Genomic DNA, 1,153,433 nt, shown 5'->3' on the forward strand with positions numbered 1-1,153,433 from the left:
CCGAGAGGTACGTGCAGCACATCCCAAACGAGGAGTTACTAGTCAGGGTTCTTGGAGTCCTTAATCAATAGAAATGGCTAAGAGGCAAGACGAGAAGTTCAGACAAGCCTTTATCAAGACACACCCTGCAGCACCAGCGAGGGGAAAACAAGCAACAGGTGCTCCTGCTTGCTCCCTGAGTCAGGTGAGAGAGGGGGCGGATTGGCCAGTTGGCCTGGAGTGGCTTAAGTGGTCTGGGTGGTGCTGTGTGCAGAGATCACAGTGCAGTCCTCTGCTTTTGCTCCCAACAGCTCAGATGCAGCAGTTGAGTTTTGAGGCTTTGTATTTTATTGTTCACTATTTGCCCCATCTGCGCATGTACCGGGCTTCCCTGGAGGCTCAGTGGTAAAGAATCTGCCTGCAGTGCAGGAGACGTGGGTTCAATCCTTGGGTCGGGAAGATCCCCTGAAGAAGGAAATGGCAACCCACTCTGGTATTCTTGCCTGGAAAATCCCATGGACAGAGGAGCCTCCAGGTAACTGGGAGTGGCAGTCTATCCAGGTCCCAGGGAGCTGGACACAACTTAGCGACTGACCACCATGTGCATCACGTGGTCATTTGTAGTCCATTATAGCTTCTTTGTGGGGCTTCCCAGGTGGCTCAGTTGATAAAGAACTTGCCTGCAGTGCAGGAGACACAGGAGATATGGGTTAGATTCCTAGGTGGGGAAGATCCCCTGGAGGAGGGCACAGCAACCCGCTCCAGTATTCTTGCCTGAAGAATCACACGGACAGAGGAGCCTGGCGGGCTACAGCTCATGCGGGTGCAAGGAGTTGGAGACAACTGAAGTGACTGTGCACACAGGCATAGCTTCTTCATAATCCATTGTTCAAGGAGACATTCCTTCCAGTGCAAGCATTGCTGCAAAGGGTCCCAGGTTTCAGCCTGTCTCAGGGGGAGGGTACCTCAGGAACTGTGGAGGCAGGGCCCAGCCTGGCTACCCTGGATGCCCTGAAGAGACTGAAGATGAAGCAAGCTCCTGTCCTCTGATTCAGCAAGTATACAGCCTGGCGGAAGAGGCTGACTCTGCACAGGCAAGAGGTAAGAACATTTGAAGAATTAGCAGTTAGTTACAAGGCGTGAAATCTAAATACATTGACATGGAAGTCTTCCAATATATTGCTCAACACAAAAAAGCAAGTGGCAAAACTATACTCCCAGGATATCACCATGTATGTAAACAACTGTCACCCCACAGGACAGTCTATATATTTCCTCTTGTTATACTGACATGTATCTAAATGCATAAGGGTACCACGCATGTGAACAATCCTCACCTCACAGGATGATGTTCTATGTTTTCTACAGTTACATAATCAGGGACTCTGGAAAATGTGATAATATTTTCTGTGGAGGGGATCAGCATCATAGGTGATGATCAAAGCAGACTTGAACCTGATCTATAATGTTTAAGGGCTTCCCAGGTGGTGCTAGTGGTAAGAAGAACCCACTTGCCAATGCAGGAGACATAAGAGACCTGGGTTCGATACCTCGGTTGGGAAGATTCCCCTGGAGAAGGCAAAAGCAACCCACCCCAGTATTATTGCCTAGAGAATCCCATGGACAGAGGAGCCTGGGGGCAACGGTCCATAGGAACACAAGGATGTGACTGAAGTGACTTAGCACATGTGTAATGCTTACATTTTTATAAGGAATATCTATTAATAGATCACCTGGTATAAGCATTAATTTTTTAATAGAAGATCTACCAAGCACGTGTCTAGCTAATGATGACACAGTGGGTCCAGCCACATCTGGCTGCAAGGGTCTTCGTGTCACCGATGTGCATGCCTGGGGGCAGGGGAGGGGTAGCCCACACCACTGAGACCTGGAAAGGCCACCAGCTCATCTGGTTTAGACTCTGTTTGCTTCCTCCCTCCTGTGCTTCTCTGTGTCCCCGAAACAGTCTTCTCTTTGGCTGGCAATCAGTACAGGGGCTTTGAGAGTGTCCATGCTTCAGTCCCTTCTCCAAACCCTGCTTGCATCCCCACAAATAAAGCTTAGGCCTGCTGACTTAACTCAGCACTGGGAGATGGAGGATGTCCAAGGACTAGCCACCCAGGATGTGATACGGGGGACACGAGCAAAGGAGGAGAGGCTGCCATAGGCTGGATTCAGCTGAACGAGCACAATGGCAAATCCTTTCTCTCCACCGCCCCACCCTTCACCCCCGTACACAGACACCCTGTCTCGAGTGCCCCAGCAGAGGGTAGTTCCACATACCATTTGTTTCTGTGTTCATGAATTTCAGGTTGAAAAGCGGGTCAATAGTGAAAGCTAAAGTCTGGGATCTGAAGGTCCGGGTGAATCTGAAGTGTATGTGACTTTCTGATGAAGGCGGACCCCTGCTTTTCTCTAGCGACTTTGCCCCGTGTGTTCACCCACCCCTTAAAGCCTGGCGTGCTGCAGTCCATGGGGTCGCAAAGAGTCAGACGTGATTTAGCGACTGAATAACAACAACACAGAGCCACGCAGTCAGCCCAGGCTCCTGAGGCAGAAAAGTGTTCTAAGTGGCCAAGCGACGGAAAGAGGCAGGGAGAGGGCCAGAGGTGGCCACTTCCCCCACATTCCCCTAGGCTCTGTTGCCTCATGGAAGGGATCTGGAAATGTCAAGAGCTCCTAGTAATAACAGCAGATAATATTCACTGTCCTGGGTGCTAGTGTTATAATGAGAAACAAGAGACAAACCCCTGCTCCATATCCCAGGGGCGTGTAAGGCTACATGCAAGTAACCAAATAAACAAACAAGGTAAATTCAGACAGTGATAAGTAAGCTTTATACTAGAATATTAGTCAATGGTGTTAATTGAAGTATCTTTTATAACAGAAGGCTTCCCTCATAGCTCCGTCGGTAAAGAATCCACCTGCAATGCAGGAGACCCCAGTTCAATTCCTGGATTGGGAAGATCCACTGGAGAAGAGAAAGGTTTCTCACTCCAGTATTCCTGGGCTTCCCTTGTGGCTCAGCTGGTAAAGAATCCACCTGCAATGCGGGAGACCTGGGTTCGATCCTTGGGTAGGGAAGATCCCCTGGAGCAGGGAAAGGCTACCCACCCCAGTATTCTGGCCTGGAGAATTCCATGGACTGTATAGTCCACGGGGTCACAAAGAGTTGGACACGACTCAGCAACTTTCACTTTCACTTCACTTATAACAGAAACAGGTGTCTACAAATATGCAACTGGTTATATAATTCATTCCACTCAATGGACTATGTGAAAATATTATAGAGAACAAAGTGGAACTCTAAGTATTCATAGGAAAAGAAGTCCAGGAAATATCACAGGTGAAGAAAACAGATGATAGGAAATATGTGTGTGTATTTTCAACAGCACTAAGCAACTAATTTAATTCTGACACCCTCTATTAGGAGATGGAAACAGGTTAGGGGTTCAATCCCAGACTACTGCCTCCCACCTTCAGCTGCTAGTCAGAAGTCCAGGTGGTCACTTCCAACACACCAGCTATAGGTTGGAGGTTCCCCTGATCCCTCCTCGGGCTCAACTGATTTGCTGAAGTACCTCAAGAACTCCAATAAACATTTACTTACATTTAAAATGTCCTCTGGGAAAAAAATAAAAACAAAATAAAAAATAAAATGTCCTCTGGGGAAGGAAACGGCAACCTACTCCAATATTCTTGCCTGGGAAATCCCATGGACAGAGGAGCCTGGCGAGCTATAGTCCATGGGGTTGCAAAAGAGTTGGACATGAGTTAGCAACTAAACAATGATAATATTAATATAATAATTTATATTATAAAGGATTCAGAAAAGTGACCACAGGGAGCGATACAATATATAGAGTGAGGTATGTGGGAAAGGGTAGTGAGGCTTCCAGACTCTCTGAGCAACCATTCTTCCAGCATCTGCCTGTTCACCAACCTGTAAGTTCTCCAAATCCCATCCTTTTGTGATTTTATAAAGGCTTTATTATGTAGTCAGGACTGATTAAATCACTGGTCACCAGTGACCTCCAGCGGAGGTCGGGGATGGGACTAAAACATCCAGCCCGCTAATCTTGTGGTTGGTTCCCTTGGCAATCGGCCCCTACACTTAGGTACTTTCTAAAAGTCCCCTCTTTAGCGTAAACTCAGATGTGGTTGAAAGGAGTTTGTTATAAACATTAAGACACCTTTATTGCTCTTATCACTTTGGGAAATCCCAGGGCTTTAGGGGTCCTGGGTCCAAAATGGGGACAAATACCAAATATACACTTCTTAGTAAAAGTCACAATATCATATGTGTATACAATTATCCTATTTAGTTTATTTTTTATTATTTTTTAAAATATAAATTTATTTATTTTAATTGGAGGTTAATTACTTTACAATATTGTATTGGTTTTGCCATACATCAATATATTCACATCTGTCGTGTGTGTTTAACGACTAATGGAACTAGGGCAACAGGTGGACACCCCTGAGGGAAGACGGTGTCTCTGATGACTCAGCCAGGTCAAAAAGTTTCCACACTTACTGGCTCCCAGCGGCATCAGGGCTGAAGGTTCAAGTCTCCAGGGCAGTGCTGGCCATGCGAGGCTGCTGGCTGGTAGGGTGGCCCCAGTGAAACGCCCCACCTTTGGCTCCCTGACCCCTCCCTCCACTGGGGAGCAACCCTGTTCTCCGTTCCACACCTAGACTGAGCATCTCGAGGTCACCACTGTACCTCTGTCCATCTCACACATGTGGCCCCCACCCTGTACCTACCCAAGCTACCCACCACAGGGCAAGGACCAGGCCAGAGCCAGGATGAGATCTCCAAGGCAATTGGGATGGCAGACCATCCCTCACCACCCAGACACCAGCAGTTGTTGCCTTGTGGTTACAGGAAAAAAAAAAAAGTTATTTTAAAGGAGTGAGATTTTGGTGAGGGTTAAAATAAACTTTGACTTTCTGCTTCAGACACTGTATTGTCTGATTTCAAAATGAGCATATGCTATCTCCCACGCACCTGCAAGATTGGTGAGGGGGCACTCCAGTTGGTAAGAAACAATAGATAGTTTTGCTAACTTATATTACCTGCTCAACTATTTTGGCATTTCAGGTAAATAAAGGTATGTTGTATTTTAAGATGTACATGAATACGAAAATAAGCAGCTTTATGAATTTCATTATCTTCAATATTATTCTAGCACTTTCCAAATTACTACTCACCATATATATATTTTGGAGAAGGAAATGGCAACCCACTCCAGTATTCTTGCCTGGAGAATCCCAGGGACAGAGGAGCCTAGTGGGCTGCCATCTATGGGGTCGCACAGAGTCGGACACGACTGAAGCGACTTAGCAGCAGCAGCATATATATTTATTTTTTTCCAATTTTGTAAAAGACACAATATGCTTGTTTCTACATGCATAAAAATTCCCAATAGTGTGTAAATTTTAATGCATTCCATGTGTAATATTACTATATAAAATATACAGTTGGTTGGTTTTACTTCCTACTGTAACTTGTTTTAGAACTTGACTTGAGTGATCCATGTCTCTGGATAGAGATTATTAGAAATAATTGGCATGTTTTAGTCCTATCCTGAATTCAAAGTTAAGTATTTCAAGATGGCTTTGGTCAGCCAAGCCTGATGGCTGGTATGCAGACATGAGCAAATCACTAAGAAAAACAATTAAAACCCTGACTTTGGATATTCAGTTTGGAGACCAGAGTATCTGTTGAATGTATTAACCATGACTCATAACCACATGAGTTAAATATATTGAGGAATTAAATGTTTAGCTCATAGTTCAGCTTGTGCTGAGGTCTAGAATTACTGTAACTCCAACAGAAAATTGGAATTGAAATAGATACACTGGACTTGACTCCTAACTTCAAGGCCAAGAGTTTGCTAATAATGCACCCTGTTGGGCTGACCCTGGAGGGGAGCCTCCCTGTCTCCCTCTGCCTTCTGTTTCCCAGGATTCTGTCAGGCAGAAGGGGAAAAAGTTCTTTGCAGCAGCCCATGGTATAACTTGGATTCTTGCTCCTCATGCAAAGTCCAAAAACCTCAGAACAAAAGGAGCCCTGGTGACAAATTATAAGGAGAGGGAAATCTTTTACTTTTTCACCATGTTGGGGAATCCCCTGGAGTCCCCCAGGGTGTGTGTCTGGGCCCCCTTCACTGGTAGAGGCAGCTCACTGGCACACTCGTCTGCTGGCACACTGTCATCTGCTCTCAGCACATTCCTGGCCTTGGGGGTCATCCCTCTGCAGTGGGAACACCCCAGAGTTCCAGCCTCCAGGGCCAAATCCTGCTCTTTGGAAAAGCGCTGATACACTCACTCGTTGTTATTGTTTAGTCACTAAGTCGTCTCTGACTCTGCGACCCCGTGGACTGTAGCCCACCTGGCTCCTCTGTCCATGGGATTCTCCAGGCAAGAATACTGGAGTGGGTTGCCATTTCCTTCTCCAGGGGATCTTCCTGACCCGGGGATCAAACCCAGGTCTCCTGCATTGCTGGCAGATTCTTTACAGCTGAGCCACCAGGGAAGCCCCATACTCGTTCAGCCTAAATTATAAACGTTAATGGGGAGTAATCTCTGATAAATGGATAAACAAACCATGCAATTTTGCTCAGTGATAAGAAGAAGCAAACTACTGATTTTATAATAATAGGTGGATCTCAAAAATATGCTCAGCAAAGGCAGCCAGAGCCATGAGTTTACAAAAAGCACACTGTCTGAAGGGGGTGCCTATGAGGCTAGGCCTGCTAAGGAGTCAAGTGCTGTGCTACAGGCATTTCTAGCCTCTCCCTGTAGACGTGTGGGGGTGTGCCCTCTACTCAGGCTTTATCCGAAGTTCTGAGGAAAAGGGAAGGAAGAGTCATCTTTACCATCCTGTTTTACATAGCTGTAGACTTCCCTGGTGGCTTAGATGGTAGAGAATCTGCCTGCAATGCAGGAGACCTGGGTGCCATCCCTGGGTTGGGAAGATCCCCTGGAGAAGAGAACGGCAATCCACTCCAGTATTCTTGCCTGGGAAATCCCATGGACAGAGGAGCCAGGTGGGCTACAGTCCATCAGGTCGAAAAGAGTTGGACACGACTTAACAACTAAATCACAACCACATACATACTTGCATCTTCAACCACATGCTGTTGGCCACCAACCCAGCATTCATTCCTCCACCCATTTTCATTACCAACTGCCCCTCCTTACTCACATAGCAATTCTATTCTACTTGGAGATTCTTCTTGAAGTGCTGACGTCTGTGGTTATCAACTTCCCCTTGTTAAAGATTATTTTAAGGTTGAGTATGTAACCATCCCAGTCTTCTGGTCAATGAGATGTAAAAGGGCTGGAAGCTCCTGGAAAATATTCTCTTCCTCCTAAAAAGGGGATATCACAAGAGTATGTCCTTTTCTTCCTCTTGACATCATTGCATCCAGCAGGGACGCTTGGACCAGCTGTCTCCCCTCAGTGAGTAATGACATGAGAACAAAGCCAAAACCCTGAGTAGAAGACCAGAAAGATGGAAAAAAACCTGAACCCTTGATGATGTAGTTGAGTCACATGAAACAGCCCTTGCAAAAGAAATTTCCTTATTAAGCCACACAATTTTCTGTTACTTGCTGCTAAAAGCATCTTGACTGATGTAAGAGTCAATTCCTTGGGGGGTGATACATAGCCCCCAACATAGAGTGCTTGTCACACTAAAGACATTCAATAAATGTTTATTCAAACAGTATAAGAATATATATGTCAGACCTCTGATGATCTCCACTGGAGTAATGTCATTCCACCCAATATGACTCAGTTTGAGCTTGTTTATACTGCAGAATGAGTTGCAAAGTAAGAGGACATAGCAGGGTTTATGTGGAGTGAGCTCATCGGGGCATCAGTGACGATCAGGAGTCAGCGGGGAAGGCAGCAGTAACCAGCTGTCTGGGGGGATGTGGTTTACGTCTACAGGGACTTCAGCCTTCAGTATGAAATCCTGGGAAAGTCTGCTATAAACATGGTGAAATGATGGCAGAGCAGAATAGTTAGTGATAAGCTGAAAGCTTATCCTAGTCTGAGGTCTGGTGAGAACACACAGAATGGATACAGAGCCTTAGATGAGAGATTTAAAGCTGTTGGCTCTGCCCTACATTCCTGTGCTCTTTTCTACATTCTTAGAGCAGTGCCACTACATACAGATCTGCTTTGCCTATTGCTGTAGCCAAAGTGATTTTTGCAGTGGAGGAAATGGCAAGTCTAGGAAGCCTTTGTTCAAACAGTGACCTAGAACCATAATTTCATGGGGACCTTAATCAACACTGTACTAGTCTACCCAATCATACCCAATTAAGAAAAAAAAAGCAGACTTTTAAAAGAGCAGTTTTAAGTTCACAGCAAAGTTGAACAGAAGGTACAGAGGTTTCCTGCATACCACCTGCCCCACACGTGTATAGGTTTTCCCATTGTCACCGCCACTCGCCAGAATGGTACATTTGTTACAACTAGTGAACCTACATGGTTGCAGCATTGTCACTCAAAACCCATACTTCAATTTAGGGTTCATTCTTGGTGTTGTACATTTTATGGGTTTTAACAAATAATGTCGTGTATCCACCATTTTAGTATTATACAGAACAGTTTCACTGCCCTGCTCAATCCTCTGTGCTTGGCCTGTTCACCCTTCCCTCCTCCTCTAACCCTACCATTCCTGGAAACCACGGATCTTTTTACTGTTTCCATAGTTTTGCCTTTTCTGGAATGTTATTTACTTGGAATAACCCACTGAAGAGCATCACTGGTGCTTCCAAGTTTTGGAAATTATGAATAAAGCTGCTATAAGTATCTATGTGCAGGATTTTGTATGGACATCAAGCTTTAACTCATTTAAATTTGTATAAATACCAAGGAGCATGATTGCTTGATCATATGCTAAGACTCTGTTTAGTTTTCTAAGAAAAAACATTATCTTCCAAAATGACTGAGCTATTTCGCATTTCCATCAGTAATGCATGAGAGTCCTAAGGCTCCACATCCTCATAAACACTTGGTGTTGTCAGCGTTCTGGATCTTGACCATTTTAATAAGTATGTAGTGGTCTCTTTCTGTTGTTTTAGTCTGCAGTTCTCTGATGACGTAAGATGTGAGCATCTTTTCATATACTTATTTGTTATCTATACAGCTTTGGTGAGAATCTTTTGCCCATTTAAAATCTTTTCCCCAATTTAAAATTGGGATATTTGTTTTCTCATTGTTGGGCCAAATTTTAAGCGTTACATTGGTGACAGATTTCAAAACAAACTGATCCTCATCCATCTATTTTGCTTACTCTGCAACTCATAGGAAGGCAAAGTTAGAATTTCAGTTTGATATAATACACATTATTTAACATCTACTATGTGCCCACATACATTGTTTTAAGCACTGTGGAAGATACAAATACATGTCAGATACAGTCCTTGCCATCTTGGCAATCTTCAGGGAAACCAAAAATATGGAAACTAAAATAACTAGACAACACTGAAGGGTATAAAAGATTAATTGCCAAATGTATGTTATCCCAAGTACTTACTGTGGACTTTTTTATCTGATTAAAAATTAAATTTTCTACCTATATACATTTAAAATACATTTTATGAAAGGTGATGATCAATTGAGATGGTACTTTACTGAGAACTATTACTCTATAAACTTATAAACTGCATATACATATCATTTTTACTGGTGTACTGAACTACAAGAAAACAGAATAGAAGAAGGAATGAAGCAATCATCTGATACCTCTTTCAGAAAGACAAATTGGTGGAGAAATTCTATAAAGTGGAAAAAACATCACAAGGATTCATAGTTTCTTATTGGGTTTGGAAATAAAAACCACGTCATCAGTGGGGGGAAAAAAAGACTAGTGTGGAAACAATCAACCAGAGAACCACAGTACAATGATAATTATTATAGCAGAAGCATGATAACCATCTTTGATAGCAATTTGGAAACCAATGCCTCATAACTGAGTTTCTACCAATGGACCAGCCCTTCCGGAACATAGAGACTGTAATGAGCCAAAGAAAGAATACAAGCATCAGGAAAGGGCCTAAGTTTCATCTGAGGCTTTATCAAGAGACAGCAAAATCCCTGTGGAAGAAGAATTGACCAAAAAATTCTCACTCGTTGGTGACATTTACCAGATTTATACAGGCTCTTTGGAAAGTGCCCCCCCCTGCCCCCCGCCCTGCCAATGCTCACCCTAGGAAGAAAAGGCACATTCCATTGAGATTAGAATTGCTGCGGAGGCAGAAAGCAAATATTACAGACAAGATGTTGAATAAGCAGAGCAAGCTTCTTGGACTTTGCATAAAACACTCATAAAAATGGATCTTCTCACGAAATTTCCACTGCAACCACATTGAGTTGGTGCTATTTCCCTAAAAATTGAGCTGGTTTTCTGATTAGCCTTTGTGTACTAGAAACATTACCAGTTCAAGAAAAGAGTAGGTACCATGAGTTAATATCTATGAATGGAACTTAGTGATACATCCTTTGAACTTAAGGGTTTACTTACTCTGGTGTTTTGTCCTAAGACTACGCACTTGCACTGCAAGGGGCACAGATTTGATCCCTGGCCAGGGAACTAAGATCCCACATGCTATGCCGTGACAAAAAAGACAAGATAAAAACAAACAAGCAAAAAAACCTGTAATCCAGGAATCTCCCGTTTCCAAAAGACATCCAGAAATGAAATGACTGATTGTAGGTTGGATAAGTAAACCAAGGACTTTCCAAAGGTTGACAGGAAGTGGGAAATGGTAACTGTGAGGATTTCATTTTATCTTATTTTGTGGCAGATACTCTCAGGTCTATCCAACAGTCAACCAACTATGCCTGCCACTCACCCTTCTTCCTTACTAATAGAACACAAATATTGTTCCCTGTCCTCCAAGAAGCCATATTATTTAGGGGGGGCACAATCTCTTTCTAGCCCCAAGGAGTTAATGTCTCTTGCCAAAGAGACTTGTTTTAGATAACATGCATGTGAGACAATCCTGGCCAATGAGACTGGAAGGAAGTCTACAGGGAGGAGTCCAGAAAGCATGTTGTTACCCTTGAAAGGGAATGCATAATGGTCATTCCACATTTTTGCCTCTGGAAGAATGCTAATCTATATTTGGTTATTCAACTGATACATCTTCATTGCCCAGCATGTGTCCTGAAATCTAAAGTCTATCTGTCCTTGAACTGGAAGGGACCAGCTTTTAAAATGTAGGTGAGTTTCAAAAACACAATCTAATAAAGTCATGTACTTTAGAAATAGAGTGGGAATGTAAAAGAAATAGCAGACCAGAGTAAGGGCTGGATCTCCAGTTAGACAGTTCTGAAAGCCTAGTTCAGTGGAGAGATTGGAGGCAGGGGAATTTCTATTTCTGGAATGTAGTCTTGGTCTTCCATATCAACTGCAATTGCCCTATGCGAACCAACCCCAGAAAGAAGGTCTCACAGAGGTACCACTGCACCTTCTATCAGCACCTCTGCTCCTGCCTACTTACAGCCAGGAGACCCTGATGTCTCTTGCAATGCAAGCATCATCCTCAGTGATCACTTCCACTCTTAGCATTTCCTGGAACTTACTCTCAAGGAAGTTTACACCAGCCTCTTAGTACAACAGACTAAGGTTCTTCTCTCCCTTTTGTGACAGCCCTTTGTATTTTTGCATCTTGTCTGCTCTTAGCCACAAAGCTCTGATTTTCAAGTGTTCCTTCTTTGAGGTGGTTCCTAAATCCCCTTACAATCATGCTCACACTATATAGAAACATTCCTGTGCTGTATTTGCCAATATTCCTCTAAAAATACTGGGTTGGTCTAAAAGTTCGTTTGCGTTTTTGTGTAACATCTTAGGAAATACTGAACGAACCTTTTGGCCAACCCAATATGTTGCCTAGAAGAGAATACAGTGCTCCAGCAAGTCTTTCACCATGCAGGACATGTATATCTGTCAATGAATTTGTTTCTTATAGTGGTTATAATGACACTAAATTTAGCTCACCTGGTAAAGAATCTGCCTGCAAGGTAGGAGACCCCAGTTCGATTCCTGGGTTGTGAAGATCCCCTGGAGAAGGGATAGACTACTGATTACAGTATTCTTGGGCTTCTCTGGTGGCTCAGCTGGTAAAGAATCTGCCTATAATGCAGGAGACTTGGGTTCAATCCCTGGGTTGGGAAGATCCCCTGGAGAAAGGAACAACTACCCACTCTAGTATTTTGGCCTGGAGAATTACATGGACAGAGGAGTCTGGCAGGCTACTGCCATGGAGTTGCAAAGAGTCGGACACAACTGAGTGACTTTTACTTTCACTTTCAAGGTTACCTTGGTAGTTCAGTTGGTAAAGAACCTGCCTGCCCTGCAGGAGATCCATGTTCAACCCCTGGATTGGGAAGATCCCCTGGAGAAGGGAATGGCAACCCACTCCAGTATTCTTGCCTGGAAAAATCCCATGAATGGAGGAGCCTGGCAGGCTATAGTCTATGGTGTCACAAGTGTTGGACATGACTTAGCAACTAAACCACCACCATAGTAGCCATATCATTCTGGCCTTGGATAATTGTGAGATATGAAGCCATATAATTGTAATCAGAACAGAAATTCAGGACATCCCCTTTGCCTGCATGCATGAATACGAGCTGGGGAAGCAAGGTAACTAGGAGATCACCAGGAGTCTGATATTCCAAACACAACTTTGACATGTCATCAGACCCTTAATAAAGGATTACCAAGAAGTAGATGCAGAGATGTGGCCTGGCTCTCAGAAGAAGTCTACCTAAACAAAAGGAGTAGAAAGGACTAGTGTACTAGTACAAATTTCCTGAGATACTCAAGGGAGCAATCACTTAAAAATTAAGGTCCATGCCAAAGACCCCAGTTACCTAATGAAGAGATTTCACAAAGAAACCCTGAGAGGGGTCAAGCTTCCAGGCATTTCTTATCACTCCTGGTATGGGGGTCACACACAGCTAGCGGCAGCATCTAATTGGTGGATTTAATCCAAAAGAAGGGATCAATAGATGTTTCTGTTTAGTGAGTAAGTGAGACTTTTCTCTTTGGCCATGCCACATGGCATGCAGGCTCTTACTTCCCCAACCAGGGATCGAACCCTCATCCCCTGCAGTAGAAGCACAGAGTCTTAACCACTGGACCATTAGAAAAGTCCCTAAGTGAGACTTTTTATTTTCTCTTATTATTCAGTATCAGATGTACAGTTCTGTACAGTTTTTTGGTTTTCCCTTAGTGTTGCTCAGTCATGTCTGACTCTTTGTAACACATGGACTGTAGCCTGCCAGGCTCCTCTGCCCATGGAAGTCTCTGAGCAAGAATCCTGGAGTGGGTAGCCATTCCCTTTTCCAGGGGATCTTCCCGACCCTGGGATCAAATCTGGGACAGACTCCTCTGTCCATGTAACTCTTCTTTACTGTGTGACCCACACGGCAGGTACAACATCTACCCTGCTCCCCCTCACCCCTAGACCTAACTTCTCTGTCCTTTTTCTCAGAAACTGCTACAAGTCAGATCTTTCCCATCTGGCTTTAGTGCAAGCAGCTTCAGCTATCTTTTCTAGCTTTGGGTCATCTACACATTTCAAACAGAATCCATGAATAAATGGGGAGGGCAGTGTCCATAAAAATAGGAATCATTAATCTACCTAAGAGTTAAAAGGAAACGTGGTTAAGAGGATATTATTGACAATAGTAAGAATTCTGTAGTTGTGGTGATTCTGCTAATACTGCCAAAGATAATCAATGTTGCCAAAGGGTTATTTTCAAATCATGATAGGAAGCCTGGGAAGAAAGTTTGCCTAGATTTAATTTTAAAATTCTACACAGTGGGTAGCAAGTCTTATAACAACTAACTTCTATTAAATATGTTATAACTGACAATAAATTATTCCAACTTTTGTTTTTTCTTTGGACATTTGTGTTTTGTATCCAAACTTCTTGATCTCTTTTTCTCTCCTGTCACCAGTCAATTTCCATTTTATCACTGTTTAGCATCCTCTATTGGCAACTCTGGGGACAGGTCAAACTGTATTCAGCTTGCTTTGTCATTTGGTAAAAGCTCTGATAGTTAAGGAAAGAGATAAATATTAATGGCTTATTTCAATTTAACTACCGGCTATGGTCTGACTTTATATCAACAAAGCAATTATATCTGTAGTTGTCAGGAGACCTGGAGGAAAAAAAAAAACAACAAGCAGAAACCACATTTTAGCTGATGGAGTTTGAGATCTATGGAGGGAGACAGGAGACCTGGATGTATTTTGTAAACCTAAATGTTTAAGATGTAATTCCAAATATCCTGCTTACTTTGGCTTTCTTTTATCATAAAACAGGCAGTTCTTTGTGCCTTGAAAGAGACACAGGCTGCAAAGAGTCATCTGAACTGCCCAGAAATGTCTTTAATCTTGACCATTTTCAAACACAGATTTCCATGGTGGAGAATTTTCTGAGGAATTCGTACAATGCAGAGTCTGTTCGGAGGATGCTGATTTCAAAACCTCTGTACACAGGGCATAACGAAGAGGAAAAGAAAACACATAACTTCCGGTAACTTAAGAAAAAGGAAGAAAATTGGACGGGAATGAAAGACTACCCAAGTAGAAAGCATGTGGCAGGCTCTGACTCAGAATAAATGAAATGTTAACTCGAAACGTAATTTAACCTCGTCTGGTCTAACACAGAGCAGTGCTTGCCCTCAAGCAGTGCAAAGGATGCCAGCTTCTAGTTATATCAGTTCAGTTCATTTCAGTTCAGTCACTCAGTCGTGTCCGACTCTTTGCGACCCCATGAATCGCAGCATGCCAGGCCTCCCTGTCCATCACCAACTCCCAGAGTTCACTCAGACTCATGTCCATTGAGTCAGTGATGCCATCCAGCCATCTCATCCTCTGTCATCCCCTTCTCCTCCTGCCCACAATCCCTCCCAGCATCAGAGTCTTTTCCAATGAGTCAACTCGTTACACACATTTGCACAAATAAAACAGGATGCATGTAAAATGTACTTGCCATGATCGCAGGCAAGGGACTCTTACTCCTCTTTCATCAGTGACTTTTAGGTTCTATAATTTTCCATCAACTTTTATTCTTTTAAAACTATAAAAATTCCAGTCACTCATGAGCTGGTAAAGGAAGTGTGTATTTAATGTCTATCAGTGCAAGATGTGGGTAGATTAACCATTTAATACTGATCTGAACAGTTTGGTAATCGAGGGATTTAGGAATGCAGATGAAGCCACTGCACTGCTGGATTTTTTGCTGTGTTTGCACATTCGAACTTGAGCCAGTGGAGGGAGGAATTTAGCCCCTGTTTCAAGACATCACTGCTGTTTGCCCTCTGTACCACCTTCCCCTGCCCTGATCTGTATCCCAGGAGGGTGGCCTCTGCAGGATGTTTCCAGGCTCCTCTCTGCTTCCCAGATAGCATTGATATCACTGCTTATCGATAAATTTCTCTTTCTTCCTTCCTTATCCCTTCCTTCCTTCCCTACCTTTCTCTCTTTTTCTTCCTTCCTTCCTTTCTTTTCCCCTCTAGCTGCATTTAGTCCATCAGAGACTGGAGGATGGCAAGAGGGGAGAAGCCAGGTACTGATCATCTTTCCTCTCTGGTACTGGCTTTGTCTCTTTCTTGGCTCGAGCTTCCAATGGACAAGCCCAGTATAATTCCAGCTTTGACCAGGCACCTACGTCTCTCCAGCTTAGGGGTGGTAGCAGCTTACAGCTATGGACAGTTTGGGCTTGCTTCACTGTCCCTTGTTGAGCTTCTAGACTTTGTGGTCAGTTTCCTACATTAAATTCCTTTTCTTTCAAATACCGAGAGTGGTTTCTGTTTCCTAATTGGATCCTGAGTGGTAGAACTGTTTTGTGGGTTGTGTAATCTATTAAATCATGGTTTCCTTTAATTTTATACAGAATCTCCTTTTTTTAAAAAGATTTAGGTATTCTATTTATTTTTTGGTTGCGCTGGGTCTTCCTTGCTGCATTCAGGCTTTCTCTGGTGTGAGTGCGTGGGCTTCTTACGGCGGTGGCTTCTCTTGTTGGGCAGCATGGGCTCTAGGCACGCTAGCTTCAGCTGTTGAGCCCGCAGGCTTCAGTAGGTGCGGCTCACGAGCCCTAAAGCACTGGCTCAGTGGTTGTGGCACGCTGGCTTAGTTGCTCTGCAGCACATGGGATCCTCCCGGACCAGAGACTGAACCCGTGTCTCTTGAACTGCAAGGCAGATTCTTAACCACTCAACTACCAGGGAAGCCCCCAAATCTCCTACTTTTATAATAAGATAATAACAGCTAATGCGGGAGAAGGAAATGGCAACCCGCTCCAGTATTCTTGCCTGGGAAATCCTATGGACACAGAAGACTGGCAGGGGTTGGACATGACTTAACGGCTAAACAACAACAATGGCAGTTCTAGTCAATATGTAGGAACAAAAAGTTGTAAGGAATTGGGGATTGGGGCTGAAACAAAAATCCTACTGTTTACAGATGTGATTGTCTATTTAGAAAAACCAAAATAAACTGCAGGCGAATGTTTAAAGAAAGATAATAGCTAAAGTGTATTGAGCACCTTGTAAGTACCAGGTAAAAGTACCTAGTAAGGAACTCAGCAGAGGATAGTTACAGTTCTGCCTCCAGCTTCCCTTGACCATGCTACACTCCCTCAGAGGTACAAGCACCAGTTAGTTACCCATGACCTCCTTGGTGGTCCAAATACTATCCAACCAGAAGTCTAAGAACCAGTGACGTACCCCTGAGATAGGGTTGCCACTTCCCCCAAGCTCTAGCTTCTAGGACCTCCCCCAGAGACTCCTGTTTTGCATTCCAGCCCTAGGGGTGGTAGCTGCTTCCTTCAGTCTGGTTTACCTCCAAGGCCTGGCTTTCCAACATGTAGGTGACCAATCTCCTGTATTAAACCTCCTCTGGTTGAAATATCTCGTATGGTTTATGCTATCTTGTCTAGACCTTGACTGATAACTAAGTTCTTCTACCTCAATTCCAGTAAATGTCCCATTGATTCTAAAAAATTGGCACGTTTAGACCATTTATTTCTGTATTTATTTCGACTATACTGTTTATGAGCACTTTATTAATATCACTACTTTTCTTTTTTTCTGCTCTTTAGAAGAAAATACAAAAACAAAAAAGTAAAATAATTGCACAAATAATGTTACAAAGATAGAAATGCTGCTGAAATGAAAAATTTGACTGGCAGGGAGTGATCATGTGATACTTTGAAATGCTTATCATCAACTGATGCGTCACAGATACACCTGGCATGCAAAGGGTGATGGAGAGATATGTGAATGCTTAACCAGTTTACAAGCTGAGAATTGCCTGTATTTGTTTTCCTACAAAAGAAATACAGAACTCTGTTGGCTGACTCCAACCTCTAATGTAATTAGACTACTTTTTTTTTTAAAGATTTTTTTGATGTGGACCATTTTTAAAGTCTTTTTTGACATTGTTGTGACATTGCTTCTGTTTTTTGTTTTGGGGCCATGAGGCATGTGGGATACCAGTCCCCTGACCAGGGACTGAACACTCACCCCTGCATTGGAAGGAAAGTCCCAGCCACTGGTGGACCAGCGAAGTCCCTGGAATACTTTCACTGGCCTTTCTGACCTTGCCATCCACCAGGCTGGTTGCTTTCTATAAGTGCAACTGAACAGGACCCTATTGGGCTTTCCCTAGGTGGGCCCTTCCCCCATATCCTCTGCTGTAGCTCCTCTCTGAAGTACCCAGATAATAATATCTGATGCATATTTCCAGAGTTTTTCAGATGCTAAAAACCACCACCAAATAGAAGAAATTAACTACTTGATGATTACAAGTACATAGCCCCAGACCTACTGGCACCTAAGAACTGATAATGTTTGTAAACCACTCTGTTACCTAAACATCAACCAATCAGAGAATTGTGCATGAGCTGACCACATATCCTGGAAAGCCCCTCCTCACCTGGCCTTTATAAAGGCTTTGCTGAAACCCTTCAGGGAGTTCAGGGAGGTTGGGGGTATGAGCTACCTTTCTCCTTGCTTGCTGCTGCTGCTGCTGCTGCTGCTAAGCCGCATCAGTCGTGTCCGACTCTGTGTGATCCCATAGACGGCAGCCCACCAGGGTCCCCCGTCCCTGGGATTCTCCAGGCAAGAACACTGGAGTGGGTTGCCATTTCCTTCTCTAATTCATGAAAGTGAAAATTGAAAGTGAAGTCACTCAGTCGTGTCCGACTCTTAGCGACCCCATGGACTGCAGCCTACCAGGCTCCTCCGTCCATGGGATTTTCCAGACAAGAGTACTGGAGTGGGTTGCCATTGCCTTCTCCTTGCTTAGCCCTACAATAAACCTTTCTTCTCTCCAAACTCCACATTTCAGTATTGTCTGGCCTCACTGTCCATCAGGCACAAGAACTTGCTTTTGGTAGCATAAGGAGGCAAGTGATAAAAATCAAAAGCTGCCAGCTATAGCCAGTTGATACACGTGGTAGAGAGAAATCTGAAATGACCACTAAGATTTCTGTCCTATGGTATATAATCCCCTCTCCTTGAGTATGAGCTAAACTGGGAATATGATGGATTTCACTCCCTTGTTACATTATATGGCAGAAGGAATTTTGCAGGTGGAATTAAATTCTCTAATCATTTTACTTTGACTTACTCAAAAGGGAGAGTATCCTAGGCAAGTATGACTTATTTGTGTGAGCCCTTAAAAAAGACTGTACCCTTCCTGAAGTCAGAGATTCAAAGTGTGAGAGAGGATCTGTGAAAGGGGCCATATGGCATAGACCTGACAGTGGTCTCTAGAAGCTGCGAATGGTCCCCAGATGGCAGACAACAAGGAAGCAGGGACCTCGGTCCTATAACCACAAGGAAATAAATTCTGCCAACAACTTAAGGAAGCTTGGATGTGTATCTCTCCCCAGCCAAGCTTCCAGATAAGGACTCACTCAGCTGACACCTTGACTTCAGCTTTGTATGATGACTTCAGCTTTGCACGATGCTAACTTGTGCTGGACTCCTGACCCACAAAACTGGGAGGTAATAAAATTCATGTTAAGTCACTAAGATTGTGGCAATTTGTTACACGGTAATGTAACAATAATATAATCAGTGAGGAGGTGTAGATTCCCTTTGCAACAGCAGCAAAATACATAACAGCCAGAATGAGGAATATATAAGACCTATATAAAGAAAAATTTTACCTATGCATAAATGAGGATTTGGAAAAACAGGGAGCTATATTATGTCTCTAAATGGGAAGATTAAACATTTTAAAGATGTCACTCTTAAAGGAGTTTTTATGACAGATAAGAAATGCATTAATAGTTCAAAAGAAAAATATCTGAACAGAAAATATGTAGACATTTGGAAATCTTTGGGAAGGATCACTCTGGAAATAGCACCTAGGACTCTGAACTAATCCAGAATCCCCAACTGTAGCTAAAACCTATTTAGTTAGAATGGGCCTAAGTTTTAAACCAAGAAAACTCAAATTTCAGAGGTAGCAAGATAAAAGACTTTGCAAACCCATGGCGTTATAGGGTCTGGGAGATCAGATATGTGAGAGCTGTAAAGCACTTACACATTATTATAGATTATCTTTGAAAAATAGACAATGATATCTGGTTTACTTGTCTTACGGTGTAACTTAATTAGCTATGTGTAGATTAAAAAAGCATAGATGTTGGGACTTCCCTGGTGGTCCAGCGGTTACAACTTCGCCTTCCAATGCAAGGGGTGTGGGTTTGGTCCCTAGTCAAGAAGCTAAGATCCACATGCCTCATGGCCAAAAAAACCAAAACATAAAATAGAAGCAATATTGTAAGAAGTTCAATAAAGACTTTAAAAATGATTCACATCCCAAAAAAATCTTTAGAAAAAAAATGCATGGATGTTAATACAGTATTAGCTAATTGCTGAAACCCCAATCTTGACCTCAAATTTACACAGAGAGGGGCCATCTGAAGTCACTGGGTGGTAGTAACAGCAGCAAGAACTGTGCTTGAATAGAAGACAGATTCTCTGGTGTTGCCCACCTCTCCTCTGCAGCCTGTGGACTGCTGCCACCACCCTGGTTTGGCTACATAAGGGCATCACCTTTACACAGGGCTGGTTTCATGGGTAAACAACCCATGTGGCTGCACTGAGAAGGATCCCATGCCCAGTGGATTGCTCTGTTACCACTATCTTGAAATTCTTAATAATTTTTTAACAAAGGACCCTGCATTTTCAGTTTGTACTGGGCCCCACACAGGCAGCCAGTCCTGGCTTTAGAACCCATTTGGATGTTTGCTTCTTCTGACAAACAGGAATGGAACTTACCTGAGATTAGTCACTGGCCCGATGAGCAATCCTAGAACTGCCCTGAACTGCTCCTCTGCTAGACTGTTCCTTCTCATTAATATCCATCTGTTGAGCCCACCGTAAGTTCCCAGAATCTGGCTGGGTATGTAAAGAGAACCCTGCTGCTGAATCTGACCTCAGTAGCATCACCATTCTGTTGGAAACTTCCACATTGCGATTATTGGTATAGCAACACTTCTGTCCTGCCTAACTCCAGCCAGAGGTGAGGAAAGTTGCTCATACTCCAGCCTGACCCTAGCTGGTGGGTGACCAGGGTATCTGAGGATGCTTTCTTCCAGAATGCACAGAGGACAGAAGAGGTTAGAAAAAGATAATTATCAATGCGAAGTCAAGAGTGACTTCTACCACTGAATGTTGCTTAGCCTCCTGAACCTCAGTTTTCTCATCTGTGAATGGGGCAAGCAGTTGTTGTTCTGTTGCCAAGTTGTGTCCAACTCTTCGTGACCTCAAGGACTGCAGCACGCCAGGCTTCTCTGTCCCTCACCATTTCCCTGAGCTTGCCCAAGTTCATGTCCGTTGAATCAGTGATGCCATCTGACCATCTCATCTCCTGTCGCCCTCTTCTCCTGCCTTCAATCTTTCCCAGCATCAGAGTCTTTCCATTTCCACAGGCTTGCCAAGACGACAGAGTGTGTGTGTGAAAGACTATTTGGTTCCTGGAGTTTTGCAAGTTTTATCACTCATTATGAAGCAGGGGTTCTTAAGTTTTGAGTCATGGGTCCCTGGGATGATGTATTCAGAGGTAGTAGGATCAATGCTTTGAATCCGATGATACCTATGATTCCTTCTCATCTCCCTTATCCCCTCCACCCCGCCCCCAAATGTCATCTCCTAAAAAAGAACTTGTCCATGGTGCCGGGGTTTGATCCAGGTGTTCCTGGACCCAATGTCTCTACAGTGTTCAGTTAAGCCGTGCCATCTCCACGCTGTCCTCAAAGCCTCCACCTGTGTGGTTCGCTGACCTCGGCAACACCGCCCTCCCCACCCCCCCTCCCCACCTCCCCCGGCTCCGCCGGCCACCGATCCACGCTGTCTGCACAGCCCCGCGAGGGTCCCGGCGGGCTGGGCGGCCGCAGGACTGGGCGGGCTCGGCTGTCGGCCCGCCCCACTTCGGGATCGGGGTGGGGGCTCCGACCTATTACTGGATGGAAACTCTGGTGTCCGGAGGGGCGGGAGGGAGAGGGGGAAAAGAGGGAAGCGTGCGAGTGAAAGGCGCATTCATGCAACCGGCGGTGGTGGCCTCGGAGCGCGGCGGGGCCAGACTGTGATCACGTCGTCCCGGCTCCCGGGTCTCTCCTCTCCAGCTCCGAGCGTCCCGGGGCCGCCGTGCGCCATGCGCCCCCAGGGCCCCGCCGCCTCCCGGCGGCGGCTCCTCGGCCTCCTGCTGCTCCTGCTGCTGCAGCTGCGGGCGCCGTCGAGCGCCTCCGACACCCCCAAAGGGAAGCAAAAGGCTCTGCTCCGGCAGAGGGAGGTGGTGGACCTGGTGAGTCGGGTGTAGGGGACAAAGCCGCGGAGCAGGGCCAGGGAAGGGGGTGGGGGTCTTGCGTGCCCCTGGGGGGGTCCCGCTTTGTCTGAGTCTGCGGGTAAGAAAGGACCTGGGCTCTGCGGATGGTGGAGTCCTGGAACTCGCAAGGGAGACTGATCTGAGAGGGCCATCGTGGACCTCAGATGCGCCGTGGGTTGGGTGGGACGCCGGGAGTACAAGGAGTCGCCCAATAATTTCTGACCTCTGCGCCGCCCCCCCCTCGGCCCCCGCCCCTAGGGAGAGAGGGTTTGGGCTACAATGAGAGTAGAATAAGGAGCTGGGAGGTTAGAACGTAGGCCAAGGAGCTGTCAGCGAGACCTTGGATTCGCTAATCCCCTGGGTGGGCCTGGGCCAGGGACTTGCAACGTGTCCTTTGTTGGGGCTGGTGGCCACGTCTGCCAGCGGGATAGAATAACAACCCTCACCCAGTATCGGTCCAACTCTTTGTAACTTGATGATAGTGAGTCATGTTGGGTCAACTTCCTAGGGAGTATGTGCTGCAGTTTACTTTGTCACAGCTGGGCCAGAAATAGCTCAGAGGGTTTATGATCAGAAGAGAAAATGAAGGGGCCCAGCACTAGCCCTCCAAGGACCCATTTCGTTGTTGTATTTAGGCAGATGGTCAGTCAGTCTTTCCAGACAAGCTGGGTCTTCAGGTGCCCACAGGTAGGAGCATGACAACTGAACGGAGGGATCAGACAGTTTCCAGGAGAGCAATAAATAGCCCAAGTTCTTTCTTTCTTTGGTGGCCCCCATGGCATGCAGTATCCTAGTTCCCTGACCAAAGATGAACTCATGTGCCCTGCACTGGAAGTGGGGAATCTTAACCACTGGACTGCCAGGGAAGTCACCCAAGTGATTTCTGAGGGGCTAATCTATGGGCAGGTCTGTTTGCTTAAAGCTCTTTCCTTCTAAAAGTCAGCAAACCCATTGGAGGGCAGAGTGGTTTTCTGCCCTTGTAGCAAGAAGGATCCTTTCAAAACGATCACATTCCTTGGCATATAATAAACTTCAGTCATTGAGCCAATATGGGTTATACAATCATTGCAGGACATAAAAGGGGCATTTTTTTTTTAATTTTAAAATAAAAACAAACTGTTTTGAATTTTTTAAGTTGCCATTGTAAACTGAGCTAATAAACCAAGCTCCCTGGCAGCTAGTTCTATGCCAGATTCACAAGCTCAGGAAAAAAATTCCTGCCCTTCCACACTGCACTTTTTGGTGATGTACTATGTAATTTTCCTCCACAAAGCAGACTATGTGTTCAGGGCTATAGTTCTATTTTGAGTGTCTAAATTGTTTTAAACTGTACCAAATGAATGTGGTTCATGTGCAGTCTGCATTTTACGAGTCTGTAGTTATGATACACAAAATACCCTTTTTCCCCATAAAGCTAGCAATTTTTTTTCCTTTCCCTCCAAGGATTTACAGAACCTGAGGTTTCCCGCAACTCTAGCCCGACTTGGAAAAGTTTATTGTGCAGCCAGGCTCAGGTGCATCCTGTAGATTGGATTTGGTTTTGCTGGGGGAAAAGAATCCTCGCAGTCATTAAGGTTTCAACAGATTCTATAAAGCAGCTTCTTTGTACAGGGTCTTTCAAAGCCTTCCTTTCAAGCGTCCAGCAAGCTCTGCCCCCTGGTGGCCAGTGAAAGAAACAGGGGTTCATTCCGCAGACCTTAGTGGAAGCCCTGCCTGGTACCGATCATGTGCTGGGTTAGCATTTCAAAATGAAAGAAGACAGATTAATACCTGTGGAATCGAATTCAGTAAATTATGCGGTCTCTCAATGCAGTTTTTTAGATAAAAAAGGTGAATAAAAATTCTCAACCATAGCACAGTTGACTTTTGGAGCCAGGTGATTCTTTGTTGTGGGGACAGTGCTGTGCATCTGGCATGCTTAGCAACATCCCTACCATCTTGGGCTTCCCTGAAAGCTCAGTTAGTAAGGAATCCGCCTGCAATGCAGGAGAACCCGGTTCGATTCCTGGGTCAGGAAGATCCCCCGGAGAAGGGATAGGCTACCCACACCACTATTCTTGGGCTTCCCTGGTGGCTCAGCTGGTAAAGAATCCTCCTGCATTGCAGGAGACCTAGGTTCGATCCCTGGGTTGGGAAGATCCCTTGGCGAAGGGAAAGGCCACCCACTCCAGTATTCTGGCCTGGAGAATTCCATGGACTGTATAGTTCATGGGGTCGAAAAGAGTCTGACACAACTGAGCGACTTTCACTACCATCTACCAAGTGCCAACGGCAATCCCTCCTTCCCAAGTCCTGACAACCAAAAACGTCTTCAGACATTGCCAGGTAGCCTCTGTAATCCAGGTATCCAATTTTGTTCCCCGTTGAGAATTTATATATAGAAAAATAAGATGTGTAACATCTTCCTCTCAGGGAAATAATAGTGAAAAAAAAATTTTTTTTAAATACCAGAAATGTTATTATTTCCCCCTTCCCACTTGAAATCTGTGTCTGAATATTGCATATATCTGCTACTGAAAGTAACATATCTACTAAATGAAAATTAAAGTATATCTACAAAATAAGATTAATGTATATCTATGAAAAAAATGAAAATTAAGCATAAAATAAACCAAACTATAATGTTTTGTACTTTGGCATGTCTTCAGATACTTTTGCAATTTTGTTAAATACATTTCTTATTTCTCTGGCAGCAAATACATAGGAGTGTCTCTCTCTCTTTTTTTTTTTTGCCTAAAGTCAGGAAAATATCAGTGGTTGAAGTCACAAAAATCATTTAGCAAAGTAAAATTCAAATTGGTGACCTGAGGAGATTGACCAGCAAACATTAGATAAGAAGGACCTTTTCCAGGTAGTATTATTACTGACTTTTTAAAAACATGTTTATTTATTTGGCTGTACTGGGTCTTAGTTGCCATGTACGGGATCTTCCATGTTTGTTTCGGCATACGAGGTCTTTCGTTTCGGCATATGGGATCTAGTTCTCGGACCAGGAATCAAACCCAGGCCCTCTGCATTGGAAGCTCGGAGTCTTAGCCGCTGGACCACCAGGGAAGCGCCTGAATTTTATAATATGACCATATCTAATGCTGGATGCTAAAATTCAAAAATAAGATTTGAAGTTATTTTAATATGTAAGGAATATTGATTTTTTTGTTGTTGTTCTCGCTGGACAATAGATTTATACAGAATGATAGTATCAGATCATTTATACAAATAGGGATTGTTAAAGTAAAATTTTAAATAAATTGGGTTTGGGGCTTGAAGGGTCTAATAAATGGACCAATTCAGGGATAGGCATGTGAATTAGGCAGATGGAGATGCAGTTTTACCACTGATGCAACTGGTTTGCTGTGTGTGGCTTATGGCTTATGTGTGTTAGCTGGCAAGTTTGCTAATGCTCTCTTCCCCAGGTCTGGTGCCCTGGGCAACTGCCTCACACAGTCTTGGGGGAATAATAAGAAAAATCATGGCTGCAAAATACAATATTTAGTGTGTGCCAGGCACTGCTCTAGCACATTTTATGTATCATCTCACTTAAATCTCCTACAAGGTAAGAATCTTTATTATTTTCCCCTGCATTTTAGATAAGGAAACGGGCATTGAAGTGTTAAATGACTTGTCCTATCTCACATAGCTTGTAAGTGGTGGAGCCAAGATTAAAATCCAGAGAACATGACTCTAGAATCCATCACTTAACCTCTATATCGTATTATTGCACCACTCCCCAAGAGAGAGAGAGAGAATCATAGCCCTGAAGAGTTTGATAGGGGCTTCCCTGGTGGCTCAGTGGTAAAGAATCCGCCTGCCAATGCAGGAGACACAGGTTGGATCCCTGATTAGAGAAGATCCCACATGCCGCAGAGCAACTAAGCCTGTGCACAACTGTTGAGTCTGTGCTCCAGAGCCTGGAAACCACAACTACTGAGCCTATGAGCCACACATACTGAAGCCTGTGCACCTAGAGCCGGTGCTCCGCAACAAGAGAAGCCACTGCAACGAGAAACCTGGGCGCCTTAACTAGAGAGTAGTCCCCACTCGCTGCAACTAGAGAAGAGCTTGCACAGCAATGAAGACCCAACACAACCTACATAAATCAATCAAGTTACCAAAAAAATTTTTGATAGATTACTGTTCCCCTCTAAAGACTAATGGACACTTGCAATGAAGTCATTTACTCCTACTCCTTGGCAGGGTAGGCTAGGTGGATTTGGAAGCCAGAAGTGTTCCCCTAGTGACACTTCCTCCACATGAAAATAAGAGGAGAAAAAGGTTTGCTTATCCAGCTTAGAGACATTGCCAGTATGAAATAAATATTGAGTTAAGATATTATTTTATAATTATATCTCTAAGAATTTATCTTAGGGAAATAACTCCAAAAAAGAATAAAGCTATGTAGATAAAGATTTTCATTATGATAGAACAAATAGAAATAGCAATCCCAAACTAGTGCAATGTTTGCATAAAACTGTAGTTCTGAAATCTAAGTCCCTTTACAATATATAGGGTTAGAAGAATAAGCGTTATATCAAATTATGCTCACTTTGGAATACAGCCATTTAAAAATTATGTATACTTTTTATGAGCAGTTGGAGAAGGAAATGGTAACCCAATCCAGTATTCTTGCCTGGGAAATCCCATGGCCTGGTGGGGTACAGTCCATGGGGTCACAAAACAGTTGGCCACGACTTAGCGACTAAAACAACAATGACAATGAGCAGTAGGGCAAAGCAGACAAATGAAAACATTTTCTCTTCTTTTTTGTTTGATTGTGTGTGTGTGTGTGTGTAAAGTCTGTGCAAAAAAAAAAAAAAAAGAATAGGAAAGAAATTCCATTATTTTAGGAATACCTTTAAAAATCAGTTCTTTATGTATATGGGACTTCCCTGGTGGTCCTATGGTTAAGACTCTGAGCTTCCAATGCTACAGGTGCAGGTTTGATCCCTGGTCAGGGAACTAAAACCACATACACACACACACACACACACACACACACATTGACTTATCTGGAACACCGGCAACTGGTTCCCGTTGAAGGGATTCTTGACTCCTAGGGCTCAAAATAAATGCAGTTCTAATCAGACTGAGTCTTTGAATCTTAGGTGGTGAGAGATTTTCCCCCTTTCTTTTTTCTGCTGCAGTACAATGGCATGTGCTTACAAGGGCCTGCAGGGGTGCCTGGGCGAGACGGGAGCCCCGGGGCCAATGGCATCCCTGGTACCCCTGGGATCCCAGGTCGAGATGGATTCAAAGGAGAGAAGGGGGAATGCCTGAGGGAAGTCTTCGAGGAGTCCTGGACGCCTAACTACAAGCAGTGTTCATGGAGTTCCCTGAATTATGGCATAGATCTTGGAAAAATTGCTGTAAGTCTAGTCTGAATTATTTTAAAGTTGAAATAAAACTTAAAGGTTTTCATAGTTGAGTGATCATTTTAGGTGAGATTTTATTTTATTTTTCCTAAAAGACAAAAAATATTAAGGAATGGGTACCATGTCACTTTCAACTTAGAATTAATGAAAAAATTGATAACTTCAGAATTAATTGTATAAAAGTATTTCTAAGACAAATATGTCACTAAATTATTTCAACCCTAAGAACACTTAAAATAACTTACTCTTTTTTTTTTTTTTTAATGGAAACTGTCTGTGTTGGACAGTAAGTAACTTTCCAATCTTGTCCTAAAGTGAATTTAAATTAATTCAAGAAATTCTGCTATGGTTCCAGACATAAAGGTGGAAAGAAATCTCCAAGAAATTCCTGCATGATTGGAATTATCTAGAGGTGGGAAATCCAGTGGTATTTGTCCTTAATCGGGATAGCAGATTCGGCTTAAAATTCTTTGGCCTAATGGGAGTAGAATGGACCAGAGATGTACTACAATGATCATTTAAAATTATTCAGCAATATTTAGGGAGAATAATTACTTTGTTCAGTGTTTGCTTCCAAAGTAACTGGCAAGTCCCTTGGATGGCATAGAGTTGAAGCTGGTGCCATTTCAAGCCTCTTTCTTCTTTTGCTGATCAACTCTATACATGGTTCCATATCCACAATATATTATTCCTTGATATTAACCACTACTGCTGCTGCTGCTGCTAAGTCGCTTCAGTCGTGTCCGACTCTGTGCGACCCCATAGATGGCAGCCCACCAGGCTCCCCCGTCCCTGGGATTCTCCAGGCAAGAACACTGGAGTGGGTTGCCATTTCTTTCTCCAAGGCATGAAAGTGAAAAGTGAAAGTGAAGTCGCTCTGTCGTGCCCTACTCTTAGCAACCCCATGGATTGCAGCCTACCAGGCTCCTCCGTCCATGGGATTTTCCAGGCAAGAGTACTGGAGTGGGGTGCCATTGCCTTCTCCGATTAACCACTACTACCACCAGGCAAATAGAAGAAGTTTTATTTCCCAAAAACGCTCAGGTTCTAAGTAGCAACCTGTATATTATCCTTGCTCCTCATCTCAGCTCTTTAATATCTGCTCTGTTACTTATAAAAATGTTTGAAATGATCTCGATTGGATTTCTGTGTGATAGAATATCCATTTAGCTTTCATAGTTTGGGGACTATGACCAGTTATACTTTCATATATGATTTCTTAGAAAGCATTTTGTTAGTGTTGCCTACTTCTTTAAACACTTGACATTATAGATTGGTTGCTTTTTTATAGTTCATCAAAATTAAAAACTTTCCCTATCGACTCTGAATTATTAATATGTTTCCAGTTTCCTTTTGGTGGTCAGAATGGGTTTGGGAGCCTTTTGCAAGTAAAAGTGAGTAGCACCAAGAGTCAGTAGGCAAATTTTGCAAAGACCAATTAGAGGAAAAAACCCTGGGTCTTATCTTTGTGTCACAGAGTTAAAGACTAAAAACCCCGCCTGCACTTTACTCCTGATACTGTTTTCTGGTGCTTGAAAAGAAACAGGTCAGAGTAATATATTTGGGCAGTGCTAGCCTAGAATGTAAGGGAGAAGGCAATGGCACCCCACTCCAGTACTCTTGCCTGGAAAATCCCATGGAAGGAGGCTCCTGGTAGGGTGCAGTCCATGGGGTCGCAAAGAATCAGACACAACTGAGCGACTTCACTTTCACTTTTCACTTTCATTCCTTGGAGAAGGAAATGGCAACCCACTCCAGTGTTCTTGCCTGGAGAATCCCAGGGACGGGGGACCCTGGTGGGCTGCTGTCTATGGGGTCACACAGAGTCGGACACGACTGAAGCAACTTAGCAGCAGCAGCAGTCTAGAATGTAAGTTCCATGATGGCACGGATTCCATTTTGTTTACTGCTGTAATCTGAAAGCATCCAAAATATAGGAAATAATTTTGGAAGAAAAAGAAAAGTAAATATATAGATTGGTTTAGTCTAAAATTCTGAAAACTGGCTGTTTTTGTAAAACTGAGAGATACCCTCAATGGAGTGAATAATTCTAAGAAAGCCATAATTCAATTTTCTTAGAGTTTCTAATATCAGTGTCTCTTACCATCTTGCAGAGAACTGGTTTCCCTCTGTAAAAGCTGAGCTTTTTAAATGTACTTTGGGGAAAAGAATAGTTGAATAAAATTCACGATACAGTTTGAAAGCATCTTTTAAATTAAAAATGAAAATGCTAATTAAACCCTATTTCTGTGTTTGTGATAGGAATGTACATTCACAAAGATGCGTTCGAACAGTGCCCTAAGAGTTTTGTTCAGCGGCTCACTTCGGTTAAAATGCAGAAGTGCATGCTGTCAGCGCTGGTATTTCACGTTCAATGGAGCTGAGTGTTCAGGACCTCTTCCTATTGAAGCCATAATTTATTTGGACCAAGGAAGCCCTGAATTGAATTCAACAATTAATATTCATCGCACTTCTTCTGGTACGTAGAATAGTGGCGTTGCACAATGTGCCTGAGATCTTTAGAGAGCAAAGATTAGTTTTGAGTCCACTGTAATGGTAGGTCATCACAGGTTTTCTGTGTATAGTTCTCCACCCTGGTTGCACTTCAGAATTTCCTGTAGCTCTTTTTAAAAAATATGTGGATGCCTGAATCCCATCTCTGATCAACTGCATCAGAATCTCATGGTTAGAACCCAGCCGCTGTATTTTTTCTAAAAAGATCACAAGGTTGAAAATCACTGAATTAGATGAAATGGTAAAATAGCCAGTATTGCCATAGAGCAGTGGTTTTCAACCTTGTCTCTACCTTGTGTTCAGTTGGGGAACTTTGAAAAATCGCCGTGCCTGGGTACCACTCTTCTATGGAGTCTGACTTAATAGGTCTGGTTGCATCCTAGGTGGCGGGACTTCCCAAGTCTCTCCTGGTTATCCTAATGTCCTCCAAGGTTGAGAACCACTGGCATAGATTGATAAAGAGGCTGATTTCTCTGCCTTGTTCTTTAAAATAGTAGGTACAGTCTGCTGCATTTGTAAGAGAGAACTTTTCTATATTGTTTCTGTATTCTCTGCTTGCTTCTACTGGTATGAGAGAAGGGACATTCAATTAAACCAGTGGTTACTTAGGCTTTACTTAGTTACTTCCAACCTTTTTCACCCTTCCAATTTGCTTCAAATGCCGAACGACCGTAGAGCGGGTGACATTGAGTTGAGCTCGGCAACTTCTTGGGAAGCTGTAAGAGGATCATCAAAGCTGGTCATGGTCAATTTCCGATGGCTGGCCACTGCACTCCTCATCTTCAAGGCTCTCATCTCCTTTGCAAAACTTCTTAAACCACCACTGCACTGTATGATCATTAGCAGTTCCTGGGCAAATGCACTGTTGATATTGCAAGCTGTCACTGCTGCTTTATGACCCATTTTGAACTTGAATAAGAAATTCACTTGAACTGCTGTTTTGTTAAAAACAAAAAAAAAAAACCTTGCACTTCGCTGGTGGTCCAGTGGTTAAAATGCCATGCTTCCTATGCAGAGGGCACAGGTTCCATCCTTGGTCGGGAAGATCCCATATGCCTCTCGGCACAACCAAAAAAACCAAACAGACAAACAAAAAAAATGTAAAACTGTTGGGGTTTTTATGTTTTTTTTGGGGGGAGGGTTGATTTGTTTCATTGTATTTTAAGGTTCATTGATAGAGTTTAGAAGCCAGGAAAAAGTAGAAGGGGAAAAAAACTACCTGTTAGGTTGGTGCACACGTAATTGCAGTTTTGGATCGTGAATTTTACATCATTATAACTAGGCTCAAACACATCTTTATTAATCAAAATAGGGACCATTATAATCAATACATTTTTGCCAATGAGAAACAAGTTTGTTTATTCCTTTAGTGTAAAAATCTGTGCTTTGAGATTTGATGAACTCTTGGAAAGCATTTTTTTTTTTTTGCCTCTTGCTGGTTGTGGAAGTGTTTACTCTGCAAAAATTCTAGATGCTTGAAGAAGTGGTAGTAGATTGGCAAGAGGTCAGGTAAATATGGCAGATGATGCAAAACTTTGCAGCCCAATTCATTCAACTTTTGCAGTGGCGGTTGTGCAATGTGCAATCAGGCATTGTCGTGGAGAAGAACCGTGCCCATTCTGTTGACCAGTGCCAGCTGCAGGCATTGTAGTTTTAAGTGCATCTCATCAATTCTTGGGCTTCCCAGGTGGCTCAAATGGTAAAGAATCTGCCTGCAATGCAGGAGACCTAGGTTTGATCCCTGGGTTGGGAAGATCCCCTGGAGAAAGGCATGGCAACCCACTCCAGTATTCTTGCCGGGAGAACTCCATGGACAGAGGGGCCAGATGGGCTACAGTCCACGGGGTCACAAAGAGTCAGACATGACTGAGCGACTAACACTTTCACTTTCATCAAGCATACTTCTCAGAGGTAATGGTTTCCCCAGGATTCAGAAAGCTGTAGTGGGTCAGACCAGCAGCAAACTACCAAATAGTGACCATGACCTTTTCTGTAGTGCAAGTTTGGCTTTGTGAAGTGTTTTGGAGCTTTTTCTCGGTCCAACCACTGAGCTGGCCATTGCCAGTTGTCATATACAATTCACTTTTCCTCCCACATCACAATCTGATTGAGAAATGGTTCGTCGTTGTTGCATAGAATAAGAGAAGATGACACTTCAAAAGTGACAATGTTTTAAATTTTTGGTTAGCTCATGAGGCACCCACTTATCAACCTTTTTCACCCTTCCAATTTGCTTCAAATGCCGAACGACCGTAGAGCGGGTGACATTGAGTTGAGCTCGGCAACTTCTTGGGAAGCTGTAAGAGGATCATCAAAGCTGGTCATGGTCAACTTCCGATGGCTGGCCACTGCGCTCCTCATCTTCAAGGCTCTCATCTCCTTTGCAAAACTTCTTAAACCACCACTGCACTGTATGATCATTAGCAGTTCCTGGGCAAATGCATTGTTGATATTGCAAGCTGTCACTGCTACTTTATGACCCATTTTGAACTTGAATAAGAAATTCACTCAAACTTGATTTTTGTCTAACATCATTTCCATAATCTAAAATACGTAAAATACACTACAAGTAATAAGTGATTGGAGAAGGCAATGGCACCCCATTCCAGTACTGTTGCCCGGAAAATCCCATGGATGGAGGAGCCTGGTGGGCTGAAGTCCATGGGGTTGTTAAGAGTCAGACACGACTGAGTGACTTCACTTTCACTTTCCACTTTCATGCATTGGAGAAGGAAATGGCAATCCACTCCAGTGTTCTTGCCTGGAGAATCCCGTGGACAGAGAAGCCTGGTAGGCTGCAGTCCATGGGGTCGCACAGAGTCGGACACGACTGAAGTGACTTGGCAGCAGGCAGCAATAAGTGATTACTCTACATTCAGAAAATTAAGATCATGGCATCCAGTCCCATCACCTCATAGCAAATAGATGAGGAAACAAGGGAAACAGTGAGAGGCTTTATTTTTGGAGGCTCCAAAATCACTGCAGATGGTGACTGCAACCATGAAATTAAAAGACGCTTGCTCCTTGGAAGAAAAACTATGACCAACTAAGACAGCATATTAAAAAGCAGAGACATTACTTTGCCAACAAAATTCCGTCTAGTCAAGCGATGGTTTTTTCAGTAGTCATCTATGGATATGAGAGTTGGACTATAAAGAAAGCTGAGTGCTAAATAATTTATGCTTTTGAACTGTGGTGTTGGAGAAAGCTCTTGAGAATCCCTTGGACAGCAAGGAGATCCAACTAGTCCATCCTAAAGGAAATCAGTCCTGAATATTCACTACAAGGACTGATGCTGAAGCTGAAACTCCAGTACTTTGGCCATCTGATGCAAAGTGACTCACTGGAAAAGACCGTGATGCTGGGAAAGTTTGAAGGAAGGAGGAGAAGGGGATGACAAAGGTTGAGATGGTTGGATGGCATCACCAGCTCAATGGACATGAATTTTGAGTAAGCTCCAGGAGCTGGTGATGAACAGGAAAGCCTGGCATGCTGCAGTCCATGGGGTCGCAAAGAGTTGGATATGATTAAGCGACTGAATTGAAGAATGTCATTAGCAAAAGCGCATAAAGTGAGAAATGCACATTAAAATGATGTCTAACATAGCCACATTTATTTAAGAATGTATTCCAATATCTAATGGCAAAGTTCAACAATGCAAAACCACAACTACTTTTGCATCAACCTAATATTAATGTCATCACTCAGATACACCACTATCAGTATTTGGCTGCCAGCTCTTTTGCTTTCTTGAGTTGTTGTGTGTATGTGGTGTGTGTGTGTGTGTGTGTGTGTGGCAGGTGAGGTGTGGGAGTGACCTACCTTAACAGCACGTACTAGGGGAATCACAAGGTGTATATATCACTAGCTTCATTTCCCAGATTTCTTGAAAAAATTTCTCTCTGATCTTATACTTTAGAATGGAGAGGGAAGAGAAGAGATACCCTCACTGCTAATCAGAAGAAATATTTCAGCATTCTTAGGGACCCAAGCCAGATGGTCCCCAAAATTAATATAGCACATTTATTGCTAAGGAATCAAGGGCATTCCTTCCATTTTCTTCTTCAAATCCACACAATATCCTCAAGACATAAAGAAGATATTTTAACCTCTTCTCTTTGTACATAGAGAAGGCCCAGGAAAAGAAAGTACCCTGAGTAGGAGAATCAGTGTCCTGGTGAATGGAAACCAAGCCGTGCTCTCATCTCCCAAGACAAGGTTTGATCAGAATGAAAAGCCTCTTCACTAAGTTCTGTGCTGTAAAGGAAGACGTGCTTTCCATCTGAGAAGCAGTCACTAAAATTTTAAAAATTGTGGTATAAAATCTAAAATTTGATTAGAAAGTTGGTATGTGTTTAAATAGTAGTTGAATGCATCTAGAGATTATCAGACTCAGTGAAGACAAATACCATCAGATATCTCTAATATGTGGACTCTAAAACATGGCACAAATGACTGTATCTACAAAACAGAAAGCGACTCGCCAACATAGAGGACTGACTTTTGGTTGCCAAGGGGGAGGAAAGGACTGGGAGTGTGGGATTAGCAGATGTAAACTATTATATATAGGATGGATAAACAACAAGCTCCTAGTGGATAGCACAGGAAACTATATTCAGTATCTTATGATAAACCATAATGGAAAAGAATGTGAAAAAAAGAATGCGTGTAACTGAGTCACTTTGCTGTACTGCAGAGACTGGCCCAGCACTGTAATTTAACTATACTTAAATTTTAAAGATTAAATTATAAACTTCAAAAGATATGTTGTAAAGCAACTATGCTCCAAAAAAGTTAATAAAAAATGAAATCCATAAAAATAAATAAAAAACAGTTTATATAAGTAACTTACTTTCTATTATATTATCTTTAAAGTTTTTATGTTAATATCTTTCTATAATGTAAGCCCTCAGGCCCAGGAACTGTCGCCAATACATACACACACTTCATAAATTATTTAACATAGCATTTACTAACCACGTTGTAGAAACTCATTTGGTATGATCACTGGGTAAAATGTCAGAAGTAATTTGTTATTCGTAACAGATTTTGTCTTAAGATGAATTAAATGTTGCCTCAGTAGTGATTCACTTTTCTTGCACACCGATACTCTCTTGAGAGAAAGAAAAAGGATACACTTATATTTGCACATCAGAGGATGACATTAAGCCTTAAATATGCCCATCAGAGTTTAGGATATCATCTTACCTGGATCTAGGTGGAAAACAGGTTAAGAACCTTTAATTCAACATCTTTTAGGTGCTTAATAAGCTATTACTACCTTATTACAGCAAAAAATGTTCGTTTGTTCAAAAAACATTATTTTACTTGTTAAAGACCATAAAGTGACCATTTGACTCTCCCTGTGTGAGGATGATGCCAGACCCAGCCTTCTCTGACCTGTGGAGGGAAGAGAACACATTTCTAGGCCATGGGTATTGCGGGCACGCACAGCTTAGTTCTTCCAACTTGGAAAGGGTCTTGAACCAGAGACAGGTACCTGGATTCAGTGGGACTTGCCTTCAATTCACTGATGTCACAGCTGGTAGAAGCAGATTGTTTCAGGCCTACATCCCTGGGCTTTGCTTGAACATACTAACCTCAACCAGATAGGAAGACGATCCAGTCACATGCGATCATCCCCACCCACTTATGTGGCAGTACCTGTTTTCTTAAAGAATCTGCCAACCTGTGGTTCCTTTTTCCCCTGACACAGACATCAGAGGGGTACAACTTTTGCCTATTAAAATGAACAGTAGGGGGAATATTTTTTTAATGTTGGAGAAGAGGCTTGATAAGATGGAATGCAGGTTATATATATATTAGTATGTGAAAGTCTCGAGGACCTATGAAAAGGCACATGTTTATAAAGCAAAAAACAAAACACAGAGGAAAAACGAGATTTAGTTAGCTTGTTTTTTCACTGTGGAGGAATTTCTATGTAAAACGGGATTCCAGGTTGAAGGACTAGTATAATGATTATGCTAGGATTTCTTCTGACGTTATGGAAGTCCTTTATTCTACTTAGTACCATCAAGTATATATAGGAAAGGGCTCGCTTTATTTTTTTAATTCTTAAAATGAGACATTATTTTAATTACTTAAAATTTGATCTTTTATAAGGTGTTTTCAGTTTGGTCTGCTGATAGAAAATTACAATATGGAGGCTTCAGGTGTAACAGCTTGTCCCAAATGGTTACATAAATTACTGATTCAGCTTATAATCAGAATTGTATTTTCATCTTCCAGTGCTCTTTTCTTCAGATGGAAAGGTCTTTCTTTAAAAAAAAAAAGCTTACATATTGCATCAACATCTTTTTTTTTTTAAAGAAAATACAACTTTATTTAATTTTTTATATATATATTTTTTGGGGGGGTGCTGAATTGAGTCTTGGTTGTGGCACCCAGGATCTTCCTTTGTGTCATGTGAGATCTTTTGTTGAGGTGCACAGACTCCCTAGTCACGGCATGGGCTCCAGAGCACGCGGGCTTCAGTAGCTGCGGTGCAGCAGTTTACTTACCCTGGGGCGGGTGGGATCTTAGTTCCTTAGTGAAGGATCGAATCCTCATCCCCTGCGTTGCAAGATGGACTCTTAACCACTGGACCACCAGGGAAGTTCCCTTTCACTCCTAGTGGCTCGGGCTAAGATCCCGCAAGCCACGTGGTGTGGCCAAAAGAAAAAAAATAAATGTAGGCTTCCTTTGTTTAGTCATAAATAAATTACTCTTTTTGTTTTAGGTCATCTCCATAAGTAAACAAATTCTACCTTTATGGCTGAAACCTCAAAGAAAATTTCCTGTGAGCTTATACCATAGAATGGATATGTATATGTCTTTTTTTTTTTTTAATTTTTAAAAGATTACTTATTATTTTGGCTATGCTGGGTCTTCGTTGCTGTGTGGGCTTTTCTCTAGTAATGGTGCATGGGCTTCTCATTGTGGAGGCTTCTCTTGTTACAGAACACAGGCTCTCGGGACATGGGCCTCAGTTGCAGCACACGGGCTCACTGGTTGCGGCTTGTGAGCTTAGGTGCTCCGTGACACATGGGATCTTCCCAGACGAGGGATCGAACCCGTGTCTCCTGCATTGGCAGGCAGATTCTTCACCACTGAGCTCTCAGGAAAGCCCTGGATATATATTTAAATACTTATGAGCTAGGAAAATGAGAACTTATCTTTATAAGACCCTTATTAAATATTAGCATTTTAAATTTACTGTACATTAACTTGCTTTAATCGCTAGTATGCTAAAATGATAAAATTGAGCTGAGTTTTTGCCTTTTTATTCCAAAGAGGTTTGTAACTCTCATCTCTGTTTTGCAGTGGAAGGACTCTGTGAAGGCATTGGTGCTGGTCTGGTGGACATTGCTATCTGGGTTGGTACTTGCTCAGATTACCCGAAAGGAGATGCCTCCACAGGGTGGAATTCGGTGTCTCGTATCATTATTGAAGAGCTCCCAAAATAAATCCTTTCATTTTTGTTCCCTACCTCTTTTTTATTATACCTTTGAATGGTTCGTTTTAGTGACACCTTATATAATTTTTATGTGTACATTGTTGTTGTTCAGTGGCTAAGTCATGTCCAACTCTTTGCCACCCCCTGGACTGCAGCACTCCAGACTTCCCTGTCCTTTATTATCTCCCGGAGTTTGCTCAGCGTCATGTCCATTGAGTCGGTGATGCTGCCTAACCATCTCATCCTCTGCCTGTACTTTTCCTTTTGCCTGCACTTCTGAGTGAAGGAACATGACTAAGTGTGTTTACAGACCAAAGTGTGATTTCACACTGTTTTTAGATCCAGTATTATTCGTTTTCCTTCAATCAAAATTATAGTTTTGAGATTTTGTAGTTGATTAAAATACTTTCTTCATTTTCCCATTCCCTGAACCTGTAATTTGAAATGTTATTATGGTCTTCATTTCTTTCCTGTTCTCTTACTATAGCACTTTTTAAAATATAAAAGCTACCAGTCTTTGTACAAGTTGTAAATGTTCAGAATTGTTTTATATCTGTGAAATAAAACTTATTTCAAACAACCTTGCTATCTTTAATGTAATTGCTACTAAAAGGAGGGTTTCTGGTACTTTATATCTGGAAAGTTGAGGATAAGCCTGACTTTGTATTTATCCAATTAACAATCTTATTTTCAATTTAGTACATGTATAGTACTGTTCCATATTTTAAGAGATTCAAAGAGAAAGGAGGATTTATGTGCCAGGAAATATGTTAATACTAGCACCTTAGAAATCTTTATTTAACAAAGAGTAAAGGGCTCTGGCGATGACCATCAATGACCGGTAACATTCCAAAATAAGAGAAAGGCTATGTGTCCCCTAAGGAATGCACGTAGCACCACCCAGGAAGTTGTTTTGCAAAGAAAAAATCAAGCCTGGACCTGATTTAACCTCCAGATATAACCACTAAATTTTAGGAAATACAGGGGATAGAAGAATATGTTAATTGACATGTCAGCCAATCAGGCCTATGGAAAACTTGAAAGACAGCTGGGTTTCTTCAATATATTGCAACAAAAGAGAAAAAGGAAAACATGGATTGAAAGAGATTTGAGAGATACTAACTCATTTCAATGTTTGGACTTTATTTGGCTACTTGGGATAGTCATTTCATGGTGTAAAATAGTATTGTGTTTATTTTAAAATAGCGTTTATCATTTAGAGATACTGAAATATTCAAGATAAAGGGATATGATGTCTGGAATTTGCTTCAGAATGACCTTGAAAGGAAGAGTGGGTGACAGGAGGTCTGGATGAAATAACGTTGAAGATAGGTAGAAGTTGACCAAGGTGGGTAAAAATTGTGACACATGGAGACTGGGATTAAGGACATTTTGAGTGGAGACCAGAACATTAGTTAAGATCTCTTCGAATTGGCACAGATTGTGAAGACATTTGTATCCCATGTGAATGCCCACCAAAGGTCACCCACTGCAGAGGAGGCTCTTAATGACAAGGTGGACAAAATAACTCGCTGTGGATGTGAGTCAGCTTCTTTCCCCAGCGCTCCAGTGCTAGTTCAATAGACCACAAACAGAGAGGCTGTGGTGGTAAGGATGGAGGTGATGAATGGATTCGACAACATGGAATTTCCCATATTGAGGCTGGCCTGGTTAGTGTCAGTGCTGGGTGCCTAATGGGGCAACAGCAGAGTCCAAAATAAGCCCCTAATATGGCATCATTCCCAGTTACCTAAGTGCAGGCAGATTACACTGGACTTCCATCATGGAGGGGCAGAGATTCATTCTCATGGAAATATATATTCTGGATACAGACTGACCTTCCCCACTAGCACTACCATCCGTGGACTCACAAGAATGCCTTATCTACCATCTTACTTTCTGCACAGCATTGTTTCTGATCAAGAAACTTCATATCACAGCAAAGAAGAGCAGCGATGGGGCTTGCCCCATGGAATTAACTGGTCTTACCACATCCCCCCACCACCTGGAAGTGACTGGCCTAAACAAAAGGAGGAATGGCTTACTGAGGTCTCATTATGGTACCAGTTGGTAGACAGCATCCTGCAAGAATAGGGTTCTGTCTTATAGGTACAGTGTATTCTTGGATCAGAAAGGTGTTCTCGCTCCTACAGCCAGAATACAAGCAGCAGTAGTTGGAGTGGCTTCTCTCACTGTTACATCTAATAACCCATTTGCAGGCTTTTTGCTTCCTGTCCTGATAACTTTGAGCTCTGCTGGTCTGGAGATCTTAGTATCCAATAAGGGTAAGCTTCCACAGGGGACACAATAAGAGTTCCGCTGAATTAGAAGATGAGAAAGTGTTAGTCACTCAGTCTTGTCCGACTCTCTTAAGACCCCATGAACTGTATAGCCTGCCGGGCTCCTCTGTCCATGGAACTCTCCAGGAAAGAATACTGGAATGGGTTGCCATTCCCTTTTCCAGGGGATCTTCTGGACCCAGGGATCAAATCCAGGTCTCCTGCATTGCAGACAGATTCTTTACCCTCCGAGCCATCAGGGAAGATGAGACTGTGTATTTAAAATAACAGAAAATGTGTTTATCCCATGGCTTCTATTGATCAAGGACCTAGGTACAGGTTAGCTGAGTCCTCTGCTCAGGGTGTCACCACTCTGAAATCAAATTGTTGACTTAGGCTGCAGTCTCATCTGGGGCTCAGCGTCCTCTTCACAGCTCACGTGGTTGTTAGCAGAATTCAGGGCCTTGCAGCTGAGTGATTAATGTCCCTGTGTTCTTGCTGCTGCCTGAGGACAACTCTCAGCACCTGAAGTCACTCTCAGGGCCTTGCCATGTTCTACATTTTTTGGATTGTTGTGTTTGCATTTGTCTCCAGGTATTATTTCCTCTTTGATGTCTTCAATGACCTATTGGTTAGCATACTGCTTAGCTTCCAGGTGTTTGTGTTTGGGGTTGTTTTTTTTCCTTGTAGTTGATTTCCAGGCTCATAGCCTTGGGGTCAGAAAAGATGCTTGCTATAGAGTATGGTCAGGCCACTCAAGATGGTTGTTCTCTGGCTCTCTGTACATTCTCTGCTCAACCGGTCCCTGCTTTACTTGCATGACTCTTCAATCCTCTTAATTATAGGGCTTAATTAGTAACTGCCCAGGTGCTTGCTCTCTGCCCTATCTGCTGGTTTCCTTGGTAATTGATGAGCCAATCTGACGTCATTTCCCCCTATAACTAGTAGCCTCTTTCTCCCTGGAGTAGTGAGGATGGCTGCCAGCTAGCAGTCCTGTCTGCCATCTGCCATACACAGTGGTGGTCTAGGACCTTCCTTCAGACTGTAAGTTGCTCTGTCCAGTAAGTCACTGATGTCTCTGCTGCCCTCTCAGGATGAGGAAACCCTCGGGAGCTGAGATTAGGACACAAGGATGGGGGAAAAGAAGGCTGTGGGGGCGATTCCGAGGAGGCCACCCAGTAGCATTCGGGGCCCTGTGGCAGCTGTGTACCACGAGAGGTATCTTTTTCTTCTATCATGTTGATTATATCCTGTTAACCTCAGTCTTTTTCCAATTTGAAAGTAGCAGCCCCGTGCTCTTGGTTCATCTGACTGCACAGGGGTGGCTGGTGAACACAGACAAAATGCAAGGGCCCGGATTATCTACGAAATTCAAGGACACTCCCGACCTACCACCCCTAAACAATTACAGACACAGGCTTTAGGGTTTTTAATTCAGAGACAGATCTGTGAGTTGAACATGGCCAGTTACCCAGAAAGGTTTGGTTGGAGCCTATAGCAACTGCAAAATAGCAAGAGTGCCCTTGGGCTTCTGGTTCCAGGTAGAGCGTGATGGAACAACAGCTATATGCAGTCTATGATGTATTACAACAGATGGGAGACATTACCAAAAAAATACCTGATTCTTTGAGCTACACAAAAAACCACTATTCATTTATGTGTGACATATAGGGTCCCCATGGACATCAATAGTGACCAAGGAATCTACTTAATTCTTGTGAAGTTCAGGAGTGAAAGTGAAAGTGAAGGTGCTCAGTCCTGTCCGACTCTTTTCGACCCTGTGGACTGTAGCCCACCAGGCTCCTCCATCCATGGGATTCTCCAGGCAAGAATACTGAGATTCTCTAGGCAAGAAGTTCAGGAATGGGCCATTATAAATGACATACATGGGCATTTGCACCTGCCTTTCAACTCCACTGCTGCTGGGCTATGAATAGACTACTTAAACAAGAGTTGAGATGGGAAACTCACTCTCAGCACGTGGGCACATCCCAGGAGCAATCATCTCAGTGCCAAGGCCATGTTAACCCAGGGACAAACAGTCAATACCACTCAGGTTCAACTGTTGACCACTGAAGAACTGTTGACAACTATAGGTCAGGGCAATAACTCAGTTTTGCCTTTGCCACAGGATCTACCCCCAGAGGAACAGATTATAAATAGCCCTTGGGACTGGCAGATAAGTTCCCGGTGATTTGGGTTTACAACCTTGTTGGAGTCAGAAAGGGACTTATACCTGTCCTCTACCTGGTCCCACCTGGAAAAAGGCACTGTTATACTAACTCTGTGGTCTGGTCTGTTACACTGCCTCTTCAGTATTTGACACTGGTTAGTGGAAACAGTGTCAGACTTTATTTTTGGGGACTCCAAAATCACTGCAGATGGCGATTGCAGCCATGAAATTAAAAGACGCTTACTCCTTGGAAGGAGATTTATGACCAACCTAGATAGCATATTCAAAAGCAGAGACATTACTTTGCCAACAAAGGTTCGTCTAGTCAAGGCTATGGTTTTTCCAGTGGTCATGTATGGATGTGAGAGTTGGACTGTGAAGAAGGCTGAACGCCGAAGAATTGATGCTTTTGAACTGTGGTGCTGGAGAAGACTCTTGAGAGTCCCTTGGACTGCAAGGAGATCCAACAAGTCCATTCTAAAGGAGGTTAGTCCTGGGTGTCCTTTGGAAGGACTGATGCTAAAGCTGAAACTCCAGTACTTTGGCCACCTCATGCAAAGAGTTGACTCATTGGAAAAGACTCTGATGCTGGGAGGGATTGGGGGCAGGAGGAGAAGGGGATGACAGAGGATGAGATGGCTGGATGGCATCACCGACTCAATGGACATGAGTTTGGGTGAACTCTAGGAGTTGGTGATGGACAGGGAGGCCTGGCGTGCTGCAATTCATGGGGTCGCAAAGAGTCGGACATGACTGAGCGACTGAACTGAACTGATGGGCACTAAATATAGGCAGGTGGTACAGTATTACAGGCCAAGACAAAACCGTTAGGCAGAGGTGCCGTTATCTCAGAACGATGTTACTGTTTGTATTTGCTTAGTAGTTAGTAGTTGTGATCTTCCTGTATTGGGCCTGTTAAACATCTTGCAACTCATCCTGCTCTGAGTGAAGGGAATCTGTTTGTGAACTGGGTGACAATGATGGCCTTACCACAAAATGAGGTGATCGGTGAGTCTACAGCAAAAGGAGCTATTGTCGACCTCTGAAGTTCCCCGAAAAATTGACTTGCTAAGCACCTGACTCTAAAGCTTGCCTGCCTCTTGGATGGTCTGTATGGCATTTGTGGTATTTGGTTGCAGTGCACCTCTATCTACCTATCCTCAGGGATATTGCACAAGAGGGATGGGCTGAGATTATAAGGGTCACACATGTATGGGTGGAATGTATGACTAGGCAATTCAGGATGGCTGTTTGCTGTCTGTACATCTCCTCAAACAGGCCCTGCTTCACTCACATGACTATCCAACCCTCTTAATTATAGGGCTTAATAGTAATTGCCTACTTGCTTGCTCCCTGTCCCAGCTGCTGGTTTCCCTGGTAATTGATGAGCCAGTCTGACATTAATTCCCCCTATAAATGGTAGTCTCCTTCTTCCCCGAGTAGCAAAGACTGCTGCCACATCCTGTCTGCTGTCTGCCACACACAGTGAGGTGCTGCTCCAGGACCTTGCTTCAGATGTGTAAGATCTTCTATCAAATAAGACATTGATGACTCTGTTGCTATCTTGAGGCTCTTTCTTCAGTCCTGAGGCTGGGCAACTGCAAGACTTGCAGGCCTGCAGGGTACAACCCAATGTATGATTTAAATCTTCAATTTAGTGGGACTTGTTTTGTGGTCTAGCATGTGATATATCCTGGAGGATAGAACTTTTGTTTTTGGAAAACTTGCCTGGTTAGATAGGTTGGATCCACCCATGATAATATCCCTTTGGATTATAGTTGACTGATTAGGGACCCTAATTCCACCTGCAAAATTCTCTTTGCTATATTGTTATGTAATCATGGAGATGATATCCAACCGTATTTACAGGTCCCTACAACGTTCAAAAGGAAATTATACTGGTGTTTACCCTGGGGTCAGGAATTGTGGGGTCCCTCTTAGAATTTTGCATACCACATATGGCCACCTGACCCTCTTACACACCTTATACCACGAACCAAAAGGTGAAAAAGACTAATTTAACTGTAATGATCCCAATTATCAAAGGAAATTGGTTGCTACTATAATGGAAGCAAGGAGGACTTTGTCTGGAACCCAGGAGATTTTCTGAGGTTCCTCTCAGTACTTCCACGCTCACAGTAAAGGTCAATGAAAAGCTACAGGAACTGAAAAAAAGAAAGGCAGGGTAATTGAGGAGTCAGACCCTTCAGAAGGGAAGGATAGAGTCATTCTCCCTGGTAAAGAATCTAGGGCTGTGGGTTCTGGCTGGGGGCAAGAAAAACAGGGAATAAGCAGGTGAAGTGGAAGCTATAGACATCAACTCTGATGCCATGAACAATTACAGAAACCAGGAAGGGTAACTGCATATTTTCTGTTATTTGTATGTGCTTGTACATTCTAACCCTCTTCTACTTCCCATTTTAATTTTATATAAAACTAGGTGGAGGTCAACTTTAAAATATAGCCTTTAGTGGAACCAAGACTGAGATTGAAGCATAATTAATATAGGCAGCAGTGAATTCACTGACCATTGGGGTTTTGGGTCTTAATTGGGTGAAGGGCAGGGAGGGCAAGAATTTCACTTACTACAGGGTTAACTGTTTCTTGCTAAAAATGTAGTTAATTGTTGTGCAGGTATTGAAACAGGTGTAGAATGGTGCATATGAAAGTTGAGGAGTCAAAGGGGTCGACTGAACTGGTCATAAGCTTATGCTTCCTAGCTCTAAATTCTTTCTCCAGTTGCACACCCAGAATGTGCAGTCCTTCAGCTATCTTGCAGCCCCAGCCCAGGAGGCCTGGTGATCATCTTGCTAAGAGTCTTGTAAGAGGCACACCACATGCTTCTGGCCTCAGGCTGTAGCAACCTTCTGTCTCCCATCACACACACTCCCAAGCATGACTCCTGACTTTCTTGCCCACTGCAGGGTTGTTCCTGAGACCTTTCCAAGGCGGACAATGCCTGCTCTGGCTTACCACCTGCAGAAACATCTTGGCTTCCTCAGCAACCAGTTCACATTCCTTGGCTTGCCTGTGCCCTCGGTGATCACTGTTTATCAGATAATTCTAAACAAGTTCTGACACAGGCAACCTGGCAAACTCTCACCACCCAGTGTCATCTGCAAATACACATTTTCCAATGAAAAAAAGTCAACTAATGATCAAGTTTAAAAAGGAATTCTGTTTGAGCCAAACTGAGGAGTCTAACCCAGAAAGCAAATTCTTAGAAACCTCTGAGAACTGTCCCACCGGTTAGAAGTTGAAGGCATAGATACACATTTTTGAGACAAAGAATTGTACATCAAAATGACATGCTGATATTTTACATAAAATTCATGAAGGACATATAGTCTGGGTAAGCACAAACTAAGCGAGCAGCAAGTCACCACAACCCCCAGCAGAGCTGGAAAAGAACATTATTCTTTGGAGAAGTTACCTTGCTCGGGACTTCCCTGGCAGTCCAGTGGTTTCGACTTTGTGCTTCCGGTGCAAGGGGCACTGTTTCAATCATTGGATAAGGAACTAAGATTCTACATGCTGTGTGACACAGCCAAAGGTTTGTTTTTTTTTTTTTTTTAAGTTACATTGTTAGTGTCAGAAGAAAGAAGAAGAAAAAATTGATCTTTAGGGTCGAGCAGACACTCCTGTCTTTGAGCAGGTCTGGTTAATGTGTAATGAAGGCCTGAACAGGATTTTGGGTTTAATGTTTTTTGTCCTGCCTTTAAATTTGATTCCATCAGAGGTATGAATGCCAGAGAGCTTCCAAGCTTGGAACTTGTCAAGGACAAATGGATATGTTAAGTGTCTTTTCCATAAATATTAGTAAAAACTGTGGTGACCCAAGGACAAAAGAGCAGATAAAACCAAGGAGGGTCTTGGAATGCAGGAACAGGAAAACCAGACCCTTATTGTCCTTCCCTCCCCCATGTTGTAAGGTCCTCCTGAGCAGTATAACTTTCTCCCCTCCTACGCCATAGGGAGAAGGTATTTGCCTTACTCTTCCCCCCCACCCAGTATTCGTGCCTCATCCAATCAGCAAATGACCCGCAAGACCCCTATCCCACTCCTTGTACCCTGGGTATAAAAGTGGACTAAGGACCCCTGTTCAACGTCAGTTCTCCCCTGAGCGGGCCTGCTATTCTAATAGCGTCTCCTGTTCTAAAAAAACTTTACTTCCCTCTCATCCTGTCTCTTGTCTGGAAATTCTTTTCCAACCCGTGCATGGACCATGACAGAAAGGAGTTAGCCATACACCCAGGTGACATTGATTCGTTCCATTTGTCAGAAACCCAATTGGAGTCTAACCTCTTTTGTTATACTGTTGTACCTGATTCTGAAATTTTGGAATGGGAATGTGGGGTCTTTTTACTGAGTCCAAGCTCACTCTGCTTGCTACACAACAGGCCAATGCACCCAAGACTTGAGGTGTTGAGGCAAGGAAGAGACTTTAATTGGGGAGCTGGCAGACCTAGAAAATGGCAGGCTAGCACCTCAAAATAACCATCTAACTGGGGTGTGGATGCCAGGTTCTTTTATAGATCAGAGAGAAAGAAGCAATGAGGAACTAAAGTCAAAAGGCAGAATAGGAGGGAGAGGCAGTGGGGAAGTAAAGTGAAAGGGTCTTCAGTCTTGCAAAACATCCCCAAGAGAATGGTCAGCCTTTGGAAGGGGTGTGTTAATCTCTTCTATTCACAGGTTCAGTTCAGTTCAGTCGCTCAGTCATGTCTAACTCTTTGCGACCCCATGAATCGCAGCACGCCAGGCCTCCCTGTCCATCACCAACTCCCAGAGTTCACTCAGACTCATGTCCATCGAGTCAGTGATGCCATCCAGCCATCTCATCCTCTGTGGTCCCTTTCTCCTCCTGCCCCCAATCCCTCCCAGCATCAGAGTCTTTTCCAATGAGTCAGTTCTTCGCATGAGGTGGCCAAAGTACTGGAGTTTCAGCTTTAGCATCATTCCTTCCAAAGAAATCCCAGGGCTGATCTCCTTTAGAATGGACTGGTTGTATCTCCTTGCTGTCCAAGGGACTCTCAAGAGTCTTCTCCAACACCACAGTTCAAAAGCATCAATTCTTCGGCGCTCAGCCTTCTTCAGTCCAACTCTCACATCCATACATGACCACTGGAAAAACCATAGCCTTGATTAGATGGACCTTTGTTGGCAAAGTAATGTCTCTGCTTTTCGATGGTGTGATCACTCATCTAGAGCCAGACATCCTGGAATGTGAAGTCAAGTGGGCCTTAGAAAGCATCACTATGAACAAAGCTAGTGGAGGTGATGGAATTCTAGTTGAGCTATTTCAAATCCTGAAAGATGATGCTGTGAAAGTGCTGCACTCAATATGCAAGCAAATTTGGAAAACTCAGCAGTGGCCACAGGACTGGAAAAAGTCAGTTTTCATTCCAATCCCAAAGAAAGGCAATGCCAAAGAATGCTCAAACTACTGCACAATTGCACTCATCTCACATGCTAGTAAAGTAATGCTCAAAATTCTCCAAGCCAGGCGTCAGCAATACATGAACTGTGAACTTCCTGATGTTCAAGCTGGCTTTAGAAAAGGCAGAGGAACCAGAGATCAAATTACCAACATCTGCTGGATCATGGAAAAAGCAAGAGAGTTTCAGAAAAACATCTATTTCTGCTTTATTGACTATGCCAAAGCCTTTGACTGTGTGGATCACAACAAACTGTGGAAAATTCTGAAAGAGATGGGAATACCAGACCACCTGACCTGCCTATTGAGAAATCTGTATGCAGGTCAGGAAGCAAGTTAGAACTGGACATGGAACAACAGATGGGTTCCAAATAGGAAAAGGAGTACGTCAAGGCTGTATATTGTCACCCTGCTTATTTAACTTCTATGCAGAGTATATAATGAGAAACGCTGGACTGGAAGAAACACAAGCTGGAATCAAGATTGCCAGGAGAAATATCAATCACCACAGATATGCAGATGACACCACCCTTATGGCAGAAAGTGAAGAGGATGAAAAGTGAAAGTGAAAGTGGAGAATGAAAAAGTTGGCTTAAAGCTCAACATTCAGAAAACGAAGATCATGGCATCCAGTCCCACCACTTCATGGGAAATAGATGGGGAAACAGTAGAAACAGTGTCAGACTTTATTTTTGGGGGCTCCAAAACCACTGCAGATGGTGACTGCAGCCATGAAATTAAAGATGCTTACTCCTTAGAAGGAAAGTTATGACCAACCTAGATAGCATATTCAAAAGCAGAGACATTACATTACTATTCACAGGTGGGCAGGGACAAATTATCTTTCCAGGAGCTGAACAAAGGCACTTTAGTTTACAGTCAAGCAGAAGGGCAGGGTCCTCCAGACAAGCCATTGAGTATAATTACAATGACAAAAGCAATGAAAAGCAAGTCAAAGTAACAGTTTGCAACAGGGAGTCAGAATTGGCTTTCTCCCTGTAACAGTCTCTGTAAGTATCTCTCTGTGTTGTAGATACATGCTATTGTCAAAATTAATTTTTAAAAGAGCTCTATTTAATTGACTTAAAGGAAATTAAATGCTTATATAAATACTTGGAAAAATAAATGAAACTGGTCAGAATGAACTTCAGGTTCATATGATCTGGAAAATATTCAGTACTGAATTAATATTTGATTAAGTTAGCTTAAGCTTGTTGGTTTGATTAATAAAGACATGTCTTTAGAGTCATCAATATTAAATATACTTTTACTGTACCTTGGTTTACTAGAAATCAAATAAAACCTTATTAGTTACAAAATTTGTCAGCAAGAAAAATAACAATAACTTTTAAGTAAATAGAGGTAAGTGAGACAAGAACTTTACGTAAACTCTTAAGGAATATCTGATTTAGGAATGTCTACTCTAAAGATAGTATCTCCAGATTTTGGTAACCTGAAACAAAACTAAGTTAAACCGTGAAAATTCCTTCACTGTCTGGGTCATTATAAGTAGGATAAAGTACTGTGACATTAATTGCTGGGCAGGTCTAAGTTCACCTACTTTTGTCTTATGAGAAACTAAAGTTGTTTGGGCTTATTAGATACATGTTTTGTACCACATTGTGGAAAGAAATTCTAAGGAAGATGTATGTTTCTAGAGGTTATAAAATAGTCATAAATGCCAATCAGGAAGTGCTGGTATGACAGTTTATAATTACTTGCTTCTTGGTTTTTGCTAGAGATTAAGGTTTAAGGTTAAGAATTATAAGGGAAACATTTCAGTATGCAAGGAAAGTAGGACCTGTGTTTTCAGCAAAGAAGGTAAGAGGAACAGAAATACATTTTGTTTAAAAAAAAAAAGTGGTTTTGTTACAGAGCTGGTTGTTTCTAAATGGATACATCAAGTTGTCAAAGATTTGTGGAAACGAACACTAAGAGGTTTGTACATGGTCAGGACTGGCTTAGGTAATATTGAACTTCATTAAAAAAAATCTTTAAAGTGGTACAAAACCTGAATTTGATTATCTAAGAGGATAAAGTTTTCTTAAGATTTTGGATTGTTTTTGGTAATAGATTGTGAGTTTCTTCGTATTTAAATGATCTGTATTTGCCAGTGAAATCTTTTATTGTCACCTTGGTTGTGAATACGTATTCATTTTATTTAGTGACCTGTGTTTCTATTTGACCAAGTGTTTTAAAACTTCTTGATATTTTTGACAGAATTCCCAAAGATAAAATCCTAAATGAGGCTCATGTGACCTCCAACTAACTTTGAAGTTTTACAAAGGGTTCCTGGAACACCTCAAAATTTGTTTTCTCTCCATCTCAGAGAGGAATATTAAACTAATTAGGCTTATTTGGTATGTCAAATTACATGGAAAGCATTGTCAAATAAGTAGTGATAAAACTTCTTAGACTGTATTCTATGGGTAAACGTTATTAATGTCAAGAGAGTGTATAATTTCCTTGGTTCTCTCTTGCCACAGCAAAAATTTGAAGCGATGAACAGACCAGTGTTACAGCTTTGTTTTACTTGGCAAACAAAAGAAAATATATCCTCGAGGTGTGAGGGTGGGCCAAACCAAAATATGCAAAGAGTAGAGAAGCGCCACCCCCCCCACCCCCCCACCCCCCCCCCCCGCCCCCGCCCCGCTCAATTTCGGCTCCTCTTCCTAATCTGTTTTTTCTCCTCCCCCTGAGCCTGCCCTATGCAAACTGGGCTAGCCAGGAGGGCTGTTTGTTTTACCTGAGGCTCTCACTCTGCTCCTCGGATTTTCTTTTTGTTCCATTTTCATGGGCTTTTCCTTTGTCTTTTAGCCACCACCATTCTGGACTCCTTTTTCCTATTCTAACTACCTAACATTCCTCCCTCAAGAGATGGGAGGCCCAATTCTTTCGGAATAGGGCCGTTGAGATCTCTCTGGCTACTTCCTGCTGAACTGGGACGGCGAGGGGTATTGGGCCTCCCTCTCTTGCTAGTCTCAAGCCTCAGAGTCCTTACAGCGGTGTCCATCTAAGGGTGAGTGATATTTTCCATGGTTGGGTGTAGTTTTATATATCCTTTTTGGACTGACACGGCATGTTGTAGCTTGTTGACCTGGGCAGAGACAAAACAGGTTAGACAATTGATAATACACAGAGCAATCATAAGCGGCATCAATATGGTGATGACAGGGATTAGTAGGGGCATTAGCCAACTCCAAATTCCCTCTCACCAGAAGAAGGATTTCCCCAAAGAGAGATTGTAGCCACCCCGAGAACTCTCCAGCTCGTTCTTTGAAATCCTGTAGGATCTGAATGTTTTTCTTGAGGACTGTGAGACTTTCTTTAACTTGGTTGGAGGTATTTACCCTGAAACAACACGTCTCATTCAGGATGGCTCAAGTCCCTCCTTGTTCAGGGATTAGGAGGTCTATCTCCTGGCTATTTTGGAGTATAACCCCTGCCAAGCTGTGTTGCCTCTTTAGAGCTGTCCTGAGAAATCTTATGCCCAGAAACTTAATTTTGAGGGTGTTCATTAGAATGCCAGTCATTTGTAGTCCTGAATAGGTACCCGAGATCTCCCAGGGGCTCCCAGGTGTATTGAGTGTCCTCTTCTGTTTTCTTCCATGGCTTGACTCATTGAGTAGAGAATCCAGGAGTTGTGTCCTGGAACCTTCACTGCTGTGGGGGTAGAGAGTATTACAGGGTAGGGGCCCTTCCATGTGGGCTGGAGTTGAGCCTTTCGACCCATCTTTCCAGACTCTAATTAGGACTTGAGTCCCTGGAGCATACAGTGGTGGCTCTTTAGAATATTTGGGGTCCAGTTGACACCCCACAAGCGTATACCTTGTTGGAATTGCCCAATGAGCAGGGTATAAGACCAGAGGATCTGAAGCTCTGGATCTAGGAAGAGGTCATTGACATAAACAAAGGTCTCCCATACAGCATCTCATAAGGACTAAGACCAACCTGTTCCTTAGAGGCAATATGGGTGTGGAGGAGAGCTATTGGTAAAACCTCCTTTCATCCCAGGGAGGTCTCTGGGGTTATCTTTTTTATCACTGATTTTAAGAATTGGTTGGCTCTTTCCACTTTTCCTGAAGACTGAGGCCTCCAGGCACAATGGAGATAATAAGTAATGCCCAATGCTTTAGAGACCCCTTGGGTGACCTTAGAAGTAAATGATGTCCCATTGTCATTTTGTAATGACCTGGGCAGACCAAATCTCAGAATGATTTCATGGAGCAGTTTTTTTTAGCACCTCCTCAGCTTTCTCAGTCTGGGTGGGAAAGCCTTTAATCCATCCTGTGAATGTATCTATCATGACTAATAGGTATTTATACCCTTGAGAAACTGGCATCAGGGTGAAGTCCATCTGCCAGATCTCTTCTGGGTAGGCCCCATATCATTGGATGGCCTGGGCCAGATGGGGTCTTCGAGCTCCTTGGGGGTTAATTGGCAAGTGCGACAAGAGGAGACCACTTGCCTTATAGTCATTTGGAGGCCTGTTCTCTGAAGGACCTTTCTGGTAATCTTTGGAGGGCCTTCTCCCCTAAATAAGTGGTGGCATGTAAGGAGTTAACCAAATTCCATTGGAGGTTCCAGGCAGAAAAAGGAGTCCCTCCTCTTGGAACCACCCCATATGATCTTGAAAGCCCTCACTCTTAGCTTTAAGAGTCTCACCTTCAGTATATGAAGGAGTTTTGGGCAAATTAGTCTGTGGAACTAAGGTGGCAACCCCTTTTAGGGCATTGTTCTGTAATTCTGCTCTCTTAGCTGCCTGATCAGCTGCTTGGTTCCCTTGCACCACTTCCATGCTTCCTTTTTGGTGTCCTTTATAGTGGGAGACTGAAACCTCAGCGAGCAGATGGACTGCCTCCAAGAGCCTAAGGGTTTGATTACCATATTTGATTGGGGACCCTCAGGTGGTCAAGTGGCCTCTTTCTTTCCAAATAGCAGCATGTGAATGTAGCACCAGAAAGGCACATTTGGAGTCAGTGTAAATGGCTACTTTTTTTCCTTTTCCCAGCTCTAAAGCTCGAGCCAGGGCTAAAAGCTCAGCTAATTGGGCTGAAGTAACTGGTGGCAAAGGTTTAGCCTCTATGGTCTCAAAATTGGAGACTATTGCATATCCAGCTCTTCTTTTTCCACCCAAGACAAACCTGCTTCCATCAATGTACCAAATTTCCTCAGGATTGGTCAGAGGATCTTCTGACAATCCCTTTCAGGGTTTTGTCCATGGTCCAAGGTTTCTAGGCAAGAGTGAAAGGAGAGAGAGCCCTCAGGGGTAGGCAGGAGGGTAGCTGGGTTAAGAACCTCACAAGGGGAGATATAGTCAGGCCTGGATTTTCCATCAGCACTACTTGATATCTGAGGATTCTTTGATCAGACATCCATAAATGGCCTCTCTCATTCAGGAGTTGTTTTATTTGATGGCTGGTAAAAATAGTTTGCCCCCAAGAGAGAGTTTTAAAGCATCTTTTATCAGGACTGTAATAGCTGCAAGATTTCAAAGGCAGAGAGAGAGATCCCTTCCCAATAAGCACGTAGGACACTCAGGAACCACTAGAAACTGATGGGAAAATATTTGTCCATTGCAGCAACAAAGAAGTGATCAGGTGAATCTTTTCGTAATTGTTTTTCCTGTAGCACTCAGAATGGTACAGGTTTGTGGGGAGAAGGCTCTGGAGCAGGAGGTCAGGACAGAGTAGGTGTCAACCAAGAAATTCTCGGACTTACCTGCCACATCCAGTTGCATCCTTGGCTCCAGCCCTGTAATGGTTATCTGTGACAGGCGGGCTGGTGGAGTGGGCTGCTTCAGTCCTGTTGAATCATCATGAGGGAAGGCTTGGCGCTTGACCTTGAGGCTCTTGGGTCCCTAGGGCAGAGTGCCGCCCAATGTCCCAACCATTGGCATTTGTAGGAAGCTGTTTTAAGAGACTTGCCATGGTTTGGACACTCTTTGGCCCAATGTCCCACCTGTCTACAGATTAGGCATTTGCCTCGTGCCTTGTCCTTCAAGGACTCAGGGTTTGCCATAGGGCTTCTCTGGAGGGCGGCCAGCATCTGGGCATGGCTTGTCTCTTTCCTTTTCTCCTTTTCCTGGGCGTTGGCTTTCCTCTCCTGTTCTCTGTTATAAAAGGTATTGGTGGCTATCTGGACCATTTCATCTAAAGAGGCAGCAGGGTCCTGCTGCCGTAGCTGTTGTAACTTTATCGTGATGGATAATGCACACTGGGACACGAATTTGTCCTTTAAAATCACTTGTCCCTTATAAGAGTCTAAGTCCAGATTGGTTAACTTTTGGAGGGCCTCTTTTAGACTTTCCAGAAAGGCAATAGGGTTCTCCTTGCACTCCTAAGTTATTGCTGAGACCAGGCACAGTCCCACAACTAATAAGCTTCTTTCTATTTCCATGGGTGCACTTCCTTAGGGGTGAGTCTTTCCGAAGCTTATCCTATCCAGTATTGTTGCAACCTGAGAGCCAGGCATCCCTGGCTCAGGATGCAGATCCCCATGCGGGTCGAGGCATGACAACCTCCTGGAGATTGAATCCCTAGGCAGGTGGAGGCATGTCGGCCTCCTGAGAATTAGGTCCCTGGGCACGTTGAGGCATGTCGACCTCCTGGCACCCTTGGACTGTCGGATCCCTGAGCAGGCTGAGGTGTGACAACCTCCCAAGGACTAGACCCCTAAGCAGGTCGAGGCAGGTCAACCTCCTGGGACCCCCGGATTGGAGTTGGGCATCCCCAAAGTCTTCAGTGTGACCAGTGCTGAGTAGGATTAAGGGGTTGTAATCTTAACTCATTGCTGGCTTGTCCACCAGGGATAGGAATAGATATCATCATGTAAAGCAATGCAAATCTGTGCCTTGAGACTGGGAACCTGGTGAAACAGCCATAAGACTTATCCCCTTATTGCTCTAAGGGAATGTAAGTCACTGATTTCCTCCCCTAGTCTTTCATAAGGGCAGTTTAGGGTGTCTCCAGTGGTAAACATTTCATTGTCACAGACCCAGTCTAGGTACTAACAGAAGGAATGACAAAGGAGCGGGTTATCTGGTCCTGTTTGGGGCATTAGGGGTATTTTAATAAGCAGGGTGGAACGATGTTGCCGACAAGGGGGCAGGGCCCTGGTTGGAGGAGTTAGTAAGTGGCTTAAGAACAAATTGATAAGAGGCAACAAACCAGATGTTCACAAATGTGGGGTGGAGATTTGATCTGGGGGTATGTTTGTAACTTTAGGAGAAGGGTGGTAACCGTTTGGGCCCAAACGGCCTGCAGGGCTACTCCCAAAGTGGCAAACATTATCCCCAGAAGCCCAACTGCCCTTGGAAGGGATGCCACCAACAGATGACTTCTAGCAGGCATTGTGTGCCTGTCACCCACACTATTGGGTCCACTGAGAGGTGCTGTTGTCCCACATGTTGTAGGAAACATGGAAGATGAAGGCCTGAATATCTGGAGAGATTGGATATTACATAGCATTTCTCACCCAAGGGCCAGCTATTTTCTGGTTGTCCCTCCAGAAGATTGTAGAGCAACATTGTGGGCCTGGAGGGGACTCAGGAAAAGATCATGAAACAGGAGGGAAGGGGGCAGGGCACAACTTTTGAAAGAATGACATAGCCCAAGGGCATAACATAAACTGATTAAAATCAAATGGGTCCAAGATGACAAGTCAAATTCAACTAAACCTTGATCCTCAATCTGCAAGCTAAATGATACACCCAGAGATGCCAGGACAGTTCCAAGTCACTGTCAAAAGATGGAGGAGTGGGTGGTTCCCCAATGGAATGATCTTCCCACTAATTAGCATATGAAATCACCCAGCCCTCAAAAACTAACATCATATTCCATGGCCTCTCCTCTGTGATGGCCCACACTCTTGGCATGTGCTTCTCTCTGAATTTGAACAAATCCACCTCTTACCTATTGCTGTCTCTCTAACTGAATTTTTTGCAATGAGACATCAAGAGTTTGAGCTTCATTAGGTCCTAAAACCAGGCACTTTGGGTTTTGGCCAGGCTCAAGTCCCAGTAGAGAGGAGCTGAAGGACAGGAGAAAAAAGCAGTGGGAAAACGTACTGAGGAATCCCCTTCATAACCTGCTGGCTGCTGCTGCTAAGTCGCTTCAGTCGTGTCTGACTCTGTGTGACCCCATAGACAGCAGCCCACCAGGCTCCCCCATCCCTGTGATTCCCAAGGCAAGAACACTGGAGTGGCTTGCCATTTCCTTCTCCAATGCATGAAAATGAAAAGTGAAAGTGAAGTCGCTCAGTCACGTCTGACTCTTCTCGACCCCATGGACTGCAGCCCACCAGGCTCCTTCGTCCATGGGATTTTCCAGGCAAGAGTACTGGAGTGGGTTGCCATTGTCTTCTCCATCATAACCTGCTGGAAAATCTGCTAAATACCTGACCTGTGCTCACAGTTTTCAATGGCCTGATCCTTGGCACAAAGATGATTAAGGAGAGAAGAACCCCTACCCTCATGGGCAACAGTTACTAAGGCACAGCAGATAGTAGAGGCTTTGGGACACCTTGGGGCACCCGCTGCCACTCATCTGTTCACAGGGGGTTCGAGGAAACAAGGAATGAGATATTGTAAAGGAATTAAGATTTTGTTAGCCACGTGTCTTTCCAGCCACAGGGGCAAGAACTTCCTACCCCAACCGGAGGTCTCCTGGAACCTGAGACAGCCGTGTGAGCGTTCTGCTGAGTTTGTTTTTGCTGTCCTGGTTTCTTGCACGCTGGGCTTCTTGTCACTTCCCCCGTGCTGGGTTTTCTTCACATCCAGCTTCCACCACAGGAGCTTTTGGGTTGGGCTTCTGCTGTGCTTGGTCTCCGTCTTGTGGGGACAGAGCTGAGGTTGTTTCAGCCAGGTTAAATCCCAGTCACAGCACTATATCGGTGGAGTGTGTAATTTCCTTGGTTCTGTCTCACCGCAGCAAAGATTTGAAGTGATGGACGGACCAGTGTTACAGCTCAATTTTACTTGGCAAACAAAGGAAAATGTATCTTTGAGGCGTGAGGGCGGGCCAACCCAAAAGATGCGAAGAGAAGAGAAGCAACCCCCACCCCCCAATTTTGGCTCTTTTTATATGTTTTTTCTCCTCTCCCTGAGCCTGCCCTATGTAAATTGGGCTAGCCAGGAGGGCTGTTTGTTTCACCTGAGGTCCACGCTCTGGCCCTCGGACCTTCATTTGTTTTATTTTCACAGGCTTTTCCCTTTGTCTTTTAGCCACCGCCATTCTGGATTCCTTTTTCCTATTCTACCTACCTAACATTAATACACTGGAGAAGGCAATGGCACCCCACTCCAGTACTCTTGCCTGGAAAATCCCATGGATGGAGGAGCCTGGTGGGCTACAGTCCATGGGGTCGCTAAGAGTCGGACACGACTGAGCGACTTCACTTTCACTCTTCGCTTTCATGCATTGGAGAAGGAAATGGCAACCCACTCCAGTGTTCTTGGCTGGAGAATCCCAGGGACGGGGGAGCCTGGTGGGCTGCCGTCTATGGGGTCGCACAGAGTTGGACACGACTGAAGCGACTTAGTAGCAGCAGCAGCAACATTAATACACATACTCTAGAAATCATATGGAATTCCTAAAATTCTGATAGGTCCTAGTAAATGACTGTCAGTCATTTTAGTAATTATCTTAAGTTGTTGTATGTCACAGCAGTAACCAAGTTTTTCAGTTGCATTATAATCATATGTTTAACCTTGACTTTTAAAGTCTTTTGTCATTTATAGACAGTTATCATTGTACTTTGCTTTTTGCAAAAAGTTTCATCCTTAAAGAAAATTCACAAAGTACTTCTTGACAAGTACAAATTTCTGATTAATATTCATATCATACTGCTGAACTGGGTAAGAAAGAATTCTAATGAAAACTGGATGGCTTTATATAACTGTTAACAGAAAATAAAGGTCAAGGATTAGTCATATAGGACTGGGTGAACTGAGTATGGTTATAATTTTTGTCTGAAATATTACTGCTGATACACCTTTGGAATGGCTTTCCTAACCTTGAGGTTTTTAAAGCTCAATCTGAGTCTTCACGACAGGTTCCAGCATAGCCAATTTAGAAGTCTCCATAGTCAATTAGCCAGACTTATTTTATGAACAAGTAAGTTTCAATTTGGCTATATTTGGTAGAAGTGAGGGTACCTTTAGAAAAAAATATTGTTTCAGTGAACACTGAATTCTAGTTTTGTTAATTGAGGTCTGTATTTACTAAGGAGACTAACACTCACCTTCCAGATAATGCCTTATAAAGTTTAGTCATTAAAAAGACCCTCTGTTTCCAAAGTTTATCACAGTAATCTAACTTTGGAAGAAATCAATAATGCACCATGACCTGCAACCAGATTATGCATACTGGAAAAGACAGACAAAGGACTTGGCCACTTTTGAAGGGACCTTATCAGGTCTCTGCTGAATGAACTGCAACTCCTGTTTCCAACACTTGACTTATGATAAGACCAGCACTACCAGGCCAGTTTGAGAAGATAATATCTGAAGTAGACAGCTAACCCAAAATGTCAGAGAAGGCCTGTATACTGACTACTCTGACAACTGCTCACAATTTTGCTAATGAGCCAACTGTATTTCTTGGGCTCAACCACATGCAAGTTTCAAATATCAATTCAAGTGCTGGATCTGTGGACAATTAACTACATCCAGTATTCCCAGGTTGCCTTGAAGGATTTCTCTTCTCCAAAATGGTCCCTAAACATTTTAAAATTAATTCTAGCACTGTGCAATATAAAGTTACCACCAATACCACTAAGTGATACCGTCTTATTTGTTAACTCATCTTATGACCCATGAAGTGTCAAATTTTTGTTCTGAACCATCTTCTTACTTCAAGTTTAGGGAAAATACAAGGAAAATGATTTGATTCAGGAGGATTTTGGCTTAAATCTTTGCTGATGATATTGCCACCACTATCAATTTAGCTTCTGGAACTTGTAAGTTGATATTTTCCTGCCTTTCAAGCTGTGTCACCTACTTATACTAAGATAATGTCTAAATGACTTGAAATTCTAGACCACATCTGCAGTTCTCTATAAAATCATCACGTCTGCAGTTCTCTATAAAATCACGGATATATACAACACACATGTGAGGAAAGTGGGCTTAAAAGGTTTATGGGACAACTTAGAATTGAATGTCAGTCCTTGCCAAACATCCTGCTAGTACAGTTCCCGGGAAAGGAGAGAATCGGACAATTAGAACTTGACATGGAGGGACGTGATAGACCCTAGGACAGGCAAGCAGTGACCCTGGTTTTGAGTGACCAAATGGTTGATCACCTAATACTTTCTAGTGAAAGATTACTTCGCACTTTCCCCCCATTGATCATTAAATTTCCTGTTTTATGGCAAGACAAGAAAAATTTAAACAATTTTTTCTCTGCCCTTTGGTAGCCTCTGTCCCCTCTACTGTGCATTGTGTATCTGCATTATGCATCCACCAAACTTTCTCATCAGCAGAAATACCTGCTCAACCATAAAGAGAAACATTCTCTTAGCATCACCAAGACAGCTCCTTAAAAGATAACATTCCTTCTTGATCTTATAAGGGGCCATGATGATGCTTAGATCTGGATTGTATAAACTGTCAATAATACATCACTTAAGGAACAGCTCTGTCTCAACAAGCTTCCAAAACTGTGCCTTTACTTCACTGTGAGAGCTTTCTGATATGCTCCTCCTGGGTTTAATCCTCAAATTTGACTCAAATAAAAGTTTCAGTTTCTTAGATTGACTCGTTTTCACACACTGACATATCATAGTGACTTGCTTCCTCACTTATGTCAATGTTTCAAATACTACCTCCTCAAAGAGACCTTTCCCGACCTCAACCGGCCTACGTGACATAGCAATGCTATTCCCACTATTCCTTAGTTATTTCTAGCATTTAATATCTGAAGTTGTATTATGCATATTTTGATCACTCACAAAAATGAGCGTTCCCTAAAGGCAGGAATGTTGTGCAGCTCACTCAATGCTCCATCCTCATGTGCGGCAGCATACATGGATGGCACAGAGCAGCAAGGGGTGCTGTAACCATTGTTCAAAGGGAATGAATGCTCGGAACTCTTGCAGGGTTTGTAGAAATCTTCCATGTTCTTAATCTAGAACTGTAGTTGTTTAATGCTGATTCATCCTGCAAGTCTGTATGCCCTTAGAGAACAGGAATTATGCCTTATTAATTTAGGGGTACACAGGAGGCATTCAAATGACACTACCTCTAAAATCCCAAATGCCAACCCAACTTGTCTTTCCATACAGGGACTACTATCAGGATTTTATATGAATTATAGTTTAATTCAAAAGTAGGAAAATACATCACATTTATAATGCATTTCTCTGCATATAACAAAGTAAATACAACTAAGTACTGATCATTTCATCTTTATTTTTAAAACAAAGCCATTTTTAAAATATAAAAAATAGACCTCTTTTCCAAGAACCATTTAAATATGGCTTTGAAAACCACAATATTTACAACAAATAGATGGTAGTGCAAAAAAGCATTCATATGTAAATAAAAATTACTTACTGGAGTAGCTAATAGGTCCCCTTATATAGATACTAGATGATTGAGGGTATATTTGTTGACATTTGGATCATTCTGGCATCCTTTTGGGGCAGAGGCCTTTATATTTATAGACAATTACAATAACTCAAAATCAAGAATGGCCTTTAGAGTAATCTGTATTAAACCTGACTTTGAGCAACCAATGTAGATTGATCAATTATTTGGGATCTGAAACCACACATCTGAAATCTGAAGTGAAAGTTAAAACTTTTCATTTTCAGTTTGTCAACAAATATACCCCCAATCATCTAGTATCTATATAAGTTTATCTATTAGCTACTGATTTATGGTCAGGAAGGCTAAATAACGGCTGATATTGCCCGATTTTGTTCTGATTTTATAAATAAAAAGACAGTAAGTATCTATGCCAAAAAATAATAGTGGGATCCAGAATTACATTTTAAATTATGAAACCAGCCTCTGGGAAAAAAGTAGTGATGGAATGACAACACAAGTCAGATATTTCTCAAAGTAAAAGAAGTATATAACTTCTTGAATTTTTCAAACTTCAAATGCATTCCAGCTGAATTAAAACTAAAGCACATTTATGGAGGATTTATTTTCCCCCCACCAAACTTTCCCAATTCAAAAATGGTCAGGATTTGGGGAATATCTTTCACAGTAAATCTTTAACGTTTAATTTACTCTTCAAATGTCAATGACATCTTTTAAGAGGCCATTTTCTTGCTATTGCACAGAGGTTGATTTTTAAAGCCAATCCAGGCAAATGAGTTCAGAAAAAGCAGTGCATTCTTCAAATCCATCCAGCAAATGCTGCAAATCAGCTTCTACTTGGACAATGAAACGGAGAAAATTTGCGAAATTCTCCACTTGGTGTCAATTTTACTGTTATGTTGCTGGCAGCCATTTCAGGGAGAGGTAGCCAAGTCCCATACCCATGGGGAAGGCAAAAGCAGAAAAACATAGTGAAGACTGAGCTGTTCTGTGACTTCTAATGATTATACACCAAGTTTGATTATGAGCCATGTTGCTGTGCAGTAATCTTCTGAGTTTTATGTCTCAAATACAAAGGAGCATGTTGCTGCCTTGGGCAGATGTAATTATCTTCTCTTAGTTTATGTCGTCTTTTCTAAGGCCAAGTAAAAAATGTGAGACATTTTCATATACCACAAAGGTAATACAGCAGGCTGGAGTCACTCGAATCAAATTGGGGGCAATCCCTTTGTAAAATCCACTGATGCCTTCTTTCCTTTAGAGAGAGAGGGAAAAAGAAAAAAAAAAAAAAAAAAAAATATATATATATATATATACACACACACATACACACTTAATTTCCTACAGAACTAGTCTGAAGACACAGAAGTTTAGCAGACAGGGCGCAGAGCCAGCATTCAAACCTCTGGGATTTGAGTTCATGTTTTCAATGTCCTGAAGTAACAGTTTATGAACCATTCGTAGGGCTTACATGCCTTTTGTGGGAATGAGGAAGAGAGGGTAGGGACACCTCAAGATGAACTAAAAAGCGCTTCAATCATAACCATCTTCCAGATGCCTTTAAGTATATGAACATATAGGAGTATTAACTGATCTAACACAAGCATTAAACATTTCATAAATAAATGCTCAGTTCAGTTCAGTTGCTCAGTCGTGTCCGACTCCTTGCGACCCTATGAATCGTAGCATGCCAGGCCTCCCTGTCCATCACCAACTCCCAGAGTTCACTCAAACTCACGTCCATCGAGTTGGTGATGCCATCCAGCCACCTCATCCTCTGTTGCCCCCTTTTCCTCCTGCCCCCAATTCCTCCCAGCTTTGGCTCCATCCCTTCATTCTTTCTGGAGTTATTTCTCCACCAATCTCCAGTAGCATATTGGGCACCTACCAACCTGGGGAGCTCCTCTTTCAGTATCCTATCATTTTGCCTTTTCATACTGTTCATGGGGTTCTCAAGGCAAGAATACTGAAGTGGTTTGCCATTCCCTTCTCCAGTGGACCACATTCTGTCAGACCTCTCCACCATGCCCGCCTGTCTTGGGTGGCCCCACAGGGCATGGCTTAATTTCATTGAGTTAGACAAGGCTGTGGTCCTAGTGTGATTAGATTGACTAATTTTCTGTGATTATGGTTTCAGTATGTCTGCCCTCTGATGCCCTCTTGCAACACCTACCATCTTACTTGGGTTTCTCTTACCTTGGATGTGGGGTATCTAGACAATACTAAAAACAGCACACACAAAAATAAAACTTTATTTCCTTCATGCCTATGGTTGGAATACGGCCTTGAAACTTTTCACTTAGGTTCTCAATACAGATTTACTGAAGTGAACTGAATTGAAATGCTGAATATTCTGTTCTGACCTTTTAGAATTAAAAAGAAACATGGGGATGTCTACCTATAACAGTTTAAGGATTCCCATACTGAAGACCAAGCATCTCTTCCACATACAGAAACAAGTTACTTGCAAAAGTCCTGATACCAGTAGAGATGTGGAGCCTTCTTAATTATATTAAATTAGGTTTTTTTATGACTCCCTATGCTCAATGCCATCCAAATAGTTTACAACACCTAAAATTTAATTTGTCAAACACTTTCACATATCTCATTTGATTTTTATAAACAACTCTGTTAACACAGAAATTCAAATTTTACAAATGAAGTCAAGTCTCACGTAGTAAATGGGATATGTTCAGGAAGGAGCCATCAGCCATGTCTTCACCACAGACATGGTCTTTGCTATAAAACTAACGTCAGTTGGATAGTTTAAGATTTATAAGGTACCTCCTAAGAGCCATTCTAACATACACGTGCTCTTACCTCCATGTCTTTGTCATAACATCCAATACACCATTGTAAAACATGTGCTGATCTTGCAGACGAGCTCTTATAACCTGGTAAGGGTATGTTGCTGCCACAGCAAATATTTTGGATAGTGCTGCAACCGATATATATTCTACTGTGCTCTAAAATGACAATATAAGACATTTTTTTTTTTAGATGGAATTTCTTTAAAAATAAAATGGGAAAACACTGAAGTGGATCCATAAGTGAAAACTGGTTTCCTCTCTTAACACAAACTCTGTTTTTAACATTTATCTGCTCTATTTTTAACATTTATGTGTCATTAGCCTATAAAGTATTTAGCTATAAATTAAATTAGTGGCCGAGTTGGTACTCATTATCATAGCAATACTACTAAGCATGATAAAATTTCCATCTATTAAATGCCCATAAAAGTAAATACCAATTTTTTTTTTTTTCAAATTCATCTTACCAATTGTGCTTCTGGTAATCTATTGATATGTTGGTTGTATTTCAACTTCAATAATTCATATGCCATAAACTGAAGGGCACCATGTGATGTTCCAAACAACCCAGGAATAAACCCCTAAAAAAGATAAAGAAAAAAAGGCTAAACTAACCAAGTTTCCAAAGGACCACAGCTTACGGGGAGGGGAGTAAGGAACGGGTGACCTCAACGTGTGACTTAGAGAAATGGTTATTCAAAGTTTTAGACAGTGCTTCTCACCCACCAGTGTCATGATACTACTTTTGGTAATGAGGACAATGGTTTAAAGTACAATTTCAATGCAGACTTCAGTTTTCATAAATTGTTCTTTGCCCAAATTTGGCTTCTTCTCAGGACTGATTACAGGTCATTATGACCAACCTAGATAGCATATTCAAAAGCAGAGACATTACTTTGCCAACAAAGGTCCGTCTAGTCAAGGCTTTGGTTTTTCCATTGGTCATGTATGGATGTGAGAGTTGGATTGTGAAGAAAGCTGAGCGCCGAAGAATTGATGCTTTTGAACTGTGGTGTTGGAGAAGACTCTTGAGAGTCCCTTGGACTGCAAGGAGATCCAACCAGTCCATCCTAAAGGAGATCAGTCCTGAGTGTTCATTGAAAGGACTGATGCTAAAGCTGAAACTCCAATACTTTGGCCACCTGATGTGAAGAGCTGACTCACTGGAAAAGACCCTGATGCTGGGAGGGATTGGGGGAGGAGGAGAAGGGGATAACAGAGGATGAGACGGCTGGATGCATCACCGACTTGATGGACATGAGTTTGGGTAAACTCCGGAAGTTGGTGATGGACAGGGAGGCCTGGCGTGCTCCGATTCATGGGGTCGCAAAGAGTCGGACGCGACTGAGTGACTGAACTGACTGACAGGTCATTCAGAACTCAGACAACAAAGCCAAGGGAAATTACAATTGTCAGCTATTTAGAAATATGTTGATGATAATTTATTACCTTATACAATCCACGCACACCTTCATACTTATATATTTTCACAAGCGTATCAAACATTCCTTTATATTGCCGCTGTGAAGCATTAACAACACTATCGTACTGTAACATAAGGCGAGTTTTTGTTACCCATAGTGGGTTGGTGATGCAGAGGGTCATGGCTCCTGAAATCAGATTTAAATACTATTATTACTCAGCATACAGATACTTTCTCACTTCTGACAATCCGAATTAAGAACAGTCTGTTTATATAAAGAATGGGGGGTGCTTGGGGGTGGTGCCTACAAGTGTAAGATGTGGTTTCTGAGGCACAGACCTAGGGTTAACAAATGGATAGACATAGTTTTTGGTGGTCTTAAAAAGTCCTCCATGTAGTTAGAAGTAAATTTAAAAGGAGATAAAATGTAAAACACTCCCTTTGAGAGGTGTGAGGACAACAAAGATGTCCTGGCTCCTAAACCAGGTGTGGAGAATGGACGGAGGTCCTGGGAAGCAGACGCTGATGAAGAGATACAGACGCTTAAGAGGAGGACACAGTACAAGCCAGAGGGACTGAAGCCTGGGGAAAAGGACCAGGAAACCAGCATCTCAGCCATCTGTGCATGTGTACACATATACCCACCTCAACTGCACCACAATCTTCCTCAAACCCAACTACATAAAGACAAAAGTAATATTTACATTCTTTACAGAAAGTGACAAGTTTATAAATAAATAAATAATCTGGTTTAGTTTCTCATTTGCTGCATTTCCTAAGTAGTTCTTTATTCAACAAATATTGAGTCCTATGTGACTTAGGTCTCTGACAGCAGTTAGGTATTCAAAAATGAGCAAGATAATTCTTGCCATAAAAAATCAATCAGTAAACAAGGAAGGGAGGTTCAAGAGGGAGGGGACCTATGTATACCTATGGCTGATTCAAGTTGAGGTTTGGCAGAAACCAACAAAATTCTCTAGAGCAATTACCCTTCAATTAAAAAATAAATCTAAAATTTAAAAATTTTAGTAAACATTCAGTAAACATTAAGAAACCAGGGTGGGGAAATTTCCTGGCGGTCCAGTGATTAGGACTCAGCGCTTTTACACCTGGTGGGGGAACTAAGTGCTCACAGACTGCGTGGCGTGACATGATATTCCTACTCCCCCCGCCAACCCCCAAACCACCAAGATATCAAGGTGTCAAAGCAGGACTCATAAGTCCCATTCATTAACCCTGTGCCTAAGGGACCACATCTTACAGGTGTAGGTACAACCCCTGAGCACCCCCATAAGTCTGAATATTATACATACATGAGGCAATTAAACAAGGCTACTAAATTGTTTAATTTGAAGATTGAAATCATACTTTAATTGAAGAACACTCTATCAAATCATCTTAAATCAGAGTCATAAGCACTCTAAATGTTATATCCTTTGTGCTAAGTAAAATTCTTGAAATCTACTCAGGGTAATCCATGAGTATACCTGCCTTCTAAGAAATTTCATGTGATAACTGATTAGCATAGTTAGAGGAGCATATTTAAACTCAGATGTTCACAGGGAAAAAGGCAAATAAAGAACAAAAGTGAACACCAAGTTGGAAGCTGATGTTTTATATTTCACACACCACCTTACCAGCTTCAGCAGCTGAGATGAGATATTCTGTTGCCTCTAACCGTTCAGCTCTGCCTTCTGTCTTATATGACTTGATGGCATTGTAACTGGAAGAATAAAACAAAAACACCTGGATAAATATTTGAATGGGAGTCACAAAGCAGGAAATACCATTTTCAACTGTGGGTAATTTAACAATATCCAAAAAGTAGAAGTCAATGCATAATCCAACTACAAAATTAGACCTTTCTCAAATAATGGGTTTACTGGAAGACAACACCATCTCTCCCCCCAAATATGGAAGGCTGGCGATACATATGTAAAATATTTTCACCACACACTCAACTGTTAATCATAACAAAAGAAAACACAGATGATATCATGAGAGATTCAGAAATTACTACTGATCAGAGAAGGCTCTGTGGAGGAGGCAGCACTGAGCCAGGTATGGAGAAACAGGTGCAGCCAAGTATGGAGAAACCGGTATGGGGAAACAGGAGCATGAGTAAAGTGATGGGAAGTGGATGGGAAGACCTGGTTAGTTTAGCCACACTTGAATGAAACACTGACATTTCTGCTTTACTTGGCAGAAAACAGCCACAAAATACTTCTGAGTTAAGGGAGTTATCAGTCTCCTTTTTTCTCTAACTCCAATTTCTATCTTCTTCCAGGAAGATGACTTCAACTAAATAAATCTTTCCAAACTTGACCAATCCATTTCATCATAAAACAAGTATATTGTTTTATTATATGATGATTTCAACACATTAAACCTTACATGGCTTGCCCTTACAAACTGTTTAAAAAATCCACACAACTCTAAAGTTATTAACACAATAAATTTTATACATACAGTTTCACCCATCTAAGCATTCCTTACAACTGAAAATAAGAAAAATATTTAAACAATATTAAGGCTGGTTTTTATTTTGCGTTCACTTACAAAACATTTTAAGGTTGGTTTGGATACTGCCATAAGATTATAAGAGATAAGGTAAACTACAGGACACAAAAGAGGAAAAGGCAAATATACCAGGAGAAACAGTGGAAACAGTGGCTAACTTTATTTTCTGGGGCTCCAAAATCACCGCAGATGGTGACTGCAGCCATGCGACAAAAAAACACTTGCTCTTTGGAAGAAAAGTTATGACCAACCTAGACAGCATGTTAAAAACCAGAGACATTACTTTGCCAACAAAGGTCCGTCTAGTCAAGGCTATGGTTTTTCCAGTGGTCATGTATGGCTGTGAGAAAGCTGAGCACCAAAGAATTGATGCTTTTGAACTGTGGTGCTGGAGAAGTCTCCTGAGAGTCCCTTGGACTGCAAGGAGATCCAACCAGTCCATCCTAAAGGAAATCAGTCCTGAATGCTCATTGGAAGGACTGATGTTGAAGCTGAAACTCTAATGCTTTGGCCACCTGATACGAAGAGTTGACTCATTTGAAAAGACCCTGATGCTGGGAAAGATTGAAGGCGAGAGGAGAAGGGGATGACAGAGGATGAGATGGTTGGATGGCATCACTGACTAAATGGACATGAGTTTGAGTGAACTCCGGGAGTTGGTGATGGACAGGGAGGCCTGGCATGCTGCAGTTCACGGGGTCACAAAGAGTTGGACACAACTGAGTGACTGAACTGAACTGAACTGATGTTTCCCTAAAATGCCATGTATTAAACAAAAGCCTCCCCATTCATGGATTCAGTTTCAAGCATCAGAGGCAAGCTCAGGGCAGCACACGCTCCTCCACCTCAGGGTTATAACGCTTTGTTTCCTCACCCTTGAACACTCAGTAACTTGAATGTGGCTGCATCCACTGGCGGGTATAACAAATCGTGATGCCAGTAAAGGAGTGAGGAAATGCACGAGCTTTGAAGATGAAGGAGCAGGTCAAACAGGAGATAAGAAGAAACATGCCTCAAGACTCTTTCAGTCATGCACTGGTTTTGACTTTCTTTTCCCAAAGTGCTGTCCTGTGATACATGTTCTGATGAGGGCTGCAAGATCTGTCCACTTCTGCTCTTTCAACTTCAGTATGAATCACATGTATTTTGGGAAGCCACCTTCCTGATTCATCTCACAGAAATGGTTTCTGCAAGAGTGTCCATCTCATCCTTTTACCTTCTTCCTATTAAGAACTTTTTCCCAAACCAAATGCCTTTGATAAATGATTGAAGCTTACAGAAAATGAGACTAATAAGGCATTCTATGCTTCTTAACACTTGAAGTCAGAGAAACTGCTTAAATGATCATTTTGCTTCACCAACTGATTTTTTTAAAAATAATTAAAAACAAAAATTCCTTTTTATTTACAACTGTAAAATCTCCCAGAGCTACTCACAAAAAAAAGTAGAGTCCCCAGGATAAACCTGCACCCCACACATTTGGGGTTACTCCTTGGTAAAGTCCCCGTAGTCCATCAAGTTTCCAAATGGTGGTCAAGCAATGCAAAATTCCTTTATATTTTGGTCTCAATTCCAATCCGTCACTCACTGCAGTAAAGGATACACAGAGTTAGGTGGAAGCAAAGTTCTAGCTCTGAATTATAAACATATGTCACACAACCAGTCATATAAAGGAGGTAAACAACACACACATCAACAGAAGAGAAAGTAGAAAATCTCACCCATTCTTTTCTCTCAAAAGTTCTAAATTAATAAAACATGATAGGGTAAAACAAAAACTAAGTGATACAATACACATTCTATGTTTTTTAAATAAGAATTCCATAAGAATGTTTTGCAAGTTTAAAAGATAACACTTATTTTAAGTAACTTCTGTTTTATGAAAGATTCCACAAACCAAGAAGAGATTGAAAAGAGTAATACAGATGTAATATATCTAATTTACAAAAAAGGATTCACAAATAAGAAAATGACAAACAGTCCCTAAACTTTTATGGGCAAATTACATAAACTGCTGATTCACAGAAAATTACACACGGTCAAATGGAATAGAATGGACAGGCCAGAAATAAACCCACCCACTTACAGCCAGTTAATTTGTGACAAAAGAGGCAAGAATGTACAATGGAGAAGACAGTCCCCTCATAAGTGTGCTGGGAAAACTGGATAGCTATGTGCAAAAGAATGGAATTAGAACATTCGCTAACACCATGCACGAAAGAAACTGAAAATGGATTAAAGACCTAAATTTAAGAATGGATACCATAAAACTCTTTAAGAGGGAAACACAGGCAGAACACTCTTTGACATAAATTGCAGCAAAATCTTTTTGGATCCACCTCCTACAGTAATAAAAATAAAAACAAAAATAAACAAAGAGGACCTAATTATACTTGAAAGCTTTTGGATCCGGTAACCCCATTCCTTGGCAAGTATCTGGAGAAAACTCTCATTCAAAAAGATAAATGCACCTCAATGTTCATTGCAGCATGGTTTACAAGAGCCAAGACACAGAAGCAACTTAAATGTCCAACGACAGATGAATGGATAAAGATGATGATATATATATACACGCAAAGAGTCAGACATGACTGTGCAACCGAGCACACACACACACAGATATACACACACACAATGGAATAATACAAAAGAACGAAATGATGCCACTTGCAGCAATATGGAGGGACCTATCATACTAACTGAAGTCAAAGACAAACATCATATGATATTGCTCACATGTGGAATCTAGAAAAATGATACAAACCAACTTATTTACAAAACAGAAATAGACTCAGACTTAGAAAACAAACTTGTGGTTACCAAAGGGGAAAGGTGAGGGTAAGGGGTAAATTAGAAGGCTAGGATTAACATACACATACTACTGTATATAAAATAATCAACAAGGACCTAAGGGTGGGGCACAGGGAACTCTACTCAATACTCTTTAATAACCTATATAGAAAAAGAATAGATACATGCATACGTATGTAACTGAATCACTTTACTGTACACCTGAAACTAACACAATGTTGTAAGTGAACTATATTCAATATACAATAAAAAAAATTAAAAAAGGATATCACACATACATGAGAAATTAAGCAAATATTTTATAAATGGAGTATAACCTCTAAAAACTGTGAATTACTATATTGTACACCTGTAATATATAATATTGTATTCGATAAAAAAGCACTGAGTTTTCAACCTCACCAATAAAATACAAATTAGACAAGGTAGATTTTTCTCTTTTCTTACCTTCAGAATTAAAAGAGCTTTATGATTTGTTATAGGGAAATTTCCATGGCCTTTTGGAGAGAAGTTTTACACTATCTAATAAGATGCTTACTCCTTGGAAGGAAAGTTATGACCAACCTAGACAGCATATTAAAAAGCAAAGACATTACTTTAAGGCTATGGTTTTTCCAGTAGTCATGTATGGATGTGAGAGTTGGACTATAAAGAAGCTGAGCGCAGAAGAATTGATGCTTTTGAACTGCAATGAGATCCAACCAGTCCATCCTAAAGGAGATCAGTCCTGGGTGTTCATTGGAAGGACTGATGCTGAAGCTGAAACTCCAATACTTTGGCCACCTGATGTGAAGAGCTGACTAATTTGAAAAGACCATGATGCTGGGAAAGATTGAGGGCAGAAGGAGAAGGGGACGACAGGATGAGATGGTTGGATGGCATCACTGACTCAATGGACATGGGTTTGGGTAAACTGCGGGAGTTGGTGATGGACAGGAAGGCCTGGCATTTTGTGATTCATGAGGTCGCAAAGAGTCAGACACTACTGAGCAACTAAACTGAACTGACTGAATAAAAATTCAAATGCAATTATTCTTTGACTTAGAAGTTCCATTACAAATATATCCTATTTAAATATGGCCCCAAATTTACAATGATACACATACAACGAGGTTCACTGAAGCATCTTCTGTGATGGCAAAAGTGAAAGTAATTTCAATATCCAAAAACAGGGAAATGTTTAGATAAATTATGATATATTTATACTGTGGACTACTCTAAGTATTCAGAAAGATTGACAGCTATAAAAGGAATAGACTGAAACACTGCATGTGGTTAATAGTAGCTATCTGCAGAGAATGAGACTGGTTATGAGTAGTTACAGGGGAAGAATGATAACGACAATTCAACAATACAAATTCGACGATGTAAAGTAAACAACGATGACGTACCTTTTGTAATAAAATAAAACGAAGCAGGTCTAGGGAAAACTTTTTAACTTTTATTTCTGTTACCCTTCACCCAAGAACATTTTCAGATGCTTCACATCTCCAATAGAAGTACTTTTTAAAACCTTCTTCATGTAATAAATATTAAACTAGCATACAATTGGGCTTCCCTGATAGCTCAGTTGGTAAAGAATCCGCCTGCAATGCAGGAGACCCTGGTTTGATTCCTGGGTTGGGAAGAACCACTGGAGAAGGGATAGGCTACCCACTCCAGTATTCTTGGGCCTCCCTTGTGGCTCAGCTGGTAAGGAATCTGCCTGCAATGTGGGAGACCTGGGTTTGATCCCTGGGTTGGGAAGATTCCCCTGGAGAAGGAAAAGCTTCCCTGGTGGCTCAGATGGTAAAGCATCTGCCTGCAATGTGGGCGATCTAGGTTCGATAACTGGGTTGGGAAGATCCCCTGGAGAAGGAAATGGCAATCCACTCCAGTATCCTTGCCTGGAGAATTCTATGAACAGAGGGGCCCGATGGGCTACAGTCCATGGGGTTGCAAAGAGTCAGACACGACTGAGTAACTTCACTTTCACTTTCAGCATACAATCATTAAAAATGGTGTTTAAAAAAGCAAAACATGTATGCTGCAGAACATTTAAAAAATATAGGAAGGCACGTGCTCAGTCACTAGGTCGTGGTCAACTCTTCGCGACCCCATAGACTGTAGCCTGCCAGGCTTCTCTGTCCATGGAATTTTCCAGGCAAGAATACTGGAGCGGGTTGCCATTTTCTTCTCCAACAGGAAGGCATAAAGAAAATAAAAACCACGCACAATGCCACCACTCCAAGATGACTGCCCTTATTGTACTATATTTCCTCCCTTTCTTTTGTCTGTGGATATAAATGCCAGTCCTCTCCTCTAGACCAGACCCTTTTGTTGATCTTCAAATCTACATAAATGATGCAACTAACAAACATTGCAGCTTGAACAAATCCAAAACTGAACTAGTTTTCTCCACCCCTTTTGAAGATGCTCTTATTCACTACTCTGTGTTGGTCAATAAACAGGGATTCTCTGGTAGCTCAAACAGTAAAGAATCTGCCTGCAATGCAGGAGACCCTGGTTTGATCCCTGAGTTGGGAAGATCCCTTGGAGAAGAGAATGGTATTCTCCACTCCAGTATTCTTGCCTGGAGAATCCATGGACAGAGGAGCTTGGCAGGCTACAGTCCATGGGGTCTCAAGAGTTGGACCCGGCTTAGCAACTAACACATCATCTATACAGATGCTCAAGACAGAAGCCTTGAGACTCCTCCTTTCACAACCTCTTACCAATTAAGACACCCTGTTGATTCTACATCCCAAGTCTTTCCTGGACCCGTCCATGTCTCTCAGTCCACACTGCTGTTGCCCATTTAGAACACCATCACTAGCAACAGAAATTAAATTAGCTTTCTTATCTCAGTTTTGCTGCCTCGTCCCACTAGTTGCACTGCAGGTTGAGAAAGCTTTCTAGAAATGTGCATTTCAATAAGTCACTTATTATATTTAAAACTATTCTACACTCCAAACAATAAAGAACATTATTCATTAACACATTACATAAGACCCTCCATTACTCTTCTGCCACAAGCCCCAGTCTCCTCTTCATTCTCTCTCTCTGTTCAACAAAGCTGCCTTAGGGAACGTACTGCATAGTACTTGGCTCACTGAAACCTACACTTCAAAAATATTGGATGAAAATTGCTAGAATGTTCAACAGTTTTCAGTACGTACACAGCCTCTGACCTTAAAACTTTGGCACAGGCTATTGATGGTCTGCTACAAAAACTCTCTTCCTACCTATTCCTTCACACAGGTAACTTTGATTCCTCTTTCAGGTCTCAGTTTAACAATCGCTTCCTTTGGGGATCCCTTCATTCCCTCTAGATGTGGTTTCCCATGGCATACCATACATTCCCTACCATAATAAAACACTCTTTGTTGCAATAATTTGTGGGATTGTTTGTTTTGTTCAATTATCCTGGCTTCTCATTGCTCTCTGAGAGCAGAGACTACTTTTTCATAGCAATATGGACACTCCAATCATAGTGCTTTGTGCATTGTAGGCTCTCAAAATATATGTGCTCAATTGATATAGCCTAAATGTCTTCCATTTCCTTTCCAGAACCAGAGTCCACTCTTCTCTACCATGTTCTGCCCTAGAAGTCTGATGTTGCCTCTAGCTTCTAGTTGAGTTGGGTTGGTGGTGAGCCCAGGCAGATGAAAGGGACAGAAGAGAGCAGATGCAGATATTAATATTTATTCTTGCAGAGGTTGCCTTTGGTAGGCTGCATTCTTCTACTGAAGGTCACAGTTCCTCTCAAGGTGGCCCTCTCTCAGTGACTCTCCCTGTCCTGGGGCCCTTCAGGTGACAACAGCCCAAACTGTTTCTAGTCCCAAAATACTGCATTATTCCTTGCGGTTTTCCTATAAAATGCATTGTTTTTGTTCAGTGCCTTAAGTCATTCTCTTTGCGACCCCATGGTTGCAAGGTTTCCCTGTCCTCCACTATCTCCTGGAGTTTGCTCAAATTTATGTTCATTGAGTTGGTGATACAATCCAACCATCTCATCCTCTGCCACCTTCTTCTCCTTTTGCCTTCAATCTTTTTCAGCATCAGGGTCTTTTCCAGTGAGTCAGCTCTTCCCATCAGGTGGCCAAAGTATTGGAACTTCAGCATCAGTCCTCCCAATGAATATTCAGGGTTGATTCCTTTAGGATTGACTTGTTTGATCTCCTTGCAGTCCAAGGGACTCTCAAGAGTCTTCTCCAGCACCACAATTTGAAGGCATCAATTCTTTGATGCTCTCTTCTTTATGGTTCAAATTTCACATTTGTACATGTCTACTGGAAAGACCATAGGTTTGACTATACAGACCTTTGTCAGCCAAGTGATGTCTCTGCTTTGTAATACACTGTCTAGGTTTGTCATTGTTTTTCTTCCAAGCAGAATCTTTTAATTTCATGGTTGCAGACACTATCCACAGTGATTTTGCCATGAAATGATGGGACCAGATGCCATGATTTTAGTTTTTTGAACACTGAGTGTTAAGCCAGCCTCTTCACTTTCCTCTTTCATCTTCGTCAAGAGCCTCTGTCATTCCTTTTTGTTTTCTGCCGTTAGGGTGGTGGTGTCTGCATATCTGAGGTTATTGATATTTCTCCCTGCAGTCTTGATTCCAGCTTGTGATTCATCCAGTCTGGCATTTTGCATGATGTTCTTTCCATATAAGTTAAATAAACAGGGTGAGAACATACAGCCTTGTGCCACTAACCTGCTTACATCTTTGCTGCACTTACATCTTTTTGCTGCACTCAGTATGCCAGCAAATGTGGAAACTCAGCAGTAGCCACAGGACTGGAAAAGCTCAGTTTTCATTCCAATCCTAAAGAAGGGCAATGCTGAAGAATTTTCAAACTACTGGGCAATTGCACTCATTTCCCATGTTAGTAAGGTTATGCTCAAAATTCTTCAAGCTAGGCTTTAGCAGTATGTGTATCAAGAACTTCCAGATATACAGCTGGATTTAGAAAAGGCAGAGGAATCAAAGATCAAACTGCCAACATTCACTGGATCATAAAGAAAGCAAAGGAATTTCAGAAAAATATCAACTTCTGCTTCACTGACTATGCTAAAGCCTTTGACTGTGTGGATCACAACAAACTGGAAAATTTATCGAGAGATAGGAATACCAGACCACCTTACCTGTCTCCTGAGAAACCTGTATTTGGGTCAAGAAGCAACAATTAGAACCTTACATAGAACAACTGACTGGTTCAAAACTGGGAAATGAGTACAACAAGGCTGTATATTGTCACAGTCAATATATATACAGTCAACAAGGCTGTATATTTATTTAACTTATATGCAGAGTACATCATGTGTAATGATGGGCTGGATGAAGCACAAGCTGGAATCAAGATTGCTGGGAGAAATATCAACAACCTTAGACATACAGATGATACCACTCTAATGGCAGAAAACGAAGAGGAACTAAAGAACCTCTTGATGAGAGTGAAAGAGGAGAGTGAAAGGCTGGCTTAAAACTCAACATTCAAAAAAGTAAGATTATGGCATCTGGTCCCATCACTTCAAGGCAAATAGAAGAGGAAAAGGTAGAAGCAGTGACAGATTTTCTTTTCTAGGGCTCCAAAGTCACTGTGGATGGTGACTATAGCCATGAAATTGGAAGATGCTTGCTTCTTGGAAGGAAAGCTGTGACAAACCTAGACAGCATATTAAAAAGTAGAGACAGCACTTGTCCAACAAAGGTCCATATAATCAAACCTATGGTTTTCCCAGCAGTCATGTATGGATGTCAGAGCTGGACCATAAAGAAAGCTGAACACTGAAGAATTGATGCATTTGAATTGTAATGTTGGAGAAGACTCTTGAGAGTCCCTTGGACTGCAAGGAGATCAACCAGTCAATCCTAAAGGAAATCAACTTTGAATATTCATCCGAAGGACTCCGACACTTTGGCCACCTGATGTGAATAGCAGGTTCACTGGAAAAGACCCTGATGTTGGGAAAGATTGAAAGAAAAAGGAGAAGAGGGTTGCAAAAGATGGGATAGTTATAGGATCACTGACTCAATGGACATGAACTTGAGCAAACTTCCGGAAACAGTGAAGGACAGGGAAGCCTGCAGTGCTGCAGTCCATGGGGTCGCAAAGAGTCAGATATAACTTAGCCACTGAACAACAATGCTCCAACAGCTATCCTATTTTGAATGTGTCTTCTGTTTCCTACAGGGAAATGGAATGAAAGAGAATTCCAGATTTATAATACTGATTATGTTTTTATAAAATAAATATATGGTAAAATAGGATTTCCAAAAGATCCCCCCGTTCCCCCCCAAAAAAGATTTCTAAAGCCTTTCAAAACTAAGATCTGAACAACGATATGATGGTGCTGCCTCTCACAGATATCCCATCATTCGTACAAACAGCCCTCTGGCTGACATGTGAATTGTTTTTTTCTCTTTGCTATTATCGAAAGGTCTCTAAAGAATATTCTTGTCAACAATTTGCACAAATCCTTATATACTTAGAAGGGGAATTAGAAGGGGTTAAAGGGTATAAATTTAAGGTTACAAATTTCACACTGAAAACTGTCCCCCCAGAAAATTTATACAAATTACAGTCCACCAGTCATATCCAGGCATGCCTAATTCAGTGTGCCCTTGCCACTACTTTTGTGCATACTGCACCCTGGCAAAGAGACACTATATACCAATGCCAGGCAAAGGGGGAAAGCCAGTTTCTTTCATCATTAACCTAACAATGTTACACCATGAAGTGAGATAAAGTACACTAGGCTTTGTTAGTGAGAGGGTAACAGGCAGGAAGGCCAGGGGTCTCCAAATAGAGGAAATAGCCTGCAAGTGTCAGACATTTTTATCTCTCTTAAGCGGCAGGAGGAAACAAACTAGCAATATTTTTTCCTTCTCTATACAAATTTAAAGGGAGGTTTCTCTTAAAACTATTGTGTTGCCATAATGACACCCGGCTTCGCCTGAAGTTAGCTATTCTTGAGCCTAGAGATAACCAATGCCTTTTTCTTATGGAAATGTTTGTCTTAAGCTATGCTAATGTACTATGCCTTTACCCCAAACTGTCTCCAAGTCGGTTCCGCCTCTTGGCCCAGAACCTACTTGACAAACCAGTATGGATATTGTTCCCCTAATCTATGTAAATGAAACTATTTGTATGGTGGTCTGCCCTTCTTCAAGATTCAAGTTAATCATTTTATGGCCCAGGATAAACCATTTGGTGCCAAGATTATCCCAAAATGCATCTTACAATGGGTGAGGGGCCTGGTGCCATTCTGAATTTGAAGACATTCCTTTCTTTCATTAAAAGACTGCTAGTGACTATATAACATCCAGCTAAAGACTAGCAGGGGGGTACTCTTTCTGCCCCCTTCTGATGCCTATGTCAGAAGCTTTCTCTATCTCCTTTATACTTCAATAAAACTTTATTACACAAAAGCTCTGAGCGATCAAGCCTCGTCTCTGGCCGCGGATTGAATTCGATTGAATTCTTCTCCTCCGGGGGGCCAAGAATCCTGGTGTATTCGCGTGATTCAACAACAACCTTTCATTAGAAGACCCAGGTTTTGATATTTAACTTCCCTCATTAGCTACCTGGTGTTTTCTTCCTGAGCTTTAGAATCCTCAGCTAAAGCTTTAGCATTCTTAGGCCACAGGACTGGAAAAGGTCCGTTTTCATTCCAATCCCAAAGAAAGGCAATGCCAAAGAATGCTCAAACTACCGCACAATTGCACTCATCTCACACGCTAGTAAAGTAATGCTCAAAATTCTCCAAGCCAAGCTTCAGCAATATGTGAACAGTGAACTTCCTGATGTTCAAGCTGGCTTTAGAAAAGGCAGAGGAACCAGAGATCAAATTGCCAACATCCGCTGGATCATGGACAAAGCAAGAGAGTTCCAGAAAAACATCTATTTCTGCTTTATTGACTATGCCAAAGCCTTTGACTGTGTGGATCACAATAAACTGTGGAAAATTCTGAAAGAGATGGGAATACCAGACCACCTGATCTGCCTTTTGAGAAATCTGTATGCAGGTCAGGAAGCAACAGTTAGAACTGGACATAGAACAATAGACTGGTTCCAAATAGGAAAAGGAGTATGTCAAGGCTGTATATTGTCACCCTGCTTATTTAACTTATATGCAGAGTATTTCACGAGAAACGCTGGACTAGAAGAAACACAAGCTGGAATCAAGATTGCCGGGAGAAATATCAATAACCTCAGATATGCAGATGACACCACCCTTATGGCAGAAAGTGAAGAGGAACTCAAAAGCCTCTTGATAAAAGTGAAAGTGGAGAGTGAAAAAGTTGGCTTAAAGCTCAACATTCAGAAAACGAAGATCATGGCATCCGGTCCCATCACTTCATGGGAAATAGATGGGGAAACAGTGGAAACAGTGTCAGACTTCATTTTTGGGGGCTCCAAAATCACTGTAGATGGTGACTGCAGCCATGAAAGTAAAAGATGCTTACTCCTTGGAAGGAAAGTTATGACCAACCTAGATAGCATATTCAAAAGCAGAGACATTACTTTGCCAACAAAGGTTCGTCTAGTCAAGGCTATGGTTTTTCCTGTGGTCATGTATGGATGTGAGAGTTGGACTGTGAAGAAAGCTGAGTGCTGAAGAACTGATGCTTTTGAACTGTGGTGTTGGAGAAGACTCTTGAGAGTCCCTTGGACCGCAAGGAGATCCAACCAGTCCATTCTGAAGGAGACCAGCCCTGGGATTTCTTTGGAAGAAATGATGCTGAAGCTGAAACTCCAGTACTTTGGCCACCTCATGTGAAGAGTTGATTCATTGGAAAAGACTCTGATGCTGGGAGGGATTGGGGGCAGGAGGAGAAGGGGACGACAGAGGATGAGATGGCCGGATGGCATCACTGACTCGATGGACGTGAGTCTGGGTGAACTCTGGGAGTTGGTGATGGACAGGGAGGCCTGGCGTGCTGTGATTCATGGGGTCTCAGAGTCGGACATGACTGAGCGACTGAACTTTAGCATCCTCTTTTATAAAAAAGTGGGAATAAATATTCCCTACCTCACAGGTTGTTGTGAGTTTTATAAAAGATAAGTTTAAAGGGATGTAGCTGAGTGGTTCTCAAGAAATGTTTTGCTGTGTACTTTATAATCTTTCTGGTGGTTCCCTTGGATTTCATGGCTCTCATTTTCCTGTATTAAATGCCTTCTAAGTAGGTTTTCCTTTCAATAAGCTCACAACACAATTTTTCTTTTGAGAGTAAAAAAAAACAAAACAAAAAGAAATCACACAAAATCATTGATTCATATATGAACCAATGATTCCTTTGTTTTGAGAAGTCATTTAATCCTAGAAATAGAGTATGAAGTATCTCAATAATAGGCAACATCATTCTGTACCCTATACTTCATTAATACTGTAACCTTATCTACTTTATCATATATTTAGGATCAAATCTTTAATTTTGAAAAATATTCATTTATACACAGATAATTTTTTGTAAAAAAAAAAAACATTTAAGAAAACAATATTGATTCCTTATCATTGCCAGGCAAAGAAGGAATATAAGCCTAAGTATGACACAACTCTGACTCTGAGGAAGATAAAATTCTCAAGGCAAAATGGACAAACAGTCTCATGACAAAGTCATAAGCACTGTGGTACACCTATGAAGAGCTATGGGAATAAGGAAGAAACATGCTCACCACTGTATATAGGAGCACCTGGAGAGAGGCAGGAGGGTGACAGGGAAAGCGAGGGAGCAGATAAAGGGGAGAGTCCTGAAGATGATTAGAAACTTCTCTTTGGGAAATGGAAAGAAAATTTCTCTCTAGACAAGTAGACAGCTCATACAAATATATGAAGCATCACAGCACCTGGCGCTGTGGGGGAGAATCCTGGGGACATAGTACAGCTGAAGCACACAGCTCTTAGAGGGAAAGGATGGTAGGAAATGAGCTTATGAAGAAGGACAAGGGACTCTTTAAGGACAGAACTGCATCCTTCCTCTAGTTCATATATTGAAGCCCTAACCCCTAATGTGAGTGTACTTGGGATAGGGTCTCAGTTCAGTTCAGTCGCTCAGTCGTGTCCGACTCTCTGTGACCCCATGAATCGCAGCACGCCAGGCCTCCCTGTCCATCACCAACTCCCAGAGTTCACCCAGACTCACGTCCATTGAGTCAGTGATACCATCCGGACATCTCATCCTCTGTCGTCCCCTTCTCCTCCTGCCCCCAATCCCTCCCAGCATCAGAGTCTTTTCCAATGAGTCAACTCTTCGAATGAGGTGGCCAAAGTACTGGAGTTTCAGCTTCGGCATCATTCCTTCCAAAGAAATCCCAGGGCTGGTCTCCTTCAGAATGGACTGGTTGGATCTCCTTGCGGTCCAAGGGACTCTCAAGAGTCTTCTCCAACACCACAGTTCAAAAGCATCAATTCTTCGGCACTCAGCTTTCTTCACAGTCCAACTCTCACATCCATACATGACCACAGGAAAAACCATAGCCTTGACTAGACGAACCTTTGTTGGCAAAGTAATGTCTCTGCTTTTGAATATGCTATCTAGGTTGGTCATAATTTTCCTTCCAAGGAGTAAGCGTCTTTTACTTTCATGGCTGCAGTCACCATCTACAGTGATTTTGGAGCCCCAAAAAATGAAGTCTGACACTGTTTCCACTGTTTCCCCATCTATTTCCCATGAAGTGATGGGACCGGATGCCATGATCTTTGTTTTCTGAATGTTGAGCTTTAAGCCAACTTTTTCCACTCTCCACTTTCACTTTCATCAAGAGGCTTTTGAGTTCCTCTTCACTTTCTGCCATAAGGGTGGTATCATCTGCATATCTGAGGTTATTGATATTTCTCCTGGCAATCTTGATTCCAGCTTGTGTTTCTTCCAGTCCAGCGTTTCTCATGATGTACTCTGCATATAAGTTAAGTAAGCAGGGTGACAATATACAGCCTTGACGTACTCCTTTTCCAATTTGGAACCAGTCTGTTGTTCTATGTCCAGTTCTAACTGTTGCTTCCTGACCTGCATATAGATTTCTCAAAAGGCAGATCAGGTGGTCTGGTATTCCCATCTCTTTCAGAATTTTCCACAGTTTATTGTGATCCACACAGTCAAAGGCTTTGGCATAGTCAATAAAGCAGAAATAGATGTTTTTCTGGAACTCTCTTGCTTTGTCCATGATCCAGCGGATGTTGGCAATTTGATCTCTGGTTCCTCTGCCTTTTCTAAAACCAGCTTGAACATCAGGAAGTTCACGGTTCACATATTGCTGAAGCCTGGCTTAGAGAATTTTGAGCATTACTTTACTAGCGTGTGAGATGAGTGCAATTGTGCAGTAGTTTGAGCATTCTTTGGCATTGCCTTTCTTTGGGATTGGAATGAAAACGGACCTTTTCCAGTCCTGTGGCCACTGCTGAGTTTTCCAAATTTGCTGGCATATTGAGTGCAGCACTTTCACAGCATCATCTTTCAGGATTTGAAAGAGCTCAACTGGAATTCCATCACCTCTTCTAGCTTTGTTCGTAGTGATGCTTTCTAAGGCCCACTTGACATCACATTCCAGGATGTCTGGCTCTAGGTCAGTGATTACACCATCGTGATTATCTGGGTTGTGAAGATCGTTTTTGTACAGTTCTTCTGTGTATTCTTGCCACCTCTTCTTAACATCTTCTGCTTCTGTTAGGTCCATACCATTTCTGTCCTTTATCAAGCCCATCTTTGCATGAAATGTTCCTTTGGTATCTCTAATTTTCTTGAAGAGATCTCTAGTCTTTCCCATTCTGTTGTTTTCCTCTATTTCTTTGCATTGATCGCTGAAGAAGGCTTTCTTATCTCTTCTTGCTATTCTTTGGAACTCTGCATTCAGATGCTTATATCTTTCCTTTGCTCCTTTGCTTTTCACTTCTCTTCTTTTCACAGCTATTTGTAAGGCCTCCCCAGCCATTTTGCTTTTTTGCATTTCTTTTCCATGGGGATGGTCTTGATCCCTGTCTCCTGTACAATGTCATGAACCTCATTCCATAGTTCATCAGGCACTCTATCTATCAGATCTAGGCCCTTAAATCTATTTCTCACTTCCACTGTATAATCATAAGGGATTTGATTTAGGTCATACTTGTATGGTCTAGTGGTTTTCCCTACTTTCTTCAATTTCAGTCTGAATTTGGCAATAAGGAGTTCATGATCTGAGCCACAGTCAGCTCCTGGTCTTGTTTTTGCTGACTGTATAGAGCTTCTCCATCTTTGGCTGCAAAGAATATAATCAGTCTGATTTCGGTGTTGACCATCTGGTGATGTCCATGTGTAGAGTCTTCTCTTGTGTTGCTGGAAGACAGTGTTTGTTATGATCAGTGCATTTTCTTGGCAAAACTCTATTAGTCTTTGCCCTGCTTCATTCCGTATTCCAGGGCCAAATTTGCCTGTTACTCCAGGTGTTTCTTGACTCCCTACTTTTGCATTCCAGTCCCCTATAATGAAAAGGACATCTTTTTTGGGTGTTAGTTCTAAAAGGTCTTGTAAGTCTTCATAGAATCATTCAACTTCAGCTTCTTTAGCATTACTGGTTGGGGCAAAGACTTGGATTACTGTGATACTGAATGGTTTGCCTTGGAAACAAACAGAGATCATTCCGTCGTTTTTGAGATTGCATCCAAGTACTGCATTTAGGACTTTTTTGTTGACCATGATGGCCACTCCATTTCTTCTGAGGGATTCCTGCCTGTAGTAGTAGATATAACGGTCATCTGAGTTAAATTCACCCATTCCAGTCCATTTTAGTTCACTGATTCCTAGAATGTCGACATTCACTCTTGCCATCTCTTGTTTGACCACTTCCAATTTGCCTTGATTCATGGGCCTGACATTCCAGGTTCTTATGCAATATTGCTCTTTACAGCATCGGACCTTGCTTCAATCACCAGTCACATCCACAGCTGGGTATTCTTTTTGCTTTGGCTCCATCCCTTCTTTCTTTCTGGAGTTATTTCTCCACTGATCTCCAGTAGCATATTGGGCACCTACTGACCTGGGGAGTTCCTCCTTCAGTATCCTATCATTTTGCCTTTTCGTACTGTTCATGGGGTTCTCAAGCCAAGAATACTGAAGTGGTTTGCCATTCCCTTCTCCAGTGGACCACATTCTGTCAGATCTCTCCACCATGACCCGCCCATCTTGGGTTGCCCCACAGGCATGGCTTAGTTTCATTGAGTTAGACAAGGCTGTGGCCCTATAAGGATAGGGCCTATAGGGAGGTAATTAAGATTAAACGGGATCTTAAGGGCGGGATCCTAATTCAGTAGCACTGGTGTCCTTATAAAGAGGAGGACACAGAAGGAATGCATATGCACAAGAAAAGGTCCTGTGAGGACACAGTTAAAAGGCAGTCATTTGCAAGCCCAGGAGAAAGGCTCCACCTGGAAACCACCCCTGCTGGTCCCTTGATCTTGGACTTCAAGCCCCAAGAACTAGGAGAAAATCAGTTTCTGTGGTTTAAGCCACCCTGCCTGTGGTATTTTGTTATGGTAGCCCTAGCAGACTAAGACAGGATAATTGCAAACATTCCTGGAAATCACAAAAGAACATTTGCCTATGATCAAACCTACGATCAAAGTCCCATATTTCTCAAACTTGGGTTCAGATGTACCTAAGATAATCAAATATGTGTTTAGAAAGGAGACCCTGGTACCCTGGGGGGAATGCATTTGAAGGTGGAAAACCTGGAAGCAAGAAAACAAGAGACGACTGCACAGTTACTGAGATGAAGAGGGTCTGAATTTGGGCCTCTCTAAAGTCGAATTATAATTGCTATATAAATAAAATACAGTGAATATTTTGGCCTAAATGGCCTCGTAATTGTCTTAAAAACACTTGCCACTGAGAATTTTGTAGTTATATCTAAATACTTCCTGCATAACTGTTACAGTGGCCTATGAAAGTACTAAAAGATGCCAACAGACACAATCGTGTGCATGTGCACTCAGTCGTGTGTGATTTTTTGCGACCCCATGGACTGTAGTCCACCAGGCTCCTCTGTCCACGGAATTTTCCAGGCAAGAAATACTGGAGTGGGTTGCCATGTCCTACTCTAGGGGATCTTTCTGACCCAAGAGTCAAACCCAGGTCTCCTGCATTGCAGGGGGATTCTTTACCAACTGTGTCACAAGGGAAGCCCAGCAGACGTAACTGGAAGACAGAAAAGTTTGCTGAGCAAGAGGGAGCCCAGACAGGGGACACTAATTTTAACTACCCTATTACAACCTGTTTCAGTTGTTGCATGCTAGTTTTATCCCTCCTTTCCTCTGTCACACTGAAGAGCTGGTCCCTCTTAATAAATAAAACCAATCCCCTCTACTTGTACTCTATCTCAGCATTTTGAAAGCTGCAGATGGGTCCAGAAACTGATTGAGCAGATTATTAAAAAAAAAAAAAAAAGAACAAAACAAAAATCACCACCACCAAGAGACTGGAGTAGAAGACAATATAAATGATATCACAAGCAGTAAGAGTAAGTATTGCTTTATGAAACTTGTTTCAGTAATATGTGTGTGCTCGCATCAGATAGCAAAGATAAAAATTTATTTCCCAGAGACTCACAGATTTAGAAAATGAACTTATGATTGCCGGGGGGAAGGGATAGTTAGGGACTTTGGGAAGGTCACGTACACACTGCTATATTTCAAATGGATAACCAACAAGGACCTACTGTATAGCACATGGAACTCTGCTCAATGTTATGTGCCAGCCTGGATGGGAGAGGCATTTAGAGGAGAATGGATAAGTATGGCTGAGTCCCTTGACTGTTCACCTGAACTGCCACAACATTGTTCATCAGCTATACCCCAAAAGAAAAGAAAAAGTTTTGGGGAAAAAAAAGAAAAAAAAAGTTCCTACTGAGGGTTGTGGCCAGAAAAGTTTGAGAGAGACTGCTCTAGATTCTCTTTGCTTAGAACCCCTTTGAAATCTCACTAATTATCTTCTTGCCTCCATCTTGAATCTCTTCTTCATTTTTAGTTTTTTCCCAACAAAATAAAAACTCAAACATCTCATCTCCTGAGTGTCTCCTTTCAGATCCCAGTGTCTCCCTGTCAGTCAAGCTTCTGGAAGAGAAAACTACAATCTCAGCTTGGACTTTCTCACCTCCGTTGCTTCTCAATCCACTGGAGGCTGGTTTGGCCTCCACCTGCTACTGCAGTTTAAAGACCTCCATGTGCACTTTGGAATTTCTCTCTTTTTATCCCTTGACCAGCATCTGACATAGTTTCCTAAAACATACGTCTTTGGGCTAGTTCCACTCTCTTCTGATTTTTCTCTTACTTCTTTGGCCGTTAAATTTTCTTGCAGTTTCCTTCTCTCCTATCCATCCTTTAAAAGCTGGTTTTTAGTCACTCTTTCCACTCAACAGGGGTAGTCTCTCAATCACTAAGTAGTTTCAATTTCTACCCTCATGCTTTGGTTTCTACAACTCCAGTTATGATCTCAAACTGTTTTTGAACTGTGGTGCTGAATACTCTTGAGAGTCCCTTGGAGAGCAAGGAGATTAAACCAGTTAATCCTAAAGGAAATCAGTCCTGAATATTCATTGGAAGGACTAATGCTGAAGCTGAAGCTCCAATACTTTGGCCACCTAATAAGAAGAACTGACTCATTGGAAAAGAAAGACCCTGATGCTGGGAAAGATTGAAAGCAGGAGGAGAAGGGGTTGACAGAGGATGAGATGGTTGGATGGCATCACGAACTTGATGGACATGAGTTTGAGCAAACTCTGGGAGATGGTGAAGGACAGGGAAACCTGGTGTGCTGCAATTCATGGGGTCAAAGAGTCAGACATGACCTAGCAACTGAACAACAGTCCTGATCTCATTCCTAACATCCATTTTTACATGGCATAAAAGATGTGTCAATCTGGAAGCTTAACTTTCTGGAATCATTTCATTTCAACCTCTAGCATTTTACCCTTTAGATATACCAAACTACCCATTTAGGGTTTCAGTCTAACAGCAAAAGCTATGGAATCAGACTTCCTGAGTTTGAATCCCTATTTCAACACTTTGTAACCCCAAGTAAGTTACTAGATTACTCTGTGCCTGAGTTTTCTCATGCACAAAATGGAGAAAAATAACAGAAACAAACTCTCATAAAAGAGAGAATTAAGTGAGTTAATACATATAAAGCAAGTCTTAAAAGCATGCCTGGCACATAGCAAGCAGTCAGTAAGTTATTATTTATGCTATCAGGTCCTGCAATACCATATACATACAAAACTTGACTGTATGCTATTCTCGTTAAGGGCGCTCTACATTTAGGTTCCTTAGATTAATCTACACATTATTAGGATTTCAGGTTAATTTAGAAAATTACTATTTTTACTTCACATTCTTTGTTGAGGCACCCACTCAACATTCTTGATGGCTTAAAATGGTATCTTGAAGTAATAAGGGGCCTCAATAATCACCTCAAGTGACCTTTCCACCCAACACAAGAATGTTTTCTAGCCGTTGTCATCCAACTGCTGAACCACTAGTATTCACTGCCAGTTTCACTTCTGAGCACCACCCACTTTGCCAAGCCAAAACCTGCTTCCCTGTAATTTCCACCCAACCTCTGCCTTTCAGATTACCTGCAATAAGGCACCCTTTCTCACATGGCAGTTCTCTAAATACCTTAAGTCCCTTCCATGTCCTAAGTTAAACTAGTTCCTTTAGTTATTTCTCAAAGAAAATGATTTCTACTCCTTCGACTATTGCGGACACCTCTGAATTCCAATTTGCACCTGAACTCATTGAAATATTGCAGGTTTGGTTTAATGGTCAAGACTAACATCCCTATCACTAGGTACTATAATTTTATTAAAAGGGCTTACTTTAATGAAAGCATTAAAAATCCTAGCATTAATGCAGGTGGTCGGTCAACTATATAATATTTTTATTTCAGTTATCCATCTTCCTAAGTTTTCTTTTCTATCACCATTTCACAGCCACACTTGTGCCGGGCACAGCCACACTGGGGGTTTCTTGTTACACAGTCCTGCTTCAACTCCTAGATCTTTAATTTTGTCCTCCTATCTTGATTATCTTAACTATCACTTCAGTCCTACTGGTCTCCTAATATGCTCTCCATTTAATTAATATTACCAATATTCTCAGGTACAAGAATCCCCTTTTCTCAGGCATAGTCTGCACCACAGCAGACTGTCTTAAACTCACCAGGCCAAGCACTCTAAAATGATCATCTCAACCATCACCTCTTTTGCTCTTACATAAAATTGAGAAATACCAAGTCATATAGGTCTGCACCTGCAGCCAAATCCAGAATTCCTGCCTTCATGTTCAAGTTACAGTCTACCAGGAATTCCTGGGGTAAGGCTTAAGGGCCAGAGGGTTTTGAGTTAGACCTAATTCAGATGTAGATGCAAATCTCAGATTGCAAATCTCAGATAACTTACGACTTGGGCACGTTAGTCAACTCCAATTATCCTCATCTGTGTATCGGGAATAATAAATTCACAGTGTTGTTCAGAGTAGTAAATGATCTAATGCAAGAAAAGTTCTTAGTTCATTGCTCTTATTGCAAGTAAACACTCAATGAATGTTCCTTGTTGTCGTAATTCTTATTTGTGCATGTATGGAACTCCATGGAAATTACATATCTTTGTGGGTTCTCTTCTAGGGAGAACCCTCCATAATTTTCACTAATTTTCAATGGCTTCTTATCTCCTCTCCAGCTGTCAAAATTTTAGTCCTTCTCTGGTGAACCTCAAGACTAATCAGACTTTTACAGATACAGAAGAATATGGCCATCATCAATCTATAACTTTCTTAACAGTCTACGACTACTCCTGTTTTGGTAATTGGATTTATTCCATTTTGACCTTAATTTTATGTTGTCTACAGTTATTTTTTATTTGAATGAGTCTCAAGACTAAAATTCAGAGAAGGCAAGGGAAACCCACTTCAGTACTTTTGCCTGGAAAATCCCATGAATGGAGGAGCCTGGTAGGCTGCAGTCCATGGGGTCACCAAGAGTCGGACACGACTGAGTGACTTCACGTTCACTTTTCACTTTCACGCACTGGAGAAGGAAATGGCAACCCACTCCAGTGTTCTTGCCTGGAGAATCCCAGGGACGGCGGAGCCTGGTGGGCTGCCATCTATGGGATCGCACAGAGTCAAACAAGACTGAAGCGATTTAGCAGCAGCAAGCCTAAAATTACAATGTAAGTTTCCTGAGGGCAAGAACTTTATGTAGGTGCTTCTATAACCTATACAAATGTTAAAAGGCTAAGATATAAGTGAACAGAAGACAATCTCCTAACTCTATGAGATAAACCACTTCTGCAGATCTAATTCTCAAGGTAGACCTTAACTTGTAGTAATTAAATACAGCAGGACAGTCTAGTCCTTCCCTTCCTCCAACTCCATCCTCCACCAGCCTTCTATCTGTAGAAAAACTTTAGTCAAATAAGTTTAATCGAAAAAGTGAGAAAATAAAGAAGCAAAGGACAACAGGACCAAATACTAATAGTGTATCACTAAGCAAAGTCAAGGACCTTTCATTTCTCTTCAAGGGCTATAGATAATATTCTGAGCTATATCCTTTAAGCAGTATTATCTAACCTAAATCAAATCCCTTATGATTATACAGTGGAAGTGAGAAATAGATTTAAGGGACTAGATCTGATACATAGAGTGCCTGATGAACTATGGAATGAGGTTCATGACATTGTACAGGAGACAGGGATCAAGACCATCCCCATGGAAAAGAAATGCAAAAAAGCAAAATGGCTGTCTGGGGAGGCCTTACAAATAGCTGTGAAAAGAAGAGAAGCGAAAAGCAAAGGAGCAAAGGAAAGATATAAGCACCTGAATGCAGAGTTCCAAAGAATAGCAAGAAGAGATAAGAAAGCCTTCTTCAGTGATCAATGCAAAGAAATAGAGGAAAACAACAGAATGGGAAAGACTAGAGATGTCTTCAAGAAAAATAGAGATACCAAGGGAATATTTCATGCAAAGATGGGCTCGATAAAGGACAGAAAAGGTATGGACCTAACAGAAGCAGAAGATATCAAGAAGAGATGGCAAGAATACACAGAAGAACTGTACAAAAAAGATCTTCATGTCCCAGATAATCACGATGGTGTGATCACCGACCTAGAGCCAGACATCCTGGAATGTGAAGTCAAGTGGGCCTTAGAAAGCATCACTACGAACAAAGCTAGTGGAGGTGATGGAATTCCAGTTGAGCTCTTTCAAATCCTGAAAGATGATGCTGTGAAAGTGCTGCACTCAATATGCCAGCAAATCTGGAAAACTCAGCAGTGGCCACAGGACTGGAAAAGGTCCATTTTCATTCCAATCCCAAGGAAAGGCAATTCCAAAGAATGCTCAAACTACCGCACAATTGCACTCATCTCACACGCTAGTAAAGTAATGCTCAAAATTCTCCAAGCCAGGCTTCAGCAATATGTGAACAGTGAACTTCCTGATGTTCAAGCTGGTTTTAGAAAAGGCAGAGGAACCAGAGATCAAATTGCCAACATCCGCTGGATCATGGACAAAGCAAGAGAGTTCCAGAAAAACATCTATTTCTGCTTTATTGACTATGCCAAAGCCTTTGACTGTGTGGATCACAATAAACTGTGGAAAATTCTGAAAGAGATGGGAATACCAGACCACCTGATCTGCCTTTTGAGAAATCTGTATGCAGGTCAGGAAGCAACAGTTAGAACTGGACATAGAACAATAGACTGGTTCCAAATAGGAAAAGGAGTACGTCAAGGCTGTATATTGTCACCCTGCTTATTTAACTTATATGCAGAGTATTTCACGAGAAACGCTGGACTGGAAGAAACACAAGCTGGAATCAAGATTGCCAGGAGAAATATCAATAACCTCAGATATGCAGATGACACCACCCTTATGGCAGAAAGTAAAGAGGAACTCAAAAGCCTCTTGATGAAAGTGAAAGTGGAGAGTGAAAAAGTTGGCTTAAAGCTCAACATTCAGAAAACGAAGATCATGGCATCTGGTCCCATCACTTCATGGGAAATACATGGGGAAATAGTGGAAACAGCGTCAGACTTTATTTTTTTGGGCTCCGAAATCACTGTAGATGGTGACTACAGCCATGAAATTAAAAGACGCTTACTCCTTGGAAGGAAAGTTATGACCAACTTAGATAGCATATTCAAAAGCAGAGACATTACTTTGCCAACAAAGGTTCATCTAGTCAAGGCTATGGTTTTTCCAGTGGTCGTGTATGGATGTGAGAGTTGGACTGTGAGGAAGGCTGAGCGCCAAAGAATTGATGCTTTTGAAGTGTGGTGTTGGAGAAGACTCTTGAGAGTCCCTTGGACTGCAAGGAGATCCAATCAGTCCATTCTGAAGGAGCTCAGCCCTGGGATTTCTTTGGAAGGAATGATGCTAAAGCTGAAACTCCAATACTTTGGCCACCTCATGTGAAGAGTTGATTCATTGGAAAAGACTCTGATGCTGGGAGGGATTGGGGGCAGGAGGAGAAGGGGATGACAAAGGATGAGATGGCTGGATGGCATCACTGACTGGATGGATGTGAGTCTGGGTGAACTCTGGGAGTTGGTGATGGACAGGGAGGCCTGGCGTGCTGCGATTCAGGGGTCGCAAAGAGTTGGACACAACTGAGCGACTGGACCGAACCGAACTGAACTGATAGATACTGAAATACCCAGCTGGTGGCAGAAGATAATTACATGATGACCGAAATTGTAGCCATGACATTAGCTGCCACAACTGGTCTCAAAGAAATGAGAACAAATGGACCCTTGAACTGAAGACTTGCTGTACTTAAAACAATCAAGATTATGCTGCATGACCAATTTCAACAAGACTGTCTGGCTGCCTGTGCTGTTTTTACATGTAACCCACTTCCTCCACCTATAAACGTCCTTTCCCACTGATTGTCAATTGCAGGGAGGGAATTCAGCCTTGGGACATGAGTCTGCCCCTGCCTCCAGTTCAAACCTCCAAAATAAAGCAAAGTTTCCTTTCTATCAACTTTGCCTCTTTATTTGCTTTTGAGACGAGAGTAGCTGGACCCCACTTTCAGTAAGAGAACTGAAATACCAGAAAATAGTTTGCAAATAAAGTTATGAAAAACATTTTTTGAAGTTATCTTTTTCAGAATTTTATGTTGAGTTTAACTTTTAAATTATTTTCTTAATTTCCATACAGTTAATTCACTTAGTGCACTTAATTCAATAAAGCTAAACAAAAGCCTGTACTATTTGGATTCTAGCTACTTATTCCTTCACAAGGACCCGTACCATACTACACACGACAACAACAAAGTTTCAAGAGAATTCTGTACCAACCCCATTCCTAGCAATGTGATTCCTCCCTACTCCAGGATTTCCCTCACAGCCCACAGGGCAAACACGTGTCTATTCTAAGATTTCCAAGTACAGGTTTCCCGGCTATGCTAAAGTAAAGCATGAAAGAGTTAATATAGGCCAAAAGTGCATAATGTGAAGGAGCAATTACCTTAACACGCACTTTGCTAAAGGATGCACAAAATAAATCCAGATAAAGCACAGATGCTCACAGAAACAGTTCAAAGCTATGATTGATTGACGCTGAGATGCTGAGTGTGGTTTTCGGGAAAGGAGCTGGCGGTGCCATTCGTGCTGCTGGCGGTGCACGCTGCCTCTCTAGGGCTTGCTGCAAAACAAACGCTGAACTTGCTATTCTCCATTTTCGCCTTCTTTTTGTAATGGCGAAAATCCTTTTCCATTCTTTGCGATTTGAGGGTGAGCGGGAAAAGGCTTACTAATGAAAGCCTTTCCTAAAAGCTAGGTGGTGTGAAGCGAACTTTCGAAAGGCTGGGGGTGGGGGTGGGGGGTGGCGGGTTCTTGTATCTCCAAGGGTGAACGATTTGCACGTGTGAGGTTTTAAGCCCTGAAATGTGATCAATCCTTTCTTATTTTATAAAGCATGCCTTTGAGTTCCACGTTCTATACCAATGAGGGCCTTTCTCAGACTTTTATATCCATTCTCTTCATCCCTCAGTACCGGGGGAAAGGGGACGCCGGCAGCCAGACCACTTAAACCAGACTCCCTTTCCTCAAATCTGGCCCCACAGGAGCCCGGGCAAACAGTATTCTTTAGCTCTCGCCTCGCCTGCAGTACGCAAGAGGCAGGTGAGGACGAAGCCCTCCCTCTGCATCTTTATCACTCGGTTCCGGGTGATCGCAAGGAGAAGCCCAGGGTCTGACTGGTCTCTTACCGGCGAAGCGGATCTTCACGAGGTCAAGCGGGTGCAGCGCGAGGTTGGAAAGGACCCCGCCGCTCACGCCCGCCACCAGATTCTCGTAGCGGACGTGGCGGAATATTGTGCTGCTCCACGCCGACAAGCCGGACGCCGACTGGCCCTGGCCTGTCATGGGCTCAGGGTCCGCTGATGCCGCGGGCGTGGGACGAGATGCAGTGGCCGCCACCGTGGCGACGGTCGCCGCGCTGGAGCAGAAACCGCAGGGCACGAGCCCACTTCCGGCACCCGCGCGTGGAGTCACACTCGTGGAGGCGAGGGTGAAGCCGAGAGACCTAGGCGCACGAGTGACTGACTAGAGAGGCGCCGCCGCACGTCAAGCGGACAAGGGAAAGTGGGCAGCGGGGCGGGGAGCCTCGGTCAAGGCCCCGCCCCGCCTCGCCCACCTCCGCGGCTGGGCTTAGGCTGAACTGCGCGGATCGGAGAACACAGATGAAGCACCGCCCCCGGCCAACCTTTGTCCGCACGACTACGGAGCGCCGCAGAGCCCACCTGAAGCCGGTTTCCGCTCCGCGGAAGTCACATGACAGGAAGTAGTCGGGAAGAAGCGGAAGTGGCATGTGAGAAGGCGGCTGTGGTGGCGGTAACTGGGCCCGGGAGAGAAAGGGTTGTGAGATCCCTGGAGAACTGGCAGCAAGATGAAGGTGAAGATGCTGAGTCGGAACCCCGACCACTATGTACGCGAAACCAAATTGGACTTACAGCGAGGTGAGACAAGTTAGACAGCCTTGGATCCGGCCTGGGCTCCACCGAGTAAAGCTGGTCGGGGAGGGGAGGCTGGTGTTCCACTCGCGTTGTTTACCTGTTTTCTTTCCCTAAGGCTCTTGGTTTATAAAACGCTTCTGGCTCTTCAAATCCCTTTCCTCATAACTTTTGTCTAGTGGTCAGTGGCAAGTTAGTTACATGGGGAAATGATTCCGTCTACACCGCTTTCAGCTGCTGCTCTCTGAATGTTCTCAGGGTCCTGTTGGGGGGAACGTGGACTTGAATGAGCCAAACTCGTGGATTGTGAAGGAATTAACAATTAAGCAAACATCTTTAAACCTCTCCTTGTTACTCTAACTTTCGATAACTTTGCTACTTAAAGTTACGTACTTCGGGATGTGGGAACAGACAAAGGTGACACTTAAAGCCGTCAGTTTTCTCTTAAAAACTCTTGTGGAGAACTTTAGTGGGGGAATGACTAAAATGAAATTAATGGATTTTATCTGTACTGGTCTGTTCCCCCATTAACCTGCTGGTCTGTTCCCCCATTAACCTGCTGACTACTTAATGAATTATAGGTAAGTGACCAAGCATGTGTGAATAGACTATTCTAAGTGAAGCAAATAACAAGTGCAAAGGCCTTAAGGCAGGAATAAACTTAAGGCATAAGAGAAGGGCCATATCTTTGGAGTTTGAGGTAGGGGTGAGCCATAGAAGGGGAGGCTGGAACAATATTTCCGTATGATTGAGTCATATAGCTTATCAGTATATATTGTGAGCAATGCTAACTAAATGGTCTCCTCTCACAAGATGTTTATGGGTTAAGTATCAAAACAACAGTGTTCTTAAAATGCAAAGTAGATTATGTCACTCGGACTTGACATCATCCCTACTCCTTGAACTTGGTCCCATCTTCCTCTCTCCTTTCATGGATGACTACTTTTCCCACAGCTAGTGTACATGTGCTCTTGTTAGTCTGTGTGCATTTCAGGCATGCGATGGCACACACCTCTACCCAGTCACTGTCCCTTGCAGATTTCCCCCCATCCTGTACACATGTAGGCACCCTCCTATGCTTCTGTTTCATATTTTTATACTAATATCAGAGTGTTTATTACATTGTCTCATTATTATTGTGACTATCAGTCTTTTTTTTTTGATCAGATTGAGCTTGCAGAGAGTGGCCCAGTCGTGTTTGTTTCTATGGCCCCTGTGTTTAGACAGCACCTGGCACCTAGTAGTTGCGTTATTAATGTCTGAATGAAGGAATGGGTAACTGGTTGGTTATAGATTTTTTTGTTTCAGTGGTCTTTGTAAATTTTGTGCAGTATTCAAATACTTATTTGAGTATTCTGACTCATAGATCTGGGGTGTGGGCATCAGGGAATCTGTAAAACTCTGTTGGTAATATAGCTGATAACATACAAATGTATAAGAACAACGTACATAAATATGTACCATGAGTTTGCTCTGATGTCCTGAGTGCTTGTGGTATATGGGAGGTGTTCCATGTATCTTTGTTGAATGTTTATTGTTGACCACATTGAATTTAGAGGTGGGCATAATTATGGGTATTTGGAAAAATTTATAGAAGATACAAGATTTAAGCTGAATTTTTTTTAAAGGATGTGTAGGGTTCACATGGGTTTCCCAGGTGGTTTGGAGGGTAAAGAATCTGCGGAGACCCATGTTCAATTCCTGGGCCAGGAAGGTCCCCTGGAGAAGGGAAAGGCAACCCAATGCAGCATTCTTGCCTGGAGAATTCCATGAGCAGAGGAGCCTGACAGGCTAGAGTCCATGGGGTCGCAAAGAGTCGGACCCAACTGAGCGACTAACACGCACACACAAAATCAGACACTAAAAGTGCTCAATAAATAGTATAATCATCATCACTACATTGTATACTTATCAGTACAGTGATCAGCACTGGAGATTATTAGTGTTCCCTGCCCAGTAAGGGGGCTTCCTAGATGGCGTTAGTGATAAAGAACCCATCTGCCAGTGCAGGAAATGCAAGATACACGGGTTTGATCCCTGGATCAAGAGGATCCCCTGCCTAGAGATTCCCATGGACAGAGGAGCCTGGTGGGCTATGTTCAATGGATTGTACAGAGTCAGACATGACTCAAGCAACTTAGCATGCATACACACACCCAGTAAGGAGCTTAAGAGGTCAGTTGAGCAAATGTTCATGATGCACTTGTTTTGTGCTCAGTATAAGAAATGTAATGAAGAATGTAGTGGAAGCCCTGCAGGTGAAGGCTTATAACCCAGTTGAAGAGCGTAGTAGGACATAGAAAAGGAAAAGTTGTGTGTGTATGTGTATAGAGTCTAGTTATTTTGCAAGATGTATGTGTTGTATCACTTTCTGGTCATTTTGGAAAGGTTCTGGACAAAAGGTCTTCAATGTTTTTAGTTTTAGTCCTCTGCATAGTCAGTGTCCCTAATAAAGGCTTATTGAATAATATATTGAATGATTAGCCAAGGAATACCACAGGAGGTATTAAATGTGAATTATTTTATTAAGAGAAATCATTCTTATTTCAGTTCCAAGAAACTATGATCCTACCTTACATCCTTTTGAGGTCCCACGAGAATATATAAGAGCTTTAAATGCTACCAAACTGGAACGGGTATTTGCAAAACCATTCCTTGCCTCCCTGGATGGTCACCGAGATGGAGTCAATTGCTTGGCAAAGAATCCAAAGAGCCTGGCTACTGTCCTTTCTGGGGCATGTGATGGAGAGGCAAGTATCACTAAACACTGACATTTTAAACTGAAAATAGTTATGTTGCAAATATTCTTCCTTTAATTGTGAGTTACTGTGGGTTTTAATTGGTTTGATTTCATTTTGCTATGTCCTGTTTTCTTTTAATTCTCAAGACTAAATTTTCTTTGAATCAGTAACTTCAGTAGTTTCTTATCTAAACCTAAGAAATTAAAAATGTAGTCGCTTTCGGCTGTTTGACAGTAAGTAATAAGGCATGTTTACAATACAGATATTTAGCTGTGAGTTTTTTCACAGAGTATGTTATTAACAATTCAACACAATTATTTCCCACTCTGCCAAGGAAAGAAAAGCTTTAAAGCACTTTTACACTAGAATCAACAGAGTATTTAAGAGATTCAGTTTTCTGCTTGTTGATGTTCGTATCCATAGACATTGCTTTTTTTTTTCCAATGTGCCCAACAGACATTCTTCTGTGAAATTAAAAAAAAAAATTATTTTATTTATTTATTTATTCTATCTTTGGCTATACTGGGTCTTTGTTGCTGTGTGTGGGCTTTCTCTAGTTGCCACGGGTGGGGAAGGGGGCTACTGTTTGTTGTGGTGCTGGGGCTTCTTACTGCAGTGGCTCCTGTTGCAGAGGCTGTAGGGTGCACGGGCTTCTGTAGTTGCTCTGTGCCATGTGGGATCCTCCCTGACTAGGATTGAATCCGTGTCCTTTGCATTGGTAGGTAGAACCCCAACCATTGGACTACCAGGAAGGTTCAGCATTGCATTATTTTGATCTAGAGGATTTTGTTTTTAGCCATCTGGTAGAGTGATTTACAGCCTTTTCAGTGTTGAACTTATTTTTCTTGGAATGTAATACTTCTGTGCCTGAACATTTTTTATTTATACTTCACTGAAATTTCCTAGTATGTTTTATTATAGGTTAAAATTTGGAACTTGACCAAACGAAAATGTATTCGTACGATACAAGCACATGAAGGTTTTGTACGAGGAATATGTACCCGCTTTTGTGGGACATCTTTTTTTACTGTAAGTATAATACAGTTAGGTCATTAACTCTTTTCAACATGTGTAGAACTAATCTAGTTGAATATTTTCTGAGTTCATTTATGTGATCCAAGGCCCTTTCTGATTTTCACAATGCAAAATAACATTAAAACTCAGATAAGTTTTGGTTTTCTTTATGTAATCCAGCCTTTCCCATACTTTAAAATTTTTTATACCTAATTACATATTACATGTGTGTGTGCTAAGTCGTTTCAGTCATTTCTGACTGTTTGTGACCCAGTGGACTGTAGCCAGCCAGGTTCCTCTGTCCATGGAATTCTCCAGGCAGCAGTAGTAGAGTGGGTCGCCATTCCCTCCTCCAGGGGACCTTCCCGACCCAGGGATTGGACTCACGTCTCTTAGGTCTCCTGCATCGGCAGGCGGGCTCTTCACCACTAGTGTCACCTGGGAAGCCCAAATACATATTACTGAACTAATATCCTATAGAACAGTTAGAAGTAGGATTAAAGCAAGATGAGTCCTTTGTACTTCCTTTGTCGGTTAGCAATAAGTCATTGAAGGATTTTTGTGTATGATAAAATATACCTAAAATTTACCATTCTAGCCATTTTTAAGTGTACATTTCAGTGGCATTAAGTACATTCACATCATTGTAAATCCATCACCACTATCCATCTCCAGGACTGTTTCACCTTCCAAACTGATAGGTGTAACTGTTAAACACTGTAACTCCACATCTCTCACCCTTACCTCCTACCCTTGAGTAATTTACCTGGTAATTACTGTTGTGCTTTATGTCCCTGTATGTCCCTATGTGTCTGATAATTTCACTTAATATAATGTCCTTAAGGCTTACCCTTTTTGTACCATGTGTCAGAATTTCTTTCCTTTTTAAGACTAATGCTCCATTGTATGTATATACCACATTTTGTCTGTTCACTCATCCATTAATGATGTTTTGGTTATTTCTACCTTTGGCCTTTGCAAACAATCTACTGTGGTGTGCAGATATTGAAAGTTCATTGAAAGCTTTTAATAGGAAAATGACGGAGTCTGAGTTGAGCTTTGAGAGGATTAATTTGACAGCTGTGAGTGATCAGTTTGGAGGCAGTTTTAATAGTCTGCATAAGCAATAATAGAGTCAACTCTGGAGAGTGAAAATAATTGAAAGTAGTTGTTAGGTTTAACAACATTTTTATTTTTAGAATTAGAAACTGTTTTATTGCAGTGTAGCTGGCACCACGTAAGTTGAAAGTGTACAGCACAGTGGTTATATGCATCCTGAAGTGATCACCACAGTGAGCTTCCTGAACATTCATCATCTCATATAGATACAAAACTAAAGAAATAGAGAAAAAGTTTTTTTCTTGTGATAGGAACTCTTAGGATTTAGTCTCAACGGTTTTCCTATGTTACATACAATCATGTTAATTATATTTGTCACATTGTACATTACATCCCTAGCACTTTTTTGTCTCATAACTAGACGTCTGCACCTTTGACTGCCTTCTTCCAATACCCACTGCCCCAACCCCACACCTGTGGTAATCGCAAATACCATCTTTTCTTCTGTAAGTTTGTTTTGTTGTTTTAGAAGTATAATTGACCTAAAATACTAGGTTGGTTCTTTGTGTACAACATAGTGATAATATTTCTGTGCATTTCACAGTGATCACCACAATAAGTCTAGTTGCAATATGTCACCATACATAGATATCCGTAGTTTTTGACTATATACTCCACTCTGTACACATACTTTGCAGCTAGAAGTTCATACCTTCTAATCTCCCTCACTTACTTCTCTCATCTCCCCACTACTCTCTCTGCTGGAAACCACCTATTTGTTCTCTATATTGACAATTCTGTTTGTATTTTGTAATGTTTATTCATTTATTTTTTAGAGTCCACATGTAAGTGAAATCATACAGTGTTTATCTTTTTCTGACTTATTTCACTTAGCGTTATACCCTCTAGGTCCATCAGTGTTCTTTCAAATGGTAAGATTTCATTCTTTTTTTTTAAGGCTGAGTAATATTCCATTATGTTTATAGAACACATTTTTTTTATCCATTCATTTGTTGTTAAGCACTTAGGTTGCTTCCCTATCTTGGCTATTGTTACTAATGCTGCAGTGAGTATAGGGGTGCACATATCTTTATATCTTTTCTAATTAGTGCTTTTGTTTTCTTCCAATTAATACATAGGAGTTGAATTGCTGGATCATATGGTAGTTCTATTTTTAATGTTTTGAGGAACCTCCATACTGTTTTCCATGGTGTCTCTACCAGTTTACATCCACCAGCAGTGCACAAAGGTTCCCTATCTCCACATCCTCACCAACACTTGTTACTTGTTGGCTTTGATAATGATAGCTTACCATGAATAATGTCAGATTCGTGATCTCCGAAGAAGATTTAGCTTCAGGACCAGGGACCAGGCTTGATCACTCAAGCCTTGATCACTCAAGCCTTGATCACTTTGTATAGCAGAGTTTTACTAAAGTGAAAAAGGGACAGAGAAAGCTTCTGACACGGACACAGAAGGGGGCCAGAGAGCACCCTCGCTCACTAGTCTATGCAAGGCCTTATATGCTTTTACCAGACCCCCTCCCACAACATACATCTTAAATTAACAAGATTAGAACTAACGATAGAAAGATGTTACCAGACCCACTCCCATAGATTTCAAGATGACAGGATTAGTCAGAAGATTCTTAAGAAGGAGAAACATATCCTGGAGCAAGATATATTGTTATATTGACTAAGACAAAGCAATGTAGGAAAAAAACATTTGTCCTTTTCTCCTTCTTGAGATCCCCAGACCCCTTTCTCCTCCTAAAGGACTCTGGACTCCTTCCTTCTCCTTGGGGACCCTGTACTTCTTATCAACCTACCTAGGAATTGACTCTCTCAATAATAACCATTCTCTATTCTGACAGGTATAAGGTGATACCTCATTGTGGTTTTGATTTGCATTTCCCTGATGAGCAGTAATGTTGGGCATCTTTTCATGTACCTATTTGGCATCTATGTATCATTGAAAAAAATGTTTATTCAGAGCCTCTGCCTATTTTTTGAGTTTTTTTGATGTCAAGTTGTATGAGTTCTTTGTATACTTGCATATTAATCCGTTATTGTATATATTGTTTGCAGATATCTTGTTTTTTTACTTTGTTGATAGTTTTTTTATGCTGTGCAAAGGCTTTTTAGTTTGATGGAATCCCGTTTGTTTTCCTTGCTTGAGGAAACATATTCAAAAAAATTTAGTAAAATCAATGTTTACGTGACATCTTGAACATATCTGCCATGTCCCAAAGTCTGAATTACCGAAGTTTGTTTCCTTAGCTTTCATTTGGGCTAAGGTGCCAGCAGTTCTGCCCACCATTTCTTTCACCATCTCTGTAATCGTCAGGGCCAGTGAAAAGGCAAGCAATGCCTATACTAACATTATGAAAATAATATTATCCTAATGGACTCCTGAAAAATTCTCAGGATCCTTCAGAAGTCTACATTTTACAGTTTGAAAACCTCTGCCTTAATATTGATAGTTTCTAGAGTTTTGAGTCATACAAAGAAAGACATTTCTCGTGCCAAGATTATAAAAATGCCTTGTCTCTAGTATCTTTATGGATTTTGTTGCATGTTTTACATTTAAAGTTATCTGGAATTATATTTTTTTATCAGGTGTCACGTTGGTTCATACTTTTTAAATGACTAACCTGATCTCACAATACCATTTTATTGTAATTCATTTTTCTTCCTAATTTGAAATGTCATCCTTATTACAACATGCAGCTTTTACCATCTTTATGATGTAAGATTATTTCTACCCTTAACTCTTGTTTTGCTCTATTCATCGTATTTTATTTTCAATTTTATGCGTTTTATATGTTTATCACAAATCTTTAACAAGGTGGGACATAAATGAATCAATAAATACTTTACTGGAAGAATGTGGTATATGTTATTTTTTAAACTAAAGATGTTTATAATTTGATGTATGTGTTGGCAAGCTTACCGTTTATAACTGTTCTTCATTATCATTGTAAATATTTCTAGGTTGGTGATGACAAAACTGTGAAGCAATGGAAAATGGACGGACCAAGCTGTGGAGAGGAGGAGGAGCCATTGCATACAATATTAGGAAAGGTACAAAAATAAATTGACCCATACTTGGGCTACTAACATTCTTCTCTTTTACCTACAATTATTTCATAGTTTCAATTTCATAAAAAGGTGTAAGAAATCAGACAGTTTAGGCTGCAATACTTTACCTGTTTTAAGCAATAGTTAATGCAATCAAAGGGTCTTTGCAGTTAAAGAATTTGAACAGTTCTTTGGTGTTCGTTGCAATAGGGTTCTGTTTCTATTTTTAGTTAGAGGAGGCAGTGGAGCATTTCCTATAGCGAGAACATGGGGGGAAATCTATAAAATAAAAGGTCAGAAAAAAACAGTGCTTCAGCTTCTCATTTATATCATGGATCTTTCCCAGAGCTCAGCATTTACTTGAAAGTATTCTTTAGGAAATTAATAAATTTAATAGTGTGCTTTCTATATAAATCTTATTTACATTTCTTAACAGCATTCTGCAAATCACTTGATATAGTTTAGTTATAACTTTAAGTTATAGCTTAATAATTTGGATCATTTGCTCTACCTATGTTTTTTAATCCTTATGTTTTGATACTAAGGGAAATTCTAAAATTAGAATTAATCTTTAAATATTTCATCTTTAAAATTTTTTTGTCATTTTAGTATTTAGTGTGTATTTAGATTCTGCTCTTTAGGCTTCAAGAAGTTCTAAATTTTTTTTTTTTTTTAATGAGAGGTTTGGCCCATGATCAGGACTTTGCTGAATTCTAATGGTCGATCTAAATGTTCTTGAGGGATGTGGAGGTGGTATATTAGTGTGAAATGGAAATAGTTTGCAGATGGTAAAAAATTAGTAATTCCTGAAAGAAAATTTGTTTCATTGTTGTAAAATGTCCGTTCGCTAGGAGTTCCAAAGATTTTTGAAATATTTAGTGTTACCCCTTCGCTGTGGTACTGGGGGTTAATTCTTACTGTGCAGAAGTTTGTAGAGACTTGAATAGAAATAATTCTAAATCTGCAGATGCTGATAAGAGTTCTTAAGAGCTTAAAGTATTGGCTAAATAGTGGCCTTTAATTTGCTTTCCAAACATTTTTTACTGTCTAGTACAAAGGTAGACTTTAATCTGACCCTGAATAGATGAGTCACATATTTTAAGTAAATAATACCAAATTTATGAGATTTTATTGCTTTTAACAACCTTAGCATCCACACTTGCTAATTTTGTTTCTCTCTCCAAATTTTGATATGGTTGTTTGTATCTGTGTTTCTTTCCTGGGACTCAGTATTTTATATGTTAAATGTGGAATTAAGTTTTTTAGAAATTACCTTTTGTGTTTCATTAGTTGATTCCAAGATCCTTCAATACCCAGTAAGATTTAAAAATTACTTCAGTGCTATGTGTTCAAACTTTATTAAATACATCCCATGTTAACATTTTTCTTTATTCCCAGAATGTATGATAAGGAACATCACTTCTTATGGTAGAATTTTCTCCTTTAAGTAAAGGCTTTAAAGAAATTTCTTAGTGAACAGGGATTTTCTTAAGCACATGAGAGTGTAGAGAAATATATTTTAAGATATTATTCTGTAGAGTTGAAGTACCAATGAAAAGACTCATCTGTAACAACCTCTCTGCTTCTAAAGACAGTGTATACAGGAATTGATCATCACTGGAGAGAAGCTGTTTTTGCCACATGTGGACAGCAAGTAGACATTTGGGATGAACAAAGAACCAGTCCTATATGTTCAATGACTTGGGGATTTGACAGTATAAGCAGTGTTAAATTTAACCCAATTGAGGTAATGCTCCTTTTTGAAATATGTTCTGCTTATTGTTTCTTTATTATCATATAATTTCAACTCTATTCAGGAAGAACTTGAATATGTGATCCAAGAATTTTCTGAATTTTAGTGGTGTTCTCCCATTTGGTCTGAGTTCCACTTTCTTTGGTCAGGTCTCGACATGCTTGACCACAGTTTAGCCCCGGACACTGGTGTTCAGCATTGTGAGAGGCGTGTGGTCGTGGGGGTAGAACTCAAGCACACACGGTCCTAAGAAACTTTCAGTTTTATTTGTACCCTCAGCACTCATGTTCCACAAAGTGAAAGTCGCTCAGTCATGTCCGACTCTTTGCCACCCCATGACTATACATGACTATATACAGTCAACAGAATTCTCCAGGCCAGAATACTGGAGTAGGTAGCCTTGCCCTTCTCCAGGGGATCTTCCCAACCCAGGAATCGAACCCAGGTCTCCCGCATTGAAGGCGGATTTTTTACCAGCTGAACCACAAGGGAAGCCCCATGTTCCACAGATTACCTTTAAAAAAAAAAAGTTAATTCTTCTTAACTCTGTTGGAGGTCAGAAGAAGAAGTGTTGAGCATTGTTTTCTTTAATTATTTGTACATTACAAGGACATCAGTGCTTCCAAATAATATGCGTGGTTATTTTTCTACTACATGATAATTCGTTATAATTCTATTTTTCTTCGCTCAGAAGACTAAATTGTGATTCCTAATTCTTTCCAGATCTAAGGGAAGAGTTAGAGGTTAGCCTCCTTATTGTTTACTTAGGTCCAAACTTGGTAACGGAGGCTGCCCTGAAGGCTAAGCCAGCTCCTGGACTCCAGGCCTTTCCCTGAGCTTTTTCTGAATGCATAGTAACTGATAAACTCAGTGTCTAGAAGACTCAGTTGACATGCCTTTTCCTGAAGGAAGAAAAGGAAATCACTGTGTATGAGCTGGTTTTAGAAGTTACCAGGAGATTATCTTGTTAGGTGGTCGCAGAGGAAATTCTCATCTGCAAGTTTTGCATTTAAGAGACTCTAATTGACAAAAGGAGGAATAAAAGGTTGAGTCAAAGTAGCAGGGTATAAGACTTCCTTGGTGGCTCAGTGGTAAAGAGTCCACCTGCCAGTGCAGGAGACATGGGTTCAATCCCTGATCCAGGAAGATCCCACATGCCAGAAAGTAACTATTGAGTCTGTGCTCTAGAGGCTGGGAGCCTCAACTACTGAAGCCCATGTGCCCTAGAGCCTGTGCTCACAACAAGAGAAGCCGCCGCAATGAAGAGCCCCTGCTCACCACAACTAGAGAAAACCCTGCAGAACAAAGAAGACCCAGCGCAGCCAAAAATAAACAAATGAAATTATAAAAATAAAAGTATTTTTATAAAAGAGTGAGATGCTGTAGTATGATGTGAACTTGGCTTTGAAGTCCTGCTGAGAAATCAGTCAAAGGATACCCCTTCCTTCAGCCCACACTGGTAAACACACTTCTGGGAGAAGCTGCAGGGTTAGAGCAGGGGTTAGCAAGATATAGTCTGTGAGGCCACTGCCTGTTCCTTGTTTTTATTTTTAAGTTTTTTCTGGAACACAGCTGTGCCCTTTAGCTCATGTATTGTTTGTAACTGAGTTTGCACTACAAAGTAGAGTTTAATAAACTGCAGAAACCATATGGCCCCACAAAGCCTAAACTATGTCCTCTATCACCCTTTACAGAAAAAGTTTGCCAATCGCTGGGACAGAATATCTGTCTGTTTTGTCTGTATCTTCCTCACGCCACCCTCCATCTCCCTTCCCTCAGTTGCCCTTGATTGGCGAAGTGAGCCTTGTAGACCAGGCCACAGTGCCACTGGGCAGAAGCAGGCTACAAACACAGGTGACCTGTGAGAAAATTTAATGTCTTACCTTGCTGCAGACGTAGGCTCGAACTATATTTCCTGCCAGTACGCCTTTGTGTTGACCTTTCACAAGTCATAATTTTTCTCTGTATTTGTCTATTTTTAAAATGAGATTAATTATGTCTTCCAGTGTACTTCTTAGGTTTGTTGCAAGTGTCAAATGTGATAATATATGTGAATATTTTTAAAAGGTGCTACCCAAGTTTAAGATGGTGGTGTTATGCTGTTAAAAAAAAAAACGAAAACGGAACAGATACTGATTTCTTCCCTAATGGGTAAAGGAGATCTTTTGTTTCTCTGTTTTGGTGAACACCTGTGTCAGTAGAGCTGATGGCCAATCCTAAAATCATAATTAATGATTAGTGATGACCTAGCAACCATGTTTCTCAAATTAGCATGTATAAAAACTCTTATTTGTTCAGCTAGGTGTGTATGTGTGTTTTATTAACCATATGACCTTGACTTGGTGGTAAAAGCAAATGGTGTGGATGTCTCTTACCCTGACCCTTTATTAAACTTAATGGGGAGGGCATGTTGCTGTGAACAAATGGAGTGTATTTGTCTCCTCTAATCATCACTAATTATTTTTCTGTAAAAATATTGAAGCTGAGGGTTCTGATAAAGCCAAAAGTTTATTCTGAGAATTGCTACATTTTACAGCATTAAAATCAGCTTTCCTTCTTGGTAGAATTTTTTGCTTTGCTCAAATTCAGGTCTTTACTTTTTGAAAACAGTACCTGGTCAGACCTTAGAGTGAAATAATGAGAAACTAAGAAAGGTTGAGAGGAGTCATTCAGTAGGGGAAAAGCTCAGAGGAAGCAGTTTAAAAAGAGTATACACAAATGTGGCTATATAGCAGTGTAGTAAGTAACTCTTCTGGTTCCTCTTATGCTTGCAGTGGGAATAATATAAGCAGAAGACAGGAGTTAGATCAGGAACAATGGGTGAGGAGGAACGGTGCTACAAGGGGTGGGATTTGGGATTCCATTGGAAGGTGGAGAGCTTATTTTCACTTAATACCAAGAATCATGTAACCACTTGACACATTTATAATTGACTTACAAATAAATATATGAAACATCTTGAAACCACAGTTGGACAAAGGACAGGCCTAGTTTATACAGAGTTAATAACCATGAGGAAATGTCTAATTGTTAATAAAGCAATAATTTATACAGTTGACCCTCCAAATCCATGGGTTCTGCATCTGTGGTTACAGAAGGCATTTTTATATGATACTTAATATTGCCGCCCAGTGTAGTAAAATTAATATATTTCCACATTGCAACGCTTACTGCTATAACTCTGGAAAAACCATTACCTCTAAATAGCATAAGCTATAAAATTATTCATACTTTTTGATTAGGGTGATGCCACTACTAAAATCTTACCCTTAGGAAAAGAAGATCTAAATGTATTCAAATGTTTACTGAAGTGTTATTTATAATATGGAAGAACAGGAAACAGGTCTAAGTGAAGAAGGGGTAAGTAAAATATATTGTTATAAAATAGAATGCAGAATACCTACATCTCAGACATCTAAAATACAGGCATGGGGATTTAATCATGAAGATCTTTGGCTTTGGTTGCCAAGATTATGAGTGATTTGTTGTACCCTCTTACAATGGACTTTAGTGTTAGAACTTTGTATCTTAAAGGTAATTAAATCATTTGTTCAGGAATGGACATGGTTTGCTGCCAAACCTGGCTTTTAACTGATAATTGTTACACTTATTTTTAGACATTTCTCTTGGGAAGTTGTGCTTCTGACAGGAATATAGTACTATATGATATGAGACAAGCTACTCCTCTGAAAAAGGTGAGTTTCAATTTGTCTTTTACTTTATATAGTTGTTAATGCATCCTTTTGTGAATCGAGTGACTGAAAATACAGAGCAAATGTTTTTTCAGAATTAAAAAAAAATTCTTTTTAATAGAGATGTTCTTAGAACCCAAGTGGTCATAATGGCATTCCCTCAGTTCCCTGTTGCTTTTTAGAGACCCGTCAATTTCCATGAGTTACTCTCTTCCAGTCTTCCGTTTGCCATACTGCCAGAATATTGTAGACATCTAGTTTGTACTCAATGAATTGAAAGTTCTTCAGTATTGCATCCTATTAGTCAGGCCCTGTGATTATCATAGTGACACACATGGTATTTTATTCCAGAAAGTTTTATAACTAATTCACATAATCACCTTTATTTGTTTAGTTACACACCAGTGGGTACCAGTTTGACGTTTTATTTAGACAGGCACTATCCTGTTCAAGGTGTCAGATTTCCCAGCAGTTCTGAAGCAGTCATTCCAGGACTTAGATATCAGAGTTAATGAAACCTTAAGCTGATTATAAAGAGGGAGGGAATACTATTAGTAAAGAGACGAGTGCCATTATAAGTAAACGAGTATACAGTTGATTGCAAGTGCTGGAATTGAGAGAGTACCAGAAGAGCTATGCCTTGTTAATGGACTTCAGGTCTGTTATCATAGACATCTCTGTGCCATACCTAACAGAGATGCTTTTAATATTTTTGTTGTTATCAAATCATTTTTATAACATGTACTAAATTCAGAAATATTAGAAGTAGAATATATTGATTGACATTTGAGCTAAATAAGTAGAATAATCTTTCCAAATTTCACTCACCCATGTCATATGGTGGGAATAACATGCATGAACTTTGGTGTTAAGACTTTAAGCAGGTAACTTAATCTGTGTTTCTTCTGTGAAATGGTGATATTAATAACTGCCTCACAGCCCAGTGGTAAGAATAAAACATTAAGCATTTAGCAGAATGTTACCATGGAAGTGCTAGTTTTTCGTTTATTTGGTTTTTGTCTTTTTTATTGGGGTATAGTTGCTTTACAATGTTGTGATGGTTTCTGCTATACAAGTGAATCAGCTGAGTGTATACATACATCCTCTCCGTCTTGGACCTCCGTCCGAATTCCTTTCATCCCACCCACCCAGGTCATCACAGAGCACCAAGCTGAGCTCCCTGCTCTGTGCAGCAGGCGTTCCCACTAGCTGTCTGTCTTACACATGGTAGTGCGTGTACGTCAGTCTCCATCTCCTACTTGATTCCACCCCTGCACCAAAGGACCAGTTTAATAAATAGCAGTTTCTGCCACTTTCAACCCTACCTTCTCAGTTGTTAATAATATATTGTACTTTACAACTTTGGGGTTGAACTTTTCTTACATATGTCTCATTTTCCCAACTACACTATAAGCTTTTTGAGGTCAAGGGACCATTTATTAAGCATTTTTATATTTTTCAATATTTAGCACTGCCTGTGTGTTCAGGAAACTAATTATTGATTTTCTTTTCCTATTGCACTGAGCCAAATTCTGTGCAAATGATAGGTGTTTACTGAAGTATTTGCTTAAATCAGTGAAAAATGAAGAAAAGGAAATGAAGTAGGAATTTATTCATTTTAGAGGGACTTAATTTCATAGTAATGGGTTAGTGTATGTTTCTCAGGTCATCTTAGATATGAGAACAAATACAATTTGCTGGAACCCTATGGAAGCATTCATTTTTACTGCAGCAAACGAGGATTACAAGTAAGTTTCCCTTTTCTTATAACTTAATTTCTATCAGAAGTGACTCAACTGTATATGTCTTATTAATGAAATATATTTTCCTAGGTAGTATTCTTTCATACACATTAGAAAATTACCATTTGTTTTGCTTAAAATTAAAAAAAAAAAGATTTCCCAAAATAGAGAAGTGCTTCTTAAAAAGTATTCTTAGTTTTCAAAATGATATGGATCAGGGACAATAAAACTTTGATCTATGGACTCAGTGCTGTCTGCTACCTGTCTCTGTAAAGTTTTATTGCAATATAGTCACATTTATTTATTTTTCACTTTTTAAACTTTTTATTTTGTATTGGCGCATAGCTGATTGACAGTGTTGTGATAGTTTCAGGTGAGCAGCAAAGGGACTCAGCCATACATCTTGATGCATCCATTCTCCCCCAAGCTCCCCTCCCATCCAGGCTGCCACATAACAGTGAGCAGACTTCCATATGCTATACATTAGTACATTTCTCTTTTTCTGACTCACGTCACTCAGTATGACAATCTCTAGGTCATCCGTAGACACATTTATTTATGTATGGAATATAGCTGCTTTTGTGCTATAATGCCTGAGTTGAGTAGTTGGAACAGAGCCCGTATGACCCACAAAGCCAAAAATGTTGATTATTCGGCCCTTTACAGAAAAAGTTGGCTAATCCCTGACATTAACCATATATCAGTAAATAATGACTGAATCATACATGTTTTAAGAACCTAAAAATGTCTGCCTGCAAAATGTGGAGGCAGGTGGTTGTTACTCATGTTGTCATGCTACCTGCCACCACTGTTACTTCAGTAAGACGAAAGGAAAACCTGAAGTTTCAGTCTTTACCTTAATATTTACAGATATGTTTATTTGTGACTCTTTGTAAAGGAGTAACTTAGCAGCCTTATGTTCTTGACCTGGATGGAATTTTGTGATTTCTTATATACTGCTTTAAAACTTGCTGAAGCATTTGACATTAGCTCACTTTATCTTTCCAATATCCCTATAAGGTGAATGGAGAAGGCAATGGCACCCCACTCCAGTACTCTTGCCTGGAAAATCCCATGGGCCAAGGAGCCTGGTTGGCTGCAGTCCATGGGGTCGCAAAGAGTCAGACACGACTGAGCAACTTCACTTTCACTTTTCACTTTCGTGCATTGGAGAAGGAAATGGCAACCCACTCCAGTGTTCTTGCCTGGAGAATCCCAGGGACGGCAGAGCCTGGTGGGCTGCCGTCTATGGGGTCGCACAGAGTCAGACACAACTGAAGCGACTTAGCAGCAGCAGCAGCAGCATAAGGTCAATAAGACATGTATGTTATCCCCTTCTTATAGATGAGGGTATTGATGCAGGGAGTTTAATCTCCTAATGAGGAAAGAATATCTTATTCATATTTTTTTATCCAAGCATTTATTGTAGTGCTGTGTACATGATGGATTCTTAATACGTGTTTTTTTGCAGAAGGTGGAAATTTGTCATTGGATTGAACTTTAGATCTTCTGTATTTAAATTCTTTGTTCTTTCCACTACTGTTAGTTAAGAAAGCATAAATTAGCTCAGAAATAGGATTTATTACATGATGCTTTAGTGGTATTAAACTAAAAGCATCAATTATGACTTTTCTGTACTAAAACGAAGCTCTCATCAACTCAAACCACTTAATTGAAGTTCTTTTAGCCTTTATTAGTATTTGAAATTAAATGCCCTTGTTCCAGTTAAAAGCAATAAAAAAAAGTCCTGCTGACCAATCTTACTAACATTTCTAAAGTTTGCTGTAATTAGTTATTTGGGGAAAATAATCTTTTTTTCAGAGTATCTTTAGAATTTCTCAATTTTTGCCTTGGAAATAATTATATATGGAAGCTGAAACAAAGAGTACATCACTTGTAAGAAGTGACTGTTAGAGTACCGTAATTGCTCTTACTTGAATGTGATTTTGCTGTGTAAAATATCTTTTAACATTTTATTTCTTTTATTGCCCTTTAAATAATCCTGTTGTGATTTAGAAATCCAAGTTCAAGTGTAGACCCAACCAGTAACTATTGTAAGAATTTAGACAAGTCATGTAAACTAGTCTATACCATAATTTCATCAGGTAATAGGGTTGAACTGTGTTATTCCTGAAGAATACTGTGACTTGAAACTTTATTTACAAAAACATTTTGCATCTAGATGGGTTGATTTGCTTGGAATTCTAATAAGTTCTTAAAATTAAAACAATTTACTAAAAAAGAAAAGAAAAGAAAAAAAACACAAAAATTTGCTAAAAACAAGCCTGGTTGAAAACCACTGTTCTAGATAGGGAATATACAGCAGTTGTCAGCTCAGAAATTTAACTTCAGTGATCAGTATGACCTTGATTGACAATCCTGTGTTATGTTTGAAGATCATAAAAGAAAGCAATGACTCATCTCTTGATGAGAATTTCATGGTTATTTGAAAATTGTTACCTTTAGCATCCATGACTTTTTCTAATAATGGTATTAGAAAATAATCTTTATGAAGTTTTTTTTTGAATTTTTGTTTTTAAGTAATCTTCAGTTCAGTTCAGTTCAGTCCAGTTGCTCAGTCGTGTCCGACTGTTTGTGACCCCATGAATTGTAGCATGCCAGGCCTCCCTGTCCATCACCATCTCCCGGAGTTCACTCAAACTCACGTCCATCAAGTCGGTGATGCCATCCAGCCATCTCATCCTCTGTCGTCCCCTTCTCCTCCTGCCCCCAATCCCTCCCAGCATCAGAGTCTTTTCCGATGAGTCAACTCTTCGAAAGAGGTGGCCAAAGTACTGCAGTTTCAGCCTTAGCATCATTCCTTCCAAAGAACACCCAGGGCTGATCTCCTTCAGAGTGGACTGGTTGGATCTCCTTACAGTCCAAGGGACTCTCAAGAGTCTTCTCCAACACCACAGTTCAAAAGCATCAATTCTTCGGCACTCAGCTTTCTTCACAGTCCAACTCTCACATCCATACATGACCACTGGAAAGGCTTACTGAAAAGTTACAAAAAAGGTACCTGTAAGACAATTTCCCCAAATGTTAATATCTTAGGTCACCATAGTCCAGTTAGCAAAACCAAGAAATTAACATTGGTACAATATTGTAAACTGTAGACTTTATTCCATCACCTGTCTTTCCACTAGTGTTCTTTTACTGTTGCAGGATCCTACATTGTATTTGCATTTGATTACCATGTCTGCTCACTGACTTTCTCAGTCTTCCCTTTTCTGTTATGACCTTAGTACTTTTGAGAAGGACTTCCTTGTCAGTTATATTGTAGACTGCCTTTAACTTGGGTTAACTGGTGTTTTCTCATTATTTCATTGAGATTATGCATCTTTGGCAAGAATACCACAAAATTGATATCCCCTCCTTGGTGCATCAAACCAGGAATACATAACGTTGGTACATCTTATTACTAGTAATGTTGACCTTCATCACTTAGTTAAGGTGGTGTCTACCAGCTTTCCCTACTAAAGTTACTATTTTCTTCTGTAATTAACACATATCTGTGGGGAGATAGTTTAAAATTTTGTGGATATCTTGTTTCTCCTTAAACTTTTCCCCTTGCTAATATTTGCATCTGTAAGTATTTTGATGTTAGGAACTTGGTTACAGTAATTCTGTATTACTACTCTCCATCATTTATGTTGGTTCATTTTAAGCACTGTTCTTCTAGCTGTCAATTAAAAAATTTTAAACCTCGAAAATCACGAAGTCATTGTTCTTGCCAATTGTGCATGAAGTATAGTTTTCTAATCTTAGTACACCCTTTGAAAAGCTGTGCTTGCTCTCATGTATCACTGATAGAGTATAAATTAGTGTGATTTCATTGGAAGTGATTTATCAACTCAAAAACCTTAAAAATGCTTATGCCTTTGAACTTAATAATTCTAATTGTAGGAATCTGTCCCATTAAATATCAAAAGTTAAAATAAAACATGGGAAACTTTACTAACAAATAGATTTAAATATAAATTTAAACAGATTATTAATTATTTTAACTCATTTACATATGAAAACATTAAAATATGTTCAGATATTAATAAATGCTCATAATATGCTACATGAAATATCAATATAGAGCTTTATACAGTAATATCTTAATTGTATTAAGAGGCATATAATTAAATAGCGTGGTTAAAAGAAACATTTACACTGTGCTGACTTTCTCTGGGTAGTGAAATTAAATGCAAGTTTTGTACTCTTCATGGTCTTGGTGTTTGCACATTTTCTACAATGAGATTTCTGTTTGTAAGGATTAAAGTGTGTAAGTATATAATCTTAAGGAATAATAAAACTGTTGATATTTTTCCCTATCCCTTATCTGCCATGTGAAGAATTGAGCTATGTATTTAGATGTGCTTTATTTATTAGCTAGCCCTCTTAAGTTCAGTAATGTCTCTTAATACTGCATGTGCATTTTTTAATAGAAACTTGTATCAAATAATTAAAAACTCTTTTACAGCTTGTATACTTTCGATATGCGAGCCCTGGACACTCCTGTAATGGTGCATATGGATCATGTATCTGCGGTGCTTGATGTGGATTACTCTCCCACTGGGAGAGAGTTTGTGTCAGCTAGTTTTGATAAATCTATTCGAATCTTTCCTGTGGACAAAAGTAGAAGCAGGTATGTTACTACCAGTGAACATTTGTTTCTGTTTGACTTTTTTTCCCTGCCTAGATCATCATGTATCTTTTTCTAAAGGTTATTTGGTGGACAGAGAAGCCAGTGGACTCCAGTACATGGGGTAGCAAAGAGTCTGACATGACTGAGTGACTTAACACACTCTGGTTTTGTGTATATGATGGGACTCACACTCAGGTGTTGTGATGTGGGCTGCCACCTTCTGCATCTGTGAGCAAAAACATCGGCCTACAGGGCAGATTCTTCATTGAACAGGATAGTCAGTTCAGTTCAGTCGCTCAGTCGTGTCCAACTCTTAGCGACCCCATGAATTGCAGCATGCCAGGCCTCCCTGTCCATCACCAACTCCCGGAGTTTACTCAAACTCATGTCCATTGAGTCAGTGATGCCATCCAGCCATCTCATCCTCTCGTCCCCTTCTCCTCCTGCCTTCAGTCCCTCCCAGCATCAGAGTCTTTTTAGCTTTATATAATTTATTGATGTGAAATCTTTGCCTTAGGGCAAAACCTTTTTGAGTGTTTTATACTAATTTTTTAAAATAAAGGCTTTTTTTTTTTAGGGGAATTTTAGGTTTACAACAAAATTGAGAGGAAAGTAGAGTTCCCATATATTCCCAGCTCCTACGCATGCAGAGCCTGTTCATTATCAGCATTCCATATAGGGTGGTACTTTTGTTACCTCACCAAAATGTAGGATGAACCTACACTGACCCATCGTAATCACCCCAAATCCATAGTTTACCTTAGAATTCACTCTTCGGATCACACATTCTATGGGTTTGGATAAATGTATAATGACATATATCCATCATGATAATATGCAGAGTATTTTCACTGCCATGAGATAGAGTAAACTTGAAAAAAGATTTTAATTTGATAAGGAAGAACTTAAAGTTTCCCCTAATACAGTTTAAGAGCAGTTAATAATACCTTATATTTGTTGTTTTGTGCTTATTTAAATTCAACTCTCATACACTAAGGCAAAAATGAAAAAGAGAAAAATTACGGTTTAAATGGTCAGGACAGGTATCCCTCCATCCTCATCTAGTAGACACATGCTCTGGAATGACCAGGAGACGGGAGATCGAAATACTCAGCTGTCCTGTGCTGTGTGTGTGTGTCATTGTTTGTGTACAGTGAATGTAACTAGTGTTTAAGGTGTTTTGTGTCATACAGCTTGGCCCTCTGCTACACACATCACTGAGTGTAGTGTATATACTTGTACCACCGTGTTATATTATTTCACGTGTTATTGTATTGAGGTAGTTTATAGTAAACTGGCATTTAAAGGTTTTCAGGAATACTTTTTGACTGCATTTGAGTTTTTGCCAACTTTAAAAATTAACTCTTGTAAGATACAGCCCCTTATATTAGTATGCTGTGATTTACAGAGCATTTTATGCATATTCAAGGCAAATCCAAGTAAACTAGAAGATATCTTCCCATAAAAATGATGAAGGATTATGGTGGTGTCACTCACTCTTGAAGATACAACCACCTCCATTTTGATTCAGTAAAAGTAGGAACATTAGAATTTAAAAAGAACATATATTCTCTCTAAAATACTATACATATATACACATATGTCATGTCACGATATGTGACATATACATGTCGTATATACACATACGTCATGTCCATCTATTTTGCGACCCCATGGACTGTAGCCCGCCAGGCTTTTCTGTCCGTGGAATTTCCCAGGCAAGAATACTGGAGTGGGTTGCCATTTCCTTCTCCAGGGGATCTTCCCAACCCAGGAATCAAACCCACATCTCCTGCGTCTCTTGCATTACAGGTGAACTCTTTACTGCTGAGCCACTAGGGAAGCAAGTTTGGGAGAGCAACCACCCAACATACGCAAGACATGTGATATACATTTATATGTATACTTGCTTGGATGACCTTGTCTTGATTCAGTGTTGGAGAAAATGCACATGGTGAAAGATAACAGAATGATTGGAAGCCATAGAAAAGGAAAGGAGAAAACTAAGCAGAATCAGGGAAAAGAAAGACCAGAGAATCTGTATGCTGAGGCTGGAAGGTGATGATCTGTGCTAGAGAACGGTAGCGTGGAGCTGGTGAAACAGTTTCCCCAGCTTGATAAAGTCTTTATGGGACCCTTCCTTCACTTAAAGCTAGAGAAAGAGCATTCAGTTTGGTGTTGTAACTATAACAGGGTGGATAAATTTCACCATTTAAGTGCAGTGATGAGAATTTTGATCATTACTCTTAATGATAACTAACCTAGTGTGTACAGTGTTGAAGGGGTCTGATCTTCCTGAGCAAGTGATGCTTGTTTTCACAGGCACATCCTCCTGACTCAGGACTCTTGCAGGTGCCTAGCCTGTATCTGCATCACCCTGAAAGTGACAGCCTCCTTAGAGTTTACACTGTAGGCACCTCATTTGCCTCACCCTTGTCCCAGCCTTGTGTTCACAACCAAAAGATCTTGCCCACAGAGCCTCTTCAGGGTCACACAGCTCCATACGTTTTTTGGTAATAGCCAATCTGCTTGTCTAACTCTTTGGTGTTTTTTCGTGTGATAGTTGTATCTTTCTCTTCTCTGACTTGAGGAAGCCATATTAATTCCTAAACTTTTTCATATCATCATGAATTGCTAGCAGATAGATAACTGTCGTCATCATCATCATGTGTATGATTAAAAAGGTATTTGAATCAAAAGTATACTGAGTGGGTGTTCTGGTGACTTTGATCCTGGACTCTGGGGTTGGTTCCTATGTGACTGTTGAAACTAACTTGATACTCTTGTCATGAATGGTAATTCATGATACTCTTGTTGGTAATGGTAATTGTTCAGTTAGGCCCAAGGCAAGGCTGATAGTTTCTATTCTTTTCACTTCTCTGGAAAAAAATCAAGAGATTGTGGCCCTCCATCATTTTTGACACCAGGACCTCCAGAGGTATTAAGTAGGACAGTTCTAACATGATGCATAAGCAGACATAAGGATCAAAGGAGGAGTGCAGGAAATGGGAAGTTTAGGCACCCGTGATGCCAAGAGCCCCATCGCTGAGTTCAAACTGATTATTCTAAAACCAGCATGGGCAATTAAATGCAAGTCTAGTTAAAAGCTCAGATTATTCCAAAATTGTATGAAGTGAGTTCTTATATCCCATTTCTAGGAATTGTCTCCTGATGTTTTTTGAAGATTTTGTAATCACAATTTAATACGTGTTACTTCCTGTTGGGTTTAGTTATAAACCATATAAACAATACTCTCTCTGACCATTACTGTCATCTGCTGGAAAGCTGCTTCTGGTTTGTTTCCATGGTCTGCTCTAGTTTCCTATCATTACAAAAACATCAAATAATACAGGCAGTGCTTTGAATGATCTGTATTTTTAAAAATATTTTCCTTTCAAAGAACTTAAAGTCACTGAAATATATTTTTAAAGTAAATTTTCACCACAGCCAAAAAATAAAAATAAATCTTTTTTAAAAAAATAAATTTTGAGTAGGTTTTCAAAAACTACAGTTAAATCAATATTCGAAGGTAACTTCTATGGATTTTATTCAGTATTTACTTAGCAAACAAGTAAATTCAGTTGCATTCACATGGAACAGTTCTTTTAGCTTGACTATGTATGTAAAGAATTTAAGTTTTTAAATTATTTATCTCCACAAATAGCATAATTTATAATGAACTTTATGTATCTGTTCTATGTACAAGCATAAACATATCTAGATATTAAACTCTGTAGTTTACCATTAAGGAGGATTCTCAGTTGGCCAAGTAACTGTCCACTGGATTTGTCTGGTCTAATATCAGTACATGAACTGATGTAATATATGCAGGTTATTTTTAGTGGTTACCAAAGCCTAATTGAATTTCCTGATATTTAAATTCAGTATATTGCTATGGGGAAATGGGGATCTTAAATAGGTAGAGGTTGTAAGAATTGAGTCTTGTAGAAGCAGAGCATTGAGAGAAGAAAAAGCAGTCTGTCTGATCCACTTTTTCTTTCAATAGTATGTTCGTTCTAACCATCCTCTCTTTTAGAATTGTGTCATATGGTTTATCTACATATTCATTCAAGAGCTCAAAATGTATCCGTTAGAAATAGCATAATAGACCACTTTTCTGAGTGTACTTCAGAAATGTCTTTACACAAAATCTATTGATTTCATCATCCTACGTGAGTTTTCTTTTACTGTGCAGAACTGGCTGAGTGTGTTTCCTTTGTAGTCTGCATTCTGAATCACTTAATCCAGATAAGGAAGTTTTACTTTTCCAGGAGTCTCATGTTTTAATTTTTTCTGACCTTGTCTTTTACTTGCTTTTTAATGCTTTGCTTAACACTTCCTAATATAGTATCTTCTGTGAATTCACTTAGCATGTTTCACACCTTTCCAGATAGGTATGATATTTGACATCTCCATTTACTAAATGATCCTTACCTCAGCTCATCACTTCTGTAGCCCTCTGTTTCTTGTCACATATGTAAGTCATCCACTCTCACTTTAATTAATTACACTTTTTCAACAATTTGACCAAAACAGAAATCAGACATTAGGATCAGCATATCAGGATATGTTCTTTGAATGCCGTTGAATATTTTTTTCCCAGTGAAATGAAACCCAAAGAAGTGTGGTGGTTGATCTTATAGTTATTCCAGCTTCAGTGTATTTTATTTGTGTTATATGCCCACAGTTATTTTGTGATCTTTTCTGGATATCTAGTTTTGCTTGGTTTGTTTATACTTACTTTTCTTACTGGATTATAACTTCTCTGGGGGCAGGACTTTTTAATATGTTCCACAGCTCTTAGCATAGAATCTTAGCAGTATGGTTTAATAAAAATACATTTGCTGCTAAGTCACTTCAGTTGTGTCTGACTCTGTGCGACCCCATAGACGGCAGCCCACCAGGCTCCCCCGTCCCTGGGATTCTCCAGGCAAGAACACTGGAGTGGGTTGCCATTTCCTTCTCCAAAAAAATACATTTAAGTGTATTTTAATTTCTCTTTTATACTCTTTCAGGACTCAAAAAATGTTACCCTGATACTTGATAGGTAGTTGGTTAAAGAAAATCTGTACCAGATTCCTAAATGTTTTAACTTAGTTCCTCTTCTGTAGGGAAGTCTATCACACAAAGAGAATGCAGCATGTTATCTGTGTAAAATGGACTGCTGACAGCAAGTACATTATGTGTGGATCTGATGAAATGAACATTCGTCTATGGAAAGCTAATGCTTCTGAAAAGTTGGGTGTGGTAAGAGATCCTATTTTCTTTCATTATCACGCAACTTGTTTATAAGTGTTATTGAATATCATTATATTATAAAGAGAATTTATTTCAAGTGCTTTAGTTGTGATGAAAGGAAACAGACAAGGGTGTATCGAGGTTTACGTTTTTCATGTCAAAGGCACCTTCAGAGTTCTTTGTTTTTGTTTTTGCTGTTGGCCACACTGCATGACTTGTGGGCTCTTAGTTCCCCGACCAGGGGTTGAACCTGGACCCCCTAGCAGTGCAAATGCTACATCCTAACACTGGACCACCAGAGAACTCCCCCAGAGGGCTTTGTTAATTCAAATGTTTGATCGCATTTGAGCCTTCTTGTTTCTTTGTATTTTCCTTGAGGTAGGGAGAGAAGATGTAGGGACTAGAGGCTTAGAACTTTTAATACGTATTCTGTCAAAGGAATAGTAATCAGGCAAATCAAAGGCTCCAAGCCTCTGGGGGGTATTAATATTTTAATATCAAAGACACAGTGAAACACTTAAAAAAATTAACAGCTTCAGACTTAAGAAAGATTTGATGAAAATATAACAAATATTACTGTTGACTAGCAACCTCTGGGTTGTGAGTTAAGGTTGATTTCTGTTCTTAATGTTTTTCTAAATGTCTCATGTTTTCTGTAAGAAATATACAGGGTGTTTATATCTGAAGCAAATAGTAAGTTTAATAAGGAAAGGTTGAGTGTGGTTTATTTTCTACTTAGCCCTGGAAGGAAAAGCAAGATACGAAAATAAGTAATTAAAGATAAATTTATTTTAGGTTTAATGATTATTAAAGTACTACACTATGCCTAGGTTTATCTTCATCATTAAATATTCCTCTAAATCATACCATCCTTAACAACTGTTAGACAAAGGCTGGTTATTATGTCATCACTTTTGTTTCTGTTTCAATAATTTTTACAGAAAAAATTTTTGAGTGATTCATCAAGTGCTTTTTCTGTGTTACGTGGACCAACTCAGAGGGCCACAGAACCTGACTCCCTAGGCGCTGCTCGTTTGCACTTGGTGGCACCCAGCCGTCAATACGTTGTAGGCGCCCTGACTAAAAGGACATAGCAGAGCTGGTATCAGTAACATAGCCTTATAATGGGTACAGTTTAATGTAACTGTACAGTTACATTAGTAATTTTGGTTGCATGTCATAAATGTTGATAGTTTTTTGGGGAAACGTTTCTTCCTAACTCTGTTGTACTGAAGCAAAAAGAACACATCATTTGCGAAAACATCAAAATGTATTTTTTTTTTCAGCTTACATCACGAGAAAGAGCAGCCACAGATTATAACCAGAAGTTAAAGGAGAAATTTCAACATCATCCTTATATAAAACGTATCTCTCGTCACCGACATCTACCAAAATCTATCTACAGCCAGATTCAGGAACAGCGCATCATGAAAGAAGCTCGTCGACGAAAGTATGTTTTGGAGCATTTGTGTCTCTCTCAGTACTGTTTTCTAGCTGTCCCCTCACATCCCACCAAAACCAAACAAAAAATGTGCCCGTCAAAGGAATAGTTTATGTGCTGTTATACATCAGAGGTGGTTTTGAATACTCCTCTGGGCTTTTTCCTGATAAAAGGGGAAGCTATGATTATCTAACATGGTGAGAATTTTCATTACCTATCTTTGGGAATATGTTTAAAGGGCAAACAATGTCAAAAACATACATATCAAAATTAGAAAAGGCTCTACTCACACTAAAGAAACTATTGTAAATAGTGTAAAAAAATGATTTCCAACGTAGCTGGGATTGAGGTAATGTGTATTTTCTAGCTTAAAGACTGGCAAAAATATTTGTTAGATAAGAATTTATCAAAAAAAAAAAAGAATTTCTCTAATATGCTTGCTTCATCATAGCATTTGGAATCTAGCATTTTGCCTCTGAAGAAAAAGTTTCCACCATCACCATCATTTCCCCTGTAGAATATTCTTCTCTGTGCAATCCTTGAATTCATGTAATGTATTATAGAAATTCTAAGAAAGAGTTGTTTTTTTTAGTTAGGCAATGCAAATTGTTATTTTGTTATGTTGGATAGATGTTGGAGTTGAGTCAGTTTTAAACATTTTAATAACTTGCAGCAGGTACTGTTGCCCGGAAAATCCCATGGACGGAGGAGCCTGGTAGGCTGCAGTCCATGGGGTCGCTAAGAGTCAGACACGACTGAGCGACTTCACTTTCACTTTCCATTTTCATGCATTGGAGAAGGAAATGGCAACCCACTCCAGTGTTTTTGCCTGGAGAATCCCAGGGACGGGGGAGCCTGGTGGGCTGCAGTCCATGGGGTCGCACAGAGTCAGACACAACTGAAGCGACTTAGCAGCAGCAGCAGGTTTTTAAACTTAGTAAAGGACACTGATGTAGGAAGAGAAGAAGCCAGTAAGTTAACAAAAGTTGATTTCTAAGTGAAATTGCTCAGTCATGTCTGACTGTTTGCAACCCCATGGACCATACAGTCCATGGAATTCTCCAGGCCAGAATTTTGGAGTGGGTAGCCATTCTGTTCTTCAGAGCTACTTCTTACCTACTCTGGTGAAAACTTTTTTTCAGTGGGTAGTTTTGTGGTGAAAGAAAATGCCATGTAATTTTTCTGAGAAAGTTTTCTTTGGTTAAAGTGACTTGTCATAAACTTAAAATTTGTGTATTTTGTTTAATTTCTAGGGAACTGAATCGTATCAAACATAGCAAGCCTGGATCTGTGCAGATGGTGTCAGAGAAGAAAAAGCACGTAGTGGCGGTTGTGAAATAACGTTTGCTGTTCTTCCCGAGGCTAACGTGTGATTGTTTGTTACATGTCGATTTGTGAATTGTATAGATAAAAGTGCTGCCCCTCTTATAACAGCCAACGTTTGGTGTTCTTACCAAGGCTAACGTGTGATTGATTGTTACATGTTGATTTGTGAACTCTATAAAGAAAAGTGCTGCCCCTCTTATAACAGCCAATGTTTTAGTTATATGTGTAAAGCTTAATTGTTGCACATTTTTGCTGTCTTGAAAACTTATCTTTAAAGGTGACCTGGTTGATAAGACTATCCAACATGTTATCCTTGATCTTCTTTCTTCATTGAAGAATATAGAATTTACAAACTTATTTTTTGCTGTTAGAAATTACAGATGTACTTTCACTTTGACCTGTTATTTTAGACACTCTACATTTGAATTTACATCTAAGACCAAACATCTCTTGTGTTACCTTTAATGTTACTTTGGATAATTATTGCAGTGATTCTTCCTAGGATTCCATATGACACATAGAAGAATTTTGTCTGAACTTGTCTCAGTTGAACTTATTTTCTGTGTTTTATTTACATTGGGCTTTTTGAGACTGTATAGATGATTAGCCTACATTTATATAACTTTTATAAATAATTAACTTACAAACAAGATTATAAAATATCCTTTTTCTCAGCATTATAACTTTGTTCCATTTCTGCTAAATCATCTATTTTTAATCTCAGTAATCATAAATAGCTCTGTGTGACATAGATTGGGTTTTTTTTTAAAACCCATCATCAGCTTAGTATTATAAATACATACAAAACTAATTTTTAGTAAATTATGTTTAAAAGAAATTAAAAATCCAAAGGAAAAAATATGTTAAGAATACTTGTAGTAAAAATATTTAAAATACAGAAGTGATGATAAATATCAAAATCTGGAAAGTGAGAGCAGGATTCAATCAGGGTGGGATACACGGGAGATTTTAACTCTTGATAAGGTTTCTTTCTTCAGCTGTGTGTACTTTCTATTATTTTTTATGCTTTCTTCGTGTTTATATTTCATCATGTTTTTCTCAAAGCTGATAAAGACATCAACCATCTATCTTTTAATCCTTTGGAAGTATTGTAGGACTCAAAGTGCTTGATTTATAAGGTGAACCAAGTTCTCTTGTACATCTTCCACTGCTGTTTGGGTGTGGTTTCAAAGAAAATATACTGATCCATAAACATGAGCTTCTGTGTCAGTTTGAATCCATCAAGAAGCAGGTGCCTATGGAAGACATGTGAGAGATTTCCTGGAGGGGACTGTCTTTGAAGGATAAAGAGGAGAAGCGGGAAGAGGCAGGTAGAGACTTCCATCTGTACTGTAGGCTTGACCTCTGGGGCAGGAGAGCAGGAAGGCAGGAGGACCCTTCCCTGACGTGGAGCCTCAGACTACAAAGGTTGGACCAGGTTGTTGGGGTGTTCTTGAGCGCAAATTGCTTGTCAGACGAGTCCCACATTGTGTGAGACTGGTTCAGTGCTGCTGCCCTCTCTGGGCCCAGCCAGTGGCAGGGAGCAGCCCCAGGGGAGCCTGGCCATGCAGCAAATGCAGTGGTGAGTCCAGAGGGGTGGCAGCGAGGACTCCTCAGCTGGGACTCAGTTAGCTGTGCTTCCTGCAACCAGTTCTCTCAAAGGAATTGCAAACAACATTTCTGTAGCTGTACCTCTTGCACCACACAGACCCACTTCTTGCAGGATTGGGGAGCAACTCCATGACTTCCATGTACGTAATGAGGAATTGAAGAGGATCATCAATGTTCCCTGTCACTGAAGGGCAATGACTGGTATTCACCTTGTCTTCCATCATCCATTTTAAATACTTCTCATCCACAGGTATTACTTTAGCAGATTTTGGTGACTTACCTAATCTTGTGACCCAAACCTTCATTCCCGAGGGGTCTAACCTTTGTTGATCGTACCCTTATCAGGCTGGGGTTGTTACACATATCTGTTTACAGTTGCAGTGGAGCAAGGGAATACCAGTAGGCACAAAATGGGTCACCTGTGTTCTGCACAAGTTCTCCCATTCCCCACCCCCACCACCTCCTGCTGATAAAGCCAGTGACCTCTGCCAGGAGGATGACTGCTTTTCTAGCTTGTTGGTCCCTGGACATAAGTACAAAGTACTTTGGTGACAATGGCATGTAATTCAGTAGGACTTTTGCTGTGTACCCTACTAAGAGTGTGCCCCCTTTTGGTGACCAGTACTTCTGACCCTGAAGAGCCCAGTTTCAGGAATGGTAACCAGATCCTCCAGTGAGTCACTGGAAGTGATGGTAATTGGAGCCATCACATGTATCCTCTCATCTTGTGAGTTAATGCATATACTGCATTCTGAAGGATGGCACCCTGTCCTTTGCGCATGTTGCCTCTGAGCTGGTGCTGTGTCTTTAGCAGGCCACTCCAGTGATCTGTGAGATGGCATATTTCTGGATTGCCTTTATGTGATACGATCAATGGGTACTGTGGTTGGGCCCACTCTCACTTCTTTACTGAAATAGATCCCCTGATAAAAACTATTGGGGGGTGGCGGACTTCTCTGGTGGTCCAGTGGTTAAGAATCCATCTGTCAATGCAGAGGATATGGGTGCAATCCCTGGTCCAGGAAGGTCCCACATGCCACGAGGCAACTAAGCCTGTGTGCCACAACTACTGAGCCTGTGTTCTGGATCCCACAAGCTGCAATTCCTGAAGCCTGCACACCTAGAGAGCCTGTGCACCACAAGAGAAGCCCCCGCAGTAAGAATCCCACACACCGCAGCTAGAGAGTAGCCCTCACTCAGCAACTAGAGAAAAGCCCTTGTGCAGCAATAAAGACCCAGCACAGCCAAAAATAAATATATAAAAAATTAAGAAAAATTGTATTGGGGTGGGATTGATGCCTGAGAATTAGGCATTTCATTAATATCCAAATAGAGGTGCTGGCTGAGACATGTAGCCCTGGTATCTGGGGATATCAAAACAGATGTCCCTGTGAAGTTGAGTTGCTAGCCCTTCTAGAATCAAAAGGATCCAGTGTAGTAAAGTTGACGCCAAGTGGCCTGTTGTTCTAAAGGAATAGTGCCATACTGGGGGCGTCGCATCTCTGTTGCTGACAGATTGGATAGAAACACAGTAGCTAGATCAGCTTTGGTAAGGGGGAGTTTATCTGTTGGGCTCATTCAGAGCCTCTGTCTTTGCCACAGGCCATTCCATCCACATGCCCATCGTGCCTCTTCTAGGCTGGCCATTGTCAAGTGATGGAATCATTTTATCTACTTGGTGGTTTTTGTGCCGCCTCTATGGTGGATGCTTTCTTGTGGACATTAACAGGTTATACAAACATATTTATTCTTTATGCCCACATCCTCATCCATCCACATACTTGTACCTCAAACCATGTCTCTGATATTCAAGCTGTTACTCTTCTACACCCTCACCAAATGGCCAGCCATAGACCACTGCCCAGGAATCTCCCCTAAGTCCACTTCTACATAAAACTACAACCAAGTGCTTGTTCCTAGATCTGCCCATTGGGAAGATTTTTCCCTCACTACTCTCTTTCAAGGCCCACCCCTTTATATGTCTCTAACACAGCTACCTTCACCAACAAAGATCCATACAGTCAAAGCTCTGGTTTTTTTCAGTAGTTGTGTACACATGTGAAAGATAGACCATAATGAAGGCCAAGCACTGAAGAATTGATGCTTTCAAGCTGTGGTGCTGGAGAAGATTCTTGAGAATCCCTTGGACTGCAAGGAGATCAAACCAGTCAATCCTAAAGGAAATCAACCCTGAATATTCATTGGAAGGACTGACGCTGAAGCTCTAATACTTGGGCCACCTGATGTGAAGGGGTGACCCATTAGAAAAGACCGTGATGCTGGGAAAGATTGAGGGCAGGAGGAGAAGGGGTGACAGAGGACAAAATGGTTGGATGTCATCACCAACTCAACAGAATGGGTTTGAGTGGACTCTGGGAGAGGGTGAAGGACAGGGAAGCCTGGCATGGTGCAGTCCATGGGGTTGCAAAGAGTCAGAAGTTTTTACTTGTTTTTCCTTACTGTCTTAGCTCTTACCTATAGGACAAGATTCAATATGGTGCTTACTCCAGCTATATCATTCCCATTTATGAATTTGAGAACTGAGGAAATGACAACTGGGTAAGTCCATGGACTTAAAACTTACCCAGTCTTATAACGTATACCCAGACTTATAACTTACCCAGATTTTAGATAGATCTCTATTTATTAAGTGGCCCTCACGAGCTGCCATGCTAACAGGACAATGATGACTCTAGGTCTTCAGGAATCAAACTCTGGATCCCATAGTCCTTTCAATATCTCGGTATTCCCCCTTTCTCACAGTTCCCTGAATAAATGGTCAGAGGTCCTTTGGAGGAACCATTGCTGCATACACTTGCAGTGGTTTTGCAAGGGTCTTTCCTCTGAGGGACTCAGCCACCTCTCCAGTCTCTGATTCCAGATACGAAAATTAGCTCAGGTCTGGCAACAGCAAGAGATTGCATTTCTTATTGTGACTCCTCCTGGGCCCCTACTCCACCCTACTCCTCCAGTCTTGCCCTTTTCTGGTTGTGGATGTCAAGGAGTACCCTCATTGGATGCTCATCTGTTTTGCCTAAAGGACATCATGCTTTGTTTTCACAATTCCCTGCAGATTAAGACTCTTTGCCTGTCCCTCAGCCTTGCTGATCAGTGTAGTCACCTGGCTTCTAATGGTGAAGCACCACCCCCTGACCTCTATTATTGGTAAATATTTGAGGGCAAGGGTTTGGATACCACAGATTTTTAAAATTGTATTTCTTCACTTATGTTTGGCTGCACTGGGTCCTCATTGCTCCTCGTGGACTTCCTCTAGTTGCGGCTGGTAGGGACTACTTTCTAGTTGCAGTGTTTGGGCTTCTCACTGCGGTGGCTGCTCTTGTTGCGGAGCACAGGCTCAGTAGCTGCGGCTCACGGGCTCTAGAGCGCAAGGTCAGTAGCTGTGGCTCACAGGCTCAGTTTCCCCCACGGCAAGTGAAATCTTCCTGGACTAGGGGCTGAACCTGTGTCCCCTGCATTGGCAGGCAGGTTCTTAACCACTGGACCACCAAGGAAGTTTCAACACCAAAGATTTTAATGAGCCCAGTTCTGGCCTGAAGAGGAGCATTTTGGTGATTTAGTACTCCTCTCACCAGCACATTCCTGTTGACCTTGGTGAATGGTGTGTCTTCTAGGCTTTCCCATGGTACATCAGGTCATCTTTTAGCCTAACATATCCATCCAGCATGCCAAGTTCCTTCAGCTCTTTGTTTCTTCCTTTATAGGCTACCAAAACAACACAAGTGTTTCCACTTTGCTCAACATCGGTGATCACTTTCTCTAGGCTTCTAAGAGTCAAACCTGTTGGCTCCATCTCTTGCATCCTTGCCAGGCTGCTAAATCCCATGACAAAAGAAAGTGCCCTCAGTTAAATGCATTATTATTTATTTTTATAAATGCATATTTATTATTATAAATGCATTATTCCTTTTTCAGTGTTACGTTCCTGTCCCCTTAATCAAGTATCCTCAGAATCCAATCCCAGCAGCACTTGCCTTGCTCCTGCCAGTGTACACTAGCTAATTCTCACAGCTCCTTTGTCATGGAATCCCCAGAAAAGAAATGCTGGAATGTAACTCTAGTTATTGGGCTGGCAGCATGCAGTGTAGATGGATAGATCTCCATACCTGCTGCGTGGCAGGGGAGAAGCTTGTGCAGTATCTTCCCATATGGGGAAGTGCTAGCTCCTGCTAGAGTGGACCACCACTCCAGCCTCTAGGGATTCAAGGAGGTTCAGTTCAGTTGCTCAGTCATGTCCGACTCTTTGCAACCCCATTCACTGCAGCATGCCGGGCTTCCCTATCCTTCACCAACTCCCGGAGCTTGCTCAAACTCATGTCCATTGAGTCAGTGATGCCATCCAACCATCTCATCCTCTGTTGTCCCCTTCTCCTGCCTTCAATCTTTCCCAGTATCAGGGTCTTTTACAATAAGTGAGTTCTTTGCATCAGGTGGCCAAAGTATTGGAGTTTCAGCTTCAGCATCAGTTCTTCCAATGAATATTCAGAGTTGGTTTCCTTTAGGAAATTAGGATTGACTGGTTTGATCTCCTTGCAGTCCAAAGGACTCTCAAGAGTCTTCTCCAACACCACAGTTCAAAAGGATCAGGGAGGTTTGCAGTGCCCAAATCCTTGGGACATCATTAGAGCACCCCATATTTCAAGGTCCTGTTGTTTTTTTTTCCCTACCTGAGTCTTGTCCTCAGCATAACAGACCTACATTGGTGGAGCATTTAAATGTCCCAGGGGCTCTACAACTCTCATTATCAAATCCTTTGTCTGCTTATTTGCTTTGTCTACACTTTCACTGCAGAAGCTGAGGGCCTCTTTGGAAGCTAGCAAAGACTCGGGTCTCTGGCTCTCATATTTACATATAATCGTCAATGGTCCTCATTATTGCCCTGCAGGGCACCAATACAATTTAATAGCTGGTGAGTCTGCTATTCTTACAGACTTTATGCCCCTCATATCTTTCAGATGGCTTGACTCATCACACTTGCAATGGTAGTTTCTTCTATCAGGATATTTTTCTAGGTCATCACCACTGAAATCTTCAACAATTGGGCCACTCAGGATAGTTTTTATCAGCCAGGCAGTGAGCCTACTTCCAAACTCCATCTTATTGCCTATGTATTTTCTTGAATGGCTCCCAGTATCACCTGGTTCTGTTCAAGTTCTCTGAGAAACAGGTGCCAGTCAAGGTTAAACAAGCAAGAGATCTATGGGAGGGAACTGTGTGTGAAGGCGAAGGAGCAGTAGGCAGTGAGAGCCTTCTACCTGCATGGAAGACTTGACACATGGGACAGGAAACAGAAAGAAGGTCTGGGTAGGAAGCGCCTCGGACTGCAAGGCAGCTTTAGGAAGGCTTTAGCCAAGCCAAAGGAGAGTCCTTTAGCCAAAGTTGTCTTCAGAGAAGCCCTGAGTCGGAGAGGACAGGCTAAGACCCCTGCTATACTCAGTCACTGAAACAGCTCAGGAAAGTATAGCTTGACAGAAGCCTGGTGGTGGATCCAGGGGGTTGCAGTTGGGGTTCTTAGAAAACGATGCTCCCCACTGCCAATCCTCTTGAAGGAAATCCGAGTGGTACATTTCCATGGCTGCCACAGCCACCCACTTTCATTTTCGTTGTCATGATTTACTATCGACTTGTATTGCTATATAGGAGATATCAGATCATTGCTAAGTGCATATTTAATATTTTTACTTATCCTGAAATTAAGTAAAAGTGCAATTCATTTGCAAAATGCTATTTAAATATTGTTCTTAAGTGGTATTCACTTAAGTGATATTAATTTAATATTGACCTTAAGTGATATTAACTGTTATGGGATTGGAAATGAGTGTAGAGAAAGGAGCCAAGCTCAACACTTAGCACTTGGCACATAGTGGGTGCTCAGTAAGTGCTGTGGACATGACAGAAACCCAGACTTGTGTTCCTGGTAGAATATTTGCTGATTATTTTAGTTATATATTTTCATGACTTAACTCTTTTTCCTTAATGCCTTTGTCCTCCATAAGCCTGGGAATGCAGAATGTCCCTATTTAAGAAGAATGCTGCCCTAAAATATATTTTGTCCTAAAATGTTAAAAAGTATTGTTCACAAGCATGAATAAAAAATATATGGCTCAATTTTTTGATGGTTTTAATATCAAAAAATATATTTGATAAAACAAAAAGTTAATTAAATTCAAGCCACCGAACTATGCGTTGTGGCAGTGTTAGTAACTCAGTTGTGTCTGATTCTTCTTGACCCCTTAAACTGTAGCCGCTTGGCTCCTCTGTCCATGGAATTCTCCAGGCAAGAATCCTGGAGTGGGAAGCCATTCTCCACAACTATGCATTATAACTGGTTAAATTCATTTTAACGAAAATATTCAAGCTATCTTTTCACCCATATCACACCTCAATTTGAATGAAATAATTGATTCAAATAATTGAAAATATATCCATGTACAAAAATGGAGTCAAATATTTAAAGTTAGCCCAAATAGATGTTTAAAAAGTACCTTTCTGATGTCATGTTCTGTGGAAGAGTAATCACTATAACTGAAACAGAACCCAGCCATGATTCCTACTGGAGAAGGAAATGGCAACCCACTCCAGTATTCTTACCTGGAAAATCCCATGGACAGAGGAGCCTGGCAAGTTACAGTCCATGACTTAGTGACTAAACCACCAACATCATGATTCTTAAGGGAAAGGGGATGAGAGTGTTTATATCAGGCCACATAGTTAAGAAACAAAGTCCTAGTTTTCCCTTCTGTTTGATTTCTTTTTAACCACAATATATTTTTTCTTAAATTTTGCAAAAAAAAAAAAAAAAAGGACCACAGATTTTTTTTTTCTTTTTGGATGTGCAAGGGTCTTCAATAGTGGAAAACTACTGGTGCAAGTTTCTGTCCTATCAACAAGCCATTTGACCACTTTGGAGTTTCCATATTTGCCATCATTCTCTCTCATTTTTACTTTGGGGGAGTGTAAAGAGGAAAAATGGAGCGTGAATGATCACAGAGCTTATTGTCAAGTATGATGATAGAGTTCTCAACTTAAAGTGAAAGAGAGATGTTGATAAAATGAACAGGAGAAGCATTTTTTTTTAAAGTAGTATACAGTTATTATAAATATTATACATATATTATACTTGGTACATATATTGCAAGTACCTAGGAAGGGAGAAAATTTATGAGTCTTCTTCCTCTGGCACTGAAACAAATTCAGTTCAGTTCAGTTCATTTCAGTCGCTCAGTCGTGTCCAACTCTTTGCAACCCCATGAATTGCAGCACACCAGGCCTCTCTGTCCATCACCAACTCCCGGAGTTCACCCAGACTCACGTCCATCGAGTCAGTGATGCCATCCAGCCATCTCATCCTCTGTCGTCCCCTTCTCCTCCTGCCCCCAATCCCTCCCAGCATCAGGGTCTTTTCCAATGAGTCAACTCTTCGCATGAGGTGGCCAAAGTATTGGAGTTTCAGCTTCAGCATCAGTCCTTCCAAAGAACACCCAGGACTGATCTCCTTTAGGATGGACTGGTTGGACCTCCTCCCAGTCCAAGGGACTCTCAAGAGTCTTTTCCAACAACACAGTTCAAAAGCATCAATTCTTTGGCACTCAGCTTTCTTCACAGTCCAACTCTCATGTCCATACATGACCACTGGAAAAACCATAGCCTTGACTAGATGGACCTTTGTTGGCAAACTAATATCTCTGCTTTTTAATATGCTGTCTAGGTTGGTCATAACTTTCCTTCTAAGGAGTAAGCGTCTTTTAATTTCATGGCTGCAGTCACCATCTGCAGTGATTTTGGAACCCAGAAAAATAAGGTCTGACAGTTTCCACCGTTTCCCCATCTATTTCCCATGAAGTGATGGGACCAGATACCATGATCTTCGTTTTCTGAATGTTGAGCTTTAAGCCAACTTTTTCAGTCTCCTCTTTCATTTTCATCAAGAGGCTCTGTAGTTCCTCTTCACTTTCTGCCATAAGGGTGGTGTCATCTGCATATCTAAGGTTATTGATATTTCTCCCGGCAATCTTGATTCCAGCTTGTGCTTCATCCAGCCCAGTGTTTCTCATGATGTACTCTGCATATAAGTTAAATAAGCAGGGTGACAATATAGCTTTTCCTATTTGGAACCAGTCTGTTGTTCCATGTCCAGTTTTAACTGTTGCTTCCTGACCTGCAAATAGGTTTCTCAAGAGGCAGGTCAGGTGGTCTGGTATTCCCATCTCTTTTAGAATTTTCCACAGTTTATTGTGATCCACACAGTCAAAGGCTTTGGCATAGTCAATAACAGAAACAGATGTTTTTCTGGAACTCTCTTGCTTTTTTGATGTTCCAGCGGATGTTGGCAATTTGATCTCTGGTTCCTCTGCCTTTTCTAAAACCAGCTTGAACATCTGGAAGTTCACGGTCCACGTATTGCTGAAGCCTGGCTTGGAGAATTTTGAGCATTACTTTACTAGCATGTGAGATGAGTGCAATTGTGCAGTAGTTTGAGCATTCTTTGGCATTGCCTTTCTTTGGGATTGGAATGAAAACGGACCTATTCCAGTCCTGTGGCCACTGCTGAGTTTTCCAGATTTGCTGGCATATTGAGTGCAGCACTTTCACAGCATCATCTTTCAGGATTTGAAGTAGCTCCACTGGAATTTAATCACCTCCACTAGCTTTGTTCGTAGTGATGCTTTCTAAGGCCCACTTGACTTCACATTCCAGGATGTCCGGCTCTAGGTCAGTGATCACACCATTGTGATTATCTGGGTCATGAAGCTCTTTTTTGTACAGTTCTGTGTATTCTTGCCCACTCTACTTAATATCTTCTGCTTCTCTTAGGTCCATACCATTTCTGTCCTTTATTGAGCCCATCTTTGCATGAAATGTTCCCATGGTATCTCTGATTTTCTTGAAGAGATCTCTAGTCTTCCCCATTCTGTTGTTTTCCTCTATTTCTTTGCACTGATTGCTGAGGAAGGCTTTCTTATCTCTCCTTGCTATTCTTTGGAACTCTGCATTCAGATGCTTATATCTTTCCTTTTCATTTCTCTTCTTTTCACAGCTATTTGTGAGGCCTCCCCAGACAGCCATTTTGTTTTTTTGCATTTCTTTTCCATGGGGATAGTCTTGATCCCTGTCTCCTGTACAATGTCACGAACCTCCGTCCATAGTTCATCAGGCACTCTATCAGATCTACAAAAATTACTTTTTTTCCTCAAAAATGTTATAGGAGAATCTGGATTCACAGCTCCCAATCAGCTGGGAGCAAGACTTTTTACATCTTGTCCTGTGCTTCTCAACTGGGAGCAGTTGTGTTCCCCTGGGGACATTTGAGAATGTCTAGAAACAATTTTGGGAGAAGGCAATGGCACCCCACTCCAGTACTCTTGCCTGAAAAATCCCATGGACAGAGGAGCCTGGTGGGCTGCAGTCCATGGGGTCGCTAAGAGTCGGACACAACTGAGCGACTTCACTTTCAATTTTCACTTTCATGCATTGGAGAAGGAGATGGCAACCCACTCCAGTGTTCTTGCCTGGAGAATCCCAGGGACGAGGGAGCCTGCTGGGCTGCCGTCTATGGGGTCACACAGAGTTGGAGACTACTGAAGCAACTTAGCAGCAGCAGCAGCAGCAGAAACACTTTTTACTGTTACAACCAACTGGGTAGGGGTAGAAGGTTGTAATAGTAGCAGGTGCCTGGGGCAGAGGGAAGCAGTCTCCCTCAACCATTGGTCTGTGTCACAGTGGGCCTCTCCCCCAAGTAAGTGACCGTTAGGAGCAACTGTCAACCAGCAACGGTTAGTGGTCCTGTTCAGCCATTGGTTGGAACGGCAGTGGGCCCCTCCTCCTCCCCTTCATCTGTATAAAAGTAACTGAGAAATTCAGACTTGAGCAAAGACAGTTTTTTGAAATACTAGAGTGTCATCTTCTCCATCTGCTAATTTTCCGATTAAAGTTGTTATTCCTTACTCCAACAACTCATCTCCCACTTTACTGGCCTGTCATGTGGCGAGCAGAGGGAGCTTGGGCTTGGTAACATTGTCACTGGCGTCTGGTGAGTAGAAGCCTGAGAGAGAATTGCTAATATCCTACAATGCGTAAAGCAGCATCACCATGAGGAAGAATTATCTTGTCCAAAATGTCAATGGTGCCACTGTCAAGAGACTGCTTCATATTTAACCAAGCTGCTACAGAAATTCCAATGGAGATCCTTACTTTATATAATTTTATTTATTTACCTATGGCTGTACTGGGTCTTCATTGCTGCGTAGGCTTTTCTCTAGTTGTGGTGAACTGGGGCTGCTCTCCAGCCCCTGGTGGTGGTGCTTGGGCTTCTCATTGCCGTGGCTTCTCTTGTTGCGGGGCACAGCCTCTAGGTGTGCAGCACAGCCTCTAGGTGTGAAGGCTTCAGTAGTTGTGGTTCCCTGGCTCTAGAGAATGAGCTCAGTAGTTGTGGCACAGGCTTAGTTGCTCTGAGACATGTGGGATCTTCTAGAATCAGGAACTGAACCTGTGTCTCCTGCATTGGCAGGCAGATTCTTCACCAGGAAAGCCCAGATTCTTCTTTTTTTTAATCAGAATTCAAAACTGCAAATGTTTAACAGTTTATAATTCATTAAGAAAAAAAAAAGACTCCAGGCAGGAAAGAGCCTAACATGAAAGCACATCCTCCCCTTACTGCCTCCCCGGAGTAACCAGTTTCCATCACTGAGGCCAACTTTCAAGTGATTTACAAAACTGAGTAGAACGGTAGCTTGCTTAACTCTTTTTCCTTCTTGATTGGGTCTTTCTCTTTGTCGGTTTTTGTCCTGCTTGAGTTTGGGCTGGTCTAAAATCTGGTTGCATCTGAGCCCAGTGAACATCAGAGTATATACCACCTAAAGAATGCAACACCCATAGTGTGTGCTGTTTGTCTGGCACCTTGTCAGGGCACGAGGTACTGTTGACTTGAAGGCAAGCACCACCTGCTGAGTCACTGGCACGACCTCCTGATACAACCCGTGGTTTCCATAGTGACATCTCAGGGAATAGCTCTTAAGAGAACCTGACTGGTTAGAGACATGAGCGATTTCCTTTAATTTGAGCTTTTTACTAATCTAGAAACGGGAGCATGATTTTGACCATAATAACTTTTCCAGTCAAAATCTTTTGGAGTAAAATGCACAGAGATGTTTGAAAAGTGAGGTTATCAGGATAGAACACTGAGAGAGAAAATAAGAATGGTGGTGATACGAAAGTGTTGCTTAAGAAGATAGAGAAATGTTAGTAAATGCAAAGGATTTACAGTAGCCCATCAGGAAAGAAAGGTTGCATCAAATGCCTTGTTATTAATTCTTACCACTTAGTCACTGGCAGGACAATTTTCTCTGATAGAGCCAGAGGACTCAGATTGTTCTTGAATGTATTTTTTTTTTAAATAATCTCCACTCATTATCTTATTTTCAGAAAAAAGAAAGGGAAAAGAACAATTTCCCTTCCTTGCCACCCACTTAAAAATGTGAACATAGAACAGTCTTTCTGTCTTTTCCTTTCTTTCCTCCTCCCTCCTTTCTTTCTCTCTTCCATCTCCCCCATTTCCTCCTTCTCCTTCATTTGCTTCTACAGTTTTACAATTATGGAACAGATTAGGGAGATTTTTTTATAACTAGTGTGACATCAACGTACTAAGGAGACTTGAGGACTGGTTATGGTCAAGGGATAATCAAGAAATCAGGCATCTTAAGCCTTTAGAGAACATTCATGGTCAGTTTGGATGTTTGAGTAATGAATCTAAAACTGATTGCTACCCAGTGAACACTGATGATTTATACAGGACCTTAAAGCCCCATGTTCAGTTCAGTTCAGATCAGTCGCTCAGTCGTGTCCGACTTTTTGCAACCCCATGAATTGCAGCAGGCCAGGCCTCCCTGTCCATCACCAACTCCCGGAGTTCACTCAGACTCACGTCCATCGAGTCGGTGATGCCATCCAGCCATCTCATCCTCTGTCGTCCCCTTCTCCTCCTGCCCCCAATCCCTCCCAGCATCACAGTCTTTTCCAATGAGTCAACTCTTCGCATGAAGTGGCCAAAGTACTGGAGTTTCAGCTTTAGCATCATTCCTTCCAAAGAAATCCCAGGGCTGATCTCCTTCAGAATGGACTGGTTGGATCTCCTTGCAGTCCAAGGGACTCTCAAGAGTCTTCTCCAACACCACAGTTCAAAAGCATCAATTCTTCGGTGCTCAGCCTTCTTCACAGTCCAACTCTCACATCCATACATGACCACAGGAAAAACCATAGCCTTGACTAGACCAACCTTTGTTGGGAAAGTAATGTCTCTGCTTTTGAATATGCTATCTAGGTTGGTCATAACTTTCCTTCCAAGGAGTAAGCATATTTTAATTTCATGGCTGCAGCCTACTTGTTAGAAGGTACTAAATAAAAATTTAATTATTTGGAGAAAAGAATTTGAAAATGTTTAATTGACCAGTGTTGTTCAGTTTTTTGGTATTATAATATTCATAGTAGTGCTAATGGTATATACATTTAAAAATAAATGTTACATTTTCTTTGATCCTATCCCATAAAGTTACTGAACAGCTAGAGTTAAATCAGGGCCAAGAACTCATTCATTGAACAAATGAATGAATGAATGACCATTCTCTCAGAGTCAGCATTTATTCCAGCAAAGGAAGTGTGTGTTTTTAAGTTGCTTCACACTTGGGTCTCTTCACAAGCACTGAAGCTAATGTCCCCAAATGAACTCATTATTTTACTCCAACTCCCAAATTTCACCTCCTTTTTAATTCCCTATTTTTGAATAGCACATCACCCACAGAGATACCCAGACAGAAACCTAGGTGGAAGGAAGCAAACTTTGTAATTAATAATAATTGGAATAGTAACAATAGCTGCTAATGTTTATGGAACACTCACAACATTGCAAATGCCTTGCATGCTTTTAAACTAATTTACTTTCAATTCTCCTAAGAACCCCCCAGAAGAAGGCCATAAGGAGGAGCGCAATCTTAAAGGACATGTACATGAAAACAAATCACTGCAGTACATTTTGATGCCTGTAGGATACTATGGCAGCTCCCAAGAGGAAGGGCCTAATTTCCTGCTGGAGATGAAGAAGCCTCCAGAGGTGAACAAGGACCATCCAACGCTGCTAGTTCTGGCATGTTGCCTAGCGAGTAGGAACACAGCAGGGCTGTTTTCAAAATAAATCTGTCGTTCCTCATTCAGATATGTCACTATGAAGGAAAGCAACTGTTACAGCAATGCTATGTTACCAACAACTTATTACCTAGGGCTAATAATATATAAGGTTTGGGCTAATATTCTCCAGGAAGATAAGAGAGTTAGGGATAGGCATTTGACTAGGCACTAAAGATTAAGGATCAGAAAGCACAAAAGCATATTGGTTGCGGGGGGAGGGTCTTAGGACACAGGACAGAAAAGGCAAGTGGTAGGGAAAGATAAAGGTGGGTGTGAGCAGTGGAGGTGCTGAGCCAGAACAGGGTGCTCTGCAGGTCTGGGTGGATGGCCCAGGCAAGCTCAGCCAATGGCAAATGCCTGTACACGCAGCTGCGTGCTCAAAGGATGAGGAAGCAGGCTGGCTGCAGGGAAAAGGGAAGACGTCTTCTGATCTTTATACCCATAATTCATCCAAACAAGGAGGGGGGCAGTTTTACTTTTAGGGTCAGCTTTAAAAATAGGCCTAAATGATTTTGTGGTTCCCCTCCTCTGCCCCACTAAAAAACAAAAACAAAAAAACCAAATACAGGGATTGGCTAATACATCGATTTAAACACTGTAGTTTTGTGGTAGATTGAGGGTAATGTTGTTACAAGAAACAGTATTTTCCCCAAGGCAGTTCAAGAAATTCGTGGGAAGGAATCTTGCAGAAACCGAAGGATAAGACCCCAGTACAGCTGAGTCAGAGGCCAGGGCTCTGGAGCTGGGCGCTGGAGAGCCACGAGGAAGTGGGACTCCTTCAGCGTCTGCCCCATCTGTTCTCTGCCAGCTGCCTTCTCATTGCTTGTAATTTCTGCTCTTTTGTAACTTCAACTCTTTAAGTCCACAAATGGCTTCCCTGGCCTGATCCAACATGGCTTTTCAGTGACCCATCAATTGGCTCCTTACCCAAGTCTCTCAACTTCAGTTCTCAAGAGAGGAAAAAGCCTTAGTTGGAATCACTTACTTGGGGGCGGAGTCCTTTGTGGCAGAGTCACATCAGAGACCCTGGTCAGCAGACCTTGCCCTTGACCACTCTCGCAGCATGGATTAGAGGTGGGACAGCTTCAGAATGAGCTCTGGGGAGGTAAGTCCCTCAGATGCTTAAGACCATTCACTTACTTACTTACTGAAACAAATAGCAATCAGTATTTTGCAATCATATCAGCAATCATATCAAAATAAGCCATATCAGTATTTCGATATGGGTGAGGAGGTGAAGAAAATAGGAGGTGAAGCAAAGAAGAAGGACTTGGGAGTGTACAGTGTGGGCAGGTCATTCCTGAGTTGATATAAGGGCACAGAAAGAGGAGATTGATGTCTGCCTCAATTGACTTTGACTGCCTCTGCTTTCTTAGCCCCTTGACTCCAGGTCTCCTGGTGCTCCCCCTAACACATCCCAGTCTTGCATTTGCCGCTTCTAACTGAGGTAGGAAATACAAGGAAGGCTTCAAAGTCAGTTAGACTCTCTAAGACCCTAATGTCTCCCTGGGTTTGGGTGTAGACCCCAGTCCTCCTTTCTCCTGTGGCTTCACCCTGAGTCCCAGTAGTGAGTACTGCCATGGAACTCTAACTAGTTCCTATTAAATTGGCCTCCCACACGGCTGAATCCTGCAAGCTGGGCCCCACTCACCGGCAAAATAGACATTGATAGGTGTCCTCTCTGGCTCCTACATTGAACACCATTTGGAAACCCTCCCTCTGTGCTCTGACCAACTACGAAAGAGCCCCTGAATTCTTCTCAAGCTTGCTAAACCACAGCATCTCTGAGAGCACTACAGCACTGCCAGCACCTAGAGCCCCTGTGTTGTCAGGTCAGACCTTCTCACTGCTCAGGTCCCAGCAGGTCTTGCACCAGAGAACAAACTTTCCCAACTTCAGAATTACCTCAAAGGAGATTTTATCTTCACCTTAACTGGGATAAAATAGAAACTCTGTACAGAGGTGGTGTTGTCCTGCTAACACATTCGGGAAACCTTGCTTTGCATGATTTCTGAAGCTTTTTGTTGGCTTTAACACCTTGAATTTCCTTATGAAGAAACAGTTCCCTAAGGATTCTTAATCAAAAATCACATTAGTTTTGTGAAAAAGTTCCCTTCAACAATTAGAAGTGGTAGAGAATTTAAGCTGAAATATTGAGTTTGGCAGGATGGTAATATACATTCCTCAGCTATTTTTCTCATCATCTGTAATTTTAATTAAAAAATTCATCTGGACTTAGATGTGTTATCACTGTACATAGAATCCCAAATATGAAAGTTTCAAGCTCAAATATAACAACTAACTAGAGCAAACACATTTGAGTCATTTCAATTCTACAAGGAACTAGGTCAGAAATTAATTTATAAAAAGCACTCTTGTTAATTAGATTCCTTCCAGGTGAAATGTGAAGCTTTGAATAGCATTATCCATTCTGATTTATAATTAATGGGCTCAATTTCTATTGTAGAGAAGAAATTTCCTATTCATCCATCAAGGATTTTGAAATCACTACTATTCATTTTATGAAGAAAAATGTGAAATGTTCCCTATAGATGAAATATATATTTGAAAGTAATTTTATTAATCATGTTTTACTTAGAGTATATAGGGTAGAAGAATTAATTACACAAATCTGTTTATATTGCATAATACCAATTAGGCCTATAGTTTGTGATTATAGGCAAAACGCTTTATCCTCCCTGAGATTCCGTCATATCATATGCAAAATGGGTATATAAAATGATATACCTATGGAGGCAATGGCGATCTTGACAAAGAATTGTGTTTCAAGATCTAAGAATCAAAGGTAAACATGGGTGGTGTTTGTTATTTGAGTCAGCCAGTGGCTGACCCTTAGGCAAAACTTCTTTGCTGCTCTTACACTTTTGAAATCCTTGGCTGAAATTCGACATTTTCATTAAAATAACACTTTAGTAAATTACCAGAAGCAGAGTACAGTGTGTCCTGTTTGTGGCTGCCTGGTATCTACTCTGACGAAATCCACACTGTGTGATTATTGAAAGTGATGGAGCCAGGCATTTCCTCTCCCCATTCCCTTATGGGAAAAGCCAATTGGATGCTCCTGATCAGTGCTTTCAATTTGAGGCTAGTGAAGCTATTATACAGGGGCAGTTTTGAATTCACACGTGGAGGTGCATCTAGCAGCAGCCTAGGGCAAAAATGGCAGTCATGTCCACTGAGATATCACAAATAGACCTTTCTTGCAGTGGGATTTTGGCCTGGTTCCTGCTCCCTGACTTTTTCCGGCTCCTCTCAAATTTCCAAGCTTGGAGTCTAGCCCTCCCATCCAATCTGTAACCTATCCTCTATCTTTCCAACAAATTCCTTTTCTGCTGAAGTTAGCAATAGTCAGTTTCTGTTTATTTTCAAGAACAAGCATATAGCTTTTGGCTAATTAATTTAATAGGAGATTGCCTTTTGGTTGTTACATTAGGAATGATTCTAATTTATTAGTTTTCCTTAAGTAAATCTTGCCTTTTGGAGAATTAATTTTCTTAAAAAAACAACAATGACAACAACGAAACAGTTGAGTGAGAACCCTACAAAGAACGGGAAGCCCTGTATTGATTTCGGGGTATGTTGCATATGAACAGCCTCCTCTTCTGACGTTTTTTTAAATTGTACTGGATCTTCATTGCTGATCAGGCTTTTCTCTAGTTGCAGAAAGCAGGGTCTACTCTAGTTGTGGTGTGCAAGCTTCTCATTGTGGTAGCTGCTCTTGTTCAAGAGCACGGGCTCTAGAGTTCGCGGGCTCAGTAGTTGCTTTTCCCAGGCTCAACAATTGTGGTGCAAGGGCTTAGTTGCTCTGAGACATGTGGGATCCTTCCCAGACCAAGGAATGAACCCATGTCTCCTGCATCGGCAGGCGGATTCTTCACCACTGAGCCACCAGAGAAGCCCTCCTCTTCTGATTTCAATGGGGATTTTTTTCCCCCTATTGGGGATGTATTTTTCCCTTTCTCTTTTCATTTGTAACTCTGCTTCCCTAGTGGCTCAGATGGTAAAGAATTCACCTGCAATGCAGGATACCTGAGTTTGATCCCTGGGTTGGGAAGAACCCCTAGAGGAGGACTTTGCAACCCACCCCAGTATTCTTGCCTGGAGAATCCCCATGGACAGAGGAGAATGCTGGGCTACAGTCCATGGGGTTGCAAAAGAGTTGGACATGAGTTAGTGACTAAACAATAATATTAATATAATAATTTATATTATCATAAAGGATTCAGATGAGCGGCCTCATGAATCAATACAATATATAGAGTGAGGTATATGGGAAGGGTAGTGAGCTTTCCAAACACGACTGAGCGACTAAGCACAGCACCTCTTGCTTTTGATGCCTTTGAACTGTGGTGCTGGAGAAGACTCTTGAGAGTCCCTTGGCAGCAAGGAGATCAAACCAGCTGATCCTAAAGGAAATCAATCCTGAATATTCATTGGAAGGACTGATGCTGAAGCTGAAGTTCCAATACTCTGGCCACCTGATGGGAAGAGCCAACTGACTGGAAAAGACTGAAAGATTGAAGGCAGGAGCAGAAGAGGATGACAGAGAATGAGATGGTTGGATGGCATCAACGACTCAATGGACATGAGTTTAAGCAAACTCCAGGAGATGGTGAAGGACAGAGAAGCCTGGCATGCTGCAGTCCATGGGGTCACAAAGAGTCAGACATTACTGAGCAATTGAACAACAACTTGCTTTTCTCAAGACTATTTTTTCTCATTGATCAATCACTGCCCTACTCCGCATTCCTGCCAGTGATCCACAGATTTACCCCAGATAGTCCAGGAAGAGAGATTCCATAGAGAGAATGAGCATAAAGGAATTTCTGGCAGCATCTGGGAAGGGGAGGAGGGGCAGGAAGGAAAGTCTATCACATTTACCTTTACTAAATTTCACTCTCTTGCATTCCCTGGGCAGTTCCTGCTTTTCACTCTTGGGGTAGGGAAATGAGAAAGGGGTAAATGTAGAAGAGTAAAGAAAACCTTCTTGTTGTCATCACTCCTATTCTCAGCCCTTTATTTCCAACTAGACTGCGAAGACCCTTGTATTGTTCATTATTGATTTCTCAGCGCATAAATAGAATCTAACAGATGCTTGATGGAACTTATTGAATAAATGTGATGGATCTCTTGGACATGATTTATATAGATTCTTATTCTAGCTGTAGCAAGCAAGTAGCAAGTGAAAGTCGCTCAGTTGTATCCAACTCTTTGTGACCCCATGGATTATACAAAGAGTCAGACACGACTGCGTGACTGAACTGATCTGGACTATACAATCCATGGAATTCTCCAGGCCAGAATACTGGAGTGGGTAGCCTTTCCCTTCTCCAGGGGATCTTCCCAACTTTGGGATTGAACCCAGGTCTCCCTCTTTGCAGGTGGATTCTTTACCCACTGAGCCACAAGTGAAGCCCAAGAATACTGGAGTGGGTAGCTATCCCTTCTCCAGTGGATCTTCCCAACCCAGGAATCAAATCATGGTCTCCTGCAATGCAGACAGATTCTTTACCAACTGAGCTATCAGGGAAGCCCTGATATTCTATTCTAGCTGTATTAAGGCTTAAAATAACTTTTTACAAGTTGGTTTGGGAACTCATTCATGATTTATAACTTGTTCTATTAGAAATTGTTTTCCAAGGTTCAAATAGTAGTCTTATAAATAAACTTTTGTACGGGAATTTCAGGTAAAATAGACACTGCTCTTTCAGTGCCGATGTTGGCAGTGATGGTCTAGTAAGTAAAAGAGATTTCAGCTCAAAGTTTATCCCTGGGTTGGGAAGATCTCCTGGAGAAAGGAATGGCAACCCACTCCAGTATTCTTGCCCCACCCACCAGAAAAAGGGGCTCAAATAAAATATTAAGAGGATCTTGTGAACCGTAAACTTCCAGATGTTCAAGCTGGCTTTAGAAAAGGCAGAGGAACCAGAGACCAAATTGCCAACATCTGCTGGATCATCGAAAAAGCAAGGGAGTTCCAGAAAAACATCTATTTCTGCTTTATTGACTATGCCAAAGCCTTTGACTGTGTGGATCACAATAAACTGTGGAAAATTTTGAAAGAGATGGGAATACCAGACTACCTGACCTGCCTCTTGAGAAATCTGTATGCAGGTCAGGAAGCAACAGTTAGAACTGGACATGGAACAACAGACTGGTTCCAAATAGGAAAAGCAGTATGTCAAGGCTGTATATTGTCACCCTGCTTATTTAACTTATATGCAGAGTACATCATGAGAAACTCTGGGCTGGAAGAAGCACAAGCTGGAATCAAGATTGCCGGGAGAAATATCAATAACCTCAGATATGCAGATGACACCACCCTTACGGCAGAAAGTGAAGAGGAACTAAAAAGCCTCTTGATGAAGGTAAAAGAGGAGAGTGAAAAAGTTGGCTTAAAACCCAGCATTCAGAAAATGAAGATCATGGCATCTGGTCCCATCACTTCATGGGAAATAGATGGGGAAACAGTGTCAGACTTTATTTTTTTGGGACTCCAAAATCACTGCAGATGGTGACTGCAGCCATGAAATTAGAAGATGCTTACTCCTTGGAAGAAAAGTTATGACCAATCTAGAGAGCATATTCAAAAGCAGAGACATTACTTTGCCAACAAAGGTCCATCTAGTCAAGGCTATGGTTTTTCCAGTGGTCATGTATGGATGTGAGAGTTGGACTGTGAAGAAAGCTGAGTGCCGAAGAATTGATGCTTTTGAAGTGTGGTGTTGGAGAAGACTCTTGAGAGTCCCTTGGACTGCAAGGAGATCCAACCAGTCCATTCTGAAGGAGCTCAGCCCTGGGATTTCTTTGGAAGGAACGATGCTAAAGCTGAAACTCCAGTACTTTGGCCACCTCATTCAAAGAGTTGACTCATTGGAAAAGACTCTGATGCTGGGAGGGGTTGGGGGCAGGAGGAGAAGGGGACGACAGAGGATGAGATGGCTGGATGGCATCACTGACTCTGAGTCTGACTGAACTCCGGGAGTTGGTGATGGACAGGGAGGCCTGGCATGCTGCGATTCATGGAGTCGCAAAGAGTTGGACACAAATGAGCGACTGAACTGAACTGAACTGAATATATGAATTGGCTAATGACTTCTCTCCACTTAAAAATATCTGCTCAAATTCTACCTTTATCAGTATATCTGCACCAGGGAGCTCAAGTGAATTTTAGTAAAATATTTAGAAGTATTTTTGAAAATGGCCAAGAAGCTTTAGGAACCTCCCCACCCACACTTCTCTTCCTATTGTCATCCTAGGCATCAGTCCTTGCCTTCTCCCCCACCTGTCATACCATCATCTACATGCAACCTCCGGCTTCTTCCGTCTGCTCTGCAACTTGCTAGCATTGCTCACTATTATCCAAATGTTAGATTTCTACCTTTGGATGTCTCTGGCTCTTCCATCTTTTTTCATTAGTGATTAAGGCCTAAATATCTTCTAATTATATTTGAGTCTTTCCTCTCCTCTGCATCTCCACTGTCAACATCCCAATCTAGCCTACCACCAAACTTCACTCAAAGTACAATTAGGAAGCAGTAGCTCCCTAATAGGCCTTTTTACATAAATTTCTCCTTCTTTTAACTTGTTCTCCACTGTTTGGCCAAAGTAATCTTTTCAAAAAGCAAATTTCACCATGATTCTCCTACATTTAAAAACATTTCTGTAGCTGACTATTGCCTTTAGAAGAAAGTCCAACGTTCTCAGCATGGTCTGCTCTCTCAACCAATATCACATCGCCATCTCATGCCAAACTCCTCCATCTCTGTGTTCAGACAACTGATCTTCTCTCAGTTCTTTGATCACATTGAGCTTTATCCTGCCTCAAAATGTCCACAAACTTTTTCTTCTATCCTAAGGGCTTGTCCCAAATTCTTCAGATTTTCTCGAGCACCATTTCCTCAGAGAAAACTTTCTGGATGCCACAAGTCAGGAAGGCCTCTCATTATGAAATCTCTGAGAGCTTCTCTAACTGAGTGCTCAAGAGTGGTGTAGACCATGTTTGTTTTATCCTCAGCTGTATTCTCAGCTCCCTGACTTCTCTACTTTGTTGCATCCTTCAAAACCCCCATCTTCCCTATATCCCAAGTAGATGTTATCTCTTCCATTCTTTTCTCATTAGGACTTTCTCTAAGCAAAATGTATCCAAAAGTTATCCAACCATTCTGAGAGTCAATGAGAGAGGTCTCTAATCAACCTATTTCAACAAGCAATTTCTCAATAAGAGAAATAATAGTGCAGTATTAAGATCATGGTCCCTTAAGTTAGAATGCTGCTGCTACTGCTAAGTCACTTCAGTCATGTCCGACTCTGTGTGACCCCATAGACGGCAGCCCACCAGGCTCCCCCGTCCCTGGGATTCTCCAGGCGAGAACACTGGAGTGGGTTGCCATTTCCTTCTCCAATGCATGAGTGTGAAAAGTGAAAGTGAATACTTGGGTTCAAATTCCTGACTTTGCCAATCACAAGGATTATAACCTTGGGTAAATTACTCAACCTCTAGCTCTGACTGAGTTTCTTCATCTGTAAAGTGGTAGGGATGTTGGGAGAATTAAATGAAATAACATCTGTCAAAAAAGTGCCTAGTATGTAACACATACTGTGCATGTATTACTTATTATCACTTCTTAAACATGGACTCTATACTACATTAGATTAACAAAGTTAACCCTTTGAAGGTAGGGTTTATATTGGTCTTTTTTTTTTTTTTTAAGATTTATTTATTTATTTATTTTTGGCTAAATTGTTTTGGCGCACCAGCTTGGCTGCCTTGAGGTATGTGGGATCTTCCCTGACCAGGGACTGAACCTGTGTCCCCTGCATTGGCAGGCAGATTCTTAACCACTGGACCACAAGGGGAACCCGTGGTCTTGTTTACTTTTGTTTTCCCAATCACTAGCACAATACCTAGCACTAAGCAGTCGTCCATTAAATACTTACAGCATGAAATCAAGAATGACTGAATGAATGATCGTAATTTGTTAGACAATCATGGGCTTCCGAGGTGGCACAGTAGTAAAGAATACGCCTGCCAGTTTAGGAAATGCAGGGCATGCGGTTTGATCCCTGAGTCAGGAAGATCTCCTGGAGAAGGAAATGGCAAATCACTCCAGTATTCTTGCCTGGGAAACTCCATGGACAGAGGAGCCTGGCAGGATACAGTCCATGGGGTCACAAAAGAGGGGCATGACTGAATGACTAAACGACAACAACAAAGCATGAAAAATATTTATCCCAGTGCCCAGCACTCTTAGCTCACCATTTACGGGCTAGCTATTATTAGTCTCCAAGTCTGGAAGCTAGTGGGTCTGACTCTTTTTTCCTCTTGTTTCCAGTATTTGAGTCTCCCTTCTGCATCTTTGGCTGTCCTTCTTTATTATGGAATTTGCCACAAGATGATTTTCTGTCCTCTTCCAATTGTTGTAAAAAAAGGTCAGCAGACTCTTGTGCCTTCAATAGTAGCCAATGCTTCCCCTGTCTGGAGCTTACTCCATTCTTACGGATATTGGAAAGATAAATGGGGATGATTAGGATGTTCTTTCCAAATATAAAGCATTGGACTATAAGAGTTTGTCAAAGGGAATTAATATAACCAGATATCTGGAGAAGAACTTTATGAAGACCCTGTGTATCTCTAACCTTAATATCTGAGATTGTAGATATGATAGAAATCTCTAAATAGCATGTAAAAGTGAATTTATTGAAGTCTGAGACAACTGCATTACCCAGCTGTATGCAGTGTGTTCTTTCTTCAGACACTGAGATAAATGAAGAAAATAAAGGTTGCCACAGAGATAGTTAGAGTATGCCCTTTGGCTAGCAGATTAGAAGTGCATTTGAGCCTAGGAGAAGAGAATGTATTTTGCCTTTGAGTGACATTCACAGATTATTTCTATCATAGTTGCCACCCAAGTTATTAAAGCTCAAATGCAAAACATATAAACATTGCACTTTATGAAGACTTTTGTTCTTTTGCTAAAACTTATTTTAACACTTACATTCAAACCTTAAAGCTACTATCTTTTTGCCTCAGAAAATGTATTTTTTAAAGTTCCTCACCCTAAGATGGTATTAAACTCTTCCTTGAAATCTATTCTACCACACAGTTGGCTTCATTTTCTTTGAGGCTCATATTTTATTTTTGAATCATTTGTCAGAGGCAATGTGTAGTATCACAAAGGATGCACCCGCACAGGAAATGCTTATGAAATATGGAAAGCCCACTTAGTGATAACTCATAGTAATCAGTTAGCAGAAAAATTTGTGGATGGTAATATTCATATCCTTATGCAGCCATTTAATCTGTTCTTCAAAATTAAGAAAGTAATTACAATCCATAGCTGGGAAAATCTGCCAGTTGATGCAAGCATTTGCTTCAGGGAGACAATTCGTCAAGGTTAAGCTTATTTTGCCTGGTTGGGTAAGATAGGTTCTGTGGATAACAAAGAGGAAGCTGAATTTTTTTGTAAATTCAATGAATTTTATGTCATCGTAAATCTGACCACTGTTCCCTGAAATATTGCTGCATAAATCCATTTTTCAAGTGTGATAACTTAAAAGAGATTTGTATTCCCTAGGGCAATAATAATTTCCCTCTTTTCCTGGCATTGGGTATTCAGTCACAACCTTCTTTTGCCCAGGCCAAGGTTTAGGTAATTGCTTCTTCTTTCCCCTATGCTGGTGGTGATTATTTATAATCTCTGTGTGTGTGTGTGTGTGTGTGTGTGTAAGTGTATATGTTTAATTGGGCATTTACAGGGAGGAAAAATAGTAGAGACAAAATACTTTGCTAAAATACCCTGAATTCCAGATCAGGACCTGTTAAATTTCTGAATTTGGTGAGTAAATTGTTTCTCATCTCCCCATCATCCCCAGTCTCCACTGTCTTTCTCTTAAGTATAGGAAAACCAAATGAGTCAATACGCATGAAGATCTTTTATGACCTGAAAAGGAAGGCCACAAACTACTTAAGTTAGAATACGTTTTCTTTTTTTCTGAAATGAAGTGGAAATTTAAGCAACCTCACACCTTCCTAGATTAAGACAGTTGGAAGAGGAGTTGTACAGTGTCTACATTCTTGTTTATTACCCATAAAATCAGTTATTTTATTTCCTCACCTAAGAATCTTTTTAATGTTTGTACAAGAAAAAGTTTGGCAAACAGTAAAATACAACCAGCCTAAATCCCACTCCCCTCCTCTTCTTCATTCCCAACTCTCTACTGGAGAGGTTAGAAATGCAAAATATTTTCTTTCTACCGGCCTTACACTTGCAGCTGGCCATGTGACCCATTCTGGCCAACATGGCCTAAACAAGGATCTACTATGAGGCTTCCAGGAAAGCTTTTCTTTCCTAAAAACAGAGAAATTTCGTTGATGCCACCTTGTTCCTTCCCACCCTCACCCGTCTTTCTTTTATGTTTTAAATGTGACTGTGGTATCTGTTACTGTGGTAGACATATTATGACCATGATATGTGAGTCCAAAGTGTGAGGTTCAAAGTGTGAGGCTAAGTATGAGGGAACAGAAAGATAGAAAAGGCCAAGGTATCTGATGACATCATTCAGCAGGAGATCTGACCTCCTGTCTTCTAATTCTAGAGACAAATACATCCCTACTGGTTTAAGCCACTGTTAATTTGATTTTCTGAATACTTACAGCCAAAAAAACATACTAACTGATGCAAGACTTGGTTTGAGTTTCAATCTAAGCATCCCCTACCCCACACGAAAGGATAAACTAATATATTTATTTCCTGGCTATTTTGGGTGATATTGTTCCATCTGTAGTAATCATCATTATAAGCTTTTTTTTTTTTTTTAATTTGGTAAGTAAACTAGACTCTTACAAATGGTGGAAGAGAGGCAATAGTTTAGTGCTATTGCCTAAACATAAGGAAACACTATGTTATGTTATGGAAACATTATTTTATGTTATGGCAAAAAGATAGGACACTGAAAGATGAACTCCCCAGGTTGATAGGTGCCCAATATGCTACTGGAGAACAGTGGAGAAATAACTCCAGAAACAATGAAGAGACAGAGTCAAAGCAAAAACAATACTCAGTTGTGGATGTGATTCGTGATGGAAGTAAAGTCCAATGCTGTAAAGAGCAATACTACATACAAACCTGAAATGTCAGGTCCATGAATCAAGGTAAATTGAAAGTGGTCAAGTAGGAGATGGCAAGGGTGAACATTGACATTTTAGGAATCAGTGAACTAAAATGGACTGGAATGGGTGAATTTAACTCAGATGACCATTACATCTACTGCTGTAGGCAAGAATCCCTTAGAAGAAATGGGGTAGCCCTCATTTCTTCTAAAAGTCTGAAATGCAGTACTTGGATGCAATCTCAAAAATGACAGAATGATCTCTGTTCATTTCCAAGGCAAACCATTCAATATCACAGTAATCCAAGTCTATGCCCCGACCAGTAATGCTGAAGAAGCTGAAGTTGAATGGTTCTATGAAGACCTACAAGACCTTCTAGAACTAACACCAAAAAAAGATGTCCTTTTCATTATAGGGGACTGGAATGCAAAAGTAGGAAGTCAAGAGATAGCTGGAGTAATGGCCAAATTTGGCCTTGGAGTACAAAATGAAGCAGGGCAAAGGCTAACAGAGTTTTGCCAAGAAAATGCATTGGTCATAGAAAACACACTCTTCCAACAATACAAGAGAAGACTCTACACATGGACATCGCCAGATGGTCAATACTGAAATCAGATTGATTATATTCTTTGTAGCTGAAGGTGGAGAAGCTCTATACAGTCAATAAAAACAAGACCAGGAGCTGACTGTAGCTCAGATCATGAACCCCTTATTGCCAAATTCAGACTTACATTGAATATAGTAGGGAAAACCACTAGACCTTTCAGGTATGACCTAAATCAAATACCTTAAAATTATAGTGGAAGTGACAAATAGATTCAAGGGATTAGATCTGATAGACAGAGTGCCTGAAGTAATAAAACTATGGACAGAGGTTCGTGACATTGTACAGGAGACAGGGATCAGGACCATCCCCATGGAAAAGAAATGCAAAAAAGCAAAATGGCTGTCTGAGGAGGCCTTACAAATAGCTGTGAAAAGAAGAGAAGCAAAAAGTAAAGGAGAAAAGGAAAGATATACCCATTTGAATGCAGAGTTCCAAAGAATAGCAAGGAGAGATAAGAAAGCCTTCCTCAGTGATCAATGGAAGGGAATTGAGGAAAACAGCAGAATGGGAAAGACTAGAGATCTCTTCAAGAAAATTAGAGATACCAAGGGAACATTTCATGCAAAGATGGGCACAATAAAGGACAGAAATGGTATGGACCTAACAGAAGCAGAAGGTATTAAGAAGAGGTGGCAAGAATACACAGAACTATACAAAAAAGATCTTCATGACCAAGATAATCACAATGGTGTGATCACTCACCTAGAGCCAGACATCCTGGAATGTGAAGTCAAGTGGGCCCTAGAAAGCATCACTATGAACAAAGCTAGATGGAATTCCAGTTGAGCTATTTAAAATCCTAAAAGATGATGCTGTGAAAGTGCTGCACTCAATATGCCAGCAAATTTGGACAGCTCAGCAGTGGCCACAGGACTGGAAAAGGTCAGTTTTCATTCCAATCCCAAAGAAAGACAATGCCAAAGAATGCTCAAACTACTGCACAATTGCACTCATCTCACATGCTAGCAAAGTAATGCTCAAAAATCTCAAAGCCAGGCTTCAACAGTACATGAACCATGAACTTCCAGATATTCAAGCTGGATTTAGAAAAGGCAGAGGAACCAGAGATCAAATTGCCAACATTTCTTGGATCATTGAAAAAACGAGAGAGTTCCAGAAAAACATCTACTTCTGTTATGCCAAAGCCTTTGACTGTGTGGATCACAACAAACTGGAAAATTCTTCAAGAGATGGAAATACCAGGCCACCTTACTTGCCTCCTGAGAAATCTGTATGCAGGTCAAGAAGTAACAGTTAGAGCCGGACATGGAACAACAGACTGGTTCCAAATTGGGAAAGGAGTGCCGTCAAGGCTGTATATTGACACCCTGCTTATTTAACTTATATGCAGAGTACATCATGTGAAATGCCAGGCTGGATGAAGCACAAGCTGGAATCAAGTTTTCCAGGAGAAATGTCAATAACCTTAGATATACAGATGACACCACCCTTATGGCAGAAAGTGAAGAGGAGCTAAAAAGCCTCTTGATGAAAGTGAAAGAGGAGAATGAAAAAGTTGGCTTGAAACTCAACATTCAAAAAATTAAGTCATGGCATCTGATCCCATCACTTCATGGCAAATAGATGCAGAAACAATGCAAACTGTGAGCGACTTTATTTTTGGGCTCCAAAATCACTGCAGTCATGAAATTAAAAGACGCTTGTTCCTTGGAAGAAAGGTATGACCAACTAAGACAGCATATTAAAAAGCAGAGACATTACTTTAACAACAAAGGTCGGTCTCGTCAAGGCTATGGTTTTTCCAGTAGTCATGCATGGATGTGAGAGTTGGACTATAAAGAAAGCTGAGCACTGAAGAAGTGATGCTTTTGAACTGTGGTGTGGAAGAAGACTCTTGAGAGTCCCTTGGACTGCAAGGAGATCCAACCAGTCCATCCTAAAGGAAATCAGTCCTGAATATTCATTGGAAGGACTGATGCTGAAGCTGAAACTCCAATACTTTGGCCACCTGATGCAAAGAACTGACTCATTTGAAAAGACCCTGATGCTGGCAAAGATTGAAGGTGGGAAGAGAAGGGGATGACAGAGGATGAGACGGTTGGATATCACTGACTTGATGAACATGAGTTTGAGTAAGCTCCGGGAGCTGGTGATGGACAGGGAAGCCTGGCGTGCTGCAGTCCATGGGATCACAAAGAGTCAGATATGACTGAGCGACTGAACTGACTGATGGAAACATTAGCACGTTATCAAGATGTGCATGTAACACAGTTCAAAAATCATTCTTAGGGTGATAATAACTTTTAACTAGTTTGGGAAATGAGGCCAGGTACAGAAAAGAGCAAATTTAAAGTTAATCCCTTTAAATCAGAGGTTCAGTTGGCTCATTTAAGGCATTCCTTTGTGTGTAAGTTAATGAAACTGACTTCATAGACTAGAAAGCACATCTTCCCTGTTAGGATTATTAGCTTTTCTACCCCAATTCTGTATCCCTGGGAATAGAACCTGCTCTCTTGGCAGAGTCACCTGTTTTCGGTAGAGTGATGTATATAACTCTTCTAAAGCACTCCTCTTGATTCTCCTTGGCTCTAATTAACTCCTCAGAATAGTAGATACACTTCTATAGTTTCTAAGCTGTCAGCTGCATGGCCACGGATCTATCAGCTTCATCACCTAACACTATCAATTTCCCCAGGATCTCCTAGTCACTTCGGTCAGCCAGTCATGTTCAAATTGATGTCACTTGTTCTGAATCAATTCTTTATCAGTTATGGGGAAACAACACTAAATAATTTAAACTGCTATTTAACAGATATCAGCTAAACTTTGAGTATACACACTCATAAAAAGGATTCCCCTGAAAAGATAGATTTTTATGATACTTTGAAAAATTATTTCAACTCAATGAACTGTATATGTCATCAGAAATTATGGAAATAAGAATGCTGCATTCTGTTGATTCTGGCTTCAAATTTGCATGTGAGATCGTTAAGTAATAATCATCAATGGCTTTTGTTTTAAACTGAGGTTAAATCCACATAACATCAAAACAACCAATTTGAAGTGTACAGTTCTGGCAGTTAGTATATTCGCAATGTTGCGCAGTCACTACCTCTATCAACTTCCAAAAGGTTTTCATCACCCCAAAAGAAAAAGGGACTTTCCTGGTGGTCCAGTGGTTAAGAATCTGCCTGCCAGTGCAGGGGACGTGGGTTTGGTGCTTCATCTGGGGAGATTCCACATGCTGTGGGGCAACTAAGCCCATGTACCACAACTACTGAAGCCTGTGAGCCCTAGAGCCTGTGCTGTGCGACTAGGGAGTAGCCCCTGCTCACGCCAACTCGTGAAAGCCCGAGCACAGCAATGAAGACCCAGTGCAGACATAAACTTAAACAAAAATAAATTAATTTAAATTTAAAAAATCCTATTAAAAAAAAGAGAGAAAACCCATGCCCATTAATAGTCATTTACCATTACCTCTCTTCAGCCTGAGGTAAGCACCAATAGGCTTTTTGTCTTTATGAATTTTCCTATTCTGGGTATTTAATATAAATGGAATCATACAATATATGACCTTCTGGGTCTGGCTTCTTTCACCTAGCAACATGTTTCTGAGGTTTATCTACATCATAGCATGCACCAGTGCTTTGTTTCTCTTATGGCTGAATAGTATTTCACTGTATTCATGTACTACATTTTGTTTATCCATTTATTCATCAATAACTTCCCTTGTGGCTCAGCTGGTAAAGAATCTGCCTGCAAGGTGGGAGACCTGGGTTCGATCCCTTGTTTGGGAAGATCCCTTGGAGAAGGGAAAGGCTACCCACTCCAGTATTCTGGCCTGGAGAATTCCATGGACTGTACAGTCCATGGGATCGCAAAGAATCGGCCACGACTTTCACTTTCAATGCCACTCTCGGGCTATTGTGAATAGTACTGCCGTAGACATTTAAGTAAGAGCATCTATTTGGGTACCTGCATTAAATCCTTTTGACTACATACCTTGGAGTTGACCTACTGGCATATGGTACCCTACCTGGGCATATGGTAATTTTATGTTTAGCTTTTTGAGGAGCTACCACATGATTTTCCACAGCAGCTGCCAATTTCAGAATTTATAGAATTTATATCTACCCAGATGTCAGCATTGGCTATTTGCTCCAACTTCTTTCTCTTAGTGGTAAGTCCAATTGGGAGACAAAATGTTGGTGTGACATCTTGGCAGAAATAAAGTAATGATGTGTGTTGTGGGTCCAGGTAGGAAGGATCTTTACCTGTTCCTCATAGTACGAGGGTGCATGCATGCCTGCTAAGTCACTTCAGTCATGTCCAACTCCTTGAGACCCTGTGGACTGTAGCCCTCCAGGCTCCTCTGTCCATGGGGATTCTCCAGGCAAGAATACTGGGGTGGGTTGCCATGCCTCCTCCAGAGGATCTTCCCCACCCAGGGATGGAACCCGCATCTCTTGCATCTCCTGCTTTGACAGGAGGGTTCCCCCCACTAGTGCCACCTGGAAGCCCACCAGGATACTTGAATATAAATATTTTCTCCAAAGAGAGTCTGTCTCTCTCAACAGGTACACTGTTCATTCCCATCCATAGCTTTTCTTTTTCGTGGGTTGTAGCTTGAATAAAAGCATACTTAGTGTATCGAAGAGCAACAGCTCTATCTGCCTCTCAGCTGAGGTACAGTCCCTTCCACACCAGGGGAGAGATTTCTCTTCTATCAACTTAAAGCCCTCTTACAAATGGCTACCCCATGCTTACACTTTGAGCAATCTGGTGGTTTCAATAATTTAAAAATAAACCCCTGAGCCACTCGTTAACTGGAGGAAATTAATGATATTATATTTTTCCTCCATTTTTTCCCCTCTGAAAAGGCAACGAACTTGAAGAAAAAGTGACTCATAAACTGCATTTAGTACTTCCTTTCTTACACACTAAACCACAACATCACTGTAGACAGGCAAAATACATATGTCTTAGGATTTCTCAGAATAGGACCTGTGATCACCAGTTGTACACCAGTTGATTTCAGCTGTTGCATGGATGAAGAACTTTTATTTTTAAGGTTATACATTTATGCTAATGTATGTTAGAAAACGATACAACTAGCTTATCAAACTCATGGGGCTACAGATACTATTGCTTAGGATGAAGCTAAAGTGAGAAAAAACTGTTTTAAGAATTACATGAAACAACATACAAATGGTATGAGGATATGGCAAAGATGATAAAGGTAGGGCCCAAAGGCTAAAATTTTGAGACCCTGAACATATTGATTGTATTAAGTAACAAAGTTTTTGCAGCATTTATGCAATGTCTTGATATCTTATTTAATACTTCCAACTAATCACATGCTATTCCCTATCTTATATGTTGGTTCTAAATACTCACCCCTCAATTGCTTGACATCACAAAGTATCAACTTCATGGGGAAAAAATGCTTACTATGGCAAGTTCTACATGGGATGTCTTCTTCCAATTTTCCTCTTCATTCAGGCATTTAGATTCAGCTGTTATCTACAAATGCACTCCCTTGTGATTATGCCTCATCCTTACTTTCTCTTATCAGTAGGTCAACCTTGCCTTTTTCCTAGTCTTTCTTTCTTTTCATCCACTCCTGAGCTGCCTGTCCCTTAAAACTTCCATTTAGCAATTTATTTTCCTATCTGGCACTAAATGTACATTAGTCTCCCCATTCATGACATTCTTATCCACTCCTCTTCCTAGTTCTCTCTGCCTCCTGCAACACATGGTGAAAATAATAACAACAAAAATAGTTAGGTGTAATTACTGCTATTTTTATAAAATTAAGTGTAGCTTGCCCCTGCTCTATTCTAGGTGTATTCTAACTAAATATTTGACATTGGTCCCCTGAAGTCAAGTGTCCTGCCATCAGGGGATCCTGGGTAAAACTAATATCAGTTTGCTCTCTGGCCTTTCTTTCCTAAGGTCTAAGGCAGACTTCCAATCCTCCTGTTATGACAGCACAACAGAAATCTGAGGCATTTGACAATATCACTGGGTGGACTACAGTTTTTTTTTTTTTTTTTTTTTTGAGAAATCCAAAGAATTTCTTAATTGAACTAAGAAACAATGGCTCCATCTGGGACATCGTATTAAATCAGTGAAAGTGTGTCATTTCTGTAGATGCAGTCCTATCCAACTTTTTTTCTGTTTATCAGAAGCTAACCTTCCCTTGATCACATCCCCAAATTCTGGAGCTGTATTTTATATGGGACTTAATGAATTACTATACTCTCCCTTGTGGTTCCTAAGCATCTCTGCATCATGATCCTAGTCCATGCCCGATGATAGAGTCTTCCCTTCTTAATCAGATGCCCAAATGTAAAGCAATCTTGACTTAACAGGTTTTTTATAATTAAAGTTGTGACTAAAAAAACATAACCCTTCCCCAGTGAATGTGTAGATTTAAGGATATGGTTCAGTTCAGTTCAGTTGCTCAATCATGTCTGACTCTTTGCAACCCCATTCACTGCAGCATGCCAGGCTTCCCTGTCCATCACCAACTCCCAGAGCTTGCTCAAACGCGTGTCCATTGAGTTGGTGATGCCATCTAACCATTTCATCCTCTGTTTTCCCCTTCTCCTCCTGCCTTCAATCTTTCCCAGCATCAGGATCCTTTCCAATAAGTCAGTTCTTTGCATTAAGTGGCCAAAGTATTGGAGTTTCAGCTTCAACATCAGTCCTTCCAATGAATATTCAGGACTGATTTCCTTTAGGATGGACTGGTTGGATCTCCTTGCAGTCCGAGGGACTCTCAAGAGTCTTCTCCAACACCACACTTCAAAAGCATCAATTCTTCGGCTCTCAGCTTTCTTTATAGTCCAACTCTCACATCCATAGATGATTACTGGAAAAACCATAGCCTTGACTGGATGGACCTTTGTTGGCAAAGTAATGTTTCTGTTTTTTTAATATGCTGTCTTGTTGGTCATAACTTTCCTTCCAAGGAGTAAGCGTCTTTTAATTTCATGGCCACAGTCACCATCTGCAGTGATTTTGGAGCCCAAGAAAAGAGACTCTGTCACTGTTTCCATGTTTCCGCATCTATTTGCCAAGAAGTGATGGGACTGGATGCCATGATCTTAGTTTTTTGAATGTTGAGTTTCAAGCCAACTTTTACATTCTCCTCTTTCACTTTCATCAAGGGGCTTTTCTATTCCTCTTCATTTTCTACCATAAGGGTGGTGTCATCTGCATATCTGAGATTATTGATATTTTTCCTGTGAATCTTGATTCCAGCTTGTGCTTCATCCAGCCTGGCATTTCGCATGATAAGTTAAATAAGCAAGGTGACAATATACAGCCTTGATGCACTCCTTTCCCAATTTGGAAACAGTCTGTTGTCCCATGTCCAGTTCTAACTGTTGCTTCCTGACCTGCGTATAGATTTCTCAGGAGGTAGGTAAGGTGGTCTGGTATTCCCATCTCTTGAAGATTTTTCCAGTTTGTTGTGATCCACACAGTCAAAAGGCTTTGGCGTACTCAATAAAGCAGATGGAGATGTTTTTATGGAACTAGAGAAGGGAATGGAAGACCACTTCAGTATTCTTGCCTTGAGAACTCCATGAACAGTATGAAAAGAATATGGCACTCTTATCCATATGGGAGAAAGAATAATTGAAATGTAAATGGGTTTTATGTTTTATCAAGAAGGATAGGATGAAGATTCTGTTATAACTATAAGAGGAAAAGATGGAAAAATGAAAGGTAGAAGTTACTTAGACACACTTGGGGAAAGTTCTCACTTGGGGAAAGAAGCATGGGAAACCAAAGTGGAAATAGTAGGTTATAAGGCTGCCAGGAGAGTCCACGGGGAGAAATATATTAGCTTTATACAGATACGTTATCTAGATAAGGCTTGGAAAGATGAAGAAGCAGCTTCAGTCATGTCACCTGAATAGGCCTAGGGCTCTTGAGATGAGAAATTTGATAAAGAGATTTAGGATAGACTCTAAAGAGAACTGTTCAAGTCATATCCTGAAGTTGCAGAGGGAAAGCTGTTTTCAGTTGTGACCAAGGGCAGTGCCTAGTGGCCAGAACAGAGCTGAATCACCAACTGACCTGGCAATGAATTTTGAATAACAGTTAAAACTGGATTTAATGAGTTAAGAAGTATCAAACTGGTTTAAGTAGCCAGACTGTACTCCGATCACTCTGGATAATTTATATACTGAAATTTCACTGCAGAACCAAGCCATGCTGAAATCTAAGTGACTGACTGCCCTGAGCTAACAAGACCCAGAAAAGAGGGGAAATTAGAGACTTAATTAATCAATTAAAGGAACAGCCACAGTCCATATGACAGGTGGCGATGCTGAAACTTACCTGTCAGGGAATTCTAGGAAAATACTTTCTAGGGGTTATTCTGATATATTTTTGTCCCAAGAATAAAAAGGATTATTTGGAAATATGAGATCTTTCTAGTTACCTTCAAATCATGCTGTGTCTAGTCTTGAGAATGAACTGAATGGATCAAAATGCATCTTTTTCCCCCAACGCACACCAAAATCCAATGTGTAACTGCAGCATAAGTGAAAAGTTTTAAATATATTTTCCTTCAAATCAAATTTTCCCCACATCTGAGGTTAAACCAAAGAAACATAGGTCCCCATTCTTTATTCTCTTTCTTTCTACCATAATTTTTCTGTTCTTCCCTACAGGTAGAGGTTCATGTAGCCGTTTAGGTTTGGTGAGCAATGGTATGTTTTTGATTGCTTATACTTCAAGTGACTTTTTTTTTAAAAAATTATCTTTAATTGGAGGAAAATTGCTTTACAATGTTGTGTTGGTTTCTGCCATACAACAATATGAGTCAGTCATAGGTATACGTACATGCCTTCCCGCTTGAGTCGCAACCACCTCTCTAGGCTGTCCCAGGGCACTGGGTTGAGCTCCATGTGTTACACAGTAACTTCCCACTAGCTCTCTGTCTTACACACGGCAATGCGTATGTTTCAGTGCTATTCTCTCAATTCATCCCACTCTCTCTTTCCCCGTCTGTGTCCACAAGTGTGTTCTCTACAGACTTCATGTGACTTTTAAACTGTTTTGTCAGTTGTATGGTTAAACTCCAAATACATTTTTCTTTGAGTTCATCTTCCCCCAAGACCAATTCTATTTTAAAATGCAGGTTTTGTTTGTTTTTAAAACAAAGCTGTTAATTGAAGCCAGTGGTTAACATAGGCACAAAGTTTTGATTTTAGAATGTAGAAAAGATTTGGAACTTTATTATGACCCAATGACTTGGGTGGTAGAAACCGCTCTCTAAGCGAACAAAAGAAAACAGGGCATATGACACTGTGCTATCTCAGAAATGGGAGACTGGTATCTGTGTCAAGTGTCAGTAAAAGATGGCGTCTGGTCCAGAGACAGCCATCAACCAGATAAAGAAAACCTGAGAACATTCCCACACTTTTATTTGGTGCCCTGCCCCCATGCACTGTGGTGGGATGAAAACCCAGGGGGCAGTCAGACAAGGGAGGAAGAGATGGTTCACATTGCAGGTAATAAGACAAGAATTTCATAAACATACACTTGGCACAAGAAGTGTAGGTAGAAATTGACATGTAAGTCTAAGGGAGCAAGTGGAGTGGGTAGGGGTGATGGATAAGGCTTTTGCTGAGAAGGGAACAGCTACATAGAAAAGCTGCCACACTTTGGTCTCAACTGCTTCTCAGTCTTGATTTCACACTGCTTCTTCCCATCATGGTTTTAACAACCACCAACTTTCATTATAGAGCATTATTGAAGAAAAAAAAGAGTCACAGTATAGCTGATACCTAAAACTTTCATCTCCAAGGCAAACTGAAAATTCATGTCCCTCTCCTGCCTCCTCCAATTTCCTTCCCAAACACGAACACACGTGTGTACATGATGTTCAAGCTATTTAGTCCTCTGTGACTTCTTTTTTCCCCCACCATGGGGTCACTGATGCTCATCTGTAAATGTTTCCTGTCCCTACAGAATGGCCCCATTCAGACACCATGTATATTGATACAATCAGTGGGTATTCATGGAGAAGAACCTGCAGGTGGCTGTGATCTCCCTTGGTGTCTGCAGCTTCCAGGGGTTCTAAATTCTTTCACTAGCCCACACTAGACTTTAGCAATTCCCTAAAAAAAAAAAATTATCTGTAGCCTTCTTACCTGCTTGTGCTGCACCTGGAGTTACTTCCTTTTGTGCTCTGCCACAAGTGAGACAATGTTCTCAGCTTCTCTATCCTTGGAGGTTTCTGTCTTTCTTTTGATTTCAGTGTACTTTTTTTTTGCCCTGTGATATCAGTCGTTTGATGGGCTGAAGAAAAGGAATGATTATGTTTATTACCTTGTTTTCTCTTTTCTTTTTATTAAGGTGGAAATAATATTCTTTTCAGCTCTCTGTCCTAGATAGAAGTGGAATTATGCTTACTTTTAAATATAGTTTATTTGGGCTGATGGCAGGATAATATGCAGATATTCCTAAAAAGTAGTTACAAATGTTAGACACACAACATGAAAATTCAGATGTCACCTGTAGATGTGGTCATCAAAACGGATAGAATAGATGATATTTTAGGGGAAGAATAAACTGGTTAAAAAAAAAAAAAAAGCTAATGGAGACAAAATGAAATAATTGAACTTACTGTAAAAAGAATGTTTGTGTATCTGTGTGTATTTGACAGGAAGTGGATGGTTGAACAAAATAATAATTATGCTTTCTTTATAGACTACTACCATTCCAGTTTTGTATTTGTTTCCTGCTATCTGAGCCTTTTAGTTAAGTAGAACTATTCCTAGAAAATCATCTCCAAGTTTTTCCTCTCTTCCTTCTTAGCTAGTTTATATTGATGCATCCTGGCTTTATCAGCAAAAAAAAGAACTCACTAATTCTTTTATTTTTTTCATTCAAATTTCATTAATTATTTAAAGTGGTGCCGCTCCAAATAGCTAAAGACTAACAAGAAAACCTAATGGTGATTCATTAATTTCCTCCACCAGAGTCACATCTCAGCCCAAGGGCTCACGATGGCAGCAGCATGAGGTTAATTCTGGAAACACAGGCTGCTTGCCCAAGAATGGTTAGTTTCACTGCTCTGCTCTTCTGAGTGGGGAACTCCCACTGTTCGCATATGCAGAATGATAGGTAAGAATTAAGCTTTCTAATTGGGAATTAGGTATTTTGGGCAAAATTAAGGATGATGTAGGTAGGGTGGATTAGGTTGAAATGACACCCCCTACCCCAACAAAGCCGTTAAAATATACACACATATACACACACACTAGATAACAAAGCCAGTATCCACCCTTGAAAACAAGGTAAATCACCAAATATCTGCAGTGTCCTACTAGTTTTCCAGCAATAGTAACATAGTATGAAAATTAAAATAGTTAACTTTAATCCAGACTCAGGTCTGGACTCTGAGTCTAAATACTGGCTGCATCACTCGCCAGCTATATAACCTTGAAAAGTTATTTGATCTCCTCAAGTTTCAGTTTCCTCTCATATTATATAGCAGTTAATAAGTACAACAAACGCGTGTCAAATACTTGCTATGTACAGAGTATTTACTCATTTATTCAGTTATTTTTTATTTTGAGAGTGCACAGAGTTATGTATTTAGACAACAAAGTACCTGTAAATATTTATTTTTTGTTTTAACGAATTGGAAGAAAGATCAGAAGAAAGTACTCTGACTTAAGCGCCAAAAGGGATGAAAAAGAGAGAAAAAGATAAATGGAACACAGAGAATAGGTTTAACTTGCGTAGCTGGAGTCCTAAGAGATAAGAGAGAGAGTTTATTATTGCCAGTCCCTGCTCAAAGTACTTTACAGACGTAACTAATTAAATCCTCATAAAAGCTGTTTAAGTTAGGTACTGTTCTGGCCACATTCATTTTACAGAGGAGGAAACCTTGTCCAGGGCCACTTAGCTCCTAAGTAATGGAGCTGAGATGTAAACTCAAGTAGCCTAGCGTCAGAGTCCACATTCGAAACCAGTCCAAATCGGAGGACATTATATGTATTAATTCATGAAATGCTCACCCAAAAACCCTGTGAGATAAGTCCTATCATTATCCTAATTCTGTGGGTGAGAAAGTTTAGGTAATTTGCCCATGATGACATAGCCAGCTGGGCTTCCCCAGTGGCTCAGCAGTAAAGAATCTCCCTGAAGTGCAGCAGATGTGGGAGACACAGATTCTGTCCCTGGGTTGGGAGGATCTCCTGGAGGAGGGCATGGCAACCCACTCCAGTATTCTTGCTGGGAAAATCCCATGGACAGAGGAGCTGGGTGGGCTACAGTCCATGGGGTTGTAATGTGTTGGACATGACTAAGCAACTGAGCATGCACACAAGACACAGCCAGTCAATGACAGGGCCAGGGTACAATCCTAGGCAAGCCTGCCTCTAAAGCCCTCAGTCAAATCATCATGCAACATCCCCTCTCGCAACAGCACCTACATTAGAGCATTTTTGTGAGAATTAAATGGTATACAATATTTAAAGCACCTAGCCCATTGCCTGGTACACAGTAAGATGATGTTCTTACTACCAGTCCTATTTACTGGTTGTCCTCTGATGGCTTGTACTCTTGCCTGGAAAATCCCATGGATGGAGGAGCCTGGTAGGCTGCAGTCCATGGGGTCGCTGGGAGTCGGACACGACTGAGCGACTTCACTTTCACTTTTCACTTTCATGCATTGGAGAAGGAAATGGCAACCCACTCCAGTGTTCTTGCCTGGAGAATCCCAGGGATGGGGGAGCCTGGTGGGCTGCCGTCTATGGGGTCGCACAGAGTCAGACACGACTGAAGCAACTTAGCAGCAGCAGCAGCAGCAGCACAAGGAAAAATTGCAGTGAGGTAGGAATAGCAGGAATGTATAGAATCGTATCTGATATGATACCCTTGCACTCTTGGTCTCACTGCATAAGAAGAGGGCCTTTGCTGGACAATCTTTGTATCCCTTTTCCTTTACCTCCAAGGCCTAACCATAACAGAACAGGTGACCTGATGCCAGAAAAACTGCAGGAAAAGGGGAAGGCCCATAAATATTCTGCTGGGCGTTCAAAAATTTGATAGAATTCCAATCAATCTTAATATTCGGCAAGGTAACAGAATACCATGTCCCCCTTCCCAAATGATGCCAAAGTATTTATAACACTAAGAGGTTTTGTATAATCTTTACTCTGTGCCAACTACTTTTCTAAGTGAATATGTGTTAATTTACATATTCCTTAGAAGAGCCTTATGAGGTGAGTGCTATTATTCTGTCCATTTTGTAGATGAGGAAACTGAGGCCCACTTCCCAAGACCACACAGTCAGTAAGTGATAGAGCTGAAATTTGAATCCAGTTTGGGTCTAGAATCCAAGCTCTTTTGTTCCTTTCACATCAGTACTAGATTTAACATTCTTTCCACATTGCTAACAAAGTGGAAATGAAAGGTTAAATATATAATTTAAAATACAAAAAGGGCATTTTTTATGAAGTTTTGGAGTCCTCCCAAATTAAGGATGCTTTCCATCTTTTTCCATTAATTACATTCTAATTCTTTTACCTCGAAGGCTTTCAACCCTTCACCAAAGGTGAAACTCTTGATAAAATGTTCTGGATCCCTTCGGGAGGGTTTGCTTGGTTATGAAGTGCTTGGGTATTGTCCTGTTGTTTTTTTTTTCCAAGCTGCACGGCTTTTGGCATCTTAGTTCCTTGACCAGGAACTGAACCTGGGCCATGGCAGTAAAAGCAGTGAGTGCTAACCAGTGGGCTGCCAGGCAATTCCCCTACCTCCGCCTTTTATTACTTTTCCTAGGGTAGAAATTGTTGGCACATACTAGCAACCAATGACAACCTCATTTTCCCTTATTTGGAATCCTGAGAGATCAATTTCTCCTATTTATGAAGAAATATATATAATATAATATATACTGTATATTATATATTGTAGGGCTCACATGTTTCTCTTCCTTGGTGCAAATATACAGCTTATTCTTTTTTTGGAAGCAACACAGAAAAATTTACTCTATGTTGCTAAATAGCAGTAGACAATCGTCATGGTCTGCTGATCCCATCTGCTTCTCGTGAGAAGAACAAAGGTCTGTGAGGAATTTGCCCACTCCTGTAGGAGGTTTTCCTGAGGGTTTTATGTAACCACATGTTGTGCTTGTTGACTGCTCAGTGGTACTGGATTGAACAATCTAGGCTGAAATGTAACACAGAGATTAATCCATTTTTCAAATTCATTGCCAGTTCAGAATATTTCTATAGATTAGATTTTATAATACAAACTATAAATATAAGTGTATACTATTTTGTAGAATTTTAAGAGATATTCATGAAGGACTTGAAAAATTAAGGACAGTATAATGCCAAAACTTTCTCTTTGGATAGTTGTGGTTATTTACTAATGTCAATTTGTTAATACTACGTCTATGCTAATGGTAAATTCTCTGAAGGTAAGGTTTTCATTTTATAGCCCATAGTGAGCCTAATATAATAATTTGGATGTACTAGGTACTTCATTTATATTTGTTGGACACGTGGTGATTAAATAAATATAAATACAAATAGATAGATAGATCCTCTTGCTTCTGCTTCTCTGGAGAGCTCTAACTGATACACACCCTCATACTCAGGTCCAAAGTGGCATCTATATTTCAGCAGCACCATGCAGAAGGGCCTGTAGGAAGAGCCAAGAGCAAGCTCCAGGTTTCTCTTGAGAGGTTCCCGGAAACTGCCAACAAGGACATTCCCACTTACATTCCATTAGCCAGAGCTTAGCCACACAAGCCACATGAACTATAAACAGGGATGGAAACTGTCATCTTTATGTATGCCTAGCTAAATGTTCTAATACCAAGTAAGCAAGGAAAATGGATATGGGGTTCAATTAACAATTTCTCCTGTTACCAAACCAAACTTGGGTCCACTTGCCTGAGCACGGTGAAGTCAATCTACTGACCTGGGGTTGTGAGGAAGGAAAGTACAGTGCTTCCCGCAGGGAGCCAAGCAAGGAGTTCAGGACAACCTGTGCTCAGAAAGCCCAAACTCCCCAATAAGGTTCAGGAAAGCATTTTTAAAGCCCAAGTGAGGAAGGAGGTTTGCAGAGTGTGTGATCGGGTTGTGCACAATGCTCTGATCAGTTATTGGTGAGGTAATAGAGTAACGTCACAGGGGTTAACATTATCAGTCCTTAGGCTCTAGGAGGCCATCAGGTAGTTAATATCTTCCATTTGGTGTGAGTTTTCAGCCTGTAAAACAACTCAAGAAATGTGCATTAGATACTGTCATCCAGGTACTTCAGAGACTAACTAAATTTGTTTTTAAAAATGAAATTTTACTTCTCTCAACGTAATTTTAAAGAGTTAAATAATAATGAATTCTTGGGTGAGAGGTTAAATTATTGTAACAAAGATAATGCTGAATACAAAGGCTCAAGTAAAATAGAAATTTATTTTTCTGTCATTTAACAATCCAAGAGGGTGGGTAGCTCTGTTTCAGAGTCATCCGGGGACCCTTCTACCATGTTACTCCCAAATCCTCCTGAAGTATTTTTCTTTTCTGCATGGTTGAAACTAGCTCACCACCAAGTCTGAAGGAAGAGGAAGCGAGGAACACCGAGCAGCTTCCTTTTAAGGACATAAATTCGAAGGAGCCTCCTCTCTCTTTTCATATCCACTGGCCACGTTATCTGAAAGGGAGCTGGGAAACAGTGTTTAACTAAATATTCATGTGTCCAGCAAAAATTCACGAGGTTTTATTACACAAGAAAAAGGAGAAGAATGAATATTAGCAACGATCGTCGGCCCTGTCCCAGGTGCCTGAGGCCTTCCTGCAATGCCTGCTGGCTCTCAGCTATCCATTTCTAAGAATGAGGCACTGGGGCCTCTGGAAGACTGAGCTGTGGTAGTGAGCAGTACGTGGGCAGACTTAAGCTTCACTGTTGGTTCACTTGACAGCTTTTTCCTTGTATGTGTTAAACTTCTAAATGTCAATATTTGTAAGGCTTTTCTCTGGGGCTGATCAGTTTTTCCAGAAAATAGTCTTCCAGTTCTGCCTAAGGACTGATGTATTGGTTTCCTTAGGGCTATAGTAACAAATTACCACAAAGTGGGTGGCTTAAAACTGTGGAAATCCGTTCTCTCACAGTTCTGGAAATTGAAAGTCAGAATTCCAGTGTCAGACTTCCTGGTGATCCAGTGGTTAAGACTCCATGCTTCTACTGCAGGGGGCACAAGTTCAAACCCTGGTTGGGAAAGTTCTGCGTGCCCTGCTGTGCAGTCAAAAAAAAAAAAAAAAAAATTTCAAGGTGCTGTCAGGGCCATGCTCTGAAGGCTCTAGGGAAGACTCCTTCCTTACCTCTTCTTGCTTTCCAAATAAACTTTTTTCCTCTATCAAAGTAATTTAAAGTACTAAATAGTACTGAATTAGTAGGTGAGAGGCTAAGTTATTTTAACAGATATCCCCCAATACAAGGCTTAAGGATTAGCCATTGTGTTTGATGGCCCCCACTGGAAGGACTTTATTTTTTGGGGCTCCAAAATCACTGCAGATGGTGACTGTGGCCATGAAATTAAAAGATGCTTACTCCTTGGAAGAAAAGTTATGACCAAAAAGACAGCATATTAAAAAACAGAAACATTACTTTGCCAACAAAGGTCCATCCAGTCAAGGTTATGGTTTTTCCAGTAATCATGCATGGATGTGAGAGTTGGACTACAAAGAAAGCTGAGAGCCGAAGAATTGATGCTTTTGAACTGTGGTGTTGGAGAAGACTCTTGAGAGTCCCTTGGACTGCAAGGAGATCCAACCAGTCCATCCGAAAGGAAATCAGTCCTGAATATTCATTGGAAGGACTGATGTTGAAGCTGAAACTCCAATACTTTGGCCACCTAATGCAAAGAACTGACTTACTGGAAAGGACCCTCATGCCGGGAAAGATTGAAGGCAGGAGGAGAAGGGGACGACAGAGGTTGAGATGGCTGGATGGTATCACCAACTCAATGGACATGAGTTTGAGCAAGCTCCGGGAGTTGGTGATGGACAGGGAAGCCTGGCATGCTGCAGTGAATGGGATCGCAAAGAGTCTGACACGACTGAGCGACTGAACTGAACTGACTGATTGGAAGGACTGATGTTGAAGCTGAAACTCCAATGCTTTGGCCACCTGATGTGAAGAACTGACTCCTTGGAAAATACCCTGAAGCTGGGAAAGATTGAAGGCAGGAGGAGAAGGGCGCAACAGAGGATGAGATGGTTGGATGGCATCGCTGACTCTATGGACATGAGTTTGAGTAAACTCCAGGAGTTGGTGATGGACAGGGAAGCCTGGTGTGCTGCAGTCCATGGGGCTGCAAAGAGTTGGACACAACTGAGTGACTGAACTGAACTGACTTGATGGCTCCCAGCAATCTTTGATTGATGGCTCCTGGCAATCTTTGGAATTCCTTGATTTGTAACTGTATCACTTCAGTCTCTGCCTCCATCTTCACTTGGTCTTCTTTTTAAAAAATATTTACTTATTTCTTCAACCATGTCAGGTCTTAGTCGTGGCATGTGGGATCTTTTGTTGTGGCCCATGGACTCTCTAGTGGTGCGTGGGCTTAGTTGCTCTACGGTATGTGGGACCTTACTTCCCTGACTAGGGATCAAACTCAAGTTCACTGCATTGCAAGGCAGATTCTTAACCACTGGACCACCAGGGAAGCCCCTTCACTTGGTCTTCTGTGCATGTGTCCCTGCGTGTCCTCTCCTCTTATAAGGACACCAATCACTGAATTTAGAGCCCACCCTAATATAGTATGACATCATCTTAATTACATCTGCAAAGACCCTATTTCTAAATAAGGTCATATTTTAAGGTTCTGGGTGTACATACATTTTTTTGAGGACACATTTCAATCAACTATAATAGGTATTGGTGCCTATTTTCCTGGAACTAGGGGAGGGCAAGGGGGTCCATTAGATTTGCTTAGTCTCTTCTGTTAGCCCTTTGTTTTCCTACTTCACCCCTAAGCCTGGACAAAAGTCAGGGCCTCTTTGGTTCGGGGTCCCCATATAGTGGTGGTATCCTGATGGAAGTGTTTGGGAATATGGTATGGGTGGAGGATGGGGGGTAGTGGATGTGGAGTCATAAATTACATGGGCTTGAAAAGGGAACCTAGGAAGTCTAATCATTTTCTGTCCAGATTTTTCAACCAATCCTCCTTACAGCCCCAAGGTTTACTCTGCCATTTGTTATATCTTGGACAATCAAGGAGAAGCCTTTCCATGGTTCTAGGGTTGAGTTTCCTGCATTCTCTTTAATACCTTCCCTTCCTGAAGCTCTTCCTCCACCAACTTCACCCCCAGCAAGCACTTAGGTTTTGGCCTAATCCACACTGCAAAGTCTATTGACACTTCTTCTTTCTTCCCCATGGTTAGGCAGATGTTCAAATTATATTAAAAGATAAAAGAAAGGTTGAGTTTGTGTGGGCTCATGAGAATCACATGAGATATTTTGTCTGAAAACACTAGGCATATGATTGTCATACAGAAAGAATTTGAAAGATATTACTTGAATCTGAATTTCTTACAAAAGGGATGTTTGCAGAGCAAATTATCATGTCTTAATTATCTTTTCTGTAAATCTAGATGTTCATATGTTGAATTTGTATCAAGCAGGCTAATATTTTAAAGTTTTCCTCTTTCATTTAGAAATATTCTCATAAAAATGTATAAATATGTTTTAAGGAATCTTTAATTTAGAATAATAGGGCCAGATAAATTTTATAGTATTAATTTGTTTTTAAATGAATGATACTTTTAATATGACATTTGATAACTATAACATTGGAAAAATACATTGCCTGAAAATTTTCATATGCAAGGGAGTGTTGGTCTAGTCATTAAGTCATGTCTGACTCTTGTGACCCCAGGGACTGTAGCCTGCCAGGCTCCTCTGTCCATGGGATTTTCTAAGCAAGAATACTGGAGTGGGTTGCTATTTCATTCTCTGGGGGATCATCCCAACCCAGTGATCAAACCCAGGTCCCGTGAATTGCAGGCAGATTCTTTATCGAGTGAGCCACCAGGGAAGCCTTAGCACTAAAAAGTTGTTCCGTATATTTAAGATTCTTAAGGAATCAACAGATTTATAATTCTAGTTAATGTGGTTATACAAATGTACTAATATTTAGAAGACGATACTACTTTAAAACTTTTAAAATAAATTAATTAAAATCTCAGAATATGCTAGTTAGGAAAGAAAGACATTAATAGTAATTAGTGTAGTCATTTGAAACTTTTCCATCAAATTCTCAGTTTTACTTATGATAATACATTGATATGTTATTAAAGAAAAAAAGTTACTCATATAAATTACAAGTCAATTTAGCCTTTAATTAGGAAAATACTTAGTACTTAGATACTTTGTTTTCCTCTTTTGTACACAATTCAACATTTCTATTCACATCTTTTCTTTAAAGAAAAGTCTAATAGCAAATCATTTAACTTGGGGAGTATATTCATCTCATTCCCACTGCTTCCCCCTAATTAGGCCAGAGAATACTGTCATTCAACCATATGATATAAATCTCAAAAAAGTCTGAGTGATTATGGGTTTGTTAATCACTAGACCATTCAGGTATGACCTAAATCAAATCCCTTATGACTATACAGTGGAAGTGAGAAATAGATTTAAGGGATTAGATCTGATAAACAGGGTGCCTGATGAACTATGGATGGAGGTTCATGACATTGTACAGGAGACAGGGATCAAGACCATCCTCATGGAAAAGAAATGCAAAAAAGCAAAATGGCTGTCTGAGAAGGCCTTACAAATAGCTGTGAAAAGAAGAGAAGCAAAAAGTAAAGGAGAAAAGGAAAGATATACCTATTTGAATGCAGAGTTCCAAAGAATAGCAAGGAGAGATTTAAAAAAGCCTTCCTCAGTGATCAATGAAAAGGAATAGAGGAAAACAACAGAATGGGAAAGACTAGAGATGTCTTCAAGAAAATTAGAGATACCAAGGGAACTTTTCATGCAAAGATGGGCATGATAAAGGATAGAAATGGTATGGACCTAACAGAAGCAGAAGATATTAAGAAGAGGTGGCAAGAATACACAGAAGAACTGTACAAAAAAGATGTTCACGACCCAGATAATCATGATAGTGTGATCACTCCCACTCACCTAGAGCCAGACATCCTGGAATGTGAAGTCAAGTGGGCCTTAGAAAGCATCACTATGAACAAAGCTAGTGGAGGTGATGGAATTCCAGTGGAGCTATTTCAAATCCTGAAAGATGATGCTGTGAAAGTGCTGCACTCAATATGCCAGCAAATTTGGAAAACTCAGCCATGGCCACAGGACTGGAAAAGGTCAGTTTTCATTCCAATCCCAAAGAAAGGCAATGCCAAAGAATGCTCAAACTACTGCACAATTGCACTCATCTTACACACTAGTAAAGTAATGCTCAAAATTCTCCAAGCCAGGCTTCAGCAATACATGAATGGTGAACTTCCAGATGTTCAAGCTGGTTTTTAAAAAAGCAGAGGAACATGAGATCAAATTGCCAACATCCGCTGGATCATCAAAAAAGCAAGGGAGTTCCAGAAAAACATCTATTTCTGTTATTGACTATGCCAAAGCCTTTGACTGTGTGGATCATAATAAACTGTGGAAAATTCTAAAAGAGATGGGAATACCAGACCACCTGATCTGCCCTTTGAGAAATTTGTATGCATGTCAGGAAGAAACAGTTAGAACTGGACATGGAACAACAGACTGGTTCCAAATAGGAAAAGGAGTACATCAGGGCTGTATATTGTCACCCTGCTTACTTAACTTCTATGCAGAGTATATCATGAGAAATGCTGGGCTGGATGAAGCACAAGCTGGAATCAAGATTGCTGGGAGAAATATCAATAACCTCAGATATGCAGATGACACCACCCTTATGGCAGAAAGTAAAGAGGAACTAAAGAGCCTCTTGATGAAAGTGAAAGAGGAGAGTGAAAAAGTTGGCTAAAGCTCAACATTCAGAAAATGAAGATCAAGGCATCTGGTCCCATCACTTCATGGGAAATAGATGGGGAAACAGTGGACACAGTGGCTGACTATATTTTTTTGGGCTCCAAAATCACTGCAGATGGTGATTGCAGCCATGAAATTAAAAGATGAATATTCCTTGGAAGGAAAGTTACGACCAACCTAGACAGCATATTAAAACACAGAGACATTACTTTGTCCACAAAGGTCTGTCTAGTCAAGGCTATGGTTTTTCTAGTAGTCATGTATGGATGTGAGAGTTGGACTATAAAGAAAGCTGAGCACCAAAGAATTGATGCTTTTGAACTGTGGTGTTGGAGAAGACTCTTGAGAGTCCCTTGAACTGCAAGGAGATCCAACCAGTCCATCCTAAAGGAGATCAGTCCTGGGTGTTCATTGGAAGGACTGATGTTGAAGCTGAAACTCCAATACTTTGGCCACCTGATGCGAAGAGCTGACTCATTTGAAAAGAGCCTGATGTTGGGAAAGATTGAGGGCAGGAGGAGAAGGGGAAAACAGAGGATGAGATGGTTGGATGGCATCACCGACGCGATGGATGTGAGTTTGGGTAGTCTCCAGCAGTTGGTGATGGACAGGGAGGCCTGGCGTGCTGCGATTCATGGGGTTGCAAAGAGTCGGACACGACTGAGTGACTGAACTGAACTGAACTGAACCCTATATATTGGGGCTCCAGATTCCATAAGACAACAGCAGGGAGAGACTAGCTGCTGAGGGGATTTAGTTCCGTGCTGGAGCCTGGCAACCTTGCCTATACCCACATCGGCCACACAAGACTGAAGAAGACTGAACGTCAGCAATCCTGGCAGAGGTCTTGTGATTCTCCCAGAACATAGGAGCACGGGAGGTTTGTGAATTGTTTCTATATGGCCATTTCCTATTCATCCCCTATCTCCAGGGAGAGTGTCATGAAACCATTTCCTGGTTCTGATGAGGTATGAGGCTTTCTGCCTTATCCCAACCCCCACCCCTTACTTAGGGCACAGCCACAGCCTGTAAAACTGCTTAGTTGCAAGGTAGCATTGGCTTCTCAGCAACACGGTGTCCCATCATTTGTGTGGCAGTCATCTGGCCTTTTATGTTTTGGTGTTGCCATGAACAAGGTCCATGGGGAGCTGGCACCTTTATATACTCCTTCTTTTGCAGTCTATGTAAGTCATATATGGTCTGAATCTAATAAAAAGGCTTATTGTTTCTTTCCTGGCTGGTTAGTCAGATCTTGTTTTGTACTCGACAGTAATAAAATAGCTAATAACACAGTTTGCTAACCTGTATATATATGTATGTGTGTGTGTATATATATACACACACACACATCATAAATATGTCAGGAAAGATGGATTATCTAATAAATCATTTTTGAACAATTGGCTCTTTAGAAAAAAATGTATATTTCATTTCATACAGTGCCCCCTTGCCCAATTCATATAGATAAAATAGTTAACCAAAAAAAAGAGAAAGAAATGAAACCATGATAAGTCCAATGAGAAAATGGATAAATTCTTGAAAATACTTTTAAAAATGAGAAGGCATTTACTATGGTACAAAGTACAGACTACATAGCTCAAGAATGCTGATGTAGTTGACAACATAAAAAATTGAAATGGTAATATGAGAAAAATACCATATATATATTTAAAAGAAAAAAGGCAAACTGGAAAACACATTTGCAACACATAAGACAGAAAAAGACCAGTTTCCATCATATGCAAGAATGTTGAAAAATCAGTAAGAAAAAGACAAAAAGGGAGTGGCAAAGACATTTTGCAGTAACTCTCCACAAATGACCTATAAACACTTGTTAGTCATAATTAAAGAAAAGCAGGTGGACATTACTTTTCAAATACTGGACTGGCAACGATTACAGTGCCCAGTACTGCCAAGAGTGTAGGAAATAAACACTCCTGCACAGTTGGTGGGAGCATAAGTTTGTGTGATCTTTTTTAGAAGACAGCGTTGGCAATTATTAAAAAAAGGTAGCAAGGAATTCTCTGGTGGTCCAGTGGTTAGAAATCTGTCCTTTAACTGCCTGGGCCTGAGTTTGATTCCTGGTTAGGGAACTAAGATCCTGTGAGCTGTGTGGTGCAGCCAAAAAAGAGAAAGTAACATATGTTTACCATTTCACCTAGAGACTTGCTTTCTAAGGTATTCCTGCATGAGTACACAAAAATGTGCAAAAAGAATGTTTATAACATTCTTTAAACTATAACATTATTATAACAAGGTTTAAATAGTAGCACTATTTATGATAGCAAGAAAACTGGAAATAACTTTAATACCCATCAGTAGGGCGTTGGTTCAATAAATTATGGAGCTTTGATATAAATGGAAAACTGAAAAATATTAAGAATGATGGAAATGTACAGTACTAATATGGAAAGAGTTCCAAGATATACTTTTAAATAAAAATGTAAATTGGCAGAACAGTATGTAAATTATGATCTCATTTGCCTTAAGTACATATTGTACATGCATAGATATATTCTGAATGATTTTGGAAGAAACTGTTAATAATGGCTACCTATGTAAAATGAAACTGGGGACAGGATGCCTGGTGATAAAAAGGAAAACTTGAATTTTCTTTTTGCTATGACTATAGCAAAATAGCTTTTAATAAACTTTTAAGAAACCTTGCTCCTTGGAAGAAAAGCTATGACCAACCCAGACAGCATATGAAAAAGCAGAGACATTACTTTACTGACAAAAGTCCATCTAGTCAAAGTTATGGTTTTTCCAGTAGTCATGTATGGATGTGAGAATTGGACTATAAAGAGAGTTGAGTGCCAAAGAACTGATGCTTTTGAACTGTGGTGTTGGAGAAGGCTCTTGAGAATCCCTTGGGTTGCAAAGAGATCAAACCAATCCATCCTAAAGGAAATCAGTCCTGAATAGTCATTGGAAGAACTGATGCTGAAGCTGAAACTCCAATACTTTGGCCACTGATGTGAAGAACTGACTCTTTGGAAAAGACCCTGATGCTGGGAAAGATTGAAGGCAGGAGGAGAAGGGAATGAGAGAGGATGAGATAGTTGGATGGACATGAATTTGAGCAAGCTCCGGGAGTTGGTGATGGACAGGGAAGCCTGGCGTGCTGCAGTCCATGGGATCACAAAGAGTCGGACATGACTGAGTGACTGAACTGAACTGAAAAAGTTATTTAATGTAAATAGTAAAAACTTATACCACACAAATACTGAATACATTTCTGCTGCTGCTGCTGCTAAGTCGCTTCAGTCGTGTCCGACTCTGTATGACCCCATAGACGGCAGCCCACCAGGCTCCCCTGTCCCTGGGATTCTCCAGACAAGAACACTGGAGTGGGTTGCCATTTCCTTCTTCAATGCATGAGAGTGAAAAGTGAAAGTGAAGTCGCTCAGTCATGTCTGACTCCTAGCGAACCCATGGACTGCAGCCTACCAGGCTCCTCCGCCCATGGGATTTTCCAGGCAAGAGTACTGGAGTGGGTTGCCATTGCCTTCTCCGAAATACGTTTCTAAACTGGTACAAATTCCTAAAAAAATTTTTCCTAAATTATAATCTTCAAACTTCAATTTTAACTTTTCTGTGAGTCAAAGCATTAGGAAGAAACAAAGGCCCAACTCATTTTATACACTACTGGAGAAAAAAGGAATTAAAAACATGGCTTTAATTAGCTTACAATCTTCCTGCTGCTGCTGCTGCTGCTAAGTCGCTTCAGTCGTGTCCGACTCTGTGCAACCCCATAGACGGCAGCCCACCAGGCTCTGCCATCCCTGGGATTCTCCAGGTAAGAACACTGGAGTGGGTTGCCATCGCCTTCTCCATTGTGTGAAAGTGAAAAGTGAAAGTGAAAAGTGAAAGTGAAAGTGAAGTCGCTCAGTCTCGTCCGACTTGTAGGGACCCCATGGACTGCAGCCTACCAGGCTCCTCCATCCACGGGATTTTCTAGGCAAGAGTACTGGAGTGGCTTGCCATTCCTAGTAAAGCATTAAAAAAAAAAAAAAGAAATATTTATTTTCACTAACTCTAAGGATAGAATGGTTTCAGGAAAAGGATGAATCTGTATTGTAAGACCAGAGTACCTGAAAAAGGCCTCATTCTGGCAGTGGGATTTGAACTGAACTTCAAAAATGAGACAATTTAGTGAAGAGGGTAGTAACAAGGTCATTTCAGCAATACACTGGCACTTGCACAGGCATTAAAGCAAGAATGGGCTTGGCATTGTGTGGGAAGTGCTTAGATAAATGTCCCTGTCTGAAATGAGTATATGTTTTAGGCAGTACTGGGAAGTAAAATTTATGCAAGCAGGGTAAATTTGGATTTTGGAGGGCTCTTATTTCTCAGAAAGAGGAACATGGCCCTGATATCCTAGGCAACGTAGATTCTTGAGACGATGAGTAGCAACATGATGAAAATAATTAGGAATATTAATCTGCTGGCCTTTTCTAAGACAGATTGAAGTAGGGTGAAGTGGCAGTGGAGAAAGAAAGAAAAAAGTAAAAGTAGAGAAAATGGTTAAAGAAGAAGGATTTAGTGATAGTACAGACATAAAGGACCCAGTGGAGGAATCAAAGGTAGTTTTCATTTCTAGTCTGTAAAAGTCTAGGCTTGCAAGCCTAGAAAAATTTATTAAAATGCTCTAGATGACACTGTAAACTGATGTATTGAAACTAATGAGGATCATATTTCTCCATCCTTTTTGTACCTCTTGAGTATAATTTGTTCCCTTCAAATTCAGGAATATATAAACATTTTTTTCCCCAGACATTTCTTATGTCATTTCCCCCTCAGTTATATTTGTAAAGACCCGACCCACAATTCCTCTTGCTCTCAGCATTACTTCTTTTTACTCCTCTTAACTTTCCTCTAACTGAATGTTATATCTTCTTTTTCTATCTCTCAATATTATTTCAACTCTGTAAAATCTCATACTCCCAATCATTACTACATATTTGAAGCCACTGGGGACTTATTTTTGTACCAGCCTAGCATAGCATCATGTGGAGTAGAAAGCAATCATCAGGCACGATGGGGATCTATAATTAAATGATGGTGATGGTACTAGTCTTGTTGTGCTGAGATTTTCTTCACAATTTTTGCTACTTCCTCCTCTTAGAGAAATGTCATGAGTTAAGAGTACTTAACTCATGCTTAAGAATTATCTTATAAAATATTATAAAAATATTGTATGTCATGTCACAACCATTTTCTTATAAAAGCTAAAACACAAAACCTGAAGTTCTTTCAGTGAAAATTCTGGAAGGAAAATCTCTAGGAGAAGCCAAGTAAATGACTCTAATTATTTCACCTCCATTTTCATCTTCCCTTGGGAAGATTTGTGCTGTCCCACTTTGAATTATGCTGGGTACCTAACTCGAGTCCAAATGTGAACAATATTTCCTTCCTTGGTTCTCCACAGGACAGAAGAAATAAGTGGTCATGTTGAAAACTTCACTAAATATTAAGATAGAACAAAAAATTGGGGAAAAAAGCAAAAAAAACCCACCTCAAGTGTAAAAGATGTTTTTTATTACGAGGTAATTATAACCACGGGCTTCCCTCATAGCTCAGTCGGTAAAGAACCCACCTGCAATGCAGGAGAGCCCGGTTCGAGTCCTGGGTGGGAAAGATCCCCTGGAGAAGGGATAGGCTACCCACTCCAGTATTCTTGGGCTTCCCTTGTGGCTCATCTGGTAAAGAATCTGCCTGCAATGCAGGAGACCTGGGTTCAATCCCTAGGTTGGGAAGATCCCCTGGAGAAGGGAAAGGCTACCCACTCCAGTTTTCTGGCCTAGAGAATTCCATGGACTGTATAGGTAATTATAACCATACAGCAAGCTTAAAGGATTAGATCAATTTTGCAAGCACAGTTCCCTTCTCTTTCATCTCCCTGCCTCCATATGACAAGGCAACTCATTTACCCTCACAAGAGAGCTCTTCTCATGACATACTGACTCATTCTTGGAGTAAGGTTTAGGAGACTGGTTTAAATGTCTCAGACTAATTAAGGTCTTCTCACACAGTTCAAGTTTTTAGCCTGAGGTGTATACCTTATCTGTAGGGGATTCTTGGAATTCATACAATATCTAAACCTTTCTGGCTGAGGTTAACAGATCTGCCAACTTCTAGAACATTCTGTGAGGAGTGATCTAAAGGGTTATCATCATCACAATATGACTTTAATCATATCACTATAACATATACACACTAACAAAAGAATAGTCCTTTCATAGAAACACACAGGGATGAAGAATGAAAATAAATATCAGCAATCCTGTAGCAGAAAATTAAGACCTTCTATATTCAGTGTTAGAAAAGAATTTAATCATTTTTTTCTTTTTCTAAAAAAATAAAATTAAATGAAAAAGTACATTAAAACTAAATGAAGGTGAGTTAGAATTTGATACTGTGGTTATCACTAACCAGATATATTGACACACTTTGTTCCCCCAATATTTATGTTGACAATAAAGATTAAAAGGAAAAGGAAAAAAAATTCAGCTTTTTTTTTTTCAACTTTTGGCCACACTGAGGATCTTTTGTTGGCCAGCAGGGATCTTAGTTTTCTGCTCAGGAGTGGAACCCTCACCTGCTGCAGTGGAAGCTCGGAGTCTTAACCACTGGACCTTCAGGGAAGTCTAAAAATCTCAACATTTTAATTGAGGAAAATCACATTCTTATGCTTAGATATTTTTCTTTCAAGTGTCAATATTTTAAGTCAAAACACTGCCTATCTACTGTTGGTTTATTAGCAGAGCTTATTGATTTTTAATTAGATTCAATAAGCAGTCAATGGTGTAGAAGGCACTATGCTAGAGAATTTGGTGAATAATAAGAATAAGGCATTTCACATACCTGCAGGCATTCAAAATTCAGTGGGGAAGACAGAACAACTTTGGAACTATTACCTAAAAATCAGTACTTATTTGCATAATTATCGCTTATTGAAACTGTTTTTAGAAATGAGTTTTTTCCTTTAACATGTTATTAATAATTCTTACCTCCATACTTTGCTATGTTGCTCTGGTGAATTTAACATTATAAAGAGCCTTTATTTTATTTAGCATTATTAGGAATATACTTAGTAGAAAGAAAGCATTAGGTGAGTGCTAATGATCTCAATTTATAAATAAAAGATTGCATCATCATTAAACAACTGGATTTGCTTTCTTCTTTTGAAATGCAATGATCCAAGGAGAATTTTTCTTAATATTTCAGATCAGTCATATTTAAATTAAAAATTAAAATACCAGCCAGCTGCAGATCTATAAGCAACAGTTGTACTGTGAAGCCTTTATTATTAGAGACATTAGATACTCAAATTTCAAGTCATAATATTTCAATATAACATAATGTGTGGTTTCCATTAATAAAATATTTTGTATAGAAATAGCAAAATATTTTTATACAAAGCAGTGGGTCTGTCATCACTTCCATCTGCAAAAGATGAAGATTGTCAATAATAAGTCCTGTTTGCAAGCACATCTTAGGTTCTAATGGTTAGGGAAGCAACAAAGAGTTCAAGGGAGCCGTTATGAAGTAAATGAATAGAATATGTTTTCTCAGATGCTATGTGAGGAGAAACACTTCACAAGATCCAAAGGGAATAAGAAACTTAAATTGAGATTGTCAAGACTAAGAAAGCATTTGTGGAGGCATAAATCCATAAAACACTTGTAGAGGCACAAATTTATTTGATGATTTAATATGATCATCAAACACAGCTATTAGAAAATCTGCAAGTAGAAATGGGATTCTGTGGGCTCCTGTCTTGGGGAGTGAAACCGCCTGAGTTATTTTACCCCAGGATCCGTTACCTAAGTTGTGCCTCTCCCCTAGAACAGTTCTAAGAGCTGTGATATTCTTTTTTACCCACTCCACTTCTTTCAATGACCTAGTTCCACTTTCCAAATATATAGCACTGATTCCCCACCATTCAACTATTTTATCCTTTAGTCAGTGCTCTTTGTATGTGCTTAGTGCTTGAGTAGGGATATAATGTCCCTGATTTCAAGGAACTAATAATCCACTGAGGGAGGCAAGACATATACATAGTATAAAGCAAGTCAAAGCAGCGTTTATAAAAACTAACATTTTCAAAGAGATAGTATTTTTTTTTTTCAGTTTACAAGATAAATTTTACTGAAATCATGGCATCGCAGCCTGTCAAAAATTTTGTGAAGGAAGAACTATTACTTCTAGTTTAGAAACCAGGACACTGAATCACAGAGAAGCCAATGCCTGTGTCTAGGGCAACACTGTGAATTAATACAAGAGACAGTCTTTAATTGGGCCTTAGGGATGGTGGAGTGGACATTCTTGGCTTCATACCAATCTTCATTACTTGCTTTCTCACTATTAAGAGAATTCAGACTTGAGCTTGGATAATAGCTTTTACCATAAACTCTAGTATTTGGGGGGAACCTGATCCCATCTCAAGCTTTAGGAAGATCTATGGTGGTTTAAGCTAATGGTTGGCACATTCCATTTTTCCTGGTCATATTATTGTTCTGTTGGGGCTGAGTGTGGTGGGGTAAGAAGAGACTATGAACCAGTCTGGTTGAATTTTAGGACTCTTATTTGTAATGCTGGGAAGAATTTCTCTCTTCCACAAACAACAGGAATAAAATCAGAATATATCCCAATAATCCTTATGCCATCAATTCTTTCTGATTCTATTTCCCCCACTTTTTGTGGCTGCAGTAAAAATTAAATTGACCTTCATGCCATTATTTTCTTCCTTATGCTTTCTCTAATGTGATTTTTTTCCCCCTGTGAATCTGAAACCTCATTTGCCCACTTTCAAAGTTTTTTCTTATCAAGAAAAAAATGACTTGGAATGTAAGGATTTAAAAAATAAGTTGATATAAATGAGAACCAAAAACTAATCTTCTTTTTCTGGTGACATGGTAAACATTGTTTCTTTCCCCAACATTTATTTCTGTCTTCCTCTTTTATATGGCAGCCATGTGGTTTGAGTGGACCAAGCTTCTTGCTACAATGATGAATTCAGATTAGTCAGACTTAAGTCATCAGAGCAGTCATGGACTGCCCTGGCCACAGGGATGAATGAGAATTGCTCTAATCAGTGCACAATTTAGAACTCTATTGAAAGAATATGGGAGCAGACTAGCTTAGATATGAAAGTGAAAAAGTGAGAGTGTTAGTCGCTCAGCCGTGTCCGACTTTTTGCAACCCCATAGACTGTAGCCCTCCAGACTCTTCTGTTCATGGAATTCTTCAGGCAAGAATACTGGAGTGGGTTGCTATTCCCTTCTTCAGGGGATCTTCCCACCAAAGGATCGAACCGGGGCTCCCTCATTACAGGCAGGTTCTTTACTGTCTGAGTCACCAGGGAAGCCCCAGCTTAGATATAAAAAGGCCCTGATTATTTTTGTCAGCTATGTCAGTGAAAGTAATCATTGTTAAAATTAAGTCAACACCACGGATAGATTCAGAATGAAATTGAGTCCTTGATAAAAAAAATAGCTAGACTGTTAGACCCATCAATTCTGAAATCACATACACTTCTGGCTTTTCTGGTTAAATGAGCCAATAAGTTTCTTTATTTATCAGTTTGTGTTGAATTTGTTTGTATACATAACAGAAAGCATCTCTTGAGGTAAAGCATTCTTTCTCCATTGATAAGCTTATAGTTGTTATGGGGAAAAGTCCTGGAACTTTCCCAGTGGCTCATCGGGTAAAAAATCCACCTGCAATGAAAGAGACACAGGAAACTTGGGTTTGATCCCTGGGTTGGACAGATCCTTTGGAAGAGGAAAACGACAACTCACTCCAATGTTTTTGACTGGGAAATCCCATGGACAGAGGAGTCTGGTGGGCTACAGTTCAAAGGGTCACAAAGAGTTGGATATGACTATATGTTAAGCACAGACTCTATCTTTAAACATCAATACTCAGTTTTTTATTCTTGACTAAATTAATCATGGCAATTGTATAAGGTTTTGAAACTTAGTCTTAAACTTATTTACTGTTTACATATGGGGAATAATGTATTTATTATCATTCTCACAGACTTACTTACAAATTAGCTCATTTTCTCAAGGGTGCTATGATCTTGAGACATCTTCTGGGAGTTCCAAATCTTGGTGTTGTTTCTCAAAGGAAAACGATGTTGTTGAGTCTGCCAAGATGTCCTCACCTTCAATATGGTTTTTAAATGTTCCCCTTTCTTAATTCATTGTCACATTTAAAAAGTACTGAATAATCTTTCAAGAAGGAAAGGATACATTCTAAAAGAAATAAACAAAGAATAGAGATAATGAGATGTTTTTCATAATGTTGACTCCTTAGACTACAGATGCCTAGCTGAGCCTCTGTTAGTGCTGTGCAATAGAAATTTCTTCTGAGTTGAAAATGTTCTATATTGATGCTGTGCAAAATGGTAGTCATTAGCTATGTACAGCACTTGAAATGTGTTTAGTGTAATTAAAGAAATGAATTTTTAAAAAAGTTTTATTGAAATTTAGATGATTTACAACATGTTTCTTTCAAGTGTACAGCAAAGTTATTTAGTTATATATATATATATGTGTGTGTGTGTGTATGTATATATATATATATATATCTTTTAAAGATTCTTTTCCATTATAGGTTATTACAAGATAAAGAGTATAGTTCCCTGTGCTATACAGTAGGTCCTTGTTATTTATCTATTTTATATATAGTAGTTATATATTTTAATTCCAAATTTCTAATTTATCCCTTCTTGCCTTTCCCCTTTGGTAACCATAAATTTGTTTTGTCTGTGAATCTGTTTCTGTTTTATAAATCAGTTCATTTGTATCATTTTTTAGGTTCCATCTATAAGCAGATACATTTGCCTTTCTCTGGCTGACTTACTTCACTTAGTATGATAATCTCTAGGTCCATCCATGTTGTTGGAAATGGCTGAGTAACATTCCATTGTGTATATATACCACATCTTCTTTATTCCTTCATCTGTTGATGGACATGTAGGTTGCTTCCATGTCTTAACTATTATAAATAGTGGTGCTGTGAACACTGGGGTGCATGTATCTTTCTGAATTATACTTTTCTCCAGATATGCCTAGGAGTGGGATCACTGGATCATATGAGGAATTTAATTTTTTTTTTTTTGGCTGTGTCATGCTGCATGTGGGATCTTAGTTCGACCAGGGATCCAGCCTTCACCCCCTGCATTGGGAGCTTGGGGTCTTAACCACTGGATTGTCAGGGAAGTCCCCAAGAACTGAATTTTTCATGTTACTTAATTTTAAGTAATATAACAATAAATTAATAAAAATTTAAATAGCCATCTGTGTGTAGTTACGGCTGGTAACTACCACATTGGACAACATAGCTCTAGATCAACCTTAGACTATTAAAGAGTTAAACAGGAAAATGGCAAAAGATTGTTGTAGCCAAACAAGTATACTTTTTTTGGAGGGGGTGATTCCACATGGCTTGCGGGACCTTAGTTCCCTGACCAGGAATCAAACCCATGCCCCCTACAATGGAATCCGAGTCCTAACCACTGGAGCACTAGGGGATTCTCAAATCGAGTGTACTTTTACAGTGTTTTCTTATCTTTGAGATGCAGTTCAACATTGATCTAATGAGATTTTATTCATTTAAATAAATTAATTGAGGAGAGTTAATAGCTTCCCAATTTTTCTGTTGACTACCATACTTGTTTTTCTTCATTTCCTACATTTTTACAGGGTGCGTCCTGCTCAGTTCCCCCTGGGGATCTTCCCGACCCAGGGATAGATCCCGCATCTCCTGCATTGTAGGCAGATTTTTTATTGCTGAGCCACCAGGGAAGACCTTTATAGAGTAACAGTTTTTAAAAACAACCTCACCACATCACATCTCTGCTTTAGAATACCCTTCATGCTCAAAATAGATCAGCAGTATAGGAGGCATTGCTCGGAGCTCATTGGAAATGCAGAATCTATCTCCACCCAAACTAACTGAATTAGAATCTGCATTTTAATGAAATATATAGAGATGATTTATATGCACATTCAAGTTTGAGAAGCACTGTTGCAGGATGAAGCCCAAACTCTTTAACATATCTTAGAGGTTCTGGTCTAGCTCAGTTTCCAGTATCATCTCCAGCAACTGCCCCTTCCCAATCTCTTAAAACCCATATTCAATCTTGTACAAAATGATTTGCAATTCTGGGTATTCATCTTTTCTCTGCTGCATAACAAACTTTCTTTCTGGTCTTCAATACCCATTAAAAGTTTTCTTTCCATGGTTTCTCATAAGAGTTAGGTATATCTGTACTTTGCATAATTTTATAGATACCTTTCTTATAGCATGTATCAAATGGATTATAAATATTTGCATGTCTCTCATACTACACTGTGAACTTCTTGAGGTAGACATTTTATTTTTCATATAGTTATGCTATTCTCAATAGTTCCTGGTCCATGCTTGCTGTTTGAATGATGTTCCAGAAGTGAGCATTAGATAATTGCAATATTTCATAGAATGACTACATTTAAAAGGTAGAAAAGATTCCTTGTAGAGAAATTTTATTTTACAAGAGAGAAACTGAGGCCCCAAAGTTGAATGACTTTCTCCAAGCTATTAGCACGGTGACATTTTTCTCTGTAAATATTAATAGCACGTGTGTGTACATGCTAAGTCACTTCAGTCCTGTCTGACTCTTTGTGACCCTATGGACTATAGCCTGCTAGGCTCCTCTGTCCATGGGATTCTCCAGGCAAGAATACTGGAGTGGGTTGCCATGCCCTCCGCTAGGGAATCTTCCTGACCCAGGGATAGAACCCGTGTCTCTTATGTCTCTTGCATCGGCAGGCAGGTTCTTTACCACTGGTGCCACTTGGGAAACCCATATATTAATAGTAGGCACCTCATAAAATATCCAGCCAATAAACATGATAAACTGATTTTTCTCTCTCTGGGTTTTGGATGAACTAAATTTCCCTTGACTAAAGGTAAAGACTTTAACAAACTTGGATTATTCTGTATCTCTTCTGCTAATCTTTTCCTCACCTTTCCCTTGTGGGAAATGACAGGACTCTTTTCTATCTCTCTTTCAGTTTAGTGTTATATGACGCTAATCAGGAAGATAGTGAAGTAATTAGGGATGCAGTATCATTAGTACACAGCTGATAGTAAGCTTTGCATCTCCTTTCATCAGATCTAAGGTGAGGTTTCTTGAATTTCAGTGTCTGGTGGAGTAAAGGACTTGGACGAAAGCAGTTGGACCAGGTACCATCTAGATAAGACCAAAGCAATTCTCATAGGCAGAGGGAGACATTTGAAGTATACAGTAGTCAGTTCATGTTGCAAAAGATAAACCCACCCTTTGTCTTTGAGAGCCACAATATTGTAGGAAATCTTGGATTACAGGCTATTTCTACCTCATTAGATTTTGGCCAGACTTCTAGAGTCCCTTCTTAACCTGCTCTCAAATAAAAACGGTTATCTTTTTTTCTAGTTGGGAAGATTCTTAAAACTTATCTTCTTGTACAGTATTTCAGCCTATATTGATGAGTTCTGTATCAATTTATTATGCTTGTCTTACAAATCCTAGGCAGCTTCATTCGTTTAGTCATGATTCTTTGTTAAAAGAAGGGCTCCATTTTCTTGGTATTCTTTTTAGCTATTTCTGGATTCCAGCTAGGGTTAAAAACAAAAAACAACTTGTCAGAGGGGAGAACATTAATATTAGTATTAACCAAAGTGATTTACTTTAAAAAAAAATTTACTCCTTTGTAATGGAGAACACAGGAACTCCAACCAAATTTATTAAATGTCTAGCATATACTATGGTATCACAGGATGGTTATGACATAGACCTGGGGAATACTGTTTGAATTTTATTTATATATTGTCCAACTGAGATATTACACTAATATAGCCTGATCATAAAATTTGGGGTGAAAACTGGGATACTTTGAAATGAGTAGCAACAACTAAACAACATGGAAAAGAAATGCAAAAAAGCAAAATGGCTGTCTGTGGAGGCCTTACAAATAGCTGTGAAAAGAAGAGAAGCAAAAAGCAAAGGAGAAAAGGAAAGATATAAGCATCTGAATGCAGAGTTCCAAAGAATAGCAGGGAGACATAAGAAAGCCTTCCTCAGCGATCAATGCAAAGAAATAGAGGAAAACAACAGAATGAGAAAGACTAGAGATCTCTTCAAGAAAATTAGAGATACCAAGGGAACATCTCATGCAAAGATGGGCTCAATAAAGGACAGAAATGGTATGGACCTAACAGAAGCAGAAGGTATTAAGAAGAGGTGGCAAGAATACACAGAACTGTACAAAAACGATCTTCAGGATCAAGATAATCATGATGGTGTGATCACTCACCTAGAGCCAGACATCCTGGAATGTGAAGTCAAGTGGGCCCTAGAAAGCATCACTACAAACAAAGCTAGTGGAGGTGATGGAATTCCAGTGGAGCTATTTCAAATCCTGAAAGATGATGCTGTGAAAGTGCTGCACTCAATATGCCAGCAAATTTGGACAGCTCAGCAGTGGCCACAGGACTGGAAAAGGTCAGTTTTCATTCCAATCCCAAAGAAAGGCAATGCCAAAGAATGCTCAAACTACTGCACAATTGCACTCATCTCACATGCTAGTAAAGTAATGCTCAAAATTCTCCAAGCCAGGCTTCAGCAATACATGAACGGTGAACTTCCAGATGTTCAAGCTGGATTTAGAAAAGGCAGAGGAACCCAAGATCAAATTGCCAACATCTGCTGGATCATCGAAAAAGCAAGGGCGTTCCAGAAAAACATCTATTTCTGCTTTATTGACTATGCCAAAGCCTTTGACTGTGTGGATCACAATAAACTGTGGAAAATTCTGAAAGAGATGGTAATACCAGACTATCTGACCTGCCTCTTGAGAAATCTATATGCAGGTCAGGAAGCAACAGCTAGAACTGGACATGGAACAAGACTGGTTCCAAATAGGAAAAGTACTACGTCAAGGCTGTATATTGTCACCCTGCTTATTTAACTTATATGCAGAATACATAATGAGAAATGCTGGGCTGGAAGAAGCACAAGCTGGAATCAAGATTGCTGGGAGAAATATCAATAACCTCAGATATTTAGATGACACCACCCTTATGGCAGAAAGTGAAGAGGAACTAAAGAGCCTCTTGATGAAAGTGAAAGAGGAGAGTGAAAAAGTTGGCTTAAAGCTCAACATTCAGAAAACGAAGATCATGGCATCTGGTCCCATCACTTCATGGCAAATAGATGAGGAAACAGTGTCAGACTTTATTTTTTTGGGCTCCAAAATCACTGCAGATGGTGATTGCAGCCATGAAATTAAAAGAAGCTTACTCCTTGGAAGGTAAGTTATGACCAACCTAGATAACATATTCAAAAGCAGAGACATTACTTTGCCAACAAAGGTCCATCTAGTCAAGGCTATGTTTTTCCAGTGGTCATGTATGGATGTGAGAGTTGTGCTGTGAAGAAAGCTGAGCGCCAAAGAACTGATGCTTTTGAAGTGTGGTGTTGGAGAAGACTCTTGAGAGTCCATTGGACTGCAAGGAGATCCAACCAGTCCATCCTAAAGGAGATCAGTCCTGGGTGTTCATTGGAAGGACTGATGCTGAAGCTGAAACTCCAATACTTTGGCCACCTCATGCGAAGAGCTGACTTATTGGAAAAGACCCTGATGCTGCCAGGGATTGTGGGCAGGAGGAAAAGGGGATGACAGAGGATGAGATGGCTGGATGGCATCACCGACTTGACGGACATGAGTTGGGTAAACTCCGGGAGTTGGTGATAGACAGGGAGGCCTGGCGTGCTGCGATTCATGGGGTCGCAAAGAGTCAAACATGACTGCGAGACTGAACTGAACTGAACTGAGCAACAACTAATACCTACATCTGATCAACAGATTAAACAAGGACCACAATGGCACCCCACTACAGTACTCTTGCCTGGAGAATCTCATGGATGGAGGAGCCTGGAGGGCTGCAGTCCATGGGGTCGCTTAGGGTCGGACACGACTGAGCGACTTCACTTTCACTTTTCACTTTCATGCTTTGGAGAAGGAAATGGCAACCCACTCCAGTGTTCTTGCCTGGAGAGTCCCAGGGATGGGGGAGCCTGGTGGGCTGCCATCTATGGGGTCGCACAGAGTCGGACAGGACTGAAGCGACTTAGCAGCAACAGCAGCATTCTGGGCAAACTGGAACATTAAGAAAACAGTTTCTCTTGTAAATTTTTTTGGCATTTTAAATATTACAGTTACTAGGGACTGCTGCTGCTGCTAAGTTACTTCAGTCGTGTCTGATTCTGTGCGACCCCATAGACGGCAGCCCACCAGGCTCCCCCGTCCCTGGGATTCTCCAGGCAAGAACACTGGAGTGGGTTGCCATTTCCTTCTCCCATGCATGAAAGTGAAAAGTGAAAGTGAAGTTGCTCTGTCATATCTGACTCTTAGCGACCCCATGGACTGCAGCCTACCAGGCTCCTCCATCCATGGGATTTTCCAGGCAAGAGTACTAGAGTGGGGTGCCATTGCTTTCTCCTACTGGGGACTAGCTTGGGTTAAATATAACTATGCCTATTGTATGTTAGACACTATAGTAAAGTGTATTGAGATTTTGGGCTTTCCCTGGTGGTACAGCAGTAAAAAAAAAACCCATCTGTCAATGCAGGAGACATAAGACGCTCGTTCGATCCTTGGGCCAGGAAGATCCCCTGGAAATCTTCCTGGAAATGGCAACTCACTCCAGTATTCATGCTTGGAGAATTCCATGGACAGAGGAGCCTGGCGGGCTACAGTCCATTGAGTCACAGAGTCAGACACAACTTAGCGTTCACTTGCACATGCACGTATGCACGCGCACACATATACACACACAAATTTTAGTCAGGGAAACGGAATATATACATACCACTATAATAAACAATTGTGTATAGAGGCATAAATACCGGATTGAAAGTCAGACTGAAAATTTGCCTTAAAATTCAATCTCTTCCTTTGATTGAATCCCTAAACCTCTCAGGCTGTTTCCTTACCTATAAAATGTAATGATACTTATTCTTCGTATGTTGGTAGAAGAAGGTGGTAAAAAAATGTGAAAGCACTAACATAGTATCTATTCATCAAATAACAAATGCTTGATAAAGGATTATCTGATTCTGTTGATTTTCTAGTTTAATGAAGGCAGCTAGAGTGGAAGATAGAGACTTCTTTGGAAAGAAAATATTTCTAAAAACATTTATTTTAAAGATTTTATTTTTTACTATATTTTATGGCCAGTTTTGCCCCATTCGCACCTCCATCCATATTATTTTGAAGCAAATCTCAGATATCAAATAGTTTCATCTATAGGTATTTTAGTATGTGTCACTAAGGATTCTTTACTTTTCTAACATCATCACATTATCATTATTAACCAAATAAAGCAACCATGATTCTCTATTATTATCAGGTGCCTCGTTACTGTCCAAATTGCCTGGTCTCTTATAAAAGTTTTCCACTCATTTTTTAAAAGATGAGGTCCATGAATCCTTGCACTTGGTTGATGTTTTTTAAGTTTCATTTAAAGTATAGATCCCCTCTTCACCTCTTTTTAATTTTTTTCCTTGAAATTTATTTGCTGTAAAAAAAACTTGGTTTTGGGGAATTCCTTGGTGGTCCAATGGTTTGGACTCCACGTTTCCACCACTGGGGACTGGGTTTGATTCCTGGTCTAGGAACTAGGATTCTGCAAGTCTCTCAGTTCAGTTCAGTCGCTCAGTCGTGTCCGACTCTGTGCGACCCCATGAATCACAGCACGCCAGGCCTGCCTGTCCATCACCAACTCCCGGAGTTCACTCAGACTCACGTCCATCGAGTCAGTGATGCCATCCAGCCATCTCATCCTCTGTTGTCCCCTTCTCCTCCTGCCCCCAATCCCTCCCAGCATCAGAGTCTTTTCCAATGAGTCAACTCTTCGAATGAGGTGGCCAAAGTACTGGAGTTTCAGCTTCAGCATCATTCCCTCCAAAGAAATCCCAGGGCTGATCTCCTTCAGAATGGACTGGTTGGATCTCCTTGCAGTCCAAGGGACTCTCAAGAGTCTTCTCCAACACCACACTTCAAAAGCATCAATTCTTCGGCACTCAGCCTTCTTCACAGTCCAACTCTCACATCCATACATGACCACTGGAAAAACCATAGACTTGACTAGATGTGGCCAAAAAAACCAAACCAAAACAAAACAAAACCCAAATCTGGGTTTTGCCCTGTAAAATATTCTGTAGAGTATTCTACAGAGTGAAATCCCATGGTGCAGTTTACTCGCAGAATAAATTTTATTTGACTCTAATACAAGTCTTATTTAAGTAAGTTTTGTTATTAACATGCACATTTGTATGTCTTATATGGTAACTCGTACATTGGGTCTACTTGCAATTTTCAAAGACTCCCATGGCATTCCTACAATGTGCCTGAGTGGGATAGAAGTACCATGCTTACGAGAGCAGAGATTAGAATTGAGATACTTCATTGTCAATTCTGGTTCCATCACTCAGTAGTTATCTGAAATACACCTCCCTTTGTAGGTTTCTAAAATGGGGTTAATATCTGAATCACTGTTAGGATTAGGTAAGTGAGGAGCTTAGCATGCTATCTGACACACAGGATGGCTCTTAAGTACTATTAATATTGTTTACAATGAGGAAAGTAAAATTTGGCCTTGAATTTAAAATGAAGTTGGGGAGATGAGACAGATACAAAGACCTAAATAGGTATAAATAAATATAGTCAAGGGATACAAAAACCTAAACAGGTATAAATAAATATAGTCAAAGGGATCATGGAAACTGAGATATGGAACTTGATGGAGAAATAGCTTTGAGAAGGGATTCATTCACTTTTATTCTATGTCTGCTATTCTGCATAATGCTCTCAGCACACTTGTTCAGTCCTCATAACTACACTGTGGGGAGGCACTTCTTACAAGGTCATGTGTGAGAAGACCGAGGCTCCAGGAGATCAGTCTTGCTCCAGGTCACCAGTTAGTAGGGGACCTTGGTATAGTTTAATATGTTCCTCTGTTCTATTTCCTATAAATTGGTTGATGTATTAAGAAGGTGTTGTAAATTTAGGTTTGATTTTTTTTTTTGGTGGGGGGGGAAAACAACTTCTACATATAGTTGTATAATTTTTCTATCAGGAAGCACATAATGCCTAGTTGATTATCTTTTATGACGTTAGCAGCTGTTGCTATTTAATTGATATTTAATGCTTAGCTATATTTGTTCATTAAGGGTTTTGTGTTTATTTCTGATCTCATAAAATTCACTTGTTTTTTCACTTCTGAAAGTGGTCAGAGTTGTAATTAAGATGAAGATGTAATTAAGAAAATATTTACATTAATTATGTCTATATGGCCCAACCTTGAATACTGTCCTATATCACTTTAAAGATGTGCTTATTGATTGCTAGGAGGGAATAAAAATAGAAATAACTTTATAATGCTATAAATGAAAGATGATTAGAATATGATTTCCCCTTTTTAATATAAATGGCTCTATGGGTTTTATGACATAATAATTAAGAAATAACTTCCTATATTGCTAGATGCACAAAAAAGTAATTAATAAGCTTATCTACACCAACATCCTCTAAGTTTTTCATTACTTCTTGGCTTCAAATCCTAATAATTAAACTGTTCTAATCTCTAGCTTATTTTCTAGCAACAAACAATATATTCTTTCCCTGATGCCATGCTCTTTTGTTATCACTAATATAATACTGTTATTTTGATTTAAAATGACAGTATGGTCCTACAGTCATAGCTAAGCACTTTGAGTTATTTTTCCAATAATGCTGATTAACTTTTGATGAACCAGTCATATCCTTCCACCCAGTTCCTGGTCAAGAAATAACATGTTGTCATCTGACAACTGGCAAAGATTAACAGTCAGCTGTGGCCACTGCACTGACTGACTCACCCAGGGATTTAAACCACGACCTTGGCCTCATTATCATGCTGTTATAATCTACTGAGTAACATAGCCAGAAAAATAAATTCTGAAGACAGGAAGTAAAAAATTCTGCTATTTGTGTCTCCATGCCTAAATCACCGCACATCTGTGTCCTTTCAGTAATTCTATTAGCAGGTGTTTTGGATATGCATGAAGAAGTGAAGGCAGGATATTCTGAAAATCAAAGCTGATCATGTCAGTTCTCTGAATAAAGAAACCTCCACTGCCTATCTGATGACTATAGGATAAGTTCAAATTCTTCAGCAGAGCACATAAGGTTATAGCATAATGTTGCCACTGCCTATTTTCCCAGCTTTATCTCTTGCTACAACTCCCTGCCTCATTCTCCAGCAACAGTGATTTTTCTCATTATTTTGTGACCGCTCATGTAATTGTGCATATATCTATCAAGAGTTTGTAATACATGAGACAGTCTGATAGGCCCTGGGGAAACTGGAGTGAAAGGCATATTCCTTGCCCTTAAGCATTCATGGCCTGGTTGAGGAGCCAGACGGAGATAAATGGGTCCAGCCCTGTGTGACATGTGCTATCTGTGAGTAAGGCAGTACAGTGCTAAGAGAGCCTGGGGCAAACAGGAGGAAGCACAAAAAAGGAAGGGATGAGCACACGGTAGAGAAGACAAGTTACTGACAGAGAGGAAGGTTATGGCAGATGGAGCAGAAAGGGTGGTTCAAGTTGGGGGAATATAAAAGAAAGTCCTAAAGATGAGAAACTTTATATGTTCAATAAAGTACAAGTCATTTGTCATGGCTGAAGAGGGGTGTGTGTTGGTAGGCTGAGTTGCAGATAAGGCTACGGAGATAGGCAGTAGTGGAATCCTAAAGGAACCTCAGACAAAGACTTTAGATCTTATTTCTTTCCACCTATGTTTCTTCCTTTCGAAGCTGCTTTTTCCTTTTCTTGGACTTCCCAGGTGACCCAGGGGTGAAGAGTCCACCAGCCAATGCAGGAGACACAGGAGACATGGGTTCAATTCCTGGGTCGGGAAGATTCCCTTGAGTAGGAAATGGATAACCCAAAATCAGTATGCTTGCCTGGAGAATTCCGTGGGCAGAGAAGGCTGGTGTGCTACAGTTCATGTAATCACAGAAAAGTCAGACATGGCTGAGCATGCACTCATTTCCTTTTCTCCCACCCAACTTAAACCAATCATGACAAGATTCTCTTCCCAGAAATTAACTCAACGAGTATTTATTTGTTGGAATACCTACTACATGTGATGTACTGTTCTAGGTCCATATGCTACATTAGTAAAAATCTTACTTTGTTCATGTGCTTAAATATTCTTGTGTGGGAAGTTAAAGGTTAATGATAAACATAAAAAGCGGGGGTATTATTCAACTTGGAGTAAAAGTTGGAGAGTGGCAAGTGTCATGGAAAAATCAGGGTAAGGTAAAGGAGACTAGAGTGACCAGGGAGCAGGTGAAGCAGGCTGGAATATTAAACAGGATGGAAAACTAAGCAGAAATGTGCAGAAGGGGAGTAGGCCATGTGAATATCGGGGTGAACAGTATTTTGGGCAGAAGGAACAGCTAGAGGAAAGCCTAACAAGAGACTAGTAGATGAGGTCAGAGAGGTTATATGGGACTTGCAGGACATTTAAGGGGTTAAATTCTGACTGAGTCAACTAGGGTGCCACCACAGGATTTTGACCAGTAGAGTGACATGATCTGACTAATATTTTAGGAGGATTTGTCTTTATGCTGTGTTGAGAAAAGACTGAAAGCCGCAAGGACAGAAGCAGGGAGATCTGTTAGGAGAAACTGAGGGCTGCAATGATTCTAAGCATTGTGAGGCATCCAGATCTGTTAGGAGAGTACTGCTGCAGCTGCTAAGTCGCTTCAGTCATGTCCGACTCTGTGGGACCCCATAGACGGCAGCCCACCAGGCTCCCCTATCCCTGGGATTCTCCAGGCAAGAATACTGGAGTGGGTTGCCATTTCCTTTTCCAATGCATGAAAGTGAAAAGTGAAAGTGAAGTCGCTCAGTCATGTCTGACTCTTAGCAACCCCTGGACTGCAGCCTACCAGGCTCCTCTGTCCATGGGATTTTTCAGGCAAGAGTACTGGAGTTGGGTGCCATTGCCTTCTCCAGCAGAGTACTGAGTCCTCAGTAAATTTTACTGATTATTACAGTTTTGATTTTAGTTTAGATATGCCTCCTATAACTTATTTAGTAGATTACAAGTAATTAGCCCTCGTTGTTGTTGTTTAGTCACTAAGTTGTGTCTGCCTTAGTGAACCATAGTTCGCCAGGCTCCTCCGTCCATGGGATTTTTCAGGCAAGAATAGTGGACTGGGTTGCTATTTCCTTCTCCAGGGAATCTTTCTTACCCAGCGATCAAACTCATGTCTCCTGCATTGGCAGGCAGATTCTTAACCACTGAGCCACCATGGAAGCCCTAATTAGCCCTTCAGTTCAGTTCAGTCTCTCAGTCGTGTCCGACTCTTTGCGACCCCATGAACCACAGCACGCCAGGCCTCCCTGTCCATCACCAACTCCCGGAGTTCACTCAGACTCACGTCCATCGAGTCAGAGATGCCATCCAGTCATCTCATCCTCTGTTGTCCCCTTCTCCTCCTGCCCACAATCCCTCCCAGCATCAGAGTCTTTTCCAATGAGTCAACTCTTTGCATGAGGTGGCCAAAGTACTGCAGTTTCAGCTTCAGCATCATTCCTTCCAAAGAAATCCCAGGGCTGATCTCCTTCAGAATGGACTGGTTGGAGCTCCTTGCAGTCCAAGGGACTCTCAAGAGTCTTCTCCAACACCACACTTCAAAAGCATCAATTCTTCGGCACTCAGCCTTCTTCACAGTCCAACTCTCACATCCATACATGACCACAGGAAAAACCATAGCCTTGACTAGACAGACCTTTGTTGGCAAAGTAATGTCTCTGCTTTTGAATGTTATCTAGGTTGGACATAACTTTCCTTCCAAGGAGTAAGCGTCTTTTAATTTCATGGCTGCAGTCACCATCTGCAGTGATTTTGGAGTCCAGAAAAATAAAGTCTGACATTGTTTCCACCGTTTCCCCATCTATTTCCCATGAAGTGATGGGATTGGATGCCATGATCTTCATTTTCTGAATCCGTACCCTTATGCAAAACTCAAAGTCCACAGGCTTACAGGCTTCACAAACTTATGCTCCTATAGGAACTAAAGAAAGGATTTGCATTTCTGAGTTAGTTTGTGGCCTGTCAAGAAGACCTTGAGAACTCAATGAAGAACGAAGATGAACATGGATAGTTACTCCTAAAGGTAAGTAAGAACAATTCACTTTCAACTCAACTTCAAATGTGTTCATATATTTGAGGGACATGCTTAAGTAAAACATAATGCCTTACAAGACATAATGAGATGAGATAAACATTTTAGGTTAAATACTAAACCAGAACAAACAAAACAAAACAGAGATCAAAAGACAAGAGATCTTTGGAAGGCGTTTTAGTTCTCAGCATACCAATCTTACTTTAACTTGGGTCTACTGCTTTGAAAAGTAGCCCATTTCAAATTCTATGGGATTCTGTATGTTATATAAATACTGTGACAAATTTTTATTTTCAAAAGGTGTATGAATCAGAGTGGAAGATGATTTTAAGATACCTCCACTGCTAAGCATTCCCTTTAATAGGAAAAACACATGTAGTTGTTTGTAGTAAAGAAATGTAAAAAGGAAATACACTTCTGCTTTATCCAATCCTATAAGAAATCAGGTGTCCCTGTGATACCAGCTTATGCACATTGAGTTTTATATGCTGGCATTATCTCTAGGCAGGTGAGAGGTAGGAGGGGTTCTGGGAGACACAACTGCAGGCACTCAGCATACTTTGTGACTGGTAGAAAACAGTGCGTGGCCCAGGGTGTGACTCTGCTATAAAATAAGCCAAAATTGTTCAGTTTGGACAACCTCTTCTAAGTTCACATTTTATGTACTCCGGGTAGTCTGTTTCTTGGAGAAGGCAATGGCACCCCACCCCAGTACTCTTGCCTGGAAAACCCCATGGATGGAGGAGCCTGGTAGGCTGCAGTCCATGGGGTCGCTAAGAGTCGGACACGACTGAGCGACTTCACTTTCACTTTTCACTTTTCACTTTCATGCAGTGGAGAAGGAGGTGGCAACCCACTCCCAGTGTTCTTGTCTGGAGAATCCCAGGGACGGGGGAGCCTGGTGGGCTGCCGTCTATGGGGTCGCACAGAGTCGGACACGACTGAAGCAACTTAGGAACTTAGCCGTCTGTTTCTACTTGGGTTGATAGCTGGCTGGGGAATGGAGGTGGTGGTGCTTAAAATCTGGCTCAGAAATAGGTGAATAAGGTAGAGTGTTCCACCCATCCTTTTTGTTTTTAGCTCTATTCTCCTTTCTTTTAAAGGAGCTTTTAGTGTATTTTAGTGGCAGTGAGGTAAAGGTCATAGATATGTGTATTTACTGTTACCTGTCATTGCATATTAGTGAAAAGGAAAGTGTGGATGTTATTTAAAAACTCAATATTCCAATTTTAGGTAAAAAAATCAGTCTCACTAGAAGTGTTCTTTTTGTTTTCCACTTCCCAGTTTCTCCTCCTTACCTTTTATTGTAATGCACTTAGTATAGTTTCCAACCTTTGCTATGTACTTAGGAATTTTCAAAATATACTCTTGACCAGAGTCCTTACGCCAGAGACTGATTCATTTGATCTAGGGTTAGACTCAGGTGATATTTTAAAAAGGTGCAGCTAGGGTTTAAAATTGCAATGGTTTCAAGCAGGAGTAAAAGTATCTAGGTTCTAGTTGCAATGCTGCCATTTACTAGCTGGCTGACCTTAGTCCTCTAGTTCCCATAAAATGATGAGGCTGGATTAGAGATATATAATAATCCCCTAATTCTACAACAAAATCACATAAATTTGGATTCATATGATCTCATCAAACTAACTCCAAAGAGATGAAAACTGAATTACTTGGGGCTGTGAGAGCTTGATTTGAAGTAGGTGAGTAATGTAAATAAATGAGTAAATAAATAAAAGCACTTAAGTAAACTTTTCCCTTACAAGGGGTGGGAGAAAAGAAACAGAAGACATTGATGCTTAGAAACCACAAGAGACTTCCAAGGCAGCTTTGTGTATTCCCAGGTCTCTTAAATTGGGAGCTAGTCAGATGCTACCCGGGGAACGGGGAGCGGGAGGAGGAGAGAGTTTGCTACACACCAAGAAGATAAATACAATACAAGTCCCCAAGGCCTTACACTACTCATCAGACGGTAATCTGGCCTGGTACTAAACAAAGCTAGCGTGGAAGGCGGGGGAGGGGTGTGAACGTATACGTAGATACACACACACGTACACGTACCCCACCTCAGTCATCCACTGCGCTTACCAAGAGCAGGCAGAAGGGGTGATCCCTGGCAACCAGTCCCGCTGGCCTCAACTCTACCCCTCTCCACTAGCTCCCAGTCCCGCCCCACTCCACCATACCCAGAGGGTTGTCAGGGCGGGGCTCAGCCCTACCCAAAACACAGGGCAGCGGCGGCCACTGCCATTCTCCAGGAGCTGGTTTTCTGTTCACTCTCAACCTCTTTCATCTTACCCGTCCCTGTGCTTGGAAAACCAGACTCTCCCACTAACCCTATCCCCTGGCTTCCCTGCCACTACTCTCTAGATAAGGCCCGCCAAAGAGGGCCGAATAGAACGAAGCCCTTGGCCCAAGCACCGGCTGATCCCCATTCTCCGACCGATCCTTAGTCCTTCGCCTTCACATTTACAGCCTCCGGTCTCCTCCTCATCCGCACACCTTTCCCAGACAAACCCTAACTCTCCCAGTGTCACCTCCCACTTCTCCAGCCTCTCCTGCGGTTTCTTCGCCATGAGGATCCCCCGAGGAACCAATCCGTCCCAACACTTACAGTCTCCTTCCTTCCAGGACTCCGCCCTTGGCAGCTCAAGAGCCCCTCCAAGCGCTCATACTTTTTCCCCCTCCAGCCTGACACCTTGCGCGCCGCCCGCCTCCCGCCCCCTCCCCCCGCCCCCCGCTCCCGCCCCATTCCGGGTTCAAAACCCCTGCGAGCCCTCACTCCCGGATCTCACTCAGTCTCCGGACCCGACACGCCCGTCGCCGGTCCCTGCGCTCCTGGTTCTCTACCTCTCCAGCTGACCCACAGCGCTCTCCATCCACCTCGATTCTTAACTCTTCCCTCTCTCCCGACGCCGGCTCTCAAGCTCCCCTCTCCACACCCCCGCCCTTGAAACTCCCGCTCTCCTCCTCCGCCCAGCTCACTCTCTTCCCTTACTTCCCTCCCTCCCACCCTCCCCAACCTCTCCCCGCCCGGCCCCAGTCCACTGATCGCCTTCGGGAGGGTGGGCGCCGCCCGCCGGGCATCCGCGGTGCTCGGGCCTCCACGGCCGAGAGGTGACGCGGGCCCCGCGGGAGGAGCTGGGGAGGCGGAGGAGGCGCGGACGGCGGCACCGAGCGGCGGCGGCAGCAGCAGCGGCGGCGTAGGGAGCGGGCCCTCTGCACCCACTCCACGGACCACAGGGGCGGTGGCAGTTTGAGGGACTCCAGACGGGCGCGTTGATGGGGAAGGACCCGCGCCCGACCCTGCTGCGCGTCGGAGGTCGCTGGGATCCGGGCGCTGGCAGCCGCGAAGCCCCGGCCTCCGGACTGTCCGCCACTAGCCCTTGTCATCCCTACTCCGCTTTCGCTTCCCCGCTCTAGCCCAGAGGGGTGGTCTTCAAGGCTACCCGCCCCGCCCCCTGGCCCTCTCCTCGTTGTTTCTGGAGGGGGGTCCTCCCTCCGCGGAGCCGGGAGCCCAGTGACGCGTCGGCCGGTGGGACGGCTCGGCAGCTTCTCTGGGAAATTCGCCCCTGCTTCCTCACTCTCCTCTGCGCTCCCGCCTCGGCGCCCCTCTTGGCTCGCGGGACGCTGCCTCCCCGGCACTCGGAGCGAGTTCCCGGGACTCCCCCCCAGGGGGCTGGGTCGCAGGCCCCCCTGTCTCCGCTCCCGAGCGGCGCGCGCGGGGCCCCCCGCCTCCGCCGCGGCCGGACACCCTTGCGCCCCGGGCCGGCGCGCCGCCCTCCCGCCCGCTCCTTCCAGTCACCCCACCCTTATCGCCGTCCCCGCCACCTTACTCCACCACCCTCCCCGCGCCGCTCCGCGCCCTCCGCGGCCCGGCCCGGCCTCCGGCTCCTCTTCTGGCCCCAACAGCTCACTTGCCAGCCCTTCGCCCCCCGGGGAAAAAGAAACATTTCTCAGAGCGCACTCGTCAGCCCTGCCTTCCCCCTATCCCGCCGCGCTCGCCCTCCCCTCCCCTTCCCCCCTCCCTTTTCCATCTTGGGGGAGGGGGGCCGTCGCCTGGGATTGAAGGCCATTGATTTGTATGTATTTGTCCCGGCGCCGGAGGCTGCCCCAGCCGCCCGCGCGGGTGCCGCCGCCGCCGCCGGTGGAGTTGCCTCCCGGCTTCCCTAGGGTGGTTGGACTCCACCAAACATGTCGGCTCCTGTCGGGCCGCGGGGCCGCCCGGCTCCCACCCCGGCGGGCTCTCAGCCGCCTCTGCAGCCCGAGATGCCCGACCTCAGCCACCTCACGGAGGAGGAGAGGAAAATCATCCTGGCCGTCATGGATCGGCAGAAGAAAGAAGAGGAGAAAGAGCAGTCGGTGCTGAAGTAAGGATCTGACTCCATCTTCCCGCCTCCCTCCCTCCCTGCCCTCCGCCGTCCCCCCCACCTCGGTCGCTGCCCTGTGGCCGCCGGCGCGCCCGGGGATCGCCGCCCTCCCTTCCCGCCGGCGGCGCCTGGGCCACGAGGGTTGCGACCACCGCCGGCCGCCAGGGCTAGCTTGTTGGGGCTGTCAGAGCGCAGGGGTGTGTGTATCGGGGAGGGAGAGCGCCGAGGCCGGCCGCGGCGAGCCTGTGGGCGCTGTAATTCCCCCCCGGCGTCCTTCCGGCTTGCCCGCCGGGCCAGTTCGGCTGCGGGCCCCGGCGGGGCTCTGGGCTGAACGCTGTCTCCGCGCGTCCCTGGTCGCTTCCCGCCGCCCCCGCGCGGAGGCAGTGACTGGGGCGAGGAATCCAATATGGCCGTGCACAGGTGCTCCCCGGGCCGGGACCCGGGCGGAGGCGCGCCGGCCGGGGAGGAGGGCGCCGCCGGGGGGCCCCTGGGCCCCGCCTCCGCGGGGCGCTTCTGCCCCCCTCAACCTCCTCCACTGCGGGAAGAGCAGCGCTGCCCACTGTCGCCCCGGGCAGGAGGGCGGCGGTGCGGGCGAGGGGGGCCTGTAATAAGCGCTGTCGTGTCTCGGGTGGGTGTGCGGTCGCCGCCATCTTCCAGCCCCTCCCCCTCGGCGGGTGTGTAACACCCTGCTCTCTTGCCACTCTTCCTATTTGCAACTAGTAAATCTGCTTAATCTCGAAGAGGCTCCGAAAGGACTCCAGTTTCTCCCGTCACTGCAGCTTGGGATGCTCCCTACCTTGTGAAGTTCTGCTCCTCGTGCTCGTAGTCTAGGCAGCGGGATCTTGCGGAGGGTGGGACAGTGAAAGCAGCACCCAGGCACCCAACACAGTTTAGTGACGGTGTAACTTCAGCACCAGGGAACTGTCCAGAGAGAGAGAGAGAGATCTGTAGGCGTTTGAGATTCCTTTTCTTGTCAGTCTAGCAAAGAGATGTTTTTCAGCAGGTTTGCTTTTAAATGTTTTACGGTTCTTTGACTTCTCGGTTACTACGTGAAGGAGATTGTGCAGAGCATGTGCAACCTTTTTTAAAAAATATTTTTCCAGCTCAATTCTTTCATTTTTTGCTAGAAATGCATTATTCATTAAGATTAATTTGTACAGTTGATATACCAAATATGCGACAATTCTTTCGTGTCGCCTATTTCTAAATTATGCTTTTCCCATATTCTCCACAGAACACATAGTTGAAAGTGTAGAGTTCCTCTGGGACGGAACTAACACACTGACCTCTAATCATGTAAATTCCAAAAAACAGGTTGTTGAATTCAGTATTCTTTAGCACTTAACAAAGAAACAATTCTCTCTACACATATATTTACATATTTTAATGAAAAATACTACTTTAAATTATATAACAAACTTATCAAATATCTTTACATGTCCAAGAAAAATACTAGTTCTCAAAAAATACTGAAGGACTAAGAGCAAATGTGCTTCTAACATACAAACTGAAATAAAGAATTGCTTCTTCAAAACTAATTTCTGGGTTTGAATAGTTGTTTGGCAGTGTGACTTACTAGTACGCTTGGGTAATGAAAAAATAGTAAGAGATTTAAGTAGCTTGTTTAAACTAGTAAAAAATAAAACAATTATTTTAAAGAGCTTTTTGAGCATACTTCTAACTTTTGCTTAACTTTACTAACAATGTCAAGCTTTTGATGACTTAGAGTTTGATATTTGGATATATTAATCTGTATTTTCTTATAATTGTTATAAGTATTGCCAAAATGATGCTCAAATTAAATGTGGTTTTATTTGTTTGACTCATATTTAACTGTAGGAAGTGTTTTTATTTATTTATGGTGTGTGGAATTATGGTATTTATTGGCTAGTTCACTGTAGTTCCAAATCTATTTATTGTTCCAATACATAGAAACTTAAATGAACTTTTGAGTACTAAATAAAGAATTTCTTAAGGTGAACTATATGTTATATTAGGAGAATGTGAAAGGGTTTTTTCAGATAGGTACGTGTGAGTATTTTACTTTCCTGTGTAAACCTACATACTGTGCAAATGCATATAAAGTTTGTGCATTCATATTTGCATAGTTTAGGTAGAAACAAGCATTCTCTAAGAACATAGTCATATAGTCTATGAAATTATATTGATGAAAAATCTGTTTGTGTTTATGTAAAATATCTATTTGCATCTTTACCTAACTTAGACTTGGAAGGAGTCATACCTCAAAATGATATACATGGTTTCAGAATTATTTTTGTATTCATTTTAACAAGAAACTTTTTGGAGGTTAAATTATAATATATTTGAAACTTTAATTTTTAATGTTCTTTAAAAATACTTTTGTAGAAACCAACATAATATTGTAAAGCAATTACCCTTCTATTAAAAGTAAATAAAAACTACTTTTGGCTTTCATAATAAAATAAGATTAGACAAGGAAGATTAGGAAAAGAATAGACTTTATAATAGAATGATAAAAATGAGACAGTTTTGAAGATTTTGACAATTTACTAATATTTTCAATATTGACTATTAAGTTACAAATGCTATTTAAAAGAAAAAAATAGTACTAATATTCTTCAATGATTGCTATTTGCCATTAAATTTTAGGGGCCATTTGCTTGGTCATGACTATACTTTGTTTCTCTTTAGTGATGTCTGTTTAATTGCATGTTAACATTTATTCTGAGAGAAGGTCATGGGCAGAGAGAAATAAACTGAAATTGAAATTAATGTCTGCTGCCTTTTAACAGCTATGCTAAAAAATGAGTTTGCTGTGTGAAAAATTGAAACCATTAGATGAAAATATTTTTGCATGATCTGTGAGTTTAAATATTCATATTAAGTATTCATACAGAGCAGAATGTGGATACCCAAGGGCATCATAAGATGATGTACTAGATTACAAGAAGAAAATAATTAAAACTTATATTTAAATTTTTGTCTGTGTTTGAAAAAGACAGAAATTAAGTTTCATTGATACTTAATATATAGATTGACAATGTGAAGATGCATATAAGTAAATATACATATTTTAAGAAGTTAATGCTTGACATATTTTTAGTGAAAAAGGTGAGCGATCAAAACTGATTGAGACCATTGCAGTAAATTCTCTTCTAAGGAGCGTGGATAATTAAAATATTTATATTTAATCATTAGCAGTTTCTTCATGGCCTAGGTGAATATTCACATATTCTGGAAGTCTTTGGTCATCATCAAATGTTACAGTTTTACATATGAGTGAGATATTAGGACTTTGGAAGCGTTTTTATATCCAATAGATCCTTCAGTGGATCAACAATTACTTTTTTTTAATCCTTACGTGAATGCCTTTAACAGTTTTAGTTTGGATAACTCAGTGTATCAGTAAAATCTATAATATTCTTTTGTTGATTAAAGTTTTAAAGCCTTGTCTTTCAAGACTGTAAACTTCTTGAGGGCAGGAATAAAAATGTACTCCTCTTCGGAGTCTCTGTTTTGTAGTATCCTTAACACCTGCACATGGTAGGTATCTAGTAAGCAATGTTGATTTAACTTCGAGTAATGTTCATTAACAAGTAGCTTACCAAACTTGTTGGAAAAATGAAAGTTTTTGGACAAAGTGAGTAATTTATTTAAAATTTATATTTTCCAGTGAGTTTTTGTTCTTGTTACTATTTTTTGTTTGTTTTGGGTGTGATGTGAAAAAAATCGATGAGTAAAGTAAACCCACTGAAATCAATAGAAAAGTATTTTCAGTAAATATTTATTGAGCTTTCTGCTATCCTTGTATTATAGTCTTTTAGATGAGATGTTTTTGAAACAAATTAGAAATTATGTGTTTCTTGCCATGTAAATTATCTTTTCATCCACAGTTTAGATTTTCTGTTAATGTCAAAGGGATAATTTGCTCCCCTAATAAAAGAAAATGATAAATAAAAATTTGCATGATAGATCAAGGTAATGATTTAGATTATATTTAAAACATAGGTAAGAAGTTTTATATTTTTTAATATTTCAATTTTAAAGTACTATCTAAAGTCAGTTTATAAACTTCTTTACTTAATAGGTAATATATACATATGGTACAAAATTTTTAGCTATCTATTTTCCTTTTCCAGAGGCAACTCCTATTGCCAGCTTGTTTTATACTCTTTCAGAAATATTCTATGCTTAAGAGTAGATATGTGTGTATATCAAATATTGTGTGTCTATATATGTATATATATAGGTGTATACACATGTATGGACTTATGTGTGTAAGCATAAAAGGTACAAATATGTCTTGCAGTTTAATTTTTAGGAGATCAATTCCACACCCATGAATATATAACTCCCTAATTCATTTTAGGGATATGTTAGGGATATTAAGCTCAGATACGTAGATGACACCACCCTTACGGCAGAAAGTGAAGAGGAACTAAAAAGCCTCTTGATGAAAGTGAAAGAGGAGAGTGAAAAAGTTGGCTTAAAGCTCAACATTCAGAAAACGAAGATCGTGGCATCTGGTCCTGTCACTTCATGGGAAATAGATGGGGAAACAGTGGAAACAGTGTCAGACTTTCTTTTTTTGGGCTCCAAAATCACTGCAGATGGTGATTGCAGCCATGAAATTAAAAGACGTTTACTCCTTGGAAGGAAAGTTATGACCAACCTAGATAGTATATTGAAAAGCAGAGATATTACTTTGCCAACAAAGGTCCATCTAGTCAAGGCTATGGTATTTCCACTGGTCATGTATGGATGTGAGAGTTCGACTGTGAAGAAAGCTGATGTTTTTGAGCTGTGGTGTTGGAGAAGACTCTTGAGAGTCCATTGGACTGCAAGGAGATCCAACTAGTCCATCCTAAAGGAGATCAGTCCTGGGTGTTCATTGGAAGGACTGATGCTGAAGTTGAAACTCCAATACTTTGGCCACTTCATGTGAAAAGTTGACTCATTGGAAAAGAGATTGAGGGCAGGAGAAGAAGGGGACAACAGAGGATGAGATGGCTGGATGGCATCACCAACTCGATGGACATGAGTTTGAGTGAACTCTGGGAGTTGGTGATGGACAGGGAGGCCTGGCGTGCTGTGATTCATGGGGTTGCTAAGAGTCGGACGCGACTGAGCGACTGAACTGAATTCATTTTAATGGCTGTATGTGTGCATGTGCATACATGCTAAGTCGATTCAGTCATGTCCCACTCTTTGCAACCCTATAGATGTAGCCCGCCACACTCCTCTGTCCATGGGATTCTTCAGGCAAGAGTAGTGGAGTGGGTTGCCATGCCCTCCCTTCTCCAGGGGATCTTCCCAACCAAGGGATCAAACCTGAGTCTCTTACATCTCTTGCATTTGTACATATATCATTTTCCATATGCATGAATTTGTCTCTGGAATAAATTCCTAGAAATGAGATTGTTCAAAAGGTCATAAAGTGTAACCTTTATATTTTTATAATGTATACAATAAAAAATTTAAATTTTATTATTGTCACATTTACTTTCATAAAAGAAGTATGCATAAGTGACAAATGCTAGGGAGATTTTCATATATCCTTGCTAACTCAGTATGTGGTAGTCTTGCCAATAGTTTTGGTGGAAAATATGCCATTCTAAAATTTAATTGCAGTTTTCTTATTATCAGTGAGGTTGAGAGCCGTTTACGTTTAGAGCCTTTTGTATTTCTTTTTCTGTTGGTCATTTTCAGTGATTTGTGGAAGCTCTTTATTTATCATTTGTTTTATGACCTTGTTTATGCCTTTTTTTTTTACCAGTCAAGATTTTTTAAAATGTATTTAAATTTATTATTATTATGATTGCCTTTGGGTTTTGTGATATGCTTAGAATGATCTTCCTCTTTCTGATATTTAAAATACCATATTTTTTCTTACAGCTAAATGAAATTTTAAGTGTGGCATGTCATCTAAATTATGTAATTTAATCATGAAGACTTAAATAAAAATCATTATTGTACATGCAGTAATCATGGTCATTGCCAAAAATTGAAACTCTGTAGTTTCTAAGGATTCAAAATGCATTTTAAAACATTGCCATTTTATGAGAAAATACCTGATAAATTTTTCATATATATTCTATAATTTAAAGTAATTAGGACAATTAAATAGTATCTTCTTGTTGACAATATATATTGATAAAAATTGATTGTACAATATGATGAAGAGGGAGGTAGTGGAGGCAAGTGTGATAGGCCAGATGAATTTTGACTTGAAACCTTACTTTACTAATTAATAACTGTAAGGTCTTGCTTACGTTAATAAGCTCTCTGAGGCCATGTTTCCTCATCTGTATTATCTGAGTAATAACACCTGTCCTGAAGGATTGTTGTAATCAATATATACCAGGTGTCCTGGCACAAGTAGGTATGCAATAAATCATTGCTACTAACTGACTATAGATAGGGGTCTCTAAACCTTAATTCTATAGCACTCTTGGACGAAATCTGTCCCCCTGCCCTTTCTTTTGAGAGTTGCTTTTTTCTGCCTACTAGGAAGTCAAAATATGCCTGGAGGACTTTTAGCTGACTTCATTCTTTGTCAAGGGCTTCCCTGGTAGCTCAGTTGGTAAAGAATCCGCCTGCAGTGCTGGAGACCTTGGTTTGATTTCTGGGTTGGGAAGATCCCTTGGAGAAGGGATAGGCAACCCATTGCGGTATTCATGGGCTTCCCTGGTGGCTCAGATGGTAAAGAATCTGCCTGCAGGATTCAATCCCTGGTTGGGAAGATCCCCTGGAGGAAGGCATGGCAACCCACTCCGGTATTCTTGCCTGGAGAATCCCCATGGACAGAGAAGCCTGGTGGGCTACAGTCCATCGGGTCCAAAGAGTTGGACATAACTGAGAGACTAAGTACACACATTCTTTGTCTAGAAAGCTAGGGACAAGGAGAGGGAAGGTGAATTGGAAGCAGTTTCTCTAACAGAAACCGTTATTAAAGAGCCTGATAACTAAGGTGGTGGTGGTGTTCAGTCACTCAGTTGTGTCTGATTATTTGAGACCCAGTGGACTGCAGCACACCAGGCTTCCCTGTCCTTCACCATCTCCCGGAGTTTGCTCAAACTCATGTCCGTCGAGTCGATGATGCCATCCACCATCTCATCCTCTGTCGTCCCCTTCTCCTCCTGCCTTCAATCTTTTCCAGTATCAAGGTATTTTCTAATGAGTTGACTCTTCTTCACATCAGGTGGCCACAATATTGGAGCTTCAGCTTCAGTATCAGTCTTTCCGATGAATATTCAGGATTGATTTCCTTTAGTATGGACTGGTTTGATCTCCTTGTAGTCCAAGGGACTCTCAAGAGTCTTTTCCAACACCACAGTTCAAAAGCATCAATTCTTCAGTGCTCAGTGTTCTTTATGGTCCAATTCTCACATCCATACATGACTACTGGAAAAACCATAGCTTTGACTAGACGGACCTTTGTTGGCAAAGTAATGTCTCTGCTTTTTAATATGCTATCTAGGTTGGTCATAACTTTTTTTCTTTTTCACTATTACACAATCTTTATTATATATGTTGGATTTAACTAGAACATATTTTCTTTTTTATATATCTTCTTACATCACTTCCAATGAACTTTTGGATATGTGAATGTATTTTAGGAAAATATAGAAAGGAGATTAGCCTTGGAAATGATATGTTACAGTTGAAGATTCTCTTTCTCTTTATATGAGCTTACTGAATTACTGCAGAATTTCAAAAAGTGTTTTATTATGAAAGGGAGATAATTTTTGTTGGATTTTGTGATAGGAAATTCTAGAAATATGATTGGAGGTAGGGTTATTAGAAAGGGAAAAGTTGAGAATGGGTTTTGACCCAGGAGTGATATAATATTGTTTCACCTACTTTCTGTCTAAAATTGTTACCAAAAAACTGGTGGGCAACTAGATAGTATAAATTAGTCTAAGAATGAGTGACTTTTATATACGTGCATCTCAAAAGCTCTAATTTATATTTTCCAAACAACATAATGCTCGCTAAATGCTTTTTTAAGGCATTTAGAATTGAGAATTTTATAGGGTTTATATATTATAAACATTTAATATTTTTATGTAACACACATATAGGTTCTGCTAAACAGAGATGCTGGATAAATGCTCCTTTACGCACAGAAAGAGGATGGAATTCTCTATGCCTTTTAGTGTTTTTTCTTCCAAGAAAACTTATGTTCATCTGGAGGGAGAAATAACAGTTTCACATATCCTGCAACTAGGCTTCTGGGATGCTAACACTAGGAAAAAAGGATACACTAAATAATGTAGCTAGGTAGCAATATAATCACAATGGTGTTTATTGATACTTAGTACTTTGGTATTGTTCAGTTGACAGATGGAGATGATGCTAACAATACTCTTGTTTTGTTGGCATATGAGGTGTCTATCATAGTAATTGCTGTAGTGGTTTGCTTCTCGGGCACATACATGAAAAATCTGTTTCATCACATATCACTCACACATAATTCCTTTTGACCAAAAGCTGAAATAGTTAATGCTTTTATTAACACAATTTTTTTTTTTCTGTCAAAGTGAATTTTGTTGTGGAGGTAGCTAGGTGTTCCTCCAAGATTTATATTCCTTTTTCATAGAGCTTCTGTGCAGTAGCTGTCTAGTCCTACCTTTTCCATCTCCCCTTGTATCTAGATGAGTTCATGTAATTAAGTTCTGGCTGATGACTGTTTGTGACACTATGGGCTGTAGCCTGCCAGGCTCCTCTGTCCATGGGGATTCTCCTGGCAAGAATACTGGAGTGGGTTGCCATGCCCTTCTCCAGGGGATCTTCCCAACTCAGGGATTGAACTTGCATCTCTTGCATCTCCTGCATTGGTAGCCAGATTCTTTACCAGTAGTGCCACCTGGGTACTGAATTTTATTATCACAAATTGACCTCTCTTCAATGATTGTCTGGTCTAAGCTAACCAAAGTCTTAACGCAGCCACTGATTCTTGAATGCAGAATTTATCAGGACATGTCTTTTCCATCCTCTTGGTGACAAGTTGCTGGCTGTACCCCAACTGAGGATTTGTTGTTGAAGGTTTGAGAAAATGCTTACACTGTACCTTAACAGAGATAGTTGCTCAGGGAGTTAAAATAGCATATAGACTTATGATGAGACAGAAGAATTCACAATGCTAAGGATCCATTTTAGAACAAATTGAAGCTTCATGTTAAAAGTTTTGCAGGTTGAAGGCTAATAAACTCTGTCTCCAAACTGAAGTGTAGGAAGAGTTATAGAACTGGGAGGTGAATTTTTATACAGTTGAATGTTGTTGAATTTTATCATTGCATGTTACATATTTCCCCATTCACCATTCCAGATCTACTCACTTTCCCCCACTTTGCTGAATACTGTAGGAGCTGACCTCTATGGATTGCACCCGCAGGTCTCCTTGTTCTTAGACCTCCAGTTGGTTTCTGTTGATGTGAGACACTGGCAGATTGTATGGAAGGAGAATGACGTCAGGTTGTTTGTTCCCAAGTTTCCTCCATGCTAGTCTGGTGGCCCTCTTAGTACAGCTATTTTCTTCCATTTCTGGAAATTGCTTTCCTGTGTTGCTAGCCGTCATACTGCACCATCTCTTGTTGGTTTCCTTAAATCCTGCTCACATCTTTGTAAAACGGTACCTTTATTAAGCTCTCCTTAGTTACTCAGTTTATGCCATCTGTTTCCTGCCAGGACCCAGACTGATACACTGTAGATCAGTAAAAATTTATTTGGATTATGAATGTGAATGAATCGTAACGTTAGGCATTCACAACCCACCTCCTTCTATATAATCATAGTAATCTTTTTACAAATCCTTCTCTGTATCATGTTCTTTGATTATGCACATCCTCTTGCTCTTTTCCCGATGTGCTGTTTTGTGTCCAGCTCCATTGCTGTGAAGACATACATCTCTTTGATGTATTTCCACTAGTTGGGTGTCTCTCCTTTCAATTTTTGTATCATTCTGTAAACAATTTTTATAATGTTTCTGATATTCAATATTAGTTACTAATCTCTATGTTTTTCTTAGTATAACTGGTTTCTTTGATGTCAGGGACCAAGTTTTAATCATCTTTTTATGCCTAGTGTAGTACCAGGGGCATAGTTGTCAGTCAATAAACATTTGTTAATAAAACATGGTGGTCATGGTAGTCATTCTAACTTCCTCACTCTTCCTCAGCCCTCAAATATAATCAGTTACCAAATCCTATCTTTATTTTCTCTGAAATATCTTTGAAATCTGTTTCTCTTCATCTTCATTGTCACTGCATTGTTTCATGCCTTTATTGTCTTTTCCTTAATCATTTCTAAACAAGGATCTTTAGTTGAGGCTCGCTTCCTCTAGTCCAGCCTCTCTGTGATAGTACTACACTCTGACACAGTTTAACTTTAATATCCTTAGTATTCTTTAGTCTTTCCCATTGCACTTATGATATTGTCCAAACTTCTAGGTATATCATGGAAGTCCCTTTGTAGTGCTTTATCAGTGTTAAATCCTGGTGATTTTTCATGAGCCCTATCTGTTTTAATTGTATTGAAGTGAGTTCCCTGTTCTTTTTTTTCACCTTCTGTTGTAGTTTGGCATATACTGTTCTCTTTGACTAGAAAGCCCTAACCGCTTTTCTCTGGCTAAGTCCTGTTGATTAACTGAGATTCATCTCAGGTTTCCAACTTTTGGAAACTGGGTTAGATGATTCTTTGTGCTCATATAACTCTTATTATATACTTTTATTATACTCTTACTACCTTAATACTCAACAGCCAACATTTGTTGAATGCTTACTGTGCTATTTTATGTATTCGTTATCTGATTCAACCACTACAACCATCTTATGAGATAGTTATTACTTTCCCAGTTTTACAGATGAAAAAAAATGAAGACTTAAGTTGGATGCTCAGAGTTTTCAGTAGGGAGCTAAGATGTAAGCCCAAGCAGACATATTCCACCAGAATTTGTACTTAGAATCCACCTGCAATACAGGAGACTCGGGTTCGATCCCTGGGTTGGGAAGACCTCCTGGATAAGGGAATGGCTCCCCACTCCAGTATTCTTGCCTACGAAACCCAATGACTGAGAAGCCTGGCAGGCTACAGTCCATGGGGTTGGTCACAAAGAGTCGGACACAACCGAGTGACTAAGCATAGCACAGCATGATAGATTAAGCTACCTTTTGCTGATGTTCCAGTAGATACTTTTTTTGCTATAGTGTCAAGTATGTCTTTATTTGAAATAGTAGTTAGCATTTTAGAAAATTCTACCTCCCTCAAAAAAGATTTCTCTGGGCAATAATAGTGGTGGTATTGCAGGGGTAGACAGCCTTGGGGACAAAGTGTCTTTGTTAAGACCAGGTTCACTGTCTAGAATATGAGATGGTAAAGTTGATTTCTAGGTGATAACGAATATAAAGAATATTAGCATAAAGAGTATTAATATATGGCCAGTGACCACTCTTCAAACATGTTAACAAGAACAAGGTAAAGTGAAAGTGAAGTCACTCAGTTGTGTCTGACTCTTTGCAACCCCATTTGAGACAAAAAGTGAACCAGAAGGTGCGTGTGATAGCTGTTTAATTTCATTCTATAGCTAAGATTACCTTCAATCGAAAAAACTTTACCTTTACCTCATGTTTAAATCTTAAAAAAAATTCCCCCCTTTTTTTGTAATTTTGTTTTTATGGTAAAATTCCAATATATTTTTGTTGGTATGATAGTGAGAGCCTAGAGTACCCCTAGAAATGTGTTGTTACACCATTGGTTGTCTTAGCTGAGATCTGAAAAGTAATGTGTAAACCTGAGGAAAGAGAAGTGCAAATTTGGGAGTTAAGATTAGTGTTCAGTTTTTTCCTTAAGCCTATTCCATATAGGGTTTTCTTTGAATTTGAGTGTATCTCTACACTGGAAGCAGGAGTTGAAGGAGGGAATGAACATTTCTTTAGTGTCCATTATGTGCTAGGATCCAGGTTACAAAGCTTATGAGTAGCAGAATACGGATCTATGCCTAGATCTTTTTAACTACAAAACCCAATCTCTTTCTATCACATTGCTGTTGCGTCTCGTATGGAAAATAGTTAGCCAGTGCAGAAGCACTTGAATTCTGGAGTCAGTCAAGCTTAAGTTTGAATCCCAGCTCAAACTGGGATTGATAGTGGTGTACCTTACTGTCTTTATCTGTAAAATGGGGATAATACCTACTTCATAAGCTGTTATGAGGATTGAGTTTACATTTGTAAAGCCCTTGGAAGAGCTCTTAGCACATAGTAAACATCAAGTGTTTGTTAAATAAATAATTTAGCTGAAAGAAGGAAGCATTGGTAACTATAGAGACTATCAATCTACTTTATCTTCAATGAATACTTTTATGAAAGGGGCTTCCCTGGTGGCCCAGAAAGTAAAGAATCTCCTGTAATACAGGAGACCTGGGTTCCATCCCTGGATCGGGAAGATCCCTTGGAGAAGGGAATGGCTACCCACTCCAGTATTCTTGCCTGGGAATCAACCTACCTTATTTTCAGTAAATACTTTTATGAACGCCCAATATTTTAATACCTGTTGAAAAGACATTGCTACTTTCTTTAATAAAGTGTGACCTAGATCTTCCAAAGTTATAAATAGTGTCCCTTGTATTAGTTTTCTGCTACTAACAAACTTACTGGCTTAAAACAACACAAATTTATTATCATACAGTTCTGTAAGTCAGAAGTCTGACATAGGTCTTACTGCATAGAAACAAAAGAACTGGCTGTATTTCTTTCTGGAAGCTACCTAGGGTGGGGGTGAGGGTTGGGGGGGGTGGTGGCGGTTGGGGGCTGGGGTGGGAGGGAATGTTTTCTTGCTCCTCTGGGCTGTTGAAAGAATTCAGTTCCTTGAAGTTAAACGACTGAGAGTCCCATTTCCTTCAGCTATGAGCCGAATGCTGTTTTGACCTCCTAGAGACCCTTCTCTAGTCTTGCTCATAGCTTCCTACATCTCAGAACCAGCAATGGAGCATTGAATTCTTGTCATGATGCCATCTTTCTGACCCTTCTTCTGTCACTGCCTCTCTCTCTGTCCACAGCTGGGAGAGATTTTTCTCTTTTAAGAATTCCTATGATTAGATTGGGCTCACCCAGATAGTCCAGAATAATCTTCCTATCTTAGTCACATCTCGAAAATCTCTTACCATGCAAGGAAACATATATTCACCTTCCTGGGATTAGAAAATGAACTTCTTTGGTGGTCATTATTCTCTTTATACTTCTTTAGTAAGTGCCACTAGATATAAGTTTGGATATATGTCTTTTATAAAGGAGACATTGAGCTACTCATTTAAAAAAATGTATTTTGTATTAGAGACATACATTCTAGAATATCTCTGAAATAATATTTTATAGTTTTACTTTTCCATAGGTTTATAATACTTTATTGCCCTCAAATTACTGCCAGTGTGCTCTTCACTTTTCATTTGTTTCCTCCTGAATTAAATTACTGGTCTAATGGGAAGTGGGGTCAGGGGCAAGCAGTGAGAATTGTTTTTGGCTCTGTACATAAGAAACACTTAAGTACTCTTCCTGAGTAGTCTTTTTAGTTAATAATTGGATTTATTTTTATAGATTGAGGAATATTTAATTTTGCCATATGACTAACATAGTGAAGAGTATTGAAACCTTTCCAAATGCAATATTTTCATTATCTGATTTTAAAAGACTCAGTATAAACTGATTTAAAAAGACTCAGTATAAACTTTTTATTGTAGTATGAATAAATAAAGATTTGAATTTAATCTTTTGACAAGAATACAATTTTCCTTGACATGTTTGGTTGAAGAACTATTTCTTACCCCACAATAAATGTGCTTTCATATATTATTTTTATTTCTTATAATTTTTAGCCATAAGTCTGATTTAATGAAAGCATGTAGTATTTGAAAGTGAAAGTGAAAGTAGCTTAGTCCTGTCCAACTCTTTGCAACCCCATGGACTATACAGAGTCCATGGAATTCTCCAGGTCAGAATACTGGAGTGGGTAGCCTTTCCCTCCTCCAGGGGATCTTCCCAACCCAGGGATCGAACCCAGGTCTCCTGAATTGCAGGTGGATTCTTTATTAGCTGAGTCACAAGGGAAATATTTAGTATTTAGTATGATTTAAATTCTATGTCAGTGGTCAAAATATCATTAATTGCTTTAACTTTGATACATAAAATATTAAAAAGAGCTATGAAATAGCTAGAAAAAGAAAATAACCAAAGTTATCCTTCAAAACTACTAATACAAATTCATGTTACAGCAAGAGTTTTATATGTTGGAGTAGACTAGATATCACAGTCCAATCGGAAGACAGAAACTGCAGTAATAATTTGAATAGGGAAATTTTAATATAAAGGATTATTAACTTGTAGCAGAGAGCAGCCACCTTCTTTAGGGCTGAGGCTGAATACTCAAGGAAAGAAGAAACTTGGAAGAGGCCCTTTCCCCCATGGCTAAGGCTGAAATTCAGCCCTTGTTGGAAGGTGTGACAATGTCCTATTGAGCTGCCACCAGCTGGGACAGGCAGGAAATCATCTGTGGGGGTGTTGGTGGGGCTGCTGAGAGGTTGGCTAATGTGCTTAGCCAAAGTCACTGGGAAACCACCTATAGGGTGTCTGTGAGACTTATTGGGATATTGCCTGCTGAGATGCTATTGAAATTTCTGGATCAGTTCCTGCTGGGTGCTGGTGAAACGTGTTGCATGCTGGTGAGAGTGAGTGCCCAGAGTGAGTGCCGCTGGGTATCCTGTAAGCTCCTGACAGCCAAGCATCATAGGGAAAACAACAGAATTCCCAAATCCAGAAAGAGAAGCCCCTTCTTCCTTTTGCTCCAGCTCCCTCTACTGACGAAGCTTAAAATTGCGCCGACTGGTAAAGGAGAAACGGTTGTAGAGTCCAGATTCAGTATTACTAAGTAGGAAGAAGAAAGATGGATTAGGAGCTAAGAGGCAATACATTGATAAATTAGCAGTAGGCATTGCTGTCCTCAAATTTCAGTAGCTTAAAACAATACAAGTTTCTTTTTCATGTTGTATATTTTTATCTGGGTTGCTTGGGGTCTTTACCCCGTGTCATTCTCGTTCTGGAACACAGGCTGATGATGGAGAAGATGTATGGAACATTGAGAGCAGATGAAGAGAGAAACTAGTGAATTGCAGATTGTCTCTTAAAGTTTCCTCTCAGAAATATATATATACCTGCTGTTCACATTTCACTGGCCATAGTAAGTTACATGATCATGCCTAACTCGGTAGAAAAGTGTAGTCCTACCATGGTTAGAAGGAGAATCTGAGTATTTGTTGAAAATATAACTACCACAGAATTGACAGGATTGGTATTAGAAAGTTTGTCAATTCCTAGGATAATTATAATTCTCTTTTAAAATTGTTTAATTTGTTATGTAGTGTTTAGGAATTTTAGTGAAAAATAGTATCAACATTAAAATTGATGGTGCTCTTAACTTCTGGAAGAGTGACTCCAAATCTGACAATGACTTTACTCCTTTGTGTAAAATAAGGTGAAACATTAATATTTAAGCAGCAGGAAATATATTTTTTGAAGATTAGATACAGACTTTGTTTTTTAATTTTTGCATTACAATTTTTATATTAACTTATGCTTACATGATATTATGTGAAATGTGAGATGTGTCTTTTTATGCAGAGAAAGGTTTCTTTTTTCATTTATGGTCTGTCTTGCATAGGGGATAAAACAAGACTTAGGTGTCTGGATTAGAGTCCTGGCTCCACCATTTACAAGCTGTGTTATCTTGACGAAGTCACTTCAGTTCCTTAAACTCTGGAAATGGAGATTGAAAACACACATCCCACATTCCTTAACTGAATTCCGTGGTGCCAGATGTGGTTTAGAATTCAGGTATTTTGAATTCTATTTTGGGGCTTCCACTATGGCTCAGCAGTAAAGAATCTGTGTGCAATGCAGGAAATGCAGGTTTGATTCGTGGGTCCAAAAGAGTCCCTAGAGAAGGAAATGGCAACCTACTTCAGTATTCTTGCCTGGGAAACTCCATGGACAGAGGAACCTGGTGGGCTATAGTCCCTGGGGTTGCACAGAAGTCGGGCACAACTGAGCAACTAAATAATAACAACAACAACCCTTTTTTTGGTTTTAGAAACATAAAGGTGCAACCACAGAAGTATGTAACTCTCAGTGGATCAGGACAGCAGCCCCTAAGCAAGTGCATTTATGTTTCTCTAGTGAAACATGTGAATATTTATAAGTAGGTTAAATAGAGATTACATAAAGCCTCATGCTATTAATAATTCATTTAGATCAAGAATTTTGGCCCAAACTTGCAAAAAAAGTTCTGTTTTCAGAGCTTTTGGGTTTTGGAATCATGGGTAAGGAATTAGGGTTTGTGGTATCTTTCTGACAGGGTTACGATGACACTGTAAATGAAAGTGCCCACGAGCCATAAATTGCTATAACATGTTCATTGCCATAACTACAGTGGCCAACTGATGCGCTCATTGTCGCCAGCCATTTAGAATATTCCTATATTGATAGGTGCATGGAAGCTAGTTGGCAGGGGTCAGTTGTAAAGGACCTTGTATGAAGGACTGGTATTCAGCTGTTAAGTACTGGTAACAGAGACCCGAGTTATTAAAATATTGAATCACTTTCGTGCATATTGGTGACTTGCATGGTGTGGATTAACACGGTCCTTGGAAGGCCCATAGTGACTGGAGCTGGAACTTTGGAGCCTGCCTAGTGTGTTCCCTGTTGCTGGAGGTCATGGGGCAGGCTGCAGTGCAGGTCGTTTCTGTGGCACCATTTTTTGGGGGAGGGGTCCTGTGACACGGATTTCATGCACTATGGGAAGCACTAGCCTCTGTAGGCTGTGTGACAGTGACATACAGGCAGCAGGCCCAGCTTCCTTACAGCTTCAGCAAAGCGCAGTAGCAGCGACTAGTGACAATCGTTTTAATGAGAAAGATGTTGGGAAAAGCTTGGTATGGTTCCCAATATCAAATCATGGCCCCTTTAGACAGGTTAAATCAACTTCTAAAATTTAACAAATGATTTGGAAACTGTTAAAATGACTAGTGTATAATGTTGCTATAGCTCTTATTACACTAGTCCCCTTTAATCCGCTGTGGATATGTTCCCCAGCCCCCAGTGAAAGTCTGAAACTGTGGATAGTGCTAAACCCTATATATACTATGTTTTTTTCCTGTTTTATATAGTTTCTATATTATAAAGTTGAATTTATAAATTAGGCACAATAAGAGATTAACAATAACTAATAATAAAATAGAACATACATTATACTGTAATAAAGGTTATGTGAATGTGCTCTGTCAAAGTTCTGTATAAATTTAACACTTTTTCCATCTTATCATGCATATGGCCGAAACTTTTGAAGTTTGAGGTACGACAGCAAAACTAGCGCAAATTTCTTTCTCCTTCTTCACAATTTTACAGAGAATTTGATCTCACAGTAGATCTTAGCAACTTCAACCTACTGTTTTTTCTTTTATTATTAAGTTAAGAACTTTCACCATTTCACATAAAGAAACCCTTTATGGCTTCTCTTTGGCATTTACAAATTACCAGTATCAATACTCTTGTGCTCTGGGGACATTATTAAGTAAAATTAGGGTTATTTTGAACAGAAGCACTGTGAGAGTTGATCTGATAACCATGCAGGCTACTAAGTGACAAATTGGCAGAGTGAGCTTGGCAAAGGGATGATTCACATCCTGGATGGGACAGAGCAGGACAGTTTGAGATTTCATCATGCAGTTCAGAACAGTGCACAGTTTAAAATTGTGAATTGTTTGTTTTGAAATAAACATTTTCCATTTAATATTTTTGGACTGCTGTTGACTGTGTATCACTGAAACTGCAGTAAGCGAAACTGCAGGTAAGGAGGGACTACTATAACACAGCAGAATTCTATACAGTTTATTTGGAAAAAAGAAATTTATTTTTAATGTTAATTTATATATTGACACATATTTTATATGGTTGTGTCAGTTGTTAAATATTTAGAACCATCTATACGTTATGCTCGGAGAAGGCAACGGCACCCCACTCCAGTACTCTTGCCTGGAAAATCCCACGGATGGAGGAGCCTGGTAGGCTGCAATCCATGGGGTCGCTAAAAGTCGGACACGATTGAGCGACTTCACTTTCACTTTTCACTTTGCTGCATTGGAGAAGGAAATGGCAACCCACTCCAGTGTTCTTGCCCAGTGTTCTTGCCTGGAGAATCCTAGGGACGGGGGAGCCTGGTTGGCTGCCGTCTATGGGGTCGCACAGAGTTGTACACGACTGACATGACTTAGCAGCAGCAGCAGCATACGTTATGGTTTGTTAAGAAATTTGAATTTGTCTCACTGGTGCATTTGATTGTGGAGAAGGCAATGGCACCCCACTCCAGTACTCTTGGCTGGAAAATCCCATGGACAGAGGAGCCTGGTAGGCTGCAGTCCATGGGGTCGCTAAGAGTCAGACACGACTGAGTGACTTCACTTTCACTTTTCACTTTCATGCACTGGAGAAGGAAACGGCAACCCACTCCAGTGTTCTTGCCTGGAGAATCCCAGGGATGGGGGAGCCTGGTGGGCTGCCGTCTCTGGGGTTGCACAGAGTTGGACACAACTGAAGTGACTTAGCAGCAGCATTTGATTGCAGTTTAAGATTTGGAAATAAGAGCACGGTAGTGCTTGTATGTCTGTACATTGTATTGGTTTACTGTCAGAAGATCTAGCTAGTGTGAGAATTTTCACTAGTGTATTTACACTGGTATTGCTGTTGTCTTGTATTCTGGGATCTTATGGTTCTTTTTTTTTTGGTCTTATGGTTCTATCCTGGATTTCTCCTCTATATAGTTCCAGAGTACCGTCTTAAAAATAAAATTTAAATCATTCATCTCCTAGTCTAAACTAGGATGAATTCTTTAGGCTTCCTCCTGCTTTGGATAAAATCTAGACTCCTTCCTTTTGTATACAAGTTCCTTCACAGTCTCTGCCTAAGCCTTCTTTCCAGCTCACTGTCCGCCTTTCCCTTTCATAGATCTTTCTTTTAGCTACAAAATTTTCACTCTTCCTGGAACACTGAAGTAGGGAAAGGGGGACTCTATTATAAGGGACTCTATTATATATGTATGAAATATATAATTTAGTGAGTTAATATACATACTGTGTATATTAAATATTTGAAATTGGGGATGATTCAGTGGTGCCTTCATTTAAAAAGTTTTGCTAAAACCATCTTTTGAAGGGACCACTCAGATACCGCTAAGGATGTAAAACTCTCATTACTCATTTTCTTCAACTTCAATAGAAGTCTTATGGAATTATTTTGGAACACATGCTTCCAATCTGCCACCAGATTTTGCAGGAGGAATTTATATAACCATGCCATAGCTCAAACTGTCTCACAATTTACCATATGTTTCAATATTTCCAATGTTTTCAAACACTCTCCTCTTTCCCACCCTTTCTAGTTCACATTTCTCAGCTCTGTCCCAGCTTTACCCTGTAATTCTCATTCATTTCTGTGATTCATGAAAAATCTTTGTTTTATAGCCTTCCAGTTTAGAATCAATTCTCTATTGTTCCTCGTTTCCTGGACCCTTTTCTAGGCTATTAACATAAGCGATGCTTTATCCTCAGAACTCTTGATTCCTGATCTATGTTCAGCAGTCTAATCTCAGTTCTTCAGAGCTTGCCACTTGTCTTTTACTTCTGTTGAAAATAATCAGAGTCAGAAACATTATGATTTAGAGCTGAGCTGGTTCCTTTAATAATATAGGATGGAATTCTAGTAAAAATTTCTCTTACGGATCCTGTTTTTATCTGGCTAGAATTTAGGGGAATTTGTGTAGCCTAAGTCAATTCAGATAGCTTATATAAGTAGCTGGATTTTTATGACTGAAAATATTGATTTTTCTGCTTATTTTAATTCTATGTTCCCTTAGCTGGTTTCAAGGAGTTAAGACAGCACTGTATGTCAGCAGTGTAAAGAGGAGGCTTTGGCATTAGTCAGCTCTGGGTCATATCCTAGTTTGCCAATTACTAGTTGTGGTTCAGTTGCACAGTTGTGTCCGACTCTTCACAACTCCATGGACTGAAGCATGCCAGGTCTCCCGTCCCTCACCATCTCCCAAAATTTTGGGAATTTGAGTGTGCCCAAATTCATGTCCATTGCGTCAGTGATGCCATCTAGTCATCTCATCGTCTGACACCCTCTTCTCCTTCTGCCCTCAGTCCTTCCCAGCATCAGGGTCTTTTCCAGTGAGTTGGCTGTTCGCATCAGGTGACCAAAATACTGGACCTTCAGCTTCAGTATCAGTCCTTCCAATGAGAGTATTCAGGGTTGACTTCCCTGAAGGTTGACTGGTTTGATCTTGTTGCTGTCCAGGGGACTCTCAAGAGTCTTCTCCAACACCACAGTTTGAAGGTATCAATTCTTCCGCAGTCTGCCTTTTTCATGGTTCAGCTCTCACAACCATACGTGACTGCTGGACAGACCATAGCTTTGACTGTATGGGCCTTTGTCGGCAAAGTGACGTCTTTCACTTTTCAACACAGTCTAGGTTAGTCATGGCTTTCCTGCCAAGAAGCAATCGTCTCCTAATTTCATGGCTGCAGTCACCATCTGCAGTGATTTTAGAGCCCAAGAAGAAGAAATCTGTCACTGCTTCCACCTTTTCCCCTTCTATTTGCCATGAAGTGATGATGTGGCTGGATGCCATGATCTTAGTTTTTTTAAATATTTAGTTTTAAGCTGGTTTTTCATTCTCCTCCCTCACCCTCATCAAGAGGCTCTTTAGTTCCTCTTCACTTTCTGTCATTAGAGTGGTATTATCCGCATATCTGAGGTTGTTGATGTTTCTCCTGCCAGTCTTGATTCCAGCTTGTAACTCATCCAGCCTGGCGTTTCTCATGATGTGCTCAGTGTGTAAGTTAAATAAACAGGGTGACAACAGATAACCTTGTTATACTCCTTTCTCAATCCTGAACCAGTCAGTTGTTCCTTACAGGATTCAAACTATTGCTTCTTGACCTGCATACAGTGTGACCTTAGGCAATTCACTTAATCTCCTCGCCTCTCTGTTGCTTTAACTGTAAATTGAGGACAATAATGCCTGTTTCATAGGGTTGTAGTGAGATGCAAGTTTAATGTACCTGGTACACTGAAAATTTATGATAAACATTAATAGGGAAAAATAGGCACCATGCTCTTTAGATTACTTTTTCCGCTACCAATCTTGTGCTTGCCATTCCTGTATGAAATTATATTTGTTTACATGAAGGTCAGTTTTGAGGTTAGAAGATGAGACTAGGGTGAGAGGAAGTGAGAAGGACATAGGTGAAATTCATCTGGGTATTTGTCCGTGACCATTTTCTTCACTAAAGGAATTTTTAGATTGTTTGAGTATAACAAATTACCTTTATGAGTCTGAAAGGTGGTTTAAATTTTTTTTTTAATATAAATTTATTTATTTTAATTGGAGGCTAATTACTTTACAATAATGTATTGGTTTTGCCATACATTGACATGAATCCACCATGGGTGTTCATGTGTTCCCCATCCTGAACCCCCTCCCACCTCCCTCCCCATACCATCCCTCTGGGTCGTCCCAGTGCACCAGCCCCGAGCATCCTGTATCATGCCATCGAACCTGGACTGGCAATTCATTTCACATATGATATTATACATGTTTCAATGCCATTCTCCCAAATCATCCCACCCTCACCCTCTCCCACAGAGTCCAAAAGACTGTTCTATACATCAGTGTCTCTTTTGCTGTCTCGCATACGGGGTTATTGTTACCATCTTTCTAAATTCCATATATATGCGTTAGTATACTGTATTGGTGTTTTTCCTTCTGGCTTACTTCACTCTGTATAGTAGGCTCCAGTTTCATCCACCTCATTAGAACTGATTCAAATGTATTCTTTTTAATGGCTGAGTAATACTCCATTGTGTATATGTACCACAGCTTTCTTATCCATTCATCTGCTGATGGACATCTAGGTTGCTTCCATGTCCTGGCTATTGTAAACAGTGCTGCGATGAACATTGGGGTACACGTGTCTCTTTCAATTCTGGTTTCCTTGGTGTGTATGCCCAGCAGTGGGATTGCTGGGTCTTATGGCAGTTCTATTTCCAGTTTTTTAAGTAATCTCCACACTGTTCTCCATAGTGGCTGTACTAGTTTGCATTCCCACCAACAGTTTAAGAGGGTTCCCTTTTCTGCACACCCTCTCCAGAATTTATTGCTTGTAGACTTTTTGATAGCAGCCATTCTGACTGGCGTGAAATGGTACCTCATTGTGGTTTTAATTTGCATTTCTCTGATAATGAGTGATGTTGAGCATCTTTTACAAATGAGTAACATGCTGAAAATAGTTAATCAGAATCCTTAGCTTTTCTCTACTCGCCATTAGTAACCCAGTATTTGTATCTTAAAATCTTTTTATAACTAAAAAGTAATAGAATGTAAACAATTGCTTTTTAAATTCTGCAGTTCATCCAAATCTAAGCCCTCTATGGAATTAATTTGTGGTTTGACAAGTATGTATTTCGAAGCTGTTAATAACTTTTTCAAATTGATCAAAATAGTAGTATTCCTAAATTTATATTAATTCTTTTTGACCATCCTAGGTGCTGAAATCACCATCTTTTAAATATATTCACCTAGATCACTGATTATGTTCTATACAAATAAAAATTTAGGGACTTCCCTGGTGGTCCAGTGACTAAAACTCTGCACTCCCAATGCAAGGGGCCTAGGTTCAATTTCTGCTCAGAGAAACTAGATCCCACAGGCTGCAACTAAGATCTTACATGATGTAACCAAGACCCGGTGAAGCCAAATAAGTAAATAAATATTTTAAAACTTTAGAGACTGTTTTATCTCAGTTTTGATTATAAAGCATAATAATAATAAACATTTTTGAAAAAAGGCAAAGTTCTGTATATTCTCACTGCCCTCCACAATTGTTCATTTTTTAGATATTCTTTTATCATCGTTTTCATTTATATGCATAATATGTTTTACATATATGCAGTTATGGTGAATGTGCAATTCCTTTAAATTTTTATTTTTGGTTTCACTGGGTCTTCGCTGCTGTGCACGGGCCTTCTCTAGTTGCAGAGAGCCGGGGTTATTCTTTGTTGTGGTGCGTGGACTTCTCGTTGCAGTAGCTTCTCTTATTGCAGAGCACAGGCTCTAGGTGCGTGGGTTTTAGTAACTGTGGCATGTGGGCCCAGTAGTTGTGGTGTGTTGCTCTAGGGTGTGGCGTGGGCTTCAGTAGCTGTGGTGCAGGGGCTTAGTTGCTCTGAGGCATGTGAAATCTTCCCAGACGAGGGATGGAACTCATGTCCCTTGTATTGGCAGGCAGATTCCTACCCACTGTGCCACCAGGGATGTCCTGCATGTGTAATTTTATATTCTAATTAGTACTTGCTTATAAATGTTTTTTACTTAATAGGGTATCATAAATGTTTCTCCACTTGGGAATGACTTCTTTGAGCATTTACTGCTGTCCTATTCTTTAACCTTCTCCATCTCTATTATGTAGAAAAAGAGTAATCAATTATATTTTCTCATATGGCAAATAATAAAAAAGAACCTTAAAAATTCCAAATGGCTAATAATAAAGTTATAATCTTAAGCAGATACGTATTTATAGGTTAAGCCAGTTATAGTTATAAGTATGAGAAGACTGAGGGCAAGAATTTGTATGATAGATAACTCTATTCCTTTTTGAGGTTAGTTAGCATAGTACCTAGCACATAGTAGGTGTTCAGTAATAAGGTAATGAAGGAGCTAAAGATGCTTTGTTTAGTTTGGGTTTTCAAGGTACTGATAGAATGTATGAAGGGGTACAGTGACAGGGAATTTTATAGTAGTATTAGAATACTCTAAAAGCTGACCCTGAAGGTAAACCAGAATTAATCATTTTGGTGTAGCCAGAAATGAAGGTGTGTGTGTGTGTGTGTGTGTGTATGGGAGAGACAGAGAGACAAACATACATACATGGATACATATGGGGGAAGCTCATGAGAAATGGTTTACTCTTCACCATAGAGGAGTAAGTATGAATCTCATGAATCTTCAGTATCCATTCTATGTTAATGGATTTCCTGCTGAACTATACAGGTTCCACCATCAATTTTGGATTGAGCATTAACTTACTTCTCACCTATTGTTTGTCTAGAAAAGATGTGATTGACCTTGATTTCTATCCACTTTTCTGGATGAGGGGAACTTAGAGTGCATAGGAGGGTCTTGCCCGAGGACTGGAAGGGATTTTGTGCGTGCATGTGTATGTGGGTGTGATGAGTTAGGATTGAGTCATTCTGTGAGTGTTGGTTATTTTCCTTATCTCTGTGCTGAATAAGTTAAGTGGATAAGTTGAGGATGGACCAGTATGCAGGAGCCAGGCAGAGATAAGACATGACAAAGAGTTCAGTTGTATTCTAAATAGAATGACAATTTAAGTGGATAGAGTTGAGTGGTATGATGTGGGGGAAGTGGTGGTGGAGAGTGTTTTAGAGCTGCGTAAGAGAAGTAGCCGAAAAGACCCTGATGCTGGGAAAGGTTAAAGGCAGGAGAAGGGGACGACAGAGGATGGGATGGTTGGAATGGCATCACTGACTTAATGGACATGAGTTTGAGCAAACTCCAGGAGATGGTGAAGGATAGGGAAGCCTGGCGTGCTACAGTCCATGGGGTCGCAAAGAGTCAGACATGACTGAGTGATTGAACAACAACAACAAGAGAAGTAGCATACTTCTCTCCCAAGCAGGAGTTCTGTTTGGAACAAATGTAAAGTTTGATTGTGATCTCAACTGATTTTTTTTTCAACTTTTCAGATGAGTTAAAATATTAACATTGCCTTATCACTATCTTCTAAAACATATACTGAGTTTTTCTGGTTTATTATGTGATAATGATGATGCATTTGAAATGAAACATGAACCTAAAGCTATGAATCATAATTTCTATTTGAATTACAGTTGTTACTTGGCTTAAGTTTTTTGGGCTAAGATGATGTTACTTATTCAAGTGGTGAGTTGTTGTAGTGTTTATAGAAAATATTTTTTAGGTATTGACAATTGTAATTATAATAAAAATTGGATTCTAATAAAGAGTTATGGTTTCTAGAAAGTTATTGTGTTTGTACTTGTACTGTTATTTAAATTGAAAATGTTCCACCTTTTTTTTGCCCTGAGTGTCATTATATTAATGACATAAATATTATTGATATACTTAAGGAATAGGTCCAGAAGAAAGAAAAAAAAAATGAATAGAGAGAGGATAGAGAAATGGAATGAATGAATGAGAAAGAGAAAGCATGGACAAAAAAGACTAAAAAATGGAGAAATAGAAAAAGAGGCCCATGCCACTGGAAATTGTGCAACTAGGAAAACAAACCTGCTGTAAATATTTCAAATGAAAGGAATTTAATATAGAGAATTAATTACCAAAGTATTGGCAAGGTTGAAGAAACAAAAAATGAATAATGATTTTACCAAAAAATCAGCAACTGCAAGAAGTCAATACCATTCCTAGGGCTAGGAGAGAAAAAAAGAAAATGATGTTATGTAGAGCTCACATGTACTGTAGTGCTAAGATTGTTGAAGTACTATTGCTACCCTTGGGAGCTGCTGCTGCTTTGCAGGAAGCCCAGGAACTTGTGCTTCTAATGGTGTTTGAAAACCTGTAAAGTCTGTTGATGATGCAGGACTCACCAAAGAGGATGCTGGAGCCTGCAATCACCCACTACTGCCCTTACCAGGACTGCATTTCTGTTGTAGTAGCCAGCATTTGCATGATAGTTATCTGGTGCTGCTACTGCTGCTGGAGCCGGAGCCCATGATCAAACTTTTGCTGAGGATCCGAGACTACTGCTGATGCCTCCGCAGGAACTAGAAACAGAAGGAAGAAAGTAAAATGGTTTATTTTCTCCTGCCATCTGCTTTTTACCAGTGTTTCCCAGTGGTAGAACTTGATTGGAAACCAGCTATTAAGGAAATGTAGTCTGCAGTCTTCTAGCCCCTAGAAGTACAGAAGGGAATGGAAAAGCAGGAATGAAGCTGAGAACCAACAAAGAACTGGCATAGAGAGAAGTTATAGGATATTGATTCTTCAGTCATAAGAGAAAAGAATCCTTTTTGCAACTTTTCTGAGTAATGTCAAGATCCTTTTTTTCTAGTTGAAAGAAGTTATAGGGATGGTAGAAAACCTTTGAAAGTAAGAGAGTTTTCCATTGAGATTTCAATTAGAGTATTTTAATATCAAGAACAAAAAAATGGATCCTGGTTAACTTAAGAAGTTCCTGGAAAAGATAGAAATTGGGGTAGCTATGGATCTGGATAGAAGCTAATTGATGCCTCTTCAAGGTGTTACTTGCTTTTTGTATGGACTGGCTTTTTTGCGTATGGTTCACATTACCAGTAGAGAAGCAGACTGGCCTACCTTTGGTTGGTTACCCACCATTGGTCAGAGGATGACATGATACCTTGACTGACAGCTACATCAGGATTATTTGATTGTTGAAGGGTAGTTTATTAAAGGAATTCTGAGCTGTTAGAGGAGAATGAATACTCAGCAGGTAAAACCACAAGATAACTATTAACTGGGGCTTGTTTGCATTAGTCATAGGTAGCTTGAGACAATAGTCAAGGTTCTTGAGCACTTAATATATGATAGGCACGCTGATCTCCTTTGATGATATATTTGAGGACGTTGTCATTATTATCCTCATTTTACAGATGAGAGAAATTGAGAGGTGCACTTCTGGTGATGGTGGATTAGGCAATTTGGACTAACTCTCCCACTGAGAACAACTAGAAAAGCTGGATCAAATATAAAAAATCATCTGTTTGAAGGTATCAGAGAGCTAACACATCAGTGAAGACTGTGGGGACAAGATCCTGGAGAAGAAGGAAGTCCAAAGAGGTGAGCGAGGCATGTGAGACTTTTTCCCCTTAGGAGAAACTTATGTTTCAGGCAGAGGTGGCTGAACATCTGAGAAGCTGAGAAGAGTTTTCAACATGCTCATAGGGTGGACTAAGGGAGCAAGAGTTTGAGTCCAGGGTCCACCAAGAGGGGAGATTTCCTGCTAAATCATCCATGCTTTGGTTTGGGACCCTGAAGGGCCATGCCTTAGGAGTAAGGGTGAGTCAGAAGTAGAATGATCTACTGATAAAATAAAATCTAATTTAGAACCATCCATGTCATTGATTAGATTAAATATTTCCAGGATTATAAGTGATTGTAGCCATTTGTTATAAGAAAAATGAATCTTCTCTGAAGGAAGATAACATCATCCTAAGCCTCAAATAATTTCTGTAACTTGCATAAAATATCTTGGCATGCATACAAAAAATAACTGGTCATACAGGAGAAAGGATCATATGACTGCAAGTCAGAGAAACAAAGATCATAGCAACAGACTCACAGGGATTCAGATAATGGAGTTCTCAGGCAATAGATCAAGCAGACAAAAAATTAATAGTAACCTAGAACATGTGAACAAAATGATTAATGTGCTATACCTTTTGACATATTAGAACACTGCACCCAACAGCTGTAGAGTGCATACTCTTTTCAAATGCACTGCTGCTGCTGCTAAGTCGTGTCAGTTGTGTCCGACTCTGTGCGACCCCATACATGGCAGCTGACCAGGCTCTGCTGTCCCTGGGATTCTCCAGGCAAGAACACTGGAGTGGGTTGCCATTTCCTTCTCTAATGCATGAAAGTGAAAAGTGAAAGTGAAGTTGCTCAGTCACGTCCAACTCAGTGACCCCATGGACTGAAGGAGGAGCCCCTACCAGGCTCTTCCGTCCGTGGGATTTTCCAGGCAACAGTACTGGAGTGGGGTGCCATTGCCTTCTCCATTCAAATGCACATGGAATACCAAAATTGGCTATATGCTGGATCATAAGGGCTTCCTTGGTGGCTCAGTGGGAAAGAATCCACCTGTCATGCAGGAGACCCTGGTTTGATTCCTGGGTCTGGAAGATCTGGAGAAGGGATAGGCTACCCACTGTAGTATTCTTGGGCTTCCCTTGTGGCTCAGCTGGTAAAGAATCTTCCTGCAGTGTGGGAGACCTGGGTTCGATCCCTGGGTTGGGAAGATCTCCTGGAGAAAGGAACAGCTACCTACTCCAGTATTCTGGCCTGGAGAATTCCATGGACTGTATAGTCCATAGCGTTGCAAAGAGTTGGACATGACTGAGCAACTTTCACTCTACTTTCACTGGGTCATAAAGCAATTCCCCCCAAAATCAGACAGTTTAAATATACAAGGTATGTTCTCTGATCACAGTGCTGGAAATCAATAACAAAAAGATAATTAGAAAAATCCCTTATATTAGAAATAAAAAAATCCACTTTCAGAAAATTCAAGGATTAAAGAAAAATAAAAATAAACATTTAAAGATATTTTACCTGAATTATAATGAAAACACAACTTGTCAAAATTTGTATGATGCAGTGAGGGTACTTTGAAGGTAATTAATAGCTTTAAGGGCATATATTATGAAATAAGAATGTTTGAACATTTATCATTTAAGCACTTATCTCAAGAAAACAGAATCCCCAACAAAGTAAACCCAAAGAAAGCAAAATGTAGTAAATAATAAAGATTAGAAATCATTGAAAGGAAAAGGAAACCTAAAATAGAGAAGATCCACAAATAAAAAGTTAATAAAACTTTTAAAGACAGTATCATGGATATCACTGTTAAAAAAAAGGAAAGAAAGAGAAGGCAGAACTAACCAATATCAGAAATGCAAAAGAGTGCATCACTATAGATGCTATGGACATTAAGTAATTAAAGGATATTATGATCAACCTTATGACAGTACGGTTAAAATTAATTCGTATGGTCAAATTCTTAGATTAAAAACAATTTACTAAAAGCTTACTGAAATTACTAAAAGAAGAAACAGAAAACTTGAACTATCCTATAATTTTTAATGAAATTGAATATGTAATTGAAGGACTTTCTCACAAGGAAAACTTCAAAATGAGATGACTTACTAGACATTTAAAAAGGAAATAATACTTAAAACTCAGAAAATAGAAAAAATGAGAATAATTTAAAAATTCATTTTATGAGGTAAGCAAAACTTTGATACTCAAGCCTGACATTACTGTCAGATCAGATCAGTCGCTCAGTTGTGTCCGACTCTTTGTGACCCCATGAATCGCAGCACGCCAGGCCTCCCTGTTCATCACCAACTCCCGGAGTTCACTGAGACTCACGTCCATCGAGTCAGTGATGCCATCCAGCCATCTCATCCTCTGTTGTCCCCTTCTCCTCCTGCCCCCAATCTCTCCCAGCATCAGAGTTTTTTCCAATGAGTCAACTCTTTGCATGAGGTGGCCAAAGTACTGGAGTTTCAGCTTCAGCATCATTCCTTCCAAAGAAATCCCAGGGCTGATCTCCTTCAGAATGGACTGGTTGGATCTCCTTGCAGTCCAAGGGACTCTCAAGAGTCTTCTCCAACACCACACTTCAAAAGCATCAATTCTTCGGCACTCAGCCTTATTCACAGTCCAACTCTCACATCCATACATGACCACAGGAAAAACCATAGCCTTGACTAGACGAACCTTTGTTGGCAAGGTAATATCTTTGCTTTTGAATATGCTATCTAGGTTGGTCATAACTTTCCTTCCAAGGAGTAAGCGTCTTTTAATTTCATGGCTGCAGTCACCATCTGTAGTGATTTTGGAGCCCAGAAAAATAAAGTCTGACACTGTTTCCCCATCTATTTCCCATGAAGTGATGGGACCGGATGCCATGATCTTCGTTTTCTGAATGTTGAGCTTTAAGCCAACTTTTTCACTCTCCACTTTCACTTTCATCAAGAGGCTTTTGAGTTCCTCTTCACTTTCTGCCATAAGGGTGGTGTCATCTGCATATCTGAGGTTATTGATATTTCTCCCGGCAATCTTGATTCCAGCTTGTGTTTCTTCCAGTCCAGCGTTTCTCATGATGTACTCTGCGTGTAAGTTAAATAAACAGGGTGACAATATACAGCCTTGACGAACTCCTTCTCCTATTTGGAACCAGTCTGTTGTTCCATGTCCAGTTCTGACTGTTGCTTCCTGACCTGCATATAAATTTCTCAAGAGGCAGATCAGGTGGTCTGGTATTCCCATCTCTTTACTATAAAGGAGTATTATAAAATATTATAGTTTAAACTTCTCTTAGGAATGTAAGTCCATAAATTATATAAAAATGAAATCTATCAAGAAATAAAAAAGATAATGGAACATGATTAGATTGTGTATGTTCTGGGAATATAAGGTTGAAAATCAAAGTGATTCACAGCTTTAGCAGAATAAAGAAGAAAAATACTGATAATGTCACTAGATGTAGAAAATATATTTAATAAGATACATTATCCATTTTTGATAAAAAGTCTTAGAAAATTAGTAATTGATAGGAACATTATTAATCTGATAAAAATATTACAAAGATTCTGAAGCAGATATCCTACTTATCTTAATATGCTGCAACATTCTCTTTGAGATAGGGAATGGAAAAAGGATGCCCACTCTCACCACTTCTGTTGAGTCCTAACTAGTACAATAAGATAAGAAAAAGAAATACATTGTATAGGGATGGGGAAGGAAAAAACAAGAACAACCCTGGAGTTGTTAGTATGGAGAGAATTAAAAAACAACTAAAAATATACTTTTAGAATTAATAAGGATTTTAGTAAGATTTCTGGATACAAAGTTAATAGATAGGAATCAAGTATATTTCTATATAAAAACAGCACCAGAAAATAAATCTAAAATATGATGATTTATGGGCTTCTCTGATAGCTCAGATGGTAAAGAGTCTTTCTGCAATGAAAGTGAACTGGGTTTGATCCCTGGTTTGGCAAGATGCCCTGGAGAAAGTAATGATAACCCACTCCAGTATTCTTGCCTGGAAAATTCAATGGACAGAGGATCTGGGCAAGCTACAGTCCATGGGATCGAAGAGTTGGACATGATTGAGTGACTAACACACACACACACACACACACACACACACACACACACACAGTGCTAGTGGTAAAGAACCCACCTGCCAGTGCAGGAGACATAAGAGATACGGGTTTGATCCCTGGGTTGGGAAGATCCCCTGGAGAAGGGCATGGCAACCCACTCCAGTATTCTTGCCTGGAGAATTCCAGGGACAGAGGAACCTGATGGAGCCCTCTGGGGTCCATGGCGTTGCAAAGAATCAGACATGACTGAAGCAATTTAGCATAGATTACTGTATGATATGCATTATATCAGATACTTTATCTAATGACCTATTTTTTACATTCATTAGTACAGTTGCTCAAATGGGATCTTAAGAAGTTCTTTTATTCTGGTAAAGCACCTACTTTATTTAAGTATTCTATTGAATAACAATATATTTAATCCAAAGGGATTGTGCATTTTTACATTTCTACTTATGTTACTATAATGAGTCTCAGATACTTAAGATATTTGCTCTGATTTGTTTATTACATGGGCTTCCCTTGTGGCTAAGCTGGTGAAGAATCCACCTGCCATGTGGAAGACCTGGGTTCGATCCCTGGGTGGAGGAGATACCCTAGAGAAAGGAAAGGCTACCCATTCCAGTATTCTGGCCTGGAGAATTCCATGGACTGTGTAGTCCATAGGGTTGCAAAGAGTCGGATATGACTGAGCGACTTTCACTTCACTTCACTTCGTTTATGATGTAGTTTTCTGTTTTATTTATTACGTAGTTTGAACTCTATTGTTTGATAGATAAATGAATAATACCGACTTAGACTGGCAATGATACCACTAGGGGCAAACTGTAAGCGTGATTATTGTGATGTTACATTTCTGGTTAGCCAAACTCAATTTATTTGCATACTGGAAAGACAGCTTTTATACCTTTATTTAGAAAATAGTAAAGAGTTTACACAGTCTCCTTTGAGAATTGTAGTTGTAAATAAAGAATACAAATGACGCTTGTGCTTTAGGAATCGGGTCATCTGGGCTCTAGTCCCACCTCTTCCATCCATTAGTTCTGTGGCCCTTTACACCTTTATTTGTAAATTTAAGAGGCTGGGTTAGATTATCTCTATGATGTTTTCTTCACTTCTAATGTGCTATAATTCTATTAGTAGAAACTTGTTTAGTTTTTACCTGCTTCTTGCATTATGAAGCCAATGAATTTTACTTTAGATTTTTTTGATGATTGAAATGTAATTTTTAAGAGTACATGTCCAATTTCTGTTAATTATTGGAGCATTCTGTGTTCTATGGTTATGACTTTAAAAATTGTATCTGCTACAGAAGATACTTTAGTATCACTACTTCATGTCATTTAAATTATATAAAAACTGTAAGAAAAAAATGATCATGCTTTGAACAGCAGGACATTAACTATAATGTTGATTTGCTTTATTGGATTCAGATGAACAACACTGGTTTTATTTATTTATTTTTTAAAAATATTATGTATTTGGCTGTGCTGGGCCTTCTACGGTTGCTGTGAGCTGGGGCTACTTTCCAGTTGCAGTGCACAAGTATCTCTTGCAGTGGTTCCTCTTGTTGCAGAATATGGGCTCTAGGGCATGGGCTTTAGTAGCGGTGGACTGCGGGCTTAGTTATCCCACAGCATGTGGAATCTTCCTGGACATAGGGTCGAACCTGTGTCCCCTGCATTGTCAGGTGGATTTTTTACCAGTGAGCCACCAGGGAAGCCCCCGGTTTTAGAAGCAGACAAAGCTGGTATGGAATATTTCTTCTGCCATCTATTAGTTTGGCCTTTAATAAGTTATTTACACTGAGGGACTGTAATTTAAAGTAAAAGTGTCTACCCAGGGCTGGAAGAATTAAGTGATAAACTGTATAAACTGCCAAATACAGTGTGTAGCCACAGTATTTGCAGTTAATCATTATTTATTTTGTCTTCTGTTCTCTCCGCAATGCCCCAGGGGCTCTCTACCTGAGGTTACATAAAGACGAGAAATATTTAGAAATGACACACTATGCAATGTTCAATAAGGTTAATTTAGGTGTATATATATGTGTGTATATATATATATATATATATATATATATGGTCAAGCACAATAATGCACAGATAAAACTATTGTGTGCTCTTAGTGTTAATTTGTGATTATTCTTCATTGAGTTATGGAGAAGTGCTCAGCCAGGTGTGGCTGAAGGAAATTGCTTTATTATGGTGCCAGTCAGATTGTCTTCTTTCATATTTTGGCTCTTTATTGTCCAGAAATATGATCCTCTGTTTCGTTCAAATTATACCACAAACTTAATGATTCATTATGTCTAAAATGTGGTCCTAGGAGTGAAGGAAAAAGTTCTCTAGGACTTTCTGATTTTTCAATCTCTCATTCCATAGATGGGTTTTGGCTAGGGGTTAGCAAAGTACTGCCATAAGCTAAATCTGCTTCACTCATCTTGTATGACCTTTGAGTTAAGAATGCTTTTTACATTTTTCAGTGTTTAAAAAAACTTAAAAGAAGAATATTTTATGGCTCATGGAAAACCGTGTATGGAATTCAGATTCCAGTCTTTATGATTACAGTTCCTTTGGAACACAAGCATGCTCATCTGTTTGTCTTGTTTATGGACGTTTTGCACTGTAACGCCAAAGTTAAGTAGTTGGGACAGTGATTAAACGAGTGCTCTGTGTCCTGCTATATTTTGATGTTTGCTGCTGCTGCTAAGTTGCTTCAGTCGTGTCCGACTCTGTGCGACCCCAGAGACGGCAGCCCACCAGGCTTCCCCGTCCCTGGGATTCTCCAGGCAAGAACACTGGAGTGGGTTGCCATTTCCTTCTCCAGTGCATGAAAGTGAAAAGTGAAAGTGAAGTCTCTCAGTCGTGTCCGACTCTTAGCGATCCCATGGACTGCAGCCCACCAGGCTCCTCTGTCCATGTGATTTTCCAGGCAAGAGTCCTGTAGTGGAGTGCCATTTTGATGTTTAGTTGTATTTATTTTTTACTTAACCAGTGCATAAGCATCTTGTCAAAACAAGAAGAGATGAGAAATGTAGACTTCAACTGTTGTACTCTTAAAGCCTAGCAGAGTGTGGATTATTTTGTTATCAAGTTAGATGACAAAACATTGTGTTTATTATGTATTGAATATATGTATGCTAAAAGAATACAATGTATAATAGATATTACCTTACTAAGCACCTATCACAATCATGCTAGCTAGAGAAAATTAGAAAATTTTAAAAATGAAAATGAGTCTTGAATCAAAAAGTTTCTGAATGACTAATTCGTTAGCCAATCCATTTACCATGGTGATTTAATTAAGTAACATTTGATTGCAGCAACTGAAAAAAATGTACCCAGAGAAAATAAACTTGTTTAAGACTGTTAACCCTTTCGATGAGAACAGATTGTCAGAGCTGAGTGCATTAGCAGCAACATCTTATGGTCAATTGAAAAACAAGGCAAACAATTTTGAATTGTTTTTCTTGGCCCGTTCGAAGTTGACAGGTGTTACTGGTACTGCTCTGCTGTTTATTTGAGAAGTCAGTACTGTTTGTGCTGCAGGAAGAGGGACTGCTTCTAGGGCCCAAGAGGGGCTCGTGTCTAACTTGGAAATGAATTGTCCAGGGAGGCCTGTGCTGACAAAGCAAGGGACTTGGGAAGGTGCACCCGAGCGGAGAGCAGCAGGGTAAGGAACCCAGGAGGACTGCTCTGCCACGGGGCTCCCAGCCTTGGGTTTAAGGTAATAGGGTTAGTTTCTGGGTTGTCTTCACATGCTAGCAAAGTAATGGTCAAAATGTTTCAAGCTAGACTTTAGCAGTACATGAACCAATAACTTTCAGATGTACAAGCTGGATTTAGAAAAGGCAGAAGAATGAGAGATTAAATTGCCAACATCCATTGGATTGTAGAAAAAGCAAGGGAATTAAGAAAAAAAATCTATTTTTGCTTCATTGACTATGCTAAAGCCTGTGATTGTGTGGATCACAGCAAACTGTGGAAAAATCTTAGAGATGGAAATACCACACCACTTTACCTGCTGTCTAAGGGACCTATATGCAGGTCAAGAAGCAACTGTTAGAAATGGGCATGGAACAACAAATGGACTGGTTCAAAATTGGGAAAGGAGTATGACAAGGCTGTATATTGTCACCCTGCTTATTTAACTTATATTCAGAGTACATCATGAGAAATGCAGGGCTGGATGAATCACAAGCTGGAATCAAGATTTGCTGAGAGAAATATCAGCAACCTCAGATATCCAGATGATACCACTAATGGCAGAAAGGGAAGAGGAACTAAAGGGCCTCTTGATGAGGGTGAAAGAGGAAGTGAAAAAGCTGGCTTAAAACTCAATAACATTCAAAAAATTTAAGATCATGGCATCTGGTCCCATCACTTCATGGCAAATAGATGGGGAAATAGTGATAGACTTTAATTTTCTTGGGCTCCAAAATCACCGCAGGTGGTGACTGCAGCCACAAAATTGAAAGATGCTTGCTCCTTGGAAGAAAAGCTATGATAAACCTAGACAGCCTAAAAAGCAGAGACATTACTTTGCTGACAAAATCTGTATAATCAAAGTTATGGTTTTTCTAGTAGTCATGCATGGATGTGAGAGTTGGACCATAAAGAAGGCCGAGCACCAAAGAATTGATGGTTTTGAACTGTGGTTCTGGAAAAGACTCTGAGAGTCCCTTGGACTGCAAGGAGGTTAAACCAGTCAGTCCTAAAGGAATTGAACTCTGAATATGCATTGGAAGGAGTGATGCTGAAGCTGAAATTCCAAAACTTTGGCCACCTGATGTGTAGAGCCGTCTCATTGGAAAAGACCCTGATGCTGGGAAAGATTGAGGGTATGAGGAGAAGGGGACAACAGAGGATGATATGGTTGGATGGCATGAATGACTCAATGGACATGAGTTTGAGTAAACTCCAGGAGGTAGTGATGGATGGGGAAACCTGGTGTGCTGCAGTCCATGGAGTTGCAAAGAGTTGGACACGACTGAGTGACTGAACAACAACAACTGGCCTAATCATTCTGACTCGGGATCTTTCCTGGTGTCCTGTGCATCTCGCAGCCAAAGTGAATTTCAATGAAAAAGATTCTGGGCAGTTTGTAGGATCATATCGATTGGTGTCTCCTCTCTCCTTTTGACCTTTCATGAATTCTTCCAGTTGGTGGCAGCTTATTAGTTCCAAATTCCTTTCTAGGACGTCCTGTCATGCAAGTGGCTACTGTCCTGCCTGGCCAGGATGGGCAGTTCTAGTTAGTGTTTAATGTTTGAAGTGACTGAAGAATAAACCTATATGAACAGTCAATGTGGTGAACAGCAAGAGACAACAGTTAAAAAAAAAATGACAAAACATGAATTCTGTATGATCTGAAGTGAAATCTGCTAAGATGTGTTAAAAATGATGATGATAAAAATATATATAGATAGAAAAAGGCTAAGTTGGACACATTTACAAAGACTGAAAATAGAAGATGTTTAAAGCCCATGGTTATTTACTGTATTATTTGTGAGTGAGTACTTGGCAGAAAATATTTAAATATTTAAATTAAATTCATGGATTATTGAATCAGTAGTGTCAACAGTAAACTTCATTCTGTCTTGTGGATGTAAGCATTAGTTCTGTGCATTTTTGTCAGCAATAGAAACTGACTATCATGACTTACTCCATCACACAGAAGTTTAATGGCCCAGAAGTGCTAACATTTTATTATGATTTTTTGAACTAGGGCTTACATTTGAACTGTGTACAAATGCTTACATGTGTCTGCATGAGATAACACCCTTAACCACTATTATTGAACACTGAATGGCTTTGGAAATTTGCTTTTACTGCAGAATTGATGAAGTTTCTGAGTTCAATCTATAATTACAAGGCAGAACTGTGCTTATATGTGGAACTTATACTGTGGTAAAGTCATTTCAATGACAACTAATATTTATCACAAATAGTTTCAGTTGCTTTATATGTTTCCAAAGTTAAAACAAATATGTTGTCAAAAGTCAAAGCAAGTAGCAAACTCTTCATTCCCATACAAGTTTTTTGGTGGATCTGTTTTCTCAGGTCAAACTTTGGTGCCAACAGTACTTTTCTGGCTTTGATGCAAATGCAAAAAATTTACATATTTAAAGCTTCTTTTTGTTGTTGTTGTTCAGTCATTCAGTCCTGTCCGATTCTTTGCAACCCCATGGACTGTAGCAAGCCAGGCTTCCCTGTCCTTCACCATCTCCCAGAGCTTGGTCAAACTCATGTCCATTGAGTTGGTGATGTCATCCAACCATCTCATCCTCTATCGTCCCCTTCTCCTCCTGACCTCAATCTTTCCCAGCATCAGGGTCTTTTCCAATGAGTAGGCTCTTCGCATCAGATGGCCAGAGTATTGGAGCTTCAGCCTCAGCATCAGTGCCTCCAGTGAATATTCAGGATTGATTTCCTTTAGAATGGACTGGTTTGCTCTTGCAGTCCAAGGGATTCTCAATAGTCTTCTCCAACACCATATTTCAAAAGCATCAATTCTTCAGTGCCCAGCCTTCTTTACGTTCTAACTCTCCCATCCATACAGGACTACTGGAAAACTTCATTTAACTATACAATTGAAGAGCTATCACTCAACCTTAATCTGCAATGTAATGACATGCTAAATGGCAAATGTCAAGAGAAGAAGCTAATTCACTTTCCTGTGTCCTTTTAGTGATGAATGTAGTCAATTAAGTCATATTTTCATGGATTGATGTCAGTACTTGATATTTCTTATCTGTGTGAAAGACATTTTTAACATGAAATACTTAAAATTGTGTTACAGATCTAACACACACATATTACAGATCAGCATTAGCAGAAGAACATTTTCTATTGATTTGGATGTTTGGAGTACTAACTCTGAATCCCAACTAAAGTGTTGTTGTTTAGTTTCGAGTTGTGCTGGAATCTTTTGTGACTCCATGGACTGTGCTCCTCTGTCCAAGGGATTTTCTGGGCAAGAATACTGGAGTGAGCTGCCATTTCCTTCTCTAGGGGATCTTCCCAACCCAGGGATTGAACCTGCATCTCCTGCATTGGCAGGTGAATTCTTTACCACTGAGCCACCGGGGGAGCTCAAATTAAAGTGTTATTCTCCCCTAGAAGAATTCCATATATTCTCGTTAATAGACCTGTATTATTGCACTCAACTGTTTGAATTTTGTCAATAAGGATACTTGGAAATGTGTTTATTCTTTTGTTATGTTTGTAGTATGTATGATCCCCAATTTTGTCTTTTGACCCCAGAGCCTAAAATATTTACTGTCTGGCCCTTTAAAGAAAAAGTTTGCTGACCTTTGATTTAGACTGATAAATATCAGTAGATACTAATCTGAAATCTGTACATTGTGTTGGTTTTCTTCTTTGAGTAATCAAGAGGAATTTTAAGTTTGAAATACCCAGTTTACTGTTGCCTCTTTCTGGCTAAAAGAATTTTCTTGAGGTAACTTTGAATGTAAATTGTTATTTACAACTACAGAATATAATTAAATATGGTTGGTTTCAACGTTATCACATCCTTATTTGTGTCCTTTATAAAGTGTGGACTAACCAGAAACAACTGTAAACTATGGACAGAACTAGGACAACTGTCTTCATCATCAGTTCTGAAAGTCAGACCTCCTTTCTCCCGATGACATTTTATCCTCTCATTGTGAGAATTAGCTCTAGTAGAGATTAGGCTAGTAGGAGTAGAGCAGGTGTGGAGGAGTAGTATAAGTACTTTTTCCTCCCTTGTTACACAACCCATCAGTTCACCTTTAATTACATATAAATAGTTTAGCAATGAGCTGCACTGCTAGAAAAGCTTTATCTACACCATATTCTAAGTTTTGACTCTGATATTAGAAACTACCAACAGCCCTGTTCATAAATGTGTTATCATTACATAAATGGCATATCAGGCTCAGATATATCTCCAGCATTTCAATATTATGTTTAACACCATCATTGAGGTGATCACAGCCAAAAGAACTGCTTTGAATGCCTGCAGAGCTTTGCCAGAATTCTATATTAGCTTTTGACTAGTTTCCAGGAGCCAGTGGTGAACCTTGGCCATCTGGTCTGCTTCTGCACTTTCAGTTCTTGCCAAAAGGTGAGGCAAAAATTTGGTGCATTTTGATGGGTGATAGGGTTAGCAAGGGGTGATGAGTTAGGCTTTTCAGTAGTTAAATGTGACAGGATGACTAGGGTTCAACTTTGACAATCTTTTTTTTTTTTTTCCCTTTTTTTAACTTTTTATTTTGTGTCAGGGTATATAGCTTATTAACAGTGTTGTGATCGTTTATGGTGAACAGCAAAGAGACTCAGCCATATGTATAGATGTATCCATTCTCCCCTAAACTTCCCTCCCATCCAGGCTGCCACATAACATTGAGCAGACTTCCATGTGCTATACAGTAGGTCCTTGTTGATTATCCATTTTAAATATAGTAGTGTGTACATGTCCATCCCCGACTCCCTAACTATCCCTTTTCCCCATTCTTCCCCCTGGCAACCATAAGTTCATTCTCTAAGTCTATGAGAACTTTGACAGTCTTCTGCATGCTCTAATCTTAGAGTGAAAGAGAGAATATGAAAAGGCTTAAGAAGCAAAGTTAAGGAAGGACTGAAATTTATAAAGTGGCAGACACTGTGCTGGTGCTTTACATGTATCATTTTATGAAATTACAGCAAAAAATCTGGGAGTGAGATACTACCATGCAAATTTTATAGATGAAACTCAGAGATCAAGTAATTTAAAGCAGTAACTATTAATAGTAGATTAGAACTTAGTCCATCTGTCTTAAGTACTTGACTCTTATGATACAGTTGTGACAAGTAGATACTATAGCAGGAGAAATAGCCAGAAATCAAACAGCAGTTTGGTACATCTCTGACTTCAGCTTCATCACATATTGTTTCACTGGGAAGTCCAGTTGTGTTTGATCCAAACTTTTTTCCTGGAAATGGAACTGCAGAGAATATTTTGACTCTATTTCGGTTGTTAAACTCTAGGAGGACAGTCTTTTGACTTTGCCTTAGTAGAAACATATAAGGGCACTTATGTGGGTATGGGATTGAAGAGAGCTTTTACATAAGAAAAAATTTAAAGTTTGTTTATGTGTTTTTGTAGACGTGCTATATGTGTGAGGTTTAAGCAGTCTCCAGGCATCTAAGGAAAAGCAATAAGAAAGAATTAATGAGATAGTATTAATATAGTACGTATAAATTATGGAATAATCTCAAGATATGCACTGGTCAGACTGACTGTGTAATGTCTATTTTTGAATTGTAAAGGTTAGAAAAGATAAAAGGAAATCAACCAAAGGAAAGTCTCATATGTTAATAGGCGGTAAAACAGAAACAGTTGATTAATTAACTCACTGATCTATTCATCTTTTATCTCCACCATGCAACAGCATCTTTGCCAGGTGCTGGGGAACACAAAAATGAACAAGACATGGCCTTTGTCATAATCTTACTCATGGTTTTCTCATTCTTGAAATTAGTTTATAATACTTAACTTTAAAAGATTTTTGTGTGAGTTTTGCATAAGATAATATATTAAAATTCTTATAAAGCACTTGGTCACATATTAGTCAATTAATAACATAGTTCTAGCAAAGGAGACCAAGAAGTCAACAGTGATTCTAATTATAATATGTATTGATTTAATCTCTTGGATTTGGATCCAATTACCAAATTCCAGTTACCTTCAAATTACATAATTTCTTCTCATATGAAATGGAGCTGGTAGTACTTAACTTAATAGGGTAGTATTTAACATGCCTGATCTGGTAGACAGTAAAGGGGCTGTCTAATTGTAATTTTTAGTACCTTAGTATCGATACTTGGTAGTAGCCTGCTGCTGCTGCTGCTGCTAAGTCGCTTCAGTCGTGTCCGACTCTGTGCGACCCCAGAGACGGCAGCCCACCAGGCTCCCCCGTCCCTGGGATTCTCCAGGCAAGAACACTAGAGTGGTTTGCCGTTTGCTTCTCCAATGCATGAAAGTGAAAAGTGAAAGTGAAGTCGCTCAGTCGTGTCCGATTCTTAGCGACCCCATGGACTGCAGCCTACCAGGCTCCTCTGTCCATGGGATTTTCCAGGAAGAGTACTGGAGTGGGGTGCCATTGCCTTCTCCGTGGTAGTAGCCTAATGGTCCCCAATTTCTGCTTGATTATAGTCTTTCCCCTGGTCTCTTTCTTTAACTTTTCAACTAATGGTGACATTCAAGTGTTAGTCTCCTGTGGCATATTTTTTTCCATCAAATGGTGGGGATGGGAGATGTTTAGCTGTACAGAAGTAACCCTGTGGCAGTCTGGTGTTATATTTTGGTTATTTGCCAAAAAAGAAAGATAACCGTAGAAGTTTATGGCCAATGAAGTCAGTTTCTCTTTTACAGAGAACATGTGAAATTAGCCTTATTGTATTTCTTTAAAGCAGGAAAAATAGATGAAGAAACAGACTTAAATTAGCTGGGTGACATCCAGTGTCATTCTGGGAGAGCCAGGACTTGATCAAAGTTTTTTTGAGTTTGTATATGCTTCTCCTTCATGGGAAATTTATGTATTAGCTCAGCCAGCACATGCCATGTCCAGATCAAGTTACTTATAAAACTCAATATTCTGCATATTATCTTATTTCCTTTATGTTGTTGACAGTTCATTATCCAGCAATTAGACATGTTCTCAATATTTCTGTGTTTGTTTCCTTCATACACCATATTTGTATTTCTGAAGGAAAAGGATGTTATTGGTAAAAGTTAGGTGAACAACAACAAAAAACTTGCCCAATAAACAGTGAGACTTCTAAGCAGGATTTCCTGCTCTCATTCATCATAACCTTATAGTATTTAGCAGTAGTTTAGTTTTTGTGGGTAGGTCTAGGGACCAAAAGATACTTCTATGGGGATATGAATTCTAGGTTACAAACAGTTTAAGAAAGATAATTTTGGAGTATAATCCATTTGAAGACTGGAGACTGTACAAATAGAGTTTGGATCAGTGATACAGAAACTACAAATTAAGATAGAAGCCTTACCTTTCCCTGGTGAGAATAAAATGAGATAATATACATAAAGTACCTAACATAGTGCTTTCCTCTGTCATTGCTTGTAGATTCTTAAAAAATGATAACACCTTTCTTCTTTTTACCCATAATTCTGATCCTTAATGATTACCTCCACAACTTTTATATAATCTCCATTATGTCTCCTGGCTAGGACCTTATCTTTTTATTTATATAATATGTTTTATTATTTATTTATATAATATGTTTTATTTTTTCTTTTAAAAAATTTTTATTGGAGTAAAGTTGATTTGCAGTGTTGTGTTTCAGGTGTAGATAACTGATAAGGACCTCCTATATAGCACAGAGAAGGCAATGGCAACCCACTCCAGTGTTCTTACCTGGAGAATCCCAGGGACGGGGGAGCCTGGTGGGCTGCACAGAGTTGGACACAACTGAAGCTACTTAGCAGCAGCAGCAGCATATAGCACAGAGAACAACCTTATCTTAACACCAGGCTGCTTGACAGTGTGTTGTCAAAAGCTTTTCAAGGCTCTTCTTAACTGCCAGCATCTAATGGTCCATTTGTTTTGACCATTTCCTTATTTGTCTTTCTTGAGAAAAATGTCTGTAAGTATTCCTTCTGATTTTCTTATTCTTCCCCAACTTTAGGCAAAATAAAAATAGTAAACATAGTAATATATTGGTGTTAAATGTGATATTTTAAAGCATCAAGGTTTGTATATAACTTAGCAAATATTTATATTCTAGGTATTGTTCTGGAACTATGGGACACTGTAGTGGACGAAGCCATCAAATAAACCCTTCAATAATTTCTCCCTTTGTGGACTTCATATTCTATACCAATATTATTTCCTTAAGTAATGACGGTACCAATTTTGTGACTATACATTTTTGCTTTTTTCAACACTCAGTTATAATTCAGACCTAACAGGCCACAATTTTTAAAAGTATATATAAGTCAAGCATAACAACATAGTTTGTATTTGCATGTATAGTATATTTAGGTATTGTAGAAGGAGTACTGGAAGTGGGTAATCTGTGCTCTAGTTCTCTCTTCTGACTAAATGTACAGCTTGGGCAGGTTATATCAACTCCTCCAACCAAGTGTAAAATTGGATTGTCTCTAAGATTCCTTCAGCTCTAAAAAATTTCTGTGATTCTAAAATTTTAATAAAGGTATGTATAAAGAATAGCTTCTCTTTGGAATGTGTTATTGTTCTAATGATACTATCATCTCATTGAGGATCCAGGATTCAATCTTACTCTTTGTAAGTTAAAATTGTATCAACTACACCAGCTATACTGAATGAGAATCAAAGAGACTAAGTAAAAAGGCTATTGATAAACCAAAATCCTTATATCTTTGAAGTTTGTATACTTCAGCATCTCTACTTACAATTTTTCCATCCTGGTTATAGGTAAGGATTTAACCAAAGATATAATCATGGAACATTATCTTTTATGATAAATACCCAAGAACCTCAATATTGGTTAAATAAATTTGGTAAAAGCATACAGAGCAAAAAAAGGTTTGGTAGAGAAGCACGATTTTAAAATGATGCTACATTCTTTAGCTTTTAGGTTTAAAGAAATCCCTTTCTCTGTTGCTGTCCATTATTGCATGTTTTCAAGAATAGGTGTGTGTGAATAGAAATTTTAAAAAACCAACCCCATATTACCTAGCATAGTACTAAGTGCATAATAGATATTCGATAAGTACTTACTGATATTGAGTCAGTGGATTGTCTATGAACTGTCTGAGATTTTCCTCTAGTTACAACTTAGCCTGCTACAGTTTCACGGATGCTGGTAGAAAATATGACACTCTGGGTCAGAGAGGAAGGACAGTTATTACTTATAGCAATGGCAGTAGCTAGACTGTGATCATTTGTGCCGGTTTCTGAACTCCTGTTCTCACAAGGTGGTATAAAGAGGGCCAGATAATATGGGAATTATAGGAGAGGAACTCTGAGCCTTGGAACCTCCAGTTTTTTATTCTGTGGAGTAAGCACGCTTTTCCTTTGCTCTGGAAGAAGACGTTCTTTTCTTCTCAGGCTGTAACCGTATCTGCCCTTGTCTTTCGAGGCAGATCTTATCTTCCAGTTCCGTTTTCTGTACAGACATCCTTGAGAAGCTAGTGCAAGAGAATGAGAAGTCAGTGCCTCTGCTCATGAGACAGGCTGAAAAGAGGGACTCATGGAGAACTGTCTCTCAGCATAAATTCTATACTAGAATTATTGTTATATAAAAGGATGAAAAGGCACATTCAGATTTCATCTATCTCTATTCACTGAAATACTAGAAACTGATAAACATGTGACCTTTATATAAAAATCTACAGAAAAGAGTACACTCTGAAATTAGTATTTAAGTAAGTTCTTCAATGTTGTTGAATGCACATATCAAACATTTGATTATATTTACATTTTGAATCAAGGGAGGTGGAAAGGTAGCTTATATAATAATTCAAGTGATTTACATATAAAGTAATGAGATTGCATGTCACTGGGGATTTAGAGAGTGTTCAAAAACACAAGCTGAACATATCATACAATCATGAAATTTAAGATGTTTTAAATTAAAAAACTTATTCAAGACTTTCATTCACTTTTTCAAATACCTCAATGAAACGATACCCCAGATGCTATGTTTATGTTCTTTTGAGGTTCTGTTAATGAATATAGATATAACCCTGTGAAACATTGGCATTGGTTAGCAGCTTGACTAGTATTGCTTGCAAACAAACCAATAAAAACAACAACAACAACAAAACTCTGCATATCAAAGACCAATGAAAACAAACCAGCAACCAAAATTACTGTCTGTATCTTTAAATTCTTAAATGTGTTTTGGAATTTGTTTGACAAAGTTAGGTTGGTTTTAAAATTTAGCACAGTGACTCAGTTGCAGCTGTTCCAAATAATTGGTCATGAGCTTTTTATACTATGTAGCTTAATTTAACAGAGCACAGCTTCCTGCCGTTTTTTTCTTCTCTGTGATCCAGAATCTGAAATATACACATTTTAAGGCATTATGTCAATTGTTCATATTTAAGAATAACAATCTAGAATAGGCTTTATGAAGAGCAGTTTTTATGCACTTTTAATTTTAGATACTTTCATCTAGATAGATAGAAAATAGAAATTCCAGTATATTTTTAGAATAAGAAACCTGTGCTCATTGTGTCAATTTCGAAAAGTTAGGCATAAAAGAAGTAATGCTTACACTTACCAACAGCTACTTCAACATTTGGTATATGACCCAATCACTACATTTCTTTTAAAAATTTTTTCTTTTTTCTTTTTTTAAATTAAGTTATTTATTTAATTTTTTTGGCTGTGCAAGGTCTTAGTTGCAGCATGTGAGATCTAGTTCCCTGACCAGGAATCGAACCTGGCCCACCCTGCATTGGGAGCTTGGAGTCTTAGCCACTGGTCCACCAGGGAAGTGCCTAAGTTATTTTTTAATTGAAGGTTAATTGCTTTACAGAATTTTGTTGTTTTCTGCCAAACACCAACATGAATCAGCCATAGGTATACGTATGTTCCTTCCTTCTTGAACCTCCCTCCCATCTCCCTCCCAATCCCACCCCTCTAGGTTGTTACAGAGTCCCTGTTTGAGTTTCCTGAGTCATACAGCAAATTCCCATTGACTATTTTACGTATGGTAATGTAAGTTTCCATGTTACTCTCTCCATACATCTCACCTTCTCCTCCCCCCTCCCCTGCCCCCATGTCCATAAGTCTGTTCTCTATGTCTGTTTCTCCGTTGCTGCCCTGCAAATAAATTCATCAATACCATCTTTCTAGATTCCATATATATTCATTAGTTTATAATATTTATCTTTGTCTTTCTGACTTACATCACTCTGTATAATATGCTCTGCGTTCATCCACCTCATTAGAACTGACTTAAATGCATTCCTTCATGGCTGAGTAATATTCCATTGTGTATATGTACCACAGCTTCTTTATCCATTCATCTGTCGATGGGCATCTAAGTTGCTTCCATGTTCTAGCTATTGTAAATAGTGCTGCAATGAACATTGGGGTACATGTGTCTCTTTCAATTTTGGTTTCCTCAGGGTATATGCCTAGGTGTGGGATTGCTGGATCATATGGTGGTTTTATTCCTAGATTTTTAAAGAGTTTCCATACTGTCTTCCATAGTGGCTGTATCAATTTACATTCCCACCAGTAGTGCAAGAGGGCTCCCTTTTCTCCACACCCTCTCCAGCATTTATTATTTGTGGACTTTTTGAGGATGGCCATTCTGACTGGCAGTCACTACATCTTGACATCTGATTTATTACTTTTGTAATATATTACTGTTATGGAAGTCAATAAGTACATAAACAAAGTCCTGATCCAGCAAGAAACATTTCCCTTAAAAAAAAAATCCCAAACAATGTACTTCCTTACTCACATTATCAGCAACAGAAATACAAGCACAGCAACCAAACAAAAAGGTGTGCCCCTAATATATCTTGACTTAATAAATATTAGCTATTTGACAGCCATAAAAATGAATTAGCCGTGACCTGACTGGTTACTCAGGATCTTTATGTAGGCAGATCTTCGTGTCTTCCCCGGCACTGTTTTTGTGTCCTCAAAGCAGTGTTTATGTCTGTTGCCCATTCTTGGTCCTAATTCTGCTGTATGGAGAAGGAACATAGCATTTGTAATACATGCATTAAAGTTAATCTCTCTGTTCAACTCTTAGCTCATGTATATTTATTTGAAATATGATTATAGGGAAAATGAACTGGTTTTTAAATAAATATCAGATCCTATACCTTTGAACGAATATGTATTCCTTTAAAGTGACCATCTTGGGAGACTATAGGTTTATTCCAACTATTCTGTCATTACTGTTCACATTTGTAAAGGATTAGACCTGGGCCTCTTTTGTAAGAGTGAAACCAAGAAAGACGGAGTGAAAGAACAGAAAGAGTAAGAGTGAAGCAAGAGAGCTCCACTGTTGGGTGATGAAGTACCATCTTCCTGTTTTCAGCCAAACTTTTAGAGAAGCTTTGTACTGGGCATGCTGACTGGGTCCTGTTTGGACTCTCAACTGAGACTTGATGGACATATGGACTAAAGACATGTATGTGTACAGAAGTTGATTATATCTGATCAAGATTTATACTTAGCATAGGAATGCTTAGACAGCATATTAAAAAGAAGAAATACTACTTTGCTGACAGAGGTCCATCTAGTCAAAGCTATGGTTTTTCCAGTAGTCTGCATGGATGTGAGAGTTGGAGCATAAAGAAAGCTGAGCACCAAAGAATTGATGCTTTTGAACTGTGGTGTTGGAGAAGACTCTTGAGAGTCCCTTGGACTCCAAGGAGATCAAACCAGTCAATCTTAAAGGAAATAAATTCTGAATATTCATTGGAAGTACTGATGCTGAAGCTCCAATACTTTGGCCACCTGATGTGAAGAACTTCCTCCTTAGAAAAGACCCTGATGCTGGGAATGATTGAAGGCAGGAGGAGAAGGGGAATGACAGAGGATGAGTTGGCTGGATGGCATCATCGACTCGACGGACATGAGTTTGAGCAAACTCCGGGAGATGGTGAAGGACAGGGAAGCCTGGTGTGTTGCAGTCCATTGGGTCTCAAATAGTCAGACATCACTGACTTGATGGACATGAGTTTGAGTAAGCTCTGGGAGTTGGTGATGGACAGGGAAGCCTGGTGAGCAACTGAACCGATAGGAATACATAGCATCAGTGCACTGATTAGGGACAGACTAGTCTAGATACATTTTCACAAAGTTGTCTTCCAGCAACTCTCTTTAGTTCCAGTGGTTTTTGTTAGGATTAGCGTGCTAAAGTGAAAGAGGGAAAGAGAAGGAAATCTTGATTCTGATTTTGTGACATTATTTAGTTTTTCAGCAAAATATTTTGACACTTTACAATTGTATTAGTAAGATGGCATGCTAAGTTGCTTCTGTTGTGTCCGACTCTTTGCGACTCTATTGACTGCAGCCTGCCGGGCTCCTCTGTCCATGGGCATCTCCAGGCAAGGATACTGGAGTGGGTTGCCATGCTCTCCTCCAGGGGATCTTCCCGACCAGGGGTGGAACCTGTGTGTCTTATGTCTGCTGCATTGGCAGGCGGGTCCTTTGCTGCTAGTGCCACCTTGCATGTGCTCAGTCGTGCCCACTCTTTGCTGCCCTATGGACTGTATAGTCCCACAGGCTCTTCTGTCTATGGGATTTTCCAGGCAAGAATACTGGAGTGGGTTGACATTTTCTTCTCCGGTGGATCTTCCCGACCAAGGGATTGAACCTGTGTCTCTTGCATCTCCTGCATCAGTAGGTGGATTCTTTACCATTAGCACCACCTGGGAATTCCACTTTACTTAACTCTAAAAAATAGAAAATTGAGAAGACTAAAATGTAGATTTTACTAAGGGTGAAAAAACATCAAGATTGGTGCTATAATCTTTTAGAGTGTCAGAAAGCAAGAAGAGGGCTCTCCTTTCCAAGTCTTTCAGGGACAAACAAACTTTTATCATTCTCTTTAAATTTTCACCTCCCTTCCCATACTCTTCACTCTTAATTGGGACCTGACTTCGTACTTCATTGGGAAAATGGAGTTCATAACACATGAACTCTCTCATTTTTATAATTCTATTAAATGTTTGCTTGTATATATTTACCTATATTTATATTTTGTGGTGAACATTTGTTTGTTGTTTCCCCCAGGATATATTCCTATTTCTCCTAACCATCCTATGTTTCCTAATCTTACAGTTTAGGATTTGATTACTCTGGAATAAAATTTAGGGAATGTTCAAGAGCAGTGGTGATCTTGTTCTGTATGTTTTGATTATTCCTATTTTATACTAACCCTTCATTTTTGGGGCTAATTCTTAGTTCTGTCTGTCTGCCTCTCTCCAGCTTTATTGCAATATAATGCACGTATACAAACCATTCTTTCAAAGTGTACAATTCAGTATTTTTTAGTATATTCACAGTTGAGCCATCACCATGGTCTAATTATAGAGCATTTTTGTTCTCCTAATAGAATCCCTGTACCTACTGGCCCTCATTCAGCACTTGCCCCTTCCTAAGGGGGCACTTGCTGTTCATGGATTTGCCTGTTTGGACATTTTGTATAAATAGAATCATACAATATGTTGTTTTTGTGACTGGTTTCTTTCACTTAGTGTAACTTTTTCAAGGGTCATCCATGCTGTAACATGTATCAATACATCATTTCTCTTTCTCCCATATTGGGGTGAAACACACATAGCAAAATCTACCATTTTAATAATTTTAAAGTATACAATTCACTGGCATGTAGTACAATTATGATGTTGTGTAACTGTCACAACTATCTAGTTCCAGAACATTTTCATCACATAAAAAGAAAGCCCTGTATCTGTTAAAGCCTCACGCCATCACCCCCTCCCCCAGCCACTAGTTTGACAACCACTAAACTGCTGGAGAAGGCAATGGCAACCCACTCCAGTGTTCTTGCCTGGAGAATCCCAGGGACGGGGGAGCCTGGTGGGCTGCCGTCTATGGGGTCGCACAGAGTCGGACACGACTGAAGTGACTTAGCAGCAGCAGCAAACTGCTCTTTGGATTTGCCTGTTCTGGGTATTTCATATAAATTGAATCATATAAGATGAAGTCTTTTGTGTTTGATTTCTTTTTGTAAAATTAATTTTATTGAAGTATAGTTGAATTACAATGTGTCAATTTCTGCTGTACAGCCAAGTGATTCATGTATATATATATAATATATATATTCTTCTTCATATCCTTTTCCATTATGGCTTATCACAGGATATTGAATATAGTTCCCTGATAGTTCAGTAGTAGCTTGCTGTTTATCCATTCTATATGTAATAGTTTACATCTGCTAACCCAAAACTCCCTATCCATTCCTCCTGCCTTGGCAACCACAAGTCTGTTCTGCATGTCTGTGAGTCTGTGTTGCATAGATAAGTTCATTTGTGGCATATTTTAATTCCACATACAAGTGATATCATATGGTATTTGTCTTTCTCTTTATGATTTACTTTATTATTATTTTTTATCTGTGGAGATTTTATTTATTTATTTTTATTTTATTTTATTTTTTAACTTTACAATATTGTATTGGTTTTGCCATATATCAAAATGAATCCGCCACAGGTACACATGATTAGTATGATCCTCTTTAGGTCTATCCATGTTGCTGCAAATGACATTATTTCATTCTTCTTTATGGCTGAGTCGTGTTCCATTGGAAAAGACCCTGGTGCTGGGAAAGACTGAAGGCAAAAGGAGAAGAGGCAGCAGAGGGTGCGTTGGTTAGATAGCATCACTGACGCACTGCACATGAATTGCAGCAAACTCTGAGAGGTAGTGAAGGACATGGAGGCCTGGTGTGCTGCAGTCCCCGGGGTCACAAAGAGTCAGACGTGACTTAGCGGCTGAACAACAACAGTGTTCCATTGTGCACACATACCGCATCTTCTTTATCCATTCACGTACACCACACATGCACACACACCACATCTGCTTTATCCATTCATCTGCTGATGGACATTTAGATTGTTTTCATGTTGTGGCTAATGTAAATTGTGCTGCAGTAAACATTGGGATGCTTATATCTTTTCAAATTACAGTTTTCTGTGGATATGTGCCCAGGATTGGAATTTCAGGGTCATATGGCAGTTCATTTTAGTTTTTTGAGAATCCTTCATGTTTTTTTCCACAGTGGCTGCACCAGCTTACATTCCCAACAACAGTGTAGGAGGGTTCCCTTGTCTCCACATCCTCTCCAACATTTATTTATTGACTTTTTAGTGATGACTGTTCTGTGTATATGAGCTGGTACCTTATTGTAGTTTTGATTTGCACTTCTCTAATAATTACCAGTAAGCATCTTTTCATGTGCCTGCTGACTATATGTATGTCTTCTCTAGAGATATGTTTATTTAGATTCGCCCATTTTTAAATCAAGTTGTTTGTTTTTTTGTTATTGAGTTGTATGAGCTATTTGTGTATTTTGGAAGTTAAGCCCTTGTTGGTGACATCATCTACAAATATTCTAGTGCATAGGTTGTCTTCTCATTTTTTTTATGGTTCCCTTTGCTGTACAAAATATGTCTGGCTTCTTTTATTTAGCTTAATATTTTTAAGCTACATAAAATAATAATGTTTATTAATTAATTATTTTTTAAATAATGTTTTCAAAATGCACCCATGTCATAACATTTATATTTTATTTTCTTTACATGCCTGGAGAATAGTCCAGTTAATCAGTATACTGAATTTTATTTATCCATTTCATTTTTTTATTAACATTTAAAAAGTTCAAGTATATTTGACTTAAAATATTATATATTAGTTTCAGATATATAACATGGTGATTAGTATTTTTATACTTCACAAAATGATCACCATGATAAGTCTAATTACTGTTACCATACAAAATTATTACAATGTTATTGACTATATTCACTACGCTGTATAATACATCTGTGTGACTTGTTTAATAACTAGAAGTTTGTACCTCTTAACCTCCCTTACCTATTTCATCCATCTCTTCCCACTCCCCTACCTCACCCCCTGCCACCCCCCTGCCCCTGGCAACTGCAAGTTTGATCTCATTTTCTGTAGGCAGCACTTTTCTATTTTTTTTTTAAGTTTGAATTTTTTTATTTTTCAAACAATTATTAAAATTTTTTCTATTGTTTTTCTTTCTTTAAAAAAATTACTTATTTATTTTTGGCTGTGGTAGATCTTCATTGCTTTGAGCAGGATCTCTCCAGTTGCACAGAGCGGGGGCTGCTCTTTGTTGCCGTGCACAGGCTTCTCGTTGCTGCGGCTTCTCTGTTGCAGAGCCCAGGCTGCAGGTGTGTGGGCTCCATGGGCCCAGTAGTGGCAGCACGTGTGCCCGAGACTGTGTGGGCTTCAGCAGTTGCAGCGTGCGGGCGTGGTAGTTGTGGCTCGAAGTCTCTAGAGCGTGGGTTCAGTGGTTATTTTGCATGGGTTTAGTTGCTCCACTGCTTGTGGGATCTTCCCAGAGCAGGGATCCAACCTGTATCCCCTGCTTTGGCAGGCACATTCATATCCACTGCACCACCAGGGAAGTCTCTGTGCTCTGTACTCAGTTGTGTCCAACTCTGCGACCTCGTGGTCTGCACCAGGGGCCTCTGTCCATGGGAGAATACTGAAGGCAAGAACACTGAAACGCGTTGCCATTTCCTCCTTAAGGGGATGTTTCCGACCCAGAGATCGAACCTGTGTGTCCGTCCTGCATTGCAGGCAGGTGCTTTCCCACTAGCACCACCTGGGAACCCCTAGGGAAGTACTCTATTCTTTTTCAAATTCTTTCCTCCCTGCTTTTAAAAATCCATTCAGCCATTATTGGTCTTTTAATTGGTGTGTTTAGTCCGTTTAATGTAGTTATTGGTAGGTATGTACTTACTGGAGGCTTCCCAGGTGGCGCTAGTGGTAAAGAACCTGCCTGCCAATGGAGGAGGTGCTGGAGACACCAGTTTGATCCCAGGGTTGGGAAGTGGCAATTTACCCCTGAAATGGCAATCCACTCCAGTATTCTTGCCTGGAGAATCCCATGAACAGAGGAACGTAGCTGGCTACTGTCATAGGGTCTCAAAGAGTTGGACATGACTGGAGTGACTTAGCATGCATGCGTGCATGTACTTGTTGTCATTTTAGTGACTAATGATGATGAGTATCTTTTCGTGTACTCATTGGCCATTTAAAATAATCTTTTTCATAAAAATACTTATTCAAAATCTTTGCTCAGTTTTAAATCAAGTTATCTTTTTATTATCAGGTTTTATTAATTAAAAAATGGTTGTATATTTTGCATACAAGTACCTTAGTAGACTTGTTATTTGCAAACATTTTTTCACAGTCTGTGGATTGTTTATCTACTTCCTTGATGCTGTCCCACTGATACACAGAAGTCTTTAATATTGATGTAGTTCAATTTATCTTTTTTTTTTAAACCTTTACTTTTAGTGAAATATCCATGAAATGCTGCCTAACCTAGGGTCATGAAAATTTGTGTGTCTTTTTTCTTCTTTCTGAGTTTTATTGTTTTAGCTCTAACATTTAGGTCTTTTTATCCATTTTGAGTTAATTTTATCATGTGAGGTAGGCATCTTCCTCTGCATGTGGATATACATGCACCATTTTTCCAGCACCATTTGTACTCCATGGGGATAAAGTGGAAACAGTGTCAAATTTCATTTGGGCTCCAAAATCAATGTGTACGGTGACCTCAGCCATGAAATTAAAAGACGCTTGCTCCTTGGAAGAAAAGCAATGACAAACCTAGACAGCGTATTAAAAAGCAGAGGCATCACTTTGCTGGAAAGGTCTGTCTAGTCAAAGCTATGGTTTTTCCAGTAGTCATGTATGGATGTGAGAGTTGGACCATAACAAAGGCTAAACATAGCAATGAAGAAGATGCTTTCGAACTGTGCTGGTGAAGACTCTCGAGAGCCTTTTGGAGAGCAAGGAGGTCAAACCAGTCAATCCTAAACGAAATCAACCCTGAATATTCATTGAAAGGACTGATGCTGAAGCTGAAGCTCCAGTATTGTGGCCACCTGATGTGAGGAGCCAACTCACTGGAAAAGACCCTGATGCTGGGAAAGATTAAAGGCTGGAAGAGAAGGGGGTGACAGGATGAGATGATTGGATGACATCATTGACCCAATGGACATGAATTTGAGCAAACTCCAGGAGATCGGGAAGGATTGGGAAGCCTGACATGCTTCAGCCCATGAGATCACAAAGAGTAGGGCACGACTTTGAGACTGAACAACAACAACAACAACAACATAAGATAACAAATATTACCACCCAGGTACATTCAGCTTTTTACCATCTGGGTATGTGGGATAATGATGCTTTCCTTTTGTGTGTTTGTTCCTATGTGTGTTTGTGTATATACACTGTAGCAACAAATAATTAAAACCCAAGTATTTGATGTGTATGTTTGTGTACATTTTCATTCACTTGGTGATTTCTAGACATAAAATGTTTTAATAGTCAGTACTTTTTTCTTTGAATTAGAAAAATTGTTAGTTTAAGGGAAAAAAATTATTGCAAGTCTAGGAAGTGGTTGGACCCATGGCTTCAAAGAAACGTGTTTTCTCTTCTGTATTCTCTTGGTTCTGCTTCATTTTTTTAGTTGGCTTCAAAAATTTTTTTTCTATCTGTTCCACAACTGGCAGAGACTGATTTCTGGCATATATAAGGCGTATTGTCTAAACTTAGCAATCTTATAATTTGTTTATAACACTGATAACAAAAGTACTAACAATAGTAATAATAATGTCATTAGTAGTTAATATTAACATTTATTGAATTCTTTTTGTATGCCAATTACTATACTAAGTTCTTTATGTGTTTCACAGTATTTAGTCTTCATAATAGCTTTGTGTTGTTGTTGTTGTTTAGTTACTAAGTTGTGTTTGAACTCTTGTGACCCACCATGGACTGTAGCCCACCAGGTTCCTCTGTCCATGGGGTTTCCCAGGCAAGAATACTGGAGGGGGTTGCCATTTTTTTCTCTCTTCCCTTCCCTTCCCTACCCAGGGATCAAACTTGCATCTTCTTCATTGGCAGGCTGATTCTATACCACTGAGTCACCAGGGAAGTCCAATAACTCTGTGAGGAAAGTATTATTTATAAATATGAGGAAATTAAGAGACAGACCAGTGTAGTAACTTGTTTAATCATTCAGCTAGTCAAGTGAAATCCAGGCAGACTGTATGTGATTACTACTATGCTATACTGTCTGCCCAGTATCAACTCATGGAAAAACTCATTGTCTTTGCGTTTGTAATGTGCCCATTCTCAGACCAATCACTCTGTGTAAAGAAATAATGATCCCATGTTTACTCAGAACTGAGTTATCTTCCTAGCCCATTGACAGCCTTATTAGAACCACACAGGGTAGGGGAGGGTGATTCCCTAAGGAAAGGGATCTGGGACGTATTAAAAAACACGTGTCCACTAAACAAATATTTTATTAACCGTGCTGCTTAGCAACAGAGAGTTCCATATTAAACATTGAAAGTTGCAGCTGCAACTGTCAGAGGCCAACAGTATTGTCAGTTTTGATTACAGACTTCTTAAATGTGTTGTGTTTTTTTGAGACTATTTGCTAGTGGTAGGTTATTTACACTGTTAAATTATGAAAATCTTAGACTAGTGAAAATTTTAAAATAAATCTCTTCACAGTTTCAAAATACTTTATTTTGTATTTTGTACAGCTTTAAAATCTGTATTTTAAAATAAATTTGATTTATAATAACTTTGTTTTGGATGGAGAAAAGGAAAATGAAGCAGATAAAATTTGGACAAAAGGTAGTTTTCAAAATCTTATTTATACTTTAAAAAATATTGAAATTCAGTCTAGATAAGATCAAGCTTGTTTAAGCAAGTGACTAGAATAAGAAAATTGAGATAAGATTTGTCTTTTGCCTTTACACAGAACTTTTCTTAGATATTTGTATTATTTTCAACTAGTATGTCAATATTGTGTTTTTGTGTTTCAGGATTCTGTATCTTTTCCATGAATTTCCTCATTTGGTCATTGATTCCAGTAAGCTGTTTTTTTTTTTTCCTTCCTTATGAAAAAGACTTTCCTCTGGCTAGTATATGTAGACTTCATTCTTTTGTGAAGTCAGCCGTTCACTTTTATTGTAATCTATTTGGAACTATTGAAGAGATAGCACCTTTGGATGCTATTCCAGGAAAAATTGCATATTTGTCCTACGCTTCCCCTGTTTATTAAGTATAGAGATACTTGAACCAAAGGTATTTCTAAAAACCATAATAATTCTGGTGTGGAATGCTTTTATTATTCTTACAGGAGTCAATCTTTAGACCATGCATCCCTACACCAGTCTTTCCTTATATATTTTTCATTGAAACTTGTCTCATAAAAACAGGTATCACTTAGCTGTGATGTTGTTCATAGCCTTATCCTGAATTCCTTGGCCTAGTTTATTATGATTGAATTGTTCCTATTTCAAGAGATTCATTTTCTTTTTTATTTCCTTACTTTACTCCTCTGATGTGTAAACTACTTTGATAACATCGTTAATGTTTATATTCACTGCAATTTTATTCTCTTTTTATAAGATGTCTTTGATTACCCTGTAAAAATATGTTTTTTTGTCCTGCCTGGTTCCTGGGATTTCCTGGTACTTGGCCTGGTGTATACATTTACTTGAGTTTCAGTACTTAGCTGGTTACCAGGAGGTCCTTACTTTGGAATATAAATGAATTATTTACCTTCGGAGACTTATTTTTATGCACACTTTGTTGTTGCTGTTTAGTTGCTCAGTCGAGTCCAAATCTTTTGTGACCCCATGGACTGTGACCCACCAGGCTGCTTTGTCCATGGAATTTCCCAGGGAATAATACTAGAATGGGTTGTCATTTCCTTCTCCAGGGAATCTTCTGACCCAGGGATTGAACCTCTATCTCCTGCACTGGCCAGTGGATTCTTTACCCCTGAGCCACCAGGGAAGCCTGTATGTATACTCAGTGTGCACTAAATGTACACTTAGTGTTTAGGATCTTCAGAGGAAACAAAGGAGATAGGAGAAATTTTTAGTCCCTGCTCCAAAGTACTTTTTAATCTAGGCTTTTAGCCATTTTACAGTGAATGCTTATGATAGCAAATCATGTCAGTATTGTAGCTTTTAAAGCTTTTTATAAGGAAGGATAATAATAATAATAAAAAATGTGACAATACCAAGTGTTGCAAGGATATCAAATAACAGCAGTTCAGATACAAATTTTGGAAATTTAAATGAGTTCAACTGCTTTGGAAAAATATAGAAAATATGTGCTAAACATGGACATGTGGTATCCCATGACCTAGGTATATATAGAACAGAAATGAGTGTGTAACTATACTAAAAGAAAAGGCAAGAGCATCCATAGCAGCATTGTATGTAATGTTCCTATGTTAGTTTCCTATTGCAGCTGTAACAAATTACCACCAACTTAGTGGCTTTTTAAAGCAACACAATTTTATTTTAGAGTTCTTGATGCCAGAAGTTCAGAATGGGTCTCACTGAGCTAAACTCAAGGTGTTGTCAGGTTTCTTCTTTTTGGAGCTTCTAGAGAAGAATCCCTTTCCATTCCCTTTCTAGCTTTTACAGGCCATCCTCATTCCTTGGTTTGTAATCTCATATTGTGTTGCCTTTTCTCCTTTTGCTCTTGTTGTCACATCATCTTCTCTGACTGTTTTGCATCTTTCTTATAAATACCCTGCTGATTACATTTAGCCCGCACAGATAGTCTAGGAATATGTTCTCATCTCAAGATCTTTAACTTAAACAAACCAGGAAAGTTCCTTTTCCCACATAAGATTATATATTCACAGAGTCTGAGAATTAGAATGTGGACATCTTGAAAGGTCATTATTTGGCCTACTGCAGTCCCCAAACTGGAAACACTTAAATGTTCATTGAGAATAGAATGGATAAATGCACAGTAGTCTATTCATAAAATTGTATGGCAAACAGTAATGCAGATGAAAGAACTAATACTAAAGCCCAAAATGTGGCTAAATCTTTCACAAACATAGTGTTTATAAAAGAATCCAGATATAAAAATATATATATATATATATATATTTTGTGGTTCTCTTTATATAAAATTCAAAGGAAGGCAGAAAGAACCTGTAGCTATTGAAGTCAGCAAAGTGGTTAACTTTGGAAAGTGTTAATGACAGAGAGCACAAAGAGACCCTTTGGAGTGCTGGTAATAATCTACTTCATGATTTTCATTCTGATCACATGGGTGTAATCACTGTGCAAAACTTAATTGACTTGTACACATATGATTTGTGCACTTTCATATTATATTCCAGTAAAGGAACTCTGCTATGACTACACTTTATAAGTGTTTGTTTAGGGGAATTACCGATTCTTTTTCAGTCAACTTTATGGAGTTAAATGTCACTGATGAGGGGGCAAGAGAAGTGAGTTATAGAGAGTAGGGAAATGAAATTAGTTGAAATGATGTTTAGGAAGAGAACATAGTTATGATACAAGTAGAAAAACCAATTTTGGTGGCATTGTGGCAGAATAACTAGAGAAGGAATCTTGGGTTGGATTACTGAGGAAATAGATTCTGAGACAGAGATTTGTCTGCAGGAGTTTACTGGAGAGTGCTCTTGGTAATCCTGGAGAGGGAATGAAAGAAGCAGAACTAAGTAGAGGAAGAATTTGAAATGTGATGCCATTGTAACAAGGTCCTTAACTGAGTCCAAGGGTTGTTCTGGAGGTGAAATGGCCCTTCAGAGTTGCCCTGACTTGAGGCAAAGTTGCTGGACGTTTGTATGTCCTTATCCATGTGTCTTTGGATGTGAGTTGCTCTTGGTTAACTTGAGTGAGGAAGTTTCCTTCAACTGAGGGAAGTTTCTGGGGAGGCATTTCATTGTAAGCTGTCAACAGACAATACTCTTTTTTTTTTTAATTTTATTTTATTTTTAAACTTTTCAATATTGTATTAGTTTTGCCAAACATCAAAATGAATCTGCCACAGGTATACCCGTGCTCCCCATCCTGAACCCTCCTCCCTCCTCCCTCCCCATACCCTCCCTCTGGGTCGTCCCAGTGCACCAGCCTCAAGCATCCAGTATCGTGCATCGAACCTGGACTGGCAACTCGTTTCATACATGATATTATACATGTTTCAATGCCATTCTCCCAAATCTCCCCACCCTCTCCCTCTCCCACAGAGTCCACAAGACTGATCTATACATCAGTGTCTCTTTTGCTGTCTCGTACACAGGGTTATTGTTACCATCTTTCTGAATTCCATATATATGCATTAGTATACTGTATTGGTGTTTTTCCTTCTGGCTTACTTCACTCTGTATAATAGGTTCCAGTTTCATCCACCTCATTAGAACTGATTCAAATGTATTCTTTTTAATGGCTGAGTAATACTCCATTGTGTATATGTACCACAGCTTTCTTATCCATTCATCTGCTGATGGACATCTAGGTTGCTTCCATGTCCTGGCTATTATAAACAGTGCTGCGATGAACATTGGGGTACACGTGTCTCTTTCCCTTCTGGTTTCCTCAGTGTGTATGCCCAGCAGTGGGATTGCTGGATCATAAGGCAGTTCTATTTCCAGTTTTTTAAGGAATCTCCACACTGTTCTCCATAGTGGCTGTACTAGTTTGCATTCCCACCAACAGTGTAAGAGGGTTCCCTTTTCTCCACACCCTCTCCAGCATTTACTGCTTGTAGACTTTTGGATCGCAGCCATTCTGACTGGCGTGAAATGGTACCTCATAGTGGTTTTGATTTGCATTTCTCTGATAATGAGTGATGTTGAGCATCTTTTCATGTGTTTGTTAGCCATCTGTATGTCTTCTTTGGAGAAGAAGACATTTAGTTCTTTGGCCCATTTTTTGATTGGGTCACTTATTTTTCTGGAGTTGAGCTGTAGGAGTTGCTTGTATATTTTTGAGATTAGTTGTTTGTCAGTTGCTTCATTTGCTATTATTTTCTCCCATTCTGAAGGCTGCCTTTTCACCTTGCTAATAGTTTCCTTTGTTGTGCAGAAGCTTTTAAGTTTAATTAGGTCCCATTTGTTTATTTTTGCTTTTATTTCCAATATTCTGGGAGGTGGATCATAGAGGATCCTGCTGTGATGTATGTCGGAGAGTGTTTTGCCTATGTTCTCCTCTAGGAGTTTTATAGTTTCTGGTCTTACGTTAAGATCTTTAATCCATTTTGAGTTTATTTTTGTGTATGGTGTTAGAAAGTGTCCTAGTTTCATTTTTTTATAAGTGGTTGACCAGTTTTCCCAGTACCACTTGTTAAAGAGATTGTCTTTAATCCATTGTATATTCTTGCCTCCTTTGTCAAAGATAAGGTGTCCATATGTGCGTGGGTTTATCTCTGGGCTTTCTATTTTGTTCCATTGATCAATATTTCTGTCTTTGTGCCAGTACCATACTGTCTTGATAACTGTGGCTTTGTAGTAGAGCCTGAAGTCAGGTAGGTTGATTCCTCCAGATTGGAAAAGAAGAAGTAAAACTCTCACTATTTGCAGATGACATGGTCCTCTACATAGAAAACCCTAAAGACTCCACTGGAAAATTACTAGAACTAATCAATGATTATAGTAAAGTTGCAGGATATAAAATCAACACACAGAAATCCCTTGCATTCCTATACACTAATTATGAGAAAACAGAAAGAGAAATTAAGGAAACAATTCCATTCACCATTGCAACAGAAAGAATAAAATACTTAGGAATATATCTACCTAAAGAAACTAAAGACCTATATATAGAAAACTGTAAAACACTGGTGAAAGAAATCAAAGAGGACACTAATAGATGGAGAAATATACCATGTTCATGGATTGGAAGAATCAATATAGTAAAAATGAGTATACTACCCAAAGCACTTTATAGATTCAATGCAATCCCCATCAAGCTACCAACGGTATTCTTCACAGAGCTAGAACAAATAATTTCACAATTTGTATGGAAATACAAAAAACCTCGAATAGCCAAAGCTATCTTGACAATACTCTTGAATGTATTAGCGTGTTGCCTGCTGAGGAGGCATCTGAATAGTAGTGCACCACAGCATCTACTACAAAGAGGTACAGAATCTGCTTGATTAAAGGCATGTTTGACAGTACTCATGAAATATAAGCATTAAAAAAGCCAAATAACAATAAGAAGGAACAAGAGAAATTATTTAATGAAAATAGACCTGGAATTGACTAAATTTCAAAAGTCAAGTATAGTGAAGAAATGGGCATGTGTTGGTATCTTCTATTGTGATTTGAATAGTGAAGGGAAAATTTGAATCCTAAAATTGTAAAAGGAGCACCTAAGTATCTAAAGCAAATGTAAAAAGACCTGAAGAGAGAAATAGACATCAATACAGTAATAGTAGGGGACTTTAGTTCCCCGCTTTTAATAATAGATCATCCAGACAGAAAAATAAATAATGAAAGTTTGGACTTAAATTACACATTAGACCAGATGAACCTAACAGACATTGACAGAACATTCTATCCAATAGCAGCAGAATACACAGTCTTTTCATGAGATGGTCTCCAGGATAGATCGTATTTTAGGCCACAAAACAAGTCTTAATAAATTTAAGAAGATTAAAATCAAATTGAGCATCTTTTCCAACCACAGTAGTGTGAGACTAAAATCAGTTATCAGAAGAAAACTGGAAACCTTATGAAATATAGTGATTAAACAATATGTTATTGAACAACAAATGGGTCAAAAAAGAAAAGGAAAATTGAGAAATATCTTGAACAAAAGTAGAAATATGACATATAAAAACTTAAAGACTATAGCAAAAGCATTTTTAAGAGGGAAGTTCATTGTGATAAATGCCTATCTGAAGAAACAAGTCTCAAACAACTTAACATTACACCTCCAGGAATTTTAGAAGAAGGAGAGCAAATATAGACCAACGTTCGTAGAAGGAAGGAAATAACAAAGATCAGAGAAGAGCTAAAATAGAGACTAAGAGACAATAGAGAAGATCAATAAAACTGGGCTGTTGCTTAAGATTAAAAAAGACAAATCTTTAGCTGGATTCACCAATTAAAAAAGAGAAAAGACTCGAATAAATAAAATTAGAAATGAAAGTGAAGATGTTACAGCTGATACCACAGAAATACAATGTATCATAAGAGACTGCTATGAGCAGTTATATTAGACAACCTACAAGAAATGAAAAAAATTTTAGAAAGTACAACTTTCTGAGACTGAATCATGAAGACAGAAAATTTGAATAGACTTATTACTAGGGAGGAGATTGAGTCAGTGGTCAAAAATCTAGGACCAGATGTCTTCACTGATGAATTATACCAAAATTTAAAGAATTAATACTGCTGCTAAGTCACTTCAGTTGTGTCCGACTCTGTGCGACCCCATAGTCGGTAGCCCACCAGGCTCCCCTGTCCCTGGGATTCTTCAGGCAAGAACACTGGAGTGGGTTGCCATTTCCTTCTCCAATGCGTGAAAGTGAAATTGCTCAGTTGTGTCCGATTGTTAGCAACCCCACGGACTGCAGCCTACCAGGCTCCTCTGTCCATGGGATTTTCCAGGCAAAAGTACTACTAATCCTTCTCAAATTCTTTTAAAAATTGAAGAAACTTCCAAATTGAAAGTGCTTCGAATCTCATTGTATGTGACCCGCGTTATTACCCTAGTACCAAAACCAGACAAGGACACTACAGGAAACACAGGCCATTATGAGTGATGAACATAGATGCAAAAATCCTCAACAGTAGTAGCATGCCAAATTAAACAGTATATTACAAGTGTCATACACCATGATGAAGTGGGATTTATTCATGGAATGGGAGGATGGTTCAACACATGGAAGCCAAATAAATGTGATTCACCACATTAACAAAATGAAGAATAAAAATCATATTATCATCTCATTGTATGTAAGAAAAGCATTTGATGACATTTAACATCCATTTATAATAAAAACTATCTACAAACTATGTAGAGAGGGAGCATATCTTAATACAATCAAGGTCATATTTGACAAGCCTACAGCTAACATCATACTGTTGGTGTAAAGCTAAAAGCTTTTCCTTTATGATCAGGAATAAGACATGGATGCTGGGCTTCTCTAGTGGTCTAGTGGTTGGGAATCTTCTTGCCAATGTGGGGGACATGGGTTCGATCCCTGATCTGGGAGGACCTCACATGCCATGGAGCAACTAGACCCACATGCTGCAACTCCTTAGCTCACACATCTAGAGCCTGTGCTCTGAAACAAGAGAAGCCACCACAGTGAGAAACCCTTGCACCACAATGAAGGGTAGCCCCTGCTCACCACAACTAGAGAAAGCCCATGTGTAGCAATGAGGACCCAGTGCAGCTAAAGCAAAACAGAATAAAATAAATCTTAAAAAAAACAGGCATGGGTGCTAGCTCTCACACATTTATTTAACATAGTACTAGAAGTCCTAGCCAGAGCAATTTCACAAACAAAAGGTATCCACATCAGAAAGTAAGAAAGAAGTAAAATTGTTACTATTTGAATATGACATGATACTCTATATAGAAAACCATGAAAACCCACCAAAAAGCTGTTAGAATTAATCAGTGAAATTGCTGGATACATTATCAATACACAAAAATCAGTTGTGTTTCTATATACTAATAATGAAATAGGAAAAGAAATTAAGAAAACAACCCTGCTTACAATTACCTCAAAAAGAATAAAATTGGCTTACATTTAACCAAACGTGAAATATCTGTGTACTGAAAATGATAAGATATTGCTGAAAGAAGTTGAATACAAACACATATAAATGGGAGGATATTCTGTGCTCATGGGCTGGAAAAATTAATGTTAAATGTCTGTACTACCCAGAGCCATCTATAGATTCACATCAAATATCAAATGACATTTTCCTCAGAAATATAACAATTCTAACATTTGTATGGAACCATAAAAACAGCCAAAGTGATACTGAGAAAGAACAAAGTTAGGTGCATCACATGTCCTAATTTCAAACTATATTACAAAGCTGTAGTAATAAAAAGAGTATGGTATTGGCATAAAAACAGACACATAAATCAATGAAACAGAAGAGAGAGCCAAGAGTAAACCCATGTATATATATTGTCAATTAATTTATGACAAAGGAGCCAAAAATGTGTGATGGGGAAAGGATAGTCTGTTCAGTAAATGATGTTGGAAAAAAGGACAGCCACATGCAAAAGAATGAAATTAGTCATCTCTCTTCTACTGTTTACAGCAACTCAAAATGGCTTAAATACTTAAATGTAAAATATGAAGCCATAAAACTCCAAGAAGAAAACATAGGAGGTAAGCTCCTTGACGTTGGTCTTGACAATGATTTTTTGTTTGGATATGAAACCAAAAACATAATGACAAATGCAAAAATAAACAAGTTGGGACTATGTCAAACTAAAAAGCTTCTGCACAGCAAAAGAAAACAGTTAACAAGATGGAAAGGCAACCTATGAAACAGAAGAAAATATTTGAAATGATATAATGGATTAAGTGTTAATATCCAAAATATTAAAGAACTCATACAACTCAATAGCAAAAATACAAACAATCCAGTTTAATAATGGGCAGAAGAATTGAATAGACATTTTTCCCGAGAAGGAATACGAATGACCTACAGGTCCATGAAAAGATGTTCAATATTGCTAATCATCAGGGAAGTGATAAATGAAAACCATAATGTGATATCAACTGATTATCTGTTAAAACAGCTATCATCAAAAAGACAAGAGATAACAGACATTGACATGAATGTGTAGGAAAGAGAACGCTTGGCACTGTTAGTGGGAATGTAAATTGGTACAGCCACTCTAGAAAACAGCATGGGGGTTCTTCAAAAACTTCAAAAACTAAAACTAGAACCATTTATGATTCAGCAGTTCCACTCCTGGATATATAGGCAAAGGACATGAAAACAGGGTATCAGTGAGATATCTGCACTCACAATTTAAAAAAGTTTAGTTTTATTAGAGCATCGTTGGTTTACAGTGTTGTGTTAGTTTCAGGTGTACAGCAGAGTGATTCAGTTATACAAATACATATATTTATTCTTTTTTAGATTTATTTCTCATATAGGTTATTCTAGAATATTAAGTAGAGTTTCCTGTGTTTTAAAGTAAGTCATTGCTGGTTGTCTATCTTATATATAGTAGTGTGTGTATGTTCATCCAAATCTCCTGACTTATTTCTCCACCCTATTGCTTCCCCTTTGATAACCATAAGTTTGTTTCTGATCTATAAATCTGATTTTGTTTTGTAAATAAGTTCATTTCTTTTTTTTTTTAAGTTAGATTCCACATAGGAGTGATAGCATATGATACTTCTCTTTGTCTGTCTGACTTACTTCACTTAATATGATAATCTGTAGGTCCACCCGTGTTGCTGCCAATGGCAGTATTTCATTCTTTTTTTTTGGTTAATTGTTGTTATTGTTATTCAGCTGCTAAATCATGTCTTACTCTTTGTGACCCCCTCAACTGCAGCATGCTAGGCTCCTCTGTCCTCCACTATCTCTTGGAGTTTGCTCAAATTCATGTCCATTGAGTCAATCATGGTATCTAACCATCTCATTCTCTGCCACCTCCTTCTCCTCCTGCCTTCAATCTTTCCCAGCATCAGGTCTTTTCCAGTGAGCCAGTTCTTCGCATCAGGTGGCCAAAATATTGGAGTTTTAGCTTCAGCATCAGTCTGAATATTCACGACTGATTTCCTTTAGGATGGACTGGTTGGATCTCCTTGCAGTCCAAGGGATTCTCAAGAGTCTTCTCTGACACCACAGTTCAAAAGCATCAGTTCTTCGGCACTCAGCTTTCTTTATAATCCAACTCTCACATCCATACATGACTACTGGAAAAACCATAGCTTTGACTAGATGGACCTTTGTTGGCAAAGTAATGTCTCTGCTTTTTAATATGCTGTCCAGGTTTGTCATAGCTCTTTTTCTAAGGAACAAGCATCTTTTAATTTCATGGCTGCAGGCACCATCTATAGTGATTTTGGAGCCCAAGAAAATTAAAGTCTGTCACTTTTTCCATTGTTTTCCCATCTATTTGCCGTGAAGTGATGGGACCGGATGCCATGATCTTAGTTTTTTGAATGTTGAGTTTCAAGCCAGTTTTTTCACTCTCCTCTTTTACCCTCACCAAGAGGCTCTTAGTTCCTCTTCACTCTCTGCCATCAGAATAGTAGGTATCATGTGCATATCTGAGGTTGTTGATATTTCTCCTGGCAATCTTGATTCCGGCTTGTGACTCCTGCAGCCCAGCATTTAGCATGATGTACTTTGCATATAAGTTAAATAAGCAGGGTGACAATATGCAGCCCAATTTTGAACCAGTCAGTTTTTCCATGTCCCATTCCAACTGTTGCTTCTTGAGCTGCATACAGGTTTCCCAAGAGACAGGTAAGGTGGTCTAGTACTCCTTCAAGTATTCTTAATCTCTTGAAGAATTTTCCAGTTTGAGCCAGCACCACACCCCTTCCTCTCCTTCCTCTCTCCCTCCTTCCTTTCCCTTCATTGTGGATGACCAGTGTAGATGACTCCAGCAGCAACTGGGCTCAAGTTGTGAAGAAGCCGTAGCCAGTGATCACAAGGACGGTGAAACCTCAGAGCCCACAGGGCAGGGGGGAGGTCCAGGCCATGGAGATGAACTTTTACTTCTTTTGATGAAAATTTTTCCTTTGATAGTCCTTGTATTATTGCGCTGTTATTTTTTTTGTACTCCAGTGTATCAAAGATCCTGAACAGAGTGGATGTTCACAAGTGAGGGAAATTTTACTCTACTGTGAGAATGCTGTCTTCAGATCTTTGATGGAGGCCAACTCATTTAAGGGTAATATTGTTCATGTTTAACTACATCACTGTGGTTAATGTAAATGGATTTAATGAAGTAAATGCAGGCCAGGGGTATTGTGATTAGAGGAGAGGGGAGGTGACATCAGCAGCAAATTCTTTGGGTATTCCCTTAAGAATGAAATAATCTTTCTTTTCTATGGCTGAGTAACATTCCAATGTATGTATGTACCACATCTTTATCCATTCCTCTGTTGATGGGTATTTAGGTTGCTTCCATGCCTTGGCTATAGTAAATAGTGTTGCAATAAACATTGAAGTCTGCATTCCCAATTTCATTGCACGATTATTCACAGTGACCAAGATATGGACACAACCTATGTGTCCATCAGTGGATGGATGGATAAAGAAGATCGACTTTATTCATACACACAGACACACACGTAGTGGAGTGGGAAACCCTGCCTTTTGTGATGACATGAATGGACCTTGCGGGCAGTATGTAAGTGAAATAAGTCATACAGATAAGGCAGTCATTGTATGCTATCACTTACATATGAAATCTAAAAAGTCAAGCTCAAGTAGAATGGTCATTACCTGGGGGTATACATATTGGGGAAATGTTCAAGAGTACAAACTCACAACTAAAGGTCCATTGACAGATGAATGGGTAAAGAAATTGTGGTACATATACACAATGGAATATTTATTATTCAGCCATAAAAAGGAACACATTTGAGTCAGTTCTAATGAGGTGGATGAACCTAGAGCCTATTATACAGAGTGAAATAAGTCAGAAAGACAGAGATAAATATCATATATTAACACATGTATATGAAATCTAGAAAGATGGTACTGATAAATTTATTTGCAGGGCAGTAATGGAGAAATCTATTGCAGAAACCCAGATGCAGGTCAGGAAGCAACAGTTAGAACTGGACATGGAACAACAGACTGGTTCCAAATAGGGAAAGCAGTACGTCAAGGCTGTATATTGTCACCCTGCTTATTTAACTCATATGCAGAGTACTTCATGAGAAACGCTGGGCTGGAAGAAGCACAAGCTGGAATCAAGATTGCTGGGAGAAATTTCAATAACTTCAGATATGCAGATGACACCACCCTTGTGGCAGAAAGTGAAGAGGAACTCAAAAGCCTCTTGATGAAGGTGAAAGAGGAGAGTGAAAAAGTTGGCTTAAAGCTCAACATTCAGAAAACTAAGATCATGGCATCCAGTCCCATCACTTCATGGAAAATAGATGGGGAAACAGTGGAAACAGTGTCAGACTTTATTTTTGGGGGCTCAAAAATCACTGAAGATGGTGACTGCAGCCATGAAATGAAAAGATGCTTACTCCTTGGAAGGAAAGTTATGACCAACCTAGATAGCATATTCAAAAGCAGAGACATTACCTTGCCAACAAAGGTTCGTCTAGTCAAGGCTATGGTTTTTCCTGTGGTCATGTATGGATGTGAGAGTTGGACTGTGAAGAAGGCTGAGCACCGAAGAATTAATTGATGCTTCTGAACTGTGGTATTGGAGAAGACTCTTGAGAGTCCTTTGGACTGCAAGGAGATCCAACCAGTCCATTCTAAAGGAGATTAGTCCTGGGTGTTCATTGGAAGGAATGATGCTAAAGCTGAAACTCCAGTACTTTGGCCACCTCATGTGAAGAGTTGACTCATTGGAAAAGACCCTGAAGCTAGGAAGGATTTGGGGCAGGAGAAGAAGGGGACGACAGAGGATGAGATGGCTGGATGGCATCACCGACTCGATGGACATGAGTTTGGGTGAATTCCGGGAGTTGATGATGGACAGGGTGGCCTGGCGTGCTGTGATTCCTGGGGTCACAAAGAGTCGGGCACGACTGAGCGACTGAATTGAACTGAACTGAATGGAGAAACAGACATAGAGAACAGATAAACAGAGAATGTCATAGAAAATGGACATTGGGAGAGGGTGAGATGTATGGAGAGAGTAACATGGAAACTTACATTGCCATATGTAAAATAGATAGCCAATGGGAATTTGCTATATGTCTCAGGGAACTCAAACAGGGCTCTGTATCAACCTAGGCAGTGGGGGGCGGGGGCAGGGGGCAGGTGGTTGGCGAGGGAGATAGGAAGGAGGTTCAAAAGGGAGAGGACATATGTGTACCTATGGCTGATTCATGTTGATGTTTGACAGAAAACAACAAAACTCTGTAAAGCAATTATCTTTCAATTAAATAAATAAATCATAAAATAAATTATATTTATCATGTTTTATATATAAATTATATTTATAAAAATAAATTATAAAAAAAGATGAGTAAGTTCTGGAGATCCAATGCACAACATAGTGGTTATGGTCAAGAGTGCATATCATATGGTTCAAAGTTGCTAAGAGACTGGATCTCAATTGTTCTCATCACACATACACATGAAAGATAATTATGTGATGTGGTAAAGGTGTTAGCTGATGTTAAGTTTGTGCTCAGTACACAAATGCAGTATATAAATGTATCAAATCAACATGTTTTATTTCTTAAACTTTCACAATGTTATATATCAAATGTATTTCAATAAAGAACCCAAACCAAACAAATACACAAATAAAAATGGTGACGTGGTTATTTTTTGGTAACCTATTTCCTACTACAGATTATTTTTAATATATCTTTCTTATAAACCTGTGGCAGTGCTCGTACATTCTTTGATTGTGGGGTATTTGCAACTTTTCCTCCTTTAAGTTTTTCTAAATTGCTCTTCTGATTTTTTTTAAATTGAATTTATTTTTATGTCTTTCTTTCTTTGATAAAAACTTTTTACTTATAAAAGTTTTTGTGACTTCTTATATGTATGTGTGTGCTCAGTCGTGTCTGACTCTGTGGCCCCATAGACTGTAGCCTGCTGGTCTCCTCTGTCCTTGGAATTTTCCAGGCAAGAATACTGGAGTGCGGTGCCACTTCCTACTCTGGGGGTCTTCCTGACCCAGGGATCAGTCCTGCATCTCTTGTGATTCCTGCATTGGCAGGCGGATTCTTTACCAATAGATCCATCTGGGGAGTCCCCTTTATACCTTTCTGTTTAAATAATGTCAGTTGATTAGGGACAGTTTCTACATTTTAAAATTGTTAATATTATTAGTGCTATATGAATTTTATTTTGTCTTAATTATCTAAATTTGGTATTTGTTTTTATTCTGTTAGCGTGTTAATGTAATTTGACTGTGAATTAATTCTTTGCCAGTTAATTCAAGTGAAAGTGTTAGTCGTTGAGTCGCGTCTGTGTCTGACTCTTTGTAACCTCATGGACTATAGCCTACCAGGCTTCTCTACCCATGGAATTCTCTAGGCAAGAATACTGGAGTAGGTAGCCATTCCCTTCTCCAGGCGATCTTCCTGAGCCAGGGATCGAACCTGGATCTTTGCATTGCAGGTAGATTTTTTACTGTCTGAGGGATTTCCTTTAGTTGTTCATCAGTTAATATGATAGCTAATACCACTTAGGCCTTTTATAAAATTTGTTTTTGGAACATTTGCCTAATGATAAACCTGAATGAATAGATTTTGGTGAATTGTACTAGGTGGTGATTTAGTTTTTCTCATAAGTATAAATGTCTGATTGATTCTGTTTAAGTTAAATCTGACCTCAATTTAAACTTTCCCTTAATTTGTTACAGTTACTGATTCTTATTCTTTTCTAAAAAAATTAAAAAAAATCCAGTTATTTATCAAAGATACAACTTAAGTATTGGCAAATAGTGATAAGTATAGCAATTGCATCACTAATTTATTGAATTATCTTGCAAATAGTTTTTTTATTAGTAAAGACTAAGAATAAAATAAATAAAAATTAGCTCCTTGTCATATGAATCTTAGACCTTCCCTGTTGGCTCAGTGGTAAAGAATCTGCCTGCAGTGCAGGAGACCAGGGTTCGATCCCAGGTTGGGAAGATCCCCTGGAGACGGGCATGGCAACCTACTCCAGGACTCTTGCCTAGAGAATTCCATGGACAAAGGAGCCTGGTGTCTGTCGTCTGTAGGGTGGTGTCTATAGGGTGGCACAGTGTCGGCCACGACTGAAGCGACTAAGCAGCAGCAGCATATGAATCTTAATGTATTTTTCCAGCAAAACAGAATAGGTATTTTCATAGCATAGTTGTATGCATGAAGTATTAAAGAAACTAGGAAACTGGATTTGTAAGGAATTATAAAACAATGTGGCAGAAATTAAATTTGATTCTAAATTCTGGCAGTTGAAACTTATCAAGTAGATAAAGAACATATGCTTATTTACTCGAGTAAGCATTTTAATTAAAATAGGTCAAAATTATTGGTAGGAAAGAAATGCTAATTAATAGAGCATAATAAACCAAGACCATATTTTTTGACTACACTGAATTTTAGCTGCATGGAAAGTTCTAGTTCTCTGATAGCCTGAGAGAACACACGTAGTAGCACATTCCATGCTTTTCTGCTCTCATGCATGAGGCAGCCAAATGCCATCAGCCTTTTTTCCTTTCTGGCATAACACATTATTTTCTGTTGGCCTTGTTTCCACTTGTGTGCCTGTTTTTGCTTTCCCTTCTGGCTCTGGCTCCATTTAGCCTCCTGCTTCAGGTTCTACTTGTTTTCCTGGCTCTGGCTGTGTTTATCTTCTATTCTTTGCTTCCTTTGTCTGCCCAGTGGGTCCGACACCTCCTGCCTCTCAGCCTACTTAATGTTTATTTCCTTTTTCTCTGCTTAAAGCTTATGTCTACCTTATGGCCCTAGTAAGGCCTCCTCTTGTGACTTACCTTCCTTTGCACTCCTGCACACATAGAATTGCAATGATTTGAACCTGTAGGAGGACCCAACAACCTATCATATCTGCATGTATGTTAGGTGATTATAAAGGCACCCTCATGTTATTTGGCTGTTTTTGAATCTTAATCTGCTCTCCTAAATAAACTCTGGGGATATTCTGAAGGTCATGAGGAACTCAGAAGAAATGGATTTGGCCTGAAATTATAAGATATAATCAACTGTAGTTGCTCTTGTTGTTTAGTTGCTAGGTTGTGTCTGACTCTGCGACCCCATGGACTGTTGCCCGCCAGGCTCCTCTGTCCATGGGATTTCCCAGGCAAGAATTCTGGAGTGGGTTGCCATTTCCTTCTCCAGGGGATCTTCCGGACCCAGGGGTCAAATTGGCATCTCCTGCATTGGCAGGCAGATTCTTTACCACTGAGCCACCAGGGTAGCTAGAAGAGTGTTTTTCAAACTGTGGGTCATAAAATCAATTTATTGGAAGTACGACTAGCAATTAAATAGGACTTCCCTGGTGGTCCAGGGGTTAAGAATCTGCCTGCCCAATGCAGGGGACATGGGTTCCATCCATGGTCTGGGAGGGTTCCACGCGCTGTGGGGCAGCTAAGCCCGTGTGCCATGACTACTGAACCCGCATCCTAGAGCCCATGAGCAGCAACTGCTAAAGCCTGTGTGCCCTAGAGTCTGTGTTCTGCAACAAGAGAAGCAACTGCCTTGAGAAACTCGCTCACTGCAACTTGAGAAAGCCCATGCACAGCAACGAAGACCCAGTGCAGCCAAAAATAAAAATAAATAAAATAATAAAACAAATAGTAAATTGAAAAAAATAGACAATATAATTATGTATTACACTTAGGAAATATTGTGTTAAGGAATTATGTGCACTTATATAACTGTATATGCTTTGCTGTGCTTAGTTGCTCAGTTGTGTCCAACTCTTTGTGACCTCATGGACTGTAGCCCGCCAGGTTCCTCTGTCCATGGGCATTCTCCAGGCAAGAATACTGGAGCAAGTTGTCATGCCCTTTTTCAGGGGATCTTCTCAACCCAGGGATCAAACCCAGGTCTTCTGCATTGCAGGTGGATTCTTTACCATCTGAACTACCAGAAAAGCCCAAGAATACTGAAGTGGGTAGCCTATCCATTCTCCAAGGGATCTTCCTGACCCAGGAATTGAACAGGGGTCTCCTGCATTGAAGGCGGATTCTTTACCATCTGAGCTATCAGGGAAGCCCCATAAATGTGTATACTATATGCAAAATGTATTTCTTACTGTCATGTTAAAAGTTTTTTGAATGCCATTGAGTAGACAATTTACTTTGGTCTGGCTGCTTTCTGATTATACTTATTCAAAGAGGTCAATCCATATAGTTGTGATCAACTTTACAAGAATATATATAAAAAGACTTGAAAAAGTGGATTTGAACTAAATTAGTTTTACAGTAGAAGCCCTTGAATTCTATCACAAACTTTTGCTTGAGCCCCAGAACAACATTACCGTCTCTGAGATGCCTGATTCAGCATTTAATTTGGTGACACCACTCTGGAAGCTGGGATTCCAAAGTAATTTAGCAGCATGCGGGTATTTGAAACTCTGGTGCAGCTCCTTTGATCCTGTGCTACATTTGGAAGTGACTAGGTTAAGAAAAGTATGCTGAAAGATGTGCAGATGTTGAAGTCCTATTCACCTTCCTATTCATAGCCTTACAAAATTAGATTCATTGAGGTAATGATTTTTTTTGTCAGAAAAATATGCGGTAGAGGATTGTGTCCTGTGTTAGGACCAGAAATTTGGCTGACTCAAGTGGCAGCAAATTTCCAACAAATAAGAACAAATAGTGTCAGAAACAAAACCTTATCCCCATGCTCTGTCCTGGACCAGGATGTAATTTGTCACCTGCCTGAAAAGGGAGTGTTCTTTGACCCTTACACTATCACAGGAACGTGATTTTCAGCTGCAAGTCCTATTTTCAAAATATTTCAAATCAAGAGCATTTCTTCCATAGTTTAAGGTACAGAAATCTGGAGTTTCAGCTAAATACTTGCTTAAAACCTTAAGATAGAGCTTCTTTTAAAAAAAGAAAACAGTCCTAATGCTGACCACAGGTAGTTCTGTGGCCTGCTTTTATACTGAAATAGGATATCCAAGATGGAACTCTTAGATGTGGAAAGATTTAAAGTAATTTATCTAGTATAACCTCACATATTGTAGTTATATGTACATGTAATAATCAATATGGACTTCCCTAGTGGCTCATTGGTAAAGAATTTGCCTGCCAGTGCTAGAGATGTGGGTTCAATCCCCTGGGTCGGGAAGATTCCCTGGAGAAGGAAATGGCAACCCACTCCAGTATTCGTGCCTGGGAAATCCCTTAGATAGTGGAGTCTAGCAGGGTTGCAAGAGTTGGAAACAATTTAGTGACTAAGCAGCAACAACAATAAATTAATATATCTAATATTTCAGTTGAGTGATTTTTGTGTGTGGGCCATAGTTTCTTATTTCTTTGCATATCTCATATTTTTTTAATTAGAGTATAATTGCTTTACAATGTTGTGTTAGTTTCTGCTGTACAACCAAGTGAATCAGCTATATGTATACATAGACGCCCTCCCTCTTGGACCTCCCACCCCACCCCCCACCCCTTACCCTACCTCTCTAGGTCATCACAGAGTACCGAGGTGAGTTTCCTGTACTTTATAGCAAGTTCCCACCAGCTATCTGTTTTACAAATGGTAATATATATATGTCAATCCTAATCTCCTAATTTGTCCCACCCTCCCCTTACTCCCCTGTGTGCTGATGTCCATTCTCTACTTCTTCATCACTATTTCACAAGTTTTTGATGAAAACTGACCATAATATATTGCGGCAGATTCAGAAATCAGATTCTCCCCCTTCCTCAGGGTTTTTTTTTTCCTGTTTACTGTTGTTTGTTTGTTTGATGACTTTTCTGAACTAATTCTGTAAAGTCTGTTTTCTGTGTTATGGATGATTACTGACGTCCCTACTTGATTAACTTGTGTGTGCTGTACTCAGTGGTATCTTACTCTTTGCAACCCCATGGACTGTAGCCCACCAGGCTCCTCTGTCCATGGGCTTTCCCAGGCAAGAATACTGGAGTGGATTGCCATTTCCTTCTCCAGGGGATCTTCCAGACCCAGGGATCGAACCCATGTCTCTTTCATCTCCTGCATTGTCAGGTGGATTCTTTACCATTGTATCACTTGTGAAGCCACTTGGTTAGCTTGGTGGTCAGCTAATGACTGGACAGAGATTTGTGACAGAAAAATCCCCAGTGTTTGCTAAGGGTCTCTGTGTGAATGTTGAGGCGTGCCATTAACATTGAGCCGAGCAGGTTGGCAACTCTGCCTTTGCCTGCACTTTCTGCTTGCATTGTCCCAAAGATCAGCCAAAAGTGAGAGCTTAGAGCCTTCTCCAGTCTTTCCTGAGCTCAAGCACAGGCCTATGCACATGTATGGCCTTCTAGAGTCCCTGGAATATGTTAGATCTTTTGAAGCCCCTGTGAACATGTCATTCCTTTTGAACTTTCTGGTTAGCCTGTTATTTGCTCCAGTTGTCATACATTGCTTCTAATTGATTTTGACAGAATCCTCCAGGGAAAAGGCTTTTTTTTTTTTTTGTATGGGGCCAGCTCCAAGTCAGGTACAATAAAGACAGCCTTGTAAATGGGGTCTTCCATGGTACCACCGACAGGTCAAATAATGACACGTCTCTGGAAAGGAAGCTTTGAAGGCCTTCCAACCCTATTCTGCCCCTTCTTCCATGTTGTTGTTGTTGTTTGTTTGCTTATTTTAACATGTATTTAACCTGTTTAGGTTCAGTATATGTGCCTCCTGGCCCACTTTTTTTTGGGTTATGGTTAAAATGTCAATTTAGTTTCTGAAACCTTTCCAGTGTTCTTCTGGTTTGCCTTACTCATGTGTTATCCAGAGGTCAGTGTGGAACTCGGGTGGTTCTCAAAGTGTTTGCTGTGTTAATTTTGGTTAACTTTATGCAGTGGCTGTACATAGATCTGGCCAGGACTTCCTATGCTGATTTAGAAAATCCCTTCCTCTAATCCCTTCCTCTTGACAGTCTTTCCTCCAGTCTCCACTTGGGAGGGAATGGTGTTCTGCCTCCTCATTACATCAAAGATATAGAGGAGAGGGCTCTTACCTCTCTGCCACAGCCAGAGCAGGAAGAAACGTGTACTGTTTCATTGTTGCAAAGCAAGGATACAAGACAAGTCAGAGCCTGTAGCTGGGAGAGGTACTGTTTCATTATTATAGGATGAGGCTAGAAGACTGGACTCTTCTCACAATCCCAACTGGGGAGGGGTACCGTGGAGATACCAGACATGATCTCTGCCACGGTAGTGCTTAGTAGAGAGTGGAGAGATGTAGTCTGTGGGTTTTTTTTTTTTTTTTTTTGGTGCTACTTGCCTGGAGTAGGGCAGGTACTGTAAATGTTTGTTCTGTGGGACTGCTTTTCCCCTGATCCTTTGACTAGAGGTATCAGACTTTCTTGGGACTTTTTGTTGTTACTGTTGTGCCTGCTGGTGTTTCGGGTTGTGAGTCTCTTTAGTGCTCATGTTAGGATATACAGGACACAAATCCCGGGGGAAAGGCCTCGGGTATCTTATTCCTCGAGAGTTTTCCTTGAATCTCAAGGTCCTTATCCAGTCCATGTTCTTTTCTTTGTCTACTAGGGTCTTCTTCAGTTGCTTTTTGAATTTTATTGGGAGTTCACAAATTGTAATTAGTAGGAGAAATAGTATGGCATGTGTTTATTCCATTTTGTCTGGAGTTAGGCATAGTTTCTTTTTTGTTCTTTTTTTAAAGCTTTATTTTATAATGGAGTATAGCTCATTAACAATGTTATGATAGTTTCAGGTGAACAGCAAGGGGACCCAGATCAGATCAAATCAGATCAGTCGCTCAGTCGTGTCCGACTCTTTGCGACCCCATGAATCGCAGCACGCCAGGCCTCCCTGTCCATCACCAACTCCCAGAGTTCACTGAGACTCACGTCCATCGAGTCAGTGATGCCATCCAGCTATCTCATCCTCTGTCGTCCCCTTCTCCTCTTGCCCCCAATCCCTCCCAGCATCAGAGTCTTTTCCAATGAGTCAACTCTTCGCATGAGGTGGCCAAAGTACTGGATCATTAGCATCATTCCTTCCAAAGAAATCCCAGGGCTGATCTCCTTTAGAATGGACTGGTTGGATCTCCTTGCAGTCCAAGGGACTCTCAAGAGTCTTCTCCAACATCACAGTTCAAAAGCATCAATTCTTCGGCACTCAGCCTTCTTCACAGTCCAACTCTCACATCCATACGTGACCACAGGAAAAACCATAGCCCTGACTAGACGAACCTTTGTTGGCAAAGTAATGTCTCTGCTTTTGAATATGCTATTTAGGTTGGTCATAACTTTCCTTCCAAAGAGTAAGCGTCTTTTAATTTCATGGCTGCAGTCACCATCTGCAGTGATTTTGGAGCCCAGAAAAATAAAGTCTGACACTGTTTCCACTGTTTCCCCATCTATTTCCCATGAAGTGATGGGACTGGATGCCCAGCCACACATAAATATGAATCCATTCTCTCCAAAACTCCTCTCCCGTCCAGGCTGCCACATATGATTGAGCAGGGTTCCAGGCACTACATGCAGGACCTCGTTGGTTACCCATTTTAGATACAGTGGTGTGTACATGTCGGTCCCAGCCTCCCAGCTGTCTGTTTCCCTCACCCTTCCCCCCGTGCTTCCCTCCTGGCAACCATAAGTGTGTTCTCTAAGCCTGTGAGTCTGTTTCTGTTTTGTAAACAAGTTCATTTGTATCTTCTTTTTAGATTCCGCATGTCAGGAATATTTCTCCTTCTTTGTCTGACTTAACTCACTCAGTATGACAATCTAGGTCCATTTATGTTGCTGCAAGTGGCATTATTTCATTCTTTCTCATGGCTGAGTAATAGTCCTTTGTATATATGTATCACATCTTCTTTTTCCATTCCTCTGTTGACGGACGTTTAGGTTGCTTCCCTGTCCTGGCTATTGTAAACAGTGCTGCAATGAGCATTGCAATGGATGTATCCTTTTGGACCATGTTTTTCTCTGGGTTTATGCCCAGAAGTGGGATCGCAGGGTCATATGGTAACTCTATTTTTAGTTTTTAAAGGAACTTCCATACTGTTCTCCATACTGTCTTTTTGTTCTTTTTATCTTTTGTTTTCTGACCATATTTGTTTTCCCTAGTGCATTTCCATTCACTATGTAATTTGCAATAATATTGGATTCATTACAAAGAAGTCACAGATAATACTGGATTGTGAAATTGTTAAATGGATCTAGTTAATATATATCCAATCTCTCTAACTTTGGAGAGCCAGTACCCATGAAAAGAGTTGCAAATTGAGTACCCAGTTATATAAAAAAAGCAGGTGCATTTAGGTTTTTCAAAGGCACTGCTGCTGCTGCTGCTGCTAAGTCACTTCAGTCATGTCTGACTCTGTGCGACCCCCTAGACGGCAGCCCACCAGGCTCCTCCGTCCATGGGATTCTCTGGGCAAGAGTACTGGAGTGGGTGCCATTGCCTTCTCCATTCAAAGGCACTAGATTAGCATACATTTAAAGCTTTATCTAAACTTAAAGCATAAAAAGTATAATTACTTTCTACTCTGAATAAAATGGCCTTACCTCAGTACTGTTTTCTATTTTGATTTGACTGTCTTTGTCTTACAGTAAATGAGAAGTCAGTTGTTCATCATTGTAAAATTGAGAACTTTTTTTTTTTGATGTACTGCTGAAAAACATCAATATTTTTTATATTATAGTGATATATACTTTCTTGAATATTATTCAGCTGTATTGTCTTTATTTGAAACAGCTATTTTGAATGTTTTTAAACTTGTTTGTAGTTTTGTATATTGTGTGCATACCACATAATTGTAATAATTTTTAGCCGATGTTCAGATTTTTGCAGTTGCACTCCTTTATTTGCTTTTATTAATAGACTACTTTGTTATTATTATTTCCTTTCTTGTCTTCTGCTAGTGTATTCTTCAATGACTACCCTATTAAGTTTCTATACAGATCAAAGAAAAATGGGCAGGAGTAAATGACTATAATCAGTTGGTAACAGAAAAGGGTGACAGCTTTATAATCATGCTTTATTATGAATTGATTATTCTCAGTCTATGAATCAAAATTCAAGTATTATACTTTAAAAATTATCTTAATAAAAATATCTGAAAGAGATACCTCTTAGGGGTTAGCCCATACATTTAAATCTATCCCCTTTCTGATAATGTACTACTAAAAGTATTAAAATATAGGGAAATTAATATTTCACTCATTCCTTTAATCTTTATTTAACACTTATTATATGTTAGACATTGTGTTAGGTTTTAGAGTCGCAAAATGACTAGGACATGGTCCCTATTCTTTTTCTTCTAAAAAAAAAATTATTTTTTATTTTGGCTGTGCTGGGTCTTTTCTGCAGCACACAGGCTCTTCACTGCGTCTCACAGGCTTCTGTTCTTGTGGAGCATGGGCTTAGTTGCCCTGTGGCATGTGAGCTCTTAGTTCTACCACCAAAGGTCGAACCTGTGTTCCTTGCATTGGAAGGTGGATTCTTAACTGCTGAAATGAGTTCATACCCTATTGAGGAATATAAATATTTCAACAAGAAGCTCTAGTAATGTGTATCCATATGTATATATATTGTTGTTGTTTAGTTGCTAAGTCGTGTCCCACTCTTTGTGACCCCATGAACTGCAGTACTCCAGGCTTCCCTGTCCTTCACCATCTCCTGGAGTTTGCTTAAACGCATATCCATTGAATCAGTGATGGCATCCAACCATCTCATCCTCTGTTACCCCCTTCTCCTCTTGCCTTCAATCTTTCCAGTCATCAGAGTCTTTTCCAATGAGTCCTCTCTTCATATCAGGTGGCCAAAGTTTTGGAACTTCAGCTTCATCATCAATCCTTCCAATGAATGTTCAGGGTTGATTTCCTTCAGGATTGACTGGTTTGATCTCCTTGCTGTCCAAGGGACTTGGAAGAGTCTTCTCCAGCACAACAGTTTGAAAGCATCATTTCTTTGGCACTAAGCCTTCTTTATTCATCACCGTTATGATTATACAGTGGAAATGATGAAAAATGTATGTATATATACATTTATAAAATAGTATTAATATATAACATATAAAATGTATGTATGTACATACATAAATGTGTATGAATAGAATTATTAAACAAGGCCAGCAGATATATACAATATATCTATATATTTTATCAATGTACACCTATACATATGACACCTATAAATATTAATGTCAGACCTGTGTACACACAATAAATACTTCAAGTGTTAACTGAATTAGCATAGATAATATTTAGTTATTTTTCCTTTTGTTAAAAGTCATTATACCCATTAGCAAAACTGTGATCTTGAAGATACCACTTAAAGTATATGATCATTAGTTTTCAATATAGATTGGGCTTTGTTAGAAAGAATTAAAGCATGGGAGAACATTTTAATAAACTTTAAGGTACTATGTTAGTTAATATAAAGAATCCTATCCTTTACCTTGTATATGAATACAAAGGCAGAAAAGCAAAGTGTCCTATTTTAAATCCGTTTTCTCAGTTTCTGCCTTTGCAGTACTCTGATCTAGAGTATAACTGTTAAACTAGAATTTGAGTTCTTTGAGTAGCATCTATTTTAGTTCTAGACAGTAAGTAGTTCTAGACAGTAAGTCATCTCTTAGGCACCAAGGATAGAGTAGTAATCAAAACAGATGAAGACAGAATACATCATTATCTGTCATGCTTACTACTCTATCCTTACTGCGTAGAACTATGCTTGATATAACAGGTGCTTGAAAAATATTTGTTGATTGACAGCTTTGTTTTGTAGTTAGAAGGTTTCATTATGCTCTGAAACAAACAAAATCACTCAGCCCTTTACATACTCATCACCTTATCCCTCAAAACATTTATATATGTTTATAGCAGAAGGAACAGAAAAGTAGCCAAGTTGCAAACAGAAAACAATTATATACAAAGGTGTGATGAAGCATAAACTCAAGTCCTATAGGTGTTGCATTAAAATCCTGTACTTCCCTTGGCCCCTTCACATTCCTCCCCCTAAGAGGACACAGTGTTTTTCTATATACTATTTTATTTATTTCTGTGTGGATATGTAGGTATAAATGTATATTGCTTAAAAGTTCGAAAATAAAAATAAGTATAAAGACAAAAACTGCTCATAAGACTCATCTTCAAAATGAGGATAATAATAGTACCTCTTTTAGAATTAAGAGAGTAAATGAATTAGTGTTTGTAAATTACTTAGAATAGTGCCTGGTACATATGAATCACTATGTAGTTGTTTGTGTACTAAAATAGAATAAAATCCTACAAGTGGATGACTTCCTCTATTCAGATTACTTCCTCTATTATATTACATACACATATACACCAGAGGCTAGATTATTCCTTTAAGAATTTCTAATAATGAACTTTGTTAAATAATAAAGCATAAAAATATTCTTCCCCTTGTTATTCTGAGAGTACATGGCATCAATCAGTTTTCAAATACAATTGGGTTTCCCTTCTTTTGTTAATTGATTTATGAGTTCTTTGAATATTCTAGACATTAATGCCTTTTTAATGTTGCAGATACTTTCCCTCAGTATGTTACCTTCCTGTTATAGAAGGTGTTCCATGATATCCTTCACTTGACAGATATCTTTAATTTTTATAACGTCAAATAAATAATTTTTTACTTTGCTGTTGTATTAAGAAATCTTTATTCACTGCAAGATGTTAATGAGATGTTTTTCTTTACTTTCTTATGTTAGTTTTATAGTTTTATCTCTCTCATTTAGTACTTTATAACCAATTTGAATTTTTTTTTTTTTTTTCTTTTTAGTGTGAAGCAGGACTTGTCAAGTTACAGTCCGCTGGCTCAAATCTGACTGAATTCTTGTACAGCCCACAGATAAAGACTGGCTTTCTATTTTTAAATGTTTAAAAAAAATCAAAGAATAATAATACTTTGAGATATGTGAAAATTATATGAAATTCAGTTTTCACTATTTCAGAAGTAAAGCTTTGTTGGAACACAGCCCTGTTCTTTCGTCTATGTATTGTCTGTGGCTGCTGAAATGGCAGCAGTGGGTGGTTGCAGCAGGGACTGTATAACCTGCAGAACATAAAACGTTGACTCTCTGGCCCTGTAGAATAATTTGCCCACCCCTGGCGTAAAGATACACATAATTTCGCTTTTCCTCTTACAGTGAGTTAGTTTCTGTGATATCATCAATGAAAACGTTACATGTTTTTCTCCTATTCATTTGTGATACTTCCTATTCTATGGATTTTGTTTGTTTTAACCAGTATGGCTTTTGTTAAGTTTTAGCCATTTAAACTGCAGGAGTCCTTAAAAGCAGGCTCCTTTTTACAATCGGCATCAACTGTGTCTATTAAATTGGTAAGTTAAATAGATTTAACTGATCAATATTTTCCTATTTGTGATCTTTTTTTCTTAGGCACTGAGAAAAGTTCCTCTTATACCCTGTGCTGAAAGTCATCAGATGATGTTTATTTAATGTGATAAATCAGCCTAGAGGTCTGAACTTAGTGACCTTCTTCTGTCCCTTCCTTTTTTCTTTTTTAAATAAAAATTCTTAGGTGTATATCAAGGAAGGGAGCCAACATTTATTGAGAGTCCATTGTGGCACTCAATGTAATTCATGTTTTTATAATATCCCAAATATATAGAAACATTTAGAGAATAATAAACATGCAATTTTGCCCATTGTTTTACTTAATCCTAACTACCACTCTGTGAGGTTGTTTGCTATTCAGTCACCAAGACGTATCTAATTCTTTGCAACCCCATGGGCTTTATTTAGCACACCAGGCTCCTCTGTCCTCCACTATCTCCTGGAGTTTGCTCAGATTCATATCCATTGAGTTGGTTATGCCATCCAACCATCTCATCCTCTGTTGTCCCCTTTTCCTTTGCCTTCAATCTTTCTCAGCATCAGGGTCTTCTCCAGAGTTGGCTCTTTGCATCAGGTGGCCAAAGTATTGGAGTTTCAGTTCCATCATCAACCCTTCCAATGAATATTCATGGTTGATTTCCTTTAGGATTGACTGGTTTGATCTCCTTGCAGTCCAAGAGGCTCTCAAGAGTCTTCTTCAGTACCACAATTCAAAAGCAGAAATTCTTTGGAGCTTAGCCTTCTTTATGGTCCAACTCTCACATGACTAATGGAAAACCATAGCTCTGACTATACAGACCTTTGTCAGCAAAGTGCTTTTTAGTATGCTATCTAGGTTTGTCATAGCTTTCCTTCCAAGTGTCTTAATTTCATGACTGCAATCACTGTCCTCAGTAATTTGGGAACCCAAGAAAATAAAATCTGTCACTGTTTCTACTTTTTCCTATCTATTTGCTATGAAGTGATGAGACTGGATGCCATGATCTTCGTTTTCTGAATGTTGAGCTTTAAGCCAGCTTTTTCACTCTCCTCTTTCACCCTCATCAAGAGGCTTTTTAGATCCTCATCACTTTCTGTCATTAGGGTGTTGTCATCTACATACCTGAGGTTGTTGATATTCCTCCTGGCAATCTTGATTCCAGCTTGTGTTTCATCCAGCTCAGCATTTTGCAGGATGTATTTTGCATGTAAGTTAAATATATAGTGACTATATATAGCTGTCTTACTCCTTTCCCAATTTTGAACCAGTCAGTTGCTCCATGTCCTGTTCTGTTGCTTCTTGACCTGCATACAGGTTTCTCAGGAGACAGGTAAGGGAGTCTGCTACTCCCATCCCTTCAGGAATTTATCACAGTTTGTTGTGATCCACGCAATCAAAGGCTTTAGTGTAGCCAGTGAAGCAGCAGGAGATGTTTTTCTGGAACTCCCTTGCTTTCTCCATGATCCAGTGAATGTTGGCAATTTGATCTCTGGTTCCTCTTCTTTTTCTAAACCCAGCTTGTACATCTGAAAGTTCTGGGTTCACATACTGCTGAGCTTGAAGCCTAGCTTGATTTTGAGCATAACCTTGCTAGCATGTGAAATGAGCATAGCTGTACAGTAGTTGGAATATTCTTAAGGTAGCTAGCTATTTTAGTTCCCATTTCTACAAGTGGGCTTCCCTTGTGGCTCAGCTGGTAAAGAATCCACCTGCAATGTGGGAGACCTGGGTTCGATCCCTGGGTTGGGAAGATCCCCTGGAGAAGGGAAAGGCTACCCACTCCAGTATTCTGGCCTGGAGAATTCCACGAACTGTATAGTCCATGGAGTCGCAAAGAGTTGCACATGAAGGAGCGACTTTCACTTTTTTCTACAAGTAGATTATAAAATGGTTAAGTAACTTCCAGGTAGTGAACATTGGAGCTGCTATTCAGACTTCAGTGTGCTTGACTTGAAAGGCCATACTGTTCCATATAAAAACTGAAAAAGTAAATTGAGATATCATGTTATTAACCTCCAGAATGTCAAATCAATATGTTTATCATCTCATTGTCTTTGAGAGCATATTGTGAATGGGATCAGACACTTAGTGTCTTTATTTATTCCTTTTAAGTTTTTTTTTTAAGTTTCATTATTTTAAATCCTCTCATATGTTGTAACAGCAGGTTCCTTTGTCAGCCATCCTGTTCAGAATAAATAAACTGTGCTATGCCAACATGATTTATTGCTCCTGCTTCCTTTCTTTATGTTTTGGGTAATTTTATCATAAAAGGATATAAAGTGTTTTAGACGTGTGCAGATGCCTGAGTGACTAGAGCAGGTCACCTGGCTGCTTGGCTACCTGCCCGTGGACAGTGTTTCATTTGATAGCAGAGAGGGCAGGAGAACAAATTAGGATTCTGTAATGGGACTGGTGTACTGAATCCTATCACCATTTCTCCTCTAACCATCTCCACGGAGCATTTACAGAAGGTTTCAGGGGGTCAGAGCACAAATACATATAATTTATTTATGTTCTTTGAGCAATCTAAGTCACTGTGATGAAGGCAGGAAGAGCTTATTTTACAAGTGCCCTTGCTGAACAGCTGGTGCTAACTGTACATCCCTTTTCTTGGGGACTTTCGAACTGGATTATGTATCTATGTGTAAGATTGTTTAATCTTTAAACAACCTATAAACACAGGGTACACTGGATGCTTTCTTTTTTAAACCAGGTAATATCTTAAAAATACCATATATATATTATTATGAGAAAATTACAAGAAAATTATTAATACATTAGAGAAAATTTGGGAAATAGAAGCAGGAAGAGTAAAATCACCCACAATCTTGCCATCTAATAAGAATATTAATATTTTGTGCTTTTCTTTAAAAAAAATCTTATGCATTAAAAGCCAAAAAACTTAGAGCTAATCTTCCAGATAATATCTTAACATCTCTTTTAGACCCAAGGATATATGACTTATGACGATGCCAAGGATTTTCAAAACGTGTATGTTTGTGTCATGGACTAATTTATTGCCTTGTCCAGTCTGAATTATTAATTCTTGTAATTTGCTGTGGAAAAACAGTTTTCATTTTTTATGAATTACTTGCTTTTCTCAGTTATGGAAGTAATGACATTACTTGTGAGCAATTTTTAGAGTTTTGAGAAGTGTATTTTTCTCTATAAATCTCTAAAAATTAATGGTAGTTTAAAAAAAATGTTTGATTTTTTTACCATATATTTTATATTGTTTCTCTGTATACAGCTGTTAAATTATATCATTAGGGGATCAATTATTTTTGGTTTCCCTGATAGCACTGCTAATTACGTTGTCCTCATATTCTGTTATGTAATTTAGGTAGCTAGAGAGCCATTTTCAGTTTCATTTTTGCTACCATATAAATATGACCATAATACACATAGAAGTCTCAACTATGCATCTATTAATCCTGATATTTTTGAATATTTATTATGTACTTAGAATTGTTTAAAACTCTTGGGTTCCAAAGATGAATAAAACATAATTTCTGCGTCTCACATAAAATTATTAGGATTTTATATGCTACATTTATTCAATAGTTTTGAATATATTGGTTTACTATTTAATTGATTTATTTTTAATACATATATATAATATAATAAAATGCAATATAGTACAAAAGTTATAAAAATATACCATGAAAAGTTTCTTTTCCAAAACTTTTTCTCGCTTATCTGTTGTTCTCTCCTAAGAGAATATATTCATAGAAATGAAATGTAAATATTTTAAAGGCAGAGATAATTTTAAAATTTTGACTTTAGTTTTGAAAAGGAAGTTCAGTTTAAAAAAATGTACTTTTGTTTATTACATTACCACTTTCCAAATATCTTATTTAATCCTTTATCTAGTCTTGTCACAATTTTAATTAAAAATGGAGGGTCAATGAAATAAAATAAATTGATCATGATCTCATGAATACCAGGTAATATAGCTAAGAAATAGGAACTGCTGCTGCTGCTGCTGCTAAGTCGCTTCAGTCGTGTCCGACTCTTCGCGACCCCATGGACTGCAGCCTACCAGGCTCCTCCGTCCATGGGATTTTTCAGGCAAAAGTACTAGAGTGGCCTTCTCCAAGAAATAGGAACTACTTTCGTCTAAATTCTCTTGACTCATTCTCTTTGTTCATCAGTTATCTTACACAAATTAATGCTTTGGAATTTCAATTGCATTTACATTAAAAGATTATCATTGTTTTCCCCTCAGAAACAGTTAAGAAATAGATTTTTACCCTAAACTGATAGTGATAAATGAGTAACTAGTGAAAGAAATTTGGGAAAAGATGTATGAAAAAAAGATCATAGTTTTTAAATGACCCAATATTTCATTGTTCATGTTAATATAAAAGAGGAAATAAAAATCATCTTATCTTAAATTTACATTCTATTATGGATTCATTGTTGTCTACATATTTAGATTTAAAAAAATTTTAAGTTTGCACTCCTTGAGCAAATACTATGTGGCCGTGAGGGAACATCTTTTGGTGTCGGGGGAGAACAATTTGGCATTGAAAAGTGGTCACATACATAATCCAGACTGATTGTGTAAACGTTTCTCCACTAAACTTAGTATGGAAAGGACTTCAGCGTTCATTTACGATCACTCTTTTGACTAACAGCTTGACAAATGTTCCCTTCCATTATTCATAAGCAGAGTGGCTCATTCTTACACACAAAGGTAGTAACAGCCAAGGTTCTGGAACCATCATTTCTAAAACACTGATCTGCTTGCTGTAACATGCAAAAGAAAAAAAAAATGGTCCATTTATAGAAGTATACAAATATTAAAATACTTGGCATTATATGGAAAGTTATGTGGTCATTAATGGAAATATTCATATTTTCCCCCTGAATAGTCTGGGTATTTACATAGATCTTATGGCAGAAAGGTGCCTGACCTGTTTTGGGAACTGAAAGAAAGCCAAAGTGACTGAAGTATGAATTCAATGGGATCCAGAACAGATGTGGGCAGGTGGTGTGGCAGCTTTAAATACTGATGGGAGAGGCAGAGGCACAGGCAACTGCTACGTTTTTGGTCTCTGTTCTGTCTTACTTCATTTTGTTTACATTTATGTTAGAGAGTAGAAGTCTTTTGTTATTTGGTTTCTTTTCTTTGATCCTTCTCCCTTTTTTGTAATTCTGATATTATAAATACTTGGTGGATTAATTTTATTTCACTATCTTGTCATAAGATCCTTAGCCCCCTCTTTCTTTAGGCGTTGGTTCCCTTCTAAGATTTGGGAAATAGCTGGGCTGCTTCCTTGATCTAGATTTCCCAGAGTAGGATCTTCCAGACTTAATGCTAGAGGACATATGCTTGGCTGCTAGTGCCATGTTGGTAAGCTAGAGTTTTAACATTCATTTTGTAAGATTATACTGACCTTCTCAGTGTCAGTGTTTGCTCTTGCCCTCATCTCTGCTTGGTATCCACTAGATTAATCACTCTCTGTTTTACCCTCTCCAGAGAAGACGCTGCTAAACTTCTGCTGAGGTTGGGGAGAGGCATGGGTTGAGTGAGGGAATCTGGGTCCTGATCTTGTTCTTAAGAGACTTCATTTTGGTCCCAGTTTTAACTCTCTACTTCTAGAGATACCCGGTGCAGGCAATTTTTGTGCCTAAACGGGTTCCATGATGTTAATTTGCTCCTTTGCTTTCTTTACTGCTGCCTTAAGTTTCAGCTTTTGGGGCCTGCTGAAGTCGGTTACCAGTTGTCTGCCTGCTTTGCAACTCAGTGAGTTTTGCTACCATTGGATCTGCTGGGGCCTAGGGCTGGCTGCCCCAAAATATGCCTCCAGGCATATTGATTATTATAAAGTGACTTGAGAAACAGCAGGTAAAAAAAAAATGATATTAAAAAAATCCTCTGAGCTTCTCTTTCTGGCTCAAAGGAGGAAATAACCTCCCTTGAGAAGGTGTCTTTCCTATAGCAGGAAAGCATAGACTTTCCTATAGACTAGAAAGCATCTTTATTATCAGTGGTTAGGGAATTCAAGGCTAAGAGAGCTGTACAAACAAATTTGTTTACATCTTCATGAGCCTGCAACTCCAAACACAAGTCATTTTGTTTTATTAAACCTTCACAAATAATTGTTTCTTTGTTTAAGAATGATAAATAGCTTGCTTTTGTTACTTCAGAGCAACCATTTCTATGGGACTTTCATGCATAGGCATTAGTTTTTTCCTCCTATTAATCTGTCTTATATTTAATTATTAGAGTAGCCCAAAGAACTTAAAGGGTGTACTGGGGAAATTTCCTCCTCCCTGAAAGATCTGAACCCATTCCACTGATAAACAAGCAAACAAACACTATTATTTTTTCTTTGGGGTAGTTTTTGGAACAGAATAAAATGAAATGCGTTTGTTCATAACTTCATTCTTGGTTAATCTAGTAACTTGAGCATAATGAGTGAGTGAGTGAAGTCGCTCAGTTGTGTCTGACTCTATGGACTGTAGCCTAACAAGGTTCCTCCATCCATGGGATAGCTCTGGCTTATTAGTTACATTCTATCTATCTATCCATCTATCATCATCATCTGTATTCCTCTCTCCCTCCTTTTTCGTTCTCTCTGTTGTGTTTTTTTTTTTTTTTTTTTCTATTGTGTGTTTTTGTCTACTTGTTTTAGCAGTTTCTGAGATGACTGCTTACGTTTTCAGTTATAATTGCTGATTTTTCTGTTTATTCTTTGATGTATTTGGATGGATACATATATGAGTAAGATGCCTATGTCTTCTTTTGTTGTTTCTTATGTAGATTAAGTAGTTTTTTGTCCCCTTAACTGTTTGGTCAGCTATCAGTCAGGGTCCAGTCAGGAGATAACAGATGTTTCAAAAGGGAAGTTTTCATATAACAAGTGAACTATATATAGGGAAAAGTGTTCTGTTCAGTTCAGTTCAGTCACTCAGTCATGTCAGACTCTTTGTGACCCCATGAATCACAGCATGTCAGGCCTCCCTGTCCATCACCAACTCCCGGAGTTCACTCAGACTCATGTCCATCGAGTCAGTGATGCCATCCAGCCATCTCATCCTCTGTCGTCCCCTTCTCCTCTTGCCCCCAATCCCTCCCAGCATCAGAGTCTTTTCCAATGAGTCAACTCTTCGCATGAGGTGGCCAAAGTACTGGAGTTTCAGCTTTAGCATCATTCCTTCCAAAGAAATCCCAGGGCTGATCTCCTTCAGAATGGACTGGTTGGATCTCCTTGCAGTCCAAGGGACTCTCAAGAGTCTTTTCCAACACCACAGTTCAAAAGCATCAATTCTTCGGCGCTCAGCCTTCTTCACAGTCCAACTCTCACATCCATACATGACTGCTGGAAAAACCATAAACAGGGGTAAAAGAGAACAGCCTAGGATTGAAGGAGTGCTCAAGGAAAGAATAAACTTGGAAGCCAGGGTCTCTCCTCAAGGCTGGGATCCAGAGCTTGTTGGAGAGGGTGGAGTTGGGGATTTATTAGATTGCCCTAGGCCAGAGCTGGCCCACTGTCAGTAGGGAGAATGGTGGGAGGAGAACCACAGTCCAGGGTTGGTGGGTTGAAAGCTTTCCACTGAGGTGTGGGCAGGATGAGAGGGGTGGGCAGGCTACCACGGGCCAGCACAGTTGTAGGGAGGAAACCCTCCATTGGAGGCTATTAGGAGCGAAACTGCATGCTGGAGTATTGATGAAATTCACCAAAAATCTCTTTTACAGGAAGTACTGTTGCACTTTCTGGAAAGGGGGCTGGGGTACTGGCTGACTTCCTGGAGAGCTGCAAGGAAGTCCCTTATGGAATGTGCTATTGAATCGTATGGAAAACTGAATAAACACCCTCAGAACTCACTGGATATCTTTTCTTGGGGTTTCTGCTGAACTCACCACTGAGAAGCCAGCTGGGGTTCCTATGGATCTTATTGAGAAACTGCCTGTTTAATGTGCTGACTGCTAGTTTTGTTCTTAGCATGTTTGCTGTTATCTTGAGACCCATAGTCATGCTTGCTTACACATCCAAACACATTGCAGAACTTTGCTATTCTTTGAGAGCGTAAACAGACAGTGGAAAGAAAAGGAAACACAGTAAAATAAGTGCAAGTTAAAATTACAATAAAATTGGTAAAAATTAAAAAGTTGTATACATTGTCTTGTTGAGGATGTGGGAATGAGCATTCTCATGTGCTGTTAGTGGAAATACAAGTTAATACAGCTTTAGGGCCGGCAGTTTGGAATACTGAACAAAATTTGAAGTGTTCTTCAATTCCACCTCAAAGGACTTATCTTACAGGTGAAAGTGAAAGTTGCTCAGTCGTGTCTGACTCTTTGTGACCCCATGGACTACTCAGTCCATGGAATTCTCCAAGCCAGAATACTGGAGTGGGTAGCCATTCCCTTCTCCAGGTGATCTTCCCAACCCAGGGATTGAACCCAGGTCTCCCACATTGCAGGCGGTTCTTTACCAGATGAGCCACCAGGGAAGCCCAGTCTTACAGGTATTTTGCACATGTGGAATGTGACATGTACAAAAGAATGTTTGTAATAGCAAAAGATCAGTTATAATCTAGTTAAATAAACTATGGCATATCTCTACAAAGTAATAGTGAATTTAATAATATAAATGTGGTGATTCTATATGCATCAATATAGAAAAAAATCCAAGATATACAAGGAAGAGATAAAATTAAGGTACAGACCATTTGTGTAAAACCCTATGTCTATATATAATAACTGTCACAATATGCAGAAGAAAATGTTGCTAACAAGAACATGAAGCAGGAGGAAAGGCAACAGAAAGCACACATTTTGAAAAACCAGGAAGGTTCCAGTTCTTTCTCTTCCAGTCTTGTAATCTCCAACCAGCACTTCCTAGTGGCAGAGCCTAACGTGAGGCCAGCTGACAAAGCACAAGTGGGTGGTGGCAGATAGCCCAGCAGCAGGATCAGAGTCAAGTGTAGAGGGTAGGTTTGGAGCTGGGAAATAACTCAGTGAGTGGCACATCTTATCTGTTTCAGAACTCTGATCAGATGGTACATGTTCTCTAGTCTGTTCTGCTTTTTAGATTGTAGGCCATCGTAGTTTTCTTTTCTTGAATTGACTGTTTCAGAGTGATAATGCTGGCTTTACAATACGAGATGAAAAGTGTTCTCTTCTGTTTTGAGAGATGTATGATTTTATGAAAGATGAATATTTGTGAAAAATATTTATTCCTTAAATTTTTAAGAGAATTCAACATCGAAGCCATATAGGCTTGGAGTTTTCTTTGTTGGAGGATATTTCCACCCTCCCTCCAAATTTTCATTTTGAAGTAATTTTTGATTTTACAGAAAAGTTGCAAAAATGGTATAGAGAATTCTTGTATCCCTTTCACCTAACTTTCTGCAGTGTTAACAGTTTATATAACCTTGATGTATTTATCAAAGCAAAGAAAAAAGTACTGGTAACTAAACAATAGGCTTTACTAGAATTTTACCATTTTTCCTGTTAATGGCTTTATTCCAGGATCCAATCTAGAATACAGATTTCCATTCAGTTGTTATGTCTCTTAAGGGCTCTTCCAATTTCTGACAATTTCTCAGTCAGTTTTTGTTTTCATGATTTTCACTTTTCAAAGAGTACTGACTAGATATTTTATAGACTGTCATTCAATTTTTTTTAATGTTTTCTTATATTAGACTGGGATTATGAATTTTGGGAAGAATTCCACAGTGGTTTTACATTATATTGAGGGTTAATTTTGACCCCATAGTTAGAGTAATGTCTGTCAAGTTTCTCCACTATAAAGTTACTATTTTTTCCCTTTCCATTTTCTTTGTTAGAAGTAAGTCAGTAATTCTAGTCCCCATTTGGTGGGAGAGGGGTTGCTCCACCATTTTTGATAGAGGAATATCATAAGAGTTTGTGGACATATATTACAACCATGGTAATAAATATTTTGGGGATATTTTGAGGCTATGCAAACATTTTCTTTCTACTTTAAGTTTTGAGCACTATATTATTTGCAGCAGTTATTACTACAATATCCAAATGGTGATTTTCTATTTGCCTCATACCTTTTACATTTATTATTTGGAATTCTTCTGTAAGGAAGACATGTCCCTTCTCTTATCAGTGTGTGTTTATGTGCATGCCTGGTTGCTCAGTTGTGTCTAACTCTGTGACCCTTTGGACTGTAGCTGGCCGGGCTCCTCTGTTCATGGGATTATCCCAGCAAGAATATCGGAGTGGGTTGCCATTTCTTCCTCCAGGGGATCTTCCTGACTCAGGGATCAAACCCATGTCTCTTATGTCTCTTGCATTGCTAGGCGGATTCTTTACCCAGTGAGCTGTTGCGGAAGCCCATATGTATTCATGGATATTTATTTTTGAGGGGTTATGGTCTTCCCAGGTGGTACTGTTGGTAAAGAATCTGCCTGCCAATGCAAGGGTTGCTGTAGATGCGGGTTCCATCCCTGGGTCGGGAAGATCCCTAGAGGAGGAAATAGCAACCCATTGCAGTATTCTTGCCCAGGACGTCCCATGGGTACAGAAACCTACAGTCCATGGGGTTGTGAAGAGTTGGACATGACTTAGGAACTAAGTAACAACAATAGTAATCAATATTATTATTTATTTTGTTCTCAAATTGTTACAGCTTTGGCCAGTTGGGAGCTCTTTCCAGTTGACTTCTATGTGTTATTAATGTGCTCCATTTTCTTTTTCTTTCATTCTGGCATTACAAGACAGTCTACGTTCACCCGTATTTTTCCTCTGTAACACCACATTAGCCATTTCTTGAAGTGGTCTTGGTTTCTTTGGTTGGAAGATAGCATGTATTAGGTTGGTGCAAAAGTAATTGAAGTTTTGCATTGTTGAACTTTGCTATTTGATACTGGAATGCATTCTTAAATAAATGTGGTTATGTTATACATCATTTTAATGCACATTTCTTGCTCTATGTTTTTTGCTAATGACTTATTACTTGCTGTGTATTTTATGTTTATTGTAGACTAGGGAAATGATGTTAAACAAAAAGCCAATTTGAGTGATTTTCTTATTTGAGTTCAAAATGGGTCTTAAAGCAGTGTAGACAACTTGGAGCATCAGCAGTGCATTTGGCCCAGGAATTGCTGATGAATGTATGGCACAGTATTGGCTCAAGAAGTTTTGCAAAGGAGATGAGAGCCTTAAAGATGATGGATGCAGTGGCTGGCCATTGGAAGTTGACAACAACCATTTGAGAGGATCATTGAAGCTGATCCTCATACAACTACACAAGAAGTTACCCAAGAACTCAGGGTCAACCATTCTATGGTCAGCTGGCATTTGAAGCAAATTGGAAAGGTGAAAAAGCTTGATAAGTGGGATGCCTCATGAGCTGACGGCAAATCAAAATAATTGTCATTTTGAAGTGTTGTCTTCTCATTCTGTGCAACAACAAATCATTTCTTGATTGGATTGTGACCTGTGATGAAAAGTGGATTTTATATGACAACCAACAATGACCAGCTCGGTGATTGGACCAAGAAGAAGCTCCAGAGCACTTCCTAAAGCCAAAATTGCACCCAAAAAAAGGGTCATGGTCACTGTCTGGTGGTCTGCTGCCCCTCTGATCCACTACAGTTCTCTGAATCCTGGCGAAACCGTTACATCTGAGAATTTGGTTCAGCAAGTCAATGAGATGCTGTGAAGACTGCAACAGCTGCAGCAGTATTGGTCGACAGGGAGAGCCCAGTTCTCTTCCACGACAACGCTCGACTGCACATCACACAACCAGTGCTTCAAAAGTTGGGCTACGAAGGTTCCTATTTTGACTAATAAAGATGTGTTTGAGCCTACTTATAATGATTTGAAATTCATGATCCGAAACCACAATCACGTTTGTACCAACCTAATACAAATGAAGATCAAATGAAGATATGTCTGTCCATTGGCATACATCATTTTACTCTGCTTCACTTTACTGTGTTTGCAGATAGTGAGTTTTTTACAAACTGAAGGTTTGTGGCAGCTCTACCTTGAGGAAGTCTATTGATGCCAGGTTTGCCAACTACATGTGCTCACTTCATGTCTCTGTGTCACATTTTGATAATTCATGCACTATTACAAACTCTTCACTAGCAAAAAGATTATGACTATGACTTGCTGAAAGCTCGGATGATGGTTAGCATTGTTTGGAAATCAAGTATTTTTAAATTAAGGTATGTACATTGTTTTTTTAGATATGATGCTGCTGCTGCTAAGTCGTTTCAGTCGTGTCCAACTCTCTGCAACCCCATAGACGGCAGCCCACCAGGCTTCCCCATCCCTGAGATTCTCCAGGCAAGAACACTGGAGTGGGTTGCCATTTCCTTCTCCAATGCATGAAAGTGAAAAGTAAAAGCGAAGTCGCTAAGTCGTGTCCGACTCTAGAGCTACTTAAGCATAATATCTTTGACTCTAACCCAGCAGGGCTGACTCTAAACCCAGCAGGGCGGGCAGGGTCCATTCTAGCCTCCTTTCTTTGCTTATTTGTAACTTTTTTCCCTGACGGTGAAAAATCTGGTACTCATTAGCAACGATTTGTTTACTTATTGTTCAACCCTGGCTTACATGTACAATAGAATCAGAATTGCTAACCTGTGCAGTGTGAAACAAATTTGCCAGTTAGACTACAGTATTTATGTATAGTTCTTTTTAGGCTTTAGTGTTACAGTTTTCTAAACTTTTCTCTCCTAATGTTAATTAGGTTAGCAACTTTCCCCACCCATCCTTGTCAGTGAGGTTGTGTTATACATTTTCCATGCAAAGATTCATTTGTCATGTTCTTCATTCCATCCTAGGATTCTCCTGTCCTGGTTGACTTTTTAAAATTTTGCATACATTAAGATTTACTCTTTGTCATGTTTTTGTTGGTTTTGTGTATTTTTCCCCTGTGAGTTTTGACAACTATATATTGTCATGTATCCAGCCACACAGTATTATACCGAACAGTTTCAACAGTTATCCTAAAAATTCCCTTGTGTGACCTCTTTGTTGCTAACTCCTCCTGGATCTTAAGGGAAAAGCTTTTAATTTCTCATCATTCAGTCTGAAGTTAGCTGTAAGTTTTGTTGTTGTTGTTATCAAATTGAGGACATTTCCTCAATTTCTTGCGTTGAGAGTTTTATCATGGATGGTTCTTGAATTTTGTCAGATGCCTTTTCTGTACCTCTTGATGTAGTCATATGATTTTTCTTCTTTAGCCTGATGATGTGATTGATTACATGGACTGATTTTCAAATACTGAGCTAGCATGCTATGCTATGCTATGCTAAGTCACTTCAGTCATGTCCAACTCCGTGCGACCCCATAGACGGCAGCCCACCAGGCTCCCCCGTCCCTGGGATTCTCCAGGCAAGAACACTGGAGTGGGTTGCCATTTCCTTCTCCAATGCATGAAAGTGAAAAGTGAAAGCGAAGTCGCTCAGTCGTGTCCGACTCTTAGCGACCCCATGGACTGCAGCCTACCAGGCTCCTCCGTCCATGGGATTTTCCAGGAAAGAGTACTGGAGTGGGGTGCCATTGCCTTCTTCGCTGAGCTAGCATACCTGGGTTAAATCCAGCCTGGTTATGCTATACAATTGTTTTTGTACACTGTTGGATTCAATTTGCTAGTATGTAGTTGAACATACATTCATTGGTGTTCATGAGAGATGTTCATCATAAATTTCATTTCTTTTAATGTCTTTGCCTGGTTTTCATAAGAAGGTGATGCTGCTATAGAGAATGAGTTTAGAAGTGTTCCCTGGGCTTCCTTTTCTGGGAGAATGTAGAGGATTGGTACCATTTCCTCTTTAAATGTTTGGTAGAATTCACTGACAGAACTGTCTAGACCTTGATGATTTCTGTTTTGTATGGTTATTAACTACTGATTCGATTTCTTTAATAGATGTAGACCTATTCAGATTATCTGTTTCTCCTTGTGTGAACTTTTGTAGATTATATTTTCTAAGAAAATGGTCCAGTTCAGAAAGTTATTAAATTTCTGGGCATATAATTGTTCTTAATATTTTTAGATCAGTAATGATAGACTGCCTTTCATTTCTGATATTAGTAATTTGTGTCTTCTTTTTCTTGACTAGTCTAGCTCTAGGAGTTTATAATTTTATTGTTCTTTATAAACAGGCAAATTTTGGTTTTGTTGATTTTTGTCTGTTGCTTTCCTATTTTAAATTTCACTGATGACTCTGCTAATTTTTATTATTTCTTTTCTTCTTGTGTTAGACTTAATTTGCTTCCCCACCCTGCTTTCCTAGGGTGGAAGTTAGTTTTATGGATTTAGATCTTTATTTTTCCCCTAGCATATGCATTTAGTACTAGGAATTTTCATCTAAGCACATATTTAACTGCATCTTGCAAATCTTGATACATTTTCATTTTCACTTTAGTTCATAAAATTTCAAATTTCTCTTGATAATTCATTGACCTTTGCATTATTTAGAAGTGTGTTAGTTTCTAGACATTTTGATTTCCCACTACAGTTCTGTTATTTATTTCTAGTTTAATTTGATTGTGAACTCAGAGCATACTATGTATGACTTATGTTAAGTTTGTTGACTAGTGTATTATGGTTTAGTATGTGGTCTGTCTTGGCGAACATCCCACTGAGCTTGAGAACAGTATGTATTCTGCTATTGGATGAAGTATTATAGAATGTCAATTATATCTATTCTATTGATGATGCTCTTCAGTTCTGCTATATCCTTGCTCATTTTCTGCCTACTGGATCTGTCAATTACTGATTGAAGTGTAACATCTTTAACTATAATAGTGGATTTGTATATTTCTTGTGCCTCTTGTATTTTGACATTCTGTGGTTAGGTTCTGCAAATTAAGGGTTATTTTGTGTTCTTGGGAAACTCACTTCTTTATCATTATGGAGTGCCCCTCTTTATCTCTGACAATTTTCATTGCTCTGATGGTGACTTTGTCTGAAATTAATGTAGATTCTCCAGCTTTCTTTTTAATTACTGTTAGAATGGTTTATCTTTCTTCATTCCTTACTGTGTCTACTTCAAGTGGTTTCTTATAGAAAACACATTGTTGACACTCTTTTTTTTTTGTTTTTGGTTAATCTACTTTGACAGCTTCTTTTAATTGGTGAATTTAGATCATCCACATTTAAAATTGAAATGTCAACCCACTCCAGTATTCTTGCCTAGGAAATCCCATGGACAGAGGAGCCTGGCAGGCTACAGTCCATGGGGTTGCAAAGAGTTGGGCATGACTGAGCACGTGCATGCACATATACACACTACTTTGACAATTTCTATTTTTTAATTGGTGAATTTATATCATCCTCATTTAAAATTATTATTGATATAATTGAGTTAATAGCTATCATATTTGTAATAGTTCCAATCATTGCCTTTGTTCTTTTGTTTACTTTTTTGGTCTTCCACTGTTTCTCTCCAGTCTCTGGTTTGAGTTCAGCATCTTATATGATTTGATTCCATTTTCTTTCCTCACTTAACGTATTTTTAAAAAAATAATGTTTTTTAATGGTTGTTGGAGAGCTTGCTACTGATTCATAAATGAACAACTAATCCAAGCCTACTTTCAGATAACACCATACCACCTCAGGGGTAGTACAAATACTTTATAAAAGTGTTTTCCTGATTTTTCCCTCTTGTACCTTAAAAATTGGTATTAGTCATTTCACTTATCCTTAAGCTATAATCATTAAAAACTGTGTTACTACTATTATTTTGAACAAACTTCTGTTAGATCAATTAAGAATAAGAAAAATAAAATATTTTTTTTTTACCCTCATTTATTCCTTTGGCAACCCACTCCAGTGTTCTTGCCTGGAGAATCCCGGGGACGGAGGAGCCTGGTGGGCTGCTGTCTATGGGGTCGCACAGAGTCGGACACGACTGACCGACTTAGCAGCAGCAGCAGCATTCCTTCACTAATGCTCTTCCTATATTTTATATAGATGTTAGTTTCCAACTTATATCATTTTCTTCTCCCCTTTTTACATTCTTTGAAAGGCAGGTGAACTAATGACAAATTACCTAATTTTTTCCTTGTCTGAGTAGGTATATTTTTCGATTAGTTTTGAAGAATAATTTCATTGCACACAGAATTCGAGGTTAGTGGGTCATTTTTTCTTTCAACTCTTCAAATATTTTATTCCACTTTCTTCTTTCTTGCTTGGTTTTTAAAGAGAAGTCCAAAGTAATTCTTACGTTTATTACTCTGTAGATAAGATGTTTATTTTCCTTCCAGCTTCTCAGAATTTCCTCTTTGTCTTTGGTTTTCTGCAGTTTGAGTAGCATTTGCCTAGGTGTATCTATATATATATATATATTTTTTTTTACTATTGATCATGCTTAGTATTCCTCATGCTTCCTAGGTCTATGGCTTGGAACCTGTCATTAATTTTGGAAAACTCTCAGTCTTTGTTACTTCAAGTATTTCTTCTGTCCCTTTCTTTCTTCTCCTTCTGACATTCCCATTGCATGTATATTATACCTTTTATTAATTATCCCATAGTTCGTGGACATTCTATTCCATCTTTTTTTCTTTGTCTTTCAGTTTTAGAAGTTTTTATTGGCATATTTTCAAGCTCATTTATTCTTTTTCAGCTGAGTGTAGTCTACTGATGAGTCTATCACAAACATTCTTCATTCCTGTTACAGTGTCACTAATTTCTAGAAATTCCTTTTCATTCTTTCTTAAGCAGTTTATTTCTTTGCTCACACTACTCATCTGTTTTTTTTTTAAACTTCTTATTTATTTATTTTTAATTAGAGAATAATTGCTTTACAATATTGTGTTGGCTTCTGCATTAATCAGGCATAAGGATACACATGTCCCTCCCTCTTGAACCTCTCCCCCACCCTCACCCCATCCTACCCCTCTTGGTTGTCATACAGTACCATGTTGAGGATACATTTGCAAATGAAGCAATTGAAGAGGTATTAATCTCTAAAATATACAAACAGCTCATGTAGCTCAATTTCAGAAACAACCCCATCAAAAGATGGGTGGAAGATCAAAATAGACATTTCTCCAAAGAAGACATACAGATGGCTGACAAATACATGAAAATATGCTCAACATTGCTCATTATTAGAGAAATGCAAATCAAAACTATAATGACCTTCCACCTCAAATCAGTCAGAATGAGCATCATCAAAAAATCTGCAAACAATAAATGCTGGAGAGGGTGTGGAGAAAAGGGAGACTTCTTACACTATTGGTAGGAATCTGAAGACATACAGCCCCTGTGGAGAACATTATGGAGGGTCCTTAAAAAATAGAACTACCATATGACCCAAAAATCCTGTGCCTAGGCATATATCTGGAGAAAGTGAAAGTGAAAGTGGAAGTGTTAGTCACTCAGTCATGTCTGAGTCCTTGCGACCCCATGGACTGTAGCCTGCCAGGCTCCTCTGTCCATGGGATTCTCCAGGCAAGAATACTGGAGTGCTTTACCATAGGCAATCTTACCAACCCAGGGATCGAACCTGGGTCTCCTGCATTGCAGGTGGATTCTTTACCATCTGAGCCACCAGAGAAGCCCTTTATCTTGAGAAAACCATAATTTGAAAAGACACATGCACCCCAATGTTCACTGAAGCACTATTTCCAAAAGCCAGAACATGGAAGCAACCTGCTGTTCACCAACAGATGAATGGATGAAGTTGTGATACCTATATACAATGGAATATTACTCAGCCATAAAAAGGAATGAAATTGTGCCATCTACAGAGATGTGGATGGACCTAGATCATACAGAGTGAAGTCAGAAAGAGAAAAATATTATATGTTGCTTGTATTGGAATCTAGGTAAATGATACAGATGAACTTATTTGCAAAGAAGAAATTGACACACAGATGTAGAGAACAAGCTTAAGTAGGTTGTCTTCTTGCCTGGAGAATCCCATGGAACATTATGGAGGGTCCTTAAAAAATAGAACTACCAACAACCCAGAAATCCCATGCCTGGGCATATATCTGGAGAGGTCTTTCTTGTTTGTTTTTTTTTTTTAATGTAATTGTTTATATCTAGAAATTTCTTGTTTAGCACTGCTTTAGCTGCATCTAATAAAATTTGGTACATTTGTTTTGTTTTGTTTTCATTTGTCTCTGAGTATTTTCTAATTTTCCTTGTATTTTCTTTTACTCATTGTTTTAAAGTGTATGTTCATTAATTTCTAAAAATTTATGATTTCTCTAGGTTTCCTTTTGTTTTCAATTTCTCACTTTATCCTCTTGTATTTTCAGGCAGTTCAGTTCAATTGCTCAGTCGTGTCCGACTCTTTGTGACCCCATGGACTGCAGCACACCAGGCTTCCCTGTCCATCACCAACTCCCGGAGCTTACTTAAACTCATGTCCATTGAGTCGGTGATGCCATCCAACCATCTCTTCCTCTGTCGTCCCCTTCTCCTCCTGCCTTCAATCTTTCCCAGCATCAGGGTCTTTTCCAGTGAGTGAGTTCTTCCCATCAGGTGGCCAAAGTATTGGAGTTTCAGCATCAGCATCAGTCCTTCCAAAGAATATTCAGGGCTGATTTCCTTCAGAATGGACTGGTTGGATCTCCTTGCTGTCCAAGGGACTCACAAGAGTCTTCTCCAACACCACAGTTCAAAAGCATCAATTCTTTGGTGCTCAGCTTTCTTTATAGTCCAACTCTCACATCCATACATGACTACTGGAAAAATCATAGCTTTGACTAGATGGACCTTTGTTGGCAAAGTAATGTCTCTTTTTTAGTATGCTGTCTAGGTTGGTCATAACTTTTCTTCCAAGGAGCAAGCGTCTTTTAATTTCATGGCTGCAATCACCATCTGCAGTGATTTTGAAGCCCAATAAAATAAAGTCTATCACTGTTTCCATTGTTTCCCCATCTATTTGCCATGAAGTGATGGGATTGGACACCATGATCTTAGTTTTCTGAATGTTGAGTTTTAAACCAAGTTTTTCACTCTCCTCTTTCACTTTCATCAAGAGGCTCTTTAGGTCTTCACTTTCTGCTGTAAGGGTGGTGCCATCTGCATATCTGAGGATATTTCTTATATTTTAGAAGATACTTTATATGATTTCTCTATTTTAAAGTCTACTGAGACTTAATTAGTGGCCTGACATGTGGTCTTTCCTGGAAAATGCCCCATTTCCACTTGAGAAGAATGTGTTTGATTTTCTTTTTGGGTGCAATAGTCTATATATGTTTGTTTGATTTAGTTGGTTTATTGTGTCTTGGTGTGGGTCTCTTTGATTTCATCTTATATGGAATATGTTGATCTTCTTGAATGTTTATATTGATGTATTTTATCAAATATGGGAAACTTTTAGCCGTTATTTCAGCAAATATTCTCTCTCTCTTCTTCTGGAATTCCTGCAACAAACCTATGTTGGTCTACTTAATGGTGTCCCATAGTTCCCTTAGACTCTCTTTTCTTCAATCTGTTTTCTTTCTGTTCTTCAGATTCAGTGCATTTTATTGTTACATTTTCAAGTTTGCTGATTATTTCTGTTCCCTCTTGAAATCTGCCTTTGCATTCTTCTAGTGAATTTTTCATGTCACTTTTTGTACTTTTTTTGGGAAGGGGGAAATTTGTCTGGTCTAAAATTTGATACAAGGCAGATTGACAGGAGAAAAAAATTTTGTTTGCACAGAGGTCACATAGAAATGAAACCCTTAAAGTGACCAAGTCAGGCTGTTTATATATTCATTTTACACAAAGACAGTTATTTTTGACAAGTTAACATAAGGGCTTTACTTGTAGTGGCAGACCAATGAAGAAGTCACACAGATTTTTTTCATACAACTTTCTTTTGCCTTGAATGTCCTAATTCTGTTGGTGAGTATGTTTTCTGTACTTTGGGTATGGGGGAATACCTTCATACTGGAGCTTTCTTTCTTACTTTCGGGGGAAAGAGAATGATCAGAGTATTATTTTTCTCTCAGTATCACTTTTTTCTCATTGTTTGTCAAGTAGCTTTAATTCAAAATAATCTATATGCCATTGTGCATGTCTTGGGGCAGCCTGCTCTCAGTCAGGAAACTGGTCGTATTAATATAAATATGTGGTAAGTCTGGAAATCATATTTCCCCCTTCACTAATTTTTGTTACTTTCTGTTATTGTTTTTATTTAATTTTATTCCTTTTTGTTGTAGGCTGTGTCTTTCTGAGGATGAGGCTTGTGTTATAAACTTGAGATCTTCTCAGTCTTTTCTGAATTTGCCCCTTTCACTGGACAAGTGTAGTGACTTTCTGTTTTTTCTCATGTATGCAGTTACTTTAAGTTTCTTTAAAGTCTGGCTCCCAAAGCAGGGAGGAATTAAAAAATGAAAGTTGTGGGGAAAATGCACTGGTCCTTTATTTTTTTAAATTTTATTTTATTTTTAAACTTTACAATATTGTATTAGTTTTGCCAAATATCGAAATGAATCCGCCACAGGTATACATGTGTTCCCCATCCTGAACCCTCCTCCCTCCTCCCTCCCCATACCATCCCTCTGGGTCATCCCAGTGCACCAGCCCCAAGCATCCAGTATCGTGCATCGAACCTGGACTGGCGACTCGTTCCATATATGATATTATACGTATTTCAATGCCATTCTCCCAAATCATCCCACCCTCTCCCTCTCCCACAGAGTCCAAAAGACTGTTCTGTACATCGGTGTCTCTTTTGCTGTCTTGTATACAGGGTTATTGTTATCATCTTTCTAAATTCCATATATATGCGTTAGTATACTGTATTGGTGTTTTTCTTTCTGACTTACTTCACTCTGTAAGGATTGTTAAAGAGAGTAGAGAGCTCTGGGAGTATTTCAAAAAAATATTTTTTCCCCCGCTCCTGCTGCTGGATGCTGGAGGAAATTTTTCTCTGATCTTCACAGTGAGCAGCTGGTAGGGCTTTGTGGAAGTATGGTGGTATGCCTAAAACTTGGACTCCTTGGAATTTTAAACTTTTTATCTAGTCCAAGGAGAGTCTCTAACGGTTGGTCAATTATGTTAAAAGTCTTCCAAAAGACACTGGCCCCATGTGTGGGCCTCTGCTCCTGAGCTTGTACTATTGGTAAACACTAATAGCCTGTCCCCATTTGTCTGTTTTTCTAGTTTTCAGTTTGCCCACTCCAAAATTGTTTGAGTTAAGAAGAGTTGTTGATTTTCAATCTGTTCAGCATTTTTACTTGCAAGGATGGGAGTGATGATTTCCAAGCTATTTATATATTTTATTGGAAACTGGAAGCCCCTCATATAGTTTCTGGAATGCAGGAATGTGGGAGTTTATTGTTAATAATGTTAAGGTACTGTCCAAGACATATATAATTACTTTTCCATATTACCCCTGCTTAAACTATTATCTCAGCTGAATTTTAAGTGTGGTCAGATACTCTTGAGGTTTGATTTCATCTAATATATTGGACAAAAGAAGGATAATTTTATATTCTTGATTGTATTTAAAGATGATAAATATTTATACTGCTATGCTTGTGATACATATTTTATTTGGGAAGCTGATGCAAATGTTTATATATTTCACGTATATTTTACAAAGCCCATAAACAATTTCTGAATTGGTAATTTACATTTTTATGTCTGTTAATTATTTCAACTTACATTTTAAAATTAGAAACTGATTTATAATTAATGTAAATTTATGATAAAAACATTTATCACTAATTAAGAGCAAATATGATTTCTTGTAGAGAATCACCTAGGATGTCTTCAGATATCTTCTCCTCTTTCATGAACTTATTTTAATGTTTTTGTTTTTAACATACATATTATTTGGTGAAGGATAATCTTGAATTGTTCTCCATTTTGATAAGCTGGTTTGGTAAATTTTTTATATAGGACCTATTTTGTTCTAAAACATTAAGAGATTTTTATGTCTTATTCTCAAAGAAATACAATGATAAGTTTTCTAGATAGATTGTCACTATAGTTTGCTTGTATTTGTTTGCTTATATATTTGGTGCTAAATATAATCCTTTATTAATATTCCGTTATATCTCTATTTAAATACTAAATGATGTCGCCTTAGATCTAGGTTAAAACTGTTGTACTTTTTGAAGTTTATGCAGAGAACAGAAGATATTCTTTTTAGTTAATATAGAGATATATAAATACCAATTATATTCATTGAGACACAAAAATGTATAAGGGTATACCCTTTCATTAAATCATTAGATCATTTAAAATAAAAACACTCTGGAAAAAATCAGTTTAATTTTAAAAAAGAATTTAATTTACAGTGTTAATATAGTTTCCTAATGAAAGTCCTAGATTCTGGGGATCCATTTTAGTTACCAATCCTTAGTCTTTCTTTGGGAAAGTAAAACTAATCAACTGATCACTTATCACAGGTTTACCTCTCAGGACCAGTCCCAGGCAAAATGTGGGAACCACATTTCAGAGGCATCTCTATCCTTGTGTTTTAGCTTTCTCTACTTTTAAATGTCCAGCTAAACAGTGAAGCACTGAGTTGATTACAGGGTAAATGCATTTTCAGTCTTTTATAGTTTTATGAATAATTTACTTTAGCTTATGAATATTTTAAATTTAATACACATAATTATCTTAGTAACTATTTTTAGGTATATTGGATGCATAACTCCCCAACTTCTTTATCTGCTCCTTTGTGAAGTAAATAAATCCATTTGGAAGGCTTTAAAAATACATTTATAAAACTTTACATTTTATTTAAAACATTTATACCTTTACTTCAATTATATTAAGGAAGAAATTTTAAAATAAAGAGGAAATCTGTTCATCTTCAGTAGACCAAATGTAACTATTTAATATAATACTTTAAATGCTTCAGTTTCAATATTAATACAAGTATGCAGAAAATTTGAGGACAAATCATGGAATCATTAAGACAGCAGAAGAATTTTAATATTAGCCCTCTAATAAAACAAACGATTCAACTTTTCCTTTTGTGTCATATTAATTCAAATTCAAATATATGGCATAATTCAAATATATGGCATAATTCAAATATATGGTATAATTCAAATATATGGCAAAGCATTAAGCTTTTCTATGTAACAGACCTCATTTTTCATTTTTATCTGACCACAGATCTGTAGATAGAAATTTCTTCCTAGTACAGTGCACTCAGTTGTGCAAACTTATCTTTTTAGGGTCAAAGAAGAACACAAACCACAGACGACACAGTAAGTAAACGTATTTAAGAGTTCAGTAGGCTTGACTTCTGTACCTTTGCCACATTCTGCTTTCTGCGCCTTGGATGGTATTAGCTCACACTAATACTGGATAGGCTGCAGCTAGTGTGTCTGCTTTCTGACCCTCTGGCTTGTAAGAGAGCTGCCTGCAGCTTCTTACTTCATCCTTACACTGACTAGATGTAGTTTTTTGCTGCCTGCTTGTGGACTGATTAAGTGTTCAAACTTAATTTCCCTATATTCTGACTGCCTGGATGATAACTGAAGCTCATATTTCCATTGGCTGTAGCTTCTGTGCCTGTGTATTTTTATTAGTATGGATAAGAAAACATATTCCTACAGTTGTTTTATTCATTTGGTTATTCAGTCACATTATTTGCTTATTTAAACAGGTGGTTTCCCTTTAGTGGGATCACTGAACTGGTAAATAACGTTCTTCAGCCCCAGCAAAAACAACAAAATGAAAAGGAGCCCCAGACGTAAGTAAGCTGATCTGTACAGACTAAATATTATCTCTGATAGCATAACATACTGAAGAGTAGGTATTAAAATACAGCCCTCGAAATAGCATTCCTCAGAAGTGAACATTGTTAGATTATGAAGATGATATTTTCACCTTTTATGCTTCATATTCCATGGAAATATTAAAAGAAAACAGGGTAATTTATAGGGTAGTAAGAATAAAGAGGTAATTCTCTCCCCAACTTTAATATAAATTACATTATCTGTATTTATCCAGTAAAATATTATCTCCAATAATGCAATATATTCCAAAGCATGTTTCTTTCAAAAATAATTCCTGAAGACATAAGATGTATTTACCACCACCTCCCCGCTCCCCCACCCCTGCCCACAGCCCCTGATTCAATCTTTGTTCAAGTTTATACAGGTGTTTTTTTTTAAAGGCTAGGAGAATTTCTTTATTGTAATACTTCTGAGTGTCTAAATATGCTACAAAGGTGTTAGTTAGAATATATAATCTTAATTAAATTTCTGTGACCACTAAGTCCTGTTTTCACTGAACATTTCATTAGATTATGAAACATAATTTGGGAAATGCAGCAATTTATTCTCACATCGGTCTGAAACATTAAAATATGTCAATTCCATTTATTTCAGTTATTTCTAGATTGAAACACATTCTTTAAAAAGTTGTTCATACTTGTATCTTTTTAACTTTGTGCAAGAAATATTATTTATGTTGTAAAGTGGAAGTTACTCGGAGAATGTGAGAAAGATTGTGTAGATATAAGTTCCACTCTCCCCATGATAATTGCCATCTTACTCAGAAATGCTGTTACCAGTCAGCCTCTGTGCTTTCCAAAAGTAGGAATTATGTTTGTGGAGAAGATGGTTTGGCTGTAGGAATGGGCAGGTTGAAAAGTGACACGAGCTTTAGGAGAATAGCTACCAGGAACCTTAAGATGAAACATTCAGAAAAACATTAGTATTTTTGCCTTTAATCCAAACTAGAAGGTAATGTCTTTTTGTTTTGCTATTGTTGAGGGTACTCCCTCATCCATTTTGTGTTCTCTTGTATGCATTTTATTTTAAATTTTGTCAGTGTTTCAGTTTCAGTTGAAGTAGATAACTGTATTGTGATATGCTCCTCCTAATAGTTGATAATGTAGATGTATAGTTGAGACTGTTGCTATATTTAAGCCAGTTGAAATCAAGACCTGTGTTTGTCTTGTCTACATTTTATCTTTGACATCTAGCAGAATGCCTGACCCACAGTAAGAACTCAATAAATGTGTCTTCACAACTGATTTTATATGTTTTATTCTCTTATAAGAATAATGTGTTCCAAGGGATAGAAATAATTTCTTTAATCAGCAAAAATAGTGTTAAAATTGCACAAAATATTATTGTTTTGCTCATTTTTCTCTAAGGCACTGAAACATGGTAACAGAGTAAAATCAATAGCAAAGTATAATTAGATGCAACTTTGTCTCAATTTAAAATGATGTCAGTTATGTATCTTCTTTGTATGTTTTAGAAAATAATCAAGATTAAATTACATTATTTAGTAGATTACAGTAGATATTAAATAAAATAGATATTTTGTTAGTAAACTTAAGAAGTGATTTCTAATTACTGAAACAAAATAACATTTGATTGGCATAAGCAAAGATCAAGGCATATTTGAAATGAAATAGCTTTATTTCAAAATAAAAATAATACAATTTGCTTTGATTTTTGGCTAGGAATATTTTAGGAGAAGAGACTAGTACTTTGTGATGTTTTAAAAATTAATTTTATATTAATAAATATTATTTCCATTAAAATTTTTTGGACAACTAATTCATTTTCCTTGTTCTGTGACCTATACAGTTTTAAAAAATCAGAACTAATAGGTTCTCTTACATCTCTTCATCTTACAGTCTTATTGTGCTAAAGATTTCTGATACATAAGTTTTTAGTAGCTTTCCTTTTATCTTTCTGATCTACAGATGAGGGTTTCTTCTGAATCTTCTTTAATTCATCTTCTTTTCAATCAGAGTCTAGGATTTCTTATTTCCAAATCATCTCAAGGTTTCTCTCTTTGACTACCGTTTGAGTGGGATAGCATCCAATCTGCTTGTTCACTTATCTATTAAATTATTTTGGAGCATTGTATTCTAGGTATTCATTTTAATTTATAAATGTCAGAAAGTACAACTTATGCTTTTCATATTTTGTATAAACATTTCACAGTAGAATAAGTAAGTATTCTCTCAGTATTGAAAATCTAATATTTCCTGAATAGTAATTTCATTTTAATGAATTCCTGTAAATCCCATGTTGTGATTATTTAAAAGTTTAATGATGTAGGTTCTTTGAAGTCCATAATTTTGAAGCTTGTTTATTTCATAGATGTTTTTAAAAAATGTAACAGGAATGCAATTTTGGATTTTGAATGTAATATAATTTTGATTTGGGTATTTCATGTGAAAATGTAGGTATAAGTATAATAATGTATCCAACTTTGACTTTCCATAAATATTAAAGTATAGAAAATGGATTGAGCTGATTTTCAGTTGTCAGTTCATTCAGCCTTTGCAGAAATTGCCTAATATACAAATTAAGTAATTTAAAATTTTTCTTTCACTACTTTTTTGGTTTAACATCAAAATGTAATTATCTGTAAGGCAATGTAATATACATTATATGTAGAGTGTAAAACAAGTCTTTGAATAATTATAAAGGGTATACTCAGAAAAAATATAAATGATTTTTAATGCAACTGTTATTTTAACTTGGTGCTCCCAATATGTAACTTAGTATCAAAGATACAAATAAACTAACCAATTGGATTAGTTTGACTTTGAACCATCGTGTTTTATTCAGGTTGTGACATGGTAAATAATAAATGTACTTTTGAAATAGTAGGAAAAAAAATGGTAAGGGGAAGAATTTTTTAAGCTTAGGGAACATGACAGGTGAAAGTTTTAGTAGCGAAGGGTTTGAGAGACACAAAGAAGACTAGTGTGGCTGGAATATAGTGGACAAGAGGGAATGCGAGACCAGGTGTAGAACTCAGACAGGGCAGTGTTCTTCTGGAGAGTGAGAAGGAGTTTAGATCTGAATCTCAGTATAAAGGGAACATACTGAACAATTTTAGACATCAGAGTGATATGATTTAATTTATGTATAAAAATCAATCTGGCTGTTCTATGGATAGCGTGCGTGAGGATGGAGGTTGAGAGAGTAGCGAGGAGGCTTTTGTGGAGGACTTGGCTAGAGATTATGATGGCTTGGACCAGGTTGATTACACTGAAGAGGGAGGGAAGTGGATTAGAGGTATATTTGGGGGTTGAAATGATGTAATTTGTTAGTGGAGTAGATTTAGAGGAAGTTAGTAAGGAAGATTAAAGAACCAAAGAGGACTGCCAGATTTCTGACTGGAAGAATTTATTGGGTGGTGATACCATTTACTATGATCAACAAGCAGAAAGGGTGAACTGGTTAGAAGTAGAAATTAAAGCTGAAGTTTTAAATTTTAAAAGTCTAAGATGCTAATAAGTCAACCAACTTTAAAGGAACGATATGGATTAACTGGAGATAAAACTTCTGGAGTTGTCAGTATGGTGTATAAAGCTTGAAGAGTAGAGAAGCTGACCCAGTGAGAGAGTGTGTGATGAAGAGCAGATAAGAATGTCCAAGACTGATGAGCCCAGAACAACTCAGGTTACTAGGAGTCCAGGGGTAAAAGGACTATGGTTCCTGCTCTCAAAGGTTTGACCTTCAAACATGCTGATAAGTAATGAAAAACAATATTGTGGAGACTTCTGGTTTCCTCCCTGATATACAAAGAATTTGGAAGCTGTCATTCCTATCCTTACAAGAAAAGAGCTGGATAAACCGAACAAACTGAAAATCAACTCTTCTTTGATCCATCAGAAAAGTGAGGTCACGGGACAAATGAGTGCCCTGACAACTGAAAGGAGAGGTAAATAGAGAGAATTTCTAGGAGTAGAACCCACTGGGGCCAAGAACTGGTAGGAAGTTGTTGAAATACGGAAAGCTGAGTGTAGACTAACTTAGGAGTTAAAGATTCCTGGAAGTCCAGCCTTCAGGGAGCCCCCACCCTAGATTTATGAGTTTTACTTCCAAGAAAGTAAAAGTGAAAGTTGCTCAGTTGTGTCTGACTCTTTGTGAGTCCATGGACTATACAGTCCCTGGAGTTCTCCAGGCCAGAATACTTGAATGGGTAGCCACTCTTTCTTCAGGGGATCTTCCCAACCTAGGAATGGAACCCATTGCATTGCAGGCAGATTCTTTACCAGCTGAGCCACCAGGGAAGCCCAAGAATATTGGAGTGGGTAGCCTATCCCTTCACCAGTGGATCTTCCCTTCCCAGGAGTTGAACTTGGGTCTCCTGCATTGCAGGCGGATTCCTTACCAGCTGAGCTACCAGGGAAGCCCAAGAAAGTGAAAGTTGCTCAGTTGTGTCCCATTCTTTGTGAGTCCGTGGACTATATAGTCCATGGGATTCTCCAGGCCAGAATACTGGAGTGGGTAGCTGTTCCTTCTCCAGGGAATCTTCCCAACCCAGGGATCGAACCCAGTTCTCCTGCATTGCAGGTGGATTCTTTACCAGCTGAGCCACCAGGGAAGCCGTCCATGAGCTCTACCAAATTCTCAAGCTCAGTGAAAAATTCTCTCTTACTTCCAGCAATGGATGGGATAAGCAACCATTTTTGACATATTCCAAGAGATTTTCATTCTGAAAGGAAACTACTTAACCAGAGCCCAACCAACATGAGAGTAGAGAAATAACCTAATTACAGTCCTCTCTAACCTTCCTGTTTCTCCAAAAGGGGAAAAAAAGCTGAGAAGCATTTGTGACAGTCATAGACCAGGGGCAGTAGCCCCTGAAAAAATTTAAGACTTACTTATGGGATTCTAGAATTCTTCTCTTCCCCGTGGCAGTTTAGCAATCCAGGCTGCTTCCGTCTTGTTGGCAAGCCAATTAGAACTCATAGCTATTAGGTTTGCTGCATCTGAGCAAGAGAGAGAGAAGGGAGAACTCACATTCATTCTTAATTATGTAAAACAGGAAGTGTGGTAGGTTACCTTTACTCACAGTTCATTGCCCAAAGCTTGTTACAAGGCTCTTAACTAACTGCAAGGAAATCTAGAAGGTCCATGTCCTCATGAAGAGAGGCAACTCTGTTTATAGTGAGCACTAGTAACATCGACTGCTTCCCAGGTGACTAAGTGGGTAAAGAATCCACCTGCAATGCAGGAGATGCAGAAACACAGGTTTGATACCTGGGTCAGGAAGATCCCCTGGAGAAAGAAATGCCAACCTACTCCAGTATTCTTGCCTGGAGAATCCCATGGACAGAGGAGCCTGGGGGGCTATAGTCCATGCGGTTGCAAAAGAGTCAGCTATAATTAAAGTGATTGAACCCACACAGTAATATCAACTGCAGTTAGGTTTCATTTGATTCTCATTTATTGCAATGAGGTGTTAATTTCTGCATGCCAAAAGATAAAAACTTGCCAAAAGAATGCTGCTGTAGCAAAGATAACTCCAGTCCCCACTCTTAGTTCTCTTGGTTCTTCTGAAACTGCTGTAATGACTTGAGATCAAGGTCTGATTTGTACAGTACTGAAAGTTAAGGTTAATAATGTGAAGAAAATTCAAATACAGAAGTATCCTCTCACAGAAAGGAAATTAATGGTATATAGTGTTTCAAGGAGTACCCCTACAATTTTGTCAGTGGGATTACAAGGAGATTTTTTTCGCATTCTCGTAGGCGGCAGGAGCCTGGCGGGCTGCAGCCCCCAGGGTCGCAAAGAGTCAGACACAACTGAGGCTGCACACATGCAGGTGGCAGTGAAAGGAGATTAAAAATGGGTTAACAGTGAAAGTATATGAAAGCATACTGAGGACATTAGAGATTCCAAGGAACAATAATAAAGAAGATAGTTAACAAAGTAATTTTTAAAGGAGGAACAGAGATACTAGAAAATCATTCTTCTGTTCTTGGATGGAAGCTGTCTACTTTGGTGTGTTATCTGCTTGATCCAAGAGTTGGTTAGCTCTTTCTCTTCAAACACTATTTCTGGGAGATTCTTAAGACTCTTATTTAAGGTCTCCTGACAGAGCAGATTTCCAACAGTTCATGCAAAATTGTTTGTGTCTTTTTAGTTGTGAAACGTGAGTCTAAGGATCAACATTTTTGAGGCTTTTGCTGAAGTGCTAATTGTTAATGTGACTTATTACAGTCTTTTCCATCATAACCCTGAGGTAGTTTTTCTCTCCTTTCTCTTTAAAAGGCGAAATCTGTAGATTTCATGTCATAGAGTGTCCCTTAGAAGGAGAAGGCAATGGCAACCCACTCCAGTACTCTTGCCTGGCAAATCCCGTGGACGGAGGAGCCTGGTAGGCTGCAGTCCATGGGGTCGCTAGGAGTCAGACACGACTGAACGACTTCACTTTCACTTTTCACTTTCATGCATTGGAGAAGGAAATGGCAACCCACTCCAATGTTCTTGCCTGGGGAATCCCAGGGACAGAGGAGCCTGGTGGGCTTCTGTCTATGGGGTCACACAGAGTCGGACACGACTGAAGTGACTTAGCAGTAGAAGGATGTTTTGGAAATCCTGCTTATACCTGTTGTTGATAAGACTAAGTGTATAACCTGATCCCTTTGCTTAATCATGTTAACTTGCAGTAGGGCTGATTTTAGGGTCAAAAGTGAAATTTCTTAATGTGTGGGCAGCTTACTATTAAGTTATATAAGAAAGCTGATGGACCTGCCTCAAAATTGATTTTATTCTTTGGAAGGCTAATGACAATGGAAATTGAAGGGTCATTGAAAGTATTGTTAATTTTACTTAAAAACCTGGAGAAGGCAATGGCAACCCACTCTAGTACTCTTGCCTGGAGAATCTCATGGACGGGGAGCCCGGTGAGCTACGGTCCGGTCCATGGGGTCCCAAAGAGTCGGACACAACTGAGTGACTTCACTTTCACTTAATTAAAAAAATTCTACTTGTATTTTTTTAAAGATTGAGGATGATATGGACAAAGATGTTTTCTTGTAAGCTATTGATGCTTGACTAATCAAAGCAGTTGACTGAACTTGTGACATAGTGAAAGCAGTTTCTCCACATAAATATGTTTCCAGGTCCAGCATAGATATTCTTCAACCTGAGTGGTCTAAAATTGACTACATCTGTCATGTACCTTAGGTTAGAACCACCTTAAATTCCTTTTGGCTCAAAGCAAAAAAAAAAGAGGTCAATAAATAAAGAAAAATGGTGATGATCACTTGTTCACACAGTGCATTTAGAAAAATTGATAAAAGTACCAAAGTGCTTATTGCCAAGTAAAGTTTTTATTAAAACATAGTATATGTAGTGATAAGTGCATAGTTTGAAAATATATAGCTCACTGAATTGCCAGACAGTGAATATATCTGGAAACCATCACTGAATGCAAAAAGCAGAACATTGCCATACTTCCAGGATCTCTTTCTCATGCTCTCTTCCATGGAGGACTCTCTCTCACCCCTGGGAGTGACTTTTTAACTTGAATTTTTTTTAACACCACGTAATATTTTGCATATTTATATTTAGACTTCAAACAAATAGAATCATATGGTATATTGTGTCTATAATATTTTGTTTAATGTGTTTGTGAGATCCATTCATATGATTGCATCTAGTTGCATTTCATTCATTCTCAGGACTGTATGGCAGTCTAGTATTTGGATATACTGCAATTTATTTATGTTTTACTATTTCTGTGCGGTGGGGTTGTTTCCAATTTTTGGCTGTGAATAGTGCTGTGATATCGGAGAAGGCAATGGCACCCCGCTCCAGTACTCTTGCCTGGAAAATCCCATGGACGGAGGAGCCTGGTAGGCTGCAGTCCATGGGGTCGCTAAGAGTTGGACATGACTGAACGACTTCACTTTCACTTTTCACTTTCATGCATTGGAGAAGGAAATGGCAGCCCACTCCAGTGTTCTTGCCTGGAGAATCCCAGGGATGGAGGAACCTGGTGGGCTGCCGTCTCTGGGGTCACACAGAGTCGGACACGACTGAAGCGACTTAGCAGAAGCAGCAGCAGTGCTGTGATATACATTCTGATGCCAGTATTTTTCATATTATTTGGAAAATTTTTCAGTTATTTGGAACAGTGAAGTACTTCAGCTATTTAAAAATATTTTCAAACATTAAATCTAGTTACTATGTCCGTATCTCTAGTTTCCCACTTATTTATTTGATAATACTGTAGGTACTGTTTCTGTCCGTGCCCTAGTGTTTGATGTTTCAGTGCCTCTGCATCTGACCAAGAGAGAGAGAGAGACATTCCAGGCAGAGGAACAGGATGGTATGATCAGATCCGTATTTTAGAAACACATTACATTTGTAATAGTCGCTTAGGCAGCTATTTAGAAATTCAGAGGAGAGACTTGGTATGTGACTGGGATGGCCAGCTGTATGACATATGTTTTTATTCTTTTATAATAATAATAATTATTATTTTATTATTATTATTACTCTCAGCTGATTATTAAAGCAGTAACTTTCATACTTTTTTAAAAAAGCTTCCCTTCATAAAAAATATATTTTGCACTATAACCCAGTATATACATACCTACATACATATATATGTAATAGAAATAAGATTTATAAGAAATCTTATACTCTTTCCAATGTTTTGATATAGTTCATTAAACTGTGAGTCTTGGCTTGCTAAATTTATTTTATGTCCTTGTATTGGGTTGCACTCTGCTGTTTGAAAAACACTCTGTAATGTGTGTGACTGCATTTAATGGTTACATTCTATAACTGTATGCCATGAGCTTATAGAAAGCACAACTTAAAACTCATCATCTGATGAAAGTCAGTGTTACACAAATCATGAACCCCACCCCCCAAAAAGATGAATGGGAAAACAACAACAGCAACAAAAAACTATGTGACTGGGCATAAAATTACCAGGGAACAGCAGGATTACTGGGAACTAACATACTGAATAATGTCTGTTTCTTAAAGAACTCAGAATGAAGAAATTACTTTTGAAAACAGTGAATTCAATGAGCTGCTTTGGTGAGGATGGAGAAAATAGACATGAAAAATTTGGATGAAATAGCTTTTTGAATTGACAGTGGAAAAAACTATTTCTAAGTTGATATATTATTGCATATGTCTTTAAATATTTGTAAGAAAAGTTTTAAATTAAATATGAGAATTATCTTTGACTCTTTATATCAGGGATCTACAAAATATGACCTCTACGTCAAATCCTGCCCATTGCCTGTTTCTGTAAATAAACTTTTATTGGAACGCAGTCAAGCTCATTTCTTTGTTTGCTTTTTTGTGACTATTCTCACATCTGTTTGGCAAAGTTGAGTAGCTGTGACAGATCCACAAGGCCTACAATATCTACTATCTGGGAATTACATATTTACCATTATATTTATATTTATAAGCTTAAATATATGTTTATATTCTTAAGATCTTTTATACCTTTCATTATATTTGGAGTTTGGATTCTAACAATGTTGTTTTGGAGTAGGAACAAACCAAAAACCAATGAAACAAAATACAGACTCTATAAATAGACCATTGCACATGTAGGAACTAAATATATGATAGACTGCTATTACAAATCAGTGGAAGAAAGGATGGGCTATTTAATGGTACTGGGAAAATAGACTCTCTATGTGAAAAAGATTGAAATTAAATTCTTGCATCACATTACATATAAAAATAAACTTCAGATCGATTAAAAGCCTAAATGTGAGAGGCAAAATTATAAAGCTCCTAGAAGAAATTATAGAATTTTTTTGTGACTGACTTAGGGGTAAGTAAGAATTTTTTTTATAGCCGGCCACCAAAACCACAAACCATACAGGGATAAACTGATGTATTGAAATGCATCAAAATTAAAGAATTCTGCTTAACAAAGAATTAGCAGTTATTTGTCAGACTAGAACTTTTGCTATGCTCAATTTATAAAGAATTAGCATACAGGCTATACAAAGTTCTTCTACAAATAAGCAAAACAAACAAAAAAGGCCCCCAGGAAATCCAATAGAGTTTTGGTAAAGGATGTCATGAGTAGGTAGTTTATAGGTGGGACAGTCCAACTGGCTGAACTTCATTAGGAGTCAGAAAAACGTGAACTTAAAAAAATGAAACGTTTCATATACCGAAGCTGTAAAATTTTGTTAAGTTGAATAATATCACGTATCAGCAAGGATAAGAGGAAACTGGAACCATCATACCCTGCTTGCAGGTGTGCTGAGTTAAGCCATTTGAGAAGGAAGTTTAGAAGTATTTACTGAACTTGAGTATATCTATTATATTCCTGCATACATTCCTCAGAGAAAAACATGTATGTGTTTGTAAATATGTCATTACAGAAATATTATAACTTATTGGAAATACTGGGTTGGCCAAAAAGTTCATTCATCTGTGAGATGTTATGGAAAAATCCAAACGAACTTTTTGGCTGACACACGTTACAGAGCAGCGGTCCCCGTCTTTTTTGGTACTAGGGACCGGTTTTGGGGAAGACAGTTTTTCCGGGGACTGGGAGGTAGGGGGATGGTTTTGCGAGATTCAAGCACATCACATTTATTGTGCACTTTGTTTCTATTTTGTGGTGGCTGCTGCTGCTGCTGCTGCTGCTGCTACTACGTCGCTTCAGTCGCTTCTGTGCGACCCCATAGACGGCAGCCCACTAGGATTCCCCGTCCCTGGGATTCTCCAGGCAAGAATACTGGAGTGGGTTGCCATTTCCTTCTCCAATGCATGAAAGTGAAAAGTTGAAAGTGAAGTCGCTCAGTCGTGCCCAACTCTTAGTGACCCCATGGACGGCATCCTACCAGGCTCCTCTGTCCATGGGATTTTCCAGGCAAGAGTACTGGAGTGGGGTGCCATTGCCTTCTCCGTATTTTGTGGCAGTCTCATGATATTCTCCCTGGAGAAGGAAATGGCAATCCACTCCAGTCTTCTTGCCTGGAAAATCCCGTGGATGGAGGAGCCTGGCAGGCTACAGCCCACGGGGTCTCAAAGAGTCGGACACACCTGAGCAACTTCACTTCACTCATGATTTTCAACCTTGACTGTTGGGTTCCAGTTCATGCTCCTATGCGAGTCTAATGCCACCTCTGATCTGATAGGAGGTGCAGTTCAGACAGTAATGTGACCGATGGGGAGCGCTGTAAATTCATGTTTGTTTCAGGTGTACAGCACAGTGATTCAGTTATACATGTCAAGTCTATTATTTTCCAGAATAAAGTGCTAACTTTTAAAAAACAAGGGATGAATAAAATGTAAATAAGGAAAATTATATATCCATTCAAGTGTGAACTTCTAGTGGTTAGCACTCTGATTCTGCAGCTGAATTTGGATCTGGCTTTACTTACTAGCAGTGTGACTGTAAGCAAAAATAGCCTCTCTGTAGAATAGGAATAATAGAATATTTATAATAATACCTATCTATCTGATACAAAATAAGCCACAGACACATTGGCTATAGTCTATTTAGATTTTACTAGAAAAATTTGAAGACTGGTTCCTGAGGGAAAGGAAGTCACATTGGGGAAGGGGAAAACAATTAATTAAAATGGGAGCCAAGCATGAATCAGCGAAGCAACCTCATGATCAACTCTATTTTGGATACCTAAAGTTTAAAAAGAGAGAAAGAAAAAAAAGGCATGTGTTGCAGTCTATTCTGGGAGGAGGCAGGAGGATGTATAAAATGCATCCTGTAATGAGGTGCACCATAGTGAGTCTAAAGGATGAGTAGCTTTAGCAGAAAGAAGGGAAAGAAACAGTGCAAAAAATGAGGTTGAAGAGGTGAATGTGTGGGCGAACATTCAAGACTTTGTAACAGACTTCATAAGAAGTTTTTTCTTTTTCTTGAAAGCAATCATAAGCCATTAGAGTATTTTAAGCAGTGAGATGACAAGATAATTTTTCTGTAGTATGCAGAAGGGGAGAAGTATGAATGTGAGTAGCCTAGCTGGGAGGCTAGGTGGGCATTGATGATAACAAGGCCTATGGTATTGAGCATGGATATAGAGACAAGTGGAAGGATTTAGGACACATTTAAGAAGTAAAATTGAAAGGACTTCATGATAGATTAATTATGCATTTGAAGGAGAAAGGTATTTCTAGAATAATTCTATATTTCAGGCCTGCATGATTAAATGGTGTCACAATTTATTGGAATAGGAAAAACTGGGAGGGAATTTGGCTTAATAGGAAAATTACAAGTTCACTTTGATATGCACTGAAATTCAAGTGGCGTCGAGACTTCCCAATACAGATGGGAAGTAGGCAATTGAATATTGAAGCTCAGAGGAAAAGTCTGAGCTGAGGATTTACATTTATATGTAGGAGGAAAGTGAAGTCAGGCATGGGTAACACTGCCTAAGCAGACACAGAATGAAAAGAGAAGAGAGGCTTGAATCTTGACCTTCAAAGGAAAAAGAGCATGAAAGGCTAGAGAAACAAGGAGAAAACCAGAAAAATATAATGAAGGCCAAGTGGGCAGTGAACATAATTTCAAGTACTGTCGAGAACCCAGTAAGATGGAGACTAAAAAAAATTGTTAGTTTTAGGTACAGGGAGGCTGTTGGTAAACTTTGTGAGGATTAAGAAGTAGACTAGAAACCAGATTAGGTTGGTTGAAGATGACTGGGATGAGGAAGCAGAGATAGAATTTGGTCTATGTATAAATGGGAAGGGGAAAAATGATCTCTTTGGCAAGGAACATGATTGAGCTCTTGAATCTGCTTGTACACCATCACTTCTACATATGATAGTTTCTCATTTTATAGGACTGGAAGGATGACTACAAAAAAAAAATCTCTCTAAAAGTCCTCTCTTACCTCCTCAAACTATTATAGATTAGTCCTATCTGAACTTTTCACTTCTCTCTCTCTCTGCTCCCTACAGCAGGAAAGATTTGATCCCATCCCACAGCCCCAATAAGGCTACAGTCTCAGGGACTGCTACAGTTCTTACTGTGAGAGTGGTTTCAATAGCTCTAATCTAGCACTTTGGGATACATAATTACTGATTTCTGTACTTATGTTACTGGCCTTCTCCCTATGTGTGAAAACTGGGGTTTCTATTTCCCTGGAGGCCCTATGTAGCACAGTTTGCTTCTACTTTTTGCTTCTACGAAAAGATTTCTACTTTTGTTCCAGTGTAACTTGACTTGGTAACTTGCCTAGTACTCCAGTGCCTCTAAAACTAAAACAAAGCATTTGCTCTAATTTTCTTCTTCTTTCTCTTTCTCCCAGAGAGGTTCAGCCGTATACTGAGTGATCATGCCAGAGATCATAAGTGTATAAACAGGTATACAGTAGAAATGTATAGTCACCTCACACATAGAAAGATGGTTCTTCCAAATGGTGGGAGAAGCTCTGATGCAGAGCTCATTCATGGTCCACTTAAAATCATGCTTGTTCTTGTACATGTTTTATGAACTTAGGTCTCTTGTAGTGATGCTTATTTTGTGTTACTAGAGATTCACTTAAACCTGGTGAAAGACCATCAGGGAAAAATAGTATGTTACCTGAAGTTATAGGGGAAAAAAAACCAGCATAGCTGTTTGAATTTATTAATATTTGGTATGAAAATGGAAATATGCTTTTGTGGTTGCAGAGATAAAAGGACTTACATGGCTCTATTTTTAATTTACCTACTGACTTAAGGTTGGGGGCTTCCCATCTTATGCAGTGGTAAAGAATCCACCTGCCAATGCAAGAGGTGCAAGAGATGTGGGTCCAATCCCTGGGTCAGAAAGATACCCTGGAAATGGCAACCTGCTACTGTATTCTTGCCTGGCAATTCCATGGACAGAGAAGCCTGGCAGGCTACAGTCCGTGGGGTTGCAAAGTTGGACATGACTGAGCTACTGAGCGCACACACTGATTATAGGTTAGCACTTCGAAACTGACTGTTTTTTAAAAGTCAAACTTATTTAAGGTTATATTTATTACCAGTAAAATTCACTCCTTTGAGGCATACACTTCAGTAAATTCTAGAAAACATACACAGTAATATCTACCACCATAATCAAGACATAGGTTATTTTCCTCACCCCAAACGTTCCTTGCATCCCTTTGTAGTCAGTCCCCTTGTTCTACTCCACTCCCTAGCAACCACTGATCTGATGTCTGTCCTTATAATTTTGTCTTTTTCTGTTACATAAATTAAATCATATCATATAAAATTGGACAATCTGTGATCCACAGGCCACATCTGGCCCACTACTTGTTTTTGTATAACCAGTGAATTAAGAATGGCTTTTACATTTAAAAAATGTTGAAAAAAATTGTTTTTTTAATAGTATTTTGAGATTATAAAAATGACATGAAATTCAAGATTCAGCATCCATAAATAATATTTTATTGGAGCATAGCTATATCCATTCATTTACATATTGTCGTTGGCAGGTTTCTGGTTCATGCTTTTTAAATTGTGTTGAAGGTCTAGAGCCTATATCTTGCCTAACCTAGCTAAGAAGTCTTTGTTGAACCCAAGGCCACACTTTTCTTCAATGTTTTCATCTACAAGCTTTATACTTTTAGTCATTTTATTTAGTTCTGTAATCTATTGTTTACAGTTTTGTAATACATTGAGTTAATTTTCATATAGGTATGAAGTATGGGTTAAGGTTTATTTTTTTACACAGTGGATTTCCAATTACTATTTTTACACATGGATTTTCCATTGTTTTAAAGGACTATACTTTATTGTTGAGTTACGTAGGCATCTTTTTAAAAAAGTAGTGACCATTTAAGTATTGGACTGTTCTGGACTCTGTTTTATTGTATGTGTGTTTATGCTTTACCAATATTTGATTACTTCTGTAGTTTTTATGGTAAGTCTTGAAATTAGGTAGTGTGAGTTCTTCAGTTATTTTCTTTTTCAAAATGTGTTGCCTAATTGGAGAGTTTTGCTTTTCCATACAAATTTTAGATTTAGCTTGTCAATTTGTTTAAAGAATTCTTGCTGAGATTGTGATTTGAGATGACATTGAATCAATTTATAGAGAATTGATATCTTAACAGTACTGAAACTTCTCATGATGAATATAGAATATTTCTCCTATTAATTAGATCTCTTTTAATTCTTAGTATTTTATAGTTCTTACCAAAGAAAGTCTGCTTATATTTTGCTAGATTAATACCTTAGACTTTTCTTTCTTTTATTTTTGATGCCTATTGCATACTACTTTAAAAATTTTTGATTTCCAACTGTCTATTGCTAGTATACAAAAATGCAATTGTTTTTTGTATATCGAGCATGTATCTTGTGACTTTGCTGCTGCTGCTGCTGCTAAGTCACTTCAGTCGTGTCTGACTCTGTGTAACTTCATAGACGGCAGCCCACCAGGCTCCCCTATCCCTGGGATTCTCCAGGCGAGAACACTGGAGTGGGTTGCCATTACCTTCTCCAATGCATGAAAGTGAAAAGTAGAAGTGAAGTCGCTCAGCGACCCCATGGACTGCAGCCTACCAGGCTCCTCCGTCCATGGGATTTTCCAGGCAAGTGTACTGGAGTGGGTTGCCATTGCCTTCTCTGTGTGACCTTGCTAGACTCATCTATTATAGGAGTTTTTTTTTAATAGTTTCTTTGGGACTTTATACATAGACAATTATGCCATCTGCTCAGTTTAAAAATATTCCTTTCCAACCTCTATGGTTTAATTTTTATTGTTTTTCTTCCTTTAATGCATTAGCTAGGATTTCTAGTCCAGTGTTGATTAGGAGTAGTGAGAGACACCACCTTGCTTTGTTCTTGATTTTAGGGGGAAAGCACTCAGTATTTCAAATACAACCCTTTTGTGGATGCTGTTATTGAGTTAAGGAAGTTTCTGTCTGTTCCTAGTTTGCTGATTTAGGCACTTTCTCGGCATATTTTGACATAATCATATGTTCTTTCCCTTTGTTGTTGTTAGTTGCTAAGTCATGTCCGACTCTTTGCAACCCTTTGAACTGTGACCCGCCAGGCTCCTCTGGCGGGATGGGATTTCCCAGGCAAGAATATGGGAGTTCCCAGGCAAGAATACTGGAGTGGGTTGCCATTTCCTTCAGAGAATCTTCCTGACCCAGGGATCAAACCTGCGTCTCCTGCATTGCAGGCGAATGTTTTACCGCTGAGCCACTGGGTGTGAAATCACTAGTCAGGTCAGGGGCTCAGATAGGTCTGGATGGTGTCGGTATCTTTAGGGCACTACTGTTTTCAGATTTCTCTAACAGAGAGCTCCTGCTGCTTTTTGCTTGGGGTGAATGCAGGAGTACTGTAAGTTTGTTTGGTTTTGTTTGTTTTTTTTATGTTTTGGTACCCCTTCAGCTGTTCTTACCCACTTACATCACAGAGGGAGAGGGCCTCTCTCCACGTTCTTGCCCATTCCCTGGCAGCAGAATACTGGTGCTTATTTCTTGATACTGGGCTTGTGATAGGGTTGGGGTGTTCTGTTGTGTGTTTTCCATCTTCCATCTTTGACAGGCTCTGTCTACGAGGGCCTCAGGGATGAGGCCTGCTCAGAGTTCTTATTCCCTTTTTCCCAAGTAAGGAAGTTGGCTTGGCGTCTCTGAATGGTTTAGGGCAGGAGTTTCTACCTCCCGCTTTGTGATAAAAGCCTTTGATCTGTGGGCAAGCTCTTGGCTGAAGATGATTTCCTGTCTCTCCTTCATGAAAAGAGGGTTTTTCCCCTCCCAAGCTTTTCCCTAGCTGTAGTAGATCTTTGCCTTTGTCCTGGGGATGACAGAGTTTACTCCCTTTTCCTGTGGCTTACAGCTTTGGCTTTTTTAGGAGAAATAGTCTGGGGAATTCCTGTGTTGTAGTAGTCACTAGTCAGTCACTTCTGTTATATTTGTACATATGCACCCCCAAAAGGTTCTTTTTGTTCTTATGTTCTGCTCTCATTGTTCCTCATGAATAACCAGTACAGGTATGTGGAAGAGTGCTTGTGATCCTGGGCCCATAGCTATTCCAAATTGTCATGTTAGCCCACACTTGACTTTTACAATTTGTTAAATAAAATTTTAGTGAATTTCCTCATAACTGTCTGGTGGCCACCTCTTTCTCCTATGCTCTGCCAAAGGTGAAATAGTGTGTCCCATTGTTCTTTGGAAGGGTTTGTCTTGGAGTTCAGATTATTTGCTTGTCTTATAACCCTCAACTCTCTGATGGGATCAAGAGAAGTTATGCTTTTGTAGATTATTTAGCCTTTTGTCCTTTTTAGGATGAGAGTGACATTATTTGCAGCTTTGTAAATCTTATGCATTAGTTCTGACTAGGAACTTTGATTTGTAAATCAAAATTATAGTTTTAATCATTTAAAACCATCTTTTATAGAGATAATAGTAAAAGTTTTATCACTATTTATTTTTAACTAGAATCTGTAACGGCCTTACTTTTATTTGTACTGCCTTATTTGGTAGACTCCTAATATTTCAAGTGTCTTTGCAGCCAACTAATGTCCAGGCTGTTGAATAGATTTGGATAGTTAATGAGACCACTCATCCAATGTTTTCCTCTCTGTTTTGATTCTTAATTGCATTCCAGTTGAGATTCTGTCTCAGTGATTTGAAGTTGATAGGTTTTGGTTTCCCTGTGCAAGTCATATCGCTCAGTCTATTTCTGAAGCTAAACTCTTGAAAAAGTAACATTATAAATATTTCATGGTATATGATTGAAAACATATTGCAGATAGTTGGTAGACATTTTACAATTACCTTTCAAAGAAGTATGTTAATTGTACTGTTTATCAAATTAGCATGTATATCAGAAGTTAGAACTAGTTACACTTTTACGATGTTGTGTGCCATAAAAGATGTTATTGTCAACAGAAAGTTAAATTTTTATTCTTTATTCTCACATGGATTTTTCAGGTATAAAATTGTGTCCACAGATTGTGGTAATTATTACTATTTTTTGAGACCATCAGGAAACCAAATTTTTCTTGTCTGTGTTCTCTGCAGAAAACTTCATCAGCAGTTTGAAATGTATAAGGAGCAGGTAAAGAAGATGGGTGAAGAATCACAGCAGCAACAAGAACAGAAGGGTGATGCTCCAACCTGTGGCATCTGCCACAAAACCAAGTTTGCTGACGGATGTGGCCATAACTGTTCATATTGCCAAACCAAGTTCTGTGCTCGCTGTGGAGGTCGCGTGTCGTTACGCTCAAACAAGGTACAGGATGAAAGCTGAACTTCGTAATTCTCTCATACTTAAGCTCATCATGAATAAAATAGACAACTGAAATTAGCATTCAGGTTAATCAATGAACAGAAACCTTCCCTAGTGTCTTCAGGTCAGATAAAAGAATTAAAAAAACTTTCCTCTGAATTAAAAAGGTATTTATCTCATTGTTTTTGTTCTTTAGCTTATGATCTTTTAGACTCATAGGATCTTAGACTTTCAAAGATGAAGAGAATTTAGAGATCAGTTGGCCTAATTCCTTATTTTATAGATGTAGATAACTCAGATCCAGAAACACTAGAGTTCATTCTTAAAGTCACACAGCTGGTTAATGTTTGAGTTGTGTCACAGCTTTTTCGATTACCTCACATAATTTTATCAACTTGGTAGATCTGCTCTTCTTTGGCCTGTATTTCCTTTCTTTCTGAAGGAGGCTCTTTCTGGCTTTGAGATTCTATGTTTCATAATTTTATAGCTTTTGAGGCTACAATACCCTTTATTTTTGTTTTAACATTAATGAAAAAAACATTAGAATATGGAATTTAAAGAAGAAATGTTCAGGCTGGGTTTCACACCTGTTCTAGATTTTTGTAGTTTATCCATCCACTTTAGGGAATATATTAATATTTCCCAAAGAATGCTATGCTGAAATTAGCAAAAGAAGTGTTTTAAATGGTCTCAATTAGTTCTTTATAATTTGCATTTATCTCCTTCTTAGTAGGAGATATTTATCACCCAGTTCTTAGGGAGCTTAAAAATATGAAGCTGATGTCTTTACATACATTACTTAGGCATAATGGGAATTTGTTACCCTTTGTGATTTAATTTCTCTATTTTCTCATTGCTTCCCTTTTCTCATTCTTTTGTTTTACCCAGAACTAATAACTTTTCTTTATCTTTCTCCCTGGTTACCTGATTATTTTTCTTCTCCTTGACTAGTTGTGTTGGCTAGAAACTTTAGTAGAATTTTGAGTGGAAGTGATGAGAAGAGACATTCCTATTTTGTTCTCATCTTGTGGAGAAAGCATTCACTATTAAGTATTATGTTAGCTGTCAGCTCTTCATAAATGTTGCTAAAAGTTTTTGTTTGTTTGTTTACCTTAAGAATAGATGTTGAATTTTGTCAAATACTCTTTCTGCGTCTATTGTGATTGATTATATGTTTTTGCTTTCTTTGTTAATATGGTGAACTACTTTGATTGATTTTGAAGTGTTAAACCAACTCTGTATTCCTGGAATAAATCCATTTGGTTATGATGGATTATATCTTTTACATGTTAATTAGTTGGATTAGATAAAATTATGTTTACAGTTTTTGCTTTTGTGTTTATGAAGGTTAATATCTGTAGCTTTCTTTTCTTGTGATGTCTGTCTTTGAGTTTGGTATTAGAGTAATGCTGGCCGGATAAAATGAATTGGGCAGTATTTCTTTCTCTTCAGTATTTTAGTAGAGTTTCTGTAGAGTTGGTATCATTTATCCTTTAATGTTTTATAGATTTTACCAGTGAAGCCATCTGGGCAAACGGTTATATTTTGGGGGGAAAGTTTTTACATACAGTTTCAATTTAGTAGATATAGGATTATTCAGGTTATCTGTTTTTTTTTTTTTCTTGAATGAGCTTTGGTAATTTGTATCTTTCAAAGAATTTGTTTAGTTCCTCGTATGTTGTTGACTTTATTAGTATCATATATTCCATTATCATTCTTTTAATGTCTGTATAATTTGTAGTGATGCTGCCTCTTTCATTCCTGATATTGGCAATTTGTATCTTCTCTCTTTTTCCCTCTTCAGACTGACAGATACTGACCTATTTTATTGATATTATCAAAGAACCAGTTTTTTGTTTTATTGATTTTTAAATTGTTGACTTCTTATTTCATCTTTATTATTTGTTTTCTGTTGCTCACTATGGGTTTAATTGTCTCTTCTTTCTTCTGGTTTCATAAGGTGGAAGCTGAGGTTATTGCTTTGAGATGTTCCTTCTTTTCTAATACAGGCCTCATGTGCTATTAATTTCCCCTAAGTACTGCTTCAGTAGCATCTCTCAAATTCTAATATGTTGTCTTTTCATTTTCACTCAGTTGAAACACTTTCTAATTTTACTTTTTTTTTAACTTATGAATAACTTAGAAGTATGTTATTTATTTTTTAAATATTTGAGGTGAAAGTTTCTAGAGATCTTTCTGTTCATGATTTTTAATTTCATTCTGTTGTGGTCCCAAATATACTTCGTATGCCTTGAGTCCTTTGAAATGTACTGGTACTTATTTTATGGCCCAGACTGTGCTTTATTTTGACAAATGTTCTGTGTGTTCTTGAAAAGAGTGTATATTCTGTTATTTTTTGACAGTGGTTTTAAATGTTCAGTAGGTCAAATTGTTTAATAGAGTTGTTCAATTCTACTAAATCCTTGTTTATTTTCCACATTGTTTTTTTCTACCAATTATTAAAAGATGGGTATTCAAATAGTAACTCTCAGTTTTATCAACTTTGACTTTATATATTTTAAAGTTCTGTTTTTAGTTGCATAAGCAGTTGGGATCATTACATCCTATCAAATAATTGGCCCCTTTATAATTGTTAATGGAGAAGGCAATGGCAACCTACTCCAGTACTCTTGCTTGGAAAATCCCATGGATGGAGGAGCCTGTTAGGCTGCAGTCCATGGGGTCACTAAGAGTCGGACATGACTGAGCGACTTCCCTTTCACTTTGCACTTTCATACATTGGAGAAGGAAATGGCAACCCACTCCAGTGTTCTTGCCAGGAGAATCCCAGGGACGGGGGAGCCTGGTGGGCTGCCATCTATGGGGTCACACAGAGTCGGACACAACTGAAGTGACTTAGCATAGCATCAGTTCAGTTCAGTTCAGTTCAGTCGCTCAGTCATGTCTGACTCTTTGCGACGCCATGAATAGCAGCACACCAGGCCTCCCTGTCCATCACCATCTCCCGGAGTTCACCCAGACTCATGTCCATCGAGTCAGTGATGCCATCCAGCCATCTCATCCTCTGTCATCCCCTTCTCCTCCTGCCCCCAAACCCTCCCAGCATCAGAGTCTTTTCCAATGAGTCAACTCTTCACATGAGGTGGCCAAACTACTGGAGTTTCAGCTTTAGCATCATTCCTTCCAAAGAAAGCCCAGGGCTGATCTCCTTCAGAATGGACTGGTTGGATCTCCTTGCAGTCCAAGGGACTTTCAAGAGTCTTCTCCAACACCACAGTTCAAAAGCATCAATTCTTCGGCGCTCAGCCTCCTTCACAGTCCAACTCTCACATCCATACATGACCACTGGAAAAACCATAGCCTTGATTAGACGAACCTTTGTTGGCAAAGTAATGTCTCTGCTTTTGAATATGCTATCTAGGTTGGTCATAACTTTCCTTCTAAGGAGTAAGCATCTTTTAATTTTATGGCTGCAGTCAGCATCTGCAGTGATTTTGGAGCCCCCAAAAAATAAAGTCTGACACTGTTTCCACTGTTTCCCCATCTATTTCCCATGAAGTGATGGGACCGGATGCCATGATCTTCGTTTTCTGAATGTTGAGCTTTAAGCCAACTTTTTCACTCTCCACTTTCACTTTCATCAGGAGGCTTCTTAGTTCCTCTTCACTTTCTGCCATAAGGGTGGTGCATAGCATAGCATAATTGTGAAATGACTTTCTTTATTCTTGGAAATATTCTTGGCTCTGAAATATTGTATTTTATCTGATCTTACTATAACCATTCCAACTTTCTATGGGTAGTAGTAACATTGTTTATGTTTTTTCTTCTTGCCCAAGTGAGACTAAATTTAAATCCCAGTTTTGTTATTTACTAGTTCTGTGACCTAGTATAAGATGCTTAGTCTCTCTGCCTCAGCTTCTTCACCTGTAACTAGAAGTAATAATAGTACCTATCTTACAAGGCTATTGTGAGGACAAAATGAGTTAATATTTGTGCAACACTTAGGCATATACCTGGCATACTCACTGAATGCTTTTAAAGTGTTTTGCAGTAATTTCTATAGTATTGCTTCTTACCTAACAGGGATGTAGGGTCCCATGAAAGAACCTTTCACATATGTTTTCTTATTCAATTAAATGATCATATTTTATATTGGGTTAGTGTGTTCCTTGTTGCACACCTAAACTGATTCCGTCATTATGAATATATATGTAAAATATATAAGGTAATTCTAATCTTTAATCTTTGAAATGACCATTTAGTCTTTTTTTTTAAACACAGACTAAGTGTAAAACTGAAATAAATATTCAAATGATTCAATTGAAGATTCATTTGTAGTCATTTTAAAATATCCAGATTTTCCATTTGTTTAAAATTAAACTACTACTCCACAGCTGGTTTTTATTTTTCACATGAGATTTTAATGTCTTAAGGACCTTGATAATATTTCATATTTATACATTACCTTTGTTTTTCAAGCAACTCAATTCTAGTTTGATTAAAATCACTTTGGACAAATACAGTGAAACTTTAAATTGTGTTACTAAAATTTGATTAGAAGAGATTGCTAGTCCTTTTTTTTGAACTTTTTTCCCTTGGAGGCTTGCCAGTTCAAAGAGAAGAGGTATTTTGTTGATATTGGGTCATTATCCTTACTTTTCCTTTTTCCTTTAACAATTTCCTTGGGAGATTTTATTCATTTTCATAGCTTCAGATTCTGTTATATGCTGATGATTTACAGATGTGATTTCACTAGCCGGATTATTCTTTTGCGCTACAAGTCTATCTATGTAGCTTCCTGCTGAAAATCTAGGCTTCGATGAATTAATAGTCACCTCATATTCACCTTATCTATACTTGCATTCATTATTTTCCACCAAATCTGCTTCTCATGTGTTTTTTTCTCTCAAGGAATTGCCTTCTTATTCACCTGGTTGCTCAAACCAAGCTCTGGGAATGATTCTCTTTCTTCCTCAATCAGGTCTTGAGGGGCCATACTTCTCCATATCTCCTAAATCAGTTTACTTCTTCTCTTGCTACTATTATGGTTCATACCACTATCACATATGTTTCTTACCTGAAGTATTGCAACAGCTTCCTAACTGTTCTTTCTGCTTCTGGACTTTTCTTCTTCCAGTCTGTCTGCACATTTTAGCAAAGTAAACACTTTATAAAATAGTAGCAATGTTGTGCCTTATTTATAAATTATATACTAGATTTTGTGTTGACTTTTTATCCTTATTGGAAGATAGTAAAGATACAATGGTAGAGTAATATTTCATATGTGTATTATAGCTAAATTTTCCACGTATATGTTATAGCTAAAATTTAACCTGTATTATCTGTTAAGAGGGATTGAGTGTGTGCCAGTTTGCTTTAGTCGTGTCCAACTCTTTGTGGCCCTGTGGACTGTAGCCCCCCAGGCTACTCTGTCCATGGAATTCTCCAGGCAAGAATACTGGAGGGGGTTGCCATGCCCTCCTCCAGGGGATCTTCCTGACCCAGAGATTAAACTTGCATCTCTTATGTCTCTTGCATTGGCAGGTGGGTTCTTTACTACTAGTGCTACCTGGGAAGCCCTAAGAGGGATTAACTATTAGCAAATTCATTAGTTAGACTTCATGTTTTTTTTTCTTTTTTAAAACAATTTCTGCAATGTGAGTTACTTTATGAAAGTATTATGCTTCTAAGCTTTTGCCAGATTATTAACATAGTTAACTGTGAAGACTTTAGTTCATACATGTCAGATATAATTTAGTCATTCCCAGCCGTGCTGTGCTTAGTTGCCCAGTCATGTCTGACTCTCTGTGACCCCATGGGCTGTAGCCCCCTGCAGGCTTCTCTGTCCCTGAGGATTCTCCAGATAAGAATACTGGAGTGGGTTGCCATGCCCTCCTTGAGGGGTCTTCCCAACCCAGGGGTCATTCCCAGCTAACTTGTATCCAAATATGCCAGGCACGTTTGAGCTTTTGTACTTTTTACATATTCCATGTTCTTTGCATAAAATGTTCTCCCTCACTGGTCTTGCCAACATTCTTTAGAGGCCTACTTACATCTCAGAAGCTTTCAATTTTTTTTTTCCAAGTTCTGTTATCTCATCAGTCATTTGTGTTTCCATAGTGTCTTATTCTTCACTTGCTTTCAGGCAGCTTTCTGTTCTGCAGTGATTTGTTCAGTTCCCTCTCAATACATTTAGTTCCTTGATGGCAAGAACTGTCTTACTCACTTGTTATGTTTCATAAATCTAGTATAGTACCTGATACATATATGTGAGTGCTCCATAAATGATTTTTGTTAAACTAAATGGTCACCAGTAGTTTTCTTTGACTGCATACAATTGCTTTTCTTTTTTACAATAGCTTTTATATGACCTGTAGTTTTAACATTTGTAACAAATGAATCAGTCAAGATCATAATACAGAGGATGCATCTTATCCCTTCTACACAATATCCTGTGTTTTAATCAGCTAGAGTACCAGATATAGAACTGTGTGTCAGGCACTCTATATGGAGAGCTTTTCATATTGTTTAATTCTCAGGAAACTGTATAAAGTAAATATTAATTTCCTATTTTGCAGATAAGGAAGTAAAGGTCTAGAGAGCTTAAGAAAATTGCATAAGGTATACAACTAGAAATGTTTCAGAGAAACAATGATGCCTAAAAAGACATGATTTTAATTTTTAATTTATATAACTTATTATAATATATCAGGTCATTATTATTACATTATGAAGTATTATGATCATTATTTATGTTTAATTAGAGATGAATGTAATAATTTTAAACTTTACCCTATTTAAATAGGTTCTCTTGACCAAATCATGCATCTTATTTATTTATTTAATATTTATTTCTATTGTGGTTTATTATAGGATATTGGGTATAGTCCCACGTGCTATACACTAGGACCTTGTTGTTTACCCATTCTATATAAGTTTTCATCTGCCAATCCCAAACTCCCAGTCCATCCCTCCTTCATCTCCCCTACCCCTTGGAAACCACAAATCTGTTCTCTGTGTCTGAGTCTGTTTTTTGTATTGTAGATAAGTTCATTTTGTCATATTTTAGATTCTACATACAAGTGATATCATATGGTATTTGTCTCTTTCTGGCTTCCTTTACTTAGTATGATAATCTCTAGGTCCATGCATGTTCCTACAAATGGCATTATTGCTTTTTTTTAATGACTGAGTAGTATTTCATTGTATATATGTACCACATCTTTTTAAATTTTTATTTTATTGGAGTATAGCTTATTTATAATGTGGTATTCATTTCAGGTGTACAGCTAAGGGGTTCAGTTATACATATAGTCATTCTTTTTTATATTCTTTCCTTAAAACTCAGTTATCTTACATATTATTTTATTTTTTACATTTATAATGTTAGGAAACTATAACCCCAAATTACCAATTGTGATCAATAATATTTTATCTTTAATGACTGTTTCTACTTATTTTTTATTTTAAGTTATAAAGTTTAGAAGGCTTAAATTAATGGGACAAATAACTTTTAGAAGTAATATGAATAATTCACGTAGAATTATATTTTGTCAGTTTTTGATAGTATATGATGAAATTAAACATTGATACTGTGTTTTATTATCTTTGTACATAAAAGCTTTTTTCCTTAACGTTTTTAGTTTTTTCCTTTGAGTTAATTGAGTGCTCAATTAAGATTTTATTTGTGGAAAGAACATTCTCCTTTTTCTGATGTTTGGGTACTTACTTGCTTTTGTAGAAATTGTTCTCTTTATATGTCTTAATATATTCTAGTATATAGCGTGCTCTTGCTTGAAATGTATGGAAAAGTTTTTCCTCTTAATGTTTATATTTTGGTCAAAATGTAGTTTAAAATTTTCCAGAATTTTAATTTCATTGTCTTAAAAAGTTTGTTTTAAGAATGGAATTAATTATTTATTTTTTGTTTTGTCTTTTCTGTCCTTTCTAACTTGCTTTCGTGGATATTCACACCAGGAGGACAAAGTGGTTAGAGTCTTTTTTCTAATGTTATTTTTTTCTTATTGTTATTAATGCTAATTTAATTTTATAGTTATATTTAATTTATTTACTCAAGTGTTTTGTTACAGTTGTAGTGCATGATAATTGCTAAACAGTAAGATATATTTTAAGCATGCTGAGTTTACGGAAAGACATTTAGTTTATTATATTATAGTGACAATTTGATTATTTTACTTGATTCTTAAAGAAGCTTGCCTTTTTAGAATTTAGTATTTTTTAAAGGAAATGTGTTTTTATAATATATATAATATTTCTCATTGTGATAAGAATTCCTTTAATCTTATTATGTCCCCTAAACTGATCATTGTACTGGTCAGAATTTTTAAAATAAGTTTCTGAGTTAGTATAAAGATTCAGTTTTTGTAATAATGAGTCACAATAACGTTGAACATGGGTTTTCCGAAGTATATAATCATAGTTAAGTATTTAATATATTTTAATTTTTCTCAAAATATGTTTTAGAGATTGGTAAAATGCTTTTTATCCTCATGTTGAATATTATATATAACTATAATTTACAAATTCTTAGAAATATAAAATTTGATAATAGATTATAATAATCTGCTGATATCTGTTAGAAGTCTGATTTGAATTTGGATCTGCTCTGGAGCCTGGTGACTTCCTGCAAACACAGATAGATCTTTCTGTTCTGATTCTTTATGATGAATCAGACTAAAACTTGAAGTCTTTTCAAGTTTTCCAAATTCAAATTGGCATAAAACCCAAAGGGAATATCCTTTAGCTGAGGTCTTCTAAATAGTGCCTTCTTGTCATTTGGAGCCTCTTCATTCTCTTCGGTCTTCAGTTACTAGGTTGGAGATAATGTAGACATTGGCAAATACTGATGTGAGTTTAGAATATGAACCCTCTGAGCAAAAGAAAAGATACCGTGACTACCCAGATGGTATAGTCTTTAACCCAGAGCAGGTCCTCTAAAAAACTTGCCAGCTTTCTACCAGTCAGCTGTATTATTTGACTCTCACATAGTACAATTCAGGCAATTCAAAGCCGTTTAGAGTCTCTGCTGCAACTTTTGTGTCTAGAGTTAACACAGGGTACATAATGGTTTGATTATTGTCTGTAGTTTTCACAATGAATTCTGACACCTATCCCAGTAATGAGACATATAGTAGTAGTTCAGCTATAGAAATTATTTTCATGTAGGGACACAATTTCATAATGTAGCAGTCTATATTTTAAGCCATGGATTGATTAACAGATAAAACAATACTAATTTTATGTGGATTTGGAGCATTGTGGTTAAAATTTAACAAGTCTTTCTGTGATATTCTTTTTGCACTAGTGTTCAATAGAACTTTCACCAGTGATGAAAATATTTTATGTCTTTACTGTAATACTATAGGCGCTAGTCACATGCAGCCATTGAACACTTGATTTGTGGCCAGTGTGACTGAGGAATTGAATTTTCAATTTAATTTTAATCAAATTTGAATAGTTGTATGCGGCTAGTGGCTAAAGAGAGCCCAAGTCTGGATAGCAAGCACTGTCTGACTATTAAACCTCTAAGGCAGTTCCCTGCACTCAGAGTAGCAGTATGATGTGTATACTGTCAGTGGAGATGTAACTGGACAGAACACAGAAGGGTATAAGTGTCATTGCCAACCTCATATATAGCCAAGAAGGATAATGGACAAGGGACATCCTCCCAAAGGGTAGAACCAGGGCATATGATGATAATAAGTGTAATAGTCAATGGAGAACCTAGATACCAGGTAGAAAAACCAAGGAAATTAAGGTATTGTTTTTGTAGGGATTACTGTGTTCCGCAGACAATCAGCCATGGGTATATTTCTCATTCTTCCTGCTTTTGAATGAGAGTTTTTGTTGCAGTTATATCATTTTGTATTGGATGTGCTGAGAACAGATAACTTGGCTTTCATTGTATACTGCTGCTGCTACTGCTAAGTCACTTCAGTCATGTCCGACTCTGTGTGACACCATAGACAGCCTTCTACCAGGCTCCTCTGTCCCTGGGATTCTCCAGGCAAGAACACTGGAGTGGGTTGCCATTTCCTTCTCCAGTGCATGAAAGTGAAAAGTGAAAGTGATCCAACTTTCAGTCGTGTCCAACTCTTAGCGACCCCATGAACTGCAGCCTACCAGGCTCCTCTGTCCATGGGATTTTCCAGGCAAGAGTACTGGAGTGGGGTGCCATTGCTTTCTCATTGTATACAGTGATTTACAATTATCAGTTGTTTATAATAATCTGCACTTGACTGTATACAAAGATTTGTTCTGCTTCACAGATCCTACGTTCAGAGCTAGGTTTTATAACTAAGTGAGAGTTGGGAATTCTCTCCCTCGGGTGGGGGATATGTTACATGTAAAATATATGCATGGAAATTGTGAGTAGTTGAAAGCAGACTGTTCTAGACCCTGTTTAATCACTATCCGAACAGACATTTTAAAAAATACCTTTTAATTTCATGGCTGCAATCACCATCTGCAGAAAAATAAAGTCAGTCACTGTTTCCACTGTTTCCCCATCTATTTGCCATGAAGTGATGGGACCAGATGCCATGATCTTCGTTTTCTGAATGTTGGGCTTTAAGTCAACTTTTTCACTCTCCTCTTTCACTTTCATCAAGAGGCTTTTGAGTTCCTCTTCACTTTCTGCCATAGATCAGTCACTCAGTCGTGTCCGACTCTTTGCGACCCCGTGAATCGCAGCGCGCCAGGCCTCCCTGTCCATCCCCAACTCCCGGAGTTCACCCAGACTCACATCCATCAAGTCAGTGATGCCATCCAGCCATCTCATCCTCTGTTGTCCCCTTCTCCTCCTGCCCCCAATCCCTCCCAGCATTAGTCTTTTCCAATGAGTCAACTCTTCGCATGAGGTGGCCAAAGTACTGGAGTTTCAGCTTTAGCATCATTCCTTCCAAAGAAATCCCAGGGCTGATCTCCTTCAGAATGGACTGTTGGATCTCCTTGCAGTCCAAGGGACTCTCAAGAGTCTTCTCCAACACCACAGTTCAAAAGCATCAATTCTTCGGTGCTCAGCCTTCTTCACAGTCCAACTCTCACATCCATACATGAGGTGTCATCTGCATATCTGAGGTTATTGATATTTCTCCCGACAATCTTGATTCCAGCTTGTGCTTCCTCCAGCCCAGAGTTTCTCATCATGTACTCTGCATATAAATTAAATAAGCAGGGTGACAATATACAGCCTTGACGTACTCCTTTTCCTCTTTGGAATCAGTCTATTGTTCCATGTCCAGTTCTAACTGTTGCTTCCTGACCTGCATACAGGTTTCTCAAGAGGCAGGTCAGGTGGTCTGGTATTCCCATCTCTTTCAGAATTTTCCACAGTTTATTGTGATCCACACAAAGGCTTTGGTATAGTCAATAAAGCAGAAATAGATGTTTTTCTGGAACTCTCTTGCTTTTTCGATGACCCAGCGGATGTTGGCAATTTGATCTCTGGTTCCTCTGCCTTTTCTAAAACCAGCTTGAACATCTGGAAGTTCACGGTTCACGTATTGCTGGGGTTATTTTAAAACATGTTGCTTTATTTTTAGGTATTTGAGTAATTTTTAGATACCTAATGGAGTTCTAATTTAGTGCCATTGTAGTGAGAGAACAGCTCTGTGAATTTTTGACCCTTTAGGATTTACTGAGACAATGTGTGTCTTTTTGGGTGAATGTTCCATGTTTACTCGAGAAGCATGTGATTTCAGAGGACCTCAATCTATGGGTGTCTTTTGCAGCCATTGTTGGTGGTATTCTCTCAAGCAGTTAATTTGTTTTTCTTCCAATTTGTAAGATTGGAATTTTTTTGTAAAATTTCTGTCCTGGCATCAGTTTTTGTGATAATTTCTTGGTTTGTGGGTTCGTGGATCATGCTGCAGATTACAAACCTATGTGAGGTGCAGGCAATTTTTTTGAATTCTTAGGGGAGACTTTTTTTGTTTGTCCATTGTGTAAGCAGAGACTTCATACTTCCTTGTGTTTTCCCTTGTTAGTAGATGAAATATTTGTAGTTTACTTTTTCACTGAAGATACAGTTTTCAGTATTTTGGATTATACGTCATCATAAATTCAATTATTTGGCCTATATATGCCGAGGTTTTTATTCATTTTCTTTTAATCCTTGTGTTTTCCATGCATAGGCCTTAACATTTTAAACTACAGAATGTCAGTTTTAAGCATACCACTCTGGTTGTCAAGCTCCCAGTTTCCTAGTCCCTCAGTTCTTTCCCCATAGACAGTCGGTTACCACTTTTTATGTACGTTCTAACAGATACCACGTAGACATACGGTTTTCACACACCTGTTCTGTACCTTAATTTTATCTCTTACTGTATATTTTGGATTTTTCTACATTGGTGTATATAGAATTATTACATTTATATTAACAAGCTCATTATTACTTTGGTTATGTCATAATTTATTTAACCAAATTATAGCTACTCTTTTGCTGTTATAAACATATTTTTGTACATGTCACATTGCCTATGTGCAAGTGTACTATAGGATAAGTTCCTTCACGTGGAATTGTAGAGCATTTCAAATTTTGTTCTGTATTCCACACTGCCCTCTCTAAAGTGGTATTAATTTCTGTTTCCACTAACAGCCTGTGAGAATGCTCATTCCCACATCCTTGACAATACAGTGTATCCAGCTTTTTAATCTTCCCAATTTTATTATAATTTTAATTTACATTTACTATGAGTGATGTTGAGCATCTTTTCATGTTTAGAAAACATTTGTGTTTTCTTTTTACTGTCTGTTCATGCTTTCAAAGAAGAGCAAGGCTCTGCAATGTGTTTAGCTTCTGAAATCACCTAAAGTACTTTTATTATTATTATGTATTCATATTGAAGCAAGTTTCTTTATAAAAACACTGGATGTTTCACTCTTTTTAAATATAAGGTTGAAGACCAAGGGGGCTAGAATAAGAGAAAAAAAGACAATTCCTCTCTGTTTTAAAAAAATTCTATGATAACTTTCCATGTTTATTTTTCCTCATGCCTATTTAAAAATAATTTGTCTACAAGCTCTTTGCAAAAGTATCTCTTAAATAAGTGCAATTTATGGACCGTTACTGTTAGCCATTTTAGCTGTTTTATGACTTCCTGCCTTTATTTTTAAATTGTTTCAAATATTTCTAAAAACTTAAAAGTGTGTACAGTGTATACAAGATGGGATTTATATTTTTAAAGATTAAAGACACATTCAGTAGTACATCTGAAAGCTCTTTTCTTCTTTGATACTAATTGTCAGGAAAAATAAGGGAGGGTGAAACTCATGATGGGAAATAGTATATAGGAAAATCTCACTTGAATCAACACATTTGATTTTAGTCTAATTAGTTCAAATAATGGGTATTTATAACTAATAAGGCATTTACTAAGTCCCTTTAATAAAAATCCTATTCCTTTAGTAAAGGGAGACTTTAGTTCTGATTTCATATTTTTTCTAATCATGTTGCAGCTTGTATTGTTCTTATTCTTTACTGTTTCTTTGCTCATTTGTAATATATATATATATTTTTAATGAGTCCTTTTTATGTTAAATAATGTAATTGTTTATGACATGCTGTACATCTCAGTTGTTGCTTTTTCTTTAATGTTTAATTACCTTGTAGTTAACTATATCTTGTTTTTTAGAATATATGTTTTATATCGTACATCATAGTTACAGTTTAAATCCAAAATTCCAAAAGCAAATTTTCCCATATTCTATCATGGCTTTTCTTGTTGGGGAGAGGTATTCAGTTTTTTTTTTTTTTTAATATTGAGGACTTTGGCTTTACTCAGAATTCATTTTGGTGTAGGTTATATGGTATGGATCAACTTTATTTCTTATTGTGACTTATTTGTCATAATGATATTTATTGCGTGATTCATTGTTTATTCACTAATATGCATAGCTACCTTTTTCACATATGGAATTCCCATAAACATTATGGTCCATTTCTGGTCTCTTTAATTTACATATTGATTTTTCTATTCTTGAGCCAGGACCAAGTATAACATAGTTTAAGGACTGTACCTTTTAAAAATATGTTACTCACAGCTTGTAGTGCTGGTCCAGTGGCGTATTAGTGAGCGGTGGGCGTGGACCACCCTGGCTACAGACAATATGAGGTGGGGGAGTGTCTGCAGAGAATATTAAAAAAGTGATAAAACTAACAACAATTGGCCTGCTTATGATTAATCTCCGTATTCAGGCAATTCTAAATCACTTGATAAAATACTCTTTCCCTTTGGAGCAGATTACATCACATTCCTAACTCCCTTCCACTGGAGCTGGTTTCCTCACTTTGCTCTTCTTTTCTTTTTAAAAATTTATTGGCTATTCTCTATTATCTCTATGTTGTTTTTTTTTTTAAAGAAAGTAAGTGTAACTTGCAATCATATGCACAGGATTTAAGTATAGTTTGATGAGTTTCAAGAAGTATGTATATTCCCATGTAACCATTGCACTCACAAAGATACATATTGTTTCTATTCTCTTGGGAAGTTTACCCCCTCTGTCCCACAATAGGCAATAGCCTTCCTGACCATATCTATTACCATAGGTAGCCTGGCTTGTTCTTGAACTTCATATAAATAGAATCTTATAGCATGTACTCTCTTCTTTTTCTCAACTCAGAGTCTAGAGATTAATGCATGTCATTGCCTGTAGCAATTGTTTGTTTTAATTGTGTGAATTGTGTAGATACACCATAATATATCTATCCACTCTCCTGTTGAGGACATGTGGATTTTCTCCTTTTCTTGGCTATGATAAATAAAGCTGCTATAAATTTTTGTGTTATGGGTCTTTTTCTGGGCATTTATTTTTTATTTCTCTTTGATAAACACCTTGAAGTAAAATTTCTGGGACAGAATGTTAGATATTTGTTTAAATTTTATTACAGACAGTTTTCCAGAGTTAATGTGCAATTTTACACTTCTATCAGCAATATAAGAAAGTTCTAGTTTCTCTACAACCTTACCAGCGTTTGCTGTCATTTCATTTAAGTTATTCTAGTGAGTATGAAAGGGTTTGGCTTTTATTTCCATTTCCCTAGTGTCTAATGATTGAGCATCATTAGTGTCTATTGGCCATTCATACTACTTCCCTTGTGAAATGTTTGCTTAACTGCCTGTTTGAAAAGTTCTTTTTTGTCTTTTCATTATTTGCAGACATTTTCCTTATATATGTTCTGAATATAAGTATCATATATATATATGTGTGTTGAGAATTTCTGCAGTCTATGGCTTGCCTTTTCATTTCATAATGGTGTATTTTTGAGAACGGAAAATTTTAAAATCGAAGTATAGTGGATTGGGGCTTCCCAGGTGGCGCTAGTGGTAAAGAACATGCCTGCCAATGCAGGAGATGCAAGAGATGGAGTTTGATCCCTGGGATGGGAAGATCCCCTTCAGTAGGAAATGGCAATACCATTCCAGAATTCTTGCCTGGAAAATTCCATGGACAGAGGAGCCTGTCAGGCTTAGTCAGTTGGGCTGCAGATAGTCGGACACGACCGAGTGACTAAGCATACACATAGGTGATTAACAGTGCTGTGTTAGTGTCAGATATACAACAAAGTGATTTCAGTTTTTATACTTTTTCAGATTCTGTTCCATTCTAGGTTATTATTTTGAATATAATTCCCTCTGCCATATAGTAGGTTCTTATTGTTTATCTCTTTTTTATATAGTAGTATATATCTATCAATCCCAAACTCTTAATCCCTACCCTCCCCTTTACCCCTTTTTGTAACTGTAAGTTTGTTTTCTATGTCTGCTAGTCTCTTTCTATTTTGTAATTACGTTCATTTGCATCATTTTTTAAGATCTCAAGAATAGCTGATATATCATGATAATATGTCTATCTCTGTCTGACTTAACTTCTCTTAGTATTATTATTTCTAGGTCCATTCATGTTGCTGCAAATGACATTATTTCAGAGAATAGGAAATTTTAATTTTTATGAAGTTGAAGTTGCTAACCTTTTTTTCATGATTAGTGATTTTTGCAGTCTAAGGTATCTTTGCCTATCCCAGAGTTGCAAAGGTATGCCCTTGGCTATATTTGCTTATTTATTTTTCTGTCTACATGTTAGAATTAATTTGTTTAATCTTAAATAAATCATATAGGGTTGTTTTTTTTTTTACTGAGACTACATTTAATTATGGAAAAACTAGGAAAAAATTGTAATTTTTATGGTATTGTCTTCATATTAAAAATTAGAATATGATTTTTGATTTGTCTTCTCATATATCTTTCAGTAGCATTACTTATATTAATTTTGATATTTCTCAGTAATTTATTTTAGAATTATAAATGAAATATTTTAGTCCTTTTAAAACTTACTTTTACCCAGTAATATATTGATCTTTGTACGTATGCACTCACCTTTCTAAATTATATTTTTTATTAGAATTTTTAGTTGTTTCTTTTGAGTTTTAACATTCTAAAACTATATGACCTGAAAATAATAATAACTTAACTCTTTTCTCATTTATTTCTCTTTTTATAACTGTATTAACCAGAACCTTCAAAACAATCTTAAATAAAAATGTATTCACATTTATAATAATATATATAACTTGTCATTTGTTGTTTTTTAAAATTGTATAATTACTTTCAAATTATCCTCCTGCCCCCACTGCATGTTTTCCATTTCTGGTGGAGAGTTTTTCCAGTTTTGTTTGGAGGTTTCTTAAAGACTACTTCATGGTCTTTAAGGGTTATAAACCATCTAACTCTTTCTTATCTTTTGCTACCTTTTGGCTAGCGTGAGTTCTAAGAATAGTCATTGAGACATGCTGGTTATAAGATTTTTTGGCCACTTAATGAGGAATTGGTTAAGATAGGGTTTGATGTATGAGGATAAAAAAGCGGATATTTTTAACCTGATGTAAAATTTATACAAAGACCAAAGGGGACATTGAAAAGAAGTCATAAAATATTTTCATATTGATTTTGTTTCTATTTAGGATTTGTTTTCTTCATCTATTGATATTGTCCCATGATTTTCTCCTTTAACCTGTTATGTGCTAAGTTACTTCAGTGTGCTACTCTTTGCGACTCTATGCACTGCCTGCCAGGCTTCTGTGTTCATGGGGTTCCCCAGGCAAGAAGACTGGAGTGGGTTGCCATTTCCTCCTCCAGGGGATTTTCCCGACCGAGGGATCAAACCTGCATCCTTTAGTCTCCTGCATTGGCAGGTGGATTCTTTACCACTAGCACCACTTGGGAAGCCCTAATCTGTTATATAGTAAACCAAAATTCTTGATTTTCATAAGAGCTTTGCATCCTTAGGACAAAATTCACTTGATTATGATATATTACAAAAATTATATATCTGCATTTGGATTTTATTTGCTAGTAGTTTGTTAAGGATTTCTCCTATGTTTGTTGAGAATATTGGTGTATAATTTTCTGTTCTTCTATGTTCTTTTCTGGTTTTGGTTTTAAGGTTATGATGACCTCATAAAATGGTTTTATTTCTCCCTTATTTTTCCAAAAGAGTTTGTATTATTTCTTTCCTGAGCACATGATAAAATTCACCAGTGAGGTTGACTAAGTGTAGAGTTCTCTGCAGAAGTTCTAAAATTATGTGTTCTATTTTTAAAAGATATATAGAGCTATTCAGATTATTTCTTATTGTGTGTTTTGTTTCTGATGGAATTTGTCCATCTTATCAAACTTGTTGAATTTATTGCCACTAAGCTATTTGTTGGGCTTCCACAATGGCTCAGTGGGTAAAGAATCCACATGCAATGTAGGAGACACAGGAGACATGGGTTCAATTCCTGTGTCAGGTAGATCCCCTGGAGAAGGAAACAGCAACCCACTCCAATATTCTTGCTTGAAAATTCCCACAGACAGAGTAACGTGATGGGCTACAGTCCAAAGGGTCAAAAAGAGTCAGACACCACTGAGCACCTAAGCCTAGCAAGCTGTTATATGTACTTGTTATCCATTAATGTTGACATGATCTTTAGAGATATCACTCTTCATGCTTGATAGTGATAATTTGCATTTTCTCTCTGTCTGTTTCTGTTTGTTTCCACAATCAGCCATGTAGTGATGAATCAATTTTGGTTTTACTTATTTTTTGTTTTGTTTACTATTCATTCAGTTTCCTATTTTTATCTTCATTTCCTTTCTTCTACTTGCTTTGGGTTTGTTTTGTTTCCTTTTCTAGCATCTTAAAGTAGAAGCATACCTTATTAATTTTATACTGTTCTCTTCTAACACAGGCATTTAAAACCATAAGTCTCTTACTAAAAACTGCTTTAGCACCTACGTTTTGATATGCATGCTTACATTTTGTCATCAGATAAAATATTAAATATTTTTCCCTTATTAATTTTTAATTGGATCTTTCAGTTCAGTTCAGTCGCTCAGTCATGTCTGACTCTTTGTGACCCCATGAACTGCAGCACGCCAGGCCTCCCTGTCCATCACCAACTCCCGGAGTTCACTCAGACTCTGAGTCGGTGATGCCATCCAACCATCTCATCCTCTGTCATCCCTTTCTCCTTCTGTCCTCAATCTTTCCCAGCATCAGGGTCTTTTCAAATGAGTCAGCTCTTTGCATCAGGTGGCCAAAGTATTGGAGTTTCAGCTTCAACATCAGTCCTTCCAATGAATACCCAGGACTGATCTTTAGGATGGACTGGTTGGATCTCCTTGCAGTCCAAGGGACTCTCAAGAGTCTTCTCCAACACCACAGTTCAAAAGCATCAATTCTTCGGCGCTCAGCTTTCTTTATAGTCCAACTCTCACATCCATACATGACCACTGGAAAAATCATAGCCTTGACTAGATGGACCTTTGTTGGCAAAGTAATGTCTCTGCTTTTGAATATTAGGTTGGTCATAATTTTCCTTCCAAGGAGTAGGCGTCTTAATTTCATGGCTGCAATCACCATCTGTAGTGATTTTGGAGACCAGAAAAATAAAGTCTGACACTGTTTCCACTGTTTCCACTGTTTCCCCATCTATTTCCCATGAAGTGATGGGACCAGATGCCATGATCTTCGTTTTCTGAATATTGAGCTTTAAGTCAACTTTTTCACTATCCTGTTTCACTTTCATCAAGAGGCTCTGTAGTTCTTCACTTTCTGCCATAAGGGTGGTGTCATCTGCATATCGGAGGTTATTGATATTTTTCCTGACAATCTTGATTCCAGCTTGTGCTTCCTCCAGCCCAGCATTTCTCATGATGTACTCTGCATATAAATTAAATAAGCAGGGTGACAATATACAGCCTTGACGTACTCCTTTTCCTATTTGGAACCAGTCTGTTGTTGCATGTCCAGTTCTAACTGTTGCTTCCTGACCTGCATACAAATTTCTCAAGAGGCAGATCAGATGTTCTGGTATTCCCATCTCTTTCAGAATTTTCCACAGTTTATTGTGATCCACACATTCAAAGGCTTTGGCATAGTCAAAAAAGCAGAAATAGATGTTTTTCTGCAACTCTCTTGCTTTTTCGATGACCCAGCGGATGTTGGCAATTTGATCTCTGGTTCCTCTGCCTTTTCTAAAACCAGCTTGAACATCTGGAAGTTCACGGTTCACGTATTGCTGGGGTTATTTTAAAACATGTTGCTTTATTTTTAGGTATTTGAGTAATTTTTAGATACCTAATGGAGTTCTAATTTAGTGCCATTGTAGTGAGAGAACAGCTCTGTGAATTTTTGACCCTTTAGGATTTACTGAGACAATGTGTGTCTTTTTGGGTGAATGTTCCATGTTTACTGGAGAAGCATGTGATTTCAGAGGACCTCAGTCTATGGGTATCTTTTGCAGCCATTGTTGGTGGTGTATCTCTCTCAAGCAGTTAATTTGTTTTTCTTCCAATTTGTAAGATTGGAATTTTTTTGTAAAATTTCTGTCCTGGCATCAGTTTTCATGATAATTTCTTGGTTTGTGGGTTCCTGGATCATGCTGCAGATTACAAACCTATGTGAGGTGCAGGCAATTTTTTTGAATTCTTAGGGGAGACTTTTTTTGTTTGTCCATTGTATAAGCAGAGACTTCATACTTCCTTGTGTTTTCCCTTGTTAGTAGATGAAATATTTGTAGTTTACTCTTTCACTGAAGATACAGTTTTCAGTATTTTGGATTATACATCATCATAAATTCAATTATTTGGCCCTTATATGCCCAGGTTTTTATTCATTTTTTTTAATCCTTATGTTTTCCATGCATAGGCCTTAACATTTTAAACTACAAAATGTCAGTTTTAAGCATACCACTCTGGTTTGTAAACCCATTGTCTTTTTTGGAATATTGGCTTTTCCTATTTTGTGATCCTACCTTTGTGTGCTAAGTTGCTTCACTTGTGTCTGACTCTGAGACTCTGTGGACTGTAGCCCGCCAGGCTCCTCTGTCCATGGAATTCTCCAGGCAAGAATACTGGAGCGGATTGCCACATCCTCCTCCAGGGGATCGTCCTGACTCAGGGACTGAACCTGAGTCTTTATGTCTCCAGCACTGGCAGGTCTTTTCTTTACCGCTAGTGCCACCTGAGAAGCCCAGGCTTTCCTATCAACCGTTTGTAACTCTTTACAATCCCATGGACTGTAGCTTACCAGGTTCCTCTGTCCATGGAACTTTCCAGGCAAGAGTACTGGATTGGGTTGTCATTTCCTTCTCCAGGAGAACTTCCCAACCAGGGGATCGAACCCAGGTCTCCCACATGGCAGGCAGATGCTTTACCCACTGAGCCACCAGGAAACCCAGCTTACCTTTCTGGTTAAAATAATTTGTGTTTTTGTTGTATATTATTTTCAGATTTTTTTCTGAATCATTTTCATATTTTTATGTCCATTGTGCTTGTTTTAAGTATGAATTTTGACTTGAGTTCCTTGTGGGGGTTAGACTATTTTTAGAGTCTTAATATCTATTTTGTTTTGATAATCTAGTTTTTTTGTTTTTTTTTTTACATCAAAGACTTGTTACTCATAAAACCACATTTAAAAGAAGAGAACGTGTTTCTAGATTCCATATATATCATGTGTTAAATAGATAGCTGCTGAGAAGTTGCTATAGAACTCAGGGAGCCCAGTCTGGTGTTCTGTGAGAAACTAGAGGGGTAGGATATGAGGAGGGGAGGGAGGCTCTGAGGGAGGCGATACATGTATAATTATGGCTGACTCATGTTGTTGTATGGCAGAAACCAACACAACATTGTAAAGCTGTTTTCCTCCTATTAAAAAATAAATTAAAAAAATAAAAGAAGAGACAGGCGAGAACCAAATAGCTTATTCCATTTTGTCACTGGTGTTGAAAGATCTGGCCAGAACAGACCTAGCTTTGAAATTACCCTTGTTGCGAGTCTATTCATTGAGAAAAGCGATATATTCAAGTTCTTTAGCAAAGCACAGAAACACAAAAGTCTATTCTGGTATTGGAGAGACTATGGCTTTGATCTCTTTTAGCCTTTACCTTGGATTAATTGGGGCTTCCCTGGTGGCTCAGCTGGTAATGTATCCTCCTGCAATGCAGGAGACCTGGGTTCGATCCCTGGGTTGGGAAGATCCCCTGGAGAATGTAACGGCTACCCACTCCGGTATTCTGACCTGGAGAATTCTGTAGACTGTAGTCCATGGAATTGCGAAGAGTCGGACAAGACTGCGTGACTTTCACTTTAACTGTTCACTTTTGGATTCATTTTGACTTATGATGAGCAGTTATGGATTGACGGGAATAAATTTAAGAAACCTCTTTTTCTTTAGTGTTGCTCAAGGTTTGGCTCAGTTTTCGTTCTTGACTGATTTTAATTTGAGAATTGGTTTTTGTATGGAAACATTTTGGTATACTTTTGGGAGAACTTAGCAGACTCTTTGATGCATAATACAATGGCCTAAATTTGAGTTTTATCACTAAAACTGACTTCTCTGAAGGTTTTTTTCTTTTCCTTTGTGTTGTACTCAGGGTGATATTTAACTAGAACAGAATCTTATAAGCCTTTGTGAACAGGAGTGTATAACGAATTACCAGGTTTGTTTTCGTTAGATTACTACTCCATTTTACCTCTAGGATTAGCTGAATGTAAACCAAACTCTAATGATAAGAGAGTGGACTATGGGACACTCCAGTGGTTTTAAATATCATCTGTATTCTAATATCTTAGCCTAGCCTGGCTGCTATGACAAAATATTATAGATTAGGCTGTTTATAAGCAACAGGAGTTTGTTTTTCACAGTTCTGGAGGCTGGAAAGTCCGAGATCAATGTGCTAGCAGATTCTGTGTCTGGTGAGGACCCACTTTCTGGTTGTTAGATAGTGTCTTTTCTCTGTATACCATGTGATGGGAGAAATGACCAATCCTCTGGGACCTCTTTTAAGAGCACAAATCGCATCCCAAGGGCTCTGCCGTTAAGACTTGGTGACCTTCCAAAGGCCTCATGTCTTAATGCCATCACCTTGGGGGTGAGGATTTCAACTCACAAATTCTGAGGAAACACAGATATTCAGTCCATAGCAATTAATTTTTTCTGAATGTGTATAGTCTAGTCCTGAGCTGGACTCTTGAATCATATATCCAACTCTATTTGACAACTCTCTCTTTCTTCTTCCTTTCTCCAACCCAGTCTCCATATATGTGCTACGGTGATCTTTTTCAAAAAATGCAACCAGATTATGTCATTCTTCTGCTTAAATCCCTTAAGTGCTTTCTCACAATTTCTTTCTGGGGCACACAGGGAAGGTAATTCATGATCTGGCTTTAATATCTTATCATACTGTTTCTTCCCTCATTGCTTTTTATCCCAGGTATTTCTGTCCCTGAAATCACAAAGCTTTTTCCCACCTGTAGACATTTACATATGCTGTTTCTTCCACCTGGAACGCATTTCACCAGCTTTTCACATGAAAGGCTCACCTTATCTTTGGTATCAGTTCACTGTCACCACTTCAGAGAGGCCTTCTCTGACCTACCCTTTGGAGGGTTTTACTCCCATTCAAGACCACTTTCTCTCTATCATATCAGTAATCGATTCTCCAAAGTAGAGGTGTATAGTTACCTTGTTTATATGTTTGTTTAGTTGTTTATTGTTTTCTTCCCCAGTAGACTGTAAGCCCCATTAAGGAAAGAACTTCTCTGACTTCTTTATCACTTTTTCTCTAGTAAGCAGAATAGGATGTGGCACATAGTAGGAGGTATTCAATAACTTTGTGAATCTGTGAATAACCAAGTGATTGAATGAAATAGATATTTTCTGATACCACTAAATTTTCTCTTCCCTCAACCCAAAATGAGCAGATGAAATAATAAAAAAAGACTTAAATGAGATAATTATTCTATTATTTTAAAGAAATAACAGCATCATAAAGCAAGTTGAAGTGGACAGATTTTTAAATTTCAATTACTTTGATTTAAGCTCCAGTATTATTTCACATTTTAAAAAGTGGATCAGGCATATCGAGTGAGCCCAGAGGAGACTACTGGCTGCATCAGGCCCAGTGACGACTCTTCTGTTAACATCAGTTTTTCAATTTTTGGTTCAGTCATTTGCTATTAAGAGAAATGAGACAATAAAAGTGAACAGTTCAATTAGATATTGTGACTATGAGCTCTTTATTGTGTTTATCTCACTCCTCAGCATCGTTCTAAGGGATTTTTAAAATCTGTGTCTTGGGGACTAGTAGTCTCCAGCAACAAAATACAGTGCTTTCCTTTCCTCGAGTCTGCTCATAGATTAGGTCTCTAAGTTCCATTGTCATGTATCTTAGGGTCTGTTCAGTTTTTGACGGTTGCTCTTTTTATATTGCGTGGAGACACTGGATTCAAATAGTCATCGATGAGAAAGGTTTGTTCTGGTCTGGAGCCGTCTAGCCCACCAGAGTATAATCAACCTAGGAGCTGAGCAAATTGGATCTCTAAGAATAGCTCTGCGTTCACTCTAGGCAGCCACAGACTAACTGAACTGGGCTTTGAGAGAATAGGTAGTGATTCCTCAGGGACTTGTGTCTGAGGATGTGCATTGGGTTATTTTTAGTTATTTACCATAAAAGAATTTGCTGAGTTGTTTGTGTGTGTGCCTTTTAAAAATGCCAGCACATTTTGCTTCTGGGAGTTGCTGCTAAGTCACTTCAGTTGTGTCTGACTCTGTGCGACCCCATAGACAGCAGCCCACCAGGCTCCCCCGTCCCTGGGATTCTCCAGGCAAGAACACTGGAGTGGGTTGCCATTTCCTTCTCCAATGCATGACAGTGAAAGTGGAAGTGAAGTCGCTCAGAAGTGCCCGACTCTTGGGGGTATGTGTATTTAGTTGAAGATGGCACCAGGTGAGGCTAGTGTTAGTCTAATAGTGTTGAATTAGAATTTATTGTGATGTTGAAAAGGCAGGGAAATGGCCAGCTAAAAGTTAGATAATTTCACTAGGAATGCACCAAAAGTAACCCATACAAGAGCCAAACAGAGCTTATGAAAACCTAAGGACTACTGATTTGATTAAATATATTTAGTTTGAGGAGAGGACGAGGTCAAGAGAAAGCTAGTAATTGCTACTGGGATTTATCTGCAATGGTGAATAAGACCTTTCATAAATAGAATTTTTTTCCTGGTTCTGTCCCTCTCTTTTAAAAAACATTTTTTTTTAAACTGTGGTAAAACACACAAACAAAATGTACCATCTTAAACCATTTCAAAATGTACAGTTTAGTGGTATTAAATATACTCATAATGTTGTACAATCATAGACATCATTCAACTCTTTTTACTATTTAAAACAATAATTCTGTGTGTATTGAACAATAACTCCTCTCACCCTACAAACCTTGGAAATCACAATTCTGCTTTCTGTCTCTGTGAATTTTGAGCACTCTTAAGTACCTCACATAAGTGGAATCATATAGTATTTGTCTTTTTGTGATTGGCTTATTTCATTTAGCATAATGTCATCAAAGTTCAACTGTATTATAGCATATGTCAGAATTTTCTTCCTTTTTGAGGCTATATAATATTCCCTTGTATACACCACATTTTGCTTATCCGCTCATTTGTTAATGGACCCTTGAGTTGTCTCACATTTTAGCTATTGTGAGTAAAGCTTCTATGAACCTGAGTGTACAAATACCTCCTCAGGCCTTGCTTCCCATTCTTATGGGCAGATCCCCACAAGTGGAATTGCTGATCATCTGATGATTCTATCTGTAATTTTTGTAGGAGCCGGCATACTGTTTTTCATATGGTCTGTACCATTTTGTATCTCAACCAACAGTGCACAGACGTTCCAGTTTCTCCACATCCGTATCGACTGTTGCCATTTTCTGTTTCTAATGGGTTTGAGGGGTATCATACAAGAGTTTTGATTTGCATTTCTCTAGTGATTAATGACGCTGAGCATGTTTTCCTGTGCTTCTTGGACATTTGTATATCTTCTTTGGAGAAATGTCTATTCAAGTCCTTTCCCTACTTTGAATTGGTTTTTTGTTGTTGTTGAGTTTCAGGAGTCCTCTGTAGATTCTGTATATTAATCACTTATCAGATAAATGATTTGCAAATGTTTTCTCCCATTCTGGGATTCCCTTTTTACTCTGTTTTTTGATGGATAAAATCTTAAATTTTAATGAAGTCCTATTTGTCTTTTTTTTCTTTCATAGCTTGTTTTTTGATGTCATATCCAAAAATCATTGTCAGATCCAATGCTGTGCAGGTTTGCCCTATGTTGTAGTCTAAGAATTTTACAATTTTAGATCTTATATTCAGGTTTTTGGTCGATTTTATTTAACTTTTGCATGTGGCATTAACTAAGGGTCCAACATCATTCTCTGGCATATGGATGTCCAATTTTCTTAGCACTGTTTGTTGAAAAGAATGTACTATTCTTGTGGCAGGGTCTTGGCACTCTTGTCAAAAACCATTCGACTATATATGTAAGAGTTTATTTCTGGGCTCTCTTGTCTATTCATTGGTCTATGGCTGTCTTTATTGCCAGTATTGCACTATTAGACTAATGTAGTTTGTAGTAATGTTTGTAATCAGAAAGTATGAGTCCTCCAGTTTTGTTCTTTTTCAAGATTGTTCTGGCTATTCAGAGACCCTTGAGATTCTATAAGACTTTTAAGAAGGGCTCTTGTGTTTCTGCAAAAAATGTTATCAGGATTTTGTTAGAAATTGCCTTGACTCTGTAGGCCTCTTTGGGGAGTGTTGGGATATTTATCTGTATTTTTCTTTTCTTTGTCTGACTTTGGCATCATGGTGCATGAGTGCTCAGTTGCTTCAGTCATGTCTGACTCTTTGTGATCCTATGGACTGTAGCTCGCCAGGCTCCTCTGTCCATGGGAGTCTCCAGGCAAGAATACTGGAGTGGGTTGCCATGCCTTCCTCCAAGGAACTTTCCAACCCAAGGATCAAACCTGGGTTTCCTGGGTCTTCTGCATCACAGGTGGATTATTTACCACTGAGGCACCAGGGAAGCCCAGTATCATGGTATTGGTGGCCTTAAAGAACGAGTCAGGATATGTTCTTTCTTCCTCAGGGAAGTTTGACATCTTAATAATATTAAGTCTTCTAATCCATAAACATGGGATGTGTTCCATTTATTTATGTCTTATTTAATTTCTGTCAACAATATTCTGTAGTTTTCATTGTGTAAGACGTTCACACCATTGGTTAGTTCCTAATAATAAAAATATTTTTTGGATAAAATCATTATATTGGAATTATTTTTGTAATTTTTTTTTCAACCATTCATTGTTAATGCATGGGAATGGAACTGATTTTTGCTTGTTGACTTTGTATCCTGCTACTTTGCTGAAATCATTTATTAGTTCTAAGAGGTTTTGTGTGTGTGTGTGAAATCTTTAGCATTTTCCACATAAAAGATTACATTACCTGTGAACAGAGATAGTATTACTTTTTTCTTTCCAATTTGATTGCCTTTTATTTCTCTTTCTTGCTTAATTGCTCTGGATAGAACCTTCAGTACTATGTTGAATAGAAGTGATGAGAGTGAACATTATTACCTTGTTCCTGATCTTAGGAAAAAAGCTTTCAGTCTTTCACCATTGAGTATAATGTTCACTGTGATTTTTTCACATAGGACTTTTATTATGTTGAGGTAATTTCTTTCTATTCCTTGTTCACTGTTTTTTTTTTTAAATCATGAAAGTATCTCATCATTTTGTCAAATGCTTTTTTCTGCATCATTTTGGATAATCATATGTTTTCCCCCCTCATTCTGTCAATGTGTGTATTGCATTGATTGTTTTTCACATGTTGAATCATTGTTATATTCCAGGAATGAACTCTGCTTAATTATCGTGTATAATCCTTTTAAAATGCTGGGGAATTCAGTTTGCTAGTATAATATTTTGCAGAGGATTTTTTCATCAATGTTCATAAGAGATATTGCTTTATAGGTTTTTTTCTTATTATGTCTTTGTTGTCAGGGTAATGATGGCTTTAAGTTAAGTGAGTGAGAAAGTGTCCCCTCCTTTTAAATTTTTTGGAAAAGTTTGAAAAGAATTGGCATTAATTTTTAAAGTATTTGATGGAATTCAGTATTGAAGCCATCTGCTCCAGGCCTTTTATTTGTTGTGATATTTTTGATTACTGATTAAATCTCCTTACTCATTATAGGTCTATTAAGATTGTCTGTGTTTTCTTGATCCTTCATTTTGTTAGATATATTTTTAGGGACTTGACTATTTTATCTGTGTTGTCCAATTTGTTGACATACAATTGTTCATATTACTCTCTCAATCATTTTTATTTCTGTAGAATCAGTAGTAATGTCCCTACTTTCATTTATGATTTTAATAATTTGAGACCTCTATCTTTTTAAAGAGATACTCTTTAATGTGTCTATTTTACACATTATTTTCTCTGTCTAGTGTCCCCTTCTCTATTTTGTCCATTTAAGAAATTCACCTAGTTTCTTCCAAATCCAGCCTAGATGTTTCTTCTTTCATTGGGAAAGATCCAGATGCTGGGAAAGATTGAGGCAAGAGGAGAAGGGGGCGACAGAGGACGAGATGATTGGATGGCATCACTGACTCACTGGGCATAAGTTCGAGCAAACTTAGGGAGATAGTGAAGGACAGGGAAGCCCGGTGTGCTGCAGTCCATGGGGTCGCAAAGAGTTGGACACAACTTAGTGACTGAACAACAACAATAGGGTTTTTTAAAAGTTCTTGTTCAGTATCTTCTGAATGTTATTATTACTGTCCTTATCAGATTTTACTATAATTTATTCATTTATCTATTGCTTGTTGGTTTCCTGAGGGCAAAGATTACATTTTGTTAATTTCTTTATCATAAGCATTTAATATAATTACTAAGAGGAAATCTTACACAGTTGATAGTCAAATTATTTTACAATTAGCAGGCTTTTTGACATGAATGAGTCAGAATATATAACTGACTAATCAAAATAGATAATGACATTTATTCCATATTTTCATATACTGGCTGTGGATTCATTCTGGGTGCTTAGTCAGTGCCCACAGAGTGAATGAATGATGAATGGGTAAAACCCTTTTTCCTTTTCCTCCCCTTTTATGTAGTCATTCTGTATGATTGTTGTTCCTCCTGTACTATTAAATGACATTGCTAATCTTCCCTAATACTGCTTTAAAATTAATAGAAGAAAGAAGCTAAGATAAATAATTTTCTTTACTTCTATGGAAAACATTATAATCTCTCAATTTCTTATTTTTCTTTGTATGTATTTATTTTTTTAATTATTGTGCTCTATAGTAGCTGTGGACACGACTTGGCAACTAAATACCAGTAGGATTATAGGAGCTGTGAGGGAAAGAGTTTTAATGTTTCCATCCTTATTTTAACTCAAACATGATTAAGGTCTTCTTATATAATTAAGAAACAGAATAAATATATAATTGCCTCATCAAGCCTAATGGATAGCCAACTCTGTGGGTGAAAGAATGGCCTCACTTGAGCCTGAGACTTTTCTAAGAACTGGGAGATGTCAGGAATGAAAGGTAATTTTAGAAAGCTAAGTTATTTTCTGATTTATACATAAACTTGTTATTTTGTCTCTGCACTAAATATTACCACAAAAATTCATTTTATATAGATTCAGTTTGATTTTTTATATATTTTTATAGTAACAAATTCTTCCTTTCTAGTGGCAGAGTTATTAATAAAGATGAACATTCATTTAAGTGTATTCTGTATTATATTAAAAATGGTGTTAATACCAAGTCTGTTTTTTCAAATTGCACACCATGTGTACATCTTAAAAGATAAAAAAAGAATATGGTCTTGAAAAACTGTCTCTAAAGATAATTATATGTATTGAATCATTTTCCAGTGGTTTTCATTAAAAATGAAAGATGTATGTCCATTCTTAGAGTTCCTAAATATTATAGCTGTTGTAATCTATACTAGCACAGCCATTATGCCTTTATTAATACATACATGTACCAGTTGATAAGCATTGGTAGGTGAGAGCATTAGAGAAACAGTTTTTCTTTAATTGAGAATTTTTTGCTGTGCATTTAAAACATACTCCAGAATTTAAAATTCCCAAACAGTATGCAGGTATTCCTTAATAGAAAGAGTAGACTGAATTTACTTGTATTTAAGGATACCTAAATATGCAGTATGTCAACAATACTTACTTAGAAGCTACTAATGACCAGGTTCTGTGCTCAGGATTATACAGTTGGGTAAGACTCAGTCTTTCTTCCTCATGAGCTCAATTATCTGTGTATATCTATATCTATATATGTTTTCAAATATAGAAAACAGAGCTTCAAATAGTAATTTGCCCAGAATCCCCCTACCAAGATAAGGGCCAGACTCAGGAGTTCCCTAATGCTTATCCTTTTATTGGCTCTCTCAGAATTATCTGGGGAAGCTTTAAAATAAAATTACACATTTCTATGCACACTGGACTGACCGAATCAGAATATCTGAGTAATCCCCAGAATATTTATTTTTATAATATTACTCAGATGATTCTAATGCATGATCAAGATTCAGTTCAGTTCAGTTTAGTTGCTCAGTCATGTCTGACTCTTTGTGACCCCATGAATCGCAGCATGCCAGGCCTCCTTGTCCATCACCAACTCCCGGAGTTTACCCAAACTCATGTCCATTGAGTCGGTGATGCCATCCAGCCATCTCATCCTCTGTTGTCCCTTTCTCCTCCTGCCCCCAATCCCTCCCAGACACCACTAATTTATGAGACTCTAAATGACCTCAGATACACAGATGATGCTTCACTAATGTCAGAAAGTGAAGAGGAACTAAAGAGCCTCTTGATGAGAGTGAAAGAGGAAAGTGAAAAAGCTGACTTGAAATTCAACTTTAAAGAAACTAAGATCATGGCAGGTAGTCCCATCACTTCATGGCAAATGGAAGGGGAAAAAATGGAAGCACTAACAGATTTTATTTTCTTGGGCTCCCAAATCACTACGGATGGTGACTGCAGCCATGAAATTAAAAGACACTTGCTCCTTGGAAGTAAAACTATGTCAAACCTAGACAGAGTATTAAAAAGCAGAGAACGTCACTCTGCCAACAAAGGTCAAAGCTATGATTTTTCTAGTAGTCATGTATGGATGTGAGAGTTGGATCATAAAGAAGACTGAGTGCCAAAGAACTGATGCTTTAGAAAGGTGGTGCTGGAGAAGACTTTTGAGAGTCCCTTGGACTGCAAGGAAATCAAACCAGTCAATCCTAAAGGAAATCAACCCTGAATATTCATTGGAAAGACTGTTGCTAAAGCCAAAGCTCCAATACTTTGGCCACCTGATGTGAGGAGCTGACTCATTGGAAAAGACCATGATGCTGGAAAAGATTGAAGGCAAGTAGAGAAGGGGTTTCAAAGGATGAGATGATTAGATAGCGTCGCCGATTCAACGGACATGAACTTGAACAAACTCCAGGAGATAGTGGAGTATTAAGGAGCCTGGTATGCTACAGTCCATGGTGGTCGCCAGGGGTTGGATGTGACTCAGCAGCCAAACAACAACAAACATCATTCCTTTTAAAACTTGAAGCACTGCCTTCCTGTCAGTGTTAATGTACTCAGAAATCAGTATGTCATGAATTCTGGATTTTCAAAGATAGAATATATGTGAAGAATAAAATTGTGTACAGATAGCCTGTGGATTGATTAAACCTTTAAGCAAGGATGATTTATAAATATGAACCTTGTTTCTGGCTCAGAGAGCCTGTATGCTCTTTGTACCTTAATTCAGAATGGTTGGGAAATGATTGAATTAGTTTTTTGTTATTGTTATTGTTGTTAAAAATGTCAAGTTTGCATTCTGTTGGTGTTCAGGATTATGCAGCTTTTCATTTCTTGTCATAATAATCACTACTCAGATTTGGGGCCAGTGAAGGGAAGGAGGGGAAGAGTATATATTCTTTACATGCCAAGTTGGAACTCAAAATATATTTTGCTGAAGAAGCAATTTTATAAGTGGTGATTAAATAGAATCTTACTGGGCATTACTGCATAAATCATACTGACTTAACCTAGATGCCTGCTGGCTTCTTGGCAGTCAGCTGGTGGGGAAGAGTAAAAAGGCCTCAACTGACAAGGCCTGGCTCATAAGGGTTTGTTGTAGAGGATGATCACCTGTAGCCTACAGGACTCTGCTCAGAAAATATTGTGCACTTTAGCTCAATATAAAATGACTATGATCACTATGGATTGGAGAACTGATTAGTCTGAAATTTGGGAGTGGAGGAGGTTGAATATTACAAGCAGTAGCTGAAATTGTAGTTCCGACATTGATCTTGAAATGTGTTTATTTCCAGTCTCCAACTTAGTTTTTAAAAACTTTTTACCTCATCACATGTATTTGAAGATGACATCTAACATTTTCATTGTTTAAATGGTTGCAGAGTATAGTTTTCTAGCATGTTATTGATACTAATACCTACACTTTATAGTAAAGCTGTTATAGCTTCTTAAAAAAGACATGTAATACTTTTAAAATAGTGCATGTTTGACAACTTCCATTATTCTTAAAAATCAAACAATGAATAAACTCATTTTCAACAATAGAAAGTTTCTTTCTTGTTTATCCTTGAAAATGTATTTATATTCCACTTCACTCATAATAGTTTATCCTCATGTAATATATTTTTCACTAGAAATCCTTAAAAAAAATCACCTTTTATACTTTGTTCCAATAAAAAATATATATTAAATATATGTTTAAAATACTTCAGTGACCATAAGGCTTAAAATTTTGAAAAATTTTTGATAGAGTTTAATTATGATAATTATTAATAGAAATATAATAAACTTATAAAATGATTTTAAATTATATATCAGGTGACCACTTAGTCTATTATTAAGCTATTTTAATAATATTTATTAAATATTTTAATATTCTTGAATTTATTGAATATTCAATAAGTAATTGACTATTTATTACTTTTTAACTTAGAGATGTCTTGTTTAAACCAGTATACTAAAAATAATTTGGAAAATATTAACTTTAGTACCTGCCAATTTTAATTTATAGTGATAAAATCATTTTGCCTTTCCATGTGTTTTAAATTATTTGTATAAATATCTTAGAACTGCATATTTAGCTTCACTTCATGTAGTCATGTCCGACTCTTTGTGACCCCATGGACTGCAGCATGCCAGGCCTTCCTGTCCATCACCAACTCCTGGAGCTTGCTCAAACTCATATCCATCGAGTTTAGCTTAGTTTATAGAAAATATGGAACATGTGAACTAATAGGTGGAGCTAGTCCTTGTCATCATATCAATTAGGAAAATGAAAATTTCTGAAAAAGTCTCACATTATTTTTCAGTTAAAAATATGCTAATACACATTCTTGAATAATACTAATGTGATTTCTTAAATGTGACAAAAGCTGTTTATGTTGCTGTTCAGTTGCTAAGTCATGTCCGACTCTTTGTGACCTGATGGACGGCAGCACGCCAGGCTCCTCTGTCCTCTCACTATCTCCCAGAGTTTGCTCAAATTCAGGTCTGAGACACATTTATTTGTGCCACTTTAAAAAGATGTGAATATTACATATTAATATTATGGTAATAATATTTCCCATTTTAATGATAGCATCTGATACACAAAGACTCAGCTTTTGGGAACAGTTTCTTTATGAATAGATTGTTCTCAATAAAGAGTTTAAAGTATAGGTATTATCCATAAAGCTATTTCTTAGGGTTGCTCACTGAATCAACTCTATTCATAGAGATCCTACAATACCAACAAAATTGTTTTGATCCTACGATCCAAACAATCTGAATGTTGGTACTCACAGTTTTGAAATCTCTTCACCAGCTGATTCCTGGGCAAGTTGCTGTGTGTTATAATTCCTTCATTTATGTTGTTTTCAGTAAAACTGTGAATGATTGGAGACATCTATAAATTAATCAGCATGTAAGTAATATCTTCTCTCTACCACAGTTATTGTCACAGTCTGCTGAACAATGCCACCTGCAATTTTATGACATCTACAAAGTATGGTGGTATCTGTAAAGGTCTAATGAAATTGTGCTGATGGACTTACCAGCTATCATCTTTTTAGCCATTTCCTTGTAGAGCAAAATAGCAACTTCTTTTGTCATATAGGATCTTCTAGTTTTAATACTATTGCTTCTGTGAGCCATATTAATTTGTAAAAGTTTTCCAAAGTCAGTCTTGATTTCTGCTTGTAAATTGCTAATACCTTGAGTATTCTTCTAATGTTAATAGATTTCTTTAAGGTTTGAATGTTTTGCGAGTAAAAAGGATGTGTAGCAAGAGTGATGGTTTCCTGCTATTGCTTTATAGTAATGTCTCAAGAGCAGAGTCTTTCTTTGTCTTTCTGGAGTATGCATTCTTTTACATTTTGGAGTCACTTTCCCAGAAGGGGTATATTAATATATCCGAGAGCATCTTTTTTATATATTCCCATACCTCCTTTCTTAACTCTGTATGGATTTTAACAAATTGCAAGTTATTAAATGGCATTAGTTTATTGTTGGGTGGTTTATCACTAACAGGCTTTATAAGGAATGGTCTGCTTTATTAGCAATTAAAATATTTTTATAAAGAACATTGCTATTTAAAAATGATCATTTAGTTGCCTCTTACCCTTAAATTATATTTTTTAGTATTATTGCAATAAGATTCTGTCTATGGCTTTTTTCGAAGTTCAGCCAGTACCTTCTTTAGTCATAGTTGTATACTTGTAGCATCCCTAATGTTCTCTGAACATGGAAGAAAACTCTGCACATGTCAGCTAGTATTGGCATTAGCTGTTGACACATCTCTGTTTATATCAATATCTCTTCTGCAAGTATATTACTTGTATCATGCATTTATTACAGGAAGTAGCCACATATTTCTTTCTTCTCAAGCTATTTGTCAATTATCTACAGTAAATACTTTACAGATTTTTGGAGAAACTAGATTAAGAAAATCATGATTTCATGAAGAAAAAGATTTGCTCATCTGAAGTTTTTATTCCATCGAGGTGATGCTAGTGTTGATGTGAAAATTTTCTCTTAAAATTGGTAACTCTAGATTATTGGCATGACAAAAAAAATCACATTACATATAGTTTATTTACAACTTATTCACTTAACAAGATCAGTAACAGTATGACATGACTGAACTGAGTCTCATTTCTTTCTTCTTCTGTGAACAGTCAGGATCTATATTTCTGGATTATTTGTCTTTTGGTTCTGTTGATATTGCAGAGTCTTCTGCATACTTTTATATTGCAAAGGTATACTACTTTATACCCTAAGGAAGTATTGGAGAAAGAAAGCACAGTTCTATTTGGTCAGAGGTATCTAAAACTTTTCCATTAAGTATAATTTTTGCTGAGGGTTTTTGATATATAATTGTTACCAACTCAGGGAAATGCCCTTTTATTCCTACTTTGACTATCAAGTTAAAGGAATACTAGTTTTTCAAGGAGTTAATTTAATATTCCTGATTTTCCAAGTTACTTTAAACCATAAACAGGTGTTGAATTATTAAATGCTTTTCTTCATTGATTGAGGTATGATTTTTCTTCTTTACTCTTTTTTATTGATTGCATAACTAGATTTTCTGGTATTGTACTATCCTTATATCCTTGGGTTTAAATTGTGGTTGATAGTGATATAACGTGTTTTTGTCTTAGATTTTGTTATTTAAGTTTTAGTTTATGTTTTCACCCTGTATATATGTGAATGAAGTTCACCTGTGGTTTTCTTGCTTTTTGTCATAATTACTTTTGCTTCAGAAAATGAGCTATATGACTTTTGTTCTTTTCTAAAATTAATTTTATGAAATAATTTATATCATAAATTATAGAATTAATGGTCCTTTAAAAGTTTGGTGGAACTCACCTGTGAAATTGTAGCAGTTGCTCTAGGTACCCTACTCAAAAGCCTTCAGCCACCCCAGATGACACCTACAAATGGTACCTGAGCAAACCAAAAGCTTCCTGCATCTCTCTGCCTCAGGGCATTTCATGGCCAAAGAAATAGGCTTAACATGAAGGAGAGGCAGAGAAGTGCCAGTGAGCTGACTGATAAATACCCCAGGCTCCTTGCCCTTAGTGGGATGATTTTAAGAGAGTTCCATCAAGACCAAGCTTCATTTGCCTCCAGAAATAACCTACTCTTTAATTGACTGTTTATTGGCTATTTTTCCATGTTGCACTTCCCTTCTCTGTCACTGTACTTCCTGGTATCATTTTTCAAGTAAACAAACTACTTTGCATTCAGATCTTTGGCTTGGGATCTGATTGTGGAGACACCCCAAACAGGAAACACCATCTTAGCCTGAGATTTTCTGTAGAGGAGGTATTAACCATTTTTTAATTGAGATTAATTCATATAACATTCACCACTTTCAAGTGGCTTTTAGTATATCCACAGTGTTGTGCACCTATCACCATTGCCTAATTCCAGAACATTTTCATCACCCTGAAAAGAAATCTTGTGTCCATTAGCAATAATTCCCATTCACTGTACACCCAAGCACCCAGTAATCCACTCTTTTTTCCCTCTAGAAATTTGCCTATTCTGGACATTGTGTATAAATGGATTTAGACAATATGTGGCCCTTTGTGTCTGGCTTCTTTCACTTAGTATACTGCTTTTAAGGTGTCTTTGCTATAGCAAGACTCAGTACTTCATTCCTCTTACGGCTTAATAACGTTCCATTGTGTGGCTATATCACATGTTGCATATTTGCTTACCAACTGAAGGACATCTAAGTTGTTCATACTTTTTGACTATTGTAAATAGTGTTGTTAGACCATATGCTTTCAAGTTACGTGAACGTATATTTCCAATATCTTGGGTATTGCTTAGTAATGGAATTGCTAGGTCATATGGTAATTCTATTTTTTAATTTTTAAAGAACTGCCAAACTGTTTTCCACAGTGACTTTATATGACACTTTATATTTGTACCATGAATGTACAGAGGTTAAAATATCTCTGTCTCTTCACCGGCACTTATTATTTTCTTTTTTTAAAAAACATTGTATCTATCCTAGGGAGTATGCAGTTCTTTTGAGTTGATCTGCTGCCACCACTGTCCACTGTAGATGTGGCTGAAATCAAATGTGAGCCAAGGAGTATCAAAACCATCTGCAATGTAGACTTAGGATGGACTTCATACAAAAAAATATAGTGTCCTAGGTCATAAGAGACCCGGGGTTTGAATTCTCGTTGTATTACTTATTGGCTATAAGACCTTGTCTATGTGACTTAACTTTTGCAATTTTCAGTTTCTTCATCCATTACTAAAGATTAAACGAGGTAATAGCAAGAATTAGAAGAGAAGGCAGTGGCACCCCACTCCAGTACTCTTGTCTGGAAAATCCCACGGACGGAAGAGCCTAGTAGGCTGCAGTCCATAGGGTCGCTAAGAGTTGGACACGACTGAGTGACTTCACTTTCACTTTTCACTTTCATGCATTGGAGAAGGAAATGGCGACCCACTCCAGTATTCTTGCCTGGAGAATCCCAGGGATGGGGGAGCCTGGTGGGCTGCTGTCTATGGGGTCGCACAGAGTCGGACACGACTGAAGTGACTTAGCAGCAGCAGCAGTAGCAGTAGAACATAGGGAGAACTCAGGAAGTTCTGTTTGTTGTTGTTATTGTTGCTGTTAGTAGCAGTGACAGTGGTGGTGGTGGTGGTGGTGTTAGTAGCAGTCGTACCAGGGTATTAGCTAAAGCCTAGAGTTTGACTCAAAGTCCAGTCTGTGCCAAGTGTGGTCTGCGGATCAGCAGAAGCAACATCACCTGGGAGACTGTTGAAAATTCGGAATCCCTGCCTCTTTGCCCCCAGACTTAGAAATTGGAATCTGCATTTTAACAAGATCCCAGGTGATTGGAATGCACATTACAGTTTGAGAAGCATTGGTCTATTACATCATTTTGCCATTCTCAACTTAACCACTGCCGTTCCGACAATTTTGTTTTTCATTTTTATAACAGCTTTTTTGCAGAACAGTTGTACAAAAACTGCACATGTTTAATGTATACAGTTTGATGGCTTTGAACTTATGCATATAGCCATGTAATCATCACCACAATCCAGGTGATAAACATATCCATCACCTCCAAAATGAACAGATGCATGCACATCATTCAATGTGATCTCTCTTTCACCCCCAATAAAAAACCTAGTAATATTCTGAAATCTGTTGGGTTAGATCTAAACGAGGACATTGATTTAACAAGTCTGAATCCCCTAAGGTAAGCTATACATATTTTACTTTCATTTAAATATCTAAGCAATTTTAATACATATAAAAATAATCTTCACATACTTTGTACATTTTGACTTATGATAAGAAAATATAAATTTCATAATAGTACACATATTTGGAAAATTCTTAAATGCTATTTAATTTTTTCTTAAAGACAATTTCTTGAGATTCATGGTATTTGGATTATAGAAATTTTTTAGGCAAACAGATTTTAAAGAAAGTAAGGTATAACTATTATATCCTTACCATTAATACATTACTTCACTCACTTATTGAATATCTCTTGGTGTTTTACAGGTGATTGGGATATAGCAGTGAACTAAAATAGACAAACATCTCTTACCTTTCTGGGGAGTATATTCTAATTAGGAGATGTATATAACAAATAAGATAAATATTAGAAGGTGTATGTGCCCTGGAGAAAATGAAAATCTAGATGCTTAATTTTGGATGATGTTGGAATATTGATTTGAATGGCCTTTGACAAATGACAGTTGAGCAGCAACTTAAAAAACTTGAAAAAGATGATGGAGCTAGTATTGCAGATATTTAGGGGAAAAGCAGTTTAGGCTTAGATAATAGTGGATACAGAGGTCCTGTGGTAGGGGCATGCTTGCCATGTTGGGTGAATAGGAGGGAAGTTCGTGTGGCTGAACAGAGCAAGTGGGTGAGAATAGTGAGACACAAAGACCCAAGTGGGTGAGATGAGACTGCAGAGGACCTTCCGGATCATTGTAAAGACTTTGGCATTTATTCTGAGCAAAACAAAAATAGTGACATGACATGCTTCAAAACGTTTTGAAGGGTTTGCTTTGATGGTTTTGTTGGGATACGGTAATGAGAGTGAGAGAAGAATAGCATCTAGGAGACAGTTTTGAGGATATGTAAGTAATTTAGGCCTCTGGAAAAGGAAATGGCAACCCACTCCAGTATTCTTGCCTGGAGAATTCCATGGGCAGAGGAGCCTGACGGAATTGCAAAGTTCATGGGGTCTCAAAGATTCAGACATGCTTGAGCGACTAACACTAGCAAAAATAATTTAGGCTGGCAGTGGTGGTGACTTAGAGTGGTTGTGGTGAAGATGATGAGATGTCATCTCTGTAGACATATTTTAAAAGAAAAATTTAAAAGATTTTATGGTGGAATATATGTGGGATATGAAAGAAAAAGATTATTCCAACGTTTTTGGCCCCAGGTAAACCAGGAGGATGGGGAATTGCCATTAACCACTCTGAGTAAAACTGTGAATGCAGTAGTTTGGAGGTAAAGGTCTGGAATTCAGTTTTGACCTTTGAGATGAATCAAGATACAGATGCACTGAAGCTAGATAAAAGACAGTGCTTTTAATTTTGTACTGTGATAGTGTTATGATACAGTTTAGCTTTCATAGAATAGTAAATCTCCCTTGGGTGGGCTGAGTTGAACTTGCCTCACATTGAACTGTGCTTTGAAGTAGACCAGATGACTGTATGATTAGTGATGCTTTCCTCTTGATGAAAGTGAAAGAGGAGAGTGAAAAAGTTGGCTTAAAGCTCAACATTCAGAAAACTAAGATCATGGCATCTGGTCCCATCACTTCCTGGGAAATAGATGGGGAAACAGTGGAAACAGTATCAGACTTTATTTTTTTGGGCTCCAAAATCACTGCAGATGGTGACTGCAGCCATGAAATTAAAAGACTCCTTGGAAGGAAAGTTATGACCAACCTAGATAGCATATTCAAAAGCAGAGACATTACTTTGCCAGCAAAGATCCGTCTAGTCAAGACTATTGGTTTTCCAGTGGTCATGTATGGATGTGAGAGTTGGACTGTGAAGAAAGCTGAGCGCCGAAGAATTGATGCTTTTGAACTGTGGTTTTGGAGAAGACTCTTGAGAGTCCCTTGGACTGCAAGGAAATCCAACCAGTCCATTCTAAAGGAATTCAGTCCTGGGTGTTCATTGGAGGGACTGATGCTGAAGCTGAAACTCCAATACTTTTGGCCGCCTCACGCGAAGAGTTGACTCATTGGAAAAGACTCTGATGCTGGGAGGGATTGGGGCAGGAGGAGAAGGGGACGACAGAGGATGAGATGGCTGGATGGCATCACTGACTCAATGGATGTGAGTTTGAGTGAACTCCAGGAGTTGGTGATGGACAGGGAGGCCTGGCGTGCTGCGATTCATGGCGTTGCAAAGAGTCGGATACGACTGAGCGACTGAACTGAACTGCCTTTTAGCAGTTACAGGAGCAAGAAGGACAGTTTGCAAAAGGAAGTCCATATAGCAGTGTGTGGCTTCTGGCAGTTTACTGCAAGGATCTCAAATTGTTTTATCCACTCAAATTTTAAACAATTATTAGTGAGAATGTGAGAAACTAGTAAATGAAACTTTATACTTTGAACTCTTTTCTCTGAATTAATGCCTCTTCCTTAAAAATTTCTGTTTCGCTGGAGTGTTCTAGTAATTTCCATATCGCCATATTTTGTTAGTGTTTTGTTACTGTTTCCTCTAGTTTTCAAAGAAGGCGATGGCACCCCACTCCAGTACTCCTGCTTGGAAAATCCCATGGATGGAGGAGCCTAGTAGGCTGCAGTCCATGGGGTCACTGAGGGTCGGATATGACTGAGCGACTTCACTTTCACTTTTCACTTTCATGCATTGGAGAAGGAAATGGCAACCCACTCCAGTGTTCTTGCCTGGAGAATCCCAGGGACAGGGGAGCCTGGTGGGCTGCCGTCTATGAGGTCACACAGAGTCGGACATGACTGAAGTGACTTAGCAGCAGCAGCAGCCTCTAGTTTTAGACCTCCAATTCTTTTCAGTTTAAATAAAGCATCATTTTGTAATCTTCATACAATTATGTTCTGACCTCTCCCTTTTATAAGATGTTCTCTTCAGAAAGTATGTTCTGTTCTCCATTTTAAGTGAAACCTATGCTTTCTATTTTAAGAAAAATTAAGCTTGCTTTCCATCAATTTAAGCCATAATTTGGGGCTTTCCAAGTAGCTCAGTGGGTAAGAGTCTGCCTGCAATGAAGGAGATTCAGAATACTCGGGTTCAGTCCCTGGGTGGAGAAGATCCACTGGAGGAGGGCATGGTAACCCACTCCAGTGTTCTTGCCTGGAGAATCCCATGGACAGAGGAGCCTGGCAGTTTCCATGGCTGCAAAGAGTTGGACACGACTGAAGTGACTGAGCTCACATCAAGTCATTTACTTTAAATTTATTGAAATGATTTTATAGTTCTATAATTTATACAGCATAACTTTTAAGTTTTACATGTTGGAAAAGAAAACTGTCAACTGATGTTTATATTTATTCTCTTGAATTTTTGAGTAAATAAAGATGCAATGGAAAATGATGATTCTAATTAATACCATCACATTTTATAATGTAGAATAATGATACTCTTTCAACTTATTTTTAATTTTATGAAAGCTACTATATTTTTAACTGAAACATTTTATTTTTAGGGAAAAATTACATTAACAGTGTAGTGATAATATAAAACTAGCAGTTCAGATTGAACAAAGTGCTATAGCGCAGACTAGTGGGTAAACTTAATAATTGCAGAAATGTTCACTTCCCTTAAACTCGTTGGATATGCCTGCTGTTTTAAGAGTTGTCTTTTCTTTAAAACACACACACACACACACACACACTTAGAGAAATTCAAACTTAAAATGCGATTCTGAATTAAGGTAATATTTAAAAGTCAAATATTTATTATGAAGGCTGCTGCTGCTAAGTTGCTTCAGTCGTGTCCGACTCTGTGCGACCCCACAGAGGGCAGCCTACCAGGCTCCTCTGTCCCTGGGATTCTCCAGGCAAGAACACTGGAGTGGGTTGCCATTTCCTTCTCCAATTATGAAGGCAGGAGCTACCTATTCTGATAATAAGCAATATACAATTAAATTCTCCTCAATGACTAGTTTACTTTGAAACCACTTTTCTAGTTTTTTGATAAAATTTAATTTAGAACAGAGAGTTTATAAAATGAATCAGGTGCTTTGATGGAAAGAAAATAAAAGCAACACTATAAAATATGTAATTTTGTTTATATATTTGGCTAATTGGTACCTTTTTACATAAACCTGACTTCTTTATTCACATCATTCCATAAAAAACAAAACAAAACCCTGAAAGTAAGCTGTACTGTATTTTAAAAACTGTATTTGTATGAAAATTCAATGATTAGTTCTCAGTTAACTAATGTATTTATTTTAACCTTAATTGGTTTCTAGTCTGACACCTGGTTACATACTCCTCTATCTCCTACCACTTTTCTCTTTTCTCTCTTTTTTCATTTTGAAATATTTCAAACATGTCAAGAAGTTTAGAGACTACCAAGCAAGTTATACAAATCTTAAAATGTTCCCATGTTTTGTATTTTTTTTTCTGAGAGAGCATAATTATCTTATTATTATTATCATAATTGTCATAATAATTATTATCATAATTATTATTCCATAAGTTTTTATTTGTATAGTTTATAAACACTGCTTATACCTATACACTGCTAAACCATATAAAGCATTGTTTTACAAGGTTTTAAACTTTATATTATGGATCATACTGTATATATTTTTCTGAAACTTTATCTACTTTGAGATTTAGATCCACCTACATCTTCTAATTCATTCATTTTGATTGTTGAATATAATTCTTCTGTATGAATATGCTAGATGTGGGTTCAGTCCCTGGATTGGGAAGATCCCCTGGAGTAGGAAATGTCAACCTGCTCAAATATTCTTGCCCGGAAAATTCCATGGACAGAGGAGCCTGGTGGACTACAGTCCATGGGGTCAGTCAGACATGATTGAGTGACTGAGCATTTGCACACATCCTTTTAAGAGGAGGATTACACACATAGAAGGTGATGTGAGGATGTAGCAGAGAGAGATGTGAAGATGCTGTCCTTACAGAATGGATTGATGTGACCACAAGCCAAAGAATGCTGATAGCCATCAGAAGCTGAATGCCAGAAAAGGCAAAGCATTGATTTTCCCTAGAGTCTCTTGAATGAGCAAGGCCCTGTTGATACCTTGATGTTGGTCCATTGATGCTGAATTTGAATTCAGACTTCTGGTTCTTCAGAACTCTGAGAGAATGTATTTCTAGTTTGTGTTAATTTGTGACAGCAGCCATATGAGGCTAATTTACTGCTGTTTTCTGATTTTTGCCGTTAAAATCTTTTTAGTCTTATAAATTGCACGGGGGAAGTTACCTTTTTTCTCCTTTCAATAATAGTTCAAAAAAGTCTGTGATCACTTTTTCAGTGTTTGGTGGGCATCAAATGTTAAAACCATCTAGACCCCATTTCTTTTTTGGTGAGATGATTTTTTTTAAGTTTTCACTGTAGTTTTTTCCTTTTCTCTCTCTCCTCCTCTTTCCCTCCCTTTTGCCTTTCCCCTGAGCTTATGTTTTCCTTATTAACAATTTTGTGATTGCCTTCATGCAGTGTCTGGTCGTTCCAATGTAGAACCAGGTCTTTAGAAGTGAGCTGGGATCTTGTTTCCATCTTGATATTTAGTGATACTGCAAATTAACATATTAGTGGTATTTTTAATTAATGATCTTGCAAATTCTTATATAGAAACGAAGGTCATGGTTGGCTTTGTTCAGGGTCTTATTACAAGTCTGAGCTCACAGCTGTGTGTGATCTGTAGGTTGAGGCAGTTTTCTATAGTGTTTTCCAGCTTCTTTTATTAATGAATTCTCTGGGCATCAAGAAGTGAATCTTGACTCCAAGTTTGCATTTTACAAGGAGCATATTTAGTTCATTCATCCTAAAGAGCTCCGTTCTCAGCCATTGGTGCCTGCTTTTTGGCTGGGGGCACAGTGGCCCTAAGTCTTTAGCTCTGCTCCTACCTTCATTTTGTTTTAATTTTAGTTTATTTCTACTTTTTATAAGCTAAAATTCTGGGTGCAGAAACAAAAATCTTTCTATACAAGCAATATCTATTTTAGCAGAAAAATGTTAAAAGTTAAGATTTATATCATGCCATGAAACAAAGTAATATATAAAAATGAGAGTTTAAGGAAAGTAGAAAGAGGCTTAAAAGTTTAAGTTTAGGCAGAGTGGTCGAGGTTACTATAGTTTTTAGTTCTCTATAATAATTTCCCTAGGGTTTTAGGGATAAGTTAAAATTTCATTTTTTCAGCAGTTGTGTGTTTTGTATTGATAAAAGTACAGATACCTAAAATGTTTAGTAATATTGACTGCATGGCAGTACAATAAATGACTGTATTTTCAACTTAATTGTCTTTCATTTTCACTTCATTTCCTGTGTTTTAAAAGAGTAGGTTCTTTTCTGTGCTCTGCAGCCTCCCACCCTGCCCAGAGCAGAGGAACCAGCCATTTTATCAGAAACTAGAAGTTCCCAGTTCTTCTTTTTCTAGGTGTGGTTCTGGTTCATACTTTGCACTTTGGCAAATATTAATCTTTGACCATAACTGACAGTATTCAGATCACAGAGAAATAGGTATAGTATATTCGAAGTGCCTCTTGGTTTAGATTATTTTATCAGTAAGCTGGCTTCTTTTGGGAAGCTTTGGAATGGTGAAGGGGGGTGCCACAGTCCTAAGTCCAAGCCTGAGGGTTCTTGGGGAGAGTGTCAGGTACACAGAAAAGGTACACAGAAAAGGTACACAGTCAAGGAAGTCTGCCGCTTCTATCCCTGTACATGATGAGGAAGAAGAACAACAGTAGGAAGGCACAAATGATCAGAGTAATGTTCTAGTCTGTTCTTTCTAGTCTTTGACTCAGGATGGGGATGCTTATTAGTTAAGTCAAAGGGCAACTTTTACCCTTACTAGTATTTGAGGTTCTTGGAAGAGATATCTTTCTGGATGTCCTTCCAGCATTAGCTTTCCAGAACTATCTTCAGTTCCAGGGGGGCATGGAGGACACAGAAGTAGCTGCATGTCCCTGCTGTGATACTCCCCCAATGGTGAGGGATGAGGGATGTGGCCACTTTTCAGTAGAGACTGCAGTACAGTTACCTTGGGCCATGACTGAATGGAGAATTGTTCAGAGACTAGGAGGAGTCAACAGAGCCTTGGGAGCTAAAGTGAGATCAAGTCAACAATGGAGTGCAGTCCTGTCTGAATAGAGTGGAAGAACCAGACTATGAGTTAGATGAGCTGCAGATTTTAGCAGCAGAAGCTCCATGGGACACCCAGATGCTTTCTTGGAAAACAGCAGGGGAAGGGGTAGAAATGTAAAGCATAAAGAATTTAGCCAAAGGAACTATTTATCAGGCTAAAATTGAGTACGTAGTTTTAAAAGAAATCTGGCTAATCTGCTGTTGAGGAAAATCAGATAAATAATTAGAGAAGAAACAAGTTATGTTTCTTTGTGAGTAATTTTTCAAAGCCATTATCAATAGCCAACTAAGACTTGGAGATGTTCCAAGTAAAAATTTCTTCTGTACTGCTGCTGTCTCCTGAGGGACTTAATGAAGACACCACTGAACTCTCCTGTATCAGCTGACAAATATGATTGTATATTAGCTAGAGATGCCATGCTTGTGGTTCATGGGGAATTTGGCAAAGTCTGGCTGCTTGTCTTGGGGTTATCAGATGGAAGAAATTTTCTGATACTTGTTTTGTAATCTATAAGCCCATTACATTGAAATTACATTGATCTCTTAATTCGTTAAGGAACATGTTTGAAAAACTTTAATCCTCTTAAAATATGGTCTGGTACTCCCTTGCCAGTTGTACCATGACAGCGCTAGGGAAGGGACATGTAGGTTAGTAGCCTGCAGTACCACTGAACTCTACCTTCTGAGGGACAGAAACACCACAGATCTAATCATGGGAACAGTAGGGTCATGCTGTAATTGACTTTTTTGGATTTCCAGGTCTCTTGCAGATCTCTGAGTTCTTTTTTTTCCCATGTGCAGCCTGGGCCTGGGGAGAGGAAGCATCAGGGATTTTTGGTGTGATTGTATTCCTTTTGTAGCATTTCTCATAATAGTAATCTAAAGAATATTTGTATGGTCATTTGCAAATATTTGTCTTCCTTACTATACTTTAAACTCCACAGCAAAATCTATGTCTGCTGAGCTGTATTTGCCAGCTCTTAGGTAGTGTCTGGCATACACTAGCCATTTAGTGAATACTGAGTGAATGAATAAATAATGAATGAGTTAGTGTTAGTAGTTACTTGCACATCTATAAATAAATTAGAATTTTATGGTCTGAATTAATTTTATGGTAAATTACAGCTTCATCCAAGCTTATCTTTTAATGCTAAATGTATAATCTTTTAGGAGATTATATTAGATACAATATATTCAGTGATGTACTGATAAATGTTAACCACAGGCTCTCTGTAAGAAAATGTCCTGGTTGGTGGTATTTTCCAATTTTCATAGTCTATAAAAACGTCCACAATGGCTGCTTTCAAGTAACTCAGATTACTTCATCGATTGCAGAATTGAGAAGAAATGTGCGCAAGCTGTTCTTAAGACTCAGTGAAAGTTGGCTCCAGATCAACGTTGAAGCACATTTTTATGCCTTTTTAGTAATGCATTGTTCATATAAAGAGTATGCTGGTGACGCATTCAGTAGAACATGTGCTTTAGAAAAATTTTGAATTAGTCAACTGCAAATTATAAACTTAGAAAGTTTCTGTAGCTCAACATAATAGAATTTTATTTCTCACAGTGTGAAGTCCACACTACTGTCTGTGGCTGATCATCAGAGACTCCCTTCCAAGTAGTCGTTCAGATTCCCAGCCTCCTTCTATTTTTTAATGGATCCTTTATCCCCCAGGGTCTTGAATGAAGAGCTTGATCATAGCATATGAGAGTTTTGAATGGTCATGAAATGGCACACATCATTTTGCTTGTAATCCATTGGCCAGAACATAATAATGGCCATCTCTACAAGGGAGATTGGGAAATGTAATTTTCTAAGAGACAAAGGAAATAAATTTAATAGCTAGCTAGATACGACTGAGCGACTTCACTTTCACTTTTCACTTTCATGCATTGGAGAAGGAAATGGCAACCCACTCCAGTGTTCTTGCCTGGAGAATCCCAGGGATGGGGAAGCCTGGTAGGCTGCCGTCTATGGGGTCGCACAGAGTTGGACACGACTGAAGCGACTTAGCAGCAGTAGCAGCAGCAGCGTCTTCCACAGTTTTCTAGTCATGTGATAGGGTCAAACCAATCAATTTAACACTTTATTTCCGACAAATGCACACATTGATAAGCATTATAGATTAGTGGTAGAGCCTAGTAAATTCTTTTATTCTGTGCAAAGTTAGCTGGTTTTATCAACTTTGCCTTGGTCTCATTAGCATCAGTCTCTAAGCAGTAATCCTTCATTTCTCTGAAATACTCTATTATTTACTATCCCTATTTAGATGAAAATCAGAGTTTTCAGAGGTTTACATTCCTTTAAGTTGTTGTGTGCAGTTAACATAGTTTGGTTTGTGACTATGAAGTTTAGCTATTACATTTACCATTTTTATGGTTTTGAAGAGATATTTCTATTTTCCTTAGTTTTTTCCCCTTTTTAACCCCAACAAGGATGTTTGTGGAATGGAACATATGGTAATAAGGGACAAATTTGGGTCACTAGTATTTCACCTCTTATATTGCTATATTACTTTGAAAATATTGGCATATTTAGAACTGAAAGTAATAATACCTTATAATTTTGAATCCTCTGTGTCTTTGTATTCTCAGGGCCTAGATTTTTTGTTTTGATAAATGATGACCAGCCAAACTAATAAGCTTTAACCTTGGTGATTTATGAGCATATATATTTCTAAGATGTTTTAAAAGCATTTATCATAAGGTACATTTGCTGGTTAACTTAACTGGCTAAAGGATTCCATTAACAAAAGTCCTGTTATTTTATCCCAAATTAGTTAATTTTTTTCCACAGACACAGAATTCAGCTCTAATAGACATCAATTGTTTCACAGACAGTTAGTGAAAATTCACTTCACAGCACATCTATGTATTTGTAAGACGTTGTTCAGTATCAGCAATTGATGAGTTGCAGTGTATGTAAAGGGCTTTAAGTGAAATTGTCAGTTTCTGTATTAATTTAAGTGAGTGGATTTAGGCTTTCTGATCCTTAAAGATTAATAGATTCTTAATCCGAAAGTAGGAGGAGATAGTGAGAGAAGGGTAACTGGGTATTAGGATATGAGGATTACTAGAGGCCAGCAGTTTAGGAAGGAACATAAGATCTAGTCAGAATTCCCTGGTGGCTCAGACGGTAAGGAGGGAAACCTGGGTTTGATCCCTGGGTTCGGAAGATTCCCTGGGGAGGACATGGCACCCCACTCCAATGTTCTTGCCTGGAGAATCCGTGGACAGAGGAGCCTGGTGGGCTAGAGTCTATGGAGTTGCAAAGAGTCAGACACGACTAAGTGATTAAGCACAGCACAATGTGGATAGCCCAGAGAGGATGGGAAAGTATTAATACATAGTGTCTTTAATAGAAATCAGACAGCATCCTTCACACCTTGCAGTCATTTATTTTATGTATTAATATCCACTGAGTGTTAACAGATAAGGAAAACTAAGCTCATAGTGCTTCTAGTTCTTCTTTTTTTTTTTTTTTCATTTTGTGCTGCTTGGAAATGATACTGCTTGTACAATGAGTTAACTTAAATTTATAAATTTGTACACATAGTATCAGACATTTATCTAGTTTGCACTGGGTAGGGCTGGTTATAGCCTCCTCTAACCTACCCTAGTCATTCTGAGGAACACACTTGTAACTCATTGAACACACTGAGTTGGGAATTGCTGCCCTGATGGCTCTCTTAACTTTACCAAACATCAGAATCACCTGTAGGATTTGGCAAATAAATAAAAGAAAATAACATATTTCTGCATTCTTTCCCAGTTTCTGATTCAGTAGGTCTGGGGTGTAGCCTGAAAAGGTACACTTCTAAAGTTTCCAGGTGATACTTAGGCTGCTGTTCTAGGGATACTCTTGAAACTCTCTGGAAGAGCTTAAGTAACCTGCTTACCTTGTGACAAATAATGAAGCAGCAGTAAGTTGTTTCTGCAAATGATCATGATTAGATAGTTGTCTGTCTCACAAACTCTCATTTCTGTTTCATTATCAATTATCAGGTACAAAAGGATGTTATTCAATATTCTGAGTGTGACTTAGTCCAGATAACTTCATATCATAAAATCATATAGATGTATTATCACTGTTAACATGAATCATACTTTTTTTTAAAAAAACAGAAAAATTCAAATTTAATTTTTAATGTTATTTTCTGGTTCTATATTTAGTTGCTTTCACTTTTAAAAGAGATCTGCAGTACCTACATTTGTCACAAGATGGCATTTAAAGGCTGAAGATTTTGGTTGAAATTTGATTTTTGAGACTATTGATGAGTTAAATGTATAATGTTTCATATGTATTCAAACCAAAAGAAATTTGAACTATGATGTATTTTTTAAAATTTGAGTGAGATTTTGATATTTTAATATAAAAAATGCTTTCTTATTATAAAAATTAGATAGTAACAAAAATTAATGTTATTGATGATTAATTCTTTTGGAAACAGACGAAACATGAATCTTAGTGTAATAGCATAAAAATTTTATTACATTACATCCCCCAGAAAGATTTCAAATGATTTCAAGTTAGCAAAAATTTAGGTCTTACTGTTCTATAATGTATAATGTCTTATTATGCAAATAGAGTTTCCCAGGTGGCTCAGTGGTACTCCTTCTGCCAATGCAAGGAACACAGGAGAACTGGTTTGATTCCTGGGTTGGAAAGATCCCCTGGAGTAGGAAATGGCAACCCACTCCAGTATTTTTGCCTGGAAAATTTCATGGACAGAGGAACCTGGTGGGCTACAGTCCACAGGGTCAAAAGAATTGGGCACGACTGAGCAACTGACTGAGCAAATAGATTCAAGGGATTAGATCTGATAGACAGAGTGCCTGATGAACTATGGACGGAGGTTCGTGACACTGTACAGGAGGCAGGGATCAAGACCATCCCCAAGGAAAAGAAATGCAAAAAGGCAAAATGGTTGTCTGAGAAGGCCTCACAAACAGCTGTTAATAGAAGAGAAGCGAAAGGCAAAGGAGAAAAGGAAAGATATATCCATTCGAATGCAGAGTTCCAAAGAATAGGAAGGAGAGATAAGAAAGCCTTCCTCAGCGATCAATGCAAAGAAATAGAGGAAAACAATACAATGGGAAAGACTAGAGATCACTTCAAGAAAATTACAGATACCAAGGAACATCTCATGCAAAGATGGGCACAATAAAGGACAGAAATGGTATGGACCTAACTGCCGGGGTCCAGCCCTGGTGGATCCAGGGAATTCAAAGCGGGGACGGCGTCGGCGAGGATCAGGAAACAACTGCTTAATTAAACGTTAACTAAGGATATAAAGAGTAATAGAATAAGGATAGCTCAGTGAGGAAATTCAGTGGAGAAAAGAGGCTGAATAATTCAGCCAGAAGGTGAGCGAGAGAATGACATGGGGAGACCAAGTTTTGGTGAACAAGGCCCGCACTTTATTTTCCAAAGTAGTTTTTATACCTTAAGTTATGCATAGAGGATAATCGGGGAAGGGGTAGAGTCATGCAGCAAGCCAGGCTTTCTTCCTGCAAACTTATCATATGCAAAAGCTTAGGTGATTTGCATCATCTTCTGGCCCGGAGGCCTGTTAACATTTTAAGACCCTTTCTTCAGAAAACTTATTTTTCTCTAAAGGTGATTGGTCAGGAGCCACCCTCCAAAAGCATTAGATAAAGTTGCATTCCTACACAGCAAAGGTGTGGTGGGCTATAACAAGAAAAAGAATTAGCTCAAGGGTCCCAGGTTACAAACATTAAAGCTATGCACTCAATACTTACACCAATTATATTAATCAATACACTGCCAGGGACACAGCAGGTAAGGGATATGGAAACTTAGCAGCAAACATTGGCCCAACAAGTGAAAATCCCTTCACCAATACAATTTCTAATCAATCTTTTAACTGCTCAAAGGAATCTGTATTTAGACAGTTTAGAACATCTCATGCCTCTCACAGTTGGGAGGATCTGAGCAATCACATGTGGCCGGAAAAACCTATTCAGGCAGGCTAGAGGACTTCCAAAGGAGTTTGTAGGTTGAAACACTATCACACCCAGGAACTTTATTAACTGGAGCTGTAAGTTAACTCTTCTTTTCAGAGAGAGGTAGTGGGGGACAACCCTCTGTAAAGTCAGAGGTGTAGGTGAGAGCACAAAGCAGAAAGTAGGCAGACTCTGGTTTTGGGGGTAGATGCTCGAGAATTTCCAGGGGGTACTCCTGAGGCTCGATCCCGCCTTTGCGTATGCTGAGCCTCCTTCCTCATGACCTTTGCCACGGGTGGAGTTCCTCACGCTGGCTCCTGGCAGTGATAGACTTCCAGTTGAGCTATTCCAGACCCTGAAAGATTATGCTGTGAAAGTGCTGCACTCAATATGCAATATGCACTCAATATGCAATATGCCGGCTCCCGGCACCTAACAGAAGCAGAAGATATTAAGAAGAGGTGGCAAGAATACACAGAAGAACTATACAAAAAGATCCTCATGACCCAGATAATCATGATGGTGTGATCACTCACCTAGAGCCAAATCCTGGAATATGAAGTCAAGTGGGCCCTAGGAAGCATCACTCAAACAAAGCTAGTGGAGGTGATGGAATTCCAGTTGAGCTATTTCAAATCCTCAGAGATGATGCTGTGAAAGTGCTGCACTCAATATACCAGCAAATTTGGAAAACTCAGCAGTGGCCACAGGACTGGAAAAGGCCAGTTTTCATTCCAGTCCCAAAGAAAGGCTATGACAAAGAATGCTCAAACTACTGCACAATTGCACTCATCTCACACACTAGTAAAGTAATTCTCAAAATTCTCCAAGCCAGACTTCAACAGTATGTGAACTGTGAACTACCAGATGTTCAAGCTGGTTTTAGAAAAGGCAGAGGAACCAGAGACCAAATTGCCAACATCTGCTGGATCATCGAAAAATCAAGAGAGTTCCAGAAAAACATCTGCTCTATTGACAATGCCAAAGCCTTTGACTGTGTGGACCACAACAAACTCTGGAAAATTCTTAAAGAGATGGGACTACCAGACCACCTGACCTCTTGAGAAATCTGTATGCAGGTCAGGAAACAACAGTTAGAATTGGACATGGAACAACAGTCTGGCTCCAAATAGGGAGAGGAGTACGTCAAGGCTGTATGTTGTCACCCTGCTTATTTAACTTATAAGCAGAGTACATCATGAGAAACACTGAGCTGGATGAAGCACAAGCTGGAATCAAGATTGCTGGGAGAAATATCAATAACCTCAGATATACAGATGATACCACCCTTATGGCTGAAAGCAAAGAAGAACTAAAGAGCCTCTTGATGAAGGTGAAAGAGGAGAGTGAAAAAGTTGGCTTAAAACTCAACATTCAGAAAACTAAGATCATGGCATCCAGTCCCATCACTTCATGGCAAATTGATAGGGAGACAGTGGAAACAGTGGCAGACTTTACTTTCTTAGCTCCAAAATCACTGCAGATGGTGACTGCAGCCATGAAGTTAAAAGACGCTTACTCTTTGGGAGAAAAGTTATGACCAACCTAGACAGCATGTTAAAAAGTAGAGACTTTAGTTTGCCAACAAATGTCCATCTAGTCAAAGCTATGGTTTTTCCAGTAGTCATGCATGGATGTAAGAGTTGGACTGTAAAGAAAGCTGTGCACCGAAGAATTGATGCTTTTGAACTGTGGTGTTGGAGGAGACGCTTGAGAGTCCGTTGGACTGCAAGGAGATCCAACCAGTTGATCTGAAAAGAAATCAGTCCTGAATATTCATTGGAAAGACTGATGCTGAAGCTGAAACTCCAATACTTTGGCCACCTGATGCAAAGAGCTGACTCATTTGAAAAGACCCTGATTCTGGGAAAGATTGAAGGCAGGAGGAGAAGGGGAAGACAGAGGATGAGATGGTTGGATGGCATCACTGACTCAGTCACTGACAGGGGGTCTGGTGTGCTGCAGTCCATGGGGTCACATAGAGTCATACATGACTGAGTGACTGAACTGAACTGAGCAACTGAGCATGCAGGCATGCACATTATGCAAATAGAAGACATAGATGTTGCCCCCAGTGAGCTTTGAATGTAGTTGGAGAAACATGAAGAGAAATGTATATCCAGTTTGAAGAGAGAACAAAATAAAAATGATCAAGTACAGTGTTGTTTGATATAGATTGTACAAACAATGTGAACTGAAATAATGGGCAATGAAGCAAAAATTTTAAATTGCATTTTACAAAAGCATCCTTGTATCGGTTGAAAATAGCATGTTGAATTTTTCTTTTACTGTGATTATCTATATTATTATGATTGATTCAAACCAAGGGGAAATGTTTAGCCATCTGGAGAGCCTTAAGATTCAGTATTTGACATAAATATGACATTAAAATCACTTGATTTTTTTTGATTAATTGAAAAACATTTTTTGGAAGAAGATAAAAGTTTATCTGCCCATACAGATGTTAGTTTTAAAATTCTTTGATTCCTGGAGTCTGAAAAACGCATCTATTAAAAAATCAAGAGTAGGATGATGGTTACCAGGGGATGGGAGGGAGAAAAGGGAATTTGCTGTTTAATGGATATAGACTTTGAATTTTACAAGACACACAAATTTTGGAGATCTGTTTCACACCAATATAAATATACCTAATACTACTGAACTGTGCAGTTAAAAATGGTTAAATTGTGCATTTTATGTGAAGTGTCCTAGTAAAATTATGAAAGTGTTAGGTTTCTATTAATCAGCAATATTCCTAAGCTTTATTTTAGCCATTAAGAGCTACTCAAAAGAAATAAAAGCCCCTCAAGAAGCTGTAATATATTTGGTGACAAAAGATTAACCTATTATTAGTAGGTAACCTACTGAAAGTCCAACATAAACCAGGCATTGTGCCATGGTGCCAGACATTTTATATAAATTATTTCAATCCTCAAAACAACAACAGGAAAATGAATATTAATATCCCTATTTCTTATTTTATCATTAAGGGAAGTAAGTTCTATAAACATGAAGGTTCAGTACCTTGTTGAACTTTGAATTTAGTTGGAGAAAAATGAAGAGTAATGTATATCCAATTTGAAGAGAGAACAAAATAAAAATGGTTGCCAAGGTTCCTTGGAGTTGGTATTAAATCCAATTTTTTCTAGCCTCAAAATCCATTTTTTGTGTATTTTATTATGCCTCTAATTTAAATAAAAAGCAATTAAAGAATACAAAGAAACAAATAGTAATTATACATTCTAGTTTGGTATTTCTACTGCCAGTAAATATTGTCTATTTCATTATAGTTATTTTGACAGAGTTAAAAGATACGTAATTTAATTAACAATAGTAGTTAATCTGGATTGTGTTTTAACTTTAGAAAGAATGACCATACATACATATATATATATATATATATATTAGCTTGAGTTGTTGTCTCTCTTTTTACTTGCTTTTAACTTTGGAAACACTAATTTCTTTTCCCTGTATATTCACGTGCAGGTTATGTGGGTATGTAATTTGTGCCGAAAACAACAAGAAATCCTCACTAAATCCGGAGCATGGTTTTATAATAGTGGATCTAATACACCACAGCAACCTGATCAAAAGGTTCTCCGAGGACTGCGGAATGAGGAGGCGCCTCAGGAGAAGAAAGCAAAACTGCATGAGCAGGCCCAGTTCCAAGGACCCTCAGGTGACTTATCTGTACCTGCAGTGGAGAAAAGTCGATCTCATGGGCTCACAAGACAGGATTCTATTAAAAATGGGTCAGGAGTGAAGCACCAAATTGCCAGTGACGTAGCTTCAGACAGGTAAACATTTTGCTTAATCTTTAGGTAAATATTATTTTTAAACTTCATTCCAAACAGAAATAAAAATACATGACATGTTTAGGCAACAAATGAGTTGTCTAAATATAATGTAAATGTCCATATGTTTTATAGCAATGCTGAAAGTGATGTTAGGACTTGAGCTCTTATATGTTTGAACAGTCATAGATTTGATGAAGGAGTGTCAGATTGTTCCAGAATAAAGAAGTGAAATGAAACAGGGAGCCTTGGTAGGAGGTCATGATCCCAGGAAAGACAAATGGGCATAAGAGCAATGGGAATGAAGGAGATGGTTTTTAAGACACTTTGGAGAGGTTGGATTGATGGGACCAACTGGAAGAGGAATTGAGAGAATAGGGAAGATTAATCACATTTCCAAAGGTTCTACCTCAGGTTGAAGCATGAAATGGTTTTCCAGCTGATGAAAGGGTTTCATAGTTTGATTTTTCCATTGACTAACTCTGTTATTAACTCTTTGGCTCAGTTCAATGGGCTTCTCTATGTTCAAAGTGTTAGACTTTTAAAAATAGTTTATGAGTCTTAGATTTCCTAATTTTGGAAGGGGAGAATGAAAAGTTTTGTTGGGAAGATTATTTTTCTATACCATATTCCTCTGTTTGAACTGACAATTTAAAAAAAATCTAGTTCACACTATGTTATCTGGAAGTGGCAGATGCATTTACATGTGAACAACTATAAAGTCATGCATTTGTTGAAACACAAATCTAAATTGTGCTTACAGGATGGTCGGTTCTGAGTGTTACTAAAATGCAAGTCTGTGTGCCCCACGCACAGTGAGGCCAAATAGTACCAAAGCTTTGGAGTCTGGAACAGAGAAAGATATATTGCGATGCCATGAGAGGAGACAGGTGGCTCACATCCTCAGAACCCCAAAAGCTTTCACCAAAGCCCTTCATAGGAAAGGTGAGGGAGGGGTGTAGTTAGCGTCAGATCCTTTGTTCTTGAGGTCAGATCATGGTTGGGTAAGAATATTCCCGCAAACCTCCACCAAAACAAATGATATTCTCTGTTCTGACAAGAAAAGGCAAGGTCCCGAGTCTCAACTTCTGCTCTGTGAGGTCCAGGCCCTGGCTAAGAGAAGGGGGCTGGTTACCCTGCCCAGGAGTGTTCACATCCAGCACCCGGTCTAGGTCTTCCTACCGGGGTCCGGGCCTGGCAGATGAGGCTGGCAGTGCTCTCAGGAATGGGTCCCCAGACCCTGCGTGGCCGTCATCACTGAGGGAACCCAGTGCCCAGGACTGCAGGCTTTTCATTTAAACTGGAGAGAATCATTTGTGGCAAATACCAGTCAGATTAATTCCCAGCTCACAACAATTGCCCTTCTTTGAGAAGAGCCCCAACCACAGAGGTGGACCTGAAGTAATGGTGTACAGTGTTCTTATAACTTAACCCCGACCTCTGGCCACCTCCTAGGGGTAGACAACTGATCAAGCTGTACCAGTTTTTGAAACTTGAATGGACAGACTGAAGCTGTTACCTTAATGACAGTATCCACATACTCAGGTGCTGAGGCCTCCATGGACTGTGACTCATGGAGACTGCCCCCGCCATTGGTAAAGGCCTGGGCCCAGCTACTGGGCAGACTTGGCAGGGGCTCTGGAACTTTGCAGGGCACAGCCCTTAGCCTGTCCCAAGCCACCCCAGCACACCTGCTGCTCCCCAGGCCAGAGGCCCAGGAGGACCTGGGGCAAAGGGCACAACCCACTTCTCACTGCCCTTTCTGCCTGGAGGATCACTGGAGTCTGACTGTTGGCAGAGGGGACCTCTAGCCACTGCTCTAAGGGTCTTGTGCTAATGGTTACTTGCTGGCCAGGTAAGAGTGGTGTGCTAAGGGCTGCCTGCCCACACTGCCCCCATTACAATTTGAAGGCAAGGAACAAATCTCTCCTTTAAAGTTAACATCAGATTCTGCTCAGTAGGAGTTTCTTAGTAACAGAATTTGACTTACGTTTTGTGATGTAGATCCCCCTCCAACTTGAGGACACCTGCTGCCGCTGCTTAGTCATTTCAGTTGTGTCTGACTCTGTGCGACCCAATGGACTGTAGCCCACCAGGCTCCTCTAATCCATGGGATTCTCCAGGCAAGGATACTGGAGTGGGTTGTCATTTCTGTCTCCAGGGGATCTTCCTGACCCAGGGACTGGACAGCTGACCCCCGCCCATTTTCACAGTGACAGCTCTTAACTATCTTTCTGCAGAGCCTGGACTTTGGCCGCTGGCCTGAGGTCTGACCCAGTGTAGGATGGTGATGCTCTCCAACCTCTGTCTGCCACCCAGTCAGTCTTCTCTGGCTGGACACCCCGCCAGGTGCCAGGAATGGAAAAACTCAGACTCGAAATCAAAAAGAGGGAAGCGTTGGCTGAGAACTGGAGGACTGTGATCCTCCATGTCTGTAGGGTGGGGAAGGTGCTCAGCTGAGGCGGAAGAACCCAAGCCAGGCTGGCTACCAGCAAGACCTGTCCCCTGGTGTCCATGACCCTCCAGGCTCATGGCTGTTTGGAGTCTGGCCATCTCGACTCCTCTGCTGGCTCTCAGAGCCTTGCCTGCCTCTAGCAGACATGCCCCTGAAGGCGTGCCCTCAGCCCCATCACCCATGCCCCTTCTGTGTCCAGCTTAGCTGAGGCACGCCTGCCTCTATTCCATGAGCACTCAATTATAACAGGTAAGGTAACTATGAATCACTTTGCTGTTGGTGTTCAGTCGCTAAGTCATGTCTAACTCTTTGTGAACTCATGGACTATAGCCCACCAGGCTCCTCTGTCCATGGGATTTCCTAAGCAGGAATACTGGAATGGGCTGCCGTTTCCTTTTCCAGGGGGAGTCACTTTAGAAGATGCCTGAAGCCATCACCCTGGTGATGCTACATCTTAGGAAAATAATGAAATGATGGCTGTGCTGGTTGTTTGAAAACTAGCAAAAGTGAAACAGACGGTGTAAATCCTATCTTGGGCAAAACAGTGGTGATTTCATGGCTGGTATGCTGTGAACACGTCTCAGTGCAAAATCTCAGGAACTCAGGAATTTTAAGCTTAGAGGACCATCTTAGATTGAGGACCACCTTAAGGACACAAAAATTTAAGAGCAGGTAGTTTTATATGTAAGGCAATCCAAGGCATTGCCTGTAGGGATGTGGGAAATGATCCAGTTAAGGAAGGAATACAATATTGGATGCATTCAAGACCTTAACCTCTTAGCAATTGTGTCTCAATCTTACTGGTACTTTTGGGAGACAAAGTATCATTTCCTCAGAGTTATCCCATGCAATGGGTAAGGAGGCTGTGGATATTTATCCATGACTTTCCTTTGTTGTTGGATTATGTAAAGTTTAAAAATAAAATAAAATAAAAAAAAGAATTTAAATACAAAAAAAAAAAAAGACTATTTCTGGTGAGTATTAACTCTCTGGAACTCATTGCTCAAGCATATTCCTGTGCCAGAGAAAACAGTCAGGCAGAATATTACAAATACAGTAAGAAAGCATCACCATGTAGGGAACAGTGAAGGAATAAGGCAATGTGGGTTGAGACAGCAGCAGTGTCTGCTACACAAGGACTTCATGAATCAGGAAAAATTGTGAAATGGCAAGTATAATGATCAAAGTATATGAACTTTGATGAAAAAAATAGATGATAACCAGTGGAGCTAGGATTTTAAATGAATAAACGGTAATAAAATGGATAATGGAAGCAGACTGCTTCAAAAACTCGATAGCTGAATGAGATAGTTTCCTTTGGACTCTAGAAAGTTAGGTTTAGGAAGAAAAAAGGAAATATTAGAAGCCTGGATCACATAATAGATTATTAAGCTTTGGAGTGCATATTGTTAAGAGGTTATGGATGTTAAAAATAAACCCAACAAATTTATGAGTAATTACTTCACCACTGTAGGGAAATTAGAAGCATATCTCTAATCTTTGAAGAAGGTGGTAAAAACAAATATATTTCTTTCAATATTATCCCTTGATGCTTCTTTCACTGACAAAGGACTAGCCCAAATGAACAGTAGAATTCTGACACATTATGGGGAAGCATAATTCAGAATTATGAATGTTGAAAGCTGAACATTCAGAAAACTAAGATCATGGCATCTAGTCCCATCACTTCATGGGAAATAGATGGGGAAACAGTGGATGACTTTATTTTTTGGGGCTCCAAAATCACTGCAGATGGTGATTGCAGCCATGAAATTAAAAGACGCTTACTCCTTGGAAGGAAAGTTATGACCAACCTTGATAGCATATTAAAAAGCAGAGATATTACTTTGCCAACAAAGGTCCATCTAGTCAAGGCTGTGGTTTTTCCAGTGGTCATGTATGGATGTGAGAGCTGGACTGTGAAGAAAGCTGAGTGCTGAAGAATTGATGCTTTTGAACTGTGGTGTTGGAGAAGACTCTTGAGAGTCCTTTGGACTGCAAGGAGATCCAACCAGTCCATCCTAAAGGAGACCAGTCCTGGGTATTCATTGGAAGGACTGATGCTGAGGCTGAAATTCCAATACTTTGGCCACCTCATGAGAAGAGTTGACTCATTGGAAAAGACCCTGATGCTGGCAGGAATTGGGGGCAGGAGGAGAAGGGGACAACAGAGGATGAGATGGCTGGATGGCATCACCAACTCGATGCACATGAGTTTGGGTGAACTCCGGGAGTTGGTGATGGACAGGGAGGCCTGGCATACTGCAATTCATGGGGTCACAAAGAGTCGGACACGACTGAGCGACTGAACTGACTGACTGACAGTTGTGATTGGAGTGACTGGAGTTATAAATACCCTTCTCTCAATAACTGATAGAACCAGTAGGCAGAAAATCATCAAAGATATAGTAGACTTGAAAAACAGTATCAATCAACCTGACCTAATTGATATTTACAGAACAATCCACCAAACAACAATAGCATATTCATTGTTATTAGTGGTACAAAGAATAGTAAGAAGATAGATCATATTCTGTCCTTTAAACAAGTCTCATTGTGCTGAAACAGTGAATATCCATTTAAAAATGAAATTTGAAGCTTGCTTTTTTACCATAAAAATAACCAAAAATGGATCATAGCTATAATAATAAAAATTAGAAGTATAAAACTTATCAAAGAAAATGTAGAAGAAAATCATTGTGACCTTGCTTTGGGCTAAAACTATAAAGCTTCTAGGAAGAACCAGAGGAGGCTATCTTCATGATATAGGCAAAGATTCCATAGATAAACACAGAAAGTGCTAACCATAAAAGGCAAAACAATGACAAACTAGACATCATCAAAATAAAAACTTTGTTCATTAAAAGATACTAAGAAAATGTATAACCAAATTAAACTTTAAGAAATTTCCAGAGAAAATATTTGCAATACATGTAGCTTAAAAAGAAATATAAAGAACACTTACCTTTAAATAATATAAATAAGGGACTTCCTTGCTAATCCAGAGGCTGAGACTCCAATCTCCTAATGCAGGTGATCTGAGTTCAATCCCAGGTTGGGGAACTAGATCCCACATGCTGCGATTAAGAGTCACATGCTACAACTGAGAGGCCAGGCACAGCCCAATTAAAAAACAAAACAAAAGCCCTAAAAGTGCAAAAAGTATTTTCTTCACGATGGAAATGCACAAATGGCTGCTAACCTGATAAAACTACAAGGAGAATGTCCTGTCTTTATTCATTTGAAAGATGCAAAGCAAGACAACAATGAGACACTTTAGATGCATTCACTTGGAAAAGCTACAATTGTAAAACAAAAACGAAAACCATGATATCATTTAACATCTGTGAGGATTTGGAGCAATTGGATCCAACCAGTCCATTCTGAAGGAGATCAGCCCTGGGATTTCTTTGGAAGGAATGATGCTGAAGCTGAAGCTCCAGTACTTTGGCCACCTCATGCGAAGAGTTGACTCATTGGAAAAGACTCTGATGCTGGGAGGGATTGGGGGCAGGAGGAGAAGGGGACGACAGAGGATGAGATGGCTGGATGGCATCACTGACTCAATGGACGTGAGTCTCAGTGAACTCCGGGAGTTGGGATGGACAGGGAGGCCTGGCGTGCTGCGATTCATGGGGTCGCAGAGAGTTGGACACGCGACTGATCTGATCTGATCTAATCTGATCTCAAATACTTTGCTGGTGAGAGTATACTTCCTCTACTTCATTTACTCTGCTGGTGAGAGTAAATGCTTTCTGTTTTCAGATGAATTAAACTTGAACCATTGTCAAGTTTCTTTCATTTAAGAGACATAAATGGAATTGCAATATATGCCAGTTTGCCCAGGACAGTCCTGTTTGCACCTGCTCTCCTGGCAGCCTGCACAGGTTGGCTTTTATCCTGGATTTTTTTATATGAGATATTTCATTGAGTTGCCTTACAAACTGGCTTGAGTTTGATAGGTCTCCACCTTATACTTTTAGCTTCTGACATGATTTAATTCTCTGTGGAACACATGTGCAGTTAACAAAGTTCTGATCTGAAATACAGCCAGCAACAGTCTATCTTTTCCCCAACTTTTCAGACATAAGATAGTTAACATTCCTCTTTCAAGGACAGGATGTAAGCGCTTGTGGACAAAATGAAGTGTGGTTGAAAGGTGGTGGTGGGAGGAGTATTTAATATCACTGTCCCACTTACCCTGTGGTTATAAACCAACTTTGTCATGGCTCATTCTTTGGCATTTGAGATGCAGAAATCAAAGTTTGCGTAGTCTTTGGAAAATTTAGATTATAGTTTGGATGTTTTTTATATAGTGGTATTGTCATTTATTGTAGACTTTAAATGTGTAAATGTTTATATATTTTATTATTTGGTAATTTAAAAAGCTTTTGCAATGAGTATTTCATCAGCAAGGTGCTAAAAATTGAAAATGTGTTTTAACTGACTGTGTATAACCCGCACAAAATTTTTGTTTCACTTGCCATCTACTAGGGGGCTCATAGTCACTGAATACATCACTGCAGAAAACAAAGTATCTGGTGGAAAAGCATCTATTTCAAAAATTAGTATAGTTATTTTAAGAAGAACCGAAAATCACAGAATAATACATATATAGATGGTATAGTTTACATGTCATTTTGAGAAACATTTATTTTACATGAAATGACTGCTTTAAAATTAATTTTACTTATTTTGAATTCCAAGTTTCTTTGTGCTCAAAAAGTAAATTACTGGCTTCATTAACATAAGAACGCCATTGCACTGGTAAGTGTTGACCTTTTAAAAAGAATTTTGAAAGTGGTGGTTATCAACTATAAGACACTGAAAATTTTCCTTACAAAAAGTAAGGGAGGAAATGAACAAATTAAACAGATTTCATGATGTAAGAGTCAGGTATCTTCTTCATCAATGTAGTCCTAGCGCCTTACACAGTAATTGATACAGTGTGCTTAGTGAAGGGCTTCTCTGGTGGCTCAGTGGTGAAGAATCCACCTGTCTTGCCCCAAGATGGAAGTTTGATCCCTGGGATGGGAATATCCCCTGGAGAAAGAAATGGTAACCCACTCCAGTATACTTGCCTGGAAATCCCCATGAACAGAGAAGCCTGGTGAGCTACAGTCAATGGGGTTGCAGAGAGTTGTACACGACTTAGCGACTGAACAATCAGTATCAATGTGCTCGGGGAACAGTTACTGAAAACCTAATGAATGGAATAATAAAATAGCTTAAGGAAAAAGAAGGCTGATCTATAAGGGCATGGGGATGTCTGACAGAACCCCAGCAAAAGAATGAGGATAAACTTTATGAACAATTGGAGTTATGGATTCAAATTCTACAAACTCTTATCTCACTGTCTTTTCTCTATTTCTCATCCTAACTGTTCTTTCTTGTGTCTTTCCAAAATGGTTTTTACTATTCAGCTGTTCTGTGTGGTAGGAAAGACGACCATCAATAGAAATTTGTTGAACAAATGAATGAAAGGAATATTGTAGTAGCCTTCATATTGAAAACCAGTATATTATCATAATTTTACATAATGCTTGGGGATTTATATGGTAAGTTAACTTAAAGAAAAGTGATGTAGAGAGATTGAGTAGTTAGGAAACAAAACTTTGCTATGAAAATGCAGTTACAAAGTCTAAGATAACGCGTAGTTGAACTGGGATTTATGCTACTTAGGGTTGAGATAGAGCATGAAGTATAAATTCTTGCCATTTGAAACCTATTAAAATGCCTCAACATTTAACTATATAATGGTACATATATAAGAGTATTTTAGGAGGGGCTGTGTGCATTTTGTTCTGACATTCAGTATCAAAATTGATCTTGCCAGTGGCCCATAAAAATATTACCCAGTCTAAAAGGATATAAATAGCATTTTATGTTTCAGGTCTCTTAAACTGGCTGCAAAATCAAGAGCAACTTCTGAACTCATTCATAGCATATACTTGTTAGTGAAGTTAGATTAAATTTATTTTTAATTTATCAGCAAGTGTTAGAAATTATTTTCTCCTAAATGACCTAGTATTATTCTAGATTCATTGAATTATTCTATAGAGATAGCTTTGATAGCTATTTGAAAAATATGTATGCTAATTAAAATACAGTTTATGTGCTAATTAAAATACAGTTTATAATCAGCCACACTTTTTATTTGAATCTTGTTTTGGACTCTTGATTTTTGAGTAAATCTGAAAACTTCTGAGGTCATAGGGAAAGATTGTCTTATGCTTCAAAGTGTATTTCTTCTGTGTGTTATGTCCCAGTTCTATATACCTACTCCATATCCTAGCCACTCAGTTTCTTTTTCTTCTACAAACACTGGTGCTATTTTTATATGCATTTCTATACTTATTCTCTGCAAATACAATAATATATTCTTCATATATAAATACATACATACATTATTTTACATATAAAATATATGTATATATATTATATATGTGTATATATTTATGGGATTCCCTGGTGGCTCAGTGGTAAAGAATCCGCCTACCAATGCAGGAGATACGGCTTCAATCCCTGATTCAGGAAGATCTGGAGAAGGAAATTGTGACCCACTCCAGTATTCTTGCCTGGGAAATCCCATGGACAGAGTAACCTGGTTGGCTACAGTCCACAGGGTCACAAAAGAGTTGGATACACTAAACAACAACAACAATATATGTTTTTTCCTTTAAAATGATAGCATATATATAGTATTCTATTTCTCTTTTTTCATTTAATAACATATGTTTACCAATACATAAATGACTGTGCTTCATTATTACTTTTTGGCTTTGCCTCATGGCTTGCAGGGTCTTAGTTCCCCAACCAGGGACTGAATCTGGACCCCAGCATTGGAAGCGTGGAGTCCTAACCACAGGACTGCCAGGGAACTCCCATTTCACCAGTATTTTTAATGGATGTGTCAAAATTATTTAGTTCCTAATGATGGAAACTTAGGTTATTGCCACAATTTTTTAGTTTACAAACACTGTTGTAATAAATAATCTTATAAATATGTGGATACACATATATGTGTATATATAAAATCTTGTATAAGAGTAAATCTGTAAGGTAAATTCCCAAGTGGAATAACTTGGGCAAAAAATACGTGCAGTTTAAACTTTTTTTTTTGGCATTGGCAAATTGTTTACTATAGAGAATGTACCAATTTATACTTCGGTTCACAATTATTCAGTTCAGTTCAGTCGCTTAGTCGTGTCCGACTCTTTGCGACCCCATGAATTGCAGCACGCCAGGCCTGCCTGTCCATCACTAACTCCCGGAGTTCACTCAGACTCATGTCCATCGAGTCAGTGATGCCATCCAGCCATCTCATCCTCTGTCGTCCCCTTCTCCTCCTGCCCCCAATCCCTCCCAGCATCAGAGTCTTTTCCAATGACTCAACGCTTTGCATGAGGTGGCCGAAGTACGGGAGTTTCAGCTTTAGCATCATTTCTTCCAAAGAAATCCCAGGGCTGATATCCTTCAGAATGGACTGGTTGGGTCTCCTTGCAGTCCAAGGGACTCTCAAGAGTCTTCTCCAACACCACAGTTCAAAAGCATCAATTCTTTGGTGCTCAGCCTTCTTCACAGTCCAACTTTCACATCCATACATGACCACTGGAAAACCCTCTGCCTCGACTAGATGGACCTTTGTTGGCAAAGTAATGTCTCTGCCTTTCAATATGCTGTCTAGGTTGGTCATAACTTTTCTTCCAAGGAGTAAGCGTCTTTTAATTTCATGGCTTCAGTCACCATCTGCAGTGATTTTGAAGCCCCCCCAAAATAAAGTCTGACCCTATTTCCACTCTTTCCCCATCTATTTCCCATGAAGTGATGGGACCAGATGCCATGATCATCATTTTCTGAATGTTGAGCTTTAAGCCAACTTTTTCACTCTCCACTTTCACTTTCATCAAGAGGCTTTTGAGTTCCTCTTCACTTTCTGCCATAAGGCTGGTGTCATCTGCATATCTGAGGTTATTGATATTTCTCCCGGCAATCTTGATTCCCGCTTGTGCTTCTTCCAGCCCAGCATTTCTCATGATGTATCCTGCATATAAGTTAAATAAGCAGGGTGACAATATACAGCCTTGACGTACTCCTTTTCCTATTTGGAACCAGTCTGTTGTTCCATGGCCAGTTCTAACTGTTGCTTCCTGACCTGCATACAAATTTCTCAAGAGGCAGGACAGGTGCTCTGATATTCCCATCTCTTTCAGAATTTTCTGCAGTTTATTGTGATCCACACAGTCAAAGGCTTTGGCATAGTCAATAAAGCAGAAATAGATGTTTTTCTGGAACTCTCTTCCTTTTTCCGTGATCCAGTGGATGTTGGCAATTTGATCTCTGGTTCCTCTGCCTTTTCTAAAACCAGCTTGAACATCTGAAAGTTCACGGTTCACATATTGCTGAAGCCTGGCTTGGAGAATTTTGAGCATTACTTTACTAGTGTGTGAGATGAGTGCAATTGTGCGGTAGTTTGAGCATTCTTTGACATTGCCTTTCTTTGGGATTGGAATGAAAACTGACCTTTTAGTCCTGTGGCCACTGCTGAGTTTTCCAAATTTGCTGGCATATTGAGTGCAGCACTTTCACAGCATCACCTTTCAGGATTTGAAAGAGCTCCACTGGAATTGCATCACCTCCACTAGCTTTGTTCGTAGTGATGCTTTCTAAGGCCCACTTGACTTCACATTCCAGGATGTCTGGCTCTAGGTCAGTGATCACACCATCGTGATTATCTGGGTCGTGAAGATCTTTTTTGTACAGTTCTTCTGTGTGTTCTTGCCACCTCTTCTTAATATCTTCTGCTTCTGTTAGGTCCATACCATTTCTGTCCTTTATCAAGCCCATCTTTGCATGAAATGTTCCTTTGGTATCTCTGATTTTCTTGAAGCGATCTCTGGTCTTTCCCATTCTGTTGTTTTCCTCTATTTCTTTGCATTGATCACTGAGGAAGGCTTTCTTATCTCTTCTTGCTATTCTTTGGAAGTCTGCATTCAAATGGATATATCTTTCCTTTTCTCCTTTGCTTTTAGCTTCTCTTCTTTTCACAGCTATTTGTAAGGCCTCCCCAGACAGCCATTTTGCTTTCTTACATTTCTTTTCCATGGGGATGGTCTTGATCCCTGTCTCCTGTACAATGTCACGAACCTCAGTCCATAGGTCATCAGGCACTCTATCAGATCTAGGCCCTTAAATCTATTTCTCACTTCCACTGTATAATCATAAGGGATTTGATTTAGGTCATACCTGAACGGTCTAGTGGTTTTCCCTACTTTCTTCAATTTAAGTCTGAATTTGGCAATAAGGAGTTCCTGATCTGAACCACAGGCAGCTCCTGGTCTTGTTTTTGCTGACTGTATAGAACTTCTCCATTTTTGGCTGCAAAGAATATAATCAATCTGATTTTGGTGTTGACCATCTGGTGATGTCCCTGTGTAGAGTCTTCTCTTGTGTTGTTGGAAGAGGGTGTTTGTTATGACCAGTGCATTTTCTTGGCAAATCTCTATTAGTCTTTGCCCTGCTTCATTCCGTATTCCAAGGCCAAATTTGCCTGTTACTCCAGGTGTTTCTTGACTTCCTACTTTTGCATTCCAGTCCCCTGTAATGAAAAGGACATCTTTTTTGGGTGTTAGTTCTAAAAGGTCTTGTAGGTCTTCATAGAACCGTTCAACTTCAGCTTCTTCAGTGTTACTGGTTGGGGCATAGACTTGGATCACAATTATTAGGAATCTTATTTTCTAATTCTTTAGCCAGTACAATGTTATAAAACTTTGACCTTTACCAGTCTGACTTATGAAAAATGATAGTGCATTATAATAAACATATGCAGAAGTGCTGAACTGGATCCGGGTATAGGTTATTCTGGATCTTTGACTCAGAGTCTGACTAGGCTGCAAGTAAAGTGCTGACTGGGGTTGTAGGTCCTCTGCTGCTCAGGGACCTTTTCCAGCCTCACTAACTGTTGGCAGAATTCAGTGCTTGCAGTTAGGGGTTAGACTGAGGCCCTCAACTCTTAAAGGCTACCCATTGTTCCCCTTGATGACTCAGACGGTTAAGATTCTGCCCGCAATGTGGGAGACTCAGGTTAGATCCCTGGATTGGGAAGAGTTCCTGGAAAAGGGAATGGCTACCTACTCCAGTATTCTGGCCTGGAGAATCTCAGGGACAGAGGAGCCTGGCAGGCTGTAGTCCATGGAGTTGCAAGGAGGCTGACATGACTGAGTGACTAACACTTTGTTCCCTGCCATTTGTCCTTCCCTGTAGCATGACAGTTTTTCTTTACACCAACAGAAAGCCTATGCTGCTTTGAATCTCTCTGACTTCTCTCTCTGACCTCTGTAAACTCTCAGGCCCACCTTCCATAATTTTCCTTTTGATTAACTTAGAATAGGCTGAGTAGGTACTTCATATACAAAGAATCACCTTCCTTTTGTCATATGATGTAGCCTGATCACTGGAGTAAAATCCCATCATATTCACAGGTTCTGTCTGCTCTCAAGGGCAGGGGATAACAAGGTATGTACACTGGGTCGTGGGAATCTCAGGGGTTATTTTGGAATTCTGTTTTCCTTAGATTGCTAGTATTTTTTCCCAGTTTGTTATCTTATGATTATGCCTATGTTTCTCTTTTTCATATAAACATAAATGCATCTTATACTGAAGAGTATTTTTCTTATATGAGTCTCTATATTTAAACAAACAGATATAATTCACTTGTAAAAAATTCACCCCTTCAGAGTATAAAACTCAGTGGATTTTAATATATTAATGAATTTGTGCAACCTTTAATGCTGTCCAATTCCAGAACATTTCCATCATCCTCAAAAGAAACTCTGAACTCATGAACAGTCAATCCCATCCTCCCCTGCCATCAGCTCCCTAACACCACTGATCTACTTTAGATCTCTGTGGTTTTGCCTGTTCTGGACATTTCATAAGAAGAATCAATATGTGGCCTTTCGTGTGTGGCTTCTTCTACTTAGCGTGATGTTTTCAAGATGCATGTTGAAGCATGCATTGGTGGTTTGTTCATTTTATGACTGAGTGTGGATATACAATATTTTGCTTTTCCCTTCATCAGTTGATGGACTTTTGAATTATTTCCACTTTTTTGTCTATTATGAAAAATACTGTAACGCAAGTTTTTGTGTGGACATACGTTTCAGTTCTTGTGTTTGTCTTTTTGATTTAGTCATCCTAGTGAGTGTGAACTTTGGTCTCACTGTGGTTTTGATTTGCATTTCCCGATTCATGATGTTGATCATCTTTCCTTGTGCTTATTGGCTATTTATATATTTTTAATGGAGAAGTGTCTAATCCTTTGTTGTGGCCCTCATCTCTCTAAGATTAAGAAATGTGGGTGTGAACCCTGGGTTGAGATGATCCCCTGGACAAGGAAATGGCAGTCCACTCCAGTATTCTTTGTCTGGAAAATTCCATGGACATAGGAGCCTGGCGGGCTATAGTCCATGGGGTCACAAAGAGTTGAACACGACTGAGCACACCCATGTATACATGCTATTAAATTTTGTGTGATTTTCTCTTGTTCAAAAAAAAAAATTATCAGTATGATTTCCTCTAAAGCTATTATGATTTTATTTTTACACTGTGGAATAGTGACCTGTCTGAAATGTATTGAAGTATGATGTGAAATGCAGATCCAACCTGACTTTTTTTCACGATTACTCCTTTGACTTCTATATTTATTTTGAATAATTGGTCCTTTCCACTGATTTGAGATGTCATTTTACCATATATTTAATTATATCTTAGAGTGTAGATATTCTATACTGTTCTATTGATAAGTCTGTTCAAAGCATATATCTAGTTTTAAAAAGCCATTTTATTCCTTAAACAATCCACACTATTAGTTGTTGAAAGCAACATGAACTTTAGTAATACTATTAATTTCATAGTTACTTAACTGTCTTATGGAGTATTTAGACTATGGAGTGACTGAATTATGAAGTGGTGAAGTCCTGGAGAATTGGAAGCTTATGTTTTTGCCAATAATACTTCTTCCAGTTATATAATTTGAATGCATTAGTGGCCATACTAAAACATGAGGAGAGAAATAGTAGTTATGATAGAAATGAATAATGAAAGATCCTTTCCTTGGAAATGCTATTGCTGGAAATGCTATTGATAAACCACATGACAAGTAATTTGAATGATTACAAATTAATCTGTTTTTATTATTTTTGCCACCAGATGGCGCAGGTACTTCTCAAAAGCAAATCTAATTCTATGATCACTCCACCTGAACTAGATAAATAGCTGGTTATAGACTAATTCTGGGCTTCCCTGGTGGCTCCGTTGGTAAAGAATCTGTCTGTAATGCGGGAGACGTGGGTTCGATCCCTGGGTTGGGATGATTCTGGAGGAGGGCGTGGCAACCCACTCCAGTATACTTACCTGGAGAATCTCCATGGACAGAGGAGCCTGGGGGCTACAGTCCATGTGGTCGCAGACAGTCGCCTAGGACTGAGCAACTTTCACTTTGGACACTTTGGACTTTTGATAGACTAATATGAGGATTAAGTTGGCATTTGATATTGTGAGATATAGGACTTCTTGCATATCATTGCCTTTCATATTCGAATACGATGTTTATTTCCAAAATGTTTATCTTCTGTTCTGAGGTCTTCATCTACCAGACTTGTATTTTCATCTGCAGGTTGTACAATCTGAGCTTTTGTTCCACAGATACTTTCACAATGTGTTTTCAATCTGTGTCTATTCCCTCCCAAAGTAGCAGCTTCTTTGTCATTCCCTTATCCTGCTGGTTTTACCACCAGGCATCCTCTGTCCGAGTTAAGATACTTAGATACTACTTCCTAATCCTCTCCCTGTTGATTTTCATATTCAATGACTATTTATAAAGGTTTTGGTCAGTTCCACCTTTGTTACTACTCTGTTTAGGTATTACCTGTGTCTTGCTTTCTTTCTGACTTCCTGCTTCTCAGTTTATTTGCTTTTTTTTTTTAACATATTCTACTTTATTTTCAGAATTGTGTTTTTGAAATATAGCTGTGATAAAGCCATTCATTTGCTCACTGTTGATGCCTTCCATTTTGTACTTAGAGCTTCAATCCTTAGTTTTCTAAAGGAAACCAGCATTTATTGAATACCTACTCTGTTCTGTGCTGTGTGAAGAAATTTAAGGCGTTGAATTCTAATTTCCATGATGATGTTGTAAGGTGGGGTTTAAGAGATCCCTTTTTTACTGCAATGATTTCTCAAGATTACAAAATTAGAAGTAAAATTTAAATTGAAACAATTTTTTTTTTCTGGCTAAAAACCCTATCATTCTAATTTCTGAGGCTCACTGTCATCTCTTTTTTAACCTCATCTCTCACCACTTTTTTCTCTCCCCCCACAACCTACAGCTGCAGTAGATAACTAATGAATTTTTAAAAATCCTTCATTATTAAAATTCTAAGTATTTGCTCATGCTATTCCTCTTTACCTAGAATTCTGTTCCCATTGGGTTTACAGTAATTCAACAGATATTTATTGGAATGTTAATTATGTGAGATATAGATTTCTAGGTACTGAGGGTATAGCAATGAACAAAATAAGATCTGTCGTGGAGATTGCTTTTCAGCTGGGGAAAGGAATAAGAATAACTAATATCAATACATTGGATAGCCATATAGCGTGAGGCCTGTTCATTCAACTTCATGAGCTGTGCGGAGAAGAACACTAGAGGGTGCCATTCACTTATTTGTGAGTGGCACAACCTGTAGCTGGCACCTCCCAGGCCAGGACGACAAGTGCAATGGAGAAAATTAATACTGGGGAGGAAGGAAGGGGATTTTTTTTGCGGGGAGAGGGGGAGGTGGGTGGGGAGAAGGTTAACAATTTTTAATTAGAAGTGAGGGAATGCCCTACATTGAGTTAAGACTTGGAGGAGATGACTAAGTTAAGTCATCTGGGGGAAGAAGACTCCAGGCAGAAAAATAGCAAGGGCCAAGATAGCTCAGTTGGAGAAGGAAATGGCAACCCACTCCAGTGTTTTTGCCTGGAGAATCCCAGGGGCGGGGAAGTCTGGTGGGCTGCCGTCCATGGGGTCACATAGAGTCAGACACGACTGAAGTGACTTAGCAGCAGCAGCAGCAAGATAGCTCAGTGGTAAAGAATCCTCTTGCAATGCAGGAAATCACGGTTTGATTCCTGGGTTGGGAAGATCCCCTGGAGAAGGGAAAGGCTACCCACTCCAGTACCCTGGCCTAGAAAATCCCATGGAGTCCATGGGGTCACAAAGAGTTAGACACAACTGAGCGACTTTCACTTTCAAAATGGTTAATTTAAGTAAGGGTGTTATCTTGGTGTAACTGCCTAAATGTTACTTTTTCTTCAAAGTTCAACCCCTGTCTCTACTTACATGAGCCTGCATGTGTGCTCAGCTGCTTAGTCATGTCCAACTCTTCGCGACCCCATGGACTGTAGCCTGCCAGGCTCCCCAGGACATGGGATTTTCCAGGCAAGAATAGTGGAGTGGGTTGCCATTTCCTCCCACAGGGAATCTTCCCCACCCAGGGATCCAACTCTGTTTTCCTGCGTCTTCTACTTCGGCAGGCGGGTTCTTTACCATTGAGCCAGCTGGGAGACCCTACTTACATGAAGCCTTCTCTTATTTTTTTTCCCAGTAAGAATTATATTTTTTCTTGTACCTTTATATATATGTTGTATGTTTGGTGCCTTTATATGTGTGTGCATACATAGACACATATATGTATACACATATATACATCTATTCTTTGTATACTTGAGCTCTTGCCACTGTCTCATCTTCAGTGTACTTATCAGTGTTTCCTTCCCTCTTACCTAACTTTGAACAATTTGAGGGCATATTTTCTTTTATATCTTTGTGTCCATACATGCCTAGCTTAGGTTCTAGAAATCATAGGCATTCACTGAATATTAGTTGAATAGGAATGAAGTAAAATAAATTGAATCACTAAAAAGACAAGCAAATAGTTATCTTTTCCATAACTTTTATATGCTGCAATTATCCTGTGTTTACAAAATTAAATTTACTCACAGAATCCAATACTGTATTTTCCTCTGTCTCTTAGATCCCCCTTTTTATGGTAATGTTTCTGTAAAAGCATGTTAATCTGTATAAGAGAACTAACTCTTGGTTTGATACGTAATATTGATTTCCAGAATTTTATTGCTTTCTAGATACCTGCAGTGGTGATGGGGAATTTTAAGTGCTTTAATATATTTTAAAAGAAGTTCTATGTCTGTTTGCTTTGACCTGTCACATTTTAGCTTCACTTTAGAGAATTTGATTTAATATATTGCTGTTTTCCATGTTCTTCAACATATTTTTGAGTAGGGTGACCTATGTCCCAGTTTATCAGGGCCTATCCTGGCTTATACCTTTTATTCCAGCATAATTATTAAGAATATCCGTTTCACTCTCAAAAGTATCCTTGTGTGGAGGATAAATTACACGATCTCCTATTCTTGGAGGATTTCTGTGTGGTAACTGCTGAAAACGCTGTGTAGTACTTAGACTTATGGAAAGTTCCCCATGGAGCTATATTGCAGCAAACACTACTTCGAGAGCTTAGCCTCACTATTTATTGAGAATATACTTTATTCATAGCACTAGTTTATATGGAGAAATACAAAGATCGTAGAAGATGCTGTGCCATAAGAATTTATTATCTAACAAGTACATTAGAATTCATGATGTAGTCATATAATCGTAACTATCTGAAACTGGTAAAAACAAAATATTACTTAGAAATATATGGAAATAGAGAATTAAGTGAATAAATCTAAATGATGGAACCAAATATGGCAGCTTAGGGGAGGTTTTGTAGATTTGTTAGAGCTTCAACAGAATTTTAATGAAGGAATTTTAAAGACAGAAGATAACAGCATGATGTAAAAATAGTGGGAAAACAATTTTGTGTAATGTATGTGTTCCTAGGTCATCAGTGTCTCTTCTGCCACTCTTTGTTTTATTTGGTCCTCAGATGTAGTGAGTTTTGTTAATCATTTTTATCAGTTTATGGCACTTCAGTCATCTGTGTAAGGCTTCTATTGTGTGTTTTTACCTAAATATGTATCTTTGAGTAATAAAAAAATTGTTTCATTGTGTATGTATGTGTTTTAAATTCCATAAATGAAATGGTGCTTTAGATCTTGCATTTTAAAAGATTGATTCATGTAGGAATGCTGCACCATACTCTGTGGTAGACAGAATGGTGATCTCCAAATACATTCACCTTCTGAGACCTGGGAGCCTGTGAATACGTTAGTCTACATGTGGAGAACCTCTCCTTACCAGGTCAAAGAGAAATGATGGAAGTAGGGAAAGAGATTCAAAGCAGAAGACAGATTGACTGGCCATTGTTGGGTTTGGAGATGGAACAGAAGGACCATGAGTTAATTCAGCCACCTCTAGAAGGTGGGAACCACCTTCAGTTTACAGCCAGGGAGAAAAGGTGACCTTATTTCTACAACCCAAGGAACTGAAATCTGCCAACAACATTGTTGAGTGAAAAATAGATTTTTTTTCTAGAGCCTCAAAAAAGGAACTCAGCTAGCACCTTGAAGTTTAATCCATTGAGGCCTCTAGGAGACTTCTGATCTATAGAAGTGTAAGATGATAAACTAATGTTTTAAACTGCTAAATTTGTGGTAGCTTGTTAGGGCGGCAATAGCCGTATTTGTGAAATTATGTTAGTGATGGGCAATGTGGGCTATGTGAAAACTCCTTATTACTACAAACAGTGAACCAATGAAAATCCTTGTAACATGTCTCCTTGTAGACCTATGCAAGACTTTCTCTGTAGTCTGTATAACTAAATGTGGAGTTAACGTGACATAGGGTATGTGTAGGGGCTTTCCAGGTGGCACCTAGGGGTAAAGAACCTGCCTGCCAAGGTAGGAGATGCCAGAGACCCAGATTTGATCCCTGGGTCAGGAAGATCCCCTGGAGGATGGCATGGCAACCCCCACTCCAGTAGTTTTGCCTGAAGAATCCCATGGACTAGGAGCCTAGCAGGCTACAGTCCGTCGGGTCCCACAGAGTTGAACATGACTGAAGCAGCTTAGCACGCGTGCAGTGTGTGTAACTTTATGTCACTGCTTCTGTTGTCAGTAATGACTCTGTCCATACTTCTACCTGCAGTGCTAGAAAGTTTGTTATTCCCCTATCATTACTAATACTTAATATTATTCAGACTTCGGCTTTTTGCCAGTTTGGTGGATATTAAAGGATTCTTTGGTTTTTATTTGCATTTACTAGTTTCATAGAGCGAAGCATTTCTTCATTTTTTCACTTGCTAGCTATTGGATTCATATTACTCTGAACTGTTTTTTTATTTCATTAGCCCATTTGAAAAACAAAAAAATAGCTCCCTATCATTTTTGTCTACAGTCTCTTTGTAGAAGAGACATTCTTATTTGATGTAGTAAAGTATATTGCTTTTTTACTTTACAGTTTGAGGTTTTTAGTCATGATTAACAAGTCAGACCTCACTCAAGAGCCTAAAAATATACTTTTACAGTTTGTACTGTTGGCCTTGAGTTCTACCTTTTCATACATGTCTTTAATCAACCTGGAGTTCACTTGCAGATGTGGTAAAGTATGAATTCAAGTTTATTTTTCCCAGATAGTGAGTCGGTGTTACCAGCAGCTGCTGTTAAGCAGTTCGTTTGCACACCGCTGGTGTTCAGTACTTCTGTTTATAGCGAGTGCCTGACTATAGTTTGGCCATTTCTGAGTTCCCTGTTCTGAACTATTGTCTAATTGTCTATCTTGTGATAGTACCACGCTCTTATAAACATGCTTTGACTTTTTTTTTTAAATAGATGGTTATGTCACTTGTTAAAAAGACATCTTTATTTCTTACTTTTCAACTTGTAAGCTGTTTATTTCCATCTTTTATAGTGTTTGGCTAGTGCCTCCACGACAGTGTTAAATAGATACCGTCAGAGTAACATCTTTGTCTCATTTCCAGTCTCAGGGTGAATCCTTTGAGTCTTTCACAATCAAATGATGTTAATTTTAGGTTTTTCCATAGATGTCCTTTATGAAATTGAGGAAATTCTATTCTACTATTAGTTTGCTGAGAATTTTCTTTTTTATTATGAATAGCTGTGGAATTTTGTCAGTTACTTTTTTTCTGCCTCTATTGAGATGATAATATGATTTTTCTTTTTTGGTTTGTTTGTAGATTGAAATGACATTGATTGTTTTAAAATGTACCAACCTTGCATTCCTGGGGATACTGCTTTTCCTCACGATGGTGTTACTGTATTTATTTATTGCTGAACGTGACTTACTAATATTTTATTAGATAATTTTTTATTTATGAAGGATATTGGTATTTAGTGTTCTTTCCTAAAACATCATTGATTTAAAATCAGGGGAATGTTGGCCACAGAAGATGAGTTACAATGTGCTTTTCTGTCTTCAATCTTCTGCAAATTTGTATAGAAAGAACTTTGTGTAGAGTTTGTGTAGAACTCTCATTATTTTTTCTCTAAATGTTTGGTAGAAGTTGTCTTTGATGCAGGGGCTAGAGGCTTTTGTGTGGCTAGATTTTTAACCTATGAAAGCAGTATCTTCAATAGCTATAGAACTATTCAGGTTTCTTATTCTTGAGCGTATGGGTATTTTTACCATATAGTTTTATAAGCCATAGCAGCTGTATTCATTATGGGAATGTCTCACTAATCATTTGAAAATCATTCTGTCTTCCTTTTAGAAGATAGAATTCTGTCTACAGAATAAGGCATTTTGATACGATACTTCTTTCCACTTTAACCTTTTCCATGCTCTGTACTGATCTATGCCTTAGAATTTTATTTTATTCCAGTTTCAACTCACTTTTATATCTGCTGGTATCTTGGGGACAATTTCAGTCACTATTCATTCCTCTGTGTCTCTGGATGGATTTGGTGGCTTCTTACATTTTTGTGTAGTGACATTCGATCATAATTACTTTGCCTTATAAAAGTTTTGCTTTTTAGTGTACTGTGTACTTGTTTCATTCTTCTTATCGAAGTCTAGGGAGGTTGTTATTCACTTCCTTTAGAGTATGACTTGACTATATTTGTCACTTCTGAAATAGTTACTCTTCAGTCATACTTCAAATATTATAAATGAATATCCATTCTCCTTATCAGTGGCATTTAATTAACTGAGACTCTGTACTTATTACTTACTATTTCTTGAAAGTGTCGATAAATTTATTTTTTAACAAGTTTCTTTTGAGTGCCTTTTATTCATTTGTAAAATATAGTTCTGTTTTGGTTTTTATAATATCAAGGAAAATGCTTTAGTAGTAAAATTAGAAGGAGAGGAAAGCTAAGAGGACATTAAGATGGGGGTTATTTCATAGCTATTGGTGGTAGTTTTGTTAGCCAGCAGCACTTGTTTTTATGCTCTTGCTGAGAAAACAATCAGTTAAAACCAAAATGACAATTCTTGAGACTTTTTTAAAATTCCAACAATAATATGTATCTTGAATACTTAGGTTATGCATATGTGTATATGTGTATATAAGTATATGTGTAATACTTATGCATTACACATATAAAATTTAATAAATTTTAATAAAATTTTAATTATTATCAGCATAAGTGTTCATATAACATTTTTACAGATAAATTGGCAGTAGATGTGTATGTGTAGTCTCCACGGTCAACTGTGGGGGTATATTGCTTCCAGTCTGACTTTTAAGGCAATATTAATGTCATGTACTTATTTACTTCTAGGGGCTCACCATATCCCCCCATGCCCTTTGGCTCTCCTGATACATACAAGTGAAGCTGTTCTGATGTTGGTCAAGGATGTGATAGATATGGGCTACAAAACTGAACTGCGATATTGAGGTGGGATTTGTAAAAATGAAAGTGTCTCTTAGATCTTTTAGTAGAGTGAGTAAAGTGGAAATCAGTGAAAATGCCTTGAGGTGTTAATAAGCGCCCACTTTAATTTTTTTTCAGTATTTTCATCTCTTATAGCTGATGTGATAGACAGGCCTGAGATGAAACAATTGGGAAGTACCCTTTGCTAGATCAAAGGAGAAGAAAAGGGTGAGAATAAGGAGCCAGTCACTAGGTTTGTCTTATCTAGTACTGAAGCTTCAGGAGCCAGAGTAGTCTTTTTAAGGCTCATATAAAGTCTAGCATCTCACTAGAGTTAAAAAATAGGGATTTGGAGTCCAAGCTTTAAATGAAGATAAAGATACATCTTCCTATTTGATATATTTATTTGTTCAAGGATACGGGCATCTAAATTCATCAGTCCTTAATAACATGAATAATAGTAGTCAGCCTCATGGTGGGGCCTTTGAATTTTTTTATACTCATTTACATTGAAATATATGTGCTCATATTGTTTACCGTCCTGCATTTTACTATAGACAAATGGTCCCTGTTCCAGTTATACATAGGACCCCCTATTTTTATCTACTCGTGAAGGTTGCTCCTACAGTTCCCTGAAATGTGAAAGTATGAGATTGGATGGGGAATATTTAAACATTTGTAAAAATAAATGATTATTGTTCAAATTTTCAAGCTAAATATGGAAAGCTAAATATCTTGAATCATTTACTCAATTATTTACTCAAAAATTTACTCAAATATTTCATTTTATATTGGGATCATAGGTACTGCCTGTTTGTTTTAAAATTAAAACACTGCTTGCAGAGAGTTAGTTTTCTTATCTGTGTGTTGAATATAAGAGGCAGCAAATACAAGAGGCAACTTAGATGAAAGCAATGGTTCTCAAACATTTTGATATTGAGATCTCGTTATAATCTTAAACATGGTTGAGGACCTCAGAGAGCTTGTTTATATGGATTATATTTGTTGATATTTATCATATTGGAAATAAAAGCAAAAAATTCGAATATACCTTTGCTGCTGCTGCTGCTAAGTCGCTTCAGTTGTGTCCGACTCCGTGCGACCCCATAGACGGCAGCCATCCCTGGGATTCTCCAGGCAAGAACACTGGAGTGGGTTGCCATTTCCTTCTCCATTGCGTGAAAGTGAAAAGTGAAAGTGAAGTCGCTCAGTCATGTCCGACTCCTAGCGACCCCATGGACTGCAGCCCACCAGCCTCCTCTGTCATGGGATTTTCCAGGCGAGTACTGGAGTGGGGTGCTGTTGCCTTCTCCGAGAATATACCTTTATTAAATAATTTAAAAATAACAATAAGCCCACTGCATGTTGACTAACCATATCGAGTAGATAGAATTCTAAGTTGAGCTGTAGTGAGTTTTACCCTTCCTTTGGGTATGTATGGAACTTGTGACTTGTTTCTATCTGGTAGAGTATGACAAAAATGATGAAATAGTCACTTCTGTGTTACATTACATTGTGTGAGACTCTGTCTTAGACTGAAGTCAGAGATTCTTCTGCTTGCTTTAAAAAGTAAGGTACCGTGTGTGAAAGGGCTGTGAGAGGATCACATGGCAGGGATCTGTGGGGGAGTCTCTAGGAGCTGAGAGCATCCTCTGTCTAATGCATGCGTGTGTTCGGTCACTCAGTTGTGTCTGACTATTTGTGATCCTATGGACTGTAGCCTGCCAGGCTTCTCTGTCCATGGGATTTTCCTGGCAAGAATTCTGGAGCGCGTAGCCATTTCCTTCTCCAGGGGGTCTTCCCAATCCAGGGATTGAACCCACACCTCCTGCACTGCAGGCAAATTCTTTACCGATAAGCCACCAGGGAAGTCCTCCTATCTGATAGCCAGCAGGAAAATGGGGCCTCATTCTTGGAGCCACAAAGAACTTAACTCTGCCAACAATCATATGAACCTGGAAAGGGACCCTGAGCTTCAGAAAGAAACGTGGCCTGGCCATCACCTTGAGTATACCCTTTAAATCATGGGCTGGGCTTCCCTGGTGGCTCAGCTGGTAAAGAATCCGCCTGCAATGTGGGAGACCTGGGTTCAATCCCTGGGTTGGGAAGATCCCTTGGAGAAGGGAAAGGCTACCCACTCCAGTATTCTAGCGTAGAGAATTCCATGGACTGTATAGTCCATGGGGTTGCAAAGAGTTGGATACGACTGAGCGACTTTCACTTTCATTTAAATCATGTTGGAATTCCTGGCCTAAAACAAAGCGTGAGATAATAAATACGTGTTTTGTTAATAAGCCACCACCAAGATTGTGATGATGTGTTTTGCAGCAATATGCAATAACTATTTCAATATTTTAAATGAAAGTATAAATAAAAGCTAGTACTTCAAGTATTGCAAAAAGAAAAGAAAAATTTAGTGAGAAAATTGGTGTTATTTTGCATTTTTTCATATCCCTTTAGTGTCTGATTTAGTGGAAGACAGCTGGATACTTTTATCTCCTTGTGTATTCATTATCTTTAGATATCACATATAATGTAGCCTCTGGAAAACCCCACTGTACACCCATGAGAGAATGAAAGTCCAAAAGGCAAATAATATTTTGGTATTATTATGAATATAGTTTGGCTCTGCAGATTCTCTGAAGGAGTACACCCCCTGAGGTCACTAGAGCACTGCAATTTTGAAAATTGCTAGACTATAACTGCTAGACTAAAGGTAGTCTCCCACCTTATCACCAACAGAGTATTTGTGTATTGACAGGATTGTAGAAGATAACTCAAACTCTCAGTTACCTTGCCTATTTTTTGTTTGATTTCTGTTTTTGTCCTTGAGTTTGTCTATGCTCTGATTGTCATGATAAGCAAATGCAAAAGATCTTTGCTGAGTTTACTTTCTAAGAGGAATGGTGGGGGGCTAAGTTTAATATACAGTGAGTTGGGATAGAGGTTTTTCTTGAAATAATTCTGGCATCTTTTGACCATAGCCTTTATTTGCAGAGTTGCTGCAGCCATTGAGAAATTTGGTTTAAAACTCAGGAACAGTTTTCAAAATGTATTTTTTAATTTGTAAGAAATTTATAGAAATTTTAATCTTTATGCATATTCATTTTTGTATGCATGCTGTATTTAATAATGGCACTAGTGAGTATTTCTCTTAAGTGTTTTTGTTTTAATTTTGTGCAATCTCTTTTATCCAAAGAATGAATTAGTCTCATGCATCTCAAGATAGCTCAACACATGATAAATTGCTGTTGTCCTAAGATTTGAAATACAGTTTGCTGTTAGGAGCATTAATATAGAATCGTGTGGATTTCTTCTTTAGTAATCTGTGGCTATTCTAGTTTTTTTTTTAAACTAATGATGCAACAAAAATAGATAATGTAGAGAATCAAAATTGTTATTACCTATAACCAGCTATTTCTGTTTCTGTGATATATACCCAAGAGATGCTTGTATATATTATGTGACACAGTTGGAAGTCTTGTGGTATGATTTGGAGCTCTTTGTCTGGAAAGGTCTTTCAAGGTTGGTTTGAAGGTTATTGGTAGAACAGTTCTCACTGTGCTTGCCTAATTACACAGTGCTTGAACTGGAAAATTAAACTTAAGGGTGACCTCCCCTCTCTAGTGATGCGGCCCTCATCCACTTCTTTCTTTTATTATGTTTCCACCCGAGCATTTTTGTTTGTTTGTTTGTCTGTTTCTTAGATGTTAGTTCTTAACTTGTTTTTTCTCAGTAATATTTTCAAATTCTTATTGAGTTTTCTATTTATCTAATCTTTAAAACTATTTTAGTCTTCCTTTTCTCTGTGTGAGAGTTGGTTTGTGTCTATAGAGCAGGATTGACAAATTTTAGTTACATCCATCTGGAAAAGTGTAATATTTTTTCATACAACCAAGACTGCAAGGCTGCAGAATATATGAACTCAAGATTGTTGTGATGTAAAATAACTTTTTCACTTTAGTGGTATAGATCTGAAATTCATTTGTATAAATTATTTGACATGGTTGAAAGTTTTGAGATTGATTTATTATTTTTGTCTGGAAAGTGCTAAGACTCCCATTTCTTCTGGTTGACTTTGCTTAATAAGAATTAGAGTCATGTGAATAGGGAGACTTAGGAAAATTTGATTTGTTTTCATTGTGGTGTTTCCCCCTCTGCCTAAATATATTTTGATCCAGTGCTTAAGTGCACCTTAGCGTTTTGTTCTCTCAAAAACAAATATGAGGTTTGGTGGTTATGTTTATGTCTAAGGCCTAAAGTGGTCTTTTACTTGTATTTTCATATTACCTTTTCTTTTTTGCATTCTGGGAACACTTATAAATTGTAAAAGTAGCTTACATTTTAAACGAGAGCATCCATAGGAGTTTCTGAATAACAGTGACATGGTGGTACTGTGTAAGGAGTAAGAGGTGATTGCCCACTCTAACTCTCACCAACACTAGGACAAAAAAAAGAGCATTTCCCTTTCTGTCAAGTGAGGAAGTTTAGATCTTGTTGTAAATGTAATAGGATACCATTGCAGGCTTTAAATACTGGAGTGGTGTGATATTATTTATATTTTCATAGGGTCATTTTGTTATGTAAGAATGGTTTGTAGGAGACAAGTATTAATACAGAGAGAAATTAGGCTATCGAGGTAGTCTAGGAGAGAGATGTTGGTGACTTGAGCTAGAATTATAGCAACAAGATGGATGTTGCTGGACTTGTGTTCCATTTTGAAGATGAAGTTGACACAATCTACTACTGATAGACTGAATGTACGTGGTGGGTGTGAAAGGAAAAGATGAAGGAAGACTCCTAGTAGTGTTGTTCCAAGAAGGGAAAACCTGAGGGATTCTGTTTGGCCATGTTATGTTTGAGATGACTTTCTGACTTCCATTTGTTGATGTCAAGTTGATGGACACATGAATTTGGAGTTTGGAGTTTTAGGACACATGAGTTTAAAGTTCTCAGTAAAGGTAAGGGCAAGGTATAATGTGTATAAGAGATTTAAAGTCATGGGATCTAAGTCACTTAGGAAGAGCAATTAGATTAAAGAACAGAAGCAACCTACAACATATTTCACAATAGAGCCTTGGACAGTTCCAATATTTAGAGATTGAAGGAGCGTAGTAAGAGTCAGCAAAATAGGCTGAGAAAAAAAAAAAAATGCCACCAAGAAGAGGAAAATAAGGAGAATATGTCTCAGGAGCAAAGAGTGAAGATAGTTTAAGAACTATGGATGGCATAGCATCAATGTCAAGTGCTAGAGTGAAGCTGTGTTAAGAAAAGAACAGAATTGTTTTGGAATACGGCAACATGGAAGTCACCGATGAGAGCCATCTCAGTGGCGTATTAGTGATGGAAACTCTGTTGTTATAGATTGAGAAGAGAATGTGAAATGAGGAGGTAGACAGCAACTGTTGACAACTTTTTCAAAACATTTTGCTGAGAAGAGGAGCATAAAAATGGGGCAGTGGCTAGAACAGAATATGACATCAAGGGAGGTCCTTTCAAGATAGGGAGTAATATATTAATCCAACCCCTGGTGACTTACTTCACACATAAAGTAAATATTATTTATTGTCATTACAAATATTATTCAAAGAGAGTGAAAAAACTGGTTTGAAACTCAGCATTAAAAAAACACAGCATCCAGTTCCATCATTTCAGGGCAAATAGAAGGGGAAAAAGTGGAAGCAGTAAAAGATTTTTTTTCTCCCCCCTTGGGCTCCAAAATCACTGCAGACTGTGACTGCAGCCATGAAATTGAAAGACACTTGCTCCTTGGAAGGAAAGCTATGACAAACCTCAAGAGCATATTAAAAAGTAGAGACATCACTTTGCTGACAAAAGTCTGTATAGTGAAAGCTATGATTTTTCAAGTAGTCATGTATGAATGTGAGAGTTGGACCATAAAGAAGGTTGAGCACCTAAGAACTGATGCCTTCAAATTGTGGTGCTAGAGAAGACTCTTGAGTGTCTTGCACTACAAGGAGATCAAACCAGTCAATCCTAAAAGAAATCAACTTTGAATATTCATTGGATAATCAGCTGAAGCTCCAATACTTTGGCTACCTGATGCCAAGAGCCGACTCATTGGAAAAGACCCGGATGCTGGGAAAGATTGAAGGCAAAGGAGAAGGGAGTGTAAGAGGATGAGATGGTTAGATAGCATTACCTACTCACCAACTCAATGGACATGAATTTGAGCAAACTCCGGGATATAGTGGAGGACAGAGGAGACTGGCATGTTGCATGGGGTTGCAAAGGGTCGATACAACTTAGCTGCTGAACAAAAACAACAAAAATTACTAGAGCAAGAGGGTTCTAAAATAGAGTTAATAATAAGTAAGCTAGATATTTTAGGAAGGAGTTAGTAAGAAAAAAGGAAGCTAGGTGGAAAATTGCTAGAATAGCTCTTTGTTATATTTTAGTTTCTTTTCTACGTTCAAATTTGGTGCTTAAACAGATTCACTCATAAGTAGCTCTAGTTTCTCTGATTAGTATTGATTTCTGTCCATTTCTAAGGACCATGCATATCTAACTAGATTTTTTAGTTGGTAGAATTGGATCAAAATACATGTAGATTTGCATTTATTTGCACAGAGTCTCCTGCTTTGGCTGAACAAAGACTAAACATTTTGTTTGCTTACCTGCTTCCAAGGGAGGAAAGAGGACTTACGAAGGAAGCTTAGGGATGTCTGCTCACAGTCCATTTTCATAGCTAGGTCCTGGGTGCTATAGAGCAAGTGATTTCAGGTAAAAGAGCTGTTTTGTAATGTCTGTTTTTACAATGTCACCCCTTGTAATGAAGCACAGCATTACAAGGGGTGACTCTTCCAATTCCAGGTGACAGAACATATAATACAGAGTCAGTCATATCATTCTTCTTACAATGTTGTCTTTTCTTGACTTAGAGGCCACCACGCTTTCCTGATTTCCCCCCACCTCTGTGGCTTCTCTTCATCTTTATCCTTTATGCTTCTTCTATATCTGATGACAGTGTGGAACTTAGTTTCCTGGTGCACTGTCTTATGCTTTTTTTTTAAACCATTTTGAACTTTCTCTGGGTGATCTCATCTGCTTGCTTGGTTGAAATCATTACTAACATGCTGATGCTTCCTGAATTTATATCTTTGGCTGAGAACTCTTTTCTGAACTCTGGAGTGACATATCCAATTGCTTACTTATTTGTCTTTCTAGCTATCTTACATGCTCCTTAAATTCAGCAACTCATCATTTTCCCCTTTCCTTTCCCTCAATCTGCTTCTCCTTTAGCATTCTCTGCCTTAGGAAATGTTAAGACTCTCTGCTTGATTACTTAAGAAAGACATCTGAGAGTCATTTTTGATGCCTCTCTTGACCTTCATACACCCCCTCCCACTCCTGTGGCAAATTGTCATTGTGTCTTGTTGATTTAACATCTACTTTTTGTCTTCCTGTGTCTCCATTTTACTGCTATATTTAATTCAAGCCAACTATTATCTTGCTTTGGCTACTTTATTAGCTTTCTAGTTGATGTTCTTGCATCCACATGTGGTGAGATAATTTTTTGGTGTATTTATGGTATCTCCAACTCCTCCTTTATTTCATGAAATAATGAGTAGAAGGAAACTGTATGAAAGAAATGAAGTGTGTACATTCAGTATCAATATGTTATCTTCCATCATGATGGAAAAGAATAAAAAAAGAAAGAAAAGAATTGTGGATGGGAACTCTTGGAGGCCAGTATTATTGCACAGTATTTCATTGTCCCCCTTATTTTGCTAAAACACGTTTATAGTTGTGCCAATGATTGTCATTTTTCATTTTCATATGATGACAATATGCAGTCAGCATTTCTTTCATGAAGAATCTATGGACACTTGGAATTTACTAGGTAGTAGAGTGCCTTATGGAGGCAGTTTGCAAGATTAGGTTGAGTGCTTGGAGTCCCAAGGCTATCATCATTTCTGTACTGAGGTTCCCAGACAGTGGAGCTATTAGAAGTGGAGTTGGACCTTATTCATATGGATCTTGCTCCCTGAAGTTGTAGTGTTGCTTCCAGTTATTCTCTTGATGGTTATCAAGGGAATATTTACTCAGAATGAGCAGTCCTAATACTGGAGGGACTTACCAGATTGTATTTTCTGAGATCTTGGTTCTCTTTCCTCTAACAGATAGACCTTTTGGGTGTCAGAGCAGACAATCACTCTGGATGTTTTCATCCTGGAGTTTAAATCTAGAATTGGTTACCCTGTAGCCTAATTCTTGGATCTGATAGGAAACGTATTCCTGTTGTTGCCAGCTTGTAAGTGTGGAGACTGCTCTGGTAAGCACTGCTTTGAACTGTTGAAGCAGCCCTGAAGTCCTTCTTCTAACTCTGCAACTTGGTTACAGCACAGTGGTGTTAGCCCTTATAGATTTGGTCTAGACAGAGGGATCAGGGAGATGAGAATGATGGTGGGACTTCATACATTTGTGGATGCTTTCACTGTTTTTCCTTTCCTTTCTGAATTAGATGGTAGAAACTGTTGAGTCTGTTCTGCTGCAGTGATCAAAACTAGGGAGATTGGGTACAGAGTTTAAGCTCCGGGAAGTGTTACAGAATTTTTTTTTTCGTATGTCAGAAAACAACTGAAAACAACACTATCAACACATTTTAAAAAGCTGATTATGAAAACTGCGGTAGGTATTTTGAACTAAACTCCTTTCTGATTTTTGTGTGAAATCTTTAGACTTTTGTACTTACTTAGATCCGGGCTACTCTTCCTCGGTTTCTTTCCTGGATGTACTATATGGCCCACCCTAAGTTGAAGCAGAGGCCGGTTTACATTTATTGAACGTCTTTTCTTTCCTTTTTTTTTGTTAGAAATTTCATCTTCTTCCTATTTATTTGCTTATTTGTTATCCCTTAGGTAAATGGTTTCATGGTCTTGCCTCAGGGACATATTTACAATGCAGGACTTTTATTTGCAAAGCATATAAAGACACCTTGTTCTCTGGACCATCTTTCTTATAAGCCTTAGATTTTTATCAGATGCTTCAGAAAGTCAGTGGACCAAGAATATTACAATAGAAGAGATAGTGCAGTTATAATTATATAGATAGAACTACAGATCTATATTTTAAGAAAATGAAAGATTCTTTTAATGTTTCAGGGATTTTTCTTATGGATTATACATACTATATAACAATTTCACTAATTGATTAGTAATATTTAGATGTTTTCATGTGTGTAGCATTTTAATAGAAATACTTTGGTACTCTTAAACATTAGAAATAAATCCAGACATGTTTGGAACTAGACATCTTTAGAACATAAAATTTAAATATGCCATAAGTGTTTGTGCCTTAGACACATGCACTGTTAAGAAGAGTATAATTCCCTAATTTTTACTCATTCACCTAATTTTTGAGTTTGCATTAAACTTCTTAAGATGTCTCACTTATTGACACTAGAAATTTGTAAACCAAGATTCTTAAATATTAATAATCTTAAGACTTATACGTCAAATATTTTTGAAGATATGTAAATAAGTTAGTGCTAAATTTTGTTTTCTCATTCATTTGGATTTTCTTAGTACTAATTAAGCAGTTTTACTGATTACAGAATTTTAAGAACTTATTGATAAAGAAGAAAACAGATACCACTGCTAATTTGTTATTGTTTAATCACTAAGTTGTGTCTGACTCTGGGAACTCATGGACTGTAGCCTCCCAGGCTCCTCTATCCATAGGATTTCCCAGGCAGACTAATGGAGTGGGTTGCCATTTCTTTCTCCAGGGGATCTTCCTGACCCAGAGATGGATATAGCCAATCATGTGAATATGATAGCCAATCATGTGAAAACTAATAATCTAGTATTTGATTTACTTGAGTACTGCTAAGCAAAAGTTTATGGGCTGCTGCTGCTGCTGCTGCTAAGTCGCTTCAGTTGAGTCCAACTCTGTACAACCCCATAGACGGCAGCCTACCAGGCTCTGCCGCCCCTGGGATTCTCCAGGCAGGAACACAGCATCATAGTATATTATGGTTAAAGATTTCACTGTAATTGTAGAATTCTCCACGTTACATAGTTTACATTTTGGTCTTTCTTGTGGATAGCGTACCAAAAGCTACAGAATAATGGAAAACAATTTGTGATATTTTCACCCAGAATAGTCAATATCAACATTTCATTGTTTATTCTCCTAGTGCTCTCTGAGTTTGAGCATTTTAAAAGTTTTTGCCAAATACTACTTAATATTTCTCAAAAGGTTCTATCAGTATACAGTCCTGACAATAAATGCAGTTTATTTACATGGCCATTCTATGACTTTCTAGCCAATACTTTGCCAATTTAATGGGCAAAATAAATTATATTATCATTTTTATTTGAAAATTTGAGATTGCTTTAAAAAGGTTTAACTTTTTAGTGTTGATTGACTTTTTTCCTGTCATCTTTAATGAAATTGCCTGTGCTGCTTAAAGTTTCTTAACATCTTCTGTGGGAACTCTAGCTAACACTGTTATTTCCATTGAGGAGCTAAATTTTTTAATAGAATGGCCACAGAGAAAACAATTGCTACCAGCTACACCATTTGTGACTGTTAATGCCTCTGCAGGACTAGATGTAAGTATGGAACTGACCTTACTTGAAGGACATTGTGAATTTATCTCATTTTTGCAGAAAAGGGTAAGCATAAGCATTTTATCCCTTCAACATCTAATGAACAGAGATACAGAACTTTGCACAAAGAAATCCTATAAATATTTGTTTCATAAATAAATATGATGAATAAAAGATACCTAATGCTATTGTTGGGCTTCCCTGGTGGCTCAGTGGTAAAGAATCTGCCTGCAGTGCAGGAGACCCTGAGCTGGTTTGATCCCTGAGCTGGGATGATCCCCTGAAGGTGGGCATGGCAATCCACTCCAGTACTCTTCACCTGGAGAATTGCGTGGACAGAAGAACCTGGCGGGCTGCAGTCCATAGAGTCGCACAGAGTCAGACATGACTGAAATGACTAAGCAGCAGCAGTAGGAACGTCATTGTTAGAATCTTGGTTCCAATAATTTGATTCCTTAGTTCACAGTGAGGATACTCCCATATACAACATACTTTACAGTTTATAAAATACATTTGTTTTGATATAATAATACCCTAAGTAAGTGATGTAGTTTATTTTACATTTGAAGAAACATAGCTCAGATATATAAAGTGAACAACATCCTGAGGTTTTATGGCTAGGTAGGGTTGAAGTCAGTAGTTAAATCCAGGCCATTTGACTTCAAGTGTTATGTTCTTCTGTCCTTATGGAAGCCTCTGATATATTACTTGTGAGCCTTCAGTATATAGAAAATTTAAAACAAATATTAGCTATAAACACTCTTTATAATATTTAGGATATTTATAACAAATTACAAGGTCCATCCAATGCACAAGGTTTTTGGTTGCGAATATTGGTTGTTCTTGTATTTATGAACCTTGTAACATGATAGGGCAGGCCACAACAAAAAAACAAACACAGAAACTGACAACCAAATTAAGCCCTGAGCAGTTTCCTGTATAATTTGTGATGTGACTAAAACATAAAATTTATAAAATTTCATAAAATTTAGGCTTCTTATGTATTAAACATCTACTCTCTACTAGGCATTGTGGTAGACAGATAAAACAAACGTGTGTCTTAATCTCATGAACTGAGAGTGAAAGACAGACTTTTTTCAAGTAAATATATAGTTATGCTTTTATCAAATGCTGTGAAGAAAAAGTATACGGTACCGTGATAGTGGATAAGGGGGGACCTAATCTAGGTTAAAGAAAGTCTTCTTGAGAAAGTGACATTTGAGCCCCTCAGGATGAGTGTGAGAAGGTGAAAGGTGATAGTGAGGTAGGGAAGTGGGAGAAATCTCTTCTGGAATGCTGAAGAAACTGTGAGGAAGCCGACCAGTACTGTGCGGAATATGGTGACAGCTGGAAAATAAGGCTCTGAGGAAGGCAGCTGCTATATTATTTACTTCGAAGAAGCCATTTTGAGGCTCATTCCAGTATCTTTCTATTGCTTAGACCATTTTTGAAACTTTCTGTGAGCTTGCCTTAAGATTTAATTTTGAAATACAAAAGAAAAATTTTTTTGACAACAGATTATTTTGCAGTTTAGTCACCTTATTTAATAGACTTGCTTTAAAATGGCTTTGGATTATTTATAAGAATTTAAAAAAATATTTAATTTACTTTTGCTTATGCTAGGTTTTCATTTTTGCACATGGGCTTTCTATAGTTGTGGTGAGCAAGCTTCTCATTGCTGGGGCTTCTTTGGCTCTAGGCCCCTGGGCTTCAGTATTTGCAGCACACGGGCTCAGTAGCTATGGTGCCTGGGCTTAGTTATTCCATGGCGTGTGGAATATTCCCGGAAGAGGGAATGAACCTGTGTACCCTAAATTGGTAGGTGGATTCTCATCCACTGTACCATCAGGGAAGTCTCCTGTTTATAAAAATTGAGTCTACCCACAAGGCGTTGGGTATATATATGTGTGTGTGTATATATATATGTGTGTGTGTATGGATGGATATATCACAGATACTATAAGTTTCAGAAATTAAGAACTTAAAAATGTATATTTCCACTTATAGAAATTGACCTTTCATAGATGTAAAAATCAACTTGTAGTCAAAGGCTTAACAATTTGAAGCACATCAGGTTGCTTCTGTCTGAGTTAAATAGAAGAAATCCACTTAAAATTATTTGTGAATTTTAAAAATTTGCATTGTTTACTTTGAAATATACTTGATTGCATCACTGGGAAATAAGTTTCTTATTCATGTATTGAGGCTGATTTATTTACAAATGGGCTTCCCTGGTGGCTCAGATGGTAAAGAATCTGCCTGCAATGCAGGAAACTTGGGTTTGATCCCTGGGTCAGGAAGATTCCTAGAGGAAGGCATGGCTACCCACTCCAGTATTCTTGCCTGGAGAATCCCCATGGACAGAGGAGCCTGGTGGGCTACAGTCTTTGGGGTCGCAAAGAGTCATAGTTGACTGAATGACTAACACTTTCACTTATTTTTTATTTACAAATACAAGTGTGTATGTGTGTGTATGTGTGGGTACCCATGTGTGCACATGTATGGAAGATAGAATAATAGGCAAGAAGCATATGAAATGGAGCCCAAAGTAAAGACCTTCATTCAAATACTCTTCTACAAGCTGTGTGATCTTTAATCCCTTAATACCTTAGTTTCTTTTCATCCATCAAATAGTAGCAATGATCACTTGTTCATAATGTTTTCTAAATATTAAAAAATTTAGAAGTATTAATACTTAATAAGCCAAACATAGTTTATGATTGTTATGTGTGTATGTATTTCAAAAACATATTAGTGTATACCTATTAAAATCTAAAATAATAAGCAAAATAGGAGCACTCTTAAAGAAAGTGAAGTCACTCAGTTGTGTCCAACTCTTTGTGACCCCATGGACAGTAGCCTACCAGGCTCCTTCATCCATGAGATTTTCCAGGCAAGAATACTGGAGTGGGTTGCCATTTCCTTCTCCAGGAGATCTTCCCAACCCAGGGATTGAACCCAGGTCTTCCGCATTGTAGGCAGACACTTTACCGTGTGAGCCACCAGAGAAGTCCTTATACCAGACCTCTCTTAGTTGAGGACAAACCCATTATTGAAGATCTTAATTTATTAAAAAAGTAAATTAGTTGTTTAAAAATTTATATTATTACATGTTTACTTTTTATCTTTTAAAATTTTAGTATTGTTTCTTTTATGTTGTTATTTTGTGACGTGTTTATTCACATCAAAAAGAATTCACTAGTTTATAAAAAAGTTTTAATGTATTTAAGTAGGCATGTAAGTGCTTATTTATTGATAGTGGTATGTGTATGGAAGGGGATAGAAGAAGTTAAGGCTAAAAGTTGAGAGAAAAGGGGCTAAAAAAGATGTATTTGTTAAAGAAATGTCATGATTTAGGAGCAGTTAAAGATCAGTTAAATATATTGATCATCCTATAAGTGAGTTGATTTTTAAAATTTGGTTTACACACTACTTATAGAGCATCTTTTGTAGAAAGATGAATGATCCTGGATGTAGAGTAACTTAAGATTTTAGTTAAACCAGAGTTACTCATTTAGAATGGATGGTGATCTGTGGTACTCTAAGACCATTGGCGCCTTCAGGAAATACCTTCTAAAAAATACTGTGACCGCCATTATTGGAATAAATAATAGTTGATAAAGTCTCTCTAGCCTTAGCTGTACTTTTTTGATTTGTGGGCAAGTTCATATTTTATGTGTGCTGTTTCAGTTTTAATTGATAAGGTACAATTTTTTTCTAGCATTACTTGATTAAGCATGTAGATCATACTATGTATGGGCTTCCCTGGTGGCTCAGATGGTAAAGAATCTGCCTGCAATGAGAGAGATCCAGGTTTAACCTTTGGATTGGTAAGATCCCCTGGAGAAGGGAATGGTAACCCACTCCAGTTTTTATTGCCTGGAGAATCCCCATGGACAGAGGAGCCTGGTGGGCTATACAGTCCATGGGGTTGCAAAGAATTGGAAATGACTGAGTGACTAACACTTTCATACTATGTATGGCCTTTAAAAAGGGCCCAGCTGAACATTATTCACTTTCCTTTAAAAATAAGTAGCTGAAGACATTTTAAAATTAAATAGGGAATTAAGACAGCTAAGTACATGTTTTCCAAATGTCTCTTTCGAAGTATGGCATTACAAATGCAGGCAATAAAACCCCTATTGTCTGTTATATTTTTATTTCGTGATATCAAAAGAAGGATCAGCTGCTTATTTTTTGAATGTTTTGGCCCTATGCGGTAGCCTATACACTAATGAGACCTATATACTCAGTTGCTGGAGTTATTCATTTTTCAGGGAAAGAGAAAAGGGTTGGGGAATGTATAATTTCTTCCCCTCTTACCCAGTAGTAACATTGGGAAGATACCTTGGCCCATTTTTATTACTTCTGAGATTTTATTGCTGGCAGCCAGATGTGCTGAAACTCCTGACGACAGCATCTATTCATTGCGTGTTTTTAATAGGCTTAGAGAAATATGAGTAGAGTACATGAAAGCAGCTCAGCTTCACACTTCAGCTGGGAATGCCCAAAAAGCTTACTGCTGTTTAGAATTCTTGCTACAGTCAGGAGAAAGCCGAAAGCCGCACGGGTACTGAATCTTCTACGACTGAATTAGAAGAATAATGACTGTACAATTAACTATCAACCTCTGCTCATTTAAGCACAGTTTTTACAGAGCTCAGGAGAAATATGGAACTTGATTGGCATGTTTTTATTTGATGGTGTCTGCAAATAGATGACTTTAAAGACAGGTGGTAAGGAAAAATAAGAGAAGGAGAAAAAAAAAAAAAAGGAAGGAAAATGCAATTTGAGACATTGCGCCAGGTCTGCAATTCTGTTTTATCTCATTTTCATGGGGTTTTTTCATCCCCACCAAATATTTTACAAAATGAGCTTTTTGGACAAACGCTGAACAATGCAAGGTGAGTAAAGCTAAACTATATATTATTTTAGAATTGATATTTTCAGAGTAAGAATCTTAAGACTGTAAAATTGTTCTGTATTGAAATATTAGTATTATAAGGGTGTCGTCTTTTTAATCTTAAACATAAAATTTTATGTAGTTCCTAACTGATTTTTAAAAGGAAAATAAGCTTACTTCAAAGCACAAAAACATCTTAAATTTAACTAGCTTGACCTCTGAAATATAATACAGGCTGTTTCATGATTTCATTTTCTAATAAATAAAATGATTAATTTAAAATGTCTGATAGGTTTTATTCCTTTGTGATCACGGCAGTGATTGCATTGCATATGTAAGGATGGGGCTATATAATCATATGTGATTTGTTGGAAAATGTGAATTAGCAGTCATGCATGCTTTTTGTAAAACATGCAGAAGACGTTTTCTAGGTTCAAGACATTTCTCTATGCAGGGTAGATCAATAATCACTTTAAAACAAGCTATGTTATGGAACTGCTAATAATGCTTTGTATGAGATTGGCTAGTTTGGAAGGATGCTTTGTTATAAATTCCTATTGCTTTTTCAACTTGCTCTTTTTCGGTGTGTGTATATGTGTGTATGGTGAAGGTTGTTAAATCACGGACATATGTTTTAGGTGGTTTCTCTGGCTTTCACTGTAACAGTTAGCTTATTAAAGAATGCTTTTGAAATGCAGTTTTATCATGCAGTTTTTCCCTCATATAAAAATGTTGATTGCCTTTTGAGTATTTCTGATGTTATATACCTTGTTTAAGAAAGACCCCATTTTAACTAAATATGTGTAGAGAAAGACTGAGAAAGAAATACTGTGAACATGATAATGTACTGAAACCTTCTGGAAATTGAGGGGGAACTAAGAGTGCATAGAATATTGAATGATTTTTGCTGGTCTCTCTAGGATCTCTGAACAGTGTGAGGCAGGCTATTTTAGGATTAAAAAAATACCTATTACCCAGTATTTGTATTAACTTAGCAGGTGAAAGGAAGCTTTTAGAATTTATTGAAAATTAAAATGTTTACTGATGATAAATTTATCTATGACCTTTTCATGAAATATGGAATAACATCCGTTTTTTATAAAATTTCACTTCTTTCCTCCTACTGTTCTGTTAAATTAACTAATTTGATTTTTTTTTTTACATTTAGTTTTTGGACTAATTAAAAATATATGAGTTATGAAATTCTGTGATATTCTAAAAGAGGCTGTCTATATTTTAAGATACTTTTTTTTTTAGTTTAGAAATACATTGCTTGAGTTTCTGTAATGATAAAAATAATCTGTATTGCATTTTACATTTATGTAAAAGAGGCAGCATGGCTTTCTTAAAATTTCCATGATCTGAAGCTATCAGACTTTTAGGATGGGTGCTTATCCTTTATACATCTTTTCCTTGTTTGATTTCGGTTTCTTTTTTTGTAATGCCAAAAACTTATGTGTTTATTAATGTTAGGACTGAGTACACTTCACTTTAGAAGTTGTGCTCTTAACAGCATGGTATGGAATTTGTTTTAAAATAAACGTTAGTAGTTTTAAAATTTGAAAAAAATCTATTTCTTGAGGGAATTTTGTGTATCCTTACTAAGATTCTTTTGCTTGGCTTCAAGTTTCTATTATAATGGGCATGTTCATAATTGCCATGAAATTATTAAAAACCTGGAGTTTTAGGTTGCTGCAGTTAAACATCAAATTGTGAAGTTTCTAATGCTTCTGTGAGATCAGCCTTATTTAACTTTAAAAATATTTCATCTAAAAGTATCTGAAACTACCAGTTAGTAAATGAAGAATTTATTCTGTCTTAGGAGGAATAAATCCCCTGTCCTTATATATCTTTAACTTGTTAGTCTTAAGAAAACATGACATTTTTTACCTGTCAATCTATTGATCTTCATAAACTACTTGATTTACTTTTAGTAAGCAAAACCAGTTATGCAAATAGTTATTATTTAAGAAATATGATAGATGAAAATGAGTTTATATGAGCTTGTAATTAGTATCTCCACATATTTTAATGTTTTGGTTTCTTTGTGTTTGAATCAGATACAGTAGTCTTAAAATTCTTACTTTGCTTAAACATTAAATCAGAAAGTAAGATGTAGAATAAAAAATCATCCTTGAAGAAAAATTTATAGAACAAAGATGATCTGAGTATGTCATCAGACGTACTCTTACAACAACTTTAAAAATGTATCTAAATAATAGGCCTTTCAGCTTTGTGGACTGGACATAATAATGATCTTAAAGTTGAAGCATCAATTCTATAAGTATCACTCTGGAAAGAATAGTGTTGGTTGTTATTACATGAATAATTATTGTTTAAAGGTATTAATTGAAATGGAATATTCAGTTATTGTATTGTGACATTAAGTATGATCTTTAAAGTGACAGAAACATAACATGATAGGTATGAACAATCACATTATATTTTATTCTGAATTACTTTCCAGGAGAAATTACTAGAATAGTACAACATGTCAATTGTAGACAATCTATTATTGAAAGAGGACTCTTTCAAATAGTTTTCTTGAGGCTTTTTCTAGGTAACTAATCTTGTCCCTAAATCTGCAGCTTAACTTTCATCAGATTTTCAGGTGCTAGGGCAGATTACTTCTATGACATATAAGCAATAAAAAGTTAAAAAATTAAAATCTTCCATAATAATTACTCCAAAAGCATTTTCAGGTTCAGCTTGTCAAAGAAGTGAAGATTTTCAGTACAGAATAATATTTGATGTATCATAAGTCACTAAACCAGAGATATGTATAGATTGATAAAATACTGTATTATCTAATGAATATTTGAAATTTCTTTTGTTTGAAAATAATCAAAATATTTTAGATGGACTTTTTATTGGAAACGATATAATATAGCTCTTACATTTTAAACTGAAACTTCTTATGTGACTGTCCTATCTTGTGCTTCTTAAGTACCATTTTTGTACGTAAAAGAGGTGGCAGAGTACCATCTTCTTTTATAATTAAAATAACAAAACCAAAGGTCCAACAAGAAAAATAAAAATCTGTGTCTGCATCTGATGTAAATCGACTTGATAGGTTTTGATGAAATGACACTTTCATTTATATTCTTATCAAAATTTCTTACCCTAAACTCATTTTCCCCCAAATTAAATGACTTGATCAGGATACAAAGATAATTCCTTTTGTTACCAGCAACAAAATTCTGAAGTACTAAGTTCATTATGGAATCTAAATTTGTGATCTTATCTTTGGAAGCAAACAAAAATGTTGGGATGCTAGAAGGTATATTTTTAACAGTGTTCAGTGCCTTGAGTAATCATTTGCTTTAAGCAGTATTTAAATAACATGATAATGATGATTATCTTTTGTAATACAATTTGTGGAGAAAATGTACTTAATATTTTCTAAGTTTTGCTTTTTCTGATTTTTAGTAATATTTCTTGTTCTTTTCCTCCAAACCTTGTAATTATTTCTCTGTCACTTAATGTATGTCAGTGAGTTTGCTGTGCCGGCTGGCCACACAGGGGCATAATAGGGCTGTAATTTATTCAGAATGGATATTAAAGACACACACTCTCTCTCTCCTTTCCATCTGTATATAATGAGCTATGCACAGGCTTTAATATTTAAAAGTAAAATTTAAAAAACCTAGTAGATCAAAGAAGATTCGGATTTGTTGACATTTTCAATCACAAGTAAGGTTCCCATGTGATCAGATTTGGCTGGGCTGGCCTCCATTTATGCCTGCTGTCTCCCACTGATTATTGTCGCTACTGCTTTTCCTCTCAAAAGTGTTGTCATTTGACAATAAATTACAGATCCACTCTAATTATAAAACTGAAATGTAAAGCTTGAATTCACCTAGTGTAAATGGGCTCTTTTCCTCCAAAACATTCAGTTTATTTCAGTTCAGCTGCTCAGTCATGTCCGACTCTGCAGCCCTGTGGACTGCAGCACCCCAGGCTTCCCTGTCCATCACCAACCCCCAAAGCTTGCTCAAACTCACGTCCATCAAGTTGGTGATGCCATCCAACCATCTCATCCTCTGTTGTCCCCTTCTCCTCCTGCCTTCAATCCTTCCCAGCATCAGGGTCTTTTCCAGTGAGTCAGTTCTTTGCATCAGGTGGCCAAAGTATTGGAGTTTCAGCTTCAACATCAGTCCTTCCAATGAATATTCAGGACTGATTTCCTTTAGGATGGACTGGTTGGATCTCCTTAGAGTTCAAGGGACTCTCAAGAGTCTTCTCCAGAGTCCCCCAAAATAAAGTTTCTCACTGTTTCCATTGTTTCTCCATCTATTTGCCTTGAACTGATGGGACTGGATGCCATGATCTTAGTTTTCTGAATGTTGAGTTTTAAGCCAACTTTTTCGCTCTCTTTCACTTTCATCAAGAGGCTCTTGAGTTCTTCGCTTTCTGCCATAAGAGTGGTGTCATCTGCGTATCTGAGGTTATTGATATTTCACCTGGCAATCTTGATTCCAGCTTGTGTTTCATCCATCCTGGCATTTTTGCATGATGTACTCTGCATGTAGCCCGCCAGGCTGCCCGGTCCATGGTGATTCCCCAGGCAAGAATACTGAAGTGGATTGCCATGCCCTCTTCCAGAGGATCTTCCCAACTCAGGGATCGGACCTGAGTCTCTTAGGTCTCCTGCACTGGCAGGCGAGTTCTTTACCACTAGCACCACTTGGGAAGCCCTCTAAAACATTAATATTATCTTAAATAAAATTTGATTTCACAATGTAAATATTTAATTGTTTCATCTAGTAGTATTTTTGGTTAGAAGTGTTTAGACCTTTATATAGCTTTTTACTATTGCTTTGGTTTGTAATGAAGCCATCAATTTGTGCTCAGAATTTTTGGCACGGACACCTGTTTTTCATCTTGGCACGTTAACCACTACTTTGACATAGAAAGAACAGCATTCTTAGTTTTCATAGTTCTGGAAGCACAGTGTGCTCAGTGTGCATTGTTTTTAGTTGGTATGATCACAGCACATCAGTTTTTCATGACAGGAAGAGTGTTTCGTGAACAGTCTATATTCTGAAAGATAAAGCACCCAGGAGGTGGATACGAATGTACACATGTGCATACACAAACATACACACATATCTATATCTATGCTACTTAGTTGCTAAGTCATGTCCAACTCTTTTGTGACCCCATGGACTGTAGGCCACGGGGCTCCTTTGTCCATGGGATTTCCTGGGCAAGAATACTGTAATAGGTTGCCATTTCCTTCTCCAGGGTATATTCCTGACCCAAAGCATCTCTCCTGCTTTGCAGATAGATTCTTTACTGCTGAGCCACCAGGGAAGCTCCAGAGTGTATCTATAAACCTTGTTAAATATATAATAATTATTATAATTATTTATTATATTAAATAATTAATATAATTGTAATATAATTATTATAATAGATAGCATTATATTATAATGCTAATAGTTATATTACAGAAATAAAAGCTTATCTTAACAACTCTCTGTATTTCGAATCAGAATGTCTTTTGATTTCTAGATATGTATGATTAATACTTTTACTGGAATATTTACTGTGAATCGTAGCCATATGCCAAAATTATGAGTATAGATACTTGCTCTGATACTGATATACAGTCACTAAGTACTATTTTCTCTATTCAAAGAACTTGTATTTATAACGTTACTGCTTTTGTTGATGACTGACAAGTAAAAGTTAGCTATACTTTTTTATTGTCACCTTTTATATGATTGTAAGGAATCTTAGAAAACTCGAAGAAGCTAATTACTGGTAAACTCATTTTGTTTAATTCACTGACTAGAAAAATGAATTCATTTCGTATATGCTATGGACCCTTCACATCCATTTATGAATTACTGACAAAGATTCATGTCCCCAAGAAAATAATTCCTAAGGCTGATCTAGGAATTTAGCTTCTGCATTTGAGAAGTTTTAAGGATCTCAGAGGGCTTCCTTGTGGCTCAGTTGATAAAGAATCTGCCTGCAACGTGGGAGGCCTGGGATCCATCCGAGTTGAAATCTTTGTGAGCAGTTCTTTTGGGGCAAAATTTAAAAAGCCATTACAAGTTAAAATTGTGGTATCTTCAACTATGAGGGCTCTTTGTCTAGTGTTTTTCAAGTCATGATTTTTGTCTGTCTTTTGATTTTAGCTGAGAACATTTCCTTTAAAATCTCGGTATGTAAAATAGTTAAAAGTAGAGCAGCTCTGGTTTAGAAATTGGGACATGGGACCCAAATTAGGCTCTAGGAAATAACAGTTTTCAGCTGCTTACTTAAACTCAGGACTTCTCAGTTAAGTTCCTTTAAACTTTCCATTTCATTGCATGACCTTTGACATGTCAGATATAGAGATAAAGGAAATTGGCAAGGAGAGCTGCCGTGTCTAGTCAGCAGGTGATTTGTGCCTGACTGTTCTACATATATTGGGGTAGCTTTATGTTGTGTAGTGTTGAACACAGGGATTGTGTTCATATCTTGGGTCTGCTACTTACTGACTATGTGATATTGGAGTAATCACTATAGGGTGAGCCTCTTGAATTAGACATCTTTTTTGGGTGTTAGTTCTAAAAGGTCTTGTAGGTCTTCATAGAACTGTTCAACTTCAGCTTCTTCAGCATTACTGGTTGGGGCATAGACTTGGATTACTGTGATACTGAATGGTTTGCCTTGGAAACGAACAGGGATCATTCTGTTGTTTTTGAGATTGCATCCAAGTACTGCATTTTGGACTCTTTTGTTGACCATGATGGCTACTCCATTTCTTCTGAGGAATTCCTGCCCGCATTAGTAGATATAATGGTCATCTGAGTTAAATTCACCCATTCCAGTCCATTTCAGTTCGCTGATTCCTAGAATGTCGACATTCACTCTTGCCATCTCCTGTTTGACCACTTCCAATTTGCCTTGATTCATGGACCTGACATTCCAGGTTCCTATGCAATACTGCTCTTTACAGCATCGGACCTTGCTTCTATCACCAGTCACATCCACAGCTGGGTATTCTTTTTGCTTTGGCTCCATCCCTTCATTCTTTCTGGAGTTATTTCTCCACTGATCTCCAGTAGCATATTGGGCACCTACTGACCTGGGGACTTTCTCTTTCAGTATCCTATCATTTTGCCTTTTCATACTGTTCATGGGGTTCTCAAGGCAAGAACACTGAAGTGGTTTGCCATTACCTTCTCCAGCGGACCACATTCTGTCCCATCTCTCCACCATGACCCGCCCATCTTGGGTTGCCCCACGGGCATGGCTTAGTTTCATTGAGTTAGACAAGGCTGTGGTCCTAGTGTGATTAGATTGACTAGTTTTCTGTGAGTATGGTTTCAGTGTGTCTGCCCTCTGATGCCCTCTTGCAACACCTACTGTCTTACTTGGGTTTCTCTTACCTTGGGCGTGGGGTATCTCTTAACGGCTGCTCCAGCAAAGCGCAGGCAATGCTCCTTACCTTGGACGAGGGGTATCTCCTCACTGCCGCCCTTCCTGACCTTCAACGTGGGATAGCTCCTCTAGGCCCTCCTGCGCCCGCACAGCCACGGTGTGGGGTTGCTCCTCCCGGCCGCCGCCCCTGGCCTTGGGCTTAGGGGGGTGGGGTATCTCCTCCCAGCCATGGCCCCTGACCTCGGACGCTGGGTATCTCCTCTCAGTGGCCCCCCCGACCTCAGACATGGGGTAGGTCCTCTCGGCCGTTCCTGCGCCGTCACAGTCTGGCACTCTCGGCTGCTGCCCCTGACCTCAGACGCGGGGTAACTCCTCTTGGCCGCTGCCCTTCGGGCATGGGGTCCTCCCGGCTTCTGCCCCTGACCTCGGACGTGGCGTAGCTCCTCTCGGCCACGCTTTTGCGCACCTGTCGCGGCCGCCTGCGCTTTAGCGTGCCCATCTGGTTAACACCGAAATCAGATTGATTATATTCTTTGCAGCCAAAGATGGAGAAGCTCTATACAGTCAGCAAAAACAAGACCAGGAGCTGACTGTGGCTCAGACCATGAACACCTTGTTGCCAAATTCAGACTTAAATTGAAGAAAGTAGGGAAAACCACTAGACCATTCAGCTATGACCTAAATCAAATCCCTTATGATTATACAGTGGAAGTGAGAAATAGATTTAAGGGCCTAGATCTGATAGATGAGTGCCTGGTGAACTATGGAATGAGGTTCGTGACATTGTACAGGAGACAGGGATCAAGACCATCCCCATGGAAAAGAAATGTAAAAAAGCAAAATGGCTGTCTGGGGAGGCCTTACAAATAGCTGTGAAAAGAAGAGAAGCGAAAAGCAAAGGAGGAAGGAAAGATATAAACATCTGAATGCAGACTTCCAAAGAATAGCAAGAAGAGATAAGAAAGCCTTCTTTAGCGATCAATGCAAAGAAATAGAGGAAAACAACAGAATGGAAAGACTAGAGATCCCTTCAAGAAAATCAGAAGATACCAAAGGAACATTTCATGCAAAGATGGGCTCGATAAAGGACAGAAAAGGTATGGACCTAACAGAAGCAGAAGATATTAAGAAGAGATGGCAAGAATACACAGAAGAACTGTACAAAAAAGATCTTCACAACCCAGATAATCACGATAGTGTGATCACTGACCTAGAGCCAGACATCCTGAAATGTGAAGTCAAGTGGGCCTTAGAAAGCATCACTATGAACAAAGCTAGTGGAGATGATGGAATTCCAGTTGAGCTATTCCAAATCCTGAAAGATGATGCTGTGAAAGTGCTGCACTCAGTATGCCAGCAAATTTGGAAAACTCATCAGTGGCCACAGGACTGGCAAAGGTCAGTTTTCATTCCAATCCCAAAGAAAGGCAATGCCAAAGAATGCTCAAACTACTGCACAATTGCACTCATTCCACACGCTAGTAAAGTAATGCTCAAAATTCTCCAAGCCAGGCTTCAGCAATATGTGAACCGTGAACTTCCTGATGTTCAAGCTGGTTTTAGAAAAGGCAGAGGAACCAGAGATCAAAGTGCCAACATCCGCTGGATCATGGAAAAAGCACGAGAGTTCCAGAAAAATATCTATTTCTGCTTTATTGACTATGCCAAAGCCTTTGACTGTGTGAATCACAATAAACTGTGGGAGATTCTTCAAGAGATGGGAATACCAGACCACGTGATCTGCCTCTTGAGAAATTTGTATGCAGGTCAGGAAGCAACAGTTAGAACTGGCCATGGAACAACAGACTGGTTCCAAATAGGAAAAGGAGTACGTCAGGGCTGTACATTGTCACCCCGTTTATTTAACTTATATGCAGAGTACATCATGAGAAACGCTGGACTGGAAGAAACACAAGTTGGAATCAAGACTGCCGGGAGAAATGTCAGTAACCTCAGATATGCAGATGACACCACCCTTATGGCAGAAAGTGAAGAGGAAATAAAAAGCCTCCTGATGAAGGTGAAAGTGGAGAGTGAAAAAGTTGGCTTAAAGCTCAACATTCAGAAAACGAAGATCATGGCATCTGGTCCCATCACTTCATGGGAAATAGATGGGGAAACAGTGGAAACAGTGTCAGACTTTATTTTTCTGGGCTCCAAACTCACTGCAGATGATGACTGCAGCCATGAAATTAGAAGACGCTTACTCCTTGGAAGGAAAGTTATGACCAACCTAGATAGCATATTCAAAAGCAGAGACATTACTTTGCCAACAAAGGTTCATCTAGTCAAGGCTATGGCTTTTCCTGTGGTCATGTATAGATGTGAGAGTTGGACTGTGAAGAAGGCTGAGTGCCAAAGAATTGATGCTTTTGAAGTGTGGTGTTGGAGAAGACTCTTGAGAGTCCCTTGGACTGCAAGGAGATCCAACCAGTCCCTCCTAAAGGAGATCAGCCCTGGGTGTTCTTTGGAAGGAATGATGCTAAAGCTGAAACTCCAGTACTTTGGCCACCTCATGCGAAGAGTTGACTCATTGGAAAAGACTCTGATGCTGGGAAGGATTGGGGGCAGGAAGAGAAGGGGACGACAGAGGATGAGATGGCTGGATGGCATCACTGACTCGATGGACATGAGTCTGAGTGAACTCCGGGAGTTGGTGATGGACAGGGAGGCCTGGCGTGCTGTGATTCACAGGGTCGCAAAGAGTCGGACACAACTGAGTGACTGATCTGATCTGATCTGAAATTGAATTAGAGGCTATATATTTTTTAACCTCTGAATTCCCACAGTTACATCTCCCATGATTCATTACAGTCAACACTGACTCTTTTCAGCCTCCAGAACCAAGTATTGTTCTGATTATTTATTTTTTTAGTATAGATTGTTTTGTCTGTTCTAGAACTTCATGTAATTGAAACCATGTAGGTGATACAGTTTTATGAAAGACTTTTGATCAGCATAATTTAAAAAATTCACTCGTGCATATATGATTAGTTTTCCCTTTCCTTATGAGTAGTTCCCTATTTTATGAATATTTTATACTCATGTTAATCTTGTGGACATACATTTTAATTTCTGTTGGATAAATATCTAGAAGAGAAATTCTTGGGTCTTTGGAGAGGTGTGTATTTAGTTTTATTATGCCAGATCATTTTTAAAAAATAACTAAACTCTCACCAAATATGTTTGAGAGTTTTGGTGGCTCCTCACACTTTCTAACATTTGTTGATATATGTCTTTTAATTGTTTGTCATTGTAATGAATTTATAATAGCAACTCCTTTGGTAGTATTTGCCTGGTGACCAACAGTGTCACTTTTTCATATACACATTGGTCATTTGTATATCTTCCTTTGTGAAGTGTCTGTTCAATTTTTAAAAATTAGGTTGTTTTTATTTTTATTAATGAGTTGCAAAAATTCTTTATCTATTCTAGGGATCAGTCATTTGTCAGATATATGCTTTGTGAATATATTTCCCAGTCTGTGGTTTGCCTGTTTATTTTCTTAATATTCCCTTTAGATGAGCAGAAGTTTTAATTTTGATAAAAATTGAATTTACCAATTTTTTTATTTATGGCTTTTCTTTTCTTTGTGCTAACGTTTCGCCAGTCCCTAAGTTGTCAGACTATCCTCCTGTATATCTTCGAGAAGGTTTAGAGTTTTAGCTTTTCAGTTTAGGTATACAATCCATTGCACATTATTTTTTGTGTGACTGGTGGGAGGTAGGGGTCAAGATTCGTAATTTTCCTGGTTGTTATTCAGTGTTTTACCACAATTTGCTAAAAATACTTAAAGATTTTATACTCTCTGTTGGATTGCTTTGTCACCTTTGTAGATATTGGATATCTAGGCCCTTTGCATTTTCATATATATTTTACAATCAATTTGTTAATTTTGATTTAAAAGTTTGCTAGGATTGAGTCTGGGATTGCATTGTATTTCTGTGCATTGATTAGGGAGAATTAACATCTAAAAACATTAATTTTTCCTGTTGGATGCTTCTTCATTTATTTAGATCATCTAAGAATGTTTTGTAGTTTTAAGCTTAGAGATCTTGAATGACTATTTTTTTCATAAGCATGTAAAGTATTTGATCATACTATAAATAGAATTATTTTTAAAATTTCAGTTTCTAGTTGTTTTCAACTTCTATGTAAATTTATTTTCAGTGTTAACCTTGTATCTTTTGACCTTGCCAAATTTACTTATTAGTTGTGATAATTATTTTAGGTTCATTACAATATGCTATGTAAACATTCATGTCATCTGTAGATAGATATAGTTCTACTTCATATCCAGTATTTATGCTTTTTGTTTCTTTTTCTTCTTTTATAGGACAGATAGTACAGTGTTAAATAGAAGTTGTGACAGCCCATTTGTTTATTAACAGTTTTTAGAAAGGTAGAAATTTCATAATTTTCCTTTATTGTTTTTAATATCTATGGAATTGATACTGATAACCTTTCTTTTATTTTTGATATTGATATTTTTTAATTCATGGACTTCCTCTTGTTTGCTTGATTGGTTTATTTTTAAATTTTAAGCTCTGTTCATTTTCTCTCCTGTTTGTGTCAATTGTTTTACTAAGTGATTTTTGTGTGTGTGTGTGTACTGACAAAAGTTTTTATTTATTTAATTGAAGGATAATTGTTTTACAATATTGCATTGGTTTTTACACAAAGCTTTTTACATTAATGGCCACAAAGCACACAAGGCTACTCAACTCTGCTAAACTTTCTTTTTTTTTTTTAATTTAATTTAATTTTATTTTTTAACTTTGCAATATTGCATTGGTTTTTACACAAAGCTTTTTACATTAATGGCCACAAAGCACACAAAGCTACTCAACTCTGCTAAACTTTCTTTCTTTTTTAATTTAATTTAATTTTTTAACTTTACAATATTGTATTGGTTTTGCCATATATCAAAATGAATCTGCCACAGGTATACATGTGTTCCCCATCCTGAACCCTCCTCCCTCCTCCCTCCCCATACCATCCCTCTGGGTCGTTCCAATGCACCAGCCCCAAGCATCCAGTATCGTGCATCGAACCTGGACTGGCGACTCCTTTCATATATAATATTATACATGTTTCAGTGCCATTCTCCCAAATCATCCCACCCTCTCCCTCTCCCACAGAGTCCAAAAGACTGTTCTATACATCAGTGCCTCTTTTGCTGTCTCATATACAGGGTTATTGTTACCATCTTTCTAAATTCCATATATATGCGTTAGTATACTGTATTGGTGGTTTTCTTTCTGGCTTACTTCACTTGTACTTACTTCACTTGTTCATCCACCTCATTAGAACTGACTCAAATGCATTCTTTTTAATGGCTGAGTAATACTCCATTGTGTATATGTACCACAGCTTTCTTATCCATTCATCTGCTGATGGACATCTAGGTTGCTTCCATGTCCTGGCTATTATAAACAGTGCTGCGATGAACATTGGGGTACACGTATCTCTTTCAATTCTGGTTTCCTCAGTGTGTATGCCCAGCAGTGGGATTGCTGGATCATAAGGCAGTTCTATTCCCAGTTTTTTAAGGAATCTCCACACTGTTCTCCATAGTGGCTGTACTAGTTTGCATTCCCACCAACAGTGTAAGAGGGTTCCCTTTTCTCCACACCCTCTCCAGCATTTATTGCTTGTAGACTTTTGGGTCGCAGCCATTCTGACTGGCGTGAAATGGTACCTCATAGTGGTTTTGATTTGCATTTCTCTGATAATGAGTGATGTTGAGCATGTTTTCATGTGTTTGTTAGCCATCTGTATGTCTTCTTTGGAGAAATGTCTATTTAGTTCTTTGGCCCATTTTTTGATTGGGTCATTTATTTTTCTGGAGTTGAGCTGTAGGAGTTGCTTGTATATTTTTGAGATTAGTTGTTTGTCAGTTGCTTCATTTGCTATTATTTTCTCCCATTCTGTAAGTGATGTTTTTATCTTAACTTTCTTTTCAATTATTTGTATTTTAAACTATTTAGAAATTATCCCAGATATTGTGTAATTAAAATTTTTCTCTTTTTCAGATTATGTAATTATCGAGTTCATGGGATCTATCTTTCATAATCTCTATCTGATTACATGCTCATCTAGTGGATTTTTAATTTCAGAAATTTTATTTTTCATTCTAAAACTTCCATTTGGTTGTTTTGAATAGTCATCATTTCTCTGTTGAGATCTCCTATCTTTTCACTATTATGAGCATATTATCGTTACTTTCTTTACTACAGTTATTGTGGTAGCTTTCAGACCCTTTTCCGCTAACTGTAGCATCTAGGTTAGCTCTCGGTCTCTCTTTATATTTTTTTTTGTCTTGAGTAAGAATCATGATTTTCTATTCCTTAATTTATCGAATAATTTTTAGTTGTATCTTGGACATGTTTAACAATACTTTCTAGATAGAGACTCTGAAATCTGTTCTGAGTGCTGATTATTTTTAAAGCAAGTTAACTTGGCAGAACTTGAGCTACAGACTTTATTTCCCCTAAGGTACAACAGCTGAATTTTGGTTTAATTATTTTAATTTTAACTGAACTGTTTGAATTCTTCCTGTGCATACATGAGATTTGGACAGTGTTTATTATTCATGGAATTTAATTTTTTCTTTTTGTAGCTTTCTTTTGTCATTCTGTCCTCACTTTCTAAATGCTCTATTTGCTCAAACTCTTCTCATTTTCAAGCTAAAACTGAGTTTTCTAATATAGATTTAGCCTTTAGGTATTGATTAGATTTGACTAAAAGCCATAAAAATGGGAAACTCAATCAGTGTCATTCTCTCCTTCCAAATGTCAGTTGCACCCCAGTGTCTGTCTTCTTTTTGTTACTATCTAGGGCCTTCAAGTAGCTTTTGTTCACATTTTGCCCAGAACACATTATCTGTGGGATGGTTCATTTGATGGCAGCTGTTTGGCCATTATCAAAAGAGGTATCTGTTCTTTAGTATTTTTAATTGTATTTGTTAAGTGCTATGTTGGCAGAAATTATATCTATAGATTCTTCCATAACTTCATCTTCATGCTCTATAATTTGTTGTGCTTTTCCAAATATCATTGGCTAGTGACTGATTAGGAATCTCATATATTAATTAAATTATCATAGGAATATATAGAGAATATGTAACTTTTAAATTTTTCAAAATTAATTTTATTTTTTTAAAATTATTTTTATTGGAGTATAGTTGATTTATAGTGTTATGTTAGTTTCTGCTGTACTGCAAAGTGAATCAATTATGCATATACATACATCCACTCTTCTTTAGGTTCTATTCCCATATAGGTCATTATAGAGTATTGAGTGGAGTTCCCTGGAAATTAATTTTAATAATGTATTTTATTTAACTCAGTCTATCCAGAAACAAAAGGAGAAGGGGACATCAGAGGGTGAGATGGTTAGACAGCATCACAGACTCAATGGACATGAATTTGAGTAAACTCTAGGAGATAGTGGAGGACAGAGGAGCCTGGCATGCTGCAGTCCATGAGCTCACAGAGAGCTGGACACAACTTAGCAACTGAACAACAACGATCCAAAGTATTGCCATTTCAACACATAATGGATGTAAAACAATAAATGAACTATTTTAGATTATGGCTTTTTTGGTAAAAGGTCTTCAAAATCTGGTGTGTATTTCATACTTGCAGAGCAGCTTGATTTATACCAGCTACGTTTCAGAGCTTGGCAGCTATGACTGGTGGCTTAGTCTTTTTCTACTACTGTCCAGGCATGTGTGCTCAGTCCTGTATGAATCTTTGTGACCCCATGGACTGCAGCCTGCCAGGCTCCTCTGTCCATGGAATTATCCCCACAAGAATATTGGAGTGGATTGCCATTTTCTCCTCCACAGGTTCTTCCCGACCCAGGGATCCAACCTACAACTAATGCAGCTCCTGCATTGGCAGGCAGAATCTTTACCACTGCGTCACCTGGGAAGCCCACTTTACTGCTGTGAAAGTGAAAGTATTATTTGCTCAATTGTATCCCTCTCTTTGTGACCCCGTGGACTGTAGCCCATCAGGCCCCTCTCTCCATGGAATTCTCCAGGCAAGATTACTGGAGTGGGTAGCCAGTCCCTTCTCCAGGAGGTCTTTCTGACCCAGGGAATACACCTGAGTCTCCTTCATTGCAGGCAGATTCCTCACTGTCTGAGCCAACAGGGAAGCCCTTCTTTACTACTGTACTTGATCCGTAAGAGCAGTGTATGCATAGGCTTTCTTGGTAGAAAACATAAGATTGATATAACTGGTCTAACAGACCAGAAAGAGAAATTGAGAAATTGTCTGATTGGATGACACAAATATCATCATATTTATTCTTTATCTTTTAGTTGGATGAGCATCCATTTCAAAGATATTTTCCATAGGGAATTTTTAAAGGAAATTTGATAATGTTTGTGATGACAATAAGTAGGCTAAAGATGAAGTTCATCTTTGTGAGAGTAGTCACCAATTGATTCTTCAACTGGTGTCAATCACAATATAAAAAATAAAAAATATGTGATTAAAATTTGATAATGATTTGTAATTATGGCCTATTTTTTAAATTGATAATTTTCCCAGTGTCACAGTGCATTTTTTGCATGAACATTTTTGTGAACATTACTTCTTTGGATCTGCTGAGTTATAGCTTAACTTTGAAACAACTTGGTGAACATAGAAGTGGCATACATTGCCTTTTCTGAAGAAATTGAACAGTTTTCTTTTTTTTCAATTAAACTATTTGCAAAAAATATAAATCTGACAATGAAATATGCTTAGAGCAATATGTATTTCAAAGGCAATTACCGTATTTTCCATGAAGTTCACAGAGCTTGAAAATATTCATTATATCCTTTACCATTGCAACAAGCATGAGGATGAGCAATTTTAATGAAAAAGGCTACCACAATTTGATTACACTATCCAAAGATTATATGGAATTCTTCACTTGCATGAGTATATGAATCTTTTTTTCTCTCATTCAGTCACTTCAGTTGCTCAGTCATGTCCAACTCTTTGCGACCCCATGAATCGCAGCACTCCAGGGCTCCCTGTCCATTACCAACCCCCGGAGTTCACTCAAACTCACGTCCATTGAGTCGGTGATGCCATCCAGCCATCTCATCCTCTGTCATCCCCTTTACCTCCTGCCCACAACCCCTCCCAGCATCAGAGTCTTTTCCAGTGAGTCAACTCTTCACATGAGGTGGCCAAAGTACTGGAGTTTCAGCTTTAGCATCATTCCTTCCAAAGAAATCCCAGGGCTGATCTCCTTTAGGATGGACTGGAAGGATCTCCTTGCAGTCCAAGGGACTCTCAAGAGTCTTCTCCAACACCACAGTTCAAAAACATCAATTCTTTGGCTCTCAGCCTTCTTCACAGTCCAACTCTCACATCCATACATGACCACTGGAAAAACCATAGCCTTGACTAGATGGACGTTTGTTGGCAAAGTAATGTCTCTGCTTTTGAATATGCTATCTAGGTTGGTCATAACTTTTCTTCCAAGGAGTTAGCATCTTTTAATTTCATGGCTGCAGTCACCATCTGCAGTGATTTTGGAGCCCCCCAAAATAAAGTCTGACACTGTTTCCACTGTTTCCCCATCTATTTCCCATGAAGTGATGGGACTGGATGCCATGATCTTCGTTTTCTGACTGTTGAGCTTTAAGCCAACTTTTTCACTCTCCTCTTTCACTTTCATCAAGAGGCTTTTTATTTCCTTTTCACTTTCTGCCATAAGGGTGGTGTCATCTGGATACCTGAGGTTACTGATATTTCTCCCGGCAGTCTTGATTCCAGCTTGTGCTTCTTCCAGCCCAGCGTTTCTCATGATGTACTCTGTGTATAAGTTAAATAAGCAGGGTGAAATATACAAAGCTAGTGAAGGTGATGGAATTCCAGTCGAGCTATTTCTCACATTAGTTATTAGTTATTTTTATTCATGTTGGCTTATGTAAAGAAAGTTCATTACTATATAAAACACTTAATATCAGTATTAATTTTATATTACCACAAGCTTAGTAAGTTAAAACAATACCCACTTATTAACTGCAGCTCTGTATGTTGGAAATCTAGGTGAGTTCTGGCTTCTCTACTTAGGATTTCACAAGGTTGACTGAAGATATTGGCTAGCCTGGGCTCTTATCTGGAAGATCATGGGAAGAATCTACTTCCAAGTTCATTAAGTTTGTTGGCAGAACCCAGTTCTTTGTGTTGTGGACTTGAGATCATTATTTCCTTGCTGGCTGTCAGCTGGGAGCTACTGTCAGCCTGTAGAGGCTTTTTATGTTCCTTAGTTAGTAGTTTTGTCGATTTCTATTTTGAAATTTTTGTTATTTAATAATCTTCAAAAATTGAGATATAATTGAAAAAATATTGTATTAGTTGTAGATACACAATACAATGATTGCATATATTTATGTATTGCAAAATGATTACCAAATAAGTTTTGTTAGCATCCATCACCACAACAGTTGCAATTTTTTAAATTGTGTGATGAGACTTACTTTCTTAGCAACCCTTAAATATAAAATACAGTTTTGCTAACTATAGTTTCCATGCTGTATATTACATTCTCAGGACTTATTTATTTTGTAACAGGAGCTTGATATCTTTTGAATCCCTTGCCTTCTCTCCCCTGTTCCCACAGACCTCAACTGGCACCGACCCATTTCCTTTCATATCTATGAATTTTAGATTCTACACATGAGATACACAGCATTTGTATTTCTCTATCTGAATATTTCATTTAGCATAATGCCCACAAGGTCCATCCCTGTTGTTGTCAGTGGCAGAATTTCCTTCTTTAAAGACTAAATAACACTGGGATGACCCAGAAGGATGGTATGGGGAGGGAGGAGGGAGGAGGGTTCAGGATGGGGAACACATGTATACCTGTGGTGGATTCATTTCGATATTTGGCAAATCTAATACAATATTGTAAAGTTTAAAAATAAAATAAAAACAAAACAAAAAAATAAAGGCTAAATAATATTCCATTGTGTATATATTGGACATTTTCTTTATCTATCCATCCGTGGATACTTAGGTTGTTTCTGTGTCATGGCTGTTGTAAATAACACTGCAGTGAATGTGGGTTGCATATATATCCTTTTAAGTTGGTATTTTCATTTACTTTGCATAAGTACTTGGAAGTGGAATTGCTGATTCATATAGTAGTTCTGTTTTTAGTTTTTTGAGGCTCCTTTATGTTGTTTTCCACAGTGGCTGAAATAATTTACATTCCCACGAACAATGCAGAAAAAGATTCCTTCTTTTCCAAATTTATGTCATCACTTGTTATTTCCTGTCTTTTGGATAATAGGTATTCTAATAGGTTGTGAGGTAATACCTCATTGTGGTTTCAATTTGCATATCCTGATGACTGGTGATGTTGGGCACCTTTTTATGGACCTGTTGGTCATTTGTTGTCATCTTTGAAAAATGTCTATTTAGATCTTCTGTCCATTTTTTTAATTGGATTTTTTTCCCATTGAATAGTATGAGTTCTTTGTATACTTTGCATATTGACCTCTTTTCAGACATATGACTTGCAAGTATTTTCTTTCACTACCTTCTCGTTTTTCCTGATAATTTCCTTTGCTGTACAGAAGGTTTTTAGCTTTATGTAATCCCACTTGTTTACTTTTGCTTTTTTGTCCTTTGCTTTTATTGTCAAATTCAAATAAATCATTGTCAAAATCGATGTCAAGGAGCTTATTCCCTGTGATTTTTTTCTATTAGTTTTATGGCTTCATGTCCTACATTCATGTCATCAGTCCATTTGGAGTTGGTTTCTGTGTATCATGTAAGAGAGTAGTCGAGTTTCATTCTTTTGTGTGTGGCTGTCTAGTCTTTCTAGCACCATTTATTGAAGAGACTATCATTTTTCCATTGTATAGCAGACTCCTTTGCCATAAATTAATTGACCACATATGTGTGGGTTTATTTCTGGGCTTTCTATTCGGTTCCTTTGAATTAAATGTCTAGTTCATGCCAGTATTATACTGTTTGGATTACCATAGCTTTATAATGTAGTTTGAAATTGAAGTGTGATGCATCCTGCTTTACTCCTCCTCAAGTTTGCTTTGGCTGTTTGAGGTCTTTTGTTATTCCATACTAATTTTAGGAATGTTTCTTCTTCTTCTGTGAGAAATGCCATTGGAATTTTTATATAAATTGCATTGAATCTGTAGGTTGCTATAGGTAACATGGAAATTTTAGCTATATTAATGCTTCTATCCCATAAGCATCAACTGTTTTTCCATTTATTTGTGTATACTTCAATTTTTTTCTTTGTTATTCAGTTTCTTTCATCATTGTTTTATTTTTATTAATTTATTTTTCATCATTAAGAATATTTATGTATTGAAATGAATAAATATTTATTAATGTAAAACATACTTGTGATTAAAAGTATTAAACAGAACCAATAGTCTCAAGATAAAAATAATAGACCCCTTGGTCACCTTCTCTGTACCCCAGCCCCATTCTTCAGAGGTCAGTCACTTTTAAATTTCTATTTAGCTGTTTCTTCTGGCCCTTACCTCCATGCTTCTAGAGAATATACTTATACCATTATTTCTTTTATTTCTTTTAATTTTTACATTGTATTTATTTGGCTGCAGTGGGTCTCAGTTGCAGCACACAAGTGCCTTGTGGCATCTGAGGTCTTTCTGTGTAGTGCACGGGCTCTAGATCCTAGGCTCAGTAGTTACAGTGTGCCAGCTTGGTTGCCCGGTGGCCTGTGGGCTCTTAGTTCCCTACCAAGGATCGAACCACATCCCCTGTATTGGAAGGCAGATTCTTAACCACTGGACCAGCAGGGAAGTCCCTCATTATTTCTGTTTTTATTAAAAATTAATTTATTTTAATTGGAGGCTAATTACTTACAATATTGTAGTGGTTTTTGCCATACACTGACATGAATCAGCCATGGGTTTGCATGTGTTCATCATTGTTTTATAGTTTTCAGTGTATAGGCCTTTCATCTTCTTGATCAGATTTTTTTCCTAGGTATTTTGTTTTTGGATGCAGTTGTTAATGGGGTTGTTCTCTTAATTTCTCTTCCTTATATTAATAGTTTGTTGTTTGTGTATACAAGTGTTGCTGATTTTTGTATATTGATTTTCTTTCCTGCAACTTTACTGAATTTGTTTTTTAGTTCTAACACTATTTTTGATAGAGCTTTATATATATATATGTATCAGATCAGATCAGTCGCTCAGTCGTGTCTGACTCTTTGCAACCCCATGAATCGCAGCACGCCAGGCCTCCCTGTCCGTCACCAACTCCCGGAGTTCACTCAGACTCACTTCCGTCAAGTCGGTGATGCCATCCAGCCATCTCATCCTCTGTCGTCCCCTTCTCCTCCTGCCCCCAATCCCTCCCAGCATCAGAGTCTTTTCCAGTGAGTCAACTCTTCACATCAGGTGGCCAAAGTACTGGAGTTTCAGCTTTAGCATCATTCCTTCCAAAGAACACCCAGGGCTGATCTCCTTCAGAATGGACTGGTTGGATCTCCTTGCAGTCCAAGGGACTCTCAAGAGTCTTTTCCAACACCACAGTTCAAAAGCATCAATTCTTCGGTGCTCAGCTTTCTTCACAGTCCAACTCTCACATCCATACATGACCACAGGAAAAACCATAGCCCTGACTAGACGGACCTTTGTTGGCAAAGTAATGTCTCTGCTTTTGAACATGCTGTCTAGGTTGGTCATAACTTTTCTTCCAAGGAGTAAGCATCTTTTAATTTCATGGCTGCAGTCACCATCTGCAGTGATTTTGGAACCCAGAAAAATAAAGTTTGACACTGTTTCCACTGTTTCCCCATCTATTTCCCATGAAGTGGTGGGACCGGATGCCATGATCTTCATTTTCTGAATGTTGAGGTTTAAGCCAACTTTTTCACTCTCCACTTTCACTTTCATCAAGAGGCTTTTTATTTCCTCTTCACTTTCTGCCATAAGGATGGTGTCATCTGCATATCTGAGGTTATTGATATTCTCCCGCCAATCTTGATTCCAGCTTGCGTTTCTTCCAGTCCGGCGTTTCTCATGATGTACTCTGCATATAAGTTAAATAAACAGGGTGACAATATACAGCCTTGACAAACTCCTTTTCCTATTTGGAACCAGTTGTAGCCCACCAGGCTCCTTTGTCCATGGGATTCTCCAGGCAAGAATACTGGAGTAGGTTGCCCTTCCCTTCTCCAGAGGATCTTCCTAATCCAGGGACTAAACCTGGGTCTCCGGCATTGCAAGCAGATTCTTTACCATATGAGCTAAGGGAGTTCCTGTATGTATACACACACACACACACACACACACATACACATAAATATATATGATATCATGTCATCTACAAATAAAGACAGTTGTACTTCTTTCTTTCTGCTTTGTGTTCCTTCCATATCTTTTTCCTGACTAATTACTCTGACTAGGACTTATAGTACTATGTTGAACTTATAGTGCTACATTGAATAAGAGTGGCAAGGAGGAGCACGTTGTCTTCTTCCTGATCTTTGAGTATAATATTAGCTGTCGGCTTGTCATACATAGCCTTTATTATATTGATGTATGTTTTCTTTGAACTTTGTTGAGAGTTTTTTCATGAATAAGTGTTGTATTTTGTCAAATGCATTTTCTGTGTCTATTAGAATGATCAAATTTTATCCTTCATTTTGTTAATTGGTGTACCATCAGTTTTGTTGAATGGTGTATCACTTTGATCATGGTATATGTTTTTTTTTTTTTTTAATATATTGTTGAAGTCATTCGCTAATTTTTTTGAGGATATTTGCAGGTTTGTTCAGCAGGTATATGACCTGTTATTTATTTTTTTTATTGTCTTACATTTTCTATATCCTTACTAATTGTCTTTCTTTTAACACTGAGTGTTAAAACTTCCAAACATGATTGGATATTTGTCTGTTTCTTATAGTCCTATGTCATTTTTTTGCTTTATATATTTTATTTTTCTGTTATTGGATATATTAGCACTTAGAGTTATCATTTTTTAAAGAATATATCTATTGCTGTGAAATCTTCCTCTTTAACTCAGGTAATATTTTCCTTGCATTATATTTTATCTGCTATTATTGTAGCTACATTGACTTTTTAAAATTAATTTATTTTTTTATTGAAGGATAATTGCTTTACAGAATTTTGTTATTTTCTGTCAAACCTCAGCATGAATCAGCCATAGGTATACTCATTGACTTTTTTATGGTGAGTATGTGTGTGGAATATCCTTTCCCATTCTCTTAACCTATTGGATTCCTTATATTTAGAGTGTATGTGTGTGAGATAGAGAGACAGAGAGAGAAACAGAGAGGCAGAGCAACAGCATATGATTTTTCTCCAGTCCCTTTTTTTTTTTAAATTGGAATGCTTTCCATTTACATTTTATATAATTACTTATGTAGTTAGACTTAATCTATCAGCTAGCTATTTTCTATTCCATTTTTAAAAATCCTTTTGTTTGATTTATTAATTAATTTTTGGTATTCCATCGTATCTCCTTTAATATGTCTTAAACTATAACTTTTTAGAAGTGTTACTCTTGGAATTATACTGTGCATTCTTAATTTATAATTCTACCATGAATTAATATTAGAATCTTATAATTAAATAATTTCATTTTTACCTCCATTGTACTTTTGCTGTTGTCATTATATATCTTACCATACACAAGAATTAGAAACATTACCGTACATTCTAAATTTTCATCCAGTTATCAATATTTTTGGTTTTTAAAAAGAATTTTTTTTATAATTACTCACATATTTGCTGTTTTTGGTTATCTTCATTCTTCTCTCCATATTTGGGCCTCTTTCTGTTATCATTTCTGTTCCAGCTTCTGTTAGTATTCATGTTGTTTGGTTGATCTTCTTTCAGCCTTGTAGTTTAAAAAAGTGTTTATTCTTGCCTTCATTTGTTGGAAGGGTGCTTAATTACAGATTAGATATAGATTTAGGTGAACTTTTTCTTTCTCTCTTAAGAGACATCGTTCTTAACATATGTCATTCTTAGGCTTCATATGGCATATCTTTGGACTTGTCATTCAGTTGTCTTCTGGCTTTCAATGTTCATGGAAAGAAGTCAGCTGTGATTTCATTTTTTTTTTTTTTTTCCCTTATGGGTATTGTGTCCTTTTTCTCTGGTTGCTTTTAAGATAGCTCTTTGCCTTTTGTTTTTAGTAGTTTGACGTATTTAGATGTGTTTTTCTTTATATTCTCATGGTTCACTGAGTTGCTTGGCTGTATGAAATGATTTGTCACCAATTTAAAAAAAATTTGGTCATTATCTCTTTTAATATTTCCTCTTCTCCATCTGTTCCCCTTTTTCCTCTATGATTCCAAAAATATATGTGTTTGAATGTTTGATACTGCCCCACCAACCTTGCATGCTTTTCTGTTTTCTTTTTTCTCTTTCTGTGTCTTTACTTTAATCTGTTTACTCTTTGCTGTTTTTATCCACTCTACTGTTGAGCATATGTAATGTACTCTATAGTTCTTTTATTACAGTTTCAGTTCTAGAATTGACACTTTTTTTCCCCCAAGCTTTAATCAATCTGCTGAAATTCCCTCTCTGTTTACCTACTGTATTCACCTCCCCACTAAATTCTTTTTGACATATTCACTGTAGGTATTTTGAGCTTCTTGTCCATCTTTAGAACTCCTTCTCTTGACTTTCTGTTCCCTTTATTATGGATTCATTTTATTCCCTCTTTTCACATTGATTAATACTTCATTGTATGCTGAACATTGTAAATGATCCATTGCAGAGATTCTATATTATGTTTTCATTAAAGAATTTACTTTAAAAAAAATCTTGTCAGGCAGGTAAATCAAAGTGGGTCACCAAGGTTGGTTTTGGGGTTTGTTTGGACAGCACATGCGTGCTCAGTTCCTTCAGTTGTGTCTGACTCTCTGTGACCCTGTGGATTGTAGCCTGCCAGGCTTCTCATCAGTGGGGTTCTCTGGGAAAAAATACTGGAGTGGCTTGCTGTGCCCTCCTCCAGGGGATCTTCTCAACCCAGGGATTGAACCTGGGTCTCCTGCATTGTAAATGGATTTGTTACCGCTGAGCCATCAGGTAAACCTTGTTTGTACTCATTCCTTTTTTGTCATGGGGTACTGCTCTTACTTCTTCTCTGACAGCTCAGTTGGTAAAGAATCCGCCTGCGATGCACGAGACCCCAGTTCGATTCCTGGGTTGGGAAGATCCCCTGGAGAAGGGATAGGCTACCCACTCCAGTATTCTTGGACTTCCCTTGTGGCTCATCTGGTAAAGAATCTGCCTGCAATGCAGGAGACCTGGGTTTGATCCCTGGTTTGGGAAGATCCCCTGGAGAAGGGAAAGGCTACCCACTCCAGCATTCTAACCTGGAGAATTCCATGGACTGTATAGTCTATGGGGTCACAAAGAATCGGACACGACTGAGTGACTTTCACTTCACGTCACCACTCTTACTTCTAGGGCATGGTTTGTTACTCTTGATGCCTGAATTTTCTGGTGTCTCAACTGAAAACCTTGGAGTTTTTGCAAATATCTCTCTAAGCCTACTTAATCAGTGGCTTTTGAAATTTCTCTTGATCTCTTAGCCTTCAATAGGTGCTACAGAGTTCCTGCTTAAAGTAAGTCCAGTTAGGATTTGGGTGGGTCAGTCAGTTCAGCCACTCAGTCATGTCTGACTCTTTGTGACCCCATGGACTGCAGCATGCCAGGCCTCCGTGTCCATCACTAACTCCTGGAGCTTGCTCAAACTCATGTCCATCGAGTCGATCCAACCATCTCATCCTCTGTCATCCCTTTCTCCTCCTGCCTTCAGTCTTTCCCAGCATCAGGGGCTTTTCCAATGAGTCAGTTCTTAGCATCAGGTGGCCAAAGTATTGGAGCTTCAGCTTCAGCATGAGTCCTTCCAATGAATATTCAGGACTGGTTTCCTTTAGGATGGACTAGTTTGATTTCTTTGCAGCCCAAGGGACTCTCAAGAGTCTTCTCTAACACCACAGTTCAAAAACTTCAGTTCTTCAGCACCCAGCTTTCTTTATGGTCCAACTCTCACATCCATACATGACCACTGGAAAAACCATAGCTTTGACTAGACAGACCTTTGTTGGTAAAGTAATGTCTCTGCTTTTTAATATGCTATCTAGGTTGGTCATAGCTTTTCTTCCAAGGAGCAAGCATTTTTTAATTTCATGGCTGCAGTCATCATCTGCAGTGATTTTGGAGCCCAAGAAAAGAAAGTCTGTCACTGTTTCCATTGTTTCTCCATCTATTTGCCATGAAGTGATGGGACTGGACGCCATGATCTTAGTTTTGTGAATGTTGAGTTTTAAGCACACTATTTCATTCTCCTCTTTCACTTTCATCAAGAGGCTCTTTAGTTCCTCTTCACTTTCTGCCATAAGGGTGGTGTCATCTGCGTATCTGAGGTTATTGATATTTCTTCTGGCAATCTTGATTCCAGCATGTACTTCATCCAGCCTGGCATTTCGCCTGATGTACTCTGCATATAAGTTAAATAAACAGGGTGACAATATACAGCCTTGACGTACTCCTTTCCCAATTTGGGTAGGAACCTGAGTAAAAACTATTTCTGGAGTTTTTGCTCTTAGCTCTCTTCTCTGTAGTAACCTACATCACAAGTTGCCACTGCATTAGCAAGCTTGAGTTCCCTACTTTTAACACCAGATTGTTTCATATGCCTAGTAAATATTGTGCTCTCTGCCTGGGCTTCCAATTCTTCATGCTATAGTTATGAAATTGTCTCCAGGCAGAAATCTAGAGTGAAGCTGATGTTAAATTGTGGTTGTTTCTTAAGAATTTCAATCTGTGTCGTGCCCTAAAGTGATTGTGTCATCCCTTCTGCTCAGTTTTGCAGTTTATGGCAAGAAGGAAAACTTTATACTTACTACTTGGGAGTCTTTTAATTACTTTATAATAATTTAATAAGCACCTGTGAACCTTCCATGTCAAACAAGATATGGAACCTTGGCAGTAATTTAAATAGAATTATTTCTTTATCTCATCCCATTTCCTTGACTCCTTCAGTTTGAGGCAGTTATTATTCTGAACTCATGTTCATCATTCCTTAGGTTTCTTTTTTATATAGGTTTCATAAATATCCATAGATAGATAAATATGTACCTGTTCTTAAACAGCACTAGTGTCCTTTATATAAAATTCTTCTGTTTTTTTTCATGTAATTTTACATTTCATCATAATTCTATGTGTTGTGGTAGTTCATTTACTTTGCCTACTGTGTGATAGTCCATAGTATTACTATATCACACTTTTTAATTCACTCTTACACTAATGTGTATTTGGATTATTTCTAAATTTTTACTATTGTGAAAAATGATGCTGTGACCTTCTCTTGTTTTATGTATGTAGGAATTTCTCTTAGATGTATTCTATTTTTATGTTCAACTTTAAGACATAATACCAAAGTGTTTTCTAACAAGTTTTTTAGGCAGTAATAGTTCAACGAATTCATAAGTGGAAATGAAACAATTCAAGAGTAAAACCTTAATAGAAAAAGCTGAACACTTTTTAAACATAGCTATCTCCAGGAGGTGTGCTTGGTAATTAGAGGAAAATAATCATAGAATTAATATATTTCAAATGAGTGCTCATACCAGAAGTTTTCTTCCTCCCTTTCTCTAATCCATCCTTCCTATCCCCCTCTCTTCCTTCTTCCTTCCCCTTTCTTCTTTCTTTTTTCCCACCAAAGCAAGGTATAAGACTTCCTCAGTGAGGTAGGACATTTGAAATAGGCAGGAGTAGTGGGTGTAGAGCAGGCCTTGACACCAGGTCTAGCATTTTTATAGAGAAAAGTTTCCAGATTGCTGAGAAAAACTGTGTTGTCAATACTGATATTAAACTAGGGTATCGGGGGCATACCTAGGTCTTTAATGCTATCATCTGGGAATTATTCGTTTATTCTCAGTTAATGAGTTCTCGCAGTTTCCCTCTCTCTACACATGTCTATCGGAAAATTAATTTCATCTTGATTTTTATCTTATTTTTATATGAAACAATAAATGAGAAATCTATAAAGCTTGTTTCCACATTTGAAATTGTTATTTTATTATTACCTCTGGAAAATGTTTTTTTCCCCCCTTTTTTCTCTCTTATACCTGATGTTACTTTAGAATTATCTTTTTTATTTGGATGTTTATTGTGAAGCACTGAAAAAGCTAGACTTGTTAGTTTTCAGTCAGTGTGCATCTCCATTATTAGCAGTAAGATGTAAGCAAGTGAGTCAGTGGAGGATTTTCAGTCCTCCCAGCCTGGTGGTGCACGGTCTCATTGCCTCTCATGTAGAAATGCAGGTGAGACTTGTTAAGCCATCTTCCTCCATCCAATCTTACAGATGGTTTGAATGTTTCTTAGCATCTGTTTAAAATTCTCAAAATGCTTTCTCCAAATTTGTTTGAATCCTATTTGTGGTTACACTTGATTATACATCTGTAGACATTTGAGGATTGGCATTAAGAAATAACTTTGTCTTATCCAATACTTACATTACTTCTAGTGTAGCTATAATTGAACTGAAAAATAAATAAAAACAAACATAAAAATGTATGAGATTAGAGTATTCAAAGAAAGAGCTTAACTTCATTTTGTGTGGGTTCATAAAATCTTGCACATAAAGCAAAATCCTATTTTTCTATTGATTTCCTCTATACTTTCAGTGACTTATTAATAGAATAATACTTTCTGACTTCCTTCACCCATGTCAAGTGAAAAAAGAACATTTATGTGCTTTTTGTTTTTGTTATACAAATAAGAAAAAAAATCATAGAAAAAACAAATGAGGAAAAGATACCAAAATATTAACAGCAAATGCTTTGGGTTTTATAATTTAAATTTTAACTTAAAAATAATCAAGGTTACAATGAATTTTATGAAAATTGAATGAGCTAAAATATGAAAACATTTACAACATGGCCTGGCAAATAATAAACACTACATAAATAATAATAATAATGGTGCCTGCCTGCTAAGTTGCTTCAGTTATGTCCGACTCTTTGCCACTCTATGGACTGTAGCCCACCAGGCTCCTCTGTACTGAAATGAGTTGCCATTTCCTTCTCCAGGGATCTTTGCAACCCAGGCATCAAACCTGGTCTCTTAGGTCTCCTGCATTGGCAGATGAGTTATCACTAGCACCACCTGGAAAGCCCAATAATAATAATGGTAATTAATTGCTATTAATTACACCTTTTTCTGTATGCAGGATTTCACTCTGAAAGATTCCCTGAAGTCCAATTACGAGGTCAAACTCTATCATCTTTTCTAAGACTCCTATTATTGCCAAATTGCTTTCCTAAAAAAGGTTAAACTAACTACATTTCCACAATGAACACATAAAATTGCTTTTCATAATTGGCATTGGCTGCTTTCATATTATCTTATTTTTAACTTTATTAGTTATTAAATTTTGAAATACTTAAAAAAAAAGAAATACCACCTCATGTACAATCTGTATTGTATTAGTTTCCTAGGGTAGCCGTAACAAAGTACTGCAGATGGTACCGAGCGGCTTAAACAACAGACAATTTTTTTCTCATACTTCTGGAGGCTAGAAGTCCAAGATCAAGGTGTCTATAGGTTTGATTTCTTCTGAGGCCTCCGTGCTTGGCTTGCAGATGGGTCACTTTCCTTCTGTGAACTCATATGGTCTTTCCTCTGTGAGCTCATATGGTCTTTCCTCTGTGAGCTCATATGGTCTTTCCTCTGTGAGCATGCATCCCTAGTGTCTCTTGGTGTGTTCAGATTTCTTTGAAAAGAACTCCGGCCAGATTAGATTAGGATACTATTCCTGATTCAGATGTTTGTTCTATGGCATGCACCCATTGCTGCTAGCTTGTTGGTAGCAGAAGGAAACATAATGGTTGGTTAACTAAAAGAGAAGTAAGTAGATAATTTGGATCTGAATATACAGACTGCAACATAAAACAAATGCAGGAAAGAGCAGGAGAGGTGATAGTCAGAAAGGAATTCATAGCCTTTGCAAGGATATTTGATAGTCATTTATGCTATGAGTTAGAATTTATGCTACGAGTTAGAAAAAGAGGAATTATCTTGGTGCAAGTTGTCTAGGAACAGAGCCTGACAAGAATGCAGGTTATATACACTTTTCTGAGTGAGCGCTTTTCAGGAGAGAACTATAGGGGAATGAGTGAAGCAGGATGGGGCAGAGCTAATCAAGGATGTGGTTTCAGGTTAAGTCTGTCCACTGGGGTGGGAGTCCCTTGAGCATGAGTCATTCCTCAGCATGGTTCCTCCAGTCTGTGTACTCGTCTCCCAGTCGCTCACTGGTGTAGTGCTATCTATTGGATGAGGATACCCTCCTGGGTGAGATGGCTGTCATCATTTGGGGACATTTCTTTCGTGAAAAAAGGTAGCTGTGAGCAATTAGCAGTCAACACTCAAGGCAGCTGGAAGATGGGTGTACTGGCCTGACAAAGGGCATTTGGGCAGGCCACCAACGATGTGTACTCTATTGTAACCCTTGCACCATCTGGAAACAGTTGCATCTGATGATTAAGTTTACTCCATTCAGGTACAGGTCCACCAGGGTTCTGTGCTCACAATTTCGGTAACAATTTATAGGAGGACTCACTCTCTCTCCTACCACTGCAGTTGACTCTGTGACCATAATTGATACTTCCCACCTCCCCTTCCCACCACCCCTGCCCCCTTTCTTTTAGTCTAAGTGACCTGCTTGGTATGTAGACTGACCCTCATAGTATAGTGGTACTTGCTGTGGCACTTGGACAGGAAAGGCAAACCCATACCTGAATGCCTGTCTATGCCTTTTTCAACAAATTATAGGCCCTTATAAGGTGTAAGAGAAGGCAATGGCACCCCACTCCAGCACTCTTGCCTAGAAAATCCCATGGATGGAGGAGCCTGGTGGGCTGCAGTCCATGGGGTTGCTAAGAGTCAGACACAACTGAGCGACTTCACTTTCACTTTTCACTTTCATGCATTGGAGAAGGAAATGGCAACCCACTCCAATGTTCTTGCCTGGAGAATCCCAGGGACGGGGGAACCTGGTGGGCTGCCGTCTGTGGGGTCGCACGGAGTCGCACACAACTGAAGCAACTTAGCAGCAGCAGCATAGGGAGTAAAGTATCCAGTGCAGCCAATTTATTACCAAATGTCCAGTCGTTCTCTTTGAAGAATGGAATCATATCGCAGGTGTTCTGTCCTTGACAGGTCAGACATTCAGCAGGTGGAGTGGTTTTATCAACCATGGTAAAAATAGAATGCATGTATAGCTTACAAATCTGCCACCATGGTTTTATTTCACTTTTGGAGGTAGGTGGGGTTGGTGAGAATACAGCCTGGGCCAATTCATTGGTCTACTTAAAAAAATTTTTTTTACTTTAGTTTTGGTTGTGCTGGGTATTCCTTGCTGCATGGCTTTTCTCTAGTTGTGCCGAGTGGGGGGTACCCTCTAGTTGCAGTGCATGGGCTTCTCATTGCGGTGGCTTCTCTTGTGGCAGAGCACGGGCTCTAGGGTGTGTGGGCTTCAGTAGTTGCAATGCGTGGCCTCAGTAATGGTGGCTCCCGAACTCTAGAGCACAGAACCACAGTTGTGGTGCGTGGGCTTAGTTGCTCTGTGTCATGTGGTATCTTCCTGGGTCTGGGATCAAACCCTGTGTCCTGCATTGATAGATGATTTCTTTTTACCTCTGAGCCACCAGGGAAGCCCTCTCCTTGGTTACTTAATGCCTCTTTTGTAGCAGATGTAAAGATACCTTTAATGCACTCTCATAGTTCCATCCACACGTTTCTTTATTGGAACTTCTTGTCTTACATGTTTCAGTCTTGCTTCTATTCTGGCCCCTAACCTATCAGCTAAGCTATTCACCACTATCCATCAGTCCATATGTTTTTTCCTCATCACACAAAGTGGATAAGGTCTGTCTGTTGAGAGGATTTCCCCTTATCAATGCCTTTCAGGGCCAACCTTGAATCTGAGGCCCAGCAGCACTCCATTTTTAGCTTATACTCACATACTGAGCTGACCCATTCATTATCCAGTGCCAGCCTTATTCTTTCCTCTTCGGCTGATTGTAAGTGAGCATGAACTTCAGAGGAAGCACTGATGTAAGAGCGTTAAGTGACTTGGTAGCCTGGGCCACCTCTCTGGGCCACTTACTCATGCCCTCTGCACCTGCTCAACCCTAATCCTAGGGGAGTTTCTTTCATTTTATTGTGGGATGCTGCTGCGCCTGTCTGACCTTATGGTTTGCTAGTCTCTTAGTGGGCTTTTCTGGATGTATGGTCATTTGATATCTCAAGATCAGATGTTCTGTCTGCTCCAGGACCCGGTAGTATGACAGAAGCCATCTTTTTAACTCTGCTTTGATAGCCTGGGCTTGTTCTAGAATCCTGTGGGTTTGTGTTGCAGTTCTCCTGTTGGGACTTTCCAGAGACTCCACATGGCTTCTTTTTCTACCACAGATATCTCTCTACCATGCTCTATGTGGGGTGGTATAGCAGCCTGGATGCACTGCAAGTCTCTTTTTTTTTGCTCTCGACCTACTCACAATACGCAGCCCCCTTTTTTCTCAGGGGAAGAGCAGTATTCTCAAGTACAGAATATGCTACCTTCAAAACTGATAAAATTTGTCTAACAAATTTTAGACATTTTTTCCTTAGTGTTCAGAGGTCTAAGGTGCAATCAACATTCCTTTATGTTAGAGATGTTCTGGAGTGTTCCATAACCCTGAAATCCTAAAAACTTAAGCTTTTGAGGTTTCTCTCTTACTTCCTCTTCTGGAATGCATGTGAATTACTATCAAGTTGCTGTTCTGGTACACTTAACAGGCTGTTATCAAAATAGTTGGCCAAAGTGATTCTGTGAAACATGTATTTAGTTAGTAAGTTTCCTTCTGACTATATATATCAGAGAACAGGAAAATTAACATTTATTTAGGGTAAGTCTGAATGTATACAGTGGTTTGGCCGATGTGAATGTAAATTGCTTCAAATCTTCCTTTCTGATGGTGGAAAATTACTTTAACCAAATGAATAACAACACATCACTTACTCAATACTGTGTTAATCAATTCTAGTAGAAACACCATGGTTGGCACAGCAGTTGAATCTGGGCGTTACTGCTTGGTTATGTTTATAGTAGTATATCATCATCTCCCATGGTCTATTTGGATTGGCAAAGGCCAGACTGGTGAATTAAGTGGGCATGTTATAGGAGTCATAATATGCCACCATTTAAGTCTTTGAGAATGGTCCTAGTCACTGACATTTCCCTCAAAATGCAAATTGGTTCTCATTTACCATCTTGACGGTGGCTGTGAGGTAACAGGAGCTCTCCAGGTTAAAAATATCAATGTTATGCTTCTGCCAACTGCTGAGTATGTCATCTATTCTGATTTTTATACATTTGGAAATCAGGTAGATAACCCATGGGTCCACTGTGAGATAGACATGGGCTGGGACTCCATGTATTATTGACACTACTCACCCCTTCTCTAACTGGTGGTGGTGGGGTTACGATGGTGCTTTAGATCCTGGATGTCAGCACCCAAATGGATCATTCCCATGCTTTCCGCTGATACTAGGGAGCCCAGTTTCCAACAGCACCTTCTGCTTTTAGCCTGCGGCTGCAGACAACAGTTGCCTCACCAATGTATTTTTGTACCAACTTGGTGAGTCCTCTGAGTTCTCCTGAGGAACATAGCCAGTACATTTTTCAGTCTTCTGTAGCTAAACTATTCCATCATACACACTTCACTAAGTTTTTTGATACCTCCTTCAACAATTTTCTAGGGCAGTGCTGGCATCTCTATTTCATTTAATGCGGATCATCACTTTTAAGCTTTCAGGAGCAATCTAGTTGCATATTAATAGCATCTGCTGTGGCCGTTGCCAGAGTTAAAAATCCTGTCTTATCTAAATTCTCTTATCTAGCTTTATATTTTTTACCCTCTTTGACCTAGCACTTTTAGGATTCACTGCCAGTCATACTCTCCCAGTTCCTATTGGTATGTGTTGGCTAGGTTCTGTTTGGGGGTATAATCTCTTTTTATCCTTCACAAAGCCAGTACTATCTCAATTGGGTTTTATTAAGATTTGACCCTTTTTGATCAGGTGGCAGATCCTGAGGGAAACCAGCGCAGTGTTGGGAGGCCTGTATATCCCTTGAGCCTTCTTCATAGTCTTCAATCAAGGGGGTCATCTGTCTTTGAATAAGTTGAGGTGGGGACAGTGGGTCACTTCCATAGCTCTAAAGGATTCAGGGAATGAGTTTCAGTGATCTCTTGTTTATCTCCTTAAGGGAGTCCCATCTCAAGTCTCATGTTTCTGTTGCTCCTCACTTTGACATGGAAAAGGCTGAGATTTTAGCTTTTTCTGAAATTCTTTCACTCTTATAATTAAATTCTGAACTAGTCTTTGGCTCTTTCATCTGGCTTTAAGGGAAGAGGACCCTTTAAATGAGGCTAGGGAGGCCCTTTGACTCTCACACTTTGCTTTATATTGGTGACTGGCTGCCCTGAGCTTGTCATTTTCAAATTTTCAATGCATCTGTCTGGCATTCAGTAACAGCCATCCAATTTCAGTCTTTATAGTTAGTTTTTCTCATATTCTTTAAATGACTGAGATATTACACAATTGAATGTATCCCTTTCCACCTATAATCCAATGCAGTTTACTGCAGATGAAAATCTTTACAACTTCATCACCACTGCATGTCAAGGACCATCAGTGTTCCACTTATACCAGTAAGAGGTTACTCATTTCCAGTTAGCTAGTGAGTGAGTCAACTCCAGATCTTTCTTAGAGTCTGTCTCCTAGACTGACCCGTGGTGTTTATTGTCCCATGTATGTTAGTTGCTCAGTCATGTCTGACTCTTTGCAACTCCATATATGGTAGCCTGCCAGGATCCTCTGTCCATGGAATTATCCAGGGAAGAATACTGCAGTGGGTTGCCATTTTCTTCTCTAGGGGATCTTTCTGACCCAGGGATCAAACCTGGGTCTCCCGCATTGCAGGCAGATTCTTTACTGTTTGAGTCACCAGGAAAGCCCATTTATTATTTACGTCAAGTTCATTAGAAGCAGAGCCTGAGACAGGGATTTCTCTGTCTGGCAACAAATTTCAACATGATTTGTTGAAGATCTGTTCTTCAGAAACAACCTTTAAGGAAGTGATAGAAGCAGGCTAAGGAAGGGGAAACAGCTGAAGAGGGATGGTCAGCTGAAGTGGTCTCTAGCAAAGCCTTGCCTTGGCTGAGTGTAGCCTAGTCTGGGTATGTGTATGTATGGGAAGGTGTATGTTTGGAGGCTTAAATCTTGAGTTAATCATAAGACAGTGTTTTCTCCTTTGAGGCAAGAGTGGTAGACTTTGGCATCCCCATCTCAGTAGGGCATTGGCTCTGGGCCATACTGGGATGGAAATGTCAGCACTATGTTCCAGAGAAGGCGACTCCTGTTAGTTGAGGAGAACAGTTTGCTGAGGTGGGGAATGCATGTCTTTATAGCAGCCAGCACACACAGCTCTGGGGAAAGGCTTCATCAGCCTGGGGAAGGGGAGCTGGGAAGGACAGTAACAGTCAGTGTCTGCCGTAAGGAAAAAGAAAAATTACATGCACTTCTTGGAATAAAGGGACTTAAGGACTGATGTTAGTGTTTTATCCTTTTATATAGAATTGGCTGTTTTGGCTATTTTATATGTATATAGCATAGAGTAGTGAGTGACAAAAAGTGTTGAAAACAAAAAATTATCTAAATATGTGTTTACATATAACTTGAGTAAAGAGAATGAATGTAGAAAAAGTCAAATATTGAATGGATTTCGTACTGCAAGGATAGCAATATTTTAAAATTGGGAAATTTTTCAAAATCTTAACTAGTAAGTTGCTAACATTTTTTTTTTCTTTTCACTCACTTTTCCAGAAATTTTTCTTATACTTGAAGATACCATTAGTGATGGGATACTCACTATTTAAGTGTAGTTATTTTATCACATCACTACGTATGAAAAATCTCCAAGATGTACATTGTAACTTATTTGTAGAGGAAGAGAATAAAATACTATCCCGTTTTAATAAAGCATTTTAATGAACTGGGTATTGGTATTTATTTTTTAAATGTGATATAAACTTGGCATTGATAATAAGTTGACAACCAACTTCTCCTTCCCTGACACTCTGAAGTCCCTGAGTCTTTGACAGCTCAGTAATTTCCTCTGGTGCGTGTGCCGTTTGGAGTCCTGTTACAGAGGCTGCTATCTTGGAGGAAGGATCATCTTCCTGGGTTGCTCCCTGGTGTCTCTTTAGTTCTCCAGTGAATGGCAGAGACCAAATGCTCTGGATTTTGGTTGAGGGTTAAGAAACTGGAGGTACCCTCATTGTGATCTTTTTATATTTAATAGCCACATATTCTTTCTGCATGACTATGACGTACTAATTTTACTTTGCACTTGTATCTCCTGTTAACGGCTCTAAAGGGAGCAGAGCTAAGAAAAGTAGGCTTGGGGTTTAGTAGGTAAGTCATGTATTTTTAATATGAATGATTGAAATATATTAGATCTGCCCTGTTGCACATGATCTTCTTATCTGGAAGTATATTTAGAATCCTGTATTTTTTTCTTACTCAGTATCTACTACTGGATAAGATAACTAATTCTTGAGTATAAAGTATATCAACTATATAATTTTCTATATTAAATATGTGATGTCTTTGAGTGGGGCAAGGTACTGGCAACTTTTAGATAAACATTAAAGACATCCTAGGTATTTATTCACTTTGTCAGAGTTTTGGAAAATCAATTTTAAACTCTCATTGTACTTTATAGTTTCACATTCTAAATTGTCTATTGTCACACCTGATATTAGTTTTTACATTCAGACCTGAAGGGCACAGTGCTTAGTGAATAACTCTTTTTATATCATTTAAAGTTTTCTTCTTTATGAAGCAATATGGTAGATCAAAAGGAAGATAAAAAGTGCAGTCACAGTCAAATAGTTCCATATCAATTTTCTTATTATTTTTTGAACCAGGGAAGTTGTTAAAAAGCTTGTGAATTTTCTATTGGTATATTCTTGGTAAAAATTATGGGCTATTTGTTATTATGTTTTTCTAGTTATCTGTAAAGTTTCCCTGTAATTTTGATAATTTAAAAATATTTGTAATATCCATAACATCTGAAAAGTCTGATAATGTTATGAGAAAGAATCCTTGAAATGAGTGGAATTAAAAAAATCAAAGAAGAAGAATGTAAAAAAAAAGTTGTTTTCTACGTAGATAAAACAATGAGCTTTCACATATGTGACTAACCATTGTGTATGTATTTTTTCTTTTTCTTCATATTCGGAAAATAGTTTAACTTCACTCTTCTTACAGTTGCTACCTGCAGGCCAATTGTATATGTATATGTGTGTATGTGATACATGTAACACACACACGCACGTGTCCAGCCCAAATGCTGAAGATTAAAAAGATGGCATAGCTTGATCTTAAATAAATAAAGCCAAAGAGATTATTTATAGTGATGTCAAAAATGGGATTGAATATATGTTATGATTTCATTTTCTGTTTGTGTTATTGATTGTATTATAAGGGTAAATATGGAGAAGGCAATGGCACCCCACTCCAGTACTCTTGCCTGGAAAATCCCATGGATGGAGGAGCCTGGTGGGCTGCAGTTCATGGGGTCGCTAAGAGTCGGACACGACTGAGTGACTTCACTTTCACTTTTCACTTTCATGCATTGGAGAAGGAAATGGCAACCCACTCCAGTGTTCTTGCCTGGAGAATCCCAGGGAGGGGGAGCCTGGTGGGCTGTCATCTCTGGGGTCGCACAGAGTTGGACATGACTGAAGCGACTTAGCAGCAAGGGTAAATAACACATGAATGTAATTATACTTTTAGAAAAATAATTAAATATTTTATTATTCAGCACTGCAAAGAGCCAATGAAAGGTCAGAGACATCTGGGTTGTATTGTAGCTCCCTATCTTTTCCTGTATAGATGCTGTGAGTGATATTCAGGCAGATGGATATTTAGAGCAATCTTCCACTGCAGTTTCTATATCCTTACTCTAAGATAGGATAGATACTAATGACTGTTTCCCCTGAATTACTGGAGAGTGAAGAGGCTACTTTGACAGTTAAGACTGTGGTTGCAACTGGCAGCAAGACCAGGATCTGTTTTTGTATATTTTTTCTTATGACATAGCAGCTAGTTTGCATGAGCGGAATCAGCACCAATAGAATTAAGAAACACGGCTAGTGACAAACAGAACACAGTATGGATGTAATAGCCCCGGGCTCGTAGAGAACTGGACCAATTTTAGCAGTTTAGTTATCAATGAAATAAACACAGAAAAAGTTTTTCTTTGTCTGAATTTACTGGGAACAAGTTTGCCTGGCAATTTGAAAAGAAGGGATGAAACTGGACACAAGAAAGGAGAAAGTTGAAGACCTTTTATAGTTTTCAGGATGTATCTAAAAACATTCATTTTTATTTTTTAAAATATTTTAGTTTTATTGGAATATATTTGATATGCAGTGTTATCTTAGTTTCAGGTGTACAGCAAAGTGATTCAGTTATACATATACATATATTCGTTCCTTTTAAGACTTTTTTCTCATACAGGTTATCACAATATTGAGTAGAGTTTCCTGTGCTATACAGTAGGTCCTTGTTAGTTGTTTACCTTATATATAGTAGTGAAATACTCATTTTTAAATGACCAAAACACCAATTGTTCTCATGGTAAATATAGCTTATATCTAATACTAGCTACAATAAACATCAATTAAGTATTTCCATTAACTGAGTTACCAGCTTTAAGTTGGTGGCAAACTATAGGTCACACAGGTATCTGTAAAAAACTTCTAAAGAAGTGTGAGCTGAGGTTTTTTTCCCCTTTAGATATTCATGTAATAGGTAGAGACATTCAGTATTGCTACAGTAAACTTTGAGGTTTTTCCTTTCCAAATCTGCAGAATCTTTTCTTAGAAAATTTGATAATAGGTCACAGACTACTTTATACTTTTATATAAAATTTTGCTCAGGGAAATTCATGATTCTGTTACCAAACTTGAATAGAAAAGAAATCAAGAGTTATTAATAGCCAAATTCAAGTTTTCAAATATATGCTGCATTTAATGAAGACTCTGAGGACATGTCTAGTGCCTCAGTGTCTTTCACTGAGCCATTTTCTAATTTTAAAATGAAACTGTACACTTCTGGCTTGTTGAAATGCTTCTTCCAATCAGTGATGTATAACCATGCTCACTCTCTTCATATTTGTGATTACTCTTAAGCAACTTCTTGCTCATATGTATTATAATAAAATCCTTTTTTCAACATTTAACTCAGTATTTAATATCATGCTTATTTTAAAGGTCTTCATTTAACAGTTTTTTGAGCTATGAAGGGATATATGGTTTGGGATATTTTGGTTTTATTTGTAAATGTATGTTTATATGAGGTTGTGTATTTTAATTTTTAGTTTCATCTCACAGTGTTTCATGATCATCAGTTTCCCACCTAGATATGAATATTTACTATTTCAATTTTTACTATAATATGATTATTGTTGTATTCTATTCAGTTTATTATTTTTAGAATTACATTTATTTGGGAAATCAAAGTAATAGTCAACAGATCATGAGCATAAAGATACTCTTTGTGATCTTACTAAGTGTCCACTGTAGCTCTTTAGTTACTCTGTTCCTCTGCTATATATTCTTTTCTACTGTGGAACCTACAGAATGAAAAGCTCATCTTTTCGTTGTAGCTTTCGACAGCCTTGACTCAGTTCTAGACAAAGAGAGCCTAGTCTACTGTTGCAGCCACTCTGGCTTCTCCCTTTTTTGTTCCTGGCATATGAAAAAAGTACCTGAGGTGCAGGATCCAAAGTCCAGGATTGTAGAGCAACATGTTATGGAGAGTTTGGTGCTTCGTCAGCATCATTTAGTGCTGCACCAGCCCTGTAGCATCATTTAGTGCTGCACCAGCCTTCGACTGGCTTCTTGTTGTGCCAGAAAGATAAACACCTCTCCTGTTAAAAATGCTGCTTGATGGATTTTTGGGAATTTGTAGCCGAATGTAATCTTAACTGATTATTAGATTAGCTTTTAGAAACGAGCTTCAAAAAATGTATGTTGCTGCTGAAAAAGGCATGAGACATTGTCATGGGCTAGACCTGTGTAACCTTTTTATGTATAACCTCAGAAAACATTGTGATACAGTGAACACTATTTTATTAACATCTGTATTTCCAGTCATGTCTAGTACAATGCTTGGTGGCAGTAATTAATTAAGATATGTATAAAGGAATAAAACTTTGGGTGAAACAATATATAAATTGGGTATTGCCTACAATAAATTTTATTAATATGTTATTTCTGATTTTAGCATTAAGAATATATTTGCCTCAAAAGCTTTTATACAGATTAGACTCTACACTAATTTATTGAATGAAATTATTTTATACACTAAAAAACTAGTGTTAAGAAAGTGACTTTACAGACTTGCTAATGAAATTACTAAAATACTCCTGCTTTAAGATACACAGCTTATTTTATTGCACTGGTATTTTATCAGAAGAATTACAGCTGAAAATTTTTAATTTTTGGTCTGTATTGAGAAAATTGATGGTTGAAAGCTGAAAATTGAAAGTTGATGGTCTGTATTGAGAAAAAGAAGGCCCTGTTGAATGATTAAGAATCTGTTAGCATCACAAAATCTACCAATTTCTACAAAAGAGTCTTTTGTTGAACTCTACCAATTTCAAAAAAAGACTGTGAAATGTAGTACTTGGGTGCAATCTCAAAAATGACAGAATAATCTCTGTTCATTTCCAAGGCAAACCATTCAATATCATAGTAATCCAAGTCTATGCCCCAACCACTAATGCTGAAGAAGCTAAAGTTGAATGGTTCACGACGACCTACGAGACTTTATAGAACTAATGCCCAAAAAAGATGTCCTTTTCATTATAGGGGACTGGAATGCAAAAGTAGGAAGTCAAGAGATATCTGGAGTAACAGGCAAATTTGACCTTGGAGTGCAAAATGAAGCAGAGCAAAGTCTAACAGAGTTTTGCCAAGAGAACACACTGGTCATAGCAAACACCCACTTCCAACAACACAAGAGAAGACTCTACACATCAACATCACCAGATGGTCAACATCGAAATCAGATTGATTATATTCTTTGCAGCAGCCAAAGATGGAGAAGCTTTATACAGTCAGCAAAAACAAGACTGGGAGCTGACTGTGGCTCAGATCATGAACTCCTTATTGCCAAATTCAGACTTAAATTTAAGACAGTAGGGAAGACCACTAGGCCATTCAGGTATGACCTAAATCAAATCCCTTACAATTATACAGTGGAAGTGAGAAATAGATTCAAGGGATTAGATCTGAAGTGCCTGATGAACTATGGATGGAGGTTTGTGGCATTGTACAGGAGACAGGGATCAAGAACATCCCCAAGAAAAACAATGACAAAAAACAAAATGGCTGTCTGAGGAGGCCTTACAAATAGCTGTGAAAAGAAGAGAAGTGAAAAGGAAAGGAGAAAAAGAAAGATATACCCATTTGAACGTAGAGTTCCAAAGATTAGTAAGGAGAGATAAGAAAGCCTTCCTCCGCGATCAATGCAAAGAAATAGAGGAAAACAATAGAATGGGAAAGACTAGAGATTTCTTCAAGAAAATTAGAGATACCAAGGGAACATCTTATGCAAAGATGAGCACAATACAAGACAGAAATGGTATGGACCTAGCAGAAGCAGAAGATATTAAGCAAAGGTGACAAGAATACACAGAAAAATACAAAAAAGATCTTCATGACCCAGATGACCACGATGGTGTGATCATTCACCTAGAGTCAGACATCCTGAAATGTGAAGTCAAGTGTGCCTTAGGAAGCATCACTATGAACAAAACTAGTGGATGGAGGTGATGGAATTCCAGCTGAGCTATTTCATGTCCTAAAAGATGATGCTGTAAAAGTGCTGCACTCAATATGCCAGCAAATTTGGAAGACTCAGCAGTGGCCACAGGATTGGAAAAGGTCAGTTTTCATTCCAATACGAAAGAAAGGCAATGCCAAAGAATGCTCAAACTACTGCACAATTGCACTCATCCCACACACTAGCAAAGTAATGCTCAAAATTCTCCAAGCCAGGTTTCAACAGTATGTGAACTGTGAACTTCCAGATGTTCAGGCTGGTTTTTGAAAAGGCAGAGGAACCAGAGATCAAATTGCCAACATCTGCTGGATCATCAAAAAAGCAAGAAATTTCCAGAAAAACATCTACTTCTCTTTTATTGACAATGCCAAAGCCTTTGACTGTGTGGATCACATCAAACTGTGGAAAATTCTTAAAGAGTATTTCATTTAGATTTCAGGAAATCTTGAGAGTCCCTTGGACAGCAAGGAGATCCAACCTGTCCATCCTAAAGGAAATCAATCCTGAGTATTCAGTGGAAGGACTGATGCTGAAGCTGAAACTCCAATACTTTGGCCACCTCATGCGAAGAACTGACTCATTTGAAAAGACCCTAATGCTGGGAACAATTGAAGGCAGGAGGAGAAGGGGACAACAGAGGAAGAGATGGTTGGATGGCATCACTGACTCACTGGGCATGAGTTTGGGTAGGCTCCGGGAGTTGGTGATGGATAGGGAAGCCTGGAGTTCTGCAGTTCATGGGGTTGCAAAGAGTCAGCCACTAGTGAATGACTGAACAGAATTGAGTCAATGCAGAAAAACTAAGAAGGAAATTTTCTGAGGATTTATTAGGAGGGGTTAAATCTAGTCTTAAAATTTGAAGAATCACAAAATTGTATATTATGTTCAGTTATCGCATGTGTGAAGTGAAGTGAAGTGAAAGTCACTCAGTCATGTCTGACTCTTTGCTACCCCATGGACTATACATTCCAAGGAATTCTTCAGGCCAAAATGCTGGAGTCGGTAGCTGTTCCCATCTCCAGGGGATCTTCCCAACCCAGGGATCGAACTCAGGTCTCCCGCACTGCAGGTGGATTCTTAACCAGCTGAGCCACGAGGGAAGCCCTATTGGATGCGGACGCAGGTTCTAAGTTGCTTCAGTCATGTCTGACTCTTTGTGACCCCATGGACTGTAGCCCATCAGGCTCCTCTGTCCACGGGATTCTGCAGGCAAGAATACTAGAGTGGCTCGCCTCTCCCTCCTCCAGGGGATCTTCCTGACCCAGTGATCGAACTTGTGTCTGTTAGGTCTCCTGAATTGGCACCGTGGCTTCTTTACCACTAGCACCACCTGGGAAGCCCATATTCAGTTGTTAGTTCTGTTAAAGTCCTTTTAATAAAGATTTGTATTAGGAAAATAACTTTTGTACATTATATATGTATCAGTTCAGTTCAGTTCAGTCGCTCGGTTGTGTCTGACTCTTTGAGACCCCATGAATCGCAGCACGCCAGGCCTCCCTGTCCATCACCAGCTCCCAGAGTTCACTCAGACTCACGTCCATGGAGACAGTGATGCCATCCAGCCATCTCATCCTCTGTCGTCCCCTTCTCCTCCTTCCTCCAATCCCTCCCAGCATCAGAGTCTTTTCCAATGAGTCAACTCTTCGCATGAGGTGGCCAAAGTACTGGAGTTTCAGCTTTAGCATCATTCCTTCCAAAGAAATCCCAGGGCCAATCTCCTTCAGAATGGACTGGTTGGAACTATTAATGAACAGTTTAAAATTCTGGGAGAGTACATTAGAAAAACCCAAATAGTATAATTACTCTTTTTATATTTGTAATGTTGTGTTTTGGCTTTTTTTCCAAAAAACCAAAACATCCAAGACTCTATTAATTTTAGCAAAGCCAGGAAAATATTAGTTTATAAAAATACCAACCTCCTACCCATAGTAGGAAGTTTAGAAACCCTTAAACACATGAAAGTTGCTGCTGACATTATTATTTACCAAGTACTATAGTTAATGTTAATTAACTAACTTTTTAAAGTTTGTGTTATGTATTTAAAAATTTGGTATTCATTTTGATAGCCGTCATTGGATCTTGTGTGCCTTTGTGTGTGGCTGTGTGTGTGTGCTCAGTGGTGGCTGACTCTGGACTGTAGCCTGCCAGGTTCCTCCTGTCCATGGGATTTCTCCCATGGACAAATTTCTCCCATGGACAAATCGCAAAATTACTGGAGTGGGTTGCCGATTCCTCCTCCAGGGGTTGTTCCTGACCCAGGGATTGAATTTGCATCTCCTGTGTCTCCTGCTTGGCATGTGGGTTCCCTACCACTGAGCCAGCTGGGAAGCCTCCTGTGGACCTTTATTCAATCATAAAGGAAAATGCTCATTAAATTTTAAATAGTAAAGTAAAAATGTGACCTTTCCAACTTGTTTTAATGTTGATATATAGAAAAGCATTGAATTATTCGCTGGGCTAACCTTAACTCAGAACCTAATTACCTAAAGTTATCGTGGTGTATTTCTCCTAAATGAGTAGTAAAAATCCTATAACATTGCATTTAGTATTATAGGATCATTATTTACAACAATAGAGTATACAATGTTACAGGATTGCAAAAAGAAGAACTAGAAAGGATCTTCACTTTCTAGTTTGAATTATGGATCTTACAGAGAAAGGAAAGAGAGGCTCCTTAGAGGATATTTTTGTCACTTATACATGTGTATAAATGGATTCAATCTGAGTGGTTATTTATAACATACAATTGAAATAGGTAATTGTGACTTGAAGAAAATGTCAATATTGAATAAGCTCAAATAAGTACTAAAAATGATAGCTTGTGATAACATGAGACACTGAAGTGAATCTTTTTCTGTTGCTTTGGAATTAGAGACTGAACCTAATGTGTGAACACAAAGTATTAAATACCCCATCTTTAAACAACAATCTTGCCTATAATTGGGACCCAATTCTTCTCTCAGAGTTTTCAATAGTAGATAAACTGGCAGCTACCTTCAGTCATCACCCCAGGGGAATCTTCACGTTCTGTAATAAGAGACTAGGGAGAAGGAAGGAGAAACTAATGCAAATAATCAGTCTGGAGCCTAGAGAGGAGTGCAGAGACCTTCTCCTTCCCTTCCTACTACTTTGGGAAGGAATATACTATCCTTTGTGCTTCCTAGGTGGCGCTAGTGGTAAAGAACCTGCATGCCAGGGCAGAAGACATAAGAGACATGGGTTTGATCCCTGGGTCAAATATACCCTGGAGGAAGGCATGGCAGTTCACCCCAGTATTCTTGGAGAATCCTATGGACTGAGGAGCCTGGCGGGCTACAGTCCATAAGATCGCTAAGAGTCGGACACCACTGAAGCAACTTGGCAGACATGCGTACTATCCTTCTCTACCAAAAACCAAGTGAAGGGAATCTCTGAATTACTTGTAGCGATTAGAGGTTCTCATCAGGAGGGGGATGGTAACATTCTATTCTCTGGTTAGCTAAGTATTTAGGTAGTAGAGTTATTGATTTAACTAACCTGTGTCTGTTTCAACAGAGGAAAAGGGAATTGGAAAGAGGGCGGAAGTAGGGGATTTGTAGTCAGAGAACAGCCTGTATTTCCCTAGAAGGGAATATGTAAGTGTATTTATTCATGATTGGCAAGGTTGTATAGCAGTAATGAACAACTCTTAAAATCTCAATGTTTAATGTAAAAATGTTTACTTCTTGGTCTTGTATAGTATGGTGTCTGTAAGTTCAGTTCAGTCACTCAATTGTGTCTGACTCTTTGTGACCCCAAGCAGCACGCTAGGCTTCCCTATCCATCACCAACTCTCAGAGCTTGCTCAAACTCATGTACATTGAGTCGGTGATGCTATGCAACCACCTCATCCTCTGTTGTCTTCTCTTCCAGCCTTCAATCTTTCCCAGCATCAGGGTCTTTTCAAATGAGTCAGTTCTTTGCATCAGGTGGCCAAAGTATTGGAGTTTCAGCTTCAGCATCAGTCCTTTGAATGAATATTCAGGACTGATCTCCTTTAGGATGGACTGGTTGGATCCCCTTGCAGTCCAAGGGACTCTAAAGAGTCTTCTGCAATACCACAGTTGAAAGCATCAATTCTTTGGTGCTCAGTTTTCATTATAGTCCACTCTCACATCCATACATGACCACTGGAAAAACCATAGCTTTGACTAGCCAGACCTTTGTTGGCAAAGTAATGTCTCTGCTTTTTAATATGCTGTCTAGTTTGGTCTTAGCTTTACTTCCAAGGAGCTGCTGCTGCTGCTGCTGCTGCTGCTAAGTCGCTTCAGTCATGTCCGACTCTGTGCGACCCTGTAGACGCAGCCCACCGGGCTCCCCTGTCCCTGGGATTCTCCAGGCAAGAATGCTGGAGTGGGTTGCCATTTCCTTCTCCAATGCATGAAAGTGAAAAGTGAAAGTGAAGTTGCTCAGTCATGTCTGACTCTTTAGTGACCCATGGACTGCAGCCCACCAGGCTCTTCTGTCCATGGGATTTTCCAGGCAAGAGTACTGGAGTGGGGTGCCATTGCCTTCTCCGATGTCTTTTAATTTCAAGGCTGCAGTCACCATCTGCAGTGATTTTGGAGCCTCCCAAAATAAAGTCAGCCACTGTTTCCACTGTTTCCCCATCTATTTGCCATGAAGTGATGGGACTGGATGCCATGATCTTTGTTTTTGAATGTTGACTTTGGTCTGGTTTTAGTGTAGTATGGTGCAGTGTGGTACTATGGCTAAGGGTAATTTTCCAGAGGAGTTTCTTCACATGTGATTCAGCCATACCAGTTCTGTAATCCTGCAGCTGTATTACCTAGTATCTGTGGGCAGAGGGAGAGATGCTGGAGAATTGTGCATGAACTTTTTTTTTAAACCACCTCAGCCCAGAAGTGGAACACATTCTCTCAGTGCTCACTGGATGGATCAATCACTTGGCCACTCCCATTGGATAAGGGACATGAGAAGTCTTCTGTGTAGTCAGAAGGGAAGGATACTTTGTATCACAGGACTCTGGTAGTATGTACCACAACGAATTTCCCATAGGTCAAATCAACATCATTAAAGGTGACTTTCCTTGAGCTCTTCTAGATGTCATTATGGAATGAGGAAGGAAGATTCAACAGAACAGGGTTGAATGCAGAGATTGGAGAAAAATATTAACATTTTCATATGTATACCCTGGGAAGCTGAGACAGCTCACTAAATTGCACATGTGAGGAAATGGACTGTCTTAAGAGTACGGGTTCTAGAGTGAAATAAACTGGGTTCAAATTCAGGCTTTATTGATCCTTTATTGTTTTCTTTTACTTAATCTCTCTGAGTTTCACTTTCCTTATTTTCACCAGGTTATTATAATAGAACTTTATTCATAGAGTTGTTATCAGTAAATGAGAGGGTATAGTAAATTCCTGTACCATTTAGTATTTAAGTATTCAATAAATGTTAATGGCCATCATGGTGGTTAGATCTTTAGGGGCTAAAGGAAAGGATAACTAAGTGTAGATTAGGTATAGAGTAAAAGATGTCAGAAAATATGTTTCACAAATTCTAAAAGATTCAACATTTCTTTTAGGTTCAAGTAGAGATAAAAAGTTTGTTTTTTATACTGTGTGATCTCTGCATTCCCAGTAACCAGAAACATCCAAAAATAATGCCTTTCATATACTGTGTGCCAACTATTGTGACTGAGTACATTTTGTCTCATTTAGTCTTTTTTGTATTTCTTATTCCCATCAGTAGATCAGGAAACTGCTAATACAGAGCTAGGTTTAAAACAGATATTGCCTGTTATTTTGTTAACATGTGATCAGATTTTCATTCTTTGTAAGTAGTTATGAATGTAGTATATAGTTCTAATGTGGAATAAGACATTAAAAAATCTAGCATATAACATTTCATGCATCATCATTATTAATTAGTCCTATATATTAAACATTTAACTGCAAGTGCATAAATTTTTAAATCAAATCCACTAGTTTTTAGTTTTATTTGTTACTTTTCCCAGCTATTTAAGACTGACAATTTCCCTCATACCTTTCATGTATGAGGGGTGTTCACATACAGCATAGTGTTTAGGCAGAAACCCTGGAGCCTGAATTGTTATCCATTAACCAAACCCAACCAAGAACACATCTTTAGTCAAGCGAAGTTGGTTGTTATTATTTGCTGCAGCAGGGAAAACCACATGCCTTGTGAAACTGTGGGCTGTGTTTGCCAGAAGGGGTTAAGGGAAGCTTGTTACAGGATTTGCACTTGTATTAGGTGGTTTGGGAGAGGAGGTGGAATGAACAGGACTTTACTTAGCACTGCTACTGGAGAAGAAACAGAGTCATTTTGCATTTAGGGGAAGAGAATGTTTGCCCATTTTCATTACACAGTGCATTTGCTTTTATCTGTGTTCAGGCTTGATTATGGAGTGATATTGTTTTTGCTTTGTTCCATAATAGTAACAGAAAGTGCTTATCTGATGGTAATGTTTTATGAAATTTTTTTCATTTACTGGGAGCATATAAGAGCCTAACCAATAGCAACTAGGCCAGCTACAAGCTGATAGCTATAAGGGCAGGCTTTTCATTTACTGGTTTTAAATTCTTCCTGTACCCTTTCCTAACTGTGTGATTTTAGGCAAAGTTAAATTACTTTGTGATTATTAGTTAACATATCAGAAAAATGGGGTAATGATAAGAGTGCTTCCTTCACAGGATTGCTTTGAAAGTGGACACATGTAAAATTATCTGGTACAGTCAATGCTCAGTTTACCTAAGCAGCCACCACCACCACATAATGATAAAATCAGTAATTTATAATACCCTCCAGGCTTCCCTGGTGGTTCAGATGGTAAAGAATCCACCTGCAATGCAGGAGACCTGGGTTCGATCCCTGGGTTGGGAAAATCCCCTGGAGGAGGGCATGGCAACCCACTCCAGTATTCTTGCTTGGAGAATCCCTATGGAACAGAAGAGCCTGGCTGGCTACAGTCTATGATGTTGCAAAGACAAAGCACATAATACTCTTCACCACACACATTAAGTTATGGCATAACATATTCAAGCACTCATATGTGCACTATAAAAATAGAGTCTACCAGTAGACAAAAATACTCATGTTGGATAGTTAGGATATCTTCTCTTTTGTTCAGTGATGGAGGAACACTGCCAGATTCATTTATGAAACACATTTATTCATTGGACAATAGAATATATATTTTCTTACAAACATTTTCCTTTTCCTGTGCTCTAAATCTTATTTATTCAATCCCTAAAGGAATAAGAGAAGGCAATGGCAACCCACTCCAGTACTCTTGCCTGGAAAATCCCATGGACTGAGGAACCTGGTAGGCTGCAGTCCATGGGGTTGCACAGAGTCGGACACGACTGAAGCGACTTAGCAGTAGCAGCAAAGGAATAAAACTGATAGTCAGCTTTTGTTTCTCTCTCTCTTTTTTTTTTACCTCCTGCATAGAATCTGTCAAAAACTTTCACAATTTAACCTCCTAAATATATTTTTTCATTTCCTTCCACTACTTTATTAAGGGCCCCATAATTTCTTACCAGAATCAGTGGAATAATGCAGTTGATCTCCCTACCACTAGACTTACTCCTATCCCTTGGTTTAACCAGATTACTGGTTGAGTTAACTCACTAACAAAACATCTGATGACCTCTACTTTGCCTATGGTACATGAGCCTTCTAAATCTTCACCAGCTTTTATTTCTGGCCCCCTGTGTCACTGCCCAGTTTGATTCCAGCTTTATGTTTCTATGTAATTCTTTTCTGTATTTTAGTTTTCGTGCCATCTAAAATTATTAGTGCTGAGAATTATGATAAATAATTCCAATAAATAAAATGATGTAAAGGGATTTTATATACTATTCAAATCTAGAATAATGAAAAAAACAAGCATATTTCTTTATTTTGGGTATCTCAAGATGTAGATTCTGTTCTATAATATAGTGCCATCTAATGATAACCACTTTCACTTTTCTCTGTATAACTTGTGAATCGAAAGTCGCTCAGTCATGTCTGATTCTTTGTCACCCCATGGACTGCAGCCCACAAGGCTCCTCTGTTCACGGGATTCTCCAGGCAAGAATCCTGGACTAGGTTACCATGCCCTCCTTCAGAGGATCTTCCCAATTCAGGGATCAATAACTCAGGGAACTTTAAATGCTCCTTGACACCCTCTTTTCCTGTCTCTGTCATTATACTGACGATTGGATCTTTGGAATCATGCTTGCTGAGGTTTTTTAAAGCTCCAACATGTTTTGACTTTATAAATACACTTAAACTCTGTCACAACATGCAACTCAAAGAGAATAGTGTAGGATCAGGAGAGGAGTGCACTTTCAAAGAATTGCAAAGATTTTCAGGTATCATTAAGTTAAAACCTGAGGAATTTGTTACCCTATTTTCAGTTCTTTTGAAATCTAAAATTAACTCTATAATAATCTATAACCGAGAGAGAATTGTTTTATTCTCCTTTCTTCTCTTACTTTCCCAAACAGTGACTGAACTCCTGCTAAATGTCAGGCTCTCTATTAGGTATTCTTTGCACTAATGAAGTCTCATATGAATCATGATAGCTCTTTGGCTAACCATTGCACCTTTTTCTAGGTTCTTGTTTAGCTGAGCAGTGGGGTATAACCAGTGATGTGCTGGTAAATATTGGACAATCAGCTTTCCAAAGGAAAAAATAAAGAAATCCTGATTTGCAGCATTTGCTAATTTTTATGATGTAAACATTGCCAACATGGCTGATTTTAAATTGCCAGTGTGACATCACTCAACAGAGTGGGGAGGAGATGTTTACAGTGGGCTCTTGGCTCCAGGGCCGTGCTGGATAATGAATTAACATCTGCACTGTACTAGTCTGCTTCTTTCATTTGAAATCACCCTCCCCTTGGCTTATACGCACTACATAACCTGCACCTATTTTTTTTCCCTAGACCTTCTCATCTCTGGGAGCCTCTGATTTACTTTATTTTCTACTTAAATAGCAGCCAGGTTGCTAATGACCAGTTATCTTAGACTTCTTGCTGGAAGCAAATCTTTCTCTGACCTCAGCATTGTATTTAGCTTTATGTAACACTTATAACTACAACATTTAAATAAACGAGTTTATGTTTTTCTCATGTAAAAACAAATCTGGAAATAGACTGCTCAAGGAAATCAAGAGAGACCTAAGCATTTATTTTTTCTGTTCGTTTCCCTTTTCTTGCTCATTGCTCTACTACCTACAGTGTGTGGCTCTCAAACTTATGATTAAAGAGGACTGTTGAATTATAGGAAGTAGGACCACATTCCAGTCATAACGGAGGAAGGACAAAGTATTAATATGAAAGGTGCATGACAGTTGGGTCTATCTCTTACTTGGGAATAAATAGCTTTGATAGAAGCTGTACTTAGTAAACTTCTATTTAAATATTATTTGCCTGAATTATGTCATATAACCACCTCTAGCCATAAAAGCCCCTGAAAAATAATTTTTTTATCCTAAGCACACTGTTGATCTGAATAAAACTTTGATTCTATTTGTAGGAAAGAAAAGACACAACCAACTTTGTCTGCCATATTCTCTTTTGCCTTTAGTCCTGGTTCACCTCTATGAACTCTGTAAAGCTAAATCTCTACTGCTGTCTCATTGACTTACAGTTTAAGCAAAGTGTCTTTTGAACCCTACATCATGAAGTCCTATGTTTAATAGAGCTGCTTTAAGGTAACACAGTTCTAGACTTAATGTTCTAGGGTTTGTAGATCAATTTTCCAATTTCAGCTTTATCAGTAATAGAAATAAGAGGCCATTTGCTGTCTACTACCTCTTTTATGTATTTCTGAATTAGCTTTAAAGTTGGGTGGGAGATAGTTTCATGTGGATTACTTCCATGTGGAATGTAATTTGTTTTTATTGCTTTCTAGCCTTAAATAGAATCAGTCTACTGTCATCATTATCAAATGAAATTTAATACCAAACATCCAGTCTTGTGGTTTTTGATCCCAGTAAAGATTTTGATCTCATTAGATGGCTGTTTTTAGTGTAAAGCTACTTTAAAGAAACAACATGACTATAGAATACAAGTCCCAGTGTGCTTGCTTTTCAAAAAGGAAAAACCAATTTCCATAGAAACAGAGTTCATAAACATCATGACAGCTGATGAGAAAGTAGTAAACAGATTTTAGAGTCTGTATTCAGAGAAGGCAATGGCAACCCATTCCAGTACTCTCGCCTGGAAAATCCCATGGACTAAGGAGCCTGGTAGGCTGCAGTCCCTGGGGTTGCTAAGAGTTGGATACCACTGAGCAACTTCACTTTCACTTTTCACTTTCATGCATTGGAGAAGGAAATGGCAACCCACTCCAGTGTTCTCGCCTTGAGAATCCCAGAGACAGGGGAGCCTGGTGGGCTGCCGTCTATGGGGTCACACAGTGTCGGACACGACTGAAGCGACTTAGCAGCAGCAGCAGCAGCAGCAGAGTCTGTATTAGAGATTGTGTGCCAACCAAGAAGATTTCAGTTGCAAGTAATAGAAAACTCAACTGGGACTGGCTTAAAAAATAAAAGAGTTTATTGGTTTACCAGAATCAAAGCTCCAGAGGTCCATGTTGCTTCAGGTGAGGATTGATCCTGAATAGCATAGAATGTGACTTAGGTTGTAATTTCCTTCTTTTCGTTTTTAATTTTTTTCTTCTAGTTTTGTTAAGATATAATTGACATACAGTTTAAGCTGTACAACAATAGTGGTTTCACTTACATACATTATGAAATGATTATCACAGTAAATTTAGTGACCATTCATCATCTCATAAATACAAAATTAAAGAAGTGTAAAAAATATTTTTCCTGTGTGAGAACTCTTAGGATGTACTCTGTTAACAACTTTCACATATACGGCAGTGTTAATTATCATTTTGTTCATTACATCCCTAGTACTTATTTATCTTACAACTCTACGTTTATAAGTTTTTTGAAGGCATGTAACTCATTTTTATTATTAAAAAAATTTTAAGTACCTATGCAAGGCTTGAATACATCTTCAAATCTCTATAATCTTTCATCTTCTACCAGAATCAGGTCCAGACTTGTGGGCCTGAAGCTTACCAAATTTGTGTGACCCTCTTGAAGAAAAGAAATCAAAATCACAAATTCAAAATTAGGTGCAAACGTCAATATTTACTTAGAAAGGGAAAATAAATCATAGAAATCACAAATTTGAAAGGCTGACAAATACCATAGTCATGGTAAAATCCAGAAAAATTAGCACATTTTAAATAATTGTCTGACATTTTCTTTAATCATTGAAGTTTTTAATTTTTGACTTGCCTTCTTCCAATTTCACATCCCTCATTTCTGGTAACCACAAATCTCATCTTTTTTTCTCTGAGTTTATTGTTTTGTTTTTGAAGTATAATTGGTCTACAACATTGTGTTAGTTCGTTCTTTCTATTTTTAATTGTCACTAGGTGGATATTGACTCCATTTTGGGAGACTTCCCCAACTCATAATCCCAAGTTGACTTCAGTAGCTCTGAGAGTTATGTGACTTCTCAATCACAAAACAGGAAATCTGTGTCACCACTGACAGTGAAATGTCCTTAAGAATAATGGCAATTGGTCCAGCTTAGGTCATTGTGCTAATCATTATAACAGGAATAGTGCATGCAGGGATGGTCTTTGCTAACTATGGCTCATCCCTAGGACATGTGAGGCTGGTTCAGTTCAAACCAGACTACAAAGCTGAGAATGGAAGAGACATTTCTTCCTTTCCCAAGAGAGAAGAGAAGTAGATGACAGAGGGCTAGCGACAGTTATCATCACAGTTGTTAGCAGTACATTTTCTATTCATTCAGAAGAATTTAAGTGACCTAAAAATTCACCTATTTTTAACTTGTTACCTAACACATTTTTAGAGACAAGGCATAAATAAAAGGTTATGCAACTAATTTCACTGTGTGGTATTATTTTCTACCAGTTACTTTTAACATTGCTAAAGAAACTTTGCTATGAAAGTGGTAAAATACATGATTTATCTGGATTCCTGCATTCAAAAGGAAGGCCTAACTCCAGTGTCTACTCTGGTGACTCATCATTCGCATGGTTTATCTCTCTATTAATGTAGTATTTAAAAGAGGATATCATGTTTTAAAAATATTATAAAACCACAGAACAACACTTGTTAACATTTGACAGCCTTCCTTCATAACTCAGTCCCACCAGTGGCATCCATCACACTCTGTCTCATCTTTGGGGCCTGGCATCAGCAGACATCATCCTTTTTTTTCTCCTGTCTGTATTATATCACTGATAGGGAATTTGTAGAAGAGTGTGGGGGAGGGGACAGCTGATAAGAGGCTAAGAGAGATTTACCAAAGGGAAAATTACTTCAGGTAAAGAACAGAATTATTAAAAAGAAGATCTTCTTTACCTCCTTTGTAAAATTTCCTTATATTTTACATCATATTTTAATATTAAACTCATGTAAATATATGGGTTTGGGATAGACTTTCTGAGACTGGGAATGGAGTGAAAAGAATGGTGCCCCAAGAAAAATTATATTTTACTTTCAACCTCTTTGGAAGACAATCTGCTAAAGATTCCACTTGACAATCTTTTATTCATCTTGAAGAATTAAGAAATCAAGAGTATGTATATTCCAGAGAATACATTGCATATGTAAACAGTGGTGCTGATTGAAGCATGATTTGAAGCAGTGCAATATTTAATACAGATAACTAAGGATCCCAAAGTATCATGCTAGATGCAGATGTTAGGTACTGTTTTCTCTGTTTGAGAAAGAGCATTCTTTAACTGGATGATAAATCCAGTTTCTTTAATAAATCTAATTGAGTCAGATCTGAAAGTGCAGATCATGTAGAAGTATTTTGTGTAAGTTTTTTCAGCTTTCTATCAAGATATACAACATGCTATTAGGGTATTTATTTGGTACATAAAATCACAGGAATCATATAGGAAAAATTCTGTTATCACAAATGCTGTGTAATGAAGTTTCCCACATTTAGATACAGTATATTTTGTTTATTTGGTTTTGATTTGTCATGGCAGTTGCTCCAAACAGTACTGTATTGATTTGGTTGTCAGGAATTCTCTTCCAAGAAAAATCTTGTTCAGAAAGTGCTTTCTTTGTACCTGCAATATTCTAAAATAATATGAGTGAGTGGTATTCTCATGCAGATTAGTGGCAGGCTAATTGACAGAACTAGCTCTGTTTCTCTATTTTCAAATATTCTTTTTCTTCTACTATCAAGAAACAGATTTTCTTTAACTCCTCGCCTTTCCCTATTTCACCGATGCAGTTTTCTCTACATCTCTGAAAGATCACTTAAATTCTTAAATCACTCTTAAAAAGTCAACAAAATTGGACAAAAACATCCAGTAGTTGGGAGAGTGAAGAGGTCAGTATTCTCAAAACTCCTTCAGTCAAGGCACATATTTGCTTGTTCACCTGAAAGTAATGTTTTCAGTACTTTGTCAGTGTATTTTTCAAGTTAAAATACAAAAAGGAAAACAAATGGTGTGAGTTTTGTCTAATCCTATTAAGTTTTTATTGTAGCTAAGTCGGGCAAGTTGGGTGAATGACATTTATGTTTAATCATAGTGTAAAAAATACTTTGCTTCTGTAGCTTTCTTTACTTATTCAATAAATATTTATTGAGCTGCTGCTGCTACTGCTGCTAAGTCACTTCAGTCGTGTCCGACTCTGTGTGACCCCATAGACAGCAGCCCACCAGGCCCCTCTGTCCATGGGATTCTCCGGGCAAGAACACTGAAATGGGTTGCCATTTCCTTCTCCAATGCATGAAAGTGAAAAGTCAAAGTGAAGTCACTCAGTCGTGTCCAACTCCTAGCGACCCCATGGACTGCAGCCCACCAGGCTCCTCCATCCATGGGATTTTCCAAGCAAGAGTTCTGGAGTGGGGTGCCATTGCATTCTCCAATTTATTGAGCACATACTGGCAATGGCACCCCATTCCAGTGCTCTTGCCTGGAAAATCCCATGGATGGAGGAGCCTGGTGCGCTGCAGTCCATGGGGTTGCTAAGAGTCGGACATGACTAAGCAACTTCACTTTCACTTTTCACTTTACTGCATTGGAGAAGGAAATGGCAACCCACTCCAGTGTTCTTGCCTGGAGAATCCCAGGGACGGGGGAACCTGGTGGGCTGCTGTCTCTGGGGTCGCACAGAGTTGGACACGACTGAGCGACTTAGCAGCAGCAACAGTAGGCCAGTTATTTGGGAATAAAGTGACCAAATAACAAAAAACTGGAAAATTCTTAAAGAGATGGGTATATTAGACCACTTTACCTGCCTTCTGAGAAACCTATATGGAGTTCAAGAAGCAACAGTTAGAACTGGACATGGAACAATGGACTGGTTCAAAACTGGGAAAGGACTACATCAAGGCTGTATTTTGTCACCCTGCTTATTTGATTTATATGCAAGTACATCATGCGAAATGCTGGGCTGGATGAAGCACAAGCTGGAATCAAGGTTGCCAGAAGAATTATCTATAACCTCAGATATGCGGATAACACCACCATAATGGCAGAAAGTGAAGAGACCTCTTGACGAAGGTGAAAGAGGAGAGTAGAAAAAGCTGGCTTAAAACTCAACATTGAAAAAACTAAGATCATGACATCTGGTCCCATCACTTCATGGCAAATAGATGGGGAAACAGTGGAAACAATGACAGACTTTATTTTCTTGGGCTCCAAAATCACTGCAGATGGTGACTGCAGTCATGAAATTAGAAGATGCTTCTTCCTTGGAAGAAAAGCTGTGATAAATCTAGACAACATATTAAAAAGCAGAGACATCACTTTGCTGACAAAGGTCCATATAGTTAAAGCTATGGTTTTTCCAGTAGTCATGTACAGATGTGAGAGTTGGACCATAAAGAAGGCTGAGTGCCGAAGAATTGATACTTTTGACTTGTGGTGCTGGAGAAGACTCTTGAGAGTCTCTTGGACAGCAGGGAGATCAAACTAGTGAATCCTAGAGGAAATCAACCCTGAATATTCATTGGAAGGACTGTTGCTAAAGCTGAAGCTGCAATACTTTGGCCACCTGTTGTGAAGAGCTGACTCATTGGAAAAAGCCCTGATGCTGGGCAAGATTGAAGGTAAAAGGAGAAGTGGGCCTCAGAGGATGAGATGGTTGGATGGCATCCGTTGACTCAATGGACATGGGTTTGAGCAAAGTCCAGGAGATAGTGAAAGACAGGGAAGCCTGGCCTTCTGCAATACATGGGGTTGCAAAGAGTTGGACACAACTAAGTTACTGAACAACAACGACAACAAAGTAACCAAAATGGTGCTCCATGCCTGTGAAACTTACGCAAGAAGAAACAAACAGTAAACATGATAAACAAAAAATATATCAAGGACAAATTTATGGTTACTGGGGATAAGAGGGCAGGAGGGATAAATTGGAAGATTGTGATTGATGTATATACATTACTATACATAGAATAGATAGCTATTAATAATTAGAACCTACTGTATAACACTGTATAACCTACTGTATAACACTGTATAACTCAATACACTATAATGGCCTATAAGGGAGAAGAATCTAAAGAGTAGATATATGTATAACTGATTCACTTTGAGATATATACCTGAAACTAACACAACATTGTAAATCAGCTAGACTCCAATAAAAATATTTTAAAATATCATAAGAAGAAGGTGAGATATGTTATGAAAAAGGTAAAAAAGTAAAGCAGGTTAAAGGGATTGGGACTTGGAAGGGGAGGGGTAGAGATGGAGATTGAAGTATTCAACAGGGTGACCAGGGGAAGCCTTCTTGAGACCAGGTTTCACTCCGAGAAAGTGAGATATGAGAGAAGAATTAAAAGAAGCTTTTTACTGACTAGAAGACTAGATGTCTCTGCTGATTTCTGGAGAAACAGCATTTTAGGCAGAGCAATGATCTTAAGTGAAAACATACAGGGAAGCCAGCATGGCTGGATCTGAGTGAGCAGGGGCAAGCAGCTGGGGAGGAGGACAAGGAGCAATGGGTGCTGGATCCTCTAGGCATGATAAGCAAAATGGGAAGTTGTTGAAGGGTTTTAAGCATGTTAATGATATGATATGAGGTACATTATTGCTGCTGTGCTAAGAGAGAGCTGAAGGGATATTGTAGAAGTAGGGAGACCACTCAGGAAGTTTTCCAGTAATTCACATGAGAAATACTGGTGAAACCAGGCTTGTACTCGTGGAGCTGGTGAGAAGTGTTTGGATTCTGAATATATTCAGAAAGTAGATCCAGCAGAATTTCCTCATGGATTGGGTGAACAGCTGGAAGGAAAGAATTACCCTTAATGGAAACAGAAAATGCCGTTCTTCCACTTATCTGAATTTTCCATATTTTAAAACACTATGGTTTTTTTCTCAGTAAGGAATTAAGCATTTAAGATGAAAATCAATTATACATATGATTGATTTGCAGATAAACAGCATTTCTTTTTGAATTTGATGTATACTTCTAGATATGTTTGTTTCATTTTATAGGAAGATATTTCTCTTTTTTGTCTAAGTGTAATTACAGGCCCTAACCAAAAATCTTTTGTCCCTTTGGAGCAAATAGAAATAGGGGGAGAGAACAAGTATATGAAACCAATAGTTGAAGTTCAATAAAGGGACAGTAGCATTAAAAGAATATAAATATCAGTAAAAAATCAAATGAAGTAACTCTAGAGACTTTCTGTGATTATGGAAGGTAGTTGGTGGGTTAACTTATTTATTCTTTTTAAAATTTTCTATTTTTCCTATCTTGCTCATTGTACTTCTTTATATTGATTCCAATGAATCTTTATTGTCAGATTGTTTTAAGGCTGCCATAGACGTAGATAGAGCATCTTCAGTTCATTTCAGTATTGGAGTTTCAGCTTCAGCATCAGTCCTTCCAATGAATATTTAGGACTGATTTCCTTTAGGATCAACTGGTTGGATCTCCTTGCAGTCCAAGTGACTCTCAAGCGTCTCCTCCAACACCACGGTTCAAAAGCATCAATTCTTCGGTGCTCAGCTTTCTTTATAGTCCAACTCTCACATCCATACATGACTACTGGAAAAACCATAACTTTGACTAGACAGACCTTTGCTGGCAAAGTAATGTCTCTGCTTTTTAATATGCTGTCTAGGTTGGTCATAGCTTTTCTTCCAAGGAGGAAGCATCTATAATTTCATGGCTGCAGTCACCATCTGCAGTGATTTTGGAGCCCAAGAAAATAAAGTCTGTCACTGTTTCCACTGTTTCCCCATCTATTTGCCATGCAGTGATGGGACTGGATGCCATAGTTTTCTGAATGTTGAGTTTTAAGCCAACTGTTTCACTCTCCTCTTTCACTTTCATCAAGAGGCTCTTTAGTTCTTCTTCACTTTCTGCCATAAGGGGGGTGTCATTTGCGTATCTGAGGCTATTGATATTTCTCCCAGCAATCTTGATTCCAGCTTGTGCTTCATCCAGCCCAACATTTCACATGATGTACTCTGCATATAAGTTAAATAGGCAGGGTGACAGTATACAGCCTTGACGTACTCCTTTCCCATTTTGGAACCAATCCATTGTTCCATGTCCAGTTCTAACTGTTGCTTCTTGACCTGCATACAGATTTCTTAAGAGGCAGGTCAGGTGGTCTGGTATTCCCATCTCTTTAAGAATTTTCCACAGTTTATTGTGATCCACACAGTCAAAGGCTTTGTTGTAGTCAATAAAGCAAAAGTAGATTTTTTTCTGGAACTCTCTTGCTTTTTTGACGATCCAGCGGATGTTGGCAATGTGATCTCTGGTTCCTCTGCCTTTTCTTAATCCAGCTTGAACATCTGGAATTGCACAGTTCATGTACTGTTGAATCCTGGCTTGGAGAATTTTGGTCATTACTTTTCTCGTGTGTGGGATGAGTGCAATTGTGCAGTAGTTTGAGCATTCTTTGGCATTGCCTTTCTTTGGGATTGGAATGAAAACTGACCTTTTCCAGTCCTGTGGCCACTGCTGAGTTTTCCAGATTTCCTGGCATAATGAGTGGATCACTTTCACAGCATCATCTTTTAGGATTTGAAATAGCTCAACTGGAATTCCATCACTTCCAGTAGCTTTGTTTGTAGTGATGCTTCCTAAGGCCCTCTTGACTTCACATTCCAGGATATCTGGCTCTAGGTGAGTGATCACACACCATCGTGATTATCTGGGTCATGAAGATCTTTTTTGTATCATTCTTCTGTGTATTCTTGCCACCTCTTCTTAGTATCTTTTGCTTCTGTTAGGTCCCTACCATTTCTCTCCTTTATTGAGCCCATCTTTGCATGAAATGTTCCCTTAGTATCTCTAATTTTCTTGAAGAGAAAATTACTACTGGTTTAAATTATCTTCTAGTATAGAATGGTGCTTAGTCATCATGTATTTTTGATATGGTAATTTTGGGAAAGATAGCTGGAGTGGGGCATGGCCCAAATATGTAACTATTAGGTAGCATCATTTGTGCATCATTTTCTAGAGATTTACATACAAGGTCTTCATTTTTCAAATATAAGTTGAAAATATTGTTATGGATAAAATAAAATTAAGCTGGTATCTAATTCATAGAGTCTTCTTCTTATTTTGTACTTCTGAAGTGGTCAATGGATACTAAAATTGTAATAGTCCCATGAAAACTGTTTAAACCCCAAATTGGACCTTCATAAATTTGAATGTATAGGTACTTACCTAGGAAATAATTGAGAAAAAACAGATGAAGTAAAGAGTTAAAAAAGACAGTATCACTGTCAAAGGGTGGGGAAGAAGAAATTGGAGACCTGGAACATTCTTTAGAGAGTAAAGGAAAGCAGCAGTGATGTTAGAAATGATACAAATGACAGTCTGAGATGGACAAACGAGAGAAGCAGGGTTGATAGGAGAGAGAAGAAGGGCAGCAGACTGTGCGTTGCAGTTGGGAAAATACTGCCAAGAGATCACTGAGGGGTTAAAAGTGAATGGAAGGAAAAGGAAAGAAGAGAGTTTGCTATATCCATCAGCTGTGATGGTGTTTCTGAAATCTTCTGGAATTAACTGCTTGGAAGAATCAAGTATTGTGTGGAATTGTTTTTCAGTTTGATATGAACTGTGGGGTCTAAGTGGTTGAATTTTATTATTGGTTTATATTCCTGTGAAAATGAATTAACTTGAATTTTTATTTCCTTTCTGTTTGATAACCTACAAATCTTCATTAGGAATCTTGGGGGGTAAAAATGACTTTGTCTGTCTCTACTCCTCCCCTCCCCTGCAGTGTTATGACGTATTCCTAAACCCTCATTTAAACTTAAAATACTGGAGACGAAAACACAACACACTCCTTACTCTACAAATGCTGACTTTTTCTCAGTTTTATATGTTTATTTGGAATCACTTAAATATAATTCTCAAAAGGATAATATTAACATCTAGGTATTTGGCTTTTGGTAGAAAGAAATCCATGGTGTTATCTTTTTTTTTTTTTAGTTTTTTGAATGACTAAATAGAGGCACTGAAGTGATAAAAGTGAGCAAAGCTTGATTTAAACTGAGTGTCTAACCAAATTCTTAGCTCATGGAGCACATTTTTTAAATTAATTTTTTATAGAAACTGCTACTTCCTCTTTCATTACGCCTTTAGGGGAGCACTCTCTTTTCATGAAGATTAAGAAACTTCTTACTGAATAATTGAAAAGAAATGACAGAGTAGTCCTGTTAAACCATCACCATCTTTTACTACCCCTCTACATTTTATCGTGACAGCAGTGTGGTAGACATCAATGGCAAACACAGTGAATCCTGTTATTTTAGAAATACTGTAACTCATATAGGAGAACATGGTTTATGATTTTTGAATCTGTCTGTTTTCAGTATAGTGCCCAGAAATGCCTTGGATGTAGGATGCATTTAGTTTTCAGTATTGTGAGGCACTAATCAGCTAAGTACCATAATCCTTCTTACAGAGTACATTCTTACTTGACCTGAGCTATATACAGCCACATAGTAACGACATTAAAGAATAACCTTTTTCTTAACAGGCCTATCACTAGAGGATTTTATGACTCCATCCGCGAATGAGTTTTGTTTTATGTGTAACTTTTTAGTAATTGAGTTTTGAAATATAATGATTGTAAGCAAATAGAGACTTTCAAATCATCTGATTAAGGATGGCTCCAATGATTTTGCCCGAGCTAGAAGGATTAAATGAAAGCACTCCCTGGAACAGTGTTGATGTATTTTTGTCAACATGATGCTTCATGCTCGACAGATGTGCATTGGTTGAGCGAAAGGTAAAACTATAAAAAATGTGTTGAATACTGTGAACCCTAAAAAAAGATTGATTTTTTTCTTGTTTTATGATGAATATAAATTGTTTGATTTGTTAAAATTCCTTTTTTGTAGGAATTATAGGGATAGAACCTACATATTTTATGTTTTACAGGATTGTATGCATCTGTTAAATCCTTGATTTAATGTGCCTTACCAGCTTCAAATTTTGGAATTTTATTACAGTGTTATGTTTAAACTATATGGTTAGCATTGTGTAGTTCAATTAAGGAAGTATCATTTCAATTTATTTTAGCATTATCATGCTGTATTTAGCTTCTAAAGTTGGAGACTTTTTCAGATTATTGACTCTTCAAATATAATTTCTATTCTTATGCTAATATAGTGATAATTATTCAGTAATCTCTACTAAAAACATGGGTAAGAGATTTTCATATAGGTAGTATTAATTGTAATAATACAGATTTGCATTTAGAGAAATTAGTAACTTCAAGTTCTTCATTCTTCTCTCAATGTCACTATGATTCTTAAAAATTCCATAGGTTTTCAGAATTAAAAATTTATAAATATTAAAGGTTAAGTTTTTTGTATAATCTTTCACTGTTCTTATAAATGTTTTCAAATGTTTACTGGATTACATTTTCAGCCACTTCATGATTTATATATAGTAAGTATTGTAGGTAGTATAGTAACACAAACCACGTAGGATGCTAAAGGGTATAAATATTAAAATAGAAACTAATGTTAAAAGCATCATGAATTAATATACAGTATATAAATTGAGCTACCTTTGGGATATTCTTAAAAGTGGCTTTATTTGAGGAAAAATCTTTTTATTTGGAGTTTTACTATTAGTCAATATGATTTTTAGACATGGAATTTTAAAGAGACTAATTAGAGTTTCTTGCTCAAACTATTATGCCTAACATTTATAATGAAGTATCAGGTGTGAATGTATAGCTCGAATATTTAGAGATAGATTGACTCGTTAGTTCAGATGACAAAAATTAAAAGCAGTTGACAAAGAATGCTGCTGATTAAAGTAGATTTAAGATATTTCTGCACGTGATTTTCTATAAACTAGTTACAGTTAAATTGCTTGTGTGCTCGGTCATGTCTGGCTCTTTGCCACTCTGTGGACTGTAGCCCACCAGGCTCGTCTATCCATGGAATTTTCTGTAAGAATACTGGAGTGGGTTACCATTTCCTTCTCCAAGTTCTAATTAAGACCACTATAATATGGTGAAAGAGAAAGTAATTGTATCAACTTAAGTTTCAGTTAAGAGAAGTAAGATGAACAGATATTAGGTAAATACAGAGTAATATAAATAGATATTGATATTGTTATATATTAAAAATAGAGATTGATGCATAGTAGTAAAAATTAAAACACTGCATGATGTCACAAATACATTTTATTCTAAAAAAGTCATAATACTGGATTGTGCCTTTTAATTTCTCAGGGCCTTTGAAGGAATAAGTGAAATATAACATCTTAGATGAATTGTTGCTTTCTTCTGAATTAAAATTTATGGGTTAAATACTGTTAAATGCTTTATGATTGTCTAGAGAAGTGTACAAGTTACCACTATATTCTTTTTCCTATTCAGTGTTTGCCACCTGATAATAATAAATGCTAAGGCCGGCTTACAAAGGCCAGTAGTGAAGGCAGAGTTTAGAGGTACAGTAGTTACATTTTCATGGATTTTCTTCAGTCCCTGAATAAATATAGTGTCTGAGAAATACAGCAATTTTAATTTAAAGAAAGTATATATGAAATAATTCTAATGATATAATTGGTAAAAATTGTTTGACAGAGTATTTGAATATTTTGGAATATCTGATAGCAGATTCATTGTTTGGTAAGAATATTCTTAGAGTATCTTGCCCTGCTTCTAGCATGGCTTTAATACTCTCAGGTACTCTACCTCAAAGCATATTTTTAACAACCCAATTCCATGTTAAGTAACTGACAATAGTCAGCCCAATTTCAGAAATCATGACCAATGTTCAAGTTTTACTTAAATAGTATGAAAAATCAACATCCACAGTGTGATTCACATGCTTCAGGCAAATTTCATAATCTCTAGAACAAAGTAATTGTTGGCTTTAATATTGAATTTAGTTTTCCTAAGGTATGATTTTTAAAAAGCACTTAAATAGCTGGCTAAGTGACTTAGCAGCAGCAGCAGCAAGGTCTACTTAATAATATATTTTCTTTTAGAATTGAATTCTGTAATGAATAAGTATTCTTATCAATAAACAGAATCTATATTTCCTGGATTATAAAGTTTCACTGTATTCACTTTATACCCTTCTTACTTTCAGAAATTTAAGTTAACTCCTCAAGGGAATAAAGTATTCCTTTTTCCTTCCTGTGTCTGTCCCATAATAACCATAATGATGTTAAATATATTACTAGAAATTCCTCATTTCTAAAGAGATCTTGTTCTAAATGTTTAATTCTAAAGGGATTGGCACTCAAAATACATTTTTGCCAAAGAAGTCATTTTATAGACAATAGTCTGAAGTCCAACAACAAAAGCAAAATTAACATACAATAATTAACATATAATTACTGCCTTGGGAGTATTGGGGAAAGAGAAGAACTAGACTGTTTTAGCATATCAGTGGGTTTGTGTACTGAAGAGAGCAAGCCATGAAAAGCAGAAATAACCTAAGAGACAAGTATTCAATCAGTTCTTTCATTCAGCAGATTGAGCACCTATTATGTGCCACCCTCCTTAGATCCACGGAGCCTGTCTTCTTGAAATATAACATTTAAGCAGTATTATAGATATTTCTGGATAGAAATGGGTAAGATTACCTAGAGGAGTGCAGTGAGGATAAAGACCATCACTAAGTTTATTTTCCTTCAGAATATCCAATTTTCTGTGAACATTTTCTGCAACTTTTTACTTCATTTACTTGTAGTCTTTAATCCCACATTTGAGAGATTAATTTGTATTAGTAATCTTAGGCATGAAAGTATTTTGATAATATTGTAAAACCAATGTCCATTCATTCTGATTTAGTCTGCTTGTTTTTCTTTTGACTTTCAACTGAGATGAGACAAAATATAATGAGGTATTTACCAAGTATAATAAATTCCAATTTACTCAGTTTGGAAGCCTGAAATTTTTTGAAAGGGAGGAACATGTGAAAAAGGCTTAGTGGCCTGATTTTAGATGAAATCTAGAGATGAACTATCCTGGAAAATCCTTGATTTAATAAAATAACAGTGAAGAATTCAGTACATTTATATTTCATAAAACAGCTTTGAGTTAAAAAAAAAACAACGGGAAAGAGTAGCAACTAAATGAATCCCCAAGACATTTCCAGCAAAGCTATGTTTTACATGAACGGGCTAGACATAGTGTAACTATGTTATTCAGGTCTTAGTTCAAATGTACTTTTTTAGAAAGACCTTCTTTCTTGAACGCTTCCCTCAGTCACTTTTGTAATTTTACCTTGTTCCAATTTTCTTCCATAGGTCTTCTTAGTATATGAATTTAGCTTAATGTGTTTGTGTGCTTACTGTCTTCCCCACTAGAAAGAACTTCTTGAGGGCAGACACATTATGTGCCTTTTCTCTGTTGTGTTTCCAGCAACCAGCATCATAACTGGCCCATAGTCAGCACTAAATAAATATTTATTGAGTGATTGAACAAATAATGGAGATATAAAAGTATGTTAAAATTTAAGGTTTAGTGGATAGTACTTAAAATTAGGTAATTTAAAGTAGAATGAGTAGTATGCTGGGGAAATATGATCAGTACTGAATGCTAATTAAGTAATTATGAATGGAATGAGTAGTATTTTGTGCGGGGGAAACATAAATTTCTATTCAATACACACTTAATTGTAATAAAATTAAAACTTAGTTAAGCACTCTTTAAATGAAACTTTAAAAATTCTTTCTTATTTTTAGAGACAGATATATTTATTAACTTAGGTTGGAACAATTTGTTATTTAAACACTGAAATGTATTTGAATTCCATAAAGTCTGCATTTAATGGAGGTCAGATGGTCAGTTTGAGAAAGAGCTTATTTAATTGCTTATTCTTTAGAGTTCCCTAGAGAAATTTTCATTTATCTCAGTATATATATTTGTAGTGTAGTAAGTAGATAAGTAGCTAGATAATGAGATGTGAATATTTTAAAAATTGGCACTAGTAAGTTAATTACATCTTGATAAGACTATCATTATTTTTTGCAATGCTTTAAACTTTCATTTAGGCATATTAACTTGATGAAGTTGTGGTACTGATATAAGATCATAATCTTAAGAAATGGAAGAGGATTTTAGAATCACTCAGCTTCTTGTAACAAAGGGTCATCTAATCTTTTCTGTATTCCTAATTTATATTATACTACATGGCATTAAGTTTTTATCTAATACATACTTGTTAAAATAATATTTGAGTTAATGTGTATAATCTGTATCTCTCACTTTAAAGTACATGCTCAAAGATTAAATGTCTGTAAAGGTTCGAGTAACTGGTTAATAGTAAAAATAGGACTAAGAAACCCAGATCCCTTAACTCCAGTATTCTTTTCATGATACATTGCTCCCATTCTAGAATATTTTTTCTTTATTCATATGTATAAAAATAATGACAAAAAGAAAATGAATTATGCAGAATAGACACATAAATAGGATATTACGTAAGTTAATGCTGTATAATTTGAGTGCTCTGTTTTGATTGTATATTTTAAACTATTGGAGTCTGGTGTTATGTAAATCACAAACCTAAAAGATTTGTGATTAAGTCCTAAATGTTTTATATGTAAATATGTAAGCGAATGTCCTTTTTTTTTTTTTTTTTAAGTACATACACTTGCTTAACCATAAAACATTTAAGGCAACAGGCCAGCTCCTTCATTTACTATAGTACTTTTCCCTTTATGGTTCTAGGTTAGAGTCAACCCTAGCAATGCACATGTATGAGGTTTGAAAGGTAGAAGAGATGATAGAAACCATTATTGTCAAGCAGAGTTGCTGGCAGGCAGATGGCCAGATGTGAAAGTTTTAGTGGCTCCTGGATTAAGCTTCTGTTAGTTGACTACCCTAATGTGGTAATCAGCTGAGATAATTGGTGGCAAATTCCCGAAGACTTTTGGAATTCACTGAAGTTTCCTAAGAGCCGTTTCCTGTCCTTGGTTCTCCAGGCTGAGAACAACATTAACGTCTCTGACCTTCATTAGTTAGCAGGATCAGCAATTGTGTAGTTTTGATTTCTATATTGAAACCCTGACTCTCTGGAAAGCCTAGAGTGACTTTTGTTTTTATTAACAGACTCTAACTGATACTTTGACGGATTGCATTCCTGATATGGGGGGTTGGTGATAGAAAAGAGATTTTTAGACGAGAATGATAATTTTGTTACGTTGAGTCATTCCACATGTATCCTTTCTCTGCTCTTTCTTTTGGATCAAAAAATATTATCTAAGAAATTCTCAACTGAGCTCTCTAATCTTTGTCGTCTTTAACTGCAACTGACCCCACCCTTTCATGCGTCCTGGCAAAATCTCTATATAACAGTTATTCTAAACCTTTCCTGACATCTTCACGATTCCAGTTCCGTTGCTTCTCATGTCTAGTGATTGCTGTTATTTGAGTTTGTGCCAGAGAAGAGGACAGTATGAACATTTTGTTGACAAAGAGTTATTTGTGTGATTGCAAGGTCTACCAGCTTGAATGGCGTTAGAGGGGCAGGTTGAAAACTGAATGAACAACTGTTTCTCTGAGGCTCTAAGGACATATAGATACAGAAGACAGAAGTGTCATGGAGCCAGCCTTAATTTAATGAAGATGGAATGAACGTAGCAAATCTTTCTGATTTCTTTTTGAAATGAATAAATTATCATAGTTGGTATTTATTTACACTGCTTATCTCAAGTTAAGGCAGTAAAGGGTTGGAAATATAATGATAAGATGAAGATTTAGATGAACCAGTAGTAGCATGATCTAGGCAGATAATGAGTGAAAAATGACTTTTAAGAGTCAACTTTTTAGTAAAAAAATGTTGACTAGACTATTGACCAAACAACTAAAGATCAATCAGTTTAGCTTCATCATGTTTCCAAGTAACTATGAAATCAAAGTATCAGGAATAGAGAGAAAAGAAGATGAAATTTTTCTAAGCTTCTGAATAACAATTGGGAGATAGCATAAGGGTATTGAGCCAAGCAAAAAAGTTAGAATAAAGGCTATTTTGTAGCAGCAAAATGAAATGTTGATTATTTGATTTGTGGGCATATATATATTCCATACAGGGTATGCCATTGAAGAAGCATATTAAAAGTACCTTTTAAATTTCCTATTTGAACTGAATAAAATGAGTATCAGTAAAACTTTTGTTATGGCATGACTTCAAAATTAAAAAAAAAAAAAGAAGCAAAAGAACTATTTGAATTTATCCATCCAACCTTCCAGTGAATCAGTAAAATGTGAAATTGCTTAAATTCTGCTCTTCTTATCATTCTTTTTCTTTGGTTATTTAGGAAAAGAAGTCCATCAGTGTCCAGAGATCAGAACAGAAGATACGACCAAAGGGAAGAAAGAGAAGAATATTCACAGTATGCTACTTCGGACAGCGCAATGCCTAGATCTCCATCAGATTATGCTGATAGGAGGTCTCAACCTGAACCTCAGTTTTATGAAGAGTCTGATCATATAAATTATAGGGACTCCAACAGGAGAAGTCATAGACATTCCAAAGAATATATTGTAGATGACGAGGATGTGGAGAGTAGAGATGAATATGAAAGACAGAGGAGAGAGGAGGAATACCAGGCGCGCTATCGAAGTGATCCGAATTTGGCCCGTTATCCAGTCAAGCCACAGCCCTATGAAGAACAAATGCGTATCCATGCTGAAGTGTCACGAGCCAGGCATGAGAGAAGGCACAGTGATGTTTCTTTGGCAAATGCTGAATTGGAAGACTCCAGGATTTCTATGCTAAGGATGGAACGACCATCAAGGCAAAGGTCTATATCTGAACGTAGAGCTGCCATGGAAAATCAGCGATCTTATTCAATGGAAAGAACTCGAGAGGCTCAGGGACCAAGTTCTTATCCACAAAGGACCACAAACCATAGTCCTCCTACCCCCCGGAGGAGTCCAATACCCATTGATAGACCAGACGTGAGACGTACTGACTCACTAAGGAAACAACACCACCTAGATCCTAGTTCTGCTGTAAGGAAAACGAAACGGGAAAAAATGGAAACAATGTTAAGGAATGATTCTCTCAGTTCTGACCAGTCAGAGTCAGTGAGACCTCCACCACCAAAGCCTCATAAATCAAAGAAAGGAGGTAAAATGCGCCAGGTTTCATTGAGCAGTTCAGAGGAGGAATTAGCTTCTACACCTGAATATACCAGTTGCGATGATGTTGAGATTGAAAGTGAGAGTGTGAGTGAAAAAGGTAAGCACTATATTCTAATCATACATTTGCCTGTAATTAATAAGAGTTTTTCTTTTAGGCTGTATTTCTGAGTAGTCCCTTAATAGGTATTACAACCTTTGTTTTTAAGTTCTTTAATGGTGCTAATTATGTGAATAAAATTTGAAGTTATAAAAAGTGAATTTCTTTGGTAATTAATTTTCATAGAAGAAAAGTCTACTGATTTTTTGAAATTAGTTTTTGTTTCTGAAAATGTCCTTGCATCACTTGATGGCAAATTTTAAAATGCCTGTTAGCTATAGTTGTAAAAATAACATCTTTTGTGTTTCCTTTTAAAAGGAACAGTATGTTTATTACAGAACATCTGAAAAATTGCTCAGTATAAAGAATTAAATACAAGCTATCCTTAGTCCTTTCTGCCAGATATAGCTGTTGCTAACATTTTGTTGTATTCCCTCTTCCAGTTCATATATATTTTGCATATTTACAAAATTGGTATCATACTATATAATTTTCTATTCTGATTTTTTTCAGTTGATCGTGTATCATTAGCTTTTCTCTAAGCCTTCAGATGTTCTTCAGAAATGCTTTAAATGACTGCATTAGTGTTCTATCATAAGGAAGAACCACAAACTAACTATTCATCTACTTGATGTCATTGCAGCTGCTTCCAATTGCTAGTGTAAATGATATTATAATGGCTACCTTTGTACATAATTTTTTGCCTGTTTTCTGAGTATTTCACGGATACCTATTTGTGCTTTGAATCTTTTAAGCTTTTAATTCAGATTAGCAGCCTGCTCTGCAGAAAGATTATAACACTCTGTTCCGTCAGATGTGCTTGAGTTTTCAGTCTTAATGCTCCAAATTTTTGCCATTTGAATAGACCTCAAAAAATACTATCTTTTTGTCATTTTATTTTGATTGTGAAGATGAATGTTTTGCTATATTGTTCTATGAATTGTCTGTTCTTTCCTTTTATTGCTTCTGCCCGAGATCCTATTGCATGTTAATTGGTTTTGCTCTTGTTGATTGATGAGATATTTTTAAATGGTTAGAATTTTACTCATTTAGCTGTCATATATTCCAAATATATTTCCCATTTTGATGTTGAGCTAGTAATTTTCTTTGGTCATTTGGAAATACTGAATTTAGTATAGCTAACTGCATATTTCATGATTTTTTTCCATCCTTTTATCCCTAGAAACTCTTTATTTATCACCAAATCAGTTAAATATTTAACTGTATACTCCTCATATTTTTATTATTTCATTTTTTAAAAAATTTTGACTTTTCAATCTTTCTGAAATTTGTTTTAAAGAAAGTGAAAGAAAGTGTTAGTTACTCAGTCGGGTCCGACTCTTTGTGATTCCATGGACTGCAGCCCACCAGGCTGCTCTGTCCATGCAAATTTCCAGGCAAGAATACTGGAGTGGGTTGCCATGCCCTTCTGTAGGTGATCTTCCCGACCCAGGAATCGAACCCAGGTCTCCTGCTTTGCAGGCAGATTCTTTACCATCTGAGCCACTTAGATGGTAAAATAATTGCTTAAATTGCTTAACATAATTACTTATAATTACTTAAAATAGTTACTTAGAAATAGAAATGAAAGGTGGTTTCCAATCTGATCTGAAAACAGAAAATGTGATTTTAAAATAACTAATAAGAAATATGAGAGGCCTACATGAAGGAAGCTATTCAACTTCACTGAGCACCATAAAAGAAGATGTGAGTAGAGATTCATTTTATGTTCCTTATTGGGAAGTCTAAATACTATAAAGATGCATGTTCTTTCCAAACAATTGTTGGGGGTAGTAACATTCTAGTCATAACCCAATTGGTTGCCTGGAGCATCCTATTTCTAAAGTCAATCTGAAAGTTGTAGAGGAGAAAAAAAACAGCGCATTTTGTTTCCGTCTGTGTGTTTTAGTTTCTTGTGTGAATTAGGCTGATAAAAGATTAATAAGAGAAAAACAAGTTTATTAATCATCATGTGCATTTTGCATACATATGCTCACTCAGCTATAAGAAACTCAAAGAAGTGTTTAGAATTTAGGTTCATATAGCATCTTAACAAAGAACAATACAGTTTTTAAAGAGATGACAGAAGAAAGGCAAGAGACTTCTTGAGTTTCTAGAGCTGCCAATTGTGGGAAGGTAAATTTGGAGGGGGAATCTAGTGGAAGATAAGGGCTAGCTAGTAAACTTTATTACGCATATTCTTCTGGAGCCATCTCTGGGCTGATACAGAGTAATGAAATAATGTCCTTTCTGGTATAGAGGGCAGAGGGGAACAGCTTTACGAATTTATGTCCTGCTTTTAGGCCTATGTGGGGAGGACAGGGAACTTTCCTTATATCTGCTTCTTCTCAATTATCTTCAGCTCAAAATAATCCTTATGCCAGGGTTGGCATGTGAATGTATGGCAAAAACCACCACAATATTGTAAAGTAATTAGCCTCCAATTAAAAAAAAAAAGAAACAAACAAAATAAAAAAACAAATGAGAGATGCAGAATGCATTACAAACTGAAGGTGAAGATACGTTATCTCTTGGGGAAAATGAATATACAGTGAAAGAAATCAAGTTAAAGCCTTATTTCATAGAAGTTGCATTTAAGTGATAAATGATAGGAAAATTGTGTTTATGAAAATATGAAAGTCTATATAGAGAAGTTGTAGATCTTAATTTTATCATAGATCATATAGAAAATTTATTTCCCAGAAAATATATTACTTCCTAAGGTATATCTAATTATCATTATTTTGGTCACATTCCGTATTTGCCTGAATGTATCACAATACCTAAGAAAAATAAGTTTTGTTATCTATAGTAGTTTGGTTTAGATTTTGTTATTTATTTATATTATTTTTTGCTAACTCAGTGCCTTTACTTTTACCACATAGATGGAAAAAGCAAAACAAATGCACCGGTCCAATTCTTGAAAGCTTTTTATATGTAATATTCTTCTAAGGGCTTATGCTTTGTTTCAGGATTTTGAAGTATACACTTATAAATATCTCACATAAATATAAAGCTATGTATGAGTTAAACTAAAATCCTATGTAATACTGCTTAAGCATGAGAAGAAACTATACTCATTCACATCACTTTTTTCTCCTAACTTGAAGTAGTAGACCACTTTTAGATAGTCTTTCTCATCTTAATAATTTGTTTCAGAGTATGATTTCTGCCAACATGTTCTTCCAGTGGGCAATCATAATTTAATTCAGCTTTGGAGGAGGAAATTAAATAAAATAACCTTTTCCCGTTTGACATTATCTCCAATATGAGGAGAAATTGTAGCTGTTGAGAAACTAGAATAATATGGGAAAGACTGAATTGTGTTGTATCTTGACTTTTCATCATTAGCCTTTTTTTATTATTTTTGGAAAAAGTGTCAATGAGGCTAGTAGCATTCCCATACCCAAATGTGACAACCCAAAGTATCTCCAGACATTGCTAGTTATTCCTTGTGGGATATTTGTGGGATATCCTCCATCCCTAGGCCTTCCTGTTATTCTCCTTCCCTTCTTCCTTTCAGAATCCATTGAGAGAGTCATGACTGGTATTAAAAAAAAAGGGGGAAACCAGAATAGGACAGAGTAGAAAATATCAAAGTGAATTGCACATCTGTAAAGTATTATTTTAGTGTTGCATGTGTTCTTTAGGCTCACAGTGTAAAATATATATTTTTACTGTGGATCATGGCCAAGAATGTTTTAAAGCTACTTTTTTATTAGGATTTTGTGACTTACTTATCATAGTATTTCCTGCCTCTCCCATCTCTTCTACCAGACTTACCTGGAAAAAGGTCTAAGAATAGTGTTCAGTGGCTAATTGATGTATTGTGGACATAATACATTTTCTTATTTGATATATTTTAATCTTAATGTTATAATATAATATTAAAATGTTTAATAATAAAGGATGTTTATCAGTTTTCATAATCAGTAACAAGACAAAAATGTAATTACAATTGCAAGCCATAATGGAAACATGATTAACCTAACAAAACAAACAAAATAATTACATACAATTTGAGGGGTCAAGCAGAGTGCTGTGATAAGTGGAAGTGCATAGATGCACACTTGTTTATTTCCTCAGCCAGTCTATGTCTTTTGATTGGTGCATCGAACCTATTTGCCTTTAAGGTAATTATCAATATATGTGATCCTATTACTGTTTTCTTAATTGTTTTGGGTTTATTTTCTGTAGGTAGAGCTTTTCCTTCTCTTCTTTTCTGCCTAGAGAAGTTCCTTTAGCATTTATTGTAAAGCTGGTTTGGTGATGCTGATTTCCTTTAGCTTTTGCTTGTCTGGAAAGCTTTTGATTTCACCATCAGATCTGAAAGAGAGTCTTACTGGGTAGAATATTCTTGGTTATAGGTTTTTCTCTTTCATCACTTTACATATGTCATGCCATTCCCTTCTGGCTTATAGAGTTTCTGTTGAGAAATCAGCTGATAGCCTGATGGGAGTTCCCTTGTATGTTATTTGTCATTTTTCCCTTGTTGCTTTTAATATTTTATCTCTGTCTTTAATTTTTATCAGTTTGATTACTGTGTGTCTTGGTAGATTCTTCCTTGGGTTTATCCTACCTGGGAATCTGTGCTTCCTGGACTTGGTTGATTATTTCCTTTCCTATTTTACTAAAGTTTTCAGCTAACTCTTCAAATGTTTTCTCAGGTCCTTTCTCTCTCTCTTCTCCTTCTAGGACTCCTATAATTCAAATATTCATGCATTTAATGCTGTTCCAGAGGTCTCTCAGGCTGTCTCCATGTCTTTTCATTCTTTTTTCTATATTCTGTTCTGAGGCAGTGATTTCTACCATTCTGTCTCCCAGGTCATTTATCTGTGCTTCTCCCTTGGTTATTCTGCTGTGGATTCCTTCTAGTGTAGTATTCATCACTGTTTCTTCTTTAGTTCTTGTAGATCTTTGGTAAACATTTCTTGTATCTTCTCAATCTTTGCCTCCATTCTTTTTCCAAGATCCTGAACCATGTTCACTATCATTATTCTGAATTCTTTTTCTGGAAGGTTGACTCAATTCAGTTTAGTCACTCAGTTGTGTCTGACTCTTTGCGATTCCATGGACTGTAGCACGCCAAGCTTTCCTGTCCATCACGAACTCCTGGAGCTTGCTTAAATTCATGTCCATTGAGTTGGTCATGCCATCCAACTATCTCTGTCACCTTCTCCTACTGTTTTCAGTCTTTCCCAGCATCAGGATTTTTTACTAATGAGTCAGTTCTTCGCATCAGGTGGCCAAAGTATTGGAGTTTCAGCTTCAGCATCAGTCCTTCCAATGAACACCCAGGACTGATCTCCTTTAGGATGGACTGGTTGGATCTTCTTGCAGTCCAAGGGACTCTCCAGAGTCTTCTCCAGTACCACAGCTCAAAAGTATCACTTCTTTGTGCTCAGCTTTCTTTATGGTCCAACTCTAACATCCATACATGACTACTGGAAAAACCATAGCTTTGACTATATAGACCTTTGTCGCTAAAGTAATGTCTTGGAAGGTTGCCTGTCTCCACTTCATTTAGTTGTTTTTCTAGGGTTTTATCTTGTCCCTTCATTTGGGTCATAACTTTCTGCTTTCATCCCAATTAACTTTCTGTAATGTGGTTTCATTTTATTCACTGTGGGATTGTGGTTCTTTTTGCTTCTTCTGTCTGCCCTCTGATGAAGGAGTCTAAGAGGCTTGTGTAAGCTTCCTGATGGGAGGGACTGGTGGTGGGGAAAACTGGGTTCTACTCTGGTGGGCAGGGCCTTGCTCAGTAAAGCTTTAATCTAATTACCTGCTGATGGGTGGAGTTGTGCTCCCTCCTTGGTAGTTTTATGTCCTGAGGCAAGCCAGCCCTGGGCTCTATGGTCAGGTTAATGGCAATCTCCAAGGGTGTTTACACCAAAAGGGACCTTTCTAGACAGTTGCTGGCAGTCCTCTCATCCCTGCAGCAAGCCCCTGCTGGCCCACGCCACCACAGGCGACCCTCCCACACTAGCAGGTAGTTTTGGCGCAGTTTCCTGTGGAGTCACTGCTCCTTTTCTCTAAGACTTGGTGTGCACAAGGTTTTGTTTGTGCCCTCCACGACTGGAGTCCCTGTTTCCCCCAGTCCTGTGGAAGTGTTGTAATCAAATCCCGCTGGGCTTCAAGGTCAGATTCCCTGAAGATTCCCAGTCCCTTTGTCAGGTCCCCAGGTGGGAAGCCTGAAGTGGTTTTCCAAACCTTCACAACAGTAGGAGAACTTCTTTGGTATTATTGTTCTCCAGTTTATGGGTCAGCCACTCGGTGGGTATGGGATTTGCTTTTTTTAAAATTACATGTTGTCAACCATTTGTCCAGTTGCAGAGAAGACGTGCAGTTTGATCTTTTATCTAAGATCAATTGTGGAGAGTTTTAGTTTCCTCTGTCTTCCAGGTCCTGATCTGACTGATTTTGTTTGACTGTTGTAGGTCTCTTGCTTCTGTGTAAATTCTTGAGAGACTGGGGTAGTAAATGCAAGAAAAATGCGTATGGCAGTTTCCTGAGCAATAAATTGTGAAATATTTGATGTCGTTAGAATCTTTAAGGTGACACAACGGCTTCCTTTTATTTATTTTTGGGAGAGAGTGTATGTAGATATGAAGGTGGGGTAATTTACAGACCAGACCAGAATAGGAGGAAGGGAAGACAGACTGCAAACCTCCAGATAGAAATAGGTGTTTTAAAATAGTAAAGGCAAACCCCCAAAGATACCAACTTTATGTATTTATATCTGAGTTTAGATGTCAGTATCCATTGTGAAATTTATCCCCCTATATCATCTCAAGTTTCTTACAATTTTTAAGTAATTAATTTACTGTATGTCTTTATAAAGAAAAGAGACTATTGAAATGATAGGCAATATACATTAGAAACTTGAGGAAAATCTTGACTTATGGTATTTGAGACTAATTAAACATGAAGGGAATTGTTAACTATGTGAACTAAATTTTTCTTTTTAATAAGGTCTAGTAATGGGGAGATTTAAAAATCTTCAGTTAGGTGTTTATTACTAACACTTTCACAAGTAAAATTTTTTAGATTTATTACTTTGTTTTATATTCACTCAATCTACTGGTAAAATAATTTTATGCTAAGTAATTATTCCAATTGTAACATGAGTCTTAGAACTTCACTGCAGAATTTTAAAAAATCAATCACATCAAAGATATAGGTATATAATTATTCTGTTATATTGTGCAGCATTGCACAATTGTTTCATTGTCTTTTCTAAAAGTATACTTTTTATGAGCTGATAAATCAAGTTGCAAATACATATTATGAAGGTGATTTCTGACTTGAAATTATGTAACATAAATATAAGCTGTTTAAGAGGCTAAACTGACTCAAAGTTAATTTGTGAAGTGACTAGACAGAAGGTAGATTTACAACTAGGATAAAGGAGAGTTTTTTGTTTCTTGATAAATTGCAACATGTAAAATGTTTAAGATAGTAATTCCTTCTAGTTGTAAAAATATTTTCTTATTAATTATGGATAAAACAGTGTATTAGACATTTGCCTAAAAAAAAGGATTATGTTTAATGGAAAACTTAGTATCCAAGAAATATGTCAGGTATATATATTAAGGGAAAATTTTCTTCAAATTTCAGTTTGTGGGATATTTGAGAGGGTGTTTAGCTAATTGAATGAAAAATTAACAGCAAATTAAATTATTGACTAGTTGTTGAAATTAGTTTGGTTAATAGTAAAGGGTAACATTTAATTTATAATGAAGTCTCTGTTAAATTGAACTAGAATATAGTAGATAGTGCCTAGATATTTCTATTTAGTATGGCTTTAAAATTTTAATAATGAAATTCATTCAATGGATAGAAAAATACACAATTTTGGAAAAGACATTGCTCTTAACTGGTAAGAAGATATCAGAGCAAATACCCTAATCGTGTTACAAATGCTGTACAAACCAATTTTGCTTGACTTACAAAGGGTTGAAATAGCAGAAAAGTTGCATCTATTTCAGTATTTTAAGAAGTATACAGTAGATTCATTCATTCATTCTTTATATCATTAAACCAAAATATATTAAATAGCAATGATTTAGAGTATTAGAGTATGAAACATGAACTATGAAAGCGTTGTTTTATCACCCTAGAATTGCAGCTTTGTGGAACAGGAGTAAGAACTTGTGATCCAAATGACTGCATTTATGCTAACTGACTCATCTAAGAAAATTGTACATTGGATTGGCTTCTGTTTTTGTTAGTGTGTGCTTGAAGCTGTCTGTTTTCCTTTGGAGGATTTATCTATAAGAAGGGCTTCTTGAGAAATTATTTGGGATATGGGTAGCTGTGTTTCAGAGCAAAATGACAACTCAAATTATTGCCATTCTTAACCCCATTCTTCCTTGTACTGATTCTCTGTCTCTTTTTGTAAAGCTTAGTGTGATTAAGATCTCTTTCAGGAGCAAATAAAGTGAGCCTGACACAATCAGCATGGAATCCTAGAGTACAAGACTGTTGTTTTTTTCAGCAGAGGATCTAATGAAATATAAGGAAAAGTTTCATTACATAGGAATCTAAGATGCTCCTGATACTTATCTTTTGTTCAAATCTTGAAATATATATTTATCTTAATTAATTCATGGAATAGATTGTTGAATTAAATAGTAAGATGTATGAAAATTGTGAACGTTAATGAATGAGCAAAATGATAAGAACAAGTTGTGATATATACGGTGATATGTATGTTATGATATGTAAGATGAAAAGCATCAAAAAAAGAAAACAGAGAATACAAGCCTGCTAAAACTCTAAGTTTAGAATAAATGAATATGAATGGAATATATTTCAGTCTCTTCAAACCAAATGCATTTTAGATATGATTATATTTTACAAAATAAACATATTCAGAAATATGTGTGTGCATGTGTGAATGTGCACACAGTGTCAAAAGAGTCAGCAGTTCAGTCGAGTTTCTTACAGATGATTGTAAAAGCCACTTTATTTCAGCATATCCTATTCTATATATGTTGAGAGTTTTTTAAAGAAAAAAGTAATTTCCCGTGGGACCATTTTGCTTTGCTTTTTTATTAAGGATATCTAGGTTTTGACCTGAAATTTGTGCCTTGTATCTTATTCTTTGAGATAATGAAAGGGGCCTGAGTCTCTAAATTTTACTGAGGAAACAGGAAATAAGTGTTTCTAATTGTAAACTTTATGTATTTTCTCAAAGGAGTAATGTTATTCAGTTCAGTTCAGTTCAGTTCAGTCACTCAGTCATGTCCAACTCTTAGCGACCCTGTGAACCGCAGCACGCCAGGCCTCCCTGTACATCACCAACTCCTGGAGTTTACTCAAACTCATGTCCATTGAGTTGGTGATGCCATCCAATTATCTCATCCTCTGTCATCTCCTTCTCCTCCTGCCCTCAATCTTTCCCAGCATCAGGGTCTTTTCCAATGAGTCAGTTCTTCACATCAGGTGACCAAAGTATTGGAGTTTCAGCTTCAGCATCAGTCCTTCCAATGAACACCCAGGACTGATCTCCTTTAGGATGGACTGGTTGGATCTTCTTGCAGTCCAAGGGACTCTCCAGAGTCTTCTCCAGTACCACAGTTCAAAAGCATAAGTTCTTTGGCACTCAGCTTTCTTTATAGTCCAGCTCTAACATCCACACATGACTACTGGAAAAACCATAGCCTTGACTGGATGGATCTTTATTGACAAAGTAATGTCTCTGCTTCTTAATATGCTGTCTAGGTTGGTCACAACTTTCCTTCCAAGGAGTAAGCATCTTTTAATTTCATGGCTGCAATCACCATCTGCAGTGATTTTGGAGCCCCCCAAAATAAAACCATCCACTGTTTCCACTGTTTCCCCATCTATTTGCCATGAAGTGATGGGACCAGATGCCATGACCTTAGTTTTCTGAATGTTGAGCTTTAAGCCAACTTTTTCACTCTCCACTTTCATTTTTATCAAGAGGCTCTTTAGTTCCTCTTCATTTTCTGCCAAAAGGGTGGTGTTATTTGCATATCTGAGGTTTTTGATATTTCTCCTGGCAATCTTGATTCCAGCTTGTGCTTCTTCTAGCCCAGGGTTTCTCATGATGTACTCTGCATATAAGTTAAATAAGCAGGGTGACAGTATACAGCCTTGACATACTCCTTTTCCTATTTGGAACCAGTCTGTTGTTCCATGTCCATTCTAACTTTTACTTCCTGACCTGCATACAGATTTCTCAAGAGGCAGGTCAGGTGGTCTGGTATTCCCATCTCTTTCAGAATTTTCCACAGTTTATTGTGATCCACACAGTCAAAGGCTTTGGCATAGTCAATAAAGCAGAAATAGATGTTTTCCTGGAACTCTCTTGCTTTTTCCATGATCCAGTAGATGTTGCCAATTTGATCTCTGGTTCCTCTGCCTTTTCAAAAACCAGCTTGAACATCTGGAAGTTCACAGTTCACGTATTGCTGAAGCCTGGCTTGGAGAATTTTGAGCATTATTTTATTCGCGTGTGGAATGAGTGCAATTGTGCAGTAGTTTGAGCATTCTTTGGCATTGCCTTTCTTTGGGATTGGAATGAAAACTGACCTTTGCCAGTCCTGTGGCCACTGCTGAGTTTTCCAAATTTGCTGACATATTGAGTGCAGCACTTTCACAGCATCATCTTTTAGGATTTGAAATAGCTCTGCTGGAATTCCATCACTTCCATTAGCTTTGTTCATAAAGATGCTTCCTAAGGCACACTTGACTTCACATTCCTGGATGTCTGGCTCTAGGTAAGTGATCACACTATCGTGATTATCTGGGTTGTGAAGATCTTTTTTTTTTTAATTTTAATTTTATTTTATTTTTAAACTTTACATAATTGTATTAGTTTTGCCAAATATCAAAATGAATCCACCACAGGTATACCTGTGTTCCCCATCCTGAACCCTCCTCCCTCCTCCCTCCCCATACCCTCCCTCTGGGTCGTCCCAGTGCACTAGCCCCAAGCATCCAGTATCGTGCATCGAACCTGGACTGGCATCTCATTTCATACATGATATTTTACATGTTTCAATGCCATTCTCCCAAATCTTCCCACCCTCTCCCTCTCCCACAGTCCATAAGACTGTTCTATACATCAGTGTCTCTTTTGCTGTCTCGTACACAGGGTTATTGTTACCCTCTTTCTAAATTCCATAAATTATCTTTTTATTTGCTTGATTCAGCAAATTTAAGGAACCACTTCCAGCCACTAAGCTAGGTACTTGGATCCTGTGGCATAAAAGGCATATGACTATTTTGCTTTTGTTTTAATCTGGGAAATTTTTAAAATTTCACCTTTATTTTTGCAGAATAATTTCTTTGGATATAGAATTCCTGGTTGACAAAATCTCTCCCCCTCTTTGAGTGCTTTGTATGTCATTGAATTTTTTTCTGGTGATAATAGTTTTACCTTCTTTTTGGTCACTCCTGTGTCTGCATAGTCTAATTTTCAGCTAGAGATTTGAACAGAAATTTTGCTCAATATAGTCAGCTTTTAAGGCTTTCACTCTCTGCTAATCAATCTGTGTGTGTGTGTATGGGGACATATTCAGAGTTCAGCCAGTTTTCAAGTCACTTGCTTGAATTTTGCTTTCTACTAGAATCTCTCCAGATCTACCCAGAACATGGTATAATTTCCTTATCAGTGTGATATGTGTGAATTTTATCAAGCTTTTTTCTGTGATTGTCTTATTTCCAGGGTCTCCCTATCTGCCATTCACCTTATACACGACTGCAGTCTTAACCTAATAAAGCTGCTGGTTCTCTTGTTGTTTCCTATTGGGTTTACTTCTTTTAGCAGACAGAGCCACGACTTTTTATCCCATCCCAAATCAAGGTGCAAAGCTGCTGGTAACAAAGCTGCTGACTTTCCCAGCCAGCCTTACACTGCTAAAGCTACTGATCCTTTGTGTGTATGCGTGCTCATTTGGGTTTGACTCTGAGACTCCATGGACTGTAGCCTTCCAGACTCCTCTGTCCATGGGATTCTCTAGGCACAAATACTGAAGTGGGTTGCCAGTGGATCTTCCTGACCCAGAGGTCGTAACACTGTCTCTTGCGTCTCCTGCATTGACCTGCGGATTCTTTACGACTGGACCACCTGGGCAAATATACTATACTGGAAGGGGGTTGTGGGGGCAGCCCTAGGCGAGAAGGCTTCTGTTATTATCTGGAACTGTAGCATTTTTTTCAATTTTTTAATGAGCCTTTGATTTCCACAGCCATGCGTTTGTTGTTTTTGACAATTTCATCCTGGCTTCTACTTGAATTTTTGTGAGGGAACTAGCTGACACTTCAAGCCACTAAGCCAGAAGTTCCTCCCTGCCTGTTTTCATGATTTTGTGAATCTGGAATTCAGGCAGGGTTCAACTACATAATTTTCTTCTTCATAGAGTGCTGTGTGGAATAAAGTAAAAAAAGCTGTAATAATTTTTTGTATGGCAACAGATGGTAACTAGACTTACTGTGTTGATCATTTTGTAATGTATAAAAATATTGAATCCGTAAGTTGGACACCTAAAATTCATACAGTATTGCAAGTCAATTATACTTTAATAAAATACAAAATGAAATAAAATTGGAACTTAATGTGTTAAAAAATAAGGGTGAATCATCTTACACCCTTATTTTTTATTTAATCTTTACCAGTTAGGGAGGGTGTTTTCAGAGACTTCCAGTAGGCTTATAATGACAGTTCTTAATCCCACAGGCCAAGGAATCTTAGTTCTTCCAGAGGCCAGATCTGTCCACTGGGGACTGCTATAGTGACCACTGTCGTTGTTGTTTGGTTGCTAAGTCGTGTCCGACTCATTGTGATCCCATGGGCTGTAGCCCACCAGGTTCCTCTGTCCGTGGGATTTCCCAGGCAAGAATACTACACCATTTCCTGCTTCAAGGAATCTTCCCAACACACAGATTGAACCCATGTCTCCTGCACTGGCAGTCGGTACCACTGTTAGAACTTGATAAATTAGTAACAATACCTGTGAGGATATAAGGGCAGGAAGATAATGGAAGAGAAATTAAACTCTGAGCAGGTAAACCTTCTCCAAACCCACTGGAGTTTGAAGCGGGTGTAGATCTGTAAGGATGACCTAGTTGAGGCAGGAGCCAGGAGGGCTCCACATAGCTGCCCCCTGGGGAGGGACCATAACTTCTTACATAAAGGACTCTGCCATGAGCACTGAATATGCAACACTTGGGGCAGTTTGAGGAGTGAGTGCAGTTCTGAGGGGTTCATATGGATGATATTCAAAAACATCCAATAAGATTTTGTTCTGAGTATTGTCCCCTTGTTTTTATGAGAGGGGTATAACAATTTTAAGCATCCTGTACTCAAATAACCTTTGGAAACTGAGGGAAATTTTTCTAGAAGCCTTCTCTGTATACTTCATATGTTTTGGGGCCATAATTGTTACTCACGCAGTTCCCAGTTAATCATTGACAGTAGTGCTGAAATTATCAAGATTGGCTTAAGTTCCCAGTTCTAAGGGGACAGAAAGTGATTGTTGGATAGAGAGCCAATTATGCCTGCCAAAAGTATTTATTGTAAGGGTTATAATAGTGCAAAACTGGGAAAAAAAAAAAAAAGCCACCTGTCCAGAAATAAAGTGCTGGAGTTGTTTGGTACCAACTTGTGAAAGCCAATTGTTTGCATCTCTTCCCACATTCAATGACTTAGTATTGGTAGGTCAAAATTGGCTTAAGTGAAAGTATTTGGTTTATGGAAATAGACAGACGTTACAAAACAAGTCTTGTTTTCACCCTGGGAAGCAGGTTGTTAAATTTAAGTACCATATCACGGAAATCTATTTGAAATTTGGATAATTATGGAGACTGTGGTAACAAAGAATACTATCCAGGCAATAATGTAAACTTCTGTAAACAGAAGCTGAATTGAAAGTTATGTCTGCTATGTTAAAATGACATATGCATGTAGAACTAGAAAGAAAAAAGGGTAAATTAAAAGTTTGGGGGAATAGTTTGTAAAAAAAAATTAATGTAGAATTTTAATAATAATAATGGATTAAAATCTGATTCAAATATTTATAAATATATAAAATAATAATGCTTTTTAGGTATGCTTAGTAAATTGTTTTTGTTGTTGTTCATTCGCTGAGGTCATGTCCGACTCTTTGTGACCCCATGATCTCCTTGCTGTCCAAGGGACTCTTCATATGAAATACGCTTCAATATGAAAAAAATGTATTTCATGCCTGTTGTGTGCCTGTTGCTGTGCTAAGTGCTATGTATAAGATAATACAGTAGGACTCTGCTCAAGAGATAAGCATGTAAGCAAATGAGGAATATTGTATGATATATATGAAATAATTAAATATGAGATATTGATATAATTTGGAGAAGGAAGAGATATTTCTAACTTGACTTATTAGGAAGGGCTTTACAAAGGAGTTGCTATGTGCATTGAGTTTTGAAAGTTGAATAGAATTTTCCCACAGAACAAAGAAGGTATTGGATGGGGACAGGTGGTCATTCTACACATTCGACTTCACCCATTATGTCAGTAAAAACAGTTTTTATGGAGCACTTACTATTTGCTAGACATTACTTACGGAGAAGGCAATGGCACCCCACTCCAGTACTTTTGCCTAGAAACTCCCATGGATGGAGGAGCCTGGTGGGCTGCAGTCCATGGGGTCGCTAGAGTCGGACACAACTGAGTGACTTCACTTTCACTTTTCACTTTCATGCATTGGAGAAGGAAATGGCAACCCACTCCAGTGTTCTTGCCTGGAGAATCCCAGGGACGGGGGAGCCTGGTGGGCTGCCGTCTGTGGGGTCGCACAGAGTCGGACACGACTGAAGCGACTTAGCAGCAGCAGCAGCAGACATTACTTGACACTGGAGGGGGGCAAAGATGAAAAAAGCCATTTCCTTCCCTTAAGAAATTCATAAGACTTTCAAGAGCTAGTGTGGTTGATGGATTTATTAATTATCCTTTTTTTTTTTTTTTAAATAGAGAAGCAATGTAGTATAGTGGAACAGTGAGTTGAAAATACACACACCCATTTCTTTTCCTGGCTTTTCCAGTGATCCCATTGTAATCATAGAAAGGTTATTTGATTTTCTGGTCTTTTATTTCCTCTTAAAAATAAAGAAAATAGACTCAGTGTTTTAAAAACTATGCCAAATAGAGCACCAGATTTGTGTGGTAGTGTTTCTGGAACTGCTAAAGAGGATCAGAGGGCACTTGCACATGGGTGAGCATCTGGGATCTCTGAGTTTGTTTCCACCAGATTATGCTCTTAGTCACTTTTGTATTTGGCAGTTCTGTTAGAAAGAGACTCTACTGCATAAAGAAGTGTGAAAATGATGACCTGATATTTCAGTTCATCAACTAATTTATTCAACTAATTTTTATGCTCCAGGCACTTCTACATATGCCAGAGGCTACAACAGTTAAACAAAAAAATAGGCAGATTACCTGAGGTTGAAAATAGTAAGAGGCCAGATCATGTAGGGCTTTGTATATCATTTCAAGAACCTTGGCTTTCATTCTAACTGAGCTGAGAAGCCAGATGACTTGATCTGATTTACCTTTTGAGGATTACTCTTGATGCTGTATTGGAAACAGAGTTGAGAAGAGCAAAGATGAATTTAAGGAGACCAGTTAGGTGGTTACGGAGAAGGCAATGGCACCCCACTCCAGTACTCTTGCCTGGAAAATCCCATGGACGGAGGAGCCTGGTAGGCCGTAGTCCATGGGGTTGCTAAGAGTCGGATACGACTGAGTGACTTCGCTTTCACTTTTCACTTTCATGCATTGGAGAAGGAAGTGCAACCCACTCCAGTGTTCTTGCCTGGGGAATCCCAGGGACCGGTGAGCCTGGTGGGCTGCCATCTGTGGGGTCGCACAGAGTCAGACATGACTGAAGTGACTTAGCAGTAGCAGTAGGTGGTTAATCCAATTGCTCATGAGAGGTGATGACTGTTCATACCAATGTGGTAGTAGTGGAAGTGAAGAGAGGTAGTCAGATTTTGGATGTATTTTGGAAGTACAGCCACCAGAGTTTTCTGGTAGTTTACAGGTGGGTGTGACAGTAAGAAAGGAGTAAGTTACGATTACTTCAGAGATCTTTGCCTAAGTAAGTTGAAGGAAAGAGTTGCCATTAATTAACATAAGGAAATTACAGCAGGCAGTTTTGGGGGGATGGGCAGGGAGGATCAGCTGTCCAGTTTCATACATATTAAATTTGATTTTCCTATTATGTATCTAATGGAGATGGTGATAACCTAGTATATATTCTAATCTGGAGTTAGATTTGGGGTACATTGATTTGGAGATCATCAGTGTATGTATGATGGGCTTTCCTGGTGGCTCAGCTGGTAAAGAATCCACCTACAATGCAGACCAAACCGGGTTCAATCCCTGGGTCGGGTCATAATGCTTTCTTTTGGTAGCTATATTGCTCTCCTTTCCTTCTCATTTAACACATTAAATGAGATTTGCATTAATAAGATGCAAGTTAAAATTATTCTAATTTAAAATTTACTCTATCAGAAAATTAGTGGCTTTCAAGTTCATATTTACCACTTTACAATTTCTGTTGTTCAGGGGTCTCAGCATGGCTTCACTAAGTATTTTTCTTAGGGTCTCAAGCTCCAATCAGGTTGCTGGCTGAGCTGTGTTCCTAGAGGCTTGATGAGGGGAGAATCTAACTTCAGATTCAATGAGACTCATTGGCAAAATTCATTTCTTTGTGACTGGATGCCGCTTGAAGTTCCCAGATGGTGCCCGTGGTTACTAAAGGTTGCCTCCTATTCCTTGCCATGTGGGTTTTTCATCATGACTGCTTACTTCACTGAATAGGCAAGTCTTAGAGCAAGTTGACTCTTTAGGCAGATATTTTACTGATATCATAAGAGTGAAATACCACCACTTAGCCATTCCACCACCTTGATGAGGAGCAAGTCACAGATCCTGTACAAAGACATGAGGTGGGGATTATGGGCACCACCTTAGACTCAGTTCTCCACACTCACCCCATAGTTGTCTCTGAGGTAACTCCATGCAGCATGAAAACCATTGCCTTCAATAATATCCTCTATGTATAACCTTTTTTTTTTTTTTAACTTGGGCTATTGTTGTTCAGTCGCTCAGTCATTGTCTGACTCTTTGTGACCCCATGGACTGTGACACACCAGGATTCCCTGTGCTTCACCATCTCCCAGAGCTTGCTCAAACTCATGTCCATTGAGTCGGTGATGCCATCCAACCATTTCATCCTCTGTCGTCCCCTTCTCCTCCTGCCTTCAATCTTGCCCAGCATCAGGGTCTTTTCTAATGAGTTGGTTCTTCGCATCAGGAGGTCAAAATTTTCAAGCTTCAGCTTCAGCATCAGTCCTAATGAATGTTCAGGATTGATTTCCTTTAGGCTTGATCTTGCAGTCCAAGGGACTCTCGAGAGTCTTCTCCAACACCACAGTTCAAAAGCATCCGTTCTTCGACGTCAGCCTTTATGGTCCAACTCTCAAACCCATACATGACTACTGGAAAAACCATAGCTTTGACTGGATGGACCTTTGTTAGCAAAGTATGTCTCTTACTTTTAATACGCTGTCTAGGTTTGTCAAAGCTTTTCTTCCAAGGAGCAAGTGTCGTTTTAATTTCGTGGCTGCAGTCACCATCTTCAGTGATTTTGGAGCCCGAGAAAGTAAAGTCTTTCGTTGTTTCCATTGTTTCCCATCTATTTGCCATGAAGTGATGGGACCAGATGCCATTATCTTCGTTTTTTGAATGTTGAGTTTTAAGCCAGTTTTTTCACTCTCCCATTTCACCTTCTTCAAGAGGCTCTTTAGTTCCTCTTCACTTTCTGCCATAAGGGTGGTGTTATCTGCATATCTGAGGTTATTGATATTTCTCCTGGAAACCTTGATTCCAGCTTGTGCTTCATCCAGCCCAGCAAAATTTCATATGATATATTCTGCATATGAGTTAAATAAACAGGGTGAAAATATACGGCCTTGTAATATATATAACCTTGTAATAACTTGGGCTGTTAGTCTCCCTTAATAAGGACAATTTTGCTTGACTTGAAGAACTTCAGTCTTACCAATTTCAATGGCTATCTTGGGAAAAATGACCCTGCCGGATGGTTTCAGCATTATGGATCAAAATATAGTTCTTGTAACACTTGTCCTGTGAGAAAAGTTAGTGTTCCAATTAAGTCTGCAGAAGCTGTGTGTTAACATAATTCTTGTAAAGAAGTATATTGTCATTATTATAGGGAAAATTCTGCACTCAAAACATCTGTTTAATTACATTTGATCCAGAGTTTTCTAAGCTTATTTGACTAAAGGACCTGTATATCACTCAAGCCTATTAACATTTACAGAAGCAGTGTTTCTTGTTGGAAAATGCCAACACAGATAGCCTGACAAGCTGAGGAAGAAAGTAAAATAACAAGAAGAAAAATGAGAGGAAAAATAAAAGGGCCATAGATAAATTTCCCTTTCTATTTAGAATGAAAGTTATGGTTATTTTACTTTCATAATGATAAAGATGGTTATGATATCATCAACACTGGGATGACTCTATAATTTGCCAAGCATTTTCACAGTCATTATCTTACTTAAGCGTCTCAACAATCTGTAAGATGTCACAATTAATCTCTTTTTATACAAATGAGTAAATGAGGCCTAATGTATTGTGTGACTTGCCCAAGTCATAAAATTAATAAGGAGTGGAGCCAATAGTTTAATGTAGGTTTTGTGGCTCCAGCTATAAAACTCTTTATGTTACAACATGCTGTGATTTTATAAACATGATTAAGTTAAAATGAAGATGTTGAAGACTACCTTTGTATAGTATGTGATTTAATTGAAAACATTTATTAACTTAAGCAAATGAAAAACTGTGACATAAAACAGTTTATAAACTCTTGTATTCATTTAATGACTGTAGGAAAAATATTACAGATAGGATATCTGAACTGTTTTCCTCTGTGCATCAAACACACACAACACAAACATGTACTATTGGGTTAGTTTATGTTTTGCAGTAGAGATATTTGAAGGAGAAAATCTTACATGCAATGTGAATATTTTGATTAGTTTTCATCAGGTTTTATATTTAAATATATTTCGGTTCAGTTCAGTCGCTCAGTCGTGTCCGACTCTTTGCGACCCCATGAATTGCAGCACACCAGGCCTTCCTGTCCATCACCCGGAGTTCACCCAAACTCATGTCCATGGAGTTGGTGATGCCATCCAGCCATCTCATCCTCTGTCATCCCCTTCTCCTCCTGCCACCAATCCCTCCCAGCATCAGAGTCATTTGAGTCAATTCTTCGCATGAGGTGGCCAAAGTATTGGAATTTCAGCTTTTGCATCAATCCTTCCAAAGAACCCTCTTACACTGTTGGTGGGAATGCAAACTAGTACAGCCACTATGGAGAACAGTGTGAAGATTCTTTAAAAAAACTGGAAATAGAACTGCCTTATGACCCAGCAATCCCACTGCTGGGCATACACACCGAGGAAACCAGAATTGAAAGAGACACGTGTACCCCAATGCTCATCGCAGCACTGTTTATAATAGCCAGGACATGGAAGCAACCTAGATGTCCATCAGCAGATGAATGGATAAGAAAGCAGTGGTACATATACACAATGGAATATTACTCAGCCATTAAAAAGAATACATTTCAATCAGTTCTAATGAGGTGGATGAAACTGGAGCCGATTATACAGAGTGAAGTAAGCCAGAAAGAAAAACACCAATACAGTATACTAACACATATATATGGAATTTAGAAAGATGGTAATGATAACCCTGTATGCGAGACAGCAAAAGAGACACAAATGTATAGAACAGTCTTTTGGACTCTGTGGGAGGGGGGTGGGGGGATGATTTGGTTTCTCCCAGCAATCTTGATTCCAGCTTGTGCTTCTTCCAGCCCAGCGTTTCTTATGATATACTCTGAATCATTGAATATTAGAGTTCAGTAAGACTTAGTTCTCTTTTTAAATTTTTATTTATTTTTTTATTGCACTGAGTCCTTGTTGCTACCCGTGTTCTTTCTCTAGTTAAGGCCGCTGGGGGGTGCTGTAGTTGTTGTGTGCGGGCCGCTCATCGTGAGGCTTCTCTCGTTGCTGGCTCTAGGGGGCGTGGCCTTCAGTAGTTGCGGCCCGTGGGCTCTGAAGTGCAGGCCCAGCAGTCGTGGCACGTGTGCCTTGTGGCTCTGGGGCGTGTGTAATCTTCCTGGATCGAGCCCGTGTTCCCTGCATTGGCGGGTGAATTCTTATCCGCTGCACCACCGGCAAAGTCCTAGTGCTCTTTTAATGTAACTTTCTAAAGCCCTGATTCCTCTTCTACATCATGCTGACATGTGGTACTCCAGCTTTTCTTTAAATTCTGCCGGTGATGGAATTATCAATACCTATGAAGGCAGCAACACATTATTTTTAACTTTTAATTTTGAAATAATTATAGGTATGCAGAAAGTTGCAAAGGTAGTGCATAGAGATCCCATGTGCCCTTTACCTAGTTTTCCCCAAAGGTTACATTTTCTGTAATGATACTGTGCATAGAATATCAAAAGCAGGAAAGTGACGTTGGAACAATGTGTTTGTATAGGCTTGTGACATCTTATCACATACATGGATTCATGTAAGCACTACTGTTATAAAGATACAGAGCTACTATACCATCAGAGAGATCTTCCTCATGCTGCCCCTTTACAGTAACACCTTCCTCCCTCCCCCTCCAGCCCTACCCTGTGCTGACCACTAGTTCATTCTCCAGTTTTATTATTTATATTATATAAATGAAATCATGTGGTATGTGATTGTTTTTCACTCAGCATATTGCTCTTGAGGTGCATCTGTGTTGTGTGTATCAATAGTTTTTTCATCTTTATTACTAAGTAAAATTCCATGGTATAGTTATACCACAATTATTTTTTAAAATATAAATTTATTTATTTTAACTGGAGGCTAATTACTTCACAATATTGTAGTGGTTCCACCATACATTGACATGGCCATTTGCCTATTAAAGGACATTTTGCTTGTTTCCACTTTTTCACTATTACAAATAGAGATGTTCTTTTTCATGAAATTTCTCTTCATATAAAGCACTTTGCCTTTTGCCTTTGAGTACTATATGATTTTAGCTGTAAGTTTTTGGTTGATGTCCTTTATTTATTTGAGCAAGTTCTCCTCATTTCTTGTTTTCTGTTTTTCTTATTCTGATTTTTTTTCCTTCATCAATTAATAGGATCACGATTTTTTTTTTTTAACTTATATGACAGCTCACACTGATTTTTAATGTTCACCCGGCCTTGCATGCCAGCAAAAAGTCCCATTTGGTCAGAGTGTTTATATATATATATATATATTTTTTTTTTTTAATATATATATTGCTGAATTACATTTGCTAATATTCTGCTAAGGATTTATCTATATTCATGAGGGGATTGGTCTGCATTTTTCTTGTTTGCCTTTTTTTTTTTCTGTTTCGTCTGTTTTTTATTTTCTTTTTCTTGCTATCTATAGGTTATTTAAACTTTTTTTAAAAATTGCATTTTAATTCATCTGTAGTGTTTTTCAGTGTATTTCTTTGCAAAGAATTTTATTTAGTTGTTGCTGTAGGTACTATGCGGCTTCCGTGGTGGCTCAGCTGGTAAAGAATCTGCATATTACATATGTGTAACTTACATCCTGCTGCTGTTGACATTTTACTAGTCAGAGAGAAAAGTGGAAGCCCTACATACTTTAATTTCTTTTACCTTTCCCTTCTTATAATGTAATTATCTTACCTATTTCTTCTATGTGTGTTGAAACGCATATCAGATGATATATACTTCTTGTTTCAAACATCAGCATAATTTGGAAAACTAAAGAGGAGGGTAGCCTATTGTATTTACCCATAGTTTTACTTACCGCGTTTTTTATTCCTTCTTGATATTGTCAGGTTCCTTCTTTTTGTTTTGTTTTAGTTTCCACAGCTTCCTTTAGCCATTCTTTTAGGGTAAGTTTGCTGGTGACACATTCTCTTCATTTTCTTTTGTCTGAGGTTGTCTTTATTTCTCATTCATTTCTGAAAGATATTTTCACCATGTTTTGTGTTCAGAGTTGACAATTCTTTTATTTCAACAATTGAAAAACGCTGTGGCATTTCTTTCTGGCCTTCAAGGTTTCTGATGAGAAAATTTATCACTGTCTTTGGAATTGTTTTTCCCCTTTATATAAGGTGTTGTTTCTTTCTTGCTGGTTTCCAAAAAAAAAAAAAAACCAAAACAGTTTGTTTTTAATTTCTAGTTTGTTTATGATGTATCTCTGCACAAATTTCTTTGCATATTTCTTGTTTGGAGGCTTATGGAGTTTCTTGAATTAGTAGGTTTACATGTTTTGCAAATTTGGGAAATTTTCATTCATTGTTTCTTCAAATACTTTCCAACTCCATCTTTCTCCTCCCGTGGAACTATGATGGCATGAATCTTTCATTATTTTAATTATGTGATTATAAACCCTGAAGTCCCTGAGGCTCTGTTTATTTTATTTTTTACTCTACTATTTTCTCTCTGTTTTTCAGATTGTGTAATTTCTGTTCTGTTTTCAAGTTCACTGTTGTTCCTCTGTCCTTTCCATTCTGCTGTTGAATCCATCCGTTTGATTTTTAAATTTCAGTCATTTTTCAAAACATTCTAAAATTTCCACTTGGTCCTCTTGTCTTCCATGTCTTGTTCTAGAGCTAGAAAGTTAAACAGTACATTTTTGTACTGCTACTAAAGGAAGGACATTTTATTATCTTAGTTGTGCCCTTTGAAGCTAAATAAAATAAGAAGAGTAAGTGATAAGTATTATTATCTAAATGCTAGCAGTCCTGAGGATTATTTTCTATATGTTTTGCACTGATAACCTTATTTAATTCTTAAAGTAACACCAATATTTACTCATGTAAGAAATGTTTACTGATGGCTTACCATTTGTGACAATTTTGGTTTTTTTTTAGTCACATATTTTCAGTTTAGCTTCAAATGGTTACATGGCTGATTTCTTGGAAAAACTATTTCTGCAGTTTCGGTAGTTTGCAGGCACAGGGGAAGAAGTGAGACTGCAAGCTGAATTCTCACATCTTCACATAAAGCGGTCAAAAATGATTATTTATGATGTCCATCTTTATTCCAATTCAGAGATTTATCAGTGCTTTATTGTGGAACAATAATGTATTTTGAAAGAGTTATAAGTTTTCTGAGATTCAGATATGCTCAGGGTTTTGGGTAGCTGTAAACTCTTTGTCTATTTGTGCCATGAAAAAGATTGGGAAGCACTTCTCTAGTTTACAGGTTGAAGAATGGGTTCTTTTTCTGTACCAGTGGAACTTTGGGCATGTTAGAAAGTACAGCTTTATCATTCTTTACAAATAAACTTCTCAAAAAAATTGTCTCCTGTTGTTCTCCAACAGTGAGATCATAATCACCCGGTGGACTGTTAAAGGCTACAGAATTTCTTATTAAAACACCTACAGAATTTCTGATTAAATCTAAGTGGTACCCAAGAATTTGCATTTTTAACAAGTCCCTGGGTAATGTTGATTATGTTATTTTAAGGATTTTGTGAACCAGTCATCTACACAGAATTTTTCTACTTCATCTTTCTTTGATTCTTCAGTTACTTCAGTTTGGTTTCAATTTCATCCTTCTATCCATAGTGCTTTTTCTAACATCCTTCCTGGTATTAATGTTGCCAAATCAAATGCATAATTTTCAGTTCCTTATCTTACCTGACATGTAGAAATCATTTTATTGCTGTTTTCTCCTCCTGTTTAAGAAACTCGGTTTTTATTTGGTCTGGAGACCTCTGTCTCTGCCTCCCTCCTTTTTTCTATCTTTGCATGGTCTTTCTCAGTCTCTCTCATTCCTTTATCTCGAATCAAACTCTATTAGAATTCATTCTGGGTCCTCTTCATATCTTATTTTACCCTCTCTTCCTAAATGATCTAGTTATTCCTAGATCAAATGATCTAATAATTCCCAATTTATGTCTCCAGCTCAGATTTTCCCTTTAAGCTTTATTATAATTTAACTGAGTTCCTGAATAACTTATAGGTGTTTGGAATAATACCTAAGATGCATATTTTATCATTTTAATGTGTTTGAATCTTACAGATTCCATGAAATAAAGTAACTCTTTTCTCTCCCTTCACTAAAAAATGCTTCTCCTTCTCATAAATGGTCTTTACTTCCATTTAGTTATTAATGTCAGAAACCTGAGGGTTATCCTTGATGCTTGTCTTGCTTAACACTCTCATTTATACCCCTAAAGCATCTCTCAGTTTCCTCTTTACTTACCATGTCTGAAACCATCACCTATGTTCAAGTCATAATCGCCCGTTGTGAGTTATTACAACTGTCTTTTAACTCATGGTGTCTTCCAACCCAATCTCTCTTTAGTACTTAGATTCATCTTTTTAAAATGTAAATCAGATCATGTCACCATCTTGCTTAAAATCCTTCAGTGACTGAAGTTCATAATCTTTAATGTGGTGTGAGAAGGGCTCTCTAAGCTGATTTGTGTTGCCTCTGCAGTCTCAGCTCCGCATTCGCCCTCATTCTTTTTGGTTCAGACACACTGGTGTTCCACTGGTGTTTTGTGCAGTGCCATCTTGTTACTTCTTCCTGGAATGCTTTCCTCCGCTTTCCATCTGCCTGTATCTTTATCTGTCCTTTATAGATCGCATATTTCTGTTCTCAAACATCACTTCTTTAGAGGTGTTTGCTGACCCCAAAATCTAAATTAACTGTTATTATACTCTTACAGTGTTTTGCACATCCTATATGACACCGATGATTTATTTATGTTTATCTCCATTCTACTGAATGTCTCATTGTTTTACCCCTTACCTTAAGGTTTAGCACAATGCACAGCAATATGAAGGTGTTTAGTAAATATTTTTAAATAAATGAAAATATGAATAGAGCTTAACAAGATGTGCACATATAGATGAAAAAGTTCTTTTCCAAAGGTAAGACAAATAAGGAGCACATAAGTTTGAGAAATGGATATTTATTGTGAGTTGCCAATTACATAAATTATCTGAAAAATTATTTGAGTAGAAAATTTATTTTTAGACGAATGAGATTTCTGAAAAAAAAACTTGAAAAATTGCTTCAAAATAATATCAAGTAATTCATGATATTTAAGGGAAGGTTATATTTACTAACAGAAGTTGAGTGAACCTCTTTTGTCATTTTCATATAGATTTAATCTTTTGTGTAACCAATTCTTTTTTTTAATCAAAATTTTTAGGAGATTTCAGCATTAAAGAATATCATACTATATTCCAGAAACATTTAATTACTTAATTTTTCATTATAGTGGTTATTAGCAATCCACTGTTTAATTTTTAAAATGCATCTTAATCTTTGGAGGACAAACTCATGTCTGTAGGCCAGCATCAAAAAAATAGCATGAGTAACAGACATTGCTGAAAGTCTTTCTTTTTTTCAGAATATATAATTTTTGTCCTTTATATTCCTGTTTATTAGTAGCTGTTTCTCTTCTTTCGGCAGTTTTGTTCTGTAGGATTTGTCTAGAGTGCATAAGTGTTCTGCATTCTGTAAGTTTACTCACTTGAAATCTTAGCTTTCTCTTGGTATATATAGTGAGTGCTTACAGATAAAGTACTTCAAACTAGAGGGGATCACACAGTTTAAAATGTTGATTATGTCTTTGTCTGCCCTTTCTTTCGCCGTCTCCTTTACTTCCCTCTTTTGTCTGTCTGACTCTCACAGGAGACGTGGATCACAACTGGTTGGACCATACGTCTTGGCATAGCAGTGAGGCATCCCCAATGTCTTTGGTGAGACATGTGGGGCCTTACTATCTAATTTCTGTTATCATTTCACTTTTCCTTTTGGATTTATACCTTTGCATGTTTTCTTTTTGTATCTTTTTTTTTTTTTTTTTTATCCCACACCTGTAGGGGACAGTCAAAAGGGAAAAAGAAAAACTAGTGAGCAGGCAGTTTTGTCGGACTCTAACACCAGGTCTGAGAGACAAAAGAAAATGATGTACTTTGGAGGCCACTCTTTGGAAGAGGATTTGGAATGGTCTGAGCCTCAGATTAAGGACTCTGGGGTAGATACGTGTAGTAGCACAACCCTTAATGAGGAGCATAGCCATAGTGATAAGGTACTGAGATTGTGGAGCCTGCCTTTTAACCTGCTCATTTGGTCTTCGTTTGCTCTCTGTCACTCATTCAAACAGAACATAATAAAAGGACAGGGCATTTCAGGGGTCAATATAGCATTTCTTAAGGTGCAGAAAAGAAAAACAAAACCAAAACAAATCGATCAACCAAAGTACTTCTTGCTTGCTTTGCTGTTTTTGTTGTTTGACGGCATACCAAAAAATAAGTAAATGAAAATAAAAATTAGGAACAATAGAATGTTTTGTTTATGGTCGCTTGAAAGAACTTGGTAATGTTATTATAAACCACAAATATAAAGAATTTTTTTTTGGATTGGCTTATTTGACTGCTTGCATATATTTTCCTTGGGATGAAAATTAAGTTATTAACAGTTTGAATCCCAGGTAAAAGGGAGATAATTGGGTCTGTTTGCACAGAAAAAGTTGTTTTTCTTTTTTCCCTTTCACTGTCATTTTGCTCTTTTGTTTTATTGTCATAGCATTTTAATGTAGTGTCAATTAGTATTAGAGCCATTGCCATCTGCTTTGGTATTTATTGTTTGCTTTTAGTATAGTGAAACTTTTGAAATCTTTTTATCATATAGATGTGATTTACTGGAACTTGTCTTTTGCCTGCTAAATTTTGCATGAAGATGTGCATGTTAACTTTTAGATAACTGTGGAACTGTGATTACACAAATCATTTACTTTGTTATTTGACATATAACATATAATGGAATTGTGTCATGATTTAGAAAAGGCTTGAGAAAAACTAATATTTTCAAGGTTGTTGAACAGTGTTTAACAGTACCATTGAATTATCAAATAGTTCAGAAACCTGAAAGAGTCAAGAAATCTCCAAAAAATGAGCAATGTAATCTGTCCTCATGTTTGAATTGGACCTGTTTCTCCCATGTACATTCATTTGGAAAGTTACCTAGCCCTGTGTATTTTTAATAATTTTTATCTAGAAACCTATTTCAAGAAAAGCCTCTTCAGTTTTCTATTTTAATTTAGCTTGACCTTTTAACTTTTACTGTAATAAAGTCTTTCAAAGTCTTCTAGAAGTGTTTGAAGATTAAATTCTCATTTTTAAATGAATCCAATTGCATAGAATTAGAGTCTCTTTTCTGCCTATGGTTTTTTAATCTGTAGTACGTAGATAATTACACTAGAGTGTGCATATATTTTTAAGGTTTATCAGTTTTTTTAGAACTGTATAACTTCAGTGTTGTGTTAGAGCATGTTAGAATTTGAAGTAACTGATTTTTTAAAAAAACTTGAGATATTAAAATAAGATTATAAGCATAATCTTATCATCTTATTAAATTTTTGATCAATATTTTGACTGAAAGCTGATTTGTGTAATCATAACACTTTGGAAATTGCAAGTTTGGCTAGATTGTACAATAAAGGGTCATTTGTCATAAAAGAACATTAATTTTTGTGTTTATTGATGCAATATATCAGCACCCTGTGACGTGGCAGCCATCTAAAGATGGAGATCGTTTAATTGGTCGCATTTTATTAAATAAGCGTTTAAAAGATGGAAGTGTACCTCGAGATTCAGGAGCAATGCTTGGCTTGAAGGTATGTGATGAAATATGTGAGATGCTCTATATTCCTTATAGATTTATCAGAAAAGCAAAAGATATAATAACTCTATACCAACTTAGTGTTTTTTTTTCCATTTTCAAGAATTCCTAAATATTTGCACTCATTTTTCGAAAACTTTTCATTTCCAAGTGTTATTTAAGAAGTTGCCATTATTTTACAATAATACATATTTATTTAATTTTGGAAAATAGAACTTGAATTATATACTTGAATTCTAAATACAGTGCTCAAGCTTATTTTACCTGTAGTTGTCCTTCAAGTCTATGTATGTGTTTATATTCTATTAAAATGATAGCTTTGTTCAATTATTAAATGTGCAAATGTGGGAAATATAACGTGTATTACATAGGAATATAATTTGTATTAGCGTAGCAAAATATGTATGTGTTTTTTTTGTGTGTGTGTGAGAGAGAGAGAGAGAAAGAGAATAACGTTTGAAGTCTAAAAACTCAGAAATACTTATGTTAGGAGATTTAATGTAAATGCTGATTTGTATTTTACTGTAAAATACCAGACAATTATTTAAGTACACCAAAGAAGGCTCTGTTGATTTTTTGTGTATCTGTAAAGTGAATTAAAAACTGAAATGCAAAGAGAGTTTTAGAATCGAATCATTGCTACAGAAGTAGTTGTATAGAATCCAGGAAGAGATATTTGAAAATTTTGATTGTAAATAAAATTGTGCATCATTTATTGGGTGGTTGCCGTGTGGCTGGTACTCATCTGAACACTTTATCATTTTACTGACTCTCAGATAAGAAATAAGCTTAGCAAGGTCTTGTAACTTGCTCATAGTCTCAAAGATGGTGATGAAGGTGAGAATTAAATCCAGATCTGCCCAGTGTAGAGTTGGAACTGCAGTATAGTATAGAGGTCGGGATGCCTTGGCTTGACTTCTATTTATAGCACTTACTAGCTATGTGACATTAGGCAACTAAACTTCTCTTAGTCTCAGATCCTTCATCTGTACAGCGGAGATAATAATACTGAGACTTATTATCTAGTAAGATTAAATAAAGCAATATACAAACATTTAGTATTGTGCCTGGCACTCTGAGATTTCAATAATAATAATTATAGTCAGTATAATTATTATTAAAATTTATTAAGTCAAGAAAGTTTTAATATCTTAACATAGGGATTTCAGCCCATATTATCTATACATGTAATTTTCAGAACCAAACATTTGAATAATTAGTTAATGTTAACTGAACTGCCGCTGAGTGTTATTCACTGCAATTGGGGAATAAATAAATGGAGTAAGATAAATCAATAATTTTTAAATTCTGTGTCATTCAGTCAATTGAGAAGAGGGAAAAAAATCTAGTCAATGAAATTAGTTACTAGTTTTTGCATAACTTGCTACAAAGTTGATATATTGATTGATTGGCAGTTCTGAGAATCAAAGCATTAATTTAGGAGACTAGTCTTATAGCTTCACATATGATTCCACTGCATTAATGATAACCTTTGTTTTTTTTCTTTTTCTGAAACATGTGTTAATAGAAACAGAAAAATTGGGAGGCAGATGGTCTAAAGTTTACATTAATTTGGATGAGATTAAGTAAATTTTGTAATTTTCTCAGGAAAAATCCATCATCATCATGCATGTTATCAATGTGCCCCAAAGATTACTAACTAATAAAATTTTTAGAAGATATCATAATTATAGTAAAAGTAACAAAATATGTAGTATGATACTTGACATCTATAACTAGAAATTTGTAGTTAGAAATGTTAATGTAATTATATGTAATTATGTAGTATTGTGTAGTAACATATTTTTAGAAATGGCAAAAGTAAGAATTCTGTAATAAAGGCAGAAATTATAAATTGTTTCTAAGGTATGCAACATTTTCAACAAATAATTGCTTAAATTGTAAAATATTTGGAGTATGTAAAGAGTCTGCCCTTGACATATACACAGTTCCTAATAATAACACTATATTATTTTAAAATTATTTTAACATTTTAAATTATAGTTTCAAAACTTGCAAATTATCTAGTTATTTTTTACTTGAATCTTCAACTGTGTTCAATTGAACAGTATGCCTGTTTTAACATTTTCTTCTTTTTAACAGGTTGTAGGAGGAAAGATGACTGAATCAGGTCGGCTCTGTGCATTTATAACCAAAGTTAAAAGAGGAAGTTTAGCTGATACCGTAGGACATCTTAGACCAGGTAGGTTTCAATTTTTGGTTATTTACACTTAAACTGTTAAACTTCAGTTCAGTTCAGTTCAGTCGCTCAGTCGTGTCCAACTCTCTGCAACCCCATGAATCGCAGCACGCCAGGCCTCCCTGTCCATCACCAGCTCCTGGAGTTTACTCAGACTCACATCCATCGAGTCAGTGATGCCATCCAGCCATCTCATCCTCCATCGTCCCCTTCTCCTCCTGCCCCCAATCCCTCCCAGCATCAGAGTCTTTTCCAATGAGTCAACTCTTCGCATGAGGTGGCCAAAGTACTGGAGTTTCAGCTTTAGCATCATTCCTTCCAAAGAACACCTAGGACTGATCTCCTTTAGAATGGACTGGTTGGATCTCCTTGCAGTCCAAGGGACTCTCAAGAGTCTTTTCCAACACAAACAGTTCAAAAGCATCAATTCTTTGGTGCTCAGCTTTCTTCACAGTCCAACTCTCACATCCATACATGACTACTGGAAAAACCATAGCCTTGACTAGACAGACCTTTGTTATGAAAAAGTTGTCTCATTTGGAAGTGACTTCACTTGTAACCAAAAGTTCATTTAACTTATATATTAATTTTTATTCATCAATGCAAAGTTGTAACTATTAGTTCTTGAGTCACAGTAGATAAAAGATTTTTATATTTACTGATCTTATTTTTTTGTTGATGGATATTCCTAGTCTGTATCTCAGATTAGCATAATTTGTTTCCCATAAGCCTTATTTCTTTTGAAGCACTTCCAGTATAGTTTAGAAAGCAAATTTCATGGATAAATATGTTTTTCCTGAAATGTGTCACTCCTTATGTCTGTGATAATGGTTACTATTTAAGAGATCCTTGAATGCCTTGGAGAGGATCCAGTGAATGGTCAGTGTTAAACTTTTCATAAAAGAGATTAGACAAGTGCTCAACTACATATATATTGAGAATCATAGAATACAGAGTTATACATTTTTCAAAGAGGCAATGGATCATGATAGTTTCTAGAATTGTAATTTCTAAAAAAAAAAAAAAAAAAAAAATAGAATTGTAATTTCTATTAAGAAATCACAGACAAGAGTGATGTCACCAAGTTGGAGACGTAGGTTGTTCCCAACTTGCTTCCCCTTGCAGGAACAACTAACAACTATTCAGGGACAGGACACTATTGAAAACAATTCCAGAAATCACAGAGATGACTTTTACGTTATTTTTTCCTCTGGCCTTTCCTTGTCCTTTTGTGTGAAATTTACTAATCATCCCAGTCATCATATTTTATGCCATTGGAGCTGTTCTCAGTATGTTTCTTATTCCATAACGGTGCTTGTGTTCTACAAAATTGATTGCAGTTTGAGATTGCATTTGTTTCGAGTGCATTTTGTGAAGTTAGGTTTTCTTTCTAAGATTATCATTGCTGACACACACCACAGGTGATGAAGTACTAGAGTGGAATGGAAGACTATTACAAGGAGCCACATTTGAAGAAGTATATAACATCATCCTGGAATCCAAACCTGAACCACAGGTGGAGCTTGTTGTTTCAAGGCCTATTGGGTGAGTTAATCTGAATACTTTCAGTTCAGTTCAGTTCCGTTCAGTCGCTCAGTCGTGTCTGACTCTTTGCGACCTCGTGAATTGCAGCACGCCAGGCCTCCCTGTCCATCACCAACTCCCAGAGTTCACCCAAACCCATGTCCATCAAGTCAGTGATGCCATCCAGCCATCTCATCCTCTGTCGTTCCCTTTTCCTCCTGTCCCCAATCCCTCCCAGCATGAGAGTCTTTTCCAATGAGTCAGCTCTTCACATGAGGTGGCCAAAGTACTGGAGTTTCAGCTTTAGCATCATTCCTTCCAAAGAACACCCAGGACTGATCTCCTTTAGAATGGACTGGTTGCATCTCCTTGCTGAATACTTTACACATGTGTAAATTTGACTGTGTGTGCATGCTCAGTCATTCAGTTGTGTCTGACTCTTGTGACCCTAAGAACTGTAGCTCACCAGGCTCCTCTGTCCATGGGATTTTCCAGGCAAGAATACTAGAGTAGGTTGCCATTTCCTCCTCTAGGGTATCTTCTCTACCCAGAGATCAAACTCCTATCTCCTGTGCTGGCAGGTGAATTCTTTACTACTGCACCAACTGGGAAGTCATAAAATTGACTACTATTAAACAATTTGTAATATGCAATTCAATAATATATGATTACTTTATAAAACTAAATTTTTTGAGGACAGTGCTTTTTTCTCCTTTACTAAAAACACCTTATCAAAAATGACATCTTTTTATCTGATCATGCTAGAATATATAGTTAATTACAAAGGAAGAAAATTTAGGTGTTTATAATTTTTCTTAGGGCTTCCCTGATAGCTCAGTTGGTAAAGAATCCGCCTGCAATGTAGGAGACGCCAGTTCGATTCCTGGGTTGGGACGATCCCCTGGAGAGGGGATAGGCTACCCACTCCAGTATTCTTGGGCTTCCCTTCTTGCTCAGCTGGTAAAAAAAATCTGCCTGCACTGTGGGAGACCTGGGTTCAATTCCTAGGTTGGGAAGATCCCAGAGAAGGGAAAGACTACTCATTCCAGTATTCTAGCCTAGAGAATTCCATGGACTGTATTTTTTTTTAAATATTTAAGATAATTTTTATTATCTTAGTAACTCAGTAGATAGCTAAAGGATTAGCAGAAGGGGACTATAGTAACAGTTATTCTCAAAAGAAGTTTCATAATCTGTGGTTCTGTACATTGCACAAGAATCAGCTATATTCTATGCATTTTATGTTTTTTCCAAAATGGAGATTTAATATAAAAATAAGAGATAGGTTAAGGGCACAGTATTTCTAGATGGAGGCAACCACTTAAGGAAAAATGAACATCTTTAAGTTAACAGATAAAAAGTAAGCAAACATCAATTACTCTTTGACTTTTTTAAAATTGGCAATAAATATAATGCTTTTAAATAATTATTTTATTATTAACCATTTTATTATTTTTATTATTATTTTAAATATAATCCTTTTTAATCTAGTGAATAATTATGTTTACTTTTTAATTATGTTAAAAATACTCATGAAATACCACAGGAGTATTTCCTTTACAGAAGCTTGTGTTCTAAGCCAATGTAAAAGAGAAACCTATAACTTAAAAAAGCAATAGAAAAATATATAAACTGACAGTGAATTATTAAATGCATGTCTGGTGTAAAAGTATTCCAGGATAGAAACTGGAAATTTTTCCTTCTTATAGAATACTAATTCCTAGTGTTAAGTCATTTATATGAGTTTTTCATGATGAAATTGCTTCATGAAGGAAATTTGCATGAAGGAAATTTTCATGAAGGAAATTACTTCAATTGGTAACTTAATTTTTGAAATGTTCCTTTCAAAAGTAATGAATCTACCACATGAAATTGTATCTATTTTTTATTTTGTCTTTTCATAGTTTTGCTATATGGTTAAACTATTACCTTAAGGTATTAATCAAATGTGTTTCTTGGTATTAAGGAATTCTCCAATCACATTTTTTTAAATATTTAAGTATTATTGATGCAACTTTTTGAATGAGCTTAGCCATTAATGTATATCATCCTTGCTGCTGCTGCTGCTGCTGCTGCTAAGTTGCTTCAGTCATGTCTGACTCTGTGCGACCCCAGAGACGGCAGCCCACCCATCCCTGTGATTGTCCAGGCAAGAACACTGTAGTGGGTTGCCATTTCCTTCTCCAATGCATGAAAGTGAAAAGTGCAAGTGAAGTCGCGCAGTCGTGTCCAACTCTTAGCGACCCCATGGACTGCAGCCTACCAGGCTCCTCCGTCCATGGGATTTTCCAGGCAGGAGTACTGGAGTGGGGTGCCATTGCCTTCTCCTTGGCAAACCTCAAACAAAAATGTACATACTTTAGGTGTAAATGCAATACAGAGCAATTATGTTAAGTCCAATAAAAACATGTTTACTTTTTTCTTAGTAGAATTATTATGTTTAAAAAAATTTCAGTCACAATCCAAATATTTTCATTTTCATTTTGGTGATATTTTTATTTGAATTTCAATGTTATGATTTGAACAACAGCAGGTACAATGTAAAGAGTAGAGTATAATTAAAATATATTTCTAAAACTTACCTTGTTTTGAGTATAGAAATTTTTTGAATGGAAAATTGTATAGTAAAACACATAGGAAATGAATTGTATATTTTCCTAAATCTGCTCCAAATGCATGTAATTTTTCATTTTTTTAAGTAGTAGAAGTCAGCCCTGAGAACTTTGTGTTCTACGAGTGCTACTTTTTTCTCCTTATTTATATAATGCTTCTCTCATACACAGTTTTGTTCATTTTGCATTGTCCTGTTATAATATAGATTGATAATTGTCATAATAGTAGTTCCTAGTACTTTTTAAACAATTTCTTGTTTTTTTTTTCTTTTTCTGTCGTTTCAGGGATATACCTAGAATACCTGACAGCACACACACACAGCTGGAGTCCAGTAAGTTTCATTTATTTTAGTAGAAAATGTCACTAATAAAGTCGTTCATCATCTGAGTCAAATGAACTCTTTATTAATACAAAGTAAGAAATACAATAGTACTGTTGTCAAGTCTGCAGTTGTATAAAGATGGAAGATTTAGTATTATTTCATGTTATTGTGGGAAAAAGTACAAGAGTCTATATCTTAAGATGATTTTTTTAAACTACACTGTCTTAACTACCATGTATTTTTTAGATAGCTGTATTAAGGTATATTACTATAAACTGAAGATATTTCAAATGCACAGTTAGGTAAGTTCACTACTCAAAATTTCACCCTCTCCCCAAATTTCACCTAATTTTAAAATTTACTGCTTTGTAACCTAATCCTCAGTAAGTGTGGGGAATCTTGAGGACAATCTAGTGAATAATTACATATATATTCTTATTTATATTTTCAGAAAATGGGTAATAGTTCTGATTTAACAAAGTAGTAATGGAACAATAGACATTTAAGTTGAAATAACATTAAATATATAGACATTTTAAATTACTTGTGTTTGAGTGCTACTTCAGATATTAAATATCTTAGGCAAATATAAGTTAAAATTATTACAATTTTATATATTATATAGACATTTAAAAATTACATAGACATTTTAAATTACTTGTGTTTGAGTGCTACTTTCAGATATTAAGCAAACAAATTTTTTCCAATTCATTGACTGATTAATAGAAAGGCATGTTGTGAAGGAAGAGAGGAGGGTTGCAGTCTGAAATATGTTGATCAGGATAGACACATTGAGATGGAAGAATTGGAGCAAGATTGGACAGAGTGGCAATCTGAGGAAAAAGCTTTTCGGGTACAGTGGGCAGAGGTTCAGTGGTGCTAAGCCAGGAAAGCCTAAGATGCATTTAAGAAAAAGCAAAAAGACTTGTGGCTGCAAGAGTGAGCAAAGGGAAGAACGGCAGGAGGGAGGACAGGGAGGTCACGGGCAGCCAAACTGCAGAGACTTTACAAGGCGCTGTAAAGAATTTGGCTTTCACTCTAAGGGAAATCAGGAGCTACATAGGATGTTTTGGGGGAGAAACATGTTTTCCAATCTGGGTGCTACGTTGAAAATAGACTAAACAGAGTGAAAGCAGAGAGAGAGTGAGAAGGCTATTTCAGTATTGAGTGGTGAGCCAATGGTAACTTAGACCATGGTGGTTGCAATGAAGGTCGTGAGAAGTGACTGGATTCTTTATACACATGTCAATTAACAGAATACTATTAAAATAGATGGGTTTTTTTACATTTATATTATAATTATGAGTATAAATTTAAAAAAAAAAAGAAAAACTTTACCAGAGAGGTCAAGTCATTTTGGAATGCCTTAGCTCTAAATTTTAAAATTTGATTATATGATAGATTTGCTTTAGTACCTTTGGCTGGTTGCTAAATCATTTTATCCAAAATAATATTATGATCACATAAAATTGTAAGTGCTAGCATAATGATAATAATTATCATTATATATAATGTCATCATCATCATCACTCCTATTTTGGATGCCTGGAACTGTGCTTGATATTGTTACTTATACTAATTTTCACAGCAGTCTATGATGTAGGTAAAACTTTTATTCACTTACATCACACAGATATTATATAAGCAGTATGGAATCCTTTATATTATTGTAGCTATTTGAAAAACCCCTAGGCTACAATTCCAAAATTGTTTCTGTTAGGGCAGGGGTCCTTTCTCAAATAAGATTGAATCCTGTTTGCTTTAGAAGTGGAAGAGTAGCTTTCTCCAAGGCCTGTTTCTTAACCTCTATTTTTAGTTCCTCAGCAAGTTTTTCTCTTCATATAATTTTAATTGCCACATGACTCCTAAGTTACATTATCAAAATGATCTATCATTGTCCCTACAGCCCTGGATATTTAAAGAATATTGAAGAATATGTTCTAAGTGTCTGTCTTCCTGTTACTTGAAGCTTAGCTTATTTCTTAATATAAAGGCAGTATTCTTTCCACTTCTAAATGCTATGAAGGTATCACCATTACTTCTGATCCCAAGGCTTACCGTTTCCCCCTTCATTTTACACTGTATTCTCTCTGGAAGTGAATACTATCCACTTAGGACCCCAATTAGGGTGACAGTTTGCATTTTAATTTCTAACACTAATATCTACTCGACATTTGGCCCCATCTGCACATCTGTTACCTGCTTTACATTTCCCCTTGGATGTCTTTGTGGTGTCGCAGGGTCACTGTGACAGGTTCCAAATTAACTTCTCCAACCATTCCTTTACACACAGAACTTCTCCAGAGTTCTGCATCCAGGGAATATCTGCTCTGTCCTGTGCAGAGAACAAGACATAGGGGACCATATCTGGTTATAACCCTTGAAATCTTAACATTCCCCCCTTTTCCTTAATCTGGAAATTTCCTTATCTAATTAATTTGAGTCCTCATTTTCTAATTTTGTGACATTGCTTCAATTCTTTCTTTTCAGTCCATTTTCCAGTCATTCCCCTTCTTTTATATTTTATTGAATTCCACTTATTCTTAACTATTTTTCATCTCGCTCAATTCAGAAACTTTAAATGAATGGTAAAGACATCTTCCTCAAATGCAGTTTTTATTACCTAACTCATAAAAATTTAGCATGGATATTTTATTAGTGCCAAAATTTGCAGCCCAGAATTCCAGGCATTTAATTCTGTCAGTATCTCATTAGCTCCATTTTATTCACTTTGCAATTTGTTCATTCCTCTCCATACAAATAAACTCATACATATAACTTCTAGGTATTGAAGTTCTGCTTTTCCTGATCTCCTATATCTTTTTCTCATAGCTCCTCACTTTATTTTTACCCATATAATTTATTATATTCTTCCAGATATGGTTAGAAACCACTGCTGAAAACTTTTCACAGTTAACATTCTAGTAATTACGTTTTTAGCATTACAAGTTTAGACCATGTTTGAGTTGCTTTATTGATTTAGGTTTTGGCTTGGGTTTTTCCTTCTTAAGTTTCTATTTTTAAAATTTCCTAGTATATTATTGTATAATATCGCTCAGTCGTGTCTGACTCTTTGCGACCCCATGGACGGTAGCCTACCAGGCTCCAGGTCCATGGGATTTTCCAGGCAAGAATACTGAAGTGGGCTGCCATTTCCTTCTCCAGGGGATCTTCCCAACCCAGGGGTTGAACCCAGGTCTCCTGCATTGCAGACAGACGCTTTACCGTCTGAGCCACTAGGAAGCCCATAGTATATTATTGTAAGATATGAGTTTAGAACACAGAACAGATGAAGTAACTAGGTTCTGAGGTCTGTCTCTACTATAATTGGCACAGAAAATGGTTCACCCTTGGTCTTTCAAGAATCCCTAAGCTGCACTTACACTTTTAAAGAAACCCTTTAAGTATATTTAGAACATTGTGGCTAAGAAAAAGGTCTAAATAATGGAATTTTGTAGGTATTAAAAATAACTTAAGATATATGGTAAAGATGATTAAATACTAATGAAGAGTCATTGTTGTTATTCTTTATGTATAATTGCCATTTCAGGTTCTAGCTCATTCGAATCTCAAAAAATGGATCGTCCTTCTATTTCTGTTACATCTCCCATGAGTCCTGGCATGTTGAGGGATGTTCCACAGTTCTTATCTGGACAACTTTCAGTATGTATTCACTAGATTAATTTCTGTTTTTGGGATAGCAAGTAGTATTTCTACTAGATGATGCCATTTTTTTGTGAACCAAGTCCTATTTAGAATATAATTGTGCTTTTTACCATCAACTTTGTCATTCTTAGTAATTTTAATTAATTTAAATTCAATTATAATTATCTAACAGAATACTTTCTTTATTAGAGCTACATTTTTTCTGGAATTTGGTGAGAATTAGAATTTGTAATGCTATCTAAAACCTTTTTCAGTAAGTAATATTATTCCAAAATTCAAGGTCATGATTTTCACTCAGCTAAGAAAATTGGGAAATATATAATAGATTACTGAGTATATCATGTGGATTTCATATTAAGTGACCCCTAATTTGAACATTTTATAATAAAAGTTAAAAATTAAGTTATCCCTCATATACCCATATTAGAAGAGCTTTGCAAATTCAGGCCCTCACATTTTATTAATTTCTAAAGTTGTCATTCTGTTTTAAACCATTTAAAAATATTAAAATTTATCCACTTATATTTTAGAAACAAACAGATTAATATTGATACTAGTTCTGATGAGTTCCTAACCTGAAATTTTATGAGTATTAAGAACTCTTTAATTCTCAAAATTCAGACATTGAATTTTGGATAATTGTTACTGTTATAGTTAAAACAAAACTATTCTTGGTCTAATTTAAAAGCAATTTCTAGCTTTATTAAATTAGGTACAGATTTTGTCCTTTTATTTTCTGGGGGAAGGAGAAGTATTTTATTTTTCTTAAGAGTTTCCATTAATTAGATGAAGATACAGGAAATATAAGCAGAAATAACAGTAAAAGTCATTAGGCACATCTGTTCTGAGACTACTTTGATCACAAATATGAGAATAACAGAATACGATATACTATTAGGAGATTGTAAATGTCTTACTAAAATGGATTTCTTCTCCTTATTGTTTTCTTTTCCTTTCTCTTTCATAAACAGAGTGAACTTTTTCATTTGAGGACAGTGGTGTTTTTTCCATTTTCCACAATAAGTAGCATCTTTCTACTTACTCTCTTACATACATTGACAGCACAAATGTTGACATTTATGGTTACAAGTGTATGTGTATTTTTTCCCACCATTTTAGAAAGTGTTAGTAAATGTTAGCTTTTAATTTTTAATCATGGCTTCCCTTAGATAGCTTCATGTATAAGTAAAGCACTGGGTGGCTGATGATGCCAGTATATATTAAATCTGTGTGTGTGAGTGTGTGTGTGAGTGTGTGTGTGTATTTAGTTAGCTTCAGTTGGAGAATGAGGGAGTGAAAGTTAGACTCCCATAATAAGTAAGTACCACTTTGTTGCTGCCTCTTTTGAAATCTCAAGTTTATGTTAGAAATTGAACTAGGAACGAAGGGTTCATAGTGTGGGCATTTAGACAGATTTCAAATTCAACTACTTTTCCTCATGGTTCAAAGTGAATTTGGTAGAAAGGTAAGACTGTTAAATATTTGGGGAAAACATAAACAAATGTATATAGTACTTGTGTTTGTAAGTAATGGTTTAAATCTATATAATTGTAATTTAACACGTGTTCCATTTTATCATTTTTTTATGACCTAGAAGAAGTGTGTTCCAGCAAGATAATGTTTATAAATAAGATATATATTTCTTTTAGTAAATCAAGAAAGCACAGATAAATAAAAAATTAAAATCACCTATATTCTTGCCACCAAAGCATAATCATTCACATACATATAAAATTTTAAACAGAACTATAATAAATCTGTGTATACTATTTTAAAACTTGCTTTTTTTTACTTAATGTATCATATACATTTTCTTTTAATTAAAAAAAACATCCTAAAATGATTTTAATTACTATTTAATACCCCATTTAAACTTAATTTGCTATTATAGGATATCTTGCTTGTTTCTAATTTATAGTATTTTAAATAATGATGCCATGGAAATCCTTGAATATAAATCTTGCATATTTTGTTAGGACAAAATTCTTTTGTCGGGATAACTTTTGTCTGGATATAAAATTACAATGTGAAAGAAAAAAAGTTTAAGATTCTTGAAATCTTTTGCCAAAACTTTCCTCCAACATATTTTTGCCAAATTAAACTACAGTTATCAATTCAAGTAATATATGTGAAGCTCTATCCCCTTGTCAGTTATAATACTAGTAGCTGAGAGAATACAGCAGAGGATTTTACCTTCATGAAACTTAATTTTGCCTTCATTCTATTCATGCAGCAAAACTAAGCAAGATACCCTTTTGGATATAGTATTTTCCTTTATATTTAACCCCATTTCTGCCAACTGGAGACAATTTTTGGTTTGCTGTAATGATGCAGAGGTTGGGAAAACATTTGTCCACTTATATCATCCTTCAGGGAAACACCGAGGAAGTCATAAGGCAACATTATGTTTCCTGTATCTTTCTGTTCTACCTTTGGGTATTTTTGATTTTCGATGAGATTTTACCTGGGTCCATAACTCACTTATAAAATTATGACATTGTTAATGTCTGCTAATATAATATCTGACAAGATAATTTGTATATTATGTGAGCTTTCCTTCCTAATATATTTATGTCTGTTCATGGACTGGTATTTTCTCAAATATATTTTTTATATATATATATATATAAAACACATTATTTAAACTTTCATGCACAAGGCTATTGTTGATGAATTTAAAACTATTATTCCATTTATTTCTTCATGCTTAAATTGTACTGTTAGCTTGTTATTATTCTCAAGCATAACTATGAAAGTGCCATTAATGTGTTTGGTGAGAAAATCTGTATGAGCTTAGGTTTATGACACCTGGACTGTTATGTTAGTCTTTTCAGTGTCAGCAATCCCTTATTTTGATTCTTTTTTAAATTTTTGGTCTTCCGTAATTTAGCAGTTTCCTTGTTTGAAGGATTGCTTCTGTAATTGTCTCAATATTTTAAAATTAATTTCAGCCTTTGACTAGTTTTTTGATAGAGTGTTAAATTAAGATATAGCCTTTAACTATTTCAAAAGTGAGAAGTGACTCAGAATTTTATCTCTAGGAACACACTAATTCTTATTGACAATCATTATTTTACTTCAGAGTCTGTGGCTAACTAATAGCTGCAATGTTTTTCCCTAAGTTACTTTGTTTTAATATTTTTCTGACTCCATTTTTAGTGATGAGCTTGTAAATATTGTACATATCCATTTTATGCCCATTTGAAGGGACTAACTAGCTGAAGAATAGGTATGTATTCTTTATATCTACTTAGAAATTCAATAGCTGTTTTCAAATTTTCTATAAATGAAAATTTTTTCTTTGAGCTTTTATCTTTTATATTTCTTTGTTACAACCTTGTTATTTTAGAAGTATTATGTAAGAAGAATGTCCTGAAGTTGGTAGTGCAGAATGAAGTATGAAGGGACATTAAAAATGCAAAATAAATCATAGTGTGCAAAGTCAAATTCTTAATTTGTATGAATCTGAATTGTTACAGATATTATCAGACATTTCATGCTTAAAATAAATGAATTCGTATTAATCACAAATTGCAATGAGATGCATAATACTTCACCATTTTTTGATGAAATATCCAGAATCTATAGAGATAGAAAGCAGCTTAGTGGTTGCCAGAAACTGGGGCAATGGGGAAATGGTGAGCGATTACTTAATAGATACAGAATGTGATGAATCATGACTCTTCTGATGTGATGAAAAAGTTTTGAAACCTGAAGGAGGTGGTGGTGACACAGTATTGTGGATTCTCTAAATGCCACTGAATTGTTCACTTTATTTATTTTTTAAATTTAAACTTATTTATTTTAATTGGAGGCTAATTACTTTACAATATTGTATTGGTTTTGCCATACATCAACACTTTAAAATGGTTAATGCATGTTATTTTAATCTCATCTGAATTTAAAATAATCTGACAAAACAAAATACATTTACATAGCCAAGTTTAATGTATAAGCTTACGGGTAAAGGTTAAGTTTAAACTGGCATAGATTTTAGACAGTTGCTTTAAAAAATCTATGAGTTGCTCATTTGAGGTCATTTTGAAAGATGGAAAAATGTTGACCTTAAAGGATTACTTTATTTCAAAGGACTATTTCTTTGAAAGTAAATGTTTTAGTTTTGAAGTAATATTTACTTGCAAAAATCTTTCATTACCTTGATATTTTTGGTCAACAACAGGTAGGACAGTTGGGAAGGCAAGAAAAGTAAGATATATTTCTAAATTGAGTGTATTGTTAGCCCTTTTCTTCAGCATGCCTAGCTAATCTCTGTGAATTTCACACATCCCTTACCCTTTGGCTGGAGAATTATCCATTTAGGGTTATGCAGACAGATACCAGGAACATACTCCATATCTAAACGTCCCTCATGAAAAAGAAGACAACTGAGATTTGAGACTGTCTTGGTTTTCGGAGATAAAGATGACTCATATGGCTGAATGAAAGTCTGCTTTAAAGATTCACTTTCCTTTGGGTTTTAGATTATGTCTTAAACTATCATCAGGTTTTTGTCTGATGATGGCTACACTGGACAGCAGTCTTCCTAGTACTTATTATCTGTTTCCGTATAGCAGTGGAAACGTCTGAAACATTTAACTGTTCACAACTGTTAATTAAACGAGAGACATGCATGAAAAATGTGAGAGATGGGATGGAATCTTGGTGAAAGAACAAAAAGTAAATGCCCTGATACCCATTTCCAAACCCAGAAACTTGAATCTGATTTTGTTCCTCTTGTAACTGTTGGCACATCTTAATAGAGGCACAATGTCCCAGTGGCTGTGGTATCTTTGGGAAGCTGTTTCAAAATGAAAAAAAAAAAAAAAAAAGTTAGAAGAGAAAAGAAATTTGATTTTATTCTACGAATTTGGAAGAGTGTTTTAACCAGAATTGAGCTTTATTATTTACCTTTAAAACTGTCTTACTTTTTGAGATTGGACAAGTCCATCTAGGCTTTTTTTTTAATGTCTCTGTTTCCTCCTCTACATACTGGAGATAACATCAACTACTTCTAGCATTGTTTTAAGCAATAAACTTGCAATAAACTGTTATTGAAACTTGAAAATATATAAAGAATTGTATAAATAAAAAGAAAACTATTATTGTCATTAATAAGTGTGATTAGCTCTAAATAGTATTATCTCAGGTGGCACATAGTAAATGTCTGAAAATGATGGTTAAATACTAGTTCCTCGTATAGATTCTTAAAGTATGAAGCAACGGATTAATCCAGTGTGTTCCAGCACACTTTTATCTTTCTGTGTTTATTCTTTTAAGAAATGATAAAGCTGACTTGGCTAATATTTTTTAGACTTTTTTTCAGCCATATTCCTTTGGAAAGTTATATAATTACTTCTATAGATGACTTTTCACTAATAATTCTTTAATGTATTTTTATCTAACTTCTTCCTGGACCATGTTTTTTTCTATGTAGCATGTTTAAGGATGATATCTGAAATATCTTGACTCTCGTATTTTATGTTTACATTCATTCTTTCAGAATATATGAGCCCGATTATATTGTTTTACATTCAGTCTTAATTCCTGTTATGTTGATACATTAAAAAATTTGGTTTAAAACTTCTCAGATTTTATATGGTTCTTAATCTGTTTTATAATTTTGGGAAAATTATTCATTATGTTGAAGTACTTAATTTAGATATATATTGTCATGGAAAAATGGATTTAAGGGATAGTTGTATGTGTTTTTTACTTTTGGTCTTTTAGTTCCAGCGTGTTGTCCTTTTTGGTTTTGTTTTATTGCTTTTTTCTTTAATTTTGCTTACCAGAGCCAAAGCCTTAGTAGAAGAACAACGCCTTTTGTTCCTAGGGTTCAGGTAAAGGCCTTGTCTGCCTGATAGAATCTAAAATTGTGTTTTAACCCTTATTTGTATGTTTTTGGAAAATGCATAGTAGGAAAACTTTATTTGGTATGTTGCTCCAAACCATATTATTGACTTCCAAATCATTTTATGAGCCAGCTTGTAAAATTCTGCATGGGGATTAAAATACAATAAAAATTTAAAGAGACAATCTTTGTTAGTGATTTTATATGGACTGAATACTAAAACTCAGAAGTTTCAGGTTGGCATTTAATGTAGATTCCACTTATATCTGTAATATTGACACAAATAGCTGATTTTATACTGTTGACATTTTTATTACACTAAGGTTACTGTCTCTTTAAATCATTCATTATATCACTTAACATCTACATTCTCTTGCATTTTCCAAGCAATTACTCCTTGAGGAGACTGGCAAATAAATTTGTACCTTATCTAAAATATGAATTTTCTGCATATTATATATAAAGTTCAACTTTCGAAAACTATAGGACTTTGATAGAACAAAATCACAATCCAAGTAAAATGTGTTGGGTTTATTTTGTTTACATTATGTAATTATAATTCTATTTGCTTTTACTGCAATACTTGGGTACAAGTTCTTTGCCACTTTTCATTAGGAAATCCCTATATGGAAAGGTAATGTTAATATAGTGTTTTTTAAAAAAGTAGTATTATGCTTTCCTTGCTTTGCTGCATGGGTTTTTTTTTGTTGTTGTTGTTATTGTTATCGGTTTTCAATAATGCTAATTTAATTTAAATTAAAAAAAATTGAAGTTGTTCTAGTTAACACTATCTAGTGTAAAATATTTACTTAGACTGCTCAGAGTCTGCTTGGGAAACTTAAAAGTGGCACATGAAAATTGTATTAAAGCAAGTAAAATGATATCAGTATTTTTATTAATGAAAATGACATAAAATAAATATATCATATTTAGAACTGTGGAAATATATTTGTTTTATTTTGAGAAATCAACAGATATATTCCAACCATTCATTTAAAAAGCACATTTAGGAATGTGACTAATAATCTAGCAAATAAAATAATTTTGTTTTGATACTGTGAGCTGGATATCTATTAAAAACTTCAATGCAAGTCCCATAATATAAAATGAAAATTAGGACTATTGATCAAATGCCCAGTTTGACAGCTTATTAAAACATATAATTTTCATCAAAAAATCAGTACAAAGTGTGCCTGTTTCATATCTATATTATTTTAATATGTATATATTTGTTAAGTATAATTTAATAAACTGTAAAGTATTAATGTGAAAATATGAAAGCTAGTACCTAATATCTGTTTGTGTGAAGAATGAATATTATTAATAAATGATATTTTTGGTTTTCCATGGCATAAGAAAATCTAAAAATAATACTATTTAGCAAGCATTTGAAATATATATCTTGAGGAGATTTAGCTGTAATGATTTTAAAAGAGCAAAAATACTGCCTGTGGAGATGACAACAAAGGTTTAGTGTTAATCCCTAAAAAAGTACTCACAGAAATCAGTAATTTGCTCCAATAATTAATTATGAACTTAGTCTAACACTACTTATTATTTTTCTTTGTTATTTAAATGCACTGTTTATTGGAAAACAATTTTGTAGCCTTTCAGAAGTTTTTTTCTTTTTTGAAGTGTCTAATATTGATGTCATGATGCTCCGAGAAGGATTTTTAACCTCATGGAAAATAAAGCCATAGCTCTTATTGCTATAGAAAATAAAGAATACAGAAAGTAGTGTGATTTGGTCACAAACTTAGAGGAACTTCGAATCTTTCTGACATCTGTTTCATCTCATGTATGAAACACTTGTATTTCCTACTTTTTTCTTCCCGCTCATATCTTTTGCCTGAATGTCTCTTTTTTCCATCTATTCTCATCTATATCTTTGTTTTAGTATTGTCGGGCAAGAAATAATTGAATTTTTTCTTTTTTTAATAGTAATTTCTAAACATTTTATATTGGAGTATAGTTTAGAATGTTCCAGTTAATTTCAGGTGCTGAATTCTTTTTTTTTTTTACTTAAATATCAGGTGCTTTTTTCCAGGTTGTTGCTTCCCTAAAGCAGTGGTTCTCAAGCTTTAATGGAAATGAGAATCACCTGAGGATTTGTTAAAATGCAAATTTTCTGGGCCCCATTCTGGTTCTGTAGCTGAAAGGTGGGCCACAGGAATTTGTAACTTTTAAACAGATGAGTCAGATGATACTGTGGCAGGAGTTTTATGAACCACAGTTTGAAAACCACCTGACTAGGGTCTGTACTTAGCAAGTCAATTCAAAAAACTTTTTGTTGTAGAGCCTCAAGATAATAATACCTGCATTAAATATAAGGACTTAATATAAAGAGTAGTAGTACCATTTGTAAAATTTAAACATTTCTAATAATTATTCTTATAAGAGGACTAATTTCATTTAACCGAAAAAAAAGTGTATAAATAATTTTATATACTTTTCTGGGCCATTAGTCTTCTGACTCAAAATTCTTGCTTGGCCTCTCATCCTCTTAGGATATGAAGTGAGGGACTCAAGAACACCATGTTAAAATTGGAACTGAACTGCTAACATATCATATATATATTTATCTGTATATTTTTTTATGTGGATGGTCTTATGTATATATCCTAGAGCTTGGCCCAGCCCTGACTGTCTGCTTTGGAGCGGAGAGGAAAGGACTGACATGAGATATATATTTAAGTCTTCCAAGCTGCTGCAAACATTGTGCATCCAAATTAAAAGAAAAAAATCAAACCATTGAAAATAAAATATGCATATTACGTAAACAAAACTTTTCCCCAAGCTCCAAATTTCCAATTCAATTTCAATTTGAAGATAGTGGCCAGGGATGTGCTAAATTCTGAACCAAATGTGAATCAGAATCATAGTCATCATAACTAGGTGTGGGAGTGTGAGATGTGTGTGGGAGGTGACAGTTGTTAAGTCTAATGAATTCAACAGCTGGATGTGAAGATCTAATCCTTAATTATGACATAGGCAAATTATTCTAATTTTCTCATCTTGAATTATAAAATATACCCTTTTATTCTAAGGATGAATACATTTGCTTCACAAATGAAAAAGAGACTATGTATAAAAAACTTTAAAAGATGAATTTATTATAGTTTTAAATACAAATTTAAGCAGTCTGTTTACAAGTCTTCTAGTAATTCCTAGTTACTTATAATCTTCGAAAGATCTTTGCTGTAATATAACATAAAACATTTGCTGAAAATATTCCCATGAATGCCGTATGAGCAACTTATCTGTTCAGTTCATTTTGAGCACTTATTCTGAATTCAGTATTGTAGGGGAACCAAAATGAACTACAGTTATTCCTGCATAAATGTAGACAGAGAACAATCCTATATAAAGTCCTTATTATAGCAATGTAATTATTATGTGCATGTTAATAAACTATCAAATTAGATCATAAAAATTTCAAGAGATTTGTCAAAGTAAAATATCTGAATTAAACTCTCCGTTCATTGAAGTTATTATAGCATATCCTTTTAAGTTAACTGCAATTTACTAAGTGAAGTTTATATTCTGTGCTAATATCAGGATAAGAGAATGGGCCAAAGGTTGGGAATGTAAGCATTCTGTTATATTAGTAAATGGTTAAGCTGATAAATAAATATTTTTGCTTTTCAGATAAAACTGTGGTTTGACAAGGTTGGTCACCAATTAATAGTTACAATTTTGGGAGCAAAAGACCTCCCTTCCAGGGAAGATGGGAGGCCAAGGAATCCTTATGTTAAAATTTACTTTCTTCCAGACAGAAGGTAAGGATATGAAACAAAAGTAAATATTCTTGAAAACAGATGAGAAATGTTAATAGCAGGGCATGTTTTGATTTTGTGTCATTTATTTTTAAATATCATACCAGTTAGATACTTATAAAGTTTAACATAGGCATAATGATTCCTAGGAATCAAAACAGTGACAGTAAATGCTTTGCTATTGTTTTTAAACCCATTTCAAATGTTTATAATATAGATGATTTTATTCTATATCAATTTTATATTGTGTGGATTGCTTCTTAAATAAAGTATGTTTTTACTTATAAAATTCATTAAAAATTGTGCACCTTTAAATCAAATACATTTTAAACATAAACTACAGAGACAAAATGCTGGAAATGGTACTAAAGGATATTCATCATGTTCCTCTACAATTTCTACTTTCTCTTACTAATATATTATTTCTCTACATTCTGTAAAATTAATGAACATGCTTTATATTTAATTACCTTTATCATCAAGGAATCTCTACCATTGGGCCAAGATTTAGCTCCCTAAAGTGTCATTTACTTTGTGTCCATGCTGATCCATATGCATGTTATTAATCTACCCTGATTTAAATAGAGAAATCAGGATAGAGAAATAGCTTGTCAAAAATCATCTAATCATTCTTAATTTCAAACACATGCCAAGTGAAAGAAATTATTCAATAAACATCATGAAAAAGGAAAAAAGTAGTACACTAATTTCCCTTCCCTAGCTGTTCTGCATCCCTGGTTTCTAGGGCTGGTCTGATCATTTTTCTCAGGATGGAAGTGGCCAGGTACAGATGTGATTTTAAACGTATTTGTATACTTCTGCACACTCTCTTATTTGGTTTAACTTAAAGTCATCAGCATTGATGCCACAGTATCATCTGAAGAATAGCCTCAACAAAGAAAATAACAAGTAGGCAGTTAACAAAGGCCTTACACTTTGATACATATTTTGGAAAAAAAATTAGTAAAACAAATTATTCAGAAAATATGTGAGGTTGCCACAGCCTCCTAAACTATTAGAAACTGTCTGCTGTATGATTTTATCTTATAAAGTTTACTTAGAGAAGATTGTTCTGTAACAACTTAGATTGTCTTTTGGGGAGGGATACACTTTGAACTGCAAGGGAAGATGAGGATATGCAATAGCTAAAATGGTAAATCCAACTTAAAACTTCAGTTGGATGACAGATGTCACAGCCATATTATCTACCATCTCACAGGGAGGCCACGTTACTTTGCTTCTAAGAGTGCAGTGAGTTTACTAGTCTAAGCATCCTTAGATTGCCATCATAAAAACTTGCAGAAAATTGTGCATTCCCACATATGCACAATTTTAAGCAAGCACATAACAAGTCATAGCTCAGTTGGTAAAGAATCCGCCTGCAATGCAGGAGAACCCGGTTCTATTCCTGGGTCGGGAAGATCCACTGGAGAAGGGATAGGCTACCCAATCCAATATTCTTCACCTTCCCTTGTGGCTCAGCTGGTAAGGAATCTGCCTGCGATGTGGGAAACCTGGGTTCAATCCCTGGGTTGGGAAGATCCCCTGAAGAAAGGAAAGGCCACCCACTCCAGTATTCTGGCCTGGAGAATTCCATGGACATAGTCTCTGAGGTTGCAAGAGTCAGACACGACTTTCACTTCACTTCAACAAGTTTCTGTTTATTCAGAGCTCTGAAGAAAAATTCTTGTTTTTGAAGATGATAAAAGTCTCTCAGATTATTTGTTTTTTTGTTGACTGTTTAGTTTTAGTTTATTTTTCATGCCTCTCCCCACTTTCTGAGCAGACAGAGCTCAGATGGATGAGAAAGTTCTTTTAAAGACTCGTTTGTATTCCCCAATATAGAATTTTTATCTTTTCTCAACAGCAAAAAATTGAGAAAGTTTTGAAATTTTTTCTCAGATTATCTCTCAGCTGAGTTTTCTTGTCAGATATCAGGAATTTGAAGAATATTTAGGCAAGTTTGCTGCTCACTTTATTAATAGAATTGTGTCAGGATTTTATCCATAGTGGAAAACAGAATTCTCTGGTTAACTCACATAGCTACTTTATCATCTCAACCTTCTTTATTCTGTTGACGTAAGTTTTTACACATGAATAAAGGACTGTGCTTTTAGTTCGAATTATTTGTTTTTTTGGAAGAAAAGCCACAGGTCATAGGAAGCACTATAAACCATTCTTGGATTAGATGGCAAGGTTCCATCTAAATATTTTCTTTCTGATGTTGGTGGAAGGAATTTTTATCTCTGACAGGGTGTCATAATTCATTCTTTTATGGATAGAATATAAAGTAGATGCTTTACAAATATTTGTTAAAGTTTTGGAAGGAGGAAGTAACAGTCATAAATCATAGTCCTTGTCATTATTTCTCTATTATTTAGTTGTTCTAATTTACAGTGCCACTTCTTTTTCATAAATTTGAATGGAGATAAGATTTCCTACATGGGTTTCCAAAGTTATTTTCCTAGGGAAACCATAGAAATTAATAAAGACACATTGCTTTTAAATGGCCACATTAAATACATGCTTTTGATTCATTAAGTCAAATCTCTTGCATCTCCTTCATTGGCAGGAGGATTCTTTACCACTCACACCATGGGAAGCCCTTGTATTAAACAGCAAGCTCTGCTTTCAGCTAGGAGGAGTCACAAAGACTCCCTCATTTAGAGGCAGTCTATCCCTTCTTAGTTCAAACTGCTTCCTGTTTCCCAAAACTCTTATAAGTGTGCTGTGCTGAGAGAATTTGAAGAAGTTAATACAGTTCTACTTTCTGTTCATTGCCACTTCTCACTTCAAATAGCCTCTTCTGATAGCTTAACATTACTTTCTTTGATGATTTTCTTTGTTCCTATTCAGCCATTGATCCTCCCTAATAAGCTAGAGTAGTGATATCCAAAAAGAATGGATGTACCCAGGGAATGTATCAAACAATCTATTGGAGTTCAGAAAGAAATGTTTGTATTTTTATTTTCATCTATTTTTTATTCCTATTTTTGTATATTTACCAATGAATACAATATATTAGTATAACAGTATAGTAATACATGCATATAATTTATAAATATATGTGTGTATAATGGAATGCATAATCAAAAACATTAATTTGATGGAAATATGCAGCAGAAAAAAGTACGAAAGCCTCTGAACTGGAAGTTCTGTCCATCAGGATGGCCAACTTGCATTTCCAGCCCAGACTATAGCGGCTACCTCACACAGAAATAATTTTACTATGTTTATAAAGACCTATAAATGTCAAATGAGCAAGTGTGTATATATAAGAAAATAATTTGAGAATATGTAATTACAATTGCTCATTGCTTAACTGCATGGATATAAAGACATGAGCATAACAATTTATTAGATTTATTATACAAAGAATTTCTGTAGTTTAAGTGAATAGTATATTGGTTGCAAATACTGTATATAGAATTTGCATATGTATAAATATTAAAAGTAATAGTGTATGTAGCCAATAGGTTGATTTCCATTTTAAAGGTTTCTAGTAGGGCACTGTGTTAAAAAAAAATGAGAGCTAAAGATTCTTTAGTCTGGTTTTATTTAGAATTTGTGAAAGACTGTTTTTAATTATCTATCATGGAAAATTTTCATATTTATTGTAATAGTCTGTTATTAAATCAAAGTTACATAATGATGTGCCTTATACATTTCAATAGTAATTTTGAAGATTACAATATTTTTAATATATGACAAATTTATGGGAAAACTTCACTTCTTTCCTGCGAAATTTTAAATTAATACATTTTAGGGAAAAAGTTAAAATGAAGGTTTATGTAAGTTCATATATTCTTGTTTTCTTCTTAGTGACAAAAACAAGAGAAGAACTAAAACAGTGAAGAAAACTTTGGAACCCAAATGGAACCAAACATTCATTTATTCTCCAGTCCACCGAAGAGAGTTTCGGGAACGGATGCTGGAGATTACCCTTTGGGATCAAGCTCGAGTTCGAGAGGAAGAAAGTGAATTTTTAGGAGAGGTATCTGGAACTATTTTAAAGCTTAGACTATTCATGTTATCCGGAATACTTTTGCTTATATGACTATCAGTAAAATATTATATTTTGAATACCTGAGAAAGTAAACATAATTTAACAGAATGAATTTAGCTGCTGTTTTAAGAAAAAAACTTATTGATGCTTTTATAGTATTTGTATATCGTTTTAGTTTACTAAACCAGTTGTACCAATAGTAATTCAATCATTTATCCATGGATAAATTTAGGGACTGAGGTTTCAAAGGCAGACAAGGTATATTCCTCTCTTTAAAGAATTTATAATCCACTAGAATACATATAAGAGAATGAACAATTATAACGTAGCATGACAGATGTTCTATGGGAAAGTGCAGTAGGAGTACAAAATTGCTGTGCAGGGAAGGGGAAGTAGGTGGTCCAGGGAAGGCTCCACAAAGAAACTAGAATTTAGCAAAGTCAGAGGGAATACAGGATACTAGAGTTATGGGGTTCTTGGACAACTGCACTGAAATTTGAAAGGAACGTGGTAAGAAATTAGACTTGAAAGCTAAACTGACGTCTGATTGTATCCATTCATGTATCATATTAAGAGGCTGGATTTTATCCTGTAGATAATGGGAACAAATGACAGGTTGGAAAGAGCATGACTTGATTTCCTTTATACTTGAGAAAATATTTCTGTCTGAAAGGTAAAGGATGAATTGAAGGGAACAGATGAGAGGCAATTCTCCCACCATTAACATACTAAGATAACTGCTTTCAGCTTTTTTCAGCATGGTTGATTTTCCTGAGTGAATTAAATGGTAATATCATGGGTAAAACAACAATCCATAGAAATATTGAACTGAATGTTGTTAGCTAAGGAATCAAAGAGTTGGAAAGAAGGGGAACATAATTGCTAGAATCAGAGACTAGCTTCTGCTCCCTGGTTGTGCATTCCTGACACTGCTACTTCCTGACTTTGGTACTTGAGCGAGTTATTTAATATATTTGCGCTTTAGTTTCCTCTTCAGTAGAGTGAGAAGGGCTAGAGTGAGGATTAAGTGTGTGTGTGTGTGTGTGTAACCATTTAAAACACATGCCTATAATTTTGAAAATGACTAGGGACAGTTTAGGAAGAATGAAGAATACCTTAGTTGTTTTACGTTTTTACCTCCCATAGCTATATAGCGATTTATTATTATTTAACAGTTCTCATATCCTTAGACACAGACCTTGTTGTATTTGCATGACTTTGAAAGATAATAAAAAGAATCATTTATTTCTATGGACTGATTTCCTTTTCAAATGTACTACATATTCATGTTATAATATGTGATGATGTGATGTGGCTGGGTGCTTAGTTGTGTCCGACTCTTTGCAACTCCATAGACTGGTAGCCTGCCAGGCTCCTCTGTCCATGGAATTTTCCAGGCAAGAATTCTGGAGCAGGTTCCATTTCCTATTCCAAGGGAATCTTCCCAACCAAGGGATTGAACCCATGTCTCATGCATCTCCTGCATTGCAGGCAGATTCTTTACTGCTGAGCCACTTAAAAATCCATTCTTTTTTTCTTTCCTGTTTGAATCCTTAGTATCATGATACATTAAACAAAGTTCTAAGTAAGACAGTCTTTGATTTATATTGCATCTCTTTCACTTACCAGCAATGCAGACTTAAACAAGTTTTTTAATCTTTTTCAACCTTCGTATGCTTATCTGTAAAAAGTTGACTAATAAGACCAACCTGGTAGTTTTTACCCAAGAATTAAGATAATGTATGACATGGTTCTTAACACACAGTAAGCATTTCTAATTTGTTTTTATATCCCCATTTCAGAATTTGTAAAGGTTAAGCTAATGAATGTAAGTGAAATGCTTTTTAAACTGTAAAACAGTATACATATATTAGTTATAATTACCGACATTTAGTAATAAGTTCTCTTTCAGTTCAGTTCAGTCGCTTAGTCAACCTACTCTTTGCAACCCCATGGACTGCAGCATGTCAGGCCTCCCTGTCCATCACCAACCCCTGGAGTTTACCCAAACTCATGTCCATTGAGTCGGTGATGCCATCCAAACATCTCATCAATGTCATATTTAACAGCCTCTAGTAGAGGGTCTTGGAGAAGGCACTGGCAACCCACTCCAGTGTTCTTGCCTGGAGAATCCCAGGGACGGGGGTGCCTGGTGGGCTGCCGTCTACAAGGTCGCACAGAGTCGGACACAACTGATGTGACTTAGCAGCAGCAGTAGTGGGTCTGCCTACAGCTTCCAGTAGTTCGAAAATCTACAAAATAAATGTCTTAGGTATATAAAGCTATTACATCAATAAGTTATAAATATTTATATATTTAACTAGTGTCAAGCATATGGGCAGTTCTATTGCATAACCTTGCTTTTGACCTAACAATATTACTATTATAATGAAATCATTTAAGAGAAATTCTATATTATTGTCATATGACAATTCTTTGTCTCTTGGCTTTGTAGATTTTAATTGAATTAGAAACAGCATTATTAGATGATGAGCCACATTGGTACAAACTTCAGACTCACGATGTTTCTTCATTGCCACTTCCCCATCCTTCACCATATATGCCACGACGACAACTCCATGGAGAGAGCCCAACACGGAGGTTGCAAAGTAAGTTTTCAGTAAAATTTTTCATAAATTTATTGAAACATCTTGAATGATATATATGACAGAGAATTTAAGGATACCATTATGGGTATTAGCAGGTATCTATTAGTGTTTTCACAGCTGTTCTTAAAGCTTTTAAACTGATACACTTAACTGAATGCATGTTGTATTCACGTATCGCAGTATGACACACTGCTTCACTGGGTTAAAACTTCACAGTGTTTTAACTTTGCCTCTTAGAATCTAAAATATTGAAATAAAATAGTTAATGTAGTAGAATTTGGTCATGTAGCTGTAGATATCTGAAATTATGATTTCTACCTTCATTAAGCCAAATTTTTTAGGAATATGTAGGATAAAAGTATAGCATAGTGGTTGAAACCACGTCTATGAACATTACTCAGATAAACTTTAAGTTTTAATTCTCTCATTTAACTATTGTATGACTTGAGGTAGGTCATCTCTCTCTGTTTCACTTTCCTCACTTAGAAAATGGAAATAATACGTCACAGGACAGTTCTAAGAGTTAATGTCAGGAGTATAAACTGATATTATTGTTGTTGTTATCAGCGTTTGCATTTTATCCTGAATTTTGCATAGTCCAAACTATAAAATAGATTATTCAGAGAATCTTAAAGGAAACTTAGAAATATTTTCCACATTGAAGATGGAAAATGGCATTGTTGGTTTGTTGATCTTGCAGCTCAGGTTTATTTGCTTTTTTCTGATGGATCTTTGTGATAGGTGAAGTGGATGCTTTTGGCTTTGGATAGTATTCATGGAGCCATCGAGTTTCACGTTTAGCAACTTTTTTGTCAAGTAATGGAGAACTGATTGAGATTAACTAAATTTCAGAAGTATAAATTTATAAGCATAAATGCTATGTCATCATGACATCAATCATGGTAAAGATACTTGACCGTATAACACATAACTTGTATAAATGAATCACAGCCTTTTTGATGAATAGAGGGCTAAATTACATATCAGAAGGTTGTTTGTTGAATAGAGAATTAGAGCAAAGCATTGACTTTATGGAATAATTAGTCATAGGAAAGCATAGAGATGTGTATTAACTTCTTTTTAAAATAATCTAATTACTGGAATTTTATTTCCATTAGATACAACCTCTTACCCTTGGAGGGGATTAATTTAACACTAATTTTACAGCACTCACTTTTTTCAATTCCCCCCAGAGTGAACACCCACACATCTTTATTTGCAGTTGTCATCACAACATTGTTTGTTGTAACTACATTATCATGAAATTTATGTTGACTAAATTTAGAGTGTCTGCTCTTTCTAACCCTATAATCTACTCAGTACATTGTCTCTAAATCACAATGTATGTTGATGAGTTACTACATGAAGGTTGCTAGTATAATTCATTTTGTACTAATTCCTGTAGATTAGGTTTATAGGCTATTAATGCTAGCTTCTATTGCCCTTTCTTGCAGCACTGGCCCCTTCTCTATTTACTCTAGTTGTTATTGTAATAAAGAGTAGGTTTGATGACTCTTAGTATCTGAAACTCTTAAATCTATGAATAATTTTCATTTTTTCCCTCCCTAGCTAAGAATAGTGTATGTGAGGTATGATAATAGAGGACTTTCTAGTTATCTGTATAAATCATGGATATTCTTGAAATTAATTTAATCAATTTTGCAGATATTAATATTTTCCATCCTTACAATGGCTCTTCTGTTAAGTAATCATTAATAATATTAAATTAACCCCTGGGTGAAATAATAACTCCATGTTGTACTGTATGAGTCTCGCTACTATCAATTAACTTCTAATAAAATTAATTTTCAATATTTGAATATATGACTGAATTTGGTATTTTACATTAAAATTTTATTATAATTTATTAGCAATGTGTAGGCATAAAGATTGGTAAAAATGGTGTGTTAAAGGAAGATTAGGAGATAATACTCAGGGGTAGTCAGAAAGTTAAAGATATTACCATTGGCTAAGTATATGTTGCTCATCAATGACAGGTTCAAGTTAGGGTGTTAGTAAGTAAGTATATTAATTATTTTAAGATTTTATTGATGAATAGAACCTCCTTTAGGTTTTTTTCTCCATGGAAAGGTTTATATGGAAATTATTTACAAGTATGTTTAAATTGTCAAGGATCATATGATTAACTTATTTGAGGGAACATACATGTATGAATGGGCTTCCCAGGTGGCTCAGTGGATAAAGAATCTGCCTGTAATGCAGGAGACACAGGAGAGATGGGTTCGATTCTTGGGTTGGGAAGATGCTCTGGAGGAGGGCATGGCAACTTGCTCCAGTGTTCTTGCCTGGAGAATCATATGGACAGAGGAGCCTGGCAGGCTATAGTCCATAGGGTCACATGGAATCTGACACAACTAAAGTGACTAAGCACGCATGCACATATGTATGAATAACTAGCCATCAAAAATGTATAATAACCCCTTATTTATTCCCTACATCCACATAATAAAAGTTTTGGTAATTCAATCTCTGAAGCTTATGAATAGCATTCTCAAGCTATTAATTTATTAAATGTACCTGGACATTTGTTGTTCTTTAAAGTGAATAAATGGTAATGTTGGGATTCTGTTCTTTCCTCTGATGATTTTCTATTTTAAATTTGTAGATTCAGATTATTCAAAGCAGTATCTCATTAAGAAGATATTAGTAATTTATCATTTAATAATATATTTTTAAAAATCTGAAAGCTCTTCTAAAAATAATTGTGTCGTGCATTTGTAGTTAGTTTAAATAGTCTGAAAAAATGTTTTTGAGATGCTGTCCAGACAACTTTGATTGTAAGCTTTAAGTGATTTCACAAATGATTGGTGAAAGTATTTGAAATAGATGACCTTTTATACCGGTATCCCTGCATGTTGCAAAATAAGAATGTTGTGTTTTAGAAAATTTATAGCAATGGTTACATGCTTGTTGTTCAAAAGTCTAATGAAATTAGGCTGTCAGGAGTCAAAAACTTTAATGATGAGGAATTAACATTTCTTACAACACTTTTTCTTCAGGCTACTGTTGCCCACTCCCTTCACAGACATTGTTGTTTTGATAACACCGAAGAATGGGGAAGAGAGCAGTAGATATTTCAAAGAGTGATTAACTAAGCATCTTTAAAAATATGTCAGCAAGACTGAAGCTACAAGCTCAAATAATTAAAATGCATCAATAGAGAAATGAGGTTGGCAAAATAGCTCACATATTCACATCATTTTATTTTTGATTCATTGATGAGAAACTATTCATAACTTTCTTGAAACATAAAGAGATTGGAAAATATATTTTGATATTTACATTTTATTGTTATATTCTTTACTCTTATTTATTTAAAGTTTTATAGTATCTTAAGGTAAAAATCTTCCTTTACTTATTTATTTCTTGAGAAATAATATCTTTTAACAAATAACATTATTAACATTATTAACATCTTATTCTCATCACAATTTGAACCATAAAGATCCAATCAGAGTTTTCTTTAATTTGGTACTTCATTCTTATTTTTCTCTCATAATAACCAGATTCTTCTCTTTGATGTCTCAAATGTTAAACCTCTTTCACTCTTTAAAGAAGAAAGCATTATATCTACTATAGTTTTATTCACCTTCATGACCACAAGTCTTCATGGAAAAGTCAATGCAAACAAATCATAGAGCTAGAACTAAAACGATACTGTTGAAAGGTATAAGAGAAAAGAGACATGACCTTATAATTAAAGTCTTTCAGGATTCCAACTATTTGGGGGCAGTGGGGTCAATATTTCTTTCAGTTCTGTACCCAGTTGCCTCCCTGCTCTCCTTTCTGGATGGGGATTACATATATAAAATCTTCTGACGGTTTTTCATAGGTTACTGAGTCTATGTTGTTGTTTTATAATTTTTTCCTCTCTTCCTCAGTTTTGATTATTTTTATTTACCTATCTTCAAGTTAACTGATATTTCGTTCTACAGTGTTCAATTTTCCAGAAAAAAAAATTCTGTGAATTATCTTATTAAATACATTACATTTTTCATTTTAAGTTTTATATTTGGTTTTCTTAGAAGTTACTGTATCTTTCCTGTTCCCCTTGTTTTATTATATGTGTGTATGTATGTACAAACAAATGTGTGTGGGCAGATGTGTGCTTGCTTAGTCTCTAAGTCATGTCAGACTCTTTGCAGCCCCTTGGACTGTAGCCCACCAGGCTCCTCTGTCCATGGGATTTCCCAGGCAAAGATACTGGAGCAGGTTGCCCTTTCCTTCTCCAGGGGATCTTCCCCACCCAGGGATGGAACCTGCATCTTCTGCATTGGCAGGCAGATTCTTTACCACTGAGCCACCTGTGAAGCCCATGTGTAGGTGTATGTCGATATATTAAAGAATTTATAGGATTATATTATATATACACATATGTGGATATAAATACATATGTCATATAATATATAATTTATATCTATATGTATAATACTATAAATTCTTTAAGCTATCTATCAGTTCAGTCGCTTAGTCGTGTCTGACTCTTTGCGACCCCATGAATCACAGCACGCCAGGCCTCCCTGTCCATCACCAACTCCCAGAGTTTACCCAAACTCATGTCCATTGAGTCAGTGATGCCATCCAGCCATCAAGCTCTATATAGTATTTATTTTAAAGTATACTAATTCCAACATCTTAGTCTTATGTGGGCTTATTAATATTTTTCTTTCTTTCTTTGCCTAGGGATCACATTCTGAATGTTTTATATATCTACTAATGTTTTGTAGTGGTAGATTACTGGACATTGTGTTTAATATACTTTAGAGACTGAATTTTGAAGAATATTGTGTTTTATTTTAGCAGACAGTGAAATTACTAAAGTATCACTTAATATCAATGGAAGATGTGTTTCATTTTTATTTTTGTTCTATTTTGATCCTTTGCATAGTTCTAAGTTATAATCCTTAGTCTAATTTGTGGTTCTTATGTCTAAGTTCTGAACTCTAGACAGAGTTCAAAATTTGGCCAAAACCTATAACTAATAAGATTTAAACTCCAAACTCTGTTTCCTATACATCAGGGCGTTGCTGAAATCTTGCAGACCGTTTAGCCTTTCGACTGTGGCTTTCTGCTAGGTTTCTTCTTGTTTTTCTCTCTGCAGTTTATAATTTTAGGCAAGAATTTGGGGGACCATTAAGTGTAAGTTTTTCGTCTCCTCCTTCTCTGGTTCCCTCCATTCCAGGATTTCTGTGCAATCACAGCTGCTCTCACAATTCTGAATTCTGATCTCTGGCTTCTCAGCCTTGTAAGACTGAGGTATTTTGCTGATCTGTAATTTCTCTGCAGTGAAACTTATGGGGAAGGCCATTAGAGAAAACTGGTTAAATAGATCCTTTTCTTGGGCTTCCCTGTAGCTCAGCTGGTAAAGAATCCTCCTGCAATGCAGAAGACCCCAGTTCGATCCCTGGGTTGGGAAGATCCCCTGGAGAAGGGATAGGCTACCCACTCAAGTATTCTGGCCTGGAGAATTCCATGAACTATACTCCATGGGGTCACAAAGAGTTGGACACGGCTGAGTGACTTTCACTTTCTTTCTTTTATTTCAAGGCTCATATTGCGAATTTCTGCCTGAGTTTGTTCTCTGGTATCTTTGAATAGTTTTGTATTAAAATATTTTTCCAGAATTTAGAATTATTACTGACAGGAGAGTTAGTTTGATATAAGCTACCCAATTATTCTAAGAAGCAAAACTCTACATTATTATTTTTAATTCGAGGATAATTGCTTTAAAATGTTGTGTCGGTTTCTGCCATACATAAACATGAATCAGCGACAGGTATACATATGTCCCCTCCTTCCTGAACCTCCCTCCCATCTCCTACCCCATCCCACCCCTCTAGGTTGTCACAGAGCTCCCGGCTAAACTCCCTGCATTGTATAGCAACTTCCTGTTAGCTATCTGTTTTACACATGGTAATATATATATTTCAGTGCTACTCTCTCAATTCGTCCTACCTTCCCCTTCCTCCGCTGTGTCCATAAATCTAGAACTCTACATCTTTATATAGACTTTTTACTGATATATAGAATTCATATAGAAACATGTGTAAATTTTAAATATACTCATGGATCAATTTTGAGTAAGAAACCACAGCATGTACCTAACATCCACATCAAGAAATAAAATATTATCTGCATCTTTCCAGCCACTCTTCTGCTCTCTTCCAGTAATTATTCCCACTGTCAAGATAACATATGACCGAATACTTTCACTTATTTTTAATTTCATATAAATGGAATACTCACACATATATGAATTTTGTAGAAACAAGATTACACAATATATTTATATATTGTATCACATATATAATATGTGACTTTTTCCCTTACCACTATGTTGTATGACTCATAAATATTGTTGCATATAATTGAAGTTGTTTATCATTTTCATTGCCATATGCAATTTATTTCTATAAATATACACCAATATATCTTATTTTTAGGTTGGTTATGAAAGCTATTTGTCTAAGTGAGTTTTATGCTTTGGTCAGAGGTAATAACTATACAAAGGAATTGCTTATCTTGGCTTTAAAGTGTGATTTAAACTATTTACAAATTTTGATACTCTATTGTTTATTAGCAGCCTTCTAAGAAGGTTATAATGTGAAGGTATTTAATTAAAATCACTAGTTTGGGGAATTAAATTGTTTATTTAATTAAAAAAGCCTACAATTGATTGACAGTTTGCTTTCAGATTTTGACTGTTCCCGAGAGTGCTTATTGAACATGCCTTTTGGTAATCACATGTGTTCATTTTTGCTCTGGATATACCTAATAATAGAGTAGGTAGGTAAGAGGCTGTACATATATTCAATTGCTGTAGACATTGTGTTACAGTTTCCCCAAACTATCCAAATGTATACTTCTTACAGCAGTGAATGAGGGTTTGAGTTTTCCTATATGCTTACTTTATATTTGGTATTTTTAGTTCTTTTCACTCACTCATTCAGATGGGTGTGTAGTATTACCTCACTGTGGCTTTAATTTACATTTCTCTAATAGCCTTTTCTTAGGTTAATTGACTATTTAGATATCTTCTTTTATGGAGAATATAGTCAGATTTCCTGCTCATTTTTCTTTTGGATTATTTATATTTATATTACATTTATATTTCTTGATATTTTCATAAGATTTTTATGCTACTTTTGGAGATTCCGAAAGTTCTATTTAATTCCTGGTTGAATGAAAAGTTTTAATCATGAATGGATTTGAATTATATCAGTTTTTTTCTGTGTATGTGGATATAAATATATGATATATAGTCTTGTTCTAATTGGTAAATTGTATTGATTTTAAATGTTAAAGTTATCTTGCATTCCTTTAATAAACCCAAGTATCTCATGATGCATTATCATTTTATCTGTCTCTGGATTCAGTTTGTTAATATGTGTAGAATTTTTGCAACTGTATTCCTGAGAGAGAGAGAAGGGAGAAGAGTTTTCTTTCTTTTTGTAACAACTTATTTGCTTTTGTTATCCATATTCTGCTGCTGGGTTCATACAAAATATTAGGAAATTTTACTTCTTTCTTTATTTGATGTCTTTTATTTTCCTTTTTTGTAGTATCCTTGTTGAGCTTTTATTTCAGCGCTTCTCTGGCTTCATAAATTCTTCCTCATTTTCTGTTGCTTGAAAGAATGTGTATATTATTGGTATTTTTTTCCTGTACATGTTTAGAAGTATTCACCATTTATGTTACCAGGGTTGGCAATTTCTTTGTAGGTGCTGAATTACATTTTCAGTTTCTGTACTACATTTAAAACTATTCAAAATTTTATGTTTTCTTGTGTCAGGTTTGTTAGGTTGGATTCTTCTTGGAATTTGAATATTTCTCCAATTTTGAAAAAAAATTTGCACTAAATTTGTTCATAATAGCATCTTATTGTCTATTTAATGTCTATTGAGTGTGTAGTCATGTCCTCTTTTCCCTTATATTGGTAATTTGTTCCTTTTCCTTTTATTGTTCTTGGTCAGATTTGCTGATGTGCTATCAATCTACTAGTCTTTCAAACAGTAAACTTTTTGTTTGTTTACTTTTTAGGCTGTATATTTCTTTTCTTTTCCATTATTTTTTTTTTCCTACTTACTGCTGCTAAGTCACTTCAGTCGTGTCCGACCCTGTGTGATCCCATAGACGGCAGCCCACCAGGCTCCCCCGTCCCTGGGATTCTCCAGGCAAGAACACTGGAGTGGGTTGCCATTTCCTTCTCCAATGCATGAAAGTGAAAAGTGAAAGTGAAGTCGCTCAGTAGTATCCGACTCTTAGCGACCCCATGGACCGCAGCCTACCAGGCTCCTCTGTCCATGGGATTTTCCAGGCAAGAGTACTGGAGTGGGGTGCCACTGCCTTCTCCATTTTCCTACTTAAGTTCTCCTTAATAGGAAACTTTTCCTTTAAGTTTCATTTGTTTCTCATCATCTCTTCAGAAGGATACATAGATAATTTTTAATGTGGTGTGATAATATATTATTGTACTTTCATTTACTTGTGGATTTTTTAGGAATATATTGTTAAATTTTCAAACTTTAGGGATTTTCTAGGATTTTGTAAAACATTGAAATTGAGCATAATAACCGTCTTGTAGGAGTATTCACTTTGAATAATTTCAGTCTTTAACATTAACTGTTTGCTTTATGGTGTAGTATGTAGTCAATTTTGGTAATTGTTCTTTAAAAGAATGTTTATCTTGTCATAGTTTGGTATGTGTTCAACATATGTTGTTTATTGGGTTTATTAACTTCATTTTTCAAATATTCTGGGTTTTTTTCCTTGATTTTTCATCTGATTACTTCATCAGTGATTAAGAGAGGTATATTAAAATCCCCACCCGTGATTTGTCACTATTTGTTGTATATATTTTCAGGATATGTTATTAGGTGCCTACAAAACTAGAATTGTTATATTTTTTTCCTAATAGATTGATAATTGTATCATTACATAATGCCTCTCTTAGGAATACTTTTTCCTTAAGATATGCTTTGATGTTACTCTTGCTGCAGCTGCTTTTTTTTTTTTTTGGTACGGTATAACTTTCTCAATCCTTTTATTTTCAGCTCTCTGTATACTTGTATTTAAGATTTGTCTATTGAAAACAATGTAAACTTTATTTTCTAAAATCCATCTGGAAAAGTTTATCTTTTATTGGGATAATTTATAAATTAACATGTAATTTCTTATAAATTTTGCTTAATATTTTATACATCATTTAATTTTGATTTGTCTTTTTTCTCCCTTTTTACTTTCTTTCAAGATCCACATTATTTTAATGACATCAACAAATAGTCACCTGTTATGCTTATGGTGCTTGACATTGTGATTGATCCAAAGATACATAATACCTAAGTAGCAAGCAAAACCATTATTTACAAACTTGTCTGTGAAATACACTTTTTAAAAAAATTTATTTAATCTGACTCTTAGGTTCCCATTTTTGTAGTCAAATAGCAGTCATTCCTTCTTCTTACCTACTCTCAACTCTCAACCAAGGTTCTAGAAAACCCTAAAAAAGGACAACATTCAGGAAAAACCTACTAATTTTTATTCCTTTGAGTTCACTGGTATGTCCCAGTGTGCACTGGTTTCTGAAACCAGGTCTACACATAGAAATTGTTACTAATGCTGGTTGCTATGGTGCTTAGCATCCAACTTCTGAGGTACTTCATGTAGCTACTATCCTGGAATCCTAAAATATCACTGGACTCTGGAGAAGTCTTAGAGCCTGGGTTCCTAATATTTACAAGGCTCTTTAACCATTGTCTCCTTACAGATTCTGCCAAATCATGTCCTTTAGCGGCATTTGCCTTCTTTTTAGCCATCTACACTCCTCTTTGTTTCTGTCTTTTAGCATAATCTCATTAGTAAGCCTGTAGTATCTTCATCTCTCATAGCTTTCCATCCTGAAAGATATATGTCCCTAATTCAAAGAAACACAAAAGTCTATAATAAAACATAATTTCTATCCCTGTATGTGGTCTTGCAATAATTAATTTCTAACTTTGTATAATTTTTAAAATCATATATAAGAAGCAGGGTTATAAAATTAAAACTGTAAGCTTTTGTGGAGTGGTGTAGTAATTTAGGAATATGAGAATAGTGCAAGTTGTGATGAGCATTTTAGCTATATATGAAAGACTAAGTCGAATTTTAATAAATGGAGGTAAGGGAAGTGAACTGTAAGTTTGGGAAAGTAGAGACATAAGGGAATTTATTATGATGAGACTTACTACAGAAAGCATTGTGTACCAGGCTAAGGATTAGGAGATTTTAATTTTTAAATAGAACCTGAGGGTAGAAGAATGAAAGGAATAGCATCTTAACATGATTTATTACTTCTCCTGATGTGCTACAACAAGGGGAAAATGTGCTTTGAGGGGAGGGGATTCTCTTCATTGTATTGTATAAACAAATGTCTATCTTGCTTATAAATGTAGATGTGTATTTTGGAATTGGAGGAAGTTAAATGTAGTAAATATTAGAGAAAGCAGTAAATTGCAGTGAAAAAAAATAGGGGGAAATGGCTTTTCTCTATTTGTCTATTTATTATGAAAATATCTGCAATAAAAATGTAAGCTTTAATTAGTATCTTGCAATATTTTTACATCTAATCTGTTTTCCTTATTTGAAAACTTTTTTATAAATTGTGATTCTTAAAATAATGAACATAAATTTTAATTTTAAAAAGAGGAGCTATATCCTTGACAGAAAACACTCATATTCACTCTCTGAAATCAAATAAAATATTAGGTATTTTACAATATTTGTGAAGAAAGAGCTGGAGTTTGAAAACTTTAGTGTCTTTTGTTCTGTATTGACTATAGTAATGCCCTTTACACAGTTTTAAGAAATAGTATAATCCTTTGATTATTTGTCTTAAACTTGTAAAATGCTTCATTCTAAATACTAACAGTGAAAACTTACATTGAATACTTCCAAACTCTTTCTATGAGGCCACTATCACCCTGATACCAAAACCAGACAAAGACAACACAAAACAAGAAAACTACAGGCCAATATCACTGATGAACGTAGATGCAAAAATCCTCAACAAAATTTTAGCAAACAGAATTCAGCAGCACGTCAAAAAGTTCATACACCATGACCCAGTTGGGTTTATTCCAGGGTGCAAGGATTCTTCAATATATGCAAATCAATGTGATATACCATATTAACAAATTGAAAGATAAAAACCATATGATGATCTCAATAGATGCAGAAAAAGCCTTTGACAAAATTCAGCACCCATTTTTGATTAAAACTCTTCAAAAAATGGGCATAGAAAGAACCTACCTCAACATAGTAAAGGCCCTATGTGATAAGTCTACAGCAAACTTTATTCTCAATGGTGAAAAACTGAAAGCATTCCCCCTAAGATTAGGAACAAGACAAGGGTGTCTACTTTAACCACTGTTATTTAATGTAGTTCTGAAAGTCCTAGCTACAGGAATCAGAGAAGTAAAAGAAATAAAAGGAATCCAGATCAGGAAAGAAGAAGTAAAGCTCTCACTGTTTGCAGATGACGTGATACTATACACAGAAAACCATAAAGATAGTATCAGAAAATTACTAGAGCTAATCAGTAAATTTAGCAAAGTTGCAGGATACAAAATCAATACACAGAAATCACTTGCATTTCTATAAACTAAAAATGAATTAAGCCTTATACTTCTTGGTAGTTGGACTGATTATTTCATTGTTCCTTTCTTCCCAAGGGCATATTTATTAGACCAATTGTAATAAAAAGAGAAAATCACATAAGACCATCTCTGAGTGGTATATAATTGAAATAATGATATAAATGACTTAACAAACTATGAGGGGTCCTCTTAACAGCAGAGTGCTTCACAGACAATTCTCAAATACCTTTGAAAGAAAGAAGGGCACAGTACACCTGGTGGCTCAGACTGTAAAGAATTTGCCTGCAAAGCAGGTGAGCCAGGTTCAATCCCTGGGTCTGGAAGATCCCCTGGAGAAGGGAATGGCAACCCACCCCAGTATTCTTGCCTGTAGAATTCCATGGACAGAGGAGCCTGGTAGGCTACAGTCCACCAGGTTGCAAAGAGTTTGACAAGACTGAGCAATTTTCACTTTCACTTTAGTAAACTTAGATCAGTTCAATCTGTCATTAACCCATAATGTCCAGATGATTCAAGATGGAGAAAGGATATGAAATTATACTTTCATCATCATGTTCTTGAGAAAAAAGGCATTATATATTATCAGTGCAGGTACTCTCAGTTTTATCAAGGACTCATTGTTACATCTGGATTTTGTTCCCAAGAACAAAATTTTCAGATTCAAAGTTACCTTTGAAGAACACAGACAGCAGAATGACATGAAGAAGGGAAAACATTCCAAAAATATATTTTTATTTTTTACTAAACATTTCAAAAATATTTTTTAGTAAATATATATCCATTATAAATACTAGGGTTTGGATATATTAATATGATTTTGCATATGGCAAATAAGTATGGTTATAAATATCGTCATTCTAAATATTTGATAAACAGTATTTGATGTGATACTGATATCTACAGAGAATTTTAAAACCAGTGAAAATGTTAATTGTATCAGCATGTGAAATAGTTTTTTGATATAGATATTTAGTTAGATTTACAATTATGTTCAATGTTTTAAGGAAATATTATATAACAATTCATATTACAATTTAAAATTTTATTTGTTGTTGTTATTCATTCACTAAATCGTGTCCAACTCTGCAATCCCATGGACTGCAGAACGCTAGGCATACACTGTAGCAATTAAATCTTTTATAAAGTAACATGTTATTTTTATTTATTAACTCTTATGATTTTCCTGCAATTTTTTGCTGCATGCTTTGTGATTACCTCTTTATATGACAATTTTGAAATATCAGCTATTTACTTGTGATATGTTTTTGTACAGTTTTTAAAATACTGCTTTTTCTTCTGCCTTTTTTCTTGTTTAGAAAATTGTTGGAATTTTATCTCTTCTTATTTTCTTTGTCTTTCTTTTTTGGATAAAAATTGCTGTTACTCTCAGAGTTGTCTTTTTCCTTTGTGGTATAATAAGAATTTTAAACATCTTGAAGAATCTTTTATAAGCCTTTTTACTTTGTTTACCATAGTAATGTCCTCTGGGATTATTTCTTCCAATTATATTTTAATTTCAGTATGGTCAACAATTCTTTTCCAGTAGTATGCTGGAGATAGAGCCAATTGTATATTCATCTCTTCCCTTCACATGCAGTGACTTTGGTAGCTTGAAACTGGCTGTATGGGAGTTTTTACATTATGGAAATAGGCATGTGTTACAAGGCTTTTTTTCTACCAGAGAGATAGTTGTCTAACCTTTACCAGCGCACCACGGCCTTATATGGTATACTACAATTAATTTCAGAATTAAAATAATTTGAAATGTTAAGGGACTGGGAAACATAAATATTTAACCAAGCTGATATATGAAAGTAATAGAAGGAAACCGAGAGAAGATTATCATAAACTAGGATTTTTAAAAAAACCCAACACAAATTTTAACTCATATGAGAAACACTATTAATTCATCTGGTTTCAAACTTACAAAAATTTATGGCGAATATAGTCTTTCTTTTTTGAAAATGTTGTAAGGTAAGTTTGAAACCAGATAGATTAATAGTGTTTCTAAAATGAATTAGAGTTTGTGTTGATTTTTTTAAAAATCCTAATCTACTTGATTCAGTTTTTTGTTCATTTATGAAAATATGCCCTTGACAAAATGTTAATACACTTAAATTATTTAACTATTTAACTAATACACTTAAATTATTTAACTACTATTTTCTGATTTCCACAATTTTATATTTATGTTTTATGAAATTCCTTTATAGTGTCCAGAATAAAGTTTTTTTTCTCAAAATACTATATATAATTCCAGCAATGTATAGATTACCAATGAGACAGATTAATCATGGATGGTACTGGATAGTGTACTACTTCTCTATCTGTTAAGTAAAGTTTAGAATTGTCATTCACATTAAAATTTTTAATTAAACATTAGAAACTAATTCCATAACAACTAGAGAACCTATTATTTTGTCCTCCTGTGATTCATTGACTTTCAGCTAACAACGTAGATGTGTTAGGATAAATATTTACTTTTTTCCAGATAATATGGCATTTTTTCACTAATTAGTATTTTGGGGGCATGTTAGTTCATAGACTCCTTTAATATTCAGATGATAATTTACTCTTCTTTTAAATGTAAAAACAATTTGTTAATATTATGCTACCTTTTGAAACTTGATAAATATTTAGAAATAGATGAATCTAACTAAATTTGTATTCTGCTAACTTAACTGTGAGAAGGCAATGGCAACCCACTCCAGTACTTTTGCCTGGAAAATCCCATGGACGGAGGAGCCTGGTAGGCTGCAGTCCATGGGGTCGCTAAGAGTCGGGCACGACTGAGCGACTTCACGTTCACTTTTCACTTTCATGCATTGGAGAAGGAAATGGCAACCCACTCCAGTGTTCTTGCCTGGAGAATCTCAGGGACGGGGGAGCCTGGTGGGCTGCTGTCTATGGGGTCGCACAGAGTCAGACACAACTGAAGCGACTTAGCAGCAGCAGCAGCAGCAGCTTAACTGTGATGATTTCTACGAATTATATTTTTTATTGAATGAGAATGTCAAAATAGCTTGTTGTTTACAAATTTTCAGTTTTATTTGTACAAAAGAAATCAGTTTTAAGATATACTTTTTCCAAAATCAGAAATTCCAAAATTAATAATGTTTCTCTATTATCTCTTCAATTTAAGTTTATTAGTTCTTCTTGTGTGCCAAATTTCTGTGTGTAACAGTTATGTCTTACATTTAATGGTATGTTATATGGCCATATAATATAAAATAGAATTGATAATCATTAGTATGCAGAGCAGGCCTATTATTAATTTTTTTATTTTATGTACCTTCTCTAATTTGTGCTTCTCTCTTAGCCTCTAATAGTTTCATGTGTTCAAAGTTCCTACTAAAATTTATAATTCAAATTTTTACTAATTTAGATATGATGTGTCTTCCTTCATTATTTTATTCTGATTAGTATGGCCTTTAAAATTTTTAAATGAAAATGTTAAATGAGAGTCTGTAGTGTGAAGCAGAAATTAGATTTTAATATCCCTTTTGCATATAAAGAGTTTTAAATTTATTTTGACATTTTAATTTTTTTTCCAGATAAAGCCTTATGTTCATATAATTCAGGTAAATTTTAGCATGCACAGTGTTTGATGCATGAATTCATATGCACAGTTTAATTGGTTTGTTGTTTTGTGCTTTGTCTGGCTATTGTGCATATGTAAAATTACTCAACAAAATGTCACTAGCTTTCTTTTTCTACCTATAGAGCTTTTCCAGTATCTCCCATGTTGACATCTTTATTATTTGGTATTAAAAACCTTTTGTGGAAATATAGTGATTTGTGATTTTAGTGTGTCTGCTCTTGTCTCATTTAGTATGGTATTATTTCATCAATGAAGTATGTTTTAGTGTATTATTGTGTTATCATGTGCACTATTTCAGAACTTTTGAATATATATGGATGCAATTTGCTATATTTTTGACTTATGAAGGAATAGTGTTAAATGTTCTAAGTATGTTAAAATATAATTAAAACTGAAATGTTTGCTGTAGTTTCCATCATTTTAGCTCCTTTTTCATATCTTTTAAGGAAAACTTAATAGATTTAGGTTTTTATGACTTTTAAATTCATACATGCACAGAGTGTATGCCAAGCTATTTAAACTAATGGTAAGTTTTTTAACTGGTTACTGAGCTCTTTCTTGGTTTTTAACAATTTTAATAAGGTTAACATTTTAAATTTAGTCTAATGAACTTTTATATTTAAAAAATTAACTTCTTAAGTAAGATTAGAAAAAAAGTTATTTAAAACCACAGGAATAGTGGACTGAATTTTCAGTCCCTAAATGAAAACGAGGTAAATGAAGAAGGACTTACTGTTTACAACCAGAATCGAGTAAAAGGGGCTGGACTTTCCTTCCCACCTTAAAACAACAAAAATGAACGAGTACAAGAAACAACTGTTTGACACTGGGCATCAGGCTACTGCTAAGAGAACTCAGATGAGCTGAACCCTATAATTGCTCTTGCCTGATTCTCTTTGAGAGAATTTCCTGCACACACCATATGGTGAGGGGCCCAGATGGAACCAACAGATTCCCTGAGTTAGGGCGATGGAGCTGAATTCAGGGAGACAGACTACTGGAAAGGAGAGAACTATGCAGAGAGGTAACGCAAAGATCCACAGAAGATCCCTCTCAAGTGTTCAGACGAGTTTGATGAATGAATGAATGGAGGAATCTACCCAATGCTGGGGAAAGAACCACCCAAAACGATTAGAGGTAACAATACCTGAGAATAGGGTCTTTTTTTTTTTTCTTTCCAGTAAGTCTGGAAACATCAAGTTTCACAGGACATTGTGTTGAGTATGCAGAAATGTCTGACCTCAGTAGTGAAGAATAGTTAGCTATAGAACACGGTATAACGTTAAAAAAAATTTTAAAGCACGAACTGAAAGGAACGAAGTGTTTCTATGAAAACTTCATGTAGAAGAAAGCTTAAGAATATTTAAAGGAATATAAAAGCATCCAACACACAATGTAAAATTCACAGTGGCTGGCATCCAATTAAAAATTACCAGGCGTGTAGAAAAGGAAAAAAAGAATCATTAAAAGGACATAAATGAACCAAAATTAAATAAGAGGTATAACAATTCAGTTCAGTCGCTCAGTTGTGTCCGACTCTTTGCAACCCCATGAACTGCAGCACACCAAGCTTCCCTGTCCATCACCAACTCCTGGAGCTTACTCAAACTCATATCCATTGAATCAGTGATGCCATCTGACCATCTCATCCTCTGTCAGCCCCTTTTCCTCCTGCCTTCAGTCTTTACGAGCATCAAGGTCTTTACCAGCATCAAGGTCTTTTCAAATGAGTCAGTTCTTTGCATCAGATGGCCAAAGTATTGGAGTTTCAGCTTCAGCATCAGTCCTTCCAAAGAACACCCAGGGCTGATCTCCTTTAGGATGGACTGGTTGGATCTCCTTGCAGTCCAAGGGACTCTCAAGAGTCTTCCCCAGCACCACAGTTCAAAAGCATCAATTCTTCGGCACTCAGCCTTTATGGTCCAACTCTCACATCTGTACATGACTACTGGAAACACCATAGCTTTGACAATATGGACCTTTGAAGCTATCTAATACACAGGTAATTTAAGTCCCTAAGTCCCTACAGGAGAGGAGAGGGGGAAGCACAAAGATATTTGAAGAAATAATGGCTGATCAATTGCCCAATTTGATGGAAACCCATAATCCAACATATCCAGGAATGTCACTGAACTCCAAACACAAGAAACATAAATAATATATCAAGGCACCTTAAAATTATGTTCTTTAAAACTAATCACAAATAGAAAATCGTATAGCATTGAGAGAAAATAAACTCAACGCATAACTGAGAAATAAAGGTAAAGATGACTGCAGATTTTTCATAGGAAACAGTGTGAATACTCAAAAAATGTCAATCTAGAATTCATGCCCATTCATATTTCCTACAAAAATGAAAGCAAAATAAAATCTTTTCAAACGCACAACTGCTGAAAGAGCTCATCACCAGAAGACTTGCACCGTAACAAATGTTAAAGAAAGCCCTTTAATCCTTCTACAATCAAAAAGAAGAAGAATGATGCCAGAGATACAGACTATGAATGTATTTAAAACAAAGGGGAATATCAGAAATGGTAACTTCATGGATAAATATATAAGATTTTTTTCTTGTTTAAATATGTTTAATTGACTATTTAAACAAATAGCAATACAGTATAGGGTTTGCAGTACATATGAAATATATGACAATAGCAGCAGAAAGGTAAAGAGAGGAGAAATAGAAGTGTATGACTGTAGTGTATTTATGGATTACTGAGTGTATGTATTAAATGTAGATTGCAATAATTTTGGAGAACGCAATGGCACCCCACTCCAGTACTCCTGCCTAGAAAATCCCATGGACAGAGGGCCCTGGTGGGCCGTAGTCCATGGGGTCGTTAAGAGTCGGACACGACTGAGCGACTTCACTTTCACTTTCACTGTAAGCCCTCAAACCACAAAATAAAGTGTTAGTGCTAATAAGCCAGGAGAAAAGAGAAAATGAAGCCAGAAAATTAACCATTTCATCCAAAAGAATACAGAAAAAGAGGGAAAATGGAACAAAGGGGCAAATAGAAAATGAATAGTAAGTTGACAATATAAGCCAAGAAAGTCAATGATCACATTAAGTGTAAATAGTAAAAATACCCCAATAAAAAGGCAGAGATTGGATTTTAAGACCCAGCCATATGCTGCCTACAAGAAACCCATTATAAATATAAAACACAAGGGGTTTTAATGAAAAGGATAGGAAAGATAGCATGCTAATATAAATTAAAAGAAATATGAATTATCTATATTATATTAGACAAATTTGATTTTAGAGCAAATATATTACCAGGGACAATGTTTATTTTATAATAATAAAAGGGTAAATTGATCAAGAGATAATACTAATTCTCAACATTTAAACATGTAATAATAAATCTTCAAGTTACTTAGAGAAAATTTATAGAGATTGTTAGACTAGATTAATTTTTAAAAAACAAAAAAGGAATTAACTATGGTTTTTGAATAGCTCAACAAAATTGACCAAGAAAAATGACACAGATTACTGAAATGCTTTGGGAATCACTACTAATTTAACCGAATTTTAAGGGAATACTCTGGAGAATCACATAGGAATATAATGAACACTTTTATGCTATGAAATTAAACAACCTAGATGAAATGGGAAAATTTGTAGATTCATGAATTACAGAAACAGATTAAAAAATCTGAATAAATGTATAACATATAAAGAAGTTGAATCAGTAATGAAAATATCCCCACAAATAAAAGCCTAGGCTTCGTGGCTTTACCAGTGATAAGCATGATGAATTCTATGGTACGTGTAAAAATAAATACCAATACAACTCAAACCCTTTGAGAAAAATAGAAAAGGAATTATTTTCCAATTAATTCCATTCGGTCAATATTATCCTGATACCAAAGTCAGACAAATATGTCACAGGAAATCTAGAAGTCAAGATCCATGAACTTAACAAGAAATCCTCAACAAAATATTAGTAAATCAAATCCAGCAATGTTATACACTATAACTGAGAAGGATTTATCCTAGTAATGTGAAGTTGGTTTACTAACTAAAAATCAATTCACCATATAAATAGAAAAAAGGACAAAAACCATATAATCTTATGAAAAGATGAAGTAGCTATGACAAAATCCAACACCAACTCATGAAAAAAGCTATCAGTGAAGTTGGAATAGAGGAGAACGTCCTCAATTTGATATAGAGAACCTACAAAAACTTACAGCTGACACCATTTTTAATTGAAAAAGACTGAATGCTTTTCCCCTAACAAAGCAAGGATGTCTCATCTTAGCATTTCTATTCAGCAATGGATTGGAGACTCTAGTTAATAGTAGTGAAGCAAGAAAAATAAATAAAAAACATTCAAAATGCGATGGAAGAAGTGAAATTGTTTTTATTCACAAACAACATGATGCTGTATATAGAAAATTGTAAAGAATCCATAGAAAGCTACGGAAGCTAATAAACAATGTCAGCAAGGTTCCTAGATAATTGGACAATATCTTAATTCAATTGATCTTTTATACTAGCCATTAACATTTTGTAAAGGAAATTTAGCATATTTTTATTCATTTTAAAATAAATAAATTAAAATACTTGTGAATATATTTCAAAAATAAGTGCAAACTTGCATACTAAAGAAGTCACAGAAATTGTTGAAAAATTAATGGATAATTTACATAAATTGAGAGATATTTCACATTCATGGATTGTAAGACTCAGTATTATTAAGATGGCAGTTTTCCTGAGTTTGAGTTTTAGATTCAATGTAACCCATATCAAAATCTAAGCAGGATATTTTTTGCTTAAATTATCAAGCTGATTTTTTTTTTCCTTAGGAATAAATTTTTTTTAAATTTTACTTTATTTAATTTTACAAAATTATATTGGTTTTGCCATATATCAAAATGAATCTGCCACAGGTATACATGTGTTCCTCATCCTGAACCCTCCTCCCTCCTCCCTCCCCATACCATCCCTCTAGGTCATCCCAGTGCACCAGCCCCAAGCATCCTGTATCCTGCATCAAACCTGGACTGGCGACTCGTTTCATATATGATATTATACACATTTCAATGCCATTCTCCCAAATCATCCCACCCTCTCCCTCTCCCACAGAGTCCAAAAGACTGTTCTATACATCTCTTTTGCCGTCTCGTATACGGGGTTATTGTTACCATCTTTCTAAATTCCATATATATGCATTAGTATACTGTATTGGTGTTTTTCTTTCTGGCTTACTTCACTCTGTATAATGATCTTAAAATTTATATAGACACTCAAAAGATCCTGAACAGCCAAAACAAATATAAATTTGGAAATCTTATATAAAGCTTCAGTAATAATAATAGTATGGTGCTGGCCCAATGATAAACTACAAATAAATGTGATCTAATTTAGAATTTAAAAATAAGCCCTTATATTTATGGTCAACTGATTTTCAACAGAGTGCAAAGGAAGCCCAGTGAGAAAAGTATTGTCTTTATAACTAATAGTGCAGGAACAATCAAATATCCATATGTTAAAAGATTATTTTAGAACTTATCTCACACCATCCACAAAAATCAACTTAAAAATGTATCAAAGACCTGACTATAAGCTAAGACTATAAAACTCTTAATAAAAAACATAGGAGAGATCTATATTACCTTAGGCTAGGCAGAGATGTCTTTAATACAATACCAAAAACAAAATCAATAAAAGAATGAGAAATAAATTTGACTTCATAAAATTTTAAAATGTTTTGTTTCAAGACACCATTAAGAAGGTAAAAAAGATGAGCCACTCCGAAGTATTTTGGAGAAAACACTTGCAAATCATATATCTGACAAAGGACTTGCACCCACAATATATAAACAAAACTTAAAATTCAATAACAAGACAAATAATGCAATCAAAAAGTGGGCAAAAAAATATGTATTGTGTTTTCATGGAAGAAGATGTACAGATGACAAATAAGCACATGAAAAGATGCCCCAAATCATTATTTGCTAGTGAAATATAGTTTTTAACCACATGAAATTATAAATTCATACCAACTAGAATCAATAAAATACAAAAGAAGAATAATACAAATTTGGCAAGGATATTGAGAAGTTGAAACCCTAATATATTTACTGCTAGAAATATGAAATGGTACAGTTCTTTGGAAAAGAGTTTGATGGTTTATTAAAAAAAAAATAAATTTACCATATAACCTAGCAACTCACTGACAGGCAGGTGACATGAATATCCACTCAAAGACTTGTACATGAGTGTATAGCATTATTCATAATGGACAAAAAGTAGTATTCATACAGCAGATTACTATTAATAACAGGCGGAAAAGTACAATACATACAACAACGTGGTTGAATTTAAAAAACAATTATGCTGAATCAAGTGCCAGGTACAAAAGGTCAAGTGATTTTAAAAATGAACCTCTATCCACATTTCACACCATTATAAGGTTTCCTCAGAATAGATCAACGTAAACCTTAGAATTATGGAACTCCCAGGGGGTGCAGTGGTAAAGAATCTGCTTGCCATTGCAGGATCTCTGGGTCACAAAGATCCCCTGGAGAAGGAAATGGTGACCCACTCCAGTATTCTTGCCTGGAAAATTCCATGGGCAGAGGAGCCTGGTGGGCTACAGTCTATGGGGTCAGAAAGAGTCAGACACGACTGAGCATACACACACACACAAACCTTAAAAGTATAAAACTCCTAGGAAAAACCTTTGTCACCTTTGGTGAGTCAGAGATATCTTAGGACCCCCAAAATCGTATTCCATTAAGTAAGAAACTAATGAATTGGATTTCCTCAAAGAAAAAAAAAAGTTTTTGTCCTTTTTCTTTAAAGGACACTGTTAAGATAATGAAGTATTTGCAAATCATATAAATGAAGAATCTGAGTAGAATCATTTGCCGGAGACCACAAAGTGGAGCTAGCGAAAAGTAGAGTTCACCCAGTAGGGGTCCCAAAGTTTACGGTGGGTCATAGGTCAGGTTGGAAAGAAAGCATGCATGAAAACCAGGTTAATCAAAGAAAACTAGAACCTATGAGGACAAATTAGAAGCAGTGTCTGTCTCTAACAGTGATCTTGTGGGTGACTGACTGAAGAAGCCGGTGTCTTTTGTGTGCAACTGAGCTTGACACAGGCCTTCAGAAAGCGGCAGAAGCCAAACGAGCCAAAGAAGCCGTAGGAGCCTAAGGAGCTGACTTGGTTGTCACACCTATTATAAAAATCAGAAAAAATTGAAATGAGAAGTTAAAAAAACAAAGTTATAGTAACAACCTCCCAGAAATTTGAACTACACAGTTAACCAACTTGAATTAATAGAACATATTCTCAACAAATAGAGAACATAAATGCTTTTCATCTATAGATTAAACATGTAAAATTTTGCTACTGATTTTAATTAATATATTCGTAGGGTATAAATTCAAAAGTGTGTATAGTAAAAAAAAAAAAATCTATTGCCCTTATTTTTTCAAACATCTAGTTCTCTTTTCCTGAATGAACCATTGTTACCAGTATCTGTATTTTTGCAGAGATGTTCTGTGCATACACAAACAAATACATATATAGGTAATTATTTTTTCTAACATATTCTGTGCACTTTGCTTTTTTATTTTTAATCTTTATTCTTTTAGTATTACTATTGAAATCCTAACATGGGCCCTTAACAAAGTAATACTAACATTGCTACCTTTTTTCCTAACCAAATCAAAACTTTTAAAAAATCAATCTGATTCACAGCCACACTCCTACCATTTAAAACATTAGTGCCAGGATTTTACCTCTGCTTCTACATTAGAAATTATTATAATTACTGACATTTTGTTAATTCAGAGTTTATTTCTATTTATTTTTTTAAAACTCTCTGCTCTCCTTTTTTTCATCCCTTTCTTCTGGGATTAATGTCTCTATTTTTAGGTATACATGTTTTAAGAAGTTCTTTCAATGAAGAACTGGAAACAGGCTTTGATTCTCTGCATGTATTTTTGTTTATTCATTCCTGGTGGAAAGATTCGCTTTATATAAAATTCGAGAATGATTTTTGTTTTCTCTTAGCCCCCTTAGAATGTTACTCTAACAACTTCTGGTTTCCAACTTTGCAGAAAAATCTCTTCATTTATTTAAATTTTCTTTAATTTTCAGCAGTTGTTATGAGCTGAATTGTGTTCCCCAAATATGTTCTTAAAAGTCCTAACCAGTACCTTCAGCTGTGACTTTATGGGGAAATAGAGTCTTTACAGAGGTAATCAAGTTTTCCTGAGGCCACAAGGGCAAACCCTAATCAAATACAGCTGGTGACCCTAGAAAAAGGGAAAATTTGGACATGGAGACAGACATGCACAGAGGAAGACAATCTGAAGACATTCAGGGAGAAAATGACCGTGTGACTGGAGTGATGGAGCTACAAGCGAAAGAATGCCAAAGCTTGGGCGAACACGAGAAGCCGGAAGAAACAGGAAGTATTCCTCCCTAGGAAGAGACTGAGCACAACATCAGAATGAGCACGGCCCTGCTGACACCCTGATTTTGGACTTCTACTCTCCAGAACTGTGAGACAGTAAATTTCTGTTGTTTGGAACTTCACAGTGTTCGGTACTGTGTTACAGCAGCAATATGAAACTAATTCAGCGGTGTGCTGTGGTGTGGGCCATACATGCTTTATACATTTCATGTTAAATGTATTCCTAAATATTTCATGTGTTTGGATATTTTTGTGAATGATAGTAGTTTTGAAAACAAGTTTCTTAATTTTTCATCGATCATTTTTGTATGTTGACTTTGTATCCCAGAGTTTTGCTAAATTCATTGATTAATCAGTCTTAATAACTTTTTTATAGTTTCCTTAAGATTTTTAATTTACATGACCATGTTACATCTTGCTTTCTAGTCTGTATGCCTTTCATTTATTTCCCTTGTATTTTACTAGTACAATATTGAATCAAAGGGGATGGTAGTGGACATCACTGGCTTGTTCTTTCTTGTAGGGGGAATGCATTCTGTATTTAATAATTAAGGGTTATGTTAGCTGCAGGTTTTTTGTAAACACCTCTTACCAGTTTTAAGAAGTTTCCTTCTTACTAGTTTCCTGAGACATTTTGTCATAATGGAGGTTAAACTTTTTTAAATGATTATTTATGTCTATTAAAATAATTAAAACTTGCGTATATAAATGAAACAGCTTCAGTAACCATTAATTAGAGCTAGAGAGAAAAATCAACAAATTTACAAGCATTAAAAGAAAGTGCAGTATAATTCTCTCTCAACCATTTATTGGTCAAGGAAACAAAAATTTAGGGACAATACAAAATAAACCACGGAATTAACAAATTTATCTCATGGTTAAAGAACTCTGAACCTAACATTTAACGAATTCATATTCCTCTCTTATATACAAGAAACATTTTAAAGAATTATTAATATACTATTCAATAATTCATTTTTTGACAGATTTCAAAGAATTGATATGATTTAGGCTAATCAACTATGTCAATTTTTAAAGAAAGAGATATATTATACCCATACCCTTGATAAATTTTAAAAATAGACACATACTATAAAGAACATTTTTTCCAAAATCTGTTATATCTGCATCTGCCATGGATAAATCAGTCAATAGTGTCTTAAATTTAATCAAATACGGAAATATCTTCTAGACCCATGAAGAAAATTTAATGCATATTTACATACAAATATTTGTGTGATGCAAAGAAGTACTCAGGGGAATGCTTATATTAACAAAGTGTTCAAAGCTTGATAATTATAATGTACTCATCCAGTTTTTTAGGAAAAAGAATCAGTTCAGTTCAGTTGCTCAGTCAGTCTTGTCCGACTCTTTGCAACCGCATGGACTGCAGCGCGTCAGGCTTCCCTGTCCATCACCAACTTCTGGAGCTTGCTCAAACTCATGTTCATCAAGTCAGTGATGCCATCCAACCATCTTGTCCTCTGTCATAAAAATCCAAGGAAAGAAGGCCTTAAAGTAAGAGCAAAAATCAATAAAACAAGAAACAAATTTCTAGTTAGGATTATGAAGCCCAAAATTTAATCCTTTAAGTGAATTACAAAATAAACCTCTGATGAAATTTATGGCAGATTCAAAAGAAGGTACAGTTAGTATTCAAATGATAATATGATTGATATATCAGAAAATACATTAAAAAATAAAATTAGAAATGTTGTAGCAAACAGTTTGAAAACTTAAAGTGAAGAAATTCTTTTAAAATATATGATTTACTACACCTTGAATTAATACATCATTCTATATCTACTACAAAATGGAATTAGTAATTTAAAATATTCCCACAAAGGAATGGTAATTTTATAGATAAGTTCTATCAAAATTTCAAAGAACAGAATTTTTTAATCTACAGATTAATCTCCCAGAGATTAAAATAGGACTAGTTTTCTATATTTAGTTGGGCTAGTGTAACTTTAATTTTAAGCCGAAAGGTTAGTACAAGGAATTAAATGGGCCAGAATCAATTGTAAATAAAAATTGAAAATCATTTATGAAATATCACTGAACTTACAAGATTTTCTTCAATCTGATAGGATGTAAATTCAGTAGATATCACTTTTAATGAAGAAATATTAGAAAAATTCTATTTAAAATCAGAATTAGAAAGAAATGTAAAAGTTCTTTTTCTTTCCAGTATTGAACTTACTAGCATAGAAAGACAAGAAAAAGGGAAAAGGCTTTAGGACTGGAAAGAAAGATTGTCTCCATAAGAAAATACTAACAAAACCATTAAAAAAAGGAGGGAGGGTTATCCAAGGTGGCTCAGTGGTAAAGAATCTGCCTGCCCATGCAGGAGATGTGTGTTCGACCCATGGGTTGGAAGGATCCCCTGGAGGAGGAAATGGCAACCTACTCCAGTATTCTTGCTGGAAAAACCTCATGGACAGAGGAGCCTGGTGGGCTACAGTCCATGTGGTCACAGAGTAGGACATGACTTAGCCACTGAGCATGCACACATGGTTAGTGCGCTACTACTACAAGGAAAAAAGAGACTTTAACAAGTTGGCTGATTATCATTGTTTTACAATAAAACTGCATTTCTGTTTATGAGCAATTAGGTTAGAAAACATCATTTTAACAGTATTTCTAAAATCGATAGAAATGATAAGATACAAAGGATAAATCCAACAAAAAAGGAAAATTTGAATGACCAAAGTTAAAAAATTTCAGAGAGATCCTAAAGGCAACTTGAATGAAGAGAATGCCATATTCATAGCTTGTAAAACAATGCTGTAAAATGTGTCATTTCTCCCTGACTGATGTTTCAATTTAATGTATTTATCAAGTCAAAATCCCAATAGAATGTTTGTTGTGCAGTTTGATAACCTGAATCTAAAATTTAAATGGAAGAGCAAAGAGTGAAGGAGAAAGATCAAAGATATGAATAATTAGGTGAATTATTTGCATTTCAATATATAACATTGTAATAACAAAGACAGTGAGTTATTGGTTTATAGATAATCAGCTTGTACAAGGAAAACAAGTAGAGAACCAAACAAGTCCTAGCAGAGAGAATACATTTATTTATAACGGAAGAAGTAACATTGTAGATCATTGTGGAAAGAGGATGATTAAATAAACAATGCTGAGATATGTGTTATCCATATTGAAAAAGTGAATTTGCATCCATATCTCCTGTCATTCACAAACTCATTTCAAAATGGACAAGGATATAAATGCACAAAGCAACATTTTTAAACTTTCAGAAGGAAATAAGAGTATCTCTGTACTTGTATATAAGCTCAGAAAATTTCTTAAAGGAGACCCTGAAAACAGTTTTAGAAGAAAAGATTGATATATGCAGTGCCATTAAACTTAAGTACTTGAATTCATCAGAATATGAAAAGACAAGATCCACATAGAGAGAACATAACTGCAATATATTTAACTTCTGTAGGACTAATATCAAAATAAATCAAGACTTCCTTCAGGAAAGTGATCAAGAGTTGAAAGGAAGTAGCATTTACAAGCCACGTGTATGCCCTACCTCCGACTCCAACCCCTACTGTCTCACACACACAGGACAACACACAAAGGCTAATAAAATGAGCTTCATTCTTATGTTGGTGTCATTCTTATCTTACATTAGAGGCAGATCTGATCCTTGACCAAGACAAAAGTAATCTTTATGCTCTATGCTGAACCAGTAGCATTAAAATAATCATTGCTTTTTCCTTTATCATTTACAAGTTGAAATCTTACTACCAGCAGAGCAATTCTTAACTCTCTTCTCCATAGCCTCATCTGTGTTATCCTTCCTTTCTCATAAGTTTATTTACAATGTCTGTCCTGATTCTATAACTCCTTTTGTGACCATTCTGTTGAGATGTTGTCAGATAACTGTGGTTTCTGTATTAACCAGTGCTATAAGACCCTCTGTAGAAGGACATGGCAACCCACTCCAGTGTTCTTGCCTGGGAAGTCCCATGGAAAGAGGAGCCTAGCGGGCTACAGTCCATTGGGTCACAAAAGAATCGGACATGACTTAGTGACAAAGCAACAATAAGAGCAGATTCAACTGGGTCTAAAACGTTATGACATATGGATTTGTAAGGAAAATAGTGGTGAGTTAATTCAGTGGGACCACATGACCAAAAAAGATAGGTATTTTCTACCTAACCATTAAAAGGAGAAAAACAAGAACTGCCGTTCCTATCAAAAAAAAAAGACTCTTCCTCTCCCAAGAGGGCAGGGATTACAACAAATAAGCAAAATACAGAGAGAGCGTATCTCTAGGGGGCGGTTGCAGATGTTGGAAGACATTCCTTGAAAGGAATTTCATCAGTGACTGAACAGTTTAATTATTGCTATTTTACACAATATGAGCTTTCAGTGTTTTATAAACCTTACAGGAAAGCATTTATTTTCTGATAAGAGTTTCGTTGAGTAACAAGTTGTGTAAGTAGACAGACAAAACAAGTCCTCTTGAAATAGAAACACTGTCTTCATTTGTCATTAAATATTTTCTGATACCAAGAAAAAAAAAGAAGTGCTTTAGTAAAAGATTCTCAGAAAAGATTACAAAATTATAATGTTTTTATTTGTATATGTGATATATGTCATAGTTAAGTGCGAGGGCAATCTGCTTTAGCCATTTAGTCAATCAAACTCTCCTTAATTCAGTTTAATGTGATTTTTGCCATAGCATGATTAACTTTTAAAGTTTTGTTACAGATTTGTAAGGAAAACACACACAAGACTATTGATTTATAATAATTATTATTATTCTGTCTTAGGTTGTGTCTTAGAAAATATAACACAGTTCACAATGCATAAGTTAGTTTGTGGATGATTTATTTCTCGTATCTTTCTTAAAGCAAGAGAAACAACTAAAGTAATAGTGAAGGAAGGATGTTTAAGATGTCTTAAATTATTCTTCCTCTCCATAAACGTGAAAAATAAATAATTGGGTATATTTAATTAATTAGTCATGCACATATTAGAAAAAGACACATGAACGTCTTTGACTATAACATTGTTTGTACTTAGAAATTTGCCTAGATTTAAGTGCATTTGTCTAAAAGCATCTAAAACTGATTGAGCTGTTTTTGACTTGGCTTTTTGTTCAATAGATTTTTATCAGTTAGCATGAAATCACTAACATATTATTTAATGTTTAATAGTATTTCAAACTTTAATCCTTTTAGGAACTTTATCTTACACTTTTAAAAATAATATCCTCACATAATGAAATATACGTGAAAATGAGTGTTTGTGAGTTTATGATGACTTTTCTTCTTGTTTTTTATTCTCAAGTGTTCCCCTCAAAATCCTTTCATTCGCTTTTTAGGTTGGTGAGGATTTTTCTTTTCCTTAAATGATCAGTGATTTTAATTATTGCTATTGTTTGCTTCATAGGATCAAAGAGAATAAGTGATAGTGAGGTCTCTGATTATGACTGTGATGATGGAATTGGTGTAGTATCAGGTAAGAATTTTATAGTAATAAGAAGGAAGTATAATCACTTCCATTTGTAAAGTTATTTACCAATGAACATGTAAATAGATAGACAGATAAATATAATGAGTTACAAAAGAACTATCCTGTTTATCCCCCAGCCCCAAAACAGCCTTACAGCAGTTTAAACTGAATGATTCCAGTTGCTGGAATATCTGTATGGATTGTTAGGTTGAATATTCTTACTGAAAGATGTCTCATAAGTACTTACCAATTTTCTATTTTTAAATTACTAAATAATAAGGATTTCATTATAAGTTTGAGAAGTTACTGTATAACTAAAGCTTCTTTATATTTCACTAACAATGTGGAAAAAATTTTTTACAATCACAAACAGCCACATGTATCAAATATTTGAATGCACTTTTTAAAAATTTTGTACATTGTTGTTATGTTAAGTATCAGGTACAGCTGCATTTTGAAATTGTGATATTGTAGTTTTAAAATATTGCCTCACTTATGGCTAGAAATTTGTCTGATGATTTAATAATTTAGCTAAGTAGCTATTTTTTATAAATTTTGGAAATGTTTTTAAATATAATATACTCTATTATAAAAATGTTTGATTCTCTTCTGCTTAAAGGTTAATTAGCCTAGCAAATTTCATAAGCATGGCCAATTTTATCATGAACAAAATATTTATGTTCTATTGTATGTAAGATGTGCTACAATTGCATCAGTGACTGATAATTTTTGTTGGACAAATTTTGATACAGTATGAGTCAGTTTGCTTGCTTTCAGTGTACTGCATTTAAAAAACTCAGTACAATCCTTTTAGCCTTTATTTTTTGCACTAAGGTGAATAATATATTAATTCACTAAGACTACAAAAATATTTTTCATGTTTTATCATTTGTGAATTGAATCTTAATAAAGTCATATTTCTCATGATACCTTGCTTGGAGATTGTTAGCATTTTCCCCTACTTGTATTCTATTCATTTATTAATTGACTTTTCAACTTCTTCTCTTTATTAAATATCTAGCCACATCAGATTTTTTAACCCAAATATTTTTCTTCAGGTCATTAAAGCTCTTTGTCTTGATGTCATTTGGGGCATATCTCAGTTCTTTTATTTTCTACTTCCAGAATGACAAAAAAAGATTGTTATTTTTTTTCCATTTTATTAAAGAATATATCTTTTGAAAAAAAATTTTCAGGAATCATTCATTATTTGGGTTACTACTTTCTGGAATAATCTTTGCTATTGCAGAATATTATTTAGCAAGCCTACACAATACAAAGTGTTTATCCTGGACTCATTATTGTTTACCGCCATAAAACATCATTGTTTCTTATCTCAGTATTATTAACTTTTTTTGCTATATGGTGATTCATTCAATAATCCATTGAGGGAAAAAAAATACTGCTGTATAATATCCTCTGTTACTATTTTGAAATCAAGTGTAATTTTTGAAATAACTTCAAATACTTGGAATCAAAGTTTAAATGTTTATTTCAAGTGATATTCAGAATGCTTTCTAATATTGTTTATTTCTTAAAGAAGTATCTATATAAACTATAAAAATTGGGCTTCCCAGGTTGCTCAGTGGGTAAAGAACCAACTTGCCCATGCAGAAGGCACGGGAGACTCAGGTTTGATCCCTGGTTTGGGTAGATCACCTGAAGGAAGGCATGGCCACCCACTCCAGTATTCTTGCCTGAAAGTGAAAGTTAGTCACACAGTCATGTCCGACTCTTTGCAGTCCCATGGACTGTAGCCTGCCCGGCTCCTCTGTCCATGGAATTCTCCAGGCAAGAATACTGGAGTGGGTTGCTATTTCCTTCTCCAGGGTATCTTCCCGAACCAGGGATTGAACCTGGGTCTCCTGCATTACAGGCAGATTCTTTACCAACTGAGCCAACTTTACCATTCTTGCCTGGAAAATCCCATAGACAGAGGAGCCTGGTGGGCTACAGTACATGGGGTTGCAAAGAGTTGGACATGAGTTAAGCAACTGGACATGCATGCACTATACAAAGTAGGAACTTTTTGTCAGGTTAATTATTCTAAATATTTATAGTTGTTGAGAACTATTTGAAGCTCTTCTGGTCAATGAAGAGATGAAAATGTTTTTAGAATAAGCTTAATTCTTTTAATGAAGATTACTAACTGTGTAAAAAAGTGAGCATAGTAGCTGTCTAAATATTTGAATATTTGTCACTCCTTCTCAATTTAAGTGTTTATAAAATATTATTTTATGTTAGCATTGTGCTTTATTCATTATGCTTTACATTTACTATATTTAAAGCCTTTCACTAACATTTTATGTTTTTCAGTAAATTACAAAATACTAAAAATCTTAGTGTGTGGATAACTGTAATCTTAATATTTCCACCTTAGATTATCGACACAATGGTCGGGATCTTCAAAGCTCAACATTGTCAGTGCCAGAACAAGTAATGTCATCCAACCACTGTTCGCCGTCAGGGTCTCCACACCGAGTAGATGTTATAGGAAGGACTAGATCTTGGTCACCCAGTGTCCCTCCTCCACAGAGGTAAGACAGCATAACATTTTATAGGATGATATTATAAGCCTATTTATCTTAAAATATTATTAGAAATTTATAAAGATAGGTTCTTACAGAAAAAAGTTATTTAGGGGAAAACATATGTGGTAGTCAATAGCCTATATAATGAGAGTAATACAAAATATGGGCTACTTTGTAACTTTGGATGACCTAAATATGATTTTATTTTAAGTTCATAGTCATAAAGAAGATACAAATTCCAGTCTCATATATATATTGAGCAGATCTAGTTAGACCCAACTAATTGTACTCATGAATGATATTGACATTTTAAGAAATAGGAAAGAATAAACATTTGTTGGAGCAATACAATTAAGAACAATCATGAGAAGACTAAAAGGAAATGCATGAGCAGTGGGAAGAATTGTTTGGAAATCTACAATTCCAGGACTTATATTTAGAGGAAAACTCTAATCAATCCAGTTAAGTTATAGAAATGCTTAATGGAGTAAGAACCATGGAAATGTTTCCGAATCAATCCAATTAAGTTATAGAAAGGCTTACTAGAGTAAGAACTAAGGAAATAATGTTTCTGAACAGGAAATATGTGCATAATTTCACATTTTATATACTTGCAATGTTTAAGGCAATTTGAACCCTTAGAATGACAATCTTAAAACACTTATTTTAAATGAGTAATGGAGTTATTTTTAGACATTTAAACTTAGAATTTTAGGTTGTCATCTTAATTTTATACGTGGCATTAGACTGTCTAAGAGAACAAGATTTATTATATTTATAAATTTAACTTAATTAGAAGGATATTAAGTACTTAAATGTTTATTTAGACAATTAATTAAAGAGAAAATTTAACATTAAATTTATAAACATAGTTTAAAATATTTGAAAAAACACATTTGAAGATTTAGGTAAGATTGTAAATGGGACTAAAATTATTAAAAGTCTTCTGAAAAGTAACTGTTTAAATGTGGTAGACTTATCAGTAGAATAATAAGATTTGTAATCTGACATTTAAAGTGCAAGAGAGAATAAGATTTTAAATTTGTAGTTTTAGTAAATTAAACCGTTTCTCATAAAAAAAAAAAGGAATCCTTGACTTATCAAAGAATGAATATTTGAACACACCAGTAGAAAATAGACATGGATTTTAGATTAGATTCACCTGCACTTAACAGAAAGCCTGTATGGAAAAGAATGTGCTTAGTCACTCAGTCATGTCCAACTCTTGGGACCGCATAGACTGTAGTCTGCCAGGCTCCTCTCTCCATGGGATACTCCAAGTAAGAATACTGGAATGGGTTGCCATTCTCTCCTCCAGGGGATCTTCCCAACCCAGGAACTGAACCCAGGTCTCCTTCATTGCAGGCAGACTCTTTACCGACTGAGCTGCAAGGGAAGCCCGTAAGATTAGTAAACAACCCAGGCCAAGAATGGTAGCTTAAAAAAATAGTCATTGATCGGTTATAAAAATATCAGTTTAGATTAAAAAAATAAACAATTATTATCCCTAAAATAAGATGGCAAATATATTGTCTATAAGCAACATGCTGAACTCATTTTCTCCACACAAATCTATACTTCCTCCTATATTTCATATTTTATTATCACTACTATACACCTGGGCTGCTGCTTCTGCTGCTAAGTCACTTCAGTCGTGTCCAGCTCTGCGTGACCCCATAGACGGCAGCCTACCAGGCTCCTCTGTCCATGGGATTTTCTAGGCAAGAGTACTGGAGAGGGTTGCCATTGCCTTCTCCCACTACACCTGGGAGTCATCCATTAATAGTTTTCATAATCCCTATCTTCATTCCCATTGATATTGCCTTAATTTTATGCCGGACCTCTTATGGCTTCCTGTGCAGCACTAGTGGGTACTGCCCACCGATGTAGGAGATGTAGGAGGGGTAAGAGATCCGGCTTCCATCTCTGGCTCAGGAAGATCCCCTGGAGGAAGAAATGGCAACCCATTCCAGTATTTTTGCTTGGAAAATCCCATGGACAGAGGAGCCTGGAGGGCTACAGTCCATGCAAGTCACAAAGAGTTGGACAGGACTGAAGCAATTAGCAGGCACACACCTGTTACAGCAGCAATCTCCTAATTTTATTGTCAATCTCCATGTGAAATTTATAGATTTAGCCAGAAGTGCAATTAGTTAAAACAAAGCAAAAATCTTAAGGCTGACATTACAGTGATCTTTTGTCTTTTTATACTGTCTTTATTAAAAAACTTTATTTTTTAGTATAATATATGATTATGGTTTATTAAGATATTTAATGGATCTTGCTATTTCAGTCGAAATGTGGAGCAGGGACTTCGAGGGACACGCTCTGCTATAGGACATTATAATACAATTAGCCGAATGGATAGACACCGTGTCATGGATGACCATTATTCTCCAGACAGAGACAGGTAAATTTAATCAAATACTGTGAGACCATATTATAATTGCTGCCTACAGGAAGAAAGATTACCATAAAATGTTTTCATCCTGAACTTGGGTATTTCTTAGTTTTTGAAACCATGTGCTTCGTGTACAACATCTACATTAATTCTTATGACTATCACATCATTTTAAAAAATTAAAGAAACAAAAAACAACCTTTTGTTTGCTAAGAAAAAAAATTCATTTTGCTCTTGCAGTTTTGGTACGTTGTTAAATCAAGCCAGTTAAGTTAATGAACTTGCACATGAAATTATAATGACAATCATAAGGAAAACAGGATGTTTTGTTATTTTTACTTTATCATAACCAATTAGTATATTGAAAAATACTTTCATGAGACTGTAGATTTAAAGTCTTTTACATTCATCTGGTAAATCAGTGTGACTTTTTATATATAGTCATGTTGAGACAAGTCTGGTTTGTTTAAACAGACAGAAAAACTGATTCATGAAGAGGTTTTTCCTCATGGCTTTCAGTAAACCTTTTAAACAGCTTAAAGAATTATACTTGTTGACTGCTGTGCTTGGAAGACTTCTCTGAATTTTCTCTATTAAATGTGATATACTTAGGCATGTTTCAGTACATACATTAATTACTAATAATTTTTTTAACAAGCTAATTGATTAATCTTCTAGTACATTATTTGATTACATATGAAATGAAAAATGCTATGGTATTTCCCCAAAACTACCAAGTGGGTTTAAGATAAGGATTAGAATAGAAAGCTTAATTTGCTGTTCAGAGAATATTATGATGAAATAGCCAGGGAACTCAGAAATTTCTTTATATGCATCCTAAACTGATTTTAGTAAAAACACTGGGGGGAAGGGTGGAGATTCAATCAATTGATATGAAATTTTTTTGTCAATACTTATAAATTGTTTTGTCCAAATATAGTCTAACTCTAACTCAGTTCATGCTTATAACATTGTGTTGGAGTACATTTTTTCAAAAGAAATATAGGGAATATCTTAGTCTTCAATAGTGTCAATCAGCTATTGGCTTTTGTGTCTGAGATCTAAGAAGAAATAGGAAGTGAATAAATTAATATCTTAGTGTCAAATGAAAGTTAGTGTAGTGTTTTATTTATTTTTAATTTATTTGACTTTTTCATAGGGGTTTGTATCTTTAAAGTAATTATAGGCATGTTACCTACAAAAATGGATACTTATCAAGTACAATAATTGTGAAAAAGGTAACTCTATTAGAATGATTAGGAATGCATCATATTAGGGTGGATGAATGAGTTTTTCATTACCTAGTAGAATTTTTAAAAATTGATAATATCTTGAAATTTTTCATGTAGTGACTCATAAACTCCTTGTTCACATTGAAGGCATGTTAAGCAGATGATCAGGGAGGAAAGTCTGAAATGACTTTAAATCCTCCAAGTTTATGTAAAATGAACTAGATATGTTCTCTGAAGGCAGTATGGTCTGGGCTAAATCTTGCAGGGAAGAACAGAATAAAATTGACCTCCAGAATTATAAACAAAAATAGTCACTGTCATGACAAGCACATAATATTTTATTGATATTTTGAGACAAAGAGCCCTAAGATTAATGACCTGAAAAGTGCTATTCAATCCTTGGTATTAGTTAATATTTGAATTAGTCATAATTGAAATGTCATATTTTATTGTTTTCTTTATAACATTATGAATCTTTTAATTTGGCAAAAACGTTCAAGTAATTCAGAGATTTTGTGGGGAAATTGATCCACATGATTTCATTTCTGTTTTTGAGTCTTGTACATTACCAGATCATAATTACTCTTCATTGTGAGCTGTTTTAAATCCTTTTAGAAATAAATAAAATGGAATTTCATTTAAATAGGCCTATAAAACCATTTCTATATTAATTTTGAGTATTTTTGCAATCATTATTCATTAACATGAGGAATCAAAAATGAAAAGCATGGTATTATCCATGAAAATAGTCTATCACATTATTAAACAATGGGTTCTTAATTTCTGTTTTATCCTAATATTCTAAAAGATTTTACATAATAGAATGCATATGAAGGCATTGTTATTTTTATGTACTATTTATAATAGATGGTAAGAATACTCTAAACCTCCTACAGTGAATTTTCATGAACTGTATTTTATAGAATTGGTAAATAATACTGTTGATTTAAAAGCCTAAAAAATAATTTCCTTTGAGATGATAAGTAAAATTTAGTTATTTTGAGTAGTGCATTAATCTTGCTTGTCAGTAAGAATTGACACACTGGACTAGAATATTTCATGAAATGTATTCTTTTTCATGGGATTTGGAACCAAATGGCATTGGGCTTGAATTTAGAATTTTTTTACTACTTGATCCCTGTGTATCTTTGATTTGATTTCCTTATCTACTTGACTTCCTTATCTATAAAATTAGAATATTAATACCAACTTTATAGGGTTGTTGGATAGATTAAGTGAAACAGTGCCACCAATTGAATGGTATGTACTCAGAAAAAGTACCTCTTAACATTTTAAAAGGATCTTTTAGCTTATAAATAATTTACATTTTAATGTGCTCATCAATTAAGCAGAGAAAAGAGAAGTCAGTCAATTCAGTTGTTTTTTTAAAGTGGCTTGTAGAGGATGTAGGATATGTGTTGGACCTTGAAAAATGAGCATGTTTATTTAGGCAACAACAAAAGATACAGAGCCAGAATATACATATATTATCAGAAAGACCCAGTAAGAAGGATGAAAGACTAGGGGCATACTAGAAAATTGTGAATAAAGATAATAGCTTAAAAAAAAAAAGATAATGGCTTTTACATCGGCCATGTTGGGTGATAAATGATACAACCCCATGGACTGTGGCTTGCCAGGCTCCTCTGTGCATGAAATTCTTCAGGCTAGAATATGGTATGGGTAGCCATTCCCTTCTCCATGGGATATTCTGACCCAAGGATGGAACCCCAGTCTCCCACATTGTGGGTGAATTCTTTATTGTCTGAGCCACCAGGGAAGCCCCAATAAATGATACTGTATGACATTAATTTGTATACCTGGTTGGGCTTCCCAGGTGGTGCTAGTAGTAGAAAACCCGTCTTCCAACACAGGAGGCATAAGAGACATGTTTGATCCCTGCGTTAGGAAGATCCCCTGAAGGAGGATATGGCAACCCACTCCTGTATTCTTGCCTGGAGAACCCCATGGACAGAGGAGCCTGTTGAACTACAGTCCCTAGCATCACAAAGAATCAGACATGACTGAAGCGATTTAAACATGCATACACACACTTGTTTAAACTTACATGGTGTAAGAAAGAGATATCCTTTTCTTATAGATTATATACGAAGAATTATACATAGAATTTTGATTGGATCTTCATTTCTCTGCACATCTCATTTTATTAGTACTAGTCAAATTCCTTTTCTCTTTTGAAAAGAAAGAAGGTTTATTACAAGTAATTCAGAAACTTCCATACAGTGATATTAAATAAAAATGATTAATATAATAGTCATCTTCATCTTCATTCCTCCTACTTTTTTGTATCATTATTTCTCTGGGAAATCCTGATAACTACTACAACTAAGAACATCATTTTCTGGAGCAAACTATGTGACTTTAGTATTAGAAATCATTTCAAGAGCTTATTTATTATAGGAGTTAATTTACTACTAGAATAAGTATAGAGTACTAGATGCTATTTCTATAATATGTCATAGGTATCTTACAGTACACATTTTTTATGTCTATCATAGAGACTGAAATATATTAGTTGCATTTAATTCCATAGAGTATACTTTCAGCCTAATAAGGAATAAAAATAATACTGGCAGAAGATATATTACTTCATAAACTTTTTTCTTCTGTTCATTCAATTAATGCATTTATATTCTATAATATTTTATAAAACAGGGCATATTTGCCCTATTATATGAATTTCTGAAATACTTCAAATACATGCTGTTTCACTATTCTTTAACAGGCTGTCAGCTACCAGAAATTACCAAACCATTTCAGTTATCAGCTTTGAGAGAAATATATCTCTGAAAGTTTGAAAACATAGAGAAAGTAAATGAAAAAGAAAACTCATCCTACAAATTAATGCAACTTTTTATTTATTATATTTCAGGATTAAAGTTTTACTTTTTAAATCATAGTATATTTTAGGAACTATAAAGTATCAAAATAATGACAGTGTTAAAGACAGTTTGGTATTAAATTGAGATTGTTGGAAATTTAGCTTTTAAAATCCGCAGATTACTTAAGAGTGAGATTTTTATCTCCCTTTTTTTTACAGTCCTTTTTTGTAGCTGGTAGTTCCTAAAAGGGAACATGGGGTTGCAAAGCATTGGACATGACTGAGCGACTGAACTGAACTGAAATGAAAAGGGAATATTCAGGCTAATGAAATACAATGGAAGGATAATTCATTATAAATATAGTTTTGTTTTATCTTCAAAAATTAAATTTCTTAGTAAGAATCAAAGTGTGTAAGGAAATTAGATCAATAATCTTTTTTAGTTCTTTGGATAGTCAAATTTTTTATCAGGATTTGAGAATCTAAAAGTTCCTTTATTAATCTTTTTTTTAAATTTAGTCACATTTTGTGGCAATGGATTAATTTCCAAAATATACAAGCAGCTCATACAACTTAATACCAGAAAAACAAACAGCCCAATCAAAAAGTGGGCAAAAACCTAAACAGACATTTCTCCAAAGACGACAGACAGATGGCTGGTAAACACATGAAAAGATGCTCAACATCGCTCAGACTAGAGAAATGCAAATCAAAACTACAATGAGATATCACCTCACACCAGTCAGAATGGCCATCATCAAAAAAATCTACAAACAATAAATGCTAGAAAGGGTGTGGAGAAAAGGGAACCTTCTTGCACTGTTGGGGGGTAATGTAAACTGATGCAGCCACTATGGAAAACAGTATGGAGATTCCTTAAAAAACTAGGAATAAAAGCAATGGAATTGCTGCATTGACCCACTAATCCCCCTCCTAGGCATATACCCTGAGGAAACCAAAATTGAAAAAGACACATGTACCCCAATATTCATTGCAGCACTGTTTACAGTAGCTAGAACATGGAAGCAACCTAGATGTCCATAGACAGATGAATGGATAAAGAAGCAGTGGTACATATATACAGTGGTATATTACTCAGCCATAAAAAGGAACACAGTTCAGTTAGTTCTAAGCCTATTATACAGAGTGAAGTAAGTCAGAAAGATAAAAACAAATATTGTATATCAGTGCATATGTATTGAGTCTAGAAAGACAGTACTGTTTAACCTATTTGCAGAGCAGCAATGGAGACACAGACGTAGAGAACAGACTTATGGACACGGGTGTGGTGGGAGGAAGGAGAGGGTGGAATGTATGAAGAGCATAACATGCAAATATGTACATTACCATATGTAAAATTTATAGCCAATGGAAATTTGCTGTGACTCAGGTAACTCAAACTGGGGTTCTGTAACAACCTAGAGGGGTGGGAGGGAGGTTCAAAAGGGAGGGAACATAGGTATACCTATGGTTGATTCATGCTGAAGTGTGGCGAAAACCAACACAATATTGTAGAGCAATTATCCTTCAATTAAAAATAAATAAATGTAATTTTTTTAAAGAAGTAAAGGGGGTTAGACCAAAAAAAAAAAAATTGAGTCATGTTTTGGTTTCCTGTTTTATTCTTTTGCAATGAGTTAAAGTTCTGCTCAATTTTTTAAAATTTTCAAACAAATTGGATTAAATGCAATATTTAAAATAACTTACTTTAACCCCTCATTTACATTTAGGACATTATTTATTGCATAGGTTTTATACTGTCCATTAATTTGGGGAGAAAAGTAAGCATGCTTTAATGGATAAGTATAAATAAAATGTTTTTAAATTTCTGTAAGTGGATGCAGCAAATGATTCTGTATCTTAGGTGAATTTTAGGGGACTTACTAAAATAGTATGGTTAATTACTGTAATATTCACAGATGCATTTTTATACTATTACTCCAAGGGGAATCATGACCAGATTATGTTAAGAGGTATAACATGTCTATGGAAAAGCATATAGTCACTGTTCTCCAGAGAAACAGAATTGTTAGGCTGGATAGAGAGAGATTGATAATAGATAGATAGATAAATATATAGATAGGTGATAGATAGATTTATTATGAGGAATTGGCTCACATGATTATACAACCTGAAAAGATCTACCGTCTGCTTTTTGCATGCTGGAGACTTGTGAAATGGTAGTATAATTCAGTCAGAGTACAAGGCCTGAGAACCGGGTGAGCCGGTGGTGCATTAATCAATCTCAGTCAGAGGGCCAGAGAGCTATGAGATGTCAAGCTCATGCCTGATGTCCACCCACACTGGAGTGGGCAATGTACTGATTCCACTGAATCAAATGAGAATCTCATCCTGAGACACCTTTACATACATTCCCAGAAATAATGTTTAAGGTGAGCACCCCTTGGCCAGTTAAGTTGATACATAAAATTGACCATCACAAAAAGGGAAATAAAACAAACTGTTGCGTGATGATGATGATTCCTGTATAGTGTTTTCTTTGGCTTTACAGAGATGAAATTAATTATAAGCTTCTCAAGGAAAATATTAAAAGTTGGGTGATTATATATATATATGTGCTCTATGAATATGAAAATTTTAACAGCTTTGAATTTTACACATTTTTGTTACCCTTAAGTAATTTTCAGAGACAGTCTATTCCTTTTTAATGCAGTAAATCCCAACATCACTACTGTTGGGTATTCTTTCTACTCTTTGTAAAGCCAGAAAAATCTTTTTGATACTGTTTTCCTTATTTCTTATACTGCATAGGTTTTTAATCTTTTGTTTACAGCTCTAGAGTGTTTCTGGGATTATATGAATGACTGCTGTCTTTAAACAGTAGGTTCCACATGAAAAGATCATAATTCTGCTTTACCTTTGAGTTCAACTCAAAATATATTTATTGAGTGGGTTAGGCGTTCTGCACAAAGATTTAGAGTAGGCATTATGTTGGTCTAGATAAGCACGTGATCCAATTGATTATACCAAGTAATTATACAATATAGTAACTAGTTATAAAACATAAAAGACCACGAGGCCTAAGCATAATAGTATTAGAACAGATTGGAGAGGAAATGGCCTGCTTGAATTTGTTGGAAAGAGCTTCCAAGAGAAGTTGGACTTCAAAAATTAGTAGAATTTTGAAAGGCAATGAAGTGGAGACAGAGAGGGAATGATGGACAGGACATTCTTGGCAGAGTGTGGAGCATGAGTGTTGAGCATGAACTTAGTCTGAAAGTCAGGAAAGTATGGAATATATTTAGACAATCTTAGTCTGCTGAACCTAGATAAAAAGTCATGGTATGGGAAAAGAGAAGTAATAGAAGATGAAGATTGAATGTAGCTTAGAAATGATGAAAGTGAAAGTGGAGAGTGAAAAAGTTGGCTTAAAGCTCAACATTCAGAAAACTAGATCATGGCATCTGGTCCCATCACTTCATGGGAAATAGATGGGGAAACAGTGGAAACGGTGTCAGACTTTATCTTTTTGGGCTCCAAAATTACTGCAGATGGTGACTGCAGCCATGAAATTAAAAGACGCTTACTGCTTGGAAGAAAAGTTATGGCCAACCTAGATAGCATATTGAAAAGCAGAGACATTACTTTGCCAACAAAGGTCCGTCTAGTCAAGGCTATGGTTTTTCCAGTGGTCATGTATGGATGTGAGAGTTGGACTGTGAAGAAGGCTGAGTGCTGAAGAATTGATGCTTTTGAACTGTGGTGTTGGAGAAGACTCTTGAGAGTCCCTTGGACGGCAAGGAGATCCAACCAGTCCATTCTGAAGGAGATCAGCCCTAGGTGTTCTTTGGAAGGACTGATGCTAAAGCTGAAACTCCAGTACTTTGGCCACCTGATGCGAAAAGTTGACTCATTGGAAAAGACTCTGATGCTGGGAGGGATTGAGGGCAGGAGGAGAAGAGGACGACAGAGGATGAGATGGCTGGATGGCATCACTGACTTGATGGACGTGAGTCTGAGTGAACTCTGGGAGTTGGTGATGGACAGGGAGGCCTGGTGTGCTGGGATTCATGGGGTCGCAAAGAGTCGGACACGACTGAGTGACTGAACTGAACTGATAGTGGCAGTAAAAAAGGAAAACAAGGGATAAACCTGAGTTATTTAGGCATTAGAATGAGCAATGGTTATAAATCAGTTGAATGTAGAAAATAGGGAAAATGGATAAGTTAAATTTTGAGACTTTATAGCTTGGTTTATTAAATATTTAAATTCTCAGTTGAAACTGAGATTACAAGAAAACAAATAGCTGAAGTGTTATATTAAATTCCAAAGAGGATTAAAGAATTATAGTTAACTACTAGGAGGCCCTTTAAAATGATAGGGTTCTAGATTCTAAAGATATGTGAAGGACTGCTCTGGGAGGTAAGGATGAGGCCAAATGGGCAGGATCTAGGCTTCGTCTTCCCTCTGTAGACAGTGCCATTCTGATTTTATTGGATTCCTAAATATTGGTTTGACATGAATTTTGTATGAAAAAACAAATGGTCTTCTACTTAAAAAGAACGTTGGAAAGCTACTTCTCCAGCTGTCTTACTTACAGTTGCAGCTCCAGATGTTCAAATTGGCCAATGTCTTACACATCTCACAATTAGCATGTGTTTTTCTGAAATGCTTACATGACACTCAAGCAGCCATGTGGAGATCTCAGGAAGCTGCTGGAAATGTGAAACCCAAAGAAAAATCAAGGTTAAACCAAAGTGAGAATTTACACTATAAAAACAAATAGTATTATCCAGAAAGAATGTGTTTGAGTATGAAGAAAGTCAAGGAAAAATCTTGGGAAACCACTGCCTCTGAGGAATAAAAGAAAGGGAATCAATAAGTGAAATGGATAAGGAAACAGTTAGTAGGCAGGAGACCAGGCCAGTGTATACATGTTAAGAGCCTGTGTTTTGGCTAAAGGAAGCCCTGAGTTTAAAAGCCAGTTGTGCTCCTTACTTTACAGTTGTGTGCAAGCACTCACAACCAGTTTTCTCTGACTGTGGGAATACGAGACCCTATCTCGAAGGGTTGTTATGAGTAGTGAGACATAGACAAAACTTAAATGGAGTATGTGGCACATAGTTAAGTGTTAATAGACACTATTAAAGAATCCGCCTGCCAATGGAAGAGACTCAAGAGTCAAGGGTTCGATCCCTGGGTTGGGAAGATCCCCTGGAAGACGAAATGCAACCCACTCCAGTATTCTTGCCTGGAAATTTCCATGGACAGAGCAGCCTGGCGGGCTACACTCCATAGGGTAGCAAAGAGTCAGACAGGACTGAGCTCACACACAAATTTGTAATAGCCTGAGAGAATAGTGTTTCAAAAACCAAGAGGAGTGTCAAGAAATAGAGGTTGAAAATCAGTGTCTAAAGCCATAGATAAATGGAGCATAATGAAGATCAAGAAGAAATTAAAGGATTTTTTAGAATTTCACAGATAAAACTCACAGAATACCTTGAAGAGAATAGTAGAGGCAGAAGTCAAATTACAGTAAACTTTAAGCATGACTGAAAAGTGAGAATGTGATAGCAAGAATTGTAGATACATCTAAAAGATGTTTTTTGATGAAAAAAGAGAGAGGAAGGCAAAGTTGTTGAAGTTTTTATTTTGAGAATTAAATGTGATTGTGGAAGGGAAGGCATGAGACAAAAATGAATGAAGCAAGGCCATATGGGAAGTAGGATTACAAGTAGAGGAATTTCTTCCTTTTTTGGAGAAGAATAGGACAAGTGAAGATACAAATGTATATGTCCTCTTTAGAGATGTTGAGAGAGATCAAGGTGAGTTTCCATTTTTTACTGAAGCGTAATGATAATCTGCCAAAATTAAGTGTTTTGACATGAAAGGTTAAAATTTTTTTTTAATTATATTAGTGCTATGGAAATAAGAGAATCAGCTACAGAGGGGTAAAAATGAAAATGTACTGCTTTGATGGCTTATGGTAAGTCATGAGGCATGAAGTGCAGCAGAATCAATAGCATGTAATGAACAGTGACTGGAAAATGGAATAGCATCCAATGCATTTAAAAAATAAAATTAATATTCGAATAAACTAATTTCAAATAATTAGTATTCAAAATAAAGTAATATTAAAATAAAGCAATATTCAAATGAAGTATTCAGTTTGTTCCCTACTAAATGAAATTTTATAAACTCTTTTAGTTACTTTTAATTAGTAATGATTGTAAAAGAAATCATTGCCTTATGAAATCCCCTAAGTGTGATAACTATTAGAAATTATCTCTTTTAATATTTTCTTCTCAAGCTTTCTGGTTATTTTATTATTTTTCTTTCCCTGCCTTTCCTCCCCCAAAATGAGGAAGCATCTATATTATAATACATTTTATAGATGATGCTGAGGATGTTTGTGGTAATCGATAAGGTTTTATTTTTAAATATTATTTGTTTAAATCTCAATTCGTTACATTCTGTTGTGTTTTGTTTTAGAATATTTAGACCATTTTAACCTTTAGCACTGCCGTATTACAATGGACATTGGGAAGAAGGAGCAAACTTTCCAGTAACGACTTTCATTTGCTTTGCTTGCTCTCTGCTTATCTTTTTTGAATCTCACTTTTAAAAATTAAACGATACCGTCTTCATTTCTTTCCTGAGTCTCATTTATATTCTTGTTTCCTGCCATGCTTGCAGTCATTTTCTTACTCTACCTCGCTCCAGATACAGTCAGAGCGTTGAACATCATCACAGGGATGGCAGGTATTTTTTTCTTACAATTGAGTCTGTTTGTAGAATTGCATGTGCCTGTCTATTGATATTAACTCACTTCTATTTTATATATATATATGTTTGTAGTTATTGATGAAATATTATCCTTGTAAAAAAGTAGAAAATAAAGCATATATAAACAATTTAATTGTATTGGGCTGGGATCATCTCTGTGATGATTCTAAAAATGTAATTCACCAGAAATTACTTTTGAATCATTACATGGAAAAGTAGAATAACAATATTTTTAAAGATTAATACAGTTGACAGCTCATCTTCCTCTGGAGAGTTCATAATCAGATATCCAAACAGCACTAGTTGATAACAACCCACTTCTACCTCCCTCCAAATCAGCGTTTGAAAAGTGCTTAGATTGAACAGAGGTTTATGAGGCTGAACTCAGGTTTACAGTTACTTTATCAAGGGTTTCTGTGATCTACTCATTGGTTATAGTAGATGAATCTGGATCCCTGGAGAATACTGGGTTTGTGAGAACATCCTTGTTCTTTTCTACTCTCCCACCATTCTCCTTGTATTGAAGAAAAATATAAATTGCCTGGCATTTAACAGAAAGGAGGATTACCTCTCTAGTTATTCCCAGAAGGAAATCTAGGAGGGAAAGAAGGTCTCTAAAGCTTGCAGTTTCTCAAGGCTAAACATAGCTGTAGGGATTTGAGCCAGTTCAGTGACAACATTTTGAGGCCCTGTAGGCAGAAAAAAGAACAGCAATGATAATGTGGTTGTGGGTTCAGCTATACAGATAGGGAATTAATGTGCTGTACTCACTCTCACTATAGTTTCAGAGTGATTTGGGTTCTTTGTGGCCACTTTTATCCTATTAGTTTAGTTAATTGAGAGTTGATAATGAAAGAGCTTAGGAAAAATAATTGAAACTAGTGGGTAAATACCTAAGATTGAATTCATTTAGACAAATATGGAAGGAAACATAAGAGATAGTATCAACAGTAAATTCCTAATAATTCAAGTTTTGTGATGTCTTTCTGTACGTGTATCTGAAATTTAGTGCCTTCAGGTTACTATACGGTAGTGGTTATTGCTATGTTTTATTTTCTTTACATTTCGTAGTCTCTTTTTCTATTATTTTGCTTCAATACTAAATAGCTTTTGTTTTTTTATTGTTAGTGTTTGTCATCTTTCTTATTGCTGTATATTACTTTCAAACTCTTTTGGTTGCAATGATTATACATTTATCTTACACAAGTGTGAAAAATAGTTATATACCTATCCTTATAATTGGGTAAGACCTTTTTTAAGGTAGGTGGCATGAATGAGATATTATTGACTATAGAATTCTTATGCCGGTATCCTTCCACTTAAACATAAATTAAAATCATGCATCACATTAGTTTTTTTATGCCCTATGTTTTCCTTAGTTATCAATAAGTAGATTGCTTCATATTATTTATTCTTTCAGTGAACCGACATAGATAGAGCCAGTCCTTGAACAGCTCTAGGTTGATTATCAATTTCATATTCTTACTCATTTTCTCAACCTCAGCCTAGCTGGGCTATTTTGAAAGAGAGATTTCTGAATTGTCTTTTGTACGACAATTTAGTTTGTGGTCAGGGCCCACAATATCACTGATGTTTATATTAAAGGAAAATCAGTTTTAGAAAACAAATTATCAAATAACTTACTCTAAGATTTGTTGTCACTTAAATGATTCAAATTTGTGAGTCTAGTGTATACTTACTCTGGAAAAATTGGATAGACATTGTAAGAATGCAGTTCTTTAGTTGCTTTCAATAATATTATCTTTTATTATTATTAGTTTGATTCATACAAAAGCATGTCTGCATGTTTCAAAGCATAGTAGTAAAATAAACATTTAGGAATCTACTACCCATACCAAGAACCAGAATATATAGTTAATATTCCTTCATCTACCTCTAGGCTTCTTGCCTATTGCATTCCTATTGTATTCCACAGAAATAGTAAAGACTGTATTGAATTTTCAGCTTAACATTTCCTTCATTTGTTTTTTGTTTTTTTTTTAAGTGACTTTGATCATTGATTTCTCTCTCCTAACTTTCTGAGTTACTTAGTTCTTCTGATTCCCATTTTAGTCCACTATGAGATTCTGGGGATTATTGAAGATACAAAAACTCATCTAGTCAGCTATCCCTTCTCCTTTATTTATTACCATAATGTTTAATGCATCTTGTTTAACCCCTGTACCTTTGTACATATTGCAGCTGAACACAGCCATGCATTTCCCTTACATGTTGATATCATCTGTTGACTTCTTGATTATACTATTTTATTTACTGAAGATTTTAGCATGTGGCTTTAGTCTCCCTCTTTATCATAATTCCTGCCATGTACCTGAATGATGTTGTGTGTGTGTGCACTCAGTCATGTCCAACACTTCTCAACCCCATGGACTGTAGTCCGCCAGGCTTCTCTGTCCTTGGGATTCTCCAGGCAAGAATCCTGGAGTAGTTTTCCATTTCCTTCTCCTGGCAATGTTAGCATTCACCTGAATGATCTATTTAACACCCACTCACTTCCTGGAGTATCTCAAATTGGAGTTAGTGAGCTTTACTCTCAGTTCTGCTTTAGTTACTCACTCCCATGGCCATGCTCTGAATATTATCATCACTTGAAACTGTTCTACCTGTGAAATTTTTTTTTAATTAATTTTTTATATAACTTTTAAAGATTACTTTCCATTTATAGTTATTGCAAATGCTTCAGTCTTGGACAATAACTACACATGGTTCTTTCTTATTCTTTCACTGAGTTACTTTTAACTCACTGATTCTTTTATCCACTCTGTTTTTATCCACCCTTTACCTTTCCCAATTTGCCTCCACTTTACTTACATATTTGGAGGTTGAATCCTTTCTTGGAAACATCCTCAGTTCAGTTCCCTTGCTTCATTGTTCTTCTTTTACATTTTTGACGAAGTCCAAGTCTGGAGTAATCTCTTTCTCTTGACAAATGGTTTTGATCTAAATTATCCAAGTTCTCTCTAATTACCTACTGAAGAAAAAAGTGACTGAACATCCAAAGGAAAAGTGACCTCTTTATTGAGGATTGTGAAAAGAATAAAAAGAAATTGGCACCAACTTTCTAAGCATTCAGTTTCCCAGTCTATATTTCAAGGTGGCATTTACTGTCATGGTCTGGGAATTCCCCTTCTGTGAATAAATATGTGTTAATAGTTCCAAGTGGACCACTGTTTGGCTATATAAAATCTGGAATTTTCTGAATGGAATAAATGTATAATAGTTAACTCAACATGGCATCCTCAATATGTGAAGAATCAGAATCACTGGCCTCTCTACTTCACATTTGTAAAATAAGATATTATGTATGCTGTCTCTTCGGAGAAGGCAATGGCACCCCACTCCAGTACTCTTGCCTGGAAAATCCCATGGACGGAGGAGCCTGGTAGGCTGCAGCCCATGGGGTCTCGAAGAGTCAGACACGACTGAGCGATTTCACTTTCACTTTTCACTTTCATGCATTGGAGAAGGAAATGGCAACCCACTCCAGTGTTCTTGCCTGGAGAATCCCAGGGACGGGGGATCCTGGTGGGCTGTCGTCTATGGGGTCTCACAGAGTCGGACACGACTGAAGCGACTTAGCAGCAGCAGCAGCATGCTGTCTCTTTGGAACAGATGAATAGAAGCTTAATGTTTGCTAAACTTCTTTTATATCACTTCAGGGAACAAATATTTAACTAATATTAGGGATCAAGACTTTTTTCCTCTGGACAAGTTACACTGACCAGGGCAAAATTATCTTTGATCATTGCATATTTTAAAACACATTCAAAATTTAAACAAACATATTTGGAATGGATATCATGTTACCTTTTACTGATATCCCTCTAAGATATATCCTTTATTTCAATAAATATATCTTTTATATTTTAAAATCTATCCTCATATCTTACTTTCCCCCCAAGTATTTATCTTTACTTAAAGCTATACATGGGGTTTCCCAGGTGGTGCAAGTGGTAAAGAACCCACCTACCAATGCAGGAGATGTAAGAGATGCAAGTTCAACCCCTGGATTGGGAAGATTCCCTGGAGGAGGGCATGGCAATGCACTCCAGTATTCTTGCCTAGAGACTCCCATGGACAGAAGAACCTGGTGGGCTACGGTCCATGGAATCACAAAGAGTCAGAATCAGACACGACTGAAGTGATTTAGCATGCACACATGCAAAGCTACATAGCATATTAAGGAATTACTAACATTGATGGTGGACATGGCATTTTGCATAAAGATGTGATGGAGGAGATGATAGGTGGGCTATATCTTAAAGGAAGAATTAGAAATATTTAGGTAGAGTAAGGTAGGATCTTGGTGAAATTTTAAAGAAATGTATGAGCAAAGTTGGGCTTCCCAACCTGCCTGCCAGTGCAGGAGACAAAAGAGACATAGATTCGATCCCTGGGTTGGAAAGATCCCCTGGAGGAGGGCATGGAAACCCACTCCAGTATTCTTGCCTGGAGAATCCCATGGACAGAGGAGCCTGGCGGGCTACAGTCCATAGAGTTGCAAAGGGTCGGACACGACTGAAGCAATTTAGCATGCATGTATGCATAAGCAAAATTACTGGAGTAATAAACACTGTGTTTTAGTGCTGTTGGAGCATTCACTACAAGGCAGGGAATAGCAAGGGATGAATCTGTAATGATAAAGATAGTCCCGATTATGAATAATCTTGTATCCTCTGTTAAGGAACTTAAATCTAAGACTGTGATAGAAGCGCTTTGAAGAGTTTTAGTTTCAGGATGGCTGTAGTACATTTATTCACTCTAGAGACTATGGGGATGGTTGATGAGAGAAAAGTGTATGAAAAAGAAAAACACATACTGAGGTATTTGCCTTGGTCTAAGAAATGGCAACCCACTCCAGTGTTCTTGCCTGGAGAATCCCAGGGACGGGGAAGCCTGGTGGGCTGCCATCTATGGGGTCGCACAGAGTCGGACACGACTGAAGCGACTTAGCAGCAGCAGCAGGACAACAAAAGCTCTTTGAGAGTCTGAACTAAGTAAGGTAGTGGCTGGAGAGATAAATGATGAGAGCCAATCAATTAAATTCAATATTACCTGGTAAATAATCAGATTTGGATGTTGAGGGGAAGCCAAGAGTCAAGAAACATTCCAGTTTTATTGGCTGAGTAACTGGGTGCATGTGGTACCTTAACAGAGATGGGGGAATTGTTCGGAGAGGAATCAGTTTAGTTGAGAGACAAGTTCGGTTTTAGAATTATTGAGAAGGGTGGGGGAAGCTTCTAGCAAGAAGTAAATTAAATAATTTTAAAGCTTAAAGAAGTTTAGGCTATGTATAATCATTTAGGAGTAAATTTACTACTCGTGGAAAGTAGCTACAAAAATGAAAGTGAAATCAGCCAGAGATACTACCCATCAAATGAGGGCCCAGGAGTTTTCCTCTGCCATGGAAGATTGACAGACAGAGAAAGAGAAGCTTCTGAAGGACATAGTGATGGAAGAATAGAAAAGTAAGAAGAACAGAGCTTAAAAAAATAATTTGAAGAAGGAAGAGATAATATCAACAGTAAAAATAAATGAAAGTAAAGGTATATGAAAAATACCATTAGATTTGTCAAGGAAGAAGTCATTGATGATTCCAACTCAGGCGATTTTGGAAAGATGATGAGAGGAGAAAAGCAGATTGCAGGGCCTGAGGCATGATTGGGGGATAATAAATACATCATGTGATTGGAAGATAATAAATACATCAAAGGAGTGTGGAGAAATATTGGGTAGGGGCATATGATGTCAGACTAGGTTTCTTTCTTTCAGAGTAAGAAATACATCTTATGTTTATAGGCTTGGAGGAAAAAATCCTTTGGGGAAAAAAGAATAGGTTGAAAAAAGGGAAAAAGAAAGGATGACTAGAAGAAAAGTCTTAGAGCAGTGTGTGGGGCTAACCACACAGATGGAGTTTCTAAATATAAAAAGTTCTTATTTACCATTGAGACAGGAGGGAAATAGATGACAGAGTTGGAACTAAGTAAATTTTTAAAGGATGTTAATCGAAGGTAATTATATTTGATAACCTCAATTTTGTTGCTGCTATAATTGAGATTATATGGTTATTTTTGAGACAAATTCCCGAAGGTTGAATATGATGTTTAATTGAAAATGAGAAAGTTTTAATATTCATTGTATAAAAACTGATGGGAACTGATTAAATATAAGTAGAAAAATTGTTAATGATACCACCACAGCAGATGTTAGAAACGATGAATTTGCAAAGTGCTAATGCTCAAACTACCCCACAATTGCACTCATCTCACACGCTAGTAAAGTAATGCTCAAAATTCTCCAAGCCACGCTTCAGCAATACGTGAACTGTGGACTTCCAGATGTTCAAGCTGGTTTTAAAAAAGGCAGAGGAACCAGAGATCAAATTGCCAACATCTGTGGATCATCGAAAAAGCAAGAGAGTTCCAAGAGAACATCTACTTCTGCTTTATTGACTATGCCAAAGCCTAGGATCACAATAAACTGTGGAAAATTCTGAAAGAGATGGGAATACCAGACCACCTGACCTGTCTCTTGAGAAACCTGTATGCAGGTCAGCAAGCAACAGTTAGAACTGGACATGGAACAACAGACTGGTTCCAAATAGGAAAAGGAGTATGTCAAGGCTGTATATTGTCACCCTGCTTATTTAACTTATACACAGAGTACATCATGAGAAACGCTGGTCTGGAAGAAGCACAAGCTGGAATCAAGATTGCCGGGAAAAATATCAATCACCTCAGATATGCAGATGACACCACCCTTATGGCAGAAAGTGAAGAGGAACTGAAAAGCCTCTTGATGAAAGTGAAAGAGGAGAGTGAAAAAGTTGGCTTAAAGCTCAACATTCAGAAAACGAAGATCATGGCATCTGGTCCCATCACTTCATGAAAAATAGATGTGGAAACAGTGTCAGACTTTATCTTTTGGGGCTCCAAAATCACTGCAGATGGTGACTGCAGCCATGAAATTAAAAGACACTTACTCCTTGGAAGAAAAGTTGTGACCAACCTAGATAGCATATTGAAAAGCAGAGACATTACTTTGCCAACAAAGGTCCATCTAGTCAAGGCTATGGTTTTTCCAGTGGTCATGTATGGATGTGAGAGTTGGACTGTGAAGAAAGCTGAGCACCGAAGAATTGATGCTTTTGAACTGTGGTGTTGGAGAAGACTCTTGAGAGTCCCTTGGATGGCAAGGAGATCCAACCAGTCCATTCTAAAGGAGATCAACCCTGGGTGTTCTTTGGAAGGAATGATGCTAAAGCTGAAACTCCAGTACTTTGGCCACCTCATGCGAAGAGTTGACTCATTGGAAAAGACTCTGATACTGGGAGGGATTGGGGGCAGGAGGAGAAGGGGATGACAGAGGATGAGATGGCTGGATGGCATCACTGACTTGATGGGCGTGAGTCTGAATGAACTCCGGGAGTTTGTGATGGACAGGGACGCCTGGTGTGCTGCGATTCATGGGGTTGCAAAGAGTTGGACATGACTGAACTGAACTGAACTGAACCTGTATGAATGCATGCTTTGCTTAAGAAATATCCAGTTGCCTAAATATAGAAAAATCATTATGGCATTGAACCAATTTTAGGGTTTTGATGACTGTTTGGAAGATTTGGGATAGAAGGGAATCTGTTGTTATAGAAATGGTTCAGATGATCAATCATAGAGTCTAAGATGGGTAAGGAAGGAAGAAAAGTAAAGAGGTACTATATTCTGACAGAAATTGGTAGGTTCATGGAATGAAGTGTCAAATGGAGATCAAGAAAAGTGGAAGTGAGATTATAAAACACCTGAAATAATTAATGATCGTCATCAGTTTGATATTAGAGTTTAGTATTTTAGGGTTTGACTAGTTTCACTGGATTCTAAGATTCACCGTATTTCCCCAGAAAGGAGTGCTGATGCAGGGGAAAAGTGAGGCTTATTGAAGTTTCATAGAGTTATGGTTCAAGATTATTGAACGATTTCCTGCATGTACATTGAAATCTCCTGGAATCACCATAGAATTTATCTAAAGAAAATGGCTGATAAAAATTCCCCAAATAATCAATAACTAAGGGATATTGACTGGAAGTTGATAGTTATTAGCGACCTGAGTTAATAATGGATCTTACAGCCAAGTGGCATCCTTGATAGAAATAAGGACATGTATGTTACAGTGGAAGAACATGGCCAGAGTGTCTCCAGGGAGCCAATCTCTCCTGAATCCATGGACTATGAAATGTGAAAGAATAAGTAGCTTCTGCAGGTGAGAGTTACCCTGGAAGGAGAATCTGCAGGGTTGAGCTAAGTGCTATTTGAGATAGGGATATGCAGAAACTATTCTGCAGAAAAGCTGATGACATAAGGAAGTTATGTCATAGATGAAAATTCTTGAAAATACGAGAATAAAGAAAATTAAAATGGTATGGAAGATAATAGAGGAAATGAAGAATTTAGAGAGAAGAAGCTGTCAAGGGACAACTGGGCTTTCTCTGTACTTGATACTAAGAATTATACAAATAAGATGCTTAAATAGAAGTGATGTACCTGAGACATCTAAATGTATCCTAAGTTGTTTTGGTGCCAGAATGGAGTAAGGTTCTGGGAAGGGTCTGACCTGGGGCTAGAGTAGTACTGTGAAATGCCATCACGTTTGGAGAGAGGCAGCGAGTGGTCTTATCTTAAGGTATTTGGGGTCATGAGGAGGACCCAAGTCAGAGAAAGCATTCTCACAAAACTCAAAAAAGGGCTTCCCTGGTGATCCTTCACTGTGCCCTTCAAGTGCTACTCCAAAGTCACCTCCAACTGCCCACGGTCTGCCAGGCCCAGGACCCCACAGCACATCACATCCTTCTTCACCACAGGTCTACCATTTGATTTCTTACAGTCTTCATCTATCTGCTGATATTTCTCTAGCTTTTCATGCAAGAGATATTCTCCATCTTTTCTAAGATAGTCTTTAACACACCAGTCATACAATATTTTAAATTCCCTGCCTGATAGTCCCAACATCTGTGGATATCTGAGTTTGACTCTGTTTCTTGACAGTGGGCCTTGTTTTTCTTGCTTGTTGGTGTCTCCAGTAATTTTTTTTTTTGACTGTTAGACATCATATCATGACTGACAAAGAGGATTATGCTTGAAAATGTGCACACCTCTTGTTCTGTGTGTGTGTCTGTGTATTTGGGAGGGGATGAATCAGTCTTCTAATCACTATTCTATGTGATTTGAACTAACATTATGAAGTAGCAGTGAAGGGCAGCAAGCACAAGTGTATATGAGGAACTTCCACTATCCATGTAAAACTAGCAAAACAAAAGGAATGCTAGTGAATTGTTCAAAGCTGACCTATGAATCTGTTGAACACGACACTCAGATATTCTCGAGTAAGGACTATGCCTTATCACATTTACTCCTATCAAACAATATCAATTCATAATTTGGTTCTTCAGAGATACAACTTTAGTTCAGTTCAGTTGCTCAGTTGTGTCCGACTCTTTGTGACCCCTGTGGACTGCAGCACACCTCGTGTCTGACTCCTTGTGACCCCCATGGACTGCAGCACACCAGGCCTCCCGTCCATCACCAACTCCTGGAGCCTATTCAAGCTCCTGTCCATTGAGTCGGTGATGCCATCCAACCGTCTGATCCTCTGCCGTCCCCTTCTCCTCCCGCCTTCAATCTTTCCCAACATCAGGATCTTTTCAAATGAGTCAGTTCTTCATATCAGGTGGTCAAAGTATTGGAGTTTCAGCTTTAGCGTCAGTCCTTCCAATGAATTCAGGACTGATTTCCTTTAGGATGGACTGATTGGATATCCTTGCAGTCCAAGGGAGTCTTCTCCAACACCACAGTTCAAAAGCATCAATTCTTCAGCGCTCAGCTTTCTTTATAGTCCAACTTTCAAGACCCGCTTTCCCCCTCAGTCAGTCTCTGCCATCAGGAAGCTTCTATAAGCCTCTTATCCTTCTCCATCAGAGGGCAAACAGACTGAAAACCACAATCACAGAAAACTAACCAATCTTATCACGTGGACCACAGCCTTGTCTAACTCAATGAAGCTATGAGCCATGCCATGTAGGGCCACCCAAGACGGACAGGTCATGGAGAGTTCTGACAAAACATGGCCACTGGAGAAAGGAATGGTAAACCACTTCAGTATTCTTGCTTTGAAAACACCGTGAACAATATGAAAACTGAAAAATATAGGACACTGAAAGGTGAACTCCCCAGGTCAGTAGGTGCCCAGTATGCTACTGGAAATCAGTGGAGAAATAACTCCAGAAAGAAAGAAGAGATGGAGCCAAAGCAAAAACAGCACCCAGTTGTGGATGTGACCCATGATGGAAGTAAAGTCCAATGCTATAAAAAACAATATTGCTTAGGAACATGGCATGATAGGTCCATGAATCAAAGCGAATTGGAAGTAATCAAATGGGAGATGGCAAGAGTGAACATCAACATTTTAGGAATCAGTGAACTAAAATGGACTGGAATGGGTGAATTTAACTCAGATGACCATTATGCATCTTTAAAAAGTTTGTTATTTTATGGACTCTTTGAGGACCTAGGAAAGGAAACCATAGGGCTAATACCTTGACAGAATAGCTTGAATTTCTTACAGTTGACAAAACACTTTTAATACTTCACCATCCACTGAAAATAAAATTATTTAGTACAATAAGAATATTGTAGATGGAACGTGATAATCTCTCAAGACTTTAAAAATACATATTTTAAAGATGTATTAATTCACTGTGTGTTTAATTGTTCCTGAGTAAATAACCTTGCTTGTTTGTGGTTTTGTTTCTGTTGTTTTTTAAAGTAAAAATTAAGTGACAGTGAGAATTATAACTATGAATACTTATTTAAATACTCAAAACATCCTCAAACATTTATATTTTATATGTTTTTGCATGTGCATGTTTACTAATATATCTTTATTGTTCAGTATTGTATTTGTCCCTAGTTTTCTTAAGAAAATTGCGATAATCTTTTCTTCTTGCTATTTACAATAATGACTGTTTTATGATAATACTTCTGTAGATAAAGGACCATTTTATTTTTATGATAAAAATAAGTTTATGAGTAATAGTAACATGTTTTTCTACATTAAAGTATCTTGTTTTTTTCCCCATCAATATGTGTATTATTACCATTTTTACATGTTAGATTGTTATTAAGTTGGCTGACTCTAGATATTACTGTTATTTTTTATAACCTCATCTACTTTTAACTAACATACATATTTAATGTTTAATTGAACAGAAATGTTCTGATATAAAAAATCTATCATGTCCAAGGAAAATTAATCTATCTTCCACCAAAATAATAAAATATTTCTATTTATACACATGATACAAATATTCAGAAATATTCATTTATTACCATGGTATTTTGGGTCTTCCAATTCTCTTAACTCTGGGAGCAATACTAAAATATATAAACTGGGTTTTAAAAGGTTAAACTTATACATCGCACAATATGATGTACCAGAAAATTATAGAGTTTAATTATATAATTGCTTTAAATTACTTGATATATTATACAGCATGTAACATATTAATTACCCTATATCTCATTTTTAAATTCTACAATGTGCTTGTTTCTTCCTTCAATTATGTAGTTAATGCTTAGAAAATCTCTACACATTGAAGGTATTTAATGAAAAGTATAATGCTGCTGCTGTTAATCAGCTTGCTATATTATGTAATACAGATTTATGAAAGTCATGTCTTGCTCCAAATCTGAGATTATACTTTTTGTCCTTCGGAGATATCTCCAAATTTTTTTTTTTTTTTTAATATTAGGATTTCGACCTTACAAGGAAATTATTTCCTTATAAAGAAGAAAAATAATTCCTAAATAGCTTTACTTTGTGTAAGCCTATGAGAAAGAAACCCTATTACATTTACTTACCACATCTTTACAATATAAATATAAAATAAATCTGTCTGATTTAACATAGATTCTAAGGCCTGAGTTATGTCCTAGGACAATTTTCATTGATATCTGAACAATACTTTGAAGCATTGTGCAGTTTGTTTTTCATTGTTTTAGTAATCTTGGTATTTTTTTTATCATACTTAAGAGAGAGTCTACATCGAGTTTATGTTGATCTGGAATTGCATTATTGCAATGGTTGAATATAAATGAAAGAAAATGCTCACTGGCCTTTGCTTCTCTGTGACACTGCATAACTCCATGTACTTGTAGACTGGGAGAAATAAGTGACAAGGATGGTGAAATAAGTAGACAGCTGTGCCAAATACTTGAAAATTTAAAAAAATTTTCAAGAGCAACTATATGAGTGGGAAAATGATTGAAAATGGACAACTTTGCTAGATAATTATAAAATTATTTTCCCCTTAGAAATCAAAATCTGCACATACTATTAAATGATTTTAAAGCTGACTTGATACAATACAAGGTCTTGTTACAATACTGTCAGTCAACATGAATTAGCTTCAGCTGTGGAGGATCCTGTACAAATGCTTGCAGTTTAGAATAGTAGTCACTAAATAAGCAGAACTATATCCATATCTATCCAGGTAAATGGCACATAGAAACTCTAAGAAACTCTAAACTATTTTAAGCATATATACCAGAAAATGTAAACTAAAAATAGAGTTATGACAGATATTAAATCACTTTTATAAGATAATCAAATTATTAACCTAACAAAAATTTAAATTTACAGGTGAGAGTTTCCTGGTGTTTTATATGGCTTGCTTTCGGGCAATCTTGTAAAATCTGTGTCTACCCTTTTTCAAATAATATTTTGAAATGCAGAAAGTAAAATAAATAGGTAGGGTTACAAAGGAAACTATTTATATTGAAATACAGACCCCAAATTCAGAAACCCAGGTAGGCACTAAAATACTTTATGCCTTGCAAATGGTCATTCAACATGATGGTAAATCATCTACCTACAATGCAGGAGACCTGGGTTTGATCCCTGAGTCAGGAAGATCCTCTGGAGAAGGAAATGGCAACCCACTCTGGTACTGTTGCCTGGAGAATCCTGTGGACAGAGGAGCCTAGTGGGCTGCATTCCGTGGAGTCGCAAAGAGTCGGACATGACTGAGTGACTTCACTTTCACTTTCACCATAAAATGAAAACTCACTATTGCACTCACCTCACATGCTAGTAAAGTAATGCTCAAAATTCTCCAAGCCAGGCTTCAGCAATATGTGACCCGTGAACTTCCTGATGTTCAAGCTGGTTTTAGAAAAGGCAGAGGAATCAGAGATCAAATTGCCAACATCCGCTGGATCATAGAAAAAGCAAGAGAGTTCCAGAAAAACATCTATTTCTGCTTTATTGACTATGCCAAAGCCTTTGACTGTGTGGATCACAATAAACTGTGGAAAATTCTGAAAGAAATGGGAATACCAGACCACATGATCTGCCTCTTGAGAAATTTGTATGCAGGTCAGGAAGCAACAGTTAGAACTGGACATGGAACAACAGACTGGTTCCAAATAGGAAAAGGAGTTTGTCAAGGCTGTATATTGTCACCCTGTTTATTTAACTTATACACAGAGTACATCATGAGAAACGCTGGACTGGAAGAAACACAAACTGGAATCAAGATTGCTGGGAGAAATATCAATAACCTCATATATGCAGATGACACCACCCTGATGGCAGAAAGTGAAGAGGAACTCAAAAGCCTCTTGATGAAAGTGAAAGTGGCTTAAAGCTCAACATTCAGAAAATGAAGATCATGGCATCTGGTCCCACCACTTCATGGGAAATAGATGGGGAAACAGTGTCAGACTTTATTTTTCTGGGCTCCAAAATCACTACAGATGGTGACTGCAGCCATGAAATTAAAAGATGCTTACTCCTTGAAGGGAAAGTTATGACCAACCTAGATAGCATATTCAAAAGCAGAGACATTACCTTGCCATCAAAGGTTCATCTAGTCAAGGCTATGGTTTTTCCAGTGGTCATGTATGGATATGAGAGTTGGACTGTGAAGAAGGCTGAGCGCCGAAGAATTGATGCTTTTGAACTGTGGTGTTGGAGAAGACTCTTGAGAGACCCTTGGACTGCAAGGAGATCCAACCAGTCCATTCTGAAGGAGATGAGCCCTGGGATTTCTTTGGAAGAAATGATGCTAAAGCTGAAGCTCCAGTACTTTGGCCACCTCATGCGAAAAGTTGACTCATTGGAGAAGACTCTGATGCTGGGAGGGGTTGGGGATAGGAGGAGAAGGGGACGACAGAGGATGAGATGGCTGGATGGCATCGCTGACTCGATGGACGTGAGTCTGAGTGAACTTTGGGAGTTGGTGATGGACAGGGAGGCCTGGCGTGCTGCGATTCATGGGGTCGCAAAGAGTCGGACACGACTGAGCGACTGATCTGATCTGATCTGTCGAGTTTTATATCTCAATCCCTTAGAAAACCTACCATGAAAGTGGGTATTATATATGAGACTTAACCATTGCTGCTTTCAGTTTTCTCAGCAATAATCTTAGTTCTCACCTAGTAAGACATATTTTTAGCCATTTGTGGAAATAGAAGTCTATCTTGACCTTCTACTGTGTTATCAAAGTTTAAAATATGATGATTTTCCCCTTTCTTAATTGTGGTGGAGCATGTCAATACATTTCTAACTTCTACCATGGTTCTTTTCATGTTTCACTTATTAAACATTTTTATTTTTTATGGAAATCATAATTCATACTTTTGATGAATATGGTGAGAAAAATATAAGCAAAATTTAAAACACTGATTATAGCTTCAAACAACTTTTTACTAAAGAGTTTTTTTAAGGCATATTTCCTAAAGAGTGACTTCTTTATTAATATTTTAAAGATAATAGTATTCTTTTAAGGACATGGAATGTAGCAACACATTTGAAATAATTCTCTAGATTTCACTCACAATTATATATTTCAATCATTAAAATATAGTGTCAAAGATGTGAAATTGTATATTCTAATATTTCAGTTTCCACTTGGAAAAATTGCCTAATGAAATCAGAATAAATTAGATTTTGCATAATACATGTTATTTAATGAAATAAATTATTGTTATTTTCAGATAATAAGAAATATGAAAATAATGTAAAGATTGGTATCTTCAAAACTAGGTTTAAGGAATCTAAGATACATATTAATATATATTTAGGCTTCCAAGGTGGCACTAGTGGTAAAGAACCCGCCTGCCAGTGCAGAAGGCATAGAACCGTGAGTTTGATCCCTGGATCAGGAAGGTCCCCTAGAGGAGGGCATGGCAACCCACTCTAGTACTCTTGCCTGGAGAATCCCATGGACAGAGAAGCCTGGCAGGCTACAGTCCAAGGGTCACAAAGAGTCGGACATGACTGAAGCGGATTAGCACGCATGCAGTATATAAATATATTGTGTTGAAGATATACAAAGATATGTATACTAACAACATTTGATAGAAATTGAGCATTTTTATTTCTAAAGAGAAGTGTTCTCTCTAAAATAGTCTTTCAGGAAGAAAAAATAGAATTATGATTTCTTACCCTGTCAAATTGCCTTTTCATTTCTCTCTCTGATAAGTAATTGAATATTGTGTATGTATTAACACAGCTTTTTTGACATATTTGGATATACTTATAAAAATACTAAACTTATCTTAAGAAATCAATCATATTATAGTACATGAACATAAAACTAGTTTAAAAATCTTTTGCCTTCATGTTACCATATGAATATAAAGTGTAAGATAATCACAAAATATGTTATAGAGTAAATCTATTATTCAGTTCCTAAAGTCATAAGTCTAAATATCTAAGTGAAAGTTGCTCAGTCATGTCCGACTCTTTGCGACCCTATGGACTATATAGTCCATGGAATTCTCCAGGCCAGAATACTGGAGTGGGTAACCTTCCCTTCTCCAGGAGATCTTCCCAACCCAGGGATTGAACCTAGGTCTCCTGCATTGCAGGTGGATTCTTTACCAGCTGAACCACAAGGGAAGCCCAAGAATACTGGAGTGGGTAGCCTATCCCTTCTCCAGCAGATCTTCCCAACCCAGGAATCAAACTGGGGTCTCCTGCATTGCAGGCAGATTCTTTACCAATTGAGCTGTCAGGGAAGCCTAATCTAATATCTGCTGGTCCAAAATTGTATGCCATGTAATGAATTACATTTGGAAAATTGTGTCCTTTATATTATTTTTCTTTAAGCACTTGTAGTTTTCATTATCAAAAATAAGATCGAGAGAATTTGTAGGTAAAGTGGAAGTCGTTAGTACATTAGTCTTGAGGGATACTAAAGCTTTCTTTGGTGTTTATAATATATAAGCATTTCCAGTACTGTTGTTACAACTATATGGGGAGGTAATAGTTTTTTTGAGGTATACTTTGGAGTTCTAGAATCAAAACTACTGTTTTGGGGGCTATTCTGCAGATCGTGGGGTGATCTTAGGAAACATTTACAAATTGCATGTTGGATGTAAAAGCATTATGCTAGACTCCAGGGATACAAAAATTAGTGCTGATAGCTTGCTTAAGTATACTTCTTTAAAGAAGGCTTAAATTTTGATGTTGGATTTATTTCTCATCAAAGAAATCACATTGTTTCAGACTGTTATTATTTCAGTCAATTAATGCTCATTCTGAATTGCATTGGTTGGCATTGTTAAAGTGTGATGAGATAAACGATGTAGAATGGTTGGTGTACCCATTTCCTGAAGAATGATTTTTCTTGTGGACTATGTTTGAATATGGCTACAGACTGCAAAGTTGCACTGTTTTCTCATAACATTTGGATTCAGTCATTTGAACGTTCAGATGTATCAGTATACTACAATTGTGCTGAAAGCCTTTTTAAATTTTACTTGGTATACTGTTTATTAGTATAAACAGCCTTAGCAGCTTGAGAATTAGTGCCTTTATGATTTTCTTTACTCTTTTACAAATGTTGGGAAGTCATTGAATTCTTTCTGAATAGAATACTTCACATATTTCACATGTTCCATTTAGGGAATTCATTTTGGAAAACAGATAATTTTGTTTTGATTATAACAGAGCAAATCCTATTATCTTCACTGGGAATTGCTATTAAAGGCAGATGTTGGTTCCTTAGGAATTCTTACGGAGTTTAGTGAGAATTAACGCAGCATATGTTGGGGAAGAGAACTTTTTTTTCCATACTCAATAATCTTAAACAATTACCTTTTTCAAAATCAGTTTGATGCATCATAACAAAATAGCAGAAAGGCACTAAAGATCAACTGAGCTGCTTTTTGACTAACATTTCAGGGATTGTGAAGCAGCAGATAGACAGCCATATCACAGATCCAGATCAACAGAACAGCGGCCTCTCCTAGAGCGGACCACCACCCGCTCCAGATCCACTGAACGTCCTGATACAAACCTCATGAGGTCGATGCCTTCATTAATGACTGGAAGATCTGCCCCTCCTTCACCTGCCTTATCGAGGTGAAAGATAAATCAATCAGACTAACTTCCCCTTTGCCCCACCAGCACATTTTATTTTCCCAGCAGCTAAATGGTCTCTTCTGTCATCCTTGGCTGATCACTAATAACAATCGACACTAACCTTTTCAGTGTAAGCACACTATTTATATTCCGTGGATATAATAGTGTGTGGCTACCATTGTAATTTGTTTATTAACTGTCCTGACCACATTTGTTTTGTGATTTCTCATTTATCAGGAGTCTTGGGTATTCCCTACATAACACACCTCATGGCTATCATGTTCTTCTCCTACAGAATGAGAAATTGTTTGTGTCCATTAGACATCACTTTTGGATAATCATCCTAATGACAGTAGTTAAAACTAGATTTTTAGTTTCTTTCTATCACTATTAATATGTATTGACCAATATCTTCTTTAGCTGAATTTTGAATTATTCAGGGTTTTACTTGTAGTTTCATGATATAATTTCTAATAAAGGGATATCTAATATAAGCCTGAGTAAAAATCTCTTAGGATCAAGGGAGGGAGGTTAGTGTTAAAGAGTTTGAAATCTGGTAGAAAGAAATATGAAGCATTATCTTTTATTTTTTGAGCTGTAGGCTTCTCTCCTTGCTTTCATATGGATAGAATTTCAGTTTACATTAATAATTCCATGGATTTTACTGTAAGACTTTGTGTGCATGTATCTGTGTATGTATGCATATTACATAACAGTATAAACATCTTCTGCTATTTAGATAATCATTCAAATATCCATATTTTGTCCTACTTTTCCTAACCTTTTAATCAGCAGCTAAACCTCCTTTAAAATTGCACCATACAGCTATCATATGAACCAAATATATTAAATATATTTAACTAATTCTATTGAAAATGAGTATTAATGATGTATCTTGTAGGTCTCATCCTCGTACTGGGTCTGTCCAAACAAGCCCATCAAGTACTCCAGTGGCAGGACGAAGGGGCCGACAACTCCCACAGCTTCCACCAAAGGGAACATTGGAGAGAAGTAAGTTTTATTTCTAATTGTGTCATATAGGATATACACATGGAAGCTAAGGTGAATCAAGATTTTTTTTTTTACTACCTTTGTATTAGCTTTCTTCTTTTGTTAATTGAATACCTTAGCTGCATTTTTAGTAGTTATATTTGCAAATACATGTATAAATATTCTATATTTTGCATTTAAAATCTATAATATTTGGAGGCAACCTATCATCATTGCTCTTGCACATTTTTCAAATTTTAATAAATGCGTTTTAAGAAGTAAATTTAATGATCTTAAATAAGCAGTTGGATGATATTTCTTTGCTACAACTAAGTTTATGTAATTGTTGATAGTTACATAAAGTTTATTAGTAACTAGCCAAATCAATTTTCACACACTGCAAAGGACTGGTTAGCTGATGCACAACAGTGGTGATCCTTCTCAAAACTGGAGTGCCAGAAAAAGGTAATCATGAATATACAAAGAAAGATGCATGTTGTACTGATATTTTTAATACTTTCAAATTTTTGCATAAGAAAACCCTATTTGCTTATACACAGATAAACATACTCCCCCAAAGGTCTATAAAGTCTTGGATAAAGGACCTCTAAAAGCATGGCCGATAGAATATAATGATTTTTAATGTCATTTTTTTAAATGGTCCCTTTATTTGGTAATGGGATGTGCATTGCCAAAACCAACAAACCAACAAGCATATTTAAGTCACCATTTAACTTCTCTTTAATAGATGATACATTCTGTGCCTTTGGAAATTTCTGTTGTTTTTAACCCCTGTGCTTTGGTTCCCTTTTTTTGTTTTGTTTTTATTTTGTTTTTCCTAGACAATGGAGTCAAGGAGATAGAACCTTATGAAGGTCTGTACATAAAGGAGGGTTTGTTTTGTGCTGATAGCCTTTTTGGGGGGCTATGTGAGCAAAAATAAACCCAACTGCAATTGATGTTCCTTCACTGTATAGACTTTTATTACAGTAAAATTATTGTGTTTTATGATTCTGATAAAGTGTTCAATTTTTGTTTTACTTCAAAAATATACAAAGGAGTTAAATTTCTTTGATTCAGTCAAGTAAGAATACAAAGAATTTAGCTTCTTTTCAATCACAAGGTAAATTTTGCTTTTTTTTAAAATTTTCTTTGACATAAAATTTTATATTTTGTGGAAGACTTTAACCAAAGATGTCAATTGCAGTCTGTGTTTATGTCATTGAGGATATACACCTAGTCTAGTTATAATTATCATCATATATTTTATTTTGTGTTTATGATGATTTTTTAATTATTCAATTTGGCTTTCTAGAAAAGGAAGTTTTTTTAATTAGATAGTGATTGTGCTTCATATTTCCTGCATCATTTTTTTATGTTATAGCAAGACTGTTTATAGTATAATAAAGTTAAATATGTACCGTTTTGTTATCAATGCTACGTTATGACTCAAGAGGAAAAATATTGAGTCTTGCTATATGGAATGTCATACATTTACCAAGACAATAAAAATTCCTCTGCTGATTATAGAATTCTGCCGATGATGTTGTAACTTTGAAGAACTGTCAGCTGTTTTATTTACTGGTGAATCTCCAGCACATAGAATAATGCCTGGCACATTATAGGCGCTCAATAAATATTTGTTGAGTGAATGCATGTAATATTTATTTACAAATTGAAAAGCTACTTCAAATAGTATAGAAAGTACCATTAAAATAAACTTGTCATTCTATATATGTTTGTAGTAAAACTCACATTTCTATAACCTATTGGTAACACTTTTTTAAGTGTATTGCATTTGGGCAGCAGTACTTTTATTGCCTTACAGAACTCAAAACAGGCTGTATTCTTGTTAGTTGCAGTTGAATGATTTATCAACTCCTATTTTGTGGTCCTTTTTATTTGCTATGTACTATGAACTATAATTTTAAACAACTCAGCACTATTGTGATGGTTATACGGCCTGATGAAAATATTTTAGCAGCATTACTGCAGTCTCTATTATTTACATAAAAATGGGAGTATATAGTTTTAAAAGTACTTTCCATAAGGGAAGTTCTGTAATACATATGGAATATTTGTCTCCTCTCCCCACAAATTTTAAAGATAGAGTTTTGGCATCATCTGTTGTCATATGAAGTCAGAAACACAGTTTATGCCATAATTTTTTCTAAATTCAATTTTGATATCTTCAGTAGCAATATTCTCTTGAAATATGAGTGCTCCATGCTTTGTAATAATAAATATACCAGAAAACTAACATTAGAGCTGATACTTGACATTTTTAATGAGCTTGTCAACAAACATTCTGTTTACTGTCTGATTTTTGCCGTATAGAATGTGTTAAAACTACAGTTTTCCTTTAATGTCCGTAATTGTGACTTTTCCATTTTTATAAATGAAAGAGAGCAAAAAAACTTCTTTTATTCTTTCCAGTATAAATTAAAATCCTTTGGAGAGGGTTTGGTTTTTTGTTTTGCTTAAGAGTGTGGATGATTGTAGCAGTGTTTTCATAAATATTAATATGAAGATTCCAGCAAATACATGATTGTATCATTTAGTTTAGCTTTAATGGCTATATATATTCTACTTTTCTAACTGAAGGTAAAGGTATAATGCAAAATTGACTATTGATTATGGTCTAAATTAAATTATGTTTGGATTATCTCTTTAAAAGTTGTCAGACATTGTAATTCAGTGACTGTTTTAGAATCAAAGTAATGGCATGTTTATCTTCTGATTCTGTTCAATAGCTGAAAAATGAGAATGTCCTAGTTTAATTCCTTTTGACTTGGAATATATTTATCTATTAAATTAATTAAAAGCCTTATATGTGTTGGTCTTGACAGTGGTACAATATTAGTTAAAATCTGAGAGAGAAAATGGAAACAATATAAAGAAAGTACAATGTACTAAATCCTGTAAGACATTATTATTTTTAATTTCCCCCAACTTTGATGTACTGCAATTTATAAAAATAAGAACGAGTTTATAATGTTACTTTTTTGTTTCTCTAGAAGAAAAGTTATATTATTTTTCTAAGAATATATCGTTTACAGATGAAGTATTTTGTCTTTCTTACAGTTGTTATGTATTACAGATGTTCATGGGCCACAATTTCTTTTATAAATCGAAGTTATCCTAAAAGGAGACAGTATGATAACTTATTCACAGTATACTTACTTGTTTCCCTAACATGTCAGAAACTTGTTAAAAAATAATCTATTCAATTCCTTATAATCACTCATTGTATCATGAATAATTTGAAAGTTTTTGCTTTATTTTATCGAGGAGTAACAAATGTGCGTGTCTGGTCTCACCCTTTCCTTTACTTGTGCACGTGCAGAAGCTAATGAAGAAACTAGACACGTGGAAGAGCAGGGGGGAGAGAAGCAGGGTGAGGAGATCAAAGCAGGTCTGTCTGTGTGTTTAAAATTAATAATCGAGCGTTTCAGAAGTATGACTTTCCTATTTCATGAAGACGTTAGGCTCTAGATTTATAATCTGGAATAGAGAACAGATTGTTCAGTCCTAATTTTAAAATACTTACTTAATTTTATTGATGGAGAGATATTACATGAGCTAAGTAACTTATCAGAGTATTTAATTGACCTGTTTGAACATTCTCCGTGTTGTTTAAATCAAAGTGAAATTATAGACAATGCATCTGACCAAGGTTTATACCTATCCTTTACCCCAGCTTTACATTCAGTTCGTGCAGTACCTACTGAAACACTGTATTTTGCCACGTGTTTCATTGAGTGCAGATACACTAAAGTCCTAGATTCTCCTCTCAACAAGTTTGATTTTTTAGAGGTAAATTACAAGTAAATTTGGGAAGAATATAAATTTTAAAATTTTAGTTCTTGAAACTTTTAGAAACCATCATAATTTATCCATAAAATTTTCTCTACAATAAGGTCAGGGACTCCCCTGGTGATCCAGTCATTAAGAATCTGCCTTGCAATGTAGGGCATGTGGGTTTGATGCCTGCTTGGGGAACTAAGATCCCACATGCCATGGGGCAACTAAGCCAAATGAAAAAAAAAAAGAACAATTAACCGTAGGTTCCTCTTCATTCCAGCTCAGTATTGCTCTAATATTTATTGACAATCCTAATTTCTCTTCAAAGAGTCCTCCTTCTACATGGAATGAAGACACTTCATTTTGGTATTTTTAAGCCCCAATTATGTTTACATATCATAATTTTTGCTTTATCAAAATGTTTATGAAAGGATTTAACTCAGCAGTATATTGCGTTCATGAATAGTAGTGTGGACTCTACGTGCCTTTTGTTCTCTCCTTTATCTTGTGTGAAAGCAGTGCCACTCCGTATATTGTGCATAAGATACGTTTTCATGGGTGCATTCTTACAGTAGTGATTGTAGTCTAAGGCAGAAAACCCCTTAAGCTGCAACTGCTAATTTTTAGTAATGATTTTTAATGTTATAAAGATGAGAAAAATTATCAGTGTAGATCTGGTCATGAAAACAAAGGCAAGTTTAGATTCCTAGATATAGAAAAGTGTCAGTATGTCTGTTCTGAACACATCAGATACTACTAGAATGTAACACATCTTCCATTTTCTTGAAGTGCTTTAGGAATAACTTTTTTAAGAGAATACTGTAAGAATGAGCTTCATTTTAATTCAGCTGTATAGTTAAAGTTTCCCTGCTTGCCCATTGCTATATTTCTGAAACTAGTCCATACAAATACTGAAGGTCTTTCAATACCGTTCAAGAATTGGCGTTTGCAGTAAAGTCATTGTTTGGGCTATCATTAGTTTGGAGACATCAGCAGTAGTTCATTTTACTTTTATTTATTTTCAACTTAATTATAAGGAAACCCATTCATTGAACCAGTTTGTCACGTATGCTTGATTCTCAAAATCAACTTAATTAGTAAATTATATTCATCCTTAAATTAGAATAAACCATAACTGTAATCTTCCTAACATCAAATGACTTGTTATTCTTCATTTTATTTTTATTATAGGCTAAGAAGGGTATACTTTACTCTTTAGCTCAGTACTGCAAGGTGTCATATTTAGTGCATGGGTTTGTTTCTCCAGTGTGTGATATCATCTTTTGTGGTGTGCTTGATTTTATTTGGGTTGTTAATGACCTTAATTATTCACTGTTGTCTGTTTTCAATGTTATAAAGACAATGAGGGAGAAACACCAAATCCACCTAATAATGGAAAAAAAGGCAAGTCTAATATGAAGTTAATAGTGCATTAATATATGTTAAATATCCTGTATTGACATTTGTGATGTGCATGAATGTGCTTTCTTTACTTAAATAAGTATAAATACAAGTGTAGTCCCAGCTTAAGTTATTCAACGTTTTCTGCTCTTTTAAAAATTTATTTCTGAATACAAAAAATTTTTTGAAGTACCTACCTTATTATTGGATCCTAGTATAATCTTATTTTATTGAATTTATGGCATTAAAAAGTTTTACTTTATTGGTCATAATAAGGAATGAGATTCTGAGGGAAATAGTGATGGTTGTATTATTATGCATTTAGAAAAACAGCATACATAGTTTTCAATCCAGAAATATTTTTTAAATTGAACTATTTAAAACTATTTTAAAGTAAAAATGAACTTAATCATAAGTTCAATAATATTAAACAAATTTATAATATTTGTAGATTTTTCACAGGTTTAAAACTAAAATTTGTAGCTTTTCAATCTTACATGTAAAGGTTCTAGTGACAGTGGTTATTGGGACCTCAGTCACTTACGTTCATTATTTATTTTATCATTTATATAAAACGCCTCTTGACTGCAAAACCTCACCGTTGTGATGTAGACCAATCCTACTCATGATATAGTTGGACCTAGAAAGAGTTATTGATGAAAATTTGAAAAATGAAAACTCTGTATATTTTACTTAAGACTAACTCTCATTTTTATTTAGTTTAATCTTTTCATCTTCTACTTATAATTAAGGTCTAGGTGTCTAATATTTCTTATTGGCATTTCTTTTGGGAGAGACAAATTTAGTGTTTATTTTGAATCTCATATTAAAGTTCACGAGTAAGGTTAAGGTAGGAGGTTGTTTTTTTAATTGCCTAAAGCATGTTTGTGGATCAGTGAAATTTATAGAAATTAAAGTGTTGTTACTTTGTTCTTTTACTTATATATAAAGAGAAAACAGTGAATTTTAACTAATGAAATACTTTCACCAGACTTTTTTGTTTGTTTCCTGACCTCTAATTGACTGTGAATATTGTTTGTTTTTATATATTAATTTTTATTTTATGTTGGAGTATAGTTGATTCCAGGTATAGTGAATTCCAGCTGTAATTGTGTGTTAGAAATGCTCAAGCATCGAGTTCCTCATTGATGGACTTTCACCATCCTCTCTTCTGATTTAGTATGGAAAGGGAAGAAATAATGAAGCTAACTTTATTCTGTCTCTTGGTGTGAAGGGCCCACATATCATTTTGGAATAGATGTAGTGTATGTTGCAGATTATCGAGATATATGATCAGCCAGAACTTCTCCATTAACCCTATATTAAAATCAAATTCTTTGGTTCATGAAATTGGTTTCAATTTTCTCAAATAATTATTTACCTAAAGGCAATCCTTTTTGATACATTGCTTTTCATACCTCCAGTGAGTTAAAATGAGACAGCTTATTCCATAGCATCATACTGCTAAGTCGCTTCAGTCGTGTCTGACTCTGTGCGACCCCATAGACGGCAGCCCACCAGGCTCCCCTGTCCCCGGGATTCTCCAGGCAAGAATACTGGAGTGGGTTCCCATTTCCTTCTCCAGTGCATGAAAGTGAAAAGTGAAAGTGAGGTCGCTCAGTCGTGTCTGACTCTTAGCGACCCCATGGACTGCAGCCCACCAGGCTCCTCCATGCATGGGATTTTCCAGGCAAGAGTACTGGAGTGGGGTGCCATTGCCTTCTCCGTAGCATCATACTACAAAACTCAAAGAACAAAATAACAGGCGAGTTTCTAGTTTTTTTCATTATTCATTCTTCCTACAAAGAATTTATGCATTCTTTCTACAAATAAAACTATTATATTCCAGTCTCCTTTTGGGAGTACTGGAGATATACTAGTGTACACATAAAACAAAGTACTTGCCTCATTGTCCTTATATTTATTAGGGGAAGCAAGTGATAAATAATGTATCATATAATTTCAGATACTGACATTTACAAAGAAAAAGTAAATCAGGATAATGGAATAGGTAGTGTTCTAGAGAGTAGGGTAAATGATTCCTGATAATTTTTTCTGAGAAGTATGTCATATTTGAGCAGAGACTTGAATTACCATTGTGAAGGTCTAGGTAAGAAAAGGGTATCTGGCAGAGGGAACAGCAAGCATGAAGGGTCTATATGGGAGCAAGTTTGACTTGTTGGAGGAACAGTAAAGAGGTCAGGTGAGTACTACAGAGTGAGAAAGGTGGAGAATGATGGTAGGTATGGTCAGAAAGGCTGGGGAGGTGACCCATATATGACCTATTGATCACTGTTAGGACTTTGCTTTTCACAGAATGAAAAAGAAAGATTTTTATTAAAGTGACACAAAAACTGTTTCTTTAAAAAAAAAAAAAATCAGTTTGATTGTTAGGTTGAAAATAAGCCGAAAGAATGAAGATTAGAAACAAGGAGAGCTACTAGGAGGCATTCCTAATAACCCAGGAAAGAGGTAATGGTAGCTAACTTATACCAGAGTAATAGGAGTCGTTCCATTCTGGATAGATATGCAAAGATAGAACCAACAGAGTAACCTGATGGGGTAAGAGAGATGCAGTGATAAGATCCAGGTATTGGCCCGGAGTAGTTGGAAGGATATGGAGTTTCTATTAAATGGTAGAGGGAAAAACTTGAGAAAAGTAGAGTTGGTGGGAATATCAGGTGCTCAATTTTAGATATAAGATAGATATGTTGTTAGACATGTAAGATATGATGTCAAATAGGCAGTTTGAAATGTGTTCTGGATTTTACTTTAGAGATTCAGACTATGTAGTTTTAGATTTATGAGTTATCCTTATAAAGAGAGACTTAAAACCATGATGCCCATTGAGATCACAAGAGATCACAAGTGTAGACAGCTAAAAGAAGTCTGAGGACTATGAACTGAGCTATTCTTATTTAGAAGTTGAAAGGATGAAGAAACAAGAAACTTAGAAAGAGTAGGAGGAGAGGTAGAGGGGAAGCCATGGATTCTAGCGTCCTAAGTGCAAATAAAGTACTTGAAGCAAAGAGAATTATCAAGAAGGTAAAATCACTCGATTTAGCAAATAGGAGACCATTGTGTTAAACTTTTTTTAGAGAAGTTTTGGTGGAGTTGTAAGGGGTAAACGGCCAATCGTTGTTGTTTAGTTGCTAGGTCATGTCCAACCCTTTTGCGATCCCATGGTCTGTAGCCCACCCCACCTCTATCCATAGGATTCTCCAGGCAAGAATAGTGGAGTAGGTTGCCGTGTCCTCCTCCAGGGGATCTTGCCAACCCAGGGATCAAACCCGCCTCTCTAATGTCTCCTGCATTGGCAGCCAGGTTCTTTACCATTAGTACCACCTGGGAAGCTCCCCGCATTGGCAGGTGGAATCTTTACCTCTGAGCCAAAAGGACGATTAGAGTGGATTAAAAGAAAGAAATGGAGGTTTTTTGCCTGGGAAATCCCATGGACAGGGGAGCCTGGTGGGCTACAGTCTATGGGGTTGCAAGAGTCAGACCCGATTTTGCAACTAAACCACCACCACATAGACACCTTTGGCTATAAAGGGAAGAAAGGAAATAAAAATCTGGACTAATGGGAAAAGTCAGGGGAGCAAGCAAGAATACATGAAAGATATGTGGGAAACTTTGTGCTCATTCTTTGACTTGTAAATCTAGATCGGCTAATTTGTTCTCTAGAGTCATCTGCCTATAGTTTGCCAAGATATGTATCGTGTTCTGTAGCTTTGTTCCTAGATCTAGAATCAAGACTTAGATTTGGAAGGAGCCTTATAAATCTGATAAAACAGCTTTGCTTCACTGATAAAAGAGCATAATCTAGAGGATTAGCTTTCTTCAGTGCACGTAGGAGCAGATTTCTAGTCATGACTCCCTGTGTTATACATGCACATACCATGCCTTTTCAGATGAATGGCATTTTCCTTGCACGTGTTTCAACCATGTGTGTATGTGTGTTTTAGATATTAGTCAAGTTCGCCTCAGCCAATAGCTGCTATTTCCAATTTGTTGTACTAGGCAGTCATTGAGAATGCAATGATCAATAAGATACATGTCCTGCTTTGGGGAGCTCCCAATAATAATTTGATGATAAAAACAAATAAAACATAGTTGGTAAATTTATAACATATTACTTACATAGAGTCTCTTAAGATTGTGATACATACAGAGGAAGTAAGTTGTGAAGTGTTCTGGGCGTGTTTTCATGCCAAAATATTTTCCCACTGCTTGTGATAGTACTTCATATTCTGATATTCTTTAATGGCTTAATTATTTTAATACTATAAAACAGAATTTCCAGAACACTGAAATGTAAATTTTCCTGAGGGGACTGATCTGAGTTATTATTACATAGAAATTTCAAAGGAAACAAGTTAGAGCCTGTGAATGGAGAAAGTCAAGTATGGGGACAGAGCTGCTGGAAAATGTGGATGAGTATTTGGTACCTTGGGAGGGTGATCATGATAAACTCTGCCCTGAAGTAGCCCCTTGTGAATGGGCTTCCCTCACAGCTCAGTTGATAAAGAATCCACCTGCAATGCAGGAGACCCCGGTTCGATTCCTGGGTCGGGAAGGTCCGCTGGAGAAGAGATAGGCTACCCACTCCAGTATTCTTGGGTTTCCCTTGTGGCTTAGCTGGTAAAGAATCTGCCCACGATGCAGGAGACCTGGGTTTAATCCCTGGGTTGGGAAGACCCCCTGGAGAAGGGAAAGGCTACCCACTCCAGTATTCTGGCCTGGAGAATTCCATGGACTATACACAGTCCATGGGGTTGAAAAGAGTCAGACATGACTGAGCGACTTTCCCTTTCACTTTCTACTCTAAATAACATTCCTTGCTATGTAAATATGCTATAAATTAACTTCTCAATTTAGTTTATTTAAATTGCTTACAGTAATACTTGTCACAAAGTAAGTACTATTATTTCTTGCTATAATCTTGTGTTTTCAGCAAGAATCTGAAAATTTGGATTTCAGGTGAAACTAAACCTGATTATGATCATCACTCTGAACCAATTATTTCATATGTATTATTTAGTGGTTTTGAGGAAAATAGTAGCCCTGATGCTGTTCTTGGTCACGTAATTTGCATAAGCAACAGTACAAGGAGGAGAGAAACTCCCTGAATTGCAGTATGAATCGGTGCATGTTGTGCAGCATTTGTACGTGTTTCAGTCCACATGTAAAGCTCAACATGCAAATGTCTAGAATACTTTTCTCTAAGTTAAAATTGCTTAAACCATTTGGACTTTTCCAGTTTCATAATGTTTAGAGATCTCCACTGGAAGTCAATACATCAGGTTTTAAACTCATTTCTACTCTTGTGCGTATGACCTCTGACAAGGCTTTTGTTGTAATTTCTCTGAACCTCAGTTTCCTCTTCTGTAAATAAACTAACCTGTAAGGATCTTTAACAGAGACTAAGTGTTTTGGAGATGTGGCTAAAAAATTGTTAGTCTCAAATAGTTTTTACCTAATTTATAGTTTATGATGTTATTGGTGTTTTGTTAACTGTGTCTGTTTTGGGAAACTTAATGGCCCTATCCTACTATTGTCCATTAGTGAGCCATTCACTGTGGGATTATTAACTAAACTCTACCACACTGCCTTCACAGTCAAGTTCCTAAAGATACACAATGAGACGTAAGGAAAAATATTTTGTTCCTTTGAGTCTCAATGTATAGTTGCCTACATCATTTCATATATAGAGAACCATATAAATAAGAAAGGAAGACAGGAAGGAAGGATGGGAAGAAGAGGGGAAAAATACAGGTTTCAAAGGAATCAAAAATAATAAAATAACTTTTACAGTCTTCATAATGGATACTTGCTTCTATAAGTATTCAAGGAATCAGATAGCATTTAGGGTGACGGTGTGGACAGGCTTCGTTTTGCTGGCTCTCTGTATTCTCACAAATGCTTCTAGAGTAAAGAGAGTACCAATACCCATGTCTTAATTTCCAAATTTGCATAATATCTAGATAGGAATAGATTTTATAATGGCATTGGTAGATATTTCCTAAAGACAGCATTCTCTGCTAACTTAGATGAATAACGCTTTGACAAAAAATAAAATGGGAGAGACTGAGGGATACGTTAAAATAGCAAGGAATTTATCATATATTTCACTCAATTACATCTGTTTTATAGAATAATAGCTTGGTGACAGTGAACAAGATGGATTTGAAAGACTGAGGACTTGTGACTGTTTAGGGTATTTCAGTAGGCAACTATATGGTGACCTCTATTACTTAACTTGTAAACAAATATGTTCTAATTTCTTTTCCTAATCTTCCCTTTCCTTCACGGTAGCCATTCTTCCTTATTTTTCTTTGCTTCCCCTTTTGCTCATTTTATTTCTTTTAGATTACCAAAGCCTCAATTAATCTAATATGGGAGAGAACCCCTCCTACCTCACACCTTTCTGCAAACTTCAGCCATTTTTCACAACACACCATTTTTGGCTTCCTAAATACAAACAGCCATCTTCTGTTTGTTTGTGAAAATAGCATAATCTTAGGAAGGTGGTAGTGCTACATAAAGATCACAAGTTTTGGAACCTCGGTTCAGGGCCTGCCTTTATAGTGGGCCGACTTTGTGACTCTAGGTCCTTATGTCAAGTTAGTTCATCTGAGAAAAGCAAATCTTAGCATATCCCAATATGCTATTTGGAGAATAATCTTTTATCCCCAATATGCTGTTTTGAAAATAAAATGAGGTAAATCCTGTGAAATTGTTTGTGAACCTGGGCAACTATTTAGTTCTGATCCTTATTAATCAGTTCTTTATTTTCTTACCTGTAGAGAACACCTGATAAAATGTCCTTTCTGTGGTTTATAGGGTCAGATATGATGCTGAATGTGAAAGTACATTGAAACGCATAGTATCATACAAATACAGTCTTTTAACATGGGGATTTGTGCTCTTTAAATTGTTGTCTTGGTATAGGATTGTACTAGCTGGAATATAGGTATTCTGTAGACATGTAGGTTTTTAAAATATCACTTAAAAATATCTCACAGTTTAATTTTCATGAGTAAGTTGTTTCTTCAAATCATCTAACAGTTATTAAGTCAGTCTTTAGGCTTCCCCATCTACAAATTAAATTCATAACTGAATGTTTACTTGATGCAATTATCCCCCTATAAAAAAATGTTTTCTCTACTTGACTGGGTTTCTAGTTTGCAGCTGAGCAATGGGACATTCTTTTGAACTCATACTTATCAACTAAGTTGCTATGCATCTCTGATTTTTCACCTCTACTCTTTGGTAGTAGATGTACAATATCATGGGTTACTACTTTGTACTTAAATCTTAAGGTCTTTATTATTTAACATTAAGAGGACTATTTTTTAAATTACCACAATAATCCTTCAATACTTCAATAATCAATACTTCAATAATCCTTCAAAAGAAAAGACTATCTTTAAGGGGCTGCATGCTTAGCACTTTTTTGCTATTTTCCTTTAATGTAACTAAAACACTTTTCAAACAATTTGAACATTTTCCTGAAATTTTCTATAGTTTATTCTTAATGACATTAAGTATTTCATTTTAATTATATGACCAATAAATTCAAAGAGGGCTAGGTATGGCTAATATTTCGCATTGTTTCTGGAGTGATGAATTAATTATTTGGTAGTCAGTTCAGTGCCTTTTATGACTAGTTCTGTTTTAAATAGACATTTGAGTTTCAACATAGGGTTTGATAATAGTCACATTTAGAACTTCTAGAAAATCTTCTAGATGCAGTGTCTTAATTTTATCGTCTCTGGTGTAAGTACTCTCGCATAAAATCTTGACTAATCAGTAGTAAGAAGACAGAGCAACTCTATAAATTTAGAGCTGGCATTAACCTTTGAACTTCCTTACTGTGAAGGTAACACATTAGAGGCAGAGGGGCTATAAAATTTGTCTAAGGTTATACACCTAGTTAATGGCAGAAATGTTCCTAAAAGCCACCTTAGTCCAGTTACATATCTGGTACCTCCTTTATCAATCATTGATAGCCTTGATCCAAGTCTTAGTCCAGTTACATATCTGGTACCTCCTTTATCAATCATTGATAGCCTTGATCCAAGTCTTAGTCCAGTTACATATCTGGTACCTCCTTTATCAATCATTGATAGCCTTGATCCAAGTCTTAGTCCAGTTACATATCTGGTACCTCCTTTATCAATCATTGATAGCCTTGATCTAAGTCTTAGTCCAGTTACATATCTGGTACCTCCTTTATCAATCATTGATAGCCTTGATCCAAGTCTTAGTCCAGTTTCATATCTGGTACCTCCTTTATCAATCATTGATAGCCTTGATCCAAGTCTTCTTTCACTGTTTTATTGTCTGGTATTTATAAATGGATGGTTATGAGATTTTTTTTTTGTTACTTCCATGTAATAGATTTTCTTCAACTAAAATGTTTGTCAACTCAAAAAAGTGTTTAAAAACTAACTCTGTTTTGTGTTAGGATATTTTCCTTCACACTTCAGAATATGCTTTCTACCAATATATAGAAAAGTTGAACCATTTTCAAAACAAGCTGTTTCTACTTCTACACGCTGTCTTACTTCAGAAGGTAGCATATCATTCTTTTTTGGAACATCACAAACTCTACCAAATGGTGAAATTTGAAATAGCTTTTTAAATGACAAATGTATAGGATTTTAGAAAATTTGGTTTTAGAACCAACTCTTTATTGCTTGTGAAATCTTATATATTGATAGATTACCAAAAGTGCTGGTCATTCAAAATCAAGAAATATTGTATTATAAATGAGTTTATTATTTTCCCCAACATAGGGAAATTAGTCTGTTGTTTTTGTGTTAACCACAGATTAATTTTGACTAAGAAGACATCATTTCTTTGTTCTTTTAACTAAAGAGGATTTAACTAGAGTCTTGAAATTTATCAGAAAATTTATTCTTTAAAAAAGGCTTTTAAGATTTCTCTTTCCACTAACAGTTGATTTAAACATGGTGTCTTTATCCAGATTGTTTACTATTTGGGAATGCTATTTTGCATCTTTATCAGATTATTATCAATTAGAAAATCAGGGAGGTAAACTACATGCCAAAGTACAAATTAAATACTCTCAAAGCAAGAAGTTTATTTCCTGCTGATTTATGCTGGACCAGAGTAAAATGCCTTTACTAAATAGCATTTACATATTTCAGGTCTAGGAACTGAAAAACCCTTATGTTTAATGCAGTCAATTCTAGCAATATAAGTAAATAAAGATAGTAGTGTACTCAAAATCATCCATATTTGATGTTGCAATATAGCATTTTTTTTTCATTTTTGACAGTGCTTTTTATCTTCCTGATTATATTTTGCTTCAGTTCAGTTCAGTTCAGTTGCTCAGTCGTGTCCTATTCTTTGCGACCCCATGAATTGCAGCACGCCAGGCCTCCCTGTCCATCACCAACTCCTGGAGTTTACTCAGACTCACGTCCATCGAGTCAGTGATGCCATCCAGCCATCTCATCCTCTGTCGTCCCCTTCTCCTCCTGCCCCCAATCCCTCTCAGCATCAGAGTCTTTTCCAATGAGTCAACTCTTCGCATGAGGTGGCCAAAGTGCTGGAGTTTCAGCTTTAGCATCATTCCTTCCAAAGAAAGCCCAGGGCTGATCTCCTTAGCTTAATATTATAAAATAGGTTAGTATTTCATTCCAGTATTCCATTATTTATGGCCAAAGGTGAATAAGTACCAGAGGATCATTTACGGCATGGTGAAACCTCCTGGGGATTAAAATGTCCTTAGATGGTAACTGTCTACTTGACTTATAGCTTTAGAAACGTGAGTAAAAAGAAAAGCAAGTGTGTATACTTAAGTGTTTGTGAATGCTACTATGAGATTAAGATTGAAGAGTGACCAGTGAATCTTTTGAAACATGATCTACAAGGCCCAACGTGATCCGTACTCCTTCCACTTCCTTTTTCATTACCTCTTTAACCTCACGTTCTGTGATTTTCCATTTTCTCTTCACTGTACTCCAGCCAGGAGACCTCTGTGCTTTCCTAGAGCATATCAGACATTCTTCCACCTCAGGACATTTGCATGTGCTGTTCTTCTACCTGTAATGCCCTCCCTTAATAATCATAGGCATAACTCCCTTACTTCCTTAAGTTCCTCACTCAAAACCTTCCTTCTCAATCAGAATTTCCTTGACTAAGTATTCAAATTTGCATCACACCTTGCACAGTTCCCTTATTTCTTACCTACTTCATGTTTGTCTTCTTAGCACTTAGCAGTATCTAAGTCACAACATATTTTACTCATTTATCTTGTTTATAATTCATTTCTCCCACTAGAATATAAATTTTATGAGGCCATGGATTTTTGTCTTTTGTTGTTGCTGTTATATCACCAATGGCTAAACATGCCTGGATTATAGTAGGCGCTGAATAAATATTTTTTGAATGAATGAATGTTATATTATACTACAAATAATTCCAAATGATTTTAGATAAGCCAGATAATGCATATTCAATGATACCAACCTAATATTCATGTTTTATTAAGATACTAATTTTTATTAAGATAATATTCCATAGCACATGTATTTTTCTGTTGTTTAATGAAAGTACTAAATATGGTAGTAAATAAATCACCATTTTATCTTATTGTATATTAAATGTAACAGATTTTCTCTTGATTTGTATGAAAATCTCTGTATTTTAGTTCCATATAAACATTTCGTTCACCACACTAATGTTTAGCAAAATGTTTATTTATAACACAAATTAATATTATTCAATATTTATTAAAAAAACTTTATTTGATATATCACTGAAATCATTTTCTTCATACATTCAATAATCTTTTATTGAAAATAAAGTTTAGAATTTCCTGAAAGTAAACTTAAGTGCTTTGGATTTTAAAATCTATAAAAATTTTAAATGTCATATGTCTATATTTAAAACATTAACTGCATACTACTGAGAGTTTATGGAAGAATTTACAGGAAAAATAATTTTTTAAAATTAGATCCCTGAAGTATTTTTAGGTTTTTAGAACACAAATTATCTAACGTGTCTGGCAACTCTGATTATATTTTTTGATTTGTATTAGAAGTTACATGGGAAGACCAGCAGAAAAAGATGAATGGTACAATAAGTGATGACAAACCATTGCCGACAAAGAAACACCAGTCTGAGCCAGGTTTGTCAGGATTTGGAAAACAGCTGAAAGCATGAGGCTATAAGCATTGCATTTCATGCTTTTTGAACATGTGTGTGCTGTTGTGCCTCGTTTTTCTCACTTTGGTGTGAACGTTAGAGAGTGTAGAGCTTGTTTAGATTAGAATGGTGAAAACAATTCAAGATTTATTTAGAAAACTAGTTATACATGTTTTGGAAAAAGCAATAATTTTATTATTAAGATTATTTCTTTAGGGAAACGGTGACTAACTTAAGCACAAATAATAACATATATTTGGTTGTTCAGACCCAAATGAAATGAAAAGTGCTTACATCCCTTTACAAGTTCTCTAGAAAGCTCAGTATATATATATTTTAAGTTTGTCTTTGTAGGCCATTCCTTATATTTAATTGCAAATGCTATCAAGGTATTATATCAATTGGTAATGATTTACTTACAACTTCTGGAGCTAAAATTATTGCAACCCAAACAAGACAGAATGCTGGCATAGTATGTGAATTCAATAGTCTCTTCAAGCCATTAATTCTACCAGTAAATTGAAATGAAGTGATTTTATTTTCTTCTTTCTTTCTTCTCTTTTTCTGGGGAGATATGATTAAGTAGGAGAGGACAAAAACTTGAACCAGAAGCAAAAGAAAGAGATGCAAAGTGCAGAGACAAGTCAACTGAATAATCAACACTACTTTTAATCAGTAATTGGATGAGAGTACAATGAAAATTTCATTCAAAATTTAAGAACGCTAATGGTGTTTTATAATACTATCATCTTTAAAAATTATGTTTATAGTAACAAGGTTAATGTATTTTTATGCAGAAGTTCAGTTCGTGTTAAATCTCTGAAACCTGTAGTTTAAAATATGTCAATATAGGAACTTCCCTGCGGCCCAGTGTTTAGGACTCCGCCCGTTCACTTTCACTTTCACTCACTCCACAGAGGGTCTGGGTTCTATCCCTGTTAGGGAACTAAGATCCTGCAAGCCACAGATGTGGCTTAAAATAAAATATCAATATATAAATAAAACTAATTTATTAATAAGTATTCATTGCTATGTTGTTGTACACCTGACATTATGGTAAGCACTCAGTTCCTGGGGTAGACAAGAGAGATGCAGCAATTGCCCTCATAGAGCTTACATTCTGGCAATAATACATAAGTTAAAAATAATTATACTAAGGATTTAGTTGTTATAATTGTGATAGTGCTATTAAAGAGAATAGGATGTTTTGAGAAGTGTTGTGTCACATAAGTCTGGCGGGCAAGGATAAAAATGTGTGCTGTGTTGTGTCCGACTCTTTGTGACTGCATAGACTGTAGCCCACCAAGCTCCTCTGTCCATGGAATTTTTTAGGTAAGAATACAAAGTGAGTTGCCATTTCCTCCTCCAGGGGATCTTCCCAACCCAGGGACAGAATCCTTGTCTCCTGCATTTCTGCATTGGCAGGCAGGTACTTTACCACTGAGCCACCCGGAAAGCCCATAAGGAAAAAATGCCTTTGTGCAAAAGGCTTAATCTGTGAATTCTCTGTTAGTGAAACAATTAAATTCTAAAAATTAAAAAAAAAAACACTGAAATCATATTGAGAATTTAAATATATTCATAAAGTTGTAAGAAAAATATCTTATACTTTTTTTCAAATCTTCAATTAAGAATCACTTGTTCATCTAAGAATCACCAAAATATTGATATATGGCAGAGACCAATCACAGTATTGTAAATCATTATCCTTCAATTTAAAATAAATATGTAAATAATCAGTTTATTTGGAAAATAACAAGTAGCTTAATATATTTCAGAAGACTTTAAAAAATAAAGTATAAAATTGGTTTTATGTTATGATTTATATTATGATTTATATTATAATTTTGTTATGATTTTTAACAAACATTATTAGTGTAAAAATATCTTCTTGTTGTGTTGTGTGATATGATTATCCTTGGTCCTAAACTATTATTTATTTCTCTTGCTTGCCATCATGAATACCCTTGTCGCCATATATTATTTATGTAAATAAATTACATAAAAATCATGAAAATTTCATGATTAATTTCATATTAAAATCATGAAAAGATACAGTATTTGGCCAAATATATTTTTAAGCCTCACAAATGAAATTTCTTAAATTTCCTTTAGATATTTTTAATTTGTGTATTCTCATATATTGCATATATTTTTATTACTTAAGTCTTTAATTAAGTATAAGCTATGTATGCAGTAGAGAAAAATTAATGCAGTTAGAGTGCCTTAATGTCATGGTTTAAAATGTTTATAGATTTTTCCTACCTTGGCAATTGTGCATTTTCCTATATACTGGGAAATTCCTGGGAATTCAAACCCTAAATGTCATGAGTAAGTATGCAATATGCTAAGGCATTAAATACTATGTTAAATTCTATTGTTCATAAATATTTTTGTTTCTAAAAGAAAGGTAGAATATGTTGAGAATATTTTTAATGATTGAAACTTTGGAATGATAGGATGGGTAGAAAACAGTGGGCTGATTATCAGGTGGGCCTAATTGCATTTCAATAGCCTGTTTATGAGTTGGACTTCACAGAAGACCTCTTTGGATTCACTCTTTATATTTAAATATATCTACCATATTAATTATCAGTAATTATGATCAGTGTTTACTATATAATTTTTATTCATTAAAATCTAAGAGATCATCTTCCATTGATAGTCAAAGTTTTTTAATCAAAGGATTATTGTAGTAAACTTGTGGCATTAGAAAAAATTTGTAAAGGCTTGAACCCAAACCTGAGATGCATTGTTGGCTATGTATCAATCACATTTATTGTTATTTTTTTCTTTTGCTGTCTTACGAAAATTTATACAAGAACAACACTAGGAATTTTGCATTTTAAGGATGTATACTAACAATTAAAACACTGCTTGAAATTTTTATTTTAAATATGACTATGGATCTGGAGTGCTAAATGGCATGATATAGACTAGAAAATGGGTTAACAAAACTTAGATGAACTTTAAGTAATATGGGTTAGTATCTGCTTCTTTAAATAAAAATACATCTCTGAACTAGGTTGTTCTGAGAAAAATATCAGCAAATGTGTGATTTATTTTCAGTATATCTAACTTAACTAACAGCAATATAGATGAAAATCCCTGGGAAAGATAATGACGTTTATTGAATTAGTATCTTTGATGTGATCATAAAATTCAAGAATTTTATAAATGATTTTAAAACCTAGGTTTTATGTTTAATCTTCAGAGTAAATCATTAAATATCTTCTTCATGTAGAATGTGTCGTAGATTTGGGGTAGGCCATAAAGTTAACAAACCATTCTTAATGCTAATCAAGGACACGCGAGCATGTAAAATCTGTTGTTTATTTTCTCAATAAACAATCCAATTCTAGACTAGAATACTATGCCTACAATAATATACTGTTTTTAAATGATGAAAACAAAGTTAATCTGTTGAAATTTATTATTTTCACTTTGTGAGTTATCTGTTCTTCTAGTAATTAGCATAATAAATGGCAAAAGAGCATAGTTTTACATAAAATATTTTATCTCATATTTTACTTAAATTCAAAAGTAGTTTGCTGCAAAAGCTAACTTCAGTTATACTAATGAATGTTTTAGACTGATAAAATTTCTCTTTCTCCAGAATAAAAAACTCTTGGACTTAAATAGTTCAGAATCTACAATACTTTGAGATGTAATTATAAATGATTTCTGATACATGTGATGATTAATTGATAACTATAAAAAAAGATTGTCCATCTTGATTTGTCTTTTTCTAAGTGGAAGGTATGCTGTAGCTAGGAAAACCTACCATTGACTTAGCTACTTTTTGTATAATTACCGTGAAACGTGACAGTGCTACTTACCTTGCTGTATCTTATCTGGAAATAAGTGCTTATGATTTTCTGGAAAAGTGAGGGCAATGAAGCACTTTCCTGGGTGACTGTATGATGATACAATTTTTTGGAAATTGAGAATATTCAAAGTAACAAGTTATGTTTTACTACTTGCTATAACATTTTCTGTTCATAAGCCCCTGGTTTTAGCATTATATGATTTAATGTATTAACCTTTAATTTTTTCCAAAATAGAGTTTCCATATTGTATTTTTTATGGATCTGCAACTATGGTGAAGGCAGGGATTTTTTTTTACTCAGTTCAACCTTTGGAGTTATGCTTTATAAAATTTATCATGAGGCAAACTAAATATTCAAAAGTGTGTTATGTTAGTGAATTTCATACTTAAAATTTTTCCTTGATTATTTTGATATTTGTGCTTTTGTTTTCTTTCATTCTTGAATACTCTAACCTTTCTTAAAAGTAGAAACAATATATTTCAGACTAAATCAATGTTTTAATTTAGTCTTTAATTAAATGCTAGTCTAATCCATCTTATCTGGGAAAAAGAATCAAGGTTGTATTCTTGGTTAGTATTAACAGGCTGGTAATTTCTAATTATTTCTGGATTGTTTTAGAATGAATATATTTTGGCAGGAGAACATGATATAAAACAAACTAAGTAGATATTTTATAGAATGCAAATCAACTGATGGGAATTTTAGAATTAAGTACTGCTGATACCTTCAGATGTAAATATAGCATTGTTAACAAGGATATTCTCCTGGAATAATGTGAGATTTCATGACTTATGAGTTTACTTGCTCATTTAAAGTTGCTTCCATTTTCATTAAACATACAGATAAATTATAAGGCCAAGCCTGTACTTAAGTGACTTTCTTTTTTATGATAAGTAGCATGCTATAGTTTGGAAATCAATTATTTTAAACTCCTTCAAAAGTACTCTAAGCATGTTTTTCTTCTGCATTTAAAATTGCATTACAAGTAAGACTCTAAGGATAGGATCAGAAAAAAACTGGCACAGCTAGGAATAAGAAACAAGATAAATATTTTTGTTAACTTTAAAAATGTTAATATTTCAAAAGATCATGCTTCACTTATTCCAATAGGTAGGTAGAAACTTTTGTAAATATTCAATAATCTGAAGGTTGTTGCAAAATTGTGGAAAGTAATAACTAGTTTAGAAAATAAATTTGAATCACTTAGATTGAGGAGTTTTTCAACAATATTTTTGTCACAGTAGGGAAATTTTAATTTGAAATCTGTAAACTTTGATAAACATTTTGATTTTTTATTCTAGGTCTTTCCTGATCTTTATATTGTTGAGATACCTACTAAGTAGATGCTTTGCTTAGGCTTTATTTTGAAAAATATCTCTCCTTCCCTCAAAGGAAACATTCTAAGGCTCCTATGACCTTTAAAAAACCCTCATGCGTGCATGCTTTGTCACTTCTGACTCTTTGCAACCCCATGGACTATTGCCCCCCAGGCTCTGCTATTCATAGAATTCATAGAGTGGGTTGCCATTTCCTCCTCCAGAAAAAAGCCCTCATACTTATTATTAACTTTTAATTACATGCAAGTTCTAATATACACTTGAAGTCTTAAGGCTGTAAGTGTATATTTTATCTATATCTGTATAGATCTATCTACTTAATCACAACCAGCTATGGTGTGACAGTAATAGATCCCTAAGAGAGGGTGTACTTTTACTGTCTTTAATCTCTCTAACTGGTTATTGGTTAAATGAAGTGTTAGAAAGATTTCTGATTAGAATTGCCATTAACAGCACTGAAGGTAGAATGTTTGTCACAAAGTAAGGATTAAAGGAAAAGTAGAGAGATAGGAAAAGTGAAGGGAGTACTTTTAGCTTCTTCAGGGTTCACAAAAGCCTGTAATTTATTATAATAATATATGTGAAATAAGTTTTTATAGCTATTGCCATTGAAATATGACACAGCTGTTTAAAGCATATAGAGTATAAGCATCTCTTTGCAAAAGTGGATATTCTAATACAAACAGTATATAATTAAAGCTATATCCACAAAGAAGACAGGAAAGCCAAACATTTAAAAAATATATTTGGTATAAATGAAAGCTATTCATTGAAATTTTATGATTTACATTAATATTCGGTCTTCTAATTAAAGTTGTGATATTTATGTAAGATTAAGATCTATTTATTAAGTGATCATGTTGACATAAGTAATGGAAAAATGATTTAATAGGCACTTTCAGTTCATAGTGAGGTCATTGTTAAAATCTTTCAATTTCATCCTTTTCTATAGTATAAATTTTGTAGTATTTTCTCAAAACAATGAAATTGTTGGTGCTAAGTATTACCATATTCTTCACAAGAGTAAAAAGCATTGGTGAATTACTTGCATAGTTAGTTGTACCATGTACCTCTTTTTAAAAGCATCTAGTTAATACAATATAATAAAATATCCAGTTCAGGTGTTACCATGAAAAAAATTAGTTTTTTCTTAATTGACTTTTTATTTCACATGTTTTTATTGGGTCATATAGCATCTAGTAGAAAGAAAATTGATCTGTAGTCGGAGACCTGTGTTCTATTTCTGGTTCTGGCCTTGAGCTTATTTTATGACCTTGGGTAAGTCACTCAAAGTCTGTATGCTTCAGTTATTCTCTATAATAAATTAATAAATGAGTTAGAAAGAATTTTGAATGTTTTGAATCCATACCACATGAGAAATATTGCTTTAATGCCATTATAAAATACTCAAAATACAGGAAAATGCTAGATAGCAAAAGAAGCTCTACTTATTTATGTTGCTTTTATGTTTTCTGCAAAAAAATAAAATATTTTCTTAGAGGTGGAATATACTTAGGCGGTTATTTTGTCCAATTCATACTAATTTCATTTTAACGTGTGTGTAAGCTGCTTTAGTAGTGTGGTAAATATGTATGTAGGGAAGTTTTTACTGTAGGAAATGATGCAAAATATGATATTAATATATCTCAGCATTAACCCATCGTATTACTATAGCTCATATTTTCCTATTTTATCTACTTTGAGAAATGGGTGGACTGGGATGCAGAAGAAACTATGGTATATAGCATGATAATTTATGAGTGTATTTCAGAGGATAATACTTTTCTATTGGTCGATCCTATTGGCAAACTCTAGTTTGTATTATAATTGTGATGAGATTTACTGTCTACTTTTGATTGGATCAAAAGTGTACTTGCATAGTAATCAAAATGACATTAAGTTTCAAAATGTGTATTTTTTTTTCAGATCTCTAGAATTCATACCAGGATTTCTCTTCTCTCTTAAAACATAAAGCTTTGGTTACCTCAGTACTTCTTTCCTAGTGGAAAATTTTCATTTTCCAATATTCAGAAAGAGATAAATTTGTTATAGGAATGCTTTCTCTCAAGAGTTATAATTTCAGTATAACAATATTCCAAACATATTTTGATAAAACACGTTTTTCTATAAATCACTCAAAAACCATGATACAAGTATTGCAGAAATGAGTGTGGTGTTTTGATTTAAGAATTTGTATCACCTGATTTGAAGCTAAGAAAGTAATTAAAATAGGCCATTTTGATTTTGTGTTATAATGTTTATCTGTATCAGTCATACTAATACTAACTCTTTAATATCTTTGAAAAAAAATTTTCTTAGAATGCTCAGTTTACCGTACATTTCCTGCTTCAACACTGTATAAAATGTCTTCTGAACTTTTCCACTATCAATGGATAAAGAAGTGTTTCCTAAATACGTGCCATATTTGCTATAGGAGGTGTTGGATTTGGATGGGCAAATCTCTATGCGAACATCAATGATCTGTTCTGTGATGTCTGTAAGAATTTTCTGAATAAATAAGCCTTATAAGGGAATATGATCAAAGAAAATTTATTGTAATTGAATATTAACTTGAATTATAATATTTAAATAAAGCCTTTTATTTCAGCTAGTCTGTTATAATGAGTTTTATTATATTTGTTACTGCAGGATATTTTTATAATAATATGTTGTACTGAAGTATTGTGAATTATTGCCCTAATGGTCATACTTTATTTTCATATATGTACTGACAAATTTAGGAAACTTGAAGGGCATAGAAATAAATTATTTTTATTGCTCTTTTTGAAGATTATTCAATTAAATCATTTCCTTTCAATGATAACTGAAAATTCTAAAAGCATTTTCACAGATCTGAAATGGGCTTAGTAATGTCTTAAACAATATGGCCTTACAAGTACTGTTGTTTTTACTAATGATATCTTTCTTCAGCATCACTGTTCAGGATTGGCTGTCCCTAAATAACTGTCAACATTTGAATCCTCTTTATTTCTATACTAACTTTACTTTTCTGATTCTGCTAATCCATAGTAGCTTAACCAGTTCACCATCAGTTCTTCCGTATTTTTTTTTCTTTTAATATGGTATGTATTTGATTATATCTTCCCTACAACTGTGCACAGGATTCTTTCTCAAAATGGTTTGAGGCCCTTTCCTTCAGTGTCACTTTTACCTTTTGAGCACATCCACTCACACCCGTCTCCTTTGTCTATGTCTGTCCATTACACGGTGTGATCACAGAAGACGTGGACGCCACAAGGAGAAGACATGCAGGTCTGTCTCTTCTACTGTTTTCTTTGCTATTTTTCATTTATCTAACTTGTCTTAGAAATTTTTTTTACTATATTTTACTTATTTTCTAATTTTTCATTCTTTTCCTATATTAACAAAATGTTAAATCTGCAGGCATTTTTATTTTAGGTAGTTGTATATTCATCTTTTAGCAGCAACTGCTCCAATTAGATGAATAAAATTAAATTATTGATTTTATGTCATAGAAGTATATATATACATTTTTTCCATAACTGGGTAACTAACTCCAGATTCAAATATATGTATGTTTATGTATAGTCAGGTAGGTTAAATTAACAAATTAATCATACGTCAATTTGTTTTAGGCTTAAAACTTATTTTTAACTTTTTAATACATAATTCTAAAAGTATTTTATTTCTATCTTGAGTTCAGAACATGGAAAATCATTAAAGACCTAATACATGCCCTAAACAAGCTGTCAGTATCACAGAGGAGTTAAAATATGTGGGTAACATGCTATGTTGATGTGCTAAAATGGATGACTCAACAATATGTTCTACAAAGGTATAAAGTCAAATAAAATCTGATTCGAATAGATGGCCAAAGTTTTGTGAAAAAAGTGAACATTTATTCAACACTCATTTATTGAGTACTCACTGTGTGGTACTGTTCTAGGTGCTGGAAATCACAGGGCACACAAAATAGCCCCTTTCCTTGTGGACTTTTTCTAGTATGAGTCTAACAAATAAGCGTAATAGTATTATAGGTGCTATGAGAAATATATACATATAATTTATATGTTTATGTAGACTACAGTGGAATCACAAAGGATAGTGTTATCATTTCCCCCTGAGAAGTGTGGGTATTAGTTCAAGAAAGGCTTCATGGAAGCAATGATCCTTGAGTTGAATACTGAAAGCTAGGAATATGTTGATCTTATGTGTACAGAATATATCAGGCAGAGGAAACAATATGGTGGAATGGCTTCAGATTTGTTTAGACAAAAGTAGGCAGAGGAGGGTTTCTGAAGTTTTGTGTAAGTTATTGAAGCATATAAAGCAAGAGAGGGACACAGTCAGATATTTGCTTCTAGAAAGACTGCCTGGAGGCTTGGTAAAAAATGGACTGGAACTATATAAGCAGAAATACCATTTATGAGGATACTGCATAAATCAATTGAGAGATCAAAATTGGCTGAATTAAGGTACCAGTAGAGGCAGTTGATTTCTGAGAAGTTATTTAAAGATGTAGAATCTATAAGACTTAGTTATCAATTGGACATTATTGTTGTAAGGAAAAGAAAAAAGTAAGATAATAATCTTGGGTGACTGAAATGTTTGGATAGGTGATGGTATAGTTTATCTTACAGGGAATATGAATTGAACAAAAATTTAGGGTGCAAAATAAAGAGTTCAGTTTGGGGATGGGTTAGTTTGAGGTTTCTCTGGAATATTCATCTAATATCTGTGTTTGGATATATGGGTCTGGAGCTCTGGAGAGAAGTCTGAGCTAAATTATTTCAATTATAGTATTCTAAGCATGAAAATGGTTCCTTTTTCATTTTGTTTATCTGGTTATTCTGAATATTGTTCATTGGTATGTATTATTTCAAATTTGCTCTTCAATTCTTATTATGTTTGCTTGGCATATGTACCATATTTTCAGTGCTATGAGCTTACATTTGACATTTTGTTCTACTTGTGTTGTATCCTAAAATGGTAAGAGAAGTAACATTCATTGTCGGGGAAGTTGGACATACGTGTATATGTGTTTACATCTAAATGTACATATAAACTGTTTTTGAAATTTCCCCACATTTTCAATTTATTACCAATCATTTTATTTACATATTTTATCCATTTTATAGATAGTTTCTGTTCTTGGTTACATCCTGTATTTAATGGACATAATATTATTAACAAAAATCTAAGACACAGGCACTCAAGATTGCTCAATCCTGGGGAGTTCCCTGGCAGTCCAGTAGTTAAGACTCTGCCCTTTGACTGATAAGGGCACGATTTCAGTCCCTAGTGGAGGACCTAAGATCATGAAAAACATGAGGCATGGGGGAAAAAAAATATTTTACAAGATTGATTAGTCATGGGAAAACATAACTCTAGTTACTACAGTGAAATTTTACAGAAAATGTGAATCACTCAGTTCATAATGAGGCACATGATGTCAACTCTGTTTCAGTACTGTGTTAGACAGCTCAGATGTTATGAGAGACACGGTAACTTTGAGAAATACTTTCTGTAAGTTTAAGCTTAACATTTTATTAAGTAATATTGTGATTTTTAACCAAAAATTCTCTAATGAAATATATGTATATAGACATATATAAAAACATCACATCATGTATGAAAACTACTACAGATAGAGTATAATACTTAGACTTAGTTCTTTAAAGCCTAGAAATATTCAACTATAAGATAATAGAGTTAGGAAAGTTCTTGGAGCTTGAAACAAAAATACCCAAACATGGGATAAACGTGGTCTTGAGCATTTCTTCCTTGTGTGGGTAGTGTGGAAGAAACTGGAAAGATTATTAGATAGAAGTCAAGAGATTTAGTTTTAGTCCTATTCTTGCTAGTAAGCTGTGATTACAGACATAATTTAATATCTTTGGGTTTCAGCTGTTTCATATTTAAAAAGGGGGTTAGAATGCATTGTTTTTAAGTTTAAAACTTAATCCTGATTGTAAGATGTTACTGCTAAATTTTCAAAATAGTTTTCATGCACTGTTAATACTATGATATTCAATTTTACCTAGACCAGTTGGTCACTTTAATTCTCTTTCATAAAAGTACTGATATTGGGGGAATAGTGTTCCTGTAAGAAATAGTCTGAGAAGAAGTATTAGAGCAAAGACTGTGGTACTAGACTGCCTGATCAGTTTCACCACTTATTTGATATGTGATCCTGAGAAAGTTGCTATCAGATACCTCACCTATAAAATGGAGATAATAACATTACTATGTCAAAGTGCTTTCATAATGATGAAATTAGTTAATATACACTATGTAAAGCCCCTAAAAACTGTCTGTTACATAGTAAGTACTATGTAAGTGAAACTGTTATTTTATTATTATATAACATATTAAAAAGCAATTTTTATTTTAGATCAACTATATTGAAGCCCATGCATTTTGATGTGTAGACATTCTTTCTATGATATGATAGAATGATAGCATTAATTCTTTTTGTTGTATTCATTGCAAAAGTCTTATTACTAGTTTGTGGCTACCAGTTTAGGAGCTTGTTGTCATACAGACTTGCACATCAGGACTGCTGTACCAGAAATGAATTTTATAATTTCTGAGGCAAGAGAGTTGGATTGAAACAGCAAGAACATTGAACCCATATAGGTCTGAATTCTAACCCAAGTCTGTCACTCACTAGAGATGTGACTTCAGGCTGCTTGCTTATACTTCCTATTAAGCAAAATGAACTGCATGTGATTAAGGACTTAATTATGTTTGATGAAAGCATAAAGAGTTTCTCTTTAGAGGGAGAATGCCTTTCTAAGAATAAAAGCAATGAAAAAATTTAAAAAGAGAGATCTGACTAAAATGTGTCAGGTATTAACTTCAAAATACCAAAATCAGCATAAACAAATTAAAAGGCAGACAACAAATTGTGAAACGTATTTGCAGCAACTCAGTATAAAGAGCCTTAACATCTGAATCACTTTGAAACAAATAGTATCAATTGTAATATAAATTGTATATTCCACAAAGCTCTAATAGAAAAATGGGCAAAAGACATATACAGAAATTTTACTAAACAGGAAATTCATTGATCAATAAATATTTAAAAATATTTTATTTCTTTCATAACCACTAGGGAGAGTGTGGTAAAAGAGTGGTAGCATAGTTTAATATAATCTTCCTAAAAGGCAGTTTTTTTCAGTATAAACCAAGAGCCTTAAAATTCTCATAGATTTTTACCTGGCAGAAATAGATTCAGAAAAAAGGCATATATTCAGATAACTTTCTTCCTCTTTGCTTATTTAAAGTTGTATGTTTAATATCTATAAAAATATTGTAGTATAAATGGATTGGTATGAGCAGTAAATAGGTTTCATATAAAAGAGAATAAGTTAGCATGAATATATTAAGAGATAATTTCCAAGGGAATGTAAATTAGGTTATAGTTTAACTGGAGAGAAGAATGTTACTTGACAGATAATAGTTTCTTTTATCAGTCTGCTTGAAATGTTGAGGGCTGGGGTATGGGAAATGAGGGGAGGGATGAAGAAGGGAACTGATAATGGGAAAGCCAAAGTTTAATGGACAGCAAAATGACAATAAATAGAAATATTGGAGATGGTTAGATAGCATCACCAACTCAATGGACCTGAATTTGAGCGCACTCCGGGAGCTGGTGATGGACAGGGAAGCCTGGTGTGCTGCAGTCCAAGGGGTCTCAAAGAGTCAGGCGTGACTTAACAACTGAACAGCAACAACAATCGGATTAATCAATTATGTGACACAACTGACAGGAAGAACCTACTCATAGGTTATAAGGTCGTGCTGAATGTAAAGGAGGTTGATAGGCCAATTCAAAGTATAGGAAAGAGAACCAGAAGGAATCTCTAAAAAGAAGATTACAGATTAAAAATTACCATATCGCAGTCTAAGGTTGGCTTGTAGGGAAATAGCCTGAAGAAGCATTGCCAAAAAAGGAAATTAGCCAAGAGGAGATGTAGCTAGAAAAGAAAAAGGAGACGTTTTTAAAGGGAGAACATTGGGAAAAGAGAAAAGAATTAAACGAGCTGAGAGTGGTGTGTTGAAAGAGAGTCATTTCATGACTAAATATTTCAGATTATAAGTTTTAGAAAACAGACCAAATCAGTTATCTTACAAATTTTCTAATTAAAAAAAAAAGTCCTACCACAAACCGCTGTGCTGATTGTTGTTTAGTTGCTAGGTCGTGTCCAACTCTGAGACAGTGTGAAGTGCAGCACACCAGGCCTCCCTGCCCTTCACCATCTCCCGGAGCTCGCTCAAACTCACGCCCATTGAGTCGGTGATGCCATCCAACCATCTCACCCTCTTATCACCCCCTTCTCCTCCTGCCTTCAGTCTTCCCCAGCATCAGGGTCTTTTCCAGTGAGTCGGCTATTCACATCAGGTGGCCAAAGTATTGGAGCTTCAGCTTCAGCATCAGTCCTTCCAATGAATATTCAGGGTTGATTTAGGATCCTCAGTGCAACTGATATTCCCATGTGTAATTTGGAAAGTTGAATGAAATTCAGTTTAGTCTCTAACATAGAGATTAACATAGGTTAATCTCTTCTGGTGCCTCTTCATTCTTTCTGAGAGTGATCTCACCTAACTTTAATTGTCTTTCTTCTCAGTACTAAACAGGAATATTTCGTAAAATGTCCCTATTCATGAAGGCATTTAAGATACATTTCTTTGAATACTGTGTGACGTTACTCTGTATAGTCATTCTTGCACCATTGACCAATAATAATCATTATTAGCACCTTTGGAGAAAGAATACAGCTTGATGTCCAAGCATGGGTACTATTTAAAATCTACATATCTAAATATTTCAATCAAGGGCATATAGATTTAGGTGTTATTAATTTCCAAACTAATATACATAAGAAAAATTACATAGGTCTCTTTTCCAGCATAGGTCTTATCCCAGTTTTTATATGATGGACACTTTTATATGTTTATGATTCTTAAATTAACACAATATTTCTAAGTATATTTAAATTTCTATATGTTTCTAAGCAAACAAATGTAAAGATGTATTTAAATTTCTTTATTATACTCCTTTCAAGCCTTCTGTGCTATCCTTCGATATATGTGAATGGATGTAGTTGAAGTATATTTTAAGGATATGTTAATTAGGCTCCAGATGTCAGACACAGTGTGGTCTATGATAATTATGTCATACCAAAACACAGTAAGATGGGGACAAGACATACTCATGGTAGTGTTATGACTTTACTACCCTGTGGGTTATCTCATCTATAATGTAGATTTTAGCTATAATGAAAAGTCAGAACATTCCAAAGTGCTTAACACGTATAAGGTATACCTTATTAGCCTAATGAATCTGACTCGTGTTTTTATCATTTATCAGTGGTTATTATACTTTTTGTTAAAAGCAGTTGTAATGATAATCATTACATTCCTTCTTTGAGGGACTTACATTTTAAAATTTAGTTTATCCTCTAAAATATATCTTGTGTTTTCAAAGATAAAGGAATTGACTAACAAGTTTAAAGTAACTAAGTTATTAGATTACTAACATTTCCCCCTAAACATGTCAATGTACACTGTAGAAAATGTTACATTTTAGCTAGTCTGAAAGATGCTTCTAGATTAGATTGCCCTTATGATCTTTTTATTTTCTGTACAAAATTTTTGGTTTAATGAGCTTTTCAATTCTCTCTCTCTTTCCCAGCCTCCCTCCCTCCCCCTTTTTTGCCTTTCTCCTTCCCCCCTTTATTCCTTCATCTCATTCCTCTCCCTGATACTATACACACACACACACACACACACACACACACACACAAACACACACACAGATTCAGTAAAGGAAATTTTAATGAATGCAATGCCAGGGCAAAGAGAGCAAGAATTTTTAGAACACTTTACGTTTTCTACATTGATGAAATAGGTATTACAATATAAAAGAACAAGCACTTAAATATTATTTGACTTCAGAATTAACCAGTCAGAGAGCTATATAGCTGAAAGGATCGTAAAGACTATCTGATCCAAAATTATTTATTTTACAGATGGTGAACTTTATGCCCAGAAAGGTGAAATGAAGTGCTGACAGTTATAAGGCTTGAGAAATTAAGTCTTGAACCCTAGCCTTGGCTCTTAACTTTTAAACTAGTGCTGTTTTTAAGATTTTCTTCAATCCCATATAACACAAACAAACTCGTTACCCTAAATCTGGGTCGTTCCAAGCCTTATCAACACTGTGGTGATTACCTCCACTGAACTCTCCATGGTCAAAACCCTGATCTACCCTGATTCCAAGTACATCCTGATTTTACACGTTGAAGCATAAAATGGTGCTAAAATCCAAGTCCTCTGAATAATAAAATCTCAGTAAGTCTGTTCACTGAATTTAGATGTTGAAAATAGACATACTGTATTTCCTGAGCTCACGAGACCACTCCTTATCACATATGTCCTAAAGTGGTTTGAATATCAGTTTCTTTTGACTACAGTGAAAGGAGTCTTTGAAATTTGTCTATAGCATCTCCTCTGAAGTATCATTTAATGAATATGGTAGACAGTTAATAGAGAAACAGCATACAGATACACACAGTAACAGGTAACCTAAATATCTAACACAGATCTTTAAAGTTGAGAACGTAATTCAAGAGACGATAGCCCATAACTGTGAACCTCACAGTAGAACAACGATTATATAAGTTTCTAGGATTCTTATGTTTCATTTAATTCCATATGTTACTTTTAGGCACTTATGAAGTTCAGTTTTCCTTCATTTCTAGGAGCCAAGATCATTTTATAAGTAAATGCAATATAAGCAAAACCAAATCATACTTTCTTTCATTGCAAATGTGTTACTTCCTAGTGACAACAGTGGAGAAATCCTCAAAATTGATTGACTTGGAAATAACTGTTTCTCAAAACTCATGTTAAGATTATGTTTGTTTACACTTCAAAATAGAATGCTTCCATTTGCCCCAGTACTAGTACAGAATAATTAGGTACGTAATTTATAATTTTTTCACAGTATTTATTTCCAAATCTTTTCTCAGTTTAACTTGTTCCAATATTTCTTAATTCTCTGCATTACATTTATTTTAGTAAATAATTTGGCTAATAAAAGTGTACTTTTCATGAGGCTCTAGTATAAATGTTTTAATTTAAAAAATGAGAAAATTCATTACAGACAAGTGATTATGAAGAAATCATTTTAAAGTGAACTTAAGTTTTTGTTGAACAGTTTCTTGGTCCTACACTTGAAAAAAACATGGAAAATTTAAGAACATGCCAAATCACTTTTTGTATTAATATACATAAAAGTTGGAAGGATGTGCACTTGATTACATTTGGAAGTATATCTTATTTTGTACCACTTTTAATCAGTACACCCACATACTTTTATTTAACAGAAGTGTATGTCCCTAAGATAAATAATTAATGATTGCACATTTGCATTTTAAAAATTACTTAATATTTATTTCCAAAACACTTTATCAAATCATGACAAAATATTTTCAAACTGAATAATTTGTCTTTGTTCACATAAATATTATATTTTGTGTGTTTTTAAATAATATTTTTTTCTGTATTTGTATGATCATTGTGGATACTTTATAAACTATATATTAACACAAATAAGCCAAAAGCACTTATACTAACTTCTGGTAACCAATGATAACTGATAAGTACTCTGATGTGTAAATCTTAAATCTTTTTCACTCCATCTCTTTGTCTTTTGTGTCAGTTATGTGCATATATATTTTCATGAGTGTATGTTTTTTAAAATTACTAACTATAGTACAATATCCATCATTTAAGATTTCATAATATCTTTTATATAATTTATATAGGTGAAGGGATGTACGCACTATTCACATAATTTTTTGTGAATGTATAATATTCTGTAGACATGCCATAAATGCATGTACTTATTCCCCTGTTTTGAACATTTGGAGTTTCTTTTCCCCAGTCTTTAAAATTATCAAACAATAGTGCAATGAAGATGTATGTATATCTTTGTACATTGATTTATTTCTTTAAGAAAGATCCTGGGAAGTGAAATTTCAGGTTCAAAAATGTAAGGAGCTTGCTTTTAATATTTATACATAAGGTACTTTGGAAAACACTCATATAAATGACCATGAATTTTTTTGTCAACAGCTAGTTTATTACTATCAATCTAAAATGTATTTTTTTCTGTTACTAGATTATTGAAAAAGTACTTAAAATATTCAATAAAATTAAAGAGAATACTTTCTTTTTGAATTGCACCTCCTTTGAAAATAAAATTATAACATGACAAAATATTACATATTCTTATTTATCTCATGAGTCATTTTAACAATTTCTATTCTTACTCCTCTGACTTTTGAAAAACATCATTAAGTTGTTTTTATAGTCTGCCTACTGAATCTAGAAAATAAATACGCCAATAGCTGTGCTTTTTCTTGTGTCATTGTTACCTCAGAGTGAGAAAACAGCTGCATGCACTGATTATATCTTTTTTTATTGTTCTTAATTTGGTACATGCCTAAATGGTAATTGCAGCATTTAGAGAGTCCATGAATTTGGCCTTTTTAACTTTGTTCATCTGAAATATGTTGTTTCTATCACTGTCATCATTGTTGTCTGTAAGCTACTTTTGTTTGGCTGTTCCTCTTCCACACTGTTGGTATTTAAATGGTCTTTGACTCCCATGGGGTTTTCCAGGTGGAGCTAGTGGTAAAGAACCTGCCTGCCCTTCTTTGTTTCTGTTTGTATTTCATTTTTTGCTTCCCTTCTTCCTTGTTGATTTCATTTATTCCTAACCAGATTTTAATGCTTCATAATAAAATATGAATTGAAAAAAAAAAAAAAAAGAACCTGCCTGCCAATGCAGGAGACATAAGAGATGCGTGTTCAATCCCTGGGTCAGAAGATCCCCTGGAGGAGGACATGGCAACCCACTCCAGTATTCTTGCCTAGAGAATCCCCATGGACAGAGGAGCTTGGCAGGCTATAGTTCATAGGGTCACAAAGAGTCAGACGTCACTAAAGTGACTTAGCACAGCACAGCACAGACTTCCTTGATGTTGTAATCATAGGTTCTCTAATTTATTTTCTTGGTTTTTCTTTCTTTGAGCTTTGCTGTTGGACTTAAAAGAGTTTCCCCTCTTAAGATCCCCAGATTTAAGTATTTTATTTAAGAATACATGATGGGTCCCTGAGTCAGCAGTCCTGCAATATTCTGACCACTACTTAGCTTAATTATGAATTGCTGTATTGCCAGACTTACGTCCTTACTTCAAAGAAGTATGATGTGTGAGGCTGCTTTGGGACACCAACAGCTGTGTGTGTGTGCCTGCACACTTGGAAAAGCAAATTTAAAACTATTGTTTGCACTGCACTGCAGAAATCACTGGGCTTCCCTTGTAGGTCAGTTGGTAAAGAATTTGCCTGCAGTGCAGGAGACCTGGGTTCAGTCCCTGGTTTGGGAAGATCCCCTGGAGAAGGAAATGGCAACCCACTCCAGTATCCTTGCCTGGAAAATCTCATGGACAGAGGCGCCTGGTGGGGTCCATGGGGTCGCAAAGAGTCAGGCACGACTGAGTAACTAACACTTAACTTATAGAAATCACTGAAGAGGTACTGTAGATATAGAAACCTAAGCAACCACTGTCTTGCTGCTGGTTAATCTGGTCATATTCAATACATCACTGATTACAAAATCCACCTATAACTTTAACTTTTTAAACTTAATTGCCATACCAATATTATAAATATGACTTTTTAACTTTTTGGGAAAATACAATCTTTTTAAGTTAAAAGTAACCACAACAATTAGTTTACTGGTTTAAGAATAAGTACACTTCTTAGATGGCTTATATTATTAAGACATTGAAACAAGAAGTATTTTCTCAGTGTAATTAATAATTTATAACCAAGAATTTGAGATAATTTGAATATTACTGTGTAATATCTTTAATAATTTTTAATAAATAGAAACATATGCAAACTTTTGTTGAATTGGGTTTGTCCAGGAAGACTGATAGTCTTATTAACCTTTTAATCTACTTTTGTTATAATTTGAAAATATATTGGTATTTGATTTGATATTGAACATTATAATGACTAAGTTTTTTAGTGTACTTAAATTACAAAATCATATCAAACCACTAAGATGTCTTCTGCAAATAAGCATAGTGTCATCACATATAAGAATATGACTCAATGATTACTAGATAAATTTACCTTCTAAACTTATGAACCAGCCTTTCCCAAAATGTATTTTTGAGACTATTTCAGCAAGATATTTCTTGATAATAGGTGGGAAAGTGAGATATCTGCAATCAAATGATTAGTCATTATTACAGAATATTCAGGACCTTGTATATGCAAATTTTAGGGTAGATTTGAAGGAGAGAAAGGAAATGGAGAGAAATCTGCCTTATCACGTTAATTTAATTTTAATGTACTTTGGAGAGTACAGCCTTGGACATTAAAGTTGAGAAATTACATATTCTATTCCCTAACCAGATAGTAAGCGACTCTTCTACTTGCATGCGTGCATGTGTGCTAAGTCGCTTCAGTCACGTCTGACTCTTTGCAGTCCCGTGGACTGTAGCCTGCCAGGTTCCTCTGTATGTGGGATTCTCCAGGCAAGAATACTGGAGTGGGTTGCCATGCCCTCTCCAGGGGATCTTCTCAACCCAAAGATCAAACCAGTGTCTCTTATGTCTCCTGCATTGGCAAATGGATTCTTTACCACTAGCACCAGCTGAGAATTCCTCTACTTGCATAGATTCCTCCATATGGTTTTTCATTTAAGGGAAAAAGAAAAAATACTGAGTTTGATTGAAAAAATACTGGTATTTAAAACAATGATTTCTGAATTATTTCCCATAGCGAAAATGAACAACAAAAAATTATCTTGTTGATGAAGAATCCCTTATAGTAGTTCTCTTTACTCAGGATACTTTCTTCTCTAAGGATATTATTATCTGTGGAGTGTTTTCTTTAAGAAAATAGCTTGATAAAAATGTAGAAAAGAAGTGGAAGACTTCAAATACTATTGGAGAGAGGCACTGTTTTTCTTACAGACTAGGTTCCTGGGAGAATTTTAAGTTAAAAGTATACTTACCCAAGTTTGTTTACTGCATATTCACTAAGATGGTCCCTTGAGATTTCGTTGGTTAAGACTCTAACAAAGTAAAAATAAACAAATTATGTAAATAAATAAATACCAGAGCCTAGCCAGAAAAAAAGGAATAAAAGGAAAGAGACTCTAACGAATTTTTCCAATTTAAGGACTATACAGATGATGATTGGAAAGATTTGTTTGAGATTAGAATTTAGTTGATATATTTAAATGTTTGTATTACTCTCTCTATTTGCATCTTTGTTTTCTTTTAGTGAAAACAGATTAATATCCTTCTTAGATTCCCTCAGTGATCTGTTAAATGTATATGATATTCCATAAACCTGATTCTACAAAATCTTCAAACCATTACTAAGGAAAAAAGCTCTTCATCGCAAAATTACCAAAATGCTTCAATGCAGGGTTCAGCAAGCTGTGGCCATGGACCAAATTCAGCCCATTGCCTATTTTGTAAATGAAGTTTTATTGGAATATACACATACATTTTGTGTATATAAAATATATATGTTGTCTACATCTGCATTCATATTACAATGTCAGAGGTGCAGCAGAGACCACATGGTCTGCAAAGTCTAAGATGTTTACTGTTGAGCTCTTTACAGAAAAAGCTTCCCAACACCTGTCAGTATATATCCCATAATTATCCAGTAATCAGGAAGGATTTACTGTCGTGTCATAGGAGGTTGATGTCCAGAAAGTAGTCTTGATATTAGAAAATGCATATATGTATATGTGTATGTGTATATATATGTGTGTATATATATTTCTATATATGTGTATAAAATGTGTTTAAACTTTGTCTATTGTTGCTATTTATATTTAAAATACTATTTTGCCACTATAATGTCAAAAAACTTCAAAGAACCTTCCCAAATACTTACAGCTAGTATTTTTTTAGCACACAATTTTTTGAAGCTCGGATGGCTTTTTCATTCCCTTGACTTTAGAGAAATAAACATATTTATCTGAGACTATCTCTTGAGGTACAAACAATTCCAATATTGTATTTTAATAAATAATAGACATTTATACCTGACCATATTTAACACATATCATGGAAGCACTCACTTCATTTTGTGTATCACTCAATTTATATTAATATATTTTTATTCCCCATTTTATAATTTGGTACAGAATAACTCAGATCATTATTAAAATTTGACTCACACTGATTAGATGACTTCAATTTGCACTTTTACTTAGAGGTCATGTAATCTAAACTCTGTACATTCTTTTAGTCAAGATTTTCTTAATCCTTTTTGAAACATTTTCTTCCCTTTGTATGTTAGTTTGGTTATCAGTTTTTACTTACAAATTTTGCTTGCAATTATCAAATATACAGTGAGGTTTTTTCCAGGATGAGTATTAAAATGCCTATTTTTGAATAGTCACAATATGGTCCATATGTCTTTAGTACAGTTTTACAATTATGATCTTAAGCAAGGAGTGTGTGTATGTTTACAGTCTTACCTAGACTCAGTGTTTGTGAATTTACCTAGCAACATTTTATTGGAGAAAACCACTTGAACCTACTAAACTATGATTATTTTTCCCAGTTTGTAGATTTGTAGCATACAACTGAGATTTGGTTTTTCCATTATGCATATTAATGAGAAATGTTTTTTCATTTCTCATGTTTTCTTTTTCACGTTTGCTAAGATTTGTTCACTGAATTTAGTTCTTATTCTAACCAAAGTTTTTAAAAACCCTCTTGATATCTATAGTTGATGTGTTTTGAGGAAGCACCTTTTACAGACAGCATTAGTCTCATCTTGTAATAAGCTTACCATCTCAAATTTTCTCCTCACATTCTTTTTTCCCCTGAAATGATTTCAGTAATACTTTGTGCCTATATTGGCATGGTTTGTTTTCAAGAGTATTACTCCAAGTGCTTCTTTCTTCATTCTAGCTCTAGAAAATCCATGTTCCAAAGATCTTGATAGCTACATTCACGTAGATGCTGGAACAACCTGCTTTGATACATCAGCTGGTTTTTTGATAACTTAAAATGCAATTGTACAATCGTGTTTGAAACTATTAGACTTGCAGCCTATTTCCAGTAAATAATTTCAATCTTGATGCATTAATTACAGACCAAAAATCTTATAAAATTACTGTTATCATGTTTATGTGCTGTCAAATATATTCTCCTGGACATACATTTACCAGAAAGTATTATCTATCTAATGAAGATATGTTCTCTTCTGTTTAAAAGTTTTTACTCTTTATTCAGATTTAATTATTTTACATATTTAATAATCCTGCTTTTATTCACCAAATTGCATACTTAAATAAATCTTAAAAATAATACATTTAATTTGTACTACTACCTTGAGTGAAAGTGGTATATCAGCCTACCATTTTTTTTTTTTGGTACATCCTGTAAGTAGGGCTCAGAAATAAGAACTGAACATTAATTTTATGGGTTTTTTTCTACTCGATAGGTGCTATGGATATAGAGGAGAGAAATCGCCAAATGAAAATTAACAAATACAAACAGGTAGCCGGATCAGATCCCAGACTGGAACAAGATTACCATGCAAAGGCAAGACATTTTTCTTTTTAAAAGTTGTGAAATAATCAATCATATGAAACCGTTAGATTCTCAAACTGCTGAAGGCAGATCAGTCAGAAACGAACATATAGTGCAATGGCCCCATGATATTATTAAATGCTAAAATTTATAATGTGTTTGTATACCAACTTTTAGGTAAAGATTTGCCTTAATTTTTGAAAAAAATCATTGTATAATATAGGAGGTTAAGGAAATGGAACTCTTAAATGATCTAAAGGACAAATCTTTTAGAAATTTTCATTTTATAAAACCTACAAAGGCCCTAACACCCTCTAAAATGTATAGGAAGAACTTCTATTTTCATCTTATGGTTTTCCTACATATAGAGGTTATTATTTATAGTATTTTAATTCGATCTGATTTTTAATAAGTTTTTGAAACAAAATACATACTCATGGGATGTTGTAAGGAATTCAACAAGTTTTTTAGTGAGAATCTTTTTGAACCACTTTTTGGTAATAAATTAAGGTATGAAATCTCCCAAGATAGGAAAAAAAGTATTCTTTTTATTGTTCGTGTTCTTCATTGCCTTTATATTTTCAAAACATTTTTAGGTTTATCATATTATTCATTCCCAAAGTCATGAAAAGACTTTGCTCTAATGTACCTATTTAAGATTTAACAAAAAGATGAAACTAGCAAAGCTTATTCATAACATTTAGTTATTATGTACTCTCATAATTACAGTCATGTAATATTTGTGGTCTATTTATCTGTGTACTAGGGAAAAACAGTTTGGATTTTTCTGTACTTGGGTCTGTTTTATCCTTACCTTCTGAAAGTTCAGTTTCTCTCAATTATACCCCATTCTTCAGTAAAAATAAGATTTATTAAGTAAAGCATAACTGACTATGCTGGATATGTGTATATGGTAGGCAGCACACATTTTTAGTTTCTCTATTATATGACCTAGAGGAGACAGATATTCTTACATCAGCATCATGTTCCAAACCAGCGATCTCTTTTCCAAATTACATGAATATTGACCCATGTGGTGAATACAAGATTATTCATCACAGCGTTCTGTCGTCCTGGAAATGGCACAGGCCTAAAGCCAAGAGAAAGGTAAATTTAAGACCAACAAAAAATAGCCTTGCCTTTGCTTTGCAGGCCCTAAACTTCTAAAGTAAATTTCATAGAAAATAGATTTGTAATGATACAACATTTCAGATACATCTCTAACCTTTTGAGCTTGATATCAGAACTGATTTCTATGCTTTCCAGGTACTTTAAAAAATATATCTGTCTAGGGCTAAATCGGAGAAGGCAATGGCAACCCACTCCAGTACTCTTGCCTGGAAAATCCCATGGTCGGAGGAGCCTGGTAGGCTGCAGTCCATGGGGTCGCTAAGAGTCGGACACGACTGAGCGACTTCACTTTCACTTTTCACTTTCATGCATTGGAGAAGGAAATGGCAACCCACTCCAGTGTTCTTGCCTGGAGAATCCCAGGGACGGGGGAGCCTGGTGGGCTGCCGTCTATGGGGTCGCACAGAGTCAAACATGACTGAAGTGACTTAGCAGCAGCAGCAGCAGCAGCAGGGCTAAATAGGCATAATCTCTTGTGGCATCTGCTATGCCTAATCTCTCATTTATTCATCTTGTATAATCTAAAAATCAGGCATGAAGTCCTGATAAAATAGGATATTAAAGCTTCCATAAACATAGCATAACACATTTGTTTCATTTGTTTGTTTATATCCCACTGTACTTCAGGAAGGAATGTAGGTGATTTTTAAAATACATATAATACTATTGTCAATGAAGAAATGAGTATCAAGGGAAAATGAAGTCAAGACACAACAAGGTAATACCAGAAGTAAAGCTTGTGAACAAAATGCATAGTGTAAGATGCTTTATGCCTGCTACATGTGGGGCTTATATTCTGACTGTGAGCTCCCTCACAAGCCTCAAAGGCAGAAAGAGAAACTGGATCACTCATAGGATTTACATTGTTCATACAATAAGTCCTGAGAAGCAATGCCAATGATTCTTGTTATGGATACCTGACAAATTTATTACAAGAGAGTGAACCAAAGGAATACTGTAAGTGTGGGTCAAAATTTATTTTTAGAAAACCAAGTTTTGATTACATTCCAGTTCATAAATTAATGCTTGAGACCTCAAAGTTTTATAACTTTGACACCAATTATTTTAGGTTAGAGAAGATTTAAGTCTTGGCAAAGACTAATTATCCTAAGCAACATAATTTCCTATGTATTTGCTAAGGCAGTGGTTTTCAAACTGTAGCTCCAGACCAATAGCATCAACGTCACTTCAGAATTTTTGGAAATCAGTTATCTGGCCTGCTCCAGAACTGCTGCTGCTGCTGCTGCTGCTAAGTCGCTTCAGTCGTGTCCGACTCTGTGCGACCCCATAGACAGCTTAAACAAAACTCTGGGAGTGAGGTTCTTGTCTTTTAGCAAACCTGCCAAGTGATTCTGATGTGGACTATAGTTTGAGCATCACTGCTCTAAGACAGGCTGCTTATAGAATTTACTTCTAGGTAACTGACTTCCTCTTTTAGGGTTTTATTCAGAAGACAATGAGGAATGATGTCACTTTAAAATGGAGACTTCCTTTGAGAATAAGTGATCTGATCTTTACAAGCCCTCTTCCAGTTTCTAATGAATCCTACCTATTGAATGTCAAATACTTAGAAATCTGTTTTCAATTGCTGGAGTTATGCATTCAGCCTAACCAAAAAGGCAATCAAATCATTAAGATTTTAAAAGAATCCAAAACACGACTCTATTTTGTTCCACTCTGAATTTCCTGATGTGGAACTGTCTTTGCTGGATCATCTGTCTGCCTATCATCCCTACTTTGGACTACCTCCCTCATGGATGAAAGAGAAAATTGCAGAGGATTCTTTTTCAGTCAAGTGCATGTATAGACTTAGTTATTATTCATTTCCATACTAACAATTCTTTATAGTAAAATTTTCAACAACATCCCTCTCTTTTTAACTAGGGATATTTACCCTATATTACCATTCTTTTCTTCCTTGTTTGATTAGCAAGTACCAGCTAAATATTTGCTGCTGACCTATGTGCTTCAATATATTGGGATTCCCTGATAGCTCAGCTGGTAAAGAATCCACCTGCAATGCAGGAGACCCTAGTTCAATTCCTAGGTTGGGAAGATCCCCTGGAGAAGGGATAGGCTACCCACTCCAGTATTCTTTTCAATATAACAACTCATTCTTGAAAAAATCATGTAATAAGGAAGGGAACTAAGCCATAGATAGAAAGATTAAGTAATCTACACCAATTCACATTAAATCATGGAAAGTATTATTTGTAGCTAACCTCGTTTTCAATTTTGAGATAACAGATTAAGTTCAAAAACCATGGAGCATGTGCTGTACCTCTGAGCTATATTCCTGAAATTCTAGTGAAACTATGAAGAAGTTTTGATGCGATATAATTGTTAACGAAGTTTTTTAAAAAACTATATATTTTAAATGGCATTGCCTTCCTGAATTTCTCAAGTGTTCTGCACTGATAGTTGTAAACAAGTATTACTAATTTATAAAATATCTCCTTAGTAATTCACTTTGAAAGTACCTGTAGAACAGTGCCTTTAAAGTTACTGTCTTTCTAAGTATATTTTAAATATATTAGGAAATTTGTAAGTAGACATCCTATATTTAATAAGAGCTAATTAATTAATTAAATATTTAATCAAATCCAGGTGCAGACATGATTCCTGTTTCATCAGTGGATGAATTCTCAGGGCTTTCCCCTTCAAAACAGAATTTAACTATGCAGCCAGCCTGTGCACTCTTTCATGCCTATTACATTCTCTTTATCCCAGCTTAAATGTGATTCACCTATTCTACTCTCAGATAAATTTAAGGATCAACTTAAAACCAACATTCTCTGCTCCCCATTGGTTTAGAAGAATGTGATTTATTACATTTAACAATGTGAGTTATACTTCAGCATAAGCCAACTACCTTTCCATGAGTAATATGATTACAATAATTAGCAATAATTGATAAACAGTGTGTATCAGATCAGATCAGATCAGTCACTCAGTCGTGTCTGACTCTTTGCAACCCCATGAATCGCAGCACGCCAGGCCTCCCTGTCCATCACCAACTCCCGGAGTTCACTCAGACTCATGTCCATCGAATCAGTGATGCCATCCAGCCATCTCATCCTCTGTCGTCCCCTTCTCCTCTTGGCCCCAATCCCTCCCAGTATCAGAGTCTTTTCCAATGAGTCAACTCTTCTTATGAGGTGGCCAAAGTACTGGAGTTTCAGCTTTAGCATCATTCCTTCCAAAGAAATCCGAGAGCTGATCTCCTTCAGAATGGACTGGTTGGATCTCCTTGCAGTCCAAGGGACTCTCAGGAGTCTTCTCCAACACCACGGTTCAAAAGCATCAATTCTTCGGCACTCAGCCTTCTTCACAGTCCAACTCTCACATCCATACATGACCACAGGAAAAACCATAGCCTTGACCAGACAAACCTTTGTTGGCAAAGTAATGTCTCTGCTTTTGAATATGGCTAATTTAAAAAGCAAACATCATATACTTAAACATGATGTTTGCTTTTTAAATTAGCCATATTTAGTGTTTTTAAGTGAACTCAGAGGATTTTTTTTAAAGGGTAGTCCATAAGATTTCAACAGGGAAACTATAGTTTATTGATACTGTGTTTATTTGGAAATCAAATTTTATTTTCCTGTTGGAAAAAATGCTTTCTTTTGGAGCTAATGTTCTCACAAAATTATCACAAAAGTATCTTATCCCTATTTTAGCAACTAAAATTTTCTTTTTTGGTGTTTATCTCTCTAAAATCAAGTATTATAGTCAATAAATTTCCCAGAATTTTTCAGATGCGAACCAGAAGTTCATATTAATCCATTTAGTGTTCTGGGATCAGGGTACAATGGAGCAAAGAAAGGAAAAGAGTTTTTATCCTTCTTTGTATGTACCTAATGGGGCACTTGACACCTCTTCTCCCAGGCTTCTTGTCTTTTAAAGATACTTTCACTAATTTCAGGTCTTCCCTGGTGGCTCAGTCAGTAAAGAGTCTGCCTGCAGTGTGGGAGACCTGGGTTCAATCCCTGGGTCGGAAAGATCCCCTGGAGAAGGGAATAGCTATCCACTCCAGTATTCTCACCTGGAGAATTCCATGGAGCGAGGAGCCTTGTGGGCTACAGTCCATGGGGTCACAAAGAGTCGGACACAACTGAGTGACTAACACTTTCACTGATTTCAAAGAGGCATATTAGGAAGAAAGCAAGCCCACGAAAGTAATTTACATTACAATATGAACTACATAGCACAGAGATAGTTTCTTTAAAAATAAAAAAGAAAAGATCTATAAATACAAATAAACCTCACAAGATGAAGTTGTAGGCAGTATCAATATAAAAAATTCAGACAGTTCAAGGCAAAATATTTTTGGCAAATAAATTGTTGTTGTTAACTAAGCTGTTCCCTTTATTAGACCTTATTCTCTTCTCAACACTGAAAATACACATTCAAGGCCAGCCTTAAATGTTTTAATTTGACTTTCAACACACAAACAGTTGGGACTCCAGAAGAGGGGAGATAGGTAGGAGCTGGTAAGGAGAGGCATATATGTGATTCTTGTATGTTTGTTGTTTGTGAGTCAGGAGTACTTCAAGACTCTAATATCAAAATGAGGTCAGTGTCCAAGATGAGAACCCAGCCTGGAGTTAAGCAAACTCCACCTGGGTGACTTTGGGTAGTTTAACCTCCTCTTCTCAGTTTCTTTATTAAATAAGCTTTGAGATCTATTTCATATCTATTTTATATGTTGATGATTAGGAAGAAATAAGATAATGTATATATATGGTTTAGCTTTTAGTGAACTGCTTAATAAATGGTAAAGATATTTGTTATTATTATTTTATAATAACAACAAATGTTTCATAGACACCAGGTGTGAATATGATAATGTCAAAAGGAAATGGTAAAGAAATAATTGAACTAATGAAAAGGATTTTAGTGTAACTCATATCATTGAATGTTCCCTTTATTCTCAAATAGATTAAAGCAGCAGAGATCCCCCCAAAAAATAAAATTTAAGGAGAAATAATTTATGAATCTTCAAAGGATATATAGACAAAAAGAGCACAGAACATATGATGAGAAATTACAGACTAAATTACTGAAATTCAGAAATGATGTTATCAAGGTTGACTTTGAATGAGCCTGACTGGTTCTTGGAAAGTTGATTAATGGGTGAAATATGGCTATAGGTATTTTAAAAGAAATACTCTGTAACAGCAGTGACATAAATGGATCTGAAAACTGAAAAGCCAAATTTATAAAAAGTAAATTTTAAAATGTAGATTAGGTAGCCTTATACAAATCCCTAAGATGATATATGAAAATACATATATTTATTGAAGGTGAAGAAATGAAAGATATAATTTTATAGCAGCGATTAAAATAAAATGATAGGGAACTTTTCTTTATAGATAAATGGAAAAGTTGAGTTTCTGGTAGCACACGACACCGGCCAACAATAGTATAATTGATCTGGGCTGGGTGCCCACTGGAAGAAGAGCTGCTGCATCACTGATTCTTAAGCTACACAGAGAACCTGATATTTGTATGAAACAGACACCATTGTACCAGCATTAGATGGAATCATCTGATACATAGAGCAAGAGAATTCTAATTAAGAGTGATTTTAGTAACCCAATCTCTACTCTGTGAGGTCCTCAAGGAATAAGTGAAGGTGTCTTACAGGAAGTAATGAAGTATCCTTTCTTGGAATAAGCTGTATAACCGTTTTATAAACGGAAGTAGGATTCACATTAAAAAAAACAACAACAACAAAAAAACTGCTAGGCTTAGTCTAGCCAGATGTCCAGGAAAATGGTTTCATTTTTTTAAAATCAGAATTAAGATCACCTACTTAAAGTTTCCATCCCAAACTAGGTCAAGAAATCTTATCACTTACTGATGAAGATGTCAGGGAGAATGCTAGTGGCTGCACCTGGATTTCTTCACTAAAACATACCGTTTCTCTAAATGTCTATTCTACTTTCAATTTTCTCTAGTTGTGCTCATTTCTGCATAACCTTGCAATAAGTTAGCTTCACACTCTTTAGCAAAATTACCACAGGGTGCTAATAATAATACCTACCTCAAAGGGTTGTTTTCAAGATTGAATCTGTATGTATAACTCTTAAGCCTTTCCCTTCTCCAGGGGATCTTCCCAACCCAGGGATCAAACCCCAGGTCTCCTGTATTATAGGCAGATTCTTTACCAGCTGAGCCACAGGGGAAGCCCTAAGGAAAAAGGAGATGTTAGCTATAGTATGATGATGGTGGGATGATGATGATGATGGTGATAGGGAAGAAAGAGAAAAAGAGAAATCATTTTCAACAGAGACCTTGCTCTTACCCAGGTCTATATTTGTTGCCATCAACAATATACTAGATATAGATTAGTATATCTCTAAAATAATCCCAAAAAATATGGGAGTAGGAAGGAAGGAAAAGTGTAAAAATTAATGATAATCTAAAAAGCATAAAAAGTGATTTGGGTTCTCTCATTCTTATCAGGTTAGTTAACTTTTGATCTGCCTCAAATTATTATTCTTGTCATGTCTACTCTTTAGCCAGCTGGAATGTACTTCAACTTTAAAAACAGAGAGATAAAATTACATTTATAGATAATTTAATTCTGTGTATATGTCTATACATACACACACATCCTTAAAGCTCTGAGCCAAAGGAAAATTTCTCTCCTCCATATTTTAACTGATGGAAGTAACAACTGTTTATTTCTTCCTCATCTTATAGGTACCAATATACCTCACTTTATCTAACAGACCTACAGTTAAAAACTTAATAGTAGAAATTTAGAATTTTTATATTTTTATCTGTGAATAATCTTTGAATGTAAAAGTTTCTAACTTTAAGTTTCTTTTTTCTTTACATCTTATGTTAATTTGATAGGGCTGCCATAACAAAATGTCAAGACTAGGTTGTTTAAACAACAGAAATTAAATTTCTTACAGTCTGGAGACTAGAAGTCCAAGATTAAAGTATTGGCAGGTTTGATTTCTTTCAAGTTATTTCTCTTTGGGTTGGGGATGGCCATCCTCTTGCTATGTCCTCATAGGGTCATCCTTCTGTTGTGTCTGTGTTCCAGTCATATTGGGTTAAGGCCTACCAGTGTGACCTCATTTTACCTTAATCACTTCTTTAAAGGCTTTATCTCCAAAACAGTCACATTCTGAGATACTAGAAGTTAGCACTACAACATATGAACTTTGAGGATATGCAGTTTAGTTACAATATATCTCTACAAAGTAGTTAATAATATTTAGTTTATTACCTTAATGCATTATGAAAGCATATTTTATTGTAATGTAAATATGGGTTTTTAGGCAACAAACTATAGCTATTTTGTTTCAGACTTTTTGATTTCTTAAAATTGTGTTCACTGTTCTCTGTTTTTCCAACTACCTTCTCACATCCTAGGATATGAAATATTCTGTTTGCAAGTTCATTTTAAAAATTATTTTCCTTTGGTTATAAGACCACATTTAAATTTTAGATGTTTTCTGAGGCAGACATTTAAACATGTGTCCTCTTTCTTTGCATTTTATTTGTGAATTGCTACCCCCTATTGTTTAATCACATGTCAGGCCAGGAAAACCACATGTCAGTTCAGGAAGTATAAAATAGATTTTTTTTTTTAATTATGAAGAAGTCATTTGAGATGAGTAGAACCAACTTATGTATTAAAGAACACTACAGGATTACAGAAGGAACTGTCATTTATTTCTCCCTTTTTTAGTAAATATAGAAAGAATTTTAAATAAATTGCATCTGGCTACTTGCTGGTAAAAGGGTCAACCTGTGGACAATAGCTGCTATTGCTAAGAGCATAATTTCTTTCAGTATATTTCCAAAGAACACAAGAGGGAAACATTTTTCTTTTACCTTCAGCAAAAATAGAAATGTATGCCTTTGCTTTCATAAGACCTGCGGGCTTGCTGGCTTGTGAACAACTCGGGACGCCCTACAGAGGATACAAGGGATGAAAGATACGGGTCACCAAGGGGTGAGAGATCTTGCTCTATAGAATCAAGGAGGATACGGGAAATAAGGAAAAAAGGAAATGTGACAAATAGGGCAAAAACATTCTTTCCAACTCAAATTTCATATAATTTAAAAGGGTTACGTATAGTCATATAAAAATTACAAGTAGAAGAATATTCAAAACAACAGAGATATGAAAACATATAAACCTTATGAACCAACCATGGCACTTATCACTTCTTAAAATACATATATCCTGTCTTATATGATGCTTTTTTCACACCTTTTTATTAAACTATACACTTCTTAAGAATGGATATGTAGTTTACTCATCTTTGTAGACTCTCCACAGAAAAGCAGGGACAAGAAACACATTTCTGGAGAGAGTGTGGGTAGGTTATTACCTAAGAGTTAAAAACAAATTTTCTAATGGATATATGATTATTGGTTTCTGTCTGGAGTTAATCATAGAAAAAGAATACTCAGAAAAATTTGGAAGACTAGGGTTCTAATTTTGATTCTACCAGTTATGCGCTAAGACATTGGGTAAATTGCCCAAGAGTTCTTCACAACCCAGCTTTTTCCTCTGTACAAATTGAGGGAACCTTGTTATCTGTAAATGTACTTTGGAGGCTGCATAGAAAAAAAATCATTAGGTATTAACACATGGGTTTTAGGCAACTTCCTCACTAACTAAGCAAATCATTTAATCTCATAGCCTAATCTTCAAAATTAGATTTGGACTAGATTTTTTTTATATTTCATTTTCTTTATCTACTGTTGTCTCCTTTATTGATTCAGTAATCTCTGATCAGTGTCAGGCTCTTTACTTAATGTATTCTCACAAATGATTGAAATTTTTAACTAACTTATTGTGTAATAATTATGATTTAGAGAATAAATTTATGTGTGTAATGTTTTTATCTCATATTTCACATGAAATAAATTATAACTAAGTTTGAAGTGAGACTTAAAACATTTACTCAGTTAAGGCACTCAGTTAGCTAGGGCAGCATGCAATCCTCCATATCTCTAATATCAGTTTAATTTGGCTAATTATAATTTGAACATATCTATAATTTTATTATGTAAAAACTTTCTTCATGAGCACAAAAATTTATAATTTTTCATCAGTTGTGAGGATTACAGATATTATTTATTAGCAAAGTTAATTTACTAATGTTTTCCTAAGCATAGAATTTTGATAATTTCTATTTCATCACTTTTGAAGATAATAAAATAATACTCCAGTCTAAAAATAATGTAGCTAACCTCAGAATGTAACTGATACAAGAAAAGGAACTTTTAGCTGGTGATAATTTTATGAGGTAGAAATATTATATGTAAAAGTATACAGAATTCACCCTGGCATGTGGGAATGCCCATAATGGTAGCTATTCTTGTTATTTATTATAACAAATGAGATGGGAGTAATAAGAAAAACCTGACAGTTGAACTCCATTCTGATGGATAAAACATTACCCGCCAGTTTAATATAACTTTTGTACTAATAAAGAAAATGTCTGTGATTTTATGATTGGCCCTTTTCAGGTCATTTTCATGACTAGGCATATTCACCCCCCAAGGTTAACAGTCTTCAGGGTTCAGTCACATTAGAACAAGTTATTTCTTTTTTTTTTTTGCCTAAAAAGTTTCTTGGGGTTTTTTTTTTTTTAATTTTATTTTATTTTTAAACTTTACATAATTGTATTAGTTTTGCCAAATATCAAAATGAATCCATCACAGAACAAGTTATTTCTTAAGCCCATTTTCAGTTTTTGCCCCCCAAAAAACAAAATTATTTGAATTTTCAATGGAATGTGAAGGTGTTATTTCAATATGATATAAAATATGTTTGTGTGATTTTTTATTATTTAAAAGTTTTACTTGTTTAAAATTCATCGAAGTATAGTTATAAGTACATAAATTATAAGTGTTGTAGTATTTGCATGCTGGCTTTGTATTCTGATTTTACATGTCATTTTATATAGTTTTCAAAATTTCAGAAAAGAAAATCTTTATTTTAAAGTATATACTTAAAGAAGAAAACAGTATGTGAATTTTTTTAAGTGGTTCGATTCTGAATATGCTTGCCTTGTATCCTATTAAATGTGAAATTGTAGCTCGCAAATTTTTTTTTAATGAAAATAGAAAGTCTAATACTAACAAGTTTTATGAGCTTAGTCAATTCATTTGACTTCTTGGTCTCTAAATTTTCTCATCTATAAAATAAGGAAAGTATATTACATCTTCTCTGAGGTCACTTCCAGCTTTAAAATATTGTTATTTTTTTTGAATGAATCAGTGATGTGTGAATAACTAAAAGTATGCTTTTAATATCAAATACCTTTCTTGGGCTTTTTTTTTTTTAAAGTGTGGTTGTGTGAGTCCTCTTTTTTATGTCTGAACGTATCTTGTGATCTCAAGGGACATTTAGAAACTTTCTCTTTCCTGTTACTGAACTGCATACCTGGGGTGTTTCTAAAGCTGGTCAGCTATAAGTGAATTCTGGTTTTGCAACATTAAAAGAAAAAATTATCAGAGAAACAAGTAAATAATAATTTTTAAAAAAATCAAGGACCAAGTGAAGGAGGCAGGAATAATGGAAGGAGGGGAAAAAGGAAGGAAAAAATGAAAAACAGAAGAGAGAGGATGACACAAATAGAGGGTGGGAGAAGAGGCAGAGGCATGTGTGCGTGCTCAGTCACTCAGTCGTGTCTGACCCTCTGTGACCCCATGGACTATAGCCTCCAAGCTCCTCTGTCCCTGGGATTTTCCAGGCAAGAATACTAGAGTGGGTTGCCATTTTCTTCTCCAAAGGCAAAGGCAGGCAGGGGTAGTCCTTCCCATCTAAGAGTTCATAATCAAATCAGGGAATCACATGGACATAAGTATTACTCATAGAAAATAGGTTATATTAAGTAATATAATAAAAGTAAACCATGCAAAAGAAGAATAAAAAGAGAAATATTAATTTGGCTTAAAGAAATCTGGGAATACATTACAGAATAATATATGAGGTGAAGGACAGACATGTCCTTATGCAAAGTTATAACATAAAAGCCTATGAACATTGACCCAGAGGGATGGTACGGGGAGGGAGGTGGGAGGGGGGTCCAGGATGGGGAACACGTGTACATCCATAGCAGATTCATGTTGATGTACGGCAAAACCAATACAATATTTTAAAGTAAAAAAAAAAAAAATTAATTAAAAAAAAAAGCATATGAACACAAGCTATGTTTAAGGAACAGCTAATAGTTCTTTAGAATAGTAATATTAAACAAAATGGGATACATATTAGAAGGTAAGAATGGAAAAATTGCTTGGGACCAGATTGTGGAGAGCTTTAAATCTCTCAGTTAAAAATCTAGAATGTTCTCCTTTACAATTATGGTCTTTGAAGATTTTTGAAAAAGTCACAAATACAAACAAATTTGTGTTTTTTGCATATAACTCTGATGGTATAATTACAACAGATTTGAAAAGGATCCATTTAAGTCCTTGTTAAGGAGTCCCAGCCAGAGGCTATTGGTATAGTCCAAGCTAGACATAATTGTTATTCCTTCCCATGTTTGATTGTTGCCTCCATCCAAAATGATCTTCATCCAAACCCAAGTGATCCTTCACTATCTTCTCACAGAAAAAAATACGTGTAGTGGGCCTCTTCCAGATTTTCAACAGAATGCAATTATATCTGCCCTATGCCTAAATTTGATGAGCCCCTGGAGAAGGAAATGGCAACCCACTCCAGTATTCTTGCCTGGAGAATCCCGTGGACGGAGGAGCCTGGGGGGCTACAGTCAATGGGGTCGCAAAGAGTCGGACACCACTGAGCGACTTCACTCACTCACACACTCATGCCTAAATTTGATGAGTCAAGGCAATTATCAAGCCCTTTTAGCTTTTTCAGTACTATTCAGTCTATTACTTAGTCTGATTCTCTTAAAATGCAAATACCTTGAATTACTTTATTACTTACTTTTTTTTCTTTTATAGTTGATTTACAGTGTTATGTTAGTTTCCGCTGTGTAGCAAAGTGGGTGAGTTATATATACACATATATACACTTTTTTAAAGATTCTGTTCCCATATAGATCATTACAGAGTATTAAATAGAGTTTCTTGTATTATTCAATAGGCTATTAATTATATATTCTATATAGTTGTGTTTATATGTGTATCCCAGTTTCCCAGTTTATGCCTCCCACTTCCCTCCCTGATAGGACCTAATTAATATTTGAAAGGGAGCCCTGCTTCATATCTTCAATCCATTACTTTTTAAAAATTTTTCTTCCTGCTACAGATTCCCAGGATCATTATCCTACTGCTAAATTCTCATGTCTTATTTCTGTTACAACTTTTGGGATGTTACAGATTACAGTATCTGTAATATCTGTATCCTGTGTCCTAATAAAATACATAAATATTCTGCAAAAATTATATAATGAGTCATGTAATATTTAAAGATATTTACAAAGGACAGATATCAGAAATTCTGATGGCTAAGAAGAGTTTCCTTATGATTATTTATTAATTCTAGCTAGATCTTACAAGCTTCTAATCTGAGGACTTGGAGAAGCATTGAGTCAGATACATTACCATAAGTAAAATAGATAGCCAGTGGGAATTTGCTGTATGATGCAGGGAGGTCAAACCTGGTGCTATGACAACCTAGAGGAGTTGAAGGTGGGGAGGGAGGTTCAAGGTGTGGGAGGAGACATATGTATACCTATGGCTGATTCATGTGGCAGAAACCAATTCAACATTATAAAGCAATTATCCTCCAATTAAAAATAAACAAATTTTTTTAAAAAGACAAGGATCCATTCATAAGCCCCAAGTACCTAAATATCAAGACATTCTGATTTATTAGAATGGGGAATTTTGGACAAAGAGAAGTCAAAAATAACTCACTAGATTTCTAGGTTTTAGTTGGTTATTGAGCCTATTAAATAATAGAGGGAATATAAAAGATACAAGAAAACCTGGTTAGGGGTGAAAGGGAATAAATTTGGTTTTGGCCACATTAAATTTGATATACCTACAAAACAACATATGGGAAATGTCCTGTTAGCATCTGGAAATACAAGTCTGAAGCCTGGGAGAGAAGTGAAAGGTAAAAGATAAAGATTTTTAATCATTACCTGAGTAGATAATAGATTATATCATTCTGTGGGAATATATATAGTGAAAAGAAAAGAAGGCTAAAGATTGACGTTTTTTGAAAAGTGTAATTTAAAATCAAGTAAGAAAAAGTAAAGCCAGCAAAAGAGATTAAGAATGAATAGAGAGATAGGGGAGAAGCCATGAGTGACATTATTTGAGAAGCCGTTATGGAAAAGCTTCAGGAAGAGAGGACTGGACTTCAATAGCATTAGATGTAATAACAAAATCAAAAACAAAGAAAACTAAAGAGACACTACTGGCTGGTAATTAGGATATTTTTGATGTCTGTTTTTGAGAACAGTTCTAATAAGTAATAGGTTAGAATGGGGGAAGAGTTACGGATCCTGAGAAAGAAAATGGTAAATGCATTTGTTAAAGGCAAAAGCACAAGCTCTACAGCCACATAAGATTTCTAAACCTGGATTTCATCGCAGAACTAGCATTTCCATCTCTGAAAATTGTGAGGAATCAGTGAAAGTAAATACAGGATGAGGTTTCTCAAGGAAACACTGATTCCTAACAGATACAGAATTCTCACAGAACCAAGTCTTTGGGAAAGTCATCATGACTACTAGTATTAATTCTTCCTCTACAAATTCTCCAAGAAACTTATCAGTTTCTTTCAGACCAAGAGTAGCGGCTCTTTAGTAAGTCTTGGCCTCCAAGCTAATGGCTACTCTGTCCACAACTGCGTTTCTTTACCTTAAGCTATTCTTATTCCATCTTTCACAAGACGAGTAATTTGCAGATACGATATCTTATTGTCCTTAACTTCTTGTCTCCTATCATGTCTTTGGGAGTCCTACAAAGTGCATTTATTTCTAGACCCCCACCCCTGGTGGTATGCACCAACCTCTCATTCAGTGACCACTTGGTTGGTAACTTGAGATCAGTCATGCCTGCTACGTCACTTCAGTCGTGTCTGACTCTGTGACCCCATGGACTGTACCCTCCAGGCCCCTCTGCCCATAAGATTCTCCAGGCAAGAATACTGAAGTGGGTTGCCGGTCCCTTCTCCAGGGGGTCTTCCCGACGCAGGGATCAAACACAGGGTTAAGTCTCCTGCATCGTCAGGCAGGTTCTTAACCACTAGCGCCACCTGGGGAAATCAGCCATAGTGGGAGTATTTGTTCTCAGAAGTCAGCCAACTCTGTAAATCAGAATTTTTCCCTTTTGGATAGCTGATTGTTAAACATGTATCAGCACACCACTTCCTATCCATACCCATTACAGAGAATGAAAGGATTAACTGCCTAAACTCTATTCAGCTCTCATTACAGTAGTTTATACTCTGACTTGGGCTTCCCTGGTGGCTCAGATAGTAAAGAATCTGCCTGCAATGCAGAAGACCCAGGTTTGATCCCTGGGTCAGGAAGATCCCCTGGAGGAGGACATGGCAACCCACTCCAGGATTATTGCCTGGAGAATCCCATGGACAAAGGAGCCTGGTGGGCTATAGTACACGGGGATGCAAAGAGTCGGACGTGACTGAGCAACTAACACTTTGACTTTTTCACTTTATTCTCCAATTTGATACTTTATATTGGAGACAGTACCTCAGGATATAGCCCAGATAAAATAACCATTCCATTCACTTCTATTCATTAAAAATTCATTGAGTTCCTAGTTAGGCATTACTGATCTAGATAATGGGAATACTAAAATCAATATGACAATAATTCTCCTCAAGGAATTTATAATCTAGCAAGAAAAAATGATAGGTAGAAGGTAGATAGATAGATAGGAAAGAGACAGAGACATGGAGAAACAGAAACATGATAAAAGTGTAAGAAAGGCATGAATAAAGTAGTTTAGGAGCACTCAACGCAATGATCAATTCTCTTGAAAGAAATTAAGAGTTTTCTAGCTGGGATTTCATTTGCAGGGTACTGTTTACAAAGTTAAATCTTAAATTATTGCTCAGTTTTCTCTGGCCCTTCCTCATTGTCTTCTCCCTCCAAAGCAGAGGATTTATCACACAAACTTCTTTAGAAGTCCTATCTAGACAAAATGATCTATTGACTGATTTTTGCACAGTGCAACATTCAAATCAGACAATGATGAGAATTTTGGACAGAAAAAAGAACATCTAGAAATAGTTCCTTAAAAAGAGAGTACCTACAGGTGTGGTACTAACAAAAGCATCCACTCTGAATTATTACATGAAATGAAAATAAGGTGATGCAAATAAGAGCATCTTCTTGCTCTTGTGATTGCTTAATTTACCACAGTGCCAAGAGTTCCTCTACTCTGTTCCTGTGTCCTCTAGATCCCCCGACCAGTATCAAGAGCCCTGCCTACAACTTCAGCTTCCCTCTTCTCTTTCACAGATTTTGTTTGCCCCAATTTTTCCCTACCATTTAACCTATTCATGTTTTATCTCTGAATATGATATGAATATTCCTCCAAATATTTCTTGATGATCTAAAACATTTTTCTTCAAGCTTGGACTTTATTGCTTCCCAGTATTTTGCCATAACCAATTCTCAGGCTAGCGTTTTATACAAGAGATTATAGTTTTACAGTGAGATTCAATAAACTGAAGACAAGCAATGCTTCAGGAATCTCATAGAAGTTCATATACAAAGCTCAAATGATATGAGTTGCTGAGATGCTGCAGAGAAATCAAACAAGGAAATTACTAATTTAAGAACTTGAATATACTGGAGACAATGAAAATTTCATCTTAGAAATTTGAGGGTTTTTTCCTCAGGAATATTATTATAAAAATTTGATAATAACTTTCCGTGCAGTAGAGCTCTGCTGATATTCTGTTTCTTTCCACTGATTTAGATAAATAGGGAGAACATTAACTTTTCCAGGCCACTTAAGAACTCTAGAGTCTGGAACATCCTCGAGAATAATTTCCTGTAAATTTTTCTAGTTTATGATCTGCTTAATAGTACTGTACAAAACATCAAAATGTTGTCAGGAAAAGCTTCTTCACTGTAGTCCAAGACTTTAATGATCTCCAGTCAGCACAGTTTTCAGCTGAGATCCTGTAATCCTATGCAGTAAACCTTCTTTGTTTTTGTTCCATTAAAGATAATGATGAGCACGTCATCTATTTTTCATCTGTCAGCTGTAAACTAATACATGCTAGTCATTTAAGACATTATTTATTGTATAGTGCCAAAGCAATATCAACCATTTCCTAAAGGAACTTATTCACATTCATAACTCATTACCTTGGTGTAATAATTTGGCTGCTTCTGTCTCACTTTTAAATTATATAAATTAAATAACTTTCATTTATCATACTTTTGGAAAAGCAAAAAGATTGGATGACTTTAAAAGTAAACTCCCGTGGTAGGTCAAATAATTGATGATTTGGGTGTTTTGGGGAATTGTATACATGAAGATGTTATATTCTAAATGTATTAAAAATATGTCCTTCTGAAGTTTTACTTATAAATTTTTTTCTATTGTTTCTTACTTTCCAAATTTCTTATTCTGTTTATCATGTGTCTATTTGTAATAGAAACCTGAGCTATATCCCAAAGGTAAACATGCTCAGTTACTAGAATAGAGAAATGCATTTGGTGCAGGCCTCATTGAGGCAGCAAAGTCATCATCAAACTTGACCTCTTAGCTAATTTGTAGTCTTTCTGTACTTAAACTAATCCATTCAGTGTTTTTTTATTTAGACCTGCTGCTTTAGGTGCTGGAAGTGAACAACTGCTGTGTGCTAAGCATGCTATTGGGTATTTTGATTATGTTATTTCTCTTACCCCTCAGAAGAACTCTGAAAATGAGATTTATCCTTATTTTACTGGTTAAAAAAACTAAACCTTAGATTTTAAATGAAATCTTTGACTCTTAGGTGCTAAGAGAGTTACAAAGATAAGGAGGATATTATTCTGGCTTTTCAGAGCTCATATTCTAATAGAAGGTTTGAAAATTAAATATGAATAGACACACATACCTATAACAAAAGGTAGCTTGTGATGAATTATATAAAGGCATAAAACTATAGTGTGTGGAATCTTATCTTTCTTTAAATTTTGCTTATCCAAAATTTTAGCTCAGCAAACTAGATTATCTGAGAGGTCTTAGCCAAAGATATGTGCTGTGTATACCATATGCGTTTAAAAAAATTTTTTTCAAGCCTTTGGCTGGCCCGTCTGCACCTATGAATCATAACATCAGGATCAAAACCCTTGATGACCTAAAGAGACAAAGGCTAGAAGCTGCAAAGTCAGAATCCTAACTACTAAAATACAAAAGTCAAATAAGTTGAGAATCAGTAGTTCCCTGTGAGGTGATGGGATATAAGTGAACCCAGCCAAATGTGAAAGATGAGGCCTGAGGACATACCAAGAGTCAGTCAGAACGTTTGATTTAATATTTCATCTGCTGTATAAATATGTTTTCTGAAATGAATCTCTTATACATAGAAATAGTTATATTTTTGTTGTAGCTTAGAGCAGTTTTAAGATAATAAACTTCCTGTTGGGTATTTCACCTGATAACTCTTTTGGTAAATATATTCCTGGAATTGGTACTAAGCCAGTGTTTAGCTGCTCTGTAACCATCATCATCATCCATGTCATCATTTGTCACTTATTAAGCACTTCTAGGTGTTCAGTGTTGCGCTAAGTGCTTTATGTGCATTATCTTACTTCATCCTTGCGGGGAACCTGGGAATTGGGTGTGATTGTTCTCCATATTTTAACAGATAAAAAGCTGAAACTCATAGATGCAATTGGCCCAAGATCACAAACCTAATAATTTATGTAACCAGGATTCATACTAGTAATTCAATGTCATTGCAGAGCATGTGCTTTTAATGGTTATACCTTAATAGTTCCTGAGTTAAAAGTTATGGCTTATCATTTGAACTTTGATAATAAATAATCCCATAAGTAAAAACCAAAAAAAATTGCTTTTCTATTCAATGATAAATTATTTTTAAACATATAAATAGCAGTATGTTCCTCTTTTTTTATTATAAATTAAAAGAATGAGAAAGTAAAGTTCCACCAATATAATATAGTATCTATTGAACAATTTAATAATATTGAAAAGTTTCTTTGTCCATTTTTAATATATATGAAGTATCCCAAAAATATATAAATAAAATGAAATTCTTCCATTTGAGGTCAAATTTACTTTTAATAAATTTCATGGAAAAAAATCCATATATGTGTGTATCCAGCATTATCTATGCTAGCCAGTATATACTAGTTATTTGTGTGTGGATGTGTGTGTATATATATATTTATTTATTTATTTATTTATGTTTAATACACTGGCTTACATAGATAATGTTGGATCCATCCATTGAAATGTTATTCTGGGCAATGATGAAAACATTGTCATTTAAAGTAAATTGTTTTCATTATTTTAAAATGACTTTAGTTTGAAAAAAGAATATCATGGACTGAATGTTCTCTAAATAAATACATTGTAAATAAATAGACTTTCTTTTAAAATCAAATATAATAGTTCTATTTACATAGATATTTCCTGGGAAAAAGACAATGATTTTTTAAATAATTTTACTGTATTTTTTTATAATCAAGAATTCCAACAAAGTCAAAAGTTAGAGTGGATTTAGAAAGGCCATATTTTACCTAATTTATATATTTCAGATAAAGGATTTGATTATAACATTTTATGGACCTTCGAAATAATTCTTATATTTTACATTTAGAAATGGATCAGTTATTAACTCAAAAATATATAACAGAATACTGGGAGAGATGGAGGGGTTGAGGGGGAGAAACAGATCAGTTGAATTGATCTAATTAATTTAGATTTAAATTTAAATTAATTTATTTATGCTATATACTATTGCCATTCAACTTGCTTTACCAAAATATTTTTATCTAGCTAATATTTTCAGTGAATTATTACCCATATAGGATTATTTATTAGGTAATGATTATTCAAGTCACAGTAATGGTTTGCATAAGATAATCATCATTGTAATGATTTGTTAATATTGCCAGTATCTGTGGTTTAAAAAATCTCCATTAAGAAATTCACCAGGTAAGAATTTTTACCATTATATTTAAGTGGATATTAACAAAGAAAAATCCATTAGCGGATAGTCTCTTAGCCCAATAATAGCCATCAGGTACTGGCTGCATTATTTTGTATTATGCCATATACCAGGCATGTATTATTTCTGATTTTCAAAACAGTGCCGCAAGGAACAAAACAATGCTGCAAGGAAGACATTATTTTCCCTATTATTTTATAAACAGGATTTTAAAGGTGAAATAATTTGCTCAAGTTTACCCAGCTAGTAATAGTTTTCCTTACTCCAGGTTTTCAAGACTTCAAAATCTATCCTTTTTTTACATTCCATATGTCATTAACATAAAGCCTCTATGATGGTTTTCAGTCTACCAGAATATTTGAACACCCTGTACCCTGGCTGTGCCAGATAATCATCTGAATATTTCAGTTCCAGGAAGTTTGAATTATCATAAATAATAATGACTTTTTCTAGTATTTCTAGGATTCATCAAAATTCCAGCAACCACTCAGAAATTAAACTTTCTCTTTTCTCTTGGCCTTTCTTTAAAAAGTTAGTGTTTTAATAATTAGATTTTGTATTACCTCTAGGTTTTCACTGAAGCATAATGGATTTAAGAGAAAATTTATGCTATTAAATTTGGTTTTCATAAGTTACAGTGGCAACTTCATCATGCTTTTAAAAAAATTTTATTCAAAAATTTAAAAAAATTTGCTTCCTAATATTAAGCCAAATATTTATTTCCCAGATTTTGCCCAAATGTTCTTCCCTGAGGCCATTGCTCTTGTGAAACTGTTTTAATGGCCTTCATTGGGGTGTGGTGAAAAAGCTCTAATTGACTTTACTGAAAACAAGGGTTTCATATAAATTGAATTTTTCTTTTAGGATAATTGCCATTCACTTTTGTTTTATATGCAACTGAGTGGGGTTTTGCAGTATCCTCTGTGGACAATTAAAGTGCTGAAATAGGAGAAGCGAGTAATTGCTTTGTGTGGTAATACTGACAACTTCTGCGTGTTTGTCAATCTGTGTTAACAGTACCGATCGGGATGGGATCCTCATAGAGGGGCAGATAATATTTCCACTAAATCTTCGGACAGTGACGTAAGTGATATATCTGCGGTTTCCAGGACTAGTAGTGCTTCTCGTTTCAGCAGCACAAGCTACATGTCTGTCCAATCAGAACGGCCAAGAGGAAACAAGAAAATCAGGTGAGTAGGGGGCTTTAAGAAGGAAATTCTAAACATGTTTTAGAATATCTTTATTTTTCTTTGGATAAATGTAAAATCCTTTCCTTCTAAATGGTTAATATATATCATGAAGACAAACAACTTCTGTGATTACTTTTTATTATATTTTGGTCTACATTTCATACTTTTTTCACACAGAAAAGTTTTGTAGAACTTATAATAATTTTCTTGCTAGATTATTTGAAATAGTATCATTAGCTATTTTTCATGTTTATTATTGAAAAAGTAATTCTGTTGTTGTATTTTTACTGAGATTAAAGGGATGGTTAAATGAAGACTTGAATGTTTTTAATATTCTAAGGAATATGAAAAATCATACTGGAAGGTGATGAATACATTTCAATGATTAAGAAAACACAACATTACTTTTTGTGGAGGATGCTCTCTTGTCCTCCTGAAACTTTTATAAATGTATGGAAGTTTCTCCAAAAAATTTATAAATGTATGTTAGTATAATTTTCATTTATCACCTCATCTATAGACTTTATGGGCATCTAAGCTAAATTAGTTTTTTTTTTTTTTTTTAACTCCTATTGGATCAAAACAAAACAAAAATCAGTAATGGGGAGACCACAACTTTTTTCCAGGCAACTTTGTAACAGGAAAACACAACTTAAAAAAGCAATTTTGGTTTAACTGTTGCTTACATAGTGCTTCTCTGTTATACACTGGAAAAAACGTTTTCGATGCTTAAAAGATGTAATTTTTACCTATGTTTTAGTAATTTTCATTACTTTTCTATTTAATTTTGTATGTATTTTTTTTCTTAACATTTTCTTTCTTTTTTGTGTTTATTTGCATGCCTTCAATTTGTGTTGCTTTCAAAAGGCCAAAGGGACTAGAAGAGGGAGGGAAAGAAGGGGATAAGCATGAAGAGATAGTTCATGCGGAGGAAGAGGTAAAGGAAGAAAGAACTAATGAGAATGAGAAAGGGAAAGACATTACAAACATGTGTAATAAGGAGAAAAACAGAGAATCAGGAGATGAGGAAAAAACACCAGATATACCTGAGCAAGGGAAAGAAAAAGAACAGTGGAATAAAGAGGATTTGCAAAAGCAATTCTCACAAGATGATGACAGGTAAAATTTGCTTATTTTTATAGACATTTCCCATTAGTTATGTCCTTTCTCTTAATCCTATTTTGCCATTTGCATTGGGTTTATTTTCTTGCATTTTATCTATTTAGCTTCTAATACAACCAATTAATGTGTTGACAAGTTACTATCAAACAGATTGATTTATTAACCAGTCTTCAATTTGTATACACTAGCTCTCAGTATGATTTAATTGGGTTTTTTAATCCTTTTTGACTAGGTAAATCTAAAGTAAATTTCCCTTTCCATTTTTTTTAGCGTGAAATACTGTATATCTTCCCAATTTGTAGAGTCAAAAATCTTTAAAGTGAGGTTCTGAAGGGGCTGGGAAAGTGTGGCCTGCTCTACAAGAAATATTATACACTAGAAATGAACTTTTAAAACGAGTGGCAAAATAGGTAGCAAAATGTAAGCTTTATTCTGTCCTCGAATAAAAAAGCAAGTCCTTTGTCTTATAGTTTTCTGGTGGGTTCTAGTGTAGTTTTAATTCCTGAGAAAAATTGTGAAGAACAGTGTTCTTTGATCCTTTAAAAAGAAAAGATAGAGGCTTCAGGGCTTGTTAGAAGGCAAACATATTGGGTTAGAAATTCATTCAGCTGGAAAACTGCCAGAGAAGGAACTTTGAACAGAGGATAAATGGAAAAAAAACATAACAGCAAGGCATAAAGCCAAGTGTGTTTTCATTTTCATGACGTGATGCATTAATAAGTATGAAGCCATCTTCACAGTGCTGTACTGAAAGTCGCATCAGCCCAAGCACACATAGACTTCACCTCTCTGCCTGAGGAGATGAGCTTTCCCTAGCTACAATTCTCTGAGACTAAGAGTGGCAAAGCATGTATGGTTTGGAGGAATTTGGGTTTCTAGTGGCCAATTCAGAATTTGATTTTGTATTCTTATGAAGTTGGCATAATAAGCACACCCAATTACAAGCCAAATTTTGCTTTATTATATATAAATTCAATCTCAATTTATGCTTTACTCAAAATTAATGAGAAGATAATCATCATAAATGTTTACCCCCTTGGTATACAATTCAGTGGTCTAATTCTATGACACTTCAATTCTTGTCTCAGTTTGCTATATTTAACTATCTGTGGTCTATGAAGGTTTCTATGTAACAGACACAAAACCTAAAAGTTAGTTTTAAGTTAGGCATATTTTGTGAGTCCAATCTGAACTAGTAATTTCAAGTCTATTTTCTTTGTTTACATTGCTTTATTAATGAAGACTATTTTTCTGACTTATTTGGCATAGGGTCATTTCATCATTAATTCACAGAGAATAGTTTTTGAAAATTTCCTTAGAAAGAGACATAGAGTTTCCTTTCTTTAAAAAGCAGAGCAAAATGTGGGCCTCTAATGTGTTTTCCTTTCTTTAAATTGTGTAAAGCAGAACATATGAGCCCCTTGCTGTGTGCCTGTTGCCAAAGTCTCTGTTAGCATATCTGGCTTGGTGGGTAGAAGTTTGGAGGTTATATTTTTAAGTTCTTGATTTTTAATAATTTCTGCACCATTTTCTTCTTGATAAAAGCACATTATTTTATTCAGGAAAGAAAAGGATGGTATAGTCCTAGCAATGAGTCTTTTAAGGCACTGTACTCTGCTTAAATATAACTATGTAATACTTGCAGAACTGGAAAATACACAGGGCCAGGCTGATGTCTTTCAGTTCAGTTCAGTTCAGTTCAGTCACTCAGTCGTGTCCGACTCTTTGCGACCCCATGAATCACAGCACGCCAGGCCTCCCTGTCCATCACCACCTCCCGGAGTTCACTCAGACTCACGTCCATCGAGTCAGTGATGCCATCCAGCCATCTCATCCTCTGTCGTCCCTTTCTCCTCCTGCCCCCAGTCCCTCCCAGCTGATGTCTTTAGGGAACATATATTCTATAAGATGGCAAAAAGTATCAACTGCAGTTATTTGTGAGAAAATGTTGGTGCCACTAATTAATTTTTGCAGCGTAAGGTCCTGAATTAGCTTTCACATCTCAGAATAAAATGAGCAATCTTTATTCCGAGAGAAAATATGTCTGAGTACTGCTAGTAACATTTTGTTTTGGTAGTTGATGAACATAATCATGGATTATTTAAATGACAAAAACAATTTAATATGCTTGTGCAACATTATTGAAAGTACTCTTATTCTATAGTACACCATTGATGTTTACTTGTAATCCAAGTTTTGTAAAAGAAAAATTATTTTCTGAATTCAGAGTTTAATATCTATAGCAATGCTGGTATATTTAAAATTAACATAGTAACTGCAATGAACCAAATCCACTGTAGTTGCTATTTTCATTATAGTGATTGGATTTCATTGTGTGAGACAAAATTATATTGTTTGTGTTATAGTTACCATATTAAAGTCTTTTGAATGTACAAGTAGAAAATGAATAGCAAAAAGTAAATTTTTTAAAAGTTCATTAAATATTTGAATATAATATTTTTCAAAGTAGCTTATAAATAATACATTTGTATTTAGCTATTTGTATTTCCACACAGGTAGATTGGTCTGGTTAAATATCCATATATCATTAATGATTGTCTAGTAATCATTTCTAGAAAATCTGATTTACCATTTAAAATATTTTTCTCCCATCTGTGTACCTGGATATGCTTTAAATTTTATAGCTATCTACATTTGCTGATTATGTACCATATATATATGTGGTAGGCTATCCCAGAAAAAAGTTTTCAGAGGTAATGAAAAATCATTCAATGAACCAATGTTTATTTACAAAATTTCTCAGGCAGAGTACTTTGAACTGGGGATAAAAGTGAAATCAAGCAGTTCTAAATTTCTAAGTCTGAAGGTCAAGTAATTTCTTAGCCTTGTGTGGATGGATATTTAAGGATAGCTCCATATCCAAAAAAATTTCATCAAGAAGCATAAATATATTCACAAGGATATTTGGTGAAAGAATTTGGCATAAGAAGTGGAGATCTTAAGTAAATCTGCAGTGGAAGATAGAAAAATAAATATTGAAAAGTACAGTATTGTCAAAACTAACAACACTGATAGCTTTGTGATCAAATTACTCATCCATCCCTCCAGATTCTGTTCGGGGCATATAAGACCAAAGAAAAAATAATTCAAGAAACTTGTTTATCTACAAATTTGTGTAGATAGCTAAATAAGGTATCCTGAACCTCAACAGATTGCCTGCTCCTCAGATCTCATATTTTTGTATTACTCAGCTTTCTTTTAATACAAATGATATAGTTTATAGTTGTGTAAAAACTTTATGGCTTCATTATTGTAAAATGGATTCAAGGTCTTAGGTAAAAGTGAAACATTCACACAAAGATTCATGTTTTAATGAAGACTATACAGAAAACCTTGAAAATTTGTATTTATCTGATATTTAGCAAATTTTTATGCTTTACATTCTTACAGAAGAGTCATTTTAAATGATCATTTGTAAGACCAAAATATAAATTAAAAGTTTCAAAAATAAAAGAAAATGAGTTCTCAGGCATGTCTATAAGTGGTATGTATATTTTCTCTTTCTGAAGAAAATGTTCTTGAGGTAGGAAAAGTTTTCAAAGGAAAAAGATGGCATCAGTTCAAAATATTCATGAATAACTGTTTTTAAGAGTCTTAAACCATGAGTTTAAGACTTAACTTAACTCTATATGAGTTTTAGTGAACTCCGGGAGTTGGTGATGGACAGGGAGGCCTGGCGTGCTGCAATTCATGGGGTCGCAAAAAGTCGAACACGACTGAGTGACTGAACTGAACCGAACTGAAACCATCTCAATTATCTAGCAAAAAAAGTTCTTATAGTCTTTAAAAGGGCAAGCAGAATAATTGTTAATGAAATATTTACTACTGCTAACTTATAGATCAGAGTTAAAATGTGATAACACATTTTCCTGACTATGTGATATAACTTGATGTTACCACATATTTACTCATATTATAGACCTTTAAAGGGCAAACAGTATGTTTTATGAAAATAATTATGGATTAGGAATCTAAAATACTTGTTTTCTCATTCTGATTCTGTTACGTGTCCCTAGCCACTTTGCCTGGCTTTTTTCACTTGTCAAATAAATGAATGAATGATTCACACTCCTCGTTTAGATGAGTGTAAGACACAGCAAAGGGAAAGTAAGCATCTTCTGTTATACTAATGATTTGTCTTCATCATGAATTCAAGGAATAACTGGGTCTGTGGCTAACCACCAGTAAAACAAACAGCTCAACATATGTTTCTCTCACCTAGCAGATGATTCCAAAATTTAGGTGACTTTTGTAATACTTCATTGATCAGGTTGAGTTTTTGTTGTTTTCTGGAAGTATGTCTCAGTGCTAACTCTCCCAGAGGGCATACTGATGGATTATGCTGTTCAGCTGATGGATTATTGATGGCTTGTGTTTTCCTCTTCTCATTGAAGCTATCTTCTAGTTAATACCACTGAAAATCTTATACACCCAAGCAACATCTATCCTGTTTTATGATTGTGATGAAAAGGGAACTTAAAAAACAAAACAAAACAACAACAAAAAACGCTTGATTACGACTTTTAGAATTTTGATCCTGTAAAGGCCCAGGAATTTGCATTTTAAAAACAATCCCTCCCCACCACGTGATTATGATGTATCCTTCCTCTCTTTTGGGTTGCTTACATTTCCTCATGAATGCTGAGATAAGCTTGTCAGTTTCGAAGGGAAAAAAAGCAGCTAGGATTTTGACTGGGATTGTTTAATTAGAGCAATTTAGGCATTATTGCCATCTTAGAAAATGTTGTCTTCTCATCCATGAGCACAAAGATGTTCCCTTATGTTACTTTCTTTCAGTGATGTTTCATCGTTTTCAGGATACATACCTTGTACTACTTTTGTTAAATTTATTCCAAATATTTTATTTTTGAAGTGAAATTGTTATTAAATTCATTTGTGCCTAATCATTGCTAGTATATAGAAACACAATTTATTTTTATAACTTGATCTTGAAACCTACAACCATGCTATATTCACTTATTAGCTCTAAAAGTTTTTAGTTAATACCTTAGGATGTTCTATATGAGGTCATGTCATCTATGACTAAAGATAATTTTATGTCTTCCTTTCTGATCTGAATGCCTTTTGTTTGTTTGTCTTGTCAAATTGACCTGGCTGAAACCATCACTGCAATATTAAATAGAAATGCTCATGGAATGTTTTGAAAAGAAAGAGCCACATAGAATTACACATTAGCTCTAAAAGCATTTCTGAGGGCATTGTCTCCTGTGTCATCATCCATTTAAAAAAAATCTGTGTAAAACTTTATTTTAAAATTGTGAGTAGCTGTCTTTAAGAACAGATGTGTCTGTATCACTGAAAAAGAGTGTAGCCCATTGTATGTTTTCTTTATCTAGTCTATCAGGAAGTTCAAGTTCATGGCCAAAGACATGATAATTCTAATCAGTTTCTTGAACTACATTGTATTAAAATCATTACCTATAACTGACATTTTTACTTTTCCTCTTTTTTGAGACTCTGCTTCCTTATACCTGTTTTATTACAATTGTGTTATATAACTTTGTTCTAAAAAACTGTCTCAAATTGTATATGCTGCTAAATCATAAGAGCTTTCATATTGCATCTAGCCTTTCCACCTTTAGAATTCAGCCCTATTACATTCTCTTCTTGAAATATTTTTTCCTCTGCACTCTTGTGATTGTACACTCCTTTAGGTTTCTATCCATCGTTCTGATCACTTCTGTCTTCTCTGGGAGCATTCTCTTTGCCCCTTGATAATTTCCAGACTCCCATAGTAGGCTGTCTTTCCTTTGCGTGTTCTATCTTGATGGTGCTTTCTATTCTGTGACTTTCAGTAGCGTCTATGTATTCAGTTCAGTTCAGTTCAGTTCAGTCTCTCAGTCGTGTCCGACTCTTTGTGACCCCATGAATAGCAGCACGCCAGGCCTCCCTGTCCATCACCAACTCCCAGAGTTCATTCAGACTCACGTCCATCGAGTCAGTGATGCCATCCAGCCATCTCATTCTCTGTTGTCCCCTTCTCCTCCTTCCCCCAATCCCTCCCAGCATCAGAGTCTTTTCCAGTGAGTCAACTCTTCACATGAGGTGGCCAAAGTACTGGAGTTTCAGCTTTAGCCTCATTCCTTCCAAAGAAATCCGAGAGCTGATCTCCTTTAGAATGGACTGGTTGGATTGATGGCTTCCAAATCTGTATTTCCAACCCAGGTCCCATTCTTATTTATCTGTCAGATCTTTTCAGTCCTCTTCTGGCCATCTTCTTATCTGTCCTGGGGATGTACCAAAGTCAGCATGTATAATTGAATTCATCATACCTCTCACAGAACAGGTGACCACATTTAGTAACCCACTCCCCATTTGTACTCTCGATATGTGGCAGCAGCATCCTCACACGTGCCTCAACCAGAAACCTAAGCATCACCCTTTACTAGTTCTTTCCCTGAGCATAATTCCCTCCCTCCAGTCACCATGTCTTATTGATCCTAAAACTTAATTATCTCTGAAGTATTCCATTTCTCCCTAACTCTATATCTACTTCCATGATCTACACTACTATCTCTTATGGAGATTAGTTCAGTAGATTAGTTTAACAGGAAAATCTTATCTTTTAAAAATGATAGCCTTTAAATCTGAGCTCGTTATGCTAATAGCATAAAAAATGAGTAGTCAAATTCTTTGAAGTTGTTTATTTGTGAATTGTATACCCTTAAAGGATGAATTTTATGATATGTGAATATACTTTAAAAATGGTCATTTGGCTTCTGAAAAAAAAAGAGAGATCTGTGTTTCTTCTTCAGTAAATACTATGAGTATAGTGGTGATAAAATGCAGGTGATACTTCGTTTAGGGTTAAGTTTGTTGAGCGTGTCTTCTTTTCTATTCCAATACTCCTTAAAAGCTACTTTTCAATAAAATCTTCATCTCTCTCTTTTTTAAATTCTTGTATACATTTTTAATATTACCAGAATACTGAAGTTGAATGAAATACAGGTTTATTCTCAAGAAAAGGTGATAATTTTCTTTTTCCTTTTTTTTTTTTTTTGCAGCCTCAAATTTATCCTTTTCACATAAATTTAGTTGTTAGCCTAAAACTCTGAAATAATTCTCTCCTCTCTGTGTCTGTCTCTCTCTGTCTCTGTATCTATCTCTAGATAGATACTTAGATAGATTCCTCAGTTAATACATAAATAAGCTATTTTCATAAAAATTTAGGAAAATTTCTTTGTGTGGGAATCTGAGCATGCTGTGACTTTCCAATCTCTGTTTTGGGTCACCAAAAGGGAGAAATCTGAGATTTGAACATGTATGTGGTCTGAAGAGAAAGGGCATTTGAAGATAGGAAAGGCACTGGTTCTAGAGTAAGAACCTGGAGGTGGAGGAGGGGCTTGGTTCAGAAGCAAAGGTGGACTTTGGGTTGGCTCAAACCAGAAAAAAAGACAGATAATAAAATAGATCAGTTATTAGACAGGGAGTTGGGAAGTTGGTTGTCACTGCCTGTTGGCCCTAATGTTCTCAAACACATAAGAAGCGAGAATATAAGGGTTTGGAATTGAATTTGAGATTTAATTTGAAGATTTGGAATAATCACTGAAGAAAATAGGAGAAAGTAGCTTACCAAAGACAAATTTAAAAGTTGATGAATAGTTCTGCAGATCTAGAAGTTGGAGACCAGCAATTGCAAGACACACCAGCGTGGGAGAGTAGTGTGATCATTCCTAGCAGCACTGAGCCCATCCAAGTGTGGAAACACAATTCAGATTGTAGCATTTGTGGGGGAGTGGGAGTTTTGATGGATGGAGTTGCTGGGAGAATAGCAGTGGAAAGCAACTGAGGGTGCTTGTGTAAATGTCAGTGTTAGACAAGGAGGAGGAAAAGTCCATATGGGAACTTAGAGACTAGGAAAATACGGAGAAAATCCAAGAATTAGAATGCTAGGTCTTATAGTCAAAAAGGAAGTTTAGGGTGTTGGGCAGGTAGAGCATGCTGTTGAAACTTAAGATCTTGTGGTGGAGCTATTTTCACTAACTGACAAACTCTAAGACATAAGCATTTGGAGTGAGTAGGAGAGTGGGTGAAAAGAATAAAAGTGAAGGTAACAAGATATGTGAGTTTTGGAATTACAAAGCCATTTGATAGGTCTTCTTGAGGAATACTTACATTTGATATGGCTATGAGAATTGGGGAATTGAAAAGAAAACTAAGCCAGCTCTAAAACTTCAGTGAATGAGTCAGTGACCACGAGAGGTCATCAGATGACAGAAAGAAAGGGAAAAAAATGATTAGTATATGTCAGCATGGCCAGAAGTCAAAAGAAAAGAAAGTTTAACAAAGAAAGTTTAACTTTAAAGTAGAAGAGAAATATATTTTTTAAGTAGCCAGTAGATAGAAATATGACAACCTATGAAGAAGGGTAAGTATTTCTCACTAGAGAAGATTTCAGCAGAAGCAGAGTGCTCAAGAAAGCACCAGGTTTCCGTTCAGATGGTAATGAAAAGGGCCGGGAACAGGTGGTAAGGGCATAGCTTTGTAACAGTACCACCTGGCTTTTGCTTTGTTGCTGGTGTCACCATATTTTCCGAGTGGTCTTCACAGCTGACTCATAAAGAGTTATATTCAATACCACATCTCAGTACTTGGATATGAAATTGGAGATCTGTGTTAATTAAAATTTACTCCCACATCTTACGTAAATTTTAAGAGGCACACAATTTAATCGACTTTGTACTATATAATCATTTTTAGTGATTTCTGTTAATTTGTATTTCTGTGGTGACTGGTTACTCTATCCTATTATCACATGGGAAATCTTATCCAGAGATTCTTACCTGGATTCATTTTTACTGATGAATTAATTTCATTCTGGTTAGTATAACAATTTAGGGTTCTATACATTTAAAATAATCATTGACATTCATTTACATATTAAACTTTTGTTTTCTGGCATCACCACTATTGATTATAGGTAAATAATGTTTATATAGACTTGTCTCCTGTAATGGATTCAACTCATTTTTATTTCTACCATTTTTAACTTTATTTCTAAAATATTACCCACACAGGCTGTATGTTAGTAAAATAAATTTAGTGTGAAAGTAGAGAAATAATTAAATTGAAATGATTTCTAGCATACAAAATAATAGCATTAGAAAAGACTGCTGCAGTAGTTTCTGTCATATTCAATATTTATTTTTACAAGCCAAAAGTACAATTAATCCACAACTGTTATTCTAAATTAAATGCAACATTCTAACCAATGACTCCTAATAGAACCACAGATATACCTCAGGATGAACAATTTTAACATATAGAAGTTACATTTTTATAGAAATAACAAAAAGAAGATCAAGTTTGAAGTCGAAGGATTCCCATGTTGAGTGTCACTGTTAGATGCCAGTTTATCAGTATGGGGTGGAACGGTATAGTAAGACTTCATTTCATATTCTGATTTTCCATATAGAAAGGATGAATCTAATCTTAAGGAAGCAAAATTCAAAAAAAAGAAAATCCACAAACACCTGGCCTGAGACCTTAGAACCTTAATGACAAAATCGGAATCTTTAATGTTTTGTGTTATCTTGACTTCAGCTTTTCACTCTTACTCTTACCCTTCTCTTTAAAGGCTCTTGCTTTAATTCCTTTGTTTCACAAATAATTCCTTTAATTCACATTGCTTCTAATGTCTGAAGCGCAGTTTCTTTCTCTTTCTGAGTAAAGTACCTGCTCATCCTTTAACACCCAAGTCAAGTACTGCTGCTGCTGCTAAGTCGCTTCAGTCGTGTCCTACTCTGCGTGACCCCATAGACGGCAGCCCACCAGGCTCCCCCGTCCCTGGGATTCTCCAGGCAAGAACACTGGAGTGGGTTGCCATTTCCTTCTCCAATGCATGAAAGTGAAAAGTGAAAGTGAAGTCGCTTAGTCGTGTCTGACTCTTAGCGACCCCATGGACTGCAGCCCACCAGGCTCCTCCATGCATGGGATTTTCCAGGCAAGAGTACTGGAGTGGGGTGCCATTGCCTTCTCTGAAGTCAAGTACAGATTCACCCAAGAGACACCATCTCTCCTCTTCCTTCATGATTTATCTAATATTCTTTTACAGTAACAGTTTCTCTTGGGTGCTCATTTTCCTGCCCTGTGAAATAGTTAATTATGTATCCACTTAATCTACGATTGTTGACCATTAGTTACCACTTAAGGATATGTATTTATTATTTTTATCTCTTTGCTGTCTTACTTCTCAAAATCTACAATCCCTCACACATAGTATGCACTCAAAAAAGTTTTAGGATGAATGTATGAATAAATGAGATTGTAATAAAGCAATGACAGTTTTGAGGTGTGAAGAGCTGCTATCACAGTGCTTCTGGCATGTTCAGTATCCAACATGCTCCTCTCTCTCTTTGACAAAAATGACCAAGAAGTCACTTTTTTTCTTCAGTGGAAAGAAACTTACTTCTTTCAGAAATCAGTGGAGTTTTTTACCTCTGAGGAATTTGTTTTATGACACATGTGTATTCTAGTGTGAAAAGATTTAGTTGGTGGGTTGGTTTACTGATTTGATATATGATGAATGAGAATCATTATTTTATATATATGGTTCAGTTCAGTTCAGTCGCTTAGTCTTATCCGACTCTTTGCAACCCCACAGACTGCAGCACGCCAGGCTTACCAGCTCCCAGAGCTTACTCAAACTCATGCCCATAGAGTCGGTGATGCCATCCAACCATCTCATCTTCTGTCATCCCTTTCTCCTCCCACCTTCAATTTTTCCCAGCATCAGGGTCTTTTCCAATGAGTCAGTTCTTCACATCAGGTGGCCGAAATATTGGAGTTTCAGCTTCAGAATCAGTCCTTCCAATGAATATTCAGGACTGATTTCCTTTAGGATGGACTGGTTGGATCTCCTTGCAGTCCAAGGGACTCTCAAGAGTCTTCTCCAACACCACAGTTCAAAAGCATCAGTTCTTTGGCACTCAGCTTTCTTAATAGTCCAACTCTCACATCCATACGTGACTACTGTCACGTAACTTTGACCAGTAACATAACTTTGACCAGATGGACCTTTGTCAGCAAAGTAATGTCTCTGCTTTTTAATATGCTGTCTAGGTTTTCTTCCATGGAGCTGGCGTCTTTTAATTTCAGGACTGCATTCACCATCTGAAGTTACTTTGGAGCCCAAGAAAATAGAGTCTCTCACTGTTTCCATTGTTTCCCCATCTATTTGCCATGAAGTGATGGGACTGGATGCCATGATCTTAGTTTTCTGTATTTTGAGTTTTAAGCCAGATTTTTCACCCTCCTCTTTCACTTTCATCAAGAGGCTCTTTAGTTCTTCTTCGCTTTCTGCCATAAGGGTGGTGTCACCTGCATATCTGAAGTTATTGATATTTCTCTGGGCAATCTTGATTCCAGCTTGTGCTTCTTCCAGCCTGGGTAGCCTTTCCCTTCTCCAGGGGATCTTCCCAACCCAGGACTCAAACTCAGGTTTCCCGCATTGCAGGCAGATCCTTTACCAGCTGAGCCACCAGGGAAGCCCTTTTATATATACAAATCCTGCATAAAGTCTAACAAGAATGGGGGAAGACAGACATGAAAAGAAAATAAAAGCATTCATTAGATAGTATTTAAAGATTAGAAAAACTTATACCAATTTAATGTGTCCCAAAAAATAGTGTAAAGTAAATTCTAAAATCCTATTGAAAGGTGCAAAGATGAGAGAAATGACTATCATCTGGGGATCTCAAGAATAAGAAACTTGTAAATTAGTCTTCTGAGACTTTCTATCAAAATAATTGGAATGAATGAGATGTAGCACTTAATACTGAAGTTATTTAAAGGCAACTACATATTTCAGGACACTAAGAGTTAACCAACTTCAGTTCAGTTGCTCAGTCGTGTCCAACTCTCTGCGACCCCATGAACCGCAGCACACACACCAGGACTCCCTGTCCATTACCAACTCCCGAGTCCACCCAAACCCACGTCCATTGAGTCGGTGATGCCATCCAACCATCTCATCCTCTGTCGTCCCCTTCTCTTCCTGCCCTCAATCTTTCCCAGCATCAGAATCTTTTCAAATGAGTCAGCTCTTTGCATCAGGTGGCCAAAGGGTTGGAGTTTCAGCTTCAACATCAGTCCTACTAATGAACACCGAAGACTAATCTCCTTTAGGATGGGACTGGTTAGATATCCTTGGAGTCCAAGGGACTCTCAAGAGTCTTCTCCAACACCACAGTTCAAAAGCATCAATTCTTCAGCACTCAGCTTTCTTCACAGTCCAATTCTTACATCCATACATAACCACTGGAAAAACCATAGCCTTGGCTAGACGGACCTTTGTTGACAAAGTAATGTCTCTGCTTTTGAATATGCGATCTAGGTTGGTCATAACTTTCCTTCCAAGGAGTAAGCATCTTTTAATTTCATGGCTTCAGTCACCATCTGCAGTGATTTTGGAGCCCAGAAAAATAAAGTCAGCCACTGTTTCCACTGTTTCCCCATCTATTTGCCATGAAGTGATGAGACCAGATTCCATTATCTTAGTTTTCTGAATGTTGAGCTTTAAGCCAACTTTTTCAAATTAAGTTAACCAACTTAATTTTACTATTTCTGTTTATCATGGAGTATGAGTGCACATTTCATGGTGCACCTGTCGTGTGCAGAGACTTAGCCTTCCAGTCTGGCACACTGGGGATTCAGATGGCTTGCTTTCCAAAGTTGTGAATAAGAACTTGGTGCCATGTTACACTGACTCACAGTAAGCATAATATCACTTATCATCATCCAGAATTTATTTTTGGTATTATAATAAGCAATAATAAAGTCCTCCAAAAATATACATGAGAGATAATATAGAATGATGGTTAAAACTTAGCTCTTTATTCAGACAAAACTGTATTGAATCCTAGTTCTGCCAGTTCCTAATAATGTAAACTTGGGCAAGAAAAAAAACACTTTCATCACCCATATACTGGGGGTAATAATAATAATAATTTTGCAGGGTTGCCATCAAAGTTCAATGGAATTATGTCCTTAAAGCTTTTGACACCATTCCCGGCACATGACAAGAAGGTGTTATATAATAGGGGTTGAAAAAGAAAAGGATAGGAGATGAAAAGTAAGTTTATAAAATCTCACTTTTTTTTAGCTTTTAGACCTGCATATTTCATAGCAACTTTTCTATAACACTTTGCCAGATGACAATTCAAAATAAGGTAGACTGTTCTTATGCTTTGTACAGGAGAAAATAATTTCTGAAATATAGAAAAGATTTTATTTCACAAGGTAATGTAGTAGAGATTCTAGAAAATTTTTATGAGATATGTTTCATAGTTTGACCTTTAATGGTCTTGGAATTTAAATTATTTTATTCCTTAAATTGTCTTCATTTATTCAGCACATATTTTTGAACACCTTCTATACGCCGGTTGTTGTTCAGTCCCTAGGTCGTGTCTGACTCTTTGTGACCCCATGGACTGCAACACACCAGGCTCCCCTGTCCTTCATCATCTCCCAGAGTTTGCTCAAATTCATATCCATTGAATCAGTGATGCTATCTCACCATCTCATCCTCTGCTGCCCCCTTCTCTTTTTGCCTTCAATCTTTCTCACCATCAGGGTCTTTTCCAATGAGTCTTTACATCAAGTGGCCAAAGTGTTGGAGCTTTAGCTTCAGTATCAGTCCTTCCAATGAATATTCTGGGTTGATTTCCTTTAAGATTGACTGGAGTTTGATCTCCTTGCTGTCCAAGACACTAAAGAGTCTTCTCCAGCACCACAATTCAAAAGCATCAATTCTTTGGCACTCAGCTTTCTTTATGATCTAACTCTCATATCCATGCATGACTACTGGAAAAACCATAGCTTTGACTATACAGATTTTTGTCAGCAAAATGATGTCTCTGCTTTTTAATATGCTGTCTAGGTTTGTCATAGCTTTCAAGTAAGCATTTTTTAAATTTCGTGACGGCAGTCACCTTCTGCGGTGATTTTGGAGCCCAGTAAAAGAAAATCTGTCACTGCTTCTACTTTTCCCCCTTCTGTTTTCCATGAAGTGAAGGGACTGGGTGCCATGATCTTAATTTTTTTTCATGTTGAGAATCACACCAGCTTTTTCACTCTCCTTTTTCACCCTCATCAAGAGGCTCTTTAGTTCCTCTTCATTTTCTGCCCTTAGAGTGGTATCATCTGCATCTCTATCTTGGATTCTGTGCTAAAATACTGAATAACAAGACCTGATTCCTTCCCTCAAAGAGATAGACAAATAAATAAATGATTACAATATACAGTAAAAGTGTAAAAAAGTAGTTTTAATATGTGGTTTGATAATATTTCCCTTTAGTAAAACATTTAGAATAAGTGAACTGAGGCAGGAAGTGACAAGTGACTCTTTTCAGCATTATCCAAGATAAGGAAACAGTCTCAGGAGAAAATCCAGTTTTTTTTTTTTAACTAATTAATTAATTTTTATTTTATTTTTAATCTTTATTGGAAGATAATTGCTTTACAATACTGTGCTGGTTTCTGGCATACATCAACATGAGCCAGCCATAGGTATACATATGTCCCCTGCATTTTGAACCTCCCTTCCATCTCCTCCCCACCCCATCCCACCTCTGTAGGTTTTCACAGAGCACTGGGTTGAGCTCCCTGTGTCACTCAGCAAATTCCCTTGGCTATCTATTTTACATACGATAATGCATACGTTTCCATGCTACTCTCTCAGTTCATCCCACCTATCCCTCCCGCGCTGTGTCCACAGGTCTGTTCTCTCTGACTGCGTCTCGGTTGCTGCCCTGCTAATAGGTTCATCAGAACCATCTTTCTAGATGCCATACACATGCGTTCGTATACAATATTTGTCTTTCTCTTTGTCTTACTTCACTCTGTATAATAGGCTCTAGGCTCATACACCTTATTAGAACTGACTAATAAAAAAAAATGCGTTCTTTTTTTTTTTTAATGCGTTCTTTTTTAAAGCTACTGAACTGAACTGAACATCCCATTGTATATATGTACCACAATTTCCCTATCTATTCATCTGTCGATGGACATCTAGTTAATAAGCAAAATAACAGCAAGTTATGTGGACTTGTTGTCTATAATACTATAAAGCCTATAACAGATACAAAAGGAAGTTCTGTAAAAGATTTTAAGCGTGCAAGAGTGGAGCTAATTATAGAATGCTAAATAAGTATAAATAAATGATGTTGGCAATGTGAAAAACTGTATTTTGTTATTTTATAAATGACTAGATTGGAGAAGGAAATGGCAACCCACTCCAGTGTTCTTGCCTGGAGAATCCCAGGGTTGGGGGAGCCTGGTGGACTGCCGTCTATGGGGTCGCACAGAGTCGGACATGACTGAAGTGACTTGGCAGCAGCATCGTCAAATAGCTGTAAGGTCACTGTGACCCTCTTGTAGGTGACTCTTTTTAGTTTCCACTTCCTTTCCCCTGCAAGAGGGGTCAAAACACGGACCCCTGGAATGCCTGAGGAGATGCAGACTGAAGTGTAAGGAAAGACATTTGCAGGCTGTCTGTCCAGGGCTGCTTCCTATCCTGCAAGGGCTAGTAAGTGGGGTGTGTTTATTTTATTCTCATGTTTGTGTTTTTTTTAGAAAGTGAATAAAGGGACTTGAGTTTTGTAATTTAAAAAAATACATGAATAAATGACTAGATTAAGGGGAAAGTAAATCAAGCTTTATTGCAATTGCTAGAAATTGAAGAGTTAAATTCTAAAAATGATTTTAATAAAAGCAGCTCTTTAAAATGCAGAATTAAGTAAGTATTCTTGATTGCTGTAGGGTTCATGTGGAATACAGTGAGATAGGTTGAATTTGATACTTGTAGTAATTTTTGGAATTTAGGAGATACTGTTTAATTTACCTGGCTACCCAGGTGGCGCTAGTGGTAAAGAACCTGCCTGCCAATGCAGGAGACAGAGATTCTAGTTCTATCCCTGGAGGGGATCCCCTGGAAGAGGGCATGGGAACCCACTCTAGTATTCTTGCCTGGAGAAATTCATGGACAGAGGAGCCTGGTGGGCTACAGGTCATGGAGTCTCAAAGAATCAGACATGACTAAGTGACTTAGTCAATTTTGATTTTAACTCTGATCAAATGTGTGTCTAAAACAAAATGTGCATAGCATATTTATTATTATTTATATAGATAGATAAGATTTCTTTAAAAAAAAAAAGACTAATCTTTCTAACAGGTATAAACCTGGTCTACCTGGTCTAACAGATAAAAACAGGGATCATAATATACATTTCAGATTTACTTTTTAAATGATAAAGACCTTTTCTTAATCACTCTAAGTATAATAAAGTATTGTATGAACTTGGAATTAACTTAGTTAATTCAATAACTGAGTAACATCAATAACTATGCTTTGGTAATCTGTTCGCAGCTTTGCCTTCTTTCTTCCTTTTTCTTTTTTTTTTAAGCTAGTAACTCAGCTATTTATTTACACAAGTTTAATTCAGCTTCATCCAAAGTTCATCACACTGTAATACTAATGTTTAAATTATACAAATGATATATGTGAGCATACAGTGTGTAAATTGGCATATTTTCTCTATTTCATAATACCTTCAAACAAGTTTACAGTTTTAGGGTAATGGAATTTTAATTTTTTCTAGGAATATACACTTTTGAAAGAAAATTTATCTCAGAACTTCCAGAGAGTAACTATGAGCAAAATAATATTTAAAATTTTCTATTAATTGGTTACGTGGAATATTGTCTCCTCTTTTATACTGAAATCTGAAATTTCTATATAGTGTTATCAAATTTCTGGCTCCATGCAGGCTGTCTAATGTCTATATACATTTAAATATCTAAATGTTTAATTTAAGGGAATTCTTGCATTATTGAATTAATTTCCTACTGGGACATTTGTATTATGACTACAGATTGTTTAGAATCATATCAAGAGCACAGTAGAAGTGGATTGCAGTTCTGTACAGAATATGCTAATTACATATATTCTTGCCTGGAGAATTCCAGGGATGGGGGAGGCTGGTGGGCTGCCGTCTATGGGGTCGCATAGAGTCAGACACGACTGAAGTGACTTAGCAGCAGCAGCAGCAGCAACAGTATGTATATATATCAGTATATATATATATATGTATCAGTTAAAAGGGAAGTGAAAGTGAAAGTGAAGTCGTGTCCAGCTCTGTGCGACCCCATGGACTGTAGCCTACCAGGTTCCTCCAGCCATGGGATTTTCCAGGCAAGAATACTGGAGTGGATTGCCATTTCCTTCTCCAGGAGATCTTCCCGACCCAGGGATTGAACCCAGGTCTCCGACATTGTAGGCAGACGCTTTACTGGCTGAGCCACCAGGGAAGTTAAACCACTTGGCAAAATGCACTTTACCTATAAGTTTGAAGAGTAAAATTTTCAAATAAGTTCTAAATGCCCCAGTGTTCACTTATTCACTAGAGTAAGATTGTCTAAATGTTAATTGTAAAAAACTATTTTTAAGTTAAAAATTATGGTACGTTATTCATTTTTATTTTCTTCTAAATTTGATTTCTCAGTGTTCTCTCTGGAACAGAATTTATAATACAAATAAAGCATGTCTATTCTGGCAATCAGTTTCTACGTGATTAATGTCTGCATCAAGTGCTCCCAGTTTGAAGCTGAGTAAGGGCAATTTAACCATTCTTGCCTGTCATATTGTTTCAGTCTTTCTCAAAATAAAACAGTTGGTGACTGAAAAATTACAGTGACTTAGAGTCCGCTAAAGTGGCATACTGGTATCTTTTGCTTAAACAGCAAAAGCCAGTGCATATATAGACAGATATTTTGATTGAGACTGATATTCTGTCATGTTTAATAAAAGACTAGTTTGGGACTCATTTTTATTTAACCATAGTAAAGCACTTCTATTTTTAACAAATGGGAAGCACATTGTGATAAGTAGAGTTAGTGAGATTAATCTTGATAGTGGGGGCGAGACTGTTTGCTGCGGTTGGGGTTTCTAACCAGGAGCACACGGAGTTCCAGGGTCCAGTTCCCTGAAGCCTGTGGTGATGGAGTGGTGATCTTACACCCCAGTATAGGGAGCAAAGGGAAAGGAAAATGCAGAAACCTCAGTGTTCACATATGTAGTAACTATGACTGTTGAAAGCAAAGTTGGGAAGTTTAAAGGGTTAGTATTTTTTAACAGATGGAGAGTAAAACTTTGAATTATTAAAAGTAAGGCATGAAATTGGCTTGAAGCTAATTGGAGAGTGGATTTGCATATTTCTGTTTGGATTCACATGTATAGTCTGTCAAAAGAAAACAAGAAACAATCCACTTATTGTCATTGAAATAAATATTAACTTCATGTTTAACTTTAGTTTTTAAAGCTATAGTAATAAAAAATAAGGCATTAAGTATACCACTTTCAGATTATTTTAAACTATTTCCTCTGCAGACATTTAAATTTCCTGTGGTCTCAGACAGTAAATTTCCTATTACCCTATATAATTCCTGAATAGTGTAGTTAACGATCAAAAAATTACTCTTTTCCTTTCAGGATGCCAAGAAACATGAATCTAAAGAAAGTTTCTTGTACTGCTGAGTAAAGAAAAGAAAATATTATTTACCAAATGACACTATATTTTGATATCTTAATTTTCAATTTGTTAAGGCCTTTGCATTGTTGTCACATTATTTTTGTATAATGTTATCTCACAAAACTGTTCAATAAATTAGAGTGAATTAGAATGACATTTTTAAGCAAAGAAAATATTGTATTTTGAATATAGGAGTGGCTAGATTTTTGCCATCTGAAAAAATACATTTAATTACCTTTTATAAAATGTTTATTTTATAATGCTAACCTTCATTCCACTGTGTATTTCTTTTATAAAAATTTTATTTATGTTTATGTATTTATTTTTGGCTGTGCTGGGTCTTCATTGCTGCATGGAGGCTTTCTCTAGTTGTGGTGAGCAGTGGCTGCTCTTGGTTGCGGCGTGTGGTCTCCTCATTGCGGTGGCTTCTCTTGCGGAGCGCGGGCTCTTGGTGCATGGGTTTCAGCAGCACACGGGCTCGGTAGTTGTGATGCACGGGCTTAGTTGCCCCGTGGCACATGGGATCTTCTCAGACCAGGGATCGAACACATGTCTCCTGCACTGGCAGGTGATTCTTAACCACTGGACCACCAGGGAAGCGCCTGTGTATTTCTTGATTTTACTTAATGTAGGATCATAGGAAATGAAGGGGCCTTGTGATGTTTAAATAACTCTAAAAAGTTTTTATTCTAATTATTATAAGCAATAATTTTGAAAAATCTGAGTCACAAAAAAATCATCTCTGTCCTACAGATTAGTGAGGAATGCCACCCAGATCATTCTACTTGGGCAACATTTCTCCTATTTAAAAAATAAAAATCTCTAGAAATAAAAATTTACTCTAGTTTTAAAGTAGTGCTTTAGAATTGAAGAGTATGACAGGTATTATTTACACTAAATTTCTTATTATAGAAATGAAAGAGGACAGTAAACTGAGACATAATAGTAGCTAATTTAAAAAAATAACATTTGATATGCAAGCTAGACCTTTCTGTTACTTCTTAAATACATTTCATATAGGAATAGGATATAGCCAAATGTAAAACACTGGTAGATTACAAAAAAAAAATTGCATACATCAGCGTCACTTTTGCTGTCTCGTACACAGGGTTATTGTTATCATCATTCTAAATTCCATATATACGCGTTAGTATACTGTATTGGTGTTTTTCCTTCTGGCTTACTTCACTCTGTATAATAGGCTCCAGTTTCATCCACCTCATTAGAACTGATTCAAATGTATTCTTTTTAATGGGAGAATGGCATTGAAACATGTAAAATATCATGTATGAAACGAGATGCCAGTCCAGGTTCAATGCACAATACTGGATGCTTGGGGCTAGTGCACTGGGACGACCCAGAGGGATGGTACGGGGAGGGAGGAGGGAGGAGGGTTCAGGATGGGGAGCACATGTATACCTGTGATGGATTCATTTTGATATTTGGCAAAGTAATACAATTATGTAAAGTTTAAAAATAAAATAAAATTCAAAAAAAAATTCAAAAAAAAAAAAAACAAAACTGGACTATAAAAGTCAGTTCCATGGGGAAAAAAAAAAAATTGCATAGGATGGTTAACTTTTTTTTAAACCAGTTTTAATATATAGGTCTAAGGTTTCTTCATAGTAACTTAAAATTATTTTCAAAGCTCAAAATATAAATGGTCAAATATTAAAAGCTTTCTGTGGTTAAAATTATTTTAACTCCAGGAACATAAGAAAATAGTAAGGTCAAAAATTTAATAAGACACAGAATATATAAAGTAAAATTAGCTAATTTTCAAATAAAGTATTTATACATAAATACATTAAAAAAATTCCAAAGTTGATTTTTCCTTTTGTGTGGAATTATCAACCAAATTGGGCTTCCTTGGTGGCTCAGTCAGTGAAGAATTCGCCTGCAATGTAGAAGACCGCCTACTATGCAGGAGACCAGGGTTTGATCCCTGGGTCAGGAAGATCCCCTGAGGAAGGAAATGGCAAACCACTCCAGTATTCATGCCTGAGAAATCCCATGGAGAGAGATGCCTAGCGGGCTACAGTCCATGGGGTGGCAAAGAGTCAGACATGACTTAGTGATTAAACCACTACCATTAGCCAAATGAAGCTTGTACAATCATACCAACTGCTGAACCAAAAATACTGTTTTATTTTTCTCAAAATTTAAAATCAACCAGAGTAAAAATATTTAATGATATACAATCATATCCATACATGAAAGAAAAACAAACATTTCAAACCAAAATGATTCTTAAGTGTATGCTAATTTAACACACAGAGGCATCTAACATGACTCCAGGCATATGAAGAACTGATTAAAGATAAGGCAGATGTCCTTTAGTTGAAGAGAAGTGAAGTCTCTCAGTCATGTCTTGGCGATCCCATGGACTGTAGCCTACGAGGCTCCTCCGTCCCTGGGATTCTCCAGGCAGGAATACTTGGGTGGGTTGCCATTTCCTTCTCTAGGAGATCTTCCCAACCCAGGGATCAAACTTGGGTCTCCCGTATTGCAGGCAGATGCTTTACCCTCTGAGCCACCAGGGAAGTCCTTTAGTTAGATGGCTCCAAAAATGTGAGTAACTTGAGCTGGAGAAATCCAGTAATCCAGTCTGCTTGCTGATAGACTTGGGAATTTAACCATAAAATTCTATCTAATCTAAAGGGCAAAACTACCTAAATAAGATATTTTATAAGATTACTTTTTGTTAGCCTACACCAGAGTTTCTTTGTGGTGTTTGTACGGTCACTGCATTAGATCACCAGAGAAACTTTAAAATGCGAGTTCTGGTTCTCTTGCTAGAAATAATATATTAAAATCTCCAGGACTAGGCTGCAGATTGTATTCCTGAAAAGCTCTTTCAGGTGGTTCTGGCAAAAAACTAAAATATAAGAACTACTCATCTAATTCATCTGGAAATTGTGTACTTCATATGCTTTTTCCATTGAACAGTATCATTCAAGAACAAAATTTACTGCTTGCCTTGTTGTTTGGCTCACTTGAAGGATCTTCAAGTTTCTGGAATTATCCCCAAAAGCCTTGCCAAAAAAGAAGCAGATTGTCTAGGCTGCAGGAAAAGAAATTGAAAAGATTACAAAGATTATAGTCAGCATTCTGTGATCTGTCAGCTTGACCCATGGAGAACGAGGAACACTGACTAACTGGTCATGTCTATAAATGCTTTGTCATTGAATATGAAAACCAAGAAGTGACAGGAGCAGAGATTGAATTAAAGATAGTGGTGAGTAGCTGCAGGCGCAGTGCAGAGGCAGTGGAAGCCGGTCAGCAGCAGACACCCAGAGGGGAGAATTGGCAGCAAAGCAAAGACTGAAATTCAAACATTCCTTAAAATTGGTTTGTACTCCCCTGGATAAAGGACCTGTTATGCACATATATAAATCAAGACAAGGAGACCAATCACCTCTGAGTGATTGAGTTGAAAACAAAGTGTCTCTACTTCTGGTCAAGTAGAAAGTCTAAACACTTTTAAATGCCAATTGACTGAGCGATGTGTATTTTAAGAAGGTGAGCTTCATCTCTTCAAGAGAGGCAGCACAAGCTCTAGGGTTATACTGCCTTTGTTTGACCTGTGATTCCTCATCTTCCTCAAGGTTTATGACTTCGCAGTCTTCTCTTCTTTAACTGGGATAATAATAGTACTTACATCATAGATCCTTTAAGAGGTTTAAATTACTTGATATGTATAAAACAGTGCATAGCACATAAGTGGTTGTTGTTATCATTATTATTATTCAAACTAAGAGACAGAATTATGTAAATTGAGTAAAATGTCAGCAGTCAAAGCTTTCAGAGGATGTTGTGGCATTGCAAATAATGCATCTATTAACACAGGAAATCTCCTGAACAATCTTAGAGAATAAAGATATTATTATAATGTATAAGTATGGCCAACTTCCACCATGACAGTAAACCAAGTGTCTCCAGTTTGAAAACAAATAAGAATTTATTATCTTTTTAAAATGTACATTAATCCCAGTGTCAGAAAATTATAATCCTAGACCTTCCAAAATGTCACAGATTTAACCATTGAAAAATGAAAATCTTTCATATCTGTGAGGAAAAGCATTCACAGCTCCAAAATATTTGATGAATAAATGAATGGCTGTTGATCTTGAGGGTCTCTTCCAACTTTGTGAGAAGTGAAATTTTAATAGACTCATCTTTGCTGGCCCTCTTTGTATTAAAAATTTATTTTCCTCAGAAGCAAAGTTTAGTGTTTCTGTGCTTGAAATTAGGAAGTAGACTAGTGAAATTATTCCAGTATTAAATACTAGTAAAATACTAGTAAATACTAGTAAAACTAGTATTTTCCTAATAAAAACCAACTTCTAGGGAGTTCCCTGCTGGTCCAGTGGTTGGGACTTGTCACATTCAATGTGTGGCCTGGTTCCAATCCCTGGTCAGGGAACTAAGATCCCACAGGCTGTGTGTCACAGCCAAAAAAAAAAAGCCAACTTTTGTATTCGCTTGACCCCTGAAGATCCAGAAATTCCTTTCTCTCTAGTAGGGAGGAATTGGAATTTTCTTTGGTCAATTTTTAAAATTATTTTCCTTATGTCTTAACTGTAAGTGGTAAAATGCAAGTCCATTCTAACTTTTACTTACTGAAAAATAGTAGAAGTATGGAAGCCGAGAAATTACTGTCAGAATGTAAAATAAAAGACTGACCAAACCAATAAATAAATAAGTTAATGCATAAATGGAAAATAATGTTTGACTGGTTCTTCTACATTTTTGCAACTTCAGTGAAACATAATTTCCAAAATCACTTGTGTGTTTCCACTCTTTGATGGCTAGAAATTGTGCCAGTCAGTCAAGTCAAGTGATGGGTATAAACTGATCTTAGAAGAAGCTCTGAGGCTTTATTGGTGGGTACATCAGACCTGCAGTAGAATACAGTTCTGAAGCAAATGGTCTCTAGAACCAGGTAAACCTGAGTTTTAATTAAAACTACTCATCAACTTGTCAGCATGAGCAAGTTACCTCCCAAATAATCAAGTTTCTTTATCAGCAACATGGGGATAATTTTCTACCTTAAAGTTCAATATGAATGTAAAGTGAGATAAAATATACATGAGGTGGTTAACACAATGGCTAGCATGGAGTAAGCAGTCAATATATTAGATGTTAGAAGCTGTTGTTTTTGAAGTAGTATGAGAAGGATATTTTGAATGGAACTAAAAATCCAAAACACTTTGATGACATTAGTGAAAATATGATTTTTTTAAAGCAGTAAACATCCTGTGATAAAGTTGCTTTCATCTTTGATTTTATATACCAACACTTCCTCCAGAGATAAGGGATCAAAGAAAAAGTACAAATTTTCAAATCTGTTTTCATTACTGTGAAGCTAGTGCCTATTCAGCCCTAAATTCCAAATTATCTGAAACATAGAATAATAACTGATATTTATAATTATTATCCCAGTCATCAAGAACAAGTTAAATTATTTCAGTGGCTTTTGTAAAAGGTAGGAAAATATATGGTTAGTCCTAAGTCATGTCCAACTATTTTGTGACCCCATGGATTGTAGCCCACCAAGCTCCTCTGTCCATGGGATTCTCCAAGCAAGAATACTGGAATGGGTTGCCATTTCTTTCTCCAGGGAATCTTTCTGACCCAGGAAGTCTTTCCAACCCAGGAAATGAACCCGCATCTCCTGCATTGCAGATTCTTTACCCATGAGCCACTTGGGAGGCCCCATATAATATCATATATACATATATATATATATATAAAATTTTAGTTGTGTTATCTCTGTAACATTCACTTCTTTCAGATTAATTTTTTCTATAAATATGTCTGTTCTTGGCTAATATTGCCAAAATATTGCCTTAAAGTACAATTAAAGTTGTACTTGTTTTCATTTAAATTATAGTTACTTCAGAAGTCACCTAAGGATTTCTAAAAGTAGAATAAACTTGAGGTAAAACCGTTAATTCAACACAGATCTTCTGAGTATCCTACTCAGTGCCCAGTGCTTGTAAGTTCTCACTGAATGTTAGAAAGAATGGATAAGTGAGTGAAAGAATAATGTGTGTGGAATACAGTATAATGTGTAAGAGTGAAGGTTGTGGAATCAGACAGTTGGATGGGAATCCTGGCTCCACTACTTACTATCTTGCCTGTGCGTAGGCCTTGGACAACTTACTTAGCCTCTCAGTGCCCAGTTTTCTCATCTATAAAATTGTAATAATAACAGTTTCCTCACTGGATTGTTTGAAGATCAAGTAAATGAAAATTAACAAATCATGTATAGCAGAGACACATACTAAGAACTGATAATTATTTCGTAAAATGCTAGAATAAAAAAGAAATATTAACTATAACTTTAAAGGTAAAACTTATATGTGAAATACCAATATTTAAAGTCATGTACTACTAATTTAAAATTTCCAGAAATAAAGACTAGCTTGATAATTCAGTTGTAGCCAACTGATACAGACTCTGCCCATATCTATCATATGCAGGCCTTTCTTTCACAGGTTGGAAAAGGGGGGAGAGTCTCTGAATCCAGTCTACAGTACTCTAACACATTGCTACATCAGGACACATCTTAGTCCACCTAGCCCAAGAGTCTATAAGCCACAGAAAATATTCATAAATTGAAAAGGTATTTAGCCACTCTGTTTAAAACAAGTGAAACAGGGAAGGTCTTCTGAGTCTAATGAAATGACAACTCATTGGTTGTACCTGGGAAGATCCCCAGCTGTGGCAGTTTTAGGAGTGGGAATGGTCTAGCACCGAATTTACTGTCTCTACACTTAGCATCTGATCAGAAGGATCATGCAGCTAACACAGGCAAGAATGTGTTTATTCTGTTTTGTGGAGAATATTTAGAAGTTCCTCTGTGCTGGTAAGTTGGATATTGGAGTATCAATTTCCAGGGACATTTCTAAGAGTAATTGGCTTTTCAAAATGTTACCAAAAGGTTACATTTGAAATACTCAAGTATAAGTCATTTTATTTTCTAATCTTTGAGGAATTAAGATATAAAAATAAGCTTTCTCTGACATAACACTGGTACTGTTTAGTCAACTGTGCCCTCTTTCATTAAAGTTGTTTATTTGATAATACTAGGCTAAGTAGCATTTTAGCAGAGTGGCTAAATGTCTTATTAGAGTGTTTTCACCTGTTTTAAATAGCCTAGCTAAATGTTTTCAATTTGTAAAAGAAAAAATGTATTTGTTGTTTTTAAAGTCTTGGGCTCCATGGGCTAAAATGTAATCTGATATAGCAATTCTGAGTGTTATTCCATTCTAGATCCAAATACAATTTCTTCCTTAGATTATGCCTTACATCCCTACTTTAAAAAGCAACCGAGTAGCAAAGCAAAACAGTGTAGACTAGATTCTTTTAATGCTTTGAATATCCACACATTGTTGAAGATGTAACCTAAATATAATGGAAGGCACAAGGATTATTTTAAGTGGGAGAAAGAAGGAAGCTTCTCCAAATTAGTGCAATGCTTTCAGTATCAGCATAGAAGCATAAATGGGTGCAGCATCCAGTAACTGCATGGTCGACCTGGGACGGGGACTATTGTGAAGTTTACAGATGGACAGAGGAGATCAGTAGCATTCCTTAACTTACTATCTGAAATTCTTTATCATTTAGTGTCTTTAGGATTCACTTGATACAGACTTGATATACCCTACTTGCCTGGGGTATGAGAGTGAAAGTATTAGTCACTCAGTCGTGTGCTACTCTTTGTGACCCCATGGACTGTACCCACCAGGCTCCTCTGTCCATGGAATTCTCCAAACAAGAACACGAGTGGGTTGCCATTTCGTTCTCCAGAGGGTCTTCCCAACCTAATGATCGAACCTGGGTCTCCTGCACTGCAGTCAGATTCTTTACCATCTGAGCCACCAGGGAAGCCCTGTTGCCTAGGATATATGTTGTATTTATGCTTCACTTAGCACACTGGATTTTAGAACAAATATTGTGTCTTATTTTTCTTTATAATTGCCATAGTATTGACTCCAGTGTTTTGTACATAGTATATATACAAATTAATTAACTTCTATTTCTAAAACATTTATTATGAAGTTTTGTTTTCTTTATCATGAGCAAATATTTATTGAGCACCAAAATGACTTATGAAAATTACTAGATGCAGCTTAAACATTAGTATTTAATTATCCCTACATTACTAGGAGCATTCATTCATATCATGAATTTATTGAATTCATTTATTCAGGTAATTCTTTTTTTTAGAGCTGTTTTGTGCCAAGCATCAGGTCCGGGGCTGCTGAAATACACTGAAAAATAAACTGAGTTCCATTAGAAGAAAGCAAACAATAGTGATATAATTTATATAATGGAGACATAAAAGTCTGAGAAAACGCTATAATTGGCATCCAGAAGTCCATGATGTAAATGTAATGTTGCCATATTATTAGGTTTATGAAATGATGGACACCCTTGATTCTCCAACTTAAGCAATTTGGTGAATAGTTATACACTTTACTGAAACAGGGAAGACTGAAGGAGAAAAGTATTTGCAAAAAAAAAAAAAGATCAGTTTGCATGTGTGTGCGTGCTTAGTCACCTCAGTCATGTCTGACTCTGCAACCCCATGGACTGTGGCCTCCAGGCTCCTCTGTCCATGGGATTCTCCAGCCAAGAATACTGGAGTATTGGGATGCTGGGATGCCATGCCCTTCAGGGGCTCTTTCCAACTCAGGGATCAAACCTGCATCTCTTATGTCTCCTGCCTTGTCAAGCAGGCTCTTCACCCCTAGCGTCACCTGGGAAGTCCTAAGTCCAGGTTGCTGCTACTTAGTCGCTTCAGTCGTGTCCGACTCTGTGCGACCCCATAGACGGCAGCCCACCAGGCCCCCGTCCCTGGGATTCTCCAGGCAAGAACACTGGAGTGGGCTGCCATTTCCTACTCCAATGCAGGGAAGTGAAAAGTGAAAGTGAAGACGCTCAGTCGTATCTGACTCTTAGCCACCCCATGGACTGCAGCCTACCAGGCTCCTCCGTCCATGGGATTTTCCAGACAAGAGTGCTGGAGTGGGTTGCCATTGCCTTCTCCAGGTTGGGACACATCAAATTTGTGATATTCTGTGCAAAAAGTAGGTGAGTAGGTAGGTAATTCATAAGTTCAGAAAAGTAGCTTAGTTAGCTAACTTATTTAGAGATGAGTGGAATATATATGTGTATATGTATATATGTATGTGAGTGAGTGAGTGACAGTCACTCAGTCATATCTGACTCTTTGTGACCCATGGACTCTAACTCCCAGGCTCCTCTCTCCATGGAATGCTCCAGGCAAGAATATTGGAGTGGGTTGCCATGCCCTTCTCCAGGGAATCTTTCCAACACAGGGGTCAAACATGGGTCTCCCGCATTGCAGGCAGATTCTTTACCATCTGAGACACCAGGGAAGCCCATATATGTATGTATGTAATATGTGTACATATTTTATATATATATGGATAAATCTTGGTGTGTAGGTATTATTTTTAAGGTAAGATCATTTCTTCTGATGGTTCTGTTTCCTCTGTGAAGTTTAAGGAAAAGTTATCTGCTGAGAGGAAAGCAAAAGGAGGGAGATTTGAGTAGCAGAAAGGCTACTAAGATTTTACTGGAATCTGTCTACGCTGTTTTAAACCAGTCATCTAGAGCAGCAGCATCTAATAAAAATGTGGCTATTGTAGAGAGTGGGGAGCAGGGGTGTAGAGTAACTTGAGGCTGGTGACAGTGGATTATAGTAGAACCAATATGTCCTACTGAATTTTGTTTTTTTTCAACAGTGCTCAGCTGTTGAGGGAGAAGGCAATGGTAACCCACTCCAGTACTCTTGCCTGGCAAATCCCATGGACAGAGGAGCCTGGTAGGCTGCAGTCCATGGGGTTGCTAAGAGTCAGATACGACTGAGCGTCTTCACTTTCACTTTTCACTTTCATGCATCGGAGAAGGAAATGGCAACCCATTCCAAGTGTTCTTGCCTGGAGAATCCCAGGGACAGGGAAGCCTGGTTGGGCTGCTGTCTATGGGGTCCCACAGAGTTGGACACGACTGAAGCGAGTTAGCAGCAGCAGCAGCATTGAGAGGTAGGCACAGAAGAAGCAAATGGTAGGACTCATCAAAAGGTTCTGCCAGTTGGATGCTACATGAGGAGGGATACTAAAAAAGTTGAGAGGATTTGCAAAAGAGTGATTGAAATGATGGGCTATAGTGTCAAGTTAAATGTAAGTAAAGATGAGGGGGTTGATAATTGGAGAAGAAAATGAAGAAATCAAAGGTCTTACTTTATTAAAAAATGAGGATAGCTGACGAAATGAGCTAGAAAAAAAGTAGATAGAAAAACCTCTTTGCAACTTTCTGAATATGATTGGGGTATTATTTTCCCCATTTTACATAAGAGGGCAACTGAGGCACAAACTATTTTGACAACTCAGTTATAGCATGAGTCATGCACTGCATCTTGAATATGAGTCTCCTAATAAACTAAATTGACTTCCCAGTAGATAGTTATTTTTCTTACTAGATATGCAGATCATAGATATTCTTTGTTCAAGGAAAGGAATCATTACACTTAACAGAGTTGAAATACATATATCCAAATAAGTATCAAAATAGAAAAATAGATTGTTCATTTTTAGGGCATGTGTCTGCTTCATCTTTTTAATATTTACTTGTTAAATATTCATTTACTGCTTTATATTTTCACTTTCAAATGAATTTTGTTTTGAGTGTCATTATATAGTTGGGGCTTCCCAAGTGGCTCCAGTGTAGGAGATGTAAGAGATGCAGGTTTGATCCCTGGGTTTGGAAGATTCCCTGGAGGACAGCATGGCAACCCACTCCAGTATTCTTGCCTGGAGAATCCCATGGACAGAGGAGTCTGGCAGGCTGCAGTCCATAGGGTCGCAAAGAGTTGGACACAACTTGAAGCCATTTAGTATGCACAGATATTATAGTTGTTAATTTTAGTATTAAGCTTAATATTTTGTATATGATAGCATTTAATTACCTTTATAAAGTTTTTCATTAGTTCACTCTATTCACAGCACAACAGTAATTAATATCAAAAGGAAATAATGCTTTACATAGGAAAATACATCTTATATCAAATATTTTGCTGGAATCTGTATATGCCATTTAAATCAGTCATCTAGAGCAGCAGCATCTAAGAAAAATATAATGTAAGCCCAAATTTCTAAGTTTAAATATTTGCATAGACATTAAAAAATTAAAAGGAGCAGGTAAAATTAATCATATATTTTATTTAATCCAGTATATCCAAAATATTCTTATATCGAATTTTAACCTATAGAAAAAGATTAATGGGCTTCCCTGGTGGCTCAGTCTTTAAAGAATCCACCTGCAATGCAGGAAACCTGGGTCAGGAAGATCCCCTGGAGGAGGGCATGGCAACCCACTCCAGTATTCTTGCCTGGAGATTCCCCATGGACAGAGGAGCCCAGCGAGCTACAGTACATGGGGTGGCAAAGAGACAAACACGACTGAGTGACTGAGCACACACAAAAAGATTAATACATATTTTATTCTTTTGGGGAGTGTACTAAGGCTTCTAAACCTTGGTATATTACAGTGTGCAGTGTATCCAGCTTGTGTATGACACAGTGCATCACAATCTGGAGGAGACACATTTCAAGTGTTCATGAGCTACATGTGCCGGTGCCAGTAGTACTGGGCAGTGCAGATCCAGAGACTTCAGGAAGTATAGTTCAACAAAATAACACAAAGTTAAGCTCTGGGTTTCTCCTAAGAGAGCAGCTTAAGAAATCCTGGTAAGGAAAAATACTTATTTGTTAGAAAAATAGTTTTTTAAAAAGTAAATAAGCTCAAACTGCTACAAAGTTCTGGTCTCTTTTAGTATCAACAATCCTTTTACCATAGTCATATTTACCATAATTTTTTTCATTAAACTTTTTACATGTGCCTATTTGTAAATATATATATATATATACACACACACATACATATGGCATAATTGTGTTTATTTATATAAATTTGACTTTAAAAGACTAATGATAAATCTTGGGCAATTTAATAGTTTCATTGTGTATTACTCTATAGTATAATCATGCAAAAATTCTGAAGATTTATAGTTTCTATTTGTGGAACAGTCTTTTGGACTCTGTGGGAGAGGGAGAGGGTGGGATGAGTTGGGAGAATGGCATTGAAACATGTATAATATCATATATGAAACGAGTCGCCAGTCCAGGTTCGATGCATGATGCTGGATGCTTGGGGCTGGTGCACTGGGACGACCCAGAGGGATGGTATGGGGAGGAAGGAGGGAGGAGGGTTCAGGATGGGGAACACATGTATTCCTGTGGTAGATTCATTTCGATATTTGGCAAAACCAATACAATATTGTAAAGTTTAAAAATAAAAAAAATTAAAAAAAAAAACAAAAACAACAAAAAACAGAATTTTTAAATGTAAGGATTTAATCCTATAGTAGTAGTGAAAGTCGCTCAGCCATGTCCAACTCTGCGACGCCATGGACTGTAGCCCTCCAAGGCTCCTCTGTCCATGGGATTCGCCAGGCAATAATTCTGGAGTGGGTTGCTGTTCCCTTCTCCAGGGGATCTTCCCAACCCAGGGATCGAACCCGGCTCTCCTGCATTGCAGGCAGATTCTTTACTATCTGAACCACCAGGGAAGCCTTTAATTCTATAGAATGGAATAAATGATGCATTTTAAATTTACATTTTTACATTTAAAATTTAGAGTTTCCACTTAATGGCAATTAACAACATTATTGGTTTCAACATTTAAAATCAAAATCATATTATAAATATTCAGTGCAACATAAAACACATGAAGTTTTTTATATGCTTCTAATTGAATACTATAAGAAATGTTAAGGTAAAAAAATACTTTGTATTTGTGTTTGTATGTGCAATTCATTATTCACCATCCAAATTCACCATCCAAAATCACCATCATGATTTTGAGAGAAGTGGCAGGTTATGTTCATTAAAGAAAACTTATATTAGATAAATAGCCACGAAAGCAGAAGCAGCCTATAAATACACTGCAGGAAAAGTATGTTTGAGACAACATTTACAACCTGCTTAAATTCTATTCACATTTATTATTTCATTATAGTGAATAGATATTTATTATGTAAGTTATTTTCTAGCCTTTGGCTTCTCAAAATCAATAGAAAATGGGACTGTATTAGTTTCATAAAGTAGCTAACCACAGTGGAAGTCATAATATCCTTAAATTAATTTTTGTTGTCAGTTTTCAACACAAACCTTAGAAGATAATAGTCTAATGTTTCATGTGAGGACTTTTGGCACAAATGTGCCCAGGTTATAGTGTAGGTTCTTGGACATTATTTTGAAACCTGAGCTTTAGCAGTGAACAAAAGAAATAAAGTTCTTGCCCCATGTAGCTTCAAGTAGAAGGGTATATAATAAAAAGAAGAGAAAAAGCTCAGAACAAGTTAAGAAGTAAACTCAAGGTCATGAACTATTAAATGACAGAAATAGGATAGAAATCTGTGTCTGACTTTGAACCTAAATGTATGTTTCACCTCTTTAATTTTACCAGATTTTTATCAGATTTTGTTGCCTTGAATAAATCACTAATATTGTTGAAGTACAAGTATCTAAGAATCAAGTATAAAACTTTTCCTATGAGAGACCATGACCTAAGCTTAAGAGAATCTGAGAAGTAGAACTCCCTAATCACTCCAGTATGAAGAATTAGGCCTATTTTAAATATAATTTGTTTTTCTTTGAAGCTTGTTGAACAGTAACTCTTTAAAATAGCTTATTTTTGGCAAACAAAATGTAGAAAAACCTAAAAAATCATTTTGTTGATTAGTCCAATTAAAGGAAATTTATAAAATACTGATACTCAGAGAACCATAGATTTATTTTTGATACTCTCACTGTATATTTTAATTTGTTCATTGGGGCCAAAGATGCAATACTTAATGCCTCACATTTATATTAGATATCCTAAACATTAAAGCATACTTTAGCTCAGAAAAATTTAGCTTCTTTTTAAAAATAATACTTCATGGTTTAATCATGTTAGTCTTTGTCTTTCAAATTGCTCATAACAGAAGGAAAACTTTAAAAACCACACACTAGACTAAAAAATGCTAACAGCCTTAAAAGACTAGCGTTGTGTGTACCAAGACATCATTCCAGAACAGAAATTCACAATCTTTGTAGAACTGACTGACTTGAAATCTGAGAAGAAAAGATAAGTTTAGATTTCTAACAATCTGAAGGCTTTCCTCTAAATGGCTCCAAGGAAGATTCAGTATATATGACCCAGGGCATTTTGTCAAAATATTACTGTCATTATAATCACTGAAACAGACTACAATCTTTCTGTTCTTCATGAGTTCTGAGTGACATGTAAAAGGCAAGCTTATACTTGGGTAATGATGACTGGAACATTGTCTACATGCACAAACACAAGCTAAGCAAATATACTAAACTAAATCATGTATTTGCACATTTTTACATGAAAATTTTCTGTAGGATGAATAAAGGGATAATCTCGGACATTTCAAGACATTGGATGTATTAACACTGCATTTTTTCAAAGGGAAATTACCAGTATTCATTTAATGAGACAACAAAAGTATATTTTAATGACAAAGAATTACTTATTATAGAAAGTATTATGTTTTCCACATGAAATGCCTAAATTCGATTTAAAATATGCAAGTTAAGTCTTAACCTAATTCCATGCTATACTTACAAAGTAATTTACACATTAAAGCTTCTGAGAGTTTTGCTTCATATCCCCTCTATTAGTTCTTCTAAATTTATTAAATAGGGCTATAAATCATGGTCCTTGACAAGAAGTGTGGTTATTTTATATACGTACACATACATATTGTTCTTTGTTCTGTGTGGTGGTCAGTCAGGTATGGCCACAAGAGGGGACACAGGAGGGACTCAGGAAAACAACTTTGTCCCACGAAAAAGGAGGCAGGCATACTACACCATGCAGAGCAACAGGGAAGGTCAGGAGGCAGAAGGGGCAGGAGTGAGAGAAAAATCAAGGCCAGAACCTTTACTGGGGCAAGAAAGATAAGAAAGGGCAGAATAAAGTTTGAGATTGGCTAATCTGAATAATTTCTGCAAGCTGGGCTTTGGGTTATAGGGGTGGTCTCTAGTTGCCTGGTACAGGCCATGGGATGGTTCAGGGCAAAGAGCCTCTTGATGAAGGTGGAGAGAATGAAAAAGCTGTCGTCTTAAAGCTCAACATTCAAAAAACTAAGACCATGGAATCTGGTCCCATCACTTCATGGCAAATAGATGGGGAACAATGGAAACAAAGAGACTATTTTCTTGGCTCCTAAATCACAGCAGATGGTGACTGCAGCCATGAAATTAAAAGACGCTTGCTCCTTGGAAGGAAAACTATGACAAACCTAGACAGCATATTAAAAAGCAGAGACATTTACTTTGTTGACAAAGGTCTGTCTAGTCAAAGCTATGGTTTTTTCCAGTAGTCATGTCTGGATGTGAGAGTTGGACCATAAAGAAGGCTCAGTGCCAAAGAATTGATGCTTTCGAACTGTGGTGCTAGAAAAGACTCTCGAGAGTCCCTTAGACAGCAAGATCCAACCAGGCCATCCTAAAGGAAATCAACACTAAATATTCATTGGAAGGATTGATGCTGAAGCTGAAACTCCAATACTTTGGCCACCTTATGTGAAGAGCCTACTCATTGGAAAAGACCCTGATGCTGAGAAAGATTGAAGGCAGGAAGAGAAGGGGACGACAGAGGATAAGATGGTTGGATGGCATCACCGACCCAATGGACATGGGTTTGGGTGGACTCTGGGAGTTGGTGATGGACAGGAAGGCCTGGCGTGCTGCGATTCATGGGGTCGCAAAGAGTCGGACACGACTGAGCAACTGAACTGAACTGAACATAATCGATACACATATGCACGTACACACTCTGTTTAGACCTTAATTGTTTAATATCCACTAAAACTGAACTAAGAAATACAAAAAAATTTCACCTGGAGCTTTGCTGTTTAGATATTTTTAAATATCTGTAATCATTGGCCTTTTGGTACATTCTATTGATGAACAAGCTCCTTGTTTTTTTGACCTCTAAGCCCAGAACCCTAGGGCTTCCCTGATGGCTTAGCGGTAAAAGAATCCACCTGTAATGCAGGAGACCTGGGTTCAATTCCTGGGTTGGGAAGATCCTCTGGAGGTAACCCACTTTATTATTGCCTGGAGAATCCCATGGACAGAAGAGGCTGGCAGGCTATAGAACAGTCCATAGGGTTGCAAAGAATCGGACACGACTGAAGCGACTGAACAGGCTCTCACCAGAACCCTAATTTTGTTGCAGGCAAGCAAACCTGATAACTAACGAGAGCACTGTCTCAGGAAGCCCAGTGTGCTCCTCCTCTTCACTGACATTTCCACGTCCAATAGCCCAGTCTCCTGAGCCCTGCTGTCTGTGAAAAAGGCTAACTTTTCTGAGAAGAAAGCCCTTACTACAGCAACAAGGCAAAGCTCATTAGGAGAATGATGTAATATATGTTGCTGTGGTTGATGTTAAGTTGTACAAATGTATATATATTATATAATGTGTGTGTATATATATATATATATATATACACACACACACACACAATATATATAAATGCCGCAGATCCCAAGAACTTGGAGCATGGAAGTTATTTCTGGTTCTTTACAAATCTTTTTACCTGACTCCCACACATGCTCAGAAAGATAAAAGGGCAAGAAACAACTTCTTTGTCTCAGTTGTTGTCAGACAAGTATAAGGAAAATGTAGACAATTTCCAACAAGGCATCCTTGTTTCTAAATATAAAGGTATAATGTATAGGTAATGTATATTTTGGGCTTCCCTGGTGGCTCAGAAGTAAAGAATCCACCTGCAGTGCGGGAGACCTGGATTTGATTCCTGGATTGGGAAGATCCCTTAGAGGAGGCCATGGCAACCCACTCCAGTATGCTTATCTGGAGAGTCCCCATGGACAGAGGAGCCTGGTGGGCTGGCTGTAGTCCATGAGGTCACAAAGAGTTGGACATGACTGAGCAACTAAACACGATGTATATATGGCCTCTTGAAAATAATTCTAGAATGAATTTCTTTCTTTTTTTTTTAATCCTTTGGGACTCCAGAAATTCTGGTAGATTCTTCTATTCTTCTACTAGAAAATCTGGTAGATTTTTCTTGAAACATTAACTTTAATTAGATATAAGAATTTATAGATGCTAATTAAATTGCATCAAGATGTAGGTTTAAAGTATGTTCTCAGTCTCTGAAATGTTGCAATGTGATTATACAAAGTAGATTTTTTTAAACTTGAATTTGATTTGCAATCAAGTTTTCAAAAGAAAAAACTCAAGAGTATCCACTATTTTTCAAAATATGGAACTAATATCTTTTGTACTTTAAAGTCTGAGGAATTAATATTCTTAATTTATAACCATTTATACATTCTGGCCTAGAGAATTCTATGGACTATATAGTCCATGCAGTCGCAAATAGTCAGACACAACTGAGCGACTTTCACTTCACTTCATACATTTGTATACATTTTGAAACTCAATATTTAGTGATTTTATATAGGTTAGTTATAGTCCAAGAATGCTTTCATATTATAGTTTAGTTTTCAGTGCTATTTTTAGCAGCATAATGTGAATTTTTATGTACTGTAATCATTTCAATAGTGCAGCATATTCATCATTTGTTAAATATAAAACTTGATACACTGATTACAGAGCTGCATGATTAGCAAGAATAAATCAAGTTCTCACTTTTTTTCACAAAATTTTAACTCTTAGTGTTCCTTTGACATTAGTAAGAATGGTAAAATATGTAAATTTATCCTTGAAGTAATAGGTCAGTGAGTGTCCCTTCTGATAATTTATCATGGAGCTTTTCTTTTTCCTGTTATTGAGAAGTACCATGTAATCATGTGGTTAACAACAACAAATTAACATGAAAATAAGCCAGAGGGAAGTATACTTCTGCCTAAAAGATTTATATATAGAAATAATGAGGTTAGCTGAAAAGTTCAGATGAAATAATAGAAAACTTCTTTACCAACTGAGCTATGAGGGAAGCCCAATAGAAAAATTAAAGGAGATTTTATATATATGGTAAGTTGATGGATTAGAATTATGAAATTTATTCTAAAAACTTGTGAAGTGAGACATGTTTTTGCTTAAAAAATATATATATCAAGGAAAATTGTGGGGAACAATAGGCAAAGCTGAATTAAAAAAAAAAAAGAACCATGAAAATTTGAAAGAGATTAATTTAAAAAACCACTTCAACGGAGGTATTACGGTCATAAAAATCCAGAGTTTAAAAGTACCTTAACAATGATCTTTAACCTCATTGGCTAAGTTAGGAAAAAGAGGACCAATGAGTAAAAGAAACATTTCTGGTAACCCTCTAGAAATTCTGGTAAGACAGTTTTATTTAACAGATACACAGATGAATTCCTGTTATTCCCCTTTAGTAGAATTCCTCGCAGCATAAAAATTTAATATTCTAAATCAAACATTCATGTTTTTAAACTCATGTATTTCTCCATCTTGAAGGAATTTCAGTAGCTGCTTTCTTAAGGGTCATTTGTGTCCTCCACACCTCTAAATCTGTAGCTTTTCTTAACTGTTCCTGGTAATTAACTCTGTATCATTTGACCACTACAACTTTCCTGAACCTCATTCTTGTCTTCTGTGGAATTTGACTCTATACTATTATTCTTATTTCTAAAAATGCATCTCTATTCACCTCAGTCACTCTTCTTTTCCTGATCTTTAAATATAAGTAATCCTTGGACTATCATTTCAATCTTTTTCATTTCTCTCTTTCTACCCTCTTAGCCTGCCTTTGTTCTTGCGTGTCTCAGTTGTTCAGTCATGTCTGACTCTTTGTAACCCCATGGATTGCAGCCTACCAGGCTGCTCTGTCCATGGAATTTTCCAGCCAAGGATACTGGAGTGGGTTTCCATTTCCTCCTCCAAGAAGGGTGGAAAGTCGACTCGACTGAGCGACTTCACTTTCACTTTCAAGAATGGAAAGACCATTTCCATCCTAATTTTTAGGCTGTCCTAATTTCATCTGTCCTCTCCTGTTCAAATACTTGTTGGTTCTCTCTGTTTAGCCCTGACTGTTCCCTTGAGCACTTGGCCTGAGTGTACCGCCTGCTCCTACTGAACCTCAGTTCAGTTCAGTTCAGTTCATTCGCTCAGTTGTGTCCGACTCTTTGCGACCCCATGGACTGCAGCACACCAGGCCTCCCTGTCCATCACCAATTCCCGGAGTCCACTCAAACTCATGTTCATTAGGTCAGTGATGCCATCCAGCCACCTCATTCTCTGTCCTCCCCTTCTCCTCCTGCCTTCCGTCTTTCCCAGCATCAGGCTCTTTTCAAATGAGTCAGCTCTTCGCATCAGGTGGACAGAGTATTGGAGTTTCAGCTTCAACATCAGTCCTTCCAATGAACACCCAGGACTGATCTCCTTTAGAGTGGACTGGTTGGATCTCCTTGCAGTCCAAGGGACTCTCAAGAGTCTTCTCCAACACCACAGTTCAAAACCATCAATTCTTTGGGACTCAGCCTTCTTTATAGTCCAACGCTCACATCCATATATGACTACTGGAAAAACCATAGCCTTGACTAGATGGACCTTTGTTGGCAAAGTCATGTCTCTGCTTTTTAATATGCTGTCCCGTTTGGTCATAACTTTCCTTCCAAGGAGTAAGCGTCTTTTAATTTCATGGCTGCAATCACCATCTGCAGTGATTTTGGAGCCCAAAAAATAAAGTCAGCCACTGTTTCCACTGTTTCTCCATCTATTTGCCATGAAGTGATGGGACCAGATGTCATGATCTTAGTTTTCTGAATGTTGAGCTTTAAGCCAACTTTTTCACTCTCCTCTTTCACTTTCATCAAGAGGCTCTTTAGTTCTTCCACTGAACCTCTCCATCAGGAAATTCCACTGGTCCAGTGTTGATTATTGTTTCCTAAATCAGTACCACTTGGCAAACACTATACTCTCTAAGGGCCTCCGTTTTCTCTTCTTTAAGAGAATTGAAAGTGAAAATGTTAGTCTCTCAGTTATGCCTGAGTCTTTGCAACCCCATGGACTGTACCTCCGTCTATGGAATTTCCCAGGCAAGAATACTGGAATGGGTTGCCATTGCTTTCTCCAGAGGATCTTCCCGACCCAGGGACCAAACCTGGATCTCCTGCATTGCTGGCAGATTCTTTACCTCCTGAGCCACTATGAAAGTCCTCTTTAAGACAGTTACATGAGTTAATTCATAGAAAGCACTTGGACAAGCATTTGGAATATAATAAATGCTTATCAATTTGAGCTATGATTATATCTTATTCTTAGGTCCAGATACTAAGCTGTATAGATGGTTCCTTCTAGATAACTTTTACATTAGCTTTGTTTTCCATTAGTAGTAGCAATGGAGTAGCCTAAGTTCCTATTTCCTTTCCCAGAACTATTGCTGCTCTGCTGCTAAATTGCTTCAGTCGTGTCCGACTCTGTGTGACCCCATAGACGGCAGCCCACCAGGCTCCCCCACCCCTGAGATTCTCCAGGCAAGAACACTGGAGTGGGTTGCCATTTCCTTCTCCAATGCATGAAAGTGAAAAGTGAAAGTGAAGTTGCTCAGTCATGTCCGACTCCTAGCAACCCCGTGGACTGCAGCCTACCAGGCTCGTCCATCCATGGGATTTGCTAGGCTATAAACTCCTAATTGATTTTTTCATAGGCAATCTCTCCTGACTTTGCTATTCAAGACATATTAAATTGTGCTGCTGTTATAAACAACCCTGAATTCTTAGTTGCATAATCAACAAAAATTATAGTCACTCAGGGGCTCGGTCCGATAGAGGCTCTGTCTTTCACAGTCCCAGCAGCAGAGGGAAAGGGAAGTTGGAGTTGAACACCACCAATCAAATGCTTCTGCCCAAAAGTGATAGGACTCATTTCCACTCATTCCAGATAAGCAAGGATCAGCTCTTTAATCAGCAAGGCACTGCTTCCTATCCTGAGAGCCAAGACTTAGGAACATTAAACACAGTTTCATTACTAATGATATAGTCAGGGAAGATGTTTTGACTAAAAAACAATCTGTTGATTAGCTAAATATTCCTCCCTAACTCTAGACATCAACTTTGTAGCATAGACAAATACACACACTCAAGTACACTTAGATAATATACTGATACATTATAGTGCATTGATAGAATGTATTTATATACAGTACCTGAATTATTGTTAAAAATACCAAATGTTCAAATTCTGGTCATCTCTAGGAATCAAAGAATTAGCATGAGGAACTCAGTTTTTTTATACTCCTCAGAGAGAGATCTTTTCTTGATCATCTAACTTAATTAAGGTTTAATGACATTAGAACTGGTCATTGGACTCTTAATTCTAAACATTCTCATGCAGCCATATTTGCATTTTACATGCTGATATATCTATGAGTACATTAATTAAAAGAGCCTATGTCATACCATTCTTGTATCCCTGCATTTGTGGGAATATATATGCAATAAACATTTGAATAAATGGTTACTATTTCACTAGCCTAAAATTGTAGATGGTCATTTGAGTAAATGAAATATTGTCTATTAAATTATAATGTAGGATCATAATCATTTTGAATTCCACATTTTAGGAAGGAAATAATATTTAATACAGAAAAAATACTTGATGAGGTGAAGAGCAGGGTTTTAGCAGAGTTTGTTATCCTCCTTTCCCCCTCCCCACAAGGTATATGCCAGAATCAAGAAATGGCACTCCAAAGCCAGATATCCACTCAGTGACTCACAATGGGTGCAGTCGCGTCTGAGTTGTAGTGGTGGGTATTCAGTTAGCTCTTGGCACATGCCTCCAAGAATACAAGAAAGAGAATTAAGGCTTTCAAGGTTGCATAATGGTTGGGATTTTGGCTCATCTCTGTGGGGTTTTTCCCTACTCTGTCATTATTCCTGTTGTCTTCTAACTTTTACATCCTCCCAGCCTTCTCTAGCAGAGAAGGCGATGGCACCCACTCTAGTACTCTTGCCTGGAAAATCCATGGACGGAGGAGTCTGGTGGGCTGCAGATATTTTTTGTGGTGAAATAAGTCCTCTTCTCGGAGAAGGCAATGGCACCCCACTCCAGTACTCTTGCCTGGAAAATCCCATGGATGGAGGAGCCTGGTGGGCTGCAGTCCATGGGGTCACTAAGAGTCAGACACGACTGAGCCACTTCACTTTCACTTTTCACTTTCATGCATTGGAGAAGGAAATGGCAACCCACTCCAGTGTTCTTGCCTGGAGAATCCCAGGGACGGGGGAGCCTGGTAGGCTGCCGTCTATGGGGTCACACAGAGTCGGACATGACTAATGTGACTTAGCAGCAGCAGCAGCAGCAGTCTTCTCTAGCACCATTTACTAGCCTAAGATGTTATAAATAGTCCCATTCCAGTGTCTTTTCTGCCCCTGCGCTGCAGTTCTCATACTCCATTCTGGGAGCTGGTAGGCCCTCTCTACTTCATTCATAACAATTCTGAGTCACTCCAGTCTCTAATTCCTTGGGCAGGTTCTCTCCTGATCACCTTCCCACCTCTCAATATGATGAAATATTTTTTCATGACTGTGTATTTTATTTACAATGTTACTCTTATGTTTGTACTCTCACAAACTCAAGAGTTTATCTTTGTCCTGTGTTTGCTTGTTATCTTAACAGCCGAACTACTTAGTTGTACTCATTTAAACCTGTTAATGAATAGTTTTTATCTATAAACATTTTGTTTAATCAGTAACTGCTATAATCCCTTAAATACGCTAATTAAGTCTTTGGAGACTATAAGTATTTCATCGCCTTTCATTCAGTTCAGTTCAGTCGCTCAGTCGTGTCCGACTCTTTGCGACCCCAAGAATTGCAGCACACCAGGTCTCCCTGTCCATCACCAACTCCCAGAGTTCACTCAGACTCACGTCCATCGAGTCAGTGACACCATCCAGCCATCTCACCCTCTGTCGTCCCCTTCTCCTCCTGCCCCCAATCCCTCCCAGCATCAGAGTCTTTTCCAATGAGTCAACTCTTCGCATCAGGTGGCCAAAGTACTGAAGTTTCAGCTTTAGCATCATTCCTTCCAAAGAAATCCTTTCTCCTAATTATAGGTGATACGAGATTTGCCCTTTAAAAAATCTTTCAGGATACAACTTTAAACAACTACAGTTAATTGCTTGTACTGACAATTTTTCATATTTCAAGACTACTACATATATAAACTTTTTCATTATTTTCCAATGCCAAAAATCAGAAACATGCATAAAACCATATTCAGAATGTGAAAACACTGTTTCTTTCTGGAATTGAGCATCCTGTATCAGTGCCCAGTATTAGTGTGTAGTAATCTCATGGAATTAGCTTGAAAGCCATGCTGTGCCTTTAGCCTATGGAATGAACTATGCAAATTGAGTTGTTTTAGTCCTGCTTTGCTTTTTTCATTTGTCTGATTGTTTTAATTTTTTTTTCCGGTTACCGATAACTTTTATGTTCATTTTGGAAAAAACAAAATAGAAAAAAAAGAACATTTTTAAAAAGCATAATACCAACCAGAGAAAATTAAAACCACTTTACACTGTTCACAGTACATCCTTTAGATTTCTTTCTGTATACACTTGTACTTCTTTTCCCGAGAACATAAACATCTGAAACATATTTTATTTTTCTTTACATTCCCTTTATTCCTTTAGTGCTGGTAGCTAGTGAGTCATCTGTGAATCTAGGTTTCCTGAACTACCCAGTTTAGCAAGATATGTTTATTTCTATTTATATGAATTTCTTTTCTTTTCTGTTTGTGACTCTGTGTCACTCTGGGATTTGAATTTGCTTGTGTGCCCTAGTGGTAGAGTGAATCCATATTTGGTATGTGTGCCAGCCAAACCTAAACTGCAGATATCTGCTTTCTCACCCTTTCTCCCATATCAAGAACATATTTTATGTTAATAAATATTTATTTACAACAGCATTTTCAAAGGTATATTCTATTTTATTGATGGACATGACTTATTTAAACGTCCTCTACCATTGGACATTTCTGGGGGTTTTGCCTTTGCGTGTGTATGTGTTTTACTATTACAATCAATTCTGCAGTAAATAGTATTCTTGCTAAATCTATGATCATTGCTGTTTTCCCTTAGGGTAAATCCTGAAAGTAAAAGTGACAGGTTAAAGGATAGGCATGTTTTTTAAACGCTTTTGATACATTTTGTCATGGTGCCTTTCAGAGATACATCACTGATACTCCCACCAGCAACATTGGTAATTTACCTTGTTACCAGACCCTTACAGATGTTCTCTTTTAAAGTAATAATATAATGACAGGGTCTGTGTTTTCTTAACCACTAAGTATTCCAAATGATCACCCATGTTTACAGATTCTTTACTATGAAATATTTTATAAGTAAAGAGTCACAAGACTTTTAATATGTTGGTTGATAGCTTGTTTGCTTGCAGTATTGTTTGCGTATAGTTTAAGGTGATGGCCAAGTGAGGAAAGTAGAAGAAAGCAATAGCGATACCCTAGACTCAGTCACCCTCCCTTCAAAACCTGGCACTGAAGAGCAACTACGCAAACTCATCCTGATGATCTCTGTTTTAAGGGGATGAGAAGTAGATCCATCTTACAAAACTATTAATAACCCTTCTTGTAGATAATGCATTATCAAAGGTGTTAGATTGAAGAGAAGTACATTTCTTTAAAACCAAATAATCAGTAAAACATTTATCTATAAACTTGTTTATCTTTTCAGTTAGTATTTTATATCCTGATTGGTTTTGGCTAAGTTCTTTATGCCCTAATATCCAACCATGAGAATTAAAATGCAAAAGTCACAAGGTATAATATTTTGAGAGTGTATCTTTAACTTCCTTGGTAGGTAGTAGTAGGTGGTTCTTTTAGAAAAGTATGCTTGGGATAAAAGTTCCTACAAAACAAGAGTACTAGTTATTGTGACTATGGAACATATATTATTTTGAAAGCCTTAGTGTTGACTGAACTTTGACTTTTCTAGACTATGCCATGCCTTTTCTGATGATGGCATACCTTAAAATCATGTTGTATTTCTATGTTCATTTGCCCAGAATCCATGAAACAAGATATACTCTGGGAGCAAAGTGTTTCATCATTAAAGGGGACCTTATAGATATTGCAGTTCAACATGTTTAATTGATGCTTAATGGATGATGATGGTGGTAGCGGTGGTGGAGATAATAAGAAGGAGGAAGAGAATAATTTTTGGAGCTCTTATGTGTCTCCTACTCTGCTTAGTGCTTAAGTTTTCTCATTTATTAAATGAGGAAGTTAAGTTCCAGAAAGGGAAACAACTCTCCTAAGATTAGTCAGGAAAGCCAAAATTCAAATCCAGATTTCCTGACTCTCAGTGTAGTCCACCCTGCATATAGCCACCTAACGCTGGCTATATGAAAACCATTTTAGACATTTGACTCTCCAAAGTCTTAAAATTTATAATCATAAAGATTATTTTTTGATGCTTTTAAGTATTTACATATATATGTTGAAGGGCTTTAGCCTTATTTTATGTATTGTCTATATTCCCTAATTGCTGTCATTTCTATTTATTGAATTTTTATTTTAATCTTATTATGTCTATTCTTTAAAATAAGAAGCTACAGTGAAATATTCTCTTATAAATGAGGACCCTGAGGATCAAGTAGAAGCAATAAACTTTCTGAAGGAAGTCAGTTAAGTAGCAATAAAGCTGGAATTGTAGCGCCCATCTGTTACCTCCAAACTCTTTCTACTTTATTCTATAGTTGCTTATTGAAAAATAGCAAAATCAAACAAACTTGAAAATGATTAGTTTGTGTCACCATAGAAGGGTATACACTGTCTCCTCTCTTGCTATCTCTTGGTCTGTTTGTGCCTCATTTCTTCTTAAAACTAATATGAATGATAAAATAGTACACTCTACTGTCTTTTTAAGAAATTCACACTGAGTCTTTTCCCTCTTAAATACTTGGAGAAAATGAACATAGGTTAATACCTAAACTAACGTGTTAGGTATTCCCTGGCAGTCCAGTGGTTAGGACTCCATGCCAGGGGTGCCCAGGTTTGATTCCTAGTCCTTACTTTTCGGTAAATATTACTCTAGATAGAGGAAAAAAACTGTTTAAAAATTATTGCCTTCTGACCATATTGTAAGCTGCTAAGTCGCTTCAGTCGTGTCTGATTCTGTGCAACCCCATAGAGAGCAGCCCACCAGGCTCCACCATCCCTGGGATTCTCCAGGCAAGAACACTGGAGTGGGTTGCCATTTCCTTCTCCAATGCATGAAAGTGAAAAGTGAAAGTGAAGTTGCTCAGTCGTGTCCAACTCTTAGCGACCCCATGGACTGCAGCCCACTAGGCTCCTCCATCCATGGGATTTTCCAGGCAAGAGCACTGGAATGGGGTACTTCTCCATCGCCTTCTCTGGACCATATGGTATAGAAAACTGCTAATGACTTTTCTTTCTTTCAAATGAATACAAGAGGAAAATCTTTCCTTCATTTTTGGAATATAGACATATCAATAAATATGAAAATGTAAAGTGAAATAAATTATTTTTAATTCAAAACTAATGAAAATATCAATCCTTGTTAGAAAATTTAACAAGGTTTAGAAAAATCTTATTAATAAAATGAGAAAATTAAACAGCTACTCAGCAGTAGATGCTGTCATTTTTGCCATCTTTTTGTAAAATTTCCCCAGTCATCAAATTTCTTTTTGATAGCTGTAGTAAAGCAAATTAGAGAAGAATGGTTTGGAAACTTCTTTTTGTTGTTGTTTTTTGTTATATGACTGCCTTAAAGCATATTGCACTTGTAAGACAGTGTATTCTCTTAAATGAGCCCACTTATTTTTCACAGATCTTTTTTTCTCCCCACTGTGGCCATGCATACCAGTGTCTTCTTTGAAAGCAGAAATGAAAACATATCTGATTTTGGATACTTATGTTAAGGTTGGCCCTGAATAGTAAAACCCATTCAAGACCATGGTGTTTGAAAAATTTTAAATCCTAAAAACATGTCCCATTAATGTTATAATTGAATTATACTCCAGCTATTTCATCTAAAATACCTTTTTCTGTCTTTTCCTTTTTGCTCTTGCCATCACTTTTAATGATCCATGGGCCTACAGTGTCTTTACATCCAAAATGCAAAGCAGACAAATGGGCATCTCAGGGAAGAACATGACCAAGAGCACCAGCATCAGCGGAGACATGTGCTCGCTGGAGAAGAATGATGGCAGCCAGTCGGACACCGCAGTGGGTGCCTTGGGCACCAGCAGCAAGAAGCGACGCTCTAGCATTGGGGCCAAAATGGTAGCTATCGTTGGTCTTTCCCGGAAGAGCCGCAGTGCTTCTCAGCTCAGCCAAACGGGTAGGCATTTTTATGTTACTGTTGACTTCCTAATTGAGTTGTAATTAAAACACATAATCTTTTCTCTTACTCATTCGGCCTCAGTAATGTGTGGATGATGACAAGTACCAGAAGGAAAGGGGCGTTTTAAGCTAGTGGACCTTTCTGAAAATATAACCATGACTTTGTTTTTCAGTGATGAGCGAACCTGCTTGGAAGTGAACCTTGGTTACTGTTCTTGACATGCGCTTCACGTCTTTTCTCCTCAAGGAGGAGCTCAGCTGTGGTCCCCCTGATTTGTTTCTGGTCTTTTGCAAAGGTGCTCTGATCTGTGAGATATTTGCTTTTCTTTAGGTTCCTCAAGTTGGAACCCACCAAGTTAATTTCCACTCCCAGCAAGTTACCACGATGAAGATGACACCACATATTTTGTGTGAATAATATACTTCTTTTGTTGCTGACAACCTAACTTCTTTTTCAGTTTGTAAGCAGCATTTACCAGTTGTATCAATTTCCTCACTGCAGTTTTTACTTTCCCGGTTAACATTTCAAGCAGCAATATTCTCCAGCTGCAGGGGTGGAGGAATTTTCTGCTGATGGGGAAGATATTCAAAGCTTTACTATTCGAAAATTCAGTCTCTAAATCACATCTGCAAAAATAAATTAAATACCACCCTCCTAACTCAGAAAAACCACTGTTAGCAATTAAGAATTTATTTGTGAGTCAAAGCAATGTCTTTTTTCAAATGGGTGTTGATAATTAAACATTCAGTCCCTGGTATCTGGGAAATAATAGCATATCTTCTACTTAACACACAAACAAAAGCATGTAATGTGGTGTTTCTTTTACAGCAAATAAATTATAGGCAAATGGATTAAATCTCATTTATGTCTGAATACTATGGTTCTGGTACAGAGAAGTCAGGACATAAGTCTGCAACACAGAAGAATTTAAGGGTACGTTAGTTCCTGGACCCGCCTAATCTTGTTTTTACAAACTATACCAGTGACTCTGGATTTTGAGCCTTATATAATAATATTATATTGAAATAAGATTTTGATGGCTTCCCTATATCCTGATTGTAACTTACTATATTTACTGTGATTATGTTAGAATTATTATTTAATGTTTAATTTTTAATTTATGTTCAATGTTAATTTAGAGTTTAATTTTTTACTTAGTGTTTTAAAATGTTATTTTGTGTTTTAATATAGAATTAGGGATTTAGTGTATGGACAGAGAGATCATATCTAAATGACTTTTTTAATTGCTAATATTTATACATACATAATTAACTGTGTTGTGCTAAAATGATAGATGTTGGCCTTTTGAAGTTGAGAGGTTTCTTTCTCTAGCAGTTAGAACTTTATTGCATTTTTCTATTTAAAACTTACATTTGTAAACCTAAAACTGCTCTAAAAATAAAGTCTATTAATTGTTTTAAATGAAGAACCTAAAATAGACTCTAATAAGACTACAAGCTAGAGAATATGTGGTGTTAAACTAAATAATTAATTCTGTTCATTTGAGGGTTTTGGATAAATATTGAACACTTATTGTGTGCCAGGCAAATTGAGAACACAGATGATTCAGAAATCATTTATAACCTGAATTGCTTATACTCTAGTAGAAGATATATACTTAAACAGATTACTTCAAAATCCTGTGTCAGGGACTTCCCTGTGGCCCAGTGGTTAAGACTGTCTTCCCATACTGAATGTGCAGTGTTGATCCCTGGCCAAGGAACTAAGATCCCACATACCTTGAGGCCAGTCAGTCACACAATTTAGTGATGGGTTTGATGTGGGGAGGTGAAGGAGAGAAGATTCTAAGGTGATTCTCATGTTTCTGGCTTGCATCCACGGATGGATGGTTATAGTGCTATTAATGGATATTGGAAGCATAAAAGAAGGAGTAGGTTGGGATAAGAAGGGTGAGTCCTTCAATTTAGGACACTTTGAATCTGAGATATCTATGTAATATCCAAGTAGAAATGTCTAGAACATATTTAAATACATACTTCTAAAGCTCATGTCAGAACCAGAGATATAAATGTGAGAATCATAAAGTTTAGAGGTTGCTTGAAACCATGAACATGGGTGAGATTGCCCAAAAAGAACACTACAGATAAAAGAGCAGTAGATGAAGAAAATACTTTGTGCAAGATTAACTTTTTAGAACTGGACAGAGAAAGAGGAGCCGGTGAAGACCAAGGAGATATTACCATGAAGAAAGAACAAATACTATAAGAGAGCTGTGTCACAGAAACTAAGAATGTAGATTTGAAGAGAAAATGGTCAGTATTTCTCAATGATCAATTTCATTCTTTGTAGTTTGGGCATTAATATCCCATATATCTTTCCTTGACAGTATTTTATTTAATGATAGAGCTCTGTTGACCATACACTGATTTGGTTTTTATCTTCAGAAACACTGTGATACTGGCAGATTTTAAAAATGTAGTTTTTCCTTGTTATATCCTATAGCCCCTTTTTACATATATAGCATAGCAGAAAATAACGTGTTTCTTTTTGTTATGGTCTTCATTGGTATTCAGTGACATTGTAATGGTTAAAATTTTTATCGTCTTAAAATATGTAATTATTCCTATCTGCGCACTGTATAGCTTTGACCTGTATTGACAATAGAATTCAGAGTATCTCTCACTTTAAAGCCCAAGTTTAACTGTAGAATAGCCAACAGAGATAGTTTGGTAATTATTGAACTCCAAACTTTCATTGGGTTTCTAAATTCTGTATTTATGTGTATATGTTTCAAGTAAGATTTTTATGTTGTCTTTTCTTTAAAAATACAGTAATAAGCTCTAACAGTGTTTAAAACTGAAATCTTCAAATTTATTACCTAAACTTTGATCATATGATAGCATTATCTAAAACAATGAATGGATTTGTGATGCTGGATCTTACATTAGATCCTTTGTTTTGATTTTCCTGGCCTCTTTGTGGAAATCTGCATGTACTTAAGTTGTAGAGTTATCACTTAATGAATGATATATCATACATAATGCCTTCAGCTTCTTAAAATGATATTTATCATCATAAAATTAAATATCATTTTACCAGTATGAATTTTCAAGATGAGATAAAGACTGCTTGCTTGACTTCTGAAGAGTAGAAAGCTCAGCAAAATAGTATCTTTCTAAAGAATGTTGAAATTATTCTGAATTATATCAGTAATCATACATAAATAATAATTGGTGAAGGGGAAACCATTTATAGAGATATGTTGGTTCATACACATAGTAGCTAACTCATATCTCTCTTTTATCCCCGTGCTATTTTGTATCCTTTGACTGCTAAATGGAAACTCGCCATTCTTAAAGCTTAAATATATCTTGCTAAACATCACAACCTTGTAGAAAGTGCATGGAGTGAATAAGGAGACTTGGTTGCTATTGCTTACCCTGGGTTATATAAGATATCAAATATGGCCTCTTAAAAAAACCTACCCAACATATCTGAGTCATAGAATGTTCATCTGACATATGGAATTAACACCTGCTGTCCTAACAGGGTTTTTATAAGATCATACTTTAAATGTATAAGAAAGTGCTTTCAGCACTTAAAAATCACTTTGCAGATGTAAGCTATCAGTAGCAAATTCAGCCTCATATGGGGAATCAGGAATTCTATTTTAGACATGTTGATTTTGAGATGCCCATTAAACATCTAAGTACAGTTATATGTTTAATTAGATATGCAACTGTAGTCTAGTAGGTCAAGCTAAACATGTAATTTGGGAGTAATCAGCAGGTAATATTTAAAGCTGTGGCACTAGATAATATTGCTTAGTGTAATTTGAATCAAGAAGAAAACTATAATAAAAACAGAGCCATGTTATATACCAACATTTAGAAGTCAGGAAGAGTCCATTAAAGGAAACTAAAGAGAGAGCAGCCATTTGAGAAAATGAAAAAGAAGAATATGGTATCTTAGAAACCAAAGGAAGGAACTATTTTAAGGAAGATGATCACCTCTGTCAAGTGCTTCTGGTAATTCAGATAAGGTGAAGACTGGGAGTTGACCATTGGATTTCACATGATGGAGGAATTTGGCAAACCTTGACAAACCTTGCAATGGAGGACAAAGCCTGATTTAAGCAGGTTAACAAAAATGAGAAAGGAGGTAGAGACTGTGAGAATAATTTCCAGAATAAAAGTTATAACACATGGACTTCCCTGACCTGCCAGTGGGTTCAGGAGGATTCCACATGCCGCCAGGCACCTGAGCCTGTGTGCAGCAACTGCTGAGCCCTTGCTCCCCAGCAAGAGAAACCACCTCAGTGGGAAGCCCACACACCTCGACACAGTAGACCCTGTTCTCAGCAATGAGAGGATGCCTGCACACAGCAGCAGAGACCTGGTGCAGCCAAAAATAAAATGAGTGAATAGAATCAATTAAAAATAAACAAATGCGACTGATCCTTTAAAGCAATTTTTAACACCTAATACTTATGGAGCACTTTCACGTGCTAGGCAGTTTTGGGGGGCACTTTACATGTAAGTCACACAACAATGTTATGAAGAAAGAATTAATTACTATTACCCTCATTTTACAGATGAGGAAACTAATGTAGGCAAAAAGAGTAAGTTCCCCAAGTTTACTCAACTGGTGAGGGTCAAAGTTGGGATTGAAATGCAGGCAGTATATTCATTCTTCATTCTTAATTATTCTGTTATAGTCTAGACTAGCACTGTTCAATAGAACTGTTAGCTTTTTGGCAAGTTCTGCATCTGCTTTATCCAATACAACATGTGGCTCTTGATCACTTTCTATGTGGCTTCTGTGACTAACTAATACATTTTAAATTTGTATAATTTTAATTTAAGTAGGCACATATGACTGATGACTACTGTGTTGGTGCAAATAAAAACAATTTCTAGAATTTTGATTTAAAAAAGAAAATAAAAAAATAGGACTATAGCTTGGAAGAAATAGAGTCAAAGAAGAGTTTTTGCCTTTTTAATAACAGAGGGGATACTTCTGGGGAATACTGAGTAGGTGAGAGGGTTTCAGATCCAGAGCTGAAGCAAAGATCAGCTGTTATCACCCGTGGCCACTCAGGGATCTCGACTCTTTTCACCTTGTAGTAATTTCTAAGCTCATGTAGTACTTTTTATTTCCTCTAATTGTAACATTTAGTCATTGTAATCATTTGTATATTTGTTTATCTCTTGGCTAGACTATTTTTGTTTTCTTATTTTGTACCTCCTTCTCAGTGTCTGCTCATATCAAATAAACTGATCTCCAATGAAAGGCCCATATACTTCTTTGGAGTTCATGATGAAGTTCTCTGAAAATGGTGGAACTAATTTTTGTCTTTTAGCCTAAAAGACAGAAAAAGAAATTAAGCACTACCATACTTAATATATGGCTTTACCCTAGTTTTCTCAGTTGGTCTGAGTGTAAGTCAGGTGTCATATGCCTTTTTGGAGGTGTTAGTTCCGTTATCCCTGAGAAAGTGGGCGAGAGGCTTACAGAGATTGCAAGAGGCTTGCAAAGAAACTGAATTGAGTATACTACCAATACTGCGACTACACGAAAAAGGTAGACCTGAAAATTCTAACCTTATGTCAAGCTTTTCATTAGGTGCGGATGAAGCAAATGCAGTGACACTCTAAGATCTGACAAGTCCCTAAAAATTGTAAGTTCTCAGGAAAATTAATAAAATACAGATTTATAGCCACTATTATTAATGATGAACTTTATATTTATACTTTATATGATCTACGGTGTTTCTTTATGAAGTTTCTTTTTCAACTATGACATTATTAAAACTAAGTATGAGAAACCTGAATTCGGAACCAGACCCTCGAATTGCTCTGTTTATTAGCTAACATAATGCCAGCTGCTTTAAAATATAAACTGTGAAAATTTAATACAAAAGAAGTTTATTCATTGAGCAGATACCAGTCCAAATATCAGTTATTCCCAGTGGGCAGTGGCCTGCCCTGTGGTCGCTCAGAGTTGGAGGCTCTTTTCGTCTCGTGGCTCTGCCCTCTTGTAGGGCCTTGGAGCCCTGTGTATTCAGCCAGCACGTGGGAAAGTGTTTATGAGCAAGAACTGGAAATAGTGAGCTCACTTCTGCTTGTATTTCATTGGCTGCAACTCAGTCACAAGATATTGGAAAATGGGAGGTTAGGAAATGTAGTCCAGGGAGTGCTCAGGAAAAAGAAGAAACAGTTTTGTAAGCAAACCAGTATTTTTAAAAACTAAAATGAATATTACTTCAAACATTTTTCTTGACAGGATAAAGTATTAATTTGCCATTTGAATAATGACTTACAAATATTTATTGCATTGTAGTATTTTAAAATATTTGTATATTATTTTACGTATTCAAAAAGTAAATATATTTGTTTTTAATTTTTTTACTGAAATGGATGTAATATTTTAAAGATTTTAAACAACTTGTCTAGTGTGTAATTCCAAAAGGCTTAAAACTTCTGTTCTCAGTTCAGTTCAGTCGCTCAGTCATGTCCAACTCCTTGCGACCCCATGAACCACAGCATACCAGGCCTCCCTGTCCATCACCAACTCCCAGAGTCCACCCAAACCCATATCCATCGAGTCGGTGACGCCATCCAACCATCTCATCCTCTGTCATTCCCTTCTCCTCCTGCCCTCAATCTTTCCCAGCATCAGGGTCTTTTCCAGTGAGTCAGCTCTTCACATCAGGTGGCCAAAGTATTGGAGTTTCAGCTTCAATATCAGTCCTTCCAATGGACACCCACAACTGATCTCCTTTAGGATGGACTGGTTGGATCTCCTTGCAGTCCAAGGGACTCTCAAGAGTCTTCTCCAACACCACAGTTCAAAAGCATTAATTCTTCAGTGCTCAGTCTTCTTTATAGTCCAACTCTCACATCCATACATGACCACAGGAAAAACCATAGCCTTGACTAAACGGATCTTTGTTGGCAAAGTCATGTCTCTGCTTTTTAATATGCTGTCTAGGTTGGTCATAACTTTCCTTCCAAGGAGTAAGTGTCTTTTAATTTCATGGCTGCACTCACCATCTGCAGTGATTTTGGAGCTCAGAAAAATTAAGTCAGCCACTGTGTCCACTGTTTCTCCATCTATTTGCCATGAAGTGATGGGACCAGATTCCATGATATTAGTTTTCTGAATGTTGAGCTTTAAGCCAACTTTTTCACTCTCCTCTTTCACTTTCATCAAGAGGCTCTTTAGTTCTTCTTTACTTTCTGCCATAAGGGTGGTGTCATCTGCATATTTGAGGTTATTGATATCTCTCCTGGCAATCTTGATTCCAGCTTGTTCCTCCAGCCCAGCGTTTCTCATGATGCACTCTGTTCTAGTATATAATAATTCTAAGTGAATGTTTGCTAAATTCACAAGTGTATTAAGAGATAACTTTGTAATAATGAAGAATAATGTAGATGTTAAATAGTAGTACTGTCTCCTTATGCCATTAGAAATCCCAAACTAACACTAAAGGATACATAACATGTTAAGCTAACAAAAAATGTGACTTTAACACTAAATTTAGGCATATTTCTCACCACTGAAATTATAATGCTTTAGCACTTATAATTCTACGAGCCATTATTAATTAAAAGTCATGCCACTATTTGTCATTTGCTAATAAGCTTAAGTGGTTCAAATGTTACAGATGAGGCAAACAAAGTATTTCTTATAAGTGAAAGCTGTTATTAGCATAAGTTATGTTAAAGTACTTCTGTAGCAAACTAGGATCAACAAGTGGCTGCGGAAGAGCAATTTTATTGTTACTGAAATTAATTTAACATATCTTAAATTTAAACTGAATTTCATATCTTTTTAAAATTTGTTTTTAATTGAAGCATATTTGCTTTACAACATTGTGTTGGTTTCTGCCATACAACATCGTGAATCAGCCACAAGTATATATATGTCCCCCCCCTCTTGAGCCTCCCTCCCACCCCACACCCATCCCATCCTTCTAGGTTGTCAGAGAGCACAGGGTTGAGCTCTCTGTTAGACAGCAGCTTCCCACTAGCTATCTGTTTGACATATGGTAATGTTTATGTTTAAACGCTACTCTCCCAATACGGCCCACCGTCTCCCCTCACTGTGTCCACAACCTGTTCTCTGTGTCTGTGTCTCTATCCCTGCCCTGCAGATAGGTTCAGCAGTACCATTTGTTCTACAAAATTTCACTTTCAATTTTTTTGCCTGAGCAATCGCTCAGTCATATCTTACTCTTTGAGACTCCATGGACTGTAGCCTACAAGGCTTCTCTGTCGGTGGGGCTTCTCCAGGCAAGAATTCTGGAGTGGGTTGCTTTGCCTTCCGCCAGGGGATCTTCCAAACCCAGGTATCAAACCCAGGTCTCCCACATTGCAGGTGGGTTCTTTACCATCTGAGCCACCAGGGAAGCCCAAGAATACTGGGAGTGGGTAGCCTGTTCCTTCTCCAGGAGATCTTCCTGACCCAGGAATCGAACCAGGGTCTCCCGCATTGCAGGAGAATTCTTTACCAGCTGAGCTACCAGGGAAGCCCAATGGTGGTAAAATATACATAACATAGAATTTACCATTGACCACTTAACCATTTTTAAATGGCATTAAATTCAGTGACATTAATACCTTCATACTGCTTTGCTACCATTATCACCATCCATCTCCAGAACTCTTTTAATCTTGTAAAACTGAAATAATTCCCTATTTGCTTTTTCCCCCAGCTTCTGACAATCACCATTCTATTTTCTGTCTCTGTGAATTTGATGACTTTAGGTACATAATATAAGTGGAATGGTATAGTGATTGTCCTTTTGTGACTGGCTTATTTCACTTTGCATAATGTCCTTCAAGTTCACCAATGTTGTAACATATGTCAGAATTTCCTTCCTTTTTAAGGCTGGATAATATTCCATTGTATTTTTTTTTTCACAGAAAACTAGTCAATCTAATCACACTGGGACCACAGCCTTGTCTAACTCAATGAAACTAAGCCATGCCCGTGGGGCAACCCAAGATGGGCGGGTCACGGTGGAGAGATCTGATAGAATGTGGTCCACTGGAGAAGGGAATGGCAAACCACTTCAGTGTTCTTGCCTTGAGAACCCCATGAACAGTATGAAAAGGCAAAATGATAGGATACTGAAAGAGAAAGTCCCCAGGTCAGTAGGTGCCCAATATGCTACTGGAGATCAGTGGAGAAATAACTCCAGAAAGAATGAAGGGATGGAGCCAAAGCAAACACAATACTCAGCTGTGGATGTGACTGGTGATAGAAGCAAGGTCCGATGCTATAAACAGCAATATTGCATAGGAACCTGGAATGTCAGGTCCATGAATCAAGGCAAATTGGAAGTGGTCAAACAGGAGATGGCAAGAGTGAATGTCGACATTGTAGGAATCAGTGAACTGAAATGGACTGGAATGGGTGAATTTAACTCAGATGACCACTATATCTACTACCGTGGGCAGGAATCCCTCAGAAGAAATGGAGTAGTCATCATGGTCAACAAAAGAGTCCGAAATGCAGTACTTGGATGCAATCTGAAAAACGACAGAATGATCTCTGTTCGTTTCCAAGGCAAACCATTCAGTATCACAGTAATCCAAGTCTATGCCCCAACCAGTAACACTGAAGAAGCTGAAGTTGAATGGTTCTATGAAGACCCACAAGACCTTTCAGAACTAACACCCAAAAAAGATGTCCTTTTCATTATAGGGGACTGGAATGCAAAAGTAGGAAGTCAAGAAACACCTGGAGTAACAGGCAAATTTGGCCTTGGAATATGGAATGAAGCAGGGCAAAGACTAATAGAGTTTTGCGAAGAAAATGCACTGGTCATAACAAACACCCTCTTCCAACAACACAAGAGAAGACTCTATACATGGACATCACCAGATGGTCAACACCAAAATCAGATTGATTGTATTCTTTGCAGCCAAAAATGGAGAAGCTCTATACAGTCAGCAAAAACAAAACCAGGAGCTGACTGTGGCTCAGACCATGAACTCCTTATTGCCAAATTCAGACTTAAATTGAAGAAAGTAGGGAAAACCACTAGACCATTCAGCTATGACCTAAATCAAATCCCTTATGATTATACAGTGGAAGTGAGAAATAGATGTAAGGGCCTAGATCTGATAGATGGAGTGCCTGATAAACTATGGAATGAGGTTCGTGACATTGTACAGGAGACAGGGATCAAGACCATCCCCATGGAAAAGAAATGCAAAACAGCAAAATGGCTGTCTGGGGAGGCCTTACAAATAGCTGTGAAAAGAAGAGAAGCAAAAAGCAAAGGAGAAAAGGAAAGATATAAACATCTGAATGCAGAGTTCCAAAGAATAGCAAGAAGAGATAAGAAAGCCTTCTTCAGCAATCAATGCAAAGAAATAGAGGAAAACAACAGAATGGGAAAGACTAGAGATCTCTTCAAGAAAATCAAAGACATCAAAGGAACATTTCATGCAAAGATGGGCTCAATAAAGGACAGAAATGGTATGGACCTAACAGAAGCAGAAGATATTAAGAAGAGATGGCAAGAATACACAGAAGAACTGTACAAAAAAGACCTTCACGACCCAGATAATCACGATGGTGTGGTCACTGATCTAGAGCCAGACATCCTGGAATGTGAAGTCAAGTGGGCCTTAGAAAGCATCACGATGAACAAAGCTAGTGGAGGTGATGGAATTCCAGTTGAGCTATTGCAAATCCTGAAAGATGATGCTGTGAAAGTGCTGCACTCAATATGCCAGCAAATTTGGAAAACTCAGCAGTGGCCACAGGACTGGCAAAGGTCAGTTTTCATTCCAATCCCAAAGAAAGGCAACGCCAAAGAATGCTCAAATACTGCACAATTGCACTCATCTCACATGCTAGTAAAGTAATGCTCAAAATTCTCCAAGCCAGGCTTCAGCAATATGTGAACCGTGAACTTCCTGATGTTCAAGCTGGTTTTAGAAAAGGCAGAGGAACCAGAGATCAAATTGCCAACATCCGCTGGATCATGGAAAAAGCAAGAGAGTTCCAGAAAAGCATCTATTTCTGCTTTATTGACTATGCCAAAGCCTTTGACTGTGTGGATCACAATAAACTGTGGGAAATTCTTCAAGAGATGGGAAGACCAGACCACCTGATCTGCCTCTTGAAAAATTTGTATGCAGGTCAGGAAGCAACAGTTAGAACTGGCCATGGAACAACAGACTGGTTCCAAATAGGAAAAGGAGTTCGTCAAGGCTGTATATCGTCACCCTGTTTATTTAACCTATATGCAGAGTACATCATGAGAAACACTGGACTGGAAGAAACACAAGCTGGAATCAAGATTGCCGGGAGAAATATCAATAACCTTAGATATGCAGATGACACCACCCTTTTATGGCAGAAAGTGAAGAGGAACTCAAAAGCCTCTTGATGAAAGTGAAAGAGGAGAGTGAAAAAGTTGGCTTAAAGCTCAACATTCAGAAAACAAAGATCATGGCATCCGGTCCCATCACTTCATGGGAAATAGATGGGGAAACAGTGGAAATAGATGGGGAAACAGTGGAAACAGTGTCAGACTTTATTTTTCTGGGCTCCAAAATCACTGCAGATGGTGACTGCAGCCATGAAATTAAAAGGCGCTTACTCCTTGGAAGGAAAGTTATGACCAACCTAGATAACATATTCAAAAGCAGAGACATTACTTTGCCAACAAAGATTCGTCTAGTCAAGGCTATGGTTTTTCTTGTGGTCATGTATGGATGTGAGAGTTGGACTGTGAAGAAGGCTGAGTGCCGAAGAATTGATGCTTTTGAACTGTGGTGTTGGAGAAGACTCTTGAGAGTCCCTTGGACTGCAAAGAGATCCAACCAGGCCATTCTGAAGGAGATCAGCCCTGGGATTTCTTTGGAAGGAATGATGCTAAAGCTGAAACTCCAGTACTTTGGCCACCTGATGCGAAGAGTTGACTCATTGGAAAAGACTCTGATGCTGGGAGGGATTGGGGCAAGAGGAGAAGGGGACGACAGAGGATGAGATGGCTGGATGGCATCACTGACTCGATGGACGTGAGTCTCAGTGAACTCCGGGAGTTGGTGATGGACAGGGAGGCCTGGCGTGCTGCGATTCATGGGGTTGCAGAGAGTCGGACACGACTGAGCGACTGATCTGATCTGATCTGATGCTAAATCTATTTTTAATTTTTTAAGGAGCCATCATATTGTTTTCCATAGCAACTACACCTTTTATATCACCACCATTGATACACAAGGGTTCCATTTTCTCTACATCCTTATTAACACTTGTTATTTTTTGATAATAGCCATTGTAATGGGTGTGAAGTAGTCTCTACTGTAGTTTGGATTTCTATTTCCCTAATGATTAGTGATATTGAGCATCTTTTCATGAGCTTATTGGCTACTTGTATATCTTCTTTGTAGAAATGTCCATTTGCGTTCTTTGCCCATTTTTTTTTAAATCAAAGAATAATTGACATATAACATTATATTAGTTTCAAGTGCACAACATGAAATTCAGTCTTTTTATATGTTGTGAGATTATCACTACAGTAAGTCTAGTTAACATCTATCACCTTATATAGTTACAGAATTTTTTTCCTGGAGTGAGAATTTTTAAGAGTTAATCTCTTCCAAAACTATGTTAAATAATAGTGGTGAGAGTGGGCACCCTTTTCTTGTTCCTGATTTTAGAGGAAATGCTTTCAGTTTTTCACCATTAAGAATGTTTTCTATGGGTTTGTTCTATATGGCTTTTATTATATTGGTGTATAGTCCTTCTATGCCTACTTTCTGAAGAGTTTTTATCATAAATGGGTGTTGAATTTTGTCAAAAGTTTTCTCTGTATCTCTTGAGATGATCATATGGTTTTTATCTTTCAGTTTGTTAATATGGTGTATCACATCGATTGATTGCATATGTTGAAGAATCCTTGCATCCCTGGGATAAAGCCCATTTGATCATGATATATGATCCTTTTAATTTGTTGTTGGATTCTGTTTGCTAGAATTTTGTTGAGGATTTTTGCATCCATGTTCATCAGTGATAGTGACATTGGTGTGTAATTTTCTTATTTTGTGGTATCCTTGTCCGCTTTTGACATCAGGGTAATGGTGGCCTCATAGAATGGATTTGGGAGTTTTCCTTCCTTTGCAAGTTACTGAAAGAGTTTGAGCAGGATATATGTTAACTCTTCTCTAAACTTTTGGTAGAATTTGCTTGTGAAGCCATCTGGCCCTGGAATTTTGTTTGTTGGAAGATTTTTGATTACCGTTTCAATTTCCATGTTTGTGATTGGTCTGTTCATGTTTTCTGTTTCTTCCTGGTTCCATTTTGGAAGGTTATACTTTTGTAAGAATTTGTCCATTTCTTCCAGATTGTCCATTTTATTGCCATATAGTTGCTCATAGGAGTCCTTATGATCCTTTGTATTTCTGTGTTGTCTGTTGTAACTTCTTCCTCATTTCTTATTTTATTGATTTGAATCTTCTCCCTTTTTTCTTGATGAGTCTAGTTAACAGTTTGTCAATTTTGTTTATCTTCTCAAAGAATCAGCTTTTAGTTTTATTGATCTTTGCTATTGTCTCCTTCATTCCTTTTTCATTTATTTCTGCTCTGATCACTCATTATTAGAGAAATGCAGATCAAAGCTACAATGATGTATCATTTCATACCAGTCAGAATGGCCATCATCAAAAAGTTCACAAACAATAAATGCTGGAGAGGGTCTGCAGAAAAGGGAACCCTCTTGCACTGTTGGTGGGAATGCAAATTGATACAATTCACTGTGGAGAACAGTATGGAAATTCCTTAAAAAGCTAGGAATAAAACTACCATATGGCCCACAATCCCACTACTGGGCCTATACCCTAAGGAAACCATAACTGAAAAAGACACATGTACCCTAATGTTCATTGCAGCTAGGACATGGAAGCAACCTAGATGTCCATTGACAGATGAATGGATAAAGAAGGTATGGTACATATCCACAGTGGGATAATTCTCCCCTATAAAAAGGAATGCATTTGAGTCAGTTCTAATGAGGTGGTCTAACCTAGAACCTATTATACAAAGTGAAGTAAGTCAGAAAGAGAAAGACAAATATCATATATTAATGCATATATATGGAATCTAGAAAGATGGTGTTGATGAACCTATCTATAGGGCAGAGATAGAGATGCAGACAGAGAGAACAGGCTTTTGGATACAGTCTGGTGTTGATGAACCTATCTATAGGGCAGCAATAGAGATGCAGACAGAGAGAACAGACTTTTGGTTACAGTCCAAAAGAGAGGTGGGATGATTTAAGAGAGTAGCATAGAAACCTATACATTAACATATATAGCCAGGCAGGGGGAATTTGCTGTATGACACAGGGAACCCAATCTCTAATTGGACTATTTTGTTTTAATGGCAGAAAAATATAAGCCTGTTTTTAGATTCTTAAGTCACTTGTGTATTAATAACATTTTGTATATAACTTATTTAAATTTCTCTGAATCCCATTGGATTGTAAATCCTTGATGGTAGGTACCCATCTCATTCATTTTTATATCTATGGTACCTAAGATAACAGTTGATATCTAGTAACTACTCAGTACATGTTTGAATGAATGAATGAATGAATGAATGATTTAGTACATCTTTGTTATAGATATTAATAAAATAACTTAAAACTATGTTGCTCCAGATGTTAAACTATTGCAGTGAAGTTTTTAAAGCTACAAATAATCATTAAATATATGTGAAATATTTCTTATTTCTCATCTCACATTCTAGTGTTTTGTTATTATTTATGGAAAGAATAGCAGAATTTGTGAAAGATATTAGGGAACTATCCATTTACATCTATAAATGAAAATTATCTTGCATTATCCCTTTCCAAGCATAAATATTATACTCTTAATCAAATTATTAAAAATTTGCTAATGAATTCTATGGTATTTTAATAATTTCCTTAAACCACAGACATTACTGTACATTTATTATGCTACTTACTGTTCCCATTAAGTAAACATTTTTATCACTCTTTGCAAGGAAGGCATCTTAGTGGGCACTGTGAAAGATAAAACTTCACAAAGTGGAGTCCCTATTCTCTCATAGCTTTTTTATTTGTTCTTAAAATCTGTTGAAAAAAAATGAGTTGTAAGCCTGAATAAATATAAAACAAGTTGGAACATGATAAAGACAAGCAAGAGGTACAAAGAATATTCTATAACAGCATGTAGCAGAATGGAGAAAAAGATTTTAAAGTTTTAGATACTGGATCCCATCTCTGCTACTTGGGCATGTCACTTACCCTCTTTAAACCTCTACTTCCTCAGCTGTATAGATAGTGGAATCTATCTTCCTACCTCATGAAGTTGTTATAAGCACTTATGAAAGCACTTAAAATGTTGTCCAACAAGTTCTCAATAAGTGGAGGCTGCAACTGTTAATATTATTAACATTAGTTTAGCTGTTATTATTAATATTATCATGTAATCATTAGTGTAGCCATGGAAAATTACTTTCAACATTGATGCTAAATAACAGTTGATCTAAGCCTTGAATTTTTAATGTTGTTTAAACTCATGAAGATGCTGAAATAAACAGGTACATTTCAGACATGGTCAATATTAGACCCAGAGCTATGAAAATGCAGTTTTTGTATGAGCAGAGCAAATAGTAGTTGATATAGTGGGAGATTACATGAGCGATATAGATTGGTGCAAGATTACAAAAAACTTAAAGCCAAGCGAAAGAGTTTAAACCATACAGTTGGCAGTAGGGAGCTATTGCAGGGTTTGAAGCACGGTCATGACAATCAGGGGCTTCCCTGGTAGCTCAGCTGGTAAAGAATCTGCCTGCAATGTAGGAGACACCTGTTCAATTCCTGGGTAGGAAGATCCCCTGGAGAAGGGATAGGCTACCCACTCCAGTATTCTCAGGTTTCCCTGGCAGCTCAGATGGTAAAGAATCCGCCTGCACTGAGGGAGACCTGGGTTCGATCCCTGGGTTGGGAAGATCACATGGAGGAGGGCATGACAACTCTGTATGTTCTTGCCTAGAGAATCCCCATGGACAGAGATGCCTGGTGGGCTACAGTCCATGGGATCACAGAGTCAGACACGACTGAGCAACTAAGCACAGCACAGCATGACAATCAGCTGAAAAGATTTTGTCAGTAAAGACTTGAGATCAAAAATAAGAGACAGTTTTATTAGTTTAGAGCAGAGATGATGCAGGCCTAATTAGTGGTGTATTAGTTTCTGTTGCTACCTTAAGAAATTACCACAAATGAACATAGCTACCTAAAACAGTGGAAATTTACCATTCTGTCAGAAGGCTAGGTTAGCTGGGCTGGTTTCTTTGCTGTGTGTCTTATAAGACCAAAATCAAGGTATCACCAATATTGGGCTTTCATTTAAAGGCTCAGGAGAAGATTGTTTTTCTAAGTTCATTCAGGTTGTTGGCAGAATTCAGTTCCTTTCCATTGTAAGACTAAGGTTTCCATTTTCTTTGGCACTTGACCCCCTTCCTTGTCGAGACAGCAACATACACTGAATCTTTCCTGTGCCTCTTATCTCTCTGCATACCCATTCAGCTGCATGTGCTGCCAGATGAAGTTCTCTGCTTTTAAAAGCTCATGTAATTAGACTGAGCCTATTTAGATGATCCAGGACATCTCTCTGTTTTAAGCTCCTTAACCTTAATTACATCCTCGGGGTGCCTTTTGCAATATAATGTGACGTGTTTCTAGGTTCCAGAGGACAGTGCATGGACATCTTTAGGGGTGATTTTTCCTATGATGATAGTGGATGGAGACAGATAAGTGGGGAGATTCAAGAAATACTGCAAATATTTTTAAATGATTATTTACATCCTATGTGCTTCCTGAGAGTTGATGCAAAAGGGAAATAAAAGTTAATTTTCACAATTTATAGTATCTGACCAAAGAACACATACCAGTTATTAAAGATGTCAGCCTTTTTCCCAATAGAAAATTAAGAAAAGTCTGTCTATCATTTTAAAAATGTAATTAGCAATAGCGTAGTTTGATCATGTTAATTTTCACAACCTGAGATGTATAATTTATCATCTCATTTCACATACTAGAAAACTGAGACTTACAATTTGCATGGAGAACAGATATAGTCCAAAGCCGGCACTCTTATGTGGCCCCACTGCTAACATAATGTTTTTATAAGTAGTTCTTTTCATATTATTGCTGCTGCTGCTGCTGCTAAATCACCTCAGTCGTGTCCGACTCTGTGCGACCCCATAGACAGCAGCCCACCAGGCTCCCCCGTCCCTGGGATTCTCCAGGCAAGAACACTGGAGTGGGTTGCCATTTCCTTCTCCAATGCATGAAAGTGAAAAGTGAAAGTGAAGTCGCTCAGTCGTGTCCGACTCTTAGCGACCCCATGGATTGCAGCCTACCAGGCTCCTCTGTCCATGGGATTTTCCAGTCAAGAGTACTGGAGTAGGGTGCCATTGCCTTCTCCGTTTCATTAGGGGGAGGGAAAAGTTCTCTTCACAATAAAGGTTTCTCAAGGAACTACTTTAATTTAATATAGGTTTTATTTAATGTAATTGGACATTATTTGAAGATGTAAATAGCCAAATAATTAGATTGTACATCCTAGTGATCAGTAAAGGCCTAGTAAACAGCTAAACCATAATGAGTCTAATTGTAAGCTGAGCAGCACATATTAAGGAAGAGAAATCTTTTAATTTTATTAAAATTAAGTGCTTTATAGTTTTTGAACACAGAGTATAAACAGTATTAAAATGTAATTTAAAGTAAAGCCCATTTTTAATGAAATTCCCACACACCCTGAAAAGATCTGTGGAGCTACAATATGCCTTTCCTTCAGTGGGTCCTGTTCCTATTACCCACCTGGAAGACTTCCAAAGAGACAGTTGCAGGTATTTGTTAGAAATGTAATACAGCCCTAAGCAGTGTAAAATTCTACTAGGCGTAAGGATCATTTGTTTTTGCAACATGTGAAAGAAGGTAGGAGTGCTGACTCACTGTCCCCTTGGACTTTTAAAGCTCTTTGCTGTAACAGACATTATAGAATGAAAAACACGAAGACAGAATCCATATTTCCTCTCTGATGCTGCTCTAAGACAGATCCTTCTAACTTTTTATTGTATGACTTTCTTTAAAACGGACACTCCTATTTCACTGTCTTATAGTATCTTATATTGTTATTTAATAAATATGCATTAAAATTCTTCTCTATGGCAGACAGCAGAGTTTATATGAATAACTGGGATCCTCCTCGCATGGTTTTCATGTTCCAGTGGGAAAGACAAGACTTAACAAAATAATAGTCAAAATTACAAAGTTTTATTGATGGAAAAGTACCATGCAACATGAAAGTGTATCATGGGAGATGCTAACTTAGTCTCGCTCATCTTTACCTCCACCCTGTCTCTCGCACATAGTAGGGCTTCAACAAATGCCTATTGAATGATATGCACTTATGTACAGGGCCCTTCTGCCTTTGTGTATGGTTTATTCAGCCATCTCTGCATCTATAAATATGGTCCACAAATAATCTCCATATGGCAAAGAAGGCGAGGGTGGGATGATTAGAGAGAACAGCACTGAAACATGTATATTACCATATGTGAAATAGAGGACCAGTCCAAGTTTGACGCATGAAACAGGGCACTCAAAGCTGGTGCACTGGGACGACCCAGGGGGATGAGATGGGGAGGGTGGTGGGAGGGTGGGTTTGGGACAGAGAGGCACATATACACCCGTGACTGATTCATGTCAATGTGTGGCAGAAACCACCATGATACTGTGAAGTAATTAGTCTCCAGTGAAAATAAATTAATTAATTTTTAAAATTGAAAGCCAAATGACCAAAGCCAAATTGAAAAGTGATATGATTTCAACTGTATAAGATCCGAATTTGTATCTGTGTATATTCTGAGGGACAGAGGCAGTAGATCCCAGTTTAACCTAGATATATGCTTGGACTTAAAACAGTGGATAAATGGATCCAGTATAAATCTCTTATGCATTAAAGTTTGGTACTGACATAAGAATGTAAATTCTGTATTTTTTAGTCCAAAGAGTGATTTGTTTGGGGTTTGAGTTTTTATTTTGTTCTAATATGTGAGAAACTCGTTGCTTTTTACTTCAAGCTTCTTGATGGCTTACAAAATGAGATTGGGACAATAACTAATAATGGAGTCTGAGATGAGGGAGGAAATATACTGATGAGGAAATTGATAGTGAGGCAGCAAGAAAGTAAGAAAAAGTAGAGATATGTGGAGACACGGAAATAATCGCAGAAAACCATAGAAAACCTGCAGTGGATGTGCTCATCACTGAGTCGTTCTACTTCAGCACTTTTCATCCAAACGCTCCTTTCCAAGGGAAAGGTGGGAGCGAACGGTAGAACAACACCACAAGCCTCCCCGGTGCCTTCCTCCTTCCTCTGCCAGTGGTCATTTCTCCTGAAACTAGAGCTATCTGTGTCAAAGGGAAGATGTGTGACCAGAGGTTTCTGACTTGTTGTCAACCAGGCTGACTTCTTCACTTAACTTGTCAGTTGTAAAATTATCTTATAGGAAATGACAATTTGCTAGTTTCACTTCAATATGCTGAAATAGATTCCCTAAAAAAAATACAAACAGTATGTAAGAATCTGTGTTCATTTGTTCATTTGAAAATTCCTCCCCCCAAAATAAGGACAGTGAAATCCTTTTGCACAGATGAAAATACCTGCGTTTTAGAAACAAAATGATAGATGTTCTGAACAGTGAGAGAGATGGCATACCGTATAACTAAGTAGCTATAACTCTTGTTTAAAAGTCCATTTCTTATTTCCAACTGAAATGGAAAGCTGAGGTTTATTTCCTTCATCAAGAAATTATAATATTTCTTCCAAATCATACAGTACAGTGTACAATTTTAAACCTACTTAGGGCTCTCTCTTTGAATCATGTTCTGGAATTTAAACCCATTTACAATCAAATCTTTTTTGTTTTATTCTATATTTTATAGTGATGAAGACCAAGTGCTTCACATTTTCTATATTAGATATGATTTAACCTTCTTATTCTCAGTTATAAACTCTTTTAACTTCGGTAAAATTTCTTCGCTGACTCTGAGTAATGGACTATTTGTCTTTTTAATCCTTTCAAGCATATTTAGTATGCTTGAATAATATACCTGGAGGTGTATTTATTCTGCATTTATCTTAATGACTAGAAACAAGCTGGAAAAAGTTATACAGATGTTATATAAAAATACTGCTTTTTTTGGTTTTATTATGGAATATTTGTGTGACTCTAAAATCTATCATGACTATTCACTTTGAATAAGAGAATTGTCGGAGTTCATTTAATTTTAATCTGCTGTATCTTTTTGGTCTTTTATGATTGCTAATCCTTTCTTTATCTGTTCTTGGTATAATTTGATTTTTGTTCTTATCAGAGTCCCCATTAAGTTTCATTCTGTTTCCAGTGAGACATTTTAGTATCCTAAGGTCAGTTAAAATTCCATTGCATTTATCTATTGCCTAAAATTTTAAATAGACTATTAAACTAGTGCTAAACTTTGACTTTTTAAAAGTGTTACATGTTTAAAATATTCAGTCAATATAATTAACTGTTTCTGATAAAATAAGAGTGTTGTGCAGGTATTATGAACAACTAAATATTACAGAAAGTATAAAAATTATATAAATCACAGCTATATCCTCAAAAAGCTTTAGATCTATTAGGGAAGATATGTTATATAACATTTCAGTAGCAAAAAATACTGTAAGATTTCAGAAAGATCACTTCTGACTGGAGTGAAATTTTGGATGACTTCTTGAAAGATTTATAATTTGAGCCAGAATTTAAAGATGAATGAAATGATATAGGAGTGCATATCAAGCCTAGAAACATTTAGTAGTATAAGTTCAGGAAAACAGAGTATGCATCAGAGAAACATCAGTGATCTAATTTGACACAAGCATTGGTTTTTAAACTTTTTTTCTAAGCAGTTGGAGCCCTTTAATATTTGCAAGAGTCAGGCAATGTAATCCATAAGGGTGTTCAGAGATGAATATGACATGCTCAAGGAACTAAGCTATGATCAGGGTGCCTGAAGCATAGAGTAAAAGAGATAGAGTTGAGATGTGAGGATGGAGAGTTGAGCAGAGGACAGATCATGGAATATCTTAAAAGTCATGTTCAGGAAATTGAATTTTATCCTAAACCTATTGACAGTTTTGCTAAAGGGAGACTAGAGGTGGGGAGAAGCTGCTGGAGAACTTTACAGTGACTTTTCAGGGCAGGTAATGGCCTGGACCACCAGGGAGTAATGGGGAGGGAGGATGTGAATGGATGTGACTAGAGCTCCAATACTTTGGCCACATGATACAAAGAGCAGACTCATTGAAAAGACTTTGATGCTGGAAAAGATTGAGGACAGGAGGAGAAGGGGGAGACAGAGGATGAGATGGTTGGATGGCATCACTAACTCGATGGCCATGAGTTTAGTTAACTCCAGGAGATAGTGAAGGACAGGGAAGCCTGAGGTGTTGCATTTCATAGAGTTGCAAAGAGATGGACATGACTTTAGTGACTGAACAATAGGACTAGATGGTAGTTAGAGGTGAAGATGTAAGAATAATCAAAGCGAATATCTGAAAATCTGACTTGAGCAACTGGATAGACAGCTGTTTTGCTATTTATTGAGACAGACAATGAGAACCATGAGGTTACTTTGACAAATATAATTCTGTAATAGTACTTACTATTTGCCAGGCACTGTGCTAAGAGCTTCATGGGCTTCCCTGGTGATGCAGATGGTAAAGAATCCACCTGCAATGCAGGAGACCAGGATTCGATCCCTAGGTTGGGAAGATCCTTTGGAGAAGAGAATGGCAACCCACTCCAGTATTCTTGCCTGGAGAATCCCATGGACAAGAGTCTGGTAGGGTACAGTCCATTGTGCTGCAAAGAGTCAGACATGACTGAACAACTAAGAAGGCATGCATGCACATGCTAAGAGCTTCATTCACACTATCTTCAATGCGTTATCTATTAATCATCTTTAATACATTACCTAATTTAATCCTCAATAAATATTAGCTTTTAAAGAAAGCCAGATCATCAGGACTTTAAAGAGGAAGTGAGTGGTAAAATCTGGAGGTACCAGCTATAAAGAAGCAAAGGGGGAAAAGTTCTAGTTCAGAGGCTGGCAAACTATAGGCCACAGGTCAAGTTGGCCATGCTGCTTTTTTCTTGATAAATAACTTTTTTCATTCAATATAAAGTTTTTTTGGAATACAGCCAAGTTCACTTGTTTATGTATTATCCATGGTTACTTTGTGCTATAGCCGCTCAGCTGAGTGGTTGCCAGAGAAAATCATATGATCCAAAAAGCCATTTGGTCCTTTACTGGGAAAGTTGACCAAGCCCTTTTCTAGTTTTGTTACAGGTGGGAATCCAAGTATAATTTTACCCTCCAAGATGAGAAAAGTCTTTATATTTGGACATAAAGGGAAGGCTGGAGAAGGAAATGGCAACCCACTCCAGTATTCTTGCCTGGGAAATTCCATGGACAGAGGAGCCTGATGGGCTATAGGTTGCAAAGATTAGACATGACTGCACACACACACCCAAAACATAAGGGGAAGGGAGTAACTGAAGACAAAAGAGGAAATGACTAAGTGTAGAAGGAGACTCCCCAACATTTTTATTGGATAATTTTAAAATCTCAAATATAAAAAGACTTTAAAAATAACAGTCGAGCCAATTTTCTTTTTCCTGCTTAATTTTTAGTTCTTTTGAACTCCAAAAAGAGTTCTCTACTCTAGCAAAGCTGATCACTCCAGGATTATCCAGTCAAGAAACAATGCTCCATTGTTGTGAGAGAAAGGGGTTTTCCGCTAAAATAGCCTCAAAATATTGTCATTGTCCATACATTTACCACCCAGCATATTTATCGGGTGCTCTGCATGTCATGTGCCCTGCATATTGGGCTTCCCAGGTGGCGCTAGGGGTAAAGAATCTGGATGCCAATGCAGGACACATAAGAGATGCTGGTTCAATCCCTGGGTCGGGAAGATCCCATGGAGTAGGAAATGGCAACCCACCACTCCAGTATTCTTGCCTGGAAAATCCTGTGGACAGAGAGGCCTGGCAGGCTATAGTCCATAGGGTCACAAGGAGTCAGACATAACTGAAGTGACTTAGCAACTTGGGAACTTGGCAACAACTGCATAAATCAACAACTGTGCTGCTTACCACCTCTGCCTCTGGTTCACTGAACAGTGCTTTCTTTAACTTCTGATCTTCTCGTTTTGTTTTTTGGACTAATACAGCATATGCATTTAATATTGTAAAACAAATATAACAAATTCAGTACTCACATGTTAAAAGAAAAATCCTTTGCAGTGGATAACAAAAATCCTTTGTTATCATTTCTCCACTTTGTCCAGAATGCTGTTTGGAAGATCTTGTTTCTTACCCTGTAACCTAGAATTATTCCCTCTGGATTTTGGCAGCATTTGAGAAAAATGACATGATCATAGCAGTTAACTATGCCTTTTCCAGATATGTGCAGTTTGGGAAGTTCTGTTCTTTGTGGATAATTGTGGGTTAATGTTGACCACTATTGTTTACCTTAATGAACATCAGATTATGAAAATGAAGTAATAGTATGTTTTAGTATGAATTTGATCATGAGTTTATATATTGTTGTGAAACAAAATTGTTTTAATGAGAAAATAAGTACAAGCTCTTGCTTTCCTAAAATCTTTACTGCTATAGCTTCTGTGAATGTTTAAAAATTGAATCTGATTCTAGGGCTCTTAAATTATGCGTTGTCTATTACAGGTAATGGGTAACATCAAAGGAATATTTCAGCCATTACAAAAATGTTTGACAAAAAGGAATTGACTATGTGAAATTTAAAGCAGGCCTTGTGATGGTTGATAATAGGTTCCTGAAATCTCTCTGTGGGGATGAAGGTTGAATGGCAAGTTGAAAGAGTCTGGGCTTAAAAAGGCACATAGGGCTAGAAAAAAAAGTTTAGGAATAATGTTAATATATCATCCTTTTGATATCTGTTTGTTTACTGTCAAATTCATTGAAGAGAAAATGCTTTTCTTCTTAAGCCAAGTGAAACAGAGCTAGGAGAAGCAGCAAGAAAGTAACAGACATTTACTGGAATACCAACCATTTCCTAACATTAACTCTTTTGATCCCCATAGTTACTTTTTGAAGTGGGGATTATAATCCCTACCTCTCATTTTTTTATATGAGGAAACTGAAAGAGGCAATAAAAACAATGGTGAGGGAGATAGTAGGGGAAGGAGAGGAACAATGCCTTGTCCAAGTCATATTCAAAATTGTGAAGCAGGAGAATTTTCACTAATGGTCTCTACTTTCTATTCTCTTTGAATGGACTCCCTTCTTTTCTCTAGCTGATCCCCCCCCTTAATTATTTCCAGGTTCTTTCACTTTTTTCTTTTTTTAATGGAAATAATTGACTACTCATTCTAATTAGGATATAAAATAATAGTTCAGAATGCTTAAAAGCCCTTTACAAGTATTTGTATATTCAGAAAGTCTTAAACCAAAATAGTGAAAATGTGATGGTGAGAGTTCAGGCATCAACAAGCAGAGAGAAAAGTTTGAGGAGGCAGAGTCACCCTTTATCTCCAAAATCACCCCTAAGATGATTATACAACCTCCTTTCGTTTCCATACCCAAGTTCACCTTTGAAGAACTGCCATTGTTGTTAAGCAGGAGATATGTTATCTGCTAAAATATTATGGTTTTACCATAGCAACTTTTCAGTAACTTTTAAGTTGCAGTAACAAACACAGAGACTTCTCTATCCACATTATCAGAAATTAAATCTCTCTAAGGTACAATAAACTTACTATATCTCAGTATGGGTATTGAAGAAGAGATATGAGGAAAAAGAACAAGTAGAGAATAGTGTGCCATCGTTAGTCATGTAAAGCTTTCACACCAGGAAGCCTTTCCGTAAAGCTTGAAGAAATAGCAGCATCTGAAGCATCACTGAGCAGACCCGGTAATTTCTATACATCCAGGTTCTGACACAGTTTCTAGAGGCAGCCAGTCACTAATATATGTTCTCTTCTTTCCCTGAAAGGGAAATAGAACTCAGCCAAGCTGCATATTCCTCTTTGTCGTGGGACAGGCACAAAATCCATAGCTGTGTTCCAAAACCAGTTCAGCTTCTCAGGATGACAAATTCATTCTCACTCTCATCTTGTTCTGAGACAGGAAATGTACCAGTATCACGAGTCCTGGGCCCCACAGTGTCACATCTGTTACTCTAACTTGCTTACAGCTGTGCTGTCTGCGTGTGCTCCCTCCCTGCTGGCTTCTTGGCTGGTTGATTCATGTCCTTACCTGTATCTCCAGCTCTGGCTTCTTTTCCTGTCTTGCATTCTAAACTCTTCCAAAGAACTAAGGTAGTAGGTAGATTCCTTAAGCATTTTTCTTCTGATTGTAATAACATGCCAAATCAAGGACAATTTTGAAATTTTCTCTGATTGAACTATAACACTAAACACCTACCACCACCACCATCGTCATATTTGCCATGTATTCCATTATACCAGTCCTGGCCTGGCTTTGTAACATAATGGGAACTTAACTCTGGCTTTAATTCTGCTGCTTCAAGCTATTGGTTTATTTATTCTCTCCTCTTTGATGTAAAAGTTTAGAAACTATTTCCGTAGTGAAAGTAAAGTTTCACCATAGCTGTGGAGAGGCAAGGTAAGGCATAATGAAGAGATACATAAGCATTAGATGATAATTTTATTTTTAAACAAATAAATTTATCAAATTATTAAGTGATAGTCATATTACATGCACCATACTTTCTCAATATTTCTGAACCATATAGAAGTTATATATACTTTTCAACTAATAACTAAAGGGCAGAAAGCATGTGGTTTTATGTGTTCCTCTTATTTTATCATTAGTAACCTTTACACATATTTGCTTAACTACAAGCAGTACGGTTATTTAGTGTATGTAAGAAATGTCACAAATTCAACAAGTGAATTTATATTGATATATGAAAGGCCAATATCCACATGTGCATAGAAAAATTGTATGAGTTAGTCAACTATAATATGTTTATTCGTGAGATCCTTTCTTGATTATGAAACTAAAGCTAAAAAAAAAGTGACTTTCTCAAGGTCGCATAATGATATTAATAACAAAAAGATCAAAACTAGTTGTATAATAATGTGATCATGTTGCCTTTTTTACTAGGAAAATTTCTGTTTAAATCCATAGCTATTGTCTATATAGTAGCTATTTTCAGAAGGAGTACATCGAAATGGCAAATTACCATGAATTTAGAGGCTGGAAACAGCACAAATTTATTCTCAAATGTGTTCTTTCGTTAGGGTCCAGGTACAACGTGGCTCAGCTGGTTACCTGCTTTAGAGTCTGACAAGACCGAAATCAAGGTGTTCACAGGACTGTTTCTTTCTGCTGGCTCTGGGAGTGAATCCTCTTTCAGAACTAAATTGAAACTTTGTTTAATATCACAAGTTTATGCTCAATTTATAGCTTTTACATGTCAATCAAGATGAAGTGCTTCTGAAAACGTTTCCTAACATAAATGATTGTAAAGGTAAACTAATAATGCTTAAAGGAGATCTCTTCAAATTAGTTACCAGGCAAAGAAGGAAGAACCACACACTGAATCCACATATAAGGTTGTAACAGACTGAGGCGAGGCAGTGTTTGGTAATTGTGTCTCCATGATGCGTTTCTCTCTGGGCCTTGCTTTCTTGGTTCCAGACTTAAAGGAAGATACAAAAACTACAGATAGGAACTCTAGCGATGGATGGGATCTCCCGCATGGAAGCAGGCAAGAAACTGAAATGATCTAGAGTCTGGAAGATTATATTAGTTTTATGTGGCTACCGTAACAAATTACCATCAATTTAGAGGCTTAAAACAGCACAAATTTATTCTCAAATGTGTTCTTTCGTTACGGTCCAGGTACAGTGTGGCTTAGCTGGTTACCTGCTTTAGAGTCTGACAAGCCCGAAATCAAGGTGTTCACAGGACTGTTTCTTTCTGCTGGCTCTGGGCATGAATGCTCTTTCAGCCTCATTTCTTTCATGGTTCTTTAGTTGTTGGCAAAATTTCATTCCAAGCAGCTGTGGGACCAAAGTCCCCATTTCTTTGCTGGCTGTCAGATGGGGTCATGCTCAACTTTGGAGGCCGTCTGCATTCCTCGGTTAGCGAAGAGCTGCTTCCACTTTCAAAGCCAGCAGCAGCTGGTCCGGTTCGTATCAGGTTCCGAGTCTCTCTGACCTCTCCTTCTGCCCCATAGCTCCTTCACGTCCCTCCTTTGATATAATTCTATAAATGACTCTTCTGCCTTTCTCTTCTTTTAAGAGCTCACTTAATTCCACTGGGTTCATGTGGGCGATCCAGGACAATCTCCTAGTTTTAACATCAGCACCTAGGCTAATATTTGATTAAAAAACCACAGGGTAGGAATTTTAATGGGACATCTTTAAAATTCTGCTTACCACAGAACCCTGGAAACAGAGTCATATTTTATAAAGGCGATTATCTAGTTTTATGTTAAAATCTACATTTAGTTGTTGATATTACAAGCATTTATGAAGTCATATTTAACTGTTCCAGTCATCTCTCTACTATGTCTCAGAGTTAAGAAAAATCTGGACACTCAATCATACATACTTTAAACAGAGTTGGCAGAGGTTCAGTGTGGTGGTGGGCAATAGCAGTTAGCAAGAGAATCTCAAAGACGCTCTTCGGTACTAAGAGAAACTGTGCTCAAAATGTGCCTCTCCCTGTGGAAATTCTTACAATATTGCTGGTTTGGGGAAACTGGGGTTTTATTTTATTAAGGGCATTAGTGTCTTTGCAGGGAATACCATGATAAATGGTGTGATAATTATTAGACACTTACCTGAACAGGCTTTCTTGGTTGTTGAGCCATAGTCCTGATGTGACTAATGGCCTTCCTGTTTTTGCTGTTGTGTCATTAGATCTGGGGAGGCTGCGCGTAACAATAGAAACAGCTCAGGTTAATCTATACAAAAAGCAAAGTAGATGTCTCCTACTAATTAAGAATCAGAATATTCTTGGTTATCTTTTTATTTCAAAGACAACAGACCTACATTTTAATAGTTTGGTAATACTGAGTGTATATGCGACCTCAATGTGATGAGATAATTGGATTTTTATTATATAATGGTAAGCTTCTGGCAGTTACTCAGTTCATGCTTGTGCTTAATATTTATTGAAGTGGATTCTAAGAAGATGTTTTCTGGATTTGTACTGATAAATTTCTCCTATAATCTGACTAGCCTTTATTAATAATAATGTAAAGGAGAGTCAATTTTCACCTCATAAAATAAAATATAGTATTTTATTCAGAATTTTTTGTAACCAGTAATTACTTATTACACAAAACTTTCTATTTTATTGTTAAGTAAACTGAGCCATTGAAGTAAGTGGATAGGCTAGGAAAATGTAATAAATAATATTATTTATAATAATAATAAAATAATAGAATATTATTTTCAAATTATAAATCTTTGATGAATATACATCTACCAAGTATAATCATCACCTTGTCTGTCCAGGAAAACATGCATCAAAGATATTTGCTTTTCTGTGTTATCTTTTTAAAAAATGCTTTTCCTTTTTAAGAAACAAAATAATACAAACACCTATAACACAAAGTAAAAGTTGCTTCCTCACTTAACCACATCCTTCCCTTTGATCTCAAAAGACAAACACTGTTAATAATTTGTTGCATAATCTAATCATCTGAACTTTCATCCGTTCATACTTCAGTATGGATTCTCCAGGTTCTATTGCAATTTGCTTTGGGTTATTCACTTAAAAATGTATTTTGGAATCGTCACACATCATTGTGTATAGATTTCTCTTATCTTTCAGGGAGTTCTATTAAATACTCTTTTACCTCAAAGATTTAACATCATGACCTACTGAGGGACATTTAGGCTTTTTCTATACTGTGCTACAGTGAACATCCTTATACAGATCCAACCTATGTCTAACTTCAGTTCAGTTCAGTTCAGTCGCTCAGTCATGTCCGACTCTTTGCGACCCCATGAACTGCAGCACGCCAGGCCTCCCTGTCCATCATCAGCTCTTGGAGTCTACCCAAACCCATGTCCATTGAGTCAGTGGTGCCATCCAACCATCTCATCCTCTGTCGTCCCCTCAATCTTTCCCAGCATCAGGGTCTTTTCAAATGAGTCAGCTCTTTGCATCAGGTGGACAGAGTATTGGAGTTTGAGCTTTAACATCAGTCCTTCCAATGAACACCCAGGACTAATCTCCTTCAGAATGGACTGGTTGGATCTCCTTGCAGTCCAAGGGACTCTCAAGAGTCTTCTCCAACACCACAGTTCAAAAGCATCAATTCTTCAGTGTTTGGCTTTCTTCACAGTCCAACTCTCACATCCATACATGACCACTAGAAAAACCATAGCCTTGATTAGACGGACCTTTGTTGACGAAGTAATGTCTCTGCTTTTTAATATGCTGTCTAACTTATCTGTAGGGTGATTCCTGCAAGTAGAATAACTTGCTAAAAGGGTGTGCTCATTAATTTTGGAAATTGCTTGCCATAGAATTGCACTATTTATATCCTGTCCAAGAGAGTATGAGAGAGCTCATTTTTGCCCATTCTTGGTCATACTAGGGTTTGTTTTTTTATCTTTGCTACTTTAGCATAAATTTTCATTTTTATTTTATTCAGTATTCAATAAACACTGAATGCATTCTTTGACTATTGGTGATAAATATTTCAGTGCACTTATTGGTTTATTTACCATTTTTATTTCTTTTTTCCTATGAAATATTTGTTCATAGTTTTTTTCCCCATTTTCCTAGTTTTGTGCCATCATATTTAGTAAACCCTTTTCCTCTCCAATACTGTAAAAATATCATTATATTTTTATTCTCAGATGTTTGTATAAAGTTTTTATGAGTTCAAATCTTTGATACATCTGGAATTTCTTTTGTAGACAGTAAAAAATTAGAAATCTACATTTTTTTTCCCAAATAGCTGGACCTAGGTAATTCATTGAATAATCCAAACTTTATTTCTGTTAAATCCTTCCCCCCCTTTTTTCCCTTTATATGTATCAAATTGTCCTTTTTTATTTTTCCTGGATTATTTTCTACTCTGTTCTATCAGTGTTGGTAGTTAAAATACTAGTAGTTTTCAATACTATTCTAGCTTTTTAATTCATTTTACTAACTTGTAGGCAAGACTACAATTATTATTCATTTTCAATATTCTCTTATCTAAACTCCCTTGTTTTCTGTACTTGGTAAACTGTCAAGTTAAAGTTGCCTCAAAATTTAGGCTAATTTGGGGCAAACTGACATATTTATAATGTTGAGTCTTCCTATTTAGACTCGTAAGATGTCCTTCCATTGATTCAGGGCTTCTTTTTAAGTCTTTCAGTAACATTACATAATTTTCATCATTTAGCTTCTGGACATAACTTGTTAATATTATTCATAGGCATTTTGTAGCTTATATTACTGTTGTAAATACCATGGCTTTTTTCTATTACATTTCCTAACTGGTTATTTTTGGTATTCTTCTGTTAAAATTATTGGTTTAAATAGTGATTTAAATCTTGTATCATGCCACCTAATGAACTCTGCTTAATTTTAATACTTTTTTCTCATATACTTAATTCTTAGTTAATGCTTAATCCTACTAGTTTTTTCTTCAGGTTTCCTAAATATAACCTCACATCTTCTGAAAATAATCATCTCCTCCAAGTGCACTTTCAAGGTGCATCTGCTTAGGTCTATCACAGATTAATTGGAGCATTGACTTAAGATATGTTCAGAAATTGTTTTGCATTTGTTCCCTGCTACTCTAGAAAATAGACCAATATGACTCTCTGCTTTTTTTAAAAGAGGAGGGAATAGAAAAAGCTGTACTTTTTCCTTCCCAACCCCAAGCTTACATAACTCATGTTGTCAAAAAAAAAAGCAAAATTCAGTTTTCCTTTGTACTGTATCCGGTGTAACTCTTTGAAGCATAAACTTTTATCTATGATTCACTGCTTTTTAAGGTCATTGCACTGTTTAATGTATTGATATGACATTGGGTCGTTTGCCAATATAAGATCTATTTCCAGCTATTAGTATTTTCAGAGACATGAAAAAGTAAGTTTTAATAGTGAATTAACAAAGTGACAGGAACAAGGGAAAAAGTAATGAGAAGCATATTTAATAAAGGTTTCTATGCCTGTGGCATTCTAACTTTGTTTATTTAAATGTGTTACTGGTTAAAAATGGACAATATCAGGCATGAAAATGGAAAATGTTTTCACCCAAAGTAGCATTTCCTGAATTGTATACCACAGAACAGCCGGTCTCTGGATGCCAAGAGATGTTAAGCAGAAAAATAGGGCTTTGTGGTCAAATAAGTTTAGAAAATGTGGGTTAAACAGTTTTAATATGTTTTTTCCCTTCACTATGTTTGTGTACTTTGTAACTTTTATAAAGAAAGGATATGTAACTTCTCTCTGACTCACTTTGACCAACGCTTTGTCTATGAAGCATATCTTGGAATACTATGGAAAATACCTGAACATCCCCAAATTTAAATTGCAACATATGTTTCTAAGAAAACATAGAGATGGAAGAAACAGAGGACAAACTTTTCTTTGATTATCTAGTTGTAGATCTCTGGTTACATTTTTTCATTAAGTTGATGACTAAGGACTAAAACAGCCTTCTCAGCTGTTTGATGTGTCTCTCCATTCTTTTCACGGAACCATGAAGAGACCACAGAACTAGCTGCATTGATAAGTGAAATGAGAGGTGTAGTAAGAGGAAGAAAGGTGCGATGAATGATAGAGAAAAGGAATTGTATGAAGTACAGGTACAGTGATCTAACTGGGAATGATTTGGTCTAAAGTGGCACCTAATCTAATGGGCTTCCCAGGTGGTACTAGTGTAAAGAACCCTCCTGCCAATGCAGGAGACGTAAGAGACACAGGTTCAATCCCTGGGTTGGAAGGATCCACGAGAGGAGGGCATGGCAACCCATTCCTGTATTCTTGCCTGGAGAATCCCATAGACAGTGGAGATTGGCAGACTACGGTCCATAGGGTCACAAAGAGTTGGACACGACTGAAGCAATGAAGCATGCATGCAAACACCACCACTCATACAATAACCAAGTTAATGATGTGTAAGAGAGTTAAATCTACAGTCTATATCTGATAGTCTCATTAATTATATGTATTTTTACCACTGGAGGACTTTCAGGGAAAGCAGTAAGCAGTCAAAGTTCTGACAGTTCAGATATCTCCTGAAGTCTAGAGTAGAGCTAAAAACTATGAAAACAGCATTTTTTTTTTTTTTTTTTGTAAAGCTTCCTATAACACTCAATAGAAGTCTTACATTATGGGAATCTTTAAGGAGAAAAATATTGTTACTTTTTTATTTCTATTTTTGTTTTTTATTTTTTTATTTATTTTTTAGTTGAAGGATAATTGCTTTACAGAATTTTGTTGTTTTCTGTCAAACGTCAACATGAATCAGCCATAGGTATACATAAGTCACCTCCCTCTTGAACCTCTCTCCCACCTCCCTCCTGATCCCACCCCTCTAGGTTGATCCAGAGCCCCTGTTTGGGTTCCATGAGACATACAGCAAATTCCCATTGTCTGTTTTGCATAATGTATGTTTCCATGTTACTCTCTTCATACATCTCACCCTCTCCTCCCCTCTCCCCATGTCCATAAATCTGTTCTCTATGTCTGTTTCTCCATAGTTGCCCTGCAAATAGATTCTTCGGTACCATCTCCCTGGATTCCATATATATGCATTATATACGATATTTATCTTTCTCTTTCTGACTTCACTCTGCATAATAGACTCCAGGTTCATCCACCTCATTAGAACTGTCTCAAATGCATTCCTTTTATGGCTGAGTAATATTCCATTGTGTATATGTACCACAACTTCTTTATCCATTCATCTATTGATGGACATCTAGGTTGCTTACATGTTCTAGCTATTGTAAATAGTACTGCAACGAACATTGGGGTACATGTGTCTTTTTCAATTTTGGTTTCCTCAGGGTTTAGTTAGGATTGAAGTATCTTGCTTTTGGTATGGGCTCATCTAAGATTATGAAAACGTAGAAAGTTTCCCAAAGGGAGGGATGGAAGGAAGGAAGGAAGGAAGGAAAGGGGAAGGAGAGAAACTTTTAAAATGTGCTGTTTATGTCATAACCTGTATTCTACCTCACTATGTAGATAACAGTATATAATGTGATTTTTTAAAAACAGGTTCTCTCTGTACCATGGACAAAAAAGATAACAGTGCTATGACATGAAATTTAGATAGACAGTATTTCTGATGGCCTGTGTTTTCTCAAGGTTATCACGTCTACACTATCCTTAGATTGCTTGTACTGAATTAGATTATATGCTTCTCATGTGCAAAGATTTTATCGTCTTTAGAAACTATTATTCTTAAAGCATCTATACTCAACCTTGTTTGTAATTATTTTTTATATAATTTGAGTTACTCGTCACCCAGCAAGAAAACTGCCAGAAATAAAATATGATTTATTATAATTTTTTACCTATTTCATGATATCTAAGCTGGTATTTTTTTTGATAGTATGACAGATATGTCTTACTTGATTAGTCATAAATGCTATTTCTGATAGTATCAGAATGAAAGTACACACTGACTGTGGGCCTAAGCCTCTAGGATTTCTCTTCAATATCTAGGTTGGGAACTGTTTCCAGATTTTCAATGTTCTTGTAGTTGCTACTGAATGACTTTTTATTTTATTTTATTTTGGTTAATCCTAAAAGATTCAGTAAAAATTAAGATAAAGTGCTATACTTCCTAGAAATTTTTACCAAATCAAAGATAGATTTTGGAAGTAATCAAAAACAAGTCAGTCGAGGCTCATCTACCTCTTCTGTAAAGTACTGTGTTTAAGAGACTTTTTAGTTGAGAGGCATGTACATACGTAGCATGATAAGAAGTCAGATTCTCACAGAAGTTCATAGTAGAGAAGAAAAAAAGAAAATTCATGAGCTGTGGTCAAATAGTTTTTTGTTTTACTTCTGCCATTTTGTGTGCACCAAAAGTACTGGTTAGCATCTGTTCTGAGTGATGAGTTGTAAAGTATTTTTAGCTTTAACCCTGGTTTGTGTAAAGTCTAATTACCTTATGTATGCATATGAATAAATGAAAATTTATTTTATGCATATTAAAATGAATATTTATTTCTTTAATGCATATTAATAAATGAAAATATGTTTAAATTTCTCCAGTTAACATTTACATTTCACACCAGGAACTTAATTTCAACTCAGTAACCCCTGAGAATAAAGCATAAAATCTTGCTTAAGCTGGTAATTAATTATATTTATTGTAAACAAAAATAATTCATTAAACTTTTATGTTTTTCCTTCCTGCTAGTAATGGGTTATACATAAATTTTTTAGTATCCCTGATCTCTGTAACCTTTCAAGGCTGTCATTTTAAGTTTTTTAAATTTTCTGATTAGAATTAGAATGTCTAAATAATATATAGGTGTTATTTCCAGAGGTCCTAAGGTCGTCTTTCTTTCTATGTTTGCTTAGATCAGTGTTATCTGTAGCCCCAAATCCTGACTAAATGCACTAATGCAAATAGTGCATTATTTGCATTATTATACATTATACTTATAGAGAGCCTTCAGCTATGAGATATAAATAGACATTAAAGCGATTTATCATTAAAACCCTAAATGTAATCAACATCTAAAAGTTAAACATAAGGACGTGGTTTTCTCCCTTACTAAAGATCTCCTTAGTTATATTTCTACTACTCTTTGCTCTCAGGGATCTAATTTCTAGCATTTCCAGGGTTGAAAGTAGAAGAGGAAGAAAAAGCTGGGGTGGTAATAATTCTCTTTGTCTATAGCACTGACTACCAATGTTACTCTAGTCTCAGAACTCTAAGGGCTCTTTGTGGCCCTTCATGTTAATGGTCAAACCTCTGGTCCTCTGTTTTAATACTTTCCATCAGCTACATGTTTGTTTTTTAGGCCTCACCTACTCACAGTTTGCTGAGTTGTAGTGCAGGAAGCTTCTCCACATAAGGCCAGATAGTTTTCATTATCTATATTACAGAATATATGATACTCCATCTCCTTGTCCTTTTACTTATTATAGGATCAAGTCAGAGTCAAAAAAGAAAGGTCTTGTAACCTCAGAAGGCCATACTCCTAGCATGACTCCAGCAATCAACTAGTTTTTCCAAAGTACAGAAAAGAATATGATTAAAAGGAAAATATATCTTGAAGGAAAATAGAGGGAAGAACTATTTTCACAAAAGGTTTGAGAAAAAGAAAGGATGAGAAGACAGTAGTGACAGACTGAGAAATAGAACAAAGCCATAATTAGTCTCAGGTCTTAAGTTATAGGATTTTAACATGCTTTCTCTTACAAGAAGTCAAATGTTTGCCTTTGGAGAAAGGATAATCCATGCAAAAGTCATTATATGACTCTTGCCTTTTCAAATTTCATAGATTTCATGAGGCCAACTCTATGCAGAATTCTGCAGGCCACCTCTGCAGAAATTTAAGTGTAGAAAATATATGTTCTTGTAAATTCCAAAAGAATTCAAAATGTAGACACATGGTACTGTGGTTTGTTATTCCTCTCCACTGTAAGAATTTCTATTCATTGCTTATAATATGAACAAAATAATGATGATAATCTATAGTGTGTTTAAGAATAAATCTCAAAGAACACAGTGATGTGACAGGAAAATAGTTTCCTGCTGCTAGTGAAATATCAATGCAGAGTTAAAATAGCCTTAGAAAATAAAGCTGTATGTGAATTGAAACTTTTCAAAGCTAGAGTCTTTTGTTCTATCACTATGTTCAAACCTAGCATAGAGAATTAACTTTATTTTTATTTAGATATGTACCTACTTGAAAACTGAATCTTTTGCTTTCAACATTAAAAGAAAAACACTGTGTACTTCGTAAAGTTTTATGTGGGGGCATGAAATCCATTTTGTTTGGCTGAAGGTTTTCCTTTCCTTCTTGTATTTTGATTGAATTATTTTAAATGATTTTATGAGGAATTAAGGAAGTGAAGTGTAATCAGATTTCAGGTGTATTTTTTACTACTTAGAAATTATGATATTCTGTGAAAGGTAAGGCCAGACATATTCTTTAAGTCTTCACTTTGATAACATTCATCAGTCTTGAATCCAACACACTTCCCTTAACAGTGAATACCTTTCAATATCACACACACTTCTTTGTCAGAAATTCTTAGTAGGGGTTTAAATGATACAGAAGGGTTTTTTTAAAAACTTTTTTGTTGTGAAATAATTATGGAAATTGAAAAATAATGTATAGTGTCTCATATATCCTTCATCCAGCTTCCCCTGGTGGTAATATCTTCAATAAATGTAGTATAATATCAAAATTAGGAAATCTAAATTGGTACAATAGCATTAAACTTCAGACATTAGATGTGATAAGTGAATGTGAGGGAGAATCTAGAAAGTTTTCCATATTTGAGATGTCTGAATGCTTTAGTAGCTGTTGTAGTCTACTCAGGCTGCTGTAGCAAATACCCTAGGCTGGGTGGCTTAAACAAGAGAAATTTGTTTCTCGCAGTTTTGGAGGCGGAGAAGTCCCAAGATCAAGGTGCCAGCTGATTTGATTCTCCAAGAGCTCACTGCCTGGCTTGCAGACTGCTACCTACCCACTATGTCCTCCAATGCTTGGGAGAGAGAGAAAAAGCACTTTCTGTTGTCCCTTCTTATAAGGGCATTAACTCCATCGTGAGGGCTCCACTCTCATCTAAACCTAATTACCTCCCAAAGGCCCCACCTCTCTGTATTTTCACACTGGAGGGTTGGTGCTTCAACATATGAATCTAAGGGAGGGACACAATTTAGTCTATAGCATAGTAGAAGCATTTATCAAAATAGGGAATGAGGGCAAGAAGAGAAATACCATTTACATCTTGGGAATGATGAATTTTGAAATTCCTATGGAAAAACCTAGGAGGCAGTTGATACCCCAGTTAGGGAATTGGGTTGGGTTGCATATATAGTATGAAGGATTTAGGAGTCATCAAAAATGATCATTTATAGGATGGGTATTGGCAGAGCCAACACATCTGTTCGGAGAAGGCAATGGCACCCTACTCCAGTACTCTTGCCTGGAAAATCCCATGGACAGAGGAGCCTGGTGGGCTGCAGTCCATGGGGTCTTGAAGAGTCGGACACGACTGAGTGACTTCACTTTCACTTTTCACTTTCATGCTTTGGAGAAGGAAATGGCAACCCACTCCAGTGTTCTTGCCTGGAGAGTCCCAGGGACGGGGGAGCCTGGTGGGCTGCCGTCTATGGGGTCGCACAGAGTTGGACACAACTGAAGCAACTTAGCTGCAGCAGCAGCAACACATCTGTTAAATAGAACAATGTTTCAGTTATTTCAGTTCAGTTCAGTCGCTCAGTTGTGTCCGACTCTCTGCAACCCCATGAATCGCAGCACACCAGGCTTCCCTGTCCGTCACCATCTCCCAGAGTTCACTCAAACTCACATCCATCGAGTCAGTAATGCCATCCAGCCATCTCATCTTCTGTCGTCCCCTTTTCCTTCTGCCCCCAACCCTTCCCAGCATCAGAGTGTTTTCCAATGAGTCATCTCTTCTCGTGAGGTGGTCAAAGTACTGGAGTTTCAGCTTTAGCATCATTCCTTCCAAAGAACACCCAGGGCTGATCTCCTTTAGAATGGACTGGTTGGATCTCCTTGCAGTCCAGGAGACTCTCAGGAGTCTTCTCCAACACCACAGTTCAAAAGCATCAATTCTTTGGCACTCAGCTTTCTTCATAGCCCAACTCTCGCATCCATACATGACCAATGGAAAAACGCAGCAGCAGCAACACATCCGTTCAATAGAACAATGCTTACTGGTTGCTAATGAAAGTTACGGAAAGGGGACTTCAACTTGGGTGCCATTTGTCAGGGAAAGTTTTATGAAAGATACAGGACTTTGAGTTGTTTAGAGAGGGTATGTGTCTCCATGTGTGTATAGTCATCTAAGTATGTAGTTATCTTTTTTTTTTTTTTAATCTGGAGCTATCCTGAGCTAAAAACTCTTCAATATTCTCAGTATTCATTTCAGGTTAATTTTTGTATTCAATTCATAAAGAGTAAATAATAAACATATCTAGTATCCATTATGTACCAGGCATTATAGAAGTCCTAGGTTGCAAAATGTAAATAAAATTTATATATTTCCCATGCATGAAACACTCAAAATCTATCAAGTGAGATATATTATGTGCCCAATCTGAGAGGTGTGAAATAATTAAAATCTCAGTGGATATTGTGGAGAAATATCATATCCAAATGAGAATTTGCAATGTTTGCCTGAGAAAAGGCTCACAATGTGTAAATTTTTTAAAAGGGCATAAAATTATACAGCATGATTCAGTTTTCATTAAATTTAATTATAGATAACAATAATAATATACCAAAATATAGTTTCCTTCATTCAGGTAGTGAAAGTATGAAGGTTATTTTTCATTAGGCTTTTCAGTATTTTCCAGGTTTTCTACAATAAACAAATCATATTTTAAAATTAAGCATTCTTTTACAGTCTTAAAGGAAAAAGAAAAAGAACAGTTGTATAGGATTGCTAGTGAGCGTAATTAGTCTTGGGAATTACAAATATTGGCCTTTCCTAAGTATTCCTCTTTTGGTTTGCCCATGTCTACAAATTGCTCAGTCTTCCTTAACTTTAGTTGCTTTCTAAATTAAATTATATTTTTGTCTTTCAAAAGGTTAACTGTGAATCAGCTTTTTTATAATTATTTTAAGAACAGTAAACAACCAGAATTTTTATAAGTTATTCTACAGGATAGCTATTTCTATGAAAATCAAAGAAAGGAAAGGAAGCCTCCAGTGTGTTTTCAGAAGTAGAAATGGGAGAAAGGAACTGGAAAAGAACATCTTCCCTCTTAAAACTTTTGGCATTAGAGGAACATTCCAGCATGTACATGCTTAGGTCTTGATGGGGGATAAATTGTTGGGCTTTTGTCACAAGGTCATTGGTCCATCTTCCTGACCTGGGGATGGCAGTATTGTGTACTCCCTAAGGGTGTTCCCGTTACCTCTGGTACCCCCTTATTGTTGAACTGGACCTATTATTTCCCTAGTGGTCCAAAAGAATGAAATCATAACATTCCTTGATTTCTAGCATAAACTCTGGAAAGTCCTGGCTAAATGTCAACATGAAAAGCAAGAAATGTATGCTCTACATGTATATATATCCATATATATAAGTAATACTAAATAATAGGTGCAAAATTATAATTCAAGGTAGTATATTTTTATTAATTATTAAATTATGAAACAAGCCATTTAAAAGTAATTTATTTTAATTGGAGAATAATTGTTTTGCAATATTATGATGTTTTTTGCCGTATATCAACATGAATCGGCCACAGGTATACATGTGTGTCCCCCATCCTGAACTCCCCTCCCCACCCTGTCCCTCTGGGTTGTCCCAGAGCAGCGGCTTTGGGTCCCTGCTTCATAACAAGCCAGTTTTTAATATGAATCTCCCTTTGAAGACAAATAAAAGACTCATTCATCACTTTGCTTTAGAGATCATACAATGCCAGAACTGGAAGGTACCATCTAATCCAACTACCCATTTGTTGCTTGAATCTTCTCTTACCAGTTTCCTGGGTCATTGTACTATGCTAACCACATCCAGGGACAGGGAATTCACTACTTAAAGTTAAGGATACATACTTCATCTTTCCGAGAGCTTTGTGACTTGTTTTTTACTTGCCGTGGCTTCCAACCATTGGTCTAGTTCTACTCGTCAGACTCATGTAACTCTCATATGATGGTTTTCCATATTTTCAAAGACAGTTCTGATATCCTGCCTGTTTCCTTTCCAGTCTTTCTCCTTTTCGCCTTTACTATTCAAGTCTCCAAGTACTTTGATTCTACTCCTCCAAGTGAATTTCAAGTTTGCCTATATTTCTCAAGTTTAGCACTGAAAAGTGAGTAAGTTTCTGAGTGTGCAGTGACTACACTGATGCACAGTGACAATGATGTCATCATCTTCTCTATAGGTTTGAGACTATGCAGATATTTTGGCAGCCTAATAGCACACTGACTTTTGGGGCATCTAGTTAACAGTCCTACCATCTCATAGATTATTTCAAACCACCAAAAAAGTATCAAGAAAGAAGCAGTTGCTGTTATCAGATTTTGTGTTGTTCTAGAGAGTTGCAGTGATTTTAGAAGCCTATACCTCAGGTATCTCACTTTCTCAAATATTTGAGAAATGTTACATTTAATCTTTCTTTTTCCTGCTTGTGAGCATGTTTTATTCTCTTTTCTGGGGTGGGAAAGAGTAGGAAAAGTGGTAGTATATAGAATCAAGCAGAAGATATGCAATCAATTCTTAATTATGACTTCTAAAAACCGGAGTAGACAAAGAGTTTGTTACCTGAAACATTCTGCTTTTTTTGGAGTCTCTCTTTTAGCAGGATCTAATTTTCATTATTTGATACTAAACAAATTAACCTGTAAAGTGAAGTGTAGTCTGTATTCCTGTAGGATTTGTGGTGGCCTTCTCAAGACAGTGGCAATCAATCCTATCATTTGAAGTCTTACTTTTGTAAGACTTGGCTTCTGCCTTTGCAATGACTAGGCTTCTGCGCAGAATATACCTGTTTGTAAATTTCCATTATTATGAATCAGCACACTCTACCTAACAGATATTTTTTGTGGCGAAATAAGTCCTCTTCTCGGAGAAGGCAATGGCACCCCACTCCAGTACTCTTGCCTGGAAAATCCCATGGATGGAGGAGCCTGGTGGGCTGCAGTCCATGCAGTCACTAAGAGTCAGACACGACTGAGCGACTTCACTTTCACTTTTCACTTTCATGCATTGGAGAAGGAAATGGCAACCCACTCCAGTGTTCTTGCCTGGAGAATCCCAGGGACGGGGGAGCCTGGTGGGCTGCAGTCCGTGGGGTCGCACAGAGTTGGACACGACTGGGGCAACTTAGCAGCAGCAGCAGCAGCAAGTCCTCTTCTAATTACCTATTTCATGTGTATAAGTCTCATGTGTGCTGCTCAGTCGCGGAGTCGTGTCTGACTCTTTGCCAACCTGTGCTGCTACTCCTTGCAGCCTAAGACAGACTCTTCTGTCCATGGGATTTTCCAGGCAAGAACACTGGAGTGGGTTGCTATTTCCTCCTCCAGGGGATCTTCCCAACCCAGGTATCGAACCCACATCTCCTACATTGGCAGGTGGATTCTTTACCACTGAGCCACCTAGGAATCCCATATATCAATCTCAGGACCCTGGCTTTTCAGATCAGTAAAGAGCTGATCTAGTTAAGTGAGGCACTATGCATACTAGAATGAGTTCTGTGCTTTTCCAAGAAAGAATTGAGCTTAAGACCACAATATAGAGAGATTTGGAAGGAAGCGTATGAAAGTAACACATGACTTAAAAGCCAAAAGAGATTATTTAGATGCTTTAGCAGTTCCAAAGAAACTATTATCTAAGTACAAATTATCTTGCATTAATTAGTATTTAACCTATGATATTTGACTCTTTTTAATCGGTTTATGAGCAATCAAATGGTGCATTGCAGTCTTGTTACTTTAGATCTGATCAGCATAGCCCTATGAGAGACTTCTATTTAAGTAAATTATCTTACATCTTAGAAATGGAAAATGTGTTCATTTCCCAATAAGAGTAGTTATCCTAGAAAAATGTTTGTTCCCAGAAGAATTAAGCCTAATGAAAATTTTCACTATAATATGTATGAGCCAAAAAAATACAGTTTTACTATAAAAGAGAAGCTAGGATATTGAAGCAGTTAAAAGATTGTTTGGAAAGTTTATTCATAGATAAGACTTCCTTCAATTGCAGGTAGTGGTGAATGGGCATTTATGAATTCCGGTGGAAGAATCAAGGATCAACAATACCCGAACTGAAAGGATAGGGTCATTTGTTCTGCCCTTTATAATCTCTCTTTGGCAATACATTATTTGGTTATAAGTAAAATACATTGTACACACATACTTGTATGTCAAGTGTGATTCTGAATCAGGTTGTAATGTTATATTACATGCTCAAGGAAAACTCACTGAGAAATTCCAATATAAAAGAACATAAAAATCCTGTGTTGATAGGAAAATTATAACATGCATGCTTTAAATTTTAAAAGAGAAAGGCATTTCTTGCCATTTGAACAGTATTATCTCTTTACCTTGCTGACATTAAAAAAAAGCTGAAGATAAAAATCTTTATTCTCTCCATTTTAAATGTATTACCTAATATGAAAGTGGTTCAGCCAGTGCCACATATGAGTATCATTGAAAATAAAACTGCTGCTCTATCCACTTCACTTGAATGAAATCTAAGAACTTTTCTTTCTTGACATGAAGCCTGGAATTTAACACTGAAAAGATCTGTGTGAATTTTTTTTTCAAGATCGTGAGTTCAGCTTTTGGCTTTCTTTCTCTTATTGTAACATGGGTCAGCCAACATAAAATTGTGCATTCATTCATTCCTTCAACAAATATTCCTTGAATACCTACTGTGTGCAAGCATAGTACTGGGTACTGAGCTGGAATGAGACACACACATGGCACCAAGCAGCATGTGGATTAAGACCTGGCTATAAAGACATGTAACCTATTCTCATGCTGTGGACTAGTTGAAAGGAGGCAACGCAAGGAAACACTGAGAAACAGGGTGGAGAAGGGTCATACACGTCCACGCTGAGAGAAGGGTTTCCCTCTCCCCTCTCTCTCTTTACTGAATGCCCTCTGATCCTATTCTCCTTCCTCCGTCTGTTAGAATGGCTGTTTTAATGTGTACCTTCAATGTATGTATGTGCTCTTATAAAATGTGCATTATTGTTTTATAGACACATATATGTGTTTGTGCATTTTAAATTTGCGTTCCCTCTTTGCTTTTCTCATTGAGCATTGTGGTTTTCAGAGCACCTGCGTGTACATTTATTCCCGTATTTCTAGTTGCCGTGTAGTACTTCACGGTGTGCATTTACCACGTGTTTCCTCTCTGTTCTTCCAATGCTGGGCATCCAGATAGACTCCAACTCCTGCCACCACAAATAACATGAGATGAATATCCCCATATATGTCTCCTTATGAGCCTGGGTGAGAACTTCTTTTACATATATCTATATATACCCAGAACTAGATTTATCAAATTATTCAGTGTGTGTTTAATTAACTTGGCCAGGTTCTGCCAACTTTTTCACCAGATCTCCTGCCCTAGTCTACTTTCCAAACAGTAGTGAATAAAAGTCTCTATATCCCAACATTCATGCCAAGAATTGGCATTACTTCCTGATCTTAGTATTTCTACAAGTATTTCTGATATCACTGTGAGTGATGATTAGCATTAGTGATATTAACAATGAGTGATTTCTCATTGTTGTATTGCTTTTCTCTCGTAACTAATGAGTTTGCACAGCTCGTTATGCACATCAGTCTTTTTGTTTGCTCTTACGTGAATTGTCTGTTTCTAACTTATGCTGTTTTTTTTGGTTGGGATTGTAATCTTTATCATTTTGGTTTTCAAGAGTATCTGATACTAATTCCATTTTTAGTGTAAGATATTACAAAAATTTTCTCCCAATCTATCATCTGGAAGATTTTTTTCATTATGAATATGATGGGGTAAAATCTGGAAGACTCTAGAACCCCTCAAATCTAGACTCTTAACCATGAGGTAGTATAGGCATAGGGCCTAAAGCCTATGAGGATGTTTAAATTGTCTTTTTCAATAGCTACAGTATTTCCCAGACTGCTTAGATTAAATTCCCATAACAGATAGCAATATTTTAAGAGCTTTCTTTTTTCATATTACCAAAATGCTCCTGTATTCTACCTTTGTATTTATTTGTTACAGATGATTCCCTGTAACCTTCAGATACTGTGGTTCCAAAATTCACATTTTGGAGCAAGCAAGCTTACTGCAAAAATTTGCCATAGTTTACTAAAATTATGAGCAGTTAATATTTCACAAACGTTATTGTGTGTTATTTATACTTGTATGATTATATACTTTTTCAAAATCTTCATGGTGTTTTGTAATCAATGATAATTTTTTCTCAAAAACATTTTTATGTTAAGACTGAATGTAAAAATAAATGTAAAAAAGTGTTTCTTAAGCTACTGCTATATATAAAATACTATGATAGACATAGAGTAAGGACATGAGGGTAAGTGGAAATAAATTCAAATACATAAAACATAACAGTGTTGCTCTTAAAGTTCATCTGGGCAAATTCACTCATTCATTAGCAAAAATCATTTATTGAATACCTATTACATAGCACAAAAAGATGTCTGACCCGTCATAGGTATTCAGTAAGTACTTGAGTGAGTGAATGAACATAATTATTGCTTTTAATATTGTGTAGCAGAGATAGATTCCAGATACTGTGGAATCTCAGAGGAGCATTTGCTTCCTCAGAAGATTAGAACTTGTTCCCTAGGAAATACCTGAACATATAAGTAGCTTCCCAGAAAATGTCTAGGTAAAGAGAAAAGGTAGGAGGAAGAATTCCAGGGATCTTACCTTCATATACACGGGGGAGGTACGAAGTAGCCTGGAGTGTGCAGGGCAGCTCACCCAGTCCAGTACTGCTGGGGCTGGGAGTGAGAGGCAGGAGGAAGCAAGAGATAAAGGAGAGTAGGTCTGCCATAGAGGCCAAGGGAAGGGAAAGCACTGAAAAGTTTTTCAGCTAAGCGTTGACATGGACTAACTTGCTGTTTAAATAAGATCATCTGGCTTCATAAAAAAATAGATTGAAAAGTACTTAGAGTGAAGAGAGAACAGCAAATTGTGGGCATGCATGCTCAGTCATGTCCAACTCTTTGTGACCCCAGGGACTGTAGCCCGCCAGGGTCCTCTGTCCATGGGATTCTCCACGCAAGAATACTGGAGTTGGTAGCCGTTTCCTTCTCCAGGGGATCTTCCTGACCCAGGGGTCAAACCCACATCTCCTGTGGCTCTTGAACTGGCAGGCAGACTCTTTTACCACTGAGATACCTGGCAAGTCCAGAACAACAAATTAGGAATCTTTTATATAACAGGTCTTCCCTGGTGGCTCAGACGATAAAGCATCTGCCTGCAATGTGGGAGACCTGGGTTCGATCCCTGGGTTGGGAAGATTCCCTGGAGAAGGAAATGGCAACCCACTCTAGTACTCTTGCCTGGAAAATTCCATGGACAGAGGAGCCTGGTAGGCTACAGTCCATGGGGTCACAAAGAGTTGGACACAACTGAGCCACTTCGCTTCACTTGGGATGAAGAAGAATCTGTTTCATATTATAGATATTTAGGTCTGAAATAGGACTTGATGATTGATTGGAGATGGATGGGGGTTTGAAGAAAAGGGAAAAGTCAAAGTTGATCCCACTTTTCTGCCTGAGGGACTGAGTGAATGAATGGTCCTGTCACCAGCTAAGAGAAGGAACACAGAATTAGAAAGTTAGACAGAGGAGAGGTGTTTGGGGATGTTCTGTTATATCTCTAGAACTTTCAAGTAAAGATATGCAGTAGGTGGTTGAAAAAGAAAAAATTCAACAATGCAGGTAGACTGTGATAAGCACCCAAAGAGTGAATGAGATAAAGGGATTTCAGAGTAGGAAGGCAGTACTATGGACCAGGGGATTCAGAGAGCTGGTGGAATAAAACTGAATCCTGACAGATTGGCAGTGTATATAAACAGAGAGGCAGGAGAGCATTCTGACCAGCACACAGTAGTGGCTTTAACAGGCTCTGACTTTACAAGGCTGCTGGAACCTGGGAGGAAAGAGACTTGAACTGGCTGGTCCTGGAGATGCTGAAGAGCTGGATCCTCTTCCTGAGCACCCTGACTTACAGTCCAAAAAGTGCTTGCTAAAAGAGGGAAGTGAACCTGGGACCCACTTGGCAAAAGGAAGGGGAGAGGGGCATGACAGGAGAAATTACCTGGAGATTGCAACAGTCAGAATTGGATTAGAAGCTCTGTCATGATGCTGAGCATCTAGAGGCTAAGGGAACAAGGAATCTAGTAGCTTCCAGGTCTGAGATAAAGGAATAGTCAGAGGAGCATCTAGCTCTGGCACAGCATACAGGAGGTTTTGGATAAGCAGATGAATTCCACACACTACCATCAGTCCCACAGGAAAGGAAATAAGAAATGAGAAGCAGAGGTATGCTGGGGGCTCACTAAATAGAATAGCAAAGTTTGATAAACTGTATGTATCTGGAAAATGAGTAAAATTAGAACGTTCTTTTGGTTGGAAGCCCTGAATTTCAAGATTGGTAGAATACATTTTGTCCTATCAACTCACTGAGGGTTGGTTCGTTATTTTTCTTAATAAGATACTTGTTAATAAATATATTTTTAGGAAAATCAACCTGGCAAAAATGTTTAGAATGGATTAAAAGAGAGGGACTGGAAGCAGGAATGCCAATGAATGGATTATGAAAGATCCAGACACAAGTAAGAAGGGCTGGGGCCAGGGCATAGGAACAGAAAGCTGAAAAGAAGAAACGCTTATTGTACCTGCTTTAAAATCTGAGTTGGTACCAGCATTTATAGTTGATTTATCTTAGCCAATGCACACTGAAACAAAGTTTTAATCCTAGCATAAGAATTGATTTTTTAAATGATTTCAAGAACATAATTAGATATATTTTTTGCCCATATATATAGATATAGATATATTCATGATATAGATTTAAGATCATAAATATATACTTAAATTTATGAGAATTTCAAAACAGATGGATAGATCAGTGCATTCCAACTCTAATTTAGTAATAACACTCAGGGTTTCTGTATTCTTTTAGAACTATCACAAAATTTTCAAAATAGTCTCAAAATAAACTTTAACTCACTTCGATTTGATATATGTCATTAATGACATCTAGGAGAAAGAGATGGCTGTGAAAGCAAGTGAACAACAGAGGGGTATAAAGAATTCAACATCACGCATGTAAGTGATGATACTGAATTAAGACATTGTAGAAATGCAAGATTTTACATTTCTATTATACTTAATTAACTAGGTAGGAAATGACACAGTTAATTTTTAATGTATTCCGTGCTTAAAAAATTAGCTTGGCTTCTAGTACCGAATACCTCAGATGATGAAAGTAAGAAATGTATGTTCACTTTTGATTTGCTTCCTAATAAAAGATGTTTTCAGGGCATCCATTTACTTTGGTGGATTGAATAAGTTATAATTGCATTTGGTAGAGCATTTTAAATATTAAAAAAAATTTAATTTGTAAGTAATGATTTGGAATGCTAATGAAGAAAAATCAATTTCAAGAGCCACATCCACAGTAATAGTAGTCAGATGATTCATTCACATTCACCACAGGAGCTGGTATTAGCAGTTTTAATTTTAACCCTTTTCTTTAACATAACGAAATAAGAATTAGAGCATGTCTGTTAGTAATGAACAGCTCCTTTATCAGAATTTATATAAATAGTGTCCTTAGAAGCAAATCAGTGTGCTGGGCCTTGATCGTTGTGGTAGGAATTCAAATAATATCATCAATAAAGTATAATTTCTGCCCTTAACAAACTTAAAAGTCTTATGTATATAAAAATTGTAGTGACGAGTGTGTGAGTTTTTTGGCAAGTGTGTTTTTTTAAGAGACTGTGTAAATAATATACCTTTGTTTAAATTGCGGGAAATATACAATTGTTAAAACAGCAGGAGTAATTAGAAAATACCATTTGCTTTATGGAAATTCACTTTACAGTTAAACTTTTAAGATACTAAGAGACCTGGCTCATTGGGACATCAAAATTGTACAAAGGGTTTAAGAAATTTAGAATAGATCTAAATAATGTTAAGTAAAACTTAACTTTTTAGAAAACAAATGAAAGCTTTTGAAAACACTGCAAAGCTAAAGGTTATAGGGGACTTAATTTATCTCAAGGGATAGTATATTACTTTCCTAGGACTGCCATAATAAAAGACTACAGATGACATGACTTAAACAACAGACTTTTACTTTCTCATAATTCTGAAGACTGGAAGCACTTTCTTCTTGACTTGTAGAGGGCAGCCTCTTGCTGCCTATTCACATGGTCCTTTCTCAGTGCACACACATCCCTATGTCAATGTGTGTGTCCAAATTTCTTCTTCTAAGAACACCATTCATACTGGATTAGGTTTAACTGCTTCATGACAGCCTCATTTTAACATAATCACCTCTCTAAAGACCTTATCTCCAAATGCAATTACATGCTGACCTACTAGGGGCAGGATGTCAACACATGAATTTTTCAGGAACACAGTTCAGCTGTAACACCTGTGTAGTGCTATTATGTATAAGAGATATGAATCACAATACTTTTTCTTCAATTTACTAGGACCAAGGTTGGTATGAAATGTAAGGGATAGTGTCTCTTAAGACTTCCATAACCCTGGAGGTACAGGAGATTGGGAAGCATCTTTTCAAATATTTAGAAATATAACTGGTGTAGTGAAATAAAAAGATGCTTGCTCCTTGGAAGAAAAACTATGACAAACCTAGACAGTGTATTAAAAAGCAGAGACATCACTTTGCTGACAAAGGTCTGTATAGTCAAAGCTATGGTTTTTCCAGTAGTCATATACGGATGTGAGAGTTGGACTGTAAAGAAGGCTGAGTGCCAAAGAATTGATGCTTTTGAACTGTGGTCTGGAGAAGACTCTTGAGAGTCCCTTGAACAAGCAAGGAGATCAAATCAGTCCATCCTAAAGGAAATCAGTACTGAATATTCATTGGAAGGGCTAATGCTGAAGCTCCAATCAACTGATGCAAAGAGCCAACTCATTAGAAAAGACCACGATGCTGGGAAAGAATGAGGGCAGGAGGAGAAGGGGGCAGCAGAGGATGAGATGGATGGCATCACTGATTCAATGAACATGAGTTTGAGCAAGCTCCTGGCGTTGGTGATGGACAGGGAAGCCTGGCATGCTGCAGTCCATGGGGTGGCAAAGAGTGGGACACAACTTAAGCAAATGAACAACAGCAACAAAATAATTGATTGCTTCATGTCAAGTTGTACTTGCAGACCGAAATTATACAAGAACCTTCTGAAGATATTTTCAGATCTTAAAGTTAACTATCATTCTTCCCAGTCCCCTAAATACAAAATTATTTATCAGGTCTAGACACTATAAAAAAAATTGTGATAGTAACACACAATATTATTATCCAGTTCTTTTGCCAGAAACAAATTAATTTTGAGAATGGAAGTTTACACAGTTTTAATAGCACAAAATTTCATTATGTAATGTATATCTGTTATATTCAAAACAATTATATTAGAAAAGGTGTGTGAGAGGGTTTTTAAATAGTAAATTTCTTAAACTGTTATCATGTCTTGTAAATATATTGTGACCCAAAGGCAGAAACCTATTTAAATGATCAGATGGGTTCTAAGTTAAGAGAGCAACTTTCAACCATGCAATAGCAATTGAATTTTCAATACAAGTTGTACAAGTTTTTTTCATGCAACTAGGAGCTATACTTTTAATTACAGTAAATAAATGATTGAAAGAATTCATCTGTTAGGAACTACTTCTGAAGCATTCAGTTCAGACTTCGCCTTTTTGGTTTGGTGATTTATAATAGAGCATAGCTATCACTGCTTCTCACTGAGTAAGGGAAGACACAAAACCAATAGTTTGAATCTTTTGAATTGCCACTTCCCACGTCTTTGAGGTTCTTCCATAGTCAGTACAGCAGGAGCAGTTGATGCATAAGACCCTCTGCCTTTCACTCCACCCACAAGAAAGTGCTGGATAAAACATAGCAGAATCATTTGGGGACATAAATTTATCCTGAATCCATCTGGCCACTTGAATAAAATAAAATCTGAGCAGTTTTCACGTATGGACTTACATTAAAATATAAATAAATGTACTGTACCGTGTTCCGTATTGTGGACCTGTCTCTGTATGTACACAATGTGAGGGTGAAATTCTGAATTTCTGTAAATGCTTGTGACAGTTTAATAATCTTTGTGATGTTCACATCACAGTCATGTGGAAATGCAAACTACATGATTCACTTATATCCTGAAAGTGGAATGAGTCACCTTGAGATGACTGCTTTGTCAGGCTCGGTTGAATCAAAAGCCCATCTTGTCTGACACAATGCTGTTAGGTTGATGTGTTATATTTCTGTGTGCCATTCTCCCTCTGCCTCAGAGGAGTGCGTCACAGAGGTTGCTGGTAAATTTCTTAGGTAGTATTAATGAAATTTGAATATATTGAAAAATATATGTACAGATAGTTCTTTAACATACAGAATGCCTGTCTGAGAAACAAGCCTCAACCTCCACTGGTAGAACGCTTCTAGAACACCTGATGTTTCTTTAAAAATTATTTGACCTTGGTTCACTTTTAGGGGGAAGAGAAAAGCTGTAACAAAGCTGATACTCAATAGAACTGTGCCCAGAGAAAGATCTCAGGAGAGGCTTGTTTATCTGTGAGAAAACATACCAGTTCTTTCCTGGGTTTGCCTAGGTATTTTTAAAAATCCCTTATAGCACTGCCTGAAGTTTCACGAATTAGTTTAGCATTTGTTTGAAAATGAAAATATCTCTGAAAGACAAATATATTTCACCAGTTCCTTTTAATCTTAAAACCAGCCTAAAGGTTGCAGTGCTTCAGGAATAGAAGTCTTAATTGGAAGAGCAGAAATATGGAGCTGATGATTTGGAATTTATGAGCTTCGTTGTTGTTGTTCAGTCGCTAAGTTGCGTCCAACTCTTTGCAGCCCCATGGACTGCAGCACGCCAGGCTTCCCTGCCCTTCAGTGTTTCCCAGAGTGTGCTCAAATTCACGTCCATGGAGTCGGTGATGCTATCTAACCATCCCATCCTCTGCTTCCTGCTCACTGTTAGTTGAGATGATTCTCACAACCTACAAGGACATTCTTATTATATCTCATTTACAGATGAGAAGACCGAAGCATAGAGAGTTTAAGTGATTCTCCGTGGTCATACAGCTAAGAACTGGAAGAGCTAGGTTATATACCCAAACCTGTCTAATTGCAGAGTTCACACCATTAACCACTGTGCCCTCATGTCTTCTGAGTAAGGAGTGGATGTAGTGTGCAAAGGGGGAAGGAGGATGGAGACTCAGTGCTCTATGGAACAAAGCAGAAAGTAAAATTTCAAATTATTAAAGCTGGAGGCAGGGGGGCTCTGTGACCATCTCTATTAAACAGTGTAAAGAAGTATATAAAAGTATATAAACATTATCTAACCTCTTTTTAGGAAAGAAATTAAGGGACAGAGAGATTCAGTGACTTGCCTAAAATTACACATTTCTTAAGGAGATACTTAATTGTAGTTTCAGAATAAAAATCAGGCTTCGTTTTGACATGAGACTTGAAATGTCTGCCAAGCGCCTAAAAGAAGGGATGACGACTCTACATTGTAGAGTTTCAAGAGCTGGGCCTGCGTGACCATTAGCGCTAGACCAAATCATCTTTCCCTCGTGGATAACCATCCTCTTCATCCAACTGCAGAGCTAGCACAGAGGGACTGGCAAGTTTCATTGGAGGGGACAAGAGAGATGAAATTTAAAAATTTGTAATGTTAAAATTCATTCTAATGAATTCCTAATAGCTATGTAGATGGGATCAAATAATATAATTATATTATTAAATCATGAAATGTTAAGTATTAATATGCAATATTTGATGGCCTATATCATGGTCCTGAGGTTCTGAGCCTACTGCCACTGCTTTTTATTGTAAGAATGGGGTACTTTCTCATCAGTAATAGCAGTTCACTGCATAAATGAGTCACATGTTCTTCAGGGAGGCAGGTGCAAATTTCAAAATCCTCTTCCAACAAGTTATTGTTGTGTTAAATAATCACCAAGCTGAGATACAGCTGTGAAGAATTCCTGGCCAGGGATACAGTGCATTTCATGAGACCTGGGGAAATGTTTGGTAGGAATTGACTAACCTTTACATAGCTCCCTTTAAACTGAAGTGTAAGAAACAAGGAGGAAAAGGTCTATTTTAAATTGCAGAATACTTTCTGTAGTGGATATCACTATAAAGAAACAAGAAAAATCACTGTAGGGAAAGATACTCAGTGATTTTTGGAGTAAATAACAGAAACCAGGCACCACATGGATGTCTTACTGGGTAATAAATAAAACCATTTGATATGAAGAAGTTAATAGAATTCTTGAGGGAGGTCAGGCTATATGTTTGTGTTTTATGTAATTGCAGTGAAAAGACATTGATGTGTTTTTAGAAGGGTAGTGACATGACCCAACATAATTTTAAAAAGATAATCCTGGCTGCTTTATGAATAATATCTGGATGGTAAGAGTGAAAGTGGCTTGCAGTAGGATTAGCGAAATGGGTGGATATGAGGTCTATTTTAAAGATAGAATCAATAGAATTTGGTGATGATTGGATGAGAGAGACATACAGTATGGGAAAGTAAGGAATAAAACAGGATGTCCAAATTTCTGATTGAGCAACCATTTGGCTGATGTCAATTTATTTAGAGAGGGACGATAAGAAAAGAAGCAAGTATAATGAGAGAAGGTGGCCCAGGATGTGTTAAAGATGTTAAGGGTAGAAATTTGATAGTCAGCCATGAGGGTTAATGAGGAGATGCAAGGGAAATGAGAGTAAAACTCTAAGAATATAATGAAATTCAAGAGCAGATAATGCTTTCAGACGTAAGAGTGGTAGAACGCTGCTCTTAGATTTTTTTTTCAATTCATTATATTTTTGTTAGTTTATTCTTTCTGAGTCATTTGTGTCTCCACAGTTTAATGCTTGTGTGTGTGTGTATGTGTGTGCATATGTGTGTGTAATAATCAAAGTAATTTATTCCCAGACTTCCCCTTTGGTTCTGTGTTCTTGTTGTGCTGTGTGCTATGCTTTGTTGCTCAGTTGTGTCTGACTCTTTGTGACCCCATGGACTGTAGCCCGCCAGGCTCCTCTGTCCATGGGATTCTCCAGGCAAGAATACTGGAGTGGGTTGCCATGCCCTCCTCCAGGGGATCTTCCCAACTCAGGGATCGAACCCAGGTCTCCCACACTGCAGATTCTTTACTATCTGAGCCACCAGGGAAGCCCACAATCTTGTTGAATACTGTGCTTTTCCAAACTTGTATTTTAGAATGTGATAGTACTATAATTTTTAAACTTAATGTCTTATGATCTTGAAAGTGTAGCATTACTCTAGTCAAAACAGGAGTACTTAAGCTGTCTTTGTATTGCTTTGGTGCTCATATGTTAAAAGCTTTTGAGCTGCGTACACATGTTCCAAATACATGCTAGTCTATGATGTCAGTCTTTATTTTTAATTGCATAGCATTACTTGACCTATTTCCTTAGCGTTTCTATATTTATCAGTTGAAAAAAATACATGAGTGGAATGAGTAGCTGTAATCAGTAGTTAGTAAATGATACTGTTACTACTTTACATGCTTAGCACTGTGCATGCGTGTGGTGGCAGGCAATAGATATCTGTTTAATACTGTTTAATATCAAATGGTTGAGTGGTCAATTAGTTCTACTAGGCTCTTTTCTATAGATTATCTTTTAATAGGAACATATTCATTAACCCTTGACATATATTTTTGTGACCAATTATTCATGTGCAGAAATGTAAACAGAGTTTTAAACCTATAGTTGAACTGCCCAGGCGTCACCAGATCCTATCACTAAGGGATTTGTAACCTTTTATCTTCCTTATGCTTTAGCACATATGAAATAGGGACTAGCACTGACAAGTTACACAGATATGTTTTAGACGTGAATGTATAGGTTTTGGAAAGCAATACTTGAGAGAAAGTCACTGTATGAAAGAAAAGTATTATGCATTAGACAAACGTAATATGGAGAACTTGGGGAAAACTATACCATGGGGAATTAATGTCAGAAGCTGAGCATTTGGAACTGCATATGGAGTTTTCAGTAAACTAAAGTAGTTATTCCATTTCTTGGATTGTCCCTTAAAAACTGGAACAAGTTATTTTCTTTTATACTAGATGATGTTAGTAACCTCAAGGAGTATATAGGGGCTTGCTCCCTCTACAATGACTCTGAAAGAATGAGTTCTAATAAGTGTTTAACATGAAACTTATTAAAATCCTAAGCAGTAGTCTGCAAATGGAACACAAACAATGAATGGAGGCCAGTACAAGCAAGACATTTACAGGAAAAGTTTTTATAGAGATTCTTATAGTAGTTTTGACACACCATCAACAGTTGTTTCATTGTTGTTAATTTCTTAAACTGGCGCACACTCAGAACATTACAGAAAACATAATGTAGAGAATTTCTCTTATAATTATTGTGATCATTATAGTGAGAAATACATGTTGATAATAGTCTCATAGAGCTGTTTAGTCTCCAATGTTGTTTTACACTTTTCTCAACATACTCCACTATGGAAAAAAATTATGATCTTTCTCTCTCATGAGAGGTCTCATGAGACCTCATATCAAAAGGAGTACTGTAATGTATGGAGGCCAAAAGAACCTTCATTCATAGGGGGACATTACCTTCCTGTCATTTATGTCAGAAGTTCGTCCGCAGAGAGGCGTAAGCAAAGGAGACACAGTGTGGTAAGTCTGGGGTAATCACAGGGTCAGAGTAATAATGAGAGAGGTTGAGAGTAAAGCTGGGATAAGACTATGGATGGAGGTGGGCCTCAGACCTAAGAGTAAGGGGGTGATTGGAGCTCTGGTTCTGCAGGGTACAGGAGCACACTGTGGCTTACAATGTCGACAGAGGGCTGTTCACTCATGCTGTGACTTTCTATTTACTTCCCAGTGCTAGAGTTCTTCTAGTAGAACTCTGGTCTCCAGAAGACAAGCACCTTCTAAGTGGTTACAGAAGCCAGAAAACGTACCCTTTGTCAGCTGATCTTAACCTGTAATCTGAAATTGAGGACAAAAATGAATCATTTTTAATAAATGAAATTAGAAATAGTACTCAAAATGTTATATGTGTTTAAAATTGCAGTTATCTTGAATTGTGATAAAATATGTAATAATTACATTTTTTAAGATCACTGTCCTTGAAAATGTATCTTTTGGTCTTTATTCAGATGCAGTACAAGGTTTATTAAGACATAAAGTTTGTATTTTTGCCTCATCCAGAGAACCCATAAAATGCTGCCTTCATAGTGTGAAATACAGTATTGCTTGAAATGAAATTAATAGTTTACAACAGTGAATTATGAAGCAATGCCTTTTTTCTAGATGTTAAATCAAATGACAGATAATCACACACAAAAAGTAATGCAGAACAGAAAATAAAGGAACTCAGAAATTCTACACCACTTTTTCTATGTTCAAATGCTGATAAATGGTGGCTGGACTACAAATAAACATTTCTGGAAAGGCTTTTTGAATGGTGTTGCCAATTTAAATATATATGTGTATATATGCATGCATGCATGCTAAGTAGCTTCTGTGGTGTCCAACTCTTTGTGACCCTATGGACCATAGCCCGCTGGGTGCCTCTGTCCTTGGGATTCTCCAGGCAAGGATACTGGAGTGGGTTGCCATGCCCTCCTCCAGGGGATCTTCCCAACCCAGGGATCAAACCCACATCTCTTACTTCTCCTGCATTGGCAGTTGGGTTCTTTACAACTGGCGCCACCTGGGAAGCCCCATATGTGTGTGTAAATATATGCATATTTAATTGTTGTTTAGGCTGTTAATCGAGACTTTTTGGGTCCTCTCTGGAAGTCTTTTCTCAATTTGGTGTCAAGTATGGGAAAGGAGGTTGAGATCTGAAACAGTACTCTGTTAGGTTGAGTTACAGAAAGAGTTGCCAAGCAGAAGAATCCAAGTTATAAAGCAGTGGTCAAGGAATCACAGAATATTCCTGTAACTAGAACACATACTGATTTGCCTCTTTATAATTACTTGTATCTCAGAAAATTTCTGTATGACACCACAAATTGACCTCTTCCTGAGGCCTCTGTCTTGTTAGACCTGAACTTCTCACCTTATTTGGGGAGTATAACTAAAGCATATTAGATGGAACCATTTTGAATTGGATTTTAGGAGGAAAACATGTTTCATCTGTATTGTTACTTCCTATTATGAAGTTTCATATCAACAAGACAGACAAACTGTTACTTTCAAGGTGTCTGTAACACTGAGTGCCTTAAACGGGAGTCAGCTGATGATGAGTTGCTTAGTTTGGTACCCACGTCGGCCACTTTGCACACAGTCTGAACTGTTTACCTAATGTACTAGAGCTCCAAATAGAACTTCCTTCAGGCAGCAATTCACTTATGCCCAATCTAGGTGATGTTTGACCTGGATCTGTATACCATGAATGTTTTTCACGGGCTTTTTTTTTTTTTTCGCAATATACTATTTAAAATCCTGCAATTTTTATTGCTTTAAGATAATCTTCATCTTCTTTACTGCCTTTGATTTTTAACAACTTTAAGTAACTTTGTTATAAATTTTATGCCTTAATATATAATGAAAAACCAAATGCCTATTTAAAAGTCAACCAGACAGTTAAGCCAAATTTCTATGAAAGATGTTCCATTTTCCATTTTTATGTCAGCATGGTATCACCAGTTTAAGCAGTGTATAACTGCTGATGTACAATCAATGTACAATTCAGTTAAACTGAATGGTAATCAGAAGCCTTTTCTCGTATGTATGTTGAAATAAATAAGTGAAGCTTTAGCCAATAAAGAAAAAGAAGAAACATGAACAAATAGGAATTAGACTTCATTGTGATTAAGAGACTCCCTCTATTTTCCATGCATGCCTAATTTGTTCTCATCACACTGTGGTTAAGAAATAAATGAGTAATGAGTAAGTGAATAGTGAATGAATAATAAATGAATAAAGCCGCTGAAATGCACACAGTTTATAAATATTGTATAGTTATTGGCATTGGACCTGAAATGTACATAAAATTCTTAAATCTTGCTGTGTATTTGTGCAGAATGTTTATACCCACAAAATCTCGATGCTGTTGATCTCATAATGATATGAGAAGTAGCTAAATGATGTTCATCTAGAATTTCAAGGGATTTGTAAGAAATATTTCTTCTTTTCTCTCAAATGTTTGAGAATGTTACTATGAAGACTGTTTAAATTTATCACAAAGCCAGAGCATTGGTTGGAATAATGAAGAGAATACTGGCACAGGAAGTTTCTCAAACTTGGAAACCATTGTCTTAAAGGACTATGTACACACACGCACACATATATGTATGGACTCTGAGAACTGGGGTTTTTTAATTTAATTTTTATTTTATATTGGAAGGTAGTTGATTTACAGGGGCTTCCCCGGTGGCTCAGATGGTAAAACGTCTGCCTGCAATGTGGGAGGCCCGGGTTCGATTCCTGGGTTGATTTGCAATGTTGTATTGGTTTCAGGTGTACAGCAAAGTGATTCAGGTATACCTGTATCTATTATTTTTCAGATTCTTGTCCCATATAGGTTAATACATAGTACTGAGTAGAGTTCCCTGTGCTGTAGAGTTGGTCCTTGTTGGTTATCTATTTTATAAATAGTAGTGTGTCTATGTTAATCCCAAACTCCTAATTTTGGGAAACTCCCTCATCCTTTCCCTTTGGTAATACTGTTTGTTTTCTAAGTCTATGAGTCTGTTTCTGTTTTGTAAATAAGTTCATTTATATAATTTTTTAGATTTCACATGTAAGTGATACCAGATGATATTGTCTTACTCTCTTTGACTTAATTCGCTCAGTATGTTGATTTCTAGGTTTACCTATGTTGCTTCAAGTGGCATCATTTCATTCTTTTCTGTCTGAGAGTTATTCCTTTGTATGTATATACTACTACCCATTCCCCGTCAATGGACATTCAGGTTGTTTCCATGTCTTGGTTATTGTAAACAGTGCTGCAGTGGACACTGAGGTACACGTATCTTTTTGAATTATGGTTTTCTCCAAATACATGCCCAAGAGTAGGATTGATGTTTCACATGTTAGTTTTTAAGGAACCTCTGTATTCTCCATAGTGGCTGCACTGATTTGCATTCTCTTCAATAGTGTCATTGGGTTCCCTTCTCTCCACACCGTCTCCGGCATTTGTTGTTTGTAGACTTTTTGATGATGGCCATTCTGACTAGTTGGAGAAGAAAATGGCAGCCCACTCCAGTATTCTTGCCTAGAGAATCCCATGGACAGAGGGGCCTGGTGGGCTGCTGTCCATAGGGTCGCACAGAGCCGGGCACAACTGAAGCTACTAAGCAGCAGCAGCAGCAGCAGCAGCAGCGTTCTGACCGGTATGAGGTGATGCCTCACTGTAGTTCTGATTTGCATTTCTCTAATACTTAGTGATGTTGAACATCTTTTCATGTGCTTTTTGGCCATCTGTATGTCTTGTTTGGAGAAATGTCTACTTAGATCTTCTGCCTATATTTTTTATTGGATTGTTTGTTTTCTTGATACTGGAAGTGCATGAGCTGTTTGTATATTTTGGAGATTAATCCCTTGTCAGTCACATTGTTTGCAAATATTTTGAGAGTTAGTTTTGAATAAAACAAACCAAAATATATGCACAAATATTCCTATTTGGTATAGGATTATTTGCGGTCATAGAGAGGAATGGTCCAGCATGGCAAAGGTAATTGAAATCTATTGTGAAGGCTGAGGTAGAGATGAATTCCTATATTATCAAGAGCAAAGGTGTATCAAGAAGAAAAAGGTTAGTTCAGTCTGCAATGTGGCTTTATACCTATTCTGAGTAATTCCTATCTCTTTTAACAACCAGCAATTTCTGGGATGACTGAACACACCAAATAGTGATGGAGCAACAATAAGAATTCTATTTCTGTGTCTTTTCAGCATATGCATTTCTGGGCCTTAGTACTTGTTTTTTTCCCTACTTTCCAGAATGACTTACTTCCTCTTTCCTATCCTTTATTAGTAGTTTGCATTCTCATCATCATTGCCTACATCATTTCTAGCATAGAAAAGAGCAAGGCTGCCAACGGCACAACTGTGTTCCCAGTTGAACTAATCCTTGGTCTAGACACTATGTAACTACTTCACATAATAACCTCTTTATGCATTCACTTCAGTGACCAAGCTTCTATTTCAGGAATAAGCTAATTTAACACTCTTTAAAATTTTGGTGATTTTTTCTTTGGAGAAACTATTATAAAAAATGATACATATAATAAATGTATACAATAATAAATATATAAAATAAATGACATGTAACTTTCTGGTCCTGTTAGAATTGAGAGGAAATACATATGTTGTTGTTGTTGTTGTCTTCGTAGCTAAGTGGTGTCCAACTCTTTGCAACCCCATGCAATGTAGCACACCAGGGTCCTCTGTCCTCCACTATCTCCTGGAGTTTGCTCAAATTCATGTCCATTGAGTTGGTGACACTATACAACCATTTCATTCTCTGCTGCCCTTTTTTTTTGCCTTCAGTCTCTCCGAGCATCGGGGTCTTTTCCATTGAGTTGGCTCTTTGCATCAGGTAACCAAAGTATTGGAGCTCCCATTTCAGCAACAGTTCTTTTAATGAATATTCAGGGTTGATATGGCTATGTGATATTAATGTTTTGATTAAAAGAGCAAATATGGATTTAATATTAGTATATTGTTAGAAGAAACATTATAGTTTTAAATATATTTTTTCAGTATTTATTTTGAACCAAATAATTTACTACATAGTTCATATTGTATCTATCATCTCTGTTTCATATGTTTCATCTGTGTTTATGTATATGTGAGACACCTGTGATATAGTATATAGGGCACTGAACCTCAATATTATTGAGCATTAACTCATCTATAAAGAAATAATGACACTCTGGATTAATGTAAGAATTAAATGGCATAATTGGTGTGATGTTTCATATTCATCAAATAGAATGTTATGATATCACATGCAAGCTGTATCAATCTATATATCTTTTTTTCAAAAATATAATTTTCATATATATTGGTGGTATTTTTTTCAAGGCCAGAATTTGCTTTTAGAAAGTGATTAGTGTATAAATTTGTGACTCACTTTTTCTCTGATTATCTTTGGATGAGTAAGAAAGTTATAAGTATGCTAAGTCACTTCAGTTGTGTCCGACTCTGTGCGACCCCACAGACGGCAGCCCACCAGGCTCCCCCGTCCCTGGGATTCTCCAGGCAAGAACACTGGAGTGGGTTGCCATTTCCTTCTCCAATGCAGGAAAGTGAAAAGTGAAAGTGAAGTTGCTCAGTCGTATCCAACTCTTAGCGACCCCATGGACTGCAGCCCACCAGGCTCCTCCATCCATGGGATTTCCCAAGCAAGAGTACTGGAGTGGGGTGCCATTGCCTTCTCCGAGAATATAATGATTCTGAAATTAGGTTTAGTTTACATAATGAAACAATATAGTAGCCCATCATTTGAAAACTACATCCAAAGCCATTTGAATGTCCTTTCTGGTATGGAGGAAATGACATTTCCAATCTTTTATCAATAGTTTACTTTTTATGTAAATTTTAAATTCCTTTGGTATGTTGGTAGTACATATTATCAGAATGGAATAAGGAATAGTAAATCAACTTTTAAAAACATATAAACCAGAAATATTATTTATATATTTATTATATACAAAAACATTTAAGCATAGGACCAGAAAAGCGGAATTGTGAATGTTCTCAATAAGTTCCATGTATTCCACATGTTATCATTCAAGACTAGAGGTCCCTGGCCGTTATTGTCTCTCTCTGATACTTGTGTGCCGATGGTCTTCTTTCTCCTTGATGCTTCCTTCCCTGAAATAAGGTGCTTTCCTTCTTTCTTCTTTATACTTCCTGTTTCTCCTTGTGTCAGTCTTCTATGACTTACTTATATCTCTCAAATCCCAACTATAGGAAAAATTATCAAAAAGCTTCCCAGGACAACTTTGTTCTGAATCTGCAAGAGAGAAGTGATGCTCATGGAAAAACAGATGCATCTGGGCTATTCCAGACTAAACTCTTCTTGGCCCATTCGTTGTTCAGTCGCTTAGTCTTGTCTGACTCTTTGCAACCCCATGGACTGTTACACCAGGCTTTCCCTTCCTTCACTATCTTCTGGAGTTTCCTCAGACTCATGTGCATCAAGTTGGTGATTCCATCCAGCCATCTCTTCCTCTGTGGTCCCCTTCTCCTCCTACTTTCTATCTTTCCTAGCATCAGGGTCTTTTCCAATGAGTCAGCTCTTTGCATCAGGTGGCCTAAATATTGGAGCTTCAGCTTCAGCATCTTGGAGCATAGAGCCAGGTTATTAATGTAGAGAAGGCAGGACCCAAGCAACTCTGGTGTGACCACTGATCCAGGTCTTAGATTTCCTATCACTATGGTGTCACTGGTAGGAACCCAAGATAACCCCCTTCCTAAATGACTTTCAACTCTCATTATGATGTCCTGGATACCAAAATAAAGCTTTTCCACCCTTGGCCAATTTATTTTCCTAGGATTTTCCTACTTAGTCCCTCTTCCTTGAAACATTTCTCTTGATCACAACTTAGTACACACATGTAAACACACAAACACACAGAAATGCACACATATTCATGACCTAATACTCCTGTTGTTACAAAAACTGCATTGTATTAGTTACTGCACTCTGATTTTATTTTTTAGAATGGGGCTCATTCTAATGGTAAGTTATTTTTGTGATTCACCAAAAATTTGTGACCCCCAGTTTTAAAAAACGCATTAGATGACTTCCAATAGTCCTTTCAGTTTTCAAAATGCTATGACTCTCTTTATTCTTCTAATGAAAATTTCATTTATTAAAAACATTTCTATCTCTGAATAAAAGCAATATGGTGTGAGAAAATACTCATAGAGTTCCTAGTTCTATCAGTGTTCTGTTGAAACACTGGTATTTTAGGAAGGTGAATAATGAATAGGAAATTGAACTAAGAGAGTAGCAGGAAGGACAAAAAAAAGTCTATCAGAAAAACAGAAGCAAGAAACCTGGATGATCCTAAGTCTGTGTGCTGTGCTTAGTTGCTCAGTCGTGTCTGACTCTGCGACCCTATGGACTGTAGCTCACTGAGCTCTTATGTCCACGGGGAATCTCCAGGCAAGAATGCTGGAGTGGGTTGCCATGCCCTCCTCCAGGGGATCTTCCCAACCCAGGGATCGACCCAGGTCTCCCGAATTGCAGGTGGGTTCTTTACCGTCTGAGCCACCAGGGAAGCCCGATCCTAAGTCTAAGCAACAAAAAGTTGTCATGTGATAGCACTTTTAGTTGTCCTGGAAGCTTCCTAATTCTTAGAAAGGTTTGAGAGGGTTCTTATATGAGTGCATTGTTTTGTACTGTCTAAATTGTGATGTGCTATAGCCAAAGTTGTTCGCATACCCCTGTGTAATCTGTCCCTTCTCTGTCTCATCTCTCTGACCTCCATTCCTTCCTACTCACTCCACTCCAGCCACCCTGGCCTCTTTGCTATTCTGTGGATACATGAGGACATCATATCTTAGGGAGCTTGTCCTGGAGGCTCTCTTTGCCTCAAACTAACCCTCTCTCTCGCATATACAAATGGCTTACTTTCTCAGCTTCTTTATACCTCTATTCAGATGTCACTTTGTCAATGATATCCACCCTGACAACTATTGTTTGAATTGCTGTCCTATACCCCTTATTTTTTGCCATTTTCACTTATCCCCCCCCCTTAAACACTATATAATTTACTGATTTGTGTGTGTGCGTCTTTTCCCCCCTACGCGATTATAAGCTCTATGAGAGCAAGGATTTCTATCTGCTTGGATCACCATATGCCCTCAGTATTTACAAAGGTACCTGACATACACTAGGAGCTCAATTACTATTAATTGAATGAGTATTTGTATTTACCTGGCGGCTCAGACTGTAAAGCGTCTGTCTACAATGCGGGAGACCCAGGTTCGATCCCTGGGTTGGGAAGATCCCCTGGAGAAGGAAATGGCAATCCACTCCAGGACTATTGCCTAGAAAATCCCATGGACAGAGGAGCCTGGTAGGCTACAGCCCATGGGGTCGGACATGACTGAGTGACTTTACTTGTATTTCCCAGTATATCAAGCAAAGAACTTGTACATATGTAGTAATCAGGAAATACTTATGGTATGAAAGAACCATTTTAGATTGCATAATTTACATTTTACAAACACTTTTGAAATCCCCTAAAACACACAGCCAGCAATCAAGCTGTGACATGGTTAGGTCTGGAATCACCATTGTTCCCTGACTTCCCACCTGCCTAGATGGGGAAACTGAGAGGTCAAGGGGCTTGTCTAAGGTTACAAAAAGGAGGACAGTCTTTTGCCTTCTCCCACTGAGTGACTTCACTTTCACTTTTCCCTTTCATGCTTTGGAGAAGGAAATGGCAACCCACTCCAGTATTCTTGCCTGGAGAATCCCGGGGAAAGGGGAGCCTGGTGGGCTGCCGTCTGTGGGGTTGCACAGAGTCAGACACAACTGAAGTGACTTAGCAGCAGCAGCAGCAGCAGCAAAATGGAATTACGGTTGCTCTATGTTCTGGAATAGAGATCTGCGATTTGCAGAATGGGATGTTATTTCACTTACAAACTGTTGTGTTTCTGTATGTCTGTGTTGCTTCCAGGTTTATGTTAAGAGGATGTTACCTTTGAAAGCCTAACAGTGCTAATTATCATTCTTAGCAACAATAGGTAACACATTAATTTGGGGGGGGAAAGCATTAAAAATTCTTAAAATTAAAGCAAAATTGGTAAACATCACAGTCCATTTTTTTGTGTTGATGCTTTTTCAGGCTTTTGATTTTTTTTAAAAACCTTTTTTACCTTCTGTTGACTTTTTATCTTTTTAATAAAGCAGATAAAGGAGAAAGCTAATTGTAGGCTTTTATGGAACCTGTTGAAAATTGGGGAGCCTTTGTTTTATGATTTGGAGAAAATTTCAGTATTCCCTGTCTATTCTTGAGGAGCGTTAATAAATTTTAAGTGAGACCGAGGAGAGGGAAAATGACTACCAAAAATTTGAGATAATACCCATCTGCGATGCCTAACCTATTGTCTTAATTAACGACCCTTCTCTGGCGTTCATCACGCGGTTGGGGGCGGGGAGGGGGGAGAGAAGCGGAAACAGCTGGAGCTACTGGAGGTCGCAGTTGTCCTGAACCTGAGGTGCGCGCTCCAAGCCGCCAGCCCTCCGAGGTGCTGCAGCCGCCGCCGCCGCCTCCCCCTCCGGCTGCTGATTGGCGGGGACCTCAGCATCAGCAGCATCTCCCGGAGAGGGGAGGGCGCCAAGACTGACTCGCAGCCACAGCCTCCGGGAACCTCAGCTCCCTCCTGGCGAGACTTCGGACTTTCCCATCGAGCAACCGCGTCCCCGATCGCCACTGCCTGGATCCCTTCCTTTTACCCGACCCCCGCCTCCCCAAAGAGTGCAGACCCTCGGTAGCCAAGAAAGCCACGTCTGGTCCGGACCAGGTCAGGGAGGCAGGGGTCAGTTCCCTGGGGTCCCGCGGCACCATCGCGGCCCTAGAAGCGCTGCGGTCGCCGCGCCCCAGCCGCCAAGACGCCTCGTATCTTGTACCGCGGGAAGAGCGGGTCTTCTTCCAAGATGGGCCGGCAGGGCTTAGGGGGCGCCGGCGCCGCGGGGCGCTCCATGCAGCGCTCGCAGAGCCGGAGCAGCCTCTCCGCCTCCTTCGAGGCACTGGCCGGCTACTTTCCCTGTATGAACTCCCTGGAGGAAGAAGGTGAGGCTGTAGTTGGGGTTTCAGCCTGTACATCTCCCGTCTCGAGAAGTCGGTGGTTGGAGGGTTGGCAGGGTTTGGGAGAACTCCAGGTAGCAGTGTTCCTCCCCTCTCCTCTCGGTCTGTGACTGGGGCCAGAGACCCCCAGAGCGCCGGCTGGCCGAGAAGTTCTGTTGATTGGTGGTTTGGAGAGCTCCACAGGCGCTGACTTGGTTTTCCTAATGAAGTTGACTTCAACAGTGCATGAGAGTTGGATGAGGATGGGGTGGGTGGCAGGGTGGCGCTACTGGGTGCACCCCACTTGGTCTTGTTTCCGTTTCCTCCCGCCGTCTTGGTATTAGCATTTGATTTCAAGGACAGAAATAATCAAAAAGTAAAGGAAAAAGCAGTAGCAGAGCTTTGAAACACGATCCGAATGAGGAAAGGGGGTAATATAATGGACGGGTCAAAGTTGACGGTACAAAAGGCTGGTTTGTGCTGTGGGCCCTTGAACTTTGTTGGCAGGCACAATACTATGACCATTGGTTGTCAATCTCTGGTGTTTGAGTGATGCCATTTTAATTGAGCTAATGAGAAAAACAGCTGAAGGGGACTCAACTTTTAAACTTTTCACCAAGTGATGTGAAGTCCTTCATGAAGTTTTCAATAACACAACATAGGTTTTCTTTGTGAAAAACGTTCCTATAAGATTTAACAACTAATACTAGAAACATAATTTGTAAATCAAAGTAAGAATTGGCTGCTAAATAATAGTGTCCCAACATTTGAAATGCTGTTTATCAATTTATTAATAAGCTAGTTGTAAACTGTCCATCTTTGCACATATACCAGGATAGATCTGTTATCATCATCATATTACCTCTATTTTAGGATTTACTTTGCTTTTATTCTGTGACAACCAATGACTTCTTATTTGTAAATCTGCAGTGAGCCCTAATTTGAAAGAAATTACCTGCTCTGAGAACAGGTAGAAATAATTATTTTCCATTTTTCCCAGTGGAGGACAGGAGGTGGAAAATGGTGATTAAAAATACATCTGAAAAGTGTTTTTCAGAACAACTTGCTATTATTGCTGTCTAGGTTTCTTCTAGCTTATTGTTGCAGTATCAGTTTTCATTAGATTAATACAGGTTTAATGGTATGGTACTACGTCTCTATATAAATGTAACTTTTAATTTTCATACTAATCTTTTACTGTTCTTGTACATTTATGTTTTACTTGTTTTCTGTTATTAAATGATTAACATTTCAGGAGATATAAACAAGTCAAGAAATTAGAAAATCAAATTGGGTAAAAGGAATGATCATAATTGTAGCTAAAACTTTCAGTATTTGTTACTAGCCAGGCACTATTCTAGAAACCTGACATTCACGTACTCTTTTAGGCCCACAGCAGTCTTATGAGACAGAGCTTTTATAATCCCCAGTTAACAAATGAGGAAACCTAGGCAGAGAGATTCAGAAACTTACCCGAGGTTACCCAGATAGTAGGTAATAGTCAGCATATAAGCCCAGTCAATCACACAACCTGTTTACCCAAATTAAGCTATACGAGTTTATTATTTGCATACACTTGGCCACAATCACATACCTAGTAAGTGTTGAAACTAGAACTCAAATCTAGGTGTATGTAAAGATACATATTTAAATAAGACACATTGTTATAAACTCATTTCTCAATTTGAATTTTTACACCAAGTCTTCAGTCTTGACTTTGCTTCAGGTAAGCTATCATCATTCTTAAGTAGTAGCTACAATTATTGGATTAACAAAATACCATCCTAAAGCCTTTTTGAGACAAAAAATAAACTTACGTAAATGAAAATTTTTCTAAATTTTAAGTACATTGACTTAACCTTGACTCTTACAGACTAATCCCAAAGGAAATTCCTACATCTACACATGGGAAATTGGAATAGATTTCTGTCCTATAATATGGTTTCTTGAGTTGCCAAGACAAAATGTTCCATAAGGAAGCCAGCATTTTTAAAATGAAACATATAGTTCTGTACAAGTAACCAGAGAGGAGGCACTCCCCATAAATTAGAGGTCTTTCCACTGGGTTATAGTCATTTTACCGCCAAGAGAAGAAATCCTAACTTTCTTCTTTGATTCTGCTATACTCCTACCACTCTTGAAAGTGCTGAGATTGTTGAGGGTTTTTCAGTATGCCCTGAAGAGTTATAAAAGTTAGAAATCACTGGCCTGGAGTGGTGCTTCTCTGCAATTTTTTTCTCTTGAGACACCCCAACAGGACACATAAAATTCATGTGGATAACATACTCTCATAAGCTTACTCAGGACCAAGTTATTATAGTCATAACTGTGAAACCAAACTAATTTATAAAGAAAATCCATCACAACAGATGATTTTCAAAAGAGAGCAGTGGTCTACTAGCCAGTGTGATTTAACTAAAGTAATCATCCCTGGGTTGGAAAGATCCCCTGGAGAAGGGAATGGCTACCCACTCTTGTATTATTACCTGGAGAATTCCATGGGCAGAGGAGCCTGGCAGGCTACAGTCCTTGGGATCACAAAGAGTCAGATATGACTGAGTGACTAACATTTTCACTTCTTTCAGTTGATCAGTTCAGTAGTCAGTCTGATTTTAAAGCTAGTCTCTTCTTTTTTTTTTTTTTTGGTCTTTTCAGAAATAGTGCAACAGCTAACTAATCTCAAATGTACTCTGCCTTCCAATTCCATATTCTCATTTCTCTCTTGGACAGCACATCCAGGCATTATTTTACACAAGAAGTGCTGAGATGTTTAGGGAGAGACTATATTCTATTTACTCATTCATTCATTCAGAAATATTTCCTGAGGCTCTGAGATGTGTTAGTCACTGTGGTAGTCCTTAATTAGCTGAATATGCTTTCTATCTTCTTAGAACTCACAGTCTAATGGAGAGAGATATTAATAGGAAATAGCTATGTAATTAAAACTGTGACAGGGCTTAGGAAGGTGAAGTACAGAGTGCAATAAGAAGATGATAAGAAAGCCTAACTGAGGACTCACAGAAAGGGTATTCTGAGAAATGAGGGTTAAACGTCAGTTCAGGTGTCAGTGATAGCTCTCAGTGCCTCTTACATACCTTTGAGAGCAGTTTGCCCAGAGTCCACAGCCAGTAAGTGGAGCTGGGATCAAAACCCATAATCTGGCTCTGAAGTTTATAATCCCAACTATTCTGTGTATTGTTTTTTCATTATTTTACTGCATTTCCTTGCAACGTGCTATATTTTGAAAATCAAGTACAACAATTATGGTGATTACCATTTATTGAGCACCTTCTCCTTTGCCACATTCCTTTGATTTCATGATAATTCTTCAAGGAACTTATTATTATTATCAATTTATACATGTGAAAACTGAGACTGAATATTTAAGGAACTTAGCCACAGATTATAAATCTCAATAGGGCTGACTTGAGTGAGGAGGAAAGGGTCATTAGTATAAGCAAAATAAAATAAGATTGTCAACTGGTCTTTGTAACTACTTTTTTTGTATGCTTTCCTTTTTTCTTTTCTTTTCTTTTTTTTTTTTTGCTTCTTTGTCCCTGGATATATTCCAGATAACTATTCTCCAAATCTCTGAATAGTTTTATTTTAAATAAAAGTAATACAATAGCATCTACTTGTTATTTAACTATTTCTAAATTATGTTTATTTATCCTTGAACTCTCTGAGTTAAGTATTAGCATCATTATGTAAGCCCCTTGGCCCCAACATTGAGTCTACCACTCCAATATAGGATATTACTGTTTGTAGAATTTTTAAACATTATAATAATTATGAGAAAGAAGAAACCATTGAAATGGTTACCATTCCATGTAGGAGAAGCAAGTCTCCCACCCATAGATCCAGGGGCAATGGTTATGGTCATGTAATGTAGGGAAATGGCATATATCCTAATATTTTTAGATCTGGTTTTTCAAGATATCTTAAAGTTACTTGTTTCTGGGCTAGTGATTTTTGTTCAATTACATACATATAGTATGTGACGAATTTGATTTGCTTGATTTTGTGGCCTTCTTCCTTCTTTGTTTAAAATTTGACTTGGCAATCCTACAGAAGGAGAGATCCTATCAACTTAATATTATGTAACAGAATAAATTAATTTATTAAATTTATTTTACATGCCACTGTTTTGAAAGTTAAGTTACAGGAAAACCATCCAAGAAATAAGAATAGTTTAAAAATCACCAGAAGAACTGAGGAAAGTGTCTTTGCATGTGACAGTGAAGCTATGAGGAATTAATATAAAAGGAACTAAATAGACTGTATTCGGAAGACCTGTTTAATTATCCTCCACTCTTAAAGAGGCTGTACAATCGGTAAAAGACATTATCTTATTCTAATCCTTAAGTGATATATTTATTTTTTAATTTTATTTTTTATTAAAGTATAGTTGATTTACAGCATTGTGTTAATTTCTGCTGTACAGCAAAGTGATTCAGTTATACATATATACATTCTCTTTAATATTCTTTTCTATTATGGTTTAATCACAGGATGTTGAATATAGTTCCCTGTGTACTTAATTCTTAGTAAGCAGTCCCATTTGATTAAAATGGAGCTTAGCACTTTACTCAAGCTCCATTGGAACAAAAAATTATTCATACACTTAAATACAATCCTCCTAAATACAAACATCATGTCTAGCACTGTAGGTATTCCACTATTAATAACAACAGTATATAGTTCTACCATTCTTTTCAAGCTGAATATCAGTGTAACTGACTGCTAGCCACTATATTTACACTGTTTTAAAATTATGATGTGTGATCTAGACTTATTAAAATTCACTGTTCATAGCTTTTGTGTATTTTCACAATGCCAGTGTTGGGGACAGGACACGAATAGACAGTACTAGTCCTAATACATATCTTTTCTTAGAGGATACTATACATATAATGTCCCCTAGATTGTGATTGGTTCTATATAGTAAATCACTTCTTACATGAGTCCACATCATATTCAACAATAGCACAGTTTTTATATTAGATTTATGTTTTGGCTTATTGTTACTGAGTTGTGTCTGACTAAGGTCACACTAAGTTGTGTCTGACTCTTTGTGACCCCATGGACTAAAGTGAGGCAAAAGACTTTGGAATTTAAAAAGGTAAATCAAAGAACAGTTCCCTCACAATGCTTATCAATATTGAATTAATCAAAAATTAAAAATCTTTCACTGCCAAGTGTCCAAATAATACCCTTAAAGTAGTTTAAATTTAATACAAAAGTGAAGTTAAACCTCAATTTGCTATGATCCTTGAGCAGGTTCACTAAATTCAAAGCTAGAAAATGGGGACAAGCTTCCCTATTGAGACATGTTGTGTGTAATGACTTATAAAAGAAACCCACGAGAAAGTCGTAGTGGCAGCTTCCCAGTGCTGCCAAGAACGATGGTCAAGTGCTCTCTGCTGGTCTTCATAGGCCATATTATTGATCTAAGATCATTCTGTATAATCTATCAGATATGGCAATGATGTTTATTTGGGGAGGAAGGGATTTACCTAATGCTATACACACACACACACACACACACACACACACACATCAAGGTGACATATATATATCTATAGTATGTATAATACTATTTGACCAGTTGAAAAAGCTAACACAAAAGTGATTATATCAGTTCTAGTTTTGAAGAATCATTTAAGGTTTAGATTATGCCTAATTAGACTAAAATGAAAGGGACATTTATTTTAGCTCTCCCAGTGATCGCTTGTTCTCTTATTATTCCTGTAAGTCAAAGGCCAGGAAGGTAACATACATCAGTGAAGTAGGCCAGATACTATACAAAAGGGAAAATGCAGGGACTCTGAAAAGCTGGAGAAAGCTTATCCATCCAAAAACGAATGGTGAATACTCAGTTCTAGCTAATTGATGCCAAGTTGAATATCAGCCCAGGGTTGGCAATTTATTCTTCTCTTCCCAAAGAGAAGCTATAAATCTGACAGTTTACTTAAATCCTTTACATTTTAAAATGTTGGTGCCTAAGTGAAAACATTTAAACAATAATTGAGCCAACGTTGCCCACGCGTAGCTTAACTGTGTGCCACCAGCTGGCACCTTCTACAAAGGAGATGCTGCCTTCTCAGCGCTCCTCAGTCTTTTCTTCCTCCCCATTTTCATTGTTACCTTGATAGTTTAGGACTGTATTGGTCCATCTTTGAAATCATCTGAATCTCCCAACCTGCTCTCTTCCATTTCTTGATCTCCCCACTCAAATCTAACTTCATTGTTCCCAGATCAATTGTCTTAAGCATCATCTTAATCTTGCATTACTCCTTCTACAAAAACTTTAGTAGATTCCTATCTCCTACTAAATAAAACCTTTAGCCTGACATTCAAAATCTTTCACAATCTGGTTCTTACCTACAGTTTAGCTCCCCTACCTTCCAAAGCCCTGTAGTAGCCCAGTGATTCGGTAAAACTAAGTTTTTTGGTTCTTCCTCTCCAAATTCAGTAAGTCTGGAGCAATGATGTCTGATCAGCAGAACCTTGGCCATTTGCTCATGTCCTCATTGACAGGCAGGTTGAGAAAATGACAGGTGAAAGTATTAGCTTCTACAGTTAAAGGATGGGTTGCTTCTCAGACACAGGAAGAAGGTTCAAATGCTGGTGAGCCCAAAACACTAACAAATATCCACCTAGTGATATGATTACCAGTGGGGGACAAAAACTATTAAGCTCAGCCTAATTACCTATTTTTTTTAATTTTATTTTATTTTTAAACTTTACAATATTGTATTAGTTTTGCCAAACATCGAAATGAATCCGCCACAGGTATACCCGTGCTCCCCATCCTGAACCCTCCTCCCTCTTCCCTCCCCATACCCTCCCTCTGGGTCGTTTTTTAAAATACTAGCTTGTTATTTGGTAATTTCCCTCTTTGTTCAATAAGATAAACAGACAGGAATGGTAAAAGAATCTATGGAAGAAACCTAAGGTGAAGTGTATGGCTTTTAACTTTTCCAGCAGAGTGAGCCACCAGATATCTGTGGACATTCTAATTTTACATATAGAACATAGATAATCTCTAAGAAAGACAACCTTAAACTGTAATCCACTTACCTGAAGGTTGAAGTCTAGGATCTTTGAGTGATGTATAGTCCTCTCCCTCATAAACACATATGGCTTTTCATGTTATAGTGACCTGTAAACTGTAAGACATATTATCTGCCTCCAGTACATCCTGTTTAAATGGTAGCAACAGGATAGCCAAAGTAAACATTTTCATTTCTAAAGGAGAGAATAAGAAACACAAAGCAATCAGTCAGTCATCCACAGGAATTTTCAAATCCCATTTGGAGGGAATAGTCAAGATTGAAAGTAGAATACATTTCTTGGTTTACATATCTGGGACCCTGGTTTCTGTTTTCAGAAAGTGTTTCTTTGTCCTTTATTCTTTATGGCCACAAAGGTTTGCATTAGAGAGAAGGTATAGCCCACTTCATAGCCCACTTGTCTCTAGTACAGATTAGGAAAAAAAGTAGTTACCTTTTGTATTATAAATGGACTGGTTATTATTTTTTTCTATACAGATCCTTCAGAAATTCAGAAGGCTGTTTGATTCCAGTCAGTTTCAAGTGTAAGTGACTCTAACCAAACACCTCATTGGACAAAGATTTTATAGATCTCAAGATCCTGTTATAGTTTCCAGCCTCTGTGCCCTGCCCACTTCTTTTGTTCTCAACTTAATGGCAACTGCCTTGGTATCATTTGAAAACAGTGGGTTTGCATGGAGAACTGCTACTGCTAAGTCACTTCAGTCGTGTCCGACTCTGTGTGACCCCATAGACGGCAGCCCACCAGGCTCCCCCGTCCAGAAAGCAACTCCTAAATCCAGTTTGGCCAGCAGGCTCTCCTTCCTATGGCAGGACTCCACTTACTTATATATATTTTTCTCCCTTTAAGTTTAGAATAATTTCACATTATTCCAGTCATTTTTCAAAGAAGGATTTGTGTAACATTTTACAGCTTTCAAAACGCTTTCACATAGATTACAGTATCCAATCCTTATTTATCACTATTCATTAAATACCACTGCATTTCATTTATTCTGTGACATAGGCTAAATCTGATCTCAAGTTTGCATATGATCAAATAAAAACTTGAACACATATCATCTGATTCTAAAATGGCATGCTCTTCTCACCACAAAATGCTGCCTCAGAATAGCTGACTTGAGAGTTAAGACGAGGTTGATGATATTTCATGTCCATTCTTCAGAGAGAAACAGGCACAAAAATATCAGTGGACTGATGTGTGACCAAGGACAGACCTGTCAGCTAAAAAAAGCAAGGGGAGCAATTTTCTAAATAAATTTCATTTGTCATAATAGCAACATCAGATAGTGGGAACGAGAAGGTACCATAGAAATGACAACTCCCAAAAGAGTAAGAGTGAGAGCTATAATTTCTTCAATGTGTTAGGAATACCAAAGTGGTAAGCCTCCGCTTTTATGGGAAAAAAATAGAATGATCTTACTGCAAAACTCATAAGCTTTGTTTTATTTCTTGCTAAAATCAGGATTAATGATTATTAACAACATTAACAAGTGGGAGCTGAGTGTTCTGATTCTCTGAGGTAATCGCTTCGTTTTGTAAGAAAGCATAAACTGTCTTCCAAAGTGTCTGTTCCATTTTGCAGTGAATGAGAGTTCCTGTTGCTCCATTTCCTCGGCAGCATTTGGTGGTGTCAGTGTTCTAAATTCTGGCCATTCTAATCCTAGTGTCTTGGATGGTAAAGAACCCACCTGCAATGCATGAGATCCAGGTTCAATCCTTGGGTCAGGAAGATCCTCTGAAGAAGGGAATGGGTACCCACTCCAACATTCATGCCTGGAAAATCCCATAGACAGAGGAGCTTGGCAGGCTACAGTCCAAGGGGTTGCAAAGAGTCAGACACAACTGAGCAATTAACACACACACAGTAGGTGTGTCCTGGTATCTCGTTGTTTTAATGTGCATTTCCCTGATGACATGATCTAGAACACGTTTTCATATGATTATTTGCCATCTGTATCTTGTCTTCTTTGGTGAGATGTCAGGCTGTTTGGCCCATCTTATAATCAGGTTGTATGGTTTCTTATTGTTGTGTTTTAAGAGTTCTCTATAGTCTATTATTAGATATGTCTTTTGCAACTATTTCTTTCAGCCTTATCTTCTCATTCCCCTGGCAGAGTGTTTTGCAAGGCAAAACTTTTTAATTTTAATGAAATCCAACTTATCAATTCTTTATTTCATGGATCATGCTATTGTTGTATCTAAAAAGTCATCGCCATACCCAAAGTCATCTAGGCTTTCTCCCATGTTATCTTCTAGGAGATTTATAGTTTCGCATTTTACATTTAGGCTTGTGATTCAGTTAATTTTTGTAAAGGGTTTAAGGTCTGTGTCTAGTTTTGTTTTTTCGCATGTGGACATCCAGTTGTACTTCTGGCTGCACCGTTGAAGGGACTGTCTCTGCCCCATTGTATTCGAATCCTTTGCTCCTTTGTCAAATATCAGATGACTATATTTATGTGGGTCTATTTGGGGGCTGTATATTCTGTTTTATTGATCCATTACTGGAACACCATAGTAAGTCTTGAAGTTGGATAGTGTCAGTCCTCCAACTTTATTCTTTGAGTCTGTTGCCTCTCCATGTAAACTTTATAGTCAGTTTGTCAGGATCTCAAAATAACTTGCTAGGATTTTGATTGGGATTGCATTGAGTCTGCCGATCGAGTTGCGAAGACCTGACATTTCAACAATATTACGTCTTCCTATCCAGGAATATGAAATATCCCTCCATTTATTTAGTTGTTCTTTGATGTTACCCATCAGTGTTTTGTAGTTTTCCTCATATAGATCGTGTACATATTTTGTTAGCTATTATACCCAAGTATTCCATTTTTTGGATGCTAATGTAACTGGTATTATATTTTTAATTTCAAATTCCACTTGTTCGTTGCTGGTATATAGGAAGGCAGTTGACTTAAATATTAAACTTGGATTTGGCACCCTTGCTACAGTCACTTACTAGTTCCAGGAGTTTTTAATGTCAATTCTTTTCAGATTTTCTACATAGACAATCATGCCATCTGTGAACAAAAACAGTTTTATTTCTTCCTTCTCTATATACCTTTTATTTCCTTTTATTCTTTTACAGTATTAGCTAGAACTTCCAGTATGATGCTGAAAGGAGTAGTAACAAGGAAAATTCTTGCTTTGTATCTGATCTTGAAAGCTCAAGTTTATCACTATTAAGTAAGATGTTAGTTGTAAGCTTTTTGTAGATACTCCTTATCATTGAGAGTTTTTTATGATGAATAGGTGCTGGATTTTGTTGAATCCTTTTTCAATACCTATTGAAAACATGTGATTTTTATTCTAACCTGTTGATATGATGGATTACCTTAACTGATTTTTGAAAATTGAACCAGCATTGCATAATTGACATAAATCCCTCTTCATCGTGGTGTACATTTTTTCACAAATCGTTGTATTTGAAGCTTCTGTTGGCCCTAAAGTTACATGGGCCAGTTTTGCTCACATTTCATTGGCCAAGAAAGTCACATGACCACACTGAACTTCATAAGTGGGAGAAATGTGAATATATTTTAACAGCCCTAATGTCTACCATAACTGTGACCTCCACTTGTAGCTTACTGTATTGAAGCTATTAATATTTAACTTTCATAATAGTTGTGACAAAGCTGATGAAATGAATGAATTTGTGTTAAGCTCTGAAACAATTTTGAAAATCAATGGTTAATTTCTATTAATTTCTATTTATTTTAGTTGTTAATGCAAATCCTGGATTAGCCCAAAAGAAATTGTCAGATATTTGTCCCTATTTTGCTTAGACTTTCAGAGACTTGAATTATGTTTATTATAGTAAGAAGCCCTAACAAACATAAATATGAGTGCACAAGCTTTTATACACCGTATAGTAATCTACTTAGGAATATCCATATATTGAGGTCTTGCTGGGCAAAGTGCGTAAATAAACCAGCCTCTTTCACATCCTGGTATATCTACCAATGTGAAGTTACTAAACAGTAGCCAGCCAGAGTGCTGGAGGCAACTTGAAATTTTGAGAAATTAGAGAAGTTATTAATAAAAGACAGCTAAAGTGCAATTTGAAATCATTGCTGGTTTTTAAAGATAAAAATCTTTTATTAAAGAGAAAGTAGCTACTCTGAACCTCAACTTGCTCATTGCTATAGAAAGGGAGTACATAAAATTACAAAGATACACTGGATCCCTATAATAGCTTTTGAAATTCTATAAATCAGTAATTTTAGAAATTCTCATGTTTTAATGCATTTTTTAAATCTCTAGATGAAATGCAAATGGATTCTCTAAATTATACTTGCAAAATATTTCAATAAAATATGTAAATAGGCTTATTAACTCTTGTGGTCAAAACCAAAAATTAAAGTCATTTTTCAGGATCTATCAATCTGTCTTCAACCTGTTTCCATAAATCATTTTCCATATTAACATCAGGAAAATCCTGACTCTAAAATAAGTGTCTGCCAAAAGGGGTGAGATTTTCCAGATAAGAGGAAGCAGGAATGGGTTCTGTGGACACAGGATTTGGAAAGTCACTCTGAGATTGTTAGGCATTTGACTGTGAGCCTCCTTTTGGGGCTTGGAAGAGTTTTAAAATCTGCAGCAGAAAGGACTTTTTGATTTTTGTTGTCAAGTCACCAGAAAAGGGTTTCCTGGTTTTCAGCTATTATTAGGGGAAACTGAAACTTTGTTTGTTTATTTAATCAAGTGGTTTTCTTTGAATTCAGAGGGTACCAAGCAATTGAGTCATCAGACTACACGAAGAAGAATAACAGGGACATCTCCTGTGTTGCTTTCTGCTTGTGATGTTTTTTACTTCAAGAATTTGATTTTTACCTGCAGGTACCTTCTCCAAATACACTGTCTTAAAATACCCAGCACTAGAGTGAATGGTTTAAGAGCTCTACAGCAACATAATCTGGACCTTAGTTTTATAGTTTTCTACCTGAGTATTTTTAAACATCTTTTAACTCCCACACACATATCATATACATGTATACGACAGTTGTGCAGTGTATATATGTACATATACATACAAATGCGTGCTTAATCATGTCCAAATCTTTGCCACCCAGTGGACTGTAACACCAGGCCCCTCTGTCCCTGGAATTCTCCAGGCAAGAATACTGGAGTGGGAAGCCATTCCCTTCTCCAGAGGATAATGTTATTAATACTGGGGCTTCCCTGGTGGCTCAGAGGGCAAAGAATCTGCCTGCAATGCAGGAGACCAGGGTTCAATCCCAAGGTCAGGAAGATCCCCTAGAGAAGGGAATGGCTACCCACTCCAGTATCTTGCCTGGAGAATTCCAGGGTCAGAGGGGTCAGGCGGGCTACGGTCCACGGGGTTGCAAAGAGACGGACATGACAAAGTACACATTCGTATATATTTTTACATATGTTTTAAAATATATATTTTTCCTTATTATGGCTGTTGAGTTCTTACAAATAATTTCCATTGGTCTACTCCTGTGGTCACAACAGGTTATTTTTATACATATCCCATTAAAAAAATGATCTAAAGAATTACATTTTGTAATTAACAACTACTACACATTTAGCAGCTTAAAACAGTACCCATTTGCTAGTTCACTGTTCTGTAGGACACGTCTGGCCCGGCTGGGTTCCTGCCCAGGACGTCACATGGCTGATGTTAGGATGTTGGCTGGGCTGAGTACTGGCAGAGAACAGACTCCTGCAGGTGTTGGCCTGAGGTCTCCATTTTCTTTTTGCCTTTCAGCTAGGCACTGCTAAAGGCTACTGTCAGGTCCTTCCCACATGGTCCCCTCCATCTTCGAGACACAAAGGAACACTGAATCCTTCTTGTGTTTCAAGTCTCCCTGGTTGACTCTTCTGGAACCAGCCAGAGATGGCACTCTGCTTTCAAAATGTTCATGTGGATATGTTAGGCCCACTGAGATAAGCTCCTTATCTTTAGGTCAACTGGCTAGTAACCTTACTTCCTTTTGCAAAATCCCTTTGCCATGTAAGGTAGCACAATCACGGGAGTCATCTTAGAATTCTGCCTAATATATTTTATATAGGCATTCTCTGTTAAATAGATTTTTAGGTTGAATAACATGATGAAGCATTTGAAACATTAAATGTGATTCATCATAATGAATTGGTTTAGGTTAAATTTTGTTGTGAATGTGATGTAAAGGATTTGCAGTATTGAAAAATACATTTATTTTTAAAATAAGCCTATGAATGTATCAGATAAAAGTACATTTGGAAGACGTATTTTAAAAAGCTATTATAAATGCATAGCATATGCCTAGAGTTCTTTGATTCCATCAAATGACAGTGAGTAGCCTTCTCTTCAGTATATGCTGTTAATCATGGTCATGGTCATAAATGAATGATAGAAACTCAGACTTCAGAGCTAAGAGATCAGAGATGATCTGTCACCCTCCCCCTCCTCTTTTTTTCATAAATGAGGAATCTGAGACTCAGAAGGGGGATAATGACTCAGAGAAGACCATAGAGCCAGCTAGTCCGTGGTAGAGATTGGCCTGGAAAACATGTTTTCTAATTTCCTGTCTAGAAGCCCATATATATACTTATGAAAAGTTAAAGTGTTAGTTGCTCAGTTGTGTCCAACTCTTTGTGATCCCGTGGACTGTAGCCTGCCAAGCTCCTCTGTCCATGGAACTCCCCAGGCAAGAATACTGGAGTGGGTAGCCACTCCCTACTACAGGGGATCTTCCCGACCCAGGGATCGAACCTGGGTTTCCTGCATTGCAGGCAGATTCTTTACCCTCTGAGCCACCAGGGAAGCCTCAGTATTAATGACAGTATCATTCAGTTCAGTCACTCAGTCGTGTCTGACTCTTTGCGACCCCGTGAACCACAGCACGCCAGGCCTCCCAGTCCATCACCAATTCCCGGAGTCCACCCAAACCTATGTCCATTGAGTCGGTGATGCCATCCAATCATCTCATCCTCTGTCCTCCCCTTCTTCTCCTGCCCTCCATCTTTCCCAGCATCAGGGTCTTTTCAAATGAGTCAGCTCTTTGCATCAGGTGGCCAAAGTATTGGAATTTCAGCTTCAACATCAGTCCTTACAATGAATACCCAGGACTGATCTCATTTAGGATGGACTGGTTGGATCTCCTTGCAGTCCAAGGGATTTTCAAGAGTCTTCTGCAATACCACAGTTCAAAAGCATCAATTCTTCGGCACTCAGCTTTCTTTATAGTCCAACTCTCACATCCATACATGACCACTGGAAAAACCATAGCCTTGGCTAGACGGACCTTGGTTGACAAAGTAATGTCTCTGCTTTTTAATACGCTATCTAGATTGGTCATAACTTTCCTTCCAAGGAGTAAATGTCTTTTAATTTCATGGCTGCAGTCACCATCTGCAGTGATTTTGAAGCCCAAAAAAACTAAAGTCAGCCACTGTTTCCCCATCTATTTCCCATGAAGTGATGGGACCAGACGCCATGAGCTTAGTTTTCTAAATGTGGAATTTTAAGCCAACTTATTCACTCTCCTCTTTCACTTTCATCAAGAGGCTCTTTAGTTCTTCTTCACTTTCTGCCATAAGGGTGGTATCATCTGCATATCTGAGGTTATTGATATTTCTCCCAGCAATCTTGATTCCAACTTGTGCTTCCTCCAGCCCAGTGTTTTTCATGATGTACTCTGCATATCAGTTCAGTTCAGTTCAGTCACTCAGTCGTGTCTGACTCTTTGCGACCCTGTGAATCACAGCACGTCAGCCCTCCCCGTCCATCACCAACTCCCAGAGTTCACTTAAACTCATGTCCATCGAGTCGCTGATGCCATCCACCCATCTCATCCTCTGTCGTCCTCTTCTCCTCCTGCCCCTAATCCCTCCCAGCATCAGAGTCTTTTCCAATGAGTCAACTCTTCGCATCAGGTGGCCAAAGAATTGGAGTTCCAGCTTCAAAATCAGTCCTTCCAATGAACACCCAGGACTGATCTTTAGAGTGGACTGGTTGGATCTCCTTGCAGTCCAAGGGACTCTCAAGAGTCTTCTCCAACACTGCAGTTCAAAAGCATCAATTCTTCGGTGCTCAGCTTTCTTCACAGTCCAACTCTCACATCCATACATGACCACTGGAAAAACCATAGCCTTGACTAGACAAATCTTTGTTGACAAAGTAATGTTTCTGCCTTTTAATATGCTGTCTAGGTTGGTCATAACTTTCCTTCCAAGGAGTAAGTGTCTTTTAATTTCATGGCTGCAGTCACCATCTGCAGTGATTTTGGAGCCAAAAAAAATAAAGTCTGATACTGTTTCCACTGTTTCCCCATCTATTTCCCATGAAGTGATGGGACCAGATGCCCTGATCTTATTAGTTTTCTGAATGTTGAGCTTTAAGCCAACTTTTTTACTCTCCTCTTTCACTTTCAGGAAGCTTTTTAAGTTCCTCTTCACTTTCTGCCATAAAAGGGTGGTGTCATCTGCATATCTGAGGTTATTGATATTTCTCCCAGCAATCTTGATTTCAGCTTGTGCTTCTTCCAGCCCAGCATTTCTCATGATGTACTCTGCATAGAAGTTAAATAAGCAGGGTGACAATGTACAGCCTTGATGAACTCCTTTTCCTATTTGGAACCAGTCTGTTGTTCCATGTCCAGTTCTAACTGTTGCTTCCTGACCTGCATATAGGTTTCTCAAGAGACAGGTCAGGTGGTCTGGTATTCCCATCTCTTTCAGAATTTTCCACAGTTTATTGTGATCCACACAGTCAAAGGCTTTGGCATAGTCAATAAAGCAGAAATAGATGTTTTTCTGGAACTCTCTTGCTTTTTCGATGATCCAGCGGATGTTGGCAATTTGATCTCTGGTTCCTCTGCCTTTTCTAAAACCAGCTTGAACATCTGAAAGTTCACAGTTCACATTTTGCTGAAGACTAGCTTGGAGAATTCTGAGCATTACTTTACTGGTGTGTGAGATGAGTGCAATTGTGCGGTAGTTTGAGCATTATTTGGCATTGCCCTTCTTTGGGACTGGAATGAAAACTGACCTTTTCCAGTCCTGTGGCCACTAAGTATCATTAATTGAAGATTTTCTATATAGCAGGCACTATCCTAAGCATTTTAAATGTATTTTTCTTAACCCTTGCAAATTCTGGAGGTAGGCATTATTATTATCATCGCCATTTACAGTTTAAGAAAGCTGAGTCACAGAAAAAGTAGCTTGCTTCATGTCAGCCGGCTGGTACATGATAATGTAAGGATTCTAAGGGATTCAGAGAAGCAGTTGTGTACCGGGGCCCAACCTCTTCACTGTGCTCTGCTCTTTCCATCCCAGCAGTTGCTTCTAGTAGGGCCTTCCATATATTCTTACAGCTCAGTATCCTCTCCCTGAACAGCGCTACAGGCCACTCATCAGTTATATTCTGACAACAAATCAGGGAATAGCAGAGAACTGGGAGTCAGGAGACTGTGTATAAACTCTGGTTCGGTTGGTTATTTTCTGTATGGCTTCAGGGAATTTTGTCACAGCTGGGACCCTGGGATACTGTATCTGTAAAATGGGGACTGTGAAAATTCTAAAGAGGACACGTTAAAAGCAATCTGTAAACAAGAGGATTACATGCTTATTGTACTGTTATTTTTTGTCAAATGGTGGCTAGTTCTCTTTACCCTATAATAGCAGGTTTTCAAGTCACTTTTGCTGTGATGAGTCAGGCATTAAATGAAAAATAGTAGATTTTTGACACTGCAAAGGCTTTGTTCTGAGGCCTTTAGGAAGTCATGTTTTCTGTGCATACCCTCATTATGAATTTTCAGATGTCACTGAAGTTGTATGTCTTAGTTGGTGGTGATTTTTCATTCAGGCATTCTTCACCGGAAGCGAATAGTGCAGCTTCCACAGAGGGGCCAGGACTCCCTCCCACCAGCTCAGAACCTTTCATGATTCCTCATACCTGTACAAAGTTTTCCTACTCTTTTGATTAATTTAAGTTGTGTTGATTTCTGCTGTATAGCAAAGTGAATCAGTTATATATACTGTACATATATCCACTCTTTTTTAGATTCTTTTCCCTGTCATAGGTCATTACAGAGTACTGAGTAGAGTTCCCTGTGCTATACAGTAGGTCCTTATTAATTATGTTTTATATATAATAGTGTGTATATGGCAATCCCAGTCTCCCAACTTATCCCTCCCCCTCTTCCTCCTTGGTAATGACTCTATTTCTGTTTGTAAATAAGTTCATTTGTAGCATTTTTTTAGATTCCACATATAAGTGATATGATATTTGTCTTTGACTTAACTTCAATTTAATGTGGCCATTCTGAGAATCACTCTCAAATAAAATCATAAATATTGAGTGTATGACTGTCAAGATCTACTCTTTATCCCCATCCTTTTTTTTGTTGTTGTTAACATTTCATTCTTGGTTTTATGAATATGCATATTTTTTGCTATACTGTTTGAAAGTAAGTTGCAAACAATGTAAGACTTGAGATCTAAATACTTCAGCATGTGTCTCCTAATGATAAGGAAATTTTATATAATATATGCCATTATCTACCTAGGAAAATTAACGATTTTATTATCCTATCTAATATCCAATTCATATTCAGATTTCCCCTACTTGTCCTAAAATTCCTTTTAGTATATTGCTTTTAGGGTTTCTTTCTTTTTTTTTTTTTTAAGAAACCAAAGTATACTCATAGCATTTAATGGTTACATCCTGTGATATTTTTAAATCTGGGACAATTTTCCCACCTTGTTAGTTTTCATGATATTAATTTTAAGTGATTCTTGAACAAAATCCCATGTTCTGGCGATCGCCACACTATCAGTGCTACTAAGTTGGCTCCCGTGATTAAGATGGCGATAGCCAGGTTTCCCTGTGTTAAAATACGTATTCTCCTTTAGTGATTAGAACTAATTTGTAGGATGATTTTTTTGGCTTATGTTAATATTCTTTTATTTAATGGCATTAGCATCCATTGATATGTCTTATTTGAATTATTCCATTGGAGGTTGCAAATGAGTAATTTTAACATTTTATCATTTTGTACACATATTAACTAATCATTTCTCTGGAAGGATGTGCTTTCCCTATCTATGGACGGTGATGTATCTCCTCTTAATAGTTCATATCAGTACAACATGTTTTAACTATCAATTATCTAAAATATCAGCCTCAGTTGTAGATCACTCTACGTATCTACTGATCTATGGAACTGAGTTGTAGATCAGTCATTACATGTTTTATATATACTTATTAAAGCATTTTGATGTACATTAAAGTTGGAAGTGGAGAACAGATGAAATTTAAAGCAGTGTTTCAAAATGGTGAGCATATATTTCAAGAGGTTTGATGGAAAGGATTTCCACAAGTCACTGGCAATATCACCAAGTATTTATTGATCTAAAAGGAAGTTATTAATACCAGGCAATAAAAGAGCTTACCATCTCCCAAAATACTGATGATATGTATGGTCAATGTGGATAAATAGTGAGGCCTGACAGGGAGTAAATTAATCTAAGTATTTTGAGCCATCCCCCTGTTGCTGCAGCTTTAGCTGTCTCTCAGCTCCACATTCTAACCTGTAAGGTCTCTGACAATTGGGGCTGTTTCTTGGATCATAATCTGCCCAATTTTTAAGCCCGTCTCAAATCCCACCCCGTCTGTGAGCAGGAGCTCCTTCCTCCTGTCCTCTGCAGATGGCAGTTTGCACGTCTGTCACATCTGCGGTCTTGACTCTGCTTCTTTCCTATTTGGCCTCCTAGTGGGCTTCCATAAGCAAAGCTCCTAGTCAGACTGTTAAAGATCCTTAAGAACATGACTTGGTGGTGATTGTACTTTAGTTGCTAGGTTGTGTCTGGCTCTTTTGTGATGCCTTGAACTGTAGCCCACCGGGCTCCTCTGTCCATGGGGATTCTCCAGACCAGAATACTGGAGTGGGTAGCCATTTCCTTCCCCAGGGCATCTTCCCAACCCAGGGATCAAACCTGGGTCTCTGTGAATTCTTTACCAACTGAGCCACCTGGGAAGCCCTAAGAACATGACTATCCATGACCAAAAGCTTAAAAGCTCTTTTTTCACTTGGGAATGCTGGGTTTTGCATTCCCTATGAGAATCTCTCTGAAAACTGCCAACAGACGTGAAAAGTGTTTTCAGGCAGGGCTGTCTCCTTAGTGTAGCTTTCTTTATACTCTTTACTTTCTAATACTCATCACTCTACAAAAACAAGTTTTTCTATGAAAGTTGAAGGTAGAATTGAGGATTACTCACCACCTATTCTTTGGAAATAATGTGAAGGCCTACTTCTTTGACTATGACAAAAAGAAAGAAAAAAGAAAAAGACAGGCATAAATTAAATCTTGATTTAAATATTACAGTGAAAACAAAGCTTATTTTATTTTACATAGTTTGAACCTTTTTGTTCCTTTTGTTACCTATTTGAACACTGTTTTAAATGGAAATAAAACAATGGTATTTTGTGTTTCTTGACAATTTTTTAGAAAATTTTCATCCCACTCAACAAGACAAGATTTGAAATACCTTTTCTGTCTCCTTCATAAAAGCACTTTAGATTTACGCAGTTTTTTTTCTTTCATCCGAGAACCTCAGTGCATTGGCTGCTACGTTTGTTACCTGATGGTGATGACACAACTATCACCTCTTTTGTTTTCTGTCTTTGCAGAAACCGGAGGTAAAAAGCTACGGAGCACTGTCCAGAGAAGTACAGAAACAGGCTTGGCTGTGGAAATGAGGAACTGGATGACTCGACAAGCGAGCCGAGAATCTACCGACGGCAGCATGAACAGCTACAGCTCAGAAGGAAAGTGAGTGATGCTGGCCGAGCAGTGGTCTCCTCCACGCCTCGCTGCAGTCTTCCTTCTCTCCCCCTCTCTCTGCTTTCACAGACGCTAACTCGCATGCTCCGGGGCACTGCTTTAACCTTCACTGGCTGATTTGCTGTGAAGAAAACTTTTGCTTACCTGCCACTGAGAAATGTGACATGCCTGGCTTTTTATATCAATGGACATAGGTTTGGGGATAAAGTGTTTCACTTTAAAGGCAAGATACTAAAATATAGCTGTCACAAATGGAAGTTTGCCCTACCTTGAAATGACACATAAAAACACAGCAACACTTTAAGTTCCAGTGCCCATGCCACATGTACAATGCTAATTTTGAAAATCTTTGCTCTAACAGTTATCACTAAAAAATATAGAAAACTGATACATGCTTAGTTCCATCCAGTAACAGTTTGGATAAATGTAACAACAAAAAAGAAACGCCACAAACTTTGCTGAGCCTTTCCTTTATGTAATTATCATGTAGCTTTCCCTTGACTCCACTGTGTCTGAGGTATTTTTAAGGCATAAATGATTGTACAGCCCTGTCACCCACGAATTAACAGTAATTAGCAACAGCAGAGCTGTAGATGGATATGTAAAGGACGTTAATAGAGGAAAGGAGGGTTTAGTGACCTCATCTGTCATCACTATGGAAGCAGCAGATGCTTAGGGAACGTAGTGTGTAGTCAAGTTCACAAATGTGTGGCCATGGGAGCGGCTGGCAGAGTGTTGATGATTTTGCCTTAGGAATCATTTGCGTAGCATAGTTATGTAAATACAAGAGATGTATACGGTTTTCATACATCTATAAATAAGGTTATGTGTGATAATTTATGGAAGCATTAAAAATGTTCAGATTATATATTTGGGAATTAAGCTTGGGGGAAGAAACAGATTTGACATTAATAAAGGAAGTTTTAAAAGAGATGGAGAATCAAGTAAAAAAGAAATGTGCATGAGCACTCATCACTGCAAAGTGCTGTGTTAGATACTGTTAGAGATTTTAAACGTTTGAACTATGACCCCTGCACTCCAGGTGCTTATTGTCTTATTGGAGAAATGGGATTAATACACATAAATTCACTCAACAGGTATTTCCATACCTTCTAATGTTCTAGGCGCTTCACCATGAGTTGGGGATATAAATCACACAAGGGAGCAAAACTCAGTTGCTGGTTTGACATAGGCTTTAGAATCATATAGGCTTAAATGCTAATCTGTTTTCGGTGCTATACAAATTTGGGCAAGTTATGTAATTTTTTAAGATTCACTTATTTATTTGATTTTTTATCATTCATTTTATTCATTAATTGAGTTTAATAAGTACATACAGTATTGCAGGCACGGTTCTAGTGCTGGAGATATAGTAGTAAACACAGAAGAAAAAAAACCCTACCCTTATCAAACTCACAGTCTAACAGATAAGATGGACAATAAACTAGAAAATGTATTTAAGTGCATATGTAAGAAAATCTAGTAAAATATATAATAGACTGGGTGGTGTGAGTGCTAAGGAGATAAAGGTAGGAAGAGAGATGGTAGGTTAAGGATAGGGTTTTATGAAGGACAGACAGGGAAAGGGGCACATCTGAGTAAAAATCTGAAGGAAGTTAGTGAGCTTGTGGGTATATGAAGAACATTTCAGGCTGAAGCAGTGCTGAGGCAGGAGCTTGCCTGGCAACCACAATGGGGGGGCATCCTGGGGAATGAGGCAGAAGTGGTAAGAAATTAGAGAGATGGTGGGCAGCGGTGGATGGCTGGTGTTGTCTTTACATATCATTGCAAGGACTTTGCTTTACTCAGATTGGGGTGAGAAACCAATGCAGGACAGTGAGCAGACACCTGACATTATCTGACTTCAGCTCTAACAGATCAGTCTGGTTGCTGTGGGAGTGGAGAGTAGAAGTGGCAACAGGGGGATCGTTCAGAAGGCTGTCGCGGCAACACAGAAGGAGAAAATGATGGCTGGGACCTGAATGGTAGCATTAGCGAGGTCAATTCTGGAGGTATTGACAGGAGAACCAATACGATTCAATAATGCATTTGATGCGAATGTGAGAGAAAGACTGTGTATTGGTTTGTTGTGCTGAGCTCAGTCATGTCTGACTCTTTGCAACCCCATGGACTGTAGCGCGCTAGGCTCCTCTGTCCACGGGATTCTCCAGGCAAGAATACTCGAGTGAGTTGCCATGCCCTCCTCCAGGGGATCTTCTGACCCAAGGATCGAACCTGTGTCTCTTGAGACTCCTCCATTGCAGGCAGATTCTTTACCCACTGAGCTATCTGGGAAGTTTGTTAGGGCTACTGTTAAAAAAAACGAAAAGAAACAAAACACAGAAATAATACCACTTAAACAACAGAAATTTATTTTCTCATAGTTTTGGAGGATGAAAGTCTTAAGATCAATATGTCAACAAGTTTAGCTTCTCCTGAGACCTCTCGTCTTCTTGGCCCCTAAATGGCCACCTTTTCACAAGGTCCTCACATGGTATTTCCCCTCTGCATATGTAGCCCTGGCGTTTCTTCTAAGGACACCATCATATTAGCTTAGGGCCCCACCGTTATGACCTCATTTAACCTTCTGCTAAGTCACTTCAGTCATGTCTGACTCTGTGCGACCCCTGAGACGGCAGCCACCAGGCTCCCCTGTCCCTGGGATTCTCCAGGCAAGAATACTGGAGTGGGTTGCCATTTCTTTCTCCAATGCATGAAAGTGAAAAGTGAAAGTGAAGTCGCTCAGTCGTGTCCAACTCTCAGTGACCCCATAGACTGCAGCCTACCAGGCTCCTCTGTCCATGGGATTTTCCAGGCAAGAGTACTGGAGTGGGGTGCCATTGCCTTCTCCTCATTTAACCATCAGATCAGATCAGATCAGTCGCTCAGTCGTGTCCGACTCTTTGTGACCCCATGAATCGCAGCACACCAGGCCTCCCTGTCCATCACCAACTCCCGGAGTTCACTCAGACTCACATCCATCGAGTCAGTGATGCCATCCAGCCATCTCATCCTCTGTCGTCCCCTTCTCCTCCTGCCCCCAATCCCTCCCAGCATCAGAGTCTTTTCCAATGAGTCAACTCTTCGCATGAGGTGGCCAAAGTACTGGAGTTTCAGCTTTAGCATCATTCCTTCCAAAGAAATCCCAGGGCTGATCTCCTTCAGAATGGACTGGTTGGATCTCCTTGCAGTCCAAGGGACTCTCAAGAGTCTTCTCCAACACCACAGTTCAAAGGCATCAATTCTTCGGCACTCAGCCTTCTTCACAGTCCAACTCTCACATCCATACATGACCACAGGAAAAGCCATAGCTTTGACTAGACGGACCTTTGTTGGCAAAGTAATGTCTCTGCTTTTGAATATGCTATCTAGGTTGGTCATAACTTTCCTTCCAAGGAGTAAGCGTCTTTTAATTTCATGGCTGCAGTCACCATCTGTAGTGATTTTGGAGGCCAGAAAACCTTAACCATCCCTTTAAAGTTTCTACCTCCTAATACAGTCATAACTGGGAATTACAGCTTTAGCAGTCTGTCCAAAGGAAAGACAATTGCAAGGCTGAGCAATTGAAAGAATGAAGTTGCCATTTAAGATAGGAATCCTCTTGAGAAGAACAGAGTTTGGTTTTCTGTTTGTTTGGGGGTTGAGAGTCAGTGTGGGACAAGTTGAGTTTTGATTACCTGTTAGACATTCAAGCAGGTAAGTAGAGCAGTTAGAATACAGGTCTGGGACCCAAGGGAGAAGCCCAAGCTGGAGATGTCAGTCAAGGTAATGTCACTACAGACAATGTTTAAAACCTTGAGATGGGATGAGATTGCCAAGGGAATTGGGCCATACAGGGAAGAGGTCAAAGGATTGAGTGGCTATATTTAGTGGTAGAACTAGCAAAAGAAACAGTGAAATAGCTACAGAAGAAAACCAGAAGACTACAGAGTTCAGGAAGCAAAGTGTTTCAAGTGAGAGGGAGTGATCATTTGGATCAAATGAGACCAATATGTTCAATTAGACGAGTACAGAGTATTAACAATCAAGATTTACCACTCTGGTTATTAGGTAACCTTGATCAGAGAAGTTTTGGTGGAGTAGAGAAAAACAAAGCTTGGAAGAGAGCAAGGGAAAACTGAGTACAGTTTCACTAGAGAATAAGAGGAAAGAAATTGAAGATAGGGACTTCCTTGGCAGCCCGGTGGTTGACATCGAGTTTCCAAAGCAGGGGGCACGGGTTTGATCTCTGGTCGGGAACTAAGATCCCACATGCCTGTGCAGTGCAGCAGGAAAAAAAAAGAAGAAGTTAAAGAAAGTGAAAAGATTGTACATAGAGACATCTCTGAAGAAATTCCAGGGAGAGAAATGAGATTGTAGCTGAAGAGGAAAGGGTGTTGGGAAAGGGATTTTTTATTTCTTTAAGGAGGAAGAAATAGTGTGTTTGGGTATTGATGGCAGTAATCTGAAGGCTTTCTTCATTGATGAAAATGGATTACATAACAGACTGTCTCGTAATGCAGCTGAGAGATTCAGTATGCTCATGCCAGTCACAGAATAAGTGCTCAGCATGTAGGAGTGCTGTACATAGAACTCACAGCTCGTGCCCTCCAGACAAGGAAGAGAAAGGCACACAGACAGAAGTGTGCGCGCTGTGCAGGACGAGGGCTGCTGGAGGAGAAGGAAGGAGGGCCGTGGGGGTGCAGGGGGCGCTTGGGATCCAGTTAATATGTGACAAAATGGCGATACCAACTTCTCCTGCCACAGGCAAGGGGTTAGATGGAAACAGGAGTGGAGGGTAACACAAAATAATCCTGTGTTGTTTGCTTTTAGTCTGATCTTCCCTGGTGTCCGCTTGGCCTCGGATAGCCAATTCAGTGATTTTCTGGATGGCCTTGGCCCTGCCCAGCTAGTGGGGCGCCAAACTCTGGCCACACCCGCCATGGGTAAGAATTTCTGTCATGTGATTCGCTGTTTCCCTTTTAGCTTATTGAAAAATCACATTCCCCAATTTCATAAGATCTTTAGGAGTATTATCTGGAATGAGTATCTTTAACAACATAAACTTAAACTTTTTCCATTTTAATTTATACGCTTTTTAAAGTAAGAGATCACTGATACATTTTTAAATATATTTGAATGTAGGAAAATACATGGGAAATGAGCCAACAAGGTTAAACCAAGATCTGACACAAGCATTTTTCCATCTGCTTTTGTGTGTTAAGGCCTGTTTGTTTCTTCCTCACTCCCTATTAGGTGACATTCAGGTAGGAATGATGGACAAAAAGGGACAGCTGGAGGTGGAAATAATTCGGGCCCGTGGCCTTGTTGTAAAACCAGGTTCCAAGACACTGCCAGGTAAGAACAAAAGAGATTTCTTCTGTTACTGTTCATCATCTACACTTTGCAATTCAGAGACTTTGTTTTTGAAGAGATGCTGAAAACTTTGTTTTTAGATAACCAAGGGTACTGATAAATGAGTCAGTTATCTGTAGTAGTTTGCATTTCTCCTGAGTGAGCACCCAGTCAGGGTGATCTGGTGGGGAGAAGTCATTAGCTAATAAGTACATATGTGGTAGAAACCCTACAAAATAAAAACTATCACACTTATGTACATGTCGCACAAAATGAATTACCTAAGAAGTTCTTGTTAGCTGGTATTTTGTGTTATTCTGTTTATCTGAGCTTCAGAATTCTCCTTAGAAATCCTTAGCATTCTGGAATTAGAATAAATATAGATAGATATAGGTCCCCAAAATAGCATAAACCCATAGACGAAGGACATTCTAGGTAGAAGACTCTTACTTCCTGGAGTGTATAGAGAGGCACCATTATAAGTTTTTATTGCAATCTCACATTTTGTACCAAAATATTATAATCCAAGGTGCTTAGAGCCATAGGGAATGCCAAAGATTCCAGATGCCTGGTGCAGAGATGTAGACAACTTCAGACCTGATGTACAGAACAGTTCTGAAACTTGGTTTCTCACCTCAGCACCTCCACTGAACGAATTGTAATTCTGAATCTCTAACCTAGAAAGTTCATGTTGTTACCCGGTGCCGCCTATTGTACAACTTTGCAGTGCTGAGTAAGACAGTTGTGTTCATAAAGGTCTCAGAGTTAGTCACCTGATTGCTAGAAAGAATACCGCAGTTTGTACATGCATGAAAATGCTTTTATAAAGAGTCTGTCAGAAAAATATCAATGCATGGTATTTATAATTAGTTGCCTCTTTCCAGCTAATTTGAACATACTACATCAAATCCCACCCTTGTCTTGTACCCACACCATCAATAAATAAGCCCTTTGGAGTGATAAATGCTCCATGGGGACGGGTAAAACAGTTTGATTTTGAGAACGTTTAACTAGATTTATGAATTGATACATGAAAAACTGCGTGAGACCTCTTTCTTGGATATTGTTTGGGACCAGAAGGATTTCTCTTTTAAAAGCAGTATATAAAACCAGTTGATGGCAAAACAGTAATCAACTCAGAGGCTGTGTTAACTGCCTAAAACTACCTGAATGACTGATATCTAATCTATTGTTATCTAATTTATCTATTGTTTATCTAATAATTTTGACATAATGTGGAAAGGCCAGTGATTTTTGACTGCTGGCTCTTTTAACCTGTGACTAAGCTGTGGCAGGTGTCATCCACAAGTTGGGTGTTCTGTAACCAGAGCTCATCACTTAACTCTCCTGTGTGTTTTCTTTCCCAAGCACCATACGTAAAGGTGTATCTATTAGATAATGGAGTCTGCATAGCCAAAAAGAAAACAAAAGTGGCAAGAAAAACGCTGGAACCCCTTTACCAGCAACTATTATCTTTTGAAGAAAGTCCCCAAGGAAAGGTTTTACAGGTATTTATTGAATTATATATTCCTTACCTAAGAAGGTGTCTTCATGGAGTCAAACATTCTCTTCCAGTCCTCTCCCCAGCTGAAATTCTTGGGGAACTTCCAAGCAGTGGCCAGTGCTATAAAGCTGTACACACTAGGGAACTATGCTGAATGTAATAAACCATAATGGAAAAAAAATATGAAAAAAAGCCAACACAGTTTCCTTTAAAGTGAACTATAGACTTGTAAACCCCCATCACACATTGGCTCTTATCTTCCTTAACGGCTTAGGATCCTAACACTCCTGTAGAGTTTTCCGACTATACCTTTGAATTCCAGTAAAGATAACTATCCCAGTAATTAAATACAACTACATAACTTGATGTTTGATGTCAGCACATTGTATGAAAGTTGCTCAGTTGTATCCGACTCTTTGCGACCCCATGGACTGACTGTACAGTGTATGGAATTGTCCAGGCCAGAATACTGGAGTGGGTAGCCATTCCCTTCTCCAGGGTATCTTCCCAACTCAGGGATCAAATCCAGGTTCCCTGCATTACAGGCATATTCTTTACCAGCTGAGCCACCAGGAAGCCCAAGAATACTGGAGTGGGTAGCCTATCCCTTCTCCAGAGGATCTTCCCGACCCAGGAATTGAACCGGGGTCTTCTGCATTGCAGGTGGATTTTTTGCCAACTGAGCTTTCATTAATTGATTGTATTTTGGTTTACAAGCTCTTACATACATGATTGTACTGACATTGCTCTTTTAATTTTGCCAACAGATCATTGTCTGGGGAGACTATGGCCGCATGGATCACAAATCCTTTATGGGAGTGGCCCAGATACTTTTAGATGAACTGGAGCTATCCAACATGGTGATCGGCTGGTTCAAACTCTTCCCCCCTTCCTCCCTAGTAGATCCAACCTTGGCCCCTCTGACAAGAAGAGCTTCCCAATCATCTCTGGAAAGTTCAACTGGACCTTCTTACTCTCGTTCATAGCAGCTGTAAAACTGTTGTCATAGCAACCAGCGTTACAAAAAAAAAAAAAATCACAGGTCGCAAACCCTGGTAACACTGCATGCTTAATGTTGTGTCTTCTGAGCCTGTTCCTAGGGATACAAAGCGATCCTGTGTTCTCAGAGGAAGTTGCACACATTGTGCCCTAAAGGAGGCCCTCAGGTGAAGGAGCGGAGCTATGAAGAACTATCAGGTTTGGGGTTCAGTAACACTCGAGTTTTGGTCCAATCTGAAGCCATGGATTAATATCAAAGAATCAGTCAGTTTCATGCAACAAAAGCCCTTTTCAATGGCACCTTTATATTTTTATTGTTCCTTTTTCTTCATTTCTCTGACCCCCAAAATCCTGTGATGCCACAGAAATGGAGCTATCCAGCCATTAAGCCATGTTATAAGTGAAGGACTGACGTCCTGGGAAGCATCAGGTGAAAAGCAAGAGACCAAAGACGAGGTCTAGGACAGAACGTCAGCCCTCCCCCGGACTGGACAGGAGCAGCCGGTCCAAAGTGACGACGTGAGCAGTGGCAGACCTCGGAGCTCCAGCAGGCATGTCATTCACTAATGCCAAGTTGTGTTGGACTCTGAAAAACAAAATTCTGTGGCTACACTGTACTGAATGAAATTAAACTTTTTTTTGCATGGACAGATTAGCTGAATATTTAAATTATTTTCTTGGGGCTGCAACTTGCAAAAAAAAAAATCAGCCATTTTTGACAATTTATATTATTTTTAAAAATAAATTTCACTAGTGCATGGTTTTAAAAAAGGGAGAGAATGCAGCAGGGTGATACAAAGACACACCATGTTTATTCTTTAATCACAGTCTGTGTTTTGGCAGACATTGCAGAAGAAAATACTTTCTAGAAAATACTTAAAATTCTCTTTATGTGACAAATAAGTATAATATATTCAATTTATTTCCATGGTAAATATACAAATCTTACAAAGTTCAACATGTGCAAATTGTTCACATCTTTCTTCCTTTCTCTCACTTTTCCTTTTCTCCCTCTTTTAATCTTTTTATTTTTTTTCTCCCTACCAGAGTGAACATTATGCTAAAAAACAAAATGACAAGTTTTTTGACCTGATACTCTCTTAATACCCCATGTTCAATTCAGAGCTGTAGATACATCTGAATTTCTCAAGGAGGGAAAAAACTATTTAAGAGCTTTCTTTATTTCAAGCATGTTGAAAAGGATTTTGCAACATGACTTGGGAGTACATTAAAGTAAGTCAGCATGTGTTTGATAAAGAAGATATTTGAACTTTTGCAATTTATTGTACAGTGCATGGTAATTTTATTTTCACCTTCCAAGTTCAGTTTACAGGAAAATCCTAAAATCATGTGGCCATTGTAATGTCTAATAAATTTGTTTTTAGCACCAGCATTATTCATACAGGGGTTAAAGTATTATTTCTAGAAGGTTTTAGATTTTGTTTTTAATTAATTAAAAGCAATTTCTTTAGCCAATTTCCATTTACTATGTGAATAGAAGCACTGCTAAAAATTTGGAGCCCTGAAAGACAGGGCAGTTTATTAATTCATTTTTCTGTAGTAAAACTCAATTTTTCACAAATTATATTTCTAAAGAAACACAGCATACATAAATTTGCAACAGATAATTTTAAAGCTCCAATTTTTAGGTAATTCAAAGAAAGTCAATCTGCCTGTTAACAGTTCTTTGATGCCATCACCAAAAGTCTACACACAAATGTCCTAAAATCAAACCCCTGCTTTTGGTTTTACAGACAGTTATTACCATTGGGTGGTGCTGCAAGGTCAAATTTCTCTTAAGTTCCCCTATTTAGAGGAAAAGTCACCGAGTAATGTAATAAGCCACCCATAGTTTCTGTTTCTTTCTGTACACTTTGATAACATGTTCTTATAGATTGATTTTAACTTCTAGCAACAACTTTTGAAATCTACATACATAGCATTTAAGTTAATGCCATGCACAAAAATTGCTCTTTTGTGTTCCTTTTAAATTCAATGCTGACCATTAAAAACTATCATGCTTGATATGGTGCAAAAGTTAAAAATGAGTATCACTAAAAATGCCTTCTCTTTATGTGGTGCAATATGAACTACACCGAGACTGTGTCTTGACATTCTGAGACCTACGATGGACCCAGGTAAAGTTGCGAAATAAATGAATAAAACTATTGAAATAATTTAGACACTTGTGTACCAGCAACAATTGATTTAATAGACCTATAGCGTCTATACTATCCCTTAGAATAAACGTTTAACATTTTCCTGATACGAAGATGCAGTCACATAATCTTTTGTGCATATTCCTATATAAATTATTTCTAATTTTAATAAGAAGGACATGACTGTATGGAATATTTGTACATACCTGTCATTATGCAGTATTTATTTTAAAGTTGGTGTTTTTTTTTTTTTTAATTTTCACATGTCTGCACCTCAACTTGTGACCTAGTCATGTAAATAGCACTATGCCAGTGACCATTGCTGCCCTGTACATAATATGTTTTAAAAGTAAAGGGAATTCCAGTTGGAAAAAACTAAAAAGGGCAGATTAGTCCTGTGATGAACACCAACTAATGTAAAACTCAAATTCATTCTGGTGATGGTATTTAACACTTTAAATAAAACATTTTCTTTACAGACGTTGTATGCATGGCCTTCTGACTTCTCTTCTCCCCACGCATCCCCAAACCTGCTGCAGCTCTTTTCCTAAACCCACACATCACTTAGAGACACTGAAATCATCTTCTTCTGCCTCTCCGTAACAGAAGCAGACCGCTGGTCTTAGCAGGTAGCCCTCAGCAGAGCACTTCTTTTAAAAACCAAAGGATTTCAGCTCACGTCATTAAACTTGTTGCTTTTCAAAAGGTCATTCCACATTGAGGTGCTTTCTGATGAAGTGACTTGGCAACTCCCAAATTTAAATGAATGAGGTTTCTGAGTGAGTGTGGCCTCCACTGACAGCAGGGTCAGAATCATGTACAAGCTCTGCCATTCCCTGGGTGGAGATGACAAGGTGACAGTTGGCTCTATGCTGTGTTTCCACTGCTGTGTCAGTCCAGCTTCGTGGGAGACCAGGGTGGGGTGCATCTTCAGTTGGGGAATTGTACGTGGTAACCTGACATATGGTGGTTTAGTCCCTGAGTCGTGTCCAACTTTTGCGACCCGATGGACTGTTGCCCACCAGCCTCCTCTGTCCATGGGATTTCTCAGGCAAGAATACTGGAGTGGGTTGCCATTTCCTTCTCCAGGGGATCTTCCAGACCCCGGAATCAACCCAGGTCTCCTGCATTGCAGGTGGATTCTTTACCGACTGAGCTATGACTGACATATAACAACCAGTCCAGAGACTGGCTTCTGTCACATATGAATGGAAGAGAGGGTCTCTCCATACCTTCTAGGCCGGTTCATCAAACTGCAAAATGAGTTTGATTAATTAGAATGGGCTTTCCTGGGGGCTCAGATGGTAAAGAATCTGCCTGCAATGCAGGAGACCTGGATTCAGTCTCTGAGTTGGGAAGATCCCTTGGAGAAGGAAATGGTAATCCACTCCAGTATTCTTTCCCGGAGAATCCCATGGATGTAGGAGCCTGGCCAGCTACAGTCCATGGGGTCTCAAAGAGTCAGCTATGACTGAGCAGCTCACGCTTTCACTTGATAAATAAGAAATCCAACTGCAATCCAAACTTAGTCCTCTCTCCATCCTCTGAACCAGCCATTTCTTCCATTTCCAGTCCCCCATACCTAGCCCAAAGTATCTTTTCATTAATATATACTCTCTGCTCTAGTGAGCTATTTCTTTGCTATTCATACACTCCTATTCTAAAACTCTCCTTGCCTTTTTTATATGCCCTCTCCTGAAAAGCCCTTCTACTTTCTCAAAAGTGATCCATGTTAGTCCCTCCCTGCAATTCCCAGCTGAAGACTGAGTTTATAGCAGTTCCAAACTAAACCCTAAACACATGGATGCTCTTGGCACTAACACCTTCATTTTCCCAGCAACTCTAGACACCAAGGGTTCAAAAGCAATGATAAAGTACTTCATGATCACCATCGCAAGAGAACTGGCCAAGAAATCACCAAGCTGTCCGCCTGTGCCGACTTAACCTTTGACATAAAAACACATTCTCTGAATGTTTGTCTCCACTCACACAGTCTCTAACATCCATGCACGAATGAATAGAAGTTCACACATCCACCTTTGGTTTGTGAAATGTGTATTGAGAAGCAGTGCGTAAGAGGGAACAAAAACAATTTGTGACACTCATATTCTTTGTATGATGTGACTTAAGTCACTGAGTCTCTCTGGGAATCAGTTCTTTATCTGGGAAAGGGGAGGGCGTGACAACTGACCCCCATATTTATGGGCTTCCCTGATGCCTCAGATGGTAAAGAATCCGCCTGCCACGTGGGAGACCTGGATTCAGTCCCTGGTCGGACACGACTGAGTGACTTTCACAAGGAGTTTGAGTTAGGCATTATTCCATCATTAAATCTACACTTTGACTATTTTATAAGCTCCTTCAAGAAAGAGACCGTACCTATTTTCTCCCCTGTTTTATATACTCAATGCCAAAAACAATGCTGTACACAAAGGTGCTTCATAAATATCTGCCAAGTTAATGACTATTTAGTCCAGCTATTTTGAGACACAATTTTAGGCATTATAGTAAACAGAAAAAGCATGGCCCTGTCCTCATGAAACTTTCATTCTAATAAAGAAGACACACATTGGGTGAAAAATTACAAATAAGATACCTTTCCCAGGGCAAAAAAGCTATGGGAATATACAGCAGTGTTTTAACCAGTTGAGAGAGTCAAGGAAGGCTGCTGCTGCTGCTAAGTCGCCTCAGTCGTGTCCGACTCTGTGCGACCCCACAGACGGCAGCCCACCAGGCTCCCCCGTCCCTGGGATTCTCCAGGCAAGAACACTGGAGTGGGTTGCCATTTCCTTCTCCAATGCATGAAAGTGAAAAGTGAAAGTGAAGTCGCTCAGTCATGTCCGACTCCTAGCAACCCCATGGACTGCAGCCCACCAGGCTCCTCCGTCCATGGGATTTTCCAGGCAAGAGTACTGGAGTTGGGTGCCATTGCCTTCTCCGCAAGGAAGGCTAGTGTCTATAAAAACGGACAGGAGTTAAACACAAGGTAATGGTGGCCCTGGGGAGTGGGAGTTAGATGAATATTCCAGGCAGACAACAGCAGCTAAGGAACTTGAGAGAAGGAACTGCAGCTCTACCATTTTCTTACACAGTGTGGCTAAAGCAAAGGTGAGTTCATAAGACATGCATACGAGTGAACAGATGAATAAATGAGTGAATGCAGATTCCTGCAGCCTAAGCTATTTCTGAACCACTGAGAGTTTTGTTGAGAAGAATAACCTAAATGTGATGTGAGAACTATTTGTAAATGACATCATCTATAAGGGCTAATCCTCTATTTGCATGCATGCATGCTTAGTCATTTCCTTCTCCAAAAGGAAATGGCAACCCACTCCAGTATTCTTGCCTGGAGAATCCCAGGGACGGGGAAGCCTGGTGGGCTGCCGTCTATGGGGTCGCACAGAGTCGGACACGACTGAAGCGACTTAGCAGCAGCAGCAGCATGCTTAGTCATGTCCGACTCTGCAATCCCATGGACTGTAGCCTGCCAGGTTCCTCTGTCCATGGAATTTTCCAGGCAAAAATACTGGAGTGGGTTGCCATTTCCTACCCAGGAATCCTCTATTTAATTGTGTTTAAAATAATTCTCAGAATGCACGGTCCTAATTCCATTCAGTTGTTAAACTTTGAATATAGGAACCATAGCCTATAGTTCTGTACCCAGCATAGGACCCAGCTCAGCACTAAGCGATTACAGGTCTCAGATACTCAGCCGTAACAGTGAATATCCCTTTCCGATACTCTTGGAAAGACTGCTGTTATCAATATGAATAATTCCTGAGTCCTTAAATTTCTGTTAATAGTTTGCATATGGTTGAATCAGAAAGACTAAACCTGTCATGTTCTTAATGCCTGAGCACCAGCTCCCTGTAATTGTGCTTTTGGAGTAGGGTGTCATTTTGTTCAGTATGCCTCCTTTTCTGATCCATCCACAGAGTTCCCAAGAGATCTGCCATTTCCTAACTAATCCCATTCTCCTGGTTTCAACTGATGGTGGTATAGAGGGTGCAGACTCCTAAAAGGGGTCAGTATATACTCTTGCCTGTGAAGATTTGTTATTTTTGTCTTGTTTTGCCTTGACACCAAAGAGGCAGCTCATCTCCCGTGACAGAGATTTCATGGAAAAAAAGACCAAGAGCTATCAGTGGCTATGTTTTCTGTTATATGATGGAAATTGCATTGATAGAAAAGAAAGTCAGCAAAGCTAAGTGGAGGTATGAATTGAAGAGAGTCCTGCAGGTTCCATGTTCCTGGTTCCATTATGGTTGAAGACTGGCTGCATCTTTGCTCTTCCAAGAAAGCCCATCCATTCTAGCTGTTGATTAGTTGGGTGTCTGCTATTCGAAGTCATTAGTCCTAATTAATACATTTGGCCAAGGACAAGGCTGATGGAATCATAGAATCTTGAAGGAGTCTTCGAGAACAATCTCATATAAGAGGTGGCCATCCAACCTCTGCTTGGCAAGTGCCTGGAGAGAGAAACTCGGCAAAGCAACCCATTCCATAGTCTCTGACAGTTAGACTCTCCCTCCTAAATACCTAGCCTAAATCTCCCGTTTGGAATTTTATACTTCCTGGGCTCACTATTAGCAAGTTCGAGCTCCTACTGTTCATCACACGACAGGCCAATAAATAGACAAGTTGTTGGGGCAAGGATTAGCAAATTTATTCAAAAACCAGTCGACTGAGAAGGTGGTGAACTTGTTTTCTGAAGAACCATCTTCCTGAGTTAGAACTCAGGTTTCTTTTATAGTAAAAGGGGAGAGAGTAAAGTCAAACACTTCCTAGTTCCCATCAACCTTCAAAGGGGATGTGTCGATTTCTTCCTGCATGCAGTTGTCCACAGGTGGGAGGATGTTTCCTGAGAGTTAAACAAAGGTTTTTAGCTTAACGTTCATTACCTGAGAGGCAAGCTTCCTAGAAATGGGCCATTAGTGAAGTGAAGTCGCTCAGTCATGTCCGACTCTGCGACCCCATGGACTGTAGCCTATCAGGCTCCTCCGTCCATGGGATTTTCCAGGCAAGAGTGCTGGAGTGGATTGCCATTTCCTTCTCCAGGGGATCTTCCCAACCCAGGAATCGATCCCGGGTCTCCGACTTTGCAGGCAGATGCTTTACTGTCTGAGCCACCAGGGAAGCCTTATATAATCCCTATACCTTAATCCAAATCAGGGGAGAATTGCCTTAAAAAGGCCTTCAACTAATTAAAAGATACTGATTTTTAAAACTGATGACTTAAAACTGCCACACACAAATGGTCCACAAAACATTCTCCTTTTTCTGACAGTTTTACAATCCATTGTTGTCATTAACCAGTCCTTTACTATGAAACTTAAATGACCAATTGAGACCAACAGTTCTGAGACTGTTCTTCCAGCACTGATTAAGCCTGGGGTGGCAGGTATAGTATTTATTTAGCCTTCTGAACTTTCCGGGCAGACTTGGTGCCCTTGCCAGCTCTACCTATACTCCTGTCCACTGCTTAAATGACACCCACAGCCACCATCTTCCTCATGTCACCACCACCAAAGTGGTCCAAGAAGAAGAGGGTAGTCAGAGAAGTTCTCAGCACACATGGGCTTGCTGGGAACCATATCAACGATGGCAGCATCACCAGATTTCAAGAATTTGGTGCCGTCTTCCAGCTTTTTCCCAGGATGATGATCAATCTTCTACTTCAGCCGAGCAAACTTGCAGCTGATTCCCCACTTTACCTGGGGCTCTGGGTGTGGGGAAATAGCCCACATCCAAGGGAGGCCCTGGACCTCTTCATTCATCAAGTGTTCCTCTCTTTCTAGGAGGTGAGAGGCTCTGTCTTTTACTGTCTTTCTTTTGTTTCAGCCTAGGGCAATTTGTTTGCTAATGTTCTTCCTCCTTAGAGTAAGCACATTGCTCCTTCCCCAGTCATGGCTTACCTCTCTTCAGGTTACTCTCCTTCAGGAAATTCCAATGTCACTGCCAAAACCAAGTGATTTGTTTGCATCATCTTTCTTCCGTTGTTGTTCGCTATTAACACTAAAGGCAACATCTCCCAGTTAAGAATTGTTCATTCCAAATGTATCATCTAGTGTTTGCAGCATTCTCCTGATATTTGGGACACTTTTCCCTGAGTGAAAAAAAAAAGTCAAATTTACCATTATAATATTTTCAGGGGCTTCAGGATCCACATTAGTATGATGTCTGTAGGCCTGATACATCCTTTACAAAAATTCAGAGAAGTCTTCATTCGTTTGGCTAAATTTCTTGACTTCTGTTTAATCTCTTTTGCTTTCCTTCCCCTGCCTTGCCAAGATGTACTAATAAGTAGTACTCCAGGAGGGTACTACTGATGGTGCAGATGCTGAAGAATCTGCCTGCAATGCAGGACACCCAGGTTTGATCCCTGGGTCAGGAAAATCCCCTGGAGAAGGGAGTGGCAACCTACTCCAGTACTCTTGCCTGGAGAATCCCAAGGACAGAGGATCCGGGCAGACTACAGTCCATGGGGTCGCAAAGAGTCTGACACAACTGAGCGACTAACACTTTCACTTTTCAAGGGCATTCTTTCCTCACTGAGGTCCCAATTTGTTTCAGATGTGAGTACTGCCTAATGGGCTTCAGGTGTAAAAAGATCCTCTCTCTAAAGGAAGGTTGTGATCTTTCCAGTTAAAGTCTGAAAAAGCTAGCTGTCTGGTCATTTGCATTTAGCCCCCTTTGAGACAACAGCAGTGAAAGTTGCCCTGCTCTGGAAGTGGCTCCTGACTCAAATTGAGTGTCGTGTCCTATCCTAGATGGTATCGCCATACTAGAATAAGTCCCTGCACCCCAGAAACTAACCCAGGATTTTCTAATTGGTCCCCAGAAGGAGGGGAAGTCCTGAGCCCCAGTGTCAGCATTTGGGCCTAGAAAAGAATGAAAAATGGGAGAAGGGATGTATAGATTGGCCTAACGGCCAGAACAGCTGGGCAGGGTAACTCAGCCAGAGTTGAGGTCTGAAGAAGCATATCTTCACTTCATTCCCTCCCTTTTCTTATTTTCCCTGAAGTACTTATTTTCCCACAAGTGCTTGCACACGAAGGATTTTATCATTCTTCCCTACTTCTTCACAAAATAGCTACAGAGTCATCAAAAGCCACTGTAAAGCCATAAAGAGTAACTGATCATCTCTAACCATTAGCAGAATGCTTTTTTCATCCCAACCAAGATTACAGTACAATTGAAAAGAAATTTGGTTACTGTTGTGATGTACAAAATCCAACAGAATTACTAATCAAAAAATGGGCCAAAGAACTAAATAGACATTTCTCCAAAGAAGAAATACAGATGGCTAACAAACACATGAAAAGATGCTCAACATCACTCATTATCACAGAAACGCAAATCAAAACCACAATGAGGTACCATTTCACGTCAGTCAGAATGGCTGCTATCCAAAACTCTACAAGCAATAAATGCTGGAGAGGGTGTGGAGAAAAGGGAACCCTCTTACACTGTTGGTGGGAATGCAAACTAGTACAGCCACTATGGAGAACAGTGTGGAGATTCCTTAAAAAACTGGAAATAGAACTGCCTTATGACCCAGCAATCCCACTGCTGGGCATACACACCGAGAAAACCAGAATTGAAAGAGACACATGTACCCCAATGCTCATCGCAGCACTGTTTACAATAGCCAGGACATGGAAGCAACCTAGATGTCCATCATTAGATGAATGGATAAGAAAGCTATGGTACATATACACAATGGAGTATTATGAGTATTACTCAGCCGTTAAAAAGAATACATTTGAATCAGTTCTAATGAGGTGGATGAAACTGGAGCCTATTACACAGAGTGAAGTAAGCCAGAAAGAAAAACACCAATACAGTATACTAATGCATATGTATGGAATTTAGAAAGATGGTAACAATAACCCTGTATGCGAGACAGCAAAAGAGACACAGATGTATAGAACAGTCTTTTGGACTCTGTGGGAGAGGGAGAGGGTGGGATGATTTGGGAGAATGGCACTGAAACATGTATAATATAAGAAACGAATCACCAGTCCAGGTTTGATGCAGGATACAGGATGCTTGGGGCTGGTGCACTGGGATGACCCACAGGGAGGATACAGGGAGGGTGGAGGGAGGGGGGTTCAGGATGGGGAACACATGTACACCCATGGTGGATTCATGTTGATGTATGGCAAAACCAATACAATATTGTAAAGTTATTAGCCTCCAATTAAAATAAATAAATTTAAATTAAAAAAATAAAATAAAATTATGAATGATACCATTTACCAGGATACACCAGAACTTTAGGAGTTATAATTTCTAGAATGTGTACATTAATAATGTTTACCCATATGATACAATCTAAGAAGTTTTATCACTACTTACTTGACAATGCTTCCCACTCAATTTAACATACTAAAAAAGCCTAAGTAATGTTCCTCTCGAGAGAAAGGAAATAATTTGAGGTGTTCCAGGGGCCCTTTGGAAAACCTCAAAGTTAGCTAGAGGTCAAATAAAATTTATTTATAATTTAATTTTGGGGAAGTTTGTCAAAATATCAAAAGTTTTAACCAATGATAAAAAGAGATCTCAATGACAAATGCAGATAAGTTAAACAATGAAACTCACAATTACCAAAAGCAGTTCAGTATTTTAAGATGACTTTGTCCTCTTAGAGAATCAGATTCAGGAGAAGCTTTAATCAAAATGGTGAAGAAGGACACGGAAGCTACCTCCCTCCCACAAGTACATCAAAAACAATCTACAAGTGGAACAGCTCTCACAGCGCCTACAGAACACTAGCAGGAGACCTCAGATACCCGAAAGGACAAGAAAGTTCCCACAGAACTGGGTAGGACAAAAGGGAAAAAAAAGAGGAAGTGAGACAGGACCTGTGCCCCTGGGAGGCAGCTGAAAAAGCGGAAATGTCCCTGCTCCCCGGGAAGCCCCTTCACTGGCAGGGAGAGCAGTTGGGACAGAGAAGGGGGCTTCAGAGGCTCAGAGGAGAGTGCAGTGATTGGTTTGTGGCAGGCAGAAAAGAGGGTGACCTGCATAGACGGCCAGTCACGCCACTGCCCTTGGCATCCCAGCCTGAGATACATGTTTGCTGGGGTAAGCGGAGGCTGGAACTGGTGGTTTACAGGACAGACCTGTGGGGAGGACTGGGGTGGGTGGCACAGAGACAGCCTGAAGGAGCTGGAGCGTGGTGCGGCCACAACCGGGAGTGTTCATGGAAGAAGCCAGGCCCACGATAAAAGCAAAGCACCATTGTTAAGTGGCAAGTGAAGGGAGGGGCAGGAGCCCCCCAGCAGCCTCTTTCTCTACCTGCCAGCCTCCACGGCCTCCGGGAGGATGCACCCCAGCCACGGCCTGCGCCAGTGCCCCTGCCCCAGCCACCACCCGGGCGGCCCCAGATGCTAGCAGGCTGTCCATGCACAGAGGTGGGGCTGCAATCACACCTGAGCCCCAAGGCCAGGTGACTTAGGAAGTAGGGCTGAAATCTCTCCTCACGACTGCATGAGCCGTTATTTCACGCTTTTGCCACCGGCTTTGTAAATTCAGTGTCTGCAGGACATCCGAATGGACAATAGGCGCTTCCACAGCTGAGATGAATCTGGCTGCTGTGGGCCACATCGGGGCAGGGCCAGGCTTGGGTTAAACTGCCTCCATAGCTCCCACAGAAGGTCAAAGTGCATGACTCCTGTGGTCCTGAAACTGGACTTCAGTGCATCTGTGCTGTGGCCTCATGAAAACAATGCCTGACGGACACCAGGGCCAATGCCGGCACTCCTAAGGCGGAGGCAGGGCTGCAGGCAGTGCATCTTTGTGAGCCCATACAGTGATGAAAGGTGACAACAGAGCACACCCACTGCTGAGCAGCTGCAAAGGCCTACTCAGGCGCTTCCTGCTCAGTGGGAGCACTCCACTCCTACCTGCCTATCACTACAGAGCCCAGAAACACAACTCAAAAATGAATCTCAAGAGACTACTTACTGCAAGCAACTGTATGTCAATAAAGTGGACAATCTGGAGGAAAGGGACAAATTCTTAGAAAGTTACAATCTCCCAAGGCTGAACCAAGAAGAAATAGAAAATAGGAACAGATCAAGCACAAGTACTGAAATTGAAACTGTGATTTTAAAACTCCCAACAAACAAAAGTCCAGGACCAGAAGACTTAACAGGCAAATTCTATCAAACATTTGGAGAAGAGTTAACAACCAAACTTTTCAAACTATTTCATAAATTTGCAGAGGAAGGAACACTCCCAAACTCATTCTATGAAGCCACCATCACTCTGATACCAAAATCAGGAAAAAAAACAAAACAAAACACACAAAAAAGAAAATTACAGCCCAATATCACTGATGAACATAGATGCAAAAAATCCTCAACACAATATAGCAAACCAAATTCAATATTCCATTAAAAGGATCATACACCATGATCAAGTGGACTTTATCCCAAGGATGCAAGGATTTTTCAGTATCTACAAATCAATCAGTATAGCACACCATATTGACAAATTGAAGAATAAACCCAAATGGTTATCTCAATAGATGCAGAAAAAACTTTTGACAAAATCCAAAACCCATTTATGATTTAAAAAAAAACTCTCCAGAAAGCAAGTATAGAGGTAACATCAGTTCAGTGCAGTTCAGTCACTCAGTCGTGTCCGACTCTTTGTGACCCCATGAATTGCAGCACGCCAGGCCTCCCTGTCCATCACCAACTCCCGGAGTTCACCCAGACTCACGTCCATCGAGTCAGTGATGCCATCCAGCCATCTCATCCTCTGTTGTCCCCTTCTCCTCCTGCCCCCAATCCCTCCCAGCATCAGAGTCTTCTCCAATGAGTCAACTCCTCGAATGAGGTGGCCAAAGTACTGGAGTTTCAGCTTTAGCATCATTCCTTCCAAAGAAATCCCAGGGCTCATCTCCTTCAGAATGGACTGGTTGGATCTCCTTGCAGTCCAAGGGACTCTCAAGAGTCTTCTCCAACACCACAGTTCAAAAGCATCAATTCTTCGGCACTCAGCCTTCTTCACAGGCCAACTCTCACATCCATACATGACCACAGGAAAAACCATAGCCTTGACTAGATGAACCTTTGTTGGCAACGTAATCTCTCTGCTTTTCAATATGCTGTCTAGGTTGGTCATAACTTTCCTCCCAAGGAGTAAGTGTCTTTTAATTTCATGGGTGCAGTCACCATCTGCAGTGATTTTGGAGCCCAGGAAAATAAAGTCTGACACTGTTTCCACTGTTTCCCCATCTATTTCCCATGAAGTGACCAGACCAGATGCCATGATCTTTGTTTTCTGAATGTTGAGCTTTAAGCCAACTTTTTCACTCTTCTCTTTCACTTTCATCAAGAGGCTTTTGAGTTCCTCTTCACTTTCTGCCATAAGGGTGGTGTCAACTGCATATCTGAGGTTATTGATATTTCTCCCGGCAATCTTGATTCCAGCTTGTGTTTCTTCCAGTCCAGCGTTTCTCATGATGTACTCTGCATATAAGTTAAATAAACAGGGTGACAATATACAGCCTTGACGTACTCCTTTTCCTATTTGGAACCAGTCTGTTGTTCCATGTCCAGTTCTAACTGTTGCTTCCTGACCTACATACAAATTTCTCAAGAGGCAGATCAGGTGGTCTGGTATTCCCATCTCTTTCAGAATTTTCCACAGTTTATTGTGATCCACACAGTCAAAGGCTTTGGCATAGTCAATAAAGCAGAAATAGATGTTTTTCTGGAACTCTCTTGCTTTTTCCATACTTCAATATAATAAAGGCCATATATAGCAAACTCACAGCAAACATCATACTCAACAGTGAAAAACTAAAAGCATTTCCTCTAAAACCAGGAATAAGGACTTTCCAGGTGGTCCAGTGGTTAAGACTCCATGCTTCCAGTGCAAGGGGCATGGGTTTGATCTTTAGTCAGGAAGTTCCACAAGCCATGTGGGGAGGCCAAAAAATAAATAAAATCAGAAAAGGGACAAAAGTGCCCACTCTTGCCATTTTGATTCAACATAGTCCTAGCCACAGCAATCAGAAAAGAAAAAGAAATAAAAGAAATCCAAATTGGAAAAGAAGTAAAACTGTCACTGTAGATGATATGAATATATACTCAGAAATCCTAATGAAGGTACCAGAAAACTACTAGATCTCATCAATGCATTTGGTAAAGTTGCAGGATGCAAAATTAATATACAGAAATTTGTTGCATTTTTATATGCTAATAATGAAAGAAAGAGAAATTAAGGGAACAATCTCACTTACTATTGCATTAAAAATAATAAAATACCTAGGAATAAACCTACCTAGATAGGCAAAAGACCCATACTCCAAAAACTATAAGATGCTAATGAAAAAATTGAAGAACACACAAATAAATGGAAAGAAAGATATATCAAGTTCTTAGATTGGAAGAATTAATATTGTCAAAATGACTATACTACCCAAGGCAATCTACAGATTCAATGCAATCCGTACCAAATTACCAATAGCATTTTTCACAGAACTAGAACAAAAAGAACTTAAGTTTTTTAAAAAATGTATATATATTTTTTAAAACCTTAAAATTTGTATGGAAACACAAAAGACCCCTAATAAACAAAGCAATCTTGAGGAAGAAAAATGAAGCAGGAGGAATCAGATTCCCTAACTTAAGAATATACTAAAAGCTTCAGCCATAAAAACAGTATGGTACTGGCACAGAGACAGAAATCTAGATCAATGGAACAGGGTAGAAAGTCCTGAGATAAACCCATACACCTATAATCAATTAATCTATGACAAAAGAGGCAAGAATACACAATGGAGAAAAGACAGTCTCTTCAATAAGTAATACTGGGGAAACTTAACAGCTACACAAAATGAATTAAACTAGAACTTTCTCTAATACCATAAACAAAAATAAACTCAAAATGGATTAAAAAAACTGGATACTATAAAACTCTTAAGAAGAAAACATAAGCACAACACCCTTTGACATAAATCGGAGCAATATTTCTTTGGACCTAGTTCCTAGAGTAAAGTAAATAAACACAAAAATAAACAAACAGGACCTAATTAAACTTTTTGCACAAAAGAAACCATAAAAGAGGAAAAGATAACTCATAGTGGGAAAAAATGTTTTCAAACGGTGCAAACAAGGAATTAATATTCAAAATATACAAACAGCTCATGCAACTCAGTGCCAAAAAAACATAAAATAAAATAAACCAAAAAAACCCAATTAAAAAAAAGTGGGCAGAAAATCTAAAGACATTTCTCCAAAGACACAAACAGATGGTCAAAAGCACATTAAAAAAATGATCAACATTGTCAAGTATTAGAGAAATGCAAACCCAAACTACAATGAGGCATCACCTCACACAAGTCAGAATGGCCATCATCAAAAAGTCTACAAACAATAAATGCTGGAGACGGTGTGGACAGAAGGGAACCCTCCTACACTGTTGGTGGGAATGTAAATTGGAGCAGCCACTAAGGAGAACAGTATGAAGTTTCCTTTAAAAACTAAAAATAGAGCTACCATATGATCCAGCAATCGTACTCCTGAGCACATATCCAGAAAAAAAATCATAATTCAAAGTGAATACATGCACCCCGGTGTTCACTGCAGCACAATTTACAATAGCCAGGACACAGAAGCAACCTCAGTGTCCATCGGCAGAGGAGTGGATAGAGACGATATGGTACACACATACAATGAAATACCAGTCAGACATAAAAAATGAAATAATGCCATTTCAGCAACATGCACCTAGAGATTATCATACGAAATCCAACAGAGAAAGACAAATATCATATACACCACTTACATGTGGAATCTTAAAAATGATACAAATGAACTTATTTATAAAACAGGAACAGACTCAGACTTTAAATACAAACTTTGGTTACCAAAGGGGAAAGGGATAAATTAGGAGTTTGGGATTAACATATTCACACTACTGTATATAAAATAGATAATCAACAAGGACTTATTGCATACCACAAGGAACTCTACTCAATACTCTGTAGTAACCTAAATGGGACAAGAATCTGAAAAAGAAGAGATACATGTATAACTGAATCACTTTGCTGTATATCTGAAACACAACATTGTAAATCAACTCCATTCCAATATAAAACTGAAAAAAAAAAAAAAAACTTTTAAGCTAACTGCAATTACTGCCAAGGCAGTGAAAACTAAGCAATCAACCAAGCAAAAACACCCCAACCATACAAAGAGTAGAGTCCAAATTGCTGCAATGAAGAACAAAAAAATTCATCTATTCATAGATGAATAGATCAGACGTTTTAATAGAGGTATACTTTATACTTCTCCACCTTCTTTTCCAAATCTACATATTTTGACTCTTGAAAAAAATGTCACTGTAGATTTTTATTGATGCAGATCATTTATTCCAAGCCCTTAAGATTGTCTCCCACAAAGTACCAAAATTTGAGCATTTGGAAAGTATGATATAAACTAGTAGTAAATATAAAAACATGAGTTGATTGCCCTAAGCATTCTGATACAAAATAAGTTTATAAACTGCATTAGGTTCTTTCCCATATTTTTCTTTTATGCATATGTGTACTTGACAGGGGTTTCCCAGGTACCTCAGCAGTATAAAATCCACCTGCAATGCAGGAAATACAGGCTCGATCCCTAAGGCAAGAAGATCCCCTGGAGAAGGAAATGGCAACCCACTCCAATATTCTTGTCAGGAGAATTCCCATGGACAGAGAAGCCTGGCAGGCCACAGTCCATGAGGTCACAGAAGTGTTGGACATGACTGGGCGACTGAGCACATGTACTTGACAGAGTCAATGAAACATGTCTTTTCCTAGCAGCAAGGGAGTTTAGAATGAGTTTATGGAATCCTCTTTGGGCATGCTCATCGGTTAATGAGGATCTTTCTCTAAAGATGTTGGCTGCAGAGAGAATTAATGAGAGGAAGAAAGATGAGCAGAGAGACAGATCTATAACCTTTCATTTTATAGATGACAAAATAAAGATAAGGACTCCAATTGAAATACAGGTTTTCTGCTATGTTAATGCACTAGAATCATTGATATTATGATTACCCTTTTTGTTAGCTGTGTATTGGAGAGTTCTCATAATATTTTTGTATGAATATGAAAGCAAACACATCTGGACTTCATGAAAGGGCTAGTGTTGACTATTTTCATTTTAAACATATTTACATCGAAAAAATGTATTTATGTATCCTCTAGATGTGAAGAGAAACCTAAAATGAGGCGATCAGAAACACAATCTCTTGGGTCAATGCTGCTAAGTCACTTCAGTCGTATCCGACTCTATGCGACCCCATAGACAGCAGCCACCAGGCTCCCCCATCCCTGGGATTCTCCAGGCAAGAACACCGGAGTGGGTTGCCATTTCCTTCTCCAAGGCATGAAAGTGAAAAGTGAAAGTGAAGTTGCTCAGTCGTGTCCGACTCTTAGCGACCCCATGGACTGTAGCCGACCAGGCTCCTCCATCCATGGGATTTTCCAGGCAAAGTACTGGAGTGGGGTGCCATTGCCTTCTCCATCTTGGGTCAATACCAGTACACAAAATGCACCACAGGAGACTAGGATTCTGATGATGCTTTAATCAAATTGCTGGGGTGGAGATCAAAGGGGAAATACTAAATATATTTTCATAATGAAGAACATACAGAGATTATGTCAATATTTTAAAGAATTTCCCATTAGCTAGGGAAAATCTTTTTCCCATTTCTACTGGGAAAAAAAATTGGAGTTCAAGCCAAGTTTGGATTGTAAAATGTGAGATATAAGATTGATATACATTAATAGCATTTTTAAAATTTACACAACTAACTTTATACCAAATAGAAGATAATATTGTATACCATATAAACATTATATATCATATAAATATTGTATATCATATAAATATATATTCATGTCTTATTTTTATATCTTTTTGTTTGCCATTAACATATGTTGTTATTTTCATAAAACATAAACATTTTAATAGCTATTTTGTTATATAAAGGGGCAAAGTCATCTTAAAAGAAGTTCATTTATGATTTGACATTGAATGTCAAAGGAAATGCAAGGCATGATACCCTGATGCTGAGATGTTTATTAATCTATTTTTGAAGATGAACTAGTTTTGTGTTTGCATTTTATAAACTAAAATAAATATATATAAGTGAAGTGAAGTGAAATCACTCAGTCGTGTCCAACTCTTTTCGACCCCATGGACAGTAGCCTGCACCAGGCTCCTCTGTCCATGGGATTCTCTAGGCAAGAGTACTGGAGTGGGTTGCCATTTCCTTCTCCAGGGAATCTGCCCGACCCAGGGATCGAACCCAGGTCTCCCACAGACAGACGCTTTACCGTCTGAGCCACCAGGGGACCTAAATATATATAAAGTAACCAATAAAAACAAACAAACAAATAAAAAACACAGGACATCATAGTTTCCGTTCCAAAGTTTAACTCTGAATTGAGTACAACAATGAAAAACCTATCAGTTACTAAAGAAGCGGGGTTAAAATTGGGTTTCTGACAGATGGGACAAATCAAAGTCACCTTTCTGAATGACTAAACCCTTTTTAGTAATATCTATGGAAAAGATACTTCTATTTATATTTGTAGCTTTTGGTGATTTTAGGAACCAAGTGGAACCTTTTTCTTCTTCCTGGGAATGTCCCACTCTTGGACAAGAGCAGCCAGGTTTCTTTTTTTTTTTTTCTGTTCCTTTCCTCCATTTGACATTAGTAAAAGTTTTAAATATTACAACTGATTTGGCTGTAAGTGGAGAAACAATAAAGGACAAACAGACAATCCTAAGTAAAACCTCGTTTGGTCTTGGGATTTTACACATACCAACACCACAGGTGACCATAAACTACATGATTAACACAGCAAGCTCAGCAGCACATGGTGCACAGGATGCCAAGATAACCCTGCTTAAACCCCTCGTGGAGATCCTCTTACCCATGGTCTCACAGCTGCAAATCAGATCACTTATCCAAAAAGTGCCCAGAGGACTTTAGGTACAGCCGAAACAGTCCCCATTTTTAAAGGTGGAAATTCAAGACACACAAAACACAAATCTCGTCCATAAAATGCTAGCCTCCATAGAGATAAACAAACCGGTTCACAAATCGGGTAGAAATCCAACAACTATTTCCTCTCTCCAACAGGACACCCCACTCAGATGTAAAACAAATTGGCTTATACTAGCGGAAAAAACACCCCAAACATAAAGTTCCCAGCTGTACACACAGGAGTGACTTACCCTGCTGAACGGAGCTTGTCAGCAACCAAATGATTCCTCACTCCAAGTGTCAACATGGGAGTAGTCACTGCTACTTTGGGGAATTTTGGAGTGAAGATCCTCACGACAAGTGGTCCCAGCAGCTGCTAGGGCCATAACTAAAAATTTTCCAATCCCTGCTGGCCATTCAGCCTCTGCTTGACAAGTGACTGGAGAGAGCAACTCAGCAATGCAGTCCATCACATAGTCTCTAACAGTTAGAGTCCCCTTCCTAACACCTAGCCTAAATCTCTCTTCTGGAATTTTAAACCTGCTGGGCTTCAGTGTTACCAAGTCCAAGCTCATACTGCCTGCCATATGACAGACCGAGCTGTTGGGGCAAGGAATAGTGACTTGATTCAGAGAGTCAGCAGACCCGCAAGATGGTGAACCTATGCCCCCAACAACCATCTTGCCTGAGTTAGAACTTGGGCTTCTTTTATTAAGGCTAGTGGTTAAGAACCCACCTCCCAAGACAGACATAAAGAGACTCGGGTTTGAAACCTGGGTCTAAAAGATCCCCTGGAGGAGGACACAGCAACCCACTCTGGTATTCTTGCCTGGAGAATCCCATGGACAGAGAAGCCTGGTGGGCTAGAGTCCATAGGGTCACAAAGAGTTGGAAACAACTAAAGCAACTTAGCACAGGCACATACTAAAAGGGGAGGATGTAAAGTCAAACACTTCCTAGTTTCCATCAGCCTCTGCAGGGAATGTGTTAATTTCTTCCTCCCTGCAGTCATTCACAGGTGGGCCTGGTCGGGATGTTTCTTGTGAGCAAAACAAAGCTTTTCAGCTTAAAGCTTATTACCTGAGAGGCAGGGTTCCCAGACATGGGCCATTATGTATAATTTAAGCTTATAGGCAACATCCCTTTGGTGATTAACCTGTGATAGAATACAAAGTTTCTTTCCTATTGTATTAGCATTATCTTCCAGAACTACAGGCTTCCCTGGTGGCTCAGCAGTAAAGAATTTGCCTGCAAGGCAGGAGCCCCAGGAGATTTCTGGGTCGTGAAGATCCCCCAGAGGAGGGCATGCAACCTACTCCAGTATTCTGGCCTGGAGAATCCCACAGACATAGGAGCCTAGCGGGCTACAGTCTATGGGGTCACAAAGAGTCAGACACAACTGAAGTGACTCAGCATGTATGCATGCTAGAACTATATAACCAAGGGCTGACCTCTATTCCACATGACAGAATATTTTAAGTTAGCTATTGTAATTTTCCCAAGCTCTTAGAAAGCAGCATAACAAGTTGGCTAAAAGTACACATTCTAGATAAGAATTTTGTTGTTCTTAAGTTGCTGAGTCATGCTGCTGCTGCTCCTGCTAAGTCGCTTCAGTCGTGTCCGACTCTGTGTGACCCCATAGACGGCAGCCCACCAGGCTCCCCCATCCCTGGGATTCTCCAGGCAAGAATACTGGAGTGGGTTGCCATTTCCTTCTCCAATGCATGAAAGTGAAAGTGAAGTCGCTCAGTCATGTCCGACTCATAGCAACCCCATGGACTGCAGCCCACCAGGTTCCTCCGTCCATGGGATTTTCCAGGCAAGAGTACTGGAGTGGGGTGCCATTGCCTTCTCCGTGCTGAGTCATGTCTGACTCTTTTGCAGCCCCATGGACTGTAACCCACCAGGCTCCTCTGTCCATGGGATTTCTCAGGCAAGAATACTGCGGTGGGTTGCCATGTCCTTCTCCAGGGGATCTTTCCAGACCATATCTCCTGTATTGCAGGTGGATTCTTTACCACTCAGCCACTAGGGAAGCCACTCTAGATAAGAATGCTTGGATTCAAATATATGCTCCTTCACTTCCAATTATATAACCTCGAGTGAGCTGCTAGCCTCTCAAGTCTGCTTTATCAGCTAATAAATGGGGAAACAAGGATAATGGTACCCAGCTCCCAAAGTATTTGAGAGGATTAAATGAGATAACAGATATTAATTCTACACAGTAAGTACTCAGTAAGTATTAACCATTCTGTGGCGATGGTGATTATAATTATCACTACCACTATTTACTCCTCTCTCCCAGGCACTTCTAATCCTTTCAACCATTTCTCATTGACTAGAAATCAGTGCTTGTCCTTTAAAATGGTCTCTAGAGTTAAACAGAGGATCCCAAATGGATACTGGCTCAACAGTATGGATACTATACTATGGCCTCTACTTGTATAAACACAGCTTATAATTCTCTTGCTTTTCTATGCAGCCACCTCACACAGCTCTTTCAGACTGGGCTCGAGGTCAACCAACTCTCCCAGGCCCTCCTTCAGTGAACAGTTTCCTCATTCTGTCCTTGTGGAATTTTGTTTCTGGCCAACCACAGAAGCCACCTTCTTTATTTATTTATGACCCTGCTGGGTCTTCATTGCTGTGCCCGAGCTTTCTCTAATTGCAGTAGGTGGAGGTGATGGGACCAGATGCTGTAATCTTTCTTCCCTAACCAGAGATTGAACCCTGTCACCTGCATTGGCAGGCAGATTCTTAACCACTGGACCACCAAGGAAGTCCCTAAAAGTTCATTCCCGATAAGTTATTTTCTCTTATTGGGTTTGTTGAATATTCCAGCCTAACTTTAGCATAAACTCTGAATTATTAAGAATATCAAATGTATCTTCTTTCACTGCCTGCTCCGGGTTACCTGAAAATTTGATAAAGGTGTTTCCTCTGTTTTCTTCCATTATTAAATGTTGACTAAAATAGGGTCAAGATCAAAGCTTTGACCCTCTACTGATAATATTGTTGGATATTAATAGTTATTGACATGTAATACATTATAGTTGAGAAAGCGAATGTGTTAGTCACTCAGTCATGTCCAGTTCTTTGTGACACCGTGGACTGTAGCCGCCAAGCTCCTCTGTCCTTAGGATTCTCCAGGCAAAAATACTAGAATGAGTTGCCATTCCCTTCTCCAGGGGATCTTCCTGACCCAGGGATTGAACCTGGGCCTCTCACATTGCAGGCAGATTCTTTATTTACTGTCTGAGCCATAAGATGTCTTCAATATATGTAATCTAACAATCCTTGTGAAGTAAATTGTGTTATTATCTTTATTTTGCAGATAAGAAAACTGCAGCTCAGAGAGTTTAAATAATGTGAACAAAGTTCCCCATCTGATAAGGAGTATGCTGTGCTATGCTGTGCTTAGTCACTCAGTCTTGTCCAACTCTTTGGGACCCCATGGACTGTAGCCTGCCAGACTCTGTCCATGGAATTTTCCAGGCAAGAATACTGGGGTGGAATATCCCTTTTCCAGGGGATCTTCCTGATCCAGGGATCAAACCGGGGTCTTCTGCATTACAGGTAGATTCTTTACCAGATGAGCTACCAGGAAAGCCCTGCTGCTGCTGCTAAATCACTTCAGTCGTGTCCAACTCTGTGTGACCCCATAGATGGCAGCCCACCAGGCTCCCCCATCCCTGGGATTCTCCAGGCAAGAACACTGGAGTGAGTTGCCATTTCCTTCTCCAATGCAGGAAAGTGAAAAGTAAAAGGGAAATCGCTCAGTCGTGTCCGACTCTTCTCGACCCCATGGACTGTAGCCTACCAGGCTCCTCCATCCATGGGATTTTCCAGGCAAGAGGACTGGAGTGGGGTGCCATTGTGGTATATCCAGATGCAAACCTCTGGGGTCCTCTAACAGCAGAGTTGTTCAATCAATTATGAGACCACGTCACCTTACCATCATCCACCATGCATCTTCCCTCTTTATCCTCAGGCAATCCACAGAGCCATTCTCAAATGACTTGCTGAAATACAGATTTACTACTTTTATTATATGTGCTTCCTACTGCAAGGTGCTAGCAAAGCGCAGGGGTGGGAGGGGAGATGGGGTGGGAGGGGAGATGGGGCAGGAGGAGCGGATTGCTGGTTATAGTACCTACTTCTCTGAGCTATTATTTGAGTCTGATGAGAACGTAGATACGGGCTTGGCGTGAACTAGGTACTCACTAATGGCAGCTCTTTTCCTTACCATGGGCATCGGCTCCTGTTCTTCAGCTGTTTTTGTTTTTGTTTTGTCCTGCCATTTCCCATTAAAGACTCTTCTCCCAGTCTCAGACAAAAGAAACAAGAGAGAATTAGAAAATGCTTTCATATATTTCCACCATTACCTCTGAGCAGTGGGTCTTTGAAAACTCCTTGTCCCCAATGCCCTAAAATGCCGGGGTCCAGCCCCGGTGAATCCAGGGAATTCGAAGGGGAGATGGCATCAGCGATCAGGAAACAACAGCTTATTTAAATGTTAATTAAAGATATTAAGAGTGGTCAAATAAGGATAGCTCAGTGAGAAAATTTAGTGGAGAAAAGAGGCTGAATAATTCAGCCAGAAGATGAGAGAAAGAACGACATGGGGAGACCAAGCTTCGGTGAACAAGGCCCGCACTTTATTTTCCAAAGTAGTTTTTATACCTTAAGTTATGCATAGAGGATAATGGGGGAAGGGGTAGAGTCATGCAGTAAGCCAGGCTTTCTTCCTGCAAACTTATCATATGCAAAAGTTTAGGTGATTTGCATCATCTTCTGGCCCGGAGGCCTGTTAACATTTTAAGAAACTTATTTTTCTCTAAAGGTGATTATTCTAAAGTCAGGCGCCACTCTCCAAAAGCATTAGATAAAGTTGCATTCCTATAGGGCAAAGGTGTGGTGGTCTATAACAAGAAAAAGAATTAACTAAGGGTCCAAGGTTACAAACATTAAAGCTACTACTTACACCAATTATATTAATCAATACACTGCCAGGGACACAGTAGGTAAGGGATATGGAAATTTAGCAGCAAACATTGGCCCAAAAAGTGAAAAACCCTTCACCAATACAATTTCTAATCAATCTTTTAACTGCTCAAAGGAATCTGTATTTAGACAGTTTAGAACATCTTATGCCTCTCACAGTTGGGAGGCTCTGAACAATCACATGTGGCCGGAAAAACCTATTCAGGCAGGCTAGAGGACTTCCAAAGGAGTTTGTAGGTTGAAACACTATCACACCCAGGAACTTTATTAACTGGAGCTGTAAGTTAACTCTTTTTTCAGAGAGAGGTAGTGGGGGACAGCCCCCCGTAAAGTCAGAGGTGTAGGTGAGAGCACAAAGCAGAAAGTAGGCAGACTCTGGTTTTGGGGGTAGATGCTCGAGAATTTCCAGGGGGACTTCTGAGGCTCAATCCCGCCTTTGCGTATGCCGAGCCTCCTTCCTCATGACCTTTGCCATGGGCGGAGTTCCTCACCCTGGCTCCCGGCACTAAAAGAGCCATTTTTGTTACCATCAGCATTTTTCCCGGTTCACTATATTCCAGCCCCTGCCTCCCTTCCCACAGATACTCGCCCAGATGCCCCTTGCCTCACTGATGGACGCCTGCCTCTTCCTTTTCTCATCAGAGCTCATCAGTGGCATCTCTCTGTAATTAGACTTTTCACTTATATATTTGGTTTTTATATTTCTGTTTTACCTGCCTTTCCCTTTTTTCTTGTTGGGATATTAGGATGATTTGTTTTTGCTTGGTTTTTGCATGCTTCTTTGGCCATTACCACACCTGCCAGGGAACCATCCTTATATCCTCTGAATCTTTCAATACAGCAGTTAAAAGCTCTAGGACACTGTCTGATCATGACCAGTATCTTCCTTCCTCACTGTGATAACTATGAAAGGAAATAGTGACTTACTCCCAAGAGTGTAAATGACTAGCTTCTACTCAACAAACTAGTTTTGGGGTTTTTGTTTGTTTCTGTGTTTTAGAATTGCATTCTATTGGCTGGTTCCCAGTTCTGCCACTTACTTAGTGTTCATCCTTGACAATATCATTTATATTCTGAGTCTCAGTTCCCACTGCTGCAAAATAGAAATAGTAAAACTATCCAATGCTTTGGCTTGTCATAAGGATTAAATGAGAGTACGTATGTAGAACACACAGCACCGTGCAAGTATAAAATAAGGGCTTGCAAATTTCAACTATTATCAGTTCAATTCAGTTGCTCAGTTGCAACTCTTTGCGACCCCATGGACTGCAGCATGCCAGGCTTCCCTGTCCATCACCAACTTAACTGTTGTGAGTGTAAGCAATTAATTAAAATGTCTTGAAAAGTGTTTCATTCTTAGCTGGTCAGTCTCACTGAAGTTACAAGTGCTCCTAAGGAGACAAATAGGTCTGTTTGGAAATTCAGGGCACTAACTGCTGGATTTGGAGGTAGTTCTGCTGAGCTAACAGCAGACTTTGTCCAATTCCCCTCCTGGAAATGAAGGTTCTCCCAATGGATTCAGCAGCCCACTGTCAGGGCTGCACACAAGAAAGATAACAGTGAGAAATCTCAAGCAGGAAGGTAGCTCAGGGCCTTCTCAGATGGGAGCAGCTGGCCAGGCAGAGCTGGGCAGTCATCCAAAAGCTAGGACTTTAAAAATACCCTGGGAGAGTTCACTCCATATGGGCTGGCTCTGTGTGTCCCGGAGCATCCGCAATGGGAGGCGAAGTCCTGGCTCTTGGAAGATAACTCTAGATTGGAGCAGGGCGACCTCAGGATCCCCTGTGGGCAGATCCTCACTTTCCTGCTCATGCAGCTTCTCTGGATGCTTCCTAAGCAAGAAGTAGGTCAGGCTCTTTTCTGGGTCTCACCTCCAGAGTCTGGGCTCCCCTCTGTCATAAGTCTGGCTGATGGGCTGCCATGGACTAAAGATTTCTTGAGTGCCTACTCACGAACATCAGGATCCCTGAAGACTCCAGTGGGGCCCTGATGATAACAGCCAGGAAGCTTATGTAAGTTGCTTGTAACATAGTAAACAAAACTAACCAAACAGAAATCAAAGCAGCCCCTCAAATCCCCAATGATGTGGGGACATGGGGGCCAGAGGAAGGACTGGTTGATCCTGAATGTTCTGAGTTCTGAGAGGTGCTGAGCACTCAAGGTTGACCATGCAGTCAACCTTTAGGTACAAACTTGGTGCCTCAAGACTGTTAGAGAAATAATTCCAAACTCACAAAACCGAAGATCTAGTTCTTCAGGAGGAGTAAAGGGCACAGTCAGGTGGGGAAATACAGGCGTCCTCCACTTGGTACCACTTCACCTTTAGGAAAAACCTACATTAGTACTCTTTTCACTTTTAGTGAAAGCAAAAATAGTGTCAGCGTTTGATTGCAGTGCCCTCATACAATGGCACCCCACTCCAGTACTCTTGCCTGGAAAAGCCCATGGATGGAGGAGCCTGGTAGGCTGCAGTCCATGGGGTCTCGAAGAGTTGGGCACGACTGAGCGACTTCACTTTCACTTTTCACTTTCCTGCATTGGAGAAGGAAATGGCAACCCACTCCAGTGTTCTTGCCTGGAGAATCCCAGGGACGGGGGAGCCTGGTGGGCTGCTGTCTACAGGATCGCACAGAGTTGGACACGACTGAAGCGACTTAGCAGCAGCAGCCCTCATACAGTCAGTGGGCTTCCCTGATAGCTCAATTTGGTAAAGAATCTGCCTGCAATGCAGGAGACGCTAGTTTGATTCCTGGATTGGGAAGATCCACTGGAGCAGGGATAGACTACCCACTCCAGTATTCTTGGGCTTCCCTTGTGGCTCAGCTGGTAAAGAATCCGCCTGTAATGCGGGAGACCTGGGTTCAATTTCTGAGTTGGGAAGATCCTGTGCAGAAGGAAAAAGCTACCCACTCCAGTTTTCTGGCCTTGAGAATTCCCTGGTACAGTCCATGGGGTTGAAAACAACTGAGCGACTTTCACTTTCACTTCTAGAGTCAGTAAGCACACCAAGCAGCAAGAGCGACCCTGCCAAGCTCCTTCCCCAGGAACTGCACTCACCATCTCAGCATCAAGCTGCCACAGCTTTGAACTGTGTCTGTGAGCACTTGCTTTACCTCCATTTATTCTGTGCATCCCTTAGCAAGACAGGTCCTAAGGTAATCGCTTCTTTGCTTTAAGTCATTTTACAGCTTATAAGATTTCATAGGAATGCTTTACTTTGTGATGGTGGCAGAAACTTCTATTTTGAAAGCTTTCCTGGAAGGCCTGCCCAAGACTTCCAGTCTTGGCAGGGGTGAGTATTCAGTATTTACCCATTAAGTGCTATGTTAGCTGTAGGATTGTTGCACGTGCTCTTTATCATATTGAGGATGCTTCCTTTTATCCTTAATTTGCTGAGGGTTTTTGTCATGAATGGATGTTAAATTTTGTCAGATGCCTTTTTCCTTCCAACTGAGATAGGTCTGTGCTTTTTTTTCTCCTACATTCTGTTAATATAATGAATTACTCTGGTAGAAACAGAATAGAACTCAAGGGTCTAAGAAGCACTGAGACATCAGCAAGCAGTGGTCCTGGTGGGAGACTAAAGATTGTAAAAACTTCTGAGTTCTTAGATTCCCAGTAGTAAAACTTTCCCCTGATTGCCACTGGTTCTTGTCTCCACTACAGAACTGGGTCTTCTTAACAGTGACAACTCTAGAGAATATACTGCAAGACAGTGCATTCTCTTGATTTTACTTTTTAAAAAATATACATTAAATTCTGTTCAGGTACCTGCAATGCCATGGTGAATCAGATACCATTCCAGGCTGCAAAGCGATACTCTAAAATGCCCCAAATATCTTCTTCTATGTCTGTATGTCAGTTGCTAGATAAGATATATATTAGACAGGTGCATACAGAGGAAGAACTAGTTAATTTTCTTTAGGAAGGTTGTGTAAAGGAGACGAGCTTTTCTGTTCACTGTTCACTTTTCTGTTTCAGTGCACTCATCTGTAAACAGAGGCATAGAAAGCCCACTTCTGGGCTTTGGGGGTTTAAATGACAAAAGAAATGACCACATTCAACATAGCTCAGTATATAATAAGTGCTCAACCAAAGTTACTTCCTATATTAATTAGATATTGTGCTCTGTCATAGGTAACAGAGTCCCCAGTAAAAGGAGCCTTAAAATACAGGCCTATTTTTTTCTTCAAGGTTACTTCCTGGTTACAAAATGGTAGCTACAGCTCCTGCCATCACAACTACATTGTGGGAATTCTGTGTTTTGTTTTGTAGAACTTTAAGATATCATTCCATTGTCTTCCAGCCTCCATTATCTGTGATGAGAAGTCAGCCATTATTTGTACTCTTCTTCCTGATTTTTAAACACATTTTTAAAAATGTGACTGCTTTAAAGCTTTTCTCTTCATTTTTGGTTTTTCAGTGGTTTGATTACATCCTACCTAGATGTGCTTCTTTTTATATTTAAATTACTGCTAAGTCACTGGTAAAGTCTTTGGGTCACATCAGATGTGTCTCAGTCTATGGTAGGCGGGTCTGTTTCAGTTTTGAGTTTAGTCCTAGAGCATGACTCTTCTCCTTAAGTCATGATTTTTCTAGAATAACAACTGAATGTGCGAATTACTTAAGGAGAAGTCTCCACTCTGGCTGATCTACAATTCAACATCTCCCAGCATCATGTCTCAGCTAATCTCCTCAAAATATTTGATCTCTAAAGTCTAGCCTTTCTGTACACAGTGGTGTCCTCAGCCAAGGAACTGAGGTGAATTACCATGCTGACTTCTAAGGTCACCTCTCTGTACAGCTTCCTTTTCTCAGGTATCCTGTCCAAAAATTCCAGCTGCTTCAGCAGCCCAGAATGCTGCTCCTTGACTCCTTAGCTCAGCAGGATGACAACTGTGCTTGGTCTGCACCTCCTTATGCTGAGCCAGGAAAGTATCCCCAGACAGAAAGCCAGAATGCCCATGACTTTCTTCCTCTCAAGCTCACAGTTCTACACTGAGCGTTGTTTCATACCTGGAAAGCATTGTTTCATATATATTGTTCAGTTTTATAGTTGTTTTTAGAAGGAAGTTAAGTCCAGCATTACTTCTACGACTAGAAGCAAAAATCTGCAGCTAAAATGTTATTTATTGATTTTAATGGTAGAACTACTAATAATAGCACAATAACATCAACTCTTTTGGAACTTCCTGGTGGCACAGTGGATAAGAAGTTGCCTGCCAATGCAGGGGACACAGGTTCAATCCCTGGTCCGGGAAGAGTACATATGCTATGGAGCAACTAACCTTTGCAACTGAGAAGCCTATGTACCGCAAGAAAGAGTAGCCTCCATTCTTTGCAACTAGAGAAAGTCTGTGCAAAGCAACCAAGATCCAGTGTAGCCAAAAATAAAAAAATAAAAATAAAATTTAAAAAATCAACGCTTTTGTGTTTTATAAGGATAAGTATGTAAACTAATTTTAAATTGATAGCATATAAAGAATTACATTAGCTGATTGAACCTTTCTCTAACTCTTTCTTATACCTCAATAAGCAACTACAATCCTGTATTTCTGTTTGTCATCTTTATGTATGTCTTTATACTTTTTCTATTCGTTACCATATCCTCAAACAGAAGAATGAATAAGTGACTGGAATACTTAAATGTTGCAACAGAGGGATGCTTTGGAGAGAATATAGAAGTTGTATCAGAGAGAAAGATTCTAGAGATAAGAAGATGAACTAGAAGGTTGTTGAAATGGTCCATGCGATGTTGGTGAGGCAGGGGTTAGGGCAAGAGGAATAGATAAGCAGACTCAAGGGCCAATTGTAAGAAAGGAACAAAATATTTAACTCAGAGCTTGAACTTTAAGTACAGGTATTATTTAAATATTTAGAAGCATAGTTTCCAAATTAAAAGCCCTGATAAGCATTTAATGAGTGTCTACTATGTGCCAGGCACTGTGCTGAGCTCTGTGGTTATGCTATTGAGCATTAAAATCCCTATAATTTCTGCTTATATTGATCCTTTTGCTCTGACCAAAGTCCATTCGAAAGGGACAGATCTAAACAGCTCTTTTTCAGCCTGACATTCAGCAGGTATGCAGTGGTATGGCCAAGCCAGATGTTTACAGTCAGTGCTCATTCTAATTGGTTGGCATCTTTTCTAATATGTTGATTCTCCATTTTGATTGGTTTAGGTCTGTACAGTATAAGTTATCAAGTAAGTATTTGACTCTCACCAAAAATGACGAATAATTCGGGACCCAAAAGACAAGTTGATCCTGTCATACTCTTTCTCTCAAAAGAAAAACACTGAAAGAATTAACCCTACAACCCACAATTGTGGAGCACAAAAAACATGATTAAACAGAGGAAGTTGATAGTGGGATTTTTAAAAAGCAAACATATGAGACTGCAATTGCATCACAGTCATGGTGTGGTATTGCAGCTCTTCCAGGATACTTTGACCAAACTTAAACTCAGAGCCATCAGCCAGCTACAGACTGCGTGAGGCTCCACCCTGTTTCAGATCTCCTCTTCTGAAATATCCAAAGGACCTCCTACTCACTTCACCTGATTTCTCACAGTAATTTCCTCCCTCCAATTTAAGCTGCTTTGAATAAGTCTCTATTTAACCCAAGAGACAAGCTAAAACTGTGACATAATGTACAATTCAGATTATCTGTTAGGCTGTGATGTCAGTATTTTCATCAAAAATGTTCATATGAAAAAAAACACAAAAATGTTCATATGAATACTTTCATTAAGCACACACATACACACAAACTGTGTCAGTGCAGCAATAGGCCTAATATATTAAGAACAGATAATCTAAAACCCAGAGACATCTTTTACCCTGCTAGTAATGAACTTTACTCAGTTCTCTTGACTTGAGATCTTAACACATGGTATAGAGCAGTGCTTCTCAAACTTGAGTGTCCATCTAACAGGAAGACTTTGTTAAAATACAAATGTCTAGACCCCATTGACAGAGTTCCTGACTTGGTAGGTCTGAGAATGGGCTCAAGAATCTGAATTTCCAACAAGGATCCATGTGCTGCTGGTGCTACTGGTCTGGAGACTACACTTTAAAGAGCCACTGATGTGGAGAGTTCGCAGAGCAAGTTCATGTTCATGGTTGTCTGTATTTGTATTTCTCACCTTTGGAGAGTCACGAGCTCTGTGGTCACTCATTACTTTACAACACATGCCACCCATATTCCCAGGGTCAGATGGGTTTGGAGAAAAGCTGATATTCAAGAGCAAGGAGAAGGTTATAAAGGAGTCATTTCAGTAATAAGATTTTTTTTTTTCCTGTAACAAGTGACAGCAGGGAGATTTGAGGGTTTCCAGTTACTTCTCCAGTACTTACTGTGCTATAAATAAACAGCCTTAAGTATACAGTTGGGATCTGACAGTATTTCTTTAATAAACCACACTGGGAAAAGCTAATGATGGTGAGCCACAGATGTTTCTAATATTTAGGTGGTCATTACCACCAGCAATACTTCTCTAATTCACATCAAATGAAATTTCATAGCCCAGCGATGGCCCATTTTTGTATTAGATGCAGACCCAAAAAGACAACAGTAATAACACTGATTATTGCTTAGACTTGATACAGCTCTCCATTTTGTCAAATTGTGAAAGTCCCACATGCATTCACTTCGCTTAGTCACACAACTTTTCTGTGAATTGAGGTCATGTCCTGGAGCTTCTTCACTCAACTAGTGTTTATGGAAAAACAACAAAAGTTAGGAACTGTGCTCTGTGGGGAAGTCAAAGGTGTTCAGGATTTGGTGAGTTCAAAGAGGAAAGGTAACTGTAGGAGAGCTGAGAATCCTGCAGAAATTACTATGACAGTAAGAAGTTGAGCAAAGCTAGTACCTGAGGGTTCAGAAGAGAGTAGAGTCACTGTTGGTTGGAGGGATCAGAGAAGATTCTATGAAGAAAATGGCATCTCAGCAGAATTTTGAAGATGGATTTGGGTTTCAACAGACGTGTGGAAAGAAAAGCAAGGGCAGGGAATTAATTCTAAGTGTACCAGAGGCAAACTAGCTCAGAGTATATTTCATTCATAGTGAGTTAAGTGTTTTATTGCTAATGTAAGATCCATGCAAAGGAGTAGTCAGAGAGCAGATTAGAGGTGAGAAAAAAGGGGGTCTAAATGCTAGACCAAGAACTGAGAGTTGATTCAGTAGACAGTGGTGGCACGTTGAAGTTTTTGAAGAAAGGAATACAATCTGGATATTTACTTTTATCATATTCATGAATAGCCAATGATAAAGGGAAAAGAGTTGATTATAAAGAGAATGGAAACAGTGAGATGGACTGATCCAGTAGTATGCCTGTCTAGCGTGGACCCTGCTGTGTACTAGCCAAGGTTAAGACCCAGGAGGGCCCAATGGGAACAACACAGCAGGGTGTAAATAAAAGATGGACTGTATAAGTTTAAGTTTTGAGAAGTGTATTGGTGCCATTAGCCAAAAAAGAAAAGTCAGGGAAGAAGGATGTTTCAGAGATGGGGAAGAAAATGATGAATATAAATACAGATATTTTAGGTGCATACTTCTCTAAGTAAAGCAGATAGAAATCTTGAAGGTGAGAGAGTCGTTTCCTAGGCAGGTTGATAGGAAATCTAGGGGTCTCCAAATGGAGGAAATAGCCTGCAAGTGTCAGACATTTTTATCTCTCTTAAGCGGCAGGAGGAAACAAACTAGCAATATTTTTTCCTTCTCTATACAAATTTAAAGGGAGGTTTCTCTTAAAATACTGTGTTGCCATAAAGACACCTGGTTTCGCCTGAGGTTAGCTATTCTTGAGCCTAGTGATAACCAATGCCTTTTTCTTATGGAAATGTTTGTCTTAAGCTATGCTAATGTACTATGCCTTTACCCCAAACTCTGTCTCCAAGTCAGTTCCGCCTCTTGGCCCAGAACCTACTTGACAAACCAGTATGTTATACTCAGATATTGTTCCCCTAATCTATGTAAATGAAACTATTTGTATGGTGGTCTGCCCTTCTTCAAGATTCAAGTTAATCATTTTATGGCCCAGGATAAACCATTTGGTGCCAAGATTATCCCAAAATGCATCTTATGGGTGAGGGGCCTGGTGCCATTCTGAATTTTAAGACATTCCTTTCTTTCATTAACAGACTGCTAGTCACTATATAACATCCAGCTGAAGACTAGCAGGGGGGTACTCTTTCTGCCCCCTTCCGATGCCTATGTCAGAAGCTTTCTCTGTCTCCTTTATACTTTAATAAAACTTTATTACACAAAAGCTCTGAGCGATCAAGCCTCGTCTCTGGCCCCGGATTAAATTCTTCTCCTCCGGGGGCCAAGAATCCCGGTGTATTCGCATGATTCAACAACAACCTTTCAAAGGCAGTTGGAGAAATGGGCACTGAACTTCCGCAAAAAGTCAGACTGACTTGTTGTATTAGTCAGGATAGGCCAGGTTATGTTGCTATAAGAAGCAGCACTAAAAATCCCAGTGACTTGAAACAACAGTGCTTATTTATAACTCACACTCCATGGCCACTGCAATTCAGCAGGGAGTCTCTGTTCACCCTAATTACTCAGGGATGTGGTTTCATGGTGGCTTCATTTTAGGGTGTTCTCAGTGGCCACAGAGACTGGGCAAGGGGAACATGGACAATCAGGAGCCAGTTCAGAACACTGCTGCCTGGAAGTGACACGCGCCTTTCTTTCCTTCACATTTCATTGGCAAAAGTGAGTCCCATGATCATCCTTGGGCTCAGGAGAATGCAGAAAGACAACCATCCATGTGCTAGAGTAAAAGAAATGCCATCTGTGAAGTGCTATTCTGACTCCTGTACGTATTATCCGCAACTGAGACCTGTGATGAAGACAGAGTAGTAGATACCACCTACAATGTAAAAAGGAAAGAGACTGGGAAACAAAGCCATAAGGACATAAGGTAAAGGAGCACTCAGGAAGAACAGATACACAGCAGGCAAAATAAAAACACAGAGAAGAGCAAGGGCTCAGTTTACCAGGGCTACCATGAGAAGCATCACAAGAAGGGTATGCGTGCATGCTCAGTCACTTGTGTCCGACTCTTTGAGATGCTAAAGACTGTAGCCCACCAGGCTCCTCTGTCCATGGGATTCTCCAGACAAGAATACTGGAGTGGGTTGCCATGTCCTCCTCCAGGGGATCTTCCTGACCAGGGGATCGAACCTGAGTCTGCCTGCATCTCCTGCGTTACAGGCAGATTCTTTACCCACTGAGCCACCTGGGAAACCCTCGCAAGAAATGTCCTCACTGCCAAATCTGAAGATTAGTCAAATAAGCAGAGGCCATCGAAAGGCCGCTGAGTCTGACCATGAAGGAGACATAGGTGACCTTCAAAAGATCTGCTTTACAGAGGCAGTGGGGCCAGATATGAAGCCGGACTGAGGAAGGAGTTATCAAAAGTGGAGACAAAGCACTGAGCTGTGGGGGAAAAAAAAAGGAAGGGAAATAAGATGTTCGCTTGAGGTAGCAGCAAAATCAAAGCTGCTTTGCTAAATGGAGTCTGACAGGTTTTCATTTGTTCATTCAGCAAATGTTTATTGAACGTTTACTCTTTCCAAACACTGTTTTAGGAGCTGGGGAGAAAGTGAGTAAGATAAGTTTTCTGTTCTCACGAAGCTGATCTTCGAGTGGAGGCAGGCGTCTGATAAACAAGTGAGCAGAGGAATGAAATGAGTGAAAGAGATAACTTCCAATTATATTTAGTTCTGATAAAATGAAATAAATTATATCTAGTTCTTCCTTTCCTTCAAAAATGAAGTCTCAGGGTGGGTGGGGAATCTGGGCTGAAGGGTATGTCCTAGACTAGACAGGAAAGGACTCTCAGAAGGGGGTGACATATAAGCTGAATTTTCCAGGCAAGAATTTTTCTCCAGGGGATCTTCCTAACCCAGGAATCAAACTCGAGTCACCCACATTGCAGGTCTTTACCATCTGAGCCACCAGGGAAGCCGCAAAGGACAAGAAGCATCAGCCAAGGAAAGATTTGGAGCCAGAGTGCTCCGTGGCAAGCAGAATCTCTGAAAGAGGGGCTTCCCTGGTGGCCCAGTGGTTAAGAATCCATCTTTCAGGAGACATGGGTTCGACCCCTGGTCAGGGAACTAAGATCCACATGCCTCAGAGCAACTAAGCCCATGTGCCACAACCGGAGAGTCCACGCAACACAACAAAAGATGCCACATGATGCAAGGAAGATCCTGTGTGCCACAACTCAGACCAGACTCAACCAAATAAATAAATAAATAACCACTTACATAAAAAAAAGAATCTCTGAAGCTGAGATCAATTTCTCATTTAAAAAAAAAAAAAAACAGGTATTAGAAGAAACATTTTAAGTAGCTGGCTATGTGTGCGCGTGTGTGTGTGCATGTTTGCATGGAAGTGTCTCTAGCAAATGAAGGTCAAATATTTGTATAAAGTCAATCTTTCTCGTATGTGACCATGGGCAGAGGGCAGACTTTCCTGGGCCTGCTCTGGGTGTTTTTCTTTTTTTTTTAAGAGAAGCTTAAACGATACTGCTGAACAATATGACCAGCCCCAGTGGTCTTAGGAGAGCAGCCATCATGGCCATGATGATCTGAATTAAGACAAGGAGGATGTCCCATTTTCCACCTTCCTGCTCCAACAGGCTGGGCACAGGGTCCTCATTAGCAGAGAAAGACGCCTATTGGTCTGCATGGGCCTGTATCCTCCCAGCTTAGACCACAGCCACGCTCCTCCTGTCCCAGGGTCCTGCTGTCCCAGGAAATGTCCCGGGCAAATTCAGGGGGCTCTGACCTAGGGCATGAGGTCCATTCTGTTGTGTTCAGCATCTTTTTCTTGCTTCCCTCAGAGCTGACATGCAGGGTCAGCATCTTCAGGGCCAGCTGTGTTGCTCCTGTGCTTGGGCAGAAAGCCTGCTGCTGTTGAGTGACTGACACTAGATCTGGCTCTGAGAGGAAAGGTCAGACTCAGGCTTGTGCCGAGACGGCGGAGGGTGTTTTGTATCTTCTGCTCAGTGAGCACGATGTGTACTCACAGCGCTAATGCCCTGTGACAGATGGAGTCCTCCATGAGCCTCACGCTTGGCTGGTCACTCCTGCAGAGAGAAGAGTCAGTGGGGAAGTTGCTCCCAGAGAATTTATTTCCACAGGTCTGAAAAGCTACGGGGCTCTGGGAGCATTTGATGATTGAGGGAGATCAACATCATGTTCACAGCTTTTCAGCTCCCTCCCAGACAACCTGAACTAATATGTGAGAACAGTGAAAATTGGTTTCAAGGGAGACAATTCAGTTCAGTTCAGTTGCTCAGTCGTGTCCGACTCTTTGTGACCCCATAGACTGCAGCAAGCCAGGCCTCCCTGTCCATCACCAACTCCCAGAGCTTGCTCAATCTCATGTCCATCGAGTTGGTGATGCCATCCAACCATCTCATCTTCTGTCATCCCCTTCTCCTCCTACCTTCAATCTTTCCCAGCATCAGGGTCCTTGCCAATGAGTCAGTTCTTCTCATCAGGTGGCCAAAGTATTGGAGCTTCAGCTTCAGCATCAGTCCTTCCAATGAATATTTAGGACTGATCTCCTTTAGGATGGACTGGTTGGATCTCCTTGCAGTCCAAGGGACTCTGAAGAGTCTTCTCCAACATCACAGTTCAAAGCATCAATTCTTCAGCGCTCAGCTTTCTTTATGGTTCAACTCTCACATCCATACATGACCACTGGAATACTCAGGGTCAGATGGCCTTGACAGCCCCTCCTTTCTCTTTTCCATCTTCCTGGATCCATAAGGCTAGCAAAGCATTGCCTCTAGGAAGCATCTTCTGACCTTTAAAACCATGAAGTTCTCTCTTGTCTCAGATCTGATGCTACCTACTATTTCAATTCCATTCAACCTAAAGTTACTTACCTACTACTTTGTTCCAGGCAAGTGAAAATGACAGTGACACCATCCTACCCTCTCGAGGACTTGGAGGGGATACAGGAATTCATTAGATCACTCATAGTGCATTAATATATACTGCTTTAGAGTGCTTATTCAACTCAGCTGCATGTGTACATATTTATGTTACATAGATACAGATATTGATATACAGTTGGTTTTTCCATAAGACTAAGATCCAACCAGTCCATTCTGAAGGAGATCAGCCCTGGGATTTCTTTGGAAGGAATGATGCTAAAGTTGAAACTCCAGTACTTTGGCCATCTCATGTGAAGGGTTGACCCATTGGAAAAGACTCTGACGCTGGGAGAGATTGGGGGCAGGAGGAGAAGGGGATGACAGAGGATGAGATGGCTGGATGGCATAACTGACTCGATGGACGTGAGTCTGAGTGAACTCCGGGAGCTGGTGAGGGACAGGGAGCCCTGGCGTGCTGCGATTCATGGGGTCACTGAAAGTCGGACCCGACTGAGTGACTGAACTGAACTGAAGCATTTTGAGCAGAGGGGCTGTTATCTTGTATGATCATTCACAATTCACAAAGCAAATGTATAATAATTCCTTTAGAAACTGAAAGGAAATGAATTTGAAGCAGTAGAGTCCTATAGTTAGAGTATCTTTTGGAAGAAAAACAGCAAGTTACTCATGTTTGTTACAACTAAACATCCATGGTTGGTTTCACCTGCATTTTTTCTACTTGAAAATAACCCCACCACTTATGCAGTGAGGACAGAACAGATTCTTGCCGCTGACCTCAGGATTATACAATAGGCTGATCATTCCCAGGCTTATCTTTTCAAGGCAGCCAAATAGGCCAGTAAGGAGCAATGAGGGATATTCATAAAGGGAAAAAAGTCAAGCTGGATCCTTACACCATCCACAAAAATAAATTCCAGATAGATTAAAGATTAAGGTGCAAAAAGAAAACCTAGATAATTAGAGTATCTCTTTGTAATCCTGAGATAAGAAAGGCCTTTCTAAACAAGAAAAACCAAAACCCAAAAAACTCTGGAGGCATAAAGAAAAAGATGGACAGATTTGAGCTTACAAAATTAAAAACCTCTCTGGTAAAAAAATAAAAAGGTCTTAAAAAAAAAAAAAGTCACCAAGTTGGAGAATATTATCCAAATAGATGGAAATCAGTAAGAGAGGTGAATTTTAAAAAAGATAACCTAACATGGATTTGGGTGGATTCTGGGAGTTGGTGATGGACAGGGAGGTCTGGAGTGCGGTGGTTCGGACAAGACCAAGCGACTGAACTGAACTGAACCTAAAAAAAAAAAAAGATTTAAAAATGACATAGGAACTTCCCTCATGATCCAGGGGCTACGACTCTGTTCCCAATGCAGGGAGCCATGGTTCAGTCCCTGAGCAGGGAACTACTAATAGATTCCATAAGCCACAACTAAAAAGATCCCCCACACTGCAGGAAGATTGAATAGTGAACAGGGAAAAAAAGAGGAATGAATTTGTTTTTCTTTCCTTTTCCTGAGAACAAAGAAGATAAAGAGAACAAGAAGCAGGCCTGAACATTTCTGTTATTTTTACTTTTAACTGCTCCTAACATGGCACCCCACTCCAGTACTCTTGCCTGGAAAATCCCATGGACGGAGGAGCCTGGAAGGCTGCGGTCCATGGGGTCGCTGAGCGTCAGACACGACTGAGCGACTTCCCTTTCACTTTTCATTTTCATGCATTGGAGAGGGAAATGGCAACCCACTCCAGTGTTCTTGCCTGGAGAATCCCAGGGATGGGGAGCCTGGTGGGCTGCCGTCTATGGGGTCACACAGAGTCAGACACGACTGAAGCGACTTAGCAGCAGCAGCAGCAGCAACATGTATGTAAGTTTGCTTTTCTGCCCCCTAACTCTGCAGGAATTACACTTCACACCTATTTCCCTTTGAGTCTATGTTAAATACATCCCCTATCTGGTGTTTACCCTTACAACACCCTTCCTCTCATAGTTAGTAGTTACACATCAGAAAGAAGACCACAGAGCCACCAAGCTGCCAGACCCAATTTCTGGGTTACTGATGCCAGCCTATTACTGTTTGTGAAACAATCCTAGAAGAAAAAAACAAAATTCTAACACCTTTGTTCCTCGTCATAGACCCCTGACTACAAGCCCTTATCTTATGTAAGCCCCTAGACTCCTCATGACGGAGAAGGCAATGGCACCCAACTCCAGTACTCTTGCCTGGAAAATCCCATTGACGGAGGCGCCTGGTAGGCTGCAGTCCATGGGGTCGCTAGGAGTTGGACACGACTGAGCGACTTCACTTTCACTTTTCACTTTCATGCATTGGAGAAGGAAATGGCAACCCACTCCAGTGTTCTTGCCTGGAGAATCCCAGGGACCGGGGAGCCTGGTGGGCTGCCGTCTATGGGGTCGCACAGAGTCGGACACGACTGGAGCGACTTAGCAGCAGCAGCAGCAGACTCCTCATGGAAGCAGGGGGCACAGTTCTTGAGGCAGGAGTCTATTATGTTCCCCTCTCCGCTGGTTGAGAATTAAAGCCACCTTTCTACTTCCTCCAAACTCTGTCTCCGTACTTTTTATTCAGCTTCAGTGAGCAGAGAAAGCCAAGATTTTGGCCAGAAATAAACCAAGTGTGATAACCAAGACCCAGCGCAGCCAAATAAACAAACTTTTTTAAAAAAGTAAAATAAAAGATAAAAATGAAATAAACAGAGAATTTATAGAGGTTTACAATTGGCCAGTAAGGTTTATCTTTTTGTCTTTCAAGGTAAGCCTGTGCTTTTATTGCTGTTAGTCTGTTTGTGTCTCCATCTTGGTAAAATTCATTTTGTAACATGATTTCACAAAACATAGCACCATTCTCTGATTAAAATCTTTCAGAAAGAATTTTATTTTTTTGAGGTATTTTACCTCTTTGCAGTCGTCTAGAATCCAGGTTTCCTCTTTATGACCTAGAAAAAGAAAGAAAAAGTTCACCAGGGTTTCAGCTTTGAGATGCCACAAAGGGAAGATAAAAGTCCTGGACCATCATCACCATAACAGAACCTCCTATTCATTGCCAACAGTGAAGGCTCTTTGATTGTCACAGGGATGCAGTCTTCTCAACAGAGATGAGCTGAATGTGTGTTCCTTTGGGGCTCGGAGTAAACAAAGAGTTTATTTCAGCACCAGCGATGGCTCAAACCTGAGCCATCATTCAAAGGCAAGCTGACTTCAGATCGCACATAAAGATGCCCTTGTATCCCCAGGCACTGGAGGCCTTAGCACACTCCTTTCTCATCGTCTGACCCCATTCCAGGGACAGCCAATTCTGCAGTCATGTGCTGCCTTGGTCACTTGGGCACACAGATCCAAGGAAGAAACTAGAGAAATATGTCTATATATTTGTGAAAAGGACTGTCAGGAGAGTTGAGAAGAGAGATTCTGAGAACTGGAGACCAACTTTGAGAGAAACAGAAACAATGGCAGCTCAGATAATGAGCCGCGAAGGTAAACGTGCCCCTTTTCCTAAGTGTGATTGAAAACAGAGCTAAGGAGTGGATTAAGAAGTGTTGGGTTAAGAAGTCACGTGCCTGAGGTTGCTAACATCACCTTTCTTTTACTTTCCTGTCAGGGCTCAAGTGCTGGCAAAGTCAGGAGCAGTGAGGGGCGGGAGGTAGGGGGTGGGGGAGAAACTGCCCTGCCATCCTCCCAGCCTTTCTCTCCCCTCCCTTGAGTGAAAATCATGACATCCAAAAAGTATTGCTGGCATGTTTGGAATTCTTAATGAAAGTTTTTTCTTCTTATTTACCTTAAAACGTGCCAAATGCTAAAACACATATCCCACTGGTGTTCCTACATCATGAGTGTAAATATATGGGACAAATGACTGTTTCCCTTATTTTGCTATTGCTGCCCTAGTATGAGTAAACCCATCTTTTTCCTTCTCCTTCCGTATCCTCTTCAGCATAACATTAATAACCACTCAATTGTGTTCATTCATAAACATGTACATATGCTATATGTTATTCAAATATGTACATATAATATAAATGATAAATATACTTTAGGGGCTGTTTTCTAGGAGAAGGCAATGGCAACCCACTCCAGTATTCTTGCCTGGAAAATCCCATAGATGGAGGAGCCTGGTGGGCTGCCGTCTATGGGGTCGCACAGAGTCGGACACGACTGAAATGACTTAGCAGTAGCAGCAGGGGCTGTTTTATAATAAATATAAGGTATATACATTATGTATGGTTTAGAGAGTATTGTGGTGGTGGCCAGGTACAAAACTGCAGGAATTCAGGAAGGTAAGTCAGCACAATAGAGAAGCAAGAACACCCCGGGGGCACTGGTCTAGAACAGGGGTCCCCAACCTCTAGGATCTAATGCCTGATGATCTAAGGTGGAGCCAATGTAATAATAATAGAAATAAAGTGCACAATAAATGCAATGCACTTGAATCATCCTGAAACCATCCCCTGCCCCACCTCCCCCAATCCGTGGAAAAACTGTCTTCCATGGAACCAGTCCCTGGAGCCAAAAAGTTGGGGACCACCGATCTAGAACATCAGTGTTCAGAGGGACGGAATTCAAAGCTAGGAGGCAGATCAAAACCCATCACAGGTATTTATAGGTTTTTAAAAGAGTTACACCCACTGAAGAAGAGGAAGTTAGAAAAACAAAACCCTTCATGGCACTCAGAGAAAGACAACAGGGACAATTGTCTATCTCAGACCAAGACAAGTAACCTCCTCTCCCAACCCAAGTATTGTCACTTAAGGTGATTCTTGTCTGTAGTCCCTCCATTTGGCATAAGTGAACATTAGTCTCAGTCTCAACTCAGGCCTTAATTGTCATTGATAGACTTATAGCATATACATATTTTCACAAAGGAAAAAAAAAATCACAAAACAGAAAATGAAACAATATTTTATGAATAAATTAGTATTAAAAATAAAGACCAGAATGACAAAGACTTCAGGTATTTGGATTATCAAATGTAGAATACAATATGTTTAAAGAAACCAAGTAGGGTTTAAAAATACTAATAAAGAGAGCAAACAATCAGTGATAATATTCAGATAAAATTTGAAAAATATCCAAATAGAACTTACAGGAGTAAAGACTACTATAAATGAAATATAAAATACTAATCAATGGGCTAAACAGCAGTATGGACATAGCTGAAGAGAGAATTGGTGAGCTGGAAGATAGGTCTAAGTAAATTACACAGTAGGACAGGCATTAAAGGAGACAGACACTATGAAATAATGGTTAAGAGCATTTAAGATAGAGTAAAATGCCAATGTACATCTCATGAGAATTATAGGAGAAGAGGACACAAAGAACTGATGAGAAGCAGATTTTAAAGCAATTGAGCATGTACCTCACCAATGTAAAATGCTAATAGGGGAAACTGGGTGTGGGGTAGATGTACCAGTTTCTATCTTTACACTATGTGCTTCTATAAACCTAAAACTGTTTTAAAATAAAAAATTTATTAGCACGTTTTTGTGGTTCAGTTGCTCAGCTATGTCCGACCCTTTGCAACCCCATGGACTGCAGCACAACAGGCTTCCCTGTTGGGAGCCACATTAGGCATTACTGACAAAATGGAGGCACGGCCCCAGACCCCTCTCCTCATTCTGCAGGCACGGTCCCGGGATGAAGGAGTTAGGCCTTGTAATTCTGACTTGTCTTTTCCTCTCCTCGGCTAAGTTGACTGAAAAGGAATATTAAGGTGCTTATTGTTCTTGACAGGAGCATGAGAAGGCACAAAGCCTTCTGCAGCTGTGCTCAGAAAATAATTTATAAAATTAATCACCGACATTTGTTCAAGGATTTTACAAAAGAGTGTTCCAGGATGGGCACATAGGCCGTAGCTTGAGGCCATGGGAGGGACTGCTATCTGAAGCCTATTTGTGAGGAGAATGTTTATGGCAAAGGAGTTTACTGAATTTAGGGCTTAGAAATAATTAAAACAGTTAGAAGTTAAAGATTTAAGGAATGTTGTAAAGTTAGCGTATTTTACTATAGCTTATAGAAGTTAGGAATTTTTAGAGACACTATAGCTAGAAGCCTTTTTAAGAGATAGTGAGCTCAGGAGATCAGCCCTGGGATTTCTTTGGAAGGAATGATTCTGAAGCTGAAACTCCAGTACTTCAGCCACCTCATGTGAAGAGTTGACTCCTTGGAAAAGACTCTGATGCTGGGAGGGATTGGGGGCAGGAGGAGAAGGTGACGACAGAGGATGAGATGGCTGGATGGCATCACTGACTCAAAGGACGTTAGTCTGAGTGAACTCTGGGAGTTTGTGATGGACAGGGAGGCCTGGCGTGCTGCAATTCATGGGGTCGCAAAGAGTCGGACACGACTGAGCGACTGAACTGAACTGAACTGAACTGAGCTCAGGATGTTAGGGGCAAACAGGATTTAGGAAGATAAGTAGTAAACTGAGGAATGTAGCATGAGTTACAATGTAATCACAAGTTAACTATAGGACACATTAGAGGAGGTAGATAATAGATGGTAAAGCTGATTCCTAGAGAATCCCTGAAGCAGGAACTCTGAAGAGAAACAATGATTTATGGAGATAATAAATCTGGGTGAGGAACTGAAAATGTCAAACCTCTGACCTAATGTTTTTTGTAAAAGTATAAAAGAGAATCTTAAACTTGAAATAAATAGGCAGTCCAAGAAAACTGAGAGGCTGCCTCATTTCTCTCACCGACACCATCCATCTCTTCAGGTTGAATCCCTGGCTGCTAGAGCTGGACTCCGGTACTTCCCTGTCCATTACTATCTTCCAGAGTTTGCGCAAACTCATGTATATTGAGGTGATGATGCCATCCAACCATTTCATTATCTGTTGTCCCCTTCTCCTGCCTTCAATCTTCCCCAGCATCAGTGTCTTTTCCAGAGAATCAGCTGTTCACATCAGGTAGCCAAAGTATTGGAGCTTCAGCTTCAGCATCAGTCCTTCCAATGAATATTCAGGGTTGATTTCCTTTAGGATTGACTGGTTGGATCTCCTTGCAGTCCAAGGGACTCTCAAGAGTCTTCTCCAGCACCACAGTTCAAAAGCATCAGTTCTTCAGTGTTCAGTCTTGCTTACTGTTTAGCTCTCACATCCATATATGACTTCTGGAAAAACCAGAGCTTCGAGCAGATGGAGCTTTGCTGGCAAAGTGATGTCTCTGTTTTTTAATATGCTGTCTAGGTTTGTCATAGCTTTTCTTCCAAGGAGCAAGAATCTTTTAATCTCATGGCTGCAGTTACCATCTGCAGTGATTTTGGAGCCCAAGAAACTAAAGTCTGTCACTGCTTCCATTTCTTCTCCATCTATTTGCCATGAAGTGATAGGGCCAGATGACATGTTCTTAGTTTTTTGCTTAGATTAGCACATTTCCTCCCCCATAAAAAAGAGAGAGAGAGACAAAGTCATTTTCCAAATACTATGAAAGACACAAATCCTCAGATTCAGGAATTCCTATGACCTCCAAACAGAATAACTACAAAGAAGGAGGACAAAAGAAGGCACTTAGACACATCATAGCAAAACTGCAGAAATCAGAGGCAATGATGTCCTTAGGACAGCCACAGTGAGAAAGGAAAGATAACCACAAACAAGTGATAAATAGAGTGACAGCTGACTTAGCAGCAACAATGGAAGTTAGAAAATAGTAAGAAAGTATCTTCAAAATGCTAAAATAAGACAGCTGTCAGGCTAGATAGATATACTTCACAGAACTACTTCTCAAGAACAAGGGCAAAATAAAGCCATTTTTAGATAAACACTGAGGAAGTTGACCTCCAAACTCTTACTAATTGAAATTCTAAAGTCTATACTATAAAGAGAGAGAGAAAGAATCCTCGATAGGTCTGAGATACAAGAAAAAAGGGTAAGTAAAAATTTTTTTTAATTCCAAATTTTGAAAAATCTAACCTTGATGTTATGAAAAATAATATCTAAATTGTGAGGGCAAAAAAACAAGCTAATGCTCCCTCTGAAAACTTTAAGGGAATCCTTCTGTGTTCTTCCCAGCTTCTGGTAGTTTACTGACAATATTTGGCATTCCTTAGCTCATAGATTTGAAGAAGGCAATGGCAACCCACTCCAGTACTCCTGCTTGGAAAATCCCATGGATGGAGAAGCCTGGTAGGCTGCAGTCCATGGGGTTGCTAAGAGTCAGACACAACTGAGCGACTTCACTTTCACTTTTCACTTTCTTGCGTTGGAGAAGGAAATGGCAACCCACTCCAGTGTTCTTGCCTGGAGAATCCCAGGGGTGGTGGAGCCTGGTGGGCTGCCGTCTATGGGGTTGCACAGAGTCAGACAGGACTGAAGCAACTTAGCAGCAGCAGCAGCTCATAGATTGGATTCCCAGGTGGCACAGTGGTATAGAACCTGCCTGCCACTGCAGGAGACTCAGGTTCAATCCCTGGGTCAGGAAGATCCCCTGGAGGAGGAAACGCAACCCACTCCAGTATTCTTGCCCTGAAAATCCCATTACAGAGGAGTCTGGCAGGTTATAGTCCATGGAGTCACAGAGTCGCTCATGACTGAGTACACTCATGGATCACTCCCTCTAATCCTCCATATTTCCATAGTTTTCCTTCTCTGTGTGTCTCTGTGTTCAAATTTCCCCTTTTATAAGGACACCAGTCAAATTTGATTAGTAGTGGTAGTTCAGTCACTCAGTCGTGTCCGACTCTTTTCGACCCCATGAATCACAGCACACCAGGCCTCCCTGTCCATCACCAACTCCCAGAGTTCACTCAAACTCACATCCATCGAGTCGGTGATGCCATCCAGCCATCTCATCCTCTGTCGTCCCCTTTTCTTCCTGCCCTCAATCCCTCCCAGCATCAGGGTCTTTTCCAGTGAGTCAACTCTTCGCATGAGGTGGCCAAAGTACTGGAGTTTCAGCTTTAGCATCATTCCTTCCAAAGAACACCCAGGACTGACCTCCTTTAGAATGGACTGGTTGGATCTCCTTGCAGTCCAAGGGACTCTCAAGAGTCTTCTCCAACACCACAGTTCAAAAGCATCAATTCTTCGGCTCTCAGCTTTCTTCACAGGACCCATCCTAATAACCTCATTTTAACTTGATTACCAAAAAAGGTCACATTCTGGAGTTGTAGAGGATAGGATTTCAAGATATTTAGTTGTGGGGGCAGGGGCAGTAGGAACAAATCAACCCATAAAATAATCCCAGTTCTAACTGGTGGTTTTAAACTCCAGACCTCACCCTTGATTCTAATTGCTACTGTATTTTTCCTTTTCATCTCCCATCCTTTCAAACAAACCTCCCAGGCCAGTGGTGCCCAGCATGGTTTCATGTTCCTACACTGCTTATTATGGTCTAAAGTATGTCCTTACTAAATTCACATGTTGAATCCTAACCCTCAATACTCCTGAATGTGAAGTCACTCAGTCGTGTCCAACTCTTTGCGACCCCATGGACTGTAGCCTACCAGGCTCCTCTGTCCATGGGATTTTCCAGGCAATAGTACTGGAGTGGATTGCCATTTCCTTCTCCAAGCAATACTCCTTAAGATGACTGCATTTAGAGACAGAAGAGCCTTTAGACAGGTGATTAAGTTAAAATGAAGTCAATAGTGAGGTAGGAATTGCTAGGCAGTCAGTGTAGGACTCTTAGACCTTGATCTGTTTTCAATTAGCCTAAAAGTATACCCTTTGTCCCAAATTCCTGGAGTGTGCCCTTGATCTGATAAATAATTAGCACTCAGATCCAGGGAAGGGCAGTAATTAACTTCTGTTCCATATGCCTGAGGGAAAAACAACTGGTGATCATTAATCTTAAACCCATACTTCTGGTCCACTGAAACATGGCCAGGGGGCAAAGAAAAGAGTGGTGACTTAATCTGAGGAAGAAAAGAAGCCAAAAGGATATTAAGCATCTTGACCTTTAAACTGATTGGTTAAATATGACATATTTTAAGGACAGGAGCCAACCAAAATTGTATAGATTAATCATGGTAAAGATATAGAGCTGCTGTAATTCCCACCTTTTGGGGGACTGTTTACCCCCTTTCAGTGTCTATGCTCAGAAGTTTGTACTTTCCTTCTCTTTAATAAATCCTATTCATTTGCCACTGTGAGTGTTTGTGTGTTCTTGAAGTTCATTCTTCGGCTCCGAGAACAAGAACTCGGATTCCCATTTCAATAGGATGGGTTATAATCCAATGTGACTGATGTCTTTATGAAATGAGGGAGCTTGGAGACACAGAGAAACACCAGAGAGGTGCACACACAGAGGAAAGACCTTGCAAGGACACCATGAGAAGGTGGCCATCTGCGAGCCAAGGACGGAGGCCTCAGAAGAAGCCAACCTGGTGCTACCTTGATCCTCAGCTTCTGGTCTCCTGAACTGAAAAAATAAATTTCTGCTGTTAAACCCATGGAGCTGTGGTGTATTGTTATGCAGCCTGAGCTGACCAATCCACTGCTCAAAGCCCCTTCTGTCTGTATCTGGCAGTGCCCCTGAGCAGTGTCCTCAGGCCTCACCCCCTCCTGCCCTCTATGGGCTGTTTCTTGACTTACAGCTCTAAAAATCATGTGAAGTCCATGTTGCTGTCTTCTCAGTTTAGGTAGCAGGCATGGGCAACCATCTGGTGATGTCCATGTATACAGTCTTCTCTTGTGTTGTTGGAAGAGGGTGTTTGCTATGACCAGTGCATTTTCTTGGCAAAACTCTATTAGTCTTTGCCCTGCTTCATTCCGTATTCCAAGGCCAAATTTGCCTGTTACTCCAGGTGTTTCTTGCCTTCCTACTTTTGCATTCCAGTCCCCTGGACATCTTTTTTGGGTGTTAGTTCTAAAAGGTCTTGTAGGTCTTCACAGAACCGTTCAACTTCAGCTTCTTCAGCGTTACTGGCTGGGGCACAGACTTGGATTACTGTGATATTGAATGGTTTGCCTTGGAAACGAACAGAGATCATTCTGTCGTTTTTGAGATTGCATCCAAGTACTGCATTTCAGACTCTTTTGTTGACCATAATGGCTACTCCATTTCTTCTGAGGGATTCCTGCCCGCAGTAGTAGATATAATGGTCACCTGAGTTATTCACCCATTCCAGTCCATTTCAGTTCACTGATTCCTAGAATGTCGACATTCACTCTTGCCATCTCTTGTTTGACCACTTCCAATTTGCCTTGATTCATGGACCTGACATTCCAGGTTCCTATGCAATATTGCTCTTTACAGCATCGGACCTTGCTTCTATCACCAGTCACATCCACAGCTTTTTGCTTTGGCTCCATCCCTTCATTCTTTCTGGAGTTATTTCTCCACTGATCTCCAGTAGCATATTGGGCCCCTACTGATCTGGGGAGTTTCTCTTTCAGTATCCTATCATTTTGCCTTTTCATACTGTTCATGAGGTTCTCAAGGCAAGAATACTGAAGTGGTTTGCCATTTCCTTCTCCAGTGGACCACATTCTGTCAACACAAGAGAAGACTCTATACAGGGACATCACCAGATGGTCAACATCAAAATCAGATTGATTATATTCTTTGCAGCCAAAGATGGAGAAGTTCTATACAGTCAGCAAAAACAAGACCAGGAGCTGACTGTGGCTCAGAACATGAACTCCTTATTGCCAAATTCAGACTTAAATTGAAGAAAGTAGGGAAAACCACTAGACCATTCAGGTACGACCTCAATCAAATCCCTTATGATTATACAGTGGAAGTGATAAACAGATGTAAGGGCCTAGATCTGATAGATGGAGTGCCTGATGAGCTATGGAATGAGGTTCGTGACATTGTACAGGAGACAGGGATCAAGACCATCCTCATGGAAAAGAAATGCAAAAAAGCAAAGTGGCTGTCTGGGGAGGCCTTACAAATAGCTGTGAAAAGAAGAGAAGCGAAAAGCAAAGGAGAAAAGGAAAGATATAAACATCTGAATGCAGAGTTCCAAAGAATAGCAAGAAGAGATAAGAAAGCCTTCTTCAGCGATCAATGCAAAGAAATAGAGGAAAACAACAGAATGGGAAAGACTAGAGATCTCTTCAAGAAAATCAGAGATACCAAAGGAATATTTCATGCAAAGATGGGCTCTATAAAGGACAGAAATGGTATGGACCTAACAGAAGCAGAAGATATTAAGAAGAGATGGCAAGAATACACAGAAGAACTGTACAAAAAAGATCTTCACGACACAGATAATCACGATGGTGTGATCACTGACCTAGAGCCAGACATCCTGGAATGTGAAGTCAAGTGGGCCTTAGAAAGCATCACTATGAACAAAGCTAGTGGAGATGACAGAATTCCAGTTGAGCTATTCCAAATCCTGAAAGATGATGCTGTGCAAGTGCTGCACTCAATATGCCAGCAAATTTGGAAAACTCAGCAGTGGCCACAGGACTGGAAAAGGTCAGTTTTCATTCCAATCCCAAAGAAAGGCAATGCCAAAGAATGCTCAAACTACTGCACAATTGCACTCATCTCACACGCTAGTGAAGTAATGCTTAAAATTCTCCAAGCCAGGCTTCAGCAATATGTGAACCGTGAACTTCCTGATGTTCAAACTGGTTTTAGAAAAGGCAGAGGAACCAGAGATCAAATTGCCAACATCTGCTGCATCATGGAAAAAGCAAGAGAGTTCCAGAAAAACATCTATTTCTGCTTTATTGACTATGCCAAAGCCTTTGACTGTGTGGATCACAATAAACTGTGGAAAATTCTGAAAGAGATGGGAATACCAGACCACCTGATCTGCCTCTTGAGAAATTTGTATGCAGGTCAGGAAGCAATAGTTAAAACTGGCCATGGAACAACAGGCTGGTTCCAAATAGGAAAAGGAGTATGTCAAGGCTGTATATTGTCACCCTGTTTATTTAACTTATATGCAGAGTACATCATGAGAAACGCTGGACTGGAAGAAACACAAGCTGGAATCAAGATTGCCGGGAGAAATATCAACAACCTCAGATATGCAGATGACACCACCCTTATGGCAGAAAGTGAAGAGGAACTCAAAAGCCTCTTGATGAAGGTGAAAGAGGAGAGTGAAAAAGTTGGCTTAAAGCTCAACATTCAGAAAACGAAGATCATGGCATCTGGTCCCATCACTTCATGGGAAATAGATGGGGAAACAGTGGAAACAGTGTCAGACTTTATTTTTCTAGGCTCCAAAATCACTGCAGATGGTGACTGGAGCCATGAAATTAAATGACGCTTACTCCTTGGAAGGAAAATTATGACCAACCTAGATAACATATTCAAAAGCAGAGACATTACTTTGCCAACAAAGGTTCATCTAGTCAAGGCTATGGTTTTTCCTGTGGTCATGTATGGATGTGAGAGTTGGACTGTGAAGAAGTCTGAGCGCTGAAGAATTGATGCTTTTGAACTGTGGTGTTGGAGAAGACTCTTGAGAGTCCCTTGGACTGCAAGGAGATCCAACCAGTCCATTCTGAAGGAGATCAGCCCTGGGATTTCTTTGGAAGGAATGATGCTAAAGCTGAAACTCCAGTACTTTGGCCACCTGATGTGAAGAGTTGACACATTGGAAAAGACTCTGATGCTGGGAGGGATTGGGGGCAAGAGGAGAAGGGGACGACAGAGGATGAGATGGCTGGATGGCATCACTGACTCGATGGACATGAGTCTGAGTGAACTCCCAGAGTTGGTGATGGACAGGGAGGCCTGTCGTGCTGCGATACATGTGGTCGCAAAGAGTCAGACACAACTGAGCGACTGATCTGATCTGATCTGATCTGATGGGCAACCATCAAGTTTGTCATGCTCCCAACACTGCCTAGCATAGCCACAGGATCTGTGGCTGTGATGTGGGGTGATGGGAACAGAAGGGAAGATGAATTCCAGCAGCTGGTCGGAGACTATGGGAGCCAAGAATGCAAAAGAGGATCATATGAACATCAAGCAGCTTGCAGAAGAAAAGCTTGATTGAAGCGTTCCATTGAGACTTGAAACTACTGTTTATTTTTGTAGGTCCAGCGATGGAGAAAGGAGGAAGCCAGCTCTCCTAGCCTCTTCTACCTCCACATGGTCATCAGGCTCTGGACCTTTCCCTCCTGGAATTTCCCCTGGAAGCAGCTTCCTTTACTTTGTAGATATCTAGATGTTCCCATACCCCATGGGGCTCTCCTTCCTCGTCTGGTTCTCCACTTGTTTCCTGGTCTCTCTTGCATAACAGGAGTTAATGTAGCAAAGAGCCTTCAGTGTTGAACAATTCACCATTCTGGGCTCTGGACACAGCTCTGTGGACACAGCTGCAGTTGAGGTTGACATCTTGTGCTCTGGAGACTGAAGATAAGCAAACAAGAAAACTATCAGGGAGTTACGTGCTGAGAAATAAGATGGGAAAATGAGACCACAATTGATCAGGGATGGCTTTAGATAGGGTGGCCTTGAGTGCAACTCTTGGGATTCAAGAGCAATTGACAATTTGTGATTGACAACAGTTTTACTTAGGCTCTGAAAGTTCAAGATACACCACAGAGTTTTGCCCTCTTGTCTCTAAGTTACAAAAAAGTAAATAAGTTTGTTTATCTATACCAGACAGAAGGTATAACCAGACCTGGTTAAAAAATGAATAAAAAGTTCTCCCTGGTCCCATTTCCTTTGTCTATTTAAAGAGGATTTTTAGCCATCGGGAAATTTTCTTATCAGACCTTTGATAAGGAAAAGGGATATTCTAAAAGGCTGTTGAGTTCAGTTCAGTCGCTCAGTCATGTCGGACTCTTTGAGACACCACGGACTGCATCACAACAGGCCTCCCTGTCCATCACCAACTCCCGGAGTTTACCCAAACCCATGTCCATTGAGTCAGTGATGCCATCCAACCATCTCATCCTCTGTTGTCCCCTTCTCCTCCCACCTTCAATCTTTCCCAGCAATAGGGTCTTTTCAAATGAGTCAGCTCTTTGCATCAGGTGGACAGAGTACTGGAGTTTCAGCTTTAGCATCAGTCCTTCCAATAAACACTTAGGACTGATCTCCTTTAGGATGGACTGGTTAGATCTCCTTGCAGTCCAAGGGACTCTCAAGAGTCTTCTCCAACACCACAGTTCAAAAGCATCAATTCTTCTGTGCTCAGCTTTCTTTATAGCCCAACTCTCACATCCATACATGACCACTGGAAAAACCACAGCCTTGGCTAGACAGACCTTTGTTGGCAAAGTAATGTCTCTGCTTTTTAATATGCTGTCTAGATTGGTCATAACTTTCCTTCCAAAGAGTAAGCGTCATTTAATTTCATGGCTGCAGTCACTATCTGCAGTGATTTTGGAACCCCCCAAAAAATAAAGTCTGCCACTGTTTCCACTGTTTCCCTTGTATTTGCCATGAAGTGATGCAACCGGATGCCATGATCTTAGTTTTCTGAATGTTGAGCTTTAAGCCAACTTTTTCACTCTCCTCTTTCACTTTCATCAAGAGGCTCTTTAGTTCTTCTTCACTTTCTGCCGTAAGGGTGGTGTCATCTGCATATCTGAAGTTACTGATTTCTCCCAGCAATCTTGATTCCAGCTTGTGCTTCTTCCAGCCCAGTGTTTCTCATGATGTACTCTGCATATAAGTTAAATAAGCAGGGTGACAATATACAGCCTTGACGTACCCCTTTTCCTATTTGGAACCAGTCTGTTGTTCCATGTCCAGTTCTAAATGTTGCTTCCTGACTTGCATACAGATTTCTCAGGAGGCAGGTCAGATGATCTGATATTCCCATCTCTTGAAGAGATGTGTGATCCACACAGTCAAAGGCTTTGGCATAGTCAATAAAACAAAAATAGATGTTTTTCTGGAACTCTCTTGATTTTTTGATGATCCAGCCGATGTGGGCAATTTGATCTCAGGTTCCTCTGTCTTTTCTAAAACCAGCTTGAACATCTGGAAGTTCACGGTTCATATACTGTTGAAGCTTGGCTTGGGGAATTTTGAGCATTACTTTACTAGCATGTGAGATGAGTGCAATTGTGGGGTAGTCTGAGCATTCTTTGGCATTGCCTTTCTTTGGGATTGGAAAGAAAACTGACCTTTTCCAGTCCTGTGGCCACTGCTGAGTTTTCCAAATTTGCTGGTATATTGAGTGCAGCACTTTCACAGCATCATCTTTTAGGATTTGAAATAACTCAACTGGAATTCCATCACCTCCACTGGCTTTGTTGCTGGTGATATTTCCTAAGGCCCTCTTGACTTCACATTCCAGGATGTCTGGCTCTAGGTGAATGATCACACCATCATGATCATCTGGATCATGAAAATCTTTTTTGTACAGTTCTTCTGTGTATTCTTGCCACCTCTTCTTAACATCTTCTGCTTCTGTTAGATCCATATAATTTCTGTCCTTTATTGAGCCCATCTTTGCATGAAATGTTCCCTTGGTATCTCTGATTTTCTTGAAGAGATCTCTAGTCTTTCCTATTGTATTGTTTTCCTCTATTTCTTTGCACTGATCATTGAAGGAGGCTTTCTTATCTCTCCTTGCTATTCTTTGGAACTCTGCATTCAAATGATTATATCTTTCCTTTTCTCCTTTGTTTTTCACTTCTCTTCTTTTCACAGCTATTTGCAAGACTTCCTCAGAAAGCCGTTTTGCTTTTTTGCATTTCTTTTTCTTGGGGATGATCTTGATCCTTGTCTCCTGTATAATGTCACGAACCTCCGTCCATAGTTCATCAGGCACTCTGTCTATCAGATCTAGTCCCTTAAATCTATTTCCTACTTCTACTGTATAATCATAGGTGATTTGATACCTAGGAACATCAACCAGGAGATACATATTTAACCTATGCTGGTAACTTCTTGCGGAGAAGGCGATGGCACCCCACTCCAGTAATCTTGCCTGGAAAACCCCATGGATGGAGGAGCCTGATAGGTAACTTCTTGAATTCCAAGACATGCAAGGACATTTAAAAGTGACTTGGGTTGCAGGGTACTTCTCTAGTGGTTCAGTAGCTAAGATTCTGAGCTCCCAATGCAGGAGGCCTGGGTCTAATTAATTACTTTTTTAAAGTCACTTGGAATCCCCAAGCCAGGTACTGCCCCTTAGGCCCCAGCACTAAGTCCAGGGAACCCTTTCAGATGGGTACACCTTTGCCAAGGGACCAAGTGCAAGGGAATGGAACATCCCAAGTCTTGGAGGCGTACCCCATGGGGCTCTGTGGCAGCACTTTGTATCCCAAGTCTTGGAGGCGTACCCCATGGGGCTCTGTGGCAGCACTTTGTGGGAAGAGCTAGGGATCCACATGGGGAGCCTAGGTGGTGCCAGGAGCAGCTGGAGCCTCAAGGCCTTCACCCAACCCCCATTCCAAAATGGCAAGAAAGAGGGTTTGGCTCCTACCATTGATGTGTTGATATTCATTCCAGGGCCAACACACTGACCTTCAGCTCAGGAAGTGGCTTCTTGGTCAACTGCTGCTTTGGAGGGCCCTGCCAAGATTTGAAATGAAGCAGCAGTTCTTGTAACATCCAACCATAAATCTAAATACTTTTTTTTTTTAACTGAAACAAAATAGTGAGATAACTTGACATTTTGCATGATTAAATTTAGAACAGATTATAGAAATTGAATACCCACGTCATAAGCTGCTTCATTTAAGCACAACACACATACCCGGGCTCAGCTTCATGCGATTTGAATTTCGAGAGTGCTTCTTCTCTGGCCAAAATTTTTACATCTCAAGGTAATTAATGAATTTCAGCCTGAGGATGAAGCTGCCTGATCTCCACTTCTGGCCTCACTTGGCCAAGCAAAGGTGTCCCTCTAGACCTCAGGGAACTCCTCTCTGAGATCTCATGGTGTGGTATGCCCACACTGTGTAGTGTGTATACATGATATGGTGTGTACATATGGTGTAGTGTACAATGCTCAGTTCTTGTGCCCACAGGTAATAATCCCCAAACACACTATCTGTGTTTGGGATGATGTAAGGAGATCTATGAGATTATGTTATGAATCTATGGCTAATAATGGCTACTAATAATAGATACCACTCACTGAGTACTTCCCACATGCCGGCCACTGTTGGAAGCATGCTTTGTTTTTCTTAATTGTCCTAATTCTCATTCCTCATTTTACCAACTAGGCAGCTGAAGCCCAGAGAGGTTAAGTAACTTGCCTAAGCTCACACAGCTCTAAGCGGGGAGCCAGGATACAAACCCCGGCATTGGTGTGCACCCCGTGCCTTCCATCCTTTGGGTATCAGCCCTGAGATCTCTCCACCATCACTGACAAGGAGAGATGAGAATGAGATGTGCTAGGGAGTGATGCTGACCCAGAGATGGCTTCTTATTGGGGTGGTTGTCTCTGGGCCTGTCCCAGAGCTGGTGGGGAGAGAGAGAGAGAGAGGTGTCTGGAGGCAAGAGGGATGAATATAATGGACGAATATAATCCAAAATGGTTGATCCAATTTAGAAAAAAAAAAAAAAAGTCCTTGTCCCATGACCTCAAGTAAGGTGCAGTGTTTTAAAAATTCACTTTCAAGAAAATTGCTGCAGACCTTAGAAAAATGAATCCAATAGAAGAAGAAGGGGGAAAAATACAATGGAAGTCCAGTGGTTTGAATATGAATATTCAGGGTTAAAACATCTTTTCCCCTTGAAACACAACCTCCTATTCACCTTGGTGGAAGGTCCTGTTACGTTAGGTGTGTCTCACCTCTCACTCCAAAGGCTGGCGGGGCTTAGGCAGGACCATCTGTGCCAATGAGGTTTCTTCCAAAGACCTGATTATGATTTTCCAGGAGATACATCCTTAAAGAGGAATGCCTTCACTTCTGCTTGCTGTCTCCCTGCCTGCCTAAATGCATGCCTGCCTGATACTCTATAGACAGAACAGTGGGAGGTGGGTTATTGGGTTGTCAGAAAAACCATTTCCTTTTCATAGGACACAGCTGTAGAATCCAGGAAGTACAGAGATTCAGCCAGAAATGTTTGCAGGCTTTGCCTGAGGGCAAAACTTGCAGACCAAAGTAAAAGGCTTTATCAAAACCACTGGGTCTAGGCTTTCCAACCTGGTCTTTTTTTTTTTCTCCTCGGAAGTAGTTAGAATGAATTCACCTAGCTTTTGGTGGGTTTTCTTGTGGATATTTGTTTGGACTGACTGCATTCATTCATATGCTTCTCAGCAGTTTCAACTGTCTGTGACCTAAGTTAGATCAAATTGATAAATATGTAAAAGACAGGTGCTGTGAAGATAAGGAAATGGGAGAGGGTGGGCTTCAAAGAGAATTATGAGAATCTCTGACTTCAGAGGCTTCCATTCAAATGAAGTCATTATCTAATATTTAAATAGATTCATTTAAATAAATGCATAAAGTACAACACTGTCATTCCTGTTGACAGTTATTAATTCCAGTTAAGTAAGACTGAATTAGAGATATTATTATTGGGCTTCCCCAATAGCTCAGTTGGTAAAGAATCCACCTGCAATGCAGGAGACCTCGGTTCGATCCCTGGGTTGGGAGGATCCCCTGAAGAAGGGATAGGCTACCCACTCCAGTATTCTGTATTCTTGGGCTTCCCTTATGGCTCAGCTGGTAAAGAATCCACCTGCAATGCAGGAGACCTGGGTTCGATCCCTGGGTTGGGAAGATCCCCTGAAGAAGGGAAATACCCACTCCAGTATTCTGGCCTGGAGAATTCCATGGACTGTATGGTCCATAGGGTCGCAAATAGTCGGACATGACTGAGTGACTTTCACTTTCCAGAGATATTATTGATAATAATGTATTATTTCTGTCATGTAATTGATGGTGGTTTAGTCACTAAGTTGCATATGACTCTTATGACACCATGGACTGTAGCCCATGAGACTCCTCTGTCCATGGGTCCAGAGGCTTTACCAACTGAGCCAACAGGGAAGCCCACAATAATGGCAAATGACACCATTTATCGAGCACCTATTATGTGCTTGGTGACATTATCCTCTGGGAGGTACTGTCCCTATTTGGATGACAGAAAGCAGCTGTGCGGCGCCAAGGTCACAAAGTAGTGGCAGGCCCACCACAGGGCTGAGTCTGGAATCTGTGTTTGTGAGGCCCCAGGTGGAGAAGACAAAGCACGCACAGGTGACAAGTCGTGACTTACTCATGCGTGGGGGCAAAACTTGCTAGTGAATAAATCAAAACAGTAAAGGAGCTGGTCTGAGGACTTAGGTGGGAGCTCCTTCTTCAATTTCCTCACTTGACTTTAGGAATATTCTATAATAATTCTTTGTACCCCACTTTCTTCGTTTCTTCCAGTATTCATACTACCAACCAGTCCACGGGCATGTTGGATGGAAAATAGAGGTGGAAGGCCTTTGTTAACTCCTCCTAGCTTATACAAATACTGCAGACACTAATGATGTCCATTTTAACTGCTGCTGAAGCAAGGCATAACAATGGATGAGTTGAGAAACACTGCTTCTAGGAGGTGGTATAAAACAGCATCAGATTCAATCTTTATATCCTGCAAACAAAACCTGTATCTCGTTCCTTGGACTGGTGGCTCCTTGGGTCCTCCAATGTCCTGTCCTGGCAGCAAGAGTCATCCCATGAACTCTCAGCAGAAATCACTGAGCCCCAGGAATAAAACTGCTGTTTCTGGCTAAATGGTACAAAGCTCTATTTCCCCCCATCACTTCCTCCTTTAAATCACAGAGAATGACAGTGAGACTTACCTGACCCATAGAACAAAATTCATCTGTGTGCAGAAAAAGATTCAGAGAGAAACCATCTTGCTTGCCTGCCCCCCTTACTGACGGGGGGCCCAGATCACAGTGGGAAGATTTATAAAGTGTAATGCCGGAGCTTCAGAGCCAGTGTGGCTGCCAATGACCCCTGAGACTCTCAGCTTCACTTCCCAGCACGGACCCCAGAGGGCAGGGCTGGAGTGACCACCCACGTCCATTCCTCTCTGCTTAACTGGCCCACAACCGTGGCTGAGCCCCAGGGCCTGTGGTGCTGTCCCATTTCATAAGGCATGCACCTTGTCAAAGAATTCCAAAGAAATCTCTCAGCTGTCTTTCTGAAGAGATATTAAGTACCTCTGTGCCTCAAGCCATGCACATCACAGCCTGGCAGCCCTGATGAATGTGCCAGGGGTACAAAGTACACTGAGTGTATTGAGTACTTCCTCTGCACCTGGCTCTGTGTTCGGTCCTTTTCAAGTCCCCCCTCCTGTTCCCCCAGGTAGCCAGCAACCAAAGGATATCCTTACCTTGCCCGGAAACAATTTCAGGCTCAAAGAGGTAAAGGGCAGGCCAAGTGGACAGAGCTGGGATTCAAACCCACGCCTACTTTTCTGTTGACCTTTGTTCCAGATCAGCAAGGTCAAGGCTGGGATTGATCAACCATCCGGCAACCTTGTAAGAAAGGCCAAGAGCAGCTGACCCTGACATCATTGAATCAGTGGATCAACTTGATCAGCTACCTTGCCAAAGACTTCTTGGCGTGTGCAACAAATATATATTTCTTTGTGTAAACCTCTGCAAGTCTAATTTTCTGTCCCTTGCAGCCCAGCATACTCTTGGTTGATGCAGGTCCTAATAGGCAAGAATGAGCAGTAGCATACCTTGTGATGGCCTGGGCATGTTGCATCTATTGATTCAGTTCAGTTCAGTTCAGTTCAGTCGCTCAGTCATGTCCAACTCTTTGTGACCCCATGAATCGCAGCACGCCAGGCCTCCCTGTCCATCACAAACTCCTGGAGTTCACTCAGACTCACGTCCATCGAGTCAGTGATGCCATCCAGCCATCTCATCCTCTGTCGTCCCCTTCTCCTCCTGCCCCCAATCCCTCCCAGCATCAGAGTCTTTTCTAATGAGTCAGCTTTTTGCATGAGGTGGCCAAAGTACTGGAGTTTCAGCTTTAGCATCATTCCTTCCAAAGAAATCCCAGGGCTGATCTCCTTCAGAATAGACTGGTTGGATCTCCTTGCAGTCCAAGGGACTCTCAAGAGTCTTCTCCAACGTCACAGTTCAAAAGCATCAATTCTTCGGTGCTCAGCCTTCTTCACAGTCCAACTCTCACATCCATACATGACCACAGGAAAAACCATAGCCTTTACTAGACAGACCTTTGTTGGCAAAGATTAGTAAGTACCAAATATGAATTCATGCATTTACCAGGAATTAAGCTCTTAGATGTGACTATGAAACTCTTGGAAGTGACTAATAGACTCAGATAAATATGATGTTTCATTTCCCAAACTAAAATGTGTGAAGGGCAGATCAAGGACCTAGCACGGAATGTGAACTAAAATGGATGGACCTCCAAGAAGTACAGTTGTCAGGGGCTGTGGTTCCTTGCTGTGATCCCAAGAGATATTTGCCAGGGGGTACCAGAGATGTGGGAAGGTGGGCCTCACACCTCCTTGCTCCTCCACCCTTCTGTTTAACAGTTGGGTGTATAACTGGCAATTTAACGCAGGGGCCAAGGGTGTAGCCTTCAGATAGTCTGGGTTCACAACTGAGTTATGAATACAATTCCAATCATGAAACTTACTCTCCATATGACTCTGGATGAGTTATTTAAACCCTCTGAACCTCTACTTCATCTCTAAACTGGGCTAATAATGCTTCATTCATGGCATTGTGATGAAGCTTAAATGAGATGCCCATGAGTTTAACTCAGCACCTAGCATAGGGCATATAATTGCTATTATCTGAGTCTTCAGCGAGAGCAGGTGACTATTTGTCCAGGCTGCTTTTCTTGACCTTTTAGCATCGTGCCTCCCAGCTCCACTGCTCCCTTCAGGAGTCTGGCAGTGCCGGCCATTAGGCTCCTAGCTGTTAACTCCCCTTGAGATCAGAGAAGCAGGTGGTTGGGGATGGAAGGCAGTCAGAACCTTGGCCAACTCGCCAGTTGAAGGTTCTGGCCAATGGCCTTGACTTTGGCAGCACTAACTCTTTTATACCTGACAAGGCAAGCTACCAAGTATTAGGTCAAGACAAGAACAGGGGTGCAAGGAGAAAGCCAGCCCATGAAATAGGAATGAGGGGGTTAGGTCAGAGACACCTTGGGGGTCCCTTTCAGACTATATTTTGATATTGGCATAAAACTGCATGCAATAAATTTAAGTCTAAGTGAGACAACGTGGTTTCCCACCCCCAGCTGACCTAAGTCTGGGCAATCTTCCTGTTAGGAGAACAAGCCATAAATCTCCCCGTGGACGCGAGTGCTGGGCACGCAATACACTCGGCTGTCGTCCTTGTGCCCAGAAAGAGTTGATGGATCCTTCCCCTCACATTTATTTCAGTGCACTAGAATTTCAACAAGACAGAAATAGAAGACAGAAAGGTTGGTCCTGTCAAAAGCCCTTAATATAATTATGAGAGTCCAACCTCTGCATTCCCACCTCCAGGAATAATTCGGGTGCAAGAGGCCGGGAACTGCACGGAGGCGGGGGCAGGGAGGGCCGCAGGCTGAGGACGCGGTGATTAGTGTAATGGCTTCCGCTTCTCCGCAGGAGGACGCTGGGATGCCGCAGGTTCATAAAAGCCCCACTTAGAGCTCGGCTCATCCAGGCAGCCATTAGTGGCTCTAATAGCTTCAGCTGATGTGTTATGGCCGTCCCACCCCCACTCCCTTCACTGAAGGTTGGTTCTGTAGAGCTATGCCCTTCTCACCCCCCAACACCCACAGCTGTCTGCAGAAAGTGGCCGGGACACGTAGGCAGGCCCGGCCCCGAGCATCGGGCGACCAATCAGAAAACAGAGTCCCATTTCCCTTGTACATTTGCTTTATGTTTAATTTTCTCTCTGAAAGGCAATCTGGAATGGAAAAAAAAAAAGGAAAACCAACATTTCCCAAAGTCCATTAGAGCTTTCTCTTCTCCAACTTAATTTCCATTCTAATGCTTACGTAGCTCCAAATTCCGAGTGAGGCATCCATTATTCTAACTGCTGCTATTCTTCCCCAGGCCTTGCGGTTTGTCAGGAGCCTGTGCATCTCCATTGAGGGGTATGGAGCAGAGTAACAGGGCTCAGGGTCAATGTAAGGGCACAGGAGGGGCCCAACATCCGGGGGAAGCTGCACTCCATGGACGCTTTCCTCCCAGCCCCAGAAGGAGGCTTCCTTTAGCTCTGCTGCCTGCCACCTGGGCTCTGGAGCGGTCTTTCTGCACTGGTGCAGAGCCCTGTGCTCTGTACACAGAACAGACTTGGGTCCCCAAGACGAGCTCCTCCATGAATCTGCACTTGGCTTCTGTTGACCATGGTGCTCACTGCGTCTTTAAGAGGCACCTTGGTTTAGTCCTTAAAAGCACCTTCTCAAACCAAGCTGGATTGCTTGGGTTTGAATCTCAGAACTGCCACTTACCAGCTATGTGACCTTGGGCAAGTTCTTTAACTTCTCTGTTATCTTCTCAGTTTCATCATCTATAGATCGAGTACCAATGGTACAAGGCTGTTGTTGACATTAAATGAATTTGTTGTTGTTCATTTGCTAAGTTGTGTCTGCCTCTTTGCTTGGGGCCGACCCCACGAACTGCCTGCAGCATGCCAGGCTTCCCTGTCCTTCACTATCTCCCAGAGTGTGATCAAACTCATGTCCATTGAGTCAGTGATGCCATTCAACCATCTTATCTCCTGCTGTCCCCTTCTCCTCCTGCCCTCAATCTTTCCCAGCATCAGGGTCTTTTCCAGTGAGTTGGCTCTTCACATCAAGTGACCAAAATATTGGAGCTTCAGCATCAGTCCTTCCAACGAATATTCAGAGTCCTTTAGGATTGATGGATTTGATCTCCTTGCTGTCCAAGGGACTCTCAAGAGTCTTATCCAAAAATGAGTTTATAATAGATACAAATTGCTTGCAGGAGTGTGGGGTGCAGAGCCTGTCAGCAGTGCTGTCTAGTTACTACTGTTACTAGTCTCGCCTGGGGCTTGTCTGGATGCATAGGCTGTAGCTGCAGTTCCCACAATGCCCAGCAGGGTGTGCCCTGCATCTCAGCAGCACAGCGTGTGAGGGGGGCAGCCATCGCTGCTGCGTCCACTGGATGCTTTGTACCCACATACTGGATTCTCTTGGACCAATGGGTGCTTCCATTCCATTCCATTCCTTCACAGGTTCCAGCCTTATCCCTCCAAACTACTTGGCCTGGTGACTCCTGGAATATGACTTATTTGAGCAGGGCAGGCAGGCAGGGAGGAAATCACAGGAATTTTCTCATCCTCAGAGGGTTTCAGTTGCTGGGACAAGGCCACTCCACAAGCCAGTGGCATTTCAGGGGCTCACATGGACATTGGCTCGACTCCCCAGGGACACGCTTGACTGCAAGGCCCTTTGGGGTGATGACCCTTTTACCAGGGGGCTACTCTGTGCCATTCCAGGCTGTGGAGTGTTGAGTGATGCCGTTAATTCCACCAACGAATCTCTGAAAACAGAAGTAAGGCTGTTTCATAACCTCCAGAGTTTGGAGACGCTCCAGGAGCGAGAAGCTGGCCTACTTTAAAGGTCTCAGAGAAGGAAGCACCCAACTGCTCCAGACACAGAATGAGCTGCTACCTTCAGGCCAAGCATGGAGGACAGAGCCTCTTCCTGAAATGCCTGGCCACCAGTTCCGCCCTTATGGAACCAGACGCCTCACCGATCTGTGCCCCTGCCCAATGGCCAGGGCCACCAGCCTCACCCCAGAGCCTGTGCCCTGGGACTGCCCAGTGGCCTCGCTTGTGGGCATGTGTGGATCAATCCTCTGTCCCCACCACATGAGGTCCCAGGCAGGAGGATGTGCAGCTGTCCCTGTCAGCCCCTGTCCCCATTCCCACTGGCATTTTCCTAACGTTTTCTTGGCACTTTGCCGGCTGCCCAAGTTGGCTGCTCTACAGTGTAGAAATGCCAACTGGAAGTCTGCGGGCACGTCAGTGCTCCAGGCTGCACTTGGCTTCTAGCAAGCTGAGGTGGGTCTGGCGAACCCCAGGAGTGTGGGTCTCTTGAGGGCTGTGTTCAGCCTTGGTGTGATCCGAAATCCACGTCTGCAACCTGACTCCCAGCCCCACATAGGGCCTCTCATGGCCTGGACTCCTCCATCTGAGAGGCCAGGCCCTGTGTCTGCCTGTGAGTCTCTCCCTGGTCAGTCTCTGGTTGTATCGCCTGGAGAATGGCTGTTTTAGGCTGTCTTTCCCTCCATCAGGAGTTTACTAGCACTGCTCCGGGCAGGCCAGGCAGCCCCAGACTGATCTAAGGAATTGCCAGAGGCTTTGGTGTTGGTCACTTCCCAGCTACAACCTCCTCAGGTCCTGGCTTTCCTGTGAGTCTTACTTGCCATTATCAGCAAAGGTCAAGGATCTGGGCCCCAAAGTCATGAGCCTGCCCTTCTGGAGCCTTCTCTGCCCCTGTTAAGAGACTGATCTTCCTGAGGCCCCTGAGGAAGGGTGAGGTAAGAGGACAGAGACTGACTTTGGGGCCTGATCTGGGCTCAAGAACTGGAATGCTGAGCAGCCCTGTGCAATGGATAATTCTAGCCCTCGGAAGGCTCCCCACACAGTAAGGAGGGTGACAGCTATGTGAGCAGGTGATGACCCAGGAGCCCCCAGTCCAGGCCACTGCATACATTCAGTGCTTCTCTGATGCCTGTGAAATGATTTCCTATTATGCCTGTGACACCCAGGCCGCTGGTGAGCTTGGGCTTCTGCTGAAAGGATGCTGGACTTGTTTGAATTTGGGATAAAGGGAGGGTAATGGCCATGAACCTGGATACCTCCTGAAAAAGCAAAGAAAAAAAAATTATCCAGAGCTCCCTGGAGCAGAAAAGCAAGACATTGAAGAGTATTGGCAAAGAAAGTGAAGGGGAGATAGCAAGAGAGCCACACGTAACGTAATGATTTTTTTTTTTTTTTTTGCCCAAAGATGGCTTACCTTCAGGCAACTTCTGGATTGTGGAGTCTCCTGACCACCCACCTTCTGTAGCCCTGGCCCCTCACTTTGCACTTTGTGGCCTTGCTGTTTGCAGGGACAGCTGATTCCCTGTGCTGATCCTTGAGACTGCAAACACTTCCATGTGTTGGGAGGGTGGTTGCCAGAAAGATGTGGTTTGTTCAAGGCATTCTGAAGCTTCTAAAGAATGAGAATTCTATGGAAGAATTGGGGAAGGGGCAGGCAGGACTTCCAGCAAACAAGGCTCCTGGGGCACCTTGGAATCCCACCATAGGCCTTTCTGCTGGCCTACTTGGTGACCAGGGAAAAAAAAAGTGAGAAGATGAACAAAGATGTGTGTGACTGAAAAACTGGGCTGTTGAATGCATGGATTCATCCTCTTGGATCTTGGGAGGAGGTGTGCTGGCTGGAAGAGAGGTTAGTCCCATAGAGAAGCCTGGTCTACCACACATCTGTCCTGTTATAGGGCCTATAGTGCCTCTCCCAAGGTTGCAGAAAGGCAGGGAAGTCTCAAGGAAGAAGATACATGAGATGGACAGGCATGCAGAGCAGCAGGCAGGACTTCAGGGGACGCTGAGCCAGTGGCTCCTTCCTGTTCTGGGGAAGCCTCCCAAAAATCAAGCACTGCCTACCCCAGTTCTGTCCCATGAGAACATCCCAAATCAAATCACAGAAGAGGATGCTGGTGCATTTCCCATGCTACACTCATAAAGTAGGCAATTTCCCTGAAACCTGAACTTCCATCCCCCGTGATATTTGATTTAATTATTCATAACCTCCATCAGTAACTACTGATTTCCAAGGCAATAAATGAAGATGCCCAAGGCTCTGGTGAAGAAGGTGGGGCATGCATTGAGCCAGAGAGGTGCTGAGCCACCAGGCACCACTTCCCCGCTTAGTACTCAGAGCACAAGTCCCTTCCATCAGTTATTTCTGGCCTTATCTTATCGATCCTTTTAATAGCAGGCAGTAACAATTTATTAGCAATTTTCCAGAGTCTCTGCCTCCTGGCTAGATTTTTTTCCATCCCGAGAGCTGAAGTAATATTTCTTCTAAATCTAGCTCTCTTCAGGGCACTAAGGGAGGCCAGTCTGAGTGAGTCAGGTATGCTACAGAGAAGGAAAAATTAAGACATTTCCATCTTCCTACTGCTTATTGATAAATAGCTTGGTGGTTTCAATTGAACAACTATATTGGGGAAGAGGCTGTGAGGGGGAGGCCTGGGGGAGGATACAGAGACCAGATGAGAACAAGCCATCTTTTATTTCCTTTTACTTAATTTTGTTTGTACGTTTTTAATTTTAAAAATTTAATTCAGTTTTAAAAGGTTACTTTCCATTTCCAGTTATTACAAAATATTGGCTGTGTTCTTGGTGTTGTACAGTGCATCCTTGAGCCTATCTGATACCCACTGCCCACCCCTGTGTTGCCCACCCCTCACCCGGTAACCTCTGGTTTGTTCTATCTGTGAGCAGTTTGATTTTTTTCAGATGCGTTAGGGACTAGAAGGACAGCACAGGTCGAGGTAGGCTGGAGTTCCTGCAGCCTAGCCTTCCTGTCCTGCTCTCAGACTTGGGTGTCTCAGTTTTATCCACGACCAAACCTAAAGAAAGAAGAAGCCACTTCCCTAACTCACAACCCACGAGTTGATTCATGACCCCTCTCCTTCCGGAGAATGAAGAACTAACTGCTGGGAAGGCACCGGCAGCCTTGTGCCCTAGGGAGGGTCCGACTGGGAAAAGAAGGAGCCCCAACTCCTATGGGAAGAAGGAGAAATTCGGCCATGGGGAGGGGGTCTGAGCAACCCTTCTGGCTTCTCAGTTGCCCACCCACCCTAGCTAGGAAGCAGTCAGGACTGGATTGGACAGGTGCCTGCTGCTGCTGCTAAGTCGCTTCAGTCGTGTCCGACTCTATGCGACCTCATAGACGGCAGCCCACCAGGCTCCCCAGCAAGAACAGTGGAGTGGGTTGCCATTTCCTTCTCCAACGCATGAAAGTGAAAAGTGAAAGTGAAGTTGCTCAGTCGTGTCCGACTCCTAGCGACCCCATGGACTGCAGCCCACTAGGCTCCTCCGTCCATGGGATTTTCCAGGCAATCAAAAATCCACTGGGATTTTCCAGTGCTGGAGTGGGGGTGCCATTGCCTTCTCTAGGACAGGTGCGTAAGGGCATGTAAATTTCAAGTGTTTATCACCTTGATGGCTGGCAGGAACAAGACTGAGAGAAGGCCAGGGACTAAGAAGGTCCTACAGTCGGACCTATGCTGAGGCATTTGGGCCAGAGCTGCCTTTGAAACCAGAAGGAGTGCTTCCCAGAGTAGCAACACTGGTCAGAGATGCTTTCCTCATGCCAGGAGGGCTGTGTTCTGTTGCCCTCTGGTCCTCTGCCCATCACCCCACAGAAAGTAGGTCCCGGGGCTGATCCACATCCCAGCCACCAGCTCTCCGAGGGTTCCCAGTGCCAGCCCTTGCACCAACTGTCCACTAGATTCTCTAATTTGCACAATAATAGACATCACTGTGCTCAAAGCAAAACAGAGGCTCAGAATGGGTAAGTGACTTGTCCAAGAGCACCCAGCGAGTAACTGGCTTCAAATGCAAGTCAATCTGCTTTATTGTTTACTTATTTTCACAGTGTATTTAGTGTTATTGACATATACTTATGTAAATATATTTCTATAATTAACAGAGCTTTATTTGTAAAATTGTGTAAGATATTAAATGCTTTTATGGTTGATGACTTTCATTATTGTTGAGGTTTTGTGTTCTTTGTTTTTCAAATAGTAGTGAATTTGACTCAAAATTCAAAATATACGAAAGGAGTGCAGTAAAAAGTCCCCACACCTCAGTCTTTGTCCTTCAGCCACCCAGGTTCCTTCTCACTTCAGGAGCGATCATGGCTAATGTGTTCCTTGTGTATCTTTTCAGAGACAGCGGGATAGATAAAAATAATACGCCTATTCTTTTTACCCCTGTTTATACAAATGGTGCATACCATATCATTCTGCTCCTCATTTTTTTTCCAATCAGTATTTCTTGGAGATCATTCCACTTCAGTGCATAAAGAGGTGGCACATTTTCTATTTATGGATCCATGATACGAAGATGACATATTAAATTCAACTATGTTTTAATCTCAAGAGGCAAATGCTTCTCCACTCTGCTATTTTATGTATTTATGCTAAAAGTTCCTCTTCTGTCTAAGTGAACTTTCCATTTTGAACCCAGATCTTCTGGGTCTAGGGTAAATTTCCAGTGCTGAAGAGCTGGTTGGTTCTTGCTGGAGAATAACCAGCAGTGAGGTGATAGATGCCAGGGTTGACCCTGCGTGAGTGCTGTTTGCAGAGTCTCTGCCCAGCTTCAGTCTGGCTTGCTCTACAGACTGTAGTCCTGACCTTCTGCAGGGAAGGCTCCTCAGCTCCTCCCATGGGACTGGGTTCATTGCTGTCTCCATCTGGGAATTATCCTGCTATATGCAGAAACCAGGTTTTCAGAAGTCAGTGAGCTTCAAGACTGAAAGTCTTATGAGTTCAGGGAAAAGATATTGGGAAATAAACATAAAGTTCGATGTCACTCAGAGCCATTTATTTCATGATTTCTCAGTAATAGGGATTATGAAATAACAGAATTTTTAAAAATAGGGTGTATTTTTTAGAATGGTTTTAGGTTTACAGCAAAACTATTTTATGGAAAATACAGAGAGTTTCCCTATACCCTCTGCCTTCAAATGTGCACAGCCTCCCCCACTAACAACATTCTCCACCAGAAGAGAAAATTTGTTATAATCAATAATGAACCTACGTTCATACATCATGATCACTCAAAGTCCATAGTTTCCATTATAAATTACTCTTGGAGTTGTACGTTCAGTGGGTTTGAACATATTGACATGTATCTACCATTGTAGTATCACATAGCTTCATTGTTCTAAAAATTCTTTGTGCTCCACCTACTCGTGCCTCCCTCCTCTTTAACCCCTGGCAGTCACTGATCTTTTACTGTCCCCATAGTTTTGCCTTTTCCAGAATGCCATATAGGTGGCATCATACAGTATGTAGCCTTTTCAGAGTGGCTTCTCTCACTTAGTAGTGTGTATTTGAGCTTCTCTCATGCCTTTTCACGGAGAAGGCAGTGGCACCCCACTCCAGTACTCTTGCCTGGCAAATCCCATGGATGGAGGAGCCTGGAGGCTGCAGTCCATGGGGTCGCAAAGAGTCGGACATGACTGAACAACTTCACTTTCACTTTTCACTTTCATGCATTGGAGAAGGAAATGGCAACCCACTCCAGTGTTCTTGCCTGGAGAATCCCAGGGATGGGGTAGCCTGGTGGGCTGCCGTCTATGGGGTCGCACAGAGTCGGACATGACTGAAGCAACTTACTAGCAGCAGCAGCGTGCCTTTTTATGGCTAAATAGTTTATTTCTTCTTAACACTAAATATTCTATTGTCCAGATGTAACACAGGTTTTTTATCTGTTCACCTACTGAAAGACATCTTGGTTGACTCCAGGTTTTTGGCAATTATGAATTAAGCTGCCGCAAACATCCTTGTGCAGGTGTTTGTGTGGACTTAGGTTTTTAACATCTTTGGGTAAATACCAAGGATTGTGTTTGCTGGATTATATGGTAGGAGTATGTCTAATTTTGTAAGAAACTGCCAAGCTGCTCTCCAATGTAGCTTTACCATTTTGCACTCCCATCAGCAATAAGTGAGAGTTGGTAGAATAGAATTTTAAAGCTGAAAATGACACTAGAGATCATCTGGTTTTATCCTGCCACACTGCAAATGAAAAACAGAAGCACAGAGCGTCTTGCTTGGCGGTCAATGGCAGAGGTATCTGCAATGACTGGAACAGTGATCTTAGCATTTCTCATCCTGGCTGCTGGACGTTATGTCCCCAGGCAGCTTCTGTGGCTGAGGAAGCAAACACCAGGCAGCTTCTCAATGTGAGCTCAGGGCATTCATTAGTAATTCTACCAATGACCACTATAAGACATCATTACAGCCCAATGTTAGTAAAAACCCTCTGTGATTTTGACAGATTCTGCTATTTGACAAAATGAGTAGTGTGGTAGTTCTTAATAAATGATAGCATAATGGAAACATCAAAAAAGATAAACAAGTACGCAACCCTGGTGGGTGAGCTGTTTTCCTCTCGAGAGCTCTCTCTCTGTACTAAAATTCTCATTTCATGTGTTTGAGCTTTCCATCAGATTGGGAATGCCTTGAAGTCAAAGATGATAGCTTATTCCTTTTATAGCAGGGGTCCCCAACCCTAGGGCCATGGACCAATCTGTGGCCTGGTAGGAACTGGGCCAGGTAACAGGAGGAGAGTGGTGGAAGGTGGGGGGCACCAAAACCATGCCCTCCTCCCATCTGTGGAAGAAGGTCTTCCATGAAACCAGTCCCTGGTGTCAAAAGAGTTGGGGACCAGGGATCAAACCCCTGTCTGCTGCATTGCCAGGCAGATTCTTTACCACTGTACCACCAGGGAAGTGCAAAACATCAAAATACAGTTCATTATTTTTCACAGAGTGTGAGGTGGCATTCCATCATTACACATCTCGTAAATCTTGTATTTTCACTTTGGTGTCCCTTTACAAGGCAGTACTCTTATACAGTTGTATCACCTACAGGATAGACAGGTCACTATGTTACTAGGCTCCCCTGGCTGTGGCTGGAGCCCAGGTCAGCAATGAGGCTGAGAAGAGGGACAGAAGTGGGCTCTGGAGATCTCAAGAGTTGTGAGAGGAGTTTGAAATGTGACCTGTACCAATAGGGACCATATACCCATGTTAGAAAAAATGTGTTGTAATGACCAGAGGAACAGAATAGAAAGCTCTGAAATAAATATATGTTTTCTCCTATGAATTTCTTTTATGATGAAGCTGACATTTCTAATCAGTAGAGAATTATGGATTGATTATTTAGTAAAGAATATTGAGCTAACTGGTGAACCATTTGGATACAAAGCAATATTAGATCCTGCGATAGAATAATGCCTCCCGCCCTGGAGTTGTGTGTCCTAATTCCTGGAAGTTGTGCGTGTGTTGCTTTACAATGGCAAACAGATATGACTGAATCATGGGTTTTGAAATTGGAGGATTATACTGGTTTATCCAGGAGGGGCCAGTGTAGTCACAAGGGTTGTAAAGGGAGGCAGAAGGCTCAAAATGAAAGAACAAATGTAAGGATGGGAGCAGAGTTTGGCATGATGTGATTCCTGGCTTTGCAGATCAACCCAGACACTGGCCAAAGAATGAGGGCAGACTCTAGACGATTGGAAAAGCAAGAACAGATTCTTCCCTGGGACCTCTAGAAAGAAAAACAGCACTTCTGACACCTTGATTTTAATCCCCTAAAACCCATTTCAGACTTCTGACCTCCAGGACTATAAGGGAATACATTTCTATTGTTTTAAGCCACTAGATTTGTGGCCATTTGCTACATCTGTAGAAAACTAGTATGAGTATCCAGTTTATAACTTGTCAAATAGTATTAGATAGATTAAATATTTAAATAGGCAAACCATACAAACATACATTGCGGGGAGAGTAGAATTTTATAATTATGGCCTCAGTGACAAAGAGTGGTAGCATTTTAAACATCTATATATATTAAAAAATAAACCTGCAAATGAAATTAAGATGCAAATTGCAAACTGGAAAAATATTTGAAATGTATAAAATGAATAGACAATTACTTTGAATGGTAAAGTTAAGGGTGATTTTCTATGATAAATGTGCATATTTTTTAAAGAAGATTCATATTTTAACAGAAAGAAATTGTTATTGTGGCAGTTGTATTAAAAATAAATTAGAAACAGGCATGGGTACTTCACCAAAGATAGATATAGGAATGGCAAACAAGTTCATGAAAAGATGCTCCACGTCATGAGTCACTAGACAAATGCAAATTAAAGCGACAGTGATACGCCACTGGGTTTTCTTTTTCATTTAACCAGTGGGTTAAATGAAAAAGACTGACCATACCAAACGCTCGTGAGGACATGAAGCCACTGGACCCCTCATGCTCTGCTGGAGAGGGTGTAAAATGGTGCAACCACTTTAGAAAACTTGAAAGATAGACACACACCTACCATATGATCCAGTCATACCACTCCTAGGTATCTTCCCAAAAGAAATGAAAGCATGTGTCCATCCAAAGACTTATTTTCACAAGTTCATAGCAGTTTTATTTTTAATAGCCTCCAAGTGGAAACTGCCTGTGTCCATCAATCAGTTTATGGATAAACAAACTAGTGTGTCCATTCAGTGGAATACTACTCAGCAATAAAAAGGAATGAACTATTGGTATCTGCAACAACATGGAGAAATCTCAGAATAATTACATTGCGTGAAAAAAGACAAAAAAATAAAGACTACATACAGTGTAGTTCCATCTATAAAATTATAGAAAATACAAACTATAGTGATAGAAAGCAGATCCGTGGTGGCCTAGGAATGGGCTGGAGTGGGGAGGGGAAGGCGGGAGGGTTCACAGGCTGCACCAGGCGGCTTCTGAGGCTGCGGGTGTGTTCACTATCCTGACTGTGACGATGGTTTCACAGGTGTCCCCACACATCAGAACTAACCAAATTATGCAGTTTAAATATGTGCAGTTTGTTGTATGTCCATTATACCTCAATAAAGTAGTAGTTAAAAGTGACCTGACCTTGGAAAGTGATGAAAAAACTTAAGTATATAATACTAAGTGAAGAAAAAACCCAATCTGAAAAATGACCTATTATGTGATTATAGCTATATGACGTTGTAGAAAGGCAAAACGTTATGGAGACAATAGAAAGAACTGTGGTCACCAAAGGTTTGCAGGAAGAGAGGGCTTAGCAGGTAGAACACAGAGAATTTTGGGGGCAGTGAAACTGTTCTGTCTGACTGAGTGTTCACTGTTATTGTGGACACATGTGTCCAAACCCATTGAATGCAGGACCCAAGAGTGATTCATAATTCACCCTGCAGGCTCTGGGTGGTTGTGACGTGTCAGTGTAGATTCATCAGTTGTAACACATTTTCCATTCTGGGGTGGGATGGTGACGGTGGGGGTGGTCAGGGGTATGTGGGACCAGGTATAGAGGAGAAATCTCTGCACTGTCTGCTCAGCTTTGCTGTAAACCTACAACTGCCCTAAAAAGTAAAGTTTACTTTTTAAAAACTGGCTTAACAACTGGGATACGTTTGGGCTCTCATATCAGGGCTCTGGGAGCAGAGGGGGTCGAGGGTTTGTTCAGGGGCTGCAGATGATATTGACGACACAGATTCCTCCTATCTTTGGCTCTGTCTCCCCTCATGTTATGAAAATGGATGCAACTTTTCAAGATGTCACGTGCAGGCCCAGCCAGGTCTAGTAAAGATGAACTTACTTCTTCTTTCATACGTCTTTTTAAGAGAGAGGAAAACTCTCCTGTGAGCTCCTCGCAGATTTCTCCTAGGGTCCCATTGGCTGAGGTGGGGTCCCATATCCAGGGTCTGACTGTGTGGAGTCAGGGAAAGGGAAGGGGGAGTGTTTCCCCATGGGCATCCATCTGGGCTCCGCTGGCACCTCCAGGGCACCGTGGCTCTGCTGGTTCCCTTCCCACTTCTCCAACTGCAGCACTCAGCCTCATCCTCCTCTTGCTGGCTCTCTCTTACTCCACCCTCTACCCCTGAGAGTGTTGCTCATCCAGGTTCCCGCAGGTCTTTCTATATAACATCATTGTCCTTCTGTCTAGACTGCCTTATGCCTGCATCTGTCTTAACGGCCAGATGTGAGCTTTTAGCATCATGCCTCTTTCATCAGGGGAGTCCCAGGTCCCAGCCCAGTTACCCTTGAAAAAGTGAACTTGAATAGAAGAAAAAGCAGATGGAGCCAGAAAAGGTCCCAGAGAGGACATATAAGGCAAAGGTGGGGGTGGGAAGTGGAGGCCGAGGAATAGCGTCCTTACAGAAGTGAGTACTAAATGCTGAAAGACTCCAGTATTGAAACAGCAAAGATGATTGAGATCTGGAATTAGAAAGGACATCATTGGGATAAGCGCAGTAAAAATAGACCTGGGAATATCACTGTGAAATGAAAAGGAGAGAGTTTTAGAGCCGAGACAGTGCAGCTGGCCTCATGGGACAGAATTCTGTTTATTCAACATATGGAACTTATTACCTCAATAGGTTGTTCAGGAGAGACTGCCACAATTTTTAAGAGGTTAAAAGCTACTAAATGAACAAACTGACTGCACTTGTCCATGCCAGACCCTGCAGCCTCACAACACATTCTCTTTCTGCAGAGGGATCCCGGGGCTGGATGACTCACATGAGTCTCAAGTGAACCCTGGAGTTCACTTGATGAGTTCATGGCTCATCCAAAAGAAAACCACCTCTGTGGGGCAGACATTCCTGATGCGGGAGAAAGAACAGGAGATGATCCTGACTCTGGGACTGTACAGTCATTTCAGCAGTGACTGACTGTTCCATCCCAACCAGAATTCTAGAGAGGCCCTGGAAGTTCAGGCCCTAGTCTTAGTTAGCTGGTGGCCAGTCGGCCCCAGCATTGAAATCAGATGGTTTCTGCATATCAATACCATTGCTGTCGAAGAGTCCAGCCCACCAACTGCAGACTCAAAGCCACTGAAGAACATACGAGCCGAATCAGGTTGAACTACCTAGCTAAGCATAGCTTTTCTATTCTCTAAGTTCAATGGATGCACCAGGAAGAAATTTTGCAGCAACAGCTGAATCTTATCCACCTGCATTCCAGGCCCCCAACCTCAAGTTGCACCCAGTTTTAGGAGTCTCTAAGGTCTAACCCAGATGGCCGTTTTCTCCCACTCCTAGCTTGGGCATTGCCAGGCAGCTCTCCAAACTATGCTCCCGGGCTCCCTGTGATGGCCCCTGGGGGCTGGGGCCCTCCCCCTCCTCCCAGGGCGTTTTCCAGCACCTGCTCCCACATTTGCTCTGCTCAAGCCAGCAACCTCTGTTTCTTCCCCTCCTCCTTGAGCAGAAGGCCCCCTCTTCTCCTTCCCCAAGAGGGCTGAGACCACCCTCATCAGCTTTCTTCCTTTTCCCCACATCTGATCTCCTTGGTGAGCTTGATATGCTGAATTTTCTCTGTTCTTCCAAAAACCAAAATCATTGCCTCTCTACTACTGCCCTCACCTCTCTGGTTCCATTCTTAACACTACGTGATGACCTTCGGCTTGCCCCTCCCCTCTTCACCTCTGGCTTCTGCCCCCACCCCTTCTACTGAAGGGCCATTTCTGGGACCTCAAGGTCTTCCTGCCCTCACAGTCTCCAGCCAGCTTCCGATTCTCCCTTCCCTGACGCATCCCTGTCTTGGAACCCCCTACAGCGCTTCTGGATTACCCAATCAGGCATTCGCGCTGCGGTCTGGACCTTCTTGTTTGAATGAAAACATCTTGCCTCGATGGCTCTCGTTTCCTTCAGGAATAAGTGGGCCCCCTGACATGATGGGCTGTCAAGGATGTGGCCCTAGTGGGCTCGCCTGCATCATTTGTGGCCGCTTGTCCCTACCGTCTTCCACCTCAGTCCCATCCAGAGTTTCGGCAGTCCTCTCACTGGTCCTCCTGCATTTGCAGGCGCCATCTCCTCTGTCTGGAATGCCTCCCTTCCCACTGCACTCACCTCTCCTCCTTGAGGCAGGCAGCCACATTCCTAAAGCTCTCCCTAGTGTATTCTATGAGCTTAATGACTCAGCAGCAGCCCCAGCCCCTTGAGTACCAGGAAGGTACCATGTAACCCAACACACAACAAACAGAGATCCTCACTCCGCTTCCATATGCTTGGGTGCTACCCTGAAAGCCTGTGTGTGTGTGCGTGTGTGTGTGCGTGCGCACATGCATGCACACACACACATGCTCAGTTGCTCAGTCGCTCAGTCATGTCCAATTTTTGTGACCCCATGGACTGTAGCTCACCAGGCTCCTTTGTCCATGGGATTTCCCAGGCAAGAATACTGAAGTGAGTTGCCATTTCCTTCTCCAGGGGGTCCTTCCAACCCAGGGGTCAAACCCACATCTCTTTCATCTCCTGCATTGGCAGGAGGATTCTTTGTCACTGTGGCACTTGAGAAGCCCACCTAGCCTGCAAGCCTGTGTCTGGCTGCTGGGGTCCAGCCCTGGTGGATCCAGGAAATTCAAAGTGGAGACAGCGTCAGCAAACTGGATACAATAGCTTAAATTAAATATTAATTAGAGATTCTATTTCTGCTTTATTGACTATGCCAAAGCCTTTGACTGTGTGGATCACAATAAAATGTGGAAAATTCTGAAAGAGATGGGAATACCAGACCACCTGATCTGCCTCTTGAGAAATTTGTATGCAGATCAGGAAGCAACAGTTAGAACTGGACATGGAACAACAGACTGGTTCCAAATAGGAAAAGGAGTACGTCAAGGCTGTATATTGTCACCCTGTTTATTTAACTTATATGCAGAGTACATCATGAGAAACGCTGGACTGGAAGAAACACAAGCTGGAATCAAGATTGCCGGGAGAAATATCAATAACCTCAGATATACAGATGACACCACCCTTATGGCAGAAAGTGAAGAGGAACTCAAAAGCCTCTTGATAAAAGTGAAAGTGGAGAGTGAAGAAGTTGGCTTAAAACTCAACATTCAGAAAACAAAGATCATGGCATCCGGTCCCATCACTTAATGGGAAATAGATGGGGAAACAGTGGAAACAGTGTCAGACTTTCTTTTTCTGGGCTCCAAAATCACTGCAGATGGTGACTGCAGCCATGAAATTAAAAGACGCTTACTCCATGGAAGGAAAGTTATGACCAACCTAGATAGCATATTCAAAAGCAGAGACATTACATTGCCAACAAAGGTTCATCTAGTCAAGGCTATGGTTTTTCCTGTGGTCATGTATGGATGTGAGAGTTGGCCTGTGAAGAAGGCTGAGTGCCGAAGAATTGATGCTTTTGAACTGTGGTGTTGGAGAAGACTCTTGAGAGTCCCTTGGACTGCAAGGAGATCCAACCAGTCCATTCTGAAGGAGATCAGCCCTGGGATTTCTTTGGAAGGAATGATGCTAAAGCTGAAACTCCAATACTTTGGCCACCTGATGCGAAGAGTTGACTCATTGGAAAAGACTCTGATGCTGGGAGGGACTGGGGGCAGGAGGAGAAGGGGATGACAGAGGATGAGATGACTGGATGGCATCACTGACTCAATGGACGTGAGTCTCAGTGAACTCCAGGAGTTGGTGATGGACAGGTGCGGGGAGCCGGTGAGGCATTCCACTCGTGACAAAGGTCATGAGGAAGGAGGCTCGGCATACGCAAAGGCGGGATCGAGCCTCAGGAGTCCCCCCGGATATTCTCGAGCATTTTCCCCCAAAAAACCAGAGTCTGCCTACTTTATTGCTTTGTGCTCTCACCTCTGACTTTACTGGGGGCTGTCCCCTACCACCATCTCTCTCTCTCTCTGTCAAAGAGTTAACTTACAACTCCAATTAATAAAGTTCCTGGGCAATTAGGAGTGTTTAAATCCAAACCCCTCAGATGGCTCTCTAACTCGCCTGACAAGTTTACCCGGACTCCTGCAGCTATGCATACGATTGTTTACAGTCTCCTAGCCTCCAGAGGCACGGGAAGCTTAAGATATTCAAATAGCTTAGAGCCTCTCAGAGAGTTAAAAACTGTCAGAATAAACTACTAAAGGATTTCATTGATGAGTCAACGCTTGTTGCCAAGTTTTCACATCCCCTGAATTGTATCCTTGAATGTGTATTAATTAATAGTTGGTATATAGAAAAAATAAGTAGTGGCCTTGGTGTTAGTAACTTTAGACCCTTAAGGTAATAAATTCTTTCCTTTGTTGTAAACCCATTACACATCCGCCCTATAGGAATGCAATTTTATCTTTGGAAGATGGTGCCAAACCTTAAAATAATTACTCTTAGAGAAAGTAAGTCTTTGTTGATAAGTCCTTGTCAAGAGTCATAAAATGTTAGTAGGCCTTCTGGCCAGAAGATGATGTAAATCACCTAAACCATTTGTAAATTTGCAGGAAAGAAACCTTGGTTTTTGATAAGAATCAAAGACTGCTGACTTTGCATCCCCTATTATCCTCTATGTGTAACTTAGGGTATAAAAGCCCCTGTTAAAAATAAAGCTATGGGCCTTGCTCACCAACGCTTGGTCTCCCCATGTCATTCTTTCTTTTAACTTCCAGCTGAGTCTCCATCTGGAGCGCGGAACCCACCACGCTTACTAATCATGCCTGGGCTTCTAAGACCCACTCGAGAAGGTGTCTAGGGTGAGACACCTTCCGCTATTCGAGAGGGCGCCTGCGGCCTACGTAAGTGGTGCAAACTTCTTGTCTTGAAGTTTTATTGGTCTCCCGCGTAAACCAAGCTACTCAGCTTCTTTTCTCCACTGAATTTTCCTACTGAGCTATCCTCATTCTATTGTTCTCTATATCTCTAATTAGCATATAAATAGTCGCCGACGCCGTCTCCCCTTCGAATACCCTGGATCAGCCGGGGCTGGTCCTCGGCAGACAGGGAGGCCTGGCGTGCTGCAATTCGTGGGATCGCAAAGAGTCAGACACGACTGAGTGACTGATCTGATCTGATCTGATCTGAGAGATATAAAGAGTAATAGAATAAGGATAGCTCAGCAGGAAAATTCAGCGGAGAAAAGAGGCTGAATAACTTGGTTTATGTGGAAAGCTAATAAAATTCCAAAATAAGGAATTTGCGTCACCTACGTAGGCCGCAGGCATCCTCCCATTCTCCGGAAGGAGAGGAGACACTAAGGCCTCCCCCGTCAGATCTTAGAAGCCCAGGCATAATTAGTAGGCTTGACAAGCCTCCACGTTCCAGATGGGAATTCAGCCAGAAGGTGAGAGAAAGAATGACATGGGGAGACCAAGTTTCAGTGAACAAGGCCCGCACTTTATTTTTCCAAAGTAGTTTTTATACCTTAAGTTATGCAGAGAGGATAATGGGGGAAGGTCAGCAGTCCTTGATCCTTATCGAAGCCAGGCTTTCAAACTTATCATATACAAAAGTTTAGGTGATTTACATCATCTTCTGGCCAGGGGGCCTGTCGACATTTTAAGATCCTTTATCCAGAAAACTTATTTTTCTCTAAAGGTGATTATTCTAAAGTCAGGCGCCACACTCCAAAAACATTAGATAAAGTTGCATTCCTATAGGGCAAAGGTGTGGTGGGCTATAACAAGAAAAGAATTAACTCAAGGGTCCAAGGTTACAAACATTAAAGCTACTACTTACACCAATTATATTAATCAGTACATTCCCAGGGACACAGTAGGTAAGGGATATGGAAACTTGGTAGCAAACATTGGCCCAACAAGTGAAAAACCCTTCACCAATACAATTTCTAATCAATCTTTTAACTGCTCAAAGGAATCTGTATTTAGACAGTTTAGAACATCTCATGCCTCTCACGGTTGGGAGGCTGTGAACAATCACATGTGGCTAGAAGAACCTGTTCAGGCAGGCTGGAGGACTTCCAAAGGAGTTTGTAGATTGAAACACTCTTGTCACGCCCAGGAACTTTATTAACTGGAGCTATAAGTAAACTCTTTTTCAGAGGGAGGTGGTGGGGGACAGTCCCCCCATAAAGTCAGAGGTGTAGGTGAGAGCATAAAGCAGTAAAGTAGGCAGACTCTGGTTTTGGGGGTAGATGCTCGAGAATTTCCAGGGGGACTCCTGAGGCTCAATCCCGCCTTTGCGTATGCTGAGCCTCCTTCCTCATGACCTTTGCCATGGGCAGAGTTCCTCACACTGGCTCCTGGCATCTGGCTAACTCTCAGCTCTGTCTTTCTGCCTCATGTCCCCTCCTGTGCCCAGGCCCACATTCCTGCCCATTCAGAGGATGGATATTTCCATCTGGTCATCTGTCTGGGACCTTGTTTCTCCAGCCACATTCCTTAGGAACCAGTGCTTCCATGCTCTACCTGGCTCAGGTGGGAAGCTCTGATCATCACTGATTCCTTTTTTCCCCTCTCCCCCAGATACCAAATTCTGTCATTCACCTTTTACAATCTAAAGTGAACAAGCAGAGCCCTATGTTTTTGTCTTGCCTTAGTATTACTCAATCTGGTTGTGATGATTCATTTTCTGTTTCAATTTGACTAGGCCACAGTACCCAGATATTGGGTCAAACATGAATCCAGACATTACTCTGAAGATGTTTTTTAAGACTAGATGGGCAATGAAGTCAGTAGACTGTGAGCAAAGCAGATTATCCTCTTGGATGTGGGTGGGCCTTGTCCAATCAGTTGAAGGTCTTAGGAGAGAAAAGACTGCAGTCCTCCAAGGAAGAAAGAATTCAGCCTGCAACCCACCTTTGGACCCCAGCTACAACATTACTCTTCCTTGGGTCTCCAGCCTGCTTGCCCACCCTGCTGACTTTAGAGGTGCCAGCTCCACAATCATGTGAGTCAGTTCCTCAAAATAAACCTGTCTCTTTCCACACATGCACAGCCTATCGGTTCAGTTTTTCTGGAGAACCCTGACTAATACACTGTCCTACCTCCTAACTCAGCTGCCTGTTCCTGCGTTCACTCACTCCCCTCCAACTCTCTCCAGTGAGGTTCACTGGCTTTTTGTAATGTTAATTTACTCACAAAATTTGCTGAATCCCCTACTGCTTATTGATGGACAGCTGTGTTTCCCAAACATCAAATGTTTGTGTATCTTCACTGAACTTGACATGAGTTTTCAATGTCCCAGCTATACAGTTACTTGTTTTAGATTTTCCTTTGCATTGACTCTTCTCAGAAATGCTTGCATTTTGACTGGAATGTGTGCATTTTTAAGATAAAAGTTCTTACAGGTATATTGCAGGTTTTGGTGAATAGGAGAAGAGCACTTTTGTGGAAGGGTTTTGGGCTTTGCTAATTCCTTGCAACCCCACAAGCTGGTTCTCTTGAATTGAATCTAAATGTCTACATTGGGAAGTTCCAGCAAGATGGAGACATATGACACAGATTTCTACAGTGTCTTGGGTCATTCAAAACAGAGGCGGCTCCTTCTTGCCTCTTCATCTGTGGATGGGAGTGGGGATGGCGAATGTTTGGTCTCCTCTCTGGGGTAGGGATGGAGGTAGGGAGTATGAGTGATGAAAGAAGAGGAAAAAGGCAAGAGACCATCCAAGTTTTCATAACTCACTCCCTGGTGTTTGAAAATACCCTATTTTATTATTTTCTAGAACTGATTTCTGCAACATCTATTCCGAGAAAAACACTAGAAAGAAATAAGTAGTTCCTTTGCATCAGTTAACCCCTTTGTTAATATTAAATCACTTAGTCACTTCTGTGGGGAATTAAAGAGGTTGATTCATGGCGATGTGACCCTCCTGTTACTTCTGCTTCCTTTTTCCCTCTTGTATATCAAGACTCAGAGCCCTTGGGAAGGGCCTTGCTGCACCCAGAGGAGAACCTGAGAGGAACCTGTAAGTAAACTTTCAGAATAATCTTGACTTTGAAATTGTTTTTTTTTTTTTTAAGAAAAAATTAAGTATTAGAAAATTGGAATAAACAGATGAGACCAGAGGAAACTTGAAGTCCCTGTTTCTATCCCTGACAGTTTACCCATGAACAGAAATGGCAGAAAAGAAAGCTTTTGTTAACAATGGTCTGAGGGATCTGAATCCCTCATCTCATGGAGGACAGGAGCTTGAGCATCTTCTTAGCAGAACAGCTGCATGGACTTGCGCCACCCCGGGCTTTTGAAGAATTGATCTGTTAGCCAAGGCTCGGGTCCAGGAGAGGAACAGGACTGGCTGTGAAAGGGCTGCCAGGCCTCACAGACAATGCCGAGCCAGACTGAATTGTTCTGTAGACGCTGCTCGGTTTATCCCGATAGCTTTCATTAATCTTTCCTTTCTTGTGTGAAGGTTGCTTTCAGAGAGGAAGGTGTTCGCTGGCTTTCCCAAGGCAAGAGCGATGAAAACAAAATGATGAGGAACTCATTCCACCTCTCGGCGCTGCTCGAGCTATTTTGGCAGGCTCAGAGAACAGTGTGTTCCCAACCAATTTATGAAGTTTGCAAGAGTTTGAAAAAAAAGAAAAAAAAAAAGGACAAGAAATGCTCCATTCTCCTCATGTCCCCCTCTGGGGGCTCCTGGGCGGCTGCAGAATGCCAGCGCCCAGGGCGGGCTCGGCCACTCTCCTTTGCCTTCCTTCCAGAGACTGTGGGCTAGAGGAGCGTTAGAACTGAGCTTCTCAGCCAGCCCACGTCACCTCTGCGGTCTCCAGCGAGGTCAGGGGAGCAGGCCAGGCCACAGGTCTGCTGTCTCCCAGCCTCACACTTTTTTTCTATGCCTCCTCTGCCCTTTCTCCAGATTGCCTCTAGAATGAGATTCCCACCAAGCCCTGAAGTCAGCGAGAGGCCGATGGGTGCAGATTAGGTTTCCGCAGGGGATTAGCAGAACGGGCTAGAGGAGCAGAGAAAGTGCGTCAGCAGTGGGCCTGGTGGGCAGGCGCCAATGGAGCTGTTCTCCCTTATTGGAGATCTTGTGATATCAGGCCAGGCGAGTGCTCCCCATGCAGGGAAGGAGGGGAGAAACAGAACAACGCTGAGGTGCTCATCACCTGCATCGGTTTCTCTGGCACTTGCAAAAGCAGAGAGCCTGTGTGTTTCTGTCTGTCAGCCCCAGAATGGCACTGGTGACATGTATACATCTTCAATACCCTTCCATCCAGAAGGCTCCCAGGGTGGGCCACTTCAGAGGCTCTAATGGTTTTTGTCATGGCCATTGATTGGGCCTCGTATCTGAAACAATGATGCATACCTTGCACCTCTCGAGTTAATCTGGGCCCAAAAGAATCACAGGACAACACTGGAATGTTCATCTCCCTGACACCCCAACAAAGTGGGTAAACAGAGCTCTGGGGCTAGGGGCTGGGAGCTGGGAGCCCATGCCCTCCATGCCAGGGCTTTTGCTGCGACTCCTGACATATACGCCCTGGGAAAGACCATCGAATCCATTGAGAATGCACCTCTGCGCTAGTGGTTGCTGGCGTGTGCAGGTTGATGGAGGAGCCTGGCTGCTTCTGTTTCCCATGGCAACGGTTCAGCTCTGCATGGAAGCAGGTAATTGTGGGCTCAGGCTTCGTACACAGACCGCACATTCTGCATGGCTCCCTGCTTGGATCAAGTGCTTCTCATCACTGCCCCTGCTTCTTAACTTGTTCCCTCCTACCTGCTGGCTCAGACAGTAAAGAATCTGCCTGTAATGCGGGAGACCTGGGTTCGATCCCTGAGTTGGAAAAATCCCCTGGAGGAGGGCATGGTAACTCACTCCAGTATTCTTGCCTGGAGAATCCCCGTAGACAGAGGAGCCTGGTGGGCTATATAGTCCATAAGGTCGCAAAGAGTTGGACCCGACTGAGCGACGACTAAGCACAGCAACCCAACCACACAAAAACGACTTTCATCCCGCGAAAGAGAGATGGGTCCTCAGCGATAGTCTCCTGTGGACTACAGCTGTGGGTTTCTGGCCCCAGGGTGTGGTGAAACTGGAGTTTAGGGGTAAAGGCAGAAAAGTGGTCATTATTTTGGGGATATTGCTGTTGATAAAAGCAAAGAACAGGAACATGGTCATGGGGAAACACTGAGTCAGAAGATAAACATTGTTGCTAATAGAGGCACAATACAGGGGAACCACAGGTTAAAGGGATGGGTGAGACTTTTAGGTCCTGCTGAAGAAGCAATGGAGAGGGGGTGCTCAATCCAGTAGCATAAGAGAAGGGAATAAAATAGGGCTGGAGATCTTTGGGCAGAAATAAATATTCCCAAGGCGTAAAGAAAAACCTTTATGCATGACACTGGAATCTGGCCTACAGCATGATTTTTAAAAATGTCTCAGGGGATAAAAAGAGAGAAAGGCAATTCAGATGACGGGAGAACAAGCAGGATAAGAGGAGGAGAAAGGCAGGGCAGAGAGAGGAGGAAGAAGTCAGGTGCAGATTCCCTAAAGGCCAAGGATTGCAAACTGATGACCAGTGTCCAAAAGCATTGTCAGACTATTTAAAAGTAAATTGAGCTAACTTTAAAAAAAGACAAAAACTCAGGAGATGCTACCCAAAGGAAATGAGATTTCTGGCTTCTCTTGAAAAAAATCAGAAAATCTGGCTACACGGGGTCTGTGTACAACCTCGAAGAAAACCTGCTGGGGTGGGACTGCTGCTCTGGCAACTTCAACTGGGGCGTGGGCATCATAACCCCCCAAGACCCACTGCCCCACACCTCTGCCCACCCCAGGAAGTCTCTATCTCCTGATTTCCTTCACTCTTTATGGTGCCTGTCTGACCCCTGCAGGCATTTGAAAACTTCAGTGCTGCCCACGGGGCCCTAATGCCCTAACTCAGGGAAAACCCCGACCCTGACCTCCAGCCCAACAGAGAAGGCAGGGCCAACACTGAATGCAGCTCTCATCCCCTGACCCTGGGAGAACAAGTGCCTGGGAACCTGGACCTCAGACCAGGATGGGCCCGACTCCTGGCTGGAAATCCGTTGTCGGCTCTGGAGCATTCAGCTAGTTTGTGCTGGCAGAGAAGGGCGGAGGACACCCAATGTAGATGACAAGGCAAGAAGAGCGTACACCCGCGTTGTTGAATATGCATTTCATGATGCTTGAGTGATTGGGGTTTTGGGGATTTGGGGTTTAAGTTCAATTCAACTTAGAAACTACTCTTTGAGGATCATGTGAAAGAGAATCTGAGAAGCTTGCCTATCCTGAATCCTCAGTACCACTTAAACATGAGATAGAATTCTGTTTCTTCTGCTTGTTCACTGTGTGACTTTGGGCAAGTTATTCAGCCTCTCTGAGCCTGAGTTGTGTCATCCAAACCATATCAATATAATCATACATAGCTGCTGTGAAGATTGGGAATAATGTATTTCAGATGCCATAACAGTGGCCAGACTCTCGGTAACAACCTGATCACTATTAATATTATCTATTATTATTACTATTTTGCTTGTTCCTCTTTTCTAATTATTTATTTAGTAACAGCTGAAGGCAAATTTGGTATGTGGGAAATGTGATACTCTGTTGCTTAGGAACTCTGGTAGGGATTTTAAAATGGGCTTCATGAAGAGTCAGAAATGAGATGTTGATGGAATGGGGAATGTGTCACCCTGTGGCAGCAAACTGGGGTCTGCCTCCCACCTCTGCCTCCAGAATTGGAATGGCCTTGGCAAGTCCAGCAGCCTCTCTGGATTTTCATTTGCTCATCTGTGGAAACCAGCTGGCCAGGTGTTAGTCATCTAGAGCTGTGTTGTTCAGTACACAGACACCAGCCACATGAGACTATTTAAATTTAAATGAATTAAAACTAAAGTTAGGAATGCAACTTCTCAGTTGCACTAGTTCTAGGTCAAGTGCTCAGTCGTCACGTAGGGCCAGTGCTGACCACGTCAGACAGCTCAGGTACAGAATATTTCATCGTCACTCAAGGTGCTGTCAGACAGTGCTGAATTCTAGAGACCGTGACCCAATGTCCGGTCCTCAGATCAGCAGCATCAGCACCACCCGAGACTTGTTAGGAATGTGGGCTCAGGTGCCATTCTAGACATTTGGGATCAAAATCTGCGTTTTGACACGACTCCCCCAGCAATAACATACTCAAGTTTAAGAAACTCTGACCTATAAGATTTCTTCCAGCTCTAAAAATAAAGTTGAAAAATCTGGTATCTGCCTGAAAAAGTCTTTGAGAAAAAATAAGCAACCGGCTTGTCCAAATCCTGATTCACTGTTTTTTTTTTTTTTTTTTCTAAAAAGAAAGGATTGGGGCCATTGGAAGAAAGATGAACAGAATGACTGTACCTCTGCAGGACCAGAGGATAGAAATGAACAGACGTCTATTAATAAAGGCACCATGTCAAATGTCAGTCCTGGGAAGGCGGGGCAGTCCAGCTCCTGCCTCTGAGCCTCCCATCCAAGGTGTTCAAGCCTTGCCTAAAGAGCTTCAGAGAACAGAGGTTCAATTTTCTGTGGCAGCAAAGAAACAAGAAGAAACGGATTGCATTTACTGGGTACCTTATCTCCAGGGCATCTTAACCTGCTTGTGAAAGCTCCTCTCAAACCTCACCAGGAAGGAGCTCAGGCATGTCTTCTATTCAAGTAGGGAAAATGAGGAAGAGAGATTGGTGAAGAAATCAAGGCCACATTCAACAGTGATGGGAAGGGCGGAGTGGAAGACCAGTCCTGGGCTCGTGGTCCAAAGCTCTCCCCTGTGGCTTGAGATATTAATATAAATAGGAGGGAAGGCATATGGTCTCTTGCTGCAGAAAGTTTTGGTGTCTTTTGGTGACGTGCTGTTTTCAACCCCAAAACAAATGGGAATAATATTAGATCTGTTGCTTGTTAAGAAAACATGTGCCTCTTACAAGACAAAATTGCAGGCATATATCTTATATAATTGTTATTAGATTTTATTGGCAAATGTTAAAATTTTAATGGATCCATAAATCTGTTTCTCACTTGCAGAGAAATCTCTTTATTAAGAACAAACTGTACAAGGATAAAGGCAAGAGAAGGGGAAAACAAATGTAAAATATGCATTATTAATTTTTTAGGAAGCAAGCAACAGGGTACCTCGTAAAGGATATTAGAAAACATAAAACAGCTGGGATTTGTGATTTGCTGTAGAGAAAAATCTGCTGATTTGGGAAACATGCTTACAGGGACAACTGTGCTGTGCTGTGCTTAGTCGCTCAGTCGTGTCCGACTCTTTGCCACCCCATGGGCTGCAGCCCACCAGGCTCCTCTGTCCATGGGGATTCTCCAGGCAAGAACACTGAGTAGGTTGCTACACCCTCCTCCAGCAGATCTTCCCAACCCAGGGATGGAACCCAGGTCACCTGCATTGCAGGCAGATTCTTTATTGTCTCTGCCACCAGGAAAGCCGAAAAGGTCAACTATTTTGATGCCAAAAAAAAAAAAATTAGCAGTTAGAGATGGGTTTGTGATATACAAACAATGTCTTAAAAGAATCACTGACAGGAAGTGTGATGAGTTTCCAGCAGATGGAGTGAACTGAGCACCCTGTCACACAACAGAGCCCAGAGCCTTAGAATCTGGGCATGGTTCAGGGGGACAGGGAGATCTGGCCTGAATCCCGCTGTGCCACCTGCTCTGTGTGGTCGCTGACACATTTCAGGAAGCACTCTGGGCCTCAGCGTCCATTATGTGAAATGCAAAGAACATCTGTCCCCAGAAGCTTCAGAGAGGATGCAGAGAGGCTATTTGTAAAGTGCCCCTAGGGCACAAAAGACAATTAATACCCATTAGTGCACCAATTACTCACATAATGGTTTGAGGTCAAATCCAAAGCCGTAAAAAAAGAAGGCACTGGGGCCAGGCCTAGGAGGAGAGGCGGCACCTCCCAATGGCACTGGGGCTGGGCGTTGTGTGAACTGCCCACCTGCTTACTGCTGGCTGATCAAGTCCTCCTGCCCAGCAGTGAAGCAGGGCTGACTCACACTGGCAAGGCTGGGGACGGTTCAGGAGCACAGGGGCCATACAAGATTTCTGAGGGTCAGAGAGGCGTGGGTATGGAGTCGGTGCATGGGAGCACTCAAAGTGTGTGTGTTAGTCGTTCAGTCGTGTCTGACTCTTTGTGATCCCATGGACTGCCGCCTGCCAGGCTCTTCTGAAGTCCATGGGATTCTCCAGGCAAGAATATTGGAGTGGGTTGTCATTCCCTTCTCCAGGTCATCTTCCCAACCCAGGGATCAAACCCAGGTCTCCTGCATTGCAGATTGATTCTTTACCATCTGAGCCACCAGGGAAGCATGGGATCACTCAGTTCAGTTCAGTTCAGTCACTCAGTCATGTCCAACTCTTTGAGACCCCATGGACTGCAGCACGCCAGGCCTCCCTGTCCATCACCAGCTCCCAGAGTTTACTCAAACTCATGTCCATTGAGTCGGTGATGCCATCCAACCATCTCATCTTCTGTTGTCCCCTTCTCCTCCCACCTTCAATCTTTCCCAGCATCAGGGTCTTTCAAATGAGTTGGTTCTTCACATCAGGTGGCCAAAGTATTGGAGTTTCAGCTTCAGCATCAGTCCTCCAGCCTCCAAACTGGCATGAACTGAGCAACCTGAAATGAGAAAATGACTCTCTTTCTGGGTTCAGGCAGAATGGGGTTAATGTAGGGCAGAAATGAGATGGGGAAATAGGCAAGTTAGGAACAAGCCTGTGGAAATTTCTCCAGCAATAATATAGAGGGCTTGCAGCTCTTGGCATGTAATCTGAATGGGAAAGTTCATTGTTGCTGTTGCTGCTGCTAAGTCGCTTCAGTCGTGTCTGACTCTGTGTGACCCCATAGACAGCTGCCCACCAGACTTCCCCGTCTCTGGGATTCTCCAGGCAAGAACACTGGAGTGGGTCGCCATTTCCTTCTGCAATGCATGAAAGTGAAAAGTGAAAGTGAAGTCGCTCAGTCGTGTCCGACTCTTGGCGACCTCATGGACTGCAGCCTACCGGGCTCCTCCGTCCATGGGATTTTCCAGGCAAGAGTAGTGGAGTGGGGTGCCACTTTTCACTGCCAGCCTCCAAACCAACCTCCAGTTCTGAAAGGAAGCAAGCTTAGGGGAAAAAGAACTGTTCTTTTGCTGGTTACCCTTCTAATGACCATTTACTCCCATCCGCTTTCCTCCAGATGGAGTTAGAACACCCTCGTGGGGAGGATCTTGAATCTCCCCGAAGGCCAGTCCCACATGGTACTGCCCCTTCTTCAACACAATGTCTCCCCGTTTCTCTTCTCTGCACAGAACTTTCCCGTTCAGATTACTTGCCAAGAGCTGCAAGGCCTCTATATTATTGCTGGAGCAATTTCCACAGGTTTGTTCCTAACCTGCCTATTTCCCCATCTCATTTCTGCCCTACATTAACCACATTCTGCCTGAACCCAGAAAGAAAGTCATTTCTTCATTTCAGGTCATGCCCTCCAGCCAATGCGCAGACACTTTTCTCACATGGTGAGTGTAATTCACTGGCTGGAATGATATTAAGCTACTCCATAAATCCAGCCCCACAATAGTTGATGTGAAAAGGGATTTATTTGAGAGGATTTAATAATTGATCAATGTCTTCATTAAAATTCCATACATACAGTATAATGCTCATTAGATATTTTCATGTCAATCAAGAGAGCTCAAATTTATTTTATACTGTTCCAAGTGAACCCAAGGCTCTCTGAGTGCCTCATGGACCTAAATCTGCATGACTGTCAGGGCAGTAGCAACCCCTTAGCATCTTCATTTTATTATGCCAGATCTGGGAAAAAAGAAAAGATGATTAACTCAGTGACAAATTATTCTCATTTTCCTTATAAGATTCTCAGGAGAGAGCTGAACTTGGAGGGTGAGAGCTAGGGAGGGAAGGCACAGTGTCACAGAGATGACTACATCGGTCTCAGTCCAATGCCACGTTTGAATTTGGATGCCTTCAGTTTGCTCTTTTTTGTAAAATTAGAGCACAAGAAAATAGATGATTATCTGAAAGTGATCTTACTTCAGTTTGTGGAAACTTCAGCCTGTCCATCAACCTAAGGTTGGTTTCAATTAATAAGACCCACGGCACAGTCCCACTGCTCTTAGCAGTGAACAGCCACTGCCTAACAAAGTACTGCAGAATTTGGGGCCTGAGAGTAAACCAGCATTTCCTATTATTGTTCAAGTATCTGCGATCAGCTGGGGGCTGAGGACTGGCTATGTGATGTGTGATGTGGGTATGTGATATGTGATACCCTGCTTCACATATCAGGCACTGGCTATCGGCTGAGTTGATGGAACAGACTGGTCATGTGCCTCTTGTCATTCAGCAGTCCAACCTGTATAACAGGCAGAATGACCCCCTACCCGGAGCCCCAACCAAAGATGTCCATGTCCTAATACCTAGAACCTGTGGCTATGTTATCTTTTCGTGGCAAAAGAGATTCTACATGTGTGCTTGAGTTAACGATCTTGAGATGGAGGGATTATCCTGGATTATCTGGGTGGCCCCAGTATAGTGACAGGGGTCCTTACAAGAGGAAGGCAAGAGGATCAGAGTCCTGAGAGAAGACATAAGGATGGAAGCAGAGGTCGGAGAGAAAAGAGGATGAATCATTGCTCTCTCTGAGATGGAGGAGAGTCCAAGAGCCAAGGAATATAGGCAGCATTATATATTGGAAAAGGCAATGGAATGAATTTTCCCCTGGAAACTCCAGCCTTCTGGACCAGTTTTAGAATTCTGAAATTTAGAACTGTTATGAGAATAAATATGTGTTGCTATAAACCATTAAGTCTGTGGAAATTTGCTATAGCAGTAGTAGAGGCAAAGTCGGACACGACTGAGCGACTGAACTGAACTGAACTGAACTGAACACCTGGACTTGTTAACAAGGGCTTCCCTGGTGGCTCAGACAGTGAAGAATATGCCTGCAATGCAGGAGACCCAGGTTCAATCCTTGGATTGGGAAGATCCCTTGGAAAAGGGAATGGCAACCCATCCACTCCAGTATTCTTGCCTGGAGAATTCCATGGACAGAGGAGCCTGGAGTCACAAAGGATATATAGTCCATGGAGTCACAAAGGATCAGACATGACTGAGCGACTGACACTTTCACACTTTCATAAGCCACTAGCTGTGGAAATTTGCTTTAACAGTAATAGAGGCTAATACACTTGGACTTGTTAACAACAAGTTCGTAGCAGGTTTCCAAGAGAAGCAGCAGGGAATCATAAACTCAGAAGAGACACACTGTCACTTCTGCCACATTCTGCTGGCCAGTGCTGTCACAAGGCCATCCAGAACTCAAGGGCTAGAGAAATAAACACCACCACTGGATTCTATTTCTCTCACCTCTTGATGGGAGACGAAGTAAAGTCACCTTGCAAGGAGGCATTGAAACTGAGCAGTACTCTGCAGGGCCTTCCCAGGAACCAACCCCATGTGCCCCAACTCTGTAGAAGAGCTTCACCCTCGTAGACCTTCTCCAAGTCCAAAGAGAAAATTTAATCAGAAAAGTGAGAAACTACAGAAACGAAGGAAAACAGTCAAGAAAAACAAAATAATGAGTTTAGCCATAAAACAAAGTCAGGGCTCTTTAGTTCCTCCTCACAGGCTATAGATAATATTCAGCACCATATCCTTGAGTTGTTTTGTAGACATCAAAACCTCCATCAGGTGAAAGAAGTTAACTGCAGGCTGACCACATCAGGTGGACCTCAGGAACCACCTGATGGTTGTTGGAACCAGGTTGATGATGCTCATTCCCAGAATGTCACACTCACCACCAAGCAATTAAGAGCTACATGAGCTGATCAAGCACCTGCAAGCCTCTCCCCCATCTTGCCTTTAACAGCTTTTCCCCAAAAGCCACTGGGGAGTTGTGGCCTTTTTTTTAAAACCACGTTTTTTATTGAGGTTCAGCAAAGCATTGGACACGACTGAGTGACTGACAGTTCAGTCACTCAGTCATGTCTGATTCTTTGCGACCCCATGGACTGTAGCACGCCAGGCCTCCCTGTCCATCACCAACTTACCCAAACTCATGTCCATTGAGTCAGTGATGCCATCCAACCATCTCATCCTCTGTCATCCCCTTCTCCTCCTGCCTTCAGTCTTTCCCATCATCAGGGTCTTTTCAAATGAGTCAGCTCTTTGAATCAGGTGGCCAAAGTACTGGAGTTTCAGCTTCAGCATCAGTCCTTCCAGTGAATATTCTGGACTGATCTCCTTTAGGATGGACTGGTTGGATCTCCTTGCAGTCCAAGGGACTCTCAAGAGTCTTCTCCAACTGACTGACTGACAGTTAATTTATAATGTTGTGTTAGTTTCAGGTATATAGCAAAGTGATTAAGTTATATATATACAAGTTAAGTTATATACATATATGTATGTATATACATAATTTAATGGCAACCCACTCCAGTATTCTTGCCTGGGAAATCCTATGGACAGAGGAGCCTGGTAGGATAGGGTCCTTGGGGTCACAAAGAGTCAGACACAACTGAAAACGCACATATATATGTATATATATAGTTTCCAATTCTTTTCCCTAGGGTATTACAAAGACATGGAATACAGTTAATTGTGCTATACATTAGGTCTGTATTTTTTATCTATTTTTACACATGAAGTGTGTGTATGTTAATCATAAACTATTAATTTCTCTCTCCTTCGCCCCTCACCACATGATCCTATTTGGTAACCATGTTTGTCTTCTGTGTCTGTGAGTCTATTTCTGGTTCATAAATAAGCTCATTTATATCAAGTTTGGGTCTTTTGAACTCAAGCTGCCCATTCTCCTGCTTGGCCCCACCCTGGGGACCTTGGGATAAAGTCTGTACTTCCCTTCCCCACAATCTGGTGCCAGTAGGTTAGCTTTACTACGTTCAGGCGAGTGGACCCAATTTAAGTTTGAAAACAGTGTGGAGACTGAGAAGGGTAAAGAATTATGGCCATTCTTTTTGCAATCAGTCTATCACCGTGCCCTTTGCAAAGTGACAGAGGACACTTAAAAGCAGCATCTGACCCTGGTTTCTTTTTCATTTCCAGGGACACAGGGAGCATGGGTGTCTGGACCTCAGGCGGCAACATCTTCTTAAGCCTCTGGGGGACGTATGTGTCTCCAAGAAGCCCTGGATGGATGGCCTTTGCCCAGCACGCGGGCGTCTGCTGTTTTGTCGCTTTCATTTCCGTGGGCCTCCTCTCTGGGGCCTTCTACTGGTTCCTGTCCTCACTCACCGTCTTCATCACCTCCTGGATGGCCACGTGCGTTCTGCTGTGCTGCTCCAAGCACGCACGGTGTTTCATTCTGCTGTTCTTCCTCTCGTGCGGCCTGCGTGAAGGCAGGAACGCTTTGATTGCTGCGGGCACAGGGGTGGTCATCTTCGGACACGTGGAAAATATCTTTCACAACTTTAAAGGGCTCCTGGACAGTATGACTTGCAACCTGAGGGCAAAGAGCTTTGCCATCCATTTCCCACTTTTGAAAAAATATATCGAAGCAATTCGGTGGGTGTACGGCCTTGTCACTCACCTGAGTCTATTTGATGATCTTGTGTCCTGGAACCAGACCCTGGAGGTCTCTCTTTTCAGTCCCAGCCAAGCCCTGGAGGCTCAGCTCAACGACACCACGGACAAAGCCCTGGGTGTCTTGTACCAGATGGTGATGGCGACGGAGGTGCTGTGCTCCCTGGGGCGGCAGCTCCTTGCCCTCACAGGGCTGCTGCTGGTGCTGCTTGGCACTGGCCTCTTCATGAAGCGATTCTTGGACCCTTGTGGCTGGAAGTTTGAGAACATCTACCTCACCAGGCACTTTGTTCAGCTGGACGAAAGGGAGAGGCGTGAACAGAGGCCCTGTGTCCTCCCGCTGAATAAGCAGGAAAGGAAGAAGTATGTCGTCATCCCGTCTTTCTGGCTGACTCCTAAAGACAGGAGGAACCTGGGCCTGTTTTTCCTCCCGGTTCTTACCCACCTCTATATCTGGCTGCTGTTTGCAGCCATAGATTATCTGCTGTACTCGCTCATTTTCTCCATGAGCAAACATTTCCAAAGCCTGCCAGGGCTCGAGGTGCGCTTGAAACTGCACAGACAGGTAGGTGCTCACAGGCCCATCTCACCTGGTATCCTCGCTGTTCGCTGTCTCTTTGCAAAAGATCGTGAACATCCCAAGGAAGGGCAGTGTTTTATTTCCTTTCTGGATCCTCAGGGCCTGGCATGGAGCCTGGAATGTAGGAAGAGCCCCAAATGAGTTGGTTAAACTGAGTTGAAACCCCAGTGTTATATGATAACGTTCTGAACGTCTTTGATCACTGCATTAGTTTCCTGGGGCAGCTGTGTCCCAACGAAAAAGACCATGGTTTTTGTTCATCCCACCTTTCCTCTTTTCCATTTTTTCCCTGTGGCAGTTTATGATTACGTGGACATTTCAGGAGGCTTCCCTTGCCACTTTCCAGGTACAGTGGTAAAGAATCCACCTACCAATGCAAGAGATGCAAGAGACTTGGGTTAGATCCCTGGGTTGGGAAGATTCCCTAAGGTAGGAAATGGCAACCCACTCCAGTATGCTTGGTTGGAATATTTGCCATGGACAGAGGAGCATGGAGGGCTACAGTCCACGGGGTCACAAAGAGTCAGACATGACTGAGCCCATTCTGGACATTTCAGAGGATCTGCATGCTGTCAGATACTTGTCTTACTTGTTTTTAAACCCAGTCAGTGTGGAGCTGAGCTAGGTGGGACGTGCACTTGTGTGTCTCGTGTATGTGTCTGTGTGCATGTGCACACACAATGTGTATAGCTGTATGTGTTTGCACATGCGCGTGTGTAGGAAAGTCATGCACGCTGGGTGGTGTGTACTAGCCTGGGCTGGTGAAAACACCGTCCACTGTTTCCATGTGTCCGACTCTTTCCTCTTTATGGAGCTACAGGAGGTTGTGCCTCTGCCAGGGGAAATCTCAGAGGGGAAGGGCAGAAGGGGACCTGGAAACCCTCCTCTGAAACCCCACTTCCTCCTGCAGTGTCCACACTCTCCCTCCATTTTCTCCTGGTCAGCAGGTGCTGTCTGGCCCCTGTCTCTCCCACTCCTGGGCTGCTTCTCAGAGTTGATTACTCTGAGCATTCCCTTCCCCTGAAGACTTCAGTTAATTACAAGAACCCCCTATTGCTCAAGATATCTGGAGCAGAGTGGATAATGGAAGCAGCATCTCAGATGGAAGCCAAATAAGATTTTTCAGGCTGGCTGGATCCTGGGGGGCAGCTGGTAAAAGAACCCCTCCCTCCCTCCCCACACCCCATCCCCTTCGTAGTCCCTTTTTTAACCAGCTCCTCTCTTTCTTTCTCTTTTTGCTCCTCTCTCATCTGTTTCTCTCTCAGCCAAAACCCATGCCTGGTTTGTGAATTCTCACTGTTTTAGACGGGGGTTGGGTGGGGAGACGGTGGGAGACAGAAGTGATCTATGCCTTTTGAAAAAGGCCCAGAAACTTCCCAGTGACAATGTCCTGACAAATACATTTTTGGGTGTTGTTGCGGGGGTCCTGGGGATGCAAAGATGTCTCAAGCGTGAGGGCTACCGTCAAGCACCTCATGATCTGGCAGGGGGAGGCCGACTCAGACACTCACAAGGACAACAGGGCAGTGGGCGCTGGGACAGATGTGAGTATGAGACTGCTGTTCCGGCTCCTCTCAGACTCTGCTGCGGAGCCTGGGAGACCGTGCCTCCAGCAGCTGGCTTCCACGTGACTGGCAGTGCCTCTCTTATTCCTGGATGTCCTTGGAGATTTCTGGTCCCTCAGGTGGGGCAGATTTGCAAAGCAGTCAAGCAAGAGGAGAGGGCAATGGCAACCCACTCCAGTACTCTTGCCTGGAAAATCGCATGGACGAAGGAGCCTGGTAGGCTGCAGTCCATGGGGTCGTGAAGAATTGGACAGGACTGAGAGACTTCACTTTCACTTTTCACTTTCACGCATTGGAGAAGGAAATGGCAAGCCACTCCAGTGTTCTTGCCTGGAGAATCCCAGGGACGGGGAGCCTGGCGGGCTGCCATCTATGGGGTCGCACAGAGTCGGACACGACTGAAGCGACTTAGCAGCAGCAGCAGCAAGCAAGAGGAGAAACACTGGCTCAAGGTTCCTCCCACTTTCATATGATTTATTTAAAGAAGAAAGATGGCAGATGATGTGACTAGACCTGGCTGGATGGCTGGGCACTGTAAGAAAAAAGTAGCTACTAGGTCGCTACTTATTGAGCACCTACTGTGTGCCCAACACCATTCTGCATTAACTTTTTAGGACTGTCTGCTACCTGAGCGAATCTTTTTGTTTGTGACTTGATGCCATTCTGGCAAATTGTTTACTTGGGAGAGGCAAACGCATTTTAAAACATTGGAATACCATTTAATACATTGCTCTGTATTTTGAGAGTTTGTCTTCCACACTACCGTCTATTAAGCCCTTACAAAATTGTTGACTCAATCCTGATTCCCAACTGCAAAATCCTCGGTTAGATTCCTAAACTAAATAACTTCTTTCCAGACCGGACACCCGCTGTTTTTTTATTGCAGGATTTCTCATCACTGACTCAATCGATGTGTTTGTTTCTTCAACGGTATTAAAAAGAGTGCATGCCTTTGCTCTGGGGACCAAAAACTCTCTACTTAATCTCAGGCAAACTGTCTTTTTTAAAAAAGAGAAAAGGAGAGGCAACAAGAAGGCTTTCTCCCACCTAGCTACAGTGCTGGGGAAATTGCAGATTGGACTTGACATTTGTGTTAAAGTCCCAGGATTGGGGTTTCCAGATTTTTCACTGGTATTGGGGTGAATCTAAGGTGCACAGTGTTCTCTGGGTGTGGTTGGGTTCTTTTCAGAAGTCATTGCCGGCTTTTGGGTCCCAGGGCTCTGGGGCACTGGGGTGATAATAACTTACTAAGTATTCCAGTCTATAAGGTTAATGCTCCATCCCCAAGGTGCTTAATTTACACTGGGAGTAGTTTATTCGTGGGCAGGATCTGGTCCATTAATTCCTGTTTTACCAAATTGGAAAACAGATCCACTGAGAGATGATGTGACTTTCTCAGGTCAGGGAAAAGTAAGAGCTGAATCAGCACACACATCTCCTGCTGGTGGCTTGTCTGGGTGGCCCAATGTCATCTGCCCTCTGGGTCAGTTTGATGAGGGCAGCTGGTTTATTCTGTTGCCTTCAAGCAGGAAGGAATGTACCCCTCCTAGCATCCAAGAGAGATGAGAAATTGTCCTATTTTGAGACCTCTATAAATAGGATTTTAGAACTACTTTCAGTAAATATACTCTTTTTAGTATCCTTGCATCAAGAATAATTCCACCCCATCCCTGCCACTTCAAGCTCTAGAAGGGTGACTGAGAACATAATTCAATGCCTCCACATCGTTATGACCTTGTGGTCTGCTGATGGGGTATTTGTCAAGATGCAGAGTCTATGACTGGGTCTTGATGGGCTCTGCTACAAAAAAATCTCTTCCAGTTGAGCTAAAACCATTTTTTCATGAATCCCACATCCTCTGAAGTATAGAAACAGGTGTTCCATACGTGGGTTATGCGGTCGAAATTATTAGAAGAGGACTTGCCTGGTGGTCTGGGCTTCCTTGGTGGCTCAGATGGTGAAGAATCTGCCTGCAGTGCAGGAGACCCGGGTTTGATCCCTGGTTTGCTAAGATGCCCTGGAGAAGGGAACGGCTACCCACTCCAGTATTCTGGCCTGGAGAATTCCATGGACAAAGGAGCCTGGCAGGCTACATAGTCCAAGGAACGCAAAGAGTCAGACATGACTGAGTGACTTTCACTTTTTTCTTTTCCCTGGTGGTCCAGTGGTTAAGAATCTGCCTGCCAGTGCAGGGGACATGAGTTTGATCCCTGGTCTGGAAGATCCCACATGCTGCAGAGCAATTAAGCCCACGGGTGTGCCACAACTACTGAAACCTCAGTGCCTAAAGCCTGTTCTCTGCAACAAGAAAAGCCACTGCGATGAGAAGCATCGCAACTAGAGCGTAGCCCCGATTTGCCACAACTAGAGAAAACCATGCGCAGCAATAAAAGCCCAGTGCAGCCAAAACGAAAATAATACATTATTTTAAAATCCTTTCAAACATCATTAGGAGAAGGATTTGCTGAAGTGAACAAATTTCTCTGCTTTCTTCTCGGAGCCTTCAACAGTCTCGTGGGCATCATTTCTCTCTAAAGACGAGACAGCAAACAAACTTACCTGATATCCTTCTCTCAAAGAAGTCGATATTTCCCCAAATCCACTTTGCAAAACACTGCAGTAGCTACAACGGAAACTCCTCCCTTCTCTACTCCAATCGTTGCACATAAAAGGAGTTGGAATAGCTCCTTCCACCAAAGCTCCCTGCCTGTTTTAAGATAAATGCTACCTGCTGCAGAGCAGTACAGAGAAAAGACTAGGGCAGGGTATGAAAATGGCATGGATCTTGATGTTTTTATTCTTTCATTTTAGGAACAAGGGACTCAAGATATCATCCATGCTTCTTCCTTTAATATATCTCTGTTTGAACAGACCTGCATCCCTAAACCGAAGCTCCTTCTATCTAAGACCTGGATTCCTCTCAGCATCATTCTCGTGATACTAGTGACGCTAGGACTGTTGTCCTCCATCCTGATGCAGCTTAAAATCCTGGTGTCAGCATCCTTCTACCCGAGCGTGCAGAGGGAGCGCATGCAATACCTCCACGCAAAGATACTAAAGAAAAGATCAAAGCGGCCAGTGGGAGAAGTAAAAGGGAAACTGAGCCTGTACTTTACAAAGGTAAAGCTGAAATGGGGGTGTGACCTGTAACTAGGGAAATTTTGAGCTTCAAGGGCAAATGGAATTTCAAAGCACTCTTTCAAGTTTACGTTAAGGCTTATATCCCCAGCAACAGGTGGGGAGACCTTGGGGGTGAGGGGGTGAAGATGGGGAACAGACACACATGGCTAGGTCCAGAAGATTCTACAATAATGCTGGTCATTCCAGAAGATTCTGCAAGAATAATCCTTCAAAACGCTGATTCCAAGTGAGTTTTTCAGTCTTATTGAAGAGAAGCTACTGGGAATGCCTCCTCTAATGGCTGCTAAAGGACAATGCCCAGAGTTATTTTACCAGAGTAAGCAAAGAACAGAAGGGAAGTATCTGCTACAGCTTGGTAAACTCCAAAGAATTTGCTCATTGTCCAGCATTAAAAGACATAGGGACTGTTCTTGTAGTCTAGTGGCTAAGACTCTAAGCTTCCAATGCAGGGGACCCGAGTTTGATTCCCAGGGACCTAGATCTTACCTGCTGCAATTAAGACCTGGTGCAGCTGCATAAATAAACATTGAAGTTTTTAAAAAATATATGATGATATTTATATGATATATGTATATTTATACATATGTATGATGACATAATGACTTTCACACACATATAAAATGAACGCTTGTCAAAGACTTTATTCAGCTTATTAATTAAAAAGGGAACAATAAGAAATTCCAACCAATTCAAAGAACAATTTAAATCACACACATATATACAAACCACTGAGAAGACCAAAATTAATTTGCTTAATAGATGCAAAACTGGCTTGTTCCAACAGGGTGGATAGGAGGATGAGTTGTATCCTATTGGGTGAAATTCATTTGCATGCCTATGGACAGGAATAATTTGCATTGTTGCCATCAGCCATCTACAACTTACATAATCGGAAAATATTTCATAGACAATGAAAGACCAAGGCAATCCTTAAGGATAAGCTTTTCTGGCCATTTTCAAAGTCTTTTGAAAAGTTTTTGTCAGTGGCAGCTGAAATAATTCTAATGCTCATTCGTCCAACTTTGTGTCTTTTCAGATTCATTTCTGGCTTCCAGTCTTGAAAATGATTGGGAAGAAACAAATGGACATTGCCAGTGAAGACAACCCAGAAGAGACCCCACACAGCTCTTCATCCACCCTGTGCCAGCAGTCCTTCTCAAGTCTACAGATGGCGGCCCTTCCTCATCCCCAGCAAGAGAGAACTGCACAGCAGGATCCTTCAGTGGCTTAAGTTTGCAGGGTCAAGCTACTTTTTCCATAAAGGGCTCCCAGGTAAACAGTTAAGCTGTCTGTCTCACAGACCAGGCACGTTGTCTGGGCTGTGTGTCAGTGTAACAGGACTATAACCCAGGCCCTTCAAGGATGAGTCTCAGCACAGATTAATATTCAAAGGAAAAAATTAGAAAAAATAAAAATCTCTACTATAGACTCACAAGCGAATATCAAGGAGAAATACATGTATGATGCCAGGAAAATATCTTTCAGTGCTTCTGTCCCTTCTCTGCCCTCCTTAATATCTTTCATGGTTACTTCCTATTCTCACAACTGTCTGTCTGCCTCCTGCAGCCTTACTCAAGAACTCTTTCCAAAACCCGTTCCAGCAGCTCCCAATTTCTTCCCACCATCTCCTCTCTCCTACCCTCTACTTTCCTGGATCTCTTTGGTTTTTCCTCTTTTACCAAATCCTCTAGCCCCATTTATTTAGAGAACACATTTATTAACATCATATGAAAGACTGGTTACAATGTTCACCTTGGGCCTCTTTTTCATGATACTCAACATACACTGTAGAGCACAGAGACATATTTCCCCTATAATACCTAAGAAAACAAAATACTGATTCTGTTTTCTATATAGTGTCCGAGTAGGAAAGAAATACACATCAAATTTTTTAAAACTTTTCATTTTGAAAATTTTTCAGACTTACAAAAAAGTTGCAAAATAGTACCGCATTCCACCTACCTATCACCCCTCATCTCCGAAAGTTACCATCTTATATAACTGCAGCACAATTGTCATAACCAGGTAATAGCATTTGGAAAATGCAGAATCTACAAAACTCATTGGATTTTCACCAATTGTCCCACTAATATCCCACTAATGTCCCAAGGACTGGTCCTTCATCCAGTCCAGCCTCACGCATTGTATGTGTTTGTCATAGTTCCTCACTCTCGTCTGATCGGGGACAGTTCCTTAGCGTGTCTTTCTTTTTATTTCATGACCTTGACACTTCTGAAGAGTGCTGCCAGTTATTTTGTGAAATGTCCTTTGATTTGGGTTTGTCCGATGTTTCCTAGTAAGGAAACCCTGGAGACGTATTTTTGGCAACGGTACTGCAGAAGTGCTGGCGTGCTCGTCTCAATGCACGAAATCGGGGTAGGTCATGTAGACGTGCCTCGTTACTGGTGAGGCCGCCTTTCTTTGCTTAATTCAGATGGGGTCCGCAGATTCTTCCACTGTTGAAGTCGCTATTTTCCCTTTGTAATGAATAAGTATGTCGTGAGGAAATCCCTTGAGACTAGGCAAACATCCTGTTTCTCATCATACATTTACCCTTTAGTTTTTGCATTCAAGGAGGCAAAACAGTGCCAGCCAAATAGTGATTTTCTATTTTCATAATATCTTCTACATTTTTAAATTGAAATTCTACATTATCCCTAGAAAGAAACTTTTTTTTTTTTTCAAAGACAACTTTCATTTTGGGCTCTGGAGTGGGCATTTTACACATATGATCTCATTTATGTTTCATGATAATCCTGTGAGGTTGGTAGTATTATTTCTATCTTCTCGATGGGAAACTTACCCTCAGAAACCCTGACTTATCTTGCCTAGGATGGGGTCTTGGCTTCCGCATGTTTAAAGTTCCCAGATGATTCTAACGGTCAGCCAGCGCTGAGAACCATCATTCCAGGAAGTTTTACATTGCAGTTCTTTAAATACAGGTCGTCAATGGTGAAATTTCTCTAGCAGAAGGAGCCTACATTAGAATTCTGTCTGAGTCAGCATTTCCCAAAGTGTGTTCCTCAAACCACTAATCCCTTAGTTGTTTCATAAAAGAGATAAATGATGTTAATAAATCCGTATCAGCTGCCTTCCAACCTTGAAGATCCATAAAGCATGTTGGCATAATTTTTAAGAATTAAAAGAAACCCTTTAATAATAGATCTTTGAGAAACCCTATAATAAAGGAATATCATATAATTTTGTTTCACCCCAAATTTTCTCAAATTATTAAACTTTGGTACAATTTTAATTGTAATAGCTATTAATAGCACATAGGACCAGCTCTAGAGCCCAAACTCTGATAAGTGTTGATTTAATTAGCATAACTTTTTGACCAAAAAAGACCTGTGGTGAAGATAAATTTGTAGTTTTGGATTTTATAAATATTCTAATGATTTTATGCTTTACTGTATTTTCTAAACAAATATATATATTAATACATTGATACGATATGTGATTTTTTTTACTCATTTGGCACTTATTTCTCCTAGAGAAGGGATCTGCCCCACATTAACTAAGGCAAAAAATCATCTGCTAAAGTTAGAATACACTCATACACACAATAAACTCTAAATGGCCTAAACATAAGACATGATACCATAAAATTCTTAGAAGAGATCATAGGCAAAGTATTCTCTGACATAAATTGTACCAATGTTTTCTTAGGTCAGTCTCCCAAGGCAATAGAAATAAAAACAAGAATAAACGAATGAGACCTAATCAAATTTTCAAGCTTTTGCATGGCAAAGGAAACGATAAACAAAACAAAAAGCCTACAGAATGAGAAAAAATATTTGTAAATGACAAGGACTTCGTTTCCAAACGGTTCATACAACTCAACAACACAAACAACAAAAAACCAAACAACACAGTCAAAAAATGGGCAGAAGACCCGAACAGACATTTCTCCAAAGAAGAAATACAGATGGCCAGTAGACACATGAAAAGATGCTCAATATTGTTGATTAGAGAAATGCAAATTAGAACTACAATAAGGTACCACCTCACACAGTTCAGAATAGTCATCATTAAAAAATCTACAGATAACAAATGCTGGAGAGGGTGTGGAGAAAAGGTAACCCTCCTGCGCTGTTGCTGGAAATGAAAGTTGATGCTGCTGCTATGGAAAATAGCATGGAGGTTCCTCAGAAAACTAAAAATAGAATTACCACATGATCTAGCAATCCCATTCCTGGGCATATATACAGACAAAACTATAATTCAAGATATATGCACCCTTATGTTCATAGCAGCACTGCTTACAGTTGCCAGGACATGGAAGCAACCTAAATGTCCATCCACAGAGGAATGGATAAAGATGTGGTGCCTATATATCAGCACAATGGAATACTACTCAGCCATAAAAAAGAGCAAAATAATGCCATCTGCAGTAACGTGGATGCAATTAGAGATTATCATACTGTGTGAAGTAAGTCAGAAAGAGAAAGACAAATACAATATGATATCACTCTTACGTAGAATCTAAAATATGACTCAAATGAACCTATCTATAAAACAGAAGCAGACTCAAGGACAGATAGAAGAGATTTGTGGTTGCCAAGGGAGAGGGCGTTGAGGAGGGGAGGAGTGGGAGATGGGGGTGACAGATGTAAGCTCTTCTATATAGAATGGATAAGCAAGGTCCTGCTGCACAGCACAGGCTTCCCAGGCGGCCAAGTGCTAAAGAACCCTCCTGCCATTGCAGCTTAGACGTAGAGACGCGGGTTTGATCTCTGAGTCAGGAAGATCCCCTGGAGGAGAACGTGGCAACCCACTCCAGTATTCTTGCCTGGAGAATCCCATGGACAGAGGAGGCTGGCGGGCTGCAGTCCAAAGGATCGCAGAGTTGGACAGGACTGAAGAGACTTAGCACACACGCACTGTATGCAAAGAGAAGTGTATTCGGTATTCTAAGCTGAACCATAGTGGGAAAGAATATTTTAAAAAGAATGTGTATATATCACAGAATCACTTTGCTCTATGGCAGAAAAGAACACATTATAAATCAATTATACTTTAATGAAAAATTAAAAATACTACTACTACTACTCAATTTTTAGAGAAAATTGGATCCTCAGCCTTCCTAAATTCTATTAATTAACTAGCTTACTTATTTACCTAAAAATATCACCTTTATCCACAGCAAAATTTTGCACAGGGCACATAGAAGGTGCTGGGGATGCCCAGATAACTCACCTTTGTCCCTGCCTCTGGGATGCTTTCAGTCTAGTCAGGAAGACAGACGTATGCTTAGACAATAAACAATAATATGTGGTAGCTTTTGCTAAGTCCCAAGGGCGTGGAGCAGGCAGTGCTTTCAGGGAACAGTGCCTGTTTCTGCCCTCACCGAACGCTCTAAACTGAATGCTCTGTTTACCCCTCTTCTCTAGGAGAAGGGCACTAGAGGCGTTGGTAAAGGGGTCTCAATTTCCTTGAAACCAAATTACCTTTGTTGTTTCTAATGGACCATGACTTTGAACAGTTCGCCAGACACCTGGAGAATGTCCTGCTGTTATTATCTGCTAGGCATGCTTGCCCTTATTCTGAAGAGCTTGTCCCTACTGGAAGGACAGACAGGCAAAGAGGTGCTGGTCACCAAAGGCAATTTTCATCTTGAAAACAAGATTCAGACTTGCTTATTAGGGCCAATCTAATGTAGGACATAAAATGCTTATTAAATTTCAGCTTATCCACTTTAGATTTAAATGAATGGTCAGTTAAATTTCTGAAGACATCTATTGTGAAGTGCGCTCTCTTAATCTTGTAGAGGCAGAAAGATATTGCCCTAAGTAATTTAATACAACTTCCTTTCACCTCTAATTTTGCCCTAAGTAATTTAATACAACTTCCTTTCACCTCTAATTTTAATGGCTTATAAACTGTATCACATGGTCTAAATCACTCTTTCTCATCTCATGAATCTGCACTTGGTGGCCATATTTTGCTATAAGTGTCATTATGATGCCCTCATTGACTCCATATTTGTTGTCAGTTGTGTTTCTCTTTGACAATAAGATACAAAAATTCTAAAAATCTTCATACTAATACATTTCTTTTACTGTCATACTGAGGATGTTAAATATTGTCTTTCCTCTTAGATTCTGTATCTGCTGCTTTTTCTGTTAGATCCTAGTCAATCCAAATTATAATATGGGATATGTTTACATCTTCCCGTATCATACATTTTTGTCTTAATTCACTTAAGAGAAAGAAATAAAAATATCTAATGCCTAAGGAAGTAAGCACTAACTTTTTCACCCAGTCAGTAATACTGACAAAGACCACTGAGGTCAATTATTATTATTGTTGCATTTAAGGCAAAATAAGTTTTAATGATATGGTTAACTCATTTACTTTAATTACTCTGATAAAAATGATTAGAGTCACCAATCCTTCACACTGCCTCCAAGTAAAGACAGTTAATTGTTCTCTTAAAGATGTTGCTGCTGCTGCCACTAAGTCGCTTCAGTCGTGTCCGACTCTGTGCGACCCCATAGACCGCAGCCCAACAGGTTCCCCCGTCCCTGGGATTCTCCAGGCAAGAACACTGGAGTGGGTTGCCATTTCCTTTTCCAATGCATGACAGTGAAAAGTGAAAGTGAAGTTGCTCAGTTGTGTCCGACTCTTAGTGACCCCATGGACTGCAGCCTTCCAGGCTCCTCCATCCATGGGATTTTCCAGGCAAGAGTATTGGAGTGGGTTGCCATTGCCTTCTCTGCTTAAAGATGTTGGGTACTACTTAAAAGAAACCTTTCATGTTACCCGAAGACCATAATCATTAAGCCTTATGATAACATAAGATATAGTGGTGTGCATTTATATAAGTTCATACACCATATATAAATTCATCAAAGTTCATACACCAGAGAATTTATTAGATCAGCTTTTTAAATCATTGCTTTCGAGAATGCCCAGTATCTTTCTATATTTATAAAATTGCTTACAAAAATTAAACTTGTCTTAAAATCTAAGCAAATTTGTTTAAAAATAATTATTGTAAAGATTTATTACTACTATCAATGTATTTGGCAAAGTTAGACAGGGAAATTCAAAAGATTAAAAAGCAGCTTTGAAAAGATTCTCATATAATTATGGTAAATGCATGCAAAACTTTTGAAATTGGAACTTTGTACTCTTAAATAAAATGACAAGCTAATTGCTTGTTCTTTATACTATATCATGGTTTGGAACCACTATATCTGTGAAGTTTAGTAAGCTTGAATTGAAGAGGTGAATATAAAATATCTATTTTGACAAGCACCAGTTAGCAAAGTCAGTCCAGGAACTATTGCAGGAGAGCACAAGAAAAAGAGAAGGAGGGTAATCCAGGATATTCGTAAATTTATCACTGACATACACATTAGAAACTAATGCTGTGTTTAGTAAGCACATGCATAACTTTTTAGGAGAGGTGGTTTTTTTTGACTGAACAAATATAGTATTTTTAAATCACCATATAAGAAAACAAAAGTCATTACAGATTCTGAAAATAAACTGGACAGATTAGAGAGTGGCATGAATGAAAAAGTCAATGATTGCTGGTGAGATTGTAGAAGATTATTTTTCATATTTAGAGTTTTCATTTCATGCAAAGATGGGCACAATAAAGACAGAAATGGCAAGGATCTAACAGCAGAAGAAGAGATTAAGAAGAGGTGGCAAGAGTACACAGAAGAACTATGTAAAAAAGGTCTTAGTAGTCTGGATAACCATGGTGATGTGGTCACCCACCTAAAATCAGACATCCTGGACTGTGAAGTCAAGTCAGCAGTAGGAAGCATTCTACAAACGAAGGTAGTGGAGGCAATGGAATTCCAGCTGAGCTATTTCAAATCCTAAAAGATGATGCTGTTAAAGTGCTGCATTCAATATGCCAGCAAATTTGGAAAACTCAGCAGTGGCCACTGGACTGGAAAGGTCAGTTTTAATTCCAATCCCAAAGAAAGGCAATGCCAAAGAATGTTCAAATTACTATACAATTGTACTCATTTCACATGCTAGCAAAATTATGCTCAAAAGTCTACAAGCTAGGCTTCAGCAGAACCAAGAACTTCCAGATAAAGAAGCTGGATTTAGAAAAGTCAGAGGAACTGAAGATCGAATTGCCAACATTCGCTGGATCATAGGAAAAGCAAGGGAATTCCATAAAAGCATCTACTTCTGCTTCATTGACTAAGGTAAAGCCTTTGACTGAGTAGATCACAGAAAACTGTGGAAATTTCTTAGAGATTGGAATACCAGACCACTTTACCTGCCTCCTGAGAAACCTGTATGCAGAACAAGAAGCAATAGTTAGAATTGGACATGGAACAATGGACTGGTTAAAAAGTGGGAAAGAAGTATGTCAAGGCTGTATATTGTCACCGTGCTTATTTAACTAGTATGCAGAGTATCTCATGTGAAATGCTGGGCTGGATGACTCACAAGATGAAGTCAAGACTGCTGGGAGAAATATCAACAACCTCAGATATGCAGATGATATCACTTTGATGGCAGAAAGTGAAGAGGAACTAAAGGGCCTCTTGATGACGGTGAAAGAGGAGAGTGAAAAAGCTGGCTTAAAACTCAACATTCAAAAATGAAGATCTTGGCGTCCAGTCCCATTACTTCATGGCAAATAGATGGGGAAAAAGTGAAAACAGTCTCAGGTTTCACTTTCTTTGGCTCCAAAATCACTACAGTTGGTGATTGCAGCCACGAAATTGAAAGATGCTGCTCGTTAGAAGAAAAGCTATGACAAACATAGACAGTGTATTAAAAAACAGAGACATCACTTTGCTGACAAAGGTCTGTATAGTCAAAGCTATGGTTTTTCCAGTAGTCATGTATGGATGTGAGAGTTGGACTATAAAGAAAGCTGAGGGCCAAAGAATTGATGATTTAAAACTGTCATGCTGGAGAAGACTCTTGAATGGCCCTTGCACAGCAAGGAGATCAAACCAGTCAATCCCAAAGGAAATCAACCTTGAATATTCATTGGAAGGACTGACACTAAAGCTGAAGCTCCAATACTGATGCAAAAAGCTGATTCATTGGAAAAGACCCTGAGGCTGGGAAAGATTGAGGGCAAGAGGAGAAAGGAGTGACAGAGGATGAGAAGTCTGGATGGCATCACTGACTCAGTGGAGATGAATTTGAGCAAACTCGGAGATAATGAAGGACAGGGAGGCCTGGTGTGCTGCAGTTCATGGGGTTATGAAGAGTAGGACACAACTTAGTGACTGAACAGCATCAACGTGCCATGTGGTGGTATGTGATTAAGAAGCCAGACTATCAGACAGCAACTTTAAAGCATGTAAGTCTGTACCAGTGCTACAGGACTGCAAAGGTATGTCTCCCTGGCCATCATCTTGAGGTGTCCCCTGGGCAGCAACCCCCCAAACTGGGGCTCCAGATGACCATATGCACTTCCATCTGGGAGATATCCACAAGCTACAGTGAGGCAGTGGGAGGCTGCAGAGATGCTTTGCAATAGCCTACCTGCCCCAAGAGCACATCTGCATCCACAGGGCCTTGCGGGTGGTCCTGTCCTTCCGGTCAAAGCTCCAGGACCAGCCAAGAGGCCACCCAGACAGAGAGCCTCGTGTGGGACTTGGGGGAGCACCTCAGATCACCACCTGTGCACTGCCCCGGGTGGCTACCAACCAAGAACCATCTCGCAGACTGCCACATTGCCCTGGGATCCAGGCATGCAAGCCTGGCTGCCTATCAGAGCCAGGTGATCAAGGAGTGGCCCCTGGACAGCAGCTGCAAAGACTGATAGCCAGATGCCTATAAAAGTTCCACTGGGGGAATCCCAGGGTCCAGAGGTGGTGAGAGCCAAGACAGTGGCCACCAGACCCTTAACTTCCCCCCTCAGAGTGCCAGCAGGCCCCCAAATGCGTGTCAGATCAGATGCCTGCCCCCAGGCCAACTCCAAGATCAGCACATGGGCTTCTCTCTCACAAAGTCCAAGCACTCTGTCTCTGCCCTATACCCTGAGCTTTCAGGCTGGTGCATCCCAGGACAGGAACCCTTTAAGAGCCCACCTCCCTATAGCCTCATGGGGCTTGTGGACAGAGCCTTATTGGTTTTCAAAGTTAGATGTCTTGGCAGCCCATCTCTTAGATGCAGATCTTAAAAGTGGAGGCTTCCCACTGTGAAGTTTAAACATTTTGTTCCTCAGTGAGAAGCCATCTCTTCAGGTCTATGATTCTTTAGGAGACTGCAGTCTCCTGGAGAGAATCACCGATAACCTACCACCCAAGTTTCAGCATCTGATTTGTTTGTTCTTTCATGGTTGATCAATGAATCATAAAGAACAACAGATGCACTTGGATCGTAAGTATGATCCATTTGATGAAAGAGGGAAAAGATAGCATTTGGTCAAAATAAATGTTTTCTCCACAGACACAAAGAAACAATCAGAATAGTTATTATATTCTAAATGTCATAATTTCATAAGGTTTAAAGTAAGGCTGCAACATCAGTTGGCTGAAAATGGAAAGTCTGGCTTTTTCAAAGCAAACAGTGCACTCACTCTAAATGTAATATATTAATTAGAGAATGAAAGATATTGATCAAAATTCTTTTTCTAAAAGGAAACCATTGTAGTGACTGCCCACAAAGAATAAGAGCCCTATGCCTTGCAAGTAGAAATGCTAATGCATATCAGAAATAAATAATCGTATCAGAAAATAAATAACCCACTGTTTTAAAATATGATACAATGTTGAATTAGAAATTACAGGATCTGACTTCTAATTTTGGCTCCGCTATGAGCTAGCTCAGCCAAGGCACTTCCATCTCTAGAGTCAGTTCAGTCCTCAGAAATCATGTGTGCATGCTAAGTTGCTTCAGTTGTGTCCAACTTTGAATGACCCTAGGAACTGTAGCCCACCAGGCTTCTCTGTCCATGGGATTCTCCAGGCAAAAATACTGGAGTGGGTTGCCATGCCCTCCTCCAAGGGATCTTCCCAACCCAGGGATCAAACCCATTTCTCTTACGTCCTCTGCATTGGCAGGCAGGTTCTTTACCACCAGCCCCACCTGGGAAGCCCCTCAGAGATCATCAGATCAGATCAGTCGCTCAGTCGTGTCCGACTCTTTGCAACCCCATGAATTGCAGCACGCCAGGCCTCCCTGTCCATCACCAACTCCTGGAGCTCACTCAGACTCACGTCCATCGAGTCAGTGATGCCATCCAGCCTTCTCCTCCTGCCCCCAATCCCTCCCAGCATCAGAGTCTTTTCCAATGAGTCAACTCTTCGCATGAGGTGGCCAAAGTACTGGAGTTTCAGCTTTAGCATCATTCCTTCCAAACAAATCCCAGAGCTGATCTCCTTCAGAATGGACTGGTTGGATCTCCTTGCAGTCCAAGGGACTCTCAAGAGTCTTCTCCAACACCACAGTTCAAAAGCATCAGTTCTTTGGCGCTCAGCCTTCTTCACAGTCCAACTCTCACATCCATACATGACCACAGGAAAAACCATAGCCTTGACTAGATGAACCTTTGTTGGCAAAGTAATGTCTCTGCTTTTGAATATGCTATCTAGGTTGGTCATAACTTTCCTTCCATGGAGTAAGTGTCATTTAATTTCATGGCTGCAGTCACCATCTGCAGTGATTTTGGAGCCCAGAAAAATAAAGTCTGATACTGTTTCCACTGTTTCCCCATCTATTTACCATGAAGTGATGGGACCAGATGCCATGATCTTTGTTTTCTGAATGTTGAGCTTTAAGCCAACTTTTTCACTCTCCTCTTTCACTTTCATCAAGAGGCTTTTGAGTTCCTCTTCACTTTCTGCCATAAGGGTGGTGTCATCTGCATATCTGAGGTGATTGATATTTCTCCCAGCAATCTTGATTCCAGCTTGTGTTTCTTCCAGTCCAGCGTTTCTCATGATGTACTCTGCATATAAGTTAAATAAACAGGGTGACAATATACAGCCTTGACGAACTCCTTTTCCTATTTGGAACCAGTCTGTTGTCCCATGTCCAGTTCTAACTGTTGCTTCCTGACCTGCATACAAATTTCTCAAGAGGCAGATCAGGTGGTCTGGTATTCCCATCTCTTTCAGAATTTTCCACAGTTTATTGTGATCCACACAGTCAAAGGCTTTGGCATAGTCGGAGATCATGGTAGCTATTATTTTCTGAGCCCTTACTAGACACCAGACATTGTTTGGGGTATATAATTTCCAGTAATCCTTACCAAAATCTCAAGTGGGAACTTCTGATGCTGTTGCTGTTTCATAGATGAAAAAGCTAAGGCATAGACAGGCTAAGTAAATTGTATGTTCATGAAGCGATTATTTGATCACAGTTACTTTTTACCATGCTGCATTCTATAGCCTGGTTTTGATCTGTCAATTCCCAGATCAGAGATTTGGATCACAAATCCTGGGGAGTTAACATTCTCCTCCCCAAGCATTGGGAAGATCCCCAGGAGAAGGGAATGGCTACTCGCTCCAGTATTCTTGCCTGGAGAATTCCATAGACAGAGGAGCTTGCCAGGCTACAGTCCATGGGATCTCAAAGAGTCAGACACAACTAAGCGACTTACACACACCAGGCATTTCTTGTTGGTTGTTCAGTCGCTCAGTCATGTCCGACTCTCTGTGACCCCATGGACTGCGGCACACTGGGCTCCCCTGTCCTTTGCTATCTCTCAGAGTGTGCTCAAATTTTTTCATGTCCATTGAGTCAGGGATACCATTTAACCATCTCATCCTCTGCGGCCCTCTTCTTTTGCTTTCAATATTCCCTAGCATCAGGGTCTTTTCCAATGAGTCAGCTCCAGGCATTTGAGCTCCCCTCCAGTCTGATCCTAGCCTATTTCCTCACCTTATTCCTCACCCCTCCTCTTTCCCAAGCCTCCCTTCAGTCAAAAAGCTCTTCCCACCTGGCTTGGGAAGAGTCACCTGCATTCTGCCTTCACACCTTCGAGCTCTTGGACCTCCCCACCTGTAAAGCGCTCTCCAGTCTTTGCTCCTCTTTCACTTCCTCCTATCCTTCAAGTCCCACTACCTCAGGAAGTGAGCACAGTGGGAAGTGCACGGGAGGGAGTTATGAGAATGCAACCCACCCTTCACAACCTCTGTGTGGGAACTAGGAAATGTCATCTAATCTCTCTGGGCTCCAATTTCTTGATCAACTGAATGCTGGACTCCTGAAATTTGCAAACGTATCAACTAATATTCCTTTAAGCAGTAAACCTCCCTTCCTCTAATTCATTCTTTTTTTTAAAAAAAGTTATATTTTTGTATTGTGGCAAGATATACATAACATAAAACTTGCCATTTTAACAGTTTTTAGATGTACAATTCAATGCCAACATTGGATTTTTTAAATTAAAGTATAGTTGATTTATGATATTGTGTTAGTCTCATGTATACAACAAAATGATTCAGGTTTTTTTCAGGTTATATTCCATTATAGGTTATTATAATGGAATATTGAATATAATTCTGTTGTTGGATATAATTCAGATGTTGCATATAATTCTATAATTCTGTGCTACACAGTAGGTCCTTGTTGTTTATCTGTTTTATATCTAGTAGCTTGTATTCCTAATTCAATCTTTAAATTACTGATTCCCAACCCAACAAACACAGAGTTGCCCTGCTTGAAACTGAGGCAGGTGACCTGAAGCCAGCTTTCCTTTCTCTCCACAGTTTCTGCAGTACCAGCAGAATCTGAGGCAGGAGATACCAGACTAACGTTAGTCATTCATGCACAGCCTTCCCCAGTTTTTATCATATTAGCATAATTCATGTTCTATCATGTACTTACATGTGCTTTAAATCAACCCAGCATTTTTTATTAAATAAGTTTATTTTAAAGGGAAACTTTGTAATATCATTGCAAACAGAAAAACAGTATCACCTTCTGTAAATAGAAGGTAATGTACATAAACATCGTATATAATATTTATTGTATGTATATATATATACACTTACAGATATATTAATACACTCAATATGTCTATACATATATGTGTGTGTATACATATATATATACACACACACACTCCATACAGATATACACAGAGACTCATATACATACCTTGAAAGCAAACCAACATTATTACATTAACTTCTAGCCAACATCCACCAACCACAGCCTGCAGCCCACTTTCTCTTTGTGTTAGCAGCTTGGAGCCCCCATACCTAGGGGTTACCCCACTGAGGGGTGAGGGCCTGGGGTATTTATACATCAAGTCCTGCCAGTTGTTGACTGTGGGCTGGTGCTGCTTCTGGGTGGTGTGTATCCCCTGGCACATGTGACTTCCCTCAGTTATGAAAAAAGCTCCCAGGCAAAGAGATGCAGAGACTGGCCGCTGGGGGTCTGCTTGAGCATGAGGAAGTGGTGAGTCCGGGGAGGCAGGAGGAATCCGGTCCCCACAGCATCTCCAGCAGCGCCATCTCCCCTCCAGTACAGTGGAGAAGGGCTGCCTTCCGTGATGGCTCAGGTCTCTGCTGATGTTCAAGGGCCTCCATTGGCATGACGTGGTTCTCATCCATAAAGCACTGAGAACCCTTTGCTTTCGTTCCTGACTCCTTTTCTCTAATAAAATATCTGTTCCTGGTGTGGGGATATTTATACCACAAGATAATAGTTTTTCTGAAAAACCAGCATTCTTCTCCAGGTAATCTACTGAAAAACAGTCGTCACTGTACTTTGGAATGTGAGAAAGTCATGGGACCATTAATTCAGCTTAAGTAAATGAATGATTTCTCCTTGAATGTCTGCCTCATTCAGCCATGAAATCCTAGACAACTCCCAGAAAGCTGTGGCCCAGAACACTTCAATCCCACTCAGAAGACTATTTATAAGGATGCCCCGTGTGCAGTAGTCTTTAACAGTTTTTCTCCCCCTTCTCGAATGTTCTCTAGCGTAGATGGCATTTATGCAATTCAGAGAAAGGTGTCTCAACAGGATTAGTCAGCAGCCAGTCCTTTGACGCAGCTTCTGTGATCTAGTTAAAAATAGGAAAAGAGGATGTTTTGCATAAGTCATCACCATTGTGCAGTATGGGAGAACTGACCATTTTTTTTTGTTTTTTTTTGGTTTCCACATCCTGCTACTTCATCTAAAAATAGATGAAAATTCTGTCCCTGAATCTTTGGACAAGACCTTAGCTTCTGTGACCTAGGTTCTCTGGTCCTCCCTGTCCTGTGGTTCCTTTGTAGGCTTCCCTTCACCCCTGCCATTAACAATCCCAGCTCTGGCCTTGAGCTTGGGCTTGGGCTCAGGGCCCCTGCTTTTCCTCCCCTCCTAGGGCTGGCAGACTCCACGGCGGGCAGGGACCAGGTTGAGAATCTGTAGGGAAGCTGACCAGGTGGAGGGGCACACCAATGTACGCCCACCTCATCCAAACAGAGGGCAGCTCTTCCTTCTTTTGCCAGGTCAGCTGACTTGCCCAGATCTGCTAGACACACAGAGCTTAGGCAAGCTCACTATTATTTTAAAGCCTTTAAAAACTTTTAAATTAATTTTTATTGGAGTACAGTTGCTTTACAATGTTGTGTTCAGTTCTCCTGTTCAGTAAAATGAATCAACTGTACATATACATACATTTGCTCTGTTTAGAATCTCTTTCCCATTTAGGGAATTACCCCTTGTATGGTATATACAGTATGCAGAACCAACACTTTTAAAGATATCTCTTACTGGGTCATAGCTTAGGTGCACATTTAGGATAAACTTTACATTATCCTCTGATGCATTCTACTGCTAAATTCAGATACGAAGAAGTTAGGAGAAATCAGAATTGAAATTTTTTTCTTTTTTTTTTTTATTGAAGCATAGCTGATTTATAATGCTGTGTTAATTTTGGGCATAAAGCAAAATGATTCTCATATATATATATATATATATATTCTTTTCCCATGTCAGTTATTGAAAAATATTGAGTTCCTTGTGCCTAACAGTAGGTCCTTCAGAATTGAATTTTTGATGTACAGCCAGAGGAAAGTTGCTCTATGGAACTTGGAATTGTATCTTAGCCACAATAAATGGTCTGCTACATAGAGGCTCACTGGGAGTTGAGGAAAAGCTCTAGATGAAAGATCCCAGCAATCCACTGAGCTGAGGGACCTTATAAGCGAGAGACACCAAGTGTAGCGATCCATCTGTTATCTTGCAGGAAGGCAAGGAGTGGTGAAAGGCCCCACTGGAGGAACAGGACGAGCTGCTGCACCAAGGACAAGCCCACCCACACTGGCAACATGTGGCAGGTGTGTGGTAGACAGTTCTCCTTGCAGATGTAAAAATCCACCTTGGAAAAGAAAAGATCATGTGATCCTGAACCACCATTAGTGGGTCTCCTCTGAGTGTTTCTTAATATAGGTGACAGCTGAGAAAGAGACTGAGGTCGAGACTCGTGCTACGAGGGGACTGAGATGGATTCTAAGAACAGATTGGCTAGATCCATCTTCATTAAAGTGATGAAAGCAGGTCGGGAGCCTTAAGACACAAATGGGCCAGTCTAATAAAAAGGACACAATAAAATGAAATTAAATGTGCACTGTGAGTGGATAAGAATCCGCCTGCCAGTGCAGAGGACATGGGTTCAATCCCTGGTCCAGGAAGATTGCACATGCTGGGGTGGGTGTGGGGAGGGAACTAAGCCCCTGAGCCTCAGCTCTTGAAGCTCACACACCTAGCACCCATGCTCCACAATGAGAGGAGCCGATGCAACGAGAAGCTGGAGCCCGCAACGAGAAGCTGGAGACCCGCAACGAGAAGCTGGAGCCCGCAACGAGAAGCTGGAGACCCGCAACGAGAAGCTGGAGACCCGCAACGAGAAGCTGGAGCCCGCAACGAGAAGCTGGAGCCCGCAACAAGAAGCTGGAGCACCGCAACTGGAGAAGGCCTGCACACAGCAACAAAGACCCAGCATGGCCAAAAACAGGTAGAAGAAGTGGTCTTACATTAAAAATATATATACATAAATTTTTTAAAAAATGGACCTTCTCAGGTACAAAAGGGAAAAACATTACGTGCACTGTGACTTTTGTACCTCCTTTTTCTTGGAATGGTGTTCAGATTTTCATCAGTGCCAAGGCTGAGGTCGCTGCGGTCTGCCCATGGCAATGACCAGCAGGAGGAAGAGTCTGCCGATGTAGGTGAGAGTTTGAGAGCCATATGTTACTTCAGGAACCAAATGCTTTTCCTGGAGACTCTTTCCAGGGCTTTACAATACACATGGAGAAAAAAGTTTTGAAAGGAATCAATGAACATGGCTGGCTGACAAGGGAACTTGTTTCTTGGCAAAGAAGTTGTTGAGAAAATTTTTATTTCTAGTGGGAAAAAAGAAATCATGCCATAATGTGTTTAAATGCAATTTTTAAAGTTAATTTTCTGAGAAGACAATGTTCTGTTAATGTAAGACATTCTATATCCGGACAGGATGTAAACACACTGGGAACTGCCAGGGTTAGACATCTGAAAAGGATACGGCAATGCTTGGTAATGAGAGGCAGGGCGAGCGTGGCATCATGAAGGAGCAAGTTGCCATGGAGACAAGCCACTGAGTGGAACGTGGCCATCTCGAGCGCACACACCATGTGAAGGGAAGGGAAGGAGACATGCTAGATGGTCAGGAGTTCTCAGGAGGGATCACAGGGTGGTTCCACATGAACTATGTAGCACTAGAAGGAGGGCCAGATGCTGCCCGAAGCCACCAGAGAGGGGAATAAAATTCATGGTTTGTTGGGTGTTTTGAACTTGACTTTACTCATTTGTCTTTCATTCATTGGTTCATTCCAACAGACATTGATCAAGTCTGAAGGCCAGGCACTATGCGGGGCGGGTGAGGCTACAGGGAGGAAGCAGTGGTTCCAGGTCACAAGGAGACTGAGGTCTCTGGATGAGCAAGACCTAACCACTGTCCTCATGTCCTGTTCCTGGGAATCCAGCCTCTCTGTGCCTGGCAGCTCTGGTCCTAACCCAGGGTGTCTGCCAAGCTTCCTTCCAGATCCAGTAGCATCCTTGTCACGCAGCCTAGGATTCCAGCTCCTTCTGAACTGATCTTCTTGGCTTCCAACTCCATCCTTACGTCAGATCTTTGTACTTCCTGGCAGCCTTTTGGGCTCAGATATCCACGAGCTTGTCCTAACCTCTTCCCTCCCATGGCCTCCTGTTGAGCTTTCTCAGAACTTGCCTGCAGTGTCCCCCTCATTTCACTGTCCTGATTCTCCCAGCTCAGTGCATCTTCTCCATGAGTTCTTGAATGCCGTCCTAGCCTCCACTTGCCATGCCTCTTTTGGGATCTGGCTTTTGCATGTGGCACTCAATAGGGACGGTACAATGACTCATAGTAAATGCTCACATTATAAGCTCTTCCCTAACCCCAATTGCTCTGCATATCAGTGAACTATACCTCCAGCTTCCTCCAGTGGGACCCAGCAACACCTCCTCCTTCTCTGTGCCCTGTTAAACTTGTTCAGTTCTCAGTTATTTTCTCCTTTTCTTAGCACCCTCCCCTCAAAAGTGCCCTTCTGTTATGACAGTGATCTCAACAGTTTATTTTTAAGTCTCCTATGGCCTTTACAATCTCTCTCATTCTGAGTCTTTTTTTTTTTTTTTTTTTACTACAAACCAACTTTCAGAATTGGTTTGTAGTTCAGATGGTTAAGAATATGCCTGTAATGCAGGATACTGGGTTCAATCCCTGGTTGGGAAGATCCTCTGGAGAAGGAAAAGGCAACCAACTCCAGTATTCTTGCCTAGAGAACCCCTATGGACAGAGGAGCCTGGCCAGATACAAGTCCATGGGGTCAGAAAGAATCGGACATGACTGAGGGACTAACACTTTCACTTTTCAACTTCTAGAATAGCTGACTTTTTGGTCCTGAAATTGAGTTTATAATCATATTATCCTCATTACATTCATACTGTTTAATTGTCCACAAGTTTCACTCAGCTCAACACAATAAAGTAAGCAGGGCAGATATTGCCATTTCCATTTATGGATCAAGAAATTGAGATTGAAAGAGACTTGCCCCAGACCGCACACTGTGATGAAAGCTGTCCTTTCACCCCAAATCCTGGGCTCCTTGTCCATGTCAGGTGCCCTCTGGTGCATGAGGCACAACTTTTGGGGCTCTGAATCTTTGCCTTCACCACCCCTACCCCCCCACAAATTATTCTAAGAATCTTTCCTTCTTAGTGTTAAACCATTGTCCTCCAACGAATTTCAATAAAGAGAAATATCTTCAATTTTTCCTCTTTAATTAGATCCGTGACATAAAGGTAGATTCTAGGATTCAGAAACCTTCATTTTTCTTTTGTTGCCTATAAGAAGGTGGAGGGGGAGGAGAAAAGGGAGGAGGAGAAGAAAAAAATAAAAAAACATAGCAAGAAAATTCCTTTTTTTTGACAACTCCCTCAAAATCCCAGCACTACTGGCATAGTATCCACTCCTAAGAATCTTAGTAACTTTTTGACTCCTTTCCCCATAACAGTTTCATTATAAGCTCCCTGAGGGCTGTGTCTACATCTTCTTAATGCACTGTAAACCTCTCTCCCTCTCAGCAGACCTACACCCAGTAAATATTGATTGGAGGGGGTGCAGCGTGTTCTTTTAGAAAAGAGAAAGCAAGCGGTCTTGTTACTAAAATTCCCCAGACGAGAGAATGCTTTATGGCAAGTTGACGGCAAGCTGGCCATAAGGTGTAAAGCAACTCAGAGAATTGTAAACCACTTAAGAAAAGAACACAGGCCCTGAGAGAAGGGGGAGTGGAGAATAAATAATTCCCAAATGTCTGTCTGCAAAGCTGTGAGTGGAGCTTGGACAGCTCCCAGGGTGCTGATGGGAGGAAATGCCCCTGGAGGGGGTGGAGTGGGCACTCACTCAGCCCTGTGGGGGCTGTACCTGGTCAAGATGGAGACTTGACCATCAGAGTCTCACTAGGTGAGAATGGGATGGGCATAAACACGAGGTATGGGGGAGTTCCAATGGTGGTCTAGACACCTAACAGTGATGCTGAAAACTCTTCATCTGTGAACCTGTTCCTAAATCAAATCTTAGAAAGTAATAGCGTTATTGTTGGCCAGGCAGAGGGGAACACAACGGTCTCATGCCTCAAAAACTGTGTGTCCCGACCCAGGAGGATGTGGTGCGGAGTTTTATAGCAATGGTTCAAGGGTGGAGTTGCTAATAAGGATCAGGGTGTGTGCAGGGCCCACACTCCTTTAATCTGGCTCGGGTGGTCTCCTCCCTTGTTTCTGCATCCCCCCCTTCCCTGATGAGCAACAGTTCCAATCTGCCCTTTGCAACTCAAGAAACGTCATGGGGGCTGGAATCTATTCCCTATAAACAAGAAACAGGGAGCACAGAAAGGCTTCTACGCCCAGGAGCCCTAGAGGGTCCTGCATGGTTTCAATAGGGGCTTAAAAAATATTACATTAATGGTCAGTTGAGCATGTTTATAGAAATCATTAAAGAAAATGCCGAAGGTTCTGTGTTCTTGTGGAGATTACATCCTATTCTAAGATGAAGAGCAATGCTTGAAAAAGCCCTGTTAATGCTTCCTAACTCCAACAGCTTGTTATGGACACCTCCTTTGGCTCATAGAGCCACAATGGCCTGTCCCCAGTGAACCTCCATGGCGGATGGCCCTGGATGAGCTGACCTCTGATCTTGCCATACTGTTCTTTTTCCTAGAACATACTTCTTTTTCTCCTCTGCCAAGTGTGACTGTCTTCATCAACAGGATTTAAAACCCTTGTCTTTCAGCAAATCTTTCCAAACTCAGACATTTTCCTTTAAATTGTCTCAGCCACAGTACTTTAATTTTTGTTCACCAAGCCCATTGTGAAGGTCTGCCTTGAGTAAAACATTGTATTGGTGTTGTTTGGGGCACGAGCTGTTAAGAAACCGTCCCTGCCCTTGAGGAACTTACAATTACAACGCAGTTGCAAATACTTTGAACAGTAAATATAACATAGCTATTTTATCATGCTAGATTATTGTATAGGCTAAATTAAAAAGTGGGCAAATGTATTTCACAACTGGTCATTTTTAATTTTATAAACTTCCCTGATATCCTATGGATAGCTCCTGAGATAAATGCCTTCCTGACCCCTGAACACAAATAATGGTTTGCTATACTGTTCATCTTCATTTGTGAATTATTTCTCTTTTCTTCCTCCATCACCATCATCTTCTTTGTCTTCTTTTCCTGAGACGAATTCATTGAGCACTTCTTTGTGTTACTCACTGTACATTTGAGGGACAGTGGCAGCCAAAACTGAGGGACTTGGGGGGACTTCCCTGGCGGTCCAGTAGCTAGGCCTCTGAGTTCCCAATGCAGGGGGCCCAGCTTGGATCCCTGGTCAGTGAACTAGACCCACAGAGGCTACACCTGAAGTTCCCACAGGCTGCAACTAAGACCAAATAATAAATATTAAACAACAACAAACAAAAAACTGAGGGGTTTGGTTTGTGTTCTATAAGCAGTAGGTGTTTAATGGTAAATGATAGACCCACTGCCTTTTTCTTTCTTTTAACATGTCTATAGATACTGTCCAAAAAGAAGGAGAGGGAGAAAGTGGGCTTGATACAAAGAAATCTAATTAATCTAATCAACAGCAGGTAAATGAGAAACAAGGCAAATAAAAGAGTAAAAACAGGTGGGGCGAGGGGCAAAGAGCACAGAAGTCACCTTCCATATCATCTCAATTAGTCCCTTCAAAAGCGCCCCAAGTGAGGAAGTATTATTAACTCTTCCCTCTTTACCAATGGGGAAACAGACTCAGGAAGGTCAAGTATCTAGATCGTCTGGTTCAAACCCAGCTCTGTGACTTTAAAGCCTGTGACAGGCCCACAATCCCTCCCCCACAGGATGCTGCCTCCCCTACGGTGGACAGGCAGAGGGGAAGAGAAAACGCTGAGAAGCCGGTCCCAGGTGGAGCCGCAGATGCCGGCCCTGGGATCTGCTGGACCTGCAGGCGTCGCTTGAGAGCCAGGCCCTGCTCATCCTCCATGTGTCCTCTTGTAGCTCTGCTGATTTCTCAGCTGGTCCAGGCCTCAGGGCCCGCATGCCCGCTGACCTCAGAGTTCTCTCCAGGCCCACGCTATTCCCTCACCCTGTACCCATTCACTCCGCCCTTCCAGTCTTGGCTTCCATGCTCCTCCAGCTGTCAGAGGATCTGGCACTCCTGAGCCTGGTGAGCTTCCCCACAGAAAGGGAACAGTCGAGACTCTGGCAGTCTCTGGGCAGTGAGCTGTTTATTAATTCATCATGTTCCTATCAGCAGTAGTCCTAGCTAGCCTGTGCTGACCACACAGTATGGGCTTTGTGATCCTCACAGCATCCATGTGCATTAGGAAGATGCTATTATTTCCATCTTATAAATGAAGGAACTGATGCTTAGTAAGATCAATTAAACTGCATGATGAAAAGGAACTCAACCTCATTAGCACTCAAGAAAATGCAAATTAAATCTCCAATAAGATAAATTTGACAGGATAAGATAACTTTCTTGATTGGCAAAGCTGGTAAGTTGGACAATATCTAATGTTGGTGAGAATCTGGAGGAACAGAAACCCTTAGCCTGTTATGGAGGGCATAAGTTTCCACACTGAAGAAGAATTTGCCAGTATCTAACCAACAGTCTGGCTCAAGGCATTCACCTTAGAGAAATGTCCAGTGAACACAAGGAAATCGGTACAAAAATGCTTAGAGCCGTGTTGTTTGTGGTAGCAAGATAATGGAAACAGCCTAAATGTCTATCAGTAGGAGTGTGGGTAAGTAGACTGTGGGGTGCAGTTATACTAGGAAATACTGGATAGCAATAAAATGGATAATAGCTAGCGCTAGACCTATCAGAACAAATAACTTCCAAATACGTGAACCAAACAATACATACTAAAAAAAAAAAAAAAGCCTAGAAAAGACCTATATATCCTATATAATGTTTTTTTAAAATTTTTGGCTGAGCAACATGTGTGATCTTATTCCCCAATCAGGAATTGAACTCATACCCCCTCCATTGGCAGCACAGAGCCTTCACCACTGGACCACCAGGGAAGTCCCTATAATGCTTTTATGAAATTTAACTACATACAAAACACTGCTTAGAGATACATACATATATAGCAAAGATACAAAAGTTGTACATGGGACTAAAATACCAGATTCAGGATATTGGTTACCTTCAGGGAGGAAGGGGAAATGAATAGAGAGGTACACAGGCTCTTCAGCTGTAAACTTTTATTTTTTAAACAGATAATAGGTAAATAAATGTGATTATGTCAAATTTTTTTTGCTTTTGTATGTTTTGATAAATTCATATTGTATTTTAATTTTAAAAACCGCTTAAGTCCTCAAACTAGGAAACAGAAGTTTAGATCCCATACTTTTGCATCCCAGTATATCATGCTGTTTATCAGAGGAAGTAGTGAATATTGAAAAAAAAAAAAAGCTACTAATTCCGTCTAGTCTTTGGACAAGACTTGAGAATGTAACTGTTTAGTGAGTAAGGGACCCTTATTTTGTGTACCAGAAGCAATCCTGAAAAACATGGCATTATGTTTTTCCATCACCTTATGTCATTATTTAGAACTATGTTTCTATAAACATTATCATGACAAAACCTAATGAGAGCAACAAAGGGATCCTGACATTCATTTCAAATTATTTTGTTGTTGCAGATCCTATGGTTATTTCATTCTCCCAAAGAAATCCATCAAATACTAGTAATGAATCAGTATTCTTCATTTAAAGCCCTCCCTGGTCCCTCAGGTGGTAAAGAACCTGCCTGCCATTGCAGGAGATGCAAAAGACTTGGGTTCGATCCCTAGGTCGGGAAGATCCCCTGGAGGAGGAAACAAAACCCACTCCATTATTCTTGCCTGGAAATCGCATGGACAGAGGAGCTTGGAGGGCTACAGTCCATGGGGTTGCCAAGAGTCAGACATAACAGCGACTAAATCAATCACCACCACCACACTAAAATACTCCATAAAATTTATCCTTATTTTGTTGAAAGTTCACACTAACTTCATCAGTATCAATCTAGGAACTTAGCAGGAACTCCTTCATGTCCTCCAATAATGATCCATCAGATGCCCAACAGTTAACACTCTAGTAGATGCTGGGGAAGTAACAGTGGACCAGATGGTCCTTCCCTGAACAAGTTTTCAGTTTCCTGGAGGAGGCTGACAAGTAAAACAGGTAGCTATGGCACTATGGTACCGGAGAAGGAAATGGCAACCCACTCCAGTATTCTTGCCTAGAGAATCCCATGGATGGAGGAGCCTGGGGGGCTACAGTCCACGGGGTCACAAAGAGTCGGACACGACTGAGTGACTTCACTCACTCACTCACTCATGGTACTATGGGATCAGGTACATGGTGGCCCTGATATGGAGGGTCAGAAACTGGACCTAACCCTACCACGTTGGGTCTGGGGAAACCTCTGAGTGAGGGTGATATTTAACCTGAATTCTAAAGGATGAGTGAAAATTGGCTTCTAGATGAGAAAGTAACAATATTTTCTTTTCAGAGAATTTGGTTATCATATTATCCAGTTTTTTATTGTCAACCAACATGGAGAAGAAAAGTGGTAAGATATTTTAAGGTATCTTTCACCCAAGGAAAAAAAACCCTGTGATTCTTCTGTAGATGTATTGTTGCTGTTGTTCAGTCACTAAGTAGTGTCTGACTATTTGCAGCCCCATGGATTGCAGCACACCAGGCTCCTCTGTCTTCCACCATCTCCCAAAGTTTGCTCAAATTCATGTCCAGTGAGTCAGTGATGCTATCTAACCACCTCATCCTCTGCCACCCCCTTCTTCTTTTGCCTTCAATCTTTCCCAGCATCAGGATTTTTTCCAATGAGTAGATTCTTCGCACCAAGTGGCCAAAGTATTGGAGCCTCAGCTTCAGCATCAGTCCTTCCAATGAATGTTCAGGGTAGATTTCCTTTAGGATAGACTAGTTTGATCTCCCTGCAGTCCAGGGGACTCTCAAGAGTCTTCTCCAGCACCCCAAATCAAAAGTATCCATTCTTACTGGTTTGGCCAAAAAGTTCATTCAGCTTTAGCTGTACGGTTTTACTAACAACCTGAACAAACTTTTTGGCCAACCCAATAGTTCATCATCCTTTTTGTTCTGCAGTCAAGATAAATGACAGTTTGAGTAAACTGGATCACAGCCTGCTGTGGTGAAGGGGCTTGTATAACTCAATGAGGCTATGAGCCATGCCAAGCAGGGCCACCCAAGACTGAACAGGTCATAGGGAAGAGTTCTGACAAACCGTGGGCCACTGGAGAAGGAAACAGCAACACACTCTAGTATTCTTGCCTGGAGAACCCCATGGACAGTATGAAAGGCAAAAAGATACGATGCTGGAAGATGAGCCCCCGGGTTGGAAGGTGTCCAATATGCTACTGTGGGAGAGCAGAGAATGATTACTAATTTCAAGATAGGCTTCAGCAGTAAGTGAGCCAAGAATTTGCAAATGTCTGAGCTAGGTTTTGAAAAGGCAAAGGAACCAGAGATCAATTGCTAATGTTTGTTGGATCATGGAGAAAGAAAGGGAATTTCAGAAAAACATCTACTTCTGCTTCACTGATTATGCTAAAGCCTTTGACTCTATGGATCACAAAAAACTGTGGAAAACTCTTCAAGAGCTGGGAGTACCAGACCACCTTACCTGTCTCCTGAGAAACCTGTACTCAGATCAAAAAGAAGCAGAACCTTACATGGAATAACTGCTTGGTTCAAAATTGGGAAAGGAGTCCATCAAGGCTGTACATTTAATTTACATGCAGAGTACATCATACAAAATGTGAGCCTGGATGAATCCCAAGGTGAAATCAAGATACCTCAAGAAACCTCAGATATGCAGATGATACCACTTTAATGACAGAAAGTGAAGAGAAACTAAAGAGCCTCTTGAGGGTGAAAGAGAAGAGTGAAAAAGCTGGCTTAAAACCCAACATTCAAAACACTAAGATCATGGCATGAAGTCCCATCGCTCTATGGCAAATAGAAGGGGGAAAAGTAGAAGCAGCCACAGATTTTATTTACTTGCACTCCAAAATCTCTTTGGTGGATGGTGACTGCAGCCATGAAATTAAAAGATTCTTGCTCCTTGGAAGAAAAGCTATGACAAGCCTAGACAACATATTAAAAAGCAGAAGCACTACTTTGCCGACAAAGATCCATATTATCAAAAACACTACTGTGTTTTTCCAGTAGTCATGTACAGATGTGATAGTTGGACCATAAAGAAGGCTGAGCGCTGAAGAATTGATACTTTCGGATTGTGGTGCCGGAGAAGACTCTTGAGAGTCTCTTGGACTGCAAGATCAAACCAGTCAATCTTAAAGGAAATCAATCCTGAATATTCATTGGAAGGACTAATGCTGAAGCTGAAGCTCCAGCACTTTTGCCACCTGATGCAAAGAGCTGACTCATTTGAAAAGAAGGCTGTATATTGTCACCCAGCTTATTTAACTTATATGCAGAGTACATCATGAGAAATGCTGGGCTGGAAGAAGCACAAGCTGGAATCAAGATTGCCGGGAGAAATATCAATAACCTCAGATATGCAGATGACACCACCCTTATGGCAGAAAGTGAAGAAGAACTCAAAAGCCTCTTGATGAAGGTGAAAGAGGAGAGTGAAAAAGTTGGCTTAAAACTCAACATTCAGAAAACGAAGATCATGGCATCTGGTCCCATCACTTCACGGGAAATAGATGGGGAAACAGTGTCAGACTTTATATTTTGGGGCTCCAAAATCACTGCAGATGGTGACTGCAGCCATGAAATGACACTTACTCCTTGGAAGGAAAGTTATGACCAACCTAGATAGCATATTCAAAAGCAGAGACATTACTTTGCCAACAAAGGTCCGTCTAGTCAAGGCTATGGTTTTTCCAGTGGTCATGTATGGATGTGAGAGTTGGACTGTGAAGAAGGCTGAGCACCGAAGAATTGATGCTTTTGAACTGTGGTGTTGGAGAAGACTCTTGAGAGTCCCTTGGACTGCAAGGAGATCCAACCAGTCCATTCTGAAGGAGATCAGCCCTGGGATTTCTTTGGAGGGAATGATGCTAAAGCTGAAACTCCAGTACTTTGGCCACCTGATGTGAAGAGTTGACTCATTGGAAAAGACTCTGATGCTGGGAGGGATTGGGGGCAGGAGGAGAAGGGGACGACAGAGGATGAGTTGGCTGGATGGCATCACTGACTCAATGGACGTGAGTCTGAGTGAGCTCCAGGAGTTGGTGATGGACAGGGAGGCCTGGCATGCTGCGATTCATGGGGTCGCAAAGAGTCGGACACGACTGAGCAACTGAACTGAACTGATGCTGGGGAAGATTGAAGGCAAAAGGACAAGGGGCGGCAGAGGTTGAGATGGTTCTCTGGGTTAGATAGCATCACCGACTCAATGGACACGCATTTGAGCAAACTCTGGGAGATAGAGAAGGACAGAGGAGCCTGGTATGCTGCAGTCCATGGGGTTGCAAAGAATTGCACATGACTTAGCAACTGAACAACAGCACAAAACTGGATTTCTACCACCCTTTCTCAAAAGTGTGAATACATCCCACATCTAAGTGAGTAAGTTGGGGCAGATTTGCCTGCCTTGAGAACATAAGTGCCTGGATTTTACGACATGTTTTTAAAATCCCTCTTGGCCTATTTACCCAGGGGAAGAAATATAAGCTCAGCTTCTCTGCATACATGAAGGATCACAGCATAGACCAGGAAGCATGGGGAGGGAAGGTTTCATTGTAGCATCTTTCAGCCACACCGATTCCATTTAATGCCCTCAAATCCTGTGTTCCTTGGTGTGATTGGATAATTTGCATTGGAGGTATTCTAAGGTTGAGTATTCTATTTGATTACATGGGGTTTGCTGAGAAATCTGATTTCCAAGAGTTTGGAAGCAGATGTCTCTCAAAAAATTATGCTTTTGAATCAAAACCAACCTCCCAGACTCCCAATCCCATTAGTTAGGAGAAGATACACATGACTGGATAACAGGATATAAAATGAAATCTAAATGTTTATTAATTATACTAAAGATCTAAATGCTTGTGAATTACAATAGAATGTAAAATCACAGAGTTAGCGATTTTAAAATAAATGTAGTCATTATAAAACTTTAAATGGGAAAGTGATTTTTAAAAATTCAAAGTAAGAAATCTGGTACAAGCAAAGATGACATTTTAAAGTATCGTCAATGAATTTTCACACTGACTTTTTATCTCACAATAATATTCATTTATATCTTCAATCTTACACAGCAACAAAGTCACAGTAAGAAAGACAGCAATTGCTTCTGAAAGGAAATCAAAGAAGCCTAGAGAGATTATTTTTTCAAAAGGATCTTAGGGAGTTGAAATAAGGCTTGCTTCTCCACGGGTTGACAGCATTTAACTGGGATGGGAACAGCAGCATCCTTTTCTCTGATTTTACCTTTGAACAGAATAAAAGGAAATGAGTGTAACATTCTCCCTCACAAAGAGATGCAGAACCGAGGCCTAACCCCCAAGAAATGTTATAATCAAAGTAAACACCAATCTTGCTCCTACAAATGCTGGTAATAGCATGTTACGCCATTCAACAGAATGTCTTCCTCTTGCTAATCTTCCTCTGAACTTTTAACACAATTTTCTTGGATTGGAAGAATAATTCCAATCATCAGGAAATGACAACAAAGCTGGAACTGTTGGCTTCACAGCATTATTAAAGACTTAACAACATTCAAATGAAAGAGAACACGGCTGGGAGTACACAGCACCCCATCACAGTCTCAGGGTTTATGTCAGGAAGCACAGGTTAGCATAATGTGCAAACCAGCAATGCCTAACTGGATTTGTATGTAAAATGAATCCTTTGACAGACAGTGTCCCTAATTAACACAAACACCTCTCCCTGTCCGTCATGTCAACCTCTTCTGTAATCTTTTGCTGATGTGACATGTTGCAAATCTGAATATATATTACACAATAAAAAGAAAAAAAAACATGGAGGCTAGTGAAGTTGCAAAACAAAACATGTAGATTTCATGAAGTCAATAGAAATGATGTTAGAGAAATGTTTAAATCACAGCAAAGCCCAACCAAATAGGTACCTGGCAGAGCGGGACCAGAAAACAACTGAAAAAATAATAATAATTAAAAAAAAAAAACAAGAAAAAGAAAATTGACAAAGATGATGATCATAGGTGCTTGAAGAGGACAGATTTGAATGCAAAAAGAGAAAACTGATGAAGCACTCAAATTTTTTTTTTTTAATGACCATATCTGTAATATTATTCTAAAACTAAGTGTGAAATAAAGCTTATCATATACTATCAAATAATTTTCCTGAAAAATTATACCTAAAGCAACATTCGATTCATTTTTCACTCATTCTAGCTTCTAGAAATGGTTGCCTTTACAATACGAAGATTCATTACTTCCAGATAAAGTCCTAATCAGTTTATACATTTTGACTATAAACTTGCACTCTTGGTATTAAGTAGTAGCAACCTTCCTCAACAGCAGGGCCCTCTGTGTTACCAGCCTCTTGCTTATATCTGGTTTTGCAAGCCTCTGTGCAATGTTCCCTAACATCTCAGAGAATAAATCTCCAGCTAGCTCAAGGCCTTCTTCAACTTGGGAGGCTCACCCAAGTGTTCTGCGTCAAGAGGTCTTTTATCAGTTTGCCCTTTGGCCAAACTATCCTTGAATCTTAAGTCACTTGGAAGTCTTTGACCTTGATCTTGGACTCTTCAACCGTTCAGGAAAAAAGAGATAGGCTAAGGTCATATGTTGGAGAAGGCAATGGCATCCCACTCCAGTACTCTTGCCTGGAAAATCCCATGGACGGAGGAGCCTGGTACGCTGCAGTCCATGGGGTCGCTAAGAGTCAGACACGACTGAGCGACTTCACTTTCACTTTTCACTTTCATGCATTGGAGAAGGAAATGGCAACCCACTCCAGTGTTCTTGCCTGGAGAATCCCAGGGACGGGGGAGCCTATTGGGCTGCCGTCTATGGGGTTGCACAGAGTCGGACACAACTGAAGTGACTTAGCAGCAGCAATGTCATATGTTGTGCTGCAGGAAACCTTGCTGTGCCCACCGTCCCTTACCCACAGCACGTGGCTCAGGGCTGGGCCTGCTTCCTGGTCCCGTGTGTGGAGTCTTCTTTGGATGTCCATGTGATGACTTCTCCTTTATAGGGTTCGCGCTTCACGGGGGTAGGTATGCAAGTCTGAAAGAGAGCATTTCATTTTTCTCTTGTGGTTTATTGACTTTCTGAATTCAAAGCTAAGTTCTGCTATCTAAATGAACTGTGAGATCAAAAACGAGGCAGTGAATTTATCATGTGCCTCGTACTCTTGACCCTTTCACAGAAATTCCCAGCGACTGCAGGTACCTGTGTCAGCCCACTTTCTCTGGCTGGGATTAAACTGCATCAGACAAAGGCCCAGGGAACACATGCTAACACCATTCTTTCCACCGCAACTTTCTCTGGGACCTCTACCATACCCTCCCACACTGGGTTCTATAACCACCGTACAGGCTTATCAAATGTTTTATCTTTTCTCGTGGCTTCAATCCCAGGTGTCTGTGTCCCCAGGGTTCTTTGTTGTACATGTCTTAAGACTTCCAGCATTTTGCGGCAGATTCTAGCAATCTGTGTGTACGTCTCCTCATTTTCCTGATCGTCTCTGCTTGTAACGGGCCTTCCACAGAATTTCCCATCTGGATCTACACCTCTCTGCTGGCCAACTGGGTAGCGGGACCCTGGATTCAGCCAGAGTTAATTCAGTGTTTGACCAGAGTTTTGAAATCAGGACTATCTAAACAAAGGGATTCATAAGGAGTAAATTATATTCTTCATCAGTGTGGAAACAAATTCCCTGACAGGTCAGGTGAATTGTAAACCACCATCATTAAGGGCATGGGCTCTGGAGCCAGCTTGCCTGGGCACGTTACTGTGCTTCAGCTGTAAACTGAGGATGGTAACAGCACTTAATTTATAAGTTGGTTATGAGAATTACATGTTGAGAGGATTAAATATATGTAAATAAAGCATTTAGAATAATGCCGAGTGTATAATAAGCTCTTAACAAATAAATATGTATGTGTGTATGTATGTGTGTATGTTTGTCTTATTTTTACCATCAAAACTAATATCTGATAGTGATCAACAGTGTGGGCTTTAGAGAAAGGCAGGTCTAAGTCTGAATAATAGCTTTGCCATTTACTGGCTACAGGAAACTAGCAAGTTAATAAGCCCCTCTGAGCCTACTTACTCACCTATGAAATGGAGGGAATAAAACCCACGTCCCAGGCACATGAGATTTCCCAGATACAAAGCATTTTCTTCATTCATTCAATAGATATTTATTGAGTACACACGAGCCCCAGGCACAGAGGATAAAGCAGAGAACAAGATGGAGACCATCCCTACAGCTGCAGAATTTGAAGCAAGCTGATCACTCAGTGAATAGGAAGACCCCTGACCTCTGCACACAAGTCCATGCCTCTGTCCATTTCCTGTGTCCAATGGAATGCTTTGCTGAACCTCCATTTCGGCTCACTGTCAGCTAAGTCCCTTCCTTCACCCTGGATCCTGTCATCACCTTGAACATCGACACAGAGAAATGAAACACCGACCTCTCATGGCTGCCACCCAGCCCCTGGACATCATGGTTACTTGGAGCCCATCAACACCTGAAACTTTACACTCACGTAATTCCCCACTCTCTGATCACAATCTCCCTTTCAGGTCTTAAGTCTCCAGGCTTTTCCTTCTCCTGGTTCACTTTCCAAGCCCAGCGGTATGTATAAAAACCTCAGACATGCAGCACAACCTGCAACATGAGTGTGCTCAGTTCTGTCCAACTCTTGGCTCCTTTCTGCATGGCATTTTCCAGGCAAGAGTACTGGAGTGGGCTGCCATTTCCTTCGCCAGGGGATCTTCCCGACCCAGGGATTGAACTCGAGTGTCCCATGTCTCCTGCATTGCAGGCAGGTCCTTTACCCCTGAGTCACTGGGGAAGCACACTTGAAACTAAAGTGATCATAAATTTACCATCTAAACTGGGACATTCTGAGTGCGTAAAGGGTACTAAACATAATGAACAGGCATAATCCAGGACCGTCCAAGCAAACCAGGATTTGTTTCCACCTTCCTTCAACCTTTCTCTTACCGACAATCTAAAGTCTCACGTCTTTCTCTTTTCTAGTGGTTATTTGCACTTGGCAAAACCCGTGGCATATTTCAGTTCAATCATCAGCTTTTTCACAGCCCTTGGAGAAAATGACATCAGTGGGCAGATAATCCGTGTCACCTGCCTTTGTGCTGTGTATTCCTCATCAGCTCCCCTTCCCACCTCCCGGTTCCCACAACAGTTCCTTTGAAACCTTTCTGTCTGTGGTTTTCATCTGTACTTTTTGGTCTCTCCTGGACTCCTTAGGGACAACACTGGTGATTTAAATGGGGCTGTCAAGTCTGGGCCCTACCATCCTCATTCAGGAGAGGGCTTGTTCCACAAGCTGGCTGCTGGTCCCTTGAAGGATCCTTTCCCTGGACCTAACTGCAGGCTCAGGGATGACTCAAACCAGGTGAATCAGGGTCCTTCCTAACATCTTTCTGCCAGGAACATGTCTTCTCCCACTGTGGCATGCCCACCCTCTTTTTTACCTAAACATCTGCAATGGACCTTCAGTAACTCAGCCCAGACAATCGTCAGCCCAGGAAGCTTTAACTCTCCCTGCCACATCAGAGTATCTTGCTTACCACTTTCTGTTTTTGTGTAATAGTCTGCCTCCTCCGGCAGACTCAGGGACAGTGTATTGCTCTGTTTCTCCATAACGAGTATTCAGTAAATAGTTGGCAAGTCCCTACCGAGGGTGGAGGGTGTTGGTGGGAAGAGATCCCTCATGAGAGCTTCTCTCTTCTTTGCGTCTGTTGTCCTGGCCAGAGCTGACTCAGTTTCCCTCATCTTCTTTTGTTCTGCTTCACCACTGAGCTGCTCCCCAGGTTGCACTTGCCCTTTGCACTTAAGACTGCTTTCCAGCTGCTCAGTCACTGTACTAGCAAGGCCACGAGGCCCCTCTCAGCCTGGCTGGTCACTGTGGTCACACTGCCCATCCAACAGCTCTGACCCGACTGGCCAGGTGTCACTTGCACATAGCTTCCCTCTGCATCTGCCGCTGAGGCTCGGGATGGGCAGGGACCGGTTTCCCACCAGAATGGCCATGGCCAACGGCTACTTCGGCACAGACTGACCTTCTTTGGGGAGTTTTCTGCCACCCCACAGGTCACAGCCTTCCCCTGTATAGACAAGCGGACAGGGATCAAAGAAAAGTTCTGGTCTCAAGCCTTGTAGTCCTTTCAACCTTTTCATCTTTTCTTATCCTCGGACATGGTTACATAATCTCTCTTAATGCTAGACCCAGGTCTCGTTCATCTTTGTACTGTTTATCGCCCGGGGCACTGTACTCTGTGTACATTTTAGAACCTCAGTGATGTTCACTCTGATGAAATGGAAAGGTGACGGTGCCGATGCTGCGGAATGTGAAGCTGTCCCTGCGTTATTCCAGAGCTCAGTTGCCCATTTGTTTTCCAAGTAGACTGACACTGCAGCTCTCAGGAAAAGCAGTCATGTGGCTTCTTTCTGGTGACAAACGGCAAATCTCCATCTCAGCCTGGACATGGGCACTGGCATCTGGCATGCCCTCAGAGGGCATGTCCTAGGGGTGTCTTGGAGACTGTCCTAGGGGCACCAGCATCTGGCATAATTTCAGAGGCTGTCCTAGGAGTGGGAATCCAAATCAAGCGGGTTTCTTTCCCAGGTATCCAGGAGTACAGTAATGACAGGACTCCATCCCAAGTCTCCCAACTAAGGGCACACCTATTACTTAGAGGATGTTAATGCAGCATAAAGCTCACAGAAAGGCCAGGATGAAGCATCAGAGGGTTCTGGGTTGAATAAAGGAAGTAGGTCTCTTCTCTTCTTGTGTTCTCTTGGCTTTCTTCCAGCCTCACCCATCAGCTTTCTTCAGCTCTCTTGCTGGCTCTTACCCTCCTCAACCTCTGAAGGTTGACACCCCCAGAGCTCTTTCTCAAGGTCGCTTTCTTCTCTGGTGGCCTCAGACTTGTGGTTTTAAATCTTATATATGCCAGGATTTCTGAATCTTGTGTCCAGCCCCAATCTCTCCCAAATCCCAGACTTCTTTATCCAAATGGCTAATGACGTCCTCACAGGGAGGCGTAACTAGCATCTCAAACAGAATGAGAACTTAAGCAGCAACAAACTATAGCTGATTACAGTTCTTTGAGCCTAGGAACTGCTGTCTTAGTTGTACCTGTATCATACCCAGCACATGGAAGATGAAATAGCATCTGGGGCTTAATAAACATTTGTTAAGTGAAAGATTTCTTGACTGCGGGACTTTTTTTTTTTTCAAACTTTGTAGATGATATCGGGCGATAGAATCACCTGAGGGTAGCATTATCTACGATCACTTGACAGCTTTCTCAAGGAGCACCTCAAGAGACTAGGGTTCTGAATGTACAGCTTTGGGAGACTGACCTGGGTGGTGGCATCTTTCCGCCCTGTTACAGGCTGGTCAAAATTAGATGATTAGCCCAGGCCAGCAGTTCTTCCTGTCTTGATGTATTCACAACCAAATAGAAGGGCTTGAGAGTAAAACAGTTTGAAAGGCTATCCTAAGTAATACAGGAAACACGGATGGCACCTCACCCAGCAGGGTGCTGGTGGTTTACTCACATAGATGAGAGTTCAGTTTGAGTTCACAGTATTTAATGATGATTGTTACTATGATGAGTTAATAGAAAGACAAAAAAGAATTATATCACAATATGCAGTGCTAGAATAAATATTAATTGTAATCATTATACCTGCATAACTGCATTTTAGTTAGCTGATCAGGGGAAAGAGGAAACTTAAAGTTGATAGAAAATTTAACTGTATTGTCTGCAGAGAGTGGAATGCCAAGATGCTAGATTTTCTGATGAGCAAGACCATAGAAAAGAATCTTGAATTCCATGGAGTTCCTAATACAATGCTGACCATGGAGGCTAAGATATTAAAATAGTAATAAAGACAACAGAACTCCCAAATACCAAAAGCAGATGCTGACCTAACACCAAGCAGTTCCTTTGTTCCTTTGGAACAGCGACTGTCTGAGAATAAAATCCACACCTGGCTGGTGAATTTAGACAGGTACTCAGTACCTCATGAACGCCGAGGCTCTCAGAGGTCCTTATGGAACTGAGCTTGCCAAGGGATGGTGAATCACTAGACTCAATAGAGGTGATCTATAACAATGAAAATTCGCATTTTGATAATGTTTTATAATCCACCAAATGTTTCTATTTAATGTTCAAAATACTCTGTGAGCTATTTCTCCAGAACAACGTGAACACCTAATTGGTTTTCAGCAAATATTTACTGAGTGTTAAATGGTTAGATGAAATATGAAAAGAAAGCGTTTAGAAAGTCTCTGTACACAGTGATGTGCTGGTAAATGTTGACAACCCACCTTCCCTTTCTCTCGTCACTCCTAAAGCCCTGACTTAATGCACGTGCCTCTTTCTGTCCTGTAAATGCTCCCACCATGGCTGATTTCAAGCTACCAAACTAACATCACTGAATAAGGAGCTGGGGTGGGATACATACATGTGGCTCCAATATACAGCTCACCTTTTGTAAGTGTAAGTAAGAAGAGATCTACTTACTTTATTCATTACTAGCCATCCATCTGGGAAAATTAGAATTATATGGCAGTTGATGATGACTTCAATTATTAATATTTTCCTTGAGCTACCACATTGAGAAAGACATTGAAAAACTGTCATTTAAGAAATGGAGGACACCCATTTCAAAGATTAGATCAGCCATTCACTCAATTTTATCGTATCTAAATGGCAAATTATGTGTATAGATGCAAAGGTACAGCCAGTTTAAAAGCTTGGGCAGCAGTATTCTGAAACCATGCATGACTCCATGCAGCTATTCCTGCTTCTTCAGAAAATGCCACATGACTCTTATTTTACAAAAGAGATTGGGTTGCTTACTACTGAGAAAAGAGGGGATGATCGGAAGAATGTCTATACTTCCAAGCTTTGGTAAAAAAATGTAACACTCTAAACACACAAAAAGTCTAGAAATAATAAACCATTTGAGTCTAAAGAGCTAGCTTTTGGAGGGGGGTAAAGAATGAATCACATGTAAATTGATTTTGTTCTTTCAAAATGTTCTTGAACATCTCAGTTGCTGTTACAGTGGCCCCCATATGCATCACTGGTTGAATGCACAGATAGAAAAAGACAACAGTCTAAGGGACTAGAACATCTGTGGATTTTGGTACCTGCCGATTCTGAGAACAAAACCCCTACAGATACCAGGGACAATGTACTTTTTTTCTTCCTCTTTTATTTTTATTTCCCTGAATCCCCCAGTACTCTTCCATACGTGACTTTTTATATTGAATTGAAATATATATTTTATTATTATGTTTATCAAATAAAGTTTGATATTTCATCTCCTGATCCAATTTTTTTCCCTTAAGGATCCGCTGTTTAAATGTTAAAGTAACAATTTCCTGAAGCTGTCAAACTACATTAAAATGTCATTTCTCTCCTTTGGACTTCCTCTTAATATCTGTTAACAGTGACAGCTGCACAGCATGATACTAAGTTTTTTATTAAGTCATAAAATCATCGATAGAAATCAAGTTTACAGATAGCCCCACTGTTTGGGACAAGGCACTGGACAATCTTCTGTGCAAATTAATCTAAATTCCTGTCCATGGCCTCTGAAACTATAGTCTTTGTTCCTTCTATTTGCAATTCATCTATTTATCAACACCTACTAGATAGCAAGTATTGGGCATAAACAAAGTAAGTTCTTCAAAGAACTAACATTCTAGCCAGGAGACCAGCTGAGTTCTGGGACTGAGAAACCCTGGCATTTCTCTACAATCTGTGCTTTGGAGTCCAGAGTGGCGAGTGATTAATGTTCTTGGGAAGGATAACAGGTGAGCAGAAGTGGTGTGCGCACTTCCTGCTTGCCTTCAAACTCTTATCCTCACTCACGGAGAAGTTTGAACATTTTAAATGAAAACCAAGGGAAAAGCTCTCATTACTTCATGTGAACATAAAATCTAGGATTCTTAACAGCTCTTTTTCTTACCTTCAGTGTGATATGTTTCTTCTATAAAATTATCTTTGCCTAATGGAGATTTAAAAAAAAGATCTGAAACATCTCCACACAATCTTCAAACCTCTTTTTATCCACTTTATTTGATACTTTCTCCACATTAACACTTTTAAAAATAATGGATTCCTCATGATTTGGGTTTCACAATTATGTTCTTTTTTCTTGTTCTATTGAAATCCCATGGTATAGTGAGAATCTGGAAGGCATTACCACAAACCCTGGCTCTTATGATTCCTCACTGCTTAGCCCAGGGAAATTTTACCTAATTTTGCTGAGAGTCAGTTTTCTACTCTGTAAAACAGGGATGATGCTATCTCTCACATGGCTTGCTGTGCAGATTAAGTAAAATAAAAACTATTAATTACACCAAGTACAGTGCCTGACAGATCATAAGTACTCAGAACAACATATTATAATGACAACTATTACTTATTGTAAAAGCAATCATGGACTAAAATACCTTCAAAGTTGAGATCAGAAGAAAATATTAAGAAACTAACTCACAAAACTGATGGTGAACTCTGAAAAAAATGACACTGACATTAATTTTGCCAACGAAACACCCAACAATTGAAATAGAGAACTGATAAAGCCAATCATGTGGTGATCTTGGCTGCCTCAAACATTTTCCCAACAGGAGGAAGACTTAGGCAAAGTCAGTCTTTTAAATACAGTCTATCAGGAAACCTGGGTTCAATCTCTGGGTCAGGAAGATTCCCTGGAGAAGGAAATGGCAACCCACTCCAATATTCTTGCCTGGAACATTCCACAGACAGAGGAGCCTGGTGAGCTACAGTCCATGGGGTCGCAAAGAGTCCAACATGACTGAGAGACTAACCCTTTCACTTTTTCTGTTGGATCTACCACTTCTAAGTCTACGTTTCTGTTTATTCCTTGTATTACTACTACGAGTGTCATGAATGAACTAGCTTCCACCAATGTCTCTAACTATTTTTTCCCAAACCTAGTACAGAATAATTTACCTCCCATTAACTTTGGCCACCTCATGTGAAGAGTTGACTCATTGGAAAAGACTCTGATGCTGGGAGGGATTGGGGGCAGGAGGAGAAGGGGATGACAGAGGATGAGATGGCTGGATGGCATCACCAACTCGATGGACGTGAGTCTGAGTGAACTCCGGGAGTTGGTGATGGACAGGGAGGCCTGGCGTGCTGCCATTCATGGGGTCGAAAAGAGTCAGACACGACTGAGCGACTGAACTGAACTGAACTGAACTCACTTTAAGGGCTTCCCTTGTAGCTCAGTAGGTAAAGAATCTGCCTGCAGTGCAGGAGACCCGGGTTTGATCCCTGGGTTGGGAAGATCCCCTGGAGAAGGAAATGGCAACCCACTCCAGTATCCTTGCCTGGAAAATCTCAGGGACAGAGGAGCCTGATGGGCTACAGTCCATGGGGTCACAAAGAGTCGGGCATGACTGAGCGACTAACACTTACTTACTTAACTCACTTGAGTCAACCTTTATGTTTTACAGTATGTGATTTATTGCTTAAGCATATAGCTTTTGGAGTCAGACAACCAGAGTTTATGTTTTGGTCCTGCCATATATGACCTGTATGACATTACGAACTTTATTTCCTGAAGCTTCAGTTTCCTAATATTTAAAGTGGGGAAAATAATAAATACTCCCTCACTCACAGGGTTGTTACAGTGACAAGACCCCCTAGCACTGTGCTTTGCCTCAGTAAGAGCTCAGTAAATGTTAGTATTGCTGTAATTTACCATATGATATTTAGAAATACATGGAAACCTTATAGTTTCTACCTACCTGTCACCTGTCAGTGTCAACATTTACAAATTAACAAAATAAATGGCAACCTTAAATATTTTGACTGGAATACAGTAGATGAAGAATTGTAACATTCTGAGAATTTACAGCATTCCAGAGTACTTGTTTACTAAATCAAAGCTTTAGGAAGTGATTTTTAAAAAAGAAGAAGTAAGGATGAATCTTATTTATAACAAAGTCTGAGAATCCACAAGCAAAAACATTTCACAAGACATTAGGGAAGAAATCAAAGACACTACAAGATCCAAATGAAATGAATCAGAAAAGAGCTAGAGAACTTTGGAAAAAGAGAAATGTACTTTAAAATGTAAAAAGACAAGGAAGCCTTAGAACTAATACAAGTGTTATAAACTGTAATGGTTATGTAGTCAGGTTGGGAACCTTAATGAGTGAAGCCTGCAGATGAAAGTCATAAAGGCTGCCTCTGCAGGGCTCCGTCACCCAGCTCTAGCCTAGTCTTACCCTGTGAGATTGAAGGCACTGGTTGCCTTCCATCACTTCCAAACCAGCCGTTTAGATGATTTTAATCTGAAATTTTTGATATGTTAGTGTATTTAGTGAAATGAATTTTTTAAATTGTTGAAAACACTGCATGACCTAAATAAACAAACGTGGAAATGCAAGACATAGTAAAAGAACATACCTTTTAATACCTCTCTTATAACAACAGGATTATTACAAAGACTTTATTATAAATTCAGTCATCAAAGGGGGAAAACAAAGAGACAGAACTGATATTTATAGACCTCCCACTAGTGCCTTATATTTTACAATCTCACTTGACTCTTACAAACTCCTGGGGAGAAAACACTATCCTCGTTTTCGAGATGAGGAAGCAGCCCAGGGACGACAGAGAAGCTTGGCCACACAGCGAGGAAATGTGAAGTCAAGATAGAATTCATATTTACTTGACCCCAAACCCTGCCGTGAATGCACCTTGAACGTGAAAGTGAAAGTCGCTCAGTCGTGTGCGACTCTTTGTGACCCCATGGACTCCTGGAGAAGTCCATGGAATTCTCCAGGCCAGAATACTGGGGTGGGTAACCTTTCCCTTCTCTAGGGGATCTTCCCAACCCAGGTCTCCCGCATTGCAGGCGGATTCTTTACCAGCTTAGCCACAAGGGAAGCCCAAGAATACTGGAGTTAGTAGCCTATCCCCTCTCCAGCAGATCTTCCTGACCCAGAAATCGAACTGGGGTCTCCTGCATCGCAGCCTGATTCTTTACCAACTGAGCTATCGGGGAAGCCAGGATGCACCTTGCAGACCTTCAACTACAGGGAGCGTAGTTTCTCAAGGGGCAGTTGTTGAGCTTGAATGTCATGTTTTTGTTCGTAGGGGAGGCCACGCCTCTCACTGCTGCTCCCAGCCAATGACAGCACGCCACGTAACTGGACGCAGGAACGGGCTCACGGGCTGTCTGTAGGTTGCTCAACCTTTGTTAGTTTGTATGAGATGGTATTCTAGGATGCTCCTCACGCTGTTTTTTCTCCCTCTTTCATTGGGGTTGGGCTTGAGTTGCAGTCTGATGGCTCTCCACAGTCTTTCCCCCTTCCCTCCCATTTTTCTCTCAGGTGTAAAACGGTGGCACTTTTATCTTTCTGGATGGCTACTTGTGAGACGAGCCTGACTAACAGCAATTGCCAAAAGGCCCATAGCGGCCCTGAACTTGTCTAGGAAAACCCGACTTGGTCCATTAGGAAACCCTGAATAGGCAGTAATCTGCAAAGGAAAATGCATCCATCCAGTAATGATTTTTTCTTTGAAAGCTCTATTTATCCCTAACTTTTTCTGACATCCCAGGAATATGTTACCCCACTGTATGTGATAATACCAGCACCAACATCCAGGAGCACGTGACAGTCCAGCCCCTGCAGGCCCAAACTCACCTGGTCCCGTTGCTTGATCCGTTTGTAAATATATTCAGCAAACGGTTTACGAGGAATAAACTTCCCATCTCCTGCAGAGACACTGAAAACTCCAGCTTCGTATGCGACTTTGCCTCTTGAAATAGTCACCACGGGCACCCCATGGCAAACCATGCCCTCGAAGATGTTGAAGTTGACAGCCTGATGATGAGTTTTTGCCGAAATGGTCCTGATGTAAAAACAAAGATTCTCCTGATCATGCCTGGCTCACTTGACAAGTATGAAATATTAAAAGAATGGCTTAGAAGAAAATTTAGCAACTCTATTAAGCCATAGCTTTATTACTGGAACAAGTGACTTTAAGAATAGAACATAGCATTAACATTTCATTACAAAGTAATTACATTTTCTGAGAGAAAAACCCAGTAGATCACTCTTTATGGTGATTAAAGAGGTGGAGTGGGTGGAAGAAGGGCATTGTCTCTCATGTTTATGATTTTAAGTTATTTTTATGTATATGTTTAAAGAACAAAATACTAATTATAAAATATTTCAAATAGATGAGTCTGATGAACACACTGACCCAATACCCAACTCTACAGAATTTTAACTTTTTGCAGACACAGTTGAGGCTTCCTCAATACTTCTCCCCAAATTCCATTCCATTCCCAGAGGCAATAGTTAAAGGGTAGCTTTCAAGGAAAATCATATCTTGAATTTCTTTCCCTTGTCTGTGGCAAAACTGGAAATTTGAGCACAATATAAATAACAAAATATGTTAGCATATAATCCCTTAGCATATTTTGTCACGTGTTTGCATATTCATCAGCTGTCTCAGCAGTTTATTAATACTTCTCAATCATATACAATATGACTTCCAGGCTGGATATTTGGAAATGCTGGGTGTCTCCTTTCCCTAAATCACATTAAATGGAAAATGAAAAAGAAAATCTGGCAGCAGTGGATTTGGACCATACAAGCATAACCTGAAGTTTCTACAAGTGCTTGCTCTCAGGAATGGATTAAACAAAAGTGATTTGTAAAAAAAAATCCCAAGGTTAGGTCGAAGGAATAGCAGCTAACAGCTCCCCTGCAGTCCTAATCTGGAGGGTCAGAGCTGGGAAACTTCACAGAGCCACTTCCAGTGGAAATGAATGGGATCACACTGGCCTGGTCTTGGGTTCCAGAACCCCATACCCAACTACCTGTTGGGTTTCTACTCCTCAACACATCCAAACAAATTCTTGATTTTCCATGATGACTACAGTCCACACACTTGAATTTGCTCCTCTCTTGAATTTCTCATCTCAATAAACGCTACCTCCAACTATGTTTCCTCAATCCTTAACCATCATCAAGCCTATTGATTCCACCTCTTCCCCCAAAGATCTCAAACCTGCCCACTTTTCTCCCACTCTGTTGTCCCACTGAGTCATCTCGGTGACACCACAACCATCTCTCATCTGGACAACCTCAACACCTCTTCATGTTTCCACTCTATTTTTCTTTTTTTTTTTTTTTAGCATTTTGTCTGTACTGTGCTGCATGTGGGATGGTTCCCTGACCAGGGATAGAATCCAGGGCATCTGCAGTGAAACCACCAAATCCTAACCACTAGGCCACCAGAGAGCTCCCTCCGTGTTTCAACTCCTACCCTTCTGCACTCCTCAACCCTCCCCACAAAGCTGCTCAAATGATTTTTTTTTTTTTTAATGAGTATCACATCAGGTCACATTTCTGCTTGAAACCCTCACTAGCTCCAGTCTGTTCCCCAAAAGCCAAATAACTGTTTAAAAAGCCCAGATGATGATAACCACAAAAAAGAATCTGCTCCCAATGAGAAATATCAGCATGGAACAGAAAGAGAGGAGCTTCCTTATGCCAGGTGGATACTTTATGACATCCTATTTCATCTTTATAGCACTGCTTCAAGATAGAGAGTATTTTCTACACTTGACAAGTAAATAAATTGCGATTTAGAGAGATTATATAACTTGTCAAAATACCTATGACTACTTTGATGAAACTGCAACCTTTTTATATTTTTAAAATTAACTACAATAAATTTACTTTTTTAGTGGTAGTTCTGTGAATTTTGACACCTGGATAGAAGCTTTATCCTCACAACACTTTGGACACAAAACAGTCCCATCACCTCCCATAACTCACACCATTCCTATGTAGTCACAACTTCCCCTCCCCCATAACTCTTGGAAAACCCTGATCTATTCCCTGTTACTGTAGCTGTCTCTTTTCAAGAATGTCATATAAATGGAATCATTGAGTAGGTAACCTTTTGAATCTGACTTCTTTCATTTGGCATAACTGTTTTGAGATTCACCCAAGTTGTTGTGTGTATCAGGAGTTCATTTCTTTTTAATTGCCATGTAGTATTCCTTTGCATGGGCTTCCCAGGTGGCACTAGTGGTAAAGAAACCCCTCCCAATGCAGGAGACTGAAGAAATGTGGGCTTGATCCCTGGGTCAGGAAGATTCCCTGGAAGAGAGCATGGCAACCCACTCCAGTATTCTTGCCTGGAGAATCCCATGGACAGAGGAGCCTGGCAGACTATGGTCCATAGGGTAGCAAAGAGTCAGACACGACTGAAGCAACTTAGCATGCACACAAGCATGCACGCATTCCATTGTACAGATGCACTACCGAGTGCTTTTCCATTCACCTTCTGAAGGTCATTTTGGTTGTTTCCAACTTTTGATGATTATGAATACAGATGTCATAAAGATTCATGTACATATTTGTTGTGAGCTCTTCTCTACTATATATTCCCATGAGTGGCGTTGCTGGTTCATATGGCCAGTGTATACTGCCAAAAAACGGCTTTCAGTATCCTTAGCAATCAACTTACTCATATAGAGAAACATTAAAAGATCACTAATGATTGGCAGGTGGATACAAATACAACAACAATAATTTCAAACACTAAGGAGGCGGGAAGAGTACTGATCAAATAGCAAGTGATGTCATCAACGTAAGGAAATGAATAAAATAGTTAAAGGGTTAGTAGATATAGAATGAGTTATGAATAAGTTATGAGTTGGTGATAAAAGACGCAGACTTAAAGAAAATAAATCTAGGAAACAATATAAAGGAGATTTAGACCTTCAGGCTACAGTGACTTTTTTATGACCAACACAGTCTCTCTGATAGCGCCATAGTCTGGTACTGGGTTCCTGCTTTTCACAGTTACACTGATGGCAGAAGCTCTGGGGCTTATATTGTTGTATGTTACATAAGCATGTCTAGACTGATGCATTAGTAAGGCTGCTGTAGAGAGAAAATAAAATGCATAGTAATTCATGCTGAAATGGTTGTTTACGTACAAGATTGGGAGGCAAGAAAGAGAAAACCCTAAGTTATAAAACTTTATTTCTCTAAGCAGAAAGTTAAGAGTTACAGATGCTGTTAGGAAAATAATCTAACAGAAGAAATAAGTTCTATACACAAAAATTGCCATTACAATATCTAAACTATTGAAAAACTGAAGCATAACAATTTTCCAATGATTACTCAATGGAATATGGCATATCTATGAAAGACTAGAATTAAGAATACACTGGGAAAGATTTAAATGGAAAAAAGTTGGGTTTTCCTAACTTCCCAGAAAGCATGGGTGAACACATATCATGTGGACAAATGCCAAGGAAATATACAAGACAAAGTGCTTGTGTGCCTAGGAAAAACAAATACACAAAAAAACAAGTAAATATGAGAGCAAAAGATCTGTGGCAGCAAAATACCAAATCAGGTTTCTCTGCCTCAGCCAAAATAAAGGTCATGGTTTTGACTTTCTCAGTGTTGGGGTTAGCAAGAGAAAGAGGGCAATTAGGCAACATCTAAGTGATGCGCTATAAGGCATTATGTAAATGAGGTCCAATTAACACAAAATGTAAATTCTTGGCATTATCACCAGCAGCAAAACTCTGCTTCCACTCTCACATTGGAAGGTGTCTGACAGGGTGTCATTCCTCACCCAGCTTTTCCTTCCCGCTCAGCTGAGAGTCTCCAGTTCCTTCTGTGCTTTCACACTTCTGAATCTTCTCTTTCCCTGGGTGCTCTTCTCACTGCTCACATCTGCCCTCTCCCTGCCCCTGCCATGCCAACTTCTTTTACCTTCCACTAACTAGATTCTGCTCAAAAATCCTGGTTCTATGTCAGTTATATCTCAATAAAGCTGAAAAAGAAAAGAAGAGAAATGAAATGAAAAGAAACAAAAGGAAAGGAAAGAAAAGGAAAGGAAAGGAAAGAAAAAAGAATACTGGTCCCTCTAGAAGCTAACCCTGATAACCCAGGGTGAAACTTGGCATTTTCCTCTGTGGTTTAGCATTATCTAAATCAGTTACTATGTTTTGTATGTTTTGGAAATAGAATGCTGACTTAAATGGAATGTAAACATCCAGTCCTACAGTTCTGTTGTGTACTTAACATTTCTGAACTGTACCAGCTCATTAGTAATAAATAAATAAACATTGTTACAATTATCATTCTTAGTTGTATTGTATCCAGTTATGTGAAATATTTGTTTATCAATACCTAACAATACTTAGCAATACCAACATTGTCAAGATGATCAAGTCCATAGATAAGTATTATCACCCCATGTCCTGGATAACAAGGCTGAAATACAGCTGTGTAAGAGCTTGCCCAACCCACTCCAGTGTTCTTGCCTTGAGAATCTCAGGGATGGGGGAGCCTGGTGGGCTGCCATCTATGGGGTCGCACAGAGTCAGACACGACTGAAGCAACTTAGCAGCAGCAGCAGCAAGAGCTTGCCCAGTTTGATACTGAAGCAACCTCTGAGAGGTTGGAATCACTGCCTCTTTTTGAGTAAACTGGTATATCTGTAACCCCATCGTAAGAAGATTTTAAAACTTGTGGTACATTTTCAATATTTGTTTTAAACAAAAAAATACAACACAGTATCATCACAAGGTTTATAAAATTATTACAAAATGTATTTAAAATCTACTTATTACCAGTGCAGTATGGGAGATGCTTCCCTCATAGCTCAGTTGGTAAAGAATCTGCCTGCAGTGCAGGAGATCCAGGTTCAATTCCTGAGTTGGAAAGATCCCTTGGAGAAGGAAATGGCAACCCACTCCAGTATTCTTGACAACCCACTCCAGTATTCTTGACAACCCACTCCAGTATTCTTGACTGGAGAATTCCAAGGACAGAGGAGCCTGGCGGGCTACAGTTCACGGGGTCACAAGAGTCGGACACAACGTAGCAACTAAACTACCACCATGAAAGATGTGGTCCACTGATGAAATAAGCACAAGTTCAAAGTCACACAATTGCTTTTTTAAGGACGCTTGTCCCTTTGAACATGCTTCCTCCAAGGCAGAGGCCTTCTGCTCTAAGGCAGAAGCCACAACACACTTCTCAGACGCCTTTGCAGCTGACCCCGTCACGTGACCTGGCCTCCTCCAAAATGGTGCCCCCGCACCAGTCTTTGCATGGCAAGCTGGTGGCTCAGGAAGCAGGTGCCACAGAATCCATGTTGGTGAAGGTAGAGATGGATCAATCCTGTTTTTCAGGCCAGCTGTGACAGAGGTTTAGCACTAGGGTTCAAGCCCTGCTTCAGTCAAACCATCCATGGTAACTGAGCCCAGGGACAGCCCTGGGGCTCTCCACTATCCTGTGGGAGACCTGGGGCATGGGTCCCAGCTACGCATCCTCTAGCCTGGTCTTCTGGCCCTCCTGGAGATTCTCTGAGCCACCAGTTTTTTTAACATGTTCCTCTTTTGTTTAACCACCTAGCTTAGAGTTCTTTTGCTTGCAGCTGAAGAACCCTGCCTGATACACTTTTTTCTTTTAGCCATCTTAGAAGAAAGCAAGAACAACATGCCCGGGCTCTGACTAAAAGAGATTCAGTCATTGGACAAACAGGTCATCATCCTAAGGTTCAGCAACACTGGGAGACCAACTGGAGCAGGTGACAAATGGGAGCTTTGCAGCGTATTTCAGCCACACGTGGTCCTATTCCGAGAGATGCAGTGTAGCAAGCACTGTAGTCTCAACCCTTGACATTCACTCTCCCTTCCTTTGGTTTCAGCCACCCCCTATTTTTCTTTAAGAAAACCCTCTCAGGAATTTCCTGGTGGTTCAGTGGTTAGGACTCCGAGTGTGTCCACTGCTGGGGTGGTGGGTTCAATCCCTGGTCAGAGAACTAAGATTCTGCATGCTGTGGCCAAAGAAAAAAGAAAAAAAGAAATGTCTCTCTCCCACTGGAGTTAATCTGGCAAGATGGCTACACATGGTGCCCTGTTCTTCCCTGGCTAAGAGACGGGAAAACTCAATGTTTCCCAAGAATTTGAATCTTTGGCAGGATGGCAAAATAAACCAATAAATAAAAGTGATTGGAGGGTACATCACTGAACACAGATTAACTTCTTCTGTCCATGGTTGTTCTGGGCTCTGCTCTTTCAAAGCCTGGCCCATAGACTATTCCTTTGATTTATGAGCTCCCCATGACCTTCTCATAGACCATTTTTACTCACCTGAGTGTAAGTTACTTGCTCTGGTTTGCAGCCAAAGACCCTGACTGATAAAGACTTTGGCCTTTGGAGAGTAATTCCTGTAATGAAAAGCCCAAGATGTCTGAGGCACAGTTCAAAAGGTCTATTACTCAAAAAGAAATCAGAAGCTACTTTCCACCAAATCTGTCCACAGAATAGATGTGAATGTGGGGTGGTGCTCTGATTCCATTCGTAAGTCAAACCAAAGAGCTGTGAAATTCATCATCAAACATTTTTTCAACTTAATGATATGCAAGTGAGCTCAGGAGAGGAATAATTATAAGAAATACCTTCTTTTTGATTATCGATTGGATGGCTAGGCTCTTGGTCTGTCCCGGTGGTGACAGGAAAGATAAGAATGATTAAAGTCTTCCCATCTGGGAAGTGAGGCTGGGTTCCTGGACCATTGACTCTTCATTAGCAGATTCTCCGTGGTCACCCTGCCCCAAGGGAAAAGCTGCTCTCTGTCAAACGAGCTTTGAGCCTGTATCAAACAGGCACATCTCTCTGCAGAGGGGTGTCAAGGTTGTCTTAGCGAGTCCCAATTATACACATCTCCAAGGCTTGAGCTGACAGGAAAGCAGAAGCCCTGAAGATAACATTAAGCTGTTTTTCAACTGAGTCAATAACTTTGACACCACTGACATCACAGCCACAGAAAAACATTCTGTCCCTTTGCAAATAGCTTCCTATCAGAGAGCTGTGTGCTCCTACAGATGAGAAAATCACTGAAGCAAAGCCTGCGGGAGATGGCAACACTGTCCGTGTGCTTTCAGAGAGGACACTGGAGAGAGGACGAGAATTCCTGAGAATAACTGCGGGTCTTCCTGACCCCAGAGAAGTCACTTGTGTAGGTGTTTTCTTATAGTTTCTCCAACTCAGCTACTTCGTCCATGGCATGAATAGATTCTTACCATGAGAACCAAAAGTAAGTTAAAAGAATCGTCTCAGGTCTATTAGTGGCTTCTTCAAAAATATATCTTATCTCAAAAAAAGGGAGGGAGTGGGAAGAATTGGGAGTTTGGGATTGACACCTATATACTATTGACACTTATATACTATTGACACTATGTACAATATAGATAATGAATGAGAACGTACTGGATAGTGTAGGGAACTCTACTCAATGTACTGTGGTGACCTGAATGGGAAGGAAGTCCAAAAGGGAGATGATATTCGTACATGTACGGCTAATTCATTTTGCTGTACAGTAGAAACTAACACAACATTGTAATCAACTATACTCCAATAAAAATTAATTTAATATATATATATATATATACACCTTATCTGTCTACACTGTGTTCTGGTACCTTCTATATTGAACATGAAGGGATATTAACCATTTAAAGCTTCCCAAGAAGAACCAAAGAGCCTCTTGATGAAAGTGAAAGAGGAGAGTGAAAAAGTTGGCTTAAAACTCAACATTCAGAAAAGTAAGATCATGGCATCTTGTCCCCATCACTTCATGGCAAATAGATGGGGAAACAGTGGAAACGGTGGCAGACTTTATTTTTTGGGGCTCCAAAATCACTGCAGATGGTGACTGTAGCCATGAAATTAAACGATGCTTGCTCCTTGGAAGAAAAGTTATGACCATCCTAGACAGCATATTAAAAGGCAGAGACATTACTTTGCCAACAAAGGAGCATCTATCTAGTCAAAGCTATGATTTTTCCAGTAGTCATGTATGGATGTGAGAGTTGGACTATAAAGAAGGCTGAGTGCCAAAGAATTGATGCTTGTGAACTGTGGTGTTGGAGAAGACTCTTGAGAGTCCCTTGGACTGCAAGGAGTCCACCCTAAAGGAAATCAGTTCTGAATATTCATTGGAAGGACTGATGCTGAAGCTGAAACTCCAGTACTTTGGCCACCTCATGCGAAGAGCTGACTCATTTGAAAAGACTCTGATGCTGGGAAAGATTGAAGGTGGGAGGAGAAGGGGACGACAGAGGATGAGATGGTTGGATGGCATCACCGACGCAATGGACATGAGTTTGAGTAAGCTCTGGGAGTTGGTGAAGGACAGGGAAGCCTGGCGTGCTGCAGTCTATGGGGTCACAAAGAGTCGGATACAACCGAGCAACTAAACTGACTGACTGAACAACACTATGAGGTAGATACTATTTTTTCTCCCATGCAATAGACAAGGATGATGACACAAAAAGGTGAGTAACTCACGCTCTGTTACACAGCTTGTAAGTTCATGTAGCTCACATGAGATAAGAAGTTGGACTCTTAACCACTAGACAATGTAGCCCCTTGAAAGCTCTATGAGAAGTTACTTGCAAAGCATGCAATCAGTGAAAACATTCTTCCTCCACCAGGAAACAAATGGGAAGCAGCTTGTCCCATACTTCCTGGTGTTTCTTAAGTCTGTTTTCTGTTTAGCCACAAGAGGTTTAGGATGCTATTCCTTAAACTGAGATTGGTCATTCTCCAGATGATCACAGTGGAAGATTTTTTTTTTTTTAATGTGTGTTCCAACTGTCCATTTCAAACTACTTCTCTCTCAATTTCTTGGATGTGACAAGTTACATAAATGGGGAGCAAAGCAGTCACTCTCTGGAAATGCTAAATGGTGCTGCTTCAAGTGCATTCTCATTATTAAGCAAAGTTGCTGCTCACTGCACCCATCAATCTTCCATTCTCTCTGCAGACTTCTGCACCGCCTCCCACAGAAGAGAAAATGGGAACTGCTTCAGCCACGTTATTAAATCTAAATTGGACAATCACTTGGAACTCTATTGGTGCTCCATGGATGACAAAACATTCAATGCAGAATCATAAAAATGCTGCCCAAACATTGACTTACAGAAATAAACTGATCAGGTAAGCCAGCTATTTTGTCCTTGGAGTTATATTCTACAGGTCATGGATAGTGGTAAAGACTGCATTTAGATACACTGGATTCAGACTCTAGAAAGTTGACCTTGGGCTTCCCTGGTGGCTCAAATGGTAAAGAGTCTGCCTACAATTCGGGAGAGATCCGGGTTTGATCACTGGGCTGGGAAGATCCCCTGGAGAAGGAAATGGCGACCCACTCCAGTATTCTTGCCTGGAGAATCCCATGGACAGAGGAGCCTGGCGGGCTACAGTCCATGGTGTCGCAAAGAGTCGGACACAACTGAGTGACTAATAAATACAACAACAAGTTGACCTTGGAAGGAGGTACTGCATCTTTCACCCCCTGTGCCTCACACAGCATTGAGCAAACTGAAGGCACTTTGCATACATATTTGTTTATCTGAAAATAAGTTATTAGCTAATTTTGACATTACTACTTAACATAAATATTTCATGTTTTATATAGTAGTTTTCAGAAAGTGGGGAACTAAAAATAATTTAGTGTCTCAAAGGAACAGGAGCTGAATGTGAATCAGCAAAAGTTTAGCATGATTCTAGGATGCATGTCCCATGAATGGTAAACAGGTAAGTGCTTATTGCTGAGGTTTGATTGTTAGCTTTCAGAAGGCTTGTCTGTGGGCTCAACATATTGGTTCTGAGTCAGAAATAACTTTCTGGGGTGAGGGGGTGGACTTGGCCTTGTAATTACATTGTTACCCTTCCTGGGAAGCTGCCTTGCTCCTGGCAAGATGACACTGATACCCTAACTATGGGGGCAACTTGGGCAGAAAAAGACGTGGTTTTTCTACACAGCCATGTCCGACTGTTTGTGACCCCATGGACTATAGCCTTCCAGGCTCCTCAGTCCATGGGATTCTCTAAGCAAGAGTACTGGAGTAGGTTGTCATGCTCTCCTCCAGGGGATTGTCCCCACCCAGGGATCAAACCTGCATCTCCTGCATTATGGGTGGATTCTTTATAGCTGAGTCACTGGGGAAGCTGTGTAGGTTTTCCACACAGCAATACTCTAGGTCAAATTCACATAATATCCTTCCTGAAAATCAGAATAGGCCAGGTCCTTAAGATAATGTTCAGCTCTAATAACATATTTTAGGAATAAAAAAAGGTTTACTGGAATATAAAGGGAAGACAGTAGGGTTCTTAATAAAGGGATGGAAAAAGAGAACGCTGGATAACAGAAATGTCAGAGGGACTTCACAACATTTTTTTTGGAAGGAAAAAGATGACCTATTTTCCCTCCATCCCTGCTGAAGCGAATAAAAAGAGGTAGTAAACAGAAATGCTGGCAGATGGAATGTGGTGTGACACTGGAAGATAACTTCTTGACAACCAGGAGTGAGATGTGTTAGTGAAGAAGAGCAAAGTCTACAGCCAGGAAAGAGATCCATGGACGTGACTGCCAGTGAACTATGTGAAGAAGCCAGAGGGAATTTCCAGCTCCACAAACCTAAGATTGGACCCCTGGCCGCCAGCATTCCTGAGGCAAATAGAGTGTCGCATGATTCCATTTCCAAGTCCCTTCAAATAGAGGCCCTCAGAAACTCCAAAACTGTCATCTGCTATAATAACCATAACCAAAATACTTAGGATTTACTCTGTCATAGGCATTGAAAGCATTATCTCATTTAATCCTTGCAGTAAGTCTATGATATTGATGTATTATCATTATGCCCATTTTACGGATAAGAAAACTGAGGTCAAAAGAGGTTAAATTCTCCAGGACACAGCTAGCATGTGCCAAAGCTAGACTTTGAACTTCAGTCTGTGAAGTAAAAAGGCTTCCACGTAATGATGAAAAGCAGCTTGATTTAATGGCAATGCAGGTTCTACACATTCTTTCAGAAGTAGCCTGAGACTATTGGTCGTTAACTATGCAAAGTGCTATGCTTATGTATTTCTGCCATGGCTAGCAAGTCTTCCCTCATGCTGACTGCTCAAACACCATCAATCAGCTTTGAATGGATGGAGTCACTGATGATCCAAGTATCTAAAGGGAATTTCCTTAAAATTTTTTAGACATGAATTGTGAATAACAAAGTAACATTTCCCCACCACTTTTTTGATTCTATCTAAAGGCTGTGCTGTGGTATAATACCCCACAAGAGCCACTCAGATACCAGAGGCTTCCCCGGTGTCATGGTGTGAACCAGAGTCCCAGGTGTCCAGAGAAGGCGCTGACCTTGGATGTTTAAGAAGAGTTTGTAATCTCCCAAAAGCCTAAATCAGGGCTTGGAAAACTATCAGAGGTTGCAGGTCAGATCAGGCCCACAACCTGTGTTTGTAAATAACGTTTACTAGCACATAGCCTGGAGAAGGCGATGGCACCCCACTCCAGTACTCCTGCCTGGAAAATCCCATGGATGGAGCAGCCTGGTAGGCTGCAGTCCATGGAGTCGCTAAGAGTCGGACACAACTGAGGGACTTCACTTTCACTTTTCACTTTCTTGCATTGGAGAAGGAAATGGCAACCCACTCCAGTGTTCTTGCCTGGAGAATCCCAGGGACGGGGACGCCTGGTGGGCTGCCATCTATGGGGTTGCACAGAGTCAGACACGACTGAAGCGACTTAGCGGCAGCAGCAGCACATAGCCATGTTCACTCAGTTATACATTACTTGTGGCTGCTTTTGTATCACAATGGCAGAGTTGAATGGTAGCAACAGAGGTAGCAACAATAGTAGCAACCATAAAACAGCAGGTTTTATGGCCCATAAAACCTAAAATATTTTTTCTCTGGCCCTTTACAAAAGGAGAGTTCACTGACCTCTGCTCTAAATGCTGCTGCTGCTGACGCTAAGTTGCTTCAGTCGTGTCCGACTCTGTGCAACCCCATAGACGGCAGCCCACCAGGCTCCTCCGTCCCTGGGAATCTCCAGGCAAGAACACTGGAGTGGGTTGTCATTTCCTTCTCCAATGCATGAAAGTGAAAAGTGAAAGTGAAGTCGCTCAGTCGTGTTGGACTCTTCACGACCCCATGGATGGTAGCCTACCAGGCTCCTCCGTCTTTGGGATTTTCCAGGCAAGAGTACTGGAGTGGGTTGCCATTTCCTTCTCCAGCTCTAAATGCATCCTGTAGCAAAAAGAAACAAACAAACAAACAAATAAAAAAGACCTAAAATCTTGACAAGGGATAGAGATGCAGAAAGAAAAAATGGAAGGACAGGGGAGAAAGAGAGAGAGGAAAGAAAAGGGGTAAAGAAAATAATAATTTTAAAAGTGCAAAGGAGGACAAAAAGGGTGACCAAATACTTGTGGGCAGAAGGGGACTCAACTGTGACCATCCAGCAAATTCCAGGTGTGATCAGTGTCCATTAAACTATATTCCAGTTTCCTCCATGTGCACTGCCTTATCTCATTTCGCAACAGCCCAGATTATTATCTCTGTTGAACAGTTGAGGACACCGAGACTGAGAGAGGTTGAGAAACTTGCTTGAGTTGCACAGGAAGTACATATGGCAGGGCAGGAAATAAACACTGGCAGACTGACCCCCTCCCTCTCCACCCTCCATCATCACACCCCACCATCCATGAGCACCCCCTGCCCCAAGGATGAGAGCATCACAATCTTCACTCATTGACAAAGTTACTAGAACACTTGGGACTTTCAACAGTGAGTATCTGCTTTCCATCTGGGCAAGAATGCTGGTGACAGCTAATCATCTATTTCCGTCCGGGTGCACCAGAGTGTTTCATTGACCCTCCAAAAATAGAGCATTTTGGAGGAATGAGCACAACCCCAAAGTCCCAATTAGCAATACAGTAGTCTAGTTTCCACTTGACCGGACCTAAAAGGCAGCTGCTTCAAGGGAGCACTGTCGGGTCAAAGGAGCAGGCGCCGGGGCTAATTGTGGTCACGGCAGCATCACCTCTGTCCTCCTCGAGCAGGCGAGGCTCAGAATCCAAGGTGGTGATGCTGAAAAGTTGCACAAAATGCTGTGGGAGAAACTGACAGCGCTTGAGCCCGCCACCGAGCCGCCTCAGGGCAGCTCACCCATAGTGAAGCAGCGAAGGCAGCGGCGGCCGGACAAGTGCTCTGCCACTGCAGAGAGACGGGCAGAAACCCGCTGACTTGAGCAAACTGGGGTAACAACTGCCAACAGGGTGCTTACAGCCCTGGGCACTGTTGCAGAGAATGCACCTGTATTAATGCCCTGACTCTACATATAATCTTTGACTAGGGGATTATAATCAGGCCCATTTGACGATGAGGAAATTGAAGCAAACCAAGGTTAAGTAACGCACCCCAGATTTCACCATCTGTAAGTGGAGAAGCCAAATTATAAACCTGAGAGGTCTGAGTGCAGGGAGGTCTCAGTCCAGAGACCACGTCTTAACTTCTATGCTGCAGGCGCACCTTCCTTCCCTGCCCTCTAGGGAGGCTGTCACTTTGCAGTGTCAAAGAGATGAGACACAAGCCAACCAGGTCTGCTCTGAATCCCAGCTCTGCCCTTTTCAGCCGTGTGTCTGAAGCTAATGAATAACATCTCTGAACCTCTCAGTGTTTTTATCTTAAAACAGACACGCGCATTGATCACGGCATCTAGGCTTTAGAGGGTGGAAGTGAAGCAGCAACAAGTTTGCGGGTCAAATGATCTACCACCTCATCTCCAGGGGTGAGAAGCCCCCCTGGTTTCTCCTGCTCTGTCTTCATCAGCCTCCATCAGCTACTCTGACTCCAGGCTCCTCTGTCCACAAGATTTTCCAGGCAAGAATACTCAAGTGGGTTGCCACATCCCTTTCCAGGGAGTCTTCCCAACCCAGGGATCGCATGCATATCTCCTCTATTGCAGGCGGCTTCTTTACCACTGAGCCACCAGGGAAGTCCATGTATGTATATATACATGTGAGCATATATCTATTGCTCATACGCATGTATACATGCATGTGTGTATACATCTGTATCTATATCTATATTTCCAGGTGGTTCCATTTCTCTGTTTGAACCCTGACTGATATATCCTAGATGGGCTACTTCTGGGATCTTTTCTTACAGGGATCTCTCTCTCTTGGCTTTTGCTTTGACATTTTCACTTGATTTTCTTATAGTCACTAATAGCACCTCAGTGGCTTAGGGGCCATGGTCAAGCCATGTATGATGAACATGACAATGATAAATAACATTCCGATGCAGCTTCTATTTACTGCTTGCTTATTTGTCAGACCCTATGCCAGCATCTTTACATGCACTATTTTATTTAATCCTCACAATCCAACAGGAGCAGGGTTTTTAAAATACTTATCTCGTAAATGAATAAACTGAGGCTCAGGGAAGCTGAGTGACTCACCTAAGATCATAAATAAGAGTCTGTGTGCCTCAAACACAAAGCACTTAACCACCATGTGCTGCCTCCCACTGTAAGTGATCCATCCAGGAAACAAGTCTGGAGCAAAATGCACATTTTACCCCATGTTCTTCCAGAAACACTAAAGCACCTTAAAAGGAAAACGAATTTGAGGTAGGATAATTAGAGATAAAAACAGAACAGAGAAACTTTAGAAAAGAAGATGGTCCCAGGCACCTGTGTGTAGTTGAATTTAGGTCTCTACAGGAGATTAAACTCATTAGCATAAATTTCTATGCAAAACCTTTCCCCCAAACTAGGCGACCAAAGAATGAATCAATTCTAAGGCATTCTGTCATGTTTTCTTTTAGACCTTGTGAAGAGTTTATTCTCATTATTGCCAGAAAACAACAAGTGAGGCATGGGAAGACTAGGAGGCTTGCCATATATTTAGGAATTAGAAATGCTCTGATATAAAAACAAAGCAACAACTTGAGTCTTTTATCATATTGCTGAAAGCCATGCTTGGGTCATTAAATTCTTCTTGTCTCTGGTTTATCACTTAAATAAATGAGGTAGAATTACTAATTAGGCTTACAATGTTACCAAAAAGAAAGTTAGGTTCTAAGAAATGAGTTTCCTAAGTCCAGAATGATAAGAATACTATTTCACAGTCCTGACCTGCCAGCTATCCACAACTCCATTTGCTTCCAGCTTGAGGCGAAAAAGAAAATGAAGTCATCTTGGTGGAACATTGTAGAAAATCTCTATCCATCTATGTGTTTATCTCATACTCATTCATTTAACATATATTTATTGATCACTACTCCATGCCATGGACTGTTTTAGGCACTGGGGATACAGCAGCGAATAAAACAGACAAAAATTCCAACCTGAATAAAGCTCACACTCTACTCAAGCCTATTTCTGAATTTGCAAGGACCTCTTTATTGTAAGTATGACTCTAACATATGAACAAGGCCAATCTTTCAATAATAATAAAGTGCATATAGGGCTTTACAGTTTATGCAAAGCACTTTCATGTAACTATAGGTTTTATTTCTCAAAAGAAAACTTGGAGAGTTTTCAAAAAATAAGACAGACCATTTAAATGAAGAGACAAACAATATGTTACCAATGAAAAATATACAAAGCACATGAACGGATATTTCTTTACAAGGAAAAAAAAAAGCCCAATGGCTAATAAACATGAAAAAATATTCAACTTCCTTAGTGCTCAAACATAGGCAATTTGTAGCTGAAAGGTAAGAATTTTTACCCAAAAAAGTAGCAAAAATCAAAGAAAATAAAAGATTGTGCTCAGAGTTGGTCAGGAACAGTGAGGAGGTAACCACATATGCAGAGAATCCTTAAATTCATATATTCTTTGATGTAGTGATTCTGCTGTTAGTAATTCAGCCAATAGAAATAATCAGAAATTTGGATTTAAAACCAAAAAAAAAAAAAAAAGAGAGAGAGGGAGAGAAAGACTTAAAAACTATAAAAGTATTCCAAGTTATAACTAACATAAAGAAATTACCCAGACAGCCTTCTCTGGAGACACTAACCCCACATGGTCAGACAGCCATCGCTGCTTAATACCGCTTTGCAATGTGACATCTAAGGGGGTTTTTTCGTAAAAACCACAGGAACAACTGCACCCCAGTGACATGCCAATCACAAACTAAGTGTGCAGAAGAGGATTCGTAAACAGGATGGAAACTATGATTGATGAAACAAACTGGAATTCTGAAACCGTTGTTGATTCTTCTAAGCTTTTTTTAAATTTCCCATAGGTTTTCGAATCATAAAAGTCATTTACTTTGATACTTCTTTGCTAGTTGAGAAATCTCTTATCACTTTGTATGTGATAATGATAAAGCTATTGCTGTGTTGTGCTTAAGTTTCTCAGTCGTGTCCAACTCTTTGTGACTCCATAGACTGTCGCCACCAGGCTCCTCTGTCCCTGAGGATTCTCTAGGTAAGAATACTGGAGTGGATTGCCATGCCCTCCTCCAGGGGATCTCCCCAACCCAGGGACTGAATCCAGGTCTCCTATATTGCAGGCAGATTCTTTACCATCTGTGCTACCAAGGAAGCCCGATAAAGCTATTAACGTGCTTCAAGTTTTACCTATGCCACACATCATGTGAAAGGTATTATCTCCTCCTCCAACAAGCCCCAGAGCTTGGTACTATGATTCGCATATCTACATTATTGTGTTTGAGAGGAAACTGAGACCTGAAGAGGTGAGTAACTCATCCAAGGTCATGTAGCTAGTATCTGAGATTTGAATCTAGTGACCCAGTTTTGCTCTGAATCTCATGACCCTTAACTACTGTGCCACACACCCTTACCTTTTACTTTATAGTAAATATGAAGAGATTTGTTTCAATCTGTCCAATTAGGCTCTAAGCTCATAAGGGGAACACATTTTCTCACTCAGCTTTGAGTATGATGTCTTGCACCCAGATGGCACTCAATAAATGCTTGGGTCATAAATGAAAAAAGCTGCGGTTGTTTTGAAGTCATTTCTACTTCATTCAATTTTCAGTCTTTCTCCAAGTTGTCAGGAGACTTTTATGTCCCCCAGGGAAAAATATCTTAAATCAATTCCTTTTCCTCCATTCCTTTTCTTTGCCATTACTTGTTTGAGGCCTTATTCACTCAAGCCAGACTCCACCAATAGCCTTCTGACTGTTCTCCCAGATTCCAACCTCACCTGTACACTCATGACCCTAAAATGCTCTTTAATCAAGGTTTGCCAACTGATGAGCCCAGATGCAAGATTGAAACTCTGAGATCCCAGGGTGACCAAGTGTGGGCAGAGCTCCTAAGCTAGTCACCTTTGACCAAAAGCATCCTCGCAAGTGCCAAGCAGTCCTGGCATAGGCCCAGGCTGAGGATTTTGTCTGGATGTGAGACTTTCAGCGTTACTGGAAAACTGGCACGGTTCCGGGCAAACCAGGACAAGTCGACTTTGCTGTATTCTCCTTCCAGTCTCCAGATCCCCTTCTCTTTACTGCCACGCACTCTACAAATAACCATTTTCTACTTATGCCATGTAAAAATAGGGAGGCACAGATTTAGATCAATTCAGATCCTCACACAAAGACATTCAATAGCTCGTGCTGCCTAAGAGAAAATCTGCTGGACTTAAACCACCACTCAAAGCCCTTGGCAGTTTTCAGGACTAATCTTGTCTCCAGCTGCTTGCCCTCTTGACCCCTCTCTGCCCAGCCTCTTCTGTCTCTTGATTGCCTATTGAATTATCTTTTCCATTTTCCCTCAGTTCGCCCAGACTTCTTCATCTGGAGGGCTTTACTGCCCCCTGTCTACTCGTCTAGATCCTCCCCGCAAGGATTCAGTTAGTTCTACGCCTTTCCCAAGCCCATCTCAATCTTCTGTGCTCAACTCAGGACAGTTATTTGAACCATCCATTGGTAGGAATCAAGTGCACGAGACCCTGCCCTCTTCTGGAACTGATGTGTTGACAGGTTATAACTTTCCCCTTCCAAGAGCTCCCTTATCCTTTCCTAGGTTTATATCTTGTCTATCCAACCAGAATGCAGCTTTAGATGGCAGGTGTTACACCTTATATTTATGTCCCCCGCAGTGTTTACAAATGCCATTTCTTATACTGAGTGAGCATATAATACATGCATGTTTATAGATAACTGGTCAATACTATCTTTCTCTCCCACCTCCACTGCATAAAGAATTCAGCAACCCTTCTACACAGATGAATGCTCCAATTTTGTGTGTAAGGCTAAACTGCCTTCTCATTTTTCTGCCTCCAGACTCTTAGCTTTTCTTAAATGCCGGGTAGGAGAATAGAACCCAGAGCGTAGTATAAACATTTCCTTCCCTGGTGACCAAAAAAAAAAAGGACAGAATCACATTGGAGGCGGGGTTGGGAAGGGAGACAGGAAGAAAATATTACCACAGAAATGTAAAGAAACAACCTTTAAGAAATTTTGGAGAGGTGAAGAGGATTCTAAATATAGGAAAAGAGAGAAAAGGTAGAGGGGAAAAGGGCTTCACAGAAAAGAAAAAATAAAATTAGCTGTTTGTGTTAGCGTATGGCCAGAGAATGTGCAGAGAGGCCTGGCACAAACAGCAAGCTCTGCCTGGAGGCACCGCTCCTGTGACCCCCTCCAGAAGGCCGCCCTCGGTGGGCACCATGCAGATGATGGGACTTGTGTCCATGCCCGGGGGTGCCCAGATGCCTGGTCAGCATGCAGCCCCAATTACAGGACCCAAGGCAGGCACAGGGAACTGATGGAAAATTTCCTTCAGGCAACATAATCTCGGCATAAAAAACAATATTGATCCATTTGCCTTCCAGCCAAAGAGAAATCAAGTTAGACAAAGGAAATTAGGCAGTAGGTTTAATGTGACTCCAACTGCAGCTGCAAAATAAACCTAATGCACCCTGACTCTCCTTCCCCAGCTCGCTTCTGCTTTGCACTGGCCACTCTTCTGGGAGGGCGCAGAGTTTCTGCAGGCGCAGGAAACCTTTTAAATGGAAAACGTCAACTGTCCTCTGGTGTTCAGAGAATCCCCCAGCCACCAGGATGTGCTGGGAAGTGCGGTCCCAGAGCACTGGCAGATTTGCAGGGACCTATGTCACTCGCTGGCCAAGCGCACACTTGTCACTGAGGACATTACATGCAGTCTGCTTCTCTACAGCCCAGCGAAGAAGCTGTGATCTTGAAGTCTGGGGTGGCCTGCTCTTCATGAACCTATACATATACATGTGTGTATATATATGAATACAAATTTAATCTCAGTTCATACGTGATGAGAGTGGGGAAATCATGACCAACATGTATGTTTGCATGTGAGGCTATAACCAGAGTCCCTGATGAATAGGAAACAGTTATATGTCTGTGTGCATGTGTCCTGGGTCAATGCTAAGAGGATGAGGGATGAAGTTAGAATAACAAAATAGGTACAGGGCCAGGTCTAAAGGTGGATATTTGCTGCGTCATCTCAAGGGACAGGAGATGATCCTGAGCGCAAGTTGTCTAACTCCACTTCCTCCCACCCACACCCCAGCTCCACATCCTGTCCCGCTCTGCTAGTGAGGGCTGATCCTGGAATGTCACACTTGCAGTTCAGAAAACAATAACTGCAGCAAAAAAAGCAAAAGCCACCACCTCTCCACTAGCTTTGCCCTGCTCCCCTACCCCCGAGCAAAGAGTGGGATTGTGTCTTACTTTTGTCTTCAGCCGCCTACTGTGGTCTTTGACACATGACTCACTGGAAAAGACCCTGATGCTGGGGAAAGATTGAGGGCAGGAGGGGAAGGAAGCGGCAGAGGATGAGATGGTTGGGTGGCATCACCAACTCAGTGGACATGAGTTTGAGCAAACTCTGGGAAACAGTGAGGACAGGGAAGCCTGGCGTGCTGCAGTCCATGGGGTCGCAAGGAGTCAGACAGGACTTGGCGACTGAACAACAAAGGGGTCCAATATACCATTCTTAATGACTGAGTAAATGAATGTGGGACAAGATAAAATGCACTACAGACAAATGGAAAGTTCTGTGTTTACTTACAAAGAATCATGCAATTGTATATATTTCTACTGGCAAAAATCTGACAGCATTTGATATAAAACAAATGGATGTCCTATAGAAACTCTCCCAGGGTACCAAGGATGGATACAGCGTCTGAAATAGTGAAAGACTGGAAACAACCTAAACATCCTCCAGCATTGGCACATATATAATCAATCACGCTACACTCATAAAATAGAATATGATACAGCAGTGGAAATGCGTGAAGCACCAACACATTTCAACACAGATGAGCGCCATAAACATAATACACTGTACATATGTGGTACAATTCATATAAAGCCAAAAGTACACAGAATACATATATTGTGTATATACTGTGTTTGGGGATGCATTTATGTACTGCACAAATAGAAAGAAATGCATGGAAGCAATAAACATCAAATCCAGGATTCAAGGTGTTTACTGCGGGAGGGGAGAGACGGCTTTGGGAAGGTTAATATGCAAGTGTTCATTGCATTGTTCTTTGTACCTTTTGTTTATGTTAAATATTGTGTCTTTGAAGGATTATGGACACTGTAAATTACTATCTGCTCAAGTGGACTTAAGAATGTGATACCAAAAACAACCATTCAGTATAATCCTATCATCTTAACATAAATATTAATACCAGAGAAGGCCCTACACAAGTTTCTATATTATTGACTGAATAAATGTGATAAGATATTAAAACTCCATACAATTGCTCATATTTCATATTTTTAATCTACAAATGGCAATTTCATAAGGTATTGGGTCAGCCAAAAGATTAGTTTGGCTTTTACTGTAGAATGTTATGGAAAAAATCGAATGAACCTTTGGCCACTGCAATATATCCTGGAAAAATGTCATGAAGGTAATGAAGAGTTCTTTGCTGCTAAGTCGCTTCAGTCGTATCCAACTCTGTGCGACCCCATAGACGGCAGCCCACCAGGCTCCCCTGTCCCTGGGATTCTCCAGGCAAGAACACTGGAGTGGGTTGCCATTTCCTTTTCCAATGCATGAAAGTGAAAAGTGAAAGTGAAGTTGCTCAGTCGTGTCTGACTCCTAGCGACCCCATGGACTGCAGCCTACCAGGCTCCTCCATCCATGGGATTTTCCAGGCAAGAGTACTGGAGTGGGGTGCCATTTCTTTCTCCAGAAGAGTTCTTTACTTAGTTATAAAACCGGTCATCTTCACAAGTTCCTGCTCTGGTGGTATTACAAGCAGAGTCAGATCCAGTTCTGGGACTTGCATCTTTGTAGGATATGGAGAGGTGTCTGTCAAGAGAAGGGTGAGCAGAGGTGTGCCCAGGACGTTGGGATTCTGCTAATTATGGTCCTCAGGATCCACTGAGGGATCTGAGGATGCTTATCTGGTGATGGGATGACTTATTGGAGCCAATGTCTTTCTTCAAGTGTTTGATTAAATAAATGAATGAATGGACTATTATCTGAGAGTGTAGACACATTCCTTGTAGCTTCAGAGGCCAAACATGTTAGGAGCTGGAAGGAGGTACTTTTTAATGCAACCAAAGTAAGAACATCCTAACAATTAAAACCATCCCAGGAAAGACTAAGCTGTTTGGTTAGGTAGTAAGTTCCCTAAAATGAGTAATAATCAAATGGGGCTATAAAGAACTCTGGGGAGTTAACTGGATTTTGAGTTCCAAAGTCTTCTCATACACAATGAGAACCTGTGCTGCTCAAATCTAAGCATCAGAAATCCCTGGAGGGCTTGTGAAAACACAGGTTGCTGGGCTCCACACACCGTTTCTGAGACAGTAGGCCCAGGAGGTACCTGAGAATCTGCATTTCTAGTAAATTCCCAGAGGATTCCGATGCTGCTGGTCCAGGGACCACACTTTGAGGACCCCAGATTAAAAAAAAAAAAAAGGTAAATCAGCTTACATTAAGGTTTGTGTGTGTGGCTGGGAGGGGGGTTGAGTTTTGCTCAGGTCATTAGAAAAGACTGCCTTCCTAAATGACTCACTGCCTCCAAATAGACTTCCACTGAGATCATCTTCCACACAGAACAATGCATTGTTACTGATGTTTTCTCTGAAGGTTTTTGTAGGAAGCTATGGCTCCTTGCTGTGCTTTAAGAACACAAGGACCCCTGGGATTCTTTGCAGGTACTGATATTAAATTTCCTCCCATCCATTTTCACACTGTCTCCTGACCCTTCCATAACCAAGGGCCCATGTTTTTAAGATAACTAACCAGAATTAGGGGTGAGTCTGTGACCAAAACACAGAATCATTTAACCCATAAAAGAATCCAATCTGGCTTCAGTCACATTCGTGGCCAGGCTAGGTCTGGCAATGCTACTGGCCCCTGACTCTGGAATGTATCCTTGTCGAGCACTGCCTTGGGGAAGGAGAAGACAGAAGTGCCAAGGATCTTTCTTTTTTTTCCAACTCAGATGGGAAAATGTAAAACCTGGATCTTGAACTTGTTTCAGGAACAGATAAACAAGGCCCAACCAAAAATTTAAAGTCACATTTATTCACTGGCCCAAGACAATTAATATCTGGTTTAGTCACTCAGCAAATAACTACTGAACTGCTATGTATTCTTGGCACTGTTTTGGTACCTAGGGATATAGCTGTAAATAAGACAGGCAAATGCCAAAGACAGAAAAATGTATGATACATGTGTGGTAGGAAGAAAAATATAGCAGGTGCTTAGTTAGAAAAGACTACGCATTTCATACAACCACCTCCCCTTGGTGCTTATTTTTTGCCCAAATCCTAATGCTTAAAATAAACTGTGCTTACTCTGGCAAAGGCAAACCATCAGTGATAGAATGGGTTACTGTGATCTGTTTCTAAGCTGCTTTTATTTTATAATTTGAAAAAAATGCAGTTATTAGTAGTGAAGTCCTTGGAAATCATTTCTAGTTCACTTGAAAGGTTCAGTTGCATAAGAACATGTTTAAATAAACAAACTGGAATAAATAGTAGAGAAAATTTTATCCATATGTAATCAGCAAGCTAGCTTTTCTCACGTGTAGTCCAAAACTTTTTAAAAGCAAATATCTTCTGAAGGTCACAGAGTGGATCTTAGTGGTTTGTTGAAACTGTTTCACTGCAAATAATCTCTTAAAGGAGTCAGCTCTAGGGGCACATGAGTTCTGATTTAATCAGGTTATCTTAGCCAAAAGAATCCATCTAAGCATCTTCATTTTAGTCCTTTTTGCTGCAAGTTGCAGGTGTGTAAGAAACACAAGAGATTGAGCTTTCACATGATTTTAGCATAATTTCATGTAATATTAGTACTGTATGGTATATGATCTCATATAATTTTAGTACTGTTTAGTCTGCTTTTGAATCACAATTATAGTTAACATTAGCTCCCACTTATTTAATCAATTGACCATCTACTGCCACTGACTACCTACAACTACTGAGCACCTCCTGCATGCCAGGCACTACATTAATTATGTACAGAGCATTTAATTATGAACATTAATTATGTACAGAGCATTTCAAATAGTTTGTTTTTTATTTGGTTTATTATAACAAGCATTTTATGTACACTATCTTAAACACAGCAATGCTATGAGATTAGACATCATCATCATCCCTATTTTACAAATAAAGAGACTGAAATTCAGAAAAACTAAATAACATTCCCAAGGTCATACCCAGTATGTGGCAGACAGAGAAGGAACGAACCGCCAAGGCTTTCTCTTTACAACCTTGTTCTGCTCCTGCCCCAGCAGGTAGGCTAGATTTTGTGTGGACTAGCAAAAGTCATTTATTCCTCAAGATACTTTGCTACCATTTGCCAGAGAACTGTCATAATTGCTCTATAAATCTATGGTAGATCTACTACGTGGTGGGTGCTTGGATAGCTGTGCGAAAGCAGAGGCTGCACGACCTTCACCGGACGCCATGCTGCCCCCGTGAACGTCTGCAAGGCAACCCGGTGAAAAATCATGGCGTAAATCATCCTCGTTTCCCATCGCCCATCTGGTACAAGGCTTGGCCCTCTTCCCTCCACCCGCAGGATATGTGCTGCAATAGTGTGGGTTTGGGGACTAGAGGAGGCGTGAGTTATAAACAGTCTTAGAAACAGGCATTAAAAGCAGAGCCTTCAGGCTGACCAGCATTTACAAGCAGAGACGCGGTAGCTGTGTTTGTGTGTCTGTGAATGTGTGCTAGTATGTAGGCGTGCTGACACTCCTTTTGAGAAGGAAGAGCATAGTGTACAAATTAGTTAAATGGTACACAATGTCCAACCTCAAGGGGAAATGCCCAGTAGCTTCCATGAAATAGTCACTGACAACACAGCTGTAATAATCAACCACAGTCACCACCCTTTACCAAAGGGCACCTTACTCCCTATTTCTTGTTTTTCCCCAAGTCCCACAATCTCCACTGCCCAAGGATGAAACCATCATTCTTATCCTGCTTTTTTTCACACACAAGGCCCTCTCTAGATCTAGGAGGGCACTTTCATAAGCTGCAAGTCATTACTCTTCTCTGAATATAGTTAAATTCATTTATCTCTATCTTCAATGAGAAAGGGAAGGAAATTAAGCAGGAAAGACAGCACAATGCCTTCAAGAATGGCATATTCAAGGTCAAAACCTGCAATAATTGAATTTAAAAAATAATACACACAAATAACTGTGAGCAAAGTATGCCTGCTTTGTAAAACACAGTCCAGGCTAGGAGTCTTCATGAAATGTTCCAGTGTACACAATGGGTTAGCTGTGTGTTTGTGTGCTTGCGATTCTGTGAGATACCCTGCAGCTCATAAATACTGGAAAGGGACAGTTGCCATAGTAACTAAGTGCTATTTAATGAATACAGAAGAACAGAAGCTCATAGGATAGTCTTAAATTGTCAGAACGTGAGTTACTGCTGCTGCTATGGGCTTGCAAGTAACTTACATGCCATCTTCACTAATAAGGTTTTTAACAAGTTGGCCAATTTGACTGGTCTCTGTCTTCACCACGTAATACTGAAAGATTTTGTCTTGACATCACATGAAAATCACACTCTGGATCTCGTCCTCCTGATTCTAAGTTCCAAGATATCCTGCAGAAATGGGCCAAACATTTAGATTGGCAACGTGTCCAAAATTTGAAGCTCTGACTCAAGTTGTGACGTGTTAGGACACATACCTCTGTCACAAGCAATAGACTCCGGCTCCGTGGGCCGTCACGCTGCATACAGCAGACTCTTTTTTACTTCCAAAAAAGGTGAATGCTCCATAAGCACGAAATGCAGTTTGTTTTGATTGTGCAATGACACAGAAGAGCTATTGCACTTGATTTTTGCAGAAATTTTTACAGGCTAGCAACGTCTTAGGTAATCTTTCATCAGGATGTCCAAACCGTCTCTACAGGCTCCCACTGCCAGTCCTGTCTCAACATCCATCATCACATGTCAGATTCCTCACTCTGGAATCATCTGGCTTTTTACAAGTTTAAAAGAAAAAAAAAAGCTTGGTGTACTGCTTTTCTTTCTCATCTCCCTCAGTCACTTTAATGCAACCCATTTTTAAGGTTACAGATTGTGTTGCAAGCATACTTACCTCACATGCCATTAAAAAGTAATGAGAATTAAAAAAAAAAAAAGAAAGGAAAACATCTATGTACCATGAAGCCAAAAATCATTAGCAAGTGCATCCATCCTCCAGGGGCTGGCTTGTTCTTGCATAACCAGCAACTAGATTGGCCTCGTTGGGGCCCCTAGCTCAGGGCGGGCTGTGCGCTCCCCCTTCAGGCTCTTGGGAGAAATGCACATTGCTCTCATTTGACATAGTGGGGCCATTGCTTTTGCTAAAACCTTTCGGGAAATTTGGAAGGAAAATTCTGTCCAATCTCCAATGGTGTGGTTAGACAGAAAGCTTTCACATCACCAGCCTTCAGATAATAATAAAATCATGTAAAATAAGAAGGGATATGTTGAAAAGAAAAAACCTATAGATACATCTATTTGTTCATTTAATTAAATAATGTTTCCCCACTAGATGAGCTCTATTTAAAATTGTAATAAACAAAATTAAAACTGGAAGAGAGGCAGCCCACGGCCTCCTCATCCTTCTGCTCCCTTCCACATCTTGAACCTGTTCTTTCTGCCTTGTAACCCCAAACCTTACCTGCCTCCACCCAGACAGACCCTCCTATCCATGCCTCGGTTTATCTGACCTCCATGTTTAGTCCGACTTTCAGGTCAGGGGTCTTGCCTGGAGAATTCCATGGACAGAGGAGTCTGGCAGGCTACAGTCCATGGGGTCACAAAGAGTTGGACACGACTGAGCGACTGACACACACTCAGGATTAGAAGTCTCGTTTTCTCTCCTCTCTTGATGGTGGGCCTGTAGGTCTTTTGCCAATGACTGCACTAATACAAGAAGGATCTTTCTTTCTCTGAACTTCGGTGGTGCCTTGTTTTTGCCTAGCATGCGGTATTCTTAACACATTCCTAGACTGTCAGCTTCCCGAAGGCAGGGCCTGGCTCTTGTATAACTTTGACCCTCATGCCTGTCTCTCAGCGCCGCTCCTTGCTGAGTGAATGCGTGCATGAACCAGGAAGATAGCTCTCTGTTAACTTCATTTTCTTTTCCTATTATAAGAGTTGCTTAAAAAGCTAATTGCTTCCCAACCTCAAAATAAAGGGGACACAAGGAAAAGGAGACCTGCAAACCAGTTCTTCCTCCTTTGCTCAGAAAATCCTTTATCCTTTATTCATCTCCGTTCATTCATTCTTTCAACAATTATTTATTGATAACTTGCAGTAAGTTAAAAGTGTGAGGAAATAATGTTCTCCTCACTTTTCCTCTCATTTAATCTTTGCTGAAGAAAATCTTTCCCATTTTCCTCACCAACCCTGGGATCAATTTGGGTCTCCTAAATTGCAGGCAGATTGTTTACCGTCTAGGCACCAGGGAAGCCCCTCAAAGACAAGAGAGAAATGGAAACACTCTGCGTGTTGACTGTCCTAATTCCTAGCCATGTGGACAGCCATATGCAGGCCAGTCCCTGTGGATCTTCTCTTTAACCCTTCTCCGGGATATCTATCTCCCGTGGTACCAGCCTTAGGAGTCTCCTTGGTTCTTACAATGTCTGAGAACGACACCAGCTCAGGTGTAAAGCACTGTCTTCCTTAGACAAGTGGACAAAGAAAAACAACCTGAACTCCAGGTTGTGAGTAATTCGCTTCCTTTACTTACACATATATTGTTGCTTGGAAGATATTTATAGGCTGTGATTATGTCTCTTTGAGTCATGTTTTTGGACTATATAAATTTAGACCACTCTCTCACCAGCGTTAGCTACCGATTTCTACAACATTCTTTGTCCTTCCTTTCCTATTCACTTGTTTCAGAATAATAGCCTATAATGATCCAGATGTTAAGTTCTTATTCTTTTTAAAGATCTATATATTACTTGCTTAATTTCCCTAATTTCTAGCCTAAAATAACTAACTTAAGGTCAAGCCAAAAAGCCTCTGTGCTTTTAAGTTTCTCTCTACCACTTTTTTCATCAGTTCTCTAATATTTCTTATATAATACCTGTCCTTCACTTTATAACAGTAATGATAACAGAAAATTAAATACTTACATTTTTATATATGTGTCTTTTGGGGAAAGGTCATATATTGGCCTTTGATTACTAGTTCTGAGTCTTCTCTCTTGATGTCTGCTTATTGTATATAACTAAAGGCTAAGCATAATGAAAACCAGCACAGCCTGAGAGCCTGCTGTGTAGGTCTGGTCTTAGGTCATCAATGCTAAGCTGCAGGATCCAGGCATATTATTTAAGGTCTCTGAATGTCCACTCTCTCATCTGTAATGAGATATTGATAATAATTATTATGCCTACTTCAGATGGTTTTTTTTAGAATCACATAAGAAATGCGAAAACGTTCTATAACCTAAGAAAGTGTTACACCAAAATAAGATATGTATTATTATGGTTATTTTACATTTATCTAGTTTGGCTGGTGTCATTCTTTGCAATACTTTTTTATTTTTAGGTGTTCTCAGCTATTTTGCCTGTGGTGATCAGGGAGGCAGATGAATTATTGGGTTCTATTTCTCTGACTCTCAGAATCTTAAAAAAAAAAAAAACTTTTCTTATTTTAATGTCCTTTTGAAACACAGAGAAATGTTATCTTTACTTGGCAGGATGTACTGAAATGATCTAGCTGTCTTTGGATTTCTTTGACTTATATCTTACTTCTCCAACCCTTTAAGAATTTTCTCTAATCCACAGTCAGAATTTTTTGCACTATCATTATTCATCTTTTTCAATGTGAAAACTGCAGAATGTGAGAAATGGGGTCGAATAGGTGGTTGAAGAGGAGACTCCATGAATAATGAATCTGGAAGAATACAGGCATACCTTGGAGAGAGGGCAGGTTTGCTTCCAGAGCACTGGAATAAAGCAATTGTCACAATGACGCAAGTCACATGAATTTTTTTGGTTTCCCAGGGCAAATAAAAGTCATGATCATATTGTAGTCTATTAAGTGTGTAATAGCATTATGTCTAAAGAAACAGTATGCATACCTTAATGAAAAATTATCTTATTGTTAAAAAAGGCCTAACCATTATGTGAGCCTTCAGCAAAGTCCTAATCTTTTGGCTGATGGAGGGTCTTGCTTGGATGTGGATGGCTGCAGGCTGATTAGGATGGTGGTTGCTGAAGGCTTCGGTGGCTGTGGCAACTTCTTTTTTGTTATTATTTATTTCTTTCTGGTTGTGTTGGATCTTCACTGCTCTGTGAGGACTTTCTCTAGGCAAGCGAGCTTCTTGTGGTGGCTTCTCTTCTTGCACAACAAGGGCTCCAGGGCGTGCAGGCTTCAGTAGCTGCCCCACAGCATGTGGGATCTTCCCTGACCAGGTACGGAACCCGTGTCCCCTGCGTTAGATTCTTAACCACTGGACCACAAGAGAAGTCTGGAAATTGTCTTAAAATAAGGCAACAATAAAGTTTGCTGCAATGATTGGCTCTTCCTTTCATTAAAAAAAAAATGTCTCTGCAGCATCATGCAAGACTGTTTGATTGAATTTTACTTACAGCAGAACTTTTTTCAAAATTGGAGTTGATCCTCTCAAACCTAGCCTCTGCTTTATCAGCTAAGCTTACAGAATATTCTAAATCCTTTGTTGTCATTTCAACACCTTCATAGTAACTTCATCTCAAGAAACCACTCTCTTTGCTTGCTCATGAGAAACTACTTTCCATCCATGAAATTTTATCATGAGATTGCAGCAATTACTTCATAACCTTAGGCTTCTAATTCTAGTTCTCTTGCTATTTCCACCACATGTACAGTTACTTTCTCCTCTGAAGTCTTGAGTCTCTCAAAGCCATCCATGAGGGTTGGAATCAACTTCTTCCCAACTCCTGTGAATGTTGATATTTTGACCACATCCCATGAATCACAAATGTTCTTAACAGCATCTAGAATGGTGAATCCTTTCCAAAAGGTTTTCAACTGACTTTGCAGATCCATCAGAGGAATCACTATCTAGGGCAACTATAGTCTCACCAAATGTATTGCTTAAACAATAAGACTTGAAAGTTGGAATTATTCCTGATCCATGGGCTGCAGAATGGATGTTGGATTAGCAGGCATGAAAACAGCATGAGTCTCCATCAGAGCTTTTGGGTCACCAGGTGCAGTCATATTTCAAAAGGAATTTTTTTTTTTTTCTGAGAAGCAGGTCTCATGAGTGGACTTAAAACACTCAGCAAACAGATGTACTGTCATCCAGACTTTGTTGGTCCATTTATAGAGTAGAAGCAGAGTAGGTTTAGCATAATTTTTAAGGGCCCTAGGATTTTCAGAAGGTGAACGAGCACTGGCTTCTACTTAAAGTCACCAGCTGCATTAGCCCCTAATAAGAGAGTCAGCCTGTCCTTTGTAGCTTTGAAGTCAGGTATTGACTTCTCACTAGCTATGAAAGTCCTAGGCGGTATCTTCTTCTGATATCAGGAATATATAATGCGTTTTCATTTACATTGACCATCTGTTGTGGGGTGTAGCCACCTTCACAAAATATTTTTGCTAGATTCTCTGGATAACTTGCTGCGGTTTCTACGTCAGCACGTGCTGCCTCACCTTGCACTTTTATGTGATGGAGACAACTTCTTTCCTGAAACCTCATGAACAAATCGTTGCTAACTTCAAACTATGAATATTCTTCTGCAGTTTCCTCACACCTCTCAGACTTCACAGAATTGAAGAGAGGTAAAGCTCTGGATTGGAGAAGGCAATGGCACCCCACTCCAGTACTCTTGCCCGGAAAATCCCATGGACGAAGGAGCCTGGTATGCTGCAGTCCATGGGGTCGCTAAGAGTTGGACACGACTGAGCGACTTCACTTTCACTTTTCACTTTCACGCATTGGAGAAGGAAATGGCAACCCACTCCAGTGTTCTTGCCTGGAGAATCCCAGGGATGGGGGAGCCTGGTGGGCTGCCGTCTATGGGGTCGCACAGAGTCAGACACGACTGAAGCAACTTAGCAGCAGCAGCAAAGCTCTGGATTAGGCTTTGGTTTAAGGGACTGTTATGGCTGGTCTGATCATCTATCCAGACCACTAAAACTTTCTTCATATCAACAACAAGGCTGTTTCACTTTCTCATCATTCATGTATTCACTGGAGGAGCACTCTTAATTTCCTTCAGAAACTTTTTCTTTGCATTCACCACTTGGCTAGCTGTTTGATGCATGAGGCCTATCTTTCAGCCTATCTCAGCTTTCAGAGTGCCTTCCTCACTAAGCTTAATCATTTTGAGCTTCTGATTTAAAGTAAGAGACATGAAACTGTTCCCTTTCCTTGAAAACTTAGAGGCTGCTATAGGGACAAGGAGGCCTGGCGTGCTGCGATTCATGGGGTCGAAAAGAGTCAGACACGACTGAGCAACTGAACTGACTGAACTGATAGGGTTATTAACTGGCGTAATTTCAATGCCGTTGTGTTACAGGGAATGGGAGGCGCAAGAAGCGGGGGAGATACAAGCGAATGACCATCGAGTAGAGTAGTAAGAGCACGCACAGCATGTGTCAAATTCATTGTCTTACACGGGCTCAGCTCATCTCCAAACAATTACAACAGTAACATCAAAGACCACTGATCACCATAACCGACACAATAATAATGAAAGAGCTGGAAATGTTGCAAGAATTACCAAAATACGATGCAGAGACACAAACTGAGCAAATACTGTTGGGAAAATGGAGCCAACAGACTTGCTCCAAGCAGGTTTGCCACAATCCCTCAATTAGTTAAAAACACAGTGTCTGAAGTCCGATAAAACAGGGTCTGTTTGCATAGACTTTTGTTTACCACCACATAAACCCTTTAAACAAATGTCTCTTGGTAATAGTAGACGGTTTTACCTATCCCCATTTACACACACACATGTGCATCAACATGCACTTGTGCACACACACGTGCAATGTGAAAGTATGTGGGGTTTTCTCTATTAACAGCTGCAGAGTTTATGAAAAACACGATCAGGATGCAGATGTTGTCTGCATCAACATCCTATCAGGAGAAATTAACAAAGCTTCAGTCTCTACCGAATGCTTTTCTGAGTTGGTAGAATTGGCCAACCTGCCATACTAACATAGAATTATGGAAATTGGAAACAAAAAGCCGGAGTCTACTGGGAACGACAGGCTAAAGATGAACTGAGCTGGAAAATGTGGCTAAAAGTGACATCCTTTGTGCTGGAATTTTTCTATCTGAAAGCTTGAAAAAGGCTATAATTATTTCAAGTTTTCAATGCAACCCTTTTTAAACTAAGCCTTTCCTTTTCTTCATTGCTCTGTACCTTTCCTCCCTGTGAACTCAGGCGCTTGCCCAGCACTGAACTGGGAAATTCATATTGGTTTTATACACATATGCATTTCCACAGAAGGTAAGCAACACAACTTTTGCATCTTCTATGCCAAAGAGAACAAAAGAATGTTTGTACAGTCAAATCTGTACCCTGTGCTTATAATACCTGAGCCTGCCTAAATAAATCACCTAGGAAGAAATGGCTGATTAAGGCCAATGAATAATTTCTTTGCAAGTTAGTGCTTTTTCTCCATGAAGAAGCCAAGTAATACAAAAACTTAGGCTTACCTTGTGGCTTTTGGGTCCCAAATCACAATGTCAGCATCTGAGCCCACAGCTATTCTTCCTTTTCTTGGATAGAGGTTAAAGATTTTCGCTGCATTTGTGCTGGTAACTGCCACAAACCGGTTTTCATCCATTTTGCCACTGTGCTGGAAAACAATTCAAGGAAGAAAATACATTTCTTTTTCTGATAAATCATAAAACACTAAAAATCTCTTATCGATAAAAGTAGGAGACTTGTATCTCTTAGAACCAAATAGAACCACACCTAATTTTGTATACTGTGAGGCCAAACACATCTGTGAATACTGATAAATCTTAAACAATCATTGTGATAATGATGGGGATGAATGGGGTTAAATATGGAAGCCTGAAAGTAACTTTTCAAAAACCTATCAACTTAACAAAACATCTGCACAAATTTTTCCCATTCTTCCCAGAATCACAGAGAAAAGAGCTAAACATTGGTAACAGGACTTCCAATTCTTTTTACTTCCACTACCTACTACATTTACGATCTGGATTATTTACTGCAGACCTAAGATTTATAGATAAGATGTATAAGATAATCATGTAGATATTATATAGAATACTACAGAATTAAAATAAGATAGGCCTATAAATCAGGTGACAAGACTTTTAAAAAAAGAAAAATCAGCCAAGAGGTTCAGTTTTTGCTCTACTAAAATCTACATGAACCAACAGTCATGGACAGTCTGCTGCAAGAGATTTTAATATGGACACATTTCAGTGGGATGTGATCCTTTTAAAATGATTTTTTTTTAATGTTGAGAGTTTATCCCTATACACACTTATATGGCAAGAGCATCCTTAAGGTCTGTTTAATTATCAAAGGGTCTTTGCCTCGAAAAAAAGTCCAGAGATGTGATTACTACATCATTGAAGGGAGGGGTTCTGAGAGATGGATGAGGATGGCATGACATTGGGGACCTCAGGTCCTACCCAGCAAGTCTTCACTGCTGATCTTTACAACTACACTCGTCAGCCGCCCGGATAGGCTCATGTATGAACATTTAGCCATTTGATTATTCTTCATCCTCAGGTAGAAACTGCTAAACTGTGAAATTAAAAGAAAATGTCTGTGCTTTGGATTTATGATTTATGTGACCTCATACAGTAGCTTTTTAACCATAATATTCAAAAGTTCTTTAAAAGGGACATTTATGTTTTTATATGAAAAAGGGGTACAAATGTAATAAAAACCCTTCATGTCTTTTCAATCATTCCAAGTGTTTATATCAGTGACACATGAGGAACTGGGATGATTTCCACAAACATGGAAATCAGATAGAAGGGCTATTAGATTTCAAAGACTTCAAAAACAATCCTCTTGGTACCCAATCTAAAATTATACTCTGATGTCTGCACCATGGCGCAAAGCATCCTCTAAACTATGCAGAGAAGAAAAGTATTTTTCCTTATTATCTGGGGAGGTGGCATGGAGGTGGTGATGCGGCAGTATTCCCAGTGGCCACTTCTGTGAAAACAATCAAGAAGCTTCTCATGAAGGCTTCTGGAACTTTGGTCCTAAAATAGACCAGATCCTCATTGAAGAATTCAGCAAAACAAACTGAATTCCATGACACTCACCACGCCTTTTTCCCATATTATCGACATCCGGTCCTCAACACCATTCACTCCATTGGGAATCTTAGTAAAATCATCCTTCCCAAGAGCTTTCTGGCAGCTGTTGAAAGTACAGTTGTCAGACCCTGTGGTGGTTAGGTCATCGCTGTAAAAGAGACACACATGAGAGCAGGGGTGGGTGAGGAGATAGAAAATGTCAGGAGGAAACTACCATACCTTTCTCTGGTACCCTGACCCCATTCTCAGCTGAAACTCAGAAAACCGCAATGGAGAATGAGCAGCTTTTCAAGGCTGGAAGGAAGTGGCAAGTGAACTCTTGTACAGTCTATTGGGAAAAGCTCTCTGTTAACTCAGATCTGAGTATCTGTGAATGGGGAATGTCAAAATATCCACGAATGGTGTATTCATCAACAAAAATGATCATAATGCACCCCTCCATGCCAAAAATCATCTGTAAATGGTCTGAATGGTCTTTCATGGGGATAACCTGCTCTGAGGGCAGGATTTTGTCTTTTACCTGTGGCTCTTCCCTAGATCATCATCTTTTGTATCTCTACCACAGGCATATCCAGTTCCTGGGTTATATCAGCATGGAAAATACTTAAGAATATTCTGTCTGATAAAAATAGGGCATACAGAAGAGACCTGGCCCTAAGCAACAAGAGATAGAAAAGACAACAAAAAAAATCAAAGCAGAGGAAAACTTCAGGAAAAATGATCAGATTTCACTGTGGTCGGGAGAGATTTTGACACCACATCATAACGTAATGAAGCCAATACTTTTTGGTCCCCAACTGCAGGACTCCCCAGGGCCTGTCAGGTCAAGTAGAACAGAAGACTGGGAGGTCAATGGAAGGTCAAGTTGGTATCACACAACCTCCTATACTCAAATCCTTCACATTTTAAGACTTGAAAAACATCTTAATTTGGCAAAACACTTCACAGTCATCTGCTAATTGATTACTTAGCCAACAGATTCATGAGGAAGTCAGGTGTTGAAGGGTCTGGTCGCAGGGGTGGACCCATAACGTGATGGGCGGCATGGAGCCATTCTTTATCCCAGTGGTGGGTGCCATCCGTGCCGAGACCTGCTGCGATGGGTTCTCCGTAGACCACCTTCCCTGGAAAGTTCAAAGGAAGTGATCAGCACCTCCATTTGCTCTTAAGAGAGCTGACTGACAAACACCTAATATCAGTCTCCCTGTCCTAGCTAAACCATCATGTGCCTTTGTCTTTCACCTCTCCAGTGGCTCTAGATTGAAAACTAAAATCTCCTATTCACTGAGCCTTTACTATGGTCAGTAGAACCTTTACTATGGTAAATGTGCATTGCAGCTTGTGGTAGATGATTGCACCCACTCACTGATACTAGGCTTGGCCTCATGACTTCTTTTGGCCAATTAAATATGAACAGAAGTGCCACGTGCTGCTTCTGGGCAGGAGCTGTTAAAGCCACAATGAGTCTTGTCATGAGACCAGTGGAAGCTGCTTCTTCAGGTGTGTCTCAGAATGAAGAGAATATGGAGCAGAGGCAGAGCCACCTGATGATGGATGAATGAAAAACAGATCTCTGCTACTGTGAGCTACTGATATTTTAGGTAAATTTGTTACTGGAGCATAACCTAGCAAAAGCTGGCTGATATATATGCCATTTTAATGGAATCTTCTCAAAAACCCTGTCTGGAAAATGCTATTATTATCTCCATTAAAGGAAGAGTCTTGGGCATATATTTAGAGAAAACTATAATTCCGAAGGATATATGCATTCCCAATGTTCACTGCAGCGATACTAACGACAGTCAAAGCATAGTAGCAGTATAAGTGTCCACCGACAAACGAAAGTGCTGTACACTGGAAACTAACACAACATTGTAAATCAACTATATTTCAATAAATAAATAAATTTTAAAAGGCAAGGCTAAGGCTTGTAGAGTTAAACAACCTCTGTACAGTTAAACTACAACTCAACACAAGTTGGGGGAGGAAGTAGGATCTGAATCCAGGCATTTTCATTCCATCAATCCTAATCTCTGCACTATACTACTCTGATGATAATGACAACGTAGAGCCTAACCACAAATAGACTGATCATCTTTCCACACTCTTAAGGTAAAAAAACCTCCTCTAAAAGCTTAACGTTAAATAAAAGAACACTCAGATAATAAAATTGTAGCCAGAAATGCATATTTATAAAATCATGCAAATGAGACTATCAAAAGCACACAATGTTAGAAAAGTTAATAGCGCATAGTGAATTTAAATTTAAAATCAGAAGCCTATCTCTGATTAGCATTTGTCAGCACTATAATAGATTCTCTGGCATCCACCTGATTACATCCAAGCTGTCTTGAAGGAGAATACACAGAAGAGAGAGGCTGGCATCCCAGTTACTTCACTCTGGTTAACCAGATGCCAGACCTTAGTTAAAATCCTGATATACAACTGAAATCCACTGATGTCCTCAGAGAGTCCTGACAGCGGATGGCCACCAGCTGCCCGAGTTGTGCTGAATTGGAGCATAGCATACTATTATCACACAGATCATTTCTCCCCCAAACAAGCCATTTTCCTCCAGTGAGCCTAGGAATTTGAAAAACCCTGAAAACAAAGCTGCTTGAAGCCTAACCAACTTTGCCTCTTAACTAACCCAGTATCAAACCACGGTCAATGAAATTTATCCTCTGAGAACTTTCTGTTGTTTAGTCACTAGGTCGTGTCTGACTCTTTTGCAACCCCATGGACTGTAGCTTGCCAGGCTCCTCTGTACATGGAAGTCTCCAAGCAAAAATACTGGAGTGGGTTGCCATTCCCTTTTCCAGGGGATCTTCCTGAACCAGGGATCAAACCCAAATCTCCCGTGTCTCCTGTACTGCACTGCAGGCAGATTCTTTACTGCTGAGCCACTGGGAAAGCCCCAAACTAAGAGGTAATGCACTATTTATTGGAGAGATAACAGGACAGACAGGGTATTTTATTTGCAGGTAAAAGAGAACTTCCTAGTCCAAGAGAACTCTTAACGGATAGTTTAGACAATGAGAAACTCAGATACTTGATCTGCAATAACTTTACAAGTTGCCAACTCAGGATTTTTCATGGTGCTTCATCACAGAGGAAAGATTCTTATCACATGTTCTGTTCAATCATTTGGCCCATCAAGGTGGTATGGGAATATAGTTCCAAAAGTTCTACAATTTTAATAGCTCTCTGGAAAAATTAAAAGTGTCAGCATCTACCAGGAGTCTGCCAGGGTTGTTTTGAAACCAGATGACAGGCCATTTCCTTGGAAGGGCTTAGCACCTTTAAAATGTGATATGCCACTTAACAAACTCTCCGTTAATAGGGCTATTTTCAACTGACTCCCCATTAAGTATCTTTAAATACTTAAAAAAAGTAAAAATTCCTAATTACTCTTCCCTGTATTTCACAATGGTTCTAAGACACTTTCAAAAGGCTAAACAGCAGGAAAGCAGTGAAAAGAAAACAAGGGACCTAGGTAATCTATAAAGTGAAAAATTAAACTAGATAATTCAGCATAATGGTCGGTTCTGTTATTGGGGGCCAAAAATAAAGAAGTAATAAAAAATATAACTTATGTATAGCTCTCTGGAGTTTGCAGATGTGGACTGAAGATCATGTATCTTATTTGACCTTCATGGAAACCCAAACACTGGTTTGACAGATAAAGAAGCACATTCAGGACTTTGCTGGCTGCCCAGTGGTTAAGGCTTTGCTTTCCAATGCAGGGGGTACAGGTTCGATCCTTGGTCAGGAAGTTAAGATCCCATATGAGTCATTGGCCAAAAACCCAAAACATAAAGCAGAAGTAATATTGTAACAAATTTAATAAAGACTTTAAAAATAGACCACATAAAAATTGAAAGAAAAAAAATTGACCCCCAATAAGACTAATTCATCCATGACACAGGAGTAAGTGGTACATGAGAATTATAGAACCCTAGTACACTAATAACATACCACACGTAGGCACTATGTTAGCAGGGAAAAGTATTATTTTTCATTTCTTGGTAAAAAGCATATATATTTTCAAAAGTCAACCATAAGATCTGTGGACTTGGTTAAGCAATTTTCCAATTTCACTTACTGGTTTGATTTACTATACTTAACAGGTTGGTAATGAAAAGTCTTAGATCTGTTCTCTCTTGATTATATTCGAGAGCAGATGGTTTCAATAACCCTTGGGAGATAGTACATCTCCATCACTAATGTCCTCCCACTGCCTCAGCAAGCTTCACAGTATGTTGTACTCTGTCTCCCCATGCATGTTCTCTCCTTCTTTCTCCATCCTTTGGCTCAAAACCAACAAAGAATCTGCACTTATGATGCAATCTCCCAGTTGAAGGAGTTCTGCTCTCTGAGAGATTCTTAAGATTTCTAAATAATGAAACATGTCAGATCAACCCACACTGCCCCGATCCCTGGCCAGACAACACTAATAAAATCACTGTTTATTAAATGCAAGTGAGAAAGCAGATGTTAACATCTTGTCTACATTTGGGAGCTGCATTTAATCAAGTCACGGCATCTTTTAGAAAAGGTTGAAAGATGCAGAAAAGCTGGCATAGGTGCCCAAGGGCGGAAGCATTGGTGACCAAACACTTTCATGAAAAAAATTTGTCCCAGCTTGAGAGACAGAGTAGAACCTTACTGGACTTCAGATTCAAAACATTACACTTATAAAGAAAAAAAAATAATTGAGAAGGATAACACATAGAAGGGGCATAATAAAGTAGATCACACAGATTTAGATTCAAATTCTGATTTTGTTCATTTTAGTTGGTGACCTTGTGCAAGAAGAGTCATTGCTCTTGGTCTCAGTTTTGCTCATCTGCAAAATGGGATTGTAGTGTCCCTCTAGTGTGGCAGTTTGGTGAGGATCAAATAAATTAACATATATGAAAGTACTTGGCATCTTCCTGGGATCCTGGAATCACTTCATGTTATGAGCTGAACTGTGTCCCTTGTCAAAATCCACATGTTAAAGTCCTAACCCCCAGTATCTCAGAATGTGACTATATTTGGAGATAACGATGCTTTAAAGAGCTAATTAGGTTAAAATGAGGTCATTAGAAGCGAGCACTCATTTAATAAGACTGGGGTTTTTGTGAGAACAGGAAATATGGACACAGACACACACTGAGGGAACCCAAGGTGAAGACACAGGGAAGAAGCAAGCATTACAAGCTGAGGAGAGAGGTCTGGAACATCCTTCCTTCAGTGGCCGCAGAAAGGACTGACATCGCCAAGCCGCAGATCTTAAACTTCTAGCCCCCAGAATGGTAAGGAAATTAATTTCTGTTGTTTAAGCCACTCAGTCTGTGGTACTTTATTGCAGCAGCAAACATTAGTTTTCTTATGGTCAATTCTCTCTCTCTCCTTTTTTTTTTTTTCAGTGTTTTAAACTGGGCAGTCTTAAAAAAAAATAAAAAAAAATAAACTGGGCAATCTTGAATTGGTTTGCAGTTAGACATAAGGTAAATCACCATGTTCTAAATTTAAAGGACAAGGAGGGTTCAGATGTTCATGCTCAGGAAAGAATAAAGGAAGTCTGAGATTCAAACCCATCTTGACTCAGGCATACATCCATCTTTTCTTAGGAAAAGCACCGGTTACCAAGCATCAGCTCATTGTACTTGTGGAAGTGAGATTTGGTTCACTCTGCTGCTGCTGCTAAGTCGCTTCAGTCGTGTCCGACTCTATGTGACCCCATAGATGGCAGCCCACCACGCTCCCCCGTCCCTGGGATTCTCCAGGCAAGAACACTGGAGTGGGTTGCCATTTCCTTCTCCAATGCATGAAAGTGAAAAGTGAAAGTGAAGTTGCTCAGTCGTGTCCGACTCTTAGCGATCCCATGGACTTCAGCCCACCAGGCTCCTCCGCCCATGGGCTTTTCCAGGCAAGAGTACTGGAGTGGGCTGCCATTGCCTTCTCTGTTGGTTCACTCTACTCAGCACCAAAAAGCAGGGGGCAGCATGAACACATGGGCAGAGAGAAGCCTCTGTGTGGCCCTTTCTCCCCCTTAGTCCCCAACACAAGAGGAATATGTGAGGAAGGGAAGGTAGAGTTTAAATAAAATGGAAAATAAGACATCTAAACCTTCCTGGAAGAGAAGTTTGTGTTTTACAGCAATAAGCCTGAAGAATAAAGCTTTCTACAAATGTCAAACCAAAATCAAATCAAACGAACAACAAAAAAAACTCAACCATAATGTAGCCCAGTTCATTGTAAGCTGCTTGAGAATCAAAATTATCTTAATCGTCTTTGCAAATTCAATGCCAAGAGCAGTGTCAAGCATATATTAGGCATCCAATAACTTCATTTTTTATGAAGTATAAACAAAACATTTTATTAAAAAGTTCAAGTGAGAGTCATATTTATACCTGAAAGACATGAATATGGATGTAAAACAGAATTATGCTTTATTAAGACAAATTGAAACAAGTTATATAGAGAAATTAGTATTAAAAATTTCAGTCTTTAATTGGTAAACAAATTATAACAGATATACACCAAAGAGAGCATCAAGTAAGTTGCAGAGAGAAATCACCAGCATTCTAAGCAAAGCACCAGAAAAATACTGAATTCATGTGCATCCATGTTCTACTGGGAGGTGGGAAGGAGAGGTGAGCAATGATTTTTAAACACTATTAATAATCCCATGTGTCAATATGTGGCAAAAAAAAAGGAACATGGATAACCAAAGCTACTCAAACCAACGTAAAAAGTACCTCTGTCACTGAAGCACATGACATATACAGACGCCCGTACCATTTAGACAAAGAGTGAACAGTGAGTGAAAGAGATCTGAGAGTAGGCAGATGGGAACTCCTAGGCGAGGTACGATTTCAGCTGGTTCACCCAACTTTTTACTGGAGGTATGGAACAACGGAGGGGGAATTCTACTTCTGGAAGAAACACACTCTAGGGACAGCCTTCTGACCCCCTTGCCTCATTTTTGCACGAGTGGATGGGAACTAGCCTAGATCTAGTTGCTCAACTTGGATTACTGAGACTTGAAATACACACGAAATCGAAATTCCTTGCAAACTGTCAAAGGCAACTCAAGCTTTCAATGGCGTGCACGGGGAAGCTGTATTCTTTTTCCTATAACCTGCTTTTCACGTTTTATTGCAGGTGCTGAACCCTAAAAGGAAATACCAAGGTATGAACAAAGGGAAACGGCAGGCTTTGAATGAAAGTTGATTCACTGAACATGTATTCCCCTCTCTTCCTTTCCAGCTCACATCAAACGCTGGTGAAGATGTACAACAGATGAACAAAATACAGGGCTGTGCTGAGAACAAAAGAGGGACCTGGCTCACCAGAGGTTCTGACAGACTGTAGGTAGACAGAAAGCAGACGGGATTGCAGTGCTTATAACAGGAAGTAGTGGCAGCAACAGCCTGAGCTCAAAGGGCAGAAGGGTCATGACGGACATTTTTCCTGGGGTGGGGAGGGCATGGGGAAGGGGATGAGATGGGGCAGTTGGCCCCTGTCCCCACCTCTGCCCAGGGAACTAAGCTTCCTAAGGTGGTGCTGATGCTACAGAGTGAAGCCCCAACACCTGAAACTGAAGCTCACCAGTGACCATGCCCCATTTACACTCACTAAGCTCATAGTCTCATTGCTGGTGCTCTCAACTAGGGGCAGAGTTTGCTCAACAGTGGAGGAAGTCCACGCCAGCTCCCTGCTCAACCACCTGCAGTGTCCAGTCATAACACGGACAGCCCAGGATCACCAGACACTTGAAAAAACAAACAACATAAAAAGATGGGCCAAGATGTTTTAAAAAATACCACACACACACACTGAAAAATTGACTCAGTAAGAAACAGAGATAATCCAGGAAAAAGTGTTAAGTGCTCAGTCTTGTCCAGCTCTTAGTGACCCCATGACCTGTAGCCCGCCAGGCTCCTCTGTCCATGGGATTCTCTAGGCAAGAATACTGGAGTGGGTTGCCATGCCCTTCTCCAGGGGATCTTTCCGACCCAGGGATCGAACCCATGTCTCTCACGTCTCCAGCCCTGGCAGGTGGCTCCTTTACCACTAGCGCCACCCGGGAAGCCCAGTTATAGAGCCAAGTACAAACGCTGGAACTCCCATCCACGTGAAGATAATAACGGAACCGACAGAAGTCAGGAGGAGACAGAGAGGGTAATACTGGGACTCTCGGTTTCTTTTGAACCTAGTAGATGATAAGGAGATCCCACACAAAAAATTAGCCAAAACACATAAATTTAAGTAACATTATCTGAAGTGACATTTACTACTAACAAAACTCAGGAGGGTTAGATTTATGTAAGTTAGATTGCTCTTTTTTCACCACTTAGAATCAAGTTATACTGTCAAAAAATAAGTCACTGCTTACAAACTTAGGGCTTAGGATTTTGGAGGAAACCACCACCAACAAAAAATAGATATGGTTAAAAAATTCTAGTTCCAAGACTGAGCTGAGAGAGGGAATGCTTACTTCTTACTTAATACAGTCTTCATCATTTCTATTTCTGGCATTTTTTTTTCTTTTAACAATGATAAATAACAGAATGATAGTAACATTTTAAATATGTTTCTAAAAAATGTAAGGCCAATAAGCAAAACCAATCAAATATAAACTTGACATCTGCATTTTCCAACACTGTAACCCAATTTCTTCTTGAACAGAGTAAAGAGTAATTAAAAATGTGGACTTAGGGTTGAACAGACTTGAATCCCAGCTTTAGCACTTACTAGTAAAGTGAACTTGGGCTTAATTTACCAAACTTTCCCAATCCTCAATTTCATCAATCACAAAACAGTGAAAAATTTTGCCTGAAGCATTGTTATGACAATTTGAAAAGATAACGTATGTTAGAGTGTATTAATGAGATAACATATACTAAAACTTGAAACAAGATATATTGAAATATGTGCCAAGTGCGTATTAAGCACTCAACAAACAAAGTTGGTTGTTATAATCGTTCACCCTCAGGTTGCTATCTTCTGGGTATATAGCTGGCAACATAACAATAAAATCCAACATAATGAGAGTGTTGTATTTCTAGGCAACTACAATAGAGACGATTAATAACTGGATCTCTTTTGTGCCTCCGGGAGCAATGATTCTCACATTTAATATGCATATGAATCACCTGGGGTTCTAGTTATAAGGGCACATTCCAACTCAGTGCATCTGGCACAAGGTCCAAGGATCTGCATCTCTAACGAGCTCTCAGGGGATGTCAATGCTGTGTTCCAGGGACCACACGCTGAGTGGCAAAGCCCTGGATGACAGAATGGGCTGGCAAAAGGATTTACTGATAGGAAATCTTCATATTACAAATCTGTAAGGCTGAATCATTCCTTTTTTAAGCAAGACAATGATGAATAGATGTGTATTGCTCTTTTACATTCAGAAATTATGTGAGATAATAAGGATGGAGTAAATAAATCCACTGAAAAAGGCCACTGTGCCCACCAGCTCTTGTCACTCTGTACTCCCCGTGGACCTGCCCTCGGATTGGCTGACACGGTCACCATGTGAATGGTGTGACACTGCTTGGTCACCTGTGAGAAGTTACATGCCAGTGATGGAATAATCTCTCACGCTAGTTTATTCTGGACCTCTGCTGCCCCTAACAACTGCACGTTGGAATACCTTCACAAGTGTTATTACAGTATGTCTGACTCAACTAGAGCATTTGGGTTGAGATTTTAAGTATTTCATACTTATAACCACCTTGCAAAGGGATTTAGCCATGTCCAAAAAGTATTTGAACTAGCAGTCCCGTATCTAGTGAGGCTACCCTGTTGTGGAAGATAGAATAATGATGCCCCAAAGATGTCCATGACCTAATCTCTACCACCTGTGAGTATGTTATGTACATGGCAGAGAGACTTCAAAGATCTTAAAGATCTTCAGATAGGCAGAGTATCCTGGATTAAACAGGTGGATTCAATATAATCCAAGAATCCTTAAAGAGAGATCAGAACAAAGGAATGTTCTCCACCCACCACAGCTGGCTGTGAAGAAGAGGAAGGGTGATAGGAACCAAGAAATATAGGTGGTCTCTAGAAGCTAGAGAAGGAAGGGTATCCCTCTGGAGCCTGTGTATCCCCCTGTGTTCAGAAGGAACACAGCCCTCTGACACCTTGGTTTCAGCCCAGTGTTACCTATTTCAGACTTCCACCCTCCAGAACTATATGACAATAAATTTATACTGTTGTAAGCTATTACACTTGCTATCATGTGTTACAGCAGTAATACAAGACTACTATACCTTCCACATATATGAAATAACATGTGCATAAGGCCATCACTGTGGTTTTATCTGTAACAACTAAAAGTCAGAAACAGCTCAAATATCCATCATTAGAGACTAGTTGACAAACACAGTGCCATGCTTTGCACCTGTAAAAAAGAATGAAGAAGCTCTCCATATCTAACATGGGCTGACCTTTAGGACATATTTTCAAATAGGAAAAAACAAGATCGAGAACACTGTGTATTTTACCTTTCAAGTAGGAGAGAAAGAAAAATCAGACACATATGTTCTTTAAAAAAAAAAAACAAAAACACTGCAAGGGTAGCTCAGAAATAAATTAATGAAATAATTAACTATGGGATGTTAGGGAACACTGTGTTATTTTACCTTTCAAGTAGAAGAGAAAGAAAAATAAGAACCATATGTTATTTAAAAAAAAAACAAAAACCACTGCAAAGGTAGCCCAGAAATAAATTAATGAAATAATTAACTATGGGATGTGGGATGAAGCTAGGAAGGAAGCAAGACATCTCTGAGAACACATCTTTTAATGTATCACTTTGACTTTTGGACTAGGTAAATGTTTTACATGTTCAAAATATAAAATTATATTTAAAGTAATATTAAGATATTCATAATTAATTTTAATAAATTTTCTACCTATGATTTACATTCTAAAATATTTCCTAGGCTTATTCTGCGGCTAATGGAATTCTATCCCAAATCAAAATACTCAGGATCCAGAAACTATTTCCTGACAGAACGGTCAAAATCACAGATTTCTTGTGGGTTAAGATTGACCATTTCTGCTGATTTTACTGTTTCTCAAATCATATTCTTACATTACAGACCTCACTGACAAGCTATAGGACCTGGTACATCTCTTACCAGAAAATAGAGAAAACCAATTTCATAGAGCTAGCAACAGCGCCACCTGGTGGCAAAATCTAAAGCTATAACGATTAATAAAATTGAAGTAAAGGTTCTTTTTGAAGTGCTGTGTTCTTTAATACTGAAATTACGTATGGCAGAAAAAAGCAACCAGAAATGGCTGGTACTAAGATCTTCTTTTCTTATGAATACAGTCTTTATTTTGTCTTCCTTCTTTCAAGCCCTGAGCCAACCATCTTCCCTTGGCTTCCTGGAGAAGTACAGGAAAAGGAGACACGGGAGAAAGAACTATGGGAGATGGAAATGGCTCCTTCACATGGCAAAGAGGATGACAGAGGCCCCATCAGGCAAAAAGAGCCCCATGGCCTCAGGGCAAAGCCCAGAATGGCGTAGAAGAGCTGCTGCTTTAGAGAAGGGTTCCTCCCATAACCAATGATGAGGCTCCCAAAGGAAAGCAGAAAGTGTTAGTTGCTCAGTTGTGTCCAACTCTTTGCAACTCTATGGACTGCAGCCCACTGGGCTCCTCTATCCATAGAATTCTCCAGGCAAGAATACTGGAGTGGGTTCCTATTCCCTTCTCCAGGGGATCTTCCTGACCTAGGGATCAAACCTGGGTCTCCTGCATTACAAGCAGATTCTTTACCATCTGAGCCCCCCAGGGAAGCCCGAGACTCCCAAACACAGTCCTAATTCCAGTCCCGGAGCCAGCCACCCCTACTGTGGCAGCCCCAGCTGCAATGAACTTGACCACTGTGTCAATGTCCCTTGAAATGGCACCAGTCTGGAACTGTGGCTAGGAATAAGTGAAGTGGTCCGGGAACATGGGGCTGCTGAGCTACTGTGGCCTTCAGCTGTCAGTGTCGCCGGTCTTTTTAGTACCCCTGCAGACAGTGACCGACTCAATAGTGAAGAGGTTCTCCTGATCAAGGAGGGCATGCCTGCGTGCTAAGTCGCTTTAGTCGTGTCCGACTCTTTGCAAGCTTATGGACTGTAGCCACAACGCTCCTCTCTCCACATCCACGGGATTCTCCAGGTAAGAATCCTGGAGCGGGTTGCCATTTCCTCCTCCAGGGAATCTTCCCGACCCAGAGATTGAACCCCCATCTCCTGTGTCTCCTGCACTAGCAGGTGGGTTCTTTACCACTAGTGCTACCTGGGAAGCTGATCAGGGAGGGAGTGGAGACAAACTTGGCACAAGCGTACATTTTCAGGGAATGAAGGGCTGTTTCAGGAGAGCTGCTCCCAGTGCAGAGAAGACAGAGCTGGTAGTCAGATCTTATCAACTCCTGTGTGAAACTGAGGTTACTCTTAATTTGATGTACTGTATTTAAAAGTGCATTTAGCTTGCCCAAAATTCTTAGTGAAATTCAAGCAGCAAGAAGTAACGTTGACAAAATTTATCCTAGTGTCAATTATGGACATGCCAAGTCTATTTTCATGGTTTTAAAAATCTATATTATAAAAATGCAGCCAGGATGAGTTATACAATTCTTTCTGGTTATCTGGTTTCCTAAAAGTGAGAGAAACCACAACCATCTCCCAGGAGTGTCTAAAGTGTTGAATAAAATATATCTTATTTGTTTTTCATCCTTCCTTTCCCAGTACTGGCCAATGAATGAAATTATTTCCTTCCTTAAGTCTTACCAAAAGCAGATTAATGATTACATAAGACCTGGGTTTGATTCCTGGGTCGGGAAGATCCCCTGGAGAAGGAAATGGCTACCCACTCCAGTATTCTTGCCTGGAGAATCCCATGGACAGAGGAGCCTGAACGGCTACAGTCCACGAGACTGCAAGAGTCAGACACGATTACAACTAAACCACCACCACATATTAAATTACAGAAGTGAGGCAATTAAACAATTTGGAGTAAAAATACCTTTGTATTAAAAACCTTAAAATAATTATAATAAAAACACTATCTGGATGATTATTTCCATTGTGCCAATGCCCAAGTTGCTATGAGACAGATTAATTTGGTTCAAAAGAAATGTGTTGAGCACCTACTATGTGCCTTGCATGACCCTGATTCAGGTATTGGAAGTGTTAATGGAGGTGCCTAAGAGACAGGAAAGCTTCTTTGAAGTTCACTAGAGAACTGCTCTGACTCTGTGCAACCCTATAGGCTGTAGCCCACCAGGCTCCTCTGTCCATGGGATTCTCCAGGCAAGAATACTGGAATGGGTGGCCATGTCCTCCTCCAGGGGATCTTCCCAGCCCAGTGATGGCACCCACATCTCTTATGTCTCCTGCATTGGCAGGTGGGTTCTTTACCACTAGCGCCACCTGGAAAGCCCTAGAGAACTGGTAGTTAGTGGTGTGAAGGTTGGAGCTTGTGACTGAAGGAGGGCAAAAACAGACAGACCTGTGCAAGACTGGGAGAAAACAGAAAGGATGCTAATAAAAAGGCAGGAAGAAAAACTGTGGAAATGCATGGACAGCTTTCTCATAGGGGTTGCCATTGTTTCACCTTACTCTTCAGCTAACAGTACTGAGTCGTAAGGAGGGTACAGTTCAGGAATTACCATCTCTCCGGGCATCCGCCACCACCTTTGCCGCAGACTTGCTCATCACGTGCACGACGTAGAGAGGGCAGTTCACGGCGCTGGCTATGGTGACGGCCCTCAGCGTGGCTTCTGCCTCCACCGCTTCTGGACGGCTCAGCTCATGGCCCTCGGGACCTGTTATCCCCAATGCCAACATCTTCTTTGCTCCCTGAAAAGGCAGCAGGAACATACATGGGAGAAAGCTTTGCTAATGACAAATTCCATCGTTATGTGAAATAAATACACTGCCAGCTTTTTATTTGAGATCTGTTTGGCATAAGTGTGTGTGAACGTGTGGGTATACAGTGTGTGTTTTCGGTAAAAAATAATCTACTACTCTGATTTGTTACTGTTTAGTCGCTAAGTTGTGTCTGACTCTTTGTGACCCCATGGACTGTAGCCCGCCAGGCTCCTCTGTTCATGAGATTTCCCAGGCAAGAATGCTAAAGTGGGTTGCCATTTCCTTCTCCAGGGGATCTTCCTGACCAAGGGTTAGAACACATGTTTCCTGCTTGGCAAGTGGGCTCTTTACTGAGCCATCTGGGAACCCCAGTACTCTGATAGCATGTTGTTAACTTTTCATATACATATTTCACAATTAAATTATTTTGATTGGAAAGGTGAAGAAGATATGAGGTCTGTTCTAATCACATTCTTTGAAAAGACCCAGGAATCAAACAGGGGTCTCCTGCATTCCAGGTGGATTCTTTACCAGCTGAGCTACCAGGGAAGCCCCTTTGAAAAGAAGTAGTGTCTGTATTTAAGACTTTGGTTCAGAACAAACAAAACAAAGTATTCCAGTCCCCCATATTCGATTCTTCTTGAAATGACTCATGCTATTATGCAGTTAGTTCTATTCTTTACCAATTCATACTCTTCACTGCCTTCTCCTCTAACCCACAGAATGATATTAGATCTGTATTTCTCCTCTCCAAAAGTGTTATTTCTTCCTTACAAGAAAGTCAGGAGGTCAAGACAGAGTGTCAAACTGACTTGCCCGGTGTCATACAGCTAGGACATGGAAGAGTCCAGTTTACACCCTGGTCTGTTTGAGCTTACACCTCATGCTTTCCTCATCATTTCCCCCACCTTCTGGCCATGTGGCCACCTTCTCACAGACTTTAATGGGAACTGAGCCCAGGGAGAGAGAAAGATCAACCAATAGAAAGGGTAAGAGACAGCTCTTTAAATCTTACAGATGGTATACCCTTCGGGCATTAATGATGGAGTTAATATGAGAAATAAATACCATCTAGATTCCTCCAGAGCACATTTTAATACCCAATTTCTGAAAACAGTGGGGCTTAAAACAGCTACCTAATGCTCTGCCTAAGTCATCAGTTTACACTGATGCCCACACTTTGGCTTTCTGAACCAGCAGCTTGAGCATACTTTAAATGAAAAAAAAAAAAAAAAGTGCTGGGGACACAAAGAAAAATATCTGTGCTTTTAGAATAAACCTTGTTTGAGATCTAATGGCTGCTCTGAAAAAGGGAACTCCTCATTCCAGCGCATATACCACCCCAAAAAAACTCAGCAAGGACAGCAAGTAAATGGAGTCAAGTGTTTCCAAGTCACAGAAAATTAGTTCCTGGATTTCCTTTCTTCCAGTCCTTTGAATGAATTTACCTACTTGCGGCCAGTCATCTTCCCCTTAAATCATGGGCAGTTTCCCTTCTGTGGAAGCTCTGAACGGCAATTACCTACCTCTGCAACTAGGTCTCCGTTTTCGGCATGAACCTGAGCAATGGCTCCAATCTCCTTGCACCGAGAGAAGGCCTCATACAGCTCCACATCCCTCACCATGTACACATCTTTATAAGCCATAAACATCTTGAAGGAGTTCACACCTTTATCCTGGGTAAGGATTTTCATTTCTTCTTTAACCTAAAAGGGCACCACAATCACAGCAAAATGTCACCCTTTAAAGACAATACCAGCATTCTCCAAAGTGCTGCATTCAGAAGAAAACAAAGCAAAATGAGGACATCAGTTGAACTCCAGAAAAATGTAATTAAGGCCTCGATCGTTCCCCTAAGTCAGACTTTGTCTCAGACTTGCTGTGGCTATGATGCTTTTAAATCATGAAAGAGTTAATAGTACTCCCCCTCCCCCAAATACCTCACTTTTACACTTAGATATGAAATTCTCAGTATCTAGAGAAACAGGTACTGAGATGGGAAGAAATTATTCTAGAACATGAAAAGACAACCATTTGGCAGCAACAGAAGCAGTCATGTCTCTGGAAGGAATCAGAGCTAATGTGAAGTAAGGTTTGGGGTCACATCTGAACCCCACAGGATGAGTTAGAAGATGGAGGTGGTGGAAGATGTGAACTGACCCACTGGCAGCTCCTGGAGGTGAAAGATTCTGAACCAGTGGGAAGCCCCAGGAGCCTTCTGGGTTGCCAACTCAAACGTTCTGATCACCAATTCCAATGTGTGAGTGGGGAGATTGGGGGTTCCTTCACAGCACCAAGCAGTTCTCCAGACATCAGCCAGGAGGTATCTTACAACTTAACTCAATTTTAACACTACCTGGAGACTGCCTTATGGTCCACAGGTTAAGAGTTCAGTCTTACGGGGTATCCAGGTTGTCACCTGCACTTCTGACCAACCAGCTATAAATCGGGGCTTCCCACAGCACCCTCCTCAGGTTCAATTAATCTGCTGGAGTGGTTCACAGAGCTCAGAGAAACATTGTATTTACTGGATCACCAGTTTACTATAAAAGGACATGATAAAGGATACAGACGAACATCAGATGGAAGAGGTCCTTCATAGGTGAAGGAATGGGGGAAGGGCACGAGGCTTGTGTGTCCTCTGAGAGCACCGCTCTTCCCAAACCTCCACTCGGTCACATCCTTGAAGCTCTCCAAATCCTATCCTTTTAGGTTTCGTGGAGGCTTCATTACACGGGCATGACTGATTAAAGCATTAGCCACAGGCAACTAACCCAACCTCCAGCCCCTCTCCCCGCCTCACAGGTCAGTTGGCGGGGACTGAAATTTTCAACCATCTAATCACACAGTTGGCTTCTGGGTCAATCAGCCCCTGTCCTTGCTGCTGCTGCTGCTAAGTCGCTTCAGTCGTGTCCGACTCCGTGCGACCCCATAGACGGCCTCCTACCACACTCCCCCGTCCCTGGGATTCTCCAGACAAGAACAGTGGAGTGGGTTGCCATTTCCTTCTCCAATGCATGAAAGTGAAAAGTGAAAGGGAAGTCACTTAGTCATGTCCGACTCTTAGTGACCTCATGGACTACAGCCTACCAGGCTCCTCTGTCCATAGGATTTTCCAGGCAAGAGTACTGGAGTGGGGTGCCATTGCCTTCTCCACCCCTGTCCTTACGTGGTGTCTAAAAATCACCTTTTTAATTCCTTGTAGCTCAGATGGTAAAGAATACGCCTGCAATGCGGAAGACCTGGGTTCGATCCCTGAGTTGGGAAGATCCCCTGGAGAAGGGAAAGGCTACCCACCCCAGTGTTCTGGCCTGGAGAATTCCATGGACTGTATAGTCCATGGGGTCGAAAAGAGTCAGACACGACTGAGTGACTTTCACTTCACTTAACATACTAGACCTTTTCATTGCCCTCATCATGTAGGAAATTCTAAGCGTTTTAGGAGCTCTGTGCCAGAAATGGGGACAAAGACCAGATGTGAATTTCTTCTTATAAACAATAATATCATACCAATGATAAGAGACAAGATAGGATCAAAACTAGTTTGGTAATTGCCTTTGCAGGTCCGTTTCTAGTCTCAACAATGATGAATAACTTCAAAGGAAAAGTCAGAAGATTTGACCAAATAAAACTGCTTCAATTTCTACAAGTTGAAAAATACACACATACACATAAAAAATATACATGTATAAATATAACATAGAACAAAAATATATAATAAAACATAAAAAATATGTAACAAGGATAGAATTATTGCTTAGTTAATAAAAATGTTAAGAGTTATTGCTGCTTCTACTTGAAAAACCCTAACATTCTAGATGAAAAATTTACAGTTCAAACAGTAAATTCAAATGACTAAGAAACATGGAAAAAATGTTAACCTTCCTACTCATTAAAAAGTGCAAAATAAAACAAAGCAATCTTTTCCTTCTATATGAGCAAAGTTTTAAAAATGACAATATCACACGTTAAGTTACTCACTTCCATCACTGTTTAGTCTTTTACTAATTTTCCTCACTTTTCTCCAAGGCACTTTATCAGCTGGCATATAATATATTTACTTGTTGATGACCTGCCTCCTCCTCTAGGATTTCCACCCCATATGAGGAGCGGCTTTGTACAGTTTGGGCTTCCCAGGCAGATTCTTTACCCCAGCAGGAGACACATGAGACGCGGGTTCAATCCCAGGGTGGGGAAGATCCCCTGGAGAAGGCAAAGGCAACCCACTCCAGTACTCTTGCCTGGAAAATCCCATGGACAGAGGAGCCTGGCAGGCTACAGTCCATGGGGTTGCAAAGAGTCAGACACAACTGAGCACACATGTAAGCTAAGCTTGTATAGTTTATCTGTTGCTATATCCTGGAACAGTGCCTGGTCCATAGTGGCCACTCAAAAACTTCCTGTTGGATGAATAATGAATGAAAAGGAGCAGAAAACACCCAAATGTTGAGAGTGAACATCACTGAAATGATGGAATGAGTTTCAAGATGCATTAAGTGACAACAGCAAGGGCAGAACTTGGTATAATGTGCCTCATTTTAAAACCTTTTTTACAAGTTCTAATTTTCTACCGTGAGTCTATTATTTTTATAGTGGGGGAAAAACTGCTTTAGACTGTTAGAAAACTCACACTACGGGCTTCCCAATTACAACTCACATAGCTCAAGTGAAATACCCATGACTCCCAGAGTAGAAGAGCCTTTCTGCAGATGACCTTGTTAAACATCACTGTCACCCACATCCACATTCTGGGGTGAGTCCCACTACACGACGGTCCGGCATAGCAGTTTAAGCCTTGCTATTGCAAAAGTGTGGTACCTGAACAGCCACAGCAACATCACCTGGGAGCTTACTAGAAATGCAGAGCCCCAGGCTCTGCCCCAGACCTACTGCTATGGGCTGACTGTGTCCCCCTAAATTTATAGGTTGAAATCCTAGCCCCCAGTACCAAATGTGACCTTGTGCATGCATGCTAAGTCACTTCAGTCACATCCAACTCTTTGGGACCCTATGGACTTCTCTGTCCATGGGATTCTCCAGACAAGTCTTCCCGACTCAGGGATCTCTTTTGTCGCCTACCTTGGCAGGCAAGTTCTTTACCACTAGTACTACGTGGGAAGCCCAGGACCACCTTGGACTTGTATAAAAAATTAATAAGTAGAAGGTGGCTCAGATGGTGAAGAATCTGCCTGCAGTGCAGGAGACCTGGGTTTGATCTCTGGGTTAGGAAGAGCCTCTGGAGAAGGGAACGGCTACCCACTCCAGTATTCTGGCCTGGAGAATTCCCTGGACAAAGGACTCTGGCAGTCCATGGGGTTGCAAAAAGTCAGGCATAGCTGAGTGATTTTCACTCAATTAAGTAGAGTCAAGAGACCAGAAGGGGGAGCTCTGATACCTGCATGTCAACGCAGAAGAAAGGGTTCTCTTTCTCGGCGAGGACCAGAACAATGAAAGTCATGGACTCTGTTTACTGGAGCCTCCCAGCTTCCCTCTCCCCTCTAGGAAAGCCTGCGCCTTCCCTTACCCTGTGGGGACTTGCACATGGCTCAACATGTTTGTAGACCCTGAACTGCAATTCTTCTATTGATCTCAAATATGCCCATCTTTGCTGGAGAAATATCAGGCAGTCTCCTTGTTTCAGGTCAACATTTGGAAATAGGGCATTTACCAAAGTAATCAATTAAGATGAGGTCACTAGGGTGGACCATAATTCAGTATGATTGGTGTCTTTATAAAAAGGGGTAATTTAGCCACACACACACACACACAGAGAACATCATGGGAAGACAAAGGCAGAGATTCAGGTGATGTTCCTACAAATCAAATAATACCAGAGATTGCCAGCAAACCACCAGAAGTTGGTGAGAGGCTTGAAAGAGATGATTCCTGACAGCTCTCGGAAGGGACCAGCCGCACCGACACCTCGATCTCAGGCTGTGCGTCTCCTGAACTGTGAGACAGCTGTTCCAGCCACCCAGTTTGTTTTCTTGGTTAAAGCAGTCCTAGCCAACTAACACACTCATTGAGCATAATCTGTACTTTACCAGTATTCACCAGGTGAATTATGTACATATTAAGATGTGAGAAACGCTGGTACGAGCAAGCATCTTCACCTTTGCGCTATCTTATAAAACAAGAGTGAGAGGAAAGGAGGAAGGAAGAAGGGAAAGAAGGAGGGGCCGGAGAGAAGAAGGAAGGCAGGAAGACCTTAAACGCACAACGGAGGTCAGATGCCTCACTCAGAATTTTGCAGTTTCTGGAAAAAGATTAACTTTTTCTCTGGACTCTAAACCTTGCTACTATGTTTGCTGAACTATCTGATTACTTGTTTTATATTAACTTAGTGTCTACAACCCAAATTTTGGGAGGAAGCAGGGACATAAGTTACATGGTGACTTCAAATAAAGTCACCCCATGAGCCCTTTCTAGCAAAAAGATTTCTGAATTAAGTCCAAGGTGGAAAACATGCCATTGATTTAAATCACAGATAAAGGTTTCTTCCAAAGTACACATACATGTTTTCATGGGGAAAATAAGCATATTTTAACATCTCACAAAACTTTCTTTTCTATCTGAGTCATGTTATCATTTCTGCCATGGTCTAAATAATGAGCAGATACAGAAGACTGTGGAAATTCGATTTTGAAATGATCTGACCAGGAGTTGATATTAACAGAGTACCAGCTTAGTGCACAGCTGGGAGAAGGCCTGGAACACATTCCTGGTCTGTCCCTTCCTTGGTTTCTTTCCAGATATTAAAAACATTTATCTAACTGAAGTTTAATCTGTGGGAAAAGACTGCTTAAAAGTGCCCGGAGATGTTGAAGTTGAAAAGTCAAGTACTTTTAAAAATTGCATTTAAAGTATTTACAATTCATGATTTAAATACTATGAAAGACTATTGTGAATCAGTATAAGGGATTTATCCTATTATCTTCATATGCTTTTTTTTTTAGTTTTCTCAATTGATAATATTTCACAGGATTCAAAACTCAAATGGTACAAAAGAGTATGCAATGAAAAGTCTTTGCTCCAATTGTGAGTTCCCGGAAGCAACCAACATCACTGGTTTCTTATGTTTTGACGTTGCCCGTTCCTTGATCTTTGCACGGAGCAATGATTAAAGGACTAACTAGAAGAAATTGGACCCCTGCGTGGTTCACCTGGTCACTCCACCACGTCACTGCCACATGCAGGCTGTAATCGCAGCAGACTTTGGGGTCAGCCCAGCTTCGCCAGGTGTCAAAGGCCTCAATGAGGGAGTGGCCTTTGTGTGGAATAGCAAAATCCATGATCATGGTGGTGCCTCCTGCCAGGGCAGCCTGAAATCACAAAGAGAGTTTCAACAGGTTAGCCATCGGTTTTCCAGTTGAGTCATTTATCTCCTTGAACAGCATGCATTTATAAGCATTTGGGCAAATTTGACGGGTCCAGGTATTTGCACAAAGATGCTGCCTGTGTAAAAGATCTAGAGAGACGTGAATAGATGTTCCATAAATTAAAGTCTGAAGCATTAAAAGAGCTGGAAGGGCTTCTGCAAAAAGAATGACATGTCTGGTGAAATGAAAATGGCTTTGATCCAAAGAAAACAGAGTGGAGGCTGTAAAGAAAAGCCAAAATAGAAAAACGGAGACGATTCAAACATTTTTCTTCTTAAGAGAACTATATTCATCACTGTAAAATCCACTTCATTAGAATCAGCCTCGAGAACTGTATCTCTAACGACACTGGGTTCCACACAGACTCTCAGAAGACTCACGTGATTCCCAGCTGGTCTTTGTTCAGGCAACTCCTGAATCGTTCCTTAATCCTCAGCTGTCTCCTCTAATCCATCTCCAGTGCTCTGGCCTTAGTGTCAGCCCTCGGCTTGCTCCTTACGCCCCCAGTTTTGCTATTACGTCCTCCAATACAAACCCCTTTATTGCAATTAGAAGGAAATTTCAAAGCACAAGTGTGACCTCTTGACTCCAAGACTTAAAACTGAATGCTTCTCACTGCCCCTGGGATAGCCTTTAACCTTCACGTGGTCTACAAGGCCCTGAATGATCTGCCTTGAGACTTATAGTCTCTTTGGCGTATACTAGGTTACAATATGACTGGATTAAAAACTAATAAGTTATTAAATCAAATGTTTTTGACTAATTATTGACACTGATTTTATTACAAGATGGTTAAGTATGTTTTTAACTGTTGTATTTAAACAATGGTTGAATACTCACATACCGTTGTGCAAGCTGGACTGTAAGGAAGGCAGAATGCCAAAGAAATGATGCCTTCGAACTGTGGTGCTGGAAAAGACTCCTGAAAGTCCCTTGGACAGCAAGGAGATCAAACCAGTCAATCTTAAGGGAGATCAACCCTGAATATTCACTGGAAGGACTGATGCTGAAGTTTCAGTATTTTGGTCATCTGATTCGAACACATGACTCATTGGAAAAGTCCCTGATGCTGGGAAAGATCAAGGGCAGAAGAAGAAGAAGGCATCAGAGGATGAGACGGCTGGACAGCATCACTGATGCAATGAACATGAACTTGGGCAAACTCCGGGAAATGGTGAGGGACAGGGAGACCTGGCATGCTGCAGTCCATGGGGTTGCAAAGAGTCAGACACGACTGGGCAACTGAACAACAACCACAGTTCAAATGATGCAGGTGAAGAAGAACACACAGGCAGAGACATACTAGCGCGTGGGTTAAGGGCACTGACCACACAGGTTTACTGGTTCCAGGGTACAGCTCAGCTTCAACATTACACTCTGAGTAATTCCTTCACTCCCTCACTCCTTCCTTCTTTCCTTTTTAAAATTAAATTTATTTATTATTTATTTTTGGCTGCTCTGGGGCTTCATTGCTGCAGGCGGGCTTCCTCTAGTTTTGGAGAGAGGCAGCTGCTCTCTAGCTGTACTGCACGGGCTTCTCATTGTGATGGCTTCTCTCCCTGCAGAGCCCAGGCTCTAGGTGTGCGTGGGCTTCAGTAGTTGGTGGCTCGTGGGCTTAGTGGCCTCTCAGCATGTGGCCTCTTCCCAGACCAAGGATCAAACCCGCATTCCCTGTATCAGCAGGTGGAGTCTTTACCACTGGACCAGTAGGGAAATTCTCTTTCCTTTGTTAGTTTATTTGTACCTCCTTCCTTGTACAGTATTGCCCTGTGTATCATGTCCTCAGAACTTAGACATCTTGTAACTGAAGTCTGTGTCTTTTGATCACCAGCTCCCTTTTCCCCGCCGCACCCTCTTCTCAGCCCCTGGCAACCACATTCTACCCTTGGGTTCTCTGAGTTTGTTTTTTTTAGATTCCACATGTAAGCGAGTTCATATTATTTCACTCAGCACAATGTCCTCAAGGTCCGTCTCTGTTGTCACAAATGGCAGGATTTCCCTCCTTCTAAATGATATTCCATTGTATATACACAGATTTCCTTTATCCACCCATTCATAGATGGACATGTAAATTTATTTATATCTTGACTTGTGAATAATCCTGCAATGAACAGGGGCAAGTAGACAGCAGCTTCTTAACCTCCCGGTGCCTCTGATTTCTAACCTGTGAAGTGAGGATTTTACCTAAACCAAAGAGTCGCTGGGAAGATTAAATTGAGGTGATGTATATAAAGTGCTTAGTATGGTGTTTGCTTCATGGTAAGTGCTTCATAAGCTTCAACTCACAATGAGCCTTTGTGAATTAGGCATTTTCCCACTTTTCATATGTTAGTTGATCTCATCACCAGGAAACAATGTTACATGTTGTCATGTTACAACACATAAGGGAGTGCCACCAGCTTCTCTCCCAGGTATGCCCACATGTCACCTTCCCCTACCCCCCACCCCACAGCCTTCCTCCCCAGACACAGAGTGCTCCCAGGAGTGCTCCCACGTTCCAGCAGGTACACCAGCTGTATTCCATCTCTTTTTTTGTGCTTACTTCAGTGGATTTTTATTTTTTCCTTAAGTCATTCGGTCCCACTCCAACTCTTTCTGCTCTCAAAAATCTCACTATTTATACAGGATTCTGTACTTTTATATCTATCTTTAGATAACGATTGCTTTATGCATGGTGAAACAATACATATTTGCATTTCTTAAGAAATCCCTATGGGTATAATGAGAGTACCAGAAAAAATTCCTTAGGCTCTGTATTTTTATTTGAATGTAGATTAATCTTCTCACCTTCTTCCTTCTAAAATGTCTTCTCACCGTTATCCCTGGAGGATGAAGGGCATTTTTCTAATAGAAAGTGCTGTTAATTAAAATGTTGAAAGAAAATACCTTTTTCGTGTCTATTGAACTAGAAAATCAAGCTTAAAGAACAATTCTTTCCCTATTAAAAGTCTCATCACATGCAGGATGTGGGAAACTAAATACAGTGCTGGTGGGAATATAAATAAAATGCCGCAGCCACTCTGGACAATAGTTTGGCAGTTCCTCGTAGAGTTATCATACGACTTAGCAATTCCACTTCTAGGTATATACCCGAGAGAAATGAAAACACGTCCACACAAAAACTTGTACGCAGATAATCAGAGCAGCATTATTCATGATAATCAAAAAGTGGAAACCACCCAAATGCCCATCTACTATTGAATGAATAAACAAAAGGTGGTGTGTTCATACAATGAAATATTATCTGGCCATAAAAAGGAATAAGATTCTGATACATCTGCTACAGCTCGATGAACCTTGAAAACATGATGCCAAGTGAAAGAAGCCAGTCACAAAAGGTTACATAGCCTATGATCCCATTTACATGAAATGTGCAAAAGGGATAAATCACAGTGACAGTAGGAAGACCAGTGGTTTGTTGGGGTTAAGGGGGGTGGGGAAAGTTGGGAGGAGAGCTAAAGGGTACTGGGCTTCTTTTGAGGGAGATAAAAATGTTCTAAAATTGTGGTGATGTTTGCACAGCTCTGTCAATGTACTAAAAACATTAAACTGCACATTCCAAATAAGTAAATATCACTGTATGTGAATTACATTTTAATAAAATTGTTACCCCCCAGAAGTCTACCCTATGTAAGCTATTTCATGGAGTGAAAGGGGTGGTTACGCACAATGCAATGAAAAAATGTTCCTTCCAATTCTGACTTCCAGGAAGCAACGCACATCACCAGTTTCTTGTGTTTAGACATTGCTCACTCCTTGATCTTACACAGAGCAAGGACTAAGCAACTGAATGGAAGAAACTAGACTCCTAGTGGCTCACCTGGTCACTCCCCTATGTGATACACAAATGATCAGACACACGAATAGTCAAACAGTGTAGAGGGGGAGACAGAAATACGAACAAACAATTATAAAATAATCAGATGGTAATAACAGGTAGCAAGTACACTTTCATAGTAAGCACAGTATCAGATCAGATCAGTCGATCAGTCCTGTCCGACTCTTTGCAATCCCATGAATCGCAGCACACCAGGCCTCCCTGTCCATCACCAACTTCCAGAGTTCACTCAGACTCACATCCATCGAGTCAGTGATGCCATCCAGCCATCTCATCCTCTGTCATCCCCTTCTCCTCCTGCCCCCAATCCCTCCCAGCATCAGAGTCTTTTCCAATGAGTCAACTCTTCGCATGAGGTGGCCAAAGTACTGGAGTTTCAGCTTTAGCATCATTCCTTCCAAAGAAATCCCAGGGCTGATCTCCTTCAGAATGGACTGGTTGGATCTCCTTGTAGTCCAAGGGACTCTCAAGAGTCTTCTCCAACACCACAGTTCAAAAGCATCAATTCTTCGGCACTCAGCCTTCTTCACAGTCCAACTCTCACATCCATACATGACCACAGGAAAAACCATAGCCTTGACTAGACGGACCTTTGTTGGCAAAGTAATGTCTCTGCTTTTGAATATGCTATCTAGGTTGATCATAACTTTCCTTCCAAGGAGTAAGCGTCTTTTAATTTCATGGCTGCAGTCACCATCTGCAGTGATTTTGGAGCCCAGAAAAATAAAGTCTGACACTGTTTCCACTGTTTCCCCATCTATTTCCCATGAAGTGATGGGACCGGATGCCATGATCTTCGTTTTCTGAATGTTGAGCTTTAAGCCAACTTTTTCACTCTCCTCTTTCACTTTCATCAAGAGGCTTTTGAGTTCCTCTTCACTTTCTGCCATAAGGGTGGTGTCATCTGCGTATCTGAGGTGATTGATATTTCTCCCGGCAATCTTAATTCCAGCTTGTGCTTCTTCCAGCCCAGCGTTTCTCATGATGTACTCTGCATTTAAGTTAAATAAACAGGGTGACAATATACAGCCTTGACGAACTCCTTTTCCTATTTGGAACCAGTCTGTTGTTCCATGTCCAGTTCTAACTGTTGCTTCCTGACCTGCATACAAATTTCTCAAGAGGCAGATCAGGTGGTCTGGTATTTCCCATCTCTTTCAGAATTTCCCACAGTTTATTGTGATCCACACAGTCAAAGGCTTTGGCATAGTCAATAAAGCAGAAATAGATGCTTTTCTGGAACTCTCTTGCTTTTTCCATGATCCAGCACAGTATAGGGATTGTGAAAAGGAAGCTAACGTTGCTAAGCTCCTAGAAAAGATGGGCTTCCCAGGTGGTGTTAAGTGGTAAAGAACCCACCTGCCAATGTAAGAGACATAAGAGATGCAGGTTCAACCCCTGGCTTGGGAAGATTTCCCTGGAGGAGGGCATGGCAACCCACTAGTCTTGCCTGGAGAATCCTATGGACAGAGGAGCCTGGTGGGCTACAGTCCACAGGGTCACAAAGAGTCGGACACAACTGAAATGACTTAGTATGCATGGTAGAAGAGGTAGAGGGAAAAGACTGCTGGAAAATCCCAAGGGAAACAATCAGAGGAGGCTGGGATTTGAATTAGTATCAGGACATACACTCGAAGCTGCCACTAATGGTAATAAGATCTAACTGGTAGAGACTACTTATTATGTTCCAGGAACTATTCTGATGTTTGAAGTGTTTAAACCAACTTAGCAGCTCTGCAGCAGGGCATATCATTAACCCTGTTTTAGAGTTGAGGAAACTGAGACCAGCACCATGAAATAACTGCCTACTTCTCACAGCTAGAGAATGACAAAGGCTAGACTGGACCCAGGGCATTGGGTTCCAGAGCCTGTGCTCTCGGGAACAGCCAAGAGCAGGCAGAAGTTCTGAGAAAAGGGTCTGCGAGGAAGAATCAGCAGAGAAGTGGTAAAGGGCGAATGTATCTCAAAACAGAAACTGACTCACAGAGATCACAAACTAGTGGTTATCTAAGGAGAGCAGGAACCAGGGAGGGACAGTTAGGGCTGAGAGAATCAAACACTATGTATAAACTAGAGCAGCAACAAGGATCTACTGTACAGTATGGAAAATTACAGCCATTATCTTGTGATAACCTATAATGGAGTGAAATCTGCAGAAGCATTGACTCACTATGCTGTACACCTGTAACTGACATAACATTGTAAATCAACTAAGTGTACTTCAAAAGCAGGGGGAGGTGGGAGGGAGGTTCAGAAGGGAAGGAACATATGTACACGAACGACTGATTCATGTTGATGTATGACAGAAACCAACACAGTATTGTAAAGCAATTATCCTCCAGATAAAAATAAATACACTTGAAAAGATGACCAAGACGTGTGAAGCAGTGATTCCCAGAGGAAGGCAGGGCGGTGGCGGCTGCAAGGGTGATGGGGGTCTGGGGTGACTGAGGCGGCGGATGAGGGACAGAGGAGGGCAGCCCACCTGGGTTCCATGGAGAGCAGCCTGTGTGTGAGGCGCTCGGGCACATGTCCACTCTGTTTGTGGACAGAGAAAGACACAGCCCTGAGACTGAACGACACTCATGAGGAAGAAAGGAGAAAGATGTGGCAGTGACCTTGGAGAGGATGCTAGAGGGGTCCTGAGGTTGGCAGAAATAACCAGAGAGAGAGAGAAGCCACAGCAACACGCTCCAGAACATACCAGCCTTTAGCAAGAGAACAAAATTAGACGGAGTCAGGACGAAACGTTTTCAGTGGCTGTTTCTGGATGGCGTGCTTACGGGTCTTCATTTCCCTCTAGTTAACTTTTATTTTCCATAGTTGCTATATTTTCTACAAAAAAGCCTAACTTTTGAAAGATGAAAAAATAGATTTTACATAGTTTTAGTGTGAGTCAAAGTGTTCAGTTGTGTCCGACTCTTTGTGATTCCATGGACTATAGCCCACCAGGCTCCTCTGACCATGGAATTCTCTAGGCCGGAATACTGGAGTGGGTAGCCGTTCCCTTCTGCAGGGGATCTTCCTAACCCAGGGACTGAACCCAAGTCTCCCGCATTGCAGGAGGATTCTTTACCATCTGAGCCACCAGGTAAGCCTGGTGTATTATATTAAGTATAGGTTTTACATAATATGATACAAACTCATATATGCATATATGCCATATAAACTAATGATGAGTCTCTTATGAAACTGAAGATGTGATGGTCAAACAGCCACTTTTATTAAAACTACAGCAAATTAAAATTCCTGGGGCTAGCTATAATTTAATCACGAATACATATTTATCACAAATGCTTCACATCCCTAATAAACTGACAAGGAGCAGACATTTGTCTTTTTTCATTTCTTCTTGTTCTGTTTCTCTTTCCCACTTTCCTCCATTTCCTCAAATCTCAAAATGGGAACAAAGTGCCTGGGAGAGGACAGCCCGGGTCAGAGTGGGCAATGGATGGAAAACAGAATCTGTCTTTTCCCAAACCACTAGGGCATCATCCATCCATTTGCCACAAGGATCCTAGCTGCTACCCTGGCACCTGGCCAACAGTGGTCGGGCACCATCAGCATCCCTCCTTGTGTCCCTCGAGCCTCTTTTGGTCTCTCTAGTCACCCAGAGTCCTTTGGCAGCCCAAAGTTGTCTCAAATCCATGAACACGATTTCAAGAGCTGAAATACTCCCTTCTTTCCACTGGGTCCAGGGAGCCATGTGTCACAGCGGCAATTCTGTAATCTCAATTAAAGGGGACACTCAGACGTAGGAAGGAGACCTGTACCTCCCACTAAGTATTTGCCTCTCAAGGAAGAGCTTGTTCAAACACTCAGTCCTGTGTTAAGCAACTTTTTTTTTTTCTGTCTTCTAAATCCCTTTTAGAAATCCGGTCCCATCACTTCATGGCAAATAGATGGGGAAACAGTGGAAACAGTGGCTGACTTTATTTTTGGGGGCTCCAAAATCACTGCAGATGGTGACTGCAGCCATGAAATTAAAAGACGCTTACTCCTTGGAAGGAAAGTTATTACCAACCTAGACAGCATATTAAAAAGCAGAGACATTACTTTGCCCACAAAGGTCCATCTAGTCAAGGCTATGTTTTTTCCAGTGGTCATGTATGGATGTGAGAGTTGGACTGTGAAGAAAGCTGAGTGCCGAAGAATTGATGCTTGTGAAGTGTGGTGTTGGAGAAGACTCTTGAGAGTCCCTTGGACTGCAAGGAGATCCAACCAGTCCATTCTAAAGGAGATCAGTCCTGGGTGTTCACTGGAAGGACTGATGCTGAAGCTGAAACTCCAATACTTTGGGCAGCTGATGCGAAGAGCTGACTCATTGGAAAAGCCCCTGATGCTGGGAGGGATTGGGGGCAGGAGGAGAAGGGGACGACAGAGGATGAGATGGTTGGATGGCATCACCGACTCGATGGACATGGGTTTGGGTGGACTCTGGGAGTTGGTGTTGGACAGGGAGGCCTGGCGTGCTGTGGTTCATGGGGTTGCAAAGAGTCAGACACAACTGAGTGACTGAACTGAACTGAACTGAAATCCCTTTTATTTATTTTTTAATTTATTTTTTATTGAAGGATAATTGCTTTACAGAATTTTGCTGTTTTCTGTCAAACCTCGACATGAATCAGCCATAGGTATACATATATTCCCTCCCTTTTGAGCCTCTCTCCCATCTCCCTCCCCATCCCACCCCTCTAGGTTGATACAGAGCCCCTGTTTGAGTTTCTTGAGCCATACAGCAAATTCCCATTGGCTATTTTACACATGGTAATGTAAGTTTCCATGTTAGTCTTTCTATACATCTCATCCTCTCCTTCCCTCTCCCCACATCCATAAGTCTATTCTCTATGTCCGTTTGTCCATTGCTGCCCTGTAAATAAATTCTTCAGTACCATTTTTATAGATTCCGTGTATATGCATTAGAATATGGTATTTTCTGACTCACTTCACTCTGTACAATAGGCTCTAGGTTCATCCACCTCATTAGAACTGACTCAAATGCATTCCTTTTTATGGATGAATAGTATTCTTTTGTGTATATGTACCACAACTTCTTTATCCATTCATTTGTCAATGGATATCCAGGTTGCTTCCATGTTCTAGCTATTGTAAATGGTGCTGCAATGAACAATGGGATACATATGTCTCTTTCAATTTTGGTTTCCTCAGGGTAGATACCTAGGAGTGGGATTGCTGGGCCATATGGTGGTTTTATTCCTAGTTTTTTAAGGAATCTTCATACCATCTTCCATAGTGACTGTATCAATTTACATTCCCACCAACAATGCAAGACCGTTCCCTTTTCTTCACACCCTCTGCAGCATTTATTGTTTGTAGACTTTTTGATGAGGGCCATTCTGACCGGTGTGAGGTAATATCTCATTGTAGTTTTGATTTGCATTCTCTAATAATGAGCAATATTGAGCATCTTTTCATGTGTTTGTTAGCCATCTGTATGTCTTCTTTAGAGAAATGTCTGTTTGGGTCTTTTCCCACTCTTTGATTGGGTTGTTTGTTTTTCTGGTATTGAGCTGTATGAGCCACTTGTATATTTTTGAAATTAATCCTTTGTCAGTTGTTTCATTTGCTATTATTTTCTTTGATTATCTTGTTTTGATTTATGTCATCGAGTGTTCTGCCTATGTTTTCCTCTAAGAGTTGTATAGTTTCTGATCTTACATTTAGGTCTTTAATCCATTTTGAGTTTATCTTTGTGTATGGTATTAGGTAGTGTTCTAATTTCATTCTTTCACATGTAGCTGTCCAGTTTTCCCAGCACCATTTATTGAAGAGGCTGTTTTCCCCCATTGTATATTCTTTCCTCTTTTGTCAAAAATATGGTACCCATAGGTGCATGGGCTTATTTCTGGGCTTTCCAACTTGTTCCATTGGTCTATATTTCTGTTTTTGTGCCAGTACCATACAGTCTTGATGACTGTAGCTTTGTAGTATAATCTGAAGTCAGGAAGGTTGATTCCTCCAGCTCCATTCTTCTTTCTCAAGATCGCCTTGGCTACTCAGGGTCTTTTGTGTTTACATACGAAGCGTGAAATTTTTTGTTCTAGTTCTGTGAAAAATGCCATTGGTAATTTGATAGGAATCACATTAAATCTGTAGATTGCGTTTGGTAGTATATTCATTTTCACAATGTTGATTCTTCCTACCCAGGAACATGGAATATCTCTCCATCTGTTTATGTTGTCTTTGACTGCTTTCATTATCTTATAATTTTCTGAGTACAGTTCTTTTGTCTCCTTAGGTAAGTTTATTCCTAGATATTTAATTCTTTTGTTGCAATGGTGAATGGCACTGATTTCTTAATTTCTCTTTCTGATTTTTCATTGTTAGTATATAGAAATGCAAGTGATTTCTCTGTATTGATTTTGTATCCTGCAACTTTGCTAAATTCACTGGTTAGCTCTAGTAATTTTCTGATACTATCTTTAGAGTTTTCAATGTACAGGATCATGTCATCTGCAAACAGTGAGAGCTTTATTTCTTCTTTTCCAATCTGGATTCCTTTTATTTCTTTTTCTTCTCTGATTGCTACAGCTAGGACTCCCAGAACTATGTTGAATAATAGTGGCAAGAGTGGACACCCTTGTTTTGTTCCTGACGTTAGGGGGGATTCTTTCAGTTTTCACCATTGAGAATAATGTTTGCTGTAGGCTTATCATATATGGACTTTACTATGTTGAGGTAGGTTCCTTCTATGCCCATTTTTTGAAGAGTTTTAATCATAAATGAATGCTGAGTTTTGTCAAAGGCTTCTTATGCATCTATTGAGATTATCATTTGGCTTTTATCTTCCAATTTGTTAATATGGTGTATCACACTGATTGATTTGTGTATATTGAAGAATTCTTGCATCCCTGGAATAAGCCCAACTTGATCATGGTGTATGAGCTTCTTGATGTGTTGCTGAATTCTGTTTGCTAAAATTTTGTTGAGGATTTTTGCATCTATGTTCATCAGTAATACTGGCCTGTAGTTTTCTTTTTGTGTGTTGTCTTTGTCTTGTTTTGGTATCAAAACCAGATGGTGGCCTCATAGAATGAATTTGAAAGTGTTCCTTCCTCTGCAATTTTTTGAGAGTTTTAGAAGGATAGGCATTAGTGCTTCTCTAAATGTTTGATAGAATTCACTTGTGAGGCCATCTGGTCCTGGCTTTTGTTTTTTGGGAGATTTTTGATCACAGCTTCAATTTCAGTGCTTGTAATTGGGTTGTTCATAATTTCTATTTCTTCCTGGTTCACTCTTGGAAGATTGAACTTTTCTAAGAATCTGTCCATATCTTCCGGGTTATCTATTTTATTGCCATATAGTTGATCATAATAGTCTCTTATAATCCTTTGTATTTCTGCATTGTCTGTTGTAACCTCTCCTTTTTCATTTCTAATTTTGTTGATTTGATTCTTCTCTCTTTTTTTCTTGTTGAGTCTGGCTAAAGGTTTGTCAATTTTGTTTGTCATCTCAAAGAACCAACTTTTAGTTTTATTAATCTTTACCATTGTTTCTTTCACTTCTTTTTCATTTATTTCTGCTTGGATCTTTATGATTTCTTTCCTTCTACTAATTTTGGGGTTTTTGTTGTTGTTCTTCTTCTTTTTCCAGTTGTTTTAGGTGTAAAGTTAGGTTGTCTATTTGGTGCTTTTCTTGCTTCCTGAGATAGGATTGTATTGCTATAAACTTTCTTCTTAGAACTGCTTTTGCTGCATCCCATAGGTTTTGAGTTGTGTTTTCATTGTCATTGTTTCTAGAAATTTTTTGATATCCCTTTTGATTTCCTCAGTAATCTGTTTGTTATTTAGAAATGTGTTGTTTAATCTCTATGTGTTTGTGCTTCTTACAGTTTTTTTCTTGTAATTGATATCTAGTCTCATAGTGTTCTGGTCAAGAAGATGCTTGATATGATTTCAATTTTCTTAAATTTACTGAGGTTTGATTTGTGACCCAAGATGTGGTCTATTCTGGAGAACTCTGCATGTGCACTTGAGAAGAAGGTGTATTCTTCTGCATTTGCATGCAATGTCCTGAAGATATCAATGAGATCCATCTCATCTAAGGTATCATTTAAGGCTTGTGTTTCCGTATTAATTTTCTGTTTTGATGATTGGTCCATTGGTGTGAGTGGGGTGTTAAAAGTCTCCTACTATTATTGTGTTACTGTCAGTTTCTCCTTTTATGCCTGTTAGTGTTTGTCTTATGTACGGAGGTGTTCCTACATTGGGTGCATGCTGCTGCTGCTAAGTCGCTTCAGTCGTGTCCAACTCTGTGCAACCCCAGAGACGGCAGCCCACCAGGCTCCCCCGTCCCTGGGATTCTCCAGGCAAGAACACTGGAGTGGGTTGCCATTTCCTTCTCCAATGCATGAAAGTGAAAAGTGAAAGTGAAGTCGCTCAGTCGAGTCTGACTCTTAGCGACCCCATGGACTGCAGCCAACCAGGCTCCGCCGTCCATGGGATTTTCCAGGCAAGAGTACTGGAGTACCATTGCCTTCTCCTGTTGGGTGCATAGATATTTACAATTGTTACGTCTTCCTCTTGGATTGATCCCTTGATCATTATGTAGTGTCCTTCCTTATCTCTTGTAATCTTCTTTGTTTTAAGGTCTATTTTGTCTGATATGAGAATTGCTAGTCCAGCTTTCTTTTGCTTCCCATTTGCATAGAATATATTTTTCCATCCTCTCACTTTCAGTCTATATATGTCTTGAGGTCTGAAGTGGGTTTCTTGTAGACAGCATATATATGGGTCTTGTTTTTGTATCCATTCAGCCAGTCTGTGGTTTGTGTGAGCTTTGTATAGGATAAGATTTGTGCTGAGTTTTTGTTTTTTTGTTTGTTTTTCCTCTGATGGGCAAGGCTGAGTGAGGTGGTAATCCTGTCTGCTGATGATTGGGATTGTATCTTTGTTTTGTTTGTTGTTTAGATGAGGCATCCTGCACAGGGTGCTACTCATGGTTGGGTGATGCCAGGTCTTGTATTCAAGTGGTTTCCTTTGTGTCAGCTCCCACTATTTGATATTCACGACGGATAGTCTTTTGCTAGTCTAGGGTCTTGGGAGTCAGTGTTCCAACTCCAAATGCTCAGGGCTTGATCTCTCCCTAGGATGTCCTCCAACATTGTGCTGATCTCTGGATCTGCTGTGGGACAGATTCTAATCTGGTTCTACTTCTGTGTGTTCTTGCCTCCAATGTCCACAGCTATCAGCGTTAGTGCATTTTCTTTTGTGGGAGCTCTCAATGGCCTTTTATATATTCCACAGACACAGAGTCTGCTTAGTTGATCATGTGGACTTAATTTGCAGCTTGTATAGCTGGTGGGAAGATTTTAGATCTTTTTCCTTAGACACACTGCCCCTGGGTTTCAATTGTGGTTTTATTTCTACCTCTGGGTTTCAATTGAGGTTCTATTTCCACCTCTACATGTGGGTCGTCCCCTGGGGTTTAGCTCCTGAGGCTGCCCTGGAGGGCTTGGGTTTGCCCCTATGAGGGCAAGGTGTGGAGGTGGTGCAGCTGCTTGTGTCACAGGGGTTCTGGCAGCAACAGGCACTGAGGGGGTTGGTGGCTAGCACAGCAGGAAATATAGTGCTCTAGAAGGGAATGGCAACCAGTACTGGCCAATATGCTCCAGTATTCTTGCCTGGAGACCCCCCTCTCTGACAGAGAATCCTGGCAGGCCACAGTCTACAGGGTCACAGAGTCAGACACGACTGAAGTGACCCTGTGAGCATAGACGCAAGACTTATTTTTTGCCAGTGGCAGCTCTGCCCCAGTGACAGTTGAGCGTTAAGATGGTGCAGCTACTTGGCTTGCAGGGACCCTGGCGGCATGAAGTGTGTAGGGACAGAGACTGCCTCTGCCGCAGGAGTTATGGCCCTATCAGAGTCTTTTTTCAAGCCTCTTGTAGTTGGCGATCAGGCCTCTTTGGTCAGTTTTTCTCTGTAGCTCCACCTGTTCACTTAGAGGGCACTTAGAGGGCTCTCTTTCCTGGGGAGTGCTGAAGAAGCTGAAATCAAATGGTTCTATGAAGACCTACAAGACTTTTTAGAATTAACACGCAATAAAGGTGTCTTTTTCATCATAGGGGACTGGAATGCAAAAGTAGAAAGTCAAGAGATACCTCGAGTAACAGGCAAATTTGGCCTTGGAGTACAAAATTAAGCAGGGCAAAGGCTAACACAGTTTTGCCAGAGAATGCACTGGTCATAGCAAACACCTTCTTCCAACAAAACGAGAACACTATACACATGGACATCACCAGATGGTCAACACCAAAATCAGACTGATTATATTCTTTGCAGCCAAAGATGGAGAAGCTCTATACAGTCAGCAAAAACAAGACCGGGAGCTGACTGTGGCTCAGATGAAGAACTCCTTATTGCAAAATTCAGACTTAAATTGAAAAAAGTAGGGAAAACTACCAGACTACTCAGGTATGACTTAAATCAAATCCCTTATGATTATACAATGGAAGTGAGAAATAGATTCAAAGGGTTAGATTTGACAGATAGTGTCTGAAGAACTATGACTGGAAGTTCATGACATTGTACAGGAGGCAGTGATCAAGACCATTTCCAATAAAAAGAAATGCAAAAAGGCAAAATGGTGGTCTGAAGAGGTCTTACTGAGAAAAGAAAAGAAGCTAAAGGCAAAGGAGAAAAGGAAAGATATACCCATTTGAATGCAGAGTTCAAAGAGTAACAAGGAGAGATAAGAAAGCCTTCCTCAGTGACCAATGCAAAGAAATAGAGGAAAACAAGAGAATGGGAAAGACTAGAGATCTCTTCAAGAAAATTAGAGATTCCAAGGGAACATTTCATGCAAAGATGGGCACAATAAAGGACAGAAATGGTATGGACCTAACAAAAGCAGAAGATATTAAGAAGAGGTGGCAAGAATACACAGAAGAACTGTACAAAAAAGATCTTCATGACCCAGATAACCATGATGGTGTGATCACCCACCCAGAGCCAGACATCCTGGAACGCAAAGTCAAGTGGGCCTTAGGAAACTTCACCACGAACAAAGCTAGAGGAGGTGATGGAATTCCAGTTGAGCTATTTCAAATCCTAAAAGATGATGCTGTGAAAGTGCTGCACTCAATATGCCAGCAAATTTGGAAAACTCAGCACTGGCCACAGGACTGGAAAAGGTCAGTTTTCATTCCAATCCCAAAGAAAGGCAATGCCAAAGAATGGTCAAACTACCACACAATTGCACTCATCTCACACGCTAGTAAAGTAATGCTCAAAATTCTCCAAGCCATGCTTCAACAGTACATGAACCGTGAACTTACAGATGTTCAAGCTGGATTTAGAAAAGGCAGAGGAACCAGAGATCAAATTGCCAGCATCTGTTGGATTATCAAAAAAGCAAGAGAGTTCCAGAAAACCACCTACTTCCGCCTTATTGACTATGCCAAAGCCTTTGACTGTGTGGATCAAAACAAACTTCGGAAAATTCTTCAAGAGATGGGAATACCAGACCACCTGATCTGCCTCTTGAGAAATCTGTGTGCAGGTCAAGAAGCAATAGTTAGAACTGGACATGGAACAACAGACTGGTTCCAAATCAGGAAAGGAGTACATCAAGGCTGTATATTGTCACCTTGCTTATTTAACTTATATGCAGAGTACATCATGAGAAATGCCATGCTGGATGAAGCACAAGCTGGAATTAAAATTGCCAGGAGAAATATCAATAACCTCAGATATGCAGATGACACCACCCTTATGGCAGAAAGCAAAGAAGAACTAAAGAGCCTCTTGATGAAAGTGAAAGAGGAAAGTGATAAAGCTGGCTTAAAACTCAACATTTAGAAAACTAAGATCATGGCATCTGGTCCCATCAGTTCATGGCAAATAGATGGGGAAATCAATGGAAACCGTGAAAGACTTTATTTTTTGGGGCTCCAAAATCACTGCAGGTGGTGACTGCAGCCATGAAATTAAAAGATGCTTGCTCCTTGGAAGGAAAGCTATGATCAACCTAGATAGCATATTAAAAAGCAGAGACATGACTTTGCCAACAAAGGTCCATCTAGTCAAAGCTATGGTTTTTCCAGTAGTCATGTATGGATGTGAGAGTTGGACTATAAAGAAGGCTGAGCGCCAAAGAATTGATGCTGGTGAACTGCGGTGTTGGAGAAGACTCTTGAGAGTCCCTTGGACTGCAAGGAGATCCAACCAGTCTATCCTAAAGGAAATCAACCCTGAATATTCATTGGAAGGACTGATGCTGAAGCTGAAGCTCCAATACTTTGGCCACCTGATTCGAAGAACTGACTCACTAGGAAAGACCCTGATGCCGGGAAAGATTGAAGGTGGGAGTAGAAGGGGACAAGAGAAGATGAGATGGTTGGATGACATCACTCACTCAATGGACATGAGTTTGAGCAAGTTCTGGGAGTTGGTGATGGACAGGGAAGCCTGGCGTGCTGCAGTTCATGGGGTCGCAAAGAGTTGGACACAACTGAGCAACTGAACTGAATTGAACTGGTCTGGGGTCCTTCTCTGTTGTTTGGCATATCAGGCACATACAGGGCCCCTCCCTGGCTGGGGTCCTACTCTGTAGATCGGCTCTTAAGGCACTTAAAGGGGCATCCTGGGTGGGGTCCTTCTCTGTAGCTCAGTGTGTCAGGCATGTGATGGGCCAGCCTCCCTATTGTTCAGCTGCTGATGCTGGCCTGTGAGAAGAGAGAGGCTATGGTGGTGGCTCCACCCCTGATGCATGACTCAGCAGTATCACCTTGCTTCCATGGCTGCCTGGCTTTCCTCCACTGGCAATTTCCACCACAGTCTCCTCCCTCACATCTCCTCAACCTGTCTCTCTGCAGTTCACAGCAGCCCTCACCCTGGGATTGCTCCACAATCCCTCCAGCTCCTAGCTGCTGCACCTTCTGGGAGACCAGTGTTCCTGTCTGGGGTATGTATGGCTGTGGCAGGAGCCGTCTGATTCTCATTCCATTTAGGCTGCCACAGATCAGCTATTTCACTCTCAGCCTTAAATGTTTCTCCTCTGACTCAGACAGTTGCCCTGCTGTGGGGATAGGACCCCTGCTTCAGTTCCCCCACCCGCCGAGGGCAGGTCCAGTCCTGCTAATACTCCTGTTTCCCCCCCAGTTCCTTCGTCCTACTGAGTTTTGTGTGGTCCTATATCTTCTTTTCCGCTGGTCAGGTACTCCTGCCTCCTCTCAGCTGGTGTTCTGCATGCACTTCTGTGTCTGAAGGCATATCCCTGATGTATCCGTGGAGAGAGATGTACTCCACGTCCACCTACTCCTCCGCCATCTTGTTCTCTGTGTGTTAAGCATCTTATGTACATTAACTCATTGAATGATGCCTTGCTACAGTCCTGAGAGATAGAAATTGCTTTTCTTATTTTACAGTTGAGGATACTGAGGCTCAGAGATGTCAAATGGCTCTCCAGGGTCACACAGTTGGCAATTCTCATTGGGAACACGGAGGAGGCTGCAGCTTTGTCCAGGAGGTCTTACCTTCTGCCTACTCTGTGCCTCAACCCCATGCAGGCCTTGTCCCCTTACCCAGTCTTCAATTCAGTGTGACGGTTTCCAGCCTATTGTCCCAGTGCATCAGTGAGTCTTTACTTGGAGAAATGCACAGGTTGGTAAAATAAATCAACCATTTAGGAAACCCAAGACCATACCAAAACAAAACAAATCTTATTGAACTATGAATTGTAAATTCACAAAGGAAATGAAATTTTATTAAGCTCATGTCATGTTCATCATTTTGAGAAATGTCACTGAAATAATGTGCTCCTGAAAGAGTTACAAGGAAAAGCTCTATCTTGATGCTTTTTGCTTCCACACAGCTACTATTCACAGGATAATTAACTTTATCCAGCAAATCAACTCATCAGAACATTGCATTCCTAGCTCACTTTGTAGATTGTCAGTATTCACTGAATTACTTTTAACATCAGTTGCTTTACATTCATTTCACAACATGTTCGCCAGAATCAACATTTGAAGAATAAAGAGAGTTTAGGGGAGGGAAAACCAGGAAAGAGAAAATTCCTTTCATATTTTCATACAAAACCTAATTGTTTCCTTTGTACTTACTGATGATTGACTTCACCTTTATTTGTCAGTTAGCCAAACAAAATGCATTTACCTCTTCTAATCTTGGCTCATAAATCAGTTCTTTCAGCTCCTCATTACTTTGGCTGTTCTCCCTTGAAAACCTTCTAATTTGTCTAAAACCTGCTCTTAGGGAGAGAAGAGCACGTACTTGCTGTCTTATGTGTAAACCTTATTGTTCAGTCTCTAAGTCGTGTCTGACGCTTTGAGACCCCATGGACTGCAGCACACCAGACTCCTCTGTCCTTCACCACCTCCCGGAGTTTGCTCAGATTCATGTCCATTGAGTTAGTGATACTATCTCATTGAGTTAGCGATACTACCTATCTCATCCTCTGCCTCTCTATTCTCCTTTTGCATTCAGTTTTTCCCAGCATCAGGGTCTTTTCCAAAGAGTTGGCTATTCACATTAGCTAGCCAAAGTATTGGAGCTTCAGCTTCAGCATCAGTCCTTCCAATGAATATTCAGGGTTGATTTCCTTTAGGATTGACTGGTTTGATCTCCTTTCTGTGACCGAACATAAATTGGGATAAACTCTAACCAACAGTAGGGTTATAATATTACATAACACAAGATTTTACTTAAGACTGTATTAGACTATAAATAATTATTGAAAGCATCTCAAGTGTTTTCTTTTATGGGCCTGCTGAATTTTCATTTCTAAGCTCATCTTGGAATAAGTGACTTTGTTTCGTTAAAATTTATTACAGGACTTGCTCAACCCAAATGAATCAAAAAGAAATCCAACAGGACATTTGAGCCTTAGGGAGAAAAACACTTGGCTGAATTTTCAACTTTCTCATAGTCACTAAGACTTAGGAAAGCAAATTTCATGATTCCAGTTTATATTCTAACTTCAGAAGCATAACCAGCTTTGTAAAAAGATGTCCTCCACAGGGACTTCCCTGATGGTCCAGTGGGTGGGAGTCCACCTGCCAGTACCGGTTACATGGGTTTGATCCCTGGTCCTGGAAGATCCCTCATGCTGAGGGGCAACAGAGCCCATGCACTCTAGAGCTGGTGCTCCACAATTAGAGAAGCCACCATAGTGAGAACCCACACACCACAACTAGAGAAAGCCCGAACGAAGCAATGAAGATCTAGCAAGGCCAAAAATAAAACATAAATAAATGAAATTTAAAATAAATAAAATACTTTAAAAGAAATGTCCCACAGTACCTTGCCATACTCCTTGCCTCCCCAAGTGTGAAATATTAATCACACCATCACCCATCCAACTGGGCAAACCACAGACTCAAGAGGCACCCTTGATGTCTACCTCTCTTCTTCCCTGGTATCACCAAGTCCAATCCGTCAGCAAACATATCCCCTCCCCGACATACACCCTGAGTCACCATACTTCCAGCCCTGCTCAGAGTGCTACCTGCATCTCTTGACCAGACCAGAGCAGTTAGTTTGTGTACTGTCACCTTGTCCCCAGTCACGCTAGCCACTTTCCATCTTTTATTGACTTCCCTGTACTGTTAGGATGAAGGAAAACAGTTATCACACAGCTTCATAAAGCTCTGCATGATCTGAGTTCCTTTCCATATCAGAGAGTCAAGTCACCCACATTCTTTTCTCCTTGTCCCTTCTCTAATCCAGTGACTTTTTTTCTTAAGAATTTTTTTTTTTTAATGTGGACCATTTTTAAAGTCTTTACTGAATTTGTTACAATATTGCTTCTGTTTTATGTTTTGGGTTTTTGACTGTGAGGCATGTGGAATCTCAGCTCCCTGATTAGGGATCAAACCTGCATCCCCTGCATTGAAAGATGAAGTCTTAACCACTGGATTGTCAGGGAAGTCCCCAGTTCCATGATCTTAGCCCTGGCTGCCTACTGGTCTGCTTTAGGGAACTTTTATCCCATCCTCCAGAGATTTTTTTAATTTAGTTGATGTAGTTTCATCACAATATGCCTCATGCCTGTTATAGTACATAAATATTCTTTAAATGTTTAAGGGAGAAAGGAAGAGAGACCAATGAATTTCTCCCAGAAATTATGAGGTAGAATAATTAGGATGATTCACTTCTCCAATAGCAAAGTGGGAAAGCTGTGCAGATTGCATATTCATGCACAATTCCATTTCTCAAAAAAATTGCTAGCCCTGGCTGGGTTGTTTTCAAGATCCTTCTATGAAATGTTAACATGGAATGTAGACTCTAAGCACATTTGAAAGCTGAATGCTCAGTTTTGTCCCAAGCCTATTACTTCAGATCAGATCAGATCAGTCGCTCAGTCGTGTCCGACTCTGCGACCCCATGAATCGAAGCACACCAGGCCTCCCTGTCCATCACCAACTCCCGGAGTTCACTCAGACTCACATCCATCGAGTCAGTGATGCCATCCAGCCATCTCATCCTCTGTCGTCCCCTTCTCCTCTTGCCCCCAATCCCTCCCAGCATCAGAGTCTTTTCCAATGAGTCAACTCTTCACATCAGGTGGCCAAAGTACTGGAGTTTCAGCTTTAGCATCATTCCTTCCAAAGAAATCCCAGGGCTGATCTCCTTCAGAATGGACTGGTTGGATCTCCTTGCAGTCCAAGGGACTCTCAAGAGTCTTCTCCAACACCACAGTTCAAAAGCATCAATTCTTTGGTGCTCAGCCTTCTTCACAGTCCAACTCTCACATCCATACATGACCACAGGAAAAACCAAAGCCTTGACTAGACGGACCTTTGTTGGCAAAGTAATGTCTCTGCTTTTGAATATGCTATCTAGGTTGGTCATAACCTTTCTTCCAAGGAGTAAGCGTTTTTTAATTTCATGGCTGCAGTCACCATCTGTAGTGATTTTGAAGCCCAGAAAAATAAAGTCTGACACTGTTTCCACTGTTTCCCCATCTATTTCCCATGAAGTGACCAGACCAGATGCCATGATCTTCGTTTTCTGAATGTTGAGCTTTAAGCCAACTTTTTCACTCTCCACTTTCACTTTCATCAAGAGGCTTTTGAGTTCCTCTTCACTTTCTGCCATAAGGGTGGTGTCATCTGCATATCTGAGGTGATTGATATTTCTCCCGGCAATCTTGATTCCAGCTTGTGTTTCTTCCAGTCCAGCGTTTCTCATGATGTACTCTGCATATAAGTTAAATAAGCAGGGTGACAATATACAGCCTTGACGAACTCCTTTTCCTATTTGGAACCAGTCTGTTGTTCCATGTCCAGTTCTAACTGTTGCTTCCTGACCTGCATACAAATTTATCAAGAGGCAGATTGGGTGGTCTGGTATTCCCATCTCTTTCAGAATTTTCCACAGTTTATTGTGATCCACACAGTCAAAGGCTTTGGCATAGTCAATAAAGCAGAAATAGATGCCTTTCTGGAACTCTCTTGCTTTTTCCATGATGCAGCAGATGTTGGCAATTTGATCTCTGGTTCCTCTGCCTTTTCTAAATCCAGCTTGAACATCAGGAAGTTCATGGTTCACATATTGCTGAAGCCTGGCTCGGAGAATTTTGAGCATTACTTTACCAGCGTGTGAGATGAGTGCAATTGTGTGGTAGTTTGAGCATTCTTTGGCATTGTCTTTCTTTGGGATTGGAATGAAAACTGACCTTTTCCAGTCCTGTGGCCACTGCTGAGTTACTTAATCAGTGTTAAATAGGACTTTTAACAAAACAGAATTACAGTCTATTTTTATATCTATGCCTCCAATAATTTCCTGTTTGTTTTTTTTTTAAGATTATGATTTGCTTCATTTTATTTTAAGTATTTATGGGTAAACAGATCCTCAGGACTCAGAACTCATGACTACTATCACTGTAACACAATTTCTCTATTGGAGGCAATGAAATGTAACAGAAAAAGTGAGGTGTCCTTCCTCGATTGCTACTTGACATCTGAAAAGAAGAGGACAAAGCAGTGTTGAGGGGAAGGCTCTGGGCAGGTGCTGAAGCTCACTTATCAGAAATGTAGCCCAGTGATGTCAGCAATTATGACTGGTTACTAAGCACAAGGGAAATGCCAGATTGCAAGTGTTCACTCAAAAACAGTCACACAAAATTCAAGTTAAGCCTACACATCCAAAAGTTCACTGCATATAATTTATTACCAAAGCCAGGAAAAATTAGAGCTCCATATACCTCCAGTCTGTCTGCCATTGAGAACAAAGATCACGGTTTCATCTCTATAACCCCAACCATAATGCCTGGCACTTAGGGGGTTTCCAAGAACTATTTGTTGCCTGAATTCATGGAACCTAATTATGAACTTTAAAAATCCATCACTTAAGGTTATTCCATATTAAATGGCAGTGATGAGGTCCAGAATATGCCATTGTGGCATAAAAATCATTTTGAGCTGAAGGCATCTGAGAATAGATGCCTTTTTTTTTCTCCCTGAACTCCTTTATCTGCCTGAAAGCAGAGCCTTTCAAAAAAGAATTGAATTGTCATAAATCCCCTTCCAGGAAGATGACTCTTACTACCTGAGACTAGAAGCTTGCACCACACTAAATAGATCTTGTCATGAAATATCGTATCTCCATCTATTCTCCTAAGAGCCTGTCGGTCTCTCCTAAAAGCCATTTGTTTTCTCATAGGTGCCCTTCCCATGTTAAGGTGATAGGCGTGCCTGTGCTCAGTCATTTCTGACTCTTTGTGACCTTTTGGACTCTAGCAGGCCATGCTCCTCTGTCCATGGAGGTTTTCAGGCTGGAATACGAGTGGGTTGCCACTTCCTCCTCCCGGTGGTCTTTCCGACCCAGGGATCGAAACTGCATCTCCTGTGTCTCCTGCACTGGCAGATGGATTCTTTACCACTAAGCCATGGGGAAGCCCCAAAGTGATATGGAAGCCCCTAATTCTAACTTGCCTTCTTGAATCACATTTTTCTGTGAACTTGGCCTGAATGTACATGAATTTTAAAAATCTATCTTTTCTCTTTCAAATCTATCTTTTGTCAGTTTATTTTGAGAGGGTGGTTTTAGTCACTAAGTCATGTCTGACTCTTGTGATTCCATGGACTGCAGCCCACCAGGCTCCACTGTCCGTGGGATTTTCCAGGCAGGAATACTGGAGTGGTTTGCCTTGGTTTCCTTCTCCAGGGGATCGTTCCAACCCAGGGATCAAACTTGGGTCTCCTGTACTGCTGGCAGATTCTTTACTGACTGAGCTACCCACCAAACTAAACATAAGTGGTTAGAGGAAAACTTTTCCTTCCTGATAGCAGTATCAAGGAAACCATGATTCCTGACTACCTCTGTCAGAGCCTGAAGATATGAGGTCCAGATAAATGAAGGAGAAAACAAGTGGAAGTGAAAAGCATGCAAAACACAAATATGAAAACTGAAAGAAGGCAAGTCCCAGAGTCTATAAAATTCAGTGAAAGGCTTCCTAACACACAACACCCTCAATAGAGCCAAAGCCCTACTTCATACTGAATGGCTTCAAATTAATCTTTGAGATGGTTTTATTTTTGTTTTCTGATTAGTACAAAGATTAAATGTGTAATCAGTAAATAGCCATTGATGGAAATCATAGAATTACACACTTTTACAGCTGGAACATGGAAGCTATTAATACAAGAATGTTCAAAGCTCATCCTTGCTGCTGCTGCTGCTAAGTCGCTTCAGTCATGTCGGACTCTGTGCGACCCCAGAGACGGCAGCCCACCAGGCTTCGCCGTCCCTGGGATTCTCCAGGCAAGAACACTGGAGTGGGTTGCCATTTCCTTCTCCAATGCATGAAAGTGAAAAGTGAAAGTGAAGTCGCTCAGTCGTTCCCAACTCTTAGCAACCCCATGGACTGCAGCCTACCAGGCTCCTCTGTCCATGAATTTTCCAGGCAAGAGTACTGGAGTGGGGTGCCATTGCTACCAGCAATTAAAGAAATGCTTGTTTAAAAACAGTAAGAAATTCTATGCTTTTCCTATTAAATTAGCATCAATTTTTTAAAAGTCAACATCCACAATTAGCTAGGATGCAGTGAAACGGGAATTAGGAGGTACTGCTGCAGAGGTGGGTGGGGACTGGGGCATAAACTGAAAGGCAATCTGGATGTCTGTGTTAGACTCTTTTAAGATGGATCCAATGCTGCCCAGGCATTTCACCCTGTGGGGTGATTTCCACGTCAATTATCAAGCATCTGAGCAATGAATTACGTTACATTGTTATACACAAGCCAAAAAAAGCTGGATACCACCAAAATGTCCAACACGAACAAGGTGAGAGTGGAGTTGTTAACAGTAGGGGAAAGACAGGAAGAAAAATGGGGCAAGCACTAGAAGAGAAGGATAAATTTGAGGACTTGAAGTCTGAGGCGCTTATGGGACATATTCAGACGGGCAGAAATGGAAGCCTGATGCAGAAGAGATATAAGACCAGAGAGAAAGATCTGGGACTCAGTCTTGGACAAGACAACAGGACACAGAAATCATATTCTCTGACAACAGTGAAGATCCTGGGGAAAGGTTTCATGAATAAGGCTGATTTCAAAGGCATAATTTAGTACAAGGCAAAAAGTTCATCTGTCCCTCCCAGAAAAGAAAAATCTGAAAGGAAAATGTTGAAACTGTAGGCGATCTAGCTATATTTTTCTTTATACTCTTCTGTATTTTCCTTTTATTTTTTTTTAAAAGAGCAGTTTCTTCATTCAACTCATATATATTAAGCAACTATAATTTCCAGCCTTTTCCTGAATGATGAATATATATTTTTCATTACTTAAAATTTTTTTTTAATCAAAGATGTTCTCACTATTATTGCTTTGTTTTACAGATAAGGAAGGATTGACAACACCAAGAGAGGAACTGACTTGCCCGCACAGCTTCTGAAACCCATCCTGGAGCTCCAAAAGAGAGGCAACAGAAAAGAGGTTTGGTTTGCAACCAAACTCTCTGAATCACAGCTCTTCTACAAGGTGAGGAAGCTCTATAAATACAACCATAAATGTGTGCTTAATCATATACCTTCCACTCCCTTATTATAAGTAATCACCATCATGGCATTTTACCAAAAAGTTCCAGAGCAAAGTATAATTTTCTCTCTTGATCATTTTGAGGACTTTTTGTCCTTCACATAAAAGGTATTCTGCATTCTCTCAATTAAAAAAAAATGATATTTTTGCCAGCCACTGATGCTGCCAGGTTTTTAATGTGAGTCCACCCACTCCAAGCTGTGTCTATGTCTGAATACAAATATATATATATTTGAAAACTGACTGAGTTCTTTTAATTCACTTTCTTATCACAGGATGTTGTAAAAGCAGTCATAATTCCTTCAAGTTTATCTAATTTACAATACCCATTTGAATAAAGAATCCCATTGTCTTTCACAACAAATATTAAATTATTGGAAGACTACTGTATATCTAGTACAGAATAACAAAATGAAATGTGATTTCTTTAAAGCAGAATGCCATTACCATTAGTTATATCGGATGGAAGGCTTTTACCTGTAATTAAGTAAATCAATTATAAGCTTTAAACCTACCTCTGACATGAATTAGATTTCCAACATATGTAACCTTTGGTTGACCTATATTTCAGTTTTTAAATTTGGCTCCATCACAACCTAGTGATCAATACGTAGAACACCACAAACAGTATCCCTTCTGTTTGTCAGATATTATAAATGATCAGCCTGGTGCTTGCAGGAAGCACACTTTGGTCTAACCTTTTGGGGCCCATCTCCTGAAAGCATGATATATCATTCTTACTTTATGGCTTTCTGTACTTAAGGTACCCATTTCTGTACCCTTAGAGATGATGTGGCTATAAATGCAGGTACAAATGTCTTACAAACCCACTCCCTGCAGTGTATATTTATTTTGACAACCTTAACTGCCTGCAGCACTGGGAAGGTGAAAGGCTACTGTATATCTTAAGGTTGACTTTGCTCTGTCTTTGACAAAAGACATCTCACAGTAACATACCCCTTACTTATATAGGTTTTTCATCTACCTACTGCCACTTTGGTGAATCTAAACCTTAGATTTTTTTTTTAAAGTCATCATTTCAGAAAGGATGAGAACCTAGTATTGAAAGCAGGCGGTCCTGAATTTGAAGAACCACTCTGCCACTTACTAGGTGTGCAATCATGGCCACGTGACTTACATTTCAGCTTCGTTAATTGCAAAGGGTAGACAGTGGCACCTGGGATTGTTGGAAGACAAAGCACAGCTTAGCAAGGTGCCTAAAACATAGCACAGATTGATGAAGCAAAGGCTGCTCAACAGTACTCATGTCTTTCAAGTTTAGTATAAAATATGACCAGCATTTACAAAAGACTTCTTTGTCCCTATTTCCCCAAACCCAAAACCACCAACCCTGCGTTGGGAATTATCGTGAAGACTCTAGAAAAGAGGACAAAATAACTTCATAATGGCCTTCTTTCAGAACTCAGGCCAATACTTTAATGCTCATGTTTATCTCTATTTACCTGTCTGGTTCCCTGTTATGAAGTCTCATCTGTTTAGGGAGTGGGGGTGGGAGGGTGAGTATCTCCTGGGATCCAACCAACCGATTTCAAAGTAAACTTTTGCAACTTTGCCCTTTTGTGAGTACTGTTTAATGTTCAACATGCATTTAGTCTTTGCTCAGTCTTTGACCTTATCTCTGACCATATCATTTTCTGCTGCAATTCTAAGCTCATGAAAAACACGTTTTCCTTTAATGTTTTTCCCTGGTGGCTCAGAGGTTAAAGCGTCTGTCTCCAATGTGGGAGACCCGGGTTTGATCCCTGGGTCGGGAAGATCTCCTGGAGAAGGAAATGGTAACCCACTCCAGTATTCTTGCCTGGAGAATCCCATGGACGGAGAAGCCTGGTAGGCTACAGTCCACGGGGTCGCAAAGAGTCGGACATGATTGAGCGACTTCACTATACTCTATAAGTGAGAAACACCTAAAGAATCAACCAGTAAGTTCTTTAAATAGTATGCTACAAAAAGCTGTCTTCTAAGTATGGAAGTGTGAAGTGAAGTGAAAGTGCAAGTCGCTCAGTCATGTCCGACTCTTTGCGACCCCATGGACTATACAGTCCATGGCATTCTCTGGGCCAGAATACTGGAGTGGGTAGCCTTTCCCTTCTTCAAGGGATCTTTCGAACCCAGGTCTCCCACATTGCAGGCGGATTCTTTACCGTAATGGAATCGTAAACCTCTCCAAACTGGAATCCCAGAATGGACAAGAACATGTAGAAAACTGCGAACCACCTCCCTGGATCTTTGGGCATGCACCAATCATCTTGAGAGAGAAGGAACGTCCCTTTCCCACAGCATCCTAACCCTTCTTGGCTGCTTCATCTGGGATGAGAGAAAGGGAAATAACGAAGGGGAATGATGCTAGTGGGCCTGGTGACTGACTGATGAACAGCAACAGCAGCTCCCTATTTGATAAACGGAGGTGTCAATGAAATGCCCTGCCATCAGCAATGCACCGAGTGAATGGTGAGTCCGTGACAACAGAAAGTGCATGTATGATAACTGAATACAACAGGGTGCATGATTTCTATATACAGGTACACGCACTTATACACACATGCACACCACCACCTCAGTTATGTAAAATAAAGCATATGAAAATCATAAAGACATTAAACCAAAACATTGTCACTGAGTGAGAGATTCTGGGTAATACTGTTCCTCTTTCTACTTTCCTATTTTTTTCCCCCAACTTTCTACAATCGTGAATTGCTTGGATATCTGAAAAAAATGTATTTTACATGTCAACATAAAGTTGTTGAAGTTTAGCAAATTTCACATTTTAGCAAAAGAGAAGTGAATACTCTTTAACAGATACTGATCTTTCCTATAAAAGACCTTGACCATTGTCCTGATAATTAGTAACTAGGAGGAAGCTTTGCAAATGTTGGCGTCAGCAGCCTGCCCCAGACCTGGGTCAGATAGTTCTTTTTTTCTTAAACATTTTGGTCAATCATAGAGGATTGGGAACGTGGAGGAAGAGAGGTGTAGAGAGAGTAAAGCTGTTAGAAATCGGTAGGGTAATGGATAAATCCTCATAACTGCTTTGAAACTGCACAGCCTGTATTTGGACTAACGGCCGGATTTGCTTCATACACATCACAGCACGGTCAACGAGAAAGAACCCCTACAGAGAGCTCAGACCTTCAGGATATCGCTACTTGAATTTTCCAAGGAGCCAGCTCTCCCACCACAGCCCCAACGGGAGCCCCGAGAAGGGTGCAGGTCAGGCTCCAGCCAAAGTAGCTGCGTGCAGTTTTAACTTCAGGTTCCTGTAAGCTGCCCTGTTCATCTTCTGATTTTTTTTTTTTTTCTTCGTTTTAGTTATTTTCATAGGCTGAGTCTTTAGGCCTTTGTGTCTAGAGAAACCCAGGCCTCCCTCACCTGGGGAGATCTATAATCTGATCCTTCGACCCTGCTGTGAAAGCCACAGGTGCTCAATCACCAAGAATCAGGGTCTGAATTTGATGTCCCCAGGCAAGCAGGTCGGAGAAGGGATGGGGTCAGGTGGAGAGCTAGCGCTGGGAGACCGTTTCTACAACAGCGTTCTTGGAAACCCTCGTCGGCCTTGCATGAATACTTTTTCTGCTGGCTGGCGGGTGGCAGTAAAAATTGTGAATGTCGTGGGCTCATCACCATCACCTGCCGTGCGCTGCTAACTTTTGAGTCAAGGCGGTAACTACGGGGTGAATGGATTTTTCATTTGGTTTTGGCTGAGAGCGTCGACTACAAAGAGTCTAAGATATTAAGGAGGAATTTCGGAGTTTCACAGAACACCCAGCGAAAAGGAGGGGTTCGGGGGAGAGGAGTAGAGAAACAAGGGTGAGGGAATAGGTTGCTTTAAACGAGTCAGATTATCCAAAGAGAGGATCAGACGGGTGTCTGGCTCGGCCGAAGCTGAGCTGATGCCCTCCCCCCAACCCCACCCCGAGGAGGACCACCCAGAAGGGAGCTCAGCTTGGGGGCCGACATCCTGCGGGGTCGCCCCGGCGCGCTCCTCCGGGTCCGGGGACCGCCGGAGAGGCAGCCGAGAGCTGGGCGGACATCCAGGGTGTAAGGGCGCGCGGGGGGGAGGGTACCTTGGTGCCCAGATGGAAGTCGTCCACGGAGCGCGAGCCCATGAAGGGGAACTGCATGTGTGTGTGCGTGTCGATGCCGCCGGGCAGGACCAGCTTGCCGGCGGCGTCGAGGACCCGCAGCCCGGCTGGCGCGTCCCCGGGCGGCAGCACGTGGCGCCCCACCGCCTGCACCACGCCGTCCTCCACCAGCACGTCGGCCTCCTGCGAGGAGTCGTCGTTGACGACGCACCCCCCGCGGATCAGGAGGAGCGACCGCGCAGCCATGGCGAGGGGCGCGCTCCTCCTCGGTGACTGGGGACAGCCCCAGGGCCCCGCGGCCAGGTTTATCAACTTGGCCGCGGGGCGGGGTGGGGCGGGGAGAAGGGGCGTATCCATCTCCAACCACAGTCCCGCCAGCCAACCCGGGGCCGGGCCTGCGCCCAAAGAATGGTGTTGCAACCAAAAGTCAGTGCAACTCAGACTCTGGGCTCTGAATCCTGGTGTATGTGTTGGTCTTGGTCATTAGAAGGGAAACACCTTGAAGGTAGTTTTATTAATTTATTTTTAAAAGCTTATTTATATGAACTTTTATTGGGTACTTCTTTTAATATAAAAGTTATTTATATTAACTCATATAAACATTACTTTGCCAACAAAGGTCCGTCTAGTCATAGTCATAGTTCGGCTATGGTTTTTCCTGTGGTCATGTATGGATGTGAGAGTTGGACTGTGAAGAAGGCTGAGCGCCGAAGAATTGAGGCTTTTGAACTGTGGTGTTGGAGAAGACTCTTGAGAGTCCCTTGGACTGCAAGGAGATCCAACCAGTCCATTCTGAAGGAGATCAGCCCTGGGATTTGTTTGGAAGGAATGATGCTAAAGCTGAAACTCCAGTACTTTGGCCACCTCATGCAAAGAGTTGACTCATTGGAAAAGACCCTGATGCTGGGAGGGATTGGGGGCAGGAGGAGAAGGGGACGACAGAGGATGAGATGGCTGGATGGCATCACTGACTCGATGGATGTGAGTCTGAGTGAACTCCGGGAGTTGGTGATGGACAAGGAGGCCTGGCGTGCTGCAATTCATGGGGTTGCAAAGAGTCGGACACGACTGAGGGACTGAACTGAACTGAACTGAACTGATATTTATATGAACTTTTATTGGAGTGTAAGATATTTACAATATTGTGTTAGTTTCTGGTCTACATTGAAGTGAGTGTTATACATGTTTCCACACTTTTAGATTCTGTTCCCATATAGGTTATTACACAGTACTGAGTAGAGTTCCCTGTGCCGTACAATAGGTTCTTCTTGGTTGTCTGTTTTATATATAATAGGTGTATATGTTAATCCCAGTCTCCTGATCCTCCCTCCCCACTTTGGTAACTCTGTTATTTTCTGTGAGTCACTTTCTGTTTTGTTAATAAGTTCATGGCTGCAATCACCATCTGCAGGGATTCTGGAGCCCCAAAAAATAAAGTCTGACACTGTTTCCACTGTTTCCCCATCTATTTCCCATGAAGTGATGGGACCAGATGCCATGATCTTAGTTTTCTGAATGTTGAGCTTTAAGCCAACTTTTTCACTCTCCACTTTCACTTTCATCAAGAGGCTTTTGAGTTCCTCTTCACTTTCTGCCATAAGGGTGGTGTCATCTGCATATCTGAGGTGATTGATATTTCTCCCAGCAATCTTGATTTCAGCCTGTGCTTCTTCCAGCCCAGCATTTCTCATGATGTACTCTGCATATAAGTTAAATAAGCAAGGTAACAATATACAGCCTTGACGAACTCCTTTTCCTATTTGGAAGCAGTCTGTTGTTCCATGTCCAGTTCTAACTGTTGCTTCCTGACCTGCATTTAGGTTTCTCAAGAGGCAGGTCAGGTGGTCTAGTATTCCCACCATCACTTCATAGGAAATAGATGGGAAAACAGTGGAAACAGTGTCAGACTTTATTTTTCTGAGCTCCAAAATCACTGCAGATGGTGATTGCAGCCATGAAATTAAAAGACACTTACTTCTTTGAAGGAAAGTTATAACCAACCTAGATGGCATATTAAGAAGCAGAGACATTACTTTGCCAACAAAGGTCTGTCTAGTCAAGGCTATGGTTTTTCCAGTGGTCATATATGGATGTGAGAGTTGGACTGTGAAGAAGGCTGAGCGCCGAAGAATTGATGCTTTTGAACTGTGGTGTTGGAGAAGACTCTTGAGAGTCCCTTGGACCGCAAGGAGATCCAACCAGTCCCATTCTAAAGGAGATCAGTCCTGGGTGTTCATTGGAAGGACTGATGCTAAAGCTGAAACTCCAGTACTTTGGCCACCTCATGTGAAGAGTTGACTCACTGGAAAAGACTCTGATGCTGGGAGGAATTGGGGGCAGGAGGAAAAGGGGACGACAGAGGATGAGATGGCTGGATGGCATCACTGACTCGATGGACATGAGTTTGAGTGAACTCCGGGAGTTGGTGATGGACAGGGAGGCCTGGCGTGCTGCAATTCATGGGGTCACAAAGAGTCGGACACAACTGAGCGACTGAACTGAACTGAATGAGTTCATTTGTATCATTTTTTTTAGATTCCACATATTAGTGATACCATATGTTTGTCTTTCTCTGACTTCACTCAGTATGACAATCTCTAGATCCATCCATATTGCTGCATTCTTTTTTATGGCTAATATTCCACTCTATATATGTGTATACCACATCTTCTTTATCCATTTTTCTGTGGTGGACGTTTAGGTGGCTTCCATGCCCTGGCTGTTGTAAATAGTGTTGCAATGAATTGGGGTACATCTGTCTTTTTGGATTATGGTTTTCTCTGGCTGTATGCCCAGGAGTGGGATTGCCGGCTCATATGGTAGCTGTATTTTTAGTTTTTCAAGGACCCTCCATACCGTTCCCCATAGTGACAGTACCAGTTTCCATTCCTCCCGAGTGTAGGAATGTAAGGAGAGTTTCCTTTTCCTGGAGTGTAGGAGGGTTTCCTTTTCATAGAGGTAGTTTTAAAGGTGAGGGATATTTGTTTTCCTTTATAAGAAAAGGCACTCTGGGGAAAGAAATTCACCTCATCTCTTCTCTTTATGAAAAATGTGTCTGTACCAAAACACAGACAGAGGCAGAAGGAGGGAGGAAGGGAAACAGATAGACAGACATCTCTGCAACAGTGAAAATACCCATGCCCGGAAGAGCCACTTGATCTGGATTTCGTTTTAAATATTCTTAATTATGTGAGGAACAACGATAAATGACATCCTCACCCTCAGGGAACTAAGAGACAACAGTAACACACATACATATTTCAATTTATAACTACATAAACCAGAAATTTCTACTTTTGAGAGAGGGTAAATATATGAGTTTAGAGGAAAGGGAGAGTTTATTTCTGCCTTGAAAATTAGAGATGGAAGATTCACAAAGAGTATTTGACTTCGGGCATGTGTTGTGCTGTGCTTAGTCGCTCAGTGGTGTCTGACTCTTTGTGACCCCATGGGCTGTAGCCCACCAGGTTCCTCTGTTCATGGGGATTCTCCAGTTAAGAATACTAGAGTGGGTTGCCATGCCCTCCTCCAGGGGCTCTTCCCAACCCAGGGATCAAAACCAGGTGTCCCGTGTTGCAGGCAGATTCTTTACCATCTGAGCCACCAGGGAAGCCCAAGAATACTACAGTGGGTAGCCTATTCCTTCTCTAGGGGATCTTCCTGACCCAGAAATTGAACTGGGGACCCTACATTGCAAGCAGACTCTTTACCAGCTGAGCTACCAGGGAAGCCTGAACTCTAGCATAGAGGACAGGAATGGAGAGAGGAGGAGTGGGGAGAGGGGTGGCTTTCTAGGTGAAGGAACAAGCTAGGTAAAGGCACAGAGGAGATGATGGCAAGCTGAGTCTGACCCCCATGTGGTTAAGCTGAGGGGTTAGGGTTGGACAATCGTGGACCAGCCCTTTCTTCTCAGGGGAGGAGCAGGAAGAGGGGACCAAAGAGGGACAGTCAGAAAGAAGGGAGTTCAAGGAGCCCTGTGTGAGGAAAGACAGCAATGTGGGATTTTTCAAGGGCACCAAGATCAAGCGCCCTCGTAAAGGAAGTGGTGGAGAGTGGTGGACGCGCGCTGTTCTGCCGTCTATTCTCATCCTCCTTCTGCCGGTAGTCAGTGGAGTTTCTTTGGTGGGAAATCCTCCACGTGCATTCTCAGAACACTTGTCTTGGTGGAACTGATGGCGCCTGATGGCGCCTCAGGCTCTGGGACTGATCTACTTACCTCAGTGCTCCCGATCACGGCAGGAAGTCATCGCAGCCACAGTGATGTGCTCAGAGACGATGTGGGTCCCAAGAAGACTAACTTAACTAATCTGCTCAGTGAGAGCAGATCCTAACTTGTTTTTGCTGAGCAGAGGGGAAGCTTTTTCTTTCCTGCTGGACTTGAATCCTGGAGGGAGTCAACTACAACAGGGAGTAGTCCCACGAACTAAGCCAGCACAGACAACAGGAAGGAGAGATGGAGAGGGGCTGGTTCTCATGACATGCTGGCACTCCTGAAGCCAACCTTGTCTGATGACCCCTCTTTCAGACTCTCCAGTGTTTGCTTCAGCGGGTTTCCTTTGGATCTTTTGTCATTTTCAACCATCAGCTGACAGAGAAAGGGAAGACCCTTCGAGTTTGGGGACTAAGTAGTCACATGTGACCTCGGAGATGGCATTTTTAATAATGGAATGCAAGATTACCTCAAGTCTCAGATTACACACACCTCAAAATGATTAAAAATTAGGAAACATCAATAGAGTGCCATAGATTTTGGCAGTCAAGCCAGGAACAAGAAATCCAAGAAGGTAATGCAATTTTTATCAAAAGGCCATTGTGGAAAGGTGAAAAGAATGATTATAAATATAATGAAACTCCACCAAGCTACCCACATAACAACAATCTGGGAAGATAAGATTGGTTGGTGTCAGGGTGGTTGACATCCTTTATGAAACTACTCAGATGAATGACTTCAAAGGTTTCTTTATCTCAGACACTTGATACCACAAAGTGCCCTGTAACACAACCCAACGCAAACGCTCCACATTTAATTAACTTAAACTTGTATCAGAAAAGGGGGTTTGTAGAATGTCACTGAAGCAGGGGGAAATAGCTCATAGAGAGCCACTGACTGCACAGAAGGGAGGGTGAGTTTAAGGAGAAAAGCCAGCTCGCAGCCCCCTTCTGCTCACCGCTGTCCAGATGCAGGACCGTATCCGCCATCTTGCCTGGTGGAGGCTGAGTCTGAGCCGGTGTTCTCAGAAGGGAAGCTTGTCCAGAGACCCCTTACCTCCCTTTTCTCTGCCCTACTCAGCCACCTCCACACCCAGACCTGTGGGCCCCCAGTGGACAGGAAACAGCAACCCCAGACTTGATGGCGTTGTCACTGGAGGACGGCAGGAAGCAAGATTCCTGCTGTTTTGCCTTCTTCTTGCTGGAGAATCAGTTTTACTGGCTAATATACTAAAGTGTGTTTGAGGAACCATTACTCCTCAGAAGACTCACTTTAAAGGAGGGTTGGTTACAAGGATTGTGGATGCTTAACCCAGAGAAACACGTTGTTATTCAGTCGCTCAGTCATGTCCGACTCTTTGCGACCCCATGGATGGCAGCACGCCAGGCCTCCCTGTCCCTCAGCATCGTCTGGAGTTTGCGCAAGTTCAAGTCCATTGAGTTGGTGATGCCATCTAGCCATCTCATCCTCTGTTGTCTCCTTCTTCTCTTGCCCTCAGTCTTTCCAACATCAGGATCTTCTCCAGTGTGTAGGTGAGAGCAGTCGGAAGGCTCTCCCAGTTCTGACTGATGGTCTCAAGGGACAGAAAGGCTGAGCAGCAAAGAGTGACTTCCTTTTCTGAGCAGCTCAGGTTTTGGGGGAAACAAACCTTCCAGATTCAGGCAAATTTAGGTCCTCCACAACCCTGGAGGACCTGAGTTTGCTTTCCCTGTTCTCCTAAGCCATCCTCACTCCTGCTCCAGGCCCCTGTGGCTATGAGGGGTTTCAGGGCGTTGTTTCCAGCTCGAGGAAAAGTTGTCCATGGGGCAGAAAGGAGATGATGAGGGTGTGTGAGCCAGAGTGAACAAGGAGAGAGTGGGGCAGAGCTGGGCGTCTCCAGTATGCCCCCGCTGGGAGTTGTGGGCAGCCCTGGTCGCCTGGCCCTCACTGGTATCAAAGTCCCTGGCAGGGGAATGAGGTTAAACCTGAATCAGTGATAGAAAGGCAGGTAGGTGGCATGGAAGGGAATCAGGAGTCTAGTCCAGCTCTGATGCCAGCTTCTGGTGTGAGTCTGGACAAGTCACTCTCAGGCTCCTCAAATGAAACATGAGGAGCTAGGTTGACAAGAGCTTGTTAGGCTTCCCTGGTGACTCAGACAGTAAAGCATCTGCCTGCAAAGCAGGAGACCCAGGTTCGATCTCTGGGTCGGGAAGATCCCCTGGAGAAGGAAATGGCAACCCACTCCAGTAATCTTATCTGCAGAATCCCACAGACTGAGGACCTTGGCAGGGTACAGTCCAGGGGATCACAAAGAGTTGGGACACGACTGAGCAACCAAGCACACACACAATTTACTCATGTGAGACCAAACTCTAATGCCAAGTTCAAATCCTGGCCACACTTGGGCTTCAGGTTACACAAACAGATGAGCATTGACTCCTACCATCACAAAATTCCCACATCCATCACTCTTTACACCTCTAGCACTTCTGACTGGGGGCTACAAAGCTCATGCAGACTGTTAGCTAAATATTGGGGAGTCATCCGTTTTTCCTCAGATAGCTCATAGCATGAGCTTGAATAAAAAGCTCCTTCCTCTAACAAGTTAAGAAATGTGGGGGGTCCAGGTCCAACACACCAACATTGACCTGCCCTGGGGGGAAACTTGCAGGACGTGCCACTGAGATAATCCAGGATAATCTTTCCATTTCAGTAAATCCTTCACTTGGCCACCTCTGCAAAGTCCCTTTTACCATAGAAAGCAACATTCCAGGGACAAGAAGGACATCCAGGTATCTCTGGGGCACATAATTCAGCCAATGTCAGTGCCTATCATTGTCCCCCTTGAACAAAAAGATGCCACAGCTCAGAGGTTTCTTCTGCCCTTTTGCCAGCAACACTAATATGTACATCCAGAAACTCCTGCCCTTTGACCTCACTCATACAGTGCTATGGCTTCCCAGTTATTTTGAGCTTTCTTAGCAAAATATTTTTCAGCAATGTTATAATACTTAAGGAAATAAAGGAAGTGCCCCCTTGATTAGAAAGAATATGAGTGTGTGTTAGTTGCTCAGTCGTGTCTGACTCTTTGTGACCCCATGGATTGTAGCTCGTCAGGCTCCTCTGTCCATGGGATTCTCCAGGCAAGAACACTGGAGCGGGGTTCCCATTTCCTTCTCCAGAGGATCTTCCTGACCCAGGGATTAACGCTGGGTCTCCTGCATTGCAGGAAGATTCTTTACCGTCTGAGCCACCAGGAAAGAATATAATAAAGTAAGGTTAAAAACCTTGTACTTTGGAGCCAGACTGCTCTAGATTTGAGTTCTGGCTTTATCATCTGTCATCTGTGGATTCTTGGTTAACCTTCTTAATTCTATGCCTCTTGATTTTTTTTTTTTTTTTTGAACAGTGGTAGCAACCCATAAGGGCTGTATACTTTAAATTAGGTAGGTCATGTAAAGTCTGTAGCACTGTGCTCATCAGATGTTATTTTTAACCAACGGTTTCATTTCTATTCTAGCATTTTCTTCTTCTTAATAGTTTCACTTTAAAAAAGGTTTATTTATTTATGTTTGATTGTGCTGGGTCGCCACTGCTGCTCTGGCGTTCTCTGGTTGCGGCGAGAGGGGGCTACTGTTCCTTGCGGTGCTCGGGCTTCTCATTTCGGTGGCTTCTCTTGTTGTAGAACACAGGCTCTCAGGGTGCAGGCTTCAGTAATTGTGGGGCGTGAGCTCAGTCGTTGTGGCACATGGGCTTAGTAGCCCCTCGGCATGTGGGGTCTTCCCAGACCGGGATCAAACCCATGTCCCCTGAATTTTGATGTGTATTCTTTACCACTAGACCACCAGAGAAGCCCCATAGCTTTGCTTTTTAAAATGTGAGATCCACAATACTGATCTTGAGGAGAATTTTTTCCAGGTTTATTGAAATATAATTGACATATAACCATTGTATAAGTTTAAGGGCTACACAGAATGATTTGATGTATGTACATGTTGCAGAATGTTTACCACAATAAAGTGAGTTAACGCAGCAATCACCTCCCCATTACAGCTTTGTGTATGTGTATATGGTGAGAACATTTAAAATGAACTCTCTTAGCAACTTTCAAGTGCACAGTACAGTATTGTTAACCGTGGTCACCATGCTATAGTTAATGTACATTGTCCCCAGAACTTATTCATCTTGTAACTGGAAGTTTGTACCTTTTGACTGTCTTCCCGCATTTGCAGCCCTGCTCATGGCAGCCACCCATCTGTTTTCTGTTTCTGTGAGATGCTTCGTTAGATTCTACCTATGAATGATATCATGCAGTGTTTGTCTTTCTCTGACCTGTTTTACTTAGCATAATATCCTCACAGTCCATTCATTGTGTTGCAAATGGCAGGATTTCCTTCTTTTTCATGTCATGGAATACAGTTCCATTTGTTGCCACTTCCCTGGTGGCTCAGACAGTGAAGAATCAGCCTGCAATGTGGGAGACCTGAGTTCAAGCTCTGGGTTGGGAAGATCCCCTGTAGAGGAGAATGGCAACCCATGCCAGTATTCTTGCCTGAAGAATTTCATGGACAGAAGAGTTGGACATGACTGAGAGACTTAAAAAAAAAAAAATTCCATTTGTTGTCCTGTAACAAATAGGCTGTCAGATGTTTCTCTACCAGAGACGGGTTTATTTGGGATCAAAAAGAATTGCAATTTGAGTCTCCAACCATGGTGAGCCACAGGCAAGTCTCGCAGGGTAAGGGAAGGAGAATGCTTTTGTAGACAAGAAAAGGAAGTTGGATTCAGTAAACCAAGAGTCCATGGCTTTTCACTGGCTGAGTTCTTGAAAGGAGAGGAGTCTTTACTGCCCCAGGCTCTGCTATCAGCGCAGGATGTGAGAGCTCCCTCTCTGGTTTCCCAATTCTATTTGATTGACGTTACTGCTTATTCATTTTTATACATTGAGTATATATATGCCACACACACGCGCATAAGAGGTCACAAAGAGTCAGACTTAGTATATGACACACACACACATACACACGGGTTACAAAGAGTCAGACTTAGCAGCTGAACAACGATGACAAGTATATGCCAAACTGTTCTATCCATTCGTGTGTTGATGTCTTGACTTCTGTGTCTTGACTATTATAAACAATGCTGCAATGAACACGAGGGTGTAGAAATCACTGTCTTTGAAATTTCATTTTGACAAAGTCTTTTTAAGAAGCAAGAGGAAATAATTTTTAAAAGGTATTTGGACTTTGCTACATAGACCAAATAGGGTTTGAATGTTACACTTCATATATTTATTTTCTTAACAAACAATACAGCATAGAGAGTAAAATCCATCTTTTAAAGTGTACAGTGCTATGAATTCTGAGAGAGACAGGCACTCATGTGACCATGCACCACAATCAAGATAGAAAATATTTCCATCACCCCAAAAAGTTTCCAGCGGCTTGTTTGCTGGTGAGTCCTCTCACCAGCCTTGGCCCCTGGCAACAAGGATCTGCTTTCAGTCCTTTGTATTTTGTTGACTTGAGACTTGAAAACAAAGTAAGCTGCAGGGTATCTTCTGGAAAGTTTACGGTCTTTGGTTCTGCAACTTAGTATAAAACTATTCCTATGCCCTGCTCTTGATGCTGTCAAGGTCTAAAGCTAAAGAAATTCAAGGCGACCCTTACTAGCATTTACCTCAACTTTCTGAGGAATCCTGGGGGGTCCTGGGCGTGACCTCAGTTGCGGCTGAAGCAGGGATAGTAGGTTCTGTTCTGGAGTCCTCAGGACACTGTCTCCAGTTACGTAGATGGACTGATGCCCTGGATGTTGAAGGAATCAGGGTTCAAGGAAGAGCATGAGATACAGAGAGACAGTAGTCAAGGGGCAGCTCCTTTTACCCGCACATGTTCCACCCAGGAGAAGGGGCGACAGAGGGTGAGATGGGTGGATGGTATCACTGACTCAATGGACATGGGTTTGAGCCAACTCCAGGAGATGGTGAAGGACAGGGGAGCCTGGTGTCCTGCAGTCCATGGGGTCGCAAAGAGTCGGACATGACTTAGTAACTGAACAACAACGGCAGTCCCACCCAGGCCCGTGCCCTCTGAAATAGAACCTTTCTGTGTCTGTCCTGTCTGTGCCATCTTGTTTTATACTTTATTTCTCTGATGTAACTGGAAGGGAAATTATGTTGTATGGTGAAATCTCCCTTCTATTAAAACTTTTATCTTAAAGACATCTCAGGAGAAAAGTTACTGTTTTTCAGTGAGAGATATTGAGCATCAGCCAAGGCAAACAGTGAAAATATGGTTTAAGGTCAAGGATAATACCAACTACCTATCTGTTGCATAACTGTGTACCTAAGGGCACTAATCTGTGAGTTTCTGGAAAATGAAAACTGCATGGTATTTATCTTTGTATTCCAAGACCTATCACAGACCACAGCGCTACATAAGGAGTTCACTAACTTCATTTTCACCTTGTCAACATCACATGCAAGATTCTATGCAGGACTTTTTAGTACTTGGTTTGTATCAATAAGAATTCAAAGTTCATTTGAGTGTTATGAAAGCAAGTATTCAATTATCTGTTGAAAAATAAATAACTGTAATGCTGAAATAAACCACTAAAGCGGTTTCTTGTAAAGCCCAACTATTTCTTTGGTCTGCTCAGTAATTTGCTACAAATAAACAGTAAGCCACTCCTTCCCAGGTGACTCAGATGAGAAAGAATACACCTGCAATGTGGGAGATCTGTGTTCAATCCCTGGGTTGGGAAGATGTCTTAGAGATGGGAATGGCAACCCATATTCCTGCCTGGAGAATTCATGGACAGAGGAGACTGGTGGGCTACAGTCCATGGGGTCACAAAGAGTTGGACACCACTGAGTGCCTAACACTTTCACTTCTTTCAAGCCATTCCTGGTGAGCTTTTATCTCTGTTATGGACAGCTGTTCTCCTTTAAAGTTGGAAGGGCAAACAGCTTGTTACCTTGTTCTCTTGAATATGACTAATGCATCCTTGGTGGACATCTGTAATGTACAATTTCATATTACGAAATGATGACTTTCTAGAGTTATCAAATATAGTCTTCACATTATGATTTAATGTGAAGTTTTCACATTATGATTTAAAGAGCATATAGCTTGAGCATGATTACTGAGTGTACAAATATTTATGGACTATTTGTTGAATTTTAATACACTGGGCGCTGGGCTAGGCAAGGCCCTTGTATATGACATCTAATCTCTATAGAACTCCATGAGGTAGGAATATTACTGCTGTTTTACATATGTAAAAACTATGGCTCGGAGAGATTCATCGCCAAAGTAATATAGTTAGTTACTCAGATCTCAAAGCCAGTGGTACCCCCAACCACTTCATTATACTGCTAAGTAGATGAAGATGATACATTTTGTCTCTAATTTAATAAAACAACTACTTTTCTGAAAAATAAGGAAGATTATTCGTAGAGTAGTAGCTTGTGAGTGCTAAGTCGCTTCAGCTAAGTCTGACTCATTGTGACCCTATGGACTGTAGCCCGCCAGGCTCTTCTGTCCATGGGATTCTCCTGGCAAGAATACTGGAGTGGGTTGCCATGCCCTCCTCCAGGGGATCTTCCTGACCTAGGTATAGAGGTCCTATGAGAGAAATATAAATATTCAAATAAAATTTGGTACTGTAGTGAAATGGAGAAAAGTTTTTGAAAATTGCTTAATATGTTACCATAATTTTTGAATAGAAATAGCTTCTTTGTATTTCTTTTATTTATACTTGCTCAACACATGTTCTAAGTCCACAGCATGTAACCATATATTGCTTGGTCTGGGTTCAATGGAAGTTCATAATTTTGGCCTTTTTTATAATAAAATAAAGAAGTCTATGCTAAAATGTCACTCTTTTGTTTAGTGAATCTACCTTTCATTGAGATATAGCCATGTAATCAAGAAAAACAGGACATATTTCTTACTATATGAAATATGCTCTTAAAACTCTACTAATATACAAAATGCATAACACTCAGTGGAGGGGAGTTTGGGAAAAAAGATCATTTTAATTTGGATAATGAGTCTGTAATAATGACAATTAAAATTTATTTCAACCTCTTATTTCTTTCGTTTAATCCTTAAGCATGTATGTTATCCCACTTTCCAGATGATACAATAAGATTTAGTGAGATCGAGTGATTCATTCAGTTCTAAAACATCTAAAGTAGCAGAACCAGGATTCAAACTGTAATGTGTCTGACTCCAAAGCCCATGCTTTCCCATTACACTCTATTATTTTCCCTTAGTAAAGCTTACATGTTCCTTTCTGGGAGGATATTAAGCTTCTTTGGGTTTTAGCCTCTCGTGAGCACATGGGAGTATTCCTTCCAAGGCACATATGCAGGTTAAGAGGCAATAGGCAGGACTGAACATACAACAATGGACTGGTTCCAAATTGGGAAAGGAGTACATCAAGGCTGTATATTGTCACCCTGCTTATTCAACTTATATGCAGAGTACATCATGAGAAACGCTGGGCTGGATGAAGCACAAGCTGGAATAAAGGTTGCTGGGAGAAATATCAATAACCTCAGATATGCAGATGACACCATCCTAATGGCAGAAAGCAAAGAGGAACTAAAGAGTCTCTTGATGAAAGTGAAAGAGAAGAGTGAAAAAGCTGGCTTGAAACTCAGCATTCAAAACCTAAGATCATGGCATCTGGTCCTATCAATTCATGGCAAATAGATGGAGAAAAATTGGAAGCAGTGACAGATTTTCTTTTCTTGGACTCCAATATCACTGTGGACGGTGACTGCAGTCATGAAATTAAAAGACACTTGCTTCTTGGAAGAAAACCAATGACAAACCTAGACAGCGTATTAAAAAGCAGAAACATTACTTTGCTGACAAAGGTCCTTACAGTCAAAACTGTGGTTTTTCTAATAGTCATGTACAGATGTGAGAGTTGGACCACAAAGAAGGCTGAGTGCCAAAGAACTGATGCTTTCAAATTGTGATGTTGGAGAAGACTCTTGAGATTCCCTTGGACAGCAAGCAGATCAAACCAGACAATCCTAAAGGAAATCAACCCTGAATATTCATTGGAAGGATTGATGCTGAAGCTGAAGTTCCAATACTTTGGCCACCTGATGTAAAGAGCCAACTCACTGGAAAAGACCCTGATGCTGGGAAAGGTTGAAGGCAAAAGGAGAAGGGGGTGGCAGAGGATGATGTGTTAGATATCTCAGTGACTCAGTGGACATGAATCTGAGCAAACTCTGGGAGACAGTGAAGGATAGGGAAGCCTGGTGTGCTGTAGTCCACAGGGTTGCAAACAATTGGGCATGACTTAGTGACTGAACGATAACAACAAACCATGCATGCCCTAAATTAGGGCAAATTACTCTTGTCATGTTCTAGCACTGGTTTCCAAAGTTTATTAATTCTCAAACCACTTTTTTCAAACAAAAGCTTATAGGAAAGTCCAAGATATAAACAGCTGGTGCTGGAAGACATGATCATGTAGCCTCCTTTATTGTTTATGGAGCACTCACACTGCACTTCACAGTCACTATTCTAACTGGCTTTTACATACATTGTCTCACATAATCTTCCCAACCACTGTTGTTATTCTCAACTTCAGAACCTGTGGAGGAGTTAGGAATGTCATTCTCCATGGGTGAGTGAGACTCCTACCACATTTGCCTCACGGAACAGGAAGTCAAAGGAGTCAGGCCAAGGCTGGTGCAGTTGCTCAGAGACAAGTGGCCTGTTTTCTTCTTTCCCCAAACCCTCAGAAGGAGGCTTCTCTCCTTCTGGATGTTGAGTACACACATTTGCTCCAGTGAGGGGACTGAAAGTGAAGTGAAAGTTAGTTGCTCAGTCGTGTCTGATTCTCTGTGACCCCCATGGACTGTAGCCTGCCATGCTCCTCTGTCCATGGGATTCTCCAGGCAAGAATACTGAAGTGGGTTGCCATGCCCTCCTCCAGGGAGGAGGGACCCAGGGATCAAACCTGGGTCTCCTGCATTGCAGATTCTCTACCACCTGAGCCATCAGGGAAGCCACTAATTATCCTTTCTACAGGGGACTAAGTGATCTAAAATTACTGCTGTTCTAGGAGACCCCTGAAGACCCTTCTCCAGATTCAGTCACTATGGCAATTTCCTCAGATCCCAGGCTCAGCAAGGTCCTGTCTCTTGGGTCTTGGAACTCCCTTGAACTCATCACAAATGGGCTGCTACGGTTTCTTTTCCCTTTTTCTTGCTCCCATTCTGATGTTTATTCTGGGTTGCTGGTTCACGTTCATGATCCCAGGGGAAGTGGTTGCCCTCAGAAGCACCCAGGAAGCACATCTTCATGATCTTCAGAAACCATGAGTATTTCTGGACCTTTCACATACAAGATCTCATCTAATTCAAGCTTCAGAGATGTTTTCTGTTTAACATTCAATGACAGTAACAGCAAAGATGTAGTCCTTACGATAAGCCAGGCACTGCTTCAAGAGCTTTACATACAGTAATATTCCAAGAGGCCCGTCATCCCCATTGATAGATGAAGATCTAAAGCGCAGTGTGATTAAGGGACTTACTGAAGATTGCATGATAGGAAGGAGTAGGGCAGGCAATGTGGCTGTTTTTATCCACAACATTGCCTCTAAAAATAAAAAAAATATGTTAGACTCTTGCGAGTCCATGGACTGTAGCCCGACAGGCTCCTGTTTATGGAATTCTCCAGGCAAGAATACTGGGGTGGGTTGCCATTTCCTTCTCCAGGGGATCTTCCCAACCCAGGAACTGAACCCAGGTCTCCTGCATTGCAGGTGGAATCTTTACCGACTGAGCTATGAAGGAAGCCATAGGTTACAATAACATATAAACTTAGTTGAAAAATATTAATAACATTAACATTCATACTGCCTAAATATGCTTGTCTAAATTTGCACCAGTGCTGTGGTTTCTCATCCAAATACACTAAGGCTAATTGTTGTATTTCTAATAACCAAGATATGCACGATTAATGTACTTGACATATGACAGAGGAGCTGAGTTAATGTGATATCCTTTTAGCAAATGTTTTTTTAAAACATTATTTATTCTCGGCTGCCCTGGGTGTTCTGTGCTGCACATGGGCTTTTTCTAGTTGCAGTGAGGGGAGGCTACTCTGGGTTTTGGAGTGTGGGCGTCTCACTCACTGCAGTGGCTTGTTTTGGAGCGCTGGATTCAGTAGTGGTGGTGAGTGGGCTTAGTTGCCCTGCAGCATGTGGGATCTTCCTGGACCAGGGATCAGAAGCGTGTCCCTGGCACTGGCAGACTCCCAACCACTAGACCACCAGGGAAGTTCACAAGTGACCCTTACTGGGACCGTAGCACTGTTTTTCTGCTTAAGATATTAATTCTGGCAATTTGGTGTTTCTTACGCATCAGGTACTCTCCTGAGATGGATTACAGATGTCACAAATTCTTGGCTATGTCTACTATGGAGTGGAGTCTATTTGTCTTTCTGTGGAATCTGGGTTGGTTTTAGTGGTTTGTTTGACCAACAGAATACGGTAGAAGTGTTATTTTGGCCTTTCTGAGAGTAGGTCCTAAGAAGCTTGTGCAGAGATGTCCATCAGTTTTTGAACAGGGGCCCACTTGAGTAAAATGGGTCAGGCTGCGGTCCTTTTCTCCCTGGAATTCTGGAGGAAGGGTCAGGGAATGGCCAAGCAACCTGAGTGGCGAGCAGCAGGCAGGTCACCGCAGCATCGCTGGGTCTGTGGTAGAGACTCAATGAACACCTAGTGAATTCACTCTGCTCCTTTTCCCTTTATTCTAAACGTCGTATGCACTTATTTCCAGCTTAACAATGGATGACAGTGGTAAGCAGTAGTAGCAGCTGAAACCCCAACGTCTTGCTGGAAGACTCCCCTCATCACGTGCTTATGTTCTCAGTCCTAGTGAGTGACATGAGCTCAGGCGGGGCTGCGACCTCTGAGCCTGTGTGACACAGCCCTGTGGTTGCCCCTCTTCCTTCATACCAACACTGGAGCTCTGACGGACAGACTGATAAGACAGAGTACAGGGGAGAAGATCTAAATGGTACATGATATACTGAGTAATATCTAATAAAATCTACATCCTGTAAACAGGGAATGTACGTCAAAAAAAATGATCCTGGATATTAAAAGTTAAGGAAAGATAATAAACTCCCCACAGTAAATATAATACACATAACATTCTCTGATTCTGATGCCAAAAAAAAAAAAAAAAAAATGAGAATAAAGCAATCAGAAAACAGTACCAATACCCACACCGAATCTGCTATTATTTGGTAAAACAAAAAACAATACATAGCAAAAAAAGGAAAAAAGGCTTCTTTTATACAACTTGTGGGTTAAGGAGGAAATAAAAACAGAACACCTGGAATATAAAAGTAATGACAACACTAATACACCTAAGTGTTTTGGCCTATTTAAGCAGTGCTCAGAATTAAGTTATGACCAATCTAGACAGCATATTAAAAAGCAGACATTACTTTGTCAACAAAGGTCCATCTAGTCAGGGCTATGGATTTTCCAGTAGTCACGTATGGATGTGAGAGTTGGGCTATAAAGAAGGCTGAGTGCAGAAGAATTGATGCTTTTGAACTGTGGTGTTGGAGAAGACTCTTGAGAGTCCCTTGGATTGCAAGGAGATCCAACCAGTCCATCCTAAAAGAGATCAGTCCTGGGTGTTCATTGGAAGGACTGATGCTGAAGCTGAAACTCCAATACTTTGGTCACCTCATGCGAAGAGCTGACTCATCTGAAAAGACCCTGATGCTGGGAAAGATTGAGGGCAGGAGGAAAAGGGGACAACAGAGGATGAGATGGCTGGATGGCATCATCAACTTAATGGCCATGAGTTTAGGTAAACTCTGGTAGTTCGTGATGGACAGGGAGGCCTGGCGTGCTGCAGTTCATGGGGTTGCAAAGAGTTGGACACACTGAGTGACTGAACTGAACAGAATTAAATCTCATATTAATAATTAAGAAAATATAAAAACGATTAAATTGAATGCTAACAAGGAGTTAAAAAAACAACAACAAAATAAGGAAAGCAAAAAGTAGGACATTTATTTAAGGAAATCAATTAATTGGAAAACAGAAAAATAATAAAAGAGACACTCAAAGCATACCACTTGGGGTGAAACAAGCAAACAAAAACAGCAAATTAGGCCAACTACTAGCTATCTTAATTAAGAAAATAAGGGAGCAAGCATAATACATACTCAGGGGAAAGAGCCACACACACAAAAGAGGAAGGGGTAACTCTGCTCACCACTGGGAAATGAACTTGAAAACCTGGACAATATGGATGGTTGATGGTCCTAGCTAAGACACAGAAACTACACACACCAGTTACCATAAATACCAAAAGAGCTGTTAAAGAGCTATTTGCCAAACATTGACCAGCACCAGGTAATTTCACTGAAATCTTAAGGAAAATTCCATTGTTATGCAAACTGTTCCAGAACTCAGGAGAAAGAAAAATATTTCCAATTTACCAGCATAAAATCAATAACAAAGCTTCTTAAAGGTAGTGCTCAAAGGTGCATGCACAAACACACACATGACTAATTGCACTGATGAATACAGATGCAAATCTAAATAAAATATGGAATAATCTGGAAATACATTGAAAGAGTAATACATATGGTCAAGTAGAGTTTATTTCAGGAATTTAAGGATGGTACAAAATATATTAATAAGATTCATATTAAAAGGTCAAAGGAGAAAAATCATATGATCATCTCCATAGAAAATGAAAAGGCATGTGATAAAATTCAACATGCAACCTTGACTAATTTTTTTAAAAAACAGGGGTCAACAGATACTCCTTAATATGATTAACTAAATGTATATATCTCAACCCAGTTCATTGTAGCCAATATATTTTAACATTATTCTAGAAATACTAGACAATGCAAGCAAGACATAAAAAGAGGTATGCAAACTGGAAGACATGACTGTATAAATGGAAAACACAAAAATATTAAGTGAAGTACTATTAGAAACCATAAGAAAATCAGAGTCTGGTAGCTGAGTAGAAAACATTTTACCTTTTGTATATACTAAAATAAGACTAAATTATAAATCAAAAGGACTTCCTTAATAATGGTAACAAAAATAATAAAATTTCTTAGAACTCTTGAAGAACATTACAAGATCTCAGTAAAGTCAAACGTGAAGCATCTTCAAAGGAAACAACAAAAAGACTTGAACAAATGGGAGCCATTTTTGGATGGTTCAGACAGAATTTTTAACATGATAATGATGTCAAATTTCCCCAAGCTGATCTATAAAACTGTCAACAACAACAACAAAAAAGTCCTATGGGTTTGTTTGGTGGAACACAAGAGTTGGTTCTAAAGTTCAACTGGAAGAATAAGCAAGAATATTGGAATACTTAAAAATTACAGTTATTAAAACAGTGGAACACTGGTACAAAAAAAGAAAGGCAGGCCAGCTGAAGAGAATGGAATGGGAGTCTAGAGACATATCCACACAATATGAAAATCTGCGATATGATAAAAGGGTCATTTGCAAAAGTGAGGAAAGGACAGATTTAATACACAGTCTTGCAGTCATTAGGTAGTTACCTAGGAAAAAAAAAGTGGAGCCTTAAATTCAAGACAAGATCAAGTGTTTAAACGTGAAAAGTCAAAAAACAGAAATACCCAACTTTACTTTTAACCTTCAAACAGTAGTAGATATACCTTGCCTTTGAAAATAAGTGCAGAAGAGAATGCATAGTATGTTACAATTTATATTATATCATATAGCATTTATACACATGGATACATTTATGTATGTTTATGGTATTTCTGGGGGGTATACAAGAATGTAGTGTTTGTACCTTTTTCTTTGAAAGGGAACTAAAAGATGAGTGTCAGGAGTAGGAGACAGACTTGATTTTTTTAATGTTTAAACCAAGAAGATGTATTAGTTAATTTAAACAAAGAAATTAAAAACACATGCCAGAAAACAAAAACAAAAAACCTATACATAATAGTATATAATTAGTAGGACCCAAACAAGGTTAATTTGGTAACCCAAATTCTGACAGTAAAATATTGCATAGGAGTTTAAAATGTCTGAAAATAATATAAAAAGAGAACTGCTAGAGTTACTGAATCTTCTAAGATACGTCAATTTTTTCAAGGGCAAAATAATATTCAGATCCTTAGGGATTTTTACCCTTGAGAACTGGTATAAGCTACTACTTTATGATAAGAGAGTTAAGAAAGACTATCTCCCTTTTTCTTCTAGACATACTGCATATTTCATGGCCTGAATTTGTATACACACCAAATAAAAATAAACAGCAACTTCAAGTTAAAAAGTACCTCAAGGCAATACAAAAAAAGTAATTTTAATTTTTGATACATATTAAAACATTTCAGTCAGTTCTTCCTGACAGCATAACACGACAAATACACAAGAAGGCAAACATGCTTTAAAATGACATTCAGCAAAGTATTTAAAATTTAATAAATAGCAATAATCACACACAAATACATTTTTCATACTCAATCATTAAGCTACTAAAACAGACAGCTAAAAAATAAATAAATGGGAACTGACAATAAAAAAATATGCGGGGTTTTGCAATTCACTTTACTTTAAAAAGGGAGGTGATCTGAATGACTTCTTAATTTGCTTTTCATGTAGCATGATCCTCCTCCTCATGAATAAAATATATTGAAAAAAATCACTTTCTTACAAGAATGCAGTCTTTAAATACAACAAATAAATATGAAACCAGCAAAGCAACCTCAAGTTGTAATAAAAATGCCCCCTCAACCCCCCAAAAAGCTATGGAAATATAGTCATCATGATAGCAAATAATAGTATTTAAAGTGATAGTGCTTCTGCACTAAACTCATCTGAGACCTTAATATGATTTTTAGTGCAAATCCCTAGGGTCCAATACAAGCATAACCCTGTACCAGGGAAAGACATTACCAGTTGGAACTTATCTTGTACAGTTTTTGTACACATAAAGTTCAAGATTTAATGCATAGTAGAATATCTTCATCTGCTTAATTTGTCCTTAAATAGAGATGAAAAAGAAATGACTTGGGATTTTTACCATTTGGTCTGTACCATATTAGAATATTAAAGTCAACATTAGAAAACCTATAAAAGAGTTTTGTTTTTTGCCATTAATTTATCTAACTATCTAAATTTCACATCATTGCATGTCAAACATGAGAGAAAAAATTTTAGACAAAGTTTTTTTTTCCCTTTGACAAGCTCATGTTATGATGAAATACAATAATGCTTAGACAAATGTTATATAAATAAAAATAGATGAGTATAAGGAATTTTTACTTTTTGTATCAACAATCTTAACATCTAGTATATTAACTTACGAGATGAGTTGGCAAAAGCATAAAGGGTTTAATTAAAAGAAGGTATTATTCTGAACAAAGAAATATTTTAACATAGGATAGATAAACTGACAGTCAAATGAGTTTCAGCAGCCGTATCTCTACTGCTAACCACAGTACCAGAATGAAAACAATTAGAAACAAATGGAAAAACATTACTGAACAATCTGAATACATAATGCATTTTTAGCTGCTAAAATAGTAAACTCTAAAGTTCATAGAGTTACAGTTGTTTAATTTAACCATGCAGGCTAACATATGATAATAAGAAATCACCCTGCATCTTTTTTTTTCTTTTTAAATGAAAACTAGTTTAATTGTAAAGTTACAAAACAATGAATGGATATTGCTCCAACTTGTACCCAAGCTCCCTGATGGGATCCGTACCTAACAAAGTAACAAAGCTTCATCATCACTCGTTTCAGTTTTCAGCGTTGCTTCTAAGCAAGAGTCCGGGATCTGGGCAGTGTGGACGATACCACAGCGCTCACAAGGGCCATCACGACTACTTGGCCTCACTCCAGGATTTGTTCCACTATATGGTTGTCTGAACCCTTGCCCTTGATCGGAGGCAAGATCAAGAAGCGGTCTGGAGCAGTCATTCACATCAAAGTCTGAAGCTCCTTCAGAAACTGGAATTAGCATTTCGACATCATCATCTTCTTCTCTTCCATTTACCCCATTATCAAGCTGTCTCAAAGGGCTCTGGTTCTGATTCGAAGAGCTTGATCGCCCTAATGTAAAACGTACCCAGCGTAGCCCCTGAGTCATTCGACTTAGCGCACTTGTGAGCTGGTGCCGTGCTGGACTCACACTGGGGGGTTCCACGCTGGTCACATCCCGTCCGGTCTCTGTGTGACCCCCTCGGGCGCTCTGAGTGGAGGAACTTCCACTTGCTCCCACCGTTGCTTCTACAGCTGTCGTGGGAGGGACTTTTTGGGGCAAAGGAGCTGTAACCCCACCCGACGCTCCTGCCGTATCTCTTCTCTCATTTTCTGTGTCTGTGTCGTCAGACTCCACGGAAAACAGACTTCTGTGAGTATGATTTCTTTCAGGTTCTCTGCTGGTACTCTGGCTAGGGACAACCTCATCTCCATCTGCTGAGACCAGAGCCAATGACCCTGAATGGCGTGACCTTGCAAAATTAAAAATACGATTCCAGATGTTGCTGGATCTGCCTGCCATAGGGAGTCTGATGGAAGTAAATCCAAGCTGAGACCGTACAGCCAGTCTCAGGTTTTCCAAAACAGATGCCTGCAAAAAAAAAAAAAAAAAAAATCTTAAGACAGCTGAAAACAAGGTATTAAAACTGTGTTGTGGGTAAAAATTCTATTACTCATTGTTAGGGTCTATGAAAGATAAATTAAATTCTCTCATTAATACAGGTTCATCCCACTCCAGAAACTAACCTATAACTGGAACCACTGTTCACTGTGTTTAAGATTTTCTTGATACTTTATATATGAACTTTAAAATGATAATGTCAATCACAACAGCAATTTTGTTTTAAAACTTCACATAGTAATCCAATCCTAGAAATGTACCAAAGATGAAAATGAAATTATTTGATACTTCTTTAGCTAGGATAATAGAAAAATCTCTACCATAATTCTCTAAATGACTTACAGGAGTGTGAAAACCAGGCTGTTTATCTGTTTGTTTAGAAGAGAACAAATCAGACTTGATTTACAAGGTCAAAACCAAGGATTTGTTGGATGAGTAGATACTGAGAATTTATTTATATTACCATAAACAGAGGAATTATTATATTTGTAATGCAGCACAGAAAACAGAAAGTCAAAGAAAATAATTTGTTTATAGCACTAGTCAATGGTATCTGATACATTTAGGTTTCTTCTCAGTCTTAAAAGATTTAAGTCTTATTGTCATGTTAAACATAAATTATAACCTTATTCTTTGAAAACTGATGATTTTTAACTAGTGCATTTGGGAGGTGACCATATTGTTCAACTGAAAGAAAAACTTACTTTTTTTGTAGATGAATGACTATCAATTATTTAAAAAAACACAAAAACCCAACAAGCTACTGTTATAAAAATAGTCTTTAAGCTCCATCTAGTGGTTATAAAAAGGAGTAATCAAACTTGGAACAAACACAGCTTTCATCAATCTGGCATTTAGTATTTTTAAAACATAGTATATCCAAGAAACAATGGTAAGTTGATATACTCCCTTTCAAATGGCAGCTTCTATCTGCCAAAATGAATGACTCTTGCCCCTCCTCCTCACAGAAGAAAAGAAGGGAAGAGAATAAGCAAAGGTGATAGTATGTTCTCCATCTCTCTCTGTGACTGGTACTGCATTTATTTGTGATTTCCATATAGACTTTTTGAACGTAATTCCTGAAATATAATTCACAGAAAGCTAAGAAGCTACTATCATAGGAATATCTCATAGTCTGGCCTTAATAAAGAACAGATTGTCAATAAGAAATCTGAATATCAGCATATGTAAATTTAGTATGCCAGTAAGATTTTTCACCAATTATGAATATAAACCAAAAGTGGTTCACATCCCTATGAACTCCACAGATCTGGTTCTCCTCATCTGGCTCAAGTTCTAAGGCTTTGTGTGAGCACTGTCATTAAATCCAGCAAGGAATACAGGCTCTTCAGCTATCCTCCCCTCTTAGGCAGCTGAGATCCACAACGCCTTCAGCACACTTCAAAGCCAACTTAAGAGTACAGTCTGCCACAGTGAGATGAAGTTCTCTACTCATTTCAAAGTCTGTTTAATTAAATGACTGCCCATTCAGTTCTACAAGGGGATCTCATGATTGTTTTAGGAATAATTTCATATACTTCTTCAGTTTATGAAGAAGAAGAAAGAAAGCATGCCTCAGAAAGGATCGCTATTTTGAATGAGATGGTAATTCAGAAAATAATTCTTTTTAAGAACTAATATAGATACTTGATACTTAATTAACAAAAGTTTCAAACTTGAGAATTTAATCTCATTAACTGAATAAAATCTAGTTTACAAACATGTTTTATTTTAAAACTTTTTTGAATCAAAATTCTCAGGGTAAATTATAACCCAAGAGGAAAGCTGTTATGGGGAGTTAATGAAATTTTACCCTAAGTGAAGTCTGACCTTTGCCCTTTACTTCTGGGAAGAGATCTCAATCCCTGGAATGTCACCTTTGATGGAAGTGTCATTGCGTGGAGCCTTGGGCCAGCCAGAGAGTAACAGTGTGTTTCAGGTGGAGGCTCTGAGCCACACAAACGTGATGCAGGGTGAGGGCTTTCAATCAGCAGAATCAGTCAATCTCTGAAGGGCTAGAGACCGGGATCAGTCACGTGTGCGATGAACTGTGCCTATGTGATGGAGCTCCTATAAAATCCTTGGACACTAGGTTTGGGTGAGCTTCCCTGGATGGCAATGTTTCATGCATATTGCCATTCACTGGTGTTTAGAGAGTTACACTGTCCTGACATTACGGGGAAAAGACAATTGGAAGGGTTAATGCTTGGTATTCTCCTGAGGCTGATTTAATTTGGGTCCTTTCCCAGCAATAAAAGTTACACCATGGTATGTAACAGCTTTCAATGAGCTCTGAGGCTTTCTAGTGAATTATCAACCTGAGGATGGTTTGGGGAGCCCTTGAACTTACAATGATTATAATTGGTGTTAGAAGTGAGGGCTATCATATGTGGACTATGCTCCTTGTAACTCACAGTTGACCAAACTCTTGAAGGTACCCTCAAGGTATACTGGTGGTGGGTGACAGATGGTAGACGGGCGTGCATGGAATTAACCATTCTCTGAATTCCTCCCTAAAAAGAACCCTTCCCCATGGCAGGACCAACAATATATTATGAAAAAGCCACAATGTAGGTTCTTCCTATGTTGCACACAGAATTTTAACCAGTGGAAATTCTGAATTATTTACTTAGCAAATTATATCCAGAGAAGTTTTAAAACTATAAATTCTCACAAAGATTTCCTAAAAAGACTCAAATAAGGTGACAGATTGCAATCAGAAATCTCATTTACCAAAAAGGAAATGGACTTTCATTTTGAATGGAATTAATCACTGGGCTTCCCTGGTGGCTCAGCTGGGAAAGAAGCCGCCTGCAAAGCAGGAGACCTGGGTTTGATCCCTAGGTTGGGAAGATCCGCTGGAGAAGGAAACAGCTACCCACTCAAGTGTTCTGGCCTGGAGAATTCCATGGACTATCCCATGGAGCTGCAAAGAGTCAGACACAACTGAGCGACTTTCACTTTCAATCACTGGGAAAACAATGTCCAACAATTTTTCTTAATTCTGATACTGGGAACAATTTTTAGAATTATTTCATGATGAATTTACATTTTAAATGTATAAACCTTTATGGCCTTATGAACCCTGGCACAACTTTAAGAATTGAAAAAGAAATTTAAAAAGCAAGTGCCAGGAACTACATTCAACATCTTGTAATAACCTATTACGGAAAAAAATATGAAAAAGAATGTATATAACTATGTATATAACTGAATCACTTTGCTGTATACTGGAAACTAAGACAACACTGTAAATAAACTACACTTCAATAAAAAATTGCTAACAAAAATTTAAAGAATTCAGCAACATTAATAAAGAATGACTATATGGGAGGGGAGTTTGGGGGAGAATGGATACATAAATATATATGGTTGAATCCCTTTGCCGTCCACCTGAAACTTTCATAACATTGTTAACTGGGTATACTCCAAATAAACTAAAAAAATTTAAAAAAAAGAATGAGTCACTATTTAAAGAAAATGATATGGATTTTTAAGCACTGTAAAATTCAGCTGTGAAGAGGTTTTCTCTCAAGGCAGGTAGAAATATTAACTTCGTTTCAATGACTTATTTTAATCTTGCATGTTACTAACGTATTTCTAAGCATATCAACTTTAGTATTTATCTTAAATCTTTGAAATAGTTCAAGTAAAAAATAAGTTGTTAGACTTTACTTTTGAATTTCAGTGTACTAAATTATTCTAAACATTAGGGCTTCCCAGGTGGCGCTAGTGGTAAAGAACCCACTTGCCAATACAGGAAATATAAGAGACACGGGTTCGATTCCTGGGTAGGGAAGATCTCCTGGAGAAGGGTATGGCAACCCTCTCCACTATTCTTGCATGGAGAACCCCATGGACAGGGAAGCCTGGTGGGTTACACTCTATGGGGTCGCAAAGAGTCAGACAAGACTGAGTGACTAAGCACATCCTAAACATTAAAATCGGAGAAGGCAATGGCACCCCACTCCAGTACTCTTGCCTGGAAAATCCCACTGACAGAGGAGCCTGGAAGGCTGCAGTCCATGGGGTCGCTGAGGGTCAGGCACGACTGAGCGACTTCACTTTCACTTTTCACTTTCATGCACTGGAGAAAGAAATGGCAACCCACTCCAGTGTTCTTGCCTGGAGAATCCCAGGGATGGGGAGCCTGGTGGGCTGCCGTCTATGGGGTCGCACAGAGTCGGACATGACTGAAGTGACTTAGCAGCAGCAGCAAACATTAAAATGCTTAAGAATCACGTAACCAAATAAGAAGTAAAGAATGAAAACTATACTTTTGAATTTGTTAAAATATAAGGAAACAACTAGAGTAAACCCATGAAAAACATGGGCTTGCCCAGGTGCACTTATTTACGGATTTTTTTTCAATGGCAAATACTACAGCACCACACCATCTATAGCTGGTTGAATTTGTGGACACTGAACTCTAGACAGAAAGCTGACTATAGAGTTGTTTAGTTGCTCAGTTATGTCCAGTTCTTTTGTGACCCCATGGATTGTAGCCCACCAGGCTCCTCTGTCCATGGGATTTCTCAGGCAAGAATGCTGGAGTGGGTTACCATTTCCTTCTCCAGGGCATCTTCCCAACCCAGGGACCGAACTGCATCTCCTGCATTGGCAGGTGGATTCTTTACCACTGGGCCACCTGGGAAGCTCAACTATAAAGTTCCATGTGAATTTTCACCTGCATGGAGCACTGACGCCCCTAACCCCCACACTGCTCAGGAGGCAACCATACAATTTCAAATCTTCCATTTATTTAATTCTTGACTCAACTGCAAAAATTCTGACACAATCGAGGGTCCTTCACCATTACATATAAGTATAGACTTCATTTTAAGAGGTACTGAAACAGAAATCACAAAGTGTAACATACCTGATTAGGTGAACAAACAGGAAAATCTTCAACTGGTGGAATTAAACCCTGAGCAATCAATTGTCCATAAGAGGGAGGAGCTTCTCTTCTTAACAATTCTGCTTCCACTCTGGACAACTGTGTTTCAAATGATCTTTGAGACAAACAGAGGGATGAAAGGAGTTTAAAAAAAAAAAAAAAGGGCAAGCCAAAACAGTAATTCTTTAATTATCAACAATTAAAACAATCTGAATTTTAATATATTTGTTCATTTGTAAAGCAGAATCAGTCAACATTTGGTGAGTATTTATACTACCCTACACTGAGAACACAGAGATGAAGCGGACAGTCCAGCCTCATGTGGTTTTACACTAGGGGCCTGGATCACTAAGTTTTAATATATTAAATATCCCTGTAAAAGATAAAACTACTAGATCTTTACCCTTCTGAGATCAGAGGGGCTTGAGGTGAAAGTATGTGAATATTCTTAGAAGATACTTTATTCGTCAAGTCCAACATATTTACCTTTTAGGTAAGGAAAACAGTGAAATGAGTTGCCAAAACCCATTCTGGAATAACCTGTTCTTAAACTCAAGACCTGTGTGTGTGTGTGTGTAATAACCTGTTCTTAAACTCAAGACCTCTGGTCTTCTGTGTGTGTGTGTGTGTGTGCGCGCGTGCGTGTGCACGCGCTAAGTCCCTTCAGTCGTGTCCGACTCTTTGCGACTCTATGGACTGTAATCCTCCATGCTCCTCAGTCCATGGGGCTTCTCCAGGCAAGAATACTGGAGTGGGCTGCCACGCCCTCCTCCAAGGGATTTTCCTACGCAGGGATCAAACCCAGGTCTCTTACATGTCCTGCACTGCAGGTGGGTTCTTTATCACTCTTTATGTTGCTTACTTGGTTTCATGTTGCAATGTAGTAAAACATTTCTGGCCACTTATGCCAAGTAAGAAGCATATGGTTGTTTTGATACTGTGCATCTGTTCTTGGCTATCTGGTATGTGACTTCTTTGTTGTATGTATTACTTGCAACTCTTCTGGGGCTGATGGTCATGGTCTCCACAGGAGCTTTCTAGAAGACCTCTCTGCCATCAACTTCTCCAGGTTTCTCCTCTGCCACGTGGAAGACGGCTCTCCCTGAGGGCCACCCTTTCACGCTGAACCATTTCTTACTTAACTGAGGTCCTCTGACTTTTATACCACTTTATTTTGTAGCTCTTACAGCATTTATATGTTTTGTCATTTAATCCTACCCACCAGTTCCTTCCTTCTAACTGTAAACTGCCTGTGAGATTACTCCTACTCATTGATCTATTCACCCATATGCTGCTTTGAACATAGAAGGCTCTCAAATGTCTGGAATTGTTGAATTAATATTTATAAAAACTCAGGTTAAAGCACCATGACCAAGAATTTCAGCTTGCAAAATTCCTATAAAACATGTTAATCTGAAAACACTACAGACTGCCTTTTCTCACCTCATTAACTCTTGTTTGTTTTTTTTAATGTGCTTATTAACCTTCTGAGTCATATGCTTTTCATAGTAATTTTATAAATCACAGACAATAGGTAGCTCTGTCTCCAATAGTGTAACAAAAATATATTGCTCATCTCCTTAAAAAATGTGTTGTAAATATCTGGGCCATGTTTTTACTGTACAGAGCATGCAACACCATAGCTCTGTCTTGATACTGACCTTCGTTCAAACATTCTCAGAGAATAAAGCTTACAGGTGCACCCCAAGGCAATGACCAGCAGCAGGCCGCAGATGAGGCTCCCGATGACGGCGGCGGTGATGACCCGGGTTGGCACGATTACCGGGCAGTTCTCCTCGTCGCTGCCGTCGCCGCAGTCGTCCTGAGAGTCACACACCCAGCTTTCAAACACACATCGGTTGTTTTTACAATGAAAATTTCCTGGCTGGCAAAAGAAGCAGTTTTTTTCATCAGAGCCATTTGGGCAGTGGTTCTGGTAGTTGCAGCGATCAGAGCGAGGGTAGCAGACGCCGTTCCGGGAACACGGGAACTCCTCCTTCTGGCATACGGTACAGTTGATCTCGTCCCGCCCGTTTGGGCAATGCCAGTAGCCATCACAGCGCTGCTGCTCGGTGTAGCAGCCCCAGTTCCCTCCGCAGGGGATCTCCCACGGCAGACAGAAGCCATCTACCTGGTAAGTAGCATTAAAGCCCCTGGCCGCATTGACTTTATCAGCGCAGAAATGGACCCTTATCTGTCCAGAAGAAGACACTACAGTGAGAGGCGCGTGAGAATCAAAAGCGGTCAACACACGCAGAAGCTTGTGCGGATTCTCCTCTAATCCATCGTATATTTTGACATAATCACCATAACCAGTACCATCAAGTTTAAAGTCTGTGAAGCGTAAGATGACTTTGCGGTGATCACCAGTGTCTATTAACCAGGTGCAATTGCTTCCAGGAGGATAAAAGTCTGGATAATTGGGAGAATTAAAAGTACCATAAAAATATTTTAACCACTGCCCACAAGTGGGCACATCACAGTCGATCTCATCTCCGAGGTCAAGGCAGTCAATGTTGCCATCGCATTTTAAAGACTCGGGAAGGCAGGTGTAGACTTTGGTAAACCGAGACAGACACTGGAACTGGTTGTAAGCACAGGGCTGGAAGGAGGCAGATGTTGGAGGATTCGCTTCTCTGGCACAGATCTCTTCATCAGAACTGTCTCCACATTCATCCATGTTGTTGCATTTCCAGGCTGCTGGTATACACTTTCCATTTCCACAGCGAAACTGGTCACAAGCACAGTTTGGTTCTTCAGATTTCCCTGGGAGGTCAGTGAGAGGAGGGAGATGGAGAGGTAAGGAGGGAAAAAAACCATATTCTTTAAAGGATATGTAACAGCAAGTGGTATTTTTATTGTAAATGTTAATTAGCTCAGGTGATAGCTGGGCTTAAGCAAAAAATTTAATTAATACTGGCTTACTGATTACTAAAACTTTTAATTAAATAATACTTATGATTTGTTCCATGAAGATCTCTACAGCTGACCTAAAGATAAAGGACTGATTCTGTTTTTGCAGAAGCTGCTTTGCTACAGAACATTTAGTAAAGTGATGTAAGATATATGCGCCAGTAGTATATATGCCTAAGAATTTTAAATACCCTACTGAATAAACGTTTTGAAATTAAGAAAAATTCCTCCATAATAATCACCTTTTCAAATCCATTTTAATATTCTTTTTTAGTTATTTATATATATTTATGTACATATACGCAATATCTTGCAAGTCCATTATCTAGACTCAAGAGTAGGGGGAAGGAAAGAGGGCAAACAGGTGACAGAAAATGCTTCAGAATCCAAGTAATTATTACAAAGATGTGCTTTTAATAAAAAAGAGAAAAAGTAGCATATGTTGCTAAAGGTGACCATGTTAATTTCAGAAAAATATAGTTATTTTCAGCAAAAATTTACGGGACTCTAATGCTCTGAGTTCTTCATATTTTTATGATCTGGTCACACTATTCAGATAAAGTTTAAGAACCAGCAAAAGAAGACTTCTGATACTACAAACTATGAAAGTAAAATTGATTGTGTCTTTTCTTTGAAGGTGTAAAGATAATGGTAACACACAAAAATACATTCTGAAATAACATGCAGGATACGGGTGAACACTTGAGGGGAAAAAAGTTCCTTTTAAAATAAATATATTCAAAATATTTAAAAAGACTGACTTTAGTGTGTAAAATTAACCATTCTATTAGGATTATACAAAATGCCTTTTGGAGACCTAACTCTAGGGCACCTGAACCTTTTGCCTCAAATTCTGCAATCTCAGCTGTCTTGGTATTTAGTCACAATAAAATGGACGTTGTTTAGAAGGCAAGTCCTGAAGTGATTGAGGAGTTAATATGATAGAATTCTGTTCCAAACCTTTCTTCTTATATAAAAACACACCTGAAAAGTATGCCAGCCTGAAACCCTTCCTAGAGATACTGTCATCGGAATGGAACCTGATCCAGACGTGGTCTTGGGAAGAAATGTACGGTGGTGGGATTGTGGAACCACAGGCTCTGTAGCTTTCAATATTCTTGTATGTTTCTATTGTCAACCAGTCCAAACTGCATCTTCTGGAGCCTTGAATATCAAAATCCTGAAAACTACAAATAAAAAGTCAGAAAAGGCTGTTGAAAGGAAATTTTGGAAAAAAATTTCATTAAAAAAAATCAAAATAACCGAGAACTTTATTATAAGCCTCTAAATATCCACTGATTCTCCTGGCTCTTCTTAGTACACAACTGTATCATCAAAAAATAGTAACAATAATACTTCTCTGTTCCTAATATTTATATCTCTTTCCCAGATTCCAGAATAATACTTCTTCATAAGTAACACAAAGTTCCAAAATAATGCTAAAAAAACAGGAGATAGTTGGCACGGCACCTTTTTCTTCTCCCTGTGCGTCTTTAGGAAGGACCACTTCTAATTTCTAATACTCTAAATTGTTCTCTGTTTGGACCAGAAACACCACTCCATATTCAATGAACTGAAGGACACAGAGGAAGTCAGCCTTCCCTTAGATTAGACTGGTTAATCTGCTTGCGTAATAAAAAGTTTATAGGTTACATTTTCAGGAGAGCAAATAGCACCAACCTGAGCCAAATAAAGAAGTCAAAAACGAACAAACAAAAAATTTCAGTGACAAGTCCCTAAGTTTGGGAATACTTTTCTACATAAATGATTTATAGCCAAATGTTATTTTATAGTTTGTAAAACACGGGCACAAATAAAGGACAGAAAGGGGCTTCCCAAGTGGCTCTGTGGTAAAGAATCCACCTGTCAATGCTGGAGATGCTAGAGACGTGGGTTTGATTCCTGGGTTGGGAAGATCCCCTAGAGGAGGAAATGGCAACCCACTCCACTATTCTTGGCTGGTAAGAACGGACAGAGGAGCCTGATGGGCTATAGTCCACGTGGTCACAAAAAGTCAGACATGGCTGAGGAACCGAGCATGTACGCAGAGGACAGAACAAATAAGAAGCACATAAAAAATTAGCCAAAAAATGAGATTCCTTGCCTCTGCCTTAAGCCAAGTGATGATAAAGTTAATTATCCGAGGATTATTACACCAGGCTATTTCCTCTTTAAATATTCTGAGTAACTAGAACAAAGGCTGACACTTTGACTGCTTCCAGTTTTTCACTATTATGAACAATACTTTAAGGAATTCTCATACATGTTCTCTCCATACACACATAAGCAAGTATTTCTGTAGGACAGCTTTTTCTAGAAGTAGAATTGTTAGATCCAAGCATACAATTCCACTTTAAAGTTGATGGTGGCATTGAGAAAATGTTTATACCAACTCACAATTCCACTGAATGTGTGTGAAAAAATACCTTATACCCTACAACTCTGGCAAAAGGAAACATTTTATTTCCAAAGATTTGTTTCCAATTAGGTGCATAAAATAAATTTATCATTGTTCTAGTCTCCATTTCCTTATTTACTGAGATTGAAACACTTTTCCTATGTTTATTAGATATTTCTATTTCTTTTCCTGTGAATCACACTGTTAAACCCTTTGTACACTGAAATGTATTCTTATTCAAGAGCTCTTTATAAACATGTGGGGCTTCCCTGGTGGCTTGGACAGTAAACAATCTGCCTGCAATGCAGGAGACTCAGTTTCGATCCTTGGGTTGGGAAGATTCCCTAGAGAAGGTAATGGCTACTCACTCCAGTATTCTTACCTGGAGACTTCCATGGACGGAGGAGCCTGGCGGGCTATAGTCCATGGTGTCATGAAGAGTTGGACATAACTGATCAACTATCACTTTCACTTTTAAATGTATCTTTTTGAGGCATGTAGGTTACACAAGATGTATAACCACTCACACCCACTCTCCCCAGTAGTCGGTGCTACCTGTGGTGCTGAATTTGATGCTAAATTTAGTTGGTGCTAAAAGTATTTTGAATTTCAGCCATTACTGGGCATGAAATGGCATCTCTCATGGTTGTTTTATGTGCATTTCCTGAAAGACCAATGATGTTGAACATCTTTTCATGTGCTTATTGGACATTCTTATATCTTCTTTGAAGTGTCTGTTCAAGTCTCTTGTCCATTTAAAAAAATTTGAGCTATAAAAATTCTTTGTACATTCTGGATCCAAGTACTTTATTAGATATGTGTATTGCTAATATTTTCTCTATCCATGGGTTGCTTTTCACTTTCTTAATAGTATCTGTTACTTAGGTTTTTTTTGAAGTATGGTTGACTTACAACATTATATTAGTTTCAGGGATACAACATAGTAACTTGATATTTTTATAGCTTATCAGATCAGATCAGATCAGATCAGTTGCTTAGTCGTGTCCTACTCTTTGCGACCCCATGAATCGCAGCATGCCAGGCCTCCCTGTCCATCACCAACTCCCAGAGTTCACTCAGACTCACATCCATCGAGTCAGTGATGCCATCCAGCCATCTCATCCTCTGTCGTCCCCTTCTCCTCTTGCCCCCAATCCCTCCCAGCATCAGAGTCTTTTCCAATGAGTCAACTCTTCGCATGAGGTGGCCAAAGTACTGGAGTTTCAGCTTTAGCATCATTCCTTCCAAAGAAATCCCAGGGCTGATCTCCTTCAGGATGGACTGGTTGGATCTTCTTGCAGTCCAAGGGACTCTCAAGAGTCTTCTCCAACACCACAGTTCAAAAGCATCAATTCTTCGGCGCTCAGACTTCTTCACAGTCCAACTCTCACATCCATATATGACCACAGGAAAAACCATAGCCTTGACTAGCCCTATACTCCATATAAAATTATTATTACATATTGGCTATATTCTTCTGTGCTGTACATTACATCCTTGTAACTTTTTAATTTTATATATAGTAGTTTGTACCTCAATAGTCCTCCACTTATTTTATCCCTCTCCACTGGTAACCACTAGTTTGTTCTCTGTATTTGTGAGTATGTTTCTGTTTTGTTATATTCACTAATGTGTTTTATTTTTCAGATTCCACATAAACTAAAAATATACAGTATGTGTCTTTCTCTGTCTGACTTATTTCACTAAGCATAATATCCTGTAGGTCTATCCACACTGTTGGAAATGGCAAAATTTCATTATTTTTTATGGCTGAGAAATATTCCCACGACCATACACACACCCCAACATCATTTTTATCTATTTATCTGTATTTCATGTCTTGGCTACTGTAAATAAATGTTGCTATGAACACTGGGATGCATTTATCTATTCAAATTTTTTTTTTTCATTTTCTTTGGGTAAGAAGAGTGGAACTGCAGGGTCGTGTGGTAGTTCTGTTTTTCATTTTTTGAAGAACTTACGTGCTGTTTTCCACAGTGGCTGTGCTGAATGGGAGAAGATATTTGCAAATGACATGTCCAATAAGGGGTTAATTATCCAAAACACACAAAGAACTCATACAACTCAATATCAAAAAAACAACCCAATTAAAGTATTTGGGCAGAGGATTTGAACAGACATTTTTCCAAAGGAGATACACCGATGGCCAACAGGCTTATGAAAAGATGCTCAACATTTCTAATCATCAGGGAAATGCAACACAAAACCACAATGAGATACCGCCTCACATCTGTCAAAGTGGTTATTGTCAAAGCCGTGTTGGTCAGGATGTGGAAAAAAGGGAACCACCTTTGTGCACTGTTGGTGGAACCACATGGAAAACAGTATGGAGGTTCCTCAAAAAACTAAAAACAGACCTACCATACGATCTAGCAATTTCACTCCTAGATATTTATGGAAGAAAACAAAACATTAATTAGAAAAGATATATATACCCCTAATGTTTATGGTGGCTTGTGGAATCTCAGTTCCTTGACCAGGGATTGAACCTGGGTCATGGCAGGGAAAGCCTGGAATTCTAACCACTAAGCCACCAGGGAACTCCCAACTTTTAATCAACTAAAATGTTTAAGATTCATGAAATCAGGGACCTGACCTAGAACAAAAGAAATAATCAGTAGTTGTCTCTTCATGTATACACTATGAGGATTTTGTTTTCCAATATTCATTTAGAGTGCTTAAAACACATTTATAAGGAGAAACAGTTTTCAGTTTTTCTTTTTTTATGCTTTGTAATAGTTTATGTAACAGATTGTTTACAAATCTGCGCCTTGTGCTTCTTCACAGTAAAGACGACTTAGGGTAGAGATTTTCAATTTCTTCATGCTTTTTGGTTTAATCAGCTTTTCCTAAACTTTCAATTAGTCAATTTTGATAATTTAAATTTTCTTAGAAGTCATTTGCCCTTGAAAGTAAAATTTATCACGGCAAAGCTTCACATAGTACTTTCAAACAACTGTTTAAATTTTGGTATCTATGGTCTTTAAATTTGTTTGGATTTTCTTTGTAGGTAAGTGTAATACTGGCAAATAAGAGTTTTACGTCTTCCTTTTCATTTTTTATATCACGAATCCCTATTTGTTGGAGTGTGGTATTGACTGAGGGTTCAAGTACAAGCAGTGAAAGTATGTAACCTTGTTTTGGTCCTTTGTGTTTAACTTCAATATTAAAAGTTTGATTTTTAAAATTTTTGAACAGATACCTTTTAGCAAGTTAAGAAAATTTCTTTCTCTATTTATTTGGTATTGCCTGTAAAATTATCTGGGTGTAAAATCTTATTTTGACTGTTGATTTAATTTCTTTAATGACTATTACATTAGTTAGTTTTCTAATTCTTCTTGAATCAATTTGGTAACACACTTTCAGAAATGATTCACTTCATCTAATTTATTAAAGTATCAATATAAACCATTCACGATATTCCTTTGTGACTTAAAATCTCTATTATTGTATTTATAACTATAGACATTTTTGTATCTTTTTTTAAAAAAAAGATACAGATCTCTTTCCTTGAGATCTGTCTTTGTTTATTTTACTCAGTTTTTCAGAAAACCAGTTTTTTGGTTTTTTTTTCTGTTTAATTATCTTCTAATAAATAAAGATTTTTTTTCTGTTTAATTTTAATTCATTTTTTCTGTTTAATTATTTTCTGGTAAATAAAGATTACCCTGTAGTTTTTATTCTAAACTCTTGAGAAAATGCTGAGCTAATATATTTTCCACTTTACTCTCCATGCATTTATTTTTAATTCAATGCACTAAAGTTGTAAATTTTTCACTAACTGCTGTTTCAACGTAGTTCAACAGTTTTAATATCTAATATTTTCATTACAGCTATTTAAAAATATTTTGAGTTCCACTGTGCCTTCCATCTTTGGTGCAGTTGTTATTTAAGAATATGTTTCTGAACATATGGGCTTTTTAATTGTTGTTTTCCAATATAACTGTGTTATGGTCAGAGAACACAATCTGAATGATGTAGTCTGGAAATACATCGAGAATTCCTTTGTTATTTAATGTATAATCAATTTTTAAATAAATGTTGCACATGTCATTAAAAGGAATGTGCATTCTCTATCCACTGAGATAGGTATAAAAATCACACACATATGTGATATATGTGTCTACTGGATCAGTATCAAATTTTCTCTATTTTTACTTACAGTTTTCCTGTTTAAATTCAGATAAATATGTTTACAAACTTCCACTGTAATTGTGGACTAGGAAAACGTGGTCAGATTATCTGCTTGGTAATTCCCTACAGTTTGCTTTTGCTTGGTTTCAGGCTGCGTTATTAGGTACAGAACATCTAACCATGATTCTATCTTCCATTTGTTATTAATATTTTGTTTTGAAGTCAATTACAACTGATTAACCCTCCTACACTAGCTCTCTTCTGATCAGTATTTCGTAGCTTATCTTTTCCTATCTTCATTATTTAGATTTTCTGTATTGGTACTCTTTTAGGTATGTTCCTAAAGCCCATTAGAGAAGGATCATACCAGTTAACCAACCAATAAACCTGACTGGATAGTCTATCTTCTAAATGTTAAGTGAGATTTGTTTTTTTTTTTTTAATTCTATTTGGGGTGGGGATAGGGTTTTCTCATTTTCCTCTTTTCCTATATTCTCCTATATTAATAGGTTTTTAAAAAAAGTTTCTTTCCCTCTGCTTTGGTCTTTGTTGTTGTTGTTTAGCTGCTATGTCATGTCCCATTCTTTTACAACTCCATGGACTATAGTCTGCCAGGCTTCTCTGTCCATGGGATTTCCCAGGCAAGAATACTGGAACAGGTTGCTAGTCCCTTCTCCAGAGGATCTTTCTGATCCAGGGATGAAACCCACGTCTCCTGCATTGGTAGGTGGATTCTTTACCACTGAGCCACCAGGGACGCTTTGGTCTAATTAAGTCCAACTACAAGTATTCAGTGTTTCTAATCCCCTTTCAAATTCTCAAATTCTGTAGAAAAATCGACAATTTTATTTTCACCCATCTGTAACTGAAATTTAACATTTCATTAACATTGCTTTACTTATGAAAATAAACATAATGAATGGATAAGAAAGCTGCGGTACATATACACAATGGAGTATTACTCAGCCATTAAAAAGAATACATTTGTATCAGTTCTAATGAGATGGATGAAACTGGAACCTATTATACAGAGTGAAGTAAGCCAGAAAGAAAAACACCAATACAGTATACTAACGCATATATATGGAATTTAGAAAGATGGTAACAATAACCCTGTGTACGAGACAGCAAAAGAGACACTGGTGTATAGATCAGTCTTATGGACTCTGTGGGAGAGGGAGAGGGTGGGGAGATTTGGGAGAATGGCATTGAAACATGTAAAAAATCATGTATGAAACGAGTCGCCAGTCCAGGTTCGATGCACGATACTGGATGCTTGGGGCTGGTGCACTGGGACGACCCAGAGGGAGGGTATGGGGAGGGAGGAGGGAGGAGGGTTCAGGATGGGGAACACAGGTATACCTGTGGCGGATTCATTTCGATATTTGGCAAAACTAATACAATATTGTAAAGTTTAAAAATAAAATAAAATTAAAACAAAAGAAAATAAACATACTATGAATAGTTTTTATAATGCTTCTCACACTGTCACCAGTAGAAATCATAGAAAATTTCATATTACATTTCAGTTTTAGTAGATATCTAGAGTAACTACTTACACTCAAAACCACTTTAAAATTATAGTAACTGTTAAAAGCATGGCTTGCTCACTAATTGTTAATAAACATATATGTATTTGTAAAAATATCTGATAGCTGTGTTTCAGGAATAACTGGTTTCTTTTGTAATGCTATGTGTTTTATTCTATACATTTAAAAATATTCTGGGAATGGATTTATAGGTTTCACCAAACTACCAAAGTGCTCATGGCATAAAGAAGGTTAAGGAAAAAAAACTCCAGTATATTAAAGTGTAAAACGTCTGTAGTAAATCTGTGTTCCAAGTTGCCTCCCTGGTGGCTGAGATGGCAAAGAATCTGCTGGCAATGCGGGAGATGCAGGTTCGATCCCTGTGAGAAGGGAATGGCTACCCACTCCAGTATTCTTACCTGGAGAATTCCATGGACAGAGGAGCCTGACGGGCTATAGTCCATAGGGTCACAAAGAGTTGGACACAATTGAGTGACTAACAGTTAGATTTTGTTGGCTGTTTTGATTAATATTAAATTTTTTCATACATTCTAGAAATTTGGGGGTTGCAAGCTTCTGAGGAGGATTTTTGGTGCTGTTTTTAATTTTTTTTCCCCTATATTCCCCCACAGCATCTGCTCTGTAACTTCCTCTGTTTAGGTCTCCTTTCTAAAACCAGCCCTAACGTGGCAGTTCAGAGCAGTATTACAATCGTGTCACAGAATCAGTAAGGGACTTAGTTAAATTCTCATTTATTATGGTATGTCATCCTATCTTTCTAAGCTCTCAGCTCCATGAGAGTTCAAGCAGTGGTTAGTAGAAGTCTTCTTCAGTCTCCTTTCTTAAACAAAATATCCTGATCCTAGTCCTTGGCTTCAAGCAGGGAACCAGAATCCAATCCTCTGTGGATAAGGTAGACAGAGGATAAGGTGGCCTTTGTGAATTCTAGCAGATTTCCAGGGAAAGGATAAAAATGCGTATAAACTGGTTAAATAGTTTAACCAGTTTTACAAGGAGAGTTCTAAGTATTATTTGTTTATAGCATGTAATTTTAGTTTCTTTTATCTATATTTTAATTATTTTAAACTCAGGAATGCATGTTGATTTTCATTTTACCAAAAAGTTTTAAAACCTGTGTCTAGATAATCATATACCTTTTCTCTGACTTAATATGGTAAATGAATTTAATGTTTCCTAATACTGACTAAATTGTGTGTTTAAATGAACTTCATTTGATCATGGTATAAATTTCTTTTGAACTATTTTTTAAGATATTACACCAATATTCACAAGTGAAACTTGACTTTCTTTGCATACTATGTCAATATGTCATCTTTAAAAGTTTGTTATTATCATGATAATGGTTTCAGTAAGAACTAGGACAATTACTAAAATTACTTTCTTATTTTATGAGACTGGCTGTGTAAATGCAAATTTGTTAACTCAGTTCAGAATTTAGGAAATCTTCCTTTAGGTGTGTTGGGCTCACCTCTAATACTCTGCATTTCAATACTGTGCTTGATTTTTAGTGTAGCTTTGTGACATCTCAAGGATCCAACACATGATCAGAACCAGATGGCAGTACTCCATGTCATCTCCTCTGTGCTGGCAAGAATTGCCAAGTTTTACAGAACTGAGCTGGTAGGCTGCAAATTTAATTTGCGGTTGAAATTTTAGGTTAAAAGAAGAAAAATCTCTAAAAATGCTAGTTTCATGTTTAAAAAATATTTGGAACCCCTATGGTAAAATGTTACTTTGGAAACACATTTGTACTTAAGTCATACTGTAAGTAGCAGAAAACAGACATATTGTTCAGATTCCAATGTTGGTACAGTTGCAGAAGGGTAACTTTCATGGCACATCCCACCCATGTATCAGGCAAGGGAATCGTATTTCTCACAGAGGAGTGTTACTGCTTCCACCGATGCTCAGCTTCAGTGTTCCAGAAGCTATGGCTCAGGGCAGAGAGGAACCAAAGGAAAACATACCATATGTTGCTGTTTTATGGCTTCCACAGAAAAAAGGGGACAGACAACAACTGTGTTCCTCACGTGACTGGTCCTCATGAGTTAATAAATATAAAAAAGGAAGACGGAAACGTTCAAACATAGGCTTAATTTAGAATCCCACTTTTTTGAAAATGTAAAAATGAAGGGATATGTGTCTATGTTCTACGAGGTCTCTTTTAAATCTAATGTTCCATGATTATCATCCATAAAAATGTAAATAATGAAAGACTGTCAAAGATGCCTTTGTAATACTTCTGTGATCGAAACGGCATTCTTAATTGTGTTATAGTTCTCTGTTTAGGTGCACTTTTTTCTCCCTTTCAGGCAAATTTTTTCCTTTAATAACCCCAATATAATTTCCTTAAGCAAGCAATAACTGGTTCTACTGGGTATTTCCTCCTTAGTATCTTATTCCCACAGTTTTTCTCTACAATTTTAAATGTCTTTAAAATACTCTTAATCTTCCTTATTTATATCTTATTTATTCTTAGGATTTAGAATTTACGGTTATTTTCCCTAGGATTATATTTCATTTTGTATTCTTAACAAATGATCTATTGTCTCACTGTTATGAAAAATGAGCTTTTTCTAGACACAGTATTTATCCATCATTAGCTTACGTCAAGTTTTATACACACATAACATATACAGAGGCATAGCCTACAACTATGTTTTAATTCATTAAGGTAGAGGACTCTACTTTCAAGACCAAGATTATGGGCTAGATATCCAAGTGAATTATAGTAAGTCTGTTTATTTGTCTCATTGCCAAAGATTATATTCTTGATTCTAATAAACTATTCTGCAGATATGTAGCTTTTGTTAAAAAATTGCCTAGAAGAATATGGATGGCTCAGCACAAATTCATTATCACCATTAGAAAATATTCAAAACACATGCCCTAATAGAAGGGGAAGAATGGGCCATTATTCTTCCCCTCAAGACGGTAATGATAAATACAATTTATTTTCTAAAAATCATCTTTTTATACTGCATGTTGAGTGATGATATTTGGAAAGCGGATTTATATTTTGTAATAAAACATCAAACAATAATACAAGGAGGTATCAAAATTACCTTATAGTAATGATTTCCCCTGGGTTTGCCCTTATGAACCAGCTACAGTTGATTCTGGCAGGATATTCAGAAGGCCAGCCTGGGCTCGTGATTATTCCACTCGGTGCTCGAATCTGTTCTGGAGTTTCTCCACAGGCTGGAAGATAATCAAAGCAATCTTAGAAAACTGTTGTATTTTAAATAAAGCATTAAGTAAATTAGTATTTATTAAAAAGAAACATATCAGATGTCAAATCATATACAATAAATACGGTATGGCCAACCTTAAAAACTTTCATTATTCTAATTAGATTGTTTTCTTTCCTTTTAGTCAAATTATCTTATCCTAATCAAGTATAAAGTCTTGCGGAGGTGTGGAACTTTTCAATTTGGATCTCTGCACACAATTTAAGAGTCAAGACTGCTAGCTTTAGCCATGGAGATCAACTGGTACATCCATCCATCTATCTTTTTCCCAAGATTCACCTTTTAAATTTATTATAACTACCTAAAAATCAGCTTTACTGAACTACTTTTTGGATACTTAAAAAAATCATATAAATATAGTCTTCTGAACAAAATAATTAAAGGAAAGCACATATAAACACAACAGTAAGATGCTGAGTTGTTAAAGTGGGTAGATGATTAGATAAAAGCAGCAAAACATTACTTCAAAGTAGTTCTTTAATTCATTCCAGGAATACTTCCAAACTTTATTACAAAGTCATAAATGATTCCTAAATTATTTTAAAAATAAAGGCTTGAAATAGTCAGTGATTAAAGTTATCATTATGTGGTTAGATATCTAAATATCTTAGAAGAAACGGAGAATAAATTCAAACTACTACCAGCACTTTGCCTGCATGATACTGTCACCCTGCTTATTTAACTTATATACAGAGTACATCATACAAAATGCCGGGCTGGATGAAAAACAAGCTGGAATCAAGATTGCTGGGAGAAATATCAATAACCACAGATAGGCAGATGACACCACACTTACGTAAGAAAACGAAGAACTAAAGAGCCTCTTGATGAAAGTGAAAGAGGAGAGTGAAAAAGTTGGCTTAAAACTCAACATTCAGAAAACGAAGATCATGGCATCAAGTTCCATCACTTCATGGCAAATAGATGGGGAAACAATGGAAACAGTGATAGATTTTATTTTGGGGGGCTCCAAAATCACTGCAGATGGTGACTGCAGCTGTGAAATTGAAAGATGCTTCCTCCTGGGAAGAAAAGTTTTGACCAACCTAGATAGCATATTAAAAAGCAGAGACATTACTTTGACAACAAAGGTCCGTCTAGTCAAAGCTATGGTTTTTCCAGTAGCCATGTATGGATTGTGAGAGTTGGACTATAAAGAAAGCTGAGCACCTAAGAATTGATGCTTTTGAACTATGGTGTTGGAGAAGACTCTTGAGAGTCCCTTGGACTGCAAGGATATCCAACCAGTCTATCCTAAAGGAAATCAGTCAAATATTCATTGGAAGGACTGATGCTGAAGTTGAAACTCCAATACTTTGGCCACATGATGTGAAGAACTGACTCCCTGGAAAAGACCCTGATGCTGGGAAAGATTGAAGGCAGGAGAGAAGGGGACGACAGAGGATGAGATGGTTGGATGGCATCACTGACGTGAGGGACATGAGTTTGAGCAAGCTCCAGGAGTCGATGATGGACAAGGGAAGCCTGACGTGCTGCAGTCTACGGGGTCGCAAAGTATTGGACACGACTGAGCGACTGAACTGAACTGATTCTCCCTTCATTATCTTGAACGCTCACAGTTCACATTTTAACAATCCAGAATTCAGCTAATAATCCCAGAATTTAGTCTCCCTCAAGAGTCACAGGCTAAAAAAAAGAAAAATGCAATCAATGTTTAAACCTTCAGTAAAATTTAAAATCTTGGAATCTCTTATTTGATACAACTCTGACAGACCAGACTATCTAATTTTTAAAGTAAGAGCAGATAAAAAGGAGCAAATTACAAGTGGGGAAAGTAGCTGCCAAAATGACCATTTTTTTTGGTGTGTCTATGTAATAGAGGTTATGGTCTGTTCAATTTAGGTTAAGTATGCTTGCTAAGGAGTAATTTCACAAAGTTTTTATCCATAATGGTCAACATATGGCAAACTATATTGCTCAGAGAGTCAATACTTATTTCAATAGAATTAGCCATTCCCTGCAGAAAACATGCAATCAAGGTTTTAAACCTCTGCAGGTTCATGCCTAAAATGCATCTAGTTTGAAATTAGGGTATACTGCCAAAGGGATCTTGTTTTTAATCACTTTTCGAACACAGAGATTCATGGCATGAAAATACAGGTATACAATACATTGATATATTATATATATATTAATTAATATATACATAATAATATATATATAATAATCTAGCATACATCTTATTGCCCACACACAAAGTTTCCACTTGTTTTTGCTTTCCCCTTACCAAAAAAATACTTTGGTATTTTACAAAAAGACTGTGTTTATCCAAATGCGATTCTATTTGGGGCTTATTAACACTGAAGTATTAATAAAGCAAGGCAAACCATTCAATATCACAGTAATCCAAGTCTATTCCCCAACCAGTAATGCTGAAGAAGCTGAACGGTTCTATGAAGACCTACAAGACCTTCTAGAACTAACACCCAAAAAAGATGTCCTTTTCATTACAGGGGACTAGAATGCAAAATCAAGAAGTCAAGAGATATCTGGAGTAACAGGCAAATTTGGCCTTGGAATACAAAATGAAGCGGGGCAAAGGCTATAACAGAGTTTTGCCAAGAGAACACACGGGTCATAGCAAACACCTTCCAACAACAACAAGAGAAGATTCTAAACATGGACATCACAAGATGGTCAATACCAAAATCAGACTGATTATATTCTTTGCAGCCAAAGATGGAGAAGCTCTACACAGCCGGCAAAAACAAACCTGGGAGCTGATTCTGGCTCAGATCATGAACTCTTTATTGCCAAATTCAGACTAAATTGAATGGCACCCCACTCCAGTACTCTTGCCTGGAAAATCCCATGGACGGAGGAGCCTGGTAGGCTGCAGGTCCCTGGGGTCGCTCTGAGTCGGACACGACTGAGCAACTTCACTTTCACTTTTCACTTTCATGCATTGGAGGAGGAAATGGCAACCCCCTCCAGTATTCTTGCCTGGAGAATCCCAGGGATGGAGGAGCCTGGTGGGCTGTCGCCTATGGGGTCACACAGAGTCGGACACGACTGAAGTGACTTAGCAGCAGCAGCAGGGAAAACCACTAGACCATTCAGGTATGACCTAAATCAAATCCCTTATGATTATACACTGGAAGTGAGAAATAGATTTAAAGGATTAGATTTGATAGAGTGCCTGAAGAACTATGGACAGAGGTTTGTGACACTGTATAGGAGGCAATGATCAAGATCATCCCCAAGAAAAAGAAACGCAAAAAGGCAAAATGGTTGTCTGAGGAGGCCTTACAAACAGCTGAGAAAAGAAGAGAAGTGAAAGGCAAAGGCAAAAAGGAAAGGTATACCCATTTGAATGCAGAGTTCCAAAGAATAGTGAGGAAAGATAAGAAAGTCTTCCTCAGTGATCAGTGCAGTGAAACAGAGAAAAACAACAGAATGGAAAAGACTACTGATCTCTTCAAGAAAATTAAAGATACCAAGCAGAGACATTACTTTGCCAACAAAGGTTCGTCTAGTCAAGGCTATGGTTTTTCCAGTAGTCATGTATGGATATGAGAGTTGGACTGTGAAGAGAGCTGAGTGCCAAAGAATTGATGCTTTTGAACTGTGGTGCTAGAGAAGACTCTTGAGAGTCCCTTGGACTGCAAGGAGATCCAACCAGTCCATTCTAAAAGAGATCAGCCCTGGGATTTCTTTGGAAGGACTGATGCTAAAGCTGAAACTCCAGTACTTTAGCCAGCTCATGCGAAGAGTTGACTCACTGGAAAAGACTCTGATGCTGGGAGGGATTGGGGGCAGGAGGAGAAGGGGACGACAGAGGATGAGATGGCTGGATGGCATCACCGACTCGATGGATGTGAGTTTGAGTGAACTCCGGGAGTTGGTGATGGACAGGGAGGCCTGGTGTGCTGCAATTCATGGGGTTGCAAAGAGTCGGACATGACTGAGCGACTGAACTGAACTGAACTGAAGGGAACATTTAATGCAAAGATGGGCACAATAAACGACAGAAATGGTATGGACCTAACAGAAGCAGAAGCTATTAAGAGGTGGTAAGAATAGTCAGAACTATACAGAAAAGATCTTCATGACCTAGATAATCATGTTGGTGTGATCACTCATCTAGAGCCAGACATCCTTGAATGTGAAGTCAAGTGGGCTTTAGGAAGCATCACTGCGAACAAAGCTAGTGGAGGTGATGCAATTCCAGTTGAGCTATTTCAAATCCTCAAAGATGATGCTGTGAAAATGCTGCACTCAATATGCCAGCAAATTTGGAAAACTCAGCAGTGGCCACAGGACTGGAAAAGGTCAGTTTTCATTCCAATCCAAAGAAGGCAATGCCAAAGAATGTTCAAACTACTGCACAACTGCACTCATCTCACACGCAAGCAAAGTAATGCTGAAAATTCTCCAAGCCAGGCTTCAACAGTATGGGAACCGTGAACTTCCAGATGTTCAAGGTGGTTTTAGAAAAGCCAGAGGAACCAGAGATCAAACTGCCAACATCCCTGGATCATCAAAAAAGAAAGAGAGTTCCAGAAAAACATCTACTTCTGCTTTATTGACTATGCCAAAGCCTTTGACTGTGTGGATCACAATAAACTGTGGAAAATTCTGAAAGAGATGGCAATACCAGACCACCTGCCTGTCTCTTGAGAAATCTGTGTGCAGGTCAAGAAGCAACAGTTAGAACTGGACATGGAACAACAGACTGGTTCCAAATAGGAAAAGGAGTATGTCAAGGCTGTGTATTGTGACCCTGCTTATTTAACTTATATGCAGAGTACATCATGAGAAACGCTGGGCTGGAGGAAGCACAAGCTGGAATCAAGTTTGCCTGGAGAAATATCAATAACCTCAGACGTGCAGATGACACCACCCTAATGACAGAAAGTGAAGAAGAACTAAAGAGCCTCTTGATGAAAGTGAAAGAAGAGAGTGAAAAAGCAGGCTTTAAACTCAACATTCAGAAAACTAAGATCATGGCATCTGGTCCAATCACTTCATGGCAAACAGATGGGGAAAAAATGGAAACAGTGACAGACTTTATTTTTGGGGGCTCCCAAATCACCACAGATGATGACTGCAGCCATGAAATTAAAAGATGCTTACTCCTTGGAAGGAAAGTTATGACCAACCTAGACGGCATATTAAAAAGCAGAGATATTACTTTGCCAACAAAGGTCCGTCTAGTCAAAGTTATGGTTTTTCCAGTAGTCATGAATGGATTGTGAGAGTTGGACTATAAAGAAAGCTGAGCACCCAAGAATTGATGCTTTTTAACTGTGGTGTTGGACAGGACTCTTGAGAGTCCCTTGGACTGCAAGGAGATCCAACCAGTCCATCCTAAAGGAAATCAGTCCAAAATATTCATTGGAAGGACTGATGCTGAAACTCCGATACTTTGGCCACTTGATGTGAAGAAGTGACTCCTTGGAAAAGACCCTGATGCTGGGTAAGATTGAAGGCGGTAGGAGAAGGGGACTACAGAGAATGAGATATGGTTGGAATGAATCACCAATTCAATGGACGTTGAGTTTGAGCAAGTTCTGGGAGTTGGTGATGGACAGCAAAGACTGGCGTGCTGCAGTCCATGGGGTCACAAAGAGTTGGACACGACTGAGCAACTGAACTGAACTGACTGAATACTGAAGTGCCAGAATTTTGTTTCCATCCTTGTTCTAATGAGTTATCATCTCAGCAATTAATGAAAAGATGCTCTAAGTCATTTATAAGCCCTTTTTCCTTTCTTCACTCTCTTGCCAAAGCATTTTGTAGCAGTATATTGAAGAAATTCTTAAGTTCATGAAGATACAAACATACAAATAAACTAGCAAAAACTATTATCATGTCTCCCCCAGGATACTGTAAACTGTTCATTTTTATGAAAAGATTCATTTACGTTAAAGAGAATAATACAATTTTACGTTAAACTAACACTGTAATGGCATGTAAGTACTCAAATACTTATCAGCTGATCTAACAGTTCTGGGACACATCCAAAAACCAGGTGGGAATAACCTATGATAAAGCAAATAACTCCTAACCTTTAAATAAACTGAGCTGGAGAGACTAGTTATAGAGCAAAACAGGAAAGAATTTTATTACATTTTTGTTTTATTAGATTACGCTTAAAAAGTTTTCCCTCAAATACCTGAGAAACCCATAGGTGGTGCTCTTATACCAAAAACTAAAGAAATTATGATCTGGCATGGATGATCAAAAATACTGTTGTGAATATTTTATTTTCATACAACTGACAAAGGATAGACACAACATTCATAAATAAGAGCAGTTATTTTAATATTCAGTATTTAACATTCTAATTCACTTAATACTTCTATAACATTATTTAATATTTCTACCTGATCACAAATTAAATTTTCTCTCTTAATTGGCTATGAATATATATTTTGATTAAATTTTGCAACATGACTGAGTCTGGCATTTTGTTTTAGATTCAGCCAGTGGCTTTTTACCAACATCTTTATACATATAATACACTGGACATGCAGATTAATATACTCTAGCACAATCACAATTTATCCCTTTCTATGTATGAGGAAGAACACATTTAAATGCTCAAAGAATACGACAAACATTAGAAATCAAAAGAAAATCCCCCTCCCTTTTGAGCTTAGAGTTTGCCTATATATACCGGTAGGTTTGGAATCAGAAGACTAAGGTGCCATCCGTTCTATCTGCCACTATGGGCTCTGCCATGGTATAAACGACTAAACCTTTTAAAGACTTGGTTTCCTCATGTGTTAAAATAAGCAGTTGCTATTTGAATAATCTCTAAGGCCTATTTCAGCCCTAAATCATGCCCCTCTTTCATCATCATAACATATTTCTACTATATTTCTGATACTTATCAGGATGCATTGGTAAATTTTTTTGCTGCATCACTTTGCACTGTCTTTTTGACCCACTGAGATCACATTTTCATATTCTTACCTTAACCCCATCAAAACTGTGTTAGCAAGCAAAGGCCACCACCGAATCAAATGTCCCCTCACTCTCCATGGTGCCTGATTTCTTCAGGCCACCTGACAGTGATCTTTTTCCTCTTGGTCCCGTACTACCTTGACTTTGCTGACATCACTCTTTTAGTTCTCCTAATTCAGACTCTTCTGGGACTGTTCTCAGACTGGATCCTTCTTCCTCAGCCAGCTCCTGATATACTGATGTCATGGTTCATTCCAAAATTTTATGCTCTTCTCTCTCTCTATGGGAGATCTCATTCATGCCTACATCTCCACCTACGATCTACAGTTGACAAGTTAAAAAATCTCTAACCCAGAGACTCTGCATAATCAAAGGTCCACTGGACATCACAAATTCAATATCATCAGAACTGTGCGTTTCTCAAATCCTTCTCTTGATTTTAAATTCTGAATTGTTATTATCATAGATATCGTAGATATTTGGGAAAAACAATAGTCATTTCACCTAATTCAAGTAAAAAGTAGACTTACTTTAAGAATATCACAGGCAATCTCACTGACTTCTTAAGTGTAGGAAATAAAACTCACAGCAACTAAAACTAGAAATCTCAAAGTCACAACCTGAGGCTGCCTTCATCACCTCTTAAAAGGCCTACTCTGTCTCCTATATGTCTGTCCCAATCTTCCAACTGGCTTTCAGAGTCTTCTACTTTTCCATTATTTTTCAGTATCTTATAATGACTTCTCATTCCCAACTTATCATAACACGTCAGTTTAAGTATCTACCATCAACTGTAATCTCATTGTTTTCTTATTTTGCTATATTTATACTATTGTTCATTTTATATTTTACCCTTTTACATATAAGATTTGAGGTGACTTACTATCACAATCAATTTGATAGTACTTTAGCATCTACTTCCTCACTTGTAAATGGGGATTAAAACACTACCTACCACATAACAGTGCTGCAAGAAATAAACACAACTATTTTGGTAAGGAGATTAGCCCACTGTTTGGATTACAGCAACCTGCTGATACATAACATCACATGATAGACCAAAGCAGACTGGTTGGCAGTAATGCCTGGAATGTCATACTGAGATGATTATTAAGGCAGTGGCCAGGCTAAATGTGAAAGAGGGCAGTGATTGTTCATTTAATGTATGCTGGGCACTACCATGTTCTGGAAAGAATGTAAAATTATGCCATAACTAACTGGGTATCTGACATGAGTTGGGATATACACTCACAAAATGTTGCTTTAGGGAATGAATTTTTGTTTGTTTGTTTTAAACAAAATTTGTATACAGTTCTGCTAGTTTAAACGTCTTTCTAGATTTTTGACTATACTCCAATCTACAATGTACCAAACCTAATCTTCTTTTACTTCCATTTTTGATACCCATATCATCTCTATTGCTTACACAGTTATTTTAGCTAATATCTGATTATTTCTTCAATAGAGTTAGTATATATATAACTGGCAAACAGAGAAATCTCATCAGTATAATGCAAAGTTGTGAAAGATCTTATTCCCAGCATGTGAATGATGTCAAGTAACCAGGAGCAGGAGAAAACCCCTAGCAAGTAACTTCTTTTATTGCAAGAAGTGCTTACTTTTACTGTTTTAAAGAACTGCTATACAGAGTGAAGTAAGCCAGAAAGAAAAACACCAATACAGTATACTAACGCATATATATGCAATTTAGAAAGATGGTAACGATAACCCTGTATGCGAGACAGCAAAAAAGACACAAATGTATAGAACAGTCTTTTAGACTCTGTGGCAGAGGGAAAGGTGGGATGATTTGGGAGAATGGCACTGAAACATGTATAATATCATATAAGAAACGAATCACCAGTCTAGGTTCGATGCAGGATACAGGATGCTTGGGGCTGGTGCACTGGGATGACCCAGAGGGATGGTATGGGGAGGGAAGTGGGAGGGGGGTTCAGGATGGGGAACACATGTACACCCGTGGCAGAGTCATGTTGATGTATGGCAAAACCAATACAATATTGTAAAGTAATTAGCCTTCAATTAAAATTAAAAAAAAAGAACTGCTAGACTTTCCTCTGTATCAAGACATCTTGGGAGGCAGCAAGTATAGATGGAGATGTGAACACCTTTCCCCACTATCAAAATAAAACAGAACACCTTAATTGATGAAGGGTATCTCTGAATTATGTTTTTAGTTTTGATTAAACTGGTCTCCATTAGAAGAAGCACGTATCTTCAACGAGGAAGTCTGAACTTCAGAGTATGTGGCTGCAAAGTATGGACCGAGTCTAGGTGTAACTGTCAGGAGATATTTGTCCTGGCATTTGGAGCAACATTTTATTTGTTAGGGCTGTACTTACAGAGTTATGTAGTTGTAAGCAATCTGTACCAAAACTACCTTTCTCATAAGCCCTGTTAGTTTAGTGTTCAGTTTTACAGAATATGAGATTTTCCAGCAACACACACATGGCATTTGGGCCAAGAATGACTATATTTTAGCCTTTGTTCATTTTGCTTTCTTAATATATCTCTTAATACAACAGAAGAGTCCAAAATGCACTACCTGGATGCAATCTCAAAAACGACACAACGATCTCTGTTTGTTTCCAAGGCAAACCATTCAACATCACGGTACTCCAAGCCTATGCCCCAACCAGTAACGTTGAAGAAGCTGAAGTTGAACGGTTCTATGAAGAACTACAAGATGTTTTAGAACTAACACCCCCAAAAGATGTCCTTTTCATTATAGGGGACTGGAATGCAAAAGTAGGAAGTCAAGAAACACCTGGAGTAACAGGCAAATTTGGCCTTGGAGTACAGAATGAAGCAGGGCAAAGGCTAATAGAGTTTTGCCAAGAGAACGCACTGGTCATAACAAACACCCTCTTCCAACAACACAAGAGAAGACTACACATGGACATCACCAGATGGTCAACACCGATATCAGATTGATTATATTCTTTGCAGCCAAAGATGGAGAAGCTCTATACAGTCAGCAAAAACAAGACCAGGAGCTGACTGTGGCTCAGATCATGAACTCCTTACTGCCAAATTCAGACTTAAATTGAAGAAAGTAGGGAAAACGCCAGACCATTCAGGTATGACCTAAATCAAATCCCTTATGATTATACAGTGGAAGTGAGAAATAGATTTAAGAGACTAGATCTGATAGACAGAGTGCCTGATGAACTATGGACTGAGGTTTGTGACACTGTACAGGAGACAGGGATTAAGACCATCCCCATGGAAAAGAAATGCAAAAAAGTGATATGACTGTCTGAGGAGGCCTTACAAATAGCTGTGAAAAGAAGAGAAGCGAAAAGCAAAGGAGGAAAGGAAAGATATAAGCATCTGAATGCAGAGTTCCAAAGAATAGCAAGGAGAGATAAGAAAGCCTTCCTCAGCAATCAATGCAAAGAAGTAGAGGCAAACAACAGAATGGGAAAGATTAGAGATCTCTTCAAGAAAACCAGAGATACCAAGGGAACATTTCATGCAAAGATGGGCTTGATAAAGGACAGAAATGGTATGGACCTAACAGAAGCAGAAGATATTAAGAAGAGATGGCAAGAATACACAGAAGAACTGTACAAAAAAAATCTTCATGACCCAGATAATCACGATGGTGTGATCACTGACCTAGAGCCAGACATCCTGGAATGTGAAGTCAAGTGGGCCTTAGAAAGTATCACTATGTACAAAGCTAGTGGAGGTGATGGAATTCCAGTTGAGCTGTTTCAAATCCTGAAAGATGATGCTGTGAAAGTGCTGCACTCAATATGCCAGCAAATTTGGAAAACTCAGCAGTGGCCACGGGACTGGAAAACATCAGTTTTCATTCCAATCCCAAAGAAAGGTAATGCCAGAGAATGCTCAAACTACCGCACAATTGCACTCATCTCACATGCTAGTAAAGTAATGCTGAAAATTCTCCAAGCCAGGCTTCAGCAGTAAGTGAACCGTGAACTTCCAGATGTTCAAGCTGGTTTTAGAAAAGGCAGAGGAACCAGCGATCAAACTGCCAACATCCGTTGGATCATAGAAAAAGCAAGAGAATTCCAGAAAAACATCTATTTCTGCTTTATTGACTATGCCAAAGCCTTTGACTGTGCAGATCACAATAAACTGTGGGAAATTCTGAAAGAGATGGGAATACCAGACCACCTGACCTGCCTCTTGAGAAATCTGTATGCAGGTCAGGAAGCAACAGTTAGAACTGGACATGGAACAACAGACTGGTTCCAAATAGGAAAAGGAGTACGTCAAGGCTGTATACTGTCACCCTGCTTATTTAACTTATATCCAGAGTACATTATGAGAAACGCCGGGCTAGAAGAAACACAAGCTGGAATCAAGATTGCCAGGAGAAATATCAATAACCTCAGATATGCAGATGATACCACCCTTATGGCAGAAAGTGAAGAGGAACTCAAAAGCCTCTTGATGAAAGTGAAAGAGGAGAGTGAAAAAGTTGGCTTAAAGTTCAACATTCAGAAAGCTAAGATCATGGCATCTGGTCCCATCACTTCATGGCAAATAGATGGGGAAACAGTGGAAACAGTGAGAGACTTTATTTTTGGGGGCTCCAAAATCACTGCATATGGTGACTGCAGCTACGAAATTAAAAGACGCTTGCTCCTTGGAAGGAAAGTTATGACCAACCTAAATAGTATACTCAAAAGCAGAGACATTACTTTGCCAACAAAGGTCTGTCTAGTCAAGGCTATGGTTTTTCCAGTGGTCATGTATGGATGTGAGACTGGATGTGAAGAAAGCTGAGAGCCGAAGAATTGATGCTTGTGAACTGGGGTGCTGGAGAAGACTCTTGAGAGTCCCTTGGACTGTAAGGAGGTCCAACCTGTCCATCCTAAAGGAAATCAGTCCTGGGTGTTCATTGGAAGGACTTATGCTGAAGCTGAAACTCCAGTACTTTGGCCACATAATGTGTAAAGCTGACTCATTTGAAAAGACCCTGATGCTGGGAGGGATTGTGGGCAGGAGGAGAAGGGGACGACAGAGGATGAGATGGCTGGATGGCATCACCATCTCGACAGACACGAGTCTGAATGAACTCTGGGAGTTGGTGATGGACAGGGAGGTCTGGCCTGCTGCGATTCATGGGGTCGCAAAGAGTCAGACGAGACTGAACTGAACTGAATAATCAGTGTCAAGTTTTTGTTCTCAGAACAGAAATACCTTAAAAAAATCTATTTAATTTACTTTAGTCAGTATCTTCAGATATAAACAAGTATTCAAGTATTTTGGGTGATGATAATATATATCTCTCGTTTTGATAGATTTCCCATAACTCAAAATAGAAGCTCCCAAATTAAGATTTCCAAATGTTCATTCAAAAAGTTAGCAACTTTCAACTCCCAGAGCATCTTCTTCATAGAATGCAGTGATTAGAGTAAGTATTAGTCACTCATTCGTGTCCAACTCTTTGTGATCCCATGGACTGTAGCCCGCCAGGGTCCCCTGTTCATGGGATTTTCCAGGCAAGAATACTGGAGTGAGTTGCCATTTTCTTCACCAGGGATTGAACCCAGGTCCTGCACCACAGGTAGACTCTTATCGTCTGAGCCGCCAAGGAAGCCTCTGGTTATCTGATTAGTTCCCCTAAAGCCTATTTCATTTGGACATTTGGAATGAAAAAAGAAAATAGCATTATCACAATGCTAGTGGTTAAAAGGCATTAAAGGCTAAATTAAAGAATACACTTTTTAATTGATTGCATACGTTTTCAATTAAGAGAAGAAGAATTAACTGAAAAGTAAATAGGTAGAGATTCTTTGATGGCATTCTTAATAAAATTTTGATAATTTCTAGGTTTAAAATACAAAGATCTCACTGTAGAATTGAGAAAACAGGGCAAAACTAACTGAGAAACACTCAAGACTTCTTCATGCTTATTCTGATACTAGTTCAATAATCCCACAGAAAAAGCAGGTAACTATGATTTTAAAATTAGATTTGTACACCATACCTATTATCTTTAAAGTAACCATTTATAGAATAGAAACTGTGCAAACAACCACTATTTTAGAGGCCACATGGGAGAGAAGAGGACGATTTCAAAATATTTTATGGTTTTTAAGACCTGAAAAAAAGACACACGGAAAGAAATTTACAGTTCTACTTGTAAGGGAAAAAGTACAATTTCCTGTTCCACAGATGAAGAATGGGGTTTCTTTTCAAAACTGACAAGGGGTTTTGGCGCTTTGTGACTAAAGGTGATATGAAATCTTTGTGCCTTTTGTTTTAACAAATTACAAAGCTGAAATTCAAGTAAAAATCAGCTGTGCTTACTGGCCACCTTAAGTACATGAGATACATACGAAAAACACAAAAGAAAATGAAGAAAATTAATGTTCTCATGGACACTGAAGCTTTGTAAAAATGAATTATGATTATTAACTGAATTCAAGAAGCATATAAATAGTTATGAGAGCATACAAGACGTATTTCTGTTCAGTTGCTCAGCCTGTTCAACTCTTTGAGACCCCATGAACTGCAGCCTGCCAGGCTCCTCTGTCCATGGGATTTCCCAGGCAAGAACACTAGAGTACACTGCCATTTTCTTCTCCAGGGGATCTTCTCGACTCAGGGATCGAACCCACTTTTCCTGCATTGGCAGGCAGATTCTTTACCACTGAGCCACCCGGGAAGACCTTGCATACAAGACAATATAGTCCCACATGACATAGTGTGTATTTATAAACAATGTGTCATAAGGCATAGGGTATTATTAAACAGAAACAAAGGCCCACTTCTGGGCCTTATGTAAGTCAAGTTTGTTTGTTAACAAAGGGTTTCTTTCACTGAACAGAAGTGAGAACAATCAGAATAAAGAGCACATTCCAAATTAAAAGAATTTAGTGACTCAATTCTATAGATACTAGCTAAGGCAAGGTATGCTACTGCTAAAAGAAGTGATATGATACAAATACTGTGTAACATTACCTTGCTGTATACAACCTGTGGGAAGGCAAACTGGTGCAGCAAAGAGATCAGCTAAAAAGCAAGTACAGAAACTCTTCTACTTGTAAAATTTTACTTGATCGAGTTTCAGTATAAAACAAAAGCACGCTCACTCTGTTTCAAAGTATTTATAGTCAATGGTGCTCACTATCATTTGGCCATCTCATTTTTTCAGTGCATAGAGTGCTCCATAAATATTAACTTCATTATGGCTGTTGAATACAAAAGCAATTCCACATGTTGAAAATACAAATAAAAAGGGTTTGATTCCAATGGAAACAAATGAACTTAAAAAAATACCATCTCCAAAGTAAAAAAATTCACAAGCAAATGGTGACTGTTGAATGGTCATGTGTGATGAACCTATGAATGATCCTGAGGTTAATAAGTGAATCGTGCAAAACATGGCAGACATGGAAAATTAAAATGTATACTTAGATGATTTAGCCTGGAAACCAAATGCCAACGGGTCCACTGTTAATTTAAAAGAAGGGCACCAGTTTGAAAAGTTACAGTACGGTGAAAAGTGCTAAAAATGAGATTTTCGTCACTCATCAGAAGCTTATGGTTCATAAATTCAAGATCTGTGAATATACTCAGAGTGCGGAGTGTGTGGTCAGGTCTGTAGGTCCCCTGGCTACTGATAATGTTACTCCTATCAGGTACTTCTTCTTCTCATGTCTTTTCACATTTAATGTTTAGTATTATTAGCTCTATTTAACCAATGACTATAAAATGGAGGTACAGAGAAATTAAGTAATTTTCCTAAAGTCACAAAAAATTAAATGTCCAGGTAGTAGGCTATAGAGTGGCACTCTTTTCTTTTTAAATATTTATTTATTTTGCTGCACCAGGTATTACATTAGTAGCAGCATGTGGAATTTTGGGTTGCCAGGACACACTACTGCCCACTAGGGAGCTCCCTATGCCACCTGGAAATATTACCAGGGGATGGGGGGGAACAGGCCTCAATAGAATTTCAATAAACATAAAAGTGGTCTCATTTGGTAAAAAAATATGTCTTGGTCCTATATTTACATGGAGAAAAAGGTACAGAATCTATGATAGCACAGATAAAGAGGGTATACTTAAAGTTTCTAAAGACTGATTCCTATTGGCTACAAATCTATACAGGGACTGCAGGCAGGACAAAACTGCTTCCTAGTCTCTTTGGAATTAAATAGGATTCTAGAAGTTCTTTTAATAATAGTATGTACATATATACATTAACTCCAGGTAAGCTGATTAGGATATGGGGCAGAATAGAAGCAGTAAGGGTAGGCAGTGAATGCTGAGGGAGGTATTTCAAAGGAAAGAGAAGTAGAGAAGAGGAAACCAGAGAAGGCTGGACAACTAATGGAAAGTGGTTGTGTTCTTATAGATTCTTCATATTGGACAAATAGGCAGAGTTTAGAAAGCAAGCATGTCGAGCATGAAGACCATGGATTGCTGAAAACACAGGGCAAGTAACCCATTGAGTGTCAGAATCTGCAAGATGAATGACATGTAAGCACAAGATGGCCCTTTGGCAGGATGCCCCCTGGAAGGACACAGCTCAGCTTTGCAACTCAATAGGGAACACAGAAGCCCTGGTCAGGAAGAAACTCAGTTTGAAAGTCCACTTCTGCAACTTGACGGGGTTTGTTGCTCACACTTAGCGTCTTGATTTTTTTGACCTTTGTTGTCCAGACTCCTTTAATACCTGAGCTCTGTCGTAACGAAACTCAGAAGAGTCAACATTCTGAGGATGGACTGAGCTGGAAGGAGACAGGTTGGATGTAAGTAGTACCCCTTAGAATTACTTTGCATTTCATTCCAATTTTTTTGAGAGGTCAGCAAATTAACCTTTTCCCTTTAGGGAAATAATTACTAGCACTCTAATAGCAATGTTTAGTAGTCTAACATGGGAAAGCTTTTTAATTATTTAAAATGTAAGAATCAGTATAAGCAGAAAACTTTATATTAATCTATCACTCACACTTAGGATACTCTCTCATTACTCTTAGACTTGGGAATCACACATATCTTTGAAAGCAGGAACTCCTATACCCAGGATATCCTATATCCAGAATGAATAATAACTGGATATTCATTCCTCTACATTAGAGCAGATACTTAAGAATGGATACAGCAATAAACTTATTCCTGTAATTCTTAATGATTTTTTCAAGGACCAAAATATTCACTTGGTCTTTAGCTCTATTCAAGGCATTAACTTCTTGGCTTCTTAAAGGTCACTACTGTCCAGGGCTTCCCAGGTGACTCAGTGATAAAGAATCTGCCTGCAATATGGGAGACCCAGGTTTGATCCCTGGGTTGGGAAGATCCCCTGAAGGGAATGGCAACCCACTCCAGTCTTCTTGCCTGGGAAATCTCATGGACAGAGGAGCCTGGGAGACTGTAGTCCATGGCATCGCAAAACACTTAGTGACTAAACAACAGTGACAACAATGTCCAGAACAAACAAATAATAATCAGGGGTTACATGGCAGTAAAATACATTTTAAAGAGTTAAAATAGGTACAAAATGTGGGAAAATACAGAAGGAAAATTTAAAAAAAAATACAGTCTTCTTAGTTCTAAGAGGGTTACAGCACAATATGAATATAAGATCAGCAGAGTACTCTTAATGGAACTACCTAACTATTTTTATCCTAAAATTTCTAAGGGCAAGAATAATTTTGAATTTTGCTGGCAAAGCATAAGATAAAATGAATACAGAAGATTCAACCTTTTATACCTTTTTAAAAAGGCCATAAAAGGGCCATTTTTTCCTGGAAGGGTATAAAAACGAATGATACGTTACTCACATTTTCTAAATTTAAGCACTCTAGATGAATAAAATGCTAAGCAAGCTACTATTTGTATTTCCAGAATGGGAAAAACTACTAATTTTTGAAGTTTACTGTGATTCTTGCTGGAAACATAGAAGAAATGCAGGAATTAGCACCAGAGCAAAGATAAACTGGCCTTGAAGTTCACCATTTTATAAGTCATTGCTATCAGCCTTGATACAGTTTTTAGTATAACACATCTTCTGAGAGTATTCCAGTCTTGGTGTCCTCTGTCAAGGGTGACATCCTGAAATAAACCTAATATTCAGATTATGTTTAAGGGAGGAATAAAGAGTTTGACGGACTATGTTCTGGATATTATATTTCTATCACTGCAGCTTAAGATTAAATCACCCAACTTGTTTCAAACTGTTTGTTGTTGTTTAGTTGCTAAGTCATATCCGACTCTTGCGACCCCATGAACTGCAGCCAGCCAGGCTCCTTTGTCCATGGATTTCCCAGGCAAGAATACTGGAGTGGGTTGCCATTTTTTTCTCTTCCCGACCCAGGGATCAAAACTGTGTCTCTTTTATTGGCAGTGGATTCTTTACCACTGTGCCATCAGGGAAGTCCCATATGGGTCTGTTAATTAATGCTGCTCATCTGCTAAGTGACTGGCTTTTGCACAACAGATGCACAGTATCTTCAAATCCATGCCTTAGCAAAAGTACAAATAATTAACATGATCTCAGGTCTCCAAAATCCCTGAGGATGGTGACTGCACCCATAAAATTAAAAGAGGCTTGCTCTTTGGAAGGAAAGCCATGACAAACCTAGAGAGCTTATTAAAAAGTAGAGACATCACTTTGCTGACAAAGGTTTGTATAGTCAAAGCTATGGCTTTTCTAGTATTCAAGTAAGGATGCAAGAGTTGGACAATAAAGAAGGCTGAAAGCCAAAGAATTGATGCTTTCAAATTGTAGTGCTGAAGAAGACTCTTGAGAGTTCCTCGGACCACAGGAGATCAAATCAGTCAATCTTATAGGAAATCAACCCTGAATATTCATTGGAAGGACTGATGCTGAAGCTCCAATACTCTGGCCACCTGATACAAAGAGCTGACTCACTGGAAAAGACCCTGATACTGGGAAAGATTGAAGGCAGAAGGAGAAGGAGCCAAATGATGTGATGGTTAGACAGCAACACTAACTCAATGGACATGAATCTGAGCAAACTCTGGGAGAGAGTAGTGGACAGGGAAGCCTGGAATGCAGCAGTCCAAGAGGTCACAAAGAATCAGACATGACTTAATGAACAACACACTGAATAATTACTGTCGAAGTTTAAAAAAAATTATTCTCAAAGTTAACGGAGTAGAAAAGAAAATGTCAAATGTTTGAATGCAACTTGTTTTTTACCTTCAGCAGAGCTGGCCTGCCTGCTCACTTGAGTAGATGATCACTTCTGCCATCTACACACTGCATACTCTGTCACATTACACCCTGTTCTGTCTATGGTACTGCTACATTTAATGTTCTGCTGTTGACTTTATTAAGAACATACAATTATAAGATATAATAATCTTGCTATAAACATAATTGTTCAGTAAACATTTGACATTTATAACACATGAAATGTTATGATTAGGTAAACGCTTCACATAAAATATATTATTGTATAAAAAGTTATAGTAGATTTAATTATGCAGCATATAATATTACATATAAAAGTATATAAACATTATAATACTACCATTATATCTTTGCTAAAATTAACAGGGAATGCTCTACTCCAAAAGCTCAAGTGTTTCAAAAATAAACTCTCTGAAGGCAGGCAATGTTTGTATAGTCATTGTTTATAAACTAAACTAAACTGGTATGTTTTTGTTTTTGAAATGTACTCTGTTTTGTATTCTCCACTCACCTCACTTTCTTCATTTGAAGCACAGTTCCTTGTGTTCATACTAAGTTCTGTTTTTATATTTTGAAATCCTAAAAACTAATGTGGTGTTGTTTCCTGAACTAATTTTTTTTTTTGTTTAATATACTGTCTTGTATTCTCCACTCACTTTCTTCGAAGGACAGTTCCTTGGGTTCACACAAAGTTGTGTTTTTATATTTTGAAATCCTAAAAACTATAAAATTCATAAACTTTCCTTCCCCCTGACATTTGCAACATGAATAAAAGATACTGTATTACTCAAAAGAACTGGTGAAATTCTTTTTCATAAGTTTAGCAAGAGGTCCAGGTATTTAACTGAATAATTAAAAATAACATTAAAATAACAAGAAAGGTACAAAGAACCACTTGTACCTGTTGTTTTATTCGTGTAACTTTTCTATATTTAAAAAACAACTGTGAACTGCTATCAAATAATTATAGTTTAATGCACGGTACTGGATGCTTGGGGCTGGTGTACTGGATGCTTGGGGCTGGTGCACTGGGACGACCCAGAGGGAGGGTAGGGGAGGGAGGTGGGAGGAGGGTTCAGGATGGGGAACGCGGGTGTACCTGTGGCGGATTCATTTCGATATTTGGCAAAACTAATACAATACTGTAAAGTTTAAAAATAAAATAAAATTAAAAAAAAATTATAGTTTAAGCTTCATTTCCTTTCAGACTTTTTTTGGGTAAGATCTGAAAATTCTAGGACAATAAAAGTATTACTAAACCAAGATGTTCTTCCAGGGAAACTTCAATATACCATATTGTAGTATTCAACCTAAAACTGGATAAAACTAAAGCTATTTTACTACAGTGCTTCATGCTATTGTAAAATGTTGCTCAATAATTTGTAAGCAAATTATTGCAACTTAGAAATAATATCTCCTAGGGACTTTCCTGGCAGTCCAGTGATTAAGATTTCACCTTCCAAGACAGGGGGCATGGGTTCAACCCCTGGTCAGAGAGCTAAGATCCCAAATGCCTCGCAACCAAAAAATCAGAACATAAGCAATATGTAACGAATTCAATACAGACTTTAAAAATGGTCCACATTTTAATTTTTTTTAAAAATTAAAAAAAAAAAGGAAAATATCTCCTACTTTAAAAGGCCTACAACTAAATTATTAGTTTTAAAAGACTTATAGGATCAGTAGCATGCTGGGCCATTGAGGACAAGAATAGGAACTGTAAAATGAAAAAACACAAAAACAAGAAAGGGTGATGATTTTAATAAAATAAAAATTCTGACAGAACATAGGAAGAATAACAGGTAACAGCTACTATTTTCTATACTCTGGTAATTCAATTAATATGAATACGTATTAGGAAAGAAACTTCCTAAGTAGATAACTCTCTGTCTCTGCTTTCTGAAACATCAGCCTTGCCTGACAAAGATTTGAAGTCAAATATAAAGAAGATTCAAGACTGGGCTAACCTGAGAGCTTTTAGCTACAGATGTTATAAGGTAGGAACATTCAGCAGCTGTATCATTGGTGAACTGGGAATAACTTATTAAATTTCATAAATAAAAACTTTCTAGCTCAGAAAGCACTTGTTCTAACATCTGCACCTATTAGCAACCAGAAAGTCTTAAATTTCAGGGTAGTTTCTGCTTAACCATTAAAGAAAGCCAATCTCATTCTTTTATTCTTTGCAATGTCAAAACTCTGAGCCATGAATCTGAAAAGAAGTAAACAGTTGCATTTCTGAACAGTCTGGGGAAAATAAAAGGTTGGGACTTTAATAGAAACAAGGTAGGAAACAAGTTAAACAGGAAAAGCATGATTATATGCAGTTTAAGTGCTCTCCTTTCTTGGGGGTAGCTCTGTAAATTAGTACAATCCTTTCTGAAAGCAATCTGTCAGAAGGTTTTCAGAATCATTAAATTCTTTATGACCTTTGATAGAGTAATCCCAATTCTAGAAATCTATGCCAAAGAAATAATCTCAGAAATTTAAAAAAGGGCTAAATATATATTAAATTGTTCCTTGCAACATAATCCAGACTAGGGAGAACCCATTGGGGAAAAGCCCAATGGTATGTTTAAGAACATTACAATATAGCCAGAGGATGGAAACTTTACTATATAGGTATTAAAATAATAACTATGAAAAAAATGTATTCTATACAATGTTAAATAGAAAAGGCAGGACACACAGTTACTTATAATCCAAATGCAAATACAATTATTTTTAAGGGTATACACAGAGTACAAATGAAATAAATTATAATATTATTAGTTACTAGGAATACAAGGTTAGTGGGTGATTTTTGTAATCTTTCTGCTCTTTTTCCAATTTTTATAAATATTTAATGTAATTTATATAATGTATTAACAGAATTTAAGAAAACAAAAAAATGATTTGGAAGTAATTAAGAGCAATGAGGACATAATCAAATTACATCTAGAAATATTCTTTTTTAAAAAAATTGAAGTACAGTTGATTTACGATGTTAAGTTTCAGGTGTCCAGCAAAATGATTCAGTTATATATGTATATATGTGTGTGTGTATATATATATATATACATATATATATATATTCTTTTCTAGATTCTTTTCCATTATAGGTGAGTGCACCTAGAATTATTCTGATTCAAATACATATAGATTATATAGTAAAATTCAAAATAGATACATATTAAAAATCAAATATAGTTAATATGTATAAGTCAATCTGATCTAAAAAATGTTTCATTCTATGCAGGAGATGAACAATAAATTAGCCATTTTACAAACTTAGACATTCAAAAGAGAACAGGAGGCATTTAACTTAGGCATTTTAAAAAAAGAATATTAAAATAGCCTTCCTACTTTCTTATATACAATTAAATTACTTACAATTTCTATGATAAAATTTCATGATTTATGTATGAAATCATGTAAAAAATTCTAAAGAAAGCAAGCATACAAAAAGTAACACTTTATCCAATCATTCTTTTCCATTACACAACCATTAGATATATACTTTTTGCTAACTCCCATTTTCTTGTGACATTTCCTATAGCATAAGAACCAGCAAAAGGATAAAAACATTTCTCTTAGCAAAGATTTGAGGAAAAGGAAGATGAAAATGACCAGAATGCTAGAAATAGAAATAAATTATCTGAGGCCTAAGAACCCAAGCTATATTATTAATCATAAATTACTAATTTCCATAAAAATTCATATGAATAAACAAAACTAAGTACTTAGTATTACTCGCAACTAAGTAAAGAAAAATATTAAATCATTTACCTCTCACCAGACATTGTAACTAGGTTTTTTATAAATTCATGATCAACCTTAACGTGGTCATTATTTACCACAGGATTTACTACATTAAGAACATACTACAGGTGCACTTATCACATGTCTATCTTCTCAATTCTATGGTAAGTTGAGACAGGAATATTTTTAAAATTAATTTTATTAGAGTATAGTTGTTGTACAGTGTTGTGTTAGTTTCTGCTATATAGCAAAGTGAATCAGCTATACATAAATATATAGCTGATATATACATGTATCTCCCCTCTTTTTTGGATTTCCTTCCTATTTACCACAGAGCATTGAGTAGAGTTCCATGTGCTATACAGTAGGTTCTCATTAGTTATCTGATTTATACATATTTAGTGTATATGTCAATCCCATTTTCCTAATTTACCCTACCCCTCCTTTCCTGTCCATATGTCCGTATGTATCCATATATCCATTCTCTACTTCTGCATCTCTATTTCTGCTTTACAAATAAGTTCACCTGCATTGTTTTTGTATATTCCACATATAAATAGTATTATATGATAATTGTTGTTCCTGTTCTGATTTACTTCACTCTATATGACAGTCTCTAGGTCTCTCCACATCTCTGTAAATTGCATCATTTCATTCCTTTTATGGCTGGGTAATATTCAGTAGTATATATGTGCCACATCTTTATACATTCTTCTGTGGATGGACGTTTAGGTGGTTTCCATGTCTTGGCTGTTGTAAACAGTGCTGCAGTGAACACTAAGGTGCATGTATCTTTTGGAATTATGGTTTTCTCCAGGTATATGCCTAGGAGTGGGATTGCTGGGTCACATGGTAGTTCTACTTTTTAGTTTAAGGACCCTCCATACTTCTCTCCATAGTGGCTGTATCAATTTACATTCCCACCAACAGTGAAAGAGGGTTCCCTTTCCTCTACACCATCTCCAGCATTTACTGTTTGTGAATTTTTTGATGGTGGTCATTCTAAATGGTGTGAGGTGATACCTCACTGTAGTTTTGATTTACATTTCTCTAATAATTGGTGATGCTGAACACCTTTTCATGTGTTTGTTGGCCATCTATCTGTATGTCTTCTTTGAAGAAGTATCTATTTAGGTCTTCTCATTTTTGATTGGGTTGTTTTTTTGATATCAAGCTGCATGAGCTGTTAGATTAATCCTTTGTTGCTTCATCTGCAAATATTTTCTCCAGTTCTGAGGGTTGTCTTTTCATTTTGTTTATGGTTTATCTTGCTGTGCAAAGGCTTCTAAGTTTCATTAAATCCGAATTGTTTCTCTGTTTTATTACTCTAGGAGGTGGGTCAAAAAAGATCTTGCTGTGATTTATCTCATAGCGTGTTCTGCCTATGTTTTCTTCTAAGAATTTTTTAGTTATCTAGCCTTACATATAGATATTTAATCCATTTTGAACTTATTTTTGTGCATGGTGTTAGGGAATGTTCTAATTGCATTCTTTTACATGTACCTGTCCAGTTTCCCAGCACCACTTATTGAAGAGACTGTCTTTTCTCCATTGCATATTCTTGCCTCCTTTGTCACAGATTAGGTGACCACAGATGCGTGGGTTATTTCTGAGCTTTCTATCTTGTTCCATTCATCTATATTTCTGTCTTTGTGCTAGGATCATGCAGCCTTGATTACTGTAGCTTTGTAGTATAGCGTAACATCAGGGAGCCTGATTGCTCCAGCTCTGCTTTACTTTCTCAAGACTGCTTCGGCCGGGCTTCCCTGATGGTCCAGTGGTTAAGAATCCACCTTGCAATGAAACGAATACCACCAGTTTGGTCCCTGATCCAGGAAGATCCCACATGCTGCTGTGCAACTGAGCCCATCTGCCACAACTACTGAACCTGTGTGCCTAGAGCCTGCGCTCCACAACAAGCAAGGCCACCACAGTGAGAAGCCCAAGCACTGCCGCAAACAGTTCCCGCTGGAAGCAACTAGAGAAGTCCGAGTGCAGCAACAAGGACCCACCACAGCCAAAATATAAAATAAATCTTTTTTAAAAAAAGGACTGCATTGGCTATTTGAGGTCTTTTGTGTTTCTATACAAATTATAAAATTTTTGGTCCTAATTCTGTGAAAAACGTCCTTGGTGATTTGACAGGTGATCTGACAGACAGGTACACTGAATCTGCAGATTGCTTTGGGTGGTAGAGTCAATTTCACAATCCAATTCTTCCAATCCAAGAACATGGTATTTTTCTCCATCTGCTTGTGTCATCTTTGATTTCTTTCATGAATAACTTAGTCTTTTGAAAGTGAAAGTTGTTCAGTCATGTCCAACTCTTTGAAGATAGCTCTTTTGCCTCCTTAGGTAGGTTTACTCCTAGGTATTTTATTCTTTTTTTGTTGTTGCATGGTAAATGGTATAGTTTCCTTAATTTCTCTTTCCAATCTTTCATTGTTAGTGTATAAGAATGTAAGAGATTTCTGAGTATTAATTTTGTATCCTACAACTTTACCAAATTCATTGATGAGCTCTGCTGCTGCTGCTAAGTCGCTTCAGTCGTGTCCGACTCTGTGCGACCCCATAGACGGCAGCCCACCAGGCTCCCCCATCCCTGGGATTCTCCAGGCAAGAACACTGGAGTGGGGTGCCATTTCCTTCTCCAATGCATGAAAGTGAAAAGTGAAAGAGAAGTCACTCAGTCTTCTATTGGCATCTTTAGGACTTTTTATGTATAGTATCAGGCCATCTGCAAAAAGTGAGAGTTTTACTTCTTCTTTTCCAAACTGGATTCCTTTTATTTTTCTTCTCTGATTGCGGTTGCTACAAATTCCACAACTATGTTGAATCAAAGTAGTGAGACTGGATATACTTGTCTTGTTCCTGATCTTAGAGGAAATGCTTTCACCACTGAGAATGTCTGCTGTGGTTTTGTCATATATGCCCTTTATTATACTGAAATAGGTTCCCTATATGCTCACTTTCTGGAGAGTTTTTTTTTTTTTATCATAAATGGATGATGAATTTTGTCAAAAGCTTTTTCTGCATCTACTGAGAAGAATATATGTTTTTTATTCAATTTGTTAATATGGTGTATCACATTGATTCGTTTGCAGACACTGAATAATCCTTGTACTCCTGGGATAAATCCCACTTGATCATTATTATGATCCTTTTAACATGTTGTTAGGTTTGGTTTGCTAGTATTTTGTTAAGGATTTTTGCATCTATGTTTATCAGTGATATTGCCCTGTAATTTTCTTTTTTTGTGGTATCTTTGTCTGGTTTTGGTATCAGAGTGATGGTGGCCTCGTACAATGAGGTTGGGAGTATTTATCCCTCTGCAATTTTTTGGAATTGTTTGAGAAGGATAGGTGTTAGCTCGTCTCTAAATGTTTGACAGAATTCACCTATAAAGCCATCTGGTTCTGAACTTTTGTTTCCTGGAAGATTTTTAATCACAGTTTCAATTCCATTACTTGTGACTGCTTATGCCTATGTGTGTGCTCTGTTATGTAGAGCCTTTGTGACCCCATGGACTGTAGCCCACAGGGCTCTTCTGTCCATGGGATTTTTCAGGCAAGAATACAGGACCAGGTTGCCATTTTCTCCTCCAGGGGATCTTCCTGACCCAGGGATCGAATCCGGGTCTCTTATGTCTCTTGAATTGGCAGGCGGATTCTTTACCATTATCATCACCCGGGAAGCCCCTACTTGTGATTCGTCTGTCCAGATTTTCCCATCGCTTCATGTTGTCTCTGCATAGCCAACAGCAGTCCTCTCCCTAGAGTCACTTTCCTAACCCCATGTTTTAGCATTCGGCCCCACCAGCATTGGCAGCTTCTGCTCTCATGCTGGGGTGCCCAGGGTAGATTCTGGAGGAGGCTTTGGCATGGACGGGCCACATGGGCCTCAAGTGTGGTCAAAGGAGACTTTGGTGGTGGCAGTGCTCAGGATCCTGGAACCTGCAAGAGTGGGCAGAGGAGGCCTTGGCTTGAGCAGCAGATGAGCCTGCTCAGTTGGGAAGGAATATTTTTATTTACTCCCATCCTTCTTGGCACAAGGTACATATCAGGTGTTTAATACAAGCTGAATGAATTTAATTCATTACAGTTAGGGTGACTGTACATTCCAAATTGTCTAGGATAGTTCTGGTTTGCTTGTGGTATCAGCATATTGAAAACAGTGTACCCTTTTGCTTTCAAAGTGTCCTGATCTGGGTAATAAATTACCTGAAAATACTAGAGCACATTAAGTTAAAATTCTTAAAAAATGTCATTAAAATTTCCAGAAAGTAAAGAATGAATGAGCTAAGGTGCTAAGCACTGTCAAATAAAGCAGCAGAGGTGAAAAGAGCAGGTGAAGAGCAGAAGCAGGCAGCTCCACAGAACACTGAGCCACCTCATCACTTTTGCTGCTTGCTGGTCCCAAGAAAGAGCAAGTCCTACATTTAGAGATTCTTCCAAAAGCTAATTTCCCATTTATAAGAGCAATAAAAGGGCTCTCATTTCAACTAGGTATACAAGGAATTCAGAAGGCTTATACTATACCAAGCATTACACCTTCTATAGCTCCATACTGACTAAAGAAAAACTGCAATGAATCTGTACATCCAAAATCACGTTTTAAGAGAGCATCCATTTATGTTTTTAATGATGTGATTGGGATACACTTCATCTTAATCTTCTCTTTCCACAAAAGAAAGACTTTATAAGACAAACTTTCAGGAAAAACAATAAGCCATTAATAAGGTTTCACTGGACTCTGAAATTAATTTATTGATATATAAATACATTTAATTCAAACACTCATTTTGTTACAGACTGAACTGTGTCACCCCTAAGACTCCTATGTTAAAGCCTGAACTGCCAGTACCTCAGAATGTGGCTGAATTTTGAGACAAGATCTTTAAAGAGGCAACTAAATTAAAATGAAGTCTCATGGGTGGGCCCTATCTAATGTGATGGGTGTCCCAATAAGGAGAGATCAGGACACAGATACACAGAGTGAGGACCATGAGAAGATACAGATAGAAGACAGCCATCTACAAACCAAAGAAAGGGGCCTCAGAAGAAACCAACTCTGCTAACACCTTAATTTTAGATTTTTAGAGAAAATAAACCTATGTTATAAATCCACATAACTCAGCCAACCAATATTTTCAAATATCTACTTCATATTACAAAATCATGCATGGTGGGAAAAAACCCCTTTAAAGGGAAAGAATGGTCACTGGATTTTTGTAAAACAGGGAACAAAAGTTCACTGATGCGGTTTCAGATCCCATTTGCAACTAACCTTTAAGAAACCACCACTTGTTGAGTTCTGGCATTATATCAAAGAAGAATCTTCACAATTATCCGAAAAAAGTTATGGAAATACTCCTCTCTTTTCAAATTACACATTGCTGTACTGCTGAATTGTCTTCATATTGTCAAACAAAGCAACACGTTACAAAAGGCTGAGTGCACAGATGTCAGAATCCAGGTACTCCTTTATAAGCCAATCTTTAAAAAGTTTGCAAAACTGTAAAGCAATACCATTCTTCTTACTGATGTTCTTGTTTTGGAAAATGCATTTTTAGTAAAATTATGTTATTGATGTAAAGATGCCATGGATTTACTACTTTCATATGCAAGTAAATGAAGAAGTTTTTAAACAATTTCTCAGTTTTAATTTCCAATACAGTAAATATCAGTAGCTATAGCCTATATAAACATAAGTCCTTGTTATGGGATGAATTGCATCCTTTCCAAACTCATTTGCTGAAGTCCTAACCCTCAAATGTGACTGTATTTGGAAGCCAGGTTGTAACTCATAAGGATGGGACCCTAATCCCATAGGACTAGGGTCCTTATAAAGAAGAGGGAGACACCAGAGTACCTCACTTTCTCCGAGAGCACACACAGGAAATGTCATGTGAGGACACAGTGAGAAGGCACCACCGGCAAGTCAGGAAGAAAGGTCTTATCAGAAAACTATACCACCAGCCCCTGACCTTGGACTTCTAGCCTCTAGACTGTGAGAAACTAAGTATCTATTATTTAAGCCACTCAGCCTATCGTATTTTGTTATGGTAGCTGCCTGAGTAGACTAATACATACAATCCCTGATATTGTTAAAAGTTTACAAGGGGTCCTGAGACCAAAAAATTTGAAAATCACTGAATTAGATAATAATCATTTGGCTGTGTAAATTAAACATTTGTAAACAATTTCTTACTTCATAGTGACAACTTGGAAAAGTCATCACAATTCTCAGTAGATATCCAAAGTAGAAAAAGGGAGAAAATTAAGGTCAACCCTAAATAAACCTTTTTTAACTTGATATACACAACTGTATAATATCTGAAAGCATATGAAAATGGGGAAACACACTGTAAAATAATTAACATAGGCTGCAAAGGCACCTATTTTTCACTTTCAGGAAACCAGACCTGTCAATCTGTTTGGCCTGGCACAGGCTAACTCCTTGACTACTTGTTAAGTCTATTAACTTTTTAAATATAAAATCAGATCTAAAACAAAAGAGGAAACCTTCAGTTTTGCTTAATGAGAAACAAAAACCCACAGAATTGTAAGAAAACATGAAGAAATCAAGAAGTACACTGACAAACACACCAAGTGCAATTTTTTTAACTACACAAAACTCATTAAGAATATAGGGAATAATAGTAAACTCTATTTCAGTTTATGTGAAAATCAAAGATTTTGCTCTCCAAGTAACTGTACTTGATAAGGTAAAAATGGTATCAAAGTTGTAGAACTCACCTAAGAATGAAAAAAAAAATTAACTGAATTACAGTTGATTTACAATGCTGTGTTAATTTTAGGTGACAGATTACTTTCTATTAGTTTATTAGAAGATATTGAATATAGTTCTTTGCCCTTATTGTTCATTTGTATATTTAAGAATGAACATTTTAATAGTTATGGGCCCTTAAGTAATTATTAATTAATAAAAGCATTTAAATGAGTGGGGAAAATGCATTTACCTTAGCAAGTTTCTGAATCTCATAGATGCAAAAATGTTGTTGGGGTGCTTCTTAGTAACATATAAATTGTGCATTCAAGTACTACAGTTTCATGTATAGTAGCATTTCATCTAAAACATCAGGCAAAAATGCTAATTTCTAAGGCTCCGATGCTATGAACAGCATTCAAAATTACATTTTAATAAATTTCATTTCATATAACTTTGTATGGAAAGAAAACACAAATTCAACTTGAGCTAACTTTTCTCTTGGTTCAATGTTTGTACAGAAAAATAATTATGCAGTCCGTCTGGAAAAATATAATCAATCCACAGGCATGCAAGTATCAATTTTATCTTGTGAGAATTTCTCCATGTTCCAGTTCTTTCCTTATTACATGCTGCAAAAAGCAGTAATAATTTTTATAGCCAAATATCACTTCATAAGATACCAGGTGGCCTTCAATATTTACCATATAAGTCATGCATGAAATTTAAACATTACAAAAAATGACTTACCAGTTGACACTCCTGAAATATGCACATTTTCAGAATGTTCTGCAAGAGCACCATTTCCTAAAATTAAACATAATGAATAAACTAATTTCCAAGATAAAATTTAAAAAAATTTTTCAGATTCTCCCTCTAACAGAAAAACAGGTACTTAGAGCTACTTATAATATTCAGAAACTAAATTAAAGTCTCATAATAATCTTCAAAACAATACTATAAAGCCCCAAATCATAATCTTAGTAAGAACAACAAAATGTTTTGGAAATCACAACAAGGTAGTGTAATGTAAAGGCCAAATATATAGATGTGATTAATACAAGAAAGAATTTTCTATCAAGTGAACAGTCAAAAGAGAACTTAGTACTATTACTAGAAAAGGGACAATCATAAAGTTTTTAGAACAGCATTTCTCTAAAATCATGCTTAATCAGTTCACAATGTGCTCATTGCTATAGTCATACATGTTGGTACTTAAAAAAAAAAAGGTCTTGCATTGCACTGTCTTCTAAATCTGTCAACATTTTCTTATCAACAACTCTAACTGTCTTTAGGGGCTTCCCCTGTGGCTCAAATGGTAAAGAATCTGCCTGCAATGCAGGAGACCTGGGTTCTATCCCTGGGTTGGGAAGATCCCCTGGACAAGGGAAAGGGTACCCACTCCAATATTCTGGCCTGGAGAATTCCACGGACTGTATAATCCATGGGGTCACAAAGAGTTGGACAAGACTGAGCAACCTTCAATCAATCAATTGTCTTTAGAGTAGAGACATAATATTATCCTAAATTGGTAGCCCCTGATTTTCTATACCTCCTACCACAAAGTGGGCACATGGAAGCATTCAAATAACTGAAATTAGTTACCAAGTGTCAGCTAGAAAAACAGTGTTTAAAAAAGACTCCTTTTAAAGTAGAAACTATTTACTACTTTAAATGAGTAAACAGTGTCCCTCAGGTATTATTCTTAAAAATTTAATTTAGCAGTATTATGAAAGATTTCCATCTACCTCTACTTTTCTTGTACAAGTTGCTCATGTTTAGTTCCAAAGTTTTGTCTTTGTCTATGCATTAGGTCAATTTCCAGCTGATAAAGCATTCTCCCTAATGCAGGGCACATTCAGAAGAAGCTAGGTGGGAGAAACTTCAATGGCAAAAGCAGAATTCTCTTTGCGGGTTCAAAGAATGAAGATAATAGCAAATATTATAATTAATAGTTTATCTTTTAAACCACCACATTTCTGTGGTTGCTTGATTACTGCTTAGCATCCCCCAAGGCACTAAGGGGGATCTTCACGACCCAGATAATCACGATGTTGTGATCACTCACCTAGAGCCAGACATCCTGGAATGTGAAGTCAAGTGGGCCTTAGAAAGCATCACTACGAACAAAGCTAGTGGATGTGATGGAATTCCAGTTGAGTTATTTCAAATCCTGGAAGATGATGCTGTGAAAGTGCTAAACTCAATATGCCAGCAAATTTAGAAAACTCAGCAATGGCCACAGGACTGGAAAAGGTCAGTTTTCATTCCAATCCCAAAGAAAGGCAATGCCAAAGAATGCTTAAACTACTGCACAAGCTATGCTCAAAATTCTCCAAACCAGGCTTCAACAATACGTGAACTGTGAACTTCCAGATATTCAAGCTAGTTTTAGAAAAGGCAGAGGAACCAGAGATCAAATTGCCAACAACCGCTGGATCATCGAAAAAGCAAGATAGTTCCAGAAAAACATCTACTTCGGCTTTACTGACTATGCCAAAGCCTTTGACTATGTGGATCACAACAAACTGTGGACAATTCTGAAAGAGATGGGAATACCAGACCACCTGACCTGCCTCTTGAGAAACCTATATGCAGGTCAGGAAGCAACAGTTCGAACTGGACATGGAACAACAGACTGGCTCCAAATAGGAATAGGAGTACGTCAAGGCTGTATATTATCACCCTGCTTATTTAACTTATATGCAGAGTACATCATGAGAAATGCTGGGCTGGAGGCAGCACAAGCTGGAATCAAGACTGCTGGGAGAAATATCAATAACCTCAGATATGCAGATGACACCACCCTTATGGCAGAAAGTGAAGAAGAACTAAAGAGTCTCTTGATGAACGTGAAAGAGGAAAGTGAAAAAGTTGGCTTAGAACTCAGCATTCAGAAAACCAAGATCATGGCATCTGGTCTGGTCACTTCATGGCAAACAGACGGGGAAACAGTGAGAGACTTTATTTTTTTGGGCTCCAAAATCACGGCAGATGGTGATTGCAGCTATGAAATTAAAAGACGCTTACTCCTTGGAAGGAAAGTTATGACCAACCTAGATAGCATATTCAAAAGCAGAGACATTACTTTGCCAACAAAGGTTCGTCTAGTCAAGGCTATGGTTTTTCCTGTGGTCATGTATGGATGTGAGAGTTGGACTGTGAAGAAGGCTGAGCACCAAAGAATTGATGCTTTTGAACTGTGGTGTTGGAGAAGACTCTTGAGAGTCCCGTGGACTGCAAGGAGATCAAACCAGTCAATTCTAAAGGAAATCAACCCTGAATATTCACTGGAAGGACTGATGCTAAAGGCCCAATACTTTGGCCATTTGATGCAAAGAGCTGACTCAATGGAAAAGACCCTGATGCTGGGAAAGACTGAAGGCAAAAAGAGAAGGGGGAGCAGATAATTAGATGGTTAAATGGCATCACCAACTCAACGGATGTGAGCTTGAGCAAACTCCAGGAGATAGTGAGGACAGAGAAGCCTGTTATGCTACACTCCACGGGGCTGCAAAGAGTGAGACGTGATCTAGCAAATGAACAACAACAGTGCCAGACACACAGCACTGAACAGAAATTCATTTTTATAGCTATGTATAATATATTTTAATTATTACTGAAGAAGAATAGTGATAAAACCTTCTTAGTTCAACTACAGCCTTCAAAATGAAGAGAGATATTATATTTCCCTCCATTAAAAATGATCCAGTGGAAATGGTGGCATAGGTGTGTAAGTTGTATTTAGTACACAAATAAATCGGATCAGTTATTTATATAAGTATTGAACATTAGTACCACAGAAGCCACATTTTTCCCAGCAATATTAAATGATACAGACACAGAAATGAAACTACTAGAAAGCTCCTACATTATTTCTTTAATGTGTACAACTTATGAAAATTGGTAGCATAAACAAAACAGTAAATAAGAAAGAGATTCAATAAACAACTAACTACATTTGCTAAAGGTCAGTATAAATTGCCTAAATCTTTGCTATGTACAAGAAGATCAGCAGTACTGGCATTACAGGGAACTTATTATTAGAAAGGCAGAGTCTCAGGCCCTACCCCAGATTACTGAATGAGAATTTACATTTTAACAAGATCATTCCCCTGCTCCAGTGATTTGAACGCACATTAATATTTGAGAAGTAGGGTTTAAACCTTCTACTTCTAAAGTAGCTACAACTCCAAATTAAAGCTGTGTAATCTATGACCCTAAGATTCAAATACCCTTAAGGTAGAATATTAAATTATCCTCAGGAGAGTTTTAATATTAGATATATTTTATACATTAAATTTTTATTCTAATTCAGTAAACAGAATAAAGACAAGCAGAAGGAAAACAGTAACAATGTAGTATTCAAGACTGTGGGTTCTGGACTAGATTGCCAGGATTCTAACACCAGCTCCAATACTTACTTGCTGTGCAATTTAGGGCAAGTTACGTAACCTCTTTGTGTCTTAATTTCATCTTTAAAACAGAGCGGATAATACCTATCTTACAGGGTTTAGGAGAATTCTTTTAGTAGAAAAAAAGAGAATTTAATCTATACCCCCATTAGCATGTAAATGAACAAATTAAAAACAGCCTTACAATAAAATATTCAATAAACCAAATTAACTCTGTATGTGGTGGTGGTTTAGTCGCTAAGTCATGTCCAACTCTTGCGACTCCATGGACAGTAGCCTGCCAGGCTCCTCTGTCCATGGGATTCTCCAGGCAAGAATATTGAAGCGGGTTGCCATTTCCTTCTCCAGGGGATCTTCCAAACCAGAAATCAAACCTGGGTCTCCTGCATTGCAGGCAGATTCTTTACCAACTGAGCTACAACGGAAGCCTAATTCTACAGGTACTCTCATGAAACGATACACCCACTAAGTTAAATATGCTTCAGAATAACATTAGAATATGATCTAATTTTAATTTTTATATAGTTAATGCATATGTTTATATAAGCATAAGATACATGAATGCACGTATGTGTATATATATATACACACATACATATATATGTGTGTGTGTCTAAGGGTATACACAAACTGAAATTAAAGAGGAAGACCTGCTTTGTATACTTCAGCATTGACCGAATTTACTACAACAGGCACAGATTCCTTTTAAAAAAACTTATTAATATTATCAAAAAAATAGAAGAGAATACATATAGTTCATTTCCCATCATTCTAAATAAACAAATCTTATAAATATTGTATGAAATATTATAATTTCAGAAGTATTATTGATTTTCAAAACCAACATAACAATACTTTTAAGTCATAAAACATGATACTACCAACTTCCCATAAATTTACTCTAATTTAAAAATAATCCTATTTAAAAGCTAAAAAAAGATTATAATTTCTGGTAACATCAAATAACTAGCCCTTTTTTGAGGATTACATTATACTAGATATTTCCTACTCTAAGTATCACATGAAATAAGTGGGCTGCTTAATTGAGGTATACTTGCCATTTTTACAAAAATGCCACTTACAAAACACACGTTATAAGCTGAGAGCACTGCCCCAAATTGCTTTGTTAGTACAAAGTTCATTATATTTCCCCTAATGCCCAGCCCCCAATACCCAAGACAAGAAAACCCCATACATTTGAGGTCGTACACACACTACCTCCTCATTGCAACTACAGTGCGACCATGCAAGATATTCTCACATAAGTCACCCTTTAAAGTTGCTATATACTGCAATAATACACAGTCTGGTAAACCATTACTTCTATAGCCATACATTGTATGCGTATGTGTGCACATGCTCTGTCATGTCCAACTCTGTGCGATCCCATGGACTGTAGCCCGCCAGGCTCCTCTGTCCATGGAATTTTCCAGAGAATACTGGAGTGGGTTGCCATTTCCTCCTCCAGGGGCTATTCCTGACCCACCGATTGAACTGGTGTCTCTTGCACCTCCTGCATTGGCAGGTGGATTCTTTATTACTGGGCCACCTAGCAACTGACTAATTATTAGTTAGTGGACCAGCTAATTAGCTAGAACTTCTAGAAAACAAGAAAAAGTTTTATCATCACTTAAGGAAATAATTTTTAAGACTTAATTTTTTTTCATTCCTATGTGAACCGTGAACTTCCTGATATTCAAGCTGGTTTTAGAAAAGGCAGAGGAACCAGACATCAAATTGCCAACATCCGCTGGATCATGGAAAAAGCAAGAGAGTTCCAGAAAGGCATCTATTTCTGCTTTATTGACTATGCCAAAGCCTTTGACTGTGTGGATCACAATAAACTGTGGAAAATTCTGAAAGAGATGGGAATACCAGACCACCCGATCTGCCTCTTGAGAAATTTGTATGCAGGTCAGGAAGCAACAGTTAGAACTGGCCATGAAACAACAGACTGGTTCCAAATAGGAAAAGGAGTTCGTCAAGGCTGTATATTGTCACCCTGCTTATTTAACTTATATGCAGAGTACATCATGAGAAACGCTGGACTGGAAGAAACACAAGCTGGAATCAAGATTGCTGGGAGAAATATCAATAACCTCAGATATGTAGATGACATCACCCTTATGGCAGAAAGTGAAGAGGAACTAAAAAGCCTTTCACTTTCACTTTGATGAAAGTGAAAGTGGAGAGTGAAAAAGTTGGCTTAAAGCTCAACATTTAGAAAACGAAGATCATGGCATCCGGTCCCATCACTTCATGGGAAATAGATGGGGAAACAGTGGAAACAGTGTCAGACTTTATTTTTCTGGGCTCCAAAATCACTACAGATGGTGACCGCAGCCATGAAATTAAAAGACGCTTACTCCTTGGAAAGAAAGTTATGACCAACCTAGATAGCATATTCAAAAGCAGAGACATTACTTTGCCAACAAAGGTTCGTCTAGTCAAGGCTGTGGTTTTTCCTGTGGTCATGTATGGATGTGAGAGGTGGACTGTGAAGAAGGCTGAGCGCCGAAGAATTGATGCTTTTGAACTGTGGTGTTGGAGAAGACTCTTGAGAGTCCCTTGGACTGCAAGGAGATCCAACCAGTTCATTCTGAAGGAGATCAGCCCTGGGATTTCTTTGGAAGGAATGATGCTGAAGCTGAAACTCCAGTACTTTGGCCACCTCATGCGAAGAGTTGACTCATTGGAAAAGACTCGGATGCTGGGAGGGATTGGGGGCAAGAGGAGAAGGGGACGACAGAGGATGAGATGGCTGGATGGCATCATTGACTCGATGGACATGAGTCTGAGTGAACTCCGGGAGTTGGTGATGGACAGGGAGGCCTGGCGTGCTGCGATTCATGGGGTCACAAAGAGTCTGACATGACTGAGCGACTGATCTGATCTGATTGACCAAATTCCAAAGACAATTGGTCCCACTTATAATTCTTCTTACCAAGGTAAAATATGGTTCTGTAATGTCTGCAATACGAGAGAGAATCTTCTAAAAAGAGATACGTACTGTTTTAGGAAAAAAGACCACAGGGTGATGAATTTGAGCTCTGGAATCAGACTCTGTGGAATCAAACCTTAGTTTTACTATTTATTTTATTCATGAACCTTAATTACACAATTTCTCCTAAGATTTACTCACCTGCATAAACAGAATATTATCATTTAGAGAATGTCTTAATTTATGGTCTCTCCATCCTTGTTGCTTTGTATCTTTCTTCCTGTTTATTCTTATTCTTTTAAGAACTAAAGTTCTTAAAAAAAATAGCTAATAAATACTGCTAAGATGTGATAGATACATGTCAGACACACCTTAAGGACCTCACAAGGCTTCCCTCAACTTATCCTTAAAAAAAGCACTTCACTTTAAGGCAAGAAAACCAGCTTATAGCAAGTAATTGGATGGATTAAAAATTCAAATTCAAAGTCATTAAAAAGTTTGTGCTCCTTACTTAAAAAACAAAAAGAATGTGGACGTGAATATACCTACTTGCAAAAGAAACAGTACTTAATTTCTTAACTTTCAGAATTAAAACCCACCTGCCACAACTACTCCAATTTGTATGGAAGATCACTGGTTTAAAAGTTTATGAGTAGCAGTTACAAGTCACTTATATGATCAGCATCCTACAATCTTGTTTTCACTGTGCAGTGAGAAGAAGTATCAAACATGAAAATATGTACATACATATATATATATATACATCCAAAGCAAACATCATTTCTATTCTACCTAAAGAAAAATTTCAAAATTGTAAATAGGGCTTACCAAACTCTCCAAAGTATGAGCCTTCCCAACTACTCCAAAAGTTTCCTCTCTTATGATTCACTTTTCCACTCTATCTCTTCTTTCCAGAAATATTAGATTTCACTTAGAAAAGAGTCAGTTGTGTCTTTTGCCTTTGGACTTTAACATATTATTTTTTTAGGAAGGTATCTCCTGATTCCCTCATACTAGGTTAGGTCATTCTGTTAACAGGCTCCCATAGTACTGTCCGGAGAAGGCAATGGCACCCCACTCCAGTACTGTTGCCTGGAAAATCCCATGGACGGAGGAGCCTGGTAGGCTGCATTCCATGGGGTCTCGAAGAGCCAGACACAACTGAGCAACTTCACTTTCACTTTTCACTTTCATGCACTGGAGAAGGAAATGGCAACCCACTCCAGTGCTCTTGCCTGGAGAATCCCAGGGACAGGGGAGCTGGCGTCTATGGGGTTGCACAGTCAGACACGACTTAGCAGCAGCAGCATAGTACTGTCACTTTCTGAAAACTTATCACATTGTATTATCTGTGCAGTGTCTAACGCGTGACCTTAATCTAGGTGGGGGAAGGTGGGTGGGTGCTGGGACATAGCTGGGTTTGTTCTGTTTTGTAACCCAGTGACTAGCACAGAACCCAACACACAATAGGAGATACTTGGTCCAAATCTGATCAAATAAACGAATGAAGAGTAGGTTGATGATATATAAGTAAAAGGCATAGTCTTTGCCACCAGAGTTGATTATCTACTGAGAAAATAATTTAAAATATATGAAACAGAAGCAAACAATATAAAACCAAAATAAAATTAGCAAGCTTCTTACTCAGGTAGGAAGCTTTGGAGGCTTTTCTACTAAAAATGGGAATGGAAGATAGGAGTACCCACAATATTAGCCATATTAACCCAGTGCAATTACACAAAAAAAGACAATTACAGGCATAAGGACTGGGAAAGAAGAGGTAAAATGACATCTATCTGTATCTGATATGATTGTATATGTACTTGAAAAACCCAAGACAGTCAAGAGCAAAATTATAAAAAAATATGATAAATTAGTAAAGTAGGAAGATATAAAATAAGCATACAAAAATAAAACATCTTTATAGAAACAAGCAACAGCCAGTCAGAAGATAGATAAGATACAATTTTTAATAGCAACAAAGACAGATTTTTAAAACCTCAAACACAGAACTCCTGCTGCTGGTCCTGATGAAGCAATGGATAATGGACCAGCTTTCTCCAGGTAGAAAGCTAATGCAATACAAGAACTCTTTTTGTTTCCCAGAGATCTTTATTTCTCAGAGATCACAGTTTTATATTGCCTGCTGTCCCATGTCTGTAAAAGTTGGAAAGAAAATTACAAAAGTTCAGACATGAGACAATAGGTAGTTCTAACCAACAAAAAGAGACAGAAATCCAAAGTGGACTTACTAATACCATTTTGATAACTGTTTTCTAGTTTTTTCAATAATTTCTTTGTTCCTTTTTTCTTCTCTTACTTTCTTCTTTGTGATCTGATGATCTTCCATGGTGGTCTGATAAGTTTTCTTTTGTGTAGCTACCATAGGTTTTTGCTTTGTGGTTCTTTTGAGACTTAACTATCTTATAACAGTCTATTTTAAGCCGTTAACTTTCAATGCATACCAAAGCTCTACATTTTTACTCCCCCATTTTATATTTTTGATGTCACAATTTGTATCTATTCACCCTGAGGATTCATGATAAATTATTTTAGTCACAGTTACTTTTAATACTTTTGCTTTTAAACCTTCATACTGGAGTTATAAGTGATTTACTAATCACCAATACAACATTTGAGTATTCTGAATTTAACTATATATTTACCTTTACCAGTGAGATTTATACTATTATCTTTTCTTGTTCCTAATTAGCATCCTTTCATTTCAACTTGGAGAAGTTCCTTTTAACATTTCTTGTGAGGTGGTAGAGTGGTGAAGTCCTTCAGCTTTTGTTTCTCTAGAAAACTCTTTATCCCTCCTTTAATTCTGAAGAACAACTTTGCAAGGTAAACTATTCGTGGTTGGCAGTTGCTTTCTTTTTTCTTTCTTTCAGCACTCTGAATATAGCATGCTACTCCCTTTTGGCCTGCAAAGTTTCTGCTAATAGTCTTATGAGGATTTGCTTGCATGTAACAAGTTTTGTCTTGCTGCTTTTAAGATTCTCTTTCTCTTTTCACAATTTAATAATGTATATATCAGTCTGCTTGATGCTGTCCATAAGTCTCTTAAACTATCTTCACTCCTTTTCAAATTCGTTTTTTGTGTGTGTTATTCATAAAGGATGCAAAAAGCCAACCATGAGAATTTAAAAGAAGTAGTTGTTTCTAGTTAGGATGATTATTGTATTAGATGTTGTTCTCGTACCCAGATCAAATTTTTCTAAATTGTGCAAAGGGTATAGGAGAATTTGTTATGCCCTTGTAGAAGTGAATAACACTTGCCTCTGACATTTCTACTACCAATCTGTAAAGAAAATAAGGTTCTGGTAACACTGTTCTAACCAAATTCATATGGCTTGTAGATTTCTTTTCCCAGGTATTCTTATATTTTCTATGATCTTCCCTAAAGCCATTATCAGTAACTGCTGGTTTGCGGAACTCTCATCCTTCTTACCCCATTTTGGAAAATCAGAACTGCAGTTCTGTTTTCCAATCATCAGATCTTTCTTTCCTTCTCTCATTCCCTGTAAGTATTTTACCACCTGAGTCAGAACTCATTAAGTCATTTAGAGTCTCTGGATGAACTCCTATAATCTTTGTACCTGTGTCCTTCAAGAAGACTCTCACATACAATTACTCTTACCCTTTCAGTGTGAAGAGTAGTATATTTGACAGAGGGGACATAAACATCACCAGTATTACACCATCTGTCAAAGTAACAGACTTATATTCTGTTATTCTTTATTCTACAAAGAAATGTTTAAAAGGCTGCTTTGTTGTCCTTGGTATTTTTGCTGAACTCAATCTGTGTTTTCTCTTATATTACTAATAATAATGCTTTTACTTTTGGTTATTAAATATCCTTTTTATCTTGGGAACATGTTCTTAATTAGTCAAGTCATTGAGGAATCACTTAATTTCCTCAGTTTTTTCTACCATTCATTCCTTTTTGGGAGTTTGTGATTTCAATAACCAGAAATTTTTGAGATCTTAATAATCTCCCCAGACTTTCTTTCCAGATTTTCATGTTGTGGAGGCACTTTTTTTGGTCTAAATTACTTTAGAGTATTTAGGTCTTAAGCTCTGATTCTGCCTAATCTAATTTTTTTTAAATATTATTTATTTATGGCTGCCCTGGGCCTTCATTGCTGCCTGTGGGCTTTCTCTAGTGGTGAGTGGGGGGCTACTCTTTGTTCTGGTGTGTGGGCTTCTCACTACGGTGGCTTCTCTTACTGCAGAGCATGGGCTCCAGGATGTGTGGGCTCTAGGGCGCAGGCTCAGCAGTGGTGGTACATGGGCTTAGCTGCCTCATGGCATGCGAGAGCTTTCCAGACTAGGGGTTAAATCCATGTCCCCTGCACTGGCAGGTGGATTCATAACCATTGGACCACCAGGGAAGTCTCCCAATCTCATTTTTTTTAAAAAGTGATTTTAATAGTCATTTCTACCTGGTCAAATAAGGTGTAGAGAAAGTACACTGTTACAGACTGAAATGTGCCACTCAAAATTAGTATGCTGAAGCCCAAATGCCTAATGTGACTATATTTGGAGATATGGCCTTGAAGGGGATAATTAAGGTTAAAGGAAGTCACAAGAGTGGGGACCTAATCTGATAAGACTGTTTCTTTAAGAAGAGATATCAGATATCTCTTTATTTGTGCAAAGAGAACAGACCATGTGAGGACACAGTGAGATGGACACTGCAAGCCAGGAACAGGAACCTCATCAGAAACCAACCCTGACAGCACCTTGACCTTGGACTTCTAGAAAATAAATTTGTGTTGTTTAAGCTACCCAGTCTCTGGTATTTTGATAAGGCAGTCCAAGCAGACTAATAAACACACTTTTCCCAGGTCATGGCTAAACAAAGATGTTTGTGAATGCCTTAAAAGTGTATAAAAAATTCAGAACATTCTTTTGAAAACAGGCTCCATAGTGTGTAACGAATATCTATAATGAGATGTTTTGTGCAAAAAAAGGTTAAGAAATCCCTTGGAGACAGAGCTTATTTTCCTGCTTTATTTAATTACTGGTATTCTAAAACTATTATTTCTATAGCTTTTTAACTGTAGGCATTCATTATGGATTTAATAGACTTTTATGAACTGGCCTGAACCTACCTGCTACTTAAAATAATAATAATGATCATTTACAACATTATTTTTTATGGAAATAAACATTCTAATTTTCAAAGCACATTAAAAGACATTTGGGAATTCATTGTTTAGGCTTCCTATATTATGTTAGTAAGATTTTATGCTGGAAATATCTTCAAATAAGGGCATGATGAACTATTAGTCAAAGAACAACAAGTTACCTGTATTCAGAGGATGACTCATATCCCTGAAAGAACATCCAAGACAGTTATGAATCCCACTGCTGAGTACCTCAGTGACCATGTTCATGCAGATGGAAATAATCTTTATTGTAAAACAGCTTCAAACATTGATGTAAGAACTCACAAAACAAACTAGAAAGGGACTCAGTTAAAGATTATATGGGTTCAAAGGTTCCTACCTGTGACTTCTACCTGTGACTACTTTGTTTCACAAGAGTAAATATGAAGGTTTGAATGGATTCAGAAATCCACGAAAAACAAGAACCTGTATTTCCAATGAGATTTACTGACATATAGTTCACACAACATGTAATTCATCGTTTAAAGTGTACCATCCGTGGTTTTTAAAATTATATTCAAAAAGTTGTGCAGCCATCACTATCTCATACCTGAATGTTTCCATCAACCTCAAAGAAAATGCGTACCTATTAACAGTTATTTCTCTTTTTGTTTTCTTCCAGCCGCTTCATTAACTAATCTAGTTTTTGTCTCTATGGGGTTTTCCTATTCCAAACATTTCATATAAATGGAACCGTATAATATGTCATCTTATGTCTCTGGTTCCTTTCATCATGCATAACGTTTTCATGGGTAATCCATGTTGTGCCACAAATCAGTAGTTCATTCTTTTTTATGGCCCAATAGTATTCCATTATATGGATAAATCACATTGGGCTAATCCATTCATCAGCTGGTAGACATCTACTTTTTGTGAATTTTGCTATGGATATATATACAAGCTTGTGTGCAGAAATGTTTTCAATTCTCCTGAGTATATTCATAGAGTGGAATTGCTGGGTCTTTTTGAAAACTCTATGCTTATCTTTCTGAGCAAATGCTGAACTTTTTTCCAAATGGCTGTTCAATTTTACATTCCCAACAGCCATGTGTAACGGTCCCAATTTCCCCATATCCTCAACAATACTTTTTTATTGTCTTTTTATTACAGTTAATTCTGGTGGGTGTGAAGTGGTATCTCACTGTGGTTTCACTTACATTTCCCTAATGAGTAATGATGTTGAGGTTCTTTTCATGTGTTTATTGGGGATGTGAATATATTCTTTGGAAAAACATCTATTCAAATCCTTTGCCCATTTCTTAATTAGCTGAATTGTGTTTTTGTTTTTGTTGAGTTGTGAGAGTTTTTACATATTGTGCATATTAATCCCTTATCAGATATGTGATTCACAAATATTTTCTCCCATTCTGTAGTTTAATTTTCCACTTTCCTGATGTAAAGATGTTTTTTGATGTTGAAATAAGTGTTTGAAGTATAGGTATTTTCTGATTTTGAGACAATCCAATTAGTCTATTTTTGTTGTTGTTGCTAGTGTTCTAGAGTCCTATCCAAGAATCCATTTTGTAATTCAAGATCACATAGATTTACTTCTGTTTATTTCTAAGCATGTCACAGTTTTAGCACTTATATTTGGTCTCTGGTATATTTTGAGTTAACTGTTGTGTACAGTGTAAAAAAAGGGTCACATTCGTTCTTTTGCATGTGGATAACCATTATCTCACAACTGGATGAAAATATTATTTTTCCCCAGTGAACTATCCTGGCATTTGTGTTAAATGTCAGTTGGCTATAAATTATTTACTGCTGGATTTTCAATTCTGTACCATTGATCTAAAATATCTAAAATATATATCCTTATGCTAGTACCACACACTTTTCATTACTGTAGCTTGACACTGTATTGATACTGTAGCTTCTGAAATTGGGAAGTATGAGTATTCCAATTTTGTTCTTTTTTGAGATTATTTTGGCTATTCTGAATCACTTGAATATCTAAATCAATTTATCAATAATTTAATTAATTTATTTGGCCATGTCATACAGTTTGTAGAATCTTAGTTCCCCAACCAGGGATTGAACCCAGCCCTCAGCAATGAAAGTGCAGAGTCCAAACCACTGGACCAACAGACAATTTCCTCTAAATGAATTTTAAAATCAGCTTGTCAATTCTGTAAAGACAGTTGAAATTTTAACATAGATTGTGTTGAATCTGTAGATCAACTTGGGGAGTATAAAGAATACTAATTCCTAACAAGATTAATTCTTCAGATACATAAATATGATGGACGTCTTTCCATGTACTTGTTGTTCAATCACTCAGTCGCATCCAATTCTTTGTGACCCCATGGACTGCAACACGCCAGGCTTCCCAGTCCTTCATCATCCCCTGGAGTTTGCTCAAACTCAAGTCATTGAGTCGGGGATGCCAGGCAACCATCTCATCCTCTGTCATCCCCTTCTCCTCCTGTCTTCAATCTTTCTCAGCAAAAGGGTCATTTCCAATGAGTTGGCTCTTCACATCAGGTGGTTTTGGAGCTTCAGCTTCAGCATCAGTCCTTCCAGTGAATACTCAGGATTGATTTCCTTTAGGATGGACTGGTTGGATCTCCTTGCAGTCCAAGGGGCTCTCAAGAGTCTTCTTCAATACCATAGTTCAAAAGCATCAATTCTTGGGCACTCAACCTTCTTTATGGTTCAACTCTCACATCCATACTTGACTACTGGAAAAACCATACCTTTGACTATACGGACCTTGGTCAGCAAACTGATGTTTCTGCTTTTTAGTATGCTGTCTAGGTTTGTCATTTCATCCAAGGAGCAAGCATCTTTTAATTTCACAGCTACAGTCACTGTCCACATGATTTTGGAGCCCAAGAAAATAAAGTCTGTCAGTGTTCCCATCGTTTCCCCATCTATTTGCCATGAAGTGATGGGACCAGATGCCATGACCTTCATCTTTTGAATGTTGAATTGGAAGCCAGCTTTTTCACTCTCCTCTTTAATTTTCATCAAAAGGCTCTTTAGTTCCTCTTTGCTTTCTGCCATAAGGGTGGTGTCATCTGCATATCTGAGGTTATTGATATTTTTCCCAGTAATCTTGGTTCCAGCTTGTGCTTTATCCAGCCCAGCATTTCACAGATGAACTCTGTATATAAGTTAAATAAGCAGGGTGACAATATACAGCCTTTACATACTGTTTTCCCCATTTTGAACCAGTCCATTGTTCCATGTCCACTTCTAACTGTTGCTTCTTGATCTGCATACAGATTTCTCAGGAGGCAGGTAAGGTGGTGTGGCATTCCCATCTCTTTAAGAATTTTCCAGTTTGCTGTGATCCACACAGTCAAAGGCTTTACATTGTCAGTGAAGCAGAAGTAGATATTCTTCTGGAATTCTCTTGCTTTTTCTATGATCCAAAGTATGTTGGCACTTTGATCTCTGGCTCCTCTGCCTTTTCTAAACCCAGCTTGAACATCTGGCTGTTCTTGGTTCACGTACTGTTGAAGCCTAGCTTAGAGAATTTTGAGCATTACTTTGCTAGCATGTGAAATGAGTCCAATTATGCAGTAGTTTGAACATTCTCTGGCATTCCCCTTCCTTGGGACTGGAATGAAAAGTGACCTTTTCCATTTACTAGATATTCTTTAATTTTTCCCACAATATTTGGTAGTTTCTGGGTATTAGTTTTACATTTTGTTACATTTATTCTGAAGTATTTTATTCTTCTTCATGCTATTGCTAATCAAATTTTCTTAAGTTGATTTTCAATTGTTCATTGCTAGTGTGTAAGAATCATTTTTCTTATATTCTGCAATCTTGCTGAATTTATTAGCTCTCATGGGCATTTATGAATTCCTTAGGATTTTTATACACAAGTATGTCATATCTATAGACAGAGATAGCTTTACTTCTTCCCTTCTAATTAAGATGCCTTTTTCCCTTGCCTATTTCTCCTGCCTAGAACCTCCAATATGACGATGAACAGAAGTAGTGAGAGCAGATGAACATCTTTGTCTTGCTCCTGGTCTTAGAGAGAATATTTCAGTCTTTTACTGTTAAGTATGATGTTAGCTGTGGGTTTTTCATAAATGCTGTTTTTCAGGCTGAGGAAGTTCCTTTTCATTTCTAATTTTTCTTAGTATTTTTATTATAAAATGGTATGGTTAGTGTCAATTGCTTGTGTCTACTGAGATGACTCTGTGATTTTTGTCCTTTATTCTATCAACATGGTATATCACATGGATCGTCCTATGTTGAACCTCACATTCCTGGGAAGAATTCATTTGGTAACAGTTTACAATCCTATTTATACATTGCTGGATTTGGTTCACGAGCACTTTGTTAAGAAGACTTTTGCATCTACATAAGTAAGGAAAGTTGGTCTGTAGTTTCCTTTTTCTGGTATCAAGGAAGTACTGGCCTCAAAGAATGACTTGGGATGAGTTTTTAAAGGATATATATACATTCACATACACACTGTGTGCTGCTACTTATGTATTTTACTCGCATTTAAGGAAACAAGTATATTGCTTTTGCTTCTAATTTTTCTTCTTGGTTTACTAAACTTCATATTTTATTACTGAACTATGTAGTTTGTTGATTACATTATAATGCTTCTGCAAAGTGCCTAGTGGTTTGTTTTACTCAAATGATGTATCAAGCACAGTACCCAGACAGATAAATCCAGTACATGGTCACCTTAGTACAGGAGTAAAGTGCAACAAATAAAGGTGTTTTTTCTTTCTTTCTTCCTGATTTTCCAACAGGAAAAATCTTTTGCAATGTGGGGATGGCCTATGAATGGAGTTGGGAAGGGACAAATATAAAATAAAATATTGATAAAAATGTTGGATTTTTGATGTCAACTCTATTTTAATAGTTGATGAAGTTGAAGTATAGACAGAAGGGAAAGGCAGTTATATTTTTAAAAGCAACTTTGTTGAGCATAATTTACACATAAAAGATTCACTAATTCCAAAGTATATAGTTCAATGAGTTCTAACAAGCATATATGGTACTGCAATCACTACCACGATCAATGGATCACATCTCCATTACCCTAATAGGCTCTCTGGTGAATCCCTTTTCTACACTCTACACCCAGACAATGTATGGTCACAGGCATTTAGAAGGTCATCATTTCTAAGTATTAGGCATTGCACTGAACCCAATACACTATGTAACCTTCCTCCTAAAACTTTAAGGATACTGTTATCCCCATATTAAGGATGAGGAAACTGACTCAGCTCAGGTAAACTGTGCAAGTTTCTTTAAACCAGTAGATGGTAGAGACTCACAGCCAGGACTACATTAATTCCAATGTTAAAAATAGAGTTTTAATTAAAAAATACTGAATTTTATTGACTTCCCTTGAAGAAAAAATTGTAACTGTCTACAAGTATTCATGCATACAAATCTACTGACCTTGTTTCCTTCAGTAGAAGTATGCATTTTTTTTTTTTTTTTAAGATACCCAACAACCCCATTACTTTCTATTGCCATCTGGCATTGATTCTACACCGTCTAAGTTAACTTGTGTTACTTTCTTGGTCTTTGTCAACACTTGAAATTGTGACCTCTGGTGCATTTTGTGAGTCCAAGTTATATGCCGAGAAAAATGTATGTTAAGATACAAAGAAAACCTACTAACAGTGATTACTTTACTCCCTTAACCGCAGCCCCAAAGTAGAAAGAAGGGGGGACAGAGATAATTGGCTTTCATTCTTGATACATTTCTATAATGTTTGACTTATTAAAGCATATATTACTTTTGTATTTTAACTCATGTGTATTGATACTATGAACTAAAATGTTACCTTCTGAAAAAAATTAATACAACATAAAATTCTACAGTTATGGTTTCAAGTTTTTTCTTCATAAAAATAATTAAAAACAATTACAGATGGTATCTTTTTTCTTAATATTATTGACAAAACAGTACAAGAACTACCTGAAATATATTCATTGTTCTCTTCCATAGCAACAGGTCACTTTGAAAAATGTTCTTATATATGAGATTCAGTAATTAGAAGATGGATATGTGCCTGCAACTTTTCTTATTCTTGCTGATGTCACTAACAGCACTATGGCATTTATGCACAGACTAAAGCACACAAATAGAAACAGCGTTGCTTCTGCAATGATAACAAAGATAAATGATTCTTAATGTATTTGTATCAGACTGCAGGAAAAGAGCCTTTTAAAGGAAAATTATACAGGAAGCAGAATTTTAAAACCAGTAACCATCTAAATTTTTAAAGTATACTTTTAACAACATTTAAAAGAAATCACTAAATTGTTAAAATCATTGGGGATACTATTTGTAGACTTAGGTTTTTCTTGACATTCACCAGTTGTTTTTTTGTTTTTCCACATCAAATGACCACACTGTTCTTTTTCCTATCTTTATTATTTATGAGGGACCTCCCTGGTGGCTCAGTGGTAAAGAATCCGCCTGCCAATGCAGGAGACATGGGTTCAATCCCTGGGTCAGGAAGATCCCCTGGAGAAGGAAATGGCAACCTACTCCAGTATTCCTGTCTGGGAAATCTCGCGGACACAGGAGCCTAGTGGGCTACAACCATAGGGTCGCAGAGTCAGACATGATTTGGCAACTAAAGAACAATTATCTATGAAGGATGAGATGGCAGGTTATTTGTTTCTCCTAGCAATGTCTAAAGCCAGAGAACATTTCACTGGGAGGGAAGATTGTTCTCAAGTTTATGAGAGGCTCTATCATGGGATCCAAAGAACCCAAAGGAACAGTTAGCCTAAAAGCAGATAGTGGATCCTGCAATCTCATTAGCCCCATTTCTTTCCTTCCCCTTAAGATCCTGCTCGCTGGTTCATTTGTTTCCTCTTGATTTATTCTCATCCATAAAAGAAAAACTTTTTTTGCCAGTACATCTTCTTGTTTCTTCTTTCCTATCCTGGTCTTTACTTTCTCAGTCAAAAACTCTTTGAAACAGTCTACTTTAATGGAGCTTCCATACCCATCATTTGCTCCTGAACCTGCTAGTTTTTACCCTCAGTGCATGTCTGAAACTCATGTGGCAAAGATTACGAAAGATCTACGTTTTGTAACTAAACACAATCCTCAAAAACATCAGCACTGGACCCAGTTTCCTGATATTGGAGAAAATCATGTAATCACAAGGAATTATGTCACAATATAGTCATGGTTTCATCTTAATTGGATATTTATTACTGGAGTATAACTTTATAAAAAAGCTTCATTGAGCTCTATCTCTAATTCGCTCAAAAACTACATTAGTCCTTTATTCTCTCTGAGCCTTCAAACAACTTCCTTGACCAATAAATACTCTTAGTAAATTATCTCCCTAATCCCTCAGAGATCTTTTGACATAGTATCCTTTCCTTTTCTAGAAACTCTTCAGCATGTATGTTTAAAGGTTTGAGTCCTCCACACTGCTCTCTCTCAAAATTTTACCCATAATAAGAATCATTTTCTTGAGGTGCAAATTCTTGACACCAACCTCCCCCAACATTCACTGGACACTTACTGTCAGTCACTGCGGTTGTTGCTTTTCATATACTATTACTGATCTTTACAGCATCAGTGTAAAATAGATACTATGCCATGTTACATGCAGAGAAATTTAGATTCAAAAGAGGTTAAAAGACTTGCTCAAAGCCACACAACTGGTTAGTAGCACTGCCAGGATTTAGGCAGATTTGTCTAGCTCAAAGGCCTTACTCTTAAAATAAAAACAGCAGCAACTAATGAGTTTGGAATACGTGCCAGATGATGGTCTAAGCAATTTCCATGCTTCAGCACATTTAATCTTCATAACCACCCTATGAAGGAGCTGCTGTTATTATTTTCACCCTAAAAGTTGTCTTTTAACTTCCCACTAAACAAGAATTCAGTACTACCTTAATATTACCTAGCTATCTCAAATTCACTATGTCTGAGATGGAACTCTTTTTTATCTGCCTTCAATCTTCTTCTCTGGTATTCCTTACCTAGGTGAATGACAACATCTCCCACTGTCCAGAGAAACCTGGATTTCTTCTTCACCAAATCTTTCTTTCCCTTTGCACTATATAGTCAGTTCTCATGATTCCTTCCTTTCTGTCACTGATACTTCTTTCTAGTTTCACTGCATTAAACCTAAGCTCCACAAGAACAGAAGTGCAGGATAATGCCTGGCTCACAGCAGACATTTGATAAATATTTGCTGAATGTATGAATAAATGAATTAGCTTGCAAGCTTTGTACTTCCGGTCTTGCAGCCTCTGATCCATTCTTCATAGTGCTACTAGAGATCTTTGGAAAAGGCATATCTAACATGAATCTTCAGCTTATAAATCTGTAACTGGTTCAACTCCTTGTATGTATTAAGCAGCCTCTGAGGCCCACTATCATCTGGCTTTTCTGTATCTCTTCACCCTTAACTTTTAATACTCTTGGTCTGCTTTTACTTCATACATATAAATTCTGGTTTCGACACAGCTTATATACAGTTTTGGAAACTGATAGTTTTGAACATGATGCAGTCTCTGCCCAACAGTCCAGCACACTGCCACCAGCACATATCAACAGTTTCACTGAAGATTCATATCAGATATGCCTTTTCCAAAGGTATTATAGACTCCTTCAACTCCATTCTGCAAACAGAACTCCATCCATCCCAGGCGAGTTAGGAGTCCTTCTTGATGTTTTCACAGGATATCTTGATATTGAACTATGAGCACATCTTACACCCAAAATTTTGAGTGTCCTGAGGCGAAGAAAGTCTTATCCCTCCTTTCTTTCTTCTTTTTCTTTCTTTTTCACTCTTTCTCCCTGCTTCCTATTTCCCAAAACCTATCTCTTAGTTTCTGACAGAGTGAAATTTCAGTAGCTATTCATCTAAAGAATCAAAATTCCAGATTTTGAAATTAAGCATGGAACACCCCTTGTACAAATAGCCATTTGGTTTTCATGTTGTAGTTTGCTCAGAGAGTAAGAGTAAAGAAGGAAAAGGACAAAGAAATATAGCGGAAGACAGGCTTTTTTTTTTTCATTGTGAATGAAGTTAGAAAGAGATGAAAGGAAAGAGAGATTTTGGATGTAACTGTCCACTTGGACAACAGGCTTTAGAAAGCTATTTCTTATAACTGTACTTCAAAATGGAAAATATTAGCAAATGACTACTCAAAGCTCTTGAGCAGCTTCTGTCTTCAGATTGTAGAGGGTATTAGCATTAGCAAATTGCAGGTCGGCAAGAGAGGACATCAAGTCAAAAGCATGATGCTTTTACCATTTTTGATCTCCAATGACTCCTGAGTTCTTAACAGCTTAGAGACCATCAATCTAATAGATATATTTAAAGAATTCTCTTTTTTCCTCTGAGCAAGTGTCTAGCTTCTCACCCACATCTACCAGAGCTCATCTCATAACTTATCTATTCTTTCACAGAATCTTAAAATAGTAACTTGCAGTTTATCCTGTCAACTAGGCATTTTCCCATAGACGTATCCTATATGAATTGGAAGATTATTCTTTTTACGTATCTTTAAACAATTATGCAATGTAAATATATCTATTCTTGTTCCTTGGTTACTGATGTCTATAGATATAATGGAATAGGAGAAAATCAAGTTGCACTTATATTGATAAGGATTCCAAGAGATGAGGGAATTTAGAAAAAGACAGGTCAGTAGTCGTTAAAAGCAACCCAGAAGACCATATACTAAAATCTATTATAGAAAGTATATTATAGAATGATGATATGGTAGAAAGTATATGAGTCTTGATATGAAAGAGTCTTGAGTTTGAGTTTCTTTTGGTACTTCCTTTCTTCTTTTTGGGAAGTATGTTGAAATATATTCCATATATCATTTCACTTCTACTGTGAAGAAGGCTGAGTGCCGAAGAATTGATGCTTTTGAACTGTGGTGTTGCAGAAGACTCTTGAGAGTCCCTTGGACTGCAAGGAGATCCAACCAGTCCATTCTGAAGGAGATGAGCCCTAGGATTTCTTTGGAAGGAATGATGCTAAAGCTGAAACTCCAGTACTCTGGCCACCTCATGCGAAGAGTTGACTCATTGGAAAAGACTCTGATGCTGGGAGGAATTGGGGGCAGGAGGAGAAGGGGACGATAGAGGATGAGATGGCTGGATGGCATCGCTGACTCGATGGACGTGAGTCTCAGTGAACTCTGGGAGTTGGTGATGGACAGGGAGGCCTGGCGTGCTGCGATTCATGGGGTTGCAAAGAGTCGGACACGACTGAGCGACTGATCTGATCTGATACATCAATATGCATTTCTAAAAATATAAACAGTCTCTTACCAACTACCATGCTCTTATTTTAACAAAATTAATAATAATTCTTGTTATCACTGAATACAGCCAGGTCATAATCCGGTTTCCCTGGCTGTCTCATTAATGTATTCTTACTGCTGGCTTATTTCGAGCAGGATCCAAACATCTCCACATTTCATTTGTGAGTGTGTTTCAGTCTCTTAACCCACAGTGATACTCCCTTACTTTCCATGCCACTGACTTGTTACAGAAACCGGATCAGTTGTCCTGCTACAGGCTCATATTCTGTGGTGTCACTTCCTTTTGGTGTCACTTAACTTTGTTCATCTACCTCAAGCGCCAGACAACTTTTTCTGTAAGGAAGGCGAGATAAGTATTTTTAGGCTCTGTGGCCATACAGTCTTTGTCACAACTACTCAACTCTGTCACTACAGCAGGAAAGGAGCCGAAGACAAGACTTAAACGCATCAGAGTGGCTGTATTTCAATACAACATTATGAAAAAAACAAAAACAAAAAACATGCAGTGGGCTGGATTTGGCTCAAAGGCCATAATTTGCTAACCCCTGCTGCAGAAGCCTGATTTCACGCAGGTTCAACATTTTTGGCTGGAATTCTCCTTCAGAGAGGGTGCTATTTGCTCACACTGTCTGCCTACAGACTTCTCATCAGTCTGAGATTAATCAACAGGTCCAGGTAGGGCAGCCTGATGCTTCCACTGTAACGTTCCCACATGACATTTGTCTAATAGTTGCATTTACTGATGATCACAGCCTGAATATATTATTTCATTAGGGTGGAAAAATGATTTTCTAATCCTGCCATTCTTTACACATTCATTAGCTCAATTTTTATAAAGAACTTTCCCTCAACGAATGCTATTCGCTTACCCTGAAACTGTTCATACAGAAAAAAAGGGAGGACAAACGCTTAATTCTTTGCTTATAATTGCTTATTTTCAGAGTATGGAGTTAACGCCCTATTTATTACCTCTGGTATCTGGTAACTTGTACTGTTGTGTGTCTTATTACGAGTCTGTTGTTATGAACCAAGGAGTTTTCTATATTCAATCAGCTGTCTTTATTACTCTTTTTGATACTTAAGTTCGCTCATCTTTGGTCAATGGAGTGTCTTTACATTGGTCCCTGTGTCCTTTTAGCATGAACCACTAACTAGTCTTTGAGAGTTTTCTTGCTTTTTTGATATACAGAACGTCCCAGGCTCATCTCTTGGCATTTTCTGCCCCAGAATGAAATCAGCCACTCTTCCATAATCCCTGGATCCTTTCAGTTAGGAATTATTTACCATGATAGAATTCTAGTCGTGGTCCAATGCTACTCTGCTGGCATTACAACGTTTCACTGATAATAAAAAAATATAATCTTGAATTCATGGGCAGAAGCTTAAAGTAGTATACTTCTTCTGGGAAAACAAACCCTATCTCTAATTGGTTGACTTTAAGAAATTATTTAATTCCTCTATGGCTGAGTTTTCTATAAAATAGAGTTTAAATTGGGTCCATCTTACAGTATTAGTATAAAGATTAAATAATTTTACATCTATGGCATTAAAAGCCATGGTTCAGTCAGTCAGTTCAGTTCTCAGTCGTGTCCAATTCTTTGCGACCCCGTGGACTGCAGGACGCCAGGCCTCCCTGTCCATCACCAACTCCCAGAGTTTACTCAAACTCATGCCCATAGAGCCAGTGATGCCATCCAACCATCTCATCCTCTGTCGTCCCCTTCTCCTCCTGCCTTCGATCTTTCCCAGCATCAGGGTCTTTTCAATGAGTCAGCTCTTCGCATCAGGGGGCCAAAGTATTGGAGTTTCAGCTTTAACATCAGTCCTTCCAATGAATATTCAGGACTGATTTCCTTTAGGATGGACTGGTTGGATCTCCTTGCAGTCCAAGGGTCTCTCAAGAGTCTTCTCCAACAGCACAGTTCAAAAGCATCAATTCTTCAGTGCTCAGCCATGGTTCAGCCATGGTTAGCATATGGTAAAAACTCAGTAACAATCAGGTACTATTTTTAATGAGAACTTTGAAAATACTACAACCTTTGACCCAATAATTCTACTTTTATGGCTTAACCATTAAGAAAATAATTTAAAAATTAAGATAAATTTAAAGCATGTCAATTACAGTATTTATAAATGTGAACAAAACTGTAAACAATCTAACATTCAACATTAGGGAAATAGTCTATGAAGAAAAAGTGACATGGAAAAGCCCATGATATATGTCAAGTAATACCAATAAACTCATCAGCCAAAGATACCATTTCTGCCAGTCAAGTATGAATGCTGATTTCCTTGCACCCTAAACACATTTTGATTTTTATGTCTTGAACATTTGAACACTTATGTATTGAACATTTTGAACACTTAACAGAACACTCTGAATTTTACATATTTACTAAATTAGCATGTGGTATTTATTTATACTTCTCCGTGAAGTTAATTTTTGTTTCTAATTTTAATAGCCATCCAATTACTATTTCTATAAATTATCTCTTGTCCATCTACTGAGGAAGAAATAAAATTAATATTGTATATAGAAAGTATTTGCATAAGTTATTTAATATGCTCACAACAAACCTTGAGGGTATAGGCATAAAATCCAATAATTCAACATCTTGCCATTTAGTGATCTCAATTAATAGCAAACTTAAATTAATTCAGAAAACACTAATGATCTGGCATCTGTGGCTCATCTATAAGCATCACAAACAGATGAGTTCTAGTAATAAATTTAAAAAAGCAAATATATCAGGAATTAATCGGTTTGTATAGAAACTGCATTGAATTTAGGGAAGTCTCAGAGTAGAACTCCAAAGCAGCAGCATAGTGTAAAGGTTAAGAGCACCAACTCTTGAGCTATACTACCTGGGTTCAAATCCAAGCTCTTCTACTTATTAATTATGTGATCTTGCTGAAATAGTTCTCTGTGTCTCTGGTTCCTTATATGTGAAATGCAAAAAATAATAGCATCTAAGCTGACAGGGTTGTTATGAGAAGTGAGTGACTGTATGTGCATACATATACAAACACAGTGATTAGAATATTGCCTGGTATGCAGTAACTGCTATATGTTTGCTATTGTTACAAATATATACCGAGTTTATAAATCTTTCCCTCCTTGTCTCCTACTAGTTCATATAGCAGAGCTTGCTATTCAAATATTGTATTGTTTTGTGACTTTTTCAACATACTCCTACTTTAACTAGCTATGTACAATTTAGTTAATCAAGATACAATTCTTTTTAAAATACTTCTGATGACATGCCAGACACAATATCTAAAAGAAAACTCTAATTTTCAGAAAGAAGAACAAAGCTGGAGGCATCACATTCCCTGATTTCAAACTATATTACAAAGATATATTAATTAAAACAGACACATGGATCAATGGAATGAAATAGAGCCCAGAAATAAACCCATGCATGTACAATCAATTAATTTGCAACAAAAGAGCCAATAATATACAATGGGAAAAGGACAGTCTCTTCAATCAAGGTGTTGGGAAAACTGAACAGCCACATGCAAAAAAATAAAAATGGACCTCTATCCTTACACTATATGCAAAAATTAATTCAAAATGAATTAAAGATTTGAAGATAAGACCTGAAACCATAAAACTTCTGGAAGAAAATACAGGCACTAAGCTCCTTGACACATCTTGGTGACAATTTTTTTAATCTTGCACCAAAGGAAAAGTAACAAAAGCAAAAATAAAGAAGTAGGACTATATCAAATTAAAAGCTTCTGCACAGCAAAGGAAATCATCAATAAAATGAAAAAGGAACCTACTGAATGGGAGAAAATATTTGCAAATACATATTTGATATGCTAAGTCACTTCAGTCATTTCCGACTCTGTGCGACTCCATAGACGGCAGCCCACCAGGATCCCCCGTCCCTGGGATTCTCCAGGCAAGAACTCTGGAGTGGGCTGCCATTTCCTTCTCCAATGCATGAAAGTGAAAAGTGAAAGTGAAGTCGCTCAGTTGTGTTCGACTCTTAGCGACCCCATGGATTGCAGCCTAATAGGCTCCTCCGTCCATGGGATTTTTCAAGCAAGAGTTCTGGAGTGGGGTGCCATTGCCTTCTCTGACATATTTGATAAGGTGCCAATATCCAAAATATATAAAAAGCTCAAACAACTCAACAACAACAACAACAAAAACTCCAAACACTCAGATTACAAAATGGGCAGAGAATTTGAGTATATATTTTATACAGATGGCCAAGAGGTACATGACAAGATACTTAACCTCATTAATCATCAGAGAAATGCAAATAAAAAACCACATTGAGATACACCGCATACCCATCAGCATTATTATTATCAAAAAGACTAGAAATAACACATGTAGGTGAGAAAGTGGAGAAAGAAATCTCTAGTGTGGTGTTGGTAGAAATGTAATTTAGTGCACACTATGGAAAACAGTATGGAGGTTCCTCAAAAAGTTAAAATTAGAACTACCATATGATCTACTCAATTCCATTTCTGGGCATTTATCTGAAAAAAGTGAAAACACTAACTCTAAAATATATATGAACTACTTACTATGTTCACTGCAGTATCTACAATATTCAAGCTATGGAAACATCTAAATATCTATCAATAAATAAATGGATAAAGAAATTGTGATATATATGACAGAATATTATTCAGCAAGAAAAAATGAAATATTGCCTTTAATGAAACATGGGCGGCATTATGTTAAGTGAAAGAGGTCAGACAAAGACAAATACCATATGATATCTCTCGTAAGTAGAATCTAGATACATGTGTGTGTGTGTGCATGTGTGTATTTCCAAGCTCACAGATATCAAGAATAAAACCATCAATATAGACCATATCACAACACTATAGAAGTCTTTAATCTCCTGCAACAGTGCTTTTCAAACCTGAATATAAAAGAAATTACCTGGGGATCTTGTTAAAATGGAGAGTCTAATTCAGTATCTAGGGCAGGGCCTGAGATTCTGCATTTATAACAAGCCTCTTAGATGGTACCAATGCAGCTGGTTCAAGAACAATGCTATTGGGGGTCATGAACAAGCTTTAAGGAGTTCTGGAATCACATAATATCACATACGACATTTTCTATGAATGTGCATATGTGGATTAGTTTCTAAGAAAAGGACCTACATACAGTTCTTACCATCTTCTCAGGAGCAGGGGTGCAAGCAGGAGAAGGGGAAAGGTAGACAGTAGAAAGTCTCTACCTTTTGTGGGAGAGTGGAAAAGACAAAAATCAGTTTCACAGCTAACTGAAAAAAAAACCATCACATTGTAAACAGGAAAGATGATTTGTAAAGGCAACTATTTTACATATGTATGACCAGACAAGTATAACTTTTAAGACTAAGCTGAGGAATTAGACATTTCTATATTATAAACAACTATACTGTAGAAAGTTACAAGTGAGAAGACTAAATTGAAGAATCTTTAAATTCTAGAATAAAAAGACAAAGATAAAAAACTAAAGGACAAAAAAGAAAGCCAGGACACACATAGAAAATATTTTTGAGAGCACATTACTTGTAACTTTAAGGCAAATATGGAAATAAAGTTGAAATTATAATATTCTAGGAAAATATGACCTAGTATTTTTAACAAAATTGACTCAAAGAGGTAGAAACTGAAAAAATATATTCTCCAGAAGTACCATGCCCTTATAGTTGCAGAGTACAGTTCTAAAAAGAATTTATAAAAAAAATAACTTCTATTATTTAAAATTCTGTTGTAGCTAGCCCCCTACTTAGGTCAGGGAAACAAAAGAATAATTTTTTTAAAAAAGTAAACAAAATAAATAAAAAGTGGGAATAAATTATGTATCTTATTTTGAATTCTCTGTAACACACCCACATACTTCAATCAAGTCAAGCACTCAGTTCCTTGTTGTAACGTAGTGGGAAAAGTAATGTGGAGCTGAATCCACTTCAGACTGAATTTATGCAATTTTACCTACATTCACTCACATTTTTCACACGGCCTCTAAATACAACCATTTCATCTGGTGCTCAAAAAACTTCTGTACCAGTGCCAGAGAGAAAACTGGATGTTTTGCACTTAAGGAAAGTATGCTATTCGGCACCCAATATTGTAAAACATGTATAGTATACCTGAAGATGATTTCAGGGAGTTTTAAAAGACCTGCACTTTAGACTTACTCACTGACATTAGAACCTAAAGTCTGTGCGGTGATTCTACTAGAGCAGCACAAACAGTAGGCTCTCATTCCATCTTCCACCCTCGGTACCAGCGTGGATACTCTTACGTACAAGTAATCACGTGAGGGACACAAGGTCATGGCTTACACAGTTCTATGGCTGTTACCTTTTGAGCAAATAAGTCTGGTCTTAAAGTATAATCATCCCCAACAGACTAGAAGTGCCCCTCTGGCAGAACACAGTGGTCCTATCCCTGGATTTGAGCTCAGTCTTCATTCAGCATCTCCATTTTACTCCACAGACCCCCACCTTCAGGTGGAATTCTTCTTCTTGTGGAACCAGTCCATCTCCAACAAAGTATCTTACTTGCTTCTTTGGTCATAAGGCTCATTCATAAGAAGAGGCTGACCTCTCACAGGCTCATCTCTATTGCTTAGTAAAACAAAAGTCTATCTGCACTAGGAATAAAAACATTTCTCCTGTCAGCAGAACACGGTTGTTCATTTTTGCTTTCTTATTGTAACTGTAGCTATACAGGTCGTAAACTCTTATTCTTCCTCCCTAATTGCAACTGAAACACCACACTGTTCCTGACAGCTGAAATCAATTTTAAAAGGTGTAATCTGTTATAAGTGGATCTAAAAGAATAGATTAACAGATGTGAAAAAATGAAAAATGGCCAAAGGAGAGAGAAAGTCAGCTTACAGGAGAAAGAAAAGGGGTGGAGGGAGTTAGAAAGTTGGCAGTAACTATAAACTGACTTCATAGATACAAACACAAAGCCTTAAAAAATTAGTAAATGTATTCCAGCAGATTAAAAGATAATACACCATTACCAACTTGTCCTGGTCTATCTCATAAATGCAAAAGGAGTTCAACATTGAACTATTGAACCTCAGTAGTTCACATGAATGTAATTTACTCCATTCATGGATAAACAAATTCATTTATTCAACAAGTACTGTCCTGTATTGTTAGGTATAATTTCTGGCCCTTATAAATAACTTAAGATCATTTCAGAAATAACAACTCTTAAGTGCCAAAATTAAATGTCTATTCCCAGAAACTTATTTTATATAGGAACTCATGTAGTAGCTCCAATTTGATTAAGAGTTTATAAAAAACCTACAGCAAACATCACGTTTAATGTTTTGGAAAAAAGGTGGGGGATGGGAACAATTAACACTAAAGACTGAACAGATCTCAACCACAGAGTAAGGACCTTCTTTGCATCCTGATTCAAACGGTTTCTGAAACTTCATATTACAACTAGAGCAATCTACATATATGGCTAGACATGTGTGTGCATGCTCAATTGCGTCAGTCATGTCTGACTCTTTGTGACGCTATGGACTATATCCTGCTAGGCTCCTCTGTCCATGAGGATTCTCCAGGCAAGAATACTGGAGTGGGTTGCTATCACCTCCTCCAGGGGATCTTCCCAACCGAGGGATCGAACCAAGTCTCTTATGTCTCCTAAACTGTCAGGCAGGTTCTTTACCACTAGCACCACCTGGGAAGACCATATCGCTAGATATGTACTGACAGGAATTGTGAACTTTTTAATTAGTTAGTAGTATTGGGCCTAAGATTTTTACTGAATTTGGGAGCCTCCACATCTTAGATACATACTGAAATATTATTAAGACTAGATATTTGGGATCTGCTTCAAAATCATTTGGGTTTAGGGAGTAGGTGGAGGAGGGCATAAAACAAGACTGGCCATATAATGATAATTTGTTGAAGCTGGATGTTGGGTATATCAGGTTAATTATACTAGTGCTCTACTTTTGAATACATATGAAATTTTTCAGAGTTTCAAAATTGTTTTTAATTATCAAACACACGGGGGGAAAATCAAACAAAAAAGAACAAAAACTAAATGCAAACACTAAAGAGAATCTACCTTACCAGAAAATCTTCTATGGATATTATTATATAGCATTACTCTATTTTTTAAGATATTAATAACTTTTATTTGAAATATACATAAAAAAATGTACAAACTGCAAGTTTATAGTTCCATGAGTTATGATCTAAAAAACCTGCATCTGTGTAAACCACCATATAGGTCAAGAAATAAATTTAGGCAGCACCCCAGAAGCTTCCTTGGTACCCATCTCAATCACTACCCACCTCTGCCCAACTCCAAGAGGCAACTACTCTCCTACATTAGTCTAACTTCTAACACTGCAATCATACAGGAGCCATAATCGTGTGTTTACCTTCTTTTAATCAACATGTGAAATTAACCCACCCTACCTGCAGCAGTGATTTGGTTCTTTTCCTTCTTTTTAAAACTTTGTTTTTTTCTACTTGTTCTTGTAATGAGAGCAAGCTGTTCTCAAAGTGCAGTCAGTGGACTCTTGGAAATTTTCAAGACCCTTTCAGAGTTTAGCAGAACACAGAGAGTTCACTAATTTGATTTCAGATTCCACACTGCAACTAAACTTTAAAAAGCTACTACTTCTCAAGTCTTGGTGCAGCATCAAAGAATATTCACATTTATCTGAAAAAGCTACTAAAATTCTTCTCACACAGTTATCTATGTGAAGCCAGCTATTCTTCCTATACCTCAAGCAAAACATGTCACAACAGACTGACTGCAGAGGCAGACATGAGAAATCAGCTGTCTTCTATTAAGCCAGACATTACAGTGATTTGCAAAAATGTATAGCAACGCCATTCTTCTTATTTAACTTTTTTAGGAGAAATTTTAGTTGTCATTTTACATATTTTTAAATCGTATGCCACTTAAGGTCACACGTAATGGGGTTTCTTTTTCAACTTTATCATATTATTTTAAAACATCTATTTCTGTCATATAAAAAATATTCTTTGAGTCCTCAGTAATTGTGGAGCCCTCAGGTGGGAGTGGAGAACTTCCCTGGTGGCGCAGACGGTAAAATGTCTGCCTACAATGTGGGAGATCTGGGTTCGATCCCTGGGTCGGGAAGATACTCTGGAGAAGGAAATGGCAATCTACTCCAGTATTCTTGCCTGGAAAATCCCATGGATGGGAGCTATAGTCCGTTGGGTCGCAAAGAGTCAGACACGACTGAGTGACTTTACTTACAGGTGGGAGTGGGAGCCAAGAGCAGCAGCAGCAAGGACATCTCCCCTGCCCACCCCATGTTAAAAAATAAAATAATTGTGGAGCCCCAAGTCTGAAAAGTTTAAACTGCTGGTGTACAGTTTTCCCTTATGTGAATATACTGCATACCATAATTTATTCATCCATTCTATTGCTGATGGACATATGGGCTGTTTCTAGTCTGGAATTAAAACAAGTAAGGATGCTATGAATATCCTCGAACATGTCTTCTGATGCACGTGACATCCTTGAATCTATTGAGTTTATATCAGGAGCAGAACTGCTGGATCACAGGGCTTGTTTATAATAGATACTGTTTTCAAAGTGGCTATTAAGCATTTGAATGTGGTTAATCTAATTGAGATGAGCTATAAGAATAAAATTTACACTAGATTGTAAAGACTTAGTATGAAAAACATAATGCAGAATATCTCATTAATAATTTTATATCAATTACACATCAAAATATTTTAGATCTATTAAATACATTAACATTGATCTCCTTTTTTTTTTTAATGTTGATAGTAGAAAGTTTAAAACCATGTGTATGACTTACACTTGAAGCTCACATGATACATCTGTTAGGCAGCGCTGCTCCAGGGGGAAATACAGAGAAGTAAAACAGGAAAATACCAAATTTGCATATATTAAGAACAATCTGAGAAGCTTAGGTAACGGGCACCTAGTTTGGAGCAACCAAGAGAGATCTCCTAAAGGAGAGAACACCAAAAAGCAAGCCGAAGGATAGCAGTAGTCCGTGTAGAGAAGAAAGTGGTGGAGGAAGGCGGATAAAACCAGGCAAAGAGCAGTGTGTGCAAAGGCCAGGAGACAGAGACCCGCGTTCAGTGAGTGCTCAGTATAGCGCAGCAGCAACACCGTGGTGGGGAGGGGCCTGGTGGAGGAAGCGACAGGAGACAACAAAGGGAGAATCTGCTGGGTCCTGAAGGGCCTAGTGATGCTCCTATTTTAAGAAAAGGGAACTACTAGTAGGTTTTAAGCAAGAAAGTTACGTAATCATATCCTCACTTTAGAAGAGTCCCTCTGTGGCTGCTCTGTGTGATATGAGTGAATCAGGATAAGACTCAAGACTAGCCGGGACTGTTACAATAATGGAGATTAAAGGATAACGGGTCTCTATGTAAAGAGATGTGAACCTTAGGCAAAATCACTGTTCTCAAAGCTTCAGTTTCTTCTAATCATACCCACCTCAGAGTTATTTTGAGGATTTAAACGAGGCATCTTTTTGCAAAGGACTTCTGTATTCTAATTCTCTTTAAAAGGTTTTGGTGTCATTGGAACAGGCAATAATAAATCCAAGAATCTGAATTCTATTTCAGAATATGCCAGACAAAAAGATTCATGTCTTCTCCAACTTACTAAAACCTAAAAGATAGCTTAACAATCAATGAATTAAGTCAGCTAATTACATTTGAATGGTACATTCCAACTATGACACATCCCACTGTGCTCCATTTAACATGAAAAGATTAGCACCACGTCCCAGCTCTAAAAACTGAAATGGAAGTGTATTCAAGGGAAGTATCAAGTTACTTTTACGCAGTGGTGAAAACACGAATGCACAACAATTTCATGTCTTTACCAAAGTAATACTAGCAGGGAAATGAGTTATCAAATATTCAAGAAGAAAACTATTTGGTCTCAGTTATCAAATATTCAAGAACTAACAAACTATTCAGTAGGTTTCAATTATTTTGAAGCTGTGGAACCTTCTAAAGTTATATCTTCTGTAAATAAACTATTCAGTCTAGGGAGGGGAAGGTAAAAGGTAATTTTATTTTTCCAAAAACTCTTAAGTTATCTGATCCACCAATGTATTCTTGACTCTCCTAAGATAAACAACAATCTTTAATTGATCACTTAGTAGAAAGCATTAAACTTGGGCAAAAAGACCTTGAAATCTAACATTTGTTCTGTCCTTTATTTTCTGCCTGAAACACTTTTAAAACACTGTAGGAAGTTTTGTTCTGCACTTACTTCATCAACAAAAGTGACACTCCTTAGAACTGAGTTCTCCATAGAAGACTTCTTAAGCTTCTCCCCTTTTAACTTTAATCTAAGCCCACTCCCAGGGTCTGTGTTGCACGACTATTCACAATATACCTTCTTGCACTGGATGTTTTTAGCCTTCTCTTTTCTAGATTAAAAAACAGAAACATAACTTCCTAGGGTCTACACTGATTTACTGAATTATGGAAACAGAAATGACCCTCAACCTCTCAGCTCTTTTCTTCACTCTCACCAGATGATCTCATGTTCCGTTAATTCTCCATCATCCTACCTCCAAACCTATGGACCCCTTCCCTCTTTCGGCAAGAGAGAAAGTACCCCTTTCTTCCTTATCAAAAGGCAATCCATACTCTTCCTTCTATCCACCGCTACCACCTCAGTCCAAGCTCCTGTGTCTCTCAGCCAAAACCTATCATCCTTCCTCTGCCCTTGCCTACTTCTCAACAATTCACACAGTGGCAAAAGCGACTGCTTCAAAACATAAATCACATTATGTCACTTAAACTGTGTCAATAAGTTACACTTAAAACAAGCCCAAACTCTCTATGTTGGTTTCCAACACCCTGAGCTCGGGCCTGAGAATCTAGACTCACCTCATCACTCTTACGACCACCGTGTTCCAGCTACTGATTTTGTTTCTTTACCTGAAACACACCAGCTCTTGCACAGCTCTTCCACATCAGCTCTTTTCCAGGTCTGGATCTTTCATGGGTTGTTTCCCTGTGCAAAACTCTCCTATCCCAATCATAACATGGTTAGCTATCCTTCATGTCTCCTAGTCTCTACAATGAAGCCTTCCTCTAACTACTCTGTGTCTGTTATTCACTGTCTCTGACCCTTGTTTGCTTTTGTTGAAGAGCACACAAGTTATTCACTAGACTATAAGCTCCACGAGGACAGAAACCATGTTCACCAGGTTGTATTGTCTTACCTACTGCAAGTAAGTACTCCACGAATATTTGCTAAATGAATGAGTGAGTGAAGAGACAGACAGGATTAAGCTTCACTCTTGGTTCTATTGTTTCCTAGTCGTATGAGCTTAGACAAGGCACAACTTCTCTGAGACTCTACTGAAAAAAAAAGAAATAATACCTTGTAGGATTTCTAAATGAGACCTAAGGAAGATTAACGGGCATTGAATGAAGACCAAGCACAGTATCTGAACTTAATTTAGTAGATGTTAGTTTCCTTCCCTTCCTTCTATAGTTTAGAGAATAAGAACTCCCTAAGCTAATTCTGTATTGAAACTAAAGAGACAGACAGACAATCTATCTACATATACATCTACCATTGCACCTACTTAAAAAGACTAATGACATGCATTTGAACAGACAGACCGGTAACTTGTATTTGTAGGATCTAGTCTTGCACCTCAGAAAATGAGGATTAAGTAGGATACATCTTACTCACCCCTGTCACAAAGGGCAGGGTGGGGTGAGGAGAAAATGAAGAGAAATTAAGAAACTGGAAGGAAAAGTAATCTGAGAAATTGGAAATCATTAATTCAACCTCAACTCCTAAGCTTAGAACAACCTTCAATTACCTATAAAGACTTGCAGCTGGAACAGGATTAGAACTCATTCTAAAATAAAACATTTTCTATTTAAATCTACATAAATCTTGTCTATATTAAATGTATCTTTACCTTTCATTTCCTTTTTACCTTTCATTCTTTTAACTGTAAATTCACTGATATGACAAAAGAATAAACAACAAAGAAACCCCAAATATAAAAACACTTCAGAGAAACAAAAACAGTATTAAGCAATTAATTTAGTTTTATTCAACATTTTATGTAATCAAGCTTGACTTTCTTAGAAGTAACTGGAATCCAGTTTAGATTTTTTTTTCTTATGTTCTAGTTATTTCTACAATCTTTCTAAAATTGGAACTTCTCATCTATCCTTAAACTGGAAATTTATAAAATGCTGCAGAAAGTTTCATAAAATTCACTGGGGAAGACTCACCCATTGGACATAAACTGCAAGATATGTTATGTTCCCACAACATCTAGAACAGCAGTGCGTACAGAAAGAACTTTTGACTACAATGAGCTGAAAATCAGTTTAAAGATAACATTTTGTCACAAGTCAGTCAGTATATATTAGGAAGAGTTCTCACTGCTCTCAAAGGTTCTAGGAGCAAGTAACTGAAGACTTAACCACCTACAACTCTTCAAGGCTACCGTAAAATGATATACAAATACAACAAACACTTTAAGTTACATTTTAAGGCTTCTCACAGGGCAGAATTTTACAAACTAAGAATTGTATTCTGTAAGTGGGTCCAAGCCAGTAAATGAAGAAAGGAAGCAGGACAGAAGGGAGGTGGAATAGACTAGAAAACATCAGCGAGAATCTCAGGTGGTACCAACAAGTATTATTTCATGAACTTTGTTTTGTTCTGGGAGTAATAAAAAAATGCAATATTTTAGATATTTTATGGTTTTATTTTTATTTTAGGTTTGAGTAGGGGGAAAAAAAGATTAGAAAACATTGATCTGGGAGACAAACAGAAGTGGAAAAGGAAAAGTAATGGAACTGCCACAGTTACCAAATTATGGCTAGATTGTATTGACCAGGAGACAGTCAGGGAAACCTCCATGCATTCTAACAGTCAGATGTCCCCATGTGAGATATGGAGAAAACACCTTCTCCCCTTACAGGCAGCCTAACAGAGTAAAAAGCCGACTCACTGGAAAAGACTCTGAAGCTGGGAAAGATAGAAAGCAGAAGAAGAGGGAGACAGAGGATTAGACGGTTGGATGGCATCACCAATTCAATGCACATGAGTTTGAGCAAATCTGGGAGATAGTAAAGGACAGGGAAGCCTGGGATGCTGCAGTCCGTGGGGCTGCAAAGAGTTGGACACGACTGAGCGACTGAACAACACAGTGCCCAGCAAAGCTCACAGCTGCCCTCACTAACTGTTCTTATTCCTACAAACTTCCAACGGCAGAGGTCAACCTTTACCTTCTCCTGCCAGGAACATTCAGTGCAGTTAAGATACAGCAGCTCGTGAAGATAATTATCGGTCTTTGAACAACTACTCCTATAAAACATTAACTGTATTCCATATCATAATCAAGAGTTTCAAATGAGGCGTGGGCATTCAGAAAAGTAACTTGGAAGGGAAACAGTCATACTATTCCACTGAAACAGTCACATTTAATAGTTACAGGGTCCATGAAATTGGTCATGTGAAGAAACTAAACACCAAAACACAGATAATTTTTTAAGGCATTTGAAATGTTTCAAAGATTCATGGCACAACCTGGAGCCATTTACGACTACATTTTAATAGACAAGAAAGAGTCACTCTGTGAAGAGCAAGTATTGGAACTGCCCCAATAGCCAATCCACCTGTATTCCACCTCCGCCCCTCCCAACACACTGGGTCTAAGTTAAGCGTTACTCCAAATATTCAGTTGCATTAACAGAGGTTTCTCATTATTTTTGAAGCCACTTTTTGGAAAACACATGTTTTGATGTAGACAAGGGACAGCTCCATAAACTACAGGGTGTATTTGTTCCATAGGCTCAGAACAGGTACTTCTCAGGATGCATCCACTACTCGTCACAATGACTGGACACACAAGTAAAACCTCACTACTATATGAACGCACACCCCCTCCCACGCTACTGTTTCAGCTTTTTTCCTCTAATACAAATCCACAGAGGACTGAAGAGACAGAAGAGGACAAAAAGTGTAGCAATAAAGAGATTTTCCCCAACTGCAATGAAGGCGTGAAGGGCTCCTTTAATCTCTGCTTATAGTTTAGTGTTCCGCCTGGCTCACTACCTCCTTTTTCTTTATACTTTGAAACTTGCTGTGTAGCTTGGTATATCAACCCTTCGCATAATCACTCGCTAGTTTTATAATCTGATGCCACACTGTTGGAAAAAGGAGCTTCAGTCTTTGTCTACTAACAATTTCTCACTAAACACAAATTCCCCAAACATAAATATCTGATAAGCACCTACTATAAAGTCATTCTTGTGCACCAGGACAAAATTATGGGGTTCACAGCCTCTTATCCCTAAAGGCCAAAAGACTTTTCGTTCAAATATTAATGGCATAGCTTTTAATGAAAGCAGAGCTAAGAGAACCTGTTTGTTTATCCATTTTGATCAGACAACACTGCCTCAATTCTGATTACAGTGGAGGACAAAGCTGGACACTCTTAATCACACTAACGATGCCTCTCTCTTTCTTCTCTCTCCTGGACCATTACACCAAACCCAGTGCAGAACTACACCCACCTTCAGGCTAGAAGAAACACAGAATAGCTTATTGATCTCTGGTGTAGACCCAAACCCACAAGTCACCAGGCAAGTAGGGATCACAGCCACTTGATGCAACTAACAATCAAAAGTTTTGCACTGGGTTTTCTGGTCACAAATAAGCACACCATTGGCAATGACCACATCAAATGTGGACCAACTCCCCCCAAACAAAAATAATAATATATTAACCAGCTCAGGGAGCAGCGATGCATTGTGAACAGTACAGGAAAACTACAATTTCTTGGTTGTTAGTAAAGGTCCATTTCAGTTCACTAAATTCTTCATTTCCTGTCATTTCTCAGGTTTTTAAAAGTTACGGTCACATTCAATCCTATAGATAAGTGCTTTCAAAAGAGATAATGCTCCCTTGTAAATTACATGGGGAATTAAACGTTTGTGGCAATTTTTAGAAGTAAAATTTATCTAAGAATGGCAACTTCCAATTATTTCCCTCTGAAGAAATCAAACCACAACTGCCCAAAGTAAAGGTTAACGGTGTTCTCTGAAACAACGATTCAGTGTTTTTTAACTGAAGGAACTAAGAACAGTCAAGTCAGAAGTGGAACTCAAAGTCTATTAAGCAATGAATGTTCTTTCCAGTGAATTCCATGTAGCTCTTGTTCTGACCCTTGTGTAATACATAAAGCTTGGTCCTCGCTCATAGCCTCAGCCTTCTCTTAACCTCAAAGGCATATATACGTAATAATAACCCACCGACTGGAATAAAGCAACAGTGACATTAGCGGACAACGATGGATGAGGCGACAAACGAACCGGGAGTCAGCACAGACATGTACGCCCCAAGAGGGAGAGACTGAGGGAGAACTGGATGGAAACTATTTTCTGGCCTTCTCCCGCGCGTTGCTCCAGAGTAAGGGGCAGGATCTTGCATGCCCGGGGATCAGCAGAGCCTCGGCCCCCGAGGTGCAGGGATGGAAAGAAAATAGCGGGCTGCTTCACCAGCGAGTTGGGGAAGGCGGGGAGTCAGTGCGGTGGGAATTGCACTGCGGACAGAACTTCCTGGCCCCGGGAGGGTCGAGGCGGGCTGGACCGTCCCGGCCGGCGGCGGGGGGCGACCTCCCTTTCTCTCTACCCCACACCGTACATCTTTGTCGTGTGTAGAGTGTGCAAGGGGCGACGAGTTCCCAAGGAGCCGAAGCCGGGGCCCTCCAGCCCGGATCGGAAGTCTGCCCGCCACCCTCGAGCTTCTCCGGGGGTTGGGGGGCTCCCCCCAGCTCCGGGACGCGCAAGCCGCTCTGCAACACCCCCGAGGGTCTGGAGGCGGACGAGCAGACCCACAGCATCTCCGTGTCGGGGGGGGACACCTCTCCCGCTGCATCCACCCCTCACCGGGTCTTTTGTCCCGTCGGCAGCCGGGTTCTCTAGCCGACTCCTCGGAGAGCCCCTGTCCTGGAGGCCTCGGGGATCCGGGTCGCCCCAGCTTTTTTTTTTGTCAGAGGGGTTGAGGGGGAAGCGGAAACGCGGACACTTACCGTACACCCCGGCGAGGAAAAGCAAGACCAGCGCAGATCTCCACCGCGGAGACTCTTTTGTGTTCCAGCGACGGGCCATAACCACGGCAGATGGAGGGAGCGAGGAGGAGGAGGAGGAGCCGGGGCCAGAAGCCGCCGCCGCCGCCGAGCCCCCGGCGGCTCCCTGCGCTCTCCGCGGCGGCGGGAGGGGGAGGGGCCGGGCCGCCGCCGCCGCCCGCGCGCGCTCCCTCCCTCCGGCCCCCTCCTCAGCAGCTCGCCGGCTCCCCCCGCCCCACCCTCCCGGGGTCCGCGCGAGAGCCCTCCGCCTCCGCGGGACACCCCTCCCGGGGGCAGGGGTAGCCGGCACCGGAGCGAGGCGAGGCGAGGCGAGGCGAGCGGGCGGCAGACGCGCGACTCCGGCCTCGCCTCACGCCGCACAGGCTGGCCCGCGCCCGCCGCCACCCGCCAGACAGCGCGAGCCGGCACCCGCGCCCATCCGTGCGATCGGCGATCCCCTGGCCCGCCTGCCTTGGTCCCCGCCCCCTCTCCCCCCGCCGGACTTTCTCCGTCTCCGGGGCCGCGTTCTCCGCGACGGGAGCCGGAGGAGCAAGGCAGCGCCAATCGATGAGTGAGCGCGAGAACGCCGGCCGCCGGGTTCCCCCGGCTGGGGGGAAGGAGTGGGGCTGAGGTGGTGGGGTCGGAGGGGGCCGGCTTCGGAGCTCCGCCGCCGCCTGAGGCCTCTGGGCAGCTTCACGCGGGGTGGTGTGAGGGCGAGCTGGGAGGCGGGGGGTGGCCGCCTGAGCGACGAGAGTGGGTGTCCCAGAAGCTGGGAACTTGCGAGTTGCTCTTCCCTACCCCTCCCTACCTCCACTTAATACCGGCGCGGAGCCCGGAGTAGGTGGGTGCAGGTTAGTGCGGGGACCCGGGCCGCCGGGTCGCTGTGGATGCTGCCGGGGACCTGGGGCCGGACGCCCACGCTCAAGGTGCCCGGGAATAAGCTGGGCAAGGCTGGAGTACCCAGCACTTCCAGACTGGTGTGGAAGCGGTGTGACCATCCCGCGGGGGAGTTGGAGCTGGGCCTGGGATGCTCAGCCTGAGCCGACCTTGGGGGCCGGCAAGTGGGAGAGGGGTTCACTAGGCAATCTGTCATTTCCCTGGGCATCTTCCCCCATCCCAAGTGTGACTCCATCACCGTAGCACTTTCCACATACATTTGTTGTGACTCTGGCACGTCAGACCTCCCGCCTTGTATTTTTAAAGTGTTTATCTACACGTCTTATCTCCCTTAGTAGATTATCACTGGCCTTTACACGCACTCTCCGGGCTGTTGAAGGAAGACCTACCATGCTCCGTGCTGTCCAATTGACATTGATTATCTCTTTTTAATCCCTAACAACCTTGTGAGATAAGTGTTATACATATTTTATAGATAAGAAAACGCGACTCAGGTTAAATTATCCAAAAGAGTGTAACAAACGAATGTTTTGAAACAGTATTTCTCATCCCTAATTCAAGGCTGCTTCCTCTCTACTGCAACGTACTCTGTAGCACAATGCTTAGTGCATAGCAGGTAAATACTAAGATTTAAGATGAATTTCTTTGAAGGGATATTTAGTCTTTCTGTCCCCTACCGTTTTGACCCCTTTTAGATTTTTTTTCCTGGAAATGGTATTCCAAACGGTGAGAAAATTTATTAACAATGCAAAACCCAGTAATAACAAATCTTGTATTATCTGGCAAAGCAAACACAATCTAGATCTCAAAAAATGTTTCTCGCACTCTTGTTGGAGAAAAAAGGAGCAGCTTCAGTGTTCCTCATTTAACAACCAGCGATTGTCTTTCCTAGTTTTAGGAGTGGAGACTCTACTGGCTTGATTCTTGAGATCTCCTTCCAGAAATTGTGATGCAGACTGCTGTGTTTAGAACAGGTCACAAACTAAATGAAAAGACTGCATGGTACTGCCTCTCTGCCCTTTTCCTCCCAGTCAAGGAATCCTATCTCCCAGACAAGACTCACAATGCTCTCCTCCTTCACTCTTCCTTCACCCACTCTCACCTTTGCACTTTCTCAGCCCCCCACCCCCCACCCCCCAGACCTGTCTTCTGACAGGTACTAAGTTCTCAAACCTTTTGGTCTCAGGGCCCCTTTTGTGCGTGTATGTGTGAGTTGCTCAGTCATGTCCCATTCTTTGCAACCCCATGGACTGTATTCTGCCAGGCTACTCTGCCTATAGAATTCTCCAGACAGGAATACTGGAGTGGGTTGCCATTTTTCTCTCGAGGGGATCATCCTGATCCAGGGATTGAACCTGTGTCTCCTGCATTGCAGGTGGATTCTTTACCATCTGAACCACCAGGGAAGCCCCAGGGCCCCTTTAAAAACACTTCAAATTTGCTAAAAACTCCAAAGAGCTTTTGTTAGGTGGGTCACATCTACTGATATTTCAGTTCAGTTTAGTCTCTCAGTTGTGTCTGACTCTTTGGCAACCTCATGGACGGCAGCACTCCAAGCCTCCCTGTCCATGCCAACTCCCAGAGCTTACTCAAACTCATGTCCATTGAGTTGGTGATGCCATCTCATCCTCTGTAGTCCCCTTCTCCTGCCTTCAATCTTTCCCAGCATCAGGGTCTTTTCCAGTGAGTCAGTTCTTCGCATCAGGTGGCCAAAGTGTTGGAGTTTCAGCTTCAGTATCAGTCCTTCCAGTGAATATTCAGGACTGATTTCCTTTAGGATGGACTGGTTGGATCTCCTTGCAGTCCAACGGACTCTCAAGAGTCTTCTCTAACACCACAGTTCAAAAACATCAATTCTTTGGCACTCAGCTTTCTTTATATAAGTCCAACTTTCACATTCATACATGACTACTGGAAAAACCATAGCTTTGACTAGATAAACCTTTGTTGGCAAAGTAATGTCTCTGCTTTTCAATATGTTGTCTAGGTTGGTCATAACTTTCCTTCCAAGGAGTAAGTGTCTTTTAATTTCATGGCTGCAATCACCATGTGCAGTGATTTTGGAGCCCCCAAAAATAAAGTCAGCCACTGTTTCCACTGTTTCACCATCTATTTGCTGTGAAGTGATCGGACCAGATGCCATGATCTTAGTTTTCTGAATGTTGAGTTTTAAGCCAACTTTTTCACTCTCCTCTTTCACTTTCATCAAGAGGCTCTTTAGTTCTTCGCTTTGTGCCATAAGGGTGGTGTCATCTGCATATCTCAGGTTATTGGTATTTCTCCCGGCAGTCTTGATTGCAGCTTGTGCTTCATCCAGCCCAGTGTTTTCATGATGTCCTCTGCATATAAATTAAATATGATATTTACCATTTCAAAATTAAAACCATTTTAAAATATGTATAAATTCACTTAAAAAGTGTGTTACAGGTTAACTCTTTTCCAGAACAAAATCTTTAGTAAAAAGTGTGTCATTGTTTCCATCTTTATAAATCTCATTTTCATATCTGTTTCTGAATCCAGTCTGTTGCAAGATGTTCCTTTGGTTAAAGTGTATGAGGAAAATCCAGATTCACACAGATATGTGATTGGCGAAGAGAGGATCGTTTGAAAACTGTTGATCTAGGTGTCTAACTTACTATATTCAAAAATCTAAGTATTTTGGTTCTCATTGGAAAAAATACAATAAATATTCATTCTAAGGGTATTAGCAGCTGAGCACTTAACTGTTCATCAACTAAGCGTATTTATGGTTCAAGAGGGAACATTTTATTTCTACCAAATCTAATCCTAATTGATCATCAGACGTGTGTTTCTCAGCCAGCCCACGCCTCAGGCTCATGCTCTCTTGTCTTGAGTTTTTGCGACCCCATGGACTGTAGCCCGCCAGGCTTCTCTGTCCCTGGCATTCTCCAGGCAAGAATACTGGAGTGGGTTTGATTTAACTCAGGGATTGAACCTGTGTCTCCTGCTTAGCTGATGGATTCTTTACCACCAAGCCACTTGGGAAGCCTGGGCCCGGGCCTGCTGCTGCTGCTGCTAAGTCACTTCAGTCGTGTCCGACTCTGTGCAACCCCATAGACGGCAGCCCAACAGGCCCCCCGTCCCTGGGATTCTCCAGGCAAGAACACTGGAGTGGGTTGCCATTTCCTTCTCCAGTGCATGAAAGTGAAAAGTGAAAGTGAAGTTGCTTAGTCGTATCTGACTCTTTTCGACCCTATGGACTGCAGCCTACCAGGCTCCTCCATCCGTGGGATTTTCCAGGCAAGAGTACTGGAGTGGGGAGCCATTGCCTTCTCCAAGGCCTGGGCCTAGTATTCAGTATTACCTTTTTCTCACCATGTCTATTGAGCTGAGAAACTAGATGTTTCTACTTCTAAGCTAATATGGAAAAACCCAAACAAATTTTGGACCACACCAATACATCAAATAATCCATATATGAGAAAGCACTTAGAAATCTATAAAAACTATATAAATTGGTCAGTACTGGTAACAGTTCTGTTGCAGTTGGAGTACTGATTTAACTTGGCCAGCATTCTAATCTACACCCTATAAAGCACAAAGCATGCTCCTGAGACTCTTAGTGGTTCTTAGTCTCCGTCCCTGAGTCCATAGATGTGTTTCAAGGATCCTGAAATTGTATGAAATTTTGTGCTCATATATTTTTATAGGCAGAAGATTTGTTATTTTCAGCAGTTTCTTGAAGGACTTTGTCAATCATTTTTAAAAATGTTTAAGAAAAATTGAATGAAGCAGCTACTTGAGTTGCTTCTTAATCCTTTTCTAAATGGTTCTCAGGCTCCTCGAGGACATGCATTTGGGAGTGGAGAAGTACGTGGACTATGGACTTTTCCCCTTGACTATTCTGAAAAGAGTCATGCTTTTCCACTTTGTGGAGATGTGCCCGTAAATAATCCTTTTGTTTTGATTTTGCACTTCTCTTTTCCTCCTTTTCTAGCTATCACTGTATATGATGGTTTAATTTTTACTCTTGTCACTAATAAAAAACTGTTTCCTTCTTGGTGTAGACCTTGCTTCATTTAGTAGCCTTTAAGAACCTCATCAACACCCAGTGAGGTTAGACTGGGAAATTAAGTCTACCACTGTGCGCATCATCTTTTATTGGAAAGAAAATTGATGGTAGTAGTTTTTCTACTTGGCATGCTGCCAGGCAATGCTGAATCTCTTAACTCCCCCACAAAGGAATATTATGTTTACAAAAGAAAAACAAACTTGATAAACACATACAAATAACTAAAAGGGAAAGAAAAGAATTTTAAAGATTGGAGTTAAATGAGAGATCTTTACAAGCAAATTGTAATTTCCATTGGAATTGAATAATAGAGGGTAGCAAATGAGATCCATCAATCTAGGCAACTTCTATACCAGTTCCCTAGCACATTTATTGTGTTTATTATTTATTGTGTTCTATGCTCTGACAGCAGACCCAGCATTGTACCAAGTAGTCAAAGACATAATCCTGGCTCTAAATTAAATATCTCCAGTCCACACAGATTTAGTTTTACCTTCAGAAGCTCAACTTCTTAATTGTAAAACCTGATTGCAAAGCATGCATGAATTTACAGGGCTAATAACATCTATCTCTTGTAGCCATATGAAAGAGTTGCCCCTACCAAGAAAAAAGGAGGGAAAGGAAAATTGACTGTAGACATTGGTATTTATAGACAGATAGTCTGAGTGTTTTTGCTATTTAACTCTGAGGTTTCAAATGTACATAACTGTATTTTTAAAGTTTTTCCCATTATTGATTGAGAACATGAACCAGAAGTGCTGGTAGGATGGAATCTTCTTTATATGAGTCCATCAGAAGTGAATTTAGCAATAGTGATGACAACCCAAGGAATTTTATATTGCTAATTTCAGGCATATATAACTTAACTGTTTGTACTCTGCCCAAGTGGAAAAAGGATTTGAGGTTCCCAATGTATTTGGCAATATAGAATTAATATATTGTAGTTATTAAAAATATAGGCCTTTAGAGTTTAACAGAGGTGAGTTTGACCTAGGCGATTAACTGTGGTCAAGTAACCTAACCTTTTGTACTTCGTATTACTACCAAAAAACAGGAACATATGGGGGCCTCATTAGGTTACTTGCATGCCTAAAATAAGGTAAGAATAATTGCTAACATGTATTAATTACTTTCCCTGGAGGAGGGCATGGCAACCCACTCCAGGATTCTTTCCTGGAGAATCCCATGGATAGAGGAGCCTGGCAGGCTACAGTCCATAGGGTCACACGAAGTCAGACATGGCTAAAGCAACTTGGCGCACACACACGTTGAGTACTTACAGCATGCTACACATTCAGTCCTCAAACAATCCTATGATGTCCATACTATTATTATCTTCACTTGTCAGCTGAACAAACAGGCAGAGAGAGGTTCAGTAGTTTTCTCAAGAACACACAGATAATAACTGTTCAGTGTTCAGACTCAGGCAGTCTGACTTCAAACACATACTTTAATCATTCTACCACATTTTATGTAAAGTACTTAAGACAATGCCAGGAACTTAGTAGGTGCTCAATAAATGGCACCACTGTTATTAAACACATAAATGACATAAGCAAAACAATTTTTATTCTTTAATCTCTTATGTTTAAAATGCAGTATACGTAGTAGTTTTCTGTCTTCCTTTTATTTCCTGGAAGTAGCTGATACTACTCTGAGTTTGGTTTAAATTAGACATAAGCCTTTAAAGTTTTATTTCCTTGAGTTTTTGGAAAACATGAAGCAAGCATCAGTTAGATGAAACATAAGTCTGGCTTTTTGCTGCTTGTACTAAGAAATTTTTTTTTTTGGTGACCTTGTAGTCATTATTTATAGTTTCCTTTGAAGATCAGAGAACCTTAGGTTGCTTATTGCCCTAATCTTCAGAGACGATCTATGACAGATTTTTCTGATCCCAAAGAATACATCAAATCACATGAAACTGCTGTTATCGGGCCATGAAAACAGAGGTCATTTCTACTAAAGAATGGATTACTCCAGCTTCATCATGAAAAGAATATTCGCCTTGGAAATACCCAGACGGGTTTGCATTTTGAGTATGTACCAGCTGTGATGGAAAAGAACAGTCTAATCCTTTCGATTTCTGTAGTCTACTGCTTCACTTGCACACCAGGGGATGTGAAAGAAACGGTGTCAAAAAACATTTCAATATAAAAGTTTTATTCTCATACTCAATAAAACGAATTAACTGAAATAAAAAAAAAAGTTAAACGCTTCAGAATATTATGTCAGTTGGTTCTAGTCACCAGGCACTTAACTCTAGTCACCACAACCTTTTTCCATGTTGTGGCTAGCTCTGCTTAAGTGTAGATACTCCTGAGATGGAAACTCCAATTTACAAATACTCATATGTACAAAATCATATAAAATACTTTAGCTCTTTCAATGTATGATTTAAGGGCAATTACTGGCAGTTGGCAGGTAGAGACCTAGTTAATGGCAGCCACTTCAGCTGACCTGTGAATGTGAAAAAGGACACAGTCCCAGAGCAGCTGTGCTGACGGGGCTTGCTCTGGATCAGACTCCCAGCAGTGCTAACCTTCAGGACTCCAGGGACCAAGGCATGTGGGAGGATGCTGTCTTCCAACAAGTCTGTTCTCTGTGTTGTTCATCCTCATCAGGACAGTTGACTGAGCCCCTCAGGAGACTCCTGGTACAGGTTTCAGACCTCTTCTGGCAAACCACTTAATGCGTACCCCTCATTCACTCAGAATGGAGACCTAGGTCAGTCTATGAAGATGGGAGAATTCACTAATCCCATCGGTGACCCCTGGACTGGTGCATTTGCTAACCTAAAGAGTAGAACCAGCATCTTCAGATTCTCCCATCTTCACCGAGGGTGATGGACAAAGGAAAGAAGAGAAAGCTGCAGTGAGATGGGGTCTTTTATAAGTTTTGTTCACTGCATCTTCAGCATCTCAAAGAGGGCCTGTCTCCCAGTAGATGCTCAGGAAACATTCGTAGAGTGAAAGAATAGGGAGTTCAGAAATGAAACAGATCCCTGGCAGGTAAGGAGAGGCAAAACTGTTGGGCAGTGTAACATCGAGGAGAAAGGACCCATGCTCTTCCTGTCATTGCTGCCAAGTGGTCTGTGGAGAAGGCAGCCTGCTTTGGAGCTCAGGCGAAAATGGAGTGAAACATCAAGTCTTGGTCTTTTAGGAAAAGCCGATAAACCTTGTTTGGAAGATGAGGCCCATTTCACCTTGTGTGCTGAGACAAGATGTTACTTTATGAGGTTTTAAAAAATCTCATGAAGTGAGAGGGACTTCCCTGGTGGTCCAGTGGTTAAGGGGACATGGGTTCGATCCCTCTTCCGGGAAGATTCCACGTGCTGCAGGGCAACAAAGCCCACGTGTCACAATACTGAAGCCCATGCTCCCAAGAGCCCATGTTCTGCAATAAAAGAAGCCACCGCAATGAGAAGCCTGCCCACCACAACTAGAGAGCAGCCCCCACTCCCCACAACTAGAGAAAGCCTGCCCCTGCCTGCGGCAATGAGCACCCAGCGCAGCCAAAAAAAATAATAATTGATTAAAATTTATTATTAATTTAAAAACCTTAATGAGGAGGTAAAAAACCATCTTCTGGTGTTGAAGCCAGTTTCCTATAATTTTATTTCCAGTGTTTAATATTTCCATTATACTGTAGGTTAAATGGACTTTTATGGCCTCAGCTGGCCTTGTATGATCTATAAGTTGGGCACTATTTATTTTATTGATTATTAAAATAAACAGGACCTTTATTCTCTAAACCAACAGAAACCCTTAGAAAAGAAGACTTTTTAAAGCATTCTCCTTCAGAGGACTGTGAATTAATGCCTTGCTTCGGGTGTGTAGAGAAATTCCAATTCCATTGTCTATGAAGTTAAACTGTTCCTTAACGTCAGTCTAAGAGGTGATGAAAACAACGTCCAGTGTGAAGTCAGGATCAGAGGGCAGAGAAGGAAACCCAGGTAGCCAGTATGAATTCAAGATTTGTTTAATGTATTTTGAATTTCTGGGTTATTAGTCATTCCCATATTAAAATGTAAGTACAAAGAGTACTTTCCAACTTCCAAATTCTGAAATATTGTTTCTCATTTGTTATCATCAATATGGCCTTCCCTCCATTTATATATATTTGTTTAAGTTGATTGTTTGGAAAAATAAAATCAATTCTATCAAAATTAACAAGAATATTGTTGAAATTGTAGTAAGAATTCACTTTATATTTTTGAATACTTGAGATATGTAAAGACTGTAAAATGTAGCTCATATAACCTAATTCAGTCACTTAAAGGTAGAGATCTTAGTCTGGCAGACCAGTTATTACAGATACAAGGGAACTTGTAATCTAGTGAAGAAACAGATACATCAATAAATATAAGCAACACTCGTTCATTCAACAAATATTTATTGAGCACCTACTATGTGTCAGTAATTTTTTTCAGATGTTGGAGCTGCTCAGTGAGTGAACATGGTGACTCCCATGGCAGGGGTACATGTACATAAGATATACCAGAACCACAGGGAAAATCAGACAGGGCCTCACAATGGAAAAAAATTTGATTTGAGAAGCAAAATATAAGTAGGAGACTGACAATAAAAAAGGAGGGAGAAGGCAATGGCACCGCACTCCAGTACTCTTGCCTGGAAAATCCCATGGACAGAGGAGCCTGGTAGGCTGCAGTCCATGGGGTCACAAAGAGTCAGACATGACTGAGCGACTTCCCTTTCACTTTTCACTTTCACGCATTGGAGAAGGAAATGGCAACCCACTCCAGTGTTCTTGCTTGGAGAATCCCAGGGACGGGGGAGCCTGGTGGGCTGCCGTCCATTGGGTCGCACAGAGTCAGACACGACTGAAGCGACTTAGCAGCAGCAGCAGGCATCAGAAATGATTCTCAAGAAAGAACCTTCGAAGTAAATCTGTTTTGAAGCCAGACGTGGTTTCTCTTCCAGAAGGATGGGAGATAAAATGTTAAACATCCTTGGTGGATGTTTGAGGGTGAGATGTCAGTGGATGGTGGACAGAATTGGGGCCAAGGAGGATTTCCAGATGTCCCTCTAAGATGACCTCTTACCTTGAAGCAACCCCTGCCTAAGGTAGAAGATACAGCAGCTCTAGCATGACTGATTTTTCCTCCTAGAACCATACTAAACCTTTAAAGACTGAAAGGTCACAAACATTTATTATATCAGTGATGTTCTTTTTGGAAATTATATTTTTGGCTGATAGTATTTCAATGTACTTAGTTGCTAACATAATAGCCAAGGCACACATATCCTTTGTCTTGTTTAATGCCAATTACTCTGTCACTGTTTTGCTCGGAGCTATTGGAATAACGTCAAATGTGGTTTGGGACAGACAAGTTCAAGTCCACAGGGGCCATATTTCCATGTCCACTGAATCAGCTGTTTCCTACTGAATTTTTTTACAACAATATTAATGACTGACTTCTGTAGAGCCAAGTAGCTTGATCATGCTTTTAATTTAATTCAGTTGTTTAAGAAAGGAAAACAACTGCATTAATCATTTTTAAGATTCAGTTTATGCATATGATATGGATACCATGTTTCCTGAAAGTGTTTTTGCTGAAGTCGTTTGATTCGGAAAAAAAAAAAAGTGAGTGAGTGAAAAATTTAATTGTTATGAACTTCGTTTCTAAAAGTAAAGATATATGATGAGAGAATTTGCTTGTTCTGATATATAACTGAAAACTATGTTAACTTTTGCTCAGAATAACATTTAAAATGTGTTATGCTTTCATGAGTATGTTTGTATCTCATGTCAATTAAGTACTCTTAATCCCTTATTTATATTTAAGCCTCAGGTAACAAAGTTTCTAACAAATGCATTGTGTAAATGTATTCTCTTACCAAGAAAGAAGAGGAAGTGGACAAGTTCATACATCTCACCAGCAAAGGCCCAGTATCAGAGGCCAGAAAGTTTACACAAGCCTCTTGAGGGACAGGAAGCAGTAGATTAACAATGCTTTCCATTTAAGTTCAACATTTGTTCTTAAGAAAAGCAGATGGAAGATCGTCAACACGTTCCTTAGTTGTGATAATAACTACAGTATTTAAGGAAGAAGACTCTCTAAGTAATAGAAGCATTACCTCAAAGGAATGGTGAGAAACTGATCATGAGGAAAAGAAAGAACTAGGTTAGGATATGTAGGAATAGAAATAATCCACTCAGGACCTGGTGTGATTTTATTTTCTCTGAGGTGCTGTCAAGGACCATTAAATAGAAGAGGCATTTATAGGATCATAAGACTGTCAGAGCTGAAAGGGTCATCTCTAGTCCAATCTCCTAATTTTACAGGTGAGAAACCCAGGCTCATTTATGCAAGGGTGATAGTACACTGTGAATTCTGATTCTCCTAGAAGACAGGCAACCTGGGAGTAATGAGACCCAGAGCTAGACTGAGAAACTTCGGTGGAGATGGGGGAGAAAAGAGGAATTGGCTTCCAGAAAGGAAGTGCAATCTCATGGGAAAGATGTGGGATATGAAGGGTATAGCAACAGAAACAATGTCGTATCTTGGAAAAGTAGCATCGGCTGGAAGGGCTGAGGCAGCAGGAATATTTCAACAGATGGAGAACACATAGCTGGTACTGGGAGGCCAGCAGTTGGGACTGGAAAATCCGAGGAGATAGTGAATCCTGAGCAGGTAACTCACGCCTTAGTTAGTCATCTTCAATCCAGAGGCAGGCATCCCATCTCTGGAAAGAAAAGAAGGCTCAAACTTCCATGTGTAAAATAAATAGCTAGTGGTAACCGTCTGGATGGCCCAGGGAGGTCAGCTGGGTGCTCTGTGATGACCTAGAGGGGTGGGATGAAGGTGGGGTAGGAGGGAGGTCCAGGAGGGATGGGATATATGTGTGCATGCGTGCATGCCCGGTCACGTCCAGCTCTTTGCAACCCCAAGGACCGTAGCCTGCCAGGGTCCTTTCTCCATGGATTTTCCCTGCAAGAATACTGGAGTGGGTTGCCATTTCCTCCTCCAGGGGATCTTCCTGACTCAGGGATCAAACCCATGTCTCCTGCATCTCCTGCATTGATATCTTTACCACTGAGCCACCTGGGAAGCCCCAGATATATGTATACAGGTAGCTGATGCACTTCATTGTACAACAGAAACTAACACAACACAACATTCTAAAGCAATTCTATTCCAATTAACCAAAAAAAAAAAAAAAAAAGGAAAGAAAAGAAGCTTCACAAGAGCAAGAAGAGGGCTTCAATCAATCCCAGAAAGATACCTAACTGGGATGCCAATTAGGCTAAAAATATATAATCAGCATTGAATTAACAGAATGTTCAAGATGTGTATTTGTAGCTTTAGAGCAAGAGAGGTTGTTAGTAGAGGGCGCAGGGTGAGAGCTAACAGAGGCTAAAGAGGCAAATGGTGTGTAACAGGATGCTAGGGTATGACTCCCTACATTCCTTTTAAGGAAGGATTTTTCTAAAAAAACCCACTAGTTTGTGGGAATCTAGGGGTTCCAGCTGTGAGGGAAAGAGAGCTTCAAGTCCCATGAAAATATACTTAGTCACTTCTAACATTGCAGACCCAATGTCACGGAGAACACTTTTCTGCTTTATCTCATAACTTTTCACATTTAGTAACTGAATCTAATTTAGAGATTTAACTTGAGCAGTTTGTTTTCTTTTTTCTTTTATAAATAAGTTAAATGTTTTCTATTTATTTTAATTTTTATCCACACCCCATGTCATGCAGGACCTTAGCCCCCAACCAGGGATTGAACCCTCATCCCCTGAGTTGGAAGGTGGAGACTTAATCACTGGACTATTGGCAAAGTCCCAGCAATTCTCAGTAGAACTTACATCTGTATTGTAAGAATGGAGAATTAGAGGAAAATTTGTCCTTTCCTTCCTCATTAATAATACTGATTATTCTCATGCATGCATCTAATAATAGAACTTTGAATTGTGGCTCTTGTTTTGTTTCTAGCAAAAAAGAGAAAAGTAAAGAACAATGTAATTAGAACATCTTGCAAAATTTCAGAAGAGTGGGATAATCCATGTTGTTGAAAAGTAATATAATTCAGGTCAGCATTTACCCACCATGTGAAGGATCATTGAACTGGAGGTTAACATGGTACAATGGTTTACATGATATGTCAACTTGTCTAGGTTATGGGGCCAAATTTGGTGTCTGCTTAGTTGAAATCCAGACCAGATTCTTCTGTGAAGAAGTGTTTGGTACGTAATTAATATTTATATCAGTAGACTTTGCATAAAGCAGATTATCTTCCATAATATGAATGGGCGGTGTCCCATTAGTTAAAGGTCTTAGGAGCAGAAACTGAGGTTTCCTGAAGAAGGAATTCTCCTTAAGACTGCAACATAGAAATTCTGCCCGAGCTTTAATCCTGCTACCCTGTGGAATTTTGACTGTAACATCAACTCTTGCCTGAATTTCCAGCCCACAGGCCAACTCTACAAATTTTGAATGTATCAGGCCCCCACAATCACCTGAGACAATTCTTTAAAATATTTATGTATCTATCTATCTATCAAAATTGATGCTTTCAAACTGTGGTGCTGGAGAAGACTCTTTCAAGTCCCTTGGATAGCAAGGAGGTCAAACCAGTCAATCCTAAAGGAAATCAGCCTTGAATATTCATTGGAAGAACCGATGCTGAAGCTGAAGCTCCAAGAATTTGGCTACCTGATGCGAAGAACCGACTCATTAGAAAAGACCCTGATGCTGGGAAGGATGGAAGGCAGGAGAAGGGGTTGACAGAGGATGAGATGGTTGGATGGCATCATCAACTTGATGGACATGAATTTGAGCAAACTCTGGGAGATAGTGAAGGACAAGGAAGCCTGGTGTGCTGCAGTCCATTGGGTTGCAAAGAATCAGACATGACTGAGCAGCTGAACAATAACAACAATCTGTCTATCATTCTACTGGTTCTGTTTCTCTGGAGAACCGTGACATAGCCTGTTCTCACACTAAGAGTCAAATTCAGAAAAATCTTCAGTATCTCAAAATTTGATAGCTTGGTCTGGTTAGGCTGATAGCATTTGGATTTTTTTTGAAAGTGTTATCAGGAAAACAATACATCTCAAAACATTGTACTTTCAATTTCTCATGCCAAGACTTGATTAATTTCATCCAAATTTGAATCACAATAAATTTTGCATTTGCTGAATCTCTGCCATTTTTCCTTTCAGAAGCTCTTCAAGCCAAGTTTCAGTGGGGACATGTGAAAATATCTGTAAGGCCCTGGCAAATAGCAGAGTCTAAGGATGTGAAGCGCACTTTGATGAGCAGCCTAGATCATCATGAATTAATTGTTGCCAAGTATTTATTAAAAAACGGTGTCAAGTTAAGCAATTGATTTATTGTTTGTTGTCAAGCACAAAATGTTTAATTCAACTAGGGATTTAACAAAATCCTTTTTTACTCATATGTTTATGATTTCTTAAAAGTTGATGTAACCTAAAATGATCTAACTTACTGGTCTTGCGAATGTAGTACAGAAAAATTAAATGAATTTGAAGTGATTTATTTTCAACCAGCAGCCAGAGCGAAATTTTAAAAACAAGCTGGACATGTTACATCGACATCCATAATGTCCAAAGACTTCCTAAGAAAAAGCTAAAGTCCTTTCGAGTTATGCAACTTGCTACTTGATCTGCATCTTCCCCTTTGGTTACACATTGATATCATCTCCTTCCACTGTCTTTCTGGCTCAGTCTGCTCCAGCCTGTTCCACCCGCCTCCTTGATGTTCCTTGAACAAGCCAGTAACTCTCTGACCTCAGGACAGAAATGAGTACCATTAACAAAATGATCAGAAGAGCCCAGTCATGCATAAAAGGTATACATAATTGATGCACTCCAGATGGCAGGCCACTAAGTAGCGGAGGTGGCAGGAGCATCAGAATCAAAGAAGTCTATCAACAGATTTTGAAAACCCTAATTTGTAGGAAGACTGTAGGAAGTTTTGGGGATGATAGGAAACAAAGCTAAACAAGACAGGTCAACAAACATACTGAGCACTTGCAACGTGTCAAATACTTTAAGTTCTGGACATAAAACAATGGACAAAAAGGACCTCATCCCTGTTCTTATGGAATGTAGATTTTAGTGGAGGAGGACACACAACAAAACAAATAAGTAAACAGGTATGTGAGATCATAAAGTAGGAAGGAAGGGTGGGATAAGCACTGTCAGAGTCAGGGAAGGGTGGGGAGGGGAATGTTTGGTTTTATATAATGAAAGCCCTACAGAGAAGGTAGGGAAATAAAAAGAGGTAAGAGAGTGAGCCGTGTGGATACACGAGGCCAGAGTGAAAGGGATGGAGTTGTAAACTTGTGGGTCAGGAGACTGAGCGACATCACCAAGGGAGTGAGAATAGATAAGGAAGAGAGGGGTCCTTCTCATTTTAGAGAAGATGAGGAACCAGCAAAAGAAAATTGAGAAAGAGGCGCCTTCTCAAGAAAACCAGGGGGGAGGAGCCAAGATGGCGGAGGAGTAGGACAGGGAGAACACTTTCCCCCCCACAAATTCATCAAAAGAGCATTTAAACGTCGAGTAAATTCCACAAAACAACTTCTGAATGCCGGCAGAGGACATCAGGCACCCAGAAAAGCAATCCAACTCTTCGAAAGGAGGTAGGAAAAAATATAAAAGACAAAAAAAGAGACAAAAGAGGGAGGGACGGAGCTCCGTCCCGGGAAGGGAGTCTTAAAAAGAGAGAAGTTTCCAAACACCAGGAAACCTTCTCACTGCCGAATCTGTGCCGAGCTTTGGAAGCACAGAGGGCAACATAACAGGAAGAAAAAATAAATAAACAATTAAAACTCGAAGATTGCGAGTCCTACGGTAACTCCCCCAGTGGAGAAGCAGCGCAGACGCCTGCAGGCGCCGTTAACAAGCGGGGGCTGGGCAGGGAGGCGCAGCGCGGGCTGCATCGCTTAGAGTAAGAATCTGGCCTGAATACCCTGAGCACTATCTAAGCGAAATAATTTGGGCTAACAAACCAGACTGTGGGATATCTACTACGCGAAAAGCCAGCCCCAACCTAAGACCGCCAGGCCCGCGCACGGAACAAAGAATTGAACAGAGATAGCCGGCTGCAGACCTTCCCCCTCCGGTGATAGGCAGCCAGAGCCGGAAGGGGGCAATCGCAGCCCCAGAGAGACATTATCTATAAAACTGTAAGCAGGCTTCTTTGCTAACTAAAACTTCTTGGGGGTCTGGACGGTTAACATCTGCCTAAGAAGGTGCGCCGGTTTTGCGCCCAGATAACCGAGTGGCGGGGAGGCGATAAGTCGCAGCATTGGCGCTCGCCAAACACCTCATCACTTGAGCTGCTCGGACCTGGGAAGAGCACAATACTCAGGCCCAACTGAGTCTGCGCCTCTGAGGACTATCCGAGTGCCTGAACCTGAGCGGCTTGGACCTGGGAGGTACATGCAACCCAGGGCCAGCCTCGGATTGTTCCCGGCGGAACAACCTAGAGCCCGAGCAGTGTGGGCAGGGAGGCTACACGCGCAGTGAGCGGGGGCAGACCCAGTGTGGCTGAGGCACTGCGAGCGCACGCCAGTGTTATTTGCTTGCAGCATCCCTCCCTCCCTCCCCACAGCGCGACTGAACAAAGAGAAGAAATACAGTTCCACCCATCAGAACACTGACACAAGCTTCCCTAACCAGGAAACCTTGACAAGCCACCTGTACAAACCCACACACAGTGAGGAATAGCCACAATAAAGAGAACTCCACAAACTGCCAGAATACAGAAAGGACACCCCATACTCAGCAATTTAAACAAGATGAAGAGACAGAGGAATAGCCAGCAGATAAAGGAACAGGATAAATGCCCACCAAACCAAACAAAAGAGGAAGAGATAGGGAATCTACCTGATAAAGAATTCCGAATAATGATAGTGAAATTGATCCAAAATCTAGAAATTAAAATGGAATCACAGATAAATAGCTTGGAGACAAGGATTGAGAAGATGCAAGAAAGGTTTAACAAGGACCTAGAAGAAATAAAAAAGAGTCAATATACAATGAATAATGCAATAAATGAAATTAAAAACACTCTGGAGGCAACAAATAGTAGAATAACAGAGGCAGAAGATAGGATTAGTGAATTAGAAGATAGAATGGTAGAAATAAATGAATCAGAGAGAATAAAAGAAAAACGAATTAAAAGAAATGAGGACAATCTCAGAGACCTCCAGGACAATATTAAACGCTACAACATTCGAATCATAGGGGTTCCAGAAGAAGAAGACAAAAAGAAAGACCATGAGAAAATACTTGAGGAGATAATAGTTGAAAACTTCCCTAAACTGGGGAAGGAAATAATCACCCAAGTCCAAGAAACCCAGAGAATCCCAAACAGGATAAACCCAAGGCGAAACACCCCAAGACACATATTACTCAAATTAACAAAGATCAAACACAAAGAACAAATATTAAAAGCAGCAAGGGAAAAACAACAAATAACACACAAGGGAATTCCCATAAGGATAACAGCTGATCTTTCAATAGAAACTCTTCAAGCCAGGAGGGAATGGCAAGACATACTTAAAATGATGAAAGAAAATAACCTACAGCCCAGATTATTGTACCCAGCAAGGATTTCATTCAAGTATGAAGGAGAAATCAAAAGCTTCTCAGATAAGCAAAAGCTGAGAGAATTCTGCACCACCAAACCAGCTCTACAACAAATACTAAAGGATATTCTCTAGACAGGAAACACAAAAATGGTGTATAAATTCGAACCCCAAACAATAAAGTAAATGGCAACGGGATCATACTTATCAGTAATTACCTTAAACGTAAATGGGTTGAATGCCCCAACCAAAAGACAAAGACTGGCTGAATGGATACAAAAACAAGACCCCTACATATGTTGTCTACAGGAGACCCACCTCAAAACAGGGGACACATACAGACTGAAAGTGAAGGGCTGGAAAAAGATTTTCCATGCAAATAGGGACCAAAAGAAAGCAGGAGTAGCAATACTCATATCAGATAAAATAGACTTTAAAACAAAGGCTGTGAAAAGAGACAAAGAAGGTCACTACATAATGATCAAAGGATCAATCCAAGAAGAAGATATAACAATTATAAATATATATGCACCCAACACGGGAGCACCGCAGTATGTAAGACAAATGCTAACAAGTATGAAAGGAGAAATTAACAATAACACAATAATAGTGGGAGACTTTAATACCCCACTCACACCTATGGATAGATCAACTAAACAGAAAATTAATAAGGAAACACAAACTTTAAACGATACAATAGACCAGTTAGACCTAATTGATATCTATAGGACATTTCATCCCAAAACAATGAATTTCACCTTTTTCTCAAGCGCACATGGAACCTTCTCCAGGATAGATCACATCCTGGGCCATAAAGCTAGCCTTGGTAAATTCAAAAAAATAGAAATCATTCCAAGCATCTTTTCTGACCACAATGCAGTAAGATTAGATCTCAATTACAGGAGAAAAACTATTAAAAATTCCAACATATGGAGGCTGAACAACACGCTGCTGAATAACCAACAAATCACAGAAGAAATCAAAAAAGAAATCAAAATTTGCATAGAAACGAATGAAAATGAAAACACAACAACCCAAAACCTGTGGGACACAGTAAAAGCAGTCCTAAGGGGAAAGTTCATAGCAATACAGGCACACCTCAAGAAACAAGAAAAAAGTCAAATAAATAACCTAACTCTACACCTCAAACAACTAGAAAAGGAAGAAATGAAGAACCCCAGGGTTAGTAGAAGGAAAGAAATCTTAAAAATTAGAGCAGAAATAAATGCAAAAGAAACAAAAGAGACCATAGCAAAAATCAACAAAGCCAAAAGCTGGTTCTTTGAAAGGATAAATAAAATTGACAAACCATTAGCCAGACTCATCAAGAAACAAAGGGAGAAAAATCAAATCAATAAAATTAGAAATGACAGTGGAGAGATCACAACAGACAATATAGAAATACAAAGGATCATAAGAGACTATTATCAACAATTATATGCCAATAAAATGGACAACGAGGAAGAAATGGACAAATTCTTAGAAAAGTACAACTTTCCAAAACTCGACCAGGAAGAAATAGAAAACCTTAACAGACCCATCACAAGCATGGAAATTGAAACTGTAATCAAAAATCTTCCAGCAAACAAAAGCCCAGGTCCAGACGGCTTCACAGCTGAATTCTACCAAAAATTTAGAGAAGAGCTAACACCTATCCTGCTCAAACTCTTCCAGAAAATTGCAGAGGAAGGTAAACTTCCAAACTCATTCTATGAGGCCACCATCACCCTAATACCAAAACCTGACAAAGATGCCACAAAAAAAGAAAACTATAGGCCAATATCACTGATGAACATAGATGCAAAAATCCTAAACAAAATTCTAGCAATCAGAATCCAACAACACATTAAAAAGATCATACACCATGACCAAGTGGGCTTTATCCCAGGGATGCAAGGATTCTTCAATATCCGCAAATCAATCAATGTAATACACCACATTAACAAATTGAAAAACAAAAACCATATGATTATCTCAATAGATGCAGAGAAAGCCTTTGACAAATTCAACACCCATTTATGATAAAAACTCTCCAGAAAGCAGGAATAGAAGGAACATACCTCAACATAATAAAAGCTATATATGACAAACCCACAGCAAACATTATCCTCAATGGTGAAAAATTGAAAGCATTTCCTCTAAAGTCAGGAACAAGACAAGGGTGCCCACTTTCACCATTACTATTCAACATAGTTTTGGAAGTTTTGGCCACAGCAATCAGAGCAGAAAAAGAAATAAAAGGAATCCAAATTGGAAAAGAAGAAGTAAAACTCTCACTATTTGCAGATGACATGATCCTCTACATAGAAAACCCTAAAGACTCCACCAGAAAATTACTAGAAATAATCAATGACTACAGTAAAGTTGCAGGATATAAAATCAACACACAGAAATCCCTTGCATTCCTATACACTAATAATGAGAAAACAGAAAGAGAAATTAAGGAAACAATTCCATTCACCATTGCAACGAAGAGAATAAAATACTTAGGAATATATCTACCTAAAGAAACTAAAGACCTATATATACAAAACTATAAAACACTGGTGAAAGAAATCAAAGAGGACACTAATAGATGGAGAAATATACCATGTTCATGGATTGGAAGAATCAATATAGTGAAAATGAGTATACTACCCAAAGCAATTTATAGATTCAATGCAATCCCTATCAAGCTACCAACAGTATTCTTCACAGAGCTAGAATAAATAATTTCACAATTTGTATGGAAATACAAAAAACCTCGAATAGCCAAAGCGATCTTGAGAAAGAAAAATGGAACTGGAGGAATCAACCTACCTGACTTCAGGCTCTACTACAAAGCCACAGTTATCAAGACAGTATGGTACTGGCACAAAGACAGAAATATAGATCAATGGAACAAAATAGAAAGCCCAGAGATAAATCCACGCACATATGGACACCTTATCTTTGACAAAGGAGGCAAGAATATACAGTGGATTAAAGACAATCTCTTTAACAAGTGGTGCTGGGAAATCTGGTCAACCACTTGTAAAAGAATGAAACTAGAACACTTTCTAACACCATATACAAAAATAAACTCAAAATGGATTAAAGATCTCAACATAAGACCAGAAACTATAAAACTCCTAGAGGAGAACATAGGCAAAACACTCTCTGACATACATCACAGCAGGATCCTCTATGACCCACCTCCCAGAATATTGGAAATAAAAGCAAAAATAAACAAATGGGACCTAATTAAACTTAAAAGCTTCTGCACATCAAAGGAAACTATTAGCAAGGTGAAAAGACAGCCTTCAGAATGGGAGAAAATAATAGCAAATGAAGCAACCGACAAACAACTAATCTCAAAAATATACAAGCAACTCCTACAGCTCAACTCCAGAAAAATAAATGACCCAATCAAAAAATGGGCCAAAGATCTAAATAGACATTTCTCCAAAGAAGACATACAGATGGCTAACAAACACTTGAAAAGATGCTCAACATCACTCTTTATCAGAGAAATGCAAATCAAAACCACTATGAGGTACCATTTCACACCAGTCAGAATGGCTGCGATCCAAAAGTCTACAAATAATAAATGCTGGAGAGGGTGTGGAGAAAAGGGAACCCTCTTACACTGTTGGTGGGAATGCAAATTAGTACAGCCACTATGGAGAACAGTGTGGAGATTCCTTAAAAAACTGGAAATAGAACTGCCTTATGATCCAGCAATCCCACTGCTGGGCATACACATTGAGGAAACCAGAAGGGAAAGAGACACGTGTACCCCAATGTTCATCGCAGCACTGTTTATAATAGCCAGGACATGGAAGCAACCTAGATGTCCATCAGCAGATGAATGGATAAGAAAGCTGTGGTACATATACACAATGGAGTATTACTCAGCCATTAAAAAGAATACATTTGAATCAGTTCTAATGAGGTGGATGAAACTGGAGACTATTATACAGAGTGAAGTAAGCCAGAAGGAAAAACATAAATACAGTATACTAACGCATGTATATGGAATTTAGAAAGATGGTAACGATAACCCTGTGTACGAGACAGCAAAAGAGACACTGATGTATAGAACAGTCTTATGGACTCTGTGGGAGAGGGTGGGAAGATTTGGGAGAATGTCATTGAAACATGTGAAATGTCATGTATGAAACGAGATGCCAGTCCAGGTTCAGTGCACGATGCTGGATGCTTGGGGCTGGTGCGCTGGGAAGGCCCAGGGGGATGGTATGGGGAGAGGGGAGGGAGGAGGGTTCAGGATGGGGAGCATGTGATTTTTTTTTAAAAAATAAAATTTAAAAAAAAAAAAAAATGAAAAAAAAAAAAAGAAAACCAGGAGAATGCCCGTATCCTGGAAACCAAGAGGAAGTGTTTCAAGCTGGAGAGAACAATTAACTGTGACAAAAGCTGCTGCTGTTGCTGCTGCTAAGTCGCTTCAGTCGTGTCCAACTCTGTGCGACCCCATAGAAGGCAGCCCACCAGGCTCCACCGTCCCTGGGATTCTCCAGGCAAGAACACTGGAGTGGGTTGCCATTTCCTTCTCCAATGCATGAAAGTGAAAAAATAAAGTGAAGTCGCTTAGTCGTATCTGACTCCTAGCGACCCCATGGACTGCAGCCTACCAGGCTCCTCCGTTCATGGGATTTTCCAGGCAAGAGTACTGGAGTGGGGTGCCATTGCCTTCTCCGGACAAAAGCTGCTAGCTAAGTCAATTAAAATGAGGGCTGAGTCTTGAATGTTAGATTTACAACATGGAGGACTTCAGTGACCTTGAAAGGATTAGATTCAGTGGAGTGGTGGGGTGAATTTCTAACTTATCTTGTGACTAGGGAGTGGGAAAGAGGCTGTCTGTTGAAAGAAATGCATTATTGAGATATATTGAAATGGTTATCTGAAGTGGTTGGTCTTAAACAAAATTCAGTTCAGTTCAGTCGCTCAGTTGTGTCCGACTCTTTGCGACCCCATGAATCGCAGCACACCAGGCCTCCCTGTCCATCCCATCTCCCCGAGTTCACTCAAACTCACGTTCATCGAGTCGGTAATGCCATCCAGCCATCTCATCCTCTGTCATCCCTTTTTCCTCCTGCCCCTAATCCCTCCCAGCATTAAATGTGATCTAATCAGGTACCCCAAGCTGGGCACAAGTTCTCCATGGCAATAGATAATATTTATGAGATTTTACCAATAGGAAGAGAGAGAGAGGGTGGCAGAGAGAGATTATATTTTAAGAAATTGGCTAATGCTTATGTGACTGTGGGCCTGACATGTTTGAAAGTCTGAGATCTGCAGGGCAGGCTGGCAGGTTGGAGACCCAGGAAGAGT

General features: G+C 38.7%; 7 protein-coding genes, 3 long non-coding RNA genes and 1 pseudogene across 31 annotated transcripts; 5 read left to right on the forward strand and 6 right to left on the reverse strand.

Annotated features, from left to right (window-relative positions):
- The first annotated feature begins 21,364 nt into the window (after nucleotides 1-21,364).
- On the forward strand, nucleotides 21,365-37,785 carry CTHRC1 (collagen triple helix repeat containing 1). 2 transcript variants are annotated; one of them, XM_086336247.1, is made up of 5 exons: nucleotides 21,509-21,845; nucleotides 27,008-27,229; nucleotides 29,498-29,714; nucleotides 36,489-36,548; nucleotides 37,073-37,785. In XM_086336247.1, the coding sequence occupies exons 1-4, from the start codon at nucleotides 21,696-21,698 to the stop codon at nucleotides 36,503-36,505; spliced, it is 606 nt and encodes a 201-aa protein (XP_086192373.1). In that variant the 5' UTR covers nucleotides 21,509-21,695; the 3' UTR covers nucleotides 36,506-36,548; nucleotides 37,073-37,785. The 2 variants fall into 2 exon arrangements, with proteins under 2 accessions (XP_086192371.1, XP_086192373.1); XM_086336245.1 differs by lacking the exon at nucleotides 36,489-36,548 and having other exon boundaries at nucleotides 21,365-21,845.
- Nucleotides 37,786-40,288: 2,503 nt separating this feature from the next.
- On the forward strand, nucleotides 40,289-45,835 carry LOC147359176 (uncharacterized). 3 transcript variants are annotated; one of them, XR_015140573.1, is made up of 3 exons: nucleotides 40,290-40,702; nucleotides 42,004-42,143; nucleotides 44,582-45,835. It is a non-coding gene; the product is annotated as an uncharacterized LOC147359176 (long non-coding RNA). The 3 variants fall into 3 exon arrangements; XR_015140574.1 differs by having other exon boundaries at nucleotides 40,452-40,528; XR_015140572.1 differs by lacking the exon at nucleotides 42,004-42,143 and having other exon boundaries at nucleotides 40,289-40,702.
- Nucleotides 45,836-59,483: 13,648 nt separating this feature from the next.
- On the reverse strand, nucleotides 59,484-92,003 carry SLC25A32 (solute carrier family 25 member 32). Of its 2 annotated transcripts, XM_086336250.1 has the most exons (7): nucleotides 91,434-92,003; nucleotides 67,831-67,981; nucleotides 65,512-65,597; nucleotides 63,901-64,061; nucleotides 62,919-63,032; nucleotides 62,462-62,607; nucleotides 59,484-60,896 (listed from the first exon to the last, which is right to left on the reverse strand). In XM_086336250.1, exons 1-7 carry the CDS (start codon nucleotides 91,588-91,590, stop codon nucleotides 60,758-60,760), a joined length of 954 nt encoding a protein of 317 aa, XP_086192376.1. In that variant the 5' UTR covers nucleotides 91,591-92,003; the 3' UTR covers nucleotides 59,484-60,757. The 2 variants fall into 2 exon arrangements, 1 of the variants encoding a protein (XP_086192376.1); XR_015140571.1 differs by lacking the exon at nucleotides 63,901-64,061 and having other exon boundaries at nucleotides 91,434-91,957.
- A 14-nt stretch (nucleotides 92,004-92,017) lies between these two features.
- Nucleotides 92,018-121,120, forward strand: DCAF13 (DDB1 and CUL4 associated factor 13). Of its 2 annotated transcripts, XM_086336248.1 has the most exons (11): nucleotides 92,018-92,183; nucleotides 94,728-94,927; nucleotides 95,840-95,947; nucleotides 99,985-100,074; nucleotides 101,663-101,818; nucleotides 105,442-105,519; nucleotides 107,182-107,264; nucleotides 111,733-111,897; nucleotides 117,009-117,144; nucleotides 118,422-118,585; nucleotides 119,830-121,120. In XM_086336248.1, exons 1-11 carry the CDS (start codon nucleotides 92,114-92,116, stop codon nucleotides 119,915-119,917), a joined length of 1,338 nt encoding a protein of 445 aa, XP_086192374.1. In that variant the 5' UTR covers nucleotides 92,018-92,113; the 3' UTR covers nucleotides 119,918-121,120. The 2 variants fall into 2 exon arrangements, with proteins under 2 accessions (XP_086192374.1, XP_086192375.1); XM_086336249.1 differs by lacking the exons at nucleotides 94,728-94,927; nucleotides 95,840-95,947.
- Nucleotides 121,121-177,979: 56,859 nt separating this feature from the next.
- On the reverse strand, nucleotides 177,980-194,664 carry LOC147359179 (uncharacterized). 2 transcript variants are annotated; one of them, XR_015140577.1, is made up of 3 exons: nucleotides 194,499-194,664; nucleotides 178,484-178,691; nucleotides 177,980-178,151 (listed from the first exon to the last, which is right to left on the reverse strand). It is a non-coding gene; the product is annotated as an uncharacterized LOC147359179 (long non-coding RNA). The 2 variants fall into 2 exon arrangements; XR_015140576.1 differs by lacking the exon at nucleotides 194,499-194,664 and adding an exon at nucleotides 194,318-194,411.
- Nucleotides 194,665-195,523: 859 nt separating this feature from the next.
- RIMS2 (regulating synaptic membrane exocytosis 2) lies at nucleotides 195,524-801,488 on the forward strand. Of its 15 annotated transcripts, XM_086336261.1 has the most exons (31): nucleotides 195,524-196,073; nucleotides 300,842-300,874; nucleotides 301,276-301,362; nucleotides 319,351-319,561; nucleotides 373,740-374,050; nucleotides 479,972-480,897; nucleotides 506,849-507,057; nucleotides 508,525-508,644; nucleotides 510,753-510,852; nucleotides 512,271-512,394; nucleotides 515,271-515,317; nucleotides 518,859-518,971; nucleotides 528,471-528,601; nucleotides 532,421-532,592; nucleotides 535,060-535,213; nucleotides 564,320-564,388; nucleotides 566,763-566,919; nucleotides 569,207-569,323; nucleotides 580,046-580,111; nucleotides 597,395-597,574; nucleotides 598,476-598,585; nucleotides 599,407-599,439; nucleotides 637,668-637,768; nucleotides 659,043-659,215; nucleotides 660,083-660,334; nucleotides 706,120-706,361; nucleotides 790,861-791,002; nucleotides 795,827-795,939; nucleotides 796,250-796,351; nucleotides 797,717-797,856; nucleotides 798,620-799,525. In XM_086336261.1, exons 1-31 carry the CDS (start codon nucleotides 195,898-195,900, stop codon nucleotides 798,836-798,838), a joined length of 5,130 nt encoding a protein of 1,709 aa, XP_086192387.1. In that variant the 5' UTR covers nucleotides 195,524-195,897; the 3' UTR covers nucleotides 798,839-799,525. The 15 variants fall into 15 exon arrangements, with proteins under 15 accessions (XP_086192387.1, XP_086192386.1, XP_086192379.1 ...); XM_086336260.1 differs by lacking the exons at nucleotides 580,046-580,111; nucleotides 599,407-599,439; XM_086336253.1 differs by lacking the exons at nucleotides 506,849-507,057; nucleotides 580,046-580,111; nucleotides 599,407-599,439; nucleotides 660,083-660,334 and adding an exon at nucleotides 506,658-506,725 and having other exon boundaries at nucleotides 798,620-801,488.
- A 4,163-nt stretch (nucleotides 801,489-805,651) lies between these two features.
- Nucleotides 805,652-807,549, reverse strand: LOC147359181 (uncharacterized). Its single transcript, XR_015140578.1, has 3 exons — nucleotides 807,435-807,549; nucleotides 806,926-807,116; nucleotides 805,652-805,871 (listed from the first exon to the last, which is right to left on the reverse strand). It is a non-coding gene; the product is annotated as an uncharacterized LOC147359181 (long non-coding RNA).
- A 78,896-nt stretch (nucleotides 807,550-886,445) lies between these two features.
- On the forward strand, nucleotides 886,446-897,527 carry DCSTAMP (dendrocyte expressed seven transmembrane protein). The gene is made up of 4 exons (XM_086335337.1): nucleotides 886,446-886,627; nucleotides 890,330-891,371; nucleotides 895,763-896,071; nucleotides 897,129-897,527. The coding sequence occupies exons 1-4, from the start codon at nucleotides 886,446-886,448 to the stop codon at nucleotides 897,321-897,323; spliced, it is 1,728 nt and encodes a 575-aa protein (XP_086191463.1). The 3' UTR covers nucleotides 897,324-897,527.
- Nucleotides 897,528-924,094: 26,567 nt separating this feature from the next.
- Nucleotides 924,095-1,021,405, reverse strand: DPYS (dihydropyrimidinase). The gene is made up of 10 exons (XM_086335338.1): nucleotides 1,021,107-1,021,405; nucleotides 991,950-992,108; nucleotides 986,313-986,492; nucleotides 984,585-984,774; nucleotides 971,874-972,030; nucleotides 970,913-971,054; nucleotides 969,308-969,450; nucleotides 936,992-937,199; nucleotides 926,188-926,309; nucleotides 924,095-924,525 (listed from the first exon to the last, which is right to left on the reverse strand). Exons 1-9 carry the CDS (start codon nucleotides 1,021,368-1,021,370, stop codon nucleotides 926,202-926,204), a joined length of 1,551 nt encoding a protein of 516 aa, XP_086191464.1. The 5' UTR covers nucleotides 1,021,371-1,021,405; the 3' UTR covers nucleotides 924,095-924,525; nucleotides 926,188-926,201.
- Nucleotides 982,372-983,264, reverse strand: LOC147359184 (ATP synthase F(0) complex subunit C2, mitochondrial-like; annotated as a pseudogene).
- Nucleotides 1,021,406-1,040,667: 19,262 nt separating the features above from the next.
- Nucleotides 1,040,668-1,130,960, reverse strand: LRP12 (LDL receptor related protein 12). Of its 2 annotated transcripts, XM_086335341.1 has the most exons (7): nucleotides 1,130,575-1,130,960; nucleotides 1,091,476-1,091,532; nucleotides 1,061,967-1,062,102; nucleotides 1,051,783-1,051,985; nucleotides 1,049,547-1,050,651; nucleotides 1,047,868-1,048,000; nucleotides 1,040,668-1,042,958 (listed from the first exon to the last, which is right to left on the reverse strand). In XM_086335341.1, exons 1-7 carry the CDS (start codon nucleotides 1,130,651-1,130,653, stop codon nucleotides 1,042,092-1,042,094), a joined length of 2,580 nt encoding a protein of 859 aa, XP_086191467.1. In that variant the 5' UTR covers nucleotides 1,130,654-1,130,960; the 3' UTR covers nucleotides 1,040,668-1,042,091. The 2 variants fall into 2 exon arrangements, with proteins under 2 accessions (XP_086191467.1, XP_086191466.1); XM_086335340.1 differs by lacking the exon at nucleotides 1,091,476-1,091,532 and having other exon boundaries at nucleotides 1,130,575-1,130,794.
- Between the last annotated feature and the right edge of the window lie 22,473 nt (nucleotides 1,130,961-1,153,433).

The sequence above is a fragment of the Bos grunniens genome, chromosome 14, assembly GCF_055505025.1.
Source record: "Bos grunniens cultivar Pamir isolate PY7600 chromosome 14, Bosgru_T2T1.0, whole genome shotgun sequence".
NCBI classification, from domain to species: domain Eukaryota; kingdom Metazoa; phylum Chordata; class Mammalia; order Artiodactyla; family Bovidae; genus Bos; species Bos grunniens.

What these genes read in the sequence shown, in the direction of transcription:
- CTHRC1 (XM_086336245.1), top strand. Translation starts at nt 21,696, where the DNA reads ATGCGCCCCCAGGGCCCCGCCGCCTCCCGGCGGCGGCTCCTCGGCCTC. An exon ending in AGAGGGAGGTGGTGGACCTG is followed by an intron (nt 21,846 to 27,007) that starts GTGAGTCGGGTG and finishes TTTCTGCTGCAG; the next exon opens with TACAATGGCATGTGCTTACA. An exon ending in TATTCATCGCACTTCTTCTG is followed by an intron (nt 29,715 to 37,072) that starts GTACGTAGAATA and finishes TCTGTTTTGCAG; the next exon opens with TGGAAGGACTCTGTGAAGGC.
- SLC25A32 (XM_086336250.1), bottom strand. Translation starts at nt 91,590, where the DNA reads ATGACAGGCCAGGGCCAGTCGGCGTCCGGCTTGTCGGCGTGGAGCAGC. An exon ending in CATCTCAGCTGCTGAAGCTG is followed by an intron (nt 64,062 to 65,511) that starts GTAAGGTGGTGT and finishes ATCTGATTTCAG; the next exon opens with GAGCCATGACCCTCTGCATC. An exon ending in GATTACCAGAAGCACAATTG is followed by an intron (nt 62,608 to 62,918) that starts GTAAGATGAATT and finishes TTGTCATTTTAG; the next exon opens with AGCACAGTAGAATATATATC.
- DCAF13 (XM_086336248.1), top strand. Translation starts at nt 92,114, where the DNA reads ATGAAGGTGAAGATGCTGAGTCGGAACCCCGACCACTATGTACGCGAA. An exon ending in CTGGGGCATGTGATGGAGAG is followed by an intron (nt 94,928 to 95,839) that starts GCAAGTATCACT and finishes GTTTTATTATAG; the next exon opens with GTTAAAATTTGGAACTTGAC. An exon ending in CTTCTGAAAAGTTGGGTGTG is followed by an intron (nt 117,145 to 118,421) that starts GTAAGAGATCCT and finishes TTTTTTTTTCAG; the next exon opens with CTTACATCACGAGAAAGAGC.
- RIMS2 (XM_086336261.1), top strand. Translation starts at nt 195,898, where the DNA reads ATGTCGGCTCCTGTCGGGCCGCGGGGCCGCCCGGCTCCCACCCCGGCG. An exon ending in AATGAAAAGGAGCCCCAGAC is followed by an intron (nt 301,363 to 319,350) that starts GTAAGTAAGCTG and finishes TGTTCTCTGCAG; the next exon opens with AAAACTTCATCAGCAGTTTG. An exon ending in AGTGACGTAGCTTCAGACAG is followed by an intron (nt 374,051 to 479,971) that starts GTAAACATTTTG and finishes TTGGTTATTTAG; the next exon opens with GAAAAGAAGTCCATCAGTGT.
- DCSTAMP (XM_086335337.1), top strand. Translation starts at nt 886,446, where the DNA reads ATGGAGTTAGAACACCCTCGTGGGGAGGATCTTGAATCTCCCCGAAGG. An exon ending in GCTTGAAACTGCACAGACAG is followed by an intron (nt 891,372 to 895,762) that starts GTAGGTGCTCAC and finishes CTTTCATTTTAG; the next exon opens with GAACAAGGGACTCAAGATAT. An exon ending in TGAGCCTGTACTTTACAAAG is followed by an intron (nt 896,072 to 897,128) that starts GTAAAGCTGAAA and finishes GTGTCTTTTCAG; the next exon opens with ATTCATTTCTGGCTTCCAGT.
- DPYS (XM_086335338.1), bottom strand. Translation starts at nt 1,021,370, where the DNA reads ATGGCTGCGCGGTCGCTCCTCCTGATCCGCGGGGGGTGCGTCGTCAAC. An exon ending in GGCGGATGCCCGGAGAGATG is followed by an intron (nt 972,031 to 984,584) that starts GTAATTCCTGAA and finishes TGAACTTTCCAG; the next exon opens with GGAAGGTGGTCTACGGAGAA. An exon ending in GGATCAAGCAACGGGACCAG is followed by an intron (nt 926,310 to 936,991) that starts GTGAGTTTGGGC and finishes GCTCTCTTTCAG; the next exon opens with ACTTGCATACCTACCCCCGT.
- LRP12 (XM_086335341.1), bottom strand. Translation starts at nt 1,130,653, where the DNA reads ATGGCCCGTCGCTGGAACACAAAAGAGTCTCCGCGGTGGAGATCTGCG. An exon ending in GGGGAAATCATTACTATAAG is followed by an intron (nt 1,051,986 to 1,061,966) that starts GTAATTTTGATA and finishes TTTTATTTGTAG; the next exon opens with TTTTCAGGATTTTGATATTC. An exon ending in CAGGCTGGCATACTTTTCAG is followed by an intron (nt 1,050,652 to 1,051,782) that starts GTGTGTTTTTAT and finishes CTGACCTCCCAG; the next exon opens with GGAAATCTGAAGAACCAAAC.